Source organism: Hemicordylus capensis, chromosome 3 (assembly GCF_027244095.1).
Source record: "Hemicordylus capensis ecotype Gifberg chromosome 3, rHemCap1.1.pri, whole genome shotgun sequence".
NCBI lineage: Eukaryota > Metazoa > Chordata > Lepidosauria > Squamata > Cordylidae > Hemicordylus > Hemicordylus capensis.
This window is the reverse complement of record NC_069659.1, coordinates 291,804,253-292,769,191: the sequence shown is the minus strand read 5'-3', so window position 1 is coordinate 292,769,191 and position 964,939 is coordinate 291,804,253. Positions and strand designations below refer to the sequence as shown.

Sequence of the window (964,939 nt, the reverse complement as noted above, 5' to 3'; positions counted from 1 at the left end):
AAGGGGCCGCGCGGCCCCTTCAGCAGTTACAACTGAGTTACAGTTACAACTGACAGTTGCCAGACATGGGGGCGTGGCTATCCCCTGCATCTGACATCAGACGCAGGGGCGGGGCTATCGGGGCGGCCGCACACGGGCCGCCGGCGGTCTAGCTACGCCCCTGCTGGGAAGAGCAGGAGGTTTCAAGTTCCCTCCCTGACTTCTCCAAGATAGGGCTGAGAGAGATTCCTGCCTGCAACCTTGGAGAAGCTGCTGCCAGTCTGTGAAGACAATACTGAGCTAGATAGACCAATGGTCTGACTCAGTATATGGAAGCTTCCTATGTTCCTCACAACAACCCTGTGAAGTAGGTTAGGCTGGGAGAGAAGTGACTGGCCCAGAGTCACCCAGCAAATGCTCTATGTGGGGCTGCCTTTGAAAAGTATTTGAAAACTACAGATGGTGCAGAATGCAGCTGCCAGAGTAATTTATGGGACCGCACAGTGTGCACGTATTACACCCATTCTGAACGCACTGCGGTGATTGCCTATTTGTTTCCTAGACTATGGGAAACGCCTATATCAGGCAGCAGCAATATAGAAAGATGCTGAAATGCATCATCTCATACTGTGCGGGAGATGGCAATGGTAAACCTCCCCCTGTATTCCACCAAAAGAAAACCACATGGCTCTCCAGGAGTCAACTCAATGGAACTACTTTACTTTACTTTACAATTCAAGGTTCTGGTTATTACCTTTAAAGCTCTAAACAGCTTGGGCCCCTGTGTACTTTAGGGACGGTCCTCTAGGCTTGAACCTGAAACGGCTCAGCCACATTTTGGCCGCGGCAGGGGTGGCTCCTTAAGGGCGGGGGAAGGTGCACTTACCTCTCCCAGCACTTTCCCCCCGCTGCTGCTCCGTTTTTACCAAAACCCATGGGGCGACAGCGTACCTCCCTGCTGCCCCTTCCCCCTTTCATCACCATAAGTCTCCGGAAGTACCAGCTGCTCCTGTGCCCATCACGTTCACGCGTGTGCACGGCAGATGGACACACGCGGCCGGTACTTCAGGGAACTTATGGTGTCTATAATGGCCTCCGAAACATTTTGGACTCAAGCCTACTGTCCTCTCTCATCTGCATCTACACACCTGACTAGGTCAGCTGGGAGGGTTCTGCTCTGCGTCCTGATACCTACTGAGGCTTGTTTGTGGAACACTCAGTGTTGCCCCCAGGCTGTAGGACTTATTCATGGCTGAGATCCACATGGCTCCTTCTATTCAACCTTTTGGAGGAATCTGAAAACCACCCTTTTAAAACAGGCTTTTGGCCAATGAATGGACCCCAACTCTCTTTTTAAGGTAGCTGTGTTTTTGTTTTATTTTAACAGTTTATTTTTATTGAAGCTTTCTTACTTTTTTTAAACCTTGTTAACCACCCTGGGGTCTTTGGACAAAGGGCAATATAAAAACATAATGATGAACCCAATAATAACATAATTTTTCAGTGGAAACAGGTGGCGGCAATATAAGGGAGAATGGAAGCTACAAGAGTAAACAGAGCAAATAACTGAGGTTTTTTTAAAATTTGCAATATTCACATAACAACATAGAACAGTAACATAATAACACAGTACATTTAACAATCATATTTTCCAAATATCACAAGAAAATCCAAAATCAGATCTAGTACTATAAAATAAATATAATCTGCCCAAGTATGGTGGAACCTCACAGTCTTCTACCCTCACATTCTACATTAATCTAATCTTGTCAGTGATCTTTTCTAAGAGCGCAATTGACCACACCTTATTATACCAGTACTCAATTGTTAATTGATCCCAATATTTCCATTGTTGAACAATTAGTGTTTTCGCTGCCAAGATTTAAAAAAGTTACAAGTTCCTTATTTTTTAACTTGGCATTATTTCCTACAAATATATGTAATAACCCAAATTCCGGAGAACACTCCACATTTTGTCTCATTATAGTTCTTATTTCTCCAAATGTTTTTTGCCAATAACATACCACCTTTTTCACAAGACCACCACATGTGATAAAATGTTCCCTTTTGCTTACACCCCCTCCAACACTGAGCAGAATAATTATGAGAAATATATACTAATTTTACTGGAGTTAAATGCCAACAACGTAAAATCTTCCACTGTAGCTCTTGTATGGAAGCTGACAGGAATCCCCCAGACTTCCATAATGATTGCCATTTAATCTCTTCTATAGGACTTCCCAAATCAATTTCCCAAATATCCTTCCAAGCTCTTGTGAGGGGGGGGGTCCCCTATTTCTAATTGTAATAGTCATGTATAGATTTTGGAAACTATCCCTTTTGGCAGATCCTGATAAGACAAAGGGGCTATTCTCATGATCAACAAAAATCGGGCTAGGAGAGCCTAGCCCAATTTTTGTTGATTGTGTAAACCACCGGGCTCGCAGGTGAGCCTGGTGACTTACAAGCAGGTCACCCGCTTTGGTAGCCCTCCCTAAAGCCCGGGTTTGTGGAGCGAGCACTCCGCAAACCCAGGCTTTCTGATCGTGAGTAGCCGCGGCGCGGCTCTGCACCGCAGCTACTCATGAGGAGACCCCCGAAGGGGAGGCAAAAAGCCATCTCCCGGCTCCAGGGGTCTCACCAGCATGCCCTGCGTGTTTGCAGTCGGCCCCCACTCCCCCCAGCCCCCGCTGGCTCCATCACAGAGCCGGCAATCGTGTGGGTGGCCAATCTGGCCGCCCAGGGCTCCCTCCCCACTCAGCGCCCTAAACCGCGTCTCACTGATTGTGAGACCCAGTCCAGAATTAATTTTTCAAAATGTGTAATTGATTGAGTTACTGAATTTACTATCTCTTTATTACTCAAAAAAATTTAATTTGAAACCAAAATAACCATGGTAATTGATAACCTATTTTATGCTCAATCTGTTCCCTATTACATAACCCCTCCTCATTAAAAAAAAATCTCTAAATCTATATAACCCATATTTCCTCAATAAATCCAGCTGAATCAACACATATTTATTACCAGGGTCAAAATACATCTTTAAAGGTGTTAATGGGGTAGTCCCCATCAACTCCTTGTATCTTTTCTTCCATATTGGAAACATGGCTTTAGTAAGCAAATGGTTCATCTTGGCTATCTTGGGCGGGTGGGGATCGAACAAAAAGGAACTTGTATTAAAAAACCATCTGCCTCTTATATATTCTTTGTTTGGACCCACTGTTTAGTTGAGTCTTCTAGTATAAATGATATCATATGTCCAAGGTATGCAGCTTGATAATATAGTCTTAAATTTGGAATTCCCCATCCTCCCTTCTTTGGTCTATATACAATCTTCTTATTAATCCGCAGTTTCTTAGAGCTAAAACAAAAATTTTCAATTTTCCTCTTCCATAGTGATAATATTCTATCAGGAATTTTCACTGAGAGAGATTAAAGATTGAGTGAGTGGCCCTTCCTTATTTATTTATTTAAACATTTATATCCCACACTTCCTCAAAGGATCTCAGAGCAGTGTACATACATGGCTATTTATATCCTCACAACCACTCTGTGAGGTAGTGAGGGCTGAGAGAGAGGTGACTGGCCCAGAGTCACCCAGCAAGTTTCATGGGGATTTGAACTCGGGTCTCCCTGGTCCTAGTCCCGCACTAACCACTACACCACACTGGCTCTCTGTTGGTTATTATTACTATTATAATAAATAATCCCAATTTATTATTTTACTTACATTTTATCCCACCTTCTTCAAGGAACTTAGGGCAGTGTACATAATCCCCCCCCACACACCATTTTATCTTTACAACAACCCTGTAAAGTAGGTTAGTGACTAGCTCAGTCTCACTGGATGAGATTTCATAATGAGTGGGGATTTGAACCTGTGTCTCCCTAGGGCTAGTCTGACAATCTATCCACTACACTATGCTCCCTCACATAACTCTTTGACCGTTTTATGCCCTAGGACATCTTTAATTTTGCTCTGCCTCCTTCAGTTCATCAAGCCACATCCTCTTCATTTGGCCAATAGCTGCCATTTCTTGTTCCAGGCATATTGTTACCCAGCACCACTCCTTTATGTAATCTAACCACTGTATTTATCACATCTAGCAGTAAGCAGCACAAAGTTAAAATCTTGACATTTGACACATTTTTAACATACAATCATTTCATTACATTGTTCCACGGGTGGGATGGGTTACTGATTCCACTTTATTTGATTGTTCTGTATTTATAATTATATTTTAATATTCTTATAAGCTGCCTTACCTGTATATATAAGCAACCATTGTCTCACCGATATGGAAATATTTCCTGTTGAGCAACATTACATATACCTCGTGAGATGCTGGACAAATGAGGGGAAAAATGATATACAGACACAAGATGCTCACACCTCATGGACTGAATTTGGAGAATACATAAAACCATCTAACATCCATCTACATCATCTGCCAGGAATTCTCTGCCTGCCCTGGAACTTACTTGCCCTGGAACTCCGCTAACAAAGCATTCTTAACTGCTACCTTGTGAGCTGTATATGCTCACACAACTTTTTAAAAAATCGGTTGCTGATGAAGGCATAAGCTGAAACGTTCATCTAAAATTTGATTTCCTCTAATTATCTCTGTTGTCAGTCATCTTACTTCACCTACTTACTCTCCCAGTCTACATGCCTCAATCTAACTGACCACTCTCTCATTGACAGTCCCACTGGTATTTACACTGGGGGTGAAAGTGTTATCATCAAAGCATTCCCCTGTCCAAAGCAGAATGTTGCAGGAGAATTCTGTCAGTGTCGTGTACCCTGGCACTTTGTCTACGAGGAAAAACTGATGATGAATTTGGCTGGCAGTGGTAAACAGTCAAAGAGACCACCTGGTGTTCACCAATGAAGATGGATGTGCTCTGGATTTCCTTCACTGTGCATGGTGGGAGCTTACCTGTATTTGGAAGTTTGCGATTTGTGGCCAGTGGATCCCCCTTTCTGCAAACCTTACATTTACCCTGTGTTCTATATGTTGTAGAAACAGCTACGAGGAAATGTTGCTAGGCAAGTACACAGTTTCACCATATTGCAGGACTCTGAGAGTTAGGAGTGAGTCCTCTGCACATCCATCTCTGTTACTGGGTTACTTCGATAAGGGGAGGAGGGTAGAAGTGAGGCAGGTTTCCTCTTCTCCTTCCCTTGCTTGCAAGCAAGGCATTAGGGATGTGCACGAACCTGTTCGGAGGCCCTTTTACAGGCCTCCGAACAGTTTTGAACACCGGGAGGGGGGGTTCGAAGTTCGAGGCCAGGGGGTGCCGCTTTAAGGGCAGGGAGGGTGCACTTACTCCTCCCACCACTTCCCCACCACCAGCACTCATTGCCATTAAAAGCCTTCAGGGCAACAGCATACCTCCCTGCCGCCCCTTCCCCCTCCTCAGCCGGAAGTGGTTGGAAGTTCCGGGTGCAGGTGCGCCCGTCGCGTGTGCACACATGCACGTCAGATGGGCGTGCATGTGATGTGCGTATGCACACCTCGTACTTCTGGCCAAGGAGGAAGAAGGGGCGGCAGGGAGGTACACTGCTGCCCCAAAGGCTTTTAACGGCAATGAGTGCCAGCGGGAGGACAGACGGCGGGAGGGATACGTGCACCCTCCCCCGCCCTTAAAGCGGCACCCCCGCCACCTTCGAACTGCTCCACCGCGGTTCTGTGCACATCCCTACAAGGTATACCTTGTTATTACAGCCACAGTTGCAGCAGTGTAGTTTAATGGGTGTTTATGTCTGAGGAGGCTGAGGCAAAACACCTGTAAAGATGTAGTTTTCAGGTGGAATCTACTGGAATCTACTGAACCGCAACCTACAAAATGGGTTTAACTGTCAGTTTACCTTATATGTCATGCTTTCTCTTCCCTTTAGTGATTTTTAACAGAGTGGTTCAGAACATAAGGAGGGACAAGGCAAATTGTATACTTCTGTTGCTGTGGTGGCCATATCAGCCATAGTTTCCTCTACTCCTCAGCCTATTTCGGGGGACTTATCTATGGCTTCCATTTCATCAGTGAAATATAATTCACCAGACAGCCTGGAGAACAACATGGCAGCACCATTACATCCAGAGGTAGCAAAGGTCATAAAAGCTGCCAGGAAGAACTCTACACTGAGATCCTATGCAGCTTAGTGTAAGTGTTTCTCAATGTTTGCAGCATGACATAATTTATCACTACAGGTTGCAATTTAAATATAGTCCTTTTGTATCTCTTTGACCTACAGACGAGGGGCTTCAGTTGTATTTCTTCAAAGTATGCCTCCCAGCAGTTGTAGTAAAAAGGTGTCTAGAGGTGGAGGGAACAAATATTTAATAGTTTTAACATTACTTAAAGGGCTCATGCATCTCTACCCTTTACACAACCTTTGGTACTGCTAGCTTGGCTCTATCCTTGGTTCTGTCACAACTCGTTAAAAAATAATTCAGATCATCAGTGACTTGCAATCTGAGGTTGCTTTCATCAAAAACAGTCTTTCTAGTAGCTATCACCCCAGCACACCATAGAGTAGAACTGAAGGCTCTGCATACAGATCTAGAGATGTGCACAGACCAGTTCATCGCCTCCTTTGGGAGGCGCTGAACCGACTCAGGAACACACAGCCAAACCAGTTTGGCGTGGCGGGGAGTAGTTCCCTTAGAAACAGGTAAGCAGGTCTTTACCTGCTCTGCTGCCATCCCGCCACTATTCCAAGCACAGTGCTCATTCGACAAAAGGCCACATGCAGCTGCGATGCTTTTCCCTGCAGCCTATCCATGGCATCAGCACACACATGGCTATGCATGGCGGCCATGTGTGTTAATGGTACTGCTCCTGGGGGAATTGGCAAACACCCCGTTATGCTCTCCCAAATAATTTGTGATGTTTGATATAAAACCAATATAAGTTTTATATCAAGGAGATAATGGTGTGTAACCAACTATTAAATATGAAACCTGCTAATTACTTAGATAAGCTTAAAGTAGCAAAATACTGTAGAGCTTTCACACTAGCACACTTTGACATTTTACCTTCTGCTGTATTTGAAGCAGGATTTTAAAAAGTCCCTTACGCAGAGCGTTTTTGTCCTTGCAAGTCAGGTGCTACTGAGACATTATCCCATGTGCTATTATACTGTAGTTTATATAGGGACATTCATTATTATTATTTATTTATTTAATAAACCTGTATACCGCCCACTACTAAAGTCTCTAGGTGGTTTATAGCATAAAACAAACCAAGAATTTAACAGTTAAAACATAAAACCAGGTTAAAATATCCATAAAAACACCAACTAAAAAGCTTAGCTGAAGAAATGTGTCTTCAGTGGTTTCCTAAAAGTCAACAGGGGTGGAGCAGCTCTAATCTCAGCAGGAAGTGCATTCCACAGTCCCGGGGCAACCACAGCAAAGGCACACCTTTGAGTCGCCACCCATCGAGCTGTGGCACTCTCAGAGTCCCCTGAATATCTTAATAGGCGGTGGGGTTCATAACAAAGAAGGCATTCTCTTCAATACTATTGGTCCGAGCCATTAAGAGCTTTATAGGTAATAAACAGTACTTTGTATTTTGCCCGGAAACCTAGCCAGTGTAGATCTTTTCGAATCAGAGTAATGTGGTCTCTACGGGACGTCCTGGAGACCAACCTGGTGGCAGTATTCTACACCAGTTGCAGCTTCCGGACTACGTACAAAGGCAGCCCGACATAGAGTGTATTGCAGTAGTCAAGCCTGGAGGTTACCAGCATGTGCACCACAGTCTTAAGGTCACTGACTTCCAGGAAAGGGTGTAGTTGGTGAACCAGCCAAAGCTGATAGAAAGCACTCCTGGCCACCACCTCCACCTGAGGTATCAGAGAGAGAGATTGGGCCCAGAAGTACTCCCGAACTGTGAATCTGTTCCTTCTGGGGGAGTGTAAGCCCATCCAGAACAGGCAGATCTATTTCATTTCTTGAACTGCATCTTCCTACAGTGAGCGCTTCCTTCTTGTTTGGATTCAGTCTCAGTTAGTTAGTTAGTTAGTTATTCGATTTCTATACCGCCCTTCCAAAAATGGCTCAGGGAACCATTACACAGGGAATGGCTCAGGGAAAAAAATACACAGAGAAATAATAAATAAAAATAAGATAGAACCCTGTCCCCAAAGGACTCACAATATAAAAGAAACATAAGACAGACACCAGCAACAGTCACTGGAGGTACTATGCTGGGGTCAATAGGGCCAGATACTCTCCCCCTGCTAAATAAAGAGAATCACCATGTTAAAAGGTGCCTCTTAGACAAGTTATCAGGGGGATTTGTTATCCCTCATCCAGCCCATGACTGCCTCAAGGCATTTAGGGAAGTAATGCCATTGCCTGATGAAGCTGACATGGAGAAGTAAATTTGGGTGTCATCAGTGTACTGATAACACCCTGCACCAAATTGCCAGTTTCATGTAGATGTTAAAAAGCATTGGAGACAAAATGGAGCCCTGGGTAACACCATGCAAAAGCTCTCGCTTTGTAGGGCAATAGTCTCTAAGTAACACCTTCTGAAATCTGCCCAAGAGGTATGATCAGAACAACTGCAAAGCAGTGCCCCCTCACCCAGTCCCTGCAGGTGATCCAGAAGGATACCATGGTCAATGGTATCGAAAGCTGCTGAGAGATCCAAAAGGACCAACCAAGTCACACTCCTGCTGTCAATTCCCCTTTGGAGATCATCCATCTGGCTGACCAAAGCAGTCTCCACCCCATAACCTGCCTGAAAGCCAGTTTAAAATGGGTCTAGATAATCTGTTTCATAATCTGATAATCTGTTTCCAAGACTGCCTGGAGTTGAGAGGCCACCAACTTCTCAATCACCTTGGCCAACCACGAGAGATTGGAAACAGGCCTATAATTGCCCAACTCTGAGGGATCCTGTGTGATCTTTAAAAGAGGTCTAATTGCCTCCTTTAAACAAGGAGGCATCCCACTTTCCCTTGGAGAAGCATTTATGATCTCTATTTCTCCCACAATCTCCCTGTTTGATCATATAAGCCATGTCGGACAAGGGTCAAGTGAACAGGTGGTAGGATGGATGCACAGTTCCAAGCAGCTTATTCACATACTCAGGAGTCTCGGACTGAAACTGATCCAATTTAACTGCACAAGAGGAGTTACTGGATACACCCGCTAAAGATTCTGCATCAACAATGGAATCCAGGTCGGCTTGAATACAAGAGATTTTGTCCACACAAAAACTAATTAAAAGCTTCACAGCGGTTAACCGATGGTTCCAAAGCTGGAGCGGAAGGGGCTTGTATAAATTCCCTCACCACCCTCAACAATTCTGTCAGATGTGAACCTGCAGATGCAATACGCATAGCAAAGAATAGCTTCTTTGCTGCATGTATTGCCAGAGCATAGGTCTTCAATTGTGCTCTGTGTTGTAATCTGTCAGATTCCAGCCAAGTCTTTCTCCACTTGCACTCTAGTAGTCTAGTTGTTATGAATCAATAGTGCCCCTCCTAGCAGTTTACCCTGGCCGCCCAGATGAATTCTGTGTTAGCTATCTTTTATCTGATAGCGATGACAAAATTACTTATGCTGTCACTAAGTTTTGTCTTGTTGCCATTAGAATTCGAAGTACGACTGCATCTATATAGCTGGATTCTATGAGGTTTACGAATAGCTGGATTAGTTACTGTTACTGTTTGAGCTGTATGTATATATTTCTCTTGTCAGCGACCATAAACAAACAGAAGTGAATACCTCTGACTACTTTTGGATTTGAGTGGGGAACTAGCAAGCTTGAATGGAGCAGCCCACCTCAGAATACATTTTTGCAAAGCTTCAGTCTCAGAAAGAACTGACATAGAGTGTGAAGTTCAAATACAGAACCAGGTTTATTTTAGGGTTTAAGGCATACAGGAAATAAAATATGATTAATAAGCAATGCAATACTTAACTAGCAAAACTAACAAGACTAACAAATCAATAGGACTAAGTTATGGCTCACAAAGAAACAATTTGGCTTGAGATTCAAAGTCCCCTCAAGGCTGACCAGAGAAACCGTCTTAGAGAACAGCTTAGGATTTTAGAGGGAGAGAGAGAGAAAAGAGGGGAGCAAGAGGTCTTGCAGCAGAGATTAGTAATACTTAAGTCCGTGCATTGGGATGTGTGGACCCTTGTAGCTTGACCGTTGTCGAGGGACCTCTCTCCTCCAGGACAGACAAAAAGACAAAAGGCAAGAGTGGGGACCCAAGTGCCAAATGAAGATCCGGGAGCCAGGCAAGATCCAAAGGGGATCTGTATTGACCAGCCTCTCCCAATCCTAAAGAGTTAACTGGAAGTTAATCCTGTTTTGACTGACAGGCTGGTGAACTCCAGGGCTCAGTCAATCAGCAGACCAGGTGGGTGGGACCTAGAAAGCAGTTACCAGGAAGAAGTGTGGTCTTTGTTAGAAAGAAGCTAGGCAGGAGGTGCACAGGAGAACATGCAGCCATGGAAGTTGGCTGCAGAAGAATGACTCTGCAGATCCTTGAAAGATAAGAAGGTAGGAGGCTTGAATTCTCATCTGGAATTTGGTGAGTTAAAGGAAGCCTGGACTTTGGCTTCGGGAAGATTAATTTAGCGAAAGGTGTTTAGTCAGGTTTTGCATTAGAATTTATATTTCTTTGGTGTGTGTGTTTTGCATACTCCTGACTATCTATCTATCTATCTATCTATCTATCTATCTATCTATCTATCTATTGTTTTGCATATTCCATATATATATATATATACACATATATATATGTATGTGTGTGTATATATATATATATATATATATATAAACTTTCAGCCCGTTAAGTTAACGGGCGCTAGTAGACCTTTGGGGCCAGCTAACTTTCTCTCTTTCCTCCCCCCCATCTCCGGCGGGGCCGAGTGCGTCCGCCGCCACCATCGGGCCCGGTATCCCCGCCGCCGTGGAGCCCCATGTTGGCCGCCAGCCCGCTGCCTCCTCCGGCTTCCCCCGGGTTCACTTCCCCCGGGCTCCGGCTTTCCCCGGGCCCGCCGCCTTCTCCGTCCTCCCCCGCCACCTCCTCCCGCCCGGGCCCACCGCCTCCTCCGGCCGGGGCCGGCGCCACCCGGGGCCGCTGCCACCTCGCCCGGCTTTCCCCGCTGCCTCCTAGCTTCGCCTGGCCGTCCGGCGTTGGCGGCGGCCGCTTCTCCTCAGCCTGCCGCTGCTCCTCCCCACAGCCGGCGGCGACGGCCGCTTCTCCTTGGCCCGCCGCTTCGCTTCTCCTCCACCCGCCCAACATGGCGGCTGGCGCCCGCTCCGTGTCTCTCTCGCCGTGTTCTGCGCACACGCGCACCACGCATGCGCAGAACACCCAAAAAAGACACTGACACAGGTACCCAACCATTTTATTATATAGGATTCCTGATAAACATATAATAAATATGTTTTATTATAATTACCTGCAACGTGCTTAAAATAAGAAACACTAGCATACGCCCATCTTACCTAGGGCGTTGCAAAAGACTCTATCAACATTTAAGCGTGCATTAAAACAACCTATTTTTGTAATCCTATTAAGTATTATTAGCTGTATTTAAAGTGTCGCAGACGGAAGCAGTCTGTAGTAATTGAATATAACTGTTTTTTAAAGTTCTTTTCTTTTTACAAGCCTCTTTTTACAAGCTCAATGTGGCAGCATTTTGAACCACCTGGTAATACAGAAAAGCTTTAGGAGAAGCCTAGCCAGGCAGCTCAGCAAGGATGATTCAGCATTTCTTTCTCTCACGTGAGCTTGCTCTGGGACAAAGGCTTTAATTCTCTACAGCAGGTATTCTCAACGTTGGGTCCCCAGTTGTTATTGGACTCCAACTCCCATAATCACCAGCCCCAGTGGCCTTTGGTTGGGGATTATGGGAGTTGAAGTCCAACAACATCTGGGGACCCAAGGTTGAGAACCCCTGCTCTACAGGGTCTGATATCAGGAGTTCAGTATCTTGCAGCTAAGTGTGCTGCGCAGATCGGGCTTGGAAAAAGGGCCAATCTGGAGGCGGCAAGCAAACAGGAGCAAGAGTGCAGGCAAGGCAAGATGGAGTGGCCAATGCCCAAACACATGAACACGCAACTGGTAAATCCAAGGAAGAGACACACTGATTGATTGTGTCTTGATTCAAAATAGACAGCATGTCTATTTCTGTTGACAAAGGTGACAATAGGAATAGACAAAGGAGTACATCCTTTCCTATGCAACTTTGGTGGGTGTGCTCTTTCAGCACAGTAGGTGGATAGGTTTGAGAAACTGGCGCAAAATGAAATGGGTGCATCAGAGCTTATCTCGTGTTTTCAGGAGATCTTATGAGTGTCTAGGAATGTTTTAATAAGCATGCTTCCCATGACCCCGAACCAGCTATATTCATTAATCATAATCATACTCCTATCGTCACAAAATTCACCTATTTTTGTTCACTCATTCATCCATATGTTCTCCATTGGTTTCTATAGGGAAACCTGCTCAATTTGTCCCATCTTTTACTTTGTAGTTTTCCAGACAATATCATACCATTTGCAGACATTCGAGGACTCTTCCAATGGATCACATCTGCCATCAGACAGAAAATATATCTGCCAGTTTTCACCAAGGGAATTAATTTTAGATTACACAAAAAGGGCACTTATAAACTTCCCATTCAGTTCAATGAAGTAATTAGCTTTACATGGTTTTCCAGCCAATCAGCATGAAATTAGCAGGCATTTGAAGACCTCTTTAAGGAATCATGTTTGCCACATTTCAGACAGCATGGTCATAGAGGACACGCTTTAGAGCGGATTAAGAAGTCACACAGACACACAGCCCAACTGGTATAAAACAAATGGTATATAAAAATGTATTTTATTAATGCAGGCATTTATATCCTTCCTTTCAGCCCCAATAATGGCCCACAAGGTGGCAAAAAAAATAAAATAAAATAAAAATGCAAATACCAAATAATTAAAAACAATACTAACACAATTAAAAGTAAACTTACATTCATGAAAACTACCACTGAACTTATAAGTGATAAGCAGATCAAGGAGGGAAGGAAGATAATATTATAACACTAGATTATATGCTTGCTAAAACAAAAGGTTTTCATCATGTGCTGAAATATCTGCAATGGGCAGGCCAGACATAACTCACAAGGCAGAAAATTAGGGATGTGCAGACTGGCGCAAGGTCAAGCCAGTTTGCCATCAAACTGGGCCAGCTTGAGGGTTTACCCTCAAGCCAAACCAAGCCTGGTTTGTCTCAACCTTGAGTCGGACTGGGGTTCAAAACGTTTTTTAAAAATATTTTAACTCACTTCTGGGCCCAGGTCATTCTGCCACCTCCAGGGGGTGCTGCATGGCCACGGGCGGGGGGGGGTCCTCTGGAGCTCCCCCTCCCCTTGCTGGCCTCCCCCTGGTGTTTTCTGGGTGTTTGTAAGTCAGATGTTTATTTGCAAGTTTTATTCCAATAAACTGTCTCACAATAAGTCAAGATAAGGAGTATATTAAACAGTACATTAACCCCCAATCTGCTGAAAAAGAGAAAAAAATGTGTAGGGTGGTGGGGGTGGGGGAATACATAAACTGTTTGAACAGCAGATTTAAAATGAACAAACTAGGAATTACAGGACAAGTAATGCAGAAAGGCAGGGCATATCCAGATATAACTATCAGTACCTCAGAGACTATCTCTTCCTGTCAGATGCATCTATAGCACTTTGTCCACACTGGACAATATAGTACTGCAATTACATTTCAAGTCAGAAAATCACCACAAATCAGATCTTCAAAAAAACTGGAACAGAGCACAAAAAGCACTGAAATGCAGTGGTTTGACAGTGGTATCATCTGGATCATCTGTTATAACTGAGTGAATAAATTACATCAATTATAGAAAAAATGGTTAGTGTGGAAGCTATCTTGGAATGTGTATCACTATGAATTGTTTCTTGAAAACTTCAGAAGCATGGATCTGAATAACAGTGCTGTGTGTTATATATGCAAGTAGGGATGTGCACAAACCATGGTTTTGAGCACATCTTGGGAGCGGGGCCTGGGAGCTTTAAGAAAGAAGAGAGCAGGTCCTTAACTGCTCACTGCCAACCAATGCAGCTTCCTGCTGGGGCAGCATGCATCCCATGCAGCATCAGCATAGTGTTGCTGACCATGCAAGTGTTGCCCCCGCATGCACAGATGCTATGTGTGTGCTGACGCCGCATGGAGCTTCTTGGGACACACACCACCACAGCAGGAAGCTGCATGGGGCAGCAGAGAGCAGGTGAGGATCCGACCTCCTCTTTCTTAAAGCTCCGGGGCCCCACCTCTAAAATGTGCTAGAACTGTGGTTCATGCACATCCCTATATGCAAGATTCAACCATACATGTTCAAGGTGTATGCTATGGGTAGGCAATGGAGAAGAACAGGTTGCTTACCTGTAACCATTGTTGTTCTAGTGGTCTTCTATGCATTCACACTTGGTATGCGCCTGTGCAGAGCCATGAACTCAGAACATTCCAGAGCTTGTCATTCAAATGAAAAAGAGTGAGAAAACAATCCCCCTATTGGCTAACTACCCCTCTTACCTCAATCTGGGAGACCGCTGCAGCCAACCTAGGCATTTTATTTGTTTGTTTTAAATATAAGCTGCTGTGGGGAAACAGGGAGGGAAGTATGAATGCACAGAAGACCACTCGAAGAACTATGTACTTACAGGGTCCTCCACACACAACCCAACATAGTTATCTAGTTGTAGAAGCTCCTGGTACCAAAGTGAGATGGGGGGGGATTATTTCTGGTGCCATTGGGCTACAGCTAGAAACTGCAAGATAGCTTTTTTGAATTGATCTAACACTGTCTTGGAAGTAGGTTGGATATGATTCTTATGTGCCCAGTTACAGAACGCCGACCAGGAGACGTGGAAGGTCCAAAAACCAAGGGCATCACAGCCAGTACGGAGCCATTAGAGTGACCACTGCTCCCTCTGACATAAGCTTCTTGACAACTGCCCTGAGGATCGATACAGGCAGAAAAGCATAAAGCAAACCAGGTGGCCATGGTGACGTGAGCGCATCCACCTGTTCTGCCCTGTAACACTGGTACCTCGTGAAGAACCTTGGAAGTTGCATGTTGAAAGGGGTTGCAAAAAGATCTAGTTCAGGACATTCCATCAGTTCCACAATCTGTTTGAAGACTTCTGGATTCAGGGCCCATTCCGCCTGATCTATCCATTGTTGGCTCAGCCAATCTGCTTGAAGGTTTGCCAAACCGCTCAGGTGCTTGGCTGACACTGACAGTAGGCTGTTCTCTGCCCATACAAACAGTGAGCTGGCCTCCTTCAGGGTGTGATCTTGTGCCCCTCTGGTGATTGACATGAGACTTGGCCGTAACATTGTCTGTCCTGATCAGGTTTGTGCCAGAGTAGACCTTGAAAATGAAGCAAGGCTAGCCGAATCACCTTCAACTCCAACCAACTGATGTTGTGTTTCAAATCCTGTTGATCCCAAGCTCCCTGCACATGCTGTCCTAGACAATTACCTCCCCAAGCGGAGAGGCTTGTGTCGGTGGTGAACACCACTTTGTTTGGACTTTCAAAGGGTAGATCCTCCTCCATGGCCAGAGACATCCACCAGAGAAAGGATTACTTCACTTTGTGAGGGAACTGAACCATCACATGCCTCTTCTCCATGATGGCTGACTGAAATGGTAGAATGAGGCACCAGAGAAGTCTGGCGTGTCACCATGCCCAAGGGGTGCATTCCAGATAGGCAATCATTGACCGCATGAGCTGGACTAGGGTCATGACATCCACACTTCGTTTGCCCAAAAGGGGCTTGAGCAAAGCAGTTAACTTGTGACGCCATTCTAAAGGCAGGGAGATTGTCACCCTCCAGGTGTCAAAGAGGGCACCCAGATGCAGGATTTACTGGCATAGACGGAGATTGCTCTTTTGTTAATTGATAACAAAGCCATGATCCTGAAGAATCTGGACAGCTTGCTGGACATCCCTGACTGCTTGCTGATGTGAGGGTGATCAAATCAGAAGATCGTCCAATGTCATGAAGCCGTACATGGGTGATCACTGCCACCATCAGTTTGGTGAAGACCCTGGGGGCCGAGGACAGCCCTAAGGGCAGGGTCGCGTATTGGAAGTGGCAAAGGTTGTAGGCAAACCTCAGGAATCTGCAAAAGAAAGGGTGAATAGGAACATGGAGATAGGCTTCTGACTGGTCGACAAAAACCAGGAAGTCCCTCACCTGGACAGCATCTTTGATCAACCTGAGGGATTCCAGTCAAAATGACCTCTTCCTCACATATTTGTTCAGGTGTTTCAAGTCCAGGATTGCTCGCCAGGACCCGTCCTCCTTCAGCACCAGAAAGAGCAAAGAATAAACACCTGAATATAATGAGGTCGATGGATCCGGCTCTATGGCCTGAATCTCCAACGTATTTTGAATGGCCTGATTCATTAACACCCTTTTCAATTTAACCCTCAACTTGGGTGTTTCCAAATAAAAATCATAGGGAGAAGAAAGAAAATTTATTGCATAACCTTGGCAAACCATCTGCTACATCCAGTGATCGGAGGTGCTGTTCGCCCAGGCTCCTGAAATCCCCAGAAGCCTATCCCCAGTTGGAATCTGGTCATTGTTTATGGTTTTCCTGGTTTGAGGTGGAATGGAAGGACCTTCCCTGTTGGTTTCTGGCTGCACCTTGACCTTGTGTGCTCCAAGATAGTCACCAAGCTGGCCTGTAGGCGTTGGAGCGGTTGTCTCTGACGTCTCTGAACTGCTGATTGGCTGGTGGATGGCTGAAAGTCCTATAGGGACGAAAGGAAGATGAATAGGAAGCACTCCCTCTAAAAGGCCTGTGAAAGTCCTTGTGACCAGCCATCATGGCTTTCTTTTTATCTTTAGTCTCCACTAGAACTGGTTCTAAGATTCCAAAAAAAGCTTTTCTCTCGTGAATGGAGTGGCAGCCAAGTTAAACTTAGATTTGGTATCGACTTGCCAGTTTTTTAGCCAGAGGCCTCTACGTACTGCCACTCCAGAAGCCATGGCATGTGAGGCATACTGCATACAGTCCAGACATGAGTCCACCATAAGGGTCGGCCACCTCTGGCCTTGCCTAACTCTACACACCTTTTTACTACATCTGATTTTGAGGTACTCTTGTCAAAGGCCAAGCGGGCCATTAAAGATGTGGCTAAGAGGCTACTGTCACAGCCACATCTGAGTTGGACCAGGATGTTTTCCCTGCCATGCCTACTTCAGCTGCCACTGTTCAATTTCCATCACTTTTCAAGGATGTCATGCTGGCTGAATGGGGTGCCCCAGTTTCATCTAAATCTGAACTGTCCTTCTCCCCATCCCCCAAACCACAACCTGTATAGATTACCTAACAATGTTATGTCACTCCTAACTGTTCCTTTGGTGGATGCTCCTGTAGCTCAACTCATGTCAGGAGCATTGATGAGTAAGGAGGGGAACAAGTAGCTTAAATACCCTGAGGGGGAAAAGGTTGATCACTTGCTTTGGAAAGGGCATGAGGCTAGCACTATGATAATCAGGGCCAAAGCGGCCAATTCAGTATTTGCAAGGGCATCTATTCTGTGGGCAAAGGACCTGGTGCAGTACATCGCTCCAGAAAATGTAAAACTGTGGTGGATGGTTTGGATGCACTTCCTTTTTTGTTTTTTTGGTGGCGTGGAGCAGCAGCATCAGAATAAGATACACAGTTGGAGTACGGTTAAAGAGCAGTAACTGGAGAGTGATCGATCCAATCTCAACATAGACACATAACGAATTGGGAAGGTACTCTTCAGAGAGAAGGCGACCTTGGACCTAATTCTGAGTGGCACCCAGGACCTGGTGTGTGATGCCAGTGTCATCGACCCTTTAGGGAACAGTGACCACAGTCCCATCAAATTCAGCATACATGCGGGGAGAGAATCACCAAGGACGTCTAACATGGACATTTTGAATTTCAGAAGAGGAAACTTCTCCAAAATGAGAAGTATGGTGAAAAGAAAGCTGAAAGGGGAAATCAGGAGAGTCACTTTGCTCCAGAGTGCATGGAGTTTACTCAAAACCACAATACTAGAAGCCCAATTAGATTGTATACCCAAAAGGAGGAAAGGTACCATTAATTCCAGGAGGATGTCAGCATGGGTACCGTCAAGGAAGCCATAAAAGGGAAGAAGACTTCCTTCCAAAATTGGAAGGCCTGTCCAAATGAAGAGAACATAAAGGAACACAAACTGGCAAAAGAAATGCAAGGTGACAATAAGGGAGGCAAAAAGAGAGTTTGAGGAGCATTTAGCCAAAAGTATCAAGGGGAATAACAAAAACTTCTTTAAATACATCAGAAGCAGGAAACCTGCCAGGGAGGCGGTTGGACCATTAGACAATGAAGGAGTGAAAGGGATTATTAAGGAGGTTATGGAGGTTGCAGAGAAGCTGAATGAGTTCTTTGCATCTGTCTTCACGGCAGAGGATACTGAGTATATACCTGTTCCTGAACCAGGCTCTTTAGGGATGGAGCCTAGAGAGCTGCGTCAGATAGAAGTGACAAGAGATGATGTTCTAAACTGTCTGGAAAATCTGAAAGCTAACAAATCACCAGGGCCGGATGGCATCCATCCAAGAGTCCTCAAAGAATTCAAATGTCAAATTGCCGACCTCCTTGCTAAAATATATAACATATCCCTGCGGGCTTTGTACCAGACGACTGGAGAGTAGCAAATGTAACACTGATTTTCAAAAAGGGGTCCAAGGGCGTTCCGGGAAATTACAGGCCGGTTAGCCTAATGTCCGTTCCAGGCAAATTGATGGAAAGCATCCTCAAGAATAAAATTGTAAAGCACCTAGAAGAACAGGCCCTGCTGGGAGTGAGCCAGCATGCTCTGGCAGTCTGTTTTAAACCATAAATGCTCTTTTGCAGTTTGCATACAAGGTCCTCTTTGCCTTTCTCTAAGAAATCTGGTGGTTGTTGCATGTAAATGTCCTCTTCTAGTTCGCCACGCAAGAATGCAGTTTTCACGTCTAGGTGTTCAACATGCATTCCTTTGCTAGCAGCAATAATTAACAGAGTCCTTACTGTGGTATGTTTAACCACTGGTGCAAAGGTTTCATCATAATCTTCTCCATATCTCTGTGAATATCCTTTTGCTACTAATCTGGCTTTGTAGCGCTGAATCTCACCATCAGCATCATGTTTGAGTTTGAAAACCCATTTGCAGCCTATAACTTTCCTCCCTTGAGGTAACTTAGTAAGAGTCCAGGTTTTGTTTTTCTGTAGAGCCTCAAGCTCTTCAATTGCAGCTTGTTCCCACTGCTGGGCTTCTGGTTGTGGTAGCTGGGATATTTCCTCCCATGATGAAGGTTCTGGTTGTTCTGCTGTTCTTGCGAGGTAGGACAGTCTCGGGGCTGGAACACCTCTGTTTGAGCATGTTGATCACCTCACCTCACCCTCTGTGGTCTCTCCCATTATCTCAGGTGTGTCTGGTGGAACGCTGGGGGTCTCTGTGTTGAGCGTGGTTGGATCTGGATCTGCTATCTCCTCCTCCTCCTCAATTCCGCTGAGATGAGGAAGCATAATCCAGTCATCAGGGTGTTTGGTCTGGTTGCTTGCTTCGGTGTAGGCCCCCTCTGAAGATGTAGTGCTTTCATTCTCATCAAAATACACTGATCTGCTTATGGTTATCTTGTTGGTGTCAGGATCCAGTAGCCTTTGGATTGTGCTGAGTAGCCTACAAAAATCCTTTTTGTGGCCCTAGCCCCTAACTTAGTCCTTTTTTCCTTTGGGATGTATGAGTAAGCCGTGCTTCCAAAGACACACAAATGTGTCATGGACGGCTTATGACCATGCCAAAGTTCATATGGTATTGTTCCTATAGGCTTTGTGTGCATTCTGTTTTGTATGTATGTAGCAGTCATGATGCCTTCTCCCCAGAGTTTCTGTGGGAGGTGTGCGTCATCGAGCATGCATCTTACCATATCCAGGAGGCTTCTATTTTACCTTTCTGAGACTCCATTTTGGGATGGGTTGTAAGCTACCATGGTTTGATGGACGATTCCATGTTCTCTCAGGAACTGCTGTGTGGCGCTGGACATATACTCTCCTCCATTGTCTGTGCGCAGGATATTTGGCTTCCACCCACATTTGTTGCTTGCCATGGCCACATAGTCCTGGAGTTTCTCGAGCATCTGTGATTTCTCCTTTAGTAGAAACACAACTGAATATTGTGTATAATCATCAATGATTGTGAGAAAATATCTGAAATTACCTATGGTTGCTGGTAGTGGTCCAGATATATCGCTGTGGATCAGCTCCAGGGGTCTTCTGGTCTTCCTTTCAATCTGCTTAGGAAATGGCTTGTTAACTGCTTTGGACTCAAGACAACAAACACAGTTAGTTACAATGTCACATGGTACAAAATCAGTGCCATTAGCTAATCCCCTTTCCTTCATGTTCTGGATTGACTCATAGCTCCTGTGTCCCAGGCGTCTATGCCACAGTTGCAAGCAGTTTTCATGCAGGCATGACTGAGCAAGGTTCACTTCATTGGGCTGGTATGCTTCAGTTTTGGACCAGGCTGGTCTTTCTCTGTCTGTATTTGATACAGGTTGCTCCTGCATGCTGTACAGGCCTTTGCATTCAGAGCCTACAAGGCAAACTTCTCCATTCTAGGTAACAACACATTGTCCATTTCTAATATACAGTTCACAGCCTTGTTTCTCTAGCTTGGATATTGAAAGCAAGGAGCTTGAGAAGTCAGGGATATACAAAACATCTCTCACAAAAACTCATTAATTGATCCATCCAATAACTTGCAATACAAAATTCCTTCGCCTTTCTTCTTTGCTTTAATTGTAGTATTATTGCCCAAATGAACAGTCTCTTCAGGAATATCAAACAGTTCAGTATAGAAACCTAAATGTTTGAAATATGGACCATCGAACCTGTGTCCAGAATAAACTTTTCATCGCCTTGCATCAGGCAAACATTGAAATTCTTATTTGAATCTGTATGCTTAAAGTTCTTATTAAAATGTCTCTCAATAAAATCAACTCTTCTTGTCTGATTCTTGGGACAGTTCACCACCTTGTGGCCAAATTGGTTACACAGAAAACATCTAAAGGCTTTAGTCCCAGTTGGCCTCATTCTAGGAGCAGTCTCCCTGCTGGCGGTCATGTGACCTTTCTCTCTGGACTGAGTTCCCTTGGCAATGAAGCCAGACCTTTTGGTATGCAAATGTGGGGGCCCATGTGGTTTTCTCTTGCAGCATTCCCTCCCCACCTTGGGTTTCCACTGGAATGGCCAATTGTTTCTTTAAGAGCAAAGTTATTTGCCATTTCACCTTCATATCGAGAATTCAAAACTTTCCTTCTGCTTGCCTCAGAAGATATGGTTTCCACTGCTCTCTCAAAGGTTAGAGTGGTGTGGACTTCTAATTGGCCAATTATATTGCTATAGCTGGGGGGCATGCTTAGGAACAGAGCTTCCAGCTTCTGACTCTCTGTAAATTCCTCCCCTGCAGCTTTAAATTCAAAGAAAAAGTCCCATAGTAGTCCAACACGTGTGGCAAAACAGTCCCCATCTTTATACTGGAGATTCTGCATTTTCTTTCTCAAGTTATAGGTGTATGCCCACCCCTTTTTCATATGCAAGGAATCTAGCTTGCTTAGCATTTCCTTTGAGGTCTCAAGATCACATATAGTAGTAAGATAATTTTTACTCACGGAAGCCGCTATCAGGGCTTGAGTTTTAGCATCCTTGAGCAGCCATTTCTCTCTAGCAGTTTTCTCAGCAGCTGTGGTTCCATGGGGGGGGGGGGGTGTTCCTCAGTGACTTTCACTAGTCCTTCAGCTCACAATGCAACCCTCAGTCGGGTTTTCCATTCCAAGTAATCGTCTGGGTTCAGGATAGTCAGCCTGAGCTTTCCCTCTAGGTAAGTAGCCATCCTCACTGAGCTCCAAGAAAGGGCAGCTGCTGTAGATTAGCAATTCAAAGTGTCCACGCCACGACTAGATCTCACTGGATCTCCTGGAACAAACGTAACTCTTCAGTTGCAGTACACGCAGCTCAAAATACTGGGCCCATAACCTGTTGGGAATTCTCTCTGGTAAGAGAATCCCTTTTTCATTATAGCAGAGTGTACAGAGGCACAACACAGTGGAATTTAGTAGGCATGCGTGTATGCTGAGAGTAAAGTAACTTGGAGCCAGTTCATAGTTTCAAATCAATATATATGGCATTTATTAAAGAACTCCATTCTAGATAGGAAAGTGAGGAGTTAGGATCTCTAATCGAGTTAGCTAGCTGGATGCAGTTGGATTCTGCATCTCTGCACACATGGTGCAGGGAGAGGAGCTTGCTTGCATGTTGCAAGGTAGAAGGAACAGGGAGAGAGGAAGGAGGAAGTGTCCCTGAGATTAGCAATCTACATTCCAAAGGGATAGTGTCAGAGCCGATAGTGTCAGAGCTGATAGTGTCAGAGCAGTAGAGAAGGGATGACCGCTGTCTTGACCCTCTAGCCCTCTGACTCACTAGTCTGTCCTCCACTGTCAAGAGACAGCGCAAAGTCTTTAACGTCCAACATGAAAAACCCCAACTTCAAGTATATGCTGATGGGATCTGAGCTGTAGGTGACTGACCAGAAGAGGGATCTTGGGGTCGTGGTGGACAGCTTGTTGAAATTGTCGACTCAATATGCAGCAGCTGTGAAAAAGGACAATTCCATGCTAGGGATCATTAGGAAGGGAATTGAAAATAAAACTGCTAATATTATAATGCCCTTATATAAAACTATGATGCGACCACACTTGGAGTACTGCATACAATTCTGGTCACCACATCTTTAAAAGGACATTGTAGATGGGAAAAGGTACAGAAGAGGGCAACCAAGATGATCAGGGGCCTAGAGCACCTGTCTTATGAGGCAAGACTACAACACCTGGGGCTACTTAGTTTAGAAAAAAGACGACTGTGGGGAGACATGATAGAGGTCTATAAAATCATGCATGGTGTGGAGAAAAATAAATTCTTTTCCCTCTCACACAACACTAGAACCAGGGGTCACTCCATGAAATTGATTGCCAGGAGGTCTAGGACCAACAAAGGGAAGTATTGTTTCACACAATGTGTGATCCACTTGTGGAACCCGCTGCCACAGGATGTGGTGACAGCCAACAACCTGGATGGCTTTAAGAGGGGTTTGGATAACTTCATGGGGGAGAGGTCTATCAATGGCTACTAGATGGAGGGCTGTGGGCCACCTCCAGCCTCAAAGGCAGGATGCCTCTGAGTAACAGTTGTGGGGGAGTAGGGCATGCTCTCAACTCCTGCCTGTAGTTTCCAGCGGCATCTGGTGGGCCACTGTGTGAAACAGGATGCTGGACTAGATGGGCCTTGGTCCTGATCCAGCAGGGCTGTTCTTATGTTCTTACCATCAAATTCAAGCAAATATAGGGGGGAATTTTCAGGACAAGATCCAGAAAAAACTGGCCAGTTTAATAAGAACAGTGTTCAAAACAGTCAGAAATAATTCCATTAAAAAATCATATTAACTAATTCACCAACAGCCAGCTGGAATTTACTAAAAGAGTTCTAGAAATTCAAGTATAAAATGCTGGTCTCCCAGCAATAAAAGCTGGGTTGTATTATGAAATTTTTAGAAGGCAAAGATTTTTGTCTTAACTGGACCCTTTAGGCCATAAAAACTAACAACAACCACACCCCCGACTGTCGGGGGAGGAAGCTGAAAATTATGAACCAAACGGCTCAACCCTGAGGACATGCCAACCCAATAAAAGGATGCCCACAAATGAAATGTTAGCACTTAAGAAAAAGACCGGCTGAAAGAAAACAGCATACATCTAACAGGGCAATTCTTGATCCACCAAATTACTCCCAAAGTACTACTTTTAAAGGGAAGACTGTTAGAAGTAAGAAAAATGACCTTTAAAAATTTACTCTATATAGATGGGAAAGTATTCTGTACTAGCCAAATATAAGAGTAAAGAGTTTCGAGAAAGGTGAGGTGGGTCACCCGGCAATATACTTAAGCTGCCACACATCTCCTTAGGTTTAGTCAGTTTATGTGCAGTGATCATCCTGCTGCCTTTGCCCCAGCAAATGACCAAGAGGCAAGACAGCCGGCCGCTTATGCAGCCACTCAAAGTAGAAAACAACTAAAATCAATTGCTCATCAAATTTTAAGGAGAAAGGGAATCAATTGGAAGAAGCACAAAAGTGCTTAACTATTTGTAAGTCATTTAACTGTGAAAGCAAAAAATGAACCAGAGAAAAGTAGAAAGCAACAGTACAGAATTACATAATTCTTAAAGGGACAAGAGAAACAAGATTAAAGTATAAGCAAAAGAGCACAAGTGCTTTTATAGGGACATTGAAAGAACAGTAAAAAGTAAAGTGTGCCGTCGAGTCAGTGTCAACTCCTGGTGACCACAGAGCCCTGTGGTTGTCTTTGGTAGAATATAGGAGGGCAGCCTTCCCTCTAACAGGGAATGTCAGATTTTGTTGACTACAACTCCCAGCATCCCCAGCTGCATTGTCCTTTGGGAATCATAGGGACATAGGAAACTGCCATATACTGAGTCAGACCATTGGTCAATCTAGCTCAGTATTGTCTTCACAGACTGGCAGCGGCTTCTCCAAGGTTTCAGGCAGAAATCTCTCTCAGCCCTATCTTGGAGAAGCCAGGGAGGGAACTTGAAACCTTCTGCTTTTCCCAGAGTGGCTTAATCCCCTGAGGGGAATATCTTGCAGTGCTCACACATCAAGTCTCCCATTCATATGCGACCAGGGCGGACCCTGCTTAGCCATGGGGACAAGTCATGCTTGCTACCACAAGACCAGCCTCTCCTCTCCTAGGAGTTGTAGTCAAAAACATCTAGAATTCCCTGTTAGAGGGAACACTGCAGGAGGGGTTTACCATTGCCATTTCCCATGCAATATGAGATGATATCTTTCAGCATCTTCCTATATTGCTGCTGCCCAATATAGGGAAACATACCAGCAGGATTCGAACTGGCAACCTCTGGTTTGCTAGTCAAGTCATTTCCCCGCTGCGCCATTAGGTGGCTATAGTAACAGTACTTAACAACAATTATAATTGACCATTTTAAAGGACTAGGGAAACTAACAGATTTGTGAAGAAAGAGCAGGGGAGCAACCAAATTAAGGGGCAGTGAATCAGTGAAGGAAAGAAAGCAATAGGACTGAAATTAATCATATTTACCAAATTGGGTGGTGGGGGGGAGGCAATGGAACCTATTGAAGTGTAAGAAAAAGAGCACAAATGTGACTTAATTAACAATAATGAACCACCAAACCATCTGGGCAATATCCTGGAACTAAAGTGGCAGCCTCCTTGGAGCCAAGGAGAAGTGGAGTCACCATAGCAGTCAAAAAGGAATAGACTTTACTGCTGAATCACCACCATAGCCCAGTCCCTTCACAGCTGAAGGAAGCTGCTGCCCAGTCCAAGCAACTAAGAGCAAGTGCTATGGAGCCAGCTTCTTAAAATGCTGCTCCTGAATCAAATTGGCTGGTCTGCATCACAGGGTGGACTCCAAAATGGCCTCAATGCTTGCCTCAAGGACTTGGGAGCACAATCCTGCCCCCTGCAGTCGCATGAAAGCGGTGGGGAGCGGCAATATGGCACTACATTATTAAAGAGTGGAATAAGGCATGTGTGAGGGGAAACACCAGCAAGCTAGCTAGATGACTGGAAGCAGGTTGCACACCACTGGAAAAAGGATTGCAAAGATGTAGTCACAAATGCAGAAATGCAATGGTGCAGTCGCAAATTCAGAAACGCAGGTGCTCTCCATGAAAGCCCCCATAGCCACACTCACCCCGTAGCCACACTCACCCCCCACTGAGACAGATGCAACAGTTTGGGAGCTTCTGTTACAAAAAGTCAAGGAAAATTTCCTAATCCTATACAATTTGAACCTCATGTGGCTATTCACCCAGAAGAACAGCTGGATTGTCAACTGCAAAGGGTGGAGAATAGAACATAGGGAGAATGGTAATAAAATCAATTGTAGGCTGATACTGAGTTATGTAACAAAGTTGGAATAGCAAGAGCAGCATATATCATTTCAATTTCAATAGAAAGCAAAGGTTGTGTCACTGCTGAGACCCTGGAGGGAAAATGTACCCAGACGGCATCCCTGCCCACCTCTGCAGCATGACACTACTGGGTACACCCAGGTGTGGAATTGAGAGGCATGCCCGATTGAGTCAACACTCTCAAAGTCAAGCCTCAAGCAGACAGCCACACCTCTGCAGCTTGCCCTTGATCCACACATTGCACCTCCTGGTGGAATATTCTTCTCTGTGCAATATAATCGGACCAGTGGTTGAGAAACACTGATGTAGACTCTAGGGAATGTATTGGAATGAATAGCCAGGAATGCCCATTGAAATGCACAGGTTCCTTCAAAATGGCCACTGGAATGCATGGAATTTCTGAATGGCCAACAGCCTTTCAGACACTCTATGCATTCCATGGTTATTTGGAAGGAACCCATGTATTTCAGTGGGCATTCCGTGCCATTCATTTTAGGATGTCCTGACACTAGTCCACCATAGGACTTGCATGCAGACGGTCCCAGGGTCATTCCTTGTCAGCATCTCCAGGAAGGGCTGGGAAAGACTCCTGCCTGAAACCATGGAAAGCCACTGCCAATCGGTGTGGAGCTAGATACTGAGCTAGAGAGATCAAGGGTCTGGCTCAGTATAAGGCAGCTTCATATATTCCTAAGACAGGAAGAACAGTAATAAACCAGGGTTGGGGCCACCATTGAGTGAATGGGTTTTAAGAACCCAGGCTGCCACCCCTCAGGGGCTGCACCTTGTGCCATCCATGCCCCCTATGTCTGGCATCAGATGAAGGGGGCGGAGCTTTCCTTCCACATAGGACCACGCAGCCCCATTTGCAAGCAAAATCCCTGGCCAGCACCGCATTCGCAGCGCGGCTGTCAGCAACCGTCCCTGCCAAGTGTGCGGACTCGTTTGTGAGCTTAATCAGCACTGCGTTCACAGCACAGCCAGGAGCAATTCTCCTTGCTTTTTTGGCAGGGACTCAGGGAGAGCTGCTCCGTGGCACTGGCTGGGAATTTTGCTTGCAAATGGGGCTGTGCGGCCCCATTTGCAAGCAAAGCCACACACCCTTGTGTCTGGTGTCAGATGCAGGGGCAGGGCTTAGCATCTGATGCCAGATGCAGGGAGCAGAGCTGGGGGTGGGGGCATGGTGACGGGCTGGACCAGGGCTGCTGCTGGCCTCCCTCTGCCCCTGTAATAAACAGTTGGAATAGCAAGAGCAGCACACGATTTCCATGTAGAAAGCCAAAGGTTTTGCATCCCTGCTGAGAACTGGAGGAAAATACACACTTGGACAAATTTGTTTGTACCCTTACAGCTCATTGAAAAAGTGTTTTATGCCTCCTGAAAAATGATTCAATGAAAAGCAATTGTCCCATGTATACTTGCATGCCTTTGATAGGTCATCAAGTAAAGCAAAGCAAGTGTGAAAAGAGATAAAGTATTGCTTATATTACAAAGATATTTTAAAGTGGCCTGGACACATTTTTTGGTACCCCTAGAAAAGATCATAAATAATTGGATTAGAGTGATTTTCCAAATTAACTGTTTTCTTTAATTAGTATCACACATGTCTCAAATTGTGCAATGAGTCATTCAGCCTACTGAAATGGAGAAAAGTAGTGACTCTGCTGTTTGGTATCATCGTGTGTTCCACAATGAACATGGACCAGAGAAAGCAAAGGAGACAGTTGTTTGTGGAAATCAGAAAGAAAATTATAGACAAGCATGTTAAAAGCAAAGACTATAAGATCATCTCCAAGCAGTTTGATGTTCCTGTGACAACAGTTGCAAATATGATTAAGAAGTTCAAGGTCCATGAGACTGTAGCCAACCTCCCTGGACGGAGCCACAAGAGGAAAATAGACCCCAGAATGGGCAGAAGGATAGTGAGAATGGTAGACAAAAAGCCAAGGACAACTTCCAAAGAGATACAAGCTGAACTCCAAGGTCAAGGTCCATCAGTGTCTAATCGCACCATCTGTCAGTTTTTGAGTGACAGTGGGTTCAATGGAAGAAGACCCAGGAGGACTCCACTGTTGGAAAAAAAACATTTAAAAGCCAGACTGGAATTTACTAAAATGCATATTGACAAGCCACAATGCTTCTGGAAGAATGTCCTTTGGACAGATGAGACAAAACTGGAGCTTTTTGGCAAGTCAGCTCTATGTCCTCATGTGAAAAAATGAGGCTTTCAAAGAAAAGAACACCATACCTATTGTGAAACATGGAGGAGGCTGGATTATGTTTTGGGGCTGCTTTGCTGTGTCTGGCACGAGGTGCCTTGAATCTGTGCAGGGAACAATGAAATCTCAAGACTATCAAGACATTCTGGAGTGGAATGCCAGTGGAGCTTTCCAGTGTCAGAAAGCCCAGTCGCAGGTCATGGATCCTCCAAGAGGATAATGACCCCACACAGCTAAAAGCACCCAAGAATGGCTAAGGACAAAACATTGGACTCTTCTATGAACCTTGATTTGAATCCTATTGAACATCTATGGAAAGAACTGAAACATGCAGTCTGGAGAAGGCACCCTTCAAACCTGATACAGCTGGAGCAGTTTGCTCAGGAAGAGTGGGCCAAACTACCTGTTGACAGGTGCAGAAGTCTCATTGAGAGCTACAGGAATCACTTGTTTGCAGTGATTGCCTCAGTGGTTGTGCAACAAAATATAAGGTTAAGGGTCCCATCATTTTTGTCCATGCCATTTTCATTTGTGTTGTTATTTGAAATATTCGGTTGCATCAAAACTCTAAAGCAAAGTCTGATTTTTGTTAAATGCGGAATAAATGATGGGTGCTTTTGTCAGTTACAAATTATTTCAGAGACAATTGTGGGTTCTTCTTTTTTCGTGGAGGGGTACCAACACATTTGTCCACATGTGTAAGTGCAGAGACAGCGTACCTGCTGCCTTGCAGCACTACACTGGTGAAGTAGATCCTACTGAATTCCAGTAGTGCATATCCCCCTAAGTAATTCCAAGAATACTACCAACCTTTTGTACAATACATAAACTTGTGTGAAAAGTTCCAGAAATCAGTTAAATTTACTTTCTAGTAAACATGCACAGGTAGAAGTTGCAGGGCAGCAAGCCTATGCTCAGTTATTTAGGAGTACGGTGCTCGATATCTGTGTGATTGGAAGCCAATTCGAGATTGCACTGACAATACCCATGCGTCCTGAAGTGCCCGGCTCAAGACATCTGTCTTGAAAGCCTGTTAGAAAGGAAAAGGGAGATAGACTCTGCAGCATATCATATGCTCACATTCAAAATCGTAAACCGAGCTCTAGTGCCGTGACAGAAACAGGAAGGGCCACAAAGCGGTGTTTAGAGAGATGAGGGGGGATTACGTTGCGCAGAACAGGCTGTGCGGCGGCGCGTGCCTCTCCGCCTAGCAGCGCGGGCCCAGGGAGGGCGCAACACCGCCGAAGCCCCGCCCCGCCCGCTCGCGCGCGCTCTCTCGGGAAAGGCAGCTTGGGTGCTCAACGAGACGCGAGGGGGGTGGATGTGATGAAGAGGGAATGGCCGCGCATGCGCAGTAGTACACTCGGCGGCCGCGGTGATGGCTACGCAGTGACGGTTGGACCTAACGGTTGCTATTGACATTGGGGTTGGGCGTGCGGTGGCTGATTCTTGTGAGGAGAGCGGCCAGCACCTGGGTAGCCGTTAGCCCCGCGGAGGAGGCGCCGGCCACCTCGTGGTTATGCGGCGACACTGAAACTCGGGGCGTATCCGCCTTCCCCCGCCCCCACCAGAGCCGGGCCCGGGCCGTCGTCCGGCGCTGGGTTCTCGGATCCTGCTACCGCCGTCCCATGTGGGGCTCTCCCTCCGCCTGAGGCGCCCCGGGAGGGCAAGGCTGGCATGGCCCGCCGCCTGGAGTAGTCGCCTGGGCCGCCGCCGCCGCTCAGAATAAAGAGGAGCTGCGGCGGGGGAGGGCAGGCAAGGGGGGGGAAGCAGGCCTCGGCCCTGGCTGTGACGGCGCCTCGATGCGGGGCTAGGAGTGCAGCCGCCCCTCGGCCTGCCCTGCCCGGGCGCGGAGCCGCGCTTTCTTCTCAGCCCGGAGCCGTCGGCCTCAGCGTCTGCGATGAACCCGGTGAATGCTACAGCTTTGTACATCTCCGCCAGTCGCCTGGTGCTCAACTACGGCCCCGGGGAGGATCCGCAGTGCCTGGCCGAGATCGGCAAGCTGCTGCCCTATTTCCGGCAGTCGCTCTCCTGCTGTGTGTGCGGTGAGTGAGGCGCTTTCTATTGTTCTGGGCCGCGGGCGGGCGGGCGAGTCGGTATCCTTCTTCCTTCTCCTCCCTTCCTCTGGCCGTCCGTCCCTTTGGCTTGGTCTCGCCTCGGTCGTTACACCCACTTAAAATGGGCAGGGAGCAAAGCCTCCTTCCTTAGGGGTAGACTTCACCAGCCGACACGCACGCCCCGCCGGGCTCGCCCTTTTCTCAAGGGAGTCGAAAACTTCTCTCTCCCTCCCCCAACTCACCTGCTTTGCTTTTGAAACTGCTTAACAAATGGGGTTGTAAGTTGCTTAAAGAAATATCTGTGAAATATCAGGCTACGAAGGAGAATGCAAACAATAATTAAAACTAGATACATTCACTTTTGCAGCCATGTACCTCAGACGAGACTAGTTAATGAAAACTTGCAATTCTAAATAGCCACTTTTTCATAAACTTTTCTAGGTTTGATTCTGTTGTTTTGCTAAAGCTAGTTTCAGAGTGGGTAGCTGGTCTGTTACAGCAAACACAAAAAGAGTGTATTTAGGCACCATAAAAGCTAACAGATTTATTGTGGTATTAGCTTTCATGAATTAGTTTATTAGGTTATAGTATGTAATAGATTTGTTACTCTGTGTGGTTAAAACATTTTGACAGTTGTTCACATGGGTATCAAAGTAATTAATGAGGATGGACATGCCTCCCTGCTTTGCATTAGAATATGTTTGAGGTGTTGTACATCAAGGGAAGTTTGCTGCTCTGGAGCAGGAATATGGTAATAGAATATAAGAGTGTGTAGGATGAGGTTATAAGAGGAGGTAAGGTCATTGTAGTATCAATGCATAGTTTTGTTAGTCAGATAACAGGACTTGTTACACTGAAATGCTCTTAACAAGTGTAGCAAGTGTCTGAAGCTGTTAAAACTGAATTACTCCACAGTTTTTTTAAAAAGGAAACGTGGAGTTATTTCCCCCCTGCATTTTATTTCTGAATGATGATTGAGGTGGTATTCTATTATGGTCATTACATCTTAAAATTAGTGAAGTTAGTGCAATCCTAAACACACCTACTAGGGAGTAAGCCTTAATGAACAAAGTGGAATGTTGGAATAAACATAGAATTGTGCTGTAAATGTGTTTAACTGCTCACATTCCGGAAAGAGCTTGTGAAAGACTAAGATTGTACATTCAGAGGGAAAACAAGTGAAGGTTTTTTGGATTGCTTAGTAGTAAGTCGCTCATGCTCTTACTTTTTTTTTTTTTTTAAAGCACTAATCGGCAATGCTGAAAGGATTAAAAAGTTTCTGGAACCCATGGTCCTAGAACTCATGGCCAGTGACTATCTTAGCAGGGCTGGCTCAATATATCTTGGCACCTGCTGCAGAGAATCCAAATAGTGCCTGTACCCTTGCAGTGTAAACATGGTTCTCACCAAAACTGTTGGTACACATGTGCCCACGTGTTGATGTTGTTGTGACAAAGCACACTATTAAAATTATATATTTACAGTGCACTTCTCTTCACATCTCAACCCTCAGAATTATAATCCCAGATTATTACATTTTATAGCACACACATAATTCATGTTTAGTTGAAAAAGAAAGCAAACATTTTCTTGTTCTTCCCCTTTTATTGTGCCAAAGCTCTGCCTGAGGCAGTTACCCCCTCTGCTTTGTGATGGACCTTGTACATTAGACAAAGGTGTTTCAGTACTGAGATGGATACTTTGGTGTATAAAATATTGTGAAATTAAAGTGTAGGTAAATTGAACTCTGGAGTATATAGTCTATCAGTTCAGCTTCTTTTTAGAAATAACTTTTGAATTGAATTTTAGAAATCAACTCTCTCGTAAACTTAAAGCCTTAGTGGTCCTATCTGAGAAATTTCTCCTGTAGTTACTGCAGGATCACTTACTAGCCTTTAAACAGTTCAATTTGTGAGTGTATATATGACAATTCTACTTAAACTTGCTGGTTTTAGAACTTGATCCACAGCCCACTGGTTTAGAGTCGGATTTATATCTATCTAAATATAATACAATAAGGTTGCATATGGCAAGCATCACCCCTGCTGCAGCCGTGACCAATGAAAATGCAGGAGCGGGGCTTTCATGCACAACCTGGTGGGGCCATGGAAGGAGCTTTTGCCCCCATCTCCGCTGCCAGTGCTCCGTCGTTGCCCATGCTCTCCGCTGCCATGGGCCGGGTTAGGGTGGGGGGGATGGGCACCTAGCAGGAGGAGGGAGGGTGGGGGGGGGGAGCAAAGGCTGAGTGGTGAGTGGGCAGAGAATAAAGGTGAGTGGGGTTGGAGGAAAGGCTGAGTGGTGAGGAAGGAAGGCCGAGCAAAGTCTCGGGTGGGGGAGGCCAAGCGGGGGGAAAGGCTGAGTGAGGGGACCTTCTGTTGCCCTGCCAAGTCGGTGGGGTGTCAAGTGAGGGGGTGCAAAGGCCTAGTGCACTAGCACTAGTGCACAGATGCTCTGTGCAGGTTCTGCTTGTTATGATTACTACAAAAGTGGAAGTGAAATCTGAAAAATCATATCACCTGCCATATACTTCCTGGAATATTCACTGCATTTAACTAGAAGCTGTAAAAGATATTGATTGTGTTACTAAACTACTGTTCTTTTCTTGGTTGGCTATGGCCTTCCTGCTTCTTGGTATATTCATGAATCTTCTAACATTCTGTTAATTTCTTCTGCTCAAACTCCTGTTTAAAGATAATATAGAAATAATGGTTTTGGCTTAATATCCTTTTGCTGCTTTCTGTCAAATCAGTTTTTGCACTGCACCTTTCCTTCACCAGCTGTAGCAGACAGGAATTGAGTTTTCTTCTACTATCCTCTAGGAAGAGGCTACCCTCATGTTGCTACAGTCTGTCCTTCTGACCCCTCCCCTGCTGGCAATAGCAAGCAGAGTTTAATCTCGTATTACTTTTTTCTAAATGAAATCAATATTGATACATCAGCTTTCCCTTTGTTAGTGTGTGTTGTATGTGAGAGACTATATGTTTTCTTGTGTGTTGAAAATAGCATAAAAACTTGGCCATAGTGAAGGATTCTGGCTACATTTTGTGCAACAGAGGGCTTAATTTATTTTTTAAAAGTCTGGAAGGTGTGTTGTTTTTTAACACAGTTAGCCCTTTGATTGAGAATCAAGTATGCAGAGAACCTCCTGTTCTGGGACTAGAGATTTGATCAAAAGTCTGAACAACTGCTGAATGAAGAAAATAGCAACTGCTAGTTTTCCACTTCCCGCATATTATTGGCAGTACGTACAAATTTAAGTGTGGAAACGAAGTTTCTCTCAGCTTTTCATGTCAATATTTTGCTATGGTCTTTGTGTTTGTCGAGCGAAACTTGCAAACAGTAGGGGACTTTTTTTTTTACTTTTTTTTTAGCTCCTTGACTTCTCTGCCTGGTGGCTTCTACTTGAATTAAAAATTAGAAAAAGAATTTCAAAAGCTATTAAATTGACCCTGCTCAGAGACTGTGCTGCTAAGTACACTGCAGTTTATACAGTTAGAAGCCTGTTGCTGTCAAAAGATGAGCTGCTCATTCTCAATAGTCTTGAAAGGTAGCTTCATGCCAAGTATATTGCAGTAATAGTTTTTGGGTTATAAAGGCATTATTTGTTTCCAGGATCTAATAAGTGACAGAGTGTGGTCACAGCTTTCTTATCAGATACAATTGACAGTTGCTGATTTAGCTACCTTATACAGAATTGGAGCATTGGTCTCATCTCTCTAGTGTCTAGTCTGACACAGCAACTCTCCAAGGTTTTATTTATTCTATTTTTATTTGTACACTACCCCAAACTTCTTGAGGTAAACCATCTTAGGGTAGTTTACAACAAAATAAAATTGATTAAAACATTAAAACAATTCTAAATCATAAGTATAGCTAAAAAGCTTGCGTGAATAAAAAGATTTGTTAGAAGTTGTCAGTGTTTGTTTAGACAGAAGCTGCTGGGACAAAATCTGGATTGTGATGGGGATGGAGAAAACTGGATGTTAGCAATGTATATAGGTGGTGCCCCAAATCTGCCTAGTGCATTTGCACATTGATCAAGATAGGGAAACAAGGTGGACATAAGTATATGAGTACAGTTGTCCCTCACCAACCACAAGGGTTCTGTTCCTGGAAACCCTTGTGGGTGGCGAAGCATAGGATTACATTGTAAACAAGGGGTTAGGGGAACTGCAAGTGCCTAAAATCCACAAGAAAGACCCTGACCCCCGGAAATGACCCCTGAACCCTCCCAACGCTCCCCTCCAACTGCCCCCTGACCCTTGGTTTGACACCCGTGACCCTGGAAATCGGCCGAAAAAACGGCTGAGAATTTTTTTAAAAAATTACACCAACCACGAATACTCAAGTCGTGGTTGGCAGTGGGGGGGTGACAGTTTGCCAGTTGCAGGTCCTCAAATCCGTGATTGGCAAACCTGCTGTTGGAGAAGGACAACTGTAGTTGATGTTACTTTTACTAGTATCTACCACAAATGGAAAATGCCATTGAGGGACAGGCCCTTTAGCATACACCAGATGTTAACTGTTTGTATTCAGTAAGATAACCAAAAAGAATATGGACTCTGACAATAGAAATGCAAGGAGATAATAAGGTATGAGAAAAAGGAGTTGAAGGAACATTTAGGTAAAAACATCAAGGAGAATAATAAAACTAGTTTAAATACATCAGAAGCTGGAAACCTGCCAGGGAGGCAGTTGAACCATTAGTTGTTGAGGGAGTGAAAGGGATTATAAAGGAGGATAATAAGACTGCAGAGAAGCTGAATGAACTGTTTGCATCTGTCTTCATGGCAGAGGAGAGGATACTGAGCACATACCTTCTGAACTGACCTGAGGGAAGGAGGCTTAAGAATTGAGTCAAATTGAGGTGACAAGAGATGATGATTTAAATTGTCTTGAAAAATTAAAAATTAACAAATGGCCGGGGCCAGATGGCATCTACCTGAAAGTTGTTAAAGAATTCAAAAGTAAAATTGCTGTTTTCCTAGCAAAAATATAGAACATATCCCAACAATCAGGCTCTGTACCAGAGGACTGGAAAGTAGCTAATGTAACATTCATTTTCAAAAAGGGATCGGGGGGGTGGGGGTGGGGGTCCAGGAAATTAGAGGCTGGTTAGGTAAATGTTCCAGGTAAATTGATGGTTAAGGATCATACTTAAGAATAAAATTTCTAAACATATAGAAGAATGAGCCTTGCTGAAGAATCAACATGGCTTCTGCAAAGGTACATCTTGGAGAGTGTCAACAGGCATGTGGATGAAGGAGATCCAGTTGACACAGTATTGGGCTTCCAAAAAGCTTTTGACAGAGTTCCTCATCAAAGGCTCTTGAGTAAACTTGAGTAAACCTTATGGGATAAGAGGATAAGTTAATGTATGGATTGGTAGCTGGTTGAAGGACACGAAGCAGAGGTTAGGAATAAATGGACAGTTTTCACAATGGAGGGAAGAAATAAATGGTATACCCCAGGGAACTATACTTGGACCTGTGCTTTTTAATTTATTCATAAATAATCTAGAAGTTGGAGTAAGATGACACTGAACTATGTAGGGTAGTGAAATCCAAAGCACATTGTGAGGAGCTCCAAAAGGCTTTCTCCAAACTCTGTGAGTGGGCAACAAAATGGCAAATGCTAGGTGCAACTGGGTTGATCAAGTCAAGGGATACTTATTTCTACATAATAGGTTGATCCAATACAAGATTACAATACACGATTCTCTTTAGGGTATATTGGATGCCCATAAGACTGACGTAGCTAAATATTGGTATTGTAAGGCACCCAGTACTTTCTAACTCATATGCTACATAAGGTAGTACTGTGCTAAGCAAGACGGTTTCACATTGTAAAATGGTATCTTGTTCACTTTTCTTTATGTAAGGAAACTCTGGAGTATTTCTTATAGTTTAGGACCTAGATGATAACACAGATTTTGTTGCTTAATATAGCACCTTTCAGATAACAAAAAATGGAAACAAATATTAGATATCTACTGTCACTTCAAATATACAAAACTCTTTACTTGATTTATTTGTACTACTAGTCCAAGAGAATATAGCACTTGTTAGGTAAAGTGTGCCGTCGAGTCGGTGCTGACTCCTGGTGACCACAGAGCCTTGCGGTTGTCTTTGGTAGAATACAGGAGAGGTTTACCATTGCCTCTTCCCTCATAGTATGAGATAATGCCTTTCAGCATCTTCTTATATTGCTGCTGCCCGATATAGGTGTTTCCCATAGTCTGGGAACCATACCAGCAGGGATTCGAACCAGCAATCTCTGGCTTGTTAGTCAAATTATTTCCCTGCTGCTCCATTAGGTGGTTCTAGTACTTGTTACACTCTGCAAAAGAGTTCAGCAATATTTGGAGTGCTTTCTTAAAATGTATTGAATAATTGTTTTTCTTCTGTTCTCTGTCTTCTTAATCAGTGGACTGAAGCCGGAGTTGTGTGTAGTGGTGTAACTGTGTTTAAAATCACACATATATATATATTTCAAAAGTACTTGAATAAGTTTTCATGGACTAAACTCATTAGATGCATGAAGTGTTATCCTCAAAAGGCAGGTATACATGAATGGGGTCGGGAAAGAGTAAACACAATTGCTTCTTATTTGTTTCTCGCCTGTTTTTGCATATGCCAACATCTTATTTTTCTATGGTGTCAAAATACTTCAGGATTTTGCCAGTCTTGCTGGGAGCCACAGGGCTATGTGTGAGTGTGTGTGGATTTTCTGTGTGCTATGTTTGCAGGCAGCTCTTTCCAAAATCATTGAAAACTGTACAATGATGCATTCCTACAGCTGCCACAAATATAAAGTGATGCCAAAAGGTGTTTGTATCATGAGGGATGGCTAAAAGCAGCAAGAGAAACCCTAGATTGACAAGGCTTAAATTGCACTAGTCATCAGATCAGGGGTTAATATATTTATATCCATAAGCATTTTACTATATCAATGGAAATCAGGGTGGATAAAAATCAATGATTTAAAAATAAATAAATAAAATGGATTTTTTCATTCAAATCGGATTTTTTCATTCAAATCGGATTTTTTCATTCAAATCGGATTTTTTAAATAAAATGCTTTTTGAGGAAAAAAGATCTATCTAAAGAGAGTTTTCTGTTTAAGATACATTATAGTCCAAAGGTTATTCATCCTGAAATAAGGATTAGTTTTTAATTATGTAGCATGAGGCTGTATATATGCAATGTTTAAATTTTTTGGTAGATGAATTCCATTAATCTATTCACTGTGTCATGCTCTTCCAGAGGTTTCTGTAAGATTATTTTGGGCAATTTTTTTATCTAGAAAAGGACCAAAAATGAAACCTTTATCTGGTTGTAAATATTAAGATTATACCAGCAAGAATGAGTCTTTATGTAAAAAAACCCCATGATTTAAATTTATTTATTTATTAAAAACATTTAATATACCGCCCATTCGGAAGACTCCAGGCAGTGCACAAAAACATGCAAAACAAGACAACATTAAAAATTACATTCTGAATTAAAAACTAAAGTAACTAACAAAAAAAAGAAAGAAAGAAAAAACAAATAGACAAACTATAGGGCAAAAGCCTGGCAGAAAAGAAAATTCTTCAATAGAGATTTAAATATCAGTAAGGAAAGGGCTAAATGAATTTGAAGGGCAAGAGAGTTCCAAAGAAGTGGGGCAGCAACTGAAAAGGCCCTTTCACAGGTCCTAGTGCCCCGAGCCTCTTGGAAATCAGGGACTGACAAAAGGGCCATCTGAGATTATCTAACCGGCTAGGATGTAACTGGATGGGAGAGGCGGGTCTGTAGGTAGACGGGTGCCAAACCCCACAAGGCTTTGAAGGTCAAAACCAGGACCTTAAGTTGAACTTGTTTTACTGTTTTAAATAGAATCTAGTTTTACTGACTAGTGATTTAAATCGATTTGATTTAAATCAAATCCACCCTGATGGAAACCATAACTGGATTTAAACGATACCACTGAACCTCCAAACATTTATGTGTGTGTAACTTTAGAAGTTTTATGTTAGGTGAATGTTGAATCCACTAAGCAGTGACCTGAGGTTTACATATTTTTAGAAATCCAGACTAATAGTCTTGTTGAAAAATATCTGGAGTAGTTAGTATGACGCAAATACATTATACAAATCAGGGTGGATTTGATTTAAATCAAACTGATTTAAAACACGATTTAAATCACGATTTAAATCACTAGCAGGGTGGATAAAAATCAATGAATTTTTTTAAAAAATCAAAAAATTGGATTTTTAAAAAATTTAAATCAGATTTTTTTGATTTTTTTTAAAAAAATCATTGATTTTTATCCACCCTGCTAGTGATTTAAATCGTGATTTAAATCAGTTTGATTTAAATCAAATCCACCCTGATACAAATATTGAATTACTAGAAATTTCCTTTTAATTTACCACCTTTCATCTGATCTCAGGTGATTGACAAATGAAATGCAACATTGCAACGAACTATAAAATTGCAATATCATCCTATGTGACTGTCAAAGCTTTTCCTCAAACCTGCATGCAGCATAAGCCATACAAATAGAAAGTAAGCAATTGGAAAGCTCCTGTCCGCAACCAAACCAAATCATCTGCAGTCCTAGCCCACTGTATGCTTGGATGAAAGTGTTACATAATTTGAGAAAATAAGTTCTGTGCTAGATACAGGCAGCTTTGAAGAAGAGGTGCAGTTGTGTGAAAGTGAGAAATGCACATTTATTGCAGAAAAAGCTGGTAGCCCTTTGTACATTCTTGAATTCTGTAGTGAAATATCTATATTAGAAATATCTAAGCATATTTCCATCATGCTTAGATGTTACAGAATTGTACTTTGTCTTTGACTAAGCAATTATAACTTTTGAAATTTGTGTGTGTGTATAAAAAATCCCAAATGCCATTCACCTTTCCTACGTTTTAAGTTCCAATCATGTCCAAATTCTCCATGAAATACTGTGCATCCTAGACAGATGCCTAAGGATTAGCACTTCCTAAACTCCAGCTTGATTTGATAAACTGCAGTTTAACGGCCATTTTCTCATCTTGGACTTCGTTCAGTACCAAGAAATATCAACATAATCTTGAACGTATATGAAGGGACATTGTAAAATGGATCAAGAGTTCTGTAGTGACTGGTACATCAGTACACCCTTTAACCAATTCAATTTAAGCAGTTGCCAACTATTCTATTGTGAATTACTGTCCATGTTTTAAGAATTATGTTCAATTTAATCTAATTAATTTTTTTTAAAAAACCACCCAAAATCTGACTACAGCTCCTGTGCTCTTCTCCCTTGTGCAGGCTGCTAGCTATCTGGGGCTCAGCTCACTCTAATTGGGTTATGATATCTCGCACCTGGGCTGGGCTGCCTGATTGGTGTGGGTGAGAGTTGCACTAGTTGGGCTTGTGAACTCCTAGCCCTTATTAGGGCAGGCAGCACCAGGGGCACAGCCACTGACTCAGGCCACCTGCAGGTGGTCGGACTGCCTTTGGTGAGACTGAGGGCTGGGGCCAATTGATTGTTTTGGACTCCTTCCCTACAGTGCCAGGCTTTCTGTTATTGCCCAGCTACTTACAGCTATGTGTCAGGGCTCTGGTATAGGTGGTGGAGTGGGGGACACTTCTGGGGGTACTGGAGTGGCTATTACTGTAGTGGTGGGGAATAGAAGATTTGGCGTTGGCAGGTCAGCAGGCCATTACAAGGGAAAGGAGACCAGAGATTTAATAGCTGTTTCCCCTTCTGGCTTCATTTTGGTTCTCAGGCTTGGGTGAGTAGTTCCATCTACTCTCAGAACAAACTCAGGATAGACTGGAGAATCTATTGGTGTACCGAGCACTCTATTGCCCATGGAGTCCCTAACTGAGCTGACGGAGCTGGTCATGGAGTTGGTGTTGGAGTCACACAGGCTTTTGTTGTTGGGTGACTTCAATGTTCATTTTGGGGCTGGCTTCTCCGGTTCAGTTTAGGAGTTCAAAGTGGCCATGGCAACTATGGTCACAAGGCCGACACACACTGCTGGTAATGCCTTTGATTTGGTATTTTGCTCAGATCAGGGTGGTGGGTACCTAGTGTATATCCATTGTCATGGACAGACCACCCTCTGGTTAAGGTTGGTTTTGTGGCCACAACCCACCTCTTTGGGGTGCAGGTCCTCATGGGATGGTCCACCCAAGAAGGCTATTGGATACTATAGGATTCCAAGAGGCCTTGGAGAGTTTTAGAGTTGGTTCTACCAGTGAATCTGCTGATGCCCTGGTGGAGACCTGGAATAGAGAGCTTACCAGGGCAGTAGACACTATCGCACCTAAGCGTCTTCTCTGTTACACTTTGAAATTGGCTTCATGGTACACTGAACAGCTACAGGAACTGAAGCAGCAAGGGAGAAGACTAGAGTGTAAGTGGAGGAAGTCTCGACTTTAATCCAACAAGACAGAACATGAAGCCTATTTGAAGGCTTATTCTGTGGCAATACGTGCAGCAAAGAAGTGATTCTATTCTGCACATATTGCATCTGCAAGTTCATGTCCAGCGAAATTGTTCAGAGTTGTGAGGGGATTGACTCAGGTTCTTTCTCTCCTCTCTGAACTTAGATCTGGGTTTTTCATCATCCCATTGTGATGCTTTTAACAGCTCTGCAGATAAAGTATCTCATGTTCGAGCCAACTTAGACTCCATGGTTATGGCGGGGTCGATTGTAGAGGTCCAGTTACTGTAGAGGTCCAGTAACTCCTCTGGTCCAATTAGAATGGAACAGTTTCAGTTCGTGACTCTTGAGGCTGCGGACAAGCTTCTTGGAAGTTTTCAGCCTACCCCTTGTCCTTTGGACCCATGCCCAACAAAGCTTATAACATATAGCAGGGAGGCTGTTAGAGAAAGTCTAGTTGACATCATAACTGCCTTGCTGAGGGAGGGCAGGATGCTTCCATGTTTGTCGGAGGCAATTGTGAGAACCTTACTTAAGAAGCCTGCCCTGGAGCCCTGGTTGGATAATTACAGGCCAGTCTCCAACCTCCCTTCGGTGGGCAAGATAATCGAGAGAGTTGTGGCTGATCAACTCAAAGCAGTTTTGGAAATTACTGATTATCTAGATCCATTTCAGACTGGCTTTAGAGCAGGCTATGGGGTAGAGACAGCCTTGATCGTCCTGATGGATTATCTTGACCAAAGAATGAATGGAGGGAGTGTGACTAGCTGGTTCTTTTGGATCTCTCTGCAGCTTTCAATACCATTGAACATGGTATCCTTCTGGATCACTTGGTGGGTTTGGGAATAGATGGTACTGAGGGGGGAAATCAGGAGAGACACTTCGCTCCAGAGTGCATGGAGTTTACTCAAAACCACGATACTAGAAGCCCAGTTAGATTGTATACCCAAAAGGAGGAAAGGTACCACTAAGTCCAGGAGGATGCCAGCATGGCTAATGGGTACCATCAAGGAAGCCATAAAAGGGAAGAAGACTTCCTTCCGAAATTGGAAGGCCTGTCCAAACGAAGAGAACAGAAAGGAACACAAACTCTGGCAAAAGAAATGCAAGGTGACAATAAGAGAGGCAAAAAGAGAGTTTGAGGAGCATTTAGCCAAAAGTATCAAGGGGAATAACAAAAACTTCTTTAAGTACATTAGAAGCAGGAAACCTGCCAGGGAGGCACTTGGACCATTAGACAATGAGGGAGTGAAATGGATTATTAAGGAGGATATGGAGGTTGCAGAGAAGTTGAATGAGTTCTTTGCATCTGTATTCACGGCAGAGGATACTGAGCATATACCTGTTCCTGAACCAGGCTTTTTAGGGATGGAGGCTAGAGAGCTGAGTCAGGTAGAAGTGACAAGGGATGATGTTCTAAACTGTCTGGAAAAACTGAAAGCTAACAAATCACCAGGGCCGGATAGCATCCATCCAAGAGTCCTCAAAGAATTTCAAACGTGAAATTGCTGATCTCCTTGCTAAAATATATAACTTATCCCTGAAATGGGGCTCTGTACCAGAGGACTGGAGAGTAGCAAATGTAACACCTATTTTTAAAAAGGGATCCAGGGGCGATCCGGGAAATTACGGGCCAGTTAGCCTAACGTCCGTTCCAGGCAAATTGATGGAAAGCATCCTCAAGGATAAAATTGTAAAGCACCTAGAAGAACAGGCCCTGCTGGGAGTGAGGCAGCATGGCTTCTGCAAAGGTAAATCTTGCCTCACCAACCTTTTGGGGTTCTTTGAGAGTGTCAACGAGTGTGTGGATCAAGGTGATCCAGTTGACATAGTCTACCTGGACTTCCAAAAAGCTTTTGACAAAGTTCTTCATCAAAGACTCCTGAGGAAACTTAGCTGTCATGGGATAAAGGGACAAGTACATGTGTGGATTGCTAACTGGTTGAAAGACAGGAAACAGAGGGTAGGTATAAATGGAGAGTTTTCACAATGGAGGGAAGTAAGAAGTGGGGTCCCCCATGGATCTGTACTGGGACTGGTGCTTTTTAATTTATTCATAAATGATCTAGAAGCAGGGGTAAGCAGCGATGTGGCCAAATTTGCAGATGATACCAAAGTCTTCTGGGTAGTGAAATCCAAAATGGATTGTGAGCAGCTCCAAAAGGATCTCTCCAAACTGGGGGAGTAGGCGACAAAATGGCAAATGCAGTTCAATGTTAGCAAGTGTAAAGTGATGCACATTGGGACGAAAAACCCCAACTTCAAGTATATGCTGATGGGATCCGAGCTGTCGGTGACGGACCAGGAGAGGGATCTTGGGGTCGTGGTGGACAGCTTGTTGAAAGTGTCGACTTAATGTGCGGCAGCTGTGAGAAAGGCGAATTCCATGCTAGGGTTCATTAGAAAGGGGATTGAAAATAAAATGGCTAACATTATAATGCACTTATACAAAACTATGGTGCGACCACACTTGGAGTACTGTGTGCATTTCTGGTCACCACATCTTAAAAAGGACATTGTTGAACTGGAGAAGGTACAGAAGAGGGCAACCAAGATGATCAGGGGCCTAGAGCACCTGTCTTATGAGGCAAGACTACAACACCTGGGGCTTTTTAGTTTAGAAAAAAGACGACTGCGGGGAGACATGATAGAGGTCTATAAAATCATGCATGGTGTGGAGAAAGTGGAGAGAGAGAAATTCTTTTCCCTCTCACACAACACTAGAACCAGGGGTCACTCCATGAAATTGATTGCCAGGAGGTCTAGGACTAACAAATGGAAGTACTTTTTCACACAGCGCATGATCCACTTGTGGAACTCTCTGCCACAGGATGTGGTGACAGCCAACAACCTGGATGGCTTTAAGAGGGGTTTGGATAACTTCATGGGGGAGAGGTCTATCAATGGCTACTAGTCGGAGGGCTGTTGGCCACCTCCAGCCTCAAAGGCAGGATGCCTCTGAGTACCAGTTGCAGGGGAGTAATGGCAGGAGAGTGGGCACGTCCTCAACTCCTGTCTGTGGTTTCCAGCGGCATCTGGTGGGCCACTGTGCGGAACAGGGTGCTGGATTAGATGGGCCTTGGGCCTGATCCAGCAGGGCAGTTCTTATGTTCTTATGCTTTATAGTGGCTTCGTTCCACTGTCTATTGCTCCGGTAGATTCCAGATGGTGTCGCTCGGAGATAGTAGCTCTCTGAAACGAGAGCTATGGTCTGATGACCCTCAGGGTTCCATCCTATCTCTAATGCTTTTAACATCTACATGAAACCTCCGAGTGAGATCATCAGGAGATTTGGAGCAGGGTGTTACCAATACCCTGATGACACCCAAATCTATTTCTCCATGACATCATCATCAGGAAATGGCATAACCCCCCTAAGTGCCTGCTTACAGGCAATAATGGACTGGATGAGGGCAGTGTTCCCTCTAGAGGGAACACTGGATGAGGGATAATAAATTGAAACTGAATCCAAGCAAGATGGAGGTACTCCTAGTAAGAGGTCATACTTTGAGTGACTTGATGGATCTTCCTGTTCTGGATGGCTTTGCACTTCCCCTAAAGAATCAAGTTTGTGGCTTGGGAGTGTTTCTGGGCCCTCTGGTTTCTCAGGTTGAGGCTATGGCCAGGAGCACCTTGTATCAACTCTGGATGATATGGCAGCTACATCTGTTCCTTGAGGAGAATGATCTCAGAAGTGTGGTGCACTCTCTAGTAATCTCTATGCTTGATAACTGCAATGCACTCTACATGGAGCTGCCTTTGTATGTAGTTTAGAAAATTCAGTTGGTCTAAAATGCAGTGGCTAGATTAGTCTCCAGGGTGTCTCAGAGACCATAATATGCCTGTGTTAAAACAATTGCATAATATGCCTGTGTTAAAACAATTGTATAATATGCCTTGGATCCCTCAGAGTTAAGCAACTACAGGCCTGTATCCAACCTTCCATGGTTGGGTAAGGTGACTGAGAGGGTGCAGCTCCAGGCAATCTTGGAGGAAACTGATTATCTCTAGACCCATTTCAGACTGACTTTCAGACGGGCTATGGGGTGGAAACTGCCTTAGTCAGCCTGACAGATGATCTCCAATTGGGAATCAACAGCGAGTGTGTGACTGTGTTGGTCCTTTTGGAACTCTCAGTGCCTTTAGTTACTATCAACCATAATATCCTTCTGGAGTGTCTGAGGTGGTTGGCGGTGAGAGGCACTGCTTTGTGGTGGTTCTGCTCCTACCTCTCGGGGAGGTTCCAGATGGTGTGCCTTGGAGACTGTTGTTCTTCAAAATCTGAACTTTTGTATGGTGTGCCTCAGGGCTCCATATTGTCTCCGATGTTGTTTAACATCTACATGAAACCACTGGGAGAGATCATCAGGAGATTTGGTGCAGGGTGCTATCAGTATGCTGATGACAACCAGATCGATTTCTCCATGTCAGCATCATCGGGAGAGGGCATAACTTCCATAAATTGCTGCCTGGAGTAGGTAATGGGCTGGCTGAGGGATAAAAACCTGAGACTGAATCCAGATAAGACAGAGGTACTCATTGTGCGGGGTTGGAACTCGAGAGACTATTTTGATCTGCCTGTTCTGAATAGGGCACACTTCCCCAGAAGGAACAGGTATGCAGTGTAGGGGTGCTTCTGTATCCGAGCCTCTCCCTGGTTTCCCAGGTTGGGGCAGTGGCCAGAAGTGCCTTCTATCAGCTTCGGCTGATATGCCAGCTGCGTCAGTTTCTTGAGATGAACAACCTCAAAACAGTGGTACATCTGCTGGTAACCTCCAGACTGGATTACTGCAATGCGCTCTACGTGGGGCTGCCCTTGTATGTAGTCCGGAAACTGCAGTTGGTCCAGAATGTGGCAGGCAGGTTGGTCTCTGGGTCATCTCAGAGAGACCATATAACTCCTGTATTGAAGGAGCTACACTGGCTGCCGATATGTTTCTGGGCAAAATACAAGGTGTTGGTTATAACCTATAAAGCCCTAAACAGCTTCGGCCCTGGATATTTAGGAGAACATCTTTTTCGTCATGAACCCCTCCGCCCACTGAGATCATCTGGAGAGGTCCATCTGCATTTGCTGCCGGCTCGTCTGGTGTCCACTCAGGGATGGGCCTTCTCTGCTGCTCCCCCGAGGCTTTGGAATGCACTCAGTAGTAAAATAAGAGCCTCCCCATCTCTGACAGCTTTTTAAAAGTCTTTAAGATGCATCTCTTCACCCAGACTTTTAACTAATATCATTTTAATGGTTTTAATACTGTTTTAAAATATTGTTTTTAGAGTTTTAAATTGTTGTAATGTTTTAAACTTTTTGGTTTTGTTTTAACTTATGTTTTACTTTCTGCTTTTATTCTGTTGTAAACTGCCCAGAGACATAAGTTTTGGGCACTATAAAAATATGTTAAATGAATAAATAATAAATTTAGCTGCCAACAGGTTTCTGGGCAAAATACAAAGTACTGGTAATTACCTTTAATTAGGCTTAGGACCTGTTTAGCTAGGAGAGTGCTGCCATCTGCATGATCCCCACAGCACATTAAGATCATTGAGAGAGGCATCCCAGCATCTTGGGATGACGCCAGCTTGTCTGGCAGTGATTCGGGAATGGGCCTTCTTTGTAGTCACTCCTGGGCTATGGAAAGTGCTCCCTATAGACCTTTGTGGTTTAACATCTTTACCAGCCTTTAAAAGAACTCTTAAGACACATTTTTAGCCATGCTTTTAGTAATCTCTGAATGTTTTAACAGGGTTTTTTTGTTTGTTTTTTGTTTTTGTGAACCACCTAGATCCTTTGGAGTCAGGCGGTATATTAAACAAACAAACAAATAAATAAATAAATGATTTCTTCCTTGCTCTGATATAAGCTGGAACTTTTTCCCCCTTAATAGTGTTTCCAACTGAATATTTTTGAAGTCATTTTGATTTTAATGGAAAATTGGTTAATTCAGAAAATAGGAGGGCTAGGAACATCCTTATTAAAATGTTTTGGACCTACAACACTGAATTATGTAATGTGGGTGGGGATTCTTAGCTAGAGTAGGTGGGGCTACATTAAAAATGAAGTTCTTGGCACTAAAAGTGCAATATTTTGTACCTAAGAAAATGAAATGCTTTGCTCAGATTTGTGCATTCATTGCTGCTGCCCTGTTGCAAGAGTATTGCAAACTCTCTAGGCAGAGTATATTTTTATGTTGTGACCGCTGAAGAACATAAGCTCTGCTTTCCCATATGCCTGTCTTGTTTTCAGACTTGTAAAATTGTTGCTTATTAATAGACTTTGCACAGACTGTGTGTGTGTACATCTATGCACTGCTAACTGAGCAAAGAGGCACCTTTTTGTGAGCCCTTTGGGACAAGGAGCCCTTTTTTAATTATATCAAAGTAAACTGCTTTGGAAACTTGTGTTGAAAAGTGATATATAAATATTCAAGTTGTGTGTGTGTGCGTGCACATACGTACACACCCCTCAAAAGTGCTCTGATAATCTAGCTATTTTTGTAAATGGTAAATGTCTGCAAAGCCACACACTTCTCTCTAGAATTCCTCCCTATTTGCTCCAGCGTTTTCAGAAAAAGTAGCTTAAAACCAGTAGTTTTAAAAACCCGGAAATACATTGAGATAAGCTATAATTCACAAGACAAAGCCCAATTTGTGTGTGGAGTGGGTCCAGGGATCCTGATAGGTTATAGCATCATGTTATTTAAAATGGGAACATCTTCTAAATCTCATCCAGCATTTTAGTAGTATTACTCTATTAAGCAGCTCACAATTAGATAGTGTTGTGATTTTTTTGTTTGTTTTAGGTGAAGTAGTTTGTGTTTTTAAAATATTAATGCACATTTCCCTGGCAGAGCAAGAATGCTCTCCCATTGGTTGAGGTGATTCTCAATAGGGATGTGCATGGTCCGGCATTTGGCTGGTTTGACGGCGGGCAGGGGCTTTACCTTTAAAGGAGCAGGAAGAGTGCCCTTACTCCCCCCCGCCACATTTTTCCCACGGCGCTCTTGCCAAAATAGCTGGTGCAGGGCAGCAGCCTACCTCCTTGTTGCCCCAGTCAGCATCAAACCGGAAGTGCCCAAACTGGTTTGGTGGTCTGGATAAGGACCGCCAAACTGTTTCATGCACATCCCTAATTCTCTGTTTTGCTCAGTCTCTCTGTTCACTCCTGCAGTGTGCAGATAACTGATTGATTTCTAGACTTGTTTGTGATTCATTTTGTGCTGATTCATTAAAATGGCTGAAAAAGTATTTCTCAGAGGAAAATTGGCCGTTTGTAGGTTCCTTCATGATAGCATGTTGCTTTGCTTGCAATGAAGATTAGATAGCAGTAGAGATGAGGGGTGTGACAATAACAAGGTTATTATTAGAGCTGGTTTTATAACTTAAAAATCCCCCCTACCAAAACAAATGCCCTCTTATATGGCATGCCAATATAGGGTGGAAATTATTTTGATTTTTCTCTCACGTTAAAAAAAGGGGCGGGAAGCAACTGTGCTGAGAAAGGAGGGAGAGCAAACAGTGGCTGGTCAGTGTCCCCTGTTCCTCCTTTCTTTAGCCCTGAAAACAGCTGAGAGGCTTCTGTCAGTGAAATCAAAAAACACATGGAAGGAGAAATGTCTTGAAAATAAAGGGCAATCATTAGACTTATATGACTTAATTCATGTCTCTGAGGCCGTTTCCACTGTCTCATAGGCCTCAGCTCCTTAGCTGTGACTGCTTTTATCTGAGAGTGGTTGCCTCCTTAATTTTGCTTCATTTTACCTCAGAACAGCCCAGTGCAATAGGTGCAACTTTACTTACCACATTAGGGTGGAAGCAGCACCTGTTGATATTGTGCTTGTACTTCAGCTGCTTGTATGTGAATGGGTGCAGTTCTAATCTCCAAATGGTAGGGGAAACACCACCTACTGAGTTTCTGCCTACAAACCAGTGTTCCCTCTAAGGCATGTGCACTCACAAGTTTTTTGATGTCAGCTCGGTAAATTTTAGATCCCACTCAGGTTGAATCAGGAAGACCCCACTCTGAATGCAAGTGTATACGCACTGCCTTGATACTGCCACCCAGAATAAAACTCATTTTGCACACAGATGTAAAAAATTAGAGAGAACACTGCTAAATAGCTCCAAGCAGAAGAACATAAGAACAGCCCTGCTGGATCAGGCCCCAGGCCCATCTAGTCCAGCATCCTGTTTCACACAGTGGCCCACCAGATGCCCCGGAAGCCTACAGGCAGGAGTTGAAGGCATTCCCTCTCTCCTGCTGTTACTCCTCTGCAACTGGCACTCAGAGGCATCCTGCCTTTGAGGCTGGAGGTGGCCTATAGCCCTCCATCTAGTAGCTGTTGATAGGCCTCTCCTCCATGAAGTTATCCAAGCCCCTCTTAAAGCCATCCAGGTTTGTGGCAGAGAAATCCACAAGTTCATTATGCATTGTGTGAAAAAGTACTTCTGTTTGCTGGTCCTAAATTTCTCGGCAATCAGTTTCATGGGATGACCCCTGGTTCTAGTATTACGTGAAAGGAAGAAGAATTTCTCTCTCTCCACTTTCTCCACACCATGCATGATTTTATAGACCTCTATCATGTCTCCCCGCAGTCGTCTTTTTTTCTAAACTAAGTAGCCCCAGGTGTTGTAGTCTTGCCTCTTAAGAAAGGTGCTGTAGGCCCCTGATCATCTTGGTTGCTCTCTTCTGCACTTTTTACAGTTCTGCAATGTCCTTTTTTGGATGTGGTGACCAGGATTGTACACAGTATTCCAGGTGTGGCCACACCATCGTTTTGTATAAGGGCATTGTAATATTAGCCGTTTTATTTTCAATCCCCTTCCTAATGATCCCTAGCATGGAATTGGCCTTTTTCACAGCTGCCGCACATTGGGTCGACACTTTCAACGAGCTGTCCACCACACCCCCAAGATCCTTCTCCTGGTCCGTCACCGACAGCTCAGATCCCATCAGCATATGGCAGCAGAGGAAGCAGCACTTTCTGGGAGGGCCAGGGCAACAACCAAGGAAGAGAGAAAGTGAGTGGCAGCTAGGGATCACTGAGCAGGGGAGTTTGTGTGCGTACGCAGCCTCACACCTTAGAAGGAACGGTGATAGAGGGCATACTGTTTGGCATGTATTAGCTCTAGAATTACCACAGTTATCCAAGTAATGTTTGTAGCAAACAAAGGGGAACCGTAACTAATTTGATGAGCCATTCACATTTTTACCATAACACCCATGTGCACTTAAGACATGCATGGCTTTATCTTTGAGATAGGCATATGCTACTGGCAGGATCAACCAGGTAGCTTCACTGCTGAGCAGAGCCTGGGTGGAGACTCGCAGAGGGGGCACCCAGTATCACCACCCCAGTGCCAGGAGGATAAAGTGGGCCGCTGCATATCAGGTCAGATAACAGAATTGCCTCCCATCCCAGGCAGGGCACGAGGGACAGAACCTCAGGAGCAATGGTCCCTCTATTTTCCCCCCATCAGTTATAGAATGAGTTTTGTTCTGGGTGACAGTATGAAGGCAGTGTGCGTGCATGTGCATTCAGAGTGGGGCCTTCCTGATTCAACCTGCGGGGAATCTAAAATTAACTGAGTGGACACCAAAAATCTTTTGAGTGCCTGGAGAAGGCCATGTCCACAGCTGCAAGACAGTGCAAGGGTGCAGTGCAACATTGGCACTTTCCCATGCCACCCTCACTTTCAGGCAGGAGTGCCCCTGGTGCTGATAGGTCACATCAGCCCCAGCCATTGGGGTGTGGGAGGGATTTCCTGGATGGAGAGAGGCCCTTGGGAAGCCACTTCCATATCAATTTGCTATGTGATGAAGGACAGGGACCTGCTCCACCTGAAGCACTGGCATAGAGGCCAGCACTGTTCCCTCTAAAGCATGCACACTTGTGTGCACTCACAAGTTTTTTTTTAATGTCCTCTCAGTTAACTTTACATCCCATTCAGGTTGAATCAGGAAGGCCCCATTCTGAATGCACATGCGCACACACTGGATACTGCCGCCCAGAACAAAATTTGTTCTGCACAGAGATGAAAAAAATTAGAGGGACCACTGGAGGCCAGCCCATGGAGGGCCCTCCCTATCACAGCAGCAGAGGCCTGGTCTCAATCAGGTGGATAGAGCAGAGCACATCTGACACCTCCAAGCACAGGGTCATTCCAGTTCCCAAAGGGAAGACCAGTCTATCCCTACCACGTTTGTGGTGTAATTGCATAGCACCAGGCACGGAGCTGCTCCAAGTTCCCAGAACCTGGAGCGAGAGGCCAACTAATGCCAAGTCCACTCCACCCCTTCCACTTAGGCCACTGGGGGAGGCAGGGGGCTGCTCACTACTGCTCAGAGAAGAGAGCTCTCTGAAGGCCCCAGGAGCCCTGTTGGCAGATATTTCCACCTGATGGGTCAGCACGGTAGGGCACACCACTGCCAAGTGCAGGGTCATTCCAGTTCCCAAAAGGAAGACCAGTCTCTCCCCACCCCTTTCCTGGCTGTGATGGTATAGCACTGGGCACATGGGGGCACTCAGAGTTCCCAGGACTTGGGGTGCAGGGCTACCCAACACTGGTGCCACTCCCTCCCAAGCCACTGGGAGAAGCAGGGGGCTGCCCACAGCTGAACAGAGAATCCAGGTACCAAAATATTCACCAGACTCAGGTACCCAGGTACTCTCCTGGCTGGGCACAGAACACTGGGAGGGTTGAGAGTGCCATGATGGTTATTTGTGGATCCTGAAAATCCTGTCACCATAAATCTCCACGAGGAGTCCTGAGTTTGGTATGGCAATCCCAGGGCTCCGTTTGGGACCAGGGTGAATCCAGAATAGCAGCCAGGGTTTTGGAACTCTTGCTTGGGTATGCCTGTCAAATTGGTCTCAATCGGGAGTGCCAGGATCCACCGCAAGAGGCCTGGTCAACCCATTGTGGTTGATTGGTGGACCAGATCTCTGGTCCATACTTGTTTGCATCTGCCGGGATTGGAGACCTCGTCAACCTATTGTGGTTAATGGGTAGACGAGGTCTCTTCTCTGGCCCTCGTTGCATTTGTCATAATTGGAGGGCAGATCTACCCATTGGTGTCAATAGGTGGACAACAGGCTGCACCCTAGCTTTCAGGCTACCGGACTGGTGACAGGGTCCGATGACTGGTAGACCAGGCCTCTGGACTCTGCCCTACCCCAGACAACCACCTTTTCATCACATTGGCCCAAGGGGGTTTGGCACTAGGGAAATTCACTCGAAAGCAATTCAGCTTTGGCACTAGGGAAATCCACTCAAAAGCAATTCAGCTTTCTCTAAGGCTAGATCCCCTCAGCACCTTCAAGGCCTTTGCAAAATGGTGCCACCTCTTTATGCGGCAGCATAAGCTGTCCATCCAGAGCCACAGGACTTTGAGCACCAGCTGTTCAAGTATCACTGGTTTGTTTTGTAGCTCCGTAAGCAACATGGGTACTCTACCAAACAAATTGCAAGTGCTGACCAAATATCACTGAGCTTCGATCTTCCTCACAGGCAAACATTTTTGAGTGAAGGGGAGGAAAATGTCACGCTGAGAACGACTGGGAACGAGAAGAACCAGTTCACAGCGATTCTGGGGGCACTTCGCTAAGGTGGACAGTTGCTGTCATACGTCGTGTTTAAAAGGAAGACTCTGCCAAAGAATGTGAGGAGGCCCCATGGGTTGATAATACGTGCGCACGAACGGGGGTGGATGGATCAACGTCTGATCAAGGACTAGCTTAGATCTGTCTGGTTGCAAAAAAACGAACAACAACCAACCCTCAGGAGATGCCGTTTGCTGATACTGGATGTGTTCAGGTGTCACAGAAAGCCATTCATAAAATCAATCATCTGAAAACCAGATCGACATTGTAATCATCCCAGCGGGGATGACAAGCCAGTTGCAGGTCATGGATGTGAGCTTCAGTTGGCCCTTCAAGCAGCTTTTGTGGAAGAAGTAGGTGGAGTGGATGTACGATGGGCTGAGGGCACTCAACCCATCAGACCCTCTGAAAAAGCCAGACCTTTCCATTATCATTGAGTGGATCAAAGGGGTAGGGGTGGGGGCAATAGACCCTGCCATTATATGATGGAGGTTCAAGAAATGCTGCCTAATAAGTGGGATGGGAGACTCTGAAGATAGTAGAACCCACTGATTCAGAGACAGAATTTGATGGTTTTGCTGAAGACGGCAGAGATGGGAAACGTGGTCAATTGGCCAACAACAAAGCCCCATTTCACTGTCAGATCTGAGCCCAGAGGCTGCCTCCCAGTCTTCCGAGGACAAGCAGGTTCATGAATAAAGTTGTTGATGTTCATAACGGAAGTTCTTGATGTTACCTATTCTCTGGTTTCAACCACTACATGCTTATGTTTGAAGTACATGCCTTCTGTTTATAACTTTAAAATTTCTGCTTAACATTGATACATAGCACTAAAAAAAAAAAGCTAGCAAGTTGTTAACTACAAAGTTGGAATGTCAGTAACCATTCTATAACATTTCAACAACTGAACCTTGGGAAGGCTCACTTGAATTAGCTGTAGCCAAAGTACATTTATAAACTGATAGACTATTTTTAACATTCCTGTTTCCCCAGAGCTTTTTTGGTCAAGTTTACCTGACCTCATTGGTCTGACCATAATTTCCAAAGAGGTTATTGAAAGGTGTATAGAGAGGTGGAATTCTAGATTTGATATGTCATCCTAAAAATATTGATGCTCAGTATAACTGTATAAATCAGTGATCTTCACTACTTTTCAAGTGGGGACTGCTTTGGCAAAAAAAACATTCTATGTGATAGCACAGCACTTCTTGCTGTGCTGATCTCTGAACAGTACTTCATTTTTTTTCGGTGCTGGGAGGTACTTAAGAGGGACGGAGTCGGAGTCCTCTCATAAGAACTCGATTGGGAAAAGTGCTGGCAAGGGCTACACTTCCCAACACTCTGTGCATGCCTTCCAAGATGGTGCAGGGGCTCAAGAGGACTCGGTTTCCCTTAAAGGAGCCACTTCTCCCCTCAGCACTGGGCAACGTGCAACACTGTACGGTGGGAATGGTTGCTTCTGCATGGTGCTAAGGGGACTATACAGAGTATTCAGCTTTGGCCAAAGCTTCACACAGGCCCAAAAAACAGTCACAGGCCGTACTTAGGGTTGATGGGGGCTGCTGCCGCCCCCCAGGCATTACTGTGAATAACACCATTATAAATTATCCCTTTTTATCCCTTGTTCAAATTATAGTATTTGTAATTCATTACATTGATTGATTAATAAATGTATTATGCTGAATTGTTTTGAGGTCATATGTTCTGTTTTACAAGTGTGTGTAAAACTTAAAGCTGTAACACTGTTCTGGAGGGAAACAAATCCTAACTACTGTGGTGGTTTTGTTCTTATAAACGTAGCACATGATTAAAGTAGAATTGAGACTCTAGTATTCATATTACTAACAAACTTGCTTTCTTCATTCATTTTCTTGATTGGCTTGCATTTGGTTCTGAGTACATGTACTGTTATTCCGTAAGTTAGTAAAGTCAAAAAGGATCCAGTCTGTCCCGTGTGGGTGGAAATATATATGCAGCTTTGTGTGCAGGAAGGGATCTGTCAGGAGGGAAGGATCTGGGCCAGCTCTAGGGTTTTTGGCACTCTAGGCAAAGTATGACTCCCCCCACCCACCTGCCCACCAACTTAATATAATCTGTAATGTACAGAATATAATTTTAACTGAAAGGGGTGGCAAAGTCATATACTTTGTGGCTGGCGCTAGCTGAGGCAGGGGGCAGTGAGGAAAGAAATTATATATATTTTAAAATGTGTAAGACTGCTGATGCCACCTCGCTACCCAGCACTACACAGAGTCCTCACACCCTCCCCCTGCTACGCACCTGGCCGATGTGCATGTGTGGCAGCTATTTGAGGGGTCAACCTTGTCCCTCCCCCCCCCCGAATTTGAGCTTTAGACAACTGCCTAGGTCCACCTAGTGGATGGCCTAGATGCAGCAGAACAACGAATTGTCCCTTTGTTTTTCTGTGTATCCTTTAGATGTTTCTGGGTTTGCTTCTACTCGAAACACTTTCTATTCTAATACTTTGCAGTTTCATCAGTCTTTTTTCTGCTTTCCTGAACACAAAATAGGTAACTGCCCTTCTAGTGTCTTCTAAAGGAGGACTTTGGATTTTCTGGATTGATATACAAGCTGGCTTTAATATTTGATGTGACCATATAACTACCACATGTGTCATCAATATGGACTCCTTCAGAATACAAACTAATAATATGTTAATTAGTTTAATGTACTGCTTGTAAGATATTGGCCATACAACAAATATTCTTATTCCCACAGCTCTATCATGGTCACTTTTGACTGTGTTGCAATTAGGGCAAGGTTCAGTAGGTTCTGTAATGAGTAAAAATATAATTGTGGTATTACATATTTTGTAATAAAATACCTGTCTCTCTGCGGGTTTTTATAATTCTTTTCTTCTTCTTTTAGGTAATCTGCTGCAAGATCCTATTGCACCCACCAATTCCACATGTCAGCATTATGTCTGCAAAACCTGTAAAGGCAAGAAAATGATGATGAAGCCATCGTGTAGTTGGTGCAAGGACTATGAGCAGTTTGAAGAAAATAAACAGTTAAGCATTCTAGTAAACTGCTACAAAAAACTCTGTGAATACATAACACAAACCCCACTGGCACGTGATATTAAACAAGCTGTTGACAGTTCTCCAGATCTTTTGACTTTGCTCAAAGATGGTTCCCCACTCCATGAAGAAACAGAAAAAGCATCTGATGAAACCTTGTCATTGTGTTTCACACATTCCCCATCACCTTCAAACTCAGAGCATACGGTTGAGCCACCAGCAAGTTGTTCTTCTGTACCTGAAAGCACACATGACTCTGATGCAAAAGGCTCCGCTATTAATGGGTTGCCCAATTGTAATGGGCTTTCAGTAGAGAAACCTGGGGCAAATATCCCTTCCCCTGAACATGCAAATACAGTAGATGTATGTAGCCCTGGACAGTACATAAAAACTGAAGATAGTCTTCAGCCTATTTGTGACACAGTTTCCTCTAGTGACTTGTGTGCTACAGGCATTGATATCTGCAGTTTCAGTGAAGACATCAAATCTAGTGATCCCCTTTTACTTAGTGTTGAAGAAGTGCTTCGGAGCTTGGAGTCTAACACAGAGGCCTGCAGTCCTAATCTGCAACATAGCTTGGAAACCAATTTATCTAATGGCCCTTTTTTGCAGCTTTCTCCCCCACCTCCTAGCCATAACACATACATATCTATGGGTTCTTCACCTCATGGGATTTCATGTACAGCTGCGACGCCTAAGGTAGTTAAATTAAACAGAAAGCGATCACGATCAGAAAGCGATAGTGAAAAGGTTCAGCCTCTTCCAATTTCTAGCATCCTTCATGGTCCGACTTTGGGAGCCTCAGCCCCTGTTACAGTGAAACAAGAAGCAAAGATGTCTTTGCAACCTATTGCGACTGTACCCAATGGAGGCACTGCTCCTAAAATAGGCAAAACTGTACTCATACAGAATAAAAGCATGAAAAAGAGTCTAGACCATACTGCCAAGAAATCTCATCCTAAATCTAAATCGGGAATGCTGAAAACAAAAGACAAATCAAAAGAAAAAATTTCCAGCAGTCATGTTGTGCCAGGAAGTCCAACAAAAACTGTGTACAAAAAGCCACAGGAAAAGAAGGGGTGTAAATGTGGTCGAGCCACTCAAAATCCAAGTGTTCTTACATGTCGTGGCCAACGCTGCCCTTGCTACTCGAACCGTAAAGCCTGCTTAGACTGTATATGCCGTGGCTGCCAAAATTCATATATGGCTAATGGGGAGAAGAAATTGGAGGCATTTGCAGTGCCAGAAAAGGCCTTGGAGCAGACTAGGCTTACTTTGGGCATTAATGTGACAAGCATTGCTGTGCGCAATGCCAGCACAAGCACCAGTGTAATTAATGTGACAGGTTCACCAGTAACGACATTTTTAGCTGCCAGTACAAACGATGATAAGAACTTGGATGAAACCTTAGACATGAGATATGACTGCTGAGTCATTATTTTTGTCTCCCTGCCCCCCACCATCAGTAGGGGGACTGCTACAATTTTGAAGGCAGCTATGGTTCTGTTTAACTTGCCGGAGCTCCTGCATATAGATCACTTGTATCAAGTGTTTTTCATTGCTATGTTGTGTGTTAGTGTCTGGGAAATAGTTTGACGGTAATTGCAGAGTTACCCTGAAACTGTCTTTAGTTCTTACAGCACCTCATAGTTTCAGATCAAATGCTAATGTAAATGATTTTTAATACAAAATGACTTTTTGGCAAACATTGGCCTTGTTATACCAGTTCATGCTTTGTGCTTAATCAGAGAGTGATTAAATCCAGAAATGGTTTCTAGTCAGTCCATCACAGTTGTGCTAATTTCTTATATATCTATGTTTAGAGTCAGTGTTGCAAGAAAATCACACCATATTTCTGCTGGAAATCTAGTAAACCAGTCAGAAACCAGTCTTTTAATACCACATGGATGGGGAAATTAGTATTTTAGCACCTTAAACTTGTTCAAAATCATTTTTACATTAAAGTGAAAATTACCGTAACTGTCCAACTAATTTATGCTGCCTTGAAGCAATTAAAGTATCAAACTGGGCTCTACTTTCAGTTGATGTCACATGAGATTTTCAGATATTTGAACCTTTTCTTTTGAGTAAAAATTTGAAAATAATAGTTGGGGCTCCTTTGCTATGAAGTTTTCTCAGAATATTTTTAAACTTATTTTCACATTATTCTTAAATTTTGCAAATTGATGTCACTAGTGTTTCATGATGTGTGCTATTAACTTTAATCTTGATGATATTTCTGCTGAGTTCATTATGAAATAGATACTGTGTGTTATTTTGAACCATTGTTATGCTAGTTAACTTCAAAGCAAAAGCAGTGTGATTCTCATGCCGAAGTTACTTGAGATACAACTGTGGTTTTAACAGTTGGCAGGCTCGAAGAGAGGCAAAGTTTGCTCTTGAGTAAATTTCTGTGCTTTTAATTGACATAAGTCGGGATTCTAAATGAAAACTCTGATCTTCATTTAGAAAAAACAGAATTACCCTAGTATTGGTTAAAGGCTTAATATCCCAGGATATGTCCCTTTTAATACAGAATTTGCTAGTACTAAGTACTATCTTGGTTCACAGTTTAAAAAAAAAAAAAAAGCTAACAGCATTGTAATGTATTTCTATGATAGATAACTAATTGAGAATTACTTCCTTGGTGCAAGTCTATAGTGGGTCAAGTTGTCTCAGCTATATGTTAGGTAATTGGGCCACTGTAGAACAGATGATGAAATTGCTCTGTCTCCTAACTATAGGTAAGCATTTTTTCCCCTTGTATGTGTGCTCGAAGATTTTGTAACTTGTGTCCCTCTGGTTCTAGTTGTACCTTGAGGAGAATGAATATAGCTATTTTGTGTTCATTTTTTAGAATGGAAATTTCCCTCATGATAAATGTTGATGCAAATTTTGGTCATAATTTTGTGTGTGCAGGGTGCACTTTGGCTTCCACACGGCTAGAGTATATCGCTCTCCGATGTGCTGCTACTGCATCAATACTGCATGCATTGATATCATCAAGCCGTTGATTGAAGCCTTCCCATGCCTCTCCTTCAAGCATTTGACACCCACTTTTCCATAGCCTCCCTTGCATGGCTCTGCTCTTACTTGCGTGGGGGTGTTAGAGAAGAATGGGTGCTGCACAAAAGTGAGGCATGGCAGGGCCTTAGTAGCATGGTTCAACACAACCAGGTCTGGAACAGCAACAGTATGCCAAGCATGAAGTTGGCATGGTGCAGGGGAGGTTATATTTGGACCCTATGGGAACTGCTTTAGACTCTACTCAGTGTACAAGGTTTTCCCCCCAATTATACCATGGAGAGAAGACAAAATGTGAAGTTTAAATGCATACCCTATAATAATTCTACTTTAGTTGGTGTATGTATTGAGTATTTTAATAACTCAACCTGCATAAACTATGGACTGACTAGAAAGGAAAGGATTCTGATATTAAATGACAATGTCATATTTTAGAGCAATATCAACAGCTTGTCTAAAGAGAAACAATTCTACAGTTTCTAAAACTCCTTTTATTTTTTGCCATCTAACCACTCATCAAGTGACATTGCCAGTGAATTATGACATTAGGCACTATGAATTTGGCACAAAGCATGTACAATGATGGTTACTAGGTCTGAAAAACAAGCAAAAGGTTTTGGACTCAAATTGGATAATGCCTCCTTTTTGTTCTGTAGTGTACCATGGTGTCATTTTTATGTGAATGTGGTCAAATAGCGTTTTTGTTGGCTTTTTGGTTTGTTTTTCCCCTGTCTTTCTGTGGGTAGGGCAGGGTGGGGGTGGGGTTAAAGCCATAGGAAGAAGAATGTGATGTAAGTGTTCAGTATGTACTTTTTTTGTTTCTGTTTTGCAAGAAGAGTTGAAAAATATTTTTGATAATGAGAGTAAATGGTGGAAAATGCTCTTTAGTATTCTTGTCTTTTTTTTTGCCAGCCCAGACACCTGAATCCTGTGTGTTTAATTTTGAGGTTTACTATGTCCTATTAAAACATAATTAGTTAAATATGTATGTGGTTTTGTGTGGACCAAATGGGATCTGCCGTTATCTACTTCAGTATTTCTAACCTTAACTTGCTAGTGTAAATCTGGTTATTTCAGCATATGTTAGAAAACTAATCAAACTAAATGCCTGGAATGAAATTCTCATGATCTGGTTACTTCCTGGAAACATCTGTAGAATGGTTAAGTTTTTGAAGACTGCCACTAATACAGTTGTGGAGCTCAAATCTGAGCCCCAAATGTGGAAATTTCAATTTAAATATATTTTACCACTACTCCTAAAAGCATTCCAGGAGCTGGTGATTTAGGTCAAATGTTCTTTGGAATCATATATTGGAGGTTCCAGATCTTTAATGTATTGTTGGTGGTGAATGCAGGTTTGTTTTAAAACTAGTTTTCTTCTACACTGCCACATTCTTAAGCTGTATATTAAAAGTTGAGCTGATTAATAAATGTTTTTAAATTTTATTTTGTAACTGTGAAGGGACACAATTTGGTACCATTTATTGATCTGACTACTTTACTTCTAAAGGAGAACTTGAAGTTGCTTTGATGAAGCAATAGGCAAGGTTACTACCTTGGCAATAAGAGGACTACCGGTGGCCCTCATTATTCGCAGGGGTTCCATTCTTGCATATATTCATGAATATGGAAACTGCTAATAATGAAACTTTAACTCCATGGGAATTGGGAGTTTAGGTTTTGAACAAAAAAACACACACCTTAAAATGCCTTGAAAGTGGGAAGGGGCAAGAAATAAGAGTAGAAATGCACAGTACCTTGCTCTGCAGGGCTCCAGAAATGCCCCCCAAACCCCACAAATCAGCTGAATTTTCGGCCCCAAAATGTCTTTTTAAAAGAGAGCCTAAAAATGATGGCCAGAACTGACCAGAAGTCATTTCTGGTCACTCCGCAGCCTATTGTGGAGTGACCAGATTTTGCTAAATAGGCAAAATTTAGCCTATTTTTCCACTGAAAGGTCTCTAAGATAACGCAAAATAGTGGTTGGTGGGACCGCTGGTGAAGAGGGCCACCTGTATTTGAGATCAGTAGTCGTCTCCTCTTATGCTATGGCACCCATGTTTCCTATGCTGTTTTGGGTACAAAATTCATGTAATCATGAAGTCAAGTGAACACTTGATGCACCCTCTGTTGTGCCTTCACCACCTTGATCTGAGCAAGAAGGTGGCTCTCATTTGTCAAAAGCAACAATACAGGGTGTCTTCTGATGTTAGTTGCTGAGGCCACAAAGTTTATAACTTCTTTTAAACAGTAGGTGCTTACAATTTGTAAAGTACAGCACATGTTTCACACACACAGTATACTGATCAAGCAGCAGCTGTGTGCATCAGTGGCCTAATCTATTTACTCACAGAACAAAAAACATTTGCACCACACTACAGAAAACTACTGTGAAGTGTAATTTCGGGAGGCTAAAATCTGAGCATGGAATCATAAGAGCGTGAAGAGAAGGCTATAAATACTGTGAGTCCACACAACCAACTGAATCCATGGTTATTTCCAGATTCATCTGTCAGCATTGGTTGAATAGCATCCAGAAAGTTTGCTCAGGGGAGTTGGTAGCTGTGTGTATAGCCTATACTACTTCTTTGGTTTTATTGTGTTCCATCTTCTGAAATTAAAAGCAATCACATGTTCATCTTTTCTCCTGTCATTTAAGCTGCTCCTGCCCTCCTGGTGGTGTGTCACTTCCCTAGTTCTTTACCACTATCCCAGAAAACACTAAAATAACTGGGAATATGGGAATGGATTAAAAGAACCCTGAGCAGAAGTAGTAAATGTATTGGTGCTGTTCTGTAAACTCTTGCACAAGTACTAGTGGAAGGCTTTGCATAATGCAGTGCCACAATGTATCAGGTTGCATTATAGTAGGAGAAAGTGAATAAAGAAGATACTGCCTCTAGCAAATATGAGCTTTAGTGGGCCATTAAAGTGACTTTGAAAAACTTGCCTTGTGCACAAATGGAAAACGTAGTTTTGGATTTGGGATCACTTTCCTCATGCAACACTTTTGCTTGATCAGGAACAGCTCTTTCATGAACAGAAATTTCTAATAATGGAAGGGGCACTTTTGGGTCCATATGATGGTACGTAGAATAGATTCTGCCATTTTTAATTTGAATTTGTGATCTTCCTTAAGTGCCTAGGCTTGGTAAAGTGTATGCTTCACTTAGAATTTTTTCTCTCCATGATCTCAAAGGATCTACAATTCCAGGTTGCAGGAAATAGTGGGGGTAGAGTGCTTAGGTATCCACTTAAAAAGAATGTTCTGCTGACACCTGTTGGTACTTCTGTATGTATAGAACCAATCTGTTCATTGGGGTTTGATTTGTAGTCCTCCCTGTTCCAAAATATGGTTTGTAGGAGGAATGAAAACAATGCATGACATTATTTGTCAAGAACATTCTTGAGCTTAGATTCTCCATGGAAAAGCTCCACAACATCAAGACCTATTTACATGCCCTCTTCACTGACAGAGAGAATGAATGGCATAATCAAGTAGTTGTTACACTTTTATATCCTGGCTTGTTTTCAAACTCTGGCTTGAACAAACCACAATGTGCTAGGTTTGGACATCAGAGTGAATCATGGCTTGTTTGAAATCAGGATTGGATGTAAAATCCATCTTCCACTTGCCTGCAAAGAAGAGGGAGCAGTAAAGACATTGTGCACAGCTATGGGTTAATCCTGCACAAACCCTGAGAGGTACTGCTGTATGTAACCAGGTATAAGAAACATTGTCATCTTGGTGGTAGAAATGACATTCATAAAAAATAAAATTCCAGAGGAATTTTTCCTTTGTGTTTAAATAAATATTTTGTCTTGTGTTGGGTACATAGAAAACGGCCTTATTCTGAATGAGGTGCTTGGCGAAACTAGCTTAGTATTTGTCTGTACTGACTGGCAATGGCTCTACAGATTTGAGATGGGTTTTTCCTAGTAATTCCTGGAGATGCCAGAGATGAACCCTGGGATCTTTTGAATGCAAAGTGTCTACTCCACCATGAGCTACAGTCCCGATTAAATGGCCCTTTAGATCTCTTCTAATGGTCAGTTATAAGATTTTATTCCTGGGCACAGAAACAGAAGTACAAAAGTTCTGTTTTTAGAAATACATCATCTGCTTTTCCAGGTAATTTGATATGTTTTTTAAAGGAGAAAGTCATGATCTGTACATGGGCCTCACTAATTATGTAGTACATGTATGTGGGTTAATTGTACACCTGTACTAGATATGTGTTGTATAAAACAAACTCTTACAAGTCTGAGAGATGTAACACTATTAATGAAAGGGAGGTAGTTATTTTTGCATGTGCTAGATGAGTTACTTCTTTACCAAACTGTTTTATTTAATTGGTTGAGAAGTTGGCACCTGGAGCATTCTCGCCAGATAACAGGGCCCTGGGAAGTTTGTAAAGATAAAAATATTCTCTCAGATATTCTGGTCTCAGACTGTTACAAAGGATGCACCTTTTCTTTAATCAAGCCTGTCAGCTCACTGAAAGCCATTGCAAAGTGATCATCACATGAACTGAAACAATATGTGTGCCCATCTTCCACAAGGGGTGGAGCAGCAGAAATCTTAACCTGCTTCAGCTTCTGAAGTGTCTTCAAGCAGGACTCCTTGTAACAAGCATTGTGGTAACCAGCAAAGAGCACAGGTAATGATAGTAAAAAAGCAGAACCAGAAGCACCCTTGTTTTGAACCTCTTACTCCTTCCAGGGCATTGTGAACCAGAAGCTCAGGGACTGAGCGGGTTGAGAGCCAAAGACACTGAGCCTGCTGTGCTGTATCTCAGCCACCACCTGCCCTGCATCAGGTGGACCACTGTTAGATGCTAGAGGGTAAGTAGTGCCTCAGCTGCACTTTGCTGCCTGTGCTCAGGCACTCAGAACCCTTCCATCACTTGACCACATGGACCCTGCCTGGTACCTGACTTTTCTCCCCTGATGTTGCATTTCTGTGACTGGAGCAAGAAGGCAGTTGGGGAAGAGTTCACTGGGTATAGTTACAGTTGGGTACAGAGAGAGTATTCCACGGAGACCTTGTATGGATGCACCAGGATAGGTGGTAGACGTATCTGGAGTGGTCTTTTCCCTTCTGGTTAGTTAAGAGGGTGAACAAGTCATCCCCATAGCTGCAGGCTCTGCAGCCTTGTTTTGCCTTATTCCCTGGCCTAAGAGCAGATGTTTTATGTTTTCCTTGTAGGAACCACCACCTGCATGGGGCATGCATCTGCCCTTCACATTCCGAGGGGAGATGGAGATCGCCCAGTGGTGCACCAATGACAAGGGCCCTTCAGCAAAGAAGTTTGAGTGAGGAGGATGACCTCTAGGCCTCCCAGGCTTCACCACGATCAGATCTACTCTGTTCAGCCATGCAGTAGTACAAAGGCACTCACGTGCGCTCAGGGTGAGCTGTTCCTGCAGCAGTGCAACTGTTCCTAGCTCATGGTAGGGGCAGTGCCTGTATGTTTAGCGAAGGGGACTACAGTTTTTTCTGATCTTCATGGTCATCTGTCCATCAATAATAAGAATGAGCCAACACAGACCAACTTCCAGGACTTTTTATAGCATCTTAAGACGCTTCAGTGTTGCTCCATGTGCTGAGGGTGATCATTAAGAACGCGTGGTTGGAGTATCTATTTCCATTGTGACGACCACTAAGGAAACATCGGGCCTTTCAATTACTCTTTCTACTTCAACCTGTTCCTATAAAATGTTTCTTGCCTGACACAAACCCCAAACCTGACCCCGCTCCACCCAAGACAGACCCCAAACTTGAGATAGACTTGGAAGGCACAGCCAAAGAAGTGGGATGCTAGGGCCCTCCACTCCAGGACTTGGAGACCCTGTACCTCCAAAACCTCCCCTTCATCATGACAATGCACCCTTGCCCTTTTTCTCCTCCCAGTTTGGAGGAAGAAGCTGAAGCTATGCCACAACCAGAGGCTAAGGAATTGGGCATGGGCACTGTATGACTTCTGAACTGCAGTCCGGGGTTGTGGCCAGGATTCACTCCCCTTGAAAGGGACACAGTCTGCTGCAGGTTTTTGCAGCAGCATCATCGTTGCCCAAGTTCCTAGTCTGTTTTGCCCTGCTCCTCTTGGCTCCTGACCTTGGCCAGACCTGATTTTCCTTTCTCCTGTGCAGACCTGAGAGAGAAGTCAGACCTCTGATCCCAGCTTATAATTTGACTTCAATTTCTGCCTAGCTCTCTTGGTGAGTCCACATAGTGAGATCTATGCTGCCAGCCTGGGCCCACAAGACATGACAGAAAAGAGGAAGAGTTTTGTTGGGATTTCAATAAAGTTAACCATATATATTTTAAATTATTTACATAAAGTGCAATTAAGTATTTTAGTTTGGACTTTAAAAATACATTTCAGGGCTGTAAATCTTGTAGCCGGAAGCTATTACCCACAAGTGATCACGATTTAGGGGCGGGGGAATAACACAAATTCCTGTCTCATATATGTTTTGCAGAACTAAGGCTAAAAGCTTTGATGTGTGAAATAGCACTAAAGTCTGCATCGGTGTTGACTTTGGTACAGTTATTAGATCCCCTCCCCCAGCACTACCAGCACAAATCCTGTAGAAAGGTCTATTGACTAAATCCATGTCATTGGGGAAAATCTTTTTTAAAACTCAAGCAAAAACCTTCAGCTTCAAGATGACATATCAATGATATTGTACCTGAAAAGCAGTCTTTGGGAAGAGACTTCAAGTTTGGATGAACCTGAGGAAAAAATCAAGGAAGAAAAGCACCATAGAGTTATGTGGCTTTGGTCAGATAATTCCAAGCTGAGAACCCAGTGTTGGTGTTGCCTGAAATATCTAAAACCCTATCTATATTGGTGAGACATTGTGGTGTCAATGTCAGAGGACTCACCATATTTACAAGAACAGAAGATACAAATAGCTTCATTTGGAGGGATCAGAATCAGGGAAAGGAATGAAGGAACTGGAGTATTCAGATTCTATGCTACCCCATCTTTCACTCTGTCATAGTTGGCAATATATGCCACACAGAGGTTGGGACACACCATCTAATTATTCAGACTCTGCTTGGTATTGACACCAGTGTAAGCATACACACATGGACAAATGTGTTGGTACCCCTCCATGAAAAAAGAAGAACCCACAATTGCCTCTGAAGTAACTTGAAACTGACAGAAGTAATTGGCACCCATCATTGTTTGTTCTGCATTTTACAAAAATCAGACTTTGCTTTAGAGTTTTGATGCAACAGAATATTTCAAATAACACAAATGAAAATGGCATAGACAAAAATGATGGGACCCTTAACCTTATATTTTGTTGCACAATCTTTAGAGGCAATCACTGCAAACAAGCGATTCCTGTAGCTCTCATTGAGACTTCTACACCTGTCAACAGGTTGTTTGGTCCACTCTTCCTGAGCAAACTGCTCCAGCTGTGTCAGGTTTGAAGGGTGCCTTCTCCAGACTGCATGTTTCAGTTCTTTCCATAGATGTTCAATAGGATTCAAATCAGGGCTCATAGAAGGCCACTACAGAAGAGTCAATGTTTTGTTCTTAGCCATTCTTGGGTGCTTTTAGCTGTGTGGGGTCATTATCCTCTTGGAGGATCCATGACCTGTGACTGGGCTTTCTGACACTGGAAAGCTCCACTGGCATTCCACTCCAGAATGTCTTGATAGTCTTGAGATTTCATTGTTCCCTGCACAGATTCAAGGCACCTCGTGCCAGACACAGCAAAGCAGCCCCAAAACATAATCCAGCCTCCTCCATGTTTCACAGTAGGTATGATGTTATTTTCTTTGAAAGCCTCATTTTTTTCATCTGTGGAAATAGAGCTGATGTGTCTTGCCAAAAAGCTCCAGTTTTGTCTCATCTGTCCAAAGGGCATTCTCCCAGAAGCACATTGGCTTGTCAATATGCATTTTAGCAAAGACCAGTCTGGCTTTTTAATGTTTTTCTTTCAACAGTGGAGTCCTCCTGGGTCTTCTTCCATTGAGTCCACTGTCACTCAAAAAGCGACAGATCAAACACGGATGGACCTTGACCTTGGAGCTTGTATCTCTTTGGAAGTTGTCCTTGGCTTTTTGTCTACCATTCTCACTATCCTTCTGCCCATTCTGGGGTCAATTATCCTCTTGCGGCCACGTCCAGGGAGGTTGGCTACGGTCCCATGGACCTTGAACATCTTAATCATATTTGCAACTGTTGTCACAGGAACATCAAACTGCTTAGAGATGGTCTTACAGTCTTTGCTTTTAACATGCTTGCCTATAATTTTCTTTCTGATTTCCACAAACAACTCTCTCCTTTGCTTTCTCTTGTCCATGTTCATTGTGGGACACAGGATGATACCAAACAGCAGAGTGACTACTTTTCTCCATTTCAATAGGCTGAATGACCACTTGCAAGATTGGAGATGTGTGATTCTAATTAAAGAAAACAGCTAGTTTGAAAAATCACTCTAATCCAATTATTCATGATCTTTTCTAGGGGTATCAGAAAATGTGTCCAGGTCACTTTAGAATATCTTTGTAGAATAAGCAATACTTTATCTCTTTTCACACTTGCTTTGCTTTACTTGATGACATATCAAAAGCATGCGGGTATACATGGGACAATTGCTTTTCATTTAATCGTTTTTCAGGAGGCATAAAACACTCTTTTTCTATAGTATAGGGAGGTCATCCTAACGTGACGGGTTTGTCAGCCTTTGCATGCTCTAGACAGGACCAATCAAAAATTCAGGCGCTGTTTATAATGTCAGGCAGCTGTCAGTCAATCCCCAGTTCCAGTCCTGTCTTGCTCTTAGACTGTGCTTGGTTCGAGTTTCCTAACTCTTCTGATATTTTTCAGGCTAGTTTTTCTCCTTCTCATTTTCTTCTGTGTGCAAGGAGGGGAAGGGAGTTTGCTATTCTAACTGTTTAAATTGTTTGTTGTTTTTTGCCTTTAAATTTCGATTTGACTATTTTGGGTTAATGGAGGCGTCCCAGGTTGGGGACCATTTGAGAGGTTCTCTCTCTGAGGGACCTCTGTCCGAATCGTGGGGCAAGGATTGCCTTTCGCTGCTGTTTACAGCCTACTCCTTCCCAGTTGCCTGCTGTCCAGCTGGGCGGTCTATCCTTGCCGATCGGGGCTCCGATATTGGCTGCGGAGATCGCTGTTTTGACAGCTCCGCCTAAAAAGGCGCCCCAAAAGACAAAGCACCTCAAGGACTCTGAGGGTGCTAAAAGACGGGGAAAGCGCAAGTGCGTTCTGGGAACTCCTCTCAATAAGCGACTGCAGTTGCAGGCTGTTCGTGAGCAACAACCCGATCTTTTCCCGCCCGTTTCTTTGGCGGCAGCCATTTTAGATGCAGCTCCGACTGCCGGAAAAGCCGCGCTTTGCGCTTTGGAGGCTTCGGCTATTAAGGGGTCTGGTTTGCAAGATGCTACCGCTGTGCCCCTGCAAGCTGCGTTGGGCATCATTAAGGATGGGGATGTTTGCTCTATCGACCCCCCTCGGGGTCTAGTTTTGCTGTCTGACCCACCAGCGGGTCCGTTGTTGCCAGCGGAGGCTGGATTTTCTGGCGAAACGCGTTTACCCCCAATAAACTTCAAGCCGATCACTGGCTCGTCTCTAGACCCTCCTCAGGGTCTGTTGCCTGCAGAACCCATTGCTTCTAAGGGGACAGGGTTGCCGGTTGGCAATACATTACAAGGGCTACATGTTTCCCCTGATATGGCACAATGGCTGGGGGATTTTATTACAAGGCAGTGCCTCTCTGTTGTCACTCCTTTGTTGGGAGTTAATTCTGCTCCTGTAATACCTGGTGTTGCGGTACTGCTTACAAGGCAAGGGCATAAGAGACGTCCTTCTTTTTCATCTTCTCCCGACTCCAGCCCTGCAAGGCGGACCATTCCTCTCAGTGAAAAGGAGAGATTTTTGGGAAAGCGGCACAGATATGTGCGCAAAAGGAGACAGCCCAGGCCATCATCCTCTTCGGAGGAAGTGCCCTCAAAGGTCCCTAGGAGACCGTTACCAACACCTTTTCCTTTACCTGATGGTTCTGGTACACTGCCTCTGACTTCAGTGCCAGTTTTACCTACAGTGGTTCCAAGACCTATACCTCAACAGCCTCTTCCGGGGTGTGCGCAACCTGTAGTTCCCATTTCTTCAGACACGCATTCATCGGAGTCTGAAAAAGAGGAGGGGGAGTTGTCGGAGGAACAGGCACCCGCAGAGAAGCCTAGTTCCACACGTCTTTTCTCTCTATCGGAGTATGAGGTCCTCTTGACAAAAGCTAAGCGGGTAATTAAAGATGTAGCCCTAGAAACAGGTGTGGTGGCTGCCTCCAGCCTAGACCAGGAGGTTTTTCCTTCAACTGCTGATTCGGCAGCTATGGTACCCTTCCCTACTTTGTTCAAGGATGTCATGATGGCAGAATGGGGCGTTCCCATATCTTCAAAACCTACCTTGTCTATTCCTAAAAAACTGTATAACCTACCTAATGACATCATGTCTGTTCTAGCGGTTCCTGTGGTGGATGCGCCCGTGGCACAACTGGTGTCAGGGGCCTTGATGAGCAAGGAAGGTGAGGAGCACCTGAAGTTCCCTGAGGACAAGAAAGCGGACCACTTGCTACGAAAAGGTCATGAGGCTTCTGCCACCGTTATCAGGGCAGCAGCAAAGAACTCAATTTTTGCCAGGGCGTCTGTCCTTTGGACAAAGGAATTGATTAAGCTCATACCCCCTGAAAATGTGGTACTCCTTCAAGGGGTGAATAAACTTGCTAAAGCTGCCGCCCTTAATGGCGGATTCATCTCTGGACTGCATTCAACATGCTTCCAGGGCTATGGCCACGGGCACAGCAGTTCAGAGGGGACTGTGGCTCAAAAATTGGCATGTGGACTCTAAGTCCAAGGTTACATTGGCGGCTACTCCTTTCTTGGGGACAAAATTATTTGGGGAGGCCCTGGAGCCTCTTTTGATAGATACCAAGGATAAGAAAAAGGCTATGTCCGGGAGACGTAGGGATTTTCGGAGGCCTTTTCGTGGGAACTCCTCGTATCAATTTTCCTTTCATCCAAACAGGCCCTTTGTTCGGGAAGCCAATACAGAGATAACGCCAGAGACAACCGCCTGGCGTCAGTCCTGGAACAACCATGGCAGAGGAACCAACAAATTCCAGTCCCGAGGTTTTTCCAACGCCACTGCTCAACAAAATTGTAAGCAATGACGCGATTCTGGTGGGAGGCAGGCTTCTAAATTTTTCAGAGGCCTGGGCGGTAACCTCTTCTATCAGTGGGTTCTCCGCACTGTTCGCCAGGGGTACACCATAGATTTTTTGACGCCTCCTCCCGATTTTTATTTAGTAACTCCTACACCCAAGGTCTGGTCAAAATGATTATTGATGGATCAAGCAATACAGCATCTCTTGGACATTTGGGCTATAGAGCCCGTTCCGTTGACAGAATCATGTGTAGGCGTCTTTTCCTTGATCTTTTTGGTGCCCAAAAAGGATGGCACATGGCGGGCGATTCTGGATCTAAAATGGTTGAACCGTTATGTCAGGAAAAGGTCTTTTTGGATGGAATCTCTGAAATCCATCAAGGCCGCAGTTTGACCAGGAGATTTTTTAGCGTCCATCGACCTGTCCGAGGCATACCTGCATGTGCCAATTCATCCAGGACATCGCCGTTTCCTGAGGTTCTCGTACAATCATAGGCAGTATCAATACAGGGCTCTGCCATTCGGGCTTTCCTCGGCGCCTCGAGTGTTCACAAAGGTGATGGTGGCAGTGGTGGCACACATCCGTGTTCAGGGGATTCATATCCATCCGTATTTAGATGACTTGCTTCTTCGTTCATCGTCCTGGGACTTAGCTACCCGGAATGTGCAGCGGTCGGTCCAGATATTGGAGGAACACGGTTTTGTCATAAACCATCAGAAAAGCCATTTACAACCATCTCAGTGCCTCCAACACCTGGGGGCATTGTTCAACACTCGGATGGCCACGGTGTTCTTAACGCCAGAACGCTGGGGGGAAATAGTCACGGTCATCACTCCATTGCTACACAAACCCAGTTGTCCTCTCATGATTCTCGCTCAGATCATGGGAATGATGATAGCGTCTCTGGAATGCACACCTTGGGCAAGATGGCACTCCAGGACTCTTCAGTGGACTATCCTGCCCTTCCAAATGGCAATTATGGAAAGAAAGCATTTGAAGATCCGTCTGCATTGCAAAGTCAAGGCTTCCCTTCAATGGTGGCTGTCGCTGGCACTGGAGAGAGGTCTGTCTTTTGAGACATCAGACAAGCTGATTGTCACTACAGACGCAAGTCTCTCCGGATGGGGAGCTCATTGTCTCATACACCACACCCAGGGATTGTGGTCCCAAGCGGATCTGAAGAACAACATAAACTGGCTTGAGTTCAAAGCAGTCCGATTGTCACTTCTCCACTTTCATGATCTGGTGGAAGGAAGACATGTCCTTATAAGAACTGACAATGTGACCGCAAAAGCCCATGTGAATCATCAGGGGGGAACCAGGTCCAGGGCCCTCATGCGAGAAGCGAATCTGTTATTTGCTTGGGCGGAGCAGCATTTAAGTTCAGTTGTGGTGGAACAACTGAGCGGGGTCGCAAACTTACAGGCGGACTGGCTGAGTCGCCAGTGGTTGGATCCTGCAGAGTGGTCCCTGCATCCAGCTGTCTTCAATCAGATTGTAGTCAGGATGGGGCTGCCTGTGTTGGATCTTTTTGCGTCTCGCATCAATGCCAAACTAGACAGGTTTTACACTCGTTACAGTTGTTATCAGGCGGAGGCTGTGGATGCACTCACTTCTCCATGGCCTCCGGGTCTATTGTATGCCTTTCTGCTGATTCCGATAATCTCCTTGGATTTAGCCAAGTTTCTGGTGAAGGGATGAGAACTTGTTCTGACAGCCCCTTATTGGCCTCGCAGGCCGTGATTTTCCAACCTTTTGAACCTGTCAATTTTACCACCCTGGCCCATTCCTCTGAGATCGGATCTTCTGTCTCAGGAGCCCCTGTTTCATCCAGACACAGCATGGTTACGACTCCACGCGTGGAGATTGAGCGCAGGGCCTTAGAGGCCAAGGGATATTCTGAACAAGTTCAGAATACTATTCTAGCCGCTAGAAGGCCGTCTACTTCCTGTGTTTACCAATTCACGTGGTCAGTTTTTTGTGCCTGGGGCATTAAGCACGGGGTTCACCCTCTTTCTGCAGGGATGTCGGAGGTCCTGGGTTTCCTACAAGCTGGTCTTGATATGGGGCTTTGCCCCAACACCTTGCGTTGCCAGACATCGGCCTTGGCTTCAGTGTTAAATCTGTATGTTCCTGGATCGTCGGATTTGCACCCTCATATTAGCAAATTTCTACGCGGCGCTCATAACTTGGCTCCTTCTCTGGTGCATAGGTTCCCTTCATGGGACCTTAACAAGGTCTTGAATGCTCTAACTAGACCTCCCTTCAAGCCTCTCAGGGAGGTATCTTTAAAATTGCTTTCTTTTAAGGTCATTTTTCTGGTGGCTATTACATCGGCCAGGAGAGTTTCTGAGTTGGCTGCTTTGTCAGTTCGAAAGGAATTATGCGTTTTTCAGAAGGACTCTGTAGTTTTAAAATTGGATCCGACCTTTTTACCAAAAGTAAATTCTCTTTTCCATAGAAGTCAGGAGGTGGTCCTACCATCCTTCTGTCCTAAACCATCTCATCCGAAGAGAAATCTTGGCACACGTTGGATGTGCGTAGAGCGCTTAGGTTATACATTGACCGTACTGGTCCTTTTAGAAAGACCGATGCCTTATTTGTGTCTTTCCAACCTTCCACCATGGGGACTAGGGTTGCTAAATCAACCTTAAACAGATGGATTAGGGCCGTGATCGCTTTGGTCCTATGAGTCTTTGCACCTACTGGTGCCATTGGGGGTTACGGCGCATTCAACGAGGAGTGCCAGTACCTCCGCTGCTTTCTCTGCTCGGGCTCCCTTGGAAGAGATTTGCAAGGTGGCAACGTGGTCTTCAGTGTCACCTTTTGTAAAACATTATAAAATTCCATCTTTCCACGCAGCGCAGGCTGCAGTGGGGAGAACGGTGTTACAGCAGGTGGTTTAGCCATCCACTTCCCTCCCTGGTATGTCTGTTGGCTTGGGTATGTCCCGTCACGTTAGGATGACCTCCCTATACCATAGAAAAAGAAACACTGGTAGACTTACCGTGAAGGGTTCTTTTTCAGGGTATAGGGAGGTCATCCAGCTCTCATACAGTCCTGGAACTGGGGATTGACTGACAGCTGCCTGACTATATAAACAGCGCCTGAATTTTTGACTGGTCCTTTCTAGAGCATGCAAAGGCTGACAAACCCGTCACATTAGGATGACCTCCCTATACCCTGAAAAAGAACCCTTCACGGTAAGTCTACCAATGTTTCTTTCAATGAGCTGTAAGGGTACCAACAAATTTGTCCACATGTGTAGATAGTCCCTGTATTAGAATGTAGATACCATGATTCTTCTGTCCTTGACTTCTCTTAAGCTCAGAGACAGAGATATGTCACTTACTCCAGACCTTGTTTGAGATTGATCTCACCTCACTACTACCAGATTTACAATTGTCAGCATCATAGATTTCCACATAGTGTAACAGTTTCAGTTCCATCAAGACTAATTACTTGCAATCCTGATTTTGAGATCATTGAGTAGCCATCAGTGTCAACACTGACCATCATTCTGATCCCAACAATCAACTCCAAATACACATTACTTGACTATGCTTGTGTTTTCAAGAATAACCATTTCAATCGATAGTGATTGGTGACAAACCAAGCTGGTCCCACATTTTTGATTTACACCATTCAGACTATCAAACTGAGTAGTCTCATTCAGAGTTGATCAGATAATTCCTCTGATCCTTCCCTAGGTGACACAATGCTTCCAAAAAGATCAGATTCTCCTTTGGAAAAACTAAAAATGTGCAATGTTCAAATTATTGTGCTGAAGTCTGACTGGCTGCTGCTGAATATGAGATGCTATTCTAGCTTGATCCTTAGACATCCACAAAACCTGGTAGCTTGATCCACTAAACTGCACTACTGTACCCACTAGAATGCTAGCCAAGACTCTGCTTTTGTGTATAACTTTTTATACAACCCTTGTTCAGCAGAATGAACGAAAAAATTCATTCTGACTTATGAATGCTACTGACTTAAGTGTTTGGACAGTTTTTAAAAATCCAACTGTCCCTTTTTATCACCCTGGTTTAAATAAGGGCATAGGGTTGTCCATAGATCTGTTTGATCATAACCTGACAAAGGAATATGTTAGGGTCTTACCTCTATCACCTGTCAGCTGGTTTGAGAAAATTGACCTTTTTCCCAGCTGGGTCCAGAGCTCAGACAGTAAACCAACATAAGAGGAGCCTTGCTGGATCAGGTCCAAGCATCTTGTTTCCCACACTGGCCCACCAGATGCCTCCAGGAAGTCCACAAGGAAGAGATGGCATGCCTCCTTCTGTTAAGTTTTTGTAACTGGTGTTCTGAGGCATCCTGCCTCTAAACGTATATACTACTACCTATAAGTAGTCGTAGTAATCATGGAGATAGCATATAGCTAGGGTTTCCAACATTTTGTTGGCTGTATTTGGGACATGGACTAGAGGGGGCTGGGGCCACTTAGGGGTGGGGCCTGGTTTTTGTTTACTTTTAAAGCTGTGGCAGAGCAGGGACACAGCGGCGAGAGCTCTCCTGGCCGCTTCCCAAACTATATATGGCTCTGGATGGGGCTGGGGCAGGGCTTGCTGGGACGGCATGCTGGTGGCAAGCGTGCTGCTGCGGCCACTTAAATTAACTGAAAAACACTCACTGCCACTCACTGCAGGAGGGAGGGGGAGAGCCGGGAAGGTGGGAGGGCAAAAGGCTCTCTGCGCAGGCATGTGCAGAAGCCTGAAATTGGCCCATCTGCCAATTTCCTCGGCAGACAGGGCTGAGGAAGGGAGCCTTTCACCCTCCCTCCCTCCCTCCCTCCCTTCCTCCAAGCTCCTCTCCTTCCTCCTACAGTGCATGACAGTGAGTGCTTTTCAGTGATTTTAAGTGGTCGCAGCAGTGCACTTGTCACCAGTGTGCTGTTCCAGCAAGCCCTGCCCACCCAGAGCTATACATAGTTTGGGAAGCAGCCAGGAGAGCTCCCACTGCTGTGTCCCTGTTCCTCCACCACTCAACGGCGGCTTTAATTTATTTAATTTTTTTTTTTAAAATTAAGGTCAAAGTGGGAGAAATTGAGTCCCAAGCGTGTGGTGTGTAGGTGCTGATAACACATTTTTTTCAGAACCACAGCCTCAACACTTAACAATGGAGAGGGGCCACTGCTCCTTTCTGGAAAATCTAGGAGCTAGGGACAGTTGTAGGGACTATTTTACACAAGGAACTTTACCTATGGGGGAATAGCATCAAGTGGTTAGTGAGCCTTTCTCTAAGATCTCAGGCTCTGCCATATCTCAAGAGTCCATGCCTTCCCTAATGAAAGGTGTTGGCCTCCACACATATTGAGGTATATGGTGACCCGCACTCCCGCAGTAGTACAGGGGCTTTCATATATTTCCAAGGAAGTGTGCTGTAAAATCTTATCAGAAGACTGAGAAGATGGTGCTGCTTAGGCTACATTCTTGAAAGACAATGAAGCTATTCACACGACCAGGAGAAATCGAGCTAAGGTAGCCTAGCCCGATTTCTCCTGGTCGTCTGCTGCCATGGGATCCAGGCAGCTCCTGGCAGCAATCACCAAAAGTACCCCTCCTCTTAAACGAGGTTAGCAGAGCTGTTTGGTTGCTCATGTGCTGCCACAGCATGGCTCCATGCTGCCTCAACACATGAGGAGACCCTCGCCAGGAGGCTGCAAGCAGCCTCACAGGCTCAGGGGTCTCTCCAGGCGGCCTCCGATCCCTCCAGTCCCGGCCGGCTCTGTAACGGAGCCGGCAGTTGTATGGGTGGCCGATCCAACCGCCCCAGGGCTGCCTTTTTATCATCTGCGGGGAGAGTGGGCCAAGCCTGCTCTCCCAGCAGACCTGACAGAAGCTCTTCTCATGGATCATGAGAAGAGTTTCATTCTGTTATTGGCTGAAAAAGAGGTTTTCAGCAAAGGTGTTGGGGTTGTTAGTTAACAACTGTTTAATTTAACAAATTTCTGTATGACCCAAAACATATGTCTATGGGCGGTTCACATTAAAACAATTTAAAACGTAAAACAAGTTAAAAGTATTAAAACTGTGAATCTAATTAAAAGCCTGAGTGAACAAATGTGTCTTAAGTGACTTTTTAAAAGTTGTCAGAGAGGGGGAAACTCTTATTTCAACAGGGAGTGTATTCCAAAGCCTTGGGGCAGCAACAGCCTTGGAGTATCCACCAGATGAGACGGTGGCAGCTGTTGATTAACCTCTCCAGATGATCTTAATGGGTGGTGGGAATCATAGCGAAGAAGACATTCTTTTAACTACCCAGGGCCTAAGATGTTTAGAGCTTTATAGGTTATAAACTTCACCTTGTATTTTGCCCGGAAACTTATCGACAGCCAGTGCAGCTCTTTCAATATAGAGGTAATATGGTCTCACTGGGATGACCCAGAGACCAACCTGGCTGCCGCATGCTGGACCAATGACAGTTTCTGGACTATGTACAAAGGCAGCCCCACATAGAGTCCATTGCAGTAGTCAAGCCTGAAGGTTACCAGCATATGTACATTTATCTCAAGAAATGGACACAGCTGGTATATCAGCCGAAGCTGATAGAAGGCACTTCGGGCTGCTGCCTCAACCTTGGGAACCAGAGAGAGGTTGGGATCCAGACGCACCCCCAGACTGCGTACCTGTTCCTTCTTGGGAAGTGTGACCTCATCCAGAACGGGCAGATCAAACTCATCTCCTGGGTTCCGTCCTCTCACATTGTGCCTCCATCTTATCTGGATTAAGTCACAGCTTATCCATTATCTAGCCAATTCTGTCTCTAGGCAGGCATTTGGGGAGGTTATGCCTTCTCCTGATGATGTGGACATGGAAAAATAGATTTAGTTGTCATCAGCATATTGATAAAACCCTGCACCAAATCTCCTGATGATCTCTCCCAGAGGCTTCATATAGATGTTAACATCGGAGACAATATGGAGCCCTGAGGAACACCATACAAAAGTTCAGATTGTGAACTTTTCACAATCTGAAAAGTGTCTCCAAGGGACACCATCTGGAACCTCCCCGAGAGGTAGGAGCAGAACCACCACAAAGCAGTGCCTCTCACCGCCAACCACCTCAGACACTCCAGAAGGATATTATGGTTGATAGTAACTAAAGGCACTGAGAGTTCCAAAAGGACCAACACAGTCACACACTCGCTGTTGATTCCCAATTGGAGATCATCTGTCAGGCTGACTAAGGCAGTCTCCACCCCATAGCCCGTCTGAAAGCCAGGCTGAAATGGGTCTAGAGATAATCAGTTTCCTCCAAGATTGCCTGGAGCTGCACCCTCTCAGTCACCTTACCCAACCATGGAAGGTTGGAGACAGGCCTATAGTTGCTTAACTCTGAGGGATCCAATGCAGGCTTCTCCAAAAGAGGTCTAATAGTTGCCTCCTTAAGGCAAGGAAGTATTCTGCCCTCCCTCAGATAAGCATTTATAATCTCTACCAGGCTTTCTACAACTACCCCCCTGCCAGAAAGTATAAGCTATGTCCGGCAAGGGTCAAGAGAACAGGTGGTAAGCTACACCATTCCAAGCAGCTTGTCCACATCCTCGGGAGTTAGGAACTGGAACTGATCCAGCCTAACCACACAAGAGGTGTCACTGGATATCTCCACATCAGACACTGCAATACTTGTGGAGTCTAAGTCAGCCCAAATACAAGAGATTTTGTCCATTAAAAAAATCATTGAGAATGTCACAGTGGGTTACTGATGGTTCCAAATACTGATTCAGGGGAGGAGGGGCACATAATCTCACAACTTGGATGAATGTGAGCTTGCAGACACAATATGTGCAGAAAGGAATCACTTATTTGCCACATGTATTGCCTGAGCATAGATCTTCAAATGCACTCTATGTTGTAATCTGTTGGGTTTGAGCTGAGTCATTCATAGTGATGCTAGTTAGAGGCTCTGAATCTTCAAGTAGTTTGCCAGTTCCCCCAGAATGCTTGACAGGTAGGGGTGGCCCAAGGTACCATCTTGGCTGCTGGTAAGGGCAGTCACCCTTGCTCCTCTTCCTCATGAGGCTGTTTCTGTAGGCTAAGGTAATGGCCACTAGGAATTTCTGAACTGGCTGTTTTGTCAGCCAGCCCAGCCTGTTGCTTCTTTTATAAGGATAGGGCCACTCTTAACACATCCTTTGTTCCAAAAATTAACTCCCACTTTCACGGGAACTTATCCTTCCTCCTTTTGTCATACTTCAGATATGACTTTAGTCATATCCATCCTTTTGTCATACCTCGGCGGGTCAGGTGAGGCAGGAAGCACGCAACCCAAAGTCAAACTGGCAAGGAGTTGAAAGCCCTAAATCAGTCCATTGGGGCAAATAAGTCAAAGTAAATCAAGCAGGAGGCTAGGAGCCAAAGATCAGTCCATTAGTGGCAGGCAAGGTTAAAGTCCAAACAAGCAAAGGGTCAGAAGCCATAAATCCAAGAGCACGGAAACAAGGTACCACATGTCAACAACAACATTGTTTCAGCAAATGGCAGAAGCAAATTGAAGTCTTAACTACAGAGCCAGCAAATACAGCCCCACCTGAGCCAGGAATGTCTTAATGGGGCTGCACCCTCTTTTTAAGTACTGGCTTCAGCCTAGCTGGGTGACTGCTGGTGAGGACTGGGGTGCTTCTGCTTCATTCTCCAACTCAGATGACAAGGCAAGGGTGAGCTGAGGGAGTCAGCAGGTAATATTTCCATTGGTGCAGGTGAGGGCCCCTGGAACCCTGCCTCATCCTGTGAGTCATCTTGGTCAGAGTTGGGCATAGGGGTCATGACCTCTTCACCTTAAGACACTCTGGTGTCTGATTTAGGGATGTGCAGAATTTTCCAGTGGTGAAACGTTGCAACTTGAAACGGGTCGTTTGAAGTGTTTAAAGCTTGAAACAGAACTCCCTTTAAATAAAGGGTCTGTGTTTTTCGAGCTTAGAGCAGAACAATCCCGTTTTGATTGAAACATTTCAGTGTTTCAGGCACCATTCTGGAGAGTTGTTTTTCCCTTGCTGATTGGTTTTCTGTCACTGGCTTCCCATTGGTTTGCAATCTCCTTGCTGATTAGCTGGCTTGTTAACATAGAACTCAAGTGCTGTCATGGACAACTGTGCCCCCATTGACAGGGAGGGGGGAACACTTTTGGAGGGAATTTCAAAATTTATTCTAGGGACTGGGAGGCAGATAGAGCCCTTGTGCCTCTCTTGTAGAGGAAGGTAGGTTTGATTTGGGGTTTGATTTTCTCACCACTGAGTATAAAATGCTGTGCTATTGCTGCCTTAACTATCTGGTTTTGCTGGATCTCAGACTGACAAAGGCAGAATGCGGCTGCTGCCTTCCTTGAGTCGTGGTCTGTTTTGTTTTGTTTTGTTTTGTTTGTGAGATAGTGTGGTGAGAAATGGACAGTGGAAACTGTGTGTATGCATATGTGATATTTCTTGGTGATTGCTGTGATGAGCTCTGTTTGGCCTTGAAACTAACTTTTTTATTTATTTTATTTATTTAATACATTTCTATACCACCCAGAATGCAAGTTCTCTGGGCGGTTTACAAAACAATAAAAACAGCCAATAAAAGATTAAAACATTCCAAGAATTAAAATTAAAAAGTTAAAACAATTACAACACAATTAAAACAGTATCTAATTAAAGCCTGGGTGAACAAATGCATCTTGACTGCCCTTTTAAAAGTTGTAAGAGATGGGGAGGCTCTTATTTCAGCAGGAAGTGTGTTCCAAAGCCTCAGGGCAGCAATGGAGAAGGCCCGTCCCTGAGTAGCCACCAGACGAGCCGGTGGCAACTGCAGACAAATCTCTCCAGACGATCTCAATGGGCAGTGTGGTTCATAGAGAAGAAGACACTCTCTTAAATACTCAGGGCCCAAGCTGTTTAGGGCTTTATAGGTTATAACCAAAACCTTGTACTCTGCCCAGAAACTTACCGGCAGCCAGTGTAGATGTCTTAAGATAGGAGTGATATGGTCTCTCCGAGATGACTGAGACCAATCTGGCTGCTTCATTCTGGACTAATTGCAGTTTCCGGACTATGTACAAAGGCAGCCCCACATAGAGCACATTGCAGTAGTCAAGTCTGGAGGTGACCAGCAGATGTACTACTGTTCTGAGGTCATTTACCTCAAGAAATGGACGCAGCTGGCGTATCAGCTGAAGCTGATTAAAGGCACCTCTGGCCACTGTCTCAACCTGGGACACCAGGTAGAGTTTTGTGTCCAGAAGCACCCCCAGACTGCGTACCTGTTCCTTCTGGGGAAGTGTGACCCCATCCAGAACAGGCAGATCAAAATCATCTCCTGAGATTCGACCCCACTCAATAAGTACCTCCGTCTAATCTGGATTCAGTCTCAGCTTGTTACCTCTCATTCAGCCCATCATGGCCTCCAGGCAGGCATTTATGGAGGTTATGCCTTCTCCTGATGACACTGACATGGAGAAATAGATTTGGGTGTCATCAGCATACTGATAACACCCTCACCAAATCTCGTGATGATCTCTCCCAGCGGTTTCATGTAAATGTTAAACAACATCGGAGACAATATGAAGCCCTGAGGGACACCATACTGAAGTTCAGTTTTTGAAGAACAGTCCCCAAGAGACATCATCTGGAATCTGCCCAAGAGGTAAGAGTGGAACCACTGCAAAGCAGTGCCTCCCACCCCCAACCACCTCAGACACTCCAGAAGGATACTATGGTCAATAGTATCAAAAGCCACCAAGAGGTCCAAAAGGACCAACAGAGTCACACTTCCTCTGTATTAGCCACGTCGGGCAAGGGTCAAGAGAACAGGTGGTAGGCCGCATCATCCCAAGCAGCTTGTCCACATCCTCACGAGTCACAAACTGAAACTGATCCAGCCTACCACATAAGAGGAGTCGCTGGACACCTCTGATTCAGACACTGCAGTAATTGTGGGGTCTAAATCCAAGTCGGCCCAAATACAAGATATTTTATCCACAAAGAAATCATTAAACACATCACAGCGGTTAATAGATGGTTCCAAATTCTGATTCAAGGGAGGAGGGGCACTCACTAGCCCTCTCACAACCCTGGACAACTCCACCGGATGTGAACTTGCAGATGCAATACGGGCTGAAAAGAATCACTTCTCTGCCACCTGTATTGCCAGAGCATAGATCTTCAAATGTGCTCTATGCTGTAATCTGTCAGGTTTGAGTCGAGACTTCCTCCACTTCCGCTCCAGTCATCTACCTCACCGCTTCAGCCCTCATAGTTCTTCTGTATACCAAGGGGCCAATTTTGAAGCGGGTCGGAGAGGACGCTTAGGTGTGATCATGTCTACTGCCCTGGTGAGCTTGCAGTTCCAGTTCTCCACCAGGGCATCAACAGGATCACCAGCAGAGCCAGCAATAAATCCCTCCAAGGCTTCTTGGAACCCTATTGGATCCAATAACCTTCTCAGGTGGACCATTCCAATAGGCCCCTCGCCCCTGCGAATGTGGGGTGTGACTGTGAGTCCAACCTTAACCAGATGGTGATCCGCCCATGACAATGGGGAAATCACAGGAGTCCCCACCCACGGAACACTACCCCGATCAGACTGAAAGACCAGATCAAGTGTGTGACCTGCAGTGTGCGTCAGTCCCGTGACCCTTTGGGATAGGTCCATAGTTGTCATGGCTGCTATGAACTCATGAGCCGCCCCAGACAAATTGGTCCTATATCGACATTGAAGTCCCCCAGCACCATAAGCCTGTGAGACTCCAACGCCAAACCTGAGACCAAGTCCGTCAGCTCAGTTAGGGACTTGGTTGGGCAGCGGGGCGATCGGTACACCAAGAGAAGTCCCAGTCTATCCCTGGTCCCCAAACTTAGGGACACAACTTGTGTTTCACTCACTGCTCTACTCTGCAATTTGCATTGAAAGGTGTGGTTGTTTGGTTGTGTGTTATACTCGGTCAAAATGTGGCTGAAATTGCTCTAGTAGAGCGTCTGGTTATGCTTGCTTACTGCTAAGTAAGGGTGCTGCCGTGGCAGCTGTTGAAATGCTATGAAGTAAGGAGTCATAATTGTGTGTGAGAGCAACTTGTGCCAATAATGTTACTGTAGCGCAGGCACTGTGGCTGGCAGTGGATTCTGGGTCAGTGATTATTTTTTTCTTTTTTTGGCTATCTTTGGACTGTGTTTGAAATGTGTGTTCTCAGTGTTCGGATGGACAGATTCCTGTTTACTGTGTGCTTCTGCAGTGTTTTCAAGACAGCATTGCAAAATTCTACACTCTTGTGGGAGCAGCTTGTTCTGGCCATAGGGAACAATGGGGAAACCTGAAACACCCCATAGTTGCCCATGGGTAGCTCCAAGGAACACCAAAGTGGATTGTGTGGTAGGGCACAATGGGTGCTACCTACCACGCATCTTACAAAAGAGATGGTCAAGCAGGTGATTTGTAAATAACTATTTAACCTTTCCCCCAAACCCCCATAGGATCCTAACTATGGGGAACAATGGGGTGTTTCAAGGGCCCATTGTTCCCTATGGCTGAAACACACAAAACATTTTGAATTGGTTCATTTGAAACAACTGGTTGGACTGTTTGTTTTGATGGAATGTTTTGGCCATCTGCGTTTCGTTTCAAGCTCAAAACAAAACACACAATCCATTTTGTGCCCATTCCTAGTCTGATTCAGGAGTTATGAGCTTTTCATCCTGGGACTCCTTGGTGTCAGACTCGGGATTCATGACACTTTTGTCCCCAGAATTAACTCTCAATTTCACAGCAAATCCTTTCTCTCTGACCCTTAGGTATCCTCCTCCCTATTTTAGGGAGGAGGACTGGTATTTCCAAGAAGTTAAGGTGATATTGAAAATTTTGCACAATCCAGCCCTTCAGTCCTCCCTATTCATTGTGTTATAAATCAAGTGCAAGTATTGGACAGCCACAATAGTCCAGGTAGCTGAGGGCCTGCATCGCTGAGGCCTACAAGGTTTCAGGCAAACCTCCACCTGTAGGAATCTTGTTGCATACTCTCATAGGTGCGTTACCTTTTTGGCTGTCCAGTTGAAGGCCTTCAGTAAGGAGAGGTGCAGAGCTGCATCCTGATTCTCCACTCTTACTCTCACTAGAGATTATTTGATGAGTGCATATGCATCTGCTGAACTAGCTTTCAGGAGAGGTCTGTTTTAGTGAGTATTGCAACCCCAATAAGGTATTTTAGCCCCTAAGGAAGGTTATGACATGGTGTATCAGGTGTCTGAGTGTGTTTCCAAATACCCCTTAGACTTGGGTAGGCAACCTTGGTTCTCCAGCTGTTGTTGAACTACATCTTCCATCATCCCCAGCCACAATTTAGTTGAACAGCAGCTGGAAATGTAAGCTTGCCTACCCCACCCCTGCCTTGGACCCTCTTAAGACGGCCTTTCTATTTTATCTATTAACTTTTTCATCACGTCAGCCTGTCGGATTTCCAAAGCAGTAGCTTTGTCTGCAGATATTACTATCTGTGTTTTTCATGAACACAGTGCCAACCTTAGTGCATGGAACACAGCGCCAACCTTAGTGCATGAAACGGATGTAGTGTTCTGTTCCAAGCTTGGAACAGAATGCTAAATTGCCAGAGAATTACAGCAGAACAACTGGTGAACCTAGTTCTTCAGACAGAATTAACCCGTTCCAACTCAATGTTCCAAGCCCCATTTTGGATTCCAAAATGGTGCTCTTCTGGCCTTTGTGCACATGTGGTAGCCATTTGCGTGGTGGTGCTGATCATGTAAATGGCTGCCACACATGCACAGATGCCAGAAGAGTGCCATGTTAGAATCCAAAATGATGCTTGGAATGTTGTAACTCAAAATGGACTGTTCCATTCAGAGCTCAGAACAGGCCCTTCATTTGAAGGGTGTTCTGTTCCAAGCTCTGGAAAACTCGGAATGACTCATTCTGAGCAGAATGTTCTATACATCCCTAGTCCTTAGCATGGACCCATCCTTTATCCCTAGGGTCAACTAGCAATTTCAAAGGGAACAGGAGCTGACTTTCTTCTCTTTTTGCCACTGGGAAGCTCAGGAGTAGCACTGCCTAGTTATTCAGTTGTCAAAATAGTGTTGCACAGGGCACTCTCATTCAGATGATCCTCCATCTTTGTCTCTTTGGCAGTTAAGTGGTCGTAAAGCTTCAAAGACTTCCTTGCCATGTGGCTCAAGGATACAAAGCCTCTGCCCTCCCCCTCCCCACCTGGAAAAGTGCTATCTCACTCCCTTAGAAGCGCAGCTAACTCTTGGTCATTGTGAGTTACTGCAGTGCAGCAGCACAATTTTTTTTAAAAAGAACTTTTTGTTGAAGCAGTAGAAGTTCTCTTGAAAACCTTCCCATCTACCCACAAATGCCCCAGAGATAACACCATAATTCCAGGACATTCTGAGAAGGAAATGGTAGCCTTTAGTGAGGAGGGTGCTTCTTTGTGGCTACTACTTTTTCTTCAATGTGTTCCAGAGTGACACTGCATCCAGGACAGCTTGCGGGGAGAGGGGTGGAGATGGTGGCTGCCAGTAATGGCCACTAAGAGAACCATTAGCAAAAAAGTTGTTTATTTAAAGGTGGTGAAAAAAACCTATGCTCCTTCCACTGTACTGGTATACGTCCTGAGCTGGTCTTTGTGGTAAAGGTAAAGTGTGCTGTCGAGTTGGTGTCAACTCCTGATGACCACAGAGCCCTGTGGTTGTCATTGGTACAGTACAGGAGGGGTTTACCATTCCCATCTCCCACACAGTATGAGATGATGCCTTTCAGCATTTTCCTTTATTGCTGCTGCCCGATATAGGTGTTTCCCATAGTCTGGGAAACACAGAAGTGTCCTTGGGACATGGCAAGCAGGGCGATTGCCCCAGGCCCCACTTATTCAACCCCCATTAGAATTAACTGGAAGGGGGCCCCCGCACTGGGTGATTTGCCCTGGGCCCCACACCCTGCCAGGGCTCTCTAAGGACAGCCCTGGGGAAACATACCAGCAGGGATTCAAACTGGCAACCTCTGGCTTGCTAGTCAAGTCATTTCCTCGCTGCACTATTAGGTGGCTGGTAGCAAGCATGAATTTGTCCCCTTTGCCAAGCAGGGTCCACCCTGGTTTGCATTTAAATAGGAGACTACATGTGAGCACTGTAAGATATTCCCCTTAGGGGATGGGGCCACATTAGAAAGGGTATCTGAGTGCTTGCATGCAGAAGGTTCCAAATTCCCTCCCTGGCATCTCTAGATAGTGCTGAGAGAGACTCCTACCTGAAACCATGGAGAAGACCCTGCGAATCTGAGTAGACCAGGCCTGCTCAACTTTGGCCTCCCAGCTGCTTTTGGACTACAGCTCCCATAACCCCCAGCCATAGTGGCCAATAGCCAGGTATTACGGGAGTTGTAGGCCAATGTCTGCAGGAGGGCTGATGTTGAGCAGACCTGGTGTAGACCACACTGAGCTAGATGGGCCAATAGTCTTACCAGTAGCAGCCGGGGTGGGCATCACCAGGGGGGCGGTGAGAGACATCTTTAAGTGTAAATTAGTAGGCGCTTACCTCCACTACTGCCACACCTGAATGTTGCTTCAAGCAGCAGCACCCCCTTCAGTGGGGGATTGCCTCTGAAACTCACATGGCTGCCGGCAGGGGATCGGCTCCACAGAGGTCAGGTGAGCAGGGGAGGCAATCCCCCACTGCACGGGGTGCTGGGTGGTGCGCTGCTGCTTGAAGCAGTGTTCAAGTGTGGCGGTAGTGGAGGCAAACACCTATTAATTTACACTAGAAAGTGCCTCTCCCCCTGCCCCCTGGCAGTGCCCGCACTGGCAGCTACTGGGTTTGACTGGTATATGGCAGTTTCCTGTGTACCTAAAATATTTTCTACTAATTTACCCTCCCTGAAAAACTGAAGAAGTTCCCCCAGTTCACCACAGCAAATAGCATAGTGAATTCACGGCTGATATTTTTGTTTCAAGTATAACCTCGTATACTTGAAACAGATTGAAAAATATATTGCCCACTGGGGGTGCCTCCTATCATCAAATTGTCCAACCATTCCCACCCCCACCCCCACAAACAGATTCAAGGTAGCAGGAGGATCTGTTACATCATTAATGTTATTTTAAACTCCATTCAAAAGCTCTTGCTTTTTAATTACTTTTCCCAAATACAAAAGTGTTAATTCCTGTCTTGGGTGGGGGAGAGGAAATTGAGATCCACTACTTTCAAAAATGTTTAATTGCAAAAAGGAAATTACAAAGTAAAATAGCTAAGGCAAAGCCATGCCTAGCACAAGTTATCTTTGAACTGCTTCCATCAAGTTTCACAATTTTTTGTACATCTTATTTCTGCACATCTTAACACATGATATAACAAAGCAAGTTAAAATGTATGAAAAAACATTAATTACAAGTGATGCTCCAAATTGTTTAATTCTTAGTATCTTGTACTCATAATTAAAGCTCATTTTTGCATAGTCTTAACATACTGTGACTTGAAGCTAAACACAAGGTGCCTTGGAACTCTCTGGGAACAGCTTTTATGTTAAATCCAGACGGTTAAGTTATGTAAAATTCTACAAAAATTCACTCATCAAATACTCCTTGGAATTCAGCTCAGCTGTGTGTCTTTCACGCAATACTGCCTCTTAGTGGCAGCCCAAATAAAGTAGAAAATTTTGTTACAAAATCTGTTACTGTTACACCTTCAGAAAGAACACTGGGTAGAAACTTGATACAAATTACAATATACAGTTTTCCAAACTCTGTCTCTCTCATCCCACTTTGAATGAGTGGAAAACAGATTTCTGTCCCCATTGGCTTACAAAGACATGCATCACTAATAAAGTATTGCTTGAGCCCTTTCTTGAAAGGAATTTTTGCACTATAACAAACTGAATTATCTTAACCCCTTTCTTATGAGGTAGGTGGAATTGTTTCTACTTTTCAGACACGAAAACTGATATACAGCATGAAAGAGAAGATAAACTTGTAAAATTTGGCTAAAAACATCTTTGGGTATAGAGCTGGTCTTGTGGTAGCAAGCATGCATTGTCCCCTTTGCTAAGCAGGGTCCACTCTGGTTTTCATTTGAATGGGAGACATGAGCACTGTAAGATATTCCTCTTAGGGGATGGGGCCGCTCTGGGAGGAGCATCTGCATGCTTGCATGCAGAAGGTTCCAAGTTCCCTCCCTGGCATCTCCAACAGAGGGCTGAGAGAGACTCCTGCCTGCAACTTTGGAGAAGCCGTTGCCAGTCTGTGTAGACAATACTGGGCTAGATGGACCAATGTTTTGACTTGGTATAAGGCAGCTTCCCATGTTCCTATTAAACAAGGTATTTTGCAGGAAAAAAGTCAAAAGCTGTACTAATGGTGCATAGCATAACTGGGGGGAAATATAAGGAGTCTGGCTCCTAGGTGTGCTTCAGTGAGGCTGAAATTTATTTGTTTGTTTGTTTGTTTATTTATTTATTTAATTTATTCAGTTTTTATACTGCCCTTCTGAAATGGCTCAGGGTGGTTTACAATTAAAAACAGAAACCATTAAAACCAATAACAATTAAAACAAATATAAATATGAACACCAATTAAAAAACATCTTTAAAAACAATTAAACTATCAGAACAATTAAAACCCTGAAAACCAGGTTAACATTAAAACAATTAAAACTAATTAAAAACCCTAAAAGGCCAGGCCAAACAGATGGGTTTTAAGGGCTCTTTTGAAGGTCAGTAAGGAATTAAGATTGCAAATTTCTGTTGGGAGTGCATTCCACAGCCCGGAAGCAGCTACAGAGAAGGCCCGCCTCTGAGTCGCCACCAAACGAACCGGTGGTAATGGAGACGGACCTCCGCAGATGACCGTAATGTGCAGTGGGGATCATGTAAAAGAAGTATGAAATACCTCATAAGAACTTTTTTACAGTACAGAATACTCATTTCTCCCTCCAGTGAGTTCTAATGCAAGATTTCATATAAGCAACTTCTCAATACATCATTCCTTGTCAAATGTAGTATGAAATTAATGGCCACTAATTAATTAATTAATTAACCTAATTAAGTGCCACTCATAAAACGATTCACTGGGGTTAGCTGCCCATTGACACCATTGGCCTGAAGTGTAATGCTGCTAATAATGGCCCTTACTTGTATCTGATAACAAGTAAGGCAAGTATGGCAATTTGATTACCATTATCTATTCAGATTTAAATTAAATATAATTTATGTTTAGGATGAGCTAAAGAAGTTTACTGCATGTGATCAAGACACTAGTGTAGCAGGAATTGCTATTTAATGAATTAGCAATGGTATGGGAGCTTCAAGTTATGGCAAGAGCTTTGAGCAAAGTTTGTGTGTGTGTGTTTTTATGGTGTTGGATTTGTATTCATGAGCAAATCTTCACCCATAATGCATGGTGGTGGAGATAATTTTTTTTTTTTACAATTTACTGTTCCAGTTGGGAACTGTTTAATGGGAGCACAGTGAGGTTTTCAAGAGTGGACCCAAGCTAGAGCCTTGCATGTGCTGGGCAAGATGGACACAATCTAACATTTAGACACAGCTGTATCCCATAGGCTGAGCACTGAGGGTGCTTGTTAAAAACCACTTGGATCTGGGCTGAGCAGTGTTAAGTTAAAATATTTTTAATCAGAATTTTTTTTAAAAGGTGACATATGCATGTCATTTTTACTAGAAAAACAAAAACAAAACCCAAACCACCACCTCTTTGGTTGTTTTGTCAACTATTTTGTCCAAAGTTTACTCTAACACGTAATGAACAGGTCTCTTCTCAAATAACTAAAACCAGCTGATGCACTATTGATTACTCTGTAGAGTCCAGCTTACTGATAAAATCTTAGATCCTTATTAGAGAAATTAAAAGCTGGCACAAATGCTCTGTAATAAAAATCCAGTTTAAGACATGATAAAGACTAATCATGTTTCTAGCAACTTGAGGATAGGGTTATGAGAGCCTCCATGGCTCCCATGATTTTCTATATACACAAAATTTGATTTTTTTTCATGAAAGTGTGTGTGTGTGTGTGTGTGCACGCACGCACGCATGTGTGTGTGCTTCTTTCATGAAAATTCATGCAAATACAAATAATCCATGTGTAAAAAATATTTTTAGATAATAAAATGGTGTACATAACATGGGAACCTAAATATCTTGTCTTCCAGAATAATTTGTAAACAGCTTTTTAAAAGTGATAAACCCGCTTATTGTGCCTTTTATGCAATCACAGATGAAAGGATTGCTCCATACTATTTTTCACTTACATGCAGTAGATTTTGTTTAGCTGTAACAACATTGTAGTGTTTGCTTTGCATTCAGCCTCTGATTCTAAGCTTTATCTAAGCTCCATTTAGATGGAGATGATATGGCTTTTTTTCCTGCTAGAAAGCATGTTTATTATTGCCTCAAACATACATTTCCATTCTGTTATAGAGTTTTTTTAAATTTATATTGTGTGTCCTGGAATTAAGTTATATTTAGCTTTCATAGGAGTCTTATAATTGTCCCTATTTTCAAGTTTTCCCTGTTTTAGTAACACTTGGAGGGTGAATATGCTATAAAGAATTCACCAGTGTTAAATATGAGTACAGTAGTAGTTCTTATAGTGAGCATCACAATAGGACAGTAATTAACTTCTAAAGAAAGTGGTGCTGAGATTGAAGCTTGCCTAAAAGTCACAGTCTCTGATTAGAAAGCATTTCCCCCTTTAATTCAAGATGTGTAGTGTTATGCTGGGATTACTAAGAAGCAGTGTGGGAAAGGCACTTTGCATATGCTAAGATACTTTCCCTTCTTCCCTTGCACATAGTTCAGGGCTTGAACCCTGACACTGAAAATAGATTCTGGAGCTGAGCCCTGGTGCAAATTTAGCCCTCAGAGTTAAATTGTGTATGTTGGCAATTTAAATATTTAATGTATATATATATAAAAATAATGTATAATTAAGTTTATACATAAATTCAGTAATGTATTTCCCATAATTCAATACAAGATAAATAACATCATTTTAACAATTTTTGTTTGTGGAATTTTAAGAGAACCAACATTTTCAAAAGCAAGGTGGAGACTTAAGAATCCAGAGCTAGACCGTAAAACCGTTCTGCCTGTGCAAACTACATACATATTAAAGGGGTCTGAACCAAGGCAATGCTTTGAAGATCAGGATTCAAGTCTTACTAGATTTCAAAGGAGTTTAGTACCTAATCCTAAAATCTGCTTTGCCTGCATGCATGTGCTGAGAATAGGGAGAAGTATACCAGTAGTCACATCAGAACATTAGTATCCTAGCATGATTGTGTGGTAGCATTGTAAGGACATGCATCATCATTTGGGGGCAGGTATATCAGTGCAAATGTTTAGTGTTGGGTACCAGATGTCTTTGTAAATGTTATCCATTAAGTAGAGTAGGTTCACAGTACTATACAAAAGGACCTTTGCACATGATCATTTGTTTTTGCGTTATAAATGTGCAATTGTTTCTGATCCGTAATACATAAGCTACATATCTTCCCTCAATGCTAAAGTTCTGTTGTGTGGGGAGATCACCTTTTCCCAGCACTCAAATGGCACTATTTTGTCACATGAAAAAATTGCTGCTTCTCCAAAATAAGAATACATTGGTTTTGTGATTATAATGTATAATGCTGCTGTGCAAATTTCATGGGTGCCTGTTGGATATTACTTGTATTCTAAAACATTTTTAAATGTCATATAATAGCCTAGGCATTGGGGAAGCAAGGGGGTTACACAACACAATTCTCATCACAACCTGCATCCACCCTTGGCTATTATGTGACATTTTAAGAACATGTTAAACCATGTTTTATGTTTCCCTGTTGTACAAATTAGATCATTTAGGGGTGTGTGTGTGTGTGTGTGTGTGTGTGTGTTTTAAGGACTACTGGCAAGGCTTGGGGAAAATCTAGTCAAATTTCACTGCAGTCTTCTGATCTTGTCTAGTAAAGTTTGCTGCCCTATAGGTTTGGGAAGACTACATAACCTATTTCTTCCAGCACTAAAGTTTTCATACAGCTATTTTCTAAACTAAAAGGAAGGCGAACAACAGTTTTGCTAAAAGGAAGAACTATGCTATCTTTTACAGCAGTACTCTGGGATTATTCCCTGAAGCATCTGCTTGGTTATCTGGGGATAAGATATAGTGCCACTGTCTTTCTAAAGACATCTTAGGAATATTGCACTCACTAAAGCTGAACATGCAGCATGAGTTTACTGCTCATTTTGACTATGCAGGGAAGCCTTAAGGGAAAGGGAAGGTTTCTGCCATGAAGAGCGGCAGTGAAAACCAAGCAGATGGTCTTTCAACAATTAAGCTGTTGAAAATCAAGAAATTTAAACTGGATTGAAACAAATTCTCAAGACAATCTCTGAAACCATACTAATTTGATAAACTCTCATTGGGGTTTATTTTGTGATACTTAGAGTGCTGAAGCAACCTGGAAATACTTCTGGAAACAGCATGTAGTGTGGCTTTCATATTCATCAAAATGTATGTCACTGCACAATTATGTAACATTTTTAAAAATTGAAGGTATAGTTTCTAACTTTACAAAGGAGGGAAAATAATCTATAATGAGGGAAAACAAAGAATGTCTTGAAATTGTTTTACATTCTTCATTTTCTTTAACTTGTGGTGCATTTTTGTGCTTTGTTGTGAGGTGCAGCCTTTCTTCTTTGCTTAGTTTCTAAACATATCTGCACAAACATACTGCCACATACATCAGCATAATCATTTCTGGAAATTACCATACTGCAGAAGCATGTTAATTTTTTTTTTAAAAAATGTGTTGTATTAAATGTTGGTTGTGGCATTACAGAACAAAAATTAAGTAATTTGTGAAATATAAGAAGTGACTTAGTGACACATCTAATACATATTTTATGCTGAAATATCTGAGATAACTAATTTGTCTGACTTTTCTCCAATTTCAGGTGGAGATAAAAGTTCATCTGTTTCATAGTCATCATCAAAGGATCTATAAAAAAAGAAGAAAGATATGAAGAACACAGATGGTTTATATGTTGGGTTCTAAGTGTGTACAGTTTAATGCAAGGCCAGATCATCTGCTGTTCATCGAGGCCGCTGTTCATCTGCGGACTGCAACAGCCTCTACATCTGATAATATCAGAGCTGCAGTGAGAACTCATCCACCCTGACTTCACTCAAGGACATGCCAGCGCAAACTTGGCACCTCCTTTAATCGTTTGAGGAGTGATCATCCTCCAGATCATCCCTCTATACATGCTACAAAGCCCTGTTTAATCAGCGTCCATAGTTCAGTTTTTAATGGATGAAGAAATGTAATACAAAACCTTGAGGCACCTCAAAGATGAACAGATCTATTGTGGCATATGTTTTCATGGACTACTGGAACCCACTTAATCAGACTGTGCTGTCGAGTCGGTGTAAATTCCTAGCTATCACATTCCATGTTATTTTCTTGGTAGAATACAGGAGTGGTTTACCAGTGCCGCCTCTTGTGCAGTATGAGATGATGCCTTTCAGCACCTCCCTATATCGCTGCTGCCCAAGATAGGTGACTACAAATGTATTTGCTAGGCACAGTTTGGGAAGCACACTGGTGGGGATTTGAACTAACAGCCTCTTGCACTCTAGGCAAGCTGCTTCCCCACTGCACCACCGCAGCTGATATCAGATGCATGATGTGTAATTCTCAATTGGCAAGCACTTTTGGGGGGTATAGAGACTAAAATGGCAAATGGGACAAATGGCCACGAAATGCAAGAGTTAGGTAAATGTGTAACAGCAAACATATTAATGGCCAATTGATCTCATGGTTTACCATTTTTCCCCTCCATGCCCATCTGTATGTATGTTATATAATATATATACCAAATGACTCTAAGCATACAAAGCCTTATGTCCAATAAATCTAGCTCAAACACTCTATAGGCATTGTCATTTAGTTATATTTTATATGCCTAATTTGGTTATTTAGTGATTTGTCAGATTCTTACTATTACTATTTCTTGGTTTTTAAAAAGCTTTATCTTCTTGATTTTGTTTCAGAATAATTTTTTATCTTCAAACATGTGTTTGGAGGATTCTGGGACTAATTAATAATCTGCTGTTATAATATTCTCTATAAACACCCACCCTTCTTGTAACTGTTCAGTGCCAGACTCTTCAGCAACTAGGATTTCATACTCCTCAGCAGCATATCTGTCCCAGTCAGAAGGTTCAGGGCCATCATTCTCAACATCCTAAACAAATGTATGAGTAGGAAATAAATATTAAACACACCAAGTCCTCTATCAAAAGCAGAATGATGACTTATGTAACTTCAACAGCTGGAGTGTTTTAATACCAAAAAACTAAATACATATTTATGAATAGTCTCCTCATGCATAAAAATGCTTAGTTTATGCATAAACATTCCTGCTAATTATCTCTATCTGCAATAAACTTCAAGCAACACATTAAATTTATGCACTCCACCATACAAAACAACTGAAAACTATGGAAGGAAGGAGGAAGGCAAACTAATTATTCTTCTTATATCACATCTGTTGTATGTTTATGCATATATTTGCACATATACATGCAAATCTAGAGATGCTCACACATGGACCCCCATTCATTTTAATGGAAGAACCCAACCCACAGATACAAGAAAATACAAATTGGGGACCCTGCTTGGAAACAAAGCATACATTGCTTCTGCATGAGATCAGTGGATTGAGGTGAGCATGTTTATGCCATTTATATTAAAAGTACACTAGAAGAGCATCACTCTGTTCTATGAAATTGCTTAAATTAAAAAATAATGAAGATAAGATTGAAATTCCCTATCACTGGGATTTTTCTTTAATCAGGCGAATAACTGAGTTGGTTTAAAGTTGCTAATCCTCTCTCTTGCTGTCCCTTCCAGCTCAAATAATTTTATGGCTGATAATATTTAAATTATTGAGTGCATTTTTATTGTAAATCACCCAAAGGTGAATTTGGGGCAGTGTATAAATATACTAAATAAAATAAACAAATATAAGCCATACAGCCTACCTAATAACTTTCATTGCCAAAGATCAGATGGGATGTTTCATGACCTCAGACTCCTGTGTCTTTGTTCTTCTGAAATATCTACATAAGTACTCATTACTGATAGTTGAATATAGATTTTTGTTAAATATTTGTGTGTGTTGCTTATTTAGCAATGTCATTTTAGTGGATAAGGAAGAATATGTGACGGGCTAATGATACCAAGCTGGCGTGACCGTAATTATTTAATCTATGCATAAAGGGCAGAAATGCCTAACTATGGCTTTATAAGCAGAGAAATTGTTTTGAGGGCTGGGCTATAATGATAGAGTGTGCTATAACATTCCCTTATTCCTGGCCCCAATCTATCCCACAGGGTTGTTGTGAGGATAAAAGGGGAGGAGCGGAGACCTTGTATGCCATCCTGAACTCCTGGAAAGAAAGGTGGGATATGAATATAAGTATTAATAGTTACTAATATCAGGTGCAGATACTGCCTTAATTTATTCTCTCTGCTTCTACATGTCCCTCCTGGGCTTATCAGGCATGTGTTTAGGGAAAGAGATGTTCTTTCATATGTTTTGTAGAACCAAACACTTTTCACTTAAAATGCCAAGGGGAGCTTCAGGAAGGCTTTCACCTTGTTTCCCTTTTGTACTATTTTTCTTCAGAGCCATCACTGTTTTGCAATTTGTACCTTTTGCACAGCAAATGGATCCCGTTGTTCATTGTCGAGGTACTTCTCCAGGTTAAAGAAAGTGTTGTAAAATACATGAGCCATTCGGCATCTCTTCAAGTCTCGCAGTGTTACCCTTCCTGCAGAACCAGCACATGTTATTTTACTAACAGTTCTGAGTATGGGGGCATCAAGGTCTCGAGTTCACATGTCATATGACAACTAGTATTGAAGCATTTGGAAGGGAGATGATTTATTTTAGGCCATGTTTAATCCTTTTAGGGTATCTAATTTCAAAACAGTTTGATTGCTCTTGGTTTGAATCAGTCAGTGGTAACTGTGAATGATAACTGAATGTTTGCCACAAACCCTTTCCATGTATTACCAATGGCATGCAAAATTCCAATGACAAGCAAATGACAAGCAAATCAGATGAACTGTGTGTGTTAGGAGAAGTGAGCCTCAATCTGGAATCTTAAAAAGTAGCCCCAGTGAGCAGGGTGATTTCATGTACTGGGCTTGACACAACTGCTGACAGGAATTGAGGGCCTGAGTGTAATGAATGTATTCAAAATGCCAGTCACTGAAAGCTGATTTAAATGGGTTGATTAAAAAAAGAGACTTTAAAAATAAGCCTCTGTGGACAGGTTTCCCCACAACTCCTTTCAGAGTGATGAGATGTGGTGACTTTGCAGTTCAGATCTATGGTGAGGGACTAATCATGTTGTCACACATTTGGAAGGACTATATCATAAATGTATTTTTATTGACTCCATTAGCATGTCTATACATTTGAATCTCTGTGCCTACTTGTGTTGAAATACTCTGCGACTAGTAGCTCCCAGGCTTATCTGAAATAGCTCTTCAGAAGTTTGGGTTTCCCTTTTCCCTCCTTTCCCTGATTGGTTGGCTGAGTGGGGATGTGTCAGCAACTTCAATCAATATATCTCTCACTCTCTGGGTTGCTCCTGGTTGCTCTTGCCTATGACATTGACATATGGGGTGGGGGAAGAGGGAGGTGAGAATTGTGGGGGGAAGTGTTTTTCTGAAGGTCTCAAAAACAAGGAGTGTATTTTTGTATGGAGGGTAGACTGTCATAGTTTTTGCATCTGCCTGTTTTTTTGTTTTTTGTAATTGACAGGTCTGGCTAATCTTTACTGCAGCCTAAAAAGTAAAGAAATAACACTTGCAGTCAGTAATGGCTCTCTTGTGTAAAAGAAAAGGGGGAGAGGGGAGAGAACTAAGCCTTAGAAACTGTCAGCAAAATAAGGTTATAGTGATGTGTGGTACTGGCAGGAAGAGGCAGTTCTTGATAGTAAGCCTCGCTGTAACATTTTAGTTTAACTTGTAAGGCTGTGGTCATATTGAGTTACTTGGGTAATAAGTAAAAATGCATAGATCAGACTGTTCATCTGCTTTTGTTGCTGAAGTGGTAGGGCTTAGAGTATGATTGCTTATATGCAACCCTATGCACAATTATATGTCTGGACAAGTATCTCTCCAAGCATCAGTTCCCCATCTCTAGAATGGGGCTTTGATCAATAATGCTGACACAACCTTTCTCTTTAAAATCTGCAAAATTTTAAAAATCTACTTTTGGATTAAATAGCTGGCCTTGAGCTTCTCTTTCAGCCTCAGTGTTCCTCATCTGTTAAATGAGGAACATTTGGCCTCTCAAATGGCCAGCAGAACTAAACAAAGACCTGATCAAAGGACTTTGTTTAGTTCTGCTGGCCATTTGAGAGGTTTTGATGTTAAAATCCCTCCTCCTGTAGAGAGAGATTTTTAACTAGGGATGTGCGAACCGGTTCGAACTCAAACTGGTTTGAATTTGAACCAGGGTGGTTCGATGGTTTGAATTCGAACCAAACCAGCCATCAGGTTCGAGCTGCAGGTTCGAATTCGAACCAAACTGGGTTCAAACCAGTTCAGACCTCCAAAAATGGGTGGGGTGGTAGCTGACACCCATGGGTACTTACCTTCCAAACCCAAAAGCAATCGGACACTCATATGATTTTTAAATGAATTTTTAAATTTTTTCTCTCTCATAGGGTATAATGGGACTCGAACCAGCCCATTATTTCTGTCTTATGTCTTTAAGGTTAATAATGAGAGTGGATTCATGGTTTGTCATTGAAAACCTTATATGCTACCAAAGAATCTACACTCAGAACACTTCAGAAACAACAAAACCCAGTACCCCAGGGGTTAGCAACTTATGGGGGTGGTTAGCACCCTCTGTTCACTACACCACCACTCTTTGGGCCACCCCAGCACCCCACAATTGGCTTTAAGGTTTTTCTCCATAGGGAAGAATGGAGGTTTCAGCAGCCCCATAACTGCACTTGGGGGGTGCTGGGGTGGCCCAGAGCGAGGGTGCCAACCACCCCCATGGGTTGCTAACCCATGGGGTACTGGGTTTTGTTGTTTCTGAAGTGTTCTGAGTGTAGATCCTTTGGTAGCATATAAGGTTTTCAATGACAAACCATGAATCCACTCTCATTGCTAACCTTAAAGACACATACACTTCAAAAATCACTTAAAAATCAGCCTTTTGCCCAATTCCTTTCAAATAATTCTGATAGCTTCCTTGGCCACCTTGGGAACTACCATCCACCACACTCCACTCTAGAACACCCCTTTCCCCCTGACGTGAAGCTATACATTTGCTGCAATCCTCATTATACCCTGTGAGGAATTCTAAAATAATTTAAAAATTCACCAATAATGAGAGGAGTGTCCGATTGCCTTGGAGCTTTGTGGGTGGTAGGTACCCCTGGGTTTCTACAACCCACCCCACTTTTGTGCCCCTAGGTGCTCCACAATAGTGGATATGGGCTGGTTCGGGTCCCATTATACCCTATGAGAAAAATAATTGGAAAATATTTCAAATATTCATAAAAAATCATAGGGGTGTCCGATTGCTTCAGGGTTTGCATGGTTATTGGCACCCATGGGTGTTCCACAATAGGAAATAATGATCTGGTTCGAGTTCTATTTAACCCTATGAGAAAAAAATAAAAATAAAATTCAAAAATTCATTTAAAAATCGTATGAGTGTCCGATTGCTTTGGGGTTTGGGTGGCAGGTACCCCTGGGTGCCAGCTACCACCCTACCAATTTTTGGAGGTCTGAACCAGTTCAAAACAGTTCAAATTTGAACTGGGCAAACCGGTTTTGTGCACATCCCTATTTTTAACAAGCTGCCATTTTGTAACTGGCTCTGCATCCTCAAGTCATCATTTCACATTGGTAGCTCCTAAGGCTCTGGCAAAAACAAACACCCCCAAAGTCTCCCAAAAGCCTTATATCTGCCCACTCCTGTACAAGGTTATACACATTACTGCTAAACTGATAATTGTTTATATGAGAAATTAAGGTTCCTCAAACACCTAGAGGGCTAAGAGGAAATCTAGTTTGGGATGGTGGCATCCAATAACAGAGTTTGCGATTTTAAAACTTTAATCAGGAAACTGGCTGCAAAACCTAGGAGGTCGCTCTTTGGTCCAAGGCCTCAACACTGAGAGAGGGAAAAACTTTTTCTTTTGACTGCTTGCATCAAGCGTGCGTGTGGTGAACCCGTCCAGCTAATCAGCTGCTATGAACACAAACAAATGATGGCGACAGAATATGACAACACTTTAAGAGCAGCATAGAGATTAAATATACAGTATGACAATGTAACAAATAATTTGTCAGCAGTGTAGAGGGAGACTTTTATAAAATGGGCCTTACCCTCACACTCTGGCTTTACTAGATCAAGCATTTGGCACAATAAATCATGGAATGGCAATGGCTCAATGCCCATGGATTCCATCCTCTCACACTGTTCTTCATAAAAATACTCCAGTTCATACATGGAAAGCATGCCATCCCCATCCAAGTCCATGCACCGGAACCAGTATTCAATACTAAAGAAAGAGAAAAATGAGTCAGATTTGTTTGTAGTAATGTTGGGACAAGCAATGTTTTCTAACAAAGAGCTCTTATTGAGATGGCTTTCATGCACACACTGAAGCTTTGTTTGGACTCCTTCCTGTATAATGGCTTGCACTGGAAAGTGGTATCTAAAAATTCAGAACATGAGCTAAAACTGAAAATGCCTTCAGTTGTTCAGTAGATCAGATTGCACCCTATCCCAACAGGGCTTTCACTGCAAGGTTACAAGGTCTTGGTCATGTAGGAGAAATCTTTACAGTTAGCAGACAAAGGTATGACGAAACTCAGAATACAGAAGCTGAAGATTTGAATTTGTGAAATGTTTTTGTTGTGAGGATAATGGTTGGAACGGCTCGCCTAGGAAATTCTCACCCACTTGCAGCCTCTTCATTTTACCTTCATGATATGGTAACCTCTGCAGTATGGCTCCTTTCCTCATTGTAAAGTAATGTCAGAAGACCTGGGCTGCATGGGAAGAGCCAGACTGCAGTCCCTCCCCATGACAACCATGGTAATTTCCATGCTCTCAGCACTGGAGGGCCTTCTATGCCACAAAAGTAATACCAGAAGTGGCCATCAAATATCAGTTTGCTGCAGCTTAGTAGTTAGAGATGCAGATATTATACAAGATGTTAGAACAGAAGATTGCATAGTATTACATCGTACAGTATCAACGTGACACAAGTAGTGTAACACCACAGGAAAAAAAATTAAAATTGGCTAACAAGCTGTGCAGCCTTACAATAATGGAATATTTTTAAAAAGACAGAACTATTCCTGTTGAAGAAGCTGATTAGGCTAATGGCACCATTGTGAAGGCATTTTGCAGAACAAGGGCATTTTGCCTACCCCTTCCAAACAGCCTCTGGGGCTAGCTTGCAAAATTTGCTTAGGTGTGAGTATACTTTCCCCATCCTGCTTAAACAACTACAGTTTTAAATGATGGACCTTTCCTTACTGTTACAGAATGAGCTATGTTGCCTGCAAAAGTTGCTTTTCTGAACATCAAGCTCATTCACTATACCCAGTTTTCCTTCTGTAAATATGTGTTTTTTTTTAAATTAACTATTTGCAGTTCCCCAATCCCAATGGTTTGCAGACCAGCCTTGATATATTTCACACCCTCCTTGCTCACACTCCAATTCCAAACTCTCCATTATGACAGGGAGAAATGACAATCATTACTGGGAGAACTGACAACTCCATATTAAAAAAAATACTGTAAGCCAGTTGGTAGATAGACAAACAAGTAGTTCTGGTAAGAACTAACCTGCCTACTTTCCTTCCACTATCTCTACAACTGGACTAAATTTGGTCCAAAATGGTTAGGCAGTTCACAAGTTAGCCCACTTGCACCTCAAGCATTCATGCATCCACCATTCTGAATTGGGGTAGATTACATCAGCAAAAACTATGCTGCTGAAGTGTCCCTGTTTGTCCCTACAGCGGTAGTAAATTTCGGTTAGGTGGTTCATAAGTTAGCCCAGTTATACCTCAAATGTTCATGCATCTGCTATTGTGAATGGAGTAGATGACATCATCACAAACTACGCCATTGAGGTGACCCTATGGATCACTATGGATCACTAAGGAGAGGAGAGCTGGTCTTGTGGTAGCAAGCATGACTACAACTATACTGACATCAGTTCAAATTGGTTAGACAGTTCACAGGTTAGCCCACTTGTACCTCAAACATTTATACATCTGCCATCTTGGACTGGGGTGGATGACGACATCACAAACTACGCCACTGAGGTGTGCCTGTATGTCCCTACAACTTTACCCAATTTAGTTCATATTGGTCCAGGCATTGCTAAGTTGATGGGAAGGACAGCTGGTCCTGTGGTAGCAAGCATGACTTGTCCCCTTAGCTAAGCGAGGTCTGCCCTGGTTGCATATGAATGGGAGACTTGATGTGTGAGTACTGGAAGCTCTTCCCCTACAGGGGATGGAGCTGCTCTGGAAAGAGAAGAAGGTTTCAAGTTCTCTCCCTGGCTTCTGATAGGGCTGAGAGAGATTCCTGCCTGCAACCTTGGAGAAGCCGCTGCCAGTCTGTGAAGAATACTGAGCTAGATAGACCAATGGTCTGACTCAGTATACGGCAGCTTCCTATGTTCCTATGTATGATGAGGGGGACACATGGATATCCAACATGCACAGAATGCTTGGTGATCTCATAAGCTTACTTTCCTTAAGGAAAGTAGGCTAAAAAGGGGGGAAAGAAAACAAACATTTGAACATACAAAGGCTTCTAAGGAAAGGGAGGGATAGGAAGAAGATGGAGAAAAGAAAACCTAGGTGGGGATGAGGAAGCGATGAGTCCAATAGAACTTTAAGGATCTGCTCTTATTTTAATGTAGCAAAGAATTGTAAAGGAAAATTGAATAAGTCCATACACTCATTTTTGCTGCACTGATCTCTGTGGCTTCTGGACTTTGCTATATTATGTAAGGTATATAACTTACTACAACTATTTGTATTTTGATACAAATCCCTTTGCTTCCCTTATCTTATCGGTGACTTACCTTGTGGGGCTTCTTTTGTCTTCTTCAGAGATCAAAAGCCATACAAAGTCTGCATAGCTCATCTGGTTCTCTTGATGTACTTGAATTCCTCTGAAATACATAGGAAATATGTGGTGAAACCCCAAGCCATGATGCACATAAAAATAACCAAAGGCAGATTACAAAAAATCACTCAAGTGCAAGTTGGGGGAAATTGTCAGAAATTATAATACATCTCAGAGCTTCAGTTTCCATTCATTAGAGCCTAGAAATATGCTGTTGACTTCCTCCCACATTCTCTGAGTAACAATACTAAATGAAATAATATTACAGAGAGCAGATCAGGAGTCTTATCACCAGTGTGATGATCAAAGTAGTTCCTGTTCTCTCAGCATCAGAATTTTTGGGTTGAGTTTATAAAACCACCCTCGGAGAGACCACATTACTCCTTTACTGATGGAGCTACACTGGCTGCCAATAGGCTTCCGGACAAAATACAAAGTGCTAGTTAAATGGCTTAGGTCCTGGGTATTTAAGAGAGTGTCTTCTTCACTATGAGCCCCACCACCCATTGAGGTAATCTGAAGAGGTCCGTCTCCAGTTGCCACCAACTCGTTTGGTGGCTACACAGAGACAGGCCTTCTCGGTCGCTGCCCCGAGATTGTGGAATGCGCTCCCTGCTGAGATACAATCCTCCCCATCAATGGCAATTTTTAAAAAACCATCTGAAAACCCATCTTTTTGCCCAAGCTTTCTCAGTTTTTAAAAATTATCTGTTTTAATTTTATGGTTGATTTTAAACTGTTGATTTATTTTAACTTTTATAGGTGTTTTAATTGTTTTATGTTAACCACCCAGAAACGAAAGTTTGGGCAGTATATAAGTTTGAATGAATGAATGAATGAATGAATGAATTAATTAATTAATTCATGTTGGGCAAAAGTCTGTGTGGTGACTTTCCCCTGCCATTCTCTCCTAGTAAAACCTCCTTGTGAATGTATACACCGTATACACAGCTCAATAGCAGAGAACATGCTTATCACGTCCTAAGCTCAATCCATAATATCTCTGGTTGAAAAGAATGTATTCTGGATGTAAGGCAGAAATCACTGCTTGAGAGTTTTGGACACAGGATGTGCCCAAAGCTCATTTTCACACAAGACTAAAAAGAGCATTCAATCTTCTCTTTCACTTTTTCTTTATGATTTCTATTCATGAGTGAGAAGATAACCTTCAGAAGAAGAAAAAACCCAATGTATACGGCAGCCAATGTGGGTTTTATACTTGCATTAACGGATTTAATACAAAGCCAATGCAAGCTGCCCATGTGAAAACACCCTTAGACAATAAAGAAAAGGGTCTCCACCCTGAACTGGTCTTGCTGGACCCTATCCCAGTTCTTCCCTGCAATATTACATTTCCCCATTTTTGATTGTTTCTAGTTACTTACCGAAGCACAGCTCCAGTGAATATTCTCTCTATAATCCTGACTGATAGAGCTGAAGATGAAGAAACAGGAATTAGGAATAGTTGATATTATTGACTGAAAACTACATATGCTATAGTTCATATAATTGCTGCTTTTTCCTACACAAAAGTGATTTCAGTGCAGAAAAATCATCTGTGAAGTGGCTTTTGATCTTGATTAAAGCCAAGAAGAAAATTATTTTCCTCATTAGCTTGCATATTTCCATCAACCACAGAATTAAATGAAAATGTACTTGTAGAGGTTAGAGTTAGAGCAAGATTTGGAATGGTGAAGGGATTGTTTGGATTTGGTTCCTGTTCATAGTTTGTTTTCACACAACTTCTCCTACAACCCGGCGGCAGCCAAGTTGGTCTCTGGTCATCTAGGAGAGACCATATTACTCGTGTGTGGAAAGAACTACACTGGCTGCCAATACGTTTCTGGGCAAAATACAGGGTGCTGGTTATTACCTATAAAGCCCTAAACAGCTTAGGCCCTGGGTATTTAAGAGAATGTCTTCTTTACTGTGTGCCCCATCACCTGTTAGATCATCTGGAGCGGTTTGTCTGCAGTTGCCACCAACTTGTCTGGCGGCTGCTTGGGAACGAGCCTTCTCCATTGCTGCCCCTGGACTTTGGAATTTACTCCATGTTGAAATAAGAGCCTCCCCCATCTCTAGCAACTTTTAAAAAGGCACTGAAGACACATGTATTCAACCAGGCTTTTGATTAGATTTATAGTCTTAATATTTGTAATGCTGGGTTTTAAATGATTTTAATGTTAATGATTTTAATTGTTTAATTGATTTGATGTTTAAATGATTTGAATTGTAAACTGCCCAGAGATGCAAGTTTTGGGTGGTATAGAAATATGTTTCAAATTAAAACAAATAAATAAATAAATACAAGCTTAGCACATAGCAGATACTGCTCTGAGTTTAGCTACCCTTTAGATGCTTCAGCAACTGCAGCCTGAATAAGGAAAAGACATCTCCATTCCAGTTTGTACTGAAGTGTGGGCTGCTTTGTTGCATGTTTGATGTCCCTACTATTGCACTGTGCTGTAACTGATCCTGAATGCATCCATGTGTTTGGGTGAGAACACACTGAGGCCAGGCTTGGGTTGAGGGTGGAGGGGAGAAGTTGCTCCTTGGCATGATTTGTGCACAGAGAAGAACAGAAAGGTGAGCAGGGCTTGTGGAGGGAGAATTGCTGCCATAAGGATGTGACTTCTCCTGGGCCAGTGTCAGTTGGGCTTTAGCTGGGTCTGGAAATGTGCTTTCTCTTTATTTGACATTTGGTCCAAGAATTCGACATTTACAAGATTCTGCAAAATTCTGTGCTAGGCAGCTCAATTTGGGCAACGCAACACACACTGCTATAACATTTTGGAATGACTTACTATTCATACATTTAAAGCCCTGAGGGCTTTCGGTGAGTAGTCAATGTAATATAGGTAAAGGCCATAATTTCAGTATAGAAACCTTTGTTTCTAAGAAAAGCAAATGGTTTGTTTAGGATAAAGCGGTTTTCCTTTTCTGTGTCAGGTCTGTTTATGCTGCAATCGCCAACATCAAGACTAAGGAAGCACCACTGCTACTAACAGTGTTAACTAATTCAGCACTGGTGTTGCTACATGGGGGAAGCAAATTTAGATGATCTCCCCTTCCTCTGGAAGTACTCTATGCCACATGGAAATATGTCCCTGAGGGTTGTACAGCAGTCAGACATATTTTAGTGTGGTGCAGAGCATTTATGGGGGAAGGGGAGGTTGGGAATATTCCTCTCTCCTGTGTGCGTGCTGGTGCTGCTTAAGTTGGGAACTCAAGGGAGGTGCCACCACTTCTCATATAGCACCTGCACTTGCTTCATCTGGATGTTGGCCTTGACACTCCTCCCCCTCAAATCCAATCCTTGCTGGTTTCCCTCATTTTCACTTTCTTGTCCTTTGTTTATCTACTTTGTTGCTCCATTGTTACATAAAAGTAGCTTATGGTTATTGGAAGAAAAAAACACTATAAACAAGCATTTTCCTCACAATACAAACTCTGCATAGACACAGACAGCAAAGTTAGAGAAGACAGCCAGAGGTGGTGTAGCTGTGGCAGTCAATGAAAGACTTGGGGAATGAGGCAAGCTGTCAGATAGGGGGAGCTGGCTTTCCCACTCTTTTCCTAATAAGGTAAAGCTTTAGAAGTTTCTGGATAGTGGATCTGTGCAGGGGCAAATTCCATGTGTGATGCACAGAGACCATGAAGAAGAATTTATGGTTACTCTTTGAATAGCCTCAAGCAAGTGTGTGGGGAAAGTTAATAGCTGCCAGTCTGCTGGGCATTCTTTTTTTTCCTTTTCCATAAAACAGGTAATATGGTACATTTCCATCTCAATGTCGCCTCTAAAATTGCCATAGTTTGAACTACTTTATTCAGTGCTCTGTCTGAACCTGCATGTTCTAGGGGTAATAAATGTGATGGTTTGTTTCCCTAACATTAAGAAATGGACAGCAGGGACCAGGGATGGTTTTAGGGCTAGGTGAGACACCCAAGGAAACAGGAATCTGCAACTCCCCCCTCACACACAAAATTAACTCCCTGTTTTACCCAAATATTTGAAAAACTGTAGAGATGTTAAATCGTACATGAGCGCTTTGCACATCACTATAGTTTAATATGCATTTGTCCCAGGTTCTCTTTGACTGCACTTTTGTACAGCTTGACACTAAAGGGCCATTGCATAGCAGATCATAGGCTTTAAGGGAGAGTTCCCTTAATAGTGAAAGGGTTCAGCTCTCATCTCCTTTTGTCAGTACTTTGACACTCCAAGAAGTGATAAAGGAGCACCTGGTACTGCTGATCCATTTCTTATCACCATTGCACAGCGCAGCTGTGCTGCATCAATAGGCTTCTGCTTTCTCCAAGAATTTTTAATCCATATAATTACCAACAGCCAGTGCTTCTCTTGCTTTTGACTCTACTTACCTTGATCATTGTATCTAGCCAGATCTTTCTGGTTGATGTAGAGGTCGTGGTCAGTGTCCAATTCCCAGAATTTACAGTAAATGACATAGAAGTGCTCATAGGAAAAATAATCAGTGATTTGATTTATGTCTTCCTCTTCTTCTAAGAGGGCTAAAGTCTGAAAAGGTGATAATAAATTAATTCTATATAGAAGGTGCTAACCATAAATTCTGATTATAATTATGTCTTGTGTCAAACTTTATTATTATTTCCTATGTTCTAAGCTGCAAAAGAACTGAATGAAGCCTTAAAAGTTTACCTTGTTATTTTAATTTTTAAAGTCGCAAACCAGTAAAATCATTTCAACTCCTACATGAAGCTTATTCTGAGACTCCCATATGATAAAATATACTGAACTACTGGGATATTTTTTCTATTTATGTACAAGTGTTTTTATTATGAACAATATAGGATGTTGGGCTCCTCTCCAGATAAAACAATATTTGTATAAAATAAAGCTTATGGCTGATTTTAAATTGTTGCATTGTTTTAACATTTTATGAGAGTTTTAATTATTTATGTTAACCGTCCAGACATGAAAGTTTGAGCAGTATAGACGTTTAATAAATAAGGATGATCTACAGCTGTGCTTCCTAAACTTATTCTTAATTATTTTATTTATTTATTATTTATTTGATTTATATACTGCCCTTCCAAAATGGCTCAGGGCGGTTTACAATTAAATACAATTACAATTACAATTAATACAATTACAATTGGTATATGGCCATTCATTTCTATTGGACCTCTCTCTAAAGTGCTTGAATTCCATAGTACACACTCAGGACTCCATCCACACAGATGCTACTTTATGTCACAGTAGCTGAGGACAGAATGAACATTTCTTTTAGTTTGAGACCTACTGTCTGGAAGATTCCAAATCAGCTACCTGGTTGTACTATTTTACAAAAAACATTGCTACATAGGCTATGAAAACAGAAATAAAACCATCTGATGTAGTTTTCTATCCAAGGAAAAGAAAAACTCTAGTTATATTGTCACTGGTGGTGCTATCTGGCCCTTTCAGTCCTTGTGGAGGCCTATCTTGCATCTTTCAATTTGCAGCTGCAGCAGCAGCAAATTGCCTAGCTGTCCAGAGAACACTTTATTTGTATGAACTTCTGCTAAATTGAACTCTAGAAGTGAAACCTCTGGAGTTTCACTGGAGAATGGGAACAAAAAGGGTTTTAAAAAACAATCATTGCCCATATGACTCTAAAACATTCGCATACTTGCAGAAAGTTACTTTTCCTCAACTCTGTTAGAGATATTTTCCCAGACCAGGATCTATTGACCGTATAAAATATTCTTTGAATAACCTGAAAGAATACAAAAATGATTTGCAAATCAGAAGTGAACTCATTCTTAGGGGAAACTTAAACATGCTCAAAGCCCCACAAATATTAAGTGCTATTTCTGATAGTGGCTTGTAATAAAAAGAATAAAGTAGACTAATATGGGTGGGCAACAGAAATATGCACACAGTCTAAGGATTCAGAAATACCTGAATTTTTCAATCAATTAAAATATAGTAGTTATATCCTGCCCTTTTCTTATAAATCCTCAAGTTGGCAAACAATATTCTTAAAAGCCACAATGCAAATTAATAATTTGCAAGTAGTTCTAAGTAGAATGAATGAAGCTTACTTTTGTTTCTTTCAACATGGTGAGAATTATGTAGGATCCCCTTTCATATATGCTATTAATTTGATTTGTATCCAACTGTCAACACATGGGTTATGAAGAGGCATTGTCTGTACTCTGAATGGCTACCATCTTGAAACAACATGACAGATTAGCAAAAAAACTTTTTTTAAAAAAATATTCCATTTAGGGAGTTCTTCCTTATGCCTCAGACATGCAGCTGAAGTGAGAACGGAACACTGTGAGAGCCCAAGTAAATAATGGAATGTCCATTAAAGGAAATGATTCATGGGAGGGGGTGTGAGCCTCTTTTATTTTGTTTTTTTCTAAAGGCAAAACTTAGCTAGCACTTTAAACTGAGCCAGAAAGAACTGGCAAAATGTGACTTGCCTCCAGTTAACACTGCATTCTGACTAGCTCTAGTTTCTGAGCAAAGGCAGCTTCATGGAGAGGGCATTACAGTGATCTAATCTGAATCTCTGAGACAATTATATGGGCAGGTCATTTTTTGGCATTGCTTAGCCTTCGCTGTGAACACCTTAGCAAACAAAGTCTGAAGAGAAACAAGCAAGATGCTAAAGTTCACAAAAGAAAAAATGGATGCTAAAATTCACATTAAAAATAATGGGGGAAATATAATGCTGCTTAAAAACATGATTATTTGTTCTTGTAACTCTGGCCATGGTTCAAAATGGATCATGAAACCTTTGCTTAAAGGAATGCTAGTATATTGTACATGTAGGCAGCCTACCGTAGTAATGTAGCGGGAATGGAATTCTGGAGCATCCTTTAGAAATGTCAGTCCTGGGTGAGTTTCTACTACATCCTAAAAGACATTTAATGCAAAACAGTTAGGGAGTGTACAAAATACTATGTAGCCATTTGGCCAGGTTAACTGTTAAAAGCCACCTTCACAGGCAATATGCAACTGTTGGGCCATTTTTATTTACCTTTAAAGACAGAAAAATAAAGGAGGACAGTTAAGTAAGACGGAAAAACATTTTCAGTGTGTTTTAGAGAAGTACATTAGGAAAAAATATAGAAGTATGCTGGGCAGGTTTCCATCCCTGGGCCCTGCACAATGAGAAAGATGTGGAAGCTCTACATCCACATTTCTATCTTCCACTCAACCACAGAAGGACTCAGTGACCCGTTAAGCAGGGCCCCCCCAGGGGCTGTGTGTATGTTGCATCCCTTCCCCGTTGTGTCATGGCTATACTAATGGTGTTCCTTCATAACAGGCTATGGTGTGGCAATGAAGACTTGAAGGCCCTCTCTGTGCTTTCCACAAAGTAATCCTGCTTTTCTCAGCTCTCATCTGCAGGTTACTCAGGGGGAGAGTGCGTCTAGCACCAACTCAGGATGGGATGTGCCAGGAGGTGGGGAGAGTGGCAATCTTTACTGGCAGCCACCAATTCTCAAAGCCATGTTGTAGTACAGTCTGGGAGGACGCTGGAAGTGTCAAGCCACAAGAATGCAACCTGGCAAACTAGCAACTTTGAAAAAGAGCTGTGGCATTCTCTCCCCTAGCATGAGCTCCATGCTTGTGCATCTCAGCCTACATGGAGAAGGGCTGGACATTCCCAATATAAAGGAAGAATTATAATTTTCTTAGCATTTGTCTCATTTCTGTATGCTGCCAACAGCACTTTAACTTCAGTGTTATGTGACATTATAAAAATTATTTTCTAGATTAGGTTGCAAACTTCTGTGCAGACTACTGCTTTATTGTTCTTCATTGACTATACAGCACCAAGTGTTTGAGGTGGTTAAAAATAATAAATGTTGTCATTATTTTTGTAGATTTATAGATTAATACATGTTAGCAAGTCACACGTACCTGCAGTAATGGGATGAAATCTTCCTGTTCCAAATAGTTATAGTTGGGTTTTGCTAAAAGGCAAATGAACTTTGATGCATCATCGTGGCAGTTGTGTAATATCCTATCAAAGAGAAATAAGAATGTAATATTATTCCTGGCAATTTGATTTCCTAAAGCACCAAAAGCATGCTGTTTTGTAAGGCCTTGGACTTAACCCTTAATCTTCATTCCAAGCCAAGTTTAAATATCTGTAATTCACATTCATCCCTTTCTACTCTTGTCCTCAACCTTTGATGTCTCCCTCATTGTCTGTTAGGCTGTGAGCAACTTAGGCCCAGAAAGCTGCCTATCTTTTACGTATGAACCTTTGTAAAACACTATGTTCACTGATGATATAATAATGATGATTCATAAATCCTGAAAAAAAGACCTCAGAGTAGAATACTGAGGACTGATTCTCCAGCTGCTTTTCTGTTCACCTATTTAATAAACATGCCTAAAGTTATGTAAGAACAGTTGAGCAAATAAATATCTTGGTTCTTATGCAAGATGGAAGAACTGGCTTCTGAATACCTGCCCAGGAACCAAAGTATATGACCAAAAAAGGTGCATATTTTGACCTCGATACAGGCACTGGGAAGCCAATATGTTTTTGCACATAAGGACCAAAATATTAATTTGTACAACTTCTTACATTACTTCAGGCATACTTCTGTGAATGTAAGCATAAATCATGTATATTATAGAAATCTGAGATTCTGTCCTTGCTGACTACTATGCACTTCCATTAAAATCTGTAGGTATTTGTCAAATGAACAGATATAAAAGGATTTAAGGAAATAAAGCACCCATTAAAAGGAAGACAATTAAAGAGAGTGTAAAAAAAACGTGGTTTAAAGGGCACAGTTGTAACACAAAAAGAAAAATAGGTGTTCAAAAGACGGGCATATTGTGCTGGATGGCCTGCTGCTTAGAGGAATCTTTCTACACAGTGTACTCACTTTCTCCACATAGCCACAAATGAATGTACAGATACAAATCCTGTCCGTTCCCCTCCTGATGCATTGAACATGGGAGCTTTCCAGTATAGAGGGCAGCAACATATCTGTAAATAAAATAGCATAATAGAATGCAGGGTTGTGTCCTGGAAAAGCCATCCTTGGTTGTTTTAGAATAACTATTTTAACAAAAAAATGACAAAATCCAGATAAAATTGAATGTTTTCATGCTAATTTTAACCTAATAGACTTCCAGCCCAATCCTATGCTTGTTTACTCTGACAGATAGATAGATATCTTTATTTCAGTCATTGATCAGCAATAATAAACAGACGACAGCTAACAACAGTAATCAGATGGTGAGTTCTTTGTGAATTTTACAAACTACGTAACAGAACTTGACCATATTCCAAGACAATGAGTCTTTAAAATTTGACAACAAATAATCTAAATAAAACTCATCGGTGTGGCCAGGAAAGTTCATTAAAAAAGAAGAAATAAAATTAATTTGAATATCCTTGTAAAATGTACAATAGAGTAATACATGTGCAGTTGTTTCTATATCTCCCAAACCACAGAGATATAAGCAGGTTGAGTATGGTAATTTCTTAAACTTCCACTCTAAAACTGCAGCGGGAAGTGTATTTAGCCAAGCAAGGGTCATAGCTCTTCTAAATTTTGCTGTTAGGTTGATTAGGTATTCAGCAAGTTTTACATTTGAAAACTGATTACCTATATAAACCCCTCTAGGCAGCTTGGCTGACTCTTCTTGCATTTCCATATCAAAAACATGCTGTTTGATGATCTGTATTGCTTGGTCATACCCCATCCTAATAAGCTCCTCCTAGGAAAGGACATAAGATTGTAGCTTCTGTCTTAATGTCACCTTCCATCTCGAAGTGTAACTATCTATAAGGGTTAGGGGAGCCAAGCCCACTTGGGAAAATAACAACTTCAACCAAAATACAAAACATACTCAGCCAGAGTTGTATTTCTAATCTATAAACCCCTGCCTCACGTCTGAGAGCTGCATTGGAAACGCAGCATGGCACTTGAAATATTGCTTTTAAAAATTTGGTTTGGACTACTTCCAGACGGGTAAAATTTTCATAAGGGCCAAGTTGGGCACCATACAAGAGCCGCGGTCAAACTTTAGCTACAAAAAGCTTTATGGCAGCTGGAATGAAGAGAACTCCCCTGCTGAAATAAAAAGAGCTAATAGCATTGGCCGATCGCTGGGCATTTTGCGTCACGTAGTTAAGGTGCACTCTTCACCCTCCTGCGGAGTGGAAGACTCCCCCCAGATATTTAAAGGTTCTAACATTCAATTGCATGGCCATTAATAGACCATGAACAGGACTTAGGTCATTTAGCAAAGACCAGCACCTTTGTTTTGGTGTAGTTAACTTCCAGCACTTCTTCAGCACAATATAAACTCAGTGAAGCAAGCGCCCGCTTCAGCCCAGTTGGGGTCTGTGCTAACAGGACCATGTCCTCTACATAAAGCAGGATCGGCAGATGTTTATTTGCCAGTTTAGGTAGGTGAATGTCTCGTTTATTCAGGTTGGACACCAAAGGATTTATATAGAAATTAAACAGAATTGAGGCCAGGATACATCCCTGCCTATTTACTCTGAAGTATATCTTACATAAGACCAATTTCACATGTGCCTCAAAAGTTCTTTTCAAACTCTATCCTGCTGAAAGTGTGCATGAGTGAAAGACAGAAATGTAGCTTTAATTGCACTTATATCAGGTTTTTAATTTGATTGATGGTCATGCAAGATTTGCAGTTCCTATGATTTGTTTCAACTGTGCTGTCTGCTGTATCATTTGTGAACAGAAATGTTCTTTATGAGGTACACTTAGTCCTCCACCCATATTTTTTCCACAAATATGTACACACTTGGGAATATCTTTTATGTTTACACATTAACCCAGACAAATTCCTCTTGCTTTCATTAGTAAGGGATTGCTTTCCTAGTCTTTTCATAAGCCTAATTTAAACAGTAACAATCCAGCCAACAAAACCAATGTAGGTTTCCCAATGGCCCACCTAATTTCCTCTCAATAGTTACCTCTCCTGTCTTGCCCTTAAACATTAGCACCCTTGGGCATCAGCTAGCTACAGCTCTCTCGCTTGCTCGCTCACTCGCTCTCTACACACACATATGTATATGTATATGTATATTATTGAGTCTTCTCAGCTGGACAAAGAGGCAGTTTTCAAAGTGATGATTCTCTTATATTTAGCAGGCAAGAGCACCTGGCCCTTTTCAGCCCCAGCGCAGCAGCCTGCCAGTGGCTGTTGCTTGTGTCTTTTTAGATGGTGAGCCCTTTGGGGACAGGGAATCATCTTCATGCTTTAAATTATTTTTCCTATGTAAACTATTTTGAGAACTCTTTTTGTTGTTGAAAAGCAGTATATAAATAATAGAGCAATAGGTGGAAGAGAGGCCAGTGCTGTGGCTGAGGTGGTGCAAGTTTAGATTTCTTCCTCAGGCCAAAACAAGCCTCAGATAAGAAGTTAATACAACCCTGTTCTCCTAATCTATGGTTTAACACAGCATGTTATATTTCCTTGTAAGGAATTATGTTGTCATGAAACTTCAGCGCTGAATAGTCCTGAAAGCCAAGAAGTTACACCACTTACCTTTGAAATTTTCCCCATTTCATTAATTGTGGCTTTCTCATCGTCAAACTCTGAAAAGATTGCCTCAATCTTGGCAATGGTCTCCTCATGATTGTTGCAGACATTAGGAAGTCCACTGGGGAAGTAGAAACGTGGAATGTTTATGGACAAAGGGGCACCAACAATTACTTTATTCACAGGCAGAAGCAACTGCGGGCTGACTGTCAAATCTGTAGGAGCTGGGGATGGAGTCACAGGTTTCTTCTCTTGTTTATTTTGGACCTAGAAAAATAATGCAGGACATTTTCCCGCAGAAAAAGAAACATAAGTGGGGGGTGGGATAGTACTTCAAATGAATTGAAAGTTAGCGAGTGGCAACAAATACACTGTAGGTATGAAGCACGAGAGCCATTCTGACCTTGAAAATACTGAACAAATGGCAGAGCCCTCTTTAGTCATTACAGTCTTGGGTATGCTTGTACCTGGGTAGAAAGGGGAGTGTGTCAACTAGCCATATCCCTGCTGGTGCAGTGTTCCATAGCTATGCCCTGTGATCAGTGCTTGTCTGCAGAAGCAAGCACTGAACACAGGGAGAGCAGGGAGCATGGCTAGTTGATATGCTCCCATTCCCCCATACCCAAGATTGTAACAACTTAAGGGGACTTTAGTTGTATACTAAATGATAAATTAGAAACATATTGGGGGTTTTGATCACTGGGACAGAGATCTTTGCACTCTCTATCCTACTGATTGATAGAAGATGCCAACACTGCATCTTCTTCATTTCCTAAAAGCTCTCCCAGGGAGCTGGAAGACTTCTGCTAGTTCAGAGGGGTTACTGGATCCTGACAAGCAGCATTTATATACCACCTGATATGTGTATCTCGAGGCAGTGTAGAAAATTTAAAAGACAACAAATAAAGTTAAAAAAATTATTTTTCACAGAATAAAAAGTTAAAACAAATGCATGGGATAAAAACAAACAGCTTAAAATTAATTTATGTTAAAAGCCTGAGAAAACAGGTGTGTCTTAACAATCTTCCTAAAAGCAAACCAAGATGGGGATGCTCTTATTTTGAGAGGGAGCATATTCCAAGGCCCCGGGGCAACCACAAAGAAAGCTCAGTCCTGAGTTGCCACCAAATGATCTGGTGGCAACTGTAATTGGACCTCTCCAGATGATCTTAATGGGTGACAGGGTTCATGACAAAAAAGGCTCTCTTAAGTACTCTGGATCCAAGTTGTTGAGGGCTTCATAGGTAATAATCAGCACTTTGTATTTTGCTCAGAAACATATTGGCAGCCAGTAAAATCATTGTTATACAGTCCCTTCGGGTTATCCCAGAGACTAGTCTGGCTGCTACATTCTGTACCAACGGTAGTTGGTACAGAATATGTCACACTATAATTAAGATGCTGGAGCCCTGCTTCCTTTTCAGGACAACATGTACTTTACCTATCAACCAGTCTGGTTTCTGTTTGTCAGTCATACTGTGTTCTGCTCATCTCCCTGCTTCCTTCTCTTACCCATCACCTATTAGGTAATGGACAACACAGAGTACTTTCTGCTCAAAGTTCTTTCAAGGTGCTTCCCCCTGCCTTAAGAGCTTTTCTTGTTGACTGGAGTTTGGCTGGGAAGCAGCTTTAATCTTCTCTGCCATCTTGCTTCTAACCAGCATTTCTAAGGGCCAGAATGTTCCTCCCTCATGATGGGACTCTTCATCTTTGCATCAACTGGGCATGCTTAGAACCTACAGGAGCCCATCACAGGTTTTTTGCCATAGCAGGGGACTGGTGAGCTTTTTGTGGATTGTGGAAGAGAAGTCTTATCCCCAAACTTGTTTTTCTATGGTACCATGAACCCAGCCTGTGCAACTCTATGTAGGTCAACAACATGTCCATAAAGTACTATATGTGGCTTGGTTTGGAGGGAAACTGTTGGAATTTCTAATAATATCACAGCTACTGTAAACATACATTTGATCTTCAGATGCCTGTAGAACAAAGAAATAAATAAGGTATGAAGTGCCTCAAAAGCATTCTCCACACACTGCATGTCACCTTTGACCCTCATTATCCAGCAATTGATCTTATTTGTTTAATATATTTTTCATCATACTTCTCTTTGGACTCACAGTGGCTTTCCACATTTTTCATACATACTTGATTCTTTCTCTGTGAACTGTAGTCTTTTTTCTTAATAATGGCTGATTCATCACATACCTCCATGCATTTGATATAGTGTGTTGAGAAGAAGAAAAAAGGGGGATCTTGAGAAGAATTAATCAAATAGTCAAGTGCCAGAATAACACCAGAAAATGGTGCCCCAAAGAGTAAAAGGCTATGAGATTCATCCTCCTTACATGAATATCAGCAATAGACTGCATCAAAAAGTGCTGGTCTGGATGCATCTTAAAGAGTTGACACTTTAAACCATACTTTATCATATTTATATGCCACCATACACACAGACTGGCAGTTCCCTAACTGAATGTCAAGCCCTGGCATAAATCAGAAGACTCTTTCACTTACTAAAGGCACTTTACAGCCAGAAATAAAGTAGCAGCCACAAACACACATGCCCCCTTCTACAGCCAATTGATTTTAACTTTTAATAACTACTATTTTCAAAAGTGCAGTATAACAAAATTTAGTTCAACTGACATTTAGGATCACTAAGGAATGTAGAATAAAATACATGCAATACATTTAAACATCCAGGATTCCCCCTGCCCTTTAACAAAGTACATGAATATTGCAATCATTTTCAATAATCTTAGTCCATGTTGTTAGTCTTATCCCCAAGAAGAAAAATACCTTTTGGTTCTTTCCTCTTGTTTACCAATAGGTCATTTTGTGTGCTATGCCTAGAAGCCTATTTTTAAACCTATGGGTATCTGGTGCAAATAACTTTCTGCAAATAGAAAAGCCCAAAGGAGACACAGTTCCAACCCTTGGCCCAATAAAAAGATACAAAGAGGAAGAAAAAGAAAAGCAAGTTCAAACCTGGGCCTGCTGGAATGACTTCAACCTCTTCTTGAATCGGGATGGAAGAACAAAATCACAGCCTTTTGCAAGGAAAGCTAACTCTCCTCGTAAATCTGGGTCCCTTCTCAAAGATGTTTCCTTGATCATCATCTTGGTTAGTTCCTGAGCAAACTTTAGTGTTCCCAGCAGAGGTGTAAAATCCTTCTGGGAGATCACTTCAGCTACAATCAGCTATTTTCTTGGCTTTGTTTTTTTATGGTCAAGAAGTCCTAAGTGAAACATACCTTGTCTTCTTACTTGCAGCCGCAGCAGCAGCAGCAGCAAAAAAAAAAAAAAAAAGTTCAATCACTGTACCTCACCCCAAGGCCAGAAAACGGATCCCCCCTGCCTTACATTCAAATAATCCCTGAGCATGAATATTTCCAGATGCCTCACTGTAATTCTTTATCAAGAAGCATGATCTACACCAGAATCTATGTCCCTCCTGGCTACATGACAGTCAGACAATCTGTCCTTGGCTTGTAATAGAGCAGAGGTATTGTGGGAAAGGAAGCACCCACCACTACTACCAGTGGTGCTAAAGTTAGACATACTGCAGAAGTAGCTAAATATATCACCTTCCCAGATAGTTCTTATTTTATGAGCTTCAGAGGTGAAATCTGAGGTGCAAACCTATAGCCTTCAGCCTCAGCTGGACATAAAAACATAGTTCAGGACTGTATGAAAAATGTTATAAAGTACCTGTCGTACAAGCACAGATTCTTCTCATCTGAACTATATACTTAAATACTGAGGGATCTTTTAATTGTTTGCTTTTCTTTTATAAAAGGGAGAAATTGTCTTGTTAAAGCCAAAGGAAATGTAATTGGAAAAACCATGACTAAATGGTTGGTTATCAAATATTTTCCTTCCACATTCAGAAGTACTGACTGTGCATTCCCATGCATGTTTACTCAAATAAATTTTATTACACTCAGTGGGTTGTACTGCACATGACTATTTGTTCATCTATCAGGTAGAAAGAACCTTGATATTCGCTCTCCACATTATATTAACAAAACACACACACACACACACACGGGAATTGCCTGCAATTACAGTTTGCTCTGGTCCTACTGCGATTCACAGGCGATCACCATAAATTATGAAAAGACCAAGGTGATGGCTTTTGCCAACAAACCTAAGAAGCACTGTTGGATGTTGAATGGACATAGACTTGAACAGGTATCACAGTTTAAGTATTTGGGTATAGTCTTCCAGGCCAATACTAGGAGGAATGCGCACAAGGCATACATAATGCATAATGCAAAATGCCTCGAGGGCAGCAGCAGCTATTAACTCCTTTCATAGGAGGCAAGGTGCATAGTTTGTTCCGGCTGCCCTTAAACTTTTTTTAGCCAAAGTCCGGCTGTTGTTCCTTTATGGAGCGCAGCTAGGTATCTATTCCAACCTTGCCAGGCTGGAGGTGATCCATTCAAAGTTTTTGAGAAGAGTGCTCCAACTACCCTAGGGTGTCTCCAATGCAATTCTACGATTGGAAGCAGGCTGGATTCGGGTGGAGGCAAGTGTTTGGCTGGTAATATTTGAATATTGACTGAAGTTGATTTTTCAGCCAGTAGGACTAGCACCCTTAGTGTTGGATGATATATATAAGTCTAGGTGGAAATACTATGTGGAGAAGGGGTTGAACTACTATGGCTTCTCCAGCGATAATCTGGTTGTCTTGGGCTATGGGAGAGCGAGATCATGTCTGCACCAACGCATTATGGATATGGAGAAACAGATGGACAGGAGCCAGATAGGGGTTGACACTTACATAGGTAATCAAACATAACTGTCTGGCCCAGCAAGATACCTTAATAAAATATTAGTACCTAGTTTCCGGAGGGCTCTGACGCTGGCCCGGTGTAATGCCTTAGAAACGGCTGTCCGGGAGAGGAGATACTGTAAGATCCCCTATAAAGAGCGTGTCTGCCCTTGTGGTTCTGGGGAAGTGGAGTCAATGGCCCATGTTATCTTGAATTGTCAGTTTTATCGAACTTTGCGGGAGAGATGTACAAGTCCTTTTTTAACAGCATACCCCAGTTGTTCTGAGCAGTTCTATCTGGAATTACTTTTGACAGACCATTGGGATGTAGTATCTTATAACATGGTGAAGTACTGTTTTCTGGCTAATAAGACTAGGATAAGGAATGTTGAGAAGCAAGATATGGGGCTGGATTAAATTAAATTTCAGATTATTATAATGCATGGAGCCCTCAGTTTTTTTGTAATGGATGAACACATGTGTTATGGTTTTGTTTTATGTTTTAACAGTTTATTACTTTATTTGACCAAGTTTGCTTTTATGTAAAGTTTGCTTTTATGTAAAGCTTTTGTACTTTGTGTTTTGCTGGTCGAATGACCGTAACAATAATGATTTAGATTTAGATTTAGATTTAGTTTGCTCTGAAACCTACACAACAGAAAATGTTACTAGATGTTATCATGCTGGCTTAGCAGAAGATGGGAATCACATCTTCAGTATCACATAGTTATTATTCCTTTCTTCCAAGAGATAATATATGCACCAAGAAGGGATGCACAAGTGAGCAGGTTGGCGGAGATATATGGGTTCCATTCTCATGACCAAAAGCTGGATAGGAGGAGCATCTAGCCAGGCTACAAGCCCTGTGTGTGCTCCCAAGAACCAATTGTGTGTCAGCAAAAATCAAGGCAAGAGAGCAGAAAAATGATCATGTACTAGTTGCAATGGGTAGGACAGCACTTTTCCTCCACCCTTGATACAATGCTGAGTAAATGATGTTAGCTGGCAGCTGCTGTCCCACCTAGATCATGGCTAGCACATGATTGCTTTCCTGTCCTACCTCAATTGTTGCCAACATATAACCAGCTCTCGGGAATGAGCACACGGCTTGGAGCCTGGCTGGATGCTCCCCCTACTCAGCTTGTGGTCATGAGAATGGGCTTGTGGTTTTGAATCAGAATGGGTAGGAAATATCAATAAATGGGATTGGGCATCCAAGGAGCTTATGTAGCCTTACCAGAGTGATAAAGTGCACATTTTCGAAGGCTTATCCTGGAAATCCTAAATATAATCATTGACATGATGCACATCTCTGTAATCTTTGCCCTGGGGCTGTTGCAGACTCGGAATGCAGCCCCAAACTGTTAAGAACAGGTGATTGTGCTAGCAATACTTCTGCAGATTCTTCCATTCTCACAAATGGGGGAAATTGCAGAAAAGCACTGCTAGCACAAATGCTCATTCTTAGCAATTGGGACTCATTCTTAGTTGTGGCTGTGTTTAGTGTTTGTAGAAGTCTCAGAGCGAGGTATTACAGAGCCGTAACCTTGCACATCATTTCTGCAAATATTTGTTAATGGGATTCTCCCCCCACTCGTTAAAACGGATTACAACATCAAGAATCTACAAGCAGAGGACATTTGGATACCACCAGCCAGGCTAAGGACTTTACCAAGAGAAGAAGATACTGCAGATCCATATATTAATCAATAAAGTGCTGGCCATTTTAAATTGCATCAGCTTGTGTCCTGCCTTTTATTATTTTTAAAATAATCTTAATTCCTGGTTCAAGCACACTTTTCTCCCACATAACAAAGGTGGTAGTAGGAAGACGACACTGTGAGCAGCCATAGGGAGGAAGAGATCAGGCATGAATTCAATTTATGTCCTTATCATGTCAGCGAAACTGGGCCAGTTGGCAGGAGGCCAAGGCAGGCTATTTAAATGGTGGAGCCTATGTCACTTGCCTTTTTCTTTGGGCTGGTGTGCAGTGCAGCACCTTCTCTCCCTCCCTCAGCTTAGCAGTATGGGACTGTTATTTTTGGCTCCCATCTATTGGGGTGAGTAGGATTTTTTTCTTCCTTAGACCCAAATTATTTATTTATTTATTTATTTATTTATTTATTTATTTATTTATTTATTTATTTATTTATTTGATTTGTATACTTTTAGGACTCACTGTTGGTTTTTTCCCTACCCTACATTGCTTGAGTATCCTGAGTAGGATACTCAATGTGGCCTCTGTGGTTGTGTCAGGCTTGACTGGGTAACAAATGGATGATCAAGGTCAGTTCAGGTTAAGGGTAAGATTACAGTATTGGCATTGGTGGGCACCTCAAGGCATTTCTTTGAGGATGAAGTCCAAGTCCCCAGACTGGTCCTTGTGACTGTTTGGCTTAGGCGAACTGGGATGGGAATCCACTTGCGGCCCACATCCATTTGAGACTCCCTGGCCCAGAGACACAGTGACTAGTACTGTGCCACAACTTTCTCACTCCAACACTTTATGTCTTTGGGGGTATCAGATGGGGGGGTTCTGGGTAGGGAAAACCCTATGCTTTTGCCCTATAAAAGAGACAAAATTTGGGATTTGGGTGGGTGACATTGATTGTCAGAGTTCCATGAGGCTGCAAGTTTCTTTGCCACTGTCCTTGTGGTGATTCACTGTATTGTAGCAGCTTTCATGTCTTCTGCTGGAAGGTTTTCACATGGGGCTTTTGAAGCCCTTTAACTCACATCTCCCCCAGAATAGATGGGGTGCATTCACATATTGGCTAGATTTTCCCTGACGTCCCTGCAAGTTATCGGGGAGCAGTTCACACACAATTCGGGTTTTCACTGCGTGTTAGAGTGCAGACTGATTTATATCTGGGGTAAAAAAATCCACTATTTGCGGTGGTTTTTAGGGACAACTTCGAGTTAGCAGTAAAACCTCCCCATAAGCCCAAAGTAAAACCTGCTGTGCGTAAAAGCCCCAGGGAGTTTTTCACACAGTGCTTCCGAGTTATGTGTGAAGTCCTCCTAAAGATCTCACAGGGACTTCGGTGAGAATCTGGCCAAAGTGCGAAAGCACACACTTCCTTCTGGGAGAGATTAGAAGTAAAAGGACCATGTGGAAAAGCTCCAGGTACTATGCTAGCCTCACCCAGTGAGGCCCATTATTAGCTTGCCTGCAGATAGGAAGCATGTAAGAGGCTTGTCTGATGTAGATCTTGCCTCAGTTTCAAGATCTACATCAGTTCCCCTTTCTGCTGGTATGTGCTCCATTAACTCCTTGATCTGTATGCTTGGCTTGAGCTCTAGTGTTCCTGACCTTCAGCTCCTCGTTTGTCCCCAGTTCCTGACTGTCTACTCAGCTCTACCTCTGGCATGTGATGTTCCTGACCTTCAGTTCTTGGTTGGTTTTGATCCCTGAGCAGTTTCCTGGCTCTGGCTTCTACCCAGTGGCTGCTGCCCATGGCTCAGCCCTGACACCAGTGGTAGCAAGCCAATGCGTTCCCCTTTATTTTAAATTTAAAATGCTGTTGCCTCTGTAAGCAGCAGTACTTGTAGTGTGCTTGTTTTTATGGTGGCTGCCACTTGCCATTTTGTTTTCCAGAATACACTGTTCGCCCAGTGCATTCTGAGAGGAAAAAACTATGGATGGCAGGTTCTGTGAAGCCAAACGAGGCTTCAAATGTTGCTGCTTCTGCCACCACTTGCAGAGGTGGTGTTTTCAGTCTGAAAGAAAGAAAGAAAAGTGCCATCTTGCTAGTGCCAGTATGCCTCCCACCCCAAATCCTGAAACTTTCCCCTCACTTTTATGGGTGCACCCATGAAACCTCATTAAAGTGCTGAAACCCTGCTCCCTCGCTCCAATGTTTGCTGCCTACAAAAGTGGCAGGGAAAAGGGAGGAGAGTTCAGTCTAGCACTAGTAGTGATGCTGTCATCTTGGATGTGTGGACCATGAGGAACCAGGAGGATAATAGGTAGGTGCTTCAGGACTGAGCTTGGGCAGAGTCACCCGATATGGATTTCTTGACAGTAGTGCCTCCATCAAATACTCAGACTGGGGAGCGGGTTAGTAAACTAAACAATCTTATTACTGCAGATTCTTAGTTAATCAATGAAGTGGTGGCCTTTTAAATTCCATCTGTTTATGTTTTTTGTCTCTTCATTTCTGGTTCATCACAATTCAGTCTTCACACAAACCAATTCCATTTTATGTGTTTTTGAAATATGCCTGTATTTTGGAACAGCTGCATCATACATGACTGATTTCCAGAATCTGATATCACTTCCATATAGGAAACTGTGGCTGTGTACAAATGATTATTTTTATGGAGCTATGGAAGCAACTCCCCTCCCCGCACTCCGCCTCTCCTTACTGTTACTGTAGCACCAGCTCTGCTCCTAAACCATTAGTTTGGTTGTGCCTTTCCAGGGAAATAGTCTTTTCACTACATTTTTCTAATTCCAGCCACTTGCTCTAGTCTCATACTGTTCAAAGGAGGTGTGATGTTGGCTTCATCAGAAGCTAGCAAGCAGCTTCTGGTTTAGTCTCTCCTCCCCTCCCCCCACACCCTTTCTTTTTAAAGAGCTGGATGTGTGCACATGTGGACAAGCTCCTGCATTTTCATGTACTAACAAATAACTTAAAATAACTTTTACAAAAATTCAAAAAGTGATATGTGCACTAGGGGAGAAGGGCTCATCATGGGCATTATCCAACAGACACCTAAAACACTCATGCCAAACTACACACATCTATTGCAACATTGCTGTTCACACTTCAGGAAATTTGTTTTGGGTTTTCCAAGTTTGAAGAACTACCAAAATCTGCAAAACCTGTTTTACAAGCACTGTGGCAAAGCATTTAAAAACTTACACAGGTACCATGGGCAATGGTACCTCTGCAGTGCCATCCCTTTATCTCTGAAAAACCATTATATGCAGATCACCTGCACATATACTTTCACATTTGACAAATATACATTTCTATTTTGCCATGTGAATGCTCAGAGGGAAGCCTCAAACTGGTGGCAGACTCCCACAGTCTGTCCATGGAGTGAGAGAGACAAGCATTTGTACACATGGAATCTACAATTTTCTGTGCAGGAGTGATCATGTGACGCCACTGCTGCTTAATTTGTGCAGACTCCCAGTAAATTTCTCAGTCCAATTCAAAGTGCTGGCTACTTTTAAAACCTTAAACAAGTGTATTGAAGGACCACTTTATGACACATGAACCTGTCTGCCCACTGAGATCATTAGAGGATGCCTGGCTTTGTGTGTCACACCATCAGAGGTGTGGTTGGTGAGACAAAGGAGAGGCCCTTTTGGTAATAGTGCCTGCCTAGGCTTTGGAACTTCATTCCCTGGGGAACTAGCCCCCATTTTACAGGGTGCTCACTTAAAACCATTTTATTTCATTGGACCTTGGATTGGAGAAGCTTTATTTTCTTCTGGTTTGTTGTTTTGATATTATGATGCTGCCAATTCAGTTTTTGAATATATATTTAGAATACTTATATTCATTTTTGATGCATTATTTGTCAAAGTCAGTGCCAGATAATGTCCACAAGTCCCCCCATGGCAATTGGCCCTCTCTAGTTCTTCATCCAGCCTGTCCTTCCCCAGTTCAGCCAGCTTATTGGAAAAGAGTTGCCTCTCGTAAGTTTTCCTACATTGGACTCTGTATGTTGTCCGAATAGTGATGGTGGTGGGCTAACATACCAGTGGGTGGGGCATCTAGGAATTCTAAAATGACGATGCCAGTCACAGCAGCACTGAAGGAGGAGTCACAGCCATCCAATAAGCCACCCAATAAGCTTGCAGCAGAAGTGGTGGCAGCAGCAGCAGCAACTCCTTCAGTGCTACTTTGGGTGGAGGTGCTGCAGAACAAATTGCTGCCGCCACTGCTCAGTAAGCTTGCTAGGGCTGGTTGCCAGTAGTAGATCCTCCTCCTCCTCCTCTTACTGCTTTTGCTGCTGGAGCAGTGCAGCTGGAGCAGCAATGCAGGCACTGGCTGCAATGCCAAACTGGAGTTGAATGGGGCAGAGGTTGGAATTTGTGTACATCAGAATGCGTGAAACTGCAGTTTCGCGGCAAAAGCAACCTGTGCAGTGATGGAGCCAGGGAACAGAGGGCAGGTTCTGCCTCATCCCCAGTGGTCCCACCATGTGCGCACTGTGCGTGCCAGTAACACCCCTTGTGTGTGACTTCACATTTATTTAAAATTAAGGGAAATAAATGAGGACCCTCTGGAGACTGGGCCACATGCAAAAGGGGCATAGCCCGGTTGCTGGAGGGCCCGACAAGCCCTCCAGAGCTAATTCCCAGCCATCATTTGCTGGCTGGGTGCATTTATTTCCCTTTCTCTTAAATAAATGCACCTAGCCAGCAAACACTGGCTGGGAAAGAACTCCAAAGGGCTCATGCAGCCCTTCCATGGCTCACCACCAGGTTCTTTGAACCTGTTCACTCAATGTTGACTCTGCCCCTGGACCTGCAGTTTCCCTCACCAAACCCCAATTTGAACCTCTGGTTTGTAGTGAGTTTTGCTGCTCCAATCTGAAGTTTGAAGGCAACAGTGTTACATCTGAACGCAGAGACCACCATAACTCTGGTTCCATGCTATTTCTGGAACTGAAATAATAGAGAAGGTGGCCTAGACCCACCCAGGAATGTGCCTGCTCCATGCCTGCCGCGCTTCTCGCTGGCCACCTCTGTGAGCACTTGCCCCACCCCCGGCCTCCCCATTCTTCAAGGCATTGCCCAGCAAACTGGTACACTGCATTGTCTCATACCAAGCTTCTGCGCCTGTCAAAGGGGGAAGTCACATTGGGGGATGCCCACATTTCACTGTCTCTTGTCCCACCCCCATCCCCAGCACTCAAAAGAAAAAGGGGACAGGATGGCAAGATGGGCACTATGTGTTATGGTCTCCAAGAATGAATGGATAAAGAAGTATGTTCACAAGCAGATGCAGTTGTGGTAGCACCATAAACCAGGCAACCCGATGAGATTGCTGCAAAGATAGAATATAGCATGGCAGTGATACCTGGGATGGGGTTTAAAAGGCAGCCCACCCAGGAATTCTTGAATGGCTGTGCTCTATTTTTTGTACAATAAAGTTGGGGAAGTGGGGCCCAGCCTCTTCCTATAGGGTAAAAGTATGTAGTTTCTGGCATTACTTATGAGAAGATCCATCCAGCAGGAGCAGTACTGCCTCCAGTCACAAGCGAGATTCTTCCTGTGTGGTGGATCATGGATGCTGCTCCAAAGTGGACCACTCTCTCATGAGAGTGAAAGTCCATGGAGACACCCATGCACTATTCATGAGAAGAACAATTCTGGGGTACACAGGAATGGGTCTAAATCAATAAGAACATAAGAACAGCCCTGCAGGATCAGGCCCAACACCCTGCTAGACAAGCATCCTGTTTCACACAGTGGTTCACCAGATGCCGCTGGGAGCCTACATGCAGGAGTTGAGGGCACACCCTCTCTCCTGCTGATACTCCCCTGCAACTGGTACTCAGAAGCATCCTGCCTTTGAGGCTGGAGGTGGCCTATAGCCCTCCAACTAGTAGCCATTGATAGACCTCTTTTCCATGAAGTTATCCAAACCCCTCTTAAAGCCATCCAGGATGTTGGCTTTCACCACATCCTGTGGCAGCAGGTTCCACAAGTTGATGATGCACTGTGTGAAAAAGTACCTCAGCTTGCTGGTCCTAAATTTCCTGGCAATCAGTTTCATGAGATGACCCCAGGTTCTAGTGTTATGTGAGAGGAAGAAGAATTTCTCTCTATCCACTTTCTCCACACCATGAATGATTTGATAGACCTCTATCATGTCTCCCCGCAGTCATCTTTTTTCTAAACTAAATAGCCCCAGGTGTTGTAGCCTTGCCTTATAACAAGGGTGCTATAGGCCCTTGATAATCTTGGTTGATTATGCCCCTTCTCCCAAGGACCACTCTCTCATGAGAGTGAAAGCCATGGAGACATGCATGCGGGCCCAACAGCAGCTGCTGGCAGCCTGGTTGCTCGATACAAGCAAGCCATGGGGAAGGGCACCTCAGCAACACCTTTCCCTGTCCTGGCAACTGCTGTGAAGAAGTAGTCCAAGCAGTCCCTCTGCCAGTCCATTGGCACATATCCAGGTTTGGTTTTGCCCAGTACAGACATCCTACTTTCCTGGGATCACTGATAACCGGGGCTCCCCTCACCTGCAATTCCCTGCGGTGGCTGATCTGAATATGCTGCAACACTGGTCCAAATATGGGAAATTTGAATGAGAGTAAAGATCTACCCCTGGTCCTGGTGTTTCCCTAGTCTGCCCACCCGAGACCACCCAGACACGTGGAGAGGACACTACTCCTTGGGAGTATGAAAGGGTTGTCTAGAGCAGGGATCCTCAACGTTGGGCCCCCAGATGTTCTTGGACTTCAACTCCCATAATCCCCAGGCCCAGTGGCCTATGGCTGGGGATTATGGGAGCTGAAGTCCAAGAACATCTGGGTCCCAACGTTGAGGATCCCTGGTCTAGAGAGTGGGAGGGTGATGGTGTACAAGTTCTATTATTTACCAGAGAGAATGGGGGCCCCATACAAGCAGGATCCCCTTGATTTGGATGGCCTACCTCATGAGATCACAATCTTATGGAGGCCCGAAGCTCACTGAGCCTCTGAGCCTCCCCAATGGGCTAATCCCTAGGTGGCAAGCTGACATGGGGGCAGGAGTGTGCTTGGGTGTTCCTAGTCTGCTTTGCCCGGGTCTGCCATTGCAAGAGCATCCTTTGTCACAGTGGACCAGACCCAAGGATCCTTTGCTCCTCCTCATATACATATTCCCTCCAAGGAAGTCATCATGATCCCTTCCCAGAGTAACAGGAAAATAGTGCCCCTCTCCTGTGCTCCCTCTTGCCAGTAAATTTGCTTATACGACACTGCTGCAGGGCTCTTATGAAGGAAGAAGGGCTTAAATGCCATAAAGGCATTTAATGCCATAATTAAGAGCCAGCGTGGTATAGTGGTTAAAGTGCTGGACTAGGACCGGGGAGACCCGAGTTCAAATCCCCATTCAGCCATGAAACTTGCTGGGTGACTCTGGGCCAGTCACTTCTCTCTCAGACCAACCTACTTCACAGGGTTGTTGTGAAAGAGAAACTCAAGTATGTAGTACATCGCTCTGGGCTCCTTGGAGGAAGAGCGGGATATAAATGTAAAATAAAATAAAATAAAATAATAATGGGATTTTAATGCCCTTTCCCTGCTGAGGGTGGGCGGTCCATTCCAAAAAGGCAAAATCGCATTCTGCACACCCCCTTGAAGATCGTGGCCAGTGTCTACTGCCCTGCAGACATTCTGATGCCTTGCCCACAGTCTGGTGACATGAGCGCTACAGAATTTGTTGGGATGCAGCCTTGGCAGACCAGAAAGAGGAAGTGACTCCCCTGCCCTGAAACCAGAGGTTGATGGGCTACGGTTGGACAAATGTCTGTGATGCAATTCATGGTTGCAAAGATTAACCTCAGGTTTGTCTACCCATGGTTTGCTGCTATGTGAGAATGCAGTCACTGGATGAGCAGGCTCAGGGGTCAGCTATAAGCTGTGGGTATGGGCTCCTAACCAGTACCAACCTTGTCCAACTCTGGCACCACTCCTGATTAGGGATGTGCACGGAACCACGGAGGCACGGTCCGGCACTGGGTGAAGTGTGGCTTTAAGGGCGGGGGGGGGGGGCTAGTACTTACCCCTCCCACCGCTCTTCCCCCTCCGGTGCTCGACTTTGCTGAACAGTTTTTGGGGCGGCAGTAACTCTGCCTCCCCAAAAACTTTTCAGCAAAGTCAAGCGCTGGAGGGGGGAAGAGCAGCAGGAGGGGTAAGTACTACCCCCCACCCTTAAAGCCACAATCCCCCCCCCACCGCCGGACTGCCGGACTGGCCGAAGTCCGAACCGTTCCGGAGGCCTCTTGCATGGCCCTGAACCAGTTTGGGTACACTCCTACTCCTGATCATTGTGATGTTTTTGTCTTTGGCATTGTCTATTTGTGGGGGGAAAGTAGCCTAAAATCATACATATTAATGTAGGGAATTTCTCATGTATGAATGGTTCCTCGTTATTAAATGAAAAGACATGCAATCTTACCTTGATAACCTCTGGTGTCTGTTGAATTAGTGCTGGGCCAGATTCTTTGGCTACGGCACCTATGCAGCTCTGTTGGACAGCAGTGATGGACGGAGTGGCCAATGTTTCCTGAAGAATGTGCATCACTTCTTTCTCTTTTGATAAGCTTCCTTTGCCCATTCGGAATTCTACTAGTTCCTGGGCAAAATCTTCAATACTCTCCAAGATACGCAATAACAGAGTTTTGTCATCTTCTTCCATTTTATGACCATTGGTTTCTATGAGTTTTGATAAAGAAGAAGAAGCACTTTTGTCTGCAGATGAATAGGCTTTACTCTTGTTTTCAAGAGTCAGAGACCGACTAATATCTTTCAAACATGCAGGATCATTTTCTTTATTGGTAGTCTCTCTCAGAGTACTTTCCATTTTCTGTGAAAAGTGCTCCAAGTCCAATAGAAGTTTGTCTATCTCTTCTTGATTATTTTTTCTGGTTTCTTCTTTGGAGACTTGAACAGTAGAATCAAAACCTTGACTGACAGAAGTTGTGTGGGTGGAGGTTTGGGTCGGTGTTACAGGCTGCATTACAACAGACAATGTTTTCAAAGAGTCTACAGCATCTTCTGCCCTTTCAGCTCTTTGCTGGCTGTTCTCTACATTCTCCCAACTTCCTCTATTCTTAGTGATTGTTAAATTGCCTAATACATTTCCCCTATCTGATTCTTCTACAATGTACAGAGTTTCTGTGGGAGAAATGCAATCCGGCGGCTTTACAGATAGTAATTGAGGTAGTGCACAAGCATTATTTCTAGATCCTAAGTTGTCCTCCTGATGGTTAACATGTGAAGCATTTGAGGAAAAATCTACAGCTGGGATTTGGGCAGGTTTTTCTGAAACAGTTGTATCAGTGCTATTCTGGCTACTTCGCAAGTCTGTAGTGCGAGGCTGCCTTGTTATGGAAGATGAGTAGCGTACAACATCTTCATATCTAGGTGGTTGTTCATTGCCAAATATTGGGGGGAAATTTGACTGCTGCAAAGCAGACAGACTGTTAATCAGTTCAACCATGTCACCAGGTTCAGTGAGCCCAGGCTGTCTGAATTCAAATGGCAGTTTTTTAAGGTAGGAAGAAAACCTTGTCATTAAATTCATATAGATCATTTCAGAATTGGCTAAGGTATCATTACCGTTTCCTCCACTGACTCCACCTGAAGATTTCTTCCTGATGCACTGCTTGATAATATCTGTACATTTCTTCAAGTCCTCTGAGCATTTAAGCAAGATGTCCAAGCACATCTTAATATCTCCACTGGAAGAACCATCCAGCTTGTGCTTTTCCAAAATCTGTGAGATAAAACTATCCTCAGAGAAAGTTTGTATAGGTAAAGGAATTGTAGAATGCAAATTTCCCTCTACTGAAGTGCTGCTGACCTGCCATTTCTCCTCAGGTAAGGAATTATGTGATGGCCCAAAGGAAGGGGGAGAATTTTCATCATTGCTGAAATGTCCATAGATCAAGTCAAAATCTAGTGACCTTCTGTTAAATGGATCTGACTTAACTTTTCTTCCCTTTCTGTAGGTCACTTGACTAGGCGAGTGTCTCAGTTTTTCAAATGAGAATTCTTTTATTTTCCCACTAGCAAGATTTATGGCTTCTCCAGTGATATCTTTCAGACTTCCAGTGCTTTGAACCAAAGACCCCTTTTTGAGCCTTGGATTACTAGGGAGAATTTGGTGATAATCTTCATCCCCAGTCAAAGCAAGGGAATGTTCTGGCATTGAAAGTCTATGGGTCAGATCTGAACTTCTGAGGTTTTGTGTAGGAACCTTAATTAGCTCTGCACAAATACTGTGGTGGGCCACTATGCACCTAACTCCTTGCTTGAATATTCGACATGCCCCAGTACAGTAATGCACAACATGCTGAAGTCGGCGATCTATTACAACACTGTTGTAACAATTCACTGATGTTACTACACGGCTATAGGTTGCAGCCATAATATGAATTTTTAAATGGCTACACTATGAACTAAGACAAAAATCACATTACCCTTTCAAATCAGACTACTTTTCTATTTAACAACTTATTCACAAACATATGCATCATGCACACACTCCTAAATTCCAGGGTGATTCTGTTAACCAAAAAAAATTCACAATGTAGGGAAAGCAATCCATTGTCAAAATTCCACAGTCAACAGGACTAGGGCAAGTATCTGTGAGAAAGTTAACATGACCAGTGCAATGTGCATGGCTTAGTTAAGGTACACTGGTTACGTTTGATTTATTCATTGAAATACTGAATTGTTGTATTCTGCATCAAGAATACCATATAGATGAAATATTGCCCCCTTCTTTCAATCTAAATAAATGTTGGAGGTAGAATTGTAGAATTTCTGTCCACTTGAAGAAAAAGGAAGGAATAGTTCTCTCTTGAATACTTTGTCTTGATTTGCTGCTTTGAGTTTCAGATGTTATGTAGAAGCAAAACGTTTGTAGGATAATTGGATGACCCAGTTGTGCCATTGATGAGGAAGATACCTGCAATTATAAATACTGTCAGTAAACATAATGTGAAGCTTTAACTTCAAGTATTATTCTATCTTTTATGTGGATAATATCAGTCATTTTTATAACCCCATAGGTAATCTCTACAGTTTTTATTCTGACTATTCACATATTACATAAAATAGTTAAATCATGTCAATATTTTGCTACATCTGATGACGCTGCAAAACAAATACATGATTTAACCCCTTTCACAATTAAAGAATGATCTGTGTGTATTTAAATACACAGCTTAGATTACAGGTCTACAAAATATATCTATGGAGAATAGAGCTTTATATGGCAGTATCTGGAGTTGAAACTGATCAAGAAAAGCTCCAACATCAGTAGTTGGACCTTTAAATTCCTTAAAGGTAATTTAAATGCTTATAAAAGTAAAGTATGAAGACAAAAGTGGCTGCAGCTGATTTACAGTCAGCTTGCAATTTGGTCTAAGATAATGCACAGCTTTCTTGGACTTTCTTTACAAATGTATTGCTATTGCTATACATTTAATCCATATTTGAACTTTCATATCGTTAAATGGAGATTCTAGCTATTTGTTTGAATACTGTGGATCTGATTCCTAATTAGTAATCATTTGCATGCTACAGAAGAGTCCTAACATAAATCCCTTCATGGAGATTGGGATCCAGTGGGACACAATGGCATGGCATTGGTCACAGATATATAAACTTGCATTTTGGGCGGTATAGAAATATATTAAACAAACAAACAAACAAACAAACAAACAAATTTAAAGAAAGGACTGTGCAGTCCATATAACTGTAAGTGAAATTGTGAGCCGAGAGCTTTAAAAAACATCTTCTGAGATCGTGTGGGCTAGGTTACAGAGTTCACAGAACTATTTTTGAATCCAGTTAAATCACTTGTATGCATTAATCAATACAGTGACTTGTGCTGATATATTAAGAGCTAATACATATGAATATTTATATTTTCCTTTTTTACACAGAGCCAAGCTTCCTGTTCAATCCAGTGTTCCCTACATTTAACAAGAATATAAATTTGATGGGCACATAATTTTAAGTGGCACATATACCACTTTTCTTTTATGACAAAAATAAAAATGATAATGTCACTGAGATAAATCAATTTTTCGCCTAAAACATCTCATTATATATAATTATCTAAGATGTACCCATGGCTAATACCATGTATGGCAGCTCTCACAAGAGTTCGGAGAGCTGCCAGACTGCCATGGGACAGTCCAGAGAATGAATATGGCGGCGGTGGTGGTGGCCAGCCGGCTGAAGAAAATGGCGGCGGACGGCAGGTGGGTGGGACCTGAGTGGCTGCAACTGGCAGTTGGCTGGCTGGCCAGCTGGTGGGCAGCCCAGAAAATGGGGGCAGGTGGGTGGGTGCTGCAAAAGAAGGAGAGGGGGATGGGCAGTGGATGGGGAACAAGAAGAAGAAGAAGAAGAAAGCAGGCGGGGAGAGAAGATGGGTGGGGGTGGGCAGGCAAAAAGTAGCGGTGGGGTTATGTGGGGGAAGAAGGCGGCGGTGGCGAACTAGGGGCGCAGATGCTCTGCACCGGATCAGCTAGTATATTTACTTATATCCTGTTCTTCCATAGAGCTCCTAGTTATTTCCTATCCAAAGGACTTATCAGGTTTGCACCCACTTCACTTCAGTAATGATGCATCTTGATTCAATGAAATGGTCATATTCGCACCACTTCACATGCTGAAGCTGTTCATTAATGAAATATTGGTCAGGACTCAGAGAGATATTTTGGGGCAAACCAAGTGGATTTGTTTACTCTTTTTTTCTTCTTTGAACAACAGATCCTCATGCAATATCACACATCGCTTTGAAAGTCACCTCAGAATTGGTTTTGTGTGTGTCATGATGCTTGAAAAGTTCAAGCCCAGTACCCTCTTTGGCATGCACAACTAGCTGCATTGTTCTTTGAATCCTGGTTAATTATTAACCAAATGTTAAAGTATCTAATTAACATCACAGAGCAGTAATAACACTAACAATGAAAAAATAAATCTTAGGTCCATATGGCAATTATTCCTACTTACAAATCATTTTATAGAGCTATTTTTCGCTCAGAAAGCCAAGAAGCAATGAACCTTTTAAATAATTAAATAAATAAATATAAAGCAATATTTCTTTAGCATTTTCATCAGTTGTGCGACAATGAACTGATGAAATAGTCCTGGACATATGCAACACTGGTTCCAGCAGGGGCTTCATTTTTAAAATGATTAATATTTCTGATAGGTACTCAAATCCCCGCTGGTACTATATTGGGCAGCAGCAATATAGGAAGATGTTGAAAGGCATCATCTCATACTGCGTGGGAGGAGGCAATAGTAAACCCCTCCTGTATTCTACCAAAGAAAACCACAGGGCTCTGTGGGCGCCAGGAGTTGAAATCGACTTGACAGCACACTTTACTTTACTACAGATAGTACTACAAGGCAGAACTGAGGGGTAGTTCCTGCACATAACCAGTAGAGGGCAAAACTATCCATCACAGCACAAAGACACTTCTTCCCTCTGCAGCATGTTATTATTACCCTGCAGGCCCAAAACGAAGCAAGTAGGCCCAGCAGCCAGTGCAGGCTTCCTGTACACTGCTATAGAGTCTAAACCATGGCTAAGGCTATGCAAAAGAATCAGGTGTGTGAATGTAGGGAATTGACTGGTGGATAATTCTGACTGCTATAGAATTATTAATGCTGATCCCACCCTCCTGAGATTGCTAACAGATGACACTAGGATGACACATTTGAAATGTAAATTTTCCATACTATGTGTCAGTACATTTTTAGCCTCAGACATAAAATAACTATGTAAGGTAAAATAAATAATGTAAGGTCAATTGACATTTTATTTGGCTTGTCTCATAACCAGCCCTATTTATTTATATGCTGGTTATCAATTGCAGTGCCTTAGATCACCTTCAGGCACTTCAGCCACCAGGAGTGTCTCACTTGAACTGAGTCCCTTATATCCAAAGCAGTGGCATCCTAGTATCCATTTAAAGAAGAGTATGACAAAGACACAAAGAATACTTTTCACCACCAGCCATATCAGCTCTCCATCTGACTGATTCTGTTCAGTCTTACATGACACAAGGTTCATCCTAGGCTATACAACAGTCTGGCAGTGTGGCCTGTAATTTGTGAAAAAACAGTAGAGGGTGCATTTACAGGGATCCTCAGCGTTGGGCCCCCAGATGTTCTTGGACTTCAACTCCCATAATCCCCAGCCAAAGGCCACTGGGCCTGGGGATTACGGGAGTTGAAGTCCAAGAACATCTGGGGGCCCAACGTTGAGGATCCCTGCATTAGCACATGCCAGGTCTACCTTCAATATGTCATTTCTTTGCATCTCTTTACCGAGCAACCATCACAGCACATATACACTTAGATTACAGGTTGGCCCCCATTATCTGCAGTTCCAGCACACGCGATTTCACGTATCCACAGTCAGGCAATGGAGACCTGACCTTGTTATTCGTGTATACAAAAAGAGTTACAATCCACCTATCCATGGTTCCCGGGCGGCCAGAAATGACCTCTGAGGTCATTTCTAGACATCATTTTGCTGAAAAAAGCCATTTTGTGGTTGTTTTAAAAAATTCCTCATTTTTCACAGAAAATTGATGTATTTGGGGGTTTGTGGGGGGCATTGCTAGACACGTGGACACCTGGAGAGCATGGCATGGTACTTTATTTCACTTATTTCTGTTTTTTTATTGAAACCTAACCCCCCCAATTTCCATTGACTTCAGGTCTCATTATCCACAATTTTGTTATCTGTGGTTGTAGGCAAGAACAGAACCCCTGCAGATAATGAGGGCCACCAGTACATTGGAAGCATTGTGTCCACTATATTTACAGATTCAGATGTTCTGAACAGTTGCCAACATGACATGCAGCATTCTGTAAGAAAGCAGTTAATAAATACACTGGCTGACATGATATGCAGTGTTATGTCAACAGAACCAGCCCAGGGCTGCTGTGGACTTGTAAGCAGCCTCAGTGCTGCTCAGAACTTTGTGCAAGCAGTACTTTCCCCTATTTGCTACAATGGGGAAAGCCACAGTAGCATCACTTGTACAACGTCTGGTTCTGAACAATGTCAGGGCTGCTTAAATGTCAGCAGCAGACTTGGGGTGGAGCATTATATTGACATAACATGCACAACATGTCAGCCAGTGCATTTATTAACTGCACCCCTATAACTGATTCTGTGCAGCAGTTAGGTAATTTAGCATACTGCTAACACACACAAAAATCACTCTAAAATATGTATTTCAGTTTCACCAAAATTTGTTTTTATTAGATATGGTAATCTGATTCCAGCTTAAATCAGCTTTTCTTAGAAACCAGATATTTGTAACTCCCACAATTATAAATAGAAATAAAAGATCACCTAAAAGGAAACTTATTTCTTTAAGCCTGCAGTTGTTTTTCAGTTGAGTCTCTGGTAGCATGCACTATTATTAATGTACTTTATATGGACTTTGTTTTCTGTTGCCATGAAACAAACTACAACCTTGAGGACGGTTTAACAGAATGAGCAGCAAATGAAAAGGGTTCTTTTGTATGATTACCCTGTAATACTGCATATCTTTTCCATTTGTCAGAAACCATGAATCATGTTTGAAGGAAGAAAACTGTTCCAGAATGTAATTACATGAAAGGTTGTTTGTAAGCCATGCAATGAGCTCCATCTACTTAATGGCTATACTTCAAAGCAAAGTAATTGAAAGATTGCTGGTTCCGATTTTCTGTGTAACAGCCATCGGCCACAATTCAGCCTACTTGCACCCCAAGTGTAGTAAATAAATATTAAGCAGACTGTTACAACTAGTCTCCAAGGATCTCCAGATCTTTCTACTCTTCCCTCTGCCCAAAGTGAGCAGCTGCACAGATGTGCACTCACTATTTAAATGTGCAGCCCATTCTAATACTGGTTGGTTGTCAAATGTAGTCTATATAAATTAATATGCAGAGACCATTGGACAGGATGTGAAAGAGTACCTAAATTGGGAATTATTCAACCTACTCCTATGTTATATATTAGCATTTTCCTCTATGTCTAATTAATATTTTCTCTATCTCCTTAAGAGAATTTAGAAGGCCTGGAAATCTTCTTTCCATTCTTGAGAATAAGGCTGGCTTAATGTGTGGAACAATTGTCCTAGAAGCCATTGCTTATTGGTCCCAATATACTTTGGCGCAATCTATGATCTTTTGCACTGGGTGGTCACCATCTATTACTCTACAAAGAGTTTCCTAAATCATCAGCTTAAAACTGCAGCAAATTACACCATGACTTTTATTAACAATATATTTTTCTCTTCCCCTCCCCTTTTCCTTTGTTTACTGCCTAGCTTGAGGAAAAATTCTGTAAAATTCATAGCTCACTGATTTGCGAATTTTGGTCAGTATTATGATTCGGTTTTAGTCAGTATTAAATAAAGATATTATGGTACTTTCCCTCTTTGATTGTTTTTCTAATGGAGCAAGATGGCTGCCTGCATTATTTCTCTCAGACCATGAAGTGCATAATACTATAGGAACGCTTAGCAGCTGATTGCTTAAGATCTTACCCTCTCCCCATTCATGTTCCCCTCATTTCCCTCATAGAAACATAGAAAGCTGTCTTATACTGAATCAGACCATTGATCCATCTAGCTCAGTATTGTCTACACAGACTGGCAACCGCTTCTCCAAGGTTGCAGGCAGGAATCTCTCACAACCCTACCTTGGAGACACAGGGAGGGAACTTGGAACCTTCTGCATGCAAACATGCAGGTGCTCTTCCCAGAGCGGCTCCATCCCCTGAGGGGAATTTCTTACAATTCTCACTCCCATTCAAATGTAGTCTCCTACTCAAATGCAAATCAGGGCAGACCCTATTTAGCAAAGCCAACAATTCAAGTTTGCTACTACAAGACCAGCTCTCCTCTCCTGGCTCAGCAAAATTGCCAACAATTGGATGCAGCAGCAATGCAAGACGACTTTATTTTGGATGAAAGAAGCCAACAGAAAGTGCAGGGGGTGGCAGCACAGAAAGCAGATGAGGCAGGAGAGAAGCAGGTAAAGAGAAAGGTCAGGGAAATGTGGTTTGTGTCTGCTGAGGACAGGGTAGAGTGAGTAGGGTGTAGGAAAAAGATGTTGCAAGGGGGCATGTCTAGGGCTGGAACAGAGGATAAGTAGAATGAGACTGTACTCAGTCCAGAAGATTACACATATATTAACTCCGCCTGTGAATGACTCTGGAGATCATGATATGCTGTTTCAGTAACTTGAAAATACTGAAATTAACCACCAGACCACTCTTCCAAGAACAAGGATGGAACACTTCCATGGCTGCTGTTCTGTTGGATCTGGAAATACTCCTCTCACAACTGCACTAAGAAAGTAATTATCTGACATGAATCCACAATACAGCTGGTGTCGGGAATACTGTGAGCAGCCAAACTTCTAAACTGCCACAGAATGCACAAAAAAGACATTCCTAGATCTTTGCTGCCTCCTCCACCACCACCACCACCCCCTTTTTAAAATACAGAACCAAACCATACTTGACTACCAGGACAGAAGAGTCATATTTATTCAAGGAGGCCACACACTTCTATAGATTACTCTTCCATATTCCACACCCTTGTCACTTCTCATTTGGGCTACTGCCACATGTTCTACTTCGGGCTGCTTCTGAAGACTCTTTGGAAATTTTAACTGATGTAGAATGCAGCTGCAATTCTACATTCTGACAGAACATATTACACCTTTGTTACATCAGCTGCATTGGTTCCTATTATGTTGCTGGGCATGATTCAAGAACCTGGTTGTCACTTTTAATATCCTAAACAGCTTTGTGCCAAAATACCTTAAGGACAGCCACCCTCTGTATGAATCTGCCAGTCTCATAAGATCTTTTAGGGAGATCCTTTTATGTATCTCATCAACTTCACAGGCTTGGCTGGCAGTGATATGCAAGCAGGTCTTCTTCATGATTTCCCCTGCCCTGTAGAACTCCCTGCCATGTTAAATTCAACTGGCATTCTCCCTGCCAGTTTTTGAAAATTGGCTGAAGTTCTTTTTATCCTGGTTGGTATTCTCAGATTACCCCAGAGGTTGCTTTTATTCTCTATATTTTTATTGCTGCTGTGAATATTCTGACTTTTTAAAATTGTTGATGCTTTTAAATACTGATTTTGTATTGTTATTATATTTATTGTTGTATTGATTTAATTTTATATTGTTAAATCAGTTTTAATATTTTAACCCGGTTTCGGGGGGTTTAATTACTGCAATTGTTTAATTCTTGTTTTAAAATATTTTAAAATTGTTAACTGTTGTCATATTGTTTTTAATTTTTGTTTTAGCTCTTTATTGTTTTAGTGGTTTGTTTTTAATTGTAAACCGCCCTGAGCCATTTGGAAGGGCGGTATACAAATCAAATCAAATAAATTAAATAAATAAACGGTATTGTTAGGCACCCTGAATCTTTTTAGAGAAGAGTGGGATACACATTTTAAAAACCAATCAATAAATATGCTCTAAATTAAGAATTGTAGAAAGTTATTATGGAAAACATACATGCACACATGAACTCTAGCCACAGTTGAGGGACAGCTGTAGGCTTCATGAGAATTCAGTAGGAATAGCTGCCTCAATGTAGTTCAATCTGCTATCTGAGTGGATTTCAAAAGTTCTACCTTCAGGAAATCCTGACATATGACCCAGAATCTCTGTGCCTTGCACACGGAATGTACTTCTGTATGCTAGGGTACACTCCATTTGCACAGGGCACTGGCCAGTCCTGTCCTGTTGGGACCACAAGCACAAGTGATCACTGGCCAGAAATCGTGGTTCAGCCAGCTGAGGCCCTACACAAATTTGTGTATGTACTGAAATGCCCCTGCAACTGCACACTGCAGAGGAAGGCTGGTGATGGAGGACATACTGCATTTCAGGCAACTTCTCCACCATTCTCATCAAAATCTTCTCATCAAAAAACTCCAATAAGCTTCAAAGGGATTCTAGTTTCCAGAAGCACAGTTTGAAAACCACTAGGGCCTTGGCTTGTTTCCTAGCTGTGACACAACTACCAGTTTCTCAAGTCTGACTCAAAAACTTCTTTCCAAGCTCAGAACAAATGACCTATTCTTCCTGACCTAAACCCAGATATCATCCGCTTGTAACAGCAAAAGCTGTTTGACAGTGGAACCGTCTGCAGTCGCACAGTGGTGGACCCTCCTGCACTACAGGTTTTCAAACAGAGGCTGGATGTCAGAGATGCTGTAGCAGATTCCTGCACTGAGCAGAGGGTTGGAACAGAATAATATTTTTTATTTAATGTTTTTAAACATTTTACGATGATTTATATTTTGCAACAACATACCCAAATTGCTCCCCACCCCGCCCCCATACCCCCACCCCAAGAAAGAAGAGGAAGGGGAAAGAAAGAGAGAAAGAAAAACAGAAGAGGAAAAAAGGAAGAGAAGAAGAGAGAATCACCATTGAACTAGAAGATGTGGATGGGTCAGAAGGATTCTTATTCTAAGAAAAGATTAAGAAAGTTATCCCAAATTTAAGATCATTTATCCAATTTATTTACTTTTAAGAGGGCCCATTTTTCATGTGACGCAAGCTTAAGCAGGTCCGGAACAGAATAATAATAATAATTATTTTTAAACAAAAAGTACTTGAACCCAGGGGTGTAGTTTGGGGAGAGGGGGCCCATGTCTGCCTCTCTCCCTGGCGGCCCCTCGGAGTGAGGGAGATAATGAAGAAAATAGGGAGGGGTGGAGCTGGGGGGGGCCCTCAGGGGCTGGGGGGAGTCCAGGTTCTTTGAACCCGTCCTCTCAGTTATAGTTACACCCCTGCTTGAACCCATGGGAGTAATTTGAAGCCTTGTAGGATAACATGGAGTTACACAGAAGCCTCCTGCTTTCCTGACTCGTTTGCATGCTTTACAGTTGGTGCCCTCTTTAGGGGAGGAGTGTAAGGCAGCGTCTGTCCCTCCATGTGACTGGTTGGCTCTGTGCTCAGGCTCAGCCCATCCCTCCCTCGTCCTCACTGACAGGCTTGGCAGCCAAGAAAATGCTGACTGGTGCTTAGTATCAGCATTGCACTTGCTGCTGAGCCTATCAATCAGCCTGAGGGAGTGGTGGGCGGAGCCTGAGCACCTAAACCTGTCAGTCACATGGAGAAGAGGGATAGGTGGTGGTGGGCAGTCAAGGGTATCCTGTGGATCCCTGTCCATGAGGCTCCAAAGAATGGGAGGAGGAAGAAAGCCAGAGCGTAGAGTTAGGGGTCTGGGCCCACAGGGCAACAGGGCATATTCCCGGTGCGCTCCATCCAGTGGGGCACCCCTGTGCCCCGCTGCACTCAGCAGCAGTGAATACTCCCACCCTTAATTACCCATTCTGCTCAAAAGCTGGAACCCTCCCCACATACTTTCCACCGCTCTCTCAGTGCCCTGAGTCTGGCCCTCATCTAGGGTGGGGTTTTTTGTTTGTTTGTTTTTTGCCTGACTTCAGGGTAGATTCGCCTAGCTTATATTTTATTTCCCACCAATTTTGGCAACATTTACTTCTGGGATTCTTGGCTGCTTATATGGGGTACCTGAGCTTTGAGATATGAAGGGTACAGGTTTTAAAAGGCTGAAAACCCCTGAAGAAGAAAACCTCCAAGGTGTCTTCAACTCTAACATTCTATAATTCTATTTTTCTTTATGCCTGCGTTGTTTCATGACTTCCTGTTTCCATAACACATAAAGCACAAATTCACAACAGAGCAGCTAAACTCAGTGCAGTGCCTAACATCAGCCCGCTTTCTTCAGTTAAAATAGGATGAGGCATGAATCCAAGAGGAGAGGATAAAAACCCTATTATAATTCACTAGGGCAAGGCAGCTGAATTCAAATTATATGGGTGACTTTAATTCTATTTTAAAAAATTTTCCAGCACTTTGTTTCATATAAAAATATCCTAATGTTATATTTTGTATCTAATAAAAAGTGGTTCTCATTTGGAAGCAGAAATTATTGAATACAAAAGCTAGTAAAGTAAAGTGTGCCATCCAGTCGATTTCAACTCCTGGCACCCATAGAGCCCTGTGGTTTTCTTTGGTAGAATACAGGAGGGGTTTACCATTGCCTCCTCCCGTGCAGTATGAGATGATGCCTTTCAGCATCTTCCTATATCGCTGCTGGCTGATATAGTACCAGCGGGGATTCAAACCAGCAACCTTCTGCTTGTCAAGCAGTTCCCTGCTGCGCCACTTAAGGTGAACAAAAGCAACATGATAATTATTTAGAAAAACTCCTTGCTCAGCTGGATTTGTTGATTCAGTTGTTACTTTTAACAAAAGGACAGTCACATGAAGATGACAGAATACATCTGTGAGTATCATCAGGTTATTTATAACGAAAGTACACACATTAGGTATACTATTAACATATAGATCATTTCCAGTGCCATAGATCCCATCGTGCAATGGGCTACTATAGTTTTTGAGGAAAATATTTTAGGAAATTCTATTCCGTTCTCTCAGTTTATCTATCCTGTAACAAAATAGGAGGAGAATAATTCAAACAATCCATTTCCTGTTTTATAAGATGTATGCATTTGTCTCACATACAATTTTAGACATGTTGAAAAGTACACTACCTAATGATCTCCAGTCAAGCAACTTATTGGGAGGGCCACAGACTAATTCTCAATGCATGCAGTTCCACAATTCTCTATGCGAGGTATGGACAGAAATAGTGTGGGCTATGAAGATAATAAATAATAAGAAATGATAGGCAGTTCAGTTTAATCAAGCGATTTAGTTTGAGCATATTTAATTGAGTTAATCTGAGCGAACTCCCTATAAGTCACCTAAGTATTCAAACAAGACAGACAGGAAACAGCTGTTATACACCTGTCTAGGATATTTGCAATTCTGTGATGCTACCATTCTCTCCCCCCAGAATCTTATATTACATTTTTAAGCCATACTGGGTTTAACATTTTCATGGCTTATAGAAAAATAGCCAAACTTATCTTTTTACAGGATTACAGTGATTTAGCTAAATAATAATTTACAAAGTTTGCTCATGCAAAACACAACACATGCCTAAAAACCTCACCCCATACAGCATGTGCATCATGCTGCTACACAGACCACTTGTTTTCCACCATGGAATCTCAGTACAAATATGACCAGTATTTATATTGGTCATACTGCTTTTCAACAATAGTCCCCAAAGCAGTTTACAAAGATATAAATAAATAAATAAATAATGGCTCCTTGTCTCCAAAGGGCTCATAATCTAAAAAGGGAAATTAAGAGATACGACACCAGCAACAGCCACTGGAGGGATGCTGTGCTGGGGTTGGATAGGGACAGTTGCACTTCCCCTGCTAAATAAAGAGGATCACCACTTTAAAAAGGTGCTTCTTTGCTCAGTTAGCAGGAGACAATATTTCAATCCACATCCAAAGTTTAAAAATACACAAACATAACAGTTGGTAGCAGAAAATGGTAAGTTCTACAGTGAAGTCTGTTTGTTTACTAAATATCTGACTCTGGAGACAGGAGGTCATTACAGCCACAAGACATTCACTTTTAAAGTAGCCATGCCCCACAGAAGTTCTTCTGCTGGTAACTGCATAACAGACCTGGGAATGAACATGCTTTAAAATGAAATGAGTGTGAAGTATTAATGCTTCCCACTCCTTGATACTCTGTCTGTAAACATATGTTGCAGTTTTAGCTCCCCACCAAATAGTTGAACCCCTCTAGTCCTAGGATGACAGCTCTTACATTCTTTACTACTACTGCAGCAGTAGTATTTATTAATAGAACACTTTTAATTTGCAATCTTTAAGTTACAGCTTTTATTACAGTGCCCTCACAATAACCTGATCAGATAGGTCCTTATTATTCACCAGTGGCAGCACTGTAGGGGTGGGGCCCCTTCTCTGGAGCCGCCCTTGTAATACACACTTTATAGATGGGATATTGAAGCTGTGAAATAGTTACCCAAAGCTCTCAAGTGAGCGAAAGAGCTACAACTTGAACCCAGTCTCTTGGATCCAAATCCAACTCTCTGCCCCACAATATGTCTTAAAGATGTCACAGAATCTTCTGTTGTGTTTGCTCTCAACTACCCCTCTGGAACAGCTCCTACTTGTATGTGCCTGACAGTCCACGATCATTTCCCACTAGGCATCTGTCAAGTTCATCTTAGCAGGCTACAGTAATATAGATTGCAAACGCTGCAGGCTCCGTGTCCCGTACAGCACCTAGCAGCACCCTTCCGTCATTAGTAAAAGTTGCACCCCGTATACCTAAGGCCTGGAAACGAAGAGAAGCCCATGGCCTGCTTATGCGCAGCACTACTCTAGCAAGAGATTCAACGTGGACTCTGACAGGACGGTCTGCATTGTTTATTCCAATCAAAGAATTGCTAGCGACTATAGCACGCAACCATACATGCTCCAGGGACGTATCAGGAGAGGGGATACGTCGTATGTCAGGAAGGTGGCACCCACACTCCTGTTCCATTTTCTATTTGGGGGGGGGGGTGTTCCGGGGAACCACGACGTGAGCTCGTCCGCATCCTAACTTCGCCAACTACAACAACTGCCTGCGATGTGTCGGGCAGGAGAACGGAGGTGAAACTGCAGGCGCAGATGGGTCATCTTTGGTGGTTGGAGCCTAAAATAAAGAGACCTGGCCGAGGGGTAAAGCGCCACCCACCCCCACTCCGCTCCTTCCTTGCGAGAAAGAGAAGCAGACGTCCTGCTGCTGCTTCCCTTGCTGCTGAGCCCTGGTTGTCACCCGCGCCTCTCGCGCCCTGGACAGAAGAAGAAGAAGAACTGGTGGGGAGGGAGGGACAGCTGAGAGGCGCCCTAGCGCCACCGAGGGCGTTAGGCGACATTCTTGCGGGGCGCCCATTCCTTCGCCCCCGGCCGCTCCCTCTTCCCCCTCTCGCTCTCTCCGCCCCCTGTCCCAACCAAGAAGCAGCGTGGTTCCAGTCAAGCCACCCGGGCAGGGCTCGGGGAAAGGGGAGCTACCGCTTCCTCAACTCGTTGGGAGCCATCCGGAGTGGCCGGCAGTGCCTGAGGCAGTGGCCCGGGGCAGGAGCGCAACAACACCTACCCGCCGCCGAGGGGACTCCCTCTCCCATCCTGGGGCGCTCTTCAGAGCCGACTCTCCTCCTCCTCCTCCTCCTCCTCCACCCTCTAAGCTGAAGGAGGCGCTGCCTCTTTTCCTGTCCCTTCCGCACAACGAAGGGGGCGCCCACAGAGCGCGCTGCTGAAGTGGGAATGGGGAGGGAGGGGAGGAGAGCAAGGCAAAGGCGGCGGCGGCGGCGGTTCCCTGCCAAGAGAGGGCCGGGCCGCGGGTGCAGCAATACACAGGCGGGAGCCTTTCATTTCAGGGCCAGCCTTCGCGGCTCCCGCCTGGAACTCGGTTCAGCCGCCGTCCCGTGACTGCCGGTGCCTTAAGCCCCAGGCGGCGGCTGGACGCAGGAGGGTGTCAAGACCTTGCCAAGGACAACCACCGAGCCCTTGTCTCCTACGCCTGCCCCGGCCAAGGGAACGGCCGAGAGCAACCACCCTCTCTGAGCCCTGGGAATCAGGCAGTTCTTTTGGAGTTCAGGCTGTTAGGTGGGCGTTTAAGACAAAAAGCCAACGCCCTCGAGAGCAGAAATGTGGAATTCTGCTTGAAGCGTGCTCCGTTGCAGAGGAAAGTTTTTTGTTGAAAAGTTATGGCAGCTTCTGAAAGACTCAGGAACGAGAAAGGAAAGAACAAACAACTCCACGTTTTATTGTTCATTCTGACCAAACCACATGACTGGGGAGCTTTGATTCAAGGCTATATAGAACCTTTTGGTCTGGCATCTCCGAAATGCCAACTGCAGTTTCCTGTCTCGTTTGACTCCAGGGGCTATTCCAGTTCTCTTCCCATACGAAGTGCACCCGCCCCACGGTATTTGGCTCATACTTGTTCTCACCGCACCCATTTTGCTCACTCATCAGCTCCTTCCCCACTGGGCTGAAGTTGGCTGCTAGTTTTTTTATTCAATTCTGCCATGGATATTCTGCAGTCGCAATAAGAAACTTGCGTGAACAGCTCTGCACGCCAAAACATACACCCACGCTACTAGGAGACTGGCGGCGTTTGTGAGGTGCCCCTTACTGTGTGCCGAGTCAAAGCTTGTTTTCCCACAAAGGATTCTGTCTCCAATAATCTAATTACTCGTCGCCTGTGAACAAATAACTGGAATTAGAACAATTCTGTACCCCCAAAATAAGATTTTGGTCCACCTGAAGTTCATGCTGCTAGGAGGCTGTCCCTAGCAGCATGTCAAGCCCCAAACACCTCTTAACCAATAATGCTGTGTTTGCATAGATTTACTTACTTGAATAGGCACCTATGGCTTCCTTCTTGGAGCTGGTAGTAGGATAATTGATGGAGTGGATTTGTAGACAGAGGTGCATCTAGGTAATTTCTAGAGCCAGCATAGCATAGTGGTTAGAGTGTTGGACTAGGAACCGGAAGACCCGAGTTCGAATTCCCATTCAACTATGAAACTCACTGGGTGACTCTGGGCCAGTCATGTATCTTTCAGCCTAACCTACTCACAGGGTTATTGTGAGGATAACAATAACCATGTACACCACTCTTAGCTCCTTGGAGGAAGAGCGGGATATAAGTGTAAATACAATTTGGAGCCTAGACCTAAATGCCTTTGGAGACCCCCATTCTCTGCAAATTGAGCATCTTTATGCTCAGCTGGGTGACCACCCCATCTGGGATGGACTAAAGAGGATTTGGGGCAGGGGCTGTGGAGGCCCTGGACTTTGGCCCCTAAGTCCAGGAGTAAGACCGCCTTTGCTTGCAGGTTACAGAACAGAGAAAATAGGTTAAATACTCCTCTCCCAATGTGCCACAGTCCTCCACCTACCCCACCACTATTTTACTTGTGGGTGTATGCTCTACTGTTTAATTTGTAGCCCCAGGGAGCTCACCACACAAGGCAGCTGTGTACACAGCTGTGGATTCCCAATTCTAGCCCTGGGAGCTCCAGATAAAAACAATTGATAATGAAGACTACATTCTGGGAAGGTGGAGACCAGGTAAAAAAGAGGTCACTTATGAGGATGGGGCTATAACTCAGTCAGAGGTGCACCTAGGTAATTTTGGAGCCTGGACCTAAAGGCCTCTGGAGCCCCCACCCTGCAGTATTTTTAACACATTTTAATGCAACCATACCACCTGGGACAAACTGAAAAGGATTCAGATGCCCCCAGGGGGTGTGGAGGCCCTGGACTTCGGCTCGGAAGCCCAGGGGTAAGAGCGCCTCTGAATTCAGTGATAGAACATCTGTTTCACATGCAGAAGGTCCCAGTCTCCCAGGTTCAATCCCTGGCATCTTGAGATAGGACTCCTATCTGAGCTGTTGTCAGTTAGTGTAGAGACAGTACTGAGCTAAATGGACCAATGGTCTAAGGCAGCTTCCTAAGTTTGTAGTTCACATCTGGTTTGACTCAAAATATATCAACTTTCAGCCGAAGCTGAAATGCTACATTTTATAATTAATACTATATTTTATAATAAATATAAATTAAAATGAGTTTTGAGATTTTTAAAAATTACACTAACTGGTGGTTTCCAAGTTCAGGAGTAAATCCAGTTAGAAAGCTGAGTACTTGTCTCATAGGTTCTTAGAAGTTGGTGATGGACAGGATTTCTTGCCTAAAGCACTATTTATCTCTGGTCATAACACAGTCAAATATTCTTGCCTGCTCCCCACTTTCTCATTTGGTAAGAAGTTCTAAGGTCAGTGCTGCAAGGTTTAGCTTCCTTTAGATGAGAGAAGTAAAACAAGCACTCCTCCAACAGGCAGGACATCTCCAGAGAACAACACACCCCAAATATGGTCCAGCTTCAACCAGTTCACAGCTCTCTTCAGCTCTGTATCTCTGTTAAAACTGTGATGCTGTCTCTGCCCCCTCCTTCTTGCTCTGACTTATATTAACTTCAGAAGGCTGAATTCCAGGCCATATTGAAAAAAATGTTTCCAGTAATTAAGAAACATCAAAATTATTTGGTCAAGTGCCTGACTTCCATCAGGTGACACTTCAAACAAAACCATACAGTGAGAAGGTGTTGTACCAACTATTTTAAAGGAAGCTGTAGTGAGACCTGTATTGAAAAAAACCCCACCTTTGTTAAACCCTACTGTATTAAATAACTAACAGCCAGGCTCTAATTGATCGTTCTTGGGCAGTGCTCAAGTGCATGTTGGTGACCATCTCCTGGATTTTCTGGATGAATGTGATAATCTAGGTCATTTTCTATCTGACTTCCACTCTGGATATGAAACTAAAATGGCCTTGGTTTCCCTGGTAGATGATCGATGCTCAGTGTGACACCATGAACAAATTGCGGGGAGGGCACAGAAGGGTCAAAGTGCATTAATGGGCAGGCAAGCTGTGTCCTACATATTAGATTTCTGAAACAGAAATGGGGGGGAGAGCCACTTTTTTGCGGGGGGGGGGGGGGCTTGCTTCCCCGCTGGAACTGCCTTTGTCTATGCCAGTAACTAGATAGGTGGAGTGCATCTCTATTGATTCTGCTTGACCTTTAAGTGGCTTTTGGTACTGTAATCTATGGTATCCTTCAGGACCACCTAGGAAGGATGGGCAGTGGGTGGCCAGAACCTAAGGGGTATACTTGTGAGTCAAATTGGCTGTAACCCAAAATTTGGCTTTTAAAAAAGGCACAATTCACCATCATTTCCAATCCTTCCAAGAAGATGGTGCCAAAGGACTCTGCTTGATGTCATGGCTATCAACAAGATTCTATCTTGTCCCCTAAGCTATTTAACATATACATTAAACTGTTAGGGTCATATGGAGACTGACGTTCGATAACAACAGTATGTGGATTATTATCAGTTTTGTCCCTCTTTTCCATTTTATGAAAGAGAGGCTGTGGGATTCTGAACCAGTGTTCAACCCATTCTGGATGGGCTTCTACACCCCTTGAAGACTCAGGTTCACAGTTTGGGGGTGCTCCTAGACACAGCTTTCATTCCTAAATTCTCAAGGAATAGTTGTGATCAGGAGTATCTTTGTGCAGCTTAGCTGGTTCACCAACTGAATTTCTACACAAGGCAAATGTGGCCAAGATTGCCTACCTTAGTTACCTCGTAACTGGGCTGCTGTTATGTGCTCTGTGTAGGACTGCCTTTGAAAAGTGTTTAGAAACTTATGTGGTACCAAATGCTGCAGTGAGAGTTCTGACTGAAGTCAGAGTATGTAGCTCCTTTGTTGTTTTGGTTTCACTGATGACTAGTTCATTTTCCAGGCTCATCTCTGTCTGCCTCTCCAGTCCAGGTGTAGCAAAATATGATAGTGGATTTCAAGCCACTTGGCTTATCCAGCTTTTTTCTGGACACTTGCTTACTTCTCCAGTTCAGAGGTAGCAAAACAAGATTGGCTGTGCTAGTTCTATAGTCAGGACTTGCACAATCTTAGGATATCCTGGAATACTAACTGCCTCTTAGTCCTTGTGAAGCAAACTGTAATAGCTGGTTTTTTGTTTGTTTAGAAGTTTCTATTATTTCCAATTTCCTACTGTATATTACCTTACTCTCCACTTCAGGCATAACAAAGCCATGTAGGGTATGCTTATGCCAGCCATATGACTTGTAGATCTTAATCTACATGACAAGATCTATATGTCAGAAGCTAGTTCTCAGTCTGAAAGATCCCAACATGACACAGAGTGCACTTGATCCCTGTGTCTGGTATCTAAGCAGGGGCGTAGCAAGGTTGGAGTGGGCCCAGAGACAAGATTTTAAAATCCCCCCCCCCAACTGAAGCTCAGCTCATGAAGTAAAGAAATCTAATACTGCATCATCCTAAATTATTTTTTTAAAAGGTTTTGTAAATTGTGGCCGGTGCAAGTCATTTAATGGTACTAGAGAAAGACATGCTGTTCTGGTAGCTCCAGGTCTTAACACCCAGATCAGTTTCAGAGGATGAATACAACTGAAGGAAGCCCGGGCGAGTGCGCGACTGGGGAATCAGTCATGTGACTTGCCTGGGGGGGGCAAGGTTGTGGGCCCCCAGACAACTGTCTCCCCTTGCCCTATTATAGTTACGCCCTTGTATCTAAGGTTTTGCTCTGGCTCTCTTGCCAGAAGTTCAGTGGGTGGGCATGAGGAGCAGGGTTGTCCATATGGCCTCATCACTTTACCTCATCATCATACGGCCTTCTGGTGTCAGATGAAAACCTGGCTTCCTGGTAGTGTTCCTTTATGAAAACATTCCTGTAGATTTCCTAGCTATGTGCTGTTGCTCTGGAGAAGTTGTTGGAGCCTCTGATGATACAAACATCCCAGAAGACAATCTGTGTTAATCTCAGCAGCAGGAAGAGGGTAAGTGTTTTAGGGACTAGCTAGCTTATTATCATGTAAAATTGTGCAGTTTGCAATCTGCTTAATCAGCTGTGTGAAGTGAATGTAAAAGATACAGTGTTCTGCAAAGGCAATAGACGAGTTTCAAAATTGATAGAATTACATTGGTGTAACTCTCACCTTCTCCTCCCTCTTTTTCTTTCCTTTCTCCTTCTGATTGAAGTATTATTAATCTTATACCACCCAGAGCCTTTGGATGGGGTGGTATAAAAATGTAATAAACAAACAAACAAAATTATTGTCATTTGTAACTTTAAAAAAACACTTAATAATGTACAACCACTCTATGAGGCAAGTTAAACTGGTAAGACATCATTACCTGCAGAGAAATGACTGGGTGACTAGGGTTTTAATTTAGATCCTTCCCATCCAGTGGAATTTAATCTGGATCCCACTAGAATGTCTAGTGCACACATCTTCCTGTCACTGCAAAACAGTAGGTTTTGTGATCCGCTATCTGATTATCAATGCTTTTCAATAATGGAGTATCTTCATATAGTTTTGGAAGTTTTTGCTTTCCTCCCAGGTTTCCTAAATCACATAATGGGCCCATGACTCTGTGTTTGTCTCTGAACAGTTCCTATCTGGTGAACCATCTATCTTTTCTAAGTAGTGTAGTTTCAAGGGGAAAGTATGGAACAGTTGCCTTTTCTAAATTAAGGAAGCCTTCTAATGCAGCATTTGTGAAAGCCTCACCCTTCCTGTATGCTGGTAACATACATAATATCTAGTCTAGATTCTCTGTGGCCAAATCTATGCAAACATCAAAGTCCTCTTGGTATAATGTTCCTGGACTGTACCATTTAATATTACAGGTGAGGAACTGCATGTCTGAATGCTTCTATCATGCAAAACAATTGCTGCACACACAAAATGAGATATCAACATTTCTGTTCTAAATCCCAGGAATAAGTGACTTTAATGTATTGTTGGTGTCAGTGAATTAAATAACAAGTTCCACCCTTATTGCATACTTAGCCTTCCCAAGATGTTATAAATATGAAGCACAGCTGGTATATTCCTAGCAGGTTATACAAGCAGTCAATTTTTCAGTGCACATTCTTGTTTAGATCATGTCTGGCTGCTGCTTGAAAGAGAATATGGCGTGCCCCACAATGGTGACTCTTATGAATCTTGCAAGTATTTTATATCATAGTTTTGTATGTTCTGTTGTCACATAGTAAATGTGACAACAGACAGGAGTCTTGTAACATATGTTTTCATTGCAGGGCTGGATGCTGAGGCCCTGAGCTATGTCAAGCTTAAAAGACCCCGTAACGTCACAGGCAGAGGCGCTCTTATCTCTGGACTTCGGGGCCGAAGTCCATGGCCTCCACAGCCCCTGGGCCCCTCTTTAGTCTATCTTGGGTGGTGTGGTTGCCCAGCCAGGCATGATGATGCTTAATGTGTGTGTGTGGCTCCAAAGGCCTTTAGGTCCAGGCTTCAAAATTACCTAGGTGTACCTCTGATCACAATGCCACCTAATGGTGCAGCGAGGAAATACTTGACTAACAAGCAGAAGGTTGCCGGTTCAAATCCCCGCTGGTTTTATATTAGGCAGCAGAGATATAGGAAGATGCAGAAAGGCATCATCTCATACTGCGTGGGAGGAGGCAATGGTAAACCCTTCCTGTATTCTACCAAAAGAAAACCACAGGGCTCTGTGGGCGCCAGGAGTCGAAATCGACTTGATAGCACACTTTACCCTTCCCTCTGATCACAGGATCCTGTTAGAAACGTGTGTTGAAAAAACTGAGATCAGCTCAAAATTCATCTCAGGATGATGGGATCCCAGAAAAACTGATCCTGGATCAAATCTGTGATCCAGAATCAGACTTTTGATAAACCAGGCTCTGGTCTAATGAAATTTTGAATTAACAGTTATTTTTGCAGTTTTATAAACTCAATATAAGAAATAATTGTGTAGCCATATACATTTACTTCTGTCTTATTAGAAGGATAACGTCTGTTTTAGAGTCTTTGTTGTTTTGCCTTTATTTTTAAACCAATTATTAAAAACTGGAAATTTAATCATCTTTTTTTGAGGGGTGGGCATTCAGAGGCTCCTCACAATATGAGGCCCTAAGCTATAGCTTACTTAGCATGTGCTTAAATCCGGTGCTGCTTAATTAGAATGGGATGCCTACTCATAGTTAAAAATATGTCTGTAGATACTCTGGTGCTGATTACCTCTTCTTCTGTCTCCCCCACCTCACCATGTGGGTGGATAGCAGAATGTACCCCTCCTGATGACTCCTCCCTCATCCTTGTCTTGCCCATCAAATGCTGAGTGTGAGTCCTCAAACCACATCACCTCCAGTACCACACGTAATAGAAGATGCTATGCAAATAGTATTTGTTTATTATATTTATATCCTACTTTTGCTGCAAGGAGATCAGAATACATGGTTATATTTATTCTCCCAACAACCCTGTGAGGTCATTTAGGCTGAGAGATAAATGATATGCATAACGAAATCCAAGGAACATTTAACTAAAGTCAAAAGAAGCTTCCCTAAAAAATCTGAATTATTTAGAATGCAACATATGTGGGAACCTATGTCTTCTGGTCCAGAATTATTTAGAATGCAACATATGCCATCTTCCGGCGCATTATGAGATGATGCCTTTCAGTATCTTCCTATATCACTGCTGCCCGATATAGGTGTTTCAGGAAACAATACCATCGGGGATTCGAACGGGCAACCTATGGCTTGCCAGTGTCATGTCATTTCCCCGCTGCGCTATTAGGGGGCTGTACGTATTAAAAAATTAGAATTTCCAAGCTTTTATTTTTAAGACATATTTCCCCAGCAGATGGCGCGCTAAGACTAGGTGTAAAGTACATAGGCAAGCTGGTATTCCCTCATTTCTTTCCCTCACTGTCAAGGACGGTTTCAGACAGGTGGTTTCGATGCCGCGCATGCGCGCAAGCAAAACACAAGCCTACTCTCCCCGCGCTTATTGGCTTAACGCCCAAAGGTCCAAAAGTAGAGCTCGCGCGCTACGCCTCTGACCCTGAGCTCCGTAAGCAGGTGATGCTTAAACCCACCTACTTCCGGCAATAATCCCTCCTTCCGTTGAACGAGTTCTCCTGACGCATGCGCTCTATTCGTCTCACGGCGAAGCAGTTTGTTTTTTTCGTTAGCCGATTCGAGCCGAACGGGCGTATTCCCTTCCTACCCCCCCCCCGCTCCTCTCCCGGCGATGTGGCCGCGCTTGGCGGCGGCGGCTCAAGCAGCAGCAGCAACAGCAGTAACAGTCGTGGCACCGGCTGTTGCGTGGGGTTGAACGGCTAGCAGTGGCGCGCACCAAGATGGCGTGTGTACTGGAGACACCGCTCCGCATGAGTGTCCTGTCGGTGAGTGGAGGCCTGGGGCGGCGGCGGCGGCACCAGCAGCAGCTCCGAGTCCTGCTGAAGGAAGTCGGTCGGCAGGGTTTCCGTTGGGCGGCTCACTTGCCTCGGAGTGGAGCTGCGGCGCCTTGCGGGGACAGCCTGCCGTACCGCCCTCGCTGGTCGCCACTCTCTCCTTCAGCTCCGGCACTAGCAGCAGCAACCTCCTCTCCCGGTGGGGGTGACCCGGAGGCCTCCTTGGCAGACGGTTTTGAGCAGGGCAGGGGAGAAAGCCGCAAATGTCGTGTAGGCTCAGACCACCGGTGCCTTTAATTCCGTGCTCTTCGCATCTTGTCCAGCCACAGATGCCACAGGACGGGGTGATGGCCATAGCCTGCTCTCTTGATGATCCGGGATTCCTGGGCTTGTAGGGGGGATAAATGCGTCTCTCCCTTGTGTTCTCTTTCTGCCCGACTTGTGGCTTCAAGAGAAACATGGTTATAAATACATGCAAGAAAAGTTCCAAGGAGAGCAATGCTATCTGTGCTTCTTTAGTGGAGTGACTGGAATTGTGCACTGTTAACTAAACGTGGAGTCCATCGTTTGCTTCTTAATGTTTGCGCTCTTCCTAATTAGCTTGATCATTATGTGTTTGCCTTTTTCAAGGCTGCAGCAGAATGGATGTTTTTCATGAGCTGTCCATTATTAAGTAATCTTAGCTGATCTGTCCATACCCATGTGTGTGATGCTGCACATATTAACACTGCATCTTGATTTCTGCCCACTAGTCAGTTTATCAAGTTGTTAGAGATTGATAAAATTGTTAGAATGTGAGCCCTTTGGGGACAGGGAGCCATCTTATTTATTTATTATTTCTCTGTGTAAACCGCCCTGAGCCATTTTTGGAAGGGTGGTATAGAAATCGAATTAATAATAATAATAATAATAAAGATCCTCTTGTAGCTCTTCAGTTTCTTTGGATTGTACTCTCATACACTGATTTCACCTGTAAACTTGGTCTTTTCATCTAGATTACAGAAGAATAGGTTTGAATGCTGGACTTGTATGCATTTGATGGCCACTCTGTGCCTCTCTATTGCAAAAACTGTCAACTCCTAGATTTGGATACATTCTGGATCTTTGAGAGGTAGTCCTTTCACTCAGTGATTGTTAATATTCTTCAGGAGCTGTTGTCATAAAGTTTTGCTGGTTGAGTCAGTGTCAACTCCTGGCAACCACAGAGCCATATGGTTTTCTTTGGTGTTTACAATTGTTATCTCCTGCGCAGTAGACCTCTTGAAAAATCCAGATATAGTATGTTCACCAAATTGATCTTGTCTACCTGACTGTGTTAACTCGCATATTGAATAGTATTGGTCATAATTCAGAGGAAGTGAGTTGTGCTTAAAACCTATTGAAATAAATGGGAATTAAGTTAAACTAACTTATTAATGTTTTCTACCAACTTACTTAGGGCAAGTTGGGTTGAAAAGCTTCTAGTTCACTGTATTTCATCTGGAGGCCTCTCCTTTTCTTTTATTAGTTCTCAATCTTTTTAGTTCCTCCAAAGTCCTGCCTAATTTGTATATATGTTCTAAGTCTTTCTCACCGAAGAAGCGTATGAAGAATTATTCCTCTGAAATATTGCCTCCATCTTGCATTTTATGTCATTTTGCAGCTGTGCTTTGCCTATGGCCAATCTCTGGCTTTTAATGTAATTAACAACTGAATGCCATTTCTAGTGACTTGCTTCTCAGATATCATCTTGATATGTCTTAGTGCAAACTTCTTATTTGTCTGAGCTTGTGTTATCTTGTTCTGCTGCCCTGTCATGCTGCTTCACTCTGCCTTGCTGTCTGTCACTTGCATCACAACTGAATCCATGCTTATCCTGTTCTCTGATTGATGGGCTAGGGTGCAAAAGTAGGTCTTAGGCACTCAACTTTTACCCTTTTTGTCAGTAAGGGTAAACACTATCTCTTGAAATCTTAGATGCTCTCAAACCATGTTGGATCCCCCACCCCCTTTGGATTTTAGTTGAGGGAGGACAAAGAGGAAAAATAGTTCTTGTGCATCAAAAGTTTCATACCAATTGCTGATAAATAGATGTGTAAAGCCATGATCAATAATTTAAAACTGAGTAATCAAGCTGAGTAATTTTTTTGGGGGGGGGTAAAGCTTTTACATATACTGTCTAGTTGTCTGACAAAATCTTGGCACAAGAGCATTCTAGGAACATCCCATATTTCCGCTAAGAAGTCACAGTGTTCAGTTATATGCATATTTACTTGGTAGTAATTTTGTTTAAGCTCAAGGGAGCTTATTTCTTAGTAAGCGTGTGTTAGGATTGCAGAGGCTGGTGGTGTACTCTCCAAAGTGCTAAACACAGAGTCAGTTATTCTCTAAGATACTGTATAACTTGTTGCTTCAACTACTCTTACCTATTCTTTGCTCTCAACTCTACTGGCAATCTTGTTAGTTACCTGCTCGTTCAGCAGTCTTGAGCCATCATTGTGAATTTTCTACCTTGAACAGTCAGAGCCTTATAGAAGTTGCAGATAGGTATCATAAAGTAAAGGTGTGCCGTCGAGTCAGTGTCGATTCCTGGCAACGACAGAACCATGTGGTTTTCTTTTGGTAGAATACGGGCGCGGGGTGGTGGTGGTTTACCATTGCCATTTCCCGTGCAGTATGAGACGATGCCTTTCAGCATCTTCCTATATCGCTACTGCTCAATATAGGTGTTTTCCATAGTCTGGGAAACAAACCAGAGGGAATGTGAACCGGCAACTTCTTGCTTGCTAGGCAAGCTACTTCCCTGCTGCACCATTGGGTTGCTATACATGCTTTCACTTAGCAAGTTCTATGGATAAGTTTTGCCCTAATAACAAGATATGTTCAGTGCATGTATGATCTGTGTACAATGCATGCCTGTACAGATTGTACACATACTTTATGTTCAATGCATGCACAGCTGTAGATTTCTTATCTGCATTTGAGGAGTCTGTACCCAAGTTAGTTAAAATGAGTGTGCGTGCAGTCAGTCACGCAGACATATATGTGTATGTGTACAGACACCTGTACACACACACGGCGTACTGTCTGAATAGGGCTTCTGTCAACATTGAATGTCGAAAGAGGAAGAAAAGCTAAACTTGAATTGTGGGCAATATTTATCAGGGTTTATTATTTTATTTATTTAAAATATTTTTACCCCATCCCTCCACAACATTAATAAAATGGGTACAATGTAGAATAAAAGATTAATAAAGTTAAACCAGTTAAAAGTCCAGACTAAAATCACATTTTAAAACTACAAATTGTAATCCCCCACCCCAAGGTTTATCATTCTAATGGTGCTTTTTTGGTAAGAAAATGAATTTTCTGTGTAATTCGTATTTGTTAAATAGGTTTCTTCTTTTGGAACTTTATATTTACATTTCAAGATTGTGCCTATTGGTCCATAATTGGGAGAACTGGTTAGATTTGTTTCTTAATGTAACCTTATTAAACACAACCACAAAGAAGAGCTATTGGAGCAAAGATTTGGAGAAATATGCCGCCTCTTATCTCCAATGCCCTGGAACTGCATGGGAGTTAGTTCCATTGAATCAATGGACCTTGCTTCTGAAAGAAAACAGATAAGTGAAAATGTCGAGGGAATTTAAAAATAACATTTGAGACGTTTAAAATCTTGTGGAAAAGCAACAATAATTAAGTTACTACTTTCTTTGCAATACAATATGCCTCTAAATAAATGAATTTTGAAAATGTTTATACATAAATAGCTCTTGAATTAGTTCTTCATGGGTTGTGTTCTAAGTGGTTCATGCATGAATAAAGTGTGTGTGTGTATAGAGATTTCCTTCCTTCTGTTCTCCATACAGTCTTGTTCTAGATCAGGGATTCTCAACGTTGGGTCCCCAGATGTTATTGGATTTTAACTCGCATAATTCTCAACTAAAGGCCTCTGGGCCTGCGGATTATGGGAGTTGGTCCAGTAACATCTGGGGACCCAACGTTGAGAATCCCTGTTCTAGAGGATCCTCTGACCCTCAGGAGTGGATATTTGTGGGTTGCAAGGGGCTGTTGGGCTGAAGAGAATCCAGAAAACTTGCTTGTTTGAGTTTCCTTCTGCTTGTGCTCCTTAGAATATAATCCCATATCTATTATTTGAAGCAGAAAATATGCATACGGGAGAGTTTTTAATACTTGAATTGCACTAGGTTTTGTTAATCTAAGAACTTTGAAAACAGTATAATAATTGTTGCTGTATTTACCTGAATAGAAAATGACTCTGAATTAAAGACAGGCGCCTTAAAAAAAAAAGAGGTTAAATATAGATAATACCTGTATTTATTTTATTTATTTCTGTACTGCCCAAGACCTGCGTCTCTGGGCGGTTTACATCACGTAAGAGATTAAAACATTTAACACACAGCATTAAAATTATTTAAAACTATAAATCTAATTAAAAGCCTGTGTGAATAAGTGTGTCTTCAGTGCCTTTTTAAAAGTTAGGGGGGCTCTGATTTCAACAGGGAGCGCATTCCAAAGTCCAGGGGCTGCAACGGAGGAGGCCAATTCCCAAATAGCCGCCAGATGAGTTGGCAACCGCCACAGGCGAAGCTCTCCAGATGATCTTAGCAGGCAGTGGGGCTCATGTGCGAAGAAGACTTTCTCTTAAATAGCTAGTCGCCTAAGTTGTTTAGGGCTTTATATTTACCCAAACGGAAGAGATACCTGAACTTAAGATGCCCTCCACCCATTTATAACACAAAATAACTTGGGGGAAAAACCCAGCCTTGGATTCAGATAATAAATATATTTCTGCTGTATTTGACTAGGTATTCCAGGATATGTGTAAAAAGAAAATGGCTTAGGTCTAGGGTACTTAAGAGAGCACCTTCACTGTTGTGAACCCTGTCACCTACTAAGATCATCTGGAGAGGTCCAGCTGTGGTTGTCACCAACTCGGTTGTCGCCAACGCGGGACCGGGCCTTCTCTGTGGCTGCCCCAGGGCTTTGGAACATGCTCCCTGTTGAAATAAGAGCATCTCCTTCTCTGTTTGTTTTTAGGAAGACCCTGAAGACATACCTATTTTCCCAAGACTTCAACTGAGACTAAACTTTTAAATTTTAATGTTTATTGTATATTTTTATGAATTTTAATGTGTTATATTATATTTTGTTTTAATTCTGTATACCACCTTGAGATTTTTGTACTAGGTTGTATATAAATAAAATAAACAAATAAAAAGGTTTGTGTTAAAATCTGGTGTAGGTTTATATTTCCTACAGAAATTGAGTACAATCGGTAGTACTTTCACTTTGTCACTGCTAAAGGTAATTTTGATTTCTTTACCTAGAAATCAACAGTGAATTCAGTCTTAAGAACATAAGAACAGCCCTGCTGGATCAGGCCCAAGGCCCACCTAGTCCAGAATTCTGTTTCACACAGTGGCCCACCAGATGCCACTGGAAGCCTACAGGAAGGAGTTGAGGGCATACTCTCTCTCCTGCTGTTACTCCTCTGCAACTGGTACTCAGAGGCATCCTGCCTTTGAGGCTGGAGGTGGCCTATAGCCCTCCGACTAGTAGCCGTTGATAGACCTCTCCTCCATGAAGTTATCCAAACGCTTCTTAAAGCCATCCAGGTTGTTGGCTGTCACCACACCTTGTGGCAGAGAATTCCACAAGTTGATTATGTGTTGTGTGAAAAAATACTTCTGTTTGCTGGTGCTAAATTTCCTGGCAATTTCATGGGATGACCCCTGATTCTAGTGTTATGTGAGAGGGAGAAGAATTGCTCTCTATCCCCTTTCTCCACACCATGCATGATTTTATAGACCTCTATCTTGTCTCCCCGCAGTCGTATTTTTTCTAAACTAAATAGCCCCAGGTGTTGTAGTCTTGCCTCATAAGAAAGCTGCTCTAGACCCCTGATCATCTTGGTTGCCCTCTTCTGCACCTTTTCCAGTTCTACAATGTCCTTTTTTTAGATGTGGTGACCAGAATTGTACTTAGTACTCAAAGTGTGGTTGCACCATAGTTTTGTATAAGGGCATTATAATATTAGCTGTTTTATTTTCAATCCCCTTCCTAATGATCCCTAGCATGGAATTGGTCTTTTTCACAGCTGCCACACATTGAGTCAACACTTTCAACGAGCTGTCCACCATGACCCCAAGATCCCTCTCTTGATCAGTGACCGACAGCTCAGATCCCATCAGCATATACTTGAAGTTGGGGTTTTTCGTCCCAATGTGCATCATGTTACACTTGCCAACACTGAAGCGCATTTTCCATTTTGTCGTCCACTCCCCTAGTTTGGAGAGATCCTTCTGGAGCTCCTCACAACTCATTTTGGATTTCACTACCCGAAAGAGTTTGGTATCATCTGCAAATTTGGCCACCTCGCTGCTTACCCCTACTTCTAGATTATTTATGAATAAATTAAAAAGCACCGGTCCCTGTACAGATCCCTGGGGGACCCCACATCTTACTTCCCTCCACTGTGAAAACTCCCCGTTTATCCCTATCCTTTGTTTCCTCGCCTGTAATTTCCTGGATCGCCTCTGGATCCCTTTTTGAAAATCAGTGTTACATTTGCTACTTTCCAGTCCTCCGGTTCAGAGCCTGATTGCAGGGATAAGTCATATATTTTAGCAAGGAGGTCGGCAATTTGACATTGGAGCAACCTTTGTGTGTTGTTGTGGGAAATGTCCTAGCAGTTGTTGTTAGTGTTGCAAGCTTATGGGATTCTTCTTCATTGGATGTTTAAAACTTGTTATAACAAATTGATGGACTATAAATATTTTTGCCTACAGGAAGTCACAGCTAGCAGTCGCCATTATGTTGACAGACTATTTGATCCGGATCCTCAGAAGGTTCTGCAAGGTGTCATGTAAGTACTATACACTTTTCTGCTCTCTTGCCTGTGTGTGTGTGTGTGTGTGTGTGTGTGTGTGTGTGTGTGTAAAAATAAAAGCTTTCTTTTAGTAATGCATTGTGTAACAGCGTATTAGTTGATTTTTCTGAGGTGGCAGCTATATTTAGCAGGGGCAAAGCAACTGTCCCTGTCCAACAGCCAGCACAGCATCCCACCAATAGCTGTTACTAGTATCGACCTTGTGTTTCTTTTTAGATAGTGAACCCTTTCCTGTAAACAGGGAACCACCTTATTTTATATGTAAACCACTTTGAGAACTTTTGTTGAAAATCAGTATTTAAGTAGTAGTAGGTGTTACTGATTTAATTTATTTGGCCACTAATTATTCAGATGCAGCAACAAACCATTATTTAATATCCAGTTCTGGCTTGTGGACAAATCATGGCTTGCACAAACCTCACTTTACCACATTTGGATATAGTGTCAAACTGGTTTGTAGCTAACTAGAACCAGAAACCTCTGATTACTTCTGGAGGGAGCAGGGAGACATGTGAATGTGAGGGTCACTGTGGCTTGTTCTTGTAACAATAAGCCATTTTGTGGCTGAATGCAGCCATATCTTTTTGTAGTAAATCTCATCCTAACTAACATTTCTGCCTTTGGCAGTTTAAAGAACTGTAGGTTACTACCTAATATACACCCACTGCTTTATCTTTTAAGCATGATGGAAACCTTCTCCTTGGTCTATTGCACATACTAGTTCTCACCTATATCTGGGATGGGAGTGCCTGGATGGATTAAAATTACATTTTAAAAAAGTGTATGTTTATAGTAAGTGGCAGGATCTAATCTAAGTCATAATTAAGCAACATTGAAATTAATGAAACAAGTTGGTAATGACTTAACTCTCATTAATTTTGATGGGACTTAGTCTGGATCCAGTGTTCTAAAAACAACTTTATTTTAAAATGAAGGATTAATTTAATATAAACATGTTAAAACATTCCCTTATCTTTTAAATTGAACCATGAATATAAAACACTGAGAGACCGTTTTCCTAGGTTGAAAAAGTGCCTTCTGAGGTCAAGTGGTAGAACATTGCAATTATTCCTAGGTGGTACTTGACAGCGGCTCAGCTATATGCCGAATTGAGCTTCCTGCTCCTGTCCATTTCCCCATGCTTCCTCCAGAGTCATCCGCTGCCATTGCTTCTCCTCTGGAGCTGTCCTCTGTTTCCATGACTGCTCCTGAGCCCTCCTGACAGAACCCGGCCAACTGCAAGCTCTGTCAGTGCTGCACGCGGCCAGCTTGCTCTCATTGGCAGGCTGCCTGACTCTGGGGCAGAGCAGCCTGAAGCGTGCCATGTATGCTTGTGTGTATGTTTGCCATTGTTGCTTCTCTTCAAGGCTTCTTGCTCTTCTTTGTTTCTATGTCATCCCCTTCCAGCCTCCGTCCCTTTTCTCCTGCACATTTGTGTGTGCTAGGGATGTGCATGGAGCTGCGGAGCTGCGGTCCAGCACTGGGGTGGGGGTTCCTTTAAGGGTGGGGGGGGAGGGTGTACTTACCCATCCTGCTGCTTTCCCCCTGCTGGCGTGCTTTTTTTGGTAAGTATTTGGGGCGGCAGGATACTTCCTTGCCACCCCTTCCCCCTCTTGGCAGCAAAAGGCTTCAGAAAGCATTTGGCATGTTGCAGAGACGTGATGTGCGCGTGCGACGTGTGCACGCGCAAAAGGCTTTCTGAAGCCTTTTGCTGCCGAGAGGGGGAAAGGGCGGCAGGGAGGTATCCTACTGCCCCAAATGCTTACAAAAAAAATGTGTGTCGCTGGGGGAAAAGTGGTGAGAGTGGTAAGTACACCCTCCCCCTGCCCGTAAAGGAACCCCCACCCCGGCATTCAAACGGCTGAACCGCCATGATCAGATCGGTCTGGCGGCCTGTAGAATGGCCTCTGGACTGGTCCGTGCACATCACTAGTGTGTGCCTGCTTGCTGCTGCCACCACTACTTTTCAAGGCTTTCTCATTCCTGTGTCCTCTCTATGCCCTCCTCTGCTAACTTCCTTCTTGTCTCTTCTCCATTCTCTTTTGTTGAAAAGCACTATGTAAATACACATAAAATTAGTAGTTCTTTGGTTGTGGCAGAAGGTCTCAAAGTGATTTACTTAGCAAAAACTATGAAAAAATTGCCCTGTTCCAAAAAGGCTCAGATACTTCAGGCACTAGGATCCAGGAAATACCACCCTCTTTTTCTCACCAGGGTCATCCACAGACCCCATACAGATGACCTTGTATTTATGTTTTTATGCCCTCCAGTTTTCTGAGCTCAGCATTATATGTTGAGTTCTTGCATTATGAGCATTTATGACTGTATAGGGACTTCTTTCTCCTGATTAAGTACTACTTTTCAACAACCAGTCCTTACTTCTGGTAAGTTCTGGACACTTGACCCTCAGGAAAGTGACCTTGCTTAATATCTTTGCATGTATACAGACAGACCCACATTCATCTTTTAATAAATTATACCTTCTAAGCTGGTATAATTTTGTAGTGCTCATAACTTCCATGATGAACAGTTTTGGGTTGTGTAAAGACTTCTGTTAGCTGCAAACTAATTAAAAAAAAACAACTGTTACAGCAGCCAGGTAGTATGCATATTGTTCAGGAAATATATGAATGTTGCTGTAAATCAACCATCCTATACAGCAGGGGCGACAAACTTGGCCATCCAGCTGTTGTTCGACTTTAACTCCCATCATTCTCAGCCACGATTTATTGCGGCTGGGAATGATGGGAGTTGTAGTTCAACAACAGCTGGAGGGCCAGGTTTGCTCACCCCTGCTGTATAAGCATCAGATTACTTCAGTGGCCTTTATGAAGTTGAAGCAGCGGATGAGTAAAGACTTGCTCAGTTTCAAACATGCTTATTTTTAGCATCTGAGTCAAAAAATTAATAGAATATAATTTGATGATACTTGAAGGAGAAGGAACATCCAGTATCGGTGGTTCAGTCTTTTTAGAGCTTTCTGGTTTGGAACCTGCTCATTATATCCTGACCTTGCCCCATAACCTTCCCATGCAGCACTCTCTTGCCTGTTCCTGGTCTTTCTCTGAGAGATTCTTATCAGAACAGGAAATAGGTGGGTTAGAAATCCAGAAAAGCCTCCAGCAAACTTGGTGGCATTTTGGGGAATGTAGTGGCAACTAGATGCTTCTTAGTGAATTGAATTTGAAAATCTAAGTTGTCAAACTTGATACCCCATGGTTTTGTCACTTCTTATGCCAGCATGCACTATTGGATAATAAAGACTATCTCCTATTGGGAAATCACCTTGCAATACCAGAAGCTAGGTGATAGATCATATAGTGTAAGGAGGTTTTTTGTCTTCACAATAATGTTCCTTTAAGACAAATTCCCAGAGAGCTAAGCAAGAGACCCTACAGGCCTGTGAAGACAGTGCAGAAGATGCTGTCTGAGTAAACTTATGTTTTTACAGTGGCTTCTTCTAGTTCACTTTTGAGTTTCATAGATTTCCATAGCCTGTATTCATCAAAATCATATGGTAACACAGGTGAAGGAGATAGTACAGATCTCTATATCACCCACTATCTCCTTTCAAGAGGCCAAAAGCTCCTAGTGTCCCACTGAAAAGTAGAAAGTAATATCTCCAGCTCATACTTGCCTAACTGAACCAGATCTGGAGCTCATTCACCACTCTTTGGTTCCACACACATCACCTGAAAGAGAAGAAGAGCACTCTGAAGTTGCTGCGGGACTGCTGCTCAGCTCCTTGGCCATTGGCTTGTAGGGTCTCAGAGGGTTCAGTCTTCTCCCCCATAGTGTTCAATGTCTACATGAAACCACTGGGAGAAGTCATCTGGGGACTTGGACAGAATTGTCAGCAATAAGCAGATGACAGTCAGCTCTCTCCTTTTCACCTGATCGTAGGGCAGCAGTGGATGATCTGAATCGGGGCTTGGGGGCTTTGATGGGTTGGATGTGGGCTAGTAAACTGAGATGGAATCCAGACAAGATGGAGGTGCTGTTGGTCAGTAGGAGAGCCAATCGGGATGAAGGGATTTGACTGGTTCTGGATGGGTTTGCACTTGCCTTGAAAGAGCACGTGTGCAGCTTGGGAGTACTGCTGGGCCCTGTTCTGCTTTTGGAAGTTCAGGTGGAGGCGGTGGCCAGAGGTTCTTTTGTACAGCTTCAGCTAATGCGCCAGGTGCATCCCTTTCTTGAGAAGACAGATCTGGCCACAGTTACCAATGCCCTAGTCACGTCATGGCTGGATTCCTGTAAGATGCTTTATGTGGGGCTGCCCTTGAAGAATATTCGGAAACTGCAGCTAGTGCAAAACCTGGCAGCCAGCACTTTCTTTCTTTCTTTAACATTTTATATCCTGCTCTTCCTCCAAGGAGCCCAGAGTGGTGTACTACATACTTAAGTTTCTCCTCACAACAACCTTGTGAAGTAGGTTAGGCTGAGAGAGAAGTGACTGGCCCAGAGTCACCCAGCTAGTTTCATGGCTGAATGGGGTTTTGAACTCGGGTCTCCCTGGTCCTAGTCCAGCACTCTAACCACTACACCACGCTGGAACTGCCTTCTGCAGTAATATTACACCCATTCTGAAAGAGCTGCACTGGCTACCAATTTGTTTCCAGGTCCAATTCAAGGTGCTGGTTTTGACCTTTTAAAGCTCTTAAGAGTTTGGGCCCTGGATACCTGGTGATCACCTGCTCCCAAAGGTTTCTGCTGGCTTGACAAGTTCATTGGAGGAGGCTCTGCTCTGTGTGCTGACAGTGTGACAGGCTCAGCTGTTGAGCATGCGGGCAAGGCCTTCTTAGTTACTGCCCCGAGGCTTTGGAATGTTCTCCTGGCTGGCATCTGCTCCTTGGCCTCTATGACAGTTTTTAGGAAACAAGTAGAGACATGGCTCTTCATCTAGGCTTTAAAATGAAAATAGTATGTTTTACTATTTCTGCTTTGTGTGTTGTATATTACTGTTTTATATAGGTTATTTAAAACATTTAAATAGAGATATTTATAATAATCTGTTTAGGGCTTTAAAGGTAATTACCAGAACTCTGAATTTTGCCTAGAAACCTATTGGTAGCCAATGCAATTGCTTTAAAACAGGCATAATATGGTATCTCAGAGAAACCACGGAGACCATTTTGGACCAACTGATGTTTCCGAACCACATACAAAAGTACTCCTTTGTATTTTAATTGTGCATTGTTTTGATTATACTGTAAACTGCTCAGAGATTATTTTAATTAAAAGTGGTATGGAAACTGAACAATCAATCAATAAATAAAAACCATGTGAGCGTGCACACACATGCATGCCTTAGAGGGAACACAGCACCCAGCCAGCATCTCTTCCAGTGCTGTATGTCCTCGTCAATTTTGCAAAAGTGTGCTGGAACGCTCGCATCAGCCTCTACATCATAATATATCATAATACGTTTTTATAGGATACAGTGGGAGTCCTGCCCTTTCCTCCCTAAGCACACTGAGCCCAATTTGCTGGTGGTTGATCATGCTGTTAGCAGTAAATCAGACAGAACGCACTTGACCCTGATAGATAAGGAAGGGAAAAAATTGGATGCAACGGGGTGCAGATTTCACTCGACATCATGCTTGGTCATTAAAATATCCAGCTACATGGTTTGTATGACAAAGTACCATTACTCTATCTGGGACAATCTGAAGGAGGAATTAAAGGACCTGGAAGAGTTATGTGAGAAATTTGAAAGAGCACTAGTTAAATCTGCCGCTATCACTATGCAGCATTTAAGCACGGTAAAACACCTTTCAGAGACTGAATCATGATATGCCATTGGGTTTTTGAGCTGCCCTGTATTCAGGGATAAAATACACACACTCAATTCCTGCTTTAGTGGAAGAAGTGCTGTCCTTACTAGAGAAGGGGGCGATAGAATCTGTCCCCTTGTAGGATGGGAGAAGGGCGTATTCAACATATTTCCAGGTGCCCAAATGGGATGGAGGTCTCGGTCCTGTTATGGACCTATGCAACCTAAACAAATATTAAAAGCCAGGAAATTCAGAATGATCTCCTTGCAATGCTTTCTTCACTTGCTAATGAGGGAAGAATGGTTTATGATGCTAGACCTGAAGGATGCCTATTTCCATGTGAGAATATGGCCAGAATGCAGGAAGTACTTAAGATTCACACTGGGTCTACAAATTTACCAGTATGTGGCCCTGCCATTTGGACACTCAACAGCACCCTGTGCTGTTATGATGTATGTGTCAGCTCCATCATAGCACACCTGAGGACACCGGTCATCTCAGTTTACCCTTACCTGAATGAATGGTTATTGATGTCCAGAAGATAAGGATACGCTAGTCTTTCAGGGCCTCATGCACAGCTACTGTGTTCCATGCAAGACTTTGAATGCATTGACCCCAAAATTGGTTTCTGTTGCTGTTCACACCAAACTTGGACAGTCAGAACATGTGTCTGTCACTTCCATCACCTGTACTAAAATCCCTACAGTGGTGGACCAGGACAGACTCCCTCTCAAGCTTCCAACTTTGTCTCTCACGGTGAAAGTTTGGGAAGCCCACTATGGAGGGTTTTGTGCCCAAGGTAAATGGACATTAGAACAAGAATCCCTTCACATAAACTTCCTGGAATTACTAGCTATATTCCATGCCCTAAAGTCCTTCCTATTCCTTTTAAAGAATTGAGTAGTCCAGATCCTGATAGACAATGTAATGGCAAATACCTACAACATAAGAACAGCCCATCTGGATCAGACACAAGGCCGATCTAGTCCAGCATCCTGTTTTACACAGTGGCTCACCAGGTGACTCTGAAGCCCACAGGCAAGAGGCAAGGGCATGCCTTCTCTCTTGCTGTTGTTTCCCTGCAACTGGTATTCAGAGGCATCCTGCCTCTGAGACTGGAGGTAGCCCATAGACACCAGATTAGTAGCCATTGATAGACTTGCCCTCTATGAATTTGTCTAAGACCTTTTTAAAGCCATCCAGGCTGGTGGCTGTCACTACATCTGGTGGCAGAGAATTCCATAGATTAACTATGTGCTGTATGAAAAAGTACTTGCTTTTGTTGGTCTTAAATTTCCCAACCTTCAGTTTCATGGGATGATCCCTGGTTCTAGTATTGTGAGAGGGAGAAAAAATTTCTCTTTGTCCACTGTCTCTGCTTGATGTATCATTTTATGCACCTCCTATCTTGTGTCCCTTTAGTCACCTATTTGCTAAACTAAAGAGCCCCGGATGCTGTAGCCTTGCCTCGCCTCATAATGAAGATGTTCCAGGCCCCGATCTTGGTTGCTCTCTTCAGCACTTTTTCCAGTTCTACAAGACCCTTTTTAAGATATGGTGACCATAACAGTATGCAGTACTCTAAATGTGACCACACCATAGATTTCTATATAGGCATAATAATATTAGCATTTCTATTTTCCATCCCCTTCCTAATAATCCCGAGCATGGAATTTGCCTTTTTCTCAACTGTCAAGGGGAGGGGCACAGTCTCTTGGTCCCTTTGCAACCTAGTGCTGCAGTTGTGGGAGTGGAGCATAAGCCATTACCCTACACACCGCTTGCCCTGCACATCGATAGTATAGACAGAACCCTGGCAGATGCACTAAGCAGAGACTTCAACCCTTTCCAACAACACGAGTGGAAGATAAACCTGTTATTTTTCCGATCTGGGGAACCCTATTGATGGACCTTTTTGCAATGAAGTACAACAACATGCAAACTATACTGCTCCAGGATGGGTGTAGGAAAGAACTCCATTTGAGATGCCTTCTAGATGCCATGGACAAAACACTACTTCTACCATTTCCTTCCTTTCCCGCTTGCTCTCCAAGATCACGAGCAAAATTCTGCAGAAAGGACTCGGTGCATCCTACTCCCCCCCGCCCCCCTGTGGTGGCCCCGACAGCCGTGGTTCCCCATCTTTCTGTGTTTATCTCAGGGTCATCAACATCGATTCCCTCTTTTCCAAAACTTTCTTTCACAGGGAGCAGGCTGTCTTCTATCCCAGCCTCCAGGTATTGAACTCGTCCCAATGGCTTGGAAGCTCAATAATTAGATACTGTCTTCCTGAATGAAAGAGAGGAGTCAACACAGAAGAATTACCTGTGTAATTGGAAATGTTTTACATTACTTGTTGCTTCCAAGGGCGTTGACCCTTAAAATGTGTCAGTCCATCAGATCCTTCTGTACCTTACTAATCTATAACAACCTGGACTTTCAAACCCTTTTCTCAAAGTTCACTTAGCAGCACCCTCTGCAAGACACCTGGGCTGGGATGGAAGCACAGTGTTTCTCCATTCTGACTCTAAGAGATTCTTCAAATATATAAATAACCTCTTCCCACCTATTGAACCATGGAGTCTCTCTTTTGTCTTGTCTTCACTTATCGAAGCACTGTTCAAACCTCTTGTCTCTGATTCCCTCAGATCTTTTTCCTTAAAAGTTGCCTTCCTAGTTGCCATAACATCAGCAAGGAGAGTCAGCAAGCTAACAGACTTCATGCTGATTCCCCTCACACTAAATTCTATCTGGACAACGTAATTCTGAGAACAGACCCTTCCTTTAGTCCAAAAATAGTTTCCAGATTTCATCTAAATCAGGACATTCTACCACCTACCTATCTTATTTCTTCTGGAGAAATCCATGCATTTGTTGGATGTCAGGAGGTCTCTATTACACTACATGGATAGGACAAAATCATTTAGACAAACCAGCAAACTAAGAAACAAAGGACAACCTTTTTCAAGACAAAGACAATCCCACTGGCTCATAGAACTCATCTTCATGTGCTATAAGAAGCAACAGGTAAAGCCTCCTTCAAGGTTATCAAGGCACATTCTACTAGACTAGAGCCATGGACACGTCAGCAGCCCACATGTAGGGTATCATCATGAAAGACATCTGTAAAGTGGCCACGTGGCCTTCAGATCTTCTGTTTGTCAGACATTATGCTGTGGACATCTGCTCAATGGTAGAGGCCAACTTTGGTTCGGTAGTTCTTTAAAAACTGCTCTAAACATAACCCAGCACCCTCCACCTTCTAGGTAAGTTCGCTAATCACCCAAGATGTGAGGGAACGTGGCTCACCTCAACGATTGCTTACCTGTAACAAGTAATCTTTTTGGTGTCCTATGTTCACTCACAACACCCACCTGGCCTACCCCGCTGCTAGGATACTTCCACAGTAATAAAGACTTACTTGAGTCTGTCAATCCACATTCTTTGCTCATCGCAGTGGCCGATCAGGAACTGAGAAGAAAGATGGTCTCCCGCTGAAAATAACGGTTGCACCATGTGCACTTTGTGATGCTGAAGAGCGCCTCACGGATCTTGGAATTCTTCCGCAGGTGTTACTGTACAGGTGCAGAACTCAAATTGTGAGTGAACATGGTTCACCAGAAAGATAACTTGTTACAGGTAAACAATCTGTTTATCTCCAACCTCTAAGCTATTGAAGGTAATAAAAAGATGTTCTAGGATTCATACCTGAGGGTCTGTGAAATGGAGTGTAGTACTGCAAACTTTGCTCATAACTATTCTGTATAGTTATATACCAAAACATTTTGTGGATGCAAAAAAGAATGTGGAATGATTTTGCAAGTGTAAAAAGAAAAAAGCAGAATTCTGTGTGTACTCAAAGCTGCAAATGTAGTCTGGAGTCACACATGTAAACAGAATAATGGTCTAAATTGTCAAAACAATTCAGCCAGCACACACCTGTTTGTATCTTGGGTGGATGAAGGAAAACTCATGTTTGTGCCCTTGTGTTTTGTATAAATTGTATTTATAATAGTTGTGGTAGCTTTACAATGATATAGATTTACTCAAGCTCTTTCAAATTTCCACATGGAATAAATGTACTGGAAAAGAAACTATATTTTGAAGACAAGCTGCCTGCATGTAGCTGGTTAGTTCACTATCATGAAAACCTATCAGCAAAGTAAAGTGTTTACAACAGTTTTCAAACTGGAAAATTCACCTTATTGCTGGCATGAGTGAAGACCAAACCATAGAGTATAACATTTTGCCACTTAAATTTTCAAATTGAACACCCTTGTTTAATTTAAACACCTAGTTGTCATTAATTTCTCTCCAAATGCCTTTACTTCCTTGTTCTCCAGAAATCTAATTTGGAATGAACAGTAACTTAAGAAGGTAGTTTTCATTATTAGGACTTGAGAAACTAGTTCTCTCCTTTGAGAACATGACTTTGTTGTATGAGGAACATGTGACCAAGGATTCTGTACCCTAAAGAACTTGACCCATAATTTTCAAGTGAGGCATGCTCTTCAAGGATCTCTCAACAGTTCCAGGTGCCTATGCAGCTCTCGACATAATTCAGCATAGGAACTTGCTCAGGCTATGCTTTCCTTCCCACAGCTTGTGTTGGGCTCTGGCTGGGGCTAACTGTGGTGTCCTAGTACATAGTTGGCAATGAGGAACCAATAATATGTTGACTAGTTGCTTCAGGCACTTCTTTACTGAGTAAAGAACTTGCTACACAAACATCAAAACACAAACCTCTAGAAAACTGAGAGTGTAACTAGTATTATGGTAAGTATGCTGAGAACTTGAGAAGTGGGGAAAGTTGTATATCTGTGTTAGCTATTGTTGTACAAAGTTTGGTATAGTTTAGTTACAAAAAACCTCTTTGGAGAGCAGAAGTTTCTGTGTGATTGGGTAAGTTTCTATAGTGAATATTTACTAATCCATCAGGACTGACTGTAGATATCCAAAAGTGAAAGGAGATCTGTATATTGGGCATCTTCCAGAGTAGTTGGTGATAGCTTTCATTGAGTTCAGTTTTGCTTAGTTGTGACTAACTTAGCATGATTGTTGCCCACTGTTTTTTTATAGAGTTGCTTTTTACATGTAATATTTTTCTGTAATATGTCTACTAAGTAGTATATGCTAAGACAAAAGTGTGTTTAGTCCAAACATGGTGTATTTGGTATTCAGAAACTTAGGCTCTTTAGGAGTCTGTTTCTTAAACAATTTTCTCTGTCGTCTTTTAGTTTTGTGATGGTAGAGGAGTGTGTGTGTGTATGAAGACTAGCCTTCTGCAAGTTTCAATGACTTGTGATACTTATTAGATTCTTACATTAGCAACATGGAATTTATCTGCATAAGGAGTTGTCTGTAGTAGGAAACAATCTCTCCATGCAATGATAGGGGAAATATTCCCATTTTTGGTTCCGGAAGAACAAGTAGTACAAGTACAACAAAAAGAACAAGGAGACAACCAAGTTGGCCTTTGATCTGTTGCATTTGTTTATATTCCAGTTATATTGTATAGCAAAATATTACAATACTCTCACTTCAGTTGCTAACATGTCCAATATGCTGATTCTTGTGGGTGGGTGAAAATGAAAGTAGCCCCTCTGAACAGGTGATTTTAAAATCTTACCTTTTTGAAACTAACTAGAATAGCTTTGTGTTTACTGCTGTCATGTTTAGGATCACATCTTACTTTATACTGCTGTTCTCCTATATTTGTATATCTGTGTTCAGAAAGAAATATTTTTATTATTTGTCTAGAAGCTTTTAGCCAGAGTTCTTTACACATTAGGTTTGTTACAGTTCTCACATGCAATCCAGAAGCCATATCTATGTACTTTTCTCCCCACCACATTACAACAATTGTTTTTTAAGGCTGTCAACTTAATTTGGTCCACATTTTGTAAGACTGCAAAATGCTATGTTTTTGAGGGATATCACTTTGGTTGAATACTAAGCTATGGGTCGTTGGAATGACTGTAGCCAGTCTTACAGGAAGGAAAATTGTCAAGCTACTTTGGCAAAACCTGAGGGAGAGATAGAAAGGATGGCAGTACATTGGGAAGAATATATTGCAAATAGGTGTTTATAATAATGCAAGCTGCACTGTGGATCCAGGTCCAGATTTTGTCTCTTCTCCAAATACTCATAAACAGCACTTAGCTACGTTACAGATCACAAATTTGAGCTGGCCATAGCCAGCTATTTAAAGGGACCTCTGGTGCTGCTACTTGTCCCTAGTACATGCAGAAAATTTATGGAAAGGCCCTTCATCCATTTTGCTCCAGGCTTTGGATGTGCTAGACAGTAGTGAGAGAAATTTGCTGCTGCTGCTTAGTTTTTCCAAGACCTGGTATAAAGTAAAATGGATTTCACTTCAATTCTTTATGTTTTCAGATAACTCTTCCATCTGCTATGAAATGGCAGATCTTCTCATTTTCTCTTACGTATGGAGAACTTTGGGGTTGGGGGGAGGCATGACTCTGTGTGCTGGGTCACAGTTAACCAATAGACAAAAAAAGTCTAGGGTTGCTACTGGCAATTTGTGGTTCCCTGCCTAACTTATATAGTGCTTCAGCATATATTTTCCATAGTGATGTGAGCAAGTGCATGTGTTTGCTCTAGTTAAGTATGTGTCCTTGCATAATAATGCCTTCTGTTCTTGATTGCTTTGTGCCACTGAAATTATCTAAGGATTGTCCAAGGTTAAACCTTACTGATGTGGAAGGGTGGTTAATGGGTTGAATCTGAAGAACTGTGAAGGAAAATAGCTGCTAGTGTTGTATCACAAATGCTTGCACAAGAGTTCACACAGTGCTGTAATAGGCAAGTTCTATAGCAAGTTTCATGATTCTGCTTGTGCAAGAGTAGTTTTCAATTTAGTGTCACTTTTTTATTGCAGCATTCTAGTATAAGGTAGAATGTAGCCTTTCAATGAGCAGAGGACACGTTCTGCATGTGGTGAGGCATCTTTGGATTCAACCTAGAGTTTTAAAAATGCCTAGATCGTATCTAAAGAATTGCATATCAAAGATGCCTAAAACATTGACTGTATTAGCTATATTATTGAACTGGAAAGTAAGGATTGGATTCTGTTAGATCATTCCTTTTTGTGGTGCTTGTTAACTTTTTAACTTAATATGAAATGATGGTTGCAATATTAATTTTTTTATCTTAAATATGCTCACAGATTAATAATCTTTCTAATACATAGTAAATGCAGTAATATGCAGTAAACTATATCTTAACACATCATATTTCTTCATTTTATTTATTTATTTAACATATTTTTCTGCCGCCCAAAACTTGCAATTCTGGGCAGTTTACAATTAAAATAATTAAAACAATTAACTCAATTAAATAATTAAAATCATTTAAACATTAAAATCATTAACATTAAAATCCTTTAAAACCAACATTAAAAATTAAAACCATAAATCTAATTAAAAGTCTGGGTGAATATGTGTGTCTTCAGTGCCTTTTTAAAAGTTGCCAGAGATGGGGAGGCTCTTATTTCAACAGGGAGCACATTTCAAAATCCAGGGGCTGCAATGGAGAAGGCCCATCCCCAAGTAGTCACCAAATGAGTTGGCGGCAACTGCAGACGAACCTCTCCAGAAGATCTTAACAGGCTATGGGGCTCATGGTGAAGAAGACATTCTCTTAAATACCCAGGGCCTAACTGTTTAGGGCTTTATAGGTAATAACCAGCACCTTTTATTTTGCCTGGAAACGTTTTGGCAGCCAGTGTAGTTCTTTCAACACAGGAGTAATATGGTCTCTCCTAGATTACCCAGAGACCAACCTGGCTGTCGCAGTCTGGACCAACTGCTGTTTCCAGACAGGGTACAAAGGCAGCCCCACATAGAGCGCATTGCTGTAATCTAGCCTAGAGCACACATGTGTGCATTTATTTCTGATTGCTTGTTAGTTTTGCCAGAGCAGCTAATTATCATTTTTTTCTTAAGCACTACTTCACATCTGTACTTTTTCAACTAGCTTTCTGGCTGCTATCAGTACATAGAATATAGTACTTCCCTAGCATACTCACCAGATCTTAAAGCTGCAGGTATAACTATTTTTGTTCTTTAGAAAATGGCATCCTTCTCTAATATTTTACCATATTTAGTATAATTTGATTCTTGGCAGTTCCACCATATAGGGTTAAAAATCCTCAAAACCCTCCTTTAGGCCACACTTCTTCCAACACTTCCGTAGAACAAGCCATACATTTTTTTAATTTACCTAGGTTTCCAGTTCAAGCCTTGCTTCAGTCATGAAATCAACAGGTCACCTTAAGTCTGAAAACCAGTGAATTGCGTAAACCTCCATCTACATTATGTTGGTGGTAGCAGTACTACTAATGTTCTAGCCTGCAGAGTAACTATAAAGATAGCTAAGATAATGCACATGAATGGCGTTGAATGCTTAAAGTGCTGTTTGATTGCTAGCTGTTATCTTGAAGTGTACTTCCTCTGAGTCAACTTATCATCCAACTAAAACAACTCTCATTCATCATCTTGAAAACACTGCAATTTCCCTTTTGGTCACTGTCAACATATGACTTTCCAAGATCTATAAGAGATTCTGTTCTAGCAGAGTGAGAGATGAATAGGTAGAATACTTCTTCATTGAGGGAGAAATGACTTTTTCTAATCATGTAGCCCCTTTTGCTAATCCTGCAGTCTTGTACCCATTGAAATTATGTCCATGATGGTTGTGTGAGCCTTGGAGTCATAGCAAAAATAGCTTCTCCCCCACCCCTATGCACACGCAGAAGTATTACTTGTGCTGGTCTTATTCAGGATGCTACCCACTTTTGTTTAGTATGTATGAGAAAGTGCCAAATATGGAGAACTGAGTCTCTTCTGTATACTCAGTGGTAACTGTGTGTAAGCAAAAACTCTAGTACTTTAATTAAAAAACATGCGTTTCTTGTTGAAACAGTTCCCCTGTGTCTGAGAATACAGGTTAAAAATTGTGTATAATGATGAATTTGTGGTTATCCCAAGAGTTAATCTGCTAACACACAACTCTTGTGGAAACTGCAGTGGTGGTAAAGTAGGAAAACTTAGATTCCTATTTATTGGAAACATTAAGTTTGCTGCTTAATCTTTGCCCAAATCTAAAATTGACTATTCAGGTAATTTTTCTGGACACAGAGTTGGGTAGGTCTTTTATTATCTATGATAATAAGCTTACTTGTTCTCACTTTCAAAATCAACTTATCTAAATCCTTCTTTATCAGTAGTTCTGTCAGCTGGAAGTTAATTTTAAGCAGGTCTCTCTAATCCATAGAAATATATGTACCTAAACAGTTACAGTACTCTTTCTGTATGCACAGCACATACTTGTGTGTTATCCTTAATAGTAGACTCAGTTTATTTTTCTTGTATACAAACACTTACCTAAAAGTGTGTTTTGTTGCTTTTGAAGATTACTATGGGTTTTTAAAGTGTTAATTCTACAAAATATGCATATATAAATATATGCTACCTCTCTCAATTTAGTATGCATCTTTATTATCTCAAATTGTGATTGTTGGTGACTCATAGGAACTTAAAGTGTTGTGCAAGTGCTAAAAAGATGTGAAAAGGTGACTTGTACTGTTATTATGCGTTTGGACAATATTTAAAGCAGTGACACTTTTTCTCCTTGGAGAGGTGTATATGATGCTATATGCATCTTTCCATAGAGAAGATGTGGAAGTTGCTGCTTTAGATATTGCCAATTTTCTATGCCTGAAAGCATGGAAAGAATATAAGAGTTGTTTCTGCATAGTGTTCAAAGCTGTCTTTAGTTGCCAAGCCAAATAGCAGACATGGGACATGTGTAGCAAAAAATCTTTGTATCACCATCAACAATTAATTCGGCTGTTAGAGATCATAAAACATTGCAGCCAATTTCCTCTATTTATTTTCTGCAAAAAAGGCTTTCATTAACTGGTAACAAATGATCTCCCCCCCCCCCACGCCCCATCAAATACTTTCTGTGCATTTAAGAACAGAGAGGCTAGTGTGGTGCTGTAAGTAAAGTTGTGCCATTGAGTCGGTATCGACTCCTGGCGACCATAGAGCCCTGTGGTTTTCTTTGGTAGAATACAGGAGGGGTTTATCATTACCATCTTCCATGCAGTATGAGATGATGCCTTTCAGCATCTTCCTATATTGCTGCTGCCCAGTATAGGTGTTTCCTATAGACTGCAAAACATACCAGCAGGGATTCGAACCAGCAACCTTTTGCTCCCTAGGCAAATTACTTCCCCACTGTGCCATTTAGGTGTTTAGGTTTTTCTTGACTATATTTAAATAGGGGGAGTGCTGAAGGAGTTGCCTGAGGTTGGGGCAGCTTTGGGTACTACATTTGTCATTGCATCAGTTTAGTTTAGTTGTTTATTTACGATCTTAGATCAGCTTAGATCACAAATATGGCTGAAAGGGACAGACAGCAAATGTCTTCAGCATAAAAATTGAAGATGATACGTTATTTCCAAAGAGGAGAATATTACAATGTAAAGAGCACTGCAACTGTGTGATCATAAATATAAGACAAGTTGGGATTTTTATCTTTCCTTTCCTTTCCAATTTTCTTCTCTTCCGTGTTGGTTGCTCAAGGTCCTTTCCCAAAATCTTGTAATCTTGATGTCCGACACAGATGTTGGATGGCTTTGCTATGAATGACCAAGAACCATCTAACTTTCTCAATTGTTTCTTAATTTCTCCCCTAGTATGTGAGAATGACTATCTGCTGTTTGAATGACTGGGGCGTAGAGAAATACTAGAGGTTTAAGTTGTTGTTAGAGTCATGGGGACTGTTGCTTGGGTCCTGTTCAGTGGTTAGATATAGTGTGACATACTACTTGATCTCAGTGGAACTAAATTCTGCAAAATTGAGCCCTTAGTACCTCAGCATAATTTACTAGGGTTTTTCTCTTTCTGGATTTACAGAGATATGAAAAATGCTGTAATTGGAAACAACAAACAAAAAGCCAACTTGATTGTTTTGGGAGCAGTTCCAAGGTATGTCCTCTGCTACTCTCCTTTTCACTGATTCACAGGTCTCAAGTTAAGCTATTAAGATTCTGGCACTTTAATTTGACTGACTTTTGTTGACTATGTCTTCATTGTAACTGAGATTAGTATATCTTTCTTATTGCAGAAGTAATTGTGTGGACTTGTCTTTGCTGCAAAGTTGGAATTTGTGCATTAAACTCTTGAAAAGATGCTTGCCCAAGGCCAAAACATCCTTGGTTAGCAGATCCTGTAAAAATAATGCAATTGGAAACAACTTTAGGTATTTCTCTATCTCCCACTTGCATTTGCATTGTGTAGAACAATTGAAAAACAGAAATGGAAAGGACAAAATAAAAACCATGATTGATTTATTCTTCCTCTTGCTGTAAATTCAGTTTTTACTACAGAATTTAGTATATTCTGTAGATGAAATTAGATGTCAAGGTTTTTATAGCCCTAAATAAGCATAAGTACTTGGAGGCCTGCTAATTGCTAGTCTTATGTTGCATCCTTTTGCAGCTTAACATCTTATTTGCATGTTGCATATGGGGAAATAAATGAAGAACAAACTGGTTTATTTTCCCAAGATCATTGTTGTAGTAGCAACACAACAGAGAGACCTGTCTAGCTAATGCAAATATTCTCATAGTTTTGATTTTCCTCAGCATTTCTAGTGATAGGTGCCATTTGTTTTCTTTTTGTGGGATTGAGGTTTTTAAACTTTCTCCATCAAAGCCCAGGCCTCGGTTTCAACAGTAACATAATCTAATCATAAACGTTCATGCGTCTGGTGATAAATATATATAGGACTACTTTTGAAACTTGTTATTCAAGTCACAGATGCATATATCTTTAGGTGTAAAGAGATATACAAATGTAACATGCATTTCTTCTAGGGAAAATGCACACTTTTTGGACCACCACCTAGAATTTTGTTGACTGTAGTGGTGTCGGACAGTCATGATGGTTCAAATGATTGTGGCAATCTTGAGCTTGTGTGCCTCCCCTGTCCTCTCCTGCCGCACAAAGAGAGAAGATTGAAAGCTGCTACTTCCAGTTTTGAATAAAATGCAGTTTTGCATTGCATCTGAAGTTGGGAAACTGATTTATTCTGAGACTAGTTCAAACAAACGAATCAAAACCCTGGTTTGATTCTGATTGTTTGAATGAACTACTGTTAGAATAAACTATAGTTTCCTGAGTTGGGACATAATGGGAAATGGCAGTGATTTCAAAGCTGAAAGTGGAAGCTTTCCATCTCCTCTTCTTGAGTACGGAAGAGGCGGTGGGGGAGTGCAGAACCATGAGACTTGTAAGCTCATTCACAATCTAAACCAGTGATTCTCAAACTTGGGTCCTCAGGTGTTATTGGACTTCAACTCCCATAATCCCCAACCAAAGGCCACTGAGGCTGGGGATTATGGGAGTTGAAGTCCAATAACACCTGAGGACCCAAGTTTGAGAATCCCTGATCTAAACCATGGTTTTGATTATCATCTGAACTTGTGCAGTATATTTCCTCTGCAAAATGAACTGGTTGGGCAGTATCAAGAGTGACATTAGTGCATGCCATTCTCTCCTGCCGCTACAGTCCCTGAGTATCACAGAAGACCATTGCAGAGAGTTGAGACATCTTCTGTAACAGTGTGAGATGTGGTGCAGGGGACTACATTGGATTTGAAAATGGCATAGATACCTTCTCTAAGATACAGTAATATATATCTTGAAAGAGCCTTCAGGTAATCTATACTCTATCCCAGTAGGGTTGTCTACATTGGATATGCTTAAATAGACTTTGTTTAACCTAATGATGCATCTCCAAATGCCAGTAGCAAAAACAAAAACAAAATAAAAACCCATGCCTAATCCTCCCATTGAATGGAATAGGTCTATAGGATTTCTTTAAAAGATTTTCTTGTAAATTCACTCTTAGACGATTGCTTTTAAAAATGTGTAGAATACTTGGGGCTTATAAAAAGGTCTCCAATATGTTTTGAGGACATGCATGCTGCCCAGGGAACTTACGCTGCAGCTGCCCTCTTTTTGCTTGTATTACTATGTTTTTGCTCTTCCTAAGCAAACTTACTAGGAAAGCAAGTGATGGTGAAGTTAAAGTGGGGAATAGAATACAAGCAATATTTAATCTTTGTCAGTAGGTGTATGAACATGCACCTTGAAAAGAAGAATCATATTTGTGGTGCATTATTTGGACATCTCAGAAGTTTTGAAAAGGTGTGATGATGCCTTTGATTATTTGGGAGAAGATGCTGGACACATGAGAAAATAAATATTTAACAAATAAGTTTTTAATGTGTTAAGTTTTCCTAACACCCCCCCCCCTCAAAAAAAATAAATAATCAAAATTCTGGTACTTCTGACAGCTCTCTGTCATACAAACTTGGTATTTTGAAACTCAGTCTTGCTTTACTGAAAGCAACATTATTAAAGATGGTCCTTTCATATAGGAAAGATAATTCAAAGTAGCTTGGAACTGTTAGAGCCCATTCATACACACATATGCTGGTGTAATGGAGTAATATATCTTTCAGGCACACAATCCCCCACAGATTTGAATAGAAAGATAGTTATGGAGGTAACAGATATGCAGCCGGTGAATTGACAGGAAGCTTTCATGATAATACTTGGCCTGGCAAGTGTGTATTCATTTTTGTGAAGGATTCTAAGCAAATATATTAGGTCATTTTTAAAGGTAAAATGTGCTGTTGAGTCAGTGTCAACTCTGGTGAACACAGAGCCCTGTGGTTGTCTTTGGTAGAATACAGGAGGGATTTACCATTGCCGTTTTACGCGCAGTATGGAATGATGGCTTTCAGCATCTTCCTATATTGCTGCTGCCCGATATAGGTGTTTCCCATAGTCTGGGAAACATACCAGTGGGGATTCGAACTGGCAACCTCTGGCTTGCTAGTCAAGTCATTTCCTTGCTGCACCTACCATACAATTCCATCTAGAATTGGGTTAAATTGGTACTGGCCTTATGCTGTGTCCCTTGGCCTTGGGCATGCTTGCTCCCCCTCCTCTCCTTTGCATGCAAGAGGAGGAAGGAATTCTACTTTCTGTCCTGGTTTAGAACAAGTCCAGCTTCAGATCTTGGCTTCTTTGGAAACTCTAGCTAAGATAACCAAGGCTCACTTGGTTCAGATAGATACTAGGGTGTGCAGAATCAGTTCAGATTGAAATGACCCAGTTCAGCCAGTTCATACATGAACTGGACCAGTCTCAAAAAAATGTGGCCAGTCCGAGTTTGAACCAGTCCTGGTCCGATCTGGACTGGTTCGATGGCTTTAAAAGTGTTCTAAGGGTGGCTGGGGGGAGAATGGCAAGAGGGCACTTTACCAGCTTCGTCATTGTCAGCGGGGTGGCAGCAACCCCTCTAAGCCTTGTCAGTCCTCCCCTCCAGTAGCACAGCCTGCGGCAGCCCAGTTCCACAGAGTCTGGAAGCCATTGTGTGACTTCCACATATCCAGAAAGGCCGGAACCAGACTGCCACCAGCCCACGCTGCTCAGGGAGAGAGCCGGTGGGGCATAGAGGAGCCACTGCTGCCCCACCAATGACAATTAAGCCGACATGGTGCCCTCTTGCCATCCTGCCCCACCCCCGACCACCCTTAGAATACTTTTAAAGGATTCCCCCACCCCTTTGCTTACAAAGGAGAATCCTTACTGGGTTCTCCTTTACAAACATAGCCCTCAAACCGGTTTGACCGAATGGACTGGACCACCGGCCAGTTTGATTGGACTGGCGGTTCAGTTTGAATTTGGTTCAAACTCAAACTGAACTGGTTCCATGCACACCCCTAACAGATATAATCTTGCTCTCAGACAGGATCAAAAGTAGACTCCTACCTTCTCTCATGCATGCACCAGAGCCTAGGGGACGTTGTATGATGCCAGGATTCAATCCTGCTCTGTGTTGTATCTGAACCAAGTCATTGTTAACAACTCAATAAGTGAAATGCTTCAAGTTCACTGCAAGCATAATAATTTATGCAAATAATAATTATGCAGGTGTTAAAGTTCTCGCTTGATCTATTAGACACAAATTGCACGATATCTGGCACCTGTCAGTGAATTATTGAAGATATCCTTTTGTCCTCCCCCACCAACCCCATTCCCCGCAGCAAAAAACACCTCTCCCAACTCTAGTGTAGTGATGTGAGAGGAGGTATGGGACCGAAGATCAGGGGAAAGCAAAAGCCTAACCTACTTTTAAGGTGGCTTTACAGTACATACTACTAATAGAATAAAATATAAGACTTTTTCTCTCTGCTTCTTGCACAATCTTCCCCTTTTACTCTTGGTAGAAACTTAACAGGAATGAATGCTTCTGTTGCTGTTTCTGCTCCCTTCATCTCCTTTCCCTCCTCAGGCAAAGTTGTGAATGACAGTGGCTCATCAAGAGAAGTCCTGATGGGAGCCGATCTGGTGTACAGGTGTTCTCGCAACAACTATTGAGAGTACAATTTTACCTTTTCAAGCCCTACCTTTCTCCTCATCTGGTCAATGAATACTCAGAGGGCTAACAGTGATTCCCTGGATTTTCCCACACATCTCAGCTGAGAGTGTGGGAAAATGAGGAAGGACACATAAAATGATGTGGGCCAGATTGAGCTCATGGATTAATAATTTGCCATCCCTAATTTAATCTGTCACTATTGCAGTTGGCTGGTACTTGCAATTGCCTGGTGCCTAAAAGTTTGAACTTATTAGCATATAAAGGAAATCCTCTGGTGCAGGTGTAGCCATGGACATCAGTCTCCAAGTATTCAAACGAAAAGATCTTGAGAATTGGAGTGGCTGTGGATTCAGCACAAACATAAGAATCAGTTAGGAAAAGGGAGAAGGGATATGGAGGTAGTCTTCACCTATGTTTGTCAAATTTTAATGACTTCAGAGCAGATGGTGATGACCAAAAACTTCTTATGCTATTATGCAGTTTATACAAGACTCTACTTGATAGTTATGCTAAGCATGCGAAACTGATCACAGTGATAAATTGAGTACTCATTCCGTTCAACCTATCCTGTTAAGCTTGTTCTCAGTGCTTGGAGTTGTTTGGACCTGCAGGAGGTACCTGAACTTACTTAGATGAATAAAAAATATTGTCATATGCAACCTCTCTTACTCTTGTTGCTGGAAATACATAAAAATGAGTGATTTTGCTGATGTTGCTATGTTCTTGTTGGTACCTGTACTATGTGCTGATAGCTGCCTGTTGGAATAGGGAATTGTTGGCTGCTTTTTAAGCTGAAGCAACCTCTTCTCCCCTCCACCACCACTATTCCTCATTTTGGAAAACAAGTAAGGCTTTGAAGAGAGAGTGCATAGTTCTGTTTACCTAGCCAGAGAGTTAGAATGAAGTATTAAAACAGATGAACACATCCTTGTACACATGATAACATCAGGGCCATGGCAAGAACACACCTCTCCTGATGTCACTGGTGAACATGCTGACATGATCTTGGCATATCCATTAATCATGTGAGAGGGGTATTGATTGGATTGCCCCTGTGCATGTGCTCCAACAGGGCTGAGAGCACATTGGCATGTCCACCGGTGACATCAGGGTGGGCACATACTTGCTGTGGCTCTGCTGTTATTGCATATGCAGGGCTGTGTTCATCTGAAGAGGCCACAAGTTTCCATGGCTGTATACATTGCTGCATCATATGCAGGCCTATTTGTCTTTGTTGTAGCTCTACAGCTTGCTTCCCAAGGTAAACATCTCCTATCAGTGGGTAGGATGTTTCTGTATAACAGCATCATCATATTTTCAAGCCGTACTACTTGGGTTTCCTTGGCATGTGTTGCCAGAAGGGACAGCACCTCAGAAACTGAGCAGCTGCTCCTCAACCATTAGATCAGACCCAGGAATGTAGCACTACTGCACAAACAAGGCCTAAAAACCTCTAGTGGGTGCCAGCGTGGCAATTACTCTTCTCTCCTGCTATGTGGCTTTGACATCAAACATCAAATAAGTTGTGATACCCTCAAACCATCTCAGCTGCACAGTTGCACAGAAATAACTATGGATCAAAATTTAAAAAAAAATCCCTGTTTGTTTTGTCTCATCTTTCTTTAAAAGTAACAAGAGTGGCATATAAATAATACACTTTAGCCAGGGCCACTTCACACATTAAAGTGCTCTTCAAAACTCTTAGGTACAGGTGGACCTCATTATTCGCGGTTTCTTGTAGAAGAATATGCACCTCATCTTAATATTCGTCGTTAAAAGGTTAAAATCCACAATTCCTAGGTGGCTGGATGTCATTTCCAGCCACCATTTTGCTTGAAGGAGCGATTTTGTGGCTCTTTCGTTAAAATCCCCCCATGTGATTTTTGTGTGTGGATAATTGTCCAAATTGGTGGGGGGATTGCTGGACAGCTGGAGATCTACGGAGCACTGTGCAGCACTTTATTTCAATTATTTCCACTGTCTGAGTTTTTTGCCCTCCAGGAATCTAGTGCCCCAATTCCCATTCACTCAATGACTCGTTATCTGCGGAAATTGGTAGGGACTGGAACTCCCGTGGATGACCAAGTCCATCTGTATATAAAGAAAGTATAGCATGTGAATGTAAACACATGTAGCATAAAAGTTCATCCGCCAGGGAGTTGTGACTGGTCATAGGTCCCTTTTGAGTGTACACCTGGGTTATAGTGGTTCTACTGCTTATATCACTTGGTTTAGAAACTGAAGGTAGTTACATTTATTTTCAATCACTTTGGTCAGAAGCCCAGTTAAATAATCACATTTCCATAAGATTTGGAAGAGTTCAAATGTTTTTTAGAATGTTTCTGTCAGGTGTGCCTTCATTGTACATGTGGTGTTAAAGCAAACATGTAGAATGCACTACTGAGACCCTTGCTAAAGAGGATTAATAGAATCTCATGATCCTGTTCAGGACAATTCTTTTCTGCAGACTCTGCATGGGATGTAAAATAAGAGATTAAAGTACTGATTCTAATTAATGTAGCACATGGAGGCTAGAGGGGGAGTAAGAATGCCCTGAATAATTAACATTTATGTGTGTAGAAACATATGAGTAGGCTAATTACCTAGGTTAAAGGATGCATGGAATTAAACACAATATTAAAAACAATGATTTAACTATTGAGAAGGATATGGGATAGTCTTCATAGGTAGTAGGAGCAAAAACTGGTAGAATTGCAGAGTTGGACAGGACAAGATATCATTTGCTGCTTTGAGGCTAGATAGCTTTCTCTTTATATCTTGGGAATCTATAACAAACATCTGTTCAGCTTTTTCTTAAACTGCTAAATAATACATGAGCCAGCTGAGGTGGTCAGTATCATGACAAATGCTCATTATGATATTTGACAAGGTCTACCTCCCTAGAGATGGAAAATGGGTGATAACATTGCAATGCTTTCAGTGTATTGTCATGCTTTTATTGTCTTGACCATTAGGCCTGCAGTGTCCAGATGTGCAGCAATGGTATTAAACTCTTTTCAAATCACAAAAACTGCTATAAAATTTCATCAGTGTTTTCAGAGGAATGAAATTGAAAATTGAAAATAGTGTCCTTCAGCTCTTACTCCATGGAGAGAGTACAATTTGTTCATTGTTACCCTAACCTTTCCTTTGTGTAAACATGAATTGCAGTTTTACCCTAATAGTTTGGGTAGGGATAAAGAAGGGTTGATAACACACAAAAAGCTGTAAATGCAACAGTGCTATAACCCCTTTTTCCATTTCTGAAGGGATAGATTTTGCCAAAAATCGCTATGAGCATTAGTCACCTGTGATGGTCCCAATACTATAATTTGTGGACCTGGCTCTTAGAAGATAAGGAAAAGGTACTAGAACCTCCTTAAGAGCCTTTTTGGCCATTGGGAAGGTTTTCTAATTCTGAATTCATCTTTGTATATTGAATCTATCTTGATATTTATTTTATTGCTAAATTTATATACTGACTTTCATTAAAACAATTCCAAGGTGGTTGGGATCCTACTACTGTCTTTAGTGGTATAGGAAGAACATACCAACCTGCCATCTTCTGAGTCAGACCCTTGGTAGATCTCAGAGATGTGGGATGGCTTTCCCCCCCATACTTTCCCCATTTAAAAATATCAATTTCTAAAACTTCTACTTGGCTATCTTAAAAACTTTTGAGAGACAGTGAGCAGAAATTAATATGGAGGATCTTTTACTGTATAAATAGGTCAAATGAAATGCCAGATCAGAACATAATTGTTACAGAGTCTGATGCTGAGGTGTCCAGCAGCTCCTCTTCTGTGATGACCCTGGATGTGGACAAGTTGCTTGGAATGGTGTGGCCTACCACCTGCCCTCTTGATCCTTGCCTGACCTGGCTTATACTATCTGGCAGGGAGGCTGTTGTAGAGGGCCTGGTAGAGATTATAAATGCTTCTCTGAGGGAAGGCAGGATGCCTTCTTGTCTTAAAGGAGGCAATCATTAGACCGCTTCTGAAGAAGCTTGCCTTGGATCCCTCAGAGTTAAATAATTACAGGCCTGTCTCTAACCTTCTGTAATTGGGTAAGGTGATTGAGAAGGCAGTAGCCTTCCAGCTCCAGGCGGTCTTGGACGAAACTGATCATCTAGACCCTTTTCAAACTGGCTTTCAGGCAGCTTATGGGGTGGAGACTGCCTTGGTTGAACTGATGGATGATCTCCAATTAGGAATTGACAGAGGGAGTGTGACTTTGTTGGTCCTTTTGGATCTCTTGGCAGCTTTTGATACCATAGTATCCTTGTGGAACGTCTGAGGGGATTGGTGGTGGGAGGCACTGCTTTGCAGTGGTTCCACTCCTACCTCATGGGCAGGTTCCAGATGGTGTCCCTTGGAGACTGTTTTTCTTCAAAATCTGAACTTTCCTATGGTGTCCCTCAGGGCTCCGTATTGTCTCCAATGTTGCTTAACATCTACATGAAACTGCTGGGAGAGATCGTCCGGGGATTTGGTGTAGGGTGTTATCAATATGCTGATGACATCCAAATCTGTTTCTCCATGTCAACACCATCAGGAGAAGGCATATCCTCCCTAAATGCCTGCCTGGAGACAGAATGTGCTGGATGAGGGATAAACTGAAGCTGAATCCAGGGAAGACTGTACTTACTGTGCAGGATTGAAACTCAGAAGATGATTTTGATCTGCCAATTCTGGATGGGGTCACGCTCCCCCAGAAGGAACAGGTATGCAGTCTGGGGGTGTTTCTGTATCCGAACCTCTACCTGTATCCCAGTTTGAGGCGGTCATCTAGGAGAGTCCATATTACTCCTGTGTAGAAGGAATTGCACTGGCTACCGATACGTTTCCAGGCAAAATACAAGGTGCTGGTTATTACCTATAAAGCCCTAAACAGCTTAGGCCCTGGGTATTTAAAAGAACATCATCTTCACCATGAGCCCCACCACCTGCTAAGATCATCTGGAGAGGTTAACCTGTGGCTGCCACCAGCTCCTCTGGTGGCTACTCGGGAACGGGCCTTCTCCATTGCAGCCCCTGGACTTTTGAATGCGCTGTTGAAATAAGAGCCTCTCCATCTCTGGCAACTTTTAAAAAGGCACTGAAGACACATTTATTCACCCAGGCTTTTAATTAGATTTATAGTTTTAAATAATTTTAATGCTGGGTTTTGAATGTTTTGAATCTTTAAAATGATTTTAATAGTTAATTGATTTGAAGTTTTGAATGATTTTAATTGTAAACTGCCCAGAGATACAAGTTTTGGGCGGTATAGACATATTTTAAATAATATATATATATATATTTAGGGTGTCAGGAAAAAATGTATAGTAAAAGAAAAATGGTTGGGGGAAGCTAGTGGCCCAAGCTGGTCCCAGCTTCTCACTCTAGGGCACTCTGTTGAGGAGCAGGTATGAGGATGTGGTCAGGGAGGCGGAGTGGCTGTGGACTATAAGAACAAGATCTCCCTTGTTAGGATCCCTGTTGAAGTGTCTGGCCATATTGAATGTGTGTACTTAATTTGGGGGACCAGGGATAAACTGTGACATGTTGGTATATGCTGCCCAACAGAGTCCCTAACTGAGCTGACATAAACACGTGGACAAATTTGTTGGTATGCTTACAGCTCGTTGAAGAAGTGTTTTGTGCCTCCTGAAAAGTGATTAAATGAAAAGCAATTGTCCCATGTATACCCGCATGCCTTTGATATGTCATCGAGTAAAGCAAAGCAAGTGTGAAAAGAGATAAAGTATAGCTTATTTTACAAAGATACTCTAAAGTGGCCTGGACACATTTGTTGGTACCCCTAGAAAAGATAATAAATAATTGGATTAGAGTGATTTTCCAAATTAACTGTTTTCTTTCATTAGTATCACACATGTTTCCAATCATGCAATCAGTCATTCAGCCTATTGAAATGGAGAAAAGTAGTGACTCTGCTGTTTGGTATCATCGTGTGTCCCACAATGAACATGGACCAGAGAAAGCAAAGGAGAGAGTTGTCTGAGGAGATCAGAAAGAAAATTATAGACAAGCATGTTAAAGGCAAAGGCTATAAGACCATCTCCAAGCAGTTAGATGTTCCTGTGACAACAGTTGCAAATATTAAGAAGTTCAAAGTCCATGGGACTGTAGCCAACCTCCCTGGACGCGGCCGCAAGAGGAAAATAGACCCCAGAATGGGCAGAAGGATAGTGAGAATGGTAGAGAGAAACCCAAGGACAACTTTCAAAGAGATACAAGCTGAACTCCAAGGTCAAGGTCCATCAGTGTCTTGTCACACCATCTGTTACTTTTTGAGTGACAGTGGGCTCAAAGGAAGAAAACCCAGGAGGACTCCACTGTTGAAAGAAAAACGTAAAAAAGCCAGACTGGTCTTTGCTAAAATGCATATTTACAAGCCACAGTGCTTCTGAGAAAATATCCTTTGGACAGATGAGACAAAACTGGAGCTTTTGGGCAAGTCACATCAGCTCTATTTCCACAGATGAAAAAATGAGGCTTTCAAAGAACAGAACACCATACCTACTATGAAACATGGAGGAGGCTGGGTTAATTTTTTGGGCTGCTTTGCTGTGTCTGGCACGGGGTGCCTTGAGTCTGTGCAGGGAACTATGAAATCTCAGGACGAATATCAAGACATTCTGGAGCTAAATGTACTGCCCAGTGTCAGAAAGCTCTGTCTCAGTCACAGGTCATGGATCCTCCAACAGGATAATGACCCCAAACACACAGCTAAAAGCACCCAAGAATGGTTAAGAAGAAAACATTAGATTCTTCTGACGTGGCCTTCTATGAGCCCTGATTTGAATCCTATCGAACATCTATGGAAAGAACTGAAACATGCAGTCTGGAGAAGGCACCCTTCAAACCTGACACAGTTGAAGCGGTTTGCTCAGGAAGAGTGAGCCAAACTATCTGTTGACAGGTGTAGAAATCTCATTGAGAGCTATAGGAATCGCTTGTTTGTAGTGATTGCCTCTAAAGGTTGTGCAACAAAATATTAGGTTAAGGGTCCCATCTTCTTTGTCCATGTCATTTTCATTTGTGTTATTATTTGAAATATTCTATTGCATCAAAACTCTAAAGCAAAGTCTGATTTTTGTTAAATGCAGAATAAAAAATGATGCATGCCAATTAGTTTTATCAGTTTCAGGTTATTTCAGAGACAATTGTGAGTTCTTCTTTTTTCGTGGAGGGGTAAAAACACATTTGTCCACGTGTGTACTTGGTCTCAGGTTTGGCATTGGAGTCTCCTAGGCTTGTGTTGGTGTAGGACTTCAATGTTTACTTTGGAACTAATTTGTCTGGGGTGGCTCAGGAGTTCATAGCAGCCATTACAACTATGGGCCTATCCCAAGTGGTCTCAGGACCAGCGCATGTTGCTGGTAACATGCTTGATCTGGTCTATCACTCTGATCAGGGTGATGTTCCATGGGTAGGGACTCCAATGATTTCACCATTGTCATGGACAGACCACCATCTGGTTAAGGTTGGACTCATGATCTACGGGGGCTGAAGCCGCAAGGTAGACAACTGGAGCACAAGTGGAGAAAGACTCGATTCAAATCCAACAGATTACAACATAGAGCACATTTGAAGATCTGTTCTCAGGCGATATGTGCACCAAAGAAGCGATTCTCTTCTGCCCGTATTGCATTTGTAAGCTCACTTCCAGCTGAGGAGTTCAGGGTTGTGAGAGGTCTACAGGTGAAACTCGAAAAATTAGAATATCGTGCAAAAGTTCATTAATTTCAGTAATGCAAATTTAAAGGTGAAACTGATATATGAGATAGACGCATTACATGCAAAGCGAGATAAGTCAAGCCTTAATTTGTTATAATTGTGATTATCATGGCGTACGGCTCATGAGAACCCCAAATCTACAATCCCAGAAAATTAGAATATTACATGAAACCAATAAAACAAGGATTGTAAATAGAACAATATCGGACCTCTGAAAAGTATAAGCATGCATATGTATTCAGTACTTGGTTTGGGCCCCTTTTGCAGCAATTACTGCCTCAATGTGGCGTGGCATGGATGCTATCAGCCTGTGGCACTGCTGAGGTGTTATGGAAGACCAGGATGCTTCAATAGCTGCCTTCAGCTCTTCTGCATTGTTTGGTCTCATGTCTCTCATCCTTCTCTTGGCAATGCCCCATAGATTCTCTATGGGGTTCAGGTCAGGCGAGTTTGCTGGCCAATCAAGCACAGTAATCCCATGGTCATTGAACCAGGTTTGGGTACTTTTGGCAGTGTGGGCAGGTGCCAAGTCCTGCTGGAAAATGAAGTCAGCATCCCCATACAGCTCATCTGCGGAAGGAAGCATGAAGTGCTCCAAAATCTCCTGATAGACGGCTGCGTTGACCCTGGACTTAATGAAGCACAGTGGACCAACACCAGCAGATGACATGGCTCCCCAAATCAGCACAGACTGTGGAAACTTCACACTGGACTTCAAGCATCTTGCATTGTGTGCCTCTCCATTCTTCCTCCAGACTCTGGGTCCTTGGTTTCCAAATGAGATGCAAAAGTTGCTCTCATCAGAAAAGAGGACTTTGGACCACTGAGCAACAGACCAGTTCTTTTTTTCTTGAGCCCAGGTAAGACGCTTCTGACGTTGTTTGTTGTTCAGGAGCAGCTTGACAAGAGGAATACGACATTTGAAGCCCATGTCCAGGATCCGTCTGTGTGTGGTGGCTCTTGATGCACTAACTCCAGCCTCAGTCCACTCCTTGTGAAAGTCCCCAACACTTTTGAATGGCCTTTTCCTGACTATCCTCTCCAGGCTGCGGTCATCCCTGCTGCTTGTGCACCTTTTTCTTCCACACTTTCCCCTTCCACATAACTTTCTATTAATGTGCTTTGATACAGCACTTTGGGAACATCCAACTTCTTTTGCAATTACCTTTTGAGGCTTTCCCTCCTTATGGAGGGTGTCAATGATGGTTTTCTGCACAACTGTCAAGTCAGCAGTCTTTCCCATGATTGTGATTCCTAATGAACCAGACTGAGAGACCATTTAAAGGCTCAGGAACCCTTTGCAGGTGTTATGGATTGATTAGCTGATTGGAGTGGGACACCTGGAGCCTAGACTGTTGAACCTTTTCATAATATTCTAATTTTCTGGGATTGTGGATTTGGGGTTCTCATGAGCTGTACACCATGATCATCACAATTCTAACAAATTAAGGCTTGACTTATCTCGCTTTGCATGTAATGCGTCTATCTCATATATCAGTTTCACCTTTTAATTTGCATTACTGAAATTAATGAACTTTTGCACGATATTCTAATTTTTCGAGTTTCACCTGTAGTACATGTCCATCCTCCCTTGAATCAGAATTTAGAAACATCAATTAACTGCTGTGACACTTATGAGTTCTTTGTGGTTATCTTGTATTCAGGCCAACTTGGACTCAGACCCCACAATTACTGCAGAGTCTGATGCTGAGTTGTCCAGCAACTCCTCTTATGTGGTTAGGCTGGATCAGTTTCAGTTTGTGATTCCTGAGGATGTAGACAAGCGGATTGGAGAGGTGCGGACTACCACCTGTTCTCTTGACCCTTGTCTGACTTGGCATATACTATTGGTTGGGGGGTTGTCGTAGAAGGCTTGATAAAGTAAAGGTAAAGTGTGCCGTCAAGTCTCTTTCGACTCCTGTTACCCACAGAGCTTTGTGGTTGTCTTTGCTAGAATACAGGAGGGGTTTACCATTGCCTCCTCCTGCGCAGTATAAGATGATGCCTTTCAGCATCTTCCTATATTGCTGTTGCCCGATATAGTACCAGTGGGTACCAGTGGGGATTCATACAGGCAACTTTCTGCTTGTTAGTCAAGCATTTCCCTGCTGTGCCACTTAAGGTGACAGAAAGCCTGATACAGATTATAAATGCTTCTCTGAGGGAGGGCAGGATGCCTCCTTGTCTCAAGGAGGCAATTATTAGACCTCTTTTGAAGAAGCCTATGTTGGATCCCTTGGGAGTTAAGCAACTATAGGCCTGTCTCCAACCTTCTATGGCTAGGCGAGGTGATTGAGATGGTGATGGCTTCCCAACACTCAGCAGTCTTGGAGTAAACATTATCTAGACCTGTTTCAAACTGGCTTTTGTGTGGGCTATGGGGTGGAGACTGCCTTGGTAGGTCTGATGGATGATCTCCAATTGGGAATTGATAGAGGGATTGTGACTCTGATGGTCCTTTCGGATCTCTTGACGGCTTTTAATGCTATTGGCCATAGTTTCCTTCTGGAGTGTCTGAGAGGGTGTGGGTGGGAGGCACTGCTCTGCCGTGGTTCTGTTCCTTTCTCTAGGGCAGATTCCAGATGGTGTCCCTTGGAGCCTGTTGCTCTTCAAAATCTTAACTTGTATGGTATTCCTCAGGGCTCCATCTTGTCTCCAGTGTTGTTTAACATCTACATGAAACTGATGGGTGAGTTCATCAGGAGATTTGGTGCGGGGTGTTCTCAGTATGTTGATGACACACAAATCTATTTCTCCATGTCAGCATCATTGGGAGAAGGCATAACCTCCCTAAATGCCTGCCTGAAGGTGGTGGACTGGATGAGGAATAACAAATGGAGACAGAATCCAAACACAACGGAAGTACTTATTGTGCAGGTTCCGAACTTGGGAAACTATTTTGATCTGCCTGTTCTGGATGGGGTCACACTTACCTAGAAGCAACAAGTACACAGTCAGGGAGTACTTCTGGATCCAAATTTCTCTCTGGTGTCCCAGGGAGGTGCTTTTTATCAACTTTGGCTGATACCCCAGCTAAGAACATAAGAACAGCCCTGCTGGATCAGGCCCAGGCCCATAAAGTCCAGCATCCTGTTTCACACAGTGGCTTACCAGATGCCACTGGAAGCCTATAGGCAGGAGTTGAGGGTATACCCTCTCTCCTGCTGTTTCTGCCCTGCAACTGGTATTCAGAGGCATCCTGCTTCTGAGACTGGAGGTGGCCTGTAGCCCTCAGACTAGTACCTGTTGATAGGCCTCTCCTCCATGAAGTTATCCAAACACCTCTTAAAGCCATCCAGGTTGTTGGCTGTCACTACATTTTGTGACAGAGAATTCCACAATTTTGCATTGTGTGAAAAAGTAATTCCATGTGTTGGTCCTAATTTTCCTGGCAATCAATTTTATGGGATGAATTTTATCCACTTTCTTCCCACCATGCATAATTTTATAGACCTCTATCATGTCTCCCTGCAGTCATCTTTTTTCTAAACTAAAAAGCCCCAGGTCTAGTAGACTTGCTTCATAAGGAAGGTGCTCTATGCTCCTGATCATCTTGTTTGCCCTCTTCGGCACCTTTTCCAGTTCTACAATGTCCTTTTTAGATGTGGTGACCAGAATTTTACACAGTACTCTCAAGTGTGGCCACACCATAGATTTATTTAAGGGCATTATAATATTAGCCGTTTTATTTTCAGTCCCCTTCCTAATGATCCCTAGCATGGAATTGTCCTTTTTCACAGCTGCCACACATTGAGTCGACACTTTCAATGAGCTGTCCACCATGACCCCAAGATCCCTCTCCTGGTCAGCCACTGGCAGCTCAGATCCCATCAGCATATACTTGAAGTTGGGGTTTTTCGTCCCGATGTGCATAACTTTGCACTTGCCAACACTGAACCGCATTTGCCATTTTGTTGCCCACTTACCCAGTTTGGAGAGATCCTTTTGGAGCTCCTCACAATCTTTTGGATTTCATTATCCTAAATAGTTTGGTGTCATCTGCACATTTGTCCACCTCACTGCTTACTCCAACTTCTAGAACATTTATGAATAAATTAAAAAGCACCGGTCCCAGTACAGATCCCTGGGGGCCCCCACTTCTTAGTTCCCTCCATTGTGAAAACTTTCCATTTATACCTAGCCTCTTGTTTCCTGTCCTTCAACCATGTATTTGTCCCCTTATCCCATTACTGCTAAGTTTCTCAGGAGGAAATTTGTCAAAACCTTTTTGGAAGTCCGGGTATATTATGTCAACTGGATCACCTTTATCCACACACCTGTTGACACTCTCAAAGAACTCCAAAAGGTTCGTGATGCAAGATTTATGACTTGGCAGAAACCATGCTGGTTCTCTCCCAGCAGGGCCTGTTTTTTAATGTGCTTTACAATTTTATCCTTGAGGGTGCTTTCCATCAGTTTGTCTGGAACAGACGATAAGCTAACTGGCCTGTAATTTCTCGGATTGCCCCCTGGATCCCTTTTTGAAAAAAGGTGCTACATTTGCGACTTTCTAGTCCTCCTGTACAGAGCCTGATTGCAGGGATAAGTTATGTATTTTTTCAAGGAGGTCAGCAATTTCACATTTGAGTTCTTTAAGGACTCTTGGATGGATACCGTCTGGCCCTGGCAACTTGCTGGTTTTTATTTTTTCCAGACAGTTTAGAACATAATCTCTTGTCACTTCTGTTTGACTCAGTTCTTTAGCCTCCGTCCCCAAAAAGCCTGGTTCAGGAACAGGTATATGAACAGTATCCTCTGCTGTGAAGACGGACGCAAAGAACTCATTTAGCTTCTCTGCAACCTCCATATCCTTCTTAATAATCCCTTTTACTCCCTCATTGTCTAACGGTCCAACCACCTCCCTGGCAGGTTTCCTGCTTCTGATGTATTTAAAGAAGTTTTTGTTATTCCCCTTGATGCTTTTAGCTAAATGTTCTTCAAACTCTCTTTTTGCACAGGGAAGTGCCCCCCTCCCCTGCTGGCTTTCTATCTTCATACTGGTTTTGTTTGCTGTTTACAGTACTTAAAGATAGTTTATTAGAAAGTTAGGTCTTAGCTATATTTGACAGCTTTTTAACTGTTCAAACTTCCTTTATAGTGGTGTGCATGGTTCGGTTCGGAGGCCATTGTCAAGGCTTCCGAACCAGTCCAGAATTCCGGGGGTTCGGTTCGGCCCGGGGGGGGGGAGAGTGTGTGTCTTTAAGGGGGGGGGTAGTACTTACCACCACCCCCGCCGCTCTCCCCCCTCCGGCGCTGGCGCTTTTCCAAACGTTGTATGTCACGTTGTGCGTGCGCGCGCCAGCAGCTAAAACATGCAAAGGGCGCATGCGCGCCACCAGCTCTTCCTGCTTTTAAGCTAGCAAGGACAACGACGGGGCAGGGGCGGCAGGGAGGAACTCTGCCGCCCCAAGAACGTTTGGAAAAGCGCCAGCGCCGGAGGAGGAAGAGCGGCAGGTGGGGGTAAGTACTACCCCCCCTTAAAGCTACACCCCCCCGTGCCGAACCGCCCTGCCGCGGTTCCGTGCACATCCCTATTCCTTTATCAAGAATATGAAGGCGGTAGTGGTACTTGCTTTTTCTTCCAACTAGGCTCCCTTGTGATCAAGGGGACTTGTTTCTGGCTCCCCTGCACACTTCTGCGCTAAACTCCATACAAAACTCCAGTGCCCTGTTTGCTGTCCTTGTTGGCTAATTTCTGTTGGCAAAGCTCTGGGGCCTTCACCCTTGTATTTAAGACCAGCAGGCGACTGACTGTTCTCAGGAATGTGATCCCCCGCCCCCCGCAACCACAAGCTGAGGCACTCAGCTGGAATTAATCCCCCACTAAGCCTACTCTTCTGTCAAAAACACAATCACTTCCACCCAGCCAGAAATCAAACCCTAGAAAATCACCAGCCCTAACAAACTTAGTCTCTCCTTTTCCTCTTGTTTTCTTGGTTGGTTGGTTGGTTTCCTTGCTGTGTTCCCTTGCTTGATATCTTTTTTAGGAGAGAAATACAAGCTTGTTGCTTCCTCTTGCTCCAAGACCAGCAGGCAACTAACTCTCCTCAGGAATGTTGCTTCCTCAGCAGACTAACAAACTCTCGTCAGGAATGTGACCCCTCCCACAAGCTGCGTCCATTTCTCGAGATAAACTATCTCAGAACAGTGATACATATGCTGGTAACTTGCAGATTTGACTACTGCAGTATGCTCTATGAGGGGGCTCCCTTTGTATGTAGTCTGGAAAATGCAGTTGGTACAGAATATTTATTTATCTATCTATCTATCTATCTATCAATCTATCAATCAATCAATCAAATTTGTACACCGCCCCAAGCTTTCATCTCTGGGCGGTTAACAACAGCATAAAAAAAGATAAAAACATATACAAAAAACATAAAACAACTTAACAATTTAAAAATAAACCAGAGATTAAAACCTGAGAAATTTAGGAAGCTGAGAAAGCTTGGGCGAAGAGATGGGTTTTCGGGTGTTTTTTTGAAAACTGCCAGAGATGGGGCGGATCGTATTTTAGTACGGAGTGCATTCCACAGTCTTGGGGCAGCAACCGAGAAGGCCCGTCTCTGTGTAGCCACCAGACGAGTTGGCGGTAATTGGAGATGGACCTCCTTAAATGACCTCAATGGGCGGTGGGGCTCATAGTAGAGAAGACACTCTCTTAAATACCCAAGGCCTAAGCCGTTTAGGGCTTTATAAGTTATAACTAGCACTTTGTATTTTGTCTGGAAACCTATTGGCAGCCAGTGTAACTCCATCAGTAAAGGAGTAATGTGGTCTCTCCGAGATGACCCAGAGACCCACCTGGCTGCCGCATTCTGAACCAACTGAAGTTTCCGGACTATGTACAAAGGCAGCCCCACATAGAGCGCATTACAGAAGTCAAGTCTAGAAGTTACCAACAGATGTACCACTGTTTTGAGGTTATTGATCTCGAGAAACGGGCGCAGTTGGCATATCAGTCAGAGCTGATAGAAAGCACCCCTGGCCACTGCCTCAACCTGAGAAACGAGGGAGAGGTGTGGATCCAGAAGTACTCCCAGACTGTGAACCTGTTCCTTTTGGGGAAGTGGGACCCCATCTAGAACAGGGAGATCAAAATAGTCCCTAGGGTTCTGACCCCGCACAATAAGTACCTCCATCTTACCTGGATTCAGCTTCAGTTTATTTTTCCTCATCCAGCCCATTACTGCTTCCAGGCAGGCAATTAGGGAGGATATGCCAACTCCTGAAGAAGCTGACATGGAGAAGTAGATCTGGGTGTCATCAGTGTACTAGTAACATCCAGTTCCATATCACCTGATCTCTCCCAGCAGTTTCATGTAGATGTTAAAAAGCAATGGAGAAAGTACGGAGCCTTGAGGACACCATACTTAAGCTCAGATTTTAAAGAGCAACAATCTCCAATCAACACCATCTGGGATCTATCCGAGAGGTAGGAGCGGTACCACTGTAAAACAGTGCCTCCCTCCCCCAACACCCTTAGACGTTCCAGAAGGATACTATTGTCGATAGTATCGAAAGCTGTCGAGAGATCCAAAAGGACCAACAGAGTCACACTTCCTCTGTCAATTGCCAATTGGAAATCATCCATCAAGCCGACCAAGGAAGTCTCCACCTCACTGCCCGCCTGAAAGCCAGTTTGAAATGGGTCTAGATAATCAGTTTCCTCCAAGACCACCTGGAGCTGAGAGGCCACCACCCTCTCAATTACCTTGACCAGCCATTGGAGGTTGGAAACAGGCCTATAATTGCTCAACTCTGAGGGATCTAATGCAGGCTTCTTTAGAAGATGTCTAATGATTGCCTCCTTGAGACAAGGAGGCATCCTGCCCTCCCTCAGAGAGGCATTTATGATTTCCACCAAGCCTGCTAGATTGAACAAACCACTTTGGACAAGTGTCAAGAGAACAAGTGGTAGGCTTCACCTCTACAAGCAACTTGTCCACATCCTCAGGAGTCATAAATGGAAACCGATCCCATTGAATCACATAAGAGGAGTTGTTGGGCACCTCCAGTTCAGACATCAAATTAATTGTGGGGTCTTCATCTATATTGGCCTGAATCAGAGAGATTTTATCTGCGAAAAACTCTTTAAACACATCACAGCGGTTAACTGATGGCTCCAAATTCTGGAGTCATCAAGAGAGGGGGAGCAGATACTAGTCCCTGAACAACTCCGCTGGACGTGATTTCGCAGAGGCCATACGGGCAGAAAAGAACCACCTCTTTGCCACATGTATTGCCTGAGCATAGATCTTTAGATGTGCTCTATGTCGCAATCTGTTGGATTCGAGTCGAGTCTTTCTCCATTTGCACTCCAGTCGCTTACCTTGCTGCTTCAGCCCCCGTAGATCTTCTGTATACCAAGGGGCCAATTTTGAAGCGAGTTGGATGGGACGCTTGGGAGCAATCGTGTCTACTGCCCTGATGAGCAAGTTGTTACAATTCTCAGTCAGGGCATCAACAGGATCACTGGCAAAGCCAACATTGAATCGCTCCAAGGTTTCTTGGAATCTTACTGGATCCAATAACCTCTTCGGGCGGACAATTCTAATAGGCCCCTCGCCCCTGCAGAGGTGGGAAGTAGTTGTAATTCCAGCCTTAACCAGATGGTGGTCCATCCATGACAAAGGGAAATCACAGGGGTCCACACCCACGGAACATTACCCTGGTCAGAGTAAAAGACCAAATCAAGCATGTGATCTGCAATATGTGTTAATCCAGAGACCACTTGGGATAGGCCCATAGTTGTCATGGCCGCTATGAACTCCTGAGCTACCCTGGACAGATTGGTCCCGAAATGAACGTTGAAGTCCCTCAGCACCAAGAGTCTGGGAGACTCCAATGCGAGTTCCGTGACCAAGTCCGTGAGCTGTCCACTGGGCAGCGGGGCGATTGGTACACCAACAGAAATCCCAATCTATCCCTGGTCCCCAAACTCAAGTAATACATACTAGGTCGGCCTGTTCATTCATGATCAAATCATGGATGAGTTCAGGTTTATTTTGGACTGGCCTGGCATTACAGAGGTGCAGGGTAAGGCTATGTGGGTTGTTGGCAGTGCTCCCCGAGGTCAAAGAGCTGGCAGGACAGCTGGAAAGGGAGACAGCTATTACATTTCTGACTACCCTTCCCCTGGAACGGCCTGCTGACCTGCCAGCATTACTTCTTCTCTATCCCACCACCACCGGGATAGCTGCCCCATAGTCAACAAAGGCACCCCCTGTCCTCCCTCTCCAGATGAACCCAAACACATTACAACAAGTTCAACCCAAGTCCAAAACAGCTTAAAACTGATTAAACAGAAACCCTCTCGCCCTCACCCTTGTTCTCCCCCAAAGTGGCAACCCCCTTTGTGGACGCCCCTTCAGTGGCGGGACTGCCACCACAAGGAGCTTTCCTATAGTCCAAAACTGAGCAGGTGACCCAAGTAACAGCTGAGTTACTCAGGGAGAATGCGGCAGCCAGGTTGGTCTTTGAGTCATCTCTGAAAGATCATATTACTCCTGTGTTGAAAGAGGTACACTGACTACCGGTAAGTTTCCAAGCACACTACAAGGTACTGGTTATAACTTATAAAGCCCTAAATGGCTTAGGCTATGGGTATTTAAGAAAACGTATTCTTCACCATGACCCCTACTGCCCTTTGAAATAACCTAGAGAGGTTCATCTTCAGTTGCCACTGGCTCGTCTGGTGGCTACGCAGGGATGGGCCTTCTCTGTTGCTGCCCCGAGGCTTTGGAATGCTTTCCCTTTTGAAATAAGAGCCTCCCCATCTCCAACAACTTTTAAAAAGGCAGTTAAGACACATTTGTTCACCCAGGCTTTTAATTAGATTTACAGTTGTTAAATTCTGTTGATGTTTTAATGTTTTAGTTCTGTTCTGCTTTTTATTGTTTTTATTGCAAGCCACCCAGAGACATAAGTTTTGGGTGGTATATAAATTTGTTAAAACTTGCATTGGACATTTCCCCATAAGATTTTCCAATTCAAACTTCTTGAAAAAGACATCTCTGATCCATTTAGCTTATATTTTCTTACACAGACTGGCAGTGGCTTCTCAAAGGTTTCAGGCAAGAGTCTTTCCCAGCTTTACCTGTAGATGCCAGAGATTGAAACTGGGACCTTCTGAATGCAAAGAAGATGCTTTACCACTGAGCTATGGCCCCATTCCCAAGCTCTTCAGTTTATCAAGGACTGAATGTATTCTTCCTTGTATGCTTTTGGAACTTAAAAGTGTGTTTCTCCAGAATATTAGAGCTTGCTTCCATTACATCCTGTTAGCCATCATTATTCACGGGGCTTCTTTTCTTGCCTATAAGTGCAAATATGGAAATCACGAATAAAGAAACCTTACCCCTATAGGAATCTAGAGGTTAGGTTCCTATACATTAAAAAGTGGGGGAAATGCAGAAATAAAAGAAAGCATTATACCTTGTTCTCCAGGTTTCCAGCAATGTTCCCCCAAACCCCCAGTTCCTCTTACTTTTCACCAAACATTGTGGGATTTTTTTTTTTAAGGACTGCTGGTCTTGTGGTAGCAAGCATGAATAGTCCCCTTTGCTAAGCAAGGTCCACTGTGGTTTGCCTTTGAATTGGAGGCTACACATGTGAGCACTGTAACATACTCCCCTTAGGAGATGGGCCCACTCTGGGAAGAGCATTTGCATGCAGAAGGTTCCAAGTTCCTTCTCTGGCATCTCTAAGATAGGGCTGACAGAGACTCCTGTCTGTAAGCTTGGAGAAGCCACTGCCAGTCTGAGTGGACAATGCTGAGCTAGATGAACCAATGGTCTGACTTCGTATATGACAGCTTCCTATGTTCTTATGAGCCACAAAATGGCTCTGCACTGTAAAATAGCAGCCAGAAATGACATCGGAAGTCTTTTCTGGGTCGTTTCCAGCCACTCAAAACAGCAAATTGGTGAAACTTAGCCTATTTTAAAAGAAACCTGGTCTCTAAGAAATGTCCACAGATACACAAAATGGTGGATAGTAAGGGCCACCTTTATAGGATTCTAGGTGTAGTAGACTCTGCTGGATCCTATCTGCAGTACAAGATTGGACTAGAACAGGGGAAAGCAACCTTGGCTCTCTAGTTGTTGAACTGCAACTCCCATACTCTCCAGCCACAATAAATTGTGGCTGGGGATGATGGAAATTGTAATTAAACTACAGCTGGAGAGCTAAAGTTGCCTGCCCCTGGATTCAGTTAGTGGCTAGCTGGCCCACTTCATCTTCTCCTCCACTAACATTCCTGTTGTCCACCATTAGGGCTAAAATATTTCGCATATCCAACATTCTAAAGGTATGTGTATTGTGCTAACTTTATAGCTTGACTATTGCTGATGTGAATAATTCACTGTTGGGTAGAGACTTTCCTATGGCTTGGGCAAAATGCTGCCTGTTTTCCAGGATACATCTACCCCAAATTACTTATTTGCACATAATGGTTTTATGACATCAACATATTTTCTTTTAATTATAGTTATTAAACACTTGTGAGAATTGATCATGTGTGCAGGAAGTGAATAACTTTTCTTTACTGTGTTTGTGGATCTGTAGCAATAGGGTCGGAGACTTGCGGTCATATCTGGGCAACAGGGTGGCAGGGAGGTATGTTGCTGCCCTGATGGGCTTTGAAAAAAACAGATGCCAATGGCGGGGAAGTGGTGTGTGTGTGTGTAAGTGCACCCTTCTCCACTCTTAAAGTTAGACACCCCCCCGCCTTTGAACCGGTTTGGAGGCCCATAAAGCGCTTCCGAACCAGTTCCGTGCACATCCCTAGTGTAGGCTACCATCATGCTTTTAATAGCTTTTCTGGGGTTACCAATTATTTAAGTTGGTGGTGACACTGAAATAAGTTGGTATGACACTGAAATAGTAATTGGTGGTGACACTGAAATAGTAATAACTGAAAATGTTACAAATAAAAATGTGAAGCAAGATGCTCAGTTTTTCCCTCTGCCAGTTTCATAAACCAGTTTCATAAGCTGCTTTAAAGTGGGCTGGTTTCAAGACCTTGTTTGGTCTTCAGAATTTAGGCTTCCCTGTTTCTCTTCCTAAGAATGTATGATGTTAGCATTAAATGTGTGGATGTTGAAGGAGATCAATCCACCCATTTATTTTTAATGAATTAAAAAAACAACCACCACCAAGTGTACTGATCTCCTTGAATGTCTGTACATTTAATGCTATCATCATGTAGGAACTCCATGTGAAATTTCAGGGCTTTATGCCTAGCCATTCAAGAGGTATTAATATTTTTGAGTTTCCCACTGTTCCCTATGTGGAAATTATCCAGTGGGGCCTATGTTCATTTCTTGCACACAGGCCCCTTCAGAGCTTGTTACGCTACTGTTCCTCAAAAGATCTTAAAGTGTTAATAGGGCTTATATCAGAGGCATTCCTGGAGATAATAGGAAGAACCAGCATTTTGAATTATGCCTAGAAAAGAATCAACTGCCAAAACAGTTGCTTCAGATAAGTGAGACAGAGCATCATTTTATAACAGGTGGGCCACTACATTCTTCATTAGCTGGCTTCTAAACTGTCTTCAAAGGCTGTCCCATGTAGAGAACAATTACAACGGTCTAATCTAGAACACTGAAGTGTAGGTAAAGTGTAAAGGTAAAGTGTGCCATCAAGTCGATTTCGACTCCTGGTGCCCACAGAGCCCTTTGGTAGAATACAGGCGGGGTTTACAACTAGCAAACATTTATTTGCTTAAAAGTTATATATTTGGAAGAATTTGGTTGGTTTTGGTTTGTGCGAAATAGTCATACTTCCCGATGAGCTACAGGTACCAAATTTTGCATACACAATCCTGCCACTGAAATTAACTGAATGTACACTACCTTTTACACCAGAATATGCTTGCTGAAAGGTTTTTTAATTTAACAGGCTTCGTTTACTAGTATATATTTCATAATAGACAATAGTTTTTATTTTCATCTAATTTTACTGCCAGTTCTTTGACTTTTCTTGGCCAAGAGTTGCGGGTGGGGAAGAGCCCCATTAATAGTGAGAACTTTTTAAGCCCTAATAATTAAGGAGTGGTGTTCCCAAAAGGCATATCTGACACCTTAGGAGAAAATAGTCTTGACTGTAGCTTCACTCACCCAATATAAATCTGGTACACCAGACATGGCTTGATGCTGCTGGGTATACTTATGTCTGCAGGTTATGTGACAACTCCATCAGCATTAACATGTTGTCATGTTGAGTGGGTCTGTTACTGCTGTCAAGGTGGTGTTGCCTCTTCACACGAGAGATGGAGAAATGCATTCTGCCCGTTCCTTCTCTAGGCTTGCATTATGATATACCTTTGTTTTTTATAAACAGATGTGGGGAGTGGTGTAGTCAGTCTTGCATGTTGAATTTTTTTGGTCCCAGATGATCACCAATCTCTGGAGGAAAGGCAAAATGTATCCTTAGATAAATATGGAAAACTAATTTCATGAGTTCATCATCTCTGACAATTATTCAACTTGGCTTTGCCTCAGACCCATGTTTTCTAAATCTTTCTTCACAATTTAAAACTCTGACCTTTGTCCTATAAGTGACTAGTCTTTCCAAAGTGTTTTCAGCTATTGTGCAGTAATGCATTCCACATGCCAATTGTATATTGTCTGAGAGGCTTCATAAGGTGTAAATACTTCACCTTTCAGTTGAATGAATTTTCCCTTCTGTTGTGGTTCTGTGAAACAGTGCCTCCTTTATTTCCTCAATACAATATTTTGTTATATAGTTCCATAACATTTTCTATTTTTTGTCTTTTGCGTAAAAAAGAAAAAGAAAAGACACTGTTTACGGGATATATTTGGCCTGAATAATAATCGATCCATCCTCCATTCCCTCTAATACTGATCTTAGGTGATTCTGTGCCTATCAGTTTGGTGAAATGTGGCCACCCAAAAGTAACTGGTTAATGCATACTTGTGGGATTTTCCATGTGAAGGGAAGTATATTGATTTGGATCTTGTGGCAGCTTTCAGTACCATCTACTGTGGTATCCTGCTGGGTCACCTCAGGGGGTTGGGATTAGGTGGCACTGTTTTTCAGTGATTCTGCTTGTACCAGGCAGATTCCAGATGGTGTCCCTGGGAGACTGTTGCTCTTCAAGCGAGAACTGTTGTATGGAGGTCTGCAAGGTTCCATACTATCTCCAGTGCTTTTCAACATCAACATGAAACCACTGGGAGAGATCATTTAGGTGATTTGGTGCAGGGTGTTGCCAATATGCTGATGACACCAATTCTATTTCTCCATATCAACTTCATTAGGAAGTGGCAGAACTTCCCTAAATGCCTGCCTGGAGGCGTTAATCAGCTGGATGAGGGATAACAAACTGAGGATGAATCCAGATAAGATGGAGGTACTGATTGTGGAAGCTTGGGACTCAAGAGATGGTTCAGATTAGGGGTGTGCACGGAACCGCGGAGCTGCAGTCCGGCACTGGGGTGGGGGGTTCCAAATAAGGACGGGGGGGCTTTACTTATCTCTCCCAAGAATGGCACCGTATTTCATTGAGCAAGCGGGCGGCATACCTCCCTGCCACCCGCTTCATTCCCCCTCTCGGCGTGGCGCGGCTCCCTCCTTTTGAATTCTGAATCGGGCGGCAGGGTATCTCCCAGTCCCTGCCGCCCTCTTCAATGCCCCCGCTCGACTGGCGGCCGCCCCCTTCGAGCCCCCAAGACCCCTGCCCCCCCTTCCCTTCCCATTGCAAGGGGTCGGCAGGAGAACTCCCCTGCCGTCCCCGTCCCCTTTGCCGGCTGGGCTGCAAATGGCTTCTAGGAAGCCTTTTGCGCACGTGCACAAAAGGCTTCCTAGAAGCCATTTGCAGCCCAGCCGGCAAAGGGGACGGCAGGGAGTTCTCCCGCCGCCCGTTCTCTAAAGCTTCTTTCTTCTTAGGTAAGAAACTTAAGGGTCTTAAGGGTCTTTTTAAAAGCAATATTAGATGGAGAAACTCTTATTTCGACAAGGAGTACATTCCAAAGCTCTGAGGCAGCCACAGAGAAGGTTCGACCCCGAGTCGCCTCAAGATAAGCTGGCGGCAACCGTAACTGGACCTCACCGATGATCTTAATATGTGTCATGGTTCATGACAAAGAAGTTGATCTCTCAAATACTCTGGACCTGAGCCTTTCAGGGCTTTATAGGTAATGACCAGCACTGTATTTTGCTCAGAAACCTATCGGCAGCTAGTGCAATTCTTTCCAAATTGGTGTTATATGTTCCCTTGATGTAGTCCCAGATACCAACCTGGCTGCCACATTCTGTACCAGTTGTGGTTTCTGAACTATATACAACAGCAGCCCTATGTAGAATGTATTACAGTAGTCAAGCCTGCAGGTCACCAGCATATGCAATACTATTTCAAGGTAATTTATCTCCAGAAATGGGTGTAGTTGTTGTATCAGCTGAAGCTGATAAAAAGTGCTCCTGGCCACTTCCTCAACCTGAGAAACCAGAAAGAGTTTGGGATCCAGGAGCACTTCCAAGCAATGTACCTGATATTTCAGGGGAGTGTAACCCCATCCAGAACAGGCAGATCTAAACGCTCTCTTGGATCTTGACCCCGCCCCACCATCAGTATCTCCATCTTATTTGGATTCAGCTTCAGTTTATCTCTCATCCAGCCCATTATCCCTCATCCTGCCCAGGCATTTAGGGAGGTTATGCCATTCCCTAATGAAGCTGATAGGAAGAAATAGATTTGGGTGTCATCAGCATATTGATAGCACCCTGCGCTAAATCTCCTGATGATGTCTCCCAGTGGTTTCATGTAGATGTTAAAGAGCAGTGGAAACAATATGGAGCAGTGGTTCCCAACCAGGGTTCCTCCAGATGTTGCTGAACTACAACTCCCAGCATCCTCAGCCAAATTGTAGTTGGGGATGATGGCAGTTGTAGTTCAGCAACATCTGAGGAACCCTGGTTGAGAAAAATTGGTATGGAGCCTTGTGGAACTCCTTACAGTAACTCTTGCTTTGCAGAGCAACAGTCTCCAAATGACACTATCTGGAATCTACTTGAGAGGAAGGAACTACTGTAGAACAGTGACACCTAATTCCACCTTCCTCAGGTGACTCAGGCGATACCATGGTTGATGGTATTGTAAGCTGCTGAGAGATCCAAAAGGATCAGCAGAAACTCATTTCCCTCTGACAATACCTAATTGGAGATCATCCATCAGGTCGACCAAGGCAGTCTCAACCCCATAACCCATCCCAAAGCCAGTTTGAGATGGGTCTAAATAATCTGTTTTCTCCAGGACTGTCTGGAGCTGAGTGGCGACCACCCTCTCAATCACCTTGCTCAACCATGGGAATTAGAGATAGGCCTATAGGGGATCTGAGGGGTCCAGTGCAGGCTCCCCCCACCATATGATCTAATGATAATCTCGTTCAGACAAGGAGGCATCCTACCCTCCCTCAGGTAAGCATTTATGATGTTTACCAGACCCTCTCAGACGATCTGATTGGTAGATCAAATAAGCCAAGTTGGACAAGGGTTAAGAGAGCAGGTGGTAGGACGCACATTCTGAAACAGCTTGTCCACATCCTCAGGAGTCACAAACTGAAAATGATCCAGTCTGATCATATAAGATGAGTTGCTGAATACCTCCATAATTGGCTTTGCCCTAATTGTAGAATACGAGAGATTTCATCCACGAAAAAACCATTAAAAGCATCACAGCAGGTAACCGATGGTCCTAAATTTGGAATCAAGGGGGAGGGGGCTTGTATTAGCTCTCTCACAACCCTAGACGTCTGTGCTGGAGAGGAGAGCTGGTCTTGTGGTAGCAAGCATGACTTGTCCCCATAGCTAAGCAGGGTCTGCCCTGGTTGCATATGAATGGGAGACTTGATGTATGAGCACTGAAAGATATTCCCCTCGGGATGAAGCTGCTCTGCGAAGAGCAGAAGGTTTCAAGTTCCCTCCCTGGCTTCTCCAAGATAGGGCTGAGAGAGAGATTCCTGCCTGCAACCTTGGAGAAGCCACTGCCAGTCTGTGAAGACAATACTGAGCTAGATAGACCAACGCTCTGACTCAGTATATGGCACTTTCCTATGTTCCTATGATATTCGGGATATGCTTGAAATGCGATTTGGTGTCCAAATTGTGGGCACATCCCTTTTAAACATGAGGGTTACACAGCCCCTTTAAAGGAGAGAAGGTCCTTACCTGCTCCTCCTCCAATCGCCACCATTGCTGTAATCCCGGTGCTCCCCCCTGCTATGCACAAGCATTGGCAAGGCATCTTGGTAGCAGTGTCTGAATCGCTTTTTAAAATGAGGGCTTACATAGTCCCTGTAAAGCAGAGGAGAGTAGGTCTATTCCTCCTCTGATTGCCGTGGCCAGCATTGTTGCTGACAATGCAAATGGTTGCTATACGTGCGCATGCTAACCCTGTTCAGGGGTAGCTGGAAGATGGATTACAGCAATGCCGATGATTGGAGGAGGAGCAGATGTGCACCTGCTCTTTTCTGCTTTCTGCTAGGGGTAAGCAGCGAGGTGGCCAGATTTGCAGATGATACCAAACTCTTTTAGGTAGTGAAATCCAAAATGGATTGTGAGGAGCTCCAAAAGGATCTCTCCAAACTGGATGAGTGGGCAACAAAGTGGCAAATGTGGTTCAATGTTGGCAAGTGCAAAGTGATTCACATCGGGACGAAAAACCCCAACTTCAAGTATACGCTAATGGGATCTGAGCTGTTGGTGACAGACCAGGAGAGGGATCTTGGGGTCATGGTGGACAGCTCATTGAAAGTGTCGACTCAATGTGTGGCAGCTGTGAAAAAAGCTAATTCCATGCTAAGGATCATTAGGAAGGGGACTGAAAATAAAACGGCTAATATTATAATGCCCTTATACAAAATGATGGTGCGGCCACACCTGGAGTACTGCATACAATTCTGGTCATCACATCTAAAAAAGGACATTGTAGAACTGGAAAAGGTGCCGAAGAGGGCAACCAAGATGATCAGGAGCCTAGAGCACCTTACGAGGCAAGGCTACAACACCTGGGGCTTTTTAGTTTAGAAAAAAGATGAATGTGGGGAGACATGATAGAGGTCTATAAGATCATGCATGGTGTGGAGAAAGTGGATAGAGAGAAATTCTTCTCCCTCTCACATAACACTAGAACCAGGGGTCATCCCATGAAATTGATTGCCGGGAAATCTAGGACCAACAAAGGGAAGTACTTTTTCACACAACACATAATCAACTTGTGGAATTCTCTGCCACAAGATGTGGTGACAGCCAACAACCTGGATGGCTTTAAGAAGCATTTGGATAACTTTATGGAGGAGAGGTCTATCAATGGCTACTAGTTGGAGGGCTATAGGCCACCTCCAGCCTCAAAGGCAGGATGCCTCTGAATACCAGTTGCAGGGGAGTAACAGTAGGAGCGAGGGCATGCCCTCAACTCTTGTCTGTGGCTTCCAGCGGCATCTGGTAGGCCACTGTGTGAAACAGGATGCTGGACTAGATGGGCCTTGGGCCTGATCCAGCAGGGCTGTTCTTATGTTCTTATGCTTTAAATGGGCTGTGTAAGCCCTCATTTTAAAAGGGACGTGCCCACTATTCAGATGCTGAATTGCGCTTTGGCACATCCCTACTGGATGTGAATTTTACAGATGCAATGTGGGCAGAAAAGAATTGCTGCTTTGCCGCACATATTCCCAGAGCATTGATCTTCAGATGTGCTCTGTTGTATCGTGTCAGATTCGAGTTGAATCTTTTTCCATTTGTGCTCTAGTCATCTATCTCACCACTTCAGCTCCCGTAATTCTTCTGAATACCATGGGACTAATTCTGAAGCAGGTCAGAGATAGGGGTGTGCACGGAACCGCAGAGCTGCGGTCCGGCACTGTGGGGTGGGTTCCTTTAAGGGCGGGGAGGGTTTACTTACCCCCCCGCCACTTGCCCCCGTCCAGCGCGCGTATTTAATGTAATAATTGGGGCAGCAGGATACTTCCCTGCTGCCCCTTGTCCCTCTGCAATGCCCCAGCTTTGACTCACAGTTTTGAAAATAAATTACTGCTGCCCAGTGCCAATAATGAAGTCGAAGAAGAAGCCGGCCTCCACTTCGGCGCCTCTCCGCCCAGCGGCTCCCCCAGGAGCCGCCGCCGCCTCCCAGCAGCCACTGAGAGCGGCTCTGCCATGGAGGACGCGCCGCGGCAACCCTCACTTCCGGCTACCATGCGACTTTCCCCACATACAGAGTGGCTGCATTCTGCCACTCTGTATGCGGGGGAAGTCGCATGGAAGCCGGAAGTGAGGGTTGCCGCGGCGCGTCCTCCATGGCAGAGCCGCTCTCAGTGGCTGCTGGGAGGCGGCGGCGGCTCCTGGGGGAGCCGCTGGGCGGAGAGGCGCCGAAGTGGAGGCCGGCTTCTTCTTCGACTTCATTATTGGCACTGGGCAGCAGTAATTTATTTTCAAAACTGTGAGTCAAAGCTGGGGCATTGCAGAGGGACAAGGGGCAGCAGGGAAGTATCCTGCTGCCCCAATTATTACATTAAATACGCGCGCTGGACGGGGGCAAGTGGCGGGGGGGTAAGTAAACCCTCCCCGCCCTTAAAGGAACCCCCCCACCCGGACCCGGACCAGCCAGATCCGAACCGGTCTGGAAAGTCCGGAGGCCTTTACAATGGCTTCCAGACCGGTTCGGACACACCCCTAGTCAGAGAGGATGCTTAGGATCAATTTTGTCTACTGCTCTAGTGAGTTATTTCAAGTTTGCACCAGAGCATCGACAGAATCATAGGCAGAGCCAACTTGAAACCCTTCCAAGTTTTCTTGGAATACCATTTGATCCAATAACCTTCTTGGGTGGACCAGCCTAATGGGTCCTTCATCCCTGCAGAGGTGGGTTATAACTGCAAGTCCTACCTCAACGAGATGGTAGTCCATCGATGACAGGAGTCCCCACCCACGGAACACCACCGTATACTGTTGTTAACATGTTAATAGAACATGATTTGAAATTATGATTAATATTCATGATGATATCTTTGCCCTAGGTTATTTATGAACTATTTTTAAAAAATAATTTAAAAATCCAATTTCAATTTTAAAAATCCATTATTATTATTTCTTGTTTACACAGTCAGACAGGTGTTATTGACTGGTTTGTTTTATCCAGACATCGAGTCCTTCCCATTTATTATTAATTATTATTATTTCTTGTTTACACAGTCAGAAAGGCTTGTTAGGTGTTTAAGCCAAAAGCCATGCAGTTCATCGTCGCCTGGAGCAGTCCAATTTTTAATTTTCTTTGCTCTTTCACTTATTAATTCTGGTGTTATTATTAGATCTTGCATTTGTTGGTTAAATTTTTTGACCTCTTTCATCCAGCCTGCTTTTTTATTGTAATCTATTGGATTGTCCCATAATTTCCGCCAGAATTGCACTGTTTCTTCTTTATTTGGTGTTTCTACGTTTCTTGCAGTTTCTCCTTCTATGCTTTGGTAGAAACGTCTCTGATTCGACTGGAATTGGAGATTCTGCCTGTGTTGTGTAGTTCTGGCTTCATATCTGCTAATCTTCTTTGACACTGCTGTTATTTGCTGCTTTATTATTTCCAGGACTTCTCTAATTTTCTTTGAATCTAGGTGGTATTTTTGGATCAGATACTGTTTGGTGTTTTCATTCTTCAGCTTCTTGTCTTTCATATCTTCCAATTTACTAGCATCTGATCTAAACCTGGAGATTTTATTTTCTAATCTAATCTTCCATTTAGGTGATGTACTACTTTCTTTTTTGACAGGTCCATTGATCTTATATCCAAGCTCTTTTGTTGTTGTTGCTGCTAAACTGTACATTAGTTGGTTTGTTTCTTGCAACTTCTTGGTTGTTATTTCTGCAAGTGCAGCATTGACATCTTTTAATACCTGAGCAAGTTGTTTTTTGGCAACTGTTTTTAGAGCTGGAAGTCGAACCCTGGTGGTTGTTTGGTTCATGTGCTCAGTTATTTTTTGCTTTAGTTCTTGTTGCTTTTCTGTTAAACGGCATTTGGGTTTTTGAGGTGAAGGCAAAGGGGCGGTTGCCTGGTTTTGATTTTGAAACAGTTCAGCAACAGTGGCATATCCTCGATTTCCAACACCTCCTCCACCTGCACCTGAGCAACTGCTTCAGTTGGTGATAATTCTTCTTCCATATCTTGAGCCTGTGTTGCTCTTTGCAGTTCTTCCAGCTTAACTCCTGTGAATACTTTATTTCTTATTATGAATCTTCTCTGGTCTGCTAGCCTTTATTCTGTTATTTCTGTATCTGGATGCTTCTCTTCTTCTTCTTCTTCTTCTTCTTCTTCTTCTTCTTCTTCTTCTTCTTCTTCTTCTTCTTCTTCTTCTTCTTCTTATTATTATTATTATTATTATTATTATTATTATTAAATAATTGTTACTGAGATCATGTGGGGAAGTTCAGTTATAGCTGCCACCAGCATATTTGGTGGTGATGTGAGATGGAGTTTTTTCTATGGCTGCCCCAGGGGTTTGGAATGTGCTCCCTGCCAATATAAGAAGAGCTTCACCAAGTCTGACTGCCTTAAAAAATTGCTTATGATGGACCTGTTTTCCCAGGCCTTTTATTAAAACCATTAAAAAAAAGCATTTTAATTGTTTCTATTGTGTGGTGTTCTACTGTCTTTAAATTACTGTACACTGCCTCAAGATTCATGTGTTAGTTTATAAATATACTAATTTATAAATATAACTACCCTCTAATCTTCTGGTAAAGAGACTGATTTTAGCGACAAATTGTTTGTTTTTTAATTAGATCAGCAATGCCACATTCTGAGTTTTTAAGAACTCTTAGGTGACTTCCATCTGGCTGCAGAAACTTCTTTGTCAGTTAGCTCAAACACTGCATCCATTGCCACCTCTGTTTGACATAGCTCCTCAGAAAACAGTGGTTTAGATATGGGTATCTCTGCAGTGAAGATGAATGCAAATAACTTATTTCACTTCTCCACGGTCTTACTTCCCTCTTTAGTGATCCGTTAGACATCTTTGTTGCATTGTAGACTTACTTCCTCCCTGGGTGGCTTCCTGCTTCTGATATTTTCAAAGAAATATATTTGTTGGTTGTTGATACCTTTAGCAATTTGTTCCTCAAAAATCTTTTCTCACCTTATCAACTTGCATTTCTTTTTCCGTGTGTGTATGTGTGCGTGTGTGCACACACACTCTCCTTTTTAGTTACTATTTTCCTCATTTGATGCAAGAGTTATTTTTTTTCAATGACAACCTTTTTCCTTTTTCCTTGACACTGTTTTACTATGCTGGCATCTTCATGGACTTGGTATTACCTTTTCTAATCTGAAGTACACATCTCAGCCTCTGCTGTGTTAGTTTTAAATGAACTTTAAGCACTCTGTGAAGGAATTTAACCTTCCCAACTCTTCCTTTTTAAAAGATTATGTTTTAACTTAGCATTTTTGAGAATAATTAGCTCTTGAGAAATTAAATTTTGCTGTGTTGGACATCCATGGCAATTTTCCACTCACGTGTTGAATGGCTGTGATCCCAAGTGATTCAGCAACCGTAGAGAGCCCCTTCTTCTGCATGATCCTCACCGCACGTTAAGGTCATCTGAGGAGGTCCGTTTCCAGCTACCACCGGTGTGCCTGGTGGCAATTCAGAGGCAGGCTTTCTCTGTAGCTGCTTCTGGGCTGTGGAATGCATTCCCTGCAGAAATCCGTAATCTGAATTCTTTATTGGCCTTCAGGAGAGCTCTCAAATCCCATCTGTTTGGCCTGGCCTTCCAGGGTTTTTAAATTGTAAAATGGTTTTAATGTTGTAACCTGGTTTTTCAGGGTTTTAAAACTGTTTGTTCCTGCCTTGTTCATCAGATACAGATGTAAGGTATTTTGGGAAGAACCATCTTGTGTTCTGTAAGCACTAAATAAACCTGGAGTAAAGTAGCCTTTTTCCTTTTTAGAGGAATCTTTCTTTTATGTAGATGAATACAAACCAGTTCAACCGTTGAATGAGGTTGTCTTAAGTCTGTTCCTCTGTCTTTCCATATATAGGTTGCTGTACTTGCTTCAGCAAGAAACCTCCAGTACAGAGCTAAAAACTGAATGTGCAGTGGTGCTAGGAAGCCTTGCAATGGGTACAGAAAACAATGTTAAATCTCTACTGGACTGCCATATCATACCAGCCTTATTACAAGGTACTTTCATTTTCATTTCTATGTTGATTGTGTGTTTGCACAATTTGTGAAAACTGGAAAAAGAATCTCAACTTGTATTTGCAGGATTACTGTCACCAGATCTTAAATTTATTGAAGCTTGCCTCAGGTGTCTTCGCACCATTTTCACCAGTCCCGTAACTCCTGAAGAACTGTTGTACACGGTAAGCAGGAGGTGCATTTCTTTTGCAATACCAGTTCACACTTTGTAGCTTTTACTCAGTGTATGTTGCTGACATTATTTTGGACTGTTACAGTTCTAGTAAGCCCAGTAATTCATTCATAGTCAGCATATGACAACACACCTTAGTTGAAAGAGTGCTGGTTTCACAGAGTAATAGGGATGAGAAACTCGAAAAGAATTCCGTAACACTCTCATTCTCAGTGAGGCACTGCACAGCATGCACTTTCAAGGACCTATATCAGTGATTCTAAGATATTAAGGCAAAGGAATGAGAATTGTATATCTCACTAAGAAGCGCATGCTTCTACTGCCATCTGTTGGGACTGAAACAAGCAAGACTTTCCTTCTTATAGGGAATAAAACTTGTTCTTTTAAAATAAACACTAATTGAAGTTTGTGAATAATATGTGTGGTATCAAAAGCAATTTCAAAGTTTGCAATAAAATTATGTTTATAGGAAGAATCTGCATATCACTGTAGAATAATGAATTAGAATGGCTTCAGCATTTCCTTCAGTGTTAACTCTTGGAACATGTTTGTTACTAATTGTGTTCATGCTTCTTTGATTATGTTAAATAGAAACAATCAATTTTATTTGTGCGGGAAATTTATATTTAGAAAGCAAATATAATACAGAAACCTGAGAGAACAAGTAAGGGCACCTGTTAGTCACACAGCTATTTTCAAAGAACAATACTGAATGGGAGATTGTGTGTAATTTGTGATTTCCTGTTAGAAATATTTTTCTGCAAGTGAGAGATGGGTTACCCAGATTTTCTTCTTCTGGAACCTCTGTTGTACTTGTTGATCTGGATTGTGATCAGTTGCCATTCATGACTCATGAGTTAATGTGCCTGTGCAGAGACCTCTTGCATAGAATGAATAGCTCCTTGTGGCGCCCCTCCCTGCTCTGCATGAGTTCGTTTCTGTTATTTCCAGCAGTTGGGTGTCTTGTTCTTCAGTTTTGTTATGACCGCCAAAGCGTTCAGATCTCTGTTCGCTGTGCTCCTCAGATTTGTAAAGAGAGATAGAATTGATAGTATTTTAAGTGTATCAGTGTATTATTGACCTTGGACTGCCTAACCACTATACTTTGTATCACGGACAACAGATTTATTTGCTTTCACTTTTGTTCCTTTAAAAGAAAAAGAGGAGGATAAGGAGAAAATGACCTTTTAAATGCTGCTTAAAGTGCAGGGCAAAGTTTCCATTTACAGATGGATGGACAGGGAGCAGAGCTGATCTTGTGGTTGCAAATATGACCTGTCCCCTTAGCTAAGCAGGGTCCGCCCTGGTTGCATATGAATGGGAAACTATATATGTGAGCAGTGTAAGATATTCCTATTAAAGGATGTAGCTGCTCTGGGAAGAGCATCTAGGTTCAAAGTTCCCTCCCTGGCATCAAGATAGGGCTGAGAGAGATTCCTGCCTGCAGCCTTGGAGAAGCTATTGCCAGTCTGTGTAGACAATACTGAACTAGTTGAACCAGTAGTCTGACTCAGTATATGGCAGCTTCTTATGTTCCTATGATTCCTGTTAACTTTGTTTGGGTGAGCAGCATAGTCCATCAATTTGCAAGATTTGCAGCTCATTTTCTAAGCAAATTTTGAAGAACTGCACTTTATGTTTGTGCGCGGCACTCTATGACAAAGCCCTTCGACCTCCGACACCTATACCTATGTCGGCGTCATGTGGTAAATGTAAGGTTTTAAACTGTGCATGCGCAGTTCCCACCTCCACAGTCAACATCAAAGGGGTCAATTGTGGAGGCGGGATCTGTGCATGCATAGTCGAAAACCTTGCCTTTACCATCAACCTCAACAGCTATGGCTCACGGTAAGGATTTTAAGCACCCAAAAGATTTAACTACAGAGTCAAAGAAAGGGTCATAGGAAGCACCACAAGGCTAAGAAGAGGGCTTCTGATCATGATTCTCCGGTGCCTTGTGACAAGTCAGAGAAGCCAGTGTTATCTAATACCCCTTCCTCATCTAAGGTACAAGCCCCCAAATCCCCATTGGGATTGCCAGTGGATACGGAACCGGTATCAGTGGTGCATGCAGCCTCAACATTGAAGGTTGCCTTGATATAGAAACCCTCAACATTGATAGGAGACTCGACATTGACAGGACTGTCTATCTAGGGAAGTTACAGACATATTAGCATTGAGAAACCTTCCTCACTCACCATTGGCTACATTTACTCCTACTCTACAGAGAATGCATTTGCTGTCACTGGCACATACACCAAGAAAGTAACCATTTATTGCTTTTGATGAGGGAAACTTTGGTGATCTGGACATTGACTCTGAGGTTGAGGAAGGGCCCTTGACAATACCAAAACCACCATCTGTGTCACCAATCTGTTTTTGGCACAAACAGACCTCAAGCCATTGGCATGGTAAGATGCACTGCAGCACTATTACTTCAGCAGCTTCAGGCTTAATGGCAATTTCAACACAACACACTTGGAGCCCATCCTCAATGTTTGCACAATTTCAGGCATATGTGCCTATGCACAGGGAGCTTGTTCATGGCTGCAGCTTTAGGCACACTTTTTTCATCAGCCATGCTGGATGATTATGATTAGTTTGAATTATGGAAGGCTCAGCGGAAGAATGAACTGCCTGCTACATTGGTGACATCAAGTATGGGACAGGGTTTTCAACCAATACACGGCCCAGTTAATGACCTAATGCAGGCCTCACAGCGGCCAGCTGTACCAGTGTTACAGACACAGGGTACCTCCATTACAGCACCACAGGAACCTACAACTTGCATTGTGCAGCAGTTGACAACTGTGCCATTTCTGCAGGCTGAGTGCAGCTGTGAGTGTACCTCAACTGCCTGCTGCACCACCCTTGCAGGTGCCAGTGCTCACACAACCCATTGTACAGCAGAGACATACAATCCCGGTCTCTATGACAACAACAACAACAACAACCCAACTTGAAGTTTCAGTTAAGTCCATGACTAAGATAGTGCCTAGGGATCCGCCATTGACTATTTTGATGTTGCCTCAAGGTGATTTGCCACTGAGTGGTACAGATCCAGACACTGATGGTTCTATAGATTCAGATGGAGACTCAGCTATAACTGAGGAACTGTCTGATCCATCTTCAGATGTACCCCCTAAATCCTCCACATCTCCAAATGAGGACTTGAAGGCATACAATATACTACTCATTGAAATAGCTGAGGCCTTGGGCCTTGAGGTTAAAAAACAAACAAACCAGTAGCTGATCTGGAGGATCCAGCTGATAACATGATGACCATGGCTCAATACTCACAGCCTGTGGAGTTGCCTATGCTGCCAGTAATAACCAAGGCTGCACAATCTGTGGGAGGTACTGCAGACCTCCAGCACTGAAGTGTCTAGAAAAGTTATACAGAGTTCAGGATGGGGATAATGCATTTCTCTTAAAACATCCTACACCTAATTCCCTCGTCATAGACTGATTTCCTCAAAATCAGGCCTCAGGCATAAAACTCCAGCAGACAAGGAGGGAAGAAAAATGGATGTCCTTGGATGTAAAATATATTCAACAGCCAACCTTTCAATTCGTATGGCTAACTATGTAGCATGCACGGCTAGGTACAGCTATTGCATCTGGGACGCATTGTACGAAGAAGTAGATAATGTTTTGCCTGAAGAGTTTATGAAGAAATATAGTGAGACTCTTCAGAAGTCAGCAGCTATAACTAGGTAGCAGTTAAGCACATTCAAGCATTTAGCAGAGACAGAGTCCCATGTGAAGGCAACTGCTGTTTCTATTAGAAGACATGCATGGTCGAGCTCTACTAACCTTCATGCAGATATGAAGGACAGAGTGGAGAATCTGCTGTTTGACAGCAATGTCTTATTTAGCGAACCAACAGATTCTACAATTGGTTAAAAAGTCAAAATATACAGCCAAGAGTTTTTCTGCTACAACTACTACAACTCAATTATCATTATGCTACCATTCCTATAAGTGCAGTGCACAGCTTTTAGAAATCAGGAAAGAAAATAATGCAGGTAACAATACAAGCCTTACCAACGCACAACTCTTGGTATGAATTCTAAATATCAAAACGCTAGTCCCAACAATGATTCTGCAAAACAATCTCTTTGATCAGGAGTGGACAACATCCTAGCCAACAACTTCAGCTGGTTGATGCTGAGGAACCTGCATCATGAGTGGGAACTCAATTACAAATACCTGTCCCGTGTGTTCAGACTATTACCACCATGTTCAGAATTATTACCATCTGCCTCAACAGCCAGATCTCCTTATAAGGGAAGTGGGAAGGGTACTTCACCCGGATTTGAGAACCCTTTGGTTAGTAGTATGGAGAATCGGTTGCTAAATGAGATATAGCTGAATAACTATAAGCCTTCTACTAGAAGCAGCTACTCTTGCAAATGGAGGGGTTTCACTAAGTATGTGAAACAGCATTATTTTAGACTACAAAGGGCTACTGTAAAACAGGTAGTGTTATATCTGACAAGCCTTAAGAGTGTTGGTTTGTCAAATGTTAAGGTACATCTTGCAGCTATATCAGGCATACATAGGGGCTGGGATGGTGAAATAGTTTTTTCACATTTAGAATGCAAGAAATACATCAGGGGTTTAAATAACTTATACCCCCCACACAGCCATCCACAAGCCAGTGGAACAGTGGAGCCTGTCATTGGTGTTATCCACCTTGACATTGGCTCCTTTTGAACTGCTGCACTTGTCTTTAAAGATGCTAACACTGAAAACTGCTTTCCTGCTGGCAATTACCACAGCACATAGGGTCAGTGAACTGATGGCCCTTAGAATAGATATGCCATATACACAGTTTTACCCAAACAGGGTGATTATGCACATGGGCCCAGAGTTTAAAATTGTGACTGATTTCCATATAAACCAAGCCTACCTTTTTCCAGAATCCAACAAGCAGATTGGAGAGATCCATGTCTGCAGGTGTCTCTTGTATTACCTGCAGAGAACAAGAAGTTTTTTTAAGACCAAAAATAAAAATAAAATAAAATAAAATGTGTCTTTCAAAGGAAAGACTATGGTCCAAAAGAGATCACAACAGAGATTGTCACATTGGTTAGTTGAGTTGATATACGTCACTTACAAAATTCAGGATTTACAATGGCCAAGGATTGTAAAAGCCCATTCAACTAGAGCATTTGCCTTCTCAGCAGCTCATTTGTTGGGCATAAGTTCTAAGGACATCTGTGCTGCAGCTGCATGATCCTCACAGTTACCCTTTGTGAAGCACTATGCTATAGATGTACATACGTCTGCAGAGGCAAATTTTGGGAGAAGTGTCTTAAAGTGAGTATTACAATAGTGCTACAGCTCCCGCCTCATAGGGACAGCTGGCTAAACACCCATGTATCATGAATGGCAACAGCTCATGATCCAGATAAACAGGTTGCTTATCTGTAGATGATTATCTGGGAGTGATCTGTTGACCCTCCTGTCCTACCCCTCTGCAGTAGCATGTACCAAAGCAATCAAATTGTAAGTGTGGAACTTAACTAAAGTATGGTAGATCATCACTGTTGGTAGTCTTCCAGAAAATGAATAAGGTGCCCAAGTACTGGAAGTAATGGACACGAGCTTGTGCAGAGCAGGGAGGGGTGCCACGAGGAGCTATTCAATCTATCCGATAGTTCTCTGCGTAGGTGCAGTAACCCATGTATCATGAAATGTCAACAGATCATTCCCAGATCATCAGTTACAGGTAAGCAACCTGTTTTTTTTCTCTTTTCTGAACTGCCTCTGTTTGCTGCAGTTACACCCATCTCCCCCTTATACAGATACCAAGAAGACAGTAAGAGAGTGCTTTATCACAGCTGGACCTGGGTCTGTTTTGGGGTCTACATTCTGTAGAAACTACCAGCAGCTAAAGGAATATTGACAAGGCAGGCAGTTTATCCAAACCACCTTGCTTCTAGAACGTTCTGTGCAGGCAGTTGTACTACCCTCTTAGTACCCAGGCCAGTGCAGGTTTTAGTAACCTCTTAGTTACCTGTGCAGGTTTTGTACAGAACAAAACCTGTTGCAGGATAACTGGCTTATTTCTAGCTCTAAAGCTGAAGATGCTACCAGAAACCACAATGTTGGGGTGCTCTGAAGGGCTGCATCAAAGGGACACTTGGATCAGTGAAAGAGAATGAAGGGGATCTTCAAGTTGCAAGAAAAGTTTTAAGAGAAACTAAATATATTCAGTTAGGTACAGTTGGGCTACTTGACAGTTCAAATTTGTGCAGATCATGATCATAACATTTATATGGGGAATGGAACTACATATTGGTGGGTTCTGAAGTTCCAGGTAACAGAATACATAAACTTGGTAATAATGGTGATGTATAGGAAATTGATAGAATTACATGTTTTGTCCACAAAATGCTAGACAGTTGCTGAAGGTACTGAAGGTTATTGCCAGCCAATATCCACTTATTGATCAGAGACCAAAATTAAAGATAACTATAAATGTTTTTATAGCTAAATCAAGGCTGCAAAGCTTAGTTTAATCCTTTAGAAATGTTTTGATTGATTAAAAAGGTACTAATCAATAAGCTGATAAAAACATTGGTTATCTTTAACATACGCCTTTTTAAAAGATATGAGTGCAATCTTAGTCTTCCCCCTTACATCCTAGGTGGGCAAGCCTTTTAAAATGTTGCCCAGTGTAACTTCTGCATGGATCACCTAAAAACAAAGTACTCTTTCCCTTCATAAAGAAATGATCTGCATATTGGTTTTACTCTTGTGCAGATGTAATTGATAACTACATATATGATTATTTGACTAAATGCTTTTTAAATTTGTTGATAATCAGTAAGACTATGTTTAAAGGGTTTGAATTCAGTGTTGAACAAGGAGAAATGATAAGGGAACCTAATTGTTGACTTAAAACCTCTAAATTTGTATGGATGATACTTATGGGGGTTATTCTCACGATCAGCCAAAATTGGGCTAGTAGAGCCTAGACCGATTTTGGCTGATCGTGTAAACCACTGGGCTCGCAGGCAGGCCCGGTGGCTTACAAGCAGCTAGCCTGCTTCATTAGCCCTCCCCTTAGCCCTGGTTTGCGGAGTGAGTGCTCCACAAACCCGGGCTTTCCGATCGTGAGTAGCCGTGGCGTGGCTCTGCGCTGTGGCTACTCACGAGGAGACCCCCGGAGGGAAGGCGAAAAGCTGCCTCCCGGCTCCGGGGGTCTCCCCAGTATGCCCTGTGCACTTGTGCAGGGCATACTGGAGCTTCCGGTGGCCACGCAGCCCCCGAGCTCCCCAGCCCCTGCCGGCTCCGTCACAGAGCCGGCAATCGTGTAGGCAGTCAATCCCGCCGCCCAGGGCTCCTGCCGGGATCGTCTGCGGGGAGAGCGGGCTTAGCCTGCTCTCCCAGCAAAAGCGGCAAAAGCAGGTCTCACTGATCGTGAGACCCGCCTCATGGTGTAAGTTTGTATTCTGGATATATAACTAGTTTTTTTGCATGGTGAGTGCATAGGATACACATAGTCTGTCCAGCCCTAATACAGCTTATTTCATTCTTTACAGTAATTCCCAGTTACTAAGATTATTGAAGTTTTGTGTCTGTGTTTTGCACTTATTCAAGTTCTGCCAGATGTGGAAGATTAAAACATGCATCAAGCATCCTTCCATCCATATCTCTCTCTCTCTCTCTCTCTCTCTCACATATACCACCTGATATGTACATTTCTAGGTGGTGCACAGAATTGAAAACAAAAAGGCGCAGATTAAAAACCATGAAACACAGTAAAAACATAAAACAGCAGAGAACAGTTATTAAAACAAATTATTACAATTCTAATTAAAAGCCTGTGAGAACAGGTGAGTCTTGGGGTTTTTCCTGAAAACAAACAGAGAAGGAGATGCTCTTAATTCAGTGAGGAACATATTCCAAAGCCCTGGAGCAGCCACAGAGAAAGGCTGGTCCTGGGTTGCCACCAGATGAGCTAGTGGCAGCTGTAACTGGACCTCTGATCACAACAGGCAGCAGAATTCATGACAAAGAAGGCACTCTCTTAAAAACTCTGGACCCAAGCTGTTAAGGGCTTTATAGGTAATAACCTACACTTCATATTTCGCCCAGAAATATATTGGCAACCAGTGCAGATCTGGATAGTGGTTCCATCATCCATAAATAGTGGGTTCTGCGCCTGCGCAGATCAGCTTCGGGTAGAATTCGTTAGCTCCTCGCGATGCCGGCAACTTTCTAGTCGGTGTTATGTGGTCACTTTATGTTGTCCTGGAGACCTATATGGCTGCCGCATTCTGTACCAATTATAGTTTCTGGACTATGTACAAAGTCAGCCCCACATAGAGTACATTACAATAGTCAAGCCTATGAGCATATGAGTGGTAGATGTGAGTGAGGATTTCTGAGTTCCTGTATTTATCTTTTGGTTATAGGTATAGTGTTTTATTGTCTGAGCTAGCCTTGTACTCTGCCTTCCCCTCTCTGTCCTTAGGAATACACAGGGACTACCATGACAAGAAGAATAGGAGCATGGGCCAACGAAAGTGCTATTTTAGTGATTGCTTGACAGTACCAGAGCCTAATATTGCCAAAATCATATTTAAAATAAACCAGACTTACAGTACTGGGTTGAACAGTCACAGGCAGGCAGCAAAAGCATCATATTTATCTAGCTTTGGAATTTTATTTATTTAGAATATTTATATCCTGCTCCTACAGCACACTTCTAATCTGGGTGGGTTGCAATAAGAGCATAAAAACATGAAATCCATGATAAAAGAATAAGAGAAAAAAACAATAAAATGCAATTAATCATCCTAAAACACAATAAAAGACAGAGCAGATATAAGACAAGTAGAGCAGCAGCCAGGATTAAAAACCGATGACGATCACAGCCAGGCTTTAAAAGTTCTGTTTAAAACTAAGCAAAGATGGAGACTGACGAAGTCGTCAGTAGGCGGTGCCATACAGGGCTGGTGGGCCATGTTCAACTTGGTGGTGGATCACCTATGAAATTAATCCATTTTTCATATTTAGGTTTGTGTGTTTTAGTTTACCTTTTCAGATATAAACTGTTTCAGGACTTCATATTTTTCAGGAAGGGAAACAGAGGCCCAGTAGGATTATTAGCTGGAATTTTAGATTAAATTCCTCAGAGTGAGGTCCTGTGTTTTGCTTATGTTGTTTTGTAAAGAACCCTTTGCAAAATTGTTCTATGCTGTATGTGTCAATGGTTGTAGTGAAGATAAATGTTCACTAGAACATTTATAGAAAATGTAGAAAAGGTAGGTAGTAAAAGTGAGTTCTGTTAAATAGATACATGATTTTGCTTTATGGATTACTAGAAGCCCCTCCAAATCTCTGTTCACTTACAAGTCTTTAGCACACTACTCTGTTTCCATATTTTCCTAAATACTGAAAAACAGAAATCCTTTATAAGCAAAGTTAAAATTCTCAGTGACTGATTTTCAGAGAATTTCCCCCTTCTCTGTACAGCTGTCTGTGCCTCCCAGAACTATGTCCCTGAGGGCCCCCAGTCCTCAGAAACATAGTTTTGAGAGACACAGGTGGCTGCAGAGCAGGGCTGCTCAACTTCGGCCCTCCTGCAGATGTTGCCCTACAACTCCCATAATCCCTGGCTATTGGCCACTGTGGCTGGAGATTATGGGAGCTGTAGTCCAAAAACAGCTGGAAAGCCTAAGTTGAGCAGGCCTGCTGTAGAGGGAAGGGGGAATGCCAGAAATCTCACTTCCCCCGCATGATAAACCCTGGCACACCAGCGCAGGATTAGTCTGGATGTTAGCCAGGGTTTCAAGAATGTCACGGTATTCTGTGCTAGTAGCTAGATTTTGCTCTGAGCAATGACACAGCTGTATAGATCTTGAAATTTTCTGGTTAGAGATTTCCAGTTATATATAAATTAAACAACCTGTTTTAGGGCCTCAGTTTGTTTTGTTTCTTGGTGAACCTCAACAGAAGGAAGAGGCCAGTTTAATGCATGTTGCAAATATAACTGCTTGCTGCTGTTTAAAGTTTTAGTGTTAATGTTCAGTTTTCTTTCCTGACTTTCTAGGATGCTACAGTTATTCCTCACCTCATGGCACTGCTCAGTAGGTCTCGATATACTCAAGAATACATATGTCAGATCTTCTCACATTGCTGCAAAGTAAGAAAGGAGCATGAATATTCTCTACAGGGGTCTGTAAAACAAAGTATTTTTTCTTTTTGGCTTCAAAATACTATTTTATTAAGCTCTTTTGTCTTCGAGTGAAATGGGGGCCAGACATAGTAGACTCTTTTTCATTTATTTTTAGGGCTTCTAGAGTTTTGCTTTCAAAGCAAAACAATATAGGGATTTGGCTATTGTTGTTAAATTTTTCAAAAGATTAATTTACAGCTTTTAGTTTCTCACTGAAGCTCTCAAATCAAAGCAATATGAATCTTTTTCAAAACTCTGTGGAACATTTAACCTGTCCCTTTGATCTCATTCCAGGCAGTTTATTTTGGCAAAATTTATCTTTGAATATCAGAGTTTTTAAAAATAAAAACAGTTTTAGATTTAGCCAGCTTCAGCTTGTATCCTCTTACAGCTATTCCCCTCACACTCTGCTCCCCTGGGGACAATTGATAGCTAAAAATTGATGGTGATTATTTGCAATAACTGTGCAGTACATTTTCTTAAGTCTTTGTCCCATGATCCAAAATCCAAGAAGAAACAAGTTAATTTGGACAGTAGCTTCGATAATTACTTTGTTCCATTCTTCCTCCTCTCCCTCAACTCATCATGTTATCTCCTCTGTCCATCCAGTATTTGGTTACAGGTACAGAGTATCTGTAACCTTAGGTTCATGAATAAAGTGAACAGATTATGTATTGAGATTTTCCTACAACCACATTAGACTTGCCCATATCTTCAAAACAGTCATTTTCTTTACTTTGATGCTGTCATGGGACTCTGACTCTTGGGTCATACAGGCATGATGGGAACTTTTTATGTTCCCAGTTCAGTGGCTTCAGCACAAAATTCAAGTTTTGGAAATAGTTCCTGTGAAAGAGGATAGGATGTTTTGTACATCATTTTGTATCATCTGTGTAGATGATAATACTCATGAGTTCAGCCTCCCTTTTCCTACACCTCTCTTGTGTCAGAGATTAGTACAGGCTATGAATAGGACTTGTGTAGCTTGTGGGGATTGGATACATTAAATTAACTCATCCAAGTTAATGTCCCAAGCTTGAAACATTGAGAAGTTGAAAGTTAATGGTGAACCTGAAATGAAGAGATTTAGCATTCAGAAAATCTCCAAATACTGCACTGTTCTTGTTAACATGCATTTAGAACTACTTCTGGGGGGAGTTCCAAAATCCACACTTCTGAAAGAGGTATAGAACATTCAAACTTGTGATTTCACACTGGCATTCTGTAGTAGTATAATTCAGGAAGGGTGCTACTATTGCAAGCTATTTCTGAGTGTCTCTATCAGCCCATCTTGTGTGACTGATACAAAATGTTCTGTTGGTCAGGGTCTTTTGCAATTATAGCTCAAGCAGATGCAAATGTTACAAAGCAGAAATAAACTGTAACAGCTGACATTGGACTGGAACAAGCTGTAAGTGATAACTTTGTCAAGGAATGTGTGTCATTTCATAAATGTACTTCATATGTTGCCTTTTTAAGTTGTAAAGCCCAAGTGACCAGGAGCAGGCATTTAATTTAATATATATTGTCTGCTAGTTGAATGTAAGCCTCATCCTGAAATGACTTGGCTCCACAATATGGCCGTTGTGTGTTTATATATGTATTTATACAGTACTGATATAATAGGAAATGCCTTGGAAAATACTTTCCAAGAGACTTTGGAAGAGACTTTCATGTGAAATATAGAGGATTTAAACTTGTATGAATAGGATTTATTAAAGTTAAATTTTGTACTCTTAATGTTAGATTTAAAATATAGATGGTCTAGAGCAGTGGTTCCCAGACTGGGAGTCTCCAGATGTTGCTGATCTACAGCTCCCATCATCCCCAACCTTAATAAATTGTAGTTGGGGCTGATGGGAGTTGTAGTTTGGCAACCTCTGGAGGCTTCCAGTTTGGGAACCACTGGTCTAGAGCCAGCCAGAGGTGAATGGGACAGGTAATATAGATAACTGGGAAATTTACAAAGTTTTTCTTTAAGCTTCCTGATTCATTGTTGGAATGATCGGAAAAGTCTTAGCAACTTGTTTTCTCCAGGAAAAAGTTGAATTTCTCCTCCCTTGCCCCTTTTAAATTGCCCACCAGAGTTTCAGAAATTGTTTGAGCCGGCATAGTTGGACAGATTGTTAAACAGCTAGTAGCGTATTTTTATAATAATGCTTAGCATTTGCTTAGCTATAGTCTCCAAAGGAATTCACACATACTAATCTCAGTAATCCCTACAACAGAGTGATTGTAGGTAGATCAGTAGTATTTCTTTATTGTAGATGATGAGCTGAACTGTGAGACAGTAGCTTGCCTAACGCTGCCTTGAAAATTCATGGCAGGAGTGAGGTTTGAACTAAGTATTCTGGTTCCCAGCTCATTTTTAGTACTATGCTAGCAGTCAGTCATTAAGTATGTGTCTATTTTTGAAATGTACACAATACTTTTATCTTGTAATGTATACCTTTCATATGCATTGAATAATGTTTACTGAATGTGAAGGCGGGACCCAGTACAGTCCATGTTTTAAATATTGGATGTAGACCTGGCAGACCAAAGTTCAAATTCTAGCTTAAGTAATTGCATCAGATGTGAGTGTGTATGTGGGGGAGGGCTGGGGGTAGAGGGAAGGAGTTGGACCCGCAGTTCCAAGTTTCAGGATAAAAAAGCAGGCAAAGAGAAAATGATACCTGACTTTAATTTTATTTTTACATCTTTTTAATATCTGTTCTTCAGCTCCGACACTGGCATAGCTGCGGCTTTAAATCCTCGCCTCAGCCACTTCTATGTGCCAATGTAAGTTTCCCCCCCTACAAAAATGGTATATTAATTGCATTTTTAACTAGAAAAGTTGTCAGTGGTAGTAGCTGAAGTATTTGTTAACTCAAATTCTTCTCATATGTTTCTGAGTTGGGTATTTATAGCATAACATCAAAATTTTCACTTGAGTCATTTTGTGTATATTTTATTGGCAGATCATTTTTTTAAAAATGAAAGATGTTCTGTAGCTCTGATCTGGAGCCATCATCCTTATATGAAGATTATGTCAGAAACATTACTATTGAGTGGTAAATAGACTGGGGCTTTAAAAAAAATGCAGTGTTTATTGTGAAATGCATAGGACCAAAGAAGCCCACCACATTCCAAACCAGGATTCTCTCAGCTATTAACTCACATAATCAGTCTTTAGTGTACTGTAAGTAGACCAGAAGTGAACAAGGTGTTTCACATTGCATCATGGATGCCTGTGGAAGGTCACTCCAGATGGCTGAGTCAGTTGAGTCTAATCACACATTACAAGGGAAGGGAGAAAACATCTAGAGACTAACTGACCTGGCACAAAACTATTCCTTTATCCAAAGATATGACAGTAAAGTAGACCCTAGCACAAAGCAAAACCAAGGCACCAAGCCTCCTCAATTTATTGGCATGTGTTAATCTTTTTTAAGTGGTGATGGTGGTAGTTTATTGTTGGTGTCATTATTTAGAAACCATGACATACAGAAGACTCTACACTTGCCTAGCTGACACTGGTAGCTGTCATACTACTTCCACAGGACTCTTTTTAAGGGAACCAATCATTAAGTACAGTCATCTCTCACCAATTGTGAGGGTTCCATTCCAGGAAAACCTCGCGGTTGGCGAATTTGCAGTAGACGAGCCATTAAATCAATGGCAAACGGGGGGTTAGGGGAATCGCAGTTGCAGAAGGACCGCAAAATACAGTAAAATTATAAAAATCCCGCAGAGTGAGTAAGAGGAGTGAAGGGAACCCCCCACCACTGGAAAAAAATCTTGCCAAACCACAGATACTCAGGTCGCGGTTGGCGAGACGGGTCACAATTACCCAGTTGCGGATACTCAAATCCATGATTGAAAAACCCTTGGTTGGCAAGGGATGACTGTAGTGAATAGGTATCTCCATGGGGTAGTAGGTATTTTTTTCTACTCTTTAGTGAAGTCTTGGGGGTGGGGAAGATGACTTTTTATGTGATGTATATTTGAGCTGGCTTTATGGTAAAAAGCTTTATTGTAAAAGCTGGCTTAAAGAACTCTTACAAAGAAAAAGGCTTCTTTGTAAGTGTTAATAACACAAAGTTTGCTGTGCAATATTAAATGGGCACACGCCCTACCATAGGGGTACAATATACTACTAGGTATACGATCTATTTGTAAAAAGACACTGAAGAAGAGAGGGAAGAGAGAATGGTAAGGATGAATGAAAGAGGGAAGACAAATTAACTAAATAATAAAAGAAAACCAGATTAGTGAGGAAATGCAGTTAACAGAAGGGTGTTTAAATGTTCTGTAAAGAGGAGTTCAATGGAAGGAGGGTGAATGTCCAGAGGCAGGGTGGCAGCAAAGGGAAAAAGATGAACACCAGCCATTTATAAGTAAATAGGGGGCAGCTTCCCCATGAGGCCAGGTAGAGCAACTGCCTCAGGCAGTGAGTGTAGATACTGCAGGTATCCCCCTACCTTGCCTGTTGCTACTATAGCTGCTGTTGCTGCTCCACTCCCACTGCTGGCCCTGCCTCCCCACCTCACTGTCCCCAGCACCGCCCCTCTTCTCCCTTGCTGGTCTTGCCTTCTGGGGTGTGCCACTGCTTGGTGTTGTAGACTGGCAAAGCAGCATGGACAGCATGCACCCAGCTGCATCAGCTTCACCCACCAGCCTCTCCTTATCACCACTGCTGTGCCAGCACCAGCAGCTTGCACACTCAGTCTCTCCCCTCTAGCAACAGACGTGTCCACTTTGCTCCTGAAATGGAGACACAGTGGACACATTAGTTACTGGAAGAAGGAAGAGAAAGTGAAAGTGCCTAATGTTGGCACAGCAGTGGAGAGACAGACTGCTGCTGGATACATGCTACCTTGCTGGCTTACAACATGAAGCAGCAGCGTGCCACAGAAGGTGAAGTTAGTAAGTGGGGAGGGTGGCATTTAGAGCTAGTGAGGTAGGGGGTGGGGCTGGAAAGCAAGAAGTGGGCATAATGGCTTCATGTCAGACCAGTGTTGGTAGCAGGCAGCTAACTGCCATTTGTCTCAAGTGGTGAACAGCAATTAACCAGCCCTGGAAGAAGTGCTGAACATATTAAAAAACTCTGCATCAGCAAAAGTAGACCTCTTGGATTAATGTTTGAATAGAGCCTTTGGATAGGGTTGTATAAAAATGTAATAAATAAATAATGGAGCATAAGTACAGCAAAGGAAGCACACATGTGGTGTGTTGTTTCCAGACTAAAGCAGCATGGGTGGGTGCTCATTGATTGATTTTTTAAAAATCTGTGTAGCCATCAGGGGCATATTTTTGCATGGCACAAACTGCTTCAGGGGGTAGGGGGGAGTATCAAAAATCTCTCCCCCATACAAACACCTGTGTTGCTTTTGTCTGTAATGCAGTACATCACACATGAGCTTCAGTAGTCACTATATTGGCCAACAGCATATTTTTAAAATCCTGTTGGAATTCAGTTTCTCCAGACTCTGATCCTTTATAGTAACAGCACATAAAAAGATGAAAATATCTTGTACCTCATGTTTGCCATATGCCCCAGGAAGTGCTTCCCCTTTACCATTCAGTGATCCTCACTGCTCCATAATTTCAAAATACCTTTCAACCCCTGAAAGTTCCTGCAATCCATTCCTACACATTACTTTCTTGCATATCATTTTATTGAGATTACTGACGGACATGTCTTCAGTGTCTTTGAAGAATTGCATCCACTGCTAGCCTATGAAAATCTCTCTCTCATGCGCATACAGACCATCTAGGACAACAAACTATGATGTACAAAGTGCTTCGTAAAGTACTGTTGCAATACTATTTTCCAGTGGTGGTCATGGACAGCAGCAATTTTACATTTGAGGAAAAGGCTCAAATGCCCAGCTATCATCCACAAAAACTGTACAGCCATAAAGCTAGACAACCTCCACTTCTCATATTGAAGTTCTTATATTTGGAATGCACATGTAAAGAAGTGGCCAGAAAGCGGTTATGAAAAATGTGCAGCTTAATGTTGGGATGGTTGACTAAAATGCACATTTTTCAAAGTGTTCAACCTTTTCCTCATTTTGCAACATGTAGTCTGACTGTTCCACCATTGCAAAGGCAAGTTATAATGCAAGTAAGAAAGTTGTCTTTGTGGTTCTGTCTGCACTCCTGCTCATCCAGCATGTAGTTAGCCAGACTAAATGGTCCACAGAAAGTCGCTTCTTAAAAAGATTAAGATGGGTACTATAAACCAGTCAAGTTTGAGATGTAATGAAAAAACATTTATAGTCTTACTCAGTTATATTAAATCTTGCAAAGTAACAAGCCTGCAATTAAGTATATACAAACTACAATAAATAAACCTCTTTTCTCCTGTTTGCTAAGTGTTTGAAGAACAATGGCTTATTTTTTTTTATATAGGGACCAGACCACCAGACAGTTCTGTTTAACCATGGAGCAGTGCAGAATATTGCTCATCTCTTAACTTCTACATCTTATAAAGTAAGGAATTAATATAATATCTGTTCTGTAAAGTAAGCTGCCTTGTTAAAAACTTGATGTAACATCACTGATGGAGAGAAGATACAGTCATCCCTCGCCAACTGCAAATGTTCCATTTTGGGAAAACCTCGTGGTTGGTGAATTTGCAGTAGATGAGCCATTGAAATCAGTGGCAAACGGGGTTAGGGGAATCGTGGTTGCAAAAAGACCAAAAAATACAGTACAAAATAGGGGGGGGAACCCCAGATCACCAAGAGTCAGTAAGAGGAGTGAAGGGGACCCCTGGAAATGACCCCCCCAAATTTTGACCCCCCCTTGGGGAAAAAAATCTCACCAAACCACAGATACTCAGATCATGGTTGGTGAGACCTGCCACAATTTCCCGGTTGTGGATATTCAAAACTGCGATTGGGAAACGCGCGGTTGGCGAGGGATGACTGTATAACTATAATATTCAGGTGGGGGAGGGAGCAACAGGTATGTTTACTGCAAGCAGTGTCTATATACAGATTTGAAGGAAGTGTCCTGAGGAATGTTTCCTACAATAGATTTTTTTGGTGTGCATTGGAAGAGAAAAAAGAGGGGTGGGGGTGGGAAAGAAATACATTGTAGAAGTGTTGGAAGAATGAGAAGGGACATCTCTGGTGATGGCCTCTTCCAGGACAGCATCTTTAATCTCATCATGATGATGTTGTTATGACTATTTTTATATACTGAATTTCAACAAACTTTACAAAGTTGTTTACATTGGGGGAGTGGAGGGAGAGATGGTTTCTTATCCTTAAAGGGTCCACAATCTAACAATCTAGAAATAAACACAAAGTAGATACCAGTAACAGTTACGGGAAAGGTTTGAGGCTGGTGTTGGATAGGACAGTTGCTCTCCTCCTGCTAGATATGAGAGTCACCACTTTTTAAAGGTACCTCTTTGCTCAGTTAACGGGTAATCTGTACCATTGGCAGGCACTTGTCTATAATTTGACCATATGTAATTTGTAGCTGACCCTTCAAATTACAAGTAAATTCACTGGCAACTTCTCCAAAGGGCAGAGTTAAGGTGAATTCAGAGCTATTAAATGCTCCAAGCAAGGGTATGTAGAACTAAACAATTCCTGCCTTCAGTGGACTTGTCAATAGGATTTACTGGTGGCCCATATCTTCTGGAAGACTTCTAAAACACTCTCCTTCACTCAAAGCTTCGTGGGCGGGGGGGGGGGGGTTGTTGGAGTCTAGAAGTCTCTTGGAAGTCCTTTGTCTTTCTGGATATTTTGAAAATCTTATGCAGAGTTTGTTGATTACTCTATTTCCCCACCACCACCACAAATTGAGCAAAAAATGCCCAGTAATGTATTGCAGATTGTATAATAAATGGCCATCAGATGATTTGCTGAACAGAAATACACTGCCAAATACTGATACAGCAGAAACTCTATATCTGCGGATTCGCATATCCACAGTTGGGTATTTGACACCTGACCTCGGCATACACATTTAAAAAAACAGCCCCAAAAAGGTGTTAATTCCACAGGTCGGGGGAGTGGGGTTCCCAGAAATTACCTTGGAGGTCATTTCCAGCTATTTTAAGAAAAGGAGCCGTTTTGTGGCTCATTTAAAAAGAACACTTTTCAGAACAATTTTTGGGCATGTTTTGGGCCTTTTCTCCAGCTTCCTAGAACTTAACACACACACATACCCTTTTCTCATTGACTTAATCCCCCAGTATCCTCAGATACAGGACCACCTGTATTTGTGTTGCATTCTTGCATAATGAAATGTGCGATTTTAATTTTAGTAACAAATTAACATGGGTGCTTATCTTCAGATGTTGACTAGTAGTGTATAAATGAATGCCACTGGGCTTCCCTATTGTTGGCTCTGTAGAGTGAAATTTAACTTGGCTTTTTATTAATCTGCATTGGAGAACTTCACGAGCTCATTACCAGTATCTAAAGATAAACTGCTGTAACCCAGGGGTTTTCAAAATAGGCTAACCATGATCCATGTCCTCTTTTGGGAGGCCTGCCTCACGCATTGTGGCCTCTAGCTCTAGTCACCTGAAAATTTTTCTTTTTAAAGAAGAATACCTACTATTCCCCCTTCCCCCCCCCGCACATGGCTACTAACAAATCTTACAAGTATTATTGTAGCTTTAATTGAGATTATATGAAACAAAAGTGTAAATGTTTTGTGTTGGTACAGGTTCGAATGCAGGCACTGAAATGTTTCTCAGTTCTAGCCTTTGAAAACCCCCAGGTATCAATGACTCTTGTAAATGGTAAGCTGAAAGTTTCGTTGTTCAGTATGCAAATTCACAAGGTAACTACAACTGAATTATTTCTTGAAACTTGTTTCCTCTTGTTTTCAGTGTTGGTTGATGGAGAATTATTACCGCAGATTTTTGTGAAGATGTTACAAAGAGACAAACCTATTGAAATGCAGCTCACATCAGCCAAATGGTAATCTCCAGAATCTAGAAGAGGAGACACTTGTTTGACATATTTTCTTTTTATATTATATTGGCTCACAATAATGAACATATTACACCAACTTTTACACTAAACTCTCCAGACAGTAAAAAAAAATAATAATTTCACTTCAATCTTCATAATCGGCCTTTACAGTCTTTTTACTAGGGATGTGCAGAACATTTAGATGGTGCAACGTTTCAACTCGAAACAGGCCGTTTTGAGTGTTTTGACCTCGAAACAGAACACCCTTTAAATAAAGGGCCTGTTTCGAGCTCCGAACAGAACACTCCTGTTTTGATTGAAACGTTTCAATGTTTCAAGTGCCATTTTGGAGGCCCGTTTTCCTATTGGTGATTGGTTTTCTGGCACTGGCTTCCTATTTGGCTTGCAATCTCTTTGCTTCTTGGTTGGCTTGTTAGCATACAAATCAAGTGTTATCATGGGCAACTGTACCCCCATTGGCTGGGAGGAGGGAGAGGAGAACACAAAAGGTGGGAATTTCAAAATGTATTCAAAGGGACAGAGGCAGAGGGAGCCCTTATACTCTTGAAGAAGAGGATACATCGGGAGGGGAGGAAGGAAGGTTTGAATCTCGATCGTGATCCGTTGCATTAATAAGGAATGGTTTCTGCGCCTACACAGGGACCTAGCAGACAGATTGACTAGCCCCTCGAGCCACTTCCAATTGCCTTGCACGTGGTTCACGCTTCCGTTATTTTCAGCAGTTGTGGCGTGCCTTTCTCAGGTTTTTTTTTGACCGCCTATGCATCAACACCTTGCGTGATTAGCTCCTCGGTAAATTTGGATATTTCTTGGATACTTTGGAAACAACTTTGGAAAGTGTTATATTTTGGACTGCTTACTGGAAACATTATAAACAAAAGAATAAAAACATGCGGGCTCCCCCAGATTTGTCCAGGGGATATATGGCTAGTTTTTCCCCGGCAAACGACCTAAGGAGTGCTCGACCATTCTACGGCCTGACAGATAAAATTCTTTGAAACTTGCTGATACGACCAAAGGACTGCTTATCAACCATTCCTCAGTATAATGAGTAATTCCGAACAATTCCTAACTCAATCGCGTCAAGACCAAAAACTACCTTTGAGTGCTGTACAGAGTGCTGGACCAAGCTTCTGACCACAGACAGCCATGATTCTTGCTTACTTTGCTTGGGCAAGCAGCATAATCCAGTAACATGCAAAATATGCTGCTCCTTTTCGAAACACACTTAAAAAACTGTGCGCTGCGGTTGCACGCCGCTTTGTATAATGAGGCACTTCAACCCCTGACACCAAGACCTTTGTACCCTTCTCCGTCGAGGTCGGTGTCGAGCACGGAATCATGCAGAGAAGCTGCTTTGTCAGTGGACTCTGCAATGACGCAGTCTAAAGCCACCGTAGAGCATGAATTCAAGCATCCAGAGGTGGTTGAGAAGAAGAGACCCCACCGACGAAAAAAGCGAGAACATTTTTCTTCAACTGATGAGGAGGGTGATGGCTCCCCTCCTAGGAAAAGATAGAAGAAAATGCGCATGAGAGACAGTGCACCTTCTCCGTCAAGTGTGCAGTGACTCGGAAGATGAAGGCACTGCTGATCCAAATCCACCGGTGAAAGTACCACTGAAGACCTCTCTATTGCCATCATCAGAGGAATTAAAGTTAACCCCTGCTAACTTGGCAAAGAGGCACCTTTTAATGTGGTGATTCTCTTTATTTAGCAGGGGGAGAGTAACTGGCTCTATCCACCCCAGCACAGTACCTCCAGTGACTGTTGCTGGTTTCTATCATGTTTCTTTTTAGATTGTGAGCCCTTTGGGGACAGGGATCCATCTTATTTATGTATTATTTCTCTATGTAAACTTCCCTGAGCCATTTTTGGAAGGGCGGTATAGAAATCGAATAAATAAATAATAAATAAATAAAGGCCTATCATGTGCAAATAAGAGAAATGGCTGAGGCATTAGGTCTGGAGTTAAAACAACCGGAAGTTGACTTCAAAGATCCGGTATACAACATGATAGCTAAGGCCAGGGTGATGCATCCCGTGGCGCTTCCCATGCTGCCTGCGATTACCAAGGCAGCCCAATCGGCATCGGCCAAAATACGATCAACCTGAGGGAAATGAATCAGTTTATAGACACAAATTATAACCTTGCAGGGAATTCTGCATCTTCTGGCCAAAGAAGAATGGGCAGCAACGCTGGACTTCAAGGACACGTATTTCCATGTAGGAATACGCGAGACACATCACAAGTATCTGCGCTTCACAGTTGGCGATAAAGTGTACCAATATGTAGTTTTGCCTTTCAGATGGTCCACAGCACCACGGGTATTTACAAAGGTTATGGCGGTAGTGGTGGCATACTTAAGAACGAAGGGAGTCATAATCTTCTCCTATTTGGACGACTGGCTGATGGTCAGCAACAACAAAGAAAGGTTATGTTCGCAAATCCAGTTTGTTCTATGTCTCCTAGAGGAATTGGGTATCAGAGTGAACTGGAAAAAGTCGAACCTAACCCTACAGAAGCGAATCAGCTACATAGGGGTGGAATTGGATATGCAAAGAAAGAAATCTTATTTGCCATAGGACAGGTTTCAGTAGATCACAGACCTGAAACATCTGTTCAACAAGGAGCCACATCATCCTGCAGCGGTAATTCAGAGACTGATGGGGTTGATGGCATCCTGCAGCTCCACTGTGTGCAAAACCCGTCTAAGAATGAGACCACTACAGATGTGGTATCTGAGGAAATTCCATCCAAATCGGGACAGTCAATAAATTTTGCTCACTCTGCTGTGAAAGGTGCTGAAGTGGTGGACAGAGAGCACTCATTTACAGGCTGGAATGCTATTCCAACCCCAGACCCCTACACAATAGGTCATGATGTATGCCTTCCTCTGGGGCTGGGGCGAACATTGTGGACACCATCAGGTGTAGGGTCAGTGGGCAAGGCTGCAGAGGAGCAGACATATAAACTACCTTGAACTCCTAGCAGTGTTCATGGCTTTGAAGGCCTTCAAAACTCTCTTGCAAGGTTGTGTAGTGCAGATCCACTTGGACAATATGACAGCAATAGCGTAGCTGAACGAACAGGGGGAGAACTGTATCCCACTCCCTTTGTCTGCTGAGCCAGCAGCTGTGGAACTGGTGTATAGATCAAAACATATTCCCGATTGCAATACACATCAAAGGAGAGGACAATGTGCAGACGTACGAGCTCAGTCGGACGCTGCTGAAGAACCAGCATCATGAGTGGGAACTGAGAACAATCTATCTAACAGAGGTATTTGACAAGTGGGGCTGGCCAGCAATAGACTTGTTTGCAACTGCTGCAAACAGAAAATGTTAGAGATACTGCTCACGTGCAGGGCACAGCAGGGGCAATGCATTCCAAAATCAATGGAACAGAGGCCTGCTTTACCTTTTTCCGCCACATCCACTAATAACGCGAGTAGTATCGCAGATTATCAGGGATGCCACAAAGGGGATATTGATAACACCTTGGTGGCCGAGGCAATCATGGTTTGCTCCCTTGCTGAGACTCGCAGGCAGAAATTACCACGGGTTCCCAAATTGCCCAGATTTGCTGAGCCAAGGCAACGGAATGATCCTGCATTCACGAATAGAAATGTTGAAGCTAACAGTGTGGCGCATCAACTATTAGACAAGATCTTGCTAAATAAAAGAAGGCGCTGCTACAGCAGCAAGTGGAAGAGGTTCAAGCTGTACGCCAAAAGGAAGGGTTTCTTTCTGAGAAAGGTTACGGTACGGCAACTCCTCCTCTATATGACAACGCTCAAAATGGGAGGATTGGCAAATACATCTCTCAAGGTCCACTTCGCAGCTATATCATCAGAGCACAGGGGATGGTATGGTGCAACCGTTTTTCCCCATCTGGACTGCAAGAAATTCCTCAAGGGCTTAAACAATTTTTACCTGCCTGTTAGAAAACCAATACAACAGTGGGGTTTGTCTTTGGTGCTGAACGCTCTAACGAAACAGCCATTTGAACCACTGGCAGAGGCCTCTTTGCAGGTAGTGATGCTAAAAACAGTGTTCTTAGTGGCAATTACGACAGCCCACAGTGTGAGTGAGCTTGTAGCTTTAAGAGCGGATTATCCTTGGGCTCAGTTTTTCCTGCACAAAGTGATAATGTGGCTTGATCTGGGCTTCAGGCCAAAAAAAATATCAGAATTCCACCTAAATGAGGATATAGTGCTACTGACTTTCTTCCAGAATCCAGACTCACCATTGGGAAAGGCTATGCACTCTTTGGATGTGCGACATTCGCTACTGTACTACCTAAGTGCAACAAGGGCCAGCCGTAAGACAAGGAAGCTTTTTATGCTGTCTAAGGGGAGGTCCAGGGGAAAGCTGGTCTCAAGGCAGAGGTTATCCCGATGGATTGTTCAAGTGATTAAGCTAGCCTATACAGCTCAAGGGAATGCACCACCTATAGGCATTAAGGCACATTCCACAAGGCCGTATGTGTCTTCAGCTGCAAATTTAGCAGGCATACCGATGGCAGAAATCTTCAAGGCAGCAACATTGTCCTCGTACCAGCTGTTCATAAAGCACTACACCATTGATCTATGTCTAACTGCAGAGGCATCTTTTGGTTGGAGTGTCTTAAACGAGTTCTGCCTTGAGGCTTGCGTTAACTGGATGCACCACCAGAACGGAAGCTGGCTAATCACCCATTCTGTATGAATGCAGCGATCCAGATAAACAGGTTGCTCACTTGTAACATATGATCTGGAGATGGTCCGTTGTATTCATAAAATCTGCCTGGACCTCCCCGCAATGTTAATGAACTGTAAGGAAAGAGAAAACCCAGAATGCATAGATCATCAACAGGCAGTTGGAGGCGGCTCAAGGAGTTAGTCAATCTGTCCGCGAGGTCCCTGCGCGGTGCGGAACCCATTCCTTATGACTACAGTGGATCACCTCCAGATCATCTCTTACAGGTGAGCAACCTGTTTTTTTGAGGTTTTCTCAGCACTGAGTACAATATTATGTGCTATTGCTGCTATAAATATCTGTGTTTGCTGTACCTCAGATCGACAAAGGCAGAACTTGGGTGCCTGCCTTCCTTGAGTAGTGGTTTGGTTTGTCTGTGAGTGTTGTGGCGAGAAATGGACATTGGAAGCAGAGAGGGAGAGAAATATTTCTTGGTGATCGCTGTGATGAGCTCCATGACTGGCTTTGAGATTAACTTGTGCTTTATTCACTTGTGTGCTCTGCAGTCTGCATTGCAAGGTGTAGTCAGTCAAAATGTGCTGAAGTTTCTCTAGTTGAGCTTATGGCTATGCTTGTTGCTAAGTAATGGTGCTGCTGTGGCAACTGTTGCAATGGTAGGCAGTAACATAAGGAGTCATAATTGTGTGTGAGAGCGCAATTTGTTCCAGTGATGTTACTGCAGTGTAGGCACTGTGGCTGGCAATGGATTCTGGGTTAGAGATTCTTTTTTGGGCCATTTTTGGACTGTGTTTGAAACGTGTGTTCTGTTTTGAGAGGGACAGATTCCCTTTTACTGTGTGCTTCTGCAGTGTTTTTCAAGGCAGGGTTGCAAAATGCATTGTAAATTGCAGTGCAAAACTTGTGTGTGTACTCTGTGGGAGTATCTTGTTCCAGCCATAGGGAACAGTGGGGAAGTTCAAAATACCCCATAGTTCCCCATGAGTAGTTTTAGGGATACCAAAGTGGGTTGTATGATAGGGCATGATGGGTGCTACCTACCACCCAACCCTCAAAAGATATGGGCAAATGGACAATTTTAAACATATTTATAACGCTTTCCTCATAGGATCCTTGAGGGTTTGGGGGAAAGGTTAAAAACTGGTTAAAAATCACCTGATTGCTCATTCCGTTTGTTAGCATCCAGATTTGATTTACTCCCATGCACTCTTCACGGGACTGTCCTTGAAGACAGTTCAGAATGCTGCTGCGAGGATGCTTGTGTGTGCCAATTGCTTCACAAATATTATACCCATTTTGCAGCAGTTTCACTGGCTACTAGTTCACTTCCAGGCTAGACTCAAAGTGCTGGTCTTGACTTGTAAAGCCTACATGACCTGGAACCAGGGTATCTGTTGGACTACATCTGTCCATATGAACCTGCAGGGCCCTCAGTTATACATCTTGGGCTCTGTTCGTGGCCCCACCATTGTCTGAGATCTGGTTGGCAGGAACCAGAGATGGGGCCTTTTCAGTTGTGACCCCTGAACTTTGGAATGCCCTCCCAGACAACTTGACCGTGTCGCCTCCCTAAAAAAAACACTTGAAGACCCATCTTTACAGAGGCATTTTGTTTTATTTCTTGTAGGTTTTTCATTTGTAATTATTTTTAATTGGGTCTTGTGTTTAACTGGAATAAGCAGTTCCAGTTCTAGTATACCGCCTAGCAATGTATATATCAGGCGATATGATAGATAGATAACTGAATTGTATTAATTATATATTTTATTAGTTTTATTGTCTTTGTGAGTCATCCTGTGCAGAATTACACTGGAGGGGTGGGACACATATTTTAAATAAAATCAATACTCCTCTCCTTATGGTGTAGTCTAGGAAGAGAAAGAAAATAGGGAAGTGCATGAATTTAGCAGGACAGCTTAGTGCTCCTGGTAGTTAGCTCATGATAACTGGGCAAAGTGATGGCTCTCTTACAGTTTGCAGGAGCAGGGGTGGAGCTATAATTGGGTGGACACATTCAAAGAACACAAGCCACCTTGCTCCTGGGAGCTGCCTGTCTCACCCCTCGCCTTAGTTCCAGCCAGCCTCTCACCTCATCACTCAGTCACAGTCAGCACTTTGTTGCCAGCTGGGTGCTTTTTTGTGTCTCCCTCTCCAAGTGAGGGGGAGAGAACAAAACTGGCAATGAAGCATTGGCGTCATTGGCTGGCAATGAAGCACTGGCTAAGAATGAGCTGCAGAAGCCCACATGGACCTTTCCGCATGCTGGCCACGCCCTCTGTGTGCGAGCTCACATGGAGGGAGCATAGCCAGCTCCTCTGCAGGTGCTCCATTGCAACCTGGATGGGTTTCCCTCCCACTATCTCAGAGCGAGAGAAAGAAAAAGAAAACACCCAGCCAGCAACAAAGCACTAGCTAAGAATGAGCTGCAGAGGTCCATGCAGGCCCTTGCAGGTACTGGCTCTGCCCCCTGCATGTGATGTGTCACACAAGGGAGTGGCTGGTGCATGCACACAAAGAATCTGCCCACGGGGCTGTGGGATAGGTGGATGAACAAAGGCCACTTTCCCCTAGCTATGCCCCTGAGTAGGGGGATAACTACTCTCCTTGTTCAATCCAGCATAGTGTCTGGCTATTGCTGAGGTGTCCCTTACGTTTCTCTTTAAATTATGAGCCCCTGTGGGACAAGAAGCCTTTCTCTTGTTCCTTTTGCCACATAAGCTGCTTTGAAAACCCTATATTGAATAGCAATATAGTAGAGCAGGAAATGGTTGCTGTGGGAGAAGGACAATAAGACGCCACACCTTCCAGTCAAAGAAGAGAGTCAGTGTCTGAGACCTTGACAGTCGATGCATTTCTAAGCTTTGCAACAAAAGCTGAGATTATCAGAATGCCAAACTGTGTCTAAATAATAGACCTCACACTTGCATGCTGTGGATAAAGCTCAGAATAGGTGCTGATTATATAATGACAACTGTAGGATTTCTGACATCTTGATGAATCCAGACTTGGACATTATAGTGAAATCTAAAGTATGATCTAGATTTAATTCACTCCAATTTTCAGAAATATATCTTTGGGCTGGTGTAGGCTCTCTAGTAAACTATTGTCTTACTATGATGTGGATACATTAAACTTGGCAGTAAATTAACTTTTTGATATTTTTATTATAGCCTTACTTACATGTGCAGAGCTGGAGCAATCCGCACTGATGATACCTGCATTGTGTTAAAGGTAAGTTGGTTTAAAATACCACATCAGTGTACACAATACAGAGAATAGTTACCAAAATGCAAACTGTGGTGTGCACTCTCATTAAAACCAATGTCTCTACTAGAGATTTAGAAAGCGGCTAATAAAACCGTTCCCAGTGATGGTGGTGGTTAGGAATTGCCAGTTATAAGTTTGAAGGATGCTCTCTTCACTCGCAATTTCCATTGGGTTGTCTTGCTTATATTGCTGTAGTTTATACATTTGTTCTGTGTGAAGAGTCCTTTGGAATTGATTTAGGGGTTACTGTTTGTGCATAATGTGGGGATTTTGCTTCAGGAATAGGTTTTGTCAGAAAATGAGTGCCATGAAATCAATAGATGTGAATAAGGAATGTATTTTTGAACAGTTTCACTAAACAGTTGTCTTGGGTGGGAGATAATCCCTGTCTTGGAAATTGGATAGCTTTGGAGTCAGGCTGAGCATAGACTGGAATCTGGATGGAATGAGGGGCAACCTGGAATGCAGTTGGTGTTGCTCAGTGACAGGAGTAGGATATATCTTTGTCTTTTGGAGGAGTTGCAGGTATTGATTTGCTCTTAAAGTGGGTGGGAGCGGACGGTAGGACACAGACTTCTCTCTTTTCTCTGGAGAATTTTAGTCCCTTTCCAATAGCTACTTGGCTAAGTCCCAAAATACGATCAAGTATTCCTGCTCTTCTGCATTTTAGTTGCAGATTTTGTAGCCCAGAGAGGAAAAGTAGTATTACTGTATGTATCAGACTGACGGGAGTGCAGTTAAAATTCCTTGCTTAACATACTGCGTTAATAGAAAGATCCCTCCCCTTCACATCTCGGCAGGTCATCACTTGGCTTCCTGTTCTGGTATAAATTCCTGTTTTTATCTAGATGTTCTTGATTCCATTTACTAGTTTACGTAGTCTTAAAGCACTCAGTCATCTAGATCTTGACTTTGTGAAGTTTGGCCTGGCCTCCATGTAGAAGGGATTACTCCTTGTTCCATCTAGTCTGTGTTTGCTTTGTTAAAGGGTACCGAATGGTATGTGGACTGCTTCATATCCCTTCCCTTTTGGAGCAAGGTGATAGAGCGTGTGGTGGCATCCCAGCTGCAGAGGATTTTGGATGATACAGATTATCTAGACCCCTTTAATCCTGGCTTCTGTCCTGGATATGGGACTTAGTTGCCCTAGTGGATGACCTACGCCCGGAATTTGATGGATTTGATTTGAGGGAGTGCATCCCTATTGGTTCTGCTGGACCTCTCAGTGGCATTCAATACCATCGACCATAGTATCCTTCTGGGGTCGCCTCTTGGGTATGGGGATTGTAGATATTGCTTTGGAGTGGCTTCGGTCCTTTCTTGGGGTGGTCCAGAAGGTGGTGCTTGAGGACTACGGTCCCACAGGGTTCGGTTTTGTTCCCCATGCTGTTCAACTTCTACATGAAATTGCTGGGAAAGGTCGTCCGAGGACTTGGACTAAGTTGTCAGCAGTATGCAGACGACACTCAGCTCTGTCTCTCCTGGCCACCTGATCCTAGGGCAGCAGTGGATTACCTGAATCAGGGACTGGAGGCAGTGATGTGGGCTAATAAACTGAGATTGAATCCAGACAAGATGGAGGTGCTGTTCGTCAGTAGGAGAGGCAGTTGGGATGAGGTGATTCAACCAGTTCTGGATGGGGTTGCACTCCCCTTGTGGAGTGCCCCTGGGGTTGCAATCCCCAGGTGTGCTGCTTGGGGGTGTTGCTGGACCCAGCTCTGCTTTTGGAAGCTCAGGTGGGGGCAGTGGCCAGAGGTGCCTTTGCATAGCTTTGGTTAGTGCACCAGCTGTGTCCCTTCCTCGAAAAGGCAGATCGGGCCACAGTTACCCATGCCTTAGTCACGTCACGGCTGGATTACTGTAACATGCTCTACTGGGGGCTGCCCTTGAAGAATATTTGGAAACTGCAGGTAGTGCAAAATGTGGCAGCTAGGATAGTAACCAGAGCTGCCCGCTGGGATCATATTACACTCATTTTGAAAGACCTGCATTGGCTGCCAATTTGTTTCTGGGTCCAATTCAAGGTGCTGGTTTTGACCTTTAAAGCCCTTAACAGTTTGGGCCCTGGATACCTGAGGGACCATCTGTTCCCAAAGGTTTCTGCCCGTGTGATGAGGGCCAGAAGGAGGGGACTCTGCTCTGTGTGCCAACAATGAGGGAAGCTCTGACAGGGCTTTCTAAGTTATTGCCTCCAGGCTTTGGAATGCTCTCCCAGTGGGCATCTGCTTCTCAGTCTCCATTACAGTTTTTAGAAAGCAAGTTAAATCTTGTTTTTTTACCTAGGCTTTTATGAGTGCTGTTTTTGTTGCTGCTGCTTTGTATTTTACGGTTTTATTGTGCATGTTTTTTAAACATTTAATTAGATTTGTATTTTCATATTCCAATTTAATATTTTTATTGTGTAACTTTTATAGTTTTATATTGTGTTAAATGATTTGTAAACTGCCTTGAGATTGTTTTAATGAGGCAATATAAAAATGTAATGATAAATAAATATTCTGGACTGGCAGCGCTTGTGACAACTGCCAAAAAGGAAGTTTTGCAGACTAGCAGTTTTTGTTGTCAGTTATTTTTTGTTCTATGATAATGCTAATTCAGTCTGTGTTTAAATTATGAAGTTGTACTGGCTTCAATTCAAAGAAATCTTGTTTGTTTATTTGAAATATTTATATCCCGCCCCTCCAGTACACTACTGCTCAGGGCGACTCACAGCAACAAAATAGATACAATGTAAAATAAAAGTAATAAAATTAAACCAAATTAAGTAAACGAGTTAAAAGTCAGGCTAAAGCCACAATCAGAATTAAGTTTCAAATTAAAAGTTATTTTAAAAGCTAATCATTGAGAATTATAAAAACTAAAGAACCTACCACATATAACTAAAGCCTGTTTAAAAAGATGTGTTTTTAGTTGTTTTTAAAAAACACTGAGGGAAGAAGCATGGTGAAGCTCTTCAGGGAGGGTGTTCCAAAGCTGAGGGGCCACAACCGAAAAGGCCCTGTCTCTAGTCCCAGCCAACCAGATCTCTGTTAGTGGCGGAGCTATGAGCAGGGCCTGTGAAGATGAGCGGAGGGCCCTGCAGGTTCATATGGGCGAATGCAGTCCAACAGGTACCTCAGCCCCAAGCCGTGTAGAGCTTTAAAGGTTAAGACCAGCACCTTGAATCTAGCCTGAAAGCGGACTGGTAACCAATGAAGCTGCCGCAGGATGGGTGTGATAGTTATGAAGTGTGATAGTTGTGAAGCCCATGAGCGTCCTTGCAGCAGCATTCTGGACCGGCTGAAGCTTCTGAACCACCTTCGAGGGCAGCTCCATGTAGAGCACATTGCAGTAGTCCAATCTGGGTGTTACCAAAGCATGAGTGGCAAATCTTGGCAAGTCTAATTAGACGTTGGCTTGGCAAAGTTCTGTGCAGGCATCATAGCTGCATATCATTTCTTAACATTTGTACAAGTTGTCATTATCATAAATGTCTGTAGCAATGGATGCTTTACAAGTGTTACCATTTGTACAGACGTTTATGTAAACCTTTGAAAGGCATTTGATTAGGAAATGTTGCTTTTTAAAAATGCTTTCCAAATGGCAAATCTAACAAACTTCCAAAGAGATCTACAAATACATTATTTGAAAAATTAATTATAATTTTTGTACCCTCTAGACGCTACCGTGTTTGGTACGGATGTGTAGTAAGGAGAGACTACTAGAGGAGCGAGTAGATGGAGCAGAGACTCTTGCCTATTTGATTGAAACAGATGTTGAACTACAAAGAATTGCCAGTATTACTGATCACCTTATTGCAATGCTTGCAGACTACTTCAAATATCCCAGTTCAGTGAGTGCCATCACTGATATTAAAAGGGTAGGTTTTCTCAGCAAACAAAAGCACATGAACAAAATGGTTAAAGTATAAATATGCATGAGTTAATGTGTCTTACTAAACTTCTAGATCCAATACCTAGATCTAAATGGAAGTTTTGATGAGACCTGCAGTGATGCAGCTTTTGCAGCTCAAGACTTCCTTTAAAAAACAACAAACCTTTAGTGCCAATCTACATATACCATTTTGGCTCAAACTTGAATGAGATGGAAATTCTAGAAAACAAAGACAGAATATCTAGCTGACATATGGGGCATTTAGGGCATTTAGTAATTACATTAGTAGTAATTACATTGGGAACAAAGAGTCTCATCCTCAGTCCTCTGGATAGTGTGTCCAACTGTACTTTAAAAAAAATCTTAAGAATATAAGAAAAGCCTTGCTGGATCAGGTCCAAGGCCTATTTAGTCCAGCATCCTGTTTCACACAGTGACCCATCAGATGCCTCTGAGAAGCGCACAGGCAAATGGTGAGGGCATGCCCTCTCTCTTGCTGCTTTTGCTGTTGTTGGGTATTATCTTGGACAAGTTGCTTAAAAGCAGCAGTGTCATCTGCTTGTTTTACTCTTTGCACTTCATAAAGTAGGCAGAAAAACAACTAACAATTTATAAAATAATATGAATCTGATTATTTTTTATAGCTTGATCATGACTTAAAACATGCTCATGAACTGCGCCAGGCTGCATTCAAGCTCTATGCTGCACTTGGAGCGAATGATGAAGATATACGAAAAAAGGTGAGTCAGGGAATAAACGTAAACACAAAACTGGACCATTTACAACAAACTTTAAATATTCAAATGGGTAATCCAAAGTAGAGATAACTTTCTTTGCATTATGAAAATAATTATCCATGGCCTGCTGAAAAAATACAGGCTGACATCCTGACTAATGAAGCGCGGATGCAGCAGGAGGCTGGTCTTAATGCAGCCAGATGGCTTACCACTACCCCTGCAGGCTTGCAGGGGGAGGAGAGCCATTTTTGCTGATGTTCTCTGCCTGGATGTGATCTGTGTCTCCTGAAAATATGTCCTTGAGGGCTGTGTGACTCTCAGGGACATTTTTTTGAAGGTATCAAGCAGTTAAAGGCAGGGGCGATCAGCAGAAATTTCCCTCCTCCACAGGCAGTGTGGTAGTGGTCTCTGGCTGCAGGCATGCAAGCTTCTGTATGTTCTTGCTTCATTAGGAGTGTCAGTCACAGTTTTCTTTGCTGAAACAGTACACACTTTCTGTTTCATGTGTGTCCTTCATGTGTGAGTCTTAGGATATTGAGATACAAGACAGTGACTGATACTTCACACAGAGTAACACAGGCAGTTCTTAACTGCCCATGCTGCTGCGGGCATCACAATACCCACGATCTTGTGCAAAAGCATTCATGTGCTAATACATAAAATTGAGCAGTTGTATTTCTGCAGTGCTATGACCATTGGAAATCATGGCTGTAGTGTTGCAGAGGAACAACCTGCAATTTCTGTATTAGTGCAAGAGGGTTTTTTGTCCAACAAAGAGGGCCTTCTGTTAGGCACATGCAGCAGCATAGGCAGTTAAGAACCGTCCACATTACTCTGCATGGAATGTCAGCCAGCGTTTAAAAAAAAACAAAACTCAAATCATCACCTGCTGAAGTTCATGCATCACCTGCTGAAGTTCATGCACTACTGAACTTCCTTCCTTTATTTGGTCAGTCAGATCCTGAGTTGCTGATTTTCAGAAACTTGTGCAAAACAACTTTTTAGATTAGTTTGTGCTTGTGCTTCAGTGGCAATGACAAAGGCATCATTTCATACTGCACGGGAGAAGGCAATGGTAAGCCACTCCTGTATTTTACCAAGAAAACCACATGGATAGACAAAATGGAATGATTGTTGATGTAGTGTCGGATGATGGGCCCCTCAGGTCAGATGGTACTCAACGTGTTACTGAGGAAGAGCTGAGAATACCGATGGTGTTTTAAGATGTGGTTAGACTGAAGCCTTTTGGACATCTAGCAGCTAATATTGCCATGCAGGAAAAGAAAATACGAAGCTGCAAAGACAGAATTACAATGGGAAAATGGAACGTAAGAAGCATGAATATGGGAAAGCTTGACACAGTGAAAGATGAAATGAATCGACTACAGATTGACATCTTGGGCATCAGTGAATTACAATGGACTGGAATCGGACACTTTCAGTCAGAAAGTAATTCCGTTTACTACTCAGGACACGAAAACCAAAGAAGGAATGGTGTTGCTTTCATAGTCAAGAAGTATATAGCAGTGACAGTACTTGGGTACAGTGCGGTCAGTGACCAACTAATATCAATTAGATTTTGTGGACAACCCTTTAACATGACACTTCTTCAGGTCTATGCTCCAACAACTGATGCAGAATAAGAGAAAGTTGATGAGCTTTATGCTCAAGTTCAGTCTGAAATTGACAGAACATGCAAGCAAGATGTGATGCTGGTGGTTGGAGACTGGAATGCCAAAGTTGGAAAAGGTAAGGAGGAAAACACAGTCATCCTATATGGCCTAGGAAACAGAAACGAAGCAGGAGAATGACTTCTTAGTTTCTGCCAAGCCAATGATCTCTTCATTACTAACACATTCTTCAAACAACCAAAGCGGCGTCTATACACATAGACATCACCAGATGGAGTACACAGAAATCAAATTTATTACATTATTGTTGCAAGAAGGTGGAAGAGCTCAGTTGTAACAGCCAAGTAATGGCCTTGGACCGATTGTGGAACCGATCAGGAACTGCTCGTGTGCAAGTTCCAAGTCAAGCTAAAGCGGAAAAACAAAGCTATCCAGCTTCCATGATATGATCTTGAGAATGTACCCACCATTTTCAAGAAGAACATCAGGAACTGCTTTGAAGTTCTGAACCTCATTGATAGGGAACCAGAGGAACTGTGGAATGAAATCAAAGAAGTTGTTAAGGATGAATGTGAAAAGAGACTGCCAAAGACCAAGAAACAGAAGAAAGCAAAATGGATGTCAGAACAGATGGTGGAAATTGCCAAGTAGAGGAGAAAAGCCAAAGTCAAGAAAGATAAAGACCTCAGGAAGGAACATAATAGGGAATTTCAGAAAGCTGTTAGAAGAGACAAGGAGCAATACTACAATGACATCTGTAAAGACCTTGAAGATGGAAATAGACACGGAAAAACAAGGCAAGTTTCCCAAAAGTTCTCTGAACTCAGAGTGAAGTTCCAACCTCAAATTGGTATGTTAAGGGATGCCAAAGGACAGATAGTAACTGATTCAGAGAAGATCAAACAGAGATGGAAGGAGTATACTGAAAACCTGTACAGCAGGGACGTCAGCGTCCAAGATACTCTAGAACAGGGATTCTCAATGTTAGGTCCCCAGATGTTATTGGACTTCAACTCCCATAATCCCCAACCAAAGGCCACTGGGGCTGGGGATTATGGGGAGTTGAAGTCCAGTAACAGCTGGAGACCCAATGTTGAGAATCCTTGCTCTAGAAGATATTCCCTACTTGCAAGAAACTCTAGTATGGGAAGGCGAAGTTAGATCAGCACTCCAGTCATTACCAAGTCGGAAGGCTATAGGAATTGATGGAATAGCTACAGAAATATGGCAGGCAACAGAAGAAGTAGTAGTCAAGGCTCTAAGCAAACTATGCCAGCAAATTTGGAGAATGACACAGTGGCCAACAGATTGGAAGAGGTCAGTCTACATACGCATACCAAAGAAAGGAGACCTAACAGATTGCGCAAGCCATCGCACAATATCCTTAATTTCACATGCTAGCAAAATAATGCTCAGGATCATCCAACGCAAATTAGAGCCCTATGTGGAAAGGGAAATGCTGGATGTTCAAGCTGGTTTCAGAAAAGGCTGAGGAACAAGAAACATCATTGCTGATGCATGCTGGATAATTGAGAAAGCCAAAGAATACCAGAAAGAAGTCAATATGTGCTTTATTGACTACAGAAAAGCCTTTGATTGCGTCGACCATGGCAAGTTGTAGAATATCCTTAGGCAAATGGGAGTCCCAGAACATCTCATTGTTCTTATGAGAAACCTATACACAGGACAGGAAGCCACAGTCCAAACAGAACATGGTGAAACAGACTGGTACCAGATTGGCAAAGGAGTAAGGCAAGGCTTTGTACTTTCTCCTTCTTTATTCAATTTATATGCTAAACATATACTGAGAGAAGCTGGATTGGAAGAAGATGAGTGTGGTTTTAAAGTTGGAGGAAGAAAGATCAATAACCTGTGCTATGCTTGCTGATGACACCACTCTGATAGCTGAGAATGTGGATGATCTGCAAGCTCTAGTAATGAAGGTCAAGGAGCACAATGAAACAATGGGGCTACAATTAAATGTAAAGATGACTAAAATAATGACAATAGGTACAGCAACCAGCCTCAGAATTGACAATGAAGACATTGAAGTGGTGGATAGCTTCTGCCTTTTAGGATCAACCATCACCCGTCAAGGATCCAGCAGTCAAGAAATACGCTGCAGACTAGCACTTGGTAGGGTTGCAATGAAGGCCTTGGAAAGGATATTAGGATGTTGTGACGTGTCTGTTATCTACAAAGATTAGAATCGTTCGGACAGTGGTTTTTCCCATGACACTCTATTGATGCGAAAGCTGGACTTTGAAGTAGTAAGATAGTAAAAGCATTGACACTTCTGAACTTTGGTGCTGGAGATTTTTGAGGATACCATGGACAGCCATGAAAACAAACAAATGGATCGTAGAACAAATCAATTCAGAATTTTCACTCGGGGCACAAATGATCAGGCTCAAATTATCATACTTCGGACACATTATGCGAAGACCCAGCTCCCTTGAGAAGTCTTTAATGCTGGGAAATGTTGAAGGAAAGAGAAGAAGAGGACGACCAGCAGCAAGTTAGATGGACTTGATTATGACAGCAATGAATGCACGACTGAGAGACCTTAAAGGCCAAGTTGAAGACAGATCATCCTGGAGAGAATCTATCTGTGTGGTCTCTAAGAGTCGACACCAACTTGACGGCACTTAATCAATCAATCAGTCAGTACTAGGGATGTGCAAAAAATTTCGGGCACAGAACGATCTGTGCCCGAAACGAACAATTTCGGGTGATTCGGGGCCGAACCGAATCACCCCCGATGCCCCCCAAATTTTTTCGCGCATGAGCCGAATCACCCGAATTTCGGGCACAAAAAATTCGGGTGATTCGGTTCATGGTTGATTTTTGGCGATTTTTTAAAGTTTTAGTGACTTTGGGGCAGTTCGGGGGCATAGCATGGGATTTGGGCAAAAGGAGTGGGGTGGGGTGGTAGTGCCTAATGGGTGCAGGCTACCACCCCAATTTCAGGGGGATTGGGCAAAGGGCTGATTTTTGGTAAATTTCTGAAAATTTCATGTCTTTGGGGCAGATTGGGGCATATTGGGGCAGAAAGTGGGGGCTGGGGCAGAATAGTGGGGTGGGGTGGTAGTGCCTAATGAGTGCAGGCTACCACCCCAATTTCAGGGGGTTTGGACAAAGGGGTGATTTTTTGAGAATTTTTGAAATTTTGGTGACTTTGGGGCAGTTTGGGGGCAGAAAGTGGATCTGCCCCAAAATAGTGGGGTGGGGTGGTAGTGCCTCATGGGTGGAGGCTACCACACCAATTTCAGGGGGATTGGGCAGAGGGCTGATTTTTTGAGAATTTTTGAAGTTTGGGTGTCTTTGGGGCAGATTGGGGGCAGAAAGTGGATCTGCCCCAAAGGAGTGGGGTGGGCTGGTAGATAGTGCCTGATGGCTGGAGGCTACCACCCATCCCCAATTTAAGAGTGATTGGGCAGAGGGGTGAATTTATTTGTATGAGGTTTGTCTTCATAAGGTGAAGTGTGCTAAATTGATTACTTCCTCATATTATTCATAGTAAAGGAAAGTGTGAAAAAGTGAAAGTGGGGTCATGAGAGTTGTTTAATTGAAAAAAATCTCATTTGCTATGATAGAATGAGAATTCACACCTCAGGAAAAACTTCTGAGGTGTGAATTCTCATTCTATCATAGCAAATGAGATTTTTTTCAATTAAACAACTCTCATGACCCCACTTTCACTTTTTCACACTTTCCTTTACTATGAATAATATGAGGAAGTAATCAATTTAGCACACTTCACCTTATGAAGACAAACCTCATACAAATAAATTCACCATAATTCACCCCTCTGCCCAATCACTCTTAAATTGGGGATGGGTGGTAGCCTCCAGCCATCAGGCACTATCTACCAGCCCACCCCACTCCTTTGGGGCAGATCCACTTTCTGCCCCCAATCTGCCCCAAAGACACCCAAACTTCAAAAATTCTCAAAAAATCAGCCCTCTGCCCAATCCCCCTGAAATTGGTGTGGTAGCCTCCACCCATGAGGCACTACCACCCCACCCCACTATTTTGGGGCAGATCCACTTTCTGCCCCCAAACTGCCCCAAAGTCACCAAAATTTCAAAAATTCTCAAAAAATCACCCCTTTGTCCAAACCCCCTGAAATTGGGGTGGTAGCCTGCACTCATTAGGCACTACCACCCCACCCCACTATTCTGCCCCAGCCCCCACTTTCTGCCCCAATATGCCCCAATCTGCCCCAAAGACATGAAATTTTCAGAAATTTACCAAAAATCAGCCCTTTGCCCAATCCCCCTGAAATTGGGGTGGTAGCCTGCACCCATTAGGCACTACCACCCCACCCCACTCCTTTTGCCCAAATCCCATGCTATGCCCCCGAACTGCCCCAAAGTCACTAAAACTTTAAAAATTCACAAAAAATCAGGACTTTGCCCAATCCCCCTGAAATTGGGGTGGTAGACTCTACCCATTGGGCACTACCACCCCACCCCAAAATTTTGCCCCTGGGCCCCTTTTTACCCCCCCCAAATCGATTTGGATTCGGATTCGGATTAAATCCGAATCCGAACCGAATCAAGGGTGATTCGGGTGACCCAGATTCGGGCACAAAACTGAACGGGGGTGATTCGGCTCGGGCCCGAGCCGAATCACCCGAAAATCCGAATTGCACACCCCTAGTCAGTACATAGAGGCTTTGCTGTTCAGTGGTTGACATCCAAGCTAATGAAGCCAGGATGTAGCAGGAGACTTGCCCTGTTACTGCAGTGTACATGCGTGTGTGTATGTGTGTGTGCTGATGTTCTCTACTTATGAAAGTGCTCCATGCCTTTTGAAAATATGTCCCTGAGGGATATATTTTTATATCGCTTTAACAGGCAGAAACTTAGATGTGTAAGAATTGCTGTCTTGGCAACTAATTGCTTAGATGACATTAGCATTCTAAAGGAATGTTTCTAAATTATATTATGAAGTATCTTCATAATCGATGAAAGTGTGTTATAAGCATGTTTCAGTCTTTGTGGGAATATCCTAAGAGCAAATTCTCAGTGCAATTTTGTTTCCTTGTATAGTAGAGTGGATGGCAATGGCCATTCTGCTCCCCTGCTAACTGAGCAAAGTGGCACTATTTAAAGTAGTTATTCTCTTTATTTAGTAGGAGGAGAGCAACTGGCCCTATCCACCCCCTGCACAGCATCCCTCCAGTGGCTGCTGCTGGTGTTTTATACTTACTGTTTTAAACAATCCAGTGGCTGTTGCTGGTGTTGTATACTTATTGTTTTAAACAATCTTATGTTTCTTTTTCAGATTGTGAACCCTTTGGGGACAGGGAGCCATTTTTATTTTATTTTATTTTGATGTAAACCGCTTTGGGAACTTTTGTTGAAAAGCAGTATATAAATATTCATTGTCTTTGTCATCTGTTGCTGTCACTTATTGAAAAAAGCAACTAGCTATGAATTCAGGCACAAGATGTGTGGTGTGTATGTGTTGCACCATATTTTCTAGCAAGTGAGGCCTGTTGACTTGGCAAACTGTTTGCGGCTTCTTGCCCTGTGTCGTCCCTTATCTTGATAGTTGACTCAGCAAAGTCATTTTGCATATATTACTCTTCTAGGAAATTTCAAGAAATATATGCAATAGAATTTTTTATCAATGTGCTTGCAAAAGAGAAACATAGGAGAACCCCACTATCTTCAGGCGTTCTGTTCAGCCGGGGGTGGGTGGGGTGGGGCGGATAGCGAAAGTGGGGATGACAGGGCATTAGGTCAATTGGAACTGGTGACTAGGTTCCCTAGCCAGCAAAAATGCACCAAAAAGGGCAGAAATTGGGGGAAATTGGGTGGGAGAACATGCTCTACTCTGTCTGTGCCCAGCAAGGCCCCCTCAGAGGTCATTTTCATCCATCCCTGATCTGCGGATATGCGAATCAGCCCATTATTTGCTGTTTTTTTCAAGTCTACTGAGGTCAGGTGCCAATTACCTGACCACAGATATGCAAAACTATGAACGTCTGGTACACGGATATCAGGGTTCCTCTGTAAAAGAACAATTTGAAATTTGTAGGATTTCAACTTCAAACATTATCCTTTTATTGTATAATGACCATATATGGTAAATTCGAATCTGAGAAAGATCTTCTGCTGTTCTTGGGCATTATATTTTTGAATTATTGATATGTCTGAGTGTTAAAAATCTGAGAATAACAGTTAAAATATGATTATTCAGAATTGCTGCTAAAAAAAACTAACCAAAAATTATTCACACATGTCCCCAAGCATATTCTGGCATAACAAGTATTGCATTCAGCTACTTTAAGACGCAGGAGTGTTCATCATAATTTGTTACATGTAGGTTACCAGGAAGTATGATACTCCAGAGTTTCTTTTTTAAAAAAACAAAAAACACCCATTTTTTAACAACCTCCCACCCCCGGAGCACATTGCAGTTAGGGATGGGCCCGGACCGGTCCGGAGGCCATTGAAAAGGCCTCCGGACCGGTCCGGACCTGGGTGGTTCAGATTGGGGGTGGGGGGTCGCTTTAAGAGCGGCAGGAGGGTTTACTTACCCCTCCCACCGCTTTCCACTGTGGCACCATAATTTGTAGAGTAATTGGGGCGGCAGGATACCTCCCTGCTGCCCCTTCCCTGCTGCAGCTCTGCAAAGCTCCCAGTAATGCTTTGTGCGTACACACGTCAGTGACGTGAAGCATTACTGGTAGTTTTGCAGAGCCACAGCAGGGAAGGGGCGGCAGGGAGGTATCCTGCCGCCCCAATTACTCTACAAATTACGGCGCCACAGCAGAAAGCGGCGGGAGGGGTAAGTAAACCCTCCTGCCGCTCTTAAAGCGACCCCCCACCCCAGTGCCAGACCGCAGTGTGGCGGTTCCGTGCACACCCCTAATTGCAGTGTAAAGTGCATTCAGTTAATTTCCATGGCAGGATGTTGTATGCAAAATTTGGTACCTGTAGGTCATTGAGAAATATGACTTTATTTCGCACAAACAAGCACATTCTTCAAAATTATATAGTAGACTTAAGGGGAAAAAACCTTATAAAATTGAAACCAAGTGACAACAGGATGTATTTCATGTAGTGTTTAGGAAACGGGAATGAGTATAATAAATACCATGGTCTGTTTTGAAGATTGTATTATTCTGTGAATGCAGCTTTTCTAGAAACTTACCTGACATCATAACCTTTTCCTTCAGATAATTGAAACTGAAAATATGATGGACCGAATTGTGAATGGCTTATCTGAATCTAGCATCAAGGTGCGCTTAGCTGCAGTCAGGTATGAGTTTACCTAGTGTGAATAGCATTACATCCAGAGCACTTTGCCTGACTATAGGTACTTCATTAGTTAGAATATGGAGTAAAATGACCTTAAAACAGATTGTAAGGTTTAAGATTGTAAATCACTTTCAGTGATAACTATGTTTTGGAAAGAGGGATTAAATATACACTAGGTTGTGAGATAAATCTTGCTTAGCTTTGCATTAAAATTATTTTTCCTTATTTTTTCTCTGAGAGACTGTAAGTATCTCATGACTCAAATTTCATTTTGTTTTGCAGATGTTTGCACAGTTTGTCACGATCTGTACAGCAGCTCCGAACAAGTTTCCAGGATCATGCTGTATGGAAGCCTCTAATGAAGGTAAACAAAATTGCCCAGTTATACACTTGAATTGAAATACCACTCAAAACATCTTTTTGGCATGATTATGTGAATGAACACTTTTTATACAGGTGATACAAACGCCATAAATAATCTCTTAACAGAGTTTTCAAAATGTGTGGTGAGCCACCATTATGCCATTTATCTAGGATTTTGTGAAATCAGTCAACTGTGCCAGAGGTTTAAAAAAAACAACACACACTTGTGGTATCCTTGTTCACCTTAGCTATTCATCTGACAATGTGATGCTGCCATGATCTAGATCGGGTCTGCATAACATGGCTGGGGGCAGGGGGCAGGCACAGAGGGACTCTTTTGCTGGCCCCAGGTAGGAACCCTTGTTCACCTTAGCTATCCATCTGACAATGTGATGCTGCCATGATCTAGATCAGATCTGCATAACATATGGCTGGGGGTGGGGGGGCAGGCACAGAGGGACCCTTTTGCTGGCCCCAGGTAGGAATATCCTGCAGCAGGAGCCATGGAAAGCTCTAAGATTGCATACCTAGGCTTTCAGCCGGAAAACAACTGCAGATGAGGGAGAAGAGAGGACTTGGTATGAGTTTGGGATTTGCATGTATTCCAGGTGCTCTGCTGACTGAGCAGAGGCAGGGCCTATTTTATGGTCACTGTCCTTGGTTAAAATTGTGGGTCCCCTGACAGAGGAAAAGATCCACAAGTAACAATTGCTTTCATTAATATTTTTAATAATTTTAATGTAATAATGCACTGAAAATTGACCCCAGTCCCTACATGCGGTGGTTGGTTCTGGCTCACTGGGGCATCTGAATTGTGCTCCCCTGATCTAGATATTTAAGTAGTATACATTAGTAAAAAAGTATGCTTGGGTGTAACATAATCTTAAATCTGTGCTTAATACATGTTAATTTCTATTGCTTAGAAATTTGTTTTCAGCATTACATCATCAAGTACTAAGTTAGTGGTTACCTGATTTAGCTATAGAATAGCTTATCTTGACATTTGATATACTGAGTCCCGTGTCAATGATCTGCACATATCTGTTTTCTAGAGATGAATACAGATTAAGTTAAAGGTCACTGATACAGTTTTAGTTTTTTAAGAAGAACTTTGCCTTTGTGATGGCAGTGGTGAGACTGTCCTTCACCACCACAAAGTATGCGAAATGTTGTCAGAGAGTAAAAGCCCCTTAAAACTATGTTGGCTTTGACCAGTAGCAATATTCTTGTCATGAGTGTTTTCAGTTTCCATTGTGAAGACCAATCTGTCTTGGTTTATACCCTCCTAGTGAGAGGCAGCTGTTCCAAATATGTCTCTTGGTCAGTGTGGAGCTTCTATCCTGTTTAAGTTGTTTCCCAGCAAAACAATAGTGATATTCTGTGATTCTAGCACTTGAAGGAGGGCTTGTTTTCTCTTCTCGACGCTCCACTTTATTTGCCCTAGTGCAACCAGGAGAGTCACTTGGGACCCTATTCTTGGAATGGGAATATGTGGCACCCATGGAATCAGTTGTAGGCACCAACACTGGTACTTCTCTGCTATCAGATGGTAAACTGAAAAGGGACATGTAGGATCAGAAATGCTACCTGTTCCACCTGCAGGTACGGTGAGACAGGCAGAGCTGAGGGGTTTCAATGCGTGGATGAGACGTTGGTGCCAGGAGGAGGGGTTTAGATTTGTTAGGCACTGGGATACATTTTGGGGAAAGCAAAGCCTATACAAAAGGGAGAGGCTGCACTTGAACCAAGATGGAACCAGACTGCTGGCGCTTAAATTCAAAAAGGTTGCAGAGCAGCTTTCAAAATGACGCCTGGGAAACAGCCGGTGGGAGCTGGGCAGTATCCTGTGTGGCAAAAGCCATCCTTTAAAGTGTGAGGGTGCAAAAAATTCAGATAAAACAGAAGGGGACAGAGTAGAGCCACATAAAGAGCAGACAGGAGCCAGTGCCAGCAGGACAAAGAGTCAAAAGAATAGCATACATCAGGTGAGAGAATCAGCGTATAGGTGCTTATATGCCAATTCCAGAAGCCTCCGAGCCAAGATGGGTGAGCTGGAGTGCTTAGTTGCTAACGCAGAAATAGATATAGTGGGCATAACAGAAACATAGTGGAACAGTGAGAACCGGTGGGACACTGTTGTCCCTGGGTATAAACTCTATAGAAAGGACAGGGAGGGGCGCCTTGGAGGAGGGGTAGCAATGTATGCTAAAGAAGGGATAGAATCTAACAAGCTAGAAAACCTAGGTGGACTAGAGTCCTCCACAGAAACCCTGTGGGTGACAATTCAAGGCCGGAAAGGGAACATGCTACGGGGAACGTGCTATCGCCCTCCAGATCAAAACGCCGACAGTGACTGGGAGTTGCAGGAGGAAATCGGAGAGGCATCAAGGAGAGGCATGGCTGTAATCATGGGTGACTTCAGTTACCCACACATAGACTGGGTAAATTCACAGTCAGTTCAGGACAAAGAGGTCAGATTTCTAGATACGCTAAATGACTGTTCCCTAGAACAGTTGGTCTTGGAACCAACCAGAGAGAAGGTGACCTTGGACCTAATTCTGAGTGGCACCCAGGACCTGGTGCGTGATGTCAGGGTCATCGACCCTCTAGGAAACAGTGACCATAGTGCCATCAAATTTAGTATACATGCAGGGAGAGAATCACCAAGGACGTCTAACACGGACATTTTGAATTTCAGAAGAGGAAACTTCTCCAAAATGAGTAGTATGGTGAAAAGAAAGCTGAAAGGGAAAATCAGGAGAGTCACTTCACTCCAAAGTGCATGGAATTTACTCATAACCACAATACTAGAAGCCCAGTTAGATTGTATACCCAAAAAGAGGAAAGGTACCATTAAGTCCAGGAGAATGCCAGCATGGCTAATGGGTACCATCAAGGAAGCCATAAAAGGGAAGAAGACTTCCTTCCGAAATTGGAAGGCCTGTCCAAATGAAGAGAACAGAAAGGAACACAAACTCTGGCAAAAGAAATTCAAGGTGATAATAAGGGAGGCAAAAAGAGAGTTTGAGGAACATTTAGCCAAAAGTATCAAGGGGAATAACAAAAACTTATTTCAATACATCAGAAGCAGGAAACCTGCCAGGGAGGTGGTTGGACCATTAGACAATGAAGGAGTGAAAGGGATTATTAAGGAGGATATGGAGGTTGCAGAGAAGCTGAATGAGTTCTTTGCATCTGTCTTCACGGCAGAGGATACTTGGTATATACCTGTTCCTGAACCAGGCTTTTTAGGGATGGAGGCTAGAGAGCTGAGTCAGATAGAAGTGACAAGAGATGATGTTCTAAACTGTCTGGAAAAACTGAAAACTAACAAATCACCAGGGCCGATGGCATCCATCCAAGAGTCCTCAAAGAACTCAAATGTCAAATTGCCAACCTCCTTGCTAAAATATTTAACTTATCCCTGAAATCGGGCTCTGTACCAGAGGACTGGAGAGTAGCAAATGTAACACCGATTTTCAAAAAGGGATCCAGGGGCGATCCTGGAAATTACAGGCCGGTTAGCCTAACGTCCGTTCCAGGCAAATTGAAGGAAATCATCCTCAAGGATAAAATTGTAAAGCACCTAGAAGAACAGGCCCTGCTGGGAGAGTACCAGCATGGCTTCCGCAAAGGTAAATCTTGCCTCACCAACATTTTGGAGTTCTTTAAAAGTGTCAACAAGTGTGTGGATCAAGGTGATCCAGTTGACATAGTCTACCAGGACTTCCAAAAAGCTTTTGACAAAGTTCCTCATCAAAGACTCCTGAGGAAACTTAGCAGTCATAGGATAAGGGGACAAGTCTGTGTGTGGATTGATAACTGGTTGAAAGACAGGAAACAGAGGGTAGGTATAAATGGAGAGTTTTCACAATGGAGAGAAGTAAGAAGTGGGGTCCCCCAAGGATCTGTACTGGGACCCGTGCTTTTTAATTTATTCATAAATGATCTAGAAGCAGGGATAAGCAGCGAGATGGCTAAACTTGCAGATGATACCATACTCTTCTGGGTAGTGAAATCCAAAATGGATTGTGAGGAGCTCCAAAAGGATCTCAAATTCAAGTATATGCTGATGGGATCCGAGCTGTCGCTGACTGACCAGGAGAAGGATCTTGGGGTCATGGTGGACAGCTCGTTGAAAGTGTCTACTCAACGTGTGGCAGCTGTGAAAAAGGCCAATTCCATGCTAGGGATCATTAGGAAGGGGATTGAAAATAAAATGGCTAATATTATAATGCCCTTATACAAAACTATGGTGCGACCACAATTGGAGTACTGCGTACAATTCTGGTCACCACATCTTAAAAAGGACATTGTAGAACTGGAAAAGGTACAGAAGAGCGCAACCAAGATGATTAGGGGCCTAGAGCACCTTTCTTATGAGGCAAGACTACAACACCTGGGGCTATTTAGTTTAGAAAAAAGACGACTGCGGGGAGACATGATAGAGGTCTATAAAAGTATGCATGGTGTGGAGAAAGTGGAGAGAGAGAAATTCTTTTCCCTCTCACACAACACTAGAACCAGGGGTCACTCCATGAAATTGATTGCCAGGAGGTCTAGGACCAACAAACGGAAGTACTTTTTCACACAACGCGTGATCCACTTGTGAAACTCTCTGCCACAGGATGTGGTGACAGCCAACAGCCTGGATGGCTTTAAAAGGGGTTTGGATGACTTCATGTAGGAGAGGTCTGTCAGTGGCTACCAGTTGGAGGGCTGTGGGCCTCCTCCAGCCTCAAAGGCAGGATGCCTCTGAGTACCAGTTGCAGGGGAGTAATGGCAGGAGAGAGGGCACGCTCTCAACTCCTGCCTGTGACTTCCAGCGGCATCTGGTGGGCCACTGTGCGAAACAGGATGCTGGACTACATGGGACTTGGGCCTGATCCAGCAGGGCTGTTCTTATGAACGTTCTTATGAACGTTATGAACGTTCTTCTTACGTTCTTATGATCTGAGCTAGGGCAAATGGCAAAGTTTAGTAAGACATTTTGGTATATACTATATTAACTCCAAAAAGTGTAAGGAAGATTTTTTTCTTTTTTGTACCAACAGTATTTTCCCCCTTTTCTCCTCAGGTCTTACAGAATGCTCCTGATGAAATCTTAGTGGTAGCATCTTCCACTCTATGCAATCTTCTTTTAGAATTTTCTCCAAGCAAAGAGGTTGGGTTTTTTTCTTCACAAGAAGAGTTTGTTTATGTATTTCTGACTATTTTTGTAATTCAAAACTGTGTGTCATGTAAGCTGGTGTGGGGAAGACCTGCAAGAATTTTCAGTCCTTGTGCCCCTTCCAGCTCTGATTTCATAATTGTATCAGCATTTTTCTTTTCTTTTGAAACAGGCAGTGAACTTGCCATAGACCAAAATGCTCCTCCAAGTAGACAGTCCAGGTTTACCAGACTGTTTATGACCTGAAATAAATCTGAAGGACAGTATTTAGAAGTTATTATGGCACAAATTGAATGCTTGAGATCCCAGTGTATTCACACCACTTGGACACGCTCCTGTGCAGGAGCCTGTTCAGGAATATTCTGAAAGTTCTGCGTGATGCTCCCGGTTCCACCCACAACACTCATGCGTCCGTCAGAAGGGGCAGAGGGAACATCGCCATCTTCAGTTCCTTTCAGACCGCTGATGAGAACAGATGCCTCGGAATGTTCTTCTGCTTGGTCTGATGTTTACCACCTTGGGCCAAGAATAAGTAAGAGAAATCTTTCTATTGTTAATTGGACAGTTTTTAATGACTGAGAGAAAGAAAAATGCTTTTAAGAAGTGCAGAAAATGCAAAACTGTTTCCCCCTCTTCTGACAGACACTCCTTGTGCCTTCTCTGCCTAGGAGAAGAACATAATACAGAAAGCTGTAAGATTTGTCAGGAATTTTCTAAGCAGACTAAGAAAAGCAGGGTTTTGAGGATGAAAGACACACTTTATAATTTGGCGTTAAAACTGCAGCCTTCAATTTCAAGCTCAAAATTCACCCTAGTATTGAAGCTGGCTTGACACCAACCCCGTCTGCTAAACCTCCAAAGGACTCCAACTAAGATGGCTCTGAAACCTAGACATGAGACCCACAGTCCAAAGCTGAACCCCCTTCAACACTGATACCCGGCACTGAAGGAGAAATGTACCACTCCTAAGGCCACTCCCCCAACCTCAAAAGAGGCCAAAATGGGAAAGCATAAGCCTGATATGAAGCACCAGCTGCCGCCTTCGATGTCTACCAGTCACAAAAAGTCAAAAGTGGTGTCAATGCAAGTACTCAATGCAAGTACCGATATCGCACCCATTGATGTCGAGAAATATGCCAACATCTACGGTACCAAAGTTTACGGTACTGAAAATGACGATTGTACCCATTGCCCAACAGCTACAAGACTCTTCAGGGATGCTAACCACTGATTCTTTAACGACCAGCCATTCTGCTGAGTGTGACTGCGGAGGTCCCCTCATGCAATATTTTGGCACTGCCATCTAAGGCCAGCATTGCAATGACTCAGGTTGTGTATCCATGCTCACCCTTACGGCCAAGTATCGTTGACCTCAGTGACACAGATGATGTGATAGAGGTACTCCAAACTCCTTCCCTTTTGGCTGTCACACATAAACTTATGGAGGACGAGAGGTATAACCTGATCAATTGGAAAACTGAAAAGTCATGGAGTGCACACACATACAGTCCTGTGCACCCCACACCCTCTCAATAGCATCACCAAGAAGGAGGTGATTACGCCTACCAGGGAAGATCTTACCCACCATTTCCCTCTATGCCACGCCCATCCTTTAGCAGATATGTACACACTGATCACTACATTCATCCACTATGCCAGAGGTTCCCAAACTGGGAGCCTCCAGATGTTTATTTAATATATTTAATTAATTAATACATTTATTTGTATACCTCCCCAAACCAAAGTCTCGGGGCAGTTTACAATCATTAAACAACAATACAAATAAATAAAACATTAAAATCAATTAAAACTCAAAAAAAGCTGCTTAAACTTTATGTTGCTGAACTACAACTCCCATCAGCCCCAGCTACAATTTATTATGGTTGGGGCTGATGGGAGCTTTCATTCAGCAACATCTGGAGGCTCCCAGTTTGGGAACCACTGCTCTGTTTGTTATGCATTTCACTGAATCCTCCAGAGATGAAGGTATCTTTTTGCATCCACAGTTCTTATACTGTCCACGAGCTGTAAACCACACTGTTACTTCTAGAGCAACCTCACACTAGCCAGTCAACAATGGCAACTCAGATTGACCTGATCTCACCACCTAAACCAATTTCCCAATCGTTTCCAATACCACCGGTTGCACCATTACTTCCTTTGACACAACTAGCCCACAAAGTCCAGAGACAGTACCTGATGATGCTACCCAAGGGGAACCCCATCTTCAGGTGCCCCATCTTCTTATCCTAAAGATCCAGCTCTGGACTCAGATACCAAATCACAGGTTACAGAAGCACCATCTGAACCGTCACCAGACAATGAGGTACTTAAGAAATCACTAAAGGCAGAACATAAGAATATCACATTCTGATCTCAGATATGGTCAAAGCCTTGGGCATTAGCCTCAAACAGGTCACTGAAGACATCCAGAACCCTGTGTTCTTGCAAACTGTTAAAACCTCCAATCTGCTGCCTTGCCCATGTCACCAGTGCTGCTACAAGCCTCTAAGCTGGTTTGGAAGAAACCATCTACTGTGACACCCACTTCCAGATGGCTGGAAAATATGTATAAAGTCCAGGAAGGCGGCTGCAAATATTTATTCAAGCACTTACAACCCAACTCTAGTGGTTAACTATTCCTCCTCTTCTTGGTCAGGCAGGAAACATTCAGCCCCAACTGACAAGGAGGGGCATAAATTAGAATCCCTTGGGAAATGGTTTTACTCAACTAGCATGCTGGCTAAGCATATTGCCAACTATATGCCATGCATATATCAGCACTCCCTGTAGGAGGATCTTGCTGAAGCAAAACCAGAAGACACGGTAGCCAAAGCTAAAGAACTTCACGTAAAATCCGTGGACATAACTAGACAGCAGATTAGCACGGCCCATCACCTGATGGATTGCAAATCAAAGAATATGGCGGATGCTGTTTCTTTTTGCCCCCACGCCTGGCTGCGTTCTTCCACCCTACAGTACGACACCAGGAAGAAAATAGAGGACCTCCCCTTTGAGGGTGAGGGGCTCTTTAGCAATGAGACAGACGATACTCTAGAAAAACTAAAAAAAATCAGAGCTCACTGTGAATCATTCACCATGTTGACCAATCAGACCAGATACCAATCCAAGCCAAAACCGACTTACACACAAGGCTCTTCCTAAGGAAATTATAGGCCACAGTACAAAGCCACTGGCAAATGAGGACCCCTTTTAGAACTTTCCAGTCAAGAGGAAGACTAACGTTCAACAATCCAAACAGGGCGAGAACTCAGAACAGAACCTTTGATGTCTTGGCTCATTCTTCCCAAGTTCCCAAGATAGTGGATCACCTGGCAAATTGGAAACTAATATCCATGGACAGATGGGCTCTCTCCATAGTCCAATTGGGGTCTGCCATACCATTCCATACTCTTCCCTGGTTCATGGGAATAAGGTCCACCACTCTGACCCATGCCCTTTTGGAGGAGGTCATATCGCTTCTACAAAATTATGCAATAGAACCTGTCCCACCATCTCACCACATGGATGGGTTCTGTTCGAAGATATTTCCAAGAGCTGAAGAAGGATGGGGGAATCCGACCTATCTTGGACCTAAGAACATGCAACAAATTTGTATAAATAACCAAATTCTGCATGATCTCAATTGCATCCATAATTTAGCTCCTAATAGGAGACAGGTGGTTTGTTGCCATTGACCTAAAGGATGCTTATATTCATATCCAAATACGTCTGACACACAGGAAATATATTCACTTTACAGTTGGCTCTCAAGTTTACCAATACAAGGTCCTACCCCTTTCGGATCTCAACTGCCCCAAGGGTATTTACGAAGGTGATGGCTGTAGTGATAGCTCATCTCCATCACCTTGGGATGGAAGTATACCCGTACTGCAACACCTGCAAATGCTCATGTTCACCCTCAAGGATTTAGGCATACATGTCAATTACAAAGAATCCAAAATGATTCCTTCGAAGTCTATCCTATTCATAGGAGCTTTGTTGGATGCAGACAGTTTTCCTTCCAGAGGAGCGGATCCTCAAACTGAGCCACCATGTCAATTTAGCTCTATTGTCTCCAGTGAGAACAGCATACCAGATAAAAGTCCTTCTAGGTCTCATGACCACTTGTACTTGTGCAGTCACCCCTGCCAGTGTTCCCTCTAATTTCCACTATCAGTGAGTGGAAAGAGTTCTCTTCTGGGCGGCAGTATCAGTTCAATGTGCGCACATCAAACCAACACACACAGACACATAAACTGAAAGAATGTGGCACGCAAAAATTTTTTATTCCTCCCCCCCCAACATTCTGCACCAGGGCAGCCGCTGCCGCCTCCCGTCCTCCCCCCGCTCCGTCAGGGCTTTCCCTAGGGGGGCTGCAGGGCTGGTGGTGAATCAGCATTGTGAGGGCTTCTTAACATTTCAAATAACTAAATAATTTTTAAAAAATAATATTTTAAATAATATTTATGATTTTATGTAAAACTAAGTTACAAACATCCACAGTTTAACACAGCAGAGAGGCACCTAGGTAAATTTACCAAACACCCACTGACACTCCTCTCCTTTCCTTCCCACCTCACAAACTTTCCCCCCCTCTCTATATATGTATATACACACACACACACAGAGATACACAAATCCCTCTGATGCACATACCTCCCTCTACAGGCTACAAACACACACCTACTGTCAACATACACACAGAGTGTCTTCCTCCTTAGTACTCTCATGACCTCCACTTCTGTCTGTCTCCTTTAAAGTTTTAAACACAATGCAGAAACAATTTGCACGCACTCAGTCATCCATTCCCCACTGAATTTAGGTTTGAATTTACCAAAGCAACATATAATACTCCCAAACTTTTTGCTCTTGCCAGCCAGGTTTGTGCAGTGCACACAAAAAACTAGCCACATTTTGTTGCAGAGAGCGCAGAGATCAGCTGAGTATCTTTGCCGTGCACAGAACTATGGGCGGGACACATTCAGGAAGTAATTAACTGCCTGATCCCTGCTGGAGGATCGCAAAGTTGAAACACTTATCAGGCATTAGCATTCCTGAGTGGAAAGCTGTAAATGTTCTGCAGGCCAGCAGTCTGGTTCTGTCTTGGTTCAAGCGCAGCCTGTCCCTTTTGTACAGGCCTTGCTTGCCCCAAAATGTATCCCAGTACCTAGCAAATCTAAACTCCTCCTCCCGGCACCAACGTCTCATCCACGCATTGAAACCCCTCATCTCTGCCTGTCTCACTGTACCTGCACATGGAACAGGTAACATTTCTGAGAATGCTACCTTGGGGGTCCTGGACTTCAATACGCAACCTATCAGCCTAAATTTGGCTTCCAGGACCTCCCGACTACATTTCCTCACGTCGTTGGTGCTGATGTGCACCATGATAGCTGTCTCCTCCCCAGCACTGCCTAACAGCCTATCTAGATGCTGTGTGTGATGTCCGCAACCTTCGCACCAGGCAGGCAAGTCACCATGTGATCAATACGCAGGTCACATACCCATCTCTCTATACCTCTAATGATCGAATCACCTGCTACAAGGAGCCCCCCCCCGAGGAATATCCCCTGTGCGAGAGGAAATGGGCTCATCTTTCATGGAAGGGGTCCCTTCTAAAGGAGCATTTCCCTCTTCCTTGGACCGATGTCCTCCTTCCCTGAGACCTTCATTCTCCCTGACATCAGAGGATTAGAAGGATAGGCCTCAGCTGTAATGGTCAGCTATTTAACTGTCCAAACAGCCTTTCTCAAGAATATGAGGGAGAGATCAGTACTTATATGAGGAAGGGATTTGTACTTACCTTCTCTCCTCCACCGGGCTCCTTGTGACCACAGGGGCTTGTTCTAGGCTTCCCTGCACACTTCCCACTATACTCCCGCAAAACTCCCACGTCCTGTTTGCTATCCCTGTTCACTATGCTCTTTTCACTATACTCTCGGGCCTTCATCTCTTACGTAGAGAGTAGGTTTGAAACTGAGACAGGATGTGGGTCAAAGGAATGTGGGGCTTCCCACAGCCCTAGCTGACTCCTTCTCCTCCAGGCAGAGACAAATAAAAACACTAGAGTTTGCTAGTCCTGGCAAATGCTAGCTCTGGCAAATCACACACACACACACACACACACACACACACCAGCCTAGGACTGATCCCTTCTGGCCTGGCCACTACAAGCCAGTCGTGGCCAAGACTGGCCACAACGAGCAAGGTATCCTACCATGTTGCGACTGTACAAGGGCAGGAAACTACCTCTGCTGCTAGTCCTGGATCTCGTTTCCATGTATCACGGTCAGGTTTTATACCGCAATGTCAAAATGCTGAAACTCTCTGTGTGGAGAATCATGCCACTGAGCCTAGTGAACTCCTGTCAGAGCAAATCCTCTTTAATGAAAAGAAGCCCTCTACGGTTTCTGTACAACTCCAGTTATCTGTTAAAAAAGGCTTTCTCATAGCTGTTACATCTGCCTGACAAGTGAGGAATTGTTCACTCTTAGTTTGGGGACACACACACCCCTTGTCAGATTTCACAATGACAAAGTGGTCCTTTTCACAAGGACCCTAGACTCTTTGTATCCTATAGGAAAGACAAAAAGATCGTAAGAATCGCTCACCAACGTTTATCACACTGAATTGTGCAAGCCATTGTAGAGGCATACAAGTGCCAGGGCAAAAATCCGCCCAAAGGCATCAAGGCCCATTCTACAGGAGCGGTAGCTTCCTCAACCGCCGACCTATCGGGCATCTCCATGGATGAGATCTGGAGAGCTGCCACATGGTCTTCAGAACATCCCTTCATTAAGCACTATGTGTTAGACCTCTGGTGTTCCAAAGACGCACATTTTGGAAGGGGTGTCCTAAAACAAGTTCTATCCTAGCCAAGTACTAGGTAAGTCCAAGACACCCACCTCCTGTAGGAGCTTGCTAATCACCCAGTGGTGTGAATACACTGGGATCACGTCAAGGATAAAACAGGTTGCTTACCTGTAACAGATGATCCTTCAGTGATCCTGGGTATTCACACATCCCACCCTACCTCCCCTCTTACTTGGAGGTCGTGCTCTGGGCAACGTCAATATGATACTTACCTATCTCTCACTTATCCAGTTCCTCTTACAATGGTCGCTGAAGTCTGGCGGTTGTCCCGGAAGAGAGGATGGTGATGCTCCAGCCACCCCTTCTGACAGACACAGGTGCATCGTGGGTGGAGCTGGGAGTGTTGCACAAAGCTTTTAAAATTTTCCTGAACAGACTCCTGCGCAGGGACATATCCCAGTGGTGTGAATACCCAGGATAGTATTACCCAAGTAATACCCAAGTAAGCAACCTGTTCCCCCCCCCCACTGCTATTCTCCTGCTTCAGTTGCATCCATATTCCAGTCCTACTTACGTCAGTGGCTGTACTGCAGCAGTGAGTATTTAGACATGACTGTGTCCAAGTGTAGTCTGTCTGTGGGAGATCATGAATTGGAGCCACTGCATTGATCAATGGATATCAGTTCCAGAGAGATCAACACAGATCCTTAAATTTCCAAGGGCAGTTGAACCTAAGTGTTATCTGTCACAGTTTGTGTGAGAGACTGAGCATTCAGATATAGACAGGAAAACAGAGGACATGCTAATCAAGGTTTATTTTAATCTATTTTATTTAATAACTGATTATTAAATAATAAAATGTATTAAATACAATGTAATTGACTTGATGGAGCTGTCCTGTCCAGGGTACAAGTTATGGTCATGTTCTCAAGTCTTTCAGCAGCCTTGAAATGTCAACCTCAAGAGTTCTGGTTTGTTTGTTTGTTTTAAGAAAAGTTACAATAATTCTCCAGGCTTAATGAAGGTGTTAAACATTTTTATTCTTTCCATTCTTGCAATGCGAGTAAAAACAACTCTTGTCACCTTGTGCCTGGGAGTAGGCTCTTAGAAACAAAAAAAATTGCATAATTATGGCCTTGGGGTGTGTCAATTACATGCACTATTATTTAAAAAGCTTTTTGAATTCTAGGCCTACTGAATACATTAGGTATAAAGTAATCCTATTGTTTTGAAAGTGTGTGGGGCACAGTTAAGGCCATCAGTTTTTAATGAAAATGTTTTTTTCCTATATATGTAAAGTATATAGTCTTTTAACAGCTAAGCTTGTATTAGGTAACCCCTTTTTAATATTGTGAACAAATAAATGAAGCATTTTAAGGTATTAGAACTAGGGATGTGCAAATAGGCTACAGGTCGAACTGGACAGGTTCGAAGGTACGCTCTCGAGCCGAACCAGCCCCCTGAAAAATGGGGCTGGTCTGAGGCACCCCGACCCGTGAGCCAGCTCGAAGGGCATACTTGTAAAGGGGAATCTGGCAGAGATTCCCATTTACAAGTAGGGTTTGGGCAGCAGTAATTTTGGTGGACAGGGTGTGTGTGTGAAAAATGCTTTTAAATCTTTTCCAGAAAGAAGCAAGGCCGGGGCTGGGTTGAATGTAAAAATGTTTCGTCTCTTTTACCTGTAAGCAAGAACGCAAGCCGGTGGTGGTGATTGTGCTGCCCATCGGGGCAGGATGATGGCGGCCTTGGCGGGCGCAATTACAGGGGCTCCTCCCAGTCCTGCCTCTCAAATATAGGACCAGCTTCGGGCTTCTTGCACAGGCACAACCTCCATTACAGTGAGGTCTGGGCCTGCATAGAGGCCCCAAAGGGCCTCTGTGCAGGCCCACATCTTACTGTAATGGAGGTCGCACCTCTTCAGAGGCCCGAAGCCAGCTGCAGGCATGGCCAACCCTGCATGCGGGAGGCGGGACTGGCCATCTCCCTGCCGTGTTGGGCAGTGCTATTAGTGGAGGATCGCCAGGCATGATCTCTGCCATCCAGGCCGCTGCCCACTGCCACCATTGGCTTGCATTCTTGCTTACAGGTAAAAAGATGAAACATGTTTACAACCCCCACACTGCAGTTTCTTTCTGGCAAAGATTTAAAAGTGTTTTTCGTCCTCGCCCCCCTGCCAGAATTACTGCTGCCAAATTCCTACTTGTAAAGGGGAATCTTTGCTGGATTCCCCTTTACAAGTATGCCCCTCAAGCCAGTTCACAAGCAGGCTTGGAGGGCTCGATGGTCAGATTGGACCAGGGGGCCGCTCGATTGAGCCCAAGCCTCTTGGTTCAGTTCAAATTTAAACTGAACCGGGATTTTCGGTTTTGTGCACATCCTTAATTAGAACCAGTGTTCCTTACGTTATGTTTTCAGTGTCAGCTGTAGGAAATTTAAACAAGTTAATGCTTTGCTGTCTCTGCAGTCACACCTATGGCCTTTGCAGATCACCTCTGGGACAGAACCTTGTTCAGACAGAACCTTGTTCAGAGCTTTCTCGAACTCAACCCTAAAGAATTTGCAGTGGCCTAAATGGAATTGAAGGAGGAGGTTCAGACCATGTGCATTTTGGCATGAGCGCTTGTTCCATGGAGGCATGTCTTACACAGAAATTCTTTAGGCTAAGCTCTAGAATGTTGCAAACAAGTCTTATATACAGATCCCTTAGATCTGTATCTATGCAATGCCAGTGTTTGTTTATGTTATGGTCAAAGCATCTTAGGTTTGGTGAATTTACAACTGGATTTTTAAATTAACTACTTTTTTTGGTTCATTATAGCCTATTCTAGAATCAGGAGCCGTAGAACTTCTTTGTAGTTTAACCCAGAGTGACAATCTAGCATTACGAGTGAATGGAGTTTGGGCTTTAATGGTAAGAATTCACATTAATCAGATAATTTTGCATATACACCACTCTCTGTCTCCCCAAAATGACACTGTTAATCTTGAAAATGAGCTAAAGGCTTTCTCATGTAGAGTATTAAATCACTCAATAAAATTAGTAGAGCTCCATTATTTTTTGTGCGTGCTGGTGTGAAAACTAGATATGTTTGTTTAGTAACTTTCCAGCAAATACAAAATTATGTAAAGTGTAAGAATTGAAAATATGAGGATCAGTAGAGAAATTTTAAGATTGAAACACTCTTGAGCCCTATGAATTGTTCAGAAACATGGGGGAACATAGTAACTGTTAAGAAATGTTCTTTCGGCATTGTAATTTGTTTGCAAGTTTGTGTACCACAGAGAGAGTGACAGTTTGTGAAATGATTTTCCCCCTTTTATGAAAAATATTGGGTTGCTGGAAATATGAGATTAGCTTTTCTCTGTCCCTTAGAATATGGCATTTCAAGCAGAACAAAAGATCAAAGCAGACATTTTGCGAGGCTTGAGTACAGAGCAGCTATTCCAGTTACTCTCAGATTCTGATGTAAACGTACTGATGAAGACTTTGGGACTGCTTAGAAACCTTTTATCTACTCGTCCTGTAAGTAAAAAACTATGAATTGGTCTTCTGAAAAACTTGCTTTTGGAGTATTAACAGCCAGATCCAAGTTGCTGCAGCATATATAATTATGTACTAGGTCCTCCCAATGGAGTGAAGATAGCAATCACCATTAGCCTTCATTGAGTTAGTGCTCATCTAAGCAGCAGTAAAAGGGCTTTGCAAGCTCTCCTGGATCCCTGGTACCATATTTTCTGGGGTGGCAGATGCTGGCTTGATGTATGCCAGGATCAGAAGTAGAATTCTTCCTCCCTTCTTTCTTTCTTCCTTCACACACAAGGGAAGGATAAACACATGCATTTGAAACTAGTTGGTATCTCACAAAACCAGGATTCAGTCTTGGCTTCACATGATGTCTGAACCCTGGTCGGTGACTCAAATGTTTTAGGTCATAGGTTTTCTGTGATCAAGTGATTCATAGCTATGTACGTTAGTCTGTTCTGCTGTTGGAATTTAACATTTGTGGTACCTTGTTCAAGTAGTATTTTGTTAAGTAAATTATTTTGTGAACCTTGTCTTTTAACCTTTTAAATGAGTTATTTCCTAATTTCATATTTGAAACTTTTCACAGCATATAGATCAGATAATAAGTACTCATGGGAAGCAAATCATGCAAGCAGTGACGCTCATTTTGGAAGGAGAGCACAATGTAGAGGTCAAAGAACAGGTATTATGCATTGTTGTGTTTTTAAATACTTGCTGGGTGACTTTTGGCCAGTCGCTTCTCTCTCAGCCTAACCTACTTCACAGGGTTGTTGTGAGGAGAAACCGAAGTATGTAGTACACCGCTCTGGGCTCCTTGGAGGAAGAGCGGGATATAAAATGTAAAAATAAATAAATAAATAAGTCAGTCAGTCAGTCATACATGCGGAACAGTATAAACAGGATTTGAGAACTTGGTCCTAACAAAAAATACGTTTTGTGCCAAGGTAATTTAAATTTGCCTTGAAAACCTGAATTTGGTGACCTGGATAAAGATACATGTTTGTGCATAATCTTCTGTTTGGTTATAATCTGACTGGATGCAGGTGTGGAAGGTTCAGAATTGAGGGATTTTCCATCCTTGAAAACAAAATCTCCAAAGCTGATGGGGACTGCACATACATGCCGTTCTTCTGTTACTAGGTCTGGAAGCTTGGATAGCTGAAGAGAAGCAAGTAGCAGGCTTGCTTTCAGTTAAGCAAATGCTCCTGTGATGGTTTGGGGGCTTAGGTAGGGGTATGTATGTGAGAGAGAGGGAGAATGAGAGAACATTCATGTTCACTCTCGCTTCTGCCTTTCAGCCTCAAACTTATCACAGGTGCTGGAATGTTTTGAACTTGGGAGATGAATGCAGCAAGTCATGCTCATCTCCCAAGTCCAAGACAAGCCTCTATGAAAGCTTCGAAGCCAACAGAGAGGCAGAGAAAGCTCACTTGCCACCTTTTAGTCCTCAACCTATTGCAGAGACCAGGCAAGTAGAGAGGTATTTGTTTATTTATTTATTACATTTTTATACCACCCCATATGCAATTCTTTGGCGGTTCACAATCTAAAAACACAACAACCATTAAAACAGTTTAAAATACAAGTAAAAACTCTAAAACTTTAAACTTTTAAATAACAAACTTAAAAGCCTGACTAAACAGGTATGTCTTCAGGTCCTTCTTAAAAACATCCAAAGAAGGGGAGGCTCTAATTTTGTTAGGAACCATGTTCCAAAGTCTCAGGGCAACCCTAGAAAAGGCCCAGTTTTGAGGTACAGCATGTCAAGGTATGTTCTCAGTCTCTCCAAGTTTCCCTTGCCTCTACTAGATGAGGAATGTCTCTCTTCAAGTTGCCCTCTTCCCACTCCCTGTGAGTTTCTTGCAGATCCTCACTTGTTTGTCCCCTCTTTAATCATGAGGTGGGAGAGTCTAAATTATGCACTTTGACAACTAGAAAATCCTGTTTGGCCCCCTTTCCCCACCCCACTTAGTCCCCAGCATACAGAAGTTCCCACCTTCAAGCCTATCTTTGCAGAGTTATGCACTGTGAACACACTTTTAAAATAGATTAAAGTTAATATACTTTGAATTTAGTGCTGACACCACCACCCCAGTTGGTGAAATAACTTTAGCCTAATTTCATGTGAGGTTTTGTTTGTTTGAACAGGGCAATTTCAAGGGGAGCCATGAACTTTCCGGAATGTTTTGACATGGGAGCAGAGACAGGTTGCCTTTGCTGTAGGTGGTAGTGACTTGATTTACTGAAAACACTGTACCTCTGTGGGTGGCAGTGAAAGCAGCTCTTAAAGTGCTTCTGCTTTTCCCAGTGGCTGTCTACTGCCAGCCGCTATTTCCCCCTCACACTCGAACAGCACTGGGGAATGATGTGATGTCTCAGCATTCTAGGGAACACCTTTTTCTTTCCTGGAATGCACCAGGAATGACATAGTGTCATGATGTTGTATCATTCTCTGGTGCATTCCAGAGGGGAAAAATGGCAGCTATCAGGAGCTGGCCCCTGGGGAAAGCAGCAGCGCTTTACACATAGCTGCCACCACTGCCCACAAAGGCACAGCATGTTCAGTAAAATCAAGAGGATACTGTTGTCTCCTATAATAAAGATAACTCACCCATCACTGAAACTTTCAGGGAAATTTATGGTACCCAATGAACATCATTCCCCCCACCCTTCACCATCGGCAGAAGGGGTGACAGAAATGGGATGGGGTGTTTGGATCAGCCCAGTTTGGAAAACATTTGCAGAAAGCACACATCCTTGCATATGAGTGATCTATATGGTTCATGTTGCATGTACTCTTAGTACTTTTAATTTTTGTTACACCTTCAGTTTGAAGTTTGTGCTCACTTGTACTTTGTGTATTATACAACTTTGACTAACATAGTTATATGAAGCATAGTGCCGTTCTTGGGAAGCTCTCCACAATTTGATGCACGTGGTCTTTTCCCTAAGCCTAGGCAATTTGTATTGATAGCTCAGTCTTTGAATTTGTGTCTGTGACAGCACTGCAGCTCTTATCCCTAAAAAAGTAGTTCTTAATAGTTGTAACTTCAGTATGAGTTCAGGCCTCCTTTTATCCTCTTATACAGTATTGGTTCTAACCAATACAGTGAGACATTCTTGTCCTTGAGGTAAGTGAGCCGAGGCCTTTTGACAACATCATGCAGCATCAATCAAGTAAATGTTGACACTGTCATGAAAACATTGCCAGAGAGAGAGAAAGTGACTGACTGACTGCTTCTTCTGTGTCACATGTTGCTCTTTCCCCTTTTTTCTCTCCAGACATTATGTATACTTGCCAACATAGCAGATGGAACAACAGCAAAAGAACTTATAATGACAAATGATGATATTTTGCAAAAAATAAAGTATTACATGGTATGTAATCTTATTTCATAAGATTTTTCTACTGTGTGTGTGTGTGTGTGTGTGTGTGTGTGTGTGTATAAACCACTAAGGGAAGAGGCTGTAATTTGGAGATGAAGCACATGCTTTGTATGCAGAGAGTCCCTGGTTTACTCCCTGGCACCTCTAGTTTAAAGGATATAAAACATTCCCAGAGCAACTTCTAAGGTAGAATTATAAAAATCGACAATAATAAAAATAAAATAAAAAGCACAACCAATTAAATAGAAGGGATAAAAACACAGCAGTATTAAAACAATGCCATCAGTAATAAACAGCAGAAAACTTAAAAGCCAGGGAGAATAAAAAGGTCTGGCACTGAAAGAATATCAGGTGATCCTTCTTGGGGGAGAATTTCACAGGCAGGGCACTACAACTGAAAAGGGCATTTCTCCAGTCACTATCTGCCTCAGTTCAGATGGCAGGGACACTTAGCAGAGGGCCTACAACAATAATCCAGGTGTCTGGGCAGCTCTGGTTGGAGCAGACAGGTCCAAATTGTGCAAAACTTTAAAGGTAAACATCTGTATGCTGAATTGTGTCTGGAAATTGATGGGAGCCAGTGGAGTTGTTTAAGTACTGTGAGATGTATTCCCATCAACCATTTCTGATTAGCAGACTGGTGACTGTGTATTTTAAGCTAACTGAAAAATAGAGAATACTACTAGGTAAGGCCTGTTGTTGACCAAAGCAACTTCGCATAGATCATGCAAAGATAATTTGCATGACCTATCATTTTGCATAGATAACACTGATAGGGAAAGAGTGTGTGCGCGCGCGTGTGTGTTTTATTTATTTATTTATTTATTTATTTATTTATTTCCCCCATCAGTGTTATCTGTGTGTGTGTATATCTATATATCTATCTATCTATATATCTATATCTATCTATCTATCTCTATATATATATATATAAACTTTTTATTAATGTTCTTGCAAAAGGGAAGTACTGTAAAAGAACAGTTTCTAATTTGTAGGATTTCATCTTCAAACATTGTTTATCTAATTGAATTACCATGTATAGTACATTTGAATCATAGTAAATTTGAATCTGAGAGATTCTGAAATTTGAGAATCAGAATCTGAAATTTGAATCTTTACTTCTGTTTCTCTTGGGCATGATGTGTTTGAATTACTGATTTGATTATTGAATGTTAAAAATCTGTTGAGAACAATAACAGTTAAAATCTGCTGGTTATATTCAGAATTTATTCTATAAATATATATTTAAACCTTTCCCCTTGTATATTCCAGTGTAAAATGTAGCGCATTCAGCTAATTTCAGTGGCAGGATTGTTCATGCAAAATTTGGTATCTGTAGATAATTGAAAAGCCACCTAATAGTGCAGCGAGGAAATGACTTGACTAGCAAGCCAAGGGGTTGTCGGTTTGAATCCCCTCTGGTATGTTTCCCAGACAATGGGAAACACCTATATCAGGCAGCAGCGATATAGGAAGATGCTGAAGGGCATCTTCTCATACTGCGTGGAAGGAGGCAATGGTAAACCCCTCCTGTATTGTACCAAAGACAACCACAGGGCTTTGTGGTCTCAAGGAGTCGACACCGACTGGATGGCACACATTACCTTTTACCTTAGGTAATTGAAAAGGTTTGATCTTCAGAATTTCTTCTGAACAATACCCCCCAAATCATTTAAATTTTCACCAAGCATGTTCTAGTGTAAAACCTAGTGCATTCAGCTAATTTCAGTGGCAGGATTAGGTATGCAGAATTTGGTATCTGTAGGCCATCAATTAGTATGACTTTATTTCACACAAACTCATTCTTCAAAAGTATATAAGAGATTGAGTAGATGGGCCTGTGGTCGAACATGTTATAAAACACCTTCCTGTTTCAAATGAGAGGGAGTTTGCTAGGATTCCTTTGCTAGGTAGTTAAACAGTAGGCCTGTGCAACTATTTGGCTCGAAATACTTGAAGCTGAATAATCTGCAAAATCCTCCTGACACTAAATGGAAGCAAAAATTTCTGTTACTCAACTCCATGTGCTGCTGTACTTTCTCCAGTGCTGATGGAGCTCCGAAGTTCAGGAAAGTAGAATCCATTCCAGTGTTTTCCCTATAGGACTCAGTTTCTCTTTTAGAGACTCCCATCAACATCAGGAAAAGCATAGCAGTGTGCAGGATTACTTTGGTGTGGGACTAGGAGAGTGGGTGAACTGTATTCATCATTCAACTTTGGATGTTCAGAGCCAAATATTTGCCCAAGCCTACTAGAGAGTTGGATGTGAACTACTGTTACTCATGACTCTCATGCAGTTGCTCCACATTGGGATTTGTGTATGAGCAAGCCCACTGTGGAATTCTCCAAAGCTGCTCTAGAGTGTGAGGTTCTTTGCTGTCTTCCCTCCCACTGAGAGGAGGGAGTGCCTCCCTTTCCTCCTTGTGCTACAATGAGCACTGTCTTCATTTGCCTGGAGGGGTGACAGTGTGATGATTTTACAATTATGGATTCCATGATAGTTAACAATTATGTTTAAAAATGCATATGTCTAATGCTTTGCATTTTAATTTAGAGTCATTCGAATGCTAAACTTCAGCTGGCTGCCATGTTTTGTGTATCTAATCTTATTTGGAATGAAGAAGAAGGTATGGATATATGATTATTGTATGTGTTTTTAGAAAAGTGTTTTTAAACCTTTCTTTGGGACTTCCAGAGTTCCAAATTCCTTGTGAGTCTTAAGGGCAGGGGGAGCTCTCCTTGCACAGTGTATCTCTGCTCAGTTTCAGCAGATTCTCCCCGCTTCTGCAGTCCCCACATGCCATCCTGTCCCTGTGGATCCCTCAACCATCAGAAGTCGCTCTTTTGGAGCTGGAGAAGAAGGGGCAGGAAAGGCCCTTTCTGCTCATGTTTATTTGGATCAAACACATAGTAGCAGTATTAGTCTAAATGCTTTCCTGAAATTAGTTGGTATAGTAGAATGAAAGAGAATGCAAAATCATCCACACTGGAGACAAAGCTTTGCAGGGTGGTCGGTAGAATAACCAGAATAAGAAATTAGAATTATGAAGAAAAGAGACTCTTGTTGGGTATGAAGATTTTTTTAAATGGTAAGAATGCGATTTTACCATTTCTCCACTGAGAAATGGAGAGGGAGAGAGACAAACTGCTAAAGAGGAAAGATGGTTATATGTTGTATTAATTCTTTTTTGTTGTTGGAAGTAACAGGATTTAGATGCTCTAATTGCATCTAACTTCTAGGGTGTGAAACTTGAAGTATTGTTGATGACTAAATTATGGCTGAAGTGTGAGAAGGCTTCAGGGGAAAAAGATGTCGAGGCTGGGGTAGTACTCTAGATCAAGAAAATGTTGCCCAACAACTGATTATGTTGGGATTTGCATCACTGCTGTCAAATGCCACACAGAAGCAGAGACTGATTTGCAGCAGCACTAACATAATTCTTCCTGGTAAAAATTTCTTTTGGGGATGTGCAGCACACAATAAATGACCTTGATTTCCATTATTGGAATGAGCATTGCAATAATTAGATCTCCTTCTTCCATTTAGTTGTCTGTACAGAGATGTTTGTGGTATTTAAATACAGAATCCCCAAAATTATACAATAGCATCACACAGCAAATCAAAATGAATAAACATCAACATTAAAATCACCTTTATTTACAGTTATCAGCATGTTTGAAACATTACCCTGAAAGTTAAGAATGGAATAAGGACATATTGTCATCTGTGGTGAAATTGTTCAGTTACAAAATGCTTAAATGCTAGAATGCAATCTCCAAAATTACTGTGATATATTTGGATACTTTCTAACATTTTTATTGACATGCATAAATAATGTATGTAGGAGTTAAGAACTATTATTGTTATATTATTAAGGCAGTGAAGAACATATATGCTATATATTGGAGATTGGGGGTGGGGTAGGGGAAATACCTGCAATAGAAGGATCGGGAAACAGGGTGTAAGTAAGCTATTATGTAAGAACTGAAGAGATTAAACAGTGTTTTTTTTGCTTATTAGAAGTATAAAGTCCATCTTCCTCCAAATATTGATATTTTCAGTTTACTGTAATCAGTTATCAGATTTGAAAATCAATATTTTAACTTTATAATTCCTTAAGAAGATTATGAATAAAACACTGTTGCAAAAGCAGGACACTGTATCTAAAAGCATAAAGTCAACAGCCTAAGGCTGAAAGTACAGCTCTCCTAAATTGATCAGTGGTATGTATCTGGTACCTTTCTTTTGGAAGGGAATTGGAAAAACAAAGACTCTCTACCAAGAGAGCTTTCATTCTAGTTTTAACTGCCTTTGCCTCAAAAGGTGGTGACACACTCCAGACACTCCATTCAACTCCTAATCTGAATTAATAAATGGTATTTGAGCACATGTGAGAAGATTCTAGACCTAACAGTGTGCAATTTTACCATATTAGGTTCCCAAGAACGCCAGGATAAGCTCAGAGATATTGGAATAGTAGATATTCTACATAAATTGAGCCAGTCATCAGATCCAAACCTTTGTGACAAGTAAGTATGAAGAAGCTTCAAAACCAGAAGGATCTTGTTCTCTTTTAAAATAAATATGCATGTCCTATACTTCGGTGAGAACTACTCCTCCTCCTCCTCCTCCTCCTTGTATGCTTGGATTTGACTGTGCAGAGTTGTTAATGAAAACTACTTCTTTAAGGCATGATGATATTGCCACTTCAATTTCCCAGCAGAGTTGCCCCTACTATTTCAGCCTTCCCCATTGCATTGTTCAAGATTCCATACTTTACTACTACTTCTACTACTTCCTGTGTGTGCTTGTGCCTCCTTCGACTGACATAGTGTTTCTTATTACAGGGCAAAGACAGCACTCCAGCAGTATCTTGCATGATCAAAGACAAGTTGAACTTTTGTACAACTCTCAAAGTTATATAATAAGGAATAACGGGAAATAGCCGCACCTGATTCCTTATCTTTTGCACAAGGCACCTTGGGCTGCATTTCTCTCAGGTGCAGGGAGCTGCTTGGAGGGAGCAGTTTAAGCGATCAGGTCTCCAATGCACTTGAGGACTTTATTGAGGTAGTTCCTTTACTCAGAAGACTATTCTGGGATTATTATTTTTCCTCAGCTACCTGAACTCTACTAGAACAATCAGTCATCTTCCCCCCCCCTCCCTTTGGGCCTACAGTTTTCTGCTTATACTGCAGCCAGTGTATGGCTGTGTCTGGGTGGGTGTGATACCTCAGAGCTTGTTTTTCTTTTTTGTGTTTTTTCTACAGATTTTCAAGGGTTAACCATTCTTTGCTGTATGAAAACTTTAAAGAATTATATACGATTTGAATTGAAATGTTATTTAAAAACAGTTTGTCCCATGAAGTTTATTTTGAACAGATGAATGTTTTTAAGTAAAATATATGCATTTGTTAAACCTCAACTAAATGTACCTGTACTTCCTCTTTTGAAACAAAATGAGGTGAGATCTAGATGACTGGTAAGACATGTAACGTAACTAAAGCTAGCTTTCTACTGCCATCTGATACTAGCTCCAGCTTCCTAGATTTGGAACAGCAAAATTCAGAGAGCCTAAGGTAGGAGCCTTCGTAAATACACTTTTAGATTATACCAAGGTTGAACGTCCAGAAATCGTACCTGTTGGGTTTACCCAGCAAGAAAAATACAGTTCCCCGTGCCAGTGCCACTGCTGCCTCAGAAAAACTACACTTGTTATAAAACTCTGCATCATTTGTAGAGAAGTTGAACTTGTGATGGATTGATTGTAATGAAAAACTGGTTGCTCTTGTTTGGAACTGCATGTACACCTGAAAAAAGAGTCCCATCAAAGACCTGGCTGCAAATTGGACCCCAAATATTTTTTGTAGTATTCCAGGAGTGCATGACGGTGGGACTAAACAGTTCCTGCAGCAGAAGAGAATAGGATTAAGATGAGGTTTTAATGCTTGCCATCTGTCTCATGCTTTCTAGTTCACGAAGTATGTTGCCTGTGGTCTAAGGCCACTGACGTATGAGTCCAAGGACAAGAGTGCCAGCCAGAGGCTGAGTGTCTCATTTCATTCACCAGCTTTGGTCATTGCAAACCTTTATCTACAATCATTCACATGTATAGTCGTACTGCATTGATTATTCAAAGCGAAGGTTAGAGTTTGGGCCCCTGGCTGGAAATATGAAAGAGCAGGAGGGAGGTTGCAAAATGAAACCAGAATTGTTTGTATATGTTTTTAATGTACTGGTTTACTCTGAAAAGCAAGTAATAGTGATTCAGGGATAGTAGTAAGTGATGTCATTTCTCAGTGTCATTGCTACAAGCTTGTTGGGGTTGGACTTCAGTAGGTCTGCACAGTGTGTGCCTACTGCTAACTAGTACCTCAGAAACAAAGCCTTATTTAAGTCATTAAAGTGATTGTAGCCTTAATAATACTGAGAAAAATCACTTCCTTGTCAGATTTGTCCAAATCCACTCTCCAAAGTAAAGGGTGGGAAGAGGGGAGGTCTCCCTCAGCCTGGCTGCTGCTTTTGCACTCTGAATTATTACTACACATGCACTTCCGATGTTGTGATGCCTACATCACCCATACGCATATCCATTTACTTTGAAATATAGGTATGCCTAAAACTGTGTTGGACAGCTGAGATGTGCAAATTTTCACATTTGGAGGTTGCTTTTTAATAGTGTGGCCCTATCTGTACCAGAAGGATAGAAACTATGCTAAGACAATCTGGGTAATGCTTGGGGAAAGGTTGGTAAAACATTAAGATGGTAGATGATAATGAAGTGGCATTTTGCACTCAGTGAAGCATTGTGAATACTTTTTATGTTGCTATAAATATGTACAAATAGAAAAACACTGTAAATAAAAAAGACCTTTTACTGAAGAACATGTTTAAAATGACTTGTCCCCATTGCTTCTCTCCTCTGCCCCCACTGTCTTAATGAAAAGATTGTGATGTAAATGTTTTTAAGATCAGGGAAGGCAGGAAAAATCAGGCTCATGCACAACTAACTAGTCTCAGTTAATTCAAAGGATGACTTTATTTACTTTTTCAAACTTCTTCCCAATGTCACTGGAATGTGTCTCTTGTTGTTGGAGTTACCAAAATTGGGTAAGGATCCTTATCTTTCACTTTGAATGTTACATTAATTCTTACAATTGTTGAGAGAAGTTAGGCATCGACTACAATACAAATCTTTCAACAGCTTAAGTGCTTGCTTTTGTAATTTTGGGGAGCTGATTTGAGTGTTAATGCTTGAGGAGTGTTTTTATAATTCTAGGAGAGAGTAAGGAAAGCAGACTTTGGCCCATGCAGCAAAGTTATTCATGCCCTTTCCTGTTCTGTTTTTATGTAACACTTACTCTTGATGCACCTTCTGCTTCACACTCAGGGTCTAATAGTTTTCCTTAAGTTTTGTCAAACTACAAATTACTAATGCTTGGCAAATATGTTAGAAGCTTGTATCTGTTAGAGCAATATCCGATAACCGTTTTCCTTAATAAAACAATTTTATTTGTAGAACCTTAAGAACTGGCCCAAAGGTCTTCTGGTTCACACCCACACACTAGAATGTTTGTCCCATTATATTTAACCACAAATGATATTCTCACATTTTCTAACATATATTACAAGCAGGGAAGAGCAGCAACCAAGGTGCTCTCTTCATGCTGCAGTTGCTGCCCAGTTGAAGGAATAGTTTAATAAAATATTCCAGATATCCTGTGGCTCACCTCAGCTGTGTTCAAATCTTTTCTGTTTTCAAGTATTGCATTAATTATTTATTTGTCGAATTTGTACTCTGCCCCAAACTTTTGTCTCTGGGCGGTTAACAATAACATAGAACAAGTTAAAATATACACACAAACTTAAAACAATTTAAACGATCTCAAAGTCAAAACAGATTAAAACTTAAAATTTAAAGAGCTGAAAAAGCTTGGGTGAAGAGGTGGGTTTTCTATTGCTTTTTTTAAATTGTCAGAGATGGGGAGGATCGTATTTCAGTAGGGAGCGCATTCCACAGTCTCAGCGCAGTAACTGAGAAGGCCTGTCTCCGTGTGGCCACCAGCCGAGCTGGCAGCAACTAGAGACGGACCTCTCCAGATGATCTCAACGGGCAGTGTGGCTCATAATGAAGACGTTACCTTAAATACCCAGGGCCTAAGCCATGGGTATAGGTTTTGGATGCTGGATGCAAATCAAAATCCTTTTATGGAGTCCCCCCAAGATAAAATTATCTTGGCCTGATAGCACATTCACTCTACCCAGCAGTCTATCTCCTGTTAGGAGTGTGTGTGTGTTTGTGTGTGTGTGTACATATACATAAACAGCCAAACCTAATTGGAGGTAGACTGCTGGGTAGAGTGAATGTTCTGCAATTGCCAAGCCATGCGCTCTCCTGCAGAATGTAACGTAAAAACTCCTGGTTTTCTGGGCAATCCCAGTAAAACCTCTGCAGTTAAATAGCCCTTAACCAGAATCGATAACTCAGATCTAATCATGGTTAAATGCTATTCATTTATTTATTTGACTGGGATTGCCCAGGAATTCTGGGTACTCACATCACATTCTGTGGGAGTGCAAGGGACTCAGTGATCACAGTGAATTATTTAATTGAGCTCATTGTAGGGATGTGCACAGAACTGGTTTTGTGCACTCTCGGGGGGGGTGTTACTTGGGAGGGTGCCTCCTACCTGCCCATCCTTGCCCTGCCACTTTCCCCCTGCCGGCACTCTCCCAAAAAGCATAGGCACGGGGCTTCTGCATTCCTCCTTGCAGCCCCATTCAGCGGTGCCAAGTAAATGGCTGATGCATGTGCTCATGGCACGCATGCGCATCAGCCATTTGTGTGACAATGCTGCAAGGAGGAATGCTGCAGCCCCTCACCCATGCTTTTTGGGAGAACGCTGGCAGAGGAAAAGTGGTGGGGCGGGGGCTGACAGGTAAGCAGCGCCTTCCCTGTCATTTTAAAGCAACCCCCCTGCCCTCCGATCCGGTTCAAACAGATCGATGGAACTGGTTCGGTGCTCCAGAAAAGGAGCACTGAACCGGTTCCGTGCACATCCCTAGCTCCTTCTTGTTGTGAGAACGCGACCTACCTTTCCTTTAGAAAGCAATTAACAAATTTTATAAAGGGCAGGTCCATCAATGGTTATTAGCCACAATAGCTATAGGTATAAAAGTTTTAATAATAATAATAAATAAATAATAAATAGCTAAATGGTGCCTCCAGGTTCAGAAGTGGTATTAGAAACGTAGGAAGCTGCCATATACGAAGTCAGATCATTGGTCCATCTAGCTCAGTATCATCTACACAGACTGGCAGTGGCTTCTCTGAGGTTGCAGGCAGGAGTCTCTGCCAGCCCTACCTGGAGATGCCAGGGATGGAACTTAGAACTTTTTGCATGCAAGTATGCAGATGCTTTTCCCAGAGTGACCCTAAATAAGATCTAAATAAGATGTCATTGTCGCAGATTCACATGTTATCGACTCATGGTCTGACTCCACCATCAGTGCCATTGATCTCCATACAGATATTGATACTGGTAACGACTTCAGGTCCATATTATCTATCTCAGATTCGTTCTATGCCGACTTCGCCCATAGTTATTTCCCAGACATCAACACCTATTCAGTCGCCCTCTCACCGATCACCTGGGCATCCACTGACCTTGCTTGGATTCCCTGGCACTCCAGAGCCTGCTATGCCAAGAGCTGGAACACCTTTTGGGATCTGCAAATTCAAGCCCATCGGGCTCATCCTTCAAGGGGTTTACCCTGTTACAAGGACTTGATACTAAGGAACCCAAATTGACCATGCCAATACCCAAGACGCCGATGGGTGTCTTGTCCACGTCTATGCCACAATGTCTTTTGGCTTTACCTTGGAGGGAGCATTTTCATTTTCTTAGCATCTCATGCTTCTCCTGACCCTCTTGACTATTACAGCTCCCCAGGGGCTTTTGATTCACCTCATCTTAGACTTAGAGAGTGCTTTCGTGCCCGCTCTCTCTATAGCTCACTAGCTTTACCTTATGATTTTGAATAATATAAACTCTGGAAGACCATGTTTCTCAAGGGAGCTTTGCCAGATCCACTGAGTGTCCCTCCCTTGGATCCTTTCAAAAACCCTCCTGCACCACCTGTACCTTCAAGGCTCTCCACTCTGTTGCCCAGGGCTCTGCCACCCATACCGGTGCTGCCTGCTCGTGAGTCACCCTCTGTTGCTGCGTGTCCCTTAACACCTACTTCTCCAGTACTTCCTGAGCCAGTGTGTGCCGGCATCACCATCTTTCCCCTTGCAACCTGCTCGTAGGGATCCTTCCTCTCAGGACCCTGACTCTGATGGGGAATCCTTGTACAGAACCGATCCCAAATCTGATGTGTCAGAGGTGCACCTGGGAACCTCACTGTATGACAGTGTGGGCAATCGACCATTGGACTCTGTCCGAGGAAACCAAAACCAAAGGTGCAAGTTCAAGAGATGGTTAGAGCCCTGGGCCTCAGGCTTAGATTCCCCCACCAGAGGTTAAGGTCACAGACCCCTGTGTGCAGTTACCTATCTACCACGTCTGTGGCACATCCCACTGCTCTTCCAATGCTACTGTCCCTAATGGCGGTTGCAGACCGCTTGGCCAGCCCCAGTAACATCTACTTTGCCGGCCGTAAGCTGGACTCTATGGCACGGAGGTTTTACTCTTCAGGATGCCTTTCACTCAAGGTAGCGAACTACCTCTCCTGTATGGCCAAATACCAACAATCACTGTGGGACAACATAAAGGAAGAAGTGAATACTCTACCAGTACCCTTTAAGGGCAGGTTCCTTTCTACCCTCTCAAAATCAGCGGATCTCATGAGGCAACAACTAAGCACAGCCAAACTCCTGACCGAGACAGAGTCAAAAGTACTGGCAGGATCCATTGTACTTCGCTGTCATGCCTGGCTCCAATCTACACCTCTGGAACCAGGAATGAAGGAAAAAATAGAGAATCTTCCATTTGATGGCGAGGGATTTTTCTCGAAGGACACGGACAACATAATGGAAAAGTTAAAGAAATCGTGCTTTACTGCTAAGACCTTTGCACAGTCTCAGTCATCTTAATCTTACCATCAGAGGTATCGCCCTACCTTCAAACAGAGGTACCAACCTTGGCCTTACCAAAATAGAGATAGTTACCATGCTGGATCTAAACAATCAGAAGGGACAACAAAAAGCCAAATCTCGGGAACAACCGAAGCAGTCATTTTAATATTTTGGACCTGGAAGTGTCTCTACTCTTCAACTGACATCCATTTTGCCCCTTACGTACCACCCTGGTGTCGCGTAACAACAGACACCTGGGTGTTATGCATAGTGTCTGGCTATGCTATTGAATGTGACTCTCTACCTGTCCATGCGGGCATAAAATGCACCCACATAGCTCCTATCCTTGAAGAGATAGCTGCGCTACTCCAAAAGGATGCCATAGAACCAGTCCCACCATCCTCAATGCACTCTGGGTTCTATTCCAGATACTTCCAGGTCCCCAAGCATGATGGTGGGCTCCGCCCCTCCTGGACTTGAGAGAGCTGAACAAATTTGTTCAGAGACTTCCAAATTTTGCATGATTTCTCTACAGTCAATTTTGCCACTACTGTGGGAGTAGTAGTAGTTTGTGTCCTTATAGGACACTTACTTTCACATCTCTATACGTCCCTGGCATCGTCAGTTCTTGCGTTTCTGTCTGGGCACTCAGGCCTACCAGTACAAGGTAGAAAAACAAAGTACCATTCGGCCTCTGTACCACCCCAAGAGTTTTCTCTATGTGCATGGCAGCTGTCATTGCCAATCTCCATGTTAAAGGTGTATCTGTCTTTTTCTATCTCGATGACTGGCTTTTTATTGCAGAGGAGAAATTAACTCTACTGTACAACCTACAGCTTACTCCCTCTCTTCTGGCAGATCTGGGGCTCAGTGTCAATCTAAAAAAATCATTCCTGACTCCCCAGCGTGCCCTTTAGTACATTGGTGTGGTCCTGGATACAGGCGAGAAACATGTGTACTTACCTACAGAACACATCCGGGCTATCTCCTCCACGGTGGCCACCTTCCAGTCTGCTCCCAGGTTATTGGCTCATTCCATCCAGCGCTTGTTAGGCCTGATGGCTTCATGTACAACAGAGGTGGATAACGCACCCTTCAGGTTGAGGAGGCTCCAGCTCTGGCTGCTTTCTGTCTTCAGACCGAATCTGGACAGCCAGAACAAGTGGTTAGTTGTCCCAGATAATATCCTACAAGACAAACTTTGGTGATCGCAGCCTGACTCCCTGACACAATGAATTCCTTTTCAAATGCTGAACCCTACGGCATCGGTCACTACCAATGCTTCTATGTAGGGTTTGGGGGCTCACTGTGGGTCTCTGAAATTGTGAGGCCTGTGGAACTCCCAGCAGCAGGAACTTCATATTAACTCTTTAGAGCTCCTGGCTGTTTTCCTAGCTTTTAAAGCATTCTTACCCATCATCCAAGGCCAAGTGGTTCAGGTACCTATTGATAACATGATGGCTATTGCCTACCAAGGCAATACTGTGTCGAGGTCCCTGAACAGCCTTGCTCTACAACTGTGAGAACTGGTGTTTGTGTTATGATATCCTTCCTATGGCCATCCATATCAAAGGAGAGGATAATGTCCTGACTGACTCCCTTATTCGGGACGTCTCCTTCTCTACTCTCCATGAGTGCGAGCTAAACGACGCTGTTCAGTCAGACCTTTTTTACTCATGGGCCCATTGTTGACTTGTTTGCCCATTGTTGGCCCATTGTTGACTTGTTTGCCACTATGGATGATACTAAGTGCTCTTTGTTTTGTTCTAGGGTGGGCCTTAGCAAAGGTTCACTAGGAGATGCTTTTCAACTGCATTGGCAGGGCAAGCTATATTATCTTTCCCCCACTTTTCCATTGTTATCCAGAGCAGTAGGGAAGATTCTCCAAGAGCACACACAGTGCATCTTAGTCTTCCCCGTTGGCCCTGGCAACCCTGGTTCCTGGCTCTTCTTCGACTATGCAAGGGCTCTTACCATCGCCTTCCACCACGTTGGGATCTCCTCATGAGAGGAGGAGGCCAGGTCCTCGATCATGCTCTGTGGTCCCTCTTGCTGATGTTGTGGAGGCTGAACTTCTTGATGACATCCCGCTAAATGAAATAAAGGCCTCTACAAGAAGGTCCTACAAATGCAAATGGAAGTGTTTTACATCCTACGCTTCCTTGAAAAGCTTCTACCCTCTCAAGGCCTCAATATGGCACACAATCCTCTACCTCACCTTTCTCAAAGGACTGGAACTTTCTAACACCTCCATTAAAGTTCACCTAGCCGCCATTCCAGCACACCACCAGGGCTGGGATGGAAAATCCATCTTGGTCCATCCTGACTCTAAACACTTTCTAAAAGGGGTTAACAACCTGTACCTTCCGGTGCAGGCACCCAGTGAGCCTTGGAGCCTCTTGCTTGTGCTGTCCACACTTACAGAGGCCCCCTTTGAACTGTTACTGTGGTCTTCCATGAGACTGCTATGCCCCAAAACCGCCTTCCTAGTTGCCATTACATCAGCAAGGTGGGTCAGTGAACTTGCGGCACTAAAGGAGGACTCCACTAATACTAAATATTACCCTGACAGGGTGATCCTACATCTCATTCCTAATTTCCGTCCTAAAATTGTATCAGACTTGCATATCAACCAGGACATTGTACTCCCTACATTTTTCTGTTACCCTTCTACATCCCTTGAACGTTCTGTGCATTCCCTGTATGTTTGAAGGTGTCTCCTTTACTTTCTAGACTGCACAAAGGCGTTCAGGCAGTTGAACAAACTATTCATCTCCTTTGCAGGAGCTAGTAAAGGATTAGCCATTTCTAGACAAAGATTGTTCAACTGGCTGGTACAACTAATTTTTTACTGTTATAAGAAGCAAAGCAGTCAGCCGCCCTCAAAGATCAGGGCACATTCCACTAGATCCATGGCTACCTCAGCTGCCCAAATTTTGGGCATCAGTATGAAGGACATATGCAGGGCTGCTACCTGGTCCTTGGACCTGCCCTTTGTCCAACACTATGCTGTGGACTTGCAGTTTGCTTCAGAGGCCAATTTTGGTTGGACAGTCTTGAAGTACTGTAACCGCTAGCACCCACCTTCTTTTTATGGGAGCTAGTCACTCACCCAGTTGTGAGGGACCATGGATCCCTACCAGAGATAAACAGGTTGCTTACCTGTAACTTACGATCTCTGTGGGGGTCCATGGTCACTCACAACACCTGCCTGGCCGTCCCCTCTGCTAGCTTATTCTTTGACACAAACTGTTTACATACCTGTGCTGCTGTGATTTTTGGCTGTCGTCTTCTACCTCTGCATATTGCCAGTCTCTTTGCAGCAGCCGATTCAGGAACCGAAGAGGGAGGCGCTCTACAGTCTGTTCTATAAGCACCCTTTGAAGGCTCCAATATCACTATGCCTTAAAGGGCAAGCGCGCCTAAATGGAGCTAAAGATTCTTTTGCGGGCCTATTTTGCAGGTGCAGAAGACCCAGTTGTGAGTGACCATGGATCCCTACAGAGACCATAAGTTACAGGTAAGCAACCTGTTTATCTGTCATACCATTTCCAACTCTGAAAACTGGTTCCAGCCTTGAGATATAAAGGGTGTTTTTTTGGTCCCTTTATAGTCTTTCAATACAGTTATTCTTTTCTTTAATAAAGGACATAGTGGTTGCTTAGTTGTTACATGGAATCTGCATATCAAGATGGTGCTTCTAGTGTGGAGACAACATTGAAACTAAAATATTTTGATATTGGGAAACTGGAGCTCTTTCATGAGCTAATGTTCTGTTATGAGTTCCTCCATGGAATGTTGTAGAATTTTTGCAGAATGTTGACATGAACTGCCTTGGTGCCATTTGTTGGAAATATTTCTCCCTCCTCCATCCACGCTAAAATACTTGATATACGTTCTATCCTATTTCACAAAAAATATTGTTAGTTGTTTGGAGGCTGTGGGGTGTCGCACTCCAGTGTTCTTAATGTGTTCGTGGAGTTTTTAAGAAGTTGTCCAAGGGCCAGAAGGTGGCAGAAGCTACAGTGGGGGAATGCAGAGATTTATTAAAACCTGTTTTCTCTCTGCATGTGAATATGTTAAAAGGTGGAAGCTTCTAGACAGAGACTTCCAACTCTGCTCCATTCTGCCTTTCTCCATATTTTCCTCTGTTGCCCCCTAGAGCCAGAAGAGGTGAGAATGAAATTCTAGAACCAATATCAATCAATCATCTTTATTACGATCTCAGACCAGCATAGGTTCAAGGCATAAAAGAGGTATGGGAGGCACAAAGATTTTTGGAGTATAATGGGCATAAAGGCATAAAAAACACTACAGGTGAAACTCAGAAAATTAGAATATCGTGCAAAAGTCCATTAATTTCAGTAATGCAAATTAAAAGGTGAAACTGATATATGAGACAGACGCATTACATGCAAAGCGAGATAAGTCAAGCCTTAATTTGTTATAATTGTGATGATCATGGCGTACAGCTCATGAAAACCCCAAATCCACAATCCCAGAAAATTAGAATATTACATGGAACCAAGAAGACAAGGACTGTAGAATAGAACAATATCGGACCTCTGAAAAGTATACAGTGTACTGTGCTTGATTGGCCAGCAAACTCGCCTGACCTGACCCCATAGAGAATCTATGGGGCATTGCCGAGAGAAGGATGAGAGACATGAGACCAAACAATGCAGAAGAGCTGAAGGCCGCTAATGAAGCATCCTGGTCTTCCATAACACCTCATCAGTGCCACAGGCTGATAGCATCCATGCCACGCCGCATTGAGGCAGTAATTGCTGCAAAAGGGGCCCAAACCAAGTACTGAATACATATGCATGCTTATACTTTTCAGAGGTCCAATATTGTTCTATTCTACAATCCTTGTCTTCTTGGTTCCATGTAATATTCTAATTTTCTGGGATTGTGGATTTGGGGTTTTCATGAGCTGTACGCCATGATCATCACAATTATAACAAATTAAGGCTTGACTTATCTCGCTTTGCATGTAATGCGTCTGTCTCAGATATGTTTCACCTTTTAATTTGCATTACTGAAATTAATGAACTTTTGCACGATATTCTAATTTTCTGAGTTTCACCTGTATGTAGCTAAAACCATAGAAGAGGCTATAAAAATCAATATGGCTATCTAAAAACTAAAGTGCTAAAATAGCAGTAAAACTGTTTTTAAAAAACCCCACTAAAATATGAAAGCTATACACTGGATTTGTAAACTTTTTGCGTAGCATGATTTTGAAAGCTATAGTATGGTGAAGAGGATGCACGGTTGCTGGGCTGTGATGTAGTTTGCTGTGACCATCCTGTTCAGGACCTGCTGCCTGTCAGGACCTGGTAGGTTCAACACGCTGCCATGCAGAACTTGGCAACATTATGTGTGATGGTGGATTCCACATCAGAGAGGTGTAGAATTGGGTTAAATATCCAGGACTCTTGAGTAGTAGCCAGAAGAATGAGATTGGAGTGAATGTTTCACAAGAATGTTTTCACAAGAGGATGATGTGTGCTGTTGTTTCAACCTGTTATTTCAGGTTGTGTGCTGTTTTTTCAGCCCAGAGTTGCAGGAGCACAGGCACTCCCAAGAGTGGGGTCTTTCTATTTAGTTTAGTTGAGTTAGTTTAGTTAGCTAGCTAGCTAGCATGTTGAACCTACCAGGTCCTGACAGCTAGCTAGTTTTTATACCACCCTTCTAAAAATGGCTCAGGGCAGTTTACACAGAGAAAAATAAATGATGGCTCCCTATCCCCAAAGGGCTCACAATCTAAAAAGAAACACAAGATACAACACCAGCAACAGTCACTGGAGATACTGTGTTGGGGGTGGATGGGCCAGTTACTCTCCCCCGCTAAATAAAGAGAATCACCATGTTAAAAGGTGCCTCTTTGCCAAGTTAGCAGGGGAGTTGCCTTCTCGGACGGCGGAGGGGAGAGCGTGGCATTGGGCCAGGGTGAAGGCCCTCCTTTGTTTTGCCCTTTCAGCTGTGTTAGATAAGCAGCGGGGGATGGAGATTATCTGAATCTTTCATTGGAGTGGAAGTTCGGGGCCCTGTCGAGATCAGTTTGGCATTCTATGCCTATAGCTATGCTGCTTGATAAGTGACTTTGCCTAATCATAGCCCATGGCAAGTGGGGGTTGGGGGAGAGGCCCCAGTATGACATTTTTTAACCGGAGTGTCCACTCCCAGTTAGAATGGAAACTGTCCTGTAAGGCTAGGGGAGCTAGACTCAGTGGGCTAAGGGGAGTTTGAGCCAGTTGTTGAGTATGGCCATTCACGCTCTGGCCTCCATCTTCAGAGAACCAATAGCACAACTAGACATAGAAGCTGTAGTAGGAAAGATAGCCAGTTTGTATATGTGGAATTTCCATTCATCATCTCTCAAACCAAATGTGAGTGTGCATCCATGCTAGCTGGGGCAATGCAGAACAGAGCTAGTGGCTTGAAGAACAAGGCAAAAAGAACAACAAAGAGCAACAGTTGACAAATATTTTCCTCCCCCCCGCCCCCACTTGAAGGAACAACTTGCATGTAGTTCTGTTCATATTCACAGAATAATATGCAATGAAAACAAAGTTTACTCCTATGTGAACTGTGTAATTATATAACTTCAGTTGCAGGAAGAAAATGGGCTTGGAGAGAAAGTTATTGTGAAGGGCCTTCCGTTATCTTGCGAAGCGTGCGTATTCAGCTTCACTGACTATTTTTCCACGGTGTAAAAGCCATTCTTGCCTTGTGCACCATGAAGGGTGATGCTCAATTGAACTGTAGCAGGAGTGAGAGCATAGACATGAACAAAATTATCTGAACAATGAGTAGGATCTCACAGCTTGTTCTTGAGACAGTGTTGGAGAGCATCTTCGAGAGCATGGAGAACTCTGTCAACATTGAATTTAGTGGAGTTGTACCCCATCAGACCTATTCGAAGAACCTGACAATGACAAACATTTAAAAGCAGAATACCCAGTAAGTAATTTGGTAATTCATTCCCAGCCAGGCCTCCTCTTCTGCATACCTATAAACAGGAATGGCCATATTCACATTTGAGCTTCTTTTTTAAGGGATGTGCCAAAACACGCTTCAGCTTCTGAATCACAGCACAATCCCTTTAAAACCGAGGGCTTACCCAGCCCCTTTAATGTGGAGCAGAGCAGGTCTATCCCTGCTCCTCCTCTGATTGCCACCATTGCAGTAATCTCAGCGTTCCCCACCCAGCTATGCCCATGTGCCTGCAGGGTGTCTGCCAGCTGCCCCTGAGTGCTGGTTTTGTGTGCAGGCTGCTGAGAGAAAGCACCGCTGGTGCATAGGCATAGCTGTGGGGAGCGCTGAGATTACTGTAATGGTGATCAGAGGAGGAGCAGGGATGGACTTGCTCTCCTCTGAGTTAAAGTGGCTGGGTAAGCACTTAATTTTAAGGGGATTGTGCCGTGATTCAGAAGCTGAATTGCATTTCAAGCACATCCCCACTCTTTTCATCCAACTTTGAAGGAGTTCAGGACAGCAAACATGATTGTCCCCCTTTATTCTCATGACAACCTTGCAAAGTAGGTTGCAGTTGGAAGATAGCATCTGGTTCAAAATCACTCAGTAAGCTTCATGGCCAACAAGATGTTTTGAACCTCATCCAATATTCTAATCTACTTTGGCTCTCAGTTCTGAAAATGACATGCAGGCTTGAAGCATGAGATAATTAGATATATTTGGAAGACTTTTTAAAAACATCCTTTATTATACCTTGAGTCTCAGTCCTTTTTGTTTTGACTGCATGACCTTGATCATGATATCTTTGCCCTTTTCATCAATGGTAATTTAGAATAAATACCCTTTGAAAAATGATCTCTCTGATTCCTCTGCTTCAGAGTGTGGGTTGAGGATTACTTGTTTGAATGTTCTCCTCCCTGCCTGGAAAACTTAAGCCATAAGGAAAAAGGCTAGAACTGTTCTAGCTAGCATGCTAGCTTTCCATAGGCAGAGACTTTTGAAGAGGTGAGGTTTGGGTAGCCCTTACCCTAGCACCATGTTTCACTATAAATTGCTTGCTGTGCTTTATAGTTTGGATAATACCTGTCTCTGTTGTGATGCAGTTTAAAAAGCTCTGCTCCTAGGCTGTTGGAAGCCAGTCATTTCTACAAAAGTAACACAGTATATATATTTTTATTTATTGCCATAAGCATATGTCTACCTTGCCTGCTGAAGCACCCAGGCCTCCTGAAATCTCAATCCTATGGTTTTTCATAATATATTCAGTGATATCTTTCCAGTCGTATCCCTCAGGCACAAAGACAGTGTTGACTGTTGGAAGCCTTGCGTCCTAGAAAATGAAGAGAAAATGAGTGGGCCAAAGCTACAGAGATGGTTTCTGCATTTAGGTAAACCATTCTCTTTCCAGGCTTTCTGGCATCATCTGAGGTTTTTTAAAAATTGTGTATGTGTACACGACTACGCTGATTTGACAACACAATTCCATAGTAGGCTACAGATAAAACCATTTTTAAAGTTGGAAGTGGCTTCAAAGAAGTTTCACATCCTATTCTGTGTATTTGTATATGTATATTCTCTCTCTAATCTCACTATTGCTTCTGGTTAAACGTGATTACTAAAGCCGAAAATGGGATGGGCATCCATACCACAAGCAGTCATCACTCTAGTTTTTTTTTAATAAACTCTGGAACAATGTTGACTACTTCTAGTGTAATGAGAAGAGAGGAGAAACCTCTGGGTGCCTCTGGGATGTTCCTTGTAGCTAAGCTCTTTGCATTAGAGAGTAGCTAAACTCTTTGCATTAGAGAGTTTGCATTAGAGAGTGCTGGGGGTGGGCCCTATCCACCCCAAGCACAGTACTTCCAGTGACTGTTGCTGGTGTTTATCTTATATTTCTTTTTAGAATGTGAGCCCTTTGGGGACAGGGTTCCATCTTGTTTGTTTGTTTGTTTGTTGTTTGTTTGTTGTTTCTCTGTGTAAACCACCCTGAGCCATTTTTGGAAGGGCGGTATAGAAATTGAATAAATAATAGAGGATGACCACCATGACCCCACTTTCACAAATACTAAACAAAACAGGCCTCGGATACCAAACATCTAAAACATCAAGTAAAATCAACCATCTGCTGTACATGAACGATCTGAAGTTGTATGGAAAGTCCCAGTCAGAAATCGAATCACTGCTAAACACTGTCCGTATATTCAGCAGCGATATAGCAATGGAGTTTGGACTGGACAAGTGTGCTGCATTAATAATGAATAGAGGAAAAATAACAAAAACTGAAGATATAGAACTGCCCAATGGAAGCAACATCAAGAACCTGAAAGAGAAAGAACATTACAAATACTTGGGTATTCTCCAGGCTGATAACACTGCACACACTGAAGTTAAAAGAAAAATTGGAAGTGAATACATCAGGAGAGTTAGAAAAATCCTCAAGTCCAAACTCAATGGTGGGAACACCATACAAGCCATAAACACCTGGGCTATACCTGTTATCAGATACACTGCAGGAATTATAGACTGGACCCAGGCAGAGCTAGAGACGCTAGATCGTAAGACCAGGAAAATCATGACCATCAATCATGCTCGGCACCCCCGCAGTGATGTAGATAGGCTATACTAGGGATGTGCACAAACTGGTTCGGAGGCCATGTTGGAGGCCTCTGAACCGGTTCAGAACTGGACCGGTCCAGTGGTCCAGCACTGAGGGGGGGGTCTACCTTTAGGGGTGGGGGGGTAGTACTTACCCCTCCCGCCGCTCTTCCCCCTCCGGCGCTGCAGTTAGGACAGAATTTATGGGGGCGGCAGCGTTCCTCTGTGCCGCCCCTGCCCCCGTTGTTGCCAGGAAGTTGCAGAAATACAAGCACACATGCGCCCATCGCGGCGGGCGTGTGCCTGTTGCTGCCGTGCACGCGCCACATACGTCACACGCTCAGTGCCCCGCCGCGTGGTTCCGTGCACACCACTAGACTATACCTGCCTCGCAGCTCAGGTGAAAGAGGAATGCTGCAAGTCCATCAAACAGTACAGGCACTAAGAACAAATGCAATAAGAGCCAAAGTCGAAAAATCCACCACAAACAGCAAGTGCCGCCTTTGTAAAGAAGCAGATGAAACAGTGGACCACCTGATCAGCTGTTGTAAGAAGATCACACAGACTGGCTACAAACAAAGGCATGACAAGGTAGCAGGGATGATACACTGGAACATCTGCAAACAATACAAGCTACCTGTAGCCAAAAATTGGTGGGACCATAAAATTGAAAAAGTGGTAGAAAATGAAGATGTAAAAATATTATGGGACTTCCGACTACAAACAGACAAACATCTGCCACACAATACACCAGATATAACTGTAGTCAAGAAGAAAGAAAAACAAGTCAAAATAATCGACATAGCAATACCAGGGGATAGCAGAATAGAAGAAAAAGAAATAGAAAAAATCACCAAATACAAAGATCTACAAATGGAAATTGAAAGGCTGTGGCAGAAAAAGACTAAAATAATCCCAGTGGTAATTGGCGCCCTGGGTGCAGTTCCAAAAGACCTTGAAGAGCACCTCAACACCATAGGGGTCACAGGAATCATCAGCCAATTACAAAAAGCAACTTTACTGGGAACAGCCTATATTCTGCGATGATATCTATAACAACAGCAACAATATTGATAATAAAATTCAGCCATCCCAGGTCCTTGGGAAGGACTCAAACCAGTCAATAACAAACAAACCAGTCAATAACACCTGTGTGACTGTGTAGCAATAATAATAATAATAACAGGAGATGTTAGCCTCTTCTGTTAGTAGAATCTTCGCCTCTTCTAATCACTGAGAGATCTTGGAACAAGAGTCCTTGATAAAGGCATTACTGAAACTCATCAGGCCAGTAACAAAATCCATCCTAGAGGCATTTGAAGTTTTTTTCCTCTTTTCTCATTTGGCTTGGTGCCTTTCCCTTTCTAGTGCAATTCACTCTAGTGCAAGTTAGACTGGTGTTGCTAGAAGCCAAGTCTTGCCTGCCTGCTAGCCCTGTTCACAAGTAACTTTCAATGTACAGTATGTTCAGTCTGTATGCAATATATACTTTGTAGGTGAGCTAAGTGTGATATATATTCATATATGACACTTTGTGCACACTATTTATACTCTGTTTTTGAGGGGTCCAGTCCCGCTGAACACAAGCGTGCACGTTCAGACACTTGTGTGTGTAAACATGTGAATGGCCCTTGTACTGGTGATTAATTTGACCAAAATCCTACACACAATTGCAGCCTCAGTCCTACCGGTTCCTTCACAAAGAGTTGGAGACCTAGCTTCTGCAGTCCTGTGCACAGGTATAGACTGTTTTCCTTGTGAAGCTTCCAGGAATTCTCCAGCCCCTGTGTGAAAAATAAAGGGTCATTTCACCTATAAGCATCTTGGCATATCAGGCATATTATACATTGATAGCATGCACTAGTTAAGCAGTGGTTGAATGCTTTCATCTGAAGTATCAGGTTTGGGACTGAAATGTAGACTGGCTGTTCTATTAGTTGCCAGCCAATAACCTTCTGTGAAAATAGTATGATACTCTTTCCAGTTTCATAGTGTCCATATCCTAAATGAAGTATCCTAAATGAAGTATCCTCAAAAAGGCATTCTCCTTGCCAGGCTCTGAGAATCCACGGACTGCTTGAGACACTGAAGCAGCTATCAGCCTCCAAGATTCTTCATTCTGCTTCCAGTGAAGGAACAGTATAGTATTGTTTATCTAGTGGGCCCTTCTGTAAGCTGTTTCACATGTTACACAGCAGTGTTTTGCTATTACTGTACTAGTTACAGCAGTATTTTTTGAACTAAACACACCAACTGAACAGAGCAGATGTGAATTCCTAAACAGTTTGAAAGCATGCATTGGGGACCCTTTATTGGCTTTGTATAACCAACACATATCAACTGCACATTTAGGAACGTTTCTGCCTTTTGTGCTTTACAGCAGGAAACACTGGTATAGCACCAGTGTTGGCATAGCTATGGCAAAGAAGATGAGCTGCTTTGAACTTCATGCAGTCTAAGTCTTAAATTCCATTTCTGTTTAGCTAGCTGAAATACGACAGCTTAATCTCTCTTTTTTTTAACAGGGAGTTTTTATCTCTTGCAGTGACTGACCTTTTCTGCAAATATTGCCAAAGCTTCTCGCAGACAGAAGAATGTGTTGATAGGTGCAGTATGGTGATATCTGTAAAAATCATGCAACACATAAGAGAAATGTTCATTTTGTCAAATCACTGACAAGGATAATAGTAATAATAATACACCATACACGCCATAAACACCTGGGCTATACCTGTTATCAGATACACTGCAGAAATAATAGACTGGACCCAGGCAGAGCCAGAGACGCTAGATCGTAAGACCAGGAAAATAATGACTTATCAATCATGCTCTGCACCCCCGCAGTGATGTAGATAGGCTATACCTCCCTCGCAGCTCAGGTGGAAGAGGAATGCTGCAAGTCCATCAAACAGTAGTGGAGGAGAAAAGAGGCCTTGTAGAATATATAAAGGACAGTAAAGAAGATGCACTTAAAATGGTCAATAATGAGAAACTATTCAACACCAATGAAACAAAGTAGGCCTACAAGAAGAAAGTCAAGAACCGAGCAGAAAAATGGAAAAATAAGCCACTGCATGGTCAATATTTGCACAATATAAGTGGAAAATCAGATATCACCAAGACCTGGCAATGGCTTAAGAATGGCAACTTGAAGAAAGAAACAGAGGGTTTAATACTGGCTGCACAAGAAAAGGCACTAAGAACAAATGCAATAAGAGCAAAAGTACAAAAATCAACAACGAACAGCAAGTGCCGCCTTTGTAAAGAAGCAGATGAAACAGTGGACCACCTAATGGAGAGGAGAGTTGGTCTTGTGGTAGCAAGCCTGACTTGTCCCCATAACTAAGCAGGGTCTGCCCTGGTTGCATCTGAATGGGAGACTTGATGTGTGAGCACTGCAAGATATTCCCCTCAGGGAATGAAGCCGCTCTGGGAAGAGCAGAAGGTCTCAAGTTCCCTCCCTGGCTTCTCCAAGATAGGGCTGAGAGAGATTCCTGCCTGCAACTTTGGAGAAGCCGCTGCCAGTCTGTGAAGACAATACTGAGCTAGATAGACCAATGGTCTGACTCAGTATATGGCAGTTTCCTATGTTCCTATGTTCCTAATCAGCTGTTGTAAAAAGATCGCACAGACTGACTACAAACAAAGGCATGACAAGGTAGCAGAGATGATACACTGGAACATCTGCAAAAAATACAAGCTACCTGTAGCCAAAAACTGGTGGGACCATAAAATTGAAAAAGTTGAAGAAAATGAAGATGCAAAAATATTATGGGACTTCCAGCTACAAACAGACAAACATCTGCCACACAATACACCAGATATCACTAGCCGAGAAGAAAGAAAAATAAGTCAAAATAATCGACATAGCAATACCAGGGGATAGCAGAATAGAAGAAAAAGAAGTAGAAAAAATAACAAAATACAAAGATCTACAAACTGAAATTGAAAGGTTGTGGCAGAAAAAGACCAAAATAATCCCAGTGGTAATTGGCACCCTAGGTACAATTCCAAAACAACTTGAAGAGCACCTCAACACCATAGGGGCCACAGAAATCACCATCAGCCAATTACAAAAAGCAACTTTACTGGGAACAGCCTATATTTTGTGACGATATCTATAATAACCAACAGTATTGATGATAAAATTCAGCCATAAAACAAACCAGTCAATAACACCTGTGTAAACAAGAAATAATAATAATAATGTGGGAGTAAAGTGTGAGGTATTAAAGTGAAGAAGCAACCTCAATTTAAGACCAAGTGGTGTCAAATGAGGTGCTGCCCAATGACTCTTTATCTGAAACGATATTTTGATGCTAAGTTGTGAGATTTCCCTCAATGGTTTGTGCGTATAATGCAAAGCAGTCTCTGAAACAGAGAATGGTGTCTAGCAGTGACTGCTCAGCTCCATCTTTCCCTTTCCTGCCATTTCTCCACTCAGAATGGCTCCTTAGCTGCTTTCCTTCTCATGGGGAGGGTGGAGCGATGTGGGGGTTGCATCTTGTAGTTTGAGCCTCAGTTGGGTGCAGGTGGGTGAGTCTGAATATAAGTGGCCCTGTCTGTTCTCAGGGTACCAGGAATCTGCTTTCCAGATAGGAAGAGAGACTAAAGAAAAACTATAGGATAAGCTCTTACCTTATTAGATTGTCATCACAGCCCCAGTACTTAGCCAGCTCTTCCATGTCCAGATAGAAGGAAACTGGTTTTGTCTTCCTACCATAAATCTTATTCCTGACAAAATAGAAGGAAAAATATTGGTCACTTCAAGAAATCCACCTGTGAACCACCACTGCTGGTTCAGCTATCCCAGGGTGTTTCCAGATGTAAGTTTATTTTCAGGCATTTTTAAAGCTCCCAGTGTACTTCCTTACTGGTCCTCGCACACACGTCAGACACTAGTATAATTTTGTAGATTCTCATTTTCCCTCCTAGCATATTTCTGTACCCTGGCCACGTGCTGAGCATGGCCCTCATCAGGGGTGTAGCAAGGTTGGAGTGGCCTGGGGACAAGATTTTAAAATGGACCCCTCACTGCGGGCTGGCAGAAGCCCTCCCTGCCATACTCATGCCCAGTGCTCACATGTAGTCTCCCATTCAAATGCAAACCAGGGAGGACCCTGCTTAGCAAAGGGGACAATTCATGCTTGCTACCACAAGACCAGCTCTTCTCCCCTTCTGTGGGTTCCAAAGGAAGCTTCTGTTCCGAACTTAACAATTTTTGTCAGGGCTCTAGCCAGTGTTCCCTCTAATTTTTTTCATCAGTGAGCAGAATGAGTTTTGTTTTGGGCAAGCAGTATCAAGGCAGTGTGTGCACATGTGCATTATTATGTGCCACTATAGATATAGTGCACACACATACACCATAAATATAGAAGGAAAGGAGTGTACTTTACAATTCTATTTGTTTTCTATTTTAACAGCAATTGTATTTGCCATTGGTGGTTAAACATGGCCTATAAAATAATTTTAAAAACTTATCTAAGTTTTGTTTATTGAAATTTGAATTCATCTTTGCTTTCTTGCTCTTAGCTGTAAAAGGCTGATTACCTGAGTATTAGTTGCCCCTACCTAATGGTGCGGTGGGGAAATGCTTGACTAACAAGCAGAAGGTTGCCGGCTCAAATCCCTGCTGGTACTATATCATGCAACAGTGATATAGGAAGATGCTAAAAGACGTCATCTCATACTGTGTGAGGGGAGGCAATGGTAAACCCCTTCTGTATTCTACCAAAGAAAACCACAGGGCTCTGTGGACACCAAGAGTTGAAATCGACTTGACAGCACACTTTACTTTTACCTTACAATTGGATAGCTAGTCACAATAGGCTTCCAGTTTCCTTCCAAATATCCTGGAGATTGGAGCTAACACATGCCTTAGATTAACCAAACTAGCTGCTTATCAAAGAGCGTTAAATAGGGGTCTTAACTCTAGATTTATTAATTTGTATATTTTTGTTCCATTTTTTGGAGCTGATTCAAACCTAAAGGCAGGTGGTAATATCAGAAATTTATAGATAAATCAACATAGGAATATAGGAAGCTGCTATATACTTAGTGAGATCATTGGTCTACCTAGCTCAGTATTGTCTACACAGACTGACAGCAGCTTCTCCAGTGTTGTAGGCAGGAATCTCTCTCAGCCCTATTTTGGAAATACCAAGGAGGGAACTTAGAACCTTCAGTGTGCAAGCATGCAGAATTAAATCCAGGGTTTGGACCCACAGGGCATGGCTGAGGCCCACAGCCTCCCCACATTTTCATAATTAAACTTTTTCATGCTCTCTAAAGTTATCCAATACTCTACTCCCCCCAAGTTTGCTTCACAGGGCAGCAGAATGTCATATATGGTGTTACCCCAATTTTTTAGGATTTAAAAACAAGCAAGCATTTCAAGGGCTTTTAAATGAGTTTCCTGTGATGAAGCAAAGGTATAAAAATAGACTTTTGGTGGAAGGTACTTAATGTTCATTTTAGCAATTTGTGAAGCCACTTTCAAAGTTGGGGGTATTTCAGTCCATTACAAGCTTATTAGAAAGACTGTTTTACAAGCATAAAGCAAAAGAAAATATTTATTATGAGAAGAAACAAATTGCAAAAGAACAATTTTCTCATATATTTTGCTATTTAAGCAATTTTGAGGACTTTGTTGCTAAAAAACAGCATAAAAATATTTTAAATAAATATAAGGCAAAGACAAAAGGGGAAAAAACCCACAGACCACCAGATTAGAGCTGTAAGCAGTTTGGTGTCTTCAGATTTTACTAAACAGCCAGCACATGGTCAGTCTCTCTCTCTCTCTCTCTCTCTCTCTCTCTCTCTCACACACACACACACACACACACACACACACACACACACACACACACACACACGTGTTACAAACCTGGGAGGGAAGTGGGGGTGGGAGAAAAAACACAAGCAAGCAAGCGCGCACACACACAGAGTTCCTCTGATACACTCCTTTCCTTCCCACCCCCACACCTCCCTCTACAGTCTACACACACACACACCGTGTCTTGTCCCCTCTCCTCCTTAGCACTCCCGTGACCTCAACTTCTGGCTCCTCTTAAGTTTCATATTGGCGGCTTGAGCAGGGCCGTGCACATGCTCTCTCTGGTTCTCCCATTGCTGCTGCACTGGAGTTCCTGGCAGAGGTCCCTCCCCTGGCTCTCCCATTGGACAAGGGAGCCTGGAAGGAGCCAGAGGCGGGTGGGGAGAGGGAGATAGAAGGGGAGGGAAGCTGCTCGCTCCCTGCTCACCACATACAAGGAAGCAGCTGCTCAGCAGAAGGCAGCTCCATAGCAGGCTGCTTGTCTTGGCCAGCCAACGAGCAGGAGGGAGCAGGGCAAGGGGGACTGGCCAAGGGGGAGCAGACCCTATAGAGGTCTGGGGGGCCAATCGTCCCCCTTGGCCAATAGAAGCTATGCCCCTGGCCCTCATGCTATTTTACAGCACCACCTGCTGGTCAGCACTTGTGAATCCATCCCTTTTCATTGCTACTTAGAAGTAGTAATGGAAAGGGATGTATTTGCAGGCCCTAGCCAGCAGGTGCCACTATAAAATGTGCAAGGACTGTAGATGCAGCATGTGGCCAAATCACTAGAATTCCCTAGGTGAGAGCACAAGAAGTTTTGGCACCTGCTGGAGATTACCCTGCTCTATGCTATTATTTCCATTCCTTCTAGCAGTGACATCACTTTTGGAGACACACTATCTGAAAGTTTTGGTAAGTAGATCATGCTCATCCCCATGCTCCAGTGCTTGCCCAAAAGGTACAGAAAGACCTTATTTGATTTGGTGTCACTTTTCTCAAATGGTGCTTTAGTATGAATTGTAAAACAGCCCTTTGATGGGTGAGCTTCTGCACATCGAAGCACATCTTTATGTTTTGGATCTCTGGATCCAACCCAATGTCTGGAAGGAAAATGGGCCTCCCATTGTTCCCCTTTTATCAATGGATATCTTCTCCTATAACATACAGCTACACTGGACGTCTTAGGAACAGAGGAAGCTGCCTCAGACCATTGGTCTGTCTCAGTATTGCCTACACTGACTGGCAGCAGCTCTCCACAATTTCAGGCAGGAGTTTTTCCCATCCCTACCTGGAGATGCCAGGGAGTGAAGCTGGGCCTTTCTGCATGGTATGCAGATGCTTTTCTATTGAGCTATTGACCACATTCCCTACACTCACATGTAGTCGCCATGCAAATGCACATCAAGGTGGACCTTGCTTAGCAAAAGGGACAATTCATGCTCACTCTACAAGACCAGCTCTCCTCAACATCCAGATGAGAATGACGTTGCCACAGACAAATCTAGTCTTACCTGGCTCTCTTGCTGAAAGAGATAGGAGAAGCGCCAGGTGGCGCACTTAAGACTTTCTGGGAACCAGAGTAGAGAATATCAATATCTGTGTGTTCAACAGGGGGAAAGCACATGTCAGAATTCCTTCACTTTTACAGCTGTTATGAAGGCAAGAAGCTTACGACAGAGGGGCCCCTTCGCTATATTTAAAATTGTATTTGCTGCCCAATCTTTTTGTAAGGCAGCAGTGGAAGTGTAGGCTAGTTTCAGAAATCATTGTGGGGAAAGTTGCTTTTGAAGGGACAGGAAACTCACTTATTAAAAAATATATAACAGATTTGAAGAACATATACACAATACACATCTAAACTGATTTCACAGTTTAAACTTTCTTCCCAGGGAAAACTGGAAATTGTTATGTGAAGTGGCTAGGTATTTCTACCAGCATGTCACAAAGCTACAATCCTAGGATTTTGGAAGGAGAAGCCATGATGGCAAAAGTGGTATAAAATCAATCTAAATACAATGTACATAGAGCCTGGAAATACCATAAACTAGAAGCTTCTTTGTGAATAGCTAATGGGAGAACCATCTCCTATCTCTTGGACAGGTCTGGGTCTTAGTTTCAGATTTACTTTCCAGCCATATAGGATATGTCACAGACTGAGGCACAATGGCTGACATGACATGCAACACAACACCAGTGTTGCCCATCAATCAGCTGGTGCTGCTGCACACATGACAGGAAATAATGGCCAACATGAGGAGCAACACAATACCAGATTGCCCATCAAACAATGCTATTGCACATGTGCAGGCAGACCCAGCAGAGTTGCACAAGCAGACAGTTGGACAGCTATTTAGAACTGTGTACCTGCAGTTGTACAGCACTACTTAAATTGTGGAAGTGTGCAACTGAAATCATGCAGTTTTAAGTAGTTGTTCAACAGTCAGCTTGCACAACTCTTCTGGGTCTGCCTAATACAAATGCAATAGCACTGTCTGATGGGCAACGTGGCATTGTGTTGTGCATCATGTTGGCCATTACTTCCTGTAATTTCTGCATTCTCTGGTGGTTATTACTATACAAGTAGAGAAGAGCATGCAAGTTCTCGGCAAATCAGTATCAATCTCCTATCATGAGCCTTCACTGGGAATGGTTAGTCAAGCAACTCTAGTTGATAATCCTGAAGTGAATATCAATTTCTTGCCAGGTATCAAATGTTCACATAATGATGGATTGCTACACTTTGCTTACCTTGCTGGTCCATGAGAAGTGGTGCGCCTCCGAGTGATGCCACAGCATCCACCAGCAGCAAGCAATTATACCTAAAATGGAGGAGGAGAAATAAACTACATGTACGTGAAGTTATGTTATTCTTTCCTCTATTAAATTTGTTTTAAATCAAAGTAGACTGCCCTGTCATCTTAAGTGGCACAGTGGGGGTAATGCTTGACTAACAAGCAGAAGATTGCCAGTTCAAATCCCCAATGGTACTATATTGGACAGCAGCAATATAGGAAGATGCTGAAAGGCATCATCTCGTACTGCGCGGGAGGAGGCAATGGGAAACCCCTCCTGTATTCTACCAAAGACAGCCACAGGGCTCTGTGGGTACTAGGAGTTGAAATCGACTTGATGGCACACTTTACCTTTAGACTGTCCTGCTTTCTTCTAGGGATAGGAACACAGAACATAGGAAACTGCCATATACGGAGTCAGACCATTGGTCTATCTAGCTCAGTATTGTCTTCACAGACTGGCAGTGGCTTCTCCAAGGTTGCAGGCAGGAATCTCTCTCAGCCCTATCTTGGAGATATTGTGCTTTGGCAACGTACTGTATGCTTTGGTAGTTTGTTGGCTCAATAAAAAAATCTTGTCCTATAAAAAAAATAAAAAATCTTGTCCTATCTTGGAGAAGCCAGGAAGGGAACTTGAAACCTTCTGCTCTTCCCAGAGCGGCTTCATCTCCTAAGGGGAATATCTTGCAGTGCTCACACATCAAGTCTCCCATTCATATGCAAGTCTCCCATTCATATGCAACCAGGGCTGACCCTGCTTAGCTGTGGGGACAAGTCATGCTTGCTATGACAAGACCAGCTCTCCTCTCCTAACATTGAGTCCCAACTTATTTTCCTCATTAGTAAAAAACCAGCTTGGGAAGGACAGTGATTCAGCTTGTTCAGCCTGAGGATGTGGACAAGATCCTTGGAAGTATGAGATCATTCATCTGTGATCTCCAGCCTTAGGCATCTTGGCTGGTGAAAGCTGTTGTGCATGCCCTTAGGGGGCTTATGTGTTGGTTCTACCTGTAAAATCCGGCAAGTGGCCTAAAGTGACCCATCTTCATTATAAAAGAGTAGAAAAAACCTGCCATGGTTGAGGGGAATGGCCAGATGAATGGAAATTAAGATAATGTTCCATCAGCTCTTAAAGAGGTACAGCCTCTTCTTATAGCTACTTGCCTCATAGGCACAATGAAATCTTATATAAGTTTAACTAAATGTTTATTCAGAAACAATTCCATTTTCTCCTGCTTTCCCTTTTTGGCTGTCTATAGGATCCCCAGGGGGACAAACTTCTCAACAACACAACATAAAATATTACTACATAGACTACAACACCTCTGTCTTTTCTTGATCCTTCCAACCTTGGGGTTTACCAATTATAGGCTGTATACGTATGTATGTGTTCATTATTAAAAAATTTATACCGCCCTTCCAAAAGGCTCAGGGCAGTTTACATTAAAACACCATTAAAATCAATTAACAATTAAAACAAAGATTATAAACTGCATAAAATAATAATTAACAATTAAAACATCATAAAACACCAATTAAGCAGCCAAAACAATTTAAAAACAAATTTTAAAAAGCTGAGAAAGCTTTGTTGAAGAGATGTGTTTTTAGAAGTTTCTTAAAAATTGTCAGAGACGGGGAGGCTCGTATCTTAGTAGGGAGCGCATTCCACAATCTAGAGGCAGCAGCTGAGAAGGCCCGTCTCTGTGTAACCACCAAACAAGTTGGCGGCAACTGGAGACGGACCTCCTCAAGTGACCTCAGTGGGCGGTGAGCGAAGAAGACGTTCTCTTAAATACCCAGGGCCTAAGCAGTTTAGAGCTTTGTAAGTTATAACTAACCCTTTGTATTTTGCCCGGAAACCTATTGGCAGCCAGTGTAACTCCATCAGTAAAGGAGTAATGTGGTCTCTCTGAGATGACCCAGAGACCAACCTGGCTGCCGCATTCTGAACCAACTGAAGCTTCCGGACTATGTACAAAGGCAGCCCCACGTAGAGCGCTTTACAAAAGTCAGTCTGGAGGCTACCAATAAATGTACCACTGTTTTGAGGTCATTGATCTTGAGAAACGGGCGCAGCTGGCGTATCAGCTGAAGCTAGTAGAAAGCACCTCTGGCCACCGCCTCAACCTGAGAAACCAGGGAGAGGTGTGAATCCAGAAGTACTCCCAGACTGCAAACCTGTTCCTTTTGGGGAAGTGGGACCCCATCTAGAACAGGGAGATCAAAATAGTCCCTAGAGTTCTGACCCTTCACAATAAGTACCTCCGTCTTATCTGGATTCAGCTTCAGTTTATTCTCCCTCATCCAGTCCATTACTGCTTCCAGGCAGGCATTTAGGGAGGAAATGCCAACTCCTGAAAAGGTTGACATGGAGAAGTAGATCTGGGTGTCATCAGCGTACCGGTAACATCCAGCTCCAAATCTCCTGATGATCTCTCCCAGCGGTTTCATGTAGATATTAAAAAGCATTGGAGAAAGTATGGAGCCTTGAGGGACACCATACGTAAGCTCAGATTTCGAAGAGCAACAATCTCCAATTGACACCATCTGAAATCTGTCTGAGAGGTAGGAGCGGTACCACTGTAAACAGTGCCTCCCACCCCCAACACCCTCAGACGTTCCAAAAGGATACTATGGTCGATAGTATCGAAAGCCGCCGAGAGATCCAAAAGGACCAACGGAGTCACACTTCCTCTGTCAACTGCCAATTGGAGATCATCCATCAGGCCAACCAAGGCAGTCTCCACCCCATAGCCCACCCGAAAACCAGTTTGAAATGGGTCTAGATAATCAGTTTCCTCCAAGACCGCTTGGAACTGAGAGGCCACCACCCTCTCATTTACCTTGCCCAACCATGGGAGGTTAGAAACAGGCCTATTGCTCAACTCCGAAGGATCTAAGGCAGGCTTCTTTAAAAGAGGTCTAATAATTGCCTCCTTACGACAAGGAGGCATCCTGCCCTCCTTCAGAGAAGCATTTATGATTTCCACCAGGCCACCTACAAAAGCCTCCCTGCTAGATTGAACAAGCCATGTTGGACAAGGGTCAAGAGAATAAGTGGTAGGCCTCACCGCTCCAAGCAGCTTATCCACATCATCAGGAGTCACAAACTGAAATTGATCCAGTCGAATCGTATAAGAGGAGTTGTTGGACACCTCCAGTTCAGACATCAAATTAATTGTGGAGTAATTAATATACATACATTATGAGCTGAAAAAGCAGCTTAAGACGGGTGAGTTTGAACTGAAAAATGACTGGAGGGGGAAAAGTTAAAAAGTCCTTCTCTGCTCACCCCTCCTTCACTTAGTCTTGCAATCTACCTGGGCTGCTTTTGGGTTAAAACAAAACAAAACAAAACTGGAGGGGGAAAACCCATAGAATTCTGCCTAATGTGTAGCTTGAGCTTTAGCAAGCATAAATCAGTTGTTGCCAGTGGTCCCTCTAATTTTTTCCATCTCTGTGCAGAATGAGTTTTGTTCCGGGTGGCAATATCAAGGCAGTGGGTGTGCACCTGCATTCAGAATTGGGCCTTCCTAACTCAACCTGAGCAGGATCTAAAACGAACTGAGTGGACATCCAAAAACCTGTGAGCGCGTGCATGTGCTCACACCTTAGAGGGAACAGTGGTTGTTGCTCCCTTGAATTTGATGCTGCTCATTCTGAATTACATTACACCTGTCACTTTGTTTTCCCAGACTATTTTTTTAGGACTATTGAGCCTCTCCATGGTGCTCCACAGCAATTCTGTTTCACAGAACCATTGAGCAGAAGCACTCTGTCCATAGGACCATATTAACAAAGTTAATCCTTCATTGGCCAAATGGGTGGGCTGTATCTGCGGACAGCATAGCACATTCTCCTGGTAAATGCTTAACTCATCTTTTGCATTCATGGCATAGCTGGGTCACTGCAGTAATTACTCCCTCATGCTCAGTGTCCAATTTGTCCGCTTCTCTGCTCTTGCAAGAAAAGAAAACCCATTTGAAATGGTTTTGTAGGAAGTCATAGATGTTGTGGGCTGCTGTAAATGAGCACTATAGTAAATCAAACCACAGCTGCACTGCCTTATCTTAAAGGCACTTGTAGCAAATAAGAACAGCCTTGCTGAATCAGGCCCAAGGCCTACCTAGTCCAGCATCCTGTTTCACACAGTAACCCACCAGATGCCTCTGAGAAGCCCACACAAGCAAGAGGTGAAGGCATGCCCTCTCTCCTGCTGTTGCTCCCATGCAACTAGTATTTAGAGTCCTCTGAGGCTGGAGGAGGCCTATAGCCACTAGACTAGTAGCCATTGATAGACCTGTCTTCCATGAATTTGCCGAAGCCCCTTTTAAAGCCACCCAAGCTAGTGGCCATCACTACATCCCATGACCGAGAATTCCATAGATTAATTATGCGCTGTGTGCAGGAGCATAGGGACCGTGGAGCAATGGGGGACGATTGTTCCCTCTCCATCAGGGTCTGGAGGAGCCACCAAGGCTCCCTAGACCAGGGCACTCCCTTGCCCCCTATCACATCCAGCCGGCGAACAAAGCACTCACCAGCTGGGAGTGTGAGGCACACCTCTCCTCTCCAGCCAGTGTTTCACTGAAATGCTGGCTGTGCTGGCGGGGGGGGGGGGGGGCGTGGAGAGACCAGCCAGCCAGCCAGCCAACATTTTAATAAAGATGAAGGGATGGGAGAGGCTCTGAATGGTATTGGCCCCACTGCTGCATCTGATGTTAGATGCAAGGGGGTGGGGCAGGGCCCATGCTGAGAACAAGGCTTGTCAGCCCTAGTAGATCTTCCCTTTTCCAGTCAGCGGCCTTCAGTTTCATGGGATGACCCCTGGTTCTAGTGTTGTGTGTGTGTGAGAGAGAAATGTTTCTCTGTCCACTCTCTCTACTCCTTGCATCATTTTATATACCTCTATCATGTCTCCCCATAATCACTTCTTTTCCAAACTAAAAAGCCACAGATGCTGTAGCCTTGTCTCATAAGCCCAACCCCTGATCATCTTGGTTGGCCTCTTTACCTCTTCCAATTCTGCAATATCCATCTTAAGAAATGGTGACCAGAACTGTACGCAGCACTCCAAATGTGGATGCATCATAGATTTGTATAAGGGCATTATAATATTAGCATTTTTATTTTCAATCCCCTTCCTAATGATCCCTAGCATGGAATTGGCCTTTTTCACAGCTGCTGTGCACTGAGTTAACACTTTCAACAAGCTGTCCACCACGACCTCAAGATCTCTCTCCTGGTCAGTAACTGACAGCTCAGATCCTATCAGTGCATATGTGAAGTTGGTTTTTTTTGCCCTAATATGCATCACTTTACACTTGCTTATATTGAACCACATTTGCCATTTTGTTACCCAGTTTGAAGATATCTTTTTGGAACTCCTCCCAATCTGTTTTTGATTTCACTACTCTTAGTAGTTTAGTGTTATCTGCAGATTTGGCCATTTCACTGCTTACCCCAACTTATAGATCACTGGAACTTTGTCAAAAGCTTTTTGGAAGTCCAAGAATACTATGTCAACCTGTTGACACTCTCAATAAACTCCAAAAGGTTAGTGAGGCAAGACTGGCCCCTGAAGAAGCCATGCTGGTTAGAGATGTGCACAAACTAAGGATTGTGTCCTGGTTCAAAGCTGAACTTGTTTGTGCTGGTGCTGAACCAGTTCGGCAGTTCGATTGTGTGTGTGAGGGAGAGCAGTGAGCTGGACCATTAAAAGTGAATACAGCAGGTCCTTATCTTCTTGCCTGCCGCTTCATGCAATTTCCTACTGTGGCAGCGTTCTCCCCAACAGTCCGTTTGTGGAGCCAGCATGTACATGGCCTCCATGCAAATGGTGTGGACTTTTGGGGAGAGTGCTGCAGCAGGAAGTTGTATGGAATGGCGGGTGAGCAGGTAAAGAAAGACCTGCTGTACTCACATTTAAAGGTCCCACTTGCTGCTTCCCCTACACTACATTTGATCTGCCAAACCGGTTCAATGGCAGCATGAACGAGTTTGGCTTCGAACCAGGGCACAAACCTCGGTTCGTGCACTTCTCCTTGGTTTGTGTGCATCTCTAATGCTGGTTCTCCTTCAGCAAAGCCTGTACTTCTATATATTTCTATTATTTATATATTATATATATGAACATCTTCCTTGCCATGAACTCCATTGCCCATTGAGATCATCTGGAGAGGTTCGTCTGCAGTTGCCATTGGCTCATTTGGTGACTACTCAGGGACAGGACTTCTCTGTTGCTGCCCCAAGCTGAAATAAGAGCCTCCATCTCTGACAACCTTCTTAAAAGGCAGTTAAGACACATTTATTAACCCAGGATTTTAATTAGACTTAACAGTTTTTAATCTCCAAGGTTGCAGGCAGGAATGTTTTTAAATGTTTTTAATTTTGGTTTAATTTGTACTGTTTTATTGTAAACTGCCCAAAGACAGAAGTTTTGGGTGGTATATAAATATGTTAAATAAATAAATATGTTTAACCATTTTGTCCTTTAAGTATGCTTTCCATCAATTTGCCTGGTACAGAAGTTAAGCTAACCAGCCTGTAGTTTCCCAGATTCTCCCTGGATCCCTTTTTGAAAATCGGAGTTATATTAGTTATTTTCTAGTCCTCGAGTACAGAGTCTGATTGTGGGGACAAGTTACATATTTTTCTAGGAGATCAGCAATTTCACATTTGAGTTCCTTCAGAATTCTTGGGTGGATGCCATCTGGCACCAGCTATCTGTTAATTTTTAGTTTTTCAAGTTTAGAACATCCTCTCTCATCACCTCCAATTGCCCCAGTTCTTCAGCCTCCAAGAACTGGGGCAATTTGGGAACTTCCTTTTCTAAAGGAAGTCTTCCTTTTTATAGCTTCCCTGACTCTACTTGTTAGCCATGCTTGCATTGTCCTGAACTTGGTGGTGCATTTCCTCCTTCTTGGTATAAATTCCAACTGAGCTTCTGTTATTGTGGTTTTAAACAAGTTCCATGCTTTCTGGGGTGATTTTACCCTCCTGACCTCTCTGAATGTTCCCACTGACCTGTGACAGAGATCTCCAAGGCCATCCAATGGCTGAAGCACTCCAGTGGATGATTCTCCATGTGTAATGAAAAGCAAAACAGGAGTGTGCTGCACCAAACCCTATAAGAGGCAACAGGAAAAATAAGACAGAAAAGAGGAGACAAAGGCAACACATCCTTATAAGGTGGGAGGCTAAATTCCTAGGCATGGCTTATCCCAGCCATCTACACAAGGGAGACCAGACATTAAATCCAGTCACTTCAAGTGGTTGACAATAGTGGCCAACATCCTGTGCAGCAAAAAGTAGGCAGTGCTGATCTATCTGCATTGCTGTAGGGGTTGCAGTGAAGTGCTGCCAGTTCTGTACTTTTAAGCAAGAGCCAGGGGTATAGTGGAGGGTGGACGTGCAGGGACAGAATTTGTGACTACATCACTGGCAAGAGCACAAATACTTTGATTAACATGCCTGCACTCTGGAAGCACTAATTAAATGTTGATGATGGCGAAGTGACATATTTCTGATCCAGCTAGTGCTTCCAGAGTGCAGGCACACATTAATCAAAGACTTTGTGGTCTTGTGCAAAAGCACATGACCACCAGCGCTTCACAGCAGCATGGGTAGATCAGTACCACCCACAGTATGCTGTGCTGGATGTCGGCTACTGTTTCTGTACTATTTTCAGTGTGCTTTGCCCATACAACTCACCTTTTCTATTTCTTCTAGAGTAAAATACTCTCCCAGGGCCTTTACTAGCTGGTGAACTTCAGCTCCTAGAAGATTAAAATTGACAAATCATGTTATGTGAACTCAATCAAAAATTAAATTAGCAGCAAAAGAATAAACTGCCTTTATGGCTTCTGGAAAGTATTAGTAGTTATTAAAGTATCCAAGAATAACAGATCTGGCCCTTCTAGGGGCAGGAGCCATGTGTTTCATTGCCTACCACAAAATTGGATGACCCTCCAATTCTTGGCTGTTTTAAATTAATTATATGTTTCCTATTACTTTAAGTGGCTTTTAGAGATCTCTAGGCTGGATTTTGCTGGTTCAGAAAGATACAAAGGGAGCACATTCATTTCTGGATGAAACAGCTGGCATTTAGACGTGCATGTAATGTTGTAGCTAATAAGGATTCAGTGTGATGCAATACAGAATGAAAAGTTTAGATGGCTGGTTTAACCCAACCAAAACCACTAAAACAGTCAAATCATGCTGAATTGCAGCACATTGAAAAACTGCAAATTGACCAATGGTAGCACCAGAAATTTCTTTTTGAGGGGGAGCAGAAGAGATGAAGCACACTTCTGTGGAGGGGGCAAGCTACATTTTTGATTTCTGAATCCAATGCTCCCATCCTAAATATAAATAGAACTGACCTATGGGTATATGGATATAGATAAAGATATATTTTTGACTGATGATAAGAAGATAACACACTGGCTGACATGACAAGGATAATTATACAAATTAGTCCCATTGAAATTAAAAGGGGGAAATTTTTCTCATCATGTCGGCTACTCTGAATATGTAACAAATATCTTTTCCTCAAATCACCACAGAGCCTAGCAATGGAGGATTGGCAGGGGGGAAACTACTTATTTGGATGGACACTCTGTCTCCCCTGCATTACCTATGGAAATAGCCCCTAGTGTAAGTTCCGGGGCAAATTAGCAAGAGACACTACATAGTTCAAGTTGTAGTTCCTGTTCACTTTGCATTTGGTAGCAGAGCACAGCTGGCTGTGGTAGGAGCCACTGTCTTTTCTGCTCAAAAAAAGTCTTGTGTTGACTGAAGTACATAGCAGCAACCAGTCAAAGTCCAGTCAGGCTGCATGGGAATCTGCAGAGCATGCTATGATAAAACAGAGGACAGGAAAGGAGCTTTTAATTATTAAGCAGAAGGACTACCTATCATTATCTGCTAAAATATAGGAGGAAAGTTAGGTCTAAAAGGTTAAAGAAAAAAGCACATCTGACTATTTCAGAGAAGTTAGGTGTTATTTTGTTGTAACAACAAACAGCAAATAGTCTTGTGACATGTTAGAGACTGACATATTAATTGTGGCTCATTTTGTCAGGTGCCTGAGTTGTCCTCAGATATAAATAAATAAGGTATAGAGGAAAATGTGAGTAGTGGGTCCAAACGACCAGGAAAGAGGTAGCAGTGAGCTTCCAGAGCCCACATGTATACAAGATAAGAACCAATTCCAAAGCAGCAGTTACTATTTACATGGAGACAAACAAGAAGAAATCATGGATTAGTGCAGAAAAATAGGTGGTCATTGCAGAATCCCACTATGTTTTGAGCTATGCTCTTTATCAGGAAGAAGATTAAAAAAAAAAAATAATAACTATGTTCCAAAAGGCAAACCAATCTATTATGTCTTCCTTTTGGCTCAGTTTTTTGGTGCTGTGCTCATGTTTTTCCTGTGCTTACTTATATGGAGCAGCAACACACTCTCCTATAAATGTGACGGGGTGGAAAAATATCCACATTATTTGTTCACTGTTAATGACAGCACACTGGAGACCCAGTAATGATGAGTGGCATGGTTCTGTTGAAAAGGGTGTCATCTTTCATAACTTCTGCTCTGAGCGCTCTTGGAGTTTGTTATTGATTAAATATAGAGGAAAAGGATCCAAAGTCCATACCGAGCCTCTTGGCAATGTCAGTTGCTCGTTCACCCCAAAATCCATTCACTGTTACCAACACTTTGTCTCCCTGCTCCACGATGTTCAGGATGGCTGCTTCCATGGCACAGTGGCCTGTGCCACTGACAGCCAGCGTGAGTGGGTTCTGTGTCTGGAATGCATACTGGATTCCCAGCTTGATATCAGCCATTATCTGAGGGCAACAGAGAAGACTAAGTTAATGGCCTTCTTCAGGCAGGTAATCATGAATGGCTAACACCCTGACTAATGAATTGGGTGTGCTGCAATGGACTGCAGTAGCGTGACAAGAACCCTCATGCAACTCCTTCATTTCCTGCTGCATTTGCCCTGTTGCACAAGAACTGTTGGAACTCTCCTGTGCCTCCTGCGCTTCCAAAGAATTCTGTAAGATTGGGATCACATCAGGGGGTGGGGGGTGAGGTGGGGGGTGAGGTGGGGGGTGGGGTGGGGTGAGGGGCAGGATCCATTTCCAGTATTGCAGATCTGGTCTTGGACCATAATAAACTTTATCAATCAATCCTGCAGAGCACTTCTGGAGTGCAGGGAGTGCTTGAAATTCTAATGGCTGTTGCACAATAGCCAGAGGTGCACTTAGGTAATTTTGGACCCTGGCCCTAAAGACCTTTTGAGCCCTCCCCCAGAGCCCCCCCCCGCAAGTTAAGCATCATCCCCCACACACACACATCCTGTGACAAACAGTATTTTTAACTCATGGGGTATATTTATTATTATTTATTTACACAGTCAGACAGGTGTTATTGACTGGTTTGTTTTATCCAGACATCGAGTCCTTCCCAAGGACCTAGGATGGCATATTTATTTATTTATTTACATTTATATTCTGCTCTTTTCTCCAAGGAGCCCAGAGCGGTGTACTACATACTTGAGTTTCTTTTTCACAACAATCCTGTGAAGTAAGTTAGGCTGAGAGAGAAGTGACTGGCCCAGAGTCACCCAGCTAGTTTCATGGCTGAATGGGGATTTGAACTCGGGTCTCCCCAGTCCTAGTCCAGCACTCTAACCACTACACTACGCTGGCTCTCTATGCAAATATGGAGTAGCAGAAACATTTCAACACAATTTAACATATTCCCATCCCACATTTTTCTTTCCCCCCTCCCCCCTCTGTCTCTAAAGCATCCAGTACAGGTCATAATCACACTCGGTTGCACGGCACAGTGCAGGCCAGCAGTGACCACACAACCTGAGACAGCCTAAAGAGGATTTGAAGGCCCCCAGGGGTTGTGGAGGCCCTGGACTTCAGCCCCAAAGTCCAGGGCTAAGAGCACCACTGACAACAGCACATGTGCAGGGGGAATGGGTGGTGGCGATCCTGAACAAGAGCTCCTGCCATGCCCCCGCAGTCCCTGGAAGCATGCACACTTGGGACATCAGCCAGTGTCTTTACAACCAGAAATCCTGAGAGTGACATTCACAGGAGAAAGAATTAGTGGTACGACACCTGCTAAAGATGGAATCCAGAACAGAACACAATTCTGAACATATGCTATAACGGAGTCACTCAACCAGATTTGATTCCTGTGCTGGACTCTAAATGTCCATACAGAACATACGGGTTGCTCTATGTTTGCTTGACATAGGAAAAGCCATCATTAGAAAGACCTATCACCTCTTTGGGCGAGGGGAAAGTTGAAATACACACCACCCAGCCTAAGGACCAGAATAACTATGTTGTCTGATACAACAAACATCAGGTATTATAAACATGGGAGGTGGCCCTTCTTCTCTATGTCTGAGTGCTCCCACAAGCGCCTCAGAATACAGACCAGTATGGACCACCCATATTATTAAAATGATTCCTGGCCAGATTATGTGTAGAGACAATCTGTTCCCAAGTTACTCTATAATCACCTGTGATTATGCCTAGGATCACTTCCACCAGCAATGAACAATTATTTCCAGAATTAGAGTAACAAAGCTGAAAGGAATACATGTTGATTGATATGGGGAAGAATGGAAATAATAAATAGCAGTAGGTTATATAGGTTCAAATAGCTAAGTTTTTGAAACGTCACATATCCTGCAGCTCATATGGGTTCAACAGAATAAAAAATGAGGAGACTTAAAAAAATATTCCTACTCAAGAGGAACAAAAGTTAGCTACTAAATCTACACGGACTCCTGGTTTTATCAATGAATACTGTAGATAAAGAACTGTTAATGTGGAAACAAGGTTGTATTATTTAGTCAACAAGACGTGTCAGAAAATTACTTTTAAAAAATAGTAACAACAAAATCAATGGATGCCTTCAGGGATGGGGGGAATCCGACTGGAAAAGACATATGTGGACACTAAGATAAGAATCCTTGCTAATGAACCTTGGGAGAAATTGGAACAGTAGTCCTTACCTGGATCATCTCTTTATGGACATGTCCAATGATCTGTCGACCACCTGCAGACAAGATCCGAGGAGGAGGATTGGAAGGCCCAGGTCCTAGCAATAGCCTGTCTGGGACAGATAGTGGCTGCAGCAAAGGTGCAGGGGGTGCAACCAAATGTTTGTGAGAAGACATGGTGCGGCAGCACTGAGTTAAAAGCAGAGGTAGCCGAACACGAGCCCAGCCTGCTGTATGCAGAACTAGGAACACACTGCCCATCACTGACCTTAAATAGAGGGTTCGTTGGGATCAAGCAAAACAAACAGATCTCAGATCTGATAAACCCTGGAGCACCTCCCTCCTGTCTCCCTCTTCTTTAAAAAAATCTTCTAGTGACTCAAAGACTGTTGAACTCGTTTTGTTCTGTCACTGGCCTCCAGGGTCCTGTCAATATAAGTTCAGCTCTGAAAATGCAACACACAACTTTCAACGTGTTCGTTTTCTCCCAGAAAGCTCTGTTTTCTAAAGCCTTCAGCCCTTTGTGCCTGAGAAATATGCACCTGTTATGAGCTGAAAAGTTAAACATCATGCAAATTAAGTTCTGCTAGTTCTGCTGTGCTGTTCTTTAAGAAACACACAAAAGAACTCCATGTTTGTCTAACATTGGCAGAAGCTGCTTTCCCTCACAGATCATAGAAGAATAGCACCAATGAGCAGTTCTCCTGGACTTTGTAATGTCTTGAATTATTTAATTTAATTGAGAGCTACTAAAATCAATGGAATTTTTAGTCTTCATTGTAGCTGTCCAGCGTTGGTTTGTTAAGTGATCCTTGTAAATCGTTCACCAGGAACAGCGTATACCAGATTAATAAAGAGGTTAACAAATAACTGTGCTTGTCTGCTTTTCTCTGTCATTTGTGTGATATACACTTGGACAAATGTGTTGGTACTCCTCCATGAAAAAAGAAAAACCCACAATTGTCTCTGAAATAATTTGAAACTGACAAAAGTAATTGGCACCCATCATTGTTTATTCCTCATTTAACAAAAATCAGACTTTGCTTTAGAGTTTGGATGCAACAGAATATTTTAAATAATAACACAAATGAAAATGGCATGGACAAAAATGACGGGACTCTTAACCTAATATTTTGTTGCACAACCTTTAGAGGCAATCACTAGAAACAAGCGCTTCCTGTAGCTCCCAATGAGACTTCTGCAACTGTCAACAGGTAGTTTGATCCACTCTTCCTGAGCAAACTGCTCCAGCTGTGTCAGGTTTGAAGGGTGCCTTCTCCAGACTGCATGTTTCAGTTCTTTCCATAGATGTTCGATAGGATTCAAATCAGGGCTCATAGAAGGCCACTTCAGAATAGTCCAATGCTTTGTTCTTAGCCATTCTTGGGTGCTTTAAGCTGTGTGTTTTGGGTCATTATCCTGTTGGAGGATCCATGACCTGTGACTGAGACAGAGCTTTCTGACACTGGGCAGTACGTTTCGCTCCAGAATGTCTTGATAGTCTTGAGATTTCATAGTTCCCTGCACAGATTCAAGGCACCCCGTGCCAGGTGCAGCAAAGCAGCCCCAAAACATAACCCAGCCTCCTCCATTTTTCACAGTAGGTATGGTGTTCTTTTCTTTGAAAGCCTCATTTTTTCGTCTGTGGACATAGAGCTGATGTGACTTGCCAAAAAGCTCCAGTTTTGTCTCATCTGTCCAAAGGACTTTCTCCCAGAAGCATTATGGCTTGTCAAGATGCATTTTAGCAAATTCCAGTCTGGCTTTTTAATGTTTTTTCTTTCAACAGTGGTATCCTCCTGGGTCTTCTTCCATTGAGCCCACTGTCACTCAAAAAGCGACGGATGGTGCGATCAGACACTGATGGACCTTGACCTTGGAGTTCAGCTTGTATCTCTTTGGAAGCTGTCCTTGGCTTTCTCTCTACCATTCTCACTATCCTTCTGCCCATTCTGGGGTCGATTTTCCTCTTGCAGCCACATCCAGGGAGGTTGGCTACAGTCCCATGGACTTTGAACTTCTTAATAATATTTGCAACTGTTGTCACAGGAACATCAAACTGCTTGGAGATGGTCTTATAGTCTTTGCTTTTAACATGCTTGTCTATAATTTTCTTTCTGATCTCCTCAAACAACTGTCTCCTTTGCTTTCTCTGGTCCATGTTCATTGTGGGACACACGATGATACCAAACAGCAGAGTCACTACTTTTCTCCATTTCAATAGGCTGAATGACTGATTGCACGATTGGAGACATGTGTGATACTAATGAAAGAAAACAGTTAATTTGGAAAATCACTCTATTCCAATTATTTCTGATCTTTTCTAGGGGTACCAACCAATGTGTCCAGGCCACTTTAGAATATCTTTGTAGAATAAGCAATACTTTATCTCTTTTCACACTTGCTTTGCTTTGCTTTACTCAATGATATATCAAAGGCATGCAAGTATACATGGGACAATTGCTTTTCATTTAATCATTTTTCAGGAGGCATAAAACACTTTTTCAATGAGCTGTAAGGGTACCAACAAATTTGTCCACGTGTGTAAGGTACTCCATCTCACCCCAGTAAAGAATATTTCTTATGAGATCCATTTTTGACCCTCCTACCATCTTTTACTCTTTTATTTCCAGTGGTAACACCCACAGGTGGTGGTGGTGTCTGCTCTTTATCAACAAACTGAATCTCAACTGAATTTATCTTGATTCAGTTATCAGTAGAATCCATCTTTATGCCAATTGCTCATTATCATTATTGTTGATCCTGCATACTTATAGTGGAACTCGTTTGCTACACCCTGGAGCAAAAGAGGAAAAAGGAGAAAAGGAGCATTTGGAACAAATTGTCATTTTTTAAAATATTGATGCATATCGTATGAGAGAGAACCCACCACAACATGAGTTAATACTATATGCAAACTCCAGAGAGGATATCAAGGATGCTGTATAATGGAATCAATGCAGAATATGGTATTGGAAGGAGCCAGCGGGCCATATTGCTTATCTTAATCCATCTTCTGCCACAAGACTCTCTAAAATACACCATACCTAACAAATCCACACTATTAAAAAACCTTCCAGAGAAGAGGCCTCAACAACTTCCCAAAGAAATTTGCATCCTTGGTCAATTGTTCTTACAGTTGGGAAATATTTTCAGATAACCAGCCTAAATCTGCCTAACTACAACTATAGCTGTGCTAAGCAAAAAGGCAGCTTTGACAAAATCTATATTGAGCAGGGCAAGAGCAACAGACCCTATTCAGCCCCAGCATAGCATCTCATCAATGGTTGTTGCTGGTGTCTACCTTGTGTTACTTTCAGATTGTTGTGAGTCCTTTGGGGACAGGGAACCTTCTTCTTTTTCTATTTAGTCTGCTTTGAGAACCCTTTTTTTGTTGAAAAGTGGTATAAATGGTAGTAGTACTAGGTTCAACAGTTATTTGAGTGCAAGTATAGCATATTTCCACCATCCAGTTTCTCTTCCCCTCCCCAGTTGCTGACAAGTCTTTACAATGGTTATTTTTTCCTCAGATGACTAAAAAAGCCCGTCATCCTTATGGACTTGGACCTTGATTCCCTGTTAACCCTTGGGTGAAAGAGGAACTGCCTACAATTACATGTACAGGAAATTGTGTGTGTGTGTGTGTGTGTGTGTGTGTGTGTTTGGTGAGGTTATTTTCTGGCTTTGGATGCTTGTATTTATTTGACAGGGGTAATTCTGCTGTCATTATCAAGGTAGATTTACCAGGACAAGGCTCATCCATTTCACTCGAAATGTGCTGTCCAACCAGTTTCCTCAAATGCTGGAAATTTGACTGCATTATTTGTAGTAATGGGGGACTGGATTTGAACTTCCCCTGAACTACTTCTAGGAACTAGTGAAACATAATTAAGAGATTGAGCTAGAAACTGTGAAGTTCCTGGTTCAAATTTTATCTCAGAAAGAAGACAAATTGCAGGGTTGTACCAAAGCACAATAAAAATAATACTGAAGGAAGGGACTTCAGCAGCAACTAGGGAAAAGGTTGTTGAAGTGAGCCCAATGCACTTTGGGCATAAAACTCTTTTTCAGAGAACAGCAGGACATCATTGCATCAGTCGCAGAAAACACAACAGGCAGACTGCACTGCTTGGATGGGTCCTCCTGCAGCACTCCAAGTGGATTGTAGGCCAGAGTGCCTACTGCTGGGGCCTGCGGAGTTGCAATGGGCACATCCAGTCGCTACAGAAAGTACCATGCAGACACATCCATCCTAAAAGCACGTAGTACTCCGAGTACCAGCCTTCGAACCCTGAGGCAACCTGATAGCTATTACTGACAATCAAAAATCTACAAGAGAACACTGCAAGCTAAGTTTCAGGTAATGTAGAGATTCCACAAATGTAATGTGGGGACTCCACAAATATTTAGTGAGAGCTGAGCGCCACAGCAAAACTGTACGTTTTGCACAAGAACTCAGTTTAGACTAGCTTTGGGTTATCAGTAGGCAGTAGCCTATTGTAAACATGTATTTATCTTACTTCCCTCAAGGCCTTTTTTTTTTTTTTTTTAAGTTTGTGACTTTCCAGAAGTTCCATTTAATCCACACACAAGCTGAACAGAGTGGCAACGCATTGTGCTGCAACTTCTCTGTTTATGTGTTTGTCAGACCACAACTATTTTTTGTGCTCTTTGACTTAGTTGAGATGTGCATGTTTGTGTCATGAGGACATATTACAGTTATCAGAACTTGCCTTTGTTGGTAGCTGCTGTTGGTGCTAATGGCAGCTTCACATCTGGGACAAATAACAGCTGTGGGAGAATTTTCTTTGACACCACAGGCAGGAGGAAAGAGATAACCCCACTCCTTCATGCTGTGGTGCTGATCTTGATCTGGGCCCCTGCTGCTGTTATTTTTAAAAAAGAAAATGCATATACAAACTATGAAGGGCTTGCTTCTCACCCCTTCCCACACACACTCACACTCACCACCACCACCCACATATGCACACATACCAAGATCCATCATAATGGGGCTTATCTTGGTGGCCTCTGGGGAGAGGCTTTTATTTTTTGCATGGAAAAAAAGGAGGAGGGAGTAATTAAGTTTCCCCCTTTGAAGTTAACAGCAGCTTGGGGAAAGGGCAATGAGTTGGTCACATCCTCATTATACTTATTTCCTGCAGGATATCACACTTCTTCAATAATGTATACTTTTCTGGCACAGGGGAAATGAGAATCTCATCTGAATTTGTTAGCTCCTACTCCATGGGGGAAGCCACCTAATGGCGCAGTGGGGAAATGACTTGCCTAGCAAGCAGGAGGTTGCTGGTTTGAATCCCCGCTGGTAAATACCTATATCGGGCAGCAGCAATATAGGAAGGTGCTGAAAGGCATCATCTCACACTGTGCGGGAGGAGATGATGGTAAACCCCTCCTGTATTCTACCAAAGAAAACCATAGGGCTCTGTGGTCGCCAGGAGTCGACACTGACTTGACGGCACAACTTTACTTTTACTTTACTCCATGGGGGAAGAGCCTCCTTAAATCCCCTTGAACATAGCATGTGTGTTTGACCTAAAGAATCCCTGTTACCTCAGGGAGTCTCAACTCTTCATTGGCTCAGGCAGGGGTGAAGCTCTACTAGGGCAGAGGGGTTCCAAGAACCTGTCACACCCTGCATCCTGACATTGCTGAACATCCGGGAGGAGTTGTTGAGCAACCCCCTTCCTCCTTGTTGGGGCTCCCACCGCTGCTGCCACCAGCCACCTGCAGCTGCCACCGCCTCCTTCAGCCACTCACCCAGTTCAGCTCATCCTCTTCCCATTGACTGGGCTCCTAGCCAATGCAAGGACAGTGAGCACATGGCCCACTGGGAGTGTGTGTCCCTAGGCATTGTGGTTTCAGACTGAACTAACATAAACATGTGTTGGCTATGAAGAATTGTAATCAGTATTGGACAGGAACCAATGGAACTAAATCAGCTTAAGTGCACGTACTCTGCTTAAGTGACCGGAACATTTTCCTCCCTTTATTTCCCAGACATCTCCCTTTGGGTTTTTGCCTTTCAGGAAGCACTTGGTGTTTCGGATCACACCCTGGGTTCTGAGCATCCTTACTTTTAGTTTGGCAGCTTGCTTTGCTTCTGATACTAAGCCCTCTCATGATTTTTCTGTCTTTAGTTATTCTGGGTAATGACGCCTGCTGCCAGCTAATAACATTAATATCCAAATATTTTGGCATGAAGTGTGCTAAAGCACAGCACTGGGAAACATCACACATTAGTTCTGACACAGCCCTTCTACGATTCAAATGATGTTTAAAAGGAGAAAGCAAATTATTTAAGGTTGCTCAGGTGGCAAAGGCAGGGCTAAAACTTCATGTTTGTTGCATCAGAACCCTGCAAGCAGGGAAGTAACTTTCTGAGGGAGCAAGAGGTTGCTGGCTCAAATCCCTGCTAGTATGTTTCCCAGAATATGAGAGACTCCTGTATCAGGCAGCAGTGATGTAGGAAGGTGCTGAAAGGCATCATCTCATACTGTGCAGGATATGGCAATGGTAAACCCATCCTGTATTCTACCAAGAAAACCACAGGGCTCTGTAGTCCCCAGGAGTCGACACTGACTCCATGGCACAACCTTTCCTTTTTTTCCTTTCCTAGTAAACAAACATTGCAAAAATCTGAAGAAAATTCAAATACACTAGCTGAACCCGCCTGCACAGAGCATCTGTGCACTAGGACTTTGTTTCTCTCCTTGCCTCGCCACCCACTCTCAGCCTCCCCCCCTGCCACTTGCTCACTCACTTGCCCCCTCCACCACTCGTTCGCTCGCTCACTCCCCTTACTCACCCCCTCCCCGCTGCTCACTTGCTCACTCACCCCTCCTCTCTCACTTGCTCACCCCCTCTCTGCTGCTTGCTTGCTCACCCCCTCCCCACCGTTTGCTTGCTCACTCACCCCCTCCCTGCCGTTCGCTCACTCACCTCTTCCCCACTCACTTGCTTGCTCACTAACCACCCCTCCCTGCCGCTCGCTCACTCACTTGCCCCCTACCCACTCCTATTCCCTATCTGCATAGGGAATCCCCACTGCCCAATCACCATGGTGCTTCTGCTCTGTTACCTCCAATTGGTAAAGCACTGTGTGGGTGGGGCTTGCCATGTATGACCTTATCGTAGTATATGTATAGATTTGCTAGACATTTTGATTGGGGAATCAATAGATCACATCTTGGGTACACATATTCTGTTAAAAGCCACAGCATTTTCTAGTTTTCAAAGACAATGACCATAATGAAATAACATTTATTGATGACTCATCACACCTTGGCTTATTACTCATTCACTGAAAGCACTGTGTTATATTAGATCTGATCATCGAAAGGATAATTCACAGAAGAAACAGCCTGAGATGAAGCAGCAAATTCAGAGAACACCTCTTCCTTTGTCCTTTTCCTGTGTTTTTCCTGGACTATATGAGTCTCATCTATACTATTGGGAAACAAGAAGGGATGAGTTGCTGGTCCAAGAACCTGTCTGTTTCTGTTCCATTATCATATAAATTTGGCATATTGGCTGGAGCTGTTGACTCAGTTTTATTTATTTAGCAGTTGTGGAAAGATTCGAGACCTCTGCAGTTGCCTGTACTATGATTACAGGCTATGTTGGAGTTCTCAAACTTAGGTCCCCAGATGTTGTTGGACTTCAACAATCATCTTTTCCAGCCACAATGGCCAAAGACTGGGGATGAAACTGTAGTCCAACATCTGAAGACCCAAGTTTGAAAACTCATGGGCTATGTGGTAGCAGTTGGTTCTTCATTTTCTCATATTTTTATCTTCTCCTCAACCCTTGCTTCTGGGAGCTTGAACTCTTCTGTTCAGTGCACTTTGGTTCTGCTACTATGTGTGTGGTTTTCTTTCCCTCCTTTTCACCAACTAGTAGTAAGGTGAGGAGAATCTTGTGGGCATCTTTCTCTCAGTCACAAGCAGGTCTCCTTGTGGCTTGGGTGCAAACTTCCCGTTCAGATAAGCCAGTCTGCCATGTACAAGAGTTGCGAAGACCTCGCCATAAAGCTGGAAACCCAAGTATGGAGTCAGCTAGGATTGAGAGAGAGAGAGAGAGAGAGAGAGAGAGAGAGAGAGAGGAGCAAAAATAATAGGAATGTAAAAACCAGGCTTCTGGGCTACATGTGCTTCTGTACAATGATCCATAATATAAGATCACAGGTGAGAAGATTATTCACACTCCCTCTGTATACATTTGTGTTTTGAATCTGAAAAGAGCTGCCTTTTCAGCTCAGTGCATAAGAGCTGAAAACAAAATCAGTTTTGATGAGGTAGAGACCAGATACAGACTGATTACCTCAGAGATGACAAAAGCTATGTTTTTATGAAGCTTCTCTTGATCAGAAGTAGGGCATGTGTAGAAAAGCTCAGATTTTCTTTGTACTCCCACAAGTTCAGCTTTTTCTTCTCTTATACCTTTGCGTAGATCAGCTCCCTATCTCCTTCATTTCCAAACATCTCCTGCATGGCTGGATCCTGCACTCCCATGATTTCTGCCTTATCTGTGTTCCACACAGGTGGAACTGGCAGCGGGGGCCAAAACAAAAGGACTGGAGGAATCAAGCTGTGCAGAAGGAACAGACTGCAAGGGAGGGGAAGGAAAGGAAGGTTGAGAGCAATTGAACTGCTAACACCACCTTCATCCCCCCCCCCGTCATACAATGTAGCAGATGGAAGTATGTAAGGTGTCAGTTCCTGAAAAAAAATCACTGTATTATTCCAGAGGTGCAGATCCTTCCGTAAGCATTTGAGGTGTGTCCCCCCCCCCAATTTTATTGAACTTCCCACTCAGCCAAACCTAAACCCATACCTCTCCCCCTCAAAAAAAATCGTGAGGTTGTTCCTCAAGCTTTTCCTCTATCTGCACCCCTGAGTTATACAATAAATTATAGGAATGAGCAATAGGATGGGGGTGGGACAGATGGGAGCAATAGGGACACTAGGATAATGTAGAAAACATGAGCCTTATCCTTACCTTGTGCTTGTGATGAATTATGTTCCTATTCACCTGAGAGAAAGAGACAGAGAGCGAATGAATATGGATTTTCTGAGTTAGCTTTGGGAATGAGGCTGCCTGACATCCAGACTAAAGCTGTGCCATCGTGCAAAGAGGGAGGGCTGATTTTTATTATCTCCCCTTCCCTCTAAAGCCCATTGTGCCTCCTGAAAATATGTCCCTGGGGGTCATGAAGCCCTCATGGACATATACTATTTTCAGGAGGTGCAGTGGGCTTCAGAGGGAAGGGGATATTGTCAAAAAAATTTCCCTCTCCCACTTGCGTGGTGGCACATTTTTAGTCTGGATGTCAGGAACTGCTGAACCGAGATGGTATTCGTCTGGATGTTAGCTGCTGCAGTTAGGATATATCTCTGAACCCGTTCCTGATTGAGAGAGAGGATCTCTAAACTTACATTTTCCTGATGTCACTTGAGTAAGAGATATTAAACATGGGCTGATATGAAAACTGAAAGAAAATTTTGCCCAAGTTATTAGCCATGCAAAGATTGGTTGCAAAAGCTGGAGACTTACTACAAATAGCACCTCCAGGGGTAAATAGAAGCTTTTGGGGGATTTTTGGCAGAAAAATGACACAGGGAAAAGTGTTAATATGCCTGCACTACAGTAATGATTCAGACTGGGGGGCCCATGGCTGCTTTTCGGAAAACAACTGCATTGGGAATTACAACTGGAGTTCAATAACATGTTTAATGTCACATCTGGTTTGACTTTAGTTGGTCAAGATTACCTTCTTGGTAAGAAGCATAAACTGGGTGCAAAGATATTTGGGTGAAAAATAGTTATTCCACAATGAGGCTGTTCTCATGACCAGCCTAACCCTGCCTGGGCTTGCCAATCGTGGATATTCAGGTCACAGTTGGCAAGGCCTGTCATCATTTCCTATTTGCATATACTCAAAACTGCGGTTGGTAAAACCGTGGTTGGCAAGGGATGACTGTAGCTCTTTTGATCACTCTCCACTAACTCTGATATGTATAGGTCTCCATCTGCTATTATGCAACTGTTTCCCACAACGGCAATATTTTGTTCTTTGTAACAATTTTTGTTTTATATTATGTTCTAAATGTATATCCAACATTTCATCCAGTACCAGGCTCACAAGGTGACTCACAGAATAATCAGAAAGTAGGATCTATGGCTTGTTCTGTCATTACCTCAAACTCCTTTTCTGGATTCCAAATCACCATGTCTGCATCCATCCCTGGGCTCAGTGACCCTTTGCGATCTTCTAATTTGCTCAGAATGGCAGGATTTTTGCACATCAGTTTCACTATGTCATGCAAAGTGAATCCTCTGGATTTTGCAGAGGTCCAGAAAAGAGGAAGACCTGTGTGATTTCCAGTCACAATTAGAAAAGGAATATATTGACCAGGAGATTATTCTCAATAGATTCATTCTCAAAGCAAATCACTTGCCATGCCTTAGAACTACTAGGCCTGAATATCTGATAGAGGTCTATAAAAAACAGGATGAATTACTTTTCAAATGGAGACTGCACATATTATTTGTGGCATTGTGGAACTGCTAGTAAAATGGTTTACACTTGTTTTATTGCCCACCCATACTTTCCATGATGGCGGCACTGCCATCACTCTTCAAGGGCAGGAATCAAATTATAAGGTAAAGATCCCCTGTGAATATGCATTATGGAAGCTGAACATCCCAATGAGGTGTACATGGTTCCCTAAGAGGCATGTTGATATGCAGATCTTAAAAACAATTTAAACTATTTTAGTGCAGCTACTCATAAAAATGGCAAGCAGCAGGTGCCATCTTGAAGAAACATACCCATCTTCTCTCTCACACAGGAGAGAATGCCTCTTCTAAGATGATGTGTGCTCTGACACATGAATACCTCATCTAACAACAATTCAGGTATCCTTTTAATGTAAGAATTATCCATTCATAGACAAATTTATGCAAAATTAATTGATATCAGTTACTTGATTCAAACTATATGATTATTAAAGATTTCTTTAAATGAGTGTAACAGATTAGGCCTTTCTCTTTCTCAAAGCAGCTCACTTTTGAGGGGGGAAATGCAGAATCATCCCAGGCAAGCTGCCTGGCTGGGTTTCTCATAAAACTAACCTATATTTCCGGTAGAATTAAAATGCTGCCGCTGCCACTCTTCTTATCAACAGAGCTTGAACCTCCCTAGGCTTGGGGTGGAAAACACTTCCCTGGAAAATCTCAGGGAAAACACTCTTTATTTTGCTATTGGATAAGTACATAAACCTTCCACGTGTAGGCCTAAACCTGATGAGAAAACTAATAGCTGCTGAGCGCTTGAGGATGCTTTGCATCAGAAAAATCCTCTTTCTGCCCTCTCTTTTTCTTGAATTAAAAACCAACCTTGAGAGGCTTGTAAAAAGAAAAGAACAAAAAACCCCAGTTTTATTCAGTTACTACAGACTGCTTCTGTTTGAGGCTTTGAGGTTTTAAATACACTAAAAAATACTTAGTAGGTTACAAAAATAAGTTGTAACCTTAAGCAGTTTCAGGTTGCATTTAGGCACGCTTAAAAGTTTAAAGAGTTCTTTGCAATGCCCTAGGTAGATTGAGTGTAGGCTAGTGTATCTTATTTTAATTATGTTGCAGGTAAACAATAATAGAACAGTATCAGGAATATGCAAAGCACACACACCAAGAAATATAAGTTTCTAACGCAAAATCTGACCAACAAACTGTTCCCTATGCTGAATTCCCTTTTCCTTGAAAACTCACCCAACATCTGATGAAATCTTGTCTCTCGAGGATCTGTAATTATTCCATGTGAGAAACCTCTATGCTGGCTTTGACCACGAGGGAGCAAAAACTCCATGCCCCTCACTAAGCCTTTTCGCACTTGCTTCTCCAGCACAGAACACCCTTCTAGTTCCCAGAATCCCCAGCAACTGCTCTCTAGGTCCCACCCACCTGGTGTACTAATTGGCTGCCCTGGAGTTCACCAGCCTGTCAGTCGAGACAAAGGTTCACTCCCTGTTAACACTTTAGAGGGAAGGGAGGCTGATCACTACAATGAGTGTCAGCCCTAATTTGCACAGAAGAAAGCTCCACTGAGTTCAGTGGTACTTATTCCATAGCAACTATGCTTAGGATTCCAGGCTTTGGTTGATTGAGCTTCCATTTTTAAAAAGATAGTATGGTTTACATAGTGAAAAACCAAACAACTGCATAATTTGTAATTTGAATGGGATATTGTTTAATTATATTCAAGAATGCTAAGGGCACAAGAGGAAACAGTGTCAGATCTTCTTAGGTCATGAGGAGAGAACTTTCCATTCTTAGTAGCATCTACAGTACTTATGAGATAAAGAGAAGCAAAAGAAAAGTGTATGGCAAATAATAACAATGTAGTTCACAAACATCCTACCAAACTGTAGTGAGGCAATCCCTGCCTGGGCCTTGAGGAAATCCCCACTGTTCAAATCACTCAGGTCTGGGGACCAAGGTACATGAGCGGAGACAACCATGTCTATCTGCCCTACTTGCACAGCTTCCCACAGCTGCTCCTGGAGATGTGAGAGAAAGAGAAGGAGATAAAAATACAACAAATATTTATATACCGCTTTTCAACAATTGTTCCCAAAGTGGTTTACATAGAAATAAAAAAATAATTAAAAATAATTAAAAATAAAAATAAAAATGGCTCCCTGTCCTCAAAGGCCTCACAATCTAAAAAGGAAACATAAGATAGACATCAGCAACAGCCACTGGAGGGAAGCTGTGCTAGGGATGGATAGGGCCAGTTGCTCTCCCCCTGCTAAATAAAGAGAATCGTCACTTTATTTATTTATTATCTACATTTTATATCTCGCTCTTCCTCCAAGGAGCCCAGAGTGGTGCATTACATACTTAAGTTTCTCCTCACAACAACCCTGTGAAGTAGGTTAGGCTGAGAGAGAAGTGACTGGCCCAGAGTCACCCAGCAAATATCATGGCTGAATGGGGATTTGAACTCAGGTCTCCCCAGTCCTAGTCCATCACTCTAACCACTATACCATGATGACTCTCTTTAGAAAGGTACCTCTTTGCTCAGTTAGCAGATAGGTTAAGGAAATATTTTAAGTTCTCTTTGGGCAAGATGAAAAGAGTGGCTGACATGCTTTGCACCCTCCAGCAATGGAAGGCAGGCTGTGGAACGCTGCAGGTCCAGAAAAAGCCTTTAGCATTCCTGTGCTTCTTTGTGCAGTGAACTGGGTGGAGAAGGGGAGGTATGATTTTTGCTGCTGCCCATCACTTTATGTGACTGCGGGGGGCAGGATTGTGCTCTCGGCCCCTGAGGCAGACATGGAGGCCACCATTTTGTATTCCGCCACATGATGCGGACGAACCAATTGAAATACAGGAGCGGCCAGCTCCATACCATTCATTCTCAGTGGCTTGGAATGAGCAGCCCTCCCTCCCGCCCATTTCAGTGAGGGGTGTCCGGTCGCCATTTGGGGCCAAGTCGGAATTTTTTTAGTCACACCTGATTGGCCTTGGGGTGGCCTTCCCCCCCCCCATATCTCACTGAAACTGATTTTGGGATGTCATCTCTTGATTGGTCACTTTGCCGATGAGTGCGGGTTAGTTTAAGTTTATTAATTGGTCTTTGACTGGAGGACCATTTAAGGTGAGTAAGCAAGCCGAGGAGCAGCCCTTGCAGATTTTGTGGCCCTTGGGCTGGGATCCACCCCTACTCGGGGGCAGGCTGGCACCCACCACTCAGAGTTTTGCGGCCTGAGTGGGTGGTGCTGTCTGACCTCCCTTCAGTGGGGTTTTACCCTGTGGCTGTTATGATGTCCGGATTCAGTCTGGGCGGAACTAACGCCCAGTCTGTCGCCCGGAGTTGGGCAGTCCTCCTTATGAGACTGACCCCTGGTTGGGGTAACTACATTCTGAATTGTCATGCCTCGCTGCAGGATTTGTATTAATTAAATTAATAAAATGGCCCTAGTTCATTCAACTATACGTGTCTTGTCTTTTTTGGGGCCTGGGGGTGCAATGTGTCTTTCCTCCCCTATCTAAGTTTTTCATTCCTTTCTCCAGTTTTTTCCAGATTTTGTAAAGATTTGCTTCCTGCTATTGAATCTAAATAAACATGTCATCAATAAACAGAACATTTTTATTTGCTTCTGTGGCTTATGAAATTTGACATAAACTTGCCCAGACAGTAACCACTGCCTGTACTGGTGATCATCTGAAAAATTGTTCTGTTTTATGTTTGCAGATACATACTTTCTGTCCTTTCTATTTATATGTTGAAATGACTCTGTATTTGTACCTGAGTGTTTTATTTGCAAGGTAGTGTTTCAGTCTCCTCAGTTTACATTGTGATTTTTGGTCAGGGTGACCTAAGGTTAGGTTGTTTATAACCTTAAGTTATCACAATGTAAAATTAAAAACAATAAACTTGACTGAGATGCTGATCTCATGCTTTTATTGTACATAATTGTGGTTACAAACAGTAGAAAGGCAACTGATACATGTTACTAATAAATAATACATAAAATGCTGAGGTAAAGTTGCTAGGATTTTCAAGGCAAATAGCGAAAGGAAGAACAAACCTTAAAACAAAGCTTTACAGCCAAAACAGAGCAGATGAGAGGTGTACAGTACAGCCCACTCAAAGAAGGTTTAATGAAACATAGTAATATTGAAGACAAATAAAACTAACAAAAACCTCGACAATGACCCAAGAACCCAAGGCAGGTGACGCTATCTGCTCTTGTTTTGGTGGCCACCAGACCATCAATGTTCCAAAGACAGATCAAAGTAAAAGGAAGAAAGCAGGATTGTGCAGGCCAATTAAAGTTCAAAGACCCCAAATCTATCTTTGAGATCCAAAGAGTTGCAGAAACAGAACTGCCTTTGTTATGTTGGCTTAGAAGGGGACAGCAAGTGAGGAGAAGTCTGCATTTTTTATCCTGGTCCAGTCAAGAATCACAAACATTGGGCTTGCTTGTATGTGTGCCATGTCAATTCTTTTCCTAACTAATGCCCTTGTCTCCTTAGAAAGCCTTCGAAAGCCCCGTCTCATACTTTTGAATGCAATGAGCTTACAGTATATCAACTACCAGCTCTTTTAAAGTGTTCTGGCTGAAGCAGAAAAGCAAACAGGAGCTAGCCAAATATATTCTGCTTGCACCCTTCATTTTAAAATATTTTATTTTGTTTCTTGTTTTCTTATTCTAATGTAACACACACACTGATGCATTAAAATAGTTCATTGTGGTGGTCACCTGTCACTAGGCAATTAATAGGGCTAACATTGGCATTGGGTGTCTCCTAGAAGCAATAATTCCATATAATAATGTGTGTCTGTGTGCGCATGCATGCACACTTGATCTTTTTTGGATGCGTTTTGGATCGCTGTCCAAGTTTTATGAAGAGCAACCTATAACCGCAACTGCAAAGTCTGGCAATCATATAGCCAGTTCCTGATTTATTCTGTTCTTGCTGAATTCTTGCAGTTATTATCAGCCATCTCTTTTTAACAAATCCCAGGTCAATCCACATGTGTCCTCTCTCACTTCAGTGCTTGAATTACAGGGGAGCTGAAGTGTGTGTGGTGGGGTGGGTGGGCTTACCTTTTGTGAAGGTTCTCTTTACTAATATTTGTAGGAGGTTGTGGTGGAGGCATAATGTGGCTAAAATTTTGGGAGTAAGGGGTTAAGGCATGAGGATCGCATTAAGAGTCCTCTTATCATTACCCCCCACATTTGAGCACTCTCTCATTTATAAATGTAATTCTTGACTTTTCTGGTTTAATGCTCTCATCTAGCTCATGTCTTCCATTTCCCAAGCATTTCATGGCCGCTCACCTGGTTGCTTTTCTCCCTAATAGGAGGGTGGCATTTATAGTAAGTGGCTCCTGGAGGAATGCATTCCGATGTCAAGTTGAGGTAGTGATGGGTCGTTTCTACAGTGATTGGCGCTCCCTTTTGACGTGCGTCCTTGATTATGGGTATGGCTCGAGCTGAGGAGAGATTAGTTATGTGGCATGGTATCCTGCAAAGTTGAAAGGATATGATGGTTACGCTTCTATTGAGAGCTCTTTTAGTTTGGCTGATCACTGCACTCTGTCGTTTCTGGGGCTGATGGCGAATGGCTTTATGATGAGCATGACATTTTTCAAAGTGTGGCCAGATATGGCCAAGAATCTTCAAGAAGTGGGGGCATAATATGGGGCATATCTACAAATGAATAAAAGTTGCAAAATGTGAAAAAGCTGTTTCCAAATCAATTTATTTTCAGAATTATTTTTAATTCATGAATCTGGGTCAACCATTTGAAATCTTCTAATATTTTGTCAATATTTTCAAGAAGCTAAACCTATGTAATTGGAATGATTACTAGTCCAAAATGCAGGAAGTGCATGCTTAGATTACTCCAGAACTGGTAACAACTAGATTGAAATTCTTCACCGTTTGCTTTCTCTGATTAGCTGGTTCAGAACCACCAGGGTTGTGACCCAATGGTTTCTGACCATTCCTTTTAACACTAGCAATTAGTATTTGCTTTCTTTTACTCTTTATATATTGAAACAAAGAAGGAAAAAGAAAACTGGTTATCTCCAAACTCCAGTGAAAGAAAGAAAAATCAAACTGGTCAAAAGGTCATCTTCTTACTTGTACTGGAGGCAGAGCTCAGCAATGGTAAGGGTGGCCTCCACTTCCATAGTATCAGGATGTGAGTCCAACAATGTGCTGTACTCTGTGGGGTCTGTGTGGGTAGAGGGGGAAAAAAGATAAAAACACACACGCATACGATGAATATTTATATACCACTTTTCAACTAAAGTTCTCAAGGCGGTTTACAAAGATATAAATAAAATGGCTCCTTGTCCCCAAAGTGCATACAATCTTAAAACAACAACAACAAAACATAAGATAAACACCAGCAACAGCCACTGGAGGGATGCTATGCTGGGGATGGATGGGACCAGTTGCTCTCCCCCTGCTAAATAAAGAGAATCACCATTTTAAAAAGGTGCCTCTTTGCTCAGTTAGCAGGGGACTAACTTGCTTCCTATTTGCCCTATTGAACCCCAGCACAAGGGTTAAACATCCAGTGGCTGTTGCTAGTGTCTACCTTATGTGTGTGTTTGTTTTAAAGATTGTAAACCCTTTTGGGTCCGGGAACCATCTTATTTATTATTTATTTTTCTATGTAAACTGCTTTGAAATTTTTTATTGAAAAGCAGTATATAAATATTTTTTGTCAGAGTCGTGCCTACAACATTTTAATACCAATACCCAAAGGTGAATGTTTATCATTTATTACAATGTTTATTCTTTATTGTCACACATTGTTACTGTAGGAGCACTGGCTCTATTTACGGAATTCAGAGATAGCAGGCTTGCAAAAGTCACTGATGGTTTGAACAGATTATTCCAAATGCTTAAGTACATTAAAATGCACTTAATTTTCTGAGAACAGATACTCCTAGTTCCCTTCATAACATAGGAAGATAGTACCCATTTCTTATTCAACCCAGATCTTCCTCTCTCCTATGCTGCGAGGAGGAGGCCATTCCTGGTATTTCAGTTCCTCTAGTTCACTGGCTGGAGGTGCAGCCTTTTTGCTCCCTCCTTGGTCATCCATCCTTTTGATGGTGAAAGATAAGCAAAAAGCCCAACAAACAATTCAGTTTAGAAGAACACTAGAACACACAGGGATGACTCAGGCACATGATAAGTAGGGATGTGCCCGAACCGGTTCGGAGGCCATGCTGGAGGCCTCCGAACCGGTTCGGATCTGAGCCGGTCCGGCGGCTCGGCACGGAGGGGGGTTGTACCTTTAAGGGCGGGGGGTAGTACTTCACCCCCCGCCGCTCTTCCCCCTCCGGCGCTGTGGTTTTTGGTAAAGTTTCTGGGGCAGCAGCGTTCTTCCCTGCTGCCCCTGCCCCCGTCGTTAGCCTGCCAGAGCCTAAGTAAGTAACACGCATGCGCCCGTTCCGGCGTGTGTGCACACCCGGAGCGTGCGTGGCGGCAGTGGGTGTGCACGCGCACCAGAACAGGCGCATGCATGTTACTTACTTAGGCTCTGGCAGGCTAACGACGGGGGCAGGGGCAGCAGGGAAGAACGCTGCCGCCCCAAAAACTTTACCAAAAACCACAGCGCCAGAGGGGGAAGAGCGGCGGGGGGGGGAGTAATACCCCCCGCCCTTAAAGGTACAACCCCCCTCCGTGCCGAGCCGCCGGACCGGCTCGGATCCGAACCGGTTCGGAGGCCTCCAGCATGGCCTCCGAACCGGTTCAGGCACATCCCTACTTATCCCGGTTTGGAGCCATGCACATCCATAATGATAAGGGGGGGAAAGAGCACCCATGGCCCCTACCCCAGCAAACATATCTGATAGGGCAAAAGGAAACATACAGACCCAAATTATCACCATACATACCCTCTTGTACAGGCACCCACTGATTTGGCTCCTGTTCTGCATGGAACTGAGAAGATCGTTCAAAACAGAAAGAAAATATCAGACTTGTAAAAGACCGCTACAAGATAACAATGCAACAATCTTTTTTTATGATGGTCAAATCTGAGCAAGGCCTACACAAGATAAACTATTCCCCAGGTGCGTAGCTGGGAAGGGGGCCCCCAGATTCGCCCCTCTCTCCAATGGCCCCTCAGAATGAGGGAGATGATGAAGAAAATAGGGAGGGATGGAGCTGGCGGACCCTCAGGAGCTCGGGGGCCCAGGTTCTTTGAACCCATCTGCTCAATTATAGACACACCCCTGCGATTCCCACAAATGCTAACGTTAAAGGGGTTTGTGTGTTAATAGAGTTAACCCCTCCATTTGCCACAGTTCTGTTGCAGTTGCTTTTACTAAATAAAAATAAAGTATGCTAGCTGCTTGTCTGCTAACATATCTGCTTTGACCCTAGGAAAATACAATGTATAGCGAGGAAGGTATAGGAATAGTAGCTCAGGAGTTACTGGTAGCTCCCAAGCTTATCGGAAATAGTTCTCCAGTCATTTGGTCTTGCTTCCCCCACACGTCACTTCCAGCTAGGGATGTGCACGGAACTTTATGGGCCTCCAAACCAGTTCGATCGACCGGCGGACTTTAAGGGTGGGGGAGGGTGCACCTAGTTATTTTTTATATGTAAAAAATAACTTCTTCTTATTTTTTACATATAAAAAAGAAGAATTTCTTATTCTTCTTACAAAATTTTATATTTTTATAAAAATATAAAAATTTTATATTTTTTATTGTGCAAGCCCCCATTTTGCTCCTGGCTCCACCTCCCCAAGCCACCATAATGACTGATTCCCAGAGGTGCACCTAGGTCATTTTGGAGCCTGGACCTAAAAGCCTTTGGAGGACCCCCCGGAGCAAGTTAAGCATCATTTTTCAATACATAGGTTCTTGAGGGCACAAACCACACCACCCAGAACAAACTAAAGAGGATTTTGGGGGCCCCAGGAAGAGTGGAGGCCCTGGACTTCAGCCCCAAAGTCCAGGTCTAAGAGTGCCTCTGCTGATTCCACTTCACCAAGCTGTCACTTGTGGAGTATCCCCTGCTAACTGATCCAAAAGGCACCTTTTAAAGTGGTGATTATCTTATATTTAGCAGGGGGAGAGCAACTGACCCTATCCAGCCCCAGCACAGCATTCCTCTAGTGACTGTTGTTGGTATCTGCCTTATGTTTTTTGTTTGTTTTGTTTTTAAAGATTGTGAGCCGTTTGGGGACAGGGAGCCATTTTTAGTTGTTATTCTTCTATTAAACCGCTTTTAAAACATTTCTTGAAAAGTGGTATATAAATATTTGTTGTAGTAGTAGTAGTAGTAGTAGCGTAGCTCCCAAGACTCTGGCAAGACTGTTCTTTTCTCTTTGGCACTTTATGATTCCCAGTAATACCCAAGAGTTGAGAGAGTGCAAAATATTGCCATTTGGCTGAAGAATCTGCTGGACTTGAGAAGAAGATTTTGAGAAAAATAGCAAATAGGTACACAAAAACCATAGGTAGCTGAATCGATCCATTGGGGGGAACTCCAAAGCCAAAGAAGGGACCAACTAAATAACACAAATAAGTGAGCAAGCTTTCAAGTTCTCCAGAACTAGTAATCAAACTTCAAACTAGTAACCAAACAGAACAAAATGGTGGGCAGCAAGGAGAGACAAATGCAGGCATGATGGAAAAGCTCCAAGATCTGCTTTGTTTGTAAAAGTCATAAGATGAAGTGCAGGAGAGACTTAATTGGATTAGCTTCTGCTAGGTGTAAGGCAGATTTCACTTTGCACCAAGGGCAAATATGTACTTAACCACAGAGATGTTGGAAAGACAGAGAAGAAGCCCAGATCCTTACCAGAAGTACACAGTCTGTGCCTTGCAATTCATTCATTGCCACATGCAAGTCCTGCAAGAGCACATGAGAAAAATCTTCCACACCAGTGGCCATCAGGAAGCACTGAAATCCAGGAACACCAGCTTTCAGCATTGGCAGAAGTTCAGCCTAAAAGACAACACAACATTAAACAGTCAGAATTAGAAGGAGGAGGATGTGAGAGTAACAAAATTGAATGCATACTAGTCACATGAGAGAAGCAGAGGAAAGTATGTGTTAATTTGAATTTCTGCAGGAATCCAGCTACAATTAGAGCAAAATCAGTGGTGAGTGGGCAAGATCAGAATGATCACCCACATATCTCTAGAGACTCAGCTCAATATATGCCAGTGTAGGTCATATTTCTAGAGGCACTTTGCCAAACATAGCAAACATTCAAAAAATTCTAAAAAATCACCCGATCGCATTACTGCCTTGTGGCTTGGGCGGTAGGCAGCACCTACGGTGCCCTGCCACCCAACCTGCTTCTGAGTACCTATGCACTACCCAAACTACAAACCAAGACTACAACAAACCACACACCTAACTACAAACCACAAACAAACCGAGAACCCACACTACAGAAAAATCTACAGGACTACACAGCACACCATGGTGCAAAATGTTCTTCCTGTGGAAGGAAGCAGGAAAAAAGCAAACCAAGTATACAGACCACAGAGCTGAATTAAATTTAGTCATGTATTTTATTTCTTCATTCTTCTCTTTGTGCCTGCATGCTAAAATAATTCTGCCTCAGACCGACAGGGCCACCACAGCTTTTCTGAAAGCCTGCAAGGCTGATAGACACATGGTGGCACCAGACCATTGACTCATCATTGGTGGTGCATGAGAATATGGGTGTGTGCACTACAACTAACAACAACAAGAACATCAACTTTTAAAAACATTAACTATTGACAATACCTACCTCCTGCTTTTGTGTGTGCTCTGCCACAGCCCCCGAGTGCTGCTGGGCAGGGGTACCAGTTCATCAGCATCACGGGCAGTGCCAGTGGGGGTGGGGGTGCATTTGTGTCTGCATGAGTCAGCAGCACTAATGGCAGACTGTGACACAGCTGGTTTGAGCAGGGTGGGGTGAGCTCTGAGCTGCAGTGGTGTTGTAGGTGGGTGAGGGTGACTGTGACTCATTCACTCACCCTCCACTTGCAGCTCAGGCTAGCCCAGCAGGGGGAGGTTGGCCTTGAGAAAGAAACCAAGCCAGCATATCACCACAAGCGATGGAGTGTCACCACATTCCCAGCCATGGAGAACACCCTCTCACTTTGGACACTAGCTCCCGAACGGGGCCGCACGGCCCCCATTCAGGAGTTGGATGGCCAGCGCTGCATTTGTAGCGCAGCCAGAAGCAGCTCTCCCTGCCTTGCCTGGCTACACTGCAAACACAGCGCGGGCCAGGATCCAACTCCCGAACGGGGCCGTGTGGCCCCGTCCAGGAGCCAGACCATGCCGCCCGCATCTGACGTCAGGTGGGGGGCGTGGCTAACCCCCGCGTCTGACGTCAGATGTAGGGGGTGGGGTGAGTGGGGCTGCAGCGGCCAGACACGGGCCGCCCGTGGTCTGGCTCTGCTAGTGCTGCAGAACACTCTGCTCAGCACCACTACAGGGCCTGGTCGACACCTTCTAAACCACTGACAAGGCACCAAGTACCCCTGTTTGAACAACAGGGTGGAACAAACCAGTAGAACTGCTAGCTGCATTGTCACTGCCAGACATGCCACACTGCTAGACTGGGAATTGGCGGGGGGCGGGCGCGGACCACACACTAAAAGTAGGTGTGCCAGCACCCTCTTTCTGGTTCCTATCAAGCCTCCTCTACTCTGTCTCTCTAACCTGTTCAACCAAGAGGTCCCTCCACCTGGGCAGCTGGTCAGGGGCTGACAGCATTGCCCTTCATAGTTGGGTCATCTGCTGAGTGACCCAGTTTTTTACATAGCCTCTCCACCACCCCAGTCCTCAGCTGATCTGCCAGGGCTTTGCCTTCCCTAGCAGCGAACGAGGTCTGGAGTTCGCACGCCACCTTCCAAAGGAGAAGCGCAGCAGGCAATGCCTGGCTCAGAGGCATTGCCTTGGTATACAAGCTTTTCATGGCAAACAGGAAGGGAATGGACTCAGAGATGAGATTCCATTCTGAGTTGGAGAGGTTGCACACCTGCAAGTGATACCTCCTGGCCAGGTTGTGGAGGTGCTGGAGCAAGAGAAGGGTGGAGTTCCACTGGGTCTCGACATCCTCAGAAATGAGGTGTCAAGGGAGGCCAAGCTCACGCTGCTGCTCACGGAGCATGAGCCTACTCACTCCAGTGGAAATAGGCTACAATCTTGTGGAACATCTTGTGGAGTACAGCCATGGAAGCAGCAGGACCTGTAAGCAGGATGCCCCGTTCCCTGGATTCCTTGGCCTCTTTGAGGCCAAGGGCATCCTTCACCACCAGTTGCAGAGTATGAGCCATGCAGCTTATGGACACACGCTGCAGCTGCCTTCATCACGTTGGCTCCATAGTCAGTGACAATGAAGCCCCACCTGAGGTTTGGCTTCCTGGTTAGCCATTCCTCAATGTGTCGGCTGTCCGATGTGTACTGCGTGTCCAAGGAGCAGAATGTATGTATGTATGTATGTATTTCAGCCCAAGGCCAGCATACAAGGAGCAGGATGGGCTCCACCAAGCTGAAGAGGGCATTTAGGAGCGATTGTGTCAATAGCTTGAGTATCGCCTCTGGACACTGGAAACTCCCTGAGGGCTGTCTGGAAACCACATGGCTCCATAAGCCACTGGGGGTGGACCATTCTAATTGGTCCACCACCCCTGCAAGAGGTTAGACGGAACAGTCAAGCTAAACCCCACCAGATGATGATCTGTCCATGACAAGAGAGTTATCTCAAACTCCCCCACCCCCAGATCATTCATTTACTGGTCTGCAAAGAACAGATCCAAAGTATGTATTGCCACATGCATAGGGCCCAATACCAATTGAGATTGGCCCATGGTTGCCATGGCAGCAATTAAGTCCTGAACCGCCCCTACTAGGGGGAACTCAGCATGGACATTGAAGTCCCCCTAGACAGTAAGTCTGGGGGAACCCTATGCCACCTCCAAGACCCCACCCCCAGTCAGCTCAGGTAGGGAGACTGAAGTGCAGCGGGGTGGTCAGTACACCACAGAATCCCTAACCTATATCGGAGGCCCACCCTCAAGGACAAACACTCAAAATCTGGATATTGCCTAACCTTTTTGGCTCAAATACCACATAACTGGAAGCAGGGATTGGCTTGCAAACTGTTGTAGATATGACATTCTCATATTATTAAACTAATGCATCTTTGCACAGTATAGATGAAACAAATGCAAGATTTCGGTTATCACAAGGATGGATTTGCATCCTCTGTTTAAAAGCTGCTAGGCTGGAGTGTCTGCCTCTCTTATCTTATCTGTTGATTGAGAGTGGCTCCATGCAATATTTGACAAAGCAAAATACTCCAAGCATCTTCTGAGCAGGAGCGGGTGAAAAAACCCTGCCCCCCCCCAATTGAAAGACATGGAACATTGTATATGTATATGTCTTTGTATATATGGATATGGATATTGTATGATATTCTGCTGGTCCAGCAGTGTAGGGAGGCTGGCGGCAGACTGTGTGCGGCTGCTCCCACAGCCCCCTGGCCCCACCCCCGCATCTGATGTAAGAGGCAGGGGGCCAGGCTTAAAGGTAGGGAGAGCCGTTCTGGCCGCGTTGCCAATGCAGCAAGGGCCAATTCCTTTCCTAAACAGGGCCGTGCATCCATGTTTGGGAAAGAGATTGATGAGCTCTGCTGCATTGGCAGTGAGATCAGGACTTTTAAAGCAGAGAGAGTCACGCCAGCCACACTGCCAAAACAGCACGGGCCGATTTCGGTTCCAAATGGGGCTGCGTGACCTCATCTGGGTCCGAAATAACACCCCTCGTGTCTGACATCCGATGTGGGGGGCATGGTGGTGGCCCGGGTTCTTTAAACCCGTTCGCCCAATGGTGGCTCCGCCCCTGTGCTGGTCTCATAATAAAGATTGATTGATTGATTGATTGATTATATTGTATGTCCCAAAGAGTCAGAAATAATAGATCTAGATCTAGTGTAGACAATACTGAGCTAGGTGGACCAATGGTCTGACTCGGTATATTTATTATTATTTATTTATTTATAGATTTGTATACCGCCCTTCCAAAATGGCTCAGGGCAGTTTACAGCACGATAAAAACAATTAAAACAAGTTAACAAAAAAACCCAAACTATTAAAACCAATTAAACAGCTAAAAACCCTGGAAATCAGGGCAACAATTTAAAACAATCTAGAACAGTTAGTCAATCATTTAATACCCTGGAAGGCCAAGAAAACAGGCAATTCCCTATGTTCCTATCTATCTATCTATCTATCTATCTATCTATCTATCTAGATATCACACTGTATGTCCCCAAAAGGCAGAAATCAGAGTTGGAATGAAAGAACAGCAATTTTCCCCCAACCAACATTTATTATACTGTTACATCAAAGGGGAAAGGTTTTCCATCCTGCACCACTGATTAATTGCAATTTACCCATATGTAACATATCTGGAACTACAAGGCAGTGCTTCCATGTCAAAGAATTTGCTTTTCAGTATGCCTTAGGCTCTAGCTTCTCTAATTTTAGAAACTGAGCACTACTTCTAAAGCCCTTTCATAGCACAGGATAACCACAACAATAGGATGGGATCCGTCTGCAGCTTCTCAAATTGAATAGGTTGTTTTGAAGGGATTCTTTTATTTCTGAAGTTCTCTCTCTTTCCCTAGCCTCTTCAATTCTCCCTCCAAAGCACATGGGACATGGGGAAGCTGATGTAGTTGCACTGCTGGATACACACCTGATTTCCAGGAATGATGCCCCCCCAAAAGGCAACATCAATATAGCACTGCCCTTTGGCAGACTGCAGCTTGGTGTCAAGGCCAGACAAAGTTGTGGTTGGAGGACACGAGTACCTGCAAAGGAGAAAGACAAGAGAGGAAGATGTATTTAGAAATCAAGTAAATTGTGCCCAGGCTTATTTCTAGTTCAATGCAGCTGTCAGTCTTGAAGCACCATCTACAATAATTTTTGAACATTTAATACGTTGACTGAACTTTCAGTCAACATATTAAATGACTTTTCCCGTTCTGAACTCATATTGGAATGCGATCTGATATTGCATGTGCTTGTCTGTGTGTTATTTTGGTGGTCTGTGTGTGTATTTTGGTGGTGTGTGTGTGTATACTGGTGGTGTGTGTGTAAGTTGCACACGTGTGTGTGTGTATCTTGGTGTGTGCATGTGTGTGTATTTTGGGGCTGTGCGCGCGCACATGTGCATGTGCATTTTGGTGCTGTGTGTGCACGCAAGCTAGTGTGTGTGTGTGTATTTTGGTGCTGTGTGTGTGCGCAAGAGAGAGTTTGCATGTATGGGTGTATATTTGGTGGTGTGTGTGTATTTTGGTGGTGCGTGCGCGCGTGTGTATTTTGGTAGTGTGTGTGCATGTGCCTGTGTTCATGTGTATTTTGGTGGTGAGTGTGTGGACGTGTGCATGTACGCATGTGTATTTTGGTGCTGTGTGTTTGTGCAGTGTGTGCCCATGTGTGGGTTGTTCATGTGCGGGTGTGTGCATGTGTGCACGCGTGTGTATTTTGGTCTTGTGGGGGTGCGTGTGTGCAAGTGTGTGTTTTGGTGATGTGTTTGTGTGAGTTAATGTGTGTCTGTATTTGGTGGTGTGCCTGTGTGCACGTGTGCTCGTGGTGCATGTGCGTGTGTATTTTCGTGGTGTGTGCACACGTGTGCGTGTGTATATTGGTGGTGTGCGTGCGCGTGTGCGTGTGTATTTTGGTGCTGTGTGTGGTGGTGTTTTTTGGTGGTGTATTTTGGTGGTGTGTGCCTGTGTGTATTTTGGTGGTTTGTGCCTCTGTGTGATTGTGTGTGTATTGGTGGTGTATGTGTGTGCACGTGTGTGTTCATGTTTATTTTAGTGGTGTGTGCGTGTTTATTTTGGTGGGGGTGTGCGCATGCGTGTGTGTGTGTATTTTGGTGGTATTTGTGTGTTTGGTTGTTTGTGGGTTTTTGTATTTTAGTGGTGTGTGTGTGCATGTGCGTGCGTGTGCATGTGTATGTTGGTGGTGTGTGTGCATGTGTGTGTATTTTGGTGCTGTGTGTGAGCGCGTGTGCACATGTATTTTGGTGGTGTGTTTGTGTGCGTGTGTATTTTGGTGGTGTGTGTGGTGGTGTTTTTTGGTGGTGTATTTTGGTGGTGTGTGCCTGTGTGTATTTTGGTGGTTTGTGCCTCTGTGTGATTGTGTGTGTATTGGTGGTGTATGTGTGTGCACGTGTGTGTGCATGTTTATTTTGGTGGTGTGTGCGTGTGTGTGTGCATATGTGCATGTATTTTGATGGTGTTTGTGTTTTTGGTTGTTTGTGTGTGTATATTTTGGTTGTATATGCGTGTATTTTGGTGGTGTGTTTGTGTGCCACGCGTGGGCACACAAACAGAAACCACCAAAATACACGCACACACACCACCATAATGCATGCACACACAAACACACACCACCAAAATAATCATGCATACATGCGCACACACACCACCAAAATACACACATGCACACACCCACCCCACCAAAACACACACATGGACACGTACACCACCAAAACACACAAATATGTACACACGTGCACAAATACCACCAAAATATACATGCACACATGCACATACATCACCACAGTACACATGCATACATGCACTCTCACACACACACAAAACATGAAAATTCACACACTCGCACACACACCACCAAAATACACATGCACACTCACACACGCCCAAACACACCACCAAAATACACACATACATGCGCATGCGTCACAAAAATACACGCACACACGTGCCCATGTGCGAACACACAACCAAAATGTGCACACACACTACCAAAATAAGCACGTGCACACCCCACCAAAATACACACACACAGGCACACCCCACCAAAATACACTCGCACTCTCTCACACACGCACACCCACCACCAAAATACATACACGCACACACTCCACCAAGATACACACATGCTCGCAAACACATCTCACCAAAACACACTCACACCACCAAAATACATACACACACCTCAAAAATACACACAAACACACCACCAAAATACACACACACACACCCCTCACCAAAATACACACACACAAACACCCCCAAAATACACACATGCACAAACACCATCAAAATACACACGCATGCACACACACCACCAAATACACACTGTGTGTGTGTATTTTGGTGGTTTGTGTGCGCATTTGTGCGTGTGTGTGTTTTTTGGTGGTGTGTATGTGTGCATGTGTAGTTTGGTTTTGTGTGTGTGTGCACGTGTGCATGCATTTTGGTGTGGTGTGTGTGCACGTGTGTGCATTTTGGTGCATGTGCATGTGCATGTGTGTGTATATTGCTGGGTTTTGTGCATGTGTGTGCGTATTTTGCTGTTTGTATGGGTTCGTGTGCATGTGTATTTTGGTGTGTGTGTGTGTGTGCATGTGTGTGTGTGTATTTTCGTGGTATGTCTGTGCACAAGTGCATTTTGGTGGTGTGTGCGCACGCGCATGTATATTGGTGGTGTGTGTGTGTCTGTGTGTATTTTGGTGGGGTGTGCCTGTGAGCATGTGCATGTGTATTTTGGTGGTGTTTACGCGCGTGTGTATTTTGGTATTGTGTTTGCGTGTTTGCGTGTGTATTTGGGTGGTATGTGTATGTGTGTGCATGTTCACGTGTGCGTATGTGAGTGTGTATTTTGGTGTTGTGTGTGTGAGTCTGCATGTGTATTTTGATGGGGTGTGTGGGGGCGCGTATGCGCATGTCCGTGTGGTTGGGGGACAGATGTGTGCGTGTTTTTTTGGTGTTGTGTGTGTGTGTGTGTGTGTGAGGGTGTGTATTTTGGTGATGTTTATGTATTTTTGTGTTATTGTGTTTGTGTTTGTGTGTTTTGGTGGTGTGTGTGTGTATATTTTGGTATGTATGTGTATTTTTGTAGTGTGTGTGTATTTTGGTGGTGTGTGTTTGCACTTGTGCTTGTGTGTATTTTGGTGGTGTGTGTTTGCGTTTGTGAGTGTGTGTATGTGTGTGTATTTTGGTGGTGTACATGTGTACACACAAAGAAACCACCAAAATACACACGCACACAAGCACACACACACACCACCAAAATACACCAATATACACACACGGACACACACATGACCAGAATACACATGCACACCACCAAAATACACACACACGCACTTGCACAGCACAAAAAACACACATGCACAAATGCACATGCACAGACACACACCATGAAAATTCATATGCACGCACACCACCAAGATACACACACGTACACCAGCACACACACACCACCAAAATACACACTCACACATGCACATACACATATACACACCACCAAAATACACATGCACACGTGCACACATACACTCCCAGCAAAATAACACATGCACACATACACCACCAAAATACACACACACACCACCAAAACACACACACTCCACCAAAATATCACACACCCCACCAAAATACACACACGTGAACACACAAGCACAAAACACCACCAAAATACACACACCCCACAAAAATAAACACACACACATGCACACGTGCACACACCACCGAAATACACATACAGACACACAGACACATAAACACCACCAAAATACACACACACCCCACTAAAATACACATGCACATACACACACACAAATCACAAAAATACACACGCACACACGCGCAAACACACCCCACCAAAATACACACACACACATGCAGACAGGCACATGTGTGCACACTCACCACCAAAATTCACATGCACACATGCGTGCGTGCAAATAAATCACTAAAATACACACAAGCGCACACGCGTGTACACATACACCACCAAAATATGCATGCACACGTGCACAGACACCACCAAATTACACACGCACACATGCACACACACCACCAAAAAACATACATGCACACACGTACACAAACACCACCAAAATACACACACCCCATTGAATACACTCATAAACACACACACAACCAAAATATACACTCGCACATGCACGTACACACACACCACCACCAAGATACACATATACACACCTCACCAAAAAAAGACACACACAAGACCAAAATAGACACACCCACCCCACCAAAATACACACCACCAAAATACACACAAAAACACACAACCACCAACACACACACACACACAAACACCACCAAAACACACACACAGACCACCAAAATACACACATACACCAACAACATACACACACCGCCAAAATACAGACAAATCACCAAAATACACACAGACCACCAAAATACACATGCACATACACACCACCAAAATAAACACACACGCACACATGCATGCACACACCCCAACAAATTAAACATGCACACGCAACCCCACCAAAATACACACGCAAACCTGCACACACAGACACATAAACACCACCAAAATACACACACACACACACACACCACTAAAAGACACATGAACACGAGCACACGGGCCCTCACACACCCCACCAAAACACATGCACACACACCACCAAATCACACACACACAACATGAAAATAAACACACACACGTGCACACACCACCGAAATACACACAAAAACACACAACCACCAAAACACACACATACAAACACCACCAAAATACACACACAGACCACCAAAATACACACCACTGAAATACACACAAAAACACACAACCACCAAATCACACACAGACCACCAAAATACACACAGACACCAACAACATATACACACACCACCAGAATACACACACACCACCAAAATACACACACACCACCAAAATACACACAAACCACCAAAATACACACAAACCACCAAGATACACATAAACACGCAAGACCAAAATAGACACACACAAGACCAAAATAGACACACACACACCACCAAAATACACACAAAAACACACAACCACCAAAACACACACACACACACACACAACCAAAATACACACAGAGACCACTAAAATACACAGACACCCAACAAAATACACACACACACGACCAAAATACACACAAACCATCAAAATACACACACACCATCAAAATACACAAACACACACACCACCAAAATACACACGCACAAGCGCACATGGGAACATGTACCACCAAAATACATGCTCCACCAACATACACATGCACACGGGCACACGCAGCACCAAAATGCACACGTGCACATGTGCACACGGGTGCACCCCCCCCAAAATACACGCGCAAACATGCACACGCGCACACACAAACCACCAAAATACACACGCACACGGGAACATGTACCACCAAAATACTTGCTCCACCAACATACACACGCATAAGCACATGGGCACATGCACCACCAAAATACACGCACACACAGGCACACACACACTCCACTGCACTCCACACGCACATGCGCACATGTGAACAAGAATGTGCTCACTCACCACCAAAAGATACACGCACGCACATGCACACAAACCACCAAAATTCATGCACACACGCGCGCACACGTGCAAACACACACCACCAAAATACACACACGCACACACACACATCCCAACAAAATACACACGCACATACGCATACACCACCAAAATACACACACACGCGCATACACACCACCAAAATACAAATGCACGCACGCATACACACCATCAAAATACACATGCACATGCACACACCCCAATACAATACATACGCAGACTCGCTCATGCGTACACACACAACACACCACCCAAAGACACGTGCACGCACGTGCACACAAACCACCAAAATTCACGCACACACACTTGCAAACACACACCACCAAAATACGCACATGCATACACACCACCAAAATACACACGCACATGCATCCACACATCACCAAAATATACACTCACATGCGCGCACACACCACCAAAATACACATGCAGATATGCACACGCACCACCAAATTACACGCGCACACGCGCACCCCACTAAAATACACACGCACACACGCACACACCACCGAAATACACACACAGTCATATAAACACCACCAAAACACACAAACACACCACTAAAATACACATGAACATGCACACACGGGCCCTCACACACACACCACCAAAATACACACATACACGCACACACATCACCACACACATACACACCATGAAAATAAACACACACACATGCACATGTGCACACACCATTGAAATACACACGCACACACGCACACACCACCAAAATACACATGCACACACGCATACGTGCACACAAACACAGTATCAAAATATACACACTATATCAAAGTACATGCACACACGTGTACACATGTGGTGGTGCGTGTGCACTCATGTGTGTGCGTACATTTTGGTGGTGCGTGTGTGTGCCCATGCACATTTTGGTGCTGCGTGTGCGTGCACACGTGTGTGCGTGCAGAGGCGTAACTAGGGAAAACGGCGCCCGGGGCAAGCACTGAAATGGTGCCCCCCCACCGCTCCCCCCCAACATACTACATTATACTTAGGTTTTTCCTCACAAGCGCCCGCCGCCGCCGCCAAGCCAGGCCACTGACTGGCCACCAGGTGCCAGCAAAGCAATGGGGGGGGGGCGCAGGCAGCGTGGAAGGGACCGCTCGTGGGGAAGGGGGCACCGACGCGCTTCCTTGACTGCTGCAGCACTGCTGCACTGAGCAGGAAACATTTGTATTAACAAAAAATTAAAAAAAAATTGGTCATGGCGGCGCCCCCCACGTGACCAGAAAAGATGGCACCCGGGGCACGTGCCCCCCCTGCCCCCCTATAGTTACGCCTCTGTGTGCGTGAGTGCATGTTGGTGATATGTGTGCGTGCATCTGTGCGTGCATTTTGGTGGTGTCTGTGCACGTGTGCGCATGTGTGCATTATGTGCGTGCATTTTGGTGTTGTGCTGCATGTGCGCGCACATGCATTTTGGTGGTGTGTGTGCACGTGTGCATTTTTTGTGCGTTTGCACTCGTGCATGCGTGCATTTTGGTGGTGCCTGTGTGCATGCGCATGCATTTTCATGGTGCCTGTGCGCACACGTGTTCTTGCATCTGTGCATTTTGGTGGTGCATGTGCGCATGTTCTTGCATGTTGGTGCTGTGTATTCGCACGTTCATGCGTGCATTTTGGTGGTGCGTGTGCACATGCATCCATGCGTGCATTTTAGTGGTGCACACATGTGTGCGTGCATTTTGGTGGTGCCTGTGCACATGCGTGCGTGCACGCTTGTGCTTGTTCATTAAATTTATATGCCACCTTTCATTAAAACAATCCCAAGGCAGTTTACAGCAAAATGTAACAACAAGATTGTAAAAAAAGACACCATTAAAATATTAGGCTAAAAATATAAAACAAATCTGATTAAAAATTTAAAACACAAGCATAAAAGTAATACAGAGTGCAAAGAGCAGCAGCACAGACAATTAAAAAAAAAGCCTGGGTAAATAGTTACGATTTAACATGCTTTCTAAAAGCTGTGATGGAGATCGAGGAGCAAATAACCACCAGGAGAGTTTTCCAGAGTCTGGGGGCAGCAACAGAGAAGGCCCTGTCCTGCATGCACGACAACTGAGCCTCCCTCTTTGTTGGCACCCAGAGCAGAGCCCCCTCAGATGACCTCGTGAAGCGGGCAGCAACCTTTGGGAGCAGGCGGTCCCTCAGGTCCCTTAGGTACCCCAGGCTCAAACTGTTAAAGGCTTTAAAGGACAAAACCAGAACCTTGAATTGGACCAGCAAACAAACTGGTAGCCAGTGCAGCTCTTTCAAAATGGATGTGATGTGCTCCCAGTGGGCAGCTCCAGATACATGTATATAGGAGGTGAGGCCTCAGAAGGAAAACCCATGGATGTAGGTATGGAAATTAAACATGTAAATAGTTACTGGGAAGTATCATCATCTATAGCATCTGCATATGACCAGTAGCTGGCACTGTAGGACTATTTTAGGGAAATGCACAGCAGAAGCTGCTGCTGCCAGAAATCAAAGTGACCTCCCACCCAGATAACTCTTATGCTCCAGATGCTAGAAATCTGTAAGATGGAGCCAGACACATATCGGGGCAAAGGCAAGCTTCATGTAGTAGCACAGAAAGCAGCAAAGATGGTAGAAGGATGTACTCGACTGCAAATAAGTCTAAGTAAATACGCAAACATAAAATAATCACACATTCTTTCCCTGGCTTACCCTGGCCTCACACCCCACCCCTTTCTTTGTTTTCTCCCTAGTGTCTGTTTCTAGATTGTGAGTTTCTTGGGAAAGGGGCCTGTCCTCTCATCTGTCTTAAAGCACCATGTAAAAAGATGGTATATTGCTATATCAATTAAATAATAATAATAATAATAATAATAATAATAATAATTATTATTATTATTATTATTATTATTATTATTAAAATAATAACTACACAAATAAAAACAAACTGGTCATAATGAAGGGCTTGGGTTGGGAGCCATTGCCCAAATAGCTGTAGGAGGTGCAACCGTGCAATAAAAGTGATTTGTGATTAGATCTCCTGTGTTTTTCTGTAAAGTTGCCTCAGGCTGTGGGAGGGTAGCTGACATGATGCGCAGCCGACTGCCTTCATAAGGATATGCTGCAGGGGTCTTGCAGACTCTAGAGGAATCTCCAACACAGCCCCAAGGCAGCAAATTGCAGAAGCAATTTCCGCACTTTCCCCCATTGTGCTCCTGATTTGGCCTGCATGAAGAAAAGGAAGAATAATGTGGTTTGGAGGAACCCCTGCAGTATCATTTATGAGCAGCATTCAGTTGAGAATGCAATAGAAGCAAATTGACCAAGAGAACCTTCTTATAGATTCTGAAATGAAATTGGCGGGGGGGGGGGAGCTGGAATGTCTCAATTTCGTCCCTCCAAACCTCTGGTACCGTACAATGGCATATCAACAATGGTGGTGATGCCTCCTGCAGCTGCGGCCTTAGTCACAGATGTAAATCCTTCCCAAGTTGGATGTCTGGGCTCACATATGTGCACATGAGGGTCTATGATCCCCGGCATGACCACTAGGTCTCCAACGTCTAGCATCTGTAGGCAGAAGAGAGCATTAGACTGACAGAGCACTGCAGAACGTTCTTAGGTTGTTGTCAGTATAAGAATGGATATAGATTGGGTATGGCACATAAAATGCTTCTGTCCTGTCCAGGCACTTATTAAAATTATTTATCTTAATTCAAAACTCAATTTAGAATTTAGCTTTTTAGGGCTGCCTTAGTAGAAAGCTTAAAAGAACGATGGTGCAGCATTTTTTGTTGAAAGACAGAAACTAGGAAACACACCGTTATAATCCCACACAGAGAAAAGGGCCCTTACACTCATGAATTCTGTGTTAGATCATGATTTACAAGTAGTCCCATGTCTAAACATGCTTTGTAATTTATTTGATCATTCACAGTTAGCAATGCTAGTCTTCTTGGCTACTCCAGCTTAGACAATCCATTCAGTAAAAGACTGCCGTATTTATTGCAACATACCAGAAAGAGTGTCCTAAAACCCTTTATGGCAGGCAGAGGTGTCATTGCTGACCCTTAGAAGCATACGCTGTGAGAGCACAATCATCCTCCAAATAATTTAAGAACTATTGCTTCAGTTTCATGCTACAAACACCACCACCAAAGTGTTGTGAAACATCCACAAGCATCATTTGCATTCATTGTGCATGAACCAATTTTTTAAATAAGCTGAGATGTTCCTGGAAATCTCTAGGAAAAGAATGAGGCTAGAGGACTAGGAATAGTTCAGTTTCCAGCGCCATTAAGAAAGAAACTTTACCAGAAAGGGGAAATGTATTGTTAATTTGCAAATTCTGTTTAGGAGGATTTGCATTCATTTTATATGAACCAGTGTGAAGGTGTCATGATATGTTTAAGAAAATGGAGAGTAGGTGTTTACCTGTTCTCTGCTGCCCCTTTCAGTTTCCTGCTGGGGCAGCATGTGTCCCCAAAAGCCCCGCATGCCATCAGCAAACACATGGCCGCACATGTGTGGGCGCCATTTGTGAGGTCAGCAAATGTGCATGCTGATGGCATGCAGGGCTTTTGGGGACATGCGCCATCCCAGCAGGAAGGGGCAGTGGACTTTTCTTAAAGTTCCCTTTCTAATTTCCTTAAAAGTGCTTGAACCATGTTTTGGGCACATCCCTAGTCCAAAGGGTGCTCCTGCAGCTTGCTATTGCAAAGCGGGCATGTCCGGAGAAGGAAGGAGTGGATACTTGATGGCCAACATCTAGACTAATGAAGCATGCATGCAGTGATGCTCCACATGTGGAGAGCAGTGATTTTTGTTGATCTCCTCTTCCCACTGTAGTTGACTGTGACTCCTGAAAATATCTCCCTGGGGCGATGCATCCCTCAGGAACATATTCAGGAATCATAGTCAGCTTCAGGAGGAAGGGGAGTTGGATGAAAATTGCTCTTCCCTCATAGCACGTGCTGCACATTTGCTGCGTGTGCATTTCGGATGTTGGCCAATGTTTTTAACGAAAGATCCTTTGAATGAATAGATTAATTCAGACATAGCAACCTCCTGGAAATCCATTGACTATCAGAGGCTGAGCTGCTTCTGATATTATTCCTGATTAATTTGCTTGCCTGTTCTTTCATCTCCACTGGAGACTGAAGATACTCCAGTCATTGTGCATTTCCCTAGGATGCTCTCAAAATTCACATTTCATTAACTGGTAAAAGAGGCCTCAGAGTCAATTTCACATGTTTGTAAGTCTTAAATCAAAGGGATGAAGGCAGAAACAACAAAGAGCATATTTGCACTACACATTTTATTTGTTTTAGCTCTTTGACTGTAGTGGCTTGGCCCAAGGAATTCTGGGAATTGGAGTTTGGTGAGATGCTGTGTATTCGTAATTAGAAATTTCTCCTGTCTCTACCCTTCAATCCTTCTCACGGAACTGTAATTTCCAAAGTTTGCTTGGAAGAAGGAATAACTATTGAATTGACTAAATCTAGTATTTATTTACTTGTTTTGCTGTTTTAGGGAATTTTTAAAGGTATTCATATTTTTCTCTGAAATGTTTGTCTATTTGATGTTTTCCTAGTATATTTTCACTATCACAGCCTCCCCACCCCCGGTTATTCTTGCTTTTAGTGAACTCAATTAGCCTAGTTAGTGTTGGAAATTCTCTGTGGTGAAGAATCCCTTTCTCATTATAGCAGAGTGCACAGAGGCACAACACAGCGGTAGTTTAGTTAGGCATGTGTGTATACTGAGAGCAAAGTAACTTGGAGCCAATTCATAGTTTCAAATCAATATAAAAGGCTTTTATTAAGGAACTCCATTCTAGATAGGAAAGTGAGGAGTTAGGATCTCTAATCTATCTATCTAGCTGGATGCAGATGGATTCTGCATCTTCTCTGCACATATGGTGCAGGGAGAGAGGCTTGCCATGTTGCAAGGTAGTAGGGTAGGTAGGAAGAGAGAGAGGAAGGAAGTTGAATCCCTGAGATTAGCAATCTACATATCCAAAGGGATAGTGTCAGAGCAGTGGAGAAGGGATGACCAATGTCTTGACTCTCTAGCCCTCTGACTTACTAGTCTGTCCTCCACTGTCTGATACAAAGAGACAGCACAAAGTCCTTTAACTTCCAACAGTTAGTACATAAGACCTAGTTCACACAAACATCAGATGAGGTGATAAAGTTGTCCCTGAACTGCATTGCATGATTAATTGCTCCTCCATACAGAATTTCCTTGTGTACAGAAAAGTAGATTTCAGGAGTTCATGTAATCTTCTCCCTGATGCACATGTTTTGTATCTGCAGGATGTTTTCCTCCATGGGGAAGCATCCAATAATGCACAATCATTATGCGGTGAGACAATTTTGACTATTATAACATTTGTTTCAAGATGATGTACATGGGATTGTCGCAGGTTATCTTAATAACAACCCTGATCTTGTGCTTCTGTTTTAGGCCTGTAATGTACAGTTATTTTTAACAGCTCATATATTTGCATAAGGACAGGAGAAAGATCCCACCCTCAGAGAAAACCTTCGGCAGTATTCTTTATTGTAAAGCCCCAAGGCCAGTGGAGGCCCAGGCCCTGTACCAACCCTAAGTGTGCCCCCTTCTAATTGCATATTGGTCTGTGCAAAGCTTCATCCAAAGCGGAATACTCTGCATAGTCCCCCTGACACCACACGGAGATGATCCTTCCTAACATGCAGTGCTGCGCTTTGCCCAGCACTGGGGGTCAGGGTCCTTTAAGAGAAAGGGAGCTCTCTTGAGCCCCTGCACATTTTGGAAGGTGTACACAGAATGCTGGGAAGTGTAGCCCTTTCCGGTGTTTTCCTCCTAGAGCTCTTAAGAGAGGGCTACGTCTCTCTTAAAGGGCCCTCCCTGAACTGAGAAAAGCATAGTACTGTGCAGATGTCAGCACAGTTGGGAATTGGCTCTTTTTGTCAAAGTGCCCTCCACTTGAAAAACAGCGAATATCACTGACCTAGAAGTTGCTTTGGTGAAAGCTGTTTCGAAGCCCTGTACATGGGATGGGAGATGGGGAAGTGATTTTCACTCAGTCAGCGTGTTGCTGAGCAGTAGATCATGTGCACAGGGGGTGGGGAGAGTAATTTTAGCATCTCTCCTCTCCTTCCAAAGGCCCTTTTCACTTCCAGAAATATATACCTGAGGGTTGCTCAGCCCTCAGGGACTTGTTTTGCAAATATAGGCAACATATAAATAAATAATTCTTCAACTAATTGAAGGTATTTCTTTTGCAGGGAACATAGGGGACAGCAACATTTACAGCTTTGTGCATGTAAATTAATGACAAGCACAAAACTGAGTTTCTTAGGGCTCTCAGCCAATTTCTATTTATTTTGTAGATACAATTTAAAAGAAAAATTTAAAACAATACCACCCCATTCAGATAATTTTTAGTTAAACACAAATACACATACACTTGTTCTGCCTAAGACGTATCACTGTTGTCAAACTGATCATGATGTAAGGATTTCTCACCAAAGACTCAGCATATGATTAGAAGAGCAGAAAAGGATCCTTTGAACGGTTATGAGAAGCTTGCCTCATTGTGGCTTATAGACTTTGATGGCTCTGAAGGTCAACTAGGTGTGGTGGGAGATCCATGACTGGATTTTTAAAGGAGGAATACCCCTCCCACACACACAAAATGGAATGGGGCCAAGGTGCTGGGTACTTGTGTGCTTTCAATCCCTGACATCTCCAGGTAGGAATGGGAATATACTACACCACAAATCTAAAACAGTCTTATCATCGTGCTGTTTTAAGACCATGGAATTGACCAGAGTATCAAGCAGACTCAGTGCTTTCTATTCTAAGTTTTATTTCAGTAAAGGTTCCCCGGAGCTACCTCAGTCTGAAACGTCTCTGGGCCAGTTCAAATGATGCCAGCAGGATTACATGTGAAGAAGGAGGGACATGCTGAGAGTGTGCCTGTTAAGACATCTTCCACAGACATCCCAACACCCCCCTGGAGCATCCCTTGATCATGTATGGGGGCTGTTTATCATGTTACCCCCTAAACATGCACTTCAAGTATTTACTTAAAAAATATTTGGAGTGCATGTACTACCATTGTAAAAGTGTGCCATCAAGTCAGTGTTGACTCCTGGCGCCCACAGAGCCCTGTGGTTTTTCTTTGGTAGAATACAGGAGGGGTTTACCATTGCCTTCTCCCATACAGTATGAGATGATGCCTTTCAGCATCTTCCTATATCGCTGCTGCCCAATATAGGTGTTTCCCATAGTCTGGGAAACTATGTTTTGCAAATATAGTCTGGGAAATATAGTCTGGGAAACATACCAGCGGGGATTCAAACCGGCAACCTCTGGCTTGGTAGTCAAGCCATTTCCCCGCTGCACCATTAGGTGGCATAACACCATTGTACCACCACTGAATTCAGGTAGGAAAGCTTCATCTTGACTCTCCTCCTCCCTGCCTCTGATGTTAGAAATCAGCACCTCCCAGCCATGCAGTCTACTGGGTAGCAGTACATGGTTGACTCCTTCCTAGTGGATACGAGATGATCTGCTCGTATTTGGAGTGTCTAGGGTCTGTGTGGATGAACAACCCCCACATACCATCAAGGGGCACATTGGGAGGATGTCTTGATGGGCAAGCTTTTGGCATGTCCCCTTCCTCTTCTCATGTGCTGTGGTCGTACCATTGGACCTCTCTCTTCTTAAGCCAGAGGAAATGTGTGTTCTTAACTGGTTCCTAGTTTCCCTGAGGAAGCACAACACTAAGAAATGGCATGTATCTTTTTAATATTGTTATAATTTATTATCCCTACCTTGTATGGTTGTTGTTATGATTACTGAAATAATGTATCTGAACATTTTAGATGTGGAGAGCTGGTCTTGCGGTAGCAAGCATGAATTGTCCCCTTTGCTAAGCAGGGTTGGCCTTGGTTTGCATTTGGATAGGTAACTCTGGAATGCTCTCTCGGTGGCTATTCATTCCTCAGTCTCCATCACAGTTTTTAGAATGCGTGTTAAATCTTGGCTTTTTACCCAGGCTTTTATACGATTGTCTCTACTGCTGCTTCTTTGTATTTTGTATAGTTTTTATGCTTGTATTTTAAATCTTTTTAGTCAGATTTGTTTTATATTTTAGCTTAATATTTTAATTGTGTCATTTTTATAGTCTTGTTTTTAATTTTTGTGTAAACCGCCTTGGGATTGTTTTAATGAAAGGCAGTATATAAATTTAACAAGAAATAAATAAAATAATAAAATAAATAAAATAACTACATGTGAACATTGTCTGCTTTAAGATAATCCCCTTAGGGCAGGGCTTCTCAAACCTGGGTCCCCTGGTGTTGTTCACTACAATTCTTATCACCTCCAGCCTTTTGGTTGGGGATGATGGGAGTGGTAGTCCAACAACATCTGGGGATCCAAGTCTGAAAAGCTTGCCTTAGGGGATGTCTGAAAAGCTCTGCCTTAGGGGATGTGGCTGGAGGTTAGTGGTAGAGCATCTGCTTGCATGCAGAAGGTCCCAGGTTCAATCCTTGGCATCTCCAGGTAGGGCTGGGAAGGATTCCTGCCTGAAACCTTGGAGACCCGCTGCCAGTCAGTGCAGAGAAAGTACTGAGCTAGATGAACCAATATTCTGACTTGGGATAAGGCAGTTTCCTACATTCCTGATGTACTATGTATAGAAGAAAAATATTGATAAGAAAGCAATATGACCATTATAAAATACTAGAAGTATCACATATGTTGGCTGACATCCTGCACAAAGTTACATGTGTGTTACAACATAACAGTCAGGCAGTTGTACAGGAATGCTGCAGCATTAAATGCAAGGACCGCATGAACAATTTCTATTGGTTGTCAATTGTGCAACCATGTTTGTGCAATTCGTGTCTTTAGTGCAGCTGTGCTCTTCTGCAACTGCATGAATGTTACATTGCAACATGCACATAATGTTGTGAGCAATGCCAGCCAGCCTCACTTCAGCAACTCGCCGACTATCTTACAGTTGAGAGACCAGAAATGAGATTTCTGTAAAATATATAAGCAGATATTTTGTCCAAACACATCTTTGAAAAATACTCTATTGAGTCAAAGAGCCCTTTCTCACGATCCATGAGAAGGGCTCAAAGGGGCAAGGAGAGGAAGCCACAAAGAGCTTACCTCCCCTGCAGACGATCCTCTTCTTGTTGCTGGGCGGCTGGATCAGCTGCCCAGACGATTGCCGGATTCTGCTGGTAGTGGTGCCAACACACAGGGGTGTATCTAGGGTGGGGCAGGCAGGGCACGTGCCCTGGGCACCACTTGAAGGGGGGCACCATTTTAAAAAATTAAATTCTTTTAAAATGGCCACCACATATGCTCAAATGGTCCCTGTGAGGCCCTAGATGCCAGCGGGGGTGGGGGGGAGGAACCTTTGCAGAGCCCCCCATGGCCTTTAGGAAACCCCCCCGAAGGGGCTACAGATAAAAAAAATTAATTTAATATAATAAGTCACTGTACACATATTCAGTTTGGCACTATGTACAGAGAATCAGGGCTTGTGAATTCTGAGCTGAAGCTTATGAGCTAATATTGTATTCATTTGCTCTTACTTTGCTTCTTGTGATAAGTGAGTTAAATGTGATGTCTTAATAATATGGCTATTAATGGTGAGTTTGTCTTTGAATCAGTGTGAAATCCTTAGTAGTAAGGCCCACTGGGAGTTTCTTGCTCTCTTTCTCTCATTTTAACTGTCTTTCTGAAATACTAGAATATATTCCAAGCAGTGACACAGTTTACTCTGCATATCCTTTAATTATTTTCAGAGTCTCTGGGAAAAGTCCAATTCGCAATTTATTTTTAAAACTTATGTAATAGTGATGCTACAGTGCATAGTAGACAATTAGACAGGCACTTCTGTTTAGTTTTCCAAATACACCTCCACATAGTATTTGGGTATTTCATGAGCCCCAGCATACTGAAATTTGTAGTTTTCCAGCATTTTTTTGGTCTGACTACGTCCACTGCTAAATAGTTTTTGAACTATTAAAAGATTAACAAGCTTGACTTGTATTTTTCAGCTGATATTATGGTAAAGTTATCTGAAAGACGGGTGTCAAATGTTTGGACAGGGGGCACAATTTCAGTGCTTGCCCTAGGCGCTATTTTCCCTAGATACACCTCTGGCAGGACACGTCACCCCACCCCGGCAAACATACAATATATGAACTTAATTAGCTTAATATATTAACTTAATTAGCTTTCTCTTTAAAATAATGCTAGCTTGGAACCAGGACATTTTCCTAACATCTGAGCAATGTTAGTCCAGTATTTCAGTGATATTTCAGCACTATGTGCTCATGTTTTAAAATTGGCAGTGTACTGCCTACTGCTCTCGCTGATGACTCATATGAATATACTGTTTTTGTAGGACAGAGGAACAGTAGCTTTTCTACCAGAATTTGTTCTATGAACTAGGCAATGAGAGAAACTCATGGGCTGCTCATGGACAACTTGCAAACAGAATAAGTTGTATGTGTGGTATCAATGATTAGCCAAGAATATGGATTGCACCGTGATCAGTAGCAGACACTGATAAAGGGTCACTGGCCAGCCAACTGAAAGTTCAACCCACAAGGGGAAATGGGTAAAAATAGAGCAACTCATCCTGGCCAATACCCAACGCATTAGCTATGAATCTGGTTCAGTGCTTCTCACTGACATTATGGCTGTGGGGCCTCTCAGTTCTCCACTCAATTACAGTGAAGTCAATGGAATCACAGCAGTGTAAAACTTGTGTAACCGAGTGGAGAATTAGTCCCCAGGGATATAATGTTTGGCATTGTGATAGTTCCCTCCTGCAAGCTGCCTCATTCAGCTTTCCAAATACTTTGTTCTGGAATATCTTTTGCTTTCTCTTTCATCAACACATATGTCATTTTAGTTACACCTTCTTGTACCAGTGGTAGCTGTACTGAGAAGGAAGAGTGGAGTTATGTGATAATTGTAAGAGATCCTCCATAATGACACTTGTAGAGCAGTTGCTATTAGTTGAGAATTGTATTCAAGGAAAGGACTGTGTGACCTGGAACTGGCTCAGAATTTCAAGAACCATCAACAATGTAAGTTTTTGATTATCTTCTGTATCTAGGGGTAAACAGCGAGGCGGCCAAATTTGCAGATGATACAACACTCTTTCGGGTAGTTAAATCCAAAACGGATTGTGAGGCGCTCCAAAAGGATCTCTCCAAACTGGGTGAGTGGGCGACAAAATGGCAAATGCGGTTCAGTGTTGGCAAGTGTAAAGTGGTGCACATTGGGACAAAGTTAACTTCATGGAGGAGAGGTCTATCAATGGCTACTAGACGGAGGGCTATAGCCACCTCCAGCTTCAAAGGCAGGATGCTTCTGAGTACCAGTTGCTGGGGAGTAAAGCAGGAGGGAGGGCATGCCCTCAACTCCTGCATGTAGGCTTCCAGCGGCATCTGGTGGGCCACTGTGTGAAAAAGGATGCTGGACTAGATGGGCCTTGGGCCTGATCCAGCAGGGCTGTTCTTATGTTCTATGGCACTATGTAAAATATTTTAAAATGTCAGTGCTGTCAGTTGTTTGACACTGTTGTCATTTTTAATGATATATTGGAAATGGAATATGTTCACAACATATTGACTGTGTTCATGTCAACATCAACATCTGAACACTTTATATTAGCAAAAACGTTGTGAGATATTTTGTTGTAATGTTTTTGTTTTTTTTCCATCGATCAGTTTGACTGGTATAATGTTGTTGACATAAATAAGGCTACATCATTACACATGACCTGCAAATTGCACCCTGTGTCCTATGCACTTCATGTCCTCTGACCGTACTTACACTGCCCACTATCCTTTAATAAGTTTCTAACTTGGTTCTTACCTTTTCTCCACTGGGTCGGGCCCAGTTTCTCTTTGGCAGAACATCAACTATTTTGCCATTAGAGATGACAATCTCCGCTGGACCGATGGTATTTTCCAGTACCACTCTGTTGCTTCTCACAGCCACAATCTCTGAACCAGCTTCCACTTTCGTTGGCCCTTAATTGAAATCAGTAAAAAAGGAGAATTCAATTAAGGCTTATACATCTCCTCCAACTTCATTATTGTGTCACACACGCAGGGTGAGATACCATCTGTATTGATTTTCCTTCTAGTTTAAACATAAATCAATCAGACAGTTTGGGAGAAGTCTGAACCGTTTATCTATGGTTCATTCCATTGTCAAAATATGAAGAACCTTGGGCAGATTAATAAACATTCTGTTTTTCGTTATCATAAGCTTTTGGATCAGATAGATCCTCCTTTGACAGTAATTAGAAGGAAATGGAAAGCCGATTGGTAAAGTGAAATATCTGTTCAACAATTGAACCAATCATCATAGAATACTGGGAAGGCTAAATGTTTGATTGAAATTAATATAGCAAAACAAAAAAATTGGGATAAAAGCATTGCACCAGATGTGCAGTTTTGCCTCAGATGTGCTGTTTTGCCTCAGTTTACTAAGCAGTTTGCAGGTTGAAGCAGGCTTCTAGGTATGTATCCTCTTCTGGATCAGAAATAGCACAACCTATAGTACCTCATATGCGTTTATTGTGAATGGATCTCTGCATCCAGGCTTGTGTGTATAGTTGCCCATATTGTGCCTTCTAAAGGAAAAGAAAGCACTGGCCTTAAGATCCCTGTGGAAGGACCTCTTTGAGGCAGCTAGAGGTGCCAATGACTCTAAGTTTTGGCACTTAGTGAATGCACAGTGGCACACTCATCCCCTTAAAGCCAGCTGTGCAGTATCTATGAATGATTGGGTGACTCATTTTAGTGATCTTTATAATCTTGGGGAGTTCCCTTCAGCTTCTGGGAAGTTGGATTTCAGCTCTGTTCCGGGATGGCCACCAGATACAGTATTGGAGGCAGAAAAATTAATAGGTGAAATGAAAACTGGTAAGGCCCCAGGATTCAATGTATTAACCATGAGGCTATTCAATTGGACACTGAATGGTGGGCCCCTGTGCTGGCCAGGCTTTTCACCCATATAGACTCCACTGGTCAAATTCCGAAAGAGTGGAGTATGGCTGTTATAGTGCCAATTTATAAGAAAGGGAAAAGAAATCTCCCCTCGAATTATAGGCCTGTCTCACTGCTAAGTGTAGTCAGCAAGCTGTATGCTAGGTACCTTTTAGCCAAACTTCATGCCTGGATGGAGGATGAGAGTGTTTTGGGGGATGAGCAGGCCGGGTTTAGAACTGGACGATCTACTACTGATCAGGTCTTTATCCTCCGACATCTGATTGGAAAATATGGAGATAAGCCTGGGTCGGCTCTGTATGTGGCTTTCATCGATTTTAAATCGGCGTTCGATTCTATATCTAGAGGACTGCTCTAGGAGAAGCTAGCTCAAACGAACATTGATAAGCAGCTTCTTTTCTTAATGCAACAGCTTCATGCAGGCTCGAATATCAGGGTTAGATGTCATCTTGAGCCCCTGGTGGCGCATTGGTAAAACTGCCGCCCTGTAACCAGAAGATTACAAGTTCAGTCCTGACCAGGGGCTCAAGGTTGACTCAGCCTTCCATCCTTCCGAGGTCGGTAAAATGAGTACCCAGAATGTTGGGGGCAATATGCTAAAATCATTGTAAACCGCTTAGAGAGCTCCGGCTATAAAGCGGTATATAAATGTAAGTGCTATTGCTATTGCTATCCTAAAGGGGAGCTTTCACAACCTATATCTACCTATAAAGGAGTGAGACAGGGATGTATCCTTGCCCCCTCGCTTTTAATTTATATCTCAATGACTTGGCCCCTTGTCTAACCGATTCCAGCCTACATTAGCCATCTGCAGCAGATGTTTGTATTCCTCTTCTTCTTTGTGCAGATGCTGCTGCTATTTTAGCTAGGATTTTTAGCTAGGGCCTGAGGTGAGCCTTGAAAAGATTGGCCCTCTACTGTAGAGCAAATTATCTTTTGATCAATTACTCGAACTCCAAAGTAATGATTTTTGCAAGGAGACCTAGGCAGTTAAGATGGTCGATTAAGGATCAACAGTTAGAACAGGTCTATACATATAGCTATTTAGGTGTGACCCTGCAAGCAAGGGGCTCATGGAAGGTGCATATAGATCAAGTTATTCTTACGGCACAGAGAAGTTCTCTGGCTATCCGGAGATTTTTCTCTTCTAAGGAGGCAAGATCATTCCGGCCGCCTTGAAATTATTTGCGGCCAAATTTCAGAGCCAGCTATTATATGGGGTGCAACTTGGTCCTTTTCCTTCATACAAGTCTATGGATGTGGTTCAAAATGACTTCCTTAGGGCTCTAAGAGTACCTAGATGCGCCTCTAGGTACTCTTATTGTTACCTGTATTGTTAATGTATTGTTAAGGCTTGAGTTGGGCGTTCTGAAGATCGAAGTCTGGGCCTGGTTGTCTATTTTGACCTATTAGCTTAAAGTCAGATTTTTTTCCTCGAGGATGGATCTCTCTTATCTTGGCTGATGTATTCCAGCCCACTTGGGCCCGGGCTATTCAGGACAAAATTGTGTCCTTGGGTCTGTCTATGGACTACCTGGTCTTGTTAAGTTATGACCAGGCTAGGCAGATCCTGAAGCAAAGACTCTTAGACTCTGAAATTCAACAAGAACTCTCCCAAATCCCTGATTGTACTAAAAGGAGGTTGGGTTTGAGCAGTTCTAGCTGGGGGCCTGCTGCCTATTTGAATGCTCTGAGCATGACGTGCTACCAGAGGGCCTTTTTTAGGGCAAGACATGACATGCTACTTTCAGCGGTGCTCTCGGGGAGGTTTCTGGGGATCCCCAGGGAGGATAGATTATGCCCATGTGATATGGGGGAAGTCGAATCCATCCAACATGTTCTGTTGCGCTGTCCATTATATAGAGATTTAATATGCTCCTTATTAACTCCTCTTCTGACACCCTTCCCAGGCTGTTTAGGAGACTTTTATGTTTCTTATCTTCTTGCAGATAGAATTTTAGATGTCACCTTTAAGGTGGCCAAATTTTGTTTTATTGCAGTATTGTTACAGCAGCGAGCTTTTCTTGATTAATTATATATATATATATATATATATATATATATATATATATATATATATATATATAAAATTGATTATTATCTGTGGATACTTATGCACATATTTACATATTTCCTTCTTCCAATTGTATTTTTCTATGTTATGAGATGTTTTGTTTATGTCATGTTATGTTGACCTTGGGTCGTAAATAAGGAATTCTATTCTATTGTGCTGAGTTCAGGTAGACAGAGCCAAGCAGTAGGTTGGAGCTGTCATCTTTTATAGTCCCAAACATCGGTTTGGGGTGAGAAATTCTAGCCAATCTGTTTCCCCCACACAGATGATTGGTAGTGTCAAAGTGATCATGCCTGGATTTGGGTTCCTATAAACAACTAGGATCTCACATCAACATGGGATACAGCCCACTATAAGCTAGCACAGCACTGATTATGGCTAGAGTGAGAAGTTAATCAAGGAACCAAGGACAAAGATTGAATGTCGCTGGGGAAGACATATCAATGGAGTAGCTACTCATGAACGAGAGAGAGAGAGAGAGAGAGAGAGAGAAATCAAAACAAAACTGAGTTTAGAAGATAAGTAGACAGATATATTGGCAAATCCATTGAAACAGCTCATGCTACAAAGACAGTAAAAAAGAGTGAAGATGTTCTTGCTTCACCTTAATAGTCTGGCATCTCTGTAACGCATAATCTTTCATTTCTTTCCTCTTTCTCCAAATCTGCTTTTAAATTGTTGAGGAATTGTCTCAGTTTGCCTTATGGATACTGATGCTACTATCTGAAATGATAGCAATCTGAACACAGCAGAGGAGCCTTGCTGATCCAGGACATATTCTGTGACAAGAATGCATCAATATCTCTCAGAATGATCGTTAGTTTATTGGCGCAATGCTGCTGCTTTCCATAATTCAAACTCAATCTTTTACCAGATTATGCTTTGTTCCCTCTACCCAGCAGCTTCTCACTCACCTGCCAGTGTGGCACTGCTTTTCCTGGACATGTTAAGTTGATGGCAAGGATAAAAGCCCTTAAAATACTGGTGACGCTTGGTTCCAGTTCAGTTTCCTCTTGCTTTCTGGTGTACCTTTGCTTGAAGTATTACAAGAAAATTAGATTTCTCCACTGCATGGCAGATCGCTGCAGTTCTGATCTCAGCAAGAGGTGGAGCACACATTGAACAAAGCACACAGGTTTCTCATATTTCACACTGAGACCTTGGAAGTTAGTGTTGGTGGAGTTACTTATTAATGGTTTGACCATTTGCAAATAGAAAGCTACCTATTTTCTTTCGCAAATGGCAAGTGCGTGTAGGATTTTTTGAACTATTTATTATATCCACACCTAAAATATCATTGTCATCTCATCAACATTTCATAAGATAGCGATGTGAAAGAAATCCATCTACCTCTCCCAAGAAATACAGATAAGCAACAGCAGCTCCATAGCACAACTATATGTTGCTACATATACTGTCCTCATACAAGGAAATTTTGCTCTGGATTTTTGAGGACTGGCTGTGGCTGCCCAATAGCTTAACTTATAAGCTATTGGGCAGCCACAGCCAGTGGCTGTGGCTGCCCAATATTGCAGTGGTGTCGCAACTTGGTGCTCAAAAAGCTATTTTATATGCAGTAGTACTAACAGAGACTTGCTTTGCAGCAGCTACAGGGGCATCTTAATAGGCAAAGAATCCAGCGGTGCCCACTTGCCTTCAACATACTGGATGTTGTGCTGTGCCTATGCAGGAAATCCCAATTAACTCTGAAAGCTGTTCAGATCCCATGGAAGGAAACCTTAGCAGTTCTGTCCCTTAACTGACACTGCACCAATTATCCTGCATAAGTCAAATTTTCCTAAAGAGACTAAAGTTCTTGTGCAATGTTACTAATGACAGCTGCACTAGAGCCTGAACTAATAAATCGCCAGTATTTACCCAAATAGAAGATTACCCTGAGTTTAAGACAACCACCTGAAAAATTTTGCTTTAAATGTAGGTTATACTATTTACCCCAAAGAAGGAGGACCCTGAATTTAAAGTTACACCCAACCCCCCAATTCTAACATCAAATAACTTGGGGGGAAACTCATCTTAGATTCAAGTAAATACAGTACTATTATCTGCATGATTTGATGGCTGCACACTTGCATTTGTGAAATAGCAATCACAGATCACAAATGACTTTCAAGGCTGCAGCCAAATTATACTGTATCTCTTTTGACCAGTGGAAGTGGAAGTGCACTCATCACATTTTACTGGTACGAGTCTTCTCCCCAGGATCAAACACCAGGAAAATCAGCTCTGCATGTTTAGTGAAGCAGCTGGATGTAAACCACACTGATTCATTGAGGGTTTATATCTACAGAGAGAGTAGTTATCAAACAAATGTTAATTTGGATTAAATTGCAAGTGATGCTTATTTTTAAAAAAGTGGATAGGCTACCTAAAGCATGTAGGGAGGGGCACACAGACAACTCAATCAGTGTTTAATTTGCTGAGTAGTAGTAAGGTAAAGGTAAAATGTGCCGTCAAGTCGATTTCGACTCCTGGCGCCCACAGAGCCCTGCGGTTTTCTTTGGTAGGATACAGGAGGGGTTTCCCATTGCCTCTGCCCACACAGTGTGAGATGATTGCTGCTGTCCAATATAGTACCAGTGGGGATTCAAACCGGCAACCTTCTGCTTGTTAGTCAAGCATTTCCCTGCTGCGTAGATCCATCAAAAACATTGTGAAAGGAGCAAGAAGCCAAGCTCACTATTGTGGGATGAAAAGAACACATTGAGTCTCCTTTTGACTGGTATCTACATCCCAGATCACCTCATATTGTCTCAAACTTGTAACTTTTCCATAGTGGCAGTTCAAGCATTCTGTTGCAAATCACTGTGCAATGATAAACTGCCCAATGATGTATGTGCATATATGAATCAGTCCTGAGCATTTTGCAACAGTGGTTCTTAGGTTTAAACTAAATCTGTCTCCACTTACATAGCAGATATTAGCAAAATAGATCTTTCCTGGCCATTCTTTTTACATAGAACTTGACACTTAGAATGAGGGTCACAGCAGTACAGCAGCCTTCAAAGACTTCCATTTGTACTGCTGTTGCTCAGGTTCATACAAAGAGCATCTTGCCTGCTCTAAATCATCGCCTCCTTATCTAAGGGGGAAGATAGTCCTGCACTTGACTGGACCCAGCTGAAGCATTTCCTGTTTGCCTTGAGCCCTGCTGGAGCACCTCCACTCCATTGCATTGCCTTTCTCTAATGCTTTCTTGGCAGGGTTGCAGCACTGCTGTTATTATGCCATCTGAAGTGGGGAATGGAATTGAGTGTTTGTGCTAAATAGTTTGTTGAAGGTGACTGTTTACAAAAGTTCATCACTCAGATTTGATGAGTTACAGAAGAGAAAACATTGGTTGGATCCCCTCCTCGCCCCCCAGTGCTGTGCAACACAGTCCCTCTCAATGACTGGTACCTGCTACATCACTATTACATACTTATCCAGGTATCTTAACCCACGAACCACTGATGCCACAATGACTTGTGGGACTAGGTAGCAGAATCCCAGCATTCATGGTTCATGGAGGCACCCAGCAGGAGGTTCCAATTCTTACTCATATTTACCCAAATAGTGTCCAAAGTGCTTTGCCTACATTATCTCAGATGTCTTTTTAATATCCCTATACAATAGGCCAGTATTATTATACCAGTACTGCGGATAGGATCAGCTGTGGTGGCACAGCGGGCAAGCAGCTTGCCTAGGGAGCACAAGGCTGTTAGTTCAAGTCTCCACCGGTGTGCTTCCCAGACTGTGCCTAGTAAATATATATTTGTAGTCACCTATATCAGGGTGCAGCAATATAGGAAGGTGCTGGAGGTGGATGCTCACTTCAGTGACAATGGCAAAGGCATCATCTATACTGTGCGGGAGAAAAGCAATGGTAAACCACTCCTGTATTCTACCAAGAAAACCACATGGCTCTATGGTCACCAGGAGTCAAAACTGACTCGACAGCACAATCTCACTGCAGAGGGGACTAAGACTATGAGGCTTGCCTGAGGTGGTGTAGTGGTTAGAGTGTTGGACTATAACCAGGGAGAGCCAAGTTCAAATCCCTATTCAGCCATGATACTAGCTGGGTGACTCTGTGTCACCCAGTCACTTCTCTCTCAGCCTAACCTACTTCACAGGGTTGTTGTGAAAGAGAAACTTAAGTATGTAGTACATCGCTCTGGGCTCCTTGGAGGAAGAGCGGGATATAAATGTAAAATAATAATAATAATAATAATAATAATACATCTGCCACACAATACACCAGATATAACTGTAGTCGAGAAGAAAGAAAAACAAGTGAAAATAATCGACATAGCAATACCAGGGGATAGCAGAATAGAAGAAAGAGAAATAGAAAAAATCACCAAATACAAAGATCTACAAATTGAAATTGAAAGGCTGTGGCAGAAAAAGACCAAAATAATCCCAGTGGTAATTGTCGCCCTGGGTGCAGTTCCAAAAGACCTTGAAGAGCACCTCAACACCATAGGGGCCACAGAAATCACCATCTGCCAATTACAAAAAGCAGTTTTACTGGGAACAGCCTATATTTTGCGACAATATCTATAATAACCCACAGTATTGATGATAAAATTCAGCCATCCCAGGTCCTTGGGAAGGACTCGATGTCTGGATAAAACAAACCAGTCAATAACACCTGTCTGACTGTTTAAACAAGAAATAATAATATTTAGCGAGTTCATGACTGAAAGTAAGATTTGAACCAGGAACATGGCTGTGTGGACATATCTTCAAATACTCTGCCTAAAAAGGACACATTCTAAGAAAGAGCAATCTGCAGAACTTCATAGGTTGCTCTAAACCATTAAGTTATGAATCTGCATCCTTCAAGACCGTCTAAGGGAGAGACACAGGGGTGTAGCAACCTTTGTGCGAATGGGTTCAAAGAACCTGGGCCGCCAATGAAAAGGGCCACTGAAGCCCACGGCGGGGGGGAGTGGCTTGGGCTTTGGAGGAGCCCAGAGCCAACTCCCACTCCCACTCCCAGGCTGCCCTGAGCCCGAGTGAACTCTCTGTTTGTTATATATGACATCAGGTGCAAAGGGGGCGTGGCCCAGGCTGCCGAGAGCCCAAGCGAGCTCTCAGCTTTTTATTTCAGGCAGCACCGGATGCCCAATAGGACATTTTCCCCTTTCTCTCCTCCAGGGCTGCCTGAAATAACAAACAGAGAGTTTATTTGGGCTCTTGGGAACCCGGGCGGGAAGGGAGAGTTCACTCTTGGCTCCTCTGGACATCATGCACATGGGGCCTAACTGGAGGGCGCTGCCAAGTGGGGCCGGACCCAGGCTGCTGTTCGGCTGGCTCCGTGGCTAGAGAGACAGCTTCTGTTTCAGATTTATACCGCTATGCAAGCAGACAAGATCAGGCAATCTGGATAGAACTGAACCATGTGGGTTATCTCTGGAAGGGCAAAGTGCTTGGAAAATCACTGGCCGAGACCACTTTCATATATAGATTCTGTAACCTGAGTCAGGTAGAAGTGGACACCAAAAAAATTTTTTTTAATTGTTTGCAAACTATTTGAAACAGATATATCTATGTGACATCATATGAGAGTGGTTTGAAGTGATCCAGAATAGTTCTTTAAAGGACAAGGTCATCATACGCAGTTTAATGATCTGTTGTCAGAATAAGTTCTCTTCAGCCACAGAATTGGCTGACTCTCTGCCAAGCTAAGGCCTCGCATTGAAGTTATCAGAGTAGCAGAATGCACTGGAGAAAGATCCTTTTTCATTCTGTTTGCCAAATGGCATTTCAAACCTTTGTTCAGAAAGGGCTCCAGATAACACAGAAAACCTTAACTGCACTCATGTTCTTAAAAAAATTATAGGATGTCTTATAATTCAGTTATTGTATTTTAATTACTACATTACAAAACATGAAGAGCCAAGTGCAAGGTCAAGAAAACTACAGGCAACATCTGAGAAAACATTAAGAATGTTGATCTCCTCTGTGATTATTTCCTCTTTGTAAATGATATTGAACTCTAGTGAGGTCAAGATCCATGCATATAGGGCAACTACCAATAAGTCATGCAATGTTGCTTATGCACCCAAATGGAAACTAACAATCAGTATATATGAACAGATTGGATCATGTGATCCCACAATTTAATCAGCTGTAGATACTTCTCTCCAGACCTTTTTTATTGCGTAAATTAAAAGGTAAAAAGAGGGCATTGCAACAGAGAACAGACATTTCAACATGCATACGTCATTTCAACGTACATACGGTTTAAAATCCACACTTATATCCAAGGCTTTCCCCCCAATCTAATTAAATGGGGGAGGAGAGAGGAAGAGAAGGTTGATGACTCACAGCTATGCCTGGTTATCACCGACACTGAGAGATGTAGATATTAAATAATGTCATTCCATTAATATCAAGATACTGATCCCAATTGCTAAAAAACTATCTAATAAACACACATTTAAAACACATATAAAAGTCATATAGAAACATATAAACAAAGTCTCACTAAGAATCCAGAAATACCATTTTAAGATTTATCTTGATTTATATCATCAGAGCCTATACATGGACCTTACTCCGGTTCCATGTATCTGTCCCAAGTTTCCACTATGCAATGCCACCAGGTGTTGAAAAATGTGTTCAATGTTCTTTTATGATTACAGGCACAATCCATGTGAAGATAATAACTTCTATGATGAAAATGTATTTGATGCTTCTTGGAGCTACACCAGACACATTTCAGTACCTTTACCTTCTTCAATGGTATAATATAGAGAATCCTTTCATGCAATCTGCACAATAAAAGAGTTGCTTTCAAAAACATGCTTTCACCATGGTATGGTTCTCAATATGATCCATGAATGTTCCTACTGGAGATGGCTATATAGCTATATCCTTAATGTAGTACATTGAAGTTGATAGTCACTAGGATTATCTATCATCTATCAATTATGTCTAAAACTAGCTAATTTTCATACAAATATTATTTCTCCATTCATGGACCCATACCATGTGCATGTAGTTCCCCCCCCCCCCATATCATTCTGTGTGCTGATCATCTGTTGCATGCTCCTGCATCACAAAACAGAGACATCCACAGCCTTTATCTTGATAATGCTGCTGTTTCTCAACTTTTAAATAGGTTTCTCACAAGTATGTTCAGTTAGGATGATCTTCACAGTTGTTAATCATAATCCTCTCTCACATTCAATGTACTCATTCTGAAGAGACTTAAGGTTAACAATTTTTGTTGCCTCCTTATTGCCTACTATATCCATGTATAGATTCTGACTATATAAATCAAGAAACACCTTCAAATGGCATTTCTGGACTTTTAATGAGACTTTGTTTATTATATATGACTTTTATATGTGTTTTTAGTGTGTGTTTATTAGATTTATTTTTGGCAATTGGGATCAGTATCTTGCTATTGATGAAATGACATTATTTAATATCTACTGCTGATTAAATTGTGGGATTAAATGGTTATATATAGTGATTGTTAGTTTCGATTTGGGGTTCTTTTTAGCATAACACTTCATTTGTGAACCTCCAAAAGGTTTTTATTTTATTGTGGCTTATACACACAACTCATCTGTTTGAATCCCTGCCACTTTCCCCTTACTTGAGAAACACTCAAATAGTTTCATTTATAGCAACTGGAATTTAAGAGGATATAAGTACAATAATACATGAGTACAGAGATCCTGAGTACAGGGATACTTCCCTTGGATCCTAATTCATTTTATGACTAGGACTGCCGGATTGCCTTAGTCAACAACCTGCCATCTTTATGATCAACACAGTCATTGACAGAACAGCTGTTGGTGTCAATGGGAAAATATTGCTCCCTCTGAACATTCTGAAATCCAATAATTTAAATGAGTTTCCTGGGCAGATTATCCGAACTGGTCGGTAATTCCAATGAGGGTACAGGTTAGCTGTGATCTGTGCCTTCAGAAATATGTTCTGACCATAAAAATGGCATCATTCAACACTCCCATTAATGGTTATTTGTTATTATAAGGTTATCATACAGTTATTGGTTATTATAATAACGGTTATTATAAGGAGGAAATGGTTAGACCTCTTCTTAAGAGGTCTGCCCTAGATCTCTTGGTGATGGATAATTATAGGCTGGTCTCCAACCTCCTGTGATTGACTAAGATGATCAACAGGGTGGTGGCCAACTAGCTTCAAGTGGTCTTGGAGGAAACAGATTATCTAGACCCATTTCATATTGACTTCAGGGCAGGTTATTGGGTTGAGATGACTTTGGTCAGCCTGATAGAGGACCATTGCCAGGGAATTGACAGAGGGAGTGAGACTCTGTTGATTCTTTTGGATCTCTTGGTGATTTTCAATAGTACCGACCATGATATCCTTCTGAATTTCCTGAGGGATTTGGGGATAGGAGGCACTGCCTTGCAGTGGTTCCACTCCTAACTCCTGGGTAGATTTCAGATGGTGGTGGTTGGTGACAAAATGGGAGCTGTTATATGGAGTTCATCAGGACTCTATTCCATCATCATTGCTTTTTAACATATAAATAAAACCACTGGATAAGGTCATCAGGAGATTTGGTGCTGGGTGCTATCAGTATGCTGATGATACCCAAATCTATTTCTCCATATCATCATTAATCGTCATCGTCATCATCGTCAGGAAATGACATTATTTCCACAAATGCCTGTCTTCAGGCACTAATGGGCTGGATGAGGGATAATAAATTGAAACTGAATCTAAGCTAAATGGAGCTGTTCATTGTGAGAGTTTGTAATCAGGAGGATGGGATAGGATCTCCCATTCTGGGTGAGGTTACACTCCCCCTGGAAAGAACAGATACGTAGTTTGGGAGTGGATATTAGATCTTGGTCTCACCCTGGTGTCTCAGTTTCAAGCTATGGCCAGGAGCACTTTTTATCAACTTCAGCTGATACGACTGCTCTGCCCGTTCCTTGAGGAGAATGACCTCAAAACAGTGGTGCATCAGTTGGTAACCTCCAGACTGGACTACTGCAATGCACTCTGTATAGGCCTGCTGATGTAGTCTGAAACCTTCAGTTAGTCTAAAACGGGGTGGCAGCCAGAATGGTCTCTGGAGTCAGGGGTGGATTAAGCTCTTTGCCACCTGTAGGCAGCCAAAGATTTGCTGCCCCAGTGGCAAGGGAGGAAGGAGGGGGGATTTTAAATCACATTTTTTAATGTTTAAAAAAGCTGCTGTACAGGAGCGCAGTGGTGAGAGCTCCCTCGCACCCACCAGCCCGCCTCCCAAATTATTATGGTGGTGGGTCGCGGGTGGGCAAGACAGATTTGCAGGCGTGCAGCATGGAGGGAGCAGCAATACCCCTCCTAACCCAAGCCCACCCATCTCCCAAATGACTGCAATCACCCAGATTCAGGCCTTTCTGCTCACTTGGCCAGAAACCGGATGATCGCAGTCATTTGGGAGGTGGGTGGGCTTGAGTTAGGAGGGATATCACTGCTCTCTCAGTGCTGCGTGCCTGCAAATTTGTCTTGCCCCAACCAGCTGCCATCATAATGTGGGGGGGCAGGCTGGTGGGTGTGAGGGAGCTGTTGCCACTGCTCTCCTGTGTGGTGGCAGTTTTAAACATTTTAAAAAGTTTTTTTCAATGAACAAAAATTGCCACTGGGGGGATTTTGCCACCAAAGGCAGTCGCCTCTACTGTCTCTCTGTTAATCCGCCAGTGTCTGGAGTAACTTGGAGAGACCACATCATCCCTGTTCTTAAATAGTTTCACTGACTGCTGGTATGTTTTTGGGCAAATTCCTTCTGGCTTTCACCTTTAAAGCCCTAAATGACTTAGGCTTGGGTTACCTGAGAAAGCTCCTTTCTCTGCAACTACTAATTAAAATAATCTGGAGAGGTCCGTCTTATGGTGCCACCAGTTCAACTGGTAGCAACTTGAATCGGGCTGTCTCAGTTGTCACTCCAGGGTTGTAAAAACATGGACCCCATGGATATAAGAGGTTTATCTTCTCTGAAGGCCTTCAAGAAAGCCATAAAGACTCATTTTTTCTGCCTGGCATCTTTATATATAATTACCCTAGACGTACCCGTGGCTAATCCCATGCATGGCAGCTCTCGTGAGAGTTTGCAGGCAGCTGCTGGGGGGTTAGTGATAGGAATGGGGGAGAAAACAGTGATGGTGACTGGAGGCATACCGGAGGAGGTGGCGGGCCCACCAGCCAGCCAGCGAGAGAAAGTGTGGCCAGTGGCTGACAGGAGGGAGCCAGCGGGCCGGAGGAGGTGATGGGCCCGCCAGCTGATCGGTGAGAGCAAGCGTGGCCGACCGGCGAGAGGAAGCAGCAGGCCGGCCGGCTGGGGGGAGTGCAGCCAGCCAGCGGGAGGAAGCTGGCCAGACAGCAAAAGGAAACATAGCCAGGTGGGCAAGAAGACGCAGCCACTGGCAGGAGTGGGTGGGTGCTGCCAGGCCAGCCAGCCGGTGGAGGTGGTGGGTTGGCGGGCCAAGGCAGCCGGTGGGAGGGTCGGTGGCCAGATGGTTAGCTGGACTACGAAAATAAGCGGGGGCAGGGGATAGAGAATGGCTGCGGCAACTAGAGACGCAGATGCTCTGCACCCCACCCAGCTAGTCTAATAATATTTAAGTGAGTTTAATGGTTTCTAAATGAGTTTTATCTTATTATTTTAACTGGTTTTATTTTACGTTTTATATTAATATTTTAAATGGTGTTTTTTTAATTGTGAACCTCCCTGAGCTGTTTTAGGATGGGAGATATATAGATGAAATAAGTAAACTAATAAATAAGTCTTCAGAATATTTTCAAAAATATGTCCTGCAATATAAGTTGGGCCAGTTGTTATGTGGGATCAATGATGGGTACCATGAAGGCCATGCAATCCCAAGCCAAACATGAAAAGCCAACATAGGTATATATGCTGGCATGCATGATATACTGGCATGTATGATGCAATCATCTTATTCCTAACCGAGATTCTGCTTGGGCTAACCTGCCTATTGCTTGTTCTCCCCGCCCCCCACAAAAAAGATCTATAGAACTTAAATTATTGTAAGAATGAATAAACGTGATTTTAGACAGCATAAGAAAGCAAGAAGAAATCAGCAAGCTGAAGTGAAGTGCCTCTCCAGTTGCTGCTGTGTCTTAGCCAGCTTGTTGTTCTGACCAACTGTCCTGTGCAGGGCTGACCCAAGATACTTTGGTATCTGAAGCAGAGAGCCAAAGGCCACCTCCATTATCCTCATACATGCACACTCATCTCCTATCCCCTTATCCGGCTGTTTTTGCTGCGCTGCTTTTTCTCTTTATTGTTAGACTATTGGTGAATGAGAATGCTGTTGCACCTGAAAGAGATAGCAGCCATGGAGGAGGGAGAGAAAACAGAAAAGGAGACAAGGAGAGGCTTACCACCCACACAGCTGAGCTAGACTACTGCCACTCATAGAGCTGAACTGGCTAGAGTGGTGCCAACAACTCTGTGGTGTTCCTGGACACAGTAGAGCTAAGTATAGGAGATGGCTCCAAATATACTGCTCTCAGTACACTGCCTGAAATGACTCTCCTCACCCTGCTGCATGGTAAGACTGGCCCTTGCCTCATTAATTGATTGATTGATTGATTGATTCATTCATTCAACAAATGTCTATACTGCCGAAAATGCAAGTCTCTGGGCAGTTTACAATAAAAACAAAATTAAAACATTAAAACAACCTAAAAGTTAAGACGTGTTAAAAGTGTTAACTATTAAAACTGTAATCTAATTAAAAGCCTGGGTGAACAGATGTGTCTTGACTGAGCTTTTAAAAATTGTCAGAGATGGGGAGGGTCTTATTTCAACAGGGAGCGCATTCCAAAGCATATTCCAAAGGGCAGCAGCGGAGAAGGCCCGTCCCTGAATAGCCACCAGACAGGCCAGTGGCAACTGTAAACAAAACTCTCCGGATGATCTTAATGGGTGGTGGGGATCATGGCATAGAGGAGGAAGAGAAGTAGAGGCAAGCAAGGCAAAGTGTTACCACTGCCATCTCCATTTACTGCTGCTTTGGCAGCTGGAACTGGACCCCTCCGCCCTCACAGGCTAGTAGAACCCCCATCTGCCCTGTGAGCAGGAGAAGAAACCATCAAAGCAATGGTGGCTGCTGGCGCCTGGGGTGGGAGAGTGGGGGGGAATGAGGCAGGGCAGGTAATGGGCAAAGCCAAGGATATGAGGCAGATTTAATTGTGGGTGAAACTAGAGTGTGGAGCTAGTGGCTTCAATAACTGAGGGTGGAGCTAGTACCTGAACTAATTGTGGGTAGAGCTAGGACTAGGCAAATCCATTAGCAATATCTGGTGAACCCAATTAATTTTGTTCTTCCCATATTCTTTCTGAACAAAAACAGGGGGAATGCAGTACAATTATTTCTGCAACTAAAATGTATTGTCTTCCCCCTGCTAACTGGGCAAATAGGCACCTTTTAAATGTGGTGATTCCCTTTATTTCGCAGGGGGAGAGTATCTGGCCCTATCCACCCCTAGCACAGTACCTCCAGTGACTGTTGCTGGTGTCTATCTTATATATATATTTAGATTCTGAGCCCTTCGGGGACAGGGATCCATCTTATTTATTTATTTATTTATTTGTTTGTTTGTTTGTTTGTTTATTATTTCTCTATGTAAACCTCTTTGGAAACTTTTTTGTTGAAAAGCGGCATATAAATATTTGGTGGTGGTGGTGGTGGTGGTTATAAATGCTTCAGTGCTGTCCCCAGTGGTCCCATGCTCTGAGGTGATCTGTGGTCTCCTCCACCCCAATAGCAGCCCCCAGTCCTCCAGTGACTCCTCTTCTCCTGATCCTATAGCAAAGTAAGGACAGTTCAGCAATGTGGTACAATTACTTCTGTAGCTAACCTGAATTATCTCCTACTACAGTTCCAAAGATTTGTGTGCTGTCCCATGTGCTCCCATGCTTGGAAGCAGATGTGTGGCCTCCTCTAGACCTAATAGCCATCTCCAATTTCCAATCATGAGCATCTCTAGGAAGTGACTGGGGAAGCTGAACCTGTTGATAGTCTGCCTGGATGCATCCCTCCCTAGCCCACTGTCCAGATGAAAGACCAAGGCAAAGTGTGAGTGCATGGAACCTCATTTCTAAAGCCAGCATAATATAGCAGACTGTACAAAGTCTTTACAGCTTATATGGTGTGGAAATTAAGATGGGCACCTTAACTTGGAATTTCCATGCTTTTTAGAGCAAAAGTAAAAAAAGTAAAGCATCTTAGCTCTCATCTTAAACTGAAGGTTTTTGGACTACTGAACAAAACCTACTACTACTACTACTACTACTACTATTACACACACACACACACGCACACACACACAATTGCAACACTGCCTAATGGTGAACTACTTAATGGAGTATTACTACTAAAAATACTATGTGACATTTAGGAGACATCCCCATTTCTGCAGCAATCATTTCAGCAGTTAAGCTGGGCAGAGGACCCTTCAAATGCAGCATGTTTTTGAGCATTTCTGAATAAGTGTGTGTATGTGCATACACCATACATAGATTATGCATGCACAGGACATAACGTGTGAATACGGATGCTCTCCTTCTTTAATTTTTAAATTGCTATAAAGTCTATGTGTAGAGTTCATGGATTACAGGCAGAGTCGAACCCCAGAGCCGCTTTCAACCTACCCAATGCAACAGAAATGTTCACAGCAACAAAAACACATTTGATTATAGGGAAAGCAAAACCCCTCCCTCCTATTTTTGCTATTAGCAACATGATTTTCTGTTTTAATTTCCTTTATGTCAGCTGCTTTGGGATCCTTTTCAACTGAAGAAGTAAAAATACTTTTTAAATAAGTAAGCTGAAACATAAGCCTCACCCTCTGAAAAAGAGGCAGAAGTTCCACCTAGCAGGTCAATCACTCTCCCCTGCCAGGGAGTTATTCACACATGGCTTCATGCCTCGGGGTATCTGAAGAGCAAATCTGCTTCACAGTAGATTCATAAGATGTTTAATTTGGGGGATTAAATTGACAGTTCACGTAACTGTCGGCTCCTCCATGCACTTCCTGTGCGTCCTGTGCGTTCCCACATACCTGCTCTGGATTTTTCCTCCAACCACTCACAAATCAAACCACAAAGGAAGAGGCAAGAGAGCTTTTAAAAAATAGTTTGACAGCTAAGAGCGGAAGACCAGCACGACAAGTTACCAAACAGCTGGATCAAACAGCAGGGGCTTTTACACACATGGCGTTTAGCTCACATCCCCTCCAGAATGGAGGCTGTGAGTCCACATATCAGCATGTTTCAACCTAAAGTCCCTGTGAGTATCAGGGACCAGTACACACTCAACTCTGCTTTTCCCTGAATTACTGTTAAGAATTACTGCATGTTCTAGCTTGGCCGTAATTATGTCCAGGGTAAAAAAATCCTCCATTTGCGGCAGCTTTTTTTTTTTTTTTAACCGAGCTTTCTGGACTTCTCCATTGATATGTGGAGTGGCCATTGCCACTAATTGGGAGTTTTTCAAACCCAATGCCATCTGACCCAAAGGAGGCTCCTGACCCTTTGGGGTCCACCCTGTCACCTAAGTCTTCTGGTCGGCCTTTGCCCTGCTATGTGTGCAGTGCAATCCTGCCCATGCTTCCTCAGTGTGCCCAGGACTGCAGCCTCAGTCCCTAGAAATCCAACTAGTCCGGCTTCACAGGTTGACGGCTCTCGGGCTGCTGGCACTCAAGCGTCACTTCAAATGGGAAAGCGAGGCGCGGAGCAAGTGGATGAAAAAGTGACAAACCTGGACCCTCGCCCCACGCAGCAAACACTCCCGCTAACTCCAGTGGGGGCGTGTATGGGCCACTGGTAGGGGTGGGTGGGCTGGAGCTGCTCCCGGCCAGGCTTCTTCCATGGGATGGGCGTGGCTGATGGGGCGGGGGGGGGGAGGCGCTTGGAAGCAACTTCAGATCATTTGCCCAGAGCCAAGTTCTCTCATCTCTCAGTCCTTGGAACACTCCCACATCGCCACCGTTGCCGCCTCTCCACATGTTGCTGCCATGGGAAACATTGCTCAGCCCCCTTCAGCTGACTTGCAGGGTTCCAGGCTGGTAAGGGACTGGGAGCTGCTCGGCTGCCCTTTGTCTCACCACCTCCTGTCCCCTTCTCTATGCCTGCCGTTGACTTTCTCCTCACTCCCACCCCCACCTGCCTGGCCTTAGGAAAGCAATAGACTGAGCCAAACTATCTTGGCGAGTTGCCTGGCCGGCCCTTCCCTTCCCTTCTCCTGGCTTCCAGGTGGGTCCACAGCCCTGAGAAACCAACGGGTCATTTGGGAAGCCTTTGCATGGATGTGCTAGCCTGCAGGGGAGAACTTGAGGAGCAACTCCTCACTGAAACTGAAATACACTTGGGGTGTGTGTGAGAAAGATAGTTTACGGATAGAAGATGTAGTGATTAGGTTTGGCGGAGGTGGGGGGGAGGAGAGTCCAGTAACATTAGGGGGGACTCCTCAAATGCTTGCAGGAGGGATCTGGCCCCTGCTGACCCGGAGTCTAGGCCTTTTCACATTTCCCTTCCAATGCAGTCTCAGTTCCCCCAGCTGCAAAACCCAGCAAGCATTGCTGCTGCTGCTACTGTATGCTGTTCCAAGCATACACTGACTGTCAAACTGACCTCCCTCAAAAGGAGGAGGGAAAGGTCTCCTGCCTCCTCCTCTGGTATGTGATTGGTTGGAGGAAAAAAACACAGCAAGCAGTGGGAATACACAAAAGAGAAAGATCGCAGGGAGTGCAGGGAGGAGCCCAGGGCTATGTGTCCATCTAATCCCCCAAATTAAACTGCCTCAAACCAGCTGCAAAGTACATTTGCTCCTCGGATACCCCAAAGCATAAAGTCATGTGTGAATGACTTCCAGAGGATGCTTAACCCTTGCCTTTTTGAGTGACTGCCTTCATCACATCATGCCCCCCCCCCACCTAATGGAATCAGCTTAGACAAAAAAAGGGCTCAGGTTACATCCCTTCTGCATATTTAAAGCCTATGTAAAACACGGGAAGACACACATTTTGCAGTTTGTGCTTGTGTTTAACTCAGGAATTTCTCCTTCCCCCTCTACCAAAAATTTTCCTCTCCCCCTCCCTCAACAGAGAACCACCAATATGCAACAACACTCCCCAGCTCCAGTGCTTGCAACTGCAAATCACTTAGATCAGACCATACATAAAACAGCTGTCAAACTCCCCTTTATTGAGTTTTGAAAAACACCAATTTACTGGCATGACCACTCCACACATAACAGAGAAAACTGCGGAGCATAACAAGAGCTCCCCCCACCCGCCAAAAGCCACTGAAACTAGAGGATTTTTGTAAAGCTGGGCATATTTCGGGCTAAGCCAGAATTCGCAGCCTCCATTCGGGAAAAAGAAAGTCCTGTCTGTCCTGGTCCCTGATAGCCCGCAAGGACTTTGGGGTAAATCCAGCTTATATGCGGACTGGCACACTCCAATCCGGAGTGGATTCAAAATAAAAGCCCTGTGTGTAAAGCCTCCAGGTGGGTCTATCAGGTTTACAGCCTTTGTCTGAAGAAGCAAAGGCTGTGATGGAGGGGCTGCAGTGAGTGTGAGGCTTGGGTGCTGTAAGCACAAGCGGGATGGGAGGGGGAATGAGCAGTGAGGAAAATGAACATGTCGGCGTGGTAGAACATTTCCTAATTATGTCTGAAGAGGGCTGTAGAATTTCCCACAAGTAGTTTGCTTTTGAAAGAGACTGCTAAGCACATTGGAAACGGATATGTGGGTAGAAGGTGACCAAGGAATGACCCATATACTGTTTTCAACATCTGCTAGCTAAGAAACTTGGGTGTAAGCTTCTTTTCTTATTGGTGCAAATGAATATTTCCATCTGGCAGGAATGTCAACATTCTGACTAGCAAATTGCAGTTGGAAGAAAATCGAAAATAAAGCTACAAAGATGCAGGGCCTGACCTCATTTACCCTGGCTGCAAATCATAGTATTCCTGGAGTGATCAGTGGAGTTACACACTATATAATAGGGATGTGCAAATTGATTTGGGTACAAATCGATTTGTACCTGAATCTAGTTGATTTGGGTGATTTGGAGACAAAACAAATCACCCCTGTGGTCCATTGGCTAGATTCGGGTACAAATCGAATTGCACCTGATTCGATCCGAATCGATTCAAGTTTTGGATCCCTCCTATTAATTCCCCCAGATTGCCAGCTTTTATTTTTGGAAAAAGCTAAGCTCTAGCCCTTATAGAAGTGGAGTTATGGAGCAAAATGTGCGGTCACTATTTTTCAAGTGTTTTGATTATTTGGTGTATAATAACTTTCACTCAATGAATCCTTATGAGGATTCATTACACACATTCATTTCTTCTATTCATTTTGACTGTCTTTTCGACAGCGCCAACTGTCAACTGACATGTGCCAACTACACCCCACTCCCACCCACAAGGCAGTGGTGTACTACTCAGTTTAAGTTAAGTGCCTAATGGGTAGAGGCTACCACCCAAATTGCAGAGGAATTGGGCAAAGGGCTGATTTTTGGTGAATTGTTGAAGTTTTAGTGTCTTTGGGGCAGATTTGGGGCATAAAGTGGTATCTGGTGCATAAGAGTGGGGTGGGGTGGTAATGCCTAATGGTTGGAGGCTACCACCCAAATTGCAGGGGGATTGGGCAAAGGGCTGATTTTTGGTGAATTGTTGAAGTTTATGCATACTTAAGGGTTTTCCCCATAAGGTATAATGGAGGTGTATCGCTTCACAAAGGTGGGAAAGGGGTGGCCTAGAGCGGTGTGGGGTTGGTGGTAGTGCCCAAGGGGGGCAAGGAAGCTACCAGAATTTTTTCATAGGATTTGGGCAGAGTGCTGATTTTGGTGATTTATTGAAGTTTATGCAACTTTAAGGTTTTTCTTCTTAGGGAATCATGTAGGTTTCAGCAGCCCCATAACTGCAATTGGGGAGTGCTAGGGTGGCCCAGAGTGAGTGGCGGTGTAGTGAACAGAGGGTGCCAGCCCCATGGGGTACAGGGTTCTGTTGTTTCTGAGGTGTTCTGAGTGTGGATTCTCTGATAGCAAATGAGAGTTGATTCATGGTTTGTATTGAAAATCTCATTTGCTACCAGAGAACCTACACTCAGAATTTCAACAATTCACCAAAAATCAGCCCTTTGCCCAATCCCTCTGCAATTTGGGTGGTAGACTCCACCCATCAGGCACTACCACCCACCCCACTCTTCTGCCCCAGATACCACTTTATGCCCCAAATCTGCCCCAAAGACACTAAAACTTCAAAAATTCACCAAAAACCAGCCCTTTGCCCAATTCCTCTGCAATTTGGGTGGTAGCCTCCACCCATTAGGCACTACCACCCCACCCCTCTTTTGGCACTGGGACCCATTTTTTGATCCAAATCAATTCAGATTTGGAGTTGGATTAATTCAGGTCCAAATCAAATATGGGGTGATTTGGATGGGTCAGATTTGGACCCCAAAACAAATCGGGGGTGTTTTGATACAGATCCAAATCGAAACACCAAAAATCCAAATTGCACACCCCTACTATATAAGCAGTTGTCAAATCAGGCCTGCAGCAGTGATAAAAAGTGAACAATCTTGTAGCTGACGTTGACATGAAACAAGCAAATATAAAGCCTAGATTTCATAAGGTATGGTTCTACATGAAACTGTTGAGTGAGGTCATCAGGAGATTTGGTGCTGGGTGTTATCAGTATGCTGATGACACCCAAATCTACTTCTCCTTTTCATCTTCATCACCAGGAAATGGTATTTATTCCCTAAATGCCTGCCTACAGGCAGTAATGGGCTGGATGAGGGATAACAAATTGAAACTTAATCCAAGCAAGATGGAGGTGCTCATTGTAGGGGCTCAGAATCTGAGGGATAAGTTAGATCTCCCTGCACTGGATGGAGTTGCACTCCCCCGGAAGAAGCAGGTACACAGCTTGGGAGTACTCCTGGACCCAGGCCTCACCCTGGTATCTCAGGTGGAGGCTATGGCCAGGAGTGCTTTCTATCAGCTTTGGTTGATTCGACAGCCACAGCCATACCTTGAGAGGATGACCTCCAAATAGTGGTGCATCAGCTGGTAACCTCCAGGCTTGATAAGATGTGCAATGTGCTCTACGTGGGGCTTCCTTTGTACATAGTTCAGAAACTTCAGTTAGTTCAAAATGCGGCAGCCAGATTGGTCTCTGGGGCAACTCAGAGAGACCATTTTATGCTCATTTTGAAACAGCTGCACTGGCTGCCGATATGTTTCTGGGCAAAATACAAAGTGCTGGTTGTTACCTTTAAAGGCCTGAATGGCTTAGGTCCAAGTTATCTTAGAGAGCACCTTCTTCAGTACAATCCCCACTGCACATTAAGGTCATCTGAGTCTTCAGTTGCCACCGGTTCATCTGGTGGCGACTCAGAGGCAGGTCTTCTCTGTTGCTGCTCCTGGGCTGTAGAATGCACTCTCGGCAGAAATCTGCAATCTGAGTTCATTATTGGCCTTCCAGAGAGCCTTTAGACCTATCTGTTTGGCCTGGCCTTCCAGGGTTTTTAAACCATAAAGGTTTGGCCTGATTTTCCAGGGTTTTAAAAACTGTTTTAATTATTTTAATAATGGTTTTATGTTGTTTTTACCATTTTCAATTTTAACAATTAATTGATTTTAGTGTTTTAATGTAAACTGCCCTGAAGCATTTTTGGAAGGGCGGTATCCAAACAAACCAAAACAAAACAAACACAGGGGAAATACCTGGAGTGCATTCATATATGTGAGGGCAATCAGGAGCTTTTCCGGATGGAGCTTTTAGCTTGCTTCTTCTCCAAAATGGAGAGTGTGTGTTCACATATCAGCCAGATTTATTCTGAAGTCCCTGTGAGCTATCAGGGAGCGCTTCACACATGATTCGGGGTGGGGTTTTTTATTGCACATTAGAGCAGAGCCTGATCTATGCCTGGAGTTCTGAACCAGGCTTTTCAGGGATGGAGGCTAAAGAACTGAGTCAGATAGAAGTGACAAGAGATGATGTTCTAAACTGTCTGGAAAAACTGAAAACTAACAAATCACCAGGGCCGGATGGCATCCATCCAAGAGTCCTCAAAGAACTCAAATGTCAAATTGCCAACCTCCTTGCTAAAATATATAACTTATCCCTGAAATCGGGCTCTGTACCAGAGGACTGGAGAGTAGCAAATGTAACACCGATTTCCAAAAAGGGATCCAGGGGCGATCCGGGAAATTACAGGCCGGTTAGCTTAATGTCCGTTCCATTGATGGAAAGCATCCTCAAGGATAAAATTGTAAAGCACATAGAAGAACAGGCCCTGCTGTGAGTGAACCGCATGGCTTCTGCAAAAGGTAAATCTTGCCTCACTAACCTTTTTGGAGTTCTTTGAGATTGTCAACAAGAGTGTGGATCAAGGTGATCCAGTTGACATAGTATACCTGGACTTCCTAAAAGCTTTTGATAAAGTTCCTTATCAAAGACTCCTGAGGTAACTTAGTGGTCATGGGATAAGGGGACAAGTACATGTGTGGATTGCTAACTGGTAGAAGGACAGGAAACAGAGGGTAGGTATAAATGGAGTGTTTTCACAATGGAGAGAAGTAAGAAGTGGGGTCCCCCAGGGATCTGTACTGGGACTGGGGCTTTTTAATTTATTCATAAATGATCTAGAAGCAGGGGTAAGCAGCGAGGTGGCCAAATTTGCAGATGATACCAAACTCTTCCAGGTAGTGAAATCCAAAACGGATTGTGAGGAGCTCCAAAAAGATCTCTCCAAACTGGGGGAGTGGGCGACAAAGTGGCAAATGTGGTTCAGCGTTGGTAAGTGTAAGGTGATGCACATTGGGACAAAAAACCCCAACTTCAAGTATACGCTGATGGGATTTGAGCTGTTGGTGACTGACCAGGAGAGGGATCTTGGGGTCGTGGTGGACAGCTCAGTGTCAACTCAATGTGCAGCAACTGTGCCAGTTCCATGCTAGGGATCATTAGGAAGGGGACTGAAAATAAAACAGTTAATATTTTAATGCCCTTAGACAAAACTATGGCGCGACCACACTTGGAGTACTGCGTACAATTCTGGTCACCACATCTAAAAAAGGACATTGTAGAACTGGAAAAGGTGCAGAAGAGGGCAACCAAGATGATCAGGGGCCTAAAGCACCTTTCTTATGAGGCAAGACTACGACATCTGAGGCTTTTTAGTTTAGAAAAAAGATGACTGTGGGGAGACATGATAGAGGTCTATAAAATCATACACAGTGTGGAGAAAGTGGATAGAGAGAAATTCTTCTCACTCTCACATAACACTAGAACCAGGGGTCATCCCATGAAATTGATTGCCGGGAAATCTAGGACCAACAAATGGAAGTACTTTTTCACACAACGCATAATCAACTTGTGGAATTCTCTGCCTCAAGATGTGGTGACAGCCAACGACTTGGATGGCTTTAAGAAGGGTTTGGATAACTTCATGGAGGAGAGGTCTATCAACGGCTACTAGTCGGAGGGCTATGGGCCACCTCCAGTCTCAAAGGCAGGATGCCTCTGAGTGCCAGTAGCAGGGGAGTAACAGCAGGAGAGAGGGCATGCCCTCAACTCCTGCCTGTGGCTTCCAGTGGCATCTGGTGGGCCACTGTGCGAAACAGGATGCTGGATTGGATGGGCCTTGGGCCTGATGAAGCAGGGCTGTTCTTATGGGGTTTAAAAATCCACTTTTTGTGTTGGGTTTTTTGGGGGACATTCAAACTCACAGTACAGCTTCACAGTAAACCCATGGTAAAGCCTGCTATCTGGAAATGCTCCAGCAGAACTGGAAATGAAATAGTTTGATATGTCAGAGTGAATAGTTTGGGGAATATAGTAACAGGAAGTATTATTTGATGAGTACAATAGTTGGAAACAGGACAATACTATTATTACTTTAAATCAGGAAAACATTGGCATCTTTTTTCCTTATGCAAAGTGCATTCTTCATATAGGAAGTGTCACTCTCTTTTACACTTCACTGCTATCACAGGAGTGTGTTTGTGCAAAGAAAATAAAATTGACAGGAGATTCAGGGCAGTTAAAGGAAGTACTTTACTTCCCCACACAGTGCATCTGCAAGGCTGTAGTGAGCAGGGTTATTTTTTGGTGAATTAAAATGTTCCTTTCCCCTTCTTTTGTCTGAGCAGCAGAAAAACAGCATATTAAACTATCAAGAGCTAACCAGAAGCTTTCCCAGACAGCAGGCCTTACTGCAAGTTTTGTGTAAGGCTTTATTTATCATTGATTGATTGATTGATTGATTGATTGATTGATATGCCACCCTTCCAAAAATGGCTCAGGGTGGTTTACATCAAAAAACCCAAGTTTATTATAAGTTTGAAGATGCCCCCCCCCCCAATCAATGCAAAAAGTGAATTTTTTAAACTTTGGATATAAATTGGGCAGGGGCTGCACTTTAACACCCGATGAAAAACCCAAATTGTGTGTGAAGTGCTCCCTGATAGCTTGCAGGGACTTCAGGGTAAATTTGGCCAATATGTGAACAAACACCTTCATTCCGGAGGAGATTTGAATTAAAAGCCAGGTGTGAAAAACTTCCATGGTACTATTTGCTTATTTTAATGTTTAATGTCTGTCTTTTATTTACTTCCTTACCTTTACAACTGCGGGCCAAGCCAGTGTTAACTTTAAGAGCAGGCTGGAATCCTATGATACATCATTGGGACTCCCCCAATTTTACTTTTAGAAAAAGCAGGTACAGAGACTCATTTATCTGGATTTGGGTCATGACACAGGAGAGAGCGAAACCTTTTGCTTCTCATGCCATTTTCTTGCTAAATATCTCCCCAAAACTGTTATTTTCTCCAGCTAGCAAAATGTATATACATGTTGCAAATGAGAACAAACAGTAGCCTGGTGGGGAGGGGTGGTTTTTCAGAGGGAAAATGGCAAGTGATAAAGGGGTAAATCCCTCTCCAGTCACTGGATCCTAACATTCTCATGCAGTAATGTCTAGTTGAGTCCTATGTTCATGTCCTGGGCAGCTGGTTGAGATCAGAAACATCTCATGATCTCATCATGATCTCCAAAAATGCAAGCAGTGATTTTTTCCTCCTGCAAGACACAAACATGCCTAAGGTGGGTACCTAGAATTCTGACACCCAGGAATTTGCTTGGTTTGCTCTGGGTGGGGCTTCTTTGCTAGATTTTGAGTGCTACTCTTTGCTATCTATATATTTAATTCAATGGCAGCAGTGGCAGGCCAGCCTGGCCTGGCTGCCAGTTGGCCGGAGGCGACTGCAGCAGGCCAGCCTGGCTGCCGGGGGGAGGAGGCTAGAGGAGGTGGTGGTGGGCTGGGCTGGCCCTGGCCTGGCTGTCAGTCAGCTGGAGGAGGCAGCAGTGGGCTGACCTGGCCTGGCTGCCCTCTGGGGGGAGGAGGCGGGAGGAGGAGGGGGGCCGGCCTGGGCCAGCCGCCGGGAGGAGGGGGTTGGAGGAGGTGGCTGGCTGGCTTTCCGGCCATCCTGCAAGCCAGAAAGCGTGGGGGGGGGGAGGAAGTGGGCCAGCCAGATGGCCTGCCAGAAAGCACGGGGTAGAGGGCTTGAGAAGCGGGGGGGGGGGGAGTGGCCAGCTGGCCACTTTCTGGTCAGCCAGAAAGCTGGGCATGCCAGCACGGTGGTGGTGGTGGGAACAGCGGTGGTTGGTGGAACAGCCGGAGGCGCAGATGCTCTGTGCCTGGCCCAGCTAGTTTTTATTATTTCTATTTCTACCCCTGCTAACTGGGCAAAGAGGCACCTTTTTAATGTTGTGATTCTCTTTATTTAGCAGGGGGAGAGTAACTGGCCCTATCCACCCTCAGCACAGTACCTCCAGTGACTGTTGCTGGTGTCTGTCTTACATTTCTTCTAGATTGTGAGCCCTTTGGAGACAGGGATCCATCTTATTTGTTTATTATTTCTTTATGTAAACCACTTTGGAAGCTTTTGTTGAAAGTCGGTATATAAATATTTGGAATATAAATATTCCATGTTGGAATGTGATTACACACTTCCTGCTTTTGACTGCTCCACAAAGCCTTTGACCTCTCAGTGTTCTCTCTGTGAACAATCAGAAGTTTCGCCAAAATTGTAATGTGTCCCAAGATATGTGTATGGGTTGGTTCACATGATGATCGTGTTGTTAGTTAAATAAAAACCAGAGATCCCAGCAGCGCATATGCTCCCGCAGAGTGTGTCATGTGAACTCAGGCTATTTTGGCAATCTCAGGTTGGTGTTACAAAAAGCCAGCATTAAGCCAACATTGACAGGCCAAGTTTAATTATAAGATTAAGAGTCTCAGCCTAAATGTTGGTTTTTTCAGCACCAATCTGAGATAGCCAAAAGTTCCTGAGTTCACACCCCACCAGGATTTCTGGTTTTCATTTAACTAACACCATGATCATTGTGTTAATCAGCTCTATGAGAGTCAGTGTGGCTTATTTATTTATTTATTTAACCCAGGGATTCTCAAACTTGGGTCCTCAGGTGTTATTGGACTTCAACTCCCATAATCCCCAGCCTCAGTGGCCTTTGGTTGGGGATTATGGGAGTTGAAGTCCAATAAAATCTGGGGACCCAAGTTTGAGAATCACTGATTTAACCTATTTATATACCACCCAAAACCTATGTCTCTGGGCAGTTCACAATAAAAACAATATAAATTAAAACAACATTAAAACATTAAAACAATTTAAAATCTAACACAATGTTAAAGGCTGTTAAAAACGTTTTAAAAACCCCTGTAAATCTAATTAAAAGCCTGGGTGAACAAATGTGTCTTAACCGCCTTTTTTAACATTGTCAGAGATGGTGAGGCTCTTATTTCAGCAGGGAGTGGATTCCATAGCCTTGGGGAAGCAGCAGAGAAGGCCCATCCCTGAGTAGCCACCAGACGAGCCAGTGGCAGCTGCAGATGAATCTCTCCAGATTATCTCAATTGGCGATGAGGCTCATGGAGAAGAAGTCCAGTTAGAGTGCTGGCCTAGGACTGGGAAGACCTGAGTACAAATCCTCATTCAGTCATGAAACTCACTGGGTGATTCTGGACCAGTCACTTATCTCTCAGCCCAACATACCTCACAGGCTGTTGTGAGGATAAACTTAACCACCACTCTAGGCTCCTTGTAGGAAGAGCGGAATATAAATGTAAAAATACATAAATAAACAAACAATTTGCATGTATGAATCTATGCATATTTATTATACGTATATCCTGCCTTTCAGCCACAATTGTTTCCCAAAGGAGCTTGCAAGAAGTTAAATGCACATAATGATGTAGGAGTACGGAAGGTAGTCTCTGCTGATCCCTGCAGTTGACATCATAGACAAGGTTTGAGCCTCGTCCCTCCAGAGGAAGGGGGCAAAAGGTTCTGCAGATTAATTCAGGCGCAGGCTGGTGGCAAAGTTGCCAGCCCAGGAAAGCTGCTTCTCTGTTGATTGGAAGAGTCTTCTGCCCCCTGGCAGCTGATGACATAGTCCAGGATTCAGGACTCTTTGCAGCAAATAAATGCTTCAGTGGCATAGAGCAGCTAGAGCGAGGGGCATGATTACCTGCGGGAGAAAATGGTGCAACAGGAGCTAACTATGAGAATTCCTCCCCTGCCATTTTGTGGTTTTTTGTGGAAAAGAGGCACTTTTGATATAAGCATGCCTCATTAACACAAGTAAAGTCAGCACAGTACATATCCCACAAATATCTAGTTTAGCCCTTGGAACCTGTGCTACACACAACAAAACTGAGATCAGCCCCTACTCTTGCAGGTAGGCATGATTCAAGGAAAACTCCAAATGCTGAGAATGAGAGTTTTTCTTGTTGAGGTCAGTGACCCATTCGTGGCTAACTATTGTCCCCCTTGACCCTTTTAACAGAGGTGCACCTAGCTAATTTTGGAGCCTGGACCTAAAGACCTTTGGAGCCCCCCACCCACAAATTAAGCATCATCATGCTCCGCCGGGTGACCACACCACCCAGGACAAACTAAAAAGGATTTGGAGGCCCTGGACTTTGGCCCCGAAGTCCAGGGGTAAGAGCGCATCTGCCTTTTAATGTATACAATCCTCTACTTCAAAGAAGCTCACCGAAGTATTTTAGGTAATATTGAGTTAGGTAACATTGAGGCCATGCAGAATATTTCAGAGCTGAGGAGACAAACTGAATCGATGCTCAATACTTTCACATCTCTATTGGCAGTATATTTGCTGTGTCTTACCAAAGCCTAAGGAAGGACCATTTCATAAATGAGCCATATGACTCATGCAAAAATATTTGCTCATATATGAGACATTTATTTGGTATAGTTGTGTCTTGCCATGATGTTGCACCACCCACCTCCTAGACACATTTCTTATCAAAATGTAGCACATTTCATTCTCAAAGGTCAGAGACATAACAAAAGTCACAAGGTTTTAATCAACTTTTAATCATGTTCTCAAGAATTATAATCTGAAAAACAAAAACAAAAACATTTCAATATATTGTGGTTAATGCCAAAAATTAGATTCTAAAAAGGCTCAGTACACTCCAGCTTAACAGGAGGTCAGCCCAGTCTATGTTTCTGAATATCAATAAATGGAATACTGCTGACTCACAGGTGAAACTTCCAAAGTGGCACGATCTTTGCAGCAATGAATATAAAATATATAAATATAGTTGTAGCAAATTAAAGCCTTTGTCTCAGAGCAAGCTCACATGAGGGAAATAAATGCTGAATCATCCCTGCTGAGCTGCCTGGCTAGGCTTCTCCTAAAGTTTGTCTGTATTACCGGTAGGTTCAAAATGCTGCCACAACCGACAGAGCTTGAACCTCCCTGGGCTTGGGTGGAATCCCAGGGAAAATTATCTTTATTTTGCCATTGGATAAGTAAAAAAATCTTCCATGTGCAAGGCTGCACGTGGTGAGAAAACTGATAGCTTCTGACCATTTGAGGATGTGTTTGCACCTGTGGAGTCCCCCTTCAGCCCCCCGCTTTTCCTGAGTTAAAAACCAACTCAAAGAGGCTTGTAAAAAGAAAAGAACTAAAAAAAAAACAGTTTTATTCAATTACTGCAGACTGCTTTTGTCTGAGGCTCTCTCAGCTTTAAATACAGCTAAGAATACTTCATTGGATTACAAAAATAGGTTGTCTTAATGCACACTTAAATGTTTATAAAGTCTTTTGCAACACCCTAGGTAGGATGGGCATAGGCTAGTGTTTCTTCTTTTAATTATGTAACAGGTAATCAATAATAGAACAGTATCAGGAAAATGCAAAAGACCAAAGAAATATAAGTTTCTAATGCACAATCTGACTAGCAAACTGTTCCCTATGCTGAATTCCCTTTTCTTTGAACTCACCCAATTCCTGAGAAGAATCAAGCTTCCTGCAATCCTTTCTTTTAAGGATCTACAGAGTTATTCCATGAGAGAAACCTCTATGCTGGCTTCAGCCATGAGGGAGCAAACTCCATTGCCCCTCACTAAGCCTTTCCGCACATGCTTCTCTCCAACAAAGACTGCCCTTGTTCCCAGAATTCCCAGCAACCACTCTCTAGGTTCCACCCACCTGGTGTACTGATTGGCTGCCCTGGAGTTCACCAGTGTGTCAGTCAAGACAAGGGTTCACTCCCTGTTAACTCTTTAGAGGGAGGGGAGACTGGTCACTACAATAGTTCTATTATTCTTCAGTGATTGTGTGTGTGTGGGGGGGCTTTTTAAAAAAGCAGTCTGCAGTAATTGAATAAAACTGTTTTGTTTTTTTTAAGTTCATGGTGAGGGATCAGTGTCAATCTTCATTACAGTCAGAAACCAGCAAAATAAAACAATGAGAGAAAATAAAAATACATTTGTATGAAATACGCTGACCCAAATAACCTAAACAGAAACTACCAACTTACAATGGACCCTAGAAGAAACAAAATTTGACTATTTGGCTAGTCACAGAAGAATCCTTATCGTTTAAAAGAAAATTAACATAAAGGTCTTCTGAATTTCCTGGAAATTTCATTAATCTTTGTAAAATCAGGTCAAACTTCAGGTCACGATAAAGAGAACATTGAAGAAGGACATGGGGTATTGATTCAATCTCGCCAGAACCACATGGACACTGGCGCTGTGAAATAGGTCTATGATGGAATCCACCTTGCAATAGTGCAGAGGGAAGAGGGATCAGTGTTCGATTACAAGGTCACCAGGCCCCCTTGCCTTTTGCTACACCCCTCTTAGCTACTGTTTTTAGCAGGTCATGGAGGTCATTATTTTATTTATTTATTTATTTATTTATTTATTTATTTTATATACCACCCTTCAAAAATGGCTCAGAGCAGTTTACAACAGAATAAAAACAATTAAAACCATTTAACAATTAAAATCAAAACTATAAAAACAGAATAAAGCCAATTAAACATTAAAACAGCTAAAAACCCTGGAAAACCAGGTCAAACATTTAAAACAATTTAAAACAGTTTACAACAATTTTAAAACCCTGGAAGGCCAGGCCAAACAGATAGGTTTTAAGGGCTCTCCTGAAAGACAACAAAGAACTCAAATTACAGATTTCTGCTGGAAGTGCATTCCATAGCCCAAGAGCAGCTACAGAGAAGGCCTGCCTCTGAGTTGCCACCATGTGAACCGGTATAACTGGAGTTGGACCTCCTCAGATGACCTTAACCTGCGGTGGGGATTATGTAGAGCAGTGATTCTCAAAGTTGGGTCCCCAGATGTTATTGGACTTCAACTCCCATAATCCCCAACCAAAGGCCACTGACGCTGGGGATTATGGGAGTTGAAGTCCAATAATACCTGAGGACCCAAGTTTGAGAATCCCTGATGTAGAGGAAGGGACTCTCTAAGATAAGATAATGTGGCTAAAACCAAGGGGAGTCAGTGGATGGAGCTTGTGGAATTCACTGAAGGCGCCTGCTATCTCCCTCCACCCAAATTATTCAGCTCCAGACCTGGTTTAGGCTCACTGTTTCTTCTTTTCAATCCAACCATATCCAAGGAATGAAAGGCTCTCTACACGTGTTCAGAAACACTCTTAATTATTGTTCGCACAGATCTTCCCAGCAGCTTGTGTATAGTGATTCTGCTGATAGAGGAAGCGAATTGCTGGACTTTCGAGCAGCCAAGACGTTTTGAGCTGGCCGTGTGTGAATGCAACACGGGAGCGAGTCCGATTCCCCGCCCCCCCCCCGCCCCCAGCTCCTGCGGAACAGCAGGTGCTGGTGCACAGATGGGGCTGGGATGGGTAGATCATGGATTCCATTCCCTTCCCCCTTTCGAGTGATGCTTTGCGGATTCAGGCATGAGTGGGCGAAGAGAGACGTTTGTACTCTGCTGCCTGGGGCAGAGGAGGGTCTCTTTTTCCCAGGCGTTCTCCCCTGTGGCGAGGCAACGCAGTTCCGCAGTGTGGGGGCCGCCAGCCTCTGAGCAGCGAGGTCACGTGCGCGGCTCTCCGGCGGTAGCATCGGCGGCAGCAGCAGGAGCCCAAACCCATCCCAAGCCCCTCCCTCCTGGCGGCTGCGGTCAACAGGCTGCTCTGGACCATCAGCCAATCAGCGGGCGGGCAGGGCCCAGGGGCGGGGCGCGCAGTGAACCTGCAGGAATCGAACATCCCCGGAGAGCGCAGCATCAGCACCAGAACCCAGAGAAGGCGCCGCGGTCAGACGCATCTTTCTCTCAGCCGTTCTGGCAGGCAGGAGCCTCAGCCGAAGCCTCGCCAATGCCAGCCTCTCCCACTGCAGAGAGCTTGTAAGCCCCGCCAAGGGTAAGTCTCATCATTTCATTGTCCTGTAGCATCCCTCCTCTCCATCTCCCGCGGTCGGTTCGCCCTTGGATCTGGGTCCCGTGTTGTAACGCTGGTCCTCCCGCGGCCCGTATCCGAGTGGGAGGCCTCGGGAGCCCCGGCTCTCGCCCATCCTATTCGTTCTGTATGAAATGAAGCTGCTTGCGCATCTTGTCCCCTCCCCTGCGGCTGGCTGGGTTTCAAAAAAGGACAATGGATCAGCTTCCAGGCGATGCTGCTTTGAATTCACCGGGGAAACAAACATGGGTGTGTGTTCGGTCCAAGGCCCCTGTGTCTCGTCTTTTCTCCCCCTTGGATGTGCAGCTATCCGAGGCTAGTAAGGAAAGAGCAGGGAGATTTCAGTAGCTACACGAATCTTGTTTGGTATTTTTCCTTAGAACACAAAGTGCAGGGTGTGTGTGTGTGTGTGTGATGTCATAGCCAGTCATGGTAGCAGGAAAAAGAACAGTCGGACTGAAAAACAAGTAATGGGAAGAGATGCTAATTTCTTTAGCATAGGAAATTGTTTGTTGCTGATTGGATTGCAGAATCCAAGTCCAAGCACCTTCTGGGCCTTGCCCTGCACATTAGCCAAGGTGGGGCTTTTGTTTGTCTCAGAGACAAAACGCCCACCAGCATGGCCTTTCTTGTGATGATGTGTGGCTATTCCCCCCATGATTTCGTCACCAGCTTATTTCCCCCCTGATCAATCAAAGAGAGGGAGACTCCCTATCTCTTTGGATAATGCTAGAGCTCTGCTACTCTGTGAGGGACCCCCTTATTGCTGGTGGCAGATTAATTGCTCTGTGAGATTTTGAAAGGCATCCATCCAGGGGAGAGCCATGCCTTGCTCATAAACATCACCCCACCCACATGTCCCTGCACCAATGGCTGTGACATAGGACCATGAGAGAGAGAGAGAGAGAGAGAGAGAGAGAGAGAGAGAGAGAGAATGCAAAGTCATGGGGGAACTGGGTGAGGGCCTGCTAAGCTGTTGGTAGAATCAGTGTCCTGGGCAGCCAGAGCATCCATAATTCAGACTTCATGGGTATGAATTCAAGCTTGACTGCTTTAATTGGAATAGCATTTGAAAGAGGAGGGGTGAGGGAGAGAGGGAGAATATATTCAAAATGTCTTCCTTGGTGACAGCAGGTCCATTTCTCTTTTCATTTGCCTGTGGGAGGCCTCTACACATTTCAGTACTTTGGTTTCTTTGTGGATGTGCTGGGGGTCATGGCAAAATCTTCAAAGGCATGGAGAATACCTGTGGTGTGGTGTGCAGTCCTGCATAATAAAGGTGGAACAATAATGGCAATAGCTAAACAAAGGTGGGTATTCTGTCAGCTGATGTATTTGAGGGAGAAGCAGCTGTTAGGTAGGTAAGATCCTTAAAGTCTCATTTAAAAATGTTCTGTCCTGATGTGGGTAGAGGACCTTTCTAGGTGTCAGCCATTTTACAAGGTTTAGTGCCTGCATTGCTTTAGTAACAGCATTGCTGGATTATATGCTAGCACTGTAGTCCCAGGAACCTCTGTCCTTTTCGGGAGTGTGTGAGATATAAAGGGAGGGCACTAGCACCCTCCCCTTTTGTGCTCAAATAAATTATCCAAATTTAAATTATGGGCACTAGCACCATAGTTTAATGCAGCATCCAACTTGAGCATTAAAAGATGCTTGCTCTCTCACTTCTCTGACAATCCCAGAATGAGCAGAACTGTAATGCCTGATGTCCTCCTTGCTGTCAGCTAGAAATGACGCATCTTCCTGAGTGATTCTAGAAGACAAAAGGGCCTGGAGGCAATAGATATGTGCAGAAGTGAAGCTTCTGGAACCACCAGGTCAGCTTGTGTGGCCTGCTTGTAAGTCACTTGAGGCTATCTTATGAATGGCATGATTGCCAGGAACATGGCTGAATGCAACTGGGCTTCTGTGGAAGGGTTTGTTCAAGAAATGTTTTCTCTAAAGCATGTCTTCTTTATGGTATGCTGGGAAAGGGAACAATTTGTACTCCAAGAATAGACATTTTTGCTTGAAAATAAAAGTGGAAGGAGACACCATTTTTTTTCTTGTGTAGATCTTTGCATTGGATGGTGTCAGCCCCCTAGCTAGAGGCAGACAGTCACAAACAGCACCTCAAAGAATATGGAGTTGGTGCAATGCCCATCCTTTTAGGATGGATAACGAGTGTCAGGCTCAGCACTGTGAGCGGGTGGGTTGGATGACTCAATATTGCAAGCCTCATGCAATAATAAATTGCATGAGAGGAGGAGAGTCCTGGCAGACTTCAGCCAGATTTAACCTCAAATCCCAGACAAGCTATATAATCACTATCTAATTGCATTTTTTGCTGCAGCCTTTTAAACTTCCGCTGAAATAAAAGCGACAAGGTCACATGTTTTTGAGCAGTGTTTTGCATCTTCCGGATGATGCAACTGCATGCTCAACCACAGAGGCCTTTGGACAAGGTTATCAGGCTGTACATACCTTTATTCATTATTAAGATCATTTATTTCTGTTCTTTATGGTTCAGATCTTATATAGGATTTAATTATCAGAAGTTCAGGGCACTTAGTTTTCCCTTTTAAAAATCAAGAAATTCAGAGTGTTCCTCTTGGCTCAGCTCCAGTTTGCAGCAGCGGCTCCTGTGGCATGCAATTCAGCCTTTGTATAAATTGTAGGTTTCCACCAGTGTATCTACATACATCTGAAGCTAGGCCAGGCCTAGTGCTCTCCATCTTCTAAATTTCTGAGCACTTAACAACTCTTGATGAGCTAAACTCACTGCTAAGGTACTGTGATGCTCATACACACCAAATGCTCGCACACACTGCAAACTGTCCCTCATTCCCTTGCATGGCTGCTTGGCTTGTGCTGGGTGGTTGCTCCTGTTGCACTTGGTGGTGTAATGAGAGTAGTAGTAGTAGCAGCAGCAGCCATGGGCAGCTGTGATGGCCCCACTGCCTACACAACCAGCAGGTGAATGCTCCCCACTTCTTCCTCCTCCTCCTCTTCCTCTTTGCATGCTTAAATTTGAAAAGAGAGGAAGTGGAAAAGGAGGTGGGGAGAAGAAGTGGGAGTGCTACAGTACCCATAGAGATGGGCTAGAGTTACCCCAGCAGCCAGAGGGGGCCCAAGAAATTTTGCTGCCTGAGGTGGAGGGCAATATGCAGGTGTGCACCTAGGTAATTCTGGTGCCCAGGCCCCCCACCCCTGCTGTGAGGCCCCCCAAAACCTACTTTTGGGGGCCTCCTGCCATGCCAAACCTCCATATATTTTTAATTTCAGCCGCCATGCAGCTGAGGGGTGGCTGCCAGGGGGTAAACTGAACAGTCCTCCCCGCCCCCCAGCAATGGCCAGAGTGAGTGCTGGGCCTGTCCGTTCAGCCTAGTGGCTCTTGCTAACTTTGAGGCGTGCCTGCGCAGTTGAGAGATATAGTTGCAAGCCCATGATGTCATGTGCTTGCAACTATTTAAAAAAACACACGGAGTTTCGGTGGGGTGGGGCAGTGGTGGGTGCCAGGTGGCTGCAGGAGCCCCCCCCCCCCCCGTGGCCATTTGGAGGCCCTTCTGGCCTTGGAGGCCAGGGGGTTAGAGCGCCTCTGGCAATATGACGCCTGCCCTGCATCTGTTGACGAATGCTTAACATTTTCAGGCCATGCTGCTGAGGCAGCAGTGCTAATACACAAGGATTTTCAGACTATGCCACCAAGCCAGGCAGTGCTGGTGGAGGCATACCTAACTCAAGTCAGGGTGAGGGAGAGGAGAAGAAGAGTCATGGTGGGGAGAAAAAGAGGCATGAGCCCCTGGTGGCGCAGTGGTAAAACTGCCGCCCTGTAACCAGAAGGTTACAAGTTCGATCCTGACCAGGGGCTCGAGGTTGACTCAGCCTTCCATCCTTCCAAGGTCGGTAAAATGAGTACCCAGAATGTTGGGGGCAATATGCTAGCTAAATCATTGTAAACCGCTTAGAGAGCTTCCAGCTATAGAGCGGTATATAAATGTAAGTGCTATTGCTATGCCCCAGAGGGGCAAGCAGGGGGAAAGGAATGTGTGCTCCAGTGGGTTGAGGAAGGGTGGTGACAGTGGGCAGTGGTGGTGTTCCTGTGGTAGCAGCTGTCCAGTCTCTGCTGCTCCTGTGCCCCTCCCCACCATGCCCAACGTGACCTCCTCGCCCTGCCTTATTGAAGGGCTGCCCCTGGCAGCAGCAGAATTGAGCAGGTGGGCAGGGGAGTGAGGGACAGACACCTTAAAGATCTACCCCTCTACCAATCTGCTGCCCACTTCATGGGTAGCTCACTTCATGGTAGGGCTGGTGCTGCCTAGAGGTAGGTAAGCTCTAAATGCTACTGGCTGTGGTCTTTGAATCTATTCACTGATCCAGGCCATTTTACTTTTTTAAAGACTGCTTTGTTACAGCTTAGTCCAGAGCTGAGTTGTGGGGTGGAGCATGCATACAAGAAGCAGGAGGACAGGGAAGCAAGCTGGATTGTTATGCTGTGCAAAAGAGCGAAGAGACTATTACATTCTTAATGATGTTGCTTTTATTCCACTGCCTGGACCTTGTGTATTATAACCCTTTATTCTCTGGATTCTTCACTGGCTATGCAATCCTCGGCTAACTGCATTCTGACACAGGGTTACATGGATCATAGCATTTCCAGATCTCATTTCTACAATGGTTGCTATATATATTTCTTTTATCCTCTTATGAGCTTCTGGCTCCATTCTCCACAAATTAACTTCTTTTGTGTTTTCCAAACCAACCTTTAAACTCTTCTGCTGAAACACTCCACAAAGATTGCCTCTCTATGGACATTCATTCTACAGACTTATTACACAAATGGCATAACCAAAGGGTCACATTAAAAACAGGACATGGGGTAAGAAGAAGTAGGGAGCTGTGTTATACCATTGGTTCACCCAGTTTAGTATTATCTGAGAAGCCACAAGCCCTCTCTCATAGCTCAGTAGAACAGCACTTGAGGTTCGAGGTTCAATCCTTGACATCTCCAGGTAGGGCTGGAAAACACTCCTGTCAGAACTTTTGGAGAGGTGCTGCCAGTCAGTGGAGCTAGTTGGACCAATGGCCTGACTCACTATAAGACAGTTTCTTATGTAACCCACATCTGAAGATGCCAGGGATTGAACTTGGGACCATGTATATTTAAGGCATATGTTTTGCCATAATTTACAGTCCCAGTTTCTTAAGTGTGTAGGATACAAGATGTTTATGGTGGATACATTGTGGGTTTAAAATGAATCACAATCTGAATGACTCATCAGTGTGAGATGGTTGCAAGAAAAGGCTAATGCCATTTTGGTTTGTATTAACAAAAGCATTATCTGCACAACATGAATCCACTCTACTTGTTAGAATAACTGTTTATCTCAGTGGCTGGAGGAAGGAAAAGAAGCAGGGGTTCAAGTTGCGACAGGTCAGATTTAAGAAGGGGAAAACATGCTGAAAGTAATGATTTGGCAGTGGAAGAAGAAACTGTGGAATTTATTTCTTCAAAGGTTTTTAACAGGAGGCTAGAAGATCTATCTGTTGGGGATGATTAGGTAAAGGGTATCTTACAAAGAGGAGGGGTTCAAGTTGATAATATGTTGGATTCCCAAATTAATAACACTAGAATAATTCCCCCAGTGCATCCTATTGTCTGGGTTTAGTTAAAGTCGATTTTGGATAATGTTGTGCTGTCTTAAAACACTCTTGAGGCCAGAGAGTTGTTGTTTTTTAAAGCCCTTTAGCTCACATCTCCTCCAGAACGGACAGATTTACCCCAAAGTCCCTGCAAGCTATCAGGGAGCACTTCACACACAATTTGAGTTCTTCACTACATGTTAGAGTGCAGCCCCATTTATATCTGGGGTAAAAAAAATCCACGTTTTGCATCGGTTTTTGGGGACAACTTTACTTTATGCAGTAAAGCCTCGCATAAAACTTGCAGTAAAGCCTGTTGTGTGAAGAACTCCCTGCAGGTCCCCACTAAGGGAAAGCAGACATACATAAAACAATACACTCTGCTTAAGAAAGTACACTCACTATGTTGTTGTTACACGTACTATCCTCTCCTGAGGATCAACTCAGGGAGAACAAGCTTGCTGGTTTGAAGCCAAGGGGGCTGTGCAGAGTGCTGATTGACTGGGCATCTGTAACATCATGAATTAACCTCCTCCCTCTCCCTAGAACAGTTTTCCAGCTTGAAAGCAAATTGTTGGCTCCCCCCCACTTAAAAACAAAACAGGCAGTGTATGATTGTTTAAATGTCTAATTTAAATGTTTGCACACAGTACTTGTATAACAGTACAAATGATGCTTTAAGTAAAACAAACAACATTTTGACAGCCACCCACAAATGGTGGGGAGATGGATTTGGCAAGATCATTGTTCTCAGGTGTGTGTGTGTGTGTGTGTCTCACAAAGGTAAAGGAAGCTGGGGTTATCCCACAGGGGGAAATACAGTGTTGTGGCTCTTGTTTTATGTACATCCAGGTGCACTCCAATATATAATTTTGTTACATGCTGTTTGACATATATGATATTGGATAGTCAAAAAACCTGCCAAATTAAGAACGGAGTTAAGGCCATCTCATTTTGACTCAAGCTCCACAGAACAGATGTGCCACGTGATCAGTAATGATGTTGTACGACATCACCAATTGGGCTTGCTTACAACTTGTCCTCCATATACCCACACTTCTCCTTGGTCTTTGAGGCCCAACTGAAAATGGGGAGGATGGAGTGCCTGGCACCATCAAAGATACTTCATGGTGCCCATGTGAGTGTATCAAAGGCAAGTTGTAAGCAAGCACAGTTGGTGACATCGCACAACATCATTACTGATCACATGATCTGTTAAGGCATTAGCCTTAGATTTCAGTTTCCCAACTTTGTGGAGCTTGAGCCAAAATGAGACAGCTTTAACTCTGGTCTTAAACCAGCAGGTTTTTTGACAATCTAATTTCCATAGTTTGTGAAAAGGAAATTTATCATTACAGTGTTGGCAGTCCAGTACCCTCCTCAATGTCACATTTAGTATTGTTTCTAATGAACACTGTATAATATAAATACAGTGAATTGCATTATATTTTATATATTTCTAAAACAGTTGGAAAAAGCACAGCACTGCATGGAGGTGGAAAATGGCTCTCACACTAGAGATTTTTTTTACCAAAGTGGTACCCACATACACCTTCCAAAATACTGATGTACATACGGTAGTATATTTTGTTTATTTTTACATTTATATCCCGCTCTTCCTCCAAGGAGCCCAGTGTGATGTACATGGTTATGTTTATCCTAAACCTCGGAGGTAAGTTAGTCTGAGAGAGAAGTGACTGGCCTGAAGGAGCCAGTGTGGTGTAGTGGTTAGAGTGCTGGACTAGGACCGGGGAGACCCAAGTTCAAATCCCCATTCAGCCATGATACTTGCTGGGTGACTCTGGGCCAGTCACTTTTCTCTCAGACTAACCTACTTCACAGGGTTGTTGTGAAGAGAAACCTAAGTATTTAGTACACCGCTCTGGGCTCCTTGGAGGAAGAGCAGGATATAAAATGTTAATAATAATCATCATCATCATTCAGTGAGTTTCATGGCTGAATGAGGACTTGAATTCAGGCCTTCCTGGTCCTAGTTCAACATTCTAACCACTATACCACACTGGTTCTACTATACTATTGTAATGCAGAATATCCTACAAGTGTTTCAGAAATATATAAAATATAATACAATTCACTGCATTATTTACCACTTTACTTTACTTTACACAGTGCTCAGTGTCACATACTAAATGTGACATTAGGGCTCGTACTGGAATGCCAATACCATAATTATGAATTTCCTTTTCACAAGCTACAGAAATCAGAGAGCCTTGTCTGAAACTGGCAGCTTTTTGGACTGTCTCATGGGAAATGATTTGGTTCTTCAGAATTTACCACTAGAATCTGCCTATTCTGAGAAGATAAAATGGGAGGTCCCAAGCTGGCCCATAGCTAGAAGCTTTGTGGTGAGGGAACCTAAAAGATACACAGGGCATGTGTGCGATTAAAAAAAATCAATGCAGAGCAGCCATAACCTAAATACAAGTAGCTTAATATGTGTAAAGGCATTTAATTGTGTTAATATGAATAACCTAAAGCTTAACATTGTACAAATTTTAAAATACCTTTTCAAGTGCTTGCCAATTTATCCTAGTGCTTTTACGCTCATTGATCAGAACGCTGGAAGGAAGGAGCAGAATGTTTTCTCGGTGAGCAATTGGTAAGATGCTGCCCCTAGGCTTACCCCTTTTATCTCTGTAAATTTTGTTTGTTTATTTAAAATATTTGTATCCTGCTCCTCCAGTACAATGCTGCTTGTACAATGCTACAATGACTCAAAACAATAAAACTAATAAACTAATATAAAATTAATAAAATTTAGTTAAAAATAAGACTCAAAGTAAGATTAATTAAAAATAAAGGGCATCCACATGAATTTTTCTTATGGAGGAGAAAATATACATACAAATATATACAGAAAATCTATAAATAGAAAACTAAATGTGTAAAGGGCCATGAATTGGGGGGGGGTCCATCCCCCTGTACACAGCCAGCCCCCACCCCATTGGATATGGACCTGGTTCCAGGTCCAGAGGCACTCTTACCCCCAGACCCTGGGGCCCCAGCCTGTGGTCTCCAAGGAAGGGGACCCTCCAGATATCTGGGGGGCCTCCTGCCATCACCCCATGCCCACCCTACTGCTCCAGTATTTTTCACAATTTTAGCCACAATGTATGTGGCCGGGTGTGTGTATGATCTGATTAGGCCTCCCCCACCCCACATTGGTGCGGTTGGCGGAGCGGCTGTTGGGCCTCTCCATCTGGCCCAGTGGCCCTTGAGAACTGTGAGGTGCTCCAGGCACCTGTGCAGTTGGAATAGATCCTTGCGATGATCTAATTCCAACTGCACAGGTGTTCTGGAGTGCCTTGCAATTCTTAAGGGCCGCTGGGCTGGATAGACAGGCCCAGTGGCCACTCCACTCCGCCCGCTGCCCCCCACCCCCACCATGGGGCAGGAGGGGAGGCCTGCTCGGATCACCCCCCTGGCTGCACACCTTGGGGCTGCGAAAAGGCGGCAGAAAGGGCAAGGAATGGTGCGGCGGCCGGGGCAGCGGTGACAGGAGGCCCCCCAAGACAGAGGCTCCCCAGGTTTGCACTAAAAAATTTTAAAGGGTGTCTCGTGGTGGGTGTGTGTGTGATCCAAATCCCTTCAGGTCCGGGCGCCAAAATTACCTAGGTGCACACCTGTCCAGGTCACGTGGGTAACCAGAGATTAAGTCCAATATCTTGATTCCAAATCAGCAGCCTGTTCTAGACCAGAGACTGCTCATTCTAAAACGTTTCTAGAAAGGTAGTGGCTGACTGGCTGTACTGTGTTGGGAACATAGGAAACTGCCATATACTGAGTCAGACCATTGGTCTGTCTAGCTCAGTATTGTCTTCACAGACTGGCAGCGGCTTCTCCAAGGTTGCAGGCAGGAATCTCTCTCAGCCCTATCTTGGAGAAGCCAGGGAGGGAACTTGAAACCTTCTGCTCTTCCTTCTGTTGAAGAGCAGAAGGAACTTGAAACCTTCTGTTCTTCATTCCCTGAAGGGAATATCTTGCAGTGCTCACACACATCAAGTCTCCCATTCATATGCAACCAGAGCAGACCCTGCTTAGCTATGGGGACAAGTCATGTTTGCTACCACAAGACCAGCTCTCCTCAAGCTTCACAGTGAGATAGAAAAGGACAGCCCTGATAGAAATGCATGTAGTAATGCATCACTAATTACTATGAATCCTTGGTGAGTTTACTTCTAGTGTTATCTTGTTTATCAGTTTATTTTTTGTTTTGGATTTCAAGGGCCAGAGAGCTTCATTGCATTTTATGGCTTTATCTTCAGTGATTTCATTGCATGACATCAACTCAAATGTGATGGCAGTAAATAAGGAGGTGAATGAAGTCAAAAGCCATTCCTACCGCTCCATATGTGCTTGTTTGTCTGGTGCTCAGTGGACTGAAACTAAAGGGGTGATGCAGTTCAGATCACAATGGACCAGACAGAAGATGTTCCCTGCAGAGCCAAGAAATTGTCACCCTAACCTAGGACAATTACACCAGCTTAGAGGGGTCTCCAGCACTTTCTCTTTAAGTCCAGTAATAGAACACTCTTGATGAACACACCCTCTTGTTATCTTTTTTTACAAATGTTTCAAACAGTTGAAAGCACAGAGCCAATTTCCTATCTGTCGTAAATTAATATCATTCTAGGGTTGAGGAGGCTCACCCCCACCCTACCCCACATACTCTACCTGCCATTTTGTATCATACTGGTTTTATTTATTTATTTTTTTAAAAAGTTGCCCTTGCATTGGTTCTCCTGGGAAACACAGCCTCTTTCAGCCCTTGTGCTTTCTGGAAGCAGCATTCTTGTGACTTAGTAAGGATATCATTTATTCTTATGCAGAACTCAAGCAAGAGGCCTAAAACATTTTTATGTTTTCTTTTCATATGGATTTTCTTGATTTTTTAAAAAATTGATTGACATCATGCTTTTAGACTATTAATAGTTTTTCATATGATACGAGTTTCAATAATTTGAGGTATTTATTGTTTCTTTAAGCTGCCTTGGTTCCATTTTCTTTTTAAAAGGGTATCAAATCTGTTAAACAATGAGAAGTGTTGATTGTATTTGGGCATGTGTTCTCCATAGTGCAAATATCGGGGAGCGGGAAACAGGGATACTGGCAGTGCTTATCTGCATCTTTAATATCTACTTGAATGCTTGGGCCTGCAAAATTAATTTCCGTCCAGTTCTGACAGATTCAGACATATGCACTTTATCATCTTTTTAATCTTGGGTGATGTTAGGATGGGCCAGTATTGAAGCTGCTCTTGAACTTCAGTGAATAATAGCCCCATTTTTCTGTCAGGTTCCAGTGTTCTTTCTCCACAAGCCTAGCTGTAGTAGCATAACACGGAAAATATTTTTATTTATTTAATTTATTTTTACATTTATATCCCTCTCTTCCTCCAAGGAGCCCAGAGCGGTGTACTACATACTTGAGTTTCTCCTCACAACAACCCTGTGAAGTAGGTTAGGCTGAGAGAGAAGTGACTGGCCCAGAGTCACCCAGCAAGTCTCATGGCTGAATGGGGATTTGAACTCGGGTCTCCTCGGTCCTAGTCCAGCACTCTAGCCACTACACCATGCTGGCTTTGTAAAATATCTTTACAAAGTGGGTAAATTCACACACCCCCACACATGAAAATTTTGTCCCAGTGATTCAGATTCAGATTTATTTTATGATCAAGGATCAGGTACTATTATTTAAAAAATACAGTCAATAACCAGACAATAATAACAGTATAATGACAATCCCACTAACTCAGGCCGTAGCTTGCAGACAGCAAAACAATATCATTATTATCAGACAATAAAATTTGCAAACAGAAAGCATCAGTGTGCTTGAGGCATCCAGCATTTTAGAAGCAGGACCAATCTTGCAAGACCGAATACTAAAAAATGGTCATTTTAAAAACAACAGAAAGATTAAAAAAATTATTTGATGTTGAGTGACTAGTCCCACTTAATTAAATAAGACTGTTTGTGTGATTAGAGCCACCTAATGGATTTGTAGAGTAACATATTTTTGTCATAGATACTCTTCCTTAAGATAAATTGTGGATGTCTCCAGCATGGATAAAGTGTACATTCTTGACTTAAAGATTGAGTACAACTAATGACAACGGATATTTATATAAAACGGAATTTCAACAAAAGTTCCCAAAGCGATTTACATATAGAAATACAAATAAAGATTTATTTCCCAAAGGGCTCACAATCTAAAAAGCAACATAGGACAGACGCCAGCAACAGCCACGGGAGGGATGCGGTGCTGGGGCTGGATAGGGCCAGTTGCTCTCCCACTGCTCAATAAAGAAAATAACCACTTTTAAAAGGTGCCTCTTTGCTCAGGTATCAGGGCTTAGTTAGCAGGGATAGTTAACTAACCCTGAACTGTACGAATTCTCTAAAGATAGTTGAATGGAGCAAAGTGCCTCTGTAGGGCACAGAGATCCCTGTGGCTTCTGCCTTTATGAACAGCACCTAAATGGATTGGGCTATGGAGCCGCAGGCCTGGCTGATTCCACCTGAGAGAAACTCATGGAGAATAGGTCTAGCAATAGCTGTTAATCATGGTGGCTATGTGGAACCTCTAGATTCAGAATGCCACTGGATACCAGTTTAAGGTGCCAGAGAACTCAAACCAGACCCAGGCATCTTACTCCCTGTGCCACTGGGCAACTCTCAGGCAGAGGGAACTATTGGCCTGAGCTTTGATAAACTGCAGCGCCATAAAATTTATTTAATTTTATTTATTTATTTATTTAACATATTTTATACTGCCCACAACTTACATCTCTGGGCGATTTACAAGAAGATAAAAACAAAGGTAAAAAAAAAAGTTAAAAACAAAACAAGAAATTTAAAACACAACAATTTAAAATTTTAAAAACAATATTCTAAAAACAACATTAAAACAATCAAAACCATATCAGTTAAAAGCCTGGGTGAACAGATGTGTCTTTAAAGACTTTTTAAAAATGGTCAGAGATGGGGAGGCTCTTATTTCACTTGGGAGCGCATTCTAAAGCCTCGGGGCAGCAACGGAGAAGGCCCGTCCCTGAGTAGCTGCCAGACGAGCGTGGCCAAAGTGGGGTCCTGCAGTTCAACAGCCCAGCCAGACCAGGTGATCTGGTGCCTGGTTGGCCTTAAAACTATTGCTTTTAAGACAGTTCTTCAGTCTGAGCAGCTCACCACCAAAAGGAGCCTTACATACTCGTGTACCTTGCCCCCATTCCCTTCCTTTGGACTGCCACCTTAAGCAGGGCCGGATTAAGCTAGTGCGGGGCCTGTAGCATATGTTATGAAGGGGCCCCAAATTTTAAAAAATGAACATAAATATTAAAACATATATTATTTACTTACATAGTAAAGTAATTCATTTTTTTATTTGCTATACAGCCAGATAATACAGCAAATGTCTTACACTTCAGTAATACTATTATTTACATTTACATGTTGTAGGTATCAATTTCAAATGTCAAAAGTAAGAAAACTACAATTTAGAAGTTACATTTTCTAGATTTAGCATGAGCAAATTTCTTGATGATATCTGAAATGTGTCTTTCATGCAGAAGTTCATGTTCAATGTTCATTAGAGTGAGATTGTTCAATCTGTTTTTACCCAACATTTGGGAATCCCTGTTAGAGGGAACACTGGGGGTGGCTATGTAGTTATAGGTTGTTAATTATTAGGCCAAGTTTACTGTTTATTGGCAGGCATTTAACCAATTAAGCAATCACAACAACAATTTACAGCAAAAGTTTTTATCCTAACCCACCTCACAGGACTGTAGTAAGAATAAAAGTAGGAAGAAAGAATCATGCACACTGAGCCTCTTAAAGGAAGGGCAGGATCAGGGGCGTAACAAGGTTGGAGGGGGCCCAGAGACAAGATTTTAAAATGGGCCCCCCGACCTGCCATCACCGCCTACCACAAAGCGGGGACTGGGCGGGCGGGCAGCACAAATTGGGGAGCGGGCGGGCGGGCAGGTGGCACAAAGCGGGGACTGGGCGGGCGGGTGGCACAAAGCGGGGAGCGGGCGGACAGGCGGGCGGCACAAACCAGGGACCAGGCGGGCGGGCAAAGCACGGGCCAGGAGGAGGAAAGCCGGCTCAGCCAGGAACCGCGGCCGTGTAGAGGCAGCCATGCGGGTGGGCGGGGAGAAGCAAGGACTCGGGGACCATGCAGGTGGGCGGGGGAGGAAAGCAAGGACCATGTGGGTGGCCAGGGAGGGGAAAGGAGAACGGGGAACCATGCGAGCAGGGAGGGGGGAGGAGAGTGGGGGACCATGCGGGCGGGCAGGTGGAGAACAGGCCGGGAGAAGGGGAGAAGCAGCAGGGCAGGAGGAAAGAAGCGGGGACCATGCAGGGTGGGCGGAGAACAGACGGGGGACGCGCGGGCCATAGGGAGATGAACACAATCTTCCTCCTCTTAGTAAAAACCAACTGCATTAGCCCCAACGTGCGCCTTTCCTCCTTCCCTCGTCACTGTGTCGCTAACTAATCTGAGAAGTCTTCCTGCCGACGCTCCTCCTACATGTCTTAAGAAGTTGTTGTTCTTAAGAGTGCCCAGGGCATAGCTAGCCGTGTGTGCAAGTGGCAATGTATTACTATTTTTATTGCTAGTAAAGTAAAGCACTTCTGGTGAACCTGGAGAGATGCCCAACTGCTGCTGCAAAGGAGAGCAACGGGGTCTCTTGATCCCACCCCATCCCCGTCCCGAATGTGCATAACTAACCTTACCTGATTCCTGAGCCTCTTGCCGCTCCTTTTTTTTTACTGTAATGGTAGATCCTAGCTTTCTAGCTTGCTTGCTGCTAGATTGATTCGTTGGTGGGCAGCACTAGGAATAATGGCACGGCAGCGACTTCCTCTTCCTCCCTCGGCAGCACGCGCTAGGCAGCAGCAGCAGCTGAGCATGCGTGTTTCTCTGCACCAGCAGCAGCCAATGGGTGGGGAAAGAGGAGGAGCCCCGTCGGCCACAGAACTAGGCAAAAGGGTGGAGGGTGGGCGGAGGCAGCAGCAGGCAGGAAATACGGCGCTCTGGAACAAAGGTGGAATTTTTTAAAACCATTTTTTAAAAATACACTTAATCAAGGAAGCTGGGGCCAGCGCTGGTTGGGGGAGGCACGTGACATGTCTCTCGGGTGCCCCCTAAGCTGTGGGGCCCCCAGACAACTGTCTCCCCTTGCCCGATCATCGTTACGCGCCTGGGCAGGATGCAAGTGTCATGACAAAACACATATATATGCATGATGTGCATACAACATATTCATATTTATGCTGACGTTTAGCCACATGTCTCCAATAAATGCATCCCATTCAATGCCATTTATGCCAAACAGAAAGAGAAGTTGCCTACTAGCCTTAGCCAATATATATGCAACCACTAAAGCCATTTCAAACTAGACAACAGGATGGTATATGGAGTCATCCCAACTTCTTACTAGGATTTAATAATATAAACAAAGCAAACATCAGTCACAGCCACCAGCAGAATCACAGACACACAGAGTGATTTTATGCCAGATATCTCCCCATTTCACAAAACATCCTCCATATGCATCCCCCTCCATTTTTGCTCACTTTTTGAAATATGAATGAATGATTGGAAAATGATGCTTAGTTCGCTTTGAAATGAGATTGTTTGCTCAGCAGACTGAGCAGAACAGCAGCATCCACAGCAGACAGAGAGCAGGGAGAAGGAAGGAAACTTGAAAGGGAAGGGAGCCTCCTGCATAAACTCACTGATTTTCAGCTTCTGCAACTGTAGTGTTGTTTCAATGCCCTGTGTCCCTGCCCCCTCCGCTAATGATTAGCTCAATCTATTAGCTCTTGCAGAGCCAGATAACTGAGATAAGATAACAAGCTGTGGGGGGCCCTAGAAAACGCGGGCCCCGTAGCATTTGCTACTTTTGCTAATACGTTAATCTGGCCCTGACCTTAAGGGATTAGACCACCACCTACCTTCCTGATGTTCTCTATGTACTTGCCACTGACTGTCTGATCTCTGTTCAGTGTCCTGAATCTTGACTTTGGCCTGGCCTGGATGATGTACTTGCCTTTGGTCCTTGCAAACCTGACTCCACTGAGCCCTGGCAACCACTTGCTGGGGAGCAACAACAGGAGAGCGGTTGTTGTCTTCAAGACCAGCCTGTGGATGTCCTAGAGGCACCTGGTCAGACACTCTGTGGTAACAAGAAGTTGCACTAGTTGGATCTTTATTCTGACCCAGCAGGGCTTTCTGACATTCTGAGTTTAGGATGGTTTGTACAGCTCGGAGCTGTGGCTGTGTTGAAAAGGGTAGCAGCTGCTGAGTTTGGAGCAGAACAGATTCTTCAGTTGCTGGATCAACATGGAAGAAAAGCAAGAGAAAACTTGCTTTCATCCGACATTCTCTCTGGGTCTCTCTTTGGCTTCTCTAGTAGTTCCTATTTTTCCTCCTTGAACAGAAAATTCTGGATTTGGCTGTGGGTGGACTGAGTGCCGTACTATGTCTTGCTCACTGAATTATTTATACTAAAATGAACCTGGGGGTGGGCCTTAGAGGCCTAGCTCTGTTACTAAGATGGGCAGGCAAACCAGGCTGATGTGATTTTGTACCAATGGGGAAAGGCGTTTCTAGCATCAGATAACATGGGAGGAGGGATTCCCCCTCCCACTACCATTCATTTGGTTTTAGCTCTTCCAAAATGTCCATCCTTTTGAACAGTTTTAGCTTATTACAGAGTGTATATATAATGGAGTGTATATATAATGGAATTAGGCAGTGGTCTGGGAAAGGGGTAGAATTAAAGCTTAAGAACCTTCCCTGTATGTGCATCTTTACTAAGTGAATTGTCTTGTGGGAACTGGTTGAACCGATTTCTTCTTATTCCCATATATTCTGCTTGCCTCAGAGCTTGCCATAAAACCAAATAAATGGCAGGAGCAGTATTCCCCTCCATGTGCAGCCTGGGAGGAATTAAGGGATTGTTTCTACTCTCCTTTGACAACTTTGTCAGTAACCCTTGTGAACTATTGGCAAGCTGCAATTAGAAGACCTTTTGTGAAGCTTCTAGGATTGTTCTACTTGTTATTTGTTTTCTCCCTGCTCCCAACCCATGATTGGCGGACAGCCAGCCATCAAGTGTTCAGGTTCCTCCCAGAAAATTGGGTCACATGGGCATTTGCAAAATAGATAGTTCTACAGATTAAGGAAAATCTTGTTAAGTAATCCTTGCTAAATTAACTTGATCCACTAGGATTAAACAGTGCTGATGGGCCTTTTGCTTATCTGATTGGCAGAAGTTACCTGCTACATTTCGAAGATGCACTGATCTCTGTGGCTAGAGGTCTTATCAGTTCTTTGACAACCCTTTCTAATCAGAACTAAGAAAGCCCATCTGGTGCTGGTGGTTCTGCAGGTGACATGACTGCATCTTCCATTACAAAAATACAGTAGCACTGTTCATTGTGATGCTGGAGGGATTATATTTCCAACCTCATACAGGACTTCCTGTATTAATAACGTCCCTGTATTATATAGAAAGGGAATGGACTATGTCAGTTACACTCTTTTCAGACAGGGAACATAGGAAGCTGCCATATACTGAGTCAGACCATTGATCGGTCTAGCATAGCATTGTCTACACAGACTGGCAGCAGCTTCTCCAAGGTTGCAGGTAGGAGTCTCTCTCTCAGCCCTATCTTGGAGATGCCAGAGAGGGAACTTGGAACCTTCTGCTCTTCCTAGAGAGGCTCCATCCCATGAGGGGAATATCTTACAGTGCTCACACTTCTAGTCTCCCATTCATATGCAACAGGGCGGACCCTGCTTAGCTAAGGGGACAAGTCATGCTTGCTATCACAAGACCAGGGCTGTAAGCACAGGGGAACTTGACTCCCTTAGAGATATTCCAGGTACTCTTCCTCAGTGTTCAAGCTCTCTTTGAAAAGAGACAAGTTTCTAGCCCTTTTTTATGTAGAGATAAGCATGGAACCAGTATTCTGCTCACTTGTCCACTAGACTATATACTTAAGTTAGGAACATAGGAAGCTGCCATATACTGAGTCAAACCATTTGGCCTATCTGGCTCAGTATTGTCTACACAGACTGGCAGTGGCTCCTCCAAGGTTGCAGGCAGGAATCTCTCTCAGCCCTATCTTGGAGATGCTGCCAGGGAAGGAACTTGGAACCTAGATGCTCTTCCCAGAGCGGCTCCATCCCCTAAGGGGAATATCTTACAGTGCTCACATGTAGTCTACCAGTCATATGCAACCAAGGCAGACCCTGCTTAGCTAAGGAGACGTCATGCTTTCTACCATAAGACCAGCTGTCCTCTTTCTCAAGTTCTGTGATGCTTCCTTGACCCTTTAGACCCTTTATTAGAAGAATTCTGGCTACAGGACTGCTTTTCAATATCCTTAAAGGTAAAGTGTGCCATCAAGTCGATGTCGGCTCCTGGTGACCACAGAGCCCTGTGGTTGTCTATGGTAGAATACAGGAGGGGTTTACCATAGCTTTCTCCTACACAGTATGAGATGATGCTTTTCCGCATCTTCCTACATCACTGCTGCCCAATATAGTACCAGCGGGGATTCGAACTGGCAACTTTCTGCTTATCAGTCAAGCATTTCCCCGCTGCGCCACTTAAGGTGACTTTAGGTATCCTTAGAGTGTGCCATCCAAGTCGATTTCGACTCCAGGCACCCACAGAGCTCTGTGGTTTTCTTTTGGTAGAATACAGGAGGGGTTTATGATTGCTTCCTCCTGTGCACTATGAGATGATGCCTTTCAGCATCTTCCTATATCGCTGCTGCCCGATATAGGACCAGCGGGGATTTGAACCGGCAACCTTCTACTTGCTAGTCAAGCATTTCCCTGCTCCGCCACTTAAGGTGTTGATTAGGTATCCTTACCTTCCTAGATATAAATATCTGGTAAAGTGCAGAGGCGTAACTAGGGAAAACGGTGCCCGGGGCAAGCACTGAAATTGCGCCCCCCCGCCGCGCCCCCAACATACATCTGACTGACACATATGTTTCAGAAAACTTTTATTTTAAAAATTAAAAAAATTACAAAAATTACCAAAAATTTCAAAATGCACTACATACTTAGGTTTTTCCTCACAACAACCCTGTAAAGTTGGCTTGTATCTCAAACATCAGAATTATGATGCGATGATGATTATGATTATGATGCTCCTCCCTCATGCCCTGGTTCTGTTCCTGACTTTCCCTTGTGAGTGACTGTATTTTAACAAAACGAAAACCAAGGACTCCAAAGTAATTCGAGGGACTAGGGTGATAGTGCTAAAGACTCCTTATTCTCCCGCTGTTAAAGAAAGACTCCCCTTTTCCAAAACCACGCACTATTTACACCAGAAAAGGTTTCAAATGGAGGGGGAAGCATTTATGCATTTATGCTTTGTTTTATGTTACGATTTCAAAGTTAGAAAAACTATAAAAGGGCCATTTTAGAGAAGATATGCACTGCCTTAGTTGCAAATCCTGATTTTTTGAGATTCCCTGCAATTTAATAAAGCGATAATATACACCTTTGCTATTTAAATTGGTTGGAGAGTATTTATGACAATAAAAAATGAAATGGCATTTCAGATGCAACATTGGTTGCCTAAGACCGCTCAGATTTAACTAATCTTCATCACATTGACAAAAAGAGCAATTAAAATTAAACTCCATGACTAAAACCAAACCACTTTGGGGTTGTTTTTAATGAAAGGTGGTATATAAATTTAACAATAAATGTTTAGAAGTATATACTTTCACCCCCTGCCCAACCTACAATTAATTCCAGCTTATTTTCAAAGGGCTTCTAGTTTTATTTACAAATTGCTTGGCAGCACCAATGTTTAAGTAATCACTAACTGCTCCTAATGATAGTTTTACTTATTGTTAAATTTATATACCACCTTTCATTAAAACATTCTCTGTTCATCTGATTTTCAGTCTGGTTAATTAAATCGGTGGAGGTTTAGACTTTCCTGATGGGCTGAAACAGCTAATCCATTTTGATGATGACATATAATTAAATTAGCTTGCATTACATAGTGAAAAAGTCCAGGAAGGGAGAGATGGGGGGATGTGGAACCCAAGGTTCCACATCCCCCCATCTCCCCCTCCCTGAACCTTTTCAGTTAAAACGTGGTTAGATTATAGGGGAGGAAGGACTTGAATGAGCAAAAAGGAGAACTGGTGGCAAAAAATACAACTGGAAAACTTCCCCCTTCCCCTTCCCCTGGCAGCAGCAGGCAGACTGTAGCTGAGGAGAACAGCCCGACCCTCCCCCTCCCCACTCCATTTCCCGACTGAGCTGGTGCAAGAGGAAATCTGTGCCAGTTAAGGGAATGAGTTGGACAAAGGAGATCAGGATGAAGTCCAAGGAGGACAAATGGTGCTCACGGCTGGCATGAAAGGGTGGCTGCTGACCAGCTAAGCAGCAGCAGCAACAGCAGCAAGCAAGATCTCCCAGATGGGTCGGGGGTTGGAGAGAGCACACCAAACAGGCACGGTCTATGCAGTGCTCTCGGGCTGGGTTCGCAGGGGGACGTTGTTTGTTCCCAAGACTTTAAAATACAGACAGCTTGTCCTGTGCTCCCGACCCAACCCCCACGGACCCCAGCTTCTCCATGCGGCGGCGGCGTGCCCCACACACGAAAAAAGAAAGAAAACTTGCCCCTTAGACAGATGCTGCCTGTGCTGGCTGGAGGGGAGGCCGGCGCTCGGGCGCGGTGGGGGGAAGGCAGTTCTCGGCTGCGACTGTCTCTTGCTGCCCCCTGAGCCCAAGGAACCCCCCCCCCCCGATTTCCTGCCGGCACCCTGGAGTGGGGCTAGCAAGGCTGGGCAGAGAGGACGAGAATAAGAGATCACACACACACCTTTTTAGTCCTCCTTGGAGTCCTTGCATCCACCACTACACTCCGCAGTCCCAACACACCGCTCAGATTTGTGTGTCCCCCAGCCAAGGAACACAAAACGTTGATCAAGTCCCAGATTGGCAGAGTCGCTGCATCACCTCCTGGTGTGGCGGTCACATAATCACGCATTTGCTCATCCTCACAGCAGGAAACAGAAACTCCAACATTTAACCGGAGGTGTTTGGAAACCACAGAGAACTTCTGAGTCCAGGCTCCACCTCCACTGGTTCTTCGCGATCGGAGCCAGTGTCATTTGTTTCCATCCGTTCTTCTTGATCCGCAGTGGGCACAGAAAGCGGGGCTGTCCCGCCAAGGGAAGAAACCCTTGGCTAGGACCACGGCTTGTTCTTCTTCAGGCTCCACCCCTCTACTGGGTAGGAGCCAAGCGGAACTTCCGGTCACAGGGTACGGCGCAACTTGCTGGATACGCCTCTGGCAGCGCCTTATGTTTCGGTACTTCCCGAAGGCGGGGGACGGAGTGTGGTTCAACCTCATTGGCATCGGCATTCAGCAGGAATAGTCTATATTCGGGCATTCAGGAAGTTGTTCAGAAGAGGGAGTTGTTCAGGAAGTTTGCTCTGGTGCGTGTCCTCCTCTCGATGCATGCGCGACTGGTGGCGGGGCGGCGGGGTGCACCGGGGAGTGAGAGTCAGAGACTTGGACTACGAAGATGCCGCGGCACCCAGTGCTGGATGAGCAATGCCAATGTGGGGGGCAACGGGACCGGGGGAGGGGGACTGCTCTGCAAAAAAAAAAAAAAAAAAAGTCAAAAATTTTTTTCCCGGCAAATCGGCGGGGGCACTTTTTGGCGCCCCCTGCCAAGTGGCGCCCAGGGCATGTGCCCCCCTGCCCCCCTATCGTTACGCCTATGGTAAAGTGGTAGTATGAGTGAGATGCCAGTGTGTGAAAGCTGGTTAGTCTATTATTGTGGGATTAAAGGTCATCCCAGGGCTAGTCTGATACTTGTGTTCTCCAAGTGTCTACTTGGACAGGAAGATGGAAGAACTGATCTTCAATTTTTCCAACACAGTGGGACTCTGAAATGGCATGCAGCAGTATGTGGAACCCCCAGTGATTGGAGTGGAGTAGGATGGGATGGCACGTCCTTTCACTCCTTTTCAGCTGGACAAAAAACATTACTTTAAAAATGTTTCATTTCTCACCTCTCTGGGCATGGCTAGATGGCAATAGGCGCTCAGGGTTTTAGTTTCTGGGGAAGCTGAAACTGTCTCTAAGTCCTTGCCTCTGCAGAGCTTTCTTGTCTCAGCTCCACAACAGTCTATGTGCAAGGCTAGATGAAAATAGGGCCATGACTATTTCCATGCAGTTCTGTGCAGACTGTTATGGAGCTGGAAGAGTATGTAGTCAACTGTGGTCTGGATGGGAATTGCTTAGAGCATGGAATGTTAAGGTAACGGAGTGGGGAGGATGCTTGGAGGGTGGCATGTTTGGAAAAAGGAGCTGGGATTTGACAGCTGGTGGGATCAATTGGACTGGGGGTGAGGGCAGAACACAGGTAGGATTCCAGGCTTGGAATAGGTTAGGAAATTGGTTGGCTCATGTGAAACTGTCTGTGTGATTTTATTTTTTTTAAGATACGTAAAAATAGTAACTCATATGCATAAACAAATACTTCCTGATACTGAATGTTTAATTATCATTCATTTAAGAATAAATTATTAACTTTGAGCTGGCCTCTCTTTGGCCCATGCATTTAAGGTCCGCATACCTACTTCAAAGTGAAGGTACAATTGTGATAATTGCCTTTCCAAATTATGGATCTGGAACAGGCAAGCACTGTCTCTCCAAATGCTTGATTCTGCAGTACTTGCCTCTCCCAATTCTACCATGTTGCACAGACAATATAAGTGGCTTCTGAAAGCAAAAAACAAACACACACACAATGAAGGTTATAGTGAAGTCAAGCACTGCTAACTGAGCAAACAGGCACCTTTTTAAAGTGGTGATTCTCTTTATTAAGCAGGGGGAGAGCAACTGGCCCTATCCATCCCCTGCACAGAATCTGTCCAGTGGCTGTTGCTGGTGTCTATCTTAAGGTTTTGGGGTCCCCCCCCCAATTTGTGAGCCTTTTAGGGACAAAGAGCCATTTTAAAATATATTTATATCTATGTAAACCACTTTGGGGCTTCAGTAGAAAATCGGTATAGAAATATTCATTGTATTCATAAAATACAGAAGCTGAATCTAGAAAAAGAATAAGCATGGAAAAGACAGGGTCTGCTGGTGCATGTTCCACCACCCAACCAAAATGCCCACCCCCAGAAAGAGGAAGAGGATTTTCCAGATTGCCAGAAAAAGGACAATACTGAGCTGTGTGTACCAATAATCTGATTCTGTATAAGGCAGTTTCCTATGCTCCTAAACTGCCTGGTCATAAATATCCAGCTGTGCACAAAGGCATGTGAAACAGAATTTCTCACTAAAAAAAGATACAATTATTAAGACAATTACTAGATGTGAAAGCACAATTTAAATATTACAAACACCACATAATTATTTGTTTAAAAATCTAACATTAACTTCAAATCTGTCTACGTCAGATTTATTAGCCTTAACTGACCTTTAAATATTTTAGAAGTGGGACATGCATGTTCAGGTATTTTCCATCACACTGCAACTTAAATGTGCAAAGAAACTTATAAAATTCTTAGAAAATTATAGGTAAACTTTGTGATTAACAAATGTGCTGCCATTAACAATATGACTGGGCAAGTCTTTAGTTTTTGTGAATGTGAATGGAACGCAGTCCAAATCAAGAGTGGCTAAATTTGAAACTTCTATTTTTCTCCAACTCTGCTACTTCCCCATACTTTGGCTTCATTTCCCAAAGAGGAAACTTCCCATCTCATATGGACAAATTACAGACCGCAGCTTGGAGGCAGTATTTTGAAAAATCTTCCTTTGATTGCCCAGAAAGATAAAATAATTGTATTTCCTGAATAGAGAGAAAAGCTCTGACCCTTGCAAGCTTCAAAAGGAGTGAGGAGTCGAGGTCGCTCACAATCACTCCTTCTTGCTCTGTGGTCTTCTGTTGCTCGTTGCGTTTGCCCTGGCTTCATTGCACTCAAACCTGTCTTTTGAAAAGGCAGAGAGTGAGTGAGTTGGTGACACTGCCTGCTGCTCAAACTTCCCCATCTTCTGTCTTTAAATTGTGACAAGGAAAAGGAGCAGGAGGACAATGACAATGGCTAGTGTGGTTGTTGTTGGTGTGAAAGGGCTAAGTGAGATGACCGGAAGGGACAGGTCAGTGGAAGCAGACAATCCGTTGTCTGCACCAAGCTGCTGTCTGAGGCGGCTTCCTCACTTATCAAGCCAGAGGTGAAAAGATCATAATGATTCAGATGTGATCAGATACCATAACAGTTCAGTTATGATCACTAGTTCAGATATCACCTTACTAGCCCAAGCAATTAGGAAGGGGATGTACCAAGGGCATGCCCAACATGACATCCTCGGTGGGCATTTCAATGCCCTCCTAGTGTGTCCCTTTATCAAGTAGGGTCGTAAATACTTTGAGGCATCATTTACTTCGATTGTGATATTTCCTTAAGCATATTCTTATGTGTTTGAGGGACATCAAAGCTAAAAATGCTATTAGGTGACCTCTTCAGAGCCTCATAAATAAGTAATACATTTACTTTTGCAGAATAATTTTTGCTCTTGTAAATAAAGTTGTATTCCAGAAGCAGAGTCACTAATGAAACATAAGCAGATTCTGGTAAAAACAACACCACATTTGATGCTAATTGTGTGTGTGTGTGTGTGTGTGTGTGTGTGTGTATGCATGCTAGTATTATAGGATGCATTGTCTATATTATTGTATTGCTTGTATTAAATGGGGGGGGGAGAAATAGTTTTTAAAAAGATACTATTTTGGTAACATCTGTTCAAAAGTATATCAAGACCAGGCAATGGGCATTTGCACTTCTAAGGAACATTTAAACAGTCTAATACAAACAACAATTTGGAGACTGAACATTTTAATGGTCCCAGGGTGTCTTCTGAAAGCGCATGATGCAGTAACTTTGCGGAAGCCAGGCAGGTCTGGGTCTGGGCACACCAGGATGGGAGATGGGGAATCCCTATATATAACTTAAGTTCCATGAGAGAAAAATGGTGGGTTTGTTGCCTACAGTAACAAAAATGAAGAATGTATCTTAATTATAATGCAGGTTCAGTTTGAGGCTTTATTGATTACGCAGGAATTATGTCTGGTGTGATTCTTCTTCTATCTCAATTAGAAATTAGGAGGCTGCCATACAGAACTGAGTCAGTGCTGGTAGCTTAGTGTTGACTGGCAACAGCTGTCCAGGGTTTAAAGCAAGAATATTTTGCAGCTTTATCTTTTGATACTAGTGACAGAACCTGGTGTCCAGTCCCATCCTGCAGCACAGAGCCCACAAGGTCTAGAAGCAAGGCAGGGCTGGTCAGGCTAGCACCATGGATGTGTTGATTCAACAGCCAGAGGCAGACTGAGCTTTTAAATGCACCTGGGTGCTTTCCAGATTACACCCTGCAACAGGGTCACAACAAATCTCTGAAGTGTGCTTCCACACTTCCTGTGTTGTGACACCACAGTCCTCTCACTGACAGCAGGGTGCCATTCATATTTCCAATGCTTTGTTTCGAATTTATTCACTGCAATATAGTGCTATGACGTTGTCTATCTGGCATTAAAAAGTTGCTGTTTTTCCGGGTTGTTCGTTTTCATAAGACTGCTTTACGTTTTGAAAGCAATTTGCCTGAATGGAAGCATTTTGCTGCTGTTGAGTGGCTAAGCTGGAAAGCGTTCTGGGTTCAGGCTGCTCCTGCTGAGCAATGCCTCCCTGCCTGGAGAGAAGCAGTCTTAAAAGGGCAGCTGGAGTCTGGTACTCTTTCTCCTCCCCGCCATCTGATCCTGCCTCACTTGTTACCAGCACTGATGTGCAAATATAATGGCACAGCCAGGAAATGACTTGATTATCTAGCCAGAGATTGCCAGTTTGAATCCCCGCTTGTATATTTCAGGCAGCAGCGATATAGGAAGATGCTGAAAGGCATCATCTCAGACTGCAGGCAATGAATGTTAAACCCCTCCTGTAGTCTACCAAAGACAACCACAGGGCTCTGTGGTCACCAGGAGTCGACACCGACTTGATGGCACACTTTACCTTTCATGAAGAGCCAGCTCCCCCAGAGGCTCAGGTTCCAAAGGTTGTTGCTTCATCAGAGGCTCCAGGCTCCACAGGTACTGTCTTGCTCTGACACAGTGTCAGGGTCAGTATTCCCTCTAAGAGCGATTCCCATATGTTGTTGTCTACAACTCCCAGAATCCTCAGCTGCAATTGCTTTTGCTTGGGGATTCTGGGAGTTGTAGTCAACAACATCTGGGAATCTCTCTTAGAGGAAACACTGGTCAGAGTCAAAGGGCTGGGTCCAGTGCTGTTCCTGCCTCTTTGAGGTCAGACTTGGAGTCAGTAGTTGGAGCTGGGGTCATGACACCTGGATTTACCTACCACATAAACAGTATATACTTATCCACAGTTCACATAACTACTGATAAATGGGCAAAGAGACACCTTCTTGCAGTGGGAAAGCAACTACTGTATTTGCCTGAATCCAAGATAAGTTTTTTTCTGAGTTCTTTGATGTTAGAATTTGGGGGGTTGTCTTAAGTTCAGGGTCCACTTCATTTTGGGGAAATAGTATAACCTATATTTAACCCATATCTTTAAGGTGGTCATCTTAAACTCAAGGTCATCTTCTATTCAGGGAAATATGGTATCCCTATTCATACCAAAAACCAACATATAAATATTCTAAATGATATTAATATATGGGTATGTAAATATTCTAAATAATAATTACCTAGAGATTGGCTGGGCCATGCAAAGCCTTAGAAGCACCTGTCTTAACCATCCTTTCCTGTTTCTTCCAGGGCGTTTTTAGTACAGTCGTAGCAAGGGGAGAAAACCTTTGGACCAGCAGGATGGCAGGAGCCTCTGTTAAGGTAGCAGTGCGGGTCCGTCCTTTCAACTCCCGGGAAATCAACAAGGATTCCAAATGTATCATACAGATGACAGGAAACACCACAAGTGAGTAGTTCCTGCATGTTTTTACCCAAGACCATTAAAAGTGCTTTTGAGACTTTTATTACTTCTCTTAGCTATGATTGTGACTACTCCAGCAGAGCTTCCACACTGGGCATTTAATGTAAAACTAGTTGACCTTCTGCAGAGCATCTGTGCCCCTCGTTCTCCCTTTCTTCCCCCCATATTCATTTCATGCTTCTTTGGTGGCCGGGCCGCTGCTTCTCCTCCCTCGGCAGCCAGCTGGACTGCTGGTTCTCCTCCCTGGTTGCTTGGCCGTTCTCCTGGTCAGCAGTTTCTTTCTGCCCATCCTTGTTGCTCATCGGCAGCTCACTCGTGAACTCTTGCAAGAACTGCCATGCATGGGATTAGCGACAGGTGTGTTTTTAGAAGAATTTTATATATAGAGAGATGGTCTCTTTGTTTCGTAATGTTTTACTGGGCATCGGTGTGATGCGTGTGAACAGAGCAGCCCCCTTCTGTTTCCCCCTGTTTTTCTTTGATTGCTTTTCAGATCTGAGAAAACCTGACTTTAAAAAAAACACACACGCCCAAATGGCGCTGCAGTGTCTCCCAGATGTTGTTCAATCACAAAGCAGCTGTCCTACTGCTGCTTTAGAGATGTGCATAAAACTGATTTTACCAGTTTGGTTTTGTCCCCCTCTGGACCAGGGCCCTGTTTGGCTTGAGTTTGGGCCTGGTTCGAGGGGGGCTAGGGATTTCTGTAATTGTTTAAAATACCTTTTAAAAAACCAAGTGCTAACTCCCTCGGTGGCCTTATGGGATGCTGTGGTGGCTGTCGGGGGGGGGGGAGAGCTGTGGCAGCTCCCTCGAAGTTTCCTGGGGCTGGATCAGCCCTCAGGCCCATTTCAGCTCTCTATGCATGCACATCGGCAAAAAAATGGCTGCTGTGCATGCACAGAGGGCCAAAATGGGCCATACCAGACATGGGAGAGTCTGGGTGAGGTCAGCAGGTAGGGAGAGCTGCCACAGCCCCCTCCCACACCCCCCCCATGCCACCGCGAGAATAGGTGCTTCATTTTAAAATAATATTTTAGCAATTACAGAAGCCCCATACCTGCCCTGAACTGGGCCCAAACTGGTCCAAGCGGTTCCAATTGATCTTGGACTGAACCAGAGCCAGTTTGGTCCAAGGTCGAGTCTTTGAACCAGTTCACATACCCCTATGCTGCTAATTGTGCAGGTGTTTCTGGAGACAGTGGCTAACATGATGCTCAGCATTACGAAGCTGTAACTTTGTGCCCTGAGGCTGCTGTTGAGTCCTAAAGCAGCTCTGACGCTGTTGAGAATGGACAGGGCAGTTGTGCTAGCAGTGCTTCCTCAATTTTCCCCATTCGTGACAATGGGTGAAAATGCGGAAGCGCTGCTAGGGCAACCATCCATTCTTAACAGTGTCTGGACTGCCTTGGGACTCTGCAACAAACCTGGAGCACAGTATGTCAGCCAGCATTCTTTGCAAGCCCCTAACTATAACCCATTCTGATGCACCAAAATGGAAACTTCACCACTAGGGGCCTTCAGGATAAAAGAGGCTCCAACTCTCATTAGTTCTGATGGGGGATCTACTCTAATCAGATTTTTCAGAGGCAACCCCCCCCCCCAAATACAGATTGACATCCTCAGATTAATGAGAGACATCTATGAGAGGTGGTAGTTTAGCTATGCCTAGGGCAGGATTTCAGCCATTGGCAAGCTTTAATAGTGGGATACCTGTCCTCCAATCACAACCCCCACATCTAAATCTCTAGTAGGCATGTACTAAGAAAGCTGAGGAACAACCCTCCAGATGCCATCTTCAGTTAACATTGTTATTCAAAAGAAATTTAAAGGCACAGTGCCTCTGTGCACATGCAGATGGTCTTTCTGCAGAATAGAACAAAGCTGATTTTTTTTTAAAAATCAAAAGGATTCTACAGTAACACTGTGCAATAGCGTGTTCATTATAAAAAGCTGTTAAGAGCTAACTATATGTTGCAATGCAACTGTGTGTAACATTAGGCTGCTCTTTCTCCTTTGAAAAAACATTATTGGGAGGCAGTGCTTTTTAGTGTGGGGAGTATGCTTAACCCTTCTCTTTGCCAACTGATTTTCACTGCCTCCTTCTAAACCACTTGAATCTCTGCCATGGGTCTTTGTTTAATTTGCAAACATGGATCTGGAACTCCACAGGAGTAGTTTGGTGGTGGTCAAATTTCAGGTGAAAATCGGCAAACAGGAATAGTTAAGCACCCTCTCCCATCCACTAATCTATCCTTGCACTGGTCCTATACAGGAGGCCCTCTTTATTTGTGGGGGTTCCATTCCTGCCTATTTCCACAGATAACAATACCACAAATTAAGAGACCTTAACCCTATGGGGATTTGTGGGGAAGGGTGTGATTCCTAAGCACACTGAAGTGTGCTTAAAATCACAATAAAAATCAGAGAGGATCAGAAATAAGCACAGTACCTTGCTCTTCAGCTCTCCATGTCCCCCAAACTTCTACATCCTTTGATTTTTGTTCTTCTTTTTTTGAGGTTTGTTTGTTTGTTTGTTTGTAGAAAAGAGCCACAAAATGGTGGCAGGAAATGGCATCAGAAGTCATTTCTGGCCACTCAAGAACTGCGGATAAGTGAACCCTATTTTTGGCCTGCAAATAAAGAAACTGGGTCCCTATGATCCAACCACAGATATGTGAAACTGTGGGTTCCGGGGCCATGGGTAACAAGGGCTACCTGTATTTGTGTTACTAGGAAAATTTGGAGTTTCAGTTTTTCTTGTCTAAATCTGCCCTTAGACACATTGAAATATGCAGTAGCAAGTAGGAAGGGACTGGAGTAATGTGAGGTTCTATGCCTCCCATTGAGCCTGCTAAGGGCACAACTTATTTTCTGAACAGTTCTGCTGCTATTGGTGTTTGCATGCTAATAGAAGCAGCCCTGCCAGCGACCCCAGACACCTGCTGACAGTGAGGTTTTTATTGCCCACAGAACAAAGGCAGCAATTGAAGCACAAAGCAGCAAATGAGTAGCTAATCGCACAGCTGGACATGAAAAAGCTAGTGCTTTTGAGATTCTCACTGGATTGTACCACCTACGACAGCTCAGCAGTTCAATCCACCCAGGACCTAGTTGGGGAGGGCAAGGAAGAAGCATACCCTGGGAAAATGTGTTGGAAGAGATTGGTCTTGGTTCATTGCTGGTCTAGTTTGGACATTAAAAAGTCATTTGCAGATGTGAGGAGGGGTTGCATGTCTACAGGCAAGTGGTTGGGCTCTTTGGAGGTCCTCTGAATAATTCTTTGGAGAGTTTGTAAGTTTGATATGCTCAATAATAGAAGAAGATCTTTGTCTAGACATGGGGTCTCAGTGGCCCTCCTCCAGATATTGGAGTAGCAACACTTATCATCCCTGACTGCTGGCCATTGTGACTGGGGCAGGAATTTTAGTCCAACAGCTGTGGACGGCTGCTGATTTTGATACTCAAAATTTATTGTTGGAAAGGGAGGTGACTGTTGTCCTGAGTTTTGATGAAGGCATATGTTGTCTTGTGGAATCCACTTGAGAATCTTGTGGTCATTTGTCACACCTGTGTAAACCTTGTTGAGATACCTTGTATTGTGTTCATCATTGGACCATCTTCCAGAATATCAGTGCAAGAGTTGCATCCTGTCTCTAAGCAGAAAACCACAGTTTATTTATGCAAATGCACTGAGAATTCCTCTTGTACCCTCTGATTCTATAGCAGTGGTGGCTGGTGAGGTCATTTGCTGGTAGCAACATAGGGAGCTGCCTTATACTGAGTCAGACCATTCGTCCGTCTAGCTCAGGCTGCTCTGTGAATTGTGGAATTCGTGCTCATTTCCACATTACTGTCTCTCCACCTCTAAACTGCCGGAGGCCACTATAGGACAATCAAGAGAGGAGAGGAAAGTTTATCCTTACTGATAAACTGTTCAAGGTGATGGGGAAAGCAAGGGGTGTTCCACCAGCATGGCATTTAATCTGTACACCTCCTAGAGATTTCTATATTAGGCAGCATAGAAATTCAAAAAATAAATAAAATAATAATAATACATTTACATAGTAGTGCTTGAGATGAATCCTGCCTCCATTTCTGCCTCCCAACAGTTCAGTAATGGCAGGATTTCCCTCCCCTCTTGATTTCCCCAGAGCACTAGTGGGTGGTTCCTGCAAGAGAACTGCCTCACCAACAAATGCTGTTCCATAGTGCAACAGCTAATTATCCCATGGGTGAATCTTTGATAGCCAATTTCCCTGAAGTTCTCCTCTGACCTTGTGCTTTGGATCCCCATTTTTTAATAGGTAACCATGGGCCATATCAGATTGTTGAGCCCCTGTCTTTCTGCTTTCCATCACCATTGCTCCTTTTGTAATGGTTCCTGGTGCTTAAGGTGAATTCTAACTTCCTTGAATCCTATGCATAGAGTAAAATACAATACAATACAAACATCTTGTAAAGTTGTTTTTTTTAATCTTCAGTTTGTATCCACCCTTATGCACAGTATCATGGGGACATATGCTACAAGCAGTCTGTGTTGGTGTGAGCCAAAGATAATACTGTCTAAGCTGCTCAAGACACCATCACGTCCCACCACCACCAACAACAGAGAGAGAGCTTGAGGAGCAGCTCCTCACTTGCTTTTCTTTTCATGTTTGTGGCGGCAAAAAAAAAGACACTTTTGACAGGAAGAAAAGTGGAAAATCTGGGTTATTTGGTTTGGCAGGGGAGGTCAGTATAATGAGGGGAGGATACTCAAATGTTTAGGGGAGGATCCACGCTCCTGCTACAAGAAGGAGATTCTATGCCCCTGTTGAGGAGAACGTAAGCCCACTGTCACAAATTCCTTTCTACAGAATCACATCCCTCCTTTCTGCTTATAGCCATCAGGTAACCTCTTTTACACTGCTCTGTATGGATGGTAAGACCAAGACAACTTCCCACTGCAGAAATACTGGCATTCCACATGATTTCTTAGCACCCAATCACACCCAGAGGCGCTCTTACCCCTGGACCTTAGGGACCCGGTCTGTGGCCTCCAAGGGCCAGGGGGGCTCTAAAGGCACAGGGGGGCCTCCTGCCACCAATCTACCCCATTGCTGCACAGTGGTGCCAAAAACGTCAAGATTCTAGCCATACCATGTGCATGGCTGGAGTGTGGAGTGTGTGTGGGTGAGCTAAGCAGGCCTCTCCCACCCCCCATGGTGGCATTGGTGGGCAGAGTGGGAGTGGCCACTGGGCTCGATTGTTCGACCCAGCGACCCTTGAGAACTGCCAGGAAGCTCCGCCTGCTCACTGAGCAGGTGCAATGCACCTCTCGCTCCCACCATGGCTCACCCCCACACGCCGGGTGTGCACATGGCATAGCTAGAATTCTTGAAATTTTTGGTGCACAGATGTGCAGGTTTGGCACCATGGGGCAGTAGTGGGGTTGGGTGGTGGCAAGAGGCCCCCCTGGGCATTTGGGGGCCCCCCTCCGATCTTTTGGCACTGTGGTAAAATGCAGGTTTGACCTTTTTTAAACACTGACTTTTTAATTTTAACTTGCTGGTGGGGGGGGCTCCAAAATTACCTAGGTGCGCCCCTGAACACACCTATTGATTTCAGCTACCATTAAAACCCTGTGGGGATAAGAAAAATTCTGCTGAGAGGCAAGGAGAAGGAATCCGTTTTCTGGATTAATCACAGTCCTACTGCACAAATTGCCACCAAAGGAGATGGTGCCCCCCCTGCAAGTTATTGATTAAACACTGTTAAGCTCAAATGGGGACGGAAAAGGGAGATGGGAAAAGAAGGGTAAACATTTCTGCATGAATTTCTTTCCTGTTTCATTTGTTTCCCTGCCCACTTGGCTTCTGCTACAGAATGTTGGTTCCCAGCATCACACTTTTGTTTCTGTTGAATGATCACTCTCTAGGGCTCCCTCTGTGTTCCTGAAACTTCAATTATTTCTGGGACAAACACTATAAATCAGCATTTCCAATCATCTTCTGGAATAAACTTGAATCATCTTCATCTTCCAGTCTCACTTTTGCTATCCCCCCCGCCCCCTTTTAAGAGCCAAACACAAAGCAATCTCTCCATGGTGCATGCTCTCCCTTATCTGAGAGAAAAGGACCACTGTATTAGTTCCAGAGGGACATTAACATTCTCTCCCCAGAGCGAGGTCTTTACCAGGGCAAATGTGCAGTTGAATAAAATGCCATGAGGGTTCCATAGAAATATTTCCTCTGCTCCTTTCTCTCTGGATTTCCCTGATTTGGATCTTGCAACATTTGCAGCAATCTCTAGCCAGCCTGAAGGCCTTTCTATGTAACAATTTTTTCTCTCAATTTTTTTTAACAGTTATTTACTCACTCAGTGTGCAAGTTCCAGATGTTTTCCCTCAAGGTAGTTCTTTTGAGGGACGATCACATGTTCCAGTCACAATATTTTGTACCTGGGGAAATGCTACAGCTGCTGTTGTGGCCTGTGACGTGAATGATGGTGACAAGCTTCACAATTCCTTCACCATTGCTCCTGGGCCCTTACCATTTTGTGGGCTTTTAAAATGTTCTATATTGTTTGTTATATTTTAACTGTCACTAGAGGCTAGTTATAGAGTTGCATTTATGAACTTGAGGCTCCGGGTGCCCTTTGCTCCCTACTGTGCCAGGTTCTCATCTAGTCTTTTAAACAAAAGTGGCCGTTTTTGTTTCCCTTTCCCTCACTCTTTTTTTAAGCAGGGCTGTCGCCTCACAACAAGACTACCCCCACCCCTCTGTTCCATGTGGATTGGATACTGCACTATTATTCATTCATTTATTCCATGTATATCCCATTATTCTTTTGTAATGGAACTCAAGGCAGCATACATAGATGGAGTTCCAGGGCAGTCACCTACCCAAGCACTGACCAGTCCTAAACCTGCATCGCTTCAGCAAGGTGGCAGTGTTATACGCCCTTGGGCTGCACCCTGGGACATTTCTAATTAAAGAATATTAACTTTCATTTAGCTCTTTGAGGGGAGACCCTGCCACAGAGGATATTAACGCAGTTGGAGTGTGCATTGGATGACCATCTGGATAAGCCTTGAATAAACGCACTGAAATAATCCACTACTTGTCCATTTCTAATAAGCTGAAACAATTATCTAAAGATGCTTTGGAACTGTGGTGAGATTGATAAAAGAGAAAGTGTATTCCAGAGTAGTGCTTGAAAATAACAAAAAGAGAGAGGCTTCATCACGGACCCCTAATACCACAGTTTCTCCTAAAATTCAAAGGAGGAGGATTCTTTCTGTCTAGAAATATCAGGGTTTTTTTGAGATAGATTTCTTAGATTAATGAGAATATGGAGACACTATTAGGCACTAGGTACACATTATATTCAATGCAGATACAGTCTATGTAGCATACACGTGTACAGATCTCTACATACATGCAGTTATTATGTCCAATGTATGGACAGTGGTTTGTACCTAATTTTACTCTGTATCTGAGGAAGCCTGCACCCAGGTTCACTTTTAAAGTGAACGCATGTACAGTAATTCACACAAAAACATGTACATGCATACGCAGCCATCTGTATACACCTCCAAGATAATGTCTGAATAAGGCAATGGAGAAGGTTCATGTTTGAAAAAGCCATGTTTGAAAAAGCAGGAAGTTTTCTTCCTTTATTAAATAGCAGCCGTGGGAAGGATGATCCAGATAGGGAATAAGGCAGACTGGTAGTTGATATTCCCTTCATGTCTGGTCTGACCCTACATGACCAACTCTTTCTCACACACAATCTCTAAGCACTCCTATCAGATCCCATCCCTGCCAGTGAATTGCTCAGCCAGAGGACCATCCGCAGCCATTAAGAAATATTAACAACTGTCAAGCCATGGACTCTAATCAGGCATCACTTCAAGGCAAAACGAATTCACAGTAATCAGGCAGCCGATTCATAGCAATATGTACAGAATTGGGCCCAGTACAGTGATTCCTTTCAGAAATACTTTGTGCTTTTACTCAAAAAAGAATATTTAATTGACAGTTCTGCCTCCATCAAATCAGCTACTGCTAATTTTTCTCAAATTGTAACACATTCAGTCATATATGTATCAAAGTGATAGGCATCATTTTATACCACTGGGAAATAAAAACAGTCTAACAGCTGGTAATACCGTAAACTGCTGTTATACAGTGCTAATGAGAGTCAATGTGGGGGGAGGGGGAAACTTTACACATTCTTCTTGGCTTTTACACTGGACCTCTTATTATTATTATTATTATTTTATTTTATTAATAATTCAATTTCTATACCGCCCTTCCAAAAATGGCTCAGGGCAGTTTACACAGAGAAATAATCTTACCCTAGTGAATAATTATTTTATTGCAGAGTGCATCTGAAATGGATAAGTATTTGTACAAATATACTTATCACCTTGCCTTTTAAGAACTTTCATTTGTATCCATGAGGCAAGAGATTTGCTTTTTAGATTGCAATCTAAAAATACTGCCAGATGCAAGAAATAATATCACCACAGCAAGAATATCACCACATCCGGGTAGGGGAGATAGGTATAGTTGGGTAATTATAATGTATTTGGCTTCTAAAATAGATGAGCTGTCTTAAAAGTGAAGTTCTTGAAAATGGTATTTTTCTTCAGCAGGAAAATATAGTTCTCTGATGGTTTAATATGAGAAATATGATCAATATGGAATACTTAAGGATTCAGGAATACACAGAAGAATCTTCTTTGAGAATCGTTTAAAGACATTCACAACACAGAACAGTGCTCTGGTTTTCTCCACTTTTGCTTAAGACACAGCCCTGATTAGATTGTCAATGAAATGTATGTGTCACCCTGGCAAACAGGATACCTTTTCATTTGGCACTCCAGATTCCTTGATTCTTTTTGCCATTTAATGCCTATGTCTGTATATCTTCAAACCTGTTGTTGTTGTCATTTAATTCTTAAGATAAGAATTTATGTGGCAGCCAGACTGATCTCTGGGACATCCTGTAGGGACCATATAACTCCAATTTTAAAAGATTTTTCTCAGTGAAATACAAAGTGCTGCTTCTTCGACGTGGTCTCTGTCTTACACAAATGGGCTATGTGCCTGCACAGAGACCTCGTTGGAACCTAACAAGCTCAATTCTCCTGCTTCAGGCAGGAACTCCGCCCTCAGCCGCTATATGTGGCTGTGCCATTCCTCATCCCCTCAGTCTTTCGTCGTCCACGCTTCAGTAAGCATCGTGGAGTCTGCAGCTAGACAAGTAGGAGCTATCTATCCCCTTGTTGTTTTCTCCCTGCGTCTTCAATTCTTTGATTTTTCTTTCTTGTTTCTTTATTTCTTTTGCGTAGTAGCGGTTTTTTGCGGGTTTCCTCCCTTCTTCGGAGCTCCGATCCCGGCTGGGATGGAGTGTGGTGGCCAGCCGGCCTACAGCGTTTATACCAGGCACAACGAACTTTAAAAAACGTGTTCGTTGCGGATCTAAGATCCCTTCCCCCGATACTCATGCTGAGTGTCTCTTGTGTCTGGGGGAATCCCACATTGTCGAGACATGTCTTCATTGTCAGAGGTTTACGAAGCAGGCTCGAAAGAATAGCGCTTCTTGCCTGTGTGCAGCCCTGTGGGATCTGGCTCTCCGTTCCTCAGAAGCCTTATCGTTGGAAGTGACCTATTAAAATGGCTTCATTGGTGCAGTCAGAGCATCTGGTATCTGCTCCTGTGGAGGCTGAAAACTCGGCCCCGATACCGGTCTCGGCACATCCTAGTGCTCATCCTTTGACAGCTTTGAGCGAGCCAGTGCGCTTGGAAGACCTTCCTAAGCATTCTATGCCGGTGGTAACGAAGTCTTCACCGAATCCCCCGGTGTTGATAACGAAGAAGTCCAAGTTTCTTCATTATTTGCCAGTGGGTCAACATCTCCCTCCTATACTGGAGAAAAAGAAGACCGCATCGGCTCCTGCGTCTGAGGCCCCTGTGGCCAAGAAGCCTAAAGTGGACTCTATCATCCTATACCGTCGGTTTCGGGACAGCCTAGCTTGCCTTTGGCCATGGATTCGTTGGACTTGGCCCATGATCAGGTTTGATCAAGTAGGGAACTCTCGGTGGCAACGGATGAGTCTGGGTACTCTTTGTTGGAAGAAGAGGCCTATTCCCCGGCCAAGCCCGCGGAAGACGCATCGTGACTACCTGGGCATTGTTCGCTCCCTCAGAGGTGCCAGGATCAGATCCCTCTTAAGGACCATACTGCCTGTTGGGACTTGGAAGAACATTTCTTGGTTTACAGGCAAGATTTGGCCTGGGACCGTTGTGAGCCATCATATCCGGATCGGTACTGGCTGACAGAGTGCTGTTCTTCCTTGAATGAAGTTGAACCTTCTTATGGTGCGTGGCACCAGGACTCTGGATTGTGTGATCGATATCAAATGGACTATCGATCGGACTATTCGGACTGTTATATGAGCTTCGGTACTCGGAAGGTGCCATGTATGGGAAGTCCGAAATTGTGTGGGTCTGGCGTGACCCACCCTCACACTCGGAAGGGAGGCCACAATCTTGCTCACTGCAATGCTCCCCTTAGGATCAAGAGGAGTGGCACGAACTGCCCTCTTCAGCTCCTGTGCTACAACAGGCCACTGTGCCTGTCCAGGTACTGCCAGCAGAGCTTTTGGCTTTGGTACCAGACAATTCAGGAAGAAAACCGGGCTTCCCTGTGGGTTCGACACCCTTGGCCCAGGACTCTTTGGCTCCTCCAGAGTCAGAATATAAGAGCGATACTAGGTCCTAGGATTCTGAAGTGGTTTCCCAGGCATCGTCCCCGCTTGACATACAGTCAGATTTGAAGCCTGTTTCCCCATCAGAGGACCTCAAACAGTACTTCGCGTACATGGCCTGCATGGCTTTGGCCCTTGGCGTGAGCCTCGGTATGCAGCAGAAGGGAGAGCTGGACCCGTTGTTCAGTCTTATTGATTCGGAAGCTAAGATACCAGCTGCTTTGCCTCTGAACCCGGCATTGTTGGGGGTCATGCGGGGTCATTGGAAAAAGCCGGTGACTCTTTCCCAGCCTAATAGGCGCTTAGAGAACATTTACAGAGTGCAACTACAGGATGATATGGCCTTTGTGAAGAATCATCCCACCCCGAATTTGATCGTTTTGGAGGCGTCCCTGCAAAGGACAAGGGGTCACAGCCAATCAGCACCTAGTGATAAGGAAGGCAGAATATTGGACTCCTTCAGGAGGAGGCTTTACTCGGCCTCAGCCCTCCACTTGAGGGTGGCCAATTATCAGACTTATAATGTCCAATATAACTACCTTTTTGGGGAGAAAGCCGGTCCTTTCCTGGATCTCCTGCCTCAGGACAAGCAAGATCTGGTGAAAGCGTTTCCCTGTGAGGCTATTCAGGTGGCCAAACAGGAGTTCTATTCGGTGCGGCATTTGGTGGAATACATGGCTAAGGTGATGGCCACATCTGTGGCGCTCAGATGACATGCTTGGCTGCATTCATCTGGCCTGAACTACGAGGCCCATGCTAGGGTTGAGGACCTGCCCCTTGAGGGCTTTAGCCTTTTTGTGGAGCAGACAGATGACACACTCCAGAAAGTTCAGAAGCTGAGGAGCACAGCGCGATCCATGTCGTACTTGTCAACCACCAAACCACAGAAAACTACCAGGTGGTCGCCTTATCCACAGAAGACCCCTTCTCAACAGTCTCCATCTGAATGTTTCTTTCATGGCAACAAGTTCCAGAAGAGATACAAGTCAGGCCTCCAGCCTAGTAAGCCAGCCTTTCCGAAACAGCTCCAAAAGAACACCTTCCAAAAGCAACATTTACTCGGGGTGCTTCCAGACTCACCTGGCCCTGTTCTCGGCGAGCTGGGACAGAGTGATCATGGACCAGTGGGACCTTATGAGCATACATTTGGGCTATGCCCTGGAGTTCTTTGGGACACCATCAGTGTCTGGGATTGTAATTACTCCTTGCACCCCGGACATAGACCAGGAGGTCACCACTCTCCTGTTAAAGGATGCAATCGAGAGAGTCACCAGTCAGGAGAGTCCCGGTTTCTATTCCTGGTACTTTATTGTTCCAAAACCAGACGGAGGTCAGCGTCCTATACTGGACCTCAGGGCCCTGAACAGGCACTTGGTCTACAAAAGATTCTGAATGCTGTCGGTACCAACCATTATGACCATCTTAGAAAAGGACATGTGGACGGTTTCCCTAGACTTGAAAGACTCATATTATCACGGCTTGATATGGCCGCAGCATTGACATTTCCTGCACTTCCAGATTGGGGGGATCCCCTATCAATTCAAAGCTTTGCCATTCGGTCTCACAACAGCACCAAGGGTTTTTACGAAATGTCCGTCTCTGGTAGTGGCTTTCCTGCAGGAGCGAGGGTTGCAGGTATGGCCATATTTAGAGGATTGGCTCATCCTGGTGAGCACCAGACTACCATTGAGATTGTATCTATCCCTGAGATCGTATTAGATACCCTGTAGGGGCCAAGATTCCAAATAAATTTCAAGAAGTCTCAGTTGGAACCGACCTGCAGGATACAGTTCATAAGGCTGATATTCGATACTTCCTTGGAAAAGGACTTCCTTCTGGAAGCCCGCATAAATACTCTCCAGAGACTGGCCACTGCTTTCTTGACCGGAGTCATTACAACTGATGTGTCGGAGCTCGGTGTGGGGGCAACCTGGCACATCAATTATTTGGAGTTGCTGGTCACACTCAATCCTCTCAAGGGGTTCCTGCCCATAATTGGCAGTTGCTCAGTGACAATCCAAATGGACAATACGATGATGAAGGCCTACGTCAAGTAACAAGGCAACACGTCTTCCAGGAGCCTTCCATTCCTGTCTCTGGACCTTTGGGATTGGTGCGTGGCACATGTGGTGTCACCTCAGGCGGTCTACATTCAGAGTTCTCTGAATGTCGAAGCAGACACCTTGAGCAGGATGATGGCAGTCTCCCACGAGTGGGCCTTGGACCAGGGTTTCTCAGGGACATATTTGTACAAAGATGAGTCTCAACTCTGGACTTATTTGCCTCCCGGGACAATGGTCAATGTGCCCTCTGTTGTTCCAGGGGAGGGGAAGGCGAGGGCTCCCTAGGTGATGCCTTCATCCTATCTTAGACGGGCCCTCTACTGTACATATTTCCCCCTTTTCCTCTCATTCTGAGGGTGCTGCGCAAATTGAGGGTGGATGGGGCCAGGGACATCCTGATAGCCCCGTGGTAGACCAGGAGGCCTTGGTTTCTGGCCCTGAGGCAATTGGCGGTGGATTGGCAGCGCCTTCCCTCCCCACCAGACCTGTTGTCAAGGGAGGGGAAATGGATACTTCACCTGAATGTTCAGCCCCTTCATCTGACGGCCTGGAAGGTCCTGCCGACTTCCCATTGAGACTAAAGGAAGTTTTGGTAGCAGCCAGAAAACAGTCCACAAGGAAATCCTATTATCACAAGTGGACTCGTTTCTGTTCGTTTGCTTCTTTGCATGAGTTTGATGCATTTAATCCTTCTGTACAAAACATATGCGCATATTTGCTGTCCCTTAAAGAGTCTGGTTTGAAGCTTTCATCCCCATTGTGGCACATTCCCCGGCAACCCGGGCGTCATGGTTTAAGGACCCGGTAGTGAAGAGTATCCTAAAGGGCTTGACCCATGTTTTACCAGATGACCCGATCATCTCACCAGCCTGGGATCTGTCTGTGGTTTTGACCGGACTGCTACAGCCTCTCTTTGAGCCTTTGGCCTCAATTGAACCCTGTCGCCTTTCTGGTGGCCATTACTTCCTCTAGGAGGGTGATTGAATTATGGGCCCTGAGGTATCAACCATACCTTCAGTTCCACAAAGACAAGGTTGTGCTCAGGCTAGTTGTCCAGTTTCTTCCTAAGGTGGTATCTATGTTTCACCATTCGTCCCTGCTCACATTACCTGTGTTTTTCCAAAATCCTTCCTCAGGTGCAGAGCGAAGGTTACATCGTTTGGATGTTAGAAGGGCTTTGTCCTTCTATGTCCAGCGGTCTGCTGAGTGGAGGAAAACTCCTTCATTCATTGTTCTTTATGATGGGCCTCGTAAAGGTCTTCAAGTTTCAGCCCAATCCCTGTCTAGATGGGTAGTTTCCACAATTGAACTGTGCTATCAATTGGCTCATAAGCAGCTGCCTGCTACCATTAAGGCACACTCCGTCAGGTCCGTAGTGGCCTCTGTCGCCTTTGATCGTGTGGCCCCGTTGGACTCTATCTCCCAGGCAGCTACCTGGGCTTCGTCCCATTCATTTACCTGTCATTATGCTATTGATGCCAAGGCACAGAATGATGCTGTATTTGGCAGGAGTGTCCTGCAATCAATTTTCAGTTGATGTACTTGTTTTTGAAATAAATACTTCTCGCAGATTATATATTGCTTCATTGTCTTTCCTCCTTGGGTGCTAGTTTGTTATGCGCCCATTTGTGTAGAAGTCAGAGACCACATCGAAGAACTATAGGTTGCTTACCTGTAACTTTGGTTCTTCTAGTGGTTGTCTGTCCTTTTACACACCCTCACATCCTCCCCGTGGGGTCTACTGAAACTTGACTCTGTGACTGAGAGGGTGAATATAGCGGCTGGGGGCGGGGTTCCCGCCCGAAGCAGGAGAATTGAGCTTGTTAGGTTCCGCCGAGGTCTCTGAGCAAGTGCATTGCCCATTTGTGTAAAAGGACGGATGACCACTAGAAGAACCAAAGTTACAGGTAAGCAACCTGTAGTTATTACCTATAAATCCCTCAATGGCTTGGGTCCATGATACTTAAGAGAGCTCCTTAAGATCATCTGAGGAGGTCAACTTATGGTTGCCACCAGTTCATTTGGTGGCGACTTGGAACTCTGTGGTCGCCCTGGGGCTTGGGAATATTCTCCCAGTCAACATAAGATCATCTCTAGCTCTGATTGCTTTTAAGAAGACCCTCAAGATACACCTGTTTTCTGAAAGAACCCTGGTAGCTGCATTCTGCATCAACTGGAGTTTCTGAATATTCTTCAAGGGCAGCTCCACATAGAGTGCACTGTAGTAATCCAGCTGCGACATGATTAAGGCGTGGCTAACTGTGGCCAGATCTATCTCCTCAAGAAAGGGCTGCAGCTCGCACACTAGCTGAAGCTGTGCAAAGGCACCCCTGGCCACTGCCTCCACCTTCAGTAGACCTCCACCTGAGCCTCCAAAAACAGAGCCAGGTCCAGCAACACACTCAAGCTGTGCACTTGCTCTTTCAAGGGGTGTACAACCCTATCCAGAGGTGGTTGAATCACCCTGTTCTGATTGGCTTTTCTACTGACCAATAGTACCTCTATCTTGTCTGGATTTAGCCTCAGTTTGCTAGCCCACATCCAGCCCATCATGGTCTCCAGCACCCAATTCAGTACATCCACTGCTTTCCTAAGATCTGCTGTTAGGGAAAGGTAGAGATGGGTGTTGTGAGCCCTTTGGGGAACAGGAACAATTTTATTTATTTTATTTATATCTATGTAAACAGCTTTGGGGACTTGGGTTGAAAAGCGGTATATACATATTCTTCGTATATTATTATTATTTATTTACACAGTCAGTCAGGTGTTACTGACTGGTTTGTTTTATCCAGACATTGAGTCCTTCCCAAGGGCCTGGGATGGCTGAATTTTATTATCAATGTTATTGCTGCTATTATAGATATCGTCGCAGAATATAGGCTGTTCCCAGTAAAGCTGCTTTTTGTAACTGGCTGATGGTGATTTCTGTGGCCCCTATGGTGTTGAGGTGCTCTTCAAGTTGTTTTGGAATTGCATCTAGGGCGCCAATTACCACTGGGACTACTTTGGTCTTTTTCTGCCACAGCCTTTCAATTTCAATTTGTAGATCTTTGTCTTTTGTGATTTTTTTCTATTTCTTTTTCTTCTATTCTGCTATCCCCTGGTATTGCTATGTCGATTATTTTGACTTGTTTTTCTTTCTTCTTGACTACAGTTATATCTGGTGTATTGTGTGGCAGATGTTTGTCTGTTTGTAGTTGGAAGTCCCATAATATTTTTACATCTTCATTTTCTACCACTTTTTTAATTTTATGGTCCCACCAATCTTTGGCTACAGGTAGCTTGTATTTTTTGCAGATGTTCCAGTGTATCATCCCTGCTACCTTGTCATGCCTTTGTTTGTAGTCAGTCTGTGCAATCTTTTTACAACAGCTGATTAGGTGGTCCACTGTTTCATCTGCTTCTTTACAAAGGTGGCACTTGCTGTTTGTGGTAGATTTTTCGACTTTTGCTCTCATTGCATTTGTTCTTAGTGCCTGTTCTTGTGCAGCCAGTATTAAACCCTCTGTTTCTTTCTTCAAGTTGCCATTCTTAAGCCATTGCCAGGTCTTGGTGATGTCTGATTTTCCACTTATATTGTGCAAATATTGACCATGCAGTGGCTTATTTCTCCATTTTTCTGCTCGCTTCTTGACTTGTTCTTTCTTGTAGGCCTGCTTTGTTTCATTGGTGTTGAATAGTTTCTCATTATTGTCCATTTGAAGTGCATCTTCTTCACTGTCCTTGATATATTCTTCAAGGCCTCTTTTCTCCTCCTTTACTGTTTGATGGACTTGCAGCATTCCTCTTCCACCTGAGCTGTGAGGGAGGTATAGCCTATCTACATCACTGCGGGGGTGCAAAGCATGATTGATGGTCATGATTTTCCTGGTCTTACGATCCAGCGTCTCTAGCTCTGCCTGGGTCCAGTCTATTATTCCTGCGGTGTATCTGATAACAGGTATAGCCCAGGTGTTTATGACTTGTATGGTGTTCCCACCATTGAGTTTGGACTTGAGGATTTTTCTAACTCTCCTGATGTATTCACTTCCAATTTTTCTTTTAACTTCAGTGTGTGCAATGTTATCAGCTTCTTCTTCTTCTTCTTCTTCTTCTTCTTCTTCTTCTTCTTCTTCATTCGATTTCTATACCGCCCTTCCAAAAATGGTTCAGGTGTCATATTGATGACACTTAAGTCCAAACTTCCTGATGACCTCTCCCAATGGTTTCATGTAGATGTTAAACAGCATGGAGGACAATACTGACCTTTGCAGGACCCCAAAGGCCAGAGCCCAAGGAAGTCAAGCAGAAGTTCCCCAGCACTACCTTCTGGAACCTCTTCCCCAAAAAGGACTGGAACCACTCTAATACACTACACCTGATCCTTATCCCTGAGAGGCGGTCCAGAAGGATACCATGGTAGATGGTATTGAATGCCACTGAGAGGCAGAACCAACAGGGATGCACTCCCCCTGTCTAGTTCCCAGTGTAGGTCATCCACCAGGGTGACCAAGGCAGTTTCAGTCCCAAACCCAGGGCAAATGTCTGATTGAAAAGAGTCTAGATAATGCATATCATCCAAGACCCTTTGCAGCTGCACAGACACCACATGCTCTGTCACCTTCCTTAAAAAGGGAAGATTTGAAACAGGTCGATACTTATCAAAATTGGTGGAATCAAGGGAGGGCTTTTTAAATAGTGGTCTTACCACCGCCTGCTCGAGACTCGATGGCATCTTGATCTCCCTTAGTGAAGCATTAATAATTGGCGCCAACCACATACCTGCAGGAGTGACTGGTGAGGGCAGCGGCGGGCAGCACCTTTAAGGAGTAGTAAACAGGTGGTTACCGGTGTGCAAGCAGGACCTGCAAGCTGCAGTACTCCACCTGCAATCCCACGTGGGGCGGCAGCACTCCACCTAGCATCTGGTGGGGCCCTCGTCTCTGTGCATTTGAGGAGGCTCCACACATGCACAGAGGCTAGGGCTATGCTGTGGCCCCACCGGATGCTGGGTGGAGTGCTGCTGTACCGCAGAGGATTGTGGGCAGGGTGCTGCAGCTTGCAGGTGCTGTTTACACACTGGTAACCACCTGTTTATTACTCCTTAAAGTAATAAGGACACACACACCCCGTCCCCTGGTGCTGCCCTAACTGGCCGCTCTTGCCTACCTGTTGCTTCACTCGCAGATTTTACTAACCATGAAGGGCAAGTGTCTAGAGCACATGATGTCACACACTGCCTAGGATTTTGTCCACTCCCTCAGGCTGCACCAACTGAAAAAAATATGGCTGCTGTAGATAGCTGTTTTATGCTTGCATGATGCAACATGTTAAACAAGAAGAGATCAAATGCATAGGAGGCTTGTCAAAGATTTCTGAAGCCGCCTATATTTTAACTGCTCATTACTTTGTTGTCATTCACCTGTTCTTCTCTTGGATGTGCACTGTTGCTATGGAGACGATACCTGAGACCCTTTCTACTGCAAAAACAGCTTCTTGCTTGCAAATGTTTTTCCAGATACTATTCCAGTGACTGCCGGTCTGAAATAAAGGGGGATGCTACAGAGAATCAAAGGGCGTAGCTTTACACACAATCAAGTCAAAAATTTGAGCCTTTGACTATTTATCTCTTATTCTTTTGCTGTTTGCGGTTTGGGGGCTGGGAGGAAATGTAAGACTTTTTTTCTTTCAAAAAGTCAAGATAATTCAATTTAATTGCGTCTCTGATTTGACAGTGTTCTTTGGTGAACTTCATACCAAACATGCTAGTACCCCACTCCCATTGTTTAATTATTTAACTCTAAGGAGGTGTTAAAAGCATTTCTATATTCAGTGGGATTTCATGAGTGCCATTTGCAGCAATAACAAGAGAGAAGCAGCTTCTGATTTCTAGCTACTTCTGCTGCTTTGCTTCAAGGCTTGAGTGAGGAGGTTTGCAATAGGACGGGCTGAGAAGCAGCAGTTTGAGAGGTGACTTTTAAGTAGGGTAAGATGCATTTGGGGACTGGACCTGTGTTCTTTAAATAGTTGTTATTATTATTAGTTGTATGGAAATGAGAATGTTGGTGCAGCTTGTCATACAGGGCTGAGAAAAACAGCATAAGCTGCTATCCACCCGCGTGCCCCCTTTACAAATATGAAATGTGTAAGAGCAATTCTTAGCACCCTGCCCTTAAGCAAATACCAGCCGGATATCTTCTTCATAGCTTAGGAGTCACAAGGCCATAGATCATTTATTCAGATGTGGGACTGAATATTCCCAGTTTATAGAAACACAGGGGCATCCGCCATCCATGTGGCTGGGAAAACCTCTGAGATGTGGGTTGTAGTCTTGAATCTCTAGGAAGTTCCAATTCTACTCAAAGATGAAAACCAAGGAGATAATCTAAAATGCCTCGCAGCAGGGGCATAGGGAGCTTCGCTGGGGCCAAAGTCCTTCGGCAGCTCTCCCACCCCCTAGGTTTTAGCATTGCGCGTGCAAAGCAAGCGTATGCCTCAAGCACACCCACTGCAGCTGATGCCACATGCAAGGGGGCGGGGCCAATGCCAAGAACAGTGAGCGTCAGCCCTAGTAGAGCTTCCCTTCCTCAGTCAGCACTCAGCAGTTTGTGGAACTGCTGACAGGGAACTCCTTTCCCTGCCTCCTCGAGAAGGCAGGGAAAGGAGCTCCCTGTCGGCGATTCCACAAAACACTTGCTATATAGGAAAGGGGTGTGCCTCGGACTGCCAGCTGATAAGCGCTTCGTTTGCTGTCTGGATGTGGGAGGGAGCAAGGAAGTGCCCTGGTCAAGGGGGCACCCTGGCCGGGGGGCAAAAAGGAGTCTTGGTAGCTCCCCCGGACCCTGGCAGCTGGGGGACGATCATCCCCCCCCCTTGCTCCATTGCCCTACACTCTTGCTTTGTAGGGATATGCATAAAACCATCCAGGCTGATTGGGTTCGAATCTGGGCTGGATTAGAACTGACCCGGCCCAGCTTGGTTTTGGCACTGGTCAAACCGGACCCAGTCCAGTTCAACCACTGAACTGGTTCAAACCAGTTTGTAGCTCTACTGATAAAGAGGAATCTGGTGAGGATTGGTTGGGTTTGAATCTGGGCTGGATTAGAACTGACCCGGCCCAGCTCGGTTTTGGCACTGGTCAAACTGGGCCCAGTCCAGTTCGACCACTGAACTGGTTCAAACTGGTTCGGAGCTCTACTGATAAAGAGGAATCTGGTGAGGATTCCCCTTCACCAGTACAGGGACAGGCAGGGGGCATCCCTAAACCTAGAGGGCGGAAGGGGTGTGATTTAGTACTTAGCAGTCCTGGTGGTGGCTGCCAGATGGCGACAGAGGCTCCCCTACCCCCGGTGGCCTTCCCCAGAGTAGCCCAGGCCAGCAACAGCCCAGTTTGCACAGGCACCATTTTAGTGACCTCCATGCATGAACAGAGGCCTTTTGCGTGACCAGAACTCCTATCTAATGTAAGAGTAGAGAGTGTAGTCAGGGCTAGGACTCCTGATATTATGAAACTGCTTTGTGCTGTTAGGACATTAGTGCAACTAGCTCAGTATTATCTACAGGAGTACACTGACTGGTAGCGGCTTCTGATGTTTCTTACAGGGAAATGCCAGGGACTGAACTGGAACCAGCTGTATAAAAAAGCTTGTACTCTTCTACTAAGCTACTCATACCACTAAGCTATGGCCCTGTATAATCAGCAGGAGCCAAATCCAACTCTCTAGCCACAACACCAGGATCTGATATGTTGCAGCCTAAAAATATGTGAGACTAGATATGGGACAAAGACCAAGTCTCCTACTTAGAAAGATGTTATAGTTGATTACCTGTTCTGGTCAGCATTGGTGTGTTTTGGTGTCTTTTTCTTTATTCTTTACCCCTGAATTACGTGTTATTTTGAAAGAGGTCTCTGGGAAGCTCTGCTGGAGGCCATCTGCATAAAGCACTCAATTGCTGACATTTTGGTAATTAGCTGATTTGTTGTATGAATGTACTGTTTCCCACTGCTCCAATCAAAGGGAGCTGGCAACTGTTTTGTGGAGAACAGCTGAGTCCCTTAATGATATTTCTGGGAATGCGGTAAATCAGAAGATATTTTTGACTCTTCTTCTGACTCTCCTATGTTCTATCCAAAATAATGACCTTTATATATATTTTTATTCTACTTTGTGTGTGCCTGCACATATATGCTACAATTGCAGTTTCAGAGTATGATTTTTTCAGCATAGTTGTACAATAATTTTGATATCCAGACAAAGCTTTGGAACAGAGATCTTCACTGTTTTTCAAGCAGGGGCCACTTTGGCAAAAAAAAACAACACAACCCCACCTTCAATGCAAGAGCCTTTCCCCCCTGTGCTGTTCTCTGCAGAGTACTGCACTTTTCTCAGTGCTGAGAGGGCTCTTTAAGTGAGATGGAGCTCTCTCTTAAGAGCTCTCTACACATCTCAGCCTTCCAAGATGGTGCAGGGGCTCAAGAGGTCTCTGTTTCCCTTAAAGGAGCACCCTCCCCAGTGCTAGGCAAAGCATAGCACAGCGTGGTGACCATGGTTGGCTCCACGTGGTGCCAGGGGGACTGTCTAGAGCAGTGATTCCCAAACTAGGAGCCTCCAGATGTTGCTGAACGACATAAATTGGAGCTGGGGCTGATGAGAGTTGTAGTTCAGCAACTTCTGGAGGCTCCCAGTTTGGGAACCATTGGTCTAGAGTATTCCACTTTGGCCGAAGCTTCACACAGGCCCAGTAAACAATCAGTCATGGGGGCACACTTAGGGTTGATGGGGGCTGCCACTAACCCCTGGGCCTTGCGATGAAGAACACTGGTTTGGAAGGTACAAGCTTTTACCACCTGAGTTTCATTATGGTACATCCACATGGTGGATTTGATGGTGGTCAATGATATCCATCCAGCAGGGATGTGAAAGATTCCCCCCCCCCCATTTCATTATTCAGTTTTTGTTGCAGTAGTTTGATCCTATTCATTTAAATATCCTGTTTGTACTTCTGTTTGTTTAGTTTATGATTAGTTTTTGTGCTCCTTTTCATAACTCCCATTTGTCTTTGTTTCCCCCACACACACCCTTGTTTGCATAGGTGGTGGCAACAGCTCCTCTGTGAAGCTGCTAGCTGCCATTTTGCTTCCCCCTCCCCACAATCCTGCCAGAGATGGGGGAATGGCCAGGTGAGTGGGGGTGATGATATAAGCAGCACTGAAAGAAGGGAAAATTTCATCTGTATTGCAAGAGGCATTGGTGCAGACTTTGTTAAAGAAACCTTCTCTCAGTCCCTCTATCCTAGTCAGCTAAAGGTTAAGGTTGTGCCGTCGGGTCGGTGTTGACTCCTGGCGCCCACAGAGCCATGTGGTTTTCTTGGTAGAATACAGGAGGGGTTTGCCACTGCCTTATCCTGTGCAGTATGAGATGATGGCTTTCAGCACCTTTCCTATATTGCTGCTCCCCGATATAGGAGTTCCCCATAGTCTGGGAAACATACCAGCGGGGATTCAAACTGGCAGCCTCCTGCTCTCTAGGTTCCCTTGCTTCTGCTCTCTTGCTTCCCTGCTGCGCCATTAGGTGGCTTATCCTAGGCAACTAATCTCCCCTTTTTAGGCAACATAATAGTGTGTGGTGACTTCTTAGTTTATCATGATCATCTATATACTGCTATTCATCAAAAATAGTTCTCAAAACAATTTACATAACAAGAAGACCATCCCATCTCATAGGAACATCGGAAGCTGCCTTCTACTAAGTCAGACCATTGATCCATTTAGCTTAGTATTGTCTACACAAACTGGAGGCTTTACAGACAGGGCTTCTCCCCTAAATCTCTTTCAGAAGAGAGTGAGTGAGTTCACACACCAGCCAAACTTACCCTGAAATCCCTTCGAGATCCTTGGACCCACTCCACACACAAATCGGGCATTGTCTTGCAAATTCTAGCTTATCTCGAGTTATTTCCCGGTTTTTAAAATGCTGGTTTTAAGAATCATTAGCATGATAAGAGGAACACTCTTTTCAGAAACACAGATGTAGCTCTTTAGTAATTTCTCTCTCCCCACACCCCATTGGCTAGAAGGAAAACACAGAGGCATGCCATGTGAACTTGCATCAAAACAAAACCCGAGAGCAGAGGGGAGGGGCTGATTCCCTCAATGCCACAAGTGTAATTTGAAGAAGCTTCACTCAACATTTACCCTGCAGCATAAAGCCATGTGTGAATAACTCCCTGGCAGTGGCTTCTCAAAGGTTACAGGCAGGAGTCTCTCTCAGCCCTATCTGGAGATGCCAGGGAGGGAACTTGGAACTTTCTGCATGCAAGCATGCAGAATCTCTTCCCAGAGAGGCCCCATACCCCAAGGGGAATATCTTGCAGTGCTCACACATATAGTCTCCCATTCAAATGCAAATCAGGGCAGACTCTATTTAGCAAAGGGGACAATTCATGCTTGCTACCACAAGACCAAAGGGGCTGATAATACAAAAAGAAACACAAGAGAGTTCACACACCCAGCCATTAGGAGGGACGCCATGCTGGGTTGAGGGATAGCTGATCTTCCCCTGCTAAGTGTAAGAGAGCCACCACTTTGAAACATGCCACTTTGTCCAGTTATTGGGGATTTCTTGTAGCTTCCAAGGGCCTTGAATGCTTTTGTCCCAGTATTTGGAACAGAAACTGCCAGGAACCTACACTGGGAACTCAACAAGGAGAGTGTGCATATGTTGGTTCTGCTGGACCTCTCAGCAGTTTTCAGTGCCATTGACCATACTGTCCTTCTGGATTGTCTCTCTGGGTTGGGTCTTGGAAGCACAGTTTTGTGCTTTCATCTTGGCTTATCCAGAGGGGAGGGTCCAGAAGGTGCCACTGGGGAACAATTGCTTGGCTCCATGGCCATTGGCTGATTGGTTTTCACAGAACTATATTCTTTCACTCTGTTGTTTAGTATCTACCTGAAATCAAAGGGGAAGGTTGTCCAGAAATCCAGGATTGGGATGGCATCAATATATGGATAGTTCCCAGCTCTATCAATATATGGATAATACTCAGCTCTTCTATTTTGGATAATACCCAGTTTTATCTCAAGATGTCATCTGATTTCAGGGAGTTGGCAGATGTTCTGAATCACTGTTTGAAGGCAGTGATGAGTTGGATGTGGGTGGACAAGCTGAAACATAATCCAGACAAGACAGAAGTGTTTGTGGTTAATAGAGCTGATCAGGGCAGTGATGCTCAGCCTATTCTGGATGGGGTAGCACTCCCTCTGAAGGAACAGATATGCAGGCCAGGGGTGTTCCTGGACCCAGTTTTGCCTAGATAGTTGGTTTGCCAGGAGATTGTGCATCTTCAGCTTGTGCACTAATTGTGACCCTTCTAATGAAATCAGATCTGTCCAATTTCACCCATATTCTGCTCACATTCCAGTTAAATTATTGCAATACTCTCTATGTGGGACAGCTCTTGAAAAGTGTTCAGAAATTGCAACTGGTATAAAATGTGGCTGCCAGCGTGATGAAGGGGCCTCATTAAGGGAAAATGTTACTTCCTTGCTATATGAACTTCATTGACTTCCCATCTGTTTCTGGGTAAAATTCAAGCATCTGATTGAAGCCCCAATTGTTTGGGCCCTTGTTGTCTGCCTGCTCCCATGTGAACCTGCCGTTTGTGATCTTCAGGAGTGGCCTGGTTCCTGATGACAGGATTTTGTTCACACATGCCCAGACTTTGGAATTCCCTCCTTAGAGGGGTTCCTGCTTCCCCATCCCTTGTGGCTTCAGACTCTTTTGAGGATGCATTGTTGTGCCTTTGGCTGCTGATGAGTGGGACATTTTGGTTTCATTATATTCTCTAGAAGCTGTCTTGCCTGTTTTTAAGCACCAAAGACAACCACAGGGCTCTGTGGTCGCCAGGAGTCGACACCAACTCGACAGCACACTTTACTTTAATTGGATGTTGATGTGTATTTTCCTTAAGTTTTTAAATAGTCATTGTTAGACTGAATTGTGTGCCTGGTTAACACAATTGTTGGAATCTAGGTTTAATATGGGTTACCGACATTAATGTGATTGTGTGAACTCAAGCCAAGATGGTTTATGACCAGAGATTAATCTGTGATCCCTCCCTTGGCATGGGTTCACACAATCACACTAATGTCAGTAACCCATTTTAAACTTAGATTTGAACAACTATGTGAACCAAGCCACTGTGTGAAAAAGTGGCATACAAATCAAACAAAAGAATACAGACACTTTAAAAAATCCATTCCAAAACAAATGCACAGTGCATCCAATTTATTTAATGTATTCCCGCTCCATGATTTCATTCCATGCCAGTCACTCGCAGCCAACAGTGTTTGTGGAACCAGCTCTGTCTATACAGCAAGGGTTGTGCTCCAAGTCCACCCCTAAAGTACTGAGTCTTCTTTCCACCCACTGCTCAGCGCACAAGTGTTGAAACAAGAACACACATTGATGGGAGTCTAATGGCCTGTAATGATGGGGGTTTGATGAGCCGTAATCACCCAGAAACGAAACATAGTGGAAAGCTGAATATGTCAACCTACATAATTAAGAAAAGGCAGATTCCGTGTTGGAAATTGTTACAAGAGGGATTGAAAACAAAACAGCAAAGATCATGGTTCAGTAATAGAAAGCTCTGATACCCACATTTACAATAGTAGAGTGGTTCCCAACATGGGGGCCTGCGGATGTTGCTGAACTACAACTCCCATCAGCCCCAGTTATTATTGTACTTCAGCAACATCTGGAAGCCCCAAGGTTGGGAATCACTGTGGTAGTGGATGGGATCCAAATAACTGCGTTAATTATGCCCAAGGGTTGGGCCAACCCCCACCCCCTTTTGTAGGGGGATGGAAACTTTGCACAAAAATTGAATTGTAGAAAAACATAACTTTTTTCACTTTGAATTGCAGAACCATATAAACATCTGTTTTTTGACAATCCCAGCAGTTTAAAAATAGCTTGCCATGCAGAGTGGGAGGTCCCTGAGAGCTGAGAAGCAAAAGCCCAAAGCCTCCCTTGGTGCAATGGAATTAGTTTTGCGGATCCTGGCCAGTATCCAGTTTTTTGCTACTCTCTTTCAAAAAACAGAGCAGGAGAAGTGAAGGTGTGAAAGAGGGCAATACAAGTGGTCTGAGAGAGACTGTCTATCTTCCTTATGGAAGGAGGAGAGCTTAAACAGCTTTCAGCTTTGGGAGACAAGGCAACTGAAGAGGGGAAAGATCAAGATGTGTAATAGTATGAGCTAGAATTAGTCATTGACTGAAAGATGGCCATACACGGTGGTCTTCACATAATATAAAAATTGGGTTATGGCATTCAGTGCCACAAAACATTGTATATCTTTTTAGAAAGGATTCAACAAATCCATGGAAGCTTCCTCCATTTGACAGCTGTGTGTATTTGATCATTGTTTTTGCCACACAGAGCAGCTGGAGAAGAGCAAGGCTGGATGGGATCTCAAGGGGCTGCCACAGCAGACAAAGAGATATGAGCAATGGCTTGACTGGCCTGCAACATTGTCTGTAACTCTACAAAGAAAGTATGAGATGGTGGGGTCAGTGGCATAGCAAGGTTGGAGTGGGCCTAGGGACAAAAAATGAAGATGGGCCCCCTTGTTCCCCATTTTCTTTGTGTTCCTCTTCCTCCACACATCTTTTGCAGAAAAACTGTAAGGACATGATGAAAACAAGATTCTTAACATGCTCTTTCTTTCCTTTCTGTGCATATATTACATCCTCATCTTATATACATACTAGGGATATGCAAATTGATTCGGGTACAAATCAATTTGTACCCAAAACTAGCTGATTCGGGTGATTTGGAGACAAAATGAATCACCCCTGTTGTCCATTGGCTAGATTCGGTTACAAATAGAATTGTGCCTGATTCGATTTGAATCGATTCAAGATTTGGATCCCTTCTACTAATTCCCCCAGATTCCCAGCTTTCATTAAAAAAAAAAGCTAAGCATTAGCCCTTGTAGAAGTGGAGTTATGGAGCAAAATGTGCAGTCATTATTTTTCAAGTGTTTGGATTCTTTGGTGTATAATAACTTTTCCTCATAACCTTTTCCTCATAATTTCCTCAAAATTGTCTGTTTTAATTTTATGGTTGATTTTAAACTGTTGATCTGGTTTAACGGGTTTATGTTAACCGCCCAGAGACTAAAGTTTGGGCAGTATATAAGTTCCCTATGAAGATTCATTGCACACCTTCATTTCTTCTGTTCATTTTGACTGTCACTGGACAGTGCCAACTGTCAACTGCCATGTGCCAACTACACCCCCCCACACACACACACCTACAAGGCAGTGGGGTACTCATTTTAATTTTTGGAATATTGAAATGTTTAGATTATTTGGTGTCTAATAACTTTTTCTCATAATGAATCCCTATGAGGATTCATTATACGACTTTGTTTCTTCTGTTCCTTTTGACTAGCATTGGACAGTGCCAACTGTCAACTGCCATGTGTCAACTACATCCTCCCCACACACAACACACTGGGGTACTCACTTTATTTTTTAGGTATTTTTGAAGTATTTAGATTCTTTGGTGTCTCCATTACACACCTTCATTTCTTCTGTTCATTTTGACCCCACTGCTTTGCAGGTAGGGGTGGAGAATTAGTGGCATCCCATGTTCCAAGTACCCCACAAGCCACTGGGTACCCAGTTTATATTTTAGGAATTTTTGAGGTGTTCAGAGTCTTTGGTGTGTAATGAATCCTCATAGGGATTCATTATGAGAAACGGTTTTTAGACACCAAATAGAAGAAATGGAGGTGTTTAATGAATCCTCATAGGGATTCATTGAGGGAAAGTTATTATATAACAAAGAATCCAAACACTTGAAAAATAGTGACCACACATTTTGCTCCATAACTCCACTTCTACAAGGGCTAGAGCTTTTAGGGTTAGGATATGGCAGTTTCAAATCCCCATGGTTTCCTATGGTGGAAATGTTCAATATCAGTAAAAACTAAAACAAAAAAAATCATTAAATATCAACCAAGTGTCTCACTGCCTTGAAATTTTGGTGGTAGGTTGCATGCATGGGAACCTACCTACCCACTCACCCCAAATTTGGTGCTCCTAGGACCTTATTAAATGGTCAAAATCAGTCCAAATCAAAGCAATTACAGATCGAATCTGGGGTGATTTGGAGGGCGTAGATTTGGATACAAAATAAATCAGGTGATTATTTTTGGGCACAAATGAATAAAAAAATTGATTTGTGCACATTCTACACTCTCACACACATACTTGAGCATGCATATTTGCTTAGCTCAGAAAGATTTTTTTAACAAATATGCCTACTACTGTGACCTGATATATGCATACATACAACCCTAGCTATGTTCCTAGCCCTGCCTGCCCATTTGTGCCCCCCCCCCACATTTCAAAGCTGCTCCAAGGACTCTGGATACAACATGAAGAGAAGTAAGAAAGGACTTGACTTTTGAGGACTGGCAAAATATATACACCAAGGACAACAAGATCAGCCATGATCAGAGATAGCCCTAAGCTTCCAGACCTAAGAAATTAGAAGCATTGATAATAACTCAATGCATACTTCTGAGAGATTTGAAAATTATTTTTTTAAGTCTAAAACTCTCTCTCTCTGTGCTATGTATACAATTCTGATAACTTGTTTGGTTGATAAACAATTGAATAGATATTTAACAACCACCACCACCACCACCACAGACCAGCCAATAAACTCCACCCCACTTGCTCTCTTGCTTTCTGCTTTCCTTTCCACAGAGAGGAAAACAACTCATTCCAGTTTCCGAGGGGAAGATCACATGGGTCAGGAATTATTGGGAAGAACTCAATCATTTTAAATCATTTTTTAAAAGTTAAAAATCTCTCGCACAAGCACAAACAAGGGCTTGGGGATAGGGAAGAGACACACCAAGGGAGGCTTTCAGTTGGGGGTGGGATATCCCGCTCACACACACGGGGGTGTAGCAAGGTTGGAGTGGGCCCAGAGACAAGATTTTAAAATGCCCCCCCCTCACTGAAGCTCAGCTCATGAGGTAAAGAAATCTTTAATGAGGCTAAATAGTGGTAACAAAAAGCATAGTTAAATAATAGTGTTATGTATACGACCTATGTGCCACAATAGAACATCCTCCTAAATTATTTTTTTTAAAGGTTTTGTAAATTGTGGGCAGTGCAAGTAATTTACTGGTACTAGAGAAAGACAAGTATTTATCCCGGTTAGATTTGAATTGGCATTTTGTGTAAATGAAGTATTCTTTAAAAGGATGCTTTCTATAGTCAGTATACGTATTCCATAAATGTATAGAAAGCAGAGATTCCCACAGAAAAAGAAACATGTTAGCCCTCTGTAATATTTCAAATAAAGCCTGTTCCTTTTAGAATTATAAATATTATTGGAAATTAAATACAAACTCATTAAGGTGAGAGAGAAGGGAACGGGAAGATACAATAAATGTCAACTAAACCATTGACCTGAGTTAGAAATGTAATGAAGTCTTCGCTTCTACCTTGGCGAGGGCAGGGAGGAAGTTGCTAATGCCCCAGTAACAGCTATACTATCCTGGTTTTCCTAACTGTTTTGCATGAAAAGCCATTACTTTTTACCAACCTAACACGGAGGCGGGGAGGGAGGATATAGTGTCAAAAATAACCCGGAAGTTCTGTCAGAAGACAAAAGAATGGGTTCTCTATTACTTTTAAAAGTCCACATGCTGCTGACTCTGTTAAAACACCTAGAACAGGCATACACAGACCATGTTGTTGCCTCTGCCCCCCCCCCCAAATTATCCACTTGCTTATTAGGACAAAATGCAAACAGACTGGAGGCTCTCTTGCATGCAGTAATGGCTTTTGTTAAAGCACAGTTCCGGGAGTCCCTTTCGTCTGTGGCAGCAGCACCAAGCCCCTGCAACTCTCCCACTGCCCCAAGAAAAAGGAGGAAGGAGCCCGTTGGAGCCAGTGCTCACCTGAGGAGTCAGGCTCCATGTTTCTCCTCCTCCTCAGCACACAAACACACAGCAGCCAGCTGTGGCCAGATGCTTAAACCAGCAGCAAGGCGGGAAGCGGGGAACAGCGGCCTCGATAAACGGGGCGTGGGCATCCCTCACACACAGCAATCTCTCTTGCTTGCTCTTTCTGCTTCCACATGTGGAGGGCTCTGACGTGTCACACGTCCACCCGCCAGCCAACGGGAGCCCTGGCCAATGCCAGAGAAGGAGGCTGGATGGGGCCAGGACAGGGTTGGGAAGGAGGAGCAAAATGGAGATGGGGAAAGGAGGGAGGGGACTCGAGAGAGACAGAGAGCAAAGGAATACCTCTGGAACACCGAAGGAGGTGCGGGCGCTGGGGAGCTGGGACGATGATCATGTGACTTGCCTCTGGGGGGGACCTTGAGGCAGCGGGCCCAGAGACAAATGTCTCCCCTTGCACAATGGTGGTTACGCCCCTGCACACACATACACACAGTTCATGGATGTGGAAGGAGAAAAACACACATTGGCTTCTGAGGGAAGAAATAGTATTCACAGAAAAAAGAGATAAGGGTTGTTTTTTTGACTTTCCTTTCCAGCTTTCCTTCCTGCTCCCTCCACCAACTCTGCCTTGAATTGCTGAGCGGAGGAGGGGCACAACTCAAGGAGGACCAATCAAAGATGGCTGCTGGGTTGGTTTAACCCTTTCCTTACTCAGCAGTTGTCATCCTCTTCCTGCCTGAAAAAAGAGAAACAGCTCGCTGGCTGTGATTGAGAGTCACTCTGCTGGTGGTGGGGCGGGCGGGGGGGGGGGGAAGAAGTGTTTGGCGCGCAATGTTACACTCTGGCCATGGGTCTTTAGAGCCTTGTGGGGCCCCTTGACCTTCTGGGCCTGAGGGAAATTGCCCACCCCATATCCAATGGATCCTATGCCCCTGGGTGGGGTCATCCACTTCTGACATTTTTACATTGTTTGTCTTCTTTTTTTAAAAAGGGCATTTGATTTTTAAGAGCAATTTTTTGAAAACCTGGTTAAGTGTGTAGGGAAACATGATTTTCAATCCTTTAAATTACAATAAAAGGAAATGATGTATTTTTCTGGGTCCACGTACTTGACGGGTTTTGGGGGCAAAGGTTCAGTGTACTCTGATACTAGGGGACCTGCAGCTAAGATAAATATGTGCAAAAAGTAAGAGTTGTATCAGCTGTAGTTCCAGAGAGTCAAATATTGATACAGAGAAGCATGGGAGGAGATTGGAAGGTGCAATGCAGCATTTTACTGCTATTCTTGAATTACAGCCTTCCCTCCCTGCTGTTGTCACTAACTTTGAGAATCCAAGCAAGGCTGAAACTGTAGGTTTCTCCCCCTGATCTTGAAGTGTTTGTCCCTTTTTGTTCACACTGTAATAATGAAAATAAGAGGAGAAAGCTGGAGTAAATATTTTAGATACCCATAGGCATTTTAATATTTGCATTTATTCAGATTTTGGCCAAAATCTAGCACAGCCCTCCAGCGTTGAAAGGAGGGTTACAGATCTGCAAGAAGCCTTCAGCATCCCTGCACTTCAGTGGAGGGATGCTGAAGGCTTCGTGCAAATCTGTAACCCTCCTTTCAATGCTGGAGGCCTGCACTGGATGTCAGTCAATATACCTGAATATTAGGGGAGGTCCAATTACAGTTGCTAGCTCAGTGACTCAGGGTTGGGCCTTTTCTATAGCTGACCCTGCCCTCTAGAATGCACTCCCTACCAGTGTTCCCTCTAACAAGTACTCCCAGAAGCTGTTGACTACAACTCCCATAATCCCCAAGCAAAAGTCATTGTAGCTGAGGATTCAGGGAGTTGTAGTCAACACAATCTGGGAATCCCTGTTAGAGGGAATACTGCTCCCTACTGGAGTTTGACGTTTAATGGCTCTGGTGGCTTTTAGGAAGGCCATGATACTATTCCTCTTTAACAAGGCTTTTGGTTGAGGTTTTAAATTGTTTTATTGTCATAGTTGATTTGTTTTTATTGTAAACCTCCACGAGCTTGTATAATTTGGTGGTATAAAAATAGTCAGTAAACAAATAAATGCTAAAAGAAAAACAAGTGTTATTTTACTGTGCTTTAAATTTGAGTCATAAGTCTAATATTATTGTGTTTTGTACATTCTAATCTATGTATTTCCTCTGTGGTTGGTGTAGTCTGGTGGCTAGATTGTTGTATTTGAATGTGAAAAATGCAGCATGATGTTAATGGGGGTAGCTTTGAGTAAAGCTCTGCTTCTCAGCCTTCCTTACTTACAGAATAGTTGTGAAGATAAAATGAGATAAATCCATGTTCCCTGTCAGTGACTGGCTAATTAGAAATTAAGAAATGTAACTAAACTAAGCAGCTAGAAATAGTTCATATATAATACCTTGAAAGGTATTAGATGCAAGATGTTAGATTTGAGCTATGCTTGACTAACAAGCAGAAGGTTGCCGGTTCGAATCCCCGATATAGGAAGATGCTGAAAGACATAATCTCATACTGTGTGGGATTAGGCAATGATAAACCCCTCCTGTATTCTACCAAAGAAAACCACAGGGCTCTGTGGGTGCCAGGAGTCGAAATTGACTTGATGGCACAATTTACCTTTAGCAGTTCAGAATGGTTGCATCGTTTACAGAGATCTGGGACTGTGTATTTTTTGCTTTGATGTAGCTGGTTCACCTTAGTCTCAGGTAGTTTAAGAGAGAGAGAGAGACCCTTGGAGAGCTGCTCTTGCAGTACAGAGCATGAATTGTCTGCTTTGCTAAGCAGCATCTATCTTGCTTTGCATTTGTAGGGATACTCACCTGTGAGCACTGTAAGATATTCCCCTTGGGGAATGGGGCCATCACTCAGTGGCAGAGCATCTTCTTGTATGCAGGGCATCCTAGTTTCAAGCCCTGGCATCTCCTGGTAGGGCTGGGAAAGACTCCTGCTTGAAACCTTAAAGAAGCTGCTGCCAGTCAGTGTAGACAATACTGAGCTAAATGGACCAATACTCTGACTCAGTATATGGCAGTTTCCTATGTTCCTGTGTGCCCACTTTGTTTTAACCCTGAACATGAAGTACTGAACAAAAAACTAATCAGAACAAAGGTAAAATATTGAGTTCATTTTTTCCAAGGCAGGAGGCAGTAGAACTCTGAAGTTCACTTGCAACATTTTGCATTTTTCTTGATCCCCAAAAGACACCACCTTGCTTGTTCAGTGTTTCTTTATCCATGGACTCTCAAGCTCCTCAGTTGCTACTTGGTTCACACAGCCTTTGCTTTGGAAGGCACGCTCACCAACTTGATACTCCTAGGCAGTTTCCCTAGCAACTGCCAATCTTTATGGAAAGCCTTATCATTAATTTAGGTCCTGGGGATGAACAAAGACATCACAAAAGACCCTCTGGCCTTTACCAAGCATATGGTTGTAGGTACAGTTAAATCACTAGGACTGCTGCATGTGTGAGGGAGAACACTATCCAGAGCAGATGTGCAAGAAATTAAGCAATTCAGTAGGTACAAGCAATTGTATGTGGACAACCTGAGGGCTTTTTGAAAATCTCGTGTATTTTTCTTTACTGCACATTAAACACATTAGCTTAATTTGGCCCAAGTTTTTTTAAAGTGTTTAAAAAAAAACAAAAACAAAAAACACCCCAAACTTCACAGATTACAATGTAAGCAAATGATACCCAATGTTACCACTATATAGACAACAGTTGCTAGACCTTTCACTTTGTCAATTAGGTTTTTACCCCACTGTTTCCTCACCCAACAGCTCCATGGAATTCTGTACCACAAATACTACCACTCCCCAGTATACTCTTTAACTTTCACTATATATTTTGCATGTCACATGTTGTCATTGTGTAAAATGCATGTTTGCAGAGACTGCAGGTCTGGATATACATATTGGGACTGTTCACATGAGCAGCTCTACCTGGCCTTGCACAGCCCTACTAGGGCTGCTCCTGTGGAATGCCAGGATTAGACTTGATCCTGGTGCTGCCCTGCCAGGTAGCCCATGTTTTCTCCCCAGGCTAATACTGAGATCGAAGGGCATGAGTGCACCCTTCTAACCCAAGTCCCTGGTTGTGTGCACACACAGGCTGCCTGCAGCCCGAGTGCACACAAAGCCAGGCGGCAAGAGTGCCCAGCTATGGGGGAATTGCCCAATGCACCGCACTCCTGGAGGACTTCTTTCTCTGGTTCTGCTGCTTGCTGCAGCTGTAATTGTATATCACTATGGTTGACAGAACCTAATGGGGAGGGTTGGTCATGTGCAAGGAGGCAGGGAGGAACCTGCCTTCCTGCCAACCCTTCCCATGATGTCTTAAAATGTAAAGAGATTGGAACTGGATTTTCGAAAGCATCTAATCTATAGACACAGGAAGAAGTAGTGCTTCCTGCATTTTTAGCTGCTAGCTCAGGAGTGGCCAACCTGAAGCTCTCTGGTTGTTGTACTACGATGTTCATCTTCAGCTGCAATGGATTGTGGCTAGGTAAAATGGGAGCTGTAGTCCAACAGTGGCTGGAGAGCCTCAGATTGGATATCCCTGTGCTTGCTTGGCCATACTAACATCTGCTAACTTCAGTCCCAACCAACATATAGTGTGTCCCTCCGGTTGTCATGAATTTGGCACTGATACTTTATCAGATGTTGTCACCTTTGCATATCCTCCTGTGTCTGTGTGTCTGTGTCTGGGGGTGGTGGTGGTTTTCTACTCCCCCACCCTAAAGAATGGACTTACTCCTGGCACAGCTGAGCCTGCATGATTAAATTCTTCTAATTTGCATTGCACATCAGCTGTCTATTAAGAATTTAATTCTCCACTCAGTACCAGCTTCTTCTTCTAAAAGGTCATTTGAATGATGCCTAAAATTATGGAATTGTTATTCTTAGGTTTGCCATTATTGTGTGGGGGTTTTTTGTGTGTTTTTTTTCTTCCCTGCGTCTCTCTTATTTTAAAATGCAATCAACAATTAAAGAAGCAAGTCAATCTCGGTTCTTGGATTGCCATGGTAACATTCCCAACAGACGAGGAACCTGGCACAGAATTCAAAAGAGTGTGTGTGCTGTATTTGGGGGCCAAATTTCAAGTGACTCTGAACTGAAATCCCAGTTTTTGGCATTGTTGTTTCTCATAATTGCTTCCAGAATCAAAGCACTGGAAGGGCCATCAAAACCCAACATTTCTTAACCCAAACTCCTGTACTGAGATGCAGATGGCAGATTATTGGGGTGCCAGCAGGACAACAAGATGCCACCTGCTGCTGCCATCGGACTAGTTCTTGGGCCCCAATCTGACCTATGCCAGTGTGGCATGGAGTGCTTTTTCTCATATTTCACGAGGAAAGAAGATGGGGCTTCTTTCAGTATTCCCCCAAGCCAGCACCAGCCCACTTACAGAATTTGCAAAGGTCAGGTTTGAAAGGGAAATAGGCCCCCATCAGGGTCATAGGCTGAGGGTCATAGGTCATCAGGGTCATAGGTCATAGGCCCCCATCAGGGTCATTCATTGCCTCCAGGGCACTGTTTCCTCTAAGGTGTGTGCACGTGCATGCACTTACAAGTTTTCTGATGTCCACTCAGTTAATTTTAGATCCTGCTCAGGTTGAATTAGGAAGGCCCCCCGCTGAATGCACATGCACACAGACTGGCTTGATATTGCCGCCCAGAACAAAACTCATTCTGCAAAGAGATGAAAAAAATTAGAGGGAGCACTGCTCCAGGAACGTAGCTATAATTGAGCAGATGGTTTCAAAGAATCTGTGGCTCACAACTCCCAAGGGGCCCCCAGCTCCACCTCTCCCTGTTTTCTTCATTATCTTCCTCACTCTGAGGGGCTGCCGGGAAGAGGGGTGAACACAGGCCCCCTCTCCCCTTGCTGCACCCCTGAGTGCCTCCCCTCAGGCACTGCGATACTTTGGTAAACTCTGTACCTACTGGATCCCTGCCTTGCTTTCCCAGCCTTGCTACCTGAGATCCTTTAACTGGAGATCTCAACATGAAATAGGGTTGCCATATTCAAGCTTCCCAAATCCAGGTGGCCTAATTTGCATATTATGCAAATTTTGCACTGACTAGTTTGCATTTCATTCATTTATTTATTTGACAGATTTGTATACTTTTCCCTCCTTCTTTGCCCTCTCGTGTAATTGGATCCAGAGTAATCTGGATCTGGGCAATCTGGGTAGCGCATTTGAAATCTGTGTAAATCTGGGTGGAATTTAGCAGCCGGGTGGATGAGCCAAAATCCGAGGGTCACCCTAAATTCCCGGGGACATGGCAAGGCTAACATGAACCCTGCCGCCATTGTGTATGCAAATGGGTCTTCCTGAAACTTGTCCATTGCCTATTGTTTTAATTGTAAACTGCCCTGAGCCATTTTGGAAGGGCGGTATACAAATCAAATCAAATCAAATCATATCAAATCAATAAATAAATATTGCTGTACTCTTCAGTGGCAAGGAAAATACATGCACTGTCCCCTTAGCTGGCTGACTAGGACTGTGCATGGACCATTTGGCATGGTTTGGTCCGAATTAGAACTGAATTTGGACTGAACTGTGGGTGTGCAAACCGGTTTGGTCGAACCAATCAGCTAGGCTGGTCATTTTGATGAACCAGCTCAAACTGGTTCAAAGCAGCTTGTGATTGAACTGCTCAAACTGGCCTGGTTTGCAGCAGTCTGGTTCATGATCGAACTGGTTCTCCACATCCCTATGGCTGACATGTAGAAATGTAGCTATATCGCTAGACTGCAGTCTTTTGAGTTAAATGTTTCTTCCTCTCTTTATGTTACAAGATGAGATGTATCTATTTTTTTTTAATGTTACTAGATGAGATGTATCTGATATCTCAGCAAATAAAACACTTTCATGTAGTTTTGGGGCATTGGCAGGTCAGCCCAAGAACCTTTTTGTCTCAAGCAGCTGCATCAAAGAGTCTGAGAGTTGCATCCCAGTAGGGATGTAGCAAATCCTGGGGGGGTGAAATTGGGCCCCTCCCCAGCTTCTTCAGGGAGGTATGAGCATCACCTAGCTGGCAGGGTCACCCACTCTCAAGTGCTCAGCATTTGTCTTCCATTTGTAGCTATGCCCTTGTACTCCAGCATCCTCTGTAACATTACACAGCAATCTCATTGATTCAAAGAATATTGGTGCACCAAGCAACCCTTGTCACCTTAAGTGGCGCAACGGAGAAATGCTTGACTAACAAGCAGAAGGTTGCCGGTTCGAATCCCCGCTGGTGTGTTTCCCAGACTCTGGGAACCACCTATATATTGGCAGCAGTGATATAGGAAGATGCTGAAAGGCATTATCTCATACTGTGCGGGAAAAGGCAATGGTAAATCCCTCCTGTATTCTACCAAAGAAAACCACAGGGCTCTGTGGGTGCCAGGAGTTGGGATTGACTTGACGGCACACTTAACTTCTACCTTTAAGCAACTCCTTAGGTTAATTGTGCAGACAAGGAGAGACTAGAAGTCTCTGTCAGTCATGGGATGGTGCAGCACGGCATGTTGGACAACCTAGTGACAAAGCAAATCAAGGCAGAATCCCAGATGTTTTGATAGCTTTTTTTTAGAGAAATGGCTCCCTTTTTTTATTTGTATGGACATGACAAAAGTCTTTTGCACATGATCATTAAGATTAAGATCTATATCTATATATTCACTTCTGGTAGACACTAGACTAGTTCAGATGATCATTATTTTGGGAGTTGTGTGAGCTCCCATTTTGTGTTCATGTGCTTGTAAAAAGCAAGGTAGGAGACAGGAAGTGATCACCTGAGAGGCTCCCGTGCTGGGTAGGAGGGCTTTTCCTCCTACCTAATTAAACAGCTGGCGACAGCTGTTGTGTAAGATGGACCCTTCCTACCCAACATGAGCCTTGCAGATGATCACTTCCCCTGCCTCCTACCTTGCTTTTTATGAATATACAATCACAAAATGGAAATGCACACAGGTCCTAAACTTGGGTAGGACACTTGTCCAACCCTGTTGCTGGTTGTGAGAACCAGCCTACTGTTTGACCCAGATGTCTTATACCAGGGCTTCCCAACCTTTGGTACTCCAGATGTTGCTGAACTACAAATCCCATTATCCCCAGGCACAATAAATTGTAGCTGGGGGTGATGGGAGTTGTAGTTCAGCAACATGTGGAGTACCACAGGTTGGGAATCCCTGTTTTATACTGGTGTCTCACTGAATGCTAATAAGTATTTTTTTAATATGCAATATTCTTCCTGTAGTTATCTGGTTTACCTGCTCCTTTCTGTAATGTCAGAGATTTCCATGATCCCCCTTTTTGAAGAGGGGAATAGTTGCATTGCATTTCTCTTAAGGTTTTTTTTGGTTATATTTGTATAATTTTTAGAAACTGATTAAACAGATAAACTTTAAAAAGTGCAGTCAGGTTGGTCCTGGAAAGTTATTTGTTATTTGTCTCCTACTTTAAAACATTGTCATCTAATGGATTTATCTACTTCAGGTTGCTCCGTCTCACTGCCCCGGCTGACATTTTGATTAAATTACTCAATGGAAGTCCCATTGAAATGAATAGGCCAAATTCATGATGACTCACTCGTACTGTTCATTTCAATGAGACTTCCATTGAGTAATTTAGTTAGGATGTCAGCTTCTGTGTCCAAAAAATGGATAGTGTCATCACTACAAAATCACTGTCCAGTCCATAATTGACAGGCCAGCTCTTCTCCTTCCTGGACACTTGTGCTTCTGAACTACCTGTGTCTTGATATCGCATTCCCTGCGCTGTCATCAAGGTGCCATTCACATTTCTGATGCCTTCTTTTGGATTTCATTGCCACATTACAGTCCTATAATGTCGCACGTGCAGCACAAATTAATAGTTGTATTTTCCCATTGTAGAGTTTTGTGCAACTAGAAAAGACTGCTCCTCCTGCTAGTGGCTTTGCGCGACATCCTTTAATTGCATATTCAATTCGATCCCACCAAGTCAAAGCATTTTACGGCTGTTGTAGCCTGTAATCTGGAAAGCACTCTGGGGCCATTTCACAGAACTAAAATGACATGTTGAGAGAATGTGTTATGAATGGATCCATACAGAGTTTGGCCCTTGGTTAAACACTTCTGTGGCCAGTGGATGCCAATCTGGGTGAGATCAGGAAAAAGATGAAGGTGTGGCTTGTTCTCACACCACCACCCCCCAACTGCCCCTCTCTCTCTCTCTCTCACTCTCTCACCTCACCCTGCTATGGCATTACCGGTAATCCCAAGGAGTTCTCCACACAGCTTGCTTTACCATGAGTTTTCTACAAGGCTTTATTGCGAACTCAAAAAACCCAATGCAAAAAAGGATTTTTTTTTTTACTCTGAATATAAATCGGGTTGCACTCTAATGAGCAATGAAAAACCCAAATCGTGTGTGAAGTGCTCCCTGATAGTTCACAGGGACTTCGGGGTGAATCTGCTGAATTTGTGAATGTGCCCGCTCCATTCTGGAGGCAATGTGGGCCAAAAGCCGGGTGTGGAAAACTCCCAGGTGTGTGGACTGGTTATTCATCAGGGTGGGGAACCAGTCGAATGACCAGTCCACATACCCGGGGAAAACACCGCAGAACAAGCTGTACCCACAGCTCATTCACTGCTCCCCAGCCTACACTGATGGGCTACCATTGTGTGTCACTGGCTTCACCATGTGGGAGGGTGAAAAGCAATGAAGTTTATTTTTAGAAGTTGGCATCCTTTGCTCAGTTGAAAGTTTTTGGTGTTTTGTTTTTTTTTTTTAAAAAACCTTAATATTCCTCAAATAAGGAGAGTAACACCTTTGTCTTTGTTCAGTGTAAGGAATATAACATTTTCACTCTTACCACAACACAAACAAGTTCAGATTAAAGCAGAGGGGATGGAAGGAATCTGAAAGACATTAATTTATACACAGGCACTGCTGGGAGAGAATGGGAGATGTGAAGGATGGGGGGCTGTGATCCCTTCTCTTATTTATGGGCCTTCTGAGAGTTAGATGAGCAGATAGTCAGTTGCTGTGAGCTTGTACATGAGTCATGATTGCTTTCCAGCAGAAGATGAAGGGAGAGTCGCTCAGATGAAGGACACTCTGCCATTTGCTGCTTCTGACGTGCGGGAGGCTCGTCACAGCTGTGTCTGTAGCTAACCAAAGTAATTGATGCACATATCCATTGACCGGCTAGAGTTTGCTCTCAGGTACTTGGTTCAGCAATTACATCTGAGTCTCTGACATCAGGGTTCAGTGTTAATAAACCTTCAGGGATCTAAACACAGGGGGAGGGATCCCTTCTTAACACTGGTTAGATGTTTCTGCTAGAAGAAACAAAGCTCTGTTATATTCTACTTCTTTCTGGTAGTGGCAGCGTGCCAGAGTATTTTTGGGCCTGGGCCTGCTTTGTTTCCCTGTAGTGTCCCCCACCCCCAGTATACAGAAGGGAATGTATGAATGTTGTCTCATCTGTCTGGAGCAAGTTGCTTCCACATATGTACGAATGTTATCTCAGTTGCTTCCACATATCATACCCAGGTGTTTTTTTTTTAAAGTCTGCTTTTCATTATTGCTGTAACTGGAAGCATGCTATTGCAGACAGACATGGTAACCCCTCCTCACACATGTAGCTCTCTGTGTGGTGGGGAGTACTGCCCAGAAACAGAATAAATATAATGTGCACTTATGCAGCTACGATGCGTGATGCTTGATAGTGCTTACATCTAAGTGCTATATACAAACTATAAAACAGAGAGAGGCTGTTCTCATGCACAGGCAAAACCGAGCTAAGAAAGCCAAGCCCTTTCTTGCCTGCGCATGAGAACCAGCAGGATCACGCCTGATCCCGGCGGTGCCTCGGTGGCAAAGTCGCCAAGCCAGCCGCCCTCTTAAATGGGCTTAAGGGGACTAGCACTCCCTTAGCCCCGTTTATTTGATCATCTGCCAACCCCGGCTGCTTGCAACTGGGGTTGGGAGTGTTGGAGCTAGGACCCTGGCAGCATCAGCTCTCAGCTGCAATGTCCCATAGTGACCACTGGGAGGGGGGGGGTTAGGGTCATGGATAACAGTGCTAGACTCCTCCCCCCTTTGTTCTTCCAGTGTTAGTCTCCATTTTGTCTCTTCAGAGAAGGTTGTTTGTTTTGGTTTCTCTCTTCAGCCATGAGCTACAGCTGAAATAAGCTGCAAGCACTTTCACATTTGTTTGTAACCTTTTCCTTAAATAAATTCTTGTAGTTCTTCAATACTAAAGAACTATTTCAAGACCTCTTGCTTTGCTGCTTTCTCACCAAACTGGTTTTGCTCTGCTATTTGGGGATGTAACTGCCATTCTTCCCCTAGAGGGAGACCGCAGGGCTCCCGGCCGTCTTCTGGGGAATCTCCATACTCATTAGGTGCATTATGGGAGTTTTCTGGGCAACCTGTCCCGGCCCACGACCCTCCGCACTGCCCGAGGAGGCAGCTTCACATCTGGGTGCACAATCTCCACACCCAGACCAACAGTGAGGACTGTATGTTGGGGAGGTAGGCTTGTTGAGGCTTCCTCTCTGCCCAATCAAACCCTTTCTCATGGATTGTGAAAAAGGGCTCAGAGTCTCTGTCCACAGGCTTATAATTTAAAAGATAATGAGCTTGTTCTCATGACCAACAGCTGGGTGGGAGGAGTATCCAGCCAGACTCAGAGCACCATGTGTGCTCCCAAAAATTGTCACATGTCAGCAAAAATCAAGATAGGCAGAGGGTGAAGAGATCATGTGCTAGCCATGATCTGGGTAAGATGGCTGTGGCCATCCCACATCATGTAGCCAGCACTGTATCAAGGATAGAGGAAAAAGTACGTCCTGCACTATCCTATCCGGATTGCAGCTGCCACATGGTCACTTCCCCCTACTCCTACCTCAGTTTTTGCTGACCCCTGCTGACTCCCGAGTGATCACATCCTATCATGTTTTTCTCTTTCTTTCTAGCTATCATTAATCCAAAGCAGCCTAAGGAGACGCCAAAAAGTTTCAGCTTTGACTATTCCTATTGGTCTCACACAACGGTAAGTAGATACAGTCTACAGATGGTGGTGGTGATGGGGGTATTTGATTGGTGGGGATGCTTTGGGATGGCTTTATATCAGGCTTTAATTTTGGATCTGCATTCATTGCTCCAGAATGAATATCTGACTAAAAATAATTCACAGAAATTATTCTACAAATTATTTCAAACCGGAAATAATTTTGAGGAATGATCATCAGCAATTCATGGGCAAGAACAGGGAAAATGTGACGCAGCTGTTCTTCTATATTGCTTCAGCTGTGTTTGTGCATTACCCTTAATGTGTATTCAACGGGCCCAGGAAGGGGTTGCTGAGAGCGGTATTGAAGCTATTTATGAGGATCCTGATCCTCAGAGCCACGTCAGTTGGAATCAATGCCTTGATTATGTATTTCAGTTTTGATACTGATACAACATGAAAGAAGATGTCTTGAAGACTCATCAGTACCATGACACAGCATTGACCCAACTGAATATAGACCAGCAGCTACTTTCTACATGTGATTGCAGAACTGAAATGTGTCCTTTTCAGCAGGGGCAGCCCAGGTACTGCAGTACCTGAGGAGAGGAACCAAATACTGTCTTGCACTGTGCCCCTGGTGGGGGCAATTCCCCTTTCAAAACTGGCCTTGCAAGCTTTGAAAGTGGCACAGGGGGCCAGCGGGAGGGAAGGTTCACAACCACCCCTGCTCTTCAGCATCCAACAAATCAGAATTGCCTTTGGATGGTCACACAACCAAGTGCAACCATCTCTGGCAAATCAGCTTAGCACTAATGATGAAAACAGCTAGACTGATTCAGAATGAAGGAGTGGAGCGAGGACCCAGGCATGTCTGTCCTGCGTGATAGCCTCTTTTATTCTGTAGTTCTACTTCAGTAACTGTGGTTAGGTTTAGGGATGTGCACGGAACTGGGTGGGAGTGGTTCGAAGGTGGGTGGGTGCATCTTTAAGGCTGGGGGAGGGTGCACTTACCCCTTCCTCCACTGCTTTCCCCCCCTGCCAGCACTCCATTTTCTTAAAGTCCATCAGGGCGGCAGCATATCTCCCTGCTGCCCAATTGCCCCCTTTACTGGAGGTAACTGGAAGTATCCAATGCACCTGCGCATGCTGGGCATGGTTCAGAGGCCCATAAAGGGCCTCTGAACTGGTTCCATGCACATCCCTAGTTAGGTTCTCGTCTTCCAGCCATTCCCATATTGTTGTGCCTTGATCTACGAGTGGCACTGATTAGATATTCCTCTCCTGCTAAAAAGTTGCCATGATCAGACTACACACCCCTCCACTGCATGGTGTATTTCTCAGGCCTGAGTCATGCAAACTGTAGAGTGGTGGTCTCCATGCCAATCCAACCCCCTGGAGACTATTCCATGTAATAAGAAATTTGTGTGAACCATCTGGTTCCAAAAATATTCAAAAAGCCACTGCAATCCCTCCTTTTGTGCTTTGTGATGAAAATAGTTGCACAATGAGATGGACTTTTTCATACAAATGGCTGGCTAGAGGGCCGTGTCCTCTATGCAGATTAAGTGGCCGCCATGCTGGTAGGTATGGATTCCTCAAACACCTGGTAGGATGCTGGAGCTAGGCAGATGCTTTGAACATGTGCAGCCTTCCAGCAGGGCAAGGATATACTAAACAGTTTCCTCCCAGCTTTGGAAGACATAAAAGGCTTGTTCTCATGATCCTAATCAAGATAGAACTGCCCAGCCAAAGTAGAAGAGCCAGGCGTACTCCCTCTCATTGATTGCATAAACCCAAACAACAAGATAGGAGGTGGGGAGAGGGACCACGGGGGAGGTGGGAGCTGGGTCAAACGACTTTTTGTCCACTCTTGGTAAAATGCTGGAGAGAGTGTCTGGGTAGGGTGCACTAGGGTTGCCAACATTCAGCAGCCCAAATAAGGGACACGAGGCAGGGAGTATGTGGGAGTAATTGTGAGCCCGCTTGCTGCATGTGTTCCACTTTCAACTTAAACTATGCTATAAGTTACAACTTAGATTGCTTCTCTTCTGCTTATTGATATCACCTTGCCAAACTGGGTGTAATATAATTTTGTTTTCTAGAAAGAGAAGCGTTGTTAGCCAGTAAAAATAGGCTTCACACATGAGTAATATCTCTAGTAGTCATCTCTTGCATGGTTTTCATGATCTCAATACCTGGATAATGCGAAGTCAGCCAGTCGTTGATGGCTGTTGATTCTAATGTTTTTGTTAATGTCCCCAATATGGAACTGTTGGCAATCCTGAGCCTAAAGCCCACCAGGAGCTTTTTCAGATGGTGACTTTACTGCGACTCTACTTTGGGAAGGTGGCCATGTGTTCACATATTGGCCAGATTTACCCAGAAGTCTGTGTGATATTTCAGAGAGCACTTCGCACACAATTTGGGTTTCCCCCTCTGTATTGGAACCTAGCCCAATTTATGTCTGGGGTAAAAAAAAAATCCTCTTTTTGCGTCAGAGTATCAGTTATGCCCCGAACTTGCAGTAAAGCTTCATGGTAAACCTGCGGTAAAGCCTGCTGTCTGAAAAGCCTCCAGAACCACAGAGGACTCTGGTAGGGAGGGAGAAGGGAAAGGAGTTGGAGCTCATTAATTATTTTGTTAGTGAAAATAACTTGTTTGATCTGAGTCATAAGTTTTTCCCATTAGCTGAAAATAAGGGACAAATGGCATCCTTTAAGAGACAGGCAGTTTGGGCTGAAATAAGGGATGTCCCTGCTCACAAAGGACCATTGGTAACCCTAGGTACACCCCTCCAACTCAGCTCCTGCCTCTCACAAGAGCACTCCTTCTGCCTCCTACCTTGTAGTTTGGGTTTACATAACCACCGATTGGAAGTGTGTCTGACTCTTCTACCTTGGCTGGGTGCTTCTCCTACCCTGATTAGGATCATGAGAAGGAGCCCAAAGTACAGCACCACCAGCCACTTGGAAGGAAGCTGACAACCCAAACTGCCCTCAAGTATCATGCAGTAGAGGAGTGCAGCATAACGTTATAACATTCTTAGTTAGTAATGGAAAAAAACAGTGGGAACAGAGACTTCATCTCTCCACCATTATCTGATGGAAAGTCACTGCTGAGTCATTGAAAGCAATAGTGGAGCCAGACCAGTGGCGGCCTGTGTCTAGCCACCGCCGCAGCCTCGCTTGCCCCACCCCCTACTAGGCTTGTGCTCGAAACGTTTCGGAGGCCATTGTAAAGGCCTCTGAAACGTTTCGGCGCTGGGGCAGGATTCGGTGCTTCGGCACCGGCGGGGGTACTACTTTAAGGGCGGGGGAGGGTGTACCCACCCACCCCCGCCGCATTTCCCCTGCCGGTGCTCTCCAAATTTCAAGCCCCTCGGGGCGGCAGCATTCCTCCCTGCTGCCCCATTCCCCCCGTCGGCTGGAAGTGGCTGGAAGTCGCGAGCACGCGTGCGCCTGCCCGCCTGCCGTGCGTGCACACGCACAACGGGCGCCCGCGCGCTCGTGACTTCCGGCCACTTCCGGCCGACGGGGGAACGGGGCGGCAGGGAGGAATGCTGCCACCCTGAGGGGCTTGAAATTTGGAGAGCGCCGGCGGGGGAAACGCGGCGGGGGGGGTGAGTACACCCTCCCCCACCCTTAAAGTAGTACCCCCGCCGGTGCTGAAGCCTATTCGGGCACATCCCTAACCCCTACGTCTGACGTCAGACATGGGGGGTTAGCCATACCCCGCATCTGACGTCAGACAGAGGGGCGTGGTCTGGCTTCCAAACAGGGCTGCGCAGAGTTAGGAGTTAGAATCAGGCCAGCGCTGCATTCGGGAGATTGGGTTAGATTCATTCAGTTAGATTCAGGCCAGTGCAGCCGCATTTGGGAGCTAGATCGGGGCCAGCACTGTGTTCACTGCGTGGCCAGAAGCGGCTCTCCCTGCCTTTAAGGCAGGGAAGATCCGCTCCTGGCCACACTGCGAACGCAGCGATGGCCATTTAACTCCTGAACGGGGCCGTGTGGCCCCACTTGGGAGCTAAACCAGCCCCCCCCCGTGTCTGCCGCGAGGCACAGCCCCTCAGGGGCCATGTCCTGGTTCTTTGAACCTGGTCGCCCAGTGGTGGCTCCGTCTCTGACTGAAAGATAAAAGTGGAAATTGTATTGGGAGCTGAGTTCTCTGTAAATCAGTTCTAAGAGTTACTGAGAAATTCCGATCCAACTGTGCTTCACAATAATTAGGAATACAGGAAACTGCCATCTGCTGAATCAGGCCATGAGTCCATCTAGCTCTGTATTGTCTGCTCTGTCTGGCAGCTGCTTTCTAGGGCTCCAAGCAGGGTTCTTCCCTAGTTCTGTCTGGAGCTGCCAGGGATTGAACTTGGTACTTTCTGCATGCTAAGCAGATGACCTGCAACTGAGTTACAGCCCCATCCCCATTCCATTAGGTTACAGATCTGTTCCTAGTAAAACACATCATGAAAAGGGGGAAAGGCTTATTTCCTCTCTTCTCCCAACCTCTTCAACTTGTTCTCCATTTTTCTTTTTTTGAATAGCCTGAAGACATCAACTATGCCTCTCAAAAGCAGGTCTATCGGGACATTGGAGAGGAGATGCTGCAGCATGCTTTTGAAGGCTATAATGTCTGCATCTTTGCCTATGGCCAGACTGGGGCTGGCAAGTCCTATACTATGATGGGCAAACAGGAGAAGGACCAGCAAGGCATCATCCCTCAGGTAACTGTGATGCAGCTGGCAGCAAACAAGCAGGCCCAAGAAGGGTTTGGGATGAAAGAGAGGGCACAATTTGGGAACCAGGGGTGTGAGTATAACCACTATCTGGAAGACAGGAAGTGTGTGACACAGTTATGATAGGGAGTGACAATGCACTTTCAAGTCCACTGCTTGTTGGCTGAAGGGAAGGATGTGGTGCCATCTGCTGGGAGGTGAGTTAGATTCAACACCAATATTTCTTTGGCTTTAACTGTGACTTCGTGTCTTGAAAAAACAGTATTTCCAGGAACCAAAATGTAAAGAGGTTCTTGTGCATTTACAGAGGATGACTTGCGTACCCTGCAGAAATCCATCCACTGAAGAAAAAGGCATGCCCACTCTGCTTGCAAGGGCAGAGCATCTCTGTGCAGGAATGTAGCAAGGTTGGAGTGGGCCCAGAGACAAGATTTTAAAATGGGCCCCCTCCCTCACTGAAGCTCAGCTCCTGAAGTAAAGAAATCTTAAATGAGGCTGAATAGTGATAACAAAAAGCATAGTAAAATTTATATATTGTGGCACATAGATGTCTGTCTATCTATCTATCTATCTATCTATCTATCTATCTATCTATCTATCTATCTATCTCACACCTATGTGCCACAATAGAACATCATCCTAAATTATTTTTTAAAAGGGTTTGTAAATTGTGGATGATGGTACTAGAGAAAGACATGCTGTTCTGGTAGCTCCAGGTCTTAACACTCACATCAATTTCATTCATTCATTCGATTTCTATACCGCTCTTCCAAAAATGGCTCAGGGCGGTTTACACAGAGAAATAATAAACAAATAAGATGTCTCTCTGTCCCCAAAGGGCTCACACTATAAAAAGAAACATGAGATAGACACCAGCAACAGTCACTGGAAGTACTGTGCTGGGGGTGGAGAGGGCCAGTTACTCTTCCCCTGATGAATAAAGAGAATCACCACGTTAAAAGGTGCCTCTTTGCCAAGTTAGCAGGGGTTGGGATTTCAGAGGATGACTACAACTGAAGGAAGCCCGGGCGGGGGAATCAGTCATGTGACTTGCCTCTGGGCCCCCCCCCCCAAGGCAGTGGGCTCCCAGAACTGTCTCCCCTTGCCCTATTATAGTTAGGCCCCGTCTCTGTGCCTGCATCATCACACTTGCAACACTATTCCCATTATTCCCAATGGGAGTACTGTAGTGTCGCACGTGTGATGATGCACGGCTTAGTAAGCATGGAACCACCCCATCCTTGTAAGCAGCACAGGCGGGCTGTAGAGTGGCTCACAAGCAGTGTGCTTGCCTCTCTCTTCAATGGATGGATTCCTGTGCAATATGTGAGCCAGAATGTTCTTGACATAGTTAAGGAAGGATAGCAAATGGTCCAGGTTCTCCAAATTTCCCAGATCTATTGTCTTACACTTCCATGTCATAAAAATTGGCTTTGGGGTGTTACAATGCCACTAGTGGCATCTTCCAAGATGTTGTGGGTCATTGTTCATGATGTTCATGATTATTTTGAAAATGTTTTATTTGTGATTCAGATACTGTGATCCTGAATCAGTTTAATGGTCCATCTAGTTCATAATTTACACTGGCTGGCAATCTCTCTCTGTGGTTTCAGATGGGTCTCCAGTCCTGTCTAGAGATGCCAAGGATTGAACCTAGGACCTTCTGCATACAAAGCCCATGCTCTACCACTGAGCTATGGTACCATCCTTGTATAAATTATATTAGAGTCATCCTAATATAGGAGATTGTACTGGAATTTATGGAAAGTCTTTAATTTCCAAAATGACTCCCCCCCGCATTCAAAACAGAACCCTTGCCCCAAATACATATATTTTAGGAAACTTTTCCATTGTATTTGGGCAACAAATAATCCTAACTGCTAATATTTGAAACCCAACATGTTCTGACAACCTCAATCTCCACTTTAAAAAAAAGAAAAGAGGATTGGATCCAGTCACTTAAAATTATTTGGATCACATATAGCTATGTACAAACCCAAGACTTGCATCCCAGCATCCTGTAAGACACTGCAAGAGGCACTGTCTGACTACTTTACTTGGATGATGATTCAGTGATATTGCAAACTGCTAACCCTTTCCAAATAAAAAGTATTAGATGTGTGGGTGGGATTGTAAATCTTTTCTCCACTTGAATCTGTGAGTGCACTTCTGCAGTTCCCTTGTTGGTCCACAGGAATGGAGTTCTAAGACTATCTCTTAGGGTGCTTCCATGTGAATACGTTGCAGGTAATTTCTACTTTGAATCAAAGTGCCAGTCAGCCACAGTCTACATGGTCAGTGGAGCAATGTCCATTCCAGTCACTGCTCATCCAGTTGGACCAGCAGTCAGCACAGGAGACAGAACGAGAGCTGCGCAAAACCAGCAATAGTAGCTCTAAACTCTTGCAACAAGTATCTCTTAAACAAAATATTTCCTATTGTGTCTCCCTCTTATCAGCTGATGCACCTGTACAGCATGCACGGAAGCCTTGCCTATAACCTGTGCAATTAAAACAGACTTACCTGGTACCCTCCCAAGAGCTTCCAGGGGCCATTTGTTTGGTGGAGGGATGGAAACACACAATGTTGAGTTACCACCTGTCCAGTGGTGGCTGATGGTTCTTGGGATGAGGGGTGTCGACGGTGCTAAGCAGGGCAAGTGATGGTTGGAGTCACAGGTAGTGAGAGCGGAAGCCAATAGTGGGCAGCTGCAGAGGTGGAGCCAGGACTAGGCAGGTGCTTTAGCAATAACTGGCAAAGTGTAGATTTGTAGGTAACCAGTGGGATCAAAATACAAACACACACATAAGCACACAAATCTAATTTGCTCATCAGCGAAGATACAGAGAAATATGGAACACAGCAGTTGCTTTATAGTGCTTAACAGGACTAGTGTGTAGATTTGGATCTAACAAGGCAGGAACAAAACACAAGCACACACACAGAACAGCTACAAAAGGCTGCTTCTGTGGAGAGTAAATGCATTCTGAAGTCACCAGGGCAGCAGCTCTAAAAGGAAAAGACTTTCCCACCCTCTGGGCACTCTGATTGGCTGCCTGAAGAGTCAATCAGCCTAGTCTGTCTCTAATTGGTTTTTAGGGTGGTCCTATAACCACCCACTTTGCAAAACAAAAGTGAGCATGCTTATTGGCTCCTGCCTTATTAATATTAATATTTTTAAAGATCTGGGGCTTTTCATTTGTTCTTTGAGGTTGGTGCTACCGTCGCCCACCTCAGAACTCTTAAAGCAGCTGCAGGCTACAGGCAAGAGCAGCAGGGAACAACAGAGGGAGACAGTAGGCACACAAAATGGAGGCAGAGACAACAAGGCTGACTGAGAAATTTAAGGTGAGCGCTGCCCACTTTGCCCATAGAGAAGATCCACCCTGCCCCAGCTGACACCTCAGTGACTTGTTCAACAGCAGTTAGAAATCTGTGAGGCTGCCAGATTCTGGGAATAGCTTCTAAGTAAATAGTACTATTGTTTCAAATGTACATAACTCCTCTTTCTTTGTCACGTTCTGCAGCTGTGTGAGGACCTCTTCTCCCGAATCAATGACACAACAAATGACAACATGTCCTACTCAGTGGAGGTACAAACTGATACTTGTTCATAATCTATAGGTTTCTAGGGGCTAGAAGGAATTTAAAATGGGCTTATTGAATATAAATGGAAGCAGTATCTACTTGTGGAGAAGCAGAACTACTGTTCCTGGAAAATGCTTTAACTAAAAAAAAAGCTCTGGATTAGCATGGCATTAAATTTTAGGGTAGACTAGCTGCAGAGTTTAATTGCTGCAGCTACCCTAATCAGATTTTGGTATTAAACTAGAGGTCCTTAAAAGCTCCTCCATACCCTCTCTAGCTGAAAATTTAGAAGTGATAAGCATGTGCTGTTCACAAAACTTCTCACTTTTGTAAATCCTTTTTAGTGTTTCTGATAGCTTCATCTCCTGCAGATACTTCTTGTTGCACATATATACAGCTGTTTGTGTTTTGAGGAGCACACATCTGTCTGCTACCTGGGTGTAGACACAGAAGATGTAGATGAGAAAACTGAACACTGAAAAATGTAACTGTGTCGTTAGATCCCATTGATTTATTTTGAGACTTTCTTGGTAGACCAATTCCCAAAATATCTTTTCTGCTAAAGCACTGCTGGGTAATATTATGTTGCAGATACCTCAACTGTAGCCAATGTCCTTTTTTTTCGGAAGGGATGCTTATTTATTTGATTGATTGATTGATTGATTTCTATACCACCCTTCCAAAAATGCAGTATGTATGCATTCCTGAGTGCCCACAAGATGCTAGGGCCTGTCCTGTGCTTCTGATGTCCTAGTGGACCCAATTTTTCATTGCATCATTCTCATAGTGTACATATTCTGTCCCGCAGGTGAGCTACATGGAAATATACTGTGAACGTGTCCGTGACCTCCTGAACCCCAAGAATAAAGGGAACCTGAGGGTGAGAGAGCACCCACTCCTTGGTCCATATGTTGAGGATCTCTCGAAACTAGCTGTTACATCCTATAATGACATCCAGGATCTAATGGACTCTGGGAATAAAGCCAGGTAAAAGAACAAACTGCAAGAGGGTCTATTCCATATTCCTGTGGAATGAGGCATCTGAGTTGTTATACATAGCTCTTCTTTCCAAACACATGTGTTTGTCTTCATGATATGGGAGCTTATCAAGGAGTTTTGGAGCCACAAAGGCAGGCTGATGCTATGAGAATTGTAGGGATGAAGTCCTAATATTCTTCACTTTCATCTTCTTTTCCTCTGCAACTTCTACATTTTCTCATGTCTGCTTGACATCATTTATAATTAGTGATGCGCATGGACCGGTCCGGAGGCCATTCTACAGGCCTCCGGACCTGTCCGACATCTGGCGGTTCGACGCTGCAGTGGGGGGGGGGTTCCTTTAAGGGCGGGGGAGGGTGTACTTACCCCTCTCGCCGTTTCCCCCCTGCCGGTGCACATATTTTAGGAAGCATTTGGGGTGGCACAGTACCTCCCTGCCGCCCCTTCCCCCTCTCGGCAGCAAAAGGCTTCAGAAAGCCTTTTGCGCGTGCGCACATCGCGGAGATGTGACATGCGTGTGCATGACTTCTTAAAATGCACACGCCGGCAGGGGAAAAGCGGCAGGAGGGGTAAGTACACCCTCCCCCCACCTTTAAAGGAACCCCCACCCCAGTACCGGACTGCAGTTCTGTGCACATCCCTATTTATAATCTGGATCTCCATTCTAGTTTGAGAACTTCCTTAGGGAGTGGATCATCTCCTTTCTAATTTGATTAATAAGAGTGACAATATTTGGGGAATAACATTAAAATTTGTACATAGTGCATGCCTAAAACTCTGGTAGTGGAGTACCAATAACTGGGCATGTAATTTTAGTCTTCTGCTAGGGAAAAAGCACTTTAGTATTAGTGTTTTGAGCTGCTATTTCAGACACTTTGTCAGGATCTCTTCTTGTTGTCCTATTGTGCTAGTGTTTTCAAAGGTCATCTTTCTCATCAGAGTACTGTTGGCTCTAAATTTTGAGTTGCCTGTCTTGACATTTGTTAGCTTGTGGAGCTATAGAGTTCCTAGAGATAAGCTTTCCAATAGCATTGGCCCTTTCTGGCAGGCTTGGGGAAAAGGAAAAAAAAACAACTAACACTTTCCAGCTGTTCTTGTTCAACAGGACAGTGGCTGCCACCAACATGAATGAAACCAGCAGCCGCTCACATGCAGTCTTCAATATAATCTTCACCCAGAAACGTCATGATGCAGAAACTGACATCACTACTGAGAAGGTGGGTGAGATTATCATAGACCAGAGTTCCTTCTGGCAGCATGAGGGGTTGGAATTGTTATGACTGCCAAACTGTGGTGAATCCTTTGGCCACAGCTAAGAGATGACTGTTTAACTAAATGGTCTGATTCAATAGCTCTATTCAGACACCGTTTTATACATGTGTTCAGGTGTCTGTACATGTGTACATGTTTTTGTATGTTCATTTAAAAAGTGAATCTGGGTAAAGAGTCCTTTAAATTCAAGGGGCAAACAGCAAGCAAACTACTACAACAAATATTTATTTACCGCTCTTCAACCAAAGTTCTCATAGCAGTTTACGTAGAAAAATAAATAATACATAAATAAAATGGTCCCCTGTCTGCAAAGGACTCACAGTCTAAAAAGAAACATAAGGCAGATACCAGCAACAGCCACTGGAGGGATGCTGTGCTGGGGTTGGATAGGGCCAGTTGCTCTCCCACAGCTAAATATAAGAGAATCAGCACTTTAAAAGGTGTCTCTTTACTCAGATAGCAGGGGATTGCTATCTATGATATACAGATAGCATGCCAAACATGCTATCATGCATTATGTTATGCCAAACATAATGTGCAAATAACTTTATGGGAGTGTAGATCTGTATGTGCATAACTGTACTGATTATACATGTGTTTAACATAATGTGTAAATAACTGTACATAAGTACAGATCTGTACATGTGTTCACTGTACTCGGAACAGAACAGAATAGAACTTTATTACGGTCATAGACCAATATACAAGAAATACAAACAATGCATAATGTAAATAAAATTTTAAAAGAAGAGAGAATTATATAAACCACTTATGAAATGCACTGCTAAAGATCAGATCGAGTTTTGCAGATTATAAAACAGAAACTGGCCACTATATTAATAATTCTTTCATCTGGATTAAGTAATAAAAACTTCAAATAAAAATCACCAGAGTGTCCTAAAAACTTAGGCAATAAGGGGGAGATTAATCTCAAGCGGGCTTCCTTAAAAAAATCACAATGTAAAATTGAATGTGTACTGGTCTCCACATGGCCAGAACCGCAGGGCAGAGGCAGGAGGGGAAAGGGATGCCCTTGAACCTGCCCTCTAAAACGACAGATGGAAGGGCATCAATTTGGGCTAATGTCAATGCACGTCTGAATTTGCGGGTAATAATATAATACAGATAGCCTGCCGGCTTGAGATTAAACAATTTTGCCCCCAGAGAGACTGTACTCGGATTATAAGTGTGTTTAAGATAACATGTAAATAGAGCTAATGTGATGATGGAAGGATAACATAATTGTACAGGAAGTGAGGAGAAGATGACTTTAACAGATCTCTTAGAAGATGAACCTGTTATTCTTCAGTCTCTCTGTTACTTACTTGTCCATCCTTTGCACATATTTGTTGACTTTGACTTGTTTGGAGAGTTAGGGTACAGAGAGAGTAAAATCCGTAGAAGTTGTATGGCCTAGTGCTGTCAGCACTTTTGTCAGAATAGATAAAAATCATTATGGACAATGCTGGAAATGTCAATTTAAGTTCTGTTCTCTGGACTGGTGCCAGAATTGAAACAAATCCCTGCTCTCTGTTGTCACCAAGACATCCCTCTCCTAAACATCAGAGACCCATCACTTTAAAATTTGTCTCTTTGCCCAGTTAGCATGGGTAATGTCTGATGCGGTGAGGAGGGCACATTAAAGCTGTCCTTCTGGCTAAGATGCTCAAAGGTCCGGACATTTAAGAACCTTGAGTGCCTGTAGCAGTTCAAAGCTGAGCACATCCATTTGAACAGATCTGCTGCTGCCAAACTGTTGTGCATTGCTTTTCAGCTGTATGGCAACAGTGTATAGCTTTGTTATTATGTGCATAAATATTAAAACCCCACTTTTCTTCCACGGAACTGAAGAAACATAGGGTTTCCAGGTGGTCTCCCATCTAGGTGCTGACCAGACCCAGACCTGCTTAGCTTCAACAAGGTTGTTGTGTGGTCGTTGCGTCATGTGCTTTCAGATCACACACTGGGACCATCCCAGAGGGAGCTGCATTACTGAGTGAAGCCATTTCATGTCTTTCTTTTTCCTGATCAAGAGACCGATTTTTGTGTTGGAGAAACGATATACCTTATAATGTTTGAGTGATAGAGAAAATTTTGTTTTGTTCCAGAGAGATGTGTTGGCAGATAACATCAAACACCATGTTCCTCATTTGTTTTCTTATTTTAGGTCAGCAAAATCAGCTTAGTGGATCTAGCAGGGAGTGAACGGGCTGACTCCACAGGAGCAAAAGGCACAAGGCTGAAGGTAAGAGAGTGGACCAAGTTAAGCTATAGAAGTTGCTTATATGTGTGTCTTTGTTGTGTGTATTATTGGGCATCCTGAGCTCTGACACTATAGCATTAGATTGTCTCCTGGAAAGCTGTACATTGCCAGCCAATTGAAGTGCGAGAAAGTGTATCAGTCGGGATTACTCTTTGTACACCAGCCTTCTTCTGCCATTAACTCTTGCTCATATTCCATTCTTTTCTATTTCATTCACTCTACTGTTAATTCCTTATTGGCCAGCTATTTACTGCCACCCCATATTGGCACTACACTACCCATTCATTTTGAGTTGAGAAAGCAATGGGCAAAGCTTTCCATCACTGAGGGGTTCATGTCATGAAAGTGAATAAGAGAGGAGTACTGAATAATAGCTGTAGTATCAAGTGAAATGTGTATAGCTGTTAACAATATTTGTGAGAAGTCTTTGTTGGAATTGGTTGCTACACACTGGAATTGTCTCATTCACACAGGAGGGAGCAAACATCAACAAATCGCTAACCACACTGGGGAAGGTGATTTCTGCTCTAGCTGAGATGGTAAGCTCCATTGATGTGAGTGGGTGGGAATGTTTGCCTACAGCTGGTCTGCTTAGAGCTCCCAATATGCCCTCTGAAGTGCTTCACTGGGAAGATTGCTCAGGCATTTGGTCTCTTGGAAAGGTTTCAGCTAAGCATTTGCTTTCACTCCAGCAAAAAAGACATGGAGCTGCCAAGCATCAGTTATGCACTGTGGTTGATGCCCTGTGTTCCAGCTAATGCAAAGGAATTATAGATATGCAGTTCATTGTTTAATTAGCCTCTACCCAGCTCCTATGTTTGCCAAGAAGCACCTGAGAATTAAAAGAGGAGATTTCCAATACATTTGGGTTCCTAAACATTGAAAGTGTGTTATAAAAATCAAGAGAAGCAGACAGTTTTGTTTAAAAATTTTTTTAAAATGACAGACACTTTTATTCACTTCTTGTATTTTTAAAAACAGTTTTGTTTGAAAATATTCTACAGTATTCATACTAGATGTAGATACCTTGAGCCCAGGAAGGTATAAAACCTAGAGTGGATCTGTGCAGAATAAATTGTTTGTGTGGCTGTCATTCATTGCCATAGTCCCTAACAGCTCAGAGTAGAAATGGTTTAGATCTAAGACAAGGAGCTTTTACACTAGTACTAAGATTTTATATGTGTGTGTATATATGTGTGTGTGTGTGTGTGTGTGTGTGCGCGCGCGCATGTGCGTGTGTGTGTATCTGCTCCGTTGATTATTAGTACCTCCTGGTGAACAGAGTTAATGGAGAGCCACATGGTAACCCATATTAAAATATTTATATAATGGAAATGAGCAGTTCCCTTTTTTTCTTCTGGTCTTTGCATAATCCAGACCTAGTTCTTATTGATCTGATAAACCTGTACATGGATGTGCCACTTGAGACTGCAGGTAGGTGCTCACATGACCGAGTGCTCCTCCATATAAAAATATTCCCTACCTATAGAAAACTAGATGCCAGAGAGACCAAAAGATTCCTCCCCTTGAAGTAAAAAGGCTCCCATACCTGAGCATAGGTTCAATTCCTGTCATATCTGGGCAGGGCTGGAAAATACCCCTGTCTGAAACACTGAAGAGCTGCTGCTAGTCAGTGTAGACAATACTAAGTTAAATGGACCAATGGTCATATGCTCCAGCATAGGCTTTGACTAAAGGACCTTCATCTCAGGATGTGGTATTATTTCTGGATTGTGAGGAGTTAGAGTACTGTCCCATTTTCTTTTCAATAATCATTTTCAAAAATCTGTTTTGATCGCACATGCTCATGAATTCTAATCTATATCTATTACTTGTTTTCAGGACTCAGGACCAAATAAGGTAAATATCTGTACTTGGGGTGGTGATGACTTGTATTCTTGGGCTTGCTCATGTGCAAGCCAGGCTGCTTTCAGCCCGGCCGCACACAGAGACCGTCACTTATGGGAATTTCCCAACGCATTGTCCGTGGTGCATTGTGGCATCTTTGGAGGCTGAGACAATGAATCCCAGCCTCCGTTTACCTGTGCTACCAAGAGCAGTGTGGAGATTTATCCACTCTGCTCCCGGCAGCACTGGTTGTGTGGGTGCATGGCTTGCGTGCCTGCGAGCAGATGTCTTGGGGAAGGTAGGTTGAACCCTGCCTTCCAGCCCCTGCCCGCGCACGTGCATGGTTGTTTGAACAGCCCCAATGCTTAGTCCAGAGCAGGAAGTTCCTCCATTACTGTATGCAACCTGTTTTTTCCTCAAGATCCTCCATATGGATCAATAGCTATTATTTGAGGATTTTTTACAACATTATGAAATATCTGTATTTTAGTTAGGTTTTTAGGCTATAGATTACCCTACAGAACATGTGGGCTGCTTGTCATTGGCTGGGTATTGGGACTTAATGTATTATCCTCTCTGGATCTGTATATAGTGTGTGTTCTCCACTGCTGTATTCTGTCTCCTTGCAGAATAAAAAGAAGAAAAAGACAGATTTTATTCCATACCGGGATTCTGTACTTACCTGGCTCCTCCGAGAAAATCTAGGTACTTCTTTCTGCTGATTTCACCCTAGTTCTAAGCGTAAGCTCATAAGCTCATAGTCTATGCTGTGTTAGTAGGGCAGCAGAGAGAAGTATGACCTCTGAGTATGACAGTAAAAGTGCTGTCTCTGAGCTCAGCCCAGAGTGCTGCTAAGCAGTAGGGATGTGCACAAACTGGCGTTCAGCCTGGTTCGGCAGTGGGGGTGGGTTACTTTTAAGGAGCAGGGAGGGTGCCCCCCCACCGCATTTCCCCCACTGGCGCTGGCGCTAAAACCAGTGCTGCAGGGCTGCTGCATACCTCCTTGCAGCCCCATTCAGCGTCGTACCGGCCACTTCCAGTACGATGCTGAACAGGGCTGTAAGCAGGTACGCAGCAGCCCCGCAGCACCGGTTTGGCAACAATGTCAGTAGGGGAGGCACAGTGCGGGGGATGGGCACCCTCCCTGCTCCTTAAAGGTCCCACCACCACCAAACCGGGCCGAACGTCAGACCTCCGAACCCGTTTGGCAGTCCAGAAAAGGACTGCTGAACCAGTTCGTGTACATCCCTACTGAGCAGGCAAATGTGCCTGGAGGGAGAAGGGAGAGCAGTTTTCACAGCTCTCTCCTCCCACAGAAGGACCTTTTGGCTTCAGAAATATGTCTGTGAAGGTCATGCCAGCCCTCAGGGATATATTTCTGAAGACAAAATAACCCTTTTGGAGGGAGGTAAGAGCAGTAAAAATAACTCCCATCCTCCCTCCGCATGTGTTGCCTGCTCATCAGTGCTCTGGGCTGAGCTCCAAGTTAGCGTTTTTGCAGCTATGCTGCTCTCTGCCGCCATTTGTGGTGTCCATAATACAACTCCTCCTACTACTACTACTAAAGGGACAACACTCCTATAAACAGGAATAACCCCAAATCGTTGCAACAACAAGCCATTCATGCCTGTACCCTGCCTTTCTCCAGATTGCAGTGTTGCATAAGTGATAGGACTATGATGATATTTGAGATGGCTGGGCTTTTCACTGCCTGCTCATGTCCTGTGGACCAAATGATATGGTGGACATAAGAATGAAAGAAAGAATATATAGGAAGAGTGTTAGAAAGAAGATGAAAGCAGCCTATTAGGAAGTGTGGTTTATGTCTTGTATCAGCCACTGATTGTGTGTATTATCTGGATAGGTGGTAACTCTCGGACTGCTATGGTTGCTGCTCTCAGCCCTGCTGATATCAATTATGATGAGACCCTCAGTACCTTAAGGTAGGAACTATTGAAGGGTTCTCTCACTTTCAAGGGGACCTGGGAGGAAAGAGTGAGCCCTTTTGAAGTTAGATCACAGCTGACATACCATACAAGGGTATGTCAGACCAGTAACATTGTGTGCACACAAGTTGTGCAAATTACACACACTCTGCAAATGATGTTACAGATGAGCAAGCCCATTATGTTCAATGGGCTCACTCTTGTGTAATGTCATCTGCTTAGCTTGCTTGCACACAGTGTTACTGGGCTGATGTACCCTTGCACAATAGGTCATTCACTGCCTTTTCTACAGCATTACCTCCTTTATAAAAAAAATATTCTGGAAGGCGTCAAAAATGTTTGGCTAGTGGATAAACTGGAATTTTATTTGTAGTTGAGCTGCTTGGGAAATACCAGTGATTTTTTAAAATGTGGGTTCCACTGAATATTCATATGGCACAAGAGTCTTCCACAGAAAACGTTGGTTAACATACGGAGCAAGGAAGCACCGGTGTGGCAAGAGGAGCAGGCTAGCAGCACTCCCCAGCCAGGTGCTCTGGTGCACCAGGGAAGGGGCAATTTTTGATGTCCTCCCCTTCCCTAGGAAGCTCTCCGTGCCACTCAGAAATATGTTCCTATGCATTCAGATTGTCCCCTTGGCTTCTTAATGATGGCATAGTAAAACACTTTCGTATGGAAGCAGTGGCGGCTGGTGGGCACTAGGGCTAGTGGGGCGGAGGAGAGCCCACTCGCCAAAGTAGGAGCTTGCCCCCGCCCCGTCCACCACCTTGCTTTCCTCCATGCTGTTGGTGGGGTGTGGGGGAAGCTCACTGACCTGGAGGAAAGCAGGGAGGGAGGGGCAGAAAAGCAAGGGGGGGGAGAGAATAAAATAGAAACAGGAGAAAGTAGGGCAAAGGGAAGAAACCAGAAAGTGGGAAGGCAGCAGAAACAAGAAAGAGGGAGAAAGCAGAAAACAGGGGCCAAAAGGCATAAAGCGGGGCAGGGGGAGAAAGGGGGGGGAGGGAGAGAGAGAAAGGGGAAGAAAGCAGAAGCAGTATGCAAGGGCCAAAAGCCAGAAAGGGGAGGGGGAGAGAAGGCAGGGCCAAAAGGCAAAAGACAGAAGGCAGAGCACAAAAAAGAAGAGCAGGGAAAGAGAATTCAAGGGAGAAAGAGGGGAAGAAAAGAGAATTCAAGGGTCAGAAAGCCAGGACTGGCATCCCCCCACCAAACAAAGAAAAACAAGCTGCCAGAGAAACTCATACTTACCAGTACAGCCAGCAAATCCTCCAAAGCACAGAGCTTCCTCCAGCCCCTCCTCTTTGCAAGTTGCTTCCTTCCTTGGTCTCATTGGCTGGAACAGCCGGCTCATTAAGCTATTCCAGCCAGTCTGATTCCTAGGGGGCACCAGCCTGGTATTGACCACTCCAGGTATTTTAAAAAATGGGTTAAAATACACTTCCTAGTGCATTCAGGGGCTGTATTTTCTACTTTTTTTTTTTTTTAAAGTTCCTGGAGTTGTTGATGCCAGGACGGCTCCACTTAGGGATCAGACCTAAGGGGAGTCAGTCTTGTGGTAGCAAGCATGAATTGTTCCCTTTGCTAAGCAAGATCCACCCTGGTTGTATATGAATGGGAGATTATATGTGTATAATTATAATGGGAGATTATATGCGTGAGCACTGTAAGATATTCCCCTTAGGGGATGGAGCTGCTCTTGGAAGAGCAGAAGGTTCCAAGTTCCCTTCCTGGCATCTCCAAGATAGGGCGGAGAGAGATTCCTGCCTGAAACCTTGGAGATGCCGCTGCCAGTTTGTGTAGACAATAGAGAGCTAGATGGACCAATGGTCTGACTCAGTATATGGCAGCTTTCTATGTTCCAGACTGGCTGGAACTGCTTGATTAGCTGGGTGTTCCAGCCAATAATATCAGGGAAGGAAGCATCAGGCAAGGAGGAGGGGCTGGAGGAAGCTCTGTGCTTTGAAGGCTGCCTGCAGAGGCGCACTAACCCCCAGACCTTGGGGGACCTGGTCCGGTCCTCCAAGATCCAGGGGAGCATCTAAATAGCTGGGGCTGGGGGCCTCCATCAGCCACCCTGTGCCCGCCCTGCCAAAGCTCTGCTTTAAAAAAACAAAACAAAAACACCTCTTACTGCGGCCGAGGGGTGGCTGCAGGGGAGAGTGGAGCAGTCCTTCTCGCTTCTCCCCTGCTCCGCTGGCAGCGGTGGGGTGGGAACAGGAGGGTCACAGGCTTGCAACAATTTCTCAACTGTGCAGGTGCGCCTCACAGTTGCTTACCCAGAATGTTGGGGGGCAATATGCTAAATCATTGTAAACCGCGTAGAGAGCTTCCAGCTATAGAGCGGTATATAAATGTAAGTGCTATTGCTATTGCTATTAAAGACGCTGGCCCAAATGGATGGGCGCAGCGTCACTCCTGCTCTCACCCCACCCCTGCTGGGGGAGCTGGGAGAAGGACTGCTCCACTCCCCCCTGCAACCATCCCTTGGCTGTGGTAAGAGGTGTTTTGTTTTTTTTAAGCGGAGCTTTGACAGGTTTGGGGGGGAATCGCGGGGGCGGGGTAGCTCCCTGGCTGCCTGTACTGGTAAGTTTGCGTTTTTCTGGTAGCTTGTTTGTTTGGTGGGAGGGTGGGGGTATAGCCCCTCCTGATGAGCCACCTCTGTTTGGAAGACGTTCAATATGCCTTGCCAACAACTGAAAAAGTTGCCACAGGAATAATTTGAAGTGCTGCAACTTCTATACATGCCATACTGTGCTTCTGGTCTCTCACTGTGCCGTTGTCAGCTTGGCACTAGGTAAGAGGGATGGAAGTTGTTTGTCCATTGCTCCTGAGCACTCCCTGATCCTGGCTGCTGAATGCATTGGCCTTAATGATACTTTTTAGGAGAAAAGATTAGGGGTGTGCGTTTTGGTATTTTCTTGTTTTGATTTGTATCCGAATCGAAACATCCCCGTTTTGTTTTGTACCCAAATTTTCTGAATCCGAATCAGCCCTGTTTTGTTTTGTAGCCAAATTTTTCGAATCCAAATCCAAATTGATTTGGATTTTTAAAAAGGGTCCCAGGGCAAAAAGAGTAGGTGGTGGTGGTAGTGTCCAATGGGTGGAAGCTACCACCCAAATTTCAAAGGAATTAGGCAAAGGGCTGATTTTTTTTTGTGAATTTTTTTTAAAGTTTACACATCTTTAAGAATTTTCCTATAGGGAATAATGGGGATTCCAGCAAATGTATCACTTCAAATCAAGGGGAAAGGGATTACCCAGAGCAGAGTGTGGTGGGTGGTAGTGCCCAATGGGGGCAAGGAAACTTCGAGAATTATTTCAAAGGAATTGGGCAAAGGGCTGATCTTTTGTGATTTGTTGAAGTTTACGTGTCTTTAAGATTTTTCCCATGGGGAATAATGGAGGTTTCAGCAGCCCTATAATTCCACTTGCGGGGCACTGGGGTTGCCCAGAGCGAGGGGTTGTGTAGTGCACATAGGGTGCCAACCATCCCCATACCCACAAGCCTGTGGGGTACTGGGTTTTGTTGTTTCTGAGGTGTTCATTGTAGATTCTCTGGTAGCATATGAGATTTTCAGTGAAAAACAAGAATCCACTCTCATATGCTACCAGAGAATCTACACTCAGAACACCACAGAAACAGCAGAACCCAGCACCCCATGGATTAGCAACCCTTCCCCTGGCCAATGTGAGGTCAGTAAAGAGTGGGAAGAAGCAAAAGAGCCAATGGGGAACAAGGAGGGAATTGTCAGCAGGTCAGCCCATGAATTAGGTCACTGATCAGAAGGCCGGAAGGGTGGGAAATTCAAAGAGATGTCAAACACAAAATGGAGACTGACTCAGAGATCACCACAAAATGGAGGTCCGAAACAACAAAACGTTTTGTAGCCGAAACAGGGACGTTTTGTTTTGTATACAAAACTTTTGGATCTGGAGAATGGGTGTTTTGTTTTGTCTACAAAACACCCGAAACAGGCTGTTTTGGGTACAAAACGTTTTGTATCCAAAACGTTTCGCACATCCCTAGAAAAGATCTAGTCCAAAGGCAGGTGAACCAGATAAATGCATGTGTTTTCTTTGGCTCTGGTGATATTTAGGTTTGGCACAACTGTTGAAGTGCTACCTAGAAGAGCAGAACTGTCTGTCCAGCAGAGGCTTTCTTCGAAATACTGTATACATAATTGTGCAGATTTTCATCAGGTTTTACCAGTTTACTCAGTATCTGTGTTGCTCCTACAGGTATGCTGACCGCGCAAAGCAGATCAGGTGCAATGCTGTCATTAATGAGGATCCAAACAACAAACTGATTAGAGAACTGAAGGATGAAGTGGCTCGTCTGAGAGACCTGCTATATGCCCAGGGCCTGGGAGACATTATTGACAGTATGTTGTCTTTCTATGCATGGGAGCGGGACTGGCATTCACTAAGCTCACTTGAATAGAAAAAGATCCACCCTCTGCATGCTTTCACTTTCGGCCTGATAATTCCACTGCCCTCCTCGTCCACTGTTGAGTAACAATCAGGGTACTATGGAGTAGTTCATTTGTTGTACCTGCCATGTGGACCCTACTTTAAATCCTTCCATAGGGAGCTTTGTCAGGTATGATCTGGCTAAGCACATGCTATTGTTATCCCATCACTAGGGCAAAAAATGGTTTGCAGGTGCATGATGAAAATGCCCAATCCATGTTGAGACACTGCCCACAAATGGCTCACTTGCCATGTAGTAACAGCCACCTCTTGCAGCTACCTCTATAATAATATAAAATAACCCTTACTTCCCTCTGTCCTGGAACTCTCATGCTGCACCCTCTCTTTTTCTATTGTCCTCTGCTGATTTTCAAAAAAGTATTATACCTCTTTGCACATCCAGTTCTGGGCATTCCTGACCATGCACAGGAATATTTTAATTCTCCTGACCTGGGACTGGAAGAATGAGCTCACCACGTTGTATTCCAACGAGTGACTCCTCAGCAGCAAAGGGAGGAGAAATTGTTTGACTTGAAGAACATGCATCTCAGGGTCTTTCTAGCCAATCATTGTATTGAGCAATAAATGAGCAAGTATTCCACTGTTGCTACATCTTACTCTCATATAACATATCTATTGTGGGATTTCTCCCACCAGTACTCAAACAGCAATATTTTGTTGCTGGGATATATCACACGCGTGCACACACCCCATAGCCAGTATTGAATAGTTCTCCTGTCATCACTGGACACCAGCAAGGCTGCTTTCTCACCCTGGAATGATCCCCCCAAAAGAAACTTGCAGTTCCTTTTGCATCCCCCCCCTTTTTTTTTAATTTGGAGGTTGTGTGATCACCTTCTGCAGAGCAAGAGCATACATCTCCCTATTTAAAACATGGTGACCAAAAGATTTTCCCGCTGCCCCTCTTCCCCAGTGTAAAGCTAAGCCTCATCCTGCATTATGTGACAAAGGGGTATACCAGCACTGGTTGAGCACCAAGGATACAATCCAGGTTACCTGCACATATGGAAAGGCCCTCAGATGTTGTTTCTTTACTCCTATAAGATGAACCTACTCTTGTTTTCTTTGTCTTTTTCTCCACCCTTCTCCTATCTCTCTTAGCAAATCCTGTTCCAGGAGGACCTAAATGTGTGTATTCCCCATTGCTGGTATTTTGTGTGCTTCGCAGCTTCTGACAGACTCAGTCATAGCAAAGGAACATAAATACAGCATGAGAAATGGACTCAATAGCCCATGGCAAGGCTATTAGGAAGGGAATATGTTTGCCTTTATAGGTGCCCAGGGCAAGTGTTCAGCAGGCCACCTGCATCTCCACAAAATTATAGAGAGAGAACAAAAATGAGGCAGTTAAATAATCCAATCACTATGCTAAGCATGATCTGCAGGGGCACAGAGCAGTGATGGGAAATTGGTTGGTAGGGTGATGTGCACCAAAAACAGCACATCATGGTGATGTGTACCAAAAAAGCACCAAAAACAGCCCCTTTCCACATAAAGAGGGCCAGGCTGCCAGGACTATCCCACTCCTCTCTCTTCAGTTATGGAGTCCCAACCCCATCTACCCCTCCTGATAATGCTGTTATTATATCTTTAAAGTGTGCTGTTGAGTCAGTGTTGACTCCTGGCGACCACCGAGCCCTGTGGTTGTCTTTGGTAGAATGCAGGAGGAGTTTACCATTGCCTCCTCCTACGCAGTATGAGATGAAGCCTTTCAGCATCTTCCTATATCGCTGTTGCCCAATATAAGTGTTTCCCATAGTCTGGGAAATATACCGGCGGAGAGTTGAACCAGCAACCTCATGCTGGCTAGGCAGGTCATTTCCCCACTGTGCCATTAGGTGGCTTTATGATATCTTTACTGGACCTTTATAAACATATGGACAAAGCTACTGCTGTGCATAAACCATAAACCAAATAAACTGCGCCATCATTCCTGATCTGGGCTACTTTGCCCAATGTCTCTTGATGGAGATCCAAGGGGGGAAAGCCAACATTCCCCCCCCCCGCCCCAGTGCTTGCAACTCTTCACCTTTGTTGAACTTGCCTTTCATTACCTGGTTATCAGGTGAACTTTGCCATGTTGCCCTTTCCTCTCAATCTTCTGGATGGACTTTGCTCTTGAGGTTTCCTTTCTCTATGCTGTAACTGTGTTTCCTGCTGCTACTGCTGCTGCTTCTGCTGCTTCTGCTTCTGCTGGGACTGGGTCCAGTTAGTATGTTCTGCTGGGGGGAAACAGCCTGCCCAGAAGCACTGAAATATCTGCTTCAGGCCACAGGTGGCACAAATGTTACTAGTGGTCCCATTTGGCCTTCCTGTGGGTTGTACGGCTGTACCCATTAAGAATGCTGCTGGGGTAGTCCATCCACTGTTGGGTTTGACAAAATGATGGCTTTTGCTGGCATGCTAGAAGGCCCTGCTGCCTGTGCATTGTTTGTGGTCAGTTCAGCCAACTCTCTTTGAGCAATCTCTTTTAAAATAGCCACCATTTCCAGGCAGACAGAGAAACAAGATTTTGCAGGGCTTGGGTGCTATGTTTTAGTGCAAAGGTTCTCAATCTTCAGTCTCCAGATGTTGTTGGACTAAAACTCCCTATCATCCCCAGCCACAATGGCCTTTGAATATTGTGGCCGGGGATGATGGAAATTGTAGTCCAAGAACATCCGGAGACTCAAGATTGAGAACCCCTGCTTTAGTGGATCCAGTTCACAGCAGCACCCATACGCTAAAGCCCAAATGGGCCTGGCCCAGCCTTCTTAGGTTGCACAGGATTTGACCATCAAGCTCTTTTAGCTGTATCATGTATTGAACTGAAATCCTGCCCAGTTCGGTGCAATTCAGGGTGGTTTATAACTATGTTCACCTGGGATTCTGAATGTTATTATTTATATAATAGTTTAGTTCTAGTGCTTTTCAGTGTGTTAGGGATGCTCATGTGAATAGCTTTTATTTTTTTTTAAGAAACTAAACGATGGAGGAATTGGAGACAAAGCTTTCCTTGGTCCTCAAGGGGCTCTTGGAAGGTTGTCTAGAAATGGAAGATTTTGTGATGGTGAGAGAGATACTTGGTTTCCAGGCTGTGTGAACTCTTGCCAAGCCTCTGAAATAGATGCTGAATAATTTAGCTGTAGGGAAAAGGATAGTACTCAAGCCTCACATCTGGGCCTATATCAGTGCTGCAAGGCCAGGGTTTATCAATTGTTCCAAAAAGATTTATTAGGAGAGACTGAGAGATGCTTTTTAAAAATGAGTCTAGGGCAGTAGCCAGGAAAATTAGACTTGCATCTTTCAAAGCTCTGAGGTCTTCTCTTGGGGTTCATGCATCTCAGACACGTCTGACCATTCTGACTTTACAAAGCTGCATGTCGATTTTCTAGCAGTTTCCCTACTCATGCTTTTAAAACACAAGAAGGGAAAGGTAATGTTAGAAGGGGTACACATCACACAGGCGAGTCACTTATTCAGAGTTTGGGTTTCAGAGATTCAGAATGCCTACAGCCTTTTGTCAGCATTTCAGAGTTCAACATCTCAGAGACAAAGTTGTTCATGCCACCAGCTAAACAGACTACAACAGCAAGCTTCTAGTGAAAATTGATGTAAAGAAATACTTTGGGAAGCTCCCCATGGTCAGGCTACCATCTCCCAGATTATCTTTGAGTTTTGACCAAATTGAGGCATCTACTGTCTGTCTTTGTGCATATCAGGGATACTGTGTGCCCATGGATCTGCTTTTCAAATGATCCCTCCAAAAAGACCTTTGCCAGCAACCTGGAGTACAGTTTCTAAATTCAAGTTGTCATGCTAATTAATCCTATGCTAATACAACACTAAAACATTAGAAGTTTGCCAAAAGCAAATTGTTATTTTTGTACATGGACCTCATAAAACTAATGTGTTGCTAACATAAATGTCAAAAAGTTGGTGCTGAAATTATCTGGGTCAGCTGTGTGTGAGACTCAGAAACATTCCTTACTGCATGCTGTTCGTGTTTGGGTCTCCTGCTGGTTTTTGTGCTATCCAATAACTGACCCAGATTTTAAATGTTTTTTGCAGTGGTAATGATATGACAGATGCATAATTTAATTTTTTAAAATTTTTTAATTTTATTTATTTAATTTATGTAGTGCCTGACTCCAAAGGCTCTATAACAGAACAGGAATATTTATGACATTTGATACCTCTCCTAGTCAATCATTTCATTCCTGACAAATGGAACATAATGTGATTTGTCATTGCTTGTGGTGATGTCTGTTTTCTGACTGGATGATTCAGGCTTTATCCGAGGACTGATTTTGTAGCTACATTTAAAAAATAAGTCGGGAACAGATCAGAAAATGGCAGCGTGCACATATCTTTTTAATGTAATATCAGTGAGAGAGATGGCTAAAGGACCCCTGAGTGATGTGCCTATGGAGAAAAGTTTAACAAATGTGCAGGCGTGAGCCGTTGAAATAGTTTCAATGTAAATATTACTGGTGCAGAAAAAGCGCTTGATACAGTGGAGAGGGCCCCTGTGGAGACATTTGAGGTTGAATGCTCTAAGCAAAATATGTTTCTCCTCATAGGCACAACTTGCCTTTGCCCCAGTCATACCAAGCAGCTCCCATCCCTACTCCCATCTCTCTGGAACCACAACAAGCTGAAAAACTCTGCAGTTATGTATGTAAGAAATTCATTACCTGCTTGTGGAAGGCTGATATTTTCTTTTCATGTTCACTCAGCCTCAAGGTCTGCAGTGGCACTGATTCACAGCATGACCTTGAAAATGCACACAGTATCGTCAGGCAGAGTAAAACTTCTATAATGTGGACTTCCTCTCTACCTAGATGTTCTTACAGTCCTTTGGTTGCAAATTAGTCTCATGTTTCCTTGCAGGATCCTCCTCTCTATTCTTGATATCCAAGTACCAAAAGCCAGATGACCAGTGCCAGCTGTTTCAGCATTCTCATTCATACATGAAATTCTACACACTGCCTGCCCAGAACACTTTCCCAGATATGCCAATAACCATAAAGAAAGCTGTGGAAACAAAATGCCACTGCCATATTCATAACCCCAGAAAGCTCCTGAAATTTTATCCTTGTCTTCTCCACGGCTTTAATGGACATATTAATATCCTTTGCTAATTAGGCAAAGAGGCACCTTTTAAAATGGTGGCTCTTTTATTTTTAAGCAAAGGGAGAGCGATTGTTCCTATCCAGCACTGATGCAGTGTCTTTCCACTGGCTGTGCAGGACATAGTATGAATGCTCTGGCTTATGTGAGGATCTTGCCCTTGCTCTTATAGCTTCATAACTGTCTGCGTATCTCTTTGTTGAATGTCCACCTTTCTCCTCATTGCATCCATGTTGCTGTTTCCCAACTACATTTCTTTTCTCTATCTTTTCCTTCCTGTCTTGTGTTTTTCCTTCTTATTTCTCCCCTCCTGAACCCCAGACATGTCCGACTTTGAGAACAATAATGATAATCGTAGAGTGGCAGATATGAGTCAACGCCATGACAATCTCTCCACAGTGACCAATGCCTTGGTAGGAATGAGCCCGTCCTCCTCCCTCTCAGCCTTGTCCAGCCGAGCGGCTTCTGTTTCCAGTCTCCATGAACGCATCATGTTTGCTCCGGGCAGTGAAGAGGCCATTGAGAGACTGAAGGTAAGAGGCAGAATTATGCAAGATTGCAGTAACATGGGGGAAAACTTGGTAGAAACCATAGCAAGGAGTATTATTTGTCTGTCTCCAGTATCTTAGTCTTTAAATATTGTGAATCTGATAAGATTATGCAGGATCTGAAGCTACCTGTTAATTCATTTAGCTCGAGGGTGCACAGCTCAAATGTTCTGGTGGGCCGAAACCAACTATGACTGGGTATGCGGGGGCCAAGGTCAATTTTAAGCAAATGTTAACTATGATGTTAAAATGAATTGTTAAAAATATTAATAAAAGTGAGGGGGCAGAAGTTTGGAGTCAGGGAGAAAGGCGAGGGAAAAGAGAGATGGTGCAGCCCAGGGTCGGAGGGCATCTGGTCTCAAGTGGCCAACTGTATTGAACTGCTGCTGTTCGTCAGCAGGACAGGCCAAGAACTCTTCATGACTCCTTCTGTTGCTGTAGGATATTCCTACTTGTGGGCCAGCAGAAAAGTCCCCAGGAGCCAGATCTGGCCCCCGGGCCTTATGTTGTGCAGGCCTGATTTTGGCTGATTGATTTGCATCAGAGGTAGAGCTGTACTTGTATATGTGGTGCAAGTGTCAGGATTTTGTATTAACATTTTCTTAAAGTTTCAATGAGATAACACGATCAAAAATAACAAAACCCCATAAGTGCATCCCACACCCTTCATAGAGGTGTAGGAAAGGAAAAGGGAAACAAAACAAGAGCAAACAAGCAAAACACCACCACCATCAACGCCTGGACCAAACACAAGTCTCAGGTAGCACAATTCTGTATTTAAGTCAGTGTGAGAAGAGTTAAACAAAAGCTTTCCAACTGTTAAATTTGCTTAGCTTGTCCACTTTCCTAAATGCATTGTTTTCTCTAGCAGCCAGAGCAATCATCTCATTCACTCAGTTTTCTGTATATGTGGCTGTAATGGTTTTCCACAGTTGAAGAATAAGCCATTTGGCTATTAACAAACCTCTAATAATTCAGTTTCTGGCCCTCGTGTTCTGATTACTACCCCTTAGAGCAGTGGTTCCCAACCGGGGTTCCTTCAGATGTTGCTGAACGACAACTCCCATCACCCCCAGCCACAATAAACTGTAACTGGGAGAGATGGGAGTTGTAGTTCAGCAACATCTGGAGGAACCCCAGTTGGGAACCACTGCCTTAGAGAGAAGGTTGTGAGCTCAGCCTGATGCAGTGTGGGCAAACCATCTCAAGCCCAACTAGGTGACAGTCATTAAATACTAATGTGTTTTGCAGGAAACTGAGAAGATCATTGCTGAGCTGAACGAAACTTGGGAAGAAAAGCTGCGTAGGACAGAAGCGATACGTATGGAGAGGTAGGAACCCAGCTGCGAGTGAGTCTGGCCTGTTTTATACATAACAAGGTTTACTTTTGAGATTCACATGGTTCAACCTTTTGCTGCAGTACATCACCTTAATTGCTTCAGCCGAGAGTGACCACTCTTAGAGCTTCCCCACACACTACAAGCCCTAGATGGAAAATGAGTCCCCCTACCTTCTTTTCCAATATGTTCAGCAGAAAGTCAGGGTTACTGGATTCAGTTCTCACCTTGCAACACATTGCTGCTGTAACTTTGGAACTTGCTCTCAAGGCCTCAGTATGGCATATTCCGCTCCGCTCCATTCATTCTTTCCTGTAGGGTAGCTGCTTACAGAGTTTCCTGCAGTACTACAGATCCCAGCAGTCTGTGCAGCAGAGACAGGAAGTGGAAGCAGAGATAGGAAGTACCAGCACAAACAAAGACTCGGAGACAGATAGAAAACAAAAGGCTTAGTAAACATGTTAAGTTAAATGTTGTTATTAAAGACCTTAATATAATTTACAACTCTGGAGCTATTTGTAAACTATTAAGCAAGAGAGTATACAACATTTCCAAGCATCCATAATACCCCGCAAACCTGAACTTGTGTTATATAAACATCGCTTGTATTCTGACAGTGTGGTCATGGTGCTTGCTCTTTCTGAGTACCACTGCATTTCTTGCCACAAGGCCCAGGCCTCAGTAAAATTTTCAATGTTTCGTTTCTTTCTTTTGGTATTTTCCAGGGAAGCTTTGCTGGCAGAAATGGGAGTGGCTATGAGAGAAGATGGTGGTACACTGGGGGTATTCTCACCTAAAAAGGTAGGATTCTTTCTCCTCCATAGTGCTCAGGTGCATTTTTGAAATACAGGCACTCCCCAACTTCCAAACATCTGACTTATGAACAACCCATACTTACAAACGAAGCTCCATAACATATTAAATTAAATTAAGTCCCCAACTTACAAACACCAACCTGCACGTACAAACAAGCCTCCAACCTGCACATACAAACAAGCCATCATAGGAGCTATATGTGTTCCAAGAAACTGGATCGGTTTCAGTTTATTTTATTTTATTTATTTATTTTTACATTTATATCCCGCTCTTCCTCCAAGGAGCCCAGAGCGGTGTACTACATACTTGAGTTTCTCCTCACAACAACCCTGTGAAGTAGGTTAGGCTGAGAGAAAAGTGACTGGCCCATTGTCACCCAGCTAGTATCATGGCTGAATGGATATTTGAACTCGGGTCTCCCCGGTCCTAGTCCAGCACTCTAACCACTACACCACGCAGGAGTTTGTGACTCCTGAGGATGTGGACAAGCTACTTTGAGCGGTGAGGCCTGCCACTTGTTCTCTTGATCCTTGTCCAACATGGCTTGTTCTGTCTAGCAGGGAAGCTGTTGTAGGCAGCCTGGTGGAAATCATAAATGCCTTTCTGAGGGAGGGCAGGATGCCTCCTTGTCTTAAGGAGGCAATTATTAGACCTCTTTTAAAGAAGCCTGCATTAGATCCCTCAAAGCTGAGCAATTATAGGCCTGTTTCCAACTTCCCATGGCTGGGCAAGGTCATTGAGAGGGTGGTGGCCTCTCAGCTCCAGGTGTTCTTGGAGGAAACTGATTATCTAGACCCATTTCAAACTGGTTTTTGGGCAGTCTATGGAGTGGAGACTGCCTTGGTTGGCCTGATGGATGATCTACAATTGGGAATTGACAGAGGAATTGTGATTCTGTTGGTGCTTCTGGATCTCTCGGTGGCTTTCGATACTATCAACCATAGTATCCTTCTGGAACATCTGAGGGTGTTGGGGGGGTGAGAGGCACTGTTTTACTTTGGTTCCGCTCCTACCTCTCGGACAGATTCCAGATGGTGTCGATTGGAGATTGTTGCTCTTCAAATTCTGAGCTTAAGTATGGTGTCCCTCAAGGCTCCATACTTCCTCCAATGCTTTTTAAAAGCTACATGAAACCACCAGGAGAGATCATCAGGGGATTTGGAGCTGGGTGTTACCAGTATGCTGATGACACCCAGATCTGCTTCTCCATGTCAGCTTCTTCAGGAGATGGCATATCCTCCCTAAATGCCTGCCTGGAAGCAGTAATGGGCTGGATGAGAGAGAATAAACTGGCTGAATCCAGATAAGATGGAGGTACTTATTGTGCGGGGTCAGAACTCCAGAGACAATTTTGATCTCCCTGTTCTAGATGGGGTCACACTTCCCCAAAAGGAACAGGTTCGCGGTCTGGGAGTACTTCTGGATTCACACCTCTCCCTGGTTTCTCAGGTTGAGGTGGTGGCCAGGGGTGCTTTCTATCAGCTTCGTCTGATACGCCAGCTGCACCTGTTTCTCGAGATAAATGACCTCAAAACAGTGGTACATTTGTTGGTAACCTCCAGACTTCTGTAATGCGCTCTATGTGGGGCTGCCTTTGTATGTAGTCCAGAAACTTCAGTTGGTTCAAAATGCAGCAGCCAGGCTGGTCTCTGGGTCATCTCGGAGAGACCACATTACACCTCTGCTGATGGAGTTACACTGGCTGCCTATAGGTTTACGGGCAAAATACAAAATGCTAGTGAAAACCCTAAACAGCTTAGGTCCTGGATATTTGAGAGAACGTTTTCTTCATTATGAGCCCCACTGCCCATTGCGGTCGTCTGTGGAGGTCCGTCTCCAGTTGCCGCCAGTTCATCTGGTGGCCACATGGAGACGGGCGTTCTCGGTTGCTGTGCCGGGACTATGGGATGTGCTCCCTATTGAGATACGATCCTCCCCATCTCTGACAATTTTTAAAAAATATTTTAAAACCCATCTTTTTACTCAGGCTTCTTCAGCTTCTTGATAATTTATAGGTTTTAATTCTGATTGATTTTTAAATTGTTGGTTTTTATTTGTTTTCATGTGTTTTTATATGTGTTTTTAACTGTTTTATATCATTGTGAACCACCCAGAGATGCTAGTTTGAGGCGGTATACAAGTGTGATAAATAAATAAGTTATGAAAATCCAACTTACAAACAAACTTTTGGAACGCAACACTTTTGTAAGTCGGAGACTCCCTGTATACTAGTTGAACAATGCAAATCAGCTTCCATATTCCTTCCACCTTCATCTCTGTTGATTACTGGTTTACTGTTGAGTGAAAAGGTAGCTTTTGCAGACGTGGGCTGTGACTGAACGAGTTTACCTCTGGTTTACTGCTGGAACTACTTCTGGATGTTCTTCTGCTATTGTATAGTTTGTACTCATCCAACAATAAGTCATATTATTTTTTTTAAGTATTAAATTATGAATGAAAGAGCCAGCAGAAGTTTCTTGCTGTTTTCCCTGGGCTGCTTGAAAGCAACAAAGTAGAGAACAACAACTGCTTCTATCTTCTTGAGCAGTTATAGTTGCGTGGAGTCTTTCTCAAAAACATTCTCATCAAAGTTTCCTTATTTCCTGATGTTTTATTACATTGATTTATTGTTGGCTTTCTTACTTAATTGAATGTTTATTCTGCTGGTAGTCTCCTTAAGTGGCACAGTGGGGAAATGCTTGACTAACAAGCAGAAGGTTGCCGGTTCGAATACCCGCTGGTACTATATCGGGCTGCAGCGATATAGGAAGATGCTGAAAGGCATCATCTCATAGTGCACAGGAGGAAGCAATCATAAACCCCTCCTGTATTCTACCAAAAGAAAACCACAGGGCTCTGTGGGTGCCAGGAATCGAAATTGACTTGACGGCACACTTTACCTTTACCTTAGGGGCATAGCCACCATTGTCTGAACGGGTTCAAAGAACCCGTGCCACCAATGAAAAAGGCCGCCAAAGCCCCGTGGCTCAGGCTCCAGAGGAGCCCAGAGTGAACTCCCCCTTCCCACTCCCGGGCTGCCAAGAGCCCAGGCGAACTCTCCGCTGGTTATTTCAGGCAGTGCCAACTGCCCAATAGGACATTTCCCCCTTTCTCTCCCTCTCTGGGAGGGAGGGAGAGAAAGGGGAAAACGTCCTATCAGGCAGCCGACGCTGCTGGAAATGACGAGCTGAGAGCTCGCTCGGGGTCACGGCATCCCAGGCCAAGCCCCCTTTTCGCGTGATGTCACATGCAAAGGGGTGTGGTCCAGGCTGCTGAGCCAAAGCGAGCTCTCAGCTCATCTCCCTGAGCAATAGTGTACCTAGGGTATAAACATTCTAAACAAACAAAGACAGGCAGATAGAGCTCAACTCTGGTGCAGCATTGCTTCTGCTCCTGAGGATTCGAGGACCATGGATGGGTCTCTAAGGATAGGGCAGAAGCTTCACAGGGAGCAGGGGTGGCGGCAGCTCCAGAGTTGCAGAGCTCCTCCGAGGGGGCTGACAAGTGCGGGTTGCTCCAAGACTGCTGGCTTCCGCTTTAAGGAGCTTTTGTCATGGCTGGGGTGAGGCATCCTCCCCCAGGTTAGAGTACACGTAAGTCACAACAGCAGCTCTCCTCCTCCCCAGCCCTACCTGCCCCTGCATTAATGTGAGGAGGAAAAATACACGTTTGCCCCATGTTTGCTGCACAACATGCAACTCTGCCCTATATGATCTTGCAGCCCTCAGCCCCATCCTGCAGTGCAAGAATAACAATTCTGACCTCCATGGCACGATGGTCATGCAGATTCCCGAGACAGTGTGTACGAGGCACTCCAAAGTGCCGCATAAATGCTAAGAATTATTGTTCAGCGGAAACACAGCAGCTGCTAACAAAACAAAACTTGAAAATGCAACTCCATTTCAGCTACTTTGTGAATTGCAGGGTTTGCCAGAATCTCGTTGACGACTGAATGAGTGGACTTAAACAGGGCTTAAAACTACAGCGGCAGAATTTGCCCTGGAATGAATGAGCTCTTGTCAGGATTTATTACAGCTTCACATTATGGACCTTGTTATCTTGCAAAGCAGGCAGTCAGGAGTCCTTCTGGGAGGAAAGGTCCGCAGAGACCCTCCCTCCACTTGTTTAAGTACTGTTAACTACTTCTTAAATATAGTCTGAAAGCTGCAGAAGGAGCACTCTAAGCACGTACTCTCTCGTGATCTCAAGAAGGATTCTTTTGCAAAGCACGTTCTTGTACTGAAAATAAAGATGACTATTCAAGCATATTTTGGGAATTCCAACCTCCACCAATCAGCTCATTGGCAGATAACATTAAACAGAAGCATGAAAATGCCCTGAGCCAGTGGTGATGGGGACAGACGTTTCTGTGACAATTTTAAAGAGGCTGTAGTGCTGCCTCAGGAGCGAGATGTTCTTCAGTCAGGGTGAGAAGACGTCCCACCCCTTCCCCACTTCAGCACTTGGCTCCACGTTGCTGAGATTGCAGCCTGACGAATCCCGCCCCCAAGGATGCCGACCCTTCGCCTTGGGAGTGGAACCCCAGTAGGAGGTAGAGCCGCTATCTGACGGGGGAAGGGCAGGCCCCAAAGCAAGTGAATGCATTAAATAAATAAATACATCATAATAACATAAAAAGAGTGATGCTGGATCAGGCCAAAGGTTCCACTAGCCCTGCTTTCCACAGTGTCCATTCAGATGCCTTCAGAATGCTTCCCACCATCATAGTTACATAGGAAGCTGCCTTATACCGAGTCAGACCATTGGTCTCTCTAGTTCATGGTAATATTGTCTACACTGACTGGCAGAGGCTCTCCAGGGTTTCCAACAGTCTTCCCAGCACTACCTGGAGATACCTGGGACCTTCTGCATGCAAAGCAGATGCTCTGCCACTGACTTATAACCCTATTCCCCAGCATACCAGGACATGAAGAAGAGAGTCCTCTTCTGCTATTGCCCCACAACCTGCCACTGGCATTTAAGACATACAGCCTCTAAACATGGAGGTTCCATCATATCTACTAGCCACCTTCCTTCAAGTGTTTTAATTCCCTGAGAAAGTCATCCAAGCCAGTGGCCATCACCCAGAACTGACTGCTTAACTCAAAGCACTCTGCTCTAGAAGGCAGACTGGGAAGGTATCCAATTAGTAGGTTGTCTGTGTACTCTACAGATACTCTAATACTTGTGAATACTCTACAAAATTTGATATTTCAAATCAGGCAGTTTTTGCTATTCAGATGTATGGATAGGTGTTTTCCTTCGTTGTAGTGTAACAATTCATTGTAGTATAACAGTATGTAAGAACAAACTATCTGTTAGTTTCCCATTATAGTGAGGCAAGTTCTAGGACACCTAACTGTTAGCAGCTGGTATAATGACACTGGTATATGACACAGTTCAGAACAGGAAAAAAGAAAGAACCCAACACCTCTGATCCCTAGTAGGCAGCAAGAGTGTTACATTCATAAGTTGATTCATATATTCATCAGGATAGTGATCATGATTCTTTTTTGGCATGTTGCATCTTTGAGTTTTTCTTTCCCCTTTTGCCATATAGCCATCACGAATTAACCCCTAGGATGTTTTCCTGGGAAATGTAGGGGTGTACTCTCCTAAGAAGGTTGGCCTAGAGGATTGTATTTGAGCAATCTGTGTGACTCCTTTTAAAACTGTGTTTGGGAGAGGGAACCATTTTGTTTATTTTATCTCTCTATGTAAACTGCTTTGAGAACTTTTGCTGAAAAGCATTATATAAGTAGTAGTAGTTTTAGTAGTACTGCCTTATGCAGAGAAAACTATTCAAACTATTCTGCACATTATGTCTAAAATAGCTGGGTTCTAAGGGCCTGGATCATTAATACAGGGAGAGGGAAGGAACATCAGCATTCAGTATACTTTCTTCAAATTACATAATCAAAATCATACCTAAAGATGATATAACAAACCTGCTTACTCAACCATATGATGCTGTGTATTCTGCCTAATCTCCCAAGCGAAATGTGTGCTCTCACTCTACTACTCGCTAGTAGAGAGAGTTCTGCGTCATAGTAATTTCCTTTCGGTAGAGAGGCCTCTGGTGTTGAGAGCTTGGAGGCATAATAACAGAACTCAGTCAGGGCAGTTGCTATGTGGCGCCTGCTCCTAGAAGCAATCCAATTTATCCAATTAACTGCCTCCCTTCTAAGCAACTGATTCATGCCTCTAGTTAGAGCTTCTCAGTGACAATGATGATTTGAGAAGATTATTTTTACTAATGCAACCAAGAAAAAAGACTAAGGTTTTTAAGACTCCAGACCTGAAGTTGTACTCTTGTTTGTATTGAAGTATATCATTCAGATTTGCTTTTCATAAAATCTGGGTTACCTCAGAGAATATAATTATAAATATCCAATGCTTGGCGCTTAGGTTTACTTACTAGCCTTTATATAGTCTCTTCTAAGACCAAGACCAAGATTCCATAGCCTCTGTTACAAATTTGGAAGCACTTTAGGATCATGCCCATTTGAGTGTCCCTGTTTGCTGTGTGTATTGACTCCCAGCCTTAGCATGAGTAAATGGTTTCTGGTCCTCTTTGCATGGTGTTCAGATTGATGAACACCATGCAACTGGGCAAAGTTGCTAACTGGGCAAAGAGGCACCTTTAAAAAACCTTGTTTGTTTGTTTGTTTATTGGTTTATTTATTCATTCGATTTCTATACCGCCCTTCAAAAATGGCTTAGGGTGGTTTACACAGGGAAATAATAAATCAATCAGATTTACCCTGTCACCAAAGGGCTCACAATCTAAAAAGAAACATAAGATAGACACCAGCAACAGTCGCTGGAAGTACTGTGCTGGGGGTAGGTAGGGCCAGTTACTCTCCCCCTGCTAAATAAAGAGAATCACCACGTTAAAAGGTGCCTCTTTGCCAAGTTAGCAGTTAGCAATGTGGTGATTCTCTTTATTTAGCAGGGGGAGAGTAACTGGCCCTCTCCACCGCTAGCACAGTATTTCCAGTGACTGTTGCTGGTGTCTGCCTTATGTTTCTTTTTAGACTGTAAGCCCTTCAGTGACAGGGATCCATCTTTATTTATTTATTATTTCTCTATGTAAACCGCTTTCGAAACTTTTGTTGAAAAGCGGTATATAAATATTTGTTGTTGTTGATGTGATAGTTACAATGCTATTAACTTTCCTAAAAGATATTAAAGAATGATAATATCAGTAGTGTTCCTTAGCCATTTAATCTGGCTAAAGTAATGTCATATCTACAGTATGGTATTGTAATGTCATACCTATGCTTCAGTGAAGACTATCTTTGGCTTGTATAAACATCCTAACACAACATGATAATTTGATTCAATTCAATCCATCACCTTACCTATTATTTATCTATCCATTTGTGTTGAGTGTGCAACATGTTTTACAATATTGGTAATCATTAACCTTGTCATGCGGCTAGGAAATGAAAGTTGAGAGGCAGAGATTTCCTAAAGTTCATACAGCTGTACCACACCTTAAGCTGTGTCTGGAGATCCAACACATCAAACCACACTGATACATTTTGTCTCGTATCTGTCTAGGAACCACTTGTGTTCTTGGTGTTCCCAGTCAAATGTATCCATGTGTCAAAGGCTGCTGTAAAACATACAATGAGTTCAGGAATTCCTTGTGCCAAAGACACTCCTTTTTAGAGTATATGGCAACTTATGGTTGTGGCCTTCTTGAATGTCCATTCTTATCTAACTTGCAGGGGTGTGAAGAGCTCACTGGTGGCTGCAGGATGAGCTTGACTGGTGACCCCCTCCCCCTGTGGTGATGTGTGTGCATATTAGTGTGGGCCGGCCACACCTCCAGCATATGATGTCATACACAAGGGGTGTGGCCACCAGTGGTAAGACAGGCGTGCTGCCCATCTGCCTGCTTCACTCGGCACTTTGTGTGCCAGTGGGGTCAGGGCAGATGTGTTCTTTCTCTGCCTCATTCTGAGCAGAAAGGTGCCACACCCAACTGAACTCCAGTGGCACATGAACAAAGAGCCCAGTGCAACAGGCAAAGGGGCAGCACGCCTGGTGTAGAGAGAGTGTAGGTGGACAAGCAGCTGGTGGCCCTGCAAAGGGTGTGAGGGAAAGTGGGGGTGGGGAGCCTCTGGCAGCCCCTGGAAGTGCTTAGGGTGTGGCAGCTGGAGGATGCTCATCCCCCTGTACTCATGCACCTGTTAAATTTGTGTTACATGCCTGGGCATGTTCAACCAGAATGTTTTCTTTAGTAGTGTTTTTCAGCCCATCTCTAGCCAGTCAGATGGATTCCTGTGGTCCGTAGCACAATTCCTTGTGTTCCGTCAAAGGAGCAATCTAGCCTAATTTGCTTATGTATCGGGTAATCAAAGAATTGTGGTGCCTAGGATATCAAATGCTGACTTACGCCATAGCCCTGGTGAGGGTCAGAACTCTTTCAAAACTGGCCCTTGCAAGCTTTGAAAGTGGCACCGAGGGTGGGAAGGAAGAAGGATTGGCAGCTGCCTGTTCTCGTGTTCCTTGGAAGCTTTGCAAGAAGTGTGAAGAGAAGAGGTCTCCTGGCAACACAAGGGTCAGATTGGTTCCCAAAAGCTGCTTGGTCGGTGGGAGGGCACATCTTGCTGTCCTGCTGATGCTCCAATAAGCTGCTGCTTGTGGCAACTGCTTCACCTTCCCTCATGAAAGATGTGTATATATGTATTTCCACCCCAGGTGTGTGTATATGTATTTATTTACAAAATGTATGAGTTTCTTTTCTAGAGATGTTCTTGAAGTGATATACACAGAAATATAAAAAGCAACAATAAGTCACCGTTTCACAACTATTTTAAAACTGCAACAACACTAAATATATATACAGAAGTTGATCATCCTGTTATTTTTAATCAGCTGTCACAGATCCAAGGCTTCTCACGCTGTCTGTCTGGTGTTTTAAAAAGAACAGCAAGGAGTGAGGAGGCCCAATTCTGCATGAAGCAATTATCCGGGCCTGATGCAGCCAGATCTCTGAGCATATGCAGACATTCAAGGATACCAGTAATCGCAACCATTTTAGTAGGACCATTAAAAAAAAAAATCAGAATTAAGCACATTCTTTAAAATATCTTGCTACACTGGACTCTAGTCTGAGTGAGAGGTGCCCAAATCATGTGGTTTTCTGGTCGTTTTTGAAAGTGCCTTTTAAAATGTCCTGGCATAGCAGAGCTAGTAGGGGTGGTGTTATGGCACAGTTAGGTCACCGTTGAGGATTTATAGAATTTATTTTTTTCTTTTTCCTCTCTCTCTCAGACGCCACATTTGGTCAACCTAAATGAAGACCCCCTGATGTCTGAGTGCCTTCTGTACTACGTTAAAGATGGAATAACTAGGTAATGAAGATAATAAATGAACCAACTTCGCAAGGATCAGCATTTATATGATTTACTCCAGCAATTGTGTGTTCAAATGCCTGGTAGGGATGGCTTCCTGGGAATTACTTGAAATTCTTATGTGGACATCCAGCCTGGTACTATCTACACTGGCTAGATGCAGTCTTCAGAGTTATTTGATCCCCATCCACATTCTGGCACAACTTAAATATCTTTTTAACTCATTACTAGATCTGGATTGGGACCTGGGTTATTGTCCAGTGGACTTCCTTGGTGTCATTTCCTGGTGGATTTTCCAAAGCTATGACACCAAACACAAAAAAAAGCCCTGCTCCTTATATTCATGAAATGCAAGCAGAAGTGAAATCTGAAGCAGGTCCTCATCTGCTATTCTTACTGAGCAGGGAAGCTCATATGGAGAAGGCACTCATTGATACAGGATGGGCCTAGACTGTTCATCACTTTCTAGATCATAACCAGTGACTTGAGTTATGGTCAGAAACAAACTGGTAGCTAGTGCACCTAAGTAAGAATGGGTGTGTTTTGCTCGCTACATATCCCCGCCCCCAACTCTCTTGCCTGCTAGGCTCCAGGGAAAATCTGGTATTAATCAGCTGTTTAGAAAATCACCCATGATGCATTGCTAACTTGGAAATCTTGCCCCTGAACAACTATGTGTTGTCCATAACAGAGTTGGTCGAGAGGATGCTGAGAGGAGGCAGGACATTGTTCTCAGTGGGCACTTCATCAAAGAAGAGCACTGCATATTCCGGAGTATCACGAAGGCTGGCAGTGAAGGTATCCCCATACAGAAAGCCTCACATTCTCTCTGGCTTCCTTTGTCAGTTTTAAAAATGTATGTCCTACTTTTTATCTCCAGGATTCAAAGTGTCTCGCAATCACAAAAGTGTTCAACTGAACTTCTTTAAGATCAGGCTTGTTCACACGATTATAAATGTGGTAGGAGAAGCCTCCTACCCTAAATCAGGAGCAGCTTGCACTCCCATTTTTTATCATCTGCAGCTTAAAGCCAAGGAGTAATCATGTGGGAAGCAGCAGCTGGATAGGAGAGGTTTTTGTACTATCTCAGTCAGCAGCTGGGTGCAAACCAACTGGGTGGAGAGGAGAGCTGGTCTTGTGGTAGCAAGCATGACTTGTCCCCTTAGCTAAGTAGGGTCCACCCTGGTTGCATATGAAAGGGAGACTAGAAGTGTGAGCACTATAAGATATTCCCCTCAGGGGATGGAGCCGCTCTGGGGAGAGCAGAAGGTTCCAAACTCCCTCCTTGGCTTCTGCAAGATAGGGCTGAGAGAGATTCCTGCCTGCAACCTTGGAGAAGCCGCTGCCAGTCTGTGGAGACAATACTGAGCTAGATAGACCAATGGTCTGACTCAGTATATGGCAGCTTCCTAGGTTCCTAACCTATAGTAATTTCTGGCCCATCTCTGCTGATGGGTATTGAAAGTGTTACTTTCCCCCTACCTGCTCTTTAAAGTGGAGCACATATCAAATAGGATGGTGCTGTCTTTTTCCATCTCAGTTGCATCAATCCACTTTGAACTCTGCTGACCTTAAGTACAATGACAACTCTCCCACTGAGTATTTTTCTGCTAATATGCCTTCTAGCTCTTTCTGTAGGAATAGCTAACCGTGCTGCATGTAGATAACAAAGATGCTCACACCTATCCTTTGCTGTAGGAAATGTATCTATCTATCAAATTTGTATACTGCAAATCAGCCAATGCCCTTGGGGTGATTTATAATTAAAAAGTGAGGAAAAGATACAACATTAAAACCAACAGTAAAACAATGTTATGAATAAAAATAAAAAATAAAAAGTAACTAAAGCAATAAAACAGCCAATGAAGCTGATCAAGCTGGGGGGGAAACTAACTAAGAGCCATCATGAACCACAAATTACACATTAAATGCTTGATGGAACAAGAAGGCTTGAGCCTGGTCCTTAAATGTATACAAAGAGGTCACCAGGTGGATCTTCCTGAGGAGGGCATTCCACAGATGTCCTCCCCAGCATATCCAAATATTAAGGTGCTGCACCAAAACCATTGTTCAAAGTCACAAAATACAGGTTTTAGCTTTGAGTACCTCTTGCGGAAAGTATAGGATCCCAGTGGAGACAAAATGTTATGGGACTTCCTGAAACTAAGTGGGCCTGTGTTGTTTATATTTGTGCATTATGGATTTGAAGCACAACAGCATGCGGCAGGCGAGACTCTCTTTACTATTTGCAGCACAGCACTTAGACATCTCTTACCACATGGTTAAGTTAGCATTAATTACCCCTCCATTCTCCCAGATTTCTTAAGGGTTGAAAAGGATACAGCTCAACTGCATGGACCACCTTCCCCGCAGAATAGGTGCCACGTGGTAAATTGCTGAGAGGCTAAAGTGTGGTTTCTACTTGTCTGAATCAACTTCTAGTGAATCTCTGCTGGACCAAGCTAGCATGACTTAATTTGTGTCAACTGTCCCCATTCATACCTGATGAAAACCAATCATGCTATTAGAATAAGTGGTTTGGAACACTAACCAGTTCAAATCTACATAGCTTCACAATTTAGTGAGAATAAACCTCACTGTAGTCTAAATTAACGAGGCTCCATTAGAGCCTCTGGGTTATGTCTTAGTGTGTTATAACCCCCCCCCTTTTTTTTGAATCAGTGATAATTTGATATAACAATATATCAATATTGAGAATGTTAATGTATATGCCCATCAGGTATTAGTCTAATGTGCATAAGTATCCCATGCCTACTAAGGGGATGTCTCACCAGTCAGCAGTAAGGTTGATTGACCACTATTTTAAACAAGATTTGGATATTATAGTTCCATTAATCGTACCTCACACATGCTGTTTTCTCCCCACCCCCCTCCAATTCCATTCGTGCCTTTCCACAGCAGTGGTGACCCTAGAACCTTGTGAAGGGGCAGACACCTACGTCAATGGCAAGAAAGTGACAGAACCCAGCATCTTGAGATCAGGTAGGTTCATTCTCTAGAAGAAAGGATTTGGGTAATGGGGATTCATGAGTAAGAGAAAGGAATAAGATAAAAACACCCTCCATTAATGTCTTATAAATGAATTAGCTGAATGGTGCACAGGGATAGACAGACTAACTGTCTGACAGAGGGTTTCCTTATCCTGAATGCAGGGCTGGTTGATCATGGTTTGTACTGAAGTTGCTAGGAAAGGGCAGCTTGTATGTTTCCATGTACATGGGACTCTGTGATGGGGCATTGTCGCAGCAGCTTAGAAAGGGATCAAGCATGCACTCGAATCTCATCTCATTTCTACCCCTGCATTAATAAGCACCCTTCTCCCCACAGGAAATCGCATAATCATGGGGAAAAGCCATGTATTTCGATTTAATCATCCTGAGCAGGCTCGGCAAGAGCGGGAGAGAACGCCTTGTGCAGAGACTCCTGCTGAACCAGTGGACTGGGCCTTTGCCCAGAGAGAATTGTTGGAGAAACAAGGCATCGACATGAAGCAGGAGATGGAACAGCGGTGAGTGGAAGGAAGAGAGCTGAGGAATTCTGGGGCAGGCATGAAGAATTTGGAGGATGTCTAGATATGGGGAAGGTGAAATGGCAGCAGATAGGGAATATAACTGTCTATACGGCTTTGTTGTTCTGTCATTCCTATTTCTATATAGGCTTCAGGAACTGGAAGACCAATACCGGAAGGAAAGAGAAGAAGCTAATTACCTTCTGGAGCAGCAAAGACTTGTAAGTAGCACAGAGGCTGCTTTTTATACAACTGACCAGAGCAGCAAAAAGCAAACAGTGATGTTTATGATTGGTGGAAGAGATCATTATTTCCAAGATGGGGCAGCTTTACAAATACTCCATAGCACCTAGTTAACGAGGGATAGTGACTAGGATTTGTCAGTATTGCATCCCAATATCGCAAGCCAATACTTTGCCTATTCTATATATCACACTTGTTGAAAAGCAAGGACTTCACATAATTCCCATCTAATGTCCCACACAGGTTAAGACTATAAGTGTTCTCAGAGCTTGTATGTAGACTGGTAGCTTCTCATTATTGTGTTTTCCATGAAAAACTGTAGTCCATTAAACTGAAATGGTGATGAGAAGGAAATGGAAGGACTGGGTCACTAATGTGGAATAGAAATATTTCTCCGTTTTATTAGAAATACATGGGTATCAAAACACAGCAGCCCCTATAGTTTTGATTGTTCATCTTTTTAGGATTATGAGAGTAAATTGGAGGCTTTACAGAAGCAAATGGACTCAAGATATTACCCTGAGGCCAATGAGGAAGAGGAGGAGCCTGAAGATGAAGGTAAGGATTCAGTGAATGGACATGCCATCATGGACGGTTTTCTTGTGCAGTGATTTGTATTCTGCCACAGAAAACCAAGTACAAGTAACACACAGGTTATATCAACTGTGAAGTGCTCCAGTAAGTATTTTTTGCTGCTTGTCCCTTCAAAATATATGCAAACAGTTACCAAGAAAGGATCATGATTCTCATATGAGACCTCACAACTTATATAACACTCAAGCATTCTGAGTGAGAAGCTGCCTTATCTTTGTGTTTACTTCTTCAAGAGGAGAATTGAATCTTTGAAGTATCGCTTATAGGATATGGTCCCTCTCAAGTAATGAGAAGTAGGATTGCTCACCTGATAGCTCATAATGGCACTACGCTTTAGGGTATGCCATTGAAGTTAGTATGGTGCCCAAGACAGTTACAAGAAGCAGATAAGCATATTGTTGCTTAATGAGCTACCTTTTTAGGCCAATGATTTCTTTAAATTATTGAATGAGATAGACTGTATAATATAAAGATGTGTGCATATATGAATGGTTAAGCATTGTTACTTTAGGTTCTGGGTGTTGTGTCCCATCCTGCGCTGGAAGGTGGCAAGGCAAAGCATGCCAGTCAGGTTTCAGCACTATTGACAGCTCTGTGGGACAGGTTGATCCAACATCAGTCAGGCTGAGCTCTTCAATACCTCTGAGCTCAGGCTACCCCTCCTGGTCTCCCTTTCTCTGCCTGGAGAGTGGGAGCCTTAAAGGGTAGCCTTCTGGTCTGACATTCTTCCTTCTCTCTACCTGATCCTGCCTAGCCTGTTGCTGGCACTGATGTATAGATATTGGGGAGTGCAATCGTGTGGGAGGGGCTGGCTTCTCAGGGGGCTCAGGTTCTAAGGGTGCTGCTTCAGGAAGTTCAGGCTCTGAGGTGATGTTTCAAGTAGCTGCAGCTCTAAAGCTCTCTCAGCCTCTAGCCTATATCAGGGTCCAGAGCTGGTCCTGTGCTGATCCTGCCTCCTCAGAATCACTCAGTCACTAGTCAGAATGGGGGTCATTATACACTGTGAGTGGTGTGGTAAAGCAGAGCAAGCCAGTACATCAGGTGAGAGCTGGAGGCTCACCTGATGCAGAGTTCAGGATATCTGCTCTAAAGCCATTGGGCCCAGGACCAAGCCTTGCTTTGCCTTCTTATTATCAGAATATTTGTTTCATAAGGAGAAAGTGGGAGCTGTGTTCAGGGTGTGTAAAAGAGGACTTGCTTTTTGAAGAGAATGACCTTGGGGTGTCTTTGTCTCATTAGTGCAATGGACAGAACGGGAGTTTGAGCTGGCGCTTTGGGCTTTCAGAAAATGGAAATGGTACCAGTTTACATCTCTCCGGGACCTACTGTGGGGCAATGCCATTTTCTTGAAGGAGGCCAATGCCATCAGTGTGGAGCTGAAGAAAAAGGTGAGCCATTTCTGTCACAGCCACTGCTAATGATGATTTTGTCTGTTGTAATTTTTCTTTACTGTTTTTTGGCTGACATAGAATGGGTGAATCAAAAGAACATACCAGAGATCGGGATTTGGAATACATATATGTTAACAGCAAGATAGTAAAGCAGTGGTTGTGGTTTAGAGAGAGTATATGCAGGGACACCTTTCTCCCTGCCTCATACTACCATAACATTGATTGGTACTAAGTTCAGAACAGACAAAAGAAAAGACATATTAAGAAAAATATTTAATTAACTTATGGAATTAGCCAATGGCTAATGGAACCAGCCAATGGCTGCTAGCCTTGGTGGATTTAAATTGAATTCATGGAAGCCAGGTCTATCAATGATACAGTTCTTGAGCACTTAATGGAACTTTTGTGTACAGAGCCAGAATATCTCTCATTACCAGATGCTCAGGAGAAAACACAAGGGAAAGCCATCACCTTGATGCCATGCTTTTGAATGTCCAGAGGCATCTAATTTGCTGCATTTGGAAACAGAATGCTCATTAGACAGATTTCATTTCTGGGGAATTATTCTGTTTTAATAAAATAGTATAATGTCAGATGGATCAAACTAGCATTCTCAAGCGTAAATGAGGGAAGACTATCAGGGAAGTTAAAAAAAAAAGTTGGACAACATCCATACTAAGTTAGTCACAGCTAAGTTTCATTGAAATTAATGAGACTTGAATTAGCCATGACTAACTTGTCTCGTTGATTTCAATAGTGTTTAGTCATGACTAACTAGTCAGGATGCTGTCAATTCTCTAAAATAATTATTGAAACTCTGACAAGCATTTGTCTCTTTTAAGCAAAGTGGGAAGTATCCAGACTAAGTTAATCATTACTAGGTCCCATTGAAGTTAGTGGGACTGAAGTTAGTCGTTACTAACTTGTCTCATTGATTTTAATGGCACTGATAATGGCACTAGTCTGGATGCTGCCTATTAACTTTTTTGGCACAACAGCAGTACAGGTGGACCTGGTTATCTGCAGAGGTTCTGTTCCAGCCAGTTCCATGGATAATGAAACCATAGATAACTAGTCATTCAGTGAATGGGAATTGGGGCGTTAAGTTCCTGGGGGCAAAAACAACAGCAATAATTGAAATAAAGTGCCGTACCATGCCCCACGGGTCTCCAGCTGTCCAGCAATGCCCCCCCCAATCACCAGTTTGGCCAATTGGCCATTAAAAATCACGGTGCAGGGGAGGAGGGTATCTCTCTTTTTTAAAACATAAGAGCCACAAAATGGCTCCTTTAAGCAAAATGGTGGCTGGAAATGACTTGGAGGTCATTTTCAGCCACTTAGGAACCATGGATGTGTGAATTTTAACCCTTAGTTTAACTGCAAATATTGAGATCAGGTACATATTCTCTGACTGCGGATACATGGAACTGCGAATAGCGGTACCGCGTATAACAAGGTCCACCTGTATTATCCTTAAAACCCCAAATAGCATATTTGTTACTCAGATGGCAAAAAGTGCCTTTGTGCAAAAACTGAGAATTTGAGTTGTGTTCTTTTTTTAAAAGGCTCAAAATATGAAATGGTGTGGCCACAGATCACATGAATGACCTTGCCAAAACAAGTATATGTTCAGAGTTCTTGTAATCTTTACAAAGACTCTGCTAACCTAACTTGTATGCAGTGTGAGTGAATAGAGTGCTCCATATAATGACAGCTGTGCATGAAGCAGTTCTAACCAGCAACACTGACTATTGGCTTCCAGGTTCAGTTTCAGTTTGTGCTGCTCACAGACACTCTGTACTCACCTCTGCCTCCGGACCTGCTTCCTCCGGATGCTGCCAAAGACCGTGAGAAACGTCCTTTTCCAAGAACCATTGTGGCTGTGGAGGTGCAGGACCAGAAGAATGGAGCAACCCATTACTGGACTCTGGAGAAACTCAGGTAGGTAGCTGGCTAACAAAGAGCCTGGATGTTATCCTCTGACATTATAGCAACCTCTTTCCTTTTAAAGCAGGCCTTGGGCCTATTCTTGCGACCCATGTAATCATTGTTAAAGGGTTAATTTTGATTGCTGAACCTGCCGTGTTTCTGTAGAGTGTGATATGAGAACCTGCACTGTACTGGCAATCATAGTCCTGCTGCCATGGTTAACTAGGATTAAACTGTGATTAACAACTATGATCTGACCGTAGCTGCTGTTAATAGTGTGTGCCAAATCAAGGTTGAGTGTGCCATGCCACTGATCGATCCCCATTTTGATAAGATAATAACATGGGCTGAAATCTAAGTTTCTGCACATGCCAGAACAGTCATGCAACCATCTTCTTTGTGTATGCTGAATGACAACCATTAGTGGTTGTGCGTACAGAATTGAAATCTGCAAAGATAGTGTAATAAAAACAGAACCCATTGTTTGAGAAGCTCTTTGTTTACCAGTCTCTAATGGGTGGAGAGGTTTTCCCCATTTATGATTATGTCCCTAGTGAGCAGAGCAGAATTCAGCACCAGCTTCTGAGGGCATACAGGTAAGATAGTGGTGTGGAGACAAATAGATCAGTGAAGAATTATTCATTCAGCCACCATTATGTGGGTTAATGTATTTTCTCTGCCATTACAGGCAGAGGTTGGACCTGATGCGGGAGATGTATGACCGGGCGGCTGAAGTGCCCTCTAGTGTTATAGAAGATTGTGACAATGTGGTGACAGGCGGAGATCCCTTTTATGACCGCTTCCCTTGGTTCAGGCTGGTTGGCAGGTGAGAGCTTTGATCTGAGTTTTTCTAAAGATGCCAAAACCAAAGATATCCAAAGGAAGGAAATGTGGTGTGAGTGGGTAGAGGCAACTGATGCCATGCAGCATAAGCACTCCTTCCTCCATGCAGATGCTAAGCATCTGAGGATTAGATCATGCAACAAGACAACTGTACAGTATCTCACCCTTTGTACGGAACTTTCTCTATCCTTCAGATTTATGTTCTGAAGTGGGTTGTCCTCCATTTACATCAGTATGATGTCTATATAAACTACTATGGGTACCTCCTTTGTACCTGTTACACACTCACATATACACTGAAACAGCCTTTTTGCAAAGCTATACCTGATGTCCAAATGCATGGTGTCTAAAGTAATTTCCCCTTCTTAACACCACCACTGATGGCTGAAATTTCTTACAGCAAGGCTGAAAGAGATGTTTAACCACACTCTTTGGTCCAGGATGACCACCTTAGCCCATGTTGTCTTGAACTTCTACAAGCTACAGCTTGTAGCCCTTAAAGCAGAACTCTCTGCTTGTAGGTTGCGACTCCTGTATTGGTGGGAACCATCACACACAGATTTCATGGGATTATGACCACTGATCCTTAATGTATTTCCATGTAGAAGATGCTCTTGGCTGATTGGCAATGGGTACTGTACACTTGTGCTGGGGGAAAAGAAAGCTTGCAGGGTACGATGTGGCTAAGATACCCTACTGTAGGATTTGTACATTTTCATGTGTGTGTGTTGTTTGGAGTGTGAATATCTGCCTATATACTGCCTAGTATATGATGTGTGTTCTCATGTGCTTCCCATGCAATTATTGAAAAAATGCGATGCCATCAGCTGGGAGTTGTTGAAGGCCAGGTTGAAACAGTGTGCCATTAAATTCAAACAAAAATGGGGGTATATATGAGATATGTCAGGATTCATAGTAGGATGACTCCCTTTACCAATTGGCCAAAAGTACTTTTTAAAATGGAGACTTAGTTACATAATCTTTTTCAGTAAAGGTGATTGGAGGGTTCCTATCAATCATGTTGGGTCTTCACAGTTTTCAGCTAATGACATTTGTGGCTCTTCTGTTAGATGTGTTTGGTCTGGAAGGTTTCATCCCTTCCCCCTCCTTATTAACACTGCTTCTTGGTTTTAAAAGAAAAGGCAAAGCAAGCCTAGTCTCTGTGTGTTTGGAATAGCTGGTGTTAACCTGTCTCCTATCTTGTTGTACTAACCTTAGTTCAGATATCTCTGGCTGCAACAGCTCTCCTATTTTCAACACATGCATGAGCGAGCGCATGGCTGATCTCACCCCCTCCCCCACCTTCTCGAACCCTGACTCCGACATCACCGAGCCTGCTGACGAGCAGCACGTGGGGAAGGAGGAGGAGGAGGATGACCTGGAGGAAGACATCTTTCCGGAGTACCCGCTGTATGATGGCCGGGATCCATTTTACGACCGCTCCCCCCTGTTCAGTTTAGTAGGAAGGTTGGTGAGGTCTTAGGAGAGCATGCTGGGAAGGAACTAGCTCTTTCGCATAAGAGACCTGCATTCTGACACTGTTCCCATGTTAAGGCACTTAGGGACAAGAAGTGAGCTTTAAGAAGTTCCAGAGAGAAGTGGACAAAAAAGCAAGCATCTGAGTATGTGTGAGGAGGCATTCGCCACATAGACAACTGGAAGCAAGACAAACAAGAGTGGGTGTTCCTGTAGAGGCAACCATTTAAAAGTAGATATCACAGGACCTGACAGCAGAACCAGAGTTTCTGCAATTGTCGGGTTTCTCCAGGGTCGAAATATTTTTTTAAAAAAATGTGTTTTATGCTCAAAATCTCATAAATAAGAGGAAATTCTCCTAGAAATGACCTTGTATAGGAGCTTCATTACAAAGCAACCCATAATATCCTCTTGATTATGATGTGCGCCCACTTGTATTGTGGGATATCCACCAAAACTAGTGGTTGCTTTTAGGACCTTCATGGTTTGTGAGAATCATGGATTTAGTTCCATTCATTGTTGATTTGATGTAGAAGATGGGGAGGATACTAAGATGTTTCAATGAAAGAAAGAAACATGGGGATGTCATTGTAGAGGGAAGGGTAGTCGACAGCATCTTTTACAACAGGAAATAAACCCTGAAAAGCGTTCAGGAAGAAACTGGGCAAGTATATCTTGCTTGTAGTGCTCAGTAGTACAAAACTGGCATTTGGGGTATTTAACTTTGACAGAGGATAGAGGTTAGGATTTCAGCATACAGCAGGAGAGGAGAGTGAGTTATTTCTGAAGATGAACTCCAGGATGTGATTGGAAGGATATTTTACATGGCCTTCCAGTACCATTTGCTCTTATTGTCCTGCCTAGTAAGGAATGGAGATGTTTCTGCCATATTGCAGTTCATCAGAGATCAACACTGGAGAAAAATTATTCCTGGGAAGCAAACCTAGTCAGTCCCCATGTCCATATAAGGCAATTAAGGACTCCATCTTTGCTGCCTTAGGGTCTGAAAGCAATGTTTGCTGAAAGCAAATGCAGATTTCCCACCTCCACTCTTACATTTGCTTTTGAAAGCAGAAAATCGGCCTGTTCTGGCAAGGACTGAATACCCTGTAGAAATGATGAACCACAAGCCTACTGGCTTCTCTTAGTCTCTGCCAGAGTCTTAGCTGGAGTGCTAGCAAATTCAGAATCTGGTATTTATTCTTTTTTAACTTGCCAAATTAATGCTTGAATTATGTTGAGAAATATAGGGAGTCCTCATTTAAACCCATAACCACAACCCCTGACCCCAGTATTAGCCCCCTATATTTTCCTAAAAACAGTAGCTAAGAGAGGCAGCCATAAAGGTTAAGGGAGCCAGCCTCTCTGTGACCCTCCTGAGTACCACCCCAAACCTCTGTCCTCCACAGGACCACATTCAAAGGTTTGTAACCCAATTGCTGTTCACTTATAACTTTATACTGGGCTTAATTTTACACTTGGATTAATGTGAGCCTCTTTCCTTAATATTCAGACAAGAAGTCTTAACCTCTAGCTTCCTCTGTTTTAAGTAGAATTCAGAAAAATGGGAGCAAGCAAGGGAGGAAAAGGGCCTAATAAAGTCAGAGAGGGAGATGGGGGAAGAGTCCTGCAGTCTCAGACCGAAAGAGCTGGCTTCTTCCTTCCTTTTTTTTCTCCTCTTGGGGGATTTGAGATTTTAAATCAACAAACAGGCCAAACTACCAAATAGCTCAATGAGGGAATACCCTCTCCCCCAATCCTGTGAACTGTTCTTGGGGGTCTTTTGAGTCAGCCAAAATTGACTCCCCCCATGCAGCAGCTGTGCCGTTCACATTTCTCGTGAAGTGTGCTTTGATTGGATCCTTGTCTTTGATTTTTTTTCCTTTTTCCTTATTTATTTTTTTAGCTGCTGGCTCTATCTCCAAAGCTTTAGCAAAATTGGGGGTTATTTCACTTTTGTCTTCCTTTTGAAAGGCTTTTCTTTGGTCTGAGCATGCCATCTTTGCACCTCACCAATCTTGTGGTTAGTGCCTCTATCCTACTCTATTCCTTTAATGACACACAGCCTCTTTCTGCCTTCCATCCTTCTACCTCTTTGTCCTTGCCCTTTGTGATTTTTCCCCTTCTCTCTTCTTATTGCGTCTGCCTCAACCTCCAATTTAATCCATTCTTCTACCTCTTTGCCCTTGCCCTCTGTGATTTCCCCCCCTTCTCTCTTCTGATTGCATCTGCCTCAATCTCCGCACTTCCCAACCTTGTTTCTCTTCTGGTTTTCAGCCTGTTTCATAATGTGCCATTTTGGGGTATGGTTATAATGGAACTCCAACAGATGGCTATCTCAAGCTTCCTGTTAGCCATCTAACAAAAATAACCAATTTTCCATATGAGGATGGAGGCAATGTTAGAGGGGAAAAGTGTCTGGGGAACGACATGTCCTGGAGACAGAAAACCTAGTCAGACATTTTAGAATTTGTGGATGGTGTACCTAGGGGCAGCATCCATGAATTCTATAATGTCTGACTAGAGTTACATAATGACTTCTAATTATATGAATGTGAACATTTTTACGAACTTTGGTTAGCTGTTTTGTGTTTTGTGTGGAGGTGAGTTTACTGCAGCTATGTTTTGCTTGCCTGAGGCTGTCTGTGAAGAATATATGGAAACTATACATTTCCAATATACAGAGGCTCATATTTTAGTTAATGCCAAGAACAGAGAATATCTTACAAGTTCCTGAGACAATTTCAAATATATTTTGAGTTCTGGCTTCAAGCCAGCACACTACACTGAAAGGAAACCACTTTGTTGAGTGCCTGTTGGCACCACTGGGATTCATAGCAAGTTAAATTCTAATTGAACTATTGGAGGAAATAGCTGTAAATATACTGCTGCCCTAACTAAGGGCTTTGGTAGCTTACTTCTCCATAACTGACTGTGAGAGTCAACACTGTACTGAATTAAAGACTCACAAATCTAGATGCTGCATTTAAAAAGCTAATAGAAAGCCTACCTCTGGTCTAAAGAATAGACAGCTCACGTTATATTATTTATGTTTTTCTTGTCGAAAATATTCATTTTCTCAGTAAGATCTATAATGGGTAAATGCAATGCTGAGGACTTCTAAATTGTGAGCAAAAGAAGCTGAGTGGATTGAAGGAGAATAAAATCCAGGCTACGTACTGTTGATAGCTGTAAGGAGAAACATTAAAAGCCTCACACAGAAGAGTGTGCTCTGGTGGTAAATAAATTTAACCCAAGAGATTATCTGGAGACAGTTGGTTGAGTTCAAAAACAAATAAAGATGTACAAAACTGAACATAATATACTGAGAGCCATTAAACAACATACTCAAACAGGCACTAGGTTTCAACAACTGAACCGTTCTGTCTCTTAACTGACCAAGGCGCTTTCCAGATTAGACCCTAAAAAGGGGTCAAGACGTATCTTTGAAGTGTGCTTCCACACTTCCTGTGTTGTGACACCGCAGTCCGGATGCTGACCACAGGGTGCCGTTCATATGTCAGATGCCTTATTTCAGATTTAATCACTGCGATTTAATGCTATGACATCATTTATCCGGCATAAAAAAGGTGTTTTTCTGGGTTGTTCATTTTTGCAAGACTGCTCCCCCCCATAGGTTTTATGTTTTGACTGCGATTTGCCTGAACAAGGCATTTAGCCACTTTTGAGCGGCTAATCTAGAAAGCACCCAAGAGAGACTTTTTAACATAACTCCCAATGCCTCTAGTGGCCAGAAAAGTTACTGTGGTTCTAAGAGCAATGCTTTAGAATTCTCACTTCTAACATGTACAATGTGAGGTAAACATTATTTTTAGGATTCTGATTTGGAATGCTTACAGATCCTTTCAGCTATCCGCCACCCCCACGGTGAATCAACAAAGTTAAAATGTATAGTGACTTCCTTTTCCTCCTCTCACTGGCTGCTTTTTGTTAGTTTATGTCTCAAAGTGTCACTTGTCAGGGGTGTAGTAACCTCGAGGTCAAAGGTTCTGTATTCACCATAAGCTACCGGTGACCAGATGAGCACTCTTATCTCACACAGCAACACACAGTGGTTGTTCTGACTGTCATGAAGTGGGTAGGACAAGCATCCTATCCAATTTCAGGAGCTGTGCACTCTCCCAATTTTTTTTATTGTCTGTGAGTTAACAATAGGGTAGGAGGAGGGAGAGTGCTTGTGTGTGAGGCTTCCAAGGGTAGGATGATTTTTCATTCTAGCTTGTTCATGTGCTGGGTAGTACAGTGCCATCCTATCCAGTGGGACCCTCACACATGAGCACTCCCCCCACTCCTCTGTATTTTACTCATAGTCAATCAAAGACTATTTTGTCAATCTTATATGCTGAACATATACTGAGAGAAGCTGGATTGGAAGAAGATGAACGTGGTTTTAACGTTGGAGGAAGACACATCAATAACATGAGCTATGCTAATGACACCACTTTGATAGCTGAGAATGTGGATGATCTGCAAGCTCTAGTACTGAAAGTCAAGGAGCACAATGAAAAAATGGGACTACAACTAAATGTCAAGAAGACTAAACTAATGACAACTGTTACAGCAACCAGCCTCAGCATTGATAATGAAGACATTGAAGAGGTGGCTAGCTTCTGCCTTTTAAGATTGACCATCAACGGTAAAGGATCCAGCAGTCAAGAAATACGGCACAGACTAGCACTTGGTAAGGTTGTAATGAAGGCCTTGGAAAGGATATTTAGATGCCGTGACGTGTCTATACCTACAAAGATTAGAATCGTTCGGACAGTGGTTTTCCCCATGACACTATGGATGTGAAAGCTGGACTTTGAAGAAGCAAGATTAAAAAAGTATTGATGCTTTTGAACTTTGGTGCTAGAGAGGACATTTGAAGATAACATGAACAGCCAGGAAAACAAACAAAGGGATCATAGAACAAATCAATCCAGAATTTTCACTCGAGGCACAAATGACCAGGCTCAAACTATCATACTTCGGACACATTATGTGAAGACCCAGCTCCCTTGAGAAGTCCATAATTCTGGGAAAAGTTGAAGGAAAGAGAAGAAGAGGACGACCAGCAGCAAGCTGGATGGACTCAATTCTGACAGCAATGAATACACCACTGAGAGACCTTAAAGGCCAAGTTGAAGACAGATCATCCTGGAGAGAATCTATCTATGTGGTCACTAAGAGTCGACACTGACTGACGGCACTTAATCAATCAATCAATCAAAGACTGGGAGTGCACACAGATCCCAAAACTGGGTAGCACACTTGTCCTACTCAGTCAGTGATCACCAGAACAAGTCTACAGTCTTCTCTACAGAACAAGTCTACAAACCAAAAGCAATTTTGCTAGAAAGCCATTAACTGAGTGTCTCAGAATCAGCTGCCACTGATTCTGCCACTATATATCTTCTCATTGACTGGGGTTGACCATAAAATAATTTAATACATTTTGGATTTATTTTTGAGACTATATTCATCACTTTGTTCAGATTACCTCTAATTAGATTATTTTTCACACTTCATTATTTAAGCTATACCAGAGAACTACAGGGTGGACAAAGCTCCAGTTTTAGATAATACACCACTACATAGTTTCAGGTTCACATAGTTTCAGGTTCACATTGCATGAATGGGCAATTTGAAAAATAAGAAGAGAGAGAGAGAGAGATTCTGTTAAGATTCTAGTTTAAATATATAATTATATTTCTAGTAAAGTGTAATAACACAGAATATAAACAAATAAAAGGACATAAACCTAGAATTTGATTACAAAAGACTATGCATTTGAATGGGAGACTACATATGTGATCACTGTAAGATATTCTGCTATGGAAGAGCACATCCCTCCTGCTTGCATGCAGAAGGTTCCAATTTCCCTCCCTGGCTTCTCCAAGATAGGGCTGAGAGAGACTCCTGCCTGCAACCTTGGAGAAGCCGCTGCCACTCACTACTGAGCTAGATGGACCAATGGTCTGATTTGATATAAAGCAGCTTCCTATGTTCCTATATTCCTAAAAGCAGGATTATTTCCCCTAACCATAATTTCTGGGGTTCCCTACCCACTTAATTAAAATAAATGCAGAGCAAAATTTTTAAAGCAGTTTAAAAGAGTTATCTCAAAAGGCAATCTTCCTGGCAAACGTTTAGGCTCAAGAGTTATCCCTGATTAGAGGTGGGCATGAATACTTTTGTTGTGAATTGATTTGACCTCAAATTGAATAACAGAAAAGCTAATTTAAAAGTAGGCCTTAATCCTGGCAACATACAGCCACACTTCACTGACATTACTCAATGCAGTCCCATTGAAATTGAAATTTCAATTTTATTTAAATATTTTTTATTTAATTTTAATTTCAGCAGAACTACTTTGAGTAATTTTCCTCATCATGTCAGCCCCCATCTATTATACTGTTATACCAGGAGAGCAGTTTAATATCCCTGTATAGCAATGGATGCAATCTTTTGCCCTAGCTGCCATGAAACACTGTAGTACCTGTTGCTTCTGCCTGTCTATCATAGGTCCATAATCTCTCACTTTTATTCCTGAAAACCAGCCTTTCAACCTGCAGATTTGTTGAAATTTGTTGAACCAATTGCAAAGGGAGGAGTTAGGGAGTTTTCACACATTAAGGTTGTGTTCTTATGATACGAATACAATGATATTAATATACCGCTTTTCAACAAAATGTTCCCAAAGCAGTTTACATAAATAAAAATAAATAAAATGGCTCCCTGTCTCCAAAGGGCTCACAATCTTAAAAAGAAACATAAGACAGACACCAGCAACAGCCGCTGGAGGGATGCTGTGCTGGGGATGGATAGGGCCAGTTGCTCTCCCCCTGCTAAATAAAGAGAATCGCCACTTTTAAAAGGTGCCTGTTTGCTCAAATAGCAGGGGATGATGACAAGAAGCGTGGTTAAAGAGTTAATTGTCATCGCTGAACCCTTCACATGCCTGCAGTGAACTTGCAATTTCCAGTCAAACCATTGCAATTAAACAACATTTGATTTAGCCCAGATTGATAACCATCCTCGTTATCAATCCTGGTTAAATGCCATTTAACCACAGCAGATTGCTTGGAGATTCTACATTTTCACATAATGCTCCATGGGAGCAATCAAGGCTCAGCAGTCGCAGTTAACGCTTTAACCATGCTCCTTTTCATAGACAGAATGCAGCAGAAATCTAAATAAGCAGTCTGTCATATGACTATGAAACCTACCCTAGCCACAATGTGTACTTGATTTTTCCTGTGTACCATGGCAGGAGTGGGGCTGAAACACACATACCAGTAATCTTTGCTGGGGCAGGCAGCTGTGATCAAGAGAGCAGGAGCGCCTTGTGAGTTGCTCAGCAAGTTGCTCTCAGAGCCAGTGCTTTTCCTTGCCACACCCCTGAGTCCTGGAGAGTGTGCACACATGCCTGAAAACCTCTCCCTCCTTCGTTCTTTTCAGGCGCTGCTAGCTGCCTCAGAGGGAGAAGGACTGTGCCTCCTAATTGGGAGAGGCTCATAAGCACACTTATTTAAGAGTAAGTACTGCACGCAGTGGGACTTGCTCCTGTGTAAACAAAGAGAAGATTGGGTTGTGTGGATTTTACCGGTCAGATCAAAAGTAAAAACATATCAAATTCATTTTAAAAACTACAAGCACAGACACATTTCATTGAAAAGAAGTTCTAAGTGGGAATTACCTCCGAGTAAGCAGTTACAGAGCTTGGAGAAACAACACTCACCAAGCTCTGCAGGCTGTGCTCACTCAAATGTAGGCGCTCACCCTGCCCTGTGCTTTCACCAAGCTCTGCAGCTGCTTACTCAGAAGTAAATCTCAGTTGCTAGCAACAACAAGCAACCCTTCCCCTCCTCCTCAGCATTAGTGAACATACACTCCCCAGCAAGGGCGTAGCAAGATTGGAGTGGGCCCAGAGACAAGATTTAAAATGTGCCCCCCCCCCACTGAAGCTCAGCTCAAAAAAAATAAAAATTTATATATATATATATATATATATATATGTGTGTGTGTGTGTGTGTGTGTGTGTGTGTGTGTGTGTGTATCTTTATCTCTATCTATCTATATATATCCTATGTGTCATAATAGAACATCATCCTAAATTATTTTTTAAAGGTTTTGTAAATTGTGGATGATGCAAGTCATTTAATGGTACTAGAGAAAGACATGCTGTTCTGGTAGCTCCAGGTCTTAACACTCACACCAATTTTGGAGGATGAATACAACTGAAGGAAGCCCAGGTGGGTGTGTGGCTGGGGGAGTCAGTCATGTGACTTGCCTCTGGGGGGGGCCCCAAGGCAATAGGCCCCCAGACAACTGTCTCCCCTTGCCCTATTATAGTTACGCCCCTGCTCCCCAGTTCACATAGGAAAACAGTGAGATGCAACATGAGAAATGATGGTACCTTTGAAAATGCTGCTGGCCAGAAGTGTAGGGAGGCTGGTGGCGACCTGTGTGCGGCTACTGCCGCAGCCTCCTGGCCCCGCCCCTTGTGTCTTACATCAGATGCAGGGGGCCGCCTAGCCATGCCCCCGTGTCTGACATCAGATGTGGGGCCGTGGTCTCCCTCCCAAATGGGGCCGCGTGGCCCCGTTTGGGAGGGACATGGATTGGCTCCGCTGCATTGGCAGCAAGGCAGGGAGAGTCACTCTGAAATAACGCCCCCCCCGACGTCTGATGTCAGATGCGGGGGGCATGGCTGGGGCTGCGCTCGTGGCCCCTGATTGGTGGCAACCTAGGTTCTTTGAATCCATTTGCCCAGTGGTGGCTCCGCCCCGATGCTGGCAATTATGTGGAGCGGACTTTTTTTCATGTGCAGACGTATCTTTATTGTATATTGATTACAGTTACTATATGTAATTAAAAAAAATCTTTTTGTGTCCAGTATAAGATTTTATTTGGGGGCAGTCAGTCACCTTAAATTCAGGGTCCTCTTCCTTTTGGATAAATACAGGTATAACCTCTTTTTAGTGGAGCCGTCTTAAATTCAGAGTCATCTTAGATTCGGGTAAATATGTTATTCTATTCTGCATTAACAACATCAAACACAACATAAATAATGAGAAAGAAGTTGTGTGACCCTTGTGTGATCTTTTTAGAGCAAGACACACATATGCTTGTTTACCTTCTTGATGTTCCATGAGTTTTGATTATTTAAACCTACATGCAATCGAGTACTAGTTTTTTGAAGGTCTGTGCACAGGGTTAGGTTTATTGCACTTCTTCCTTGTACTTTTGATTTATATATGGTGACATTCTCTTCCCACATTGTTGTACTTTGCTAAGCAGATTGATAGAACTCAGTTGGGGCCAAATGGACCTCTCTTTCTACTTTAAGAGCTAATGATTGTACTGTATCACTGTAGGTGCTAAAATATGACGACATGTAGAGTATCAACTAAGTGGAGCAGAATTAAGAATAAAATCCATAAATGTCTGATCTCAAATAGATAAACTGTTTAACCAGCTATCACCCAGATACACACACATCACATCACATCACATCTACATTTTGTGTAAATTCACCAAGAAGTTGAATAGTGGATTCTGATCTGCAGTTGAAGCAGTGGAGTGGGGGCTGGTTTCCCAAGCATTGTTAAAAAGAAATCAAGTAAGCTGAGGTACCATCCATGCCCTTTGATTAGTGGATTGAATGGGGAATGCTACAACGTATTAGGCTTTTTATGGCCACTTATTTTCTTCCCTAGTGAGTGGTTTGATTTGGTATGATCTCATTTGAAGCAGGCTTGGAATTCCAGATCAGCTTGTTTCTTGTGTGTTCTGGAGAGTATGGCTTTGTAGAAGTGGCCTATCTCTCCTTCCTTCTTCCCCTTCTCCCTGTGCTATTCCTTCTGTCTTTGCTCCCCTCCTCTAATCCCCTCTGTCTTTGCTCCTTCTCTTTTCTGTCCCTTTTGCCCCACCATTACTCAGCAGCAGGACCTGGACGAATTACAGCACCCAGGGTACTAGTTGTCTAGTCTCTCCTGCCAGAGGTCCTTTTTCTAGTTTCCTTGTTGCACCAGTACAGACCCCCCTCTCCTCCCTTCGGCCATGGGAGATGACAGAACGAGAGGTACGCTATGCTAGCGCTCACTAACTCGCTACACTTTCGCTTCACTGCTCAGTACAGGAATTCTGCTCTAAGCACGCTGAGTCCCCCTCTGTCCGGCTGGCCATGGCTGCCTTTCTTTAGTTTTGCTTTGCAGCACCATGTTGTGATGTGAGCGGTGAACTGTGGTCCCAGCTGCCTTCGGATATGGAGTGTTTTTGGAGAAGCTCATACATGAGGCGCAGTGACCACTCTCCTATGTTACTTTTGTTTCCAGAGCCTTTGTGTATCTCAGCAACTTGTTGTACCCTGTGCCTCTGGTCCACCGTGTTGCCATTGTCAGCGAGAAGGGGGAAGTTAAGGGATTTCTGCGAGTGGCTGTTCAGGCCATCTCAGGTAAGAGGTGGGTGGAAGTGGTGAAGGGAAAAATCTAGGCACTCATGCTTGCAGGCATTCCCATTAATCACGGTGAGCAACTCTTTTTTTTATGGAGGGCGGGGGTAGGTAAAAGAACTAGGCCTTTATGTCAGAATGAGCAACTGAATAGCATGAGAAAGAGAGGGCTCTGTCAAAGCTCTAAGGAAAGGGAGCCCAAACTGAGACTCCCTATTTGTTGGACTACAGTGCCCATAATTCCCTGCCACAATAAATTGTGGCAGTTGTAGTCCAGCAACCCCTAGAGAGCCACCCTGCTCTAAGGGCTGAATTCTTCTTCTGTGATTGTCTCAAGTGTCCCAGTGGGTGGGAGCCAAGTCAGACACTCAGCCCATCTTTCAAGAACATTGGGATTTGTCACATATACCTGCATACTGCCATACATAGCACATTTAATTTATTTGTATATGGCCATCTATGCCTTTGCCTCACCTGCTATCTGAGAAGTGAACCTGTGCTTAAAAACGATGTTCTTATTCATATATGGTTATTCTTGAGCTTTGTAGTAGGGATGTGCACAAACTGGTTCGTGCACTCCTGGGAGTCAGGTTTGTGTGTGTTAAAGGGTAGGGAGGGTGCCCTTACCTGTCCCGCTGCTCCCTGCAGCCCCGGTCAGCATTGTACTGGGAGTAGCCAACGCGCATGTGCATGGCTTGAATGCTAGACTTACGAACGGGTTCGTGCACATCCCTACTATGTAGTTACGGTCTCTCTGCAGTTTGCCCCGTAGATATGTAGACTGGGAATTTTAGGCTGTCTTTTTAAAAATATGCAACTTATAATATAATATGTTTTAAAATGTATAGTGGACAATTCCACATTACCACCAAACTAGAACAGTACCATTAAATAAACATATGCTACAAAATCTCACAAAAAATAACCAAGCAAATAAAACCTGCTACAAACCATCTGGATTTCCTGGATGTGCAGTTGCCTTTTCTGCCAAACCAACTGGTGGAGGAACAAGGATAGGTCAGCTTGACTGACAAATGGCCATTATGAGGGCACAACACTAGATTAAACTTGAATTTCTGACTCCACCATTTCTGAATCATGCTAAATTTTAGTAGAAGCACTTGTCCCTCCTCACAGTAGTGAGGTTAGGAACATTGGAAGCTGCCATATACTGAGTCAGACCATAGGTCCATCTAGCTCAGTATTGTCTATTCAGACTGGCAGCAGCTTCTCCAAGGTTGCAGGCAGGAATTTCTCTCAATCCTATCTTGGAGATGCCAGGGAGGGAATTTGGAACCTTCTGCTCTTCCCAGAACAGCTCCATCTCCTAAGGGGAATATCTTACAATGCTCACACATCAAGCCTCCCATTCATATGCAACCAGGGTGGACCCTGCTTAGCTAAGGGGACAAGTTATGCTTGCTACCACAAGACGAGCTCTCCTCTCCAGGTTATCTGAATGGAACTTGAACCATGGCTCTTGTACAGAGGCGTATCTAGGGAAAATAGCGCCTAGGGCAAGTCCTGAAATTGCGCCCCCCCAAAAAACATAGTTTAGAGAACACTAATAATATTAATAATATTCTGGAGGTGGAGATTTATCTCATTTAGAAAAAGGAAAGATATACTTTAAACCCTGAAAAACAAAAGCAAACCCACACCACAGATGTTATGGCTAGTAGTGGGTGCGAAAAATGCCTTGCCTTCAAATAATCCATCTGCAACGGGGCAGTGGCTTGGGGCTCATCTCCGCTTTAGGCTATGCAAAAGGTCCTCAATTGGGCCTTCAGGACAGTATTCTCTACCCATGTCTGCTACCCAAGTCTCCTTGGCAGCTCCAAAGGCATGAAGTCCTATAGCATTTTTGGTATATCTGTTATATTTACAAATATAAACATGGAACATGGAGTAGCAGCCAAACACTCAGGCAGGCAATGATGGTCTTTCAAGCAGCATCAGTCCCCATTCTGTTCCAAATCTAGCAGTGCGTATTAGTGCACACACACCCCTGCTGCTATCTGCCAGCAAGCAGCAACATTCATACATTTATTTATTTAGTTATTTAACTTTTTAAAAATATCCCGCTCTTCCTCCTCCTCCAAGGAGCCCAGAGCGGTGTACTACATACTTAAGTTTCTCCTCACAACAACCCTGTGAAGTAGGTTAGGCTGAGAGAGAGGTGACTGGCCCAGAGCCACCCAGCAAGTCTCATGGCTGAATGGGGATTTGAACTCGGGTCTCTCGGGTCCTAATCCAGTACTCATCTTGATTGCAGTCAAGATTCAGAAGTCTCTTATCTTGACTTAACAATTTGATGGATTTTGTGTTTGCAATCAAGATGATCACACTTTAAAAAGTTAGGTTGCTGCTCTTCTGTAGTAACAGTTTCCAGAGGGGCCATGCTATCTGATGCAGTAAGAACATAAGCAGTCTTGTGGCATTTTAAAGATTAACTCATTTGTTGTAGCACAGGCTTTCATGGACTAGATGAAGTGAGCTCAAGTCCACAAAAAGAATAGATGGAACTCTTTGGGGACAGAGGAAGCCAAGTAGATGTTATCTTTGCTTTTCTGTAGCACTGAAATAAAAAGCTAATCAAATCATTCAAAAAGAAAAAAGATCCTTACGAATACCCCAGACCAGAAACCAGCACTCCACTTCTGTGTTGTGTGACCCCCCACCCCTTGCTTTACTTTTTAAACTCTTCTTCTCCATCCCAGTATCACTATGCAAGAAGAGAAAGAGATCAGTCCATCTTACAGATTTACATATTTAAGTACTGTGGCCAAAGCAGCTCTTTGTCTTTGAATGGTTTTTAATGGTTTATTCTTCTGTTGGCTTTGGGGTTAAGATTTTGTAAGCTGCCTGCCTCAAATAGTTTTGAAGAGTTGAAACAACAACAACATTAGGCAAAAGGGAAGCAGGGGAGGAAGAGGAAGAGGTCTAAAACATACTAAACCCCAGAGACTGGAGCCAAGGATCACCAAAACACACCCAAGGCAGGGAGGGCTTGCTTGCTGGGGGAAGTGCCTTAGAAAAGAAGAAACCCCTCCCCACACCTTCTGTTCTGAGCAAGGCAAGAACTGAAGTGTGTGTGCACCCCAGGCAGGGGACAGACACATGCCGGACTGATTGGGGAGGGGGGTGGAATTGGGAAAAGCGAGCAAGGGAACAAAAAGCAACACGCTCGCCTCCTAGCAATGCAATAGCTCTGGCCAGCAGATCCGAAAGAAAGGGCAATCACACGCACCGCTCCCCCTTCCCACCTCCATACAACCCACTATCACCTCCTCCTCCTCCTCCAAGTGGAGGGAGGCGAGAAGAGCAGATTACAGTGAATCAGTGTGATGGCAGCAGAAGCAGGCATTAGGCAACATTTCCATAACAGAGAAAAAGAGAGTCTGACACAAAAGTTGCTGCCTTGGGCTGAAGTAACCATTGCACTGCACAACGCTGCTCCGAATATAAATGAAGCAGCATATAGAATAGAGAATCAAAACACTGCAGAAACACACCCATGAGAGAGATAGTAGATTATTTTGAGAGCAGTTTACTTACTTGTATGCATCTAGGTATGCAAATACAAGAATCAAGAACGAACAGTCAGCAGGCTGGCAGGCAGCAGCACACGAGGAAGTATCTACAGCAGCACGGGAACACCCAGCAGTTGCTGCTCTCTCCCCAACCTAGTCCGCGTGGTCGTGGTGCCGGCATGCTCTGATTGAACTGGCGCGGCTGGGATGCGCAAGCTCTCCGCCACCCAATGGGTGCCCGCAAGTCGCCCCATCACCCACCCAGATTCAGAGCTGCTGCTGTGCCTGTGTGAGCGGGGTGACTGGGGCGGGGGGGCGGGGGTGCCGCCCTGAGCCAGAGGCGGCAGCGGTAATGCAGTGAGCCTGCTGGGCGGCAGCACAGCACAGCAGCACTTGGCCAGCATTTGCTGCTAGTCCCACGTGGTCATGTAGGCATGCGCTCTTTGTGCAGCGGGGCGGGCGGGCGCTTTCCCCACCAGCCAGTGGGAGCGCCGCCAGCCACCCCCGCCACCTGGAATTTGGGGGAAATTTTTTTTGGGGGAATTTTTTTTTTGGTGGTGGAGCTTTTGTGGGGCATCATGCTGCACCCCCTCCCAGAGTTGCGCCTAGGGCACGTGCCCTGCCTGCCCCACCCTGGTTCCGCCTCTGCTCTTGTATAGATGTCAGTGGCCCCTTCCTTCACTGATTATTACTACTAGAACAAACATTTATATACTGCTTTTCAGCCCAAGCCCAAGTTTTTCAGCCCAAGTTCTCAAAGTTTTTCATAGAAAAATAATTAATTAATCAATAAGATGGTTCCCTGTCCCTAAAGGACTCACAGTTTAAAAGGAAACAAGGTAGACACCAGCAACAGTCACTGGAAAGATGCTGTCCTGGGGTTGGCTAGGGCCTGTTGCTTTCCCCTAGCTAAGCATAAGAGAATTGCAACTTTAGAAGCTGCTGCTTTGCACAGTTAGCATGATTCACACTCATTTGGATTTTTCAAGATACATCTAGATAAATCAGCTTCACTATTTAAATTTCTTTCATCACTGCCTGACTGATTATTTGGATACACTGGGAAACTACCCAGATAAACAGTTCATAATATGCAAAACTCGTCTTGGAGTCCTGTCAGTCCAAATTGAAGCTATCACATCATGTTGACTGACTGTATATGTCTTGCACAGCTGTCCAGCACTTTCTAGTTGACACAGCTGTATATAAAAAGATCAGTGTCTGAATGTCCTTGGCTGTGCCTTTTAGTCTATTTGGGAGTGTGAGCGTTTCCTTCCTTGCTATAACATCTCCTTGCACTCCTGTTTTCAGCGGATGAAGAAGCACCAGATTATGGCTCAGGAGTACGGCAGTCGGGAACAGCCAAAATTTCCTTTGATGATCAGCACTTTGAGAAGGTATGGTATGAAGGCCAGTACGGTCTGAGTAGTTTCTCAGGGAGTTGATTATATGGAGTGCGGTGGCCCATAGCCAACCAGTTGTACTGATTCAGAACCAATGTTCTCTCCAAGGTGTGAGCGTGTGCATGCATTAACACATTTTTTTAATGTCTGCTCAGTTACTTTTAGATCCCACTCAGGCGAATCAGGAAGGCCCCACTCTGAATGCATGTGCACACACACTGCCTTGATACCGCTTCCCAGAACAAAACTCATTCCGCACACAGTTGAAAAAAATTAGAGAGAACATTGTTCAGAACTATCACAAAACAGATGAGTGTAACGAAGTAAAGAGAGGGCTGCAGACCACTTGGATGGATCATCCACCTTGGTAACACAAAAAGCTGCTGCTTCACTCTCTTTTAGAAGCCCTAATCATTTATTTGACACCCATCTATTTGTTTGTCCCCAATGCTGGTTGTGGGAAGGGAAGGCACTTCATTTCATAGCACACCAGAGTACAAACTTATATCAGATTCTTGTTGATTCAAATACACACAACTATGGCATTTATACAACTTCCTCTCACCGTGGGTCAGTTGGTGTCCATTTGCTGGTGGAGCCTGACTGTACGTTTCTCTTATCTAATGGTTAAAAACAAGTTGGAGAACATATAACACCATTTACATCTTTTATACCTTTTCTTATATTTCATCCTTTTTAAAATGTTTCTTTGTAGTTCCAGTCTGAGTCCTGTCCTGTAGTGGGGATGTCCCGTTCTGGAACTTCACAGGAGGAGCTGCGCATTGTAGAGGGACAGGGGCAGATAACTGATATGGGACCATCAGCAGATGAAGTCAACAACAACACTTGTGCAGGTGAAGGCCTGTTGAAGCTGGGAATGGGATGCAGAGCTGTGTACATAGTCATTTTTTAGCCCCTTACTGGATCTCCTCATAAGAAAAATGGAAAAGTCATCTTTGTCAGCTGATTTCTAGCCACATGATGCGGTTGAAGGCAGTGGAACAAGGGCAATTAATGAAATAGTCTTTACTAAAAAGATATAGAAGGGTTTGGTTCTCCTGTGTGTATATTGGAAAAGAAACAACATTTGTGTGACCATGACCATGTTATGTTATTTATGTTTTGCACGTCATGCACATTACGCTCTTTGATGGTAAAAGTAATATGAGATTCTAGCTTCAATACTGAGAGAATCTACTATTTTATCCTCATGATAGCTTGATATGAGGATGTTAGCATTTGGTAGTTGGATTGTATTTGTAAAAAGTAGTATTTCCATTGTGAGATTCAACCCTATAAGACTGTGACTATTTGCTCTTATGTACAGGAAGCCCTGGTGATGGGATGAAGAAGGACCCATACCTAGGGCTTCCTATGCTTACTTTGTGCCACTTAAGATATATGAAATTTTGTTTACAACTTTATTATTATTTCTCCAGCCACTCCAGAGGATCTTCTCTTGGACACTTCAGAGAAATCTGCTACGGATGGACCTTTAGAGGCAGCTTTGGACCACTTGAAACTGGGAAGCATCTTTACTTTCAGAGTGACTGTTTTGCAAGCTTCCAGCATCTCAGCAGAATATGCAGACATCTTCTGCCAGTTCAAGTGAGATACAGTCCTCCTTTCTCTCATTTGCCCTGTAAAGATCAGAGAATTTCAAGGTGGAAGCACAACCTCCTCAGGAGATTGTGATCATTTCTCTCATGACAGTTGAGAGAGATGACATGACAGTTACTGGCTGTCCAGTCCTTTCCATGTGGGAGCTCCTGGCTTTATAGAAGTTGGTGCCTATTTCTCAAGACTGTGTTAACATTTAAAAGTTGGGAAAGTGTGGTCTAGGGAATAGAGAAGCTTCAAAGCCCCTGACCTAGATTTTGTAGAGAGAGGAAAATCAACAGGAGCATGCCTCAGTACTCGCTGGAGGAAACACTGAAGGTTTTTGAGCTGTCCTTGGAGAGCTCATGCTTGCTTGCTTCATAGACAGATATTTGCACATAGAGGATCTTCCAGGACACTTGTAGTATTCTGAGCTCCTCTACAACGAATCTTCTCCCCACACATCATTGCCTTACTCCTGCTTGATCAGAGTGATGGTTTGACCAGGTGATACCTAGGCCTGTAAGTTTATGTTTACTTCAAACAGCTATCATAGATTATTGTCTCCTAGTACAGCACAAGTAGCTCCCGAGTGCATTTATACAGAGCGATTTACAGACCCTTAGAGTCATCACGCATTAGACTGGTTCTCATGATCCGGCAGTCATAGTTATGCTGCTGAATGTCATGCAGCAGAGGGAGGATGAGACATGCACACTCCAGATTCCCAGTTGTCTGCATGTTGAAAATGACGGGAAGTGATTGTGTGCAAGGGGTCGATGGTGGTTGGTCGGAGCGGCAATCAATATCAACCACCCAATTTCAGATTTATATCACCGATGTTGGTTGCCCACACTGACCAACAATGAGGCCCCCTAAAGGAGAGGAGTGCACACCACATTGGAAGTCCAAAGTGACCAACAGACCCAGATAGTAATGTATCCTATAGTGTAATTCTATTGTATTTAAACATATGCTTAATATGTTCTAAACTTATTTTGTTAGTTGCCTTGGGGCCCTTGCAAAAGACAAGATACTAATGAGGAAATATTTTTATTGTATATAGACATTTAGTTATTTCTCATACAACATTATTATTGTAAAATATAATTATATCTTCATACAGCTTTATCCATCGCCATGATGAAGCCTTCTCTACAGAGCCCTTGAAGAACACTGGGCGAGGCCCACCTCTTGGCTTCTACCATGTTCAGAATGTTAGTATAACTTACAAGACTGCTTCTTTTTATTTTATTTATATAAAAAAATGTACATACCACCTTTCAACCTTATCAGAGTCTTTGATGTAGCTTAAAGGTTTAAAAAACAACAGCAATCTAATATAAAGACAACTTAGATAAAACCTAAACGACAATGGAACAAATAAATGTCCAGCAAAAACCCAAACCAAAATGCCACCAATGCTGGAGAACAAACAGAATTACATTTTCCAAATCTTAATGACCAGGCACCAATGGGTTTGCAGAACAGAAGATTGACACTGAAAATGTAATAAAGTTTTAATTATATTATATCACCCTATGCACTGCACCAGCAAATAACTATTTAATAGTAGTCGTCGTCATCTCCTCCACCTCCTCCTCCTTTGGTGTATTGGTACATTAGTAAAATGCAAGTAATAACAAGAACAACATTGACAATAACATTCAGCCATCCCAGGTCCTTGGGAAGGACTCAATGTCTGGATAAAACAAACCAGTCAATAACACCTGTCTGACTGTGTAAATAAATATGTAAATAATAATAATAATGATAATAATTAATTGCTCAAGACTGCCAAATGAGTTCGTAGCATATTTAACATATACATGTAAGAAGAGCCCTGCCAGATCAGACCAAATATTTATCTAATCCAGCAACTTGTTGAAAAGTGGTATATAAATAGTAGTAGTGGTTGGGCAGCAAGATGTTTCTGGGAAGCTCACCAACAGGGCACGAAGGCTATGACTTTCCCCACCCTACTGGCACCCTTCAGCTGGTATACAGTGGTTCCATGACCAGGAGGCACTGGTAGACCTACTCTCCATGAATTTGTCCTGTCCCTTTTAAACTCTGCGGGGGTTTTTCAAAGGGAAGGTAGTTAGGTTTAAGGCCAGTGCTTCTAACACATTCCCAATGAAGTGGTATAGGATATGTGAAGAACCCCACAGAAGAGAGGAATTTAGCCTGTTAGGCACAAAAATATCATTGTAGACTCTTGGACTATTCTCACGGCTCGGAGACATCAGGCCAAGGGAGCCTAGCCTGATTTCTCCTGGTTGTCTGCTGTCACGGGAGCTGCACAGATCCCAGCAGCAAACCACTCAATCTACCCCTCCCCTTAAACAGGGTTAGTGGAGTGAGCATTCTGCTAACCCCGTTTAGTTGATCATGTGCCACTGTGGCTCAGCTTCACACCATGGCAACACATGAGGAGACCGCTGCTGGGAGGCTAAAACAAGCCTCCTAGTCTTGGGGGTCTATCCAGAATGCCCCCCCGCGCTTGTGTGGGGCATGCTGGGACTTCCGGGGGCCAGGCAGCCCCCGATCCCCGCAGCCCGCACCGGCTCTGTGACAGATTCGGTAGTTGTGTGGGCAGCCGGCCAGGGCTTGTAGGCTGCTCGTGTGCGGGGAGAGCTGGCTAAATCCGCTCTCCCCGCACAAACCCTCCTGGCGCTTCACACGGATCGTGTAAAGTGCCCCATTGTCTTGTTTTTTGGCCTATTTTATTAACAATCCAGTAATAAACTGGTCTAGAATGCCAAGAAATTAATGGGCCCACTAATAGACAGGTACATAAATTTAAGCATAAGCTTTGCTAGTTTGGCGCTCAAATGAATAGAAAGCTGTAGATGGCTTACCTTAGCAAGCGCTATTCATCCTACTAATTTAGCTACCATTTCAAGCCATGTGTCCTTTATAAATGGAGTGTTCTTGTTGCTTTCTCTCCCGCCTTACAGATTGCAGTGGAAGTGACCAAATCTTTCATTGAGTACATTAAGAGCCAACCCATCGTCTTTGAGGTATTTGGACACTACCAGCAGCATCCTTTCCCCCCTCTCTGCAAGGATGTCCTCAGGTAAGTGTCATTTATGTGTAAGTGGCATCCCTACAGAGTTGCTCTCCTCTCTAGCTCTGGTCTGACTAAATTTAACTCAGATGATGTCCATTTTGTGATACATGGTGCTTATAGCTACAGCATTAAAGTCATTGGGACTCTCTCCACTGGCGGCCTTTTGATAAGATTCCTGTGGCAAGGATCTGTGTATTTGCATGGCTTCCTTACTGCTGTTTGTGCTCCAATAAAATGACTAGAGCATGTTCTGATATATCATCCAAGCCAGCGAATGGTATGAGAGCACATTATGCTGTTTCGTTTACATTAGGGGTTCTCAGCTAAGGTCCCCTGATGTTGTTGAGCTAGAGCTCCTTACATCCCCAGTCACAATTACCTTCTGATGATGGGAGCTGTAGCCCAACAACATCTGGGGGCCTAGGTTTGAGAACCCCTGATTTACATTGTTAAAGTCCACAGGTCTTAGCCTGCTCTGTCTCTGAGAGACTGCATGGGACAGGTCATTGTGTGGCCATGTCGCAGGACAGGGGCAGTCAGTCACTAAGCACCAACACTCAAAGCTGCAGAGAGGTAACCTGGGGTCCTGGGCAAAACACCTCCTGCACCCCCATCAGCTGAGTGATCATCAGGGCAGGGTCAGGTGGCAGCCAGCAGCTAAGTGAGCATTGTGTTGGAGAGAGAGGAGCAGCAAGTGAGCTCCAGATGTGTCCTCTATTTTCTGCTTGCCCAGCGAGATGGATAAAGCTGAGTAGTTGTGTTGGATTGAGTTGCTTGGCCTTTTGGCTGCAGGAACTGAATCCCAATCACAGACACAGAAAAGAGAACAGAGCAGGGGACAGATTCCATCTGGAGCATGCTCATTGCTCCGCTCCAGCAAGCAAAATGTGACCTGTCCTCTGCTCTGCCTGTGGTTGGGACTCTGGTGCTGGAGCCAGAGAGCCCTTGTTGCCTTCAGGTCCCAGGACATGAGGCTCCCCCCCCATGCCCCCCCCCACTTGGTGGCCATGCCAACACTAAAAACTTAGTTACAATTTCAAATTTGTGGATGGCTGAAGAGTTGGGGCAACTGCTTAGTCTCCTATGTGCTCAAGTACTTGACCAGGTCCTGGCATAAACTTCCCTGCTGCAGTTGTATGCATATTTGCCTTGGAATAAATTCAATTGAATTCTAATTAGATTTATTTAGGCTTGTAAAGCAATGGAAGTAACTTAGAGAGAGCCATCCATTGAGCCTACTGATACTGATTTTCTTTAATTTGCATTCCTTCACTTTGCAGCCCTCTAAGACCATCACGGCGCCATTTCCCCCGAGTTATGCCACTGTCCAAACCAGGTAAGAACATAACATAAGATCAGCCCCACTGGATCAGGCCCAAGGCATAACTAGTCCAGCATCCTGTCTCACACTGGCCCACTAGATGCCTCTGGAGAGCCCACAGGCAACTCTCCTATTGCTCCCCTGCAACTGGTATTGAGAGGCATCCTGCCTATGAAGCTGGAGGTGGCCCTAAGAGAGAGAGAGAGAGTTTCATTTTGCATGATCAGTAGTGGAAACCTAGGAGCTGGAAGGTTAGGAGATGTTGGAAAGTGGTCTGCATTTGCTGTTGTAGAAGGCAGTCTAAGGAGGCTAAGAAATTTCCCTCCAGTGACAAAATGAGTAAAAGGCTACGGAAAAGTCTAAGCCCTGTCTGGACTTCCTCCTTACATGGGAGTAGCTTGTGTGGACACGGGTGGATAGGCAAGCCAGGAAAAATGTTTGTTTTGCAGACCTGTTCATAAAACTCTCCCAGTCTTTTGTGAAACAAATAGGACAAAGCTGTAATATATTCCAAATGATGACGAGCTGAGTCCCAGAGAAGTCAAATAGCTTGCCAAGGTCCACACAAGGAGTAATCGGACCAGAGAATTGAGCATGTGTCCTCACCCCCCACCTCCCGCTTGAATCTCTGCCAGTGTGTTAACAGTTTCTCTGACCTCCTCATTCTCCCTTGAATGCCTACCATGTCCTTGTCTTGAATGGCATGTAATATTTCAGGTTGTAGTACTAGGAGTCATGTTTAGAGATCCTAAGTAAGCTGCTTACAGCTCTCATGCACTTATGTTGTGTGTATCAGAGCATAATGGTTTCATTTTGCCTTGTGCTCTCTTTCTCTCTCTCACACCTCTATGAAGAACATCAGAAATCCCTCCAGGGAGCTTTACATACATGGCTTTTAGTTCAAATCTCCTCCAGAATGGAGTATGCTAGTCCACATATTAGTTGCATTTACCCTGAAGTCGCTGCAGGCTATCAGGGACCAGTACAGACAGGACTCCATTTCCCCCCTGAATCATGGCTGCTCATTCTGGCTTAGCCCAAATTATGTCTGGCTTTTAAAAATCCTCTGTTTTCAGTGGCTTTAAACAAACAGACAAACAAACCCCGAGTTTCTGTTATGCCCCAAAGTTTCCCTGCGATGTGTGGAGTAGCCATTGCTGATAATTCAGCTTCTTTCCAAACTCACACTTTCTTTCTTTTTTTGTTTGCTGGGTGGATTTCCGTAAAGGAGAGTTTGACATCTCAGTCTGGTGTGCTCTTTGAGTGATTTGCAATTGCTAGCGCTGGGGGCGGGGTGTGTGTGTGTGTGTGTGTGTGTGTGTGTGAGAGAGAGAGAGAGAGAGAGAGAGAGAGAGAGAGAGATGCAATTCTGTGGAGGGAGTCCAGAAGGGGATGAGGAAGGAGAAATTCCTGAGTTTTGCACGCAAGCACATGCAAAATATGGGTCTTCCAATGCTTTCAAGTTCAGCTTCCTCTTATTGAAGCCTGGTCACCATAGGAACACAGCCTTACATATGCAGATGTTGTGGAAGCTTAACAATGGAGTCTGCAGGTTAGATGTAACCTGAGTTCTTTGTGTCTGAGCTGATTTTTCTTCATCACGGAGAGAAAGCAATGATTTCACAAAGGCAAGTTTATTATAAAAACCAGCAAAGATTTGGGTCAGATTTGGCAGGTTGGGGTTAAGCGTTCTGTTATTTTGACCTGTCACTTTTGCAGAAATCCGTCTGATTGTCAAACAAAAAGAAAAAGTAATAATGAAGGGAGGCGTCTCCTCCTGAGATGTAATTGGTGGGAGAAAAAACCCAGAGCAAACAGTAGGAATGCACACAGGAGAAAGATCACAGGGAATGCAGGAAGGAGCTGATGGCTATGTGGACGGTCCATCTAATCCCCTGAATTAAACTGCCTCGAATCTGCTCCAAAGCAGATTCACTCTTTGGATGCCCTGCGGCATAAAACCATGTGTGAATAACTCTCAGGTGATTAAGGGCCTGGTACCAACATGCTTGCTGGCCTTGAGATTGTTTTTAATGAAAGGCGGTATATAAATCTAACAATCAATAAATAAAAATAAACTCCTAGAAGCCTTCTCTGGGCACATGTTTTCTGCTGCCAGCACAGCCATCTCTTTCCTAATAAGACAGGGGAGGATCCTTGCCCTGCAACATCCTTATCAGTTGGGAACTGTGTTGGGAGAAAGGCTCAGAAGCCTGGTTGGTCCCTAGACAAATCTGTGGAAGATCCCACTGTTACTCAGGGTTCTTGCCATGGGAAATGCACCCATGCAGTACCCAAAGGACTGAAATGGGGCACCATCTAGAACAGCATTGCTGTTCCCAAATTTTGTCTGTATGATGACGTGAATGAATCCTCAGCACACTTGAGTCCCTTAGAGGATGACTTGGATTCTTGAGTCCGTGGATAGTTCCACTTTGCAGTGTGCAGTGCCCTGTTTGCTTTCATACTACCTCCTTCTGCTAGGATGTGGGGTGGTGTGTGTGTGTGTTGAGTTGGCCAACTTAGAGGAGCTGCAACTCTGGACAAGCAGTAAAATATGTCATTCAGGCCATCTATCCATGTCTTAAATTCATGCCCACTTTTTTCCTATAGTTTTTCAACTGCCTAAAGATATGGATCCAAGTGTATATAGTGTCATTAGTAGTGTACACTGCTTTGCAGACTAACATAGGCAAAAAACAAAATAGGCAATAGTCAATAAAAAGAATTTATTGTGGCTGGGAATGATGAGAGTTGTAGTTCTACAACAGCTGGAGAGCCAAGGTTGCCTACTCCTGTTTTAGACAGTCACTTTTTAGACAGTCTGGCTGTCCTGGCTCTTTCTGTGTGGTGCAATGAAATCAAACTCATATGAGATGTCGGGATCTGTTTGCCTTTATCTCTGGTCTTCAGTTTCCCTTCCTCTCCCCTGCAGTGCCTGCAACCAAGCTGAGTGCCATAACGAGGCCCAGCATTGGCCCCTGCCAGTGCAAGTATGACTTGATGGTCTTCTTCGAGATTTGTGAGCTGGAGGCCAATGGCGAGTAAGTGGAGGGGGAAGGTGGGCTTTGCTTTCCGTCTTGGAAGCCATCACTAAAAAGCTTTTATAGCCAGACATTTTTGATCATAGTTTGATCATGCCTATTGGATGGATCTCTCTCAGAGGTTACAGTGATCAGCCTTTAAGGGGCAGATGCAGCTTCACTGCGTCCTGAGCTGGCTTCATCCAGTGAACCTGAGAACCTGCAAGCCTCCTATAGCCCATGCACATCCTGATTCTGTTTTCCTGGGCGTTTTCCTGATTAGCCACTCAACGGCGGCAAAATGCTTCCGTTCAGGCATATCACATTCAAAACATAAATAGCAAAGTGCCCAGCAGGGGGAGCAGTCTCACAAAAACTAACAACCTGAAAAAACAGAAACCTTTTTACACCGGACATACAACGTTTTATCAGTAAATCGCAATGATTAAATCCAAAACAAGGCATCGGAAGTGTGAACGTCAGCATAGGGACTGCGGCATCACAACACAGGAAGTGTGGAAGCACACTTCAAAGATACGCTGTGACCCCATTGCAGGGTCTAATCTGGAAAGCGCCCTGCCCAGAGGATGTAAGAAACTGAAAGGATATGCATGTGCTATACAGTCCATCCTGGGGATGGGAGGGGCCAATGTAAGAGTTCAAAATGCTATATGTTCTATATGGTATTGTAGCATTTCCCCCATAGGCAGTATGGCTACATTCTCGGCTGCTGTGTGAGGACAACTCCCTGGGTTTTCATCCCATGCTCGCTCCAGGGCAGGACGTATGCTAATTAGAAAGCCATAATAGTCATGCAGTTATAGGAATTTCAACAGCTCCTGCACCTTTAGAGGCATGTAGGAGAAGGGAGTTTAGTACAGTGTTATGACATTTATTTATTCATTTAAAATATTTTTATTCTTTTATTTTTTATTAATCTTTTATTTACCTCCCCTACTAACTGAGCAAAGAGGCACCTTTTTAAAGTGGTGATTCTCTTCCTTTAGCGGTGGAGAGCAACTGGCCCTATCTACAGCATCCTTCCAGTGGTTGCTGGTGTCTTTTGTTTCTTTTTTATATGGTGAAGCCTTTGGGGACAGGGAGCCATTTCACTTTATTTTATTTTATTTATTTATATCTATGTAAACCAATTTGGGAACTTGGAAAGTAGTACAGAAATATTTGTCATATTCATATAAAGTTAACCAAGTTAAAAAAACAGTCTAAAACCACATTTAAAATTACATTTTTAAAAGGTTTCATATTAAAAGTTAATACAAAGCTAAAAACTGAGAACTAGAGAGCTAAAAAACTTACCAGGAGGCTTTACAGACAGGGCTTCTACCCCAAATCTCCTTCAGAGGAGAGTGTGTGCGTTCACACACCAGCCAAACTTACCCTGAAGTCCCCTCGAGATCCTTGGACCCACTCCACACACAAAGCAGGCTTTGTCGTGCAAATTCTAGCTTATCTCGAGTTATTCTGAGGTTTTTTTAAATGCTGGTTTTAAGCTGCTTTTTCTGAAAGTGCCAGAGCAAACAGGGAGAGGCACTGATGTAAAATAATTAGCGTGATAAGAGAGATACTGTGCTTCCCTCAGTGCCGTGAGTATAATTCAAAGTGGCTTCACTCAATGTTTACCCTACAGCATGAAGCCATGTGCGAATAACTCCCAGATATAAGTTGCAGATAAAGCATTAAAAGGCATGACAGTAGGTTGGCCATTGTGCCTGGGGATGATGGGAACTGTAGTCAAGCAACATTTGGGGAGCCAAGGCTGAGAATCCCTATCACAGAGAATTTGGAATAAGGGATGTGTATGTAACATTCAAGCCAGGCATAAATCATTGCCTACTGAAAAAAAGAGCATCATCTTAGCAGCTGATCATGCATTTAATAAATTTATTGCAATTTTAAAAATTTGAATCGACTACAGCTCATAAATTTAACTTAGTAGTTTACAGAATTAAAACTAAAAATAATAAAGAAACAATAAAATTCTGCAACAAACCAAATGCCTATTAAAATAGCAGAAGAAAAAGAAGGCTAATTGAAAAGGCGGGAGTGGGGGTGCAGGTGGATGGAATGCCTGCCTTCAGAAGGCCAGCAGGGAGGAGGCTTCAGAAGAGGCCCTGCTCCTGGTAGAGAATAAAAAACAGTGAATAATTCAACTAGATCTTCTCATGCCACACAATATGATCATAATATGATGGGGACTGGTCTGTGCAGAACTAGGAGCTCTTTCTTCCCATGATTCTTCACTTTCCCCTGCATGCCCTCCACCTGAGAGGCTATGAGGACATGTCTTTGTTCACCTTTTGGTTGACTGGAATCAGCACTCTCAATGCTTTCCTGTTCGTTGTGCATATCTGCACCTTTCCTTCTGCCAGGAAGCATAAAGAGTAGTTATGAGGTGCTTTGGAAGCACAGGATGGAGTCCTGCAAGGCAGTAGAGCAACAACACTGTTCCTGAAGATGTGCACACCACAGTGATGTGGTGCAGCAGCAGTTGTTCCGGTCTGCAACATGGACCATTTGATGTGGGCATGGCTTACAGCTAGAACGGTGTGGGTGCCACAGGGTGGCTCTGCATGTGTGCAAAGCCAGTGCACAACCATCCCAATAAAAAATACTGGTATGAGTGTACCTTTAGCCTAGAAGTGCTGGCAACAGGGATAGAGATCACTAATGGGTTCACTTGAATTGTAACTGGAGCTCTGCAGTGTGAGCATAACGCTCCATACCCTGTCTCACCAATGTTTTTTTTTCCAGCTACATTCCTGCTGTTGTGGATCACCGTGGAGGAATGCCCTGCCTTGGAACATTCCTGTTGCATCAGGTATTTTCTACCCTGTCCCCAATAGCTACTGGTCCCTTATTAGGCCACTTTCATATTTTCATGAGGTTCAGTTTCCAGCCCCAAAGTTGCCATGGAAGGAGGGTGAAACCCTCAAAAAACAACAAATATCCCCTCATGAAAAATTGCTTGGTATATCCTACAATGCTTAGCACAATCTCTCTCCCTCTCTTGACAAGTCCTTTGCCAAAAAGCATTGGGGTTTGCTTCACATCCAGAGTTGCCCTTGTGAAGGAGGTGACGTGCAGAATGATCCACATTTCTCTGCCTCTCATGGCAAAACAGCTGTCAGTTTAGAATAGGTGAACAGGTTTGCCTCTGTTTGTACAGGCCCTTTTACAGAGTAGTTCTGGTTCAGCACTAGCCATCATCTTGTTGCAATTCTGGTAACGACTGTCTCCTTTCTCTCTTGTCGTGATGGATGGCAGGGTATCCAGAGGAGGATCACTGTCACCCTGGTGCATGAGACAGGCAGCCACATCCGCTGGAAGGAAGTGCGAGAACTGGTTGTTGGTAAGCAGAGCTGCCTGCACCTGACCCATTTTTTGTCACTATACTTTTCTGTATCTCCTAGCCAATGCTCTGGTCAAATAGCTGCCTGAAATGGGCAGCCTCATACTGCTAAACAGTGCCATTGTTTTCAGAGAGGCTGCTTTAGGGATGCAAATGCTCTTCATTGTGAGTCAAAAACAGGACAAGCGGGCCCTATGTTATGTAGGCTTCTGAGCATTCTTGCTGACTTTTATTGTCAGAACCAATTTTCAAAAAGGGATCCAGGGGCAATCCGGGAAATTACAGGCCTTACAGGCCGGTTAGCAAAACGTCTGTTCCAGGCAAATTGACAGAAAGCATCCTCAAGGAATGAAGCATCCTCAAGCCCTATCCACCCCCAGAACAGTACCGCCAGTGACTGTTGCTGGTGTCTGTCTTATGTTTCTTTTTAGATTGTGAGCCTTTGGGAGACAGGGAGCCAACTTATTTGTTATTTCTCTGTGTAAACAGCCCTGAGCCATTTTTGAAAGGGAGATACAGAAATCAAATCTAATCAATTAATTAATTAAATAAGGATAAAATTGTAGAGCAGAGAGAACAACAGGCCCTGCTGGGAGAGAACCAGCATGGCTTCTGCAAAAGTAAATCTTGCCTCACCAACCTTTTGGAGTTCTCTGAGAGTGTCAACAAGTGTGTGGATCAAGGAGGTCCAGTTGACATAGTATACTTGGACTTCCAAAAAGCTTTCAACAAAGTGCTTCATCAAAGATTCCTGAGAAAACTTAGCAGTCATGGGATAAGGGGACAAGTACATACAGGTGAAACTCGGAAAATTAGAATATTTTGCAAAAGTCCATTAATTTCAGTAATGCAAATTAAAAGGTGAAACTGATATATGAGACAGACGCATTGCATGCAAAGCGAGATAAGTCAAGCCTTAATTTGTTATAATTGTGATGATCATGGCGTACAGCTTATGAAAACCCCAAATCCACAATCTCAGAAAATTAGAATATTACATGGAACCAAGAAGACAAGGATTGAAGAATAGAACAATATCGGACCTCTGAAAAGTATACAGTGTACTGTGCTTGATTGGCCAGCAAACCCGCCTGACCTGACCCCATAGAGAATCTATGGGGCATTGCCAAGAGAAGGATGAGAGACATGAGACCAAACAATGCAGAATTGCTGAAGGCCGCTAATGAAGCATCCTGGTCTTCCATAATACCTCATCAGTGCCACAGGCTGATAGCATCCATGCCACGCCGCATTGAGGCAGTAATTGCTGCAAAAGGGGCCCAAACCAAGTACTGAATACATATGCATGCTTATACTTTTTGAAAGGGTCCTGGTGGACAGCTCGTTGAAAGTGTCGACTCAATGTGTGGCAGCTGTGAAAAAGGACAATTCCATGCTAGGGATCATTAGGAAGGGGACTGAAAATAAAACTGCTAGTATTATAATGCCCTTATACAAAATGATGGTGCGGCCACACCTGGAATATGGTGTGGAGAAAGTGGATAGAGAGAAATTCTTCTCCCTCTCACATAACACTAAAACCTGGGGTCATCCCATGAAATTGATTGCCAGGAAATTTAGGACCAGCAAACCGAGGTACTTTTTCACACAATGCATAATCAACTTGTGGAATTCTCTGCCACAAGATGTGGTGAATTACACCTCCCCTGTTGTGGAGAGCTACTCAGCCTCAGGGGTTGGAAGGCCGTGTCAAGGGGACACCTTTTGCCCATGCAGGCAGATTTTGGGAACTGTTCAGAGTACAGGTGTAAGAGTAGTGATGGTCCTCTTCTTTGTTCCTGGGGCAGCATGGTAGCAGGTGCTGAAGTCACCCTGCAGTGAGACCTTCTGTGCAGCGCTGCCTTGAGAGAAGGTGATGAATGTAAGAAGGTGATAGATCTTTACCCTGGAATATAATCTCACCATAAAAGCTCAGAAATAGAGCCTCTCTGAATGCGTTCGGACAATGTGTTATTTTCTACTTGCAGGTCGAATCCGGAATACCCCGGAAGGAGATGAATCCCTCATTGACCCCAACATCCTCTCTCTGAACATCCTCTCATCAGAATATATCCGCCCTTCCCAGGATGATCGGTGGGTCTGGCCACAAATTCTCTCAGCACATTGTGCTAGTCTAACCTGGGGCAGACATGGCCTCCCTGTTGATCTTCAGGGATTGCCTCGGTGCGTGTCCCAAAGTCCCACCCGCTTTTCATAATACAGCCAAAGGGCTGAAACTATGCGGAGACTATCTGAGTGGCTGCACTACAATGCCTGGGCAGCAGAGTGGGATCCAAAATACTTTCTCCCAAGCATCTTCCTAATTGACAGGGACTTTATCAGTCTGGCAGCTGCATTTTAGACCACTGATCCTATTTTTCCTCATACCTGTTCAGCCTTGGCCATAAACATCCACAACCTTTTCATAGAATGGCCTGGGCGCTTTCCAGATTGCACGCTACCACAGTGTCACAACGTATCCCTTAGGTGTGCTTCCTCACTGCCTGCGCTGTCAGCAAGATGCTGTTCATATTTCCGATGCCCTCTTTTGGATCTTGTTACTGTGCTGTAGCCCTATAACGTCACATATGCGTCGCTGAAAAACAGCTGTATTTCCCCATTGTAGCTTACAATGGATTTCAACTACAGTTTGAATTTGACACACACAAACGTTGCCGTTTACACCACTTTTGGCGTTATAAGGCTTGCTATCTGGAAACCACCCAGGAGTTTAGGGCCATATGAATCAGAGTCTTGGATTTTCCTGTCAGGTGCAATTTCTCTGTTTGTACTGTAGCAATAATTGCGTTGTTGCATTATAATAGCTGTTGACCCATCTCACTGCTATATACTACAGTATTTTTTAAAAGCACAGCCTAAGAAATTAAAAGTGCTGGTAGTTTTCTCTGTTGTGAAGGTGTATTCTAGTATCTCTCACAGCTTACTGAAGAGGCCCAAAGTCATGCCCCAGTTTAGCAGTGTGACAAACTATCTGCTATGCTGACTTTCTGTCTAGGGTGATAACATATGGCCTAGGTCTAGCATTGCAGTGTAACTGGACAACCATCCCTCAATGATGCTTCTGGGGATATCTCAGAGGCTGATCAGAATCTGAGAGCTGCTCCCATCTTTTGTACAGTAGGGGCTGGTTGTCTAGGGAAAAACTATGCAGGAGAGTTGGGAGTTGGCACCAGGTGCTTGGAAAGCTTTCTAGGCTCCTTGGGGCTTGGACAGCCATGCTTTCACAGAACATGTTATCGCTGGGAATTAATCCAGGAGATGATGATATGTTGTGGCACTTGTCTTATAAGATGAAAGGCTGGGTTTGGTATACCATGGATGGGGTAATAAATTATGTTATTACACATTCATGCTAGGGTGGGGAGGCCAACCTGCGGGTCTCCAGCTGTTGTTGGACTACAACTCCAACAACAGGGAGGGGTTGTTGCAGGGAGGAGAGCTGGGCTTGAGATAGCAAGCATGACTTGTCCCCTTTGTTAAGCAGGGTCCACCCTGGTTGCATATGAATGGGAAACTACATGTGAGCACTATAAGATATTCCCCTCAGGGAATGGAGCAGCTCTGGGAAGAGCAGAAGGGTCCAGGTTCCCTCCCTGGCATCTCCAAGACAGGGCTGAGAGATATTCCTGCCTGCAACTTGGAGAAGCTGCTGCCAGTTTGTGTAGACCAGGGATTCTCAACACTGGATCCCCAGATGTTATTGGACTTCAACTCCCATAATCCCCAGCCCCAGTGGCCTTTGGTTGGGGATCATGGGAGTTGAAATCCAATAACTGCTGGGGACCCAACATTGAGAATCCCTGGTGAAGACAATACTGAGCTAGATGGACCAATGGTCTGACTCGGTATATGGCAGCTTTCTATGTTCCTAATTCCCATCATCCCCAGCTGCAGTGTATTGCAGCTGCATATGACAGAAGCTATAGTCCAGTAAGAGCTGGAGACCCTCAGGTTGGCCACCTCTCTTAGGAGAATGGAAGGTGGGAGGCTACATGGGTTCCAGTTCAAACTTCCTTTCATTTCTTTGTTGGGAGTGAGTGGCTTCCCCTTCCCATGTCTCCTGCAGTTGGGGGGCTGTTTACTGAAATAGCCTAGCACTTCCTTTCAGACTTGTCCCTGATCACTCATTTCCATTCAGACCTTTAACATACATCATTGATACAGACTTACAGCAAAAACCACTCTCAGACTTATACAAGTGAGCTTAAGAAATGATGATGATGAGAGAGAGGAAGTAATGCAGTTGCATCTATGGACAAGGCAAGGTGTTCATGTGTATCATGCAAAAAGCAGATGCTGGCGAAGAAAGGAAGGACAGATTGTCTAAGCTGAGTAGGGTGGCATTGTTCAAAGAGAGCAAGGACTCTGCTCCGTTGGGCTGTTCCTAATTATTCTGTTCAAAAGGAGTTTTTTCTCTCTCCAGTGAACAAGCAATAAACTAATGAAGGAAAAACAAAGAAACCTGTACAGCACTGTCACTCCAATCACAGCTAAAATGACCTTATTTATTTTATTTTATCTGTTTAACACATTTGTATACCGCCCAAGACTTACATCTCTGGGCAAGTTACAATACAAATTAAAACAAAATTAGAACATTAACACATTAAAATAATTTAAAATTTAACAGTGTCAAATAGCTTAGTTGACAAGAACAGCTCCTTAGTTGATTGCCCCACTGCTTAAAATGACAAGATTTGTATAAAGACACTTCCAGATAGCAGAGCCAGTAACGGCAAACCTGGGAAAAAAGCAAGAACCACCTCATAGGAAAGGTACCTGTTATCACAGGTGTTTGAAGCTACCATTGCTAGTTTTGCATGCACAGCAGTTCCATGCTATGCTAATTTTACTAGTATGTTTGGCTGATGGGAATAAGCACAGAAAACATCCAGCTTCCCGGTATTTGGCTTGTCAGCATGCTGGTCACCTTTCAAAGCCCTCTGGTCACTTAAAAAATCTGTCGTCTGGAAGTGCCCATAGTTATATGGTGGGTCTTACCCAGTAAAATAAAAACTGAGTGTGCAGTCCTTATTATATAATGCTTATTCCAGCCCTGGTTATTGGAAGGGTGTTCTATTGCATGTTTTGGGAATGGTCTTTCTTCTGCTTTCGGTACAGGAGACTTGAGCATGACTTGTATAGGAGTTCAAGCCAACAAGTAGAACATTGTATTTTATATATTTATTATTTTTTTTATAACATTTGTTAGCCACAACTATCTGCCAAATATGGCACGTAAGTAGCATACAGCTGGACCTTGCTATTCACGGTTCTGTGTATCCATGGTCCACAAATAGCCATGCAACCTCGGTATTTGCGAGTATACAAAGGGTTAATACCCATGTAGCTATGGTTGCTGGGTGGCTGGAAATGATCTCCCAGGTCATTTCTGGATGCCATTTTGGTTTAAAGGAGCCATTTTGTAGCTCTGATGTCAAAAACAAAACAAACCTGTGATTTTTATTTTTATTTTTATTTATTTTTTGAGGAAAATCTTCCAAGTTGGGGCTTGTGGGGGCATTGCTGGACAATTGGAGACCTGCAGAGTATAGTATGGCACCTTTTGCTTCTGTTTCTGCCACTTTTCACTGCTTTTGTGCCTTTCTTACCCTGCAGGAACCTAACCACCACCACCACCCACTCCCCATAGGACTCAATGCCTTGTTATTTGCAGTTTCATTATCCGTGGTAAACTCCAGGAATGGAACCCCCACAGATAACGAGATACACCTGTACATGATTAAACCAACATTTTAAAACCATAAATAACAATGTTAAAAGTTTCCCTGAAATGTCTACCAGGGAAGAGGGAACTATGTATGTAAGAAGGTTCATGTTTTGGTTTGGTTTGCTTTCTCTGTATCTATGCCTGGTGTATGAGCATTATTCTCAGTTGCCTGCAGGGATGAAAACTGAGGTGTTGCTGACACCTCAGAACTATCAGCAGGATGGTCAGATTTGGCAGGAGAAGGAAGAAGGGAATATCTACTGGAGCAACTGAGAAGACAATGGAAAAACCCCATCCTTCAATTTTGCATGGGTGTTTGGGGCTTGCTTTGGATCTTGATGCTGCTAGTGTGAGATGAGCTTATGGGTGAAAAAATGCCTAACCTGCCTTGTGAACCTACTGCTTCAGCTCCCTGCTTTGCTATTGCGTCATCCAGCTGCCAAGCAATAATCTTTTGGGGTTTCTTAGCCTTTTTCCCCAGATCACTGAAATCTCTTGCACTAGAGAAGCTCTCATTGGCTTCATTTGTATAAATGAGGAAAAGAACTCTGAAACCCCTTGTTGCCATGGCATTGAGCCATGGATCTGTAATGGCAGCACACAGTTATCTCCTGGGTTACAAGGATGTTTCAGATTTGATGAAATGGCCTCTGCACTTCAATCGGATTTTCTCAAGTCTGATGGGCAATTGTTGCTCCAATTCAATTTCAATAACCCAAGGCAGAACCTAGTCAATAAATCAGGCTGGCATCACATGTTCTTGATGTCAGGATGAGGACAATCTTTCTATTATCACATTTGTGTTTGAAGTGGTGTATATGGGATTCACCCATTTTATCCTCACAAGAGCCCCTATGAGGCTTGTTAAAAATAATGACATTCCCACACAGTGAACTTCATGACTGAGGGGGCATTTCAACCCAGATCTCCCCAGTCCAGGCCCAACATTGCATCCACTACACCACACTCTCCCAGTATTAGATCTCACACCCACTTGCTCACTCATACAGTCACATCCTTATCTGACTGACTTGGAAGCATTGCCATTTTCTACTGCAGCTTTGTGTGGCATGCCTGTGGGCAGGCAAGAGCTGTTTATAGACCCTGAGCTTTTGAAGAGCTGTACTATGAAGCTGCTTCTGCCGCTGCTGCCGCTGCCACCGCCACTGTTGTTGCCACCCATTTGAACCCACACTAACCATGTGATTGTTTGTGTTTTTGCAGGCAGTTTCTTGATTCGGATATGCCTAGGTATTATTTGTTTCCCTCCCCATTTCTTTTCTTTGACCCCTCCCTGGTGCACCCTCACCCTCACCCAAGTCAGCATTGAGGTTGATTACCAATGCTACAGACTGAACTTCCCCCATCTCTCCAAATACACCAGCTTTCTCTTTCTCTTCTGCATCATTGGGCTTCTTTTTTTGTTCCATTTTGTTCTTTGGGCTTTTCTGTTTGGTTTTCTTTTGTTTCTTTCTTTTAAAAAAGGACAGCTTTCTCTCTCTCTCATAAACCTTTGTTATTTTGGCTGGGTTTTCTTTCTGTTTTGCTGCTGTTGTAATTTTTCTGACATCTGCCAAAACATGCTGGTCCTTGCCCATGCTGAAGCCCCTTCCCCTGCTCCCAGCTCTGGCACAAAAGCAGTTTGGATAGCTGTGAGCTGATGCGGGCTGCATGAGAAGCTGGGCTGAGTGTGATGGGGCATATGGGAAAAGCACTAGTGTGTGAAAGAAGACGGGCGGAAGGCCTGGCTAAACACGGGCATGAGTTTTGTCTTGTGACAACAGCTTCTTCAAACTGGCTGATAAAGGCTGGTTAAGATCCAGTCAGAGGCAGCTGCATAAAATTCAAGTACTACTTGGAAAGCAATATTTTTTACAGCGAGAACTGCTAGAAGAGCATCCAATGAAATATGAAATGTAGAAAATCCTTAACATGTAACCTACAAGCTATAGTAATTGAGAACCTTGGGTTGGAATGACTGGCTAGAATTCTTTGGCTTCTATCACTCAGGAGATCAGGTTGCCTCCACACTGGCCCTTTTCTCTGGAATTGCCATCCTTTGTTCCCTCACTTTTTGCAGAGCATCCATATGATGTTATTTTCAAATTGTTGCATTCCAGTGTTCTCTGTGTTGTCCCTCTGTGTTTTTCAGATCTGATTTCTGGCAATTTGTTTGCTATAAATTGTGGTTTTATATTGCAATTGCAGCACCAGCCTGTCTAGGGTGGACAGGCAAAGCACTGTTAGGGCTTTTAAGGGAAACTGTTCCTTTATATACAAAGCTTATGTTTTGTGGGTTTGGCCCATTTTGTTGCTTCCCAAGCCCACACAGCATGGCTGGGATATTAGTTGCTCTGTAATTGCCCCATAGTTTACCAAGTTTTGTTCCTCTGTCGAAGGATGTGTGTGCATTAAATTACAGATTTAGTTCCTCTTTTCTTTCTTTTGTGGTGAAATAGTGCTGTTTTTCCATTAAAAAGAATGGAGAGAAACTAATAATTTGATGCATGCATCCCCTTCCATGGGGAACAAAGCTATAGGGATGTGCATGGAACCGGCTGGCCCAGTTCAGTTTGAGTCCGGACCAGACTCGAACCAGACTGGGCCGGTTTGGTCCAGCACCCCCTCGGAACCCCCCCTTCAGTCCAGTCTGGGGGGGTTCACGGACCTTTTTTTTAATTATTTAAAAAAATCCTGTCACTTACCCCCTCTGGGGGAGTTGTTGGAGGCAGCGGGGTGGTGGTGTCTGTGGAGGCTCCTCTTCCCCCCCACTGGCCTTCCTTGCAGCCCAGCTCTTTGGCCCATTCAGGCCTTCCCCCTCCGGCGTGGTGGCCATTTTGGAGGCCACTGTGCCTGCAATAGGCCTCTGCATGACCCAGGCCAATTGCGCAGGCACGGTGGCCTCCAAAATGGCCACCGCGCTGGAGGTGGAATGGCTGGTTTGGACTGCAAGGAAGGCCAGCAGGGGGAGGGGGGACCTTTGCGCCCCCCCCCCACCCGCCACCTACAACAACTCCCCTGAAGGGGGTAAGTGACAGAAATTTTTTAAAGGGGTCTGTGAACCCCCGAACCGTCCGGGGTGTTCAGTCCGGGGTTGGCCCAAACAAGGTGGTTCGGTTCAACCCCGGACTGTCGAACTGAACCGGCTCGATGTCAAACTGGCTCAACGTTGAGCTGGTTTGCACATCCCTACAAAGCTGAGTATTTAAAAGGCAATTCTGCACTAATATACCAGCTGCACTAACCCGGGAAGAAATAAAACAAGCCAAACTTGCACACAGGAAGGTTTCATTTAGCGTTAGAGAGGACTTTTGCTGAATTGACCTTACTTGTGAATAGACCTTCTAGAAGGATCTTGGCCATGAGAAGGCACATTGCTGAATAATATGTTAGATTAAGGGGTGTGTGAATCTTTGAATTTGATTGCATTTCCAGATAATTGCACTCCCTCAGCAGCACTAAAGGGCCCTAGTGTGGAAGCAACCCAGATTAGAGGAAGAAAATGTAGTTGAAACCAAATAATTATTTCTTTGCTCAAAATATATGTTTAATATGTGAAACTGAGCCCTCTTAGTCCTCTAACTCCTTCTCACCAAGAGCACATAGTGTGTCCTTGCCCCAGATTCCATTTGGGATATACTTCTGAATTTAAAGCTTAGGGAGAAAATGCTAAGAAAGTGGGATTGCAAATTTGTACATTTCTTTTCATTTATTAATTTTTGAGTTAATTCTGTTTAAACTAGGTTAATACAACAAGGCCAGCAGAATGGGAATAAAATGATGTGCTTTTGCATAGGGATAATTGTATTTTCTGCTTGCTTGGTATGCAAGCTAGTGTTTTTTTTGAAATTTTTTTAAAAAGTTACAAATCAACAGATTCATTTATTTATCGTCAAATTTTTATACCACCTTTCCAAAGTCTGGGGTCAGTAACTGAGGACCTGTTTCGAGTGTGTGACAGCCGAGCCTCTTTTACTGTCATCGGCACACAGAGCAGACCCCTCTCTGATGACCTTATCAGGTGGTCAGAAACCCTTGGGAACAGGAGATCCTTTGAGTTATCCAGGGCTCAATCCGTTAAGAGCTTTAAAGGTTAAAACCAGCACCTTGAATTTGACCTGGAAACAAATTGTCAGCTAATGTAGCTCTTTCAAAATAGGTGTAATATAATACATTAATTAATAACAGACCAAAAGGGTGGGAGGAGAAAATACAAATAGCAATTTATTGATTTTAAAATCAATTTAAAAATCAAAATTTACATTTGAAAGGCCTGAGTGAACAAAAAGTTATTTATCTAAAAGAACAAAGTTACTTCATCAGGAAAAGGCATAACCTCCCTAAATGCCTGCTTGGAGGCAATAATGAGCTGGATGAGGGATAACAAACGGAGAATGAATCCAAATAAGAAGGAGGTGGTTATTGTGCAAGGCTAGAACTCAGAAGACATTTTAGATCTTCCAGTTCTGGGCGGGGTTACTTCCCCAGAAGGAACAGGTACACAGTCTGGGAGTACTTCTGGATCCAAGCCTTTCTCTGGTGTCTCAGATTGAAGCAGTAGCCAGAAGTGCTTTCTATCAGCTTCGGCTGATATGACAGCTGCACCTGTTTCTTAACAGCCGCACCTGTTTCTTAACCTCAAAATATTAGTGCATATGAAGTACTGGTTATAACCTATAAAGCCTTAAACATCCTAGGCCCATTGTATTTAAGATAACTTTTTCTTTGCTATGCACCCCACCCATTGAGATCATCCAAATAGGTCCATTTGCAGTTGCCACTGGCTCGTCTGGTGGCTACTCAGGGACAGGAAGTTTTCCACACCTGGCTTTTAGCCTGCATCTCCTCCAGAATGGAGGGGGTATGTTCACATTTTGGCCAGATTTACCTCATAGACCCTGCAAGCGATCAGGGAGCACTTCACACACAATTTGGGTTTTTCACTACGTGTTGGAATGTCACCTGATTTATATCTGGAGTAATTTTTTTTAAAAAAATCCACTTTCTCCGTTGTTTTTGGGGGGCACCTTCGAACTTGCATAAAAGCCTCACAGTGAACCTGTGGTAAAGCCTGCTCTTTGGGAAAGCTCCAGGCCTTCTCTGTTGCTGCCTCAAGCTTTTGGAATGCACTCCCAGCTGAAATAAGAGCCTCCCCATCTCTGACAGCTTAAAAAAAATCCTCAAGGCACATTTGTTCATCCAAACCTTTAACTAGATTTGTAGAATTGTGGTGGTTTTTTAACAGTTTTTATGTTTTTTATTCCTCTTTTAATTTATCTTACATTTGTTGTAAACCGCCCTGAGATGCAAGTTTGGGGCAGTATACAAATATACTAAATAAATAGACGGCAAAGGGGACAATTCATGCTTGCTACTGCAAGACCGACTCTCCACCCCTTTTGGGTGCTGTTGAGGATACTAGACTAAGTCAATTGCTAATCCAACTTTATATTAATAACATTTAAGAGAGTTAAAAGCAGTCTGAGAGAGGTATCACATGTGATGTACACATACATTTCTTTTGTTGCCTCCAGTCAAACAGATATTGTAGTTTTTTCTGGGGTGAAAGTAAAATGAATATACGCAACATAAGCAGCAATCCTTCCTTTCTAACTGGCTTCAGCTCTTTGTCATCTGCCTAAGGCTGTCAGAGAGGAGCAGAGAGGAGCCACATCATATTTCAACAGCTGAGAACAGAACAAACAGGAACAGGTCTTCCGAAGAATAGGCATTTTTGTGATGGAATTCTGTATAATGATGCTGAAATTAAATACTATGTAGTTCATTGCTGCTGTGCAGCTTATTTTATGAGATCCAACTATGGTTGTTGTGAGGGCATTGTGTGGTAGCAGTACCAGGGTTTTGGTTTTTTGCAGTTACTCACTGAGTTATAACAATTGCAAAAATATAATTCACTTATTATAGAAGTTCATAGTTGTGAATAGCCTCCTTTTAAACTCTCAAGAATAAGAGCACCCCCAGAACTCAAAAATACTAATTCTTGAAAAACGTCAGAGAGCCAAACTAGATGTGAATGCAGCAGATCCTTGGGGAAGGTGCAGTTTAAAGAGCAAAAGGGGTGCAAGGATCATAAGTGTAGAATCATTCTCCATCCATGGCTTTCCTTCCTGCAATCTGTGTCCTAATGTCCTTCAGCCAGATTCCAATACTGGAAGCAAGCCCAGGTGGAAGAAAATTGCTTTAATGGTGCTAGCAAATCATTATGGCAACTATACCAGCTTTTTGCAGATTCATTTTGTAGTGACAATCCAGAAAATTCATTATTCCCATCACACTAGCAAAACTGAGTAAGAGTTAATGTGGGCTTACCGTGAGATCCAGAGAATCATAGAGTTTCTAGGACACAGAGAAATTTGTGGCTGGTAGCATCCAGAATATAAGAATCCTTCAAACTCTTTCTCTTATGACTCCTAAGTATATTCTTCAATAGCCTTTTGGCATGTATCTTGTATTTTACAGGTTCAGGGGCGTATCTAGGGTGGGGCAGGCAGGGCATGTGCCCCGGGCGCCACTTGAAGGGGGGCGCCATTTTGTAAAATTAAAAAAAAATTAAAAATGGCTGCTGAAAACAAAATGGCCACCATGCATGTTCAAATGGCCTCTGTGAGGCCCTAGGTCATGCCAGGCCTTGCAGAGGCCATTTGAGCATGCGTGGTGGCCATTTTGTTTTCAGTGGCCTTTTTAAATTAAAAAAAAAAGATTATTTTTAAAATTGGCCACCGCACATGCTCAAATGGTACCTGTGAGGCCCTAGAGGCCAGTGGGGTGAGGGGGAACCTTTGCAACCCACCCACCCCCACAGACTTTAGGAAGCCCCACAAAGGGGCTACAGGTTAAATTTTTTTAAAAAAATTAATATGACACTGTACACATATTCAGATTGGCACTATGTACAGAGAATCAGGGCTTGTGAATACTGAGCTGAAGCTAATGAGCTAGGATTGTATTCATTTGCTCTTATTTTGCTTCTTGTGGTAAGTGAGTTAAATGTGATGTCTTGCTAATATGGCTATTAATGGTGAGTTTGTCTTTGAATCAGTGTGAAATCCTTAATATTAAGGCCCACTGGGAGTTTCCTGCTCTCTTTCTCTCATTTTAACTGTCTTTCTGAAATACTAGAATATATTCCAAGCAGTGACACAGTTTATTCTGCATATCTTTTAATTAGTTTCAGAGTCTCTGGGAAAAGTCCAATTCTCCATTGATTTTTAAAACTTATGTAATAGTGAATGATGCTACAATGCATAGTAGAGAATTAGACAGGCACTTCTAGTTTTCCAAGTACACCTCCACATAGTATTTGGGTATTTCATGAGCCCCAGCATCCTGAAATTTGTAGTTTTCCAGCACTTTTTGATCTGGCTAAGTCCACTGCTAAATAGTTTTTGAAATATTAAAAGATTAACGAGCCTGACTTGTATTTTTCAGCTGATATTATGGTAAAGTTATCTGAAAGATGGGTGTCAGATGCTTGGACAGGGGGCGCAATTTCAGTGCTTGCCCTAGGCGCTATTTTCCCTAGATACGCCTCTGTACAGGTTGCAGTTGGAGCAGTGGTCAAATTTGCAGTCATCCCATTCCAGGTTGGGACTTTGCAGGGGTACTGCTGAGACTTGTCAAGGGGCAGGCTAGTTTCAGGAGATCAGGACCCCAGACAGCTCCCTGTGGAGCAAGTATCAGAGGCTGGAAGGAAGGCAACTCAGAGCAGCAAGCTAGGGATGTTCATTCATTCATTCATTCGATTTCTATACCGCCCTTCCAAAAATGGCTCAGGGCGGTTTGCTGCAAGCAATTGGCTGGAACCACTTTGGAGCTGTAATAATACTATCGCCTCCTCTGAGGAAAGCTGTTGCTACTTGAAGAAGTGTGTCCTGTTCTTTAGACATTTGCTTTGGTAGGACTTGGGTTTTCCCTGCTGCCTCTGGCAGTGGTAGCCGCAGGGTGCACTTCTGCACCCATTGAGGCTTCCAAAGAGGAGGAGAAGTCTTGGAGTTGGGGTGGGGTAACAAAACCTCTTCCCTGGATAAAGCAAATGCCAGTTGGCCAATGGCGAGTTCAGGTTGTCATGATGTAAGAGGTGCCATGAGCTCTCCAAAGCAGCCCTCCATACTCCTCACTTCTAGATTTGTGAAGCTCACTTGGAGACATTCCCCAGTAGTGCTGGCTCTTGGGCTCTTCTCCTGTGGGAGCCTCTGACAAGGAAGGTATTTCTAGTGCTCTCTGCAGGCATAAGATCCTGGTCTCAGTCTTTCCCAACCTCTGGCATTGGGGTCTGAGTCTGGGCCTTGACATTGGAATTGTGACGCCTCTCTAATGGCTTATTTATAAATAATCAACAGAAGCACTTCACAATCTTTTGACCCAGCTCTTTGAATAAAAGGTGAGGTATACGGGATGACAGAGGACATGAATACAGAGATTCAAACTCCTGGCTTTCTGTGCAGGACACTTTAACTAAATCCCCCATCACAGCTTGACATGAATAACCCAAATTAGCTTTGATTGAATAGCTTATTTAAACTGTGACATGTGGATGGTCATCTGATCTTCAAAATGATATATGAGCTAAATTGTCTTTGAAACATACAACTGCTGCTTACAGAATTTCACAGTTTCTTGCTCATGTATTTCTATATTCTTCCCAATATCAACAATGTTAACTGCTCTAGAAAGGGATTATATTCATGATATATATTTCTAGCTGGGTAAAAGGATGTTGCTTCTGTTTATCTCTGGAGGGGACGACGTATTGGGTAGAGAAGCCAGCAGTTTATGAAAGGGGTTGAGGCTCATTGTTGGCTGAATGTTGCAGGAGACCTGAGAGGATGATTGAACTCCAAGGTTCTCAGTACTGATGGCCAACACAGGCTGTCATGATGAAAGAGATGCCATGAGCTCCCCAAAGCAGCCCTCCAGATTTCACACTTAAAGATTTGTGAAGCACACTTGGTGGCATTCCCTGTGAGGTTCTTGATTATGCAGAATCTTGGGCCTCTGGCTTTAAAAGCTGCAACAAAGCACCAAACATTATTTGCCAACAATGTGTTTTCAGTTATGCATTTCTGTGTATTACCTCTTCTTGGGAAGGAGGCTGAAAGCTTTTCTGCATGCAGATATAATCTAGATCCACTCCCCACTTTTACTATGCTCAGGCTATTAACCCCTTTTCACATGGAATACGATGTTCTGATCAGAATCGTGCCCTGCTGAAAACAAATCATTGATGATCTTTCAGCCTACTGACAATGCAGGGCCAGGAAGCCTAACTGTACAGATGGGAGAGTTGACTTCTTACTAATAAATGAGAGAGGGGATTGTTCAGATATGTGAAAATATATACTGGATGTCATTCTGTTACCATGCCATTCTATCAAGAGAGTGAAGTGGGAACTGTCTCTTTGCTTTTCTCTTGGTTACCCACCTGCCCCAAATTCACAGGTTGTTATGTCTGGCCTCTGTTCAAATCCCCATGCACTCCATGTAGCTGCCTCTCTGGGTAGCTTTTTCACAGGACACCATATAAACAATGCTTTCTGACATTTTAATTTCTTTGTGTATGTGTGTATGTGTACATGTGTTTGTCTTGGGTTGCCTTTCACTTATAGCATGTCACTTGGAAATGACACTAGGTATTTTTCTATCTCACTTTTCTCTCACACACTTGCTTGATCTGTTCCCTTATGCTTTTCTTTCTTTCTTTTCTGACTTGTTTCCTCTTTCCCTCCCCTCCCGACAAGCCTCCTTTCCTAATCTTGTTTCTTTCCTGTTGGAATAACTTGCCTTCCAGTGGCTTGTGTCTCAGTGATCCCAGTCTCAACGCTTTTGGTTTTGGTTTTTGCAAGATGCTTCAAATCAGTTCTCTTTTGTTGTGAAAATGCAATGTTTAGAGTGGGATAGTAACTGTGCATCAACGGATAGTGAGATCCTCTTTAAGAAGAGCCAGATTTGGGTTCTGAGATGTGGGCTGAATATAATGCATACTCTTTCAAGAGGCCTGGCATCTTTTTAAAGAAGCGTTTGACTATGTTGATACTGAATGTTGGTGAGCTATGAATGTCCATGTGGAAATTTTCTTAAATATGAGGATGCTCAGACAGAGGTTAGAAAAAGTCCTGGTATTTTATTCAATTTGTAAATGTGGCTTTTGAAATAGATTTGGCTTCAAGTGGGACAGACAATTTCAGGAAGGACAGGTCTATTGATAGCTACTAGCCTTGATGGCTATAGGCTATCTCCAGTTTCAGAGGCAGGATGTCTCCAGATACCAGTTGCAGGGGAGCAATGTCAAGAGAAGGGTAGGCTTTTAGGTCCTGCTTGTGGGCTTCCCAGAAGCACCTGATGGGCACTGTGGGAAACAGGATGCTGGACTAGATAGACCTTACTGATCCAGCAAGGCTTTTCTTATATTCTTATAATTTTAATGAGAATGCTATCATTGCAGAGTACTACAAGGAGAGAATAGATGGGAAGTTTGAATTACTGTTTTTCATTAGAGCCTAAACCTGTTTTGGCAGCTGTGGTCTGAAAACAGAGACTCCTATTCCTTAGCAATGTGCCGTGTGCTTTGTGGAAAATCTGAATAATATTCAGTAGTATATCATAGCATTGAATACTTTACCTGTTATTGTTGTCTAAAGACATGTTGGGTATTTTTCCTAGTACTGGCTTGTCTGAAAACATCATCTATCCCATATAAAACAAGGCCAATTTTCTTTTCCAATGCAATCAGTTATTTTGTGCAGCTGGTTTCACATAGCAGAGAATCTGGAAAATCAGTGACCAAGCAAAAAAAGATTAAAAGTAAGATAGGCCAATGGATAACTGATTTCCCTGGTCATTCCAGGAGATCAGGAAGGTCTCTTTAAATCAGCAATTGGAGGAATGTGTGTTGATGGTCAAATTTCATAGGACTCAAACAAAACTTGATTTTTCTGGAGTTTGAGTAACTGTGGCTGTATGTGACAAACAACAAAACCTATTTAAAGAACACTTTTATGGGCATATCAGATGTCTAGAGAAGTAAGACTCAAGGTGTGTGGAATGCCAAATGCTTCTATTGAAATGGAACTGACTGCAGCACTGAGCATCCTCACCTTTTTTTCTTTTCTGATCATGCTTGCCAAAAATTAGCACCTCCTTCCAAAGGAAGGAAGATAGATTGCCTGTTCCGCTGTGTTTGACTGAAAAGATATGGCCCTGGAGTGCTTTAAGCAAAATTTAAAAATAATATCAAGAGAGGATATTTTCTTTCTTACGCTTTCCCTCCCCCAGCTCTCTCTTCTCTTGCCCACTTTCCGTCCATGTCTAAATTATACCCCAGGATAAGTGTAGAACAATGTATCTGTGGTTTCACCATTGCTGCTTAGGAACTGGCAGAGATGGCCAACCACATTATACTTTTCTACCAAGTTTCAGTAAGTACAGATTTTCAGAAGCTTGCCCACTGTTTATTGCAGGATCTACCTTGCAGAATGCCATCTGTACAACATTTTTCTTTCTATTGTGATCTCCCTAATTCCATGCCTTTCTGGCACCCCACCCTCTTTCATAACTAAAATTGTATCCCAAATCATCTCTGACCATGTGCAATCCAGACCAAAAAAACCTCCCCATAATTCAGAGGACAAAGGCCTTCCCTGAGAATCCCCACTATCACTTCTCAAAACAAGGGAGTGTTGTTTTAGCAAGAGCACTCCAGGATGGCTACATCCATTCAGCACAAAGCTGTTTATGCGCGTGCATGTTTGAGTACTGCTGCAAAGATCATTCTCTCCATGTGGTTTGATCGGGTTTGTTAACCAGGCAACTTACTGTTTCTTTGCAGGACGTTTTACCAATTCGAAGCAGCGTGGGATAGCTCCATGCACAACTCTCTGCTGCTGAACCGCGTCACCCCATACAGAGAGAAAATCTACATGACCCTCTCAGCTTATATTGAGGCAAGACTCACCAGTGTCTTCACTTCATTTCCCATAAACATACCATGAAAGTTAGATTTTGTGGAGGAGCTTCTGTCTTCATTGCTCTAGTCCTGGTCTTAACCAGTCCAGCTATTCCATTCAATCAGAACTAACACTATATTCTAGAATACTAGGTTAACATGAGAAGACAGGCACAAAAAACAAACCAACACTTATTTCAAGGGTTCTCAACCACGGGGCTCTAGATGTAACTGGACTATAACTCGTATAATCCCCAGCCACCATTACCAAAGGCTATCCTGGCTACAAAGGATGGAAATTGTAGCCCAACATCTGGGGACCCAAGGTTAAGAACCCCTGCTTTGTGTCATGCAGAGGCTGTTCTCACACACAGCCAAGACCAGGCTAAGGAAGCTAAGCCCGGTCTTGGCTGCTTATAAGAACTGCTGGTAGCCTGGGGCTCCCAGGGGCACCTGCCCCCAGAGCCCACCTCTTAAATGAGGTTAAGTGAGCGAGCGCTTCCTTAGCCCCGTTTCACTGATCACCTGCCAGTGATCACTCTGATCACTCTGCTTGCAGCCAGAGCTGAGAGAGTGCATTATGGGATTCCCCAGGGTGCGGATGACACTTCCTGGCCCCCGACCCTCCACGCTGCCTGGGACAGTGGAGGATCATCTGGGCATTCAATGCGCACAACCAGCCGTGGAGGAGCAGTCTGTGGGGAAGGTTAAGTTTCTGCAGCCTTCCCCACCGCCTGCCCAGTAGCCCTCTCACTCAGCCATGAGAATGGGCTCGCACTCTACTGCGTGTCTGAACACACATGCTGCCATTTCTCTAGATTGTTTACATTACTGTCTCATTTTATCCTGAGAAATGGTGACTTGTTCAGGGCCACTCACTCAGTGCACTTCACGTCCAAGAAGCAAACTGGACCCAGATATCCCCAATCTAAGTCCAGCTCTCTGTCCACTACTGCACCACACAGACTTTCTTACTTTTGACTTTCCATAAAAGATGGACATCTTCCCATCTTTTCAGTGTGTTTGACTTTGAAAAACTCCCCTCCATTGGGAAAGGCTGGTAAAAGTATTAGCATTGGTTATGCCTCAAGAACTGAGAGAAAGCCTAACTAAAAGCAGTAGCATCTGGAAAGGGTGGAGCGGGGGACTCCTCTTAAACTGGTTACTAACAAAAAGAATCAACCATCACCCAAGTCGCCGCTTGTCAAAGAGGAGAAAGGTTTTGCTTATGACTGGCAGCCAATGAAGCCTTGGAGACTGGTTTAGTATGCAGTGAGCATCTTCTTGAGAAGCAGAGCACTTGTTTTCAAGAGAGCTGATCTTGTGGTAGCAAGCATGATTTGTCCCCTTAGCTAAGCAGGGTCTGCCCTGGTTGCATATAAGAGGGAGACTATAAGTGTGAGCACTGTAAGATATTCCCCTTAGGGGATGGAGCTGCTTTGGGAAGAGCATCTAGGTTCTAAGTTCCTTCCCTGGCATCTCCAAGATATAGCTGAGAGAGATTTCTGCCTGCAACCTTGGAGAAGCTGCTGCCAGTCTGTGTAGACAATACTGATTGCATAGATGGACCTATGGTCTGACTCAGTATATGGTAGCTTCCGATGTTCTTGTTCAAAATGCTTGTCTGTTCGGCTCCTTGCAGAAGTTTACTTCCCTCTCCTACCCTGCTGCTAACTTTTCACAAATAATTATGCATGGAGTGAATTATTTGAATTATGCATGGAGTAGATAGAGTGGACAGAGAGAGAAATTTCTCCATCTCTCACAACACTAGAACCAGGGGTCATCTCATGAAACTGATGGCCAGGAAATTTAGGACTGACAAAATGAAGTATTTTTTCACACAGTGCATAATGAACCTATGGAATTCTCTGCGATGGGATGTGGTGATGGCCACTAGTTTGGATGGCTTTAAAAGAGACTTAGACAAATTCACGGAGGACAGGTCTCTCAGTGGCTACTAGTCTGGTGGCTGTGGGTCATCTCCAGCCTCCGAGGCAAGTTTCAGGGGAGCAACAGCAAGAGAGAGCATGTCCTTCCCTCTTGCCTGTGGGCTTCTCAGAGGCACCTGGTGGGCCACTGTGTGAAACAAGATGCTGGACTAGATAGGCCTTGGGCCTGATCCAGCAGGGCTGTTCTTATGTTCTTTAATAGATGCTCATTTTTAAATAAAGTTTGGCTCTAAATGAGCTGATAAATAATGTATGATTTTCCATAACAGTCTTCTTTATAAAGGTATTAGTATACCAGTAAAAGGTATACTTCACAGCGAGGCTGCAAACTTGAGTGGAAAACTGTTGAGGGGAAAGAAGTGCTTTGTTTTTTCTCCTTAGACCATTTTCCCACTCAAAATTTCCTCCCCAGACCCCAATGCTGCTTCTTTCTCTATGAGGGGAAATGATAAAAAGCAGACAATATTCCAAGAAGAAAGGGTTAGGCTGCTCCTTGCAGCCAGCTGTCTTCCCACAGTTTTTCATTTAAAAACATCACCGTTTTTCATTAAAAGAATCCCACAGTTGTCTTTCATTTTAAAACATCAGAGCAACATTGCACACAGCTGTGCATTATCTATAGTTCAGTCAAAAATTTCCAGGATTGCAAAGTCCGGCTAAATTACAAGGATGGATCATGCTAGACTACGGCCATATGGTGCATGCATGTTACCTCCCCTGAGAAAGGACAGCAGTTAGCTGTGCCATTGGGAAATCTGTGATTGGATTTCCTGCTGCTTTAAAAAAAATGTAATAGCAACCATGGGAAGGGGTGGATTGCATCAGGACTGAGGGAGGGGAGCTTAACCTCCCCCACCCCCATCTTCCTGATTGAAATCCTTCTCCAAGCTGTTATTTGCCCCACAGGAGAAATAGCAGATTATGGAGGTAGTGGATGTGAATCAGAAACATGAACCTGGAAAAGGATCCTGATGTGATTGAGGTAACCTTTAAAAAGTGTGTGCAGGCAGCATTGGCACTTGTAGAATGCTGACACCTACAGAATAATTAATGTGCACAAAATAATGCTTTTAATTATAGACAAGAAGTCACTTTTCTCTTAGATTGCCAACTTTTATGCAACTTGTAATCTGGAAAACACCCAGGAGAAGCTTTTCCTATTATTTCAGCTTCGTGCTGGGAGAATTACCCCTCTTTCTCTCATTTTTCTCCCAGTTTCTGAATGGGAACACAAACCAGAGCCAAAGCAACAGCAACTGCTTGCTTCTTCCTTCCAAGCCAAGCTATTTTGAGAATCTTGCTGCTTTGGGCTCTGAAGACCTTGCAGAGCAGAGGCAAAACTGCCCAAAGAGTCACCATAACTAGCTTTCACCTCTTTTATAGAAAGAAAATATTAGGGATGTGCACAAATTGATTTTTTAAATTCAATTGGTGCCTGAATCAAATAACCTCTGATTTGTTTTGTGTCCAAATCTGTCCCCCTGAATCACCCCAGATTCGATTTGGATTTTATTTTATTCTATTCAGATTTGGATTGATTCAGACCACCTATAAAGGTCCTAGGGGCACCAGGTTTGGGTGGTAGGTAGGTCCCCATTGGTGCCACCTAACACCCAAATTTCAAGGCAGTGAGGCACTTGGTTGATTTTTAATGATTTTCTTTAGTTTTTACTTATTTTGTATATTTCTGTCATAGGAAATAATGGGGATTCAGTCACCCATCCTAACTCTAACATGGATCCCCAGCTTTCATTAAAAAAAAAAAAAAAAGCTAAGCTCTAGCCCTTGTAGAAGTGGAGTTATGGAGCAAAATGTGTGGTACTATCCCCCCCCCCCCAAGTGTTTGGATTCTTTGGTGTATAATAATTTTTCCTCATAATTAATCCCTATGAGGATTCATAGCACACCTTCATTTCTTCTGTTCATTTTGACTGTCATTGGACAGTGCCAACTGTCAACTGCCTTGTGCCAACTACACTCCCAATACCTGCAAGGCAGTGTAATGAATCCTCATAGGGATTCATTATGAGGAAAGCTTATCAGACACCAAAGAGTCTAAACACTTGAAAAAATTCCTAGAACATAAACTGAGTAGTACCCCTGTGCCTTGCGGGTGGGAGGGGGGTGTAGTTGGCACATGGCAGTTGACAGTTGGCACTGTCCAAAGATAGCCAAAATGAATAGAAAAAATGAATGTATATAACAAATCCTCATAGGGATTCATTGAGGAAAAGTTATTATACACCAAAGAATCCAAACACTTGAAAAATAGTGACCACACATTTTGCTACATAACTCCACTTCTACAAGGAAAAAGCTTAGTATTTTGTTGCTGTTGTTGTTTGCTGGGTTTTTTGGGCTTTTTTTTTAAATGAAAGCTGGGAATCTGAGGAAATTCATGGGAGGAATCTGAACCTTGACTTGATTCAAATTGAATCTGGCGTGATTCAGTTTGGACCCGAATCTAGCCAATGGACCACAGGAGTGATTTGTTCTGTCTCCAAATAGCCCGAATCAGCTAGATTCGGGTACAAATTGATTTGTACCCAAATTGATTCGCACATCCCTAGAAAAGATGTTCAGGTCATGTCTGCAACAGGGATGTGCACAAACCTAGGTCCGTGCAAAGGTTCAAATATGAATTGGCTTATAGTTCTGTGAACTGGTTTGACCGTGTCACAAATCAGTTCAGCGGTTCAAGGGTGGTACAGGGGCAGAGAGCAGCATCTGCCCACATAAAAGTGGGCAGGGCAGGTCCTTACCTGCGTACCACCACTTCATGCAGCTTCCTGCTGCTGAGGCGCTTCCTCCAACGGCCTGTACATGACTGTGGCACACACATGGCCTCCGTGCATGCATGGGAGCTATTAGCATGGTCAGCAATACCATGCTGACCAAACAGATGGCTTCCATGCATTCGTAGAAGCCATGTGTGTGCCGTGGCCATGTACAGGCTGTTGGGGTGAGGGCCGCAACAGCAGGAAGCTGCATGGAGCAGCAGCACACAGGTAAGGACCTGCTCTACTCACTTTTAAAGGTGCCACCCGCCACCCTTGAACCACCAAATTGGTTTGTGGTATGGCCAAACCGGCACAAAATGGTTTGCAGAACCACGATCTGGTTCATGGACCGAGGTTTGTGCATATTCATATCTTGATGCCATCTATTGCCCCAGTATAAGGATTCAAGGAATAGAAGAGGTGTGCCATTTTAGTTGAGTTGAGTTGCCCCTGCAGATTTTCTTTATATTGTGTCCCAGATGAAAAGTGCTGTTTCAGGTTGCACTAATGTGAGTATCTGTTGATTACTGAGGATGTACATTCGTGACACCATTGAGAATTCTGCTGCAGAACATGATCTTCTTCTTGGAGGCTTAGTCACAGCATCTGAGAACAACTCATTGTGTGCCAAAAACCAGGATCATCCCAGGAGAGCATGCATTCGAAACTAGCAAGTCTGTCCTCCTGTTTCAGATGGAGAACTGCACTCAGCCAGCTGTGATCACCAAAGACTTTTGCATGGTCTTCTACTCCAGAGATGCCAAGCTCCCTGCTTCCCGATCCATCCGTAATCTCTTTGGCAGTGGAAGTCTACGGGCCTCAGAGAGGTAAAGAAGTCTCTTTTCATTTTCCACTTGCAGAAGAAAGGCCTACCTGGGGGAGAAACCCCTACTTTTGATGTGCTGCAAAACATGCATTTGTGTGTTAATCTTAATATGGATTAGCATCTTCATATGTATTACATTCTGGGCCAGTTCAGATGATACTTTCAGTGTGTGATTAAATTCCTCTACCTGTGTACAAATGATTTTCCAAATAGAAAACCATACATTCTCTACCCTGGATTTAAATACTAGATGTAATGTAGGATCTAAAATGTGAGCTAGTCACTATTATGTAATTTCATACTGCTTTGAGATTATAAACCACCTTGAGATTATTTTAATGAAAATTTAACAATAAAATGGAAAAAAATTAGATCATCTGAATCACAATGTGATGTCTCCCCACCCCCAATAATCATAGAGTTCGAATTATAAACAGGACAGAGCCCAGGACTGGATGATCCAGTTATGTAGGCAGGATTTACTTTTGGCACATTTTTCTCTCTCTGCCTGAGGTGGAGAGTTGTGAAAGAGTTCTTTCTATCTCTGCCCCACTAATTTAGGTGGAATAAGTGCTGCTTACAAGATTAGCATGCTATTTACAAGTTTCACCCACTTTCCAGTATAAAATAAATATGAAAAACTGTCTGTGTGTGCCTGTGTGTTTGAGTTTCAAACATGATTTTTATGTTTTTGCTGTGACAAGAAATAAAGGGGCAGTTTTTCCCACCAAGCCTTTTATGGGTCACCCCCAGTCCCTTGTCTTCATTCCCCCACTGTCCAGAGCCGCACTTACAGTCTCTTCAGTCACTTCCCTCCCCTCACATTTCTCCCTGCTGGAATCTGACAGAGTATTTTACCCAGGAAGATCCCAGTCTGGTTGGGAGTGAAGGCCTGATGCAGATAGGTTGCAAGAGGAGAAAGTCCAAGGTGGTTTGGGGTGGGGAGGGGAGGGGAAGGTTGGAGTGGGGGATACCAGACCACCAGGCAGGTCCCTTAAGGTGGTCACCTTAAGGGGTCTCCCTTGCTTTCTCTTCCCCATCAAATGTAGCACTCAAATGTACAGCTGCAAAACAGTGTCTTTTCATTCTCCAGCAGAAATCTGGGATTGTGGGCTTGGAAATGAATCCTTTCCTATAAAAGGCTTTCCCCCAGTTTGGAGTGCACTATATTGATTGCTATTAGCTAATCTATCTATCTCGCTAAAGCTGCCTGGGCATCATTCACTGTCATGAAACTCCCAGACCAACACACAAAAGATAGAAATATCTATCTAGTTCTTGCAGGGAGGTTCCAGACCTCGCTCCGACTACAAAAACAAAACCCAAACCCCACAAAAATGTATTACCTTCCCAGAAAATGCAGGGAAACTCTTCTGTTGAAAATAATGGAGAATGAAACTTCAGAGACAGGAAATGCTAGAGTCAGAGAGAGAGAGAGGGTGGGGGTGGGGAGGTTGATATCTGGAAAAATGCTTGTAAACGGCAAGCCCTTTAATAATATATGTACCTGAGGTGCACCATGAGAACGCCAAACATGCCCATTTAATCTGTGTACTTCAAGCTAGCAAGCAATTCAGCATCTCTCCATAGAAGAGAAAGGAGCCGAAGCTCTTAGTTCCGCCTTGGAAAAGAATTGCATCTCAGCAGCTGATCACTGTGCATGATTCATGATTCTCAATGAGTGAGAAAGGGCTCTGATTTGCAGGGGATCTGCTTATCTCCCTGGCAGATGATCGAGGGCTTCTTCCTGGGCAGGTGGATCGCCTGCCCAGACAATTGCCAGCTACTGCTGGCAGCATGGAGAGTTGAGGGTTGGGATGCGTCTTCCCAGTCCCTGGAACTTATAGGGATTCTCCTGGCACTGGCTAGGAGGTTTCTTGAATGTAGTCCACATGACACGAGCATTACGTCTGGTTTAAGGGTGTCCTTACGCCCCAAACCCAGGCTAACTGGTGTGCTCCCTAAGCAGGTTTGCTGCTGGGAGCCGCACAGTTCACAAGTGCCGGCAAAACTGGGCTGGGCTTCCTTAGCACAGTTTTGCCTGTGTGTGAATAGCCCTTATATGTTCTTGTACTTAAATCTATGGGAAGGTGCTGTGTTTGAAGCAAGAAATACAACAAAGGAAGCCTGGGGACCATAGAGATAGAGGAGTCATAGACCTGCATCTGTGAAAGGAAGGTACAGTAGGATTCTAAACAGTGATTAGAAGAATACACTTAACTCACCTTGGTCTGTTCATTTGAATGTGTCTTTCAAGTGGGTATAAAAAAACACAGATACAGTTGAAACTCGGAAAATTAGAATATCATGCAAAAGTCCATTAATTTCAATAATGCAAATTAAAAGGTGAAACTGATATATGAGACAGACGCATTACATGCAAAGCGAGATAAGTCAAGCCTTAATTTGTTATAATTGTGATGATCATGGCGTACAGCTCATGAAAACCCCAAATCCACAATCTCAGAAAATTAGAATATTACATGGAACCAAGAAGACAAGGATTGAAGAATAGAACAATATCGGACCTCTGAAAAGTATAAGCATGCATATGTATTCAGTACTTGGTTTGGACCCCTTTTGCAGCAATTACTGCCTCAATGCGGCGTGGCATGGATGCTATCAGCCTGTGGCACTGATGAGGTATTATGGAAGACGCTTGATGAGGTATTATGGAAGATGCTTCATTAGCGGCCTTCAGCAATTCTGCATTGTTTGGTCTCATGTCTCTCATCCTTCTCTTGGCAATGCCCCATAGATTCTCTATGGGGTCAGGTCAGGCGGGTTTGCTGGCCAATCAAGCACAGTACACTGTATACTTTTCAGAGGTCCGATATTGTTCTATTCTTCAATCCTTGTCTTCTTGGTTCCATGTAATATTCTAATTTTCTGAGATTGTGGATTTGGGGTTTTCATGAGCTGTACGCCATGATCATCACAATTATAACAAATTAAGGCTTGACTTATCTCACTTTGCATGTAATGCGTCTGTCTCATATATCAGTTTCACCTTTTAATTTGCATTACTGAAATTAATGGACTTTTGCACGATATTCTAATTTTCCGAGTTTCACCTGTATACTAAACGCGCGTTTAAAAGTATCATCTGAACTGGCTCTTCATTTATTTATGTATTTATTAATTTGTTATACTTGTATACCACCCTATCACTAGTGTCTAAGTAGTTTGCATCCTAAGGATTGATTGACCCAAATCTGAAACTTTGGAACTGCATTAAAGAAGCAGCATTCATCTCACTTCAGTGAGAAAAATATATCAGCCAAGAACAATTTCCACATCAATAGGAATAAAATAATTCCTTGATTGTGTCACATGAATGTCATGGACATTTCTTGCTCTGACTTCTCATTCCCTTTCCTTGCAGTAACCGTGTGACGGGGGTCTATGAACTCAGCCTTTGTCGGGTGGCTGATGCTGGAAGTCCAGGTGGGAAGCTGATATTTATCTTTTCCTTCATTTAGGGGTTCTAATTAGCTTTGTCATCATGACAGGTCTGTAGGGGGTGTTGGATGGGTGCTTAGAGGAAAAGGATGTTGTTACAACATCATTGATTTTACTTGTGTGAATAGGGGTGGTATTAACACCCTAATCATAAATATCTGCAGTGACATGTCACTTCAAAATCACTATAACGTGCATTGTGATGTTGCACTATACAACTGCTAGTGCAACACATTTCTGGAAAAAAAACAATTTATTATTTCATTTTACAAGTTATAGGCCCTCAACATATTGTTTCTGTGGTTGTATATTGAGCGTAATCAACATATAACATCATCTCCTAAAAGCAGAATCCCAAGCCTCAACCCGTGAAACCATTATGAGAGCATGTTTAAAAGTAATTAAACATATGCACAGAGTGGGTGTGAGCAATGCCTTGTACACTGCAGTATTACAAGGGACTACCTTGAAGATTGTTGAGAGACCAGTTAGTTCAGAATGCAGCTGCTAAATTGCTAACTGGGCCCAGCTGACAGGAGCATAGCTCATGAGTTTTAAAACAACTTCACCGGTTGCCATTCTGTTCCCAAGCACAATTCAAATAAGATAAATAATAAAATAAAATGCCAGCATTTTTAAAGCCCTACAGAGCTTGGGCCCTGAGCACCTAAAGGCAGCACCTTCTTCCACATGATCCTGGAAAAGTTAAGGACTTTTCAAGGTGCCCCCACCTTCAGGCAGGTCATTATTTGAAAATGTGTTCTGTCCTGTCCAGGTTGCAGTCAAGGCAAAGGGCAGTTTACAGGCATTCAGAGAGGTCCAAGAGACCAAGTTCACTCAACACTGCTCTGAAGCAGGGTGAGGTGTTGAGTACCTTTGAACCCAAACTACTTTTCCTGGTATCTGCCTTCCTGCCTGGAGAACAGAAGCCTTAAAGGGGCAGTCTTCTGGAGTTTGGCATCACTCTTCCACTCTGTTTGCTCCTGCTGAGCTTGCTGCTGGCACTGGAATGCAGATATTGGGGGTGATGATGTGGGAATGGCTGACTCCGTAGTAAATTCAGGTTCTGAGGGTGCTGCCTCAGGAAGATCAGGCCTTGAGGGGGCTACCTGAGGAGACTCCAGCTCTGGAGCTCTCTTTGATTCTGGGCTGGTGTGAAGAACCAGGGTTGGGGCTGGTCCTGATCCTGCCCCCTCTGTATCTGACTCAAGAATCGCTACTGTGAATGGGGGCTCTGGCAGTCTGGGCTATGGCTAAATGGGCTTTTTCAGTTGTGGTGCCCCACCTTTGGAATGGAGCTACAGAAAGGCTCACCTAGCACCTACTCTGTAGGGATGTGCACAAAACGGATTTGTGTTTTGTTCTGAGCACAAAACAAAATGCAGCTGGCCGAAATGTTTCATCGAAACAGCAGTTGACTCAGTTCTTTCAACTGAACAAAACTCAAAATGTTTTGAGTGTTTCAGCCATAGGGAACAATGAGGAAACTCGAAACATCCCATTGGTCCCCATGGGTAGTTCTAAGGGCCACCAGTGTGGGTTGGGTGGTAGGCCATGATGGATGCTACCTACCACCCAAACAAAATTTTAGCCTTTCCCCCAAACACCCATAAGATCGGAAGCCAGTGCCAGAAAACCAGTCAGAACGGGAAAAACAGGCTTCCAAAATGGCACTCGAAATGTTGAAACATTTCAAATTGAAACGGGGTTGTTTTCTTGTGAGCTTGAAACAGGCCCTTTATTTAAAGGGTGTTTTGTTTCTATCTTGAAACACTCAAGATGTTTCACCATCAAAATGTTTTGCACATCCCTAACACTCTGATGTCATTGTGGCACCAGGCAAAGACCTCTTCATTTTCTTAGGCCATTTAAATCCCTATTCATCAGCTGCTTTGATTTTTTTTTTAATTTTATGCTCCTGTTATTGCTATTTTATCATTGTCTTATTGATCTATTGCGTTTTTATATATGTTAGCCACTTTGGTGACTTTTGTGGTTCAAATTGTATAAATAATAAAGCTCAATACATTTCCTGTTGCAGGCATGCAAAGAAGACGAAGGCGAGTGCTTGACACATCTGTGGCATATGTGCGAGGCGAAGAGAACCTCGCAGGCTGGAGGCCTCGCAGTGATAGCCTCATCTTGGATCACCAGTGGGAACTGGAGAAATTGAGCCTTCTGCAGGAAGTAAGACTCACACCCAGGGATCCAGTGCCCAGCCACCGTTAGAGGGGCTTTAGAGCAACTCCTCCATGCCCATATTGGTGGGATAAGACATGAAGGTGGATGGATTTAGCATAAACCACCTAAAGCAAACTTGTCGCACTTGAACTCCTGGGCACTCATTTTAGAAATACTGAAAAGGGGAAAGGTGTAAACACCTTTTATCTTAGAGACAGGGAAGCCCAAACACTAGTATTTGCTTCTGGCAATATAATAATATGAAATGCTCTAAAAGCAACATCCACATTTAGGCCCTACTTGAGGAAAGCCAGTCATAAAAGTGCAATTTAGTCATTACTGGAAGTGTGGATGCTTTACAGTGTCTACAAGAGCACAAACTGTGCCCTCCAACACACTTTATAGCCACACTCCAACACTGTCCATGAATATAGTGTTTGTCAGATGAGACAAATGTTGTACTTAGATAAGATTCTCCCCATGATTAGGAATTTTGGGGCAACCGCATTCTCCACTGCTGTAGTCCAAGGGTGTCTCACATGTGTGGTTATGCTTTCCCATGTGACTCTAAAAAGGCAGGACTATGTAAATTAGGTTAAGCTTTTTAAGGCAGGGAGGAGCAAACCCTCCCCCCCCCATTCTTTTAGTCCGGTGTGGCTCTAAGGCAGCTCTTCCTCAGCTATTTCCTCAGTTTGCTTCTTCAAAAATTTTCCTGGCTTTCCCCCCACTTTTCCTTCCCGCCTTACTTTTGTTTCCTTCCCTTCCTCTGCCTGTGCCTCTTCCTTTCCCTTCGCTGCATGGAAAGGGCTAGCAGATACTGCCCATTAGAGTACCAGAAGGGAAGCAACAACAAGCCCTAGCAAGAGCTTTCAAAGCAGCCGTGAACCCAACTTGGAGGCTTCGTTTGTTGGCTTGCTCAGTGGCAGCTCACAGCTCTCCTATCAGCTGTTTGGCAGTGTTCTGGAGCTGGGAGACTCACCAGCTGCCATTTCTGAGGGCGGGGAAGTAGCCCAGGCATTGACCTTGCTGCCGTTTCCCGCCCGCCCTCCGTGCCGAGCGGCAGCTGCATTCCTGCTACCCCTGCATGCCCATTGAGGTCTCAAGGGGCTGCAGAAGGACAAATGGGCCAGTCCCCACTGGCAATGGCGTCCTGAAGAGGCCATCAGGCCCTGAAGAGGACCAGAACGGCAAAAGCCACGTCAGCAACGGAAGGGGCAGGAGCGGGTCCAGCAGCACCTTCTCACATCATGGTGACCCAGAGCTCGACTACATTGGCACCTGCTGACCCAGTGAGCTCAGCCCAAATTGGGCCTTCTGACTTTTCTACCCTCCCCTGCCCCGGGCCCCTCAGGGCCATCTAGCCTGTCTCAACCCACTCCTGTGGGCCAAGTGTTAATGCAGTTGCCAGGGGATATGCCACCTGCCTGGCGCTCATGGTTCGAGAACTTGTTAGCAAGCTCTTTTGAGAGATGTGATCAACCAAGATCTTTAAAAAAGGAAGCGAACTAGGCTCTTCCTCCTCCTCCAGTGCCGCTTCTTCTGTTTCAGAGGCACCAGCTCCTAAAAAAGCAAAGAAAAAGTGAAAATATATTAAGAAATCTAAAAAGGGGAGGTCTAAGTCTAAACAGAGAGAGAGGAGTGTGCATTCTTCTGAACCCTCTGACTCAGGTTCCCCAGGTTCCCCCAATCCCAGAGCCCCATCTCCCAGGGACAAAGGCGACCTGCCCACTGAACCTCCTTGGAGGCCTCCACAAAGACCCCCCAGTCAAACCTATCCCTGTCATTACTTTAGATGAGGAACTTACATCGCCTAACATTCTAGAGCTACCTACTGACCCCCTGGCAGGAGGGGATCCAGAACAGCCTAGATCCGAAGGGGAGTGGTATGATGGCCATGAAACTGAAACTTTGGAGGCACTTCTAAGAGTTTTTCAAGCTGTAGATTTGGCACCTGTCATGACCAAAACTGTGCACACCCTGGGCCTTGATCCTCCTGCCTCCCAGGAGGCCCAACCAACCAGTAAAAGCTCTCTGGTGTTCCCAGGCTCAAAACCGAGTAACATGACTCTTCCTCTCCCGAAGCAATTTGTGGAAGCAGCAAAAAGTGAATGGACAGTGTCCACATCTTCCAAAAAAGGCTAATGTTGTTGCAAATAAGTGTTATACCTTCCAACAGGAGGGGGGAGAGATTTTCACCACCACACCCCCTACAGATATGCCTGTGGTACAAATGATCTCTGGTTCCATCCTTACAAGGGACAGAGAGTCTGCCCTTAAAGACCCTGCAGACAAATGCATGGAAGGGGCTCTAAAACGCACACACGTCAACAGCATTATCAATGAAGGCTTCTATAGCCGCTAGAGCATCCCTGATCTGGTTGGATAGTTTGATTCAAGACCCTATCTCAGATCTGGTTAAGTTGCACTAAATGCTTAAAAAAAAATTTGGACACTACCCTTGACTCCCTATGTTTTGCATCCAGATCGGTTGCTGCCTCCATGGTAGGCCACCGCAATTTATGGCTAAAATACTGGCAGGTAGATGCTGCTTCAAGAACCAACCTTACTGCTGTTCCCTATGATGGGGGGAAATGGTTTGGGGATGGAGAGTCTAAGGATAAAAAGAAAGCAATGCCTTCCTCATCCAAGAAGCAGGACCACCTGCAGGGAAGGTGCCCTTTTCAGTCCTTTCATCCCTTTAGATCTTCCTTGGGAGGCAGGGACAGGGACTTCTGGTCCCAGTGCCCCTATTGGGGTTGATTTAGGACAACCAGACAGGGCTTTGGGAACAGGGCATCCTTTACCTCCCAGGCCAAGCAGTCCAAGCAACAAGCAGTCCAAGCAACAAGCATGATGGTGGGAGGGAGGTGCCCCTTGGTGGTCGCCTCTCCTCACACTGCCACATTTGGGAGGGCACCATATCAGACCTGTGGGTACTTTCCACCATAAAAGAGGGCTACTCCATAGAGTTGACCAGCCAACCACCACACCGATTCCTACCCACCCCAACCTCCCGCCTGCAGTGAAAACACCAAGGCCTGCAAGGACCGATTCAACACCTTCTGGTAATAGAAGCCATAGAGATGCTTCCTTTGGAACAGCAGGGCACAGGCGTTTATTCCATAATATTCACTTTACCGAAAAAGGGTGGTTCTCTCCGAGCGGTGTTGGGCTTAAAACACCTGAATCACTCTATGCACAAATGCACATTCTGCATGGAATCCCTTCAATCCATCGTGGAGGCACTCCACCACTTAGACCTCCTCACATCTGTAGACCTCAAAGAAGCCTATTAGCATGTGCCAATCCACCAGAACAGCTGCCACCTGCTCTGCTTCTTCTCAGGGGTCCATTACCAGTACAGGGCATTTCCATTTGACTTCTCATCAGCCTCACGCATATTTACAAAAATCCTGGCTCCTGTGATTGCACACCTCTGGCTCCGGGGTGTGAGGATCTTTTGGTATCTGGATGATCTGCTGGTCCAGTCTACATCACTTCAGGCAGCTCAGAAGGACCTGCAGTCCACTCTACAGGTTCTCAAGAGCCATGACTTCCTGATCATCAGTGAAAAGAGCCAACTACACCCCAGCACATCAGATCTTTCATCTTGAAGTCTCATAGACACTCAGTGAGACAAACTATTCCTGTCGAAAGAATGCAGACACACATTAGAGGTACACCAGGTGCTACGGTAAAAATCCCTTCCCCTGCTGTCCCTTTCCAGGCTCCTAGGTCTGATGGTGGCAAGTTTGGAGTCGATCCCAGGGGCTCACTTGCACCTGAGACCCTTTCTCCCCTTCCATCCGGAGATCGCGGTGAAGTCCAGCAGGCAGGTAATCCTGACACAGCCAGTTCCCTCAGCTGGTGGATCACCTCCCCACATTTGTCAGTGGGCAAGGAATTCCTGGACTGCCTGCCCCCGGGGTCATAGTAACTATGGACGCCAGCAAGAGGGGTTGGGGAGCCCATTGGCTTCACCAGTCTGCTCAGGGCAAGTGGTCTGCAGAGGAGGAGCAGCACAGCATCAACTGGCTGGAACTCAGGGCGATATGGCTAGTACTGTGGGAGTTCCAATCCATGTTACTCCAATGACACATGCTAATCTGCATGGACAACACCATGGCAAAAGCACACGCAAATCGCCAGGGGAGAACCAGGTCCAGATCCCTGCAAGCGGAAACAGCCCTGCTCTTCAGTGGGCAGAACAACACGTAGCATCCCTAGTAGCTCATCATGTACAGGGAGACCTGAACATGGTGGCGGACTGGCTGAGTCAATCAGATCTGCTTCCAGAGGAATGGCATCTCAGTCCGAAAACATTCCAACTAATAACGGACTACTTCAGCCGACTGGCAGTAGACCTCTTTGCGACCCCAGTCAACACTCAAGTTCCGTGTTCCTTCACAAGGAAGGCCTCCTGTATGCCTTTCCACCCACTCCAGGTACTTCGAAGAGTCAAGATCCTGAAGGCACAGCTCATCCTAGTGGCTCTGTTCTGGCCAAGAAGACCATGGTTCGCAGAGCTTGCCAAGCTGGCCACAGAGGCATATCTGATGCTCCCAGTCACACCAGACCTTCTTCAGCATGGCCCAGTGTGTCTCTTCAGGGACGCTGAAACAATCCATGCAATGCCATCCTCGCCTGAAATGCTTCCTGAAGGGTGCTACTCTCTTGTCCCCTCTGGTGGTCCATCATTTTCCTACTTGGAAACTGTATACTATCCTGAAAGTGCTCCAGGGTCCCACACTTCGAGCCTGTGTCCACGATTCCATTCCACATACTCTCTTTCAAATTGGCATTCCTTGTGGCCATTACCTCAGTACGCAGGGTGTCTGAACTCAGGGCCTTATCTGTACACAAAAAACTCTGTATTTTTACTGCAGACTCTGTTAAACTCATGCTAGACCTCCCCCTTTTTTTGGCCTGAAGTGGCATCACCTTTTCATGTCTCACAAGATATTATTCTGCCTTCCTTCTGCCCTAAGCCAGTTCACCCAGCAGAGAAGGCCTGGTACAAGATCGACATTCATAGGTGCCTCAAGGTGTACATTAAGCGTACAAAGCACATTAGAGTTAGGGAGTCCCTTTTTGTTTCCTTTTTGTCACATTGTGTGGGCCAGCCTGTCACACCAGCCACCATAGCTAGGTGGTTGAAGTCCTGTATATCCTTAGTCTAAGAGTCACAGAACGTCAGGGCATCCACTAAAGTGTTTGCACACTCCACGAGGGCTGTGTCTGCATCTGCATCTGCAGCCTTCTCTACAAACACCCCTGTCCAGGATATTTGTAGGCAGCCACCTGGCAGGCGCCTTCCACTTTTTCTAGAAATTATAGATTGGACGCCTTTGCCTCTACCCAGGCAGCATTTGGGAGGCGGGTCCTCCAGCACGTTCTCCCTTCAGAGTAGACGCGGTGCACCCTCCCTGGTTGGACTTAGGACTGTGGTATGTCCCCACATGCGAGATGCCCTTGGACTACAGCAGCGGAGAATGGAGCATTGGTTTACTCACCGTGAAGGCTCCTTCTTGCTGCTGAGTCCAAGGGTGTCTTGACCCGCCCTTTGGCACCAGTGCCTACTTTATAGGGACCTTGGGTTAGCATACCCTTTTTTCTTGATCTGCTCTATGCCCTGTGTTTTTTCTTCATGCCGCAGTGACTTGCTGGGGTGGACACCCTGTGGCTTTTTGTAGGTTAGATGGTTGCAACCATTTTTGACATGTTTTTTCCTAGTTGCAGTGGCTTTTTCTTCCTTGAGGTGCTTGTCTCCTCCTGACCTATAAGAACTGAGGGGGGTTTGCTCCTCCCAGCCTTTAAAAGCTTTACCTACTTTATTATTATTATTATTATTATTATTATCATTATCATTATCATCATCATCTTGTTTACACAGTCAGACAGGTGTTATTGACTGGTTTGTTTTATCCAGACATCGAGTCCTTCCCAAGGACCTGGGATGGCTGAATTTTATTTACTGCGACAATGTTATAGATATCGTCGCAGAATATAGGCTGTTCCCAGTAAAGCTGCTTTTTGTAATTGGCTGATGGTGATTTCTGTGACCCCTATGGTGTTGAGGTGCTCTTCAAGGTCCTTTGGAACTGCACCCAGTGCGCCAATTACCACTGGGATTATTTTGGTCTTTTTCTGCCACAGCCTTTCAATTTCAGTTTGTAGATCTTTGTATTTTGTGATTTTTTCTATTTCTTTTTCTTCTATTCTGCTATCCCCTGGTATTGCTATGTCGATTATTTTGACTTGTTTTTCTTTCTTCTCGACTACAGTGATATCTGGTGTATTGTGTGGCAGATGTTTGTCTGTTTGTAGTCGGAAGTCCCATAATATTTTTACATCTTCATTTTCTACCACTTTTTCAATTTTATGGTCCCACCAATTTTTGGCTACAGGTAGCTTGTATTTTTTGCAGATGTTCCAGTGTATCATCCCTGCTACCTTGTCATGCCTTTGTTTGTAGTCAGTCTGTGCGATCTATTTACAACAGCTGATTAGGTGGTCCACTGTTTCATCTGCTTCTTTACAAAGGCGGCACTTGCTGTTTGTTGTGAATTTTTCGACTTTTGCTCTTATTGCATTTGTTCTTAGTGCCTGTTCTTGTGCAGCCAGTATTAAACCCTCTGTTTCTTTCTTCAAGTTGCCATTCTTAAGCCATTGCCAGGTCTTGGTGATGTCTGATTTTCCACTTATATTGTGCAAATATTGACCATGCAGTGGCTTATTTCTCCATTTTTCTGCTCGCTTCTTGACTTGTTCTTTCTTGTAGGCCTGCTTTGTTTCATTGGTGTTGAATAGTTTCTCGTTATTGACCATTTTAAATGCATCTTCTTCACTGTCCTTGATATATTCTTCAAGGCCTCTTTTCTCCTCCTTTACTGTTTGATGGACTTGCAGCATTCCTCTTCCACCTGAGCTGCAACGGAGGTATAGCCTATCGACATCACTGCGGGGGTGCAAAGCATGATTGATGGTCATGATTTTCCTGGTCTTACGATCTAGTGTCTCTAGCTCTGCCTGGGTCCAGTCTATTATTCCTGCAGTGTATCTGATAACAGGTATAGCCCAGGTGTTTATGGCTTGTATGGTGTTCCCGCCATTGAGTTTGGACTTGAGGGTTTTTCTAACTCTCCTGATGTATTCACTTCCAATTTTTCTTTTAACTTCAGTGTGTGCAATATTATCAGCCTGGAGAATGCCCAAGTATTTGTAATGTTCTTTCTCTTCCAGGTTCTTGATGTTGCTTCCATTGGGCAGTTCTATTCCTTCTGTTTTTGTTATTTTCCCTCTGTTCATTATTAATGCAGCACACTTGTCTAGTCCAGACTCCATTGCTGTATCGCTACTGAATATACGGACAGTGTTTAGCAGTGATTCGATTTCTGACTGGGACTTTCCATACAACTTCAGATCGTCCATAGCAATAGCAATAGCAATAGCACTTACATTTATATACCGCTCTATAGCCAAAGCTGTCTAAGCGGTTTACAATGATTTTTAGCATATTGCCCCCAACATTCTGGGTACTCATTTTACCGACCTCGGAAGGATGGAAGGCTGAGTCAACCTTGAGCCCCTGGTCAGGATCGAACTTGCAACCTTCTGGTTACAGGGCGGCAGTTTTACCACTGCGCCACCAGGGGCTCTTGTACAGCAGATGGTTCATGTACAGCAGATGGCTCATGTACAGCAGATGGTTGATTTGACTTGATGTTTTAGATGTTTGGTATCCGAGGCCTGTTTTGTTTAGTATTTGTGAAAGTGGGGTCATGGCGATTACAAACAACAGAGGGGATAGTGAGTCCCCTTGGAAAATGCCTCTTCTAATGCTAACCTGTCCAAGTGTCTCGCCATTGATTGTTAACTGTGTACTCCACATGCTCATTGCTTTTTTTTATAAATATCTGAATGTTTTTGCTGACACCAGTTGTTTCTAAACATTTTAGTATCCATGTGTGAGGCAATGAATCGAAGGCTTTCTTGTAGTCAATCCATGCAACACTTAGATTTGTTTTTCTTCTCTTGCAATTTTTTAAAATCATTTTGTCAATCAGCAGCTGGTCTTTTGTGCCCCTGGTGTTTGGGCAATTTCCTTTCTGTTCAACTGGGAGCTTTTTGTTAGTTAATAAGTGTTGCATCACTTCATCTGCTATTATTCCAGTTAATAATTTGAACATGGTTGGCAGGCAGGTTATAGGTCTATAATTACTTGGAAGTGCACCTTTTGCTGGGTCTTTCATGATGAGATGAGTTTTCCCAGTTGTTAGCCATTGTTCAGTATCACCTCCTTGCAAAATGTGATTGAACTGTTTTGATAGTTGTTGATGAAGGCTTGTTAGGTGTTTAAGCCAAAAGCCATGCAGTTCAGTGTCGCCTGGAACAGTCCAATTTTTAATTTTCTTTGCTCTTTCACTTATTAATCCTGGTGTTATTATTAGATCTTGCATTTGTTGGTTACATTTTTCGACCTCTTTCACCCAGCCTGCTTTTTTATTATAATCTATTGGATTGTCCCATAATTTTCCCCAGAATTGCACTGTTTCTTCTTTATTTGGTGTTTCGATGTTTCTTGCAGTTTCTCCTTCTATGCTTTGGTAGAAACGTCTCTGATTCGACTGGAATTGGAGATTCTGCCTGTGTTGTGTAGTTCTGGCTTCATATCTGCTAATCTTCTTTGACACTGCTGTTATTTGCTGCTTTATTATTTCCAGGACTTCTCTAATTCTCCTTGAATCTAGGTGGTATTTTTGAATCAGATACTGTTTGGTGTTTTCATTCTTCAGCTTCTTGTCTTTCATATCTTTCAATTTACTAGCATCTGATCTAAGCCTGGAGATTTTATTTTCTAATCTAATCTTCCATTTAGGTGATGTACTACTTTCTTTTTTTACAGGTCCATTGATCTTATATCCGAGCTCTTGTGTTGTTATTGTTGCTGCACTGTACATTAGTTGGTTTGTTTCTTGCAAATTATTGGTTGTTATTTCTGCAAGTGCAGCATTGACATCTTTTAATACCTGAGCAAGTTGTTTTTTGGCAACTGTTTTTAGAGCTGGAAGTCGAACCCTGGTGGTTGTTTGGTTCATGTGCTCAGTTATTTTTTGCTTTAGTTCTTGTTGCTTTTCTGTTAAACGGCATTCGGGTTTTTGAGGTGAAGGCAAAGGGGAGGTTGCCTGGTTTTGATTTTGATACAGTTCAGCAACACCTCTAACACCTCCTCCACCTGCGCCTGAGCAACTGCTTCAGTTGGTGGTGATTCTTCTTCCATATCTTGAGCCTGTATTGCTTCTTCTTCTTCTTCTTCTTATTATTATTATTATTAATAAATTCGATTTCTATACCGCCCTTGCAAAAATGGCCTAGGGCGGTTTACAGAGAGAAATAATAAATAAATAAAATGGATCCCTGTCCCCAAAGGGCTCACAATCTAAAAAGCAACATCAGATAGACCCCAGCAACAGTAACTGGAGATGCTGTGCTGGGGGTGGATAGGGCCAGTTACTCTCCCCCTGCACAATAAAGAGAATCACCACGTTAAAGGTGCCTCTTTGCCAAGTTAGCAGGGGACTACTTTACATAGTCCTGCCTTTTTAGAGTCACATGGGAAAGCATAATCCACACGTGAGACGCCACATGTGAGACACCTTTGGACTCAGCATCAAGAAGGAGCCTTCATGGTGAGTAGCCAGTGTTCCATTTCTAATAACAGGGAGGATCTCTCCCTAAGTGCAGCATCCATCTCTTCAGACAAAGACTGTTGAGATGGAGAGTGTGAGGTTGGGGCACTGGAGCATTTTAGTTTGGGGGAACAGGGCTTGTGGGCATGCTGTGCCTGAGTGCACATTGCCAATTCTGATTGACCCGGTGGTATCATAATATTGTTACACTTGCTGTGAAATCTTTTATTGACTAGTGAATGAGAAAGAAGGATGCCAGGTGAATGGTGCTGGAGCAGCAGCAGATTGAGGTGTAGACAGGAGATTATAAAAGTCTATCATTTGGAGAAGGAGCAGGGGTTTCAGAAAACATTTCATGCATGCACACAAAATAACCCATGCACATGTGAACAATTGTGCACATGTGAACAAACAGCCCTAATCTGCACGTGGTTTGTAGGTAGTAAAGGTAAAGTGTGCCATTGAGTCGGTGTCGACTCCTGGCGCCCACAGAGCTGTGTGGTTGTCTTTGGTAGAATACAGGAGGGGTTTACCATTGCCATCTCCCGCACAGTGTGAGATGATGCGTTGCTGCCCAATATAGGTGTTTCCCATAGTCTGGGAAACCTACCAGTGGGGTAGTGGGTGGCTATTAGGATATACAATGATGGAATCGTATGCAGCTTCCTAATAGACAGTTCCAAGTTCTCTCCTTCTCACTAACTACACATGAGGACCCACTTTGTATGTTACAGCTTTTTAAAAAGCGATTAATGAGGAAAAACATTTGAGCCACTGTCATTCTCTGCATGCATCTCTGTGACCTAAGCCTGTCGGGGGGTTCTTTTTGCAGGTGGAAAAAACAAGACATTATCTGCTCCTGCGTGAGAAGCTAGAGACAACTCAGCGCTTTGTTCTGGATTCCCTGTCCTCAAGCTGCAGCGAAGACTCTGATTCCCGCAGCACATCTTGTGTCTCATCACCCATCTCAGCTGATGGTACCCCAGAAGGGAGGTCTCTACCACTGGACACCCCTAGTGAGAGGCAGAAGGAACTTGCAGTTAAGGTATGGTATATGGTGACAATACTGATGTATTGGGGTAGCCTTGACCCAATAGGGGAGGTTCGTTCCTGGACAGATGGAGCCCAATAATCAGCCCAGACAAGAGGACTTACAATCAAAGCTTTATTATGCTCTTAAGTAGCATAGGTACTGCTTGACTAACGTTCAGAGCAGGACAAAGGACCATACAGAAAGCAACACATTTATAGTCAAAAGTATTCTTCAAAATGCAGCTGCATAGCAATCTCATCATCATGACTGGCCAAGGTTAGTTAGTTAGTTAGTTAGTTAGTTAGTTAGTTAGATAGATAGATAGATAGATCTTTATTGTCATTGTCCTGTGCAGAACAACAAGATTGAAAAGAATCTACAACCACTACTACAGGACCTAACAAGAATAATCTAAACATATACCCATACGCCCCCCTCCCATCAACCCACTAAAAACCCACTAAAAAACTCTAAAAACTAGGGAATGTGTGCAGACTGCCAGCCCGTTCGTTCCAGCCTTATCTTTCAGCACTAGCGGGTTACTTTGACTTTAAAGAAAGGGAAAAGTACTAGTAAACAGTTTCGAAAACTACTGACAAGGCTCTTCTTGCAAAGCCTTGAGCTTGGTTAAACATAATGGCGTTGCTTATGTCAAGCTGTGCACTTCTATATCTAATTTGCCATACATCAACACCATGCCAGTCTCCAAGAGGGTTGCGTTGGCTTCATCTTTGCCTTGGGCCATGATGTGATGGACATGGCAGTACCTGCATTCTCATGATACAAAGCTGAGAGTAGATGAACAGTGGCTGCAAGTCTCAGCTTTGTTTCTTGTGCCACAAAGAGTAGCTATCCCTGAGTGAGACCAGGAGTTGGATGGGTTTTCTAAGAGAGAAGAGAAGATTGTGGTCTTAACATCAGTTTCAATTTGTCATTTTCGGTTTTTGAAATAAATGCTAGCATCCCTATTGGAGCTAGCAACAGGGCAGCTCCAGGATAGCATCATGGGTGCTTTACTTTTTCAATCAAAATCTAAACCATGCTGCAGGATAGAGTATGATTCTGCTCATCTTTATGTAGAACAGGCTACTAAACGTTCCTCCTTTGTGCAAGCATGGCTGATGCCTCCATGTTCTGAGTCGTGGGGAATATTTAAGGAGCCCAATACAGGGGCAGTGATAGGTGCTTTCTACCCACAGAAGCCATCTCAAAAAAGCAGGGACCCTACTCTGCAGTATTTTGGCATAATAATTAATTCTGTCTGGAGCTGAAGCTTAGGTCAGGGTCAAACAAGCCAGATTTTTTAATCCTTTTTCTTTTTTCTTTGTCTGTCTTTTCTTTTCTACAGTGCTTGCGCCTCCTTACGCACACATTCAACAGAGAGTACAGTCACAGCCATGTCTGTGTCAGTGCCAGCGAGAGCAAGGTAAGGAAACCCGCATGCCTCTCATTCTGTGCTCTGTCACTTGGGAAAAGAGGTATGAAAAGTATATGTCCAGGTGTAGATGCTGTGAAACTGTACAATACAGCAGGTAACTAGAGGTGAGGCAGGTGGCACTCGTCTTTCAGGAATAGGCAGGTGCAAGATGATGAATCTTTTCATGCTTCTCTCCATGGTGGATGAACCTATGAGATGTTGTCACCTTTATGGTGGGAGTCAGAGACAGCTTTCCTGGGTTAGATTTCACCCTAATAGGAGTTTTTGTGTTGTAAAATGTGTGTTGTGATGAAATCTCATATGGAAAAGGAGACTGAAATCAGATGCCTGCCACATGATCCTTGAGCCTTTGCCACCCAATCATGTGGGGGGAAATGAGGGCACAGATCCCTTATTGCACATTCCTTGCAAATACTGCTTTGTCTATTGTCCTTGTGCCTTTTTTTCAGCTCTTATGGTTCCTAGCATAGATGTTAGGCATCTCTGCCTCATCCTTATGGAATGTGTGGTTTGTTATCTGTTGCTATAAGCGGAATTTTTCTGCCATGCAGGATAGCAGCCAATATATACAGCCAAGCTTGAAATCCTATAATTTCTATAATTTGCAGTAGTCTGTTAGAAAACAGGAAACTCCAATAGTAGTGGTTTTTTTGGTACAGCTATCAGAAATGTCAGTGACTCTGATGAGAGACCCTTCCATGCCAGCCCTTGATGGCAGTACTTTGACCCCCTCCTCTACCTGCCCGTCATTGGTTGAAGGACGATACAATGGCACAGAAGCCAGGTAAGAGATGTGGCAAAGCTAAAAGATCCAGACAAGTTAACAGTTGCAAGTATACAAGATATAAACTGCCTAGAGATGCGAGCTGAGGCAGTATATATGTATACAATACAATACATTGTATATTGTATATACATCTCCATCTCTTACAACTTTTAAAAGGGCAGTCAAGACTCATTTGTTCACCTAGGCTTTTAATTAGGTACTGTTTTGATTGTGTTTTAATAGTTTTAACTTTTAACTTTTAATTGTTGAAATGTTTTAATCTTTTTATTGGTGGTTTTTATTCTCTTGTAAACCACGCAGAAAACTTGTGTTTTGAGTGGTATAAAAATATGTTAAATAAATAAATAAATAAATAAATAAATACAATTAAGTATGTACATAGAACCTATGTCAACTTCATGAAAAGAGAAGGCAAAATTGGTCAAAGTCCCACTGAAGTTGCATGCCTGTCTTTCCTCTGCAGAACTCTCCAGCTCTCTTCTAGGGTGGAAAGCCCTGAACCTGAGCCCATAGTTGGAGAACAGAAAAAATCCCCCATTTGTGGATCCGAGGATGAAAAAGAGACCCAGCGCCTATTGGTCCCTGATATTCAAGAAATTCGAGTCAGGTAAAAAATGGGATTGTGCTAAGGATTCTGTGCTTGACTAAAGCTAAGGGGTTAACTGATGCTACATTCCAGAGGTCAGAAATGTGTAGAAACTTCCATTGTGCAGTTTTATATAATGCATGATGCCATTGTGTCTTCTCTGCAGCCCTATTGTGTCCAGGAAAGGCTATCTACATTTCCTGGAGCCCCACACAAATGGCTGGGTGAAACGCTATGTGGTCGTGAGACGCCCCTATGTCTACATCTACAACAGTGACAAGGACTCTGTGGAGAGGGCTGTCCTCAATCTCTCAACGGCTCAGGTGGAATATAGTGAGGACCAGCAGGCAATGCTGAAAGTAAGAAGATCATGGATCAGGCAAAATGAGAGAGCCCATGGCTGGTCTGTTGGAGACTGGTCTGCAAGGGAAAGAGAGGCCATGGCAATGGCTAAAAGCTAATGATGTACAGGGTGGTGAGAATGACAGCAGAGAATGGAAGTGGCATGACCAGATCTGTTTCTGAACAGACTACATCCTGCTCATCTATTGATTCCTCTCTGAGATGGTATTGCACTCATGATTTCAGTGACCATTTTCATGAATGCATGATGGCGCAACTAATCAGTGTAGACTCTATTAACTGAATAGGCTTTGAAGCCATGAAGAAATGCTACATTTTGCAAACTTTGTGGTTCATATTGGAGCCAACAGTGTGATCTACTACAAACTGTCCCGTGAAGCTGAGACTGGTTTGATTTGCTCTTCAGTCCTGAATGTGATTCATGGCCACTCTTATTCCTCTTGCCTCTGAGCCATAGGTTGGTGCCAAACACTTCCTCTTTGAGCTGCACAACTTCAGCCCTCCTCCAGTTGCTGAACTACAGCTCCCATCAGCCCTTTGAGTGAAGATGATGGGAGTTGTCACCCAAAAACAGCTGGAGGATTGAAGGTGCATGGCCCTGCCTTAGACTCTGCTCCCTTTCCCAAGGCAGTTGTTGGCACTGCTGTCATTCTCATGATTTTTTAGCCTTCAGGAAAGATCAAGCAGCTGTGTCTGTTCTTGTGTCTGTGTGTGTGCTCCACCCCCCACCATCAACTTCACAATGCTTTAGCATTGAACCAAACTGGGTACAGTTTTAGGGACACCTCAACAGTATAGTTTGTAATGATGTCATCCACACCAATTCAAGGTGGTGGGCATGTGAACATATGAGGCACAAGTGGGCTAACTTGTGGACTGTCTAACCCATTTGAACCAAATTTGCTACGGTTGTAGTGAGTGACACATAGGGACACCTCAACGGTGTAGTTTGTGAGGATGTTATCCACCCCAATTCAAGATGGCAGACGCATGAACATTTGAGGAGTAAGTGAGCTAACTTGTGGACCCCCTAACCGATTTGGACCAAATTTGGTGCAGTTGTGAGTGACACAAAGGGACACTCAATGGCGTAGTTCGTGGGGATGTCACCCACCCCAACTCAAGATGGAACACATGAACATTTGAGGTGCAAGTGGGAACTGATTTGGACCTAATTTGGTACAGCTGTAGGGACACATAGGGATATCTCAAAGGCATAGTTTGTGATGATGTGATCCACCCCAATTCAAGATGGCAGATGCATGAACGTTTGAGGTGCAAGTGGGCTAACTTGTCAACTGACTAACCGATCTGGACCAAATTTAGTCCAGTTGTAAGGATAGTGAAAGGAAAGCAGGAAGATTAGTTCTTACTAAAACAACTTGTTTAGTCCTGAGCAGGACCTACATGAAGGAATGAACTGGGTGGATGTATAATCTGGATGATGCAGCAGGTAGTCCACATATGTATGCTCTAGTACCAATGCTAGTAAATACATTAGGGATGAAGATAGAGGAATGGCTCTGTTCTGGTTAAGGTAGGGATATATTTGCAAAATGTATGTGCACATATTAGTGGTTAGAGTGTTGGTCTGGGATCAGGGAGACCCGCATTCAAATCCCATTCAGCCATGAAAGTCGTTGGGTCACTCTGGGCTAGTCATTTAACTTTCAGCCTAATCTACCTCACAGGGTTGTTTTTGAGTATAACCACGTACACTGCCCTGGGCAGAAGAGTGGGATATAAATGTAATAAAATAAATACATATCTGGAGGCAGAGATGGTTACAGGGTAAACTGCTTTACAGACTCTTGAGTGGGGATTGCAGCAACACTAAACATAGATTCTGGGACCATCTCCTCTAGCCTGTGATGTTTGCACACATTCAGTTCTATTGAACATCCCTTTGCATTCTTTCCCTCTATTGCTTAGTCTCACCTGCAGCTTTCTTTTTTCCTGTTTTAGACCCCTAACACTTTTGCAGTGTGCACTGAGCATCGTGGGATCCTACTACAGGCAAGCAATGACAAGGATATGCATGACTGGCTGTATGCATTTAACCCGCTCCTGGCTGGATCAATAAGGTAAGTTAATAGGTTGAGCCTTTAGACTTGGAGCACCATTCAAAACTTCTTATGTAAAGGAGATGGCTTCAGACTTCCATACTCCAACGTATACATTGGGCTCAGCTCAGAAGCCTGTTCTGTGACTTTTCAGATGAGTTGGAAGTCTGAAAGGTAACTCTTCCTCTACTGTTTTTCTTTCTCCCATCCTTTCATTTACCTTTTTTTGGCTTCTCCAACAGGTCCAAATTGTCTAGACGGAGAACAGCCCAGACAAGAATTTAGCCTAAAAGAGCCACCCACCTCACCAAACAGAAGTGAAACCATGGGTGCTGTTTGAGGGTCCCCAACTTAAATTTGGATCTCTCCTGTCATCCATCACCCCAGATGCCTGCACCACGCAATGATCCATCTCAAGTTAGAGCTTCATTGGCCAAACTCATTTCTATTGTAACTCTAGAAGCCTGGTACACCCTGGCTATGATGAATTCTTGTGCACATGTGAATTTCCACCCATCTCTTTATTGGGTGGCCTAGGTGACATATGACCAGTAACAAAGCAAGAGCTTTTTTAATTTTAATTTTATTTTTAAAGCAGTTATTAAATTTAAAGAGGCAGGAATATGTGAAAGCTTAGAGGTTACAAATCATGTTACTTAAAGGACATAAAAGTGATAGGATTGTGTACTGATAATTCATAACTTATTATTGACATTTAAAGATTTACTTGCTAAAACAAGAAAGAGTAGTATGAGATTATATTTATAAAGTATTTATTTCTATTTACTTCACTGAAAAAAATGTACATTATGTTTATCTTTTTCCCCCTTTCACACTTAACACACATACATCATGCTGCATCCTAGTTTTGGTCAAGGAAAAGATGTGGAAAGTGGAACTGTGGGGTGATGGGGTGATGGCAGAGTGTCCCATCGGCTGTTTTGTGAGGAATCTTTGTTTTATTTCAAACATTACACTTGTCAGCTGCCTGGTCGTTGAGTGTTGTTTGTTTTTGTTTTGGTCACCTATCCATTTTTTGTTTAGCTCAGCCTAAGGGCCAAACTAGATGTTGTGCAGAGATGTGTGTAACATCCCCCTAACCTTTTCCCCCATCAGGTATAAAGCAGCTTCAGGAAGCTATTGGGAGTGAGGATTGGGGACTGGGAGTAAGAAAACAGAGATGGAAGAAGCAAGTACTTAATTCTTTTCCTGATGACCATTTTTTTGCTCAGAACCACCCACCTCCAACTGCTTTTTCTCCCTGTGGAGGGAATGATATACATACTCTATATTTTCCCCTATGGGAGGAAAAGCAACTGGGGTGCTGCTTTTGAGCAGAAAAATTGCTGGTGTGGAAAAGGGTTAAACAGCCCGCCTGCCCCATGTTCTTTTGCTCCCAAGTAGCAGTTTCCTGAAATAGTTGTTTTTTATTCTTCTTAAAGCCTATTAGGGGAATGCTACCTACATCTGCATGGGTCTGACTCAGTATATGGCAGCTTCCTATACTCTTATGTAATGTCTTGACTGAGACCTTCCTTGTTAACTCAGTAGGGGTATTTAATTGGAGGTGAGTACATGCTGTTTCCTGAATTTGAATCCTAGAAGTTCAGCATTGTGACTAGATAAATACGATGCCATGATTCTATCTAAACAAAAAGACTCTAATTTAAGGCCTAGTTTTATCAAAAGGTGGAGACATTTGGGGGCTTAGGAAAGGTACATATATTACAGGTAGGTTTTGAATTAGATAGGGTTATAATGATGAAAACAGGTTAGGTTCTAACAGGTGACATATTTATATTCTTAATCAATCAACCCTTGAAGGTGAACCAACATATCTCTCTTGGGCTAGGTACTCTCCTTTTTTTTTTTTTGTACAGTACTGTATCCTCTGACAACCTCCCAGAAGATTAATCAGAAGTATTCCTTGTAAAGCCCTAGGATGCAAAGGATGGATTCTCTCTGAGGCAATTCTCACGATCGCCAAAACGCAGGCTAAGGGAGCCTAGCCCGCTTTGTGGCGTTCATGGGCTGCCACGGGAGCCGCACAGCTCCCGTCACCAAACCGCCAAAACTACCCCTCCCCTTAGCCGAGGTTAACAGAGCGAATGCTCCGTTAACCTCGGCGTTCTGCTCGTGTGTCGCTGCGGAACACGGTGACATATGAGTAGACCCCCGGCCGGGAGGCTACAAGCAGCCTCCCGGGCTCAGGGGCCCCTCCAGGATGCCCCACATACTCGCACAGGGCATCCTGGAACTTCCGGGGGCCATGTGGCCCCCATCCCCACAGCCCCCGCCAGCTCCGTGACAGAGCTGGCATTTGTGTGGGCGGCTGATCCAGCCACTCAAGGCTGCAGGCTTGCTCATCTGCGGGGAGAGCGGTCTAAGCCCGCTCTCTCTGCCTAACCCCATCTGGCGAGTCTCATTGATCGTGAGAACTCGCCTCTCTGATTTGTAGCATAGATAATGGTCTGCTCACAGCATACATTTCCATAAGTAAGCAGTTTTGTGGCTGATGTAGCTTCTTCCAGGTTGGCAGCTGACTTGAAGCCCCTAAATGAACCTGCAGTGGAGGAGACCTATGCTTCCCTATCAGAAGTTATTGTATCTACTAGGATTCCATGCAGACTTGCAAGAGCTGGAGCTAAAACTCTACTGGTGGCTAAATCCTGAAGAACTTTCTAGGAGCAAATGACTTGAGGTTTTCCCATACAGTCATTCAAAATATACCCTAAGGATGTTTTATCTTTTGCCCAAGAATCCTTCAAGACCCATCTGCGAGAATATGGCTTGGTGCTAGAATGAGGTGGAGGTGGGGTTTGTGCATATGGGATATGCCTAAGGACAGGAAGGAGAAAGGGATATTTTGTAAAATATGTTTTCAGTTTCAAACATGCTACTTAGAATCATTTGCAGTTCCAGCCACACTGTTTGTGTCGCTGTGGTAAGCAGATATTTGCCCTCTTTTGAAGAGGGAGAAAAAGATTAATTGATGTGTACTCTGTCAAAGGAATGGATGGCACACAATTTCCAAGAATGAATAAACAAATGAAAATAGCATAAGAAGGGTTATAAATGATGAAACATTCTTCCACAGAAACAGGAAAGGAAAGCATTCTTTGTGTTATTTCCTGATGAATATGTACCTTGGTCTGATATATATAGTGCATGGACTGAAAAGGATTTTTAAAAATATTCTTTTTAATTAAAAAAAACACACACCACAGATCTTAGGATCAGAAAATGGTATTGGTATGGGAGGAAAGAGTTGTGCCGCTTGTCATCACTCACATTGTAGGTGGTATCCAGGAGGCTCCAGTGATACTCACTCAACAACCCATATTCCATGTGGAGATTGAAATGGTGGTTGAACTATCAAAGGGAAGAATTGAATTTTCCAGGGTACATCCAATACCCCCAAAAAACATCTGCACAACAGAAATGCAATCTCAGAGATATATCTGCACTTCCCACAACAAATGAGTAACTACTGTATGTTTATTTCACTCAAAACTGATTGTTTAGAAAGATCCTTTGTCATTTTCTTTTATGAGAAAAGTAGGTTTGAAGTAGATGACAGGGATATAGGAAGAATAGCCTAAGTAGGACTCTAGCATAGGAATCAAATTATGATATAAAATTGACTCTTCTTTTCACTATTGTATCTGGTGATGCTTTTAAAGCTTTCAGTCCAAATATTAAATACATTTGCACCTCATTTCTTTTTTTCTCTCTCAAGAGTAATGTTCTAAGTAGAATGGCAGTGTTTGAGAGTGAAACTTACTATAGCAGAGACATGGTTAAGTTAATAACCAATTTCGCTGGCACTAAATAAGTTAAAGGTCAGATTTTCAGAATAGCCTCAAGTGCAAAGGTCTGTATTTGAGTTTCACTCCCCAAAGTTGTTAAGTTGAGAGATCACTTTTTTCAGATTTTTTAGCTGGCTATCTAAATCCAACCATAGGCAAATGTAAGGAACTTGAGCCCTCAAGTGTGCACCTGGAGGAATATCCTCTTGCACTGATAGCAGACCTTAGTTTGCACAGTATGCTGCACCCTGGTTTTGTTGTTTCTCACTTTCCCACCTTTTCTGTTGTGTTTGTTTGGTCCTATGTGTGACACCCACAGGAGATTATCTATACAGTGATATTTATTTTGAGTTCCATCATATGTAATATTCAGATAACCTGGCAAGAACACATTGGCAGACTTCACAGAAAATCTCCTAAGTCTATCTTCCTCACCCTATTCACTGAGTGGGAGGCATTGCTTAATTGAGTATTTTATTTCATCCTTGCCTGCCTATTTCTTTCTGATTAGCTGTCTTAAGGTGGTATGGCACGTCTTTTTGTTCCCAGGGAATTCCATTCTGTCTCGGAGTCACAGGTCTGAAGGACAGCAAATGTGGAAAGGGTGTGTCCCCTGCAGTTGCCAGGGTTTGGTCTTCCCACGGCTCCTCTTCCTTCTGGTCCTAATCTATACAGTGGTCTTGTAGTGCTAGCTGCTCCAAGAATTATTCTTAAACCATCATGGCATTTTAAGAAATTAAATGTTTACTGCCTGAGGGAAATATTGGTCTGCCCAGAGATTATTTTTCCCAAAATATGCTGTGCAGCTCTTTATATAGAATGAATATTATTTTACTGCCCACTCAAAATCAGTCTGTATGCAGGAGTCTGTCAGCTTTATTATTTTTTTCCACTTTCTCTATCTGCAAAATAGCAACAAAACAAAACAAAAGCCTTGGTGGATAGCCTTGATTTGCTTTAACTTTCCAGCCTTAGCTTGAAGATAGCAGTATCATCTAATTAAAATCCATCCTTTTTTACTCTTGATTTCTTGGCAGTTCGTGCTCTCTTGTCCATGTCTGATCTAGCACCCGCTGAAATAACCGAAAGACGTTCCAGTGACATCAGTGGGCATTAGAGCATTTTCATGAACATATTTTGTAGCCACCCAGTAACTAGCTATGGATTCTCTGAAATGCCTGTATAAATCCACAACTATCTGGAGCCAATTTGAGGAAAGCATCTGAATGTATAAGTTTTCTTTATTTAATAAAAGCAACTTGCAACTACAATCGTATGCATGTGTATTCAGAAATAAATCCCACTATATTTAACAAGGTTTACTTCTTGCTAATATGCGTAAGGTTGCAGCCTCACTATAGGTTTCTTGAGGAGTCTCCTCCTTAATTACCCCCAGAAGCTGAGTTGACACAAAATGACAGTGCTTGTACTTCTTGAAAATCTTTCCTTACTATTCTTGCTATAGTTGCCTCTGTTATTTCAGTTGGGCTCCAGGAGCACAGGCTCACAACTTCCACTAAATAGGATCACAACCTGTAATTTCCAGGCAACATCAAATCTTTTAAAAATCTTTTACTTCTTTATGCCCACTTAAATTATCTTAGAGAATTAATTATGTTGGCAGCAATGGATGAAGCAGTCCTGTCAGCATCCTTTCTTGTCTACATTTATTTGTTATGGACCAAACACAGAAGACAAAGATGTGTTACCAGTATTTCAAATGAGGAAGAAGTGCTTGGAAAGGCTACATTATTTGGAGGGGAGCACTGTTATTGGGTCCACTGTTGTTATTGACCATGTCTTAGGTCAGCCAGCCTGAAGAACATGTTCCTGATGGTGTGGATTTGGGGATAAAGACTGCTCTTATTCAGCATTTCATGTTTCTGAGGCCAGCAAACCTGCAGACAACGTGACTGTCTTGAGTTAGAGATCAAAAGTTTGACCCAGAGCCCCTAAAAATCAGTGAATATTTTGAATTTGGTATTAAATATAATGTCTGAAAAATAGCTGGCAAATTGACAGAACTGGAAGCAGCTTATTTATCACATATCTAACAAGTTGCAATCTCCTGATTCTGGGGATACCATAAGATTTATTTCTTTGATAAGTTTTGGTGAATAGTTGCAGAAAACGAATCCATCCCAATGTTATTTTTGGTAACCCAGGCTATAATTTTACTTGACAGCTGTACTGCTGAGATTACTGCTTCATTCATTTCCAGAATACCAAATCACAGATACACTAACCAGTCAGTCCTCAGGGAACTTGAGAAAAGTCCCCACTGATGGATATTTCTTCTTAGTATTTGATTGAGATGTAAAGATTTTTGAATACTCTTGGTAAATAGTTTAACTTCAGTAATACCAGAGGTATTTTTCAGGAAGAAAAAGGCAGATAGAGTTTCAGAATTCAGCATATTTGAGGAAGTCCTGTAGAGAAGGTAATCTATTAAATTCATAAAATACTAACAGGGTAAACTCCCAGTTCTGCACTATTTAACACTGTTATTGATCCCAAGATGGAGGCTGGTGAGATAAAATTAAGAAAATGATGATTTAATATTATTCCAGAATTATTCTGTTCTGTATTCCTAGTGTCTGGTCTTCAGTGACTGTGAGGGGCACAATTCATTTGTTTGTCTCCTTTCCAATAAATTAATGGCAGGATAATACAGAGCTCACCTAAAAGAAAGGATTCTCTCTAAATGACCCTCTACTAAAAGAAGAGAAGAATGTCAGATCTGGGTGCAGTGTGATAAGTATTCTTGTAAATTGTCAAAAAACAACAGAGGAGCAGAGAAACAAGAGTGGAAGAAGCACAATTAGTAAGGAACTGGGAAGCTAAGAGGGGGTTATTTACCCCTAAGGTAACGTGCTACTGCAAAAACACAAACAATTGTCTAATATGTTCTTACTGTCTCTCTTTCTGTCGTGTACTTAATGCTTTGTATGAAGGATCTCTTATCATTCATGAGCCATGACTCATTAGCAAGATCTCACTGTATAATAAAGGAGGTTGTGGTTACTTTTATTTTTTATTAATCTTATTTTGTCTGTGCTTCCATTATCTAGTTTGTCCACATGAGTTCTTCCTGTGACATCATCTCCAAGTGCTGGGAGACCATTTCTCTTGCTTTGTATATATGTGATTGCTGTGGGCACACCCTTTACCACTGTATAAATGACAATACTGAAGTAATGAGTCTAGTTTTCTTGATGTCTTAAAACTATGAGTGTTGGAAATTAGGGTTTTAAACTGTTTGTGTACACTTAAGGCATTGTTCAGTTAAAGAAATAAATGTGGCATTTATGCAAATACTGGACACTGTGTCCTTGATCTCTTGCTTGTTCTCTTAGACAAATGGTGTTGTATTATTTACAATAAAACAAAGAGTTCGTTCAAAATATCTCTTAAATCTAGAAATAAACTACTGGTACTACAAATGTTTATATACCATTTATCAACAAAGTTCTCAAAGCAGTTAGCTAGCAGGAGTATTAAAACGAATATAAGAAATAAACAGACTTGGAAAGGGTTTTTTTTCCCCAGTTCATAAGAGGCAGCTTTCCCTAAAGGGATTTTATAACATAATTTTTTATTATTTTTTTACATTTTATATCCCGCTCTTCCTCCAAAGAGGCCAGAGCAGTGTATTACATACTTCGGTTTCTCCTCACAACAACCCCGTGAAGTAGGTTAGGCTGAGAGAGAAGTGACTGGCCCAGAGTCACCCAGCTAGTATCATGGCTAAATGGGGATTTGAACTCAGGTCTCCCTGGTCCTAGTCCAGCACTCTAGCCACTATGGTGGGCCACAGTCACAGACCACACCTATGAGTGAAGCAATTTTGTCTTACCCCGGGAGCGCTACCAAATTTAAATCAAGATTTTGACCTCCACTTATTTTCTATTTATTTTTAAAGATGTATGTGTTCTCCATTGTGGCTTACAACATATTAAAATGATAGAAGAATAGAAAGCAGAGCAACCATATGCACCTTTGCATGGAAATAAGTATTGTTGTGTTCTGTTGGGGCTTACTCCTGAGTCAATGAGCTTATGATTGTAGCTAAAGACAACTAAAGGCAGCAGCAACAAGACAAGAAGTTCGTACTCACAACCATTCTGGGTCAGGCAGGGCGCGGGGAGGAGAGGGGATGTAGGACACAACCTACTTTCCCCTATGTGATCCTCGGAGCTCTGATTGCTTGTGTTGCGTGCCCACATGATCAGAGTGTGAGCAATCAAGGAGCAGGAAGGGTGTGGGGGGGGGCGGGGGAAGGCAGGCTGCAGCCTCCCACATTGTACAATGCATCTGCAGGGAGTGTGATACATTGAGGGATTTCCCCTTTGCTGGCTGCTCCTGCCGCCCTGCTCTTTGGACACTTGGCTGCAGGCAGCCCAAGCATTCATACAACTGAGAATGGTGAGGTAGAAGGACACTTGTGCCCTTCTGCCTCTTTTAGCCTGGATAAAAAACCCGGGCTGCTCAGTTGCAGAGCCACCTAACGGTACAGTGGGGAAATGTCTTGACTAGCAAGCCAGAGGTTGCCGGTTCGAATCCCCGCTATTATTGGGCAGCAGTGACATAGGAAGATGCTCAAAGGCATCATCTCAAACTGCATGGGAGATGGCAATGGTAAACCCCTCCTGTATTCTACCAAAGATATGGTAGAATACAGGACGCTGTATTCTAAATACATGGCTCTGTGGTCGCCAGGAGTTTCAACACCGACTCGAAGGCACACTTTACCCAGTTGCAGAGCACCAGGAACAAGACCAATCCTGGCACTCCACACAAGCAGCCCTACCCAGGTAGGGCTGTGCAAGCCTGTGTTGGGCTGATTGTGTACACCACATTATTGTCTACATAATCGGCACAACTATATTCTCTTTAAAACTTCAACAAACAAAAACAAAAAGCTGTTACCTGGCACCTTAAAAAAAATAAAGGAAGGTGATCATTAGGCAAATGTGGTCCGATGATAGTATGCTTGCTGAAGTCAGGCTGGGCTAAGTTTGGTCAGTGTTTGGATGGGTGACTGTCTGGAAACCCCATATAAACCACCTTGAGGGCCATGATGGAAGAAAGGTACAATATAAATGAAGTAAGTAAAATGTTTGGGGACAGTGTTCCATACTCAGGCTGTCATGACAGAAAAAGCCTACATAACTTCCAAAGGTGGAAGCATCGGAGTAGAGCCTTAGCAGATAAACTTAGTAAACAGATAGGCTTATGTGGAAGAAAGTAGTTTCTCAGATATCCTGGCCTCAGGTCAGTATAGTGTGTGTGTGTACACACACACACACACACACACAGAGAGCTTTGCCTAAGCATATGTGGTGCTCTGTAGAAACACTTCCTGTTCAGAGGGAGCTAGCTTTAAATACTAGCATAGTGGTTGGATCAGAACTGAGGGAGACCCAGGTTCAAATCCTCGTTCAGCCATGAAGCTCCCTAGGTGACCTTGTGCCAGTCACTCTTTCTCTCAGGCTAACCTACCTCATAGTTATTGTCAGCATAAAAGTAGGGAAGAAGAGTTATGTACCCTGAGCAGCTTGTAGGATGGTGAAATACAAATGTCAAATAAGAAACCTCTCTCATGACCTGAGGTGTTGTGGCAAAATATACATATTGCTCTTGCACTGCTTTCTAGAAAACGAAGTGGCAATCCCTATGCAACTGTATTTGCATTTTATCATCAATAAAAACTACTTATATATGTAGCAGGGAAATAAGTGGTTCTGGTACAGAAATGATTCCCCATACACACCAAACAGATAATCAGCTCTGTCATATATCGGTTGGGAAGGAGGGGAGAAAGTGCATCTGTACTCAGCAGACACAGTCACCGTCACACACTCACTGTTTGAACTTACAGCAATTACTATCTTTTCAACATCGTGCACAGTAGAGGCGCACCACATCTACTGCTGGATTTGGGAATTCTCCTCCTGGATTTCTTTCATGATTTGGGCAACTGGGCAGCTTGACCTGTTGGATACCAATTCTCTCAGTCACAATCCTGCTGACTCTACTTATGCTGGAAGAAAGCAGCAGTCCTGACCAGACATGATTCTCTTTTTCTGCTTCCAGTTCAGTGTCATTATGCTAAATAATTATGTTATTGCATGATGTTAATGTTATTACACTAGGAATAAAACAAAATGTTATTCAGTAATCCCAAAATCTTTGGTTTAAAATGAGAGTTAAGCTGCTTTACATTTTCATCCGTGCTCTAAAAAGAATGGAAATTGCAAGTTGAGGTGCACATCTTAACTTCCGAGCCGTATAAGCTGTAAAGACTTTGTGCAGTCTGGTATATGATGGCTTTTGAAATGAGGCTCCATGCACCCAGACTCTGGGGCTATTCACACGATCAGGCAAAATCAGGCTAGGGGAGCCTAGCCCGATTTTGCCTGGTTGTGTAAACCACCAGGCTCGCAGGCGAGCCTGGTGGTTTACAAGCAGCTAGCCCGCTTTAGTAGTCCGCAAACCCGGGCTGCCTGATTGTGAGTAGCCGCGCCGTGGCTACTTGCGAATAGACCCCCAGAGGGGAGGCGAAAAGCTGCCTCCCGGGGTCTCCCCAGTATGCCCTGCGCACTTGCTGGAGCTTCCCGGGGCCGCACAGCCCCCGAGCACCCCAGCCCCCGCCGGCTCCACCACGGAGCCGGCAATCGTGTGAGTGGCCGATCCGGCCACCCAGGGCTCCCTTCCCACTCGTGTGCAGAGGAGAGAGGCTTAGCTCACTCTCCCTGCGCACTCTCAGGAACCGGGTCTCACTGATTGTGAAATCCGGCTCTTTGTCTTGGTCTTTCAGTTGGACATTGGCCTGGGGAGGGATGCATCCAGTCAGTTAGGCAGACATTTAACAGGTGCATTTTCCTAGAGATGCCTCTGATGAATTTTTGCCCGATGCATCTCTGATCAAGGTTCCTGATGCTGAACACCAAAAACATTGTAAACCCTTCAACTAAGATAAAATCCACTCCCCCCTGCAACAACAAAAAAACAAGTAAATGAAATTAGTCGATTCAGTAATAGTGAAAGTGTGATCCTACCTCATGATTATACAGCAGTGAAGGAGGACACAAAAAGGAGCAGGTAATTTGTGTTCACTTTAAATCTGTACCTCATTTCCCCCGCTTTTTCTTAAAACACACAGACACACTCACACCCAACCATCGATCAATTATAACTGATAATAAATACTTTAACAACCGTGTCCAAAACTACAGATTATCTTCCCAGAAATTTCCCATAAACTTCACAATTCTCCTGCTTAATTTCCTTCAAGATGGTGTTATTAGCAAAATAGTGTAAGTGCTGTACACAAGTGACGTAGCCATTCACACACACACACACGCACAAACATCCACCCCTAACAACGTACTCCTCATCCTGGCCCCGGCAAGCCAGTGGTCACTTGGAGACTGTTCTGAAAAATTAGAGCTAAAATGTGGGGTTCCACACGGCTCCATACTGTCTGTAATGCTTTTTAACATCTACATGAAACCATGGGGAGAGATCGTTAGGAAGTTTGGTCAGGGATGCTATCAATATGCTGATAACACCCAGATCTATTTCTCCATACCAACTTCATCAGGAAATGGCATAACCCCTCTAAGTGCCTGCCTGGAGGCGATATTGGGCTGGATGAGAGATAAACTGAAGTTTAATCCAGGGGCATAGCTAGGGGAGAGGGGGCCCGTGTTCATCCCTCTCTCCGGCAGCCTCCCCAGAATGAGGGAGATAATGAAGAAAATAGGGAGGGATGGATCTGGAGGGCCCTCAGGAGCTGGGGACCCGTGTTCTTTGAACCCTTTTGCTCAATTATAGCTACGCCCCTGGTTTAATCCTAACAAGACGGAGGTACTGTCTGTAGGGGGTCAGGATCCGAGAGATGGTTTAGAACTACCTGTTTTGGATGGGGTTATACTCCCCCTAAAAGATCAGGTTTGTAGTCTGGGAGTGCTCCTGGATCCCAAACTCTCCCTGGTTTCTCAGGTTGAGGCTGTTGCAGGAGTGCTTTTTATCTGCTTCGGCTGATACAAAAGATACGTCCATTTCTGGAGACAAATGACCTTAAAACAGTGGTACATATGCTGGTAACCTCTGGGCTTGACTATTGTAATGCACTCTATGTGGGGCTGCCTTTGTACATAGTTCGGAAACTACAATTGGTACAGAATGCAGCAGCCAGACTGGTCTACAGGTTTACCTGAAGGAACCATATAACATCGATTCTAAAAGAACTGCACTGGCTGCTGGTATGTTTCCAAACGAAATACAAAGTGCTGGTTAGTACCTATAAGGCCCTTACGGCTTAGGCCTAGGGTATTTAAGAGTACGCTTTCTCCACCATGAACCCTGTCGCCTATTAAGATCATCTGGAGAGGTCCAGTTATGATTGCCACCAACCCTTTTTGTGGCAACTCAGGATCGGGCCTTCTCTGTAGCTGTCCTGGGGCTTTGGAATGTGCTCCCTGCTGAAATAAGAACGTCTCCTCTGCTTGATTTTAGGATGACCTTGAAGACATACCTGTTTTCTGAGGCTTTTAACTGAATTTTAAATTTTAATGTGTGTTTTTATCTATTGTGATTTTTATGTTTTTATGAATTTTAAATGTTTTGTTTTATATTATGTTTTAATCTGTACACCACCTAGATTTTTCTTTACTAGGCAGTATAGAAATGTAACCAATCAATCAATAAGGCATTTTTCTGGCATGCAGTTGGAAGACGGAAACTATGCAAATGAAATACATAATAATTTAAATAACTCTTCTTCAGTCTGAAGCCTTTAAACCCGTTCGAGAAACTTTAAACTGTTCTATCTATGCCATTTTCCAACAGAACTTCACCAAATTTGCAGGGGAGGTGTCTCTTGTCACCTATAGAATGTGTGCTGATGGCCAAGCAGATCGGACAAATGGTTTTGATGTTATAAGCAATAGAATGTTCAGGCCTTTTCATGGTGTAACCTTGCAAATACTCTCCAGCTTAACTATACTGGCACTATTGTACCAGTATAATTACACTGGGAGAAGCTGCCATTTGTACATTGTCTAAGAGTCAAGCATCTTTGACAGTAAGTCCCACTACCTAGACTGTAGTCTTGGGTTGGTGGTAGTGGCAGACTTCTCCCAAATTCCCAATTCAGCATTAAATGCTAAACTAAACTGCCCAGAGACGTATGTTTTGGGTGGTATAAAAATATATTGAATAAATAAAATAAAACTAGAAGTATGACCAGTTCCATTGTGGAAGCCATGTTTTAATAGATCAGAGGCCCAATTCAAGTCAACATGGGCCTCTCTGCAAAAGTAGATATAAAAGTGACTGTCAGAAACCAGGATATTTTTGCCATCAGTTATGCGGGAAGGCTACTAGGCTTTTAACAACAGCACAACAGGCAGAAATTCAACAAGTGAAGGTTGTCTATACACATTTACTTGAACTCAGTGCAACTTACTAAGTAAATATAAATTTATATATTTATAATGTATACAAATATATACATTTATATATGTGATAAATTTATTTATCGAGTAAATAAATAAATACATAAATAATTGCACATGGTGCCACTGCTTTTCTTGCTACCTCAGCGTTCATATCTAGCCTAGTATTTTCTACATTGACTGGCAGCACCTTTCCAGACTCTCAAGCAGAGAAAAGTGTTTATTTGCCAGATTAACTGTGGTGTTTTTTAATGGCGCTATGAGGGTTTTTTGAACCTGAGATCTTCAAGAATGCAAAGTACCACTGAACTATGAGCTTTCCTGTTAGAAGCAGAGAAGCGCAGTTGCCAACACAAGATGGCAACCTTTGCAGCCAATTAGGCCTCAAGGGAAGCTAAAAGACATGATGGTTAACTACCACAGGAAGACTTTTTCTAAAACCATTAGCCGAAGAGGTCTGATGACCCCAACCAACCCCGTTAACTTCCGAAGCTCTCGTCTTCACGCCCTCCGGAAAACGCGGAAAAAACAGCACAGCCCCTTATTAGAATGTTCGAAGAACTTGGCATAGAGAGAAAAAAAGACTAGAGTGACAATTGAATTATCTAGAAATGAACTTCTTGGTTCTTAATCACCTCCATTGTTTGGGTTGGTTGTTTTTCTTTCTGGGTCTGTGTGACAGTTGTCTATAGGAAACAATGAAGGAGGCCCAGATTCCAGCGCTTAGGCAGTAATGTGTCTACTCAGAACCCTAAGGTAACAGCAAAGACCGGAACTTGTGTCCCCCCCCCCCCATGCAGGTCTTTATGTGAAGATGTGATTTTTAAAAACGTGTTAAAATAGCAAATGTAGTCCTTAGCCATTCTCTCCATCTTGAACGTGGAGAAGTATAGTAAAAGTGTTACTACAGAGGTCGTGGGAGACTGTGACAGAAAGGGTGGTTTTCGACGCTCTGAAATGTGGTATATACTGTTAATGTTGAAGGCTTAGAGTTGGGAATGTGTCTGTCACTCGTATTTTGGCGGCTGAAATCTTATGCATAAAACATTCCTCAGGTTGTAGCAAAGATCAGTCAGTTGCTAACTTGCTAACCCGTGCTAACTTGGCAAAGAGGCACCTTTACCGTGGTGATTCTCTTCATTTAACAGGGGGAGAGTAACTGGCCCTATCCAACCCCAGCACAGTACCTCCAGTGACTGTTGCTGGTGTCTATCTTATGTTTCATTTAGATTGTAAGCCCTTTGGGAACAGGGATCCATCTTATTTATTTATTATTTCTCTATGTAAACCGCCCTGGACCATTTTTGGAAGGGCGGTATAGAAATCCTATTATTATTATTATTATTATTATTATTATTATTATTATTATTATTATTATTATTATTAATTTAAAAACTGCTCCTCGCTCTCGAGGCCCCCGCCCCCAATACCTGCGCGTCACTTACGCTGCGTTTTTACTCCTACTAGCAATGTATCAAATGAAAACCCCAAGTATTCCGGAAGCTTGGCAGAATATGTCCCTCTAGTCTTTTAAATGTCTATGGAGCTTGCGAAGCAGTCCGAGGCATCTGTTGAATAGGTTGTGCCCGCCCCTGGGGGTGATTGACAAGACAGAACTCCTTCTCCTCTACCGTGGAGTTTTTAATTTAATTTAGAGCTTTGAGTTATAGAACGTTCTAGCCCCGCCCTCTTAGGTGACGGACAGATGAAAGCGCTTGAGTTGTTTCTAGACTGCAAAAGGTTCCCTTAGTCACGCCCCTAAAGGAATGATTGTCAGGCGCAGGTCTGGCACCGCCTCAGGAGGGGAGAGCAGCAAATGAACGCGGGGTTGATTCTGCCTTTCAGGGATGATTGGCAGCTACGTCGGCCTTAGCGGGAGGAGGAGGAGGTAGCGGCTCAGGCCGGCAGCCGCCGCTGCCGCTGCGTTTAAGGTTGGATGGATTTGTTTGGGGACCTTCCGGAGCCAGCACCTCCGGCAGCCGCAGGTGAGTGGATAGCGCCCTATAGAGCCTTAGGCTCCGGAGGCTGCCAGAGCCGCGCCTGAGCTTTTTCTCCCTTTCTGGCGCCTTAAGTTCTCTTGTGTGCCTCGGCACAGAAGAGCAGACGCGTGCGTCCGGAACATATACACAGCCATGCAAAAACCGCACACACACAAGGGAGGGGGAGGGAGAGGCTATAGGTGGCTGCAGTGCAGGGTCTTTTTTAATGTACCCAGGATTAGCCCCGTTTTTCCAAACACGGCAACACGCATGCGCACCTGTAGTCCTACAGAGGCACGCGTCGCGTATTGACATAGGAGCGCACGCACGGCACGAACGGCGTCTTTTGCTTGGCGCGTGTACGCGCACACGCGTGCACAAAGGTTACTGTCCCGTGGGTGTGGTGTTACTGTTCGATAACGCCACCTCTTATCCACCCACCCCATCCCCAGTTCTGCTGCTAGTCTTGGACCTGTTGACTGCCCGAATGGGAAGGAGCAGTTTATTCCGTAGGAAAAGACAGGCACGGGAGGAGAACTTAATTTAAAAAAAAATCTTCCTGATGTGATTACTGTGTGCTTCCTAACTCTGTGTTCTAATGTGTTTTTAGAGAAAGAAGGGCAAAAAGGACCATTGCTTTTTGATGATCTCCCACCAGTCAGCAGCACTGACTTCGGTATGATGCTTCCTTCCTTCCTTTATTTGGCTTTCATTGATAATCTTTTCTTTTTGCTGTTGTGCAAAGTTTCTTTTATTAAACATATTCTGCTCTTTTTACCTGATAGAACATTCAACTGTATGACTTAAAATACCACACTTACAGAGAAACAGCGTAAAAACAAAAGCATCACAAAGATGTTAAAAGCCAAGTTAAAAATAAAAGGGCAAGGATGCTTTCCTCTTCAGCCTGTCCCAACCAGTTGCCTTATCTGTGCTTGCTTGGAAACAACCCCAGAAGATCTTGTAGGCAACCCTCCAAGCCATGTTATCTCCTGTTCACCCCACCTTTCTATGCATGATGAAACCTCTGCTCTTTAAGAGACTTGCTGTTCTGACAGGGGTAGTGCTTGGAGTAGCCTAACCTTCTCTTTCTCTGCGATTGACTGCTGTGGCGATACACTGAGCCATTGTTCCCCTCTGTAGTTTGCCCCTTGACTTCTTCCCCTACCCTCATACAGACCTCCTTCCTTCATCGCAGGGCCTTGGTACTCCTCATCTCAAAATGTTTAGCTATAACTTCCTATGTTTTCCAGCTATATTCCTGAGCCTTCTGCAGAGCATTCAGGGTTGCTAGCTGTTTGTTACAGGGGAAGTAATTGATAATACAAAAGTTGACTGCAGTAGAATGAGAGACTTGAAACTGCCTCCTTGCTTGTGTCTTATTATGATTCCTCAAATTAAGAGCATCCTCCTTTACCCTGTTTGTGCTATAATCTGTCAATATAGATGCCCAAAGCAGTTGTGTTCATGACTGCTCCACAACTGTGCTGCTTGCTTTCCTTGATGGCATGCCCAAACCTGAGAAGCATCTTTAGAAAAAAGCCCTGTTGGAAGTTACTGTTCAGACTGACTTTGAAGCCAAGTAGCCCACTGTTGACAGATAACAAGTATTTTAATGTGGTATTTATTTATTTATTTATTTATTTTTACATTTGTATCTCGCTCCAAGGAGCCCACATGGTTATGTTTGTTCTCACAACAACCCTGTGCGATAGGTTAGGCTGAGAGATAAGTGACTGGCCCATTGTCACCCAATGAGTTTCATGAGCAAAGATTTGAACTCTGGTCTCCCCAGTCCTAGTCCAACATTTTAACCACTACACTATGCTGACTTTGTGAATTACTAGTGAATAAGTTCCACTGAAGTCAGTATGACTTGCTTCTAAGTAAACATGCATAGCATTGGGCTCTCGGAGTTATTCTGAACAAGTAAAAGTAAAAGGAGAGCCAGCGTGGTATAGTGGTTAGAGTGCTGGACTACGACCAGGGAGATTCAAGTTCAGATCCCCATTCAGCCATGATACTAGCTGGGTGACTCTGGGCCAGTCACTTCTCTCTCAGCCTAACCTAATTCACAGGGTTGTTGTGAGGAGAAACTCAAGTATGTAGTACACCGCTCTGGGCTCCTTGGAGGAAGAATAGGATATACATGTAAAAATAAATAAAATAAAAATAAAAGTCTGCCTCATCTCATTAGGCTGGTGTTTTGATTTCATCTGTGAAACTGTCTCAGATCTGCTTGCAGTTGGACCTGGATTGTAGCCATGTATCTTCTTGTGTTTTAGGAGCAGGAGGTTCTTTGCTTTTTGATGACCTCCCACCTGCCAGCAGTGACCACTCAGGTGAGTTACTGCAGTAGTCTTCATGTTTGTTGCCAGTAGATTGCACTACCATACGGTAGTAGCGTCAAAAACTTAGACAGTTAAGCATGCTAGAATCCCACCAAAGCCAGTTAACTTCAGGGCTGTGCATGAAGTAAAAATGAGACCTGTCATCTGTATAGCACTTTTTAGTGTTCAGAGTGCTTCACATATACAGGAGACCCATGAATATAACAAGTTCAGCTTTTGTGGTTTTGACTTTTTTGCAACCAGCTCCCTGGTACACAAACTTGGTTATTGCAGGAGTAGTTTTGGTCTTTTGTGGGGTTTTCCAGTTGCAGTTTAAAAGTTGGAGGGGGGGGAACCCTCTAACATCTTAATCTGCAGAAGGTCTGGTGTTCGGCTGAACTGTGCACATACCTAATCCCCAGCCCCGCAAATGAGCAGCCCATGTTGCTGCTTACCTTAGAAGGGGCTGGAGACTTAAAAGTAGTTTCCCAATCTTCCAGGTTAGTCTTAAGTTTTGAATATCATTGTTTTAACTGTTGTGACACTTTCATGAAACACTGTCACTACAGTATTCAAGGGTCTCCTGTATTATCTTCAGAAATCCTGTAATGTTGATGTTCCTGTATTGGAACTGAGCGAGGCTGAGAGAAAGTGAATTGCCTAAGGCTACCTAATTAGTTCATGGCAGAGATAAGATTCAAGCTAGGGAACTACAGGTGAAACTTGGAAAATTAGAATATTGTGCAAAAGTCCATTAATTTCAGTAATGCAAATTAAAAGGTGAAACTGATATATGAAACAGACGCATTACATGCAAAGTGAGATAAGTCAAGCCTTAATTTGTTATAATTGTGATGATCATGGCGTACAGCTCATGAAAACCCCAAATCCACAATCTCAGAAAATTAGAATATTACATGGAACCAAGAAGACAAGGATTGAAGAATAGAACAATATCGGACCTCTGAAAAGTATAAGCACGCATATGTATTCAGTACTTGGTTTGGGCCCCTTTTGCAGCAATTACTGCCTCAATGCGGCGTGGCATGGATGCTATCAGCCTGTGGCACTGATGAGGTGTTATGGAAGACCAGGATGCTTCATTAGCGGCCTTCAGCAATTCTGCATTGTTTGGTCTCATGTCTCTCATCCTTCTCTTGGCAATGCCCCATAGATTCTCTATGGGGTCAGGTCAGGCGAGTTTGCTGGCCAATCAAGCACAGTACACTGTATACTTTTCAGAGGTCCGATATTGTTCTGTTCTTCAATCCTTGTCTTCTTGGTTCCATGTAATATTCTAATTTTCTGAGATTGTGGATTTGGGGTTTTCATAAGCTGTACGCCATGATCATCACAATTATAACAAATTAAGGCTTGACTTATCTCGCTTTGCATGTAATGCGTCTGTCTCATATATCAGTTTCACCTTTTAATTTGCATTACTGAAATTAATGGACTTTTGCACGATATTCTAATTTTCCGAGTTTCACCTGTACCTGAGTCATAACTCAGTCTCTTAGCACTATACTGCTGTGCTAATTGGTGATGCAAAAATAGCAGTGCCAAGTGTTGAAGTGTCGCTTGACAGCTGCTGCTCCTTGCTCACCTCTAGCTATTGTTTAATTTGTCATTCAGTTGACAAATGGTTTGGTTCCACTCTCTTATGTGGTACATGTCTTAATCCTGGAATTACATGTCCAAGGTTAACTTGGGAGCATTGCAGAACCCATTTAGAATGAGAACAATACTTTCTGCAGGTTCCCATTTCCCAAAACCAGGATGCTTTTAGCAGCTGACAAAAGCTTGGATGAAAAGTGCCTCCTCCTTTTCAACTCTGTCCCCGTTACAACCAGTGTTCCCTCTAACAGGGATTCCCAGATGATGTTGACTACAACTCCCAGAATCCCCAGGCAAAGGCCACTATGGCTGTAGTGAACAACATCTGGGTATCCCTGTTAGAGGGAACAGTGGTTACAACATCAGTTGGCTATGCTCTAGTTCAGAGATTCACAAAAACTCTCAATTGGGTTTGGGCTATGTTCTCTCTTACTGTTGAACCACTTGTATTAGGAAGATGAAATGTCACATCAGATATGTTAATTTTTAGAAGTACACTTATGTTATTCCCCTTCTGTATTTGAAACACTGCAGATAACAGAGTGTGCACTGATTTTTAAATAGGAAAATGAAGGTTGTGCTCACTTCTATGAGCTGTAACTGTGAAGGTTCTGGATGGGCATTCTTGAGCATTGCTTGAAAAGCATCGTTGCTTGAATTCTGTCCTGCCTGGGATTAGCTGCTTGTTGTTTCTGGCCAGCTTCTGCTGCCACCACCAAAATCTATAGTGTGTTACCACTTTAAGTATATGCATGCTAATATGCTTGTTGGAGAGCAGATGAGAACAGTGCACCATGGGAACAATAGACGGATTGTGAAATGAGCACACATGCCCTATTCCTATGGATTTTTTGTGATTTCAGTGGGACCCAAGTAGAGGCCTAACTCTGTATTGCACCCATATGTGAGTAACAGAACATTGATCACCTTATTTTTCTTTAGGAAAAGCAGCTTTGGGGAAAGGCACTTTGGAGTGGAGAGGTAGTTGGTAGAGAATGGGTTAAGCACTTCTCTTACTCACTGCATCTTCTTTCCAAATCAGCCCTCTTCTGAAACTGCTTTTTCATATCTGCAGTGTGTGGTTGGGCCCACAATGTTCACAAAATTGCGTGCAGCCTTAAGTATCAAAACCTGTGAAGACTTCCGTTGGCTTTGACTTGAATGTAGTAGCAATAATAAACTCCAGGATAACCCTTTTTAGTACACTAGAGTAGCAACTATAGTACAGTTCTGTCACAGCAGAATTTTAAAAGGAATAATTGTGTGTGAGAGCAGTAGAACCTGCTATAATGACAATGTTTTGTTCTCTAGCTTTGCATCCCACAGAGCAAGTTTCTCCTCCAGTGAGCCATGGGAAGGGAGAGAAGAGAAAGTCCATTGAGGGAGAGAAGAATGGGAGTGAAGAACTTGTGGAAAAGAAAGTTTGTAAAGGTTTTCAGACAGTCTGAAGCCACATTCTCTATTTTAGTGTTGCTTTAAATTTTAGGACAGGGGTGAATTAGTTTCCTCAATATCCTACTTGTGGCTACTCCACAATATCCTACTTGTGGCTACTCTTAGGGAAGGGAGGGAAAAGCTGTCTGTGGGCAGAGTCCTTTCTGAGAGCACTACCAGTGTATATTGAGTTCTATTTTCTTCTTGTGACAACCATGTGAAGAAGGTTGGTGGTGGTATAGTATGTTTTTGTATTAAATTTCTAGGTTACCTTCCAACTAATTCAATACTCAAAGCAACATGCACAGTTCAAAGACAGAAGCTGTGGTCTGTCTATATAAGCTTTGCAGCTGTGTGCAGATTTAAATGCAGGCCCAAGTATTTGCATTCTGTCCACTAAACCCTACAAGCTTCCTTATGCCAAATATCTTGGTGTTGCCTGCACTGTGGTCCTGCTGCTACTATGCTGAACAGCCCATTCTGTCTACTTGTCTCCCCTGCTTAAACATGTCGTAAGAACAGCCCTGCTGGATCAGGCCCATCCAGTCCAGCATCCTGTTCCAAGTAGTGGCCCACCAGATGCCCTCTCTCCTGCTGTTGCTCCCCTACAACTGGTATTTAGAGGCTTCTTGTCTCTGAGGCTGGAGATGGCCTACAGCCACCAGACTAATAGCTACTGATAGACAAATTCATGGAGGACAGGTCTAAACCCCTTTTAAAGCCATCCAAGCTAGTGGTCATCACCACATCCCGTGGCAGAGAATTCCATAGTTTAATTATGCGCGGTGTAAAAAAGTACTTCCTTTTATCAATCCTAAATTTCCCAGCCTTCAGTCTCATGGGATGACCCCTGGTTCTAGTGTTGTGAGAGAGGGAGAAACATTTCTTTCTGTCCACTAACTCTACTCCATGCATAATTTTATATACCTCTATCATGTCTCCCCGTAGTCTCCTCTTTTCCAAACTAAAAAGCCCCAGATGCTGTAGTCTTGCCTCATAAAGAAACCCCCTGATCAACTTGGTCGCCCTCTTCTGTACCTTTTTCCAGTTCTACAATGTCCTCCTCAAGATATGGTGACCCAGAAGCACACAGTACTCCAAATGTGGCTGCACCATAGATTTGTATAAGGGCATTATAATATTAGCATTTTTATTTTCAATCCCCTTCCTAATGATCCCTAGCATGGAATTTGCCTTTTTCACAGCTGCTGCGCACTGAGTCGACACTTTCAACAAGCTGTCCACCACGACCCCAAGATCTTCCTGGTCAGTCACTGACAGCTCAGACCCCGTCAGTGTATATGTGAAGTTGGGGTTCTTTTGTCCCAGTATACTTCACTTTACACTTGCTTCCATTGAACCTGTTTTGTCGCCCACTCACCCAGTTTGGAGAAAGCCTTTTGGAGCTCCTCACAATCTGTTTTGGATTTCACTACCCTAAATAGTTTAGTGTCATCTGTAAATTTGGCCACTTCACTGGTTATCCCAACTTCTAGATTGTTTATGAACTAGTTAAAGAGCACTGGTCCAAGTACAGATCCCTGGAGGACCTCACTTATTCCTTCCTTCCATTGTGGAGGGAATTTAGCCTTTTTAGCTAAATTCAGCCAGCCTAGAGTGGAGCAGCCAAAACTTAAGTTCTGTATTTCACATCTGAATTATAACTACAGTAGAATGGTTCCATTCACATCTTAGTTTTGCATTATTGCCTTTAGTTGCAATTCTAAGAGTGCACCAATTTAGCATGTTCTTTCTGGTGCACCTGTCAGAGGTGAGATGTGGGAAATAAGCTAGTATTGTCTTGAGGTTCTGGAGTTAATTTTCAGTGGGTTCGAGCTCAAGTGAACAGCCTCTTATAATTCTGTAATCCTATCTACTTTCAAGCTGGGCATTATCATTGCTTTCTTTTCTTTTATCAGTTCTGTATAATATTCGGCCTATTCTGTTAAAGTAAGGTAGAGGGTGCATGCATACTTTATTAGAACTACAGTGATATTTCCTAATGGATACATCAGCCACAGGACTAGCTAAAAGTTCGTAGGATGAGGAATATTTCTGGCCAGTGTTTTTTTCTTGGAGCAGAATTATCACTGTTTGAAATCTAGTTTCAAGCGTGCTCAGGGATTGAATTGTGCATGTATCTTTGCTATGTTTCTTTCAGGCTCGGCAGGTATTCTTGACTTGAGGGGCTATGTGGCAGAGAGGAAAGGTGAGAGAGAAGAGATGCAGGATGCCCACGTTATTCTGAACGATATCACAGAAGAGTGCAGCCCTCTCCCCCCTCAGATGTGAGTCTTTCATTTTGTCTGTACTCTTGATTCGTGTGTATGCACATTTCCTTGCACTTTGTGGCAGAATGCCCTTTATTGCTCTGCATTGAAAAGGAGTTCAGAACTGCCTTTCAGTTGGTTTAGCACCTGGTATGATGCCTTTTGCGGTGGTGTGGTCATGCACAAGCCCCTCAACGCACCATTCCTCAGAAATGCTACTGATTTTAGTAAGTGCTTCAAAAAGCTGGGTCCAAGTATCTGGAAAAAGCAAATCAAAATGAATGGCTTGCAGTTCTTAAGATTCCAGTAATGGCACTTATGGAAGAACCTAGGAACTGGGCAATCCATTTAAGTATGCTGTTAATGTTTTTCAGAAGCGTTAGTAATTATTTGGGATATAAGCTATTTGAGAAGGACTTTAGTTAAACTAGAATTTAATAGTGAATTTGAAACATTGTAAGCCAGTTTCATGAGTAAGCCAGTTTCATGATTACAATGAAACACTGTAAGCCAGTTTTCAGTCACCACTACAGATGTGCACAAACTGGAGGCCCTTTTACGGACCTCTGAACTAGTTCGAAAGTCCAGCGGTTCAGCTGGTTCTGAAGGTGGGGGGAAAAATAGCTATAATGTCTGGGGAGGGTGCTCCCCCCTTCATTTCCCCCCACCGGCACTGTGTTAAAAAACGGTCCTGCGGGGCAGCAGTGTATCTCCTTGGTGCACGTGAGACCAGAAGTACCCCTGGAAGTACCTGGTGTGCATGTGCACTGGGTACTTCTGGTTCGACATGCACCAGGGTGGCAAGGAGGTATGCTGCCACCCCGCAAAACCATTTTTAACACCATACTAGTGGGGGGAATGCGGCAGGGGGAGGGAGGGTAAGAGCACCTTCCCTGGTTCTTAAAGCTAACCCCCCCCCCCCTCGAACTGGCAGTCGCCGGTTCCGTACACATCCCTAGTCACCAACTTTCTCCCCCCCCCCCGCCCCCCACCTGGAGTCAGGGTTGATTTGATTTAAATCACAATTTAAATAGCTTCATAGAAGGACTCAATTTTAATGATTTAAATCACAATAAATACATTCTTGTCTAATATAACCTTAATACATACTCAGATATAGATGTAGGGTTCATTTTTAGAAGGTAGGCAAACGTAGGCACACTCTATAATAGGTACACATCTCTCACAATGCTGTTTCATTCAGGTATCTAGGCCTTACATTTCATTGTTGCACTGTGTGCCTTTTGCATGCATCTATGCATACAGGAACTTCATAAAAATTTTCCTAAATGGGTGGTCTTTTACAGCTTGCTGCCATGATGGGTGTTTCCCTTCAACAATAGAGGATATACTTGGAAAGTGTTTCCTCTGGACTGCTGAATATGTTCTGTTCATTTTTAGTTTCACTTGCTGTTTCCCTCCCCTCCCCATTCTGTGTGTTTATATCCAGAATCATCCTCCTTGTTCAGATCTACTCAGTCTTCTCCCCCCGCCTCCATTCTTTGACCTTCTTTGTCTTTGCACCTTTGAGGGGGTGGTGAGCAATTGCTTGAGAGAGAGAGAAAGTATGTGTGTGTGTGCATGCTGCATATACACCACCTGGTGCTTTCCCAGACAGCAGGCAAAGTTGTCCCAAAAAACCAACAGAAACTGGATTCTCTGCTGCTGCAATCCAAGGGCGTCTCATGTGCGGGTTATGCTTCTCACGTGGCTCTAGAAGGCAGGACTATGCTAATTGAGTAAGAGCCTTTAAGACTGGGGGGGAGCATGACCCCACCCAGTTCTTTTACTCTTGTGTCAGCTCTAAGGCAGCTCATTCTCAATCTCTGATAATTCTTACTGACCGTTCTCACACTTCCTTCTTAAATTCCTCTCCTGGTTTTTGTTCTTTGATTCTCATTTCTCTTTTCTACATGCCCCCCCCCCCAATCCTCTTTGTATCTCTAGCCTCCTGCACCCAGCTTTTTTCTTTCGTGCTTGTGCCCAGCCTATTCTTTTCCTTCCAATACCCAGCCTTTCCTACCCTCCGCTGCATGGAACAATACAGACACGTGCTGCACATTCGGGTTCCGAGGGGAAAAGGCACAGCATAGCCTAGCAGAGGCACTTAAAGCACCCAGTAACCCGTCTCTGAGGCCGCATTACCAAGTTGGCTCTCTAGAAGGAGGAAAATCTGAGCAATGCGCAGCCCCCGCCCTACAGCTGACGGGCAGTGTTTTAGAACTTGAGCCCCAGCAGTCGGATGTTTCAAACAGCCAGAAGGTGGACCAGGCCTCGACCTCACTTTCCCACCAGCATTATCAGCTGACCACCATCGTTGGCAGAAGCCCCGCTTTCCCTGCCTGCTCTGAGAAGCTTTGCGGGATGAGCAGCAGACCAATCCAATGTGGCTTAACATCAGGGGTGACAGAGACGTGCTGGGCCACGTCACAAAAAGCAGCAGCAGTGCAGGGGAGCACAGGATCGAGCCAGGGAATGACCAGGGCGGCAGCAACCCAGTCTGTAGTTACCAGGAGCACAATGGCTGGAACTACCACTTATTTGGAGAGCTCGACCCATGCTGGGTCTCTGATTACCTCTTCTCTCCCCTGACACACACACACACACCCCCAGGCCTGGGCATCGGGAGTAGCTACAATTCCTCAGCCCACCCTAGCTTCCAAATCTCTAGATCAAATACCTCCCAGATATGCCACCTACCGTACTTGGCCCTCCTGGTTTGTTGATATATTGGCATATTCTTTTGAGTGCTATAACCAACTAAAATAAAAAGAAAGAGGGCTAGGAGGGACCCATCCTCTTCATCAAGCGCTTCATCCTCTTATCATAGGCCTCTGTCCCTAAGAAGGCAAAGGAAAAAGCACAATCATTTTAACAAATCAAAAAAGGTAAGGTCTAAGCCCAGACAAAGGGAAAAGCGTGTATACTCTTCTGAACTCTCAGGCCCCAATTCGCTGGACCCTAGAGAGCTCACTCCCAGGAACCCAAGTGGGATGCCTCAGAACCCCCCAGACAGGGCCCCACTTAACCCAAAGCCCACTAATACCTTGATTGAACAGCCCATTCCTAGGGATGACACTTCAGATGATCCTGGGGACCCTTTGGGGGGCAATGACCCTTAACAACCAGACAAGAGGGAGAATGGTTCAATGGGCAAGAACTGGCGTGTTTGGAAGCCCCCCAGAGACTTTTCCAAGCTATAGACTTTGCCACTCTAACCAACAAAACAATAATGTGCTGGGTCTTACTCCCTCTGCTCCCCAGGAATCCCAGCCCCTAAGCAAAAGTGTGCTAGTATTCCCATTTCCAAAGTCAAGTAATATACTCCTCCCAATCCCAAAACAGTTTGTGGAGGCTGCTAAGAGTGAATGGAAACTTTCCACCTCTGCCAGTAACTATAGCCAACAAGCTTTATGCCTTTCAGCAGGAGAGGAAAGAGATCTTTGCCACACATCCCACTGATGCACCAGTGGTGGCTATGATTACTGGTTCGGTATTGACCAGGAATGCAGAATCCGCGCTAAAAGACACTGCTGACAAACGCATGGAAGAGGCTATGAAACATGCTCACAACTCTACTGCCCTAGCAATGAGAGCTTTGGCAGCTGCATCTATGGTGGCAAAGGCTTCTCTCATTTGGCTAGACGATTTAATCCAAGAACCCACCTCTGACCCGGCCTGAATGCAGCAAACACTATTACACAAAGCACAAGCCTTTATCTGATCTTGTTTTTGTTTTTTTACATTTATATTCTGCTCTTCGACCAAGGAGCCCAGAACAGTGTACATAGTTATGTTTCTCCTCACAACAACCCTGAGAAGTAGGTTAGGCTGAGAGAGAAGTCACTGGCCTAGAGTCACCCAGCAAGTATCGTAGCTGAATGGGAATTTGAACTCTGGTCTCCCTGGTCCTAGTCCAGCACTCTAGAGCAGCCACAGCCTCAGTTGTGAGCTGCCACCACTTATGGCTAAAATACTGGCAAGTTGACACTACTTCTAAGAGCAATCTTGCTGCTGTACCTTTTGATGGAGAAAAACTCTTTGGAGATGAGGCCTTAGATCCTCGTAGAATCTAAAAACAAAAAGAAATCCATGCCCTTTTCAGTAGGGATGTGCATGGAGGCACGGTCCAGCACTGGAGGGAGTCTAGCTTTAAGGGCGGGGGGTAGTACTTACCCCTCCCGCCGCTCTTCCCTCTCTGGCGCTGCACTTCAAAGCAAGGTTTTGGGGGCGGCAGCGTTCCTCCCTGCCGCAATGGGCGCGTGCATACCGGCAACTTCCGCTTTTGCCAGGCAACGGCGGGACCAGAGGCAGCAGGGAGGAACGCTGCCGCCCCCAAAACCTTGCTTTTAAGTGCAGCGCCGGATTCAGTATCTGTTGTCAGTAGGAGCTATAGAGGAGGTTCCAACAGACCAGCAAGGGACAGGCATCTATTCTATCATTTTCACGGTCCCCCAAAAGGTGCCTCTCTATGGGTGGTGTGGGACTTAAAATGCCTCAACCGCTTCATGAAAAAGAAAACATTCCACATGGAATTCCTTAGATCAGTTGCGGAGGCCCTTCAACATCTTGACCTACTGACTTCCGTAGATCTGAAAGAGGCCTACCTACACGTTCCGATACACCAAGAAAGCCGCCCCCTACTGTGTTTCCTTTACGCAGGGTTGCATTATCAATACAGGGCTCTCCCCTTCAGCTTGTCCTAAGCTGCCTGCATATTTACAAAGATACTGTCCCCAGTGATAGTGCATCTTCAGCTCCTGGGTGTCTGGATATTTGCATATCTAGGTTATCTGTTGAAAAAATCTTCATCACTCAATCTTCATCAAGCCCAGAGGGACTTGCAGACCATCGTCCGGGTACTCGGGGACCACAGATTCCTGATCAACAGGGAAAAGAACTTAATTCACTCATCTCACCAGTTGCTGCACCTGAGAGTTCTCATTGACATTCAATGGGACAAGCTGTTCCTTCCAACAGAATGCAGGCTCTCCTTGGAAACCAAAGTGCAACAGGCCCTGGTTGTAAGAAAATCTCTACCATTGCTATCTCTTTCCAGGATTCTGGGATTAATGGTAGCAGTCGGTACCATGGGCACGTGTCCACCTGAGAATTCTTCAGTGGTTCCTACTCCCTTTCCATCCAGAGTGAAATCCAACATACAAGTGACACTGACACCGCCAGTACTTTGATCCCTGTGCTGGTGGATCACAGTTCTGCACCTCTCAGTCTGTAAGGAGTTCCTGGGCCCTCCCCGGGTCGTCGTCACCACAGATGCCAGCAAGCGGGGGTGGGGCGCGCGCTGCCTCCAAAGATCAGCGCAAGGCCTGTGGTCAAAAGACAACACAGTATCAACTGGCTGGAACTTGGAGTAATCTGGATGGCCCTACTGGCATTTGGGTTTCTCATATACCACTAACATGTTCTGATACGCATGGACAACACCACAGTGAACGCACATGTGAATCGCCGGGGGGTACCAGGTCAAAATCTCTACAAGCAGAAGCAGTACTCCTGTTCCTCTGAGCCAAAAAACATATGGCTTCTCTTACAACCCATCATGTGCAGTGGGGACCTGAACATGGTGGCAGACTGGCTCAGCTGGACAGAGCTGCTTCCAGGGAAATGGCAGCTAAATCCAGAGACCACCTGCCTGATAGTGAGACACTTCAGCCAGCCCTCAGTGGACCTCTTTGTGATGCCAACCAATGTGCAGGTCCCACGTCTATTCACCAGGTTCCCCTGCCCACAGGCAGAGGCGGTGGATTCACTATTGCACTCCCTGGCTGGGAGGTCTCCTGTATGCTTTTCCTCCAACACCGCTCCTGGCCTGAGTACTGCGAAGAGTAAAGCTTCTCAAGGCACAAATCATCCTAGTGGCACCGTTCTGGCTGAGAAGACCTTGGTTCACAGAGTTCCCCAACCTGGCCACAGCAGAACACCTGCCACTTCCACCCATGCCAGATTGATCCAGGCTGGTTAAAGCTAGCCACCTGGAAACTGAACAGCACCTTCTAAAACAACACGGCTACTTGGCCAAGGTGCAGGACATGATGCTAGCCTCTAGATGTCCTTCCACAAATAGAATCTACCAGTACACATGGAGGGCCTTCCTGAGATGGTCATCAAGACATGGAGTTCCTAAGGGCGCTGCTACCATGAAACACCTCCAATTCCTTCAAGACTGTCTGGACCAAGGCCTCTTTGAGCACGCTAAAGTGACAGGCCGCCTCCTTGGTGGGACTTTTCAGGGACCTCTAAATGCTCTGTGCAACATCACCCTTGTTTGAAATGTTTCCGCAGGGGGGCCACTTTGCTATCTTCGCCAGTGGTCCACTGCTTCCCCACCTGGCATCTGCATACTGTCCTAAAAGCTCTTCAGGGGCCTCCCTTTGAGCCAGTAAACTCCATCCCTCTCGGCCTCCTATCCTTTAAACTGGTTTTCCTCATTGCTGTCACTTCATTTCACAGAGTGTCAGAGCTCAGGGCCTTATCTGTTCATAAAAATCTGTGTATTTTTTCCGAGGGTTCCATTAAGCTTATCCCTGACCCTTTTCCCTGCCCTTTTTTCTCACCTTTTCATATGTCACAGGACATAGTTTTGCCCTATTTTTGTCCAAATCTAACTCGCCCAGCAGAGAAGTCCTGGCACAAACTGGATGTCCGCAGATGCCTGAAGGCATACATCAAATGCACAAAGCATATTAGGACCACAGAATCCCTTCTTGTTTCTGCCACGACCTATGGATCAGACCGTTACTCCCACCACCATAGCTCGGTGGCTAAAGGCATGCATAGCTCTAGCACATGAGTCCCAGAACCTCAGGGAACCCACAAAGGTGTTTATCTACTGCACCAGGGCTGCGGCCACGTCTGCCACCTTTTCAACTAACACCCCTGTCCAAGATATTTGCCAGGCAGCAACCTAGAAATCTCTCTCTACCTTCACCAGGCACTATCTCTGGATAGCGCTGCAGAATTTTTTTAAAAAATTCTATCTGTTTTTTCTTAGGAGTTTTTTCTCCTGTTGCTTGTTGTATGTTTTCTTATTTGAAGTGCTATCCACCTCTTGGCCTAAAAGAACTGGATGGGGTCATGCTCCTCCCAGTCTTAAAGACTCTTACTTAATTAGCATAGTCCTGCCTTCTAGAGCCACACGTGAGATGCCCTTGGATGCAGCAGCAAGAAGAAGCCTTTACGGTGAGTGACCAAGGCTCCATTTATTTTATCCTGGATATAAATCGGGCTACGCTCTTAACCAGTGTTCCCGCTAACTTGGGTTCCCAGATGCTGTTTGTTACAACTCCCAGAATCCCTAGATGCAATGGCCTTTGCCTGGGGATCCTGTGAGTTATAGTCAGCAACATCAGGGTATCCCTGTTAGAGGGAACAGTGCTCTTCACACTTCTCACGTGCGTTAAATGCTCCTTGATAGCTTGCAGGGACTTCAGGGTAAATCTGCCTGATATTTGAATGCACACCCTCCATTCCGGAGAAGATGCAAGATTAAGGACTTTAAAAGGCCTGTGTGAAAAGCAAATGGCAGAATAGGACTGATCAGGTCTGTTATCTCTCATTCCCATATACTGCTATTAACATGTTCATAAAATATAATTAGAAGTTAGGATTAATATTCATGATATCGTTGACCTGGGTTCTTTATTATTATTATTTTTAAAAATCAATTCATAATTATAAAATTCCATTTAAATTTTTTTCCAAAAAAAAAGAAATAATCGATTTTTATCAACCCTGGCTAGGGTCTTCTGATTTTGACACTGAGGACTGTTGCCCACATTCCTACATGGAAGATGATTCTGAAACCCAGTTGTAGGTTTGTCCTGTATTATAATTGCAATAAATGATTTTTCCACATTCCTATTTAGAACTGTGTGGGAGTTTTAGAACAGTTACTGTGTAGGCTTGGTGTATTTGACTCTAAGCTCAGTTAACTGAGTTTGTGTTGGTGCGATTTTGTAATCTTTGTGGAGGGAACTAGTCTTTTAAAAAAAACAACAAAAACCTGATGAAATGGAGTGGGGGCTACTTGAGTTTTCCAGGTACAGATATTAAAGCCTTTTCACAGTTGATATATTTCAGAAGGCTCTTGAACTGTGAAATGTGAGATATGTGGCCTTTTTCTCTCTGAGACTGAAAGTTCCCTTCTGCTTCTCGTCTTCATAAGTGTGGGCCGCAGAAAAGGTGCATTGTTCACAAGGCCAGTGGGAAGGGGCGTTGAGATAGCACAACTGTTTGCCTCATCTGTGTCCCTTCTGCTTCACTGAAAACAAGCCGCTCTGCTAGTGATGCACACTTGGCAAAATCTTCCGTTATCTGGCCAGTTCCAGAGTGGGGTCAGTGTCTCAATGCGTGCCTTCCCTTACAGTACCCGTGTCTCCTACTTTGCTGTCTTTGATGGTCATGGAGGACTTCGAGCCTCAAAATATGCAGCACAGAATCTGCATCAAAATCTGATCAGGAAGTTTCCTAGAGGTAAGGAAGAGGAGAGGAGGGTGGTGGTGGTGTGCTGTATCATCCCTTGAGATTTTCTGCTGAACCTTCTCTCTGAGCTAGTCCTGACATAGAGCAGTGTTGCTGCTGCACATGGGTGAGGTTTGCCCATAAGATACTGAATTTGTGAGTGAAAGGTACCCACTGGCCCCCTTAGTAGCCTTTTGGTTTGATTGGGCATATTCATCGGGTGACTAGAAGTGGTAACATTCTAATTTATAATATTTTCTAAACCACTAAGATCTTATATGGGGGGGCAGTGTATAACTTAAATAAAATAACACATCTCTGAGAATAAATAAGCAGTGTCTGGAGGATGGATTGGGTAACGTTAAGCCTGAGTAGTTGTCTGAATTGCAGAACTCATTAGGATTGTAGACTTGATAATAAGCTGAGAGCAAAATGGTTTTCCTGAGCAGTGATTTGGGTTTGTTCAGCCCAGAATATCCATCTTTTGACTTCAAGCAAGTGGCTGATTATACTTGAGTTTTTTCAGAGGTTTCAGCTGAAAAGTCATCAGTAGTAATAGTGATTCTTAGCATTTGTGTGGTCCTTCTTGAATGTGCAAAATGCTCCTTATGTATTATCTTAATGTCCTCTTTAAACACCTCTGTATGATAAGTGAGCCTTATTCTCCTCGTATTGCAGCTGGGGAGCTGAGCCTGAGAGACAAAGGCTTCCTAAAGAGCTCACGGCCGAGGCAAAATTCTAACTGGCGCAGTCCCGATTGGCAGTAGTGGTATAGAGTACCTTAAACAGCTTTGCCAGCTGTGGCTTTGTCTGAAGTAGTTTGACCTACTTCAAACTACTTTACCCGTGCCCTAATTCCTTTCAGGCTAGCGTCTTGCAGTGCTCTCTGTGGGGTTGCCTTTAAAGATGACCCCAAGTACTCTTGTCTTGGACCCGAAGACTGAGCACATAATTCCCATCTTGTGTGCTCTTCCTTGGCTGCCTGCTTGTTGTCAGGCTCAATTTTAAGTGTTGACATTAGCCTTTTAAAGCCCTAAGCACATTCAGACTGTGGTACCTTGCACAGTGGCCTGCTCAGCACTCAAGATGGGCATTGCAGGCTGTGTTGTCTGTCCTGTCCTTGCATGGCATAGGATGGGTGGCTATAAAAGATGGGGGGTTTTCAGTAGTAGCACAAGATGGTGGAATAGCCGCCCTTTGGACATCCACCTGGCTCCATCTCTTTGTGTTGAGGCATTCTTCCCACCCCCACCCCACCAATGCTGCTGTTTCAGTAAACCCCCATCTTAGTTTGTAGTTCTAATTATATGCTCCTGTGGATCTTGATTTGCTCCTCCTTCTTGTTTGTGATCTTGTTGCTGCTGTTGTAGTTCTACTGTATTTGTGTGTGGATCTTTGTGTGCTGCCTTATGTATGTGTTAAATAAAAAAGCAGGAGATATATATATATATTAATAAATAATATAACAGGAGAGGTGCCCAGTGTGGAAAAGACGATAAGGAGATGCCTTCTTGACACCTTCAAACATACAGATGAAGAGTTTCTCAAGCAGGCCTCCAGCCAGTAAGTATAATCTTGCCAAGTATGTAGGTGTGGTTATGTCAAAGATACCTCTATTGGAATCCACCTAAATGCTCAGAAAAAGCATGTGGTATAGTCCTCCTAGGACTGCTTCTCCTCAAATAGATAAGGGATTGCATGCTTTGAATGCTCCCCCTGCCATCTATCTATCTATATGGGTGGGATGTGCATACACACACACAGAGTCTTCCTTATGGATTCTACCAGTTTAGAATGTGTATTTTTTCTGAATATGTAGGTTGGCTCTTGCACTGAAATTCTCAACTGCACATTCCGCTTTCATGTTTGTACAACTAGAACTTTAAATATTTTAGAACTTGCCTCTAACAAGGGCTTGGACTCCCCCTCCCCCACCCCCTTATTTTTGGTTCCTGCAGGAAACCTGCCTGGAAGGATGGCTCCACAGCTACCTGTGTCCTGGTGATTGATAATACTCTATATATTGCCAACCTTGGAGACAGCCGGGTAAGCAGTACAGGCAGTCACTGGGTTGAGCATGGGTCTTTCTTGCATTGAGTTTTGGAAAGGTGCTGGAGTAACTACCATAGCCAGTATCACACAGAATATCCACCAAATGGTCAGTTGGCTATCTCAAACTCTTTATTCCGTTGTCATCTGGACACAATAGGCATTAGAACAATGCTGTGCATTTCTGGATTTTCTTGGTGAGCTCTAGGTGGTGCTGTAGGCTTGATGGTAGCATCTTCCATGGACTTTAGAAATTTCTTCTGAACTCAAAGCTAATTTCAGGAAATAGCTAGTGTTTCTAACCATCTACATATGCAGCTGATATATGATATGTATATCATATATAACCATCTACGTATATCATATATAACCATCTACGTATGCAGCTGAAAGTATGCACTGCTTAGAGGTTTGTTAAGGAGGGTTAAGCCTTGCATATTTCTGAAACATGGAGTTTTGCAATACTTGCTCATAAAGGTTCTTCTGTCAGTATAGGCCATTCTGTGTCGTTACAATGAGGAGAGTCAGAAATATACAGCCTTAAGCCTCAGTAAAGAACATAACCCAACCCAGTATGATGAGCGGATGCGGATCCAGAAGGCTGGAGGAAATGTCAGGTAACTGTCAGAGGAAACCCATAAGGCAGAGCTGGGGATGAATGCTTTATCTTGAGTCCGGTTTATGGAACGGCTGAATACTCTTAATAGCTTTTCAGCAACAATTAACTGAGACTTGTGGTTTTTTAAAATCTTCCCATGGTGTGTGTTTCTGTAGTGTGGCAAATACCTGCTAATTATACACTATGGGTGTTCAGGGTTTTTTTGAGTGCCCCACCTCCCTTGGAAGCCATAATTTTAAAATTGACTTACTTTGAATATGGCTAAGCACTAATAACTGGCTTGGTTATGAAAATGAATTGTTACTGTAAAATTACTGTCTGCACCGATATGAACTGAACATCAGGATTGGCATCTCAGGCCGCTTTAGTTGGCCTTACACTGTCTCAAGTTCAATGGGTGGGCAGTAAGCAGAGGGCCAGTGTTCCCTCTAACAGGGATTCCTAGATGTTGTTGACTACAACTCCCAGAATCTCCAGCTGCAATGGCTTTTGCTTGAGGATTATGGGAGTTGTAGTCAACATCTAGGAATTCCTGTTAGAGGGAACACTGCACAGGGCTGCCTGGGTGTTGGTACCACAGTTGTGGAGATCGCTCCCCAGGGGTATCTGCCATGCCCCCAAACTCCCAGTTCTTTAGTCATTCTAGACTTTAAAAAAAAAAAAGCCACTGGCAACACCTGTCCGCTATGGTTATTTTCAGTGCTTCCAGGCACTGTTGGGAGCCACAGCTTCAAAAAAGCTATGGTTTAAGAGACACACACACCTCAGCGCCAAAGAACAGGTGAGTTGCTCTGGACAAAGAAAGCTGGATTACAAGCTTATGAAATACGTTTTATTTAACACGCACATTGTATCTCTCAATGCATTCAGCCCTTTTGAAAACAAGCCAATTTTAAACGTTGACCAGATAGCTTTGGTCAAGCCAAATCTTGTTTCTCTGCTGCTGGTGGAGGACATATCCTGTGGGCAATGGTCCCTCTATTTCCCCCCCAATCTCTGAGCGACAGTATCAAGGCAGTGTGTGCACACATGCATTCAGAGTGGGGCCTTCCTGAGTCAACCTGAGCGGGATCTAAAATGAATTGAGCAGACATCCAAAAACTTGTGAGCATGTGCACTCGCCTTAGAGTGAACAGTGGCTGTGGGTTATCCTTCCCACATACTCCTGAGGCTGAACTATAGTAATGAACTGAAAGCTTTAAGAGCCAGTTTATGTATTCCTGCGCCCTGCTCCAGAAACAGCCTCCTCTCTTATTCTTTCCATGGCCTTTACCTCTCTCCCTCAGTCTATTAATTCTTAGGAACATAGGAAGCTGCTATATACTGAGTCAGACCATTGGTCTATCTAGCTCAGTATTGTCTTCACAGACTGGCAGCGGCTTCTCCAAGGTTGCAGGCAGGAATCTCTCCCAGCCCTATCTTGGAGAAGCCAGGGAGGGGACTTGAAACCTTCTGCTCTTCCCAGAGCAGCTCTATCCCCTGTGGGGAATATCTTACAATGCTCACACTTCTAGTCTCCCATTCATATGCAACCAGGACAGACCGTGCTTAGCTAAGGGGACAAGTCATGCTTGCTACCACAAGACCAGCTTTCCTCTCCTTACATTTTGTCTTCTGTTCCTTTTCTTTTTAATCTTTCCTTCTTTTCTCTCCTCCTCATTTCTACTTTTTAAAAAGTCTTTTATTCCTCTATTCACTCCTTCCTTCTATTCCTGGACTCTCCCTCAACCTTTCTCTTCCAGGATGCAGAGACAGGGACTGCTAGTTAGGAAGGCTTGTTGCCAAAAGGAAGGAAACTCTCCAACTTCCTGCCCAAATGGCCCTTGAGCATGCTGAGCACCACCAGGTCCTCGTCCTCACAGCCCCCCGCCCCCGCCCCCGACAACTGGCCTGACCCAGAAGAGGGTCCTTCAAGCACTTCAGCCACTGCCTCATTGGGCTTTTCTTTGCCTTCTGTCCCAGAGGGGCTGAGCCCAACAGAGGTTGCAACAGGTCCTACGCACCCTCCACCTCAGACCCACCCTTCATGGCAGCAGCTGCCTCAGCATCTGCCATTTTGCTGCTGGGGCTTGCGCAATGGGTAGGTGCAGGCACGGGCCAGAAGCAGCCCATAGGGCCTAGTGGCTGAGATTGGCAACAGTTAGGCCAGCTGATGGAAGTCCCGCGGCGGTCAGGAGCAGGAGGAATGCAGCAGCCGGGGGGCGATCAAGTCCTGAGCGGCTCACATCCACTGTGCACCGCCGCCCTGAATAGTGGAGGCATGAACAGGCACTGGATACAGCTCCCACTTTAGGTGGGTGGTGGCAAGACAGCCGGCTTCCACAGCAGTGGAGGACATCATTTCTACAGGACCATTGGAATCGGTGAGACTTGGGCCATCTAGCAACCCCCCTGGAAACTCTCACATAGATTTAACTCAGCCAACACCCCCAATCCCTCTGGGGAGCAATCCATTGGGCCCCATAGCACCTGATATAAATCTCTTGCCTCAGCCAGACCTGAATACTGAGGTCCCACTTGCCTGGCAGACATGTTTGCAAAATACGCTCTCGCAGTTGCTAAAGCAGAAAAGGTACTCGGGGCGGGGTGGGGGGAGCATACGTGCAGAAGAAGGGAGTCTTCCTCTTCCTCTAGCCCAGCCTCCAAAAGATCTAAGTGAAAAAAGAGACATTCTAAGTCACATAGGGCAAACGGACATAAACATTTTTCTGAATTATCGATGATTCTCCTGATCCCCATCCAAATGTACCAAAGGAACCCAAAGGGGCAGATCCAGGGAGCCTAGACCCAGAATGCTAGGTCTTAATACAGGAAATTATACAAAGCCAAAGGGTGCCCCTGCTATATCTGGCTCGCCTACTGGGTCTTATGGTAACACCCCTAGATGCAGTACAGTGGGCCCATTTTCATCTAAGACTCCTTCAGTGGTTCCTCCTATACCAAAAAGCCATAGGTGCACTTTCAGATGTCGCTTTTGCACTATCACCACAAGTTTACCAGTCCCTGTTCTGGTGGACCTCCCCCAGGTTGGCTAGAGCAAGGCAAGCAATTTCTAGACCTGCCCAGCTTAGTTGTAACCACAGATGCTAGTCTCATGGGTGGGGAGCGCACTGTCTCCACCGCGCTGCACAAGGCAGAAGGTTGAAACAGGATCGCACACACAGCATCAGCTGGCTAGAGTTGAGGGCGAGTCACATGGCTTTATTAGCCTTCAAGCAGTTAGTCGCCAACATACTCATTTGGATGGGTAATGTAACTGCAAAAGCCCATGTAAACGGGGTGGGCGGGGGGAGAACCAGGTCCTAATCCTCACAAGAAGCCACCTTCCTACAGTGGGCAGAGTCTAATCTGTCCTCCCTCTGGGCGCACCACATCAAGGGGATCATCAGCTCCCAAGTAGATTGGCTTAGCAGAGTGGAGTCTCGGTCCCCAGGTTTTCTCCATGATCTTGGAGCATTTTGGTCACCCACAGGTGGATCTGTTTGCCTCTCTGAGCAATGCCAAGACGGACAGATTTTTCACCAGATTTCCAGGTTGGGGAGTGAAGGGGTGGGGGTTGATGCTTAATTGAACCCGTGGCCCCCAACGCTATGCCTTCTGGTAACAATGATAAGTCGGTTGCTACACAAGGTGTACTTGGACAGAGTAGAAACAGTCTTCATAGCCCCATATTGGCCCAGGAGGGTCTGGTTCCCAGAAATCTTGCACTTCGCCATACAGGACCCCTGGTTTCTGCCAGTAATCCTAGACCTGCTCCAAGAAGGCCCTGTCCTACACCACAACCCAGCTTGGTTGAAGTTGACCGCCTGGAGACTGAGCAGAACTTCTTAAACCTCCACGGCCACTCACCTAGTGTACTCATTGCCATCTTAGCTTCATGATGCCAATCCACAAATCGGATCTATCAATACGCATGGAGAGCCTTCTTGCATTGGTGCACTACACATCAAATTCGGAAGCATAAATGCAGGATCAGAGCTCTTGGCTTTCCTCCAGGAGGGGCTAGACAAGGGACTGAAAGCTAATACCCTAAAAAGCCAGCAGCAGCTGTGTCCTATCCATGCACATAGCTCAACTTAAGAAATTCATCAGAGGGGTCACTCTTCTCTCTCCACCCATTATACATTGATTTTCAACTTGGAATCTACATATGGTGCTAAAGGCAATACAGGCTCCTCCATTTGAACCTATATGTTGTATGCCCCTAAGGCTGCTTTCATTTAAATTGGCCGCCTGAATTGCTATTACCTGTTAGGGGAGTATCGGTATTACAGGCCCTGCCTTTTTGCAAACATTTGTTTTCCCCCAGGATTCAGTCCGACTCATTCCAGACCCCTGTTTCATTGGTCTTCCATTGTTCACGGGACATCATATTGCCTTCATTTTGCCTGAATCCACTACTTGGCCTGGCACAAATTAGATTATCACTATAGGGATCTATAGCCCTGCACAACAGGGTCTTTCTTCTGTGCAGGCACAGAAGACCCAGTTGTGAGTGACCATGGATCCCCACAGAGATAATCTGTTACAGGTTAACAACCAGGTTTTTGTAGGTGTTTAAAGACTTACTTCAGACGCACAAACTCATTCCGTTCCACAGATTCACTCCTTGTTGTACTTGCCCACCTCCCATGGGTCAGAAGGTATCGGCACCCATCATAGCCAGGGGGATCAAGGCATGTATTACCTTAGCCTACGAAACCCAGCATGTGAAATTGTTAACACATGTTAATGTGTTACTACACATTCCACCAGAGCAACAGCAGCATTTTCCACCAGTGCTCCCATTTTGGAAATCTGTAAGGCAGCAACATAGGCATCTCCCTTGACATTCACAAAACATTACAAGCTATACCTTGTCAGATCTTCTTCCGCATCCTTCAGCAGAAGGATATTGCATCAAGCTCATCCTCAGTAGTCCAGGACGCCCCACCCGGGTTTCTTAAGCTCTGCAAGTCCCATAGGAAATGTCCTCCTCCTCCAGCAGCAGCAAAGATGGGTTACTTACTGTGAAGGCTGCTTTTTGCTGCTGGAATGGAGGCCCTCTCGACCCACCCTATTGGCTTACCTGGATTACTGAGGACACAGTATTTTCATTTGCTCAAGTATGTTACTCCTTCTCCTCCTCTTGGCTCTTTCCCACCCCACTCCACTCTAGTAACCGACTTGGGCATTAGAAACTGGGTTGGGCTATCCTTCCCAGACTCTTAATGCTTTCAGTTAATTAGCCTAGTCCTGCCTCTGGAGCATGTGGGAAAGATAACCCACAGGAGATGTCCTCCATTCCAGCTGCAAGAGGAAGTCTGTACAGTAAGTAACCAATGCTCCTTTTGCTTGGTGAGGACAAATGCTCTTGCTTCTTACCAATACTGTCAGTCATGTTGCTCTTAATTACATAAGAAACAAATCTTCAATAGTATTACTTCAATATGATGTGTGCTGCTGCCTTTAATTGGCCTCATCTGTGACCAATCTTCCAAAAAAGAAGCAAGTTCTCCAGTGTCTCAGGCAGAGGTAACCCTCCTGTACCTCCCTTCTAAAAATACACCTGAAGATGACAGGGACGAATGTTGGCTGTACTCTGCTGCTGTATTATGACACATTCCTATTGACAGTCTTATAAGGAATCTTCATGAGAATTTGTCAAAACCTCAGCTTGTTTTAACTAAAGGTTAGTAAATCCTAGCCTTCTCTTGAAGAAGAAAAACTTATTTTATGTGTTCCCCTCCTGCAATTCATAGATGCTCCAACAGAACAAGGGCTTTCACCTTCGTGGAAGTGGGTCAGGAGACTTTTGCATACTAAATCAGTATGTTGTGTTCAGCTTAAAGCTGGCTTACCATAACCAGAACAAATCTTAATTTGTATTCTAACTGGGATCAAAAGGTGTACTTTACCACAAAGTTTGAGAGCTCTTTAATTTATTGCCTTCACTTGAGTTTTAGAAATGGACGGTAACATGGCAAATTGCATGTAGGCCACCCAAGAAGTATTGTATATGTAATGTGTTTATCCTATGCCTGTTGAGAAGGTTCTGCAGAATTCTCTGCAGCTAAGTCCTAGTACCAGCTTGCTTTAGCCTGACAACTCAAGGGTTTTAAATTGGTGATGTACTGAAATAGCCCTTTTCCTTTCTTTTTAGAGAAGGGCGTGTCTTGGGTGTCCTGGAGGTGTCACGTTCCATTGGAGATGGGCAGTACAAGCGTTTTGGGGTTATCTCGGTGCCAGATATCAAACGCTGCCAACTTACACACAATGACAGGTAAAACCAAATGAAACCTACAGTGAGGAGAATGTAAGCACCAGTAGTGTGCATCTCTTCAGAAGAACAAGCACTGGATTCTAGAATCCTCTTGTCTGAAGGGTTTTGGGTAAAAGTTATCACCAATTGGTCTTCCAGGTTTATCCTGTTGGCTTGTGATGGTCTCTTCAAAGTCTTCTCCCCAGAAGAAGCTGTGAACTTCATCATGTCTTGTTTGGAGGTGAGGGAAAGAAAGGCCTGCTCTTTCACTTGTGTGAGAAATAGTGCTGCTAGTTAAAAGAGGAATGTGGAACTTTTATCTATGTCCACTGGCTTGAGGAATGGCTTGTCCATTCTTGGCCTTTTATCACTGTTGCTTCCTAGGACTCTTGTCACTTTCACCACCACTGCCATAACAATAAAGTAAAGGTAAGCCATCCAGTCGGTGTCGACTCCTGGCAACCACAGAGCCCTGTGGTTTTCTTTGGTAGAATACGGAGGGGTTTACCATTGCCATCTCCCATGCAGTATGAGATGATGCCTTTCAGCATCTTCCTATATCACTGCTGCCTGACATAGGTGTTTCCCATAGTCTGGGAAACATACCAGCAGGGATTCGAACCTGCAGCTTCTTGCTCCCTAGGCAAGTTACTTCCCTGCTGTGCCATTTGGTGGCTGCCAAAACAATAAAAACTTATATTTGCTGCTTACTGAAATGTTACACATATAAGCTAGTTTAGTGCTGCAAGTAATTCTTGAGAAGCTGGCAGTCTGTCTTGTTCCTTTGTTCCTCTCCATTTATCTGCTGCCACACTGGCAGTATCTTTTTTTCCAGCTTCAAAGCCCACTTTGGTCTCTCTAGTTTCCATTGCACATGGAGACTGAACACAGGGTGCTTTTTCAGAGAGGGCTCTGAGGCTGGGAATCTGAAATAAAGCAACTTTATACAGCTTCCATTGCACGGTGTGTACTAAAGCAGGGCAGCACTGTTGAGGCGACACACTGAGCTCTTCACCTTCCTTCTGGCCTTGGAGAGACAGTAGCCTTTTAAAGTCAAAAATGGGTGTGAAAGAACATATGATTTTGCCCTTGCAGTTGAGGGGGGGGGGCGCTTATAAAAACTCTTTCAGGTGACCTTGCAGTTATCTCTCATTCCTTGAGTAACTAAACCAGACCTACAGAAAAAATATTCAAGATTACAGGATGTATATGTGTGCTGAAGTTAATGAGGAAATTACTGTGTCTTATCTGTGTTTTCCACAGGACAAAACTATCCCTACGAGAGATGCCAAATCGGCAATTGATGCTAGGTATGAGGGAGCCTGTAACAGGCTGGCCAACAAAGCCGTTCAGCGAGGCTCAGCAGATAACGTCACTGTGGTGGTGGTCCGGATTGAACAGTGACAGGAAGAATATGTGCAAGTGAGGTCCTTAGCAGCATGCAGTGGATTTAATAGAACCAGTTCGTGTGTCTGTGAGTGTGTGTAGGGGTTGTCTCTTTCTTTTCTGGATGCTCTTATTTGTAAATAAAGGGGTTTTTTTTCTAACTGTTGAGGTTGGTTTATTGTTTCCTAGAATCTCATTTGGATGGTTTGGAGCTTCCCAATCCAGCATTACCACTGGATGGGCTTACTAGATTAAAACCACCTGTAATGGATGATCCAAAGTTGACTTTACAGAGTAGGCTCTGAGCCTATGGCACATGCAAGGGAAGGTTTATGGGGAGAATGCAAAACTTGCTTGCTTTTAAAAACCCTTGCAACTTGTTCAGGAAAGGAAGAAACTGGAGTTGATTCTTGACTTCAGCAGTCTTTGAAAACTAGTGAAGGCCATACATCCAGAAATCTTCCCTTTCCACAGACCGCCCCACAGACTGTTTCTTAAACTATATGGAGTTGTTTAATTTTTTTTTAAAGGCTTTGGATTTTGCATGTTAGCTGCTAAAAGTGAAACATTCAGGGAGGTGTCTGAATCTGTCTACCTTGCTGGATCACATACTGTGCTGCTTATGACTAGCTGTGTAAACGGGGTACTTCTTTGCTCCACGGTCAGAAACTTGCCTATCAAAAGCTGGCTTCCCCATGGCAAAGAAATGCAAGTATGCAGCTTATGTGTGACTTGTCAGTAGGAAATGAAGACTTGATGCTCTGCACACTCACCTGTGAGTACCACTTGTAAACACCATGATTAAACACACACAGCATTAGGCTGCTTGTATCCCTTCTAGTGACTACACATCTGAGACTCGCTGGCAGCTTTTACACTTCAGGTTGGGTGGTGAAAGGAAATTAAGACAAGAATGAAGACTTGTGTGAAATATCTTTGGGTCTAATCACACCCTCTTCATGGCAAATCGGGGCCGAACCCTTGACAACAGATTACAAGGATTCAGTCCCCCCCAAAAGATTGATTGTGAAACACATGTAGCTTTGTGAAGATTCTTGGGGAACCTTTTGTACATGAATTGAATTCTTGGTAATGGATCATTGGCAACTCAATCTGTTGAAAAGTGTTATTGGAGGTGGCATTGAACAAAATTGCTACAGCTTACACGTGCAGTCTAAGTATGCCACCATTTGATGTTGCAGTCTAGTGAGGCACACACATTTTAGAGCTATTGCTGCTTCCACAAAGATGTGCTGTAGTATGACCTTTTCCCCACATTTTATTTTCTGTTGGCAAATCTACAGACATAGCCACTTTCCGTACTCTCCATATTCCTCTTAACAAAGTAAAATGTGTTAAGCTTATTTCACAATAAGCTGAGTGCATAAATACATATTCCTTAACATAAATAGCTTCTTATAAAATACTTTATAGCATATATTTATACACACAAGTAAGTAAGGATGCAAGCATTACAAAAGAGCTGCAGTGTGAAGGCTAATGCTGATCATGTGGCAGGGCAGGGCACCACTTTGGTCTTATCAAGCTGGATGGTGTTTCCAGAGAGAAGGGTTGGGTGCACAGCTTACTGAGAATTTGCCCGGGTTCCAAAGCATATAGCTATAATCTAGCTAACTTGTGAGGCTGTGTGCTTTCATCCTTTGGTCAACCTTAATTTAGGTAATTGAACTTGGCTTTTGGAGAAATTGACTCTCCCTGCACTGTATGTTGTTGGCTCTCAAAGTATAATGAAGGGAAGGGGAGGATTATTTATCAGAATGTTCCCTTACATAAAAAATGAATTGCATGTAGAAAGCTAGTTTTGTCAAGTCATCTTTGCAGGCTAGCTTTCTAAATGCAGGGAGTTTTTCAGATGATGGGAGTGCTCAAACATGTAATCCTCCCACATGAATTCTATTCAGTCCTATACTAGGTGAGTTTTAAAATTACAGTATCACCATGGGAGAAATCCTACATTTCTGGAGCCCCCCCAAAAACAAATCACATTGAAGCAGAGTTCATTCTAGCACCAGTAGATGCTAACTTTATATCATAAGTTCCAATGTGTATGTGTTTAGCTTTTAGGGAGTGGTTATGTAAAACTCTTGCAGCTGGAGAGGCCTGTTACAGAAGTATCCTCATGCCAAAATAGATAAGGTTCCCCCCAATCTCTCTGAGAATATTTATATATATATATATTCAAAGTACAAGTACACTTCAAATGCCTGCCTACGTGCCCAGCTTGCAGTAGTCATAGAGAGTGGTGCTAGGCTGTGTTCTATAATTCTTGGATATCTCTCTGCAGTTCTGGCAGCCCTGTAGAAAATAAGGCTAACTAAGAAATGGACACCCCCCAGTTCACATAATCGGTTGATGTTTGAGCACACAATTGTAAACTTGCTCTGAGACAAACTTTTAATTGGCTTCTAAGTGTATACTTCCTCTGTTTACTGGGCTCAGTGCCACCAGGAAGAGATGATCCAATTAGTTTAACACAACAGAGATCCTTTAGGAAGAATCTCTGTCAAAACTGAACCAACTGTGGTAGCAGGTGCCTAACAAATTAGGGCAGTAAGCAAGTTAGCTGGAAGCTAGCAATGGCTATGCACCATCCAGCATAATGCTGTGAGTGTTCCACATCTGGGTGGAGTGATTGCCAGGCAAGTGGAAGATACAAAGCTACTTTATATGTGCATGCAGAAGGTCCCAGGTTCAATCCCTGGCATCTCCAGGTAGGGCTCGGGGAGATTCCTGCCTGAAACTTTGGAGGTCCTGCTGCTGGTCGGCTACTGTAGATGGACCAATGGTCTGATTCAGTATAAAGCAGCTTCCTCTGTTCATAAGATAGTAGAGGCATCTCCTAAAAGTGATATTTTTATATCTGGTGCTGAGCAGGAAACAATATGCACTTTCTGTGGATAAACTATTATGAGATCCACCACTAAGAATCAACTGTGAAACAAACGTCAAACCATAGACTGTCAATAATGAAAAACTGTTAGCTGCATCCATGTTGGTGTTTTTCTTCTACAAATGCGTTTCAGCATCCTTTTGCTCCACCTCTCTTCCTGCTTTTTCTTCACCTTGCTATGCTGAGCTAGCGAGCGGTAAACTTGAGGTTTGCTTGCACAAACAAGAAAGTTGCTGCCTTCTGTTGCCAAACTTGCATTTGACTGAAGGGGACAAACTTAGCTTTGGACTGACAAAAAGCAACATTTCAGCTTAGCGATAAGCAGCTGCGAGCCAATCAAACACCCAAGAGGACACCACTGAAGTCTGACCCATTTCGGACAGTGAGAGCAGATCCTGTTGCATTGTCCATGAAAACTGAAGCATACTGGCCAGCCTGGAATAGAGAAGCTATGGGATGAGTGAAAGAGCCAAGCAAGATCAATTCAGCACAAAATGTAACTATGACTTAAGAATTATCTGGGTGTATGAAGTATCTTTACCTCCCTTTAAAAATGCTGCAGATCCATAGTAAATAGTTTATAACTTAAATACCCCCCAAACAATATTTAATTGAATAAAAGAGCCTAACCTTGGGAGCTGTTTACATGCTAGGTTTGGCAGCAAGAGAATAATAGGTGCCAGATTTACATTGTTAAGCTGACCTGTCTACATGTTGCAACTGGCCTTGCAGTGGGCCAAGTGGGATGTTCTTGGTAAGTTCTCTTGGCTATCCTCAAAGTTGTATATTCTTGACTTCCTATTATGGCTTTTGGCTGTTGACATGTGTTTGCAGGTACTCACCTGCAAGAAGAGAATTCCATTCACTGAAATAGTGAAATATTCACGGTTTCCATCAACACTACTCACTGTCTCCAGAGAACTGAAATCAAGAGAAACCAGTATCCTCATCAATGCTATTAGATACTAGAAAACAAACAGCAAGATATCCCCTTTTAAACATAATACAGCTTTTCTCCTAATAGTGATGTGGAATTGGTGCAACCTTGCATCACTTAACTGCTATTTTTCCTTTATAAACAGGCAGTAAAATTGAGCAAAAGGATGCTTCTGTCTATCTCTTTAATCTTAACTAGCTGTGCTAGGAGACACCAATCACTCTTACTGCTCCAGTGGGATACCCATGAAGGGAACTGGCTACCCTGAATCAGGGCAACTTGGGGAGGGAGTTGAGAGACTTCTATATGGAAGAAGATGACTTGGCCTGATTGGGTTACAACAGCAGTTCTGCACTTTGTGAGCTGTCCTAATCAGGACAGAAGGGAATTGATGTCTGCCCAATTTGTCCTTGAGATTTAATAGGTAGAAGGAAACTTTGCACTTCTTTAAATGGCTTTAAGACATTAAGCCTTTTCAATAAAGGAGCAATAGAGGCAGAAGTAGATTTCAACCTAAAATGGACAAAAACAAAAAGGAGGAACCAAAGCAGTACAAACAATGGTAAATGCCAATGCGACTCACTTGATCTTTACACATCTCTCTTCAAGAGAACCTTTGGATAAGGAAAGCAGACACACGCTTCAGGGGCAGTAGCACATATCTTTTCTCTGGTAGGGAGGGATGGGGGGGCATTGTATGTGATAGTCTCCCCACTCCAATGGCTAGCCAGACAACCCATTTTATTATTTTTATTTTATTAGAATCATTTAATATAACACCCACTCCAAAGACTCCGGGTGGTGTACAATGACATGTAAATAAGGTAACATCAAAAATTACACTAAAAATACAAACTAAAGTAGATAATAGAAAGGAAATACAGTAAACTACAGGGCAAATGCCTGGTGGAAAAGAAAGGTCTTCAGTAAGGATTTAAAGATCACTAGAGAAGGGACTAGATGAATCTGAAGGGGAAGAGAATTCCAAAGAAGTGGGGAATTTTCAAGATGGCTTGTGGTTTTGGTTCACTTTCCCAAACTACACATTCCAAAGTGAAGGGGAGGGAGAAAAAGGTATTTTTATTTCCTTAGAATTCAAAGCAGCTTTTTAATTTTTGTGTATCTGTGTAGTATAAACATGCCTCCAATAAGCACATTTCAATAAAGGAATCTTCATGAGATCAGCCCTAACCTTGTAGAATTGTATGGTGGATAAAAATACACAATCCGTAGTTCTTGAGACAGAAGGAAATCTGTATATATGTGTCTGCCCATACACACAGGCCATTTCTGGCATGCATACTCACATGTTCTGGTGGCAGAGTGACTGGACACAGATCAGCAAGCGCAGTCTGTCTCGAGCACGTGGCTGGCTTTTCTTTTGATGATCCCCATGAACTGCAATAGGCAGGAACTAATCAGGCCAGAAACACACAAGGCACTTGCTACTGGAAAGAAGCTCTTGGCCACAGCACCTAAACATAGCTGCACCTACTGCAAAGCAAGCTGCTGATCTGACAGGCTTGCTTGTTCCTTTTGAGCCCCTTTAAATCCTGCTGGTGCAGCTTGAGAAGTTGGGGAGGCGCCATGGCTACTAAGGAGTGTTGCTACTTCATTAGGAATTCTGGGAGTAGCAACAGGATGGCCATCACACACTCCTCAGTAGCCCTGGAACCTCCGTAACTTTGCAAGCTGTGCTGGTGGAGTTTAAAGGGGCTTGAAAGCTGCAAGCATAGCTGTTGCTTAGAAGCTCACTGCACAGTTCAATCTTAATTGCTTTTAATCTATTTTTCCCCACTAATGCCCCCAAACCTCACATTTTGAAGTTGACCTGCATTGCCTGATACACAAAATTAGTCTTTTGGACCCCATCTGGCCACTTGTTACTCCTGTAACAAATATAAAGGGGAAAATATTTTAAAGGGAATTTTAAAACAAATTCAAAGGGATAAATTCATCCAGGAAGAGGTGAGGATACGGTACATGTGCAAAACCAGTTATCAACGTTCTAACATTCTCTTTTCTTGCCAGAAGGCTATTGGAGCAGAATCCAAGGCATGATGGAACACAAATTGGGAGAGAAGAATGGAGCAAAGCTGCTAATTTCTAGAAATGATCTTTAATCGTATTATAATTACTGGAAAAGGTCTATTCAAATAAGCATTTTTGTAGAGCTTTAAGGACCAGCTGAGATGGGGATGTATGAAAGTCTTCTGCTGAGGCTAACTATGTTTGCCCAGGATCTCAGTTCAGTTCTATTTTATCTGCTTTACTTACTCATTAATCAGGGACTACAAGCTTCATACAAGAAACCTACACTGTCTTAGGTTGTGTGTAGATAAGTTCTGCCAGGCTGTGTGCCTTTCAGAACTTGGTTATCATCCCTGCCAAAGTCTTTAAATGGAAAACTACTTCTAGCAATCCAAAAGCCGACTTGGGAGCATCCTGCTATGCTAAACTGAAAAATGAATATTTTAGTTCTGTTTTTAAAAAGCAGGGGGAAGAGTTTCATGCAGAATCAAGCAAACAATTCAAACAGCTCTAGGGCTAGAAATGCAAAATACGGTCAGTTTAAATATATTATTTTAAATGCTTCTCAATCAGACTTTCAAAAATGTCATAATCCTGAAATCCATATCACATGTATTACTGCCAGCTCAGCTATGCCCCATCCTATACATTTGTGGTTTGTTTTTCCTGGCCTAAGTGCAAAACCTTGCATTTGTACTTCTTGTCTTTCAGTTTTGTTAGCTTCAGCCCAGTTTTCTATTCTATCAAGGTCATTCTGAATTCTTTTACCTATCTTCTGTGGTGTTACCTATCCCTCCTAGTTTTGCATCACCTGAAAATGTGATGAGGATTCACCCGTTCATCTATGTTGTTGATAAAACTGTTAACAAGTACAGGGCCTGGGATAGAGCCCTGTGTCATGTCATCCCACTCGAAACCACCCTCCAGGATGATGTGGAGCCACTGATTAGCACTCTTTGAGTATGGTTTTCCACCTGCTTGTGATTCCACTTTGTGGTGGGTGGTAGCATCTAGCCCCCATGTGAGCTGCTTGCTAACCACAATATCATGGGGAAGTTTCTCAAATGTTTTGCTGAAATCAAGATAAATGACAACCACAGCATTCCCACAATCCGCTAAGCTAGTATTATGATCAAAAAAGGAGACAAGAATAGTCTGGCAGGATTTATTCTTGACAAATCCATGCCGGCCTCTACTAAACACTGCATTGTTATCGAGATGCTTACAGACTGACTGTTTTATAATCTGTTTTAGTATTTTCCATGGTATCAAAGTCAGCCTGACTGGTCTGCAATTTCTTGTAACCTCCTTTTCCACCTTTTTTTTTTCTTCTTTTTTTTTTTGAAGGCTTAGAGAGCATTAGCCACAACCATTTCTTCTTCAGCTCTGGTTTAGTGTATGTGAAGTTTTTGATGCTCTCTGGGTTTATATCATCAAGCAGCCTCAGACTGCCAAACCATTTCTGTGCTGAAAGCTTAGCTTAGAACACTTACCAACATGCAGTGTGGCCTTGAAGATGTAGTATCCACTGAGAGGGGCTACATATTGCCCATTGGTAAGGTTTAGCCCAAGGCCACGCTGAAATATTTCCCCCTTTTTAGGCTAGGAAGAAATAAATACAGGATCATGAGTACTTGAGTCTATCACTTCCGTTTTCCCTATTGTATGTAGAAGTAGCGGTCTGAATTAGGCCCTGTTCCTGCCCAGTTGTTAATATGGGTATCAATTGTTCAGGCTTTAGTTGTTAATATGGGTATAATGATAATAATAATAAGAAGAAGAAGAAGACCAAAATAATCCCAGTGGTAATTGGCGCCCTGGGTGCAGTTCCAAAAGACCTTGAAGAGCACCTCAACACCATTGGGGCCACAGAAATCACCATCAACCAATTACAAAAAGCAGCTTTACTGGGAACAGCCTATATTCTGCGACGATATCTATAACCATTGACAATAAAATTCTGGCATCCCAGGTCCTTGGGAAGGACTCGATGTCTGGATAAAACAAACCAGTCAATAACACCTGTCTGACTGTGTAAACAAGAAATAATAATAATAATACACTATTTGTTAGTTGCCCCATAACAAATTGTTCTCATAGAGAAGGGGAGAATCAAAAGTGGTAACTTGTTAATATGTATTTGGTGGGACACATGGTTGGGGATAAGGAAGAAAATATGCCAAACGTTTACAGTGGGGGACAAGTGACCAGTTCTACAGGAGTGAACCTGGGGTACACGGATCAAAATACCAAATTTTGATATTTTGGTATCAGCGATACCAAATTGAACATTTTCCAGGGACTTCTTAAATCTTGAAAACTACATTTTTAGGAGCTAATCTCTTTTCTTAAATGAAAGCTCTGGCCATGGTCATGTTATTTGCCACCTTATCTTCTATCTCAGTATGAGATGATGCCTTTCAGCATCTTCCTATATCACTGCAACCCGCTATAGTACCAGCGGAGATTTGAACCGGCAACCTTCTGCTTGTTAGTCAAGCATTTCCCCACTGCACCAATTAAGGTGACTTCTCTCTGTTACTCACTATGAAATAGAGCTGAAGCTCTTGCAGGGATCGTCGTTCAATTGAAACATTCTTCCGGGTCCGGCAGTAGAATGCTGCCTCTACTTGTCCATGCTCGTTGCTTTCTAGCAGTTGGCCAGTAATCCGGGCCAATAAGTTCTCTTCTTCTCTGTACCTATTCTCTTCGTCTGGGCAGTTGTCACAGGTTTTGAGATTAATCCTTTCTTTCTCCCTGATTATTCCTAAATAACCACAACACAGAGCCATGTGGCAGTTCCAATCAAACTTTTTGACAAAGTTAAGTTTGAGCAAAAATGATGCCATCGCATGTGCCGTATTTTGTAGATAGTAGCTGATATACAGTGCATAGTTCAGCACCACCCGTATCGCTGCATGTGTCTGAAACACCCCCTGTGTGGCGTGGAACAGGTCTGTTCTGCTCCAACAAAATTGTGCAACCGCAAATGAAAGTGTCAGAAGAACCCAGAAGCCTGGGTTCATTGACATAACATCATTGAAATCACCTCTTATTAAGGGTCCACCTGATTTATTTATTATTTATTTATTTAACATATTTTTGTACCGCCCAAAACTTACGTCTCTGGGCAGTCTACAACAAGATAAAAACAAAAGTAAAACATTAGTTAAAAATAAAAACAAGAAATTTAAAACAACAATTAAAAAATTTAAAAAATATATTCTAAAACAACATTAAAAACAAAACAGTATCAGTTAAAAGCCTGGGTGAACAGATGCATCTTTAAAGTACCCAGAATGTTGGGGGGCAATATGCTAAATCATTGTAAACCGCTTAGAGAGCTCCGGCTATAGAGCGGTATATAAATGTAAGTGCTATTGCTATTGCTATTGCTAAAGACTTTTTAAAAATTGTCAGAGATGGGGAGGCATTATTTCACTAGGGAGTACATTCCAAAGCCTCGGGGCAGCAACAGAGAAGGCCCGTTCCTGAGTAGCCACCTGATGAGCCGGTGGCAAATGCAGACGGACCTCTCCAGATGATCTCAATGGGCGGTGGGGACCAAGCTGTTTAGGGCTTTATAGGTTATAACTAACACCTTGTATTTTGTATTTTGCTCAGAAACATATTGGCAGCCAGTGTAACTCCTTCAATACACGAGTAATATGGTCTCTCCTAGATGATCCAGAGACCAGCCTGGCTGCCACATTCTGAACCAACTGTAGTTTCCAGACTACATTCAAGGGCAGCCCCACATAGAGTACATTACAGTAATCCAATCTGGAGGTTACCAGCAGATGTACCATTGTTTTGAAGTCATCTGTCTCAAGAAATGGACACAGCTGGCATATCAGCCGAAGCTGATAGAACCACCTCTGGCCACTGCCTCAACCTGGGGCACCAGAGAGAGATTTGGATCCAGAAGCACCCCCACACTGCATACCTGTTCCTTCTGGGGAAGTGTGACCCCATCCAGAACAGGCAGATCAAAATTGTCTCCCGAGTTTCGACTCCACACAATGAGTACCTCCGTCTTATCTGGATTCAGTCTCAGTTTGTTATCCGTCATCCAGCCCATTACCGACTCCAGGCAGGCATTTAGGGAGGTTATGCCCTCTCCTGATGATGCTGACATGGAGAAATAGATTTGAATGTCATCAGCATACTGATAACACCCTCACCAAATCTCCTGATGATCTCTCCCAGCGGTTTCATGTAGATGTTAAACAACATCGGAGACAATATGGAGCCCTGAGGGACACCATACAAAAGTTCAGATTTTGAAGAACAGCAGTATCCAAGGGACACCATCTGGAACCTACCTGAGAGGTAGGAGCGGAACCACTACAGAGAAGTGCCTCTCACTCCCAGCCCCCTCAGACGCTCCAGAAGGATACTATGGTCGATAGTATTGAAAGCTGCCAAGAGGTCCAAAAGGACCAACAGAGTCACACTTCCTCTGTCAATTCCCAGTTGGAGATCATCCGTCAGGCCGATCAAGGCAGTCTCCATCCCATAGCCAGCCCGGAAGCCAGTTTGAAATGGGTCTAGATCAGGGGTGGGGAACCTTGGCCCTCCAGCTGTTTTTGAACTACAACTCCCATCATCCCCAGCCACAATGGCTGGGGATGGTGGGAGTTGTAGTTCAAAAACAGCTGGAGGGCCAAAGTTCCCCACCCCTGATCTAGATAATCAGTTTCCTCCAAGACTGTCTGGAGCTGGGAGGCCACGGCCCTCTCAATTACCTTGCCCAGCCACGGAAGGTTGGAGACAGGCTTGTAGTTACTTGGCAATGAGGGATCCAAGGTAGGCTTCTTCAGAAGCGGTCTAATAATTGCCTCCTTAAGACTAGGAGGCATCCTACCTTCCTTCAGAGGGAAGTGTTCTGTACATAGGAGCAATGTTCTGGACATAGGTCCTATGTTCTGGACATAGGAGCTTTGTAGTGGGACAGCGTGCTTGTTTGGTGTACAGCAACTTTTGTTTCATACCTTTCAGCAGCAATCGGAATTCCCTCAATAGTTCCTCCTGAGTGATTACACCTCCAGGGGGTCCTGGTGGACCAGAAGGCCCTGGGGGACCTGGAATGCCAAACTGGAACCGAATACGAGGCAGTATTTTAGATCAATTGTCCTTTAGTTCAGACATCCAACTTATTAATTGCATAGCTATGGTTAACTATCCATATCTTTCTATGTCAAGGGCTGCTCCTTTTGGATGGGTAGCAAAGCCATGGCAGCTGGAAGAGGGTCTTCTCTCCAGTACAGGAAGGAAAAAGAGGGTTGTACCACCACCACCACCACCACCACCACAAAGACTATGATGTTTTTGAGTTTGCAAAATGGCCTTTGGCAGGTTACCCAATATAAAAAGGGGAGAAAAGCTCATTTGGGGAGGAGAGCTGGTCTTGCCGTAGCAAGCAAGAATTGTACCTGTCACATATGGCTGCCTTCGCGGGGAGAGGACAGGGCCATAATTAGAGGAGGAGGAGGAGGAGGAGGAGGATCTTTCTTCTATTATTTTTTTATTGGCAAAATGCAAAAATCAAACCTATCAAAATAGAGGCATTGGCACACACATGATAGCACTACCACTGCTAACTGGGCAAAGAGGCAACTTTTTAAAGTGATAATCTCTTTATTTAGCAGGAGGAGAGCAACTGGCCCTATCCACCCCCAGCGCAGCATCCCTCTAGTGGCTGCTGCTGGTGTCTATCTAATGTTTCTTTTTAGATTATGAGCCCTTTGGGGACAGGGATCCATCTTATTTTTATTTATTATTTCTCTTTGTAAACCACTTTGCAACTTTTGTTGAAAAGCTGTATATAAATATTTGTTGGGGTTGTAGTTTGTTGCCAAGGTACTTCACTTTAGGTGAGTTGCAACGGTTACAGTGAAAAGCATGAAAAAGCAGTGATAAGCATTGTAAAGCTCGCAGGTGTGTTTCAAAGCACGGTACAGTCCATTTCAAGAGGGTCAAAAAGTAGAAATCTCTCTGTCAAAAACTCCAATAAAGACAAGGAGGAAAAGGGTGTTATTTTCAAAGTCTGTGTTAGCTCTTAGCTTTCTCCTTAGTGTTCTCTTTTATCTCTGTATTGTGTTGTCTGTGGATATCTGCAGGTTTTTGTGTATGCCCCTGAACACACTCTGGCAATTATACATCCCCCCCTTTTGTTGATAAGCCCAACTAAGTCAGGTGCAAATCATTTCATCTTATTGTTTTGACTTGGGCTTCTTTGTTGAAGGCTGAAAAACAGCTCACTGGCCTGAAGAAGCAGAGATAACGACCCAGAACATCTGCAAGCAGAAGAAATTCTTACGGTGTCATTAGGAGAGGGAATCGTCACCCAAATCATTCTCAGGGTTAGAGAATATGGTCAAAACTGATGTTCTCAATGGCTCAAAAACAGCTATGATATGTGACATGCCTTTTGCTAAGCAGGGTCTGCCCTGGATTGCATTTGGATGGGTGACTGCATGTGAGCACTGTCTGCTGTGAGCTATTTCCCTTAGGGAATGGGCCAGAGGTCAGTGGTAGAGCATCTGCTTGCATCTAGAATTCTCACGCTCACTCCCTGGCATCTCCAGGTAGGGCTGGGAGAGACTCCTGCATGTAACCATGGAGAGCCACTGCCAATCAGTGCAGACAATACTGAGCTAAATAAACCAATGGTCTGACTTGGTATAAGGCAGCTTCTTCTCTCTGTGTTCCTAACATACCATGGGTGGTGCTAATCCACTTGCGCTGCTACAGATTTGCATGGAAGCACAGGTAGCCTTGTGCTTGTGCACAGGAGTGCAAGTACTTCATTTAACACACCGAGACTCATTTGATCACCAGCTATGTGTTTCTGATTTAACTAGCGCTTCTGTAATACAGGTGTGCTCATCAAAGTATTTGCGCTCTTGCACAAAAGCTCTAGACTGTCAGTGCTTCACTGTGAGTCCACAGTAGCGCAGGTAGACCAGCACTGCCCATGTTATGCTGTGCTGGATGTTGGCCATTATATGTTCCCAAATATAGGAAGATGTTTCCATGTTTCATTTTAATATGCTTCCCTTGGCCCTCCTGGATGGAAGATGTAATGGTACACCATATGATGGGTGTCTGTGTCCCTGTGGAAGTGGGGAAATTGAAACTGCTGCCAATGTATTACTGCTCTGACATTTTTATAGAAATGAAAGAGCCAGCTTATATCATTCACTTTCCTGGGAGAACCATGGAGTGGTATACTGCTTCTTAAAATCATGGATTCTAGGCCATGTGCAACTGAGTAAGTAGCTAACTTTGTATATTCAGCCGTCAGAACTCATAATCTCTTTTAGTTCTTGTTTCACTTTAAATTTCTGGATGCTCATTTTAATTTTTAGGTTATTATGCTGTAATTTTGAAATTCTGTTGAAGAATGGTGGTGAAGATGATGATGATCGTACTTTGGCGAAAGCATTAACATTTCTCCTCCCAGTCTGTGCTACACAGGAAGTTTCACCCTTTATGTAAATCACATAAGGCAACTCTCTTTTTCATGCAAGGTTTTTATTTCCTTGCAGTAATTCCTCTGTGCTTCTTTAAGCTCAGGTGTGTTCCTGAACCATTGCTAAACAAACAATGCATGTTAAATGGCCTTGGTTACCTTTGGGGAAGCTTGAAAATTGCCATCAAGAATTAGGGAGGCTTCCTATAGTATCATCAGAGAATCCCTAATCTAGGCTTAATTTCTGAAAGGCAATGTTAATATTGCTTACCTTGAACTTTGGGGATTTGTTTTTGCACCTTTTTTTGCTGTTCACCCCTTTATTTGATTGCTTCAGTAGGAGCATCCAGGCATGCCGGGAGTCAGTGCTGCTAATCTTTCCTACACTCGTTTCCTTTATGTAATGAGAAAAAATAAAATAAAAAGATATATTAACAGAGCAGCAATACCTGGGGAATACAGAGACAACCAGAGACAAACAGGAAATAGATAAAACTATCCCAAAGAGCACTTTTTGTGTAATTTTGCTGAACATCTTCATGAGGTTCACTGCATTCAAGCGGTTTGAAATCCCTTCTCAGAAGAATGAGGCACTAAGATGTTTTCTTTCCTCTCATAGAAGTTAACTGTGCTGAACAAGGCTTCTACAGAAAACTGAATGTTGTGTTCTTTGAAAAAATTTTTTTCAAATGCAACATTTAGCAAGTGCACTTTGCCAAATGTGTTTGATAGTAGATTCCAAGAGGTGTTCCCAGTCTTTGCAAATGGTGTCCTTCCACAAAACCAGGAGAGTTGGTCTTGTGGTAGCAAGCATGACTTGTCCCCTTACCTAAGCAGGGTCTGCCCTGGTTGTGTATGAATGGGAGACTTGATGTGTGAGCACTGTAAGATATTCCCCTCAGTGGATGGAGCTGCTCTGGGAAGAGCAGAAGGCTCCAAGTTCCCTCCCTGGCATCTCCAAGATAGGTCTGAGAGAGATTCCTGCCTGCAGCCTTGGAGAAGCTGCTGCCAGTCTGGGTAGACAAAACTGAGCTAGATGGACCTATGGTCTGACAGCTTCCTATGTTCTTAATTGACACCATTTGCAAGAGTGTCCTTTTTTCCGACTCCTTTCCTTAGAAAATTACAGGAGCAGTGGAGAGAAGCCAGAGTTCTTCCAGGTAAATGTTTAAAAAGAGAATACAGTTGTTGTTCGTGATTTTTACCCAAGCCAGTGCAGACAACTTGGGTGTTTTCCCCATATCTGAGAATGCAGATTTATTTCAAAGGTGCTATTAGCATATTTTAATAATGCGTACCACAGCTTTGGATTTGGTGCATTTCAGAGCCTTCAGCTATCTTCCTTAGTTGGTCTACCACAATAGTGAAAAATAAAGAGAGGTCAAGCTGGAGTAACTCCATGTTATAAGAAGAGGGAGTACTGGTAGAGTACTTCTCGCTGAAGAGAAGGATTTAGCACTGGGAAAGTGGCCTCACAGTCTAAAATTGTATTGCAAGGGTTGCTGGTTTGGAAGATTTTGAGAAAAATGAGGAATGTGCAAAGTGGGGATGAAATATTCTACATGTAAATTTATTTCTCTAGAATCTTAGGTCTGGCTTACATACATATGATCTTCAGGTGTGTAAATAGGGATGATTAAAGCATCAAAGTGTAAGTGTGTGAATAGGGCATCAGAGATCAAACACGACACAGAACTTTCACCTGAGAACTTTCACCAGAACTTTCAACACAATGGGTTGCATTCTAACTAGTACTTCAGCAGCAGAAGTTGTTCCATTCATGCAAGGGGACAGGAGCGACTTCTGCCAGTCCCTGCTTCCATATACAGTCCCTGTGCTCCCCAGAAACACAACATTGAAGATTGGAGGCCCTCAGGAACAAATTTTTATGTGCCAAAGGGGACTTTGGGGGGCAGGGAGGGGATAAGCAAAAATTGCTGCTTCCCTTTTGCACAAATGAAACTTCTTCACAGAAGTACTACTACTACTACTACTACTACTACTACTACTACTATTATTATTATTATTATTAAATTATATTATTTATTTATTCAATTTCTATACCGCCCTTCCAAAAATGGCCCAGGGCGGTTTACACAGAGAAATAATAAATAAATAAGATGGATCCCTGTCCCCAAAGGGCTCACAAAAAGAAACATAAGATATACACCAGCAACAGTCACTGGAGGTACTGTGCTGGGGGTGGATAGGGCCAGTTACTCTCCCCCTGCAAAATAAAGATAATCACCACGTTAAAAGGTGCCTCTTTGCCAAGTTAGCAGGGTGGGACACAACCCATCATTCCACTAGCTGGGACCCAACCAATCGTTCCACACTTGCAAGTTATATCAGGTCTAGAGTAATAAAATGTAGAAGAAGCAGATGTGCAAATACATATGTGAGACAGTCAATAGAGTCAGATAATGGGAAAGGAATAAAATATCATTGGTTCAAGCAAGACCATCTGTCTAACAATGACTCCATAGATCAGGGCTGCACAATTTTAACTCTCCAGCTCTTGTTGGACTATAGCTCCCATCATCCCCAATTATTGATCACTGTGGCTGAGGATGATGAGAGTTGTAGTCCAAGAACAGCTGGAGGGCCAAAGATGTATGGTCCTGCCATACATCAGTCTACACAATCTGGTCCACAGAGTTGAGATCAGGTGTGCTACTGTAGGTTTTAAAAAATAAAAAAATAGGAAAATTATCCCTTGACTACAGGAGGTAGATACAAAGCAATAGTCTTTTTACATTGTGAGCTCTTTGGGGACAGGCAGCCATTTTATTTGTTTATTTTTAATTTCTCTATGTAAACCACTTTGGGAACTTTTGTTGAAAAGCGGTATATAAATATTCATAGTACTGTAGTAGTAGTCCTGAGATAACTCACCTGAATTAAGGTTCTTTATGGCAAGAATCCATACTTCTGGGATGGATTATTTCTGATCATGCATTTTAAATAAAGAGTAATAAATTCTCATATAAATCACAGGCCCTCTCCTATGTCATTCTGTTGCATAACATATGGAATCGCTGATACCATGGAGGAGAAACTGTATTTACAATCTGAAATGCCACTGTGGAATTTGCTGTGAACAGTTCTAAGCTGTCCTGTGCCTTAATGCAGACCCTGCATACATTTTCAAGCAATTTTGTATGAGTTCCAATATTGTTAGATGCTTAATGTGCTTTCATCACAGTTAAAAGCAACTCTCAAAACAGTTTGCTGGAAAGATTTTGCAGTCGGGCTTTTAAAATCCGGATTTCTGTCAAACTCCTGTTACATACTTCAGAATTTGTTTCAGATTTTGAAGGACCAGAACTGACCAGATTCAATAATTCTAGCAGCCAGGGAGGTTGCGGACTATGCAATTTATGTAATATAATATTTATTAACTGTTGTTCAGCCAAAGAACAGCATATGATAAAATGCTATGAATGCACCTAGGCTTCAAGCACTGACATTTTCATGCTAAGGGGTTGGCTGAAGCTCTGGGTGAGCAAGCTGAGTAAAACATATGTGTGCTTACCGAGTCATTGGATGATGGCAAGGAAAGGCTGCCTGGTCTTCGTCCCGTGAGATGGTTATTCAGTTGAGATTTCTTCCCCTGGCTCCTTCTGCTGCCATGTTGCTCATTTTCCATTGAGCCTGCACAAAATGCCACTGCCAGCAGCCCCATGGCCAAAAATCGAAGTGGGCAGTCAGCCATTCTTTGATACAGTGTTGAAAAGAATTAGTTTCTAGACAGACAGACCTTTAGATATAGGTGTCACCAGGGACGTCTCAAGAGCAAGAAGCAAATTAAGCTGTGGACCTTCCCAGTGGCTGGTATTCCTGAGAGAATTTCACAAAGAAAATGGACTGCAGAAAGTACTTCTCCAGTGTATCTTCAGCAGTTTCTGATGTTTTTCTCAGCAGCCTATTGAAGAATGTCAAGCTTCTTCTTAAAACAAAGCGAGCATTAAAAAGTTTTTTTTTTTTTTAAATAGAGTTCCTTATAAAAATTAAGAACCCACACCACACTAGATCAAGGCCCTGGTGTTTTACCAGGGTCAGAAAAACTAATCCAATTCCTCTTTGGGGCAAGAAGCTGGTGGTAGCTGGCAAAAGGTTGGTGTAAACACCTAATGCAGGCTCACTAACAGACCCTTACAGTTTAGAAAGCTTAATTTAAAAAAGCTCTAAAATCAAGGGCCTTGGAGTGATGCATCCAGGTAATGTAGAAGCCATTTGCCATCTCGTTTCTTTCCCTCCATTAGATACTACTCTGCTTTCCCATTCACAACTTGGGCTGCCTGGTGGACACCTCCTGCCCCATCCTCTTTGCAGTGTGCCCTCTTCCGACGAGTCTTCGAGCCCTTGAGAAGCCTCCTAGCTGGATCTGCACCACTGTCCCCTTGCTCTTGTCTGAACTTCTTTGCGGGCTTCCCTCTTCCTTTAATAAGCTTGAATTCCCCGCCTCACAGGAATCGCCTCCTATGTTCATTTTAGTGGGGGTTAGAGAGCCACCTACTGGCAGCCGCTCAAAACTACAACAACTTGCGTCCACTTTAAAACGCCAGAACCTGACAGCCGGTGTGCTGACACAGGGTCAGTTTAAATTTAAACAGAGAACCAAAGTGCGCAGAGAGGAGGCATGAGCTAGGAGGAGAAAGCAAAGTATGAGCCAACTTTACTTCCTTTATCCCACATAGAGAGCCTGCCAAGGAAAAGAGTAATTGATTCTTGGGGTATGCAGTACTCAAAAGATTATGGGAAGTGGAGCTATACACTTGTATAATTCCTACACTGCTTCCACTTTGACATTTATAATGCAAATTATGGTCCTTTATGCAAAATCTCCGTTTATGTGCAATAAATGTGGTTTTAATCATTTACTGCACACAGTTCATATTTCTCCCCTCTGAGGATGGTGCCAGAACTCAATGGTAGAGAACATAAAAACATAAGAACAGCCCTGCTGGATCAGGCCCAAGGCCCATCTAGTCCAGCATTCTGTTTCACATAGTGGCCCACCAGATGCCTCTGGAAGTGTACAGGCAGGAGGTGAGGGCATGCCCTCTCTCCTGCTGTTACTCCCCTGCAACAGGTATTCAGAGGCATCCTGCCTTTGAGTCTGGAGGTGGCCCACAGCCCTCTGACTAGTAGCCATTAATAGACCTCTCCTCCATGAAGTTATCCAAACCCCTCTTAAAGCCATCCAGGTTGTTGGCTGTCATCATATCTTGTGACAGAGAATTCCACAAGCAAATAAAATACTTCCGTTTTGCTGGTCCTAAATTTCCCAGCAATCAATTTCATGGGATGACCCCCATGTTCTAGTTCCCCTCATGGTTCTAGTGTTATGTGAGAGGGAGAAGAATTTCTCTCTATCCACTTTCTCCACACCATGCATGATTTTATAGACCTCTATCATGTCTCCCCGCAGTCATCTTTTTTCTAAACTAAATAGCCCCAAGTGTTGTAGCCTTGCCTCATCAGAAAGATGCTCTAGGCCCCTGGTCATCTTGGTTGCCCTCTTCTGCACCTTTTCCAGTTCTATAATGTCCTTTTCTAGATGTGGTGACCAGAATTGTACTCCAGGTGTGGCCGCACCATAGTTCTGCATGCAAAAGCTCCCAGGCGAAGTCCCTGGCATTTCCAAGTAGAGCCAACTAAAACTCCTGCCTGAAACTTCTTAGCTACTGGTCAGTGCAGTCAGTACCGAGCTAGATGGACCAATGGGCTGACTCGGGCTTAGGCAGCTTCCTGTTCCTTTGAGGTTGCACTTTTGTTGCAGAGATGCAACAATGAAATTAGGTTCTGTTGCTCAGGGAATAAGGAAATTTCACAGCACAAAACTTGGATACTTAGGTTTCAGGCTTGTTGTGGAAATAGCTTTCTACCAAATGTCAAACACAAAGAATTTAATGAGTTTGACACAAATGCAAAACTGTCACAAATGCAATTTAGTCAAGAAAAGAATTTTATGTTCCTACAGTCAAGACAGAACTATTTTATTTGCCTTCATGGAACACCCGAAACCCTAATTCATTAGGCTTTGGAGCAAAAGGGTTGGAGCAGAGTGGGAGATTTTATTGAGCTGATATGGTTCTTTATCCGTACCTGTGACATCATTTTAAAAAAATGGATAGCTATTGGAGAACCCCATTAGATAAGCTTATGTCGCCATCATGGGCTTGTTGTTATGTGGAAATATTTATTTGTCACTAGTGGGAAATACTAATGATTTCATACAATCTGCTAGCAAGCCAGATCAAATTGGTTTAGACCTTGAGGAAATCCATGTATAACGGTATCTTAGGATGTGACCTAGATAAGACTCTGCAGAGGGATCAGCTGCTCTGGGTTCAGAATACTTATGAAAACATAAAGTGATCCTCTGTTGGCCATGCAGTAACAAATCAGGAATTGCATCTATATAGGTCATATCTGCATTATTGCAGACATCTATGTTTATGCTGAAAAAGGAGTCCTAGAAGGTCAGTAAGTCAGTGGTACAGAATCTAGAGCGTTAGCAAGCTGATGTGGCAGCTTCCTATGTCCTATCCTATGGTTCTGCCATGGTGGTGACCCCAGTGCCTAGACTGTTGCTGACATCACAGTCTTGCTCTCCACTATCTGACCAACACTATCCACTTACCTGACTTAGGTAAGTGTTTTAAAGTCCCATTCCATAAAAATGATGAATATTAAACACTATTTTTCCTGAGCTGTTGGCCCTTCTGTCTTTTAGGGTCATTTTTTACTAACATGTTGGGAATTCTGTGAATTGATAGCTATGTAAACCACAACAGAGAGGAAGGGGAAAGGGGGTAAAAATCAGCTCTCCCTTTCCTTCCTTTCATGCTGGAGCGAAACTTAAGCCTCATTCTTGAGCTCTCATGTCATTGCCTTGGCCCGCTGTTCTCAGCAGAGTGATGCAATCAAGCTGTTCTTGCGCCCATTCTCTTTTCCTTGAAGGGGAGGACCATGCAGATGAAGTCATGGGAATGAAAGCTCCATCTGTTCCCAAAACAACGTAGTATAGAGAGGAAGTCAATGGATATTATGGCTTCCCTCTTATCTTCAGCATTTGTCTTCTGTTGTCTTCCTGAAGACTATACACCAAGCTAAACTACTCCCATCTGATCACTTGCATTCGTGCTTCACTGTGTAACAGAAAAGCCCTGACCAGTAGGGCAAAGTTAGTATTGGCATTTCACAGTGACTGCAATATTAAATAAGTAGTAGTGATGGGCATACATGTGTGAGTTGGCCCTAAGATGTGGTATTTTGGTACAGTCCATTGTGGTCTGTTATCTTTAAGCTAGCTACTGGTGGTGAGAGGAACACAGCACACTGGGAATGAAAGTATACCTTTAACTGGATACCTATAACCCTTAACATGCATCTGTAGTTTTTATGGTTGGCCATGTTTTATGTGTGATCTGCTGGGAACAGTATTTCCATTTCTCTCAGGCATTTTGTTAACTATAATAAGCCATAGGGTGGAGCAGAAAGAAGCTGGGCAGGAGGTCTTATCTGTCCAGCTGATATCCTCTGAGGGCAAGAGAGCGGGGAAAGACAGTCTGGAGGCCCTCCCACCTGTCAGAGGCTTCAGTGCTGCTGTTTACCCTCCCTTTCAGTAAGAACACAGCAACAGCCAGGTGTCCTGGGTTATCAAAGAGCACCAGCTGTTTGGGAACCATTTAAAGACTGTTGCAGGGAAGATTCAGTTAACTTATCTCCTGCCAGTTAACCAAAGAGTGAGGATATGGAGGATGAGGGACATCAATATATTTTCCCAGCTTTAGTGCTGTGTATGGCTAGAGCTGAATAAAGGAATGTGCTAATAGGGACTGGGAGGAAGACAGCTTGGGGAGCATGAGTTCGACTAATCAATTGAATGGGTGCTTGTGGCAATGGGGAATACTGGAAATCAGGGAGCTAGGAGGAGGGTCTTCTTTGACTGGAAAACAAGCGTTTGTGGCTGGGGAGGGGAGAGTGACCTGATCCAGACGTGCCCTTATAGGTACCAATAGATACATGCACCAGCCAGTAGCCAGGGAGACCTGAGTTCAAATCCCCATTCAGCCATGAGACTCATTGGGTGATTCTGGGCCAGCCACTTCTCTCTCAGCCTAACCTACCTCACAGGGTTGTTATGAGGAGAAACATAACCATGTATACTGCTCTTGGAGGAAGAGTGAGATATAAATGTAATAAATAAATAAAATATCTGCAAGTGTAGCCCTCAATGCACAGGAGGGTTACTTTCAGAGGAGGGTAAATTGACAGTAGGTATTTGTGAAGCAGTGGCTTTAGGACTGGAGAGGGAAATGTGCCAGGGGGCTAAATTGTCCCCACAATTTTTATATAAATCTATATAAGCTTTTCTCTCACAGAGTTGATAACTTGCAGCTTTTTAAAAAATTACACAGAAAAGATTATACTGTATCCTCTGCTTCCACCACATGCTATATCTTTCTTTCTTTCTTTCTTTCTTTCTTTCTTTCTGTATTGTTTGAAGGGCATTCACGACTGAAAGCATACAATAAATATGCTTCTGGGTGACACAATTGGTCATGTTCCCAAACATCACACATTACCCAAAAATTGAAGCAGCTCAGTTTTTCATTTCAAAAAAGACAATGTAAACATTTGATGAGGCTCCCACCATGTTATAATAAAAGCACCTTGGAGGAGAGCTGGTTTTGTGGTATCAAGCATGAATTGTCCACTCTAGTTTGCATTTGAATGGGAGACTACATGTGTAAGCACTGTAAGATATTCCCCTTAGGGGATTTGGGGCTGCTCTGGGAAGAGCACCTGCATTCTTGCATGCAGACGGTTCCAAGTTCCCTCCCTGGCATCTCCAGATAGGGCTGAGAGAGGTTCCTGCCTGCAGTCTTGGTGAAGCTGCTGCCAGGCTGTGTACTGAGCTAGAGGGACTCAGTATAAGGCAGCTATGCATCAAGTTACCTCATCCACCACTGTGTTCATATACCAAGCAAGTGAAGTGTTTTATAGCTGCTTCCCTCATAAACACGAAGCCATCTTATGTTTGTTTAACTAAGCTTGTTCGACTCCATTTTTCTCCTTCTCCTTTCCCTTTCTGACTCCATGCCCCACACTCTCTTCAGGATCCCCACAGAGACAAACTTCTAATTAAAAAAAAAAAGATTTCTAGACAGAATACAACATGAAGTTATATGAAGTAGCTCTTTGTTAAAGTACTCCACAAAAGTAAGGTGAAGAGCTCATATGTTCATGGTACTAGCTCAACAACCAGAATAAATGGAGCTGGACCTGAACAAGGGTTCAAACCCCACTTTAGGGCTGGATGGCCTTGACCTCAGCCTCAGTTCTCCAGCTGTCAAATGGTAGTGGCAGAGGCCTACCTCATAACCCTGTTGAAAATATAACTTGCACAAAGGAGTTCTTATCTGCTCTGAGAAAACACAATCTGTAAATCCTCATGCATAAATAAATACATTGTAAAAACCAGTCACATGGATGGAAGATTCATATTAATTATTATTATGAAAGAGTATCATGAGGCCTAGCAGCATTCTGAAGAACTTGTTATAGCCCACAGCTCAATATAAGGATTTACAAAGAGCTCCCTAATACCCACGAACTGCAAAAGATCCAAAGGGCAAAATCCAGCAAAACTTAGTTACAACTAAGTTCCACTATAATCAATAAGGTTTAAATTAGTCACAACTATCTCCTATATACCTATGTTCATTGGGAAGCTGGAATTACCCATTGCTGGATTATACCGATGGTGGTTAAAACAGATAAACCCTGTAATATATGTGGATGCGTTTAAGGCTGCAGTCCTTTTTCTCCCTGAATCATTGTATTAATTTTATTCATGCAATTCTTTTAGAGTATGCATAAAAACAAGCCAGTGTGGTCGAGTCCCAGACTAGGAGTAGGAAGCCCTGGACTCAAATCTCCACTAAGACATTAAGCTCACTTGGTGAATTCGGGTAAACCATTCTCTCTCCTACCTAACCTACCTCACAGGGTTGTTATGTGGATAAAATCAGGGGAGAATTACATTGCCCTGAGCTCCTTTTTAAAATTATTTTTTTACATTTTTTCAATTTTATTGAAACATAAACCAAAAGAAAAGAAAAACAGTGTCATGATATTTCTTTAAGCAAGTACTAGAAAGAAAACATTTAGAATATATTAACAGTTCTAAGAAAATTTGGCAGCAGTGATCAACATTTGATTACATCTGATCAACACTTGGTTGCTTAAAGCTGGGTACATAAAGCTTCACAAATCAAATCCAGACAATGGGAACAAATGATGTTTTTGTTGGATATTAAAGTTTATAAAGGGATCCCAAGTTGACATAAATGACTCAGTTGAGACTTCATTCATATAAGTTGAAACTTTAGAAATTGAGGCATAATCCCATCATTTAAAAAACCAATCGTTTAAAGAGGGGACTTCAGAAACATGACAATTATGAGCATATAAAATCCTGGCTGCAGTAATCATATATAAAGACAGCGCATTACATTTAGAAGGAATATAATGTTTTGTCATACTTAAAAGAAAGATTTCTGGTAAAAAAGGAAATTTAATCTCTAAAATTTGTTAAATTTTCTCATGAATTTGCTTCCAATACAATTGAGCCTTATTACAGGTCCACCACATATGGAAAAATGACCCTGGTTGGTAATTACATTTCCAACAGTTTTTTGAGAATGAATTATATATCTTATTAATTATCAGGGGAGTCATGTACCATCTGAAAAAATCTTATACCAGTTTTCCCTTAGGTTATAACACATTGTAAATTTAACGTTTCTTTTCCACTGGTATTCCCAGTCAGAAAAATCAATCATCCTGTGGAAATTCTGCATCGACTTTATCATGCACTCTTTAACCTGCTCCATCTCTGTCTCATATTTCAGCAACAGGTTATATATTTTTCCTAACAAACGGTCCTTATTTTGGCTAATTAAGTCTTCGAAGTCAATCAGTTCTCTAAGTTTTCTATCTTGTATTTGTAACTCTTTCCATACTATCGAACTAATCTGGACCTGTTGAACCCAAGGTGGTTGTTGAGATTCAGAATCTGACTTGGTCTGCATTAAGTCTTGAGTTAAACTTTGCAAAGTATATAAATTGTCTTTCCAAAATTTGTACTTATAAGAAGATTCTTCTTCATAAAAGTAAACATTCAAAACTGGGGCCAAAGGAGATAATCTTGGACTTATTATTTTTTGGTATTTATCCCAAACACCAAAAAGACTTTGTCTGATAGCACGTTGTTGTATCTCCAAATCTTTTCTCATACTGGTTACCCACAGAAAATTATGCAGTCCTCAGGAAAGACCAGAGCTCTCCATACTGGCAAAACTACCATGAGGGGTTGTAATCCAATCAGAAATCCAAGTCAGGCAGCTGGCATAATAATAAAGCTTCAAATTCGGAACGGCTAGCCCTCCTCTCTCTTTTAGATCCTGCATAACTTTAAATTGAATTCTAGGTTTTTTGTAATTCAAAATAAATGAATTTAGCGGACTCTGCCACTTATTCAAACTCTTGTCATTGATCTTTATAGGAAAAGGCTGCAATCCAAAGCAGTCTTGCTTGGGAATAAATCTCACTGAATTTATTTATTTATTTATTTATTTATTTTATTATCATCATCATTATTAAATTAATTAGATTTCTATACCGCCCTTCCAAAAATGGCTCAAGGTGGTTAGGATTAGGGTAATACATTTAGTGTGACTTACCTCCTTGTAGACAAGCATAGGATTCAGCTGTATGTAAATATGCAGTTATAATTATCTTAGTAGATAGTTATGAAGAATTTGGTGCTCTGCAGAGCTTACTGAGTTTTCCATTTGCTGTATTACTGAACAGAAGTACTCAACTGTCAATCCACCTTTGACCACACAATTACTTTAACGTAATAAAAAAAAGTCAAATGCCTGTCTGTAAGCTACTTTTTATATTGGCTCTGGTTTGCTGTTGTAAGTTGGCTAGGTTCTGGTCCTCTAGAAAATCGTTTGAACCACGTTTAGATCAGACCACCACAGCATGTTGTTTTCTGACAAGAAAAAGGATATTTAAAGAGATCTTTCCAGGACTCTCAATACAACTAGAAGAGGGGCTGTTAAAAAACTAAGCTAACAACTACTTTGAAAGGAAGAGATTATACAGGCTAACTTTATCCAGTGTTGTCCAAAAGTTGCTATGTGTTTCTATTCCCAAACAATGCCCTCCCAAAATACAACTTCTCTCAAAAGAAAAATAACTTCTGTGTGAGTTGTGGTGCCACTAATTAGCAAAATATATTTAATTTCATTCATACAAAAACATCATGAGGCTGGGAAGAGGACTTCAATCACTGTTCAGCATTTAAAAGGAAATTGTTACTCAAGCCAATGAGTACCAATGAAAGTTTACCAATGAAAGTTTTTTTTAAGGTTGCATCATTTATTGTAACAAAATGCAGTTATTCTCATATGTCTTGATCATAGTGAAGAACTATGGTGACCAGCAGCAAGAAAATAAAATGTCATTCTCCCTTGCACAGAAACAATTAATGCAATCCTTATTCAAGGTAAAGTGAGCAGGAATGTGCTTCATTAAGTACAGAAATAATACTAGAACAACAAATACAGGTATATAAATAAGAATTCCAGATTACCTAGAGAAGCACCTTTCCCAAATAAATGGACCAATGTCATCACCAACATTTGTCACCATGACCTCGAATTAACACTCAGAGATGTCTAGTTTTAGTGCTGTTTCATGTTACATTTGGCCCCTTTCAGGCACTGGTCACAATCCAAAACAGAATTAAGCATGCTTAAGCCTACTGAAGTAAATGGGCTTAAGCATGCTAAACTATGTGCAAGATTGTCTCTTTTTGCTCATGGAAGTCATTTACTAGAGCATTATATTCATCCTAGAAAATGTATTGGAATATCAACTTGCACTGGAAGCTGATAGTTCTCAGTTGTGGTAACTTTCTAGAAGGTACATTATTCAGTTTTAGAAACTGCAGAAGTTTCTGCAGCTGAGATCTGCAGGCTTCTTGTTCAACCATTTATGATTACACTGCTTATGTGGGTTGATGCTCCCATGAGCAAAAGCAGCAGCTGAAAGTAACATGTGAACTAGGCCTTCATCTAATAGTGTGTATCTAGTGCTTTATCTGTGGCAATAAACAGCACTTTGTTCTATATGTTCATTGTCAGGTTTATGTTTTAACCATCTCCACGCCCGTCTTCACTAGCTTTCTAATCCTATATTTCCATGTTCACTACTGGTGCCTTAATGCCACATCTATAACCAGAGTTATTTATCATAATCTATGAGCAAGTTGGTTTAACCTCAAAGGGATGGAAGAAGAAAACAATAGTTATTGCAGTCTGAATAAGAAGGTGAAGAAAAAATAAGTGTAAAAAATGTGATACTGGAAAAAGGTCTGTTCCCTTTCCAAACTTCTGGCAGGAGCAGTTAAGATGTGAGGTCTTGCCCATTCCCTCCAGTCACAAATTGTTTCCAGGGAAAGGTTCCCTCCACTTTGAAGTGTCCATGAAGATAGAAGAGGAGCTGTGGTAGAGCCATAAGCATGGGAGGGCCCCTTCCCTTGTCCAGACATCCTTGGCACAGTCATAAATTTCCATCTCCACCTGATAGTCTCCATCCATCCCTTTCCAATGTCCACCTGTGACAAAGAGTTTACCTCCAAGAGGCACCATACTTCCATTTTCATGTAGGGTGTGAAGCTGCTGTACCTGCAAACACAGAATTGACATCTTTCACATTTGGATGTGCATTATGATCCCAGTGTGGAATCCCAATAAGGTTTACATATACATCCCCAGCAGTTATAAATGAAAGCAAACAGGTTGTCAACATGTACCTAGTTGGTGGGTGGGACCATACGCTGGCTGGAAAAAACAGATGCTACCATCTGGTGGATGAAAGATATACTGCAAGTAAACATAATCATCACACTTCTTAGCTTCCCGCCTTCCACCCCATGCTTTGCTGAGGGGGATTTCAAACTGTTAGGATACTTCAACAAAACAGGGGAAGCTGGATTTGGTACATACATAGTCCAAGGTACCAGGCCCGTCCCTAAGGGGGTGTGTGGGGCTTGGGGTGAATCAGCATGTGCGGGGTCTCCTTAATATTTCATATCAGTACAAAATCATACTGATTGATGACATACAGTGTAAATAGTGTGAGTGAAGGTTTTGGACATGTCCAACCAGCTTGGACATATAATGCATTTCTAAAGAAATAAAAATAACAAGCACAACACATGCTTCCAGTTCTCAGACCTTCTGGGTTGCAAATCAACTTGAGCATAGTGCATTCATAAACAAACAAACAAACAATATATTGTTTGTTCCAAAAGTTTTTGTAAGTTTCTGCCATGAAACAAGCCACTTATAGGACTTTTTGGATGTGTTTAAAAAAAAACACCAACAATTTGCCCAATCCACTTCAATTAAAATATAAAATATACATTTTCCTCCCACCCTGCCCTACATCTCTGCTCAGTACCAAAGCCAGCCATTCCAGGATAGGTGATCTAAAGTCTGGGGCAGAAAGGGGGGTGTTTTACCCTTTTTTTATGAAGGCAAAGGGCAGATTCTTCCATATGGGGGTGGAATGATGGTCTAAGGGGTGGCTTCAGTTCCAGACATTTTTGTAATTTTCTGCCATGAAGCAAGCCACTTATAGGACTTTTGGGGTGGGGTTTTTTAAACTCAAGAAAAAAAATTAAAAACCAACTATTTGTCCAACTCATTTCAATTTAAATATACCTATTCCTCCCACCCTGCCCTACATCTCTGCTCAGTACCAAAGCCCTATGGCAAGACAATCCCTAAATATCCAAGAGGTATCACATCATACCTCCATTACTAAGTCTGGGCTGGGCAGAGGGTCTGCAGAGAGCTCTGGTGCTGGACACTTTCTGCCTGCCTGCCTGCCTGCTTCTTTCCTGAGCTTCAGGCTTCAGGGAAGCCTGCATGAAGGCCTCTCTGGAAGCCCCACCCACCCACCAAACCGCTGAGAGGCAGGGAAAGAAGGAGCTCTAGCAGTTTGCTGGGGAGCCATTCAAGCTGCACACAGACACAAAAGATCGGTTCCAGCTGGGCTGTGGGGAAAGATCAGTGGCTGGGACTGGGAGAGAGAGGAGGGTAGGCTGCACTGCAGTGTGCCCCAGAGCAGAGTCTCTGTTGCAGTGTGGGGCCCAATCGCCCACCCTGCCCTAAGGACGGCCCTGCAAAGTACCTTACTAGGAAATATACATGTTAGGAAAAACAGAAAATAGATATTTTTATTTTATGCCCCTTGCTTGAAATTTAGGATGCATACTCATTTTCACAGCTAGTACTCCAACAGACAACAAGCCAAGACATACATGTCATGGGATGAAGGGCTATGGGAATTTTCCTACATATTTATTTTTTAAAATTTATTTATTCAATTTCTATACCGCCCTTCCAAAAATGGCTCAGGGCAGTTTACACAGAGAAATAATAAATAAACAAACATATGTGAGCCATCCTCAGATTAGAAGAGGAAGTCTTTGCAGCGGCAGTCAGTAATGTGTCTGTACTTGTAGAGTGCAAGCTGTATTTACTAGTATATTAATGACAATATCCTGTTCATGCTCTGATTTCAAAGAGATCATAGCCCTATTCGCACATTATGTTCAACACATGAACAATCTACATGCAGTGTGCACACATACAGTCATTGACACATTACGCTGGGAGAGGAGAGCTGTCTCGTGGTAATGAGCATGAACAAGTTCCATGCACACCCGGGAGGCTGGAGGAGTGACTAAGGCACAGGGAGGATGCTCTTACCTCCCCTACAGCATTTACCCCTTGGGCACTGTTTTAAAAAATGTTGGCGCGGGGAAGCTGTATACCCTCTTTCCACCCTGGTCAGCATAAAACTGGAAGTGGCAGGCACGCATGCGTGTGTGCGCCAAGCACACACACGTGTGTGGTGGGCGCTGGTGTACCCACCACTTCCGGTTTTACGCTGACCAAGGCGGCAAGAGGGTATACAGCTGCCCTGCGCCAGCATTTTTTAAAGCAGCACCGGAGGAGGAAATGTGGTGGGGGAGATAAGAGTGCCCTCCCCATGCCTTAAAGTTGGGGATTCCGAACCTGTTTGGCGTCCCTTGAATGGAATGCCAAACAGGTTCATGCACATCCCTAACTACATGTAAACACTGCCTGCTGTGACATATTCCCTGTAGGGGATGGGATGGTAGCTCAGTGGTTGAGTATCTTCTCTGCATGCAGAAGGTCCCAAGTTTACTCTCTGGTATCTCCAGGTAGGGCTGGGAGAGCCTCCTGCCTGAAACCTTGAAGGGCTACAGTCATGGTAAACAATACTGAGCCAGATGGACGAATGGTCTGACTCAGTACTGTCTTTACCTGAATCCAAGACTAGGTTTCCCCCCCAAGTTCTTTGATGTTGGAAACTGGGGGATTGCCTTAAATTCAGAGTGTTGTTCCTTTTGGGTAAACCGACATCACAGGGTTGTTGTGAGGATAAACATCCCCATGTACACCGCTCTGGGCTCTTGGGAGGAAGAGTGGGATACAAATGTAAAATAAAAAAATAAAATAAATAAAATAAATACAGGTATAACCTATATTTAATCTCTATTTTTAAGGGGATCATCTTAAATCCGGGTTCATCTTATTTGGGAAAATACAGTAGGAGGCATCTTCCTATGTTCAACACATGCACAGTAGTATATTTCCTATCAGCACCCTGTATTTGAGGGGCTCTTTACCCAAGTTCGCTTTTAAAATGAATGCATATACACGCAATATTCACGCAAGCACATGTACATGAATACAGACACCTGTACACACGTACAATGTAATGCTAATATGTACAGATAATGTACTGTATTTCACAATCCAATTTCTAGAGTATATGTGTATGGATATAACTGGTAAGAACAGGAACAGCATCAGTCCTAGCTATTAGGTCCAAGAAATAGTGAAGCATCCACATCATTGAACAGAGAGGAAATTGCACAAGGGAAGCGCGATGAAATGGCTTTAGATTACTACACAGCACAGTGTAGTAAATGGTAGGTGTAAACTGGCATGCACTTGTAGGACATCTCTGGTGGGCACTTTATAGACAGTTTAAATTTCCCTTATAAGCAGGGTCATCCCATCCCCTAGGTGAACTAGGCAGTGGCATGGGGCACCAAGGAGAAGGGGTGCTGACAACCTGGGTCAAAATACATGCCTATTAGGCAGACCTAGCTGGCTGCCTAGGGCAGCAACCTGTGGGATGTGCTGTTGCACCCCCACCCCCTTTGCATGCGTGGGTGCCCCCCCCCCACACAGGTGGAGCATGCACCTCCTGTCTGAGCGAGTAGGTGGGTGATTGAGTGGGTGCTCTTCATCCATGTCACCCATCTGGCCATCCAATTGTTCTCCTCGCCACCTCTGCCTGCCGCTCCCACTGCCGCTTCTGGGCAGTCAGCCTGCCATGGCACATTAAAACATTGCCACAACACACAGCAGTGTCATGATAACGCGCAGCGGCAGGCCAGCTGCCCAGAAGCCGCCAGCAGCAGCAGGAACAGCAATGAAGGCAGCAGAGCGGCGAGGACAGCAAGTGGGGAGGTGGGAGGGTGACGGGGACTGGCCACCTGATTGGACAACGGGGACTGCCCACCTGCCCAGCCATTCGCTCAAATGATGAGAGGCACCTGCCCGTGTGGGCAAAGGGGGTGGAGGGCGCCAATGCAGGTGGAGGAAGCAGGGGCATCAAAGCCAGGCTTCTCCTGGGGCACCAGCAATCCCTGGGCTGGCCCTGCTTATAAGAAAAACAAAGCAGCCCTGTCACATTTTAGTAAGACATACATGAATGCAAGATGTCGTATTTTGTTCTTTTCCACCCACACAAGAGGGCACTCGCAAAAGCATAACCAAGGCCAAAAACTGACAGCACTAACCAGTATTCGTAAATCTATGGACATGCAGAGGCTGGCAGGGTACTCTCTGCAGCTGTCTGAAAGATTGGAGTGGGCGCCACGCAGTCAGCTGAGCACTGACGCCATGTGAACAGCTGCAGCAGGATTTGAGAATGACGCTGCGTAACCCAATCCTCCAACAACATTACACACATCTTTGTTGAAATCAACAGGGCCAACAGGGCTGTGCTGCTGTCTGGGATACCCGCACTCAAGGAATGGGCTCCCTGCCATTCTGAAACATGGGTAAAAACATAAGAACAGCCCTGCTGGATCGGGCCCAAGGCCCATCTAGTCCAGCATCCTGTTCCCCACAGTGGCCCACCAGATGCCTCTGGGGAGCCCACAGGCAAGAGGTATGTGCATGCCCTCTCTCCTGTTGTTGCTCCCCTGCAACTGGTACTCAGAGGCATTCTACCTCTGAGGCTGGAGGTGACCCTCCGACTAGTAGCCATTGACAGACCTCTCCTCCATGAAGTTATCCAAGCCCCTCTTAAAGCCATCCAGGTTGTTGGCTGTCACCACATCTTGTGGCAGAGAATTCCACAAGCTGATTATGAGTTGTGTGGAAAAATGGATATTGGTCCATACATCAGAGTCCACAAAGTGTGGTGACCAGGAACACTTTTGACCAAGGCATTGTGTTTGTTCGTATAACTTTTTTGTTACAGTTCTTGGAAAGTGTGAAAAAAAGAAAGAAAGAGAAGGAGGTTTTTAACTCCTCCTCAATCAGCCTCTGGGCCACATAAATGGATAGCCATCTTCACATCTCTCCCTTGGGAATATTATGGCGAAAAGGGTAGGATGTGATTTTGTGTGTGCAAAAGGCTATTTTTAACTCATGTGCAACAGAGAGTTTTGCAAGAGAGAGATGTGATAGATGCTATCTATTGTATTAATGTTGTGAGCCGCCCCAAGCAGCAGTGTGCTGGAGGGGTGGGGTATAAATATTAAATCAACAAATAAATAAATGTGACCATTCATGGCTACAACATTCATCAACAGTATTTTTTACATTTTTATAAAAATGAAGCTGGTGGGGCTTTTTGTCCTTTGTCATCCATTGCATTTCTATCCTGCCCTTTGCACAAGGAGCCCAGGGCAGTGTCCATAGTTCCCATGTCCTATTTTACCATTGTTTTCATTGATTTGTGCTGTTTGCTTTAATCTTTCCTCTTTCAGTGGACTGATGTTTCTGTTTTTCTGTTTTGTTTTTATGTAAGCTGCCTCAAGCTGTGGAGATGAAGGATAAAAATAAATAAAATGAACCAGCAAACAAGTTTGTTCCTCACAGCAGCCTGTGAAGCAGGTTAGGCTGACAGACAGCGAGTGGCTCAAGGTCACTGAGAGCTAAACTACGTGCTATTTTGAAGGAATAGCTTGTCCACAAGGCCAGCCTGTCCACTGGGCAGACCATGAGCCATGCACGCGGGGAGGAAGGCTGTAAAAACGTACCTCCCCCGCAGGCGATTGCCCCATTCATGTTAGGTGCGCGAATTGCGTGCACACAGAGACACCGGTTTTCCCCAGCAGTGCAGAAAGCCGGGGGCCAGGACGCATCACCCCAGCCCCCAGAAATCCCATAATGCTCTGCACAAGTGCTCGGTGCATTGTGGGTAATCCCGTTTGCGCTGGCCAGGAGCCACACAGTCTTCCAGCCCTGGATGCAAGCAGCCAGTGATGGCAGACGATTTGAAAAGACAGGGCCAAGGGAGTGCTCACTCCCTTAACCCTGTTTAAGAGGCTGGCCTCTTTGGCAGGTTTGCCACCTCCGGGAGCCACACAGCTTCCGGCGTTTCTTACGATCAGCCAAGACCAGGCTTGGCTTTCTTAGCTAGGTTTTGACTGATCGTAAGAACAGCCTCCTAGTCAGTCATCTGAATCATCCCTCTACATCAGGCCTGCTCAACTTCGGCCCTCCTGCAGATGTTGGCCTACAACTCCCATAATCCCTGGCTATTGGCTACAGTGGCTGGGAATTATGGGAGTTGTAGTCCAAAAACAGCTGGGGGGCCTAAGTTGAGCAGGCCTGCTCTACATGCTTAGCAATGCTGCATATGTAGAGGGGTGATTCAGGGTTTTGGAGCACACATAGAGGGGAAATTCAGATGAATGCGCTCCTCACATGATTAAAGGATGTCCTCCTAGTGCATTGGGATGTCGTCTCAGCACGACCCTGTTTTGCTTGTGTGTGGTGCACATAGGAAGCTGCCTTATACCGAGTCAGACCATTGGTCCATCTAGGTTAGTATTATCTATCCAGACTGGCAGCAGCTTCTCCAAGGTAACTTGCAGGAGTGTCTCTCAGCCCTACTTGGAGATGCTAGGGAGGGAACTTGGAACCTTCTGTATGCAAGCATGCAGGGTGACCTTCCCAGAGCAGCCCCATCCCTTAAGGACAGTGCTCACATGTAGTCTCTCACTCAAATGCAAACCAGGTGGACCCTGCTTAGCAAAGGGGACAATTCATGCTCACTACCCCAAGACCTGTTTCTCTTCCTGTTGCGTCTGGTGCTCATCTGAACTGGCCCACTGAAGCTCGCACAGTTGTTATTGCCACAACAGCAGCAAAAGAAGACTCACTGGCTAAATGACACATGTAATGTAACATGTAGTTTGGCCCTGAGTAAGCTTTATGGTAGGTGGATATTTGAACCCAGGTTCCCCAGTCCACCACCAGTCTATATTGCCATTTCTGCTCCTACCATTCACCACTTACCCACCTTCTGCCATATGTTAGCATCTGGGTCGTACACATAGACTTTCTTTGTGTTGTCACCAATAAGGTAGATGATTCCATGCAAGGATGCGCAGCGGGGAGCAGAGAGGTACTTTGGGATGAAGGGGGATGCAATGACACTCCACACATCTACAAAAAAAAAAGGTGTCATTTTCATGAAAAGTCTTGATAACCTAAAAAAATGACATTTTCATATATTAAAAATATTCCTTATTAGAAGAATTATCATAGGCCACATTCACACATAATGTGGAAGCATGGGTCCAACTGACTCTTGGTTCTGCTTCTCAGCCCACCCACCCCCGCCCCCCACTCTCCTGCCCAAATTCAGATGTAACAAAGAGCAGGGGGCCTACAGTCGACGAGACTGCAGAGGACATGAAGAACAGCCTGCACTTTCATGAAGGACAGCCCGTACAGCCAATGATAGCTGGAGAGAGGAGGAGCTTCCTCCCTCAACTCCACAGGCAATATAGCCTAAGTTCAGCATTCGCATGTAACACAGGCTGCGTTGAATGTCGGGTTGGGCTGGGGAAGCTCACTACAACTCAAGGGTACAAAATGGAGCTTGGAAAGTGGAACCAGGGGCCACTCTCCACACGGAACCAGAGTTCCAAGGGGCTGTCCTGCATTCGGACGTTCAAGTTTGGCAACCTCTGACCCTTCAACTCCAGTTTTGCGTCAGGTGTGAATGTGGCCTCTGAGACAGACAAAAAATGGGAAAAAAACTGTGTTCCCTCTAACAGAAAATCCCAGATGTTGTTGACTACAACTCCCAGCATCCTCATCCAAAGCCCACTGCAGCTAGGGATTCTGGGAGCTGTAGTCAACAACATCTGGGATTCCCTCTTATGGGGAATACTGGTTGTGGGTTGTGGAAACCTTTGCGGGGAGGCCCATAGCTCAGTGAAAGACTATCTGTGTTGTATGCAGAAGGTCTCAGGTTCAATTCCTCACATCTCCAGGTAGGGCTGGGAAATATCTCTCCGAAACCCTGGAGAGCCACTGCGGGCAGTACAGAGACAGTACTGAGCTAGATGGACCAATGGTCTGTGTCAGTATAAGGCAACTTCCTATGTATCCTATGAGGCTGTTTAAGCACACTCACTTGATTCCTATCATTTACAGAAGCAATACAAATCAATCTGCAGAGTTGTGTACATATAAAACTAGTGTCAGTGAAACTGAGTTGCAATGATTTTACCTCCTCTCACCAGTGCCTTTTTTTTTTTTTTTTAAAGATCCTGGTACTCTTTACACTCCGGCACTTCTGGAGCTTGGCCACACCTCCTTTGCATGCAATAGGCCCATCACATGCAAAGGGAGCACTTTCCCTCAGCCAGGATTGCAGCAAATGGCAGGGTTTTGTCTCCATTTCCTCCAGGGAGGCAGGAAATGAAGACAAAACCCTGCCACCTACTGCAATTCTGGCTGGGGAAAGGTGCCAGTACTCAGTACCAGTGAGTACCATCACCAAAAAAGCATTGCTCCTCACACATATGACCCATGGCGATGTATTCTTGAGTTTAACACAATAAGGCACTTCACACAAGTAGTGTGAAGACACCTCGCCGCACCTCACCCGGCAGCTCTGGGGGTCGGATGCAGGAAAGCGCCCCCACCCCCTGGAGCCCCAGTAATAAACCATGTGAGTGTGCAGTGCATTCCTGGGATCCCCCCTCCCCCCCAAGTGCATTCTCCACGGCTGCTGACACACGATCCAGAAAACAAATTTAACGGAGTGCACGCTCCATTAATCTTGTTTAAGGGTGTTGCTACATAGGCAGTCTTGCCACTGTGGAGTCACTGGGTTCCCCCTCGAACCTGCTGGTTCTCACAAGCAAGCAAAACTGGGCTAAGGGAGCACAGCCCGGTTTTGTTCGCTCATGAGAATAACTTCGACATCTTGCTTTAGTTTGTTCACAATAGTATGTAATCATGATCTATTTGGGTCAAAGGAGTTCATCATCTGTCACTCTGTTATTGATTTCTGATCAATATGAAAAATCAACCATTTTTAGCAGGGTTTTCATTCTGTGCGCTGCCTTCCATCTGTGGGTATTCTAAAGGTGGTTGTATAAAGGCTGATACACAACACAAAACAGGGTATACTATAAAACTGATCAAAAAGCTAAACTAGAACTAAGTGAGAAGGGGACTTTGAGTCTGGAGGCATTATGCCCATGTGAAAATGATATATGAAAAGTCAATGAGGAAGACCTTTAGTTGAAATGCCTTTGACTTGACAAGATTTTAAGTTGAAATGCCTATGACTTGACAAGATTTTAACTCACTTGGAAATACAGCACTGACTTTATAAGAATACTCCAGCTCACTTGGAAGTACAATATTACTACATATGTCTGAGGACTTTTACCATACAGTACTTAATTGGCATATGTATGAGAGGATTTTTAATGTTTTATGACTTTTAAAAAAACACACAATTTAATTGAGTTTTAAGCCATTATATGGAAAAAAATTAGATTTTTATCATTAAAATACCCATTTATATTCTTAATCTTTTGATTATATAAAAATATAATCTAGGATTATATTTGTATGAAGGCTGATGCTGCACACAGAATTCTGTACAAGCCAGTTTTTCACATGCTACAGTGAGTGCTCAAAACATGACTCTTGCAATAGCATGTGAAGAGCAGAATTCTGCACATGGCAACCACTTCTCATGAGCACTTCAGCGTATGCCCCTCTGCTGCTAGAATTCAGGTGGTCCCTATGGCAGTTGGGCCCTGCACTTAGGCAGACAGGCAAGCATTGCTGGTCACTCGGTCACACTGTTCCCATCACCACATTGCCTTTGAAGGTGGAAATAATAGCAACAGAAGTGTATATCATATCTCTTTAACAGTATGTGTTCTGGTGATAGCCAAAGAGAAGAGGATGTACAGGCCTCTTGTAGAAAACAGGGTGAGAGGCACTGAGTGAAAATCAAATGTAAAAGACCAGAGATATAGGACACCTTTCATGGCATGTAACATCGATGTGGATAAAGCCACACAGCACATTGATGAATAATCCTTCTTGCTATATGAGTCACACGAGATAAAAGTACAGGAGGAGGTGTTGTGGTTAATCAAATTGCGCACACACATATTCTATTACTGTTCTCCAAGGTCCCCCAGACAAAGCAAATCTCAGTTACATTACATCTTTGTTGATAAGGATGGGCAGACTGATGCTAGGTGGGTGTTTCTAAAAGGTATGGCAAATAAGTCGCTTTAGAGCTTAGCAAAGGATTACCACACATGCCCATGTTGATGACATCAAGTGTAGGTATAGGCAACTGGATAAAAAAGCATTATGAGCAATCCTGAGAACTGAAAAAAAGAATGTGATAGCCGGTGCCTCCTACAGAAAAAAAGCTAGCACCCTGGGCTGTTTGCCAGTGCAGGAAGTCACACATTATAAACTCCTTTCCCCTCCACCCCATATTTTTTGCTCCTTACATATCAAAAAACAGAATTAAAAGCCATACAAATACAGCAGGGTCCAAACATGCAAAGCAGGTCACAGGCAATCAAGAACAAGTCCACGATTTATATCTTCATATGTGGAAGTGAGTTCCCAACATTCCCTAGTATCGTATTTTAGCATGGCTAAGAAACAGAACTGATAATGACACTATACTTTAGATAGGGGGAACTTGATTCACAATAGAGAGAGCATTGTCCTACTCTGCACCTTTTCTCTTATATTGGATGGAAGCAGGGGTGTAGCTACTATTGGGCGACTGGGTTCAAAGAACCTGGGTCGCCACCCCTCAGGTGCCATGCCTCACAGCCCTGACACGTCCCCCATGTCTGATGTAAGATGTGGGGGGTGGAGCTGGTTTAGCTCCTGAGCAGGGCCGTATGGCCCCGTCCAAAAGTTAAATGGCCCGCGGCCAGGAGCGGATCTTCCCTGCTTTAAAGGCAGAGAGAGCCACTTCTGGCCGCGCTGCAAATGCAACGCTGGCCCCAATCTAGCTGGCCCCAATCCAGCGGCAGGGAAGAGCCGCTCCTGGCTGCACTACAAAAGCAGCACTGGCCTGAATCTAACTCCAGAATGGGGCCACGTGGCCCCGTTCGGGATCCAGATCACGCCCCCCACATCTGATGTCAGACACGGGGCATGGCTAACCCCCGCATCTGATGTTGGACGTAGGGGGTGGGGTGAGTGGGGCCACCGCTGTGGCTGGACACGGGCTGCCGCTGGTCTGGCTCCACTACTGGATGGAAGAAAATATGGGTAGGATTCACTCAAAAGGAAAAAGGTAAAACATTGCACTTGGGAATCTTGCTGGAACATGAACATAACCTGCTTTGTTTTTCTACACTTGACATTGGGAGGTCTAGCCCTTATAGATAACAAATCCTATGGATCCCGTAGGAAAGGAGAAAGAAATGTGTCCCCCCACACATACCACTCATCATCATGACAGCCATTTTGCTAGTCCTGTGTATTCCTCTGAGAACATGCAGGAGGAAGTAATGGCTGCAGCTTCGTTTGCAGCAACGATTAAAAACATGTTTACAAGGAGTTCAGAGACAGACCAAAGAGTCTGTTTTCCAGACTTTGCAAAACAGAAAAGACTGTGGTTTGGGCCCCTTGAACTATTTCTCAGTAGGCTCACACGGCCTGTTTAGTTTGGAAAAGCCTTTCAGACTGGGCTTCTTACCTATTGCAGGGTTGTAACACTGCAGGGTTAATGCATTGTATTTGACAGCACACGAGCCAATGAGGTACAGCTTCCCAAGACACCCGGCAATGGCAAAGTTGCTGACATACTTCAGGGCAGGGCTGACAAAACACCAGCTGTCGTTATAAGGATCGTAGCACTCCACCTCCACAACGTCCACAGCGGTGCCTTTATAGAGATTTTTTTAAAGGATGTAAGTATAACAGAGGCTAGAGATACAAGCATATACACTCAGCAACATGGTTGTTTAAGTACCCCACAGGCCTATCAGCCTGATATCGACAGAGTGTGTTTATTTCAATCACGCTATTGAGGCTGGCTCTTTTTCTGAAGTTATAATAATCCACTGAGGCCTGAAATTGACCTGAGGGCACATGATGCTACATTGTTAAATGCCTAGGCTAGGATGAAGCTTGTATGGGAGCCCTGAGCAAGCTTCTCCAACACTTCTGACATGCAAACATTGCCTTTCACTTTAACTCTCATAGCTGCAGAGTCAACACTTCTTTTTCCCCCATACCCACCCCTTGGAGAGAAGGCCTCAGTGGAAGGTTGCCAACCCTCCAAGATAGGCCTGGAGGCTCTAAGAATCTGCCTCAATCTCCAGGAGGCTACTGAAAGCAAACATGGATATTTTAATGACTTGATATCTGAATATTGGGGGGAGGGGGAAAGGAATATTGAGGAGAAAAACCCTCCAGGCACACTTTCAGTCAGAGTTGACTCCTACCTCAGTAGGTCTGCAGCACCTTCAGCAGCCCTGCACAACCACCATACAGTGGAAGGGGGTTCGCTTGTTGTCAGCCTTCCCCGTTGCACCTAGGAGCTTGCTCTCTGCCCCACACATCTCCAGGCAACTCCAGCCACTTCCCACTTATGGAGTGGAAGAGTCACTTTTGAGAAGTGCCGGTGATTATAAATTTTGGTAAGTGGTGGGTGCATGCCCAGCCAAGTTACTCTCACAACCCTCTGCCTTCCCCGTGCCTGTACAGTGAGGTTCTTCTATATTACAGATCCCATTCCCTACCACCAATGGCATAGATCTCTCCATTGAGGACAGCACTGGCATGGTTCGTTCGGGGCTTCAGCATTGGAGCAATGGGCTTCCAGGCACCCTTCTTGAGGCAGAAACACCAGGACTGGGTTGTGGACCATGTGTCATTCTGTGAACCTCTGGATCCACCTGAAATGAAAAGTAGCCATCACTCACACATAGAGGGCTAATAATCATGTTTTTGTGTGAGATAAAACACTCCAGAGGGATCTCATCTCTCATCAACTTGCAAACCTTTCATAATTTTCAGAAATAGTGGTCAAAATATGTCGGGTGATATGCTTGAACTTTGTTCCTTTTTACCCTTTACATGCTCTGGATGTAGGGTTGCCACATTCAGCGGAGAGAATTCCTGGACACAAGTGTCAAAAGCGGGGCAGGGTATGCATGCAAATACTTTTTTTAAAAAAAACAGGGTTGGAAAGAGTGATCAACAGTGGCGCTTGGCAACTGTTTTCTGCGAAAGAGTGTGTCAACTCAATAAACCCTCGCTAACACTAGAGATGATCCAGAAATGAGCGGAAGTGGGTTACCAAATCATATAGAGAGAGCCAATCTTGCAAGTGGGCAGCACTGATGCGAGAGCAAGAGTAAAGAATATGGGGCTTTTACATATTGACACCTTGAGCTACAATACCTGGAGAGAAGCATCAGAAAGATGGATAAAATTCACTAAAGCAATCTTCTCACTCAAATTCCTGGACATTTTGTATCCAGAATGATACTTTTCTTACATCCTGGATAGGATGCCCAATTCCTGGACTGTCCAGACTATTCCTAGACATGTGGCAACCCTATCTAGGTGTTCTGTATCTGTAGGGCAGGTAAGCAATAGGGATGTGCAATTTGATTCACCCACGAATCAATTTGGGCCAAATTGGGAATGATCCGAAGATTCTACCCCAAATCGAATCACCCTGAAAACAAAGGGCCAGATTTGAGGTAGAACAGAATCACCCCCAATTTGACAGCACCGTTTTGAGGCCTGTTCTGATGGGGGGAAAGGCCTCAAAATGGTATTTCTTTCCAGGGAGATCTGGTCTACCAATTGGGATCAGTGGGTAGACCAGCCCTCCGAGGCGGGCTGACGCACTAAATCCAGAGCGGAGGGTTGCTCTACCTGCTGCTCCCAATTGGTAGACCAGCTCTCCCCGCCAAAATAGGAGAGTTGGTCTGCCTACTGGGATCGGCAGGTAGACCAATCCTCCACCCCAGATTTAGTGCTGGGGCAACGGGCCTCAAAATGGTGCTTCTTTTGGGAGAGAGCTGGTCTACCAATTGGGAGCAGCAGGCAGACCTGTCCTCTGAGGCAGGCAGATGCATGAAGTCCAGAGCAGAGGGCTGGTGTACCCGCTGATCCAAATTGGTAGACCAGCTCTCCTGGTTTTACAGGGAGAGCTGGTCTACCAATTGGGATCACCAGGTAGACCAACTCTCTGCTCTGGACTTAGCATGTCAGCCCACCTCAGAGGGCTAGTCTACCTGCTGATCCCAATTGGTAGACCAGTTCTCCCTAGAAAGAAGCACCATTTTGAGGCCAGTTTCCCCAGCAAAACGGGCCTCAAAATGGTGCCTGAATCGATTTGGGTCAAATTTGGGGTGATTAGTCGAGGCAGCTGGCCAAGCACACTCCCAGTAAGCAAAAATCATATGGACCCACCAGAATGTCTTAGTATGGGAAACACACAAAAGGTCCAGAGGTGCGGTATTTTCAAAGGTCCAACAGCAACCTTACCTGTGACATAAACATCATTATTGAGTGCAATCATAGAAAAGCCCCATTTATTGTAATCTGGAAAATCAGGCAGAGCAATCCATCTCTCTGAAATGGGAAAAACAACTGTATGAGAAACCCTCAAATATTTAAAACCAGTAAGTGCTCTATCAATCATCATCATCATCATCATCATTTTATTGTATTTGACTAAAAGCCATCACAAAGTAAGTGCTCTAATTTTCTGGAGATGCCTGTCTTGTGCAGTATGATAATGAAGGGTGTATTTGCATAGAAGCCTACCTTAATTCCTGTGATAGGAGAAGTGATGGATGTTGAGTACATGTTTTGGGGGAACTTAGTAATGTTTTTCTGGTATTTGCTCCCTAACTATGCCTGCCCATTTTAATTTACTGATCAGGAGTCAAGGACTACGTGTCACTTCATGTATCCATTGTGCAGTGTGGCTCTGAACTGTGGCAGAGGAAGGGGATGGGGCCATAGCTGAGTGGTAGAGAATCTGCTCTGCATACAGAAAGTCTATTTGCATTCAATCCATGGCATCTCCAGGCAGAGCTGAGAACGACTCCTGCCTAAAACTTTGACGCACCACTGCTCCAAGTCAGTGCAAACAGGACGGAGATAGATGGATCAAGAGTCCAACTCAGTACAGTGGTCCCTCGACTTACGAACTACTCGACATTAGTATTTTTCGAGTTACAAACGGCAGTTTTAGATCCGGTTTTAGATGGGGTTTCCTCGACTTACGAATTTTACATGCGGTTTCCTTGACTTGCCTGCTTGTTTACTGCCTGTTTATTCTTGAAAAGAAATGTTCCTGTGCAGTTTGCAAGCCTTACTGGGGGTCTGGGTCTTTTTTCTAGGCTCCGGAACGCATTAATCCGTTCCCAATGCATTCCTATGGGAAACCGCTTTTTGACTTATGAACTTTTCGACTTACAAATGTGCATTCGGAACAGATTAATTTCGTAAGTAGAGGGACCACTGTATAAGACAGCTTTCTATTAGGGATGTGCAAAACGTTTTGAATACAAAACGTTTTGTACCCAAAACAGCCTGTTTCGGTGTTTTCTAGACAAAACAAAACACCCATTTTCCAGATCCAAAAGTTTTGTATACAAAACAAAATGTCCCTGTTTCAGCTACAAAACACTTTGTTGTTTCGGACCTCCATTTTGTGGTGATCTCTGAGTCAGTCTCCATTTTGTGTTTGACATCTCTTTGAATTTCCCACCCTTCCAGCCTTCTGATCAGTGACCTAAATTATGGGCTGACCTGCTGACAATTCCCTCCTTGTTCCCCATTAGCTCTTTTGCTTCTTCCCACTCTTTATTGACCCCACATTGGCCAGGGGAAGGGTTGCTAAGCCATGGGGTGCTGGGTTCTGCTGTTTCTGTGGTGTTCTGAGTGTAGATTCTCTGGTAGCATATGAGAGTGGATTCTTGTTTTTCACTGAAAATCTCATATGCTACCAGAGAATTTACAATGAACACCTCAGAAACAACAAAACCCAGTACCCCACAGGCTTGTGGGTATGGGGGTGGTTGGCACCCTATGTGCACTACACAACCCCTCGCTCTGGGCAACCCCAGTGCCCCCCAAGTGGAATTATGGGGCTGCTGAAGCTTCCATTATTCCCTGTGGAAGAAATCTTAAAGACACGTAAACTTCAACAAATCACAAAAGATCAGCCCTTTGCCCAATTCCTTTGAAATAATTCTGGAAGTTTCCTTGCCCCCATTGGGCACTACCACCCACCACACTCTGCTCTGGGTCATCCCTTTCCCCTTGATTTGAAGCAATACATTTGCTGGAATCCCCATTATTCCCTATGGGAAAATTCTTAAAGATGTGTAAACTTAAAAAAAAATCACAAAAAAATCACCCCTTTGCCTAATTCCTTTGAAATTTGGGTGGTAGCTTCCACCCATTGGACACTACCACCACCCACTCTTTTTGCCCTGGGACCCTTTTTAAAAATCCAAATTGATTCGGATTCGGAAAATTTGGCTACAGAACAAAACAGGGCTGATTCGGATTCAGAAAATTTGGGTACAAAACAAAATGGGAATGTTTCGATTCGGATACAAATCGAAACAAGAAAATTCCAAAATGCACACCCCTACTTTCTATGTTCCTAGAGGTCTAGAAGGCAGGGACCCAGCTAAGACAATGCCCATAGTCTTTGTTTACACACATAACTTGACCTTTGGCCCCAAGCCTACAGGTGCCAACCTTTTTATTATGCATGTGACATACATGATCCTTTCCAATGTAAAATCTAGTTAATGAGAGGGTGCACACAATAGTACATATTACAATCCTCCCCATACTTTGAAATAGTTTTGTCTGCTTGTTTGTTTATACAGCACTATCAGTGCATTTAGTGCCTTACAGAGTATCATGGGCAAACAGAAATGTCCCTGCTGCCAAGGAGCTTACACTCAACATCAGACAATGGGGCAAACTGTTGGGGGTTGTTAATTTTTACCCCCAGTAGGTAAAACAGAAGAACACTAGGGAAGGGAGCACACACTCCAGCTACAGAGTAGGTAGCAGAGGATGGTTTAGTTGTTGCAGCTGTTTAGAGAAAACACATGGAGATTCTTGTAGAACTAAATACTAAGTATTTATTGGGTAAGTACCCTTGGATAGGAAAGCCTAAACCAAATCCAAAGATATAGATAAAGTGATGAAAGTGGGAAAATTCAGTCACAGGTATTTTAAACTTGGTTGCCGTTGGGATTAAGGGGTAAAACCAAAGACCTCACAGAAAAAGGTAGCTTTTGATGTTAAAAAAGAGCAGTTGGAATCATGTACATGTTCAGAGAGGAAGATCTAGGCTTAAGGCTGAAAGTATCTAGGCTGAAAGTTTTTTAGACCTCTTGAATGCGTAAAATTTAATAAACAGATCTTACAAAATTGAGCAAACACATTTCAATGTCCAAACACTATTATCAATGTTCTATTTCAAGCAGATGGAAACACTTAAGGTTAAATACAGTAACTACAGCTGAAGTAACCAATCCAAGAACAGGAGAAAAGGAAGGAGGGGGAAATGAGTAGCTCTCCACAATGAACCCTTTATTTGCCCTTTACTGACCAATAAATTTCATTCCTCTCTCATTTCCAACTCAGCACTAATAGATTGATGCAAGTGTACAATATACATAGCCTCTTTAATCTTACGTTTCACAGCATTTCCTTCAACAGACAAAATAAACGCCTTTGTGCAACTCTTCCTTCACGTTTTTCTTTCATATAATTTGCCCAGGGTTTCAATCAATATTTATTATATTGCATATCTGCTAAATGTTCTTTGTACCTTTTAATAGGGGTCTCCCTGTTTCCCCAATATAAAACTCCTCATATTCCATACATACAAGCTTGTACACTATTCGCTTAACCTGGCACCAGCCCTCATCCTTCTCACACATCACACAATCCTTCATTTCACACTAACTATCATAAATTCTGGACTTAACCAGATACTGTTTTAAAGTCATAGATATTGTACAAATCATATTAGCATCCAGCCATGCAATTTTGGATAGAGGAGAGAAGACTGATGGGTGAAAGAGGAAGGCAAGAGAAAAGAGGTTTTCAGTAGCTGAAGCAGACGATATGTTCAGAATATGACCAGAACAGGGGCGTAACTATAATAGGGCAAGGGGAGACAGTTGTCTGGGGGCTCACTGCCTTGGGGGTCCCCCAAGGCATGTCACATGACTGACTCCCCCAGCTGCACACCCTCCTGGGCTTCTTTCAGTTGTATTCATCCTCCGAAATTAATGTGAATGTTAAGACCTGGAGCTACCAGAACAGCATGCCTTTCTCTAGTACCATTAAATGACTTGCATCACCCACAATTTACAAAACCTTTAAAAAAATAATTTAGGATGATGTTCTATTGTAGCACATAGGGTGTGTGTGTGTGTGTGTGTGTGTGTGTGTGTGTGTGTGTGTGTGCTTTTTGTTATTACTATTCAGCCTCATTTAAGATTTCTTTTGGCAACTGATTAAATGTAGGAAGCAAAGGAAAAAGAAGAATAAAAAAGCTAGGTCAGTGTGCCTGGTCATCTGAGTGACTGCTGTATGCTGTCAATGGATATAAAGAATGACGAAGAGGAAGGTCTGGCAGGAAAGAAAGATAATGCAGTCTTGGACATTTGAGATTTTGATGAAGCATCCAAGTGGATATCCCCCTGCTAATTGAGCAAAGAGGCCCTTTTAAAGTGGTGACTCTTATATTTAGCAGCGGGGAACTGTCCTTATTCAACCCCAGCACAGCATCTCTTCAGTGTTCCCTTTGTGTTTCTTCTTGGATTATGAGTCTCTTTGGAAAAGGGAATTGTCTTCTCATTTCTTTTGTATGTAAATCACTTTCAGAACTCCCCCCCCCAAAAAGGAGTATGTAAACATTACGTATGAATATGAATACTAAATCAAAGAGACAGGTAGAGCTGTAGGACAGGACAGAAGGAAAGAGCTAGGTGTCAGCTAGGTGTCAGCAGTGTATGGATGGTCCTGAAAAATGTGGGATTTAATGAGGTCACTTAGGAGAGAATGTAGAGAGAGAACAGAAGGGGCCAAGAATCAGAACCCCAAGATCAGACCCTGAAGCTCACCAGCTGTTATTGGACTACAACTGTAATCATCCCCAACCACAATTTATTTCAACGAATGAAGAGATGTATCATCTTGCCCAGATTATGCCCAAGATTCAGAAGCTCTCTCTTGTTTCCATCCCTTCCTCCAAAGCAGGGTTGTTGTTTTTCCACAGTGCAGTGTGTTTGCTGTTGACATCAGCCTGGGATGAATGCAGCTGCTCAGCAGTGACAAATGCCAAAGAAACATAGAGCATTACATCATCCTGAAACCCCCTTTGCCAGTGGCTGCATCATCTAGGTTAAAGTCCAAGCCATGATAGCTTCTGCCCATACTAGTGCTTGTTACACAAAGTAGGTTTGGATTATTTAGGATGTGTGGATATGGCAGCAAGTCTAAATGGTAAAGTTATAACCCCAAATAATATTGCTCCTGCTAACTGGACAAAAAAGGCACTTTTTAAAGTTGCAGCTTTCTTATATTTAGCAAGGAAAAGAGCAATTGTCCCTATTCAGCGCACCACAACTTCTCTCTGTTGTGTGTGTATGCGAGCGCTTGTATCTATGTATAAGTTGTAAGCAGTTTTGGGACAGCAAACCATTTTCTCATACTACTCAAAGCAAAACTGCTTTGAGAACCTTTTTGTTGAAAAGTGGTATATAAACATTTTATTAATAATACTAATATTTCATTCTCTTTCATTTCCTGTATGAGGAACATGGTAAGAGAAGATCAAACAATAAGGCAGTCAACACACTTAACATATTCATTAACAATACCACTGAATTTGGAGGGCAAGAGAGACTTTACTGATGATATCAGAGGAATTCGATCAAGGGAGAGAAAGTGAGGAGCCGTTAGGAGCAAACCAGTGAAACCTTCAACAGGATTGTACATATGTGGCCAGGGGTGGGGGCTGGCCCTCTCAAGGAGATGCCTCTCTGAATTTTCAGTTTCATTTAAAGAAAGTCTTTAGCCCTTTTTGCTCATGGAGAGGCACTAAAACAAAAGCAGGCAAATTTACTAAATGGTAAACCTAAGTCCACCTGTCAGTGTTCTGGCCAATGAACGTAAAGGAAGTCTGAGATCTAGTGAGTACTAAACCATTACATTCACATGCTATAGACTTCCAGTCAAAATGGCAATGGGTTTGGATATATCTTAGGAAACTCCTGCCTCATACCAAATTCCAGTGTCTTTTCCATAGCACTCTAGCACTACAAGTTCAAGGAACTTTAGGGGATAAGATCAATACCTCTTTTTCTTCAGCCCATTCCACATTGTCATGACAGTTAATGCAATGATAGTAACAATCAAGAGAAAGACTATTAATTGTTTTAAAATTAAATGTTATTTTGTCAAGTTTTGATCAATAACTTTAAACACATCAGGTTATCTGTATTTATATTCTGGTCATTCTGCAAAGATTGCCCGCCACATTTGGCCACCACACTACAAAGCCTGCCCTCTAGACAACTGTCCTCTATCTAGGTTGCCAATTTAACCCCATTTAAAATCAATGGAACTAATTTTAAAATAATCTTATTATGTTTACAAACAAAAACAACAACAACGCACAAAAACATTCATTCTTTTAATTCTCCCTCTTCTGTCTAAGGTGTTCAGGCCTTATCTTTTCTCTCTAGCACAATAAGTTCTAAACCCAGGGCCTTTCCCAGACAGCAGGATTTACCATGGAATTAAGAGAAGTGAAGTCCTGCAAGTTACGAGACATATCGGATATTCTGAATTTGCCCCCCCAAATGACACAAAATGACACAAAAAGTGGAATTTTTTACCCCAGACATAAATCAGGCAAAGCTCCAATGCACAATGAAAACCTCAGAGTGCTCCCCCAATACCTCAGGAGTGCTCCCCCAAAACCTCAGGAGTGCTCCCCCAATAGCTCACAGGGACTTTGATGTAAATCTGGACAATATGTGAATGCACACCTGCCCTTCTCATGGAGAAGGAAAGTAAAATCATCATATGGGAACAGCCCAAGCATTTTTCAAATACATTGTCAAGCAACCATCATTGGGGTAACTATCTGCCCTGCAAAGGATAGTTTATAACATACCTCTGAGACTCTGCTGCAGATTTTATTTCCCATTTCTCAAAATGCGACAGCATAACAATTGCCATCACACTGCAGTGCCCAGCACTGTGATTCTAGTTACTTCTGAATTTAATAATGTTCTGAGTTGGATGGAGCAGTTTTGGCTTTGTTGTGAGTGATGAGTGACCAGGCACTTACTTTTCTTTGTGTTATAAAATGCAAAGTTCCTGGAGATTGGTGGTGGCTGTGCATCTCCCTCATCTTCTTCATTCTCTTCCAGAGCTCTGCCTCCTACCACCACAAGCACCTCCTCAAGCTTTTGGGGAAGAGCTTTCAGTCTCTGCTGGACGAATGGCCTGTTCTCCACCTTAGAGAAAAGAACAAAGTCACAAAACCGAAAGACCAATAACTTTGCTCCTCTCTTTGGTCTTCTCCAATACTTTTAAAGTAACATATTGATCTTGTAGTAGAATTTAGTAAAGTAAAATTTCCACACTTTCATCTGGGATGCATCATTATGAATGCTAGATGGCAGAGAGTCCAGACTGCCCTAGTATGAGAATTACAATACACTGGCTTCCTCCCAATGGTAGCTGTATCTTACCACTGTCTTTAGACTAATTCAGATGCATGATTTGGGGTTATACTTATGCCATATTTAAAATATAAGGGCTAGAATTACACATTTAAAATGGTTTTCTCTGGTATTTTGATCAGCTACCTGAATTAAGGCTTTTGGCATGTAACACTTCTTTAATCCAGACCCAGCTATGTGAATCAGGGGCGTAGCTATAATTGAGCAGATGGAACCTGGACCCCCAGTCCCCCCAGCTCTACACTTCCCTATTTTCTTCATTATTTTCCTCATTCCGAAGGTCACAAGGGAGATGGGCAAACCCGGACCTCCCTCCTCTAGCTACACCCCTGATGTGAATTGTCTTCGAGAAGCATCTAAAATAATTCATGTACACCACGTTTCAATGGAATAGCCCTTCATGGCTGCCATTGCATATCACCAGCATCTCTTGCCCAGATGCTTTACTATTCAGCACTGTGGCATCTACTTTTTAAAAATATTTTAAATGTGTTTCCCTTCATTGTCCCTCAGGAAAGTCTCTGTTCTGCTGAGGCTGCTGCCTGTAGCAATGCTGCCGCTGGCAAGCCCAAGACACAGAACCAAGGGTAGGAGCTGGCTTCATTCTCTGTGACTCACATTGGATTCTATGGGAAAAACCAATTGAACTCCAATCTAGAACACAGTTGGTCATGGACAAAACTAGGGCTGAGCTGAAGTCTCTATCACCCATGTTCACTGCCTCATTCATTCACTGCCTCAGCAGAAATGGGGGAGTATTCAGTGGTTTTTCAAGGGTAGAGGCATGAAATTCCCCAGTAGTGGCATACTCCTCCCAGCAGCTGTTGCTGGACACCACCATTTTTCACCACCAGGGAAGCTGCTATTGCAATGGGATTTTTTAATTTAAATTTAATGTAATTTAATTTTGCAGGAGAAGGTAACGTTTATTTCTTTCCCTGAGGACCATGTTTCCTATCAAAATCCCCTCCAGTTTTGCTTATCCCGAACACCTTGGGCACAAAATTCTGCACTCTCTAGCCAAAGAATGTTGGCAACTAGTTGGGAGTTATGTATGTTTAGATGAATAGCAAGAACAACCATCACCACCTCTGAGAAAGGTTATTGAACAAGTCTCTTTTTTAGCCTTGGGACTGAAGCTGGAGCTAGATGAGGCTACTGTGGTATCTCCAAGCACTAACCGTACTGCGATGCCTGGTGATGATGGTCTTGCAAGCTTCCGATTCCTGAATCAGTGGTTCCGATGACAAAAGTTTCTGTAGATACTGATCTGGCAATGAGACCAGATGTACCAGGTCAAGGAGCTCCGGAAGGTGCATGGCTCTATCTGATTTTTCATACTTCACCCACCTGAGCACAGCCTCAACTAGGCTCTGCTCTTCTTGGACTTGGAGTAGGTTATTGGAGAGATAGGTAACCAGCCTTTCTTTGGATAGCTGAAGGAACTCCTCCTGTTGAGACACAAGCTCAAAATTCTCCTGCAGAAATGACCATGCCTTGGATGACACTTCTGGGCAACCATGCAATTCCCCAAACTCACAAATGCCCAAACAGTTGGTTGCATCCATCTGCTGTCTCAAATACCGACTACAGACTTTCTGAATGATGGGGAAATGCAATTGGTTAGAAGTCCGAATTAAGGCTTCCACATTCCCTTGGTTGATGGTCACCTTCCCTGTGTAAGCAAAGTCAATCAAAGATGCCATAACAGCAGGATCCACCTCTTTGATCTCTACGCGGGCTGAAAAGCTTTCCATGAAGTCACCAGCAAACATGGCATTAAAATAGTGACTGCAGAGGGCCAGGATACTACGATGGCAGGGGAATTCATGCCCCTCAACAATCAAGGTGACATCTGAGAGTTTGGGGTTGGAGCGCAGGGCCTGCAGTCCTTCCAGAATGGATTGAGGATGGGATGGAAGGCTAAAATCAAAGTCATCCACATTCCTCACCATTGTGTTGTTTTCTGGAAAGCTCCACTTATGTTGTGAGAAATGGTCTTGGATACCTTCAGTAGAAAACAAATGTCATCCAATCCTAGTCAGGAAGCAAAAGGAGAAGAATTAAACTCATGCTTTAGATAAGAAGAATATTCCCTCAACTAAGTCTTGAATTTAAAGTGAAATATTCAAAGAAACTACTTGAAAGAATGGAAGCTAATGAAACATATATGCTCTGTCAAGAAACAAATGAATACAGTCGGGGTCAAATGTGTATGTGTTCCCTGATCTTTACCCCTGTTCTCTTCAAGGAGAAAGGCAGCAGAATTGACAACAATCCCTCCTGATGTAAAAAACCCCTCTGGAGTTATTAGGATTTCAAATGTAACTCTATGCATTTACATGTCATAGAAGGAGGAACAGCTGCAGACCCTTACTGCAAAGTCCAATTAGAAACTCCGTCTTTTAAGATTTCCTTAAAGAGACCTACTCCAAAACTCCAAGAAGGATGGAGTCCTGACTGAACATAAAAAGCTCTGTATGTCATTAAGGAGCTTTATCTATAGTCTCAGCCCATCAGGTTTGTCTTTGTGTTTTAGGACTCTTAGATATCCCTGAAAAGTGCTAGAATCAATTGCATTGTGCAGAAAAATCATCAGCCTGGACATACAAGATGCAGCTAAGAAGTTCCCGTCCTCATCCAAATACCATCCTGCTTCCTTAGCCAAAAACTCTTCGGTCACACTTTGTATAACCAGGACAGTGTAATCTGGGTCCTAAATAAATTAGACAGCAACCTGTTTAAGTTATACAGCTTATTTTGCAGGGCTAAGCCCTGTCCCCAGACTATGGAAAATCCTTCTAAGTTCTCACTCAGGTTTCTGAAGTTTCACCAGCATTGCCTACCCTTTTCAAAGTATTTTCTTGTTTCTTTAATGAAAACTTAAATTCTGCACCTAATACCAAATTGTTCTGTGTTTTTCTGCACTTGTACAGAATTATGGATTGACACAGCCTCTCAGTGGTAGAGTACCTGCTTTGCATGTAGAAGGTCCCAGGCCCATCTCTCGGTAGAGACAGGAAAGACACCATCAGAAACCCTAGACAGGGTCCATGCCAGTCAGTGCTGACAATACTGAGCTAGACCGACCATTGATCTATGAAAAATATTCATTTTTTGAGCATTTCCTTGCAACCTCAAGAATTACATCCTTAAATGAGGTAGCACAAAACTCGGGGTTTGTGGCACAAAACTCTCTGGATGAGGTTTTGTGGGGATCCCCATGTGGTTAGGAGGGGATATGAAGAAAACATTCCTGTTTTGAGCATTCCTTGGAACCCCAATTTGAGATGTCCGTTAAAGCCTTACATGAGGTAGCAAAAAACTTGAGCTTTGTAGCGCAAAAAAGCACAAAACTTTGGTAAAGGTTTTGTGGGGACATGACAATTTCATTTGAGAGGGGGTTGGGAGGAAATGCAGCTGATCTGTCCATTGATAGAAGGCAATTTTTTATATGTTCAATGCCTGAGAATAAAACACTATGGAGTGTTGTTGCTCTTGGCCCTCTCTCTCAGTTGTCTTCCTTATTAGTGGGGGGGGGGCGATTCTAGTCCATAAGCATTCAAACTGGGAGCAGAATACCCCTGTTTTCCCCTTATCCTGTTTCATGTTTTACCAGGCCCTCACCTCTGACCCGAAAAGGCTTTGTCAGAGGGATAAAGGTAAAGGTAAAGTTGTGCTGTTGCGTTGGTGTCGACTCCTGGTGACCACAGAGCCAGGTGGTTTTCTTTGGTAGCATACAGGAGGGGTTTACCATTGTCATCTCCCATGCAGTATGAGATGATGCCTTTCAGCATCTTCCTATATAACTGCTGCCCAATATAGGTATTTCCTATAGTCTAGGAAACATACCAGTGGGGATTCGAACCAGCAACCTCTTACTCCCTGGGCAAGTTACTTCCCCGCTGCACCATTAGGTGGCTTATAAGAAGGATAAAAGGTAAAAAGTGTGCCGTCAAGTCAATTTCGACTCCTGGCACCCACAGAGCCCTGTGGTTTTCTTTTGGTAGAATACAGGAGGGGTTTGCCATTGCCTCCTCCCGCAGAGTATGAGATGATGCCTTTCAGCATCTTCCTATATTGCTGCTGCCCAGTATAGTACCAGTGGGGATTTGAACTGGCAACCTTCTGCTTGTTAGTCAAGCATTTTCCTGCTGTGCCATTAGGTAGCTTTTTAATAAGAAGGATATCTAGGCTATATTAAATAGCATAATGCCACCAGTTAAAAACGTTCCAGTGATAATGTTAGTGCTTATTTTTGTTTTGGTTAGTTGTCAATACATACTGATTCCCCCTCTCCATTATGTCCAGGAAGATTTCCTCCCAACAATCTCTTGCTTACTAGTGCTACATTGGCAGATCTTTCTGCCATTATACTCTAGAGAAGTTTAGTACTGAACTCCCTAGCAGACAAGGGCTTACAACTGTGGCTCCTACTTATGCTTCGGTAAGCTGTGTGCTGCACTTGACTAGATAGTTTCTTGCTGTCCCCCAAATCCAAGTTGGCTCTTTCCTCTCCCAACCCATGCTGTGCCCTCTGCCCTGCCAGAAATCACAGCCAGTAAGCTCAGCTCCCAGCAGCTCTTACCTTGTTAATTTCTTACATCCAGTCAGCCTTTTTGATCTAGAAGAATGCTTGAGGAACAGCTTGCCTTGACCCTGGGAGGAGGCAATTACCCCAAGATGGATTTTATTAGGCAGCTGTAGGTTGGAGACAACCAGCATGTGTACATATATATATTTAGACTGGAGCTTGCATCCAAGGATGGGGGAGGGCTAGGAAATGCTTTGACAGTTATTATCTCCAGGCCACCTGCTCTTAAAGCAACACACCAAGGAGCAGATAAGAAGAGAGTCTGGATGGAAAGAATGTGCCCATTGGAAGCAAAGAGCAGGTTCTTCAAGCTACATTTTGATGGAGGTCAAAAAGGCTGCGAGTCATTAAATCTCTCATTAATTTTTAGGTCAGCTTTCCACCAAAAGAAATCTTATCCTAAAATGCAGGGAGAATGTGTGCACTTGCAAGACAGCCCTGTGATCAAGACAAAGGCGAGGCATAAACCCTATTGGATTTCCTAAATGATGGCAGCCAGTTTCTAAATTATTTGTGCCATTATTTCCAAGAGCTTCCACCCACCGTGGGTAAAAGGTTGGAATTCAAACACCAATGTGGCACAAAGGGTGTGGGAGGTGAGTCATTTGTCTCTAGCCTGTTACACAAAAATATAATGGGCACTTAAATGATTTGCTATGCACTATGCAATGTGGAAAATTAAATACACATTTGGCCAGATCAGACAATACTTTGCTCACCAATCTGAACATTTGTGATAGAATCACGTATGAGCTATAAGCATGCCGGTCTTTCCCCACTCCTGGCATGGCAGGGAGTTTTTCTCTAATAACATGGAGGGGGCACTATGAATGCTAACTTGAATCAGTATTTGTAACACATGTAGAGAGGTAGTTTAGATGCTCCCTCCCCTGCGATTAATGAATAGCACCCCAGCATGATTGCGGAGCAGGAGGTGATGGAAGGACACCCACACATGTCCTTCATTTGTGTGATACAGCGAATAAAGTATCATCTGAACCAGCCCACCACGGCGTTTTTCACATAACAGCCTTTACCACAAGTTTGTTGTGAGGCTTTACTGAGAGCTCAAAGTTGCCAAAAAAAAAAAAAACCTGACGTGAAAAGTGGATGTTTTTACACTGGATATAAATTGGGCTACATTCTGATGTGCAATGAAAAACCCGAATCATGTGTGAAGTGCTTCCTGATCGTTCATAGGGACTTTGGGGTAAATCTGGCTGATATACACCTCCATTCCAGAGGAGAAGCAAGCTAAAAGCCCTGCGTGAAAAACACCCAGAATTAAAAATATGTTGCTTGTGACACTTGCACTACCATACCCCATTCAATAGTCATACAATTTGGGGGAAGAATGTTCACAGTAATTCCCTAACACAAGATGTGTGAATGGTGCAAAGGAAGTGAGATACAGATGAGCTTTTGGGCACAATGAACTAATCATCCAAGAGTGAAATCAAGGGAGAGAAGAGCAAGTGGCACATGAGCCATGGATTGGCTGACACTGATTCAACACGGCTCCAAGTCTTTTATTTGGGAGCTGCACAGAAGGATAACAGCACAGGGGAAACTACCTCATCCTCTCATTCATTTATTAATGATGATTCAAAGACCTTCTCTTCTCCTTTCCTGCAAAACTATCTATAGTTCCCACTGTGGTGTGCTAAATATAGTCTAATGAGTTACCTACATGAGTGCTTGGTGCTTGGGATCCCTGAATTATTCCTCACTCCTTCCCCAGGAATTTCCACAAATAAACCAGGGCATCCGTCACAGAGAAGTTGAGAGGGTAGCATTTCCAGTTGCAGGAAAGAGTAAGCTGTTGTTACCATCCCACATATCATGTCACAGTCCTGTCAGAAACACTGGAGTAGGCCCAGACTAGGCTTACTGCTGTAAATAAAGGGTCTGGAGGTGGCACAGGACAGGCAAAAATAATTACATGCAGGTTCCATGGTGACTCAGCCTGCCTGAACCTTCAAGCCACGTTCTCTTGCCTATTCCTAGCACACAGGCTCAGTCTCTTCCCTGTGTAGCTTAGCGACAAATGTGGTGACTCAGTTATACTACAGAAATGTTGTTCTTTATGTGTCATACAAAGTGTGCCGTGACTGGCTTCCATATTAACAAGCACTATCACTCATATAGGCCAGGGGTAAGGATATGCATGAACCGGTTCAGCCTTCTATTCCTAGAACACTGAACTGGTTCGGAAACCCCACATTTGAACCGGTTTGAATGTGGTGGGGATCGCTTTAAGGCACGGGGAGGGTGCCCTTACCTCCCTCACCATGCTTCCCCCTCCGGCACTGCTTCAAAAACTGCTGGTGTGGGGCGGCTGTATACCCTCTTGCTGTCCCAGTCAGCATAAAACCAGAAGTAGTGGGTGCACGTGCCTGCCACTTCCGGTTTTATGCTGACCAGGGCAGCAAGAGGGTATACAGCCGCCCCACGCCAGCGGTTTTTGAAGCAATGCTGGAGGGGGAAGCATGGTGGGGAGGTAAGGGCACCCTCTCTGTGCCTTAATGTGACCCCCCCGCCTCCCAGTTCCGTGCACACCCCTGGCCCAGGGGTGGCCCACTTGAGGCTCTCCAGAAACTGCAGCGGGGGATGACAGAAGTTGCAGTCCAACAGCAGCGCAAGAGCTTCAGGTGGGCTCCCCCAGCCTAGGGAAATCTTTGTGACTTGTGAAACCGCAGTGGGGCTTGAACGAAAGACTATGCAGGATTCTCCCTCACTTTGTAGTCTTGTGAATTTAGTGGCTCATCAGGCTGTTGAGAATGAGTGAAGCAAAGCTATGGCTTACCTGTCCCATTCTGTGCTGCTGGGCTCTAACACATGGGCAGTTCTGCTGCAATGACTGTGTTACACAGCAAAACACATACGCCACTAACTGTCGCAGAAATCACCATAGGAAAGCTATATTTCCTATTTATTTATTTCTCTTTTACTCAGACTTCCCCCCACTTTTAAAAACAAATAAAACACACACACACACACACACGAACTTATATTCACTTTTGCTTCACTGGACGCTTGATCCCCTCAGGCATTTGTAGACAAGACTAGGCTAGAGAAGCATATCATGGGTTGGTTTAGGATGGTGCTGAAGGTACAGTCAGGTTGCTTTTCATATTGTTGAGAATAATACAAACAGCAAAACAACAACAAACCTTTTGTGAATAATCTAATACAAATCCATGATATTCCCTTGTGGAATAATGCTGTGACAAATGTGCACTAATTTTTAGCCTTCAGGTGGACACCTTCAGATATTTCAGAGGAAGGGAGCTAAATAAATCTCTATGTGCATGCAAGTGTATGTACACAGGCACGCTGGAGAAGTATGATAGGAAAACACATAGGAGGGGAGCACAGTTTACTGTTGTGGAATCACACTTTCTGTTAATTGAATTGATGGACAAACCTGCAAACGTCTGAAGAAGGCTTCTGTGTTTCTGGGCTTTTCTGCAAGTTGAATGATTAATTTTTAAAAGCTCTATAATTTTCTTTAGCAATAGTTTCACTGGGATATTTCTTGTTTGAACTGAGAAAACTATTTTATTAAACCTGCAGTCTAAATGAAAATCATTCCAAAGAGAAATAAAAATCTGCCCTAGAATAATACATACAGTTACAAAATGAAATATTTATACTAGGACACCCATTCAGTTCATGAAGTCTGCAAAGCAGTTTAATGTAAGATTTGTATATTTCTGGATCAATAGTACAGGACTCACTACAGTGGTCTGAGGGATTAAGCACATGCCAAAGGGCAAAGCTAAACATCATTGTCCCTTCCTTGGGTCCAGACTTTCAGTTGAGCCCTTTGAAAACCCCTAGAAGAGTAACAGTTAACAATTGAGAAGTGGTATAATAAGGTGTGGTCAACTGCATTGCTAGAAAAGATCACTGACAAGATTAAATTAATGAAGACAGATAATAGATTCACAGTTCTACCGTATTTGGGCAGATTATATTTATCATATTAATAGTACTAGATCTGATTCTGGATTTTCTTGTGATATATGGAAAATATGATTTTTAAATGTATTGTGTTACTATGAGACGCTGTTCTTTGTTGTTACATTATGTTAATACTGTTCTAATTTAAAAAAAACTTTAAAATAAGAGTAACAGCAAAAGGAAAAGGGTGATAATTGATAGCATTTTCAGTGTGGATCACTTCATTGGTACAATGTTTGCAATGATAATATAGAAAAAAGAAACTCTGAAGAACACTTGTTCTACATAATTATGCCTTTTTGAAAATTTGGAAAGATAAATGAAATACTAATCACAGTGAACATAAGGTTTTAATTAATTGCACGGTGATATAATAGGCCCTTCTCTGATGTATGTTCTGTGGTTCCACATGGGGGCCACTTGAGACAAACATCTCTCTATGTGAACGTTGTTGAAGGGTGTGAGGACTGGGAGAAACATTAAAGGCCTCACACAACAGAGTATGTTCTGGTGGTAAAGAGGTTTAGCCCAAGAGATTATCTGGAGACAGTAGGTTGAGTTCAAAAAACAAATAAAGATTTATTAAGAAACTAAAACATCTCATACTGAGAGAGAGAGTAATTTAACAACATACACAAACAGGCACTAGCCTTCAACAACAACTGAACAGTTCTAACTGACTAAGACAGACCTATTAACATCTCATAATGCCTCTAGTGGTCAGAAGAGGTTACTAAGAGCAATGCTTTAGAATTCTCACCTCTTAACAAAAGTAAGATGGCATAATCCCTGCACAAGGACTATACCACATGAGAAATACACAAATTAATTGGCCCAAGACACATGCTAGGAAAAACCTAAAAAATAAGTATCCTTGTAATTAGTGGATAGTCATATACAAGATAGCCTATATACTGCACAGAGTGCCCCACCAATCCAAGAGTGGGACACCTGCTCCGGTTCTGTCTGATTCTAAGCTGACTCTGCACTGTTTCTGAGCTTGGGGCGGCTCCATGACAGCTAAGAATCACATCAACATTGAAACAATGTCTCTCCCATTTTTCCTAATGGAGAAGCGTTGCGTCAACGCCAAAGCAATTCTTAGTTGCCACAGAGCCTCTCCAAGTTCAGAAACAGCATGGACGTGACTTAGAATCAGAAAGAATCAGTACAGGCTCTCGCTTTTGAACTGGTGGGGTGCTGCATGGTATGTAAGCAAATTAATTTAACTTTCAGACACATGCTTGGATAATGATCACCTTTTGAATGGGTATTGGTCAAATGTGTATTTGGGAGAAGAACAGGTACATATTGACAATTCATAAGCTACCAAGATATAACTTCAGGCTATGTCCTAGCATAATTGAAAAACAAATGTCAGAAAAATCAATATGAAAAGAGTGCCTAATTCTGTATGTCCTGCATAACTCCAACTTAGGGGCAAAGAACGCATTACACTACAGTTGCTGTGACAGCTCCTTCTCCTCTTTTGAAATGGAGGCAGAGTTGAGAAAGAGTGCTTTACCCTTCTTCTGCTAGCCCATTTTTTCTTGAACTTCCCCTTCCCAACTTGAACTCCCCTTCCCAAGTTGCTTCTACCCTTACAGGGCTCCAGACCCATATTCACAAAAAACCACAGGTCCAGAACATTGGCAAGAGTAAAAGCAGCTGGGAGACTTTGTGGTTGTGGGCGGGTGGGTGGATGGGGGCAACTCTGGCAGTGCATGGGTTAAACACTTCCTTCCCACTCATCCCTTCTCCTGAGGGTGCTTTGCAACAGAGAACTCGTCACTAGGATTTGTTACATGCAGCCATTCATGAATCTTGCAAGCATTTCTAACAATTCACAAAAATGAACAGCTTATGTCTGCTTTTCCCATGCAACATCCAAGGAATAAGACAGACATCTTAGTGCCATCAGGTCCCTCTGGTTGCTTTGGATCTTTAGGCTTCTGTTCATAAATAAAGACTGCTAATGAAAAGCCCGCGACTCTTCAAAGTTGAAGATTTCTGCTTCTTTTTCTTTCCAGAAAGCAAAGCTCCTTTCAATGTATCTGCAGATTTCATCATTGCTAAAGCTCCCTACTTCAAAGCATTTTCCTGGGACTTGATCCCCCTGTTCAGGATCTACATACTGGACCCGAGCTTGGGACACTGATTTCATATCTGTTTCCACTGATGTCCTTTTGGGTTCCATGTTCTTGGTTGCTTCCTTGTTCTTAGCAAAAAATCGGATTTTAATGTCCTCAAAACTATCTTTCCAGCCTCTTCTGCCTGCAGCTATTTCATCAACCACTGCCTTGTGAAAGGCACGTACTGTTTCCCATTGATACCTACCCAAGTGATCAAACACTTCAAAGCAAAGGAGATGTCTTGTCTTACGTTCTTCTGCAGATAAATCCAGCTCGAGGATATGGAAATAGCCAAGCATAAAGAGGTCAAGAGTTAAGCTGTTGTAATGAACAGGCTTGCCATTAACATAGGGCAGGAACTGTTCCGGAGAATAGATTGTGTGCCGGTGACTGAGACGCCTGATTTGCCGAGAGGGCACAAGAGAGATTATGTCTTTCCAGTGGCTGATCAGATTCTTGATGGTGTAGCTCTGCTGAACTAGATGGCCAAGTTTGCTTGGTTCCACCAAAGGCTTCTGCATAGGGCCCTGCTGCTTCCTGGCCTCTGACATAACCTCTGCCAATCCGAATTTTCCAGGCTGTTGGGCATCTAGAGTCTTCTTGGCCACGAATTTCAAGGAGGGAGTATAGGCAGATTTCTTCCAGTGGCTTAGAAAAAGCAGCACAATACGTTCCTTTCGGAGGGTGCTAGACTCGGCTGTGGAGACAGGAGATCCACTCACGTCAGAGAAGGCTTCCTCACAGCTGATGCCAGAGTCGCTGGCATTCTCCATGTCTCCAAACTCATGTTCTTCACAGGCTAATTGTTTCTTGCCCTTGCAAATACCTGAAAGCATCTGAGAGATTGCCTCCTCGCCAGTCTCATGTTCCCAAGGCATGGCCTTCAGCCTTTGGAGCTCAAGGGGTTTGCATTGCCCCATGAGAGCTTGTTTTTCAAAATTGTCCCTCAGATCCCTTACAGAGACTCCACACTCCAGGATCTCTCTCTCGGCAGTGCCTCCTGAAAAACGCCTGGGGTCGCTTGCTTTAAGAAGTACCTTGGGAGCTGGGTTGTCATTCTCTCCCTCTTTCTTCATGATGTTGAGGTTGGTGAGCAACAGGGACATGCTTTTTACCACTCCAGACACCTGGCTACACCAGGCCGGGAGTTCCTGGTTGTCATCCTCAGAGCTCTGCTGCAAGAATTGCCTGTTTACTGTGATGTTGATGAGTGGAGCAGGGAGAACTGTCTGCAGCTCCTCAGTCAGGCGGCCTAGCTCGCTCCGACACTCCTGGCACTTCTTCTTTATCTGCAGTTTCTCAATCTGCTTCTCCAAGTACAGGAGATCATCCTCTGTCAGGAGCTCCCCATAGGGGCCTAGGATGGCATTGTGTGCCTGAGAGTACTGCCAGTCATGCATCTCCAGCAGTGGGCAGCTTCCTTTGTTCTGGAAAGAAAGCAAAAAAACTACATCAATTTATGTCTCCAGATAAATTCAAAGTCAGACAGCACTTCCAGTCACTTTTCCCAGCCTGCCAGCAATCAATGGTCAAGGAAGTGATCAACGAGTCACCAAACAATAGACATACAGAGGTGAAAGTGATGATCCCAAGCCTCTGTCAGAAGCAGGAATTCCCATCTAAAATGATCATTGTCAATGGATGATGTGTGCAACTCCACTGATGGATATACAACTGGAGCTTTTTCAGATAGCGACTTTACCGCAACTTTATTTTAGGAGGGTGTGTGTGTGTTCACATATCGGCCAGATTTACCCCTAAGTCTGTGTGATATTTCAGAGAGCACTTGACACACAATTCAGGTTTTCCTCTCTGTATCGGAACCTAGCCTGATTTATGTCCGGGGTAAAAAAATCCTCTTTTTGCATTGGCGTATCCATTATGCTCTGAACTTGCAGTAAAGCCTCATGGTAAAGCCTGCTGTCTGAAAAGCCCCCTGGGAAGTATTTTAAGAGAACCTCCAGGCCGAAGAGATTTCATCTTTCAACCAAATGGTTGTCTAATTGTATCAGTTCATAAATGAAACCAGTGGCATTGTTTCCATTTGAAACACAACTGCAAGTAGCAAGTTGAAAGTAGCAAGTTGTTATGCTAAGTGACTCCCAAACTGGTTACAGCCATTTTAACCATTCCAATTTTTTGAATTTTATGTAAACCTCCTAGGGAGGTTTTATTAGGTGGTTTATAAATCAATCAATCAAACAAACAAATAAAATACCCTGCTCTTCCTCCAAGGAGCCCAGAGCAGCACTGTACATAGTTATGTTTATCCTCCCAACCATCTAACCAAGGTAGGTTAGGCTGAGAGATAAGTGGCTAGCCCAGAGTCATCCAATGAATTTCATGTTGAACAGAAATATGTACTCAGGTTTTCCCAGTCCTAGTAATAGTCTAACCTCTGCAACACACTGGGATTGCAGTGGCATGGTTGAAATTAGCATGTGTTTTCTGCATGGGGTTGTGCCCATTGTGGCTGCCTTCCAAGTGATAGCCACATAATTGATTGCATGCATGAGCTTGGTCTTAACAATTTTCCAGCCATGGAGGTCCCATAACACTTTGAGGCAAACCTATTCCAGTTCTCCACCACTCTTGCAGTTGTCCTTAGTATTCTATGGACATGTTGCTTGGGAGCTTCGTATGCAGCTAACCTACCATCCCCAAAGGAGATAACAAGTTGTGAAGGATTTTGAACATTTCTGTGTGTGGGCTGTGTCATCTGCACTGACCTTGCCATTCCCCTGGTTTGCCATGTGGTTAGTCAACTTCAGCACAGAGATCAAAACAGTTGCTTTGTGGTTTCTGGGATCAAATGCTGCTGAATTAGCTGATCTAATCACTAAGAATACCCCATGCGGATGTGCCCTGTGGGTCCCGTTTCATGTTAAAGGTTTTATGACCTCTTAAGCATAGAGGTCAGAGAAGATTTTCCCTTAAAGTCATTTTCATCCATTCTATATAGTCTAAAAATGTAGTATTCAGTCATAAGTGGAAGCCAACTTTCCAAAAACAATTATCTCTTTATCCATTCTGCATCTCTCATGAGCTTTCCCTAGCCAAGTACTAAAAACTGGGATTCTAAGACAATACATGGGCATTTCAATAGTTTTTGCTCTCAGAATCACTGAGCTTCAGTAGCAGACAGCCCAATCCACCAACATGTAACCAGTTTAGTCCCATTAGTATAAACAGGACTGGACTGGACTTTCTTAAAGTACTGCGGTATAACTAGAGTGAAGATCATAGCCAAAGGTCTAGGTAACCTGGGTGTGGCACCAAAGGTTACATATCGTGTTGGAAGGCTAATTTGTACCTTCCCTGGACAATTTTTATTTGGATGGCAAGGTACAAATTGGTTAAAATTGGTTAATGCACAGAAATCAGCTAATAAAGATAACGCATGTTATTCTTTTGATGGCCCATACAAATTGTGGAGTGGGCTTAGTTTTCTTTCACTGGCTGGCTTTTCCAGCTAGATGGGGTTACTAACAGCCCTGCTATTGCTAGCACCACTAGTAACTTATTCTGAAAAAAACCAAATCTGAGATTCATGGGGTTCTAAAAAGAGTCCTTGGACTTCACAAGCATGCCTGCTGGTAAGAATGCAGCCCCATGGTCACAGCTCTCTCATCCCTGGAGCCCCCTGCCTTAGGAGGTCAAGAAACTGCTTATCTGTAGGGTTTACTTTTAAACACCCTCTCTTACACAGGGTTTTGCACATTCTGACAAACCTACTCCTCTGGGCCACAACAGCTGCTACACCTCTTACTCTTTTTCTTTCTCTAGCAGGGGGTGCCTTTCACTTTCAGCGGGGATTGCCAAGAAGACTATGTTCTTGGGTGAAGTCTCTGAGGGCCAGACTAGATATTACATGGAAGTTCCATGATTCCCTATACTTTTTCATTTTACAAAAAGCATCTAATGAGGCACCTGGTTTGGACTGAAGCAGTGGCACGGGTGGTGGTGGTGGTGGTGGTGAACCTTTTTGCCCTCACAACAATTCCTTGATACAAAGCCTCCCCACCCGCACAGTTGCCATTAGGAAACATATAGGCATACCTGTACGTATGCCTGTTTATTTTCTGCTCTGCACTAATAGCAGCTTTGGGGTGATTTCTATCAGGGAATCACCACAGGGGCAAAGGGTGTGCCATGGAACCAATTCAGATGAGGGCTTTTTGAAAATGAAAAAGGTGTGAGGAACTCTATTCACAGAAGTAACATGTGATTTTTCATCTTCCCTGAGCATTGGGTTCTCCCAACCAGTGTTTCCCCTAAGGTGTGTGCATGTGCATCCTCCCCAGCCTCACTGATTGTTTTCACTGAGCATTTTATAACCTGCCTCCCCTGACTTCTGCAATTCCGCCCCACCCACCGCTAATTTTTTTGAGGCTAGCTACAGGCCTGGATCCCGCTCAGGTTGAATCAGGAAGGTCTCACTCTGAATGCACGTGTGCACACACTGCCTTGATAGTGCCACCCAGAACAAAACTCATTCCGCACACCCATAAAAGAATTAGAGAGAACACTGCTCCCAGCCTTCCCTATATCCACTTCTCTTTGATCAGTCATGCTACAGAAGAATACTTAGACATGCTGGGTAGTTTTGAACTCCCAGTATATATCTTGCAGTCTAAGTTTTTAAAATAAGGAAGGTATTTTTACTGATAAACAACCGTGTTGAAAGGCCCTCTCTCCTGCTGTTACTCCCCTGCAACTGGTACTCAGAGGCATCCTGCCTTTGAGGCTGGAGGTGGCCTATAGCCTTCCGACTAGTAGCCATTGATAGACCTCTCCTCCATGAAGTTATCCAAACCCCTCTTAAAGCCATCCAGGTTGTTGGCTGTCACCACATCTTGTGACAGAGAATTCCACAAGTGGATTATGCATTGTGTGAAAAAGCACCTCCGTTTGCTGGTCCTAAATTTCCTGGCAATCAATTTCATGGGATGACCCCTGGTTCTAGTGTTATGTGAGAGGGAGAAGAATTTCTCTCTATCCACTTTCTCCACAACATGCATGATTTTATAGACCTCTATTTTCATACAATTTTACATGTATAGTACTATGCTGAGATAAATCTTTAAAAGTTTCAAGGATAGGATTCAAATACAGTACTAATATATCAATATCAGTCAATAGGAGGAACAATAATTTCCCAGAATGGGCAGAATCTGGTATTTTCCCTTGGTACTGAACACCTCTAGTTGAAAGACTTGCTAGGGAAGAAAGGGTTTGGTCCAATCAACTCTTAGGAGGGCTTTGCTAATTTAAGATCAACTACTGCTAGCAAAGCATCCACAGTCAGGTGGGTGGGAAGCTATGATTCATATGTTGAGGAATACATCAAATGTGTGATTTCTCTAAGCTACCTGTAGGCTCAGAGGCAGTATGCCTATGACTATAAGTTGCAGAGGGGCAACAGCAGCAGAAAGGTATGCTTTCATCTACTTCTTGTGAGCTTCTCAGAGGCATCTGGTTGGCACTGTGGGAAACAGGATGCTGGGCTAGATAGACCCTTGGTGTGGTTTAGCAGGGCTCTTCTTATGCTCTCCAGATAAAAGGAGAGATTGGTAATCCATATTCCCTAGGATTGTTACTGAGCAGGCCATGTATACATATCAATAATGTGGGGCCTTTAACACAATCATGCGGGCAGGCAGAAGGCAGGGTTAAGCCTACCTTCCCCGCAGAGAATCGAGACCGGCCCCAGCTGCGCTGTGCACACAATCGCCATGGTGGTGACTGGTGTGGCATTCCAGAGGCCGGGGGAATCCCACAATGCACCGTATGATGAACATAGTGCATTGGGGGATTTCCCCCGGGAGATCAGCACTCTAGGTGCTTGTCTCTGTGTCAGCACGGGTTGCTAGCAGCCCAGGCTGACACACAATCCTGGAGCCTGGGTTAATGGTGCACTCGCTCCGTTAACCCAGTCTAAGAGCCGGGCTTCGGTGCTGGGTTTGGCACCGTGGATCCCAGCGGTTCTCATGGGCATCCAAGCCCAGGCTTGAGAACAGCCTCTGAGTATGATTTGCCAGACTTTTCTTATGGCAACTTGGTGGTTAGGTTGGCATTATGGCTAACATTGTATCAAAATTGATCAAGAAAGGGCTTTCCCATCAAATAGGGGCACTGAATGAAGTATTCAAAGTGAAAGTCTTGTGACTAATGACTAACATCAAATCAGTGTTTGAGAGAAAGTCAGAGTGTGAAGTAGGAAAGAGTGCAATGGCACCTTTCCTTCTGTTAGCTCAACAGTACCTTCTTGTCCATCCCTTCTTCAGATGCCAGCTGGGCCTGCAATTTCCTCACCATCACCTGCCGCTTCCACTCTGGGATGGAACAACCTTGCTCATCATGAGTAGGCACCAGTGCATCGATGTCCGATGTTCCCAGCTCATCCAGCATTGAAAGGAGTTTCTTGGGCACCATTGTGTCTGGTGGCTCTGTCTTCTCACCCTGTACAAAGGAGAGCTGTATTTGTAAATGGCTTCTGCCGCTATTTAAAGTGGAACAGATGCCCCCAAGTCAGGACCGATCCTCAAACCATTATGCTGCATTTTTTCTCAAGCAGCCCAAAGTAATCAAAGGGGCCTTTACGAGAAGAATGTTGAGACTTGCCCTTGTGTGGGTTACTTTGGCCCCTTCTGAAATTGCATTTCATTAATGATTACATTTTTATACCGCCGAACCCAGATGGCTCTAGGCAGTTCACTTGCCCAGCCCTACCTTAGTAGGCTGATTGTGTGGAGCACCGGGATCAGGCCCGATCCTGATGCTGCCAGAGTTTTCTCCCCAGGCTTTTACTGAGCGGGAAGGGCATGAGCACACCCTTCCACCTAGTCCCCATTTGTGTGGCTGCTTGGGTGGCCTAGCAGCTGGGGCAAACAGCAGCGAGGAAACCCCCCAACGCACCATGCTCCTTGTGGGATGCGGGAGGCCACAGTTTGTTTGCCCCCTCCCCTGCCACTCAGTCATGTGGGCGTGCAGCGCAAGTGATCACAGAGTGCCACAGACTGTATGGGGGAAGGTAAGTTGTGACCTGCCTCTTCCCTGCCCTCTCACCTGAAATGGTCGTGAGAACGACCTTAATGCATTTTTATCCCACTCTGAATAAAGTCTCAAGGCAGCTTACATAAGAAATATTTAAAATCACAAAATAAAAAAAAGATAAATAGCAATTTAAAAGAGTAAGAACAAACTATAAAATCATTTGCAGTACAGAATACATCACTGCAGGAATGCCTTCTGAAATAAAAATAAGCTTCCACTTAAAAAGCAGTGACAATGAGCTAATAAACTCTCTCTAGAAAGGTTGTTCTAGAATTATAGCACCACCACAGAAAAGATCCTGTTTGTGGTTCCTAACCTGCCAAACAAAAAGGGGCTGTTTGGAGAAAAGGCAGGGGGATGGCCCGGCCTAGCAGGGCAAGAGCAAGCAAAATATAAAACAGAAGGGTGGAGGACTAGAGAACTGCAGGAGAGACCGACGCGAGGGCCAAGGCAGGAAAAGGGATGAGCAGGGCATTTGCAGTGAGCAGCATAAAACGTACCGAGTTTGCGAACAATGCTGTGATCCTGGCCTTCTGAAGAGATTTGTTGATCTTCAGTTCAGCTATTGGTGATTTGTCGGATTCACTGGGTTTCACCCTGCTGAAAGTCTTTGGAGCTGGGATAAAATACAAATACAGTACCAATTTTAAGCGGACTCTTCTACATGAGCCCCACTGCTTATTAAGGCCACCTGGGGCGGGCCACTTGAGGCTGCCACTGGCTGGCATTTGACTGATTGTACTTGTTTTAATGATTTGATTGTTTTAGCTGTTTCAGTTTTTTAAATTGCTTTTAGCTGTTGAATTTTATTTCGCTGTCCATTGTTTTAATCATTATCTGTAAATTGCCATGAGAGTTTATGAGTGGCAGCACAAAAATAAAATAAAAGCAACTGCACTCACATAGGCTCCGTTCAGAGAGGGGACAGTGAACACAGCTCCTTATTCTCTCCCCCCTCCCATTTGAAAAGGGCTACTGCCTTCCAGAGGGACTAAGCACGTATGTTGGTCTGGCGCTTTGGGTTTTTCAGGGAAGCTTTACTCACAGGGTGCTTCCTGGAAAGTGCTGTTAGCTGCTTTCTGTGTGCCTGGCTTATGGCTTACATTTGCCTGAAGATATCTCATTGGCTGTTGGGTCTGAAAGTACAAAAGGGAAGCTTAGAGGTTTCACCTCTGAAAATCAAACACAGTTTTTTGTTTCTGGGTCTGTTAAACTCTTTTTCTTTTCTATTAGAGTCACACACTCATTTTGTTTCCTCTCTCTTTTCTTTATCAAACAACCAAAAAACAAACCAACCATGAATAGTTACAAGAGAACCACACACTCCTGTATGAACAACAGCATGGACATCTCAATTAGCAGTTAGGGTCAGATCAGATAAAACTTTCTTGTACTAGCCATAGGTCATGACAGAATAGCATCAATATGTACATGGTAAACATTATGATCAGTGGCACATACTGAATGGCACATACTGCAAACGTTGCAGTCAGTAAACTTTGCATACCAGCCTCTAATTTTCCTGATCTCCATAATGCTTGACAGCAGTTTTACCCAGTTCCCCTTTCCTATTAGCAGTCAGGGGCTAGTCTGACTTGCAAGACCTCCAGAATCTGCCATGAATGTCCGTTATGATGCTAGGCAAAACTATGTAGCCTGCATGATCCAGCTCTAGTATTTCTGTGATAACATGGTTTTGCTTCACAGAATGGACAGTGAGGCCAAGCTGGCTTCTTTAATCCAGAAGGCAACACAAGGCAGTGAAACTAGTTTATCAAGAGAGCTTCACATAATTAGGTGATGGGATCCAACCACTTACGGAGTGCAGCCCTTACCTGGCCATTCTCCATGACTGTGGTGTCATCACTCAGTATCTTTAGGCAGTCTTGTCTCACTGCTGGTATGTGATATTTACTGCTTCTCTGTGACCTCGTTGCTTCAGTCTCGGCTGTTCGAGCCTCCTGACTGCTAGAGTCACATTGCTGGCCAGCCTGTTGGAACACAGACAGTAAGACATATATGATAATACAATTCTGGCTCTTGTTGCTGAGTAAAGTTATAGTTTTCTGTGAAGTGAACGGAAAGCCCTGTTCTTTAGGGAACTCTCCCCAGAAACCTTTAAACAGGGAGTCGAATTGTATAAGTATCCTTCTGAATGGAACAACTGCAAACTGGTAGTATGAAAACGACTCAAAGATCTGTTTAGATCTTAATAGCTAGATCAGTCGCTGCCTTTAAACATGTCTGGGCAGCAACGTTATCCACCATAAACTAGAGACGATATAAATGACTCCAAAAGCAGGTCCCAAGAAATTATATAGATGTGTCTTGTGTTTTTCCATTGCTCTCCTGGGATTTTCCCTACTAGCTGATCAGTGCATCAAGAAGTAAAGATACCAGAGCATTAGTATGTATGTAGTCTTTCTTTATATTTCTGTATGCTCATGGGCGGCAGGGGGACACTGGAAAAAGCAACTTGGGATCAATAAGAGCACAATAGTAAAGAACATGAATCACATGAAAAAATATTACAAGTAACTGGAAATGACAGGGTTGCAGGGCTTAGTAGCATGGAGTGAAACAAAAGCAGCCAGCATCTGACAAATCTGTATTTGTTTTTCAAAAAGTAATATGGTTATCTGTTTGAGAGCCTGATCCTTGGCTTCAGCTAAGATGCACTGCTGCTTACATCAGTGCAAACTAATTGACATCCTATCATCCAACCTGCCATCCTTTCCTTCACCCTGTGGGATGGTCTTTCTTTGCACCAATGCTGGGCTCATGTTCTGTTTGTTCATTTGCTTGCCTTCTTAGTGCTGTTGGTTTGCTGTCCTGGTGTATGAAATACCTCTTCCAATGTCTAGGCACAGGAAGAGTTCACGTGAGGTCTTTTCAGGGGACTGTTGGCAAGAGGCATTATAAACAATGACTTGCATAGCTATTGGTTTTCCATATGGCATTTTGAATTCCTGGCCCTTGAGGATAGGGGGATAAGGGCATGCTCTTGGTCTTATAGAGCTTCAGCATTCATTGACATTAGTCTTCTGTAGTGAGTTTGCTTTAGGGCTGTCAACTAATCAAAGGAAGTTTAGATTATTAACAATCTGCCTTTTTAAAAAAATGATTGAGATACTTTTTTCATGTTACCAAAGCCTCCATACAGGTGCCTTTTTATAAAACAAAACAAAACATTGAAGGAAGTGTGAAATAATTTGCAATGCAGTAAACTGAAGCCACCTCTCATTGTTAAAAAGAAAGGCCATTTTTTCACTCCTCATTACAGAAACAAACCAAACCTAAAACAGTCTCAATATATAAAAAAGCATGCCTTTATTCTATACCCGATGAATTCACTGCAGCAATGCAGTATATTTTTTATTTATCATATATATATATATATATATATATATATTTCAACACAAGCAATGGAAATGCAAATTTTGATACTGATGGAAATTCCATCAGAGGGACTGCGCTTCAGAAAAGAAATCCAGACCCAATTACTTTGGGAGACTGGAGTTCAAGACACTCAAATATTCTGGGTGTGTCCTGCGTTTATCTGAGAAACTAGCTTTTAATCCTTTTAGCAAAAATATAACTGCAAAACATTTTTAAATGCTGCCCCCCACCAGTAGGGGGCTCCATACATGCCAATGTTAAATTACCTAATGAGCTAAGCACCACGGGGCATAAGTGACAACACAAATTATGAACCCGTGCAGAGATACATACCAATTGTGCGCCTCCTGTTCCTTGCAGAATCCATTTCAAACACAAGAAAGAAGATGGACAAATCCTGCTCTGATTGGATCCAGTCCTTAGAAAGGTTAAGGTTTCATAAGGAGCCAGTGAACATTCATAACTAGTCTTGAAAGGAGGAGAAGCTAGAGGCTTCAATCCTTTTGTCTAGAAGGAGCCAGAAACTGTATTGTGTGGCAAATGCCAGCAGGAGAAAGGGTGGAGGTCAGGGAGTCACAATTAGCATTGCATGAATATTTGAAGACTGGGCGTCAGGTGGCACGGTAGTGCAGAAGGGCTGGAGCTGTTAGCTGTATGCAACAGATATGGCTGGCTGACTTTGCTCCCCAAACGGCCCTTTGCGATTCGTTTCCCCAAAGATCTGAGTTTTGTACAGAAAGAGAATTCCCAGATGTCTTTAGCAGAGCCAAAACAGAAAGGATGCCTCTTTGGGTCGGCTCACGCTTGACTCCATCTTCGTGGCCAGTACTGGAGTTCAGGCAAATGCCTGGGACCAGCAGTTGCAGGAGTCGCTTCAGTTCCTCTTCCCAAGCCCCAGTGCACAATGAGATGCTGAATTCTTTCAGATCCCACCCCCCCCCGAAAGGGCCACACACTGCATCTGACACAGGAGATTTGGGATCAGATATTGTGACTGTTTGCTTTTTTAACTTTAAAGCAGGTGCAGGGGGACCTTATTTAAATCTGAGCAGCAGCACCGGGAGAAGGGATTTTTAACCAACCCCTCTCCCCCCGCTTATTTTTTAGAGCTAAATCTTTCTGGAACAAATTATTCCCGCCCTAAAGCTACTATTATCTCCAAAGGCCGGGGTGGGGGAGATACAGTACCTGCCTTATGCTTCTATCAACTTTGGGGGGCAATTTAGATCAAGGAAACAGTGTGTGTGTGGGGGGGAAGAGTTAAACAACCCTCCCCAGTGCCACTGCTCTGGACAAAATTGGGGGGGAGGGCGCCCCTTGCCAGCTTTACAGTTTAAAAGAAACTTGGGAGATCTGCGACAATGGAACTCCCACACCAGATGCGGTTTGGCCCTTACACACATGAATAACGTCTCTCATCAGATCAGCCTCCATACATTATATATGGATATAATGGATTAACAGGGATAGATTTCAAAAGTGTAATTTAACTAAGGGGTTAGAAATAATGACCCATAAGACTAATGAACTCAGAGCAATTAACAGGGTTCAGGGAGGTACTTATTGCTACCACCCTGCTAGAAAAATTAGCTTTTCAAACATTATTCCAGGAGAAGGCTCTTCCTCCTTTCCTAAGCATGTAATTACCATTTATTTTCTCATTAGCTCTTGGAGCAGCAACAAGAGCCTAAAGAGTAAATACAAAATGTCTGATTCATAATAAATTAAAACAACTGACAGAATAACTAAGAGTAATGCCCTCACACTCACGTCAGCTTAACTTTAGCCACCTTCGCAAGATCAACTGTGCTTTTGAAATATACTCAGTGCTGAATCTTCAGTCAGAGTCTGCCTCATGTCAACTTTGCAGGCAGGCTGTGCATACAATCAGACACCAAACATAGCCTATCCAGACTAATGCTGTGCTAGTACAACAAACAAAAGTTGCACATATGCAAGAATGTTGCACAGCTGTGAAAAATTATGATGCTCTGTGATGTTGCACAACCATTTGTTGAAAATCCTCTGCAGGAAATATACAAGGTCGCACAACAAGTGTTGAGAAACAACTATTGTACAATGAGCATTGTGCAACAACTGTTATGCCACAACTATTGAACAGTGAATGTTGTGCAACTTGTCAACATTTTCTGCTAGTGCAGGGACTAGTCTTCAACAGATGTTCCTTTCTTTGGCTGCTATCTCACAATAACAAGGATCCTGGTTCAAAAGTTAATCAGAATCAGGGGCCCTCATGGAGCTGATTATGAGAATGCAGAATTTCAAGGCAATCCTGATCAAATCACTCAATTTAACCAGCATTTAACCAGGATAGATAAGTTCAGCAATGAAACAAGGTTCCAAGGGAGACTGTGGTATCTCCAACTTGGAGTCTTTCAAGATATGGCTGGGTAGGCACCAGAGATGCTTTCAATGGGGTACTGATTAAGAGAATTCTAGAGCTGGAAGGGACCTTGGAGGCCTTCTAGTTCAACCCCCTGCTCAGAGCAGGACTGTATCCTTGACAGAAAGGCATCCAGCCTCTATCTGAAAATCAGTGAAGGAGAATCCATCACTGCACAAGGCAGTCTGTTTCCCTGTTGAACAGTTCTTACTGAAGAAATTCCTTCTAATGTCTAAGCTAAATCTGTTTTATTGTATCCTACACATTAGGGAGGTTTCCACCTAATGGCGTAGCGGGGAAATGACTTGACTACCAAGTAAGAGGTTGCCGGTTCGAATCCCCGCTGGTATGTTTCTCAGGCTATGGGAAACACCTATATCAGGCAGCAGCGAAATAGGAAGATGCTGAAAGGCATCATCTCATACTGCATGGGAGATGACAATGGCAAACCCCTCCTGTATTCTACCAAAGACAACCACAGGGCTCTGTAGTCACCAGGAGTCGACCCTGACTCGATGGCACAATTTACCTTTATGGATTAGGGAACAGGGTTGAACTAGATGACCTCTGAACTACTTTCAGCACCAAATACAAATGAGAGCAGAAGAAAATATTGCTATCCCCAAAACAGGCATTGTTGAGAATGCTGCAAAGGATTCCTCTTGCAACAGTCTCCCAGTGGAAAAATGCTACCATGCTGGCTGTGAAGACATCATACAAATGCAAGAAGTAAATGGCCTATGATGGAACAAAAAGTGTACTTGTTGTGAGGAAGAAACAGGATCAAACCATTGTGGCAAAGGTCCTGAAAAGAACATGTAATTCTAGCTGAGGATGTTAGTGAACAAAGCCTGTCTCAACACAGTCAACAGTGTACAGTGGAACCAATTACTAGGGCTGTGCGAAACAGCCCCTATTCGATTCGGAGGCTGCCTTGGTGCTTTAGAGGTGGTGCTGATTTGAATCAGTGGCTGGGTAGCCCAATCTGAAGCAATTGCTTAAAACCAGGCCCAAAATCATCAGCCACCCAAAGCCACTGCCCTCTGACCACTGTACTTACCATTACTAACTTCATTTTCACTCCCAGTAGTGAGGGAGCAGTGGCTGCCACAGCTTCACTTTGGAAAACACTCCTGGAAGAGGTGGGCTTTTAAAAACAAATAACACCCTGCAATTCTGGAAACAGAACGGGATTTCTTGGGAATCATAGTCTTTTCCAGGGCTACTGCAATGATCACAGCCTCAGAAAAAACTATGATTTCCTGTGCTCTTACTAGGACTGCAAGATTTTTTTAAAAAACAACAACAAACCTCTTCCAGAAGCATCTTTTTAAAAACAAAGTCATAGAAGCCACTGCTCTTTTGCTGCCAGGAGCAAAAGTGAAGTATAAGGGAGGCCTAACTAGTAAATATAGGGTTCAGGAGAGGGTTTCAGGTAGCTTGTGCTTTAGCCCTGATTTGAAGCAAGGTGGCCTTCAGAAACCCATTTAACCCAATTTGCCCTGATTCAACCTGAACAATGGTTCAGTTTGTGCCAGAAAGGGTTCAATTGGGCCATACCAGACAGATTTGATTCTGATCTCCAAAGATTATATATTCCTACTAATTACAGCAAAGGCAGAGAACAGAACTCCTATTTAACAGCCTACTGAGAAGAGCAAATGGTCACAAACAGGCACCATCTTTTGCTCACAGATGGTTGGGAAACATGGTCCATTTAATTATAACATTTTTTTTGTATGTGATTTGGCTCTGACACTTGCGGTGACTTCCATACCAATGGCGTTTCTTGGATCTAGTAGTCAATGGGATTATGAATGTTTCCTTCTCTAACACACATTCCAAAGAAAACTGCTATAGTAAACATGTGATGTAAGCCTTTGGTTGAGAAATGACACATTTTTACAACAGTACAGTTAACCTGGAACACAAGATACTGTTCAAGAAGGCCATGTTTCTTCAGTTGATACTGCATCTTTCATCAATATTATATTAAGCTGCATTGACTTGATCCCACCTGACACAACACAGCCTGCCCTAAAACTTCACTTACTGGGACCCAATGACTATATGAGTACTACTACTACTAGTAGTAGTAGTTGCAGTTTGGCTAGTTCTACTAAAAGTTGAACAATTCCTTCAAAGGAGCTAGAAATCAGCTAGGATGCATCATGTGTTGGGACTTCTGAACAATGATGACATCTCTGGAGCTGGTGTTTTAAAAAGCACCATGATCAATTTAGCATGTCCAATGAACAAGGCCATTTCTTCAGCTCCATGGCATCTACTAAAGGTACCACATTAGCACTGGCACAAATGTTTACCTGCAGTCTTTAGTTATGACATGAGACCTGTCACACATCATAAGTCATGTGACCTAGCTAAAAACCACAGGTAAACATCTTCCTAGTTAAGTGCCTGGACTCATGTTCAGAAACCTCTTAATTTTCAGGACAGGTGTTCAATTTCTGCATCTCCTCCTGGAGAACTGTTGAATCCTGCACTTCCAGATATGATTGGTTTATTTGATAGGTCCTTTTTCATCCCACAGACTTGGTATGAAATAAACTAACATATATGTGTTAAATTTGAAGTAAGGAGTGGGACTGGTAAAATGCTTCTGTTGGCCTGGTAAGTCAGCTGGTTCTCATGATCAGAACTTGGGCAGGGGAAAACTCCTACCTAAGTCCAGGAGCTACATGAGCTCCCATTTTCTCATCATGTGTGAGTTAGAGACAAGGTAGGAGGGGGAGAGCTTGATCGTTTGCTAAGCCCCAGCTGGGTAGGACAAGCACATTGCACCCAGATTCCGTACCCAGCTTTGGAACAAGGTAGGAGGAAACACCATATGTATATAAACTACACCAAGCAATACCATACTCATTAGCTCAATTCAGACATTATGCTGTATGCGTGTACAGATGTTTGCACACTCATAGGTTGTGTTTGTGTGAATGACTCTACCTGCATTCACTTTTAAAAGTGAACCTGGATACAGGCCCTTCAAATGCATGGTACAGATAAGAAGTGTATTTCTGAACCTGCGTTCAGCATAACATGTGAATGACTATAGTTATATACAGATCTCTAGCTGTGTACACTGTATACTCATTGTATGAGTGTTGGACATAAGGTGTGAATGGGCCTATTGTTTGTACAAAATCTAATGTTCCTCTCTTCTTTGAGAATAGTCTTAATCACATTATTACATTTAATCACACAACTAAATGTAATAAACAAGGCATTAACCAAATGGTCAAAGGCAGTAGTCCCTAGAGATGCATCCTCCTCTTAACCTGCTGTGAGCAGGTCAAAACGGATTGTGGCCTGCTTCTGATTCAAGAGCTGATCTATACACTGATAGGCTGAATCATTGTCAGTAGAACAGAGGAAGCTAGGAAATGTGAAAGCTTCCCTACCTAGATGAGGCATGGTTTTTGTTGGGGATTGCAGTATGGCAGAAATTTAATGTACATTAAATTGCCTTAATTTACTTATTTCTTCATTGCTTTATTTCCCCCCCCCCCACACACACACACACACAACAGCTCCAAGATGTTGGCGAGAGAGGTCGAGAGCCCCTGGGTCCAGGTCCACATGTGGGCAGCATTTTTTTAATTAGACAGGACCAAAGAGTTTCCAGGACAGATTTTCCCCCCATTAATATTTTAGTGGGGAACTGAGTGTGATGTGACAGGGGGCTCTGGTTTCAGAAGGACCCGTTCCAAATCTCAGGCGGTAGCAAGGATTTACTACGCTTTGTTCAGTGAAACCTAAGCACTTGATTAGGATTTCAGAGGCAGCTTCTCAAGTTAACAGCAGTGCCATCCTGATGCCCCATTGCACTTCTCTATGAGAGCCCCACTGTGGAAACCTGTAGAAATCTAGGTGCTTATCTGGAGACTCTCATCCAAGAAAGCGGTTTGAGCTCCTCCTCTGGACCCCTTCTTATCTCTCCATCAGTTGCTTGCTAATTGCTTTCTAGTATTATTCATGTCCTAATTGTAGCAGAGACTACCAGTAGGCTCTGCAACACGTTTGCCAGTTACCCAGTGTCAGGGACATACACAGCGAAATTTTCCACTCTGCTAATGGCAAACCAAAAATAGCTGCAGAAGGCAGGAGGGGCACAGATTGGATTCCTTCAGTCTTGCAGCAGGGAGCAAGCCTGCTCTCGCTCCAGCCTTCCGCTGCTGCTGAAGACTGAAATGTGAAGACACATTTCTCTTCTCTCTGCTCGATAACTTGGAGCTTGGTGAGGCAATGGCCACAAGCTCTCAGGGAACACAAGCAAAAGGGTATGGCCACCCAGAACGAAGGACTGTAAAGGGTTGTGAACTACTCAGTGAGAAATATGTCTAATGATATATCATGCTGCTGCTAGTGCAGGGCCGCCTTCATAATGAGGTGGACTGAGGCAGTTGCCTCAGGCAGTGGATTATCAGGGGTGGCACCCTCTCCTGCCCAATAATCTATGGGAGGAAGCAGCAGTTTTGAGTCCCTTGTGCCACCACTCTGAGAGGAAGTGTAAAGGGGAAGATAGACAGAAGCAGAGCATTGCGAGTCTCTCACTTGCTGCCATAACCCTCTCACAGGGGCACCTGCTTTCTCCTAAATGCCTCCCTTCGAGAGGAGTTTGGGGGAAGGCAGCGGTGATGTGGGAGGCTCATGGAGGCAACTGAAAGACTTGTGGTGCCCTGTCTCCTTCTGCCCTTCCCATCACAACTCCTCCCCAAATCCCCTGCAATAAGGCAGAAGACTCTGGGAAGAAGGGGCATTTGCCAAACGAGAGAAGGTGCCCACTGAGGTAGCTTCTCCCCCTCTCCTCAGTGAATGAGAGGGGAATATGACAGCTCCTCCCCCTTCTCCCACCGCTCTAAGGTGAGGTGGAGGAAGAATTGCTGCTACTGCCCCATCCCACATCCCATTTCTGCCCCCACCTTTGCCAAGGGGAAGAGTATGACAAAGCAGCTGCCCATTATTACCAAGCTGCTCCATCGCCACTACATGCCCACAGCCACTACATCCTCCTCTCCCCCATTCAAATAAGCTGGTGTAGGAGGGACGCACGGGGCAGAGCAGAATGGAGAGGTGGCAGTGACAGAGCTGACTCACTGTCATGGCTCAGACTTCTGACTCAGAAGAGTCAGAGCAGGAGGATTTGCCTACTAGTGACGGCTCAGAGGCACAGCAACAGGATTTGGCAGGGAGACCAGACTCTGGAGCTGAGGATTCGGAACAGCTGCCAGACATGATTTCTGAGGAGGAGCCTGGGATTTCACCTGTCTTGAGAAGGCGTCTCAAGAGGCAAGCTCAGTGGGAGTTACGCAGGCGCAGGAGATAACAAGAGAGGAAGCAGAAGTGCTGACTCAGAGAAGCCTGATTGGCTGCTGGTTCTCTTGAACCATATATATTTAGCAGTCTGTCAATTGCTCAGAGGCTGTTAGCAATGTCGCTGACCGCAGTCCGTGTGCTATTCTGAATTCCTAACTTTTCCAAATTCCAGTGTGCCTTGTTTATGCTTTCCTGCTTTGTTCTGTTAATTCCTTGTTTCTGGTGTCCTTCGCTCTTTCATTCTTCGCTCTGTGTTTTCTTTTCAGTTATTGCTCAGTTATTGTTAGAGGGGGGTACCTAGTTCAGTTCAGGGGGACTTAATTCATTTAATATTTTCTTTGTGAGCCTTTTATTTTCCTTTGTGTAGCTTCGCTGCTGCTTTCTGTTAACTCACAGGGGGAGTGCTGAAGGGGGTTGTAAATCCTGTTGGGTGAGCCGAGCTAACAGATTTTTGACACTCACGTAGCAAAATGTCTTGGGCTAGCCCTAGCCAAATGAAGCAAATTAACATCACCACAGAAGCAGCCCCCATGACTAATATTTCTCTGGCTACTTAGCACTTCTGTATTCCTGTAGCAAGCATAGGGTTACCAACCCTCCAAGACTGGCCTGGAGTATCCAGAAATCAAAATCAGTCTCCAGGTCACTTTTGAAAGTAATTCTGGGGGTTTTAATTATTTAATATTGTGAAAAATATTGAAGAAGAAGAAAAACCTCCCCAAATAGCTTTAGGCAGAATTGACTGCTCAAAGCAAGCAATCCTAACTGTCAAACCCCTATATCAATCCATATTCAAAATATGCAGGAAAGAATCCTGAGGGGGACCCTTCCTTATGTGTAATATACAAATACTTACGTGTAATATACAGAACTGTACTTTTAAAATAAGGCAGAGGAAAACTGATTCTAAACACTTCATAGACTTCAATTGCTTGTTTTCCCTCCTGGCAACTGAAGGGAATAGATGATAGTCCATGAAAGTGTATGCTCTTTTAATAAACTTAATAGATTTCAATAGATATTACAAATTCTAAATATTTCAGTTGTTATATTTTGTTATAACCAACAATGACATATATATTGTTTCCTTATTTCAAAGGAGTCTCATTTGTAAAAGGCTTCTAAGACTGCATTTCTAACAAGGGATATAGCATTTTAGAAGCCAGCAGAACTACCCTCCTCATGATGCTGTAATCTTCTCTTTTGTGCCAACATGCATTTTAAAAGGCTTGCAATACAGAAGCCCCTTTTGTGTTTTCAGAGGTTCACAAAAGATAAAAATCTCTGTAGCTCAAAAAATAATGTTTAAATTACCAGCTTCTCTGCCTCCTGTAGGTAACGCGCACACTGCCTGTGTCCATTGTATTCTGCCAGCTCCCAAGCAGTGTAACCATCCCCATCACGGACCTCTAGATCTGCCTGGTGGGAGATCAGCGTTTGACAGCACTGCAATGCAGACAAGTACATAAATAACCACTATCACTCTGATCAATGCAATCCACTTATATGTATGTGAAGGAATCATATATGCAGTCTGTCTTGCTTTTACTAATGCAAAGTGCACAGCTGGGCAACCATTTTCAAAAAAGGCAAAAACTTAGGATCAGGTCAAACTATTATTTGAAGTAATAATTATTACAAGATAAGCTTATCATACTAACTGATCATATCAGTTTCATTCCTGTTGATGGATATGGTGTTCACAGATAAAGATGACTCTGTGACAGAAAATTCATAATAGCCATTTCACCATTCATTCATTCCATTTCACTATTCATTCATTCCATTTCACCATTCATTCATTCCATTTATATTCCATCTTTCTTCTGTCGTGACACTAAGGCAGATTACATGGCATACATATGCCTTAAGTGTCATGACAGTGATCACTGATGCAGACACTGAAAAGACCTAGACCTGCTTAGCATCAGCAAGATGGCTGTATTCAGTCAGGCTATTGTGTGTTCTTATTATTAACCTATGAAACTGCCTTATACTGAGTCAGTTCATAGATATGGATGCTGAATTGATATGAACAGTTTGAAAACTCCTGATTTAAAGAACAAAGTTTGGCCTACTCTGCAAACTGACCGCAGGGGCGATCTTCTGGTGGTCAAATTCAGAAGACAGAGTCAATGTTAGGGGATGAGTTATGTCATTGATTGAATTCTGGTCGAGCCATTATATCCCCCCAATTGCATGTCTCGCCATGGTATCACAAAATACCTCCAGCTGCCCATTCTCTGCTGCATCATGGAGAGGGGTTCCTCCCCAGTGGTCCAGCATCACCTCAGCACCCATAAGGAGCAGCCTGTCCACGATAGCAGCATGTCCCTCTCTGGCAGCAAAATGGAGTGCAGTGGCACCTTCCTCGTCCTGTGCAGTAAGGCTGACATCAGTGAAGGTCACCTGCACAAAAGAAAAAGATGGAGAGGAGATAATGGAAGTAAAATGAAAATTCTGTGATGGATATTCCTTTCATACACCGGCTGTTTTCAGCTGTTGACAGCAGTTGAGGACCGATTCACAAGATAATTTTGCTTATGACTGACTTGCCACCCTCTTGGCCTAGATCAGCATGCTCATAGCGATGGATTGCCTGTCAGAGGACACAATTAGGCACACCATAATATAATCCACTTGCAGTCAGTTTGTGGTGGTCTGTACAAAATTGCAGCTTGTACACTTGGGGAACAACAGAGGGCCTTTTCTCACAGTCATTTCAGTGTGTGGTAACTGTGTTGAATCCAGTGGTAGTGAGCTCCCATTGCCACACAATGCATGCACCTTTTGGCATAGAAGCAGGTGCACTGGACCAACTCTTCATGCCCTAGGAGTGGCTAGAAGTCAACATGGACTGGCTTTCCCCCGCAGTTATCCTGCGCTGGAGTGGTTTTGAGACTAGGCCCTCAGATATCCCATCTGTCAATGTAATGTGCAACCAAGGCAGGGCCATGTACCCAACCATGTGAATCAGGTGAACTGGTCTTCAGTCATCAACCAGGAGCTATTCAGAGTGGGAAGTGAACAATCAGTCACCATTCACCCACAGGCATTAATCGTCAGCACTTCAGTGTGGTTCTGATTTACTCGTACCACAACACAAGACACCTTGTCTCACACAGAGCATGAAGTAACAAGGCATGTAATGGAAAGACTTGCTCCAGGTCAGAAGTATATCTGGCACCACTTACTTTGGAACTGGATGCCAACTACTTTGTGCTGTACACAGTGCAGTGAAAATCCTACAATTTGGTTAGGAGAGAAAACAATCTTATACAGAAAACTAGCTGCATTACACTCTCGTTTACCTGACCTGCCTATGGGATACTCCAAATAGGAGGATTATTGAAGAGCTGGATAAAATGGCATCCTAGTTGTTTAAATTTTATTTTTAATATTATTTAATTATTTACGCCCTGCTTTTAATCAATGGAAACAAAAAGACTTACAGAACAAAACATATCAGATAAAACAAGAAGATACAACAACAAAAAACCCTTTAAAACTGATAAATAAGCAGGACCAAACAATAATAAAATCCAAACCATAGCTTTAAAAGTTCCACAGAATAATAGTGGCATGAATTTGCAAACTGATGGAGCAAGGTAATGGAGCTCTGTATCATCTCTTTGCAAGAACGATTAATATTCTGCTTAAATCAATTTTACACTTTACGATTATGAGTTATAATCTGCACATTTAATGGCTAATATGAGTCCAGTCAGTAGAAACTGTGTAACTCAGAGGCAATTTCATGCAAACTATCCATCTATATTACTAAGATGCGTAGATGGTTAAGCATATATGGTCTGATTCTAAAAGGAACAAAGTGTTCTCTGCATGGCCTACTAACTTTGATACTGTCTTTCCACTTCTTTGGCTGGGGGAAAGCAGGAAGAGAGTGAAAATCCAGTTTCTGTAACTTGCTTTCTATTGCATGTTCATACTATATGCAGTACAGAAAACCAAACCTACTAAGACATATTGGCTATTAAAGGTTTGGTATACAATCAATAAAATCACATATTTCCAGAAGTCATCTGATAGGATGCTGTTAATAAAAGTGACTGACATACTGCACAGGGGAACACTGACAGCTGCAGTACTGCTGATGCTCGTGTGCATGTGGAAACAACGCCAATGGTGCTGTGCTTTAGGGTACTACCACTCCATCATAAAGTTGTGCAGATCAAAGTTGTGACACAACGCCTATAGGAAACAATGGGCGTCAAATTTCACAACAGCATTTGCGTAACTTTATGATGGAGAATGCCCCCAAACACACTCGGCACAGCACCGTCAATGGTGTTTACACATGTGCAGTCATTGGTGTTTCCCTGCACAGTATGCCATTGCACAATATGAAGCCCTGTAGTTAGGTATATCACTGATTTTTTTTAATGTATTGATACATCATAGTGTTGTCGCTAAGAGCAAAAATGAGGTCTTTGACTTCCTTGATATTCTTTTCAGTATGCTTTTCTTATAACTTCTGATTTTTTAATGTTTTGGTATGCATTAAAATAAAATATGTATAAAATTGTCACTTGACATCCAGGCTAACATTGTGCATGCCCACTAAAGGTAACACCCCCACCCCACTCCTAGGAGGTGGGGGGGTTACCTTAAAGGAGCAGGGAGGGTGCCCGTTCCCCCCACCCACCGGTGCTGTTTCCAAAAATGCTGGCATGGGGCTGCTGTGTACCTTCTTGCAGCCCTGGTCAGCATCGTACCGGAAGTGGCCGGAACGTGTACAAGCCACCCGGTACAATGCTGACCGAGGCTGCAAGGAGATATGCAGCAGCCCTGTACCAGTGTTTTTGGAGGCAGCGCCAGTGGGGGGAAAGTGGCGGGTGGGATGGGCACCCTCCCTGCTCCTTAAAGGTAAGCCCCGCCTCCAAACCAGTCCGAACGCCAGACTTCCGAACTGCTTTGGCAGTCTGTAAAAGGACTGCCAAACCGGTTTGTGCACCTCCCTAATGTCCACAGTCCTCAGGGACATATTTTTAGGAAGCACAGTAGGCTGCAAAGGGAAGAGGAGATTGGTGAAAATCACCCCTGCCCCATCACATGCATTAAACACTTTCCAGTGTCCATAACATTATCCTGGATATCCATCAATGCCTCCAACAAACTACCTTAAAGCAATCTGCATCAAATTTTCCAGTTGGCATATGAGAATTTGTATATTTCCTGGTGTCCCCTGGAAAATTAAACATTTCAATTTTTAAAATAACAGCCTTAAAACACGCACACACAGAGACATGTTCACATTTCTCTATCTATAATGTGCCTGTGCCTGCTTTGTCAGGAAAAAATTCACAGGAGCAGAGGAAAGTGAGCATAGCTTTGGAGAAAGGAGGCAAGATTGGGAAAGCCTGAGTGAGGTCAGGGAAGACCTGCATTGGCACAACAAAGAAAGCTGAGCTCACTGGGTAGAAGGCTCAGTGTCTTCCAGGACTGAACAAACGTTTCTTTACAAATGGGTTATGAGGCCAATAACCTAAAGGAGCATATTCATGTATGCTATCTAAAATGCAAAATGCAGGGTTTACCAGCCAGATGACAACAGCATAGTGGCCACCACAGGCCGCTGCATGAAGTACTGTCATGCCGTCATGGGCTCTCAGGTGCACATCCGCTGCACAGTCCTTCACCAGGAGCTGGACAATGTGGAGGTGGCCCTCCTGGCAGGCAAGATACAGCGGGGTAGCTCCACTCTGAGTCTGCTTGTTCACACAACTGTTGGAGAAGAATTATACAGCCTTTAGAAGTAATGGTGACACAAAGAAGTGATATTTCAGCAATCAAGCCTCAGTTAAGGCAAAGATGGACATCACATTTAGAGGCCCAATTCATACGTAACAGGAAACCGGAGGTCCCTTCACCTCCGGTTTCCAAACCTGAACGTCCAAACCTGGGGAAATAGAAACTCTATTTCTCAGGGGAAAGCAACCCGTGGTTTCCCTCACCAAACTCCACTCCGAACCTTTGGTCAGAGTGGAATACTGCCACCGCAAAGTCCATTTCTGTGGTGCCAGCGTTATGTACAAACACTGGCACCACAGTTTGGGCCCCAAGGAGCTGGAGTTGAGGGAAGAAGCTTCTCCCTCACTGTAGCCCAACTGGCTGTGTGGGCTGTCCTTCTGTGAAGGCAGAAGCCTGTACAACCAGCTCCATCAACTCTCTGCAATCTCGCTGACTGCAGAGAGACGCTCTCCCCAACGTCTGAACACATACGAGCGGGGGGAAGGAGCACGGAACCAAGGGTCCATTGGCCCCACGGTTCTGTGTAATGTATGAACCAGAGTAGTGCAGCAAATTTGGAAGTACCCTGACTGCATTCAATCCAAAGATACTTCTCCTATCCAGGGTCACGCTCTGGGGGGTGGGATGGCAATGTGAGTTTTAGTGTATAGCAGAAGCTGACTGGGCCTGCTTTCAAAACCAATCCTTGCAAGGTTGCCAGCAAGGTTGCTTCCTCTTCTCTTCTTGTGCATCTTGCAAGCATTGCAAGGAACAGGAGGAGAGGAGAGGAGCTAATCTGATCTTTGAAAGGAGCACAAGGATAAGAGAGGAGGCAGAGGACCATCTCAAAGCAGCTCTTTGCTGAGCAATGGTTGTGCTGAAGAGTTGCACCAATGGTGATGGTCAGCAAGAGCCCACCAATAATCCCTAGATAGTTTTGCATTTTCAAAAAGAATCCGTTAAATTAATAACATTAATGTTAATAAGGAGAAAATTGATATAATGGATAACATGCATGCAGTACTTTTAAAAAATAAGAATGGGAAGTGGGCCCCACACCTCAAGCACAGCAGAGCAGGAAGACTGACAGTTGCACCAGTGTTTGATTTGCTGGTATGTATGTCTGTCGTTCAAACTATGAAGCTGGGCAGAAGCTGCAGGACCTGCTGTGAATCCTGTTTTTATAGTAAGTTTGTCTTTACCCCTTGAAAGAAGCCCTATTCAGAAATTAAGCTGTACATACGTAGCGATACATGTACGCATGTACATGTTTTGTGTGAATGTCCATAAATGCATTCATTTTAAAAGTTAAAATATGCATTCATGTTTAAAGTACAGGCCCCCTCCAATGCAGGGTACAGACAGGAAGAGTAGCTCTATATGTGCATTGAAAACAATGTGTGAATAACTGTACCTATGTACACTGTACAGAGATTGTAGATGTGATGAACATAAAGAGGTCGTTCACACAATCAAAAACTGTGTTCTACCCAGGTTTGAGAGCTATGTGTGCTCCCAATTTTCAGTTGTGTAGAAGCAAGGTAGGAGGAAAACCTGGGTAGCTTGGTCTGGTATCAAACTCAAACCAGTATTGAACTCAGACCAGGGAGACCAGGGAGACCAGGGTTCAGATTTCCCACGTACCCTTGAAGCTCCCTGGGTGACTTAGGGTCAGTTGCATTTTCTCAAACTAACCTATTTCACAGGGTTCTTGTGAAGGCAAAAATGAAGAGCAGCTATGTGAACTACCCTGAACCTGAAGGAAAGGGGGGATAAAATGTTTTTTAAAAATGTTTTGTACTGGATTCATATGAATGGACGTGTGTGTGTGTGTGTGTGTGTGTGTGTGTGTGTGTGTGTGTATAGCTGATCCCATGCATGGCAGCTCTAGCGAGAGTTTTAGTGAGCGAGCTGCTGTAGGGGGAAGCAAACAGGCAGAAATGGATGGACAGGCGAGAGAGTGGCACCAGGGAAAGCGAGAAGGTGGTGGGAGAGCGGGGGGAGGGGTTTGAAGAAAGTGGCACCGGGGAAAGCAGTAGCCGGGGGCGGGGGAGAAAGCCGCAGCCGGGGGGAGGGGAGTGGAGGCCGGGGGAAGCGGCGGGGAGTGGGGTGGGGGGGCAGTGGCCAGCTGGAAAAAGTGGTTGGCCAGATGGCCGGCCAGAGAAAAAAGACATTGGAGCGGGGAGGGCTGGGAACAAGGAGCCAAGAACAAGAGGTGCAGACGCTCTGCACCCAGCCCAGATAGTTCCAATTAATCCTTGTGTGCTGTAGAAAAAGCAGATATGTATGAAGTGGGAAAAACAACCCAGGCTTGGAACCATTACACAACATTATGATAGATGTGCTTCATACAGGACCTCATGTTCAATTAATTGCATTGCCAGCAGAGGGCAGAAGTGTTCCTTCTATCTATCTCTAGCTTGTCGCCCTCTCCTCTGGATAGCAAGTGAATGAGAATACATTACTTGCTGCTGCTTTGCTGCCTCGCATGAATAGACACTAACTAGCTATGACTCTCAGAGCATTTCCACACAAGGCTTTAAAAATCTATCAACAGACATTAATATCTATATATATAATTCTCCTGGGTGTGCCCAGGAAAAATGCATCCCGGCAGCCCAGCTGATTGGCAGGGCTGCGGGGGCGCCTGATTGGCTGGCACACCCAGGAGAATTAACGCCTGGCCCAGTTAAGGCGGCACTTGGCCCGCTGGTGGCGGCGGCAGCAGGGGACTCGGCCCGCCGGCAGCAGCCGCGGCGGGGGGACACGGCCTGCCGGCGCCGGCGGCCACACTCGGCCCTGCCGGAGACGGGGGGGTGGGTGGAGAGAGAGAGGTAGTTGCACCCAAGAGCGCACAAATGCTTTGTTGTGGGGTCGGCTTGTAGATATTTAATTCTCCTGGGTGCGCCTTGGAATGTGTGTCCCGGCGCCCAGCTGATTGGCTGAGTGGCGGAGGCGCCTGATAGGCTGAGGCACACCCAGGAGGATTGGTCGGTGGCGGGCCCAGCCGCCGAGGTGAGGCTGCGGCAGGCCCGGCTGCGGTGGCGAGGTGGTGGCGGCAGGCCCGGCCGCGGTGGCAAGGTGGCGGCGGGCCCAGCAGTGGCACTCAGCCTGGCAGCCTGGGCCCGGCATGGGCTGGCCGAAGACTGAGACAGAGGGTGCGACGGGGGAGGTAACCGTCGGCCCCAAAGAGCGCACAGATGCTCTGTGTGGGGTCGGCTAGTATGAATATAAACCTGCACTGGCCAGAATGCTGCTTGGCACTTTCTTCTTTCTCTGCCACACTAGCAATGATCAAAAGCTAATGTGTAGAGTTTCGGAGAACCTCAACAGTGAGTTAAACCCTTCAGTGCACTTAAATTTCCCCCTCTGTACCAAATAGCAGCTGGGGAGTGCAATTTAAGTTCAAGAACTGGCCCAAGGGTCATAGGGTTAGATCCCTCCCCTTCCGTGACACAGCCCCAATCATCTGCAGCTGCTTTTTAAAAAAGGGAGGGGGGGTTGAGGATGGACTCGTGGAAATCTCACATTACATGTAATTTAGCCATTGTGCCCTGAGCCTGTGCCTTGTCACTTGGCAGCTATTCTTCCCCCTTCTCCTATTCTCCTGCTGTACCATCTCCAACATTCTGGACTTGCTTCCAGGGGCAGTTTCCATGAGGCAAAGTGAGGTGGTCACCTCAAGCAGTAAATTATTGGGGCACCAGAAGGGCAGCAGGTTGCCACCCCTCACTCTGCTGACCACCACTCACTGCCATCAGAGCAGCTCTTCAGTGAACAGTGGTTTGACTACTTCTCAGTAAAAAAACATTCCACGATTGTCCTCCAGCTCCTCTGCCGCCACTTCCTCCTTTGTAGCAGCAACACCTGGACCAGGCTTGAACCTGACCGGCACCCCAAAAGGCGGTACCGATCTGGTTTCAAACTGGACTGGCCCCAGTTTGAGCCAGACTGGTTCAAACCAGTTTGAGGTCTACTTGTAAAGGGGAATCCAGTGAGGATTCCCTTTTAGGAGTAAAAGGGCAGGGGGGTTTCCTAGAGCTAGAGGGGAGTCAGGACTACTTACTTTAAGGGGTTGGTGGCAGCTCCCCTCCACCGACCGCCTCCAGAATAGCCCAGGTCTCCAGCCCGAGCCTCCGCACATGTGCAGAGGTCATTTTAGTGACACTGACGCCCATTAAAGTAAGTAGCCCTGACTCCCCTTTAGCTCTAGGAAGCCCCCCTTCCTTTTTACTCATAAAGGGGAATCTTCTCTGGATTCTCCTTTATGAGTAGATCCCCAAACTTGTCCATGAACTGGTTCGGACTCGTTTGACAGGAACTGGACAAGGCCAGGACAGTTCAAATCTGGTTCAGATTCAAATCAAACTGGCCAGCCGGTTCCGTGCACATCCCTAGTAGTGGTAATTATTATAACCACAAACAAAAAAAGAGGCATATCTGGGGAAGGCACCATTTGGTGCTCTCCCTCTGGTATGCTGAGGTCATAGGCCACCAGTGAATTAAAAAACAACAACAACACAAAAATGCTACAATAAAGCCTTCAGCAATGTCTAACCAGAGTGGGAAGTGAAGGGTCAAGCAGTGATCCTTGCCATGAGAACTTGGGTGTTAAAAGTGTGCCCCTATGTTTATTTGGAGATTTCACATTGGGTATTTTGCATTGGGTATGCTTCCTTCAGTTGCCTGTGGATCAGGCCTGGAGTAACTGTTACTAGCAATGCTTTTCTGCCGGCTCCCAGGAGCGCCCCCCCACCCGGGATTGCTTTAAGAGAGGCTTAGATAAATTCATGGAAGACAGTAGGGATGTAAAGGATAGCAGCAAGCTCATGCACCAATTAACTCAGCAGGAAGAATGCAGACAAGGCTCATGGAGGTAAATCTCCCCCCTCATGGAAGAGGTTGAGTCAGCGATAAGGACCTAGATTTGCACCCATTAAAAGTACTGATTGGATTATTGGACTCGCTGTCCATGCAGATTTCCTCTTCACACATCTATGCACTCTATTTTCATGACAATCAGCCTTGGCAATTCCCACATTGTTACACCCAGGAAGAGCGATCAGCAACAATGGAATCCTTGCTGGTTCCACCCAACATACCTATTCAACAATAAAAGTCAATTGGAATGTCCCCCCAGGATATGTTTTTGGGTATAACAGTTTCATGATCCAGTGTGCTCTTTGCCAGCTATCTTGGAGTCACCAGCTGCTTGAGCAATTTACTGTTCACAGGCCACCATGCCAGGCTGTGTCCTGTTCTTCGTACCACCCCCAGATTGGCTTTCTTGCTCTTCCAGATCTGCCCAGTCTTCCTCAGCAACATAGGAAGCTGGTCCCACGGAGGAAGCACCCTCATGATTCACTTCTATCAACTAACCCCTCCAACCTTCTCATCCCTGCCTCTGACCGAGCTGTCCCTGAGGACCAAGTCCTTCAGTTGTTCCAGGAGCCTTGAAGTCCCTTCGTCCAGATCAGGTGATATGAACATTTGCCCCTTGCTGGGCCCAGCATTATCCCTATCCCCTTTTCTTAAACCCAACCGCCTCCTTCTCTAAAAGCTTCTTTCTCTTCCCTGCCTGGGAATTTACACAATTAGGACTTTAAGCTAAAACACAGTTGAACATAACTTTAATCAGGGGCATAACTATGATCGGGCAAGGGGAGGCAGCTGTCTAGGGGCCCTGGCCTCTGGGGGGGCCCTCCAGAGACATTATTATTATTATTATTATTATTATTATTATTATTATTATTACAACCCTGTGAAGTAGGTTAGGCTGAGAGAGAAGTGACTGGCCCAGAGTCACTCAGCAAGTCTCATGGCTGAATGGGGATTTGAACTCGGGTCTCCCCGGTCCTAGTCCAGCACTCTAACCACTACACCATGCTGGCTCTCATGTCACGTGCCTCCTCCCACCCAGTGCCTGCCACAGCTCCTTCAATATGAATTATTCTATTTTTTAAAAAACAATTCCTCCATGTTCGTGCGAGCGTGCCGTATTTCCTTGCCCCTCCCTCTCCATCCTTTTCCCTTGTCAGCTCCTCCTTCTTCCTCATCCATTGGCTGGCGGCACCCCACGTGATAAAGAAAGGGAAGGCAGGCACATGACATGGGTGGGTCGGCTCGGCTTCCTGGACGACGACCACGAGAGCAAGGAAGAGGAGGTCAATTGTAGCCTCTCCAGCCACCAGGCTAGCCATTTCTAAAAAATTCAGTTCTTCTGTTATGGAGATGGAGGAGCCGCAGCAGGACTCAGGCCCCTCAGGTTAGCTTGAGAGTGCTGCTCGTGTTGGGCATTGATTCATTTGGGGGCATCATGGCCCGCTTTCCCCCCTCCCGCCTGCCAGCTGCATGTCTGGCAGTGGGAGTGGGCATATTGATTCATTATTTGGGGCATTATTATGGCCGGTTGCCCACTTCCCCCCCGCCCAGGCTTCGCTTCTGTTTCCCTAACGGAGGGGAGGAAGGGGAAGCAGAGCGTCGTGAAGGGCTTTTATTCATTTTTAATTGCGACGCTCTGCTCCCCCTTCCTCCCCCTGTTATGAAAACAGAAGTGGGGAGGCACACACAGGGGAAGGGTGACGAGTGTGTGCTTTTCACAGTTCCTGGGCTCCATTTATCAGCCGCCTTTTAACATCCAAGACTGTTCTTTGACTCTTAATAACTTAACATGCAAAGGTAGGTAAGAGAGTGGAGAAATCACTTCAACATTACAGACTTGTCCTTGGCACATGAGATCCTATGGGTCTTTTAAAAGTATACATGAAGAAGAAGAAGAAGCCTTTCTTTCTAGCTCTCCCAAATTGGAGAGAGGTCAGTAGTTGCAAGGTTCCATTCACGGTCATTTCATTTCCTGCATGATTATAATCTGCTTTCTGCCTGTTCTGTATCCCATCCCATCCAGCCTCACATTTATTTGAGACAACTTGCCTCCTGAGATTCCTAATGCCCCTCCCTTCTGTCCTTTAAGAAACTTCTGAAAACTTATCTATTCTGCCAGGCTATTAGGGGTGTGTGTGTGTGTGTGTGTGTGTGTGTGTGTGTTTCCCCCCACCACACCCCACTGTTATTTTAATTATCTAAACTGCCTTAAGTCTAAGGGAGTCCGGCAATAAATTAGGTTCTGCTGTGCTGTTATTTACACTTTTTAACTAGTTGGGATAGTTAGCAGAGTCTGCACTGGGCCAGGAGAAGGAGAGGAAGGTGGTGACGGGTGGCGGGGTCATTTTAAAATCTTGTCTCTGGGCCCAAGCCAACCTTGTTATGCCTCTGACTTTAATGGTAATATTGCTTTAACCACACATTTCTTTCTGCTGTGTCCCTCCTTACAATAAATACTTTATTTTGATTTTGAAACTTAAATCTTGCCTCAGTCCAATCATTTCCTGGGCTCACAACTTTGCGCAAATGTAAAGCTGACCTGAAACTGTCCTTTCCAAGCTAATTTCCCCCACGCAAGCCAGAACACAGGTTTAGGGGTGTTCATCAATCACACCAAGCAATTTCATTAACATAACCGCATCCCTATGGGGCATGTAGTGCTTGAATCTCCTCTTGCCAGTGACCACCACTCTCTTTCTGATACTCTTTCAGCATCATGCTTATCATTTGGATGGATTTTCCAACATGCCTCTCTGTTATTCCCAGAGGCTCAAATTTCTAATTACCAAGAGGCAGTGACTACTACAGTCCCCCGTGTGTTGTTACAATTCCCTCCAGGAGACCTTGGGCTCATCTTTCACCCAAAGGCCATCAGAGACTTGTTATCTATTAGGATCACCAGTCTCTAGGCTGTTTTCTGTGCTTCCTGTTCAGGGAAACACGAGGAGCAAAAATACTGGCGTGTGGAGGGGAGGTGGAGTAAGAGAAGCTTGTAGAATGGCTGTTTGCTGCGTGTGGGAAATGCAGCTAGCAGGGCTTGAATCTGATTAGTAGACTGGGAGAGAGTGAGATGAGTGTACAGAAGCAGTGCTACTACAATGCTGGCATTCAGGAAGCTCAGTTGCTTTAACCATTTTTGGAGGGGCGGTATAGAAATCAGAGAGAGAGAGAGAGAGAGAGAGAGAGAGAGAGAGAGAGGTGTCATACTGAATCCATAGCTTTGGGAAAGTACCTTAGCACTTGATGTGAAAAAGCACTTGTGAGTTTGCTGTCTGATTATTTATTTATTACATTTAGAAACTGCCCCATCCAAAGGCTCTTGTGAATAAATGTATCACTATGGTTTCACCTTAAAGCGATACCTGATCAAAGTCTGGGATTTGACAAAAAAAAGGAGAAAAGGTTCATGTTCCTTAATAGGAATATAAGAAGCTGCCACCACAGTACCAAGTCAAACCATTGGTCATAAGAACATAAGAACTGCCCTGCTGGATCAGGCCCAAGGCCCATCCAGTCCAGCATCCTGTTTCACACAGTAGCTCACCAGATGCCTCTGAGAAGCCCACAGGCAAGAGATGAAGGTATGCCTTCTCTCCTGCTGTTGCTCCCCTGCAACTGGTATTGAGAGGCATCTTGCCTCTGAGGCTGCTGGTGGCCTACAGTCATCAGACTACTAGCCATTGATAGACCTGTCCTCCATGAATTTATCTAAGCCCCTTTTAAAGCAATCCAGGCTGGCGGCTCAATATTGTCTACATTGACTGGCAGTGGCTCTTCAAGGTTTCAGGCAGGAGTCTTGCCCAGCCCCACCTGGAGATGCCAGAAATTGAACCTTCTGCATGCAAAGCAGATGCTCGATCACTGAGCTACAGCACCATCCCAGTCAGAGGATGCCTCTTTATTGTTAGTTAGAAGATGGTTTCTTAATACAAGAGATGTCTGAATAGTTTAGAATGGTAAAGCCAACAATATTTGGAGAAGGGAAGGATAAGTAAGTAAGTGAGTGTGGACTGCTTGGTGACAAGATAAGGTTGCTCTCAGGTACTTGCTGAGAGGCCTCTAAATTATCCCTTAGTGGGGTAAGCACCCTATTCTGTGGACTTCTGGAGCTGGCCATGAGTTTTAGGCCTGAAGTAGCACCTAGTCAGATGCTGCTGGGAAGAGAAGAGGCTAAAGGCGTAGACCCAGCACATGCACATTTAGTGGAAGAAAAGTTATGGGGCCCAACTGTTAAATTAGCCCACACCCTTGCATGCACTATGACTGCCAGGGTGAGAGGGGACCCACCAGATCTGGCTCTGCTCCCATGCTGTTACCTTACCCTCTGATAGTAGGAAAGTGAAAGTGAAACCAATCAAAGAGTCAATACTATCCCTCTGTCCAAAACTAGCCTAACTCTGGGCCAAGTCTTTACTATTTATTCCTTCATTTTATAGCTCAGTTCATTGGGCCGAATTTGCAGGGGCACAGCTGTTACTGAATGGGGGGCACAAATGTCCCTGGGCTTCTAAGGGAGGGGGTCACCAGCTGGGCTACAGTTTGCTCTTGGCTCTCCCACTCCCCAAAGAAGTGGGGCAGGGGCCTATCTTCATTTTTTTGTCCCAGGGCTCATTCCAGCTTTGCTGTGCCCCTGCGAATGTGCATTATCCTGGAGAATTCAACAGATAGAAGCAATCCTTTCCCAGTCATGGAGGATTTCTGCATTCTTTAGAGAAAAGGATTCTGAGCAATAAGGGGATAAGGACAGTGAGACAGGTGGTGGTGGTGGTGTTTTTCAGAAGACAGTCCTCTTCAGTGTTCCCTTTAACAGGGATTCCCAGATGTTGCTGACTACAACTTACATCAGCAGCAGCCAAAGACCATCACAGCTGGGAATGCTGGGAGTTGTAGTCAACACCACCTGGGAATTATTGTTACAAGGAACACTGGTCTTCTTCCATAAAGATCACAAATGCCGGCCACTTGTGTTCTTGACAAACACATGCAGAGCATCTGGAAACACAGTGGCATGGAAACAAAACACCAAGGAAAACTCCACCCTGCTGACCTACTTATCCTTGTGCTTTCAAAGGTATTGGCGCTTCTTCACATAGTCTCTCCACAGGCCAGAGTTCAGATGATACCTTATTGGCCCCCAAGATTAGAAAAGGACGCGTCAAGTAGGGATGTGCGAAACGTTTCGGATACAAAACGTTTTGTACCCAAAACAGCCTGTTTCGGGTGTTTTGTAGACAAAACAAAACACCCATTTTCCAGATCCAAAAGTTTTGTATACAAAACAAAACACCCCGTTTCGGCTACAAAACGTTTTGTTGTTTCGGACCTCCATTTTGTGGTGATCTCTGAGTCAGTCTCCATTTTGTGTTTGACATCTCTTTGAATTTCCCACCCTTCCAGCCTTCTGATCGGTGACTTGAATCACGGGCTGACCTGCTGACAATTCCCTCCTTGTTCCCCATTGGCTCTTTTGCTTCTTCCCACTCTTTACTGACCCCACATTGGCCAGGGGAAGGGTTGCTAACCCATGGGGTGCTGGGTTCTGCTGTTTCTGTGGTGTTCTGAGTGTAGATTCTCTGGTAGCATATGAGAGTGGATTCTTGTTTTTCACTGAAAATCTCATATGCTACCAGAGAATCTACAATTAACATCTCAGAAACAACAAAACCCAGTACCCCACAGGCTTGTGGGTATGGTTGTGGTTGGCACCCTATGTGCACTACACAACCCCTCACCCTCCCCAAGTGGAATTATGGGGCTGCTGAAACCTCCATTATTCCCTATGGGAGAAATCTTAAAGACACGTAAACTTCAACAAATCACAAAAGATCAGCCCTTTGCCCAATTCCTTTGAAATAATTCTGGAAGTTTCCTTGCCCCCACTGGGCACTACCACCCACCACACTCTGCTCTGGGTCATCCCTTTCCCCTTGATTTGAAGCGATACATTTGCTGGAATCCCCATTATCCCCTATGGGAAAATTCTTAAAGATGTGTAAACTTAAAAAAAAATCACACACACACACAAATCACCCCTTTGCCTAATTCCTTTGAAATTTGGGTGGTAGCTTCCACCCATTGGACACTACTACCACCACCACCCACTCTTTTTGCCCTGGGACCCTTTTTAAAAATCCAAATCAATTCGGATTCGGATTCGGAAAATTTGGCTACAAAACAAAACAGGGCTGATTTGGATTCAGAAAATTTGGGTACAAAACAAAACGGGGATGTTTTGATTTGGATACAAATCGAAACAAGAAAATTCCGAAATGCACACCCCTAGCGTCAAGAGAGCACCTGTCATGACATCTTCCGTGGATATCCCAATGCTCCCCACCTGCACTTGGCACTATGGCCTGTCTATATGTGCAATGGAAAAAGGCGCACAAATCCTGAAGTAGCCTTTTCCATTTTAGGCTGTGGGTAGGAGATGATATTTTTGAATGCTCTCTCACATATAAATAGCTTCTTGCAAGTTCTAATTTAGCCTGCTTCCTGCTATGTAAGTTTTTGGTTTTTTGTTGAACAGGTTCGTTTCTAAACAACAGTTCTTGAAAAAAACAGCAACGAAATGAGGCCAAGGAAGAACTAAAATATGAGAAAAACACATCCAATCTATCCTGATAGATACGAATACTGGGCCCTAACACAGAGTCTTGACCAAGGGTCCTCTTGCAAGCCCCCTTAGTCAGCTTCTGCAGCAAGCCTGGGTTGTCCCTTGCTCAGCCTCTGGTCCTGCTCTTCCTTCCCAGTTCTGGGGGTTCAGTTCCAGACCGTTTCTTCAGCTGCTTTAGGAGTGATTTGGTCCTCCAGAGAGTCACCACTCTTCCAGTGATATCTCAGCTCTCTTTACAGTACTAGTTCTGATTCTCTCTGACTGGGACAGCCTTATCTTGACTGCTCTTCAGCTCTCCAACGTGCATTCTCTGCACTAAACTCTGCTGAAAGCAACCTCCTTATATTCTCTTTTCCCCTCCATTTTTTCCAAACCAACCAACCAACACCATTCAAGTTCCCTCCATTATTTAAAAACATACCCAATCAAATCAATCTCCCCCCATATCAAACCAGTATATTTCTCCCTCCAAAACCAAACTGTAGAACAGAGGCTGTGAACTTTTGACCCCTGCTCAGCTTTTTAAGCTAGGGAGTGGCATGCTGTGCTTTTGCCTACCTTCGGTCTGCAGCAACCAGCAGCTTCAGGCAGGTCAGATCTCCCTTGGCTGCTGCATAATGGGCTGGCACTGCTCCCTCCCGGGTCTCTGTTGCAGGATTGTAGCCAGCCTGGATCAGCCACTCAACAGCCTCTGAATGTCCAAAGCGAGCAGCCAGATGGAGTGGAGAAGCCCCCGAAGCGTCTTGTTCCTGTGAAGAGAAGGATAAACAGTTTGGGAATAGTCATCTGTAAAGCCTCACCCTCCTCACTTCAGCATGTCTCTCAGGGCCAGTTTACAAGGCTCCTGGGAAGGCCCCCTAGGACATTTGGAGGCCCTCCTGGAGACAGGAGGCCACGGAGCAGCACCCCAAGGTCCAGGGGAAAGATTGCCTCTGGATAGGCCTTGGGCGTGATCCAGTAGGGCTTTTCTTGTGTTCTTATGTAGGGTGTATCGGTGCTGCCACCTCCAAGAATGTCTAGCAAGTGGTATGGGGACTCCTTCTCAGATGGGATGATTCACATGCTGAGCCACTGTACATGTCACTGGCTTTTCATTAGAATACAGGAGGTAAAGTGCAAATTAAAGTGTTTGTGTACATCTGGATGATGTAAATAATACTTAAGGAGAAGGATAAATTGTGGTGCAAATACATTAACAGCTTTCTGTTTAAAAACCAGTAATACTTAGGCAGGGCCATGCAAAAGGAACCATTACTTCAGTCAGCTCCTGTTCTTGATCCAGCTTCTCTAGAGGAAAAGCAAAGAAGTATCCTTAAAGATTATGCATTTTTGTTGGCCAACTAGTGGCAACTCCAGGCTTGAGGGGAAACTGGGGGAAGTGCCCTCCAGAGGACCCCCTCTTACATTGATACTTTCTAATGTGAGTGGGCTGTGCCCCCTCTTACATTGATGTTTTCCCAAGTGGGTGGGCTGTGCCTGGCTTACTGGGCAGCTACTGGGCAGTAGCAGTGGTCATCTCAGCACCAAAGGTTAGCCATGGTGGGCTTACCTGGCAACAAGCAACAGCTGCTCTTAGCACCTGGCAGCTAGAGCTGCCATTTTAATTCCCCCATCGTTCCACCGATGCAGTGCCATTCCTGAACAATTCTGTTTTAGGAGCATTATGGGGGAATTAAATGGGAGGTTGCAGTGCTGAAAGGAGCACCAGTGGGAAGGTGCATGCATGCATCTGGAAGGAAGGCAGGAAGGAGCACACTGGCACTGCAGGCATCACAGTGGGCACTCCGCAGGCCCAAGAATGCCATGTGCTGATGCCAGCCCTGGGACTAACCTCTAAACAGAACCATTAAAGCAACTAAATGAAGATATGCCTTTATGCTCCTATGCTTGTATTTCATGTCCTCATCTTGAAGATACTCAGTACTTTATATTCTAACAAAAACTGCATCAACTGGCAGGCCAGGAGATCCAGGAAAAAAAGAAGAGTTTCAGTATAACAGTTTTCCAAAATGGCAACAGATGGAAACGTACATATAATAAAAAGAGTAGATGGTCATCAGTTACATTTGTACATTATGTGTATTTGTACAGTTTGTACATTATTGTGTTCCTAGATTATCTCTGTCACCAGCATATGCAGCAAACTGCAGCTGGAGCTATTTCTTTCTTTCTTTCTTTCTTTCTTTCTAAATGCCAGTTCCCCAAATCCCATCACACACTAGCATGGACAGGAAATAGAACCAAAGGTGGGGCTCTGTAGATGAGGTAAACTTGATTCAAAATAGTTGAGAGACAGAGAACAAGTATATGCATCGCCTCAATAGTGTCCCCAAGTACATCTGTGCAGTTTCTCCCCTATAAGTGAATGGTTGCTATTCAAAGTGTTGCATTTATGACACACTGTTATGATGAGAACAAAATATACCCTCTAACCCTAACATTGGATTGTGGATCCCCTCAAGAATTTCATCACTGAGACTCTCAATGACAAGAGATCCTGCAAGGCGCACAATGGGTGCCTCCATGCACCCATCACAATGCACTCACCCAATAGTACGTTGCATTATGACAAGCACACCTCTTCCACATACACACCACCTACCACGATGAGTGGCAAGTTGCTAGTTTTCAGTAAACACCCAAGTTTCAAGATTGTGGATGGCAGCTCAGCCTCTAGGGCTGTTTGGAGAAAGAGATTGCTGGTAAACCAGAATAATCCCAAAGTAGCAAGATGGATAAAGACACTGCATGCATGTCCAACTGGAAAGACAAATGACCTTTTCTGAAAGCAAGCCTCTAGCTCAGTCCTACTTTCTGTTGTCGCCATTTAGGAAGCCTTGTTTGGCAGCCACCTTACCTGCATGCTATACCCTCCATCTTTGATCAGCCACTGCAGTTCGGCCAAGTTGCCCATGGCTGCCGCATCATGTGCTGGAGTTGCACCATTGTTCGCTCTCTGATTCCTGGGAAGCTTTGCTTGAAGTACAAGGAACTTGAGGCACTCCAGCCTGCCTGCTCGTGACGCATGATGGACCAGACCTGCTCCCAAGCTGTCAGTGATATTCCGACGCAAAGCACCATCTACATGCAGCTGCTTCAAGGTAGTCAAATCTCCTTCCTTGGCAGCTAAAATTGCCCTGTGGTCTCCCATCTCAGGAGTCTTGCCGTTGCCTTTACTGGAAGCTTGTACTTTGTCTCTTGTTTATGTACCAGCCAAGCAGATGGTATGTGTCTCTGGTTACCTGGTAAGGCACTGCAGGGAGTATATGTACTGCAAGGGGACTCAGAGAAGGGGCATATTATCGGTGAGAGAAAATGAATAAAAGCTACTTGCGGAGTCGGGGATTTTCTCCTTTCTTTCATGACACTCACTCCCAAATTGTGAAAAAGTGATGTGATAAAACATAAAGCAAGCTTTGTACTATAACTGTAAGGTATGGCAGACTTGAAAATGAAACATCTGTGATGAAATTATCAAGTCTAGTTCTTTTAGAAGTATTTTCCTGAGGGACCCCTAAAACCATTCACAGCCTATTTTATCTTTTTCTATATTAAAAACGAGATTCAAATTAATCAATGGATGAAAACAGAAAAGCCCTGCAGTGTGTGTGTGTGTATTTGTATTTCCTGGTGGTGATGTACACATTCTTAGTATACCCAATTGCTGTTTCAAACCATGGCCATTCCACCGCAATAGTGAATTATTGTGAGTGATATGTCATTGGGAATAACTAAGGGATATGATTCTGCAAATATTTGTACACTGGCATTGCATAAATCTGCCAAAACCAGGAAACTGGGATCACTGTCTGCAGCAACATCCCTGAAGAGATGGTAAAGCCTTGCATTTCATTGTGAACTAGTAAAAAGGTGTGTTGCAGAGCCAAACTCAGGGCTTCTAAGATATATTTACTCAGTTTTCTTACATATGAAAATGACATTGTGCAATAATCAACTTGCTATTATGCACCCCACCTTGGAAAGTTTACTACAAAATGTTTCATAATAAATCTATGTGAATTTTATTTAACAGTCAGATCAAAGCTTTTACTGGCAGATAAAACTTTCCAGAGTTTTCCAGTTTGGATCATTGCAGCAGCAGGAGTTCCTATTGAATATTCCTTTTAAACTCACTTCTGTACTGGAGAATAAACACTGATAATGTTTGACTGAGCTAACTTCAGGTCTGCTCCCAAAATCATTTTAACTGGAATTACCAGAGATTGAGCCTGCGGGCTTTGGGACGTAAAGCATGTGTTTTATACTTGCAGAACTGTATACCATCTTCTTTTAAATGTTGTGTATGGACTCAGCATGCACAACTGCTGATTCAGTAATGGGCTATCAACCAGTTCTTGATGGGTTGCATTCTGAGCAGATTTACAGGGATCTTTACCCAGCTTCAGCAGATCTGTCAGTTGCATCCTCTATTTCAGTCAGATCTTGCAACAGTGAAATCAAGATTCTCATTGGAATTCTTTGTGATCATCCCCCCACCCCACCCCAGCATCTTGCTTTTCACAATTTCCTATCCCCCGGACTCTTTTCCCTTCAGAGTTATTTGCCTTGGGACCCTATTTTCTCTCTCTTTGATATCATTAAAATCAGCTTTCCTGAAATCTATAGTACACACTCCACTAACCTCAGTTTCCCTTCCCTTGATATTATGAATGTCAAGGTAATGTGGTCACTTTCTCCCAAGGTTCCCACCACTTTTACTTCATCAACCAATTCCCCCATGCTAAACACGATCCACCCTGGTTTGTATTTGAATGGGAGACTATGTGTATGAACACTGTAAGATATTCCCTTTAGGGATATTCCCTCCTTTATGGGGTGGGGCTGCTCTGGGGAAGGCATCTGCATGCTTGCAAGCAGAAGGTTCCAAGTTCCTTCCCTGGTATCTCCAGATAGGGTTGAGAGAGACTCCTCTCTGTAACCTTGAGAAGCCACTACTGAACTAGATGGTCCAATGGTCTGACTTGGTAGAAGGCAGCTTCCCATATTCCTATGTCCAGACAGCCGCCTTCTACTTTCTGATAAATGAAGTGGTTAGCAAGGCCATGTTGGAGATGGAGTTCCAGTGCATCAACCTTTTGCACCAACTATCCTAATGACCACTAGGGGCATTGGGAATAGAGACAGAGAGTAAGGGTCTCCCTGTCTGTCCTTACTCTATGACCCCTGATCTGACTCTTCAGCACTTCCTGTGCTGAGTCACAATCCTTCCTTTCCTCTTAGAGTAGATGGAAACTACCTCTTTTCTTACCTATTCATTATGTAGTCCTTTAGATTAGGATTAGGTCTTTCCTATCCAAGTGTACTTAACCAATAAATACTTAGTATTTCGTTCTACAAGAATCTCCTTGTGTTTTTTCTAAATAGCTGCAACAACTAAACCATACTATGCTACCTACTCTGTAACTGGAGTATGTGCTCTCTTCCTTAGTGCTCTGTTTACATACCGGGGGGTGGGGTGGGGAATTAACAACCCCCAAAAGGCAAGGCAAGGATTTGTTAGGTATTCCACTCTTAGAGTTCAACTGCCAGCAGATGTTAGGATTGCTGAAGTCCCCCATGACTACCATCGCTCACCTCTAAAAGTATGGCAAACTGTTGAATCACTCTGGCAGCTAGACTGAGCACATTGGCATTCAGTTTGCTATACCTGGTCTATACTTTCTTCTGTGTTGTCAGTGCAGATAATGGTACTCTGATGCTACAATTTAGAAAAGGACAGGTACAATGCATGTGAAATATGTAGGGAGGTGTGAGACTACTGCACTTCATGACCAGCAACATTCTTCACACAGGAGGCAGGCTCTTCGGAGGCAGCCAGGATGCCAGAACACGGGCTTCACCAAAGCCTGGTCATCAGCAAGGAAAACTGGGCAGAAATAACGGACTGCAGCACAGAACTGTCACCAGTTGTTGGTGCAATAGCTGATGCCCAGAACAGCTGCACAAAATTGCCTATTTTCCCCAATCTAAGAAAGCTATGTAGGGGGTTATGAGTCTGAACTCCTGTGGTGATTGTTTATAATTGGAAATAGTCCATACTAATCCAGGAGAACATCTGCACATGAGCTGCTTCCAAAACCCAACAGCTAAACAGAGACTGAGACCAACACACTTTTGCCACCTTCTTAGCTGCCTCACTTTGAGGGACCCACACTAGAGGGAATGGGCAAAGGCAACTTCCACAAGAGACATATCCAGGGTGGGAACCATGAGGGTACAATAGAACCAGATGCACAAAGCAACAATGAGGTATGTATGCCAAAAGTAAGTGCAGACATGTTCTGAACGCCTGGACCAATATGAACCAAATCAGGTAGAGTTGTAGGGAAACTTCAACAGTATAGTTTGTGATGTCATCCATCCCAATCCAAGATGGCGGACACAAACTTTTGAGGCACAAGTGGGCTAACTTGTGAACTGTTTAACTGATTTGAACCAAATTTGGTACAGCTGTAGGGACACATAGGGACACCTCAATGGCATAGTTTGTGATGATGTCATCCACCCCTATCCAAGATAGTGGTTGTATGAATGTTTGAGGCACAAGCTGGCTAATTTGTGGACTGTCTAACCCATTGAACCAAATTGGGCACAGCTGTAGTGAGTGACACACAGGGACACCTCAACGGCATAGTTTGTGATGATGTCATCCACACCAATTCAAGATGGCAGACACATAAACTTTGGAGACGCAAGTGGGCTAACTTGTGAACCACTTAACCAATTTGAACCAAATTTGCTACAGCTGTAGAGACACATAGGGATGTCCCTATGGTGTAGTTTGTGATGATGTGATCCACCCCAATCCAAGGTGATGGACGTGTGAACTTTTGAGGCGCAAATGCACTAACCTGAGGACTAACTGATTTGAACCAAATTTGATAGTTGTGGTGAGTGACACACAGGGACACCTCAGTGATGTAGTTTGTAATGATGTCATCCATGCTGATCCAAGATGGTGGATGCATGAACATTTGAAGTGCAAGAGATCTAACTTGTGGACCTCGATTTGAACCAAATTTAGTCCACTTGTAGAGACAGTGAAAGGAAAGTAGGCTGACTAGTTCTCACTAGAACAACATTTAAATTTGGGTTGGTATTGGTACAGGCTTATTTTTAACAGCATAATTTTACTTGTCTAAATTTTAAATTATCTGTTTCAGAATGTTACTCATTTTTACCCTTTTGTACATAGCGAGCTACAAACTGAAAAACAATATTGACATTCTAAAAGAGCAGCAAGTGGCATGTGACTGATTATTTTCCATACAAAGCCAATCAACCAACCATGATCTCTTCATCTTTCTTGCAGTAATATCAACTGGACTGGCTGTGGCAAGAAGCAATGAAAGTAACTGAAATGGGTAACAGCCTTCTCCAGCTGCCACTTTTTCCCATAATCCCTTCCACCACACGGTTCTGAAATTCAAAAGTTTTCAGGAAAACGCCTTTTATTTAACATATTCCAGATTGACATAGTCTCCTAGTTTGGGGAAGCTCTCACCTCCCCAATATCTAACTGAACAAAAATTAAAGTGGTGATTTTCTTTATTTAGCAGGGGGAGAGCAAATGGCCCTATCCATCCCCAGAACAGCATCCCTACAAGTGGCTGTTGCTGGTATCCATCTTATGTTTCTTTTTTAGATTGTGTGGGGACAGGGAGCCATTTTATTTATTTCTATCTATGTAAATCACCTTGGAAACTTTTGTTGAAAAGCGGTATATAAATATCCGTCGTATTCGTATGTTTGGCAATCCTTCCACAACTCAGCATTATTATTCCATCTGATCATTTCCCATCAATTAGTGCCAACTGCACAACCCATTGTTCATAGCAGGCTTGATGTTTTCCTATGACAGTTAACTCACAGCCATCTCTTAGGCCTTCCTTTTAGGGATACAAGCAAATGATAGTGCAAGTAATTGATAATGGTAGACAGAAACCATCCAGAGAATATGGGGAAATACTATGTTAAAGAATACAGTATTTCTTCCTATAGATGTGACAAATTCTCTGAAGCACCTAGCACTGGAAACAGGGTGCTGACAAGTTTCCGATATTTCAGAAATGCCCTGAACTCTTTTGACAGCAAAAATAATATCCTTACATTTGAGGACTGTTGAAGGAAATGGAGAGCCCTGTCTTCCTAGGTTTGTATAGACTATTCTCTTTCGGCGGGATTAAAATCTCCAGGGTATACAATTGAGAGAATGTTTGTTTCTGATGTTCCAGCAGTGGTAGGAAGCATCATGTACTCCTGAGATAATAATGGCATTTACATGCATTCCTCCCTGAGCCTGGATGTGGACACACTCTGCAACTAGTATTACTGTTTCTAATACACATAACCTACATCCAGCATTTTGCATACTTATCCTTATTCCTCTGGAGTAGCACCATATATTGCCCCCACAAAATAACATACTAACTAAATTACTATTTTATATATCTATCAAGGCTGCAGAAATCCAGGCATCTGAGCAAGATCTGAAGGGAAAGGTCTCACCAAAGGGAGGAGGAATAATATAAACTTTGCTTGCCCTTGCAATTCTGTTCCTTTCCCCATCCTCTCCAATGTCCTCTCTTCTAAAAAGACTACTGACTCTTTCATACTAGAAAAGAGAGTGCTGTGCATGCAGCTTCTTCTCTTGGTACTCCAGTACCCATTTGTGCCAGGAGCATGTGCCAGAGCCAGCCTCCTGAGAATACACGAAAGCTGGTCTTGTGGCAGCACGCATGACTCGTCCCATTAGCTAATCAGGGTCTGCCCGGTTGCATTCGAATGGGAGACCTGATGTGTGAGCACTGTAAGATATTCCCCTCAGGGGATGGAGCTGCTCTGGGAAGAGCAGAAGGTTCCCAGTTCCCTCCCTGGCTTCTCCAAGATAGGGCTGAGAGAGACTCCTGCCTGCAGCCTTGGAGAAGTCGCTGCCAGTCTGTGGAGACAATACTGAGCTAGATAGACCAATGGTCTGACTCTTCCTATGTTCCTATATTCCTATGTACTCCATGGCTCTGCTTTGTGTTTAGCACAGAATTGAGCCATGGCAGTAGAATGTGCAAGGTGGGAAGGGGAGAATCAAACCTCTGTCTTCTCCTTCAAAGTCACCGACCACACATAGTGCCTGTAGGTGAAAACACAGGGCAAGGTTATGGGACTGCCTCTTTCCACAGCCAAGCAAGCAGTAGCAGCAATGGTTCAGTGCAGTACTCACCCACACAGGGGGCAACTGCTTCCCAGTCCAGGCAAACTGGAAGGCTGGCATCAAAAGAGAGTGCTATTTCTAAGTACCAAACAACCACCAGTTGTTTTGTTTTGGGATTTACCTCTCAATTAATGTATGTATGCAATCAGTATGCAATTGTTCACTCTTATTCCCTGAACGCACTTAAGAGACCTCAATACATGCCCTCCTACACTCAAGGAGAGAGAGACCTGAACATTCACCTGGGATTTCCCCCACCCTCTCCTCTCACTTGCTAAAATCACAGGCAGACTCTCCTCAAATGTGGTGAACACACTTAGTGAGCGCTGAGCTCTGAAAGGAAGAGCTACCGTCAGCACTGCACAGAATGGCCTGCTGTACTCAAGGGGCTCAGGAGTCACTAGCGGTTATTCATCAAGAATCAAGGGGAAGGGACCAATAGGGGTGTTATTCACACTCATGCTTGTAAATGTCAGTGGCACCTAGAGGAAATTAGGGCTGGGTAAGCTCACTTCCCGATTGTGAGCAAACCCTTTGTTGTGGGTGTCTATGAGAATCTGGTCTCTTGCAACTGAGCCACCGCCTGCTTCAGATCTTCCACAATCAGGTCCACATCTTCCTTGCTGGTACTGCGCCCCACACTGAGACGCAAGGCGTTCTGTGCCACACTGTAAGGAATTCCACTGCTAAGCAGGATAGAGGAGGGCCTGGAGAACAAAACAACAAAAGCAAGCCTGAACCCTAAGGTTTTGTTGCCCCATCTTAAAAAGATGAGGTGGGTCTGAGAAACATATAGAGGAAGGCAAAAGGGGGGGGGGGGACCATGTAGATAAAAAGTAGCTCCAGTCCTAAACATATTTTATGTGAAAGTCTCATTAATTTCATTAGAACTTAGGGTCAAACTAGACACGAATGCATTTGTTGACCCTGCATGTCTCCATTTTATTCTATAAACAGAATGCATGGGAGCACGTGAACTGGATTAGAACTGCAGTGAAGGGGTAAAAGGGCTTTGTCCTTGCTATGGTTCGAATGCAGATCATGATGCCGTGTACTATTTACATTAGACAAAAGCTTCCACTGGTGCCACTGGAGGCTTTTTTCCTAATGTAACCGATTCAGAATCCAGATCAGAACCATGGTGGGGAAAGCCGCCCCCCCATAACTCCACTGTGGTTCTGTTCTGATTCACATGCTCCCAAGCATATCATTTACAATCTAAAAGACATGTAGGATCACTTTCTTATAACCTAAGCAAGCAGATTTTAAGCACGTGACAGATTGCTGGTAGATTAGAGAATGTGGAATGGGGAACTTTTACTTACTATTCCTTGGAATCAAAAAACTAGGGGGACAATTATCAGATTTATAACCAATAAGTTAGTGAGGCCGTTCACATGAGCAGCCCTACCCAGGTTTGGGCAGCCCTACTTGGGTTGGGCTGCTCGTGTGAAGCGCCGGGATCGTGGCTGATCCTGGCGCTGCCTCTCTGGGTAGCGCAGGAATTTCCCCCAGCTTTTACCTTGGTACAAGGGCGTGAGCATGCCCTTGTACCCAGGTCCCTGGTTGTGTGTCTGCACGGAAATCCCTCAATGCACCGTGCTCCTCAGGCAGTGCATTTAGGGATATCTGGAGGCCCAGCTGCATTTTCCTGGCCTCCAGATGGCCACATGGCTCCTAGGAGAGCTGCTTGTGTTGGCATGTGTGCCATGTGGCCAGAAGGACAGGAGACATTGTCTGGGGGGAAGGTAGGTACAATCCTGCCTCCCTCCCCACCAGCTCAACAGTCGTATGAACTACCTTATTGTCTTTTTCACACAAAGTCCTACTGACTTTGCAGAATTCATTACAGATTCATGGAGGATCATCCCCATCAATTATTCAGACTGATCATGCATCTTCACTTTTCCAGAGTGGCCTTGATTGCTAGAAGTAGGCCCCATAGGTTTATCTGTGGAGGGCTGAGAAGTCCTTCTGTACAAGGGTCTGGGAGAGATGGCCTTTTGGTTCCTTAGAACTCTATTATTCTATAAACAGCAGGAAACTGAGCATTACTCAATTGCCCCATCTCAAACAATCTCCGAAGTATCTGGAACAGACACCACCTGGGTCAATATACCAAGGTAGACAGCTCTCCGAACTCAGCTAGTGTGGCAGCCGGAAAGAGTCCTCACATCGTAAGCATCTCCTGTTATTCAGAAGAACATATGAAACTGCCTGACCCTGAGTCAGACCATTGCTCCATCTAGGCCAGTACTGCCTACTCTGACTGGCAGTGCTCTTCAGGGTTTCAGACGGGGAGTTTTTTCAGCCTTACCTGGAAATGCCATGGACTGGATCTAGGGAACTGTTACAAGGCATGCACTCCACCACTGAGCTGCAGCACCAATCCCAATCACCCTTGGTTTTAAGAAATCACTCTTGATTTTGAATGACGGGCAACACTTTTCTGTCACACTGTTCACTTCTGAAAGTGTTTGCCATTTAGGGGATCACTTTCTGAAGTGATCCTGCATGCATATGCATGGAAATGTCATGTTGAAATGTGTTATCACTATCATTTTTTATGGGACAGACCTGTGAGCCGAAGCCTAGATCCCTACCAGGTCCTGCTCACAGATTTGGCTCAAGAGTTATGTGGATAACCCATCTGGACATAAGTTTGCTATATCAATATGTTCACAGAATCATTTCAGAAATGATTCCATGAGTATCAAACATAATACTGGACTCTTGGCATTCTGGGGAAAAATGTACAATGCAAGTGAGTAGGTGTTTCTGTTTCCACCTGCTCTCCCCCCCATCTGCGATATGTAGCACGCAACAGCAGGGGAGCAAGTCGCTGCTGGGACACCTGATCTGTCACACTACACTGCTCCATCTGTTCAGAGCAAAACCATTTTATGATATCCTAATCCGAGGTACTTAGCTGATCACCCACTTCACTATCCAGCCTGAACCAACTCCTGTGAGTTCCTAAAAAGTAGGCTGAAAGCATACATTCATGTAAAATATTTGTTTGCTCAGAAATGTCAGGCAAACATTCTCCAGCAGGACACAAAGATCAGCCAATTTATGAAATTAAAGCAGACTGCGAGGACTGCCCAATAGGCTCTTCCCCGGAACAGCTGGCAACACTATGCTGCAGGAATATTACTGTGGTGAACTCCCACTCCTAGCATCCCTTCACGTGTTGCTCTTTCCATCAGGGAAAACAGCAGCAGCACTGGCAGCTCCATGGCTCTCTCCGCAACCTAGTCCAAAAGGGTCAGTGGTTCTCTAAAGCAAGGAGAGAGCGCACACACAGCTGAATTACATGCAGCAGGCAATGGAGGGGCCGGTGTTGTGCGCCGTTTGTCCACAGGCAACTCCTACTTGCCTCAGGCAAGCTGACAAAGGGTATACTGCATGGCTGGGAAATAGTGGACGGTGACATTACAGAACTCTAGCAATCTATTTTTAGAGTACAAAGAGTTCATTTTGTAATGGGAAACATTTCTTTGAAAAAGAGCATTTTAAATTTACAAAAGGCTAAAGAGGGATGCGGTTAGTGCCATGTTTTTGGCACATGCTATTACAAGCCATTCAGAAGCTGAGCCCATGTGAATAGGTGAATGGCGGGTGCCCATGATTAAGCAACTGTTTGCAAGGCTACACTCTATATTTCCCTTTCAGCACTTCTGCATCTGCAGGACTTCTCCTCTCCAGCCACAGTATACCCAAGTCCCCAACTTGGCTCCTTACTGGTCAACCTCCTCGGAGTGGCATGCAGCACCAACACTGGCAAGCAAAGTCTTACAGCGAGACAGCACCAGCCGACCTGCAGAGGAGACAAGACGCAGACCATCTTCTCATGAAATACACAAGGACTAGGGTAAACGAGTAACTCACAGAACTTGTTTTCAACATCCTCTGTGATAATGGCCAAGCTATAACTAAGGAAAGCCGCTCAGCTCCAGTATTCTACCCTACCAACACTTTCCTACAACCGGCTTCTTGCCAGTGCTGCAAGAAAAATTCACAGATTCAGAATGCAATGCCATGTCATACATTCAAAACTGTCAAATGCAAAATTTGAACAGGCAAAATAAGGGCTTAGTGATAAAGGCTGGTTTTGTGGACAAAAATCTAGTTTGGGGCTTTCAAACTTCCTCCTTGCAATCCTGAAATGCAAACCAAAACTTTAAAGGACTGAAACTTGAAACTTGTTTTCTTTGTTTCATGCCTGATTTCACACTTTGCCATTTGTTTCTGCAACCACAAAGCCAGCTTCATTAAATAATAACTAAATTAGCATCTCACTGCTCCTTAGAGAACACAGCAGCCTATTTCACGACAGACAGAAAACTAGCCTTAGAGCACTGCAACTTCAGGCTCTAGGAGCAGAATTAATACATAGCTTTGTGTGAGGTGGCGAGGGAATCACAGATATAATCACCTAAGTCTGACACACACTGGTAGCAACCATGCAGGAATTATGCAGGTTTAGGGCCAGAGGATTACCTTGTAGTCCTGAACCTAGTATGGAAAAATTACAAGTGTTGCAGAGTCGCCTAGTGCCTTTCAGTCGACAGTTAAAATGGATTCCTTGTTCTTCAAACACAGCCTGGAATGTGAAAGTTAGCACTTTAAAGAGATATCAGTGAACAATTCCCCCCTTTCTGGGCTTAATGATTCTTGAAGGACAGCATGAAGAGAAAGACTTACAACTCTATCTACAAACAGGGGTCAAAATACACAAGGGTTGGGACTGGGTTTTGTAATGTGGTGCTCGGAGAGCTTGACTGACAGCGCATTAGAAGATGTGGAAAGACTGTGTAAAAAGATGGTCTTGTCCTCTGGCCATGTTGCTCTGGCTAAAATGGAACAAACAAAATCAGAGGAATAACAAGGGACAAGACTGAGGTGACTCTGTCATCTTGTCCTTGGTAACGGACCCCAGACAAGGGGAATTTGAAAGGATGAAGTCAACACATTCAGAAAATTATTCCCGGGGATTTTCCTACCACTTAGAACTGCAATGGACAAAGGAGCTCATCCAGCCACAGTTCAAAAGGTACCCTAGGGCTGTACAACTTCGGTCCTTCTACAGGCGTTGGATTACAACTCCCATCATCCTTCACCATTGGCCACTGTGGCTGGGGGTGGCAGGGGTTGCAGTCCAATAACAGCTGGAGGGCCTGATATACCAGCTGTTAAACCAATGCTCTCTGATGATTTGATGTCCTCTTTGTGTCATTTCTTTTCAGCCAATTATCTTCTCAGCGGTCCTTGCCGCAATTTGAACTGAACTGCTTCAGTTCTCCCCACCCTGCCAACAAGGAGACAGTGCTTTCTGATGCCAACATGCTTTTATCATGGTGGGGACATGCAACATACGGTAGTTTCCACAAAATGGTACTCCTGAACACATCTTCTTTCAATCCAGAAAAGACCCACCAGAAAAAAAGGTAAGCAAGGGTGCTCACTTCAAGCCTCTCTTCCAGATAATCCCGAACTTTCCTCATGTGAGCCTCGTAAACCTCACAGTACTTGTTCACCAACTCTGCTGCCTGCAAGGGAAGGACAATAAGCATAAAGTGTTTCTTAGTGGATACAACAGTAGTCTTCTCAAGAATCATGAGGGGAATAGTAATTCCCTACAATATCTCAGTCCAGAGAGATGAAAATACAGCAGGAGATTAGAAGTAGTGCTGAAGAGGTAGAAGAACACTGTTGATCCACCAGAAGAGAATCACCACAGTAATCTCATATGCCTATTCATAAATTGTTTCTCTTGGTTTAAGAGAATGATCTGCCAGGGACTGTTGTAAATCTGTGGGCCAAGTTCACACACGTTGTCCTCCTCCACGGCATCCCACAAGGTACCCAACTCCCAGTCAGCTAAAAGAAAACTCAACACCAATATCCACGTGTGCTTCATCTTATAGCCGTAAAATGAAAGAAAATGTGGACATATTCTCTATATCCCATACAGAGCATTTAGTGGCAGTTTACACTCCACCCCTGCCCCCCACCCTTTATATACCAACTTGATGTACCCATCTTGTTCATGGCAAGTTAACTTGCTGCAGGTACTATAAAGTTTAGTTGCCTGCTCTATCACAGCCTCTAATTATTCATCCCAATAACTGGCCAGCCTCTAAGCTTGCAATTAACCACTTGCTAGCATCATTATCGCCTCTCAGTGCTCTGCTGTATACACAAAGTAGCCTGTAAACAATGCATATGCATGTGAATGTGGAAAATCAAGTTTTGTTCTATTTTTGGCATGAAAGTAGGGAAACAAACCACCAATCAAGCCAGAGAGAATTCCAAATAACTTAGACTGTGTTGTCCTTACGTAAAGGTTTTAGTCTCTAAGTAAGCGTGAGAGAAATGTTGGGTTTACACTTGAACTTTGCTTTGCTAGAAGCAGAAACAGTTTTCTCTCTGAGCTTTTTAATTTAGAGAATACAATATTCAACAGAACAGCACCAAAGTCCAATTTATACCAATGTAATTTACCCTTCATAGCTTCTGAGCTTACCTTGCCGAGGCCAGCAATCATCGGTGTATTCTCAGTACTAGAACAGAGAGAGCAGAGTGTGCATTTATTCCCACAATACAGTAAAAGCTGTTCAGGTGTCAAGGCTACAGTTATTTGGATAATTAGCATAATACAGGCATTGAAGATGGCCGGCTGTATGATGAGAGCTACTGCTGCTGGGTTATTCAGATCTTCTGAACCAAAATGCTCTGCCACTGGCTAGAAAAGAAGGGACCTCCTTCAAAACAAACTTCTAACACCTATAGACACGGGGTGAAGCAAGGCTGAACTAGACCCTGGGACAAGATGGGCTTTCACCCCCCTGCCTTCTCCTCCCCCACCACACTTCGTCACTGGTGTCCTTGTGGTAAAAACGGTAAGGACATGGTGAAACAAAATATTCTTGGCACACCCTTCCTCTCTCTCCTCTGCAAATGATATCACACACACACACTTTTTGTATGTGCATTCCCCTGGCTCAGAAACACTTTAAAAATATATACACAGAAGAGCCTTGGTATCCACGGATTTGTTATCTGCGGATTCGTGGTCGGGTAAAAGACACCTGACCTCAGCATATGCGGAACCCCCCTCCCCACCAAAAAACATGTCGAGCTCGTGTATCCACGGGTTGGGGGTGGCCGGAAATGATTGCAGAGGTCATTTCTGGCCACCATTTTGTGTGTGGGAGCCTCAAAATAGCTCCATTTAAAAAATAATAAATTTTAAATGACAATTTTAGGCTTTCGACCAATTTGGGGGCATTCCAGGGCAGAGCACAACTGAGGGAGAGCAGCTAAATATGGTAGGCAGCTCCCTATTGTGTTAACCCCACAAAAATAAAAAAATTTCAGACATTTCCCCCCAACCAGGAACCTGACCCCCCCCACCCCGCAATTCCCCATTGCCACAATGCCTCAATATTTGCGGCCAGCTCTCGCACCATACTCCCCAGCGGCTTATCCTGAAACACACTATACTTTGCATAAGACGACTAATGAGGAAAGTAAGAGAAAGAGGAATGCTTTCCAGCAGCCTAGTCTTTCAGTTACTTGCCTATATATCTTTAGGGCACAAGTTTCAGGCTCCCATGAAACTATCTTTCAACTGAGATCATGTTTTTAGTGCCTTATTTTATAACTCCTCACCTTAACACCGTGTCGGGATGCCATGTTACCTAAGTTGCCTGTAGGGATGTGCATGGTCCGAACCAGCACCGAGGGGGGGTCTCCCTTTAAGGGCGGGGGGGGGTATAACTTACCCCTCCCGCCGCTTTTTCCCCTCCGGCGCTGCAGTTTAAAATGAAGATTTTGGGGCGGCAGCGTTCTTTGCTGCCGCCCCTGCCCCCGTCGTTGCCTGGCAGTCTTCCTCTGAGTAGCACGCATGCATGGGCGGCGGCGTGCACGCACCTGTCGCCGCTGTGTGCGTGCGCGCCACCTACATCACAGCGGCGCGCCACCACGCGCGCATGCGTGCTACTCAGAAGAAGACTGCCGGGCAGCAACGGGGGCAGGGGCGGCAGCGAAGAACGCTGCCGCTCCAAAATCTTCACTTTAAACTGCAGCGCCGGAGGGGGAAAAGCGGTGGGAGGGGTAAGTTCTACCCCCCGCCCTTAAAGGGAGATCCCCCCCTCGGTGCTGATCTGGACTAGTCCGGACCATGCACATCCCTGGTTGCCTGTGTGGCTGTGTAGAGTCTGGAGAAGGGTGTGGCATCCCTCCTGTGAGGCTTTTGTTCCCTTCAGAGGGCAACAGGGATGAGAAGAGTCCAGGCTGGTCGACCCAACCAGTGGGGTTGAGAGGGTAAGGCAGGGAGAACTACAGGACAGGGATGTACACTAACCTGTTCGGCGGCCCTTTTATGGGCCCCCGAACAGGTTCGAACATGGAGCCGGACTGAAGTTCGACGCCAGAAGGGGGTGCTGCTTTAAGGGTGGGGGAGGGTGCACTTACCCCTCCCACTGCTTTCCCCCTGCCGGCGCTCGTCACCAGTAAAAACCTTTGGGGTGGCAGTGCACCTCCCTGCTGCCCCTTCCCCCTCCTTGGCCGGAAGTGGCCAGAAGTCCCAGGTACGCGTGTGTGCCCGTCTGAGTGTGCACGCGCACCTGGGACTTCTGGCCACTTCCGGCCAAGGAGGGGGAAGGGGCGGCAGGGAGGTACACTGCCACCCCAAAGGTTTTTACTGGTGACGAGCGCCGGCAGGGGGAAAGCAGTGGGAGGGGTAAGTGCACCCTCCCCTGCCCTTAAGGCAGGACCCCTGCTGCCTTTGAACACCCAGCTGCAGTTCCGTGCACATCCCTACTACAGGAAACAGCTCCAGGGAGACAGCTATGTTGGGCAGGGCAGGAAACAGGAAGCAAGGTCAGGGAGGGCATGGAGCTGGAAGTAGGCTTTAAAGACAAGGCAGCCGAGGATGAGGTGCTGCTTCTGAGTATGGGAGCCAGGAGGGAACCAGCTGAATGATGCAAGCCAGGAGGACTCCCTCAAGTGACCAACTAACCTCCTCCCCGGGCTGTTCCTGAGGCTGACCTTTTTTGTGCTCACTCAGTTATCCTGGAGTTCAAGAAGGGCCAGGAGCCCACCTCATCCCCTGGGAGTCTGACATGCAGACAAAGGGACATGGATGCCCACATTTTGCTTCCAGCCATGTTTTGTTTCGTTGACCTTGTAATAGGTTCATTGGCTCACCCAGCCTTCAGCTGTCTTACCCAGGACGGAAGTTCCGTTCCTGCCCACCTCCAAACAGCATGGGATGGAGAGGAGTGGTGATACCAGGCCCTCGCACATACAGAGCTCCAATCCGTGGAGCATAGAACTGCAATGACAGACAACAAAGGGCTCCCATCAAGAACCAAGAAGCAACCCTAATAGACTCAGGCTCATTAACCATTCAAAAGTAAGACTGACATGGATCATGAAACTGTTCTCAAATAAAGTGGAGAAGCACACATTAATGCTTGGGAAACAGTATGGTTGTTCGCTGGGGAAAATTATGGACGAATCCCATGTTCAATGTTACAATCCACTCTTTGCTGTTTTAGGGCTGCTTCATGTGCTCCAGAAAAGGCAGATCAACTTGTTGACCATTTCTTTTCTGTAATGTTTGAAGGCATGTGTGTTTAACATGGTAAACATGCTCCCAGATGTCACAAACTAATTATGCTGTACCTGAGTCCTCATGCGAATACTGCCAAATAATAATTGCAAGTTGTAACTGAACATTGTAAGTGATGTTGTGCTCTAACGTAATGCAGCATTCTTACTCAAGACTGTTCCCAGAGTGCCACCTAGTGTGGAAATCTCTACAGTTGCATCAACTCTAATGAGCAAGTCTACTGACCACGAGGCGGCACCTGGGTGATGCACCAAGTGCATCTCTATGTGTACACTTGGATGTGTCTGGAAGCTCCAGCTGTTTTGTGATCATTTTGAAGAATATAAATAGTAATAGTAGGAGACAAAAATACAGATCGCATTTCTACAAAACAAGAGAGCAACAGTAGCCCTGATATAGCCATTGCCTGCAATCCAGTAAACATAGGAACAAACATACGAAGCTGCCATATACTGAGGCGCTGCACACAACCCGTGTGAAGCGCCAGATGGGGTTTGGCAGTTCTCCATGCACACAAGCAGTTGCTCATTGCTGGGCAGCCACATCAGCTACCCAGATGAGCAGCTGCTCTGGTCAGGCACTCCTGCACCCGGCCATGGCTCTGTCAGGGAGCTCCAGGGATTGGGGAGAAAGGAGCTCCGCCGCGCAGCCCCCCAGAAGGTACTGTGCCAGTGTGCGGTGCCTTCCTGGGGTTCCCCCTCCCCCCCACCCCAACTGTCATGGCTGACACACAATCAAAAGGACGAGGTAGGGGTTTTTAGGCGGGCTAGCCGCCAAAAAACCACTGAGCTAGTCCAAAAGCCCGTGGTTTCTTACAACCATGCAAAAGCAGGCTGGGCTGCATTAGCCCGCTTTTGCGCAATCATGTAAATAGCTTTACTGAGTCAGACCATAGGTCCATCTAGCTCAGTACTGTCTACACAGACTGCCAGCAGCTTCTCCAAGGTTGCAGGCAGGAATCTCTCTCTGCCCTATCTTGGAGATGCCAGGGAGGGAACTTGGAACCTTCTGCTCTTCCCAGAGTGGCTCCATCCCTTAAGGGGAATATCTTACAGTGCTCACACATCAAGTCTCCCATTCATATGCAAGCAGGATGGACACTGCTTAGCTAAGGGGACAAGTCATGCTTGCTACCACAAGACCAGCTCTCCTCTCCTCGAGAACAGCAAGTGTGAGAAGTGAGCATGTACATCTAAGTTGTATAGCTTCAAGGCATATAGGGACCTCTGGATTATGGTCACTGTTTAGTTCTCAGAATGATGACTGGTGCACTAGAGAGCTTGATATATGCTTCCATCCAAACTTCACTAAATTTATGTGGCTGGAACTGTGTTATCTCAAGACAGCTTTCTGACAGGCCATGGGGTCAAGACTGCATTGGTCAGCCTGGTAGATGATCCTAGGAATCAATAGAGGGGAGTATGACTCTCTTGACTCTCTCATCAACCATGACGTTCTTTTGAATCATCTGGGGGATTTGGAATAGGGGGCACTGCTTTGCAGTGGAACATAGGAAGCTGCCTTATAGACCATTGGTCTATCTAGCTCTGTATTATTTAGAGAAGCCTCTACCAATCAGGCAGGTTTCCGGCAGGAGTCTCTCTCAGCCCTATCTGGAGATGCCAGGGAGTGAACCTGGGACCTTCTGCATACAAGCATGCAGATGTTCTTCCACTGAGCTATGGCCCCATACCCTAAGGCAAGTATTTTACAGCACTCAAATATAGTCACCCATCTAAATGCAAACCAAGATGGAACCTTTTTTGGGCCCTGATTACTTAAGAGAATGTGTACTTCTGAATGATCTCCTCCATCCATTGAGGTAATCTGGGAGATCTGCCTGCAGTTGCCACCAGCTGATCTAGTGGTGACTCAGGGCAGGCCTTTTCTATAGCTGTATTTGTGGTGAGCAAGTAGGAATGGGCTTACATAGCCATCAGTGTGTGGGTAGTACACAGAATGACTAAACATTGCTCCAAATGAAAGGACATCTTATACAGCAACTGAAAGAGGATAGCAGTACCTTGTGACCCACAATAGTGAGGTAATCCACTCCAAGTTCTTGCACATCCACTCGGCCCTTCCCAATCATCTGTGCTGCATCTGTGTGTACCAAAATCCGCGGCAGCCCAGATGCCATTCTTTTCCGATTGAGAGCTTGAATCTGCTGACTGAGTTCTGAGATGGGCTGATGGAAGAAAACACTGTCAAGTGGGTGTAATCTCAACAGGAATCTTGTATTGGCTCTCACTCCCCCCTATAACTCTATGGCTGGCATATGATGGCATTGGTCAGAATGACTTGTGTAGAAAGCTGATCAGTTTGGGCTCTTCACACATGATCATTTTCTGTTCTTGGTAATATTGTCTGTTTCCCTAATAGTATTAGAGTCAAGGATAGTTACAAGAATATGTCAGGACTATTTTGGTCCAATATTTGTTCTTGCTCTGTTTTCTTACTACTGCTGCATATTTTTATGCCTTGTCATACTTAGAATCTAACAACTGAAAAACAAATAAAATAATGGCAGGCTAAAAGAAGTCCCTCTTGTAGAATATGAAAAGAGAAAGAGAGGGGCCAACCTTGAGAAACCTCTCTGGTGAGTATCTTATATTAAGTATCTCTGTCAAACAGAAGGTGTAGCACAGCTCAGAGCTCCTGTCCTTTAATCATAACAGTAGTACTAGCTAAAGGAGCAACTTACCATGATAACCCCAGTCTCATTATTGGCCAGCATGATGGACACCAGGCATGTAGTTGGACGGACAGCTGAAATAATATCATCCACTTCCACCTGTACAGTTGCTTTGGACACTGGGACAAAAGTGGCTTCTAAAAATCAGGATACAAACCAATTAATCCCACATCTCAGTGCATTTATCAGGAGTTACTGTATTTTTGACCACAATCTTATTCATTTATTTATTTTATTATTTAACATATTTATATACCGCCCAAAATGCAAATCTTGAAAGATACATACCGAGTATTCCTTTAAAAGCTGCCTTAAGTTGTCAGATCTCAGGGCAGCAAGATAGGAAATTAATGTTCATATGTTCACATGAAGCTGCCTTATTCTGAATCAGGTCACTGGTCCCTCATCCCAGTATTATCTACTGACTGGCAGCCGCTCTCCAGCATCTCAGGTACAGGTCTTTCCAGCCCTGCTACCAGAGAGCCTTTTAAGTGGAGATGCTAGTGACTGAACTTTTGGAACCTTATGCATGCAAAATATGAGCTCTATCACTCGGCTATGGACCTTCTTCAAAAGTAACGTATCATTTCACTGATTCAGTGGTGTCAGACACTGCAGGACTTGAACCAGGAGTCCTATAGATCAGGGATTGTTTCACTACTTCCTGCCCTACTGGGTCAATAGCTGGTGGACATTAGTATTAAATATACGCACATGTAAATAGTCTAATATTCTCCACTATTTGAAACTATATGAAACCATTATACTCAGTCTGACCATTAGTCCATCTAGCACCCTACTGTCTATTCTACTGGCAGCAGCTCCTCAAGGCCTCAAGCAGTTGCAGTGGATGAAAGAGCAAAAGAAGTGGGTGCTGTTTAACCCCTCCACTTTGTCCGAGGCCTGAGTGGGAACTCCAGACTTGTACTTCCTGCAAGTCCTGCTGCAATCTCTCAGCTGGAGATGAGGTCCCAGAGATCAAACCTGGGACTGTCTGAATGCAAACCACACATTTAGTACATTTATATACCACTCCATACAAAAAAAAAGTCCCTGGGTGGTCTCTCCCAATGAAGTGAGGAGCCCACTGTATCACCCATAGGAGGAATACCTTTGTTGACTCTGAGGGAGCCTGCATGTGTGGCTATTTGATAGGTGAGACAGATATGAAAAGAGATCAGAGGAAAGAGGCACAAACAATGTGCACCTGTTTAAGCTTCAAACTTATCACCGATTCTGGATTATTTGTATTTTTGTGAAGGTGCTGCTGAGTCACTTCAGCCTGCTCCCATTCAAAACACACCAGTCCACAGAGAGCAGCCCAGTATGTCAAGAAAAAAGACTAATATTTATTACTTTAAAACTCAACTGATGAAAAGGAGAAGTTGCCCAGTGAGGATCTGGATAGGAAAGAGAATTGGTCACTCACTGTGAAGGCTTCTTCTGGCTGCTGGTGTCAAGGACATCTCACATGGGTTATCCTCCTCACATGCTCCAGAAGGCAGGACAAACAATTTATGCAGAGCCTTTAAAAGGCAGGAGAGGATAGCCCCTTCCAGTTCTGTTTGATTAAGCCGAGCTTCTAGGAAAGGAAGTAAAAGAATATATAGGCACGAGATTAACAGGCAAACACAGTGGTAGGAAAAGAGACTCTGTCAACCAGAAGGTGGCCGTCCTGGAGATACAGGTTTTTAGGCAGTGCCATATGTCGAGTTTATACTACTGTTTCTTTTTCTGTGCAGTAGGCCAGGGGCAGAATGAGGGGAAAACTACATCTTGCAACCTGTGGAAGACTGAGGATACTTTTGGGAGAACAGACGGATTGGGAATCAGCCGAACAGAGTCACGGGAGAAAATACAGAGTTGGGAGTCTGCAGAGAAGGCCCTGAGTTTGAGATCCTCCTGGCAAAGGTGATGGCGATGAGGAAGATGAGCTTGAAGGAAAGTATCCGTAGTCGGAGGAGCATGAAGGACCCGAAGAACCTTGTGGAGTTCCCAGGAGGGAAATCTGTGAACCACTGGAGGGGAAGACAGTGTGGCATCATGAAGAAAATGACATGAGTGTGGGTGAGAGTGGAAGTTTCTAATTGTGAACAGGGTGAGGAGAGGAATGAGGGTAGCTGCATGTCGCTTGGTGGTAATTTCCCTGAGCCCCTTGTACAGGCCATCTTGTAGGAAATGGAGAAGTGGAGGAATTTCACAGCTGTCCGGAGTTCAGAAATCAGCAATCAGCTGTGTTGGCGGCACCAGCAAAGGAAAACCCTCCAGGTAGTTTGGTAAATGAGGTTAGTTGAGGCCCATCTGGAGGCAAGGATCGTGTCTAAGACTTTGGGAGTGTAGCCATGTCGATTCAGGAGGTTGTGTTCAGTCACCAAGTGGCAAGCCTGAACCAAGCCAGATCATGGTGCAGTACTAGGCCCTGGCTGAGTAGGTCTGGTACTGGGGGCAGGACCCAGGGTCCTGTTGCAGTGAGATGAAGGATTTCTGGAAACCAGGGATGTCTTGGCCAGAATGGAGCCACCAGAATCACTTCTGCATGGAGCAGGCGAATGTGGTGGAGCAGGCAGCTCAGGAGTGGCACTGGAGGAAAGGCGTATAGGAGCTCCTGTGGCCAGGGCGCTGACAGGGAGTCCACTGCTTCCGCCATGTTGCAGGGGAAGCAGGAGAAGAACCTCGGGAGTTGAGAGTTGGATTGGGAGGTAAATAGGTCTATCGTCAGCTGGCCCAGGTGGGGAATGAGTTGTTGGAACACCTGGGGATTGAGCATCCATTCTTCTGGGTGGAGATCTTGCCGGCTGAGCCAATCTGCCTGAGTGTTCAAGGATCCACTGACGTGATGGAGGGAAGCGATGTGCATCTCTGCCCAGGACAGGACTGCTTCTGCATGTACCAACTTGGAGAGAGTCCTGCCCTGGTGACTGACATGGGCCTTGGCCATTGTGTTATCTATTCAGACAAGGATGTGATGGTGAAGTATCCTGTCGTGGGAAAACAGAAAGGCCAGATGGATGGCCCAAAGCTCCAGCCAGTTTATGCTGTGCCTTGCTTCTTGAGGGGACCATCTGCCCTCTGTCAAGAGGTTGAGGCACTGGGCCCCCCAACCGGAGATGCTGGCGTCCGTCATGATAGTGGTGTGGGGCAGGTCCAGGAAGGAGTGATCTGTGTTCAGGTGGGAATCCAGAAGCCACCAGTTCACGGAATGTCTGACTGATGGAGAGAGCTCTATTTGGACATGTCTCCTTTGTGCAATGGCCAATTGGTGGGGAAGGAGGAACCACTGCAGGGGTCCGAGGTGGAGGCGTGCCCAAGGAACCACTTCCAGAGAGGAAACCATCAGTCCCAGTAGTTGGGCCAGGGAGAGCAATGGGACCGATCTCGCAAGTAGCACCTGTCAAATAAGGGATTGAAGCCTGCCTATCTGGTCCTGAGGGAGAAAGAGGTGATCAGCCAGGGTGTCTATAACTCCCAGGTGCAAGATCTTTTTTGGAGGGAGTCAAATTGCTCTTGGCCCTGTTCACAAGGAAATCATGGGAGGTGAGAATTTAGAGTGTCATGTCATGGTCTCTCTGGGCTGAGATGAGAGAAGGTGACTGGACCAGGTGATGGTCTAAAAAAGTGAAGACCATGATGAAGGTGCATGTGGGCCACCAGGGGGGCCAAGGTCTTCGTGAAGATCAGAGACACTGAGGAGAGGCCAAACGGAAGGGCTGCATACTGATAATGGAGACCATTGTAGGCAAACCAGAGCAGGCAACGATGGTCTTGATGGATCGGAACATGGAGAAAGGCCTGTGAGGTCCACTGATGCCAGGAAGTCCCCGTGGTGCAGGGCTTCCAAGATGGAGCAGATGGTCTCCATGCGGAATTTTCGGCGCTTCACAAATTTGTTTAAGAACTTTAAGTCAATGATGGTGCGAAGAGAGCTGTCTCTTTTTGGAACGTTAAACAAGATGGAGTAAATGCCCCATCCCTCCTGCCCCAAATGAACTCTTTCTATTGTGGAGACGTTGAGGAGATGTTGGGTCGCTTCCAGGTGGGCTGAGTGTTTGAGGAGATCTGGAGCAAGGAGTTGGAAGGAAGCGGTCCCCAGGACGGGTGGTCAACTCTATCTTGCAACCGTGCTGGACAGTGTCCAGTACCCATTTGTCTGAAACAGAGGTTTCCCAGTCGTGAAAGTAGCAAGACAAGACAGACAACCTCCCACACACTGAGGCGGTGAGTCAGGAAGTCTGGCGGGGCTTGGGCTGCTGCCCAAACTGATGCTTGTTGGAGGTGTTTCTGGGGTTGAAGCATGGATGGTTCCACTGGGGGCGAGATGACCTGGAGTCTCTGTTCCTGGGTCTGAAGTTTGGATGAAAGGAACGAAAAAGCTGGAACAGCTTGCATGGCTGGCATCTCTCATATCTGCGAACAGAGATGGGGAGGGCCTTCATTTTGTCTTTGGATGAGCACCTCCTAGAGAGCCTTGTCGCCAAACTTAGAAGTCATGAAGGGGACCGTAACAAGGATGACCCAGGAGGTTTGGTCAACTTGCCAATGTTTGAGCCACAGGGTTCGCCTGGCTACAATATTAGTTGCCGCGAGCTGCAAATCGGACTGAATCCAAGGTGGCATCTGCAATGAAGACCTGTGCTTTCTGAATCTTTAAGATAATTTGCCTCTGTCACGATGGATGCAGGGGCAGAGACTGAAGGAGCTTGTCGGACCAGAGCAGAGCTGCCCTAGATATGATAGAGGTGGCAGTGGAAGCTCTGATGCATACTGAAATGGTGTCTGTGTTTTTCTGAAGCTGTGACTCTAACTTCATTTTGGTGGAATCTTTGAGTGAAGACTCCCTGTACGTGGTCAGAAGTGCCCCCAAGGTCAGGGTGGCCACTGGGACGTCGACTGGGGGGGTCTGGAATAGAACTGTTGCCGAGGGAACAGATGCATACTGTTTAGATACAATGGTGGCAGTCTTTTTAGAAGAGGTGGGCGCCTGCCTCTCTTGTTTCAATACTTCAGAAAAGATTTCTGGAAGAAGAAAGAGGGTCATTGGAGGGAAAGGTAGGTAGCACCAGCGACTCCCTGGAAGGGGCAGGGGTATCTTTAGGCACATCTGAATGCAAGCCCAGGCTGTAGAGTGCCTTGAGGAGTAATTGAGAAAGATCATCAGATGGAAGGAGCCTGCGAGAGGAGTGGGAGGACTCTACTTGCTGGCCATCCAACCACTCACCCTCTTTTCTTGAGTCTGGGTCATTACTGGAGATGGTGGAGTACCCCCTGGAAGATCCCAGGGCAAAAGAGATGCTGGGGGCTCCAAGGGGGCTGTGGGCCACCCAGGGTAGGGATCAGGGGAATCCTTCCTGCACTTATGTTTAGATTGTTTTCTGGACTTTTTTGCTCTTTTCTGTTTTTTGGACTACTTGTGCCCATATGACTTTTTTGACCTCTTGGGACTCTCAGAGGAATCTGAGGAGTAGGAAGAAGCAGCACATTTAGAGGAAGCAGACTGAGACTCCTCTCTATGCCTGTGCTTTTTCTTTTCAGGCTGTGTAGGCTGGAACTGCTCGAGGGAGGAGTGAATAGCCTCCACAAACCAATGGGCATGTCTTCAGGGAGAGTAGGGCTGCCGTGTTGGAAGGAGGCAGGTTGGGCCCTTTGGGCAGAGCAGGAGAACAGGGGTGCGAAGGACCGGACAGCTGTGGACTCACCAATCCTCTGGGTGCTGGTGCTTGCAGACCTGGAGTGGCGCCCGGGCTGTCCTTGGGAGTCAGGGTCTGCAGAGGTGGAGTTTTTGGGGCTCCGCTGCCCCTAGGGGAGAGTGAGGGTGGAGGAGGAAGCTGTGGGACGGGCAGTTGCGATGCAGCTCCCTGCCCTGCCAGCCACACCAGCGGCACGATATTGCTGTTGCCAGCTGGAGGCGGGAGCGCTTCTGAGGAGGAAGGAGTGGTAGCGTCTGGGCTGCATCAAGTCTCGACCATTCGGACCCCCAGCGGGGGGGGGGCAGAGAGATTCTCTTCTCTGGGGAGGGCGTTCGGGCCCGCAGCAGGAGCAGTCTCCTCCAGGAGGTTAATCTCTTCCTGAGGCTCCAAGGGGTACAAGGGGCAGAAGCGCTTGTTAACACAGGTCACCGAGGCCGTTGGGTCTTCTGCGGACCTCTCTCGAATTCCAGATGAGCCTTGTCCCCCAACAGGCTCCGGCATGGACCACAAGGGTTGTGGTGGTCCCAAGTCTTCAGCATGCACTTGTGCAGCTTGAAGGAGCCATTTTCCATGCTTAAGCTCCAGATTTCTTCCTTTGGGCCTAAGCACATGTAGAATGCCCATTCTCTTCAGCTCCTTGAAGTAAAGTGGGTGGGGGAGCAGAGAGCACAATAGAGGGAGAAGAAACAAGTATAGGGCTCTCTCTCCTTCTCTTTTTTTTAAAGGAGGCAAAGGCAAGGAGGAATTGGTAAGGGGGAAAAAGACAAGCGGAGAAGAATGGGAAAAGGAAAGGCCCAGAAGGGAGAACCAGAAGCTGGCTGCTGGAAACAAATTTGACCTTTTGCAGGACAAATTCAACTGGGAAGAGCTACCATCTCCCGCCTTTTAAAGGCTCTGCCTAAATTGTTTGTCCTGCCCTCTGGAGCATGCAGGGAGGATAACCCACATGAGATGTCCTCACCCAGCAGCCGAGAATTTATCAATTTATCAATGATTTCTGAACATTCTCTATGGTGATCAATGCTCACCAACTTCATGTTCTTTCACCAGGTGCTCCACAGGGAGACGGACTGAATCATGTTCTATGCAAGATGTAATTAAATGAGGACATGTCCCCAGAGTCTTCTTTTTATCTTTTCCTGGCCCATGATATTCCTGCTTGTTGCTTTCCTTAAAATGTTTCACAGCAGTGTTGATCACTAAGTTGTTTGCCTGCAGAAAAAGAGATATAAATCCCCTTGTCATCTTTTGGCTTCTCCGTGTCACAAAAATCCAGTTCTGATAATCTATTCCAGTTAGGACTAGTTTGTAGCCCTCTGCAAGACAGTGCACTTGCTTAGCAATTAGTTCAGTGACAGGACTGTACTTCAGTCTCAGAGGTGAAGGACTGATTTAAATAAAAGATAGAGCCATTCTGCAAAAGAGTGATAACCTTTCTTTTGATCTGACTGACTGCTGAGTCTAACTTGGCACAAATAAGGAAGGAGATGTCACTGCTATGAATTGCAAATAAATTCAAACCACACTGGAAAATGGTGTGCTGTGGACTGCTCTCTCAAGTGAAAGCCATGCAATCATTCCTCCAGGTCAGAGCAGGGCTAGTGGCACCCCAGATCTCACCTCTGTCCCCCCAGAAGTGAAGATGATGTCCTGGAGCTGTCCTCCTACCATTCTAGCAAGACTTTCACGAGCTTCTGTTATTATCTGTTTAGCCCTTTGACCTATAGAATCAAGGCACAAAGTTTACATGATTACTAAGCCAGAAAACAAAAATCTCCAGAGCTGGTATTACTGGAAGATTATTCCTAAGCAAATTCTAGAAGAATGTAATTATCTCAATACACTACCATTATTTTAGAGGACAAGAAAGAATTCTAGTAGTTTGGTGCTGTTTCTCACACAAGCATTTGTTTCAGTGAGTGGGGAAAAAGTGGGTCATAGAAACTCATCCACTGAAGACAATTTCATTGCAGCATCTCAACAAACCCCTGCTACCTTGGCAAAGAGGCACCTTTTAAAGTGGTGATTCTCTTTATTTAGCAGCGGGAGAGTAACTGGCCCTATCCACCCCCCAGCACAGTACCTCCAGTGACTGTTGCTGGTGTTTATCTTATGTTTCTTTTTAGAATGTGAGCCCTTTAGGGACAGGGATCCATCTTATTTGTTTATTATTTCTCTGTGTAAACATTATTTCCCTGAGCCATTTTTGGAAGGGCAGTATTGAAATCAAATCGAATAAATAAAAAAATAAAATAAAACTTGAATTTTAAAAAAGACAAATTGAAAATATAAATGAGTCTGGGCTGCAGTTCCCAGACCATTTATGCAAGAATGGTCTCACTGCTGTTAATGAGGTTATACCTCAAAGTCAATACCCAGTCAGGACTTTTCCACGCGATCAATAAGAAGTATGCCCAAGTCATACTTTTGGGGGCCTCCAAAGTGAAATAGAGCACTGTGTGTGCAATATTTCAGTGTGTGCATGAGCAGTTTTGCTACCAAAAGATAGAAGAGAATAAGCTTGCCAAAAATAGAATTGCATTGCTGGAACAGATCCAGGATCTCTCTAGTCTAGCAGTCTATTTCCACCAGTAGCCAATCAGATGCCTTTCGCAAGCAAGGTGCTGACCACTCCCTGTTTATATACCTGCCTCTGAATGTGGGGGTTCCATTTAGCGATCATAGCTAACAGCCTGCTCTCTTTTTTTTTGGTAAGTCTACATGAGTACTCCAGCACTTTAGTGTTATAGTTGGGCACTCAGTCTCTAGAGAAGTTTAAAATAAATGGAGTATCTTTTTACATGGAGGATTTTTTTTTAATAGACTAGTGCAGGCACAGGTCAGAATGGGGGAGAACATGTGTCTTCAATGTCATTCACGTAACAAACATTTAGTAGGTGACTATACCACTCATGTAAACACAGTCCACACCACTGTAAGGGGGGGGGGGAGAGACACTTAAAAAAAAACAAAAAACAAATCTATTAACTTTGAGTGCTGAGTTTCCCCACTACATCTGTGCTCCTGGTGGGAGAACATCTAGATCAGCTGCTGCAAGACTGATTTGTTCCTGAATGCTCACCAGGAGTTAGGATCGAAGGCTCTGTTGTATGTTCACCTCTCAAAAACTGTCCAGAAGTCCTCACTATCAGTGAGCTATACAAGAAATTTGTTCGTTTATTTTAGAATATATACCCTGTCTACTTTCCTAACAGCTCAAGGTGGCCTACAAAAATTAACACCTGGTGGCCTACTCAAGGTGGCCTACAAAAATTAACACCATAAAAATTAATCAGCACACCACAACAAAACACAATAACCAATAACACAATAAAAGTAGCAATACATCTAAAAGCAACAGAGCCAACTATACTCAAAGAGTATACTCTCACAGAGGGCTTCTATCCAGTCTTGCTCTCACCTTCTATGTAAGAACTGCTGGGATTGCCCCATGCTTCATGCATGGCTTCTGTAACTGTCTGAATCACTTCCGGTGACAGTGGGGTAGTTGCATTGTAATCCAAGTAAATCTTCCTGTAGTGAAGTGAAATGGAAGAATTATTACAACAGAAGGAGATATAAGATGCACCAATATCATGGTTCAGGCAAAGGTTCCGCATTTGGTTATGGAAAACACTGCTCTAACAAAGTTGTTTCTAGAGCCATTATTGTCATACCCTTTCCAAAGATATTATGCTACTTACATCAAAACAGCATCATTACTCTGAATCATATTGTTATTGAAACTGCAACCTATATGTAAAGTCTTTAAGATGCCTCCTCATTGTTTTTGCTCACAGTCAGGATTTCCTATCAGATTTTTGGAGTTTACTAATTATCTTGCTGTTCTCAGATTACAGTTCTAGGACTGTTTACATGTTGTGGAAGTTTGGCACTCTAATCCTATGCACTTTTATTTAGAAGTAAATGCTAGTGAATTCAACATGACCTATTCTCAAATTAAAACACAGATACATTGCCAAATGTCAGAACTTGGCATTCTAAAAAATAGTCCCCACCTTGTAATGTCCACAGACAAGTTACAAACCTGCCTAGTGATGAGTTCTCTTCTTTATCACAGCTCATTTTCCCACTGGTCTTCTTTCCTTCGTTTACTAGCACCTTCTTCATTTGGGCCTCTTCCATTCTCCATGAACCTCCTTTAAAACAAAAAGCAAACACACACTATGTACAATTAAATGCACAATTCACATTGCACAGATGGTTTAACTCTCCAACTAGTTTTTGCCCATTAACCAGACAGAAGACACTGCTATTACACTGAGTCTTCAGGAATATGTATTCCATTGCTCTCCATCCAAAGACATGGCTGATGAGTTGCAACTAGGACTGTCATGCTCCTCCATCCCACCTACTCTGTGCCATACACCATGGATTATTTCCTGCCAGGATCAGCAATGGCGGGCGGGCGGGCGGGGCGGCTCCATAAATATGTGAAATTTAGCTCATCCCTAATTACTCTTACTTGCCAGTGGCCTCATCCCCAACTCACAACATGCCGCCCCACCTATCCCTAGAACTCATCTGAACTTTTATGTTTCCTTTTCTTCAGTCTGCACTTTTCCAAGAACCATACCTCTTCCACCTCTTTCCCAAAGGTCCCTGCTTTTCCTTCTTCCAGTTAAATAATCTACTTTCAAACGTTTCATAATTATTTTACTAGGGTCACTTTTATGGTTTTAGGGTAGGTAAGCAAAATAGATTAACTTCTTCTTGCGTGCCTAAAGGGCACTCTGTAGCCTACCATGTTCCCTGATTTCTGTCCAGGCCAAGACATGGGCCCCTACAATTCCAGCTGTCTTGCTGATTGGGAAGCAGTCACAGGGACGCTCACAACTCAGAGCCAAAGCATTGGTACATGTGAGATGCCCCAGGGTCCAATCTCTGGGATCATTATTTATTTTTATTTAAATGACTCCTGGTGAGTGAGCTGCAAAACATTGCTAAATGACACACTGGAGGATTGTTGCTTATACTGAGTTAACAATGATCTGAATCTACTGACTTAATGCAAAGTGTTGGCAGATTATCAATTTGGAATCTGTGTATCATAGCCTAAAAATTCTTCCATTTTGCTCAGAACTCCAGGAGGGAGGGCAACTCCAGCCTATATCAGTCTGTTCTTCCTTTATATACTGCTGCAGGAGGAAGGAAAACAAAGCAAATCCATTCCCATGCCTCAGAGGCCCTCAGTATGCTCCATCAATGACTGAACAAATTTCAGTTGTTCTGCCCCATTTAGTTAAGAGCTACTTTCTGGAAGGCAGTGGCCAAAGAGCAACACCAAATGGTGACCAGGAAAGACCAAGGACAAGGGCAACCAATTCTGCCTAACCAATCCTGGAACCATGTGGAAACTATGTTACTTCAATTCCTGGCACTAGACTTTAATATGATGTTATTACAAGGGTCTTCTGTAAGCTACTTGGAAAGCCCTTTGGGGCTATAAAGCAGCACATCAGCTTCTAGATAGCTGGAGCAATAACTTCATTAGAACTCAATCTGCAATCATCCATCCCACTCTACCATGCTATCTTTTGCTTGAAACTCACTGGCCATACTAAGAACAGATAGTTAGCATTAGAATTAGTGCTGCACTGAGCAAGCCTGAATTCTTGTGCCTTGTACAGAAGGAACTGTACCTCCCCCAGAGGATCTTATAATACAAGGGAACCCTCATACATTGGGCAACACCAATAAAACTCCTTGTGTCTTTATTCAACTCTGACTCTGCCCCACTCACTGTGTCCAACATTCTCAACCCATGCACCTTTCCATGGAATAATTTAATAACCACCATTAAATTATTGTTTGTTTTTCCCATGGGGCAATCTCTCCCCCTCTCTTTGGGATAGAGGGCCCTTGATGCAGACTTCCCTGTCACTGAATATGCATCATCATCAAATAGGCTGTCACTGATTAAGTATCAAGAATGGAATTATCAGTATCTAGGTTATCAGTATCTGTAACTGATAGGGGGTGTTAGATACCCAGAAATGGTGGTCATCCTACACTCAAAGGCACTGAGATAAGGTTTTGCTGCTCCATCTCCTGCACCATCCCCTCTCAGAGCATCCCCAATTAATTAGGAAACATTTTTTAAAAGTTTATTTTTTAATACAAATACTTATAAGACTGCAGATGGCAGGCATCATCTAAGAAGAGGCTCACTTCACTCTCACACAGAAGGGAATACCTCTTCTAAGATGGCATCTGCTGCTGCATGAAAGCACACATTTTTCTTCAAAACAATAGTTTCACTTACATACAAATGTATGCAGATTTGATAAAAACTCATTTGGTTAAATGAATGTCTCTTTAATTGGGCAACCACTCTAATTTCTGAGTGAACGGTCCAGCCAACTGAATAAAGAGAAAGGGCAGCAGCACCCCGGTGGCTGGAAAGAAGTTAAATCCTACCTAGAAAACTTTCAGGCAAATTACCATCACCTTCCCAAGATAAGGTTGAAGAGTTTCCAATGGAAGCAGGGAATTATTTTCAGTCAAGCAAGTATGGTTGCCATCAACACACGAATGACAGAAGTGTGGCATGTATATCGCCCTATACCATATTTACCCAAATAGACGATACCTTAAAAGATAGAAGTTGAATTTACCCAAAGGAAAGAAACCGAATTTAAAGCAACCCCCTCTATATTTAACAGGAAATAACTGGCTGGGCGTGGGGGGACCCCGTCTTAGATTCAGCTAAATACGGGTATTTGTTTCCCCTCCAACCCTCCTCCGTTTGCGATATCATTCCTTTTGCCTTTATCGTTTTATCTACTGGAGCTGAATTAGAATGAGTAAGCGAGGATAGCTCTTTGTGTTTATTACTGTCGAGGAAATTATTGCAGCTGTGTCCTAAATTCCTTTCTCTGGCCGCCCCATGTTCTTATTCTTCTTACTATGTAAACTGCTTTATGAACTTCTCATTGTCGAAAAGCGGCAGGTAAACAGTCTGAAGAATTCATGTTAATGCATTAGCGTATGCCACACAAAATGGAGGTGCGCTCTCGACAACCGTAACAGGGAAATGGAGCCTTCTTTCGTTGTAGCATGTACCTCTATTAAACACCAGATCCTAGAGGAAAAATAACGAGAAGGGAGTGGCTGTCATCTTCCTTCCCCTCCCCACCCCTACTCGCTCGCCCACCCCCTACTTGTCCCACATACGCTTCCTCTCGACACTGTCGGAAACAGACTGTGTCTGCGACGAGACAAGAGGCCAAGTCGAAGACAATGCTTACGTAAACTTCAGAGCGCAGCGATTGGTTGTTACGGCGTAATAATTCAAACATGAACCAATCCTCGCCCTCCACCTCATCATGTAGCTACACAATACTTCAGCCGCCAGCAAATCAGACTCGCGCAGCGCCAGATAGCGCTACTAACTGGCAGAGCCGGTGTAGAAGCAGGAACTTTAGGGTTGGCCCCAAAACGAAGCACCTTCTTCCCACTCCCATCCTCGTTGGTATTCCGAGGACTCTCGCCAGAAAGAGCCGATTGGCCCGCGGTCGAGTCTAGTTCCCTTCAGCTTCCGCCCAAGGGAAGCTGTAATTTGACACACACCAATCACTTTTCTCCTCAAGACGTTCCTCCTATTGGCCATCGGCGAGCCGCGGTTGTGGTGGCAACCAATCGGCTCCCTTGCAAGGATTATGCCACCCACTCCCGACGATCCTACTTGCCCCCCTAGAAGCAAGTCCCCCTCTTCTGTTTACCTCAGGTTCCGTTTGCTGGGTCTCCTCGCGAGACGGTGGATCGTCGCTATGCTCCTTTGCCGTTGTCCTCCTTAGTAGTTCGCTCGGCCCTTTCTCCCACAAGTAGGTCCAGTTACCGTTTCGGCTTTCGAATTAACATAAATATATAAGCTACCCCCAATCCTGTTTCGTTTCGTTTATTTTTTTTTTAAAAGCAGCACGTGAACCACAGCTTAGGTCATAGAGACGTTGGGGCACAGGAAGGGAAGCTTGCTGCCCTCTCTCAAGATGGTGGAGGTGGCGTCGCCTTCCCCTTTCCTGCTGCGTAGGGATCTCTCACACCCACTCACCAAGATGGCGGCGGAGGGACCCCGGGCCGTGATCCTTTAACTGACGTCTTCCCTGGTTCTGCTGGTCCGGGTGCTCTAAGGCAGGTCTTGGGGATGAGGGCAGAGGCGGGACTGGAGCTGGCCAGGCTGAGCTAATGCGTTCTGATCGGCCTGGCAGGGGCACTTGTGTCTGGGCCTCAGGGGCGGCCAGGCCTGTGAGGAGGAGGAGGAGGAGGCTGGGGAGGAACCTGTTGGGTCTGAGGAGCAGGACGACGGCGCCCCACCCACCCAGCCCCTCCACCTCCTGGAGCCTGTGGCTGTTTCGCCTCCCCAGGCTTCTTGGGCTTGGGTTTTCCCAGGCTGCGAATCGAGACCTGGAGCTGCCGGGCAAGGGACTTCGCCTGGGATCATACCGCGCCTCCTTCTCGGTGTGGGGCTGACAGGCGGTGATGTGCGCACACAGGCATGCTTGGGCTTTTGCTGTCAGTCCTGCGGTGAGGCGCACTCCGTCGACAAGGCTAGTTCTCTTCCATGTCTTAGAAAACGAAGCCTCTCCTAGTCCTCCCCTTTGCCTTCAAAGCCCTGTTTGGCCTCTCGAAGGCGGTCGCCAAAGAGTTGGCAGGGAAAAGTTGACAAGGCAATTCATGCTTCCAAGTGTTTCTAAAGGCCAAAGGGCAATTGCATACGTTCTGTCAAGTACAGCTGCTTGAAAACATTAAAGACACAAGCTCTTTCCTTATGCAGTGACAGCTGGTGATTTATGGTCAGGTGTGTTCCACTTGGGAGTATGTTCAACTTCATATTTTATAAGCTCCTGTCCTGCATGGCGGATGTCAAGAACTTGGAAGCATGATACTGTTTTCTCTGTGTGTGCATGTGCATGCTGACAGGTGCTATTTGTATTTATCTGACTGTTCCCATTCTGGAATCAATTTTGTGGTTTTTCCTTGGGGGAAAAATAACTTTAACAAGTTCCATCTAAGTCCTGCCTGCACCTGGAAATTAAAATATAATTTAAATGAACTTTATAACCAGCATAATCTTTTACCAAGCTTTAGTTTGTGGCCTGAGATACACATTAAGCATTTTCACTGTGTACACTACTTATTTTATTTTAATTTTTTGCATTTTATATCCTGCTTTTCCTCCAAGGAGCCCAGAGCAGTGTCCTACATACTTACATTTCTCTTCACAACAACCCTGTGAAGTAGGTTAGGCTGAGAGAGAAGTGACTAGCCCAGAGTACCCAGCAAGTATCATGGCTGAATGGGGATTTGAACTCAGGTCTCCCCGGTCCTAGTCCAGCACAATAACCACTACACCACACTGGCTACTACTAGAAAGTGTAGATAGTTGAAATTCATAGCTTAGAGCAAGTTTAATAATAGGTATAGGTGGGGCATTTTAAATAAATAAGAGCTGCAGACATTTCTGACAAGGCACAGGGTTGAAAGATCTCCAGGTAACTTGGAACTGTTCCAATGTAGTCTTTGAAGATAGTTTGGTCACCACACAACTTAGTTTTCTAATGAACAGATGGCAAGTATTGGACTGCTCATTGCAGTGTTCTCTCTAATTTTTTTCATCTGTGTGTGGAATAAGTTTTGTTCTGGTGGCAATGTCAAGGCAGTGTGTGCACCCATGCATTCAGAGTGAGACCTTCCTGATTAAACTTGAGTGGGATCTAAAATTAACTGAATGGACATCAAAAAATGTGTGAGCACTTACACACCTTAGAGGGAACACTGGCTCATTGGAACAGTCTGCAGCTGTATGCAACCCAGTCTTGACAGTAGAAGAGGTGGTTTATGGAGAAACCCCTGGACCATTGTTATGTATATTCCCTTCCAAAGTTTATGCTGCACTATAACATTAAACCTGTAGTATAAATGTATGTGACTCGAAACAAATAACTAAAACTTGTAAGGATAGTATTATCAAAAACACAAAAGTGCAAATAAATTTATCTTGCTGTGGCCTGACTACATATTGCATAGTGAAGAGCAGCTGCTATATTTTGAAAAAATACATGCTAGTAGAGAGAGATTGTGGAGAAAAATCAGAATACATCCAGCCAGAATATATCTTATTGAGTTGCCTTTCTGGTAATAGGACAATTTCATTTTGTAGACAGTTTTATAAGTTCTAAAATGTAAGCTAGCCCAGAAGATTGGTATTGAGTAAAATTCCTTATATAAAGTATTTGGTTAGGTAGGTTGGTTTTATGTATGTTGGCTTCCTGACCATTTTTTACCTTCAATTTTTTAATGACAGGTTTAGATTATTAGTAGTCTCAAAATTGCAGCTTTTGTTCTTGTTGCTATGGTTATTCAATTTTAATCACTCTCTTTATTTCAGCTTTTTATATGAAGTGAAGCTGGAGAACAACTATGGCAGCTTTGGATACTAAAGTGAAAGCCAAAAAAACTCTGGGAACGGTTGATTACGTGGAGTCCTCAGAGTTTGCGCAAGGAATTCTGCCTACAAAGAAGGATGTCATTCAAAACATGTTGTACCTTTTACATCCAAAAAGGGCTGGGCAAGCCCAGCGGTCCAAAGAAGATGCTGCCCAGTTGCTTGCTGAGCTTTTGCAGGAACACTGGTTGTTTTGCAATTTGTACACCATAGCAACACAAAGCATAAAGAATCATATTCTTAAGGTGTATGAGGAATTCTCAAAGTTGTATCAATCCAGAAAACGGAAAAAAAATGAGCTGTTTACACAGAAAGCAGATGACTTCAACAGGAGCTCAGAACAGCTTTTTGATATATTTTGTACGGACACTGTGACAAGAGAAAAGTTGGAACAATACAGTGGTGTGAAGATGACAGACATTGAGTGGAAATTTCTTGAAGATCAAAGGAGTGAAAGAAAAATGTACTTTGAGGACTTCGTGGACAAGAAACAAATGGAAACAATAGAAAGACGAAGGAAAGTGGAGTCACTGGAGCATTTCAGGAAGATTGCAGAAGAAGAGACAGAGGCTTGTAAACGTAAAGGAGTGTCTTCTAACAGAGATGAGCAGCCAGATGAAGATGTCAGTGATAGGAATAAAGATGATTCCTGTCTTGAACGCAACAAAGCAATTGGAGACTTTTCACATAAGGCAAAAAGAAAGCGCCTTTCTTCTGGTTGGATTACTGGAACAGCAACTTCAACTAGCTACAACGAGTCAGTTCCTCCTGAATGTCAGCATATACGTATGAGCATCAGAAAAGTCAGACCAGGGTTCTATGAGACTTTTGACAAATATGAAAATTGCTAGCCCAACATCTGACTCTCTAAAGGAGATTACTTCATTGAAGTTTGGGGAGATCTGAAAATACCATGATGAGTTGAAAGTTGATGTAGATATTAAGTTGGTCTCCAGTCATGTACAGCAACATCACCAAAGCAATGGCACCAGTAGAGTCTGGCTTTTAGCTTACTGGAAAAGATTAAGATGTGATTTGTTTAGTCCTGTATCTGTACCTTCACAAAGCGAAAGTACTAGGTTCTAAAAGGCCAGAGTGTAGCAGAGGAAAAAACAATGTCTGGAAGTTAAAACAAAGTAAATGCATGTTAATAGGTTAAATTACATGAGAATAATTTAACCACTGGAGCAGGCTTCTTTGGAGGGTGGTGCATTCTCTATCACTTTCCACCCTCATGGTGGGCTGCACACTCCTAAAAAACCTTTCTACCAAGATGTAGTATAGAAACCTGATATTAAAAATGTCAGGAAAAATACAGTCTCCTTTACAAAGCAGTAGTCATATTAAACAATCTGTTTCTCATTCCAACCTCAGTATCTCCAAGATTCAAAGTTTCTGTACAATTCAGAAAAAGTGGAAGCTAAGCAGATGGTTACTGAAAGGAGACAGTGATCCTGGGGCTGTATGATGCAAAGCAGTTTTTTCTAATAGACTGCTGACCAGTCTATTTTCTAATGACTCTAGCCATTACAACCAGTAGAGCACGCTCTATAGGAAAACTAATTGGCCCAGTGAGTGCTCTGGTTTCGTGCAAAAAACAAAAAAAACTCAATAGCACTTGTGTGGTCTTATGAGACCAAGCGGCTGCAGCTCACAGTTAATTCTTTGAGACTTGAATGAGTTCAGCACCTTTCAGAACTAGGTATTTGCAGGAGGAGGAAAAAATGGATTGCTTGGCTTGGCCTTGCAGAATGCCTAGTTTCTAAGAGATCTCTGCAGTTCTGAGCACCAGCTTTGTTTGAGAACATTAGCTTGTGTGAGAAGAAAAGAAGGGTCAGGGAATCTAAACAGTGACTGTAGGTATAAATGTGGTGACAACTATCTGTATATTTTCTGCATTCTTAGCAATTAAATATCATTGGTGGTGAGAAAATAATATGTGACAAAGTAGGATTTGTAATTGGGAGTATCTGAGACTTCCATTTGTGTAAGACACCGAACATAAAATGAGTTGGGGCAGATACGTTATCTTAGAGGGATGGTTAAAAAAAAAAAGACAACTGCTCATGGGCTATGCATTCCAAATGAGTGCACTGTGATATTTGCAACAGCGAAAGACCCAAGTGGTAGTGGAATCAAACTACCCACTGAATCAAGCTAGTTTTCATGCTTGATTCAGTAGGTTGTAATTCTGTGTACAATAGTCATGTACACACTTTTTTTTCCTAGTTCAACTCTTAAGCAAAATTACTGTTTTCATACCTTATTTGCTTTGGGAGGGGGCATAGAGAAGGCTGCTGCACACAGTCTCTAGACATGCCACCCTCCTCTGCATGACCTAATGGGTGATATGGACATATGTACATAAATCCAAATGCCTAATAAATCTGTAATTGTATGATCTCAAAAAGGGGTGAAAAGGTCCTAGAAATCTGGGAACTCACACAGGCCCTTTTCACCCACTTTACTTAGGTGCACTGCCCAATGGAGTGTACAGTGTTTCCAGATAAGAAATTATGGAATCTTGAAGCTGGTTCACAGATACATGTCATCAGTTGATGGCTCTCAGTTGAATATGTAATTGCTCTCCATTAAAAAACAAAATGCTTGAGTTGACATTGTGTGATATGAAAGTTCTGTCTATAGTGATTAATCCAATGGCTTATACATGGATGCAACTCTTCCTTTTATGCTATACCCAGTGAGTGAACTGACCTAGAGTCTGCTAAAGTTAACATTCATTATATTACTCTTTAGCTTTTAAAGTTTTGCTCACACACTACCATGTTTACCAGTAAAATAGAATATTTAAATGAAATTTTAGCCAATAAATAATTTCTTTAGGTCTAAGATCTAATAGCAATGTCATTGTTAACCTTCTCCACAATGATACTTTAGTCTGATCATTTCCTTTGTGTCCATAGAGACTAAAAATTATTAGTTTGAAACATGCAGCATTATTTTCATGTCATGCCAAGTTGAAGAAAAAGCATTAATTACTTCATCATTGGATCTGAATAATACTATCTGCCTGGATGAAGAATAGACCTCTCCCAAGACAGTCCTTGTCAAATATGCTTAATAGGGTACATACAAGCAGGTAAACATTTTATAGTATTGTAAAATGTGTTACATCAGTAGTTTAGCCAGCTATGCTGGCACAGATACTTAGGAGCAGAGTGCCATACTACAACCCTGTGGCTAGTTGTCTGCCTATAAATCCTGTTGAAACTGTTGGGACTCACAGAAAGTCTATGCTATAAGAATATAGTATTTTTGTTATAGCATCGCGTTTGTAATAACACATTTGTTATAGCATAAAGTTTCATGTTTGGTAGTCCATGAAAGCTTATGCTACAATAAATTTGTTCAAGGTGCCATACAACTCTAGGCTTTGTTGTTGTAACTTCAGTATGCTAAATTGGACATTGCAGCACATCACAATCTTTAATAATTTTACTTTAGAAATAATTGGCCTGAATTGCAGGTTGAACATTTATGCAGAACATCAATCTCATTTTCACATGTAAGCACCGGATATTAAAGCCTATACAAAATACTAGGTGTATTATTTTTATCTGGTGGCAGGGTATACAAAATAACCATTTACAAGAAAATATATATTTAGACTAATCTAGCATAGCTTATATTTCAAGCTTGATAGCATGGGTTGCAAGGAGGGTGTAAAGCCGGGTAACATGATGGGGAAATTTAACAATGGGGAATAGAGCTTCTGTGGGAGCTGAGAAAGCAAGGAAAAAATGGCCAGAACAGATCCTGAAGACATGGGAAAGAAAGGGTGGGAAGTGAAGTCAGAGTAAGGCACACTGACAGAGCTAAGCACAGTGACAATCATTACTTTGGTTTTGTCTGAATTCAGCTTACTTGAGTCGAGCTAGCATCAGACACTAAATAAGCAGCAAGATTGGATGAAGAGGACAGTGTCTAGGGTTATCTGCATATTGATAGTGCTGTGCGCTAGCTGTCTTTACAGAGTCCTGGACTAGCCTAAAGAGATAAGTGGTCACTTGTCTTTTCAGTATCAAGTGAATCTTTTCCAGCGAAGAGTGATTAAGATCACTCATGAGCACTTCCCTCAGTGGCTCCCAAGTAAGTCATGCAGCTATAATACCAACACATTAGGTTAAACATTATTGAAAGTCAAAGAAAGATAGAACAGGATCAACTGTCAGCAATTGCCTCCTCTGTCTTTAGATGGGAGATGGACCAAAGCCACAAGTCCAATACTGTATCAGTCAAAAGTCAGATTGGCAGGAGTAAGAAAGATGATTGCATCTAGGTGTAGCTGAAACTGGAAGTTGATCACTCAAGACTAGTTCCAAAAGCTAACCCCATTTGCTTATGTATTCCTTACTATTCCTCTGATTTCTGCCAACTAAACACCAACCACCACCAATGGAACTGTTTTGAGCTGTGATTCTCCCAAGTGGGTCTAATCCAAATACTATTGCTGCTGTTCCATAATAATTGTTTCTGATTCTGTGTTATGAAAAGCATCCCCCTGCATCTGACTTAAAAACACTCTGAGGGTACAAATGATATGGTTGTGAGAATTAAAAATGTTTCTCTAAATTGCTGCTATTCTGCAGAATATTAATAGAAGCAATAAAAAATCTTTGGGAAACGAGTGAAAACTGAATGAAGCAGCAGTGACATTGCTCAATACTACTATATTTATTTAGTATAATTGTATCTCCATCTAAATACATTACAAGGTACTTGCAAGTGTCTGTCCTAATCCAAATTCCCCCACCCCACTGCTTTTAGCTATGAAAAACTCATGAAAGATCCACTCACAATAGCTTGTCTCATCTAGTTTAGACCCTGAGAAATGGGCCTGAAGAGAGGGTCTGAGAAATGGGCCTGTGAGTGGGGAAACAGACAAAAGGAGAAAGATAGCACAGATGGAGATGTAGATCTATGGTGATGCAAATAGAGCTGTGGAGCAGAGAGAGAAAAGTGGGGAAGCTTAACAAGAGAGAGGTTCAGAATGATCAGTGGTGCAAAGCTATGGGGCACAGATAGGAAAGGGGTTTAATAGAAAACTGGTTCAAATTTTAGCAAATGTTTTCTTTGGTGAATGTAGTGATATGGCCCTCTAGAATTAGTAAAAATACAAAAGAGGCTTTCAGAATTATTAGAGCTAAGGTGACTATGATGAGCTTTCTGACTTTTTAAAACTTCTTTTCAGTGGGTGGGGAACTTGGCAGTTAAGAGATAATGACTAGGTATCATGGAAAGTCCATAAATTCTTAGATTGCCGACAGCTAACGTCAGGAGTCTTTCAAGGTACTGTGATACTTCTAGTGTATCTGGGACTAGTGATATATTTATTTTGCATGAGTTGCAGTCTCTTGAAATGAGCTCTCCCAGAACTGACGTGTAGAAAGCAAAGCCACCCATAGCCTATAATTAACTGCTACCAGCTACCCTGAATTACATTCGAGAGCAAGAGACAGAAGTGTTTGGTTTCTTTTGAAAGGAATATGTGAATTCTGGGAAGTCCATAAAAGTCCTGAGATTAAGCGGCCCACAGAACTTGCTAGTTAGTTTTTAAATAAATTTTTATCCTGATTTTTAAGACAAATATTTTCAAGGTGGCTTGCAAATTAAAACCAAACACCACGACATTACACACAATGAAATCTACAAAAGTAATAAAACTAAAAATTCTTAAATGCAGCTGTAATTGGCAAACACAAAACTAAAAGCCATTCACTAAAGATGTCACAATGTTGTACAGTATTGTTAAAATGTCTGGACACCAGTGCCTACATGAGAATATCCAGCAGACACACAGCACAGACTGGAGGAGTGTTGAATAATTGCAATGCCCCTATTGAGAAGGCCAAATCCTCAGATGACCCAGAGCTTTTCATTAACAAGCTCTCTAGCATTTCTTGCTACAGTGCAGAAAGGATCTGGAAAAGATCGGTGCATTATGAGGATCCCCCCTCTCCTCCCTGGAGCTGGCCAGGAGCCCCGCAATCTGCCAGCCATGGCTGCAAGCAACCACGACTGGCAGTCGATCACAGAAACAGGGTTAGACGAGCACTCGCTTTCCTAACCTCATTTTAGAGGGTTGCTCCAGAGGCGGGTTTGCCACAAAGGTGCTGCCGGGATCGGGTCTGGGATTCAGCCTCAATGAAAATATAACAATAACATATAATAATCATTTCTCAGAATGAATATGTAATTGATTATAGCTGCTTCTGCAGACATTGCACTACTGTCCAAAGCTCTAATATAGCTTAAACATTAAGCCGATGGCACAATTGAGAGCGCATGCACCAGCCCATGCACATCACCAGCCCATACACAATACAACCCTTCTAGTTTCTAATCATGTACGGCAATATACAGGGTGTGCAGGTGGTACAGGGTGGAGTGAACCTCTCAGACATTTTCAGATAATCAAGCAAGACAAATAGAGACTAATTGGAGATAGCTTCAGGTTCCCAGATTAATCAGGGGTTCGTCACTGGGATTCTTTTAGTTCCTCAATAAGGGGTTTTTACGGTGGGTTTTTTTTCCTTTCCATTTTCTAACCCCCTACACTCACTCTTGTTCCACAGATTGAGCAGTATATAGAGTGCAAGTACTTGCAGAAAGCTTGCTAATGCTACATACATATATTAAATTGTATCTCAGTGTGACAGGTGAGGTCAATTGTGCCGGCTCTCTCCATTTTTTAGAAAGGACAGTGTGAGCAAAATAAATCAGGGTGCTTAGGAGGCATCGAGGAGGTGAAAGACAATGAAATAGAAAAAGAGTAACATGAACACGAGTGTCATTTCCAAGCTGTGCACATAAATTTGAATTTTCAGATTTCTGCACACTGGAGGGACAACTCAGTTGACAATATGGATTATAAAATCATTCAGGAAGCTGCTGTAGAGACTTAAACTATACAGCAGGGTCACTTACACCACAGATGCAAAGTCTTTCCTTGCATCTACCATTACAAAAAGAGATGTACCTTGAGAATACCTCAGAAATGAGTGTGTCTTCTAGTAAGGGCTGGAATATGTAAGGTGCCAAAAAAAAAAAGGATCTGGAGGATGGATGCTCCTTACAATCCTGAAAACACATTATTCTGTCCCAGGATGTTCAGTTCCGATAGGCCACTGGGAGAGGGGGACCTGCGGAAATTACTGAAGCTGTACCGCACGGAGATTGCAATGGCAGTGGATGATGTTTTCCCATTACTTCATGGACTTGCTGATCATGAAGTTGTTTCTGAAGAGATGTTCAAGGTGAGAAAAACAAGAACAATACTGAGCCTGCTTGCTCTTTAGATTATAATGCTGGAATTGTTCACAAGTTGAATGTATGATGTGCAGTGAAGTATGTTTCTAATTACATACCTGTTCTGTAGCTTATACATGACCAGTTTATGACTCATGTCCATCTTTGATATATTCTCTGTAATTAATTTGGGGTTTTTATTTTGCATCTCAGTATTAAGTATTCCTTTTATTCTGTGAAAAAAGAATTATAGTTATAAAAAAGAATAGCTTAACATTACTTGCACAGTTTGCAAGGCATTTTTTAACAAGTAGATACTACTTCTCAAGTCAATGGGCATTAAGGAAATGTAAGCAATTCCAGTTTTGTGTTGGTAGGAGTCATTTTGACAAGGGCCACGAATCTGTTTTATTCCGTTTGCATATCACTTTATTTGAGCATCTGAAAAAGATGTTCATTGGGCATGGATCGGGTAGCATTGATGCTGGATATGCTCTTTCAACAGCTTTTGGTCATGAACTTCAAAGTATGCTTTGAATGTTTGATGTCTTGATTTATGCACCAAAGAGCATGGATGCCTTTTGAAAAACCCTGCAAATGGCTGAAACATTTTAAGTCTGATGCTCCATGAAACTGTATTGTATTGTCGGTCCTCAAAGTTTTTGTTATGAAGATGAGCAAGTTTATTTCATAGGTCTGGAGTACTTGTGTGATGGCACTTTTCTTATTCTTGGTCTTTAACTTTTTCAGCATCACTGTCATTTCATAGTGGTGTGGTCTTAAGGGTGTTTCACCGACTGAAGTGTGTTTATGTATGTGTTAAATTTCTAAATTGCTTTTCTACTCTTGTACTCAAGCTGTGAGACATGAATGTTTTTACACTATAGTGCCAGAATGTTAACTGTCTGTTAGCTCCCTGAAACATGTACTGAGCATCTTAGAAGAATAGTCAAATCTACTTTTTCTCCCCTTCTTGAAGAATACTATCCATCTGAAAGAGAAGGAAGGCTGTCACAAGGCTTTTCATGCGATGCTGACATGGCTGCTGCGCCAGGATTCACCTTCCATCCAGGACTTCTGGAGAGTACTTTTCAAGGATTACAACCTGGAGAGATATTCCAAGCTGCAGTCCATTCGGAGCAACTTTCCTAAAGGTATCAGCTGCTGAGGCCATCAGAGCCAGAACAAAGTGACGTTAGACCGTGGGTGAATAATAAATTGAGGACAGGGGAATCCATCCCCCGCAGAATCTTTTTTTAAAAAGCCTAGTCACAAAAAAACACTGAACCTACCTGCGTGAGAAAAACACATTCCTTGCTTTAACATGGATGCTGGGGACAGTGGTAATAAGGGTGGGTACTATTAATGACATTAATGGTGTCATTACAAAAATGCACCCACACTTCCAGAGACATACCTAATAGTGTGTATATTGTACTGAGTAATGTGTACGCATCTTGGGGCTGTAGCTTGTAGAGCATCTGCTTAGTATGCAGAATGCCCCAGGTTAAATCCCTGGCATCTCCAGGCAGGGCTGAGAAAAAATTCTGTCTGAAATCCTGGAGAACGACTGCCAGGCAGAGTAGATGATACTGAGCTAGATGGACCAATGGTCCAACTTCATATAAAGCAGCTTCCTGTTTAATCCTATGTCTTTCTGCACAAGGGAGCAGGAAAAGCTTGAGGAACAGCTCCTCAGCACCTTCTGGTGGGAGGATAGATACTTTTGGGGGAAACATGGGGTTATTAGGTTTGGTGGGGAGTTCAGTAAAATGAGTGGCAGGGGAGATCCTCAAATGCTTGGGAGGGGATCTGCAACCCTGCAAGGGAATATTGTCTTCTTTTTCCAGAGGCAAGGCTTCTCTAAGGCCTGGACAAGAATCTCACCCAGTCAGCACTTTCCTTCTTTTCAGATCTGGATCTCAGCAGGCATCGCAAAGCAAGGAAACTTGCTATCAGCTCTAAGGGAGTGGCTCAACAGAAATCTCAAGGGAAACGGAAAGCCACAGATGAAAAAGACTCTTTGCACCTACCTCAACCCTCAGTGAAAGGCGACCCACACCTTGGTACAAAACAATGTTCTGGGGCTTTGGTGTGACCTGTGTGGATGTTAGAGTGTGGCAGAATTATGCACAGGGAAAGAATAAAGCACGCACACACAGAGAGCCCCAATTCCATTTAATGCAAACCAAATAAATTTTCCTCTCTTTATGAACTGAATTCATATTAATACAACAGAGAGAGAGAACATTTCACTTGGTTAGTATTTCTGTCCAAACTATGCATGAGCTTCTGACAAGTCATCCATTTCATCCTATTGGGATGTGCAACTGCTGCACATTCTGGGGAAAGATGCATACTGCTTTTTGAATGTTAACCTATGTTCTAAATCAACAGGGAACACCATGCCAAGGGCAAAGACTGTGAAGAAATCAGAGAATGTTGAGGTTCAGCACTACCCACTTCCAAATGGTAAGCACAGCACTTTCTTGTGACCATGTTGATTCTCCTCCATTCAGGGCTGGCGTAAGGGTGGGCAAGCTTGCCCAAGGCATCTACCTGAAGGGGGTGCTGCGCTGAGCTTGATAGCATGTTGAGTGTCCTGGGGGGGTGGGCAAAGGCACTCTTTGCCTAGGGCACTATTCTTGCAAGGGCTGGCCCTGCCTCTATCCAGGTGCTATCCTAACCCTTTGCCTTGATTTCTGGCTCAGAAATTCCCCACATTTTTTTACTTAGCATGCTGGTTGCACTTTTCAGTGTGCAAAGCACCTTACAGTTCTTATCCTCCCAAGAACTCTGTAAGTTAGATTAGGCTGAGAGATGGACTTTCCAAGGCCATCCAACAATCTTCAAGGCTAAGCAGATTCTGCTCATCCAAAGTATCTTCTTATCCACTGCGCCACAGTGACACCCACATCTACTGGATTGGAACAGATCAAATTACAGTTTGATTTATTGTATGATGATTTATGAGAATGGGGGTTAGGAAGGCCAGCAGGCCCTCTCTTTGTTAATCAAATGATTGAAGATGACCTTTTTGTTGCTCTCAGCATCTCTCACAGCATCAGTTCATTCTGAGCTTTAACTTTCCTGATACTGTCCCTACAAGTCTGAGCTTCTTGTCTGTATTCATCCTTGGTGACCTGCCCTTCCTTCCATCCTCATACATGTTTATTATGTACATCCTTCTTGTATTTTTAGCTCATCACTACACTTTTTTGGTTGCAGTCATGTTGACTTTTAACAATGTTTTCCATCAGAATTGTTTGTGACTGCATCTTTAATCATTGCTTAGGAACTTCCACCCATCTTGGGCTCCTTTCCCCCTTATTTTATCTAACCATGGAATCCTTACTACCTAGTCTTCTCTGAGCTTTGGCTTTCCTAAAAGTACCTGTTTGAAATGCTCACCTTTAGCTTTCCATAAGAGCAAGAATTCCAGCATGACATGTCCTGGTGCTTTTATGAAAATATTTTTACTCACAGGTGTACAGACCAAGAATGAAATAAGGATGCAACAGAAGGAACAGGCAATGCTAAAGCCAGGGCAGATTGGTGGCAAATCCTTGCAACCAGGAAAAATAAAGCCTACCAGCTTCCTTTCCCCAGAAAATACAAATGCAACAGATATTTATATATTGCTTTTCAACAAAAGTTCCCAAAATGGTTTACATAGCTATAAAGCCATACAGACATAAAGACATACATAGATATATGCATAGATATAAAGACATATATAGATATAAAGACATAACATAAAGACAGACAGACATAAAATGGCTCCCTGTTCCCAAAGGGCTCACAATCTAAAAAAGAAACACTATAGACACCAGCAACAGCCAGTGGAGGGATTCTGTGCTGGGAATGGATAAGGCCAGTTGCTCTCCCCTGCTAAATGAAGAGAATCACCACTTTTAACAGGTGCCTCTTTGCTCAGTTAGCAGGGCAATTCCTCCCCCATCCCCGTGTCCCCACTGGAAGCCTTGCCTCTGCTGTCTAACAAAATCCTACGCATTCAGTATGGGTGAAGTCTAATACTAATAATGCTGACTGCATAGAACACTAGTTACTTGACAATGTAGTGGTAGTGGTGCTAGGTAAGTTCCATTTTGCAAATGGAGGCCTGGCTGAGCTATCACCCACTGATTTCACAGCAAAACAGAGTTGAACACAGGTCTCCCAAAATCCAGCGGTCCCTCTACATAAGAGCATAAGAAGATCCTTGCTGGGTCAGGCCCAAGACATAGCTAGTCCAGTGTCCTATTCCCCACAGTGGCCCACCAATTGCCTCTGGGAAGCCTACAACCAGGAGATGAAGGCATGCTCCCTCTCCTGCTGTTTCTCCCCTATGGCTGCTGTTCAGACAGAGGCATCCTGCCTTTGAGCCTGGAGGTTGCCTATAGCCACTTTACTTTATCTTCACTGAAACAGTTGTCTGATCTTCTGCATCATGGTTAACCAATAATTGGACCCAACAGTGGTCGTTTTATCCTGGTGGTTAAATGGAGAAAGGAGTATATTTCCCAATGGCTATATTTTGCCAACTTAAGGAACATTTTATTTAACATTCCATTTATAGTTAACGTGAAACCTTCACTGTCAGGGCAACTTTATGGCTGAATTCCAATGACCTAAAACAAGTGTAATCTTCCTTTTTCAGGAGATGCTAAGAAATGTATCAAAGCTGGTGGTGAGTTGTATGTGACAAGCAAACTGGAGGAGCTTGGAGAGAGAAGCAAAGTTCGTGAACTGAAGCCTAGCGTAAAAGTCAAAGAATCCCAGGGCCCTGAATATGTACGTGATATACTTCAACCCCATTCAAAATTTCTAGAGCTCTTTTGCAGTATAGAGTATCCCACACTATGATGCTTGAACGGTACACACAAGCTCAGGGCCAGTTCACCCAACTGGCAAGCTCATGTTGGCCACATATTTCCTCAGCCAGTGGTGACAGGTGGGTGGGTATGTGATTCATTTGCCATGAGCTGATGCTCCGGTTATTATTTATTCAACACCTACAACTAGGTAGTTAACAATTAATTTTGCATGCCACTGCCAAGCCTATATTAATATACAAAACTGCAACGTCTGCTGATGGCAAACAGATTACATGACCCATTCACCACAATCAGGGAGTTGCCGCGTGCTGGGGGGTGGGGGTGGGAATAGCATCCCAAGCCCAGAGATTGTGTAAATCAGCCCAAGAGTTAGTGCCTATCATTCAGGTGTGACTTTGGCCTTTTTGCTTCACAGCTCAGCTTAGCTCCCTTATCTGTAAGGAAGCTAGGGTGGGTTTGTTGAGCATTACTTTAATTGGCAGTAATGCGAATTCTCTACTGCAGCCACAATGTCCTTTGGGCATGATGGGACTTGTAGTCCAACATCATCTGAAGACTCAGGTTTGAGAACCCCTGCTCTACTGAATCTTTGTTGTTGGAATTAATGATGCCCTCACAAAGCTGGGAGATGCCCCTATCACCACAGCTACTGCAGAAACTCCAAGAGAGAAAGCACTTATAATTTAATAGTGTGCAGATCTGTAGCAAGGAGGCTAGGGAGGCTGCCCCCACCTCAATTTTCTCTGCCTCTCCTAAATTATTTACAAACATTTTAAAAATAATAACTGAATATTGCTTACATTGAGGATTGATAAGCTGACCTATCTACTTTTGTGTGTGGCCTCCCCTAAACATTTAGGCTAACTATGGGTGTGGTAGTGTGCCACAAGAAAGTGGAAGTCATATCTGCCAGTTCTCTTTGGAGGTGCCATTTTCCTGAGAGGAATGTCACTTTGACATTTCATGTTAAGTGCAAATATGCTGAAGGCCAGTACTGTGTATTGTAGCTCTGAGCCAGCATGTTCACTTGTACATGATCTTAACTTTCCTCTTCCTCTTCAGAATGGAGTGCAGAAAACAAGTTTGCAGGATGGGTGTCACGTCATCCCTTTTCATTCTGTGGATCCAGCCCCTCCTCAGCAGGTAATAAGAAGAACATTTTTGTTTCTACTGCACTAGGGGTATACCTGTGCCAGCTGCCCTCTGTCAATGTTCTTCACATTTTCTTTTGTTTTGTTTTCTCCATGTTCTGCTTGCTGAACATTTCTTGTTCAATACAGCTTTTTTCCTTGTGGGATTGGGAACGTTCTGTGGGTCAGATTTAAAAAACGAACACATGGCCATTTTTATTTTATTTTATATTTTTTATTTAATTTACATATTTTAATACCACCCAAAACTTGTGTCTCTGGGCGGTTGACAACAGATAAAAACAACAGGAAAACATTAGTTAAAAACAAAACAAGAAATTTAGAACACAACAATTAATTTTTTTTAAAAAAACAATGCTCTAAAACAGCATTAAAAACAATCAAAACAGTATCAGTTAAAAGCCTGGGTGAACAGATGCATCTTTAAAGACTTTTTAAAAGCTATCAGAGATGGGGAGGCTCTTATTTCACTAGGGAGCACATTCCAAAGCCTCAGGGCAGCAACGGAGAAGGCCCGTCCCTGAGTAGCCAGCAGACGAGCTGGTGGACCTCTCCTGATGTTCTCAATGGGCGGTGGGGTTCATAACGAAGAAGACATTCTCTTAAATACCCAGGGCCCAAGCTGTTTAGGGCTTTATAGGTTATAACTAACACCTTGTATTTTGCCCAGAAACATATTGGCAGCCAGTGTAACTCCTTCAATATGGGAGTAATATGGTCCCTCCGAGATGACCCAGAGACCAACCTGGCTGCTGCATTCTGAACCAACTGTAGTTTCAGGACTACGTACAAGGGCAGCCCCACATAGAGCGCATTACAGTAATCCAGTCTGGAGGTTACCAGCAGATGTACCACTGTTTTGAGGTCATCTATCTCAAGAAACGGACGCAGCTGGCGTATCAGCCGAAGCTGATAGAAGGCAGCTCTGGCCACCGCCTCAACCTGGGATACCAGGGAGAGACTTGGATCCAGAAGCACCCCCAGTCTGCGTACCTGTTCCTTCTGGGGAAGTGTGACCCCATCCAGAACAGGCAGATCAAAATAGTCTCCAGAGTTTTGACCCCGCACAATGAGTACCTCTGTCTTATCTGGATTCAGTCTCAGTTTGTTATCTCTCATCCAGCCTCATCCATTTGTGTCCCTTCCAACACTACAATAAGCTTTTTTGTTTTATTATTAATCATAATCGTATTACACCCTTCCTCCAAGTAGTTCAGGTGCTGTACATAAGATTATAGCATTTTTATTCTTGCAACAACCCTGTGAGGGTTAGGGTTAGTTTAGGCTGAGACTAAGTGACTGGTCCAAGGTCAGCCTATGAGCTTCATGGTTGAGCAGGGATACGAATGCAGGTCTCCCCAGCCCAAATCCATCACACCAGCACTGCAACTGGGCTTCCCAACCTTTGGTTCCCAGTTGGTGTTCGACTATAGTTCCCATTATCCCCAGCCATAGTGGCCAAAGGTTGGGGATGATGGGAGTTATAGTCTAACAACCTTTTGGGACCCCAGGCTGACAGCTCTTGCACTATACCATTGACTCAGCAGGGTACAAAATGAAGAGGGTTGAATGCTCAATGGAGGTTCTCCCCCCCCCTTTTTTTCCTTTTTTTCTTTTTTGGCATCCTGCTAAGTTATAGGATTCAGAAGTTGCTAGGACTGGGCAAATGTTAAAAAAAATGTAAAGAAAATTGAGATGTTAACAAAAAATTAAAATCTTTAAATACTTTGGATTTTTAAAACCCTGGTTTAAAAAAACAAACAAACCAGCAAATGGGGAAGGCTGAGTAGGGGCAAATGTGTATATTCATTAAAATGAAAAATGAAAAAAAAAAAGTGGAATGGCAACAGCTGGGCAATGGTCTATCCAAAAGTATGCATGATAGTATGCAACAGTTTAGTGCTGTTTTAATGTTTTTGTGCTGGAAACATATTTCTCAGCTGAACATGGTAGCATTTCAAGGTGATAAATGCATCTAGACATGCAGAGAGAACTGCAGCCAATAGATACTTCCTAGTGTATGTCCACTACGTGTCTTCATGGGTTTTCAGGCATGGATCTTTCCTTAACATCTTATGGGATGCACTGTGAAATGTAGTGGAATCTAGAAATGCATCTCTCTTGTAACACTCACTGGCTCTCACCTTCATATTAAGAAATCCAGAAGTTGGACTATGATTAGGACCAGGCATGGGAAGAGGTGAAGAGGTACCCACAAAGATGTGGGAGGAGAGCTGGTCTTATGGTAGCGAGCATGAATTATCCCCTTTGCTAAGCAGGGTCCATCCTGGTTTGCATGTGAATTGGAGACTACATGTGAGCACTGCAAGATGGTCCCCCTTAGGGGATGGGGCTGCTCTGGGAAGAGCATCTGCAGGGGCGTAGCTAGGGGAGAGGGGGCCCGTGTTCACTCCTCTCTCCAGTAGCCCCGTGGAATGAGGGAGATAATTAAGAAAATAGGGAGAAGTGGAGCTAGGGGGCCTAGGTTCTTTGAACTCATTCGCTCAATTATAGCTACACCTCTAAGCCCATGCATAAGGCTCCAAGTTCCCTCGTTGGCATCTCCAAGATAGGGCTGAGACACAGTCCTGCCTGTAACCGCTAGTCTTAGACAATACTGAGCTAGATGGAACAATGGTCTGACTCAGTATATGGCAGCTTCTTATGTTCCTATGTTTACAGTGCATTATGTTACAAATCATGCTCAAATCAGCTGGAGCAAACAGAAGGATGCTGTAGATAGCCTTTTTGTCTGAAAAGTGTTCTTTCCTTGAAAAGAAAATGTGTTCAGAAGGCCATCACACCAATTTTCATAGATTCTCACATGATGGGTAAACCCAAAGGGCAACTTGAGATCTGCCTTTTGGCATTACTGGTGCCATATAGTCCAGTTTGTTAGTGTACTCATTAGCTCCACCAAGCCACGGCAAATAGTTTGTTTTGCCTTGAAAGTTCCTTTTTGTTTGGGAAGTCCCAGGTTTCCTTAGCTATTTGCTTGATTGGTGCCAATTCACTGCTGGGCAAGGGTTTGGCCAGGACAAACATTTTTTCTTGGCATTTTTCCTTAGCCCCACTCCTGCCAAGATGGAATTCCCCAAAGATTTCAAAATGAAAAGCAATTGCAGCCTTGCTTCAGGTTATATTGAATACAGTACTGACCACCATCTTTCCCTACTCAGGAGGTTTTTGGTTCTCAGCTCTTGATTTTAATCAGGGACAAACTATGAAGTAGGAGTGTACATGGACCACTTGCAGTGAACATTGTTGTTCAGTTTGAATTCAGACTGAACTACCGCTCCGCAAACTGATTCGGTTGGACTGACCAGTTGGGCCAGTCGGACTGATGAACCAGCTCGGAGCAGTTCATGACTGAACCAGCCCAGTTCACTGTTGACCGGTTCTACCGTGAAATGCTCCATGCACACCCTTACTAGGAAGGCTTCCAGAAGTTCTGCTGTTATTTCCAATATGTGCTCCTACACATGCTCTTTTACATTATGTGCCCTCAGCTCAAGATTGTCAAACATATATAGCAATTCATATGGACAAAAAATCTTTAAAGATACAGCAAGCACTGTTTCAATCAAGTGGTACATTTCTCAGGATCTAGCATTCACACAGTCTGAGCATTCAACAGTATGAGACACTGTTGAAGGAATGACCCAAGTTCTTTAGTCTAAAGGTTTAAGAACCACAGCCAGTGTTAAGAACCACTGTATGCTACTCAGCCCAGCCCTCTTTGCCAATATTACATCTCATTCCCTAAGGACACAATCTGGAAAAATCAGCTCTAAGAACTGGGAACACTGATTCTTTCTGTGTTTCTAATCTATGTAGTCCAAGCCTGTGTGTTGAAATGGACATCCTTAAAGGTAGGAATAGGAACCAGGTCACCAGGACCTTTGATTCTAGGTGTGGTCTCCAGAATCTCACTCAGCTCTAGAGCAGGTCCCAATACATGGTGAGTGGGACTAGGAGGCCAATATACCCTCATGAAGACTCCATTACCAGCCAGAGAGGACACCCCTATTTTGGAATCAGCAGCTGTGCTCCCATTGCTTCAGACTTTGCTTGCCCCTATTACAGGACCCACTTCAGGAACAAAGACACTAATGAGTCCAAGCAGAAGCCAGTGTTAGAGCACTCGCCTTGCATCTTGGGTCTTCCTTTTAATGATACTGATGCTCCCATGGAAGGGTCCTTGACTCATAGGATTAGGCTCCCACTAATGCTCATGGAAAGAGGGGCTACAGGTCCAGCTCTAAAATCCTTCAGCATCTATTTGGGTATTGTTGATGCATCTATTTAGGTGTTATTCATGCAGTAACTCTTTTGACTAGTTCTTTGGTGCTTGTTGTAGCTCTAGCTACCTGGCTAGACAGGATAGCTGCTGGGCTGTTTCAGCAATCTTGATTTACAAGAACCTTCCTTAAGACCTATTCCATTCATATTCTTCAGACTTATTCAACATTCCTTAAGACTTATTCTCTGCTCTGTTATAGACTTATTCTATTACCAGAGCCCATCTCACTGATAAGACCAGGAATCTGAGTTACAGAGCCCCAGGGTTAAGAGGGAAAGGACTCCAGTTCCACTCATGCTGATACATGCCTCTGAGAATAACTAGGTAGACAGCTGACTTTATAGGCAGATCAGGGGTAACCTGGAGAACAGTACCTGCCTCCCTGTCCCCTTTCCACCATCCTGGCTTATAATTGTATGGCTATCCTACATTAGGGCCTTGCAGAATACATTTTCCTCCTGCATGCTCTTCATCTCAGAGCAGGCCCAGCACACAGCATCCTCAGTCAACTGCCATGGCAGTGTCCGCTGCTGACTCCTGCCTTCAGACCCCCTGGAGAGGATTAGACCTGGCTTTTCTCCCACAATGCCTCTGAGATGGCATCATTCTAGGGCATGGGGGGGGGGGAGGGGGGGAATTGCAGCCATTAGTGGGACTTGCCATTCCCCACCCCCACTCCAGCATTCCCCTAGAATGACTCTTACTTGGGAAGCACTGTGGAGGAAAGATGGTGGCTGCCAGACAGTGACTGCCAAGAGATGGAAGAGAGACTTACCATCTCCATTACTGCCTGGATAAGCCCCCTCATGAAACTTAGCGGAGGCTATCCGTGAAGGTGGAGCCCCACAAGAGAGGACCGTAGGGGTCCTCTCAAACATGGTGCTAGCCCTGTCTCAGAGATCAAGCTAAGGAAAAGGATGAATGCCAAGACTAGCTCTGGCTTGGATTTTCTCTTGGCTACATGTAACTTCTTAGTTATTGTTGAGTCACTTCTACTCCACTGCATCCCTGGCAACTAAATTCCAGATACAGTTAAACTGTACAAGGGTTCCAATATACAAAGAGTGGCATCAAATGTGTATGTACTGGCGGTGGGGGGAGGGGTCTGGATAGGTGGGTGAGAATAGCGTTGGTGCCATTGCTTAACCACATGCAAGAAAATTGACTGACAACTGAATCTTCTTTCTGATTTGACCCTACTGCAACTTGCTGGGCCAGAAGAACGATGATGAATGTGCTGTCTGCAGGGATGGTGGGGAGCTGATCTGCTGTGATGGATGCCCCAGGGCCTTTCATCTTGCCTGCCTTGTGCCACCACTGACAGAGATTCCCAGGTAATGGTAGTTCTGCCAATGAGTTTTTATAGATCACCCTGAATTCAAAGATGGGTCTGGGTACAAAACTGCGGGATATTTTATTTCCTGCCTCATACTGATTCTTGGTAGTTACTACAACCAACCATTTCTTCAGTTTATCTTAGGAATTCTGTAAGTATATCCCCATTGATATCTCTAATAATAACCCCCCCCCCACTTGTAAGTAACAAAAAATGTGCAATACTCCTTTTGCCATACATGTTTTAAATCCAACTTTTTACACAAAGTATGTGTATATATCCATATCAATACACAACATTTTGGTGACTCTAAGGCCCTTTCATTGCTAGTACAGACTCATAGTCCTCCTGATGTCAGTGGTCGTGCAGAATAGTGGCAAGCTCAGAGCATAATCTGCCTCATTTTGTCCTGATAATTCGATACGTTTTACTCACGGGGCTTGATTCAGACAAGCCAGGTACCCTTCACACACTTGACTAATGGCATGGGAGCCACTTCTCTGTGGTATGATCCTATGCCACTAGAGCAGGCCTGCTCAACTTTGCCCCCCCAGCTGCTTTTGGACTACAACTCCCATAATCCCTAGCCACAATGGCCAATAGCCAGGAATGATGCGAGTTGTAGGCCAACATCTGCAGGAGGGCTGAAGCTGAGCAGCCCTGCACTACGGCGTATGTGAATACTCTACCACACAGGCAGGACCAGTTGCATGGCTCTGACTTAGCAGATTGGCAAGTTGCAGGAGTTGCTGATCAGACAGGAAAAATCTATGGCATTAGCGCCAACCATTTGGTTAAAATATTCACTCTCTCTCTCACACACACATACACACATGCATACACCCGCACACCAGTAATATGCATTCAGACCACAGGGAAGAAATCCCCCAGCCATTGGATGAGTATGTGTAAGGGGGCTGGGGGCCGCATCTTTTAAAGATCATGCAGGCTATGTGCATATAATTACTGCTGATATGTATGGTAATGTTGACTTACTGGCCCTAAAACACTTCCCACCCCCATCTTCCCTGTTCACACAGCTGATGGGGATTATATACACATATTTATAATCCCTATCAGGGATTATAACTGGCATTAACTGTTTTTAAGTTTTTCTTCTGTTCAGCAGGGAAGAGCAACCATCCCTATGTAGCCCAGCATAGTGTATCTCCAGTGGCTGTTTGCTGATGTCTCCCTTGTGGCTTTTTACGTAAGAACAGCCCAGCTGGATCAGGCCCAAGGCCTCTCTAGTCCAGCATCCTGTTTCACACAGTGGCCCACCAGATATCTCTGGGAAGCCCACAGGCAAGAGGGGAGGGCATGCTTTCTCTCTTGCGGTTGCTCCACTGCAACTGGTATTCAGAGGCATCGGGCCTCTGAGGCTTGAGGTGGCCCATAGCCACCAGCCATTTTAAAGACTGCAAGCCCTTTGTGGACAAGGAATTACTTTCTCATACTTTTTGCCATGCAAACCACTTGGAGAAATTTTTTTTGGTTGAAAAGTGGAATATACATGTTTGTTTTTGTTATGATGATGGTGGTGGTGGTGGTGATGATCATAATAAATAAGAGGATATAGCACTTTGCAAAGGATGAGTTTGCAAGGGGCTTATACTCTAGATACCACAAAGAAGGGTGAGTGGTGGCGGCGGCAGCAGAAGCAAATGGAGGAAAACTGTGCATTTATTTCGGATACCCAGGCTGCAGTTACAGCAGGGTATGAGGACTAAGGGGTTCTGCCAAAGGCTTTATAGAAAAGGTGGGGCGATTGCCAGACTAGCACAGGATACCTTCTCCCATGAGCATAGGGAGTGTCTTAGGAAAAAGATACCTGTCCCTTTCCAGGAGTCTTCCTATGCACAGACAGCTGCTATCTGGATGTGTGTCCCTCTGCCCCCATCAACTGCAGTGGATCTGAGTGAGAATGTTGGTAGTACACTAAGATGTCATTTGCAATGGTTTCTGCTTACATTTGCATAGCTTGTCCATTTCTTTCTCCCTCTCTCTTTCCTTGCTACACATGATCACACCCCTGTCTCTCTGCTATGCGACATGGGGCAGTGGGACATGGAGGTGTGATTCCTGCTCACCCGGGAAGGTGAAACAAGATGGGCGTGATGAAGAAGAGACCATCAGAGGGCAACGTTTTCAAACTCAGGTGAATCCCTGAATCTCCAGTGCCCCATAACATCCTGTCTCTATAAAAACATTTGTTCTTCTCTATGTAGGAAAATGTCCTTCCTATAGGAAAGAGCTACACTAAGCTGCCCTTTCATTCATGTGTCTCCAGTGGCTGTTGAATGTACCAAGTAGAACATTTGTCAGAAGAGAGAGAATTTTGCTCAGACTTATGGCATTTGGAAAAGTCTGAACAAATACAGAGGTCATTTACGCAATCAAAAACTGTGTGAACTGTGTCCTACCCGGGTTTGGGAGCTGTGTGTGCTCCCAATTTTTGGTTGTGTGGAAGCAAGGTAGGAGAAGAACCTGGGTAGAAGTGATTGTGTGGAAGCAAGGTAGGAGGAAAACATGGGTAGCTTTTCCTCCTACCTTGCTTCCACATAACCAAAAATTGGGAGTACACACAGCTCCCATATCTGGGTAGAACAAACTTTTTGATTGTGTGAATGACCCCATTCAATCTCTTAAAGGCATTGTAAGATCTATACAGGACTGTCAAAATGGTAGCGATATTTCAAAGTCCTGCAGTGGCCCACTGTGGCTGCTGCCATTGCTACTGAATGAGGACTCACATGATTGCATTTTTTCATACCTGCTTAGGGTGCTGTATATGTCCAGAGGACAACTGAAGATGGGAGGAGAGTTCTCATCAAAGAACCTGTGGTGGGAGCCTCCTTCAGACAGCCTCTGACTTCCCTGTCCCCAACGCCTGTGGCAGTACCACCAACAGTACAGAGTGTGGGAACGGACAGACAGCTGGTCAGTACCTCACCTCTCCATGGAACTCTTCACAATTTTCAGTGGACTCTGCCATTCCATATGCTTTGCTTAAGTGAGGGGTTCCCAACCCTGGACATCTCCAGATGTTGCTGAACTACAGCTTTCACCAACTTCCAAAGGCTTTTGTGGCTGGGGATGATGAGAGTTATAGTCCCACAACATCTGGGGACCCAAGGTTGGGAATCTCTGGCATAAGTACTGAAGACTGTCATGGCATTTTGTTTCCTTGGTTGTATTTTGCCTCCTCCTGTCAGGAGGCTTGCATGGCAGGTTGAATGTATAGAGGGCTATAGCAGTATAGAGGGCTATAGCAGAATCATAAAGGGAGGAAGATTGGTTGAGCTTCTCCAAGGAGTTATTCGCACATGGCTTCATGCTTCGGGGTAAATGTTGAGCGAAGCCACTTCGAGCTATACTACTGCACTTGCGGGAAGCATCCCCTCCCCTCTGCTCTCGGGTTTTGTTTAGAAACAATTTCACATGGCACATGTCCGTGTTTTCCTTCTGGCCAATGTGGTTGTGGAGGGAGAGCTTCCTAAAGAGTGATATCTGCATTTCTAAAGAAAGCATCCCTCTTATCATGCTAATGATTCTATGTCAGTGCCTCTCCCTATTTGCTCCAGCGTTTTCAGAAAAAGTAGCTTAAAACCAGCATTTTAAAAACCCGGAAATAACTTGAGATCAGTTAGAATTTGCATCACAAAGCCCAATTTGGGTGTGTAGTGGGTCCAAGAATCTCGAAGGGACTTTGGGATAAGTTTGGCTGGGGTGTGAACGCACACGCTCTCTTCTGAAGGAGATTCGGGGTAGAAGCCCTGTCTGTAAAGCCTCCAGGTGCAACTAAGGTATCATTCATGACTCAGTGGTGATGTTCTCCATGTTCAAGATGAGGGGCAACAGTGCAATGCATACTGGGTCTATATGGCGGGCTCTAAAAACTCCTGCAAAAGGACTCGACAGCAGTAAAAACACCCTGCAAAAACAATGAGGATTGCCAAATGATTGTCCTGCATTATTTATTTTAATTCAGCGAAGCAAACTTCACATATCCTGCATGTACAGCATTGCATGTGACGGAAGCACCTGCATCGGTTTCACTGTGTACTCAATTCCTGTGGTGTATGCAGGTAGTGAAATAAACAGGGGCGTATCTAGGGTAGGGCAGGCAGGGCACGTGCCCCGGGTGCCACTTGAAGGGGGGTGCCATTTTGTAAAATTAAAAAAAATGGCTGCCAAAAACAAAATGGCAACCGTGCATGCTCAAATGGCCTCTGTGAGGCCCTAGGTCATGCCAGGCCTTGCAGAGGCCATTTGAGCATGCGCGGTGGCCATTTTGTTTTCAGTGGCCATTTTTAAAAAAAGATTATTTTTAAAAATGGCCACCGCACATGCTCAAATGGTACCTGCGAGGCCCTAGAAGCCAGCAGGGTGAGGGGGAACCTTTGCAAATCCCCCCCACAGCCTTTAGGAAGCCCCCCAAAGACACTGTACACATATTCACATTGGCACTATGTACAGGGAATCAGGGCTTGTGAATACTGAGCTGACGCTTATGACCTAGGATTGTATTCATTTGCTCTTACTTTGCTTCTTGTGAAAAGTGAGTTGAATGTGATGTCTTGCTAATATGGCTATTAATGGTGAATTTGTCTTTGACTCAGTGTGAAATCCTTAATATTAAGGCCCACAGGGGGTTTCTTGCTCTCTTTCTCTCATTTTAACTGTCTTTCTGAAATACTAGAATATATTCCAAGCAGTGACACAGTTTACTCTGCATATCCTTTAATTATTTACAGAGTATCTGGGAAAAGTCAAATTCTCCATTGATTTTTAAAACTTATGTAATGGTGATGCTACAATGCATAGCAGAGAATTAGACAGACACTTCTGTTTAGTTTTCCAAGTACACCTCCACACAGTATTTGGGGATTTCATGAGTCCCAGCATACTGAAATTTGTAGTTTTCCAGCATTTTTTGGTCTGGCTACGTCCACTGCTAAATAGTTTTTGAAATATTAAAAGATTAACGAGCCTGACTTGTATTTTTCAGCTGAGATTATGGTAAAGTTATCTGAAAGATGGGTGTCAGATGCTTGGACAGGGGGGCGCAATTTCAGTGCTTGCCCTAGGTGCTATTTTCCCTAGATACGCCTCTGGAAATAAACGTGTATGTTTTGCTCACATATCTGCACATAGGGTACATACAATTCTTTCTATGGATGTCACATGCATGTAAGAAATGTGTTCTGTGTGAAGGAGCTCTGGGGACCATATTTGGACTTGTTTCCCATGCAACTGGTCTTTGATCATTTTAGCCTTCTGGCTTTTCATTATTGATAACTGGGATCAGAATTAGATTTGTGGAATAAGGAAACATGGAGGTAGAACAGAGGAGGAACAAAAATTCACCAGCAATATAGGGGCAGGAAAACTGTCTGCCCTGTAAACTCTGTCCCAAGGATATTAGGGGCTGAAACCATCTTTTGCTGCTGTTTAAATAAACCAACATCCAAATAAAACAACAATAAGGTTACCTACTAATATTCCTGGTATTACTGAGATGTGTGCAGCTGGGCCTGCTGTTGCTCACTAGTTTAGGATTTCCAAGCCAAGGATAGGTCTGGAGTCTCTAGCAATCAGCTACAGGATGCTATTGGATGCAATCTTGGATAGTTCAATGGCTTGAGATGGTGACAAATATTGGGAAAAATTGAAGAGAAAGATCTCTAGGAATTACTTTAATCAGTTGGCAACCCTAATAGTAATGCATTTAAATTGTGTTTTTAATCTTGCTAATTTTGAATTTAAATTGGTGTCTGTGTGTCTGTGCATGCACACGTGCCCCAAGGATAGAGTGGATTAAAATTCTAAGCATAATTGTGAAAAGTTACATGCAGTGCAAGGCAGCTTGGGGGTGAGAGGAAGCGGGCAACACCTCGATAGAAAGAAACTGACTCTCTCTCTCTCTCTCTTTTTCTCTCTAGAAACTGACTATTGGTGAAAAATGTGGCATATGCAGAAAGGGGGGAGACTTGATCTATTGCAATAAATGTTTCAGGGCTTTCCACTGGCTCTGCCATTTTCCAGTCCATGCAGATCAAATCAGGTACTGCATTCAAAAGCAAAGCTCTTCTTAATTCCCTGAACTTCCTTGCTCCTGTTCATGAGGCCTTGTCCAGATGGTAGCTTCTGCTGTGGCTGATTTAGCATTAAATCACATTAAAAAAAGAAATGTTGGGGAGACAAGTGTCACAAGAAAGTGTACCCACTAGCATGCAAGTTTTGTGCAATTGTTGCTCTTTCAAACGATGCTTCCCCCTAGCAGGGAACTAACAGGATGCAAATGGAGACTGGCATGTTTGTAAGTGATTTGCAAGTCACATGTGCTGATACAAGTATCAGCACATCTGACCCTTGGAAAAAACCTTGGGCATCACATCAAGTTCTGCCACTTCTAATATTTTACTAGAGAGTAGACCTTGGGCTCAAAGTATCCTACTCCAGATGATGCCTTCTGAGAGGAGGAAAAGGGATGCCCCAGGTCAGGACCGTGATCAGCGTTGATCTGGAAAATGCAGAAGGTGGGTGTTGCAACAAAAAGGGATGTTGCTCCAGCAGGGTCTCTCAGTGAACTGCTGGGTTTTGTGTCCTGCTGCTTAGGCAGGGTGAATTGACCCTGCCCCTTCCATAAGCAAGCATTGAGAGGGGTTTTTTTAAATATAAAGAGCCTTGCCCAGTTTACAGGCACTTGCTCCACCATGTCTGGAAGGTCCTCGGAAGATTTCTCTTGGCAGGGCTGTGACCTCCGGTATTGGAGGGAGAGTGTACTGGTTGGGGTTCATCTGGTTCATTCAGTGTGGGGGGTTCCAGTGGCATGGGCTCACCAGATGCCTGGGTCCATGGTGCCTCCTAATCAGGCTCATCTCCCGGACTTTCTGTCCCATCCCTCATCCAGGGGCTTCAAGGTCTGGGATCATGACACAGAGCATGCAAATCTCAGAGTTTTACAGGGTGCCCATGTATTTTGCACTAGATCCATTTGTGCCCTAGAGTGTTTAAGTTAATTGCCCTCTGCAAACCAATAACACGGATGCCCCACATTTATTTGAAATCACTTCACAATAATTTGGCTGTATTCTTGGAAGGTCTTAAGACAGGAGCTGGACTAGCTGGCAGCTAGGAAGCTAGTCCAGCTGGCATGCCAAGTGTAATGCCTTGCAAAGCAGTCGTCTGATGGCCTCATCATACAGCTCCACAGCCAAATTTCAACTGTATGACAAAACCTACTACCACCATGGATATTTGAAGCCTAAAGTTTTATCAGGCCTTACTTATCACAAACAGCAAATGAGGGGGTAAACCTGTGATCCTTGATGTGATAGCGGTTGTATTCACATAAATGGGTCTGCGCCTGTGCACTAGCCAGCTCAGTAGGACTTTGAAGTTCTGTGTGACGCCCTTGTGATGCTCATGTGTGTTAATTGGAGAGGGCGGTTGGAGCATGGCTGCCTTCAGTTCCTTTCCGACCACCGCCTCAGCTGCATCGGAACGGAATCGTTCCGGTTGCTTGCGGAGTTTCACTCTTCAACTACCTGAGAAACAGTGTGAGAGAGATTTAGTATTCTTCTTTGTGCTGTTTAAAGAGCCAAATTCAAACTTTCATGACCGATCAAAACCTTTTAAATGGTGCAAAAATTGCAAAGCTAAACTTCCTACTTCAGATAGACACATCTTCTACCATGTCTTAGGGAAGAGCATAAGACAAATATATTTATTTTATTTATTCAATTTCTATACCACCCTTCCAAAATGGCTTTTACAAAAACCAAGAACTTTGCTTAAAGGACACCCTCTATAACCTTTTATTTATTTTATTTTTTTACATTTCTATCCTGCTCTTCCTCTGAGGAGCTCAGAGCAGTGTACATGGTTATTTTTATCCTCACAACAACCTTGTGAGGTAGGTTAGGCTGAGAGACACATGACTAGACCAGAGTCACCCAGTGAGTTTCATGGCTGAATGGAGATTTGAGCTTGGGTCTTCCAGGTCCTAGTCCAACACTCTAACCACTATGCTATGCTGGCTCTCTTGGCGCTACAGGAGGAAACTTACCTCTTCAAACACCCATCCCCAAATTCTTTGGTGGTGGATTATGGCTCTTCATCCAGGTCCAATAGTAAACATGCTGTACCTGTAGACAAGGAAGGAGAGAAGTTAGATGGGATGGGCCATAGGTTTTACTTGACATCAACCTTATCAATGTGTATAGCCAATTATATGGCATGTATGTGAGATACCAGCATGCACTTGGGGAACAGCTACAGGATACTAGGGATGATTCTCTCATTTCCTACCAGAGAATCTATTTTCAGAAGAACACCTTAGATATTGAAAACAACAAAACCCAGTGCCTCGTGGGCTTGTCCTTTTGGGGTTGGTTGGCACCCTATGTGCACTATACCACAACCTGCTCTGGGTCACCCTGGTGCCCCTCAAGTGGAGTTATGGGGCTGCTGAAATTTCCCATTATTCCCTATGGGGGGAAAGCTTAAAGACGTGCAAGCTTCAGGAAAAAAAAAATCAAAAACCACCTTTCACCAGGTTATTTGAAATCTGGGTGGTAGCAGACACCCATTGGGGCACTACTACCTGACTCACTCTTCTACCCCCAAACCCCTTTTCTGCCCCAAATCTGCCACAAAGACATGCCAACTTTTTAAAGAAATTAATAAACACCCCTTTATCCAATTTCTTTGAAATCTGGGTGGTAGCTTCCTTGCACCTATTGGGCACTACCACCCACCACAACCTGCTCTGGGACACCCTAGTCCGCCCCCCACCCCAGGGAGTTATAATTAAGGCTGATTAAATCCCCATTATTCCCTATGGGAAAAAGCTTAAAGAGGTGTCTTTTTCAAAAATTAAAAAAACTTCATTAAAAAAAAATCACCCCTTTGCCCAATTTCTTTGAAATTTGGGTGGTAGCTTCCACCCATTGGGTACTCCCACCCACCGTACACTTTTGCCCCCAGAACCCCTTTTTTGCCCCAAATCAATTCGGATTCAGAAAATTCAAGTACAAATTGAATCTGGTGTGATTTGGGGGGAGCAGATTTGGACCCAAAACAAATCGGGAGTTATTCAATTTGGGTACAAATCAAATTTTAAAAATCGATTTGTGCACACCCCTACAGGAGATTGCTAGTACTAACATAAAACAGGCCTGCTAAACTTCAGCCTTCCTGCAGATGTTGGCCTCCAACTCCCATAATTCCTGGCTATTGGCCACTATGGCTGGGGGTTATGGGAGTTGTAGTCCAAAAACAGCTGAGGGGGGGGCAAAGTTGAGCAGGCCTGCATAAGACCATAAGAAAAGAGTCCGGCTGGATCAGGCTGAAGGCACATCTAGTCCAGCTCCCTGCTTTACACCAGATGCTTCTGGGAAGCCCACAGCAAGAGATGAGGGCATGCCCTCTTGCTTGTTGTTGCTCCCCTGTAACCAATATTTAGAGGTGTCTTGCCTCTGAGGCTGGAGGTGGCCAATATCCCTAAGCCAAACCATTTGGAGAATAAGATCAAGGAGCAACAGCTTAAATCCACTGACATCATGAGACACAATACCATATGGAGAATCATGGACAAAAAACCAAGCTAGAAACAAAATCTGTGAAACAGTCTTGAAAGGTGAATGTGTATAACACAAACATATATGTAAATATACAGCTTATATAACAAATCCCAAACCATACATGAACCCAGTATATACAATAATGGCAAAGATGGAACAAAAGTCCAATCTTCTCAGCTGGAATATACAACATGAAAAGTACTTCAAAGCTGGAGATGGCAAAACAAATCTTCATTCTTCACAAGTATGAGATATGTGAATCCCTTGACAGGCATCCTAGGTTATCTTTGCCAGTTTCGAAAACAATCTTCCTCAGAAGTGTGCCATATCTATATATAAACAACAAACATTAACATAATATACATTCCAAATAAACAAACTTGTTCCTTTGTTTCAGTAAAAACAAGCCTTCTACACAGAACAGCCCTGCTCTGTCAAACCATATGTAACAAGTATCTGCACGAGCATGCTTGACTCCTTACTCAAGGTTAAAATACTTCCCAGCTAAATCATCTAATTAACAACAGGTAGAAAGAATACACTCAGTATACACTATACTCTCAAACAGTAATGAACCACATGTGTCTACAGAAAACTCGAAAAATCATAATTAGCATTTAACCCTGTAGGACAGCACGTTCTGAATTCCAACACTCTAACCACTATGCTATGGTGGCTGGATGCTGACAACTAAATCCCAGCACAAATTACAACACTATTTAGAGGAGATGATGTCATTGCTACAAGATTTAGGAATAAAAATCAACCACAAGAAATCAAAAATACAACCTGCAAAGTCCATACTTTTCATAGGTTCAGTACTGGATACAGAGAAACAGAAGGCATTCCTACCAGAGGAGAGAGTATGCAAAATAAAGCAACAAGTGGAATTAGTGCTACAACGTCTACATCGAATAGCAAAACAGATCCAGATGTTACTAGGTCTGATAGCCTCCTGTACAGCGGCCATTCTGCATGCGAAACTAAGACTGCAACTGCAACCCCTGCAACTATGGTTTCTGGGGACATTCGGTTTTCAAAATGGAGATCAATCACAGGTCTTGCTCATTCCAGTCAAGAGAAAACAAAAGACTCCCTCCTATGGTGGAGAAATGAAGAGAATTTGACCACAGGGATGCTGTTTTACATATACATCTTAACATATTAGAACTTCTGGCTTCCTACCTGGCACTGAAAGCCTTCAGACCACTATTGCAAGGGGGAAAGGTCCAGGTAGTAATGGACAACACTACTGCAATAGCATATTGCATAGCATAGCAACCAGGGGGAACAGTGTCCCACCCATTATGCAATCTAGCCATACTGTTTTGGAACTGGTACATAGACTACCAGATTCACCTCACTGTGATACATATAAAAGGGACAAAGAACATAGAGGCAGACATCTTGAGCAGAGAGGTCACCAGATTGAACATGCACGAGTGGAGTACCCATCCAAAAAATACTTGAAGGAAATATTCAACACACGGGGGACTCCAGAGATAGACCTCTTCACATCTCCAGAGAACAAGAAATGTGATCAATGTTGCACTTGTGCAGGCACAGGGAGAGAATCACTGGGGGATGTGTTCATGTTCACATGGGACAAGACATTTTCTTACATATATCCGCCAATTCCCCTTATCACAAGAGTGGTGAACAAAATAATGCACCCCAAGATGGACTGCATCCTAATAATACCACTGGCAAAGACAGGTGTGGTAAGCAATTTTCCTATGTTTATCCAAGGGCAGAATGAGGACATTGCCACTACAACCAGATCTCCTATCCATGGAAGAAGGCAAGACCCTACACCTGGAAATAACTACGTTGAAACTGACAGCATGGAGAATCATGGGGATGCAGCAAGCACAGAGCTACTAGAAAAGACACTGTTTAATGAGAGGAAAGCATCAACGAGAAAGATGTATGCGGCAAAATGGAAGAGGTTTGGAAGCTATGCTAATAACAGGACTTTGAGCCCTTTCTCACGATCTGGGAGAAAGGGATTGAAGGGGCAGGGGAGGATGCCTCAAAAAGCTTGCCTCCCCTGCAGATGATCCTCTCTGTTGGTCTGGGCACAGAGATCGCACGCCCAGACATGCAGCTGCCTTCTCTGTTAGCACAGAGGGTCGGGGTGCCAGGAGGTGTCACTCCCCCCCCCCCGGAACTCCTATAATGCTTTGCACAAGTGCACAATGCATTATGGGGATTCCCCTGATGCTGGCTGGAAGCCATACAGTCTCCCAGTCCTGGCAAGCAGCCGTGACTGGCAGACAGTCAGAAAAACGGGGTTGAGAGAGCGCTTGCTCACTTCACCCGGTTTCAGATGGTGGCATGTTTGCCACCGAGGCACCTCCAGGATCGGGCATGATCCCGCTGATTCTTATGCACAAGCAAAACCAGGCTTGGCTTCGCTAGCCCTGTTTTGCCTGCGTGTGAGAACAGCCTCTTTCTCATTAACCTCTGCTGGTATAACACAGATATTGACTTACCTATCCAGCTTAAAGTTGACTGGTTTGTCCAGTTCCGTGATATAGGTACACTTAGCAGCAATTCCCGTTACCATGCTGGCAGAGAGTCAAAGACTGTTCTCAAACCCACTTTGCAAAAAGTTCCTAAAAGGGTTAGACAATTTATACCCATCAGTGAGGAAACTATTTAGCCAATGGAGTTTATCAGTGGTTCTAGCAGGCCTGATGAACCATCCCTTTAAACCAATGGCAACAGCGTCAATGAAGTTTTTGCCAATAAAAGTGGCATTTTTGATTGCAGCAACAACTCCAAGGAGAGTTAGCAAACTGCATGCATTAAGAACAGATACACCTTACATCCAGTTCCATAAGAGAGCCAGCGTTGTGTAGTGGTTATCGTGCTGGACTAGGACCGGGGAGATCCAAGTTCAAATCCCTATTCAGCCATGAGACTTTCTGGGCGACTCTGGGCCAGTCACTTCTCTCTCAGCCTAACCTACTTCACAGAGTAGTTGTGAGGAGAAACCTAAGTATGTAGTACACCGCTCTAGATTCCTTGGAAGAAGAGTGGGATATAAAATGTAAAAAAATTAAAAAAAAATTAAAAAAAATAAGGAGAAAGTTGTTCTTCATACAGACTTGAGTTTCATACCAAAGACAAATGTCCACATTAACCAAGATATAATCCTTCCCTCCTCCTTCCTCAATCCACAAATGGATTTAGAACAGAAGCTATAGACCTTGGATGTGAGGAGAGCTTTGGCCTTCTATTTATACAGAATAAATATCTTCACAAAGGACAACACTTTATTATCATCCCTATATCATCCCCTAAAGGGATGATAAGAAGGGAGAGTGGATAAAAAGGCAGAGATTGTCAAGATGGATAGTCTCAGCTATAATGGAAGCATATAGAAGCCAGGGGATGGAACCACCCACGGACATTAAAGCACATTCTACATGTATGGTGGGTTCTTCAGCAGCCAGTTTAGGAGTGTCTATAGATGATATTCGAAAGGCTGCCACCTGGTCTTCTGAAGCAACATGCAGTGGATATAAGGTGTACAACAGATGCTTCTTTTGGCAGAGGGACATTAAAACAAATCCTAACATGAAAAAGGAGACACAAAGGTAAGACACAGCCTGTACCCCCCACCTATACAGGGAGCTTACTAATCATCCAGTTCTGTAAATACAACTGGGATCACATCAAGGATAAACAGGTTGCTTAACTGTAACTGATGATCGTTGAGTGATCCAGGTGTATTCACACAACCCACACATCCTCCCCACTACAGGTAGGGAAATGGACAGTTTCTAGAGCTTTTATCTCTCACTTACCTTGTATATAGTTCCTCTCGCGATGATTGCAAAAGATGTGGCAGTTGTCCAGGAACTGAAGGCAGCAACACTCCAACTGTCCTTTCCAATGGATGCTCACGAGTGCCGGGCAGAGCAAGAGCATTGCACAGAGCTTCAAAGTCTTACCGAGGTGGCTACTGTACAGGCACAAACCCAGTTGTGTGAATACACCCGGATCACTCAAGGATCATCAGTTACAGGTAAGCAACCTGTTTTTTGAGGGTAGCACCAATTCAGACTGCAGGTGGAGGCTCACAAGTTTGAATACTCTTCCATACAACCTCCTGCCACATGGGAAGCTAAATGTTAGGATGAAGAGTTCTAGCCTAGCCTTCTCTTTGACATCAGACTTGCTATGTGAAAAGTTTTTGTTTGTTTTGTTTTTAGTGGAGGAATGTTCAGTCTTGTCAGCTGCACCAACATTTCATGGTAGTACAGTCTAGTCACAGAATCACCTGCTCTGCAGACTGTGTGATCTAGATCTGTGACTTTGAGGTGTATTTAAGATCCTTCTTTATTTTATTTTCCAGTGGAATCTTGATCTGCAAGTCCTGCTCCAATAGCCCTTCAGCCGTCAACTTGGAAGGAGCAGCAACTTCACACACCCCAACACTAAGAGCAGTAAAGGTCAGGATTTCCATCACCTTTTCAGCCTTGTCTCAGCTGTTGGGTAAAAGTGAAAGTAACCTAGGAAATATGGGAGAGATACACGCACTGTCTCTACTCCAGCAAATCTAAAGATTACACCTTTCGTTCACTTGATCTTCTGCTGCAGAATACTTGACTAACAAAGTCTTATCATGTCATCAGTGCAGATTCCCATTTTACAGATAGCAAGACTTGGCGGTCTGTTTTTGTTTCATTGTGGTTTTTTTGCAGAGACATCTATGTCCAGCTAGGCTGGTTCTGACATAAGTTACTATTATTATTATTTACATGTTTATTTCACCTTTCCTGGGTTCTTCGCTAAAGATGTGGTAGCTGAACCCTGGATCAAGGTTCTGCATGCCTTGCCCATTTTATCTTCCCAAACACCCTGTGAGGATAAGTTATTCTGAGAGATATGATTGGTCTAAGTTCATCCAGTGAGCTTTTTATGACTGAGTGTGAAGCTGAACTTGGGTTTCCCCAGTCCTAGTCCAACAGCCTAACCATTACATCACACTATCTCCCATCGTTGTTATTTATAGAACCGTTAAAATATATGCCTCTATATATGCTTTTCTGAGCAAAAACGGCAAGTCTCTGCCCCAAAGATATTACAGTCTAAATTCAGCTGTGGGGAAAATGACAGAGGTGAGAGGAGGGAAAGACAAGTGTAAGAAGGTATAAATGTGAGCAAATGCATTTGACGTGCACAGGCACATAAAATGCACACGTGAGGACATCACAAGCACATCGCAAGCACACGTGAGGATGAGAATTATTATTTATTTATTATTATTGTTGTTGTTGTTTATTCGATTTCTATACCGCCCTTCCAAAAATGGCTCAGGGCAGTTTACATAGAGAAATAATACATAGAGAATGAAGCCTTTAAGCCAAACGACTCTTAGAAAAAGTGAGTTTTGAGGAAGTGTTCGAAGGAAAAGGCAGGGATGGCACCACTTATGTTCAATGCATGGGGAGCAGCAAGCGAGGATGAGTGGAGTCAGTAATCTGGAAAAGAAAGTAGTAGCATGAGTTAATGTAATGAGTTGCTGCACTCCAGAGTTTTTATCCTTTGATTATAAGCATGAAGGCAGGCATATAATATTTAAAAAGAGCATCGTTCATCCCTCAGTTGCAGGGTGAGCCTGGCTTCCTCTTGGCTCTGCAACTGAAATGACAGTGAATTAAGCATACTCAGCCATATGTCTTGCCCCAATCTTCATGTTTTAGGCAGGCTGGCTGCTTCAGTTGTTTAAGTGCTACATGAATGTCAATGTGATCATTCATTCACCCTGATTAGTTTAAAACAGGCAACTCTTTAAAAGTGTAAAACTGTTCCAAGAATGGGAGAGGGTTTATTAATGATATCACTGGGACCAACCAATAAGCATCCAATCAGCTGGCTTCTGTATACAATTTGCAGGACAATTCTCTCTGACCAGAGCACAGCTCTGAAATAGAAAGGGATATTTGGGTTGAACACAAGGAAGGGCACTTCTAGAGCAGTCCCCCTGGTCCAAAAAAGGTGACATCACTTTTCAGCCTCACTATAGGCTACATCCAGGGCAGGGTGTTTATTTTCTCCCAGCTGATTATGTTGCTCAGTGTTTACATGCTAGAGAAATTTAATTACCAAGATACTATTTTTAATAATAGGTGGTGGAAGAATCTGCTGGAACTGAACCTGTTCTGAATAAAGATGAGCTGGACTCTCTCATAGGGGAGGTAATAGAAACCATCTTATTCAGCTTATTTGCCCAGAAATATGGTATGTTACTGAACAGTTGTGTGGATTCTGGATTTTAGAGTCGCAATGCTTGCAGGCTTCAGCAGAATTAAAATCCTTCCTGGTATTAACTTGGCTCGTTATTTCAGTACTTGGCACCCTAGTTGTAACATGCGCACATTTTTATTACACTCCTTATGCTCATGGGACTTTTTCAGATGCAAGTTTATTGTGGAGTTTTTTAAGCTTCCGTAGTACTTACTGGCTCTCACACACAGACACTTGCACTACCTTCTGTAGATTCTTGTGCTCCCTCTTAATGGGTTTTAGCTACTACTTTTGGCAACTACTTTTATGTAGTAATGAGAATGAAGGGATTCTCAAGTGCTGACTGGCAGATGGCACTATGAAAATAGCACAAGGGCAATGCTCAGCATGTGGCTGGAGCCTGAAACTTACTACAAGGGAGCATGGGAATCTACAGAAGACAATGTAAGTGTCTGGATTGTACGTGAGAGCCAATAACTACTGTGGACATTTTTTAAAGCCTGCAATAACATGTATCTGGAAAAGTCCATGCAGCAGAAGCCTTCAAAAGTGTTGGAAAGGATGTCAGATCATAGATTATGCCTAGCGGAGCTATGTTCAAACAGTAGTGAATTCAACATAGCAGCAGCTCTGTATTTTTGCTTATGTTGTCTATTCTGCTTGCATGGATTGCCTCCTTTTGTATTTGAACATTAAAAACCAGACAGAAATGTGTCTTTCTTTTCTTCATAATCCAGAATACTTTTGATGGGATCCTGCATTGGGCATTCCAGAGCATGTCTCGTCCATTGGCAGACAACCAAGGATTTTTCTCATAAACCCCTGGATTTAGCATTATTCTTCCGCAGCATTGGATATATTCTTGTCTGTTGCAGTTCACAAGAGCAAAGTTTTCCTTCCACTGCTATGTTACTGTTCTTCCCAAATTTATCTGTCATGTCCATAGTTTGAGAAGTGTTAATGTATTTTAGGTTTGAATGTTGTCATTTTATTTTAATATATTCTAATGTGTTTATTCATTAGTTACACACCCTTGGGGATGGGATTGGTTATATATTTAAATACATGACTATTGTTATTTGAATGAGCAAAATGTAAAAAGTGCCTAATTGTGGATAACTTTTTAAAAAACGGAATCAGAAAGCATAATCTCAAATATTATATCTTATTGAATTAATTTAATGAAGATTTATTGATTTGGACCAACCAACCGACAAGATATATGATGCATTTGTTCAATTGTAGGAAAGTGCTCTGAGATATAGCCTGAACAGGAAACAATCTATAAAGACTGCAAAGAGGTCTGAGGATCTCTCCAAACTAGGTGAATTGACAAAAAATGGCAAATGGTTTCGTGCAAGAAAGTGTAAAGTGATGCATGCTGTGGTAAACACGCCCCCCACTCACTCTCCACAACTTCACATATATACTGATGGCTCTGAACTGATAATGACTAACCAGGCATGAGATCTTGTGGTCATGGTAGATAGAACTGAAAATATCAGTTTGGTAAGTGGCAGCAGTGAAAAAGGCAAATTCCAAATGTTAGGGATTACAATGAGACTGTATACATAGACAGTGTACCTGCATTTGGAATACTGAGTACAGTTCCAGACACCCTGTCTAGCAGAGCTAGAAAAGGTTCAGTAAAGGGGAAACCATTATGATCAAGGGACTGGAACACATCTCTTATTAGGAAAAGCTAAAGTATTTGGGACTTTTCAGCTTGGAAAAAATTGGGGTTTATAAAATTATGCATTAGACAAAGTAGATAGAAATGAAATTTTTCTCACTCTCTCATAGCATCTTATCCAGTGAGACTGATGGTCAGTAGAGTCTGGACAAACAAATGAAAATACTTCTTCACAAAATGCATAGTAAATTTAGGGAATTTGCTTCCACAAGATGCAAAAGGCAAGATGCTTCTAAACCAGTTACAGGGGAGCAACAGCAGGAGAGCGAGAGAGTGAGCCCTCACCTCGTGACTTAGGGCTTCTCGGAGGCATCTAGTGGGCCACTGTGTGAAACAGGATGCTGGACTAGGTGGGCCTTGGGCCCAGAGGCGCTCTTACCCCTGGAGTTCGGGGCCGAAGTCCAGGGCCTCCACACCCCTGGGGGCCCCCAAAGCATCTTCAGTCTGTCTGGGTAGTGTGGTTTGTGCCCCCAAGAACCTACGTGTTACAAGATGATGCTTAACTTGCAGCAGGAGGTGAGGGGAGGTGGTGGTCCAAAGGCCTTTAGGTCCAGGCTCCAAAATTACCTTGGTGTACCTCTGCTTGGGCCTGATCCAGCAGGGCTGTTCTTATGTTCATAAGATGTGGTGGTCGCCACTTTCATAAAAAAGGATTGTGAACAATATTCCTTTCTTCCAGAAAGCAAAGTATTGGTTGGGTATAATTAGGAACAGAAAGCATATCACAGCAATAAAACCTAAGCCTAAACCATCTGATTCTGGGTCAGGGTTTTGTACATAGCAGACCAGCTCCCTTGCTGCTGTCTAGAGAAAGTCAGCCCTCCATACAAGGCTGCCTCTCATCTGTAGTGCACCACACATTATTGGGGGGGGGGCTGATGCTAAATCGTTCACAGACATAACAAAACGTTAAATAATGTTATAAAAAGCAGAGGCACAACATGTCTAGAGTTAGGTTGTACTTCATGTGATGGAATCTGCTTACAGTCCCCATATGAAAATGGAAAGAGGTCAAAAAGTGGCAGCCTAATCCTGAAAAGGAAAGGAAAAGGAAATCTTCAGGATGTATGTGTGGTCAAAACTGCAGAGCACTGTATATATATTTTTGTGAAGACAAACATTTTAAAATGAAGGTAAATATTTCAGTCTAGACAAGGGATCATGTGCAATTTAAAAAATCTTACCAGAGCCTAAGCTGGTAATTCGCAAATTTCAGTTCAGCCAAAATGATCTAAATAACCAAAAACACCACCATAGTCTTTTGTCACCTTTAAGATTAACACATTTATTGAATTACTTGTAAAGATAGATACTTGATTTACGGCCAATGGCCAAAACCAGACAACACAAACAATAAACATTAGTCCAGCATTCAACATTAACTTAATCATTAACTTTAGCATCAATCAATGAACTACGAATTCTAACTGCGATGTAACAAAATTTTGCTACAACATGAGAGACGCAGAGTGCATTATCTTCAAGTAAAAATTTCATCAGCAAGTCGTCCAATTGATGTTGAAACCTAGAAAGGAGCGGCTGAATCAAATGACATCTAATATTACTATAGAATCTACAACATAATAAGATATGAGCCATTGATTCAGGTTCACCCAAACCACAAGGGCACAAGCGAGCCTCCAGGGGTAAATGTTGAAATCTTCCCATTAGTACAGCTGAAGGGAAGGCATTAAAGCGTGCTCTTGAAAAAGCCCAACGGAACTTTCTGACAGTTATGGTGGACAAATATGAAGCCGGGGGAAAACCCACCCTGGCCTTAAACTGACTGTAAAATGCCGGCAGACAGGCCAACTTGTTCTGGAGCTCCATATCATTTAAACGTTGACAAACTAATTTGTTGGCATTCACTAGGTCAGTTTCTAATAAAAATTCAGGATCCAGACCAATACAGGAAAGTTTATCTGTATTCGTTACCAGCCAAATAGGCCGGGGTATAGCCGAAAGAAACCTAGGCACAAGTCCCACTGGCTGGAGATGAAGCTTCAGCCAGTAGAAAATAATCTGCAACCATGCCCTGGTCTTAATCCTCCACAACCCAGCCTCCTGTTGTAGCGCCACATTAGGGGTACATCTAGGTGTACCAACTGAATTACTTGTAAAGAAACAGAACAGATCACATGATGATTTGATATTGCATAAGCTTTTGTGGGTACCAACCTACTTTGTCAGATGCTAGCACAGTAAAACAGGCAGGGTTGAAAGCAAAGCATGCAAACACTCTTAAGATTCTTAAAGGTACAAAAGGTATAAGAATGGTTCCCTGCCTCAAAAGGACTCACAGTCTAAAATATCGTTACAAAAATCCTGCAAGTAAGTGAGTACTGTATTATCCCCATGTTGCAGATGGTGAGCTGAGGCTAAAAGGGAGCAGCCTGCCTAAAGCACCTAGTGAGTTCATAGCAGAGGTGAGATTTGAACCAGGGATTCCCCAATCCATAACTCAGTCTCTTGGCCATTATGCTACACCAGCTTTATGACCCAATCTCCCAACACCTTTTTCTTTTGTTAAAAGCAGTTTTCTATTTAGCAATAGCAATAGCAATAGCACTTACATTTATATACCGCTTTATAGCCGGAGCTCTCTAAGCGGTTTACAATGATGTAGCATATTGCCCCCAACATTCTGGGTACTCATTTTACCGACCTTGGAAGGATGGAAGGCTGAGTCAACCTTGAGCCCCTGGTCAGGATCGAACTTGTAACCTTCTGGTTACAGGGCGGCAGTTTTACCACTGCACCACCAGGGGCTCATTTGATCAAGCTTCTCTGATAAGTATTTGAGTATTACATGTAATAAAAGTCCTATATGTAAAATTTCTTATGAGTTAGTTAAGGATAAAGATGGGTATATTAGATAAATGTCTAACAGAGGATTTGGATCAGGGCTAAGGTGCTGGGGTGGGGGGAGTTTTAGGTAGGGATGTGCCCTGCCTTCAAAGCGCAGTTCAAGCACTTTTTTTGGAAGGGGGACCGGGAACTTTAAGAAAAAGGAGAGCAGTTCCTTACCTGCTCTCCACCACCCCATGCAGCTTCCTGCTGGGCAGTGTATGTCCCAATAACCCCCTATGTGGCGCCAGCACACACATGGCATCTGTGCATGCACAGGTACCATTTGCATGGGCAGCATGGTGTTGTGCATGCTGGCACTGCAGGGGGGGATTATTGGGACGCGGTGGTAGAAGCTGTATGAGGTGGCAGACAGCAGGTAAGGACTTGCTCTCCTTTTTCTTAAAGCTCCTAGTAAAGTTAGCTAAAGTTTAAATATAGGAATCTATTTAAGTAGTTGATCAGTCAGAATTAGGATATTGTTTTTACACAACAGATGAACAGATTTGCTCAGAAATTAGTTTGCACGTCTGAGGACATATAAATTGAAGAAACCGGTTGCTTAATAAAAAACACTTCCTGAAAACTCTTTTCAAATTCATCATGAAGTTTTCTTCCAGCTTCTGCAGCCTCTTTGCCCTAAAGGGAGAAAAGATTAAACGTTCACTTTGAACGGTGTGGAGCTTGTTGCTTTGATTTATTCACATTTTATCTTCAAAACATCTACAACAGGTAAAGATACAAAGTTATGCTTTCTGGTCTAGAAGAAACCTGAATGAATTAAGCCCACCTTTGGGACTGATGCACTCAATTGCTGTTCCTACTTGTGGCAGATACAAATAATATCTAATAACAAGCAATAACGTTTCCCACTGTAGTTTCTTTCCGCAGTACAGCTGCTCTCAGTTTGAGATATGCTGTGGTCTAGATTGTAAAAGGCAATTCTTATGTAACAAGGTTGTTCACATGACCATTACTGGGGTGGGGGAGGGCAGGGAGGGAAAGGCAGTGTTGAACCTACGTTCCCCCACAGACGATCATTAATCTTCTGTGTGGCACATGGCTCACACACCCACACAATGCACACTGCTCTGAGCAATGTGGAGCTCTGGAGGCCGGGAGAATTAAGCTCAGCCTCCAGATATCCCTAAATGCACCATCGGGGCGTAACTATAACAGGGCAAGGGGAGACAGTTGTCTGGGGGCCCACTGCCTTGGGGGGGCCCTCCAGAGGCAAGTCACATGACTGACTCCCCCAGCCGCGCACCCACCCGGGCTTCCTTCAGTTGTATTCATCCTCCAAAACTGATGTGAGTGTCAAGACCTGGAGCTACCCGAACAGCATGTTTTTCTCTAGTACCATTAAATGACTTGCATCGTCCACAATTTACAAAACCCTTTAAAAAATAATTTAGGATGATGTTCTATTGTGGCACATATATGTTTATACACACACACACACACACACACACACACACACACACACACACACACAATGCTTTTTGTTACCACTATTCAGCCTCAGTAAAGATTTCTTTACTTCATGAGCTGAGCTTCAGTGATGGGGGGGGCCATTTTAAAATCTTATCTCTGGGCCCACTCCAACCTTGCTACGCCCCTGTGTACCATGCAAAGAGTGTGATGCATTGAGGGATTTCCCCGCAAGGCTGGCACTCTGTGCTCCTGCAGCCTGAGCACAAACATGACCGCAGACCTGAGTAAAAGGGCGCACTTATACCCTTTTACCACGGTAAAAGCCCAGGGAAAATTCTGGGGAGGCAGCAGCGGGACTGGCCACCTCAATCCTGGCGCTTCACACAAGCTCGTATGAACAGCCTCAATGGTCTATTGCACTAAATTAGGCAGTCCGGGTTCTCACTTTTTACGTATAACATGTATGCACTATGTTAAAAGATCTTCCTAAAAGACTGGTTTTCACTGATCTTTTAAAGCGGAGGAGGGAGTCAAGCTGTCCTTTGGGGGGATATTATTATAAGAAGAACACTTAATTTTAACTTGGAGGTGGCTACAATTTTCACTCCTGCTCTAAAAAGCATAGACATTGCTAAAGTAATCGCCTATATTCTGCATTATATCAACACTCCTGCTGGCTTTATGATTTGGGTTTCATGCTTCCACACTTTGCCTTGGTCTTTCAGTTTGACATTGGGCTGGAACTGAATTAACTGAGCTACATTTTGTATACATTTAAAAAGGTACAAGTTTTGGGTTTTTTTGTTCAATGTCACCAATAGTGAAATCAACTTAAGGGTTAATATTCAAACACCTGTATCTGCATAAAATCTGGAGAGTTGGCAACAATTTTCACCTATTCCATTCCATGCCAAATTTCAGGCAGATTGGATAGATGGTTTTGATTTTGTGACCAAAGTACAGGGCTTATAATGGTGAAATGCAGTTTTCCACACCTCACTTCAATTATGCAGGCACTACCGTGCCTATTTAAGTTAATGTGCACAGGCAAGGAACTGATGGGGAGAGAGAAGTGCTTAGCTCATTAAATACCTGGCAATTTTTGAAAATCAGACGCATATCTTCTACGAAATGTCCTACTTTTTCATACCGCTTTTGATTCAGGTTCTGTTCCACTTGCCTGAGCCACATGGGTTTCTCTATGAAATCATCATAATTTTCTTTCTCCTAAATAAAGATCACCAGAAAAGAATATTAGTGTACACACTGTAATTCCTTATAACGTTACAATCTCTGTAATGATACCCAAAATGTTTTGTTATTTTAATCTCGCCATCAACATGATTAACTGTGGTTGGATCCAGTGTTCCCTCTCTCTATATTTTTTAATAAGTGAGAGGAATGGGTTTTCTTCTGGGCAGCAGTATCAAGGCAGTGTGTCCACAGGTGCATTATTATGTGCCACTATAGATACAACACACACACCGCCCCTCTAGGTACACTACTTTCCTTCCCACCCCACACCCCTCCCTCCACACACACACACACACACACACACACACACACACACACACACACACAGATGCACACAGTCCCTCTAGTACACTCGTTCCCTTTCCATCCCACCCTACAGTCACACACACAGTCAGTCTAGTACACTCTTTCCCTTCCCACCCCACACAGTTCCCTCTACACATGAACACACAGTCCCTCTAGTACACTCCTCCCCTTCCCACCTCACCCCGCCCCTACAATCACACACACAGTCCCTCTAGTACACTCTTTCCCTTCGCACCCCACACACCTTGCTCTATGCACGCACTCACACCGTCCCTCTAGTACATTCCTTCCCTTCCTACTCCACACATCTCCCTATACACACACACAATCCCTCTAGGAACCCTCTTTCCCTTCTCATCCCCCCCCCACTCCCTTTAGTACACTCCTTCCCTTCTCATCCCCCCCCTTAGTACACTCCTTCCCCACCCCCTACAGTTGTTGGAGACCCAGCTCCAGATGGCACTGACCTTTGGCACCAGTAACCCTAATGGCCACTAGGGGCATTGGGAGTAAAGATAGATAGGGTCTCCTTCTCTTTCCTGTTTATCTCTGTCTCTGTGACCCCTCTATGGATAGACTGTACTCAGGAACTTCCTGAGAGTGACTAATTCCTCCTCCTCCCCAGAATGCTTCTAGCTTTCTCTCTGAGCACCATGCTTCTAAAGGTCTCTCTCTGACCAACATGTTGCCAGCTGTCAGATAGAGATCTTTTCTATCATCATAGACTTCTGAATAAAGTAGATTAGTTTAACCTTACATAAATCTCCATGCTTATCATTTACAAGCTGTTGCCCTTGAGACTCTGTTAACTTATGCTGTAACGGGAGTGAGTTAGCTCCTGAAATACTCTGTTATATAAGTAATTTTCTCGAACAGTCGCACACACAGTCCCTTAGTACACTCCTTCCTTTCCCACCCCACACATCTCCCTTTATGCGCGCGCGTGCATGCACACACAGAGTCCCTCTGGGCACACTCATACACCCTCCCTCTAGGTACACTCCTTTCTGAGATATGAGCCACCAAGATATATAAGACAACTGCAAGAAAGGGCTTTCAAAGTAAGTTAAGCACTGGCAGAAGTCCCTCCCCTGGCTTTCCCATTGGACAAGGAAGCCGTAGCTTGTACGGTGCAGGCGGGGTTGGGGGGGTCGTGCGGAAGGGAAGCTGCTCGGGAGCCTTCTCTGAGCTACTAAATGGGATAATCAGCTCTCTGGCTTGCAGGGGGCGGGGGGAGCTGATTTCTTTGCTCTGGCCACAGCAAGAGCTAACACAGCGGCGGGAGGAGAAAAGATTGCTGGCACTTCAAGCGGCCACTGGAGCGCAGCCAGACTCTGCTGCTGATGGAATCGGTGGGGGTAGGGCTAGAATCTTGTGCATGTGCTCACCTTAGAGGGAATAGTGGTTGGATCCTGAGCAAAAGTAGCACTTTCAGGCTCACAACAGATCTTCAGAAGCAGGAACATACATTTCTACAGAATATAAGAAACCGTGTTTCAGAGGCCTCAAATAAAAATAAGAATCTCATGCAAACGGGCATACATTTATGTATACCTCTATGTTGGAAAATAAACTGCAAACAAGGCACAATTGTTTTTCTGGAATTTGCCGACAAGGCAACGTCATAACTAGCATTAACAGTTTGTTATTGTTTCCTTGGTAATACAGTAATATATACTTCCTGGGTAATAACAGGTTATTATTGGTTTCCTTCAGATATTTTGCTTAGAACTGCAATCATAGAAGGAATGTCATTTTCTTGAAATGCAGGGGTGGGGGCAGGGGGGGGCGGTGAGGCCCAGGACAAACTAGGGAGGAGGGTGTGGGGACAGTCTGGTGAGGCACGATCAAGCTGGACTCCCTCCCCCCACCAGGTTCAATTGCTGCCTTCTCCAATGAGGTGGCAGGGTCTTTAAAGAAGGTTGGTAGAATAATATCTTGGTTCAGCTGAAATTCTGATACCACCTTAGGTAGGAAAGTATTGTCAGGGCCAGTGGTCCCTTTAACAGGGATTACCAGATGTTGACTACAATTCCCATAATCCCCAGCCAAAGGCCATTGCAGCTGGGGATGCTGGGAGTTGTAATGAACAACATCTGGGAATCCCTGTTAGAGAGAACAGTGGTCAGTCAGGGCACATGAGGGCTTTATCTGGGGAAAACTGTCTGTACAGCTTGTCTATACACAGTGCTGTGAGCTCGCTCACCCTTCGGGCTGTTGTGATTGCTACCAGAAAAGCAATCTTTAAGGTGATCAATTTTAGGCTTGCTGTGGATAGAGGCTCAATGGCTTTTCAGTTTATTTTATTTTATTTTAACATATTTCTATACTGCCCAAAACTTGCATCTCTGGGTGGTTCACAATTAACATAATTTAAACATTAAATCAATTAAACAATTAAAATCGTTTTAAACCCAACATTAAAATATTAAAACTATAAATCTAATTAAAAGTCTGGGTGAATAAATATGTCTCCAGGGCCGTTTTAAAAGTTGCCAGAGATGGGAAGGCTCTTATTTCAACAGGGAACATATTCAATGTCCAGGGGCAGCAACGGAGAAGGCCCATTCCTGCTGCCAGTGTTCTTACCGACACTCCTCGCACTAAGGCAGCTGTTAAGGGGTTTTGTCTGTCAAAGTTAGAAGCCAACCAAGACCTATCTTTCTTATAATCGTATGAGAGACCCAAAGAGTATAAGCCCAAGGCAGCAGTCTTTTGTGTAGTAGAGGCTGGACCATAAGAAAAACTGCATGCATGCCAACTAGTAGTAGTGGCTAAATGTGCAGCAGTAAGAGCATAACAAACTGGTGGTTTAGTTTGAATAGGCACTGATTCTGTAGAAGGCTCATGAGATGATGTCTGGACTTGGTCCTCTGCTTGTGGCAAGAAACCTTTAAAAGTCGACGTGGATGGTGTGCTGGCATTAGAATTAAGTATAGAGAGCAGGGTCTGGGCAGTTGGAAGATCAAGGCTTGTATCCCCCTCCAGGTAATCACTATCGACATTGAAGATCACCAGCTCCTGACGTCGAGGAGTGATTTGTCTGGATTCCGTCAATATTGGAGTGTTCAGAGTCGAGCCCGCATCTGGAACAATGGGCATCGAAGGAGACTGAATCAGCATTGTGGCTGGCGAAATCGAATTTGTTCTCGGTACTGACAGTGACTTTGGTATCAAGACTGGAGTTGGTGTCGCCAGTCTCGGCGTCGAAGACTTCAACGTCGATGAATGAGGCACTGGTGATTTCAATGGCTTCTATGCTGAAAGGTTCTGAGAATTGATCGATGTCAAGGGATACTTTGGCATCGATGGATGGACGGTCGTTGGTGTCGATACTCTTGGCATTGAGGGTCTCAGCACAGAACTTATAGCGACATCCTGGGGATTTGATGGCGATGGAGTTCCCTCCAAGATAGAGGTTTTCTGTTTCTTCTTCAACGGCTCGAAAGTCTCCTCCTCCGATGCTCAATCTTTTGATCTTTTTGGAGGTTTTGGTGATTTAAATGGGGCCGCTGAGGATTTAGACTGAACAGTTGCAGTCCTCTGGCCCAGAGACTTGATTGAAGAGCCCGCCTCTTCCTTAGAAGTTGAAGGAGTTGGGGGACTTAAGTCGTCATACAAGGCGGCTCACAGACGGAGCACCCTATTGTACCTAGTCTGTTTAGAAAATGACATATAGACCTTGCAAGCTGAAGTGTTGTGCACTTCTTCAAGACAGATCAAGCAAAGATCATGTCCGTCCTGAGAAGCAGCTTTGTTCTGCATTCACAGCAGTGCCTGATAGTCTTTTTTTCCCCGTCCCCCCACCGTTTTTGGATCAGCCATAGTCATTATCGTTGTTGATTGTCTTTTGCCAGAAAAAGCAGTCAAATTGTTCATCATCATTATCCACTGTCCAAAGTCGTTGCCACAAAAATCAGTTTGATTGTTTATTTTAGTAAAGAAAACTCACACAGATGCTGAGGGAACCAAAATGAGGATCCGCAGCAACTAAGTGACCCATCACTACAGTGGTCGAAAAGGAACTGAGGGAGTGACATTCTTCCTGCCTTAAATAAGAGCCACGTGGGGCGAGACTGAAATGCCATGAGGAGCTGTGGTACTCCACACCGTGGGATTCTGGGCAGGTGCATAACCCATTTCTAATGGAGCTCAGCAGATCATGATCCAGATCCCCTAGTGTCCTTAGCACAATGAATGGGCTAATCACAAATTCATTCATTCGATTTCTATACCACCCTTCCAAAAATGGCTCAGGGCGGTTTACATGGAGAAATAACAATCAGGTGCCTGACTGGTAACAAGTAAACCACCCTACAGAGGAAAGCTGCATGGTTGAGTTTGGGAATCCTGTCCTATGTAAAGGTCCTAAGTTGGGTCTGCACCATGACAGTCTGTGAGAACTTGTCATGGCACAATCAAAAGAAATTCCAGAGGACCTACAAAAAAAAAAATGGTTGATGCTCATCCGTCTGCAGGGCTACAAGGCCATTTCTAAGCATTTGGGACTCCATCTATCCTCTGTCAGACAGTATCCAAATGGGAAAAATTGAAGACTACAGTGACTCTACCCATGAGTGGTCATCCTGCCAAGATCACCCCAAGAGCAACCCTGGAAAATCATCCACAAAGTCACAAAGAAGCCCAAACTAAAATCTAAATATCTGCAGGTCTCTCTTGCTGGGCTGATGTGAGAGCATGTGTTAGAAAAAAACTAAATGGGAATAGTGTTCATGGGAGGATAGCTAGGAAGAAACCACTGCTCTCTAAAAAGAACATTGCTGCCTGGCTCAGGTTCGCCATGGCTTCTGGCCCATAGGCTTCTGGAATAATGTTCTCTGGACAGATGAATAAAGAATTAAACTTTTCGGACACAATCTTCTTTATATATAATTCTCTTAAACGTACCCGTCACTAATCCCATGTGTGGCAGCTCTTGTGAGAGTTCACGAGCAGCTGCCGGATAGGATAGTGATGGGGACGGGGGAGAACATAGGGATGGCAGCTGGCAGCAGGCTGGCCCAGCCGCTGGGAGAAGGAGGCGGCGGGCTGGCTTTCTGGCCAGCCCACCATCCAGAAAGTGCTGGGGGTGGGGGAGAAGTGGCCAGGGGGAGAAGTGGGCCAGCCGGCCAGAAAAGCAGGCGGGGGGAGGGAAAGCAGCGTCGGTGGGTGTGCCAGCCGGAGCTGCAGATGCTCTGTGCCCAGCCCAGCTAGTCACTAATATTTTGTTTGGTGAAAACCAAACACTACCTTCTGAAGTAAGAACCTCATCCTAACTGTCAAGCATGGTGGTGGAGGCATCGTGGTTTGGGGCTGCTTTGCTGCATCAGGACCTGGACAGCTTGCCATCATTGATGGAGCCATGAACTCAGCTGCATATCAGAAAATTATAAAGGACAATGTCAGGCCATCTGTCTGAGAGCTGAAGCTGAGCCAAAAGTGGGTCATGCAGCAAAACAATGACCTTAAACATTCAAGTAAGTCTACCAGAGAATGCAAGAAGGAGAGATTTCATGTTCTGGAGTGGCCAAGTCAAAGTCCTGACCAAAACCCTATTGAAATGTTGTGGCAGGACCTCAAGCGAGCTGTTCATGCAAGGAAGCCCAGAAATGTCACAGAACTGAAACAGTTTTGTATGGAAGAACGGGCCAGGATTCCTCCAAGCCAATGTGAGGGACTGACCACCAGTTACAGGAAACATTTAGTTGCAGTTATTGCTGTTCAAGGAGGTGCCACCAGTTACTGAATGAAGGGTTCACATACTTTTTCACACAAGGATGTTTGTTGTTGAATCTTTCTGTTGGGTGAATATTCAAAATATATCCTTTTTGCCTGATTTACTTATTCATTGGGTTTGCTTTTCTCTCTCATCAGGGTTTAGCTTAGGATCTAATCATATTTTGAATAAGAATTGTGCTAATAAACAGACCATCTGGGGGTTCACAAACTTATTCTCAGCACTGAATGTACAGCTCATCAGTTTCAGCCTGGCAGGCCTGGCTGCAGACAAACGAACAGAAGCTAGTTTGGTGGCCCTACAGGAAGGGATTTACATGGGAGTTTGTTGGCTTTATTAAAAGGCCCGACTAAAGGGGGCTTGTTTTTTTTAATCATCCATGACATTTTGAAATCAATTAATGTTACAGTTCTAATTTCACTGCTTTGCCTGTCTCTAAAGTGGCATGTGAAATAGCCAAACTCTATTTCCCAGAGTCCCACCACCCCAAATCTTTGGTGTAACTCACCAGGGTTTGTATAGGGAGCATCTTATACGTTAGAACCAAGTCCTCTTGGGAAAAAGGTGAGTTTGCCGAACACTCCAAATCACTTTTTAGTTCGCAAAAGGTGCATATCCACTTCTTGCTAAAATATACAACACAATGTAAGAATACAGTCGGGTGCAATTTGCTTCCAACTGGAATTAACTTCCACTGTGGCAATATCATCTTCTTCTTCTTCATCAATTCTCCAGACAAAGCATACAGCGAAGAAATTAATAGCAATTGATACTCCTGACAGAAAGAGGACTTAGGGTATCAGATTCCCATTGACTAAGCACCAGAAGTACCAAGAAAAGAAAGAATAATTGCCTAAAATTGTAAACAGCTCAGAGATGTAAGTTTTGGGCAGTATACAAATATGTTAAATAAAATAAAATTAAATTAATAAAATTAGATACTTTAGAATTCAAGCAGAAGCTGTTCATAATATATCATTATAATTATTCTTCTGTTAATAAGAACTTAGAGAAAATGTTCCAGTGGTAATTTGATAATTTGCTTGGTATGGTTTCAATAGGGAACATTACCAATATTCATCCAACAGGAAAGCAGAAATATCGCTAAGATGTTGTTTTATCAGTGTAATGTAGTTGACGACACAGGTGGACAAAGCTGGGCATTGACCCAAGGGCCCACACCCACTCAAGTGACGGCCCACCCAGGACTGGTCAACCACTTTTGTAGCCAGTGGCAGGACATGACAACTCATGCTGCTGCCTTTGCCACCAAGCACCCTCATCGGTCAATGGAAGCATCTCCCATAGAAGAGGGACACTCCCATTGGCCAATTGATGAAAGCCCATGGCTGATGGCAAGGGTGGCCGCATGTTGTCCTTCTCCTGCACTCTACCAATGGATTCTCTCCCAGACTTCTGTGTCATTGAAAGGCCTACAAAATAGCCCATTGTTCAGTTGGAGCGGGGAGGAGTTGCAACCATGCATTTTGATTCTAGTTCCTCTTTGTTCACACCTCAAAATGGAATCTAAGGTCTTTTGCCAGTGACTCACCCTCCACTACTTGGGAGGAGTTCCTGGTGAAAGAACTCAGAGCAGCTCCTCTGCATTCCCATCATGGGGGGCAGGGCAGAATCACGGCCAAAAGGCTTTGACAGCAGCTTCTTTTCAATTCTATTATCTGAGGGTCGGAAGAAGTAAAGGATCTAGAGCTTCTGGTTCTGCTGCCACTGCCTGCATGTCCATCCAGGAAAGACATCCCAGAGAGGTCACCAGGGTCCAAGACACGGGCTACTATTACAGTGGAACAGCTCTGCTCTAGTTGCCAGTGCAGCAGGTACTTTAGTTACAAAGTACTGACATTCTTAGCCTGGATTTTTCTTTCTATTTCACATTCAGCCTTGCAGACTCTCTAGAATTCTGGATAAAAAGAGATATGGAACCAACCTGTTTCCCTCAGGAATAGGTGGAATGTGGCAGGAACCATGAAATGATCTCGAGCATGAATCACAGCATGTCAGGAGCCCTCCTTTCACACACACAGCACAGTTGTCATTTTCTGGCTTAAATAAAATGGAATAGTCACTGTGAAAGGTAAGGAGTTATGAAACTGGAAAAAATGTATAAACATGTTATCCCAAACTTGCAGATACATACATACATACACAGGTACTGTATTTGGCGTGGGGCAGGGGGTGGGGTGTCAATAGACCTGGAGGTTGTTCACATGGTCATTTCTGGGGCAGGGAGGGAGTCAGAGTCGAACCTACCTTCCCCCCAGAAGATCACAGAATTGCTGTGTGGTACATAGGAAACTGCCATATACGGAGTCAGACCATTGGTCTATCTAGCTCAGTATTGTCTTCACAGACTGGCAGCGGCTTCTCCAAGGTTGCAGGCAGGAATTTCTCTCAGCCCTATCTTGGAGAAGCCAGGGAGGGAACTTGAAACCTTCTGCTCTTCCCAGAGCGGCTTCATCCCCTGAGGGGAATATCTTGCAGTGCTCACACATCAAGGCTCCCATTCCCAGTGTGGGTGGGTGTGGCTCACACACCCACACTATCCGTGCTGCTCTCTGGAGGCCAGAAAATGAAGCCAGGCCTCCAGATATCCCTTAATGCACTGCGTAAGGAGTGCAGTGCATTGAGGGATTTCACCTCAAGCCGGGTGATCTACGTGCCCGGCTCTGTGTCTGCTTGGCCTGCCTGCAGCCTGAGCAGACACACAACCCCAGAACTGGGTAAAAGCCCAAATAAAAAACTCAGGCTACCTGGAGAGGCAGTGCCAGGTCGTGCTGCCCAAGACTGGGTAGGGCTGCTGCTCACTAGAACAGCCTCTTAGTCTAGTGCAATGAAAACAACAAACATGGCTAATCCCTCTGGAGAGTGTCTGTAAATCTATTGTGGTCACTGAAGCTATCCAGTTTATTAGATGGCATTCATTTGACATTTTCTCATGTTCTCAATTCAACACTTTCATGACAAACAAGAAGTGCAGGAAGTCAACAGAACAGGTTGATGAGCATCACTCCTGCTCTGCTTACAGTTTAGTTCAGGAAACACTATTAGAGAGAGAGAAGTGCAGGCCAATGCCCCCATGTAAGATTACTTGCCTCCCACCAACAGAGCACCCCTGGCGGCACTAGCAGACTGTCATTTCAGTTGTGACTGTCATTTCAGTTTCAGAGCAATCTGAAGTTCTCCCACTGTGTATTTTCTCTCTTCATGCATGAGAAGCAGAGCATGCCCTGCACAATCTACTTTGCTCTGCCTTCCCCTATGCAGTATATTGAATTTACAGTTTTAAATATGAGCAATGGTTTTCTGGGTGAATACGTGCAGTAGTTCACCTCCACTTTTTCCATCATAATGGGTATAGTTCATTTTTATTAATTTAAAATACCAGTTTCTTGTCCTCCTTTTTCTTTTATTCCTCTCATATTTCATACTTCTGTCTTTCTCTAAATCTTATTTTTCACTCCATAAATTTCTGCATATGCATAAATAAGATGGTAATTTCAGTAATTTAGATTCAAGTGTTTATATTAAACATGTAACCAATGTATCCCAAGACAAAATGAAATGATACATTTTGTGAACAATTGGCTGTATCTAAAGGTTATTTTCCTTCAGAGGAAGCTGCTTCTGGTGGAGAAAGGGAAACCTTGGGGTGGGGGGAGACCTATAGAAATATTTTTCTCTCCCTCAAAGTTGAAGATTAATAAGAAATATGAGCAGCTGAGTAACATGCACTTACCAACACGTCTTCTCTGTAGGTTTTGCAGGTTTCGCAGGAACAGTCATTAGGATGAATTTCCAAATGTCCTGCCTGCCAAAATAATTATTTTTATTCAGTTCTGGTTTTAAAAGCTGATCACAAAAACATTCCAGCCACTTTTATTTTAATCAATCAGATTATCACAATTAATACCTTCAATTATGTGGCATTCTATGGCTAGAAGTTCCAGAGTGCTAGTTTCGTAGCCCCTACAGAATTAGCTTGCTCCATATAGTAGCAGAGTACCTAGGCTCTTGACTACTCTGGTTTCAACATCTCCATCCTCCTGCTCTACCAAGTATCTTACAGACATAAAGGACTGATTCTGATACATTTCCTTAACTTATTCCTCCTTCCTATTTCTGATATGGCACAGCAGTTTGTTGATCTCAAGAAGTAGGCAGGCCACTGTGTGGTCCTGCAGGGGCTTTCATGTGTTCACATGCTGCTAATAGCTTGCTAACATTCCAGTAAGACTGGTGATTTTCAGGAAACAGAGTGTTGGTCACTTACCATGAAGGCTTCTTCTTGATGCTGGATCTGAGGACATCTCGTGAATAGGATGTGCACGGAACCGGCTGGCCCGTTGAACCTGACCGGACCAGTTCAGTCCGACACCCCTTCAAAATGTGCCCCCCCAGTTTGGTTTGATCCGGGAGGGGTTCACAAACATTTTTTTAAAATTTAATTTTTTTAAAAAATAAAAACCTCTAGCCCCTTTGGGGGGCTTTCTCTAGGCCGCCAGGGGGGTCTGCAAAGGTTCCCCCTCCTCCCGTCGGCCTCGGTCATCACCGCCGTGGCCCGTTCACAGAGGCCATTTGCGCATGCATGGTGGCTATTTTTTTAAAAAATTAAAAATTTAAAAATGGCCACCGTGCATGCGCAAATGGCCTCTGCGAGGCCCTGGGCCATGCCCAGCCTCGCAGAGGCCATTTGCGCAAGTGCAGCGGAAGACAAAATGGCAGCCGTGCCAACATATGGAGGCCCGAATGGGCCCCAAAAAGCGGCTGAACGGGCTGCTGCGGCAATGACCGAGGCCGGGGGGGAACCTTCATGGACCCCCGCCAGGGCCCTACAGGAAGCCCCCCCAAAGGGGTTAAAAGTTTTTTTAAAATCAAATTTTTAAAATGTTCACGAACACCCCCCCCCCGAACAGTCAGGGGTGGGTGAGCTCGGCTTGAGGCCAGACCGAACAGTGGGTGGTTAGGTCTGAGCTCGAGCCTTAGAACTGAACCAGTTCGACATAGAACCTTTGAACATCAAACCGGTTCTGCACACCCCTACTCGTGAATGGGTTATCCTTCCCACATGCTCCTAGGCAGAACTATGTTAATTAGATAAAAGCCTTTAAAAGTCTGGGGAGGATAACCCCACTCAGTTCTTTTAGGCCAAGTATAGCAGAAGGAGACAGATACCTTCTTAGCAGTATTAAAAGGAGGAAAGCATGAAAAAGGGACAGGAAGCAGAACATAAGGTCATGATAGCGCAAGAGATCCCTCCTCATGGAGCATTTGTTGGAGCCCAGCGGGTGGGCCAAGTTGTCCTCAGATACATCATCAAGAAGAAGCCTTCACAGTAAGTGACCAAGGCTCCATTCTCTGATGCTGGATGCTGAGGACATCTCATGAATGGTTGGACCACAGCCCTGGCCAACATCTCTGGGAGGGGGCGCCTCCTTCTACTCCAGGGGAAGGACCTGCTGAAGCACCCATCTGACAAAGGCTGCCTGAGAGGAGATATAAGAGACCATCTTGTAGTGCCTTGTAAAAGTGGAGGGGGCCTTCCAGGTGGCCGCCCTGCAAATTTTGTGGACTGGTGCGTTGGTTGAAAATGCCACCAATGTTGCCACTGTGTGTGGGAGAATGAAGATGTTGTGCCTCATATGTCATAGCGATGCATGCCTTGATCCATCTGGCAATAGTGGCTGCCAAAATAGGTTGTCTCATGGATACAGGTAAAAAGGAGACGAAGAGAGATTCAGTTGAGAAGATTGTCTCAGGTAAGTCTGAAGTCACCGATGCATATCTAACTTGTGCCAAGCCTTTTCTGCCAGGTGGACTGGCTTTGGGCAGAACAAGGATAGAACCACATCCTGGGACTGGTGGAACAATGAAGAGACCTTTGATTGAAAGAAAGGGTCTGGAATCAGGCACACTGAGTCCATGGAGAAGATGCAGAGGTTCTGGTAGATAGCTAACACCTGTAATTCAGACACCCTCTGGGCCAATGTTACAGCTACTAAGAATGCCAATTTAAAGGTCAGTGCCTTGAGAAGTATAGAACAGAGTGGTTCAAAATGCGGTGCCCGAAGGGCACACAAAACTGTGTGCAGACTCAAAGAAGGAAAGTGATGTACTGTGGGAAGGGACAACAGGGTCGGCCCCCCTAAGGAAACATTGAAGGTGTGGATGAGTTCTCATAGACTTCACGGACAGGCCTGAGATGAGGCCTACCAAGGAAGCTGCTTGTCACTTCAGAGTGTCTGCCTTCAGTCCTTTGTCCAAACCGCCCTGAAAGAACTGTAGATGCTTCATGGTGGCTTTGCCGTGGGGAACCGAGTATCTGACCGACTAGTGTATAGATGGTCCCCATGTATATTGGTAAATTTGGTTCGTGGACTCTCATCTGGAGGCCATAAGAGTATTGAACACTGTGTTAGGATAGCCATGTTGTTTTTCTAACATGCACTGTTCAATAGCCATGTAGCCTGATTTAACCAGGCTAGGTTGTGATGGCAAACTGGATCCTGGTGCAGGAGGTCTTCAGAGACTGAAAACAACCAGGGTTTTGTCACTGCCAGATTGTGGAGTTCTGTGTACCAGGGTACAGTCCTTGTCTCAACCCTGAAAAGATGTTCTAAAGGTCCAAAACGACTGAAAGGCCTTTCTTGGTGGGAAACATTCCTTCTTGCACTGGGTGGTAGGCATGGATTTCCGCTTGTCTTTAAACTCCACCAGGAGGACCTTTAGGGCTTCCTTTTCAAAGAGCTTAGTGCCATTGTAAGGCACAGATGATAGATTTGCTCTGGAATTTGCATCCACCTTCTAGTGCTTCAGCCAGAGGCCACAACAGCCTACCACTGCAGAAGCGAAAGCTCAAGAGACCGTATAGAGTCCATAGTAGTGTCTGAAATGAACACCTGGGCCTCTTGTATTTTTAAAAGTTGTTGTTTAAGATGACTAGGGTCAGTGGGTGGTTCCTGTAAAAGATCATCCAACCACATTAAGGATCCTATGGATAACAAGGAGGCTACTGCTGAGGACCAGCTTACTATGGATGAGGCATCTTGAGTCTGCCTGAAGGCGAATTCAATGTGTTTGTCATTAGGGCCCTTCAATGCAGACTCGCCATCATGGAGCAGCAGCAAGCCGGAGAGCAAGGCCACCACGGGGGCGTCTGTGGAGGGCGTTTTTAAGAAGATCAGCAGCTTCTTGAAGAAAAGAGTAGAATCTATTAGCTACTGCTATGGACTTTCCATTAGTACCATTCTTGTTTCATAGTATCAGTGAATGGTTCAGGGAATGGAAGCGCCAAATCTTTACTTTTGGGTTTAGGAAAGACTAAGGCTCCCTTAGAGAGGGGTTGAGCATCAGTGTTGAGGACACTGTTTATGTCCTCTGGAATAAACAGTCTTTGAGAAGTGGCTGGGGCTTCTGGATCCTGGCCATCTGACCATTCCCCCTCCTCCCTATCAGTGGGATCTAGGTCAATGGGAATTATTTCCACGTCTGGATCCGTGGGAAGTAAGGGTCTCTTATCCAACTCAGATGGATTTGGAGTAATAGGTCTTATTGGAGATTCCGCCCCCGCCTCCCACCCCCAGAGAATTCAGAGGATTTACTATGTTGGTGCATTGATTAGTATTGGACTTATTCTTTTTTTTATGAGCGAGACTCGTGAACATGCTTGTGCTTTTTCTTAGTTTCTTAGATAAATCTAGATTTATCTGATTTGCAAGTAATATAACTTGTAGATAACTTGTAGGTAATGGTCCTCTATTATCCAGAATGTATTTTTCTAGACTTAAGTGTGATTAACTGGAAAACTAGCAGAAGATATAAGCTATGTAGTCTAAAAAATAACCAGATCACCATGTATTCCTGGGACAGCCTAGTAACCAGTGGAAGACACAGAACCAGAAAATATACATGTGATCTGAGAAAGAGAAGAGAGCAAATACACTGTGTAATCAGTAACAAAATTAAATAAGATAACCTGCAAATGTAGACATGCCCTAACAGATTACCTCTAATAGGTCCTGTAGGGGAACTCCATTGGACCGAATGTCCTTGTCCCAAGATTCAAAAATTTCACCCATTTCCACAAACTCCTTAGGAGTGCACCATCGTTCTTCCAATCTGATGCATTTTTGGTCTGGTCCTCCTATATGTAAAAGCAACAATTTTACTTAAAAGTATAGTTTTAAAAGGAGAACTCAAACATCCAGAGTAAATAGAATTTTGAATGCCTTACTTTTCATGCTGTCCTGCTGCTCTTCCCTTAGAGCTCTAAAGCTATGCATGTATGAGGAAAGATTTACCAACCAACATACAGGATGCCTCAATGTTTTGCTCTCTCAAGGAATGTCCAGACGACATTTTCATCTTCCTGAATTCTCAGTTTTGGCACTGCGGTGCATAATCATGAGTCCGGAAAGTGTTCAATGGAAAGGTGAGTACCTTTCTCCTCACACTGAGGAAACTAGTTATCTGGACTGCACAGCATGTTCAGACCAGTGCATTCTGCAAGTCTGTTGACTAGTAGCTCTAAAACCAGTGCTCCTATGTCCCATCCATGGAGCTATCCGGACCCGTCCTCATCTTATGCATAGAATTTTGAATCTCTTTATAGTCAGCAGTGACAAGAGCAGCTATGAAAACAGGTTACTTACCTGTAACAAATGATCCTTGAGTGATCCTGGGTATTCACACAACTGGGATATGTGCCTGAACAGTAGACCGAATGGGAAGATTTCTAAGCTCCACACTTCTAAGAAGGGGTGGTTGGAGCGTCACCTTCCTTGGAGAAGGCCTGTCCCCATGTAGCCACCAGACAAGCCGGTGGCAACTGCAGACGAAGCTCTCCAGATGATCTCAATGGGCAGTGTGGTTCATAGAAAAGAAGGTGTTGTCTTAAATACCCAGGGCCCAAGCTGTTTAGGGCTTTATAGGTTATAGCCAAAACCTTGTACTTTGCCCAGAAACTTATCAGCAGCCAGTGTAGATCTTTTAAGATGGAAGTGATATGGTCTCTCCGAGATGACCCGGAGACCAATCTGGCTGCTGCATTCTGGACTAATTGCAGTTTCCGGACTACGTACAAAGGCAGCCCCACATAGAGTGCATTGCAGTAGTCAAGTCTGGAGGTAACCAGCAGGTGTACTACTGTTCTGAGGTCATTTATCTCAAGAAATGGACGCAGCTGGTGTATCAGATGAGGCTGATAAAAGGCACTTCTGGCCACTTCCTCAACCTGGGACACCAGGGAGAGACTTGGATCCAGAAGCACCCCCAGACTGCGTACCTGTTCCTTCTGGGGAAGTGTGACCCCATCCAGAACGGGCAGATCAAAATCATCTCCCGAGTTCCGACCCAGCACAATAAGTACCTCCATCTTATCTGGATTCAGCCTCAGTTTGATATCCCTGATCTAGCCCATCACTGCCCCCAGGCAGGCATTTATGGAGGTTATGCCTTCTCCTGATGAGGTTGACATGGAGAAATAGATTTGGGTGTCATCAGCATACTGATAACACCCTGTGCCAAATCTCCTGATGATCTCTTCCAGTGGTTTCATGTAGATGTTAAACAACACTGGAAACAATACAGTGTGTAGGCATCGAGTAGAACCATCTACCAAGAGAATCCAATTTGCGTCCCTCTCTATCTACAAGGCCAGTATGTTTCTTACCTGAGTATGAGGAATATGAATAGTCCACTACTAGGGTGTTAGGTGCTGGATGTTTGAATAAGTATTCACATCCTGCACCTTATATATGTTCTCCAGTCGTCTGCAGGTAGGTGCTGTAGATGATGGCTTTTTCCAGGCCTGTTTAGAAGCCTGCAGCAATACATGCAGCATTGGCAAGGCAGTGGGTTGAGAGGTCTTTGCAGTCTGAAAGAATTTGTAAACCGGGTCCTATATTTCTTCAGTGACCTATTTTAAACTCAAGCTATGTGACTTAGCCATGTCAGTTATCAGAGCATGGTAATTTCTCTGTTCCTCCTTTAGTGAATATGATGACTTCTTTAATACTTCATCGTCAGGGGAAGGCTCATACGGTACCTCTGAGATTCTGCCTCAGAATCTGGGCTCAGGTCCTCTGGAACAGAGGAATGGACAACAGAAGTTGGAGATCCTGCAGGACTGTTATAATCCAAGTCTTGAGGATCCTTAGAACTTGAAGGGTCTGATTCATTGGGTTGAGCAGGCAGGACCTGTGGCAGGATCGGGGGGTAGAGATGGGCGGGCAAGGACCAAGTAGTACAGGTAGTGAATGAGTATCAGTTTGGGTAGCCATAGTGGCTTGATTAACTGTCATAGCAGAAGAGCCAGATGTCACAGTGTGGGTGACCATCCATGATCTGCATACTCCTTGAGGGCATAAGAAGATATTCTTGTCCCTGGTAGGTTCAGAAAAACACATCACATGTAATGGCTGAGTGTAATAGTCAGTATGCACATAGCTACCAAAGGATGGATGAGTGGCAGGAGAGAAGGAAGTGAACATTTTCCTAACATACTCAAAATCTCCCCCGCCCCCAATGTGGGGTTGTAGATTGCATGGGACTAAAAGTATGTGCACTCCATGTTTTCTCAGTTTTCCACTGTATGAGATTATGCCTGTCCACTCCTCATCAGTGAATCCCTTCAGAGGCACTGGTGAAAGAGACAGTGTCTTGGATACTTCCATGACATCATCAGTGTCGAAACAAAGGTGAAGTAGGGTATACAGCTTGTGAAAGAGTAACACTGGTTTTAGATGGTAACACCAGGATATTACATGGAGGAACCTCTGTAGTCACGGCCAAGGATCCTGTTTTAAGAGAGTCCAGGGTCAAGTGCTCAGTACATTTTTGTTGCGATTGTTGAGCAATTGGAACTATTTATAAGTAGACCAAGTAAAGCAAATCAAATACCTTGGGATAGTGTTTCAATTCAACGGCTACAGAACGGCCCATATTAGATCGGTAGTTGATACGGCCAAACATAGTATTATAGCCATTCTGAAATTCTTCTGGTCCCAGGGAGGGAACTACATTCCCGCTGCCATTAAACTTTTTAAGGCTAAAGTGATCCCCCAACTCCTTTATGGGACACAATTGGGACCGTATACCAACTTTAAAGATTTGGAAGATATTCAAACCGGTTTTTTAAGAACCATATTTGGTGGGCCCAACTGCGTTTCCAATTCGGTGATATGCACGGAGGTGGGCATACTTAAATTGGAAACCAGGGCTTGTCTCCTAAGAATATTTTATTGGATTGAACTTCATCTGCATCCATTAGGGCTAATTCCAAAACTTCTTGCGGCTGAGCCTCAGGCATCTTGGTCTTGCAAAACGATAGATAAACTTTGCCAATGTGGCCTATCACCCACTCTATTACTAGAGAGTGGTGAGAATACAGCCTGCAGTTTACTACAACAGAGATTGGTTGATATAGACATTCAGGAAGAGAAGGCTTGTTTACCACCCTTTTATAAACAAGTATATGCTAATACGGATCTTGCCCCAGCAACGTATTTATTTACAATCACCTTGAGTAAATTCAGATGGGCCTTCTCCAGGGCCAGGTTCAATGCTTTCCCATCTGCAATGCTTTATGGGAAATATTTGAAACTATTATATGAAGAACGGAAATGCCCCTGTGGAAAGGCGGTCGAAACCACGGCCCACATACTTTTAAAGTGTTCATTATATCAAAACTTGAGATCTCAATTAATCAGTCCACTGATAAATGATATGAGGGGACAACCTGAGGATCTTGTTGTAGCATATTTATTAGCAGATAAAGATGCAACTACTTCATATGTAGTAGCTAAATTTTGTTATGTGGTCACCAGATTAAGAACTTCAAAAGAATAGAATACAGTTTTGGGTTCCTTAGTGTTAATTTTAAATTATGTCTATACACTTACGCCTTTCCAATGCCGTTGTTTTATTTCATTTTTATGTGTAATTATTATTATTCTAAAGCCGTTATCCATTTATGTGTAATTGATTTTCTATTAATATTTTTATTTTTAACTGTGCAAAGATTTTTATTTCTCTTTTGGTCAAAGACAGTAAAGAAAGGATGATGATGATGATGATGATGATGATGATGATGATGATGGAACTATTTTCAGTTTGGGTATTTTAAATGTTGAGATCAAATGTATTCCCGACATCAAGCATTCAATATAGGTAGTGCCTCCTTCGATATTGAAGCAGCAGGCGTCAGTGTTGAGGGTGGTGAAGAACATTTTTTCTTCGATATTGGTTTTCCCAAAGTCGATGGCTTCGGCACTGGGTCCACTTTTTTCTGGTTTGGGTGACCTGACCTTGAGGAGGTATGCAATCTCTTCATCTCAGATTTTGACTTCCCTTGCTTGGCCTCTTTCAAGATCGAAGGGATAAGTCTTGGAGAATGAGTGAGTCTTTGATGTTAACTGCTTTGGTGTCGAGGACAGCCCAGTATCAGGACTAGGAGTCTTATGTTTAGGGGTCGGCATCAATTTACTGCCAGATTCCCTAGGCAGTTTAGCGATTGGGGTCGGAAATTTAGGCATCAGCTCCGATGTCAGAGTGGCTGTTTTCAACATGGGTCTCTCTGGTAAAAGTGCCAAGTTATATCTGTAAGTCTTAGATCTTTATTTTTTCTCATTTGGAAAACTTGTGACAAATTTTACAGAGATCAATCATGCTCCTCTCCCAAACAGAAGAGGAAAAGGGAATGTTTGTCCAAGGAGGGGGAAATGGCTTTGCACTTCCCACACTTCTTAAAGGACTTCTTTTCTGTCATCAGACAGATAGTTCTGTTGTCAAAAGGGGTAACACACCAAAATACTCTCACTTTGAGTTGATTTGAGGCGGCAAATCTTCAAATCCGAGCAGAAAAACCTTCTGATGTGTCCTTACTCAACAGCGGTTGGAAAGGAACTAAGGAAGGCGATGCTCCAATTGCCCCTCCTAACTAGCACACTCACGTGATGGGTGGAGTCGGGAGCATCCAATCTTCCTGATTGGTCTACTGTGCAGGTGCATATCCCAGTTGTGTGAATACAACGGAATCACATCAATATCATTAAATGAGGATGCAATCTGTTTTGATTCATGCCATACTGATAACCCGGAATAAAAAACCTGACTCACCTGCTGCAAATCTATGTTTGTGCAATACTCCTGTGACAGTACCAAATTGCACTGGGAATTCTGATGAAGAGAAGAGATTAACTTTTTTAGTACCTCAAATGGGGGGAGGAGGCTCCTTTGCTGTTCTTATGTTTCCTATAAACAGGCCAGAATAGATGGGGGAATCAGAATGCCAATGATGATGGAGTGACAGATCAAGAAAACATAGGGAGATTTAGGTGTGTAACATTAAATATGCAAGTTGTTATCTAGGAATACTGAAAATTATATTAAGACAGCAGATAGACTGGCAACATGCATAGCCATCTGCCTCAGTAAAAGAGGCAATTGTCTGCTATTGCTTCCTTGGGCCCTGGACAATTTTAAGTAGAAAAACCTCTTATCTTTCTTGTGCAACATGACATTCACTGAACCAAGGAGAATCATACTCCTCCCTAGCCACAGAGGCTCCAGTTCGATTTTTCTGACTCATCTGAAGAGAAAGAACACAATCTATCAGATAGGGCTTCGCTATCAAAGGGAAAATTTTTAGATTTTGAACTTTAACTTTCTTTTTGCTGCATCTGCATTACATCCTCTGGTGGCCAGAAACTGGACTGTCAAGGATAGGGTTTAGAACTTCTTCTAATGTGGTACATGAAATTTAGTAGGCAAGTTACTGAGAAAGTAAACATCAAGCCTGGAAAATGTCAAAGTAATAAAGAGGGTTTACTTCCATGCATTTTAAACCAGGGTATTTTTACAAAGAGAAGCTTGCTGCCATTGAAGTTTTAAAAGTTTAAAACCTACTGTAAATGCAGCTTGGTGTTTTTTAAAAACGTATTACATTTTTTTTGAAAAGAACCCCATTTACTAAACTAAATCGAAACTTCCCCCACCCCGCATCACTATGGGATGGCGGGAGAGGGGGAATCCAGCAACTGTCTCAGCCCATCACAATGGTGCCCTGAAAAATTAGGCACCCCAGGCAAGTGCATGTGCAGCTTTATTGCAGAACTGGCCCTGGGTCCAAAGCCACACAGTGAGCTTCATACTCAAGTGGTAATTTAAATCTAGGTTTCGGATATACGACCCCAAATTTTAGTCATTGTGTACATTGTCACTGACCTGATAACTGGAACTTTGCTGATGTATGACCTGGAATTGAAAGATTCTCCTTCTGTCAAATAAAAGGAGACACAAGTGATTCAACTAGCTTCCATTATAGCACCAATTAGCAGGAAGTAGCTCTTGCAATTCATAATAACCACAGACCTGAACTTGGGCCACCCACAGAAACCAGGGAAATAAGGAAAAACTAATTTAAGTCAGATGTGCCTGGCAGTGCCTGTGCCAATCCACTGTCCACCTCCCCTTTGATTAATCTTTCCCTTTTTTGATTTATATATTGTTTCCTAGGCTAGCACCCGGCTCTTATTCTGGGCAATGAAAAGGTCATCTAATTTGCTTCCCAAAACTCACCTTGCTGCCTTATTTTCTAGTGCTAATTATTCTATGGTCATCAATATGTGGTCCATGAGTTCTGCTCCTCACTCTTTGAAAGAGCTCCCAATACCTTACACATCATGAACCTTTTGGCTTGTTCAAACTTTTGGCTTTTTCCCTAGCTTTGTCTTTGCACTCAGTAAGTGCCTTATAGAAAACACAAAGTGCACAGAACTGTTTTCTAAAGAACACATTCCTGTATCCCAATTTACATGTGACATCTTTGATGAATTGGTTTCTTTGAAAACTAGTTATGTTAATGTCACCTAAACCAACAATATATTTATATTTATTTATTTATTGAACTTCTCTACCGCCCATACTTTAGTCTCTGGGCGGTTAACATGAAAACATTTACAACACATATAAAAGTTAAAACAATGCAACAATTTAAAAACAGCCATAAAATTAAAAACAGAGAGTTTTTAAAAGCTGGGAAAGCTTGGGTAAGAAGATGGGTTTTCAGGTGTTTTTTGAAAATTGCCAGAGATGGGGAGGATCATATCTCAGCGTGGAGTGCATTCCATAATTTAGGAGCAGCGACCAAGAAGACCCGTCTTTGTGTAGCCACGAGACGAGTTGATGGTACCTGGAGACAGACCTCCTCAGATGACCTCAATGGGCGGTGGGGCTCATAGTGAAGAAGACGCTCTCTTAGTGGGCCTAAGCCATTTAGGGCTTTATAAGTCATAACTAGCACTTTGTGTTTTGCATGGGAACCTACTGGCAGCCAGTGAAGCTCCATCAGCGGAGGAGTAATGTGGTCTCTCCGAGATGACCCAGAGACCAACCTGGCTGCCGCATTCTGAACCAACTCGAGTTTCCGGACTACGTACAAAGGCAGCCCCACGTAGAGCACATTACAAAAGTCAAGTCTGGAGGTTACCAACAAATGTACCATTGTTTAGAGGTCATTGATCTCGAGAAACGGGTGCAGCTGGCATATCAGCCGAAGCTGAAAGAAAGCACCTCTGGCCACCACCTCAACCTGAGAAATCAAGGAGAGATGTGGATCCAGAAGTACTCCCAGACTGCGAACCTGTTCCTTTTGGGGAAGTGTGACCCCATCTAGAACAGGTAGATCAATAGCTGTTCTACTTACATCTGACTGCTGGGAGTTGCAGAATGGGTACTAGATAAGAATGGGGAAAGAAAAGGAAATAAATAAAAGAATGAGGAAAGTTCCCTGATTTTGCAAGAGGTACACATCCAGTACTTCTCCCTACATCTCTGAAGGATGTGCTGCATTACTGTGGGCTTATCAGTATCTCTTGGTACACTTGGCCCAGTGAGAAGGAAACACAGTGTTCCTATAAAAGGGGTAAACGGTGCTGAGCATTGCAGGGGGCAGAGGGTAGAGTGCATGAGAGTAAGAGAATGTGACACGAGTCACATGTGGATTGTGCTCCCTGAGGCGGAGCAGGCATGGGGGGGATGGGTAGGATGTGAAGGACCACTGTCCTATAACATTCCCTATGAAGCTACAGGGGAAGAAGGCCATTGTTTCAGTGCTTTTTAAAACATAGTAAATGGGGGGCTGTGGTCCCCAACATCCCACCCCATAGCGCAACAAGGAGGTGGCTTCTGAGCCCCCCGAAACCACATCAAGAACAAAATTTAAAATTACAAAAAGTTAAATAAAGCAAATAAAAGTATTTTTAACAGTCAGTTTCTATGTTTATTCTTGTACAAATCAGCTGCCTGCACTAGTAGTACATCCTATTCCTCTTTAGGGCCAAGGCTAGCATCAGGGGGTCAGCACAGCTGGGCAGCTGCAGAGCATCTGAGGCCTTCAAAAAGGCCCACTGTGGATCTCTGAGCACTGTGCCCACAGCTTTTGCGTAATGATAATAGAGTCACGCTCTCAGGCCTGCCCATATAAGAGGTGGCCCATGGAGAGTCGCTTGTCAAGGGCCCCTGAAACCTGGAGACATCCTTGTACAGGTGGTTTGGTTCCCCAGTTCCCCTAGCACAGATAACAAAACAGCAGATACAGAGTCACTGAGGCAATGGAGAAAGGGGGATTCGGTTCCCAATGGCCGCAGAAAAGGCAAAAAACCAGATTAAATGGCCCTAGAAACTCAGGGGAATGTGGCCTACCATGCTTTCTGGGTCCTCAGCAGTCAGGCAATGAGTCTCCATGCCGCCATTTTTTGGCGGAAAACCATGAATTTTTAACATGTTTTCCTTTAAAAATGGTGGCCGGGAACCAGCCACCACTAATCCGCAGATATGTGAATTTAACCTCTTCCCCCACATACATATACCAAGGTTGGGTGTCCATTACTCAACCACTGGATCCACGATTAACAAGGTTCTCCTGTATTAGTTTAGAGAGAGTCAAAGGGGGAGCATAAACACACACTAATTAACTCTATCAGAGTGACAGTTCTTCCACATTTCACAAAACCAGTATAATTTAGCACACTATAAGGCCATGCACACAACCAAAATCCCTGGTGGCTAGGGAGGGCTGGTGGGAAAGTACCTATCTTCCCCACACAATCTCCTGGAGCAGTTTGTTGCACCACGCACAGAGTTGCCACTGCGGCAAGCGGCATGGCATTCTGGAGAAGAGGTAAATGCAGCCCAGCCTCCAGAAATCACACAATGATCACACAAGAAGCACAGTGCATTGGGAAATTTCTCTATGAGCTCGGGCTGCCTGAAGCAGCCCAGGCAGGCAGCACCAGGATCAACCTCCATCCCAGTGTTTCACACAAACAGCCCTATCCAATCCAGGTAGGGCTGCTTGTGTGAACAGTCTTTATGACTGTGGTCCAACAAAGCTACATGCATGTGTGTGGGAGAACCCCACAACTTCCCACAGCAGCTGTTTGTACTGCTGAAGAGACAAGCCACACTGCTGGGTTGAATTGGAGGAAAGTTGTTTCCCCCACAGGAGCTTTCCCAGATGGCGACTTTACGGCAACTTTACTTTGGGAGGGTAGGTGTGAGCTCACATATCGGCCAGATTTACCCTGAAGTCAGTGCGATATATCAGAGAGCACTCCATACACAATTCAGGTTTTTCCCTTGGTATTGGAGCTTAGCCTGATTTATGTCCAGGGTAAAAAAATCCACTTTTTCATCATCAGAGTATCCGATCTGCCCTGAACTCACAGTAAACATGCAGTAAAGCCTGCTATCTGGAAAGCTCCTGCTAAATATAAGGGAACCACCACTCTGAAAGGTGTCTTTTTGCCCAGTTAGCCTGGCATCAGTACAGTTTCTCCTGATGATATGTTCTAAGCATATCTCCACAAACAAAGTCACCTAAAATGGGTTCTGTTTCCAGAACAAAGACAGAACTGGAAGCCAAAAACTGGCTGAAATTAAAGAATTTTTAATGTTTATTTATTTATTTCATTTTATATCCCGCCCTTACTCCAAGGAGCCCAGAGCGGTGTACTACACACTTAAGTTTCTCCTTACAACAACCCTGTGAAGTAGGTTAGGCTGAGAGAGACGTGACTGGCTCAGAATCACCCAGCAAGTCTCATGGCTGAATGGGGATTTGAACTCAGGTCTCCCCGGTCCCAGTCCAGCACTCTAACCACTACACCACGCTGGCTCTGTTAAAGGAATTGGAGACTTTTCTAATAATCGGTACCTGAGTTATTGGTGTTTTTGAAGAAGTTCTACAACTACCAAAATTCTTCAAATATATATTCAATCTCAAAACCCATGTCCCTCTAATAATAACACAACCATGCAGTTTAGAACCCATTTAAGACAGGTACCTTACTTGTGGCTTTTCTTCGCTGAAATACACAGATTCTCAATCAGTTAAGAATCCATCTTTTTAAAAAATATAAAATTATAAAGAATTATAAATTATAAAGAATGTACATACAGTAACAGTGTCACAGCCCTAGGAACAAACTGGCATATAAATATAAGGAAATAAATGAATATATGTACATTTGTCAAGTTATGTGGTTTGCAGATAACACACCAATCTGATAAATAAGGAATTCTTACCTTTTTTTTCTTACGGGGTTTTCTTGGTGGATTAGGTAGCTCTCCATTCTGAAATAAACATCACATTGATTAAAGTTACTCTGAGGCACTAAACAGAATCCCAGAATACTATCTTAACTTAGGGAATTAATTCCAGAAAAACCTAGACCTATCACTGGCTCCTCACTAAAGATACGGTTCATGCTACAACCACATATACCCCTTTTTATTGCTATGCATCTTTTAAATACATCTTTGCTCCATGGAATACCTAACTTGTCTTTAATTGGCACATATGTAAGCTACATTTGTCTACTCAGTTCTATATAGCATTAGGGCCTGTCTAGATGATAGTTTTTTCATGCAACAATTATGCTGTTCAGCTGTGGTGAAGGATCCAGCAGACTGCACACAATGCACTCTCACATTTGCCCAAAGTTCTTTGCTTTTATCATTTTAAATTATTTGGGTATCAGATATATAAAATAACAGATTAACATTACAGGCGTTACAAGTGAACTGCATACCCTTATTAGAGATTCTAAAGTACCCCGACTACACCGAATGCTTTTTTTCCAACATTTCCAAGTTCCACGGCCTCCTTGAACCTCAAATTCTTCTGGTGTGAACCACTTTCCATCAGGACCCATGATACTTTTTCGTGAAATTCCTGTAATATACAGGGAAGTGACATCAACACTACATATGCATATCATTCAGCAAAGTTCACTGAAAGGAGCTGGTCTTGTGGTAGCATGACTTGTCCTCTTTGCTAAGAAGGAACTACCCTGGTTGCATATGAATGGGAGACTACATGTAAGAGCACTGAAGAGAGGAGAGCTGGTCTTGTGGGAGCAAGCATGACTTGTACCCATAGCTAAGCAGGGTCTGCCCTGGTTGCATATGAATGGGAGACTTGATGTGTGAGCACTGCAAGATATGCCCCTCAGGGGATGAAGCCGCTCTGGGAAGAGTAGAAGGTTTCAAGTTCCGTCCTTAGCTTCTCCAGGATAGGGCTGAGAGGGATTCCTGTCTGCAGCCTTGGAGAAGCTGCTGCCAGTCTGTGAAGACAATACTGAGCTAGATAGACCAATGGTCTGACTCAGTATATGGCAGTTTCCTATGTTCCTAAGATCTCAGCACTGGGGAGGACATCTGTTTGGAGTGAGAAGGTTCCTTCATCTTTCTAGCCCCATCTCTGCTCCTTTTCCCTCCTCCTCAAGCCAATTCTTCCCCTGCCACACCATCAAGCGTTCTATCCCGCTGTGTCCTCCTCCTCCTCCTCCATCATCATCATCATCCTCTTTAAATAGCAACTGGCAACCGATGCAAGTCTCAGGAGGAGGCAGGCTCCCATCTTGCGTGAACCTGGCCCATCTCAAGACCAGCAGATACTCATCGCCTCAGCTTCCCCAGTTCCCCCCCGTCTCCACCTTCAAGCCTTTCCCCTCTTCTGTGTCATCAACATTCTCCCCTACTTTTTTTGGCCCCACCTTGACTCTGCTTTCTCAGCAGCATGCTTAGGGACACTCCCAGGCACCTGGCGACACCACAGGGCTGGATCCTTCACATAATGGAACTGCATGATACACTTCTGGGTTGTCACTGAGCAGTGTCAAAGACCACCTGAGAGAGGGTCTTCACATTTACTAGCCACCAGCTACTAGCAACCATGGGATGGGGAGGACCTGGTTTGGGTGAAACCGATTGAGGAGATTCTCACGATCGGCAAAAAGCAGGCTAAGGGAGCCCAGCCAGGATCCAGCGGTCTTGGAGGAAACTGATTATCTAGACCCATTTCAAACTGGCTTCGGGACGGGTTACGGGGTAGAGATTGCCTTGGTCGGTCTGATGGATGATCTTCAGTTGGGAATTGACGGAGGAAGTGTGACTCTGTTGGTCCTTTTGGACCTCTCGGCGGCTTTCGATATTATCGACCATAGTATCCTTCTGGAACGTCTGAGGTTGTTGGGGGTGGGAGGCACTGTTTTACAGTGGTTCTGCTCCTACCTCTCGGACAGATTCCAGATGGTGTTGATTGGAGATTGTTGCTCTTCAAAATCTGAGCTTAAGTATGGTGTCCCTCAAGGCTCCGTACTTTTTCCAATGCTTTTTAGCATCTACATGAAACTGCTAGGAGAGATCATCAGGGGATTTGGAGCTGGATGTTACCAGTATGCTGATGACACCCAGATCTACTTCTCCATGTCAACTTCTTCAGGAGATGGCATATCTTCCCTGAACACCTGCCTGGAAGCAGTAATGGGCTGGATGAGGGAGAATAAACTGAATCTGAATCCAGATAAGACAGAGATACTTATTGTGTGGGGTCGGAACTCCAGAGACTTTGTTGACCTACCTCTTCTAGACGGGGTCACACTTCCCCAAAAGGAACAGGTTCACAGTCTGGGAGTACTTCTGGATCCACACCTCTCCCTGGTTTCTCAGGTTCAGGCGGTGGCCAGGGGTGCTTTCTATCAGCTTTGGCTGATACGCCAGCTGCAACTGTTTCTCGAGATCAGTGACCTCAAAACAGTGGTACATTTGTTGGTAACCTCCAGACTTGACTTCTGTAATGCGCTCTATGTGGGGCTGCCTTTGTATGTAGTCCGGAAACTTCAGTTGGTTGAGAATGCGGCAGCCAGGTTGGTCTCCGGGTCATCTCGGAGAGACCACATTACTCTCTTGTTGATGGAGCTACACTGGCTGCCAAGAGGTTTCTGGGCAGAATAAAGTGCTAGTTATAACTTATAAAGCCCTAAATTGCTTAGGCCCTGGGTATTTCTTCTTCATTATGTGCCCCACCGCCCATTCAGGTCACTTGAGGACATCGGACTCCAGTTACCGCCAGCTCGTCTCGTGGCCACATGGAGACGGGCCTTCTCGATTGCTGCCCCAGGATTGTGGAACGCGTTCCCTGCTGAGATACGATCCTCCCCATCTCTGACTATTTTTTAAAAAGATCTGAAGACCCATCTCTTCACCCAAGCTTTTTCAGCTTTTTAAATTTGTAGGTTTGAATTTTATGCTCTTTTAAGTTTTTAAACTGTTTTAACCTTTTATATTTGTTTTAATTGTTTTTCTGTCATTGTTAACCTCCCAAAGACTAAAGTTTGGGTGGTATATAAGTTAAATAAATAAATAAATAGCCCACTTTTTGCCGATTGTCTGCTACCACAGGAGCCACACGGCTCCTGGCAGCAAACCTCCCAAAGTACCCCTCCCCTTAGCTGAGGTTAAAGGAGCGAGCGCTCCGTTAACCTCGTCTTTCTGATTGTGTATTGCTGTGGCATGGCTCCGCACTGTGGCACCACACAAGGAGACCCCCGCTGGGAGGCTGAAACAAGCCTCCCGGCCCTGGGGGTCTCTCCAGGATGTCCCACACACTCACCCCGGGCATCCTGGAACTTCCGGGGGCTGTGTGGCCCCCTATCCCGACAGCCCCTACCGGTTCGGTGATGGAGGCGGCAGTTGTGTGGGCGGCCGCTCAGGGCTGCCTGCATGCTCGTATGCGGGGAGAGCAGGCTAAGCCCACTCTCCCCACTAACCCCATTCAGGTGAGTCTCACTGATCGTGAGACCAAATTTACAGTCCATGAGAGAGGGGCCTAGGGCATCCCAAACAAGGGCATTTTAGTTTGATCCACCATCTATAGACAAGATGGTGCTCACTCATTAAAACTCCTTTTGGAGGAAAAGGTAGGTTTGAGCTCCTTCCCTTGGACTGGACTCAGCTCCTTCAGCTCTCCAGCATGTAATTTCTTGACTGCCTTGACTCTGCAACCAACTCTGACTGCCTCCTTTTATACACAATTTTCCTTAACCATTTTTTAAACAATCCAATCAGCGTAACTTAAGTTCCTTCTATTTAAAAAGATAGAACCAATGAAATCAAACCTCCCTTTCCCTCCCAAATGAAACTGCTGGGCAGAGCCATGGACCTTTGGCCCTGTCAGCTTTCTTAACACAAAGACTACCAAGGCACTTTTCACAGCGCAGGCGTGTCGGCAACTTCCGGTCATATCCAGAAGTCGAGGGCAAAGGGGTGGCAGGGAGGTACGCTGCCGCCCTGATGGGCATTAAGAAACGGATGGAGGTGGGGGGGGAAGTGGCAGGAGGGGTAAGTGCACCCTTACCGCCTTCAAGCCTCCTTCAACCTCCACCACCTTCGAGCCTCCTGCCGCGGTTCTGTGCACATCCTTACCTGTAGGAAGTGCCAGCAGCTGAACCCCAGTCTCCCTGAGGCTCTCTCTCTCTCTCTCTCTCTCTGGGAGCAACCTTGCTGTAGCCTCCTGTTGGTGGCAGCACTCTGGGCCCTCCCACTCAGGAGTGCTGACTCAGCAGTTTCTGCTGGGCCTTGCATCATTTCCTGGGCTGGCAGTAAAAAGAGCATGCTGCCTTGGGCGGTGAGCTAGCCACTGGCAGGGTTGCCACCAAAGGGGGTCGCCCATTTGAGAACCACAAGGACTCTACTCTGCTGGCTGGGAATAATTTTTAGTTGTTTTAATTATGTGCCTGAGACAGAGGCATATCTAGGGAAAATAGCGCCTAGGGCAAACACTGAAATTGCGCCCCCCCTGTCCAAGCATCTGACACCCATCTTTCAGATAACTTTACCATAATCTCAGCTGAAAAATACAAGTCAGGCTCATTAATCTTTTAATATTTCAAAAACTATTTATCAGTGGACTTAGCCAGACCAAAAAATACTGGAAAATTACAAATTTCAGTATGCTGGGGCTCATGAAATACTCAAATACTATGTGGAGGTGTACTTGGAAAACTAAACAGAAGTGCCTGTCTAATTCCCTACTAGGCATTGTAGCATCACTATTACATAAGTTTTAAAATTTGACTTTTCCCAGGTACTCTGAAAATAATTAAAGGATATGCAGAGTAAACTGTGTCACTGCTTGGAATATATTCTAGTCTTTCAGAAAGACAGTTAAAATGAGAGAAAGAGAGCAAGAAACTCCCAGTGGGCCTTAATATTAAGGATTTCACACTGATTCAAAGACAAACTCACCATTAATAGCCATATTATTAAGACATCACATTTAACTCACTTATCACAAGAAGCAAATTAAGAGCAAATGAATACAATCCTAGCTCATAAGCTTCAGCTCAGTATTCACAAGCCCTGATTCTCTGTACATAGTGCCAATCTGAATATGTGTACAGTGTCTTATATTATTATTATTTATTTTATTTTTACCTGTAGCCCCTTTGGGGGGCTTCCTAAAGGCTAGGGTTTTTTTTTTGCAAAGGTTCCCCCTGACCCAGCTGGCCTCTAGGGCCTCGCAGGTACCATTTGAGCATGTGCAGTGGCCATCTTTTAAAATAATCTTTTTTTTTTAAAAAAAATGGCCACTGAAAACAAAATGGCCACCGCACATGCTCAAATGGCCTCTGCAAGACCTGGCAATACCTAGGAACTCACAGAGGCCATTTGAGAATGCACGGTGGCCATTTTGTTTTTGGCAGCCATTTTTAATTTTTTAATTTTACAAAATGGCGCCCCCCTTCAAGTGGCGCCCGGGGCACATGCCCTGCCTGCCCTACCCCTAGATACACCCCTGGCCTGAGGGAGGATGTGAACCTGGGGAAAGCGAGGGGTGCTTTAATTAGAGTGATTACGGGTAGGGGAAGGTATAGCATGTGGTCTCACATACATCAGAGGAGGAGTAGAGTTGTCCAACATCTTATTCTTATCTCTTCTTCTGGATATTCCCATAATGGGAGGGTTCCTGGCTTCTTTACCAACTTGTCCTTTGGGCTGATGGTGCTGCTGTTTAATGCCAGATCAGTCCAGAATAAGATCTCTATTATCCATGATTTAATGGAGGAGGAAGAGGCTGACCTGGTTTGTATTACAGAGATCTGGGTGGAGCAGCTGGGAAAGGTTAATCTTTCCCAATTGCGCCTACCTGGAAATTTAGTTCTTCATCAGCATAGGCTGGAGGGCCGGGGTGGGGGATCGCTGTAATTTATAAATGCTCCATTTTCCGCTCTAGGCCCTCTGTCCAAGTGAGTGCTGGTTCAGAGTGTTTGTACCTGGTGTTGAGTGCTTGGGACAGAGTGGGGATTCTGTTGGTGTACCGCCCACCCCGCTGCCCAGCTTTCTCCCTGCCTGAACTCACATAAGTGGTCTTAGATTTGGTGTTGAGGATTGACTTCAACATCCATGCTGAGGCTGCCTTGTCTGGGACAGCTCAGGATTTCATGGCTGCCATGAGGCTGTCCCAAAAGGACAACCATGGGCTGTTGCTTATCGAACACATGAATTGGGATCTAGTTTTTTCAACTGGACAGGAGATTGGTGATTTGAAAGTGGGTAGTATGTCTTCTATGCCCTTATGTCACTTTCTTCTGAGTCTTATACCGCTCTGTAAGGGTGGGGAACCTATAAAAATGTTCCATCCCTGAAGACTGATGGACTCCAATAGATTCCTGAGGGCTCTGGTGGATTTGCCAGCTGGCATAGCAGGCGCTCTGGTTGAAGTGCTAGTTGCTCTCTGGAATGAAGAGATGGCTTGAGCAGTTGACACAATCGCTCCCAAGTACCCTCTCCCGCAAAGCAGAGCCCGTACAGCACCTTGGTACACACCTGAGCTGAGAGCAATGAAGCAATGAGACACAGCTGGAATGTAAGTGGAGGAAAACTTGGGGTGAGTCTGAGCAAACACAGGTTAGAGCTCATTATCGAGCCTAATCTGTGGCAGAAGAGTGGACAGAATGGAAGAAATGTTTTTTTTCATCCACCATTGCATCCTCTCAATGTCATCCAGAGGGGCTTTTACAGGTGGTGCAGGGCCTCTTGAACTCTGGCCCTGGGCAGGCTGTATTAGAATCCTTGGTAGCACACTGTGACACATTTGCACAGCACTTTGTGGCAACGACGCTCGTATTCACCATGAGTTGGACACTACAGCTGATACAGGATCTTTGGGAGAGGTGCCCAGAGTAAAATGTGGTCTAGGTTTGCTGGACGAGTTTCAAATATTGGTGCCCCAGGATGTGGATAAGGTGTTTAGTTGAGTTTGGGCAATCACACTTGACTCTTGCCCTTCATGGCTTATTAAATCCTGTAGGGAGGGAATTTTTAGCTGGGTCCAGCAGGTTTTATATGCCTCACTGAGATAAGGAGTGGTCCCCACTCCACTGAAGGAAGCTGCTTTTCGATCACTCCTAAAGATACCTAATCTGGACCCAGAGGATGTAAACAACTATAGGCCTTTGATTAATAGTCCATTCCTGGGAAAGGTGCTTGAGTATGTAGTGGCTGACCAGCTCCAGAGACCCTTGGACGAAACAGACTATCTAGATCCTTTTCAATCAAGCTTCAGGTCCAGCTTTAGAACAGAAACTGCTTGGGTCACTCTGTGGGAGGACCTATGCAGACAGAGACAGGGGGAGTGCAACCTTGTTAATTCTCTTGGATCTCTCAGTGGCTTTCGATACCATTGACCATGGTATCCTTTTGGCGAGGCTAGCCGCACTGGGTGTGGGAGGCACTGTTTGGAGGTGGTTCCTCTCCTACCGCAAGGCCCCTTTCCAAGAGGTGGTGCTAGGGGGTTACTGCTCAACCCCTTGGCATTTATGCTATGTGGGGTTCCACAGAGTTCCACTCTTTCCCTTATGCTGTTTAACATCTACATGAAACCGTTGGGAGAGGGCATCCGGAGATTTGGCCTGAGGTGTCATCAATATGCAGATGACACTCAGCTGTATCTCTTTTTCATAAGACACAGGTGAAGCACTGACTGTCCTGAATCGGTGCCTGGATGCAGTAATGGACTGGATGAGAACGATTAAGCTGAGATGCTATCCAGACAAGACAGAAGTACTATTGGTCAGTGGTTCCTCTGCCCAGCTGAATAATGTCCAGCATGTTCTAGATGGGGTTGCACTCCATCTGAAGGACTAGGTTTGCAGCCTGGGGGTGCTCATTGATCCAGCACTGTCACTAGAGGCTCAAGTGGCCTCTGTGGCTCCATGTGCCTTTTATCAGCTTTGGCTGATATGCCAACTGCAACCTTACCTGGACAGAGATAGCTTGGCCGCAGTTACTCATGCTTTGGTAACCTCTCACTTAGATTACTGCAAAGCATTGTATGTGGGGCTGCCTTTGAAAATGGTCCGGAAACTCCAGCTGGTACAAAATTGGACTGCAAGATTACTAACTGGGGCTGGGCGTTGGGGGCATATTATGCCAGTGCTTTGTCAACTGCACTGGCTCCCAGTCCACTTCAGGGCACAATTCAAAGTGCTAGTTTAAACCTTTAAAGTCCTAAATGGCTTGGGACTGGGTTACTTGAGAGAGCGCCTTGCCCCATATGTCCCAATCTGGACCTTAAGATCTTCTTTGAAGACCGTCCTGCAGGTGCCCCTGCCAAACAAGGTGAGGAGCATGGCTACTATGGAGAGAGCCTTTTCGGTAGTTGCACCCTGTTTGTGGAACAGCCTCCCCAGTGAGGTTCACCTGGCTTCATCACTTTGTTCTTTTAGACACCAGATAAAGAACCTTTTGTTAACTCAGGTCTTTTAAATTTTAAACTAATTTTTTTTAAACCTGATTGTTACTGATTTTTAAAAAAAATGTTTTAAAATTGCTTTTGTATTGGATGTTGTATTTCCACCCCCCCTTCTTTTGTCTGTTATGATTTAATTTGTGTTTTTACCTCATGTTTTAATGTTGTGTTGTAAACCGCCTAGAGAACCATTTGTTATGGGACAGTAACAAAAAATGGTTATTATTAGTTATTTATTATTACAATACAAGGTCTTAATTACAAAAAAAGAAGAGTTTGGGGCCTCATTCCTTCACAAGGGGGCACTAACCTTTCTGTTGTAAACCCCACAGAGACGTGAGTTTGGGCAGTACAGAAATATGTTAAATAAATAAAAATAAATAAATATGTCAAAAGGTGACATGATTCCTATTCTTTACCTGACATGTTGTACCCATTAAAACCAAGGAATCTACTCAAGCAGGCATGAGAGCCAGCATGGTGTAGTAGTTCGAGTGTAGGACAAGGACCAGGGAAACCTGAGTTCCAATCTCCATTCAGCCATCAAACTCACTGGGTGACTCTGGACCAGTCACATATCTCTCATCCTAACCTACCTCGCAGGGTTGATGCGAAGGTAAATATAACCATGAACCTCTGGGCTCCTTGGAGGAAGAGCGGCATATAAATGTAAAAATAAATAAATAAATTTACAAATAGAGAGGGATTAAAAGTACTGAAAATTCCATTGTCTTATGGGAAATAAATATTGTAAATGTACTTCCTAGCTACAAATAGTATCCACATGCTGAACACATGAATACATCATTCCCACCACATATCATTTTAGAATATTTTACTGTACTCCTGGAATCAAATGCCTTGAACAGATTTAATTACATTGCTTCAAAATGATAGGTTACCTGCAGCCAATTTGTCCTTATATAAAACACCTTCAGTATCTTTTCCACAGTATACTTGCAGTGTATTGCTCTGGAAATTTGGATTTTGAACCCTTTTTCCTAGTTGAAATAGAGAAATATAAGTATAATATAAATATTCAATCTTCAGTCTTAGGTTTCCAGTAAATTATGTTAAACTGCAGATTCTACCAATATTATATGGTACTGACTGTATACTTCATGTCATCTCTAAAGATTATTCAGTTCACTTCTGGTAAGATTAAATTCTAATTTGAGAACTGGGGGGGAGGCAGTTGAATGTTACCAGGATTCTAATGAATGACAATCCACTAGTCCACTCTAAAGACTATTCTTAGAAGTCTAGAACAGGTTTTGTATTGTTGTCTAAGACTATTAAAGTTGAGAAACGAATGACAAGCCACATAGAGAGAACAAAGAGCACAGGCAAAAGGGCATTCTACACAGAAAAAGATTCAAGCTTATCTAGTATCAGGAATATCACATTAGGAATAGTTTCTAACATTCTGGCATAATGCTTTCTTTACCTTTCAGAAGGCCTGAGCTCCTCCTTCTGGTAACAGCTGGTCCTTGAAGCCTTTTGGTTCTGTTCCTCTTTATTCTACCAGCACATTTCCGTTCTTAAGAAAATGACACAAAGGTCACTGCAACACAAGCTATTCAGCAGAGAATTGCCACACTTTGTTCACTCATGTTTTAAGAAGAATCCAGATGTTGTCAACCTGTTGTATACCTGCGTCGTGCTCTAACTTTTTTCATATCTGATTTGTGGTTTTTAAAAGTCATACAACAGCTTGTTCTGTGTAGACTGGCAGAGAATTATTGAGCAGACTGTGCCTTTAATTAGAAGCTTCCAGTTTGCAACTTCTATCTAGTTGATTCCCATTCAGTTCAATTACAGCACTACTGATAATTTGCCCCTTGGATTGGTCACGTCCTCTTTCCAGTGGAGGGAAGAGCTATAATTTCTGCTTTCTTCTCTCTTTTTTAATTTATTGCAAAATAATGCTACTTGGCAATAAAAAAGAAAACAATTAATGAGAGGAAACCAGAAGCTAGAGCCATGGTATAGAGCTGTATAAAATGCTCTGCGGTACCATTTAAATCTGCTTCCAGAGAGGAGCAGAAAAGCAATGCCTCTGGTGCTAGTGGTGGTACTTACCTAAGGGCAGAGTGGGCAGCACCCACCTGAAAATATTTGTCAGTCATTTTACTTCCTCTGTCTGTCTTCTGTAGCCATTACTCTGTCTGCCTCACTGTCTATGCCTCTTCCCTGCCTGCAGCCTGGCCCCAGCGTGTACATAAGGTGGGCTAGAATACCAGAATTTTGTAAACACCAAGAGGAACACACAGAGCAGTTCAAATTTGAATATTAATCAGGCAGGAACCAATTACAAGGCTTGCCTTTGTTTTCCAAAAATGGGAGGAGCTTAAAACACCCTGAGCAACAATCAGAAGGCATCATGCTGATTGACACCTCAGGCAGCTAATGGGAGTGCCCAGAGGGCAGCTAAGTCTTTTAGCTACTCAAATCAATCCAGAATTTTCACTTAAGGCACAGGTGACCAGGAACAAACTATTATACTTCCGACACATTATGCAAAAAACCAGCTCCCTTGAGAAGTCCATAATGCTGGGGAAAAGGTTGAAAGAAAAAGAAGAAGAGGATGACCAGCAGCAAGCCGGATGGACTCGCTGGGGAAAAGGTTGAAAGAAAAAGAAGAGCATGACCAGCAGCAAGGCGGATGGACTCGATTACAACAACACCGAATGCACCACTGAGAGACTTTAAAGGCCAAGCTGAAGACAGATCATCCTGGAGAGAATCTATCTATTTAATGAATCAACTGATTCTATTTAGTAGCTTTTGCAGTTTGTTTGTTTGTTTGGGCATATGTCCCAAGGGGGATCCTGTAGAGAGTGTGGGGGAGAAGTCAAGAGGAAAAGAGAGGGAAAGGGAAGGAGAAAATGGAGTTGTTGCTGAATAAACCTTTAGTTCAATCTACTTAAGATTTCCTTTTGTGTATGAGGAAAGCAGCTACAAAACACTATTCTGAAGAATACAATCACCATTTGGTTAGAGAGCAGGTAGGTTGGCTGGCTGGCTGGCTGTTGGTAAGTCTGACATTTGCTGGCTTATTTGCTTGTGTTTGTATGGAGGAGAGGAATGCAACCTCTGGCTTTCTCTTTCTTGCTCTCTGATCTGATCTACATAATGCAAAGCATTATGACCCATTCCCAAAGTGATTTGCCATAAAACATTGGAAGGAACAGCAAACTGTAAAACTGGACTAATTCTATTAGAAACCAGAAGCCAGAAAGAAACCAGACAGTTCTTTTAGGGCATATGTATGTTAGTATCTTTTGCAGTCACTATCCTCTGCTAACTGGGCAAAGAGGCACCTTTTACTGTGGTGATTCTCTTTATTTAGCAGGGGAATAAAGAGAATTTAGCATTCTCTTTATTTAGTAACTGGCCCTATCCACCACTAGCACAGTAATTCTGGTGACTGTAGCTGGTGTGTGTCTTATGTTTCTTTTTAGCATGTGAGCCCTTTGGGGACAGGGAGCCATCTTATTTGTTTGTTATTTATCTTTGTAAACCGCCCTGAGCCATTTTTGGAATGGCGGTATAGAAATCAAATTAATAATAATAATAATAATAATAATAATAATATGCATAGATCTCTTAGATTTTTTTGACTCATCTGAAGAGAAAGAACACAATCTATCAAATAGAGCTTCGCTATCAAAGAGGAAATTTTTAGATTTTGAACTTTAACTTTCTTTTTGCTGCATCTGCATTACATCCTCTGGTGGCCAGAAACTGGACTGTCAAGGATAGGGTTTAGAACTTCTTCTAATGTGGTACATGAAATTTAGTAGGCAAGTTATTGAGAAAGTGAACATTAAGCCTGGAAAATGTCAAAGTAATAAAGAGGGTTTACTTCCATGCATTTTAAACCAAGGTATTTTTACAAAGAGAAGCTTGCTGCCATTGAAGTTTTAAAAGTTTAAAACCTACTGTAAATGCAGCTTGGTGTTTTTTTAAAACATATTACATTTTTCTGAAAAGAACCCCATTTACTAAACTAAATCTAAACTTCCCCCACCCCGCATCACTATGGGATGGCGGGAGAGGGGGAATCCAGCAACTGTCTCAGCCCATCACAATGGTGCCCCGAAAAATTAGGCACCCCAGGCAAGTGCATGTGCAGCCTTATTGCAGAACTGGCCCTGGGTCCAAGGCCACACAGTGAGCTTCATACTCAAGTGGTAATTTAAATCTAGGTTTCGGACATACAACCCCCAATTTTAGTAATTGTGAATATTGTCACTGACCTGATAACTGGAACTTTGCTGATGTACGACATGGCCTTGAAGGATTCTCCTTCTGTCAAATAAAAGGAAACACAAGTGATTCAACTAGCTTCCATTAGCACCAATTAGCAAAAAATAGCTCTTGCAATTCATAATGACCACAGACCTGAACTTGGGCCACCCACAGAAACCAGGGAAATGAGAAAAAACTAATTTAAGTCAGATGTGCCTGGCAGTGCCTGTGCCAATCCACTGTCCACCTCCCCTTTGATTAATCTTTCCCTTTTTTTATTTATATATTGTTTCCTAGGCTAGCACCTGGCTCTTATTCTGGGCAATGAAAAGGTCATCTAATTTGCTTCCCAAAACTCACCTTGCTGCCTTATTTTCTAGTGCTAATTATTCTATGGTCATCAATATGTGGTCCATGAGTTCTGCTCCTCACTCTTTGAAAGAGCTCCCAATACCTTACACATCATGAACCTTTTGGCTTGTTCAAACTTTTGGCTTTTTCCCTAGCTTTGTCTTTGCACTCAGTAAGTGCCTTATAGAAAACACAAAGTGCACAGAACTGTTTTCTAAAGAACACATTCCTGTATCCCAATTTACATGTGACATCTTTGAAGAATTGGTTTCTTTGAAAACTAGTTATGTTAATGTCACCTAAACCAACAATATGGTGCCCAAAGCACTCCTTCTAGCTGTTCTACTTACATCTGACTGCTGGGAGTTGCAGAATGGGTACTAGATAAGAATGGGGAAAGAAAAGGAAATAAATAAAATGGGGAGAGTTTCCTAATTTTGCAGGAGGTACGCATCTAGTACTTCTCCCTACATCTCTGAAGGAGGTGCTGCATTACTGTGGGCTTACCAGTATCTCTTGGCACACTTGGCCCAGTGAGAAGGAAACATAGTGTTCCTATGAAAGGGGTAAATGGTGCTGAACATTGTGGGTGGGGCAGAGGGTAGAGGGCATGAGAGTAAGAGAATGCTGCTGAAGCTGGGCACACTGTCCCTAGATCCAAGATGGAGGTGGTGGTGGTTCGTAGAAGACCTGGTATGGGGTTTCTGCCTGTTCTAGATGGGGTTGTGCTCCCTCTGAAAAACCAGGCTCCCAGCCTGGGGGTTCTCCTGGATCCAGTGCTGCTCCTAGAAAATCAGGTGGCAGTTGCAGTCTTTGCTCAGCTTTGGCTGGTACATTGGCTGCAATCATTCCTTGGGAGGGCTGGTCTGGTCTCTACCACCCATGCCTTAGTCATGTCATGTTTGGATGATTGAAATGCACGATATGCAGCGCAAATACTTTAAAAGTATTTGGAAACTACAGATGGTGCAGAATGCAGCTGCCAGACTGATTTCTGGGACTGCACACAGTGTGCTTATTACACCAATTATGAAAGCACTGCACTGGCTGCCTATTTATTTCCAGGTGCAATTCAAACCACCTTTTAAAGCCCTAAATGGTTTGGGCCCCAGGTACGTTAGGGACCGCCTGCTCCCAGCTGAATCTACCCACCTGACTAGATCGGTTGGGAGGGCTCCACTCTGCGTGCTGATACCTACCAAGACTAATTTGTCAAGAATGCAAGACAGGGCCTTCTCAATGATTGCCCCTAGGCTGTGGAACTTGCTTGTGGTTGAGATAAACAGGTTGCTCACCTGTAACTGATGATCTGGTAAAGATCCATCGACATCCATAAGGATGAGCTCTGCGCCTGCGCAGGAGACCACGCGGTAGCCATGCCGCAGCTTGTCGAGGCATCCAAGCCACGCCCCCACGCGTGCAGCCTGCTATTTAAGGGGGGGCTGGACATCGTATTCCTCAGTTCTTGGACGGCCGCCAAGGAGGACAACCATGCAGTCGAACAGGTGAATTTGTAAATTGACCCGGTGAACCATGAGTAACAGCGAGCACACAAGTACGCACATAGCAGAGCACTACTGCAGAGGGGTGGATTGCGAGGGTCTTATCGATGTGCATAAGATTGGAGCGGCAGACCAAGGTCTAAACACTAAAGTGGTCGGAAAAGAACTGAGGAACGCGACATCCAGCCGCCCCTTAAATAGCATGCTGCACGTGTAGGGGTGTGGCTTGGACGCCTCGACAAGCTGCGGCATGGCTACCGCGTGATCTCCTGCGCAGGCGCAGAGCCCATTCTTATGGATCTCAATGGATCTCGATCCAGATCTGCATGGTTCCCTCTCTCTCAGCCTTTTGGAAGAATCTGAAGACCTCCCTTTTCAAACAGGCACTTCACCAATGTGCAGCCCCTGGTGCTCTTTTTAACGTAGCTGTGTTTTTGTTTTAGCAGTTTAGTTATATTGAAGGTTTATTATTGTTTTTATCTTGTTGTTAACTGCCCTGGGGTCTTTGGAAGAAGAGCAATATACAAATATAAATAATAATAATAATAATCTGAAGTCAGTGGGGTGACTCTCAGAAGGAACTTGGTGTAGGGACTGGCTCTAAACTCTATGGAGGTGACCATCCAGAGTTCTAATCTGCTCTCAACGTTCCCCTCCCTAGCTTCCTCCGGTACAAGGCACAGACTGAAGAAAGTCCAATTTCATCTATGGATCAGAAAATACAAGATGTTTAACATGTCTTTGAATCCCATGCTTGGGATTTTCCATGTCTTATTTTCAACCAGAAGAGCCACAGGAGCCCCTACTCCAGATCAGGATAGTGCTACACCAGGCGAGTGGATATGAACTATTCTCTTCTGACAAATATCACCCTTGAAGTTGACACCTTTGAAGGTGATCCATCACTCCACCCATCACTCCTTTGTTGATAGAGTTACACTGGCTGCCAATACATTTCCAGGCAAAATACAAAGTGCTAGTTATAACTTATAAAGCCCTAAATGGCTTAGGCCCTGGATATCTAAAAGAACGTCTTCTTCGTTATGAGCCTCACGCCCATTGAGGTTATCCAGAGAGATCTGTCTCCAGTCGCCGCCAGCTCGTCTGGTGGCCACATGGGGACAGGCTTTCTCGGTTTGTGCCTTGATAATGTGGAATGCGCTCCCTACTGAGATACAATCCTCGGCATCTCTGACAATTTTTAGAAAACATTTGAAAACCCACCTCGTCACCCAAATTGTTTTAAGTTTTTGTATATATTTTAACTTTTGTAATGCTATTGTTAACCGCCCAGAGACAAAAGTTTGGGGTGGTGTACAAATTCGATAAATAGATAGATAGATAGATAGTGTGATGGATTTGTTGGCTATTATCACCTGGTTTGGTGTTTTTCTGGTACTAGATCTAATTGTGTTTCATTTTTCTAATTATGAAATGTCAGCAGACTCTGAAAAGCAAGCATTAGTTTTGACAACTGCACAGCTGAAGAAAGAGGTGAAATTGGAAACCACACATCCTCATGGACAGTCCAGTTGAAAGCCACACCTCGATCATGTCTCCCCTGTTTTCCAAGGTAAACAGCCCCAGATGCTGTAGCTTAGCATCATAAGGAGTCCAGACCCCTGATCATTTTGGTTCATATGGATTGCCTTGCTTGATTCAAAAATCTCTTTAGATGAAAAATTTCCATGGTGCCACTTTCACATGTGTGGTGCACCTCTGTGTTGACATCATCAAGACGGCTGCCATCTCATAAGTAATAAACCTCATTATCTCAGCAATTATTGGGCCAATTCTGTTGTGTAAGGGATCACTGGAATGAAATTACATATGCTCCCTGATTACGTGTGATGTAAGAAATATAAACCAACACCAGATAAAAGAATGGTGAGCACAGTACAATAGGGGTTCTCAAAAGCCCTCAGGTTGGACTAGCTGAGGATGATGGGAACTGTAGTCCAACAACATCTATGGACCCAAGTTTGAGAACCGCTGTACAGGGTCCAATCTGAGAGCTAACCTGAAAGGGCTGTAGGTGTGGAGAGGGAGGTGTCATTCTATGATCACATGATACTAAACCTAGAAGCCCAGTCCTGGACTGCAGACACAGAGTTCCACTGACATTTACAAGCAATGCTTGACTACATGGGCTGGCACATGTTGTAACCTTCATTTTCTGTTGGCTGGGATCCAGTTTTTCAAAACTAAGCTTGCAACGTTTTTGCATCTTCCACATATCACAAAACCAGTATAATTTAGCACATTGTAAGGCTATGCACACAACCGAAATCCCTGGTGGCTAGGGAGGGCTGGTGGGGAAGTACCTATCTTCCCCACACAATCTCCTGGAGCAGTTTGTTGCACCACGCACAGAGTTGCCACTGCGGCGAGCGGCATGGCATTCTGGAGAAGAGGTAAATGCAGCCCAGCCTCCAGAAAGCACACAATGATCACACAAGAAGCACAGTGCATTGGGAAATTTCTCTGTGAGCTCGGGCTGCCTGAAGCAGCCCAGGCAGGCAGCATCAGGATCAACCTCGATCTCAGCACTTCAAACGAACAACCCTATCCAATCCAAGTAGGGCTGCTTGTGTGAACAGCCTTTATGACGGTGGTCCAACAAAGAGGCCCTGGTGGCGCAGTGGTAAAACTGCCGCCCTGTAACCAGAAGGTTACAAGTTCGATCCTGACCAGGGGCTCAAGGTTGACTCAGCCTTCCATCCTTCCGAGGTCGGTAAAATGAGTACCCAGAATGTTGGGGGCAATATGCTAAATCATTGTAAACCGCTTAGAGAGCTCTGGCTATAAAGCGGTATATAAATGTAAGTGCTATTGCTATTGCTATGTGTGTGGGAGAACCCCACAACTTCCCACAGCAGCTGTTTGTACTGCTGAAGAGACAAGCTATAGTGCTGGGTTGAATTGGAGGAAAGTTGTTCTCCCCCAGGAGCTTTCCCAGATGGCAACTTTACTTTGGGAGGGTAGGTGTGAGCTCACATATCGGCCAGATTTAGCTTGAAGTCAGTGCAATATATCAGAGAGCACTCCATACATGATTCAGGTTTTTCCCTTTGTATTTGGAGCTTAGCCTGATTTGTGTCCAGGGTAAAAAAAATCCACTTTTTCATCATCAGAGTATCTGATCTGCCCTGAACTTACAGTAAACATGCAGTAAAGCCTGCTATCTGGAAAGCTCCTGCTAAATATAAGGGAACCACCACTCTGAAAGGTGTCTCTTTGCCCACTTAGCCTGGCATCAGTACAGTTTCTCCTGATGATATGTTCTAAGCATATCTCCACAAACAAAGTCACCTAAAATGGGTTCTGTTTCCAGAACTAAGAGAGAACTGGAAGCCAAAAACGAGCTGAAATTAAAGAATTTTTAATGATTAAAGGAATTGGAGACTTTTCTAATAATCGGTACCTGAGTTATTGGTGTGTTTGAAGAATTTCTACAACTACCAAAATTCTTCAAATATATATTCAATCTCAAAACCCATGTCCCTCTAATCACAACACAACCATGCAGTTTGGAACCCATTTAAGATAGGTACCTTACTTGTGGCTTTTCTTCGCTGAAATACACAGATTCTGAATCAGTCAAGAATCCATCTTCTTTAAAAAGATAAAATTATAAAGAATGTACATACAGTAACAGTGTCACAGCCCTAGGAACAAACTGGCATATAAATATAAGGAAATAAATGAATATATGTACATTTGCCAAGTTATGTGGTTTGCGGATAACACACCAATCTGGTAAAAAGGAATTCTTACATTTGTTTTCTTGCTGGGTTTTCTTGGTGGGCAAGATAGCTCTCCATTCTGAAATAAACATCACATTGATTAAAGTTACTCTGAGGCACTAAACAGAATCCCGAAATACTATCTTAACTTAGGGAATTAACTCCAGAAAAACCTAGACCTATCAGTGGCTCCTCACTATAGATACGGTTCATGCTACAACCACATATACCCCTTTTATTGCTATCTATCTATCTATCGATCTATCTATCTATCTATTATTAAAACTTTTATACCGCCCTTCCAAAAGCTCAGGGCGGTTTACATTAAAACACCATTATAAAGCATAAAAACAATGATTAACAATTAAAAACATCATAAAACAACAATTAAATAATCAGAACAATTAAAAAACAAGTTTTAAAAAGCTGTGAAAGCCTGGTCGAAGAGATGTGTTTTCAGGTGTTTTTTGGAAATTGCCAGAGATGAGGAGGATCGTATCTCAGCAGGGAGCACGTTCCACAATCTCGGGGCAGCAGCCAAGAAGGCCCACCTCTGTGTAGCCACCAAACGAGTTGGCGGCAACTGGAGACGGACCTCCTCAAATGACCTCAACGGCCGGTGGGGCTCATAGCGAAGAAGACGCTCTCTTAAATACCCAGGGCCTAAGCCATTTAGGGCTTTATAAGTCATAACTAGCACTTTGTATTTTGCCCAGAAACCTCTTGGCAGCCAGTGTAACTCCATCAACAAAGGAGTAATGTGGTCTCTCCGAAATGACCCAGAGACCAACCTGGCTGCCGCATTCTGAACCAACTGAAGTTTCCGGACTATGTACAAAGGCAACCCCACGTAGAGCGCATTACAGAAGTCAAGTCTGGAGGTTACCAACAGATGTACCACTATTTTGAGGTCACTGATCTCGAGAAACGGGCACAGCAGGCGTATCAGCCGGAGCTGATAGAAAGCACCCCTGGCCACCACCTCAACCTTAGAAGCCAAGGAGAGACGTTGATCCAGAAGTACGCCCAGACTGCGAACCTGTTCCTTTTGGGGAAGTGTGACCCCGTCTAGAACAGGCAGATCAAAATTGTCTCTAGAGTTCCAACCCTGCACAATAAGTATCTCTGTCTTATCTGAATTCAGCTTCAGTTTATTCTCCCTCATCCATCCCATTACTGCTTCCAGGCAGGCATTTAGGGAGGATATGCCAACTCCTGAAGAAGCTGACATGGAGAAGTAGATCTGGGTGTCATCAGCATACTGGTAACACCCAGCTCCAAATCCCCTGATGATCTCTCCCAGCAGTTTCATGTAGACATTAAAAAGCATTGGAGGAGTATGGAGCCTTGAGGGACACCATACTTAAGCTCAGATTTTGAAGAGCAACAATCTCCAATCAACACCATCTGGAATCTGTCCGAGAGGGAGGAGCAGAACCACTGTAAAACAGTGCCTCCCACCCCCAACACCCTCAGACGTTCCAGAAGGATACTATGGTCGATAGTATCGAAAGCCGCTGAGAAATCCAAGAGGACCAACAGAGTCACACTTCCTCTGTCAATTCCCAACTGGAGATCATCCATCAGGCCGACCAAGGCAATCTCCACCCCATAGCCTGCCCGAAAACCAGTTTGAAATGAGTCTAGATAATCAGTTTCCTCCAAGACCGCCTGGAGCTGAGAGGCCACCACCCTCTCAATTACCTTGCCCAGCCATGGGAGATTAGAAACTGGCCTATAATTGCTCAACTCTGAGGGATCTAACGCAGGCAAAGAGGTCTAATAATTGCCTCCTTAAGACAAGGAGGCACAGTGTCCTCCCTCAGAGAAGCAATTATGATTTCTACCAGGCCGCCTACAACAGCCTCCCTGTTGGACAAGGGTCAAGAGGACAAGTGGTAGGCCTCACCACTCTAAGTAGCTTGTCCACATCATCAAGAGTCACAAACTGAAATTGATCCAGTCGAATCGTATAAGAGGACTTGTTGGACACCTCCTGTTCAGACATCAAATTAATTGTGGAGTCTCCATCTAAGTCGGCCCGAATCAGAGAGATTTTGTCTGCGGAAAATTCATTAAATACACCACAGCGGGTAACTGATGCTTCCAAATTCTGGTTCAAGGGAGAGGGGACAGATACTAGTCCCCTCACAACAGTGAACAACTCTCCTTTGGAGAGGAGAGCTGGTCTTGTGGTAGCAAGCATGACTTGTCCCCATAGCTAAGCAGGGTCTGCTCTGGTTGCATCTGAATGGGAGACTTGATGTGTGAGCACTGCAAGATATTCCCCTCAGGGGATGAAGCCGCTCTGGGAAGAGCATAAGGTTTCAAGTTCCCTCCCTGGCTTCTCCAAGATAGGGCTGAAGTTCCTGCCTGCAACCTTGGAGAAGCCACTGCCAGTCTGTGAAGACAATACTGAGCTAGATAGACCCAAGGTCTGACTCTGTATATAGCAGTTTCCTATGTTCCTAACTCCGCCGGATGTGAACTCGCAGAGGCAATACGGGCAGAAAAGAACTGCTTCTTTGCTGCACATATCGCCTGAGCATAGATCTTTAAATGTGTTCCATGTCGTAATCTGTCGGATTCGTGTCGAGTTTTTCTCCACTTGCGCTCCAGTAGCCTACCTTGCCGCTTCAGACCCCGTAGATCTTCCGTATACCACGGGGCCAATTTTGAAGCGGGTTGGAGGGGACGCTTAGGAGCAATTGTGTCTATTGCCCTGGTGAGCAAGTTGTTCCAGTTCTCAACCAGGGCATCAACAGGATCACCAGCAGAGCCAACAATGAATCCCTCCAAGGCTTCTTGGAATCCTACCGGATCCAGTAACCTCTTCAGGCGGACCATTCTAATAGGCCCCTCGCCCCTGCGAAAGTGGAAAGTGGTTGTAAGTCCAACCTTAACCAGATGGTGGTCCGTCCATGACAACGGAGAGATCGTAGGAGTCCCCACCCACGGAACACCACCCTGATCAGAATAAAAGACCAAATCAAGCACATGACCTGCAATATGCGTCGATCCAGAGACCGCTTGGGATAGGCCCATAGTTTTCATGGCCGCTATGAACTCCTGAGCTGCCTGGGACAAATTGGTCCCAAAATGAACATTGAAGTCCCCCAGCACCAAAAGTCTGGGAGACTCCAATGCAAGTTCCACGACCAGGTCCGTGAGCTCAGTAAGGGATTCCGTTGGGCAGCGGGGCGATCGGTACACCAACAGAAGTCCCAGTCTATCCCTGGTCCCCAAACTCAAGTAAACACATTCAATATGGTCCGATACCCTAACAGGGAGATGTTATCCTTATAGACCACAGCCACTCCACCTGCCCGCCCACGTCCCCTCACCTGCTCCTCTACAGAATATCCTGGCGGGAGAAGCTGGGACCAAACTGGACCACTAGCCTCCCCCAATCAAGTCTCAATAATACACATCAGGTCGGCCCCTTTATCCATGATCAAATCATGGATGAGTTCTGACTTATTTTGGACCGACCTGGCATTGCAGAGGAGCAAGGTAAGATTATGTGGGATGTTGGCAGTGCTCCCCGAGGTAAAAGAGCTGGCAGGACAGCCGGAAAGGAGGACAGCTATTAGATTTCTGACTACCCTTCCCCTGGAACAGCCTGCGGACCTGCCAACGTTTCTTCTTCTATTCCCCTCCACCACTGGAATAGCTGCCCCATATTCAACGAAGGCACTCCTTGCCTCCCCATCTCCAGACAAACCCACACACATTGCAACTTCAACCCAACCTCAGCACAACTTAAAACTGATTAAACAGAAGCCCCACTATTGAATGCCTCCCTCTATACAAATGGTTGGACAAAGTGTCCAGCCCTCATCCTCGTTTCTCCCCTGAAGTGGCTCCCCCAAAGGGGCGACCCCATTTGGTGTCGCCCCTTTGGTGGCGACCCCGCCGGTGGCGGGCCTGCCGCCACTTGCAGTCTTCCTATACAGGCTGAGCAGCAAGCTCAGCAGGTGGAACCAGGAAAAAACTGCTCAGTCACCCTTACAGCCCCAGTCCTGCAAAGCCTCTCCGCAAGCAGTCCTGGGGGGAGGCAGATGGCAACCAGGGAGGGCAGAAGAGAAGAGGTAGCCAGGCAGGCACCCCAGTCTCACACCCTATGCATCTTTTAAACACCCTTTTTTATTGCTATGCATCTTTTAAATACATCTTTGCTCCATGGAATACCGAGCTTGTATTTAATTGGCACATATGTAAGCTACATTTGTCTACTCAGTTCTATATAGCATTAGGGCCTTTCTAGATGATAGTTTTTTCATGCAACAATTATGCTGTTGTTCAGCTGTGGTGAAGGATCCAGCATACTGCACACAAAGCAATTTCACATTTGCCCAGAGTTCTTTGCTTGTATCATTTTAAATTATTTGGGTATCAGATATATAAAATAACAGATTAACATTACAGGCGTTACAAGTGAACTGCATACCCTTATTAGAGATTCTAAAGTATCCCCATTACACCGAATGCTTCTTCTCCAACATTTCCAAGTTCCACGGCCTCCTTGAACCTCAAATTCGTCTAGTGTGAACCACTTTCCATCAGGACCCATGATACATTTTTGTGAAATTCCTGTAATATACAGGGAAGTGACATCAACACTACATATGCATATCATTCAGCAAAGTTCACTGAAGGGAGCTGGTCTTGTGGTAGCATGACTTGTCCCCTTTGCTAAGAAGGATCTACTCTGGTTGCATATGAATGGGAGACTACATGTAAGAGCACTGAAGATCTCAGTACTGGGGAGGACATATGTTTGCTGTGAGAAGGTTCCTTCATCTTTCTAGCCCCATCTCTGTTCCTTTTCCCTCCTCTTCAAGCCAATTCTTCCCCTGCCACACCATCAAGCATTCTATCCCGCTGTGTCCTCCTCCTCCTCCATCATCATCATCCATCATCATCATCATCATCCTCTTTAAATAGCAACTGGCAGCCGATGCAAGTCTCAGGAGGAGGCAGGCTCCCATCTTGCGTGAACCTGGCCCGTCGCAAGACCAGCAAATACTCATCACCTCAGCTTCCCCAGTCCCCCCCCCCCGTCTCCGCCCTCAAGCCTTTCCCCTCATCTGTGTCATCAACATTCTCCTCTACTTTTTTTGGCCCCACCTTGACTCTTCTTTCTCAGCAGCATGCTTAGGGAGACTCCCAGGCACCTGGCAACACCACAGGGCTGGATCCTTCACATAAGCCAGCGTGGTGTACTGGTTAGAATGCTGGGCTAGGACCAGGGAGACCCGAGTTCAAATCCCCATTCAGCCATGATACTAGCTGTGTGACTCTGGGCCCGACACTTCTCTCTCAGCCTAACCTACTTCACAGAGTTGTTGTGAGGAGAAACCTATGTATGTAGTACACTGCTCTGGGCTCCTTGAAGGAAGAGCAGGATATAAAATATAAAAATAAATAAATAAATAATGTCACTGCATGATGCACTTCTGGGTTGTCATTGAGCAGTGTCAAAGACCATCTTGGTTTGGATGAAACAGATGCTGTTGCAATGCAACAACTCAACTAAGACTTCCATCTGCCTCTGCAAGCTGATGACCTCAGTGGCACAGACCAGTAGAGGCCTCTGCATAACGGTGGAGACAGTGTCAGCAACAGTTATATATATTTCTATACACAACATGAGCTTCTATATACCACATGAACAAGAAATGGCTTGGAGCCATCTGCCCCTCAGAGTGACTTGGCTAGACTGTTTATAATTTAAGGTTTAGGGACATAGGAACATAGGAAGCTGCCATATACTGGGTAGGACCATTGGTCTGTCTAGCTCAGTATTGTCTTCACAGACTGGCAGCGGCTTCTCCAAGGTTGCAGGCAGGAATCTCTCTCAGCCCTATCTTGGAGAAGTCAGGGAGGGAACTTGAAATCTTCTGCTCTTCCCAGAGCAGCCCCATCCCTCAGGGGAATATTTTACAGTGCTCACATTTCTAGTCTCCCATTCATATACAACCAGGGCAGACCCTGCATAGCTATGGGGACAAGTCATGCTTGCCATCATAAGACCAGCTCTCCTCTTAAGAGACAATAATATAAAACAAAAAATATTTTTCATTGCATTTAACATGTAAAATGTGTCTACAATGTAACATTAAAGTGATCATGCTACAGAACATTTAAGCATTTTTCTGCAGCTAATCAGCATGGTCATGAAAACTGTAGTGTCACATATCTGAACACTTTCAATTCTCATTTTTACCCTACTTTCCAAAAGAAAGAAGGCTTATAGGATCATCATGTTCACGAGTCCTGCCTATATAACTTTTGTATTTCCAGCCCAATGTAGACCAAATTTAAAGTCCATGAGACAGGGGCCTAGGGCATCCCAAACAAGGGCATTTTAGTTTGATCCACCATCTATAGACAAGATGGTGCTCACTCAGTGTATATCCTTCTCCCTTTTAAAACTCCTTTTGGAGGAAAAGGTAGGTTTGAGCTCCTTCCCTTGGACTGGACTCAGTTCCTTCAGCTCTCCAGCATGTAATTTCTTGACTGCCTTGACTCTGCAACCAACTCTGACGGCCTCCTTTTATACACAATTTTCCTTAACCATTTTTTAAACAATCCAATCAGCATAACTTAAGTTCCTTCTATTTAAAAAGATAGAACCAATGAAATCAAACCTCCCTTTCCCTCCCAAATGAAACTGCTGGGCAGAGCCATGGACCTTTGGCCCTGTCAGCTTTCTTAACACAAAGACTACCAAGGCACTTTTCACAGCGCAGGCGTGTCGGCAACTTCCGGTCATATCCAGAAGTCGAGGGCAAAGGGGCGGTAGGGAGGTTTGTTTCCATATTAAGGATAGATACTGCTGACTGCCTGGTACTGATTCAGCTTCACCTTTCGTTCTCTCCCTTTGACCTTTGTGCACAAGACTTGTGTAGCTGTATGCCTTTTCTATCTCCTATTTTGAGTTATGTTATTCGAGTGCCCCTTTCCTTTTCCTTTTTTTCTCTCCTTTTAACCGATGTACACATCAAACTTTGTGAGGCTGGGTTGTGAATTTTGCTACATAGGATGCCGTCAGCTTTCCACGGTTTAGTACTGCGGACTCTGTGCCTTTAATTACCTGGTTTTTTACGGCTTGGTAATCTATGTTAATTGTTTTATTGCTGAGTCATCTATCTGCATGCACGCATGCTTGAAGGTGACATTTACAATGCCACCTCCAGCTGTGGGAAATCTATCTCAGACAGGTATAAATTGGAGAGTTTCTTGCAGATACTAATGCTGGAAAGGACTGTAAGACTGTGTCAAGCTTAAGAAATGGGGTACTGGTACTAATGTTGTTTTGGAGGTTTGTATGTAATCTTATATCAGGGCATTTTCTTTAAAATATATTCACTGTAGGGATTCATTCCTGGCTGTACTTATGCTCATATTGTATATTTATACTGCACAGGCTGATGAAGCTTTGTGGGCGAAACGGCACATATCCGGAAGAGCCGTTCGACTTTGATTCATGAATGACATTGATTCATGAAGTTTGTTTTTCTCCACAAGGACAAGCAGTGGGCTTTATCTCTGATCCAGGTCAGCTTATTTATGGAAGCATGCTCGACGGGTTCTCTGCTATCAGCACGTTTGTGATTTTACATCTTCACCTCTGTGCGGACGGTATTGAGCATTTTGCCACTGAGGACGTCCACACCTCTTTCTGAGACCACGTCTGACTCAGTGCTTTTGTCATCTGCCACTTCCATTTTGATTTTGATACTTGATTTTGCCTATTTCATCCTGCAGTCCAATTTTTGCCTGTCTCAGTCACACCTCCTTCCTTAGCTTTTGATTGTTATTGCACATGCCTTTGTTTATGTATTCTGCATTATGAGAAGCCAATTTGTGTATTGTTTATTAATGTTATGGATCATTTATTACTGACTTATTATTTCTGAATATATATTTCTAGTGTTTATTTATATTTTCATTGTTTGGTCATTATTATCTGCATTTTTTTGTTTTGTAGTCACAGTGGGATTTCCCCTTTCCCCTCTTTATTGTTTGTTTCATTTTGTGACTGCCCCTGTCTATTGCCCTGTTGGTGGCAGCACTCTGGGCCCTCCCAGTCAGGAGTGCTGACTCAGCAGTTTCTGCTGGGCCTTGCATCATTTCCTGGGCTGGCAGTAAAAAGAGCATGCTGCCTTGGGCAGTGAGCTAGCCACTGGCAGGGTTGCCACCAAAGGGGGTCGCCCATTTGAGAACCACAAGGACTCTACTCTGCTGGCTGGGAATAATTTTTAGTTGTTTTAATTATGTGCCTGAGAGAGGATGTGAACCTGGGGAGAGCTAGGGGGTGCTTCAATTAGAGTGATTACGGGTAGGGGAAGGTATAGCATGGGGTCTCACATACATTGGAAGAGGAGTAGAGTCGTCCAACATCTTATTCTTATCTCTTCTTCTGGCTGTTCCCATAATGGGAGGGTTCCTGGCTTCTTTACCAGCTTGTCCTTTGGGCTGATGGTGCTGCTGTTTAATGCCAGATCAGTCCAGAATAAGATCTCTATTATCCATGATTTAATGGAGGAGGAAGAGGCTGACCTGGTTTGTATTACAGAGATCTGAGTGGAGCAGCTGGGAAAGATTAGTCTTTCCCAACTGCGACCACCTGGAAATTTAGTTCTTCATCAGCATAGGCTGGAGGGCCGGGGTGGGGGTTGGGGGTCGCTGTAATTTATAAATGCTCAATTTTCCACTCTAGGCACTCTTTCCAAGTGAGTGCTGGTTCAGAGTTTTTGTACCTGGTGTTGAGTGCTTGGGACAGAGTGGGGATTCTGTTGGTGTATCGCCCACCCCGCTGCCCAGCTTTCTCCCTGCCTGAACTCACATAAGTGGTCTTGGATTTGGTGTTGAGGATTCCCAGAACGATTGTTCAGGGTGACTTCAACATCCATGCTGAAGCTGCCTTGTCTGGGGCGGCTTAGGATTTCATGGCTGCCATGACAACCATGGGGCTGTCCCAAAATGACAACCATGGGGCTGTTGTTGGCCAAACACATGAATTGAGATCTAGTTTTTTCAACTGGACAGAAGGTTGGTGACTTGAAAGTGGGGACTATGTCGTCTATGCCCTTGTCATGGTCATATCCCTTTCTTCTGATGTTTAGAGTGTTATACCTCTGTGTAAGGGTGGGAAATCTATTAAAATGGTTCACCCCTGAAGACTGATGGACTACAATGAGGGTTCTTGGGGATTTGCCAGCTGGCATAGCAGGCGCTCTGGTTGAAGTGCTAGTTGCTCTCTGGAATGAAGAGATGGCTTGAGCAGTTGACACAATCGCTCCCAAGTACCCTCTTCCACAAAGCAGAGCCCGTACAGCACCTTGGTACACACCTGAGCTGAGAGCAATGAGGCAAGCTGAGAGACAGCTGGAATGTAAGTAGAGGAAAACTTAGGGTGAGTCTGAGCAAACACCGGTTAGAGCTCATTATCGAGCTTATTCTGTGGCAGAAGAGTGGATGGAATGGAAGAAATGCTTTTTTTCATCCACCACTGCATCCTCCCGATGTCATCCCGTGGGGCTTTTCCAGGTGGTCTGGGCCTCTTGAACTCTGGCCCTGGGCAGGCTGTATTACAGTATAACCATCGGTAGCACACTGTAACACATTTGCACAGCACTTTGTGGCAACGTCGCTCATATTCACCATGAGTTGGACACTACAGCTGATACAGGATCTTTGGGAAAGGTGCCAGGAGTAAAACATGGTCTAGTTTTGCTGGAGGAGTTTCAAATATTGGTGCCCAAGGATGTGGACAAGGTGTTTAGTCGAGTTCGGCCAACCACAAGTATGCTTGACCCTTGCTTATTAAATCCAGTAGGGAGGAGATTTTTAGCTGGGTCCAGCATGTTTTAAATGCCTCATTGAGTGGTCCCAGCTCCACTGAAGGAAGCTGCTATTCGATTACTCCTAAAGATACCAAATCTGGACCCAGAGGATGTAAACAACTATAGGCCTGTGGTCCCTTCCTGGGAAAGGTGCTTGAGTATGTAGTGGCTGACCAGCTCCAGAGACTCTTGGAGGAAACAGACTATCTAGATCCTTTTCAATCAAACTTCAGGCCCGGCTTTAGAACAGAAACTGCTTGGGTCGCTCTGTGAGAGGACCTATGCAGACAGAGACAGGGGGAGTACAACCTTGTTAATTCTCTTGGATCTCTCAGTGGCTTTCGATACCATTGACCATGGTATCCTTTTGGAGAGGCTAGCCGCGCTGGGTGTGGGAGGCACTGTTTGGAGGTGGTTCCTCTCCTACCGCAAGGCCCCTTTCCAAGAGGTGGTGCTAGGGGGTTACTGCTCAACCCCTTGGCATATATGCTGTGCGGTTCCGCAGAGTTCCATTCTTTCCCCTATGCTGTTTAACATCTACATGAAACCGTTGGGAGAGGGCATCCAGAGATTTGGCCTGAGGTGTCATCAATATGCAGATGACACTCAGCTTTATCTCTTTTTCATAAGACACAGGTGAAGCACTGACTGTCCTGAATCGGTGCCTGGATGCAGTAATGGACTGGATGAGAACGATTAAGCTGAGACTCTATCCAGACAAGACAGAAGCACTGTTGGTCGGTTTTAACTCTGCCCGGGTGAATGATGTCCAGCCTCTTCTAGATGGGGTTGCACTCCTTCTGAAGGACTAGGTTTGCAGCCTGGGGGTGCTCATTGATCCAGCACTGTCACTAGAGGCTCAAGTGGCCTCTGTGGCTCCATGTGCCTTTTATCAGCTTTGGCTGATATGCCAACTGCAACCTTACCTGGACAGAGATAGCTTGGCCGCAGTTACTCATGCTTTGGTAACCTCTCACTTAGATTACTGCAAAGCATTGTATGTGGGGCTGCCTTTGAAAACGGTCCGGAAACTCCAGCTGGTACAAAATTGGACTGCAAGATTAATAACTGGGGCTGGGCGTTTGGGGCATATTATGCCAGTGCTTTGTCAACTGCACTGGCTCCCAGTCCGTTTCAGGGCACAATTCAAAGTGCTGGTTTTAACCTTTAAAGTCCTAAATGACTTGGGGCTGGGTTACCTGAGAAAGCACCTTGCCCCATATGTCCCAATCTGGACCTTAAGGTCTTCTTTGGAGGCCCTCCTGCAGGTGCCCCTGCCAAACAAGGTGAGGAGCATGGCTACTATGGAGAGAGCCTTTTCGGTGGTTGTACCTTGTTTATGGAACAGCCTCCCCAGTGAGGTTCACCTGGCTTCATCACTTTGTTCTTTTAGACACCAGATAAAGATCTTTTTGTTAACTCAGGCCTTTTAAATTTTAAACTAATTTTTTTAAATCTGATTGTTACTGATTTTTTTTAAAAAATGTTTTAAAATTGCTTTTGTATTGGATTTTGTATTTCCACCCCCCCCCTTCTTTGGTCTGTTATGATTTAATGTGTTTTTTTACCTCATGTTTTAATGTTGTGTTGTAAATTGCCTAGAGAACAATTTGTTATGGGACAGCTAACAAAAAAAGGTTGTTATTATTTATTATTACAATACAAGGTCTTATTTACAAAAAGAAGAGTTTGGGCCCTCATTCCTTCACAAAGGGCCACCTGCTCAGTTGATATATCTTTTTATATCTGCCCTCCAGCCATGCCAATGGAAAAAACATTAAGATGGACCAGGATAAAAGTTCTCAGATGTGTTGGGTATGTCAAGCTGGAAAGGTAACTTGCTGGGGATAAAGAAGGGATTAACCACCAGTTCTTAATGCAAGTGGGGAAATTACTTCTCTCCTCCTGCATTTCAATGTCTAAAATGTGCTGCTTCAATATTCTAATAGCCTGTTCGTGACCCTTAGCAATTAAGAGTTCAGAGGAGATTCCAAGCATCAGAAGTTTTCCCTTCAGCTTTAAGTGGCTTTGAGTGGGACTGGTCCTCCAAAACTAGAGGAGCCAGCCCACTTGGACAAAAAATCGAGTTGTAACCAGTCTTGACTCCACCTTGTTCTCCCCCAACTCCAGCCTAAAGACAGCATTATATACACCTTTAAATACCTCGAGGACCGCTCTTAGAAATTTAGTTTGAATAACTTCTAACTGGGCAATATTTGAATAAGGTCTCAACTGAGCTCCCAAAAGCAACTGAGCCAATGATTTAGCCTGAAACAACCTAACAGCCGCTGGCACAAAGTGCCAGTCTCCACAACCAATAAAATCTCAAAATTGCAGCAGTACTTCACAGCGCTGTTTGCACTATATAATCCATATGCCCTTTTCTCCCCACAGAAGCCTGAAACACCACCCCCAAATACTTAAAGCACTTTACCTGTTTAATCACATTACCATTAATTTTTCACTTATATAATTTAGTTCTCTTAGCAAAAACCATTATTTTGGTTTCCCGATAATTTAGTCTTCTAGACAAAAGTGCTTTGCAGTGCACTCCTAAGACCTATAGGTGATGAAGATAAAATTATTGTGTCATCTGCATAGAGAAGTATAGATCTTCTTTCTAATTTAAGAGGGTGCATGTCTACCCTGTTCAAATACTGGACAAGTGAATTAATATAAAAATTAAATAACAGGGACGCTAACATAACAGGGGCCTTTTTTTGACATCAATACCTGTGGAGACTGAGTTTGAAAGGTCACCACTGGAATTACATCTCACACAGAGAGAAGTATTACTAGGTAATTTGTAGAGCAATAGTAGTAAGCATTTATCAATCAAGGTTGTCCTAAGCTCTGACCATAAGAAACCTCTTGAGATAAAATCAAAGGCAAATTTAAAATCAATAAAGGCAGCATATAATGATGAACTGGGTTTACTGTCATATTTTTCTACAAGATGCTGGAATACTAAACTTTGATCTATCACAGAGCAGCCAGCTCTAAAGCCTGCCTGCTCTTCAGCAGTAGATTCTTGTTCCAACCAATCTTGCAACTTCTACTGCAGTAATACCCAGCAGACTTATTGGCCTGTAGTTGCCTGGATCATCCCATTCCATCTTTTATTTTAAAAAGGGACAATTGTGGCAGTCCCCAGTCATATGGTATATCAGCAGTTCCATGTAAGTCAAAAGGGAAGCCAGTACGGGAGCCCATCAGTCAGCATTGGCCTTTATTAAATCAGCAGGTATGTTGTCACAACCCAGGTAGGGGTGTGCACAGAACTGTCCATAGCAGTTCGGTTCGAATTCGAACCAAACATCCAGTCCACAAACCAATTCATTAGAACTGGCTGGCAGTTCGATTTGTGCTGTCAACCAGGTCAACCTAGTTCAACTGGCTTTACTTGTAAAGGGGAATCCGGTGAGGATCCCCCTTTACAAGCAAAGGGGATCCCTAACTCTAAAGGGGTTCAGGGGCAGGCGGGGGGCACCTTATTGCCAGTGGCATGGTGCCACTAGCAGGCCCTCTAGTCCCCACTGACACTCTCCTGCCCACAGGTTAGAGATCCCCTTTGCCAGGGTGGAACAGGACTGCCTGCTGGCCCAGGGTGCAGGAGTGCCAGCAGGGCCTAGAGCCACCGCCAATAATGAGCCCTCACATCTGCCCATCCCTTGAACCTATTTAGAGTTAGGGATCCCCTTTGCTTGTAAAAGGAATACTTATCAGATTGCCTGTTACAAGCATAGCCACCCAAACTAGTTGAACTGGGCCAAAGCGGTTTGATCCAAACCAGATCAATTCAGACCCCTTTTGGGGGGGCTGGTCCGGTTCAAGCCCATGCCAGTCAGGTTCTAGTTGAATCAGGCTGGTTCAGATCTAACTGGGTTCAATTCAAACCAGTTCTGCACATCCTTAAACCTGTGGCATTACCCAGTTTCAATTGAGTCATAAGCCCATTAACCTCTTCAATGGAGACTTCTGGCCCATCAGGCATAACGAGATTGCTTAAGTCCAATAACTCTGCTCTCCCAACCTGGCTCTTGTAGAGGTTCTTGAAATGTTCTTCCCACACCTCTACTGGAATATAATAGTCCGCTTTGTCAGTGCCCTTGATAGGGCACTCAGCTGTCATATAATATGCATCTGTTCACCCAGGCTTTTAATTAAATAGTGTTTTAACAGTTTTAACATTGTTTTAAAAAATTTTAAATTGTTGTAATGTGTCAATCTTTCTGTTACCATTTCTTTTGTTTTAATTAATGTTTTAACTTTTCTGTCATTTATTCTGTTTTAACTAATGTTTTAACCTTTCTGTTGCAAACTGCACAGAGACGTGAGTTTGGGCAGTACAGAAATATGTTAAATAAAAATAAATAAATAAATAAATGTCAGAAGGTGACATGATCTCTGTTCTTTACCTGACATTTTGTACCCATTAAAACCAAGGAATCTACTCAAGCAGGCATGAGAGCCAGCATGGTGTAGTAGTTCGAGTGTTGGACAAGGACCAGGGAGACCTGAGTTCCAATCTCCATTCAGCCATCAAACTCACTGGGTGACTCTGGGCCAGTCATATCTCTCATCCTAACCTACCTCGCAGGGTTGATGTGAAGGTAAATATAACCATGAACCTCTGGGCTCCTTGGAGGGCGAGCGGGATATAAACGTGAAAATAAATAAATAAATTTACAAATAGAGGGGGATTAAAAGTACTGAAAATTCCATTGTCTTATGGGAAATAAATATTGTAAATGTGTTTCCTAGCTACAAATAGTATCCACATGCTGATCACATGAATACATCTTTCCCACCACATATCATTTTAGAATATTTTACTATACTCCTGGAATCAAATGCCTTGAACAGATTTAATTACATTGCTTCAAAATGATAGGTTACCTGCAACCAGTTTGTCCTTATATAAAACACCTTCAGTATCTTTTCCACAGTATACTTGCAGTTTATTGCTCTGGAAATTTGGATTTTGAACTCTTTTTCCTAGTTTAAATAGAGAAAAATTAGTATAATATAAATATTCAATCTTCAATAATCTTAGGCTTCCAGTAAATTATGTTAAACTGCAGATTCTGCCAATATTATATGGTACTGATTGTACACTTCATGTCATCTAAAGATTATTCAGTTCACTTCTGGTAAGATAAAATTCTAATTTGAGAACTGGCGGGGAGGCAGTTGAATGTTACCAGGATTCTAATGAATGACAATCCACTAGTCCACTCTAAAGACTATTCTTAGAAGTCTAGAACAGGTTTTGTATTGTTGTCTAAGACTATTAAAGTTGAGAAACGAATGACAAGCCACATAGAGAGAACAAAGAGCACAGGCAAAAGGGCATTCTACACAGAAAAAGATTCAAGCTTATCTAGTATCAGGAATATCACATTAGGAATAGTTTCTAACATTCTGGCATAATGCTTTCTTTACCTTTCAGAAGGCCTGAGCTCCTCCTTCTGGTAACAGCTGGTCCTTGAAGCCTTTTGGTTCTGTTCCTCTTTATTCTACCAGCACATTTCCGTTCTTAAGAAAATGACACAAAGGTCGCTTCAACACAAGCTATTCAGCAGAGAATTGCCACACTTTGTTCACTCATGTTTTAAGAAGAATTTATTTATTTTATTTATTTTTATTTATTGTTAAATTTATATACCGCCTTTCATTAAAACAATCTCAAGGCGGTTTACAACAAAATTTAAAAACAAAATGGTAAAAAAGACACAATTAAAATATTAAGTGAAAAACATTAAACAAATCTGATTAAAAATTTAAAACAAAAGCATAAAAGCAATGCAGAGTACAAAGAGCAGCAGCAGAGAATCAAATATATGCCTGGGCCAAAATGCAAGATTTTACACTCTTTCTAAAAGCTGTGATGGAGACCGAGGAGCAAATAGCCACCGGGAGAGCATTCCAGAGTCTGGGGGCAGCAACAGAGAAGGCCCTGTCCCATGTGCACGACAACTGAGCCTCCCTCATTGTCGGCACCCTGAGCAGAGCCCCCTCAGATGACCTCGTCAATTGGGCAGTAACCCTTGGGAGCAGGTGGTTCCTCATGTATCCCAGGCCCAATCCGTTAAGGCAGTGATTCTCAAACTTGGGTCCTCAGGTGTTATTGGACTTCAACTCCCATAATCCCCAACCAAAGGCCACTGAGGCTGGGGATTATGGAAGTTGAAGTCCAATAACACCTGAGGACCCAAGTTTGAGAATCCCTGCGTTAAGGGCTCTAAGGGTCAAAACAAACGCCTTGAATTAGACCCAGAAACAAACTGGTAGCCAGTGCATCTCTTTCAAAATGGGTGTGATGTGCTCCCACCAGGCAGCTCCAGATAAAACCCCAGCTGCCGCATTTTGCACTAGCTGCAGTTTCTGGATATTCTTCAAGGGCAGCCCCACGTAGAGCGCGTTACAGTAATCCAGCCGTGATGTGACTAAGGCATGGGTAACTGTGGCCAGATCTGCCTTCTTGAGAAAGGGATGCAGCTGGCGCACTAGCCGAAGCCGTGCAAAGGCACCCCTGGCCACCGCCTCCACCTGAGCTTCCAAAAGTAGAGCAAGGTCCAGTAATACCCCCAAGCTGCATACTTGCTCCTTCAAGGGGAGTGCAACCCCATCCAGAACCGGTAAAATCTCCTCATCCTGATTGGCTCTCCTACTGACCAACATTACCTCCGTCTTGCCCAGATTCAATTTCAGTATATTAGCCCACATCCAACCCATCACGGCCTCCAGCCCCAAATTCCAAATGTTGTCAACCTGTTGTATACCTGCGTTGTGTTCCCTACTTTTTTCATACATGATTTGTGGTTTTTAAAAGTCATATCATAGCTTGTTCAGTGTAGACTGGCAGAGAATTATTGAGCTGACTGTGCCTTTAATTAGAAGATTCCAGTTTGCAACTTCTATCTAATTGATTCCCATTTAGTCCAGTTACAGCACTACTGATAATTTGCCCCTTGGATTGGTCACGTCCTCTTTCCAGTGGAGGGAAGAGCTATAATTTCTGCTTTCTTCTCTCTTTTTTAATTTATTGCAAAATAATGCTACTTGGCAATAAAAAAGAAAACAATTAATGAGAGGAAACCAGAAGCTAGAGCCATGGTATAGAGCTGTATAAAATGCTCTGCGGTACCATTTAAATCTGCTTCCAGAGAGGAGCAGAAAAGCAATGCCTCTGGTGCTAGTGGTGGTACTTACCTAAGGGCAGAGTGGGCAGCACCCACCTGAAAATATTTGTCAGTCATTTTACTTCCTCTGTCTGTCTTCTGTAGCCATTACTCTGTCTGCCTCACTGTCTATGCCTCTTCCCTGCCTGCAGCCTGGCCCCAGTGTGTACATAAGGTGGGCTAGAGTACCAGAATTTTGTAAACACCAAGAGGAACACACAGAGCAGTTCAAATTTGAATATTAATCAGGCAGGAACCAATTACAAGGCTTGCCTTTGTTTTCCAAAAAGGGAGGAGCTTAAAACACCCTGAGCACCAATCAGAAGGCATCATGCTGATTGACTCCTCAGGCAGCTAATGGGAGTGCCCAGAGGGCAGCTAAGTCTTTTAGCTACTCAAATCAATCCAGAATTTTCACTTAAGGCACAGGTGACCAGGAACAAATTATTATACTTCCGACACATTATGCAAAAAAACCAGCTCCCTTGAGAAATCCATAATGCTGGGGAAAGGTTGAAAGAAAGAGAAGAAGAGGATGACCAGCAGCAAGGCGGTTGGACTCGATTACAACAACACTGAATGCACCACTGAGAGACTTTAAAGACCAAGCTGAAGACAGATCATCCTGGAGAGAATCTATCTATGTGGTTGCTAAGAGTCAACACTGACTTGACAGCACTTAATGAATCAATCGATTCTATTTAGTATCTTTTGCAGTTTGTTTGTTTGGACATATATCCCAAGGGGGATCCTGTAGAGAGTGTGGGGGAGAAGTCAAGAGGAAAAGAGAGGGAAAGGGAAGGAGAAAATGGAGTTGTTGCTGAATAAACCTTTAGTTCAATCTACTTAAGATTTCCTTTTGTGTATGAGGGAAGCAGCTACAAAACACTATTCTGAAGTATCCAATCACCATTTTCGTTAGAGAGCAGGTAGGCTGGCTAGCTGGCTGTTGGTAAGTCTGATCATTTGCTGGCTTATTTGCTTGTGTTTGTTTGGAGGAGAGGAATGCAACCTCTGCTTTCTCTTTCTTGCTCTCTGATCTGATCTACATGCAAAGCATTATGACCCATTCCCAAAGTGATTTGCCATAAAACATTGGAAGGAACAGCAAACTGTAAAACTGGACTAATTAGATTAGAAACTGGCATAAGAAGCCAGAAAGTTAAATTAGGGCATATGCATGGATTTCTGAGTCCAAACTGCTTTTCAAATAATTGCAGAAGTGGCTTTCCATGTGGGTGTGGTGTATGTAGAGAAGAAATGCTGTTGGAAGGAAAATAATTTTTAATATCCATTTGCTATGCAGAGAGCTAACCATGTTTTTCTCTGGATTGTGGCCAGTATCCCTAAAATTAATATGTCCACTAGCAGTGATGGTTCATTGGGCAAGGATTAAGGAAGTGGTCTCTATAAAAAAGCATTTGTTGCTTTCTAGGATGGACACCCAGGTTAAGTAGTAGGCACCCAACGCAGTCAGAGAGTGTCACCCAGCTGTTCAGCAGGCATGGAAAAGAGAGAAGGTGTCCCCATGCATCTTTGCTTCCCATTGTGTCCTCTAAGTTACAAGAGGTGGTTCATAGCTACAGCAAGCATCACTGAAATACCTATGGTTTTTCTATTAATATATGCATTTTTTGAATAGGCAGGCAGAGCTGCCCTTGTAACTTCAGAATGCATTTGTTCTCCACTTTTGTAGCTCGTCTCTGCTTTACCTATGGCTTATATAGATTTATTTACTTTCACATGTATATCCTGTGCTTCCTCCTAGAAGCCCAGAGTGGTAGTGGTGCACATGGTTACATTTATCCTTCCATCAGCCCTATGAGGAAGGTTATGCTTAGAGATAATTGACTGTCCCAGAGTCATTCAGTGAGTTTCATGGCTGAATGGGGATTTGAACTTGGGTTGTCCCAGTCTAGTCCAGCACACTAACCACAGTATCACTGGCTCAGAGTTCTTTCTTGTTGTTTGTCTATTAGTAGTAGTATGACTAACAAGCAGAATGCTGCAGGTTTGAATCCCTGCTGGTACTATATCAGGCAGCAGTGATATAGGAAGATACTGAAAGGCATCATCTCATACTGCATGGGAGGAGGCAATGGTAAACCCCTCCTGTATTCTACCAAATAAAACCACAGGGCTCTGTGGGTGCCAGGAGTCGAAACCGACTTGATAGTGAACTTTACCTTTATTCATTTTTGAAATAATCAGGCAGACAAAGCTGCCCTGGTGACCTCAGAATGCATTTACTCTCCACAGAAGCAGCCTTTTGTAGCTGGTCTGTGCTTGACCTGTGGCTTCTACAGTTCTTTTTGAGTGTGTATGTGCTTGTGTTTTGATCCTGCTGTGTCAGATACAAATCTACACACTACTGTAGTCCTGTTAAGCATTATAAAGCAGCTGATGTGTTCCATATTTCTCTGTATCGCTGCTCATGAGCAACTGAGATTTGTGTGTGTGTGTGTGTTTATGTAACACATTTGTATACCAGCAAAAACCTATGTCTCTGGGCGGTTTACAATAAAACATTACAAATTAAAAATAAAATAAAATGTTAAAACATTAAAATAATTTAAAATTTAACACAATATTAAAAACTATTAAAACTGTACATCTAATTAAGAGCCTGGATAAATAAATATAGGAAGATGCTGAAAGACACATAAATAAATGTGTCTTAACTGTGTCTTAAAAAGCTGTCAGAGATAGGGAGGCTTATTTCAAGAGCCTCTTCATCTCTGTTTGCATTTTGATCCCACTCATTAGCTACAAATCTATACTTTGCCAGTTATTGCTAAGGCACCTGCCTAGTCCTGGCTCCACCTCTGCATCCTCCTCTCACTACTTGTAGCTCCACCCATCACCTGCCCTGCCTAGTACCCCACCACCACCAGGAACCACCAGCCACCACTATGCTAAAGGGTATTAGTATTGAAGCAGCCAAATACTTCCAATGAATTAAACACAAACATCTACATATACTGTAGAGGAGGGATGGCCAGCTGATGGCCCATGAGCCAAATGCAGCCCTTGAAGCAACTTACTTTATCTGAGTCCTGGCAGCCCTATGTCAGGTGAACCATCAAAAAAGCAATTGTGGTAGGTAAAGAAACCAACTGGAGTATTAAAACAACCCACTCTCTATTCACTATCACATAAATCATAATGTATCTTAAATGTAAAAAGCAAGTGTTTATTTTCCACTATATATCCAATAACCTGAATAAAAACACATGATCTGAAACTGTATCAATTCTAATTAGGGATGTGCACGGACCGGTCCGGAGGCTATTATAGAGCCCCCTGAACCAGTTCTAAATTGGGCCAATCCACTGGTGGGGGTGGTGTCTCCCTTTAAGGGGGGGTTGCACTTACCTCTCCTGCCTCTTTCCCCCCGCCGGCACTCTGTTTTAGTGAAAAGTTTTTGGGGCGCCAGCGGTCCTCCTTGCCGCCCCTGCCCCTGTTATTGTCTGAAAATACTGAAAGTAACGAGCGTGCGTGCACCCACTGTGAACGTCACGCATGCAGCGTATGCACACAGCGTGTGACGTGCGCGGCAGGCGCACACAGCAGCAGGCACACGTGCGCTTTTTACTTCCGCTATTTCTGGACAATAACGGGGGCGGGGCAACAGGGAGGAACGCTGCTGCCCCAAAAAACTTTCACTAAAACAGAGTGCCTGTGGGGGGAAAGCGGCAGGAGGGGTAAGTGCAAAAAACCCCGCCCTTAAAGGGAGAACCCCGCTGGCGCTGAACCTCTGTGGTTCCGTGCACATTCCTAATTCTAATCCAGAAACTGCATAAAATCCCAATAATAAATCCAATGACATGTAACCACATGAACTAGTTATTCTTCCATTATTTCCAAATGATGCACTTTCCACAAAGTTCATGTAGAGAAAACCTACCACTATTCGAAGAAGGCAAGATAGAAAGCCTTATAATACAAGGTTACTTTTTACTTGGATACTGTTATTGATGGTTTGGAGGAGGAATTTGCATGAGTACTGCCATAAGTGCCACTGAGGAAGACCTAGAAGGTGGAAACACGTTTGGCAGAGACAAATAAGTTACACAGAAATATGCATTCTCCAGATGAACTCCAATAACAAGAGGAAAAACTTCCGGCAAAGTTCTACAGACATAATAGTAGTGTGTTGATAGTGTATAGAAGGTGAGTTGTTCTAATACTCCAGCCCTACGTCAGGTAGCAGACTCCTTACCAAGGAAACAGATACATTGAAGCACCACAGAGAGGTGGGGCTTGGGCCAGAAATTAACAGCTTCATGTTTTTGGGAGAAGACCCACAGACAGATGAAGAAGCACCAGCTGCTGCATGCCAGCTGACAAGACAAAAGTAGCCTCAGGTCTCAGGCAGGAAAAAATTGCAAGTATGTGAAATTCTCAACAAGTGTGCCACTGCACAGGCATGAGACTGCCAACAATGCCAGAGCACATTTCAAAGGCAATGGCAGGGAGAACATGGAAAAATGTAGTAGAGGCAAGATGGACAGCTGGGGTTCCAAAGAGTGGGGCAAGCTGAGGGACATGGCTGCAGGAGGAGGAGCAAGGTGACAATCCCCTCCTTCTCCTGATTACTAAGGCCTCCAAGAAAGAAGAAAAGAGTCAAAGCAGGAACCTGGTAGCCAGAGCAGAGAAAGTCACTGTAACGAATGGAGACTGGCAAATGGTGGATTTAAGCCTAGCCTTTGTCTCAGAGCAAGTCCTCGTGGGGGAAAGAAAAATGCTGATTCATTCCCACCATGTTTGCTCAACAGAGGCTGTTCCTTTAAACTTAACCTAGTAGAAAATATGTTGCCACCACACCCTATTTTACAGGGTTTCCCTTCTCCAGGGAGACCCTCTTCCTCTTTACCAAATGAAAAAATACAAAAACCTCCTTGGTAGGTTGCTGAACAATTAACCTTGAGGCATGTTTGCACCAGAGTAAGACCCCTTTCCAGCACCCCACCCAGGGGCGTAACAAGGCTGGAGTGGGCCCAGAGACAAAATTTTAAGATGGGCCCCTCCCTGATACACACACACTCACTTCACATGTGACTTGCCTCTGGGGGGCCCCTCGAGGCGTGGGGGCCCCCAGGCAGCCGCCTCCCCTAGCCTAATGGTAGTTACACCCCTGACCCCACCCCTTTCCTGAATTGAAAATCAACTCAAAGAGGCTTGTTAAAATTGTAAAGGACCAAAAAGAAAAATAACCTTTATTCAAAATACTACAGACTGCTTCAGTCTGAGGCTCTCTCTCGCTCAGCTCCAGTTACAAGTAACAGCAAACACTCAGTACTTTAAGATTACTTCCAAAGAACACTCCACTGGTATTTGGAGTGGCACATTTTAAAGATCTTGGTTACTCAGTTGCACAGAACATAAATGCAAGAAAATACAAAAGAAAATGCCCCCAGTTGTAAGGAACCTTTAAAAGACTTTTGCAGTGCCCTGGATGGATAAAAAAGGCACAGATTCAGCATTCTTACATTACAGATAAAACACAATAGACCAGTTATAAGGACCAGTTATTATAAGGATCTGCAAAGCACTAAAATAAAGAAATCTTATGCCAGCTACCTAACACACAGTTCCCTGGCTAAACCTTTCTCCAAAGCAAAGCTCTGGCTTCTTCCCTGAACTCACTGAAACCATGGTAGAGACTTCAGGCCCCTGCAGAGTTCCTGGTTGCTGCCATGGTTTGGCCAGCCAACCTGTTGCTTCCCCTGCCTGGCGCCAAGTGAACGAGAACAAATAACCTCTTCATTTCCTGCCTCAACGCCCCTCTAGGTCCCGGTCACTGTGTGCTGAGTGGCTGATCCCTAGAAGTCACTGCCTGACAAACAGGGCAGGGTTCCCTTCCGGTTCACTCTTTACGGTAAGGGAGGGGCCGACTGCTACAGTCACAAACTCCCTAATGTTCAATCAAGGTATGGTAAAACATTTTTCCACAGTTACACTTGTGCCATTGAGGTTTTGTCTGAAGAATGTAATTTACAAAGTTGTCTGATAATGCCATGCCTGAGTGAATGTGCTCTATAATTCTGTGGGCCCTCACTTGCTTTCTCTCATCATTCAACCCGTGTGACATCCCAAACTAGCTTCCCATCCTTTCCTGCATCCAGCACAAACTCCTTGGCCTTACCTTCTCTCCATGGGTTTATCTCACTCTATCTTTTTATTGTTATTTTCTCCTTCAGCTCTGCTACACTCAGCAGCAAAAAAACTTCTTCTCCCATAATTTGCTCTGTACATTCTGTGGGCCAATACAGGCATGGCTTTAAATGTATTGTTTGCCAGTGACAGCTTCTCTCTCTCTCTCTCTCTCTAGCAGCTCTGGAGGAGTAGAGGGCAGCAATTTTTGTCAGGACTGCAGTGGGAAAGAGCCATCTTACCCAACACCATGGCCCTGATCTGGATTGGTGGCTCCCACAGCTACTGTTTACAAAAATGAAGAGCAAATAACATGTTCAAAGTCTTGTATAATTTGGCCCTCTCTTATCACCTTTATGCTCCAAAATCTTTCACAGAGCCCACTTCTACTCACACTGCTTACCAGCAGAGATCTCAAGACTGCTGTCTTTTGTCTGCTGTGCCTTTTTGCTTCTCTGTTCAGAAGACCTGTTTTCCCTTTTCCGGAGCACTGAAACAAAAACATGAAGACAAACCATATTTTGGATAAGAATTAAGATACAGGATCATGTCTAGAAATACAGCATGGTGGGAAAGGGTTAACAACCCCTCCTACACCACAGTCCTGATCTGGATGTGTGAAGAGGGGGGCAACAGAGCTAAGAAGGTCTTGCACACGACCAAACTCAGGTCATGGCGGGGGGGAAGGAAGGATCCTACCTTCCCACACCCAAATGACCCAAGCCTGCTCCTGCTGCTGCCACTCGCCACCCCCATGAGCAGTGCAGCGGTGATGTCCAGAGCAGGGATCTGGCGGAGGAAGTCCTCCAGTATCCCACAATGTATTGTGTCGGCAAACAACATATTTAAATCTGTGTCTAGCTCTCTCTTTCCACCTCTTATATGCCAAAATCTTTCACAGGCTTCATTGCTACTCACGCCACTTCTTGGCAGAAGTCTCAGAACTGCTGTCCTTTGTCTGGTGTGCCTTTATGCTCCTCTGTTCAGAAGCAGAGCTGTTTTCAGCCTTCTGGAGCGCTGAAACAAACACATGAAGAGGCAAGAGGAAAGTGGAATCCAAGGGGGACGGCAAGAGGAAAGTGGCGAGAGGAAAGCGATGGCTGGCAGCGGGGAGAGGAAAGCCAAGAAGAGAACTAGAGGCACAGATGCTCTGTGCCCAGTTCAGCCAGTTACCTTTAAAGCCCTTAACAGTTTGGGTCCTGGATACCTGAAGTACTGCCTGCTCCCAAGGGTTTCTGCCCACCCAGCAAGGTTGTCAGAGGGGCCTTTGCTCCATGTGCCAGTGCTGAGAGAGGCTACATTATCATGCACATAGTAAAGGTCCTTCTCTGTTGTTGCCCCCAAGCTCCAGAATGCTCTCATAGTGAATGTCTGCTCTTTGACATCTGTGGCTGCTTTTGAAAAACAACTCATGACCTTTTTATTTGTTAAGCTTTTACCCCTTAGGAGCTGCTGGGGTCTCTCAGCTCTCCTGCGTCTGTCTTTTTTATGGTTGTTGTTTTGGTGTTTTATGATGGTTACTTTTTAAATGGTTTTAAGGTTTTAAATGTGACTTTTATGAAGTTGTATTGTATTTTGTAAACCTCCTTGGGATGTCTTATGAAAGGCGGTATAAAAATTGAATAAAATAAACAAAACTTGGAGAGTCCTATTGAAATTAAGCGGTACTTTAGAGTAACACCTGAGTGGTAATACTGAGTAACTTAGTCTGCATGTCACCCACATATTGCAGGTGGAGAGCTGAAGCACAGACATTTGCCTGCCATCTGGTGAGTACATGACTAAGGAGAGATTTGAACCAGGAAGCTCTTGGCTCATACTCTTAGCCACTACCTGCTAAGGTACATCAGCTATCCATTAATGTGAAACACTGCGAAACACTTTTGAAATACTGTGATTTCTTGAATCTTTCTCCCCAATGAAGAATGCATGCTAGAGATGCATTGGGATTTTGTATTAAATATATTTTCTGCACTTATCCGCTTTTCTGTTGTTAGGCTCTGTTTTTGGTGCTCTCCTCCCACCCCACTTCTTCTGTACTTATCTGTAAGCCTGAATTGGTGTGTTTAGCATAGCTAACATGAATACTTACCATTTTCCAAATCTTCATAAATGGACTTTAAATGTGGATACACATCCAGATTTTCCTTGCAGAAGAGCTTCCTTAACGCTGGCACACTGTTTATCCCTTCAAGTACATTGTATATTTCTTCATGCATAACTTTTGGATTTGCGTCTACCTTCTCTTTGCATTTCTAGAAGGAAAAACCACACACCATTCATCTCACATTCAGAAACACATTCATAGACAAACTATATAGCAACCATCTATCTTTCCATTTACAACTGCATCTAATAAGAGATTGTTTGATGGTTATGGAAATTGGACCAAAGACACAGAATTGGGCCATTAAAGAGGTGTGAAAAGGCAGCTGCTCCAGGCAGTGGATTGACAAAGATGGGATGGGGCGGGGCAGGGCGGGGGCGGGGTTCTGCTTCTCCACCAGGTGCATTACTGGGCTTCCCCACCCCAGACCCCTGTTTACCTTCAGGTGGCAGTCTACCACCATCCCTCCTCTTCTTCCTGTTCCCATTTCCCAACTTTTGAAAAGGCAGTGGATGGGGAACGGGAAGCAGGAGAAAGCATGAGGAGCAGAGTGATGGGCAAGACAGGAGGAGGAAGCAGAGTGACAGTGGCACTGCTGCCACCATGTAAGTGGGCAATAGGTGAGGAGGCGGAGCAAGACAGCTGCCAGTCACCCTGGTACCTGAGACAGCTGCCTCACCACACCTCATTTGGAGGCCAGATCTGCATCTTTGTTTTGCTCTTGATAGCCCATCACTCCAGTCTGCCACACTTCCTTCTGCTCTCTGTTTCCTGCTATCTGCCTTTACAAAAGTCATGGAGCAGAAACAGGAGGCAGCAAATCAGTGGCAACAGGTAAGCAGGGAGGCTTTTGTATATTTAGCAGGGGAATATAAGGCTCTCTATTATGTATCAGGGGGAGAGCAGTTGTCCCTATTCATCCTAATACAGTGTCTCTCCAATGACTGTTGACAGAGGCTTCTTTGTGCATCTCGGGAGCTTGGAGGCTGAAGAACAAGGCCAATTTGATGAGAGAAGAAGTTCTAAACCAGGCCTGCACAATATATGGCCCGCAGGCCAGATCTGGCCCACAAGGCCTTTTTAATTGGCTTGCAGGCCCATTTCCCTCCCAGGTCAGCCACTGTTGTTTACCTGAGGTGTGCACTGTGGCCACCATTAGCTCTAAGGCGTGTGCACACACACACACACACACACACACACCCAAGCCCTCCATGCAGCAGAGCATTCCCATGCTCACTTCCTATGTGGCTGTTGCTCCTCACTGCCTTTCCCCATTGCCGGCAGGGCTCTTGTAAAGGAGGAATTCATCTCCCTACAAGAGCCCCGTTCCCTGCTGCCAAGCCTGAAACCTCTGCCTCTGCCCACCGCTCAGGCTCTTGTGAAGGAGCCGATGGGAATCGTCTCCCTCCGAGAGTCCTGCTGAGAACGGGACTCTTGCAGGGAGATGATTTCCTCCTTTACAAGAGCCCTCGTGGCAATGGAGAAAGGTGGTGGGCGGGGTGGGGGAAGCAGCAGGGAAAAGGGCTGCTTACAAGGTGGGGGAGGGTGGAGGAAAAAGCCATGGGATTTCTGCACAGTCTTTCAGTTTGTATATGGGTGTGGGGTTTTTTTGGTCCTTTTTTGCCTTCATGAACATTAATTTTATGATGGAGTTCAGCTGTGAAGGTTTGTTGTTTGTTCATACCCACATTGAAGAGAACAGGTTGAACTCTCAGTAGCATGTCACTCTGAATCTCATGGGGCAGTGCATCAAACAAGATACTTGGCAATGGAATTCTCACATTAAGCCCATCACAATTTCCTGTAATGGCTGAGGACAAGCAAGCCCGAGCAGCAGCAAATGTCTTATGCGTGTCTGTCTGTTTCCTCCCCTGCCGCTCTCTCTTCCTCCTTTACAGCTTGCAGCTGCAACAGGAACAGCAGCAAAATCCTCCCCAACCCTCTCTCACCCCCACCGTCCCTCCCCTATGGGTCCCCACACCTCCTCTGATGTGTCACCATAGAAGACTGATTGTTTTATACCACTAATCTTTCCTCCCAGACAGAAATTAATATATACTTTTGAAAGTTGACTTATTAGTTGAATATTAGCTGAACTAGTTCATTTTTTAAAAAGATGTGCTTTAACAAAATCTTTACAATATAAGAGCGGGAACCCATGCAGCCCCCTTTCTAACTTCCCTCCCCTGTAATACTTTACTTAATTTTTTTTAATTTTATATCCATCCCTGTTGGCTTTTAGGAAACAACTAAAAGCCATTTTCAGCCAAGCTTTTTAGCTATTTCGTAGTTTTATGGGTATTTTAATTTGAACTTTTTGTGTTTTTAAGTTAAATTACCAATAATTTGTTTTATTTTTTAAAATTATGTGTGATGCTTCAACAGTGATCCTAGAATAGGTTACAAAATGTTTTACTGCTTGATGAGGTAGCACTCGATCAATACACATATCATGGAGAATTTGGTGTTGCTTTCTGCTGGTTTTAGCAACATCCTGCTGCATATTTGACTGTTTTGGTTAATATCTTAATTTGGTTAATGTGCCTTTCATGCAAAAAAAAGTATATTTTAAATATTTTCATGTTTTCAGTCAGTGTATGTGCACTTTAGTTCTTGCTCTGCGCTTGTTGTGTGATAACATTGTTATTGATTATCACTGTATACCACTTACAGTATCAGTGGCCTATGTGGGCTTCCCAGCAGAAACTGGTGGGTCATTGTGTGAAACAGGATGCTGGACTAGATGGGCCTTGGACCTGATCCAGCAGGGCTGGTCTTATGTTCTAAAATGTTCTGAAAGTGGTTTACATTGGGCAGATAAAAAAATAAAATGATTCCCTGTCCCCAAAGCCAACTGTCTATACGGGATAAGAGCAAGAAAGCAAGGATGAATTCAAATTTAAATAAAACTTAGACAACAGGAAGTTAATTATTATTAATGTTTATTTTATTTAATAAAATAAAATGTGCTTACTATAATTTAATTGCATTACTTAATGCAAAAATATTATTTTGCTATAGGCCCCTTTTAACCACCAATTACTATTAAAAAAGAAAGCAGTAGCTTCTAATACAAAATCAAATATATAATACACTTCTTTTTCCTTCCATATTTATGGTGCTCACTGCTTAGTAATGAATAACTACTTCCTGTGTTGATTACTAAGCTGCAGAAGAAGAGATGTGGGGGGCAGGGAGGAACAAAAATTTGCCTGCATTCTATATATATATATATATATATGTATGTGTGTGTGTGTGTGTGTGTGTGTGTGAGAGAGAGAGAGAGAGAGAGAGAGAGAGAGAGAGAGAGAGAGAGAGAGAGAGATTGTTATGTGCGCACACTGTCTTCAAACTGCTGCCCAGAACACAAATGTTTCCACTCACTGATGATAAAAATTAGAGGGAACACTGACTATGGCTTCTCTCTCTTTGAAGAATCTTGCCACCCACCCACACAGCTGCTACCCAACCCCCACGGGCTAGCAGAAGGTGCAGTGTTGCACTGCTGCGGCAGCAGAGGCATCGCTGCTTGCATTCCCCTCGTTCCTGAGCCCTCCATGTGGTTCACTTTCTCCCCACTTACTACCCCGCCTGGCTCCTGAGGGCCTTGGCTACTGTCGGGGCCAGGTGTTTCCTGGAAATGAGGGCACACATGCACCCTGAAGGAGATACAGGCTGCATTCACATCCTTATTCCAAGCATGCTCCCGGCCCCAATGGAGGTGGAAGGCCAGGGAGCCTGAAAGCAGTGGGAGAGTTGGTGAGACAGTGCACTGCTCACCTCCTCCTCCTGCTCGCCCAGGTTCTCGGGCCCTCCAGCTCCATCAGGACCAGTAGCATGCATGGAATGAGGATGCGCATGCACTCTGAATCTCCTTCAGGGTGCATGCTCATCCTCATTTCCAGGAAGCTCCCAGTCCCAACACCAGGTGAGGTGGAAGCAAGTGAGCCATGTAGAGGGCTCAGGAGCCAGGGGGAGGTGAGCAGCAGTGCCTCTACCACTGCCGCCGGAGCGAGCCATCTGGCCACCGCTTCTGCTGCTGCCCGTGGTAGTTGGGTGGTGGTTGTGGTTTCAGAGGTGGAAAGGAAGAACATTTTATTGTTATGTATTTTGTACATATTGTATTGTATTTATATATTGTATTAGAATGACTTTTAATTCAATGTATTTTAATTTAATTAATCCTGGCCTGCCAGAATACCAAAAGTTTAATTTTAATTAATTTCATTTTAATTTGATTTAATTAACTATAAGTGTTAATTTAATAATTGGCACCCTAAAAATTGATCTCTGCCCCCACACGGGAAGTCACAGTTGGTTTTGGCCCACGAGGGCATTTGAGTTGTGCACCCCTGTTCTAAACTGTCTTGAAAAACTAAAAACTGACTAATTGCCAGGGCCACACGGCATCCACACAAGAGTACTGAATGAACTCTAATGTGAAATTGCTGATCTCCTAGCAAAAATATGTAACTTGTCCCTACAATCATGTTCTGTCCCAGAGGACTGGAAAGTAGCTAATGTAACTCCAACTTTTAAAAAGGGAGCTGGAGGAATCCGGGAAACTACAGGCTGGTTAGTTTAACTTCTGTGCTGTGTAAATTGATGGAGATGACAAAAAAGGAAGTACTTTTTCATACAGCGCATAATTAATCTATGGAATTCTCTGCCATGGAATGTGGTGATGGCCACTAGTTTGGATGGCTTTAAAAAGGGCTTAGACAAATTCATGGAGGAGAGGTCTATCAATGGGTACTAGTCTAGTGGTTATAGGCCATCTCCAGCCTCAGAGGCGATGCCTCTAAGTTGCAGGGGAGCAACAGCAGGAGAGAGGGCATGCCTTCACCTCTTGCTTATGGGCTTCTCAAAGGCATCTGGTGGGCCACTGTGTCAAACAGGATGCTGAACTAGATAGGCCTTAGGCTTGATTCAGCAGGGCTGTTCTTATGCTTTAATTTAATTTATTTATTTAGAGCCATTTTGGGACAAGGGACCATTTTCTTACAGCTTTTGCTATTTAAACCACTTTGGAATTTTTGGGGGTTTTTTGCACTGAAAAACAGCATATAAATATTTTAAATAATGGTCACTGACACAATGAGCAGTCATACAGAGATGTAACGTGCTGCCTCTGGGGTACAGCAGACTTCAAAGCAAGTTCCAACACTGTTCACAAGAAGCAGTTTCACAAGCAGCATTACTGCAATTTTCCCTATTCACAACTATTGGAAGAAATGTGGTAATACTGCTTGTAAAAATGCTGCTTCTGAACAACTTCAGCACTTGCTTCACTCCATATGACTGTGCATCAGTATTATTTTATTATTCCATTATTATTATTATTATTATTATTATTATTATTATTATTATCCCTTTGCCAATGCTTGTTTATCCTCTCTTTAACATTAAAAAGACAACACATGGGAGGAAAACTGCATCTTCTTTCCTCCTGTGCCTTACCTCCACTCAGTATACAGCTCTAGCCACTTTTCTCCAGTCATGGCTCACTTCCAGTATCATCAATAGGAAAGGAGAATGTGTAGAGTTACTGGGCACAGGGAAGTAAGGCATAAGAAGGGGAAGCATTCAGCAATCCTCTCCCATGCGCACACACACCTTTTACTCTTAAAGACAGACTCCACCCTACTTTGTGAATGGGGTGGATACATGAATGATAGCTCCATCACATCTGGTTTGACTCTAAGAAAAGTCTAGGTGCTCTGAATGCTCAGTTGGGACCAATAATGAATTCACAGACTACAACAGTCACCTTAAACACTTCTTCAGATATTATTTCCTCATCTCGTAGACCATGAAGAAATGGAAACAGCACATTGATTTGAGAAGCAATCCTAATTTTCTTGGTTTTGAACAACTTCCAGATGTCATCCCCAGCATGAGAATTTGGAGCAGACATGTTGTAAACAAAGCAGGACAAACTTTCAAAAGCCTTCAAGGCCTAAAAGAAAACAAAGCTAAATTATTGGCATATTTAAAGAAGAATTTCTAAAGTTATGTTTAACTTATGTTTAACTTGGTTATACTTAAGTATAACCAAGTTATACTTACATACATAATTGCCATCCTTGATTATGTTATATGCAGTGTTGTAATCTTATTGTAATAAAATTAAAAAGAAGAAGAATTTCTAGGAAATACCATTCTAAAATCTAGAATTAAGTGTTTAAATAGCAAAACCTCATTTCCGAATTAAAAATTTAAAAAATCTCGGAGGTTCAATTCACTCCCAGTGTAAGCGTTAAATAATGTAAGAGTCTGGTTAGATTAAATGCAATTAGATGGTTCAAGTGAGCTTGGTCAGCCTCAGGTGAAGCATCTGGTTCAGAAAATTAGGTCCTATTCAGATAATGTTGTTGACCCTAGGCAATGATGTAGTTCTGGAAAGCTGTTCCCAAAATGCCACAAGTAAAGAAATTAAATTAGTTTATTCTGCTAAAGCTTCATTTGATTTTACCACCATCCACGTGTGAAGCAACAAACCAAACTGTTGGAACTGACTGAACCTATGTGATTACTGCTTTCTGATTGGATCTCCCTCGCTCGCATATTTTTTTTGACCAGGCCCCCAAGAGCTTAGTACCACATTGATGTACAGGAAGCTGTGGTGGTTTCTTTCTCTGGCGCCATGATGAAACCCTCCTCATGTTATCAGCGTCAGCCTAAGTTACTGCCCCACTTAGATAGCTTCTGACTCACAGACACCTGCAAGGTCACTCTTGAGGACAAGAGACCTACTCTAATCAGGCCAGTGCTAAAGTCTGGTCAAGCGCTACATCACCTATCAGTAGCAACAATATGCTTCTAATAATTAGAAATTGTGCAATTAAACCTCCAACACTGGTCTGGTTCATATACTGTATAACATTGTCATCAATGTGGGTTAAAAAGACACTGGATATACTTCCAATGAGTCACTAAGGCTGAAAATGTCTAGTGTCTTATTTGACATAGAGCTCTTCTCTTCTAATGTAAAAGTTGGGGGATGGGAAATGGGCTCAGAGTGCTCTACCTGAACCTAAATCTTTTCCCACAATGCTTACATGGAGCAGAGAGCTAACCCCTCCCTTTCGCTCTGGGATACACACACAAACACCACCACCCTCACACACCTACACATTTTTGAATTAATAATGATCTACAATTGAACAATTGAGCTAAATTCTTGAACTGTACCAAAGAGCTGTTGTCACCTTAAGTGGCCCAGTGGGGAAATGCTTGACTAACAAGCAGAAGGTTGCTGGTTCAAATCCCTACAGGTACTATTTCGGGCAGCAGTGATATAGGAAGATGCTGAAAGGCATTATCTCAGACTGCATAGGAGGAGGCAAAGGTAAACCCTTCTGTATTCTACCAAAGAAAACCACAGAGCTCTGTGGGCGCCAGGAACTGTGATTTGAGCACTTTTAGATAAATTGGACCAGGAAGATTAGGGAAGAGGAGAGCAGGCCTGCTCTCTGTCACCCCATACAGCTTCCTGCCAGCGCAGTGTGCATCCCAATAGCCCTCCGTGCGGCACCAGCACACACATTGCACCTGCACATGTGTGGGTGCCATGTGCATGTTGGCAGTGTATGGGGGCTTATTGGGATGTGCATGTTGGCACTTGACAGCACACTTTACCTTTACCAAAGAGCTATGATTTCTGTTCTTACAAATAAGCATTTAGGCAATCATCACATCAGAGATAGGAAACAAAAAGTTCCTGACAGAACTGCATCCTTCAGAAGAGCTGATATCTGAAATCCTAACCAGCAACTTTGCATCTGCAGAGGGTGAGCCTTAAATTTGTGCCTAGCTTGCCAAAGTTAAAGTCCAATAGCAAAAGCCAAAAAGAAACAGGACCTTAACTGCCATCTCATTTTCCAAGTTCATTGAAAAAAGTGTTTAAAGATGTCGGTTTGTTTTTGCATACAAGTCACACTCGATTGATTTCGGAGTTTGAGAGCAGGATGTACCTAAAGGCATCTAGTGCAACCTATCCAGCGTGGAAGGAAAAACCCTTAATAACGGTTTACCATGTTAGGCTAATGTTCCATCTAAACCCGCATTCCTAAGGCTATTGCCAGTCAGCCTCGCTCCGCTTTTGCAACACAGCAGCACAAAACGCTAGCAGATTCCGGCAGTGTATTTCTATTGATCAGAACAATCTCCGGCACCCTCCTGGGCAAAAAAATACACATTATATGCAAACGTATGTGAGAAAGCTCCCACTCCCCCTCGCCTTTACAAAAAATTGAAAAGTAGCCTCGCCAGTCAAATAGGTTAGACGGGAAGCGGGATGACTACATCGCTCTTATCCCGTCAGCAGCAACTCCTTCCCCCAGCACGTTCACCCTGTCGCAAGGATCGGGGGCAAAGCTCGAAGAGAACCCCTACGAGATGGAATGGGACCCATCCACACACACACCAAAAGCGCTCGAGAGGCTCAAGAAACATCCAAAACTTACCCTCGCGCCTTTCTTGAACGCGCGCCGAGCCAAGAGACACTGACGGCCACTTCCGTTTTAAGCAGCATGGAAGAAAGTTCGTCACAAGCCAGTTTCAGGCAAATCGAAACTGAAAGTTGTCGTATTCGAGCCCATATCTTTGAGGTTTTCTTTTTTAGACGTTTCGTTTGTCCCAGTGGGGATCATCTTGTATGTAGAGAGTTTGGGGGTTGGAGTGAGGCAGGGAAAGGAGAAGAAGAAAATGGAGCAGTTTCTGAATCGGCTCTACGTTACATCTATATAAGATTACTTCGTACTTGTGAGGAGGAAGCAGCTATAACAAAAGTACTACTGAGCTCAGCAAGCAAGTTGGCATTGGGCTGCGGACTCCCCGCCCATCTTTAGCCGGCAAAGGCACAAGGCCAGGGAGTGAACAGGCAGCCCTCAGCTGCATTTTCTTTAGTGGGGAGTGTTTGCAAGCTTCCTTTTCGGCAATGCTGACACTTGTAAGCACAGATTGATGTCTCCCCAAATGTCTCCAGTGAAAAAATCATTTGTGCTACCCCCTTCATCAAGTGTCATGACGGGAACTGACCACAAATTTGGAATTGACCAAGTGGGTCAAAACAGGAATTTATCACACTTTTTAAAAATCTTTAACTCTCATCACACTTGTCACTCTATCAGAGCCCCTCCCTACAAACATGTCACTCATAGCATGAACGACCAAGACTTCCCAGCAATGTAGACTGGACATATGTGCAGAAAAATGAGCCAGCATGGTGTAGCGGTTAGAGTGCTGGACTAGGACTGGGTGACTCTGGGCCAGTCACTTCTCTCTCAGCCTAACCTACTTCACAGGGTTGTTGTGAGGAGAAACTTAAGTATGTTGTACACTCTTCTGGGCTCCCTGGAGGAAAAGTGGGATATAAAGTGTAAAATAAATAAAATAAAATGTGTATGCATTCAATCTTGGCTCATGGACTGATTAGGGATATGCACGAACCACATTTTGAGCACTTTTGATAAATTGGACTGGGAATTCACCCTATACAGCTTCCTGCTGGGGAAGGAATCACCAATAAGCCCTCATGCAGTGCCAACATGCACATGGCATCCGCACATGTGCAGGTACCATGTGCGTGTTGGCGCCACATGGAGGGATATTGGGATGCACACCGCCCTGGCAGGAAGCTGCATGGGATGACGGAGAGCACAGCTGCTTTCTTAATGTTGCCGGTCCCATTTATCTGAAAGTGCTCAAACAGCAATTTGAAGCACGGTTTGTGAACATACCTAGAACTGAGCTATACAAGAATTTCAACCTCCTTGCCTTTAGGAACTGTACAACATATAAAGCCGTGTTGCAGCCCTGAGTTGGTATATAGATCTGTAGCAAAAATCATACCAGTGCAGTGAAGTAGAGGCAATATTTGGATAGTTGAAGCAAGGCAAAAAAATGCCTATTTACCCCTGCTAACTGGGCAAAGAGGCACCTTTTACTGTGGTGATTCTCTTTATTTAGCAGGGGGAGAGTAACTGGCCCTATCCACGCCCAGCACAGTACTTCCAGTGACTGTTGCTGGTGTGTGTCTTATGTTTCTTTTTAGAATGTGAGCCCTTTGGGGACAGGGAGCCATCTTATTTGTTTTATTTCTCTTTGTAAACCGCCCTGAGCCATTTTTGGAAGGGTGGTATAGAAATCGAATTAATAATAATAATAATAATAATAATAATAATAATAATAATAATATTTGCCTCTCTCCTCCCTTCCAGTGGTTGAGGAGAGGAGCAGGGGCGTAACTATAATAGGGCAAGGGGAGACAGTTGTCTGGGGGCCCACTGCCTTGGGGGGACCCTCCAGAGGCAAGTCACATGACTCCCCCAGCCACGCACCCGCCCGGACTTCCTTCAATTGTATTCATCCTCCGAAATTGATGTGTGTTAAGACCTGGAGCTACCAGAACAGCATGTCTTTCTCTAGTACCATTAAATGACTTGCATCGTCCCCAATTTACAAAAGCTTTTAAAAAATAATTTAGGATGGTGTTCTATTGTGGCACAGAGGTGATAGATAGATAGATAGATAGATAGATAGATAGATAGATAGATAGACAGACAGATAGAAAGAAAAAATTTTGCTATGCTTTTTGTTACCACTGTTCAGCCTCATTTAAGATTTCTTTACTTCATGAGCTGAGCTTCAGTGAGGGGGAGCCATTTTAAAATCTTGTCTCTGGGCCCACTCCAACCTTGCTACGCCCCTGGAGAGGAGGCTGCTTACTAAGAGCCTCTTCTTGTCAATCACCTTGGTCACCTTTTGAAAAGGTAGCCTGGGAGTTATTCAGACATGGCTTCATGCTGCGGGTTATCAGAAGAGAAAATCTGCTGCGCAACAGATTCAGAGCTGTTTAATTCAAGGCATTAAATGGACTATTCACATTTCCTCGGCTCCTCTCCACATCTTTCCTCTGTGTGCGGTCCCACAGCTTGCTCCGGGTTTTTTCTCCAACCAATGACATCCCAGGAGGAGGCGAGAGACGCCTCCCTTCATTATTACTTTTTTTAGGATAAGGATTTGTTTCCTTTGAATAAAAGAGCACCAAAAACGTTTCACATCCTCTTAGTATTTGTTTTATTTACATATATACAAGTGGAGCATAAGTGGAGGCAAACTGCAAATGCTCTTATAGGGCAACAAATCCATTAACCCATACCAGATCAAATCTTGAGGGAGAGGAGAGGAGAGAGAGGGACTTTTGCATCCCAAGGTGTCTTCAAGTCAGCTCTTTGCTCTCACTCGCTCTCTCCCCACACTGTCTCTCCCACTCTTCCCTTAGCTGGTGGCAGGTGGGGGGACCTTTTGAGAGGCTCTGATGGCTATCTCGTCTCACCCACTTAAGACAGATCTGCACTGGCTCCCCCCACCCCACTTCACTGTCTCTCTTGCCCACAACTCTGCCTCTCCCTGCACTTTGAGCTCTTTTGCGGAGAATAGTAACGAGGCGGCTGCAGCGAACAGGAAGTGGATGGAGCTGATTCCCCAGAATCGGTAATCTTTTTGGAAGCCCACTCCAGGGGTGGTGCCATCATTGGGCCAGTGGGTTCAAAGAACGGGCCAATTAGGGGCCGTGCCTCGCAGCCCCTACACCACCACCACCCCGCATCTGACGTCAGACGTGGGGGTGCTGGTTTAGTTCCCAAGCGGGGGCCGCGCAGCCCCTACGGGAGCTAAACTAAGGCTGGCACTGCGTTCGCAGCGCAGCCAGGAGCGGCCTCTCCTTGCTGCGCTGCGACAAAGCCTAAGTAGCTCCTGAACGGGCCACACGGCATTGGCAGCAAGGCCAAGAGTGGCTCTCCCTGCCTTTAAAAGGCAGAGAGAGTCACTCCAGCCATGCTGCCAACACAGTGTGGGACAATTCCCCATGTGGTCCTGTTTGGGAGCAAAATAATGCCCCCACCTCTGACATCAGACATGGAGGGTGTGTCTGGGACCACAATGTGTGGCCCTTGGCGGCGGCAGCCCAGGTTCTCTGAACCCATTCGCCCAAAGTTGGCACCGCCCCTGCCCAGGTAGCAGATTACTGGGGCACCAGCAAGGTAGCAAGAGGCCATTCATCTCCCTGCTTTTAAAAAAGTGGGGGGGGGGGAGAAGGGGAGTAGGGTCCTACAAGAGGGGGGCAACATTTAGAACCATGGCTCAGGCACACAGAAGCCTTGAGCTGCCATTGTTTGCAAGCAAAGTGAGCTCCCTTTCCCACTATCCGGTAGGCTGGGGGAGCCCCTGGAAGTTGGAGTCTCATCACTTCCTGCTGCTCCACTTCCCTTCCCTGTACTTTTTGAACAGGCAGAACATGCCGGTGAAGTTCTTTTTGCCATTTATCTCCATGCCTGGAAGAGTTTCCTCATCTAAATGTCCGTGTATGGGACTGTTTTTGAAGGCTGGGTATGCTGGGAGTTGTAGTTCAGCAACATCTGGAGGGCCGCAGTTTGAGGAAGCCTGAGTTATGCAGACAAGTCACAGTAAAGTCCTTTTGTTCTGTGCTTCCTCTAAATAGCTGCTGCTGTACCCCACACATGATGCAATGGGATTTGTAAAGAATTTTTAGGGATTTTTAATCCCACAGGGAATCAAGGGAATCAGAAGTCTAGGGTGTTCGTTTGTTGCCCACTGACCCAAGGAAGCAAGGCAGTCCACCACAAGTTATCAATTCAAGAACTTTTATTCTCACCAGGCTTGACAGGAGCAGTTAACAGCACGGCAGTCTCATTATCACACAGGATTAATCAGAAGCTGGCACCTACAAGTCACTTGAGTCAAACAGCAGGCTGACTCAAGTTAATTCGCAAAGGCACAAAGAGAGATAGAACAAAAGAGAAACAAGAAAGTAAGAAGTGGCCATGTATACTGCCCTCACCTTATTTTTGTACTGCATCTTGGGTAACCTTTCATCTAATTACCTGCCCCCTTGTTTATATTCTGTTGATTGGTTGGTACCCCATAGTTGTCCCTTTCAGTTTGTCAGATACATCACCCTATAAAACTGAAGTCATAACTACGCAAATAGTAGTTTCACTGTATCCTGTTTTTAGAAAATGTTCAGAACGTTCCTTGTTGATCTTAACAACATTGGGGTTTTGTAGTGGGCGTGTTTCCTGGGTACATTGAACCACATCCATTCTATTTCCTGTCAACTGACATTTCAGTAAAAACACACAGATAAAATAACCTGCTTTTCTTACAGGCCCATAAGCCTGAAACCTTGGTCAAGCTGAATGGTCAAGTTAGCTATCAAGTTTAGCCCATCCCAGGATTCTTCAGATTCAAGCATCTCTAGCCCTCGCTTTCAGAAGTCATATCAAAGGGGGCCTTGACTTCCATGTAGGTCACCTAATCTTACCTCATGCTCGATACAAATGACTGCCTAGCTTCTGCCTGGAGACTTTTGGTGAGGAAGACCCTGCCCATCCCTAGATACTTCTAAGATTTCTCCTAAAGTTTAACTAAAACCTACTGTCCTGTAACTTAATCTCATTCAATCTAATCTTTTCCTTTCAGGCAACAGAGAAGTCTGCCTTCTTCTTCAGGTATACAGCCTTCAGGTATTTGAAGAATGCTACCACTTAATGGTGCAGCAGGGAAATGACTTGACTAGCAAGCCAGAGGTTGCCAGTTCGAATCCCTGCTGGTGAAACACCTATTATCGGGCAGCAGCAATATAGGAAGATACTGAAAGGCATCATCTCGTACTGCGTGGGAGATGGCAATGGTAAACTACTCCTCCTGTATTCTAGCAAAGACAACCACAGGGTGATGTGGTCCCCAGAAGTCAACATCGACTCAATGGCACACTTTTACCTTTACTATGTTCCATCTCAGTTTTCTCTGAATGGCTGGTTTTCAGTATACCTGCTCTCTTTCCCAACAAACCATAAACTCAACAGGTATTATATTACTCCAGATCTGAGCCAGGAGTGGACACCCTCGCTTCCCTTGAGACTTGGGGCTTCCTCTATGCCTTTCCTCCCATCACTGCTCTCCTCTGGTGGGGCTGGGGGCAGCAAATTGGGACCATCACCCAGAGCCCAGTATCATACCTGGCCCTGCACCAGCAGCCCAGAGATCCCAGCCTGGAATTCCTCTGGCCTTACCACCACTGGCCCAAGGTTCGGCCATAGCAGCTCCACTCCTGCCCCGGCTGGGCCCCTGCAGCACACTCTATTCAGCTGGGGCTGTGCAGCTCCAGCTGGGCTGCTCTCTTCTCTTCATGCTCCACCACAGCTGCTGCTTTTTCCCTCTTGTCGCTCCAGCCTTAGCATAAGCCAAGTGGGCTGGTCATTCAGCTCCAGGTAAGGCCTGGAGCAAGGGGAGAGAGAGAGAGAGAGAGAGAGAGAGATATGCAGCTGCGATGAGCAGAGGAGAGGAGAGATGCAGCTGCTGCCTTCCGGTTCTGCCAACGCCTGCCCTGCTCTCTGTTCCTCCTGCCCTGCACCCCAGAATCACCAGCAGACTCCAGGCAGGGATCTCCATGCTGATGCCACTTCACCTTGCCTGGACCCACCTCCACCCCACCCCACAATATTTGGGGGGGCACATCCCCCTAGGGATAGCCTGGCCCCATTCCCCTCCTTGTCTGTTTCTTGAAAGAGATACACCTAAATACACCTATCTAGCATACCTAGATAGTTCTTGTAGACCCATATTAGCCTTGGCACAGAGTTTTTGGAGGTAACCCATTGGACAGCAGTGTCACCTTATATCCTGCCACAACCAGGGGACTTGCTCACCCATCTTATAAAGCCCCCCTCTCCCGCATAAAGTAGTAATTCCATGTCAAATAGAGTATTGACCTCCACCCCACCCCATGTCCCCCAGAATCCATGAAAGAGCTGAGGCAAGTCAGGGCAGGCAAATGGGTTCATTGGCACTTCATTCCTTCTCAGGACTGGGCAGCAGGGAGGCAGTTCTCCTGGCACAGCCCCCAATGGATGGCAATCTCATGCTGCAGCAAGGATCTGGACAGCTCATGGGTGTCTGCAGGACTTTGGTGGTGTGGAGGGGGGAGCTAGCAATGGGGAGTATACAGTAGAAAGTGGTTCAATGGGGTGGGGGAATGGCCCCCTCTCCCCCCCGCCTCAGGACACTGACTGGGGTCCGCCAGTTTCAGCTCCTCCATGTATCCGGGCTGTTTCCTCAGATAAGGATGGAGAGTGGGTGTGTCCTTAGGCTCACCTCCTGGCCCTTGGAGGTGAGCCAGCCGCTCACCTGCCGCACAAAAGCCAGATCGCATGAAATTGTCTCATAGCCTTTGTAGCAACAGGTAAAAGGCAAAGTGTGCTGTCAAGTCAGTGTTGACTCCTGGCGAGTACATACATCCAAATTTGAACTGGCTGTACTGCTGCTGTTTGAGCATCTTCTAGTGAGGTATAGCGATTCCCAAGCAGTAATACAATACACACGATGTTACTCCCCACCCCAATAATCCTCATTACATCTATGAGACAACTTGAAAAGTATTTATCCAGAGGTACAAGTGACAAAACCACCTTAAGTGGCGCAGCAGGGAAATGCTTGACTAACAAGCAGAAGGTTGCCGGTTAGAATCCCTGCTGGTTTGTTTCCCAGAAACACCTATATTGGGCAGCAGCGGTATGGGAAGATGCTGAACGTCATCATCTCATCCTGCATGGGAGAAGGCAATGGTAAACCCCTCCTGTATTCTTCCAAAGGGTGTAGCTATAATTGAGCGGATGGGTTCGAAGAACCCGGGCCCCTCAGCGCCACCCCTCGCTATTTTCCTCATTATCTCCCTTACTCTGAGAGGCCACCAGGGAGAGGGGCAAACACAGGCCCCCTCTCCCCTAGCTACGCCCCTGAAGAAAACGACAGGGCTCTGTGGGTGCAAGGAGCTGAAATTGACTTGACGGCACACTTTACTTTACAAGTAACAAAATATTCATTTTTTCTCTCCACCAGCTAAAACAAGCATCTTGCATTTCTTCAGGTGGGCTTTGGCCAGGGACTGAGCCTGAATACTCTTTGTTGCCAACAGGGGCGGAGCCACCATTGGGCAAATGAGTTCGAAGAAACTGGGCCGGGCCCAATCAGGGGCCGCACCTCGCGGCCCCGACACACACAACCCCACGTCTGACGTCAGACGCGGGGGTGCAAGTTTAGCTCTTGAGCGGGGCCCACACAGCCCCTTCAGGAGTTAAAAGGCTGGCACTGCGTTCACAGTGCAGCCAGGAGTAGTTCTTCCCTAGCAGGGAAGAGCCGCTCCTGGCTGCACTGTGAAAGCAGCACCAGCCTTAGTTTAGTTCCCGAAGAGGCCGCGTGGCCCCTTCGGTAGTTAAACTCCAACTCCTGAACGGAGACTCAAGGCTCCATTTGGGAGCCAGACCATGCCCCCCCCATGTCTGACATCAGACGTGGAGGCGTGGCTAGCCCCTGCGTCTGACGTCAGACATGGGGGGCGTGGTCAGTGGGGCTGCCGTGGTGGCTGCACACAGGCCGCCGGTGGTCAGGCTCCGTCACTGGTTACCAGGTAATAGCACTTTCTTCAGTGCTCTTCAAATCAGGCCCAAGCATCTAGAATCCTACCGGCACCTGCCCAGCTTTTAAAGGGATGCTAAGTTGCTAAATCCCCTGAAAGTGCTTAGGTTTCTCACCTGGGACTCCCCCAAAGTCTTTTAGGTTTGTGGAATTCTAATTTGAGCCCCTTAAGTCCATCTCTCTTTGGATGCTTTCCTCAAAAGTCATTCTTCTAGTGGCAATTGAATCTGCTCAGTGGCTCTCTGGGCAAAATACCTTTTCTGTAAGAAATCAGTTTTGAACCTTCACTAAGCATGCAGTCATTCTTTGACAAAACCCCGACTTTTCCATTTCTCTAGGCCCAGAACTCCCACTTATTTCCAATAGGTCCAGGAACTCCCACTTACTTACTTCTGTGTGCACCTTACTCATAGAAAGGAAACGGCTTGGCACAAGCTTGCATGCCCCAGACCTACATTTAATGCACCTCCTCGTTCAGAAAGACTAACACTCTTTCTGAGTGGGTTCCTTCCCATGACCGGCAAGGCAGATGTTGTAACATCTCAATAAAATGCCACCCTTTCTGCTGCATTCTGTTCCACAGCTCCACTGAAGGAAATTTGCAAGGCACAAATGTGTGCTTCTGCATCTGCCTTAACTGGACACTACAAACTGAATAGGTTGACCTTTGCAGAAGTAAATCCTTCCACTGCAGGATTCTGCAGCATGTCCCTCATCTCATGGGAGCATCACTGTATTCCACCCTTCTGGATGGTTGTAGCATATCCCACTCACTGTGCCCACTTCCACCAACAGAGAAAGAAAGGTTGGTGCTCACCATGAAGTTCCTACATGCTGGAAGAACAGAGAGCATCCAGTCTCACCCTGTCATATGCTGAGCCATTTTGCCTGATGTATATCCTACCTTTCTGCTTGTAGTTCTATTGCTTGTAGTCTTATATTCCTGTGATGGCTTTTATATGTCAATCTCTTATAACCAATAATAATCAATGCCAATCTCTCATAACCAATGTTGTTGTTGTTGTTGTTAATTTGATTTCCGTATCGCCCTTCCAAAAATAGCTCAGGGCAGTTTACACAGAGAAATAATAAATAAATAAGATGGATCCCTGTCCCCAAAGGGCTCACATTCTAAAAAGAAACACAAGATAGACACCAGCAACAGTCACTGGAAGTACTGTGCTGGGGGTGGATAGGGCCAGTTACTCTCCCCCTGCTAAATAAAGAGAAACACCACGGTAAAAGGTGCCTCTTTGCCCAGTTAGCAGGGGATCATGCAACCAGAATGTATGCGTGTGAAGTACATCTGCTCAGTTCACCTGCCTCCAAGCCTGACCTGTCATGCCCTGCCTGCCCTTTCCTGTGCTGCTGCATGCTGCTTCCAGTACAAGGAAGGCAGGTGTCCAGCAGGAGCACAAGTTGCCGCCACCATGGAAGCAGGTGAGTAGAGCTGGAGCTGCAAGATGGCAGTGGCAGCAGTGAGGCTCAGGCGGCTAGGCAGGCTCTCCAGAGCAGGGGAGACATCAAGCCAGCCAGCACATGGAAGCCCTGCCTCTCCTCGCCCCCCCCCCTTCTGAGCAGTGACTGACTACAAGCGTGAGTGGAGGAGAGGCAGAAGCAAACAGTAGCACCAGGCAAGCACCTGTAAGGAGCCAGTCAGTATGTGCCTCCCTTGCAACTGTACACACACCCCGAAAGAGAACCACCAGATTCCAGTGCAATCCAGAGAACAGCAACAGGTAACTGAGTGAGTGCAGCGGGGAGGATGTTTAGTTAATTGGTGGCAGGATTAGCCGTGCAAAATGTGGTATCTGCAGGTCAGTGGGAAGTATCTTATTTAGAATTTCTTCTTTTAAAAAAGTTCTAACCTCTCTGGCATGTTCTAACCTTTCTGGCAGGGCTTGCCTTTGTTTGCATTTGTATGTGTGACTACATGTGAGCACTGTCGGCTGTAAGATATTCCCCTTAGGGGATGGGGCTGTAGCTCAGTGGTAGAGCATCTGCTTTGCCTGCAAAAGCTCCCAGGTTCAATTCCTGCCACCTCCAGGTAGAGCTGGGAAGGACCTTGGCAGGGGCATAGCCACCATTGTGCGAACGGGTTCAAAGAAAGAATGGATAGTGTTAAGAAGAAACCTGAGAATTTTGGATTTGGAGGGCTTCGACAGAAGATTTGGCTGGCATGCATATTTATTTTATGATAAGACCAAAGTACATAGGGATTTTCTTAACCATTACATTAGAAGAAGTCTGATAACAGTTTGGGAAAGAAATAAGAAATATTTAGAAAACAAGGTACCTCTCTGGTTATCTCTGCTAGAAGCTGTTATCTGCAAAGAAGGAAATATGAAAACTAGTTGGCCGACATATAACGAAGTGTTGAATAAATGTGATAATAAGTGGGGATTAAAAAAGGAGGAAGAGCTAAAAGAAAGAGTGACTAACTGGTTTCAATATTATCAGTTAAATGAGGTTTTCAAAAAAGATTTGAAAATAGGTTTTGAAGAGCGGAGATCAAAATTTGAAATAGAGTTATGTGAAAACGATGAAAAACTAATTACAAAAATGTACAATCTGTTATTATGTGAAGAAACAAGAGATGAAGTGGTAAAATCAACAATGGTAAAGTGGGCACAAGATGTTAGGTCATAATATTAATCTAGAGGCCTAGGAGAAGTTATGGAAGAAAGACCTCAAATTTACAGCATGCTATAATTTAAAAGAAAATCTTATAAAAATGATGTACAGGTGGTACTTAACACCTAAGAAACTAGCTTTAATGTATAAAAATGTATCTAAGAAGTGTTGGAGATGTAAAGAAAGCGAGGGGTCTTTTTACCACATGTGGTGGTCCTGCAGGGAGGTAAAGAGGTTTTGGGATATGATTTATGATGAATTCAAAAATATTTTCAAATGTGTATTTCACAAGAGTCCTGAATCCTTCCAGTTGGGCATAATTAATGAAGAAATCCTGAAAGAAAACAGAAATTTATTTCTATATCTTACGACGGTGGCTAGAATGGTTCTTGCTCAGAAATTGAGATCTGCGGAAATTCTAGCAAGAGAAGAATGGTTGATGAAGGCATATGAATATGCAGAAATGGCAAAACTAACGTAAGAGATAGTCATATAGAAAGTTTTGTAGAAGACTGGAAACCCTTTCTGTGGTATATGAAAAGCAATGTGAATTTGGATTTACTAACGGGACTTGAAATGTAAAAACAGTTGGGGAATTTGTCATAGTAGTGAAACTAAAGGATTACTATGGTGATGAAAATAAGGATTATGACATAACAACTAGATATATAAATATGAAGAAAATATTTATATGAGAGCAAATATGGATGTTTTAGTATAACTATGTTGAAAGATGAACTGGAAGTCACACTGGTATACAGAAAACTAAAAAAAATTAAATTCAAAGAACCCAGGCTGCCAATGGTACGGGACGTTGAAACCCCTGGGGGAGGGCGTACCTTGGTCTCTGGAAGAGCCCTGAACAAATTCCCCATGCCCACACCCGGGCTACTAAGAGCCCCGAGCCAGCGCTTGCCCATCCTTTTCAGGCAGCGTTTGCTCCCTGAAATCATCTATTCCCCTTTCTCTCCCTCCAGAGAGCAAGAGAAAGATGCTTTCAGGCAGCAAACGCTGCCTGAAATGACAGGGCAGCACTCACTTGGGCTCTTTGGAGCTCGAGGTGACGCCCCCTTTGCACGTGACCTCGAGCTCTGAGCGAGCACTTCCGTGTCATTTCAAGCAGCGCTTGCTGCCTGAAAGCATCTGGAGAGAGAGAAAGGGGAATAGATGGTGTCAGGCAGCAAGCGCTGCCTGAAGGACGGGCAAGTGCTCGCTCATGGGTGGGGAGGAGATTCTCTCGGGGCTCAGGCACATCCCGTGCACATGGCATCATGTGCACAGGACGTCGTCAGAGGGGCCGCTGGGCGGGGCTGGACCCTGGCCCCCCTCGGCTGACTCTGCACCGGGACCTTGGAGCTACTGCCAGTTACTGTAGACAATACTGAGCTAGATGGACCATTGCTCTGACTCAGCATAAGGGAGCTTCCTATATACCTATGAGTATGGCTTGGGATAGACAGCCCAAGCAGAATTCCAGCTAATTCAGTAACTGTGTGTATGACTGGGTGAATGTGAACTAGGGAGCAACAAGGCCAAGGGAAGAACACACAGGAGAAGCCATTGTGTCTCATTTTCCACTGCACTGTAGAATTTATAGATATATGCATGTTGCCCAAGTTGCAACATGGCAAGGCTGGGTGCAGATGCTCTTTGCAGGACCAAACAGCATTGCATCAGACAGAAATGAGGAAGCCTGGAGATCTGGCCTCGGAGTGTATTCTCAAGATCACTTAATATTGTTGTTTTAGTTTTTCTGTGTGAACCACCTTGAGATTGTTTTAATGAAAGGGGGTATACAAATTTAACAATAAATAAAATAAAAATAAGATAAAATATTAGTAAACTCTTGGGATACTTTACCTGTCTTTTCAATTCAGTACCTAAAACATGACAAAAAGGTTGAAGTATTTGAATAACAGAAATCCTATGGTCCCATCCTGCAGGAGGCAGTAAACATCGGTTGGTATCCCATGTACTCCCAGCAGAAAAGTGGAAAAGAAAAAAACAACAGCATGAAACTACAGAGAACGTAGCAAACCTGCCAGGCAGTCCAACACTTCCAGAGACTCAGCAGAGTCTAGAGTCCAAGGCAGAACTGATATCTGCAATTTTAACCTTAAAGTGTTGTGCAAATTGGTTACAGCTTCCTCCATATCTTCACGAGAGCCAAGATGTAACAGGCTCTTTACCACTTGGAACACTTCTGGCAGACTATACTGCATAGACACAATGATGGCAGAAAATTATGATTTCACCACCATGGAGTAAGCCCCCAAATGGGCTCTAGCCTATCTTTGAATGGACAAGTTTTCTTCCATTGTCATTCTAGCCGCCATCCCTGCCATTTCATCATGGTTAGCTGAACATCACTTGTCCTCTAAGAAACTGGATATCAACTGCTCAGGGCTCAGATAACTAGTTAGCATGCCACAGTCCCGTTTGGTATCAGAAAACTAACCAGACAAATTACTTCACCAGCCAAGAATAGTTATGACTATCAGCTACAGAATCAAGATACAAGTTTTTTTTTTCAATCTCTCCTATGTTTGGGTGAAGTTCCCCGTGCTGAGGCCAAGCAGCCATGTCAGCAAAACAAGCAGACACGCAGTGTAGCAGCCACAACCTTCTCTAACTGCGTAGTAGCTGAGACCAACAAAGAGCCACATGGGGAGGAGTGCAGCAAGTAGAATCACACTAAGCTCCTCAAAAGGTTCCGTCACTCTGCCACCACAGCAATCTCTTCAAATGTGTGAGGGGCTCCTCCTCTATTTTGTTCAATTCTGGCTGGACAGCCTAGCTGAGACAGGAAAGGCTGTGACTAGGCATTGGTTGGCTGAGTGGCTAGAGGCGTTATAGCAGAGGTGGTTGTCCCCATTAAAAAGGATGGATTTTGTGATAGTCCAGGCTATCACAGTGGGTGATTCAATCATTAGAGGTATAGAGAGATGGGTTTGTGACCCGCGTGTTGACCGCATGGTGACTTGCCTGCCTGGTGCAAAGGTTGCAGACATCATGCAGCGTCTAGATAGGCTGTTAGGCAGTGCTGGGGAGGAAACACCTGTCGTGGTGCACGTCGGCACCAACGATGTGTGGAAATGTAGTTGGGAGTTCCTGGAAACCAAATTTAGGCTGATAGGTACCGTTTTGAAGTCCATGTTGGGAATTCTCTGTGGTAAGAGAATCCCTTTTTCATTATAGCAGAGTGCACAGAGGCACAACACAGCGGAATTTACTTAGGCATGCGTGTATGCTGAGAGTAAAGTAACTTGGAGCCAATTCATAGTTTCAAATCAATATATAAGGCATTTATAAGAGAACTCCATTCTAGATAGGAAAGTGAGGAGTTAGGATCTCTAATCTAGCTAGCTAGCTGGATGCAGATGGATTCTGCATCTTCTCTGCACATATGGTGCATGGAGAGGAGCTTGCCATGTTGCAAGGTAGTAGGGACAGGAAGAGAAGAGAGAGAGAGGAAGGAAGTCACCCTGAGATTAGCAATCTACATTCCAAAGGGATAGTGTCAGAGCAGTAGAGAAGGGATGACCAGTGTCTTGACCCTCTAGCCCTCTAACTCACTAGTCTGTTCTCCACTGTCTTTTGAGACAAGCGACAGCGCAAAGTCCTTAACTTCCAACAGTCCAGGACCCCTAAGGTAGCATTCTCAGAAATGCTACCTGTTCCACGCACAGGTACAGTGAGACAGGCAGAGCAGTGAGACATTGGTGCCGGGAGGAGGGGTTTAGATTTCCTAAGCACTAGGACACTGGGGCAAGCAAGGCCTGTATATAATGGACAGGCTGCACTTGAACCAAGATAGAACCAGAGCGCTGGCGCTTAAAATAAAAAAGATTGCAGAGCAGCTTTTAAAAATGATGCCTGGGGAATAGGCGACAGGAGCTGGGCAGTACCTGGTTCAGCAAATGCCATCCCTTAAAGTGCGAGGATGCAGAGGAGTCAAATAAAACAGAAGGGGACAGAGCAGAAGCACATAAAGGGCAGACAGAAGGCTGTGCCAGCTGGTCAAAGAGTAAAAAGAAAGATAGCAGACACCAAGGAAGAGATTCAGCATATAGGTGCTTATATACCAATGCCAGAAGCCTCCAAGCCAAGATGGGTGAGCTGGAGTGCTTGGTTGCTAATGCAGAAATAGATATAGTGGGCATAACAGAAACATGGTGGAACAGTGAGAACCAGTGGAACACTGTTATCCCTGGATATAAAGTCTATAGAAAGAACAGGGAGGGATGCCTCGGAGATGGAGTAGCACTGTACATTAAAGAAGGCATAGAATCTAACAAGCTAGAAAACCTAGGTGGACTTGAGTCCTCCACAGAAACCCTGTGGGTGACAATACAGGGGCTGAAAGGGAACATGCTACTGGGGATGTGCTATCGCCCTCCAGATCAAAACGCTGGCAGTGACTGGGAGTTGCAGCAGGAAATCAGAGAGACGTCAAGGAGAGGCAGGGCTGTAATAATGGGTGACTTCCATTACCCACACATAGACTGGGTAAATCCACAGTCAGGTAATGACAAAGAGGTCAAATTTCTAGATACGCTGAATGGCTGTGCCCTAAAACAGTTGGTCTTGGAACTAACCAGAGAGAAGGCAACCTTGGACTTAATTCTGAGTGGCACCCAGGACCTGGTGCGTGATGTCAGTGTCATCGGCCCTTTAGGGAACAGTGACCATAGTGCAATCAAATTCAGCATACATGCAGAGAGAGAATCACCAAGGAAATCTCATACAGAAGTTTTGAATTTCAGAAGCGGAAACTTCTCCAAAATGAGGAGTATGAAAGCAAAGTATGAGTAAAGTATGAGTATGAGTAAAGAAAGCTGAAAAGGAAAATCAGGAGAGTCATTTCACTCCAAAGTGCATGGAGTTTACTCAAAACCACAATACTAGAAGCCCAGTTAGACTGTATACCCAAAAAGAGGAAAGGTACCACTAAGTCCAGGAGGATGCCAGCATGGCTAACAGGTACCGTCAAGGAAGCCATAAAAGGGAAGAAGACTTCCTTCCAAAATTGGAAGGCCTGTCCAAATAAAGAGAACAGAAAGGAACACAAACTCTGGCAAAAGAACTGAAAGGTGATAATTAGGGAGGCAAAAAGAGAGTTTGAAGAACATTTAGCCAAAAGCATCAAGGGGGATAACAAAAACTTCTTTAAATACATCAGAAGCAGGAAAACTGTTAGGGAAGCGGTTGGACCATTAGACAATGAGGGAGTGAAAGGGATTATTACGGAGGATATGGAGGTTGCAGAGAAGCTAAATAAGTTCTTTGCGTCCGTCTTCACGGCAGAGGATACTGAGCATATACCTGTTCCTGAAACAGGCTTTTCAGGGATGGAGTGATGTTCTTAAACTGTCTGGAAAAACTGAAAGCAAACAAATCACTAGGGCCGGACAGAATCCATTCAAGAGTCCTCAAAGAACTCAAATGTGAAATTGCCAACCTCCTTGCTAAAATATTTAACTTATCCCTGAAATCGGGCTCTGTATCAGAGGACTGGAAAGTAGCAAATGTAATACAGATTTTCAAAAAGGGATCCAGGGGCGATCTGGGAAATTACAGGCCAGTTAGCTTAACATCCGTTCCAGGCAAATTGATGGAAAGCATTCTCAAGGAAAAAATTGTAAAGCACATAGAAGAACAGGCCCTGCATGGAGAGAACAAGCATGGCTACTGCAAAGGTAAATCTTGCCTCACCAACCTTTCGGACTACTTTGAGAGTGTCAACAAGTGTGTGGATCAAGGTGATCCAGTTGACATAGCATACCTGGACTTCCAAAAAGCTTTTGATAAAGTTCCTCATCAAAGACTCCTAAGGAAACTTAGCAGTCATGGGATAAGGGGACAAGTACATATGTGGATTGCTAACTGGTTGAAGGAAAGGAAACAGAGGGTAGGTATAAATATAGAGTTTTCAAATTGGAGGGAAGTAAGAAGTGAGGTCCCCCAGGGATCTGTACTAGGACCGGTGCTTTTTAATTTATTCATAAATTATCTAGAAGTAGGGGTAAGCAGCGAGGTGACCAGATTTGCAGATGATACCGAACTCTTTCGGGTAGTGAAATCCAAAACAGATTGTGAGGAACTTCAAAAGAATCTTTCCAAACTGGGTGAATGGGTGACAAAATGGCAAATGTGGTTCAATGTAAGCAAGTGTAAAGTGTTAAACATTGGGATGAAAAACCCCAACTTCTTGTATACAGTGTACGTTAATGGGATCTGAGCTGTTGATGACAGATCAAGAGAGGGATCTTGGGGTCGTGGTGGACAGCTCGTTGAACGTGTCGACTCAATGTGTGGCAGCTGTGAAAAAGACCAATTCCATGCTAGGGATCATTAGGAAGGGGATTGAAAATAAAACTGCTAATATTATAATGCCCTTATACAAAACAATGGTGCAGCCACACCTGGAGTACTGTGTACAATTCTGGTCACCATATCTAAAAAAGGACATTGTAGAACTGGAAAAGGTGCAGAAGAGGGCAACTAAGGTGATCAGTGGCCTAGAGCACCTTTCTTATGAGGCAAGGCTACAACACCTGGGGCTATTTAGTTTCAAAAAGATGACTGTGGGGAGACATGATAGAGGTCTATAAAATCATACATGGAGTGGAGAAAATGGATATAAATTTTTCTCCCTCTCACATAACACTAGAACAAGGGGTCATCCCATGAAATTGAGTGTGGGGAAATTTAGGACCAGCAAATGGAAGAATTTTTTCACACATCGCATAATCAACTTGTGGAATTCTCTGCCACAAGATGTGGTGACAGCCAACAACCTGGATAGCTTTAAGAGGGGCTTGGATAACTTCATGAAGGAGAGGTCTATCATCGGCTACTATAGTTGGAGGGCTATAGGCCACCTCCAGCCTCAAAGGCAGGATGCCTCTGAGTACCAGTTGCAGGGGAGTAACAGCAGGAGAGAGGGCATGCCCTCAACTCCTCCGGCAGGCTTCCAGTGGTATCTGGTGGGCCACTGTGTGAAACAGGATGCTGGACTAGATGGGCCTTGGGCCTAATCCAGCAGGGCTGTCCTTACATTCTAATTTTTTTAACCACTTAATGTTCAGTCCAAATTTTACTGTTTTGCTTATCACTACATAGCTAATCTGTATCTCTCACAATCCCTCTACGCATAATGTTTGATATAACTCACCAGGGTTTGCTTAGGGAGTATGCTATGCTCTAGAACAGGGATTCTCAACCTTGGGTCCCCAGATGTTATTGCACTTTAACTCTCATAATCCCCAGCCCCAATGGCCTTTGACTGGGGATTCTGGGAGTTAAAGTCCATCAATATCTGGGGACCCAAGGTTGAGAACCCCTGCTCTAGAACTTGGAGCCGTTCATTGCTGAACACTCCAATTTATTTTTCGGCTTCCAAAAGGTGCATATAAGATAGATAGATATAGATATACACCATAGGGCTCTAGTAATTTATTCTCCAAGGGAAGCCAGAAACCAGCTGAATGCCAGGAATTTCTCAATGCTCAGAAAAATAGGAAGCAATGATTATTAATGAACAGTTGTGGGAGAGCACAATCTCTCAGGGCAGAGGCTTTTCCACACCCAGTTCTCCCAGAATCTGAAGCATTGATGTCTGCAGCACTTGCTGGTGGGAAATGATGTCATCCATTTGATTCTGCAACCCTGCAACCTCCAGGTCCCTATCAGACTGATTGCAGCAATTCAGGGAAACTAGCAGGCACTTCTGCTGCTTCTGCAGACCATGCAGGTGGCCCTGGATGTCGTCGAGCTTCACCTGCAGGTCTGGAAGTTTCCCCAGGGTTTTCAAGTACCGCTGCTCCATTCTGCGCTGCCCGCTCAGGATGGCACATCCCAGGCTGGATGCTGTGGGGGGAGGAAAAACCATGGAGAGAATAAAGTCAGGGATGACACATATTCCCCTGTGTTTCCGATGACAGTCTTCCCTGTGGTTCCTAGGTGAGCAGCCAAACCATCCAACTAGCAGACCAACTCAGTATCCACTCCCTGTGCTGCAGTGGGGACTCAAGTCCTATCTGGGATGGGAACCATCCCATTTCCCACCTTGTGCAGCTGGCTGAGTGCACATTGCTGCCCTGTTGGCCCAGTCATGAACTCCCTGAGTGTCTTCAGGCAACTCTCTGGGACACAACACACCCTGGTGGGGATCGTGACCGGCTGCAGGGAGATGCTGAGAACAGTCTGATCATACAGACAAGGTTGTCAGGTAGGATGGGGCTTTTCTCTTCTTACCTCATTAAAAACCAAGGTAGAAAAGTCAGGCAGCTCTGATATGAGGCAGCAGGGTAGGCAGCAGTCCCATGGCTTCACACAAGCCTGTGATGGTACATTTACTGCCTCCTACCCTGGAAAAGAATGTTGGTCACTTACTATGAAGGCTTCTTGCTGCTGGATTTGAGGACATCTCACATGGGTTATTCTTCCCACATTATTTTTATTTATTATTTTTACATTTATATCCCGCTTTTCCTCCAAGGAGCCCAGAGCGGTGTACTGCATACTTGAGTTTCTCTTTTCACAACAACCCTGTGAAGTAGGTTAGGCTGAGAGAGAAGTGACTGGCCCAGAGTCACCCAGCTAGTTTCATGGCTGAATGAGGATCTCCCCGGTCTCCCCGGGGAGACTTGGGTCTCCCCGGTCCTAGTCCAGCACTCTAACCACTACACCACGCTGGCTCTGTTACGTGCTCCAGAGGGCAGAACAAATCAATTAAGGAAAGCCTTTATAAGGCAGGGAAGGATAGCCCCTTCCAGTTCTGTTTAGCCAAGTCAAGGTGCAGAAAAAAGGTAAGTGGAAGATAGAAGAAAAAATTGAAAAACACCAGTAGACGTGGACGCCCGGATGGGTAGGTCCAGATGTCCTTAAATCCAGCAGCAAGAAGAAGCCTTCGCGGTAAGTAACCAATGCTCCTTTCTCTGCTGCTGGATAAGGACATCTCACGTGGGACATGCCACAGCTAAGACAACCCAGGAGGGGGCATCACCATCTACTGGGGCAGAAGAACATGTTGGAGTACATGTCTGCTGAAGGTAGCCTGAGATGAACAGCAAACATCAAGCTTATAGTGCTTGGTGGACAGAGGGAACCACATTGCCCCTCTGCAGATTTTGGCTAATGGTGCATTTGTAGAGCATGCAGCAGACTTAGCAGCAAATCTGGTGGAGTGAACTGTCAGCTTGTGAGGTGGAGGCAGGTGCTGAATCTCATAAGCAATGGCAATGCAAGCTTTTATCCAATGTTTTTTTGTTTTTGTTTTTACGACTGTTGCTGGTGGTTTATTTTTATTTTATTTTTATATTTCCCCCCAATGTGCAATTGTAGTAGCTGAGACCTTCTGGCCCATAGAAGACAGTATGATATGAATAGAGCTTCCATAGACCTGAAGGAAGCAGTCCAAGGCAAGTACGTTTCTTTCGAGGCATCGACGAATGTCTAACTTGTACCATTCTTTCTTTTTTTTAAGGGTAGTTTGGAACGGGACAAAGAGAAGGCAGATCATGTCTTGGGACCGGTGGAATACAGAGGTAACCTTAGGCAGGAATGATAGGTCAGGGAACAACCTGACTGAATCAGGTGAAAAAACACAAAAATTGGGATTCGAAGACAGGGCTCTCAACTCCAACACTTGTCTGGCCAATGTGATGGCAATGAGGAACAACAGTTTACATGGCAAGATGCGAAGTGCCACAGATGAGATGGGTTCAAATGAAGGAGTGTTAAGAACTCTAAGCACCTTCTGGAGATCCCAGGTGGGGAATCTGTAGACAGTTGGATGTGAAGAGAGAGTGGGGCCTCTTAGGAACCCTTTGAGGTGTGGGTGTGTATGGAGGCCATGCTTGTCTGAAGGAGAAAGTAAGTTGGCCAGAGCAGCAGCATAACATTTTATTGTATTAGCCCTGAGACCCCAGTCAAAGCCGTCGTGAAGAAACAGTAAGAGTTCTGGTATATCACACTGATCTGCAGAAAGCTGTTGCCTCTTGCACCAATGAAGGAAGACGCACCAAGTGCATTGGTAAATCCTGTTGGTGGATTCGCGCCTAGATGCTGTTGGGAATTCTCTCTGGTAAGAGAAACCCTTTTCCATTATAGCAGAGTGCACAGAGGCACAACACAGCAGAATTTAGCTAGGCATGCATGTATGCTGAGAGTAAAGTAACTTGGAGCCAGTTCATCGTTTCAAAAGAATATGAATTGTATTTATTAGAGAACTCCATTCTAGATAGGAAAGTGAGGAGTTAGGATCTCTAATCTAGCTAGCTAGCTGGATGCAGATGGATTCTGCATCTCTGCACACATGGTGAAGGGAGAGGAGCTTGAATGTTGCAAGGCAGGGGGGGGGGGGAGAAAGGAGAGAGGAAGGACGTGGCTGGAAGGAAGGAAGTGTCCCTGAGAGTAGCAATCTACATTCCAAAGGGATAGTGTCAGAGCAGTAGAGAAGGGATGACCAATGTCTTGACCCTCTAGCCCTCTGACTCACTAGTCTGTCCTTCACTGTCTTTGAGACAAGAGACAGCGCAAAGTCCTTCACAGATGCAAGCATTGTTTCGAGGACCCTGGAGTCATAGCCGTGGCTCTTCATGATGTTGCACTCAGTTGCCATGCGGCAAGCTGAACCACGCTGGGTCATGGTGTATGGGACCCTGACCGAGGAGATCATGGGACATGGGGAGAAACCATGGACCTGCAACTGCGAGATGAAGAATTTCAGGGAACCAGGATCTCCATGGCCAGTGTGGTGCTACTAGGATCACCTACACCTTGAGCAATCAGATCCAGCAAAGTAGTCAACTGAGCAACAGGACTGGAGGAAACATGTACATGAGTTCTTTGGGTCATGGGTACAAGAGATCGTCCACTGCTTCTGCCTCTGCACAGGGAATGCATGAGAAGAACCTGGAGAGTTCTTGTCGGCTGAGCCAATCGGCTTGGTTGTTCAGGGATCCACTGATGTGATGCACTATGAGTGAGGAGAGGCAAGATTCTGCCCAGCGTAGAAGTAGCATCACTTCTTCATGGAGAACTTTTGCGCGAGTCCCCCATTCATGTGCACCTTTGCTGTGACATTGTCAGTACATACCAACATGTAGCGGTGTAGCAACAGAGGTTGGAATGCTTGGAGTGCTAAGCATATGGCTCTCAACTCTAGCCAGCTGATGTAGTGGCACTTTTCCTGTGGTGACCATTTGCCTTGTGTGGGGTGCTGAAGGCAACAGGCACCCCAACCCAAAAGACTGGTGTCGGTCATCACTATTATCCTGGTTGGATCCAACAATGTTTTTCCTTGTGACGATGTAACGGATGTACCTATCATGCCCTTACCCTCGGATAGCGAAGAGGAGGAGGAAGTTGGCAACCCTCCAGCAGAGCAATTGGGGGAGAGTTCATCTGTCGGGCCGCAGGAAGAAGCTGAGGCAGGCCAAGTTGAGGCTACAGCTCCCCAGGTTGTGGGGGAAGTAGTTTGAACCCGATAATTCTAGTAAAGTGTTCTCTTGTGTTTTCTTTGCAGACCAGGGAGGACTCCGAGGAGCTACCTGCGACCCTGCCCGAGACTTCAACAAAGACATTGGACAGACGGACTGGAGAGGAAGCCGAGGAACTTCCAGCAGCCCTGACAGAGACACTGACTCGGATGCCGGACGGACAGGCTCCTGACAGTACCCACTACTGCAACGATTGCAGAATGGACCAAGGTAGCTCTACTTTGATCTGTTGGCGCTGCAAAATCACCTGTTGATGCAGCAAGAGGAACCACTGTAGTGGACAAAGGTGAAGATCGGCCCACAGTACTGCTTCAAAAGATGCCACCCACCATCAAACCTAGTAGTTGTGCTATGTGGAGCAGTGGTACTGTAGCTTTGGAGAAAATCTGTTGGATGAGGACTTGTATATTTTGTATATGGTTCGGTAGGAAAAACAGACAGTCGTGAAGTGTGTCTATGAGGAGCCCTGGTGCTATATTTGCATAAACAGTAACAGGTGGCTCTTTGCCTCGTTCACAAAGAACCCTTGTTCCATCAGAGTTTTCAGGGCGACTTGGACATCTGATTTTGCAGTTTGTTTGGACTGTGACTGGATCAAGAATTCTTCCAAATATTCAAAGACTCTGATCTTCTTGAGACGGAGATGTGCAATCAGTGGAACCAGGACTTCTGTAAAAATCTGGGAGTGGATGACAATCCAAAAGGAAGGGCTTTATATTGAAAATACTGTCCCGCATACCCGGACCAAAGAAGGTGGCAACTTGCCAGGTGGTAGGTACACCTCAGTCAGGTCCACTTATGCAAGATAGTCCGCGTGGTGCAATGCCTCTGTGATGGAGCGAAACATCTCAATACAGAACCTCCTTTGTTTCACCCATTTGTTTAGGAATTGTAGGTCTAATACGGCCCTTAAGGAGCTGTCTTTTCGGGGCATGGTAAACAAAATAGAGTACATGCCCATGCCCCTTTGTTGTTCTGGAACCGGTTCTATGGTAGAAATATCCAGGAGGTGGAGGATTGTGAGGAGTAGGTTGCTGTGTTTTGTAGGAGAACAGGACTGTGGACTGGGTAGGAAGCAGTCGTTGGAAAGGCAATTAACTCTACTTTGAATCTGTGCAGAATGGTGTCTAGGACCCACTTGTCTGATATTGTGTTTCCCCAGATGTGGAAGAAGAGAGATAGGTGGCCTCTCACACCCAATGCTGAGGAGTCATGATCCCTGCCTGGGTTTGTTGCACAAACTGTTGACTGGGTTGGTTGCCTGTCCTTGTGACGTTGCGCTGTCAGTTCCAGTATGGGCACTGTTGCCGCATGGCCCAGGCCCTGAAGTTTTTTATTTATTTATTTATTTATTTATTTATTTATTTGATTTATATACCACCCTTCCAAAATGGCTCAGGGCGGTTTACAACCCGGGCCATGCAGAGGCCATGTGCGCAGGAGCCAAGCCCCTGACATGGCCACCGGGCAGCCAGGTGAAGGCCGAAAACTGGCCAAAGAGCACCCAAATGGGGTGAGGGGTGATTCAGAAGACCAGCAAGGGGAGGGGGAACCTCTGTGTGACACCCCCCACCATCTCCAGGAACACCCCCGAGGGGTATACAAGGTTAATTTAAAAACAAAAAACAAAAACAATTTTTGGTCTGAGAACCCCACCGAACCCGAACCAAACGGGGGGGGGAGTTTGAGGGGGTGCCTGACCAAAATGGCCCAGTTGGGTTCGAGGCCGGTTCAGCCTCGAACCCAACCAGGCCAGGCAGTTTTGTGCACACCTCCAGGTGAAGAAAGCTTTGGTCAGCATGATGACCAAGTTTCCCTGCTAACTTGGCAAAGAGGCACTTTTTTAATGTGGTGATTCTCTTTATTTAGCAAGGGAAAAATAACTGGCCCTATCCACCCCCAGCACAGTACCTCCAATGACTGATGCTGGTGTCTACCTTATGTTTCTTTTTAGGTTGTGAGTCCTTTGGGGACAGGGATCCATCATATTTATTATTTCTCTGTGTAAACAGCTTTGGAAACTTTTGTTGAAAAGCAGTATATAAATATTTGCTGTTGATGATGATGATGGATGATCTTCAAAAGAGAATTAACAGAGGGAGTGCGACACTGTTGGTCAGCTTTCGATACCTTCGACCATGGTATCCTTCTGGATCGCCTGCAGGGACTGGGTGTAGGGGGCACTGCTTTGCAGTGGTTCTGCTCATACCTCTCAGGAAGATTTCAGAAGGTATTATTTGGAGACTGCTCCTCTACAAAGAGAGAGTTTTTGTATGGTGTCCCTTGGGGCTCCGTTTTGTCTCCAGTGCTTTTTAACATCTACATGAAACTGCTGGGGGAGATCATCAAGGGATTTGGTGCAGGGTATTATCAGTACGCTGATGACAGCCAAATCTACTTCACCAGGCAATGGCATAACTTCCTTAAATGAGTGCCTTGAGGTAGTAATGGGCTGGATGAGGGATAACAAACTGAGACCGAATCCAAACAAGACAGAGGTGCTCACTGTAGGAAGACGCAGTTCAAGAAATGGGATAGATCTGCCTTTTCTGGATGGGGTTACTCCCCCAGAAGGAACAGGTTCGCAGTTTGGGAGTACTTTTGGACCCAACCTTCTCCCTGATACCTCAAGTGCAAGTGGTGGCCAGGGGTGCTTTCTATCAGCTTCAGATGGTTCACCAACTGTGCCCTTACCTGGAAGTGAGTGATCTTAAGACGGTGGTGCAAATGCTGGTAACCTCCGGGGTTGACTATTGCAATACACTCTAAGTGGGGCTGCCTTTGTACATCGTTCGGAAGCTGCAATTGGTGCAGAATGCTGCTGCCAGATAGGTCTCTGGGACATCCCATAGAGACCATATTACTCTAGTTCTAAAAGATCTACTAATAGGTTTCTGGGCAAAATACAAAGTGCTGGTTATTACTTATAAAGCCCTTAATGGCTTGGGCCCACAGTATTTAAGAGAATACTTTCTCCATTATGAACCCCACCGCCTATTAAGATCTTCAAGAGAGGTTCATCTGAGGGTGCCTCCAGCTTGTCTTGTGGCAACTCAAAGGCAAACCTTCTCTATGGTTGCCCCAGGACTATGGAATGCATTTCCTGCTGATGTCCTCCGCCAGTGTCAGACACTATTTAGAATACAAAAGGCACAAGCTTTTATCTCTGATGTGACAGACTCAATCAGATTTTCATCATGCTCCACAGCATCCACGGAGATTAGAGCTGCTCCATCCTTGTTGGTTTTCAGGAAACAACCAAAAGACACATTCCTTCAGCCAAGCTTTTTAATTAGTTGGTGTGTTTTTATGGGTATTTTAATTTGATCTTGGTTTGTTTTATGCTGTAAACCCCCTAGAGACTTTGGTAGTGGGTGGTATACAAATTTGTGAAATAAATAAAACTAGCCGACCCCACACAGAGCATCTGTACGCTCTTTGGGGCCAGCGGTTACCTCTTCCCCCACCACCTTCTGCCCCAGTCTCTGCTTCCTAACCACGGCCAGCCTGTGCCAGGCCCAGCCACCTCTCCTCCCCACCCCCACACAGACTTTCTTTCCCTCCTCCAGGGCCTTGCCTCCGCAGCCGGGCTAGGCCTGCCGCCGCCACAGCGACCAATCCTCCTGGGTGCACCTCAGCCAATCAGGCACCTCCGCTGCCCAGACAATCAGCTGGGCGCTGGGACGCACATTCCAAGGCACACCCAGGAGAATTCATAATATAGATGCCCATCTGGCCACCACCGTGGATGCTGTGGAGCATGATGAAAATCTGGTTGAATCTGTCACATCAGAGATAAAAGCTTGTGCCTTTTGTATTTTAAATAGTGTCTCACACTGGCGGAGGACATCAGCGGGTGGGGATTGTAGGAGCTCATCCATGCAGAGGAGAGATGCTATCACCATAATTGAAGCTGCCATGGATAGAGAATGACATTGCTTTGTGGCCTTTTTTTCAACTGGGATTCCAGTTTTTCCTCTGTGGGATCCTTTAAGGAAGAATCGCCATCACATGGTAGAATCGCGCCCAATATCAGAGCCACCACAGGAGCATCTACAGGAGGAACCTGGAACATATCTGAAGCTGTGTGAACAAGGATATAAAGTTTATTCACAAGTGGAGCTGGTTTTCTCAGGGGTGTAGCTATAACTGAGCAGATGGGTCCAAAGAACCTGGGCCCTCCAGCTCCTGAGGGCCCCCCAGCTCCACCCCTCCCTATTTATTTTAATCTCCCTCACTCCGAGCAGCCACCGGGGAGAGGGGCGAACACAGGCCCCCTCTCCCCTAGCTACGCCCCTGGGTTTTCTATGAGTGGATGGAGATTGAAATTCCTGTTTAACTGCTTTGGAGAAACACTCTGGAAAGGGGAACAGGAGTTCCTGTGCTGAGGGAGTAGGGAACATCAGTGCCTCTCTAGAGGGCAGTAGTTGTTCCTGGGTTTGCGTTTGCTGTAACCTCAGCATATGAATTGCTTTATGGAAGAGATGAGACAAGTCATTTGTTATGAACTGTCTGCGTCGTGACGGTTAGGCAAGTTCAGTGGATTGATCATCAGACCATTCCCCCTCTTCTTTAGAGTCTACATCTAGATCTGGGTTGTCTGGAATGTCCACGGGCGCATCAACTGGGTTAGTGGGCTGTGGGGTCGGATGGGTTACATCAGGCTTCCAGGATGGGGATCTGGAGAATCATATGTGGAAATAGCTGATGAATGTGAAAGGGAAACCTGATCCATTCTGGATCTGGACTGTTTCTTAGATTTTTTGGACTTTGACTTTTGGAACTTCTTATGCTTATAACTCTTCCTTGTCTTTCTAGGTAAGGTATCTTAACTTGGCGAGGAAGAAGAAGAGGAAGAGGATGAAATTTTCCTGGTCCTAAAACCACTTTTTGGAGGACTTGGAATGCTGATTTTGTTGCAGGGATTTTGTAAGCACACCCTGATACCATGGTTGCCAGGCAGCTGGAACCTCCACAGGGAAGGTGGGCAGAACCAGGTCTTGAAGCCTTTCAGGGGGGTGCGGGGAGATCAACAACAAATATTTACATACCACTTTTCAACAAAAGTTTCCAAAGCAGTTTACATAGAGAAATAATAAAGAAATAAGATGGATTCCTGTCCCCTAAGGGCTCACAGTCTAAAAAGAAATGTAAGACAGACACCAGTGACAGTCACTGGAGGTATTGTGTTGGGGTGGATAGGGCCACATAGGACGTGTAGGCCCTGGTCTTACTGGTTCAGGTAAGGCAGGGTCCGCTGGAGCTGGCACACCATCATCCCCCACAGGCTTGGGTAGAGCGCTGGCTATACAGGCACAGCAGGTTCCTGTGGATTTGCTCCTCCAATGGGTGTTTGGCCTCCAAATAGGTCGTTGGGGGAAAGCACTGAGGTGGAACTATTGGGCCCAGGAGCAGTAGAGGAGGATCTTTTCCCCCAACAGAGCTTAGTCCTCTCACTCCCTCCACATGGGGCTCACCTCCCGGAGGCCCCTGAGGGAGCTCCGTGATTTCATCAGGGTTCTGGGCCTTGTTTGCTGCCGCACAGCACAGCCGCTCGGGTGGCTCCAGGAGATGAGTTGCAGGGCCCTGCAAGGCCATGGTGTTGCTGGCAGGAAGTGCGAGCTTGAGCTCCAAGTCTGGGTGCATCTCAGACTGCTGAGGTGCCTGTGGATAGCTGTGCTTTCTGGTGCACTGTGAATCTTGGAGTAGGGCCCTGAAGTTCCTTCCATGGGGTCAGTATCCTGTCTCCCTTCCATCGGCTCAAGTGAGGATGGCAAGGTTGTCAGTGGACCTAAGGCTCGAGTGTGCACTAGCACCTGGTGGTTGTGGGGCCTACCAGCAGGCAAAACAACCTGAAGACTTCTTCCCCTTTGGAAGAAAAATGTGTGTTGAATTCTGCCCCCAGAATGCTCCATTGAAGCAGGGAGGAATAAGGTGGTGGTGTTTTTTGGAGAAACAACAGAAGTGGGAAGAAACTAAGTGGAGACAAAAGAGGAAACAGTGCCCAGAAAGGAGGAGAGTTTGGTAGAAGTGAAGAAAAGACCAGAACAAACAAAGGGAAGGCTTGGCTAAGAGAGAAGGAGAGTTTCTCAGGAACTGGATGCAGGACAAACAGGAGGGCCTATCCTTCCCAGCCTTATAAAGGCTTTCCTTAATTGATTTGTCCTGCCATCTGTAGCATGTGGGAAGAATAACCCATGTGAGATGTCCTCATCTAGCAGGAAAGAAATGCTGTTCATGAAAATGACCTCACTGTTTACAAAAACAGAAATGGAAGAGCTAACAATGTATTTAAGCCAGTGTCTAGTTCAGCTCCCTCTTTCTACCACTTAGGCACCAAAATCTTTCACAGGCTCTATTGCTACTCACGCCACTTCCTGGCAGGGGTCACAGGCCTGCTGTCTTTTGTCTGCTGTGCCTTTTTGCTCCTCTGTTCAGAAGCAGACCTGTTTTCTGTTTTCTGGAACACTGAAGCGAAAACGTGAAGACAAAACATAATTTGGATAAGAATTAAAATACAGGATCATGTCAGAAATACAGCATGGTGGGAAAGGATTAACATGCCCTCCCACACCACAGTCCTGATCTGGATGTGTGAGGAAGGGGACAACAGAGCTAAGAAAGTTGTGCACATGACCAAACTTGGGTTGGCTGGTGGGAAGGAAGCATCCTAGTTCTCCACACCCAGATGACCAGAGCCCACTCCTGCTTCTCGCCACCCACATGAGCAGCACAGTGGTGATATCCAGAGAAGTCCTCCAGTATCCCACAATGCATTGTGTGGGCAAACAACATATTTAAACCTGTGTCTAGTTTAGCTCTCTTTTCCCACCTCTTATACTCTAAATTCTTTCACAGGCTTCATTGCTACTCACGCCACTTCCTGGCAGGGGTCTCAGGACTACTGCCTTTTTTCTGCCTTGCCTTTTTGATTCTCTGTTCAGAAGCAGAGCTGTTTTCAGCCTTCTGGAGTGCTGAAACAAACACATGAAGACACACCATATTTTGAATAAGAATTAAAATACAGGACCACATCAGAACTGCAGCATGGTGGGAAAGGGCTAACAACCCCTCCCACACCACAGTCCTGATCTGGATGTGTGAGGAGGGAGCAACAGAGCTAAGAAGGTCTTGCACACAACCAAACTCAGGTCGGCTGGCAGGGGGAAGGAATGATCCTACCTTCCCACACCCAAATGACCCAAGCCCGCTCCTGCTGCTGCCGCTTGCCACCCACATGAGCAGCGCAATGGTGATGTCCAGAGCAGGGATCTGGAGGGGGAAGTTCTCCAGTATCCCACAATGCACTGTATTGGCAAAAAACATACCGTATTTTATGGACTATAAGACTCGCTTTTTTCCTCGAAAAATATCCGCCAAAATTCAGGAGCGTCTTATATGTTTTAACAGTTTAATATGTTAAAACTCTGAAAAACTGGATTAAAATTAAGGTGCGTCTTATAGTCCGTAGCATCTTATAGTCTGTAAAATACGGTATTTAAATCTGTGTCTAGCTCTCTCCTTCCACCTCTTATACTCCAAAATCCTTCACAGGCTTCATTGCTACTCACATCGTTTCCTGGCAGAAGTCTCGGGACTGCTGTCTTTTGTCTGGTGTCCCTTTATGCTCCTCTGTTCAATGCTGTTTTCAGCCTTCTGGAGCGCTGAAACAAACACATGAAGACAAACCCTATTTAGGATAAGAATTAAAGTACAGGACCTTGTCAGAACTGCAGGCCTGATAATCAACTAGTTTTCCTGGAGGTCCAGTTTGAAAAGCGAGTGACAGATTTGACAGCTGTTGGGCCAGTGCCCCACCATCTAGTCCCAAACGTGGCCTGCCAACAAGGTCTACTGCCACAACTTCCATTTTCTCAGCACCAAGTTGCACCTCTCAAGGAGCCAGATTTAGCCCAATTTAAGGGCCTTAAGTTGCTGGCCTCTATTTTAAATCAGCCTTCCAGTCAACCACTTATCAAAACAAAATAACAATGCCGTCCAGACATGTAACTTGTCTGATGTACCACTCAGGTTGCTTGGTTACACATAGGGCAGGAGTACTTATAAAAAGTGTATTGAGATGATGATGATTATGCTTAGCATTTATACAGTGCATTTCACAGAAGTTTTCAGTGATCCCTACGAACAACCCTCCAACATAGAACAGTGGCCGACATCATTTAAAGCTGGTTAGTTATCTATCTATTTATCTATCTATCAAGCACACCTGTCACTAATCCCATGCGTGGCAGCTCTCACGAGAGTTCCCGAGCAGCAGCTGGATAGCGACAGGGACAGACAGATGGGGGGAAATGAACTGCTGGCCAGGAGAACGGCTGAGCGGCGGCCAATGGGCAGGGAGGGCGAGAGGAAAGCAGCGACCGGGGGCAGGGGAGTGCAAGAGGAAGAAGGCGAGAGAAAAGCAGTGGCCAGGGAGGGGGGGAGGCGAGAGGAAAGCTGAGAAGAGAACTAGAGGCACAGATGCTCTGCACCCGGTTCAGCTAGTTACTTTTAAAGCCCTTAACACTGTTGGTCCTGGATACCTGAAGCACCGCCTGCTTCCAAGGGTTTCTGCCCACCCAGCAAGGTTGTCAGAGGGGCCTTTGCTCCATGTGCCAATGCTGAGAGAGACTACATTATCATGCGCACAGGACAGGTTCTTCTCTGTTGTTGCCCCCAAGCTCCAGAATGCTCTCATAGTGATGTCCGCTCTTTGACATCTGTGGCTGCTTTTTAAAAACAACTAAAGACCTTTTTATTTGTTCAGGCGTTTACCCCTTAGGGGCTGCTGGGGTCTTTCAGCTCTCCTGCTTCTGTTTATCTTTTTTATGGTTGTTGTTTTGGTGTTTTATGATTGTTACTGTTTAACTGATTTTAAGGGTTTAAATGTGACTTCTATGAAGTTTTATTGTATTTTGTAAACTTCCTTAGGATGTCTTATGAAAGGAGGTATAAAAATTGAATAAAATAAACAAACAAAACAACCCGGTGAGTCCTATTGAAATTAAGTGGTACTTTAGAGCAGGGATTCTCAACGTTGGGTCCCTGGATGTTATTGGACTTCAATTCCCATAATCCCCAGCCCCAGTGGCCTTCAGTTGGGGATTATGGGAGTTGAAGTACAATAACATTTGGGGAACCAACATTGAGAATCCATGCTTTAGAGTAACACCTGAGTGGTAATACTGAGTAACTTAGTCTGCATGTCACCCACATATTGCAGGTGGAGAGCTGAAGCACAGACATTTGCCTGCCATCTGGTGAGTACATGACTAAGGAGAGATTTGAACCAGGAAGCTCTTGGCTCATACTCTTAGCCACCTGCTAAGGTACATCAGCTATCTGTTAATGTGAAACACTGCGAAACACTTTTGAAACACTGTGATTTCTTGATTCTTTCCCCCCAGTGAAGAATGCATGCTTGAGTTGCATTGGAATTTTATCTTAAACAAGTGAATTTTGGCCCGTTGAATAACGGGCGCTAGTAACGGCGCTCCTGGCCCCCCGCCGCCATTCCCCCTCCCTCCGCCGTTCCCCCCCTACCTTTAAGGGCCAAATCGGCCCAGGCACTTGCCCCCGCCAGACCGGGGAGACGGAGACCGGGGGCAGAGCGGAGGCCATGTAACTTTAAAAAAAAAAATTTACTCCCGCGGCCGACGCCGCCAACCACCCACCCTCCCTCCCAGCTGCCGAGTCCCCCTTACCCTGGCCGACTGCTGTCGGCCGTAGACAGCCCTTAATTTAAGAGGCAGAGAGGAGCTCGCAAGCAGAGCTCCTCTCTGTGCAAAGCCTCTTGCCGAACTGCCGCTTTGGGCGCAAGGGACGCAAGCGCCCAAAGCGGCAGTTCAGCAAGAGGCTTTGCACAGAGAGGAGCTCTGCTTGCGAGCTCCTCTCTGCCTCTTAAATTAAGGGCTGTGTACGGCCGACAGCAGTCGGCCAGGGTAAGGGGGACTCAGCAGCTGGGAGGGAGGGTGGGCAGTCGGCGGCGTCGGCCGCGGGAGTAAATTTTTTTTTAAGGTTACATGGCCTCCACTCCGCCCCCGGCCTCCATCTATTATGGCCGAGGCGGCAGCTCCGCCGCCGCCTCAGTCACTTTCCCGCTGCCGCCTCTCCGGCTTCTTCGGGGCGGCCGCTTCTGGCCGCCCAAGATGGCTGCTGGGTGCCGGCGAGTGTGTCTCCCTTGCCCTGTTCTGGGCCTGCGCTCGCGCAGGCGCAGAACAGGGCAGGGAGGCACGGACACACACTTGGTGTCCGTCCACGGACGGACACCAAGCGTTTTATTAGAGAGGATATATTTTCTGCACTTATCCGCTTTTCTTTTGTTAGGCTCTGTTTTGGGTGCTTTCCCCCACCCCACTTCTTCTGTACTTATCTGTAAGCCTAATTTGGTGTGTGTAGCATAGCTAACATGAATACTTACCATTTTCCAAATCTTCATAAATGGACTTTAAATGTGGATACACATCCAGATTTTCCTTGCAGAAGAGCTTCCTTAGTGCTGGCACACTGTTTATCCTTTCAAGTACATTGTATATTTCTTCATGCATAACATCTGGATTTGCGTCTACCTTCTCTTTGCATTCCTAGAAGGAAAAACCACACACCATTCATCTCACATTCAGAAACACATTCATAGACAAACTATATAGCAACCAGAGGCGTATCTAGGAGAAATAGCACCTAGGGCAAGCACTGAAATTGCGCCCCCTGTCAAGACATCTGACACCCATCTTTCAGATAACTTTATTATAATATCAGCTCAAAAATACAAGTCAAGCTCACTAATCTTTTAAAATTTCTAAAACTATTTAGCAGTGGACGTAGCCAGATCAAAAAATGCTGGAAAACTACAAATTTCAGTATGCTGGGGCTCATGAAATACCCAAATACTATGTGGAGGTGTACTTGGAAAACTAAACAGAAGTGCCTGTCTAATTCTCTACTATGCATCTACTAGCATCACTATTACATAAGTTTTAAAAATAAATGGAGAATTTGACTTTTCCCAGATACTCTGAAAATAATTAAAGGATATGCAGAGTAAACTGTGTCATTGCTTGGAATATATTCTAGTATTTCAGAACGACAGTTCAAATGAGAGAAAGAGAGCAAGAAACTCCCAGTGGGCCTTAATACTAAGATTCAAAGACAAACTCATCATTAACAGCCATATCATCACATTTAACTCACATTTAACTCACTTATCACAAGTTTTTGTTGTTGTTGTTTCCCTTCTTTTTCTTGTATTTATGCTGGCCTTGGGCCGAAATAAACAAATACATACATACATACACACTGATCACAAGAAGCAAAGTAAGAACAAATGAATACAATCCTAGATCACAAGCTTCAGCTCAGTATTCACAACCCTGATTCTCTGTACATAGTGCCAAACTGAATATGTGTACAGTGACTTATATTATATTAAATTTTAAAAATATTTTTTACCTGTAGCCCCTTCGGGGTGCTTCCTATAGCCCATGGGGGGGAGTCTGTAAAGGTTACCCCTCCCTCCGCAGGCCTCTGGGGCCTCACAGGGACCATTTGAGCATGTACAGTGGCCATTTTTTAAAATGATTGTTTTTTTTAAAAAATGGCCACTGAAAACAAAATGGGCACCCCACATGCTCAAATGGCCTCTGTGAGGCCTGGCATGGCCTAGGGCCTCAGAGAGGCCATTTGAGTATGTGCGGTGGCCAACTGGGTGAGTGGGTGACCAAATGGCAAATGTGGTTCATCGTAAGCAAGTGTAAAGTGATGCATATTGGGGCAACCCGCCCACCCAGCTTCACATATACACTGTTGGGGTCTGAGCTGTCGGTGGCTAACCAGGAGAGAGATCTTGGGGTCTTGGTGAAAGTGTGTGTTGAAAGTGTCAGACACTGTCAATTGCTCTTTGAAAGTGTCGACTCAGGACAAGGCAGCTGTGAAAAAGGCAAATTCCATGCTAGGGATTATTCAGAACATTAAAATTGTATTGTTAATATTATAATGCCCTTATACAAATCTGTGGTGTGGCCACATTTGGAGTACTGCGTGCAGTGCTGGTCACCATCTTTTAAGGACATTGTAGAACTGGAAAAGGTGCAGAAGGGAGTAACCAAGATGATCAGGGGCCTGAAGCACCTTCCTTATGAGGCAAGGCTACAACATCTGGGGCCTTTTAGTTTGGAAAAGAGGCAACTAAGGTGAGACATGATTAAGGTTTATAAAATTATGCATTGAGTAGAAAGAGTAGACACAGAGACATTTTGCTCCCTCTCTCACAACACTAGAACCTATTGGCACACCGGGAAATGACTTGCCTAGCAAGCATGAGGTTGCCGGTTCGAATTCCCACTGGTATGTTAGGCTATGGGAGGCACTTATATAGGAAGATGCTGAAAGGCATCATCTCATACTGCGTGGGAGATGGCAATGGTAAACCCCTCCTGTATTCTACCAAAGACAACCACAGGGCTCTGTGGTCACCAGAAGTTGACACCAACTCAAGGGCACACGTTACCTTGGAGAGGAGAGCTAGTCTTGTGGTAGCGAGCATGACTTGTCCCCTTAGCTAAGCAGGGTCTGCCCTGGTTACATATGAATGGGAGACCACATGTGAGCACTGTAAGATATTCCTCTCAGGGGATGGAGCCGCTCTGGGAAGAGCAGAAGGTTCCAAGTTCCTTCCCTTCTGGGCATCTCAAAGATAGGGCTGAGAGAGATTCCTGCCTGCAACCTTGGAGAAGCCACAGCCAGTCTGTGAAGACAATACTGAGCTAGATATACCAATGGTCAGACTCAGTATATGGCAACTTCCTATGTTCCTAACCAGGGATCAAGCCATGAAACTGATGGCCAGGAAATTTAGCACAGACAAAAGGAAGTACTTGTTTATACAGCCAATAATTAATCTATGGAATTCTCTGTCATGGGATGTTGTGGTGGCCACTAGCTTGGATAGCTTTAAAAGGGGCTTAGACAAATTCATGGAGGACAGGTCTATCAATGGCTACTAGTCTAGTGGCTATAGGCCACCTCCAGCCTCAGAGGTAAGATGCCTCTAAGTTGCAGGGGAGCAACAGCAGGAGACAGGGCATGCCTTCACCTCTTGCTTGTGGGCTTCTCAGAGGCATCCAGTGGGACACTGTGTGAAATAGGATGTTCCAAAACTGCTCACAAGCAGCTGTTTCACAAGCAGCATTACTGCAAGTTTCCCTATTCACAACTATTGGAATAAATGTGGTAATATTGCTTGTAAAACTGCTGCTTCTGAACAACTTCAGCTCTTGCTTCACTCCTCTCTTTAACATTAAAAAGACAACACCTGGGAGAAACACTACATCTTCTTTCCTCCTGTGCCTTACCTCCACTCAGTATACAGCTCTAGCCATTTCTCCAGTCATGGCTCACTTCCAGTATCAGCAATGGGAAAGGAGGATGTGAAGAGTAACTGAGCATAGGGAAGTAAGGCATAAGAAGGGGAAGGGTTCAGCAACCCTCTCCCCCCCACCCCTTTTACTCTTAGAGACAGACTCCACCCTACTTTGTGAATGGGGTGGATACATGAATGATAGCTCCATCACATCTGGTTTGACTCTAAGAAAGTCTAGGTGCTCTGAATGCTCAGTTGGGACCAATAATGAATTCACAGACTACAACAGTCACCTTAAACACTTCTTCAGATATTATTTCCTCATCTCGTAGACCATGAAGAAACGGAAACAGCACATAGATTTCAGAAGCAATCAAAATTTTCTTGGCTTTGAACAACTTCCAGATGTCATCCTCAGCATGAGAATTTGGAGCAGACATGTTGTAAACAAAGCAGGACAAACCTTCAAATACCTTCAACGCTTAAAAGAAAACAAAGCTAAATTATTGGCATAGTTAAAGAAGAATTTCTAAAGTTATGTTTAAGGGATATTCTTTTTTTCTTTTTCTTCTCTTCCCTTCCCCCCCGCCCAGGTTATACATACATACATAATTGCCATCCTTGATTATGGTATATGCAGTGTTGTAATCTTATTGTAATAAAATTAAAAAGAAGAAGTAGTTCTAGGAAATACCATTATGACGACAACCAAAATCTAGAATTAGGTGTTTAAATAGCAAAACCTCATTTCCGAATTAAAAATTTAAAAAATCTCTGAGGCTCAATTAACTCCTGGTGTAAGCATTAAATAATACAAACGTTTGGTTGGATTAAAAGCGATTAGATGGGTCAAGTGAGCTTGGTCAGCCTCAGGTGAAGCATCTGGTTCAGAAAATTAGGTCCTATACAGATAATGTTGTTGACCCTAGGCAATGATGTAGTTCTGGCGAGCTGTTCCCAAAAGTAAAGAAAAATAAAGAAAATAAATTAGTTTATTCTGCTAAACTTCATATGATCTTACCACCATCCCAGTGTGAAGCAACAAGCCAAACTGTTGGGACTGAATGAACCTATGTTGGAGATCCAATCAGATCCTAAACAATCTAATACAAGTATTTTATACCTATTAATGGTGATAGTTGATTACTGCTTTCTGATTGGATCTCCCTTGCTCACATATTTTTTAAATGGCCAGGCCCCCAATAGCTTAGTACCACATCAATGTGCAGGAAGCTGTGGTGGTTTGTTTCGCTGGAGCCATGATGAAACCCTCCTCATGTTATCAGCATCAGCCTAAATTACTTCCCCACTTAGACAGCTTCTGACTCATAGACACCTGCAAGGTCACTCTTGAGGACAAGAGGCCTACTCTAATCAGGCCAGTGCTAAAGTCTGGTCAGGCTCAAAGTGCTACATCACCTATCAGTAGCTATCAACAATATGCTTCTAATAATTAGAAAATGTGCAATTAAACCACCAACACTGGTCTGGTTCAGATATAACATCGAACTTGGATTGAGGGATTGTGATCAGGCTGCAGAATCATGTTGGCAGTGTATGGGGGCTTATTGGGATATGCATGTTGGCACTTGACGGCACACTTTACCTTTACCAAAGAGCTATGGTTTCTGTACTTGCAGATAAGCATTTAGGCAATCATCACATCAGAGATAGGAAACAAAAAGCTCTTGACAGAACTTCATCCTTTAGAACTGGCCTGCTCAACTTAGGCCCCCCAGCTGTTTTTGGTCTACAACTCCCATAATCCCCAGCCAGGTGGCCAATAGCCAGGGGTTATGGGAGTTGTAGGCCAACATCTGCAGGAGGACCAAAGCTGATCAGGCCTGCTTTAGAAGAAGAGCTGATATCTGAAATCCTATTCAGCAACTTTGCATCTGCAGAGGGTGAGCCTTAAATTTGTGCCTAGTTTGCCAAAGTTAAAAGTCCAATAGCAAAAGCCAAAAAGAAACAGAACCTTAAATGCCATTTCATTTTCCAAGTTCATTGAAAAAAGTGTTTAAAGATGTCGGTTTGTTTTTGCATACAAGTCACATTTCATTGATTTCGGAATTTGAGAACAGGATGCGCCTAAAGGCATCTAGTGCAACCTATCCAGCGTGGAAGGAAAAACCCATAATAACGGCATACCGTTTTAGGCTAATGTTCCTTCCATCTAAACCCTCATTCCTATTGCCAGTCAGCCTCGCTCCGCTTTTGCAACACAGCGGCAAAAAACGCTAGCAGATTCCGGCAGCGTATTCCTATTGATCAGAACAATCTCCGGCACCCTCCTGGGCAAAAAAGCACACATTATATGCAAACGTGTGTGAGGAAGCTCCGACTCCCCCTCGCCTTTTTAAGAAATGAAAAGTAGCCTCGCCACTCAAATAGTTTAGACGGGAAGCCGGACCACTACATCGCTCTTTTCGCGTCTGCAGCAACTCTTTCGCTCCCAGGACGTTCGAAGAGCGAAGAGAAACCCTACGAGATGGAATGGGACCCATCCACACACACACCAAAAGCGCTCGAGAGGCTCAAGAAACATCCAAAACTTACCTTCCCGTCTTTCTTGAACGCGCGCCGAGCCAAGAGACACTGACGGCCACTTCCGTAAAGCAGCATGGAAGAAAGTTCGTCACAAGCCAGTTTCAGGCAAAGGGAAACTGAAAGTTGTCGTATTCGAGCCCATATCTTTGAGGTTTTCTTTTTTAGACGTTTCGTTTGTCCCAGTGGGGATCATCTTGTATGTAGGGAGTTTGGGGGTTGGAGTGAGGCAGGGAAAGGAGGAGAAGAAAGTGGAGCAGTTTCTGAATCAACTTTTCGTTACATCTATATAAGATTAACCCCTGCTAACTGGGCAAAGAGGCACATTTTTAACGTGGTTATTTTCTTTATTTAGCAGTGCGAGAGTAACTGGCCCTACCCACCCCCAACACAGTACCTCCAGTGACTGGTTGCTGGTGTCTATCCGATGTTTCTTTTCAGATTGTGAGCCCTTTTGGGACAGGGATCCATCTTATCTATTTATTATGTCTCTGTGTAAAACGCCCTGAGCCATTTTTGGAAGGGTAGTATAGAAACGGAATGCATGAATACTTCGTACTTGTGAGGAGGAAGCAGGTATAACAAAAGTACTACTCAGCTCAGCAGGCAAGTTAGCATTGGGCTGCGGACCCCTCGCCCATCTTTAGCTGGCAAAGGCACAAGGCCAGGGAGTGAACAGGCAGCCCTCAGCTGCATTTTCTTTAGTGGGAAGGGTTTGCAAGCTTCCTTTTCGGCAATGCTGACACTTGTAAGCACAGATTGATGTCTCCCCAAATGTCTCCAGTGAAAAAATCATTTGTGCTACCCCCTTCATCAAGTGTCATGACGGGAACTGACCACAAATTTGGAATTGACCAAGTGGGTCAAAACAGGAATTTATCACACTTTAAAAAAATCTTTAACTCTCATCACACTTGTCACTCTATCAGAGCCCCTCCCTACAAAAATGTCACTCATAGCATGAACGACCAAGACTTCCCAGCAATGTAGACTGGACATATGTGCAGGAAAATGAGCCGGTGTGGTGTGGTGGTTAGAGTGCTGGACTAGGACCCGGAGACCCGAGTCCAAATCCCCATTCAGCCATACTTGCTGGGTGACTCTGGGCCAGTCACTTCTCCCTCAACCTAACCTACTTCACAGGGTTGTTGTGAGGAGAAACTTAAGTATGTTGTACACCACTCTGGGATAAAAATGTAAAAAATAAAATAAAATAAATAAATAAATAAATAAAATGTGTATCCATTCAATCTTGGCTCATGGACTGATTAGGAATGTGAATGAACCACATTTCAAGCACTTTTAGATACATTGGACTGGGAATTCACCCATTCAGCTTCCTACTGGGGCAGAAATCCCCAATAAGCCCCCATGCAGTGCCAACGTGCACGTGGCACATCCCAATAAGCCCCCATACAGTGCCAACTTGCACACGGCATCCACACATATGCAGGCACCATGTGCGTGCTGGCACCACATGAAGTGATTTTGGGATGCACATTGCCCTAGCAGGAAGCTACAGAGGGTGACAGAGAGCAGGCCTGCTCTCCTCTTCCCTAGTCTTCCTGGTCAAATTTATCTAAAAGTGCTGGAACCGCAGTTTGAAGCACAGTTTGTGCACATCTCTAGAACTGAACTACACAAGGGTTTCAACCTCCTTGCCTTTAGGAACTGAACAATATATAAAGCCATGTTGTAGCCCTGAGATGGCATATAGATCTGAAGCAAAAATCATACCCATGCTGTGAATTAGAGGCAATATTTGGATACCTGAAGCCAGGGGCGTAGCCACCGTTGTGCAAAAAGGGTTTAAAGAACCCGGGCTGCCAATGGTAGGGGCTGCTAAAGCCCCCAGGGGAGCGTGGCTTGGGCTCCGGAACAGCCCTGAACAAACTCCCCCCCTGCCCACACCCAGGCTACTAAGAGCCCCGAGCCAACGCTTGCCCATCCTTTTCACACAGCGTTTGCTCCCTGAATGCATCTATTCCCCTTTCTCTTCCTCCAGAGAGTGAGAGAAAGATGCTTTCAGGCAACAAGCACTGCCTGAAATGACAGATAAGCACTCACTTGGGCTCTTTGGAGCTTGAGGCCACACCTCCTTTGCATGTTACCTTGAGCTCCGAGTGAACGCTTCCATGTCATTTCAGACAGTGCTTCCTCTGAAGTGCTTCAGCGCTTCCTCTGAAGAAGAGAAAGGGGAATAGATGCTTTCAGGCAGGAAGCACTACCTGAAGGATGGGCAAGTGCTCATTCGTGGGCGGGGAGGGGATTCTCTTGGGGCTCAGGCATGTCACATGCACATGACATCACACGCTCTGGATGTTGTCAGAGGGGCCGCTGGGCGGGGCTGGACCCAGGCCCCCCTCGGCTGGCTCCACTCCCGGACCTTGGAGCTGCTGCCAGTTACTGTAGACAATACTGAGCTAGATGGTACCAACATCAGTTGGTATCCCATGTACTCCCAGCAGAAAAGTGGAAAAGAAAAAAACAACAGCATGAAACTACAGAGAACATAGCAAACCTGCCAGGCAGTCCAACACATCCAGAGACTCAGCAGAGTCTAGAGTCCAAGGCAGAACTGATATGTGCAATTTTAACCTTAAAGTGTTGTGCAAATTGGTTACAGCTTCCTCCATATCTTCACGAGAGCCAAGATGTAACAGGCTCTTTACCACTTGGAACACTTCTGGCAGACTATACTGCATAGACACAACGATGGCAGAAAATTATGATTTCACCACCATGGAGTAAGCCCCCAAATGGGCTCTAGCCTATCTTTGAATGGACAAGTTTTCTTCCATTGTCATTCTAGCCGCCATCCCTGCCATTTCATCATGGTTAGCTGAACATCACTTGTCCTCTAAGAAATTGGATATCAACTGCTCAGGGCTCAGATAACTAGTTAGCATGCCACAGTCCCGTTTGGTATCAGAAAACTAACCAGACAAATTACTTCACCAGCCAAGAATAGTTATGACTATCAGCTACAGAATCAAGATACGAGTTTTTTTGTCAATCTCTCCTATGTTTGGGTGAAGTTCCCCGTGCTGAGGCCAAGCAGCCATGTCAGCAAAACAAGCAGACACGCAGTGTAGCAGCCACAACCTTCTCTAACTGCGTAGTAACCGAGACCAACAAAGAGCCACATGGGGAGGAGTGCAGCAAGTAGAATCACACTAAGCTCCTCAAAAGGTTCCGTCACTCTGCCACCACAGCAATCTCTTCAAACGTGTGAGGGGCTCCTCCTCTATTTTGTTCAATTCTGGCTGGACAGCCTAGCTGAGACAGGGAAGGCTGTGACTATTATTTAGTTATTATTTATATTTTACATTTAATATCCCGCTCTTCCTCCCAGGAGCCCAGAGCGGTGTACTACATACTTAAGTTTCTCCTCACATCAACCCTGTAAAGTAGGTTAGGCTGAGAGAGAAGTGACTGGCCCAGAGTCACCCATGGCTGAATGGGGATTTGAACTCGGGTCTCCCCGGGCCTAGTCCAGCACTCTAACCACTACACCACGTTGGTTGGCTATGTGCCTAGAGGGTCAGAAGGTTTATAGGAGAGGTGGTTGTCCCCATTAAAAAGGATGGATTTCGTGATAGTCCAGGCTATTTTTTTAACCACTTAATGTTCCATCCAAATTTTACTGCTTTGCTTACCATTAAATAGCTAATCTTTATCTCTCACAATCCCTCTACCCATAATGTTTGATATAACTCACCAATGCACTAGGCCAATTAGCAGTACATCAGAAATTACTGCTAAGTCTTACTCTCAGGGTAGGTCTTACTTTCGGGGAAACAGGATATGTGTGTGTGTGTGTGTGTGTGTGTGTGTGTGTGTGTGTGTGTGTGTGTGTATAGTGCAGTACAAAGTGTGAATGCTTGTGCCCTGCTATTTCAACTCTATCCGATACTCAACCTGTATATTTGTAAATAAATAATATATACACCATAGGCCTCTAGTAATTTATTATCCAAGGGAAGCCAGAAACCAGCTGAATGCCAGGAATTTCTCAATGCTTAGAAAAATAGGAAGCAGTGATTATTAATGAACAGTCGCGGGAGAGCACAGTCTCTCAGGGCAGAAACCCAGTGCTCCCAGAATCTGAAGCATTGATGTCAGCAGCACTTGCTGGTGGGAAATGATGGTACCCATTTGACGCTGCAACCCTTCAAATTCCAGGACCATATCACACCGATTCCAGCGGTTCAGGGCAACTCGCAGACTCTTCTGCTGCTTCCGCAGACCATGCAGGTGGCCCTGGATAGCACGGAGCTTCACCTGCAGGTCTGGAAGTTTCCCCAGGGTTTTCAAGAACTGCTGCTCCATTCTGCGCTGCCCGCTCAGGATGGCACGTCCCATGCTGGATGCTGTGGGGGAAGGAAAAGCCATGGGGAGAATAAAGTCAGGGATGACACATATTCCCCTGCGTTTCCCTTGATGACACAATTCCCTGTGGTTCCTAGGTGAGCAGCCAAACCATCCAACTAGCAGACCAACTCAGTATCCACTCCCTGTGCTGCAGTGGGGACTCAAGTCCTATCTGGGATGGGAACCATCCCATTTCCCACCTTGTGCAGCTGACTGAGTGCACATTGCTGCCCTGTTGGCCCAGTCATGAACTCCCTGAGTGTCTCCAGTCAACTTCCCCTGCCTATCACCCCCACAGAACCCCCTCTGTCCAAGCAGCAAGCCACAAACAGCGATAAACTAGCAGCAGCCAAAACCCTACGAAGGAGCATGCAGGGCCTGTGGGTAGCACACTCACACAGGGTGTGGAGTCGCACATATGGATGGAATCTTCGGGGTGATATTCTGGTGGAAACAGACTTTGGGCCTTCTTGTGGTGGCTCTGGTGAGTTGTTGCTTGCTGAAGGAACTTCAGTAAGTGAGAGACGGCGAAGTACCACCCGAGTCTCACACTGCAGTTTGCTCAGAACTGGAGCAGCCTCTGATGATAACACTGGTGGGGGAGAGGGTGTGGCCTCCCTTCGGCTAGCTGGAGCGGCAGGTGAAGCAGCCAGGGAGGAAGAGGATAAGAAGGATGCCAAGCTTCGGGGCTCGGAGGTCCTCTTCCTAGCAGTCCCAGATGGCTCCTGTGTTGCTAAAGCAGCTGTGGCATCTATGGAGTGAGAGAAAAGATCACTGAGGGCCACAGCAAGCTGCACTCAAGCCACCACCCCTTCTACCCAGCTCCAGAGGTCCAACACTGCACTCCCTGCACCTCTCCCAAGTCTCTCTTCCGAGGTCTTATTTCCAGGTCTTGCTGACCCATGTGCTGGTGGTCACCGTAAGATGGACTCACCATCTTCCCCAGGACCCCCAGGGCTACATAGGAGGATGGTGGGTAGTGACTGAGCGGGCCATGCTCCAGGCAGTATCTCCTCTCCTTACAGAAGATAAATTTCCCCACCCCAAGTTGGGTCACGCTACTGGCGAGCCCTCCCTATTTCCTCCCACAGCTGACTGGGAACAGCGAAGAGGGCCAACAATGGGGGAGGTCAGGCTTATATCAGCTCCACAGTTGCAGATGGGGCTCAGAAGCACTGCAAGGAAGCTCCATCAGCCATGACAGAGCTGAAGTATGAACTGGCCATGTGGTGGCATCAGTAATATGCAACTGCAATGTGGAAAAGCTACAGCAGCCCTATGGATAATGAGGGTCTAGTAGGGACTTTGGAGCAGGTGACAGATACTAGACCACACTGCCATACTCTGGACTGGGATCCTGCCACATCACTGGCATGATGCAAAGCACTCCCAGTAGTCATTGATGCAAAGCACTCCCAATAGTCATTGTCCACTCCCAATAGTGGTAGTGTGGGCAGCCATACCAGTCTTGGTCATGCATATGAGTCTTAATGCCTTATGAGCTGCCTAACCCCTCACCCCCCCACACACACCCCACACACACCACCCAGGGAACTGAGCCCATACTGGTGCTGTATCCACCATAAAAGACACCCCAAGACACTCCTGCATGTGTTTGTGGATGTCAATACCCTTGTGATCACATGTGGTCTCTTTTCCTTGGAGGGCAGAACTACTGCCACAGCACAGTATACATAGCAACCACTGTGGCAACGTTAGGACTTGGCATCACGGTGGTGGAAATATCAGAAATGCAGCTACAGCGGCACAAGTGCTTGCTCCATCATTATGCAGAACTGCCTGTGCACCTAACTGCACCATCCAGCTGGTCTTGGGAGATGTAGCAGCTATCGGGTCAGGTGATATGGCCAATCAGGAGTTGACCTCCAGCTTTTACCACCAGATGGCCAATGCTGCACACAAAGGATAGAAATAGAATGTCTTCAAAGTGAAGGACAGTATCTGTGTTTTCTGGTGATGTCAGAGGCAATGGCAAGGCTTTCCTAGGGGATGAGGTCATTCTTGCTACTGTCATCTCCCAGGAACTGGTAGAGAGAGCTGGTCTAGACACCATGAATGGTAGGTGGAGGGGGCTGGACCTGCTGAAAGGCAGCAGTGCAGTCACGTGCCAGAAGGCATAGTGGGGAAACTGGGAAGTTACATGTTGGCCTTTGGCTTTCACCACTAAATAACCAATGCCACGCACAAATAGTAGACTTCCTTTGAGAAGGCAAAGGAGAGTGCCTTCATTCTCTACACTTCCCAAAGACTATAGCAGAGGCTTTAGACAATGCCATTGTTTCCCCGTCATGCCCCAGGAGTTGGGCTTGAGAACATACGCGAAAGTGATAGTGGCTTGGCTGCATGGGAGATGTGGCAACAGAGGGCTTGCCTCACTGGTGGTCTCCCTCCACTGCCATGGGTTGACTAACCATCCATTTTTCAGCAGCAGTGACTAATGTATCTGTACCTATAGAGTAGCTGCTGTTGCCACCTGAAGAAGAGGAGGATTCAGAGGAGAAGGCTATTCTGTAGGAGCCTGATCCTGAGGATCATCTGTATCCCTGTCTTCACAGCCTTCATCAGGAGCAACCATTGCCCTGTTTGGTGGGCATGCTGTGGCTACACATGGAACAGAAGCAAGGGGAGTGGGGCTTTGCTATGATCCAGAGAGAGGAGGAGACCCTGGTGCAGTAGATCCAGGCACCCTGGAGGGAAGTGACTAACTCAGACAATTAGCAGCTCCTCCTCTGGAGGTCACAGACAGGCAGGAGGAGGTGGCTAGGCTGCCTGCAGGCAAGAATGAATGAATGACCAGCAGGTGTGTCTGGAGGCAGTCCCTGTTCTCTTACAGGAACTGGTGCAGCTGAAGGCCATTGTGGTCCAAAAGGCTGTATGGCCTCCTCAATAGTTGGGTCACAGACGCCTGCCCTACTGCTCCATGGACAGGGTGAGGGCCCGTGGTAATGCTGCGGGTGTGAGGTGCTTGTCCCTGCCCCCACTCCCCATTGAGAGTGGATCAGTGACCCCCATGTTCTGTCTGGGAATGCTGTGTGTAAGATGCTGGGGGTCCTGAACAGAGATCCTAGCAGCAGGACTCAAGCTCCTTACTCCTTATGACACCACAGCAGCTTCCAGGCAGCAAGAGCTATCAGCCTGCTCTCTGTTACAGTGCAGTACTATTTACACAATGACTGGCACCAGCCCTATATGTATATGCATGCAGTTCAGACAAGCCCCACCCCCACACACGACTAGATGATGGTGTATCAGGAGGTGGGTGGATGCATGTGCCCACAAATTTAAAAAGATTGGTTCGAGTATTGTCCAAACCAGCCCTCTATATATACGCTTGCAAGTTGTTGGGACATAATGCATCTGTATACTACTGCCCTTTCTCGAAGGATCACAAACTCAATAAAGTTAGCATATCTGTACTTGTGGTTCCCAATGGAGGGGGGGGGAATCATGATTATGTGCAGGGCATCCAGGGCACCTGAACAGGGCATTCATCTTCATACTTCTGCTCTGCATAGGATGGCATTCAAATAGGAAAGAGAAATTATACTCTTAACATGACCGTTTCTGTTTCTATGGGATGCAGACAGGAGGGGGAAGAGGGAGTTGGTAACTGTCATGGTCGAGCATCATACCTGAGTGAGGATTTGAACCTGGGTTTCCCAACAAACACCACAATACACTAGGCACTACATAATGAGCCTGTTCTCACAACCACAGATTCCTGGGTAGGACAGGGTTAACCCAGGAATTTGTGGTTGTCTGGTGACCCGGGAGGCCTCCTGACCCAGCAGCTTCAAACTTGGGTAGCCCAGATCCGCTTCCCAGGTAAAAAGTGAGATAGGTAACAAAGAGAGTTGTCCTACCTTTTTGTTTGGGTCGTCTGCAGCACGAGCATGATTTAAACTGTTCCCGGGCTACTGGTGGCCAGGTTTACCATAGAGTTCTGTGGAACATGAGGCCAAGCAGAGCGGAGCTGCTGCAGTACTGAGGACTGCCTCTCTGCTGCTCACACAATGCATTGTGGGATATGTGGAAGACCCAGCTCCCAATTTCAGCAATGGAGAATGCTGCTGTGGCATTCGTGTGGGTGCGTGAGCTGTAGAGCTCAAAGGAGGCTCTGGTCATCTGGGAGGCATGAAGTAGGAGCATGCCTTCCCTCCAGCCCACCCCACATGGTTGTGTGAAAGAGCCCAAATGTACTTTTCACTAACCTGATGCCTGAAACTCAGGTGGCTGATGAGTTTCTGGGTCTGAAGGATTCTCTCTCTGTCAAATCAAAGCACAAACAGGTGATTCAATTAGTCAGCACAAAATGCAGGTTGTCATTTTTACTAGAGAGGTAATTTCCCATAACAAATATTCACTCCTGTTGGGTTTTCCCCCGCTTTACATTTCTTTACATAAACTATTCTTGCTACATGCAGAATACCAAGTCCCCTTTTTCCATTCTAACTCTAGGTCAACATAATTTAAGGGGCACATTTTTAAAACCAGAAACTGTTCATGGGAAAAACTAATTGGAATCAATTTAGTGAGAAAAATGAATTGATGTGCTTGACAGTGCCTATGTCAATATAATCATCCACTCTGTCTCCTATTAGGTTTTCTCTCCCTGGTTCTTATTGAGTTCATTCCCTGCTTCTTGCTCTGGGCAATCAAAAGGTCACCTTATCTGCTGTAAAAAATATAACCTTGCCTATTACAGAGGTCTCAAATTGCAGCCCTCCAACTGCTGTTGGCCTACAACTCCCAACATCCTCAATCACAATGGTCAGTAGTTAGTGATTATGGGAGTTGCAGGCCAACAATAATAGGAGGGCCGCAGTTTGAGACCCCTGCCTAATTGTTTTCTAGTGCCAATCACTCTGGGGTCACCAATTCATGATCCCAAATCACGGCATTTGACCCATCATGTTCCCTAACTAGAACATTCATCTCGTCCCCTATAGTTTCAGCCCTGTACTCAATCTATCTTTCCTTTTTAATTTGCCCTGGGATATTTTTGCACAACCAGCCTGTTTGAAGAGCTGAGTGTGACACCAGAAAGCATCCTAGAGGTAAGACAAAGCAGCCAAAACTATTTTCTAAATAACATACTCCAATATTCCAGGTTACAGGTGACATCTGCAAACAATCTGTTTCTCGGAAAACTACTTGCGTTGGGTTGGGTTCTCAAGTCACCTAAACTAACAGATGGTGTCCCATGTGCTTTTTCTAGATGTTCTACATATATCTGTCCTTTGGGAGTTGCAGAAATAACCGGGAAAACGGGTTTCCTAGTTTTAGAGAGGCACAAATCCAATACTTTTGCATAATCTTTAGAGAGATACTGCTGTGCTCGACTTACCAGTATCTCTTGGCTCAGCAAGAAACAAACACTGCTAACACTACCAGGTCAGAAGGGACGTGGCAATGCTGGCATATGTTCCTAACCACTATATAAGGGGTAAACGGGAGAAAGGATGCCAGAGGGAAGCAAAGTAAGAGAATGCTGCTGGAGCTGGGCAAGCTGCCCCTAGATTGTTTGAAAACACAGTTGGGTGACCCAGAAGGAGCCCTAGTGAAGGGACCTGTTCTAAACTCTGGGAAAGGTTCTGTTCAGAGTCCTAATTTGCTTTCAGCATTCCCCTCTGTGTCCAAACTTCTTCCATGACAAGGTACAAAGTGGGGGGAAACCACTAAAGGTCAAGCTAGATGTGAATTTCAACTTGTCTTTGAATCCCATGCTTGAGATTCTCCACATTTTGAAATGCAGCCATGGGGACCCTTGATCCAGACTGGACCCTCTCCCTCCGCCCCATGCCATTTTCCTAATGAAGTTGCCCTTCCAAAGCTGCAATATAGATGTGCACAAATCAGAGTGAAGGAAGTCCAACTTCAGCTAATAGACAAGCTCAGAGAGAGCACAGCCAGTGATCAGGGAAATCCTCACCTTGTAGGGGAGGTACTCTGGGTGTCCAGAAGCATCAGCTGGACTGGGGCTATGCCCTCTGAGGCCGAATCGGCATTGGGGAGTAGAATGCACTCACCATGAAGCTACAGAGGGAAGCTTCAGCACAGTTCTGAGAAATAACAGAGATGCTGTCTGCATTAGGACTTTGCATCATTGCACAATTAAAGGGAGAGAATGGAAAGTGAAACATAACCATCACCTGAGGATGGCCCACAAGGGGGATATAGGAAATACTTCTAGTATTGGTGCACCAATAGCTACATATATACGCCCGGCTGGGAAGGAAAGCGCTGCTGGCAGCTGGGGACAAAAGAGAGCAGAGCAGCCCAGCAATGGCCACGGTGGGGAGATGGCGGGTGGTGGAGCTGCGCCCGGCCGGGAAGGAAAGCGCTGCCAGCAGTCGGGGATGAAAAGTTGAGCAGACTGGGGCAGAAAGCAGGAGGGAGGGCAGGAGAGACTGGCGCAGAAGGTGGGAAGGAGGGCAGGAGAGACTGGGGCAGAAGGTGGGAAGGGGGAACTGCCAGCCCCAAAGAGTGCACAGATGCTCTGTGCAGGTTCAGCTAGTTACAAATAATTCTGGTTCTCATGAAGATAGGGCAGGAGACGCATCCTACCCTAGTTCGGGAGCTGTGCATGATCCTGTTTTCTGCTCATGTGTTAGTTAAAAACAAGACTGGAGGTACTGAGCAGCAGTTGAGTCAAAGGGCTCCCTCCTGCCCAGCAACTGTGCTTAGGTTTTTATCCAGATAGGACAAAAAGCCCTCCTACCCAACTGCTGCTTAGCACGCAATCACTGACAATGCCTCTGACCTTGTTTTTAACTCACACATGAGTAGAAAATGGGAGTGTGCATCGCTCCTGAATGAAGGATGGATGAGTCTCCTACTCTCTTCATCACTGTGAAGAGGGTAGGAGACCACATCATTTAGCATGCTTTGACTGCAATCACAAAACAATATGCATGCGTGGAAAGAGCCCCACAAATTCCTATTGCTGCTGCTTATATTGCTGAAGAGGAAGGGATCCACAAATCTAGGCTTTGCTCACTGGCCAGCCATTGTAGTCACCACCAATCCCCTTTCTTCCCTCAACCTTTTCTGGTACACAGGCAGAGGTTTTAGGAGAGAAGCAGGTCTTCTGCCATTTGCACTGGGATATGGAGATGGTAAGAAACAGTGGGGGGCCTTCTCCTACTGCTCAGAAAGGATTCCTGCTGTTTCTTACCTTCTCAAAAATGGTTGTGGATTTCTGGTCCAGGTTGGATCCCTCATCCAAAACTCTTGTTGAGACACAGCAAGCCAGTTTAATTTTAGTCAAAAGCAAAGACATGTATCAACTGCTTTATAAAGCTCAGTATTTCATACAATTATTAGAATTGTGGAACAGTCTTGAAACCATTACTCCTGCTCCAAGTACCTAGACCTCTCAGATGCAAGTGGAAAGTTGACCAGTCCCAGCCACCTAATCTTTAATCTTCTAGATGTCAAAATCTTCCAAAGATTTTGCAATTAAGTGTTCTTTATATAGTTCTTTACATGCAAAGCAGACATGCAAAACTATTTAAACTTGGCTACCATCCAGTCTTAGCTATTGTCCATCTGTATGTAGAATATTTTGATAATTGCCTGGTACTCCTTGGTGGGAAAATTGGGTCATCTTATATGGATGCATATTCCTACCCCACATTGTTTAAAGTTCTCCGTTACGTGCAGCAATATATGTTGCCCTGGATTCTAACATGTAGCTGATGTAAGCAAAATAGATTCTGCATTTGGTGCTGCTTCAACTACTGTCACAAAATGAATCCTATTGTGCTGATCAGTGTTCCCTGTAACAGAGATTCCCATATGTTGATGACTATAATTCCCAGATTCCTTGGTCAAAGGCCACTGCAGCCAGGGGCGCAACTATGATCGGGCAAGGGGAGGCAGCTGTCTAGGGGCCCTGGCCTCTGGGGGGGCCCTCCAGAGACATATTACGTGCCTCCCCCCACCCAGCGCCTGCCGCAGCTACTTCAATTTGAATTATTTTATTTTTCTTTTCCTCCATGCGTGCGAGCGTGCCATATTTCCTTGCCGTCCCTCCCTCCCTCTCCACCCTTTCCCCTTGTAGGCTCCTCCTCCGTCGAAACCCCGCAGTCCCAGCTCGGTCGAGCTCCAGCGGCTGATCTTGTAGGCGGACCCGCGGCCGGAGGGTCTGCACCCTCGAGAGCGTGCAGCCTGTAAGTGATGAGCTTCACCTCTATTCAGAGGCACACTAACCACCGGGGGGGGCGGCCTCATGCCCGCTCCGCCAAACCTCCGGTTTTGTTTTATTTTGTTAAGTCCCCCACCCCCTACTGCGGGCGAGGGGGAGCAGCTTGAAGTCCTTCTCCCCGCCTCCCCTAGTGGCAGTGAGACTGGTGGGACGCTGGCCACATCCGTTCAAGCCAGTGTGCTGCTGCTGCTGCAACAAGGCGCACCTCCGATGATCTCTAAACTGCACAGGTGCGCCTGTACTTTGTTAAAGACACTGGCCCGAGCAGACGTGGCCAGCGCGTCCCTCCGGTCGCTCTACCGGGGCGAGCATGGGGGAGAAGGACTTTTCCGATCCTCCCCACAGGCACCACTCGCCATGGTAAGGGGGGGGGGGGGACAGCAAAGGAGGTTTGGGGCCCCTCGCAGGCATCATCTTGGTACGCCCCTGGCTGTATTTCTGTATTTCTCTAAAGGAGTTCTTAGCCGCCTTCTCAAGTAAGAACCGGGGGACGGGGGAATGAGATTAAAAACTACAGTATTTGATCATTCCTAAAACTCCCACCTCATTACTGCCATCTCAATTAAGTTCCAAAGTCAGAAGAAGCTTCTTCTCAATTCCTGCCCCCCTCCCAACACTCGGCAGTGTACTGGATGAAATAAAGAAAATGAGGTCTGATATATTAACACAAATCCAAGCTATTTTACTCCCTATGAAAAAAACCAGATCGACACTCTAGAACAAAAGACTGCTGATATTGCACAGACAGCTGATATGACTATGGAGCTTAAAGAGTGTATGTTGAATAAATCCTCATATAGGTTCAACATTTCCCCATAACTTGGACCATCTAGAAAACTGTCTTTTTGTTCCTCATTAAAGCCTTTTGCTCACACTTTATTAGACTGACAGCCCCACTTTTTGACAATTGATTTCCAAAGCAACTTGAAACAGCCACATGGCCACTACCACCATTCCCAATACAGTAATGGGGGGTGGGGAGAGCCTACATATTTGTATGGCTAGTTAATTCTACTCTTGTCTCTCTTATCAACCATGCCAACAGTTAAATTGAAATTTAAGAAAAATAGAGGATGAATCCCCGCTGGTGTGTTTCCCAGACTATGGGAAACACCTATATTGGGCAGCAGTGATATAGGAAGAGGATGAAAGGCATCATCTCATACTACGTGGGAGAAGGCAATGGTAAACCCCTCCTGTATTCTACCAAAAGATAACCACAGGGCTCTGTGGTCGCCAGGAGTCGACACGACTCGACGGCACAACTTTACCTTTACCGAGGTGTAGCAAGGTTGGAGTGGGCCCTAGGACAAGAAATAGAAATCACCCCCACCCCCACCCCCACCCCCCACACACTGCACCTTCTTCTCCCTGCCCCAGTCTTTGCAGCAGAAGACCTGTCCATGGTGAAAACAAAATATTATTGGCATGACCTTTCTCTCAGCAGGATCGCTATTCTTTCCCTGCTCCCTGGGTGGGCAGTGGATACAGAACAGGGCCACCTGGCAGGTAAACAAGCCCTTTTAGGCTCCCTGCCCCTAGAGTCTGAGTGAAAACCCTCTGATAGAGAGCCCTTTAACATGTCCCCAATCTGAGAACGCTCCATTGAGTAATATGAAGGCATAGAAAAAGGGGGAATTTAACAAGAGCCCAGGGGTGTAACTACTATTAGGCAAGAGGAGGCAGCTGCCTGGGGGCCCCCATGCCTCGAGCCCCCCCCCCCGAGAGGCAAGTCACATGACTATATATTGTGAAGTGTGTGTGTATCAGCCAGGGGCCCATTTTAAAATTTTGTCTCTGGGCCCACTCCAGCCTTGTTACGCCCCTGACTGCAGCTAAGGATTCTGGGAACTGTAGTCAACAACATCTGAAAGTCCCTGTTACAGGGAACATTGGAGTCAGTCCTGTATGAATCCTAGAAGTGGACACTATGGTCAGGGGGATGTGTACAATAATTTTTTTTCAGTCTCACTTCCCTGCACTATGCAGTGAAGGAAGAAAGGAAAATGATAAATCTTCCCTTTCCCCCAGTCCAGAAACCTCCTTTCCAGGGGCAAAGCCACCATTGGGCGAATGGGTTCAAAGAACCCAGGCTGCTGCCAATCAGGGGCCGCGCCTCACAACCCCAGACATACCCTCCACATCTGATGTCAAAGGCGGGGGCACCATGTCTGATGCCAGAGGCCTTGCGGCCCCGACACGCCCCCGTGTCTGACGTCAGACACAGATGGTGGGGGGAGGTGCTGGTTTAGCTCCCGAGTGCGACTGTGTGGCCCGGTTCAGGAGTTAAATGGCTGGTGCTGGGTTCGCGGCACGGCCAGGAGCGGCTCTTCCCTGCCTTAAGACCGTGCTGTGAACGCAGCGCTGGCCCCAATCTAGCTCCCGAATGAGGCCGCACGGCCCTGTTCAGGAGTTGGACGAGGGGCTGCCCCATTTCAGACTGCTATGGCCATAACCCAGGTGCATGTGGCATTGCAACAACGGCTGTAGGGAAATGTAGTTCACTTTTTCACCTCACACCCTCCATTTTCTCCATGCCTACAAATCAGATCTGAGCATGCCCCGATCCTTTCCTGACGCCTCTCTTCCGGACCTATCATTTGCAGCATGCCATTGGATAGTAAAGCAGAGGGCTGGAGTATGAACCGAGGCTTGGTTGGGCAGCAGAGCTGTCTTTACGGGATTACACTTATTGATGCGGTTGCTGCTCGGGTGGTTAGTTTCAAGGAGGGAAGGAGAAATCCTCTCTCCTTTAAGTGAGAAGCGTCCTGCAAACTAGGACAAGCAATGCAAGGGAGGTGGGAGGAATGCAACAGCGTTTCATACACGGGTATATTCTTACGTGGTGGTCAGACACAGTAAGGCTTGCTGCCGAGGCCGATAGAGAGGAAGGAGAGGAAGAAGGGATCTTGACAAAGGCTGGGCAGCAACTCCTCAAAGTTTACGTTGATCCCTCTGAACAAGTGCAAAGGCATCATCGTTCGTCCTCCTGTCCAGATCCTCCAAAGCTACCAGTCGCCAGCGCTATGTAAAATCAGGCAAGCAGCCTAAGGAAACTCCGCCCACAGATTTCACACGTACCTCTGTTTCGCTCTTTTCACACACATGCATGTCTCTTTGCATTGAGGGGCTCTGTGCACTACCCAAGTTCCTAGGAGGTAATCATTTCCCTTCTCATGGTGCATTAGCCAAGTAGTAATCCTAAGCAATGTTTCACACCCACAATGATCAGACACGGCTGCATTAGCAATGCGTTTTGCCATGCACATACCCGTGCAGTGCACTTTAGCAGCAAATAAACTATGAAACGCTCTCCACCCCCCAGCCTGGAGTCGAACTTCCTTCTCCGAGAGTAGGGAGTTGGGGCAACAGGAGGGAGGGAGGAAGGTATAATGACTATATAGATAGAGAGGCACATCGAGAGCCTCTGCTCTGCTGCTGTTGGCGAGGAGGGGGAAGTGTATGGGAGTGGAGCTGCTCCTGAACTCCTGAATGGAGCCGCACGGCCCCGTTCAGGAGCCAGACCATGCCCCCCGCATCTGCCGCGGGGGCGTAGCTAGCCCCTGCGACTGACGTCAGATGCTGGGGCGGGGTGAAAGGGGCCGCCGCCACTGGGCACGGGCCACTCGCCGTCTGGCTCCTTGTCTGCTCCTTTCTGCTATAGAGCAATCAGGTTTGAAGCTGACAGTCACTAAGCCAGGGCCTCTGGATGAAAAGGGTGGTATAGAAATGTAATAAATAAATAGCACAGCATAGCCAGAAAAGCTTTAGTGGGGTGAGGTATTCCATTTCCTTCTCCCCCTCCTGAAGCCTTATTCCCCCCACTGAAAGCCCTAAACAGTTCTACAAGGCTCCATTTCAGGCAGTTGTGTCATCCAAGTTGTGTTAATGGTGGTGGGGAAGAAGAGCAGTAATCAACCCACAAAGACACAGTTCATACTGCTAGAGACCAAATAAACTAATTTACTGAGACAGTTTATAAAGATTCCATGTTCAATACAGCTAGTTAGTAATCTAGAAGCCTTCCTTGCCAGCCAGGGGTCTTGTTGACTCTCATGGTGTTTTTAAAAAGATCGTGCAGATATAACTCCTAAATCATCTAAAATCAGGGTTTCTCAAATGTTGTTGGACTACAACTCCCATCATCCCCAGCCACTTAATGGCACAGTGCGAATGACTTGACTAGCAAGCCAGAGGTTGCCGGTTTGAATCCCCGCTGGTATGATTCCCAGACTAGGGGAAACACCTATATCGGGCAGCAGCGATATAGGAAGATGCTGAAAGGCACCCTCTCATACTGCATGGGAGATGCCAATGGTAAACCCCTCCTGTATTCTACCAAAGACAACCACAGGGCTCTGTGGTCGCCTGGAGTCGACACCGACTCAACGGCACACTTTACCTTTAATTTGACTACACTAACCCGAAAACAAAGGCAGGACACTTACATGATTTGTAGTTAGGGCAAACCCCATCAAGAGGTATCTATGAAATGCTGTCCCCACAATTATGGGGGACATTCTTATATGATGGCTGTGATTCTCACAATGAAAGGGTATAACTTATTGGTACTAACAGGGTAAAAGTCATGACAGCAGTGTTCCTTCTAACAGGGATTCCCAGATGTTGACAACTACAATTCCCACAATCCCCAAGCAAAAGCCATTGCAGCTGGGAATTCTGGGAGTTATCAACAACATCTGGGAATCCCTGTTAGAACGAACACTGCAAGACAGCTACTTTAGCTGGTAACTCCTTAGAAGAAGAATAGATAACTCTTATAAATCTTGCCTATTCCTTTGGCTGGAACAAATAGCATGTTTTTGTACATGGATGCTTTCAGAATCATACTGCCCATTCTTTGAAGAAATGTAGCTGACTTCAGAACATGACAGTACATTCCATAGGCAAATAATAGAGGGGGGAAAGGTAGAAGATATAGGGAGAGCAGGTCACATATATCCTCCAGGGAAGAGCTGGACTCCTGAGCAACCAGTGGGGGACTGAGGATATGCCACAATATTTTGTCCCAAGTCACCACTTGTTTCCTCTAATACAAACTTGGTTGGTCCTGTGCCTATCAGATTCTGTTCAGAAACAAAATGGAATATGTAGAATCACTATCCAAAAAGAAGGTAGTGGTTTCTGCATACTTGGAGGGCTGCCCAGACACACACAAAAACCTTTGTAAATTAAAAGCAAGGGATTTGTTTTTTTAAACCTCAGAATCAGCCCAACCAGTGTCTGCACTCAGGGCCAGATTAAGCTGGTGCGGGGCCTGTAGCATATGTTAGAAAGGAGCCCTAAATTTTAAAAATGCACATAAATATTAAAACAAATTATTTACTTGCATAGTAAAGTAATTCACTAAGTCCTGCCACATAAAACTGTTGAAACATCCACCACATCTTCTTATCACTAACCACATCCACACCACACTTTTACATAACACTCATCAGTCTAAACATATACTTAAATAATTCAATAAAGGTAAATTTGAACAAAATTATGTATTCGTATCATGTTATTAATTACGTCCGTAATGATTACGTACTACTTCAGTCATGCTCGAGGAAGAACCCCACGACGAGTTCGCACATGTCGTTTCTCTTCCCCCTTCCCCCCTCAAAGCGGGCATTTATACATGGCACACACAATCACACTTGCAAGTCACAAAGTGACAGCAATTAATTGACAGTCACTGATATCTGACCACGTCCAGCCCTGGAGTCGCACATCCCTTGTCACAGGCTCACCGCGGTGGTGCACCTTCCAGCGGCGTAACAGCACACGCTGCAGCGGCTTGGGAGCATGGGAGATAGCACAAAGGACATCACGCCTGCACACAACACAGGAAGGAGCCAACCCATACATGCCTCCACACACACAGAACCAACAACATGAACCATGCAGCTATGCAGCTCCCCCAACATGTAAACAACAGCATTGCCAGATCAGGAGAATACGGTGAGATGCCAATTTCACCAGACAGCTTGCAAACATTTAGTGCGGGGCCCTCGAAAATGCAGGGCCCGTAGCATATGCTACTTCTGCTACTAGGTTAATCCGGCACTCTCTGTGCTCAATGGCTTCCAGTACATGCAGAGGGAAAGCGAAAGGAGAAACAGGAAACGAGGGAAGGAGGAATTCTCTTTGGACAGAATGGTAAACAGGTGACGTTTTTAGCAATGTGGTCTAATTTTAAAGAAGTGTTTGCAGTTTTAAAAAATATATTTTTGAAAGATCCCCCTCCCCGCACTTCTCCATTATTAAAATTGACATTATTTATATTCTCACGATTGGAGAATGGGCTTGGATGGGGTGAGAGGAGGAACGCGAAAAGCTTACCTCCCCCGATGATCCCGTCCATATTGCTGGGCGGCCAAATCAGCCACCCAGACAATTGTTGGTTTCTGCCAGTAGCAGGGAGGGAGCAGGGAGGTTTGAGAGTGAGGAGGCTCCCCGAGCAATCCATAATGCACCGCGCAAGTGCCAGTCGAGAGGCTATTTGTGTGTAGGTGCCGTGTGAAGCCTCATTATTATTATTATTTTTACATTTATATCCCGCTCTTCCTCCAAGGAGCCCAGAGCGGTGTACTACATACTTAAGTTTCTCTTTCACAACAACCCTGTGAAGTAGGTTAGGCTGAGAGAGAAGTGACTGGCCCAGAGTCACCCAGCTAGTATCATGGCTGAATGGGGATTTGAACTCAGGTGTCCCCGGTCCTAGTCCAACACTCTTAACCACTACACCACGCTGGCACGACACACAAGCATCTAGCCCATTTTTTTGGCACCCTTGCATCCAAAACCTGGGCTAAGCGGCGGGCTCTATAAGCGGACTTGCTGCACAGTACACATGCACACCGAAAACTGGGCTGGGCTTCCTTAGCCCAGTTGTTGGTGGACGTGTGAATAGCTTCATTACGTACATGATTAAGGAATTCCTTTTCTACTTTTCATTTTTGGTCAAGTAACTATTCGTGCAGTTACCTCTTTTATTTGTTTTAGTTGAAATAAAGATAATGGGGAGCGGGGTGGGAAAGAATAATTACCTTTTCTTTCTTGTGGTATATCCGTGGTGGGTTATTCAGATATCCTTTCTGAAAGAAATGTAATTTGTATTTGTTATAATAAGACTAGTAATATATAAAATAACACTATTTGTTTTTCATGACTCTTGAGTGCTAACAGAATCCCAGCCATCTGAACTTACGGAATTAATTCAGAGAAGACCTGTTACTGATGGTTTCCAACAGATACTTGTTCATGCTGCTACTACCATATAGACACTCTTTACCACCATTCATTCACTCACACATACATACATACACACACACACACACCCTCCTATCTGTGTTCCGTGGAATATCCATCTTGCCTTGAATTGGCACATCCCTGAGCTACTTATGCCTGCCCAGTTCTACAAAGCATTACATCTTTTCTAGACATCAGCTTTTTCATCTAACAACTTTGTTACTATTTAGTTGTAGTGCAGGATCCAGGAGGATGGACAGGAGGCAATCACATCTGCCCAGAAATATACTGCAATATTTTGTTGGCTCTCAAAATGCAAACCCATGTCCTACCCTGAGGTTCTTGGAAGAACATTAGTAGTAATGATATTACACCACTGATGCTATGAATAAAATGTGCATCTAGTCATCTGGATAGGCTTTGTAGTATCATTTGAAATTGCTTTGGGGTCAGTAAAGCATATTATTATAGGCATAAAAACTGAACTGCATACTTCTATTAATTTTTCTAAAGGAAACCCTTTACAGCGAATGGTTCTTTTCCAGGATTTGCAAGATCCGTAGCTCCCTTTCATCTCAAATTCTGATGGTGTAAACCACTTTCCATCATCATCCTCGATGCAACGTTGTGAAGATCCTGTAACAAGCAAGGATATGACATCAACATAATGTACATATCTCATTCGGCAAAGTTTACCCTGGGGAGAAATACATTCTACCAATGGAAAATATTATTCAATATCTAGCTAGGAAGGAGAGGGATTACAACATCGATTCGGGAAAGAAATTTCAGAATAGGGCCAGATATTCCCAAATGCTGTTTTGATTGTAATATATAGGGATGCAGAAAGGATTCCTGATGTGGGTACATAGAAACTTTCATACTATGCTCATAGAATGGTCATTTTATTATTTAATTTAAAAATGTATAAACCACCTTTCTGTTTTAAACACACTCAAGGCAGTCTACAATCTTAAAACAATAATATAAATCAGTAGATACAAACGGAAAGTTATGCAGTAAGCAGCCTTCAGGAAAGGCCATGAGCCCAGCAGAACAAGGTGGCTTTAGCTATCCTCTTAAAGACAGCAACCAAGTGGGACAGACAGGCCTCACAAGGGAGGGAGTTTTACAGTCTGGGGCAAATGTAGGTCCTGCTCCAAATCTGCACCAACCACACCTCAGCCAATGAAGGGGCTCTGAGCAAGGCCTTCTCAGATGAACCCTATATCTGAATGTTTATTTGTATTGTGGAATACACATAATATCTTTTTAGCCTACTTTCCAGTAGGTTTATGAAATCAACTGGTATTCTCTGTGTGTGTCTATCCATGTGTGTGTCCCCTATCAACTCCGCAATGCCTGGACCAATATGAACCAAATCAGGTACACTTGTAGGGACATCTCAATGGTGTAGTTTGTAATGATGTCATCCACCCCGATCCAAGGTGGTAGACATGTAAACTTTTGAGGTGCAAGTGGGCTAACTTGTGGACTGCCTAACCGATTTGAACCAAATTTGCTACAACTGTAGGGAGACCTTAATGGTGTAGTTGGTGATGATGTCATCCACCCCAATCCAAGATGGCAGACATGTGAACGTTTGAGGTGCAAGTGGGAACCAATCTGGACCAAACTGGGTACAGTTGTGGGTACACATAGGGACACCTCAAATACAGAGTTTGTGATGTAATCCACCCCAATTCAAGATGGTGGATGCATGAACGTTTGAGGAGCAAGTGGGCTATCTTGTGAATTGCCTAACCGATCTGGACCCTATTTAGTCCAATTGTAGGGACAGTGAAAGGAATGTAGGCAGATTGGTTCTTACTAGAACTTGTTATTGTATTGTAGAACAGGACAATCTGGCCTTGATCAAGCATGTCATAATGTATGTTGAACTGACTGCCCTCACAGTAACATGGTTAGTCTCTTTACAATTTCAGATTAAAGAGACAATAATACAGAGTACAAAAACAGCATTCATCTCATTTTCAGCCAGAATATACAAAATAGTCTCTAAGGTGAATTTGATAGCACTACAGAATTTTAAATATTTTTCTTCATCTGATCAGCACAGCCATGAAGACTACTCACTTATTTCTACAGACTGAGTTCTAATTCTTTAAATGGAAGCACTGACAATTCTTTTCAATTCACACATTATGGGTTGACATAACTATACTGTAATACTCAGTCTATGCATAAATGATATGCAGGACCAATTAAAGCTAAGGAAATCACTTAAAAGCATGTATTTAAATCCATGTCTATTCACTGAATATTGTTTTATGGGAAACTAATATTTTAAGGGTGCTTCCCAACTACAAATGATACCCACATGCTGAGCACATGGATACATCCTTCCTACACACACACACCAATTTTTAAAATCTCCCATTATTATCAAATATCTTAAATATATTTAATCATACACATGAAAATAATACACATTATTTTACTCTTCTAAAATAACAGATTACCTGCAGCCAATTTGTCCTTATATAAACTTCCTTTCACTGTTCCACATTGTACAGGCAGTACGGAACTCTGGAAAACTAGGTGATATTTTTTCATACTTTCTCCCTTTTTCCCTACATAAATTAAAAAAAAAAAACTGCTGTGAAAAGATACTGGAAGCCTGAGAGGAAGAAATTGTAACAGAAGCAGTTTCAAACTACAGACTTCGTTCTACCAGCACATTACATTTCTTAAGAAAACAACACACATATTTACTTACAGAGTATATATATCAAGGATGATGAATCAGTGGTTCACAAGCCAGATACAGCCCTTGAAGTAATTTATCTGACTCCTGGTAGCCCTACCATGTATTTACCAACAGTAAAGTGTTTTTACAGTAAAGTATTTATCTAACATTTTAATATTAAGTCTTTTATCTGAATATTATTTATTTTATTATTATTATTATAAAATAATAATAATGATAATAATGATAATAATAATAATATAAACAAAGCAGGCCTACAAGAAAGAACAAGTCAAGAACCGAGCAGAAAAATGGAGAAATAAACCCCTGCATGGTCAATATTTGCACAATATAAGTGGAAAATCAGACATCACCAAGACCTGGCAATGGCTTAAGAATGGCAACTTGAAGAAAGAAACAGAGGGTTTAATACTGGCTGCACAAGAACAGGCACTAAGAACAAATGCAATAAGAGCAAAAGTCGAAAAATCCACCACAAACAGCAAGTGTCGCCTTTGTAAAGAAGCAGATGAAACAGTGGACCACCTGATCAGCTGTTGTAAGAAGATCGCACAGACTGACTACAAACAAAGGCATGACAAGGTAGCAGGGATGATACACTGGAACATCTGCAAAAAATACAAGCTACCTGTAGCCAAGAATTGGTGGGACCATAAAATTGAAAAAGTTGAAGAAAATGAAGATGTAAAAATATTATGGGACTTCCGACTACAAACAGACAACCATCTGTCACACAATACACCAGATATAACTGTAATCGAGAAGAAAGAAAAACAAGTCAAAATAATCGACATAGCAATACCAGGGGATAGCAGAATAGAAGAAAAAGAAATAGAAAAACTCACCAAATACAAAGATCTACAAATTGAAATTGAAAGGCTGTGGCAGAAAAAGACCCAAATAATCCCAGTGGTAATTGGCGCCCTGGGTGCAGTTCCAAAAGACCTTGAAGAGCACCTCAACACCATAGGGGCTACAGAAATCACCATCAGCCAATTACAAAAAGCAGCTTTACTGGGAACAGCCTATATTCTGCGACGATATCTATAACAACTGACAATAAAATTCAGCCATCCCAGGTCCTTGGGAAGGACTCGATGTCTGGATAAAACAAACCAGTCAATAACACATGTCTGACTGTGTAAACAAGAAATAATAATAATATTTATTTTAGACATGATAAATTAATATATATGTGTCCATAATATAATGCGGAGGTCTTTGTCTGTAACAGAATGCTGAGTTCAATGCTGAGTGTAACCCAATGCTGAGTTCGTGTGCTCTATAATCCTGTGCTTTTAATGCTTTCTCTCATCATTTAAAGATATGGCTCAGACATCGTGAAGCCAGGACTGAATCCTGCTTTCATACGTCCCCTAGACTCAGGCACGCCCACCCCACCTCCCCAGGGATAAATTATTCTAATTCTAATTCTGAGTTAGACCCTTCCTGAAATGTCAATTTCAGATCCCAGTTTAATTGCAAAATTTGGCTACATTAAGCCAGGATTACTCAGTGCAGACATTACAAAAGATCCTGGCTTGTTCTAATCCAGGTTCTAAAGTAGAATCCTCCCCAAGCACATGTGCGCAAGGCTACGGGATGTTGCACAAAAGGAAGACTCAGTCTTGGCTCTTTGTGATGTCCGAACTGGGCCAAGCTGTATGACACTCCTCAATTTCCAAACTGGCTTCCCTTCCTTTCCTGCATCCAGCACAAACTTCTTGTCTTTACCTTTAAGCTCTCCACAATTTGTTCCACTCTGTATTTCTGTCCTTATCCTATATAATAAGATCCCTGGCGTGCGTCCGTGTCTCGGACGAAGGATGGTGTCTGCGTCCGTGTCTCCCTCGGCTGTTCTGGGCATGCGTGGTGCGCGTGCGCAGAAGAGCCGAGGGAGACAAGGACGCAGGCGCCGGCCACCATGTTGGCCGGTTGGTCGGCCCGGCCGCAGGGAGGCCAGAGGCGGCGGCGGGTCCGGCCCAGCCCCGAGGTCAGAGGCGGCGGCAACGGGACCGGCCAGGCCGTGGGGAGGGCAGAGGCGGCGGGGGCGGGCGGCACTCTTGGCGGCAGGGGAGGAACCAGCCCAGCCGCGGCGAGGCCAAAGGCGGCGGCGGGTCCAGCCCGACCGCAAGAAGAACAGAGGCGGTGAGTCCGGCCCGGCCACGGGGAGGGGGAAGACGGTGATGGCGGGTCCGGCCCGACCGCTGGGAGGGGAAAGACAGCGGGGGTGGGTCCGGCCCGGCCACAGGAAGCACAGAGACGGCGGCGGCCGGCCCGGCCCGGCCCGGAAAGGGGAGGCCGGCGGTGGCGGGGGCTCAGGCCTGGCCAGTGAGGCGGTGGCGGCCCTGGATACTGGGGTGGAAGGTGCGGGGAGAAGGCTACTAGCACCCGTTATTTTAACGGGCTGAAAGATACTAGTCTCTACATATGTCCCTACCTTTTTCAGCTCCACTACTCTCAGTTGCCTGAAAATCTTCTGTAGTTTTAAATGATGATGCTCATTCTCGATCACCACCCTTTATGCCTCAAACTCTTTCGGAGGCCTTGTTGGTACTTACGCCATCGCCACTTCCCTGAAGAAAACTCAGGACTGCTTTTTTCTGTGTGGTTTATTTTATTGCTGTTCCCTTCTGAAGCAGAGCTACTGTCATCATTCTGAAGCCCTGAATGCATGAACATGCATGAAGAAAGAGCACATTTTAGATCATGATTAAATTACAAGAGGGCATTGTAACATCAATAGGAAACATGCATTAAGTGACAAGATAATCATCATTCATTATAGTATTTATAAAAGTGCCTTATTGCCCTATTGCGATTCCTCGAGTAATAACCAGTAACTTGGATCTTGCTCCATTGACCAAGGACCAGAAAACCATGTAGGAAACCCATCACAAGTACTAAATTGGGAACAGGAGAATAAAATATTATTGTAACAAGAAAATTTCAATTAAGAATGAAACCTGCTGAAGTTAATGCTTTATATATTGGTATGACATTGCTTTAATACTCTTTGCTGTGAAATCCACTATAGTATACTGTATGCTGAAGTGAGCTTGTGGCATAGTTGAAATTAAGAAGTTCCATAAGTTATTATGTTAAGGGGAGAGATGGAACAAGAGAATTTAGATAAGTCCAATGGTAGAACAACATGCCGCAGACAGGAGTGCATTGATTAAATTATGAGACATTTCTTGGCACATCCTGAACCCTCAAACTGTAGGGGCAGAGGAGGAGGGGGAGACGAAAGAAATATCTGTTGGACACATACCTGGCCCAAAGTTAAGAAGGTGGTCTAGGGGCTATCATGTAAACATCTTTTTTTCATGAAGACAACTTTTTGACTTTAAAACATGTTTTGGACATGGACTGGGAGTGGGCAAATTGATGCAATTTTGAGACCAATCAGAAAAGCACACCTTTATGTTATTTGGGAAAATTAGGCTATAAAAATGGGGCTTATTAATAACCAAGGTTAGGTTAGGGGAAGACATTTCACTTGCAAGATGTCCTTGCCACCCAAGTAAAGAAAGCATCTAACTCTCTGACAAATAAGGACCCTGATTTTTCACTCCGTGCCTGGCCAGTACTATTATGGGAAGCAGTGAGACAGTGGGTAAGATTAGCTTCAAAATAGTTAATTGGATAAGTTAATTGGTAATTTAAGGCAACTTAAGGAAGAAGAGAGGGTGTGTGTGTGAAAGAGAGAGAGACTATAAGCTGGAACTCTGTATTACTGTTGTGGATTGATCTATGTAAATCAAGGTGGGAAGGAAGAGCCTGTGATATTGTACTTTTGTTTTTGAGCTCTTGACCTATTGGAAGCAAATACACAGAGCCTTATTCAGCATACTGCCTGTGGTTTTACTTCTCCATCAAAGGTGAAAGATCCAGGGTACCATCAGAGTCCCTGGGTTTAGAGTTACTGAGCATCTTTAAGTCTTCCCCCCACACCCTCGTCCTTAAACTTGACGATAACAAGCTAGAGAAAAGTTCAGGGCTGAGCTTTGGACAATATTCTTAATAAGCTTGCTTGGTTTTTCTTCTATGCTCTCAGAGCTAATTACTGCACTAGCAAATTAATACTTGACACATTCTAAAGTGGAGACAAAATTTGAGCCAATCCAAGAGTGACAGGTGGTGAGAGTGACACCCAGCCCCCAAAGTGGTCTGCCAGCAAGATCTATTGCCACAGGTGCCATTTTATCAATCTCACTTTTGTCTCTAGGCTGGCAACTGAAAGAGGCAGGTGGTACTTTTCAAAGGGCCAAACTTGCTCAGGGGCCTTGTTGCTGATTGATCTCTACCTTTAATCAGCCTTGTGGCATTTCTGCGAGGAAACGACATGTAGACATTTATCCAGGCAAACAAGACAGAGGAGCTCATAAAATGTTCTGGGGTTGATGAGAATAATAAAGTTTGTCTGTCCGGGACCATCTTGACTCAAGTTCTTAGCTACTTGCTACACCAGCTCTCAACAAATGCAGAGCTTGTGGTACTCACCTGTTCTGTTTACAGGTAAGGCTGGCTTAGTGGATTTACCATAGCCAACCCAAATACTTACCATTTTGTAGATGGTTATCTGCTGCCTGTGCATTTGTATCTTCTTCATTATTTGCCATGCTTTTTGTTAGGTTGTGAACTCTTTGGGGACAGGGATCCATTCTAAGGATTGATTGATTATTTCTCTATGTGAACCAATTTGGAAACTTTTGTTGAAAAGTGGTATGTAAATATTTGTTGTTGTTAGAGCTGATTCACCACATATGCTCCAAACACTTCATTTATGGCTTCATTAATAATGCATGGATTTGAAGTTAGCGTGTAGTATTTCTAGGAGAAAAACAACATGTAGCCCCTTTTTAATCTCAGCACTCAAACATATTTTATAGATTGACCAACTTGCAGAGCAACTGTCTACTTCTCTATTTACATTTGCATGTAATAAGGAATTGCTTAAATAGTTGCCCAGCTGGAACAAAGGTAGCAGAGTACCTCAAGACAGTTATAATTTTTGTCCTTTACCAAATTCAAATAACCAGCACATTTAACAAGTCCATCTCCTGGCTTTATTAATAGCTCTTACTAATCTTAGAATCAGCCTCAAGACCTTTAGCTAAGCATTGCTCAAAAGCAAGACCATTGCCTGCTGAAGTTTTGGGATGTGTCTTTACTTTTTTTGCAGACAGGTTAGACTCCCCAATACCACCTGGGCCCACACTCACTCATAGCAGCCTTATAAGCATAGTTCCATTTCATTTTGTGTCCTTGGATTGGTTATTACTAGACTATGGCACTTTGATTTTTGGAGCAACACATCTATGAGTCTCTTCTGAAGTGAACACTGGGAAAGAGGAAATGGGCTTAGAGATGACCTGACCTCTCTCTGAGCCAACATTGCTCTCCATGATATTTGCCTTGGGAAAAGAGATTGCTGAGCCCTCCCTTTCCTTCTGAAGGAACTTTGGCTGGAGATTGGGGTGGGAGAGGGGACACACACAAACTAAGCATTTTCCCCACCCCACACACACACACGTCTGAATTTGAATTGTAGTATCAAAATTCAAAGAACTATGCCTTTTATACTTCTTGCAGGTTAGCATTATTTAGCCAATCATCAAAACAGACAATTTGTTATCAAACAATTAAACAATGACAAACAGAACTTCAAGTCACAGTGTATATTTACACAGACATCTCAAGCTTTAATCTGGTGAGCCTGAGAGTCTTACCAAGGCTGTCAAAGTTCAAAAAATAAAGATAAACATAACTCTATACTTGGCCCCATTTCCCATTCATTGTTAAAAAGTGCACACTCAAAAGTGCACATTCAATCAGAAATCACATTTTACTGGACTTCAGAATTCAAGAGCTGGATGCCCCTAAGGGTATCTAATCCAAACACTACCACAGCATAGTGGAAAACATAGAACAATAATTAAAGCACGGAAACAGGGGTATAACTATAATAGGGCAAGGGGAGACAGTTGTCTGAGGGCCCACTGCCTTGCCCCCCGCCGAGGCAAATCACATGACTGATTCCCCCAGCCATGCACCCACCCAGGCTTCCTTCAGTTGTATTCATCATCCAAAATTGATGTGAGTGTTAAGACCTGGAGCTACCAGAACAGCATGTCTTTTTCTAGTACCGTTAAATGACTTGCATCGTCTACAATTTACAAAACCTTTAAAAAAATAATTTAGGATGATGTTCTGTTGTGGCACATAGGGGAGATACACACACACACACACACATATATATTTACTATGCTTTTTGTTACCACTATTCAGCCTCATTTAAGATTTCTTTACTTCATGAGCTGAGCTTCAGTGAGGGGGGGGCCCATTTTAAAATCTTGTCTCTGGGCCTACCACAACCTTGCTACGCCCCTGCACAGAAACCAACAAATCCAGTATCCTGTTTTCAAGAGACACCTAGCCCAGGTATTTTCAAGGCACAATACAACAGTATTTAATTCCAGGCCCTATCAATCACATCTAGATCTCTGTGATCAGACTTCTCTTTTGCACACCTCTGGGCAAAATACATGTTATTTATTTAACACATTTTATACATAAATGCATGTAATAAAGCCCTGACGTTTCCCCCTTTTTAATGAAAAGCGGTCTCAACTTGCAGCCATTTGAGCGGTAAGAGTGATGCGCACCTCTTGCTCAGAATCCCTACCCCGTTCAGTCCTACGGCCGGCTTTCAAGAGGTATGCGTGAGAATGGTGAGATTTTCAGCTACAGGCAGAGAAACGGCACACAATAGCAGGTCTGGGTAAGAGGCGGAAAACAATGCATGCAACAACTTCTTAAACGTCAAACTGGTGGTGCCCAAAATCAGCAGGATGCCTTAGAGACACTGGAGAACAATATTTTAGCACTGAAATATATTTCTAATATTAAACTTTTATTAGCCTTATTATTATTTTATTAAAGTAATTAATTAAATTACTCTTATTAATCCCATAATAGCGGGTCGGCTGACAACGCCTTACCAGCCCACACATTTATTTATTTTTAAACAGCCGAATAAAAAAGCTGGCCGTCTCGACGGTCTCCCTCCCTGACTCCTCCGCCGCACTTTTCCTTGGGGCGAGGGGGGGAGGCGTGGCCATGCAGTTGGGCCTTCCTTCCCCCACGGGCGTCCCCCTAATTGCATAGGACAGTTAGGTTGGTGGGAATGTAGCCCACCCACGTTAAAAGCTCTTGGGCTCAAGAAACTCCTCCCTTCTCCTCCTCCTCCTCCTCCTGGAAAGATGGCACTAACCTTCCCCTCCTTCCTTTACAGCTCCGAGGACCAGCTCAGAGACAATCCGAGGAACGGGCAGAGCGCTCAGTTCAACGGCTGAAGAAGACAACCCCGAAGGTGGAAGCTCCTCCTCGGCTGAGAGGTGTCAAGAGAACGAAACTAAACCCTGCACTTCCGTACAGCAGTACATAAAAGTTGCTATGTGTGGTGTGTGTGTGTTATTTTTTAAATAACCGGGCAGGGCTCCTCGTCGCGGCCTTCGCTGTTAAAGGCACAGACGCCAGGGCGGGACGCTAAGAACTCCCAGACGGCAAAGAACGAACAATCAGGAGCGTCCCTTTGCTCATAAAGTATCTCGCACTTCTAAAAAGCATTCTTAATCCTCGTCACAGTGTCAATTCCCAGTCGGCACACAATGAAAAATCATGAGAATCCATCCATCCATCTTTAGGCAGTCATAGGCCAGCATAAAGTATAGGGTGAGATTACATGTGGGAAAAGTGAGAGTAGATAAAAAGCGATTACATATAGGACGGTAGCAAAGGTACATATTAATACTAAAAATACTAAAAGACCAGTAGTAGATAAAAATGCATAAAAGGCATAAAAAGGGGGAAACCATGAGTGTCGCCCCGCTCTCCGTCGCATGTCATAACAGGGATATTGCTCATATAGAATCTCGCACTTTTAAAAAAGCATTATTAATTCCTGTCACAGTGTGCCACCGTAGTAGATTCACCTAAAAAAAATCGCCTTCTCGGTCTGACCATGGCTTTTCCACGTTCCCAATACACGTACACAATCCTCTCACGCGTTCCTCTGCTCAGGGCGGTATCCCAATACTTTCTTTACCAAAGTTATCCAAGGGGGGAAAGTACCTTTCTATGGGAATGTTGCAAGTTATAAATTAAAGCTGTGTTTCCGTATTGAGACTGAAGCGATTTTCTCCACTCTGCCAGGCAATCAGTGAGTAGATGAACTGTGTGTGTAAACCTCGATTAAATTCATGATCGTTGGCAGGCTTAGAGAGCGCAGAATAGGACCAGGCACGAACACAGATACAGTTCAGCCTTCTCTGTTTGCGCCTCCTATTCATGCTGCCGGCATGTCCCTGGATCAGCTGCTGTTCTTTTCATCAACTTCAGCAAGTGAGAAGTTGAGAAAATCCGCCCCACCCGTTTCCAGAAGAAGATCAGTCCATTTGCTGTCATTTGTGTTTTCAACCTCTCAAACCTTAAAGTTGCCACTGTTTCTTCCTAGCTCTACTCTTGTGCCTTATGTGAAGAACTTAAGCAATTTCTACCACATACTTCCGTGCCTAGAGAAGCTACATTTATCTTTGCTTGGCTGTTGGCTATTATTGATGAAACTGAACTTTGGTAGGTGGCCCAGAGACAAGATTTTAACACACACCCCTCCACTGAAGCTCAACTCATGAAGTACATAAATCTTAAATGAGGCTAAATAGTGGTAACAAAAAGCATAGTAAAATTTTTTTATATATATAACCTATGTGCCACAATAGAACATCATCCTAAATTATTTTTAAAAGGTTTTGTAAATTGTGGACGATGCAAGTCATTTAATGGTACTAGAGAAAGACATGCTGTTCTGGTAGCTCCAGGTCTTAACACTCACATCAATTTTGGAAAATGAAAATGAAAATGAAGGAAGCCTGGGCGAGTGTGCAGCTGGGGGAGTCAGTCATACGTTTCAGGCACCAGGCCAAATCCTTTTTTATTTGCCTAGATTTTCAAATACTCAATCACATTTTGTTGCTTATTGTTTTTACAGCTTTTCTACTTGACTTTGACTTGTACAGCTCATATTTGTTTTATTGATGTTTTAATCATATTGTTTTTAAGAGATGGACATTCTGAACAACTTCTGCACATGTAATTAAAAATAAATCCCGGGGGTGGGGGGAAGTTGTGCAAATGGATATTATAACTGAGGGCTAGCACATATGTGTTTGCATTTTACATGCACAAATGTACACACAATATTGCTCATGTCACAATGTACAATTTCACTACTAATTACATTATGTGAGTCCCCATGCAAAAAAATGGCAAAGAGCAATTAGTAAAACGGCCAAACCTCCCTCTCCATTCTGCGATCAACTGAAGAATCCTTCACTAGGTCTGAAACCCCTTGCTATTTTCAGCATTATTGTGGAAGGACTTCTCTCGCTTCTGCAGCAGGGGAGAGGAAATGTCAGTTTCATTGCTGTGCTTTGCTTGCTTTGCACCTCTAACCACATCTGAGTTTTTTTCTAACCGGTATGTGCAAGAGTTTGAGCACACAGCTGCCAATATTATATTCTGCAACAGCAAATGCAAGATGCTTATACATTTCTTGAGTAAAGAGGCTCAAAGCTCTTGAGTAAATTTAGCAGTCAGTAATTAATGCATGGATTGGAAACTGGTTGAAGGACAGGAAACAGAAGGTAGGAATAAATGCACAATGCTCACAATGGAGAGATGTAAAAAGTGGGGTCCCCCCAGGGATCTGTTCTGAGACCAGTGCTTTTTAATTTATTCATAAATGATCTAGAAATTAGAGTAAGCAATGAGGTGGCCAAATTTGCAGATGACACTAAATTATTGAGGGCAGTTAAATCCAAAACAGATTGTGAGGAGCCTCAATAGGATCTCTCCAAGCTGGGTGAGTGGCAGGGGAGGAGCTACAATAGGGTGGACAGGCCTGAAGAACCCAGACCCCTTGCCTCTGGAGGCACCTGACCGTGCCACAGGGGCTGCCTCACTTGCCTCCCCTCCTCCACTGGCCAACTCCTGCTGCTGCCTGCCGCCGTACTCCTCTCCACAGCAGTGTGCCGCACTGCCCATTCCCAGCAGCACACAGCGCTCCAGCTCCTGCAGCCTGCCGCTGCTACTTCCCAGCCACTCAAGATTCTGACAGTCCGGAAGCAGCAGTAAACAAGAGTGTGCATACCCGCAGAGGCGCACCTAGATAATTTCGAAGCCTAGACCTAAAGGCCTTTGGAAGCCCTCCTCCCCTGCAAATGGAGCATCATCATCATCTGCCAGGCGACCACAACACCCAGGACAGACTAAAAAGGATTTGAGGCCCCCCAGGGGTGGTGGAGGCCCTGGGCTTTGGCCTCAAAGTCCAGGGGTAAGAGCAAGTATGCATATCAGCTGGAGCACGAGTGATAGAAGCATGCCTCCACTGTCACTGGGGGTGGGGAGACAGCCCCTACCATACCTCCACCATAGTCACTGATCAGGAAGAGAGCCTGCTGCTGCCCCGGGAGGGCTGCCCATGAGAATACATACACCCATGGCCTCCTACTAGGGATGTTCATGAACCTGTTCAGAGGCCCTTTTACGGGCCTCTGAACCAGTTCGAACACTGGGTGGGTGTGAGGTTCGAAGGTGGAGGGGGTCTAACTTTAAAGGTGGGGGAGAATGCACTTACCCCTCCCCCCACTGGCGCTCAGTTTTGGTAAAAGCCTTCGGGGGGCAGTGTACATCCCTGCTGCCCCTTCCTCCTCTTTGGCTGGAAGTGGCTGGAAGTATTAGGAGCATGGGTGCATGTTGCGTGCGTGATCATGCACGTCAGACTGCGTGTGTGCGATTGCGATGTACACATGCGCGACCAATACTTCCAGCCACTTCCGGCCGAAGAGGAGTGAGGGGCAGCGTGAAGGTACACTGCCCCCCGAAGGCTTTTACCAAAACCGAGCACCAGTGGGGGGAAAGCTGGGGGAGAGGTAAGTGCACCCTCCCCCACCCTTAAAGCGAGACCCCCACCCCCTTGAGCAACCCCCGCCTGGTTCCGTGCACATCCGTACTTCCTACGCCTCTGGGGAGTGGGCAGCAAAATAGCAAATGCAGTTTAATGTAAGTGTAAAGTGATGCACACTGAGGCAAAAAAAAAAAATTAAAATCCAAACTTCACATATACACTGATAGGGTCACGGTTTGTGACTCACCCAGAGAGGGCTCTTGGGTGGTGGAGGACAGCTCACCAAGAATGTCAACTCAGTGCATGACAGCTATTAAAAAGACAAATTCCATGCATGGGAATATAAGGAAGGGGACTGAAAATAAAATTGCTAATATTATAACGCCTTTATACAAATCTATTGTTCTGCAGCCACATTTGGAATGCTGTGTATAGTCCTGGTCACCATGTCTCAAAAAGGTCTGTCACGTATTTGCCTGGGGCCACAGTCTCCAACTGCCTCAGTGCCTTCCTCCCTCTGCTCCTGTTCAAAGGCTGTTGAAGTGGCCTCAGGAGTGCTGGGGAGGGGGTGACCCTATTCCTCCACCAGCCGTCCGGGAGCGGGGTCAGACTACTCCTCGCTGGGAGTCTCTAGGGCAGGCCTGCTCAACTTTGGCCCCCTCGGCTGTTTTTGGACTACAATTCCCATAATCCTCAACCACAGTGGCCAATAGGGATGTGAACGGAACCGGCGGGGGCTGGTTCAAAGGTGGGGGGATAATTTTAAGGGTGGGGGAGGGTGAACTTACACCCCCGGATGCATTTCCCCCACCGGCGCTTGCTAAAAAACCACTCCACCAGGGTGGCAGCGTACCTCCCTGCTGCCCCGTCCTTTCCTCGGACTGGAATTGGAAGTAGCCCGTGGGTGCGCACGCGCTGACATGTGCATGGGCTACTTCCGCTTACTTCCGGTTCTAGGAGAGGTCGGGGCAGCAGGGAGGTACGCTGCCACCCTGGTGGACTGGGGTTTTTTTAACAAGCGCCAGCAGGGGGAATGCGAGGGGTGATGGTGGTAAGTGCACCCTCCCCCCCTTTAAAGTTATCCCTTCCTCCACCTTTGAACTGCCAGGTGTTAGGGATGTGCACGGAACCAGGTGGGGTTGGTTCGATATCAGGGAGTGCTGCTTTAAGAGCAGGGGGGAGAGGTACGCTGCCGCCCCAATGAACTTTGGAAAAAAGGAGTGCCGGTGGGGGAACAGCGGAAGGAGGGATAAGTGCACCCTCCCCCACATTTAGAGCAGCACCCCTCCACCATCGAACTGGCCGCCTTTCGAATAGGTTCAGAGGCCCATAAAGGGCCTCTGAACTGGTTCCATGCACATCCCTACCCGGTGTTTGAACCTGTTTGGGGGTCCATAAAAGGGCCTCCGAACAGGTTCATGCACATCCCTAGTAGCCAATAGCCAGGGATTATGGGAGTTGTAGGCCAACATCTGCAGGAAGGACAAAGCTAAGCAGGCCTGCTCAAGGGCCAAGTCACTCCCATCTTTCAAGATTTCCTCATCCCTGTCCTCCAAACTTTAAATAAAGCCCTGCAATCTGGGCAATCCCAGTCAACCTCTCCTGACTCCGTCCTCTCCAGTATAGCTAACTCCATCCTCCCTGTTTCAGCTGTTGCCTGTCTTGCTGGCTGTTGAGGCCCTGCCTTCTCCTCTTTGTCACCAGGAGGCAACCTGCTGGGCCATGCTGGCCCACCCATGGTCTGTTGGTTCCTGGGTGTCCTGGCTCTCTCTGGCAACCCGGGAAGGTCTAGCCAGCTTTGCCTGTACCCAGGAGGAGCGGTGAGGCCTCCGTCTTCTTGCCTTGTGACTGGGTGAGGAATCGGGCCCTCCTGCAGCTGGTGGGAAGGCCTGACACAGACATTGTAGAAATGGAAATGATGGAGAAAAGGGCAACCAACATTATCAGTGGACTAGAGCACCTTCCTTACAAAGTAAGGCTTCCAAATTTGGGGCTTTTTTGTTTAGAAAAAAGGCAACAAAGGGGAGACATTATAGAGGTTTATAAAATTATGCATGGTTTGGAAAGAAGTTCTTATCTCACTAATAATAAATAATCATAATAATAACTTTGTTAGCCACCTCATAACAAATTGTTCTTTGGGTGACTCACAACACAACTTTAAAACATGAAATAAAAATAAACACATTAAATAATAACAGACCAAAAGCGGGGGAGGGGGGAGAGACAACACAAAATTCAATACAACACAATTCTAAAACTTAAAAAAAAAATCAGTTAAAAATCAAAATTTTAACTAGAATCAGGGCATTTACTGATTGCCAGAAAATTTAGGACTGACAAAAGGAAATACCTTTTCACAGCACACATAATTAGCCATGGAATTCCCTGCCATAGGATGTGGTGATGGCCACCAGCTTGGATGGCTTTAAGCAGGGCTTAGACAAATTCATGGAGGACAAGGCAATCAGTGGGTATTTATCCTGATGACTATAGGCTACCTCCTCCACGTTCAGAGGCAGGATGCCTTCAAATACCAGTTGCAAAGGAGCAGCAGCAGCAGAAGAAGAGGAGGCATGCCCTCATCTCTCCATTGTGTGGCTTCCTTAGAAATCTGGTGGGCCACAGTATAAAACAGGGTACTGGACTAGATAGGCGTTGGACCTGATAAGCAACGCTATCCTTATGTTCTTATCTAGCCAATGGTAGTTTCTTTCCCATATAAATTAAATTAGAGAGAATAGAGATAAGGAGGATTCACAATACTTGTCCACACCATTCCAACTACAATATCCATGCCAGAAACCAAACCAGGGTGTGGTGATCAAGATGGGTGGTGGTGGAAACCCCTTCTTTAGGTGCAGGGAGTTCTCAGGTAGGTTGCCACCATCCTCTTTTCCAGGCAGGAAGATTCACCTGGGAGAGTAAAGTGGAAACCCCCTCTTTTATAAGCAAGACTGAGTAGTCTTAGGCCTCCAAGGATGTGTGACTAGGCAGGACCCAATGAGGAGTGACACTCAATAACAACAAGGATTTATTTTAAAAATACCTTAGTAAGGAAAAATGCAGAAGGCTTCAGCAAACTCAGCCTCCTTTCAGACAAATCCCCAAAGAATTACAATAAAGCTACAACACAGATCCAAACACTTAAACAAACAATTCCCTGACGCATCTGGCTAAACTGGTCCCTATCTTTCCTACTTACTCCTAGGTAAGAAACTCTCAGTTGATTCCCAGCCAAGGCTGTTGGACCCCCTTTCCCCTCAGCAGCTTCTGAACCTGCTGTTCTCTGAGAGGCCTCCAGGGAAGAACTGGCTCCTCTACAGGCTGTTGTCCAGTAAACCCTGCCCCTCATTCTGGATTGATCTTTTAGCTTTGATTTCCCCAGGCTTTCTTCCTTATTAGGAAATAAACGCCCAACCAAGCAGTTTTTCTAAGTGAGGTCTCTAGTTCCCTGCTAAAGCCTTACTATCACTACACCCCCCTGCTTAAAAGGAGACCCAAGGAGTGAGAGATTTTCAGGAGCTGCGTTGAGTCAGGGTGACAAATTCCAACAGGTTTACCTGGTGTCTTTAACTGGAGGTAACTCAGCCTAGTTACTTACCTCACCTAGGTGCAACCTAAAGAAAAAATGATTAAGAACAATAAAGCATTGTGGATAAGCCAAGCCCACTGAATCAACTATGCAACGATAATTGTTTTTAGCATTAGGAAAAAATTCTGCTGTCTCTTAAGTTCCATCTCTCCTTGCACAGGAGCATTGGAATACTGTAGCCAGCACCCGTAAGGCTGGCGCAGGCATTTTCAGGGATAAGCCCCAATCTAGACTCCACTCTTTGCCAAAAACCCTGATAGTCCTCCATCTCCCAGGGGTGTATCTAGGGTGGGGCAGGGAGGGCACATGCCCCGGGCACCACTTGAAGGGGGGGCGCAATTTCTTAAAATAAAATATATATAAAAAATGGCCACCAAAAACAAAATGGCCACTGGACATGCTCAAATGGCCTCTGTGAGGCCCTAGGGCATGCCACGCCTCGCAGAGGCCATTTGAGCATGCACAGTGGCCATTTTGTTTTCAGCGGCCATTTTTTTAAAAAAAAAATTTTTAATGACCACCGCACATGCTCAAATGGTGCCTGTGAGGCCCCAGAGGCCAGTGGGAGGAGAGGGAAACTTTGCAGACCCCCCCCAGCCTTTAAGAAGTCCCCCGAAGGGGCTACAGGTAATTTTTTAAAAAAAATTAATATAATATGTCACTGTACACATATTCAGAGTGGCACTATGTACAGAGAATCAGGGCTTGTGAATACTGAGCTGACGCTTATGACCTAGTATTGTATTCATTTGCTCTTACTTTGCTTCTTGTGATAAGTGAGTTAAATGTGATGTCTTAATAATATGGCTATTAATGGTGAGTTTGTCTTTGAATCAATGTGAAATCCTTAGTATTAAGGCCCACTGGGAGTTTCTTGCTCTTTCTCTCATTTTTATTGTCTTTCTGAAATACTAGAATATATTCCAAGCAGTGACACAGTTCACTCTGCATATCGTTTAATTATTTTCAGAGTATCTGGGAAAAGTCAAATTCTCCATTTATTTTTAAAACTTATGTAATCGTGATGCTACAATGCATAGCAGAGAATTAGACAGGCACTTCTTTTAGTTTTTCCAAGTACACCTCCGCATAATATTTGGGGATTTCATGAGCCCCAGCATACTGAAATATGTAGTTTTCCAGCATTTTCTTGGTCTGGCTATGTCCACTGCTAAATAGTTTTTGAAATATTAAAAGATTAACAAGCTTGACTTGTATTTTTCAGCTGACATTAAGGTAAAGTTATCTGAAAGATGGGAGTCAGATGTTTGGACAGGGGGCGCAATTTGAGTGCTTGCCCTAGGCGCTATTTTCCCTAGATACGCCTCTGCCATCTCCGCTGCTTTCATCTCAGTAGACTCAGCCAGCATTACAATTCCCAATTAGGTGTAGTCTCAGGTAGTACAGTACTGTGCCTCAGGTATTTTGTAGCTAATGCATGTTTTCTCAAAATTGGCCAGGTATGCATCAACCTCCTCCCCTTCCCTCTATTCAGGGAACTTGCATTTTTCCACTGGTGCGGCTAGGGTAATAGGTTGGGGAATTAACACCCTTATTAATTCTGTCTCAGTCTCATGGGCCAATTCAGCATTCCTCCGTTCCACAGATAGTATTTCCTTTCCCCTTTCCGTCTCCATTCCCTTGAGTTCAATTTGGTACTTCCAATATTCCAGGTTTTGGGGGTTGCCTCTGCACTTCCATTTGCCCTTGATTGGTTTCCTGGGTTATTGCGTGTCTGAAGCTGGGCATCTTCCCCATTTCCTCCTGAAGCTAGCATTTTGGTTTCAGTGTCCTCCACTGCAGGATTGGAGTTTTATATGAGTTTGCTTCTCCTAAGGATCATAAATGCGGACCCTCATTCCTAGCACTACCCTGACTGTCCATTGTTTCCTGAGAGATAGAAATAAAACAAATAATGCGTTTATGCTTTGATCTGTTTGCAAACTATTACACCCTCCTTTCCTTCCTTACAAGTGAGGGAAAAGGCTAGGAGAGATGGGGAAATCTTTCTTGCCACTCTCATTTACTCAGGGTTTTTGCCCTACTGTTCTTCTTGTTTCATTTCAACAAAAATCTCACCCCCACCCCCTTGGCACCATGTGGTGATCAAGGGGGAAATCCCTCTTTTAGCTGCAGGGAGTTCTCGAGTAGGCTGCACCCTCCATCCACTCTTCCAGGCAGGAGGATTCTGGATTCACCCTTCTATGGGGATATTCTGGGAGAGTAAAGTGGAAAACCCCTCCCTTACAAGCACGGCTGAGCAATCTTAGGTAAAACTTCCATTGATTTTCAGGTATTTACTGGATTTCACGCATGTTCCCCTGCTCCTGGTTAGCCCATTAGCTTGCCCAGATTCCCAGCTATCGAAGAAGAAGAAGAAGAAGAAGAAGAAGAAGAAGAAGAAGAAGAAGAAGAAGAAGAAGAAGAAGAAGAAGAAGCCGCAGCCAAGCAGGCTAGCCCTTGTAGCAGTGAAGTTAAGGAGCAAAACCTGTGGTCACTATTCTGTTCAACTGCAGGGCTCTTAGAGAACTGCAGATGAAGCACAGGATGCTGGCTGGGAGAGGTTCACAATAAGCAATCCCCTGAGGAATTTTGCCTTTGTTTTTTTTGTCAGCAGGGAATCTCTATAGGGCAGCTGAGAGCATAGCTTGATTTTGATGTAAATCACTGCCTACCTGTGTATTGTAATGTTTAAGGTTTTTGGCTTTATAGTGCAATGCAGTCTATGCATGCCTACTTAGAAGTAGGTATGTGCATGAACCTGTTTGGAGACCTTTTTACTGGGTCTCCGAACAGGTTCGAACACGGGGCCAGTTTGAAGGCCCCGGGGGTGGTGCTTTAAGAACGCAGGGAGGGTGCACTTACCCCTCCTGCCACTCGCCCACCCACCCCCCGCCGGCATCATTTTTTCATAAAAACCTTCAGGGTGGCAGCATACCTTCCTGCCACCCTGTTGCCCTCCTCGGCCAGAAGTGAAGTGGCCAGAAGTACCGGGTGTGCGTGCGCCCGTCGCGTGCCTGTCTGATGTGCACACGCGCACACACAACGAACAGGTGCACACACACCCAGTACTTCTGGCCAAAGGAGGGCACAGGCACAGCAGTTAGCTCACAGCAAGCCTAGGGGTGGATTAAGCTTTCTGCTGCCCATACGCAAAAAGGCTTTTGCTGCCCTTTTACCTTCAACAAAAAAGGTGTGCCTTTTTTATATAAGGTAAGAAGGAGGGGGGACTTTCTCCTCACCCACTCCACCCTTCTTCAGCCACCACTGTCCACAGAGAGGGGCAGCAAAATTTGAGGAGGGGCAAAATTTACTGCTCCTCAAATTTTGCCGCCATAGGCGAATGCCTACTCTGCCTCTCCATTAATCCACCACTGAGCAAGCCCATACAGAGAATAATCCAGCCTCAAAGGTTTCTTGCTAGGAGTTCCACTCAAGAATCTAGGGTTTCTACTCAAGGAATCTATGAGCAGAAATAATCTGTGGAGGTCCAGACAGAGAGGGAGTCAGGTTGCCAAAAATGTCCAGGCCAGTGCAGGCCGGTTATCCCACACAATAAATGCTCTGAACTAATGATTTCAGCTCTGCTTTGGTGTTCTGGATTCTGCAGCCCAGTGTTCCAACTTAAGGGATCAGCAACCCAGTGATTCCACTAAGGGGTGGGTGGGGTATGTGTAAAGAGTCAGGCACCCAGCTGGGTCGGTCTTCTAGAGCAGGGATTCTCAACGTTGGGTCTCCAGATGTTATTGGACTTCAATTCCCATAATCCCCAGCCCCAGCAGCCTTTGGTTGGGGATTATGGGAGTTGAAGTCCAATAACATCTGGGGACCCAACGTTGAGAATCCCTGTTCTAGAGCAGTAGCTGACCCTTTGTGCTACCAAACCTCTACAGCAGCAGTGGGCAACAATGCCTCCCTCCACAACCAGGTTTGGAGGAGTCAGGAACAGAGACCAACAACTGACTAGGGAAGACAGGATCTTTTATAGGGTTCTGAACAAAACCCCCAAAGGTTTTCAAAACCCTTTAGATTTTGAAATGGACAAATGAATTGGGCTGGAGGACAGTGTGGCTGCAGCTGTGGCTATTCAGATAAAGCACAGAATAAAAAGCTCTGTTGTGTCCAGTCTGCATAACTGGTTTGGGATCCTGTCCTTGATTGCAACTTGCAGAGTCTGAATAGGTTAAAGGCTACTCCCACCTCACATGCTTTTTAGCATTTCTTTGCTGGTCAGCAGCTCAGGTTCACTCAAGGATGCACATGATTCAGTGGAGATGCCTCCCTGCCTGCTAGGTGGCTTTCTGACTGGGCTAGTTCTTGGTTTGCTGCTTGATGCAGGCAGAGGATCCTAGGCAGAGGCCAGCTTCATCTATGGCACCACATGCCTGTCCATATTCCATGGTGTGCCTGAGAGAAACCAGTCTCCTAACAAGGGGACAGAGCTATGGAACTGGCTGTCTACGGACACTTTCATGGGAAGATATCTCCATTCTCCTTGGTCCAGTTTGCATGATATGGCCCTTGGCACACACAATAACGGAGGAGATGCACTGAGAGTATGCCCATCAGGATGTCCTCCACAGATGTCCTGACACTCTCCCAGCATATTGCTTTATCACACTGGGGGAGCTACTCATCCAAATGCACTTCAAGTGCTTGTTTAAATGGTATATCCCCTTCATAACCATGTCTACTGGGGAATGTATTGTGTGAACTGGCCCCATATCTTTTATTCATGATTAAGGAAAACTCTCCATTAGTTGCCATTCCTTGAAATAGAAAGAATCTTCAATGTTTCTTTCAGATGTTTCAGAATGTAATGTTTCAATGTTACAGTCAGATGTTTCAGAACGTAATTCACATTCATCCCAGATTTTGTAGGGGAGAAAGGTACTTTTGTAATTCATTGTAAAGCAGCTTAGGCTGCAGCCTTATACACACTGTCCTAAGAGTGAGACCCACAGAACACAGAGTAAAGACTGCACTGTTAATCTCTCACATTTCTACTAACCTCATACTACACCAGAATTTGTGGCTTGAGAAAGGCAATCTGAGTCCTCATTTAAATTCCAAATTTCCTATGGGTAATTCACTTTGGTATAGGAATCAATAGATATCATCTGTATCTGATATCTGCCTTATACTGAGTAAGACCATTGGTCTGTCTAGTCTAGTGGCAGCAGTTCTCCAAGGTTTCAGGAAGGAGGATTTATCAGCCCTACCTGGAGATGCCAGAGATCGAACCTGGGATCTTTTGCATGCAAAGCAGATACTCTTTCACTGAGCAGCCCCATTCCCTGGGGTGTAGATTGTCACATGTGAACCCCCCCCCCAGTGTACATGCATTGGGAAGCCATTATTGTACATGCAGGCTGTGAGTGAGAGTGTGTGAGAGAGAGTGGGGGGGATGACAAATGATGGCATATTAACAGATGGAATTTATGGCATAGGAATTATTCTCTACTAATCTTTGAGTATCCTTACAATGTTGTAAATGGAATATAGACAACATCCAGCAGAGGGCAATCTAACCTTGCTCCAGATCTAGACACAGAAATCTGAAAAATGCATCCTTTTCCTGCAATGAATGTAGTATGCAGTGTTTACTTCCAGTGGCTACTAGACTTTGTAAAATTGAGGTTGAGTTGCTGTAGTTTTAACATAAGACAAGTTGTACTACTTGTAACAGCTTGTATTTCGTTTCAAAATTCCATTACTGTTTCATTCTTGGACAGCTGTGTTTACATATTCAATTGACATTCCTTTTGTGTATGAGCTTTGGCTCTTATTCGGATTTCCACATTCACCAGAAAACATCAGTAAGTATATTGGTTGTTTCCCACAGCTGGCCTTTATAGGTTCTTCCATTCACATACATGTATTAAGTTGTTCTCTTAATGTTTGTTTTCTAGCCTGGGTCTTAAGAGTTCTACACTGAAGTATTTGTTCTGGTAAGGCATAACAGTTATTTTACTTTATTTTTTTAATTATCTACTTGCAGTTTTGTTTCCTGGCTGCACCTACCAACAATAGCTTTTATTTTTCAAGCAATAATTCCCAGAGATCTTACAAAGAAAGATCACCCATGGGAATGGTTGGCTGAACATCAAATTGCTTTCACAGAGCTCAAGAATGCCCTTGCAAATGATGTTGTCATGTCATACTTTGACCCCAACAAACAGACTGAACTTTTGGTAGATGCTAGCTCTGCTAGTCTAGTAGATCATCATGACCATATTTCTAATGTAGCATATGCTAGCAAAGATCTTTCGCCCACAGAATGGCGGTATTCTCAAACAGAGCGGGAGGCACTTGCAATTGCCTGGGCATGTTCTCAACCTATTTTCAACAATCCATCCTTTCAACTTCCAGTGCATATTGAACACTGGATGCTTAAATTGCAGGGATACGACTACAGGGTCATCTATCATTCAGGTAAAGATAATCCAGCTGACTACTTTTCCAGACATCCTATCTCCGGCACAGCTTCTGATCATGACACTACAGCTAAAGCAAAGGTACATGTCAACATTTTCCTCTCCCACACAGTTCCCAAAACTTTCTCTTTGCAAGAGATAGAGACTGCTACACAGGATTACTCTTGCCTCCAGATTGTCATTCAGACCATTCACAGTGGTCAGTGGAAAGTAGGGATGTGCACGGAACCAGCAACAGCCAGTTTGATAGGGTGTGTGTGTGGGGGGGGGGTATTTTCCATGGTAGATTAATGGAGAGGCAGAGCAGGCATTTGCCTACTGCAGCAAAATTTGAGGAGCAGCAAATTTTGTCCCTCCTCAGATGTTGCCGTCTCTCTCTATGGGCAGCGGCGGCTGCAGCAAGGGTGGAGTGGGTACGGAGAAAGGCCCCCCCTTTACCTTATTAAAAAAAAGGGCAAACCTTTTTTGTTTAAGGTAAAAGGGCGACAAAAGCTTTTTTGCCTGTGGGTGGCAAAAAGCTTAATCCGCCCCTGGAGGTTTACCTTTAAGGAACAGGGAGGGTGCTCTTGCCCCCACTGGCATTGTGATTAAAAATGGTCTGTGGGGCAGCAGCATTCCTCCTTGCTACCCCGGTGTGTGTTGGACCGGAAGTGCCTGGTGTGCGTGTGTGTGTGTGTGTGATGTGCATGAGCATGAGCACACACACTGGGCACTACTGTTCCAATGTGCACCAGGGAGGTAAGAAGGTACACTGTCACCACATGGGACCATTTTTAATCACAGCCCCAGCAGGGGAAACATGGCAGGGGGAAAGGTAAGAGCATCCTTCCTGCTCTTTAAAGGTAAACCCCCAAACCGGCCAAACTGGCGGACCTTTGAACCGGTTCGGGGTTCCGTACAAGGGTCTCCAAACAAGTTCATGCACATCTCTAATGGAAAGCACATTTGAATTATTTAGCACATTTGACTTCTGAGGCACAAGCCACCATTTGACCCTTTACCAATGTGTGCAGTGAACTTACTGTCAAAGACAATGATCTCCTCCTTCGGGGCACTCGACTGGCTATTCCACGGGCCCTATGGAGCCATTCCATTGATCTGGCTCATGAAGTTCACCGAGGTGTAGTGAAAACCAAAGTGTTGTTAAGAGAGAAAGTATGGTTTCCTGGAATTGTTGCCCTTGCTGAACAATGTGTGCAATCATTCTCTCTGTGCCAGGCTGAGGTTCCTCAAAGTCACTTGGCTTCTCTGCAAGTGTCTCCTCTTCTTTCCTTACTATGGGTGGAGGTCTGTGTTGATTTTTGTGACCTTCCTAATGGTAGGCATCTGTTGGTTGTCATAGATGACGATTGCCATTTTCCAGAGGTGGAAATAATTACCAGCACTTCAACTAATACTGTAATCCCCAAATTGGATAAGATTTTCTCTTCATATGACATACCAGCTGTTCTCAAAAGTGACAAAGGACCACCTTTTCAGAGCTCCCAGTTTGCTCAGTTCTCAGGCTATCTAGGTTTCAAACATCGAAAAATAACGCCGAACTGCCTGCAGGCCAATGTAGAAGTTGAGAGGTTGAAGAGGACACTCAATAAGGTTCTCCAGATTGCCACAGCAGAGGGTGCCAATCTGAAACAAGAATTATTTAATTTCCTCCACAGCTACAGGTCCACTCCTCACTGCTCTACCAGTGTGGCACCAGCTACCCTTCTGTTTGGCAGACAAGTTCGGACAAACTGCCTCAACTTGACACTCCATGTCAGGACACTGTCTTACATCGACATGATGAACACATAAAGAGTGCAATGAAACAGTACACTGATCAACGCAGGTGAGCCACTGTACTACCATTGAAAGTGGGTGACATGGTTCTAGTGAAAACCCTTTGGCCTTGAAACAAACTTCATGCTCAGATGTTGACAACTCCATACCCAATGATAATGTCATCCCATCCAGCTCTCCTAATCCACCAGTGTCTGCAGCCTGATGTGATCCTAAGCAGTGCCATTCATGTTACCCGCAAAGGGCCAATCGTCGAGCTCCAAGCTATTTGCAGGACTATACTACATAACAGTAGCTGGTCATGAATCTGTGGACCAACTTTTGATCTGTATTATTGTTGTATGTGTATAGATTTCTGTTCTGAATTTTGTTAGTATTTTGATGGGACTAGTCATTTATGTGGGGGGAAAGGAGGGATGAGGAGTTTTTTTGTTAATCCATTCCTTGATCCAGGCCAGCTTTTGAATGGTGCTTTAGTTGCTTCTATTCCAATCCTGGAGTAGGGATGGGCTAACAAACAGCTAGCAGCAAGAGCACTGAAGGCAGACTGCAGTTGCCTCGCTGTAAATAATATCTATTTAAATAAACCATTAATATTCCTGATTCTGCTCCACGGCCTTGACCTTGTATATCACAACTCTTTCCTCTGGATTCTACAGTTTGCTGTACTTATGATCACTATCACTAATGACAATTGCCATTCAGCCGTGACAGCCGCTGCCCCGCCACCACTTCTCATCTTGGCCTCCGGGATGTGGGGGGTGAGCCGAGTAGGGCAGGCTATTCCCCTGGCGGTGGCAGGTGCTGTGGGCTTTTCTGGCCAGCCTGCGCACCTGCGCAGTTCAAATATGGATGTCACATGCCCGTGATGGGCAGTTCGGCCGGAGAGGCCCACCAGCCACAGTGCCCATCACCACTGCCGTGGGGGGTGGCCTGCCGTGCTTGACTCACCCTCCACCTCTGGAGGCCAAGATAAGAAACGGAGGGGGCAGTGGGGCAGGGCAGGGTGGCAGCGGGGTGGCCTACTTGTGGGACCTTCTGGGCCCAGGGACATTTGTCACTGCTTGTCCAATGGACCCTGCGCCCATGAATAGGGCTGTTAATGAGAGTGAGGGACTAATCATTGTTCCTGCGTGATCAACTCCATGGGATTGCATAGGATCTGCTCTGAGAAGAGTGACAATTGTTAAGACTATTGCCAATCTATAGTTCCCAGGGGTCTCCACTCGATCATGAACTCCATACTACTTCTGAGAAGTTAATAGAAGAGAGAAAAATAGAATTAGGGCTACAGAGCAATTATAGATTATAGCCTGTATGAAGCTTAACCGATTAAGCAATTAATTTAACTAAATTTAGTTTCCCCAGAATTAAGGGGGAAAGTCCGCCTTCTGGCTTTTTGTCTGGCAGGCAGTTGTCATAAGCCAGGAGTGGTTTGGACGATACATATGATAATAATGGCATGCATGCTCTTGTAGTCTTGTTAGCACACACGTCCTTTTCCCTTCCTGGTCTGCAAGCAATTGCCAGGGAAAGGTGCCCTTGATGAACTACATGCACTAGAAATACTAGTTTTAAACTATTATTTGGACTGCATGTAGAGATGAACCCCACCCACATGATTAAGGCATGCTGGGGCAGAGGGAAAACCTGTGCACTCACATATAAGGCACTTCTTTATCATGTATGGTGGGCCGAGCAGACAAAAGTAGGGTCTGAAGTGGCCCCATGACTGAACTGGCACGGCTTCTGTCAGGTCTGGGGCTACTCATTTCCCCACTCTCCCTACTTTTTGAGAAGGCAGGAGGTGGAGAATAGTAGTTCCTGCTCATGGGCACCTGCAGGACCTTTTCAGAGGAGGGAGGGCAAAGCCAGCAATCCAATACTCCTCCTCCCTGGGAGTATGCCCTATTTAATTCAGTGGGTACTGGTTCAACCCTCTTCTTGCCCCCCACTGATTCCCATGTTCCTGCCCTCTTAGCAGCTTCCTTGGAGGAGGAAAAGAGAGTCTGAGGAACTGTGGCAGTTGCCATCACACGACCCCCACGTCCTCTGTGTACCAGGGACAAGAAAGGGGATGGGCCTGGGGCTTTTGCAGGGGTTGGGGATGAATTTGTTTCCCGGTGCACCCTGTGCACTGGGAATAATAGAGTTTCTGTTGGAAGTGAAAGAGAACTTGTTGCATGCACACTCTGCATACCACGGGGATTGTGGGGAGAGGGGGGCAGTTCACCTACCACCTCAGGTACCACTTTGGCTTGGGCTGGGCCTGGCAGCAGAGCTACAGGTGAAACTCGGAAAATTAGAATATCGTGCAAAAGTCCATTAATTTCAGTAATGCAAATTAAAAGGTGAAACTGATATATGAGACAGACGCATTACATGCAAAGCGAGGTAAGTCAAGCCTTAATTTGTTATAATTGTGATGATCATGGCGTACAGCTCATGAAAACCCCAAATCCACAATCTCAGAAAATTAGAATATTACATGGAACCAAGAAGACAAGGATTGAAGAATAGAACAATATTGGACCTCTGAAAAGTATACAGTGTACTGTGCTTGATTGGCCAGCAAACTCACCTGACCTGACCCCATAGAGAATCTATGGGGCATTGCCAAGAGAAGGATGAGAGACCAAACAATGCAGAATTGCTGAAGGCCGCTAATGAAGCATCCTGGTCTTCCATAACACCTCATCAGTGCCACAGGCTGATAGCATCCATGCCATGCCGCATTGAGGCAGTAATTGCTGCAAAAGGGGCCCAAACCAAGTACTGAATACATATGCGTGCTTATACTTTTCAGAGGTCTGATATTGTTCTATTCTTCAATCCTTGTCTTCTTGGTTCCATGTAATATTCTAATTTTCTGAGATTGTGGATTTGGGGTTTTCATGAGCTGTACGCCATGATCATCACAATTATAACAAATTAAGGCTTGACTTATCTCGCTTTGCATGTAATGCGTCTGTTTCATATATCAGTTTCACCTTTTAATTTGCATTACTGAAATTAATGGACTTTTGCACAATATTCTAATTTTCCGAGTTTCACCTGTATACAAGGTTGCTGGGCACTGACAGTGAAGCAATTGTGGCAGACTGGAATCAGAAAATCTTGTGAGCCATACGGACATGTTTAATATGTTGCTTTTAGGCTTAAGAATTCTGGCCACTGCTTAGCTAAAAGCAATCTGCCCAGGAAGAAGTCTGGCAAGTGTTGGACAAGCCCTACATTACAAACAAAACAAAACAGGCAGCAGGATTTTGGATAAAGGCACTGCCTTTTGATAACACAAACTGGCCTGTTCCTGTTTTGCCAATATGCACTTGAGGAAAGAGGCACATTAATCATTTCTAATCAGATGGGTCTCCCTCAGGAAAAGGTGGGATCAAAACATAAATAAGAGATATGGCCACACCCCACACAGAAAAGACCTCCCTCTCCATTCCTTCTGGAAAACAGAAAACTAAAGAGCAGTGTTGAACCTGGGACTTTGCCCTAGTTTATTCTAGACTCGAGCAGTATGCCCTCCCCAAGAGAGATGTGGGGGGAGGGCATGCAGCTCTGAGTTTAAGGAGGCCCCTCTCTCCTGAGATGGGCAAATTATAAGACCTGCCTTAATGAGGGAGAGACCCCAATAGCTTATTTCAAAATCGCCAAGTCTGATTATGATCAAGTATTTTCTTCAACTGAATGGTTTAGGCCCTTTGGAAGGAACTGACAATGGACAGTTGATCACGACAAGACTGGAGGAATCTCCTATCCTTCCTTGACAAGATCGGATCATTTTCTTCCTGATTAGGTAATACAGAATAATTGTTCCAACAGCTACAATCATAGCACAGATCAGAACCACCACTCTATGCATAAAGATGTGTTCATTTCAAAAATGAACCTGGATGTGGGCCCCCTCAAATGAAGGATACAGATAGAAGTGTACTATTGTATGTGCATTGAGCTGCACATAACATGTGGATAACTGTACATTCATACAGATCTGTATATGCATGTACTGTACACAGATTGTACATTGAGCATATGTGAATTCCTCTACATGTAAGTGAACAACTCATGTGGGGTGTGTGTGTGTGTGTGTGTGTGTGTGTGTGTGTGTACGTATGTATTTATTTATAAAATTTGTATACCACCCCAAACTTTCATCTCTGGCCGGTTGTGTGTGTGTGTGTATACACACACACATATATGATTGATAGGGCACATATAAAAACTTTACATGGGCAAGCATGTTGGTCATGGTTGCCCTCTCAACTACTTTGGCCCTTAGCTACTATGCTAGTTGATCTGTATATGCAGGTACTGTACACAGATTGTACATTGAGCATATGTGAATTCCTCTACATGTAAGTGAACAACTCATGTGGTAAGTGTGTGTGTGTACCTATGTATGTATGTATTTATTTATAAAATTTGTATACCACCCCAAACTTTCATCTCTGGCCGGTTGTGTGTGTGTGTGTGTATACACACACACATATATATGATTGATAGGGCACATATAAAAACTTTACATGGGCAAGCATGTTAGTCATGGTTGCCCTCTCAACTACTTTGGCCCTTAGCTACTATGCTAGTTGATCTGTATATGCAGGTACTGTACACAGATTGTACATTGAGCATATGTGAATTCCTCTACATGTAAGTGACCAACTCATAGAAACTTTACATGGGCAAGCATGTTGGTCATGGTTGCCCTCACAACTATTTTGGCCCTTAGCTACTATGCTCATTTATTCTGGGGATGGGCAAATCAGGGCAGCTCCGCATCAGTATGGACTAAGCAGGTTTGACAGGTTCTCCCAAAGCCTTCTGCATTCCTAGTGTGATGCAGGCCACTAAAAGTCTCCTAAATTATATTCTCCATATTGTCCACTAGGGACTCCAGTGTTGCACCTTCCTTCTTACTGACAATGTATAGTAAAATGAGTACATAGAGTAATAATAAGAAGGAGCCTAATTAGTGGGGGTTATGAGTGTAAAGCAGCAGCAAGGGCAACAAGAAGTAATCTGGTGGTAAGTGTGAGAGTAGCCAGCTAGTGCCATGAACCAGGTCTGGTGTGTTGAAATGGACGGCTATTGAAATACTATTGGTCAGTTCATAAAGAATGTAAACAAATTAATACATTGTGAGCCCAGTCCTATTCAGTTCATGTGTGGTCACTGACCAGAAAAATATATACATAAAGTAGCAGCAAACTAATCCAGGTATTCATAAACCTCATGAAATCTAACTATACAGGTACTCTTTTACTGCAAATTCAAATGGCAACAAGGCAAAACTTAGCAACTGCAAAAGTAATTTTGTCATCGCTGTCAGATAAAAGATAACTAACATAGAATTCATCCTGGTGGCCAGGGTGATTTGCTAGAAGGGGCACTATTAGTTCATAGCGAGTGTCCCTGTAGAAACTATAGTATAGTTCCACATGGGATGGTGCTGTCTTGCAAGGACAAAACCGTTCTGCATAAGGGACTTTTTAAATCCTACCCTCAAACACAGCAGAAGGTAGAATCTCAAAGCATGCTAGTGTAAAAGCTCGATGGTATTTTGCTACTGTAAGCTTATCTAAATAATTAGCAGGTTTCATATTCAAAAGTCGGTTTCCCACCATTAATCTCCTTGATATAGAACTTCTATAGGATTGCCAAACTACATCACAAATTATTTGGGTGAGCACCAGGCTGGCTTGATCAAGACTCACAGTCAGCAACAACTGGGGGGCAAACCCATAAGAGAACAATTTCCTTTTAACTACTATTTCCCATTTATAGGTGAACCTATGTGCTAGCATAACCAGTAGCAATCCAGCAGGATTTAAATTTATTTTAAGACAAAATTTGAATATTGAAAGCCAGATTTTAGACTCAACATTTATCAAACCTGCCTCCACACTCAAAAGCTGTTTTAGGAATGCCCTGTGGTACCTGAAACAGTTTTCTAAGAAATTTAGATTGTACAGCTTCTAAGGCTTGGATGCTAGGATAAAGGCCGAGCTGTACTCCATAAAGGAAATGAGCCAGCACCTTGGACTTGAATAGCCTTATGGCTGCAGGGATAAAAAGGCCACCTCTAGAGTAAAAAACTGCCAATATTGCCAAAAATGACCTTTGAGCATTTTAGATGACATATTCTTGGTGGGTTCAACAAGTAACAGAAGAGTAAGATACAAGTACTTCTAGCAACTGAGCTGCGCAAGCTTATGCCCATCAACAGAGCAACATAAAAGCTCGGGGAGCTTAGAAAACCTCATAACCTGCGTTTTAGAGTAGTTAATCTGCAGAGCATGATCTTTACAATAAGAAGTGAGAGAATTAAGCGCTCTTCTCGGGGGTTTTAGAACCTCTCAGAATAGGGGTTTGTGATAACATTACAAAGTAATGTTAAAGTAACATTAGTTACTTTAGTTTTATTTAGAATGTAATTTTAATGCTGTCTTGTTTTGCATGTTTTTGTACACCGCCCAGAGTCTGCGGAGTGGGCGGTATATCAAATGTTTCAAATAAATAAATAAATAAAGAAAGAAAGAAAGAAAGAAAGATTACAGTACCGTCTGCGCACAGAAGTACTGCTACAGGTTTAGAGGCCAATACTGGGGGGTGGGTTTAAAGTCTGAGTGAGTCAGAGCAGCAACCACAACGTTTATATAAAAATCAAATAAGGATGTCAGGATACATCCTTGCTATTTGTTGGAATGTCTTTAGAGAGATAATCTGCTGCATTGCCAGTCCTATTCATATTGGGCTATTTGTGGATGGGCGGTATATAAATGAAATAGACAGATTAAAAATTGGTGCAGAAGTCCCAATTACTTTAATGGAACATACTCTGAAATGTGCATATAATTCCACTCTTAATCCATACTCCTTACCATTTTAAGGTAAAAACAACAACCATTGAGCATGTTTACTGAAGTCCCACTGAGTTCAATGGGACTTGTAGCTGCCAATTCGAAGCATGTTTACTAGTAAATTTCAGAGATAAATGATACTTACACTGAATGCAGTGGAATTTCTGTAGGCACTTAACTGCAACCTTTCTCCCAGATATGTGTATACAGTATGTGCAATTAAAGGCTGCATTTCTACACAGACTTGCTTTGGACTATGCTCCACTGAACAATAGAGCCTCTGATTAAACATGCATAGGACTGAGCTGTTTCAGTATTTCTGCATAGAAATGCACAAGTAGGGTTTAAAGACTTTTTCAGCAGCAAATGTTTCAACAGCGTTCAAAACAAACGCAGCTTAAACTCCAAGATGCACTAACTGCTGGCAATAGTAAATCTGCTTCTCTTCTAGGTGAGATTCCAACAAGAAGTGTGGTTTTAGAGGCTAAGGGAACAGCCCTACCATCTTTCAGGTCAGGTATGTCTCAGGATCGTCTGTGAGAAACATGCTAACCATGTATCATTAAGTATGCAATGCTAGGCAAGTAAAGTGTGCCGTTGAGTTGAGTCAGTGTCGACTCCAGGAGACCACAGAGCCCTGTGGTTGTCTTTGGCAGAATACAGGAGGGGTTTACCATTGGCATCTCCCATGCAGTATGAGAGGGTGCCTTTCAGCATCTTCCTATATCACTGCTGCCCGATATAGGTGTTTCCCATAATCTGGGAAACATACCAGCAAGGATTTGAACCGGCAACCTCTGGCTTGCTAGTCAAGTCATTTCCTTGATGCGCCAAATCAGTTTGGCATTTTGATTGATTGATTAAGTGCTGTCAAGTCGTTGTCAGCTCTTAGCAACCACATAGATAGATTCTCTCCAGGATGATCTGTCTTCAACTTGGACTTTAAGGTCTCTCAGTGGTGCATTCATTGCTGTCATGCTCGAGTCCATCCACCTTGCTGCTGGTCGTCCTCTTCTTCTCTTGCCTTCAACTTTTCCCAGCATTATGGACTTCTCAAGGGAGCTGGATCTTTGCATAATGTGTCTGAAGTATGATAGTTTGAGGCTGGTCATTTGTGCCTCGAGTGAAAATTCTGGATTATTTGTTCTATGATCCATTGGTTTGTTTTCCTGGCTGTCCATGGTATCCTCAAAAGTCTTCTCCAGCACCAAAGTTCAAAAGCATCAATGCTTTTTCTATCTTGCTTCTTCAAAGTCCAGCTTTGGCATCCATAGAGTGTCACGGGAAAAACCACTGTCCGAATGATTCTAATCTTTGTAGGTATAGACACATCACGGCATCTAAATATCCTTTCCAAGGCCTTCATTGCAACCCTACCAAGTGCTAGGCTGCGGCGTATTTCTTGACTGCTGGATCCTTTACTGTTGACAGTCGATCTTAAAAGGCAGAAGCTATCCACCACTTCATTGTCTTCATTTTCAATTCTGAGGCTGGTTGCTGTACCCGTTGTCATTAGTTTAGTCTTCTTTACATTTAGTCGTAGTCCCATTTTTTCACTGTGCTCCTTGACTTTCATTACTAGAACTTGCAGATCATCTGCATTCTCAGCTATCAGAGTGGTGCCATCAGCAAGCATAGCACAGGTTATTGATCTTTCTTCCTCCAACTTTAAAGCCACGCTCATCTTTTTTATTTTTATTTTTTACATTTTATATCCCGCTCTTCCTCCAAGGAGCCCAGAGTGGTGTACTACATTCTTAAGTTTCTCCTCACAACAACCTTGTGAAGTAGGTTAGGCTGAGAGAGAAGTGACAGGCCCAGAGTCACCCAGCTAGTTTCATGGATGAATGGGGATTTGAACTCGGGTCCAGAGGCGTAACTAGGGAAAGCAGCGCCCGGGGCAAGCACTGAAATGGCGCCCCCCCCGCCCCCCAACATACTGCATTATACTTAGGTTTTTCCT

The 964,939-nt window shown here is 44.0% G+C and overlaps 16 protein-coding genes and 3 long non-coding RNA genes across 83 annotated transcripts; 8 read left to right on the top strand and 11 right to left on the bottom strand.

Moving 5' to 3' along the window:
- The first annotated feature begins 29,582 nt into the window (after positions 1-29,582).
- MSL2 (MSL complex subunit 2) lies at positions 29,583-59,324 on the top strand. Its single transcript, XM_053313096.1, has 2 exons — positions 29,583-30,344; positions 55,269-59,324. Exons 1-2 carry the CDS (start codon positions 30,200-30,202, stop codon positions 56,849-56,851), a joined length of 1,728 nt encoding a protein of 575 aa, XP_053169071.1. The 5' UTR covers positions 29,583-30,199; the 3' UTR covers positions 56,852-59,324.
- A 26,525-nt stretch (positions 59,325-85,849) lies between these two features.
- On the bottom strand, positions 85,850-143,393 carry PPP2R3A (protein phosphatase 2 regulatory subunit B''alpha). Of its 6 annotated transcripts, XR_008320434.1 has the most exons (15): positions 136,394-136,522; positions 127,294-129,810; positions 112,385-112,645; positions 109,735-109,838; positions 108,752-108,854; positions 107,663-107,737; positions 106,500-106,586; positions 105,229-105,385; positions 102,234-102,282; positions 100,805-100,894; positions 98,076-98,251; positions 94,362-94,480; positions 93,689-93,766; positions 92,783-92,889; positions 91,615-91,640 (listed from the first exon to the last, which is right to left on the bottom strand). XR_008320434.1 is itself a non-coding variant. In XM_053313089.1 (14 exons), the coding sequence occupies exons 2-14, from the start codon at positions 129,265-129,267 to the stop codon at positions 91,544-91,546; spliced, it is 3,399 nt and encodes a 1,132-aa protein (XP_053169064.1). In that variant the 5' UTR covers positions 129,268-129,810; positions 142,971-143,393; the 3' UTR covers positions 85,850-91,543. The 6 variants fall into 6 exon arrangements, 5 of the variants coding, with proteins under 5 accessions (XP_053169064.1, XP_053169063.1, XP_053169062.1 ...); XM_053313089.1 differs by lacking the exons at positions 93,689-93,766; positions 136,394-136,522 and adding an exon at positions 142,971-143,393 and having other exon boundaries at positions 85,850-91,640; XM_053313088.1 differs by lacking the exon at positions 93,689-93,766 and having other exon boundaries at positions 85,850-91,640; positions 136,442-136,529.
- Positions 143,394-151,277: 7,884 nt separating this feature from the next.
- On the top strand, positions 151,278-277,732 carry ARMC8 (armadillo repeat containing 8). 3 transcript variants are annotated; one of them, XM_053313093.1, is made up of 23 exons: positions 151,278-151,663; positions 158,467-158,543; positions 175,288-175,359; positions 210,620-210,762; positions 210,847-210,944; positions 221,025-221,117; positions 223,872-223,931; positions 227,550-227,630; positions 229,830-229,905; positions 229,996-230,086; positions 237,970-238,030; positions 241,725-241,925; positions 242,584-242,679; positions 251,503-251,585; positions 251,867-251,948; positions 257,025-257,111; positions 266,752-266,844; positions 267,307-267,456; positions 268,046-268,141; positions 270,742-270,837; positions 273,401-273,473; positions 275,283-275,376; positions 275,695-277,732. In XM_053313093.1, exons 1-23 carry the CDS (start codon positions 151,619-151,621, stop codon positions 275,726-275,728), a joined length of 2,082 nt encoding a protein of 693 aa, XP_053169068.1. In that variant the 5' UTR covers positions 151,278-151,618; the 3' UTR covers positions 275,729-277,732. The 3 variants fall into 3 exon arrangements, with proteins under 3 accessions (XP_053169068.1, XP_053169070.1, XP_053169069.1); XM_053313095.1 differs by lacking the exon at positions 175,288-175,359; XM_053313094.1 differs by lacking the exon at positions 223,872-223,931.
- A 9,261-nt stretch (positions 277,733-286,993) lies between these two features.
- On the bottom strand, positions 286,994-313,400 carry AGXT (alanine--glyoxylate aminotransferase). Of its 3 annotated transcripts, none has more exons than XR_008320423.1 (11): positions 313,166-313,379; positions 310,775-310,967; positions 308,829-308,893; positions 308,142-308,242; positions 301,072-301,142; positions 299,835-299,919; positions 296,145-296,240; positions 294,060-294,129; positions 293,175-293,290; positions 290,113-290,241; positions 286,994-288,861 (listed from the first exon to the last, which is right to left on the bottom strand). XR_008320423.1 is itself a non-coding variant. In XM_053313074.1 (11 exons), exons 1-11 carry the CDS (start codon positions 313,328-313,330, stop codon positions 288,754-288,756), a joined length of 1,179 nt encoding a protein of 392 aa, XP_053169049.1. In that variant the 5' UTR covers positions 313,331-313,400; the 3' UTR covers positions 286,994-288,753. The 3 variants fall into 3 exon arrangements, 2 of the variants coding, with proteins under 2 accessions (XP_053169049.1, XP_053169051.1); XM_053313074.1 differs by having other exon boundaries at positions 293,195-293,290; positions 313,166-313,400; XM_053313076.1 differs by lacking the exon at positions 286,994-288,861 and having other exon boundaries at positions 290,058-290,241.
- A 7,017-nt stretch (positions 313,401-320,417) lies between these two features.
- Positions 320,418-404,504, bottom strand: LOC128348875 (allantoinase, mitochondrial-like). 2 transcript variants are annotated; one of them, XM_053304590.1, is made up of 13 exons: positions 404,440-404,504; positions 361,148-361,267; positions 357,018-357,175; positions 347,527-347,678; positions 338,440-338,554; positions 333,529-333,675; positions 331,611-331,656; positions 329,836-329,929; positions 329,029-329,215; positions 325,596-325,734; positions 323,374-323,546; positions 322,175-322,207; positions 320,418-321,231 (listed from the first exon to the last, which is right to left on the bottom strand). In XM_053304590.1, exons 2-13 carry the CDS (start codon positions 361,176-361,178, stop codon positions 321,070-321,072), a joined length of 1,437 nt encoding a protein of 478 aa, XP_053160565.1. In that variant the 5' UTR covers positions 361,179-361,267; positions 404,440-404,504; the 3' UTR covers positions 320,418-321,069. The 2 variants fall into 2 exon arrangements, with proteins under 2 accessions (XP_053160565.1, XP_053160566.1); XM_053304591.1 differs by lacking the exons at positions 331,611-331,656; positions 404,440-404,504 and having other exon boundaries at positions 329,029-329,183; positions 361,148-361,356.
- Positions 389,747-586,640, top strand: KIF1A (kinesin family member 1A). Of its 21 annotated transcripts, none has more exons than XM_053304569.1 (51): positions 389,748-390,022; positions 416,554-416,710; positions 458,492-458,568; positions 463,073-463,252; positions 466,792-466,857; positions 467,661-467,839; positions 468,957-469,068; positions 471,291-471,368; positions 471,860-471,925; positions 473,229-473,246; positions 473,864-473,939; positions 475,099-475,177; positions 479,417-479,559; positions 480,770-480,796; positions 485,180-485,313; positions 486,580-486,659; positions 487,391-487,466; positions 496,770-496,849; positions 497,541-497,647; positions 499,769-499,852; positions 500,198-500,378; positions 500,527-500,599; positions 501,086-501,179; positions 502,455-502,603; positions 504,369-504,547; positions 505,224-505,361; positions 506,621-506,845; positions 517,198-517,316; positions 522,158-522,243; positions 522,965-523,103; positions 523,689-523,857; positions 524,975-525,065; positions 526,809-526,927; positions 528,202-528,257; positions 531,178-531,286; positions 534,038-534,104; positions 534,551-534,635; positions 536,624-536,729; positions 541,612-541,638; positions 550,014-550,037; positions 552,233-552,347; positions 557,775-557,908; positions 561,293-561,354; positions 563,411-563,556; positions 574,072-574,284; positions 575,621-575,698; positions 576,370-576,494; positions 576,961-577,104; positions 577,250-577,442; positions 579,412-579,530; positions 579,752-586,640. In XM_053304569.1, exons 2-51 carry the CDS (start codon positions 416,605-416,607, stop codon positions 579,792-579,794), a joined length of 5,376 nt encoding a protein of 1,791 aa, XP_053160544.1. In that variant the 5' UTR covers positions 389,748-390,022; positions 416,554-416,604; the 3' UTR covers positions 579,795-586,640. The 21 variants fall into 21 exon arrangements, with proteins under 21 accessions (XP_053160552.1, XP_053160544.1, XP_053160542.1 ...); XM_053304567.1 differs by having other exon boundaries at positions 506,597-506,845; XM_053304571.1 differs by having other exon boundaries at positions 389,749-390,022; positions 499,772-499,852.
- On the bottom strand, positions 483,756-487,007 carry LOC128348876 (uncharacterized). Its single transcript, XR_008318395.1, has 3 exons — positions 486,893-487,007; positions 484,345-484,423; positions 483,756-483,963 (listed from the first exon to the last, which is right to left on the bottom strand). It is a non-coding gene; the product is annotated as an uncharacterized LOC128348876 (long non-coding RNA).
- A 6,784-nt stretch (positions 586,641-593,424) lies between the features above and the next one.
- On the top strand, positions 593,425-621,349 carry ILKAP (ILK associated serine/threonine phosphatase). Of its 4 annotated transcripts, XM_053310263.1 has the most exons (14): positions 593,425-593,538; positions 594,628-594,767; positions 595,372-595,437; positions 597,047-597,103; positions 600,020-600,129; positions 601,348-601,408; positions 602,304-602,430; positions 610,799-610,905; positions 612,363-612,456; positions 612,852-612,939; positions 613,438-613,559; positions 619,704-619,823; positions 619,962-620,043; positions 621,066-621,349. In XM_053310263.1, the coding sequence occupies exons 2-14, from the start codon at positions 594,719-594,721 to the stop codon at positions 621,204-621,206; spliced, it is 1,224 nt and encodes a 407-aa protein (XP_053166238.1). In that variant the 5' UTR covers positions 593,425-593,538; positions 594,628-594,718; the 3' UTR covers positions 621,207-621,349. The 4 variants fall into 4 exon arrangements, with proteins under 4 accessions (XP_053166238.1, XP_053166237.1, XP_053166239.1 ...); XM_053310262.1 differs by lacking the exon at positions 593,425-593,538 and having other exon boundaries at positions 594,517-594,767; XM_053310264.1 differs by lacking the exons at positions 593,425-593,538; positions 601,348-601,408 and having other exon boundaries at positions 594,520-594,767; positions 600,020-600,139.
- Positions 621,350-623,205: 1,856 nt separating this feature from the next.
- Positions 623,206-639,014, bottom strand: ERFE (erythroferrone). The gene is made up of 8 exons (XM_053304327.1): positions 638,080-639,014; positions 634,816-634,938; positions 632,062-632,164; positions 629,614-629,834; positions 628,561-628,669; positions 626,344-626,434; positions 624,942-625,020; positions 623,206-624,534 (listed from the first exon to the last, which is right to left on the bottom strand). The coding sequence occupies exons 1-8, from the start codon at positions 638,257-638,259 to the stop codon at positions 624,436-624,438; spliced, it is 1,005 nt and encodes a 334-aa protein (XP_053160302.1). The 5' UTR covers positions 638,260-639,014; the 3' UTR covers positions 623,206-624,435.
- A 5,665-nt stretch (positions 639,015-644,679) lies between these two features.
- Positions 644,680-674,815, bottom strand: KLHL30 (kelch like family member 30). 2 transcript variants are annotated; one of them, XM_053311771.1, is made up of 9 exons: positions 674,645-674,815; positions 671,238-672,093; positions 669,660-669,828; positions 662,795-662,881; positions 661,033-661,188; positions 659,985-660,173; positions 655,287-655,432; positions 653,697-653,796; positions 648,154-648,319 (listed from the first exon to the last, which is right to left on the bottom strand). In XM_053311771.1, the coding sequence occupies exons 2-9, from the start codon at positions 672,009-672,011 to the stop codon at positions 648,294-648,296; spliced, it is 1,647 nt and encodes a 548-aa protein (XP_053167746.1). In that variant the 5' UTR covers positions 672,012-672,093; positions 674,645-674,815; the 3' UTR covers positions 648,154-648,293. The 2 variants fall into 2 exon arrangements, with proteins under 2 accessions (XP_053167745.1, XP_053167746.1); XM_053311770.1 differs by lacking the exon at positions 653,697-653,796 and having other exon boundaries at positions 644,680-648,319; positions 674,645-674,808.
- Positions 674,816-679,170: 4,355 nt separating this feature from the next.
- Positions 679,171-719,347, bottom strand: ESPNL (espin like). The gene is made up of 10 exons (XM_053304673.1): positions 719,047-719,347; positions 716,748-716,938; positions 704,500-704,686; positions 701,168-701,350; positions 700,256-700,387; positions 689,640-689,795; positions 688,850-688,940; positions 688,305-688,420; positions 687,013-687,210; positions 679,171-682,175 (listed from the first exon to the last, which is right to left on the bottom strand). Exons 1-10 carry the CDS (start codon positions 719,338-719,340, stop codon positions 680,589-680,591), a joined length of 3,135 nt encoding a protein of 1,044 aa, XP_053160648.1. The 5' UTR covers positions 719,341-719,347; the 3' UTR covers positions 679,171-680,588.
- Positions 719,348-725,847: 6,500 nt separating this feature from the next.
- On the bottom strand, positions 725,848-751,322 carry SCLY (selenocysteine lyase). Of its 14 annotated transcripts, XM_053308454.1 has the most exons (15): positions 750,712-751,121; positions 750,370-750,545; positions 749,882-750,053; positions 747,489-747,600; positions 746,862-746,974; positions 745,061-745,161; positions 744,469-744,652; positions 737,766-737,893; positions 737,085-737,249; positions 734,655-734,761; positions 731,948-731,984; positions 730,887-730,970; positions 729,922-730,024; positions 729,163-729,238; positions 725,848-726,125 (listed from the first exon to the last, which is right to left on the bottom strand). In XM_053308454.1, the coding sequence occupies exons 4-15, from the start codon at positions 747,584-747,586 to the stop codon at positions 725,966-725,968; spliced, it is 1,356 nt and encodes a 451-aa protein (XP_053164429.1). In that variant the 5' UTR covers positions 747,587-747,600; positions 749,882-750,053; positions 750,370-750,545; positions 750,712-751,121; the 3' UTR covers positions 725,848-725,965. The 14 variants fall into 14 exon arrangements, with proteins under 14 accessions (XP_053164429.1, XP_053164427.1, XP_053164432.1 ...); XM_053308452.1 differs by lacking the exon at positions 750,712-751,121 and adding an exon at positions 751,186-751,313 and having other exon boundaries at positions 749,882-750,545; XM_053308457.1 differs by lacking the exons at positions 749,882-750,053; positions 750,712-751,121 and adding an exon at positions 751,186-751,313 and having other exon boundaries at positions 750,527-750,545.
- Positions 750,958-756,524, top strand: LOC128350330 (uncharacterized). Of its 4 annotated transcripts, none has more exons than XM_053308466.1 (2): positions 750,958-751,287; positions 753,852-756,524. In XM_053308466.1, exon 2 carries the CDS (start codon positions 753,884-753,886, stop codon positions 754,757-754,759), a length of 876 nt encoding a protein of 291 aa, XP_053164441.1. In that variant the 5' UTR covers positions 750,958-751,287; positions 753,852-753,883; the 3' UTR covers positions 754,760-756,524. The 4 variants fall into 4 exon arrangements, with proteins under 4 accessions (XP_053164441.1, XP_053164440.1, XP_053164443.1 ...); XM_053308465.1 differs by lacking the exon at positions 750,958-751,287 and adding an exon at positions 751,445-751,594; XM_053308468.1 differs by lacking the exon at positions 750,958-751,287 and adding an exon at positions 751,832-752,010.
- Positions 756,525-760,957: 4,433 nt separating this feature from the next.
- On the top strand, positions 760,958-789,795 carry AIRE (autoimmune regulator). The gene is made up of 13 exons (XM_053311222.1): positions 760,958-761,185; positions 762,157-762,331; positions 763,091-763,243; positions 763,575-763,649; positions 765,838-765,971; positions 767,078-767,158; positions 772,688-772,803; positions 774,786-774,963; positions 775,587-775,745; positions 778,751-778,872; positions 786,762-786,858; positions 788,539-788,607; positions 789,394-789,795. Exons 1-13 carry the CDS (start codon positions 760,991-760,993, stop codon positions 789,472-789,474), a joined length of 1,635 nt encoding a protein of 544 aa, XP_053167197.1. The 5' UTR covers positions 760,958-760,990; the 3' UTR covers positions 789,475-789,795.
- A 1,811-nt stretch (positions 789,796-791,606) lies between these two features.
- On the bottom strand, positions 791,607-884,293 carry LOC128351338 (nuclear body protein SP140-like protein). Of its 8 annotated transcripts, XM_053310815.1 has the most exons (26): positions 881,595-884,293; positions 877,056-878,494; positions 872,659-872,844; positions 869,961-870,149; positions 864,176-864,338; positions 863,002-863,100; positions 862,487-862,573; positions 854,189-854,281; positions 853,643-853,741; positions 843,340-843,482; positions 838,921-838,968; positions 833,299-833,350; positions 830,484-830,576; positions 829,939-830,037; positions 821,034-821,176; positions 820,528-820,575; positions 817,646-817,675; positions 816,166-816,217; positions 815,059-815,118; positions 809,949-810,085; positions 805,682-805,753; positions 803,873-803,988; positions 802,436-802,553; positions 797,579-797,662; positions 795,723-795,857; positions 791,607-793,835 (listed from the first exon to the last, which is right to left on the bottom strand). In XM_053310815.1, the coding sequence occupies exons 4-26, from the start codon at positions 870,105-870,107 to the stop codon at positions 793,707-793,709; spliced, it is 2,247 nt and encodes a 748-aa protein (XP_053166790.1). In that variant the 5' UTR covers positions 870,108-870,149; positions 872,659-872,844; positions 877,056-878,494; positions 881,595-884,293; the 3' UTR covers positions 791,607-793,706. The 8 variants fall into 8 exon arrangements, 7 of the variants coding, with proteins under 7 accessions (XP_053166790.1, XP_053166789.1, XP_053166791.1 ...); XM_053310814.1 differs by lacking the exon at positions 881,595-884,293 and having other exon boundaries at positions 877,056-878,686; XM_053310816.1 differs by lacking the exons at positions 877,056-878,494; positions 881,595-884,293 and adding an exon at positions 875,079-875,218.
- On the top strand, positions 831,484-846,840 carry LOC128351339 (uncharacterized). The gene is made up of 4 exons (XR_008319718.1): positions 831,484-832,044; positions 835,805-836,037; positions 836,588-836,716; positions 846,322-846,840. It is a non-coding gene; the product is annotated as an uncharacterized LOC128351339 (long non-coding RNA).
- Positions 850,513-854,408, top strand: LOC128351340 (uncharacterized). Its single transcript, XR_008319719.1, has 3 exons — positions 850,513-850,576; positions 853,190-853,356; positions 854,196-854,408. It is a non-coding gene; the product is annotated as an uncharacterized LOC128351340 (long non-coding RNA).
- A 6,474-nt stretch (positions 884,294-890,767) lies between the features above and the next one.
- On the bottom strand, positions 890,768-910,775 carry LOC128348697 (nuclear autoantigen Sp-100-like). The gene is made up of 7 exons (XM_053304236.1): positions 910,745-910,775; positions 908,482-908,669; positions 905,252-905,414; positions 902,403-902,495; positions 901,707-901,805; positions 901,201-901,299; positions 890,768-891,196 (listed from the first exon to the last, which is right to left on the bottom strand). Exons 2-7 carry the CDS (start codon positions 908,626-908,628, stop codon positions 890,892-890,894), a joined length of 906 nt encoding a protein of 301 aa, XP_053160211.1. The 5' UTR covers positions 908,629-908,669; positions 910,745-910,775; the 3' UTR covers positions 890,768-890,891.
- A 3,911-nt stretch (positions 910,776-914,686) lies between these two features.
- On the bottom strand, positions 914,687-941,572 carry LOC128351948 (deformed epidermal autoregulatory factor 1 homolog). Of its 8 annotated transcripts, none has more exons than XM_053312045.1 (10): positions 940,604-940,883; positions 939,996-940,074; positions 937,892-938,160; positions 935,886-935,990; positions 933,077-933,187; positions 931,087-931,229; positions 930,392-930,439; positions 919,339-919,393; positions 915,504-915,857; positions 914,687-915,105 (listed from the first exon to the last, which is right to left on the bottom strand). In XM_053312045.1, the coding sequence occupies exons 3-10, from the start codon at positions 937,989-937,991 to the stop codon at positions 914,780-914,782; spliced, it is 1,242 nt and encodes a 413-aa protein (XP_053168020.1). In that variant the 5' UTR covers positions 937,992-938,160; positions 939,996-940,074; positions 940,604-940,883; the 3' UTR covers positions 914,687-914,779. The 8 variants fall into 8 exon arrangements, with proteins under 8 accessions (XP_053168020.1, XP_053168021.1, XP_053168024.1 ...); XM_053312046.1 differs by lacking the exon at positions 940,604-940,883 and adding an exon at positions 940,332-940,534; XM_053312049.1 differs by lacking the exons at positions 939,996-940,074; positions 940,604-940,883 and adding an exon at positions 941,464-941,572.
- Between the last annotated feature and the right edge of the window lie 23,367 nt (positions 941,573-964,939).

What these genes read in the sequence shown, in the direction of transcription:
- KIF1A (XM_053304567.1), top strand. Translation starts at nt 416,605, where the DNA reads ATGGCAGGAGCCTCTGTTAAGGTAGCAGTGCGGGTCCGTCCTTTCAAC. An exon ending in GAAGCGATACGTATGGAGAG is followed by an intron (nt 486,660 to 487,390) that starts GTAGGAACCCAG and finishes GGTATTTTCCAG; the next exon opens with GGAAGCTTTGCTGGCAGAAA. An exon ending in ATGATCAGCACTTTGAGAAG is followed by an intron (nt 522,244 to 522,964) that starts GTATGGTATGAA and finishes GTTTCTTTGTAG; the next exon opens with TTCCAGTCTGAGTCCTGTCC.
- LOC128351338 (XM_053310815.1), bottom strand. Translation starts at nt 870,107, where the DNA reads ATGTCTGCTCCAAATTCTCATGCTGGGGATGACATCTGGAAGTTGTTC. An exon ending in TAAGGACAAACTGGTTGCAG is followed by an intron (nt 843,483 to 853,642) that starts GTAACCTATCAT and finishes TGTATATTACAG; the next exon opens with GAATTTCACAAAAATGTATC. An exon ending in CCCTACAGGACCTATTAGAG is followed by an intron (nt 805,754 to 809,948) that starts GTAATCTGTTAG and finishes TTATTTTGGCAG; the next exon opens with GCAGGACATTTGGAAATTCA.
- AGXT (XM_053313074.1), bottom strand. Translation starts at nt 313,330, where the DNA reads ATGTCTTCTCACAAACATTTGGTTGCACCCCCTGCACCTTTGCTGCAG. An exon ending in CTTGGAGATCTCTGTCACAG is followed by an intron (nt 301,143 to 308,141) that starts GTCAGTGGGAAC and finishes CCTCCATTTTAG; the next exon opens with GTATAATTGCTTGCTGCTGG. An exon ending in TGGGTGCTTCAGCAGGCAAG is followed by an intron (nt 288,862 to 290,112) that starts GTAGACATATGC and finishes TGTCATTGTCAG; the next exon opens with GTTCTTCGAATAGGTCTGAT.
- AIRE (XM_053311222.1), top strand. Translation starts at nt 760,991, where the DNA reads ATGGATGCTCCTTACAATCCTGAAAACACATTATTCTGTCCCAGGATG. An exon ending in CAACACTAAGAGCAGTAAAG is followed by an intron (nt 786,859 to 788,538) that starts GTCAGGATTTCC and finishes TTTTAATAATAG; the next exon opens with GTGGTGGAAGAATCTGCTGG. An exon ending in TGGACTCTCTCATAGGGGAG is followed by an intron (nt 788,608 to 789,393) that starts GTAATAGAAACC and finishes TTCATAATCCAG; the next exon opens with AATACTTTTGATGGGATCCT.
- PPP2R3A (XM_053313089.1), bottom strand. Translation starts at nt 129,267, where the DNA reads ATGGCTGCAACCTATAGCCGTGTAGTAACATCAGTGAATTGTTACAAC. An exon ending in AAATGGGGAAAATTTCAAAG is followed by an intron (nt 109,839 to 112,384) that starts GTAAGTGGTGTA and finishes TTTTATTTACAG; the next exon opens with ATATGTTGCTGCCCTCTATA. An exon ending in AGTAAAGCCAGAGTGTGAGG is followed by an intron (nt 94,481 to 98,075) that starts GTAAGGCCCATT and finishes CTGGTTCTGCAG; the next exon opens with GAAGGGTAACACTGCGAGAC.
- SCLY (XM_053308450.1), bottom strand. Translation starts at nt 750,762, where the DNA reads ATGTTTGAATTATTACGCCGTAACAACCAATCGCTGCGCTCTGAAGTT. An exon ending in CAGCAGTTCTTACATAGAAG is followed by an intron (nt 745,162 to 746,861) that starts GTGAGAGCAAGA and finishes TTGATTCTATAG; the next exon opens with GTCAAAGGGCTAAACAGATA. An exon ending in TCACTATTGTGGGTCACAAG is followed by an intron (nt 734,762 to 737,084) that starts GTACTGCTATCC and finishes CTGTCATTGCAG; the next exon opens with TTCTATGCTCCACGGATTGG.
- ERFE (XM_053304327.1), bottom strand. Translation starts at nt 638,259, where the DNA reads ATGGCTGACTGCCCACTTCGATTTTTGGCCATGGGGCTGCTGGCAGTG. An exon ending in ATTCCGATTGCTGCTGAAAG is followed by an intron (nt 629,835 to 632,061) that starts GTATGAAACAAA and finishes GTGGTTATTTAG; the next exon opens with GAATAATCAGGGAGAAAGAA. An exon ending in AGCTTCAGCTCTATTTCATA is followed by an intron (nt 628,670 to 629,613) that starts GTGAGTAACAGA and finishes ATTTCTTCCTAG; the next exon opens with CCTAAAAAGGGGGAAATATT.
- ESPNL (XM_053304673.1), bottom strand. Translation starts at nt 719,340, where the DNA reads ATGGGAGACCACAGGGCAATTTTAGCTGCCAAGGAAGGAGATTTGACT. An exon ending in CTGGTTGCTGCAGACCGAAG is followed by an intron (nt 704,687 to 716,747) that starts GTAGGCAAAAGC and finishes CTTCTCCAACAG; the next exon opens with TTGTGTGAACAAGCAGACTC. An exon ending in ATGCTGTTGTCATCTGGCTG is followed by an intron (nt 701,351 to 704,499) that starts GTAAACCCTGCA and finishes TCTTTTGTGCAG; the next exon opens with GTGACCTTCACTGATGTCAG.
- LOC128350330 (XM_053308466.1), top strand. Translation starts at nt 753,884, where the DNA reads ATGGCAGCTTTGGATACTAAAGTGAAAGCCAAAAAAACTCTGGGAACG.
- LOC128348697 (XM_053304236.1), bottom strand. Translation starts at nt 908,628, where the DNA reads ATGTCTGCTCCAAATTCTCATGCTGAGGATGACATCTGGAAGTTGTTC. An exon ending in TATCTGAAGAAGTGTTTAAG is followed by an intron (nt 905,415 to 908,481) that starts GTGACTGTTGTA and finishes TTTTCCTTCTAG; the next exon opens with GAATGCAAAGAGAAGGTAGA. An exon ending in TTATGAAGATTTGGAAAATG is followed by an intron (nt 902,496 to 905,251) that starts GTAAGTATTCAT and finishes TGTTTGTTTCAG; the next exon opens with CGCTCCAGAAGGCTGAAAAC.
- LOC128348875 (XM_053304590.1), bottom strand. Translation starts at nt 361,178, where the DNA reads ATGTCCAGGAAAAGCAGTGCCACACTGGCAG. An exon ending in ATCCAGAAAAGGAGTTTGAG is followed by an intron (nt 322,208 to 323,373) that starts GTAATGACAGAA and finishes TCTTTCTCTCAG; the next exon opens with GTGAATAGGAACATAATTCA. An exon ending in TAATTCATCACAAGCACAAG is followed by an intron (nt 321,232 to 322,174) that starts GTAAGGATAAGG and finishes TCTCAATCCTAG; the next exon opens with CTGACTCCATACTTGGGTTT.
- LOC128351948 (XM_053312049.1), bottom strand. Translation starts at nt 937,991, where the DNA reads ATGGATCCCTGTCCCCAAAGAGTTCACAACCTAACAAAAAGCATGGCA. An exon ending in TTCAGGGAAGTGGCGATGGC is followed by an intron (nt 933,188 to 935,885) that starts GTAAGTACCAAC and finishes TAATTTATGTAG; the next exon opens with GGAAAAAGGGAGAAAGTATG. An exon ending in CTTTAGAAAAATTAATAGAA is followed by an intron (nt 930,440 to 931,086) that starts GTATGCAGTTCA and finishes CATTTCTTTCAG; the next exon opens with AAAGGATATCTGAATAACCC.
- MSL2 (XM_053313096.1), top strand. Translation starts at nt 30,200, where the DNA reads ATGAACCCGGTGAATGCTACAGCTTTGTACATCTCCGCCAGTCGCCTG. An exon ending in GCTCTCCTGCTGTGTGTGCG is followed by an intron (nt 30,345 to 55,268) that starts GTGAGTGAGGCG and finishes TTCTTCTTTTAG; the next exon opens with GTAATCTGCTGCAAGATCCT.
- KLHL30 (XM_053311770.1), bottom strand. Translation starts at nt 672,011, where the DNA reads ATGGTGAGGAATGTGGATGACTTTGATTTTAGCCTTCCATCCCATCCT. An exon ending in AGAGATCTATGCCATTGGTG is followed by an intron (nt 660,174 to 661,032) that starts GTAGGGAATGGG and finishes ATCTCTATAAAG; the next exon opens with GCACCGCTGTGGACGTTGTG. An exon ending in GTGTTACAACCCTGCAATAG is followed by an intron (nt 655,433 to 659,984) that starts GTAAGAAGCCCA and finishes TTTTTTTTGTAG; the next exon opens with ATGTGTGGAGTGTCATTGCA.
- ARMC8 (XM_053313093.1), top strand. Translation starts at nt 151,619, where the DNA reads ATGGCGTGTGTACTGGAGACACCGCTCCGCATGAGTGTCCTGTCG. An exon ending in TCTTCTCACATTGCTGCAAA is followed by an intron (nt 221,118 to 223,871) that starts GTAAGAAAGGAG and finishes TCTGTTCTTCAG; the next exon opens with CTCCGACACTGGCATAGCTG. An exon ending in CCATCACTGATATTAAAAGG is followed by an intron (nt 241,926 to 242,583) that starts GTAGGTTTTCTC and finishes TATTTTTTATAG; the next exon opens with CTTGATCATGACTTAAAACA.
- ILKAP (XM_053310263.1), top strand. Translation starts at nt 594,719, where the DNA reads ATGGATTTGTTTGGGGACCTTCCGGAGCCAGCACCTCCGGCAGCCGCA. An exon ending in ACGACCCCAAGATCTTCCTG is followed by an intron (nt 601,409 to 602,303) that starts GTCAGTCACTGA and finishes TGTTTCTTTCAG; the next exon opens with GCTCGGCAGGTATTCTTGAC. An exon ending in CCAACCTTGGAGACAGCCGG is followed by an intron (nt 612,940 to 613,437) that starts GTAAGCAGTACA and finishes CTGTCAGTATAG; the next exon opens with GCCATTCTGTGTCGTTACAA.